The following is a 1,153,433-nucleotide window of genomic DNA, read 5'->3' as shown; positions in this document are numbered from 1 at the left end:
TTGGCTTCGACTTTCCCATAGTACATAGCTATGGTTGTCAAAATCATGTGTTGTGGTTTTAAAAATTCACAAGGAGATGGATAATGTTAAATGCTATGTTTTGTCACATTTACATGCTGGTTTTCCAAGCATTATATTAAAGAAACAAAAGACTTGTTGCTGATTTCTAAACCATAGATTTTATCATATACCTTTTATTCCATGCACTTTTATTCTATTTCATCTGACTTCTGTCAATAATCTGGGTCAATTAAATTTAAATCATATACTTTCTTTTAGTGCTATCTTTGGTGGATTTTGCTGTTTCCAAACAAGTAAGAATATTGTTCTCCTAAACCTTCTCATTTAGATAACATTGTACTTCATTCTATCAGAAGTATAAATGTCTTTTTTATATTTTTCCAAAATCTTCTGAGAAGACAGGGTTATATAGACAGGAAGATGTTTTAGAATGATACCCTAAAGACAAGACTACTTCCCACATGCAGTGTCAGGACAGTGGAGGGTTGAGGCTATGCTAGGCAGTGGTAATTCTGAAAGACTTATAGGACCTAAAGCATATCATCCATGGGGGAGTACCTGAAGCCTTCCATTTACAGTTGCTTCACTGGGTCAGGTTATATTCAGAAAGTAATTTTCAGATTTTCCCTTACAGTCAGAAAGAAGGTCCTAACTTGTTAGGACAACACAGAGTTTTTCATCACTGGCCTTCAGCCGTTATTTTTAGCTTCACTTCCAGATGTTCTTGTCCATTCTTGTGATCAATTCTTTTTTCTGTCCAATGTCTCCATAAGAGTTTTTGCACATTTCTATTATTGTACTTAATGACACTGTGTTTTGTTTTTGTGTGTGTGAATAGTGTTTAGGTATGTACCCTTCCTCCTAGCTAGAATGCAAGCTTCTTAAATGAAGAAAACACATTTTATTCCTTTTGTAGCATGGAGCTGTGTCACAGTAACTACTTAATGTGCAAGTTAAGTGAGAAAAATAAAAGATGCTATTTTCCAAGAAAGGTAGTATTAATGCGTTTGTCCAATTAATTGGATTACTGTTATTGTCAGAGAAACAAGAAGATATCAGGGTTCTAAGAGATACAAATGAAATATAATGTATACTATTTGATTGCACATGTGAGAAGAGATAACCTTTCTTATCCATATAACTCAGAAGGTTATTCCTATTACCTCTCCTTCAGGAAGTACAGTCCAGATGGGATCCCCCAGTGGCCACCTTCAGCTATTGGCAATAACTTGAGGGCAGAGTGGGTTGGCAGGGTGTCAGTGACCTGGATGGAAGGAGGAAATGCAGGAAATGCAGAATTTCCCACTGAAATGCAAAGTGGGAAAAGGCAACCAAGGAAGCCTTTATCAGCTTCACAGTTTTATCTTCTCTTGGTTTTGTTTTTGCCAAATTTTGTTTTAGGGTATAGTAGGTCAGAAAGGCATAGAAGATGACAACAGCTGGTGTCTGTGCTTGTATGTACTCAAATAAAGTGACTAAGGTGGCAGGCAAGATGGTAGGACAGATGGCCGGCCCTTGGATGGCTTTGAGGAGGTGGGCTGGGCTGCCCTCCTCCACCTCCTATTTCTCCTGGTGTGAAAAAGGTATGAAAAAAGTCATGGAGGGTACTTTAATATACATTGAAAGCAGAGATAAAATGATACCTCATAAAACTGTCACCTCTGAAGTCCACTTACTTCAAGTATAAGAAAATGCTAAACTTGGGTCATACACCAACATGGATATTCTTACCATATATTTTTTGTGAATTTGAAGTCCTGGGGTCAAATCCATGTGTTTGCTATGTGACTATGTGGTTGGCAAAGGTAGGGTGGAAAGGCTGCATGATAGAGCACATTGAAAATTGCCAGCTGTCTTTAAACGGGGCAGAGAACAAGCTTCTGGTGTCTCTGCTCCCTCTCCATTGATCTTCTGATCTGTGAAATTCTACCTTGAGGCTTAGGGAGATGGTTGCAGAAAACTGGGGTGAGGGGAAGTAGGTGACTCTGGAGATAGAGACCAAAATCCCTAAATTCTAATCCACAGGGCACATTAGTTTAACAGATAAATGATGCCAGGTAGCAGTGAAATTCGCTGAACCACCATCCTGTTGGCGGGCCTGGAAGCTGCTCCCTCACCTTAGACATTTGTGAAATTGAGTCAGGCTTTTCAGCCTCCTAATCATAATTATGAGCAACCTATAAAGCATATATTTCCATGGAGAGTTGTTTAAGCCCAATATATTAGTTCTTTTTTTTTTTTTTAAGATTTTATTTATTTACTTGACAGACAGAGATCACAAGTAGGCAAAGAGGTAGGCAGAGAGAGAGAGAGAGAGGAGGAAGTAGGCCTCCCACCAAGCAGAGAGCCCGATGCGGGGCTCCATCCCAGGACCCTGGGATCATGACCTGAGCAGGAGGCAGAGGCTTTAACCCACTGAGCCACCCAGGCATCCCTCAATCTAATAGTTCTTGACACAAAAGCCAGAAAGCAGCCCTGTGCTTCTAGGTTTTAGTGATCTGGAGAGGAAAACAAGCAGAGTCATATGTTTTGCTCCTAGACTGAAATGGAAAATGATTCCCGGGGTGAAGAAGCAGTGTGTACTTCGTTGAGGGCAGAGTGTGTATTATATCATTCCTTGCAACTTGCCATGGGACTTAACTGGAGATTGCTTTCTAGACAGAATGCCATTAGAAGGGAAGCAAATCCCTATGGATAAATTCTTTCTGTGAACCTAATTGCAAACACTGTATGGCATTCACTTAATAAAAGCAGGCTTCAGTACTCCGTTGTATCAGTCTGATGTTAGCTTCTGTGGTAAATGTGTCAACTCTCACTAAGCCTATCACTAAAATATTAAATGTTGCTCTTCCTATCCCTGAGCAAACAAAGTACCTTAAAGCGTGACCACGACATCTATGATGATGGCATACACAAATGTGATAATGGGTTGTGTTAGAAAAATGCCACAACAGTGGGTCAAAAGCCAAGGATTATTTCCCTCTCTGACTTTTAGTTACTAGGTTCTTAAAAATAAAGCACACCTTGGGGTCCTTCTTTGTTAGGAGATCACACCTCGAGTTTCACTGGCACTAACCAGGTAAAGAAGGGAGAGATCAACACCATAATATGAAAATGCATTTAATGCACTCTTGGAATGAGGTATAATGAAATAGATGCTGAATTAATTATTGTAGGAACTACAATATGGGAATGAGGGGTGACCTGCTGGAACAAGCTTTAGGAAGGAAACAGAACAGGTTAATGCCAAGTAAGTACTCTATCTCTTTATCAGACACTCAAAACACTCAAAAAGAAGGCATATTTAAAGTCTCAATCTTCAGGTTTTTAGTTCACTCCCTCTGTCTGGGTAAAACAGAAACACACATACACACACACAACAGTGGCAGAATAAATGTCACTGTCTAATTTAATATCTTAAATTATTCAGGTGAGGATAGCCTCTCATAAGCAGAGAAAAGAGAAAAATGAGTAGGGAGACTTTCTTTTTTCTTTTCTTTTTTTTTTTTTTTTCTTCTTTTGAGTAGGGAGACTTTCAAAGGATGCTCTTGAGATGACATCCTTGTGAAGGTACCTGTTTTGACTGAGCCAGAGATGTAGCAAAGAAACAGAATGGAATAGATCGGTAGTTCTCAAATTTTAAGGGCAACAGAATCACATGGAGGGCTTGTGAAAACCATATTCCAGGACCCATCCCAGAATTTATTATCTTGAACTTTTAATTCAGACTTTTTTCTAGAAAAGTTTGACTGCTCTGAACTGCCTGGCTTTGCAGATGTTGCTTTCTCTCCCCAGAGCTAGGACATTCCTCTGCCTTCACCACAGGGGGCTGTGGGAGGATGAGTCTGGGGCCTAGGGACCAGATAAAAGAAAAGAGCTAAAAGAGGGAGAGAGATCCAGGGAGAAGGGACTGGATGCCTACTCAGGATGCAATTTCTGCAGTTGAAGAGGAAACCAATGTTAATTATATGGCATTTATTTGATTTGTTTGATCATTTTCTGAATTTTGAGGTGGTTGTTACAAGATCATGTGGGGTTTTTTTTCTGTATTTTTTTTTTCTATATGATTTTCCAGATACTGGCAAGATTCGATACATATTTCTAAAACAAATTATTTTCTCTTCTGCTAGATAAGGAAATGCTATAGAGTTTCTGCTGCTGGTTGCTGGAACAGGCTGCAGATTGTTGATGCCATTTTGACTGGACCCATCCGTCCCAGCATTAGGTGCACGTACTGTGGAAGAGCCTCTCCTACCTAAAGCAAGGGGAGTCACCATAGGGCTGCCATATTGCACAACTCTGAGGCATCATCCACATTGCTGCTGTACTCTACATGGAACGTTCTTCACTATTTCCTGAAAATCTAGTTATTGTTATGGCCTTGCCTATTCACTCTCACCTATTGTCTTTCAGTGTGAGTAAAAGATCTTCAAATCCACTCTGGTAGCAAACTAAAAATTAAATGACAATGAAAATTTATAGCAAAAATGGAAGAAAATAGCTCAAAGTGATGAAGAATCATCTCTCACTTGTCTAGTTTTACAGATGAGAAACCAAGTGCCTAGAAACATGCATTAAATACATTTAAGATTTGTCTGTAACATAATTTTAATAGGTGCATAGTGTTGATTGCATTTATAGATATAAGAGTTTATTTAATGAATTCTATCTTGTAGGAACTTAATATTTTTTTTTCAAAATTTGGGCAAAAATTTGGGCAAAATTCAAAAATATGGGCAATTTTCCATATTACTATTCATTAGAGAAATGATACAGTGCAATTTTTATTTGTGATGGACTGGAATGTCAGTATTATATTAGCAATGGTATTTTAGTATGCCACATTTAAGGCATCAATGTCAGCAACATATAAAATGCATAATATTTACTTATACATATTTTATATAAGAACCATCCTTCATCAGGTGTCCAGTCTAAGGCAGGTTCTGTGCTAAGTGATCAGGATGGTATCTCATGTAGTCCTTGTACCTGTCTTAGCACATAGATTTGATTATTATTCCCAAGTGGCCAGATAAGGAAACCAAAGTTGGCCAACTTTGGCTGGCACAACTGCCCCAGATGCACAGGTGCTAACTCAAATCACCTAATATTTTGGCCACTATCACGCTTTCTTTCCTTGCTTTGATGATAACAAAGCAGAGTCTTTAGCAGGGAAGAAATGGAAAGTACCTGACAATGAGAACAGGATCAGGTGGAGAAAGATTATGAGGTAATTTTTTCCATTTTCATATTATTTTCAAAAAAATATGGACATTGTATTAAGAAATTGACAGTCTAGGTGTTTTGAATCCATTTAAATGAACATGAATCTTATTTGTTAAAATGCTAATAATGCATTAAGTTATAAACATAAAAAGATTTAAATATCAGCTATGTAAATTTCAGTATTAAACTTCAAATTAAAGGCAAATAATTCCTAGCTGTGGAATTGCTGGGTCAAAGAATGAACAGAGCAATGAACAATTGTTACTCTACTAAAGCTTGCTGCCTCAAAATCATTTTCAGATTAAAAAAGAAGAAGAAGGAGGAGGAGGAGGAGGAGGAGGAGGGGGAAGAAGAGGGGGAAGAGGAGGGGGAGGGGGAGGAGGAATTTAGTTTAACAGGCTACAGGCTGGACCTCTTTTGGTGAAGGTTAGAGACAGACTCTGCACAGCTTTTTTCTGAAAGGTGATCTTGCCTGAGAGAAATGCTAATGACTGAAATAAAAGGTCTCTTTCGCATCTCTTGTGTGCCCTCAGCACATTTTAATCCTAATTACAGAAGAAGTCCAAGAGAGCCTTTCACAGAAAGAGCCGATTATAACCACAGCCCCATATGGAACACATTGAGGGCTATAGTCGCAGCTGTTGAGCATTATAGCATGAGACACACACTGGAAATGTCTCTTATGAAACATATGTTGAAAAGTGGTTTATTAAACTCAGCTGTATGGGAGTCCTTTGGTGTTTTTAATACCAGGGGACAGGTTTTTGTTTTTTGGGTTTTTTTTTTTTTTTTAATACCAGGAGGCCCCTCATATTTCTTTAAGCTTTGGTTATGCAATTTTTATGCATATATTGCATGAAACCATTTGGATTGTTTAGAATGCCCTGGATCTATCCCTAACAGAAGGCATAGGACTCAGCTTCAGATTGTTATCTTCGGGCACTGGCTTTGGCTTATTTTTGACTGTAGGGAAATTAGAAAATAGTAATTCAGTGGCTTCTAGGTTACATATTTCTGGGGGCTGGTGAAGTGCATGATAAGGGCAAGAGGTGAAAGGGTCTTGGGGATGAGCCTATGCATCATTGAAGCTTTACCCCAGAACAAGATGGTGTGCTAACTGGCATTCACAGCAGAGAGATCATGACCAGGGAAGACAAGAGATCTGTTTGTTATTTCAAAACTGAAATAAGGTTTTGGTGTTGTCTTGGTGGCAATATTATGAGTATCTTAGTGGTTAAGTTTTTTTCTCTTCTTACCAGTTGTACACAATTTTGCACCAGTAGTAATCAAACAGAGTAAAAACCAAAACCATAGCAAACAGAAGAGAAAAAGCACATATCACTGGAATTTAAAGATAATCTCACATTCCATTTTAGCTAATATTTCCTATTCTCACCTTCATTCAACTCAACTCTTGTAAGCTGTACAGTAATAAGTGTTAGTCACAACTCCAAGGTAAAGACAGGTGTGCAGGTAAAGTGAAATAGCCAATATGCTGAACATGCTGCATTTCCCCTGGCTACTCAGTGTAATAGTAGATTCAAAAGGGAGAAAGGACACCCATACATTAATGGTCAGGACCAGGAGAACGTCCTAGCACAGAGGATATGCGTAGGGAAACATTTTATTTTTCTTTGAGGCTTTGGACCTTAAAGCCATTGTAGTCTCTAGGTGAATTTGGCAGCTGGGAATGTCATGACGGATTTGCTCAGACGAGGCAAGTCCTAGTGATACGAATGATGCCACTTTCCTACGCTACCTATTCCCCACATGTCACTCTTTGATAGGAAGGGTCATATGAAAGCTTCCCAAGTACAAGGTGATGTCCTAATTATAGGTTAGGACATCTCCAAGGAGTCTTGCAGTGTATTGTTATCTTTAGTTTACAGAGTCAAAGCTGGGAAACATCTGAGAATGGCATGGGGTGGGCATCCAAGACCCCATAACAGTTGTGCCTATGGCCCAGAATATTTTGATGCCACCGATTTTCAAAACATGAAAAGCTGAGCTTATATGGCAATTCAGAGACCTTACTTTAATTGATGAGAAAATTATAGTGTTTTATTTTGGTGATAGTTATATATGGTAAGGCAGGGAGATAATTTTTTTTTTTAAAGATTTATTTATTTATTTATTTGACAGAGAGATCACAAGTAGACAGAGAGGCAGGCAGAGAGAGAGAGAGAAGCAGGCTCCCTGCTGAGCAGAGAGCCCGATGCGGGACTCGATCCCAGGACCCCGAGATCGTGACCTGAGCCGAAGGCAGCGGCTTAACCCACTGAGCCACCCAGGCGCCCGATAATTTTTAAACAGGTATCAAACAGTTAAATTAATGATAGAGATTCTAGTCCAAAAAGTCTTCTGGCTTTGAGGAGGAGGTCATAATGGGCTTGGATTGTCAGAATGGCTAAAATTAACAACTCACTAAACAACAGACGTTGGTGAGGATGCAGAGAAAAGGGAAACCTCCTTACACTGTTGGTGGGAATGCAAGCCAATGCAGGCACTCCAGTAAACAGGATGGAGGCTCCTCAGATCCACACTACAATAGCACTTGCACTACTAGGTATTTAGTCAAAGGATACAAACATAGTGATTTGAAGGAGCACATGCCTCACGAGGTTTATAGGGGATAGCAATGTCCACAATTGCTAAAATACAGAAAAGAGACCAGATGTCTATCCACAGATGGATGGATAAGGAGGTTGTGGTACACGCACACACATGAGCACACACATTGGAATATTACTCAGCCCTCCAAAAGAATGGAATCTTGCCATTTTCAATGATGTGGATAGAACTAGAGAGTATACTAAGTGAAATAAGTCAGTCAGAGAAAGACAAATACCATATGTTCTCACACATATGTGGAATTTAAGAAACAAAACAGACGAACATAGAGGAAAGAAAGGAAAAATAAAATAAGAAAAAAAGAAGGAAGTAAGCCATAAGAGCCTTTTAACTACAGGGAACAAACTGAGAGCTGCTGGAAGGGAGATAGGTGTGAAGGTGCAGTAACTGAGTGATGGGCATTAAGAAGGGCACTTGAAGTAATGAGCCCTGGCTGTTATATACAACTGATGAATCACTGAATTCAATCTCTGAAACTAATAATACAGCATATGTTAATTAAATTGGACTTAAATTTAAAAAAGACAAACATTTGTGCTTTTATGAAGTTAAATTTGTGAGACTAATACATGTAAAAGTAAGTGAATTCTGAAATGTGATAGAGGGCAACGAATGCTACAGAAACAAATAAAGCAAAACAATGGAGTTTGGAATGTAAGCGGGAGCAGATCAGGGTGCTAGGGTTGTTGGGTTCTGGTGAGAGTCCTCTTCCTGACTTGCAAACAGCTTTGCCTTTGTATATCTTCACATGGTAGAGAAGAGTAAATTAGCCATATCCATTCTTGTAAGCCATATCCCTTCCCCACCCTCATGACTTCATCCAAAACTAACTACCCCTCAAAAGCTTACCTCCAAATGCCATCACGTTGGGAGTTAAGGTTTCAACATGGCATTTTGGGAAGACACAAACGCTTAGCCCATTGTAAGGCGATATGCCTAATTTTGGATGAAGACATGATTCCTCATTTAAATTGAGAAATAGAATGGGAGTGATTCTAGAAGTAAAGAAGGAAGCCTCTTCAGCAAGTACAGTGATACACCATTTAGATGACTCATCCCACTGGTAGGCAGTCCTTCATTGCGCACTATTTGCATGCGAGTGGCTTGAACCACCTACTGGCATAATGAACCCCACACTGATATTCTTCTCATTGTACCATCTGAGTGTATATTGGGGAACTGTGATTCTAGATCTTTTTCTTTGTGTCTCAGCATTACTTGTTTGAGATTAACAAAATAGTGGATACTTTCTTAAATCTACTAAGCCAGAACATATGAGATAAAACCATTTATAAATACTTTATATGATTCCGATGCATATCCAGGTTTAGGAAACATGAGCTTTTACTTGGTGTAGCCTTGGAGTAAATATCACTGAAATAGTTATCTTGAACCATTTCAGAGACTTCTGGAAGCAATGTCGAAGAAATGTTTTCAGGACACTCAAGGAGACCGATTAAATCCATAGCAAGGATTAGAGAAGTGACTGAGAAAGATAAACTTTTAGTATGTCATTGATCTCTAGTATCACTTGTTAATACATAGGAATATTCAGACAACACTAAATTAAATGTTATCTTTATTCTGTAATTTATTTAATCTGTTAAAATTTGTTCTTAATTCATCTGTGTTTGGAAACTTAAAAATTGAAGTACTGAGTAAAACTATGAGTCTTTTATAAAAAATGAATATTATGTTGGAATAAAAAATAAGAATTACAAAGTACTTAAAGAAAAATATATTCTCTATAATTTGGTAATTTAAAACTTTATAAAATGACTGTTTTAAGGGTATCTTTGATATGATCATTGACATTATTTTTCCCCCGTAACATAAAAAACTAGTTAAGCATTACATTCAGTTTTAAAAATATATTATTTAGTGAAATGTATTTCTAAAACATCTGATGATATTTTGTTTTCAATTCATTTGAACAAATGTAAGAAAGAAAAATCATTCTGTTAGGGTTCTTTGGAGAAGCCTAACAAGCCTAACAAGTCTTTGGAGAAGATAAATGTGTGCATTTATTTGTTTGTTGGTTTATTGATTATGACATACTGGTTTACACAGCTATGCAAGCTGAGAAGTCCCACAAGGTGGCTATCTGCAGTCTGGAGAACCAGGAAAGCTTGTGGTATAATTCAGCCAAAGCCCTAAGCCCAAAGGCCTGAGGGACTCGGGAGGCAGTGATGTAACTCCCAGTCCCAGGGCAGGAGAGGACAAGATGAGATGTCTTGGCTCAAGCTGTGAGTCAGGAAAAAGGGATGAATTGTTCCTTCCTCTGACTGTTGTTCTATCTCAGTTGCCAATAGGTTGGGTGATGCACACCTACCTTGGGAAGGGTGATCTGCTTTCCTGAGATTGTGCTAATCTTGTCTGGAAATATCCTCACAGATAGACCCAGAAATGTTTAATCTGAATACCCCAAGGCCAGTCAGGTTGACATATAAAATTAACCATCACAGCCATACTTGTGAAAAACCTCTTTAAAACATTTTATTCTTTGGGCACCTGGGTGGCTCAGTTGGTTAAGCACTGCCTTCGGGTCAGGTCACAATCCCAGAGTCTCAGAATTGAGTCCCACATCAGGCTCCCAGCTCCATGAGGAGTCTGCTTCTCCCTCTGACCTTCTCCCCTCTCATGCTCTCTCTCACTCTCTCTCTCAAATAAATAAATAAAATCTTTATTTTATTTATATATAATCTTATATGTAAGATTATATATATATATAAATATATTATCTAAGATATAAAATCTTTAAAAATTTTGATTCTTTGAATTATATGCTCAATATATTTCAAATGAGAAGACATAGGAAGAAAACAGAACCCTTCACATCAGAGATACTAAAATATTCATTTGTGCATATCTAAGTTATAAATAACTAAATAACTAGAGAATGGTGAATTTTCATAAGGATAAATCACTTCCATTTTAATAAAAACTTCAGTTGTAATTGACCAATATCATGATACAATATCAACATAATAGTAATGTTCATTGAAAGTCATGAGTTTATTTATTTATTTTTTTATTTATTTATTTCTAAATATTTAGTTATTTGTTTGAGAGAAAGCAAGTTGTGGGGAGGTACATAGGGAGAGAAACTTCAAGCAGACTCCCCATTCACCAGGAAGCCTGAGACAGGACTTGATCTCACGACCCATGAGATCATGACCTGAGCTGAAACCAAGAGTCAGATGCTCAACCAACTGAGCCACCCAGGCTCACTGAAAGTCATGACTTTATAACACAATCCAATAGTATAAACATTATTGCTATTATAGTTGACCAGTTGCTGTCTAAAAGGGGGGGCTACAGTTTAGTTAACTATATTTTCTATATTGAAACAACAACAAGAAAACCAAAATCTACTGGCTGAGCAAAATGAATGTTTTTGCTCCTGTAAAAGTGAGGGTTGGTGTTCATAGTCAGGAAGCAGCTTTTTCCAGGGGATGATTCAGGCACTGGAGCTCTTCCAATTTTGAGGTCCCAACATTCCACACGGTCTTCAGTCTTCCTCTGGCTGATGGAGAAGGAACAGGCAGTATAGGACCACCCCGGTTGGTACTGGTGTACATTCATGGATAATATCTTACCACAAAGTCACACCTACTCTGTGTATATCTACAGAGTCTTCTGCAAACCTGTCTCTCCACTTCAACTCTTTACTTTAAAAAAGAGAGCCTAAATGCCTATGGAATCTGGTCTCTCTGTTGCTGCTTGACCTATCTGGTTCATCAATGTTAAATCAGAACATTTGTCATAAAGCATACCTTTCATGCTGTAGTTAGCATAATGCACTTTGTCAATATGAGTAATTGCCCTCCTGAGAAAGATTTACAAATATATTGCTTAGGAAGACATAAGCTTAATTAAAAACAATAAAAACAAAATGAAAATCCTTCAATAGAAATTCTAATCTAAAATGTGACTAGGGATTATGTTTCATTTTACTTTCGGGGAGGTAAGGTTGTTTTGTTTCATTCTTTTTTTCTTGGTTCTACACCAAATGTTTATATATACACACACACACACATATGTATATAATATTACATATATATTGATCCATTATATACCCATATATTATATATATTATAATATATATTATTTTATATATCCATTATAAATATTGCATTTATATTAAGGAATTCTTTAGGAATAATAATGATGTATTTTATGTAAAGAATTAGCAAATTTCACCATAAATAATAATTAAAATTATGCATGAGTAATTAGTTTACTACAGTTTTACTGTGTGTTGGGCATATGACTGAGAAAATGATTCGTATTGTTTCATGGCCATTTATAGGCATATTAGTAATAGTCTAGCAAGTATTTTTCAAAACAGAAACTTTCAACATCTTCTGGCAATGTGATATTTACATTTACAAGAAGTTTGGTAATGGGTTCCTACATGCCACAGGTTAGGTATCCCTCTTTTGAAATCAGCTCCCACAATAAGAATGCCAAGAGACTGACATGAAAGTAGGGAAATTATATTTTGCTTCCATTTTCCTCTTTTAGTTGCAAAATAGTTAAGGGAAAAGGCAATGAATTATGGGAATACCTATGGTTGTTCTATAATTGTGGCAAAGTGATCCCTAGGTCTTGAGAGCTCTTAGAAATTTTAAATACATCAGTGGGATTTCCATCACCTGTATGGAGCAGGAAAGTTCATTTGCTATTTTGTCTAACCTAAATGGGTTTGTTTTTTCACCTAAATAAACCCAGCATAAAGATGGTCATTCTTATTCTTTCATTCAGGTAAGCTTTTCCTTTATCTGGGCACCAAAGGGATATGTGAAAGAATGTTAAGAATAATTTTGTTAGAAGATAAACTCAAAATGGACAAAAGACCTCATTTCAAGCTTTACTACAAAGCTGTGATCACCAAGACAGCATGGTACTGGCATAAAAACAGACAGTGGAACAGACAGTGGAACAGAGTAAAGAGCCCAGATATGGACTCTCAAATCTATGGTCAAATAATCTTTGACAAAACAGGAAAAAATATACAGTGGAAAAAAGACAGTTTCTTCAATAAATGGTGTTGGGAAAACTGGGCAGCTATATGTAGAAAAATGAAACTCGAGCATTCTCTTATACTGTACACAAAGATAAACTCAAAATGGATAAAAGATCTCAAGATGACAGGAATCCATCAGAATCCTAGAGGAGAACATAGGCAGTAATCTTTTCGATATCAGCCACAGCAACTTCTTTCAAATATGTCTCCAAAGGCAAAGGAAACAAAAATGAAGATAAACTTTTGGGACTTCATCAAGATCAAAAGCTTCTGCACAGCAAAGGAAAGAGTCAAGGAAACAAAGAGGCAACCCACGGAATGGGAGAAGATATTTGCAAATGACAGTACACACAAAAGGTTGATATCCAGGATCTATAATGAACTCCTCAAACTCAACACACACAAAACGGACAATCATATCAAAAATGGGCAGAAGATATAAACAGACACTTCTCCAATGAAGACATACAAATGGCTATCAGACACATGAAAAAATGTTCATCATCATAGGCCATCAAGGATACTCAAATTAAAACCACATAGAGATATCACCTTACACCAGTTAGAATGGCCAAAATTAGCAAGACAGGAAATAACATGTGTTGAAGGGGATGTGGAGAAAGGGGAACCCTCTTCCACTGTTGGTGGGAATGCAAGTTGGTGCAGCCACTTTGGAGAACAGTGTGGAGATTCCTCAATAAATTAAAAATAGAACTTCCCTATGACCCTGCAATTGCACTACTGGGCATTTACCCGAAAGATACAGATGTAGTGAAAAGAAGGGCCATCTGTACCCCAATGTTTATAGCAGCAGTGGCCACGGTCGCCAAGCTGTGGAAAGAACCAAGATGCCCTTCAACGGGCGAATGGATAAGGAAGATGTGGTCCATATACACTATGGAGTATTATGCCTCCATAAGAAAGTATGAATACCCAACTTTTGTAGCAACATGGATGGGAGTGGAAGAGATTATGCTGAGTGAAATAAGTCAAGCAGAGAGAGTCAATTATCATATGGTTTCACTTATTTGTGGAGCATAACAAATAGCATGGAGGACATGGGGAGATAGGAGAAGGGAGTTGGGGGAAATTGGAAGGGGAGGTGAACCATAAGAGACTATGGACTCTGAAAAACAATCTGAGGGTTTTGAAGGGGCGGGGGGTGGGAGGTTGGGGCACCAGGTGGTGGGTATTATAGAGGGCATGGATTGCATGGAGCACTGGGTGTGGTGCAAAAATAATGAATAGTGTTATGCTGAAAATAAATAAAAAAAAAATTTTAAAAAACCACATTGAGATACCACCTTACACCACTTAGAATAGCCAAAATTAGCAAGACAGGAAATAACATGTGTTGGAGAGGATGTGGAGAAAGGAGAACCCTCTTCTACTGTTGGTGGGAATGCAAGTTGGTGCAGCCACTTTGGAGAACAGTGTGGAGATTCCTCAAGATATTAAAAATAGAGCTTCCTCATGACCCTGCAATTGCACTACAAGGTATTTACCCCCAAAGATACAGATGTAGTGAAAAGAAGGGCCATCTGTACCCCAATGTTTATAGCAGCAATGGCCACGGTCGCCAAACTGTGGAAAGAACCAAGATGCCCTTCAACGGATGAATGGATAAGGAAGATGTGGTCCATATACACTATGGAGTATTATGCCTCCATCAGAAAGGATGAATACCCAACTTTTTTAGCAACATGGATGGGACTGGAAGAGATTATGCTGAGTGAAATAAGTCAAGCATAGAGAGTCAATTATGGTTTCACTTATTTGTGGAGCATAAAAAATAGCATGGAGGACAAGGGGAGATGGAGAGGAGAAGGGAGTTGAGGGAAATTAGAAGGGGAGGGAACCATAAGAGACTATGAACTCTGAAAAACAATCTGAGGGTTTTGAAGGGGTGGGGGGTTGGAGGTTGGCGGCACCAGGTGGTGGGTATTAGAGAGGGTAAGGATTGGATGGAGCACTGTTTGGGGGCACTAGGTGGTGGGTATTAGAGAGGGCACGGATTGCATGGAGCACTAGGTGTGTTGCAAAAACAATGAGTACTGTTATGCTGAAAAGGAACAAAAAATTTAAAAATTAAAAAAAATTTTAAAAATTTCAAAGAATTTTAAAAAATTAAAAAAAAAAAAAAAAGCTGGGGAAGAGTCAAGATGGCGGAGAAGTCGCAGGCTGAGACTACTTCAGCTAGCCAGAGATCAGCTAGATAGCTTATCTAAAGATTGCAAACACATGCAAATCCATCGGCAGATTGAAGAGAAGAAGAACAGCAATTCTGGAAACAGAAAAACAACCACTTTCTGAAAGGTAGGACCGGCGGAGACGTGAATCCAAAGTGATAGGAAGATAGACCCTGGGGGAGGGGCCGGCTCCCGGCAAGCAGTGGAGCAACGGAGCACAAAATCAGGACTTTTAAAAGTCTGTTCCACTGAGGGACATCGCTCCAGAGGCTAAACCAGGGCGAAGCCCACACGGGGTCAGCGTGGCCTCAAGTCCCGCAGGGTCACAGAAGGATTAGGGGTGTCTGAGTGTCGCAGAGCCTGCGGGCATTGGAACAGGAAAGCCGGCTACAGAGACAGAGTGGACAGTAAGCTCACAGCTCTGTGTTACCTTGAACCGGTCGCAGGCTCGGTGAGCTCGGAGCGCGGCCAGAGGTCAGGCAGACGGGAGTAACTGGGCGCTGTTCTCTGAGAGCACACTGAGGAGTGGGGCTGCAGGCTCTCAGCTCCTACAGGCCGGAGACCAGGAGGCCGCCATTTGTACTCCTGGGAAGCTCTCAGGGAACAAAAGCTCCTGAAAGCAAACCTGAGGGGATTACCCAGCAAGGCCCCTGGTAAGGGCGGTGCAATTCCGCCTGGAGCAAAGACACTTGAGAATCACTACACCAGGCTCCTCCCTCAGAAGATCAACAAGAAATCCCACTGAGACAAAGTGGTCCTGCCAAGGAGTGCAGTTTCAATACCAAGGAGAGCAGCAGAATTCCAGAGGAGGAGAAAGCAAAGCACGGAACTCATGGCTTTCTCCCTGTGATTTTTTTTAGTCTTGCAGTTCATTTAATTTTTTTCTTTTTCATTTTTTGTTTTTTTTCTCGCCTTCCGGTGAAAATTTTTTTTTCCTTTTACCCTTTTCTTTTTTAACGTTTTTTAACTACTTTATCTTATACAATATTTTTTCTTTTTGATATTTTTCTTTTTCATTTTCTTTTTTCTTAAATCTTTTCTTTTCTTTCTTTTTTTTTCTTTCTTTTCTTTCTTGCTTTTTGAACCTCTTTTTTATCCCCTTTCTCCCACCTCACGATATGGGATCTCTTCTGATTTGGTTAAAGCATATTTTCCTGGGGTTGTTGGCACCCTTTTAGTATTTTACTTGCTCCTTCATATACTCCTATCTGGACAAAATGACAAGACGGAAAAATTCACCACAAAAAAAAGAACAAGAGGCAGTACCGAAGGCTAGGGACCTAATCAATACAGACATTGGTAATATGTCAGATCTAGAGTTCAGAATGACAATTCTCAAGGTTCTAGCCGGGCTCGAAAAAGGCATGGAAGATATTAGAGAAAACCTCTCGGGAGATATAAAAGCCCTTTCTGGAGATATAAAAGAACTAAAATCTAACCAAGTTGAAATCAAAAAAGCTATTAATGAGGTGCAATAAAAAATGGAGGCTCTCACTCTAGGATAAATGAGGCAGAAGAAAGAAATAGTGATATAGAAGACCAAATGACAGAGAATAAAGAAGCTGAGCAAAAGAGGGACAAACAGCTACTGGACCACGAGGGGAGAATTCGAGAGATAAGTGACACCATAAGATGAAACAACATTAGAATAATTGGGATTCCAGAAGAAGAAGAAAGAGAGAGGGGAGCAGAAGGTATACTGGAGAGAATTATTGGGGAGAATTTCCCCAATATGGCAAAGGGAACGAGCATCAAAATTCAGGAGGTTCAGAGGACGCCCCTCAAAATCAATAAGAATAGGCCCACACCCCGTCACCTAATAGTAAGATTTACAATTCTCAGTGACAAAGAGAAAATCCTGAAAGCAGCCTGGGAAAAGAAGTCTGTAACATACAATGGTAAAAATATTAGATTGGAAGCTGACTTATCCACAGAGACCTGGCAAGCCAGAAAGAGCTGGCATGATATTTTCAGAGCACTAAACGAGAAAAACATGCAGCCAAGAATACTATATCCAGCTAGGCTATCATTGAAAATAGAAGGAGAGATTAAAAGCTTCCAGGACAAACAAAAACTGAAAGAATTTGCAAACACCAAACCAGCTCTACAGGAAACACTGAAAGGGGTCCTCTAAGGAAAGAGAGAGCCTACAAGTGGTAGATCAGAAAGGAACAGAGACCATATATAGTAACAGTCACCTTACAGGCAATACAATGGCACTAAATTCATATCTCTCAATAGTTACCCTGAATGTGAATGGGCTAAATGCCCCTGTCAAAAGACACAGGGTATCAGAATGGATAAAAAAACAAAACCCATCTATATGTTGCCTCCAAGAAACTCATTTTAAGCCCGAAGACACCTCCAGATTTAAAGTGAGGGGGTGGAAAAGAATTTACCATGCTAATGGACATCAGAAGAAAGCAGGAGTGGCAATCCTTATATCAGATCAATTAGATTTTAAGCCAAAGACTATAATAAGAGATGACGAAGGATACTATATCATACTCAAAGGGTCTGTCCAACAAGAAGATTTAACAATTTTAAATATCTATGCCCCCAACGTGGAAGCAGCCAACTATATAAACCAATTAATAACAAAATCAAAGAAACACATCAACAATAATACAATAATAGTAGGAGACTTTAACACTCCCCTCACTGAAATGGACAGATCATCCAAGCCAAAGATCAGCAAGGAAATAAAGGCCTTAAACGACACACTGGACCAGATGGACATCACAGATGTATTCAGAACATTTCATCCCAAAGCAACAGAATACACATTCTTCTCTAGTGCACATGGAACATTCTCCAGAATAGATCACATCCTCGGTCCTAAATCAGGACTCAACTGGTATCAAAAGATTGGGATCAGTCCCTGCATATTTTCAGACCACAATGCTCTAAAGCTAGAACTCAACCAAAAGAGGAAGTTTGAAAAGAACCCAAATACATGGAGACTAAACAGCATCCTTCTAAAGAATGAATGGGTCAACCGGGAAATTAAAGAAGAATTGAAAAAAATCATGGAAACAAATGATAATGAAAATACAACGGTTCAAAATCTGTGGGACACAACAAAGGCAGTCCTGAGAGGAAAATATATACCGGTACGAGCCTTTCTCAAGAAACAAGAAAGGTCTCAGGTACAAAACCTAACCCTACACCTAAAGGAGCTGGAGAAAGAACAAGAAAGAAACCCTTAGCCCAGCAGGAGAAGAGAAATCATAAGGATCAGAGCAGAAATCAATGAAATAGAAACAGAAAAAACAATAGAACAAATCAATGAAACTAGGAGCTGGTTCTTTGAAAGAATTAATAAAGTTGATAACCCCTGGCCCAACTTATCAAAAAGAAAAGAGAAAGGACCCAAATAAATAAAATCATAAATGAAAGAGGAGAGATCACAACTAACACCAAAGAAATACAAACTATTATAAGAACATACTATGAGCGACTCTATGCCAACAAATTTGAAAATCTGGAAGAAATGGATGCATTCCTAGAAACATATAAACTACCACAACTGAACCAGGAAGAAACAGAAAGCCAGAACAGACCCATAACCAGTAAAGAGATTGAAACAGTCATTAAAAATCTCCCAACAAACAAAAGCCCAGGGCCAGACAGCTTCCCGGGGGAATTCTACCAAATATTTAAAGAAGAACTAATTCCTATTCTCCTGAAACTGTTCCAAAAAATAGAAATGGAAGGAAAACTTCCAAACTCATTTTATGAGGCCAGCATCACCTTGATCCCAAAACCAGACAAGGATCCCATCAAAAAAGAGAGCTATAGACCAATATCCTTGATGAACACAGATGCGAAAATTCTCAACAAAATACTAGCCAATAGGATTCAACAGTACATTAAAAGGATTATTCACCACGACCAAGTGGGATTTATTCCAGGGCTGCAAGGTTGGTTCAACATCCACAAATCAGTCAATGTGATACAACACATCAATAAAAGAAAGAAAAAGAACCATATGATACTCTCAATAGATGCTGAAAAAGCATTTGACAAAGTACAGCATCCCTTACTGATCAAAACTCTTCAACGTGTAGGGATAGAGGGCACATACCTCAATATCATCAAAGCTATCTATGAAAAAAGCACCGCAAATATCATTTTCAATGGAGAACAACTGAAAGCTTTTCCGCTAAGGTCAGGAACACGGCAGGGATGTCCATTATCACCACTGCTATTCACCATAGTACTAGAGGTCCTAGCCTCAGCAATCAGACAACAAAAGGAAATTAAAGGCATCCAAATCGGCAAAGAAGTCAAATTATCACTCTTCGCAGATGATATGATACTATATGTGGAAAACCCAAAAGACTTCACTCCAAAACTGCTAGAACTTGTACACGAATTCAGTAAAGTGTCAGGATATAAAATCAATGCACAGAAATCAGTTGCATTTCTTTACACCAACCACAAGACAGAAGAAAGAGAAATTAAGGAGTCAATCCCATTTACAATTGCACCCAAAACCATAAGATACCTAGGAATAAACCTAACCAAAGAGGCACAGAATCTATACTCAGAAAACTATAAAGTACTCATGAAAGAAATTGAGGAAGACACAAAGAAATGGAAAAAATGTTCCATGCTCCTGGATTGGAAGAATAAACATTGTGAAAATGTCTATGCTACCTAAAGCAATCTACACATTTAGTGCAATTCCTATCAAAGTACCATCCATCTTTTTCAAAGAAATGGAACAAATAATTCTAAAATTTATATGGAACGAGAAAAGGCCTCGAATAGCCAAAGAGATATTGAAAAAGAAAGCCAATGTTGGTGGCATCACAATTCTGGACTTCAAGCTCTATCACAAAGCTGTCATCATCAAGACAGCATGGTACTGGCACAAAAACAGACACATAGATCAATGGAACAGAATAGAGAGCCCAGAAATAGACCCTCAACTCTATGGTCAACTAATCTTCGACAAAGCAGGAAAGAATGTCCAATGGAAAAAAGACAGCCTCTTCAACAAATGGTGTTGGGAAAATTGGACAGCCATATGCAGAAAAATGAAATTAGACCATTTTCTTACACCACACACAAAAATAGACTCAAAATGGATGAAGGACCTCAATGTGCGAAAGGAATCCATCAAAATCCTTGAGGAGAACACAGGCAGCAACCTCTTCGACCTCAGCCACAGCAACATCTTCCTAGGAACAACGCCAAAGGGAAGGGAAGCAAGGGCAAAAATGAACTATTGGGATTTCATCAAGATCAAAAGCTTTTGCACAGCAAAGGAAACAGTTAACAAAATCAAAAGACAACTGACAGAATGGGAGAAGATATTTGCAAACGACATATCAGATAAAGGACTAGTGTCCAGAATCTATAAAGAACTTAGCGAACTCAACACCCAAAGAACAAATAATCCAATCAAGAAATGGGCAGAGGACATGAACAGACATTTCTGCCAAGAAGACATCCAGATGGCCAACAGACACATGAAAAAGTGCTCCATATCACTCGGCATCAGGGAAATACAAATCAAAACCACAATGAGGTATCACCTCACACCAGTCAGAATGGCTAAAATCAACAAGTCAGGAAATGACAGATGCTGGCGAGGATGTGGAGAAAGGGGAACCCTCCTACACTGTTGGTGGGAATGCAAGCTGGTGCAGCCACTCTGGAAAACAGCATGGAGGTTCCTCAAAATGTTGAAAATAGAACTGCCCTATGACCCAGCAATTGCACTATTGGGTATTTACCCTAAAGATACAAACATAGTGATCCAAAGGAGAACGTGCTCCCGAATGTTTATAGCAGCAATGTCCACAATAGCCAAACTATGGAAAGAACCTAGATGTCCATCAACAGATGAATGGATCAAGAAGATGTGGTATATATACACAATGGAATACTATGCAGCCATCAAAAGAAATGAAATCTTGCCATTTGCGACAACATGGATGGAACTAGAGCGTATCATGCTTAGCGAAATAAGTCAAGCAGAGAAAGACAACTATCATATGATCTCCCTGATATGAGGCAGTGGTGATGCAACATGGGGGCTTAAGTGGGTAGAAGAAGAATCAATGAAACAAGATGGAATTGGGAGGGAGACAAACCATAAGTGACTCTTAATCTCACAAAACAAACTGAGGGTTGCTGGGGGGAGGGGGTTTGGGAGAAGGGGGTGGGATTATGGACATTGGGGAGGGTATGTGCTTTGGTGAGTGCTGTGAAGTGTGTAAACCTGGCGATTCACATACCTGTACCCCTGGGGATAAAAATATATGTTTATAAAAAATTAAAAATTTAAAAAATAAAAAGCTGAAATCACAAGTATGAGGCTTATTGGACTGAGTCACCCGGGTGCCCCTAGGCTGTGTATATTAATAATGTGTATGGCCCATACTTTTATTTATATTGTGATCTGTAGGATATATTTTATTGATGTTGCTCAAAATCTTCAACTACTGGTTGTATGGGAGTGTTTGGCATTTTTAGGCTACAGTTTGACATTAAATTCAGACAAGTTTCTGTCACCTTAAATAAAGAAATATCCTTGTTAAAAAAAAAAAAAAGAAGAATTTTATTAGGGTGCCTTGGTGGCTCAGTTGGTTAAACATCAGACTTCTTATTTCAGCTCAGGTCATGATCTCAGGGTCTGGTGGTGAAACCTTATGTCAGGCTTCCCTCTTTCTTACCCTCTGTGGGGGTCTGCTTCCCCTCTTTCTTTCCCTCTGCTCCTACCCCACCTGAGGGCAATCTCCCTCTTCCCCTCTTTCTTAAATTAAAAAAAATTTTTTTTTAAAGACTATTTTTGTTAATGCCTTCAACTAGGGATCATTTAGTTTAATTTCTTATAAGAAAGCTTGAATGAAACAAATATTATCATATTTTGTCAAGAAAAATTACTCTGATCATGATTTTTTTTAGTCACAAAACTATACACACATATATAGTACCTGAATTAACAACAGATACGATATCTGGATGATATTCAAGTCACGTATTAGTTCAGAAAATTAAGAATACAAATGGAGCAAGATCTCTAGAATTATTTAGGAATAATAGTGATGCATTGTGTATAAAGAATCAACAAACTACACCATAAATAATGCTAATAATTAAAATTATGCATGACAGAATTGTGCTTCGTTTGTGTTGTAAATTTCCTATACTAATACGTGACGGGGGTGTCACTCAGATATCGTACCTGTTGCTATTTCAGGTACCATATGTGTGTATACGGTTTTATGAGTTTGGTCAGTTTGTCTCTTCAGGAGAAGCAACTTCTAGAGATGAAGAATGAATGAATCTTTCAATGAATGACCTCACATATAAAAAGAGGATGTATAAATAAATGATGTGGATAACAGAAAGGGAATAGAATCAGATCATGGAGAACTGAGAAACTGAGAAAAGCTTTATACCAGTGCTTGGGTCTCCAGGTTTTGAAGAATGGGAAGAATCTTCATATCTGAAAGGGCCAAGCAGAGGTAATGGCCCAAACCTGAAGATCAGAGGACCAACAGAAGAAAAGGTACAGAACTAATAATGTGCATGATAAATTGCCTATAGCATGGAAAATACTTTTTAAAAAACATGATAGTATGTGCTCAACCATATATGGGCTTAGAAGTGACTCGGGTGCCAGTTTGCAATCTCTGAGTCAGAAGTGGAATGCAGGCTGCAGTTTTGTTTGCTCTTTACATGTATATGTTAATATTTATAAGGCTGAATTTGCACATGCATGGGGGAAACCAATAGTCATAATTACTGTATAGAAAATTATGAAGAGGCATTAGAGATTCTTTAAAATTAAATATTTACCTTTCTTTGAAGAAGCAAGCATCCTAAAGAGAGTTAATTATTTAGCATAAAAACTGAAGAATATATGAACATAAAGCACTATGGGTCACTGTAATATAATGCTGATTCATTAAGCCATAACAATGTCCTCTTCAAACATGATGTAATGAAATATAATTTCTTTAAAATGTCTGAAGTCCCTTAATACACTAAGTTTCTGAAGAGAAGGGCCTGTCTGATTCATTTTTGTTTCCTCCAGAACATCAGCACATAGAAGCTATTCAATAAGTATATGTCTGGTGGTGACGAGATTAATAAGAACCTTAAAACTTGATAAATCAGAAAAATATTTGAATTGAGGGGCACCTGGGTGACTCAGTGGGTTAAAGCCTCTGTCTTTGGCTCAGGTCATGATCCCAAGGTCCCGAGATCCAGCCTCACATCGGGCTCTCTATTCTGCGGGGAGCCTTCTTCCTCCCCTCTCTCTGCCTGCCCCTCTGCCTACTTGTGATTGTTGTCTGTCAAATAAATAAATAAAATCTTAAAAAAAAAAAGATTTGAATTGCATTGGGAAGGAAGTGTCTCGATTATAAATGATAATGATGGTGAATATTAGACATTGTTGGGAGACAGTATACATGACAACTTTGAGCACCAGTTAATTTTACTCAAGAAGGTAAGGGATAGATGAAATGACAGACTGGGATGAATTTTAGACAAAGTTAGAAGGAAAAAAGTCAGCTGGGGTTAAGCAGTAGAAATCAGAGGGTGGGTCTGGAATGACAGGAAAAAAGGTTACTGTTATTGGAAGAAGTATGATTCCTTGATTAGGTAGAATATGAGTGATAAAATCAGATTAAACTGATTTTTATTATAATTATGTTTAAAATTTAGAACTCATCAGTTTAGTTTATATGCACATACACATACATACACACTTATATAATTTACATTATAGATATACAATTCACATGATATAAATGATACAACTTTTGTTGATACTTAATCCCAAAAAGAATCTATTTGCTTTGGAGAAATCAGAACTCTGTCCCTTTCCCCCTTACATAAAGACTAGAAAGTACTTACTGCTTTTTCTTCCTCAGGTTCATTCTGGTCTTATGGAATATACATTTTCAGTTTTATTTCAACAGAACATCTATGGATAGCTTACATTTCTATTTCTTTATCTTTGTCAACTTTTTTATTTCCCCATTGGACATTTCTGCAGAATCCATTTTTACTTCTATGTGATCCCAGGAACTCTCTTGGTCAAATTCAATAACGTCCTTGGTGTAATTTCAGGAGGAAATTCCAGAGAGCACCTCAGGTTTACCACTTTCTTGGAAGGGAAATATTAACACCCTCACCTCTTGCTCCCCATATATGATTCTGGGTAGGAGTGAGTTACTCATTTTCTGAAGAAGGATTAACTCTTTTAGACCTCTCCAGTCACTTAGTAAATTACCTCTTTTCTTGTCCAGAACAGAGATTTCAAGGACTCATAGATTTCAAGGACTAAATGCTTCAAAAGTAGAAAAATGCTAAGAAATCCATTATATAAGTGGTTTCCTTCAAATTTTATTTTAAAAAAGTGTTTCTTATATAAGGACATGTACATATAGATTTATGTATGAGTGTATGTATGCATTTGTATTTATACAAAAGGATATTGGGGCTTTTAGTTGTATATTTGTATTATTAGCTAAGCCACAGGTTTTCTGGCTATAATAGAAATCCAACAAAATAGTGGCTTACTCTAGATCAGGATTTCTCAACTTTGGCACTGTTGACATTTTAGACTATATAATTCTTGGAAATGAGAGCTTTCTTGTGTATTGTAGGATGTTTAGCCACATCACTGAGTTCTACCCACAGATGCCAGAAGTAACCACACTGTCCCAGTTAATGATAACCAAAAATGTCTCCTAAATGTCCTCTGGGGGTCAGGGGGGCCATGTTGGCCCCTACTGAGAATCACTGAGCTGGATATAAATGTGTGACTCACCTGGAGAGCCTAAGTGGGCACAATGGCTTTGTTCCACATTAGGACCCCTTGTTTTCTCATCTCTGGGACCTGCCCTCATGATACAGGCCCACAGATCTTACTCAAGTATCCTGATTCTAGGAAAGCAAGGAAAACAGTGCTGGTAAACTTATTCTGTGTATATATAAAAAAAAAAAAAAAAGTTCCCAGCTGGGGGATATTGGCTCTGATTGGATTAATGGATTTCCATGTGGTAAACACTTTTCTCATGGCTGATATTAAACTACCAACAGTTTAATAACTGGCTTGCTAGAGTCTTGAATGTTTAACAGTCAACTTTTGTAAGGTGGTTTTGGTAGGAAGAAGCATACCACAGACAGAAAAAAGGGGAAGAGGAAGGAGAAGGTACAGCCTTCTGTTTAATGGTAAAGTGAGGTTTCATTTCTGTTCATGACCATGTTCATCCTAACTGCAAGGAGGCTGAAATGCCGTGTTTCTTCTGGTCAGCATACAGCTGCCAAAGAATCAGACAATCGATCTCTAAGAGACATAGAGAATATTTATTGGGGGGGGGGGACTGTCCATTCTATACTATTATAGCAAAAAATCAACCAGGAATCTCAGTGAATTTTATTTAAGAGGATATTAGAAATCTCAGCAGATGAGATACATCACAGACCTGCCTGCTCCAACAGTCAAAGTTTCCTCACACAGCTAATATCAGAGGTTGCTGGGTAAATGTTCTTGCAATTTCTTAAACTGAAGGTACACGTGTCTCTAAAATTCTAAACTTTTAGCTCAGTTTGTTTGAGTTTGAAGTTGGTTACCTATGTTCTCCAGGAATAAATATTGGAGGATTTTGGAATTAGAAGAAGCTTAATAATGATAATGATAGCAGTTTTAATAGATAACGTATATAATACCATGTGTCAGTCACTATCTAAATATTTTACATATTTTTATGTTAATTTAATCTTCACAACAACTCAACTAAGGCTGAAATGGGGTAAGTAGGACAATTCCAAGGCCATAAAAAGCCAGATCTAGCATAAAACTGTGTTAGCAGTTTTAGTGATAGAGTAGAAAGCTGGATTTGGGTCTTAAATATTTTTAAAAATTTATTTATTTTGAGAGAGGTGGAGAGAGAGAGGTGGAGAGAGAGTGCACACATAGGGGAGGAATAGAGGGAGAGAATCTCAAACAGACTCCCACCTGAGCACAGAGCCAAATGTGGGGCTCAATCCAAGGACACTGAGATCATGACCTGAGCCAAAACTAAGAATTGGATGCTTAACTGCCTGAGCCACCCAGGCACCACTGGGTTTGAGTTTTAGACTTAGGTTTGCTACTTGCTGGTTCTGGAAACTTGGTAGGTTTTTGTTTTGTTTTGTTTTTACAATTTCCTCATTTGTAAGATGGAGATAATAACCTTTCCTTTTTAGGATTGTTGTGAAGATGGAATGATTTATCAGGGAGTTGCTTTGGTGCTAATGACAGATCCAAAATAATAGTTGATTAAACAAGATGGACATTTGTTTCTCTATAATGCAAAAGTCCCAATACACAGTTCAGGCTTGGGTTGCAGCTCTCTGATCTTCAGAATCCAGACTCCTACCCTGTTGCTTAACATTTATCAATATTTAGTACTCAGTAGTGCTCTAAGATGCCTATTTCCACATCCTAGCAGTGAGAGCTGGGCGAAAGGGAAGTAATCAGTGTGTCCTTCCTTTAAGGACAAGACCTGGAAGCTGTGCACATCATTCCACTCATGCCCCCTTGTCTGGCAATTAGACTTATTTTCATACTTTTTTTTTGGTGGGTGCAAGGCAAGATTTATTAAAGGCACTCTCTGGTGATGTTTCAGGGCTCAGGAGAAGGGGAGCCAGGAAAGTTGCGCAGGGAGGAGGTGGACACCCTCAGGCGAGGTTCCTCGACTCCGGAAAGGGGAGTGGAGGAAGCTGCACTCTATTTTCACACTTTTGGTGCAAGTGTCATCTTTAAATTGCAGCCATCAGCTAGGCAGTTATGGTCTAAACATTTTTAACTCAAAGCTTGGGAAGACGGCAGAGTAGGAGGACCCTGAGCTCACCCTGTGCCATGTTTATAACTAGGTATCATCAGCATCCAAATCAATAAACTGGAGCGTGATCCAAAGACTGGCAGAACAAACTCCACAATGAAACAGACAGAAGTTGGATCTGAAAGATTAGGAAGGTCAGAAAGGGAGAGAGAGGCTGCCGGCAGGAACGAAGAAGCTGTGTAGGCAGAGAGGACTGAGAAATGAGCCCTGGCACTGGGGAGCTCACACAGGGAAAACTAATCACCATAGCATTTGGCTTTAAAACCTAGAGGGGTTGATTACATGTGTGTGTAAAATCAGTGGGACTTAGAGCCTGAAGCTTTAAAAGTCAGCTGACTCAGCGCTTCGTGAGCTGGGAAGGCAAGGGATAGCTGGGGCAGCACCCTCAAATAGACAACAGCCTGCATGAACAGGCAATAAAAACAGCAGTTACACACGGCCCAGGGCAAATGGGAGATAGATCTGTTCATACTGATTTCAGAGCACATTGGGGAACTTCTCTAAAAATGAGGGATCTGGCAGGGGCCATTTTCCTCCTTCATCCCAAAACATAAACACAGAGCTAGCTACAGGAGGCAAGGCTGCACAGACACTTGCTACCTAACCTGCAAGCAGTGGACCATACTCACAAGGTGTCCTGAGGCCTTGCCTACTCAAAGCCTCCTAGCCTCCACCCAGAGCTCAGGCTAAACTCTGTTAAAGTTGTGTGTACACCTCACATGGCTATTGGGTGCACCTGCTGCCACAACCCATGCCTAGCCTTGTGCCCCCAACCACTGTCATTTGCTTCCCCCAGCCTCATGCCTCTGACTGCCCTAACATGCAGCCTCCAGCCATCAAGGGCTTTGGGGGATCTGGCATAGGACTAGTGGCCCAACACAAATTTGATAACACAGGTGCTCCACTCCCAAGTTTCCCAGAAGACACAACGGCTCAGAACTGGCCTGTGTCCCACTAACACCACAGAGAACAAGCACAGCCCACAGCAGGCAGAGTGAGGAAAGACAACCCACTGAAAGGACAACTGACCCAGACACAACAGTAGAGTGTAAGCATCACACACAGGGTCCCCTCCTGAAGTGCCAGGCTCTGGGGAACAGGGCACTGCAGGGCACTCCAGGACCTACTCTTCATAAAGCCACTACTTGCAAGAGCAGAAGCCATAGCTGACTTTCTTCACACATAGAAACAGACACAGAGAGGCAGATAAAATGAGAAGACAGAGAAAATTTATTCCAAATGAAAGAACAGGACAAGGCCATGGCTAGAGGTTGAAGCAAAACAGACATAAGTACATACCTGATAGAGAATTTAAAGCAAGGATCATGAGGATATTCACTGGACTTGAGAAAGAGTAGAACACAAAAGTGAGACCCTTAACACAGACATGAAGCATAATGCAGCAGAAATAAAGTTCTCAATAAAATGAGAAACACTTGATGGGATGAATAGCAGGTTGGAAGAAGAGGAATGAGTTAGTGACCTAGATGATAGGGTAATGGAAAGTAGTCAAAGTGAACAAAAGAGAGAAAGAAGAATTACAAAGAGTGAAAATAGACTTACAGAACTCAGTGGCTTCAAACATAATAGCATTTGTATTATAGGATTTCCAGAAGAAGAGAGAAAAATGGGCAGGAAATTTATCTGAAGAAAATATAGCTGAAAACTTCCCCAATCTGGGGAAGGAAATGGATATCCAGACCCAGGAGGTACAGAGAACTCCTATCAAAATCAACAAAAACAGGTCCATACCAGAACATAGCATAATTGAGTTGGCAAAATAGAGTGATAAAGAAAACATTTTAAAAGCATCAAGACAAAAGAAGTCAGTAACTAACAAGGGATAACCCATAAGGTTAGCAGAAGATTTTTCATAGAAACCTTACAAGCCAAAATAGAGTGGTGTGATATATCCAAAATGCTAATTGGGAAGAATGTGCAGCTGAAAATACTCTATCCAGCAGGACTACCATTCAAAAAAAGGAGAGATAAAGAGATTTCCAGACAAACAAAAACTAAGGAGTTTATGACCAGTAAACCAGGCCTGTAAGAGATACTAAAGGGGACTCGTTGAATGGAAAGGAGAGACCCAAAGTGACGGTATAGAACTCAAGAACACAAACACAGAAAAAATAAATACTTCTCTTAAAAATATTAGTCAAGAAACTCACTAAAAGAGGGCATAAAATATAATAAAAGATGCCTAAAGTACAAGGAGGAGAAAAGAAATGGGCTCAAACTTCACTGATCTTTTATTAACTGCTATATTCAAAGAGATTATATACAAACCTAATGATAACCATGTATCCCAAACCACTAAAGAATATGCAAAAAATAAAGAGAAAGAAAGCCAAATACATCACTAAAGGAAACCAAATCAGCAAAACATGGAAGACAAGAAAGGATCAGAGAAAATATTCAGAAACAACAACAAAACAAGTAATAAAATGGCACTACTGAATATACATCTATCAATCATTACTTTGAATGTCACTAGGGGATGGAGACTAAGGAGGGCACTTGTTATGATGGACACGAGGTGATGTATGGAAGTGTTGGATCACCAGATTGTACACCTGAAATTAATAAGACTGTAAGTTAACTAACTGGAATGAAAATAAAAACTTGAAAAATGTTTATCTTTATTACTAATAGTATGTAAGAAAGCTATTGTGGCTGTATGGGATGACTAGAGTCTCTGCTCCAAGATGGGATAACATAGGCTAAGCACTTGGTACATGTGCAGTAATAATACACAATAATATTAACATCCTCTTTTTTATTGACTTAGGGTCTTTTATCTCCCAGAGATAATGTTACTTCAGATTTCCGTTGTAAAGGTAATAGTTTGGAATTGTGTTATCTGAACACTTTAGGAAGTACTATTTGTCTCTGAATCAAGCTTGTGAAGTAGATCTTGAACCACATTCTAAGAGGAAGTGTTATTGTCCTTATAAAATGATTTTTTTGCTCATATATTCCCTTGCAGAGAAATAATAATAATTAATGACATTTTGGAAACTTATTGGGGTGTTATACACACTTCAAGCTTTATGGCAGTTCCAGGTGACATATTTGCTTTTGCAGAATACTGAAATCCTCAGTGCGGCTGGTGGCTGTAAGATTGTTTTAATTATTCCTTTCAAACAGTGAGTTCTGGAGTTAGCAAAAGACCTGATCAGTAGAACATTGTGAGTTTGGTTGAGGGGCCTGGGAACTTATCCAAGAAGACCTTTTATATCCCACAATTCTAACTTTAATTAGTGAGAAGAGAAGAGGGCAATCATGGGCACTGAAATGGAGTGGGCCTTGGAAAAATAGTGTCACAAGCAAGCTTGCCTTCAACATTTGCCCACATTCCTTTTTAAGTTTCCTTCTTCCCTCCCATGGCAGTGCCCAGCCCATTAGGCTCCTGCCAGGTGTATCTGATTTTACTATCTTGTTAAAAGAACTGAATACTGACTATTACTCTCACTTTGCAGGTGAAGCAAACTTTTATCTCAAAGACACGAAGCCCAAAAGCCTGAGAAAAGGGTTCCAGAGGTATTTGGAAAGATTTTCTTTGTACCCATAAACTCACACCATGTTGGTGGCGACTCCCCACATTACAGAAGTCGCACCGGGTTAGATTTGCTGGAAGTTAAGCATTTCTAATTTGGGGGCAAAATTAGCATGTTATTATACAGATAAGTAACTATGCAAGGGTCATTTAGCCTGCTTACTGAGACTATCAAAATATTACATAAAGTTTGGAGTGGATCCTGGATTATAATTTTTTTTAAAGATTTTATTTATTTGACAGACAGAAATCACAAGTAGAGGGAGAGGCAGGCAGAGAGAGAGGAGGGAGCAGGCTCCCTGCTGAGCAGAGAACCCGATGTGGGCCTCCAACCCAGGACCCTGAGATCATGACCTGAGCCGAAGGCAGAGGCTTTAACCCACTAAGCCACCCAGGCGCCCCTGGATTGTAATTGTTAATACTGTTATTCTTGGTAAGAGCAGAAAGAGGAGTAGCTATTCCTCTTTGAGAGTTTTCTATTTCTGCCTCTGATCATACCACATGGAGATGTTCAAAGTGGCCTGCCTAGAGAAATGACAGAAGTCACAAAAGATATTAAGTACCCTCCTCTGCTTCCTATAGGACTTCTGCTCTCTGTAAGTGAGGTCAGGGGTGATCTCTCTGTCCTCAACACTTGAAGCAATGGCTGGAGAACTAACAGCTGATTGCAGATTCCATTTTTGGGGTAGTTTTGGAATCCCTCAGCTGCATCTTAGGCCACACAACTCATGTTTAATTTTGTGCTTTAAATTCCACGTTTTTAATTTAAAAATCTGCTTTAGAAACTAAAAGTGCTGCTGAATATTAAAAAACCATAAAATCCTCCATGTTTATCTTGTATGTAACTCTCTCTCTCTACATGTCTTTTTTTCTAAAAGGTCTTATTCATTTATTTTAGAGAAACGGTGAGAGAAAGAGCAGTGGGAGGAGCAGAGGGAGAAGAAGATAATCTTCAGCAGACTCCATGGCACTGAGAGCAGAGCCCCATGTGGGCCTCAGTACCAGGACCCTGAGATCATGACCTGAGCCAAAGCCAAGAGTTGCATACTTAAACCAACTGAGCCATCCAGGTGCCCCTCTCTACATGTCTTTTTATCCCACTGTTTAGCTTTGGAAGCCCAACTATTGATCCAGGGCAAGTAATAATAGAGAAGATGTGTCAATAAAAGATACACTCAAGATGTTTTGAAGTTGACAAGTATGACTATAAGAAGAAAAAGAAATCCTCTAACAGTGAATTCTAGACCTTTGTTACATTAAATGGGCCAGCAGATGTGGCTCTGTAACTTATAAGATTTAAAAAGAAGACAGGGTGCCTGGGTGGCTCAGTCATTAGGCATCTGCCTTTGGCTCAGGCACTGATCCCAGGGTCCTGGGATCAAGGCCCGCATTGGGCTCCCTGCTTGGTAGGAAGGCTGTTTCTCCCTCTCCCAGCCCCCTCCTTGTGTTCTCTCTCTCATCGTCTCTCTCTGTCAAATAAATAAATAAAATCTTTTAAAAAGAAGCTAAAATTAGCAGTCAAAATTTAAAAAGAAACAGAAAAGGGTGAAATTCATTATTTGTAGCAAGAGGTCCTAATTAGAATTCAGTTCCTAAAATCAACCAATGAACTAAATGAACATAACATTCTGTTGATGGTAGAAGTTACAGCAAATTCTGACTTCAAATGTGCCTGCAAATGATTTCTATCTACCAAGAAAGAAAAACTTGAATTCAGACTGTGCTTGTGTTTTTATGAACAACAGATTATTTACTCAAATATTAATAATTCACTCCATGATTCTTAAGGAAAATTGTAAAGTGATTAAAATGCAGACGTGTAAGATTAAAAACCTGCATGTTTACTTGATAATGTGAACTCCTTCCATTTTTAGCTAGGGTGCCATTCTTGTAGATTTTAATTCTTTGGGAAATATTGCTTTTCTCAAAGATTTAGCCTGGGTGTATGGGACCCACAATGTGGAGATGTGTGTGTAAGCAGTCACCTTAGGGAAACAAGGCCGTACACAGGCAGGAAATTCACCTCACCCTGGAGGAAATTCGCTCATAATCTCCTGGGTAAACAGTTTGGGATTATGTTTGAGAGAGTTCCCTGCAACAAAAAATTATCCGGCCTAAAAATGTCTATAGTGCCATGACACCCTGTTATAGATGAAGAAATTCTGCCTAGACAGGCTAAGAAATGTGTCCAAGGACCCACAGCCAGCAGGTGACTGCATAGCACTTGGCACCTAGAGGGCTCTGAACCAAGAGCCTTCTGCATTTAGTCTGGAGTGAAGGCTCCAGGGTACCTGACTCATGATAACACACATAAATTTGCTTTTTTTCCCCTTTAAACTAAGCACTCTTAATTTTTCCCTACTAAAATTGAGTTCAGCTGTCATAAAGAGTATAAAGAGCTTTGCTTATTTTTCCCCCAGTATAATTTCATTTAAGCATTGAAATTGGGCTCATTTTTATTCTATTTTTTGGCCCAGGATTGAGGTGCCTTAGGTGATTCTTAGATTAGCTCCGTCTAATTAAGGGTCGGTGCATTGTGTTCTAGACTGTCTTCCATCATTGTGGCATGCCAGTGTTGTATCCTAGGTGTCTAGCAGTGTCCCTTGTCATCTTTCTCCTATTAACTCCTCCCCCCACCCGATTTTATTTCAGTGATTTGTAATGGTCCACAAATAATGCTTTTTAAATGACCAAAATAGCCTAGAAAGGTACAGGATGTATTTGAGAAGGCAAAATTCAGGTCTGATTACATATTGGACAAATAAGTAACAAAAAGGTATACAGCATGATACCCAGTGAGAAAGAATAAATAAGCAAATATGAATAACACCTTTTGTATTAATAATATGTAGCCATATTCCAATTAGCAATTTTACTTCTATACATTTTTCACCTGAGAAAGGATTTGATATGATTTATAAAACACTTACTTTACAGAATTTGTAAATCTGGAAAATAAATGTTAAGTTTCTTAAGATGTATTTCATTAGATTTATGATCTTTTTGGCTTTGCATTTCTCAGCATCTCATGTTTGGAATACCCCCAATCCTCTTAACATGTTTACCTGCTGCTAATGAAACGTCCCTCACATTTTTCCCCCATCAGGGTACACCTTCTAAAATTTAAATTTGATCATATCATTATTCTGCTTAAAATTCTTCAACCGTTTCCATAAACTTTCTAAGCACCTGTTGAAATATGTGAAGACCTCCACCCACCCAACAAAATCCCTTCCTTCCAGGCTGCCCTAATGCAGGCCAAATGTAGTTTCTTGTACAAGCCAGGCTATTCAGTGCCTGGCTCCATTTGCATTTCGAGTAGGCTCACTGCAGACTGTGTGCCCAACAAACTCACTTATTTTTTTTAAAATGCAAATAATCCCCTTCTGTAAAAATGTCCCATAATAAGCCATACATTCCTCTATTACAATATTGAACTATATTGTATTTTAATTAATCTGTTTACCCATCTGACTTTGTCCACTAAATGTTGAACTCCCTCCTCGGCAAGTCCTTCCTGATCATGTTTGAACACTCTGCATTTTACATTCTGGTATATAGTAGATCCTCAATGAATATTTTTAGAGGAAGAGAGTGAGTAAGTAAATGATGAATATATCAAATTACACTAGAGTCAAATTTAATCAGTCAATTTCAAGAGCTCTTCTTTATCTCTTAATCTTTTTTGTTAAAGCATTCTGTAAAGAGTTTTATCTCAAAGTTTGGTTATAGCATATTTAAAATGTAATTGAGGATATTATTATAGGCTAACCAGACAATTGCCCATACTCATTATTGCGAAGATTGAAGGACTATTTTGATAAGCAAATAGAATATAGAACTGCATTCAAAATAAACTCAAATAGCATGACTTGAAGTGCTGTGTTATCGCAAAATTTCATTAGACTGCAAACATATTTCCAGTATTCATAAATCCAGTGATGAATTACTGCTAGAGCAATATTTTCAAATCCCATTTCTAAAGAAGTATTTTATCAGCTAGAAGGAGGCTAGTTTCTGCTGAATGATTTCATATTTTATGTGTATATTTAGAGGACTAAATTGAGCTGAGCTTTAGTCATGCTTACTTTAAAGAGGAAAATAAAACAATAATTTTCTTCCAGAAAGGTCCTTCTGGTCATTATTTTTTCCATGTAATTAGTAACCTGTGAGAGTCCTGTTATTTAGTTAGTATTCATCATAATTTCCTGCCCTGAAAAAAAAAACTCATACATTAAGTTCCCAATTTTGCACAATGTTTGCTGTATAATGTTCACCAAAAAAATGAGGAAGAAAATTACCTTATGAGGAACAGCTGTACTGTGAGGGTTTTTTGTTTTGACAACAGAAAATGTTACAGAAGTGGAGGCAGTAAGAAATTGGGTAGCCACGAAAAGACAGATAATATTTCATCAAACTAATTTTTTTTTTCTAATTTGAGAAAGAGAGAGAGTGAGGGAGAGAGCCTAAGCAGGGTCAGGGGTGGGGAGAGGGGCAAAGGGAGAAGCAGACTCCCTGCTGATCAGTGAGCCCATCACAAAGCTCCATCCTAGGACCCTGGGATCACGACCCAAGCAGAAGGCAGACACTTCAAACCAAATTCTGATGGAACAAGTCAAATTACAGTATGCTGGATATTGTGTGACTTTCCAGTTATCAGAACTTCACACATTCAGGGGGCACCAGAAATGGGAGCATCTCAGTATTACTCTCCACTTAGCAGTGATTTGTGACTTTGTTTGTAAAATGAGAAGAAATGGTTGCTTGCCCTGTAGTGTCAAGGCAGCTTAAAGGAACTATGTAAGCTTCTTCTGACAAGTATAAAGCCAACCCTCTTTTACCCAGAGTGAATTCAGAAGTAGTAGTAGGCTGAGGAACCGCTAAAAACATGGGCCAAAACAGAAATAAACCAATACTATGGCAAACTCCTAAGGGGGAGCCAAGCTCTGTGGGAAATAAATAAGTACTTTACCTTGACATCAGATGATTTTAAAACAAGCTGATTTCAAAACATAGTTTTGAGGATTATCATCTAGTATTGTCAAATGCATTTTTAAACTTTATGTTAAAGATCTAATATCCCATTGAAAAGAAAGCTTATGCATAGGTTATTTGAAATAATGTTCTGAGGAACGCTATTCTTACATGAATCCACTAGAGGGCAGTATATAGCAAGCGTTCTTCCTGATTGCCTGGAATATTGATTTGTTTCAGAGAATAAATATAACCTGAATATCATATTACAGCTTAATTTTTTAAAATGACATACAGTTCTACTGTCTGTTTTAAAGTTTAAAAATATTTCCCACATTAGGTGCCGGGATAAGTCTGCGTATTTCCATTTGTTGTGAAGAATGATGGGGCTGATTAGATGTTGAAAGCATTTCTGTCCTCCTGACAAATCAAAGTGTGAAGAATTCGTTTCTGTACTTAGTTGAGCAGTGATGCATTTCAATCTGGCTAGACTTTAATTTATACTCTCTACCTTAGGAAAGAAACCAGGTTTCCAGAGACAGCTGTCATTAATTGCAGTTAGGTCACACTGCCTCACACGCCTTGACCCCAGAACATGGAGTACAGTGGTCTTGATCCTATCAGCTGCCTGTGCAGCACACGCTTCCTTGAAGAAATGTATTTAATTTGATTTCTGAGAGTAAATGACACATCTGTGAGATAGAGTTTAGAATTCAAATTGCTCATTTAACTGTAAGGAAATACTACAGTTGATGAAAACTAGGCATCTTTTGCTTATAATAATACCTGCCTCCTCACCTATAGTTTCTTCCTTCCTCCCAAAATCCACCCATTCACCATCTTCCATTAACTTACTCAATATTTATTATTCTTTTACAATGTATGTGCCATGTAAGCCCTGAGGTTAAAGGTGAGCATGAAATTTCAGTTCATTAGAATGGATAAACTTTTCTCAGAATATTAGGACATGATGAGCCTTAGATGTTCCTCAAATAAGAATAGCAGATGTATGTATAGCCATCTGAACCAGGCAATTGTTCTGAGCTCCTTTCATAATATCTTTGGGAGGTAGGTTCCATCATTATCATCACCATGACCATCTTCCTCCTCCTTCTCCTCCTCATCACTATCATTATCATCATCATCAACATTCCAGTTACTATCACCACCATGATCATCCCCCTTCTCATCCCCATTTATGGATAGGTACATTGAGGCACAGGAAGATCAAGTCCCTTGCCCGTGGTCATACAGTATGAATGGCAGAGCCTAAATTTGAGACTTGCTCCAGACTCCATGCTCTAAACAGCTGATCAAGCTATACTTCTCCTTCAGAGCAAGAGTTTCAGGTGAAGCAAGCAAAAATCAGCTTGGAAAACAGGTAATTTAAGGATGGTGTTTTGCTTTTGTGAAAGAATGTACTAGACAATTAAAGAAATGTTTTATCTAGGCTATTGCAGTAGGGAGAATGTTCATTAATGAATGTCTCAAAGAAGAGGGAGAGAACTTAGTGGGCCAGACAGCCATAAGGAACTCTGACGCATGTCTGCTGTGACCCATGACCCAGGTCTGCTGTGGTGTTGAGTGCTTTGAGGTTTATATGAAGTCCTCGGGCTGCAGCTCACAGGGCTTCTTCATAATTTGAGGGAAAGGGCCAGCTGCCAGACAACCTAGAATACTAGTAGGGATTTGGGAAGTAATCTAGACAGATTACATAACATCAGAATAATCTTTTACAACCACTTCTTTGAGCGGGCCAATAATCCAAGAAAAATTTTCCATATTAACAAAAAAGACCAAATTCTGTCTTTGTACCAATACAACATTTATCAGAATTTTTTTTTAAGATTTATTCACTTATCATTTGAGAGAAAGAGTGAGAGTGCAAGGAGGGAGAGAGGGAAAGGGAGAAAGAGAATCTCAAGCAGAATCCCCACTGAGCATGGAGCCCAGCACGGGGTTCCATCTCATCATCCTGAGATGATGACCTGAGCCAAAATCATAAGTTAGATGCTTAACTGACTGAACCACTCAGGTTCAAAAAGTTTCATAACAGGTGTCCCTGTTATGAAACTTTTTGAAAAGTTTATAATTAATTCATTGTGGTAGGTGGGGAAATGGCCCCTCAAAGATGCCCACTTCCTAATTCCTAAAAACTGAATATGTTATGTTACAGGACAAGAGGGAATTAATTCCATTGCAGAAGACATTAAGATTACCAATCATCTGACCTTAAAGTAACAGGATTATCCTGAATTATCTGGTAGGCCCCACATAATCACAATGGCTGTTTAATTAATGTAGAAGAGGGAGACAGAGGAGTCAGTGTTAGAATGATATAATGTGAGAAAGACCAACTGGTTATTGCTGGCTTTGAAGATGGAAGTGGGCTGTGAATCAAGGATTCTAGGAAACCTCCACAAGGGTGAAAAGGAAAGAAAATAGATTCCCTCCTAGACCTTCCAGGAGGAATGAAGCCTGCTGTCTTGACTTTAGCCCAGTGAGACCCATTTTGGACTTTTCTGAACTGTTTTAAGCTACTTCATTGTGGTAATTTGTTATAGAAGCAAAAGGTAACTAACATACCCCTCAAACTTAGTCAGCTTTGACCATTACAAAAAGAAAAAAAAATAATAATTCCAGCACACTTTCCACAGCTATCTGTATTCATTTGGGTTTTATCCTATATTTTCCTCTTATTCTGGAAAGTCATTTTACCTTAAGGCAAAACTACTCTCCTCTCCTTAATATGAACACATCCCTTATAGTATAGCTTCTCAAAGTAGCAAAAATGAACATGTTAACGGACCCAAATACATACTCTCTCTATACCGTAGAAATAAGAGGCAAAATTATAAGCAAAATTATGCTTAGTAATTAATGTTTCAGTATTCTGTCTTACTTAGAAATGATCTAGGCATTTAGTAAATATTGATTGATTAACTCAATTTAATATCAATACAAGGGTTTAAGTTACCTAAAAATCTTAGAAATTGTCTTCAAGTTCACATATTACAAAACACTGACACTGTTTTTTTATTAGGAGTCTGCCTAAGTTGATGTTTGACTGCTCTAGGCAAGTTGATAGGAAAGACCAAGTGCTTCCTCCTTTGCTACTGGTGGGAAGTTCAAACCATGCCAAGTCCCTGCCAGCACGTAGGAAACTTCACTCCAGCCCCTTCCCCACACCGCCATAAAAGACCCATGCCAGTCTTCTTATTCTCTGTCAGGACCCTTTGGACCTGTTTGGCAGGCCTGCCCTGCTCTCTCCAGAAAGCCCCCTTATGTGAGTAATATTCCTACCTTCTTGGTGTTCCTGTAGCAACATCAGTCTCCAGTCTGAACCACATTTTGGGTGGATGTCCATCTTTTCTTTGCAAGAGTGTCTAAAACACTGTTGAAATAAAATTTGTCAAAATTATTATTCAATTTTGGTTAAGCATATTCATATTTTTCATAATCTTAAAGATTTAGTAGAAGTCATATCTTTTTTTTAATTGTTAATATGTATATGTTTAGGAAATCCTTACCAAAATAGAAAAAAGACTCTATGCATATTATACTTAACTTTGATCTAATAGAAAATAGGTAGCTGCTTTTAATTAAATCAAAACATCTTATTTGCCAAGGATTTACCTAAATTATGTGCACTTGAATTCTTAAAACATTTCTGGGTTCATTTCTATAAGGATACCTCTGTTTTTTACTTAGAAAATATTTGAGGTTTAATTTCCTTAGTATCTGGAAATTTTAGAAATACTCAGCTTACTTAAATGATTTTTATCACTAAGTCAACCAGAGTACAGCTCCTATAAGAGATTTTATGATCTAATTTATTAATACCATGAAGGGTAGGAAAATATTATACACTTGCACAATGAGATGTAAAGACCTTTCTGAGTTACAAATATATAAACATACAGACACAAATGGAGAGCTTATAACTTTATTGTAAAATATTCAGCCATGAGTGAAGCATAAACACAGAAACAAAATATCACTGGTCTGAATAGGGTTTTATTAGTAGTGGGTACAATTCTTAGCTGTTTTTAGCTCAAGACAGGGAAAAAGATAAACAGAAAAGACTAACACCAGATTGGTGATTGTCTTTCAGCCAAAAAAACAAGATCTCTATAAACCACTGATACATTTACAGAAATCACAAAAATGATCAGACCATGAAACCAGAAGAATCTGGCACTATATATAAAGCAAGTACTCAAAAGGTATCAAATCAAATCTTTATCATGCTATGAATGGACAGGAGTCCAGAACACAGGATTAGGAACTGAGCTCACTTTTGGGTCCCTGGATCATCACACAGGAATGAAGCACAAAAGCTCTGAAGGGGTCTCATTACCTGGTAGGAGTAAACAGGATCCTGAGGCAGGGACAAATACTACCTGGGTCGTAGCACCAAATCCTGAAAGACAAAATGTTCCAGATAGTTATGGAAATAATTTTATTCAAGCCATTGCAACAGAGAGAACATTCATTATGATAAATATCTTAAAGAAGATGGACAAAATTGGAGATTTTTTAAAACATGAGAGTCCTTCAGGAAGAGTCTTAATTCAGAGTATGAAGGGGCATGGTGGTCTTTTGAAGTTAGCTGGTTAGCTGCTTGGCCATTTTGTCACTTCTCAAACAAAGAAGTACAAAGGGATAGGGAGGTTTCTCACCTGTCGCTGCTCTCAGAAGCACAGGGCTCAGAAGAAGTTCAACCTTGTTACTTTATCGTAAGTCCTTTGCTTCATCACCTCTTTGACCATGGAACTCTGATACACAAAGACAGATGGCATGATGCTTAGGAGGGTTTTGGCTTATAAAACATCAGATACTATATAGATATTTTGTATCATTCAAAACTATTTTTTTATGTACTACATGATTAGGTATTTGAAAATTTTTTAAAAAGAAAAACACATTTGTTGCTTATAAAAATTTTAGAGTCAGCATGAAGAGCAAATTACTAAACAGAAAATCATCTTTTAATTTGGTTTTCATTGAATTTGCAGGGTGAGGAATTGAAGTGCTTTAAGAGCAAGTAAACATGTTCTAGATGCATCTACTATGACTGAGGGATAACGCTGCTTTAACTTCCTGGGAATCTACTTAAAATGGGCAATCTTAGCTTTCTTTCAAGAGGAGCTTTATGAACGGAAGGGCAGAGGAAACTTTGTTCAGTATCTGTGAGAACATCAGGGACTGAGGGAGATTAGATATCATGCATGACAGTTTAAAAAATATTGAACAAGTTTGATTGCACCACAGTGGCCCCTGGCATTTCAGTCCACAGAGTAGCAGAAACAACTCAGCAAACTGATAGAAACTATAGAATCCTGCAGAGCAGTGTTCCTGTGGAAACCTCATAATTCAGGATGTAGAAGTTTCCAGAAATGTTCCATATGTGAGGAAAATGGGTATTCTCCAATTTTTGTTTAGGGTTCTATGTATGTCCATTAGATCAAGCTGGTTAATCCTGACATTCATGATTATTTTTACCTATTTTAAAAATCTACTTGTTCACTATCATATGATCTCCCTGATATGAGGAAGTTGAGAAGCAACATGGGGGGCTTGGGGGAAGGAAAAGAATAAATGAAACAAGATGGGATCAGGAGGGAGACAAACCATAAGAGACTCTTAATCTCACAATACAAACTGAGGTTTGCCGGGGCTGGGGGGATAGGGAGAGGGTCGTTGGGTTATGGACATTGGGGAGGTTATGTGCAACAGTGAATCCTGTAAAGTGTGTAAACCTGGCAATTCACAGACCTGTACCCCTGGAGCTAATAATACATTATATATGTTAAAAAAAAATCTACTTGTTCTATCCATCATGGGAGATGTGTCAAAAATCTTTTTCTGTAATGGTGAATTTGCCCATTTTATTTTTCCTCCTAGTTTGTCTTATTCATTGGAGTCTATTTCTTCCAGAATCCTGACCTTAAGTCAGTGACCTTTGATCCAGCTCCCTCCTCTACAAAGGCACAAGACTTTGTCCCGAGCTACACTTGTGCCCTGAAGCTCCAGGCTTCAAGGCGGAGGTTGCTCCTAAGCATCTCACAGAGTTGGTGCTCATTCTCTTCCCTCATCTCATGCTCCCTTGTCTATATGGTTTTTTCCCTCCACATTTCTTTAGAGGCTCATTTAATATTCCAAAAGAATTTTTTTTAATTTTTTAAATTTTATTTTTTTTAAGGTTTTATTTATTTATTTGACAGAGAGATCAGAAGTAGGCAGAGAAGCAGGCAGAGAGAGAGGAGGAAGGAGGCTCCCTGACAAGCAGAGAGCCCAATGTGGGGTTCGATCCCAGGACCCTGAGATCATGACTTGAGCCAAAGGCAGAGGCTTAACCCACTGAGCCACCCAGGTGCCCCTTTATAGGGTGTCAGAATAGATTTTTTTTTTTAGATTTTATTTATTTATTTGACAGACAGAGATCACAAGTAGGCAGAGAGGCAGGCAAAGAGAGAGGCTCTCTGCTGAACAGAGAGCCTGATGCCAGGCTTGATTCTGGGACCCTGGGACCATGACCAGAGCCAAAGACAGAGGCTTTAACCCACTAAGCTGCCCGAGAATTTGAAAAATATATTTTATTAAGTATTTTTAGAAGTTATATTTAGAAGGTAAAAATTCAAGTTATAAAATACATTGAAATAACAAATAAGGGAAGCAATTACACAAACTTTTAAAAAATAGTATAGAAATACTATTCAAGGGGCGCCTGAGTGGCTCAGTGGTTAAGCCGCTGCCTTCGGCTCAGGTCATGATCTCGGAGTCCTGGGATCGAGTCCCACATCGGGCTCTCTGCTCAGCGGGGAGCCTGCTTCCTCCTCTCTCTCTGCCTGCCTCTCTGCCTACTTTCGATCTCTCTCTGTCAAATAAATAAATAAATAAATCTTTAAAAAAAAAAAAAAAAAAAAAAGAAATACTATTCAAAATCTATTTCATTGTATTTATTAACATTTTACTGCACTTACTATGCACTTACTATGCATTACACTCTGCTAAGCACTTTGCATACATTATCTAATTCAATCCTTGTAACAACTCCATGAAATAGGTATTATTATTACTACTATTATCACCCCATTTAACACCTTGGAAAAATGAAGCTCATAAATATTAAGTAACATATTACAAATCATAACATATAAGTGTTAGAGATGCATTTGAACCCTGGATTCTCTGACTATAAAATCCATGTTTTTAACCATATTTCTGTAAAATTTCGTACATAATAGAATGAGTGGGCTGTGCTACATCCAGGTAGTCATCATAAAACATTACAGAAGGTTATTTGAGTCAGAAGGTTATTTATTACATTTTTAAATTTCAAAATTCTGGGCGCCTGGGTGGCTCAGTGGGTTAAGCCGCTGCCTTCGGCTCAGGTCATGATCTCAGGGTCCTGGGATCGAGTCCCGCATCGGGCTCTCTGCTCAGCGGGGAGCCTGCTTCCCTTCCTTCTCTCTCTGCCTGCTGTGATCTCTCTCTGTCAAATAAATAAATAAAATCTTTAAAAAAAAAAAAAAGATTTAAATTTCAAAATTCTAAAGTCCACTTTTCTCTGAACATATCAAAGACTTCACTGGAGTCCGGCAAGCTCCCATCAACTTCGTATCTGCCTTATCTGTTCTTTTGGTCTTTTTTAAACCCTTACCCTTAAAACATGCTAAGTGTCAGGTAAATAGGTAAGAAAAATAAAAAGAAAGAGATGACAAATCAAACAGAATTTTAGATAACAATTAGCAACTCGTGCTTGAGATCCCTCTCCTTAGCATAATTTTTTGAAAGTATGATTATGATTGTGACAAATCTTTTTTCTATGAATGTGAATTCAACTTAATATATGTCACATTGCAAATCAAAAACAAACAAAAGAAACACAAAGAAACTTCACAAAAGACATTGAATAAGGATAATGGGAATCAGATTCTTTTAAAAAATTATTCCTAATTTGAGTTTTAGTTTCCTTGCAGCAAACTTTTTATGTGTGATCAGTTTTTTTTTCTCATCAACTTAAAATTTTATTTTATTTTATTTTTTTGGTGTTCCAAAATTTATATTGCATGGAGCACAACACCCAGTGCTCCATGCAATATGTGCCCTCCATAATACCCACCATCACTGTGATCATTAATGAAAAATCTGCAAAGTAGTAGAAAGCCAGGCTCAAGAACAAATGAAAAAATAAAGAAATGAATATTTAGAAACTTCATTACAGGGTTTTTAAAAAAAGAAATATGAAATGGAGATTGGACAATATTGTTGATTAATCGCTGCAGCAGGCATAAAGAAACATGCAGAGATAAAAATGCTCAGGAGAACCTGAGCAGAGCTTAAGTCTATCCAGTTCTTGCTGTACAATGAATGCAGAATCATTCAGCAATTAAATGAGTTTTGGTCATTACCAAATGTTAAAATTCCCTCTCCCTATGCCTATGAAGAAAAATAGCTTTCATTTTCTAGGATCTTTCAGTTTTCACAGCTAATGTTAAAGGTTGAAGTGATTCTCATAAAATCCTTAAAGTTTAGTTCAAGAAGTAGAATGCCATTACCATGAATGGTCTTTGAGAAATATTAAACGTTCTACTTAATCTAACAAAGATATTTAAAAATGGAGTATTACTGTACTGTTAGAAAATGACAGTGTGCAGAAGTAATATATAAATAAGAAAAGCAGTTTGGCTTTTCTTGGTAGTTGAATCCTGAGGTTGATTCAGTCCAAGAAACTCTCTTTTGTATCTAATATTATCTAGTATGGAAGATGGGTATTGTTGGCATAGCAAGATGAACAGTTTTCAGGTTACCTGATATAACCTGTGTTAGAAAGAGGGACAACAAGGAATGAAATTCTGGTATCTACTTATGATTGTATCACCATATAAAACCCCTTTATTAAGTTTTAGGATGATGGAATTGCATGTTGTGATATACAAAGGGATGAGTTTACTGAAAAAGCAAAACATTCCACTAGGAATCTCTGCACCGACCAGGACAACAAACCAAACACATCTTTTACTCCATTAGCTCTTCTACCTTCAGTGACTTGTGCCTACAGTCTGCAGCAGAATTTACAAGGTTCCTATGAGCCACATTTCCTGCTCAAGGTACAAACCCTCATGTACACTAACACTTGTGTAAGTAGGAAGATCTCACTCTACATCACCCATGCAGAGTTCATGGTGCTATTTATGCTCAAGAAAGAAAATTACACAATCTTATTCAACCAAATATTTACATTGACCTCTGTCCCCTCTATATATTATACTGAAATGAGTATAAGGAAAAAAAATTTTTTAAGATTTTATTTATTTATTTGACAGAGATCACAGGTAGGCAGAGAGACAGGCAGAGAGAGAGGAGGAAGCAGGCTCCCTGCTGAGCAGAGAGCCCAATGCTAGGCTTGATTCAGGACCCTGAGATCATGACCTGAGCCGAAGGCAGAGGCTTTAACCCACTGAGCCACCCAGGCACCCCGAGTATAAGGAAATTTAAGTTAGAATTAATTCATGATGGTCCTGAGAGGAGAGGAAAGAACAACCAAGATCAGAGATCAGCTACACTTAACACGGTGAGCATGGTGCAATGTGTACAAGTATTGATTCACTATGTTGTGCACTGGAACCTAACCTAATATTGTAGATCAACTATACTTCAATTTTTAATAAAAAGCACCAAAAAAGTTTCTTAAAGATGTAAAACCAAAGCAGTGATATTGAAAAATTAACTAGAGCAGAAACTAAATTTCAAAAGAATATTAAATAAATGTCTATGATAGAAGTAACAGCTAGTGCCATAGCCATGGAAAAATGATAGAGAAAGAAAGAAAAAGAAAGAAACAAAGAAAGAAAGAAAGAAAGAAGGAATTAAGGAAGGAAGGAAGGAAGAAACTAACTACAGACCAAGAGCTGGTAAGAAGGAAGACAAGAATGGGTAAGTGATTTATTAAAGAGTTATCGAAAGAAGTATTTTGATCTTGGGCTATCACCCCCATCACTTGCCATCATCTCCTCAATATATTCTGATAGTTTCTAAGATAAAATGGTAACAGTGATTTCTAAAAATGTCAGCTGATCTGTGTGAGGAAGAGCTAGGTACCCGAGCTTAGATAGAGGCACTCCAAAATAAAGTCCTTTTTGTTGCTGTTTGGTGGGGATGGGAGTTTGGTGGGGTATTCTCTCTTGCCAGTTGAAAGGAAGTATTCATGTACATGGAGACTAGAGTTAACCTTCCCATTCAGGTGAGGGAGTTAGTAGGAAAATTAGAATGTACATATTCAGAACATCCATGCTGTATAGCACATTAACAACTCAGCCCTTTATCCATGAATGAGAATAGACAATTAACAATCATTCATTTTCAAGGACATTAAAGATACAAAAGAAAAAGAGAACTGACCTTAGATAAAACAGACAATTGAGATATCAGAAGAGAAATCAAAAGAAATGTTGTTAATATGCTCTGAGATATTGGAAAGATAATGATCTATAAAACAAGAGTTAGTCTACATATATTTCAGTAATTTATGAACACAGTGTCTATGTCCCCTCATGGTGGTGGAGATGGTGTGAAAAATGACAAGGAAACACAAAATTACTTTTATTAGGATTATTTTTTATAGTAGGTGGGTGAAGCAATTCTGTAACTATTTTAGCTAAATTATAGGATCAAGCAAATAACTAAATTTATTGATGTTTCTGGAAGCCAGGAAGAAAGATCACATGTGTTTGGAAAGAGAGAAGGCAAGGAAGATCCATAAGGAGATAAACTTGAATGGGGATGTTGATGCAAGTTCATGAATTTTAAAATATGTTTATGTATGTGTATGTGTGCATGTACATATATGTGCATGCACGTGTGTGTGTGTGTTCAGTTTTATCTGCTGAAAGATGCTAGAAATAGAGACATTCTAATAGTAACAGTTACCTCTAGTACTCAGATTTTGCTCTGTAATACCATTACCCACTAAAAGTACTGGGGCTCCTCAGAGAAGCAGTTGATTCCACAGCCACGGAAAGGAGAGTACAAAATGAATAGAATGTCTTGTTAAGCCAGAGGCAAGAAAATATATTTTTTTTAAATGCTGGAGACATGGTAAGAGGACACAAGATTCAACACACATAAAGGTGCTCCAACTGATTAAATGTGGAAAATTTGGTCATTAAACTAATGAAGACTGTAATGAATTCTAGATTTAAAAAATGAGATTCTATGTATCCTTTCTATGTAGATAAATAAAAACATGCAGAAGGAAAAATAACTCTTATTTATAGTAGAAAGACTTCCAACCAGTAAATGTAGAGAAAGTACTGGAACAGGAAAATTATTGTTTGGGACCAAAATGGTAAAGATTGATTCAGACAATAATCATGAAAAGATGCTAAATCTGAGAAGGTAATATTTTTGAGAGGAAGGATATTTATGTGGTCTTAATAATCCTACGGATTATTAGTTGCTAGAGAGAATCAGTGACTATACAGTAAAGAAATGACAACATCTTTACTGGGTCATCAAAACTAACATCCCAGGTGAGGGGCAAATGGACATTGAGTGCTCTATTAGTTGGCTAGACAAAATAACAGAAGCTAGGAGGTTTAAACAACAGAAATTTACTGTCTCATAGTTCTGGAGGCTAAAAGTCCAAATAAAGGTGTTGGCAAGGTTCCTTTCTTTCTTTCTTTCTTTCTTTCTTTCTTTCTTTTTTAAGATTTTATTTATTTATTTGACACAGAAAGAGATCACAAGTAGGCAGAGAGGCAGGCAGAATCAGGCTCCCTGCTAAGCAGAGAGCCTGATGGAGGGCTCAATCTCAGGACCCTGAGATCATGACCTGAGCTGAAGGCAGAGGCTTAACCCACTGAGCCACCCAGGCGCCCTGGCAAGGTTGGTTTCTTTAGAGTGCTATAGGAGAAGAATCTGTCCCAGGCCTTTCTCCTTGGTTTATACATACATACATACATACATACATACATACATACATACACAGAGATACTATGTGTACATACATGGAAATGACTAAGCCAATGGGGCAAAAAGTTAGCAACTGGTTAATTTGGGTAAAGGACATGTAAGTGTTTATTATACTGTTTTTGCAAATTTTTCTATAAGTTTGAAGTTACTTCTAAAGAGAAAGTTAAGAAAGATACAAATTGCTGCAATTTTTAAAAATCAGCAGGAAATTTGTAAGAAAAGATCTAGGGAATCTCAGAATTTAGTGCAAAATGACTAAGAAGTATGAGCCAATACACAAAAGATGAGAAAAGAGGTTAAGTCTAATCCATACAGAGTTGTGTATGTATGAAAGAATGAGTAGAGAAGATTCAAAGAAATTATAGTAAGATGTGTTCCCAGAAACAAAAAAAAGCCCCATATTATTTTTTAAAGATTTTTTATTTATTGGAGTGCTGGGTGGTTCAGTGGGTTAAGCTTCTGTCTTCAGCTCAGGTCATGATTTCAGGGTCCTGGGATTGAGCCCCAGTCAGGCTTTCTGCTCAGCAGGGAGCCTGCTTCCCCTCCTCTCTCTCTGCCTTCCTCTCTACCTACTAGTGATCTCTATCCATCAAATAAGGAGAGAGGGAGAGAGACTGAGAGAGAAAGCATGAAGTAGACTCCACATGGAGCTGGGAGCCTGATGTGGAACTGGATCCTGGGACTCCAGGATCATAACATGAGCTGAAGGCAATCGCTTAACCAACTGAGCCACCCAAGCACCCCAGAAAGACCCATATTATTGTTGAAAGGACTCACTGAGCATCAGGAAGAATGAATAATAATTTTAAAAGGATCCACACTCAGTCCCACTCTTGGGAAATCCCAGTACCTTAAGAATAACGCTAACATCTAAAAGGATGAGGGAGTAAAAGGCAGGTTATTTACACTATAATCTGATGCCAATCAACATCAAATTTGTCATCAGTATCACTAGATTCTAACGAAAATGGAGCAGTACCTTCAAAGTGAGATCTGCTGGTGAGAACCAACAATACTAGGACAGTAATGATGTCATACAAGTTCCAAGGAAAAATTACTTTAATACTATATTTTGACCCTAATCACATGGCCAATTAAGAATGAAGGCAGAGTTCAGCCACAGCAACTTCTTCCTAAGAACATTGCCAAAGGCAAGAGAAGCAAGGGCATAAATGAACTATTGAGACTTCACCAAGATCAAAAGCTTTTGCACAGCAAAGGAAACAGTTAACAAAATCAAAGGACAACTGACAGAATGGGAGAAGATATTTGCAAATGACATATCAGATAAAGGGCTAGTATCCAAAATCTATAAAGATCTTAGCAAACTCAACACCCAAAGAACAAATAATCCAATCAAGAAATGGACAGAGGACATGAACAGACATTTCTCTAGAGAAGACCTGCAGATGGCCAACAGACACATGAAAAAGGGCTCCAAATCACTCAGCATCAGGGAAATATAAGTTAAAACCACAATGAGATACCACCTCACACCAGTCAGAATGACTAAAATTAACAAGTCAGGAAATGGCAGATGCTGGTGAGGATGCAGAAAAAAGGGAACCCTCCTACACTGTTGGTGGGAATGCAAGCTGGTGCAACCACTCTGGAAAACAGCATGGAGGTTCCTCAAAAAGTTGAAAATAGAGCTACCCTACAACCCAGCAATTGCACTACTGGGTATTTGCCCTAAAGATACAAGTGTAGTGATATGAAGGGGCACATGCACCTGAATGTTTATAGCAGCAATGTCCACAATAGCCAAACTATGGAAAGAGCCTACATATCCATCAACAGATGAATGGATCAAGAAGATGTGCAATAGAATACTATGCAGCCATCAAAAAAATGAAATCTTGCCATTTGCGATGATGTGGATGGAACTAGAGGGTATTATGCTTAGTGAAATAAGTCAGTCAGAGAAAGACAACTATCATATGATCTCCTTGATATGAGGAAGTGGAGATGCAACATGGGTGGTTTGGGGGTAGGAAAAGAATAAATGAAACAAGATGGGATCAGGAGGGAGACAAACCATAAGAAACTCTTAATCTCCCAAAACAAACTGAGGGTTGCTGGGGGAAGTGTGGTAAGGGGAAAGTGGTGGGGTTATGGACATTGGGGAGGGTATGTGCTATGGTGAGTGCTGTGAAGTGTGTAAACCTGGCGATTCACAGACCTGTACTCCTGGGGGTAATAATACATTATATGTTTATTAAAAAATTATTTAAAAAAAAATGAGGGCAGAGTGAAAACAGTTTTAGATTTGGAATATTTCATAAATTTGTTAACTGACACAACTACTTTAAGAAAAGTACCACAAAAATGAAAACAAGTATACATGAAAAAGAAAGACAAGGGACCCAAAATAGTGGGGATAATCCAGAAGTATAACAAAAGGGAATCTAGAATGATGAATGGATACAATGCAGAAGTCTTCAAATTGTTGATTCAAATTCAAATGGAAAAGTTTTCAAGATGTCTTCAAGAAGAGAATTAATTATACTTGACAAAAATTGTATGATTAAAACACTGGGTGGTCTTTATGATAAAGATAAGTCATGTGATACCAAGAATACAATAGTAACAGCAATAGCATCATGAATGCAATTCCTTGAGCCTCTGTCTTGAAAGAAGGCCTCTTCCCTTATACTTTTCCCTTCCTGTCCGTGCTTCCTCTCTCTCTCTCTCCTGCATTCCCTCCCTCCTTCCCTCCTTCCTTCCTATTATAATGTTATGGGGTGAAGAGAAAGGAAATGTTTCTTTTAAATTATTAAGTTATATTCAAATACAACTGAGAAAGTTGTATTTTCATCTTAAATTAGACTTTAGACAGTTGTTGCATCTAATTCTTTTCATCATGCCTTTAGAAGCCCTGTTCCATTTTGAACAAAATACCCCTTGATCTCAATTATTCCTTGAAATACTTCAGAAAGCACTCTAGTATCCCTTTGCCTTTATATTCCTTCTCTATCCATGGAAAGGACCACTTGACCATTGGCTCCAGATTCTGTGGCTGATTTGTCCTTTTTTCCTCAATATTCAAATGTTTTAGCATTGACTCAACCCCACTTTGACTTTGTGTCTAAATTTTCATAGTTGGGCATTAACCAACTTTCCACTTTTTTTCCTTCTAGTTCCAGTAACTTGGGCCCTATTCCTCTTGCTGAAACTCCTGTGTCAAATACTTGCCAAGTGTGATGGTCACCTAGAATAGGTCCTGCCCCATCAGGCTTCACATCTGCCTCATGGACTGCTACTTGGATCTCCACAAGTGACTGGCTCCCACATTCACCTTTTGGGTTTAATCCTGACAACAATTTTTACTTTCTTAAACCATGCTGATGTCACCTCCCCAACTTAGATTTCCATGCATTGGCTGTCTTCACATTCTCTGGAATCCAACTTGCATTCCTAAAGTTCTGAACCTTTTAGAGAGTGCGTCTGGCCACCAAATGGGTATTTCTAGCTCCAGACCTGAAATTTTCTGTTTTGTCCAACCTTCTGAAAGAATGCATTCATGCTCTCTACCTTCTTCCCCTTTCCTATAACTGAAACTTGGCTTTCCCATGGTGATGCCATTGCTTTGTCCCACTTCAGCTGTAACTTTTGCCCGACTCAGTGAACAAGGAGTACAGAGTAAAACCTTTTTCTGTACTGATGCATTCAGATCAGACTGTTCTTCACCATTATTATTTACACCTACACTTGGAAATGCTGTCCTTGTTCTGGTGCTTGTCACCTCAAGGCTGACCTACTGAAATATACCCCAACTGTTTTCTTTTATTTTTTTCCCTGCACACTAATCCATTCTGCCACTCTGTCCAAGTTATCTTTCTTTTCTTTTTTTATCCCCAGAAGGTCTTTATTAAAAAATTAAATAATAAAATAACTACAATACCACCATTGTACCAAAAAATATTGATATTACTTCCTTAGTAAAACCAAATCCAGACTGTTTACATTTCCCTTCTTGTCTGATATAACCTCATACTCCTTATAATCCATATATTGCATTTAAACGATCTGCCTCTTAAATCTCCTTTCATCTAAGATTCCCCTGTCTTTTCACTCCTTGCATTTCTCTTGAAGAAACTGGATCATTTGTCTTGTCCCTGGTCTCCTTTTATAATGGGGAGGGGGGTGGCACCTGGGTGGCTCAGTTGGTTGAGCACCTGACTCTTAATTTCAGGGTCATGGGATTGAGCTCCAAGTCAGGCTCACCACTCAGTAGGGAGTCTGCTAGAGATTCCATCTCTTCCTGGCTCTCTGCCCCACCTTCTGCTCGTGCATGTGCACACGCACACACACTCTCTCTCACAAATAACTAAATAAAAATCTTTAAGAAATGAAATAGAGAAAGGGCCAAAATTATAGTCAAGAGGTTTTAAAGTAAAGAACAAGTGTGGAGTTGTCTGTTGTGATCATATTTATGGGAGGTGACCTCTTCTCCTTCCCACCATCTCAGAGCAGCTTGTTGCACTGTCTGTTTTCCTGTAAAATAGCAAGACATCCTTATTGTCAGTCTATCTGTGTATATGGAGTTTGGTTGGACTTGAACACAGGTTCTTTGTTTTGTGTGAATTCCTTGTACCGACTCCTCAGTGTAATAAACTGTTGCTGACTACTGGGGTATTTTGTGTGTAAGAAACTTACAGATACTGACACAGCAGCATCTCTGACTTGGCAGCTCTGGTCACCTAAGGGACAGCTCAGCCTCACGGTGTTGAGAAGTTGCTTCCAGTTAGCAGGAGGCTCCAGCCTCTGCCACTGCCTGAGAGCAGGTTGCTTCCTGCCTGTGGCTTTCTGCTCAGTCTGGTGACACTTGTCTCATCTGCAGAGGACATGGTGCTTTCCTTTACTATGTAAAGTTTGGAAAGCTATCAGTTGGAGCCACCTGAGTTGAAAGCAAAGACACTGAGCTGTGTGTCAGCGGTAAGGCATGAAGGCAGATAATGATGCTAAGTGCCACAGGAAAGCACAGACACAGATGGAATCATCAACCAGCCATGCATGTCACGGTGCTTTAAACCTGATGTACAGCTTGAGGTGGTACAAAGATTTTCAAGTTGCCAGACACCCACCTTCAGATTCCTGTTGCTCCATTTACTTGGAACACTGGGCACATTCTTTGATCCATTTACTCTTTGGTGAGATGGAGCCAGAGGTTGTTTACTTACATTTCTGACCTTGCAGGATTTCTGGGAGAATGGAACCAAATCCTGTATGTAGAGCAGCTCCTATAGCTTCTGTAGTTCACATAGCCACTATGATGGATGGGGGAGGGTGTGCAGAATTGTTTGAGAACTTGACATTTGAACTGGACTTTCAACAGAGGGTTAGATTTTATTTTGAGGAGGTTAGTAGAACAGGCATTTTGGGTAGAGCCCAACACAGAATTCTTCACTATCTCTACTTCAGATCTCACATATTTTTTCCCTAGTAAACAGGAGTGCAAGTACGATCTGGAGCGGCTACGTCATCCATCTATGGGACCCAGGCCCATGCCGAAGCTTCACTCCCATGTCCCTCTGCGAAGACGCGGGCGGGTGCCCAAAGTTATCTTTCTTAAAGAGAAAAACATTTCTACTGAAAACACTGTCTCTTTCCAAGTCCACGATGATTTTTCTATCTTTTGGAAGGAATCATGAATAATCATTAATAATTCCTTGTTCTGGAGTCAAGGCCCTCCATTGTTTTGAGATAGCCATTGATGCTTAGACCCTCCATCTCTAAAGTGTATATTAAAATGACCCTCTATGTAGCCAAGCCATTGAGAGACATGGCATGTAAAAGTTGTTTGGAGGCTTTGATCATTTTAAATGTCACATAAATATTTTGTACCACCAACAATAAACATAGCTCTGTTCCCAAGGAAACACAGTTGAGAAATGACCTTTATTGCAATACATGGAAGAAACAGATCTTGTTGTTCATTGATCACAGAGCACACTTCTCATATTTATGTCCAGTACATCTCACTGTAGTATCTTGTGAGTATTATATGCCCTGAGGTATAGGATCACAAAATTCAGTTAAAAGAGGGGATTGTAGTAGACTACTGAGACCTTCTAAGTAATAAATGCAGTTTAGTTATTATGAAATGAAAAAAGAAATCAAATATGAACAGTTAGTGGCATTGGTAGAAACTTTCTCTTATGCCACATATTTTGTTCTTAATAAATCTGAACCAGATGTATACTTATTTGTTACATTGTCATGTAAATGTGAAACTGACTTTTCTAACCAACTCTGTTGGTGCTATACTTGGTATCAGTTACTGTGGTCCCTGACCAGTATGGTATTATTATATTAAAGTTGTTTTGGCTGAGAAAAATTTCAATGTATGGTCATAAATAACACGATAATCAAGACATAAAACATATCCATCATCTTCCCACCTCCAGAGCCAGGCACCCGCTAACCTTGTTTAGATTTTTTTTTTTTAATTTCATATAAATGGAAAAATACACAATTTTAATTTTGCTCTCTGGTTTCTAGAAATCATTTTTAAGAAGATTTTGTTTATTCATTTGAGAGAGAGCACAGAGAGAGTGAGAGAGGAAGGAGCAGACTCCTTGCGAAGCAGGGAACCAGCCTGATGTGGGACTCGATTCTAGGACCCTGAGAGCATGATCTGAGCAGAAAGCAGATGCTTAACCAGCTGAGCCACTCAGGCACCCCTAGAAATCAATTTTTAAATGCTTTAATTTCTTATATGCATGTGCATGAGTGTGCACACATGTAACAAGTTTTTTTTTTTTTATTTATTTTTTTTTCAGCATAACACTATTCATTATTTTTGCACCACACCCAGTGATCCATACAATCCGTGGCCTCTATAATACCGACCACCTGGTACCCCGACCTCCTACCCCCCACCCCTTCAAAACCCTCAGATTGTTTTTCAGAGTCCATAGTCTCTTATGGCTCACCTCCCCTTCCAATTTCCCCCAACTCTCTTCTCCTCTCTATCTCCCCATGTCCTCCATGCTATTTGTTATGCTCCACAAATAAGTGAAATCATATGACAATTGACTCTCTCTCCTTAATTTATTTCACTCAGCATAATCTCTTCCAGTCCTGTCCATGTTGCTACAAAAGTTGGGTATATGTCCTTTCTGATGGAGGCATAATACTCCATAGTGTATATGGACCACATCTTCCTTAGCCATTCATCCATTGAAGGGCATCTTGGTTCTTTCCACAGTTTGGCGACTGTGGCCATTGCTGCTATAAACATTGGGGTACAGATGGCCCTTCTTTTCACTACATCTGTATCTTTGGGGTAAATACCCAGGAGTGCAATGGCAGGGTCATAGGGAAGCTCTATTTTTAATTTCTTGAGGAATCTCCACACTGTTCTCCAAAGTGGCTGCATCAACTTGCATTCCCACCAACAGTGAAAGAGGGTTCCCCTTTCTCCACATCCCCTCCAACACATGTTGTTTCCTGTCTTGCTAATTTTGGCCATTCTAACTGGTGTAAGGTGATATCTCAATGTGGTTTTAATTTGAATCTCCCTGATGGCTGAGAAAAAATGATGACATTTTTTCATGTGTCTGATAGTCATTTGTATGTCTTCATTGGAGAAGTGTCTGTTCATATCTTCTGCCCATTTTTTGATATGATTGTCTGTTTTGTGTGTGTTGAGTTTGAGGAGTTCATTATAGATCCTGGATATCAACCTTTTGTGTGTACTGTCATTTGCAAATATCTTCTCCCATTCTGTGGGTTGACTCTTTGTTTTCTTGACTGTTTCCCTTGCTGTGCAGAAGGTTTTGATCTTGATGAAGTCCCAAAAGTTCATTTTTGCTTTTGTTTCCTTTGTCTTTGGAGACATATCTTGAAAGAAGTTCCTGTGGCTGATATCGAAGAGATTACTGCCTATGTTCTCCTCTAGGATTCTGATGGATTCCTGTCTCACGTTGAGGTCTTTTATCCATTTTGAGTTTATCTTTGTGTACGGTGTAAGAGAATGGTCGAGTTTCATTCTTCTACATATAGCTGCCCAGTTTTCCCAGCATCATTTATTGAAGAGACTGTCTTTTTTCCACATTTTTACAAAACATTTAACAAATTTTAATGATTATTATCTTTAAGTGATGATAGCATAATAGCAGACATTTCCCATTCCCATTCTTTCACATTCAATCATGATCCCCAGTTCTCATTACAGTGTCAAGCTCTCCACTACTGCAGGCCTTGTGCTCTGGGAGAGGACTTCACCTATGGTTCCCTGAGTTAGTCACTGCTGAACCTGTGAGGGATTCAAAGCCGGGCCCATTTGGAGCCAACTCAAATCTGAAGCTTTGGTTTCAGCCTTTAGAATTGCATTTTTTTCTTTTCTCATAGATTTGGAACTTTAGAATAGTTGCAGTGTAACCATGCAACAGCCTTCAAGAGGTAGCCCATCTGAGAATGAAGTCAGCCTCATGCACGGCAAAGCCAGAGATGGTGAGACAGAAATCTAGTCTTCATAACATCATTTGACCTCAAGTCAAGTGGTAACTGAAGCTAGTTCAATCCCTGCTGTTTTCAGTACTAGGAACCAATAGATCCCCTTTTTGTTTAAGCAAATTTAACTGGGTGTTCATGTTATAGAGAGTACAAAGATTCCTAACAGTTATAAATTATGTATTTTTTATCTTAGTATCTTTCTGTATTTTCCATTTTTCTATGATATACATAATAGTTATAAATAGAATCCCCCCACCATGACCCACAAGGGTTACAAAATTATTTTTAATTCTCCAAAATAGTATTACCAAATTCTTTCTCTTATTTTTAGTGTTGAAATTTTAGTCTTTTAATCTTATATCTGAATCTTATTTTGCATATAAGGAATATATTTCCTTAAAGAAATATTTATTCCTAAATCTTGTTCAAGCTATTTTGGTAACTGACAATACCCAAAATGGTTTCAGAATAATCTTCTTACTTTCTCTGAAGCTAACATATTTAAGAAAACCTTGTTTTTCTTAGCAATGTCAATGTATTGTGGGCTACATTTATCATTCCATGCAGATTTCCATCCCAGACTAAGAGAACTATGACACACATTTTTCTTTTGAAATAACTCTTCATAAGTAGTTGTATGCATATTTATAATATGAGGCACTATATTTAACACAAACACTCACAGAATAGTTTTGATTATTGAATATTTGCTGATAAACAGTTTGAAATCCTTGTTCTTCTCTACTTAAAACTTGCTGGAATTAGAGAAGTTGAAACACGGGGGTAGGATGGAGGAGAGAGCTAGGTGTCATCTTTAAATAAGACGAGTCAGAACTCTGCATGGAAATCTGGAAACAATAAATTATGTATTGTCTTAGTACTTTCAGGCTGCTATAATAAACTGCCATAGAGTGGGTGGATTATAAAAAAAAAACAGAATTTACTTCTCATCCTTCCGGAAGCTGGGAAATCCAAGATCAAAGTGCTAGCAGATCTGGTGAGGATCTGCTTTTTAGTTTGTAGACAGCTGTCATTTCTCTGTGTTCTCACATGATGGAAGGGGCCAGAGAGCTCTCTGGAGTCTCTTCTATAGGAGTACTAATTCCATTCATGTGGACTCCACCCTCATGATCTAGGCACCTCGCAACACCCTGCCTCCAAATGCCAGCACATTGGGGATTAGATTTCAACATATGAATTTGTGGGAGAACACACAAATTCAGTATATAGTAGGTTATGTTTCAGGAATTTGTTTTAGGCACAAAATATATCTAGATAAAAAATGTCTTTCCATACTCAAGGACCTTAGCTATTTAGTAAGTGTCTACAATTTGCTTGATTCTACTTAGCTCACTCATGTGGGAGAACCCGTTAAGGCTTTTGGTGAAAAGCAAGAAAAACTGGCTCTGAATGGAAAATGATAACTTTTGGAAGGACCTGATATGGCTCACCAAATAAAAGAGCTGCTGAAGAACTAGGCTGGAAAGGATAGGAAGATGGTATGCTCTGGGCATCCCATAGCAGGGACTAATCTATAACTTCGATAAATCAGCTCCATAATTTTTCCCTCTCTTTGTTTCTCTCCTAAAAATGTAAAGTCCTAGGAAATAAGTAGTCAGGCTAAGAAGGGCAAATCATTTTGTCTTGATAAATTCATCAATTCTTCTTTTACCAGAATAACGGTGATAATAGATGCTAGGCATCAAAAACCATAATATTTACCACCTTCAGTTAGGTTTTGGCAGTGGATATAAAACTTGGCTACTCAAAGCTCCCATTCATGAGATGGATAGTTCATGTTTTAGAGTAACTCCTTATGGATATCTCCTATTTTGTGAAATAATTCTGTAAAGTACTCAGCACGATACTGGTCATATATTAAGCCATCAATAAATGACGGCAGTTACTAAAGCTTTTATCATTCCAAAATTATGGCTTTTATATTTCCTTAAAATATTTCAGTATGTTTTCCTGGAAAACATTCATATTAGGCCACTCCTTTAGAATACAGTGACATGACATGAGGATAGTGGCATGACAATCACTCTACTAGTACATTTTGGAATCAGTCTGGACAAGGAGGAAAATTGACTTTTGACCTGGAATGAAAACTGAACAAGAAGTAGAGCAAATGCTGAAGAACTAACCTGGCTGGTCGTTAGGGTTTAGGCTTAGATGTGTATCCTGGTGGTCCAGGAATAGGATTCAGGGTTTAAGGAAGCATACCTGTCCTCATCTACCATTTATGGCAAATGACCTTTTGGTTCTGATGTGTAACTCTGTTGTGATAGAGTTAGACATCTCTGCAGTTGCCATGGCCTCATGGCATGTTCAATGTTAAAGAGATGAGGCTTTAAATATGCTTGTACTTTAAGGCTTCTTATTTCTGCCATTCTCATGAGAATAGAATGAAACACATGGCCCCAGAAGAGACACATGGAACAGAGCCACCCATGCTGAATCTCAGATATATTACTGAGAAACAGATACTTATTGTAAAGTGCCACAGAATTATAGGGTAGCTGGTGAGCAGAATTATTGTGTCAACAGCTGACAGATAGGTTATTTTAAAAATTCTTTATATATAGTTGGGAGATGAATGATTAGAGGATGTGCAATGACCTCTAGCACAGATCACTAGGAACCCCAAAACCAGCAATGAATCAAAATTTGATGGATGTATATTCAGACATTATTGTTATAAAACCTCTGCACTTCACTGAAATAGTGTTGATCATTTTGTAGTGGAGAGTTCTCAAAAATATTAAAGAGGTTCTCTTTTCAAAATAATGCAGCTCCATTAATTAATGAAAAAATATGAAAATGTTAAGTTGAACTTAATTAACATTCTTTTAAGTGCCCATGAAAATTAGAAAAGGATAATGACATTTGAAAGCCATTTTCAATTTTAAGAAGTTAAATGTTTCATGTCTGAACAGAGGAAGGGACAAAGCAAAAGATCTGCTCAACAGAGTATGTGGAAGGCAAGTTCTATTTTGAATGCTTACTAAACAGAAGAAACGGTCAATTAAATGAATAACATTAAGCAATAAAAAAAACAAAATTTTTACCATTATAAGATTGTTATAATATGCCTTCATTTTATCCTAATGGTGTATTTCTTTTATTCTTTTGCAAAGATGTCATGCAAACTTTGGTTTTTGTTTTGTATTGTTTTAAAGATTTTTTTTTTATTTATTTGACAGAGATCACAAGTAGGCACAGAGATGGGCAGAGAGAGAGAGAGAGGAGGAAGCAGGCTCCCTGCTGAACTGAGAGCCTGACATGGGATTTGATCCCAGGACCCTGGGATCATGACCTGAACAGAAGGCAAAGCTTTAATCCACTGAGCCACCCAGGCACCCCGTAAACTTTGGAAATAAAAAGTTATTTTCAAGAAGTGTTTTTTTCTCTAGACTTTTGTATAGGTGACTTGTAAAAGATCACAGTGTTAGTCAGAGTGTTCCCAGAAGCAGAGTTTTTAAAAGATCAAAATATGTTCAACTAATCCATAAGACAAAGGTAAAGCCTTTGGGTCAAAAGCTATTTCTGCCATAGATGAAGTGAAAAAAATCTAAATTAGTTAAGTAACCCAAGGAAATAGTAAAGTCCCATCTATTGGGAAAAATATAAAAGTAAAGTTGAGTATGAGTGATGGTAGTGGTTACTACCCGTTTCAGTTGCCTATTTCTGTAAGCAAACTACCCCAAAATTAGCGTCCTGCAAAAAGAATCATTTATTGTTATGATCTCTCATAGATTTGAGGATAGACTGGACTCAGTTAAGCATTTTTCACTGAGGATATCTCCTGTAGTATAGGCAGATAATGGCTGGACTAGAGACATCCTAATGGCTTCATAACTCAAATGTCTGATGCATGGGCTGAGCAGTCAAAAAGCACACCCATAGGCATGGGATTCAACCTCTATTTCCTCCCTCCCTGTCCTGCCAAGTAACATTATAACCAATATTGGCAAGTGCTTGTTTTGCCAACCTCCAGAGTGGTCATCCTATTTTAAGTCAGTAAGTATATACATATATAGGAGACTGGGAAGGTGGTGGAGTAGGAGGAACCTAAGCTTGCCTTGTCCTACAGACACAACCAGATAATACTCACATCAGGTTAATAACCCAGAAAACTACCAAAGACTGGCAAGGAGAGTCCATCTTGAATAAGGTAGGAAAGGTGGAGAGGTGATTTGAAGCCTAAACAGGCCATGGCTACTTGTGGAAAGGAAGGAGCCAGGGGTGTTGAGAAGGGTGAGAAACAGACTGTCACAACACAGAGGAAACTGCAAGGATAATACAAACCCTGTAACATTTGGCTTTGAAGGTGAGAGGGGACACATTTTACTAGTTCTTAACAACAAGCAGCCTTAAAGCTTGGCCTGGTTAGTACCTGGATAGAATTCTAAATGTCAGTAAGCTCAGCTCTAGGAGAGCCCTGAATGTTAGGAAGTTAAGTCCCCAGCCTGAAAGAGATAGCATGCCAAGCAACCTTAGAAGATAGAACATAGAACCAGAAATTTGAAAAACCACCAGGGAAAGACTGGAGGGAGAGTGATTTGCTCATCACAGGGCATGTCCTAGAGATACAAGGATCTCAGAGAGACTCCTCCAGGAACAAAGGAACTGATAGGCACCATTCTCCTCTCCCTCCTTTCCTCCCTGCCCTCAGCTCCTAGCATAAACACACTGCCATCTGCAGAAAACAGATCAGTGTCCCCACTCCCTACTTAACTTGTTTGGACCAAGCCCTGTCCCCATCACTTCAGTAGATACACTTTTCCCACTCACACTTGTCTCAGTCCTGGTGCTGCCAGTTCATGCCCCTAGAAGACCAGTGCAAATCTTCACAGCAACACAAACCCTGCCTTTTGTGGGATCCTCTTTCCTGGAAGTGACAGCCCATGCACTCTTGGCACTTCTGCTAGGTCAGCCCCTGAAGCAAGGGCTCCAGGTCTCACTTAACAAGTAAATGGGCATGTACCTTGTTAAAACCCACTCTGCATCAGCTATGCTCACTACAGGCAAGAAACACTGCTCACTACAGGAAAGAAAGCCACTGCAGCCAAAAGGACTGAAGGAAAAAGTGTCCATAACAAAACATGACACACACAACAAACACAGGAGTCAGTCCTTGAAGTGCCAGCTCCTAGGGAATAGGAGACATGGCACTGAAAGGTATTACAAGACCGCTTAGTCATAAGGCCACTAATTGCAAGAGCAAAGGATGTAGCTGATGTTCCTAGTATAAAAAAAAAAAAAAACAGACACAGGTAGTTAGAAAAATGAGACAGAAAAATATGTCCCAAATGAAAGAACAGGACAAAATGACAGTAAGAAAGCTAAATAAAATAAAGATACATAATATGCCTCAGAGAGAACTTTAAGTGATGGCCAAATAGATACTTGACTTAAGAGTGGAGGACCTCAGTGAGACCTTTAATAGATAGAAAAACATAAAAAGAACCAATCAAAGATGAAGAAGTCAGTAATGGATGTTAAAAATAAACTAGGGGAAATAAATAGTAAGCAAGAGAAAGCAGAACAGATCAGTGATCTGGAGAACAGAGTAATGGAAAACAATGAAGTGGGGGGACAGAGAGAAAAAAAATAACAACAACAACAAAAAAAGATATATAGACTAAGGGAATTTAGTGATACATTCATAATAATATTCACACTATAGGGATCCCAAAAGATGAGAGAGGAAAAGTGGGCAGAAAAAAAATTATTAGAAGAAATAATAGCTGAAAACTTCCCTGAATCTGGGGTGGGAACAAATATCCAGATCCAGGAAGCACAGAGAAACCCAAGGAAATCAACCCAAGGAGGTCTACACCAAGACATATATTAATTAAAATGGCAAAAGGAGAATTTTAAAAGCAGCAAGAGAAAAGAAAACAGTTACATACAAGGAAATCCCATAAGGTTAACAGCTGATTTTTCAAGAGAAACTTTGCAGGCCAAATGGGAGTGTCATGATATATTAAATGCGCAAAAAACAAACGAACGAACAAACAAACAAACAAAAACTTCTGCAAAAAAGAATACTCTATACATCAGGACTATCCTTCAGAATAAAAGGGGAGATAAAAAGTTTCACAGACAAAAAAGAAATTAGAGAAATTCATCAATTCATCACGACCAAAGAAATCCTAAAAAAAAAAAAAAAAAATGGTACCAGGGACTCTGAATGGAAAGGAAAGACCATAAGAAGGAATAAGAAAAGTAGAAAGCAGAAAGTGGTAAAATTAAGTATAATTACAAAAATCAGTCAAGGAATTCACAAAATTAAAAGATGTAAAGTAAAACACCATATGCATAAATCTTGGAAATGAGAGGAGAAAAAATAGGTTCAAACATAAGCAATTATCGACTTAGTATGGACTGTTATATGCAGATGCTATATACAAATCTAACAATAGCCACAAATAAAAAAAAAAAAAAAACTGGTGATAGATATGCAAAAAATAGAGTAAGGAATTTCAATTGGGGTGGAGTTTTTTGGACTTTTCCACATAAAGTATCATGTCATCAGTGAAGATTGAGAGTTTCACCTCTTCCTTGCCAATTTGAATTATTTTTATTTCCTTTTGTTGTCTGACTGCTGAGACTAGGACTTCTAGTACTATGTTGAACAATAGTGGTTGAGAGTGGACATCCATGGTTGTGTCCCTGACCTTAAGAGAAAAGCTCTCAGTTTTCCCCATTGAGAATAATATTTGCTGTGGGCTTTTTGTAGATAGCTTTTATGATATTGAAGTATGTTACCTCTATCTCTACAGTGTGGAGAGTTTTAATTAAGAAAGAATGGTGTATTTAGTCAAATGCTTTTTCTGCATCAATTGAGAGGATCATGTTTCTTGTCTTTAGTTTTATTAAATTGATATGTCATATTTGATTTGCAAATGTTGAAACACCCTTGCAGCCCAGGAATAAACTCCACTTGGTCATGGTGAATAATCCTTTTTTTTTTTTTTTTTTTTTTTTTTTTAATTTTTTATTTTTTATAAACATATATTTTATCCCCAGGGGTACCAAAATTCTCACCAAGATAATAGTAAAGTCCAACAGATACATTAAAAGGATTAGGGTTGCTGAATAATCCTTTTAATGTATCTGTTGGACTTTACTATTATCTTGGTGAGAATTTTGGTACCCATGCTCATCAGGGATGTTGGTCTGTAATTCTTTTTGGTGAGTTCTTTGGATTTGGGATCAAGGTAATGTTGGCCTCATAGAAAGAGTTTGGAAGTTTTCTTTTTGTTTCTATTTTTTGGAACATGTTCTGAAGAGTAGGTATTAGTTCTTTAAATGTTTGGCAAAATATCCCTGGAAGGCCATCCAGACCTGGACTCAGGCGTTGGGAGATTTGGTTTTTTATCACTGCTTCAATCTCCTTGCTGGCGAGGGTTTGTTCAGATTTTCTGTTTCTTTCTCTTAGAGTTCTGGTAGTTTATAAGTCTCTAGGAATGTATCCATTTCTCCCAGGTTGCTTAATTTGTTGGCATATAGTAACTCAAAATATGTTTTTATAATTGTTTGTATTTCCTTGATGTTTATCATGATCTCTCCTCTTTTGTTTTTCAATTTACTAATTTTCAATTTATTTGGGTCCATTATATTTTCTTTTAAATAAATCTGGTTAGGGGTTTAACGATCCTATTAATTCTCTCAAGGAATCAGCTTCTAGTTTTATTGATATGTTCTACTTCTTTTGGTTTCTGTTTCATTGATTTCTGCTCTAATCTTTATTATTTCTCTTCTGCTTAGTTTAAGCTTTATTTGTTGCTTTTTTTCTCCAGTTTCTTTAGGTATAAGTTTAGATTGTATATTTGAGACCTATCTAATTTTTTGAGAAAGGCTTGGATGGTTATATATTTTCCACATAGGAACACCTTTCCTGTGTCCTGAAGGTTTTGAACAGTTGTGTTTTTTCATTTTCATTTGTTTCCATTAATTTTTTAAAATTTTCTTTAATTTCCTGGTTGATCCATTCATTCTTTCGTAAGACGTTCTTTAACCTCCAAGTGTTTACATTTCTTCCAAATTTCCTCTTGTGATTGAGTTCAAGTTCTAAAGGATTACTGGGAATAAAGGTTCTAAAGGATTACTGGGAATAATTTCAATCTTTTGGTACACATTAAGACCTTATTTGTGACCCAGTATGTGGTCTGTTCTGAAAAATATTCCATGTGGACTCAAGAAGAATGCGTTTTCTGTTTAGGATTGAATGTTCTGTATATATCCGTGAAGTCCACCTGGTCCACTGTGTCATTATCATTCAAAGCCCTTGTTTCCTTGTTGATCTTCTGCTTAGATGATTGTCCATTGCTGTGAGTCGGGTGTTGAAGTTCCCTATTATTATTGTATAATTATCAACCTGTTGCTTTAATTTGGTTAATGTAATTGGCTGTTTCCAAATTAGGAGTATAAATATTTAAAATTGTTAGATCTTCTTGTTGGATAGACCCTTTAAGTATGATATACTGTCCTGCTTCATCTTCTATTATCATCTTTGGTTTAAAACCTAATCTATCTGTATCAGCCACAGAAACTTCTTTCAAGATATGTCTCCAAAGACAAAGGAAACAAAAACTAAGATGAACTTTTGGGACTTCATCAAGATCAAAACCTTCTGCACAGCAAAGGAAACAGTCAAGAAAACAAAGAGTCAACCCACAGAATGGGAGAAGATATTTGCAAATGACAGTACACACAAAAGGTTGATATCCAGGATCTATAATGAACTCCTCAAACTCAACACACACAAAACAGATAATCATATCAAAAAATAGGCAAAAGATATAAACAGACACTTCTCCAATGAAGACATACAAATGGCTATCAGACACATGAAAAAATGTTCATCATTTTTTCTCAGCCATCAGGGAGATTCAAATTAAAACCACATTGAGATATCACCTTACACCAGTTAGAATGGCCAAAATTAGCAAGACAGGAAACAACATGTGTTGGAGGGGATGTGGAGAAAGGGGAACCCTCTTCTACTGTTGGTGGGAATGCAAGTTGGTGCAGCCACTTTGGAGAACAGTGTGGAGATTCCTCAATAAATTAAAAATAGAGCTTCTCTATGACCCTGCCATTGCACTCCTGGGTATTTACCCCAAAGATACAGATGTAGTGAAAAGAAGGGCCATCTGTACCCCAATGTTTATAGCAGCAATGGCCACAGTCGCCAAACTGTGGAAAGAACCAAGATGCCCTTCAATGGATGAATGGCTAAGGAAGATGTGGTCCATATACACTATGGAGTATTATGCCTCCATCAGAAAGGATGAATACCCAACTTTTGTAGCAACATGGACAGGACTGGAAGAGATTATGCTGAGTGAAATAAGTCAAGCAGAGAGAGTCAATTATGGTTTCACTTATTTGTGGAGCATAACAAATAACATGGAGGACATGGGGAGATGGAGAGGAGAAGGGAGTTGAGGTAAATTGGAAGGGGAGGTGAATCATGAGACACTATGGACTCTGAAAAACAACCTGAGGGTCTTGAAGAGGCAGGTGGTGGGAGGTTGGGGGAACCAGATGGTGGGTATTAGAGAGGACATGGATTGCATGGAGCATTGGGTGTGGTCCAAAAACAATGAATACTTCAGCTGAAAAGAAATAAAAAGCAACACGCGCACGCACACACACACACACACACACACACAGACTCTAATCTGTCTGATATAAGTATTCCTACTTCAGCTTTCTTTTAACATTCATTAGCATGATAAATGGTTCTCTACCCCCTCACTTTCAATCTTGTGGTGTTTTAGGTCTAAAATGAGTCTCTTGTACACAGCATATGGATGGTTCCTGCTTTTTTAATCAATCTGATATCCTCTGTATTTTGATCGGAACATTTAGCCTACTTATATCCAGAGTAACTACTGACAGAAATGAATTTAGTGCCATTGTATTACCTGTAAAGTCCCTGTAGATTATCTCTGTTTCTTTCTGGTCTATGCTACTTTTGGGCTCTCTCTTCACTTACAGGATCCTTTTTAATCTTTCTTGCAGGGCCGGTTTAGTGATCACAATTGTTTTAGTTTCTCTTTGTCCTGGAAACTCTTTATCTCTCCTTCCAGTCAGAATGACAGTCTTGATAGATGAAGTATTCTTGGCTGCATGTTTTTCTCATTTAGTACTCTGAATATATCATGCTAGCCCTTTCTGGTCGACCAGGTCTCTGTAGATAGGTCTGTTGCCAGTCTAATGTTTCTACTATTGTAGTTTAAGGAGCTCCTGCCTTGAGCTTCTTCCAGGATTTTCTCTTTATCTCTGAAATTTGAAAGCTTCACTATTATATGGCAGGGTGTTAATCTATTTTTATTGATTTTAGGGGAAATTCCATTTACTTCTTGAATTTGAATGCCCTTTTTCTTCCCATATTAGGGAAGTTCTCAGCTATGATTTGCTCAAATATACCTTCTGTCTCTCTCTCTCTCTTTCTTCTTCCTCTGGGACCCCAATAGTTCTAATATTGTTGCACTTTATGGTATCACTGATTTCTCAAAACCTCCCCTTATGGTCCATTAATTGTTTTTTTCTCTCTTTCTCAGCTGCCTTCCTTTCAACTGTCTTATCTCCTATGTCATTGACTCTCTCTTCTGCCTTATTTACCCTAGCTATTAGAGCAGTGATTTTAGACTGCATCACAGTTAGAGCATTTTTAAATTTCTGCCTGATTAGATTTTATTTCTGCACTAAGAGATTCTCTAAAGTCTTTTTTTTTTTCAAGAGAGCTAGTAACTTTATAAGCAATATTTTAATGCCAGCTCTGACATTTCACTTATGTCCATATTGATAAGATCTGTGGCAGAAAGTATTACCTCTGGTTCTTTTTTCATTGTGGTTTCTTTCTTCTAGTGATTTTTCCCAGAGAAGAAAGGATGAGTGGGAAAACAGAATAAAAAATATCAAGTGAAATACACACTAGACAAATCAGAAGAGGGAAGAAAACAAAAAAGAAGAGAAAAAGAAAAAAAGTAGAAAGAAAGGATATAATCTCACAGGTGAGGTGGACACAGGTAAACAAAACAGGGTAATACAATTGCCCTGTGTGTATTGTGCCCTGTTTGTTAGAAGATGCTAAATCTCAGAATTGTAAAGAAAGCAAAATTTATATATAATAAAAATAAAATTGTATACAGAGAAAGGAAGCCAAAAATGAAGTATAGATCCATAAAGTGAAAATGGGAAAATGGAATTTAAAAAAGACTTAAAAACAAAGATAAAGTAAAAAAAAAACTAGTTGAAAAGGAAAAAGAAAAATCTTAAACTGAAAGATTAAAGACTCATCCCCAAACCCCAATTCTATATACTATTTTCCCCTAGCACAAGAGTTTTTCAGTTTTGAGTGATCTATTAATTTGGTATTCCCCTGAGGATCCTCCTGGCCTTCTGGGGAAGAGGGCTGTTGCACTGATTCTTGGGTGTCTTTGCCTGGGTAGAATTGCACCATTCCTTGCCAGGGGCCAGTCTCAGTGTAAACTCATTTGGATTGCTCTATTTGTCTTTTCCTGCTGCTTTATAGGGTGAACAAAGAAACTAAAAAACAAGGTGCCACCCCAATCTCCAGCCCCAGAGCTAAAGGATCATGTCCCCCACTCTCCAGTGCACCTTCAGGGAAAGACAATCAGACCCTTTCATATGCTTCAAACTCCCCAGACTCCTGTTGTGTGTACTCACACCAATCCTCCCAGGGGAAGGAGAGATGCCTCAACAAAGCCTGTTTGGGGAGGCTTTGCCTTATCTTTTTTTAATCCATGCCACTCCTCCTGGGAAAAGGAGCCAGCTCTCATAGCAGTTGTTCTTTTTTGGGTCCCTGCTTGGAGAGTGGTCTCCTGATTGTGTTGGGGTTCAGGGTTTATTGCAACACATAGCTGAGAAGCCACTCTGGAGCTCGCTAACTATAGCTGGCTTCTCTGCTCCAACACTTGGCTACTCTGCTGCACTCAGGCATCCCCCTTCTTTCTGTGACCCTGTGGATCCTGAGACCACACTGCTTAAGAATCTCGCCTGCTTCACCGCCTGAGCATATTTCAGCTAGCGATGTCCCTGATGGAAGCAGACTTCTAAAACTTCCGATTTTGTGTACTGCTGCTATATAACTTTCCAGTGGCCTGCTTACAGAGGCTCCCTCCCCACTGTGGTTTATATATTCCCTCAAATTCATGTCTCTGCACCTTCTTCCTTTGCAAAAAGTGGTCTCTTTTCTATTTGTAGAATTGTAGCAATTCTTTCCTTAGATCTCAGGTTGAATTTACAGACATTCTGAATGATCTTTTAGATATCTAGGTAAATTCAAGAGACCAGATGAAACACAGTTCCCCAACTTTTCCATCATCTACAGAATTCTTCCAGACAAAATTGACTTTGAAAACAAAGACTATAACAAGTTACAAAGAAGAATACTATATAACCATAAAGGAAACAATTCAACAAGAAGATATAACAATTATAAATATTTATGCACCTTCCAATGGAGCCTTCAAATACATAAAGCAACTAATAACAAACAAAAAGGAAGTAAAAAAATAATAAAAAAATAATATGGGACTTTAATATCCTACTTACATCAATGGGTAAATTATTCAAACAGAAAATCAATGAGAAAACAATGGCATTGAATCACACATTTGACCAGATGTATCTAATTGGTATATTCAGAATATGCCATCCTAAAATAGCAGAATATACCTTCTTTTCAAGTACACATTGAATATGCTCCAGATAGATAATGTATTAGACCATAAAACAAGTCTCCACAAATTAAAAAGGACTGATATCATACCATGCATCTTTTCTGACCACAAAGCTATGAACCTAGAAATCAACTATAAGAAAAACTCTGGAAAGCACATACATACAACTAGGTTAAATAACATGCAACTAAACAAGGAAAGGCCAACCAAGAAATCAATGAGAAAGTTTAAAAATGCATGAACATGAATGAAAATGAAACACAATAGCCTGGAATCTTTTGGAGCAGCAAAAGCTATTCTAAAAGGGAATTTTAAAGCAAGTTTAGGGACCTACCTCAAAAAGTGAGAAAAATTTCAAATAATTAACCTAATCTAAAACCAAAAGGAGCTGGGGTAGGGGGCCCAAAACCAACAGAAGGAAGGATATAAAAAAAGATTGAAAGCAGAGAATGAAAAAAAGATTGAAGCAGAGATAAATGAAATTGAATTTAAAAATGAACAAACAAAACATTGGAAGAGATAAATGAAATTAGTAGCTCGTTCTTGGAGAACATAAAAAAAAAACTGATAAACTACTAGTCAAACCCATTGGAATGAGAGAAAGAGAGAGAGAGAGAGAGAAATAGGACTCAAAATCAGAAATGAAAGAGGAGAAATAACAATCAACACCACAGAAAAACAAAGGCATGACAATATTATGAAAAATTATATGCCAACAAATTGGACAAACTAGAAGAAATGGATAAATTCTTAGGAAAATATTACCTCCCATAACTGAATCAAGAAGAAATTAAAAAATTTAGCAGACTGATTATGAACAATGAAATTGAATCAGTAATTAGGAAAATAAAAATTTAAAAAAAGACCTCCCCCAAACAAAAGTCTAGGACCAGATGACATCATAGGTGAATTTTACCATACACTTAAAGAAAAGTTAACACCTATTATTTTTAAACTATTACAAAAAAAAAAAAAAAAAAAAGGATGGAAAGTCTCCAAATTCATTCTATGAGGTCAGTATTACAAAAACCAGGTGAAGACACTACAAAAGAAAAGAATTACAGGCCAATATCTCTGATGAACATAGATGCAAAAATCCTCAACAAAACACTAGCAAACCAAATGCAACAACTCATTAAAAAAAATCATTCACTATGATCATGTCAGACTTATTCCTGGGATGCAAGAGTTGCCCAATATAAGGGGTGCCTGGGTGGCTCATTTGTTAAGTGTTTGCCCTCGGCTCAGGTCATGATCCCAGGGCCCTGGGAACAATCAAATTGTTTCATTGGCTTGAGCCCCACACCAGGCTCCCTGGGGGAAGCTTGATTCTTCCTCTCCCAGTCCCCCTGCTTGAGTTCCTGCTCTCACTGTCTCTCTCTCTGTCAAATAAATAAATAAAATCTTGGAAAAAAAAAAAAGGTTGTCCAATATTTGCAAATCAATCAACATGATACATCACATCAATAAGAGAAGGGTAAGTGCCATATAGTCATTTTGACAAATGATAAACGTGCTTTTGACCCAGTACTACACTAATTCATGATAAAAACCCTCAACAAAGTAGGTTTAGAGGGAACATCCCTCAACATAATAAAAGCTTTATATGAAAAACCCACAACTAATGTCATACTCAGTGGTGAGAAAAAAAATGAAAACTTTTCCCTTAAGGTCAAGAATAAGACAAAGATATTCACTCTGAGCACTTTTATTCAACATGGTACTGGAAATCCTAGCCATAGCAAACACACAACAAAAAGAAATAAAAGTCATCCAAATTGGTAAGAGAGAAGTAAAGCTTTCATCATTTGCAGATGACATAATAATATACTGAAAACCCTAGAGGCCACCGAAAAGCTACTACAACCAATAAATGGATTCATTAAGGTTGTAGGATACAAAATAAATGTAAAGAAATCTGTTGCCTTTCTATTCACTTATAATGAAGTAGCAGAAAAAGAAATTAAGAAAACAATTCCATTTACAGTTATACCAAGAATAATAAAATACTAACAAATAAACTTCCCCAAGAGATGAAAGTCCTGTACTCTGAAAACTATGAAATATCACTGAAAGAAATTAAAGATGACACAATCAATGGAAAGATATTCCATGCTCATGGATTGCAAGACAAATTTTGTTAAAATGTCCATACTATCTAAAGCAATCTACACATTTAATGCAATCATTATCAAAATACCAACAGTATTTTTCACAGAACTAGAACAAATCATCTTAAAATTTGTATGGAATCACAAAAGACCCTGAAAAGCCAGAGATGTCTTGAAAGAGAAGTACAAAACTGAAGGTATCATAATTCTAGATATCAAGATACAATACAAAGATGTGGTTATCAAAACAATATAGTACTGGCACAAAAATAGACACACAGATCTATAGAACAGAACAGATGCCCCAGAAATAAACCCATGATTATGTGGTCAATTAAACTTTGGTAAAGGAGACAAGAATACACAATGGAGAAAAGATTGCCTCTTCTATAAATGGTGTTTAAAAAATGGGACAGCTAGTTGCAAAAGAATGGAACTGGATTATTCTCCCACATCATTAAAAAAAAAAAAAAACCCTAAAAATAAATAAATAAATAATCTCAAAATGGAGTGAAGACTTAAATCTGAGAACTGAAACCATAAAAATCCTTGAAGAGAGCACAGTCACTAATTTCCCTGACATTGTCCATAGCAACATTTTCCTAGGTAAGTCTCCTGAGGCAATAGAAACAAAGCAAAAATATACTATTGGCACTATAACAAAATAAAAAGTTTCTGCATAGCAAAATAAGAATTAACAAAACAGAGACAATCTACTGAATGGGAAAAGATAATCGCAAGTGATAAAATATTAGTACCCAAAATACATAAAAAAATCTTATACAACTCAATCCCAAAACCCCCCGAAACAAAAAACAAAACCTAATAATCAAATTAAATGGATTAAAAATGGGCAGAAGCCATGAGCAGACATTTCTCCAAAGAAGACATACAGATGGATTACTCATAGGAAGAAGATGGAAGGCACATCAGGTCATCTGGAATTTGATTTTCTTAAAAATATTTTTACAATATGTACAGTAGATTTATTCACATAGAAGGTCACAAATATGTAATTTATATATGTTTATGCATGTTGAAACAATTTGAAAGATGTAGTGAATTATTTAAAAAGCAAGGCATGGGGCACCTGGTTGGCTCTTGATTTTGGCTCACATCATGATCTCATGGTCCTGGGATCCATCCCCACATCAGCCTCCATACTCAGCAAGTGCCTTTTTCTGCCCTTCCCCTCTACCTGTCTAGAGCACACTCTCTCTTTCCAAAATAAATAAATAAATCTTAAAAAAAAAAAAACAAAACAACTAAGCAAAAAGCAAGATCCCTATTCCTTTGGTGTAGGAATTCTTTTATGTTTATTTAAATTAACAATCTTCGGGATGTGCCCAGGGCATATGATATGTTCTGGGCTTATTAAATGAATATATAAATAAATGAATAATATTTGGTTACTAAATATGCCAGAAAACCTGGGTCACCATAACAACACAGTCTTTCCCTGTAAGTAGATATTTATAGGCAAGTCATATTCTAATTAGAAGCTTGCAAGGGGAGCACATAATTATGACAGGTAAAGGCCATTGTTGGTGTTAATATCCCTAGGGTACAATAGCCAAATCTAGTAATTTTCAGAGGGACATACTTGCCACAGGAGAGATAAAAATTAGGTCTAAGGGCTGGTGGACCCAGTCAACCATTGGCTTGACTTCTAGTCCTTTGGCTATTCCATCCCTTCACTATGTGAATTGGACAAATTATAAACTACTGGATTAAGATTTTTTTTAAAAAGATGTTTTCTTTATTTATCTGACAGAGATCACAAGTAGGCAGAGAGGCAGGCAGAGAGAGAGGAGGAAGCAGGCTACCTGCAGAGCAGAAAGCCTGATGTGGGACTCGATCCCAGGACCCTGGGATCATGACCTGAGCCGAAGGCAGAGGCTTAACCCACTGAGCCACCCAGGTGCCCCTGGATTAAGATTTTTGCTTCACAACTTTTATATTCCAGCCAGCCCTGCCTTATTCAGATTTTTTTCAGGCTTTCCATTTCTTCTGTTTTTACTTTTTTTTTCCTTGACCCCATGGTTTTTTTTTTTTTTTTTTCATAATTTCAACTTTCTACTTAGACATTTCTCAATGCAAGAATATTGATTTTCTTACAATGTCTTTATAATTTCATTTTGTTTTTAAATCTTTCAGTTATTGATAATCAATTTTGTATGGTATGAGGAAGGATGTACACTTTTTCCTAAATTGTCTTAAATGAATAATTATTGATTTCTGTTACATATTCTTAATCTTTTGTACATTCAACCATCTCCAGAAAGAATGGAGGGGAAAAAAATGCTGAGAGATAACTTATTTTTATGAGCTGAGGATAACATTGTACGGAAGTGATTGCATCTATTATTGTGTTATTGAGATGTTGAGAAAGTTCGTTGATACCACCTCTGGCTCTAATTTGTCTATATAAAGTAGCATAATTAACTCTGTATTGCTGACTTTTTTTTTTACTAATTAATTATTTCTATAACTAACTCATGCTCAATGCAAATATTCAAGGAAGTCTAAATGCTTTAATGCCCAGTCAGGTTGCACTAGTAAGAGTTAACTTTCTGTTACCCAGTTTTCTGTCTTAGGTCATACTGTGAAATCCCAAGAATAAAGACCTTATTATAAGGTTTCCTAACTTGAGTTCGGTTGATTAGAAATGACACTGGAAATTGATCTGTGTGGGAGTATAGAAAAATCTATCACAGAATAAAAATAGTAATGGTGAAGGAACAAAAAAATCAAACCACAGACCATCATCAGGTTTTCAACATCATTAGTTATATAGTCTGGGTTTAGAATGAGATTTTGGTTCAATTTCAGGATATTTTGATACTGAATTCACTTTGAATTGGCTTCTTTTTCTGATATCTTAAGAGGGGATTATCATTCAATATTTCAATAATAGTTTTGTGTGCTAATGAGAGTTTTATACTATATTAGAAAGAAAAAGATTCAATTCTGAATCTAGCAGGAATAAGCAAGTTGGGATTGACTTTTCCTTTTTCAGTGTATTTGTGAAGACTGAACATCAGCAAATAGGGCAAATAAAGACTTTACAGAGTTGAAAGGTATTCAGATATATGCTCTTCAAATATTTTGCAGCTGATGATGGGAAGGGAAGTAAATATCTTTTTTATATATCTTAATCTGTGATCCTATTTCATATAATATGTGGAATCGATTGATTATAATTTATGGGAAATTTAATACTGTGTAAATGTTTACTATTTTTAAAATTTGGAATTTTTGAAAAAGAAAGTCAAAATATGAGATGTTAATTTTTTTAAACAAGGTAACAGAATATTCTAGAATATAATTTTGGGATTCATAACTTTACTTTTCTTTCTTCATGTAGCGAACAGCGTTAGATAGTATTAACAATAGACCATGTGTGCATGTAAATCCTCATCAACAATGTTCTCATGGACAATTGTGTGTGTATTTTTTATTTTGTATATGTGTGTGTATACAAAATAAAAAATACACAAATATATACACACACACATATATATACAAAATAAAAAATATACATATATATATTGCAACCATCACCACCATTATCTCAAGAATTTTCCATCTTCTCAAAGTGCAACTCTCTAATCATTAAACAGTAACTCCTCATTCATCCCCAGCCCTGGTAACCACTATTCTACTTTCTGTCTCCAATAATTTGACTATTCTAGGCATTGCACATAAGTAGGATCATATAATATTTGTCCTTTTGTGTCTGGTTTATTTTACATAGCATGATGGCCTCAAGGCTCATCCACATTGTAGCATGTTTCCCAATTGAATGGATTTGGTATCCTGACTGAAGATCATTTGACCATATATGCATGGGTTTCTCTCTGGGATTTAAATTCCATTGAACTACCATTTGTTTTTAGGGCATTATGATTCCCATCTGATCACTGCAGATTTGTAGTAAGTTTGAAATCATGAAGCATGAGACTTCCAACTTGTTCATTTTTTAAGATTGTTTAAGCTAGTGATATAGAATCCTTTGAGATTCTGTATGAATTTAGGCTAGATTTTTCTAATTTGGGGGGGGGGGTTGATAGGGATTACATTAAACCTGTGGATCACTTTGGGTGGTATTGATGTCTTTAAAATTTTCAGCCTTCCAATCCATGAACAAGGCATGTCTTTCCAGTTGTTTATGTCCTTGACTTCTTTCAGCAACATTTTATAGACTTCAAAATATAAGCCTTTCATCTTCTTAGTTATATTTATATTCTGAGTATTTTATTCTTTATGATGCTATTATAAATAAGACTTCTTTCTTTTTAAGATCTACTTACTTATTTGAGAGAATGGGGAAGGGGCAGAGGGAGATAATCTTTCAAGCAGACTTCCCACTGAATGTGGAGCTGAACATGGGGCTCAATCTCAGGACCCTGAGAGCATGACTTGAGCCAAAAACAAGAGTAAGATGTTCAACTGACTGAGCCATCTAGGCACCGTTCATAAATAAGTTTTCTTAACATCTTTTTTAGATTATTTATTGTTAATATATAGAAACTCTACTGATATTTGTGTGCTGATTTTGTATCTTACAACTTTGTTGAATTCACTTATTCTAACAGTTTCTTTGTGGAATTTCCAAGGTTTTCTATGTGTATAAGGTCATGTGATCTGCAGACAGAACAAAAATTTACCTCTTCCTTTACAATTTTGATACCCTCATTATTATTATTATTTTCTTATTTAGTGCTCTGGCTAGGACTCCAAGCACCTATGTTGAACAGAATACCATTTCTTTTCTTTTTTTCTTCTTCTTCTTCTTCTTTTTTTTTTTTTATAAAGGCCTGAGTCAGTGTGGCCAAAGGAACTGGAGGCTACAGTAGAATTTTAAAAGTACCTGACAAGTGTTATACAAGAAAAGTATTACGTATAAGGACAGATTTTCAACACTGATGAGACCAGCTTGTTTCACAAGGACCTTGGCAAACAAACCTATGTAACACATATTGTGTTTCAGTTGATGAAAATGTTTTGACCAGAGACTCACAGAAACTTAACCCTATATTCTGTGACCCACACCACAAAGTAATAGCTCAGTGTTCCCTAATTCAGTGCTCACAAGTTTAAAGTATATAACTACCATGAATAGTGAGAATTGATTATGCTCTCCAATATTATTGCCTTAGGGTCTCCATTTCCACTGCACTATTTGCGGTTGCCTGTAAATGCTTTTCCTGGTGTTCTTGCCCTCTCCTCTTCATCTAAACACCTAGATTCAACCATTAAACCTAGGCAACATATGAAATAATAGAAAATATATATATTGGCCTCTGGCCCTGGTTACTGGCAGAGAGTTCCTGAAACCGTTATAATTTCCCAAGAGATAGGAGCTTTATCTAGGAGCATTTGTTCTAATATCTGGTCTTTGACACTGGTTCCTTACACAGAGCTCCTAAATCCTTTGGAATTTTCTAGCTCCTGGATGACAACTGGTTGCCAGGAATATGCTTGGAACTTTTAGCCCAAGCCTCAACCCCAAGGAACAGAAGAGGGGCTAGAAATTGAGTTAACAATTAATCATACCTATGTGATGAAGTCTCAATAAAAATCCCAAAGGTATGGGATTCAGGGAGCTTCCAGGTTGGTGTACACAACCACATGTTGGGAGAGTACTCAACTCCACAGGGATAGAAGCTCCTGTGCTTAGGACCATGCCAGACCTTGTCTTATGGAGCTCTTCATCTGGTTCCTCATCTACATCCTTAATCATATACTGTATTTATAATAAACACAATAAATGCAAGTAAGAGTTTTCTTGAGTTTAGTGAGTTTTTCTAGGAAATAATTGAATTCAGGGGGGGAGGGGAAATCATGGGAACCTCTGATTTGTAGCTAAGTTATGGGTAACCTGGGGACCTATTACTTGCAATTGACAAGTTGAAGTTGGGTGCAGTCTTGTGGAACTGAGCTCTTAACTTGTGGGGTCTGCATTAATTCCAACTAGTATTAAAATTGAACTAAGCTTTAGGATACCCAACAGGCATTGCAGAGAATTGCTTGGTTTGGGAAACACACACACACACACACACACACACACTCACACACATCTGGTATCAGAAGTGCTGTTAGTACATTAGTAGAGTAATGAGAGAGAAGCAGCACACAGAAGGAGTGTTGTTTTATTCTCCACACTCTGTAATGGCCAGGGAGTCTCTCTCTCTGGACAACCAACCCTAGTGTACCTGAGGTATTCTTCTTCTTGTTAACACACCGTGTGTACACCTCTCTCTCAGCATTTATCACAGCAATCTATTTGTTGATTTGTCTGTTTTCCCCACCCATTTTTAAGCTGTTAGATGCAAGTTCCATATATATGTCTCTCTATATATCAGATAAAATAGTTTTATCTGATATATTTATTTATTTATAAAATAGTTTCTGATATATATATAAGGTAAAATAGTTTTAACATATTAAATTAAGTATTTCTCCTTAAATATTTTAATAATTCCTCTACCCCTCTTTCTTTTAAATTTGAGCTATCTATAATAAAATTTTGCTGAACATAAATAAACTGCAGCTTAATCCAAATGGAATAATTAGAAATTTGGAACAAGCTATCTGAAATAATGTGTTTCTACTGTGCTCAGAATAATTCTAGAATATTAGAGCCAGAAGGAATCCTAACTTATTTACACACTTGCTAATTAGCTCTTCCAGGTTATCTAAGAAGATAGGAAGGATAAAGATCTGAAACAGCTATCTGGGGCCGGAAAGGAAGGTCATGTGAGGAGAGTGCCATGTCCAGCCTCTGACAGCAGCTCTGTGATTAAACAACTCCTAGCTGTCTTCTCATGAACAGGCATACACTGCTGCCAGAGCTGGAACTACTGTTATAGAGCCACTGCTCTAGGGGCTACCTATTCCCAGCTTGTCGTAAGTCATTATTTCTATCACTACTCTCTCTGCCTACTTTATGCTCCTGTCTAGAAGTGCAAGTGTTGATGTTCTCTACAAGCCTAAAACTCAAACCAAACAAAATTTCACAGGATCAGGTTTCTTTAGATAGCTACTCTCCTTCCTGCTGCATGGGGATCTTGTGCATGCCGACCTACTAAGATGCTGGTCACCCTATAAATTAGTTGCCTTTTGGACAAGCACTTCCTTGATGAGTTATAATGATGAGAAGGTATGATCCAGCTTCTTAGAAATCCTAAGAGTGTGAAATGACCACAAGTTACACCACTGGGAGCTCCTCCTCCTTCATTGAACAGAGGCAGAAAGTGAAACCTAAAAAGTTAGTGGATCAGTGCAAGAAGGGTTCCATTCAAAGCCTTCCCTGAAGTACATCATCTCCTCATAATAAGAAACTGTCTCTTTGGCTCAGTCATTTTGACCTATTCCAAATGTTTGGGTTAAGCCCACAAGGGCTGAATTAACAGACACATCAGGTTTATGGAATGTGTAAACGTATTGTCAATGTATGTTTTATTAGAATTATTTAGGCTTAAAAATTAAGGGTGTTTATGGTTTCTGGATTGGTATGTAAGGACATTAGAGGGTCACCACTTTATCTTAACAACAGATACAAAACTGAACAAACTGAAAAATCAACAGTTTTTTGGTTTTTGGTTTTTCTGTTTTGTTTTGTTCTTTTTTTTTTTTTTTTTTTCCTTTAAGAGGATTAAGGTCTTAGGGCAAACTGTTTCCAACAAAATTGGACAGATAGAGAATTACAATATATTGGAGTAGAAACCTCCCCAGGAACCAGTTATAGGGTCAGAAAATCTGAGTGTATTGGTAAATTGCTGGAGGCTAGGCCTGTACAAATCTGAGAATTAAAGGCTTTAGGGGAAACGAGTCATAGGGGACTGCCACACTTTTGTGACCTTACTGTCAGGAGCTTGACTGGTGCTCACAGGAAATATCACAGTGAATTCCCTTCATGTTTCTGGCAGGGAGAGGGAAAAGGAGTCATTTGGAAATATGCCAGAACACTCTACTCTTCTTAACATGGTCTATCTTTGGGAAAAACTAGTTCATCAGAGCCTAACCTGCTGGGATTTTCTCTGAGCCTATCTGGCCTAAGGAGGAAAATACCCAATTTCAGCCTTTGTGGAGTTAAAAAATAAAATAAAAAATAAAAAACAGAATCAGTTGTGAAGCTCACAGTCCAGAGGCACAAGCACACTAAAAGACTGAGACCTAACCACTGCACTAGAGAATGCTTCCCTCTCACTAGAACTACAACTACATTACCAAAGGCCTACTTACTATTGTTCATTTCCCCTAACACATCATATCCAGTAATCAAGAGAAAATTATAAGGCATATTAAAGGCAATAAACACAGTTTGAAGAGAAAGAGCAAGCACCAAAACTAGACACGACAGGGATGTTAGAATTTTCAGACAGGGAACTTAAAACAATGAGGATTGGACATCAGGAAAGAGAGCAGAGTAGGAAGTTCTTAACCTAACCCTTCATCCCCTGGACACAACTAGAAAACACCAACATCAGTGTAAATAATCCATAAAAAGACCTGAAGACTAGCAAAAGCTAGTCCCCACAGCTAAATGTAGAGATGAGCCCACATTCAAGACAATAGGAAGGCCAGAGACATAGTTGGAAGCCAAATGGAACTGTGAGACTGTCTGCAGGAGGGAGGGATGTTGTGGGCTCAGTGGGGGAGAGGAACAGACCCCACACCAGGCATCCCAGGCATGGGAGATCCAGACTGGGCAAACAAATCAGCAGAATATTTGGCTTTGAAAACCAGAGTGGGCAAACAATCAGTTCGACCTGGAACTTTAAAAATCAGCAGCTTGGTTCTAGGAGAGCCATAGATAGCACAACAAACACTGCTCCTGAGACACAGCACAGAAGTAGCAGTTTGAAAAATGCCTAGAGTACACAGGAAGATTGATTGATTGGCTGATTTCTTAATCTCAGAGTATGTGCGGGAGGGCAAGGATTTTTGGGAGACTTCACCAAGAAAAAACAGCTGGCAGGTACCATTTTGCTCCCCTGCACCCCAGCCTAAATACAGGGACACCTGAGGGAACTAGCACAGCATTAATACTCTAAACCTAGCTTACAAACAGTATGACTTGTCCACACACAATTCTGTGAAACCGTACCTTCCATCCCAACCTGACTCCCCAGTTTTCCCAGGAAGCTGCAGGTCCTGTCCCGCAGCAAGCCAGCTCTAACCTTGCTGGCACCATGTGTCCTGCCCCCACATTCTGCAGACATGCTTCTACCAATACACCCTTGGCTGGAGACCATCAAAATCAGTGTTACAAGCCGAGCTGTGTGCAAGGAGCCCAACAAGCAGCCAGCACCTCTCTAAAGTGATTCCTCCCCTGGGAAGAGGAGAAGATAACCACACACACCAGTTACACTCTGGACCCAGCAATGAGGTAGGGGTAGACATCTGGTATGACTGCAGGCCCCATCCACCAATGAAAACTTCTCAGGGAAAAACACAGGCAAAGCACCCTGCAGTTTGGTGTTACTGCATCTTTAGCAAATGCCTGGTCTGAAAACATGATTTTAAGGTGATTCCACACTAGCCCACTAACAGAGGGACCACTCACTGCACACAACAGGCAAAGAGAACCATTACAAAAAACTGGACTGAAGGCAAACATGGCTCAGCCACATCAAAAGGGTACATACAACACACATAGGAGAAAATCCTAAAGTGCTAGTTTTTGGTGAATAAGGAACAGAGCACTACAGGACATGACAGGACCTCTTCTTCATAAGGCCACTACTTTCAAGAGCAAGAGATGTAGCTGACTTTTGTAATACCTGGAAACAGACACAGAGAGTTAGACAAAATGAAGAAACAGGAAAAAAAAATGTTCCAAATGAAAGAACATGACAAAATCACAGAAAGAGAGCTAAACAAAGTGGAGATTAGTAATACACCTGATACAGAATTTAAAGTAATGGTCATAAAAAGAGAAAAGAATGGAGGACCTCAAGGAGGTCCTTGAAAAAGAGATAGAATGCATAAAAAAGAAGAAGTAAGAGATGAGCATCTTAAGTAAAGTTAAAAATATGCTAGGGAATAAATAGTACACTAGAGGAAGTAGAAGAATGGATCAGTGATCTGGAGGGCAGAATAATAGAAAGGAATGAAGCTGAAAAGGAGAGAGAAAAAAGAATTATAATAAATGAAAATAGACGAAGGGAAATAAGTGACACCATCAAGTGTAATAGCATTAGCATTACAGAAGTTCTGGAAGGAGAAGAGAGAGAAAAGAGAGCAGAAAGTTTATCTGAAGAAATAATAGCTCAAAGCTTCCTGAATATGGGGAAGGAAATAGATATCCAGATCATGGAGGCACAGAGGGCCACCAACACAATCAACCCAAGGAGGTCTACACCAAGACACATAGTAATGGAAATAATAAAAAGTAGTAACAAAGAGAGAATTTTTAAAGTAGTGAGAGAAAAGAGTTATGGACAAGAAAATCCCATAAGACTATCAGCTGATTGTTCAGCAGAAATTTTATAGACCAGAAGAAAGTGGCATCATATATTCAAAGTGCTGATGGGGAAAAAACCTGCAATCAAAAATACTTTATCCAGAAGATGGCGGAGAAGTAGCAGGCTGAGACTACTTCAACTAGCCGGAGATCAGCTAGATAGCTTATCTAAAGATTGCAAACACCTGAAAATCCATCGGCAGATCAAAGAGAAGAAGAACAGCAATTCTGGAAACAGAAAAACAACCACTTTCTGAAAGGTAGGACCGGCGGAGAAGTGAATCCAAAGCGATGGGAAGATAGACCCCGTGGGGAGGGGCCGGCTCCCAGCAAGCAGCGGAGCAAAAGAGCACAAAATCAGGACTTTTAAAAGTCTGTTCCGCTGAGGGAAATCGCTCCAGAGGCTATCCGGGGCGAAGCCCACACGGGGTCAGCGTGACCTCAGATCCCACAGGGTCACAGAAGGATCGGGGGTGTCTGAGTGTCGCAGAGCTTGCGGGTATTGGAACGGGAAAGACGGCTACAGAGACAGAGCCAACAGTAAGCTCACAGCTCGGATTTACCTTGAACCGGTCCCAGGCTCGGTGAGCTCGGAGTGCGGCCGGAGGTCAGGCAGACGGGAGTAACTGGGCGCTGTTCTCTGAGGGCGCACTGAGGAGTGGGGCCCTGGGCTCTCGGCTCCTCCAGGCCAGAGACCAGGAGGCCGATATTTGTATTCCCGTCCTCCGGAACTCTACGGAAAGCGCTCAGGGAACAAAAGCTCCTGAAAGAAAACCCGAGCAGATTACTCACCCAGGCCCCTGGTAAGGGCGGTGCAATTCCGCTTGGGGCAAAGACACTTGAGAATCACTACACCAGGCCCCTACCCCAGAAAATCAACAAGAAATCCAGCCGAGACCAAGTTCACCTACCAAGGAGTGTGGTTTCAATACCAAGGAGAGCAAAAGAATTCCAGAGGAGGAGAAAGCAAAGCACGGAACTCATGGCTTTTCCCTGTGATTTTTTTCAGTCTTGCAGTTAATTTAATTTTTTTCTTTTTCATTTTTAGTTTTTTTTCTCGCCTTCCGGTGAATTTTTTTTTAACTTTTACCTTTTTCTTTTTTAACGTTTTTTAACTAGTTTATCCAATATATATTTTTTTTCTTTTTTATATTTTTCTTATTTCTTTTCTTTTTCTTAATTCTTTTCTTTTCTTTTTTTTCTTTCTTTCTTCCTTTTTGAACCTCTTTTTATCCCCTTTCTCCCACCTCACGATTTGGGATCTCTTCTAATTTGGTTAAAGCATATTTTCCTGGGGTTGCTGCCACCTTTTAGTTTTTTTACTTGCTCCTTCATATACTCTTATCTGGACAAAATGACAAGACAGAAAAATTCAACACACAAAAAAAGAACAAGAGGCAGTACCGAAGGCTAGGGACCTAATCAATACAGACATTGGTAATATGTCAGATCTAGGGTTCAGAATGACAATTCTCAAGGTTCTAGCCGGGCTCAAAAAAGGCATGGAAGATATTAGAGAAACCCTCTCGGGAGATATAAAAGCCCTTTCTGGAGATATAAAAGAACTAAAATCTAACCAAGTTGAAATAAAAAAAGCTATTAATGAAGTGTAATCAAAAATGGAGGCTCTCACTGCTAGGGTAAATGAGGCAGAAGAAAGAATTAGTGATATAGAAGACCAAATGACAGAGAATAAAGAAGCTGAGCAAAAGAGCTAGTGGACCATGAGGGGAGAATTTGAGAGATAAGTGACACCATAAGATGAAACATTAGAATAATTGGGATTCCAGAAGAAGAAGAAAGAGAGAGGGGAGCAGAAGGTATACTGGAGAGAATTATTGGGGAGAATTTCCCCAATATGGCAAAGGGAACGAGCATCAAAATTCAGGAGGTTCAGAGGACGCCCCTCAAAATCAATAAGAATAGGCCCACACCCCGTCACCTAATAGTAAGATTTACAATTCTCAGTGACAAAGAGAAAATCCTGAAAGCAGCCCGGGAAAAGAAGTCTGTAACATACAATGGTAAAAATATTAGATTGCAGCTGACTTATCCACGGAGACCTGGCAGGACAGAAAGAGCTGGCATGATATTTTCAGAGCACTAAATGAAAAAAACATGCAGCCAAGAATACTATATCCAGCTAGGATATCATTGAAAATAGAAGGAGAGATTAAAAGCTTCCAGGACAAAAAAAAAAAAAACTGAAAAAAATTTGCAAACACCAAACCAGCTTTACAGGAAATATTGAAAGGGATCCTCTAAGCAAAGAGAGAGCCTACAAGTGGTAGATCAGAAAGGAACAGAGACCATATACAGTAACAGTCACCTTACAGCCAATACACTAAATTCATATTTCTCAATAGTTACCCTGAATGTTAATGGGTTAAATGCGCCTGTCAAAAGACACAAGATATCAGAATGGATAAAAAAACAAAACCCATCTATATGTTGCCTCCAAGAAACTCATTTTAAGCCCGAAGACACCTCCAGATTTAAAGTGAGGGGGTGGAAAAGAATTTACCATGCTAATGGACATCAGAAGAAAGCAGGAGTGGCAATCCTTATATCAGATCAATTAGATTTTAAGCCAAAGACTATAATAAGAGATGACGAAGGACACTACATCATACTCAAAGGGTCTGTCCAACAAGAAGATTTAACAATTTTAAATATCTATGCCCAAAACGTGGGAGCAGCCAACTATATAAACCAATTAATAACAAAATCAAAGAAACACATCAACAATAATACAATAATAGTAGGGGACTTTAACACTCCCCTCACTGAAATGGACAGATCATCCAAGCAAAAGATCAGCAAGGAAATAAAGGCCTTAAACGACACACTGGACCAGATGGACATCACAGATATATTCAGAACATTTCATCCCAAAGCAACAGAATACACATTCTTCTCTAGTGCACATGGAACATTCTCCAGAATAGATCACATCCTCGGTCCTAAATCAGGACTCAACCGGTATCCAAAAGATTGGGATCATTCCCTGCATATTTTCAGACCACAATGCTCTAAAGCTAGAACTCAACCACAAAAGGAAGTTTGGAAAGAACCCAAATACATGGAGACTAAACAGCATCCTTCTAAAGAATGAATGGGTCAACCGGGAAATTAAAGAAGAATTGAAAAAAATCATGGAAACAAATGATAATGAAAATACAACGGTTCAAAATCTGTGGGACACAACAAAGGCAGTCCTGAGAGGAAAATATATACCGGTACGAGCCTTTCTCAAGAAACAAGAAAGGTCTCAGGTACACAACCTAACCCTACACCTAAAGGAGCTGGAGAAAGAACAAGAAAGAAACCCTTAGCCCAGCAGGAGAAGAGAAATCATAAGGATCAGAGCAGAAATCAATGAAATAGAAACAGAAAATAAAATAAAATAAAATAAAATAAAAACAATAGAAGAAATCAACGAAACTAGGAGCTGGTTCTTTGAAAGAATTAATAAAATTGATGAACCCCTGGCCAGACTTACCAAAAAGAAAAGAGAAAGGACCCCAAAAAATAACATCATTAATGAAAGAGGGGAGATCACAAGTAACACCGAAGAAATACAAACTATTAAAAGAACATACTATGAGCAACTCTATGCCAACAAATTTGACAATCTGGAAGAAATGGATGCATTCCTAGAAACATATAAACTACCACAACTGAACCAGGAAGAACTAGAAAGCCTGAACAGACCCATAACCAGTAAGGAGATTGAAACAGTCATTAAAAATCTCCAAACAAACAAAAGCCTAGGGCCAGACAGCTTCCCGGGGGAATTCTACCAAACATTTAAAGAAGAACTAATTCCTATTCTCCTGAAACTGTTCCAAAAAATAGAAATGGAAGGAAAACTTCCAAACTCATTTTATGAGGCCAGCATCACCTTGATCCCAAAACCAGACAAGGATCCTATCAAAAAAGAGAGCTATAGACCAATATCCTTGATGAACACAGACGCGAAAATACTCAACAAAATACTAGCCAATAGGATTCAACAGTACATTAAAAGGATTATTCACCACGACCAAGTGGGATTTATTCCAGGGCTGCAAGGTTGGTTCAACATCCGCAAATCAGTCAATGTGATACAACACATCAATAAAAGAAAGAACAACAACCTTATGATACTCTCCATAGATGCTGAAAAAGCATTTGACAAAGTACAGCATCTCTTCCTGATCAAAACTCTTCAAAGTGTAGGGATAGAGGGCACATACCTCAATATCATCAAAGCCATCTATGAAAAACCCACCGCAAATATCATTCTCAATGGAGAAAAACTGAAAGCTTTTCCGCTAAGGTCAGGAACACGGCAGGGATGTCCATTATCACCACTGCTATTCAACATAGTACTAGAAGTCCTAGCCTCAGCAATCAGACAACAAAAGGAAATTAAAATTAAAGGCATCCAAATCGGCAAAGAAGAAGTCAAATTATCACTCTTCGCAGATGATATGATACTATATGTGGAAAACCCAAAAGACTCCACTCCAAAACTGCTAGAACTTATACAGGAATTCAGTAAAGTGTCAGGATATAAAATCAATGCACAGAAATCAGTTGCATTTCTCTACACCAACAGCAAGACAGAAGAAAGAGAAATTAAGGAGTGCATCCCGTTTACAATTGCACCCAAAACCATAAGATACCTAGGAATAAACCTAACCAAAGAGGCACAGAATCTATACTCAGAAAACTATAAAGTACTCATGAAAGAAATTGAGGAAGACACAAAGAAATGGAAAAATGTTCCATGCTCCTGGATTGGAAGAATAAATATTGTGAAAATGATGTCTATGCTACCTAAAGCAATCTACACATTTAATGCAATTCCTATCAAAGTACCATCCATCTTTTTCAAAGAAATGGAACAAATAATTCTAAAATTTATATGGTACCAGAAAAGACCTCGAATAGCCAAAGGGATATTGAAAAAGAAGGCCAACGTTGGTGGCATCACAATTCCGGACTTCAAGCTCTATTACAAAGCTGTCATCATCAAGACAGCATGGTACTGGCACAAAAACAGACACATAGAACAATGGAACAGAATAGAGAGCTCAGAAATAGACCCTCAACTCTATGGTCAACTAATCTTCGACAAAGCAGGAAAGAATGTCCAATGGAAAAAAGACAGCCTCTTCAACAAATGGTGTTGGGAAAATTGGACAGCCACATGCAGAAAACTGAAATTGGACCATTTCCTTACACCACACATGAAAATAGACTCAAAATGGATGAAGGACCTCAATGTGCGAAAGGGATCCATCAAAATCCTTGAGGAGAACACAGGCAGCAACCTCTTTGACCTCAGCTGCAGCAACATCTTCCTAGGTCATCGCCAAAGGCAAGGGAAGCAAGGGCAAAAATGAACTATTGGGATTTCATCAAGATCAAAAGCTTTTGCACAGCAAAGGAAACAGTTAACAAAATCAAAAGACAACTGACAGAATGGGAGAAGATTTTTGCAAACGACATATCAGATAAAGGACTAGTGTCCAGAATCTATAAAGAACTTAGCAAACTCAACACCCAAAGAACAAATAATCCAATCAAGAAATGGGCAGAGGACATGAACAGACATTTCTGCAACGAAGACATCCAGATGGCCAACAGATACATGAAAAAGTGCTCCGTATCACTCGGCATCAGGGAAATACAAATCAAAACCACAATGAGATGTCACCTCACAGCAGTCAGAATGACTAAAATCAACAAGTCAGGAAATGACAGATGCTGGCGAGGATGTGGAGAAAGGGGAACCCTCCTACACTGTTGGTGGGAATGCAAGCTGGTGCAGCCACTCTGGAAAACAGCATGGAGGTTCCTCAACATGTTGAAAATAGAACTGCCCTATGACCCAGCAATTACACTATTGGGTATTTAGATACAAATGTAGTGATCCAATGGGGCACGTGCACCCGAATGTTTATTCAACAATGTCCACAATAGCCAAACTATGGAAAGAACCTAGATGTCCATCAACAGATAAATGGATCAAGAAGAAGTGGTATATATACACAATGGAATACTATGCAGCCATCAAAAGAAATGAAATCTTGCCACTTGCGACAATGTGGATGGAACTAGAGCGTATCATGCTTAGCGAAATAAGTCAAGCAGAGAAAGACAACTATCATATGATCTCCCTGATATGAGGAAGTGGTGATGCAACATGGGGGCTTAAGTGGGTAGGAGAAGAATAAATGAAACAAGATGGGATTGGGAGGGAGACAAACCATAAGTGACTTTTAATCTCACAAAACAAACTGAGGGTTGCTGGGGGGAGGGGGATTGGGAGAAAGGTGTGGGATTATGGACATTGGGGAGGGTATGTGCTTTGGTGAGTGCTGTGAAGTGTGTAAACCTGGTGATTCACAGACCTGTACCCCTGGGGATAAAAATATATGTTCATAAGAAAGAAAGAAAGAAAGAAAGAAAGTTAGCTATGTCTCTTTCTCTTGAAAGTAGTGTCCTTATGAAAAAGCGGCCCTATCAATCTCTGCAGTGTCCCTTCCCTTGTTCACCAGAACCTGGCACTTCAGTCTTGTTTCCTATGTGTGTTGCATGTACCTTGATGTTATGGCTGGTCCATTTTTCCTTTAGTCCAGTTATCTGTAATAGCTCTCTTTGCTTGTTGTGGGCAGGTTTCAGTCTCTGTGGTGTTAGTATGCTAGTCTGGGACCACCTTGGGCTGAAGTTGAGTCAGCCCAGTTGTTTGTCAGAGAAGTAATAGCATGAAATTGCAGAGTGTTTTCCCCTGAGAAGCTTTCACTGGTGGGTGGGGCTACATTCAGACCAGCTGTTTGCTATCAGCCCACTTCTGGGTTGGGTGGTCTTACTGTTGTGTGTAGTTATCTTTCACTCTCCCTTGGGCAGGACTCAGTATGGAGTGGTGCTGGCTCTTGTCAAGGCTGCTTGCACATTGCCAGTTTTGTGATACTGCTTTGGTTGGTCTGTGGTCAAGAGCGTTTTGGAGGAGATGGATCTGCAGTGTGCACAGAAGCAGGATGCATGTTGATTTGCAAGGCCTTCACACTTGTCTTCTAGGGGAGGGTATCTGCAGTGCTGGCACAGAGGGCCACCTGGATGGAGGGAGTGGGACACATTGTTAATCAAGTTAGGTAGTGAGGTGACTGTGTGTTTATGCTGGGAGACATGGGGACTGAAATGGTGCCTGCCATTTCCTTTGTTCCTGCAGGATTTTGCCAGTGACCTAATCCCTCTAGGACATGCTCCAAGATGACTAAACAACTCTCTCACCCATATGCCTCACACGTTTTTCACGCTGCTATTTCTATGCTGTATCTTGTGGGACTATTTGTTGTGTTGTCTCTTTAAGGGTAGGGATTCTTTCCTATGGACCTCCCACCTCTCCCAGAGCCAAGCCCACTGATTTTTTAAAATCCCATGTTAAAGTCCCACTGATTATAAGTACTTATAAAATTTGGCCCCTCTGGTTTTCAAAGCCAAATATTATGGTGATTTGTCTTGCCCTTTCAGGTTCCCCAGTGTGAGGGCATGTTTCTCTCTCCTTTCTTTACCCGTGACATCCCTTTTACCTGTGGATAATCCCAAGGGACTGTTTAGGAACTATGTCTCTGCCCTTCCTATGCTCTACCATGTGGCCTCTTTTCTACACTTAGTTTAGTGGGGTTTGTTTTGCCAGTCTTGGAGTCATTTTCTGGGCTATTTACATTGTTATTTAGTATTTTCTATGGGTTTAGGTGTGCTTAGGGTCCTCCTACACTTGTCATCTTCCCAGCTATCCCAGGGTATGCTAATTTTTAGATCTAGTATACACCACCAAACTCAGTGCACTTCCTCCTGTCACAAATGAGTTGTTGCTCTGCATCCATGTAAATACTGAGGGGTTGTCAATCTCTTTAATTTTTTTTTAATTTTTATTTTTTTATTTTTTATAAACATATATTTTTATCCCCAGGGGTACAGGTCTGTGAATCACCAGGTTTACACACTTCACAGCACTCACCAAAGCACATACCCTCCCCAATGTCCATAATCCCACCCTCTTCTCCCAAACCCCCTCCCCCCAGCAATCCTTAGTTTGTTTTGTGAGATTAAGAGTCACTTATGGTTTGTCTCCCTGTCAATCTCTTCAATTTTAGCTAGTGCCATATTTGTGGTGGTGCCTCATTATGGTAATTTTCATTTGCTCTGATATATTTATTAATGAAAGTAAATTCCACTTACATACTTTCTTTTGTAAGTTACCCTCTCAGTTCTATTCATTTTTCTCTTAGATCATTTGTCTTTTTCTTATTAGGTTTTAGGAGGTTTTTACATATTCTGAATGTGAGACCTTTGTCAGTATATGTGTTGCATATATTTACTCACACTGTTACTTGCCTCATCACTCTCACCATGGTCTTTTTGATTAAAATATCCTTGATTTGAATGTAGTTTAGTCTATCAATCTCCTCTTTTATAGTTATTGCTTTTTATAATCTGTTCACGAAGTCATTTGTAGGGTGCTTGGATGGTTAAATTATTTAAGTATCCAACTCGTGAATTCAGTTTATGTCATGGTCTCAGGGTTGTAAGATCAAGCCCTGCATTGGACTCTGCACTCAGCACTCAGACTTTAGATCTGCTTGAAATTCTCTCTCTCCTTCTGCCCCTCCTCACCTCATGCCTCTCTTTCTCTCTCTCTCTCTCAAAATAAATAAAATCTTTTTTAAAAAAGCATCCAACGCTGGGTTTTGGCTCAGGTCATGATCTCGGGGTCATGGGATTGAGCCCTGTGTGGGTTCCACATGCTTAATAGGAAGTCTACTCACCCTCTGCCCCTCCCTTTTTTCAAATAAGTAGATAAATCTTAAAAAAGAAAAAAAAAAAAGGAGAAATCATTTCCTACCTCTCCTACCTCAAGGTCATAAAAATAATTTATCTTATGAAACATTTACTTTTTACAATTCCAAGCTAATTCTTTCAGGAATAGATTTTTGTAGGTGGTATAAGACAGATCTCAAGATTTACCTTTTACATATGGTTGTGCAATTGACCTAGTACCATCACTAATTTTTATCACTAATCTTTAGTACTTCCTTTGTCATAGATGATGTGTCCTCTTAAGCATGGGTCTGTTTTTGGACACATCTTTTCTATTGGTTTATTTTCTATTCTTGTTTCACTCTTACTGTCTTCTTAAAGCTTTACATTAAGTTTTGGTATCTGTATAATACTTCTTTCTTTTATTTAATTCTTCTTTAAGAATGTCATTTCTTGGCCTTTTGCATATCATACAAATTTTATAGTCAGATTATCAACTTCCCTTTTGAAAACCTTGCTGGGATTTTGATTTATTTAGTGTTAATTTATGACTGGATTTTATTATATTTTAATTATAATTATAATGTAACATAGATTAACATAGATGGTGGGAGTAGGATTGCTAAATATCAGAAAGAGGGGGCTGTATTTTATGTAATCTTTTAAATATTAGCATATTCTGCCAGAAGAAAGACATTTCTGTAAAGTTTATAGCTGGTAATTGCAAGATTTGTAAGCATATGCATCCAATCAAGATTGTGGATCATTCTAATATCTTATGGGAATCTCTCAATCCTGGCAAGGACAGATGGAGCTCTTGATTTTTTGTGCAGAAATAAACTATGGAAAGATTCTCAAAATTTGCAAGGATCTATACTTATATTTTCAATGAGTCCAGAAGTCTCAAAAAGGTTTTTAAATGTTTTGTTTAGATAATCATCTCAAAAAATTGAGATCAGCATATTCTGGACCTTCTAGATGGCCTTTGTTTTGATAACCAAATTGTTTTATCTATATGCACAAAATTACCATAAGGAAACCCAGAGAATGAAACAAATTTCTTGATGAATTAATTTCAAGAGTCACAGAAACCTGTAAGCTTCAGCTCACCTGGTTGACTATTGTCTGAGGGCTTTAAGTTGTCTGAGGGCTTACTTTTCTGCACCAATAAGCTATGGAAGCACATCATATTTTAATAATAATTGACATTATTTTTAAATATGAGGATAGATTATTATAATAAAAGTGAATATGACCTTAGAAAAATCTATCCTAGTTTTATAAATTCACTAATATGACAAGATTTCCATTTCATTTCATAATAAATGTGTTATCCTGAAACTGAATCCAACAATCATTCTACCGAAACAGGCATAACCTGCCCAGACACTTAACTATTCCTGTGAGTCGGTCAGTGTGCAAGATTGAAATGTCTAGCAGGCAGTTGAGCTAGGTGAATCTAACTGCTGCTTCATTTTCCAGGAGTACAGGGGATCAGAAATGTCCTTCTCCCAGTGAAACTACTCTGTGGCCCAATATCTCAGGGTGCTCACATTTGCTCTTTGGGATTGCAATACCATCTAAATTGGGAGCATTTAAGGTGGAAGTGGAGGGCAAGGGTATATCTACTAATTACATAGAGTAATAGTTGGGGGGCCAAGCATGGGGAGAGTCTTTGGTTGAGGAAGCAGAGTATTCAAACTATATAAGAATACGAAATGGAGTTGGGAGACAGCTCAAAGATGTATATTTGTGCTCCAATTTAAGTGAAGTGATATTAAATATGAGCACAGTATGAGATTTGATTTTAGGGCCTAATATTCTTTTGTTTGGGGAATGATGTCGTCCATATCTGTTGACCCTGACCTGAGTTTCACAGTTCTGAGTAACAGTGTCTTCCCCCAGGAATCCAGACATTTTCAATTCCAGGGAAGGAGTAAACATGGAGGAATATTGGACTTATTCTCCAGAAATCTTCTGCTTGATATTCCACTGCTGGCAACATGGCTTTTCTGGTACTGAGATTAACAGCAGGAAGGAGCACTCCATGCATGAGCCTATACTTCTGGGGTTTTAATGGGTTTCAGGAAACTTCTTTGTGAGCAGTAATGAATCTCCTGGAAATGAGAGCTGGAATTAAGACAGATTCTTTACCATTGGCCTGGTGCTGAATGACTTGGATGGACACTCGCTGAGGCAATAATGAGTCTGTAGTGATGCAAACTGGTAACTGCTCAAGGCTACCAGGTCTGAGATTTATAATTCTACATCACTAGGTTTTGAAAGCTTAAAATCAAGCCAATAATTAAGATGTTGACTACTAATATTTGTTGAGAGATTTTTGGTTTTGTTTTACTTTCTTTTTAATCAGGGGAAATGATAGTAGAGTGAGAAGGAAAAGGAAGAAACCCTAATGAGCATCAGAGTCATTAATTTTGAAAACAAACTATGGGATTATTCTGACTCACAATTTTGGTTAAAATTGGAGACAAATTGTCACTTTTAATGTTCAGATTTCTATTTTTGTTGCTTAAGGTTATTCATTTATACTTTCATTAGAAAATTGTGTTAGAGTACTCTGTATGACTTAGTTTTAAACCCTCATTCCATCATTTGCCCTATTCCTCATTCTAAAAAAAGGGAAAATGGGTCTATTGAATATATATTATTTATGATACATGAGAGCAGGGACTGTATCTTCCTTATTCACTGCTGATTTCAAAGCTTAGTACAGTGTCCAACACATACTTAGTTCTCAATAAATATCAATTAAATGAATTTCTACCTTCCATATTACCTTGCTTCCAACTTCTAAATGAAATACTAAGAGCTTTACATAACGGCAGTTCTGGTAAGTTTCACACCAATTTTCCTTGTGGTGTGACATTTATTTTTAGGCACCAATTCATTTATTTAGATTAAAGTTAATGAAAACAAATGAAATGACAAATGAAAATAATGTGTTATAGACCCATTTAGTCAGTGTTTCAATTATATCAGCCATTCTTATTTTCTTTAAGACCATTTTTAGAGCAGTTTTAGGTTTAAAGCAAATATGAGAGAAAGGTACAGAGATTTCCCTTCTACCCCTTGACCTCCCCACATTATCAACATACCCCCACCCAGATTAGTACATTCGTTACAACTGAGGACTGAGGACCCCAGATCATTACCACTCAAAGTCCACAGTTTACATCAGGGTTCACTCTTGGTATATATTCTGGGGGTTTGGACAAATGTATAATGACATGTATTTACCACTGTAGTATCATACACCATTGTTTCACTAACCTAAAATCCTGGTAATTCACCTATTCATCTGTCCCCCAACTCCTGGCAACCACTGATCTTTTTTACTGTCTCCATAATTTTGCTTTATCCAGAATATCTTTACAATCATACAGTGTATAGTTTTTTCATATTGGCTTTTTTCACTTAGTAATATGCGTTTAAATTTCCTCTGTGACTTTCATAGCTTGATAGCTCATTTCTTTTTAGTGCTGAACAATATTCCATGGTTAGGATGTGTCATAGTTTATCCATTCACCCACTGAAGAACATTTCGATTGCTTCTAAGTTTTGGTAATTATGAATAATGTTGCTATAAACATTTAAGTACAGGGTTGTGGGAGTATAAGTTTCCAAATGCTTTGAGTAAATATCAAGTAATGTAATGACTAGGTTGTGTGGTAAGAGTATGTTCAGTTGAAAAAAAAAACAAAAAACAAACACCAATAGTCATTCAAAGTGAATCCACTGTTTTGTATTCCCACCAGAATAAAGAATTCCTGTTGCTCCACAGCCTTGCCAGCCTTTGCTGTTGTCAATGGTCCAGATTTTGACCTTTCTAATAGGTGTATAGTGGTATCTTATTGTTATAATACACATTTTCTGATGACATATGATGTGCAACATTTTTTTCATGTTTATTTGCCATTTATATCTTTTATTTGGTGAGGTGTCTGGGGTCATTGGTCTATTTTCAGTCTCTCTCTCTCTCTTTTTTTTTTTTTTAAAGATTTTATTTATTCATTTTACAGAGAGAGATCACAAGTAGGCCAAGAGGCAAGCAGAGAGAGAGAGGAGGAAGCAGGCTCCCTGCTACGCAGAGGGCCTGATGTGGGACTTGATTACAAGACCCTGAGATCATGACCTGAGCCTAAGGCAGAGGCTTAACCCACTGAGCCACCCGGTGCCTTTTTTTTTTTTTTTTTTTTTTTTACTTATTATTCTCCTGATTTTTAAGACTTTTTAAAAAAGAGTTCTTTATATATTTTGTATAATAGCTCTTTATCAGGTTTATCTTTTATAAATATTTTCTCTTAATGTATAGTTTCTTTTTTCATTCTCTCAAAAATCTCTTCCATAGATAGACCAGAAATTAATTTTATTTCATCTTTGATTCCTTTCATCAGAATTTTTTTGTTTCTTCATGTAGATTTTGTACTTTTTATATACTTATATCTAAATATTTCATTTTTGAGGTTTGTAATGTAAATGATGTTGTATTTTCAGTTTCAAATTTCACCTGTTGATTGCTGCTGATATATAGGAAAGCTATTGACCTGTGTACATCAATATTATATCTTAAAACCTTACAATAATCATTTATTAATTCCAGAATATTTTTACAGATTCATTTGGATTTTTTACATAATAATGCCAAACAAGACATTTTTATTTCTTCCTTCCCTGTCTATATACTTTTAATTTCCTTTCATTATTATACTGAATTAGCTAATACTTCTAGTGCAGTATAGAAAAAGAATGGTGAGAGGGGATATCCCTGCCTTATTCCTTATCCTAGTGGGAAAGCATCTAGTTTCTCATCATTAAGTATAATGTTAGCTATAGAGTTTTTTTTAGAAGATATTCTTTATCAGGTTGAGGAAATTCCCCTCTATTTCTAGTTTAAAGGGAGTTAGTTTATCATGAATGGGTATTCATGAATGGGTATTGGATTTTGTCAAATACTTTTTTTTTGCATCTATTGATATGATTTGATATGATCATGTGATTTTATTTAGCCTGTTGCTGTGAACTATTACATTAATTGATTTTCAGATGGTAAACCAACCTTGCATACCTGTGATAAATCCCATTTGGTCATAGTTTGTATTTGGTCCAGCATGTGGTCTGTATGGATTAATGTTCCATATGAACTTGAGAAGAATGTTTATCTGCTGTTAGATGAAATAGTCCATGGATGTCCATTACAGCCAAGTGATCAATAGCTATGTTGATTTCATTTGGGTCATTACTGATTTTCTGCCTGCTAGATCTATCCATTTCTGATAAAGGGGTGCTGAAGTCTCCAAATATAATAATGTATTCATCTATATCTCTTAGCACTTCTACCAGTTTTTGCCTCATAAATGTTGGCCTTATATACTATTTTTCCATTTTCAACATTTTGAGGAACCTCCATGCTGTTTTCAAGAGAGGTCGCACCAGCTTGCATTCCCACCAACAGCGTAGGAGGGTTCCCCTTTCTCCACATCCTCGCCAGCATCTGTCATTTCCTGACTTGTTGATTTTAGCCATTCTGACTGGTGTGAGGTGACATCTCATTGTGGTTTTGATTTGTATTTCCCTGATGCCGAGTGATACGGAGCACTTTTTCATGTATCTGTTGGCCATCTGGATGTCTTCGTTGCAGAAATGTCTGTTCATGTCCTCTGCCCATTTCTTGATTGGATTATTTGTTCTTTGGGTGTTGAGTTTGCTAAGTTCTTTATAGATTTTGGACACTAGTCCTTTATCTGATATGTCGTTTGCAAAAATCTTCTCCCATTCTGTCAGTTGTCTTTTGATTTTGTTAACTGTTTCCTTTGCTGTGCAAAAGCTTTTGATCTTGATGAAATCCCAATAGTTCATTTTTGCCCTTGCTTCCCTTGCCTTTGGCGATGACCTAGGAAGATGTTGCTGCAGCTGAGGTCAAAGAGGTTGCTGCCTGTGTTCTCCTCAAGGATTTTGATGGATCCCTTTCGCACATTGAGGTCCTTCATCCATTTTGAGTCTATTTTCATGTGTGGTGTAAGGAAATGGTCCAATTTCAGTTTTCTGCATGTGGCTGTCCAATTTTCCCAACACCATTTGTTGAAGAGGCTGTCTTTTTTCCATTGGACATTCTTTCCTGCTTTGTCGAAGATTAGTTGACCATAGAGTTGAGGGTCTATTTCTGAGCTCTCTATTCTGTTCCATTGTTCTATGTGTCTGTTTTTGTGCCAGTACCATGCTGTCTTGATGATGACAGCTTTGTAATAGAGCTTGAAGTCCGGAATTGTGATGCCACCAACGTTGGCCTTCTTTTTCAATATCCCTTTGGCTATTCGAGGTCTTTTCTGGTACCATATAAATTTTAGAATTATTTGTTCCATTTCTTTGAAAAAGATGGATGGTACTTTGATAGGAATTGCATTAAATGTGTAGATTGCTTTAGGTAGCATAGACATTTTCACAATATTTATTCTTCCAATCCAGGAGCATGGAACATTTTTCCATTTCTTTGTGTCTTCCTCAATTTCTTTCATGAGTACTTTATAGTTTTCTGAGTATAGATTCTGTGCCTCTTTGGTTAGGTTTATTCCTAGGTATCTTATGGTTTTGGGTGCAATTGTAAACGGGATGCACTCCTTAATTTCTCTTTCTTCTGTCTTGCTGTTGGTGTAGAGAAATGCAACTGATTTCTGTGCATTGATTTTATATCCTGACACTTTACTGAATTCCTGTATAAGTTCTAGCAGTTTTTGGAGTGGAGTCTTTTGGGTTTTCCCACATATAGTATCATATCATCTGCGAAGAGTGATAATTTGACTTCTTCTTTGCCGATTTGGATGCCTTTAATTTTAATTTCCTTTTGTTGTCTGATTGCTGAGGCTAGGACTTCTAGTACTATGTTGAATAGCAGTGGTGATAATGGACATCCCTGCCGTGTTCCTGACCTTAGCGGAAAAAAGCTTTCAGTTTTTCTCCATTGAGAATGATATTTGCGGTGGGTTTTTTCATAGATGGCTTTGATGATATTGAGGTATGTGCCCTCTATCCCTACACTTTGAAGAGTTTTGATCAGGAAGAGATGCTGTACTTTGTCAAATGCTTTTTCAGCATCTATGGAGAGTATCATAAGGTTGTTGTTCTTTCTTTTATTGATGTGTTGTATCACATTGACTGATTTGCGGATGTTGAACCAACCTTGCAGCCCTGGAATAAATCCCACTTGGTCGTGGTGAATAATCCTTTTAATGTACTGTTGAATCCTATTGGCTAGTATTTTGTTGAGTATTTTCGCGTCTGTGTTCATCAAGGATATTGGTCTATAGCTCTCTTTTTTGATAGGATCCTTGTCTGGTTTTGGGATCAAGGTGATGCTGGCCTCATAAAATGAGTTTGGAAGTTTTCCTTCCATTTCTATTTTTTGGAACAGTTTCAGGAGAATAGGAATTAGTTCTTCTTTAAATGTTTGGTAGAATTCCCCCGGGAAGCTGTCTGGCCCTGGGCTTTTGTTTGTTTGGAGATTTTTAATGACTGTTTCAATCTCCTTACTGGTTATGGGTCTGTTCAGGCTTTCTAGTTCTTCCTGGTTCAGTTGTGGTAGTTTATATGTTTCTAGGAATGCATCCATTTCTTCCAGATTGTCAAATTTGTTGGCGTAGAGTTGCTCATAGTATGTTCTTTTAATAGTTTGTATTTCTTCGGTGTTACTTGTGATCTCCCCTCTTTCATTAATGATGTTATTTTTTGGGGTCCTTTCTCTTTTCTTTTTGGTAAGTCTGGCCAGGGGTTCATCAATTTTATTAATTCTTTCAAAGAACCAGCTCCTAGTTTCGTTGATTTCTTCTATTGTTTTTATTTTATTTTATTTTATTTTATTTTATTTTCTGTTTCTATTTCATTGATTTCTGCTCTGATCCTTATGATTTCTCTTCTCCTGCTGGGCTAAGGGTTTCTTTCTTGTTCTTTCTCCAGCTCCTTTAGGTGTAGGGTTAGGTTGTGTACCTGAGACCTTTCTTGTTTCTTGAGAAAGGCTCGTACCGGTATATATTTTCCTCTCAGGACTGCCTTTGTTGTGTCCCACAGATTTTGAACCGTTGTATTTTCATTATCATTTGTTTCCATGATTTTTTTCAATTCTTCTTTAATTTCCCGGTTGACCCATTCATTCTTTAGAAGGATGCTGTTTAGTCTCCATGTATTTGGGTTCTTTCCAAACTTCCTTTTGTGGTTGAGTTCTAGCTTTAGAGCATTGTGGTCTGAAAATATGCAGGGAATGATCCCAATCTTTTGGATACCGGTTGAGTCCTGATTTAGGACCGAGGATGTGATCTATTCTGGAGAATGTTCCATGTGCACTAGAGAAGAATGTGTATTCTGTTGCTTTGGGATGAAATGTTCTGAATATATCTGTGATGTCCATCTGGTCCAGTGTGTCGTTTAAGGCCTTTATTTCCTTGCTGATCTTTTGCTTGGATGATCTGTCCATTTCAGTGAGGGGAGTGTTAAAGTCCCCTACTATTATTGTATTATTGTTGATGTGTTTCTTTGATTTTGTTATTAATTGGTTTATATAGTTGGCTGCTCCCACGTTTTGGGCATAGATATTTAAAATTGTTAAATCTTCTTGTTGGACAGACCCTTTGAGTATGATATAGTGTCCTTCGTCATCTCTTATTATAGTCTTTGGCTTAAAATCTAATTGATCTGATATAAGGATTGCCACTCCTGCTTTCTTCTGATGTCCATTAGCATGGTAAATTCTTTTCCACCCCCTCACTTTAAATCTGGAGGTGTCTTCGGGCTTAAAATGAGTTTCTTGGAGGCAACATATAGATGGGTTTTGTTTTTTTATCCATTCTGATACCCTGTGTCTTTTGACAGGGGCATTTAGCCCATTAACTTTCAGGGTAACTATTGAGAAATATGAATTTAGTGTATTGGCTGTAAGGTGACTGTTACTGTATATGGTCTCTGTTCCTTTCTGATCTACCACTTGTAGGCTCTCTCTTTGCTTAGAGGATCCCTTTCAATATTTCCTGTAAAGCTGGTTTGGTGTTTGCAAATTTTTTCAGATTTTTTTGTCCTGGAAGCTTTTAATCTCTCCTTCTATTTTCAATGATAGCCTAGCTGGATATAGTATTCTTGGCTGCATGTTTTTCTTGTTTAGTGCTCTGAAAATATCATGCCAGCTCTTTCTGGCCTGCCAGGTCTCTGTGGATAAGTCAGCTGCCAATCTAATATTTTTACCATTGTATGTTACAGACTTCTTTTCCCGGGCTGCTTTCAGGATTTTCTCTTTGTCACTGAGACTTGTAAATTTTACAATTAGGTGACGGGGTGTGGGCCTTTTCTTATTGATTTTGAGGGGCGTCCTCTGAACCTCCTGAATTTTGATGCTCGTTCCCTTTGCCATATTGGGGAAATTCTCCCCAATAATTCTCTCCAGTATACCTTCTGCTCCCCTCTCTCTTTCTTCTTCTTCTGGAATCCCAATTATTCTAATGTTGTTTCGTCTTATGGTGTCATTTATCTCTCAAATTCTCCCCTCGTGGTTCAGTAGCTGTTTGTCCCTCTTTTGCTCAGCTTCTTTATTCTCTGTCATTTGGTCTTCTATATCACTAATTCTTTCTTCTGCCTCATTTATCCTAGCAGTGAGAGCCTCCATTTTTGATTGCACCTCATTAATAGCTTTTTTGATTTCAACTTGGTTAGATTTTAGTTCTTTTATTTCTCCAGAAAGGGTTTTTATATCTCCCGAGAGTGTCTCTCTAATATCTTCTATGCCTTTTTCGAGCCCGGCTAGAACCTTGAGAATTGTCATTCTGAACTCTAGATCTGACATATTACCAATGTCTGTATTGATTAGGTCCCTAGCCTTCGGTACTGCCTCTTGTTCTTTTTTTGTGTGTGGTGAATTTTTCCGTCTTGTCATTTTGTTCAGATAGGAGTATATGAAGGAGCAAGTAAAATACTAAAAGGGTGGCAACAACCCCAGGAAAATATGCTTTAACTAAATCAAAAGAGATCCCAAATCATGAGGTCGAAGAAAGGGGATAAAAAGAGGTTCAAAAAGAAAGAAAGAAAAAAAAGTAAAAAAAAAAAAGAAAAGAAAAGAATTTAAAAAAGAAAAACAAATAAAGAAAAATATAAAAAAGAAAAATATATATGTTAGATAAACTAGTTAAAAAACGTTAAAAAAGAAAAGGGTAAAAGTTAAAAAAAATTTTAGACGAAGAAGAGAAAAAAATGAAAAAAAAATTTAAATTAACTGCAAGACGAAAAAAATTACAGGGAGAAAGCCATGAGTTCCGTGCTTTGCTTTTTTCTCCTCTGGAATTCTTTTGCTCTCCTTGGTATTGAAACCGCACTCCTTTGTATTTGAACTTAGTCGTGGCTTGATTTCTTGTTGATCTTCTGGGGGAGGGGCCTGGTGTAGTGATTCTCAAGTGTCTTTGCCCCAGGCGGAATTGCACTGCCCTTACCAGGGGCTGAGTAATCCGCTCTGGTTTGCTTTCAGGGGCTTTTGTTCCCTGAGTGCTTTCCGTAGAGTTCTGGAGGACGGGAATACAAATATCGGCCTCCTGGTCTCAGGCCCAGAGTAGCCTAGAACCCGGTGCCCCAGTCCTCAGTGTGTCCTTAGAGAACAGTGCCCAGTTACTCCCATCTGTCTGACCTCCAGCCGCGCTCTGAGCTCACTGAGCCTGCAACCGGTTCAAGGTAACCCCGAGCTGTGATCTTACTGTTGGCTCTGTCTCTGTAGCCAGTTTTCCCGTTCCAATACCCGCAAGCTCTGCGACACTCAGACACCCCCGATCCTTCTGTGACCCTGCGGGACCTGAGGCCACGCTGTCCCCGGGTGGGCTTCGCCCTGGTTTAGCCTCTGGAGCGATGTCCCTCAGCGGAACAGACTTTTAAAAGTCCTGATTTTGTGCTCTGTTGCTCCGCTGCTTGCCGGGAGCCGGCCCCTCCCCACGGGGTCTATCTTCCCATGGCTTTGGATTCACTTCTCTGCCAGCCCTACCTTTCAGAAAGTGGTTGTTTTTTTGTTTCCAGAATTGCTGTTCTTCTTCTCTTTGATCTGCCGATGGATTTTCAGGTGTTTGCAATCTTTTGATAAGCTATCTAGCTGATCTCCGGCTAGTTGAAGTAGTCTCAGCCTGCTACTTCTCCGCCATCTTGACTCCTCCCATAGCTAACTTTCTTAATACCTAGAAACATACAAAGAGATTTAGACAAAATGAGGAGACAGAAAAAATACCAAGAAGAGGACAAAATCACAGCAAGAAAGCTAAAAATACCAAGAAGAGGACAAAATCACAGCAAGAGAGCTAAATGAAATAGGGATGAGTAATATGCCTGATAGAGAATTTAAAGTATTGATCGTGAAGATACTTGGTTTGAGAAAAGAGTGGAGGACATCAGTGAGACCCTCACCAAACAGATAAAGAAGAACTAATCAGAGATGAAGAGTACAATAAATGGAGTCCAAAGTACACTAGACAGGATAAATACCAGACTAGAGGAAGCAGAAGAATGAATTAATGGCCTCAGGACAGAGTGAGGAAAATAAGCAAACTGAGCAGGTGAAGAAAAAAAAAAAAAAAGAAATTAGGCAAAGTGAGAATAGAATTAGGGAATCCAGTGACACCTTGAAGCATAATGACGTTGACATTATAGAGATCCCAAAAGGAGAAGAAAGAGAAAAAGGAGCAGAAGATTTATTTGAGGAAATAATAGCTGAAAACTTCCTGAATATGGGGAAGGAAATAGAAATCCAGACTGAGAAGGCACAGAGATGGCTCAATAAAATCAACCAAAAGAGGTCCACACCAAGACACACAGTAATTAAAACTGCTAAAAGGTGGTAGTAAAGAGAATTTTTTAAAGCAATGAGAGGAAACAGTCCCATACAATGGAAACCCTGTTATGTTGTCAGCCTGATTATTTTTAAAGAATTTATTTATTTATTTGAGAGAGATACATATAGTGAGAGGGAGTAGGAGTGGGGAGGGGAGAGAGAGAGAGAGAGAGAGATGTGGGCTCCCTGCTGAGCACGGAAACCAATGCAGGATTCCATCCCAGGACCCTGGGATCATGAACTTAGCTGAAGGCAGATGCTTAATGAATGACCCACCCAGGTGCCCCTGTAAGCCTGATTTTTCAGCAGAAAATTTGCAAGCCAGAAATGAGTGGCATGATATATTCAAAATGCTGGAAAAAAAAAAAAAGCCACCTTGCAACTTAAAATAGTGTATCCAGCAAAGCTTTCATTCAGAATAAAAGGAGAAATAATTTCCCAGTTAAAAATTGAATGAATTTATGACACTGAAACAATCCAACAAGAAATGTTGAAGGCGACTCTTCTAGTGGGAAGGAAAGGTCATAAGTTAAGAAAAGCAGGAAGCACAAAAGCAGTAAAAGTAAGCATATTTGTAAAAATTAATCAAAGGACTCACACACACACACAAAAAGGATGTAAAGTATGGCATTAAATACTTAAAACATGACAGGAAGATGAGGCAAAAATGAGTTCAAACTTATGCAAACATCAACTTAATATAGACTGCTATATGAAGATGTTATATACAAACTTCTTGGTAATGCAAAATCAAAGAACAGTAATAGATATACAAAAAGTAAGAAGAGAAAAATCCAAGTAAATCACTAAAGAGAGGCAAATTATTGTGATAGAAGAGAACAAGGAAGAAAGGAACAAAGATCTATAAAACCAACCATAAAACAAGCAACAAAATGGCAGTAATTACATACCTGCAAATAATTATTTTGAATGTAAATAAACTAAATGCATCAATCAAAAGACATAGAATGATGGAATGGATAACAAAGAAAAAAACACCTACATGCTGCCTACAAGAGACTCATTTCATATACCTAAAGATACACACCTATTGAAAGTAAAGGATGGACAAATATTCATCATGCAAATAAGTGTGAAAAGAAAGCAACAGTAGAGAATCTTACATTGAATGAAACAGACTTTAAAACAAAGATGATGGGGCGCCTGGGTGGCTCAGTGGGTTAAAGCCTCTGCCTTCGGCTCAGGTCATGATCCCAGAGTCCTGGGATCAAGCCCCGCATGGAGCTCTCTGCTCGGCAGGGAGCCTGCTTCCTCCTCTCTTTCTGCCTGCCTCTCTACCTACTTGTGATCTCTGTCTGTCAAATAAATAAATAAAATCTTTTTAAAAAATTAAAAAATAAAACAAAGATGATAATAAAAGACAAAATAGGGCACTACTTGATAATATAGATGAAAACCCAATAAGAAGGTATAGCAGGGCGCCTGGGTGGCTCAGTGGGTTCAGCCGCTGCCTTCGGCTCAGGTCATGATCTCAGGGTCCTAGGATCGAGTCCCGCATCGGGCTCTCTGCTCGACAGGGAGCCTGCTTCCTTCCCTTCCTCTCTCTCTGCCTGCCTCTCTGCCTACTTGTGATCTCTCACTGTCAAATAAATAAAATCTTTAAAAAAAAAAGAAGGTATAGCAAATGAAAATATTTATGCACTCAACACAAGAATAAACAAATGCATAATATGATTAATAACAAACATAAAGGTAGTAATCAATAATAAAACGATTATAGTAGAGGGATTTAACACCCCACTTACATCACTGGAGAGGCCATCCAAACAGAAATTCAACATGGAAACAGGGAACTGAATCCCACATTGGACTGGTGGATTTAACAGATACACTCAGAGCATTTCATGCTAAAACAGCAGAATACACATTCTTTTCAAGGGCACATAGAATATTCTCCAGAATATAACACATATTAGCCCACAAAATAAGTCTCAACAAATTAAAAAATATCCGTCATACCATGCATATTTCCTGACCATAATGCTATGAAACTAGAAATCAACCATTAGAAAAAAATCTAGAAAAAGCACAGACATATCAAGGTTAAATAACATGCTATGAAACAATGAATGAATCAACCAAGAAATCAAAGAGGAAGTAAAAAATTACATGGAGACAAAGAAAATAAAAACACAGTGGTCCAAAATCTTTAGGATGCAGCAAAAGATGTTCTGAGAAGGAAGTTTATAGCAATACAAGCATACTTCAAGAAGCAAGAAAAATCTCAAATAAACAACCTAATTTTACAATCTAGAAAAAGAAGAACAAAATTGAAAACAAGTAGAAGAAAGGAAACTGTCAAGATTAGAACAGAAATCAACAAAATAGAACCTGAAAACAAACAAACAAAACAATAGCAGAGATAAATGAAACCAGGAGCTGGTTCTTTGAAAAGTTCAACAAAATTGATAAAACTTTAGCCAGATTCATCACAAAAAAAAAAAAAAAGAAAAGAAAAGAAAAAAGAAAGAAAGAAAGAGGGAGAGACAGAGACACAGAGAGATGAGAAAGAGAGAGAGTGAAAATCAGAATGAAAGAGAAGAAACAACAACCAACACAACAGAAATACAAAGGATTATAAGAGAATATTATGAAAAATTACATGCCTGGACATTGGACAACCTAGAAGAAGTGGGTAAATTTCTAGAAACATACAACCTCCTTAAACTGAATCAGGAAGAGATAGAAAATTGGAATAGATCAATTTCCAGCAATGAAAGAATAAGTAATTTAAAAACTTCCAACAAACAAAAGTTCAGAAGGGATTCATAAGTGAATTCATAAGTGAATTCAAATTTTTCAATACTTGCAAATCAAACAACATGATACATCACATCAATAAGAGAAAGAACACAAATCATATGATCAATTTAATAGATGCAGAAAAAATTTGAAAAAATACATCCAATTATGATAGAAAGCTTGTAGGTTTAGAGGAAACATAATTAGAATGGTATAAAAGTCTTTAGGCAATAGTAAATTGTAATTTGTTGATGTTAATACTATTGCTATAAAAGCAGCTCAAGAAAGTGATGGCCAGTGTTCTGTAAGACAAATGCAAATGAGAACTAATTCAAAACTTAAAAGCAACTCAGAAAATAAGATAGCAAATGCTTCCCTATTAAATACTTTTATTGCATTTATTTCTATAGAACCATCTCCCCTCTCCCATAAACATGGAAGAGAAAGGAAGAAGAATAGGTGAAGGGAGAAGTACCTTGGGAAAAATAGTCCATTGTCTGAAGTTTCACCCAGCCTGTGGTAAATGACTGACTTGCAGCTAGGAATGGCTGGTGTTTTGTATCCCAATAGGCTCCTGTCAATTCTTTAAACTTAAGTTTAGCAGTTCTTTTAGATACAATGCTTTTGAATTCCATGAGTTGCTGGATACCTTAATTTGAGCTCCATGGAGAGAAGGCAACAATTTGCACACCTCCATCCTCTACTGCTCAAATTATGGGAGAGGGGAGATGGTTCTACAGAAATAAGTGTTTGAAGACTTCTATACCATTCCAATTAATTTTAGCCACAAATGACCATTTTTCAGACTGGGAAATAAATGCTTAGGGAAACTGAGGACCTTTTTGCAAATCACACAGCTGGTGAGTGACTGAGCTTATTCTGTGTAATTGTTCTCTTAACCTCAGTGCTATATGGTTTTCCTCGACTCAGTTCTGGAGGCCTCTAGAGTTCTGTTTTAAGGTTAATTATTATTGTGTCTCTCAAATGGACATTTCAAAGTCACATGAGAGATGAAACAATCAAATTGCCTTGTGTAGCAATTTTTAGTGTTCTTTGTGAATTAATTTGCCTGCAGTCCCCTAGGTTGTCCTCTGCACAGGCCAGACACAGTACAAATTCTACTTTGAAAATGTGGAAGAAAAATGCAGCTGTCCAGAGTGCTGGAAATGCTTACAGCATATAGAACTCCACACTGTTTAGCTTTAGAGTCCCTTTGGCACACAGGCTGGCCTTCTTGGTATTACAGCTTTAGCAGAAGCCTAATCCAGATCTAAAGCAGAGGACAGTGGCTAGAAAAATGGTCTCCTTCCTCCTCTCCTACTTCATAACAAAAATTTCTGTTGAACTAATTATCAAAAGTGGAATAATGTCAGGAGGATGAACATTTCATATTTTCTCAAATTCACTTATTATACTGGAAGATTCACCTTTCCCTATCCCAATTCTTTTCTATTAATATATAAATTAATTTATCCAGAAAGTTAATATTTTGACTCTTGTGCAGATTTGAGGAGCTGGATATGTATAGAATATACACAAAAAGTATTTTTGTAAGTAATATATTTATTGGATAGCTACTATCTTCTTGCATGGTGTTAGAATAAGAAATATGAGTAAAATATTACTTGTCCTTCAAGAGCAAATATATTAGTTGGAGATTTATTCCCAAGCATTTGTTGAATTACCTTCAACTTCTAAGCACCAAGCAAGTAATAAAAGAAGTATCTATTTACCTTTATTTGCTGAATGGTGGAGATAAGTGTGGATGAGGGACACTTGATCCATCCTGGGGGAGGAGAGAGTTTAGGGCTGGTGGGAAGTAGAGAAGGTGAGACATCCTACAGGACCCAAAAGAAGTGATGACTGAATGGTCTTCAAAGATGAGTGGAAGTTAGCTGGCTAAGGAAAGAGGGTAAGGCAGACCTTCAGAGTGCTGGCACTGAGAAAGACAACAGAGTATACATTTCAGGGGTATATTTCAGCAGTGAACACTGTGTATATGGTAAAAACAGCACTCCTTTCATTCAGAAAGGTAGAGCAGAAGAAATAAATTCTAAGCCATTGGAGCTTATAAATTCAGAAAGTCTACCTCACCACTTTGTGGGGTTACCTAAAACATAGACATTAATAAGAAGATTTCAAATGCATAAACTAAACTCTTTCCAGAAGATGTTCTGTAGAATATAAGATGTTTGGTATAGTAATAAAAACCACTTAATAAATAGGTCCCAAGGTCAAACCAGTTGGGAAAATGTAAATATTCATTGTGAATCTTAAGAAGGGACAAAGTGTACAGTTTTCCAGAAAGTTTGGATAATTTTTCACCTGAGCATCTTGAGAAATTTGTTCTCACAATACACACTGCAAAATGACATGCCAGCACATGGATGCTACATGTGCTAGACCTAACTAGTCTAATAGATCCCGTTTGTCCTGAAGACAAGCTGACTCTCTGAGATCATTCAAGCTAGAAACAGGGTGGAGGGAGGCAGCTATAGATACAGTAATTATGGGAAGACCCCAAAATACAGAGTGAAAGTTGTCTAGATAACTGGCTTTTTTATTTTTTAAGTGTATATTTATTTATTTATTTTAATTTATTTTCAGTATTCAGTGTTTTTTGCACCACACCAAGTGCTCTATGCAATCCGTGTCCTCTCCAATACCCACCACCTGGTTCCCCCAACCTCCCACCTCCCCCATCCCTTCAAAACCCTCAGATTGTTTTTCAAAGTCTATAGTCTCTCATGGTTCACCTCCCCTTCCAATTTCCCTCAAATCCCTTCTCCTCTCCATCTCCCCATGTCCTCCATGCTATTTGTTATGCTCTACAAATAAGTGAAACCATAGATAACTGGCTTTTGACTTAACTCACTGCTCCTCTGCTGTGTGCTATATATTAGGTCCTTCAGCTCTCCAAAGTGCCAGCTTTCTGGTATGGCCAAGAAACATTTCCTCTTGTCTTCTCTCACTTCTTTGTATTTTTCTGACCTCTTTAGGTGGTACAGTGACTCACATGGATATTAGAGTTAACACTTGTTTTTATAGCTAACCTATTAGTTGAGAGAAAGTAGGAATTCTGGGTAAGGATAGGAAAGGTTGATTGGGAAATAATTTGATCTATTTTGGTCCCTAGACACTTGAGAAAATTGTGCCCCCCCCCAAAGTCCAGTTTTCAGAGTCAAAAGAAGGTAGCTAAAATTCTAAATGAAAGCTATGTAAGAGTTAGCACTCATCTATATTGGAGACATCAGGGTAATTGGCAAGGGCTGGTCACTTAGAGAGGATCTGACCTACTTTTGGACATCAAAGGGGAAAAAATAATAAATTTGTTCTGATTCCACAGAGCCTTTAGTTTTATATCACTTGCATAAAATAATTGCTCCATTTACTCTCCTGATGTCAGTATCTCCCAAGATACTCCCAAGTGTTAATTTCAATAGGCTATTCATATTTTTATTATGTTTATATATGTGTAAAATCCTATCTTTAAAAAGATCTTTACAGGTCACAGAGGATAGTGCACTCAGTTTGTATTCTTCTATTTCTTGTAGAGGCAGACTTTATTGTGCATCTATTAGGATGCAGAGGATCTACATATAAGAGGAGGAAATGGTAGAGATGGAGGCACTTGGGATATATTGAGGGGAGTAGTTCTTGTGTTTGCCTTTCTCTCATGATTGAACATGAACTCTGTGCCTTGTGGGACATGAGGTTAGGACAGTGCAGCAGTGATAGAGTGAGAACATTCACACAGGAAAATGTATAGAGAGCAAAATTTTATATTAATTATGTTATGTCTACTTCACAACATTTGTGCTAGATGTCAGCTATGTCTAGCTTATACCGTTAGCATCATTTTTCATCCATATAGAAATTTATCATATAAATGCTTAACTTTTGAAAGTTCCATTGTGGGAGAGGAGACAAAGATCACAGAGTAGGGGACCCTAATTCAACCTGTCCCCTGAATTGAGCTGGATATCTGCCAGCCCACTCTGAAAACCCATAGAATCAGCCTGAGATGTAAGAAGATATATCCAGATCTCTATAAACAGAATACCTCTGGTGGTTGGTTTTGAGGTATAAAGCAGGGAGCCATGATTATGAGCGCAAATACTGGAAGATAAATGGAAGGGATAAGGAACCTCCAGGATCCAGCACCTCTGGAGCACGAAAGCCTCCCCTCCGGGGACCAGGCACAAAGACCCATTAGCTAGTGGTGGGGAAAGGACTTTAGGGCAGCCCCCAGACTGAAACCTGGAGCTGTGGGGGCACACGTGCAAACAGGGGGTGGCTGGCAGTTTTAGAAGCACAAAGGGCAGAGACTTGTCTGGACTTGGAAGTGAGCACTGGGAGTTGTGATATGGGGTGCACAACCCAGGACGTTGCCCCTTCTAGCAGCACAGACAAAAACAGAAACAGTGTGGCCTGGAGAGCTCACTGGAGAATAGAATGCAATTTCTCTGTTTTGAGACAGAAGTTTGGATATGGTCACTTCTGCTCTGACTCTTGGAAACATGCAGAAATTTGCCAGGGAAAACTGGCAGAGAAAAAAAGCCCTCCCAAGCCAGTATTCACTGAGCCTGTTCAACTCTGCCCAAACAGGGTTGCCTGAGTAATGGATTTCCTAGTTCCAGTCCCAGAAGAAGAGGCCTACAACCATAAAGTCCTTATAAAACAGGTGCATGTTGTTCAGGTTGTGGTCAATAATTTCAACTCTGTACATTAAACCTAACCCATGCATGAGAAGGGAAATAATTAAGATTAGAGCAGAAATCAGTGAATTAGAAACCAGAAACACAGCAGAACACATCAATGAAACTAGAAACTGGTTCTTTGAAAGAATTAATAAGTTCAATAAACTACTGGTCAGACTTATATCCAAAAGAAAAGAGAAAGGACCCAAATTAATAAAATTATGAATGAAAGGGGAGAGATCATGACTAACACCAAAGAAATAGAAACTATTATCAAGAGGAAGAGTCAAGATGGCAGAGAAGTAGCAGGCTAAGACTACATCAGATAGCAGGAGATCAGCTAGATAGTTTATCAATCCATTGCGAACACGTACAAATCCAACAGGAGACTGAAGAAAAGAAGAGCAACAATTCTAGAAACAGAAATTTGACAACTTTCTGAAAGGTAGGACAGCGGAGAAGTGAATCCAAAGTGACAGTAAGGTAGACCACGGGGAGTAGGGGCCAGCTCCCAGAAAGAGGCAGAGCAACGGAGCACAAAATCAGGACTTTTAAAAGACTGTTCCATGGAGGGACATTGCTCCAGAGGCTAAACTGGGGTGAAGCCTTCATGGGGTCAACATGGCCCCAGGTGCCATGGGGTCACAGAAGGATCGGGGGTGTCTGAATGCTGCAGAGCTTGCAGGTATTAGAGCGGAGAAGCCAGCTACAGAGTCAGAGCTGAGGAGTGAGCTCTCAGCTTGGGGTTACCTTGAACTGTTAGGCTGGGTGAGCTCAGAGTGCAGCCGGAGGCCAGGGAGATGGGAGTGATTGAGCACCTTTCTCTGAGGGTGCACTGAGGAGTGGGGCCCCGAACTCTTGGCTCCTCTGCGCTGGAGATTGGGAGGCCACCATTTTCATTCCCATCCTCTGTAACTCTATGGAAAGCATTCAGGGAACAAAAGCTCTCAAAGGTGAACCCTAGCAGATTACTTAGCCCGGCCCCTGGTAAGGGTGGTGCAATTCCACCTCGGGCAAAGACACTTGAGAATCACTACAACAGGCCCCTCCCCCAGAAGATCAGCAAGAAATTCAGCCAAGAAAGACCAAGTTCACTTGCCAAGGAGAACAGTGGAAATCCAGAGGAGGGGAAAGCAAAGCATGGAATTCATGGCTTTCTCCCCATGATTGTTTAGTCTTGCAGTTAATTCATTTTTTAAATTTTTTTCCTTCTAAATTTTTTTTAACTTTTACCCTTTCTTCTTTTAACACTTTTAAACTAGTTTATCTTAAAAATACCTTTTCATTACAAAAAATAATCTTTTTTGAACCTTTGTTATTATAGTCATATTTTATCCTTCATTCTATCTAACTTTATTTTTTGTGAAAATTTTATTTTTTGTATACACATGGGTTTTTTCCTTCTAAAAAGTTTGGGGTACAAGTTCTTCTAATAGATCAAAATATACCCTAAATCTAGCTCCAGGCTTGTTCTAGTCTCCAGCCCGAGCAAAATCTCTCCACTTCCTTTTTCCTTATTCTTCCAACTAATGTACTTTATCAACTCCTTTTGTAGAAATTAAAAAAAAATTTTTTTCATCTTTATAGCCATTTTCCATCCCTTCATTGTGTTTACCCTTATATATGTTTTTCATTCTTTAAAATTTTGGGAGGTAGTTTCTTCTAAGAGACCAAAATACTCCCAAAATTAAGAGGGTTACCCTCTTCTAGTCACCTGTCTAATATATATATATATTTTCTTTTTATATTTTTAAAATTTGCTTTCTTTTTTTTTTTTAATGTTTTTCCTGAACTTCTTTTTATCCCGTTCCTCTACACCCCATGATTTGGGGTCTCTTCTGATTTGGTTAAAGCACATTTTCCTAGGGTCTTTGCCACACTTTTAGTATTTTATTTACTCCTTCATATATTCTTATCTGGACAAAATGACAAGGCAGAAAAATTCACCCCAATAAAAAAGAACAAGAGGCAATAACAAAAGCTAGGGACCTAATCAATACAGACATTGGTAATATATCAGATCTAGAGTTCAGAATGACAATTCTCAAGGTTCTAGCCGGGCTCGAAAAAGGAGTGGAAGATATTAGAGAAACCCTCTCTGGAAAGATAAAAGCCCTTTCTGGAGAAATAAAAGAACTAAAATCTAACCAAGTTGAAATTTAAAAAGCTATTAATGAGGTGCAGTAAAAAGTGGAGGCTCTTACTATTAGGATAAATGAGGCAGAAGAAAGAATTAGTGATATAGAAGACCAAATGATAGAGAATAAAGAAGCTGGGCAACAGAGAGACAAACAAATACTGGATTACGAGGGGGAGAATTCAAGAGATAAGTGACACCATAGGATGAAACATAAGAATAATTGGGATTCCAGAAGAAGAAGAAAGAGAGGGGGAGTAAAAGGTATATTGGAGAGAATTACTGTAGAGAATTTCCCTAATATGGCAAAGGGAACAAGCATCAAAATCCATGGAGTGCAGAGAACCCCCCTCAAAATCAATAAGAATAGGTCCACACCCCATCACCTATGAGTAAAATTTACAAGTCATAGCGACAAAGAGAAAATCCTGAAAGCAGTCCGGGAAAAGAAGTGTGTAACATACAATGGCAAAAATACTAGTTTGGCAGCAGACTTATCCACAGAGACCTGGCAGGCCAGAAAGAACTGGCCTGATATATTCAGACCACTAAATGAGAAAAACATGCAGCCAAGAATACTATATCCAGCTAGGCAATCATTGAAAATAGAAGGAGAGATAAAAAGCTTCCAGGATAAGCAAAAACTGAAAAAGAATTTGCAAACACCAAACCAGCTCTACAGGAAATATTGAAATGGGACCTCTATGCAAAGAGGGACCCTAAAAGGAGTAGATCAGAAAGGAACAGAGACAATATACAGTAACACTCACCTTACAGGCCATACAATGGCACTAAATTCATATCTCTCAATAGTTACCCTGAATGTTAATGGGCTAAATGCCCCAATCAAAAGACACAGGGAATCAGAATGGATTAAAAAACAAAACCCATCTATATGTTGCCTCCAAGAAACTCATTTTAAGCCCGAAGACACCTCCAGATTTAAAGTGAGGGGGTGGAAAAGAATTTACCATGCTAATGGACATCAGAAGAAAGCAGGAGTGGCAATCCTTATATCAGATCAATTAGATTTTAAGCCAAAGACTATAATAAGAGATGAGAAAGGACACTATATCATACTCAAAGGGTCTGTCCAACAGAAAGATCTAACAATTTTAAATATCTATGCCCCCAACGTGGAAGTAGCCAACTATATAAATCAATTAATAACAAAATCAAAGAAACACATTGACAATAATACAATAATTGTAGGGGAATTTAATACTCCCCTCACTGAAATGGACAGATCATCCAAGCAAAAGATCAACAAGGAAATAAAGGCCTTAAATGAGACACTGGAGCAGATGGACATCACAGATATATTCAGAACATTTCAACTCAAAGCAACAGAATACACATTCTTCTCTAGTGCACATCGAACATTCTCCAGAATAGATCACATCCTCGGTCATAAATGAGGTCTCAACTGATATCAAAAGATTGGGATCATTCCCTACATATTTTCAGACCACAATGCTCTGAAGCTGGAACTCAATTGCAAGAAGAAATTTGGAAAGAACCCAAATACATGGAGACTGAACAGCATCCTCCTAAAGAATGAATGGGTCAAAAAGAAATTAAAGAAGAATTGAAAAACTTCATGGAAACAAATGATAAACAAACACAACAGTTCAAAATCTGTGGGACATAGCAAAGGCAGTCCTCAGAGGAAAATATATAGCTATACAAACCTTTCTCAAGAAACAAGAAAGGTCTCAAATACACAACCTAACCCTACACCTAAAGGAGCTAGAAAAAGAACAAAGAAAACCTAAACCCAGCAGGAGAAGAGAAATCGTAAAGATCAGAGCAGAAATCAATGAAATAGAAACAAACAAAACAACAACAACAACAAAACCAAAAACAAACAACAATTAAAAAAATAGAACAATCAGTGAAACTAGGAGGTGGTTCTTTGAAAGAATTAATAAGATTGATAAACCCTGGCCAGACTTATCAAAAAGAAAAAGAAAGGACCCAAATAAATAAAATCATGAATGAAAGAGGAGAGATCACAACCAATACCAAAGAAATACCAAACAATTATAAGAACATATTATGAACAACTGTATGCCAACAAATTTGACAATCTGGAAGAAATGGATGCATTCCTAGAGACATATAAACTACCACAACTAAAACAGGAAGAAATAGAAAACCTGAACAGACCTATAACAAGTATGGAGATTGAAACAGTTATCAAAATTCTCCAAACAAACAAAAGACCAGGGTCAAATGGCCCCCCAGGGGAATTCTACCAAACATTTAAAGAAGAATTAATGCCTATTCTCCTGACACTATTCCAAAAAGTAGAAATGGAAGGAAAACTTCAAAACTCGTTTTATGAAGTCAGCATCACCTTGATCCCAAAACCAGACAAGGCTCCCGTCGAAAAAGAGAATTAGAGACCAATATCCTTGAAGAACACAGATGCGAAAATTCTCACCAAAATACTAGCCAATAGGATCTAACATTACATTAAAAGGATTATTCACCACGACCACGTGGGATTTATTCCAGGGCTGCAAGATTGGTTCAACATCCACAAATCAATCAATGTGATACAACACATTAATAAAAAAAAGAAAAAGAACCATATGATACTCTCAACAGATGCTGAAAAAGCATTTGACAAAGTATAGCATCCCTTCCTGATCAAAACGATTCAAAGTGTAGAGATAGAGGGAACATACCTCAATACCATCAAAGCCATCTATGAAAAACCCACCGCAAATATCATTCTCAATAGAGAAAAACTGAGAGCTTTTCTGCTAAGGTCAGGAACATGGCAGGCATGTCCATTATCACCACTGCTATTCAACATAGTACTAGAAGTCCTAGCCTCAGCAATCAGACAACTAAAGGAAATTAAAGGCATCCAAATCAGCAAAGAAGTCAAATGATGACTCTTTGCAGATGATATGATGCTATATGTGGAAAACCCAAAAGGATCCACCCCAAAACTGCTAGACTTTTACAGGAATTCAGTAGTGTCAGAATATAAAATCAATGCACAGAAATCAGTTGCATTTCTCTACACTAACAAAAAAACAGAAGAAAGAGAAATTAGGGAGTCAATCCCATTTACAGTTGCACCCAAAATGATGAGATACCTAGGAATAAACCTAACCAAAGAGGCACAGAATCTATACTCAGAAAACTATAAAGAACTCATGAAAGAAATTGAGGAAGACACAAAGAAGTGGAAAAATGTTCCATGCTCCTGGATTGGAAGAATAAATATTGTAAAAATGTCTATGCTACCTAAAGCAATATACACATTTAGTGCAATTCCTATCAAAATACCAACCATTTTTTTCAAAGAAATGGAACAAATAATCCTAAAATTTATATGGAACCAGAAAAGACCTCGAATAGCCAAAGGGATATTGAAAAAGAAAGCCAAAGTTGGTGGCATCACAATTCTGGACTTTAAGCTCTATTACAAACCTGTCATCATCAAGACAGTATGGTACTGGCACAAAAACGGACACATAAATCAATGGAACAGAAGAGAGAGCCCAGAAATAGACCCTCAATTCTATGGTCAACTAATCTTCGACAAAGCGGGAGAGAATGTCCAATGGAAAAAAGACAGCCTCTTCAACAATTGGTGTTGGGAAAATTGGACAGCCACATGTAGAAAAATGAAATTGGACCATTTCCTTACACCACACATGAAAATAGACTCAAAATGGATGAAGGACCTCAATGTGAGAAAGGAATCCATCAAAATCCTTGAAGAGAACATAGGCAGCAACCTCTTTGACCTCAGCTGCAGCAACTTTTTCCTGGGAACATCGCCAAAGGCAAGGGAAGCAAGGGCAAAAATGAACTATTTGGATTTCATCAAGATCAAAAGCTTTTGCACAGCAAAGGAAACAGTTAACAAAATCAAAAGACAACTGACAGAATGGGAGAAGATATTTGCAAACGACATATCAGATAAAGGACTAGTGTCCAGAATCTATAAAGAACTTAGCAAACTCAACACCCAAAGAACAAATAATCCAATCAAGAAATGGGCAGAGGACATGAACAGACACTTCTGCCAAGAAGACATCCAGATGGCCAACAGACACATGAAAAAATGTTCCATATCACTCGGCATCAGGGAAATACAAATCAAAACCACAATGTGATATCACCTCACACCAGTCAGAATGGCTAAAATCAACAAGTCAGGAAATGACAGATGCTGGCGAGGATGCGGAGAAAGGGGAACCCTCCTACACTGTTGGTGGGAATGCAAGCTGGTGCAACCTCTCTGGAAAACAGCATGGAGGTTCCTCAACATGTTGAAAATAGAACTGCCCTATGACCCAGCAATTGCACTATTGGGTATTTACCCTAAAGATACAGACGTAGTGATCCAAAGGGGCACGTGTACTCGAATGTTTATAGCAGCAATGTCCACAATAGCCAAACTATGGAAAGAACCTAGATGTCCATCAACAGATGAATGGATCAAGAAGATGTGGTATATATACACAATGGAATACTATGCAGCCATCAAAAGAAATGAAATCTTGCCATTTGTGACAACATGGATGGAACTAGAGCGTATCATGCTTAGCGAAATAAGTCAAGCAGAGAAAGACAACTATCATATGATCTCCCTGATATGAGGAAGTGGTGATGCAACATGGGGGCTTAAGTGGGTACGAGAAGAATAAATGAAAGAAGATGGGATTGGGAGGGAGACAAACCATGAGTGACGCTTAATCTCACAAAACAAACTAAGGGTTGCTGGGGGGAGGGGGTTTGAGAGAAGGGGGTGGTATTATGGACATTGGGGAGGGTATGTGTTTTGGTGAGTGCTGTGAAGTGTGTAAATCTGGTGATTCACAGACCTGTACCCCTGGGGATAAAAATATTTGTTTATAAAAAATAAAAAATTATATTAAAAAAAAAAAGGACGAGAAGAGAACAACAACAACAAAAAAAAAACCCTACAGGAGAACATAAGCAGTAATCTCTTTGACATAGGCCACAGCATCTTTATTCGACACATCTCCAAAGGCAAGGGAAACAAAAGTGAAAATGAACTTTTGGGTCTTCATCAAGTTAAAAAAGCTTCTGCACAGCAAAGGAAACAGTTAACAAAACAAAATGCAACCTGTGGAATGAGAGAATATATTTACAAATGACACTACAAAGGACTGATATCCAAGTTCTATAAAGAACTTCTCAGACTCAACACCCAAAAAACAAATAATCAAGTTAGGAAATGAGCAGAAGACATGAACAGACACTTCTCCAAAGAAGACATATGGATAGCTAACAGACACATGAAAAAATGTTATTGGCAGAGATTTGGGAAATTCAAATCAAAACCGCATTAAGATACCACCTTACAGCAGTTAGAATGGCAAAAATTAACAAAAGAAGAAACAATAAATGTTGGCAAGGATGTGGAGAATGGGGAACCCCTTACACTGTTGGTGGGAATGTAAGTTGTTAAAGCCACCTTGGAAAACAGTGTGGAAGTTCCTGAAAATATTACCCTATGGCCCAGTAATTGCACCAATGGTTATTTATCCCAAAGATATAGATGTAGTGAAAAGAAGGGCCATGTGCACCTCAATGTTCATAGCAGCAATGTCCACAATAACCAGACTGTAGAAAGAGCTGAGATGCCCTTCAACAGAAGAATGGATAAAGAAGATGTGGTCCATATATACAATGGAATTTTACTCAGCCATCAGAAAGGATGAAGACCCAACTTTTGCATCAACATGTATGGGACTGGAGGAGACTATGCTAAGTGAAATAAGTCAAGCAGAGAAAGTAAATTATCATATGGTTTCACTTATTTGTGGAACCTAAGGCATAGCATGGAGGACATTAGGAGAAGGAAAGGAAAAATGAAGGGAAATCAGAGGGGGAGAAAAACCATGAGAAACTATGGACTCCAGGAAACAAACTGCGGGTTTTGGAGGGGAAGAGGTGGGGGGATGGGTTAGCCTGGTGATGGGTATTAAGGCGGGCACATATTGCATGGACACTGGGTGTTATATGCAAATGATGAATTGTTGAACACTACATCAAAAACAAATGATGGGGGTGCCTGGGTGGCTCAGTGGGTTAAACCTCTGCCTTTGGCTCAGGTCATGATCCCAGGGTCCTGGGTTGGAGCCCCACATCAGGCTCTCTGCTCAGCAGGGAGCCTGCTTCCTCCTCTCTCTCTGCCTGCCTCTCTGCCTACTTGTGATCTCTGTCTCTCAAATAAATAAAATCTTTTAAAACAAACAAACAAAAAAGGAAAGATGTACTGTATGGTAATCAACATAACAAAATAATTAAAAAATGAAATTTACATTGTCTTGAAAACGAAATCTGGATGAATGTTGAAACCTTCAACTACCAACCCTTCCTCCCTTATCCCCTAAAATCTCTCATATATATTGAACTATCCTTGCGAATTGAAGTAATATTGTCCTGGAGTTGGTAGTAAAGATTAATTAGATACTTCCTTGGTTGCGGAGATATGTGTATTAAGACACAAAAAAATAGAGTTACTCATCATTTATTGTGTAAAGAAATGTCTTGCATTACTTTTAAGTAACTTAGTGTTGAAGCATTGCAGTTTTTGGTGTCTCCCAGATGTGAAATAAAAGATCTGAAATATTCATTAGTTTTAATTGTGTCATTTACAGGGGAAGAACGTAGAGACTCTGCACTTAAGAGCGTGATAATTTACACATGTATTTCTGGCTTGTAATTTGAGGGGATGGAAATAATGTTTTTATTTAGGGCATGTATTTCTAAGAATAAGTACAATATGTTAACAAGGCAAGACAGAATCAGAATACTACGTTTTCCCTTTTCTCCAGAATAGGCTAATGACATCATTTAGGGCTATCTCCTTTGCATTATCCCCTCTTTGATAATCAGAGCCCCTCTTTGGTAGAGTAATATAGATGTCACTTGAGTGCATCCACTCCTGAGATGCTGGCTCACATTCCCCATACAGGGTTCAGACACTGCAGTCGACCCCCTGAGCTCTGGTGTGTGCCAGGCTTCTGTCCTCTCAGATAATCCCAGGTGGAGGGCACAGAGATCTCATTTAGCTTGAGACTTTTGAGCTTTTTCAAAAGTAGGACTGTTGATGAGGTCACTGAATAGTCTTGGAAGGGTCCTTGGCTGAAAATTTTGTGGTATGCTTTCTTTCTGCATGTGCTCTAGAACAAGGTGCAACCCTTTTGACATGGACTTTCCTCTCAAATATTTCTAATAGAGTGCCTGACATGTAATAAAGCTCAAGAAATAGTATTTTTTCCTCTTTTTCCTGCACAAAACTTATTAAAAAAAAAAAAAAGAACTACAGAGAATTTTTAGGAAAGGGAGAGTCCATGTCTACCTGAGGTGGGGATGAGAAATGTTTTGTGGATGAGGCTGATTTGAGCCAAGAACTGAAGAACAGGTTCACTTATTCATTTGACAGACATGAGAGCCTACTTATTACATTTCAAATGAGAATATGATGGTAACCAAAAACAAACACAAGAGATCAAAGTCTGAGGAGGGAAATAAACATTCATCAAATCAGCACATAGATAAACATGAGTTTATATGGCAAGTGACCTAAATGCCCAAACTAATGCTGCAATCTAAATGTCAACCTAAATGGTCAAATAAATTATGTTCGACTTCATCTATGAAACCATGGAAATTGTTTCAAATAATGTAAAATGATTACAATACACTGGATATTTAAAAATGGGACATAACTGGTACCAGGGTGACTCAGTCAGTTAAGCATCTGTCTTTGGCTCAGGTCATGATCCTGGTGTCCTGGGATCAAGCCCCGAGTTGGGCTCCCCGATCATCAGGAAGTCTGCTTCTCTCTCCCTGCTCTTGTGCTCTTGCTATCTCTCTCGCCCACTCGCTCTCTCAAATCAAATCTTTAAAAATTTAAAGTGGGACATAAAAGTATAGAATACAATCCCTATTTTATAAAACAAATGCATGTTTGCCCATGCATAGGAAAGTTGATTATATACCACATGGAGATTTTGAAGCACAGAAGATGTTCTCATTGAAGAGTAATGTTTTGGAGCGCCTGGGTGGCTCAGACAGTTAAGCAGCTACCTTTGGCTCAGGTCATGATCTCGGGGTCCTGGGATTAAGCCCCACATTAGACTCCCTGCTGAGTGGAAGCCTGCTTTTCCCTCTGTTTGCTGCTGCCCCTGCTTGTACTTTCTTTCTCTCTGTGTCAAATGAATAAATTAAATATTTAAAAAACAAATAAAGAAAGAATAATGTTTTTTGTCAGGAGACAAGTAGACTTGTTTTTCCATTGTTTGAATTTGCATTTAGAGCCTTTGCATGCTTCAGTGAGGAACTAAAGTTTTAACATATATTCTTTCTCTTTTGGTTGCTTCTTTTTGGTTTTGATGGGGTAGGGAGTAAGGTGAAGGTCCTTGAGAGAACAAACATTAAAGTTGTAAGTACAAATTCAAAGGGGTACATGCACCCCAATGTTTATAGCGGCGTTATCAACAATATCCAGAAAGACGGGCAGATGCTCCCTAAGGAAGCCCAGTCCCTCAGTTGGTCATTTCCAAGCCTAAAACACAAGACATTGAGTGGGTCTGGAGATTGGGATTGTAGGTTTAAAAAAAAAAAAAAAAAAAAAAAAAAAAAGGCTTCCAGGTTCTCAAATTTTGATAAAGAAGCAGCTAGTTTGTTGGTGTAAAGTAGCTGACATTTGCCTTTTCCAGAGGGCTTGGGGGCCTTTTTCTCTGGTTGCCTCATTCAGTTGGCTCATCGACTGGCACGTGGAAATGTAAGAAGATCAAGGAGAGGGCAGGAAAAACCATGGATTAACAGAGCCATAGCCCAGAGTTCTTAAAAATGTTCCCTTTAGCTCTGACTTTCCAAACGCCCTCACAACACCCGGGGTCACTAAGTCCGCGTCCCTCCCACCCTGCTTGCTGCCTGGGGCCCCCAGATTCGCTGGCTGCTCCTGAATGTGTTACTTCAAGAGGTTTCTACTTTTATCTTTGCCAAACTTCTGAGCCCCCGAGGGACTAGGAACTTCAACAGCTTTGCCCTGAAACAAACAAAACCAGGAAAAAACTCACGTCTGAGCCACATGACAGGCGTGTTCTAAGGAGTCTGGGCATGATTTTGGATCCATCTTCACTCTGGCGGGGTCAGTCTCCACGTGAGCACCTGAGCTCCTTGAAGACACCACCCCCTTGGCCGTGGTCCCTAGAACAACAGCACAACCCTGAGTCATGGTCAGAAGGGGCAGGACAGTGCCAGGACTCGGGATCTCTGTGCTGTGTGACACAAGGCGATAAGTGACAATCTTCCAGTCCTGACCTCCACAACCTTAGAAAGTGTAGTGGTAATTTGTGTGCAAAGATTTGACATTTTAAAATTACCAAGTTCCTGAAATTCAATAAAATATGTTTACTAATTTAAAAAAATAGCCAATTTGTGGAAAGAAACCAAATGTTCATCTACTGATGGACAAGTCAATAAAAGGAGATGCAGCATATATATATATGTATACATATATATATGATGGAATATTACTCAGCCATCAAAAAGAATGAAATCTTGCCATTTGTAATGATGTGGATGGAGCTAGAGTGTATTACACTAAGTGGAATATGTCAGTCAGAAGAAGACAAATACCACATGATCTCACTCACTTGTGGAATTTAAGAAAGAAAACAGATGAATACATGGGAAGGGGGAAAAGAAAAAATAGACAGGGACACCTGGGTGGATCAGTCAGTTAAGCATTTGCCTTTGGCTCAGATCATGATCCCAGGATCCTGGGATTGAGCTCTGCATTAGGCTCCCTGATTGGCAGGAGTCTGCTTCTCCCTTTTCTCCCCTCTCATGCTCTCTCTCACTATCTCTGTTTGTCTCTCTCTCTCTCAAATAAATAAATAAAATCTTTTTTTAAAAAAAAGAAAGAAATAAAAAATGGAGAGAGGAAAACAAGCCATAAATGACTCATAAGGACAGAAAACAAACTGAGGGTTGCTGGAGGGATGTGGGCAGGAGATGGGATAAATGGGTGATGGGTACTAAAGAGGGCACTTATTGTGAGGAGCACTTGGTGTTCTATATAAGTGATGAATCACTGAATTCTCCTCCAGAAACCAATATTGCATAGCATGTTAACTAACAAAATTTATATTAAAATAAATAAATAAAAAGAATTAATTAACAAATTTAATAAACTTGCAGGATACGAAATCAAGATTCAGACAAAAAAATCCTAAAAAATTTAAAAAATGAATTGTAAATAAAACATGCTTTCAGTGGTCTTATTTGTGTACTAATGAATTAATACATTATTACCTGGAATTTTGTCTGAGAAAACCAAGGAATGTCAGATTTTATCTTTGGAAGAAATCCAGCTTCAAGGAAATTCTGTTGTGGTGAATTTTTCCTTGAACCTTGAATGGATATGACAGATACTACAAAGTTCTGGTTCCATTCTTCTTCTGGAGCACACTCAGGGGAACTGTTCTTTCCTGACTGCTTATAGTTAGGTGTGTCCCTGGGCCTAGTTCTGCCCAATGCTGAGGATCCTTTCTGATTAAGATTGTACAAAATGCCAGTAGGAGGCCCACCCGCTCTGCTCATCCTTGTGAGGCAAATGTAGAAATATGTGCTGACATAAGGTTCCTTCGAGTGACTACTGAGCAGAGACTCTTCAACCCCTTCTACTGCCCCCACCTAACACCACCCCAGGACCATGTTGGACATTTTAACATAAGTGAAAAATACACCTTTGTTGTTTAAGCCACTGAGATTTGGAGCGTTTAGGGTTACCACAGTTAGCCTATCCTGAATGACAGGGACAGCAACTTGAACTCCTTACTGACGCTGGCTTACCCAAAGATCAAAAGAGCCTTCTAAATATCCAAGTTTTCTATTATGACAGATTTCCACGATGTGGCCATTTTCAGTGGCTAGTGGAACTTTCTTTTAGAACAGTACACAACATTGTAGTAGAGAAGATTACATGAAAATGCCTGGAGAATGATTTCCTTCTGTGATTTCTAAAGAGCGTGTGTATTTAGTGCCAAATGAAAAATTGCCAGACAACAAATGAAAAACTCAATCAAACATCTATGTGTTCTCAAATAGTATCTGGATCCTTCATATCAGACAAAACATCTGGTTGACTGCTGAACTGGAACATTTTGCAGTGGATATTTAGCATTGTCCATAAATAGGACTAAAGTCAATAATGCAGTCCGAGTTTGGGCATAGAAATCCTCTGTTTGGTGAAGTGAACAAGAAATAGACATAAGCACAAGCATTAGATGTTTTGTTAAATGCTTTGTAGCTCTAGAAGTTGGGAGATTTGTTCTCCTGATAAAAGATATCTTTTAAAAAGTCCACTGTCAATAATAGACTAGTTTCTTTTTTTTTAAATAGATATTTTCTCTCTCTTAAAATGCAAATATGACAGAGGTGGTAACAACAATTTGTCAAATATACATGCAAAGGGGCGCCTGGGAGGCTCAGTGGGTTAAAGCCCCTGCGCTCAGCTCAGGTCATGATCCCAGGGTCCTGGGATCAAACCCCACACTGGGCTCTCAGCTCAGCAGGGAACCTGCTTCTCCCTCTCCCTCTAGCTGCTGCTTCCCCTGCTTGTGCTCTCTCTCCTCCATTCTCTGTGTCAAATAAATAAATAAAATTTTTAAAATACATACATGCAAATCATGGAAGGAAAATTGTCTGGATGTTTAGGCTAGAGTAAGCTGTAAACTAGGAAATGGGTAATTAGAGAAAAATATGAATAGGGAAAAGCAATTTCAGGAAGTAAGCAAGAGCTCTTCAAATTAAGTGACACAGAAATTTCTCAAAGTTCTGTTTTTCCTACACAGACAAACACTTAATCTTTTTTCTCCTAAAATGAGATTTTCATATAAAATGTGCAAATGGATTCTGGAATTCCTGAGAGAGGCAGACACACACATAGATGCACGAAGACAGAGACAGAGACAAAGAGAGGAGAATTTTTTTCATAATTAAAGACACAGCATCTATGCTATGAACAAGAAAGTTGATAAACAGTACTTTTGAGGGGGAAAAAAAGCATTGATTTTCATATGTTTATTTGGGCCACTTTTCTACAATTAACTGTGTCTTAGTGCTAGCCAATGATTTCTACCTTTTAATGTACTGTTTTCCATAAATTGATACAGTTTAGAGAGGCAAGGAGTCCTGCTTCATGACTGTGAGCCTTGTGTCTGCCTGATGTCAGTTACATTTGTTCTGGGAAATTTGCTGCTTCATTGCTGTTGGCCTCACAACAGGATCACAAAATACTTCAAGGTCATGTACAGTGTCCTCTGGAATGAAGTGGAGGAAACCCTATTTCCTGCTAGAATCAGTTGAGCTTCTGGTACAAAAGGTCACTATTGGCTACAACCTCTTGTGTGGCTCTGGAACTCTCTGAGGGAACTGGTCCAACCAGACATGGGTGTGGAGCAGGAATTGGCCTGTCGTTAATTTACTTGGCCTCGTGCTGATGAATAATAATGACTTATATGTCATAGATTTTTATCTGATGGGAGCATAAAAGGTTTTAAATCCCCATACTCCCATCAACTCTTTTGCAACTAACTGAAACTTAAAACACTGGCATTTTTCCTCCCTATTGTTGCTTAAGATAGCTATTTAATAGAAAATACGTAGAAATGTCTGGATGGAGATAACACTTCAACTGACTTGATAATAATCAGATTCCTGCATCCCTTCCTTCAAATCACTGAGGACAATTGTTCAGATTGATAGTTTTACATTGTATGTCTCCGTGTAGTTAACCCAATCTCATCATTGTTATTAAGTATAAAAACTCCCCAAGACCCATTTCTCCACCTCCTCCTCTTCTCGCTTTGTTTTTCCTTGTGAGAAACCCACTGCTGCCTATAGACTTAATCGGGTAATAAATGTGTTGTTATAGCCAATAATCTTTTTTTTTTTTTTTTTTTTAATATCCAGTGTCAGTATCAATTCCCCACCTTAGGTCATGAGTGTCCTATTACTTCTGACCTCCAAACTTCAGTGTGTTATCACCTATATTGATCATTTGGATTTTTGCCTATGGGAGATAGTCTTATTTGAGTTTCTACATGTCTTAATGGTGAGCCAAGACTGCAAGTCTCTATTACCCAGGCCATCTCTGATGTTTGTTTATGCAGCTGGGAAGCTGCGAGATGAGGTAATATTTGGGCATAGAGCATAGTAGCTTGCTTCTTGCTAAAAAAGAAATGGATTCCTCAAGCTCCACTGATGCTTGCTGTGTTGCAAATAACAAAGTCATTTGTTTCTGACCCAAGATCTTGTGTCTTCTGCTAAGCACCTGGAAAACTACTATAGGCTAAATTTATAGCCTATACATGGAATAAAACCAAATCCATATCCGCAGTCTATACCACCTTGATTGCTTTTATGTATGTGCTTTTGCCCCCAAATAGTAAGCCCTTCAAGATCAAGAGTCTGAGTCCTCTTTGTACTGCCTTTCATAAACTTCAATAAACATTCAGGAAGTGTTCAGTGGCTATGGTGATATCAACTTATATCATGAGGGGATGGAATTTTGATATCAACACAACAAGGATATCATTGTGGCAACTTGTAATGCCATAAGAGGATGCCACTCCTTGCTTTCCCCTTACTCACCCTAACTCATGGAGTAGATGATACCATGTTGTGGAGAGATTTTTCTGTAGGAAACAGATGTGAGGAACTAGACTGTAATGGAAAGATGCTGGGAATATCACAGACAGGGTTACTCCACCCTTCTGTCCCCACCCTAGTAACAGAAAGCTTCAGCAGAACAGTCATTTGCCATGAAGAAGAAAAGCTCACTTCAGGAAAAAAACAAGGCACAAAAAGAAAACAAAAAGAAGAAGGAGGAGGAGGACAGGGAATGGAGCTGCTTCTTCTCTATATTAGTACAATAGCAAATCTTTGTCTCTCTCTGTACCGTTTACTGAGGAGGAACTGACAGCTTTCCTTGAACTGAAAACCATCATATGGCTTCCAAAGGAGTCCAGTAGGTGCAAAGATTCTCTGAGTAACAAGTTCCTTTATCTTTTTGAGGTGCAAAGTACTCATTTCCCTGTCAAGTAAATATATAAACTAATTTCCTTCTCATTTAACCAGACATACTTGTTTATCTTTTTATTTTTTAAAGATTTTATTTACTTCTTTGATAAAGAGAAATAAGGAGAGAGGGAATATAAGCAGGGGGAGTGGGAGAGGGAGAATCAGGCTTCCCATTGAGCAGGGAGCCCCATGCAAGGCTTCATCCCAGAACCCTGGAATCACAACCTGAGCCAAAGGCAGACACGTAATGACTGAGTCACTCAGGTCCCCTGAACAGACATATTTGTAATGCTAAATGATGCACCGGTAAATGTGCTGTACTGATTCTATGCCTTGGAAGGTGTTCCCAGGAGAGTGGACTCTTTGGTGTGACCACCATAAGAATCCGTGTCTCATAACTCCCATGGCAGGAAGCATCACTGACCTAAAGCCCAGCCACCTTGCTTTGAAATCCATTTCTCCGTTTGTACAAAGCTCATGCTTCTCAGGCCTTGTTCTTGGACACTGAGTGTGGCAGGAATATTATAGCAGGCCCATTCCTTGGATGTGTGCTACTATTCTGATGGGTGACTTCTGTTCAAGATGTCCCAGCAACCTTGTGGAACTCCCCTTACAAGTGAACTTCTACATGACAGTCTTTCCTTGTTTCTGTTCTTCTCTTGAGGTCAGACTTGCACCACAGTCTAATACCTCTCCTACCTTCCCCCAGCTCCCTCCATATTTTCTCCTTAGGGGCATTAGCCCTAATAAATTTCTAGCATGTTCAATCCTGTCTTGGTATTGGCCTCTCAAAAGATGGACTAACTAATGTGCCTTAGAAATTAACAATGCTATTTGTTGAAAGCATGGAGATTCTTACAGCGGTTTGAGATGAACATAATGTAATCTGAAATTATGAATATTGGGCTCATTTATAACAATAAAACTCTGAGAGTTCCAGGAATTTTGGAGGAAATTATAATAAAAAATACTATTTATGCTGTGTACTTAGTATTTCAGCAGTTATAAATTTTTTATTCTAACGTGGGTTATATTTATCAGGATAATGGTCTCTCAAATGCATCCTTGGTTTCTCAGACCATTCCTTTGGTTACAGAGGTTGTGTGCCCCAAATCCACTTGCTTTCTCTCCCTACAGTCTTCAACCCTTATTGTCTTATTTATCCTTTAAAATTGGTTCCGACTGTCTGTGAAGCCTTTGCAGCCTCTTCCCAAGCAGAGTGTTTCTCTGTGTTTTCCTTGCTTACAAAGGACTTTTATTTAGTATGTTATTGATTATAGTCACTACCTGTCATATTTGTTACATTACCATGAGATCCTTATGTTATCTCTCATGGTGGAAGTGTCTTTTGAGTGGGTTGCATTTTATGAATATGTGGGTCCCTCTCCTTTCAAGGGGAAAGATCAGGACACATTCTGTGCACACTTACAGATCTGAGTGTAACTACTATCTCAGTCATGGCTATTTAATAGGGAAGCACTTGAAAGTTTTGCAATTTAGATCCCACCACTGGGGACTGCTTTCATCTTTTTTGCCTGACTCTTGACTGCTGAAAAATAATGTTAATTATAAAGTTACATAATGTTCTGTACTGATAATTTTTAAAAAGACAATAATGATTTAAGACCAGTCCATCGAATCTTTTAATTTGAAATTATAACTACTTTCTACGAGCCGGCCAGATCTCACTTTTGACTTTTCTCTCTAATTGCTTCCAAAGTGAATGCTCAACTCCATATTCTGTTATCCTCTTCAATATGTTGCAGCATTTTGGGGGGCACTTGGGTGGCTTAGTAAAGTGTCTAACTTAGGTCATGATCTCAGGGTCCTGAAATCAAGCTCTGAGTCCGACTCCCCAGCTCAGTGGGGAGTTTGTTTCAGTACTCTTTTTCTCTCTTCCTCTGTCTCTTTCTCTATCTCAAATAAATACATCTTTTTGAAAAATGGTACAGCAGGGGCGCCTGGGTGGCTCAGTGGGTTAAAGCCTCTGCCTTCAGCTCAGGTCATGATCCCAGGGTCCTGGGATCAAGCCCGGCATTGGGCTCTCTGCTCAGCAGGGATCCTGCTTCCTCCTCTCTCTTCCAGCTTCTCTGCCTACTTGTGATCTCTGTCTGTCAAATAAATAAATAAAATCTTTTTTAAAAAATGGTATAGCACTTTCTATATTATCTCAATATATTGCCCCTCATACTGGAGTTGTTAGGAGCCATCAGAATGATTTGTGTTTCTGTGGAGAAAATCACCTTCCTCCCCTGGGTTTCTCATCAGTTTTCATGAGCCTTCTGCTAAAGGCCTGAGACTGTTAAAGATTTAACATCTGGATCCCTTTGAAGTCAGAACAGAGATCAGGTCCCATCCTTTCATCTGGACATCTATAAAGCTGGGATGTGAAGAGAGAGACTTCTGACTGTTGCCAAATTTTTGTTATTCTCCAGTCTCTTCCCTCTTTCCTACATCTGCCTGTAAAATTGCACTGGAGATACAGAAGATTAGAGAATTTATTTGCATATAACAGTCTCAAATGACCATTTTGTTTTATGGCTTTGTAAAAACATCACATGAAAATATTGGTGTTCTTTTAAAATATAATGATTTAACCCCCAGAGAGTGCATTCAATGGTATTTGGTTGGCAGCTATTGTAAAATAATTCAAATTGGGCTAATCTTCCAAATTAGAGAATGGTGAAATTTGGGAAGAAACTTTCAGCCATAAAGTGAAGCAAAGCAAAAAGAAACTTCACCTGTGTCTTCTCTATTCCCCAAAAATGCAATAGCTCTCTGTTGAATGTATAGAATTTTATTAGACATAATTGAATATGTTTTGAGCTTGATTTTTAAAATTCATTCATTGTAATAGAAACTCTATATTTTTAGGGTGATTTACAATGTTTCATGTAAGTAATTCAGCAGTAACCCAGGCACTGTGTAAGGGAGGCTCAGCAAATATTTCTGAAGTTCTCTGGCCCATATGTCTGTATATATATATATGATAACCTATATAGTCATCTACTCTACTATTTTTCAGCATGAGAATGCATGAAACTTTCAGTGGATTCTGTAGTTATCATGAGTAGAAAGGGAGCAAGCATAATACTCATCCCTCTTATTTCAGACCCCCAAAATATAGAATTCTATCTCAATCTTGTTAGAAATTAGCCTGGAGGTGAGCATAGATTTCCTTTTTCTGAGACCCTTCATGATCTAAAATCTCATTAATCTCCCTACTCTATTGAGCTAGAAGCATTTTATCAAGTACAGGGAAATGGTGTATTATAGATGACAGGGAATGTAAGCTTTACCCAACTAAAACTTGCAATGTTTTTTTCTTCTTTTTCATCTGAAACTAGTCTTCTGCACTACATAGTCAGAATTATTGCTTTCTTCCCTGTTTCCTTTATTACTCTTCCCAATTTAGAGCAATTATTAGTAGTCACTGAGCAGAGATGACTATGTGTCTTGGGGGAGTTCCTATAATAATCCACATGTCACCTTGCCTATGTTAAGATATAATCTTCAAAAATAAACAGGTAACTCATACCATGTGCAATTAATTCAAAACAAATCAACAACATAAATATAAGGGCTAAAACCATGAAAGTCTTAGAAGAAAATACAGTGTTAAATCTTCATGACCTTAGATTTTGGCAATGGATTCTTAGATCTGATACCAAAAGCAATAAGAGAACAGTAAAAGGAAAAAAATATGTAAATTGGATTTCATTGAAATTTTAAAAATTGTGCATGAAAATATATTATCAAAAAAGTGAAAAGATAACCTACAGAATGGGAGAAAATATTTACAAATAATTTATCTGGTAAGAGTTTAATATCCAGTGTATATAAAGAATTCCCAAAACTCAAGAGAAAAGAAAATGATTAAAAATTGGCAAAGACTTGAATAGACATTTCTCCAAAGAATATTTACAAATGGGTAATAAACACATGAACAGATACTCAACATCACTAATCATTAGGGAAATACAAATCTTAATGAGATACCACACCACCTTACTAGGATATACTACCATAACTTCAAGAAAATGGAAAAAGAACAAGTGTTGGGGAAATTGTTGTTGATGATAATGTAAAATAGTGCAGCTTTCTGTGAAAAAGTCTAATACCTCCTCCAAAAGCTAGATACAGAATTATAAGACCCAGGAGTTATGCTCCTATGTATATACCTCACAATATTAAAATAGGGGCTCAAACAGATATTTGTATGCCAATGTCCATTGGAACATTATTCATGATAACTGAGTGGTGGAAACTATTCAAGTGTCCTATTAACAGATGAAAGGATAAACAAAATACAGTACATACCTATGATGAAATACTATTAAGCCATAAAAATGAATGAAGTTCTGATATATGCTACAGCATGGATGAACCTTAAAAATATTGTGCTTAGTGACAAAAAGCAGATGGAGAAGGACAACTATTATATGACTCCACTTAACATGAAATATTGAGAATAAGCAAATTCATATACAGAAATTGGTCTAGGGTTTACCAGGATGTAGAAGGACAGGACACAGGGGAGTTATAACCTGATTATATAATCTCTATTTGGGGTGATGAAAAGGTTTTGGAAATAGACGATGGTGATAGTTGTGTAATATTGTGAATGTAACTAACACTGCTACATCATACACTTAAAAATGACTAAAATGGCAGCAAATAAATAAATACATGGCTTTGTTACCCTATACCAAGTAGACAAGCCAAATTTGGAAGATGAGTTTAAATATTAGTTTAAGGCTTCTGAAAATTGATATTTATTCCCAGAAAGATAATTTAGAGTAGAAACAGCAGTGTTTCATAAGAACCATGAGAAAAAATAAGTATTTCACCCTTTGTTCAGAAGGTTTTCTGTTTGTGGAAGAGAATTCTCTGAAAGAGGGACAGAAGTTTCCTTAAACCTTGTTGTCATTGACATTTGATTAAGACAACCCACATTAGAGGCTATTTGGTTGGTGGAGTTTTCCATTAACTTCGTGTGAGTTTTAAATAATATTTTAAATAATAATTTTAAATAATATTTTTCCTTTAAAATTCTTATATATGCTTGTCTTAGTTACTAAATCTTGTAGTCTGTTACTATCAACAAAACATAAGAGCTCTCACTAAGGCAAGTCTTTAGTCAACTTGTCTTTCTTCTTATTTTTTTCCTGTATGAAATTAGTAATAGGATTTACTAATACTTTTAAATAATTACTTTATTTCTGCTTGGATGACCACCTGGATTAGGACTAAAACTTTCTAACTGCATAACACCTTTCTTCAGGGAAATCTTAAATCCTTGGACTTATTTCCATTCTAATTTGTTTTGTAACCTTAACCTTTTTGGAGGGTAAGAAAGATGGCAAGAAGTGAAGAGAAATAGTAAGAAGCAGCCAATACCTAACTTTTTATCCTCTTACGTGGCAACTAACAACACATTAAAAAAAATTCCAAAATTGTGCTTCTTGATGCCAACATACCCTTAGTTTGGATTTGCAAAAAAATTTTTGCTGGAAGTCAAAAATTATTTGTAAGCTCAAGTTTGGGTAATCACATAAAAATATAATATAAATATAATATAAAGTGGTATCTAGAGATAAAAACACACATACAGAAACAAATATAGACACATCACAATCCCAGATTTTCTGGGACATGATAAGTCCCTGAGGGAAAGAGAGGGAGGGGGATATATTTTTAAACATAAAGGATACTTAACTAACTTAAGGATAAACGATTTATGATGTCAGAAACTGGGTAGAATAAGTAGAATTCAGTGACATAAAGGGATATGATAAGGGCCTGAGGGGAAGAAAGGGAGGAGGAGATATATGTTAAACATGAAGGATACTTAAGTAACTTAAGGATAAAGTATTTATGATGTCAGAAATTGGGTAGGATAAACAGGGTTCAGTGACTTTGATTAATCCTAGAAAGAAAACAGCTATAGTGAGCAGAAAAGAAGGACGGATAAAGAAAGATGAGTCCAAAAAAAATGGGATTCTTGAAAGAAGTACATAAAATAAGTGGGAGTGGGGACACTGGTGACTTTCTCATTCACTTTCAAGGATGTTGTAGTGTTAGATTACCTGGGTCTTTTGCTTTTCAAGACTGTTTCTTCACTTTGTTACCCCCACATATTCGGGGGGTATAGGTGTTCATGTTTGTGTCCCTCTAGTTTCTGCTGTAAAATTGTTGAAAACCAGAATGAGGACTATATTCTAAGTGAAAAACTCCTCAGATACCTGGGGATACATAGCGTCTGTAGCAACTTAAACATTTCAGAAGAGATTTTAACTGTTACAATCAAAACAACTTCTCCATCAGAAGCAAATGACCAATTTGACCATTGCTTTATATGATCTTCTAATAAGACTGTTATGGGAATAGTGTTTTGTCATTGACTCATTCCTTGATTGATGCTACCATGCTGCTATACCTCACCTTATGAGTGCTTAACTAGTGCCTTGTTTTTTTTCAAGTAGGCTCCACATTGAGTATGGAGTTCAATATGGGGCCCAAAGTCACAACCCTAAGATCAAAACCCAAGCTGAGATCAAGAGTCAGATGCTTGACTGACTGAGCCACCCAAGCACACCTAGTTAGTGACTTTTTGACATATCTTGGAAAGTTATACTACTTTTCAAACAAGGACCTTTTCCCCCCAGAATAGCACAATTTTCACCATGAAGCACACTGGATAAACATGCTCTTAAGAAGTGGTATTTGGGGGCACCTGGGTGACTCAGTGGGTTAAAACCTCTGCCTTCGGCTCAGGTCATGATCCCAAGTCCTGGGATCAAGTTCCGCATTGGGTACTTTGCTTGACAGGGAGCCTGCTTCCCCCTCTCTCTGCCTGCCTCTCTGCCTACTCTGCCTACTTGAGATCTCTGTCTGTCAAATAAATAAAATCTTTAAAAAAAAAGTGGTATTTTAACGTTGTGATTTCAGACAAAGACATGCTTATCAATTCATTCAAAACAAGTTTTTAGACAGAGTACAACATGTGGAACAAATTTAAATTGCACACTGTGAAGGATGCACCCAAAATATTTTCCTCTGTGTACACAAGACAAGTGAAAGAGATGAGAACACAGCATCTTCTTCAGCTAGTTACTCACATGGGTTATTTTGAAGTGTTCTGAAGTATTCTCATGGTTATTTAGTTTTTATTTTGCCCTAAAGGTATATTTCTGGGCTATAACTTTGAGTGTAGATTTGTGTGCTAGACAATGATGTACCTAAGAATGATTAAAAAATTGGCAAAGTGAATGATGAAGAACAGACCCTCCAAAGAATATGTTTCCTATACCCCTCCTCTAAAACCCACCACCCACTATGGTCTTTTATTACATTTTAAGTATAAACGATATTTACTTTAAACTAGTTATTAATTACAATAAATTATTTTCTTATAATTCAATTCATATATTTTGCTAAGAAGATTGTTTGGGTATTTTTCCTTTGGTATTGATAAAGAACATCATAAATTTCCTTGTTAAATTTAATGTATTTTTATTGAATGGTCAAGTTGCTTCACTTCTCTGAGCCTTCCTTTCTTCATCAAAAAGAGGGTTAATACAGCTGCAGCAACATCTTCCTAGGAACATCGCCAAAGGCAAGGGAAACAAGGAAAAAAATGAACTATTGGGATTTCATCAAGATCAAAAGCTTTTGCACAGCAAAGGAAACAGTTAACAAAATCAAAAGACAACTGACAGAATGGGAGAAGATTTTTGCAAACGACATATCAGATAAAGGACTAGTGTCCAGAATCTATAAAGAACTTAGCAAACTCAACACCCAAAGAACAAATAATCCAATCAAGAAATGGGCAGAGGACATGAACAGACACTTCTGCCAAGAAGACATCCAGATGGCCAACAGACACATGAAAAAATGTTCCATATCACTCGGCATCAGGGAAATACAAATCAAAACCACAATGAGATATCACCTCACACCAGTCAGAATGGCTAAAATCAACAAGTCAGGAAATGACAGATGCTGGCGAGGATGTGGAGAAAGGGGAACCCTCCTACACTGTTGGTGGGAATGCAAGCTGGTGCAACCACTCTTGAAAACAGCATGGAGGTTCCTCAAAATGTTGAAAATAGAACTGCCCTATGACCCAGCAATTGCACTACTGGGTATTTACCCTAAAGATACAGACGTAGTGATCTGAAGGGGCACGTGCACCCGAATGTTTATAGCAAAAATGTCCACAATAGCCAAACTATGGAAAGAACCTAGATGTCCATCAACAGATGAATGGATCAAGAAGAAGTGGTATATATACACAATGGAATACTATGCAGCCATCAAAAGAAATGAAATCTTGCCATTTGCGACAATGTGGATGGAACTAGAGCGTATCATGCTTAATGAAATAAGTCAAGTGGAGAGAGACAACTATCATATGATCTCCCTGATATGAGGAAGTGGTGATGCAACATGGGGGTTTAAGTGGGTAGGAGAAGAATAAATGAAACAAGATGGGATTGGGAGGGAGACAAACCATAAGTGACTCTTAAACTCACAAAACAAACTGAGGGTTGCTTGGGGGAGGGGGGTTGGGAGAAGGGGGTGGGGTTATGGACATTGGGGAGGGTATGTGCTTTGGTGAGTGCTGTGAAGTGTGTAAACCTGGTGATTCACAGACCTGTACCCCTGGGGATAAAAATATATTATATGTTTATAAAAAATAAAAAATAAAAAAAAAAGACGGTTAATAAAACTGGTGCTGAGAGTGCTGTTGGGTTTTAAAATAAATAATTAATTAATTGGTTTTTTGAAATGTCATGAATAAATAGTTTCAAGCACTTTTGCAGCATTTATTTATTTACTGGTAAATGTTGTGCTACTAATAAATCACTCCTGGGGCATCTGGGTGGCTCAGTCAGTTAGGCATCTGACTCTTAGTTTCAGCTCAGGTCATGATCTCATGGGTCATGGGATCGAGCTCCACATGGGGCTCTGTGACCATTGGGGAGTCTGCTTGAGGATACTCTCCCTCTGTCCCTCCCCCTTAAAATAAATACATAAATCTTAAATAATAACAATAATAATAAATCACACTTATTTACACATTAAAATGTTATTAAGTACATGAGATATTCAAACTACATTCTTTGAAAATTAAAAAGGAAAAATTTAATGGATTTCTTTTTCATTTAATGGTTCTTCACATGGTGGCAGCATTTCACAAATGAAGTAAAATCATTAAGCAAGGGAATACACTGATGGAATAAAAGAGCTGAGTAAGTTATAGCCTCAGCCTTGAAGGAACTTGCACGTTTTTAGAGAAGATGAATAGATCTGTACTTAAGAATGTGCAAAATATAAAAGTTTATGTAAGTTATAAAGAAATAGGACCACATTTTTAAAAACAAATAAGCATATCTGAGTTTATACACCAAAACTACAGTTATCTCCTTTAAAAAGTTCCCCTGGAAAGTATACACTGTCATTTTTCTAAAACTTATTTGATTGAAAGATAAGTTATGATGATAAAGTAATGGGAATGGCATCACAGAGAAGCATTAGGATATAAAATGCCCAGAACATAGATAAGTGATTTTTCTAAAGGGGTGACTATTCTTGAGGATCTTTCCATGATCTATTCTCCTTTCAACATTTTCTTTATCTATCTATCTATCTATCTATCTATCTATCTATATTCTTAATATATATTATTTATATATATATATTTCTTAATTTTTATTTTAAGTAGACTCCATGCCCAACATGGGGCTTGAACTCATGACCCTGAGATCAAGAGTCACATGCTCTGCTGACTAAGCCAGCCAGGTGCCCCTCAACATTTTCTACATAAGACCATAACAAGGTTCAGAAGTGCTGATCGAAAGGAACATTCAATTGTTAAATTCCCATTCAAGAAAGTAGGTCAAGCTCGGATCCAACAGTGTGGACATTTTTGCAATGGGAAACAACCAACCACAAAAGGAACTGACTTTGAATACCAAGTGAATAGACTCATTCTAGAAGATACTCTTTTCCCTACTTAAAACTGTTGTCAGGAGGCAATGGTGGGAGTAAGTCGTAGTCTCATACCTTCCTATACAGCAGAAACAAGCATTTTCAGAGGATATTCGTGGACATACAAAAATATTCTAAAGGAGTTTATATGGCAAGAGAAATAAGGCTAGGGGCCCCTGGCAGGCTCAGTCAGTTAAGTCGCTGTCTTAGCTCAGGTCATGATCTCAGGATCCTGAGATCAAGCCCTAGGTCAGACTCCCTGCTCAGTGGGAAGTCTGCTTCTCACTCTCCCTCTGCTGCTCCCCCTGCTTATGTTCTCTCACTCTCATTCTCTCTCTCTCTGTCAAACAAATAAATAAAATATTAAGGAAAAAAAAAGAGAGAAGTAAGGTTAATGAACTTTGTGTGTCTGAGAGGGGTCTGCAATATCAAACATAAGCATTGGTACATGTCAATGGGCACCCCATATGAAACAGGTCAAGATTCTAATTAAGTGAGATCAAGAATATCACTGAATCAGGACACAAAGGAGTTCCTGAAAGTCATTCTAAAAGCTTCTGACCAGGCTCTTCAGTGTGCCCTATGATAATGCTTTGGTAATAGCGTCATTGCCATCAAACCCATTTGTATATTTTGGTATGTTTATTCCATAATGTGGGTTCATTTGTGTTCAACCAATTCTTTTTTATCCCAAGTTTTAAAAAAAAAAAAAGGTTTTATTAAGGGGGATTCTGAAACTGAAAGGACATTGTGTTTCTGATCCAAATGGACACTGTATATTCTTTACACCCTGATTTGCTCACAAGTAGATAGAGTATCAGTCCCATTATATAGTAAGCAGGGCCATTTGGTAAACATCCTTACATTAACCAAGGATTGTATGTGGTTAGTGTTTAAATTTGTTTCCCTCAAAATAGACATACAGAGGTTTCTTTAGTACTATACTGACATATACCTCTATGTCAACATTATCATCATTCCTAAATGGGTCACAGTGGAAGAACTCAGACTTTGTAAGGTCCCCACTGAGGCTGGTTATTCTGTGTATTAGCCTCTTGTGACGAAGTTTTTTGCTCTTCCCCATCCTGCTCCATGCCCCAAGAAGCTAACCTGGAAGTCTGCACTGTCCAGACTCATCTGCCCTCTGTCATTTAGTTAAGTTTGACAAATGCAATGCAGGAGATTAGAGAGGAAGAGGAGGAAGAGGTCAGGGATTTATTCCTGCTGCTCTCTGCCTGGTTCAGGAGCACCTGTGTTCCTTTACAGATGGCCTCAGTGCTCGTTGGGTGGCTTTCCTCCAAGGATTACAGCCCTTACCATGCTCCAGTAGTGCTCTCTTTTGGGACTTCCTGCTGTCTCCTCAACATCCTCTGTTCGTTCCTTGACAATCAGTCCCTACATCAAACCCTCTTTGATTTCCCCATTGGAATGGCTTCCTGCCTGAAACATATATCTTCCATGTATTATTTTCTTGTATATTATTTTTTCTCATTAACACAAATATTTATTAACACTATTTATACACCAAAAATAGGTTGAGTGTGAAGTTTGGATAACTTGAAGTCACCATTTGCTTCTGCACAAAGGTATTTTCTTATTTATTGATGAACATTTTTCTTTGCCATCCTTAGTTTTTGTCCAGATATTGGCCTCTGTCAAATATTTTAAAATTAGCTTAGTTTCTATTAAATAAAACTAAAAGTGATTCTGTGACAGTGACTATATGGTAACCAAATACAGCTGATGTCAAATATCATTTAAAATGTTTCTTGGGATGCCTGGATGGCTCAGTCTGTTAAGCATCTGCCTTTGACCCATGCCATGATCTCAGGGTCTTGGGATCCAGTTCTGCATCAGGCTCCCTGGAGCCTGCTTCTCCCTCTGCCTGCCACTCCCCCTGCTTGTGCTTTCTTTTTCTGACAGATAAATAAATAAAATCTAAAAAAAACACACACTCAAAAAGAAAACAAACAAAACAAAAAAAAAACCAACTTAAAAAAACCCCCCACCAAAATTTAATAAACAAAAGACAAACCAACAGAAATGGAAAAAAAAAAAAAACCCTGTTTCTTGATCATCTCTGTCAGTTTGTGCTACTTATGACAGAGAGGGATGAAATTTTATAAATTCCAAGCCTTATCTGAACAGTGTGCATATAAAAGTTGTCTTTTAGTTTAGTGAAGGGGTATCCATGAAGCTGTGGACCTCTGCATTCTTGCCCCTGCTCGTCAATAACAGCCATCCTTCCAATTGTCCTCTTTCAGGCGACCACAGGTTGTAGGATCTGGCAAGGGTCCATGAATAGGTTGTGCAAGTTTATTGTGAGGCACTGGTAAACCCCCAGGAGAAGGGGAAGTGGGTATCTTCAAGCCACTTCTCACTGTGGTTGTTCCTGCAGATCTGGTTGAAGTAGGGCTATTGATATTGTTGGGAAGATTTGCTGGGACTGTGTACTCTGAGCCATGGGAGGGCCCGGCTGGGTAGGTGATTGGTATGAGGTGTTGTTTCTTGGTACCTGGAGAACGAGAGCCATGGTTTCTTTTGGTACCTGGAGAACTAGAGCCATGGTTGCTAAGTGCTTTTACTGGTTGCTGGAAAGCCAAAGGGGAAGATACTGCAGGGAAGCAGAATTTGCCTGGAGAGGTATGACTGAAGCCTGAGGTTGCATATGAGGTATTTCTCTATTTGACACGTGAGAATTTAAGTCACTTCTGCTGCTTTTCACTGAGTCAACTTGCATGTTCGATGTTTAGGACTCTCATTCATTACTTAATATAATTCCCACAATGCCCCTGTTAGAAGTATCACTCTGAAGACCACCAAAACAGAATCACACTTACCACAAAGTTGTAACTTAGAAGTAAATCTACATTTGGCCAACTCTGAGCCTTTCTCCCTCCACTTCATACAGTTTCCTTCTAGAAGGTTTGTTAATACTTACTTAGCAAATCATCCGTAAATATGCTATTATTATTCCCATTTTGCAAATGGAAACTAAGAATCAAAACCATCTACTCATTCCACCTCACAAACATACTTGACTATTCACATTATCGTGATTTTACTTTGCCACTCTCTTTATCACAATGTCTTAACTATTGCAGGAAATTTTTGTCCAGAGAGATAAAAGTTAAAAATAACTTCAATGTTCCTTTCAGGAACTTCCTGAAAAAATCCATTTTTAATGAACATAAGACTGTTTGGCTTCTCAATAGATAGCATCAAATAATTCTTTGCTTTCTGATTTTTCCATACCTTTAGCTCAAAGCCCTCATTTTGCTGTACCCACAAATCCTAAAGCATTCTGCTGTGATCTTTACCCCGCCCTCATTAAAAGCCATCCCTTGCCTTGAAAGACTTGCCTTAAACCAAATACTGAAACTTCATATTACAACTTTGCTCTCTTCCTTCCAAGATGCTACTAATTCATGGTCAAAGCAGTGTTCTCCCTTACTGAGGTAAGCAATAAATTCAGATGTATCTTTTCAACAGGTTATTTTGATGGAATTTTTGAGGATCCAGCATTTGGCAACACTAACACTTTAGGGACTTAAATAATCACCCAAGTTCAGCTAGATAGGAAGACATGGAGCTGAGACTCAAACTGAGGCCTTATGACCCTGGAACCCTCCCATAAATAGCACACATTTTTGCCTCTAATAAGTTATATTATTAAAAGAAAATGTGACAAATCACTTAGCATAAATGTTACTAATTGGTCACTAGAATGTTTAACACAGTCCCTGATGGCTTTGTATAAGAGCACTATCTTTTCAGGTATTCAGAAAAAAATTATTAAAAATTGGTCTTTTTTTTTATCATCTCCCAAAGCTTAACTTTTTAAGAATTTTGTTACTTAGATTCACAAATATATCAAGGTAATTAGCAAAAGTAATAGTATTTCTTTATATATCAACTTGTCATATGAAAATGTTGAGCTGTGTTTTATCACTACTTATAAGTAAAAATGGGACTTGCCTTTACATGGCATTATGCATCAAAGTACTGATTTCTGAATTGTCTTCACTGTACAGCACTGATTATTTTATCATCTGAATGAAATAGAGCAGAATTTTACTTGTTCTAAAAAAGTAGTTATTATAATAAAAGTAGGCATTTCAATAAAACAGCATATAATTTTATTCTTGAGATACCAAAGGCAATAACTCAGAGAGACTTGAGTAAGAATTATCACTTTTAGATTACATATTTGAAAGCAATTATGAAAATAGGAACCAATGAATAAACCAAAGGAGTCAAGAAAATTCCTAGAAAATTCTGGAAATAGATTATCTCCCTCTTGTTTATTTTATTTTTCTGGTGACCTATGTCCTTTAGGAACTCTCAAATAAATCTGATGCAAACAGAAGTTAATGTTTAATGTCATTTTAGTCTGATGATATGGGGAGCGACTCACTAAGGCTTCCACTGAGGGGACTCTCAGGATTAACAGTCTCTCTGTGAATTATACTGGATGATTCCCACAGCAAACTGACCCTCAGCACTGCCATACTAGCCCCCATTCTATCCTTGTACCTGTGCTCCCATCAGCTGAGTTGTATGCTTCCCTAGACTCAATTGTGTTTGATTTGGAAACCTTGTCATTGTAATACTACAACAACTACATGTTAATACTTGACAACTACATACTACCCAAGATGACAGGTTGTAAAAGAAAAATGTTGCTGCTGTGAAAACTAAATTAAATACTTCAGAAAGCAAATTGCTTTTTAAAATGAGATTAAATCAAATAATTATAAAGAATTAGGGGAAAAAAAACTTTTAAGGCCTAGAAAAATTTTGCTTTTAGCTTTAAGATCTTTTTCTCACTTGAAACACACTAGGAAATGTAGATGAATTATGTAGATGTATATGAAAATGTAGATGAATTATGAGTATAGTTTTGTGAAAAAGACTATCTGGAACACCAGTTACCAGATTCATTAATTAAAAAAAAAAAAAAAAGCTTTGGGTCTACTATAAAAGGAAGGTAGGTAAGTAAATATGTATTTATATGTTTGATGTAAAATTCAAAGTTCCAGTTTAATATGTATCTATTTTATGACTGTCTAATATGACTGACATTTCTTGATTAACCAATTGTGATGGTTAATTTTACATGTCAATTTGACTAGGCAATGATGTGCTTAGATATCTGGTCAAACACTATTCTGACTTTGTGAGGGTGTTTTTCGATGAGATTAATATCTGATTAGGTAAACTGCGTAAAGAGACTGCCCTTCCTAATGTGGGTGGACCTTATCAAGTTAGTTGAAGGCCTAAAGAGAACAAAATTCTGACTCTCCCATTAGTAAGAGGAAATTCCTCCTGCCTACTTGAGCTGGAATATCAGTTTTTTCCAAGCTTCGCACTCAAACTAAAACATCAAACTTCATTGTGTCTCAAGACTACCAGCTTTCAGACTAGAACTTACACCATCAGCTTTCCTGGACTCACATTGGAACTGTACCATAGACTCTTCTGGGTCTCCATCTTGTTTACTACAGATCTAGTGACTTGTACTTGAACATTTAAAGGTGATGGCAAAAAGAGGAAGAGCAAACGAGGAAGACTGAGGACCAGGTAAGGAAGTAAAAGAAAACCAGGAGAATGTGGGATCATTCAGCCCCTAAAAGAATTTCAAGGAGTAACCAGTTGTATTAAAGGCCAAAATATCAAGGAATATGAGGTCAAGGCAATCCCCAATGTATATAGCAATATAGCACAGTTTGTTGTGACCTTTATGGAAGAAATTTCACTGAAATGATAGGAATGAAGTCAGATTATAAGGACTGCAGAGAAAATTATAACTTTAGTTAATGAGGTCTATCAGACACAAGTGGTTACTTCTGTCCATTTTAGAACACCATTGAAAAGATAGCAAAAGAAGTTTTTTCTAAAGAGTGATAAACCCAGAAAAATAATGATGAAATTCCAACAAGCTTTTGAAAGATGAGAAATGGACAGACTGTGGTTATGATGTAGTAGAACTTGGTAACTTTAAGTCTTAGGGATCTCTGAAAAATCAGTTGGCAATTTGTTTATGAAACAGCTTTTCACATCTTCACCAGTCTTTAGCCAATTGGTACCCTGTCCTCATACTACAGAAGACTGGAACTTCCCTATCTATGAATGTTGAAATCTTTCCCCAAACAATATGAAAATTCTCCCAGCTTCACTTGTACATAACCAGGTGGGAGAATAGAGAATCACTGTCAGGGAAAAATCTGCCAGTGGTGAAGAAAAAAACAAAACAAAACAGAGAAATGCTGATATTTGTGTGCCCTTCAATGAAAAATTCAGCTTATTGTTAAGTGATGTTCACCAGTGACTGATTCTGTTCATGCAAATAGAACTCTGAACATGAAATATAACAAGAAAAAAAATGCAAACAAACTATTTTTTAAAAAAATAGAAAATGTAGGGGCACTTGGGTGGATCAGTTGCATCTGTCTTCAGCTCAGGTCATGATCCCAGGGTCCTGGGATCAAGAGCCCTCTGCTGCTTCCCCTGCTTGTGCTCTCTGTCAAATAAATAAATAAAATCTTTAAAATAAAATAAATAAAATAGAAAACACAAGGAGGATCAAGAAACTTCAAAAGATATTTTAATAGGATCTTCACAGAAGTACAAGATGATATTGCATCCACAAACAAAAATAGAATGTTATTAAAAGGAATTACTAAGCCTAAGAATGGGCTTTGGACACCAAAAATATATGAGAACTAGAAGAATCAATAGGAGGTGTGAAAGGTTAAGTCAGGAAAATGTTTCTGAAAATGGATAAAAAGGAAATGGACAATAGATGAAAATTAAAACAAATTTAAAGATCTGTGCAGGAGGTCCAATATTTGAATGATATGAGTTCCAGAAAGAAATACAGAGGAAAGTATGAAAATGCCTTAAATCAGAAAAATTTCTAGAACTGAGGGACACAGTTTTCCAGATTAAAATGACTCACTAGGGGTGCCTAGGTGACTCAGTCAGTTACACATCTGACTCTTGATTTCAGCTCAAGTCATAATCTCAGGGTTGTGAGACTGAGCCCACATTAGGCTCTGCACTGGCCATCAAGTCTGCTTGAAATTCTCTCTCTTCCTGTCCCTCTGGCCCTCCCTTCCTCTCTCCACCACCCCCTCCCCCAAAAAAGAAAAGGAACGGTTAAAAGACCCGTTGAATTTGCAGCCATATGAATAAAGAAAGGCAAATAAGAACAAAAAAGAATCTTAAAAATATGAGAAAGAAAAAAAATCAAGTCCTATACAAAAGATAGATTCTGAATGTCATTCATAGGAATTCTGAGCAGCATCGAGAAGCCTTGTGATTTAAGGAAGAGCACATCCAATATAGAATTTCTAGATGACAGGGAAATCCCTTCATGGAGGCCATATAATAAGGAAAGAAAGGATGTGGAATGTGTCAGGAGTGTGTGTGTGTGTGTGTGTGTGTGTGTGTGTGTGTGTGAGGAGTCTTGATTGCTGTGAAACCTGAGGTAAGCAGGATTAAAAGGCATGAAGAACTCATGACCGGCAATAGAATGGGCAATCAGCCTGGTCCTGATATAGCCCTTTGTATGGCGGGGCCTTGGCCAGCTGTTGTTTGTTCCTGTATCTCTACTGAGGCAGACAGAGGGGGACTCTGTGCTAATGAAAGTGCAAGCTCCAGCTATCCAGTGGAAATTATCCCCACCGGGAAATACAATCCTCTCTCGAGTCTTATTTTTGAAAGCTTTCTAATATGTGATTGCCAATGCCACCAAGAATTTCTTAAGGTGGAAAAATTCCCTCATAGGAACTATCTATTCCACAACTGCCTTTAGTCTCCATAATTACAGGTTACATGGATATTATACCTTATATGACATGGGATTTTCAAGCAATTGGTTATTTTTCCTTTGTGACAAAGGCACACTTTTGAAGTCCTAGTGGAATTTATGTATTGGGCTTATTTTCTTAACAATTGGCACCAGTATGCCATTTGGGGAGGAAACTACCTTTGAGGAAATGACTTGATTAGCCACTGGGTATAAGGCGGGACCCTGTGGTGTGTGGTGTTCAGCAAAATGAAAGCCACAAAAGAGTCTGGTCAAATTGCTCTTAGGAGAATTATAGAGGAATTTCTTTTGTTTCTGAGAGGGAGAGGTGGGGAAGATAGGGAAGCAAAGAAGGGAGGGAGGAGAGCAGAGAGTAGAAAGAGGAAATTGTGATATGTGCTGCAGAATAGGAAGTAAAACAGCCAGTGGAAAAATTAAAGTGCCTGAAGGATTTTCTATGAAGACGTATATTGAAGACTCAACATAAACTATCTGCATTTCTACACTAAAGACATTCCTTGGCTTGCCCATGCCACACTGTCTTAAGGCAAACACTCATAAATGGACTGACCAATTGGCTTGACGATAGAGATGATTTTTTTTCTTTTTTTAATAATTTTTTATTTTTTATAAACATATATTTTTATCCCCAGGGGTACAGGTCTGTGAATCACCAGGTTTACACACGTCACAGCACTCACCAAAGCACATACCCTCCCCAATGTCCATAATCCCACCACCTTCTCCCAAACCCCCTCCCCCCAGCAACCCTCAGTTTGTTTTGTGAGATTAAGAGTCACTTATGGTTTGTCTCCCTCCCAGTCCCATCTTGTGATAGAGATGATTTTTATGCCTCAGTCAACCTGATGTTAGAGACAGCAGATCCAGAAACAGATTTGACCTCCAGGAATGGGAAAACTTTGGATTTCCACACTGTGCAAAATGAGAGTTCAAGTCTAGACCTCTTTAGCTCCTAAGAGTAGAAGACTCCCGCTGATACGTAGATTATGTTCCTAGTAATGCCTCACTAACATGACAAAGTCTTAAATGTGACTTTCTTCTCTATAATGGCTGATTTCCTCTCATGTTATTTTGACCTAATGCATATTCAGTGCAAGCCACAGCTCGGTTTTCATTTAGTTACTTTCAGAAAACCCTGCGTGAAGTTAATTACATCTCATGAACGGTATGGGTGTGTGTGTGTGTGTGTGTGTCCTATGCTTTAAAAAAGGAGGCCAGTTTCTTATTAAATAAGGTTTTTGTGAAAAATCATTTCATTATTCACAGTTGTCCATTGTTTCCCTTATTTTGTGATGCTTACTATTACTTTAAAAACCCTGTTACTATATTGCACTGATTTGTTCCACTGTCTGTCCCTTTCCCCCCTCTCTGCATAGATGGATAGATAGAATTTTTCCCCCTTTACCTGTGCATTATCCAGTTTCTCATCTTTGTAGCTAGGAATTTTGCCTCTTGGCATCTTGCCCTCATTAACAGAAGCGAAAGAAGAGCTTAACAGATCTTCCATTTCCTTTTCCTACTTGCTGTTCACTGTCATTTTTTTCTAACCAGATTAATTTTCTTTTTGCTGACCCTCACAAATTAATTTAAAAGGCTCCTCTGTGTTAGTTCAAAGATTTTTCATAGTTAACATTGCTCCCCTGTGCTTCTTATTAAATTGGTCTCCGTAATGAAACTCATCTCTGTTATAATTAGCTGATTTTTAAAGCTACCAGAGGTATTGTTTTATTTTTCTTTATCTCCAATATCAGGATACGTTCTTTTAACAAGTTGATACTTACTGCACTTACCAGAACATGCCTCTGATAAAAGACCTCATCTCTTCTAACCCACAATTTATTTGGAAGATACTTTTTTGAAAGCTAAACACACTGAATCCATTCCTAGAGTGTGATGTCAAGCATAATTTATAACCTGCTATTTCAAGGGTTAGTTCATTTGTAAATCAGGACACAAAAATCCTATCAGACCATCACCAGATTGTGTTGTTAAATAGTTAATTATTAGAATATGTGCATCATGGGGGTAATCGATGAGAAAGGATCAGGAAAAAGAATACTGCTACTTTTCTAGTTCTTGCATTGTCAACAATACCCATACTCTCTGTTTTCCTTAAAAAAATTGGAGCCACCAAAAGAAATACCCTCATTTTCCGACATGACCAGTAGAATTGCAGGCCTCTTCACTTGTCCTCTTCTCCTTGTTCCCAGATGCATTTCTTTCTTCAAGGTGTTTCCAGGTGTACCTGATATTCCATCCTGTCTCACTTTCTAAAAAAAATCTACTCTACTACTAGTTAGTTCCTCATCCTACGTTTTCTGGTTTGACCTATCTCATCAGCATTTAAATATGTCCTAACCTTTCCTATCTTAAAAAAAAAAATACAATTCTGCACTCTATTCCCACAACCATTTTAGCAGGTTTTTTCTCCTTTTTACAGCCAAACTTATCAAAAACGTTCTCTATGTTCACTGCCTCTGCTTTATCGCATCCCCTTTGTCCCTCCACACTTTCCATCTGGCTTCCATTCCCCATGAGTCCAACCAAAATGACTCTAAAATCTCCAGAGACATTTTCTATTAAGATAAACTCATGGTCTGCTGCTTTCCTTCCACCTGGCTTCTCCTTATTTGACACAGATTACCATGTTTTCTTCTGTATAACATGACGCCTGGGGATTCCATCACTACCCACTCCTCTGATTTTCTACTTCTCTGGCCATTACTTCTCAACCTCCTTCTCTGGGTTGTTTGTTTTTTTTTCTTCTTCTTCTTCTTCTTCTTCTTCTTCTTCTTCTTCTTCTTTCTTCTTCTTCTTCTTCTTTTTAATTTAAACTAGTCATGGCAGCTGCCCAGGGCTTGGTCCAATTACTTCCTCTCTTTTTAAAAATTTTTAAAAAGATCTTTATTTATTTATTTGAGAGAGAAAGAGAATACACACAAGTGGGAGGAGGGGCAGGGAGGGACAGAGGAGCAGGCTCTCTACTAAGCAGGGAGCCCAATGTGGGGCTCAATCCCAGGACCCTGAGATCATGACCTGAGCTGAAGTCTAACACTCAACCCATTAAGCCACCCAGGCGCCCCACTTCTTCCTCTCCTAATCCTACACTCTTCCTCATGCATTCATATATTGGCAAAGGTTTTGCTTCCCATCTTTTCTCAAAAGATTAATTTAAATGCCAGTGAATAAAAGTAAGATTCTGGTGATTGCTATTTCTGGAAAGCCTTTCTCTTTCAAGTCAGGGAAACATTCACAGGAATGGGTATGTGCAGTAGCTGACATTTTGCAATCCCCACATTGACAAATAATCAACATAGGGACTTCTTCAACAGATCATGGGCTCTTTGGAGAATTTTGATAGATCCATCATTTTGTTTTTCCTCAGGTCTCAGTGTGATCACTCAGAGGATCACACTCAGAGGATCTTCGTTTTTAAAGTTCTTATTTTAGCTTCAAAAGACTATTTCTTACATTGGATCATTGCTAATTTCCACCCAAGGAGAGCACATTTTCCTAGGCTTTTGATAAAATGACCTATTTTTATTATCAGGATACTTGATAATCATCTTAGTTTTCTCAGACATAATCAAGGTTAGCTCTCTGTTGGAAGAACTATTTAAAACATTTACTGTAGAAAAATACCTTAAAACTTTTTTAGTGCAATGTAATATTTTGTAGCTGAATGGACTAAGTGGCATGGTTACTTCAATTAATTCAGAAAACCTTACCTAACTGGAAACTTTGTTTAAAATCCTGTGTATTTGAGTATTGAGAAATGCCAGCACAGTGAAAGAGTCCTTCTCTGTGGGAAATATTTGTTGCTGAATCTATCAGACTGAAAGTCCTAGTTTTATGATATGCTAACTATATATCTCATTTGATCCTTGGTGGGCAATTTCTTCAAGGAATATTGACTTCTTCAATTAACCAGTTTAAAATCTTTCATTATAACCAGCAATTATGTAGAATAGCAGAAAGGTGTGTACATTGGCACTAAGGCAGCCTAGGTTCAAATGCTGACTCAGCCACACATTACCTATAATATTTACTAGGAGATGATTTAACTTTCCTGATTCTCATTTTATTATCTATAAATTAGTTTAAGAACAGTTTTCAGAACTGTTTTACATTTACAACAAAACAAGGGAAGGTATGGAGATTTCCCATAAACAGTTTTTTCAGAACAGTTTTACATTTTTTTCAGAACAGTTTTACATTTACAACAAAACAAAGGAAGGTATGGAGATTTCCCATAAACAGTTTTTTCAGAACAGTTTTACATTTTTTTCAGAACAGTTTTACATTTACAACAAAACAAGGGAAGGTATGGAGATTTCCCATAAACCTCCTCCCCCTACACAAGCCTAGTGTCCCCCATTATTAACACCATTCATCAGAATGGTACATTTTGCCAAGGATGAACCTACATTGACACACCATAATAACCCAAAGCTCATAGTTTACTTTAAGGTTTCTTCCTGGTGTTATACATTCTGTGAATTTGGTCAAGTATATTACATATATAATATGATTACATATATCCATCATTACAATATCATATAGAGTATTTTTTTGCCCTAACAACCCTCTGTGCTTTGCCTATTCATTCTCTGTCTCTCTTCTGCCTCTATTCCTGGCAACCATTGATCCTTTTATTATCTCTATTGTTTTGTTTTTTCTAGAACATCATGTAGTTGAAATCAAAGAGTATGCATGAAACCTGTTCAGACTGGCTTCTTTCACTTAGTAATATGCATTTAAAGTTCTTCCATGTTTTTTCATGGCTTGATACCTATTTCTTTTTAGTGCTGAATAATATTTCACTGTTAATATTTCACAGATATATTACTATTTATCCATTCACCTACTGAAGATCAGCTGGGTTGTTTCCCAGTTTTGCCAACTATGAACAAAGCTGCTAGAATCAGCCATTGTACATTTGTATGTGTGTTTTCAATTCCTTTGGATAAATACCAAGGAATGTGATCACTGATCACACAGTAAGAATATGTTTAGTGTTGTGAGATGTTGCCAAACTCTCTAAAAAGTGCCATTCTGCACTCCCAGCAGCAATGTAAGAGAGCTCCTGTTACACCACCCCTTTGTCAGCCTTTGGTGTTGTCAGTGTTCTGGATTTTGGCCACTTTAATAAGTATAGAGTGATATCTCATTGTTGTTTTAATTTGCATTTCCCTGATGACATATGATGTGGAGCATCTTTTCATAAACTTATTTGCCATCTGTATATCATCTTTGGTGAAGTGTCTTTTAAGGACTTTGGCCCATTTTTAAATTAGGTAGTTTGTTCTTTTCCTCTTGAATTTTAAGGGTTCTTTCCCTACTTTATATAACAATCCTTTATCATATGTGTCTTTTGCAAAAATTTCCTTGCAGTAGGTAACTGTCTTCTAATTCTCTGAAAATTGTCTTTCATAGAGCAGAAGCTTTTGATTTTAATAAAGTCCAGCTTATCAATTATTTCTTTCATGGATTATGTCTTTGCTGCTATATCTAAAAACACATTAAAGTCATCTAGGTTTTCTCCTATGTTGTCTTCTAGAAACTTCATAATTTTTAATTTTATGGTTAGGTCTATGATTTATTTTGAGATAATGTTTGTGAAGGGTATAAAGGTTTGTGTCTAAGTAAATTTCTTTGTATGTGGATGTTCAGTTGTTCCAGCTTCATTTGTTAAAGAAACTTTCTCCATTGTATTGCCTTTGCTCCTTTGTCAAAGACAAGCTGATTTTATATTGGTGTATTTCTGGGATCTCTATTCTCTTCCATTGATGTATTTGCTTATTGTTTCTCTAATACCAGATTGTCTTGATTATCAAAGCTTTAGAGTACCTATTGAAGTTGGGTAGCATCAGTCCTCCAAATATATTTTTATTTCCTTCAGTATTTGTGTTGGCTATTCTTGATCTTTTGCCTCTCCTTATAAACTTTAGATCATCAGTTTGTTGATGTCCATAAAGTAACTTGATAGGATTTTGAATGAGATTGCATTGAATCTGCAGATCAAGTTGGGTAGAACAAGCATTTTGTCAATGTTGAGTGTCTCCATTTATGAACATGAAATATCTCTGCATTTATTTAGCTTTTCTTTGATTGCTTTAATCAGAGTTTTATCATTTCCCTATACAGACATTGTACCTATTTAGTTAGTTTGGTACTAAAGTATTTCATTTTCTCAATAGTCAATATACATGGTGTTTTTAATTTCAAATTCTACTTGTTCATTTTTGGTATATAAGAATTCAGTTGAGCTTTGTATATTAACCTGGTATCCTACATCATGGCTTTAATAGTTTATTAGTTCCAGGAAAGTTTCATCAATTCTTTCAGATTTTCAACATATGACAATCATGTCATTTGTGGGCAACAATAGTTTTATGTCTTCCTTCCCAATCTATGTATGTTTTATTTCCTTTTCCTGCCTTATTATTTTAGTAAGAATTTTCAGTCCGAAGTTGAAAAGCAGTGATAAGAAGGGACATCCTTGCTTTGTAGCTGATATTAATTGGAAATCTAACTTCTCACCATTAAGTATAATGTTAGGTTTTGTGTAGATAGTCTTTGACAAGTTGAGAAAGTTCCTCTTTATTCCTAATTTACTGCGAGATTTTCAGGGTTTTTGTTGTTGTTTTTCTTTTTTATTTTTTTTTTTCAGTCACTTAAGCATCTGACTCTTTTTTCTTTAAATTTTATCTTATTTTATTTTATTTTCAGTGTTCCAAAATTCATTGTTCATGCACCACACGCAGTGCTCCATGCAATATGTGCCTTCCATAATACCCATCACCAGGCTCACCCAACTCCTCAAACCCCTCCCCTCCAAAACCCTCAGTTTGTTTTTCAGAGTCCACAGTCTCTCATGGTTTATCTCACCCCCTGATTTCCCCCAAATCACATCTCCCCCACATTCTCCATGTTATTCCTTATGGTCCACAAGGAAGTAAAACCATACGATACTTGACTCTCTCTGCTTGACTTATTTCACTCAGGATAATCTCTTCTAGTCCCACCCATGTTGATATAAAAGTTGGGTCTTCATCATTTCTGATGGAGGCATAATATTCCATTGTATATATGGACCATATCTTCTTTATCCACTCGCTGGTTGAAGGGCTTCTTGGTTCTTTCCAGTTTGGCCACTATGGCCATTGCTGCTATGAACACAGGGGGTAGAGATGCCTCTTCTTTTCACTACATCTGTATCTTTGGGGTAAATACACAGTAGTGCAATTGCAGGGTCATAGGGTAGCTCTATGTTTAATTTCCTAAGGAATCTCCACACTGTTTTCCAAAGTGGCTATACCAACTTGCATTCTCACCAACAGTGTAAGAGCACGCCCCTTTCTCCACAACCTCTCCAACACCTGTTGTTTACTGTCTTGTTAGTTTTGGCCACTCTAACTGGTGTAAGGTGGTGTATCTTAATGTGGTTTTGATTTGAATCTCCCTGATGGCTAATGATAATGAACATTTTTTCATGTGTCTGTTAGCCATTTGTATGTCTTATTTGGAGAAGTGTCTGTTCATGTCTTCTGCCCAATTTTTTATATGATTATCTGTTTTGTGTGTGTTGAGTTTGAGGAGTTCTTTATAGATCTTGGATATCAGCCCTTTGTCTGTAGTGTCATTTGCGAATATCTTCTCACATTCTGTGGGTTGCTTCTTTGTTTTGCTGACTGTTTCCTTTGCTCTGCAGGAGTTTTTGATCTTGATGAAGTCCCAAAAGTTCATTTTCACTTTTGTTTCCTTTGCCTTTGGAGACATGTCTTGAAAGAAGTTGCTGTGGCCAATGTCGAATATACATAGGCCAATACTGCCTATGTTCTCCTCTAGGATTCTGAGAGATTCCTGCCTCACATTGAGGTCCTTTATCCATTTTAAGTTTATCTTTATGTGTGGTATAAGAGAATGGTCGAGTTTCATTCTTCTACACACAGCTGTCCAATTTTCCCAACAACATTTATTGAAGAGACTGTCTTTTTTTCACTGTATATTTTTTCCTGCTTTGTTGAAGATTATTTGACCATATAGTTGAGAGTCCATATCTGGGCTCTCTACTCTATTCCACTGGTCTATGTGTCTGCTTTTGTGCCAATACCATGCTGTCTTGGTGATCACAGATTTGTAGTCAAGCTTGAAATCAGGCAACATAATACTCCCAGTTTTTTTTTTTTTTTTCCTTTTTCAACATTTCCTTAGCAATTTGGGTCTCTTCTGGTTCCATACAAATTTTAGGACTGTTTGTTCCAGCTCTTTGAAAAATGCCAGTGGAATTTTGATCAGGATTGGCATTGAAAGTATAGATGGCTCTCGGCAGTATAGACATTTGAACAGTATTTATTCTTCTGATCCATGAGCATGGAATGTTCTTCCATCTTTTTTTGTCTTCTTCAGTTCCTTTCAAGAGTGTTCTGTAGTTCTTCCTGGTGAATATGGATGCCAAGATTCTCAAAAAGATCCTAGCTAATAGGATCCATCACTATTAAAAAGATTATCCACCATGACCAGATGGGATTTATCCATGAGATTCAAGGTTGGTTCAACACTTGCAAATCAATCAATGTGATAGAACAAATCAATAAGAACAGAGAGAAGAACAACATGTTCCTCTCAATTGATGCAGAAAAAGCATTCGACAAGGCACAGCATCTGTTCCTGATTAAAATGATTAAAAGTATAGGGACAGAGGGAACATAACTCAATTTCATAAAATCTATCTATGAAAAACCCACAGTGAATATCATCCTCAATGGGGAAAAGCTGATAGCCTTCCCTTTGAGATCAGGGACATGACAAGGATGTCCACTCTCGCCACTGTTATTCAACATAGTACTAGAAGTCCTAGCAACAGCAAACAACAAAAAGAAATAAAAGGTATTCAGATTGGCAGAGAAGAAGTCAAACTCTCTCTCTTCACAGATGACATGATACTTTATATGGAGAACACAAAAGACTCCACCCCCAAACTACCAGAACTCATACAGTAATTCAGTAATGTGGCAGGATACAAAATCAGTGTACAGAAATCAGTTGCTTTTTTATACACTAAGAATGAAAATACAAATAGGGAAATGACAGAATTGATTCCATTTACTATAGCACCAAGAACCACAAGATACCTGGGAATAAACCTACCCCAAGAGGTAAAGGATCTGTACTCAAAGAACAACAGAAAACTCATTTTAATTGTTTTAAAAAATCATGAATGGGTACTGGGTTTTGTTAAATGCTTTTTCTGCATCTATTGATATGATCATGTGATTTTTCTTATTTAGTCCACTGATGTGGATTGCATTAATTGATTTTCAAATATTCAACCAGCCTTCCATATCTAGGATAAATTCCACTTTGTCATGGTATATAATTGTTTTCACATTTTTTTAGATTTCATTTGTTAATTTTTTTTAGGGATTTGTATATATGTTTACAAGAGCTTAGATCTGTAGTTTTCTATTGTACAATTTTGGTATTAAGGTAAGAGGCTGGGGGCGCCTAGGTGGCTCAGTGGGTTAAAGCCTCTGCCTTTGGTTCAGGTCATGATCCCAGGGTCCTGGGATTGACCCCTGCATCGGGCTCCTGCTTGGCGGGGAGCACGCTTACCCTCGCAACACCCACATGCCTCTATGCCTGCTTGTGATCTCTGTCAAATAAATAAATAAAATCTTAAAAAAAAAAAGGTAAGAGGCTGGCTTCATAGCACGAGTCAGGAAAAATTCCCTCTGCCTCTACCTTCTGAAAGAGATTGTAGAGAATTGGTAAAATTTTTTCTTAACTGTTTAGTATATAATCCATTAGTGAAACTGTCTGGTCCTGATGGTTTCTGTTTTGGATAAATTGGCTTCAATTATGTTTATGCCATAGGGTTATTGTAACCATTAGATGAAATGATGTATGGAAAATAACTGGCAGTAATAATAATTATACTCCTAATAATTAAGTCCCCAGTCAGGATCGAAAGTTTCCTCTAGATATCTATGTGTTCCTGAAATGGACATATTTCCAGTTAGACATAATAATAATTAAAAAATGGACAAGATTTTGTGACTTTGTACATATATTATATAGTTTTATTCCTTAAAATAACCACCTGTTTGATGGACTTATCCCTATTTTGGATGAGGAGGTAGATTGTGGGAATTGCTAGATACTTTCTTCATAATTCTCTTCTTAGGTTAGTGCCAGAGGCAGGTGGTAAAATCATAGTCTCTCATTACCTTACAGTGTATTGACAGGGCTAGACTTCTGTAGACTGAAGTTAATTAATCTTAGAGAAAGTGTAATAATATTCAGCATGATGTGTTACACATAGTAAATGATTGTCAAATGAGTCCACCTAGAAATACTACAATGTGAGGCAGAAACCTAATACTTCTTTTTTTTTTTTTATTTTATGATAGTCAAAATAATTAAATATTAAGCCTATTTGCAATACAAACTGAAGGAAAGCTGGAAGATAGAGTGTTAAATTATTTTTTTTAGAGTTGGTAATAAGTTATTTTAAGATAACCAAGAGTTTTATATTATGTCCCATGTGATGACTGTTTCAACCTAACTTTGCCTTTCTGACAACTCAGATGGAGGGTTTTAGAATTTTAATCATTGCAATATGCCAATTTCACATCCTACTCCTATGTTCTTACGTTAGTGTTTTTATTATTTTTTTTTTTACTATTTTATTTATTTACTTGAGAGGAAGAGAGAGAGAGAGAGAGAGAGGAGGAATGGGGGAGAGACAGAGAGATTGGAAGAAGCAGACTCTCCCACTGAGCAGGAAGCCCCATGAAGGGCTCGATGCCAGGACCTGGGATCATGACTTGAGCCAAAGGAAGACACTTAACCACCTGAGCCAGCCAGGCACCCCCCTATTTTAGTGTTTTTAATACCAAGTGTGTAATCAATTTCTTAATTTTTACCCCCAGCAGGTGCACACATACACACACACACACACACACACACACACACACAGACTTTAATTTCTCATTAACTACTTAGTGGAGCTTTAAACTTTTTGTTTAGTGCATAGTAAATGAGAACATAACTGAAATTAAAAGCTTTTTTTCACAAATTAATTACACTATTTTTAACTACTATTATAGTGTGATGAAAATAACACAAGTAGGAAAATTATTGGGTTCAGTTACTGTAATTTGGAATCACAGTTGTATAGTTGTGTTACAGAATATTTTTTTAAAGTGAAATCATGCTTTTCATAGAAATATAAAATGATTATAGGCCAAAGATTTTCTTATTAATTAAATGAGGAAAAAAAAAGATGTTACAACTAGTTTAAACATCAAAAAGCAGAGACAGTTAGGGATCAGGAATACTGAGTAACTGCAAATGGATGCAACACAGCCTTCCTCCCACTGCCCCCCACCCCACCCCACCCCCGCCCCTCTCTCATCTGGGAGTGGGGGTATGGGGGTGGGCCTTCCCTCCACTGGACAGAATTTCTTCCTATATTAATCACCACACTCTTATTAGTGTTTTATAATACAAAGTTGTAAAGTACCCTAAAGACAATGAAGGCCAAAGAGTGTCTATGGCCTCAGTCAGTTAACCCTGAAGATTGTGCTCTGAAGCCTTAAACTGTGCATAGTTTTCTGTTGAAGCATATGTTTTCCCTATTCTTAGAAAATGGTGATAGGACTTCCCACCTTATGAAACACTGCAGTCAGGTTTGAATAGTCTCTGTTTTAGTGTAGCTTACCTTGGGACAGAAATACTTGTTTACTTCTTAGAGCAAACCTGAGCATCAAAAGAATTCATGAGATTTCATATCAGCATGAGAGAATGGGCACAGGGTAACTTCTATGCTTCTGTTTTGACAAAGCCTCTGAAGAGTTAAATAAGCCATTTAGACCTTTGGACAACTTTTATGGTCTCTTCCAAATCTGTAATTCTAAGAATTTGTAGCAAAGAAATAATTTATTTTTTGCCCCTCAACCCAGCCCAAATATACTGAATCAGTTTTTGCAAGATTAGTGAGAAGTTTCTAGAATTGGGCATTTTTCCAGCCCTCAAAGAGGAAGTGAGGTCCTAAAAAGTGTGTTCTAATTTGCACATTGCTCCCCGTTGTTCATAAATTTGATACAGAATCTCATCTTGAAACTCAGCAAGAGAACATGGCTTTGATTTTTAACAAGCTTAAGTGATTGGACCTGGTAATGCAGTGACCAGAGGTGTTCCAACATCAGGAACTGCTCACTGTTGGTGTAAAAATCCTCCTTAGCAGCCTTGTTTGCAACTGTGAGCCAGGGGGAAGGAAAACAAACATAAAAGGGAGAAGAAAAGGAAAATGGAGATTTGCTACTTTTTGGAATGTCTGTTATTTGAGGAATGTTGGTTCTTCATTTTTGAGAGCTTTCAAAATTGTTGAGTTTCTCACTGTGATCAATGTGCTTGAATAACGTAGTTTACACCATTTGATGGAGTTTGTATTTTTCTTTTAATGAGAATGAAGTTCTCCTTAGCATTAATGACAATTTCACATTGTTCTTGTGCCAATTTGCCAACTACCTTATTTCTTTTGGAAAATGGATATTTTCTTTCCATTTCTCCTAAAACTTCTCTAGCCTTAAATATTCAGGCAGGTCTATTTATTTATTTATTTATTTATTTATTTATAACGGTTTTATTTATTTATTTATTTATTTGAGAGCGAGAGCATGAGATGGGGGAGGCGTGGGGGCAGGGTCAGAGGGAGAAACAGACTCCCTGCTAAGCAGGGAACCAGATGGGGGACTCAGTCCTGGGACTCCAGGATCATGGCGAGCCAAAGACAGTAGTAGCTTAACCCAATGAGCCACCCAGGCACCCTAATATTTAGGTGGATTTAAAATGTGTTTCAAAGCCCATTCTTCTATAACTTCCAAATATTTGCAAGTTACATCTTCATGCAACTTAGTGAGCATATCATGGTAAATAAGTGATGGAAAGAAGTATTAAAATAAAAGTTTAATTTCTTTAGTGGGATGTTTAACACATTCTTCATTAAGAAAGAAATACACAGGGGTGCCTGAGTGGCTCAGTGGGTTGAACCTCTCCCTTCAGCTTGGGTCATGATCTCAGGGTCCTGGGATCAAGCCCTACATCGGGCTCTCTGCTCAGCAGGGAGTCTGCTTCCCCTCTCTCTGTCTCTGCCTGCCTCTCTGCCTACTTGTGATCTTTGTCTGTCAAATAAATAAATAAAATCTTTAAAAAAAAAAAAAAGAAAGAAATACACATTTGCAACAAACTCCGTTTGTGTGTGTCTCTGTGTGTGCGCGCACATTTGTTTTCCTGCATCTGTTGTAGACTCCCAAGATTATTTTAGTATAAACTGTAATTGTCCGTTTTTGGAAATCAATACAGTGTAATGAGGCATATTTCCTCTAGATAATAGTAATTCTTTAAATGGAAAGTACCTTTGGCCATTGTTTCATTTTTTAGAGGCTCAGATTATTTTAGTATGATTAATGAGAGCAGCGGTTCCCTGACATTCTTCATAACTGTATCCTGTTAGTTTAAGACCTCACTTTGCCCAATTTATGATTAAATGCTCCAATTATACTTGTAACACAAAACAGTTCTTGTGTTTGACTATGGCAGAATTTGGAAACTATAGCTTTGATCAAACCAGTATCCTCATGGATATTAGAGAATATAAATAATTACTGTGGTCACCTTATTATCTTGCTGGTGCTTCAGCTTTATTGACTAATATGGAGTAATTTTCCAGTTTAGTTGAAACTCAAAGCCTACCATATAAATCAGTAATTGATGGAATCTCAAAATGTCCTAATAATACTGATTTCCTTAAAGACAATACCTCCCGAGGTCTTACTCCTGTCATCCTTGGTATTCTGAACATGGCAAACCCTTCTGAGGAGGAATAAAAAAGAACCTGTTTGGTTCATAGCCAGGACCTTTGTGCTCTCTGTCCTTACTTGTCTCTGTGATTCTTATATTTGTGGAACCTTAGTTTGGTGATGCATTTAGAGTCACCTCTCTGGCCTTCTGGACTCAGCTTTGATTGTAGTTCTTCCCAAATTTCAAATAAGAAATTCTCTGTATTCCTGCAATGACATACATCTTGCCCCTGAATTATTGTGAAGACCAAAAGTAATCTTCAGTCTTGCAGTTCTCCATTATTTTCAATGAATCCAGAATAATCTTTCTTAAAACTCAAATTGCAGCCTATCATTCTCTGCCTTAGAGTCTTTAGTGATACCTCTTTCCCGTCAGCTCCTTTGGGAAGGAAAAGAAGCCAAATTTATGGCTCCAGTCATTGCTCATGCCTTGACTCACCACACACATTATGTTCTAGTCAAGGTATTTTAGAATGGGATGCTCTGGCCAGTAGCACAGCACTACCTGGGAACTTGTCGGATAAGCAGATTCCTCAGGTTTCTACCCCACACCCACAGAATCAGAAACACTGGGATGGAGCCCAGTGATTAGTGTGTTAATTAAGCCCTCTAGGGGATTCTGAAGCAGGCTCAAGTTTGAGAACTACTGTTTTCATCCCAAACACTTGCAATTTTAAAGCACGATTTCTCTTTCACCTTTCCAGAATTAATTATCTGCCTCCCAACCCCCAAACTCAGTTCCCACTGCTCTACCCACCTCATCATTCATTCACTCTTCTATTTGTTCTTCAGTACAAGACAAAACCTGATCTGAGTGCTCTGTATCTTCCATACTAGCTCCCACATCCCTTCTTTGTGTCCCCATGCAAACTCTGCGCTATCTTTATGCAAGTCCTTGTCAGCTAATAGCCTGATATTTTGCCATCATGCTCCCTTCTCCTCTCAAGATCATAATTACTACAAAAGTAGGGCAGTAAGCTGATGGTTCATGAAATTTCTTTTTTCTCAGGTGAGTATAATGCCTGAAGCAAAATAGATCAGTAAGTATGAAACAAATGTTTACTGGATGAATATGTTAAAGCTCTTTGCTTTATATTAGCTTCTAATTGTCATTTAAAACGACTGATACCATGTCATAGATATATATGAAATGTGTATGTTTCCTTAGTTTGATTTTAAGATTGAAAAAAATCCGCAAGTGTACAGGTCACTCTTTTGGTATGTCCTCCTTTTCTTTCATCAATACTAAAGCAATACCATCTGTACATGGAATTTTATTTCAAAGCATTACCTAAAATGGCATACCAGTAAATGCTTAAAATCACTGACTATTGTCAGGAGGAGGATGAATGTGTAGCCAGGAAGATGTCTGTACCAGGACTAATTTTGAATGAGTCCTCATTATTCTTTTTTGTTCATGCATGTTCATGTATGTTGATTCACAGTATGGCAAAGTCTTCCGGAGTTTTCTTGGAATACTAGACTTATATATCTGGATTTTGAAAGTATGTTCTCCTATTGCCAAGCCTATAGTTTTTCATATAAATAATAACATTTATTCCAGAAAAAAGGCTGACAGATAATCAAGAGATAGTGAATTCCCTAAAATCACTGAATGACTTCTACCGAGAAGTTCTATCTCAACTAGTACTTCCATGGGTAAGTAAAAGAGTAAACAGAGATATCGCTAAGGTATATCCTAATAATTTCCAGGTTCATCCTTAATAAAATCAGTGGATGAGTTGAGTCAGGGTCCCATCTTATGGAATAGCTTCTGAAATTCTACTCTACAAATGGTTAGTGAAGATAATTTAAAAAGTAATTCAAATATGGAATTGCTTGTAATGCCAACGCTGTCAAATATCACTAATCACTTAACTTGTATCTTAAAACAAATGAGAACTGAATATTGAATCATATTTCCTTATGTGATCCAGTGTCAGTCCCTGGAATACGGTGTTCAATGTATGAGAATAAACTTCTAAGAATATGGGTATTTTATTTTATTTTATTTTATTTTTTTAAAGATTTTATTTATTTATTTGACAGAGAGAGATCACAAGCAGGCAGAGAGGCAGGCAGAGAGAGAGGAGGAAGCAGGCTCCCTGCTGAGCAGAGAGCCCGATGTGGGACTCGATCCCAGCACCCTGAGATCATGACCTGAGCCGAAGGCAGCGGCTTAACCCACTGAGCCACCCAGGCGCCCAAGAATATGGGTATTTTAAAAGGATTAAAGGGTTTTACTCTCTTCTTTCTGGAAAGAATTATCTCCTTGCTAACATTTATAAACTACTTTTGAAGTTCATATGGTGTAAGATAAAGCTAACTTATTAAGATACTTCCTGGGAAGACACGTGCCCTGACTATTTCTAATTGGAAATATAGACTTTGTTGTATGGGTCAGATAATTAGCTATTCATTTTTAAGAATGGATTGTTTCTAAGTTTTTGTTCTTTTTTTTTTTAAGATTATATTTATTTATTTGTAAAAGATATGGTGGGAGAGAGAGAGAGAGAGGAGAGGGAGGAGGATCAGAGGGAGAAGCAGTCTCTGGTCAGCAGGTCTCTATCCTAGGACTCTGAGATTATGATCTGAGTGAAAGGCAGAGGCTTAACTGACTGAGACACCCAGGAGCCCCTAAATTTTGTATAGATTCAGAAAGTCCCAAAGATGAGATGACTAAACCTCAGGATCATGAAATTGAACCATGGTCCTTCATACTTAAAATGAGAGTGTAGGACATCATGATCTCTAAGGATCCTTGATAGTTTTCTAAACAGGAGGATTGTCTAGTTAGAAAAGAGAGGCTTTGTGGTCAGGCAACCCTAAAGCTACCATCTGCTGGCTGTGATCCTAAAAAGTTTTTCGGTCTCTATGAGTCCCACTTTGTAGACCTGCAAACTGAGAACAATATGCCTATATCACAGAATTAAAGCACAATTTCATTCCTGGTTAGTGAACCCAAAGTACACAGGACTGCACCTGGCATGGTGAAGATGCTCCTTCAGGAGACGTTATTAAGCAGGTATGCTTCCACCACAGTTAGCAATTATGTGTGTAACTTTAGGAAAGCCACTTAAACCCAAATTGCCACCATCAGCCAAACCTGGACTCTGAGGTCTAATAGGAACTGCAGTTGTGAGTCTCTCACATCTACAAAGAATCCTTGGGTGAGAATATCAACCATTTTCAGGCTGACCTATTCTCATGGGAAAAATATCCCATGGTTATTATTATTTTTGGGTGATTTACTGTTTAAAAATAGATTGCCTTGGGGTGGTGGGAGAAGTGGTGAAAGGATGCATTTTCACAAAATTTGAAAAACAGTTTCATGGCTCTACACACACCCCCTAAAGCAGTTTCTAAAAATGGTGCTTGGTGTTGTATTCCTTGGCACAGAACCTCTCATTCACTATGGGCACACTGAAAATAATACAGGAAATACTTTATTCGAGAGAAGTTAATTTATCCTTTCTTCAGACAGCCTCATCTGTGCCAGATCTAAACCACTCTTAAAGGTCTACATATGAAGCTGTACTGGTTGTGTTTTAAGTGAAAAGGAATATATTCCTTTGTTGCTGGGTTCTAAGATGCAAATGTATGCAGTTGAGTCAACAGTGCAACTGAAGTCCAAGCATGCCATCCCACTACTCAAAACCACCCAACAGCCTCCCAAACACGCAAATCCTCACTCTAGTGGACATAACCCAGCACAACTGGCCCTCTTTTCCCTGGGACCTCACCTACTGCCATTCTCTGCAATCACCAGCTCCAGCCACATCAGCCTTCCCCGATTTTCCTGCCTCAGGGCCTTGACACTTACTCCATCTCTGCTCAGAAGGCTTTTTGCCCAGATACTTACCTACCTTCCTTCTTTTCCCTCACACTTTCTTAAGGCTTTTACTGATGCTGTCATCCTCTCACTGTGGACTTCTCTGGCTACCCTGTTATTGCAACCCTATCATTTATGTATTTCTCCTTAGTAACTCTAAGTAATATTCTATACACTGTATTTATTTATCTTGCTAATTGCTTTCTCCACTACCTTATGGGTTATAGTAAATTATAATGAGTTATGAGTTATAATAAGAGAACAGTTTTTTCCCCTCTATTCACTACTTATAAAGTATTTAAAATAGGACCTGGCCCAGGTTCCTAATTCATTCTTATTGAATGAATGAGTAAATGAATGTTGGTAGCCTCACTGAGGAGAGATCATTCATCAGGACAAACCATCAGAGATCTTATGGCATAAACTCTCAAAGGAAAAAACTAAGTTTTGCTAATTGTCTGCTTCCTGAGAGCTTTGCGAAGCTCAGGCGTATGGTGAGAATACAATAAGTATTTATTTATGAATTAATTAATTTATTAATTAATGATGTAAGCCTAATTATCATCACAGAGTATTCTGAAATAAAACATCATGCTATGAGTAACTGGTTTCATATCATAATTTGGCTATCAATTTTGTTTTAGAAACAAGTAGATTCCTAATATTTTTGAGACTCAAAGTTCATATTTTTGGGAACAGTATCAATTTTTAGTGGAAGTATCTAAGAATTAGAATAGCTAGACTCTATACAATGTCTTATAGATAGTTATAAACACTATATATTATTTTTCTTTTAAAAAAATCACTGTAGCTCAAAGGTGATTCCTATGATACAATTTACATTTACATTGCTCTCTTTGAGAAAGAATTTAATATCTCAGCAACAACACAATCAACTGTAATAATAAAACAAATTGTAGATTCATATTCTCTTAAGTTCCTCCCTAAATTTCAAGTTACACCTGTACAGGAAGTATTATAGCACATAAACAAAGTCTTATTCATTGATTACCATAAAAAAAGCGGGGGGGGGGGGGATCTACATCCACAGGAAATTCCAAGCACAAATTCTCACAGCTGCCTCTGTTCACTTGTTGTTACTGCTTTGACCATTGTTTTAACTAAGGCTCAAAAAGAGTGGTACTTTTACTGCTTAAAATAAAATACTATTATTACTCTCCAGCCTTGATGGTTGTAATACCTGCACTTATCAGCCAGCTGAATTAAGCTAGGCAAACTAGGAAGTGAAAGATTAAATTCTGGAAGTTAAATTTAGAGTGTAAAAATTTTTTATTCCATGTGCCATAAAGTGTGTATATAGTTCCTTCAATTGTAGCCCCAGAAATCAGTCTCTGTTGGAAGGCACACTTTATTAGCTTTCAGCTTCATAGGACTGGGGCTGACAAGAACATCATCTTATAAAATTAATAGTATTATGGTTATAATTTTCTTCTTATCATCAGGAGTAGAAAATTTATAAGAATAATTGTTTTAAGGGAAACTTGATAAGGGAACTAATATTATACTGCAGAGAGATTTCTAAATTTATCCCAATTGTGAACTTGCCCTATTTATCTAAATTCCTGGAATTTATTTTTGTTTTGTGCTGACCAGTCTTTGACTCATTCATCTCATTAGTCCTTCTTTGTTAAACTTTAAGCTCAAAGAGAGGCTATGGTTAGAAAACAGCACTGATTGCATGTGGTATAATTTATTGTCTGAGTTGGAAAAATTATCGGTTTTGACAATTTTGGGTCATTTTCTGACTTTTCAGAGTGGTTAAAACTTTAAACAAATATTTTTAAAAGTAAATCAGGCAAGTTAACAATTGGAATAAGTGTGGAAATTTTTTAGATATTATACATTTTGGGGGTAATTTGCTTGGAATATTAATAATATCTTAATATGATCTATAAAGATTGGCTTTGAAAGATTCTTAAATTCAAAGAGAAAGGCTCTCAGTTCCACCCAAATTAATTTTGAACTTAATGTTGGCTACTTTATATTGATTGCATGCTTTGGTCAAGACAATACATGGATTCTCCATCTCTATACAGATTATTATTTTTTTTTAAGATTTTATTTTTTTATTTGACAGACAGAGATCACAAGTAGGCAGAGAGAGAGAGGAGGAAGCAGGCTTCCCCACTGAGCAGAGAGCCCTATGCGGGGCTCGATCCCAGGACTCTGGGATCATGACCTGAGCCAAAGGCAGAGGCTTTAACCCACTAAGCCACCCAGGTGCCCCTCTATACAGATTCTTGATCCTCTTTTAGATGCAGTAGCGAAAACAACAGTTTTCACTCACTAGATTCTCTGGGTTGATTTTTTTTCCCCTCTGAATAGTCCTCTGGCTAACCAATGCTTTTAGAAGGAGGAAGATGTGATATTTAGAGGCTTATGGTTGAGGTAACATGTCTAATATTTTCATTTATTTATACTACAAATATTTACTGAACACGGCTTTATTACCTATTGCTAAATAACAAACCACTTCAAAATAACAATAGCTCAAAAGAACAATCTCATTATTTTGTAATGATTATGTGTATTGGCTAGTGCTCAGCTAAGTAGTTATTTTGCTGATCTTGCTTGGGGTCTCACACATAAGATTGCAGGGGTTGTATTACCAAGATGGATTCTTCACTCACTGGTTGGGAACCTTGGTGTTCTAACATGTGGCCTTTCTCTCCAGTGGGGCTGGCTAGATTTCTTACACAATGGCTCATGATTTTAAGAGGTAGTTAGTGGAAGCTGTCACACTCCTATAACCTGATCTCAAAGTCCAAGGATGTCACTTCCACTATGTTCTATTGGTCAATGCCAATCACAAGATAAAGCCATTTTCAAATGACTTTTAAAGGAGGGAAATGAGTCCTTCAGCTCAGATTAGAAAGCTGATAAAACATCTCTCCAAATTCCATGATAGGAAGAAAGGACAAACTACATACTACTGACATTTTGTGAGCCCTTCTAAGAATTAAGGTCACTGGACGAAAACTACTTAAAATCTAGAGAGAGAGGCATGTGCAGGGTGAAATAAAATTTGGGCATTTGCTTACCTTGGACAGACCCCACCAAACACCATGTAAGCTGGTCTGAATATTCAGCTAGCAATGAATTGCTAAAGACCAAGTATGAACTTGAAGGAGAAAATGAAGCCCCTGGAGGCTACAGACATGCAGCAGGTGTTGGGATGGGTGAGTGTTTCATCCTCTTGCAGCTTTTCCTTGCAAGAGCTCTTTCAGGTACTGACAGGGAAGACCAAAGATAATCCTCAGAAAACTTCCCTAAAGTACTGGTTTGGGCAGAGAGTAGCAGCCACAGCCACAGCTTTGTCCAGATTTATCTCCCTTATCTCCTTTATGGAACAAAAGTCTTAATCCATTAGGAAAAGGGCAACAAAAACTATAGCTCGAGGGTAGTGGTAGTAGCCCACTGTAGCTGGGAGAGGCAAATAAGAAAACAAAACAAAACAAAACAAAACACTTTTACCCCTGGTGGAGGGAAAGAATATGTGCTAGGTCCAACTTTACATATAAAGAAGATGCAGGAACATTGTGAAGGGCATATTCTCCTGCACTTGCATTCCATTGAGGCTTATTCAGAACACCAGAAAACAAGCCCTTTTCCCCACCATCACATTAACAACTGTTGAATACAATTAAAAGTGGAAGGTACAATGGGAAACCAATACAAAGGAAAGACCTTAGGCCAACCAGGGAGAAGGTGTTGAGAAACCCACTGGCAAATTAACCCTTACCCTAAACATAAGATATCATTAGAAGAATTTGGATCATTAGTGCACTGAGGGTAATCACAGCAACAACAAACTTAAAATCCTGCCTATCTCTGGCGATATTAACATAAAACTCCAGTTTATAAGCCTTACAGAAAAAAGAGGCATGCTTAACATTAAACTTAAAAAAACTTACTTACTTCATTATCTAGTATTTTGTACAACATGACCAGATTCCAACCATAAAAAGTATGAGGTTTGCAAAAAGGCAAAGAAAACAAAGTCTGAAAAAATAAAGCAGTTCTCAGAACCAGACTCAGAATATGACAAAGATAATGGAATTATCAGATGGAGAAATTAGAATAACTACGATTAATTTGTTAAAGGCTCTAATAGAAAAGAAATATGCAAAATAAGACAGGCAATTGCAGCAGAGTGGGAAATTATAAGATAGAATCAAATGGAAATGCCAGAGGTAAAAAACATAGTAGCAGAGATAAAGAGTGACTCTGATAAAGTGATTTTGACTTCATTGGTGGCCTTGACATAGCCTAGAAAAGAATCAGTGAACTGGAAGATAGGTCAATAGAAATTACTCAAGTTGAAAAACAAAAAGGAAAAACTAAAAAAAAAAAAAATCAAAGATTACCCAATAGCTTGTGGAATAATATCAAATGGTATAACACATGCATAATTGGAATCTCAGAAGGAGAAGGAAAAGAGAATGGTACAAAAGAGGAATATTTTCAAAATATTGGAATATTTTCAAAATTAGTGTCAGACATCAAACCATAGATCTCAGAACCTCAGAAAACACAAAGAAGGGGCACCTGGGTGGCTCAGTGAGTTAAGCCTCTGTCTTTGGCTCAGGTCATGATCTTAGGGTCCTGGGATTGAGCCCCACATTGGGCTTTCTACTCAGCGGGGAGCCTGCCTCTCTCCCTACTTGTGATCTCTCTCTGTCAAGTAATTAAATAAAATCTTAAAAAAAAAAAAAAAAAACAAGAAATAAAAACAAGCCTAGGTGCACATCCTATTCAAACTACTGGAAACTGAAAACCAAAAGAAAATTATAAGATCAGTCTTAAGAATACTCAGTGGGTTAAACCTTTGCCTTCAACCCAGGTCATGATCCTGGGGACCTTTGATTGATCCCCACATTGGGCAAATTGTTGGTGGAGAGCCTGCTTCCCTCTCTCTCTCTGCCTGCCTCTCTGTCTACTTGTGATCTCTCTCCCTCTGTCAAATATATAAATAAAATAAGTTAAAAAAAAAAGAATACTTACTTACAAAGGAACAGTAATAAGAGTTAACAAATTTCTTGTCAGAAACAATGTAAGAAAGATGAAAGTTGAGGACATCATTCAAATGTTAAAGGAAAATTCTATATCCAGTGAAAGCAGTCTTCAAAAGTGAAAGAAAAATAATGTCTTCCTCAAACAAAGGGAGAGGAGATAATTTCCACTCTTGATATAAAAAGCATCCTGTGCATATTAGGGAGAGAAGAAAAATTGGAGGATACCTTTGGAGATTAGCTATAGGCATCTACTGCATGCAAGTTAAGTTTATGCTTTTGGGCAAAGTCCATGTTAACTCATTAGAATTAGTTTTTCCTATCTATAAATTGCTGGTATTGATCTCTATGATTTCCATGATTTTTAAAAATTTTACTATTTATTTTTTCATGGTAGTTGTACATTGTTTTTCATTCTTTTATCGGTCTGGACATAGGCATTTTTGTGTGTAATATATAAAAATAGTCTATTTCAAAATTAATTAACATATCTAAAAAATTGTAGAATGATTGGCTACATATAGTAGCTATGACTGATTATAATCAATGTTTAGAAACAACTCTCTATACATAAGCTGAAGTCTACATGCTAATGATAATAACTGTATCAATCAGGAGTCAAATTGATTAACAATGGTCAGCAAAGATAATTTCAATTTTAGAATTATTTTTTATTAACATTATCTTTGACGTTTCTCTTTTATCTTACGTTAACAAAGAAAGGCCCTGGATATTATAATTCAGTTTTGACAAATACAGATAGAGTCAATCTCTTCACTTTTTAAAAAAGATTTATCTACTTGTTTTAGAGAGAGAGTGTGTCAACATGAGCAGAAAGGACATAGGAAGAGGGAGAAAAATCTCAAAGAGACCCGGCATTGAGAGCAGAGCCTAATTCGGAGCTCAATCCCAGGACCCTGAAATCATGACCCGAGTCAAGACCAAGAATTGGATGCCCAAGTGACTGCACCACTCAGGTGCCCCAATCTCTTCACATTTAAAATACTAATAAAATTATTGGAATCAGTTATAGATTTGATACTCTTAAAATTATTATACTGCCACTTAAAAGGATATTTGTGACATGATGTAAACTATGACTTAACACTACAACTTCCAGATAGTCTAAAGCTTAATACATTTGTGTATATTTGTTAATAAAAATATAATTAATGAGGCTTTTTAAGATAGTGAGGTAGACTTTATTCAGGACATTGTGATAGGTGTAGAGACCACTATAATGGGATTGCACAAGGTGGGAGAAAGAAGAGGCTCAATTCCAAATACAGCATGGGCATATGAGAATTTATAGCCAAAGAGCAGGGGGGTGGATCAGTGGATGGAAAATCACTAAGAGGAAACACCAGAAGTAAGGGGGTGGGGGTTGGGTAAATGAACCTAACAGGACTCTTGTTAAAGAGAGGCCAGAGTGATCAAACATCAACTGAGGGATGAAGAAAGAGGAGGAATCTGATCCTATATTGAAGATGATGGAGATATCAAAGATATAGAGTGTGGGTTAAGCCATTTGGCAGGGTTCTTACTAAAACTGGATTTTATATGGAAGTGCACAGATGAACCTAGGAGAAGTTTCAAGAACCTCACTAAAGTTTAGCCAAGCAAAGAATATTTGTCATAATATAACAATCATTATATGATAATATATATTAAAAGGTAGCACTGAATAAAGCAGTGATTCTCAAGTTTGAACAGGCATCAGAAGTACCAGGAAGGCTGGCTTAAAAAACAAAAACAAAAACAAAAAACAAAAAACAGATCGCTGAGCCCTATCTTTATAGCTGAATCAGTAGACCCTGAATAGGGCCTGGGAATCTGCATTTATAACAAGATTCTGGATAATGCTATTGTCTTTGATCAGAGAAGCACCCTTTGAAAACTCCTTGCATAGATGAACAAATTTATTTTCAGATCAGACACACTGGAGTAAAACCAAGATTTGCTACCAATTCACTCTGAGAACTTGGGCACAACCTTAATGTTTTAATCTATAAAATGTACTACTGGGTCAGTTGGTTAAGTGTCCAGCTCTGGATTTCAGCTCAGGTGATGATCTCAGGGTTGTGAGATCAAGCCCCATGCTGGGCTCCATGCTCAGCATGTGTCTGACCCTCTCCCTCTGCTCTTCTTCCCACTTGCTCTATCTCTGAAACAAACAAACAAACAAGCAAGTAGATAAAATGGAGTATTAATAGCTACTGTGTGTTTATTTCTAGAATCCCATGAAGTGTTTGCCACAGTGTCTAAATCACAGGATAAATCTAATACATTGAAGCTGTGAAACTATTTTGAGTGTTTGATAATGAAGGCATCATTGAAAGAGTATTATTGGCAATGAAGAAGTCAAACTCTCTCTCTTTGCAGATGACATAATACTTTATATGGAAAATCCAAAGACTCCACCCCCAAACTACTAGAACTCATATAGCAATTCAGTAATGTGGCAGGATACAAAATCAATGTACAGAAACCAGTTGCTTTCTTATACAATAACAATAAAAATATATAAAGGGAAATTAGTGAATCGATTCCATTTACTATAGCAGCAAGAACCATAAGATACCCTGGAATAAACCTAACCAAAGAGGTAAAGGATCTGTTCTCGAGGAACTCTAGAACCCTCATGAAAGAAATTGAAGAAGACATAAAAGGACGGAAGAGCATTCCATGCTCATGGATCAGAAGAATAAACATTGTTAAAATGTCTATACTGCCAAGAGCTATCTATACTTTCAGTGTTAATCCTGATCAAAATTCCACTGGCATTTTTCAAAGAGCTGGAACAAACAATTTTAAAATTTGTATGGAACCAGAAGAGACCCGAAATTGCTAAGGAAATATTGAAAAAGAAAAACAAAACTGGGGGGAATCCCGTTGCCTGGTTTCAAGCTTGACTACAAAGCTGTGATCACTAAGACAGCATAGTACTGGCATAAAAACATATATATAGACCGATGGAACAGAGTAAAGAGTCCAGATATGCAACCTCAAGTCCATGGTCAAAAAGTCTTCAACAAAGCAGGAAAAAACATACAGTACAAAAAAGACAGACTCTTCAATAAATAGTGCTGGGCAAATTGGTCAGCTATGTGTAGAAGAATGAAACTTGACCATTCTCTTACACCATACACAAAGATAAACTCGAAATGGATCAAAGACTTCAACATGAGGCAGGAATCCATCAGAATCATAGAGGAGAACATAGGCAGTAATCTTCGACATTGACCACAGCAATGTCTTTTAAGACATGTCTCCAAAGGCAAAGGAAACAAAAGTGAAAATGAACTTTTGGGACTTCATCAAGATCAAAAGCTTCTGCACAAGCAAAGGAAACAGTGAACAAAACAAAGAGACAACCCACAGAATGGGAGAAGATATTTGCAAATGACACCACAGACAAAGGATTGATATCCACGATCTGTAAAGAACTCCTTAAACTTAACACACAAACAATGGATAATCACATCAGAAAATGGGCAGAAGACATGAACAGACAATTCTCCAAAGAAGACACAGAAATGGCTAACAGACACATGAAAAAATGTTCATCAAAATTAGCCATCAGGGAGATTCAACTCAAAACCACATTGAGATACCACCTTACACCAGTTAGAATGGCCAAATTTAACAAGACAGTAAACAACAAACATGTGTTGGAGAGGGTGTGGAGAAAGGGGAGCGCTCTTACACTGTTGGTGGGAATGCAAGTTGGTACGGCCACTTTGGGAAACAGTGTGGAAATTCCTCAAAAAATAAAAAATAGAGCTACCTATGACCTGCAATAGCACTACTGCATATTTACCCCAAAGATATAGATGTAGTGGAAAGAAGAGCCATCTCTACCCCAACGTTCATAGCAGCAATGACCATTGTGGCCAAACCTTGGAAAGAACAAAGATGTCCTTCAACCAGTAAATGGATAAAGAAGATATGGTCCATATATACAATGGAGTATGATGCCACCATAGGAGGCATAAAAGATAGGATGAAGACCTATATTTTATATCAACATGGATGGGACTAGAAGAGATTATGCTGAGTGAAATAAGTCAAGCAGAGAGAGTCAAGTATCATATGGTTTCACTTATATGTGGAGCATAAGAAATTACACAGAGGACACTGGGAAATGGAGAGGAAAAGTGAAATGCAGGAAATTGGAGGGGGAGACAAACCATGAGAGACTGTGGACACTGAGAAACAAACTGAGGGTCTTGGAGGGGAGGGGTTAGGGGGTTGGGTGAGCCTATAGGTGGGTATTATGAAAGGCACATATTGCATGGAGCACTGGGTGTGATGCATAAACAATTCATTTTGAAACACTGAAAAGAAATAAAATAAAATAAAATGGAAAAAAAAAGAGTGTTATGCTTTTCTCAATACATATATTTAATTCATATAGCAGAAACATTGAGCAAATTAAGTAAATAGATTGAATATTTTGATCCCGATAACATTAATAGGAAAACTACCTTTTGAATTAGAGGTGACTATTTCAATGCCATTTCTCAAGAGAGATTCCTGTTTTGCAAAAAAAAATTGATCAGTCAACCAATAATTACTGAGGACCTTTGTTCTCAGACAAAATACACTCTTTCACAGACATACTCATATATGCATATAAATTTTAAAGTGAATACAAATTGACTATTTTATTTTTCTTCTCTTCTCTTATGATATTGTCTATGGAATTGGTGCCTCTGTTTGTTGGTGGCATTCCTTTGCTTTGTGCCACCTCCCCCAAGCTTCAACAGACACATCTTGCATCAATTGAGTACCTACAGCAAAAGTGGCAAACAGATGTGTGGGCTCTGTTGTATTTGAGTATTGTAATTTCCTATTACTGGAAAAAAAAAAATGAGAAGTGTCACCAAGGAATCCAGGGGCATTTCCTGACTAGCAATGCCTTTGAAGTTGAAGAATATTTTACAAGAGAGGGTTTAATTGTAAAGAATCTTAATCATGTAGAAAAAATATGCCTTTGAAATATTTTCCTTTGAACAGCACATTTACCAGTTCAGGAAGCTCATTTCTATGAAATGATATTTTAATTTTAATACACTTACTTTCCTTACATTGCATGTATCCATAAAACCACAATTTTATTCTTAGTCTTATTTACTACATTACAATGAAAATTAGGCTACTTGCCTTTAGCTATTCTGTATAAAAATTTTTATTCCCCAAACCCATTATTTTGGAGATGTAATTTTACCTTTAATTGAAGAAAACAGTATAAAGTGGCACAACTGAGATTTTCTGGGTTTATATCCCTGCCATTTCTGCAGGGGACTATTCTCCACTTGAAAAGTCTAAGCATTCCTACTAATGTTAATTCTGGTTATAAACTCATCAATGTGAAAGAAAAGAGATTTTATTTCTGATCCAACTTCCCTAACAAAGGTAATTTGCTTGAAATTTGACTAGACTAGACTTACCTTGACATAGAGATTTGATCATGCAAAAGCTGACACAAGGGGAATGAAAAGCTTATCATTTGTTTAAGATAGGAGATTGACTCTGTTCAGTTTATGTCAAAAACACATATTACCATAAATATTTCATTATTTCTTCCAATTAGAAGGTAAGATTATTTGCTTGTATTCCTATGTAGCATATATATCATGTAGTATATATATAATGATCAGGAACATATTTCATGTCTTGTCATAATAACACACACACACACACACACACACACACCCAGGACCATTGAAATCCAAATGAGATGTCATTCATTAGGAAACCACACTGTTCTGAATTAACTGCGCTTCTGAAATGAAATAAATATTTTCAGTTCCTTTACTTAAAACACAGTCACTAATTACAAATGGATGTATTTATATCATCAACCTAGTCTGAATAAAATATCTACCATATTTGTAAATATACTAATAATTAGTATGTATGTATGTATATTAATATATCTTTTGCCCCAGTATCTCTCAAGATTTGGGTTGCAAATTTGATTTCTAGGTTGCTTGTTTTGTCTAGTTTTTGTCTTTAGTGGCGTCAGTATTGCCATTAATAAACTTGATTTTGACTTGAGGGAAGACCTACTATTATCTTCTTTTATCTTTTCCACAAATACTTATCAAGTTAAAACCTGTGGCTAACCAATAATATTTTCTCATAACAGAGGAAATGTAAGGCAAGGAAGACTATGCCAGGTAATGCAAGTCAGGTGAGGTCTCTTCAGAAGACCCTAGCAGCAGCCTTAAATTTGTGTAAAGGAAAGCTTATAGAAGATGAATCGAATAGGGAGTGAAAAGCTTGGGGAACCACCTAGAAGCTGAAATTAGACTGCACGTTTCACAAAGCTGAGGAAAAGTCAATGGAAAGTCACAAAGAATGGGGGTGGGGAACAGAACGTGTGGGGTAAGGTGGGGCTGGTGATAGGATGATGGAGATTATAGTTACAGTAAAGGTAATATAGAAAGAGGGTAAGAGGTATAAAAAGATTGGCAAATTTAAGTGTCAAGAACATTATTTTCTTCTTAACTAGGAGACTTCTGTGCTGAGCTAGTCAGTTTTTGAAAAATAAGAATTGTCTGGACTTCCCAAATATGCTTTCATCTCTGCTTTAGTGAGAAACCCAGAAAAAGACCTAAAGCAGTTTCATAAGACATCATTTTTGGCTAAAAACAAACAAGTACATTTTTAAAATCCCACATTCATCCATCTAAAAGTTTTCTTAGAGTCTAATAAAAATAGTGTTTCTTCTAAAATGAGCATTTAAAAAACCTTTCCTTCCCACAACATGAGCAATAACTCCTGGGAATACTGGTATACTGGAAATTTCTGATCAAAATCAAGGGCAAATTTTCCAGGGCATTTAATTTGACTACATTTTCCCTAAATTTTTTCTTAAAAAAGAAAAGCTTGCATTAGCTATTCTTCAAACATCTCAAAAGAAATTATCAGATATATTCTCCAATGCCTTTAAATTTTCAAAGACCATGTCAATCATAACAAAAATAGTGCTTTCTGTTTTAGCAGGTTATTTTGAATTCTAGAAAAGAAATATAAAGTGAAAAATACTTTGCTCTGTTCATAAAGATTAGGGATTAAGGTCAACATTAATAAGTAAATATCTTTCCTGTGGCAACAGTTAAGGCATAGTTTGAATTTAAAACACTATAAAAACATTTTACTTATAAATAGGCCAAATTTTGATCTTAAGATCTGAGGGAGGCCTGTGAGCATGAGCCCCACTGCTGCAGACCTTCTCAGCAGACAAAAGGGCTTCCAAGAACTGTTATGAACTAGAAGGTGTTATGCAGGATGTTATAGCTGACCGCAGATAGACCACCCGGACATGGGGTACATGCTACAAGCAACATTAACAGCAGCAGACGAGCAGCTTCACACGTACAGCAGACTGCAGATTAACCGCAAGCGCCCTTGACGCAGTGACTGAACTGGCATATAAGCAACACTGGCCCTCTGCTTGTCAGAGTGTGCTCTTGGGACACTCTCGCTCAGATCATCCTCCCGGTCGATGCATCCAAAAGGTGTGCTCCAGGGAGGGCATCGGTCACCTTCTCCGTCGATGCACCCAAACGGTGTGCTCCAGAGAAGGGGATCGGGCGGGAGTACCCTGGGTCCTCTCCCTAGCCCATGCGGCTAGAGTTGTCTGTCTTGTATTAGCTATTGTGTGGTATGCGCTAATAAACAGCTTTCGCTTTCAGTTATTGTGTGTGACCCGTTTGCTCCCACCATCGAACCGGCTCACTCCCCTGGGAGCTCCGTGAGCGGCAGAGAGCTCCCAAGATCTATGGTTGCAGACATAAGGTCTATGATTCTGACACCAATTCCAGTGTACATGTCTTTTCCCTCATCACCAAGTAAGTCTTGGATACCAGCTCAATGTCCTACAATTCAACTCATTCTGATACTATCTAATTGAAGACAGTGTCTGGTCCCAGAGGTTAATTGCTCAGTCTTACAAGAACCCCCCCACCCCCACCTCAAGTCTAATCACAAGTCTAGGTTGTCTCCTGTGATTCTGACCTACAATAAATCGGAGCTTCCAAGGCCCTTCCTTCTCCTTGGGTTTTCATTACTTTGCTAGAGCAGCTCACAGAACTCAGAGAAAGTTTTAGTGACTATATTATTCGTTTATTATAAAAGGATATAACTCAGAACAGCCAGATGGAAGTAATATACAGTGTAAGGTCCAGAGAAGGGGCACAACTTCTATGCTATCTCCAAGCATGCCACTCTCCCAGCGCTTCCAAGTGTTCAGCAACCCAGAAGCTGTCTGAACCCCACCTTTTGGGTTTTTATGGAGGCTTCATTATATAAGCACATTTGATTTAATCATTAGCCATTGGCAAGACATTCAACTTCTAGACACTTTACCCTTCCAGGAAGGTCAGGAGGGTGGGATTGAAAGTTCTAGCCCTCCAATCACATGGCTGGTTCCCCTGGCAACCAGTCCTTTTTCTCAGGAGCTTTTCAAAAGTCACCTCATAAATATAAACTCAGGTGTGGTTGAAAAGGGTTCATTATGAATATCAAGACACCTTCATTGCACTTATCAATTAGGGAAACCATAAGATAGATTTAATGGAGCTCTCAAGTTTGCTTATCATTCTTTTTTTTTTTTTTTAAGATTTTATTTATTTATTGACAGAGAGAGACAGTGAGAGAGGGAACACAAGTAGGGGGAATGGGAGAGGGAGAAGCACGTTTCCCACAGAGCAGGGAGCCTGATGTGTGGCTCGATCCCAGGACCCTGGGATCATGACCTGAGCCAAAGGTAGACACTTAACAACTGAGCCACCCAGGCACCCTTTTGCTTATCATTCTTAATAAAAATCAAATCCCTGGAAATACCATAGAATTTTCAGATTCTCAACAAATGTTAAGTGTAGGGTAGCCATTTTTATTCATAACTGTTTCAGAGTCCAAACCATCTAGATTTATCCAATTTCAAGTACTCTATTTGTTGTGCCCTTATTTGTCTCAGAATTTCTGATTTTCTAATACAAAAAACAAAATTTCTTTATCTACTGACCTGAATGCTTTCTGATTCTGCTTCTCAGAAAATTTAAAATAAGAGTAGAAATAAACCTCAGCTTATAAGGTCAATTAATCTACAGCAAAAAAGGCAAGAATATACAATCAGGAAAAGACAGTCTGTTCAATAAATGGTGCTTGGAAAACTGGACAGCTACATGCAAAAGAATGAAACTGGACCACCATACACAAAAATAAACTCAAAATAGACTATAGACCTAAATGAGACATGAAACCATAAAACTCCTAAAAGGAAATAGAGGCAGTAATCTCTTGGATATCAGCCTTAGCAATATTTTTCTGTAACTGTCTCCTCAGGCAAGGGAAATAAAAGCAAAAATAGAGCTTTTGCACAACAAAGGAAGTGGGTCCTCACCAGAATCTAACCATCCTGAACTTCCAGGCTCCAGAACAGTGTGAAAGAAGTTAAATCCAGTCCCTATTATTCCATAATGGCCAGAAGCAGACCCTAATTTTCCTATTACATTCTTTTTCAATTCACAAGTTTTTATTTAAATTCCAGTTAGTTAACATCCTTATTATATTTGAATACTGCCTATGTCAGATATTGAATTTCTACATATATTATATCTATTGACTATTCTCTGTTAAAGTAGCCTATTCATGTGCTAATATCATTCTTTTGATTATGGTGGCTTTATGTTAAGTTGTAATATTTGCAAGGCAAATCTCTCCCCTACTTTTCATACATCTTTTATTTACTGCTCCCAGATATTTTTTAATGATAGAAAGACTTTCCCTTTTTAGACTTTGTTATATGACCTCAAATAACTTCTAATTATATTCAACTAATTGGCACTTTATCCTTACTGTTAGAAATAAATCGAAGGTTTTTAACCACATTATAAATGGAACATATTTCATATTTCTGTTTATTGCTTATTATTCCCAATACAGAATATAGCTACTAATTGTTGCATGTTTATCTTTTAAAAAGGAATCAAATCTTCCTGTTAATAATACCATAAATCATTTAGCAAAAAGATAATCTCTTCTTTCAATATTTACCAATACAGACTTTACCATATTTAAGCCATTTATTTCAATGCTTTCTTAGAGTTTTTATTACAATTTTGGCTGCCTTTTATCAAGTGCTATTTCAGAATGTATTGAAATGATGAAAACAGTTTCTTCTTTAATGTGTTAATTAGGGAATTATGTTAATTGGGATATTCTGATGTTGAATTCCCTTCCATTCCTAAAATAAATCCTACTTGATAATTTTGATACAGTTATTATTATTAAAATTCTAAATATTATTAAATTCTATTATTAAATAGAATTCTATTATTAAAAGTCAGACACTATTAGATTGGATTGAAGAAAAGCCTAGAAATAGGTTGATTTCAAGAATTATTCTTAAAGCCAATAATAAAAAATACTGCATAGTGCAAAAGGGTGCAAGAACATAAAAATATAATTAATTATAGTGGGAATTTTGATATAGCTCTTTCAGAATCTGATAAAATGAGAAAACAAAAATTAATTAAAGATATCATGCAATTAAATAATCCATAAAATCTTAATTTTATGTATATATAATATAACACTCTATATTGAGAATAAGCTTTTTTTCCCACATGATCAGTGCACGACTTTTATAAAAAGTTTTATCATAAATAAGTTTGCCACAAATAAATACTGAGTGTAGGGACACCTTGGTGGCTCAGTTGGTTAAGCTGCTGCCTTTGGCTCAGGTCATGATCCCAGGGTCCTGGGATCAAGTATCCCATTGGGCTCCTTGCTCTGCAGGGAGCCTGCTTCTCTCCCTACCTCTGCCTGCTGTGTGTACTATTTCTCTCTCTGGCAAATAAATAAAATCAAGAAAAAAAATACTGAAGGTATTTTTTAAAGATTTATTTTTATTTATTTATTTTTTATCTGACAGAGATCACAAGTCGGCAGAGAGGCAGGCAGAAAGAGAGAGGAGGAAACAGGCTCCCTGCTGAGCAGAGAACCCCAATGTAGGGCATGATCCCAGGACCCTGGGATCTGAGCCTAAGGCAGAGGCTTTAACCCACTGAGCCACCCAGGCACCCTGAATGTATTTTTCAAAAGCAGAGATCACTAATTATCATTTTTTAAGAGTTAAAAATAAAGGGGCACCTGGGTGGCTCAGTGGGTTAAAGCCTTTGCCTTAGACTCAGGTCATGATCCCAGGGTCCTGGGATGGAGCCCCACATCTGACTCTCTGCTCAGCAGGGAGTCTGCTTCCTCCTCTCTCTCTGCCTGCCTCTCTGCCTACTTGTGATCTCTGTCTGTCAAATAAATAAATAAAATCTTAAAAAAAATATGAAATATATGACCCAAACTAGTGACTTGAAAATTAAAAAACACACTCCTAAATCACTTGGATCAAAGAAGAACTCAAAATAGAAATTACAAACTGCTAAGGAAGCAAGGTAAAGAAGAGAGTTAAAATTACTGAGATGTAAAAATCAAAACAAAACAAAACAAACAAACAAAAAAACTGTGCATAGGAAGATGTATAGCCTTAAATAGCTTCACCATTAAAGAAAAATTATCGATTGTATAGGATCTTAGTAATTATCTTAGGAAATGAGAAAAACAGCAGCAAGAGAAATGTGATGAAAATAAGAAAATAAAATTAATAAAGAGGTAAAAATAATTAAAGAGGAAAAAAATGTATAAAGAGTAGAAATTCCAAAAGCTAGATCAATTTACAGACCAGTAAAACAGAAAACCTCCTCACAAACCTGGTTAAGAAGAAAAGGACACAAAACAAATATATAAACTATTAGAAATAGGGGCACCTGGGTGGCTCAGTGGGTTAAAGCCTCTGCCTTAGGCTCAGGTCATGATCTCAAGGGTCCTGGGATGGAGCCCCACATGGGGCTCTCTGCTTAGTGGGGAGCCTGCTCCCCACCCCCTCTCTCTCTGCCTGCCTCTCTGCCTACTTGTGACCTCTGTCTGTCAAATAAATAAAATCTTTTAAAAATAAATAAATAAAATAAAATATAAGGAATAAAAAAGACACAACATTGATATAGAAGAGATTAAAATATGGCATTTTTGTATTCAATTATATGGCAATGAAATGAAAAGCTGGGGAGTAATAAAGATTATTGTGCAATGGGGCACCTGGGTGGCTCAGTGGGTTAAAGCCTCTGCCTTCAACTCAGGTCATGGTCCTGGGGTCTTGGGATAGAGCCCCGCATCTCGGGCTTTCTGCTCAGCAGGGAACCTGTTTCCTCCTTTCTCTCTGCCTGCCTCTTGCCTATTTGTGATCTCTGTCTGTCAAATAAATAAATAAAATCTTAAAAAAAAAAAGATTATTGTGCAAAATGTAAACTACCAAATTTTTTCACAAGAGACTATAAATAAATGTTGCAAGTTAGGTTAATCACTACTATTTAAATAGGGACTATAATTAGATGGGTTGACTTCCAGGCTCACATGTTTAATCCAGATAATTTCGATGTTATTTAAACTATTCCAGACCACAGATTTTTCTAGATGATTTCTCATTTATGGTAAGAATTCAGGTTAACTTTAATAATAAAACTTGTTAAGGAGAGCACAAAAAAAGAAAACTAGGCATCCAATGCTTTTATGAATATGGATGCACATATTGATGATCAAGTAGAACCCATTAAGTTGGCACCACATTTTAAAAAATAAAATATGATTCAAATGCATACAAATGTGAGAGGACAGAATGTAAGAGTTGAGAGAAATCTGCCTGGGATATGCATATTCCTTTCCAGCTTTTTCTTTTTCACTCTCCCCTCATTCCACAGACTACACATGTCAACCTGACCTCGGGTGCAGCTGCAGAGCACTTTCAAAGCAGCAGCCAAACATAAGAAGTGGGAATACACAGAACCTCCTAGGGCTTCACAGTTGTTAAAGTGAGAAAATCCTCTCTGGCAGCTGTTGAGGGAATGTATGAATGAGATCCTGGAGCAATGAGACACTCTTCAGGGATCCAGATGTTTGACTTCCAAGAGAGGCCCACAGATCATTCTGGGTGGCAGCTGTGGCGAGTGTCCTAGAACTCAGAGTACTTCCTAAAATTCTGGCTCCTCCACTGGACATTGACTTTTCTCTCTTTTATAGATGATTTTGCAGTTGAAGCTGTTCTTGTCACCTCAAAGCTACTGTGCTTCTAATGGCAGGGATACATAGCCTTTTCCAGACCATCTGTGAATTCTGTGCCTTTGCAATCAAGGTGGGGCCAGATACTCTCCTCTTCTTCCCCATTTGTCCTTTATTTCTGCCTCATGTCTTCTGTCTTTCCAACTTTACCTTCTTGGTTAGACCTTCTCTATACCCTGCTCTCAGCTCAGTTTAGGTTGGAATGCAGTCCAGCACTTTGACAGTAGCTGCAGCTCACGCTGAAAGTCATGATTACTGAAGCTATGAAGTAGTTTCATAATGTTGGCAGCAATGGCTTGAAGTAATGGCAGCAGTGATTAGGTAGACTCAAAGGTGACGATTCTAATAGTTGCAAGTTGGGCAAAGGTGCCAGCAGTTTCCATAGTGATAATGTTGGTTTCAAGAGAAGCAACAATGAATAATGGTCATGAACAGAAACTTTTCCAAGGTGAGTTACTAGCCTCCTCCCACCTGTCCTAAACATTGTAATTGCCTCTGTAGCATCCCCTTTACTCCTACTCCACTGGTTTTCATGAGATTGAACTCACCCTCAGTGCTAGGGATGACCTGGTTTGACCTAAGCCACTCATGACAACTTCTTGCTACACTAACTAGTTCAAGGAAAAGCAAAAATTCAGACCTAAGCCAATCAGTATACAGAATTCCTTCAGTCACATTAATTGCTGAAGAAATGAATCTGTACCATTAAAATGGCCCAATAAGAGGGTCACTTTGGTGGCTCAGTTGGTGAAACATTGAACTCTTGATTTTGGCTCAGGTCATGATCTCAGGGTTGTAAGACAGAGCCCCATGTCATGTTGGGTGTGAGCCTGCTTAAGATTCTTTCTCTCCCTTTCCCTCTGCCCCTCCCCCACCCCTAAAAAATGTTCAATTAGACACAAAGTTCAGAACTTCTGTTAGAGGTTGTTTTTAAAAATCCATTGCTCAAGAAAAAAAAATACATTCCAAAACTTAGTGACTTAAAACATCAATATTTATTATTTTTCTTAATTTTGTGAGTAGACCCACGTGAGTGTTTCTTCTTTTTGGTCTTGCCTGAGCTCATTCATATGGTTGCAGTCATGTGACAGCTCACTTGCAACTAGAGTCCCATCTGGTATCACTCTCATGTCTTACAACTGATGATGACTGTTGGTTAAGGTACTTTGGCTCTTCTCCACGTGGCTTCCAATCCTATAGTAGGTTAATCTGGGCTTTTGTCTAGATGATGCTCTCAGGTTTTCAAGATGGCAAAAATGGAAGTTACAAGTTCTTCCAAAGGCTTAATCTCTGGAACTTATAGATCATCACTTCTATCACATTCTTTTGGAAAAGGCAATTCACGAAGTCAGTTAAGACTTAAGGTAGTGGGAAAAAAAGACTCTATCCCTTATGGGAGCAACCAAATTGTGAAATTACTAAATGATGTGGATATAGGGAATTCATTAAGGGGCATTAGGTACCTACAATGGTTGAATGAGGTCAGTTATGCTGTAAAATACCACATGTTGTGTAACCCACTATCTAGTATTATCTTTAAAAACTTATGTAGGGGTGCCTGGGTGTCTCAGTGAGTTAAAGCCACTGCCCTTGGCTCAGGTCATGATCTCAGGGTCCTGGGTTTGAGCCCTGCATCAGGCTTTCTGCTACTTCCCCCTCTCTCTCTGCTTGCCTCTCTGCCTACTTGTGATCTCTCACTCTGTCAAACAAATAAACGAGATCTTAAAACAAAGAGCCACTTACTATTTTTTAAAAATTATATAAACTCTTCCATCTAGTGTATTTCAGTTCCATAACTTTCCTTTTAGAACTGGTTATTTGTTCTACCACATCTTGTGTGTGTACACTTATTTAAGTGTATGTATACATGTCGTTAATCAAGATATGAAGTCACCACTAGTTTTCTCTTTTTGGTAATACAGACTTTTTTATTTAAATGTTCCACTGGCAGCAGTGTTACATAGAATTTGAAATTTGTATTTATAGATGGTACAAGATAATGGACAGAGGGTGTGTGTTTTTCCTTAATCCCTTCAACCCCCCCTACCAACGTTCAGTAAGAGTAAAAGAAAACACCCATTGCCGCAAAGGGAATAAAATAGAAACATGAGCAGGAGAGAGATTTTCAACACATTTATGAAAGGTAAAAAAGAGGATGGAAGATTTTCAACAAAAAAAAAGAGAGTGAGGCAGGTGTAGAGCAGAAAATAGGAGAAGGTTGACCTAGAGGAAAGTTGGAGTGGGTAAAGGCGACAAGAGTGAGAAGGGTGGCATATCTGAGAAGGCTATTTGCACAGCAGCTTCATGTTTTCTCCCTGACATGCTCATTTCTTTGCTTCCCTTCTCTGTGTAAAAAATCAAGCATCAGTCTCAGACTAAAAACACCTAAGGATTCTTCTCTAATAAGATGCAAGCATCGATATAGGCAGAATTGGAACTTTTGGTGCCAGCACCCCAGAATAAAGTTCTCCCATTTTGGCAGTTGGGACCTCCACAGCTAAAGACCTGTTACCTGCCTGTACCCATTAAATAATTCATCTCATTTAGACAAGTCCTAGACACCTACATAAAGGTCTCAGTAAATGTCTATTAATGAGAGAAACCAAGTAGAAAAACAAACCCACATAAATAGAGGAAACACATCCCTGCTACAGAGAGAAACAACCCCATTCCCTTTTCTTAATTGGAATGAATATACTGTCAACATCACAAAAGGACTGGATAAAAGAAAGACAAGACAAAAAAAGAAAAAGAAAAAGAAAAAGAAAAAACCCCAAAAAGCAACAACAGAAAAATTGTTGCTAGAAGAAACAAAGAAATTTCAGAGAAAGATTTGAGAAGGTAGTACCCCCAAGTACAAGAGCAGAATGCTACAAGAAAGAACAGTCAAGGAACAAATTGGAACATTCATTATATATTTAATTATATGCCAAATGAAATATTTAAAGAAGGGTTAGAATATAATGTGAGTAGTTCTCGCACAACATAAAGAGAAAAACAAAGAGATTGAATGAGACAGAGGCAACAACAACAAAACAAGGAGATTGAACACTTGAAATAGATAAGATATTCAGAGTATAATTCTAAGAGATCCAACTCAACTAACAGGATTTCCAGAAAAATGGGCATACATTAACAAAGGTAAAGAAATTTTAATTTAAATTTTAAATTTTAATTTTAAAAATTTCTATGCCTAGCATGGAGCTCAATGGGTTTGAACACACAACCCTGAGATCAAGATCTGAGTTGAGATTAAGAGTCAGACATTTAACCAACTGAGCCACCCAGGTGCCCTACTAAGAGAAAGAAATTTTAAAGAAATACTACAAAAAAACTTTCCCAGAGGTCAGAAAACACTATTCTGTTTGAACCTATCAAGTTTCTTGTAAATTAAGAGAAAATCCACATGTAAACGTATGCCTGAAATCTTTCTGTCAGAACACAAAAGAAAGAGAATTCCAAAAAACTTTCACATAGATAAAATAGGTCATCTACAAAGAATAGAGAGTCAAAGTCACACTGGACTAATCACCAACACAACTGGTAAGAGAAAAATGAGCAATGGTATTTACAGTTCTAATGGATAATAATTCTGAAGCAAATGCATCATGGCAAAATAACTACATTTTAGATATCCTAGGACTCAGAAAATTTATATCTCATGTACTCTTCTAAAGGAAGTCATTTGAGATATAATCCAGTAAAATGGATATAGATATCAAGTGTTGTCAGTTGAATTGTATGCCCCCATAAGATTTTGTCATTCTAGTCCCCAGTACCTATGAATGTGACCTTCTTTGGAACAAAGTTTTTCAGATCAATTTAAGATGAGGTCATTAGGAGAGACCACAATCCAATATGACTGTGTCCTTCTAAAAAGGGAATAAAGACATGCACAGAAGAAAAACAGTGTGAGGACATGGAGAGAACACACCTACAAGCTAAGGAGTATCTAAGAATACCCAACAATAGGAGAGAGGGATGACCAGATTCTCCCTCACGGACCTTAGAAGAAATCAACCTTTTTAACCTCTTGATCTTATACTTTCAGCTTCCAGTACTGTGAGATGTTAAAACTTAGTTATGGTAGCCATAGAAAATGAATATACCAAGAGAAAAGACTCTGAAAAGAGAGATTGTGGAATTCACCTGAAGGCCTTGGAAGACCAATCCCAGGATGACTGTTTTTGATCAGGTACTTAATCAATCAGTCCAGTGTGGGAATGAAATCAAGGACTCCAAGAAGAATGAACAGAATAAAAACAAAACAGAGCAACAGATAGTACCTAAGGGGCTGGAGAATATTAATGATATAAAGGATATACTTCTTCTTTTCACAGAAAATTAGAATCTCTACCAAAAATAGAAAATAAAACCCAAACCTAACAGACTGTGTAATAAAGTCATGGTTCAGATATGAAAGAAACCGAATGTCATGTAGGTCTTTCAGCAATTGATAGTGTGTTATGAAACAGAATCCATTTAACCTAGAAGAGGTCCCTGAGTGTCCTGAGTGTTATGAATTTGGACCTAAAGAGAAGGAAGTACAATTTTATTGTACTACTTATTTATGCAATGAGCATTATTTAAGTAGTCATATAATATATACACTGTTAATTGATTTTAAACTTTTAAAAAGAAACGTGGGTGTCTTAAATGTAGTTACAGAATACAAGATAAATATTATCAATCCTGACAGTACAAAACTAAAGATACTGATTAAAAGGTAAAGGTGGTAGGTGGTGAGTCAAAGAAAGAAAGGCAGAATTGTTAATAGTCTCATGTAATACAGTGGGTAGTCAGGAGACATTGCATAACTTTTCTGTAATAGGAAGGAGTATTTTAAGTGTGCTGCTTATTTACAGATGTTGCCAATATAAGAATTAAAACAACTATCAAAAATGGGCATACCCTCTCTCAACTTGATAAAGAACATCCTTGAAAACCTACAACTAATATCATACTTAATGGTGAGCAACTAGATGCTTTCCCACTAAGATCAAGAATACGGCAAGGATACGTGCTCTCACCCTTCTATTTTATATTGTATTAAATCATAGCTAATGCAATAAAATAAGAAAAGAAAATTAAAAGTATACAGATTAGGAAGGAAGAAATAAAACTGTCCTTGCTGTAGGATGACATGACTGTCTATGTGGAAATCCAAAACAATAACAATACAAACCTCCTGTTACTAGTAAGTGATTAAAACAAGCTAGAAGGATACTAGGCTAAAATAAAAATCTAATTGCTTTCTTCTATACTAACAATGAATAATTAAAATTTGAAATAAAAAACACAAGACCATTTACTGGTAAACCTCATGTCCACACAAAAACCTGCACACTAAAGTTTATAACAGCTTTGTTCTTATTTTTAGTACCAAAAATTATACTTAGGTATAATGTTAACAAAGTATATGTAATATCTATATACGAAACATAATGAAACTCTGATGAAAGAAATCAATGAAGATCCAAATAAATGAAGAGATGTTCTATGTTCATGGGTAGAAATATTCCATATTGTAAGTATGTCAGTTCTTTCTAACTTGATATATAGATTCAACATAATTCCAAACAAAATCTCAGCAAGCTAACTTGTGAATATTGAAAAAACTATTCTAAAGTTGATATGGAGAGGCAAAAGACCCAGAATAGTCAATTCGATATGACAAAGAACAAAGTCAGAGGAGTAACTTTAAGCCATAGTATAAATCTAGAGTAATCAATACAGTGTGGTACTGGGGAAAGAATAGACAAATAGATCAAGGAAAGAGAATAAAGAGTCCAGAAAAAGACCCACACAAACATTATCAATTGATCTTTGATAAAGGAGCAAAGGCAATTTAATAGAGAAAGGATAATCTTTTTATCAAATCATGCAGGAACAACTGGACAACCAATGCAAAAAAACAAACCAAAAAACCCCCACAAATCTAGACAAAGACCTTACACCCCTCAAAAATATTAACTCATGGATCATGGGTCTGAATGTAAAATGCAAAGCTAAACATCTGAGAAGACAACCTAAGAGAAAATCTGAGCGACTTTGGGTGTGACAATGATAAATCCAAATATATTTCGGATAGAGTGCCAAAAATGTGATCTATGAAAGAAAAACTTGATAAGTTGGACTTCATTAAAATCAAGATCTTCTCTGCCAAAAGACAACGTCAAAAGAATAAAAAGACGAGCCACAAACTGGGAGACATTATTTGCAAAAGACACATCTGATAAAAGGACTATTGTACAAGATATACAAATAGCTCTTATAGTTCAATAAAAAGAAAACAACCTAATTAAAAATGGACCAAAGACCTTAACAGACAGATTATGAAAGAGAATATACAGAAGACAAGTAAGCATATGAAAAGATATTCAGTCTTGTATGGCACTAGGGAATAAAACAACAATAGGATGCAACTACATACCAATTAGAATGGCCAAAATCCAAAATCCTGATACCGCCAAAGGCTGGTGAGGATGTGGAACAACAGGAATATTCGTTCACAGCTGATGGGAATAAAAAATGATACAGTCTCTTCAGAACAGTTTGGCAGAAATACACTCTCATCTTGTGATCCAGCAGTCATACTCCTTGGTATTTACTTGAAGGAGTTGAAATGTTCTATCTGTATAAAACCTGCCCAATAATGTTCATAGTAGCTTTCTTCCTAATTGCCAAAACTTGGAAACATTCAAGATGTCCTTCTACAGGTAAGTTGATAAGCTAGTACATCCTGATAACGGAATTTTATTCAGTGATAAAAAGAAATGAGCTATCAAGCCATGAAGAGAGATGGAGGAAACTTAAATGCAGATTACTAAGTGGAAGAAGCTTGTCTGAAAATGTACATAATGTATGATTCCAACTATATGTCACTCTGTAAGAGACAAAACTACAGAGACAGTAAAAAGATCAGTAATTGCCAGGATGGGGGAACAGAGAGAGAAGCAAATACGTAGAGAGCAGGGCACTTTTAGAAATTATTTTCTGACCTGTAATGGTGGATATATGTCATCCATTTTTTTTAAAAAGATTTGCTTATTTATTGAAGAGAAAGAGAGCAAAAGAGCATGGTGGAAGAGGCAGAGAGAGAGAGAGGCAAAGAAGCAGACTCCCCTCTTAGCACAGAGCCTGATGCAGGGCTCAATCTCTGGATCCTGAGATCATGACCTGAGCCAAAATCAAGTTAGACGCTTAACAGACTAAGCCACCCAGGCGCCCCTATATCATACATCTGTTAAAACACACAGAATGTGCAACACAAGGAGTGTATTCTAATGTAAACTATAGATTTTCATTAATAATAATTTATACATATTGTCTGATTAATTGTAGCAAGCGTGCCACACTAATGCAAGATGTTCACAATAAGAAAATCTGTGTTGGGAAGGTGGAATATAAGGGGGTTTACAGGAATTCTCTAGCCTAATACATTATATATCTGTTTTCAGTAAACTTGCTTTTCTGCTTTGGTAATGTGATTTCTTTCCTGAATTTATTATCATGTATTTCTTTCAGTTTTCCATGTTTGGTTTAGGAATAGTGTTTATTGATTTTAATTATGTGATTGCCACATTTCAGGGGAAATGAATGATACTTCTTTGAGAATATAAGAAATTTAATATTTGTAGTTTCTTCTTGTTCCTTCAACAGGCTCATAATTCACAGTGACAGTTATTTACATATACACCATTTTTCTCTGAGAAAATAAAAGGGCATCTATCTTGCCTTCTCCTGAAGAATGTTAGAGGAGAAGCAAAAAGCCAAGTCTAAACAAAGACCATTTATGTTTAGAGAGAATGATTAAAGAGTTCCAGTGCAATTCATTCATTCATTCATTTGACCAACAAATATATATTTAACAAGACTGTATGCCAGATTCTGGAGAAGCTGTGGTGACACTGTCTTTTCCTTGAAGATATTGTGGTCCGCTAAAGAATTCCATCAAGTGATCTGGCAATTATAATGAACGTAATGGATGCTATGATAAGGAAAAAGGACTGTGCTATGGATCTTGGCATTTAAGAATTCTGAAAGTACTCCTGCATGGCTGGGGTTCCTTTGCCAAGGTGAGAGTGGCATGAAATAAACCCTGAAAGGCTGGGTCATAAATGACATTTGCCTTTATCTTGAGGTATTTGAAGCAGATTCAAACCCTTCTTGTATTCCAGGAAAAACTCTCTTGACCTCTTCTCTTATTCTTGATGACCATGGATGCAGTTCCTCAAATGCTCTCACCAACTTCATACAGGAAGAATCTAAGAGTGCCTCACTCTTCTTGCTTCCTGACTCCAGTCTTATCTGTGCAAACCTCTAAGCATTCACGCAAGGGCACCATGCAAATATAAAGTCCTATGAATGCCTTATGAGCAATCCTTGACCACCTGGGAATAGGAAATAATGAATAAATTCTTCCCTCTTTCTTCCCCCAGGATAGTTCTGAGATTATTTCACAAGACTACTCAGAAGGTCCTGTAGAAGAGAGCATCTAGTTTCCCACTGGAATGGTCAACTCTATTTTGTATTCTTGTATTGGTTTTCCCTTTTTCTCTGTTTCACTCTTTCTTCCCTAGAATCACATTACCATATATATTATCTTCATGTTAGCTATTGTCTCCTCTCTGCTTTCTAAGAAAACCAGGATAAGACACACAGGCAATGACATGAAAGACATATATTTTTTATAAATTACATATATATATTGATAATAATAAAATATATTACATATATTATATACTTTATGTACATTTATATATATTAGAATGAAAACCTTGGAGGACACAGGAGAGGGTGTTAATAGAGGCAACAAGACAACCGGGTAGAAGTTTTTATGGGGAGGAGGGAAATAACATATAGCTTGCAGTTTATGAGGTTGGAGAGGATTTTTAAAGGGAGCTAAGCAGGCAGATGGTACAATGTAAGAACGGTATTCTTCTGAGATTAACCATAGACAAAAACTGGCTGTTTATTTTGCAGGCATGGTTGTATAAGGACCTATTTAGCCAGAGTGGCTCCACCTTGGTAGAACAGCCATTTTGTTTTTTATGCAGTAAGCTTAAACAGACCCAACCCCCACCCCCCTCAAGGGGAACTTACTTAAAAGGAAGTCCTGGGAACCAGTAAAATATGGTCAACCAGTTCCTGATAACAGAGCCCAAATACAAGGGCGGGTCAGGTCAGGTGGAGATAACAGAGCTTGAATGCAGGCATGAGTCGGGTCAAGTGGAGACATCCAATCAGTGGAGTACGTATGTTGTCTCCTAGCTACCAAGGAGTGTGGGCCCCACCTTTTGGGTGCCTTTTGGGTGCCGATTCTGACCAAGGAGATAGACTAGTTCAAATAGCTACTATGGGGTGAATTGTAATACAATTGGCCACCTGTGTGTGACCTAGCATGACTGTGCAGCTTTCTCTGTGTGTTGCAATCTCATTGGCCACCTGTGTGTGGCCACACTCAACCACATAGCCTTTGCTCTATAAAAGTTAGTCTGTGAGGCTGGGGGAGGCCGCCCTCTCTTTAAGAGGTGGCCCTGAACGATCGGTTTGATTCTCGATGCTTGGCGCGAAAAAAAGCTTTGTATGACTTTCTCTTTGTATCAGTCATGCTCCTTTGATTATGAACCTAACAGTTGTTTAAGTTTCCATAATGAGGAAAGTGATTATCCATTACATGTTAGATTATGGCTGTGAGGATGATTTGAGGTTGATCAAGCTAGTGTAGAAAGGACCACACTTTTAAGAACTTGAGAGTCTTGGGGGTCCTGGGTGGCTCAGTGGGTTGAGGCCTCTGCCTTCGGCTCGGGTCATGATCCCAGGGGTCCTGGGATCGAGCCCCGCATAGGGCTCTCTGCTCAGCGGGGAGCCTGCTTCTTCCTCCCTCTTTCTTCTGCCTCTCTGCCTACTTGTGGTCTCTCTGTCAAATAAATGGATAAAATCTTAAAAAAAAAAAAAAAGAACTTGAGAATCTTCCTAAAGAAATTATATTCAAACATTTATTTAGTTTGCTATGCCATGAACATTGTATCTAAAATTAAAATATGGCTGTGAAACTATATTTGTTCTTTTAGGTAATACACATTCTAAAATCCTAAAGTAATAAAAGTATTTTTAGAATTATTTCTTGTCTAAGACTCTTCATTATGCTTTATACAGCTCCAACATACCTTTATTTTTGTACGAGTATAGTCTAGAATCATCTATCATAGGCTGGAGTAGTAAGGGAAATGCCAGAATCAATTTTACTTGTAAATAAAAAAGTCTAACTCCTAGAATTCTCTGTTTAGCAAGATGGCCGTGCAAAGAAGTGATCTTTCTTTCTTTTTTTTAGCCAGTGCTATTGTCTTTTAATGACTTCCACATCAATCTGATTTATTACTTCACCTGGGCAAACACTAGTACCAGAATGGCAGGCAAGCTAAAATGATCTCTATCATAAATAGAAGTTGGGAACTTTTTTTTTTTTTTTTTTTTTTTTTTTAAAGAGACCATCTTGTATTCTTCTGTCCAGGAGTTGTTCTTCTCTAAGTCTGACCAAAGAAAACCTACTGTGCATTGTACTTTGGCTCTTTGAACCTCATAATAATAGATTCTAAACCAAACAGTACATGCATATGAAATAAACCTAATGGCTGGGCTAGTTTACCACTTAGCCTTTTCTCACTATCTTCTTTTTCCCCATCCCTTTTTTATTGGATGCTTCAACCTCATTAGTATTTCAGGAAAAAAACTGGATCCTGTCCATCATTTTTGTTGTTGCTTTCCTTTTCCTGGCAGACAGAGCTTAAAGTTTCAATAAAGGAAGTGGGGAGGGATACACAACACATTCAGAGTTTATGAAAGACTTTATTTACCATCAAAGTGAAGGTTTCCAGATACTCTGACCCTGTTTTCTTATGCTCTTAAGTCTTTGATAAGGAATTAAGAACTCCTGCCAGGGCTACAGAAGACACTGAGAGGTGCCTGGCAGAAGGCACTAACTACATGGTGTTCTGAAGCTATTCATTAATTATAAATGGTGTTGAGGAATAATACACCAAGGAACAGAAGAATGGGGAGAAACTGTTAATATCATAATAATTTCTACATGGGCACTTCTGAGAGACAATTGGATGTCTTCGATATTTTTCTGTTAACGTCCTTGCACTTTTTTTTTTTTCAAAGCATGCCTTGCAGCTTCTTTTTAACAGAATTACTTATATTTATAACACTTTCCTACTCAATTACAATTCCTTAGGATGGTGGCTCTTAAATAGTAGTGGGGCTAAGAAAAATATGAAAACCCGTCAAAAGAGTTTAGGGTTTGCATCTCTGAGATTCTCATTCAATACATTTAGGATGAGGCCCAGAAATGTTTAACAAGACCTCCGTGTAATGGTCTGTGAAATACCTTCAGAAATATTTGCCTAGACATCAAGTCGCTGTGGTCCTCAGGCCATAGGTCTATGCAATGCACATAGAAGTACTCAATACATGTTTGTAGATTCAAGGCAAATGGTTTGGATAGGTAAAACCCCACTGGAGATTTAAGCTCAATATATTACTCTCAGAGATGAGGCTGAAGCTCTAGTGGGTTGTATATAAACTATTTTTGATAGAAGGATAATGGCATAAACAGCTCTCAAACTTGGGGGGAGTAATTGGTTAGAAATATATATATATATATTTATCTGTAAGAGTGCCTGAATGGAAAACGTGATTTGTTTAATTAATTTTTACATTGGAGAAGGGTAGATGTAAGAAGGAGGAAAAGCATTCATTCCTTGCTGCTTGTGGTACATTGTGAAAAAGCTAAACCATGTTTGATTTTCCCATTCATTGTTGGATGTGTATTTCCTTTGTCCTCCCCTTGTTTCTTTTGTTTATTGTTTACTAGGGGTTATGAGATCTGCTCTTTAAGGCTCCTCCTTTTTTGTGCTTCTGTCACAAGGTGTGAAGCCATTTGCTTATTTGTCCTTTGCTCAGAGCTACCTGTAGATAGGCATGCACAAAACAAAGGAAAATCATATCTTGTCCATCAGCTCCTCACACATTCAAAAGCTGTGCCCTTAATAAAAGAAGAATATTTCACTCCCTCTTTGCTCTTTGAGGGACGTAGGGATTCATCATGCTCTGAAAAGATATCTCTGATAATTATTTTAATGTAAGTAATATGGAAAATATCTTTTATTTTTAGAGTTTTGCTAATGCTTTCCACTATTGGAAAAAATTAACATGCTACTTTCTTTCATCAAAACCATTCACTCTTCAATTTATTTAAATGTCATTAGTGTGGAGTGCTTCAAGTTCTAAGTAGGAAAAAAATGACACTGAAAAATCAATGTGGATAATATAAAGACAAAAGTATATATGGATTATTCTGCTTGGAATTGTAAATGTTCAGTGCTCATTAGCTTCTGATTCTGTATCCAAGTGAGAAAAGGCAATAAATATACACATTCCAATCAGGACATGCTCTGTGTTTCTCTCCTTTTTCAAATCCTAAGAATATATCTGTATCTATATACCTTTATGTGTATCTACATATCTTTTGATAACCACTCAATAAGAGCTTTAGACAAAGCTGCTCATTTAGTGACACTGTTAAATCATAGCAACTCTTAGAAACGAAATTGGCACAAGTATTTTTGCCTGTGATTGAATTTCATATTATCTTGCTATTGGAAAAAAGTCATAGGCATGCAAAGCATCCCTCCAAAACAGCACAGTGCAATGGGGATGCTCATTCTATCTGGAGTCTGTTGTTTGGGCCAGGGCTGTCACTTTCCCATAGTGTCTTCATTTATTATGCTAATTGACTTTCCAAGCGCAGGCGGGAGGGTATCTGCCTGGTGAATTATTCTCGGTTGGGGGTCTTTTAAAAGCAAACCTATTTTGTGCCCAAACAAAACCAAAAATCAATGTGTTTCTTTTCAAAGATGGGAGGGTCAATACCATGGTTGTTTTGTTCCCATCCAGTTATGTAATCGTGGGGACTTGTGTCTTTGCTTTCAGGATTTGTACAAAACACATTAAAGTTAAACAATAGGCGGGAGTCATAGAAGCAACCCTCGAGCTGTGTCTTGGAGTACGTCCTCCTAGGTTTGGGAATCTCCAATTAGTTCCAACTCAAGTGCTGACTCCGTGTGTGTGTGTGTGTGTGTGTGTGTGTGTGTTTAGTTAGCTGGCATGCAACACACTTCCCCAGGGTTGTTTCCTTTTTCCTGAGATTTGGCGAAGGGTAAAGGGTCGGAGTCACATGGATACAAAGCATTTGATTAATGTCCAAGTCACCGCTGTGGCTGTCGGAGCTGCCTCCCCGCCAGCCCCGGCCGCGTGAGGCCGCAGCCGCGGGGCTCGGCGTGCAGATCCCGGACCGGGGCCGCCTCTCCCGGGAGTTGTCTGCCCAGAGCCTCGCGCCTCCCGCGCCGGAGTTCCAGCGAGCGCCCCTCTCTCTCCCACCACCAACCCAGCCTCTCCCCAGCATGTAAAGTCGCCCGTACCTCCTCGGGCTTCTCGGAGGCAACAACTTTCCCCTCTGGCCAGCGCGGGGCCGGACACCGGTTGGCGCGCGGGATAGCGCGCAGCACAGCAGCCCTGCGTCCCGCCGCCCACCATGACCGACGAGAGCCGCGGGGACGGCCGAGCCGAGAGCGCCAAGGACCTGGAGAAAACAAAACAAGCTTCAGCTTCGCCTGCGCGTGTGCGTGCTCAGCGAGCTCCAGAAGACCGAGCGGGACTATGTGGGCACGCTGGAGTTCCTGGTCGTCGGTGAGTGTGTCCCCGCGCGGCGACGCAGGGTGTGGCGGGCGGCGCGGGGCGCGGATCCCCGAGCGGCCGCGGGCGCGTGGCATTGTCTGCGGGGGGACGGGGCACCGCTCGGGGCACCGCTCGGGGCACCGCTCCCGGCATCGCGGGACCATGAACCCGCGCACGGACGCTCTGCTCGCCCGCGCGTGGACCCCGGGCGGGACTGTTTCACGCCTGGACACGGAATAAGTTTGCCAGGGCCTTGGACACATGCGGGCTTGAAAAGTTAGGTCCAATGGGAGAAGACTCTTGTCCCGGGAATCCCTGCGTACCGTACCCACCTTTCCTCACTCTTTACCCCGTCCCCGGCTGCCTTGTGTAATTTTTTTTACCCTGTTCTCCTCTTCCCCTGGGATTTTAAGACTTTGGCTTGGTGATTAAACTCAGTCTACTACATTCAGGTACATTTAGTTAAAAGAAAAAAAAAATCCTTGATTGTTTTGGAGCTTGAGTTCATTATTCAGATTAGATGGCAGCGAAGTCCCTTTAGTTATAATAATCTTTAAAACACAGGATTCTGGCGGCGGGTAGAGAACGAGCAGTGGGGTTATGATCTCTAGCAGCTGTTGGATATTAAAGCCACCTGTGGTGCTCACCCTGTTCTAGCCCTGCAGTCTCCTACCCCCCATCCTCCATCCCTGGTTTAAATTTGCCCCCCGCTCAGCTTCTGGATTCTCTGTTCACACTGAGCCCAGGAGAGCAGTATAATAAAACTAGTGTCAAAAAAACTTCAAGATTTCATAGAAAGAACTGGCAGGAACTTTGTTTCAAAGTTTCAGCTTGACGTATTGGAAGCCTGCTCTGGAAACGTTTCATTCATTTTAGAGCCAGAAGGGGCAAAGCTGAGTGAAAGAAACTTCTGAGACATCACTCAGAAATTGAATTTTTTTTCTATTCATTGTTGCAAAGACAAAAGAGTTTGAGCATTGGCTGCTTTCCACCCAGATGCCTGGGAGAGCATAGGACTGAGGAGCTCTTAGCCTTTGCAATCTAACTCACATCTTCAAACCTTCTGCTCCTTCCACCTCCGTGTTGCATGCCCTCCTGGTCCAAAGGGAAATGTTTCAAAGGCCAAAACTTCCAGCTCAGTGTTCTGTAAGATGTAAACTTTCTGCTTATAATTATGGTAGAGGAATTCACTTCCTCGCTGTGTCAAGAAGGAGAGAACAATGTTTCAACACAGACTGACTTCTGGTTGACTTCTCAAATTAAAATCAGTATACTCAGGTATACTGAGTGTACCTGGGGCCACATTCTTTGGAAATATTTAGATATTTGAGAATATATGGGTAATTGATGATAAATTGGATTGTTGTACACTTCCATGCAGCAATGTCAAAAAAGCATGGTTTTAAGATTTGACTTTTTTTTTTACAAAGTTATTACAATGTTATAGACTATATTCCCTATGTTGTATGTTTCTATGACTTATTTTATAATCAGAAGTGTGTACCTCTTAATCCTCTTCATCTGTTTCACTTATCCCCCCACCACCCTCCCTGCTGGCAACTACTTGTTTGTTCTCTGTATTTATGAATCTGTTTCTCTTTTTGTTATATGTTTGCTTGTTTTGTTTTTAGATTCCACTGTAAATGAAATTATATGGTGTCTTTCTGTCTGACTTACTTCACTTGGCATAATACTGTCAATCTGTGTTGTCACAAATGGTCAGATTTAATGCTTTTTAATGGCTGAGTAATATTCCATTGTGAATTTCATATTCTATTCCATACTACATCTTCTAGATCAATTGATCTATAGATGGATGCTTAAATTGCTTACATACTGTAAATAATGCTGCAACAAACATAGGTGTACATATATCTTTTTGAATTGGTGTTTTCATTTTCCTCAGACAAACGCCCAGAACTGGAGTTACGGATCATATGACACTTCTATTTTTAGTTATTTGAGGAACTTCTGTACTATTTTCCATAAGGGCCCCACAAATTTACATTACCACCAACAGTGCATGAGGGTTTCCTTTCCTCCATGTCTTTATCAACACTTGTTATTTTTTGTTTTTGTTTTTGTTTTTTTTTTGATACTAGCCATTCTGACTGATGTGAGGTGGAGATTTGACTTTTAATAGCTTCAGATTTGCCTTTCATGAAACTTCATTGGTAACAAAGTCCTTTGACTTTTGAAAAATCTGAGCCACTACTTAAACTGTATTAGTTACTTCTTTCTAGAGGTATTTGAAAAAAGTACTGTGCAGAGTCCTGAATTGTAGAAATAGCTAACCTAATCTACATCAAAAACCAATTTGTTGATCTTTATTTAATATATGAGTTGATTATTAAAATTTATTTAATATATGACTTGATTATTAAAGTTGAAAACTTATTGATAGAGTTGGGTAAAAAATTGTGGGAGGGGACACATGGGTGGCTCAGTTGGTTAAGCATCTGTCTTTGGTTCTGGTCATGATCCCAGGGTCCTGGGATTGTGCCCCACATTGGAGTCTTTGCTGAGCAGGGAGCCTGCTTCTCTCTCTGCCTGCTGCTTCTCCTGCTTGTGATCTTTCTCTCTGACAAATAAACAAATAAAATCTTAAAAAAAAAAAGAAAAAAAAAGAAATTGTGGGAGGTTAAAATAAATTATATGTACCTATTTACAAGTAGTTCATTTAATGATTTCATTCTTCTTATTTCATTCAGAAATTATGGACTCTTCCACTTTTATTTTTCTTTGCCCATTATTTTGTGCACATACGTCCCATACTTATGCACAAACTGTTCACACACACACAAACACACTAATTGGCCTGTCATCCTAAACAAAAGTTTACCCTGACTTCTTTTTAATCATAATCATTGAAAGCCTCAGATCTACTTGTAATACACATTTAGATTTTCTTTTCTGAGTATTTATTTTTTCATTATTATTTATAGTAACACTGAATACGCATGTATTATTACTTGGTCACCTTCTGTTGATGTAGTCAATCTAGTCCTAACTCTAGCATAAGCTAATAATATACCAAGCTTTAAAAATATTCAAACTCTTTGGCCTGGCAGTTCTTTTTCTAGGAGTCCCATCTTGAAGGACTGATAAGAAATGTAGACAAACCATAAAAGTGATTTTTAAAAAAAGTTAACACAAGTATTAAATAAGGGGCACATTTGTTGTAAAAAATCTGATAGTGCATTTCTAAGTCAAATATAAATATTTGTTAGATTAGTCATTGTTTTAGATTTCTGTCATTGTTTCAGCCATTAACACGCATGAAGGGTAACTCTTATCTTTATTATGAAGAGATATAAAATGTATTTTTAGTTTTATCAAGAACATATTTTTTACTTCAAGCCCATAAATAATCAAACAAAATGGTATTTTTTCTCTTGATTAAATGATCATATGACCTGAAGGGAAAAACTTTTCATACTAAGATCTTTTATACTTCTTTTTCTTTTAAAGATTTTTAAAAATTTTATTTGAGAGAGAAAGAAAAAGATCACATGATCATGAACCAGGGGAGAGACAGAGGGAGGAGGAAAAGGAGAAGCAGACTCCCTGCTAGGGGGAGCCTGACTGGGGTTCGATTCTAGGACTCTGAGACTAAGACCTGAGCATTTAAGTCAGATGCTTAACTGACAGAGTCACCCAGGTACCCCTAAGATCTTTTCTACTTCTAATTCCTTTTTGTTCTCATTTCCAACCCTTTCATTTTTTAAAGCGAGAACAACTTTCCCCACTCCCACCCCACGGAGAGCTGGTATATAGAGTGATTCTCTCTTCCCATGGGATCTCTGGCTTCTTTTGTTTCTTGCTAGCCCTTCTATCCTTTTGTATTCTCACTGGGCTTTCAGGGCTCCATTCCTTCAGGAAACTTCATAATCCTGTCCTCTCTGCTGCCCCCCCACCCCATCACAGTCTACAGTGCTCACTGCTTTGTAGTTTCTTCTTCCCTGCACCGAAGGAGTCTTATACATGTATGTGTTTACTTTGGTCTCATTCTATTAGAATGTAAGCTTCTTCAAGACAGGCCCATATTTTACTTGTCTGTTTTTCCCCAGAATTTTGTGCAGTGCTTGTGAAATCATAGGCCATTCCAAGATCAGGATGTCTTCCCAGACCCATCTGAGTGAACAGAAGAAAAGCAGAGCAGGGCCAGCTTCATGGGTGTGCATGCTCTGCACTTTGCTCTGGGCTTCATGCTCAGAAGGACCTGGGACTTGGTTTAGAGCTCTGCTAGCACTGTCTTGAAATTTGTGCTCGTTTTATCTTTGAACTTGTGTTTTTACAAGTGAAGTCCATTGGGACAGTAGAGTGTGAGTAGAGCTAATATATGAAAGAAAGAGAAAAGCTTTATATTTCAGTACCTCTTTTATTTTTTTAAAGATTTTATTTATTTGACAGAGAGAGACAACGAGAGAGGGAACACAAGCATGAGGAGAGGGAGAGGGAGAAGCGGGCTTCCTGCTGAGCAGGGAGCCCGATGCGGGGCTCAATTCCCTGACCCTGGGATCATGACAGTGAGCTGAAGGCAGAGGCTTAACCAACTGAGTCACCCAGGTGCCCCTATTTCGGTACCTTTAATAACACATTTCCCCCTGGTTTTTGAGCAAAAGGCCTCACACTTTTATTTTGCACTAGGCCTGGAAAATCTTGTAGACACATTTCACTATGGCATTGTGGCTGGATGGCTCTGAACATTTTTGTCTAAAATGGGACACTTCTGAGAGTGAAAGGGAGTGCTGTTAATAATTACACTGGAAAACAGATGTAATCCTGGGGTGTTCCTGGCAAATCAGAATGTGCTGTTCTTCCATGTTGCGGGCACATGAAGACAAAGACTTTGAGTTACATGTCTTGTCATAAACAAAAGATGTTGAAATTTGTTACCTGTCTAGGCATTGACCTCAGATAGCCCAGAATCTGAGTGCTGTTTCTAATATACTAGTTAACTTTGGACACATTCCTAAACTTTTCCAGCCCCATTTTCTTCATCTGTAAAATGGGGAAACAATAGCATTTTTCAAGGTTGCTATAAGGATGAGATGATGGATGCTTTGGGCTCTGCCCAGTCCCTGACTTACAGGAGTGCCCTATATATGGTTACTATTATTTCTTCTGATACTACCGTTGCTACACAGAGGTACCCATACTGGTCAGCCTTAGTGTCTAATTTTTGCACGTGTGATATTCCTCTTTACACTTTCTATCTCTGAGTCTCTTCTTTACTTCTTCCCCCGGTGTTTCTCCTTCTTTTCATGCAGTCCTTCTTCCCATGATATTCTTATTTTTTAAAAGATTTTATTTATTTACTTGTCAGAGAGAGAGAGAGAGCGCGCAAATACACACACGAGCAGGGGGAATGGTAGGCAGAGGGAGAAGCAGACTCCCCGTGGAGCAGGGAACCCAGTGTGGGACTTGAACCCTGGAATCATGACCTGAGCCAAAGGCAGACGCTTAACCAATTGAGCCACCCAGGTGTGCCCTGTGATATTCTTCTACATGCTCAGTTGACTTAAGACTGCGAGAACACTTTGCAGTCTACAAAACAACAACAATAGTTAGTATGCTATTTTACAGTTTACAGTAAACAATTGCATATTTATTATCTGATTTGGGTTAATATATGTGCCCCTTACTCTTTCAAATGGTGCTCTCTAGGGTTCCAGGGTTCTGTGGTTTGGCTTCAGGGTTCTGTGGTTTGTCCCTCATAGAGGGTGAGCAGGAACTGAATTGGATGGCTTCAGGCTTTCCACTGAACCTCTCCTAGCATAGCCCCACCTTCTTCTGATTTGTGCCTTTGCTAAAGCAGTTAGAAAAGCCTCTTACCTAGATAATAAACTCCAAGAGAACAGGAGTGGTGCATTTTTCTCTTAGGTACAATTTTCTTGGCCTAAATATAGTGGTGTGTAAATAGGTGCACAGGGAAACAAACAAATCAAACAAAAGCAAACACACAGTTTGAATGATTCCAAAAACAACTTCCTTCAGTCACGATCTAACTTTTTCCAGGCAAGGATAAACTAATTCAACACATTATGTTTAGGTTTGTGCGATTCTGGCTGAACTGTGTGACCGTCAAATTCATATACTGCCATCCTAACCCTCAATGCCATGTGGGCGAGGCAATGATAGAGTAATAAACAAAGTTGCATGGAGACATTAAGCGTCCCCTTCAGTGCGGGGTCAAGGGAAGCTTTGGGAAAAGCTTCCCTTTGGGAGGACTGGGAAGACAGCTAACTATCCACCCGGAAAGAGCAGTGTGTTCCGTGTGACCTTTATATGACATTTTGGGGCTGCTGGCATCACGTTGTGTAGGCGATGTTGACAATTCTCTGTTGATGGGAATTGATAGGTTCTATATCCTCTTTGGATACTTTTGGGTATTGGTAAGAGATGAAGTAAGTTCAGTCTAGTTTGAGAAGGATTGTATGTTTAAGAATTCTTTCTCCCTTTCTTTCTTTCTCTCTATTTTTATTATTCATTTGAGAGAGAGAATGAGAGGAGGAGAGAGAGAATGAGGAGGGGAGAAGCAGACTCCCTGCTGAGCAGAAGCCCGATGCTGGACTCAATCCTGGGACTCCATAATCATGACCTGAGCTGAAGACAGTTACTTAACAAGCTGAGCCACCCAGATGCCCCAAGAATTCTTTTTTTTTTAATTTTTTTTTATTTTTAAAGATTTTTTTAATCTATGTAAAAGAGAGAGTGGGGGAGAGAACATGAGCAGGGGGAGGGACAGAGGGAGAAACAGACTCTCCACTGAGCATGACCTGAGCCAAAGGCAGACACTTAACTGAGTCACCCAGGCATCCCTATTTGAAGAATCCTGACTTGTGAGGGGACACCTACTGTCCTGTTAGTAATAAACAAATTTGAGACCGCCAAAGTTGGCACTAGAAAGGGATGTCTGTGGGATAAAGTTACTAGGCCAACATTTCCTGAATCACTGTCTCTGAATTTCACCTGATTCCTTCTCTTCATTCCCTATGTCTACGACCTCTCTGGTCATCAGCAATCCATATAAGCATACAGAGAAGACCTTTCCTTGCTTCTCTTAATCTGGGACATGTTATAATCTTCAAAACATTATTCTTGAGTAGGGAAGAACAGAGGCCGGTAATCCTAGAAACAGCATGAAACACAAACATAATCCAACTTGTATAATACAGATTCCTGCTCCGAACAAAGTGATCTTTTAGGTCCGGGAGACTCAGACCTATTTTTATCCTAAGCCCCAAGGTAGTTACTCCTGGGCTGACTTGGGGGAGTGCTTTGTTTTCTAAACATTAACTTGAACATGTATGTATGAGGATGGCCTCAGGACTCTGCCCTTAGGATGTCTTGAGTCTTGTAGTGAATACACCTTAGTTCATTCATAATTCAGATATTTGGAATATTAATCATTATGGCCAGAGCCTACTCCCTATACAGAGGAATGTATCTTTTGTCTTATGGTCTCATCTGCATAGCTGTACCTTATTATAATGCCATTAATATAAGAATAGTATCTACTGAGATAAGCTTTGTTTCTCAGCAAGAGAGTTCTGTCAGTAGGATTGAGGAATGAAGACTGGAGTCTGGTTACCCATTGGGAGCTTCTGCCATTGCATTGATCCAGGTAAGAAATGTGGAATGTCTGATTTAAGACAGAAGCAATGAAGAAGATAAACAAATCAAAACAGAATAAAAACCAAACCAAACCACAAACAGGCAAACAAACACCCACCAACTAGGAGACATCCTTGGGTGGAACTTTTGGTATGTGTGTTCCTTCAGAAGTGGAAGTTTCTGTAGAAGGGAGAACATTGTGTGGAACTTGAGCCTGTAGTTTGAAAACAAGACGGATACAAGGGGCAGAAGAGCATTGGGAGGAGGAAAAAGGTGAATTTGGTTTTGGACCTGCTGGGCTGCAAATTCTGCTGCTTTTTGAAGATATGTATATGAAAGTTAAGAAAGAATTTGGGGCAAAAATTAGAGTTATAGAAATTAACTTATATTTTTTGAAGTCATTAGGTGGATGAGATGCCCTAAGGGGAAGAACTTGAGGAAAAAAGCCATATAGACAGGTTGTTGGAAAGCCAGCATTTGAAGGATGGAGAAAGAAATAGACTGCGCTGGTGACTCAGACTGAGCCATCAAGGGTTGAAACAAAGAACCAGGAGAGAGTGATCTCTTGAAATCCAAGGAAGGACCTACTACCCAGAAGAGAGTCTTCCTTAGAACTTTTGAGAAGTAGGTGTTGGGAAGACTGGAAAGGCCCCTGGATTTGTCAATTAAATGCCTGTCATTGGGCTTTAGTTCAGGAGTATGTGTGAGCAGAAGACTGACAGAGAATGAGCTGAGACCCCGTGGAAGCTGAGGGATGAAGACCAGTGGAAAAACTCTCCTGAGTCTTTGTCAGTAAATGCAAGGGGAGAAGTAGGTTAGTAACAGAAGCAGGTGATTTTTGTCCAGGGATGTTTGAGGAACTGCCATGTCACCAGGAGATAAAGAAGATCCTTGGCAAGATTCAATGCCACGAAACACCCACAACAACACATCGTTGCAGACTGTAACGCCAAGAGTGAGCCGGCTGTCTTGGATACTTTTAAATTTCTGCTGCTTCTTTAGTGTAGCATGTGAGGAACTGCTGGGATGGCCCTTGTGCCTCCTTTTGCACACTCACCAGCGGCCCTGCTGGGACAGTAGGGTGCGGTGCATGGTACAGAGCATGGGTTTAGGGAATCTGAGGACCTGGGTTAAAGTTCTGGCACTGATACTTACAAACTGTGTGTAACTTGGGGCAAATTACATAGCCTCTTTATTCTTGGTTTCATATTTGGAAAACACATTTAATAATATCTCACAGGCTGGCGTCAAGTTCAAATCAGCTTCTGTAGGTAGGTACAGTCCTGATAGTAGTAAGGCTTTCCTCTTTTTCCTTTCTCTTCCTGCCTCACAGATAGAGTCTGGTGGTTGTTGAGGCCACCTAGCCTGCTTCTGTGCCCTTTCTCTTCCAGCCTGGAAGCATACTGGAGGTTTTAATAGATAAGTTTTAATAGAAAGGTCCTGAGGAGGCTGGAGGGGCCTTCAGGAATGCAGGGGAGGTGTGGTCTTAGAGGAGGAGAGGGAGTGGTAAGGGTGTGGGAGATGTGGTTGGGGGTGTGTGTGCTGTGGAAGGTGCAGAGTAGTTTGCCTCTGGAAGGAACAAAGGATGCAATGCCCAGAGTTATTTTAGAGGAGAGGGGGGTTGGAGGTTTCTGCCCGATGACCTTTACTTTTCTATGAAATTGAACTATTGTTTTCTTTGTGTTCTGTTTTGTTTGTTTTTGCTGAGAGTAAGGCCTATGAAGACAATGATAAAGATTTGAAACATACACTTTCAAGAACAGTAAGGGGAACTGAACTCAGGTATCTGATGTTGGATGTCTGTCTTTGTGTAATCATTCTTTTATTTATTTTTATTATTATTTTAAAAGATTTTATTTATTTATTTATTTGAAAGCGTGGGGGAGAGAGAGCATGAGCAGAGTGGGGAGAGATAGATGGAGAGGGAGAAGTAGATTCTTCTACTAAGCAGGGAACTCAACGAGGTACAGGGGGGAATGACTCAATCCTAGGACCCTAGGATCATGGGATCATGACCTGAGCCAGAGCCGAAGGCAGAAGCTTTTAACTGAATGAACCACCCAAGCGCCCCATACGTATTCTTTTTTTTTTTCCATTGGGTATTTTTTTTTCCTTTCAATTAGATGTTTCTTTTTTTTTTTCTTTAATTTTTTATTTTTTATAAACATATATTTTTATCCCCAGTGACTTTACTTCAAGCATTCACAACATATCAATTAGTATTCTTTTAAATGTGACTTTCTTAATGCAACATATCAATTTAGAAATCAAAATAGAGAAATGCCTTCACCTATTTCTTATATTATGACTAGGTTCAAATCTTGGAAATAATGACATAATCATTTTTTTAAACCATGACACAAATTGTGTAGAACATCTATACTATTACATTTAAGGCACACAGCAATTACTGTGCATACTCTTTGAAAAGAAACATTGATTTATCTGACAACATTTTGATAACATTACATTTTTTCTCAGTACTGTCTTTTAGCATTGTTCTGTTGAGTGTTCTCTTATTATATTCCTGGTTTATCCTTTAATTCCAAATAAAATTGTTATGTTTGAGTTTTGAGTAAAATTAGTTTGACCTAAAAATAGTTGTTTCTGTTTACATGAATTCTTTAAAATTCTTATCTATAATACTTACTTTTCATAATAGATGAATTTTTATTCTCAGTGTATTATAATTGCATTAGCTATATTAAAACCAAGATTTCTTTGACTTATTATATTATTGCCTCAAACAATAACAAATTCAAAATCACCCCTTAATAAGTGTTTCTTTGCTTAAAACTATGGTTGGGTCACTTTTCAAATGGTGTTGAGATATTCATTCAAATCCTGAGACATCTTATAAAAACTTTTTTTCAATTTTTCCCATTCTCATGAACAATCATTGAGTTTTATTCACAACCATTGAATTCAATGATTGTAATTTTAAGAAAATTGATATGTTAAGTTGAGGTTATGGTTTTTAAACATCTCTAGTTAGTATAGATGACTTCAGACTTTGATTCCATGCATAAATTTGTAGTAGTTTAGCCTTACCATATAGCTAAGCATACTGTATGGAAAAGGACCTGTGTTTTTAGAGAATAGCTAAGCCAAGGACATTATGTTCTGTCAACAATGTGAAATGAGTATTTTCCATTAAAAGACAACCCCTTCATTTGGAAAGGTTAAATGGTGTAATACTTAGAAATGACGGCATCTGGTTAAATTTAGAATACTGACATAAAAATATTCTCTGTGTTAATAGCAAAAATGCAGTAATATAGAATATGAATGAGTAAACATTTTTATTTATTAAAAAAATTTTTTTTTAATTTATTTGACAGAGATCACAAGTAGGCAGAGAGGCAGGAAAGCAGGCTCCCTGCTGAGCAGAGAGCCCGATGTGGGGCTCGTTCCCAGGACCCTGGGATCATGACCTGAGCCGAAAGCAGAGGCTTTAACCCACTGAGCCACCCAGGTGCCCCCATTTTTATTTATTTTAAAACTTTGTTTCTCTGAGAGAGTCGCCTAAGAGTTGATATCTGTGTTTGACTTTGCTTTGCTACTTTTGTTCTTTTAATTATCTATTTAAGTTGTCTTCTTGACAGTAGAAGAGGTTTTATAGAAGGTGACACATTTTCAGTGATTGTGCAAGAAATGCGGATGTTTTCCTTTGATGCCTTGTAATGGTTCACCTTGCCTCGTTCTCATGTTCCTTTGGTTTCTAGTTTTTTTCTTGTTTGAGACTATTGCCCCAAAGAAAGAAATCTTAGGATTCCAGAAATAACATCTCCCATTCCAAAGTTTTTTTTTCTGTTAGTAACACTTGGAGGAGAGCTATGGAAAGACATTTTATCACCTAGATGTTAGTCCCATACTTGCAGATTCCAAGATTGCTTTAATAATTCATTATTTCCCCAGAACTAAAATTATGGAAGCAAAGGGAATCTTCATTTTCTACACTGTGTATCTGTGTGTTGGATTTTGTGTGACTTTAATATATTTTTGTATGTTATTTAGGAATATTTTTGTATTCATATATTTATTCTCCTAAAAATTTTTGCATATTCTAAACACTCTATGCCAGGTTTTCTAGTATCTCTTGAATAATGAGATGTCTGGCAGAGATTTCTAATTGCTCCCAATGTCCAATATTCTTTTCTTCCATAGTGATAAAAGTTTTAGCTCAGGACACGATTATCTAACTTAAGATTGCATGTCTCAGCCTCCCTTGCAGTTAAGTGTGGGCCTATGAATATGGTCTGGGCAGTGGGTTGTGAGCAGAAGTGGCATGGGTAACTTCCAAGGTGTACCTTGATAATGGAGGAGTATGCACTCTCTCCCTTCTCCCTGGGTGGTGTGAGGGTGTGATGGTAGGAAATGAAGCAGCCATTTTGGACAATGATTTCATTGACATGGAGTCACGTGTTGAGGATAATAGAACAACAAAACAGAAAGAGTCCATTTCTTTATTAAAACAGTCTAACTGGTATCCTGTCAAAAATGGGCCTGTAAAAATAAGTCAGTATTTACTTAGCTCTGTCTTAACATCATCTTTTTTGACATTTTTACATTGTGCTTCCAATTTTTCACTGATTTATGCAAATTATTAATGAATTGGCAAACTTTAATATATTTTTCTGCCTTTGTCTTAACTGAGTAATCCTAACGTGTTAAATTTATTTCTAGCTTTTCTTTAATGAAAAGCTCACCAGCGATTTCCCTGGATTACACTAAAACTACACTCTCTTTTGCTCTTGGTAAACTTTCTTTTTTTGTTGTTAGAAAAAGAACAGTATTATTTTTAACCTATGCTTCTATATTTTTTTTCCTGAAGACCAGAATTTGTGTGTTCGTTATGTATATTTATAAGAACATTTGTTCAGCTGCTTTCACTGAGGTTAAACAACAGTAGTTTAAACAACACGGATTGTTTGTGACTCTGAAAGCCGTATGTAATCAACATGGCTTTTTTTGTGTGTGTTCTGTCTTGGAGCTCTGGTTATTTAATTTTTCAGTTCGATTGCCTAACAGTATTTCAGAGGAGTAAGCCGCTCGGCTCTATCAGGTCATTGAGTATCCTGTTCCTTCTATCTTATTGCTCCACCATCCCCTAGGACCCATTAAATCAAAATCTATAGGAGAGAGAGCCAGGCATCAGTATTTTCTATAGTTTCTCCATGTGGTTCCAATGTGCAGAAGGTTGGAGAACCAATACACGAGGGTCTTCTTGTCCAGATGGTCGAAGCTGGCTTACAGACCCCTTTCTCATTTCAGCTCTAAGGGGACAGAGGCAAATTCCACACATCACTTTCACTCTCATCCCCTTGGCCAGAACGTCATTACATGGCTGAACCAGCTGTAAGGGAGACTGGAAATGTGCTATCTAGTTGGGTAGCCATGTGTTCGGCTGAAATTTGGGGAGTTCTGCACTAATATAAAGAAGTAGAAAATAAATATTGAGGAGCAAGGTGTAATTTCTGCCACACTTTAGGCTCCAGTGAAACCTTAGGATTGGTTCTTTTTTTTTTTTTTGAAGACTTTATTTATTTATTTGACAGAGACTCAGCAAGAGAGGGAGCACAAGCAGGAGGGACAGGACAGGGAGAAGCAGGCTTCCAGCTGAGCAGGGAACCTGATGTGGGGCTCAATCTTAGGACCCTGGGATCATGACCCGAGCTGAAGGCAGATGCTTAATGACTGAGCTACCCAGGTGCCCCTAGACTTGGATCTCAGAAAATCATTTATATTAATTCTTGGGTTCCTTAACTATAAGAATCAGTTCTACTTAACATATAATTTGGATTATTTCCCCCTAAACTAATATATTCTTGTCCATATAGAAATCTATCTAATATTTATCTATCTTTTCACACATGTTTGTAAGAGCAACGTAAAGGGATTTTGTGTTTTTGTTTTTGTTTTTTGTTTGTTTTTGTTTGGTTTTTGTGTTTTTTATGCCCCCATTGGTTTTCACTACAGGAAGAATGAAGAGAGGGTTTGGAAATTTTGTGTAATTAAACTTTTTTTTTTTTTTTCTGAAGTCTCAAACAAATGATAAAACTGTCCCAGGAAAATACGGACATCATTTAATATGTCTTTGTTCTATGTCAGGCACTGGATATTCATGTATAACTCACAACTCCTTTCAAGGCTTGTATCATTGTAACAAATACCTAAGTATACTCTGGTTAGTTCCTCAATGAGAGAGGGGGGATTCTGAGCTGATCCATTGTGCAGCTATTCCAAGAGGTTCTGCTGGTGATTTACTGGCCCAGGCATTTCTAGATTGTGGGAGCACTGTTATTAATCAGGACTCGGAAAACCAAGGCAGATGTTGGGATCAGGGCGCAGAACTTGTTGACTCCGGAAGTACACAGACGCTAGAAGTCAGGAAGGAACAGTAGTTCATTTCAGGCAAAGGAACAAGAGCAAAGGAGCAACAAGAATCTCATGGTCAATCCAAGACAGGGGTCAGAGCCAGGCAAGCACTCAGGAGCCAACAATTACCCAGAAGTCAAGAGTTTCCAGGACAGAAATGAGGAAATGCAATGAATCATTTAAAAATAGACAACCTTAGTTCTACTGTTAGATATCTGTTAGTGTAGATCATTGCTAAGGGTGATTTCAATGTGGATACTTTTGGATCTCTATGTGCTTAATTACTTTCTACTTACTCTTGGTTTTATGTGTTGAAAGTGGCTCATGTGTGTCCTCTATATGATTAAATCATATGCTATTTGAAGCAGGGATTAAATACACACATGCACATGCACACACACACACATCCTCACTCTTCAAAATGTATGTATTGTTCTGCATTCAGTGGATATTGTATAATTGGCATTGGTAGAAAGCATTAATGTAATTAAAACACAGAGGAAGTGAACTATAATTCAAATGATTGTTATTCCTGGAAGTACTCTATTTGCCAGGACTACTTCTTTTGATAGGATAGACAAGGGAGAGGAACAGGCATTGTAGTAATCCCAGAATGACTTTTGATAAATAAGCCATGTTATATAGGTGGGGCCATTTTTCTTATTTTCTTATTCTAGCAAGGACAGTTAGCATAGCTGTGTAATCTTAGAGTCCAGAAGGGAATCATGCTATTGATAGATGAATATAGCTTTCAAGTAAAATATGAGAAGTTGATGTTTCTCATGTATATTTTGAAATAATAATTCTCACATATAAATTGTACCTTCTCTGTATGGTGAAATTTTCTGAGGATAGCAAATATTCTTTGGGCTTTAGGGCTGTTTTTAAAAAAAAAATATTTTACATTTAAAATTGACTTAATTATAAGGAATTTAATGAGTTAGGTTATCAGAAAATTTGAAAGTTTAGTTGACAACTTAATTTTAAACATTCACATTTCTATAGTTGAGTATTTGGTTCAGATTCAACTTTAATGGCATCAGAAAAATATACACAAACCTAAATGAGAGGTCCAGGAAGTCAGCCAGGATATTTGAATAAAATCTTAAAAATGAAAAAGTTTGCTAACTAGATTTATTTATTTTTTTATTTTATTTTTTTTAAAGATTTTATTTATTTATTTGACAGAGAGAGTTCACAGTAGACAGATAGGCAGGCAGAGAGAGAGAGAGGGAAGCAGGCTCCCTGCTGAGCAGAGATCCCGATGCGGGACTCGATCCCAGGATCCTGAGATCATGACCTGAGCCAAAGGCAGCGGCTTAACCCACTGAGCCACCCAGGTGCCCCTGCTAACTAGATTTAAAGAGAAAATTATAGCTTTACTATATTGTATTATATATTCTTTCTACAAACCATTTCTTTTCCAGCTTGTCAGTATTAAAGTTCCAATTATTCTGTGATATTCTAGAATTTTCTTTTCTAGAATTTAATTTTTGCCAAGTGAAATCTGTAGTAATTTTGTAATAAGTAAAGACAGAACTAAGCAATCAGTTAAAACAAACAAACAAACAAACAAACAAAAATTACTACGGAATGGAATTGGAGTGATTTTTAAATTTATTTCAAAACCAACTTACATTTGAAAAACCTTTTAACAGTGCAATTTATGTCTCAGGTCAATTAAAAAAATACCTCTTTTTTATACTAAGCCTTATGATTTAGTCTCTTCAATAATTGTTTTGAAAGCACAAGATTCAGGTATTTTGATTCTTTTTTTTTTTTTAAAGATTTTATTTATTTATTTGACAGAGAGAAACACAGCAAAAGAAGGAAGAGAAGCAGGGGGAGTGGGAGAGGAAGAAGCAGGCTTCCCGCTGAGCAGGGAACCCCATGCGTCTCAGGGCAGGTGCTTAAGGACTGAGCCACCTAGGCACTCCTGATTCCTTTTTTAAAGACTTATTTATTTATTTGAGAGAGAGAAAGAGAGAATCTTAAGCAGACTCCCCATTGAGCACGGAGCCTGATTCCAGGATCAGTGGAGACCACCCCTGCCGAAATGAAGAGTCAGATGCCTAAGCGACAGAGCCACCCAGGCACCCCCAGATATATTTTTTTAAGATTTTATTTATCCATCTGAGAGCGAGAAAAAGTGAGAGGGAGAGAGCATGAGCGGGGTGAGGAGCAAAGAGAGAAGCAGATTCCCAGCTGAGCAGGGAGCCCCCTGTGGGGCTTGATCCTGGGGCTCCAGAATCATGACCTGAGCTAAAGGCAGACACTTAGCCAACTGAGCCACACAGTTGCACCAGTTTTGATTCTTAATAATATTCATTAAGCACATATTGCATGCCAATCACTGTGCTAGGCTGGGAGGAGGAGTTAAAAATCCCCTGTTTCATGGAGCTCCCTTTCTAAAACAGTAGCTACCAGGTAAACGAGTGAAATGTTTGGTATATTAGCTAGTTTAAATGGCAATGAGAATGAGTGAAGCAGATGGAGAATAAAAATCTGTATATGTTTTTACATTTTATATAGGTTGGAAAGGCAGAAAGTCTCTCCTTTCTGCAAGGCTCTAAGAATATTTAAAAATAACTTTTTTATTTTTATTTTTTTACACTCTAACTCAGGCAGTACCTAAGAGGAAAGTGCTACTCAGGTTTCTTGTTCAGCTCTTTAGTATAATTATAATTTAATGATGAAATTAAACCCAGATATACATTGCTAATGAATTTAATGGAACAGATTAGCAATAGCTTAGTGAGTGTAAGACTTAAGGCTTTAACTAGCTAATTCTTTAGCTGTCATTTCTCAGTACCCTGACTTTAATAGAGTAGGCATATGTTTTTTTGGAGGTTCAGCAAACTAACAATATACCTACCTCACCCTGTCACTGTTACATGTTTATGCCTTTGAGAAGCTTATTTTGTAGAGTGTTTGTCAATACGGTTTCACATCCTGGCAGCTTTGTGTCTAGTGGGAATTGCAGCCAGGGTTAGAATCCATCACTGGTGGGAACCAGCCAGCTGAGCAGTGCACCACCTCGGGGAGGCTTCTGCTGGAAATGAAGTGTCCTTCAGCTGCGAGTGAACTAAAGCATTAAGCAACGAGGGTGGGGGTGACAGGTTGAGGATCCTGAAGGTGCAGCAGGATCTCAAGCCAGTTTTATAACTGTTACCTTAGATAATCCCAGATGAGTTAAAAGGTAAGGTATGGAATGCTTTCTTCCATTTTATCCATTAAGGTCTTCCCCTGAGAGGAAAAAGGAAGGGTAACGAGTGTACCTTGCAACCCCTCCCCATTCCTTGTTCTGATAGTATTAGCTCCCTTATGGCCCTGTAGAAGTGACTCCCTGGAGAAGTGTGGACAGCTGGAGGGTCCCTCTGTGGCCTATAAAGTGTCATTGGGAGCCACAGCCAGAGACTGTGGTGGAGGGAAAGGGTCACTTCAGGACTGTGGAAAACACTCCCTTTTCTCTCAGCATCCTGAGGCCTTGTTTCTTGCGTTATTGTTAATAGAGTCTGGGAGCTTAGATTCTGGTGCTGAAATTTTTTTCCGGGTTAGTTCTATAAATGATATTTTTAAAGCAACCTTTTGTGGAGTTTCATTCTTTAGTTCACTGAATTTGTAGCACAAAGGAATGGAAAGAGATTTATTGCTATCGTCATTACCAACTTCAGAATAGAAATTGGTGAGTAATTATACTTATATTAGACTTTTAAAAAGTATAACTGAGGGAAAGGGACTCAGCTGGCTGTATTTTTTGATAAGGTTCTGTGCTTTCCTCTTCCGTTTCTCTTTAGAGACCATTCTATGGCTAATACATCATAAACATGAAAAGGAAGTGCAAAAACAATTACTACAGAAAGTCGAAATCTCTTCCATTCACTTCTTTATGCTGTTTGTGACTTGTCTGCCTGATTGTTTCAAAGTAAGAAAAAGCTTGGGATTCTTATCTATCATTATCAGTGGTACTGGTTTTGAGTGTGTGGTATGGTTCTGACAAAACTGGGACAAAACCAACCTTCATGCTAGCAGCCATTGTACCAAACTAATCACAAGAATGTGTACAGAATACACACAGTGAGCTTTAAAGGCAAGTACATTTGTCTAATGAGATAATGCAAGATACAATGCAAGGAGGGAGATCAGATACAGAATGAACATTCCGTTAACTCTGTAGCAGAATGTTCAGTGCCATCGGTAGCTCTTCCATGGGGGCTTTGAGATTTTCTGCTCCACTCTGCTCAGTTTCTTAGTCCTCATCCAATCCTGAAGCCCCCAGAGGAGGAGCTGAGGGCTGATGGGGCTCCTTAATCAAGAATAGAGTGAATGTGGGTGAGGTGATCCCTGGGAAACAAGGCTGGGTTTAGAATTTGGTCTAAGATAACATCTGGACATTTCAGAGGTCCCAAAAGGATCTGGGGTCAAGGGTTAACACAGCTGAGGTCTGCAGTCTGTGACACAGAGGCAAGGAGCAGCTTCGGGGGATTTCCACCATCTTTTACACTTGAGAAATGTAGCTTCTACTCCTTAGCCCTTCCTGTGCCCTCTGGTCTAGTCATTCCCTCTCCCCATTCACTTTCAGGTTCCTCTAGCAGTTTTCCTAGACTGACCAGGTAGCTTTGAGTATGGGCTTTAGGCTTATGGTAACTTCTGAGGGATAGATAATCCCATAATGATAAAGATTAGGATCAATATTTGTAATCCAAGATGAGGTCGGTTTTGACTGCTTCATTAAACTTATTTCATTAGATGATTAGAATAATCATTTAAACCATTTGGTTCATAGTTACTCCCTTAATGCATTTTTTTTTCACCTAGAAAGCTTTACTAATGTTTTATGATTCTTGTATAATTTTGAAGAATATTTATCAGACTTGAAGAACTTCCCTGATAGCTCGAGTCTGGTCTTAGCAACAAACTGTGTCATTTGGAAAAGCTTGAAAACTTTCCTGACCACTTGTTTGAGGTTTGCTGTTTATTTTGATCAGCAGGTTCACTTGGCTACCCCTGTGGAAATGTTAGAAGGGTCTTCTTTCAGTTCATTTTTGGTCTCAGGTAGACACAGATGAAGTGAGTTGCTCCAAACAAAAGCAACAGAGTTAGAGAATCTTCCGCCTATCATCTGAGCCAGCCTTGTCTTAACATCTTACAATTCAAGTTTCTATGGCTTGATTTGTTCTAATTCCCAGGACCTGGAATATTTCTTCTCCTTTTTATTTATACCATTGCTATAATTTGTTTAGAAATTCAGGAAGTATGGAAGAAAAATTAAGAGAGAAATCAGTTATCTCCATTTTGGGAAACCAAAGAGCAAAGTGGTTTTGTTTATTAACTTGATGTTGTATGTTTGAGTAACAGTTGTTGAGAGGTTAAGATCTTTTTCACAGAGTCATAATCTCTGAATTTCACATAATACAGTATAAGGTCCAGATACAACTTAGTTTTCAAACTGCCACCCCAAACTGAAAACAAAAATGAGTAAAAAAAACAAAACAAAAAAACCCCAAACCCCAAAACCTCAAATGAGAGCTATTCCTGTTCACATGAAGAAATACTGTAATGATCATCAGCCTTTCAACAACATGGGATTAATTATCCCAGTAAAAAGAACAATACCCCTAATCTGTTTTCACGCTTCTATGTCTCTGATGGAACCAATTTACAAATAAAGGCTGACATTTTACTTTGTAGTTCTCAGCCTTGCCAATCCCTCATGGCCATTGCGCTGGCCTGCCAGTTTGGGAAAATACACTAAAAATAACTCGGAGTTAAGAGTTCTCACACTAGTAGCTATAAACTCATGTTTTCTCGATCAGGAGGTAATCCTCTTTTGATTTCAGAGTAAGAAATGCGAAATGCATCAAGAGAAGACCATTCTCCTCTTCTAAGATTGTGATGCAATTGATGCAAGGATCCTCAGAACCTGCTAGACTAGAGCCTGGAGGGTCAGGACAGAGACCAATGGTTCAGGGCTCCCTTCCTCCACCTGTTGACTTAGTAGAGTTTCCACTGTCTGAAGGATTTATCAGTTATGTTCTTATACTAATTTACCTAATGCAAACAGATTCTCCTTCCTCTGTCATGCTAGTGCCAAAGAGGAAAGGCCTATGGTTTTTGATTAGATTATACTTTTGATGGAAGTTCCTGGAAAGACTGTCTTATTTTATGGTTTTGTTTTTGTAGAACAGTTATTAAAGTGGTCTGACCAAAGGATTGGTGTAAGGGAGTCGTGGGTGGTCAAGGTAGCCTAGGGTCAGATGGTTGAGTGGCCTTGAATGCCAGATTCATTTAGAGCTATTGGTAGACAGTGGAGAGGTAGGGAGTTTTTTGAGCAGAAGTCACAGAATTGGGCCTTGATTCAAGAAGGGTCATCTGGCAGAAAGTCTTTTAGCAATAGGTTGTAGGAATGGCTTCATTGGGCATAGGTAAGACTGGAAGAGACCAACCGATGAAGCCCAACAAACGTCAAAAGATTAAATGAGTGGAGAATATGCTGAGGCCCCCACTCCAGACCACCTTAATTAGAATCTTGGGATGGGGAGAGAGAGTGGAGAGTCAAGAATTAGTATTTTTAAAAGGCTTCATAGCTGATTTGAATGTGTAGGTAAGGTAGAAAAATAAAAGGAAATGAATAAAATAACATTAACAATATATAACAATCAGGGATTGAGATGAATAATTTATTTTCCAATATGCTGCTAAAAAGTTGATAAGTGTGGTTTAAGTTGTGGGAATGCTTTCTTGAAAAGAGAGAGAGCTCTGAGATGACAGAGGAAAGATGTTGAGTTGAGGACTGGTATGCATTATGGAGTAGTTTAAAAACCATCACCAGAAAGACATTATTGCGTTAGCCAAAATGATCAGAAATGGGGCAGAATGATCATAATCATGACCCAGAACAAGCTTTTTCTGCAGTTGAATTTGTTTAAGAATTTTGTTTCTCCCTTTTCATGCTTTGATCTATTTCTCCAGATACATGAATCTCGGGGTGGGGGGGGAGTTTTTTGTTTGTTTGTTTTAAGTTTAAAGTACTGTGCAGTGGGATAGTTAAGTGAAATCTGACTTCTGGCCCTTCTGCTACTTATTAGGAAAAGGGAGAAAGTAATTGATGTGTGCCAAATAATTCCCATACAGTGGGAATTTATATACATTATCATTAACCTGCCCAATAGTCCTGTGATGTAGGGATTAACCTCCTAGTTTTACAGGAAATAAAAGGAGGCTCTAGCTTTCAAGAGAGCACACACCTGCTCTTGCTCCCAAGCCTGTGCTATTTCTTATTACCTGTACTGTCTCAGCAGACATGAGAAACAGTGGAGATAAACCATGAGTGCAAAGGTTAGTATTATTATTGTCATTTTCAGGTATTATAGAGATAACCCAGATGGATGGCTCATTCAAGGCTATGTGAAAGTAAATGACAAAGGAGAAGGTGTACGGAGGAAAGCAGAGTTCATGAGCATACCCAAAGAACAGAAGGAAGGTTTAGGCTGAAGAGACAAGTAAATTCACTTCACTCTCCTCACATTTTCTTTTGAACCCAACCCTATGGGCTTTTATTTCATCACTCCACCAAATATATATTTATCCAAGTCACCAGTGCTATCCACGTTGCTAAATCCAGTGGCCATTGGCCAGTTTCTCAATCCTCTTTTTGCTTGACCTAACGGAATGTTGATCTTCTAATTGAAACACTTCCTTCCAGGACAGACTTTGTTTCTGACTCTGTGCTCCACAATCTCAGTGTCCTTTGCTGGTTGCTCATCTTCTCCATGATATGTAGCTGTTGGAGCCACATGGTATCTATCCTAGAGACACAGGATTCATTGTTCTGACCATTTTTCTTCTCCATGTACATTTATTCCTTTGGTGGTCACCCTGAACTTCAGTCTTGAATGTCTGTGTCTTCCATGAATGTCTAATATGTGTCTTAAACTTAACATGGCCAAAATCAAACTGCTTAACACCTCCCCTCACCTCATTCTACCTTCTCCCAGCCAAACCTCATCTTTCTGAGATCTTACTCTTGTCAGTAAACAACTTAATCTTTTCTCATTGATCACATTTAATAGTGGCAAATCCTTTTAGCTCTATTAAAAAAAAAAAAAAAAAGAAAATCCAGACTTTACATATGTTCATGATAAAAACCCTCAACAAAGTAGGCTTAGAGGGAACATACTTCAACATATGTGAAAAACCCACAGCTACCATCATTCTTAATGGGGAAAAACTGAGAGCTTTTCCACTAAGGTCAGGAACAAGACAAGGATGTTCACTTTCACCACTTTTATTCAACATGGTATTGGAAGTCCTAGCCACAGCAATCAGACAACAAAAAGAAATAAAAGACATCCAAATTGGTAAGGAAGAAGTATAACTTTCACTATTTGCAGATGGCACGATATTATATATAGAAAGCCCTAAAGACTCCAACAAAAAACTGCTAGAATGAATAAGTGAATTCCATAAAGTTGCAGGATATAAATCAAAGTACAGAAATCTGTTGCATTTCTATAGTGAAGCAACTGAAAGAGAAAGCAAGACAACAGTTCCATTTACAACTGCACCAAAAATTATAAGGTATCTAGTAATAAACCTATACTCTAAATACTGTAAAACACTGATGAAAGAAATTGAAGATGACCCAAAGATAGGGAAAGACAGTGCATCCTCATGGATTAGAACAAATACATTAAAATGTCTATGCTACCCAAAGCAATCTACACATTTAATGTAATCCCTATCAAAATACTAACAACATTTTTCAATGTAGAACAAACAATTCTAAAATTTTTATGGAACCACAAGACTTTGAATAGCCCTAGCAATCATGAAAATTTGAAACAATGCTGGAGGTATCATAATTCCAGATTTCAACCTATTTAAAAAGCTTATGTCATCAAAACAGTATGCTACTGGCACAAAAAATGGACACATAGATCAATGAAACAGGATGGAAAGCCCAAAAATTGTTCTATGAAAAAGGAGGCAACAATATGCAATAGGAAAAAGTCTCTACAACAAATGGTATTAGGAAAACTAGACAGCTACATGCAAAGAATAAAATTGGACCACTTTTTTTTTTTTTAAGATTTTATTTATTTAACAGAGAGAAACAGAGATCACAGGTAGGCAGAGAGGCAGGCAGAGAGGGAGGGGGAAGCATGTTTCCTGCTGAGCAGAGATCCAGACATGGGGCTTGATCCCAGGACCCTGAGATCATTACCTGAGCTGAAGGGAGAGGCTTAACCCGCTGAGCCACCCAGGTGCCTCTGGACCACTTTTTTATTTTTATTTATTTATTTATTTTTTTTTTTTTAAAGATTTTATTTATTTATTTGACAGAGAGAAATTACAAGTACACTGAGAGGCAGGCAGAGAGAGAGAGAAGGAAGCAGGCTCCCTGCCGAGCAGAGAGCCCGATGTGGGACTCGATCCCAGGACCCTGGAATCATGACCTGAGCCGAAGGCAGCGGCTTAACCCACTGAGCCACCCAGGCGCCCAGGACCACTTTTTTATACCATACCCAAAAATCAACTAAAAGTTGAGGAAAGACCTTATTTGTGAGATACAAAACCATAAAAATCCTAGAAGAGAAGACAGGCAATAATTTCTCTGACATTGGCCATAGCAGCTTTTTTCTAGGTATGTCTCCTGAGGTAAGGGAAACAGAAGGAAAAATAAATTAGTGGGACTTACTCAAAATAAAATGCATCTAATTAAAGAGGGCACGTATTGCATGGAACACTGGGTGTGGTACATAAACAATGAATCTTGAAACACTGAAAAAAAATAAAAAAGTAAAATCCAAGTACAGAAAAATAAAGGTCTATCACTGCTGTGGGTAATTTTTCAAAATGCAATGGAGAATATAAATGTAACTCCAAAGTAAAAATGATCGAACAATGTGTTAAACTACTATAAAAATCACAAAAATAAGTGTGAAAAGAATAATATTCTTTAAAAGCTTTTAAAAAATAAAATGTATCTGCATAACAAAGAAACCATAAAACTAAAAGACAACATGCTGGATGGAAAGAGATATTTGCAAATGACATATCTGATAAAGTCTTAGTATCCAAAATGTATTAAGAACTATACAACTCAATCCTAAAAACCAAATAATCCGATCAGAAATGGGCAGAAGACAGGAACAGACATTTCTCCAAAGAAGTTATCCACATGACCAACAGACATGAAAAAACATTCAACATCACTCATCATCAGGGAAGTGCAAATTAAAATCAGAATGGGATATCACCTCAGACCTTTCAGAATGGCTAAGATCAAAAACAGAAGAAACAGCAGGTGTTGGTGAGGATGTGGACAAAAAGAAAACTTCTTGCACTGTTGCTAGGGATGTAAGTGCTGCAGAGACTGTGGAAAACTGTACAGTGGTTCCTTAGAAAGTTAAAAATAAAACTACCCTATGATTCAGCAATCACACTACTGAGTATTTACCCAAAGAATAGAAAAACACTAATTCAAAAGGGATACACGTACCCCTATGTTTATAGCAGCATTGTTTACCAATGCCAGGATATGGAAGCAGCCCAAGTGTCTATTGGTTGATGAATGGATAAAGAAAAAGTGGTATATGCACACACACACACACACACACACACAACACTGGAATATAAAAAAAAAATTAAGTCTTGCCATTTGCAAGGACATGTATGGAGCAGAGAGTATTAATGCTAAACAAAATAAGTCAGGGAAAGGCAAATATTGTATGATTTCACTCACATGTGAAATTTAAGAAACAAATGAGCAAAAGGGCCTAAAAAAGAGAGAGAAAGAGAGACAAACCAAGAAATAGACATAACTATGGAGAACAAACTGTTGGTTACCAGAGGGGAAGTGGGGTGGCATCAGTGAAACAGGTGATGGGGATTAAGGAGTACAATTGCTATGATGAGCACTGGGCAGTGTAAGGAAGAGTTTATTTTTTAAAGATTTTATTTATTTATATGACAGAGAGAGCATAAGCAGGGGCAGTGACAGAGGGAGAGAGGGAGAAGTAGCCCCCCACCCCTACCCCACAGAGCAGAGAGCCCAATGCAGGGCTCAATCCCAAGACCCTGGGGTCATGGCCTGAATTGAAAGCAGATGCTTAACCAACTGAGTCACCCAGGCACCCTGACATATGGAAGTGTTGAATCACTATAGTGGACACCTGAAACTAATATGACACTGTATGTTAACTAACTGGCATTAAAATAAGGACTTTAAAAAATTCACACTTTAACCATTTTTCACTACCTCTGTCCACTGCTGTTATCCTGACACAGCAGCTTCCTGCTTGGTTTCCCTGGATCCCTACAACCAGGGTAGCTGGGTAATTCTTTATGAGCATGTCAAATCATTTCACTCTTTTGGTTTAGGCCCTCCAAATACTTTTCATCTCCTTCAGAGTAAAAGCCATGTCCCTCTAATGGCCTGTGAGACCTTGTGATCTGCAGTCTTCTCTGTTACATCTCAATCTCATTTCCTGCTATTTTTCCAACTTGCCTTCCTCTGATCACAGTCACCCCTTTGCTGATCCTCAACCATGCTGGGCATGCTCCTGCGTCAGGAACTTTGCAGTATTGTTCTCTTGGCTTGGAATGCTCTTCCCCCAGGTACTCTCATGCCCGCCCTGACCACTGTGTACCAAGTTGTGTCTCTTCCCTTTTCAACCCAACATTCCTCACCCACCTTTACTGCTTTCATTTCTCTAAAGCACCTGCTGACCTACTAAATACCTCGGTTATCTTGTTTGTTCTTTTCCCACTAGGAAGCGAGTTCATTAGGAAAGGAAGGAGATCCATGAGTGCTTGTTTATGGCTATTCGCACAACCTCTAAAACAATGCTTAGCACATAGTAGGTGTTCATAAATGTTTTTTGAATCGATTGGTGTGACTCATACTCAATATCATATAAGACATATATATGTGTATATGTGTATGTGTGTGTATTTAAACCCTTTGTTAAGAAAACTTAAAACATACACAATGCATTGGAAAGGTATTAGAAATCTAGTAAAGGGTTACAAATTTGAGTCTGATCTATAAATTCTAAGAGTTTAACAAAGTAGATATTGATAATAAAATGGATGATGAGAAAGGATATGCTGACAAAATTAACTCATAAAACTAAGAGGCAAGTAAACATTGAAGAAGATGCTAAAGAGAAATGAAATTAGCTAAGGGGCTGCATTTATAAGGAGATGTCATTCAGTGATTACCCAATAATACTTTTTAAAATTACTGAGAAATACTGTAGTGGAGGAGATATTGTTAAACTTTCGATTTGTCTTAGAAAGCAGTCAACTGGGCGCCTGGGTGGCTCAGTGGGTTAAGCCGCTGCCTTCGGCTCAGGTCATGATCTCAGGGTCCTGGGATCGAGTCCCACATCGGGCTCTCTGCTCAGCAGGGAGCCTGCTTCCCTCTCTCTCTCTGCCTACCTCTCTGTGTACTTGTGATCTCTCTCTGTCAAATAAATAAATAAAATCTTTAAAAAAAAAAAAAAAGAAAGCAGTCAACTAATTATTTTCCATGTCTCTGATCAGTGTAATAAGACAACAGTGATTAGTGGAAAGTACTTTTGGTGTGGGAAAGGAAGTATACTACTTAGGGAAATAAGGATGTTGTAGAAATTAATATTTTAAAGTCTTAAGAGGATTCCCATAGGAGGCTGATGTATTTTCCAAAGTCCTTTGTTGTGATGAAAAATGGAAGGTTATTTTCTAAGTGCCAATTTGTGAACATAAGCATATGTATGCCAAGGGAGATTTGAAATTCAAGAAACTGATTTATATGAAACCACTTGTTTGATGTGATGTCCTTAATGATTTGGTTTTATTTTCATCCAATCCCTATGTCTAAACACACAATTAAAGTTCACCATTGTGAGAGGCTCAGATGTCCTTTCTTTTGGCTGTAATAGTAGAAGTTTGATTTCCAGTTCTAGTAATTCTTATAAATGAAGTCTACTGGTGATCTCCACAGAATGTAGGCTATTACTATATATGAAGAGGCAGAAAAAGTGTCATTTTAGTTTATATCTTTCTATGGAAATACCTTACACTATCAGATTAGGTAGGTCTTTTGTGTTGAAAAATATGAGTGAAACCTCCTGTGGATTCCATTGCTTCTTGCAGCTGCTGTGGAAATTCTCTCGCAATGCTTTCGGACTCCTTTCAGACCGCACTGTTGTACGTATTTACTGTTGCACTGACTGCTTTCTTGCCCTGTTTGAGGCCTTTCCCAACCTGGCTTTTTTTTTTTTTTTTTTTTTAATTTCACAGACAGAGATCACAAGTAGGCAGAGAGAGAGGAAGGAAAGCAGGCTCCCTGCTTAGCAGAGAGCCCGATGCGGGGCTTGATCCCAGGACCCTGTGACCATGACCCAAGCCAAAAGCAGAGGCTTTAACCCATTGAGCCACCCAGACGCCCCCCAACCTGGCTTCTTGACCCTTCTTTGCAGAAGAAAGACTCCTAACCTTTTCCCCATGACCATCTTTTAACCATATATTTTAACTCTGCCCTAGTAGGATCTCCTTTTGCTTCCCTGTGGCAATTGACATTGCTCATCAGTGTTGCTTTTTTGAAATTTCCTCCTTGGGTAGCATCCCTTGGGTTCACTGATGAAAGTCTATAATATCCCCCTTTGCTTTCAACTCTCGTTCTTGGCTTTTCCTTCCCTTTTTTATATAAATTTTATGTCTTTTTAATAAACTTATCAACTCATCATGGCCTCTACAATTACCTTTACATAAATAAAACTAAAGTCAAATATATCATTCCAGTTAAGATGTTGAGTCCTAAAGTCATGTCTTCTATATATGGGACATTGCACCATATGTTTCACTTTTGCCTCCAATTCTGTCATTATTTTTCCTCTCTTGGGCCCTACTACTTTCTTATAATTGGCATTTTCCAATTTCCTTAGACTGGAAGGCTCAGTGTCTTTTGGTCTTCTTTTTTTTTATCCCCTATTAAACCAGTCCCAATGCCCTATTGATTCCCTCTTCTGATTGTGTTTAGACATTTCTAAATGTGTCCAGGATGCTGCTACTTACATAATGAATTGATCTCCCTTTGTTCAGGGGAGATGTAACAATGACAGAGCGGGCAGAGTGATAACCATCCAACAAATATGCCCAGATTAGTTTTCCTAAAACACTATTTTCATCCATTTATTTATTTATTTATTTAGCCAAAGACAGACCTCACCTCCTTGAGGCTCACACGTCCTAATTTCTCCAGTTGACATTCTAGAACCTTCACAAAAATCTCCTTACCGTATCTGTTCACACTTACCATGGCTACCCCTAACAAATCTCTCCTGTAGGGTTAGTTTGTTTCTTAAGTAATCTAATCAGTTATCTTGCTGACTTACCTGATTGTCTCTGCTCATGCTCTTCTTTCTGTTGGGATAAACTCTTCTCTCTTCTTGGATGTTCATATTCCACTTGCCTTGTAAGACTTGATTCAAATATCACATTTCTATAAAGATATCCCATACCAATCTTGCCTTTCAGCACCTCCCAATGTTTTGTTGTTCATATCACAAATTTCATCATTTCAATGCTGCTTTTCTTGCATCATCATTTGATGACATCATTTGATGATGTCTTGCATCATCATCATCATGTGGCTTCTGTAGTAATTATTTGTTTGGACATCACAGTTTACAAGTCATTATTGTATTTGTGCCTGATAATAAGGCAAATCAGTCATTTTACATTTGGGATCAATAATACTAGTAAGAATTTTAGAGCACACAGATAGTGAGAGTAAAATGTGAAATAGAAGTGCGATGTAAGGATTAATGCTAAATGCAGCACTTTTTCCATCGCTTTCAAAGTTTGTTCTTCCTTCCTTTCCTTTCTTCTCCTTTCTTTCTTCTCTTCTTTCTTTCTTTAAGATTTTATTTACTTATTTGACAGAAAGATACACAGAAAAGGAGGGAAAAAACACAAGCAGGGGAAGTGGGAGAGGAAGAAGCAGGCCTCCCACTGAGCAGGGAGAATGATGTGGGGCTCAATCCCAGGACCCTGGAATGATCTAAGTTCAAAGCAGATGCTTAACTACTGAGCCACTCAGGCGCCCCTCAAAGTGCTTGCACTTATTGTAAAACTTAACCCATTTTTTTCTTTATGCTTTCCACAGAACCTAGCTTATGCTGTTACCTAGTAGATGTTAAGTATCTTACTGGCTGATTGTAATATATGCAATAAGTAATCAAGAAAATGTTTTCTGAGTTCTAAAATTGCACTTAAAAATTTACCTTTCTGCATTTAGGGAGAAGGAACAATTGGAGAAAAGGTCAAATATTACTAAAATTTGCTTTGCTGTGTTCTGATAAAGAGCTTTCTTAAAATAATTCAAATTCTAAGAACCTCATGTTTGAAAGCTCCTCTCTGAGAGTTGCTTTTGTAATACTACTCTGGACTTACATTGTTGAAATAGAATTTTCCTCATGTCTTGGTTAAGAAGAAAAAGCACGATTATTAGGTTGAAAAAGTAAAAGGTATACATTTTGAAGGTATAAATTTATGAGCATTTTTATGTCATGTTCTAAAAATATATTTAATATATCTCTCTATATAAATATATACACTTTATATTTTAATAAATGTATCTTAGAACATGGCATGAGACCAGTTAGCTTAAATATTACCCAGAAATATTCTATTTTATTAAGGTTTGGAGTTAATTTTCCCAAATAAGGAATAACAAAAGGATGAATGAAAGGGCGTTGATTTTTTAAATAATGTTTTTGTAGTAGGTTAAAATAGTGTGATTGGTCAACTGTGAGGTTGGCAAAATGTTCCCATTATTAATCATGCAAATTCTGAGAATTTGTTTGGGACTGGTTGTACAAAACTAATACAAAGAAGTGACTTAGCTTTACTACAGTGAGTAGTTATGCCTGTTCTAATCAGAGACAATATAATGATGCCGTTTTAAAGATAATTGTTTCAAATCCATTTACTGCTTAGGTCTCTTTCAGTTTTACTCCCTGTTCATGTGAGGGTATAAACAATTGGATATTAATTTAGTTGTAGAAACAGGTACAAAAATGGACAGTTTTTGTGTTCAAGCCAGTCTCTATTGTATCCTAATTGCTATGTCTCAGAACCAGCACCTGATTTCTTTGTTCCTGGCTGTTTCTGCCACTCCCTGGTTTCCACGTTTGTTCCTCTTTCTGGAGCTCTCTGAACTGGTTTTTGCTTTTATTATCTCTCAATTTTTCCTTGCTAAGAAATTAAATTTCCTAATGAATGTACGGCTTTTACTTTATTCTTTTCTCTCTAAAAAATGTAAAAGAGCTCAGTGACTTACTGAGAACCAGTCCAAACTCATGGCCTCTTGTGGTTAGAGCCTCCTAGTCTTTTGAACTCTTATGAACAAATGAACTGGAGCACCTAGGTGGCTCAGTCGTTAAGCATCTGCTTTCAGCTTAGGTCATGATCCCAGGGTCCTGGGATTGAGCCCCACATCAGGCTCCCTGCTCAGCAGGAAGCCTGCTTCTCCCTCTTCCACTCTCCCTGCTTGTGTTCCCTCTCTCGCTATGTTTCCCTCTATCAAATAAATAAATAAAATCTTTAAAAAATAGCAACAACAAATGAACTGATAGATCTGGTCAACGTTATGAGTGCATAGCCTGTGCTTTTCTGTCTCTATGTCCTTTTCATTGTGTTTTCTCTATGTATCTTTAAGCAGAAACTGTGCCTTTCTCCTATTTTTATTTTCTATAATTAGTTCATAATGCACTGCCAATCCTATAGTGAACCTAGAGAATGAATGAATGACCAAATGCATTTAAAGTGAAACAAATAAATGTTAGTATACATCTTTTTAAAAAAATCTCTTACATTTCCAAGTACATGATAGTCTGAATAAACTAAATATAGGAAAAGATGAGGGCAATGGTGTTGAACAAAGTGTTCGATGGAGATTATCATCAATAAGTAGGGCAAGGAAGTAGTGCCTAAGTAAGTATTATATTTTAGCATGTAATTATCTTTTCAACCATATCTTATTCATTTAATGTTCCCAGTATTTATCAGGAATTCAGTAACTGGTTTTTGTGAAATGAATACATGAATTATGTCTCATATATTTTTAAGTATTTGCTTAAATAATAATGCATGGCCGCAGCTGATTTCCAAAGTTGTCTCCCCAAGGAACTTTACCTCCCAGTGGTCACACCTTCGTGGCATCCTTTCTTTGACTCTGAGTTGACCCTGTAAGTTGCTGTTGACCAAAGACTCCTAGATCTAGGTCTTAAGAAGCTGTGCAGCTTGAAGGAAGATTTGCTTTTGTGATGCTTCACCTCAAAGCCAGCCACCATGTAGAAGTATACCTATTCTGAGACTACTGTGCCATGAGAAGCTTGAGCCATGTTAAAATCACACAAAAGAGAAAACACAGTCAGTGTACTATACTGTAAAAATGTACCTGTAAGGAGAACCATGCAGTTAAACTCATGTTAAAGGTAAACTGTTTTGTGTCTCCTATTTTTCACATACTACTGTTAGTGTAATTTACCCGTAGTTTTTTAATTGCTACATTGTATCCCATTCTGTGAGTGTATCATAATTTATCCATTCTATTCTTGATGGACATTGGAGTAGTTTCCTCTTGTTGACTAATATGGATAGTTTTGCTGTTAGCATTCTTATAAATGTCTTTTATAAAAGTAGGTACCCCTTTCTGTTGGGTGGTTTTGAATTGTTTTATGGCTACTTTGCATTGCATTAGTTTTGTGTCTGCAAGTAGCCTATATGCCATTTTAGAGTGTAATGACTAGGGTGTATGTGTTTCTCTTTCTCATCATAATGCCTACCAAGCAGAGTTTATAGTTTAATTATTCAAGAAATATACATTGATTGTTCATTTAGAAATTTTAAAGCACATATGCTTGGCTTTTCAAATAACGTTCTAAATTAATCATAGAGTTTGTACTCCAGTCTTTAAGGACAAAAAATAGGGAATATCTTTTTAATTAGACATTCCTGTTGAATAAATAACAGTTTGTTGGAAAATATTTCATCTGCCCAGAGCTATTGTTTATTGTTTTACAAATAGCATGAGAAAGAAAATCACTTTTCTCATAATGATAAACAAAAGGATAGTAATAAACAACTGAAGTTTCTGTATACTATTATCATACCTTAGGGTTCTAAGCTTCAGTGAATCACTTGTTAGGATAGAGCTTATCAATTATCCATGTGTGTAACTTGAGAACAGTGTTAGAGTACATATTTTCTATTTGATGAACTATGTTTTAGAGCTGCCTTAAATCATTTACTGTAATATAAATTAATGGGTACTAAAATTACAATATTTTTTCCTTCACAGCTAATCAACTTGAGGAATTTCCTTGTTCTTTGCCTCTTTGCTGTAACATTTGGATTATTTATTTTAAAAACTACAATGATAAAGCTATTCCAAATAGGCCAGGTCTGATTACTTTCCATCCCCAGCAAATTTACTTTAAGTGCCAATACCATATGGAAAAGTTTGACTTTGATATACCAGACTTTTTTTTTTTTCTTTTTTGGTAAAGTGTAGCTCTTGAACAACAAAAAAGTGAGTGACATGGAGATTTAAATTAATTTCAGATGGTTCATAGTTTGTGCTTTGTGGTTGTTAACTCTAAAGAATCAGGATATATAAAAAGATTAAAGAATCTTTTCAACTACCAAGCTTAAAATATCCGTGTTTATGAACAAATGCCATGCATTTTCTATCTTGGTTTATCCTTGTTCCTTTCATTCCTCGTATTTTTTTTTTTTTTGAATACCATGATGTCTTTTGCATCTTCCTATTCATGTATTTATTCAGCAAACATTTACTGAGTGTTTTTCGTGAGGTAAACATTATTGTGGGCCTTCCATTTTCAGAGACTTGGCTCTTCCCTGGAGGAGATCAAGTGTACTGGGAATACCAGCTATAGACAGATACAATATAATATCAGTAAACCTGGGCAAAGTAGTATCAGAGCAACTCGTTCTGCCTAAGGGAGTCCAGGAAGTTGTTCACAGCAGATAACATTGGAAGGGAGACATGAAGAATGTATAGTAATTTGGGCAAAAAAGTGGAAGGAAAGATCTTCTGTGCAGAGAATAGTGTAATACAGAGGCACAGATATGAGAGAGGTTTGGCATGTTCAAGAAACAATAAGTGCCATTTTCTTAGAGCTTAAAGCACACTGGGATAAAGAAGAGGGGGAAGACTTGAGATGAAGAAGGTTACCATTTCCACTGCCAGACATGAAAAGCACAGCCTTCCCCCCAAATGACCCCCTCCTTTTTCTCTTGGAACAGAACAGTAATATGGGAACTGGTAACCCTTTGTACAATTGGCAGGAATTGAATAAAAGTAGGCTTTTGATCAGCAAAGAAAATAGGATTGAGTTTTCTAAAAAAAAGTGTAAAAAGGACAAATGAGAGTAAAACCCCAGCATAGTCTCAGAGCAATAAGTAATCAGTGGTCATTCCCAAAGTAGAGATGCTACAGATAAGAGGGAAGGAAGCCTCCGTTAGAGTGTCATAGAGCACTGTCATAGAGCACTTTATTTCTTCGTCTTCCTTCATCAACCTGGGTGAACCACAGAGGGCAACTGGATGGAATTAGGTAGACAGTAATGTGGTTGATAACAGAAATAGGCAACAGAATGATTATGATAGGGAGATGTGCTGGCCTGAGAGTGAGAAAGTAAAGTTTAAAGGCATAAATCCAAATTTCTGCAATTCTATAATTAGTGGGAAAGAGATGTTCTGTGTTTTAAACAAGCCCCTAAAAGAAGGGAACAGTATTAGAAAACTGTTAGGAAAGTAGATGTGGTCTTACCAGGAAGGTGTTGGTAAAGACAGGTGACACTGGATGGAGGTGTCACCTCCATCAGTGCATTTCCCTTTGTTCTGGAGGCCATATTTTTAGAGATAATTACAGAGAAGAGAATGGCCAGGGGAGGTAAACAGGGTAGCAAATGGTCTGGGAAGAATATTGCAGGCAAAAGAGACAACGGAACTGAAGCTGACCAACCCTCCCATTGAATAAAGGAGACAAGATAGTCAAAAGCAAGAATTGTCTAGAGGGAAGGCAACAACCACTAACTGGAAGTCCGAGGAGTAGATTTAGTTCTATGAAGAAATTTAGTTCTATGATCTTTCTTACGACTTTCATTGACAATAGGGAAATAAACAACTTTGGAATAAATACCTTCAAGATAATGAGTTCTCTGTGTATTGGGGGTGTTCAAGCTGTGATGGGTGCCAACTTGTCAGTAATGTTGTGATTTGTAGGCATTTTGACTAATGACCTTCAGTGTCATTAGAAGATGTCTGAGAATGTAAAATATGACACTCTTGATAGCCTTAAGATGTATGTGAACCAGATGGCCTCAGCTGGATGCATTTAGGAGCCCTGATGCCAGCGAGCCCTGGGCATGCGGTAGGGCTACATGTGAGCTTTCATTGGAGATATGAATGGTGGGAAATGACCTAGTTGCTAAATTGAGATGAAATAACAATTATAGCCATTAGGAAATGAATGCCTGCTAATGCCCAATTCTCAGCTGGGTACTTTATACACACTATCTGACTTAGTCATCACAACAAACTTGGGTGGTGGAGTTTATTATCTATACCTTCTTTTATCAATGAACAAAGAAAGGATTGACTAGAGTGAGTCCAGCTGCAACATTTGTCAGCTGTGTCACTTTGGAGATTTACGTGTCTCCATGCCTCCGTCCCCCCATTGAAAAGTGTGGATAGTAAGAGTGGCTGCCACATAGATGAGGGTTAAATGTGTTCAGTACATAGTAGATGCTTAGTACAACTTTGCTATCATACTTTAATTTTTACTATGGCTCTAAAGCTCATGCTGTTTTCCCAGAGATGCAGTTGGTTGGGGGAATGTCACAGCTAAAGAAATTTGAAAAAATATTAGAATCTTCATTCTTTACAGGGGGGAAATATATATATATCATTCTACTTGGGAGTTTGGGAGAGAGCCAGGTAGCAGTTGATGATTATTACATGAGTAGTCTCGTATATTTATGTATAAGAACGGTGTACAGTATGGGGCTATATATCCTTCTTCAGGTAAACAACCTCTCAACACCAATCCAAAATGCTACTTACTTTATAAAATTTTCCGATCCTCTAACTGGGATGGGATTATGTTTTCCTTTAACCGCCCACCCCTGCACACACACACACCCCCACCCGGAATGTTCTTACTTGCTTATTATTCCCTGATTTATATCACGTACTCTCCAAAGAACCTGAAGCTCAGCTTTGGCCTGGCCTTTAGCATCTCCTCTGTGGTATTTCTTGGAATACCTCAGTTCTGGTATGCAGGTACTCCAGTCTTTATTTGAATTGAACCACATTATTAAGTTTTCATTTTTATCTTTTTTTTTTTTTTTTTTACTGACCCCTTTAGACAATACTGAAAGGCATCCACAGAACATTTACTTTCTCTAGACCATAGAGTTTGTTTTTTTAAAGCAGATAGGCTAATTCCTAAAATTTTAAGTTTGTGTACTTTAAAAACAAACATTACTTTAATGAAAACAGATCCTGAATCTGGTATTTGCATACCAATGATTAGGAATCAGTGGGGGAGGAAAGAAACTGTTTCACTCTGGCCCCAAAGGGCTTTCATGCAAAAAGACTAAATGCTCCCTTTAACTGACTCAGTTGCACAGATGTGTGGATGCCTATGTCCCCCTTCAACACCCAGCCATGCTGGTGCAGTGCTGCTCAAATGTGCACACGCTTTGCAATACTTTCCACCTCTCCATCTTCACTGTCACTTCATTTAAATTCTTATACCTGAGTTATTGTACTAGCCTCCTCATTGAGGTGCCTGCCACCATTCTGGACTCAGGTAAGTCCCCACCCTCCATGATCGTGAACATTCTATGCACAGAGCTGACCATGTTCATGGACCTAGAATGCCACAGGAGTTTGAAGCAGTGAAGCTGGCCTCAGGGTCCTTCCGAGATCCCCCTCTCCCCACAACAGATTTCTAGCAGCAGTCTTTCCCTGTCCGTTTCCTTCTGCCAGACCCCTTGGATTTTATGCTTCAGAAATATAGGTAGTTTTTTGTTGTGTTATTCACTCTTTGATAACCCCTTAAATGTTATTGTAGTTATTAGGGATGTGGGCTCTACATTCAAATTTTATTTCCTTCAACTTTCATAACTGTAAGATAGGGATTATGTTAGTGCCTATTGTTATGAGGATTGAGTTAATATGTGTAAAGTAGTACATTAGTGTACCTCTGTGCTCTGCCCTGTTTGGGAATGTGTGTCATCACGTCTTTATTCCTGTTCCTGCTGTTCTCTCTATTTTTTTTTTTTTTTAAGATTTTATTTACTTATTTGACAGAAAGAGCATACACATGAATGGGGGGGAGGAGGGGCAGAGAGAAGGGGAGAATCAGGCTTTCAACTGAGCAGGGAGCCCAATGCAGGACTTGATCCCAGGACCCTGAGATCATGGCCTGAGCGGAAGGCAGATGCTTAACCAATTTAGCCACTCAAGCACCCCTGCTGTTCCCACTATCTTAAGAGTTCTTCTCTATCTGAAGAATTTCTATCCATTTCTTTAGAACCCTCCTTTAAGACATCAGTCTCTTAGCCTTTTCATGTTACCCTTTATATGCTCAGAAAGATCTGATACTCCATCTACTTCTGAACCTTGAAAATAAATTTGCATGGAACATACTGTAATGCAAATATTTTTATATGTATCAGTTTCCTCTACTGGACCATCAACTCAACTCATGAAATCATTGTTGACTTATCATTGGTTCCTCAGAAGCTAGCTCAGTGTCAAACACATTATTTTTAATAAATAATCTTTGGACTTTTTTTTTTTTTTGACTGAACAGAGAAGCATTTTACGACAGAACGTAGTATTGAATTTCAAGATTTCGTTTGGACTTTGGTCCAGAGCATGGTGTTCTTGTGTGATTCTGATAGGTATAGATACATATCTGCATATGTGTACTTTTATTAGTGTATGCCTGATTAAATACAATCATTCCTTCCAGTTTGCATTTATTTAACTACTTCTGGTAGCTTATAAGAAATTAATCTTCTGACTTCCCATGTAAAAATGCAAGCCGGGAGTTGTGGTGATTCCGTGCCAAAGATCTGTTGCTGTTCACCTGGAAGACTGATGCGTCCTCTGGTTCAAGCTGTGCTTTAATAAACAGGAGCTCAAACACTTTGTGATGGGAAGTACAGCTGAGGACTCTTTCAAGTGCACAAGCGGATCATGCTGAATGCTTTTCTAGGTCATGTTCATTTCATAAAAACAGTCAATTCCCAGCCATCCCAGAAGAGGAAATGCTGAAGGTCCCTTGCTGCACTGCGGGGTGAGGAGGAAACCAAGTGCTGCGAGCGGGAGGGGCCCCACCGCCATACCCTTCCTTGGCTAGTAACTGGTGGGCATGGAGCCCGGTTGCACAGGTCCCCACACAGCAGCTTTCAGGCTAAATTTGTGCCACTGTTTCAATGCAGAAGTTTTTTTGTTTGGTTTTGTCCCCCCCCCCTTTCCTTTTGCAGCCACCACATAGTTCCAGGGACCAGAGCAACATGACACAGAAGCAGAGAAAACACACTAAGTTCTTGCCAGTTGCTAAGCAGAGAAAATGCTTTTGGATGTTTGAAGTATGCTTCCCATGTTGATTTCCTAATCATGACTTGTTTTCAAAGCCAAACACAATAGCATCCTGAATACTCATCAGCATTTGGCCAGCTTTGCCCACAAGCTAATTAACAGATTTTTATTTAGAGGGATGAGAATAAAGGCGATGCTTTTGTTAAAGAAGTACCATCGTGGGAAATTTGATTTTTCTCTTCTGTTCAAGGATTGTTATTTCTAATTTTTGGATATTATGGTTGTAAATATTAATTCCACTAGCCATGTTTGCTTTAATTTGAATATACACAGTTTTCAGATTATACTGACCATTGATACTGACACATTTGTGTTGGATATTACCAAGTTATCTTTTTTTTAAAGATATTATTTATTCATTTGAGAGAGAAACAGTGAGCAAGAGCATGAGAGAGGAGAAGGTTAGAGGGAGAAGTAGACTCCCTGTGGAGCTGAGAGCCAGATGCTGGACTTGATCCTGGGACTCCAGGATCATGACCTGAGCCAAAGGCAGTTGCTTAACCACTGAGCCATCCAGGCACCACCAAGTTATCTTTTTAAAAACTTGATGAGTTATTGAGAAGGTACCACTTTGGATCTAAATGCCAAGATCAGAGCAGCTGACAAGTAAGTCTACTTGTGTGCTGACAAAACTTATTTTTCCTTATTTTCAGGGATTAGAAAACAACGTTTTAGTCTGGAACAGCAGGCTTCTCACTGCTAAGCCGTGAAGCCCGAGAATCCCAAAACCAGAGGCAGAGAATCCTGTGGAGGGTGCTAAGTGTAGGGGGCTGAAGGGGAATCGGGAAGGAATCTCTCTTCTGTGGCATGACCACACATTTGGAAGGGAGAGGAGCAGCTAGGTCATTGGAGGCAATTTGAGTGCAATGTCCGGACAGGGCATTTGGGCTTGGCTAAGGTCCACAATTTATCTGGGGTGTGGAGCTACTCCAACCTCATACAACCAGTGCTTCCCACCAAAAATATCCAGAATGATGTCTCTTTAATTCTGTTATCAGGACCATGAGGTTTCTTGTAGGGAACAGCTCTGCTGGAGGCTTTCAGGAAGCTTGATGAATAAGAAGACTCATGTAGTGGTGGAAAGATCTCAGGCAGCTGTCACTTGGGAGATGGAAGTTCAAGGTTAATTTCACTTGGTTGGCAAACGTGTATTGAGAAAAAAGTTCATTTTCATAATGCTTCTTTTGGCTGGAGACAGGAGAAATGCAGGAAAGATTAACATTTTTTTGGCTCTCTTTTTGGCTAATCAGGTTATACTAATGACAATATTTTAGTGTGCAATACACAGTGTTTAGTGCAACATGTGTGTAAATTCTTTTAATTCTCACAGTAATCCCATGAGGTAGGTGCTCTTATTCTGCCTTTTTTACAGTTGGGACATTGAGGCACAGAGAGATTAAGTGATTGGCCCGGAATCACCCAGCTGATCAGTGGCACAGCTGGGATTTGAACCATGTCTTAGAGTTGAGCTTCTGCTCTTTGTCAGGACACTGTACTGCCTGAGCATGCAGGGAGCATATAGATACAATAGTTGGATTGGTCTCCGAGCTCTCTGTAACACTTCATGGAGCATTGATTTATCTCACTGGGTTTAAGCCATTGATTTCCATTTATATTACTTCTCTCCTTCTGTAACCTTCCAAAGGCAGGGGTTTGACTTTGCAACCCTGGCACCAGCTTGTGTTCCTGGCACCTTAGGAAGTTTTGGAACATGATGCCAGCAACCTGGGGTCCAAGAAGAACAGCAAGGCTGGGAAATTCAAGTGACCCTGTTAGAGATAATGTGTCAGAGTTTAGAAGTCACTGAAACCAAAGTTAAAGATGAATAGAATCACTGATTTGTGATGGGTTTATGTTTGCTCTCCTTTTATTATCAGTATCTTCATCTTTCCAGAACTATGTAAAGCTGGTCAGTGTTCCCTGGAAGGTAAGCTAGTGAGACCGTTAGCTAGCAATGCTAAATAGATCAATTCAGAGCCACTATTGACATTATAAAGCCCGATTCTTTTTCTCTGTCCTGGCTGGGCAACTTTAAGATATTTATTATTTCTTTCCAACCTGCTGTACTTCTGCAGGGATTCTGAGGTTATCTCTGGGGCAAGCTGTGTGCATTGGGAACAAAGATTCAGTTACTGAATGTGTCCAGAATTAAGTCGCAGACTGACAGTTCCTCTCCAGGTTTATTTCAAGTTCATCCGCCGCCTTGTTCCCCCAAGTCTCCATCTCGTGCACTGGACTGACTATTCCCACATAGATCTGGTAGCTGCTGCCCTTGGGTCTGGCCTCAGATTGTTGCCTTTTCGAGATACCCGATACCCCCATTTCTTCCTCTTTTTGGAAACCCTTCTTGGTCTATGATGTTCAAACTCCACTTTTTCTAAGCATCTGTCCAGAATCTCCCCACCTGCATTTGACTTCTTCCTTCCCTATTCTGATCATCCTTCTTTCTAGACTGTTCTTACTAAGACAAGCCTCATATTAGGTATTTGAATGTGTCTGTCTTTTTCATTAGGAATTTTGGAGGTCCAGAAATTGTGTGTGTGTGTGTGTGTGTGTGTGTGTGTACATGTGGTTACTCCCACGCACATAAATATACCCAATGTATTTGCTGTCCCATAAGGCAGAATAGCAGGTACTCAAAGATACTCTTTCCATTTGAATGACCACCCTCTGTCTTCCTGTTTACCTTTTGCCTTCACACATCCTGGATGCCTCATTCTGATACCACAGAAAATATTTGAACACTTCTGTTTTCTAGTCATACAGTTTTTGGATTGTTTCTCTTCCCATTCTTTTAATTTCTAAAATGCTACAGAGTCCACAGCCACCTAGCATCTGCCTGGCCTCAGTTCTAGCCAGCGCTCCTCCACTTCCCCCTGCAGTGGGACGAGGACTGGAATCAGAGCAGTAGGACTGATGATGATAGAGGTTTGGTGAAAGTCAATGCACTCCATAGCAAACATTCTCCTGGCAACCCTTCTGTCATTACTCCAGGAATGTTGCTTCCAAGGAGGAAACTGAAGCTCACGGAGATGATGGAGTGCAGCTGGGATTCAAAGCCAGATTTCGCTACCAAATCCCATGTTCTTTTGCCTACCATTCCCTAAGTGTCCTAAGCCCTGAATGTGCACGACACGGTGCACTCATCACCCTAGTGACTCTTTACTCAGAGAGAAATTGGTAGCCACATTATCCAAAGAGAGCGAGCTCCACCCAAGGCCCCACCAATGATAGTGGGAGAGCCCATGATTCAAGCACAGATGTTCCCCACTCTTCTCTTTCCATTGAACCACACCATCTCCTGACACCCCAAAATATATATAGGAAACTTTGTGTGTCTTCTTTATTTCCGAGGCTTGTTGCCTGTCACTTGTTTTTTTGTCTTCCAGGCCCCTACCTTAGTTGTGGAGTCTTGTTCCTGAGTTAGGAGTCTCTTACTTGATTAGTTTATCCTTTTGTTGGAAACTCAGAAGCTTCCAGAGGTAAAGCAGTCAACGCACACATAACAAGCAGGTGGTGATAACTGGGTAGGTGGAGGGAGCCTGTGCCCCATCCAAAGGGGCAGCGATACTCACGTCCAGTCAACTGTTGCTAAAAACTGTGACCCCAATGTTCCAGGAGCCCCTTCTTTTCCAGAATAAGATAGAATTCTGGATTTTTATCTGAGTTTTCCAAATTTTTAAAATGCAGAAGAAGCAAACCAATCATGTGTATGGACCAGATTTCCAGGTTGCTGTTTTGTGGCCTCTGCCTGGGGACCTGACTGCCTGCCACTACTTTGCTGTTTTGTGTGATTTCCCTACCCTGTAGAGATCTGGGTTTGTGATCTTGTTTGGGGGAAAGGAGAAGGAAATTAGTACATGAGATACAGATATGGAAAAAAAATTCAAAAAGTGTTAATATTTGATTTAAAAGATTCATGCTTAAATAAGAAGGGCACATTTAAATTTACATTTAAATACACATGGCATCCTAATTTAGTGACTACAAAGAATATTACATTTCCTCAAAATAGAGTTTTCCCCAAATTAGTTATCCCTCTACTTAAATTTTGCCTAAGAATGATCTTTAAATGTATCTTAAAAACATCTAAATCTTAGATATTTTAATAATTAAAATTTCCAGATCTAATTAAAGACTGCTAAAGAATAATACTAATATTTTATTTTCTATACATGTAGTTTGATAAGCATTTAAACTGTTTAGCCAAATTAGCATAGAACTTACATATATATTAGCAACATTTTAATAATGTTGCTCTATATTTCCTGCAAAACTATTGATGATTTTGTTATTTTTAAGTAGAAAGCTATGACTTCTTTATAAAAATTTAAAGTTGTCTCACTATTAATTACAACTAGCTTTATATGTCAACCTTTAATTACTTAATGTGGTATTGCTAAATTCAGTCATTTTCTGAAGACTCAAAATTATTGTCCCTCAATCTGTGGAATGCACTTAAAACAGGCATTTAAAATCACTTGTGTGGGGATACTTGAAGAAATACCACATTTGTAAACAATGATCTTCCTATTTTTAAAAAATGTAACTCACTTAATCCAAAATGCAGACATGTTTACAAAATGAATATTTTCTGTCAGATGAATCAGTAATTTCTAGATTTTAATGCTTCCTAAGCTGCTCATTTTTTAAAATGTGAACCCCTGTCTTGTATCTTTCGAGAGTCCTAGACATGGCTGGAGAGGGCTGGTGCTCTCTCTGCCATGGAACAGTGATTCTCAAGCCTGTCTGTACATTAGAATCACCTAGATCTGACTTGCTTGTTTTGGTGTAGGACTTGGGCATTGTTTTCTTTAGTTTTGAGACTCTCCGCAGGTGACTGTAAAGTATAGCTAGGTATAAGAATGGTCCCGGGACTTCGAGGAGAATGCCAGCCATAACTGATACAATGCACTGAGTTTCAACCTGGGTCCACCTCACTCAAGATCCCCAGCAGCCTACCCAGATTGTGCTACCGGGGCTGTGGCTGGTGTTCCCTTGGCCTAAGGCTGACAGCCTCCGAGGTTATAGCTCTATACACCTAATGCAGTGGGGCAAAGGGGGTTTAATCTAGCCCCACTCGTGTGTGTCTGTGTGTTTTCCTTAATAATAAGTATATTTATGGATTCACTGGGCTCTGTACTTGATGTCCAATTGTTATTTTTAATTTCCCCAACAACTTTATAAAGTAGTGAAAATTATTATAACTTTTCAAGGAGAAAACAAAAGATCAGGGAGAGGGAAAAAAGTAATACGCCCAGGGTCATACAACTAGAAAGTGTTGGGATTTAAATCCAGGTAGTCTAACTGCAGAGTTCACACACTTAAACCAAAGGGTTCGAATAAAATGCTCATGAGGTAAGGCAGGGAACAAAAATGGCCAAAGCTGATCAGGGGCAAACACTAGGGAGTGGTGAGGACTGGGGAGCGCAAGGAGGGCAGCACCCCTCTGCTCCAGCCAATTGCTGCCAGGCAGATGTGTGGCCCCAAGTATAGTTAGCACATCTGATGTTTTAAGAGGTACTCTAAAAAATCTAAAATTTTAATTTTTAAATTTTATTTATTTATTTAAAGATTTTATTTATTTATCAGAGAGAGATCACAAGTAGGCAGAGAAGCAGGCAGAGAGAGAGGAAGGGAAGCAGGCTCCCTGCTGAGCAGAGATCCTGATGCAGGGCTCAATCCCAGGACCCTGAAATCATGACGTGAGCCGAGGGCAGAGGCTTTAACCCACTGAGCCACCCAGGCGTCCCCCAAATCTGGAATTTTTAATATGAATCTTCCTCAACTTTTAAACTAGCAAACCTCTGTTATAAATTATGCTGTCTTCACTGTTCTTCATTCTCATTAAGGGACGCCCTAGTCACAGACAGAAATACTGAAAAGACAATATGAGCAATGCATTAAGCTCTGTGAAAAGAAGGCATGTACATTCTTTTGGGGGAGGGGGACTGGTCTTTCCACATACAGGACCTGCATTGATCTACATCCTCTTTGTGTTACTCTTCTGAAACTGGTATATACTGTTCTTTGTGACATTAAACTAAGCTGCAGGTACGGGAATGTCTTATTGATCTGAAGGTCATATCAAGGACATCTCTCCAGTTTCTTTGTCATCTCTGTGCTCTGTGGTTGAGCACAAGTGAGGGTATCATGATATCATAAACACAGGTGTTAAGATATAACCTGCCCCCATCAACTTAATATCCTAATTTTGCTTAATTTTCATGTATAAATTTCTCATTTTTGTGTATGTGCATTAATTAGACTCAGCTGAGAAGTATGATGAACATTTTCTTAGTATTTATTCATTCAACAAACATATAGGCTGAGAAGTATTTATGAACTTGGAAAAATAAAATGTTTTATAATTTAAGGAACATTGCTTTAAATCTGATTTGGTCAGATATTGAGCCTTTCTAAATAATACCTAAGATTAAGGAACATTAATTATAAGCAACTTTTGAGACATAGATTTCTCCTTAGTGTTCTAATACAGCACAGTAGTTCAGACATTCTTAAAACAGTGCAGAGTTTTGCAAGAAATGTCTTTGCTAATGGCAGTATAACCATGGGACCAGAATGATAGCACTTTGATTTAGAAACAGTCAAAAGCTTATTTTTCATAGCCTCTATAGCAACGGTTTGGATTCCATTAGTTTGAGTTATTCATCTGAACATAATAGGAACTGTCTTCTTGTTAGAGGAACCAAACTGAGTTCTTTTAGAAGATGTAGGGGGTCATAACTGGTACCTTAGAAAAACAGGGGCAATGCAATTCGTTATTCTTAAGGAAAAACTTCAGATGAATTCATTTCTCTTGGAAAACCTAAGGTTATGAAAAAAATAGCACTGTTTATTTTAAAAAATAAGTTTTGAAGATTATGGATTGTTTATTTCAGAACTTGAACTGCTTAAAATTATCCTTGGCTTAAGTTTGTAAACAGATTTCAAAATATTCTGTTTATTGGGGCGCCTGGGTGGCTCAGTGGGTTAAGCCACTGCCTTCGGCTCAGGTCATGATCTCAGGGTCCTGGGATCGAGTCCCACATCGGGCTCTCTGCTCGGCGGGGAGCCTGCTTCCCTCTGTCTCTCTGCCTGCCTCTCCGACTACTTGTGGTTTCTCTCTGTCAAATAAATAAATAAAATCTTTAAAAAAATATATTCTGTTTATTTTTCTTTAATGAATGATGAGGAAATAATTATTAAAATTTGTTCTAGATTTATAAGTATTTAGAGATATGTGTTCTATTGTTTAAGAATTATGTTTCTTTTAAATACAGGTAGATCCTCAAATTAATGCCATGCTTCAACTTGACTTTCTAACCATACAGCACATTTTATTGGACTGTGTTCTTTTTCCAGTAACATCCAGTAACATCCATTTGTAATCATATGATTGAAGATGAAATGTTCAATTTGTACATAAAATTCTAGTTTCTTAGAAAGAATACTATGTCTAACTTTTTGAAAATTTAGAATTACTACTTCAGTTTGGTAGCTACTTATTAAGTATTTTATCTAGTAATTCCATGGGTTATCTAATTAAGAAAAATAATATATGGGCCAAAGGATTGGAGGTAATCTTCTGGAAGGAAGTGGGCTTTGATCTAGGCCCTGGAGGATGGATTGAAACCTTCTTTCACCACTGCAATAGTGGCTGCAGTTCCTATCAATGACACTGGTGATTGAAGGGAAATGATTGGAATTAGAGTATGACTTTGAGACGAGGAAAGGCTGAGCAATAATATTTAAAAAGCTAAATGAAGTTCTGTACGAACGATTTATATACTTTTAAAAACTGATTATTGCTCATCTACTATCATCTGGTCCTGGGTGATTCCACTGGTAAAAGCATATATCTAGTGCAAGCCAGATCATGCTTGCAGCTTTTTCTTCTTCTTCTTCTTCTTCTTTTTTTTTTTTAAAGACTTCAGTTATTTGACAGACAGAGATCAGAAGGAGGCAGAGAGGCAGGCAGAGGGGGGATGGGGGGGCAGGCTCCCCGCTGAGCAGAGAGCCCAACGTGGGGCTCCATCCCAGCACCCTGGGATCAAGACCTGAACTGAAGGGAGATGCTTTAACCCACTGAGCCACCCAAGTGCCCCTCGTGCTTGCTTCTGTTCCAAGGCTATAGACTACACTTATTATCTCAGAAACCTGCAGCTTGGGTCTTTAAGAAGGTGGCTATTGACAGGCAACAGGAAAAAAAAACCTGCATTAGCCAGCCCAGGAATCTTCTCTTTTGCCTTTGACAATTATTTGACATGGCATAGATACCAGAACAAAAATTCAGTTGGAGTTGCCTTAATATTGTCACTGAATGCATTATTCTAAGTTTTCTGGTAGAGAAGAGAGCAGATTCTTTCACTGTTTACAGCCCTTTGATGCTAATTGTTTCTCTTAAATCTTGAATGAAATATCTTCCTGTGCTTGAAGAAGATAATACAGATAATTATGAGTTATTTACATATAATCATATATTAAGCAGCTGTTGGAAAATTGGAATTCAAAGAAGAACACTAGAGAAATGAAATCGCTATACCCGATGAATTTAACATGTTTTCGTTACTCATCTGTTATGAGTGAGATTCTGGGCTAGATTCTGCGAGAGAATCAGGGAAACAGATTTAATCCTGTCTTTAAGAATTTTATCAGTTACTACCATTGCTGACTCAGTATTCAGGAGCTGCTTCACCATGAAGTCCAGATAATGTGTTAACACATGTGTATGGAGCTTGTGCTACGTGTCAGTCAGTATAAAATCCAGGACACATTAAAAGTAAGAGCTATGCCTGGAGAGGACACAGGGCTTAGACCTTAGAAGACAGTTTATGCAAAGGAGATCTATACAATTTGAATATAATTTGATAGGTGTATAATTCTATCCTAAAACTAAATTTTTAAACATTTTGAGGGGAAGAATTATTTCATCTTTTCTCTTTTCTTTCCTTCTTCCTGTTCCATAGTTTTCTCCCTTCTTTTAGACAGTTTACTTAGTACACTCTTTATGTTGATTGCCCTCCATACATAATGATATATAATAAAGCTTTACAGATAGTGGAAGTATAAGTTTTAGAGTTATTGTAAATCTACCAAATAGAATACCATTCTCATGCTTAGATTCCTTATAATTAGTATAATGCATAACATTTTCTTATTTAGCCTTTTATTATGGTTTTTAATTTTATTTTCACTGCTTATATATTACAGACAGGCTATGATATAAATTGCTCTCCTGAAGATGATTGAGAATTGGCACTTTAACTTATTTTTAGAGTGTCATTTGTAGTCCTAGATAAAACCACATTCTCCCCAACACTTGGTATTGTTAGTCTTTATAATTTTAGTTTCCTGGTATTAGTGTATCTTATTTTCATTTTAACTTGATTGTTCCTGATATTGGATTGGATGATCCAAGCTGCTCTTTTAAGTGTTTATCAGCATTTTTGTATCTTCTTTCTGTTCAAATGTTTACCTGTTAAAAGATTGTAAAGTATTTCTTTTTTTATTATTGATTTTAAGTTTTTGTATATTCTACATAAGGAGCCTTTGTCAGGCATACATATTACAGATATTTTCCCCCAGTCTGTGGTTTGCCTATTAATTTCCCTAATTAATGGTGTTTCAATAGGGGCAAAACTTTGATTTAACATCATAAAAGGAACAGTTAGCTTTCTGGAGAATGAGTGCTTAGGATAATTATCATCATTATTAACTCCATTGGTCATCTTCAAAGGAGATTTTATGCTGTTTTGAATTCATTAGTACATTGTTTTGGATGTCTGAAGACTGATTCAGGGTTTCAGGGTTTGGGATGTATCCTATGTCCTAAACCCTTATAAGCTCCTGTATTTCTCTGTGTAGTAGTAATACAATAATTTTGGATGAAAACAATAAGTCTAAGTATCTAAATTCCTCAAATGGTGAAAGGCCATTTCCATTTGTAGGTGAAACTAGTGGGTAGTATGCTAACCAGGCAGACTTTGGTCTGCCCCTGGTAATTGCTGGAATTCGTTAGCTGAAAATAGGTACTCAATTGTATTGTGCTCTTTAATGTGGTCTTAACTTACATGCTATAATTAGGTTAAGAGGACAGGATTTTCAGAGAATTTTCTTCTGTAAGCAATATTCTGTTACAGATATAAGAGCTTACTCAAATTCTGTGCTTTTTATTCATTTCAGGAAAACGTCCCTACAATCAGATCAAGTAGCCTTAAACAGAAGCTTTCTGTGCTCAAAGATATGAGGGAGTGCCATCCTTTTCCAAAGCAGGGAGAGGAATTTTGGAAATCAAATTTAGAAACTGAACACAATTTGGTTTCTGTCTCAGCCTCTGCATGAGGTCTCCTGACTTAACTATTTTAATTTCCCTGTGGGGGAGTGTGGGTCTCATAATCCAGTGAGCTATGGGAGAGTTGGTGCTGAGTCAAGCATGAATATAATCCAGGCTCCCTCATATCCTGACTGCTTGACCTTGGAGAAGTTACTTCACTTCTTTGGGACTCAGTTTCTCCATTGTTAAAATTCAGCTAAGATTATATCCAAATTTACAGGATTATGGAAACATTAGTTGAGTTAATTTATATAACTGGTGAAAAAAAATGGACACTTTATTTATTAAATCATTAATAAATTAAATATTATTGCTCTATATGTGATAGAAATAGTAAGTTTGACCAGTAACCTTAATTATTCTGTACCTGCCTTTCTTTTTCTGTTCATGCGGCCATGGTTAATTATTTTATGTCCCTTTATTCATGTGTGTTTTTATTAATTAATTCTTTAGTGAATAGGCATCAAAGCAGTTATGTCTGTCTTTACTTAGCCAACTGAGAATTCAGAGTTGTTTATATTTCTTGCCACTGAGAAAAGGGCCATGTCAATTTATATGAAATACTCTTATTTTAGATTTTTTAGTTTAGTATTTAGGCAATTTACTTGTTGATTAAAATAATGTTTAATATTTTTCTTAAACAGTCACAATCCATATATGAAAATGTATATAACATTTCTCATTTCTGAACAAATATTTCAGCAAGTGTGGACTTTTGACCCGGGGAGTTCATCATCATCCATTTTATCACACTTTGGAATGAGAAAAGAACCCAGTATGGCCACATCCCATTTATTCTTAACTTAATGAAGTGATACATAAGAAAGCAATTGTTGACACTATAAGTAATATTTTTTGATGGCTTCCTTATTTCAGTCTACAGAACAGAAGGGAATATTTAAATGAAAAAGAGAAACAGAGAACAGAAGAAATAGTCATACATCTATTCCTTAACTGGCATTTTAAATGATTTTGAGAAATAAAAAATGGGATTACTTGGCTCAGTGTTTATTAATGGAAATTGTGTATGTGTGTGTGTGCACGTGTGCATGTGTGTGAAAAACATTTGTAATTATGGAGGTACGAACAAAATTCATTTTAGTGAATGAGAGATGCAATAGCTTCATCACTCATCTTCCTGCTTCTGAGCTTGCATCTCATTTTTTATTATCAGAAAGCTACCAGACTCCATCTAAAACATAGGCCAAGTCCTGTCACTACTCAGTTCGAAACCTTCCCCATTGCACTTTGAGTAAAAGTCGAAGTTCTCATAATGGTCAACAAGGTCCTATACTCTCCCCTCTCCTTACCTCTCTGCTCTCATGCTCTACCTCTTTTCTTTCTCTATAAGGTGATACTATTTTTGGCCCCTGCTTACACGTGAAGAAACGGAGACCCAGAGATTTCTTAATCTAGCTTGCATTCAGTCCATTGTTCATTTCTGAAACATTGAATTTCTACTATGTGCAAAACAATGGCCTGCTATTTTGGGTATAAAGGCGGTTAAAATATTGTGTTTATCCCCATAAGCTTCAAGCTAGAGGGGGAGAGGGGTACATAAATTTAATGCAATCAAATAGTGCACAAGGTACAATCATGAGAAAGTGCACAGGGCATTCTCGAAGCCAGAAGAGCAGAACCAACTCCAACCTAGAGAATTAACGCAAGGCTACCTACAGAAGAGGACCCTGAACCACTGTTAGGGAGGAGTAGAAGCTGACTAAATTTGGAGTGGAGGAGGGCATTCCAGGGAGAGGGCATGGTGAGGACACAGGCACAGAGTACGAAACAAGGTGATAAATGGACACTGGGAGATGGCGGGTGTTTCAGGACCATAAACTTAACACAAAGCAACAAGCGATAAACAGACTGCATCGCCTCTTCCACCCTGGGAAGCAGGATCTGGAATTAGTTTTACTGTCTCAGGTCCAGGGAACTGGACCTAATCCCTCAGTTTCAAGCTGATAACCCACCTCTACAGTGTGACTCGGCACTATAAAGTCACATGCTACTTCATTTCTGAATTTTATTCCAGTTCTTTATCAGCTTTAGGGTCCAAATCTAAATCCTATTGCATTTGGAAGAGGCCATGACAATAAAAATTATTCCCCGGTAGGTGCCATTTTCCCTTCCTCCCACCTCCTCTTCTCCCCACTCCACGTCAAGGAGCATCTGTATATTCGTATAACTTTCAGACCAATGACAGCGGGACACATGCTCCCATCTCCCTGAATATTATCACTGCTGCCTGAAGTCTTCTTGCTGGGGGCACTTAGGACTTCCAGACAAACCCCCAAATATTGGGTGTAGTTCTGATTAGATTTTAGTTTACTGTTTAGTTTGTTCTTTATATTGTTTGCATTTCCAAGCTCTAAGCTCTGCAAATAATTGCCCTAACCCGTGTTAGTAATGTGCACTCAGCCTAGGGACAATTTCATCTACATCCTATTAAGGCTGCTTCTTGAGGATCTAGGATGATTTAAGTGTTCTGAAATAAAGAAAGTACTGGTATTAGAGGGTATTGGCTATTTTGGAGCTGTAAGTAAATCTGTTGCATCTTTGTGGTTATATAACAAAATTCATAAACTTTTGAACGGACATTAGCTTTTTCTTTGTTATTTTACATAAGCCAGGTCAGGAAAAAATACATAAATTTTTGTTGTTGTTATAATTGCTGTTTTTCCTGTAAGGGCAGTTTTCTCATTTACCTGCATCCAACTTGCTTCATGAATATTCAGCTGTTGATGGAGCTGCAAGCTAATATCTATGGAAATGAACACATTAATAGTATTTTCCTGGCTCCTACTTGGTTCATGAAGTATACAGACTATTTATGATACTTTCTATTTCATTTTCCTCTTGGCTTTTGAAACATAGTGGGATTGTTGATAATAATTGTTATCCCAGATTTTAAGTTACTTTTTCTCATATTTCTTGAGTGCATAAGCAAAATCTTTCAGATATTTGCCTTTTTAAAGGTTGTTAATGTATTTTTACAAAGCAAATTATGAATAAAGATTATAAATGGCTTAAAGACAAAATAAAGATATTTTAGATATTTATACATATATGATGCTAATCCTGTTGTTAATGCATTGATTATCACATGTTGTATAAAAGACTGATTCTTCTTGAAGGTCTTCAGAGATTAAATGTACTGTCATTTAATGAGAATAACATCTGGCAAGTATATTTGGTGATATAAAATAAAATAGGAAAAAATAGTAGTTATAGCTAACAGTGATATAGTGGTTTTTGATGTAATTTTTGCTTCACAAATATTAATTTATTTAACCTTTGCCTGAAGGCTATAAGAAGAAATATCATATTATTCTCATTTTACAGATGTTGGGACTGCATCAGGGAGGTAAATTTACTGGTGAGATGTCTTCTATCTAGCATTTGGTAGACCTGGGGTTTGAATCCAGGCAGACTGGCTCCAGAATTCAAACTTTAAACCACTTCATGTTCTTTTCTTTTATGTTGACAAAGTCTGCAAACTGGACTGTTGTTTCAACACCTGTGCATCCCTTCCCCACTGATTTAAAGTACTACGTGCTTCACGGGGCATCTGGGTGGGTCAGTTAGTTAAGCCTCAGACTCTTGATTTCGGCTCAGGTCATGATCTCAAGATTGTAAGATTGGGCTCCACGTGGGGCTGTGGGCCAGCATGGAGTCAACTTGAGGATTCTCTCTCTCCTCCTCCCTCTGCCCCTCTCTCCTCTCCCCTATGCATGCTTGCAAGTGCTCTCTTTCTCTATAATAAATAAATTAATTAAAAAAATAAAGTGCCACTGGTTTCAAATACGAAATTTCCTTCTACTCAGTGTTTTCTGGACTCTCTTCTGTTCCACTGATCTGTACTAGCCCCAAACTAACTGTTAACATTACTATACATTAGTTCCTTTTAGAAATAGAGTTCAGATAGAATGAAAATGGAAAGGAAACAGAACTATAGACTGAGAAGTGGATGGTATGGTGAATATCTAGACATGAAGAAAGGAGAGAAGGGGGTATGGTAAGTCAGAAGGGCAAAAGGATGTTGGTAGAAAAGTCATATGTATCTTAAGGATAGGAATGGACAATTTTAGGAGTTCTGAAGAAAAGGTAAAATAGATACAGAAATTTCTAAATAAAAAAAAAGTTCTTTAAATTAGTTCAAGCATACATGTATCATGAAGCAAATTTAAAAAACTTTTCTTCTCTACCTTGTGGGATTCTGTGAGCTAGAACAGAGTATGGAAAAAAAAAATTAAAAAAAAAAGAGATCTGCATGCCAGGCAGAGACAAATCCTCGTGTTGGGATCCTCAGTCATTTCTCTGGGTTGTTTTCCAGCATTAAATACTTTTCCTTCCCTCGCTGCTACATTTCCTTTTCATGGGAACTGAATTCTCAAATAACGACTTAAACAGGAATAGTGTTCTGCACTTTAAATTGGGGAAATGACCAGTTTCCTGTGCCAGAGAAAAATTTGTGCTTGAGAATATTATCTATATAGTGTGCTTTGTACTTCCTGCTTAGCCTTTTCTTTCATTGTGCTGTTTTTTAAGTTATCTGATATCACTGTGAATTCCTGAGCAGCACAATATGAAGTATTATATTAGAGCCACAATAGTCTCCTGGCATCTCTGAATAAATATTTGTGCAATATTAAAAATAAGTTAATTGAGCCGGCATTTTATTGAGAAAAAATTTTCACAAGTATGTTCGTATAAACTTATGAACGGCCCTTGGAAATTCATTTTATCCCATATCGATCACCAACACCAGAAACATACTTTTATCTTATTAAATGCCACCCAAAATTCTGAGATATTTGAAATGCCCCTTTTTGTTATTAATTCAGAATGTAATGAAATGTTCATTATTTCATCTGACTTTGAGCTCTTTTACAAATATTATGACTTGTAATACTAAAGGAATATATTTTAATTTTTATTTTATAATCTCACCTAATGCACCATGTTTGTTTAATGGTTCTCTTGGTGCTATAAAGAGTTGATAGTATTCAGAAGAGCTAAGGCAACTCCAAGAATATTAGTCTTCTTTTCTGTACCTGACTTTTCTCTAGAACTTTTTTCAGATTGGCCTGTCATTTTACTTTATTTTAAACTATTAAATATTTTCTTAATAAAGTGACTTTTTGGCAATAAATTTTTCTTGGCTTATATATTCCAAGTATCATTTGATTCATGATGATCTTGTGTTCCTTGTATTGTTTTGGGTGATTGATGTCTTTTTCCAGAATGGTCAGTGAGACACCAAACTTCAGGAAAAAACCAACTAAATAAATAAGATTAAGAAGTGCCCAATGTGTATAGTCTGCTTTTGTAACCCCTCAGAGCTAATCCTCCTCAACACACCTATAAACACCTACCACACACCTACACAGATACAGGATGTCTCATAGGCCGGGAATGCAGCCAAGGCTCTGAGCCTTGGTTTCCTCACACATTAAATTAGGTTAAAAATATTAGTACTTTTTGATGTTTGGGTGGCTTAGTTGGCTGAGTCTCCGGCTTTTTCTTTTGACTCGAGTCACTATCTCAGGATCCTGGGGTAAGCCCCACATCCAGCTCTGCACTCAGCAAGGAATCTGTTTGATATTCTCTCTCTCTCTCTCTGCCCCTACCCCTGCTTATGGGTGCATGCTCTTTGGCTTTCTCTCTTTCTCTGTCTCGTTCTTGCTCTCTCTCAAATAAATAAATCTTTTTAAAAGAGTAATAGTACCTACCTCACAGAGAGGTGAAAAGAATTCACAGAGTAATTTTTGTCGACACTTTGCACAGTGTCAGTGCATAATCAGGGCCAAATAAATGCTAACTGGTATTTCTGCCACTACTGCTGCAAGCACAACATCTACTGTGGTAGATCTATTACATCTACTGTGGTTTTATTTATTCCTAACACTAGAGAAAAAAAAAAACCAAAGGGTAAACCCCCACCTCCCATTTTTGCTCCTCTCTTAATAGTAAATCAAGCCAACTAATGCTAACTTCAAGACAATTCCTTGGTTTCGAAACAAATAGCTCAAGGTATTTGTGGGGGGGGGGGTTGCTATTGTTTGTTAAAATATATGTATATTCCATATTGTCATATAATATTGGATCTTTTCTGCTCAGAATTCCAGGTTTGCCCTCAAATGTGGTTCATGTCAATCAATCTCTTCAGTTGTATTTTCTAAACATTTCAGAAATTTAAAAACTAACAAATGCAAAGAATGTAGAAAAAATTAATTCAAGATCAAACTCTAAGATGTTTATAGAGACTGCAGCCCATCTATAATCCTTGAGAGGACTTAGAGCACAAAGTACTAATAAAAGTTGAACAGTGTATGTGGAGGAAGGCCACACTATGGCTTTGATTTCAGTGATCTGCTACATGATCTTGGTATGAACAGAACTCACACAGGATGATAAAGTAAAATGACATGCCCATCTGAAAAAAAAATGTAAACTTTATGTTAGAATTAACATCTAATGTAATTGTTAATGCCTTGAATAAACAGATGTTGAGTAAATAGGCTTTAATTTTCTTCATGCTTTTTCTTCAAGCTTTTTCTCTTCTCATCTGGGGACTTTTTCACTCTAATACTTTAAGACCAAGTGCCATTTTAAAACTTAGAACTCTGGGAGCTCAGTCAGGGAACCATGCAACTTGATCTCAGGGTGTTGAGTTCAAGCCCCACGTTAGGTGTAGAGATTACTAAAAGTAAGCAAACTTTGAAAATAAAATCACATAGAAGTTAGAAGTGTGATATGATTACTATTAAAGAAAGCTTTATAAAAGCCAACAAGGCCTTGGCAAAACCTCAAGATTATGTGCTGAAAATTTAAAGAGCCACAGAGATTTCTAAGTCACAAAATCAGTAAAATGAATTTTATGTAAATTACATACCCATATTTTTTTTTAAAGATTTTATTTATTTATTTGACAGAGAGAAATTACAAGTACACTGAGAGGCAGGCAGAGAGAGAGAGAGAGAGAGAGAGAGAAGGAAGCAGGCTCCATGCTGAGCAGAGAGCCCGATGCGGGACTCGATCCCAGGACCCTGAGACCATGACCCGAGCCGAAGGCAGCGGCTTAACCCACTAGTGTTGAAAATAAAAAAAACAATTGCCATTTAGTTTTGGTCTGGGGGTAACAGGGAATAGTGATGACTGCAGGGAGGGAAGGGAACTTGTGGTTGCTTTTGCTCCAGGCTATTGCTACCATTCAGGAATGTGGAACCTGGGTTGATTTTTTTCTCCTAGTGTTTGAAGAGGGACTGTAATGATTGATTTTATATAAATGTTCTTATTTCCTTAAATGGTAGCAGTTGAAACAATATTTTAAACAATTGTGTTTTGTTCAAAAATACCTCTACTGCTTTCAATCCACTTTAGACTTAACTCATTGCCTTAAGTCAATGGAAGTTAAATATCCAAGAAAGATGGCTATTAACAGATTATTAACAGATTAATATCTGTTTTTATGGGCTGAGTGGTGAGGATGAGATGGTAGGAACTGAAATCGCAAAAACACACAAGAGAAAAACAAAAACAACAAAATAACAAAAATTGACAAAAAACATACTTCAGAAAAGTTTGTTTTTATTTTGGTATGTTATTGAAATCACTTAATAAATTTTCTGATTTTTACTCTTTTCAATTTTATGCATCTCCGAGATTCCATTGATCATGGTTTTGGTTTTTCCTTCATCTTCTGTCCATTTTCACTAGTGGCTTTCTAGCCACCTCTTAACCACCCTTAAAATCTTGTGCCTTGTATGTAGTTAGAGTACCGATGACATGCTGATCCTTCATGAATTCTTTCCCCTGAGAAGTCCTGAAGAGCACAGTTCTGTCATGCTGCCTTTTAACACATTGAGGTCAAACAGAAGACACTAAATAATGTTTTAATTATCCTCAAGTCCTGGGGAAGTTTCAGCCAAGGAAGTTTAAAAAGTATAGTTGTATGGTGAAAAGTTATCTTTGCCTAGATGTTGGTGATGTTAATTTTGAAATAATAGCTGTTTTGAGAAATAATAAAACATCTTTTGCTGGGAAATTGAGTACATATTAACAGGCTCTCAACAAATATGACATAATAAATCCTTTGGGTTCTGAATCATGAAAAAAACACCAACATTCCAAGGTTTTTTTCTCTGGATATTGACATACTGTTTGGTATCACTGTGATCTTTTTAGGCATCTATTTGAGTAACCCAGGGTGGCATATATTTTCCTTTAATGGTTTGTAGAGAGATAGATGTCCAAGAGGGTTAGTCTTCAGTGCTACTGAACGAGTGACAAGTGATTCATTATTCTCTCAGTTTTTGCAGTTTTGTATGGATGGAATGTTTTCATGGCAGTCTAGGGACAAACTAATATCTGTTCCAAAAGATGAAAACATGCTGTCTATACATTTTCTATAGCATCATATAGTCTGATGGAGAATAGACATGAAAACTCAAAGTATTTTATAATTGTTGTTCATTGTGTCTGAGTTGAAACTACACAACAAAGGGAGCTTTAAAAAAATCTGCTTTGTTTGAAAGGAACTTTAAATATAAACTCTGCCTGATAATTTTATAAAAATGTGGTGGACTTTTTATTTACAATCTAACAAAATCATTGAAATAAGAAGATATATGGAGAAATATAGGACATTACTAAAGCCCAGGAAGACAGAAAAAATTACTTATTTTTATAATGTAGCCCAGAGATGTTGATAAAGATTATTTATTTATTTATTTGACAGAGAGATTACATGTAGGCAGAGAGGCAGGCAGAGAGAGAGAGGAGGAAGCAGGCTCCCTGCTGAGCAGAGAACCCGATGTGGGACTCGATCCCAGGACTCTGGGATCATGACCTGAGCCGAAGGCAGCGGCTTAAACCACTGAGCCACCCAGGCACCCTGAGATGTTGATAAAGCAGAAGCTTTTAGTCTCAAATTTGTGAATTTCTTTAACAGTGCTATAGGTATTTTGGGATTGTATATACCAGGGATGCTCAACTGCACCACTGTGGTGGTGCTGAGTCATGGCAACGTGGAGAGACATTTTTGGTTGTTGCAACTGGGATGGTAGTTGCTGTTAGCATCTAGTCAGTGCAGGCCATGAAACTCTTAAACATCCTACATGTACAGGACAAACCCCACAACCAACATTTTTCTGGCACAAGAGTCCAGAGTGTTAATATTGAGATACCCTCATAGATGATGATGAAAAAGAAAAGGGATTGTATGATATTCTTATATTCTAAGTTGCTGATGATTAGCCGTATTCTAATATCTGGGAAGATAATACAATAGGGGAATTAATACTACACAGTAAGGTGGTCTTTAGAAACAAAGACCCTCTAGTGAAGAAAATATTTTTTACTTATACCACTAAACTTATTGAGTGCTTACCAAGTGCCAGGCATTGTTGGGAGACACTGGGGAAACCCGAGTGAACAAAACAGATAGACTGCCTTCACAGAGATCTGGTATGAATGTGGGAGACTAGTAAACTAATACATAAAATGGGACATGGAGGAGCAGGTAGTGCCATAGGGTAGATAAAGTAGAGTAATGGGGTAGGTAGGTAATGATGGGGGGTGGGAAAGGGAACACTTAGACTGGATGTCCATGAGAGACCTGAAGCTTAGGAGTGAGTGACAGCAGGAGGCAGCCAGATGAAGAGGGTTTTAGGCAGAGGAAGCAGGTTGTGAAAAGGTGCCAAGGTGGAAGTAGGCGTGGCTTGTTGGGAAGGTGCAGAGAGGTGGCTGTGGTTGGGCAGTGGTCCAGAATGGGGAAGCTGGGATGAGACAGAATACAAGAGGAGGGAGGGGCCAGATCATGCTCATTTCTTTTTTAGGTTGAGAATATTCCATTGTCTGGATGTATTTATCCATTCACTTACTGAAGGACATCTTGATTGCTTTCAACTTTTGTCAATTATGAATACAGCTGCTATGAACTTCTAGGTGCAGGTTTTGTTATGGATAAATTTTCAGCTCCTTTAGGTAACTTCTAAGGAACACGATTGCTGAATTGGCATGGTAAGAACATTTATGGTAAGAATATAACAAATTGTTTCCCAAAGTGGCTGTATCAGTTTGCATTCCCACCAGCAATGATTGAGAGTTTCTGATTAGTACCCATCCTGCCAGCCTTTGGCACTCTGAGTATTTTGGATTTTGTCCTTTCTGATAGGTGTGTAGTATCTCATTGTTGTTTTAATTTGCAGCTGCCTAATGACAGAAGATTTGAACACCTTTTCATATGCTTATTTGCCATGAGTATATCTCTTCTTTGGTGAGGGGTCTGTTCAGTTCTGCCCATTCTTTAATTTCATTGTTGACTTTCTTATTGTTGAGTTTTACTTTGTACCTTTTGGACAGTGGTTCTTTATCACATGTGTCATATAATTCTTAGGGAAATACTTTCTGGTTTGTGGCTTGTCTTCTCCTTCTCTTATCATTCAGAGGGAAAGTTTTTAATTTTAATGATGTCTGGATTGTGAATTATTTTTTCATGGATAATGCCTTTGGTGTTATATCTAAAAAAGTCATCACCATATGTGGGGTCACCTAGAAATTTCCCCCTATGTTAATTCTAGGCACTTTATGGTTTTGTATTTTTATTTGGGTCTGATCTCTTTTGAGCTTGTTCTTCTGAAGGATGTAATGTCTGTGTCTAGATTATTATTATTATTATTTGTCTTTTTTCATGTGGATGTCCAGTTGTTCCCAGCACTGTTTGTTATAAAGACTGTCTTTTCTCCATTGTATAGCATAGCCTTTGCTCCTTTGTCAAAGCTTAGTTGACTATATTTGTGTGTTTGTTTCTGGGCTCTCTGTTGTATTTCATTTATCTATTTGTTCTTTAACCAAATCCATACTGTTTTGATCATGCTTTATAATAAGCCTTGAAATCAGGTAGTGTCAGTCTTCTTTTTTCTTATTTTTTAGTACTGTTTTGGCTATTCTGAGTCTTTCATTCTCCATATAAACTTATAAGTCATTTTGTTGATATCCACAAAAGAACTTGCTAGAATTTTGATTAAAGTTGTGTTAAATCAGGTTGGGAAGAGCTAGCATCTTGACATTACCGAGTCTTCCTATCCCTTAATGTGGACTATTTTTCTCCATTTATTTAGTCTTTTTTGGTATATTTTTATCAGAGTTTTGTGGCTTTCCTTCTGTTGTACATATTTTGTTAGATTTATACCTAAGTATTTCATTTTTGGAGGTGCTAATGTAAATGGTATTGTGTTTTTAATTTCAATTCCATTTGTTCACTGCTGGCACAGAGGAAAGTGAGTGAATTTTATATATTAACCACGTATCCTGCAACTTTGCTATAATTGCTTCTAAGTTCCAGGAGGTTTTTTTGTCGATTCTTTTGCATTTCCCACATAGACAATCATATCATTTGGGAACAAAAACAGTTTTATTTTTCCTTTCCAACCTATATGCCTTTTACTTCCCTTTTTGTCTTGTTGTATTAGCTAGGAAATAGAGGACAATGCTGAAAAGGATTGGTGACAGGAGACATTCTTGCCTTGGTCCTGATTGTAATGGGAAATTTTCTGGTTTCTCACCATTATATATAATGTTAGCTGTAGGGATTTTTAAAAGATTTTTTTTAATAATGTTGAGGACATTCCCTTGTATTCTTAGTTTACTGAGTATTTGTCATGAGTGGGTGTTGGAATTGTCAAATGCTTTTTTCTTCATCTTTTGATCAGATCATATGATTTTTCTTTTTAGACTGGTAATGTGATGGATTTCATTAGCTGATTATAGAATGTTGAACCAGCTTTGCATACCTATGGTAAATTCCCCTTGGTTGTGGAGTACAATTGTTTTTAGACATTTATGGCTTTTATTTGTGAATATTTTGCTTAGAACTTTTATACTTATATGAGATATTGGTCTGTTATTTTTTTGTGAAGTTTTTGGTTTTGGTATTAGGGTCATGCTGGCCTCATAAAACAAGTTAGGAAATGTTTCTTCTACTCCTGTCTTCTGAAAGAGATTGTAGAGACTTGGTATAATTTAAATGTTTGGTAACATTTAATAATTATTATTTTTTTCAATGTGTGTAGATATGTTTTTTTTATTACAGTAAGTTCATTGCTCAGTTTTAGCACCTAGCTTCTATGTTTATTATGTTTATTGCATATTGTCTGCCTCCTCCCGCTAGAATAAGAGCAGAAATTCTTGACTATTTTGTTTATTGACATGTTTTATATGCCTAACACAGTGGTTCTCAATGTGTGCTTTGCAGTTTTTTGGGATTTTGCAAAATCCTTTTGGAGAATATATAAGGTCAAAGCTATTCTCGTGGTAATACTAAGACTTTATTTGCTTTCTTCCCCCCCCCCCCCGTGCTGTTGCTTACACTGGTGGGGGAAAATCAGTCATGTGTAAAACTGCTGATGTTTTAGTGTGACTTGAGCAGTGGCACCAAACTCTACTAGTAGCCACTACATACTTCCTGGTCCTCACTCATGAGGGAGTGACAAGGGGATACCAATTTCACTTAAAGCTGTAAAAATTATGAGTTTTATTAAGTCCTGATTCTTGAGCATGTGCCTTTTTAATATTCTGTGTGATGAAATGGGAAGTGTACCTAGTACTTCTGCTGCATACTCAAAAATATGGTTGTCTCCAGGGACTAGAATTTGTGATTGAGTTGCTGTGGAACATTATATTTACTTGAAATAACAACTGTAAGATAAACTATGTTTCAGTTTCAGGGCATTCCGGCATTTGGCAGATAGTTTTTTTTTTTTTTTCAAAAAAAGAATGAAGTAAGCTTGTCACCTCAAGGAAAACAACTGATAGTATTTGTTGATGATGATAAATTCAAGTTTGCAAGTGAATTTCGAGTTTTAGAAAATTTACATCTATGAGCTGGATACTTTCCTTAGTTACAGATTTTCCTAATGAGTTGGATACTGATATTAACTCTTGTGATGGTGGGTTTTCTTTGATATTAAATAACAAAATTTGTTAATATCTTGAAGATATGTTTAACTCCCAGTGAATCATTGCTAAAAAAAACTTACAGCATCAAGCATATATAATAGATGCCTTCAAACTGCAGATAGATCAGTTGGTTTTAATGCTACAGAGTGTGGAGAGTTCACTGATATGGTTGGTTTCAGATTAAAAATCATGACTACCCTTTAATAAATGACCACTTACCGAGGTTTGGTGCTGTATTAAAGAAGAATATGCACAACTATCTGAAAATGTTATAGCAATGAACATGTCTGTTTGACTTTTAAGAGTGATCTACTGTGCGTGCCTGAGGGAAAGAGTGGGGAAGAAAAAAAATGAGTTGAAGGAGATAAATTAGTACATCAGAATTATAAAGTAAACTGGTACATTCTGAGAATGAAATTCATCGTGGAGTTTGTCTTACCCTTTCAGCAAACAGTGGCCCAGATGGGCAGACATGGAGGAAGGGAATTGCTGTCTTCTCTCTCTTATGTCCTTAAGAGTTTTCTTCCTTCTTTTACTTTCTTGGTAGCACATTTGTGACATTTTTAGCTTTCTTAAGCTTTAATTAATAAATGGCATTTACCCCATTTTACCAAATATATAGTAGTAAAAAAACAATATGGAAGAAAATGAAGAGGAGATGAAGAATTCTGTTCTTGGTGTAGGGAAAGAGAAGCCCCTGACTGCAGTGCATCTAGGAATGTGTTGTTTAATCATTGTTAGGGGAATGCTGGCAAACTGAGTTCATGCTGACACACCTGCAAGCTGGAAGGTACAAGAAGGGGCAACTGTGAACCTCACCCCTTCCAAATGCAACGTAGTCTGTCTTAGCTCACTGGTCTCTGCATCTCCCTAGGATTCAGACATTATTATGCCCCGTTTATGCAGCCCATATTTGAGGTTCATGGTTCAAAGGGTATCTTGTGGTGTGATGATCAGGAACATCAAGTGGCAGAGCCAGAGGTTATTGTGCATAGAGGGAGCTGACATAGGGTTTGAAAATGAAGAAGTAACTGAACCCATTTTTGCTATTGAGACTCACTTATGTCTTCACAGTCAGTTTCTTTAGTCTTTGGAAGAATAAACTCACAGGAGTGTTCATCACTCCATGATGATGACTCCATGATAGAGACTCCATGTGGTCTCTAGACCAACTATATCAGAATCAGAATCATCTGGGGGAACTTACCCAAAGTGCAAATTTCTGGGTCCTCAACTAGTCTGCTGAGTCAGACCTTCTGGGGTTAGGGCAAACTGCAATTAGAAGAAACTCTCCAAATTTCATGCACAATGAAATGCTTGAGAACCATTGGCATTACAAGCTTTTTCTAGTACTTATTTTCAACATATTCATATCAAAGTGAAGATGACCTAATTCTGATGAAACTCTGGACCAAAGGGAATTAATGAATGCAGAGATAAAACAGCATATGAAATCCCTCATGTATTTTTGTATTTAGAGTATTAATGCTTCTGTGACTGATTGGAGAAAAATTAAATGCTCCAATTACAAAGTCTGAAAGGACTTTGTAGATGCTGGTTGTTACAAGAGGATTCTCAAAGCACAATATTTTTCTTTATCTTAAGGAAGGAAGACTTAAATGTTTTGTCAAGAATGTCGGTTTTTGTGATTTTGTGCTCTAGGCAAACTATTTGAAATCTGACTAAACGGTGTGTATAAAATGAAGCTCTTAGGAAGATAAATGCCTCATGAGAAATGTTAACAATTTCCAGGTTTTCTTTCATATACAGTTAAACAAAAAGTTCCATGTTGTCAGAGTCTAAGAAGATAAAAAGTCAGGTGAAGATACAGTTTACTTTCTTAGTTTGTTTGTGCCTTTCTAACTCAATTTTGATTCATTCATACTGTCTCCTTCTTTAATTTATGGGCTTCAGAATGTGACTGAGTTCAGCTCCTAAGAAAAGGTTTATAAATGTAGAGGTGAACTTTCGGTTTTGCTTGCATGAGAGGTTACCTGTTTACTGTGTGGTCAACATGAAATGTAAACTAGGCGACTACACCACCACATTATTTTAAGACTAAGTGGAAAGAACTGATGGAGCCTTTTTGATATGAGCATACAAAACCAAATCTAAAAGTAAAAATGAGACTGATAGTGATTAAAATGGGCAAAGTCAGAAAATTTGGAATTTCTTTTCATGGGCAATTTTACTTAACTGTAGATAATAGTTCAAAAATCATATTACATGTTTCCAAATAAAAAAAACAAGGTGACATCCATTACTTTCTTATTAAGTTTATTTAATTCAGCCAAATTATTTCATTCTGTTGAGGCTGTTAGTATTGATGTGGCTTTGTAGTTATAGACTGAAACATGAACTAATTGAATCAGGAATAAAGATGAGTTTGAAGCTAATGCTAGGAATGAGGTCCTATGGCTCATTTGTTTTGTTTCTTTTAGTTTTGCTTTTCTTTTTACAGTATGCTCACAGCCAAATATTCTGTGCATAAGGAGGTATACAAAGGTCACTTTAACCACTGTTGCATTTTGATATGTGCTACATATTTTTTCTTAGTATGAATGCACACTGCCATTACACAAGTATATTTATGCCTATAAGCTTGTATGTAATATGTATATGTGTGTACTTATAAGTGTGTACCTATCAGGAAAGCTGTTTGATAAATTTGTTCATGAAACAATATTTTATAGACATCTATCTACACATATTTCTATGAAATTTTTGTCATATTCCATTTATGATTATAGTTCTGCATAGTATTTTGTAATTTGCATGTACCATAATATAAATGATTTCCTTATTAATGGGCATTTAAGTTGTTTCCAATGTTTTCACTTTTGTAATTAATATTTCATCCTGTCTGAAAGTTTTCTTGGGATAAATTCATGGAGGTAAGAATTTCTGGGTTAAAGGGTATGCCCATTTAAAAATTTGAGATATATGGTCAAGTTGTTCCCAGAAATGTTGTGCCATTTTATATCCCCCCTTTATTTAGAGAGGGAGGGGCAGAGGCAGAGGCAGAGGGAGAAAGAGAATCTTAAGTAGGCTTCCCACTCAGCCCAGAGCCTGATGGGGGGCTCTGTCTCACAACTCAGAGATCAGGACCTGAGCTGAAATCAAGAGTTGGATGCTTAACCAACTGAGCCACCGAGGCGCCCCTGTGCCATTTCATATTCTTACTCCAGTGTGCTTGAGGGTGATAACTTTGGAACATTATGAGTAATACTGGGTTTTCTTAATCTCTTAAGTCTTTGTAAATATAGCATGTCAAAAATGGGATTCCTACTTTAATCTTCATTTGTTTGATATAGTATCCAGAGGTTCCCTGGAGACTCTGTGTGCCCTGGGGATTGATGGGCTGTAGTCATACCCCAACTTGGCTGGTAGTGCTTGAATTTCTTAAGACAGACAAGGGAAACAATGATTTCACCTGGTTACTAGGTGGCTAATAAGCAATGTCTTGAAGACACAAGCCAGATTTGCTGGATGGAAAGTCACTTCTCCATTTCCTTCCAAACTTTCTCTTTTAAGACCCAATATAAATAGCTCTTTCTACTCTTTTCTTCCTTTGCAAAAATAATAGCTTACTTGGTCATGGGTCCAAGCTTAATTAATGACTTATTAAGGGGAGTCCAGATCTTTGAAATACTAAGAAACTTTTTTGCCTACCATAGGGCTTTGGAGAGCCCTGACCTGATCCCAGAAATTCAAAATCTGGCTTTCTAAAACTTGGGAGCGGGTAGTTAGGAAGGGAAGGGAAATCGTTTCCTTCCTTCTTGAAGAGTCACTTTCTTTCTCTCTTTCTTTCTCATTCTCTCTTTGACTCCCTACTTCCTTCCCTCAGTCTGTCTCAGTTCCAAAGGATCACCTTGGAATTTCTGACCCCTCCCCTTTTTAAAAATCAGAAATCCCATTTTTCATTAGATTTCGGTGTGCTGTACTTCACAAGACTTTGAAGTTTAGGAAACATTTGACTCCTAAATGTTTACCACAGAACATTGAGATTGTGGTGGATAAATTTAATTCATATATACATGATCACTTTTGGTCTTGCCCCCAAATTCTGAAGGATATAATTCCCAGGGAGAAACCACCGTGAACCAGGGTTTCACCTTTTACAACAAAACTATTATTCTTAGTAGTTATTGGGTTTTTAAACTCTGGTTTCCTATAAAAAATTTAGTTCTAATCAACACCCCATTATTTTATTAACCTAATGTTGCCTTCACAATATCTTTTTTTGTTTGTTTGTTTCATGCAGGCATTCTTACACCGAATGAACCAGTGTGCTGCATCAAAAATTGATAAAAATGTAACAGAAGAAACAGTGAAGGTGAGGAGGCACAGTTGGCCCTCAACCCTAGAACACATTCCCTTTTAGTTAAAATTTCTTCTGTGGGATGTTACTCTAGGCTTTTCAGCTTCTCCTCAGCTCCACTATAAGTTCTGCACCAGTCACTTGTGTGGGCAACCCTGAGATAAAGGGATAGAGGGTTTGGGAAAAGAAACAGAGAGTGATGAGGATGGTGTAGAAGACATGGAACAATTTTTTGCTGAGGCCTTTAGAGAGTTTGAAAACAAACCCACGACCAAGAACCTCAGTGTCTGTGAGCAGTGGGGAGCAGAGCCCTAAGTGGGAGCATTGCCAGAGTTGACTTAGGAAGGCAAGATGTGGACAAATGTGACTTCCAATCTTTGATCACCAAAGAGTAAATGATTTGAGTGGTTCCGTGGTGCAGAAAATGTCTGCATAATGTCCCCAACTCAGAAACACCTGTATAAGCCTTTCCTTTTAGGCATTAGGAAAGGAAAATGATGAAGAGTTTTATAAAGGGGGAGGTAAATGAAAATTAATTGCACTACTGTTATTATTCATTTAAGCTGCCTAAATTATTATTGATGTTTATTTTTGGTGCTGATTTGCTGTTTTATTTTACCAAAAAAAAAAAAAAAGTTCCCAAGGATTTTTATAGGTTCTTCTGACTATTTTTTCATAAACTAAAAACGAACTTTCAAATTCTCTTACCATGGGAGCATTTTAGGTTGTGTGCTTTAGGTCGCAAGCAAAAGACACTTATTATTCCAATGACTTGAAGATACTTCAGCTCTCGTTTGGGGATTCCAGACAGAAGAGAAGGTTTAGGACCTGTGACTCAGGGAGGTCGATAAGATTGCCAGGTTCTGTCTAGCTCTTCACTTTGCCATCCAGGTTATCCACTTTGCCCCAGGCCTGGCTCCTCTCATCCCTGCAAAATGACCTTGTAGCTGTCCAAACTATCACTTCCAGACACAGCACCTTCCCAGAGGGGAAGCTGTCCATTCCAGGATGCCGTTCCAGAGATCAAAGAAGCATTTGCTCCCAAAAGCCTGCCAGCAAATCTGCCTGCACTATGTTACCTGCTGCCCATTCTCACTAATGGGTTGGGGACTGGCTTGGATTTAGTCACTTGGGCTTTTCCCGAGAGCCAGGAATGGGTTCCTGGTTCCCAGAGCTGTGTAGGAGTAGAAAGGGTGTCCAGACAAAATTGGTCCTCTGTCCTCTGGGTGGGTGGAAAGGATAAGCATGCCCTGAAGTTTTCAGCTTGGAAAGAGAATACATCCTCTCATGGACTTTCTTTTGACCTGCTTCACTGTTATATTTATTTGTAGATGCTGTTCTCAAACATTGAAGATATCCTTGCTGTACATAAGGAATTTTTAAAAGTCGTGGAAGAATGCCTGCATCCAGAACCTAACGCTCAACAAGAAGTGGGAACCTGTTTTCTTCACTTTGTAAGATCAATTTCTGTTTATTTTAGAAGCTCTGCCCCACCCCCACCCCCCAGATTTTAAGGGTTAGCTTTTGGCACAGTAGCATGTGAGAACTCTGTGTAGAAGTAAAATGTGACACGGAAAGTTTGGGGTCTTTTAAGGCCAATGAAATCTTCCACTGAGAGCCAGAAAAGGGGTGAGGGCCTCACATCATCCATTTTATTCAGTGAAGAATAAACAGCCTTTTCTTTTTCTCAACAAGTTAGTTCTTCGCATCCTCTGTAGCTTTGAATCCTAATGAATATTCAGGCTGTTCATAATGAATGGATTTTTATGTTTCTCCCAAACATAGAGCATTTCCCTTTTGAGACAGAAAATCCTTACTCTTATAATGGCGTGATGAGCCTTTTGTGAGTCAGAATGTTCCCTTGTTAATCGGCTGGTGACAAGCCTGCAGGTGAACGAGCTGTGTCACTCTAGGTACACAGACGCCGGAGTCTCGGTGTTTCTCAAGGGTAGTTTCTCAGAAGGCTGTACTGAGTGGTGGAGAAGTATAACCAGTCAGTCCTCAGTTGTTTCAAATTACACATCATACTCGTGTAATTATTTCTGTCTCTTCGGACAGGATAGTTGAAATTATTTGTGCAATTGATTTATAAAGTAAAAAGTCACCTATAAAATGAAAATTATTTTCAGAACTGAAGGGCATTCATGGCAAAAAAAAAAAAAATAGTGCTACTATTTATAGCATTCCACTGATGCTAATTTTCAGAACATCCATCTGAATTCCTTTCTGTACCAAAATGCTATATAATTGATGTTTCATTTAAAAATGCATAAGAGTCACAGAAGTCAATTTTTGTTTATTTTTATTTCTATTTAGCCTTTAGAAAGGTAATGGTATATAGTCTCTAGATCTGTAATTCTGTATGGAGTGGGCAGAGCTGCTTATGTTCTTTTTATAATCAGGAAATACTTCATAAAGGTAATTAATATTAAACGGAGAGAGGCTCCTCAGCGTAGGAAGATCAAGCCGTTCTTTCCTTGGGTATGACTAGAAACCATGCATGTTTGTGTCCACTTAATCCAGATTGTTCTTTTTCATGAAGGAATTCACATCTTCTGCCAGCTGGAGCATTTGCTGCCTTAGTCCAGGGCCTCACATGGGAATCTTGCTCTCTGACATCCATTTCCTCAGTAACACACTATGAATCTGTCATCCATGAATTTAGCTAAACTATTTCTGAAGCATATTTCATTCTGGGTCATACCATCTCTTGAAATAAGTAACTCAATATATTTTTTGCTGGCTATATAAAATAGCACTCAGTGTTGCTTTCCAAATGTATGTCATGGAAATTCCAGAGGGTGTACTTTGGTTCTAATATTTGATTAATTCATTTTCTGTGTCTTCCTCTTATTGGAGCTGCTTTGGTAGATACTAATCCTAGCCACTGAGAGAAAAATCTAATGACGGAAGGATCTTAGAGGTCATGATGGTGAAATTACTCCCTTTTTAAAAGCACACCTTCTGTGGCAAATACGAAGGCTATTTATTTTGTTCCTACTTGATCACTTTGAGTGAGAGCTATAAACACTAGAAGATCTTTATGTTAATCCTGAATCTGCCTACCACTTCCCATTATGGATTGCCCTTGTAATTTCCACCCAGTGGTCTTAGTTTTGTGTTTTGGAGCTACACAGTGTTGTAAGTCCCATTACACTGTGACAGCTGTCTGAAAGTAGCTACCATTTCCTTACTTTATTATACTAACAAATCATTCTACTTGAAATGACCTCTCATACGTTGTCACAGAGAGTCTCATATTAGAGTAGAGTCTCCAAAGTCCATCATTACCTTAGTCACTTGTTGCTGACTATTCTCTTGTTTGTCCGTGTCCCTCCTAAACACAGCTGTCCAGATTGGTGCATGTGAACTGCAGGGTACTAGGTCTCTCTATTCCTGCATGATCAGGCACATGCTTTTCCCTGTTTCTAAAATGCTTTCTTCCCTCCCCCTGCCTGGGAATGATGGATTCATCTCTCTGAACCTTCTCAGATACTACTTTTTTTTTTTTTAAGCTGTATCTGAACCCTCTCAGGAAAACTAAGTACTCTCTTCTCTGTAATTTGCTACTATTTGGCTCATTTACTTAGTATTACATATATCATATTGGATTCTAGTCAATATAAACTTTTTTCCTAGATTATTCTTCTTGAATCAGAGAAAATTGATAAAGTGTGCTTAGATACATACATAGAGTAGAGCTCCCAACATATAGTAAACACATTGGACACATAAAGTATGTTCACAAACATCACACAGGTTAATCTTTCCAAATAGCTACTACCATGACTCTCTCTAACTTATCCTTATTCAAATTCACAGAAAGACAAGTTTCGTATCTATGATGAATATTGTAGTAACCATGAGAAGGCACAGAAATTGCTTCTCGAACTTAACAAAATAAGAACAATCCGCACATTTCTTTTGGTAAGTATATATATGAGTGTTACCATATGCTGTGATTTGTTGCTAGGCTCTCTAAGGAACCAAGGACTAGCATCAGTGTGGTGTAAAAATTACTCATGGGACAATGCTTTAAATGTGTCCAGGCTAGGAGACTAGAGTCCCAAAAGACTCTAATCTTAAGAAGGGAGAGTTGGCAGAAGCTCATGGATGGGAAAACACTGATAATGCCCTCTCCTGGCTGACTGTGAATTGTTTGTGAGAACCACAGATTCTTAGTAAGAGAAGACATTTATGCCAGAGTTCATCATCGCTTTTATATCCCTCAGCTCCCTAGGGTTTCATTTACTTTTGCTAAGAGAGCTGTAAGTGGGGCAGTCACAGGAAGGAAGCAGATCCTGGGTATGGTAGAAAAGAAATTTAAAGATTGACCTTTCTCCTGCATAAATTCTTTACTAACTTTCCATAGAAAGAATAAGAATCTATGTTTCATTTCTTCAGGATAGCAGGATAGCAGAAATGCATATTTTGGTAGTAATTTGGACAACTTAATTGCCAGTGAGGACCACATTGTAAGTGTACAATTCAATAATATTTAGCCAATTGTGGAGTGGAGGAACCATCCCCACTACCCAGTTATAGAGATTTCTAGCACCCTGAAAAGTCCCTCATGCCTGCTTTTGGCGCATCTCTACAACCCCTGTAAACTTTAGGCAATCATTGATTTATTTTCAATCTCTGTAGTTTGCCTTTTCTGGATAGTTCTTACAAATGGAATCCTTCAATGTAATATTTTACACCTGGTTTCTTTTACTGAGTAAAATGTTTTGAGGTTCATCCCCATTGTGACATGTATCCATATGCCATTCATTTTTATTGCTGGATAGTATTCATTGTACGGCTATACCATATTTTATTTATCTATTTGCCGATGTATGGACTTTGGTCAGCAAGCAGGTATGATTAACGATGGGCCTTGAAGATCTTTTCAGAGAGAGGTATTAGTATAGAGAAAGTCAGGAAATGTCCAGTTTGAACTGTTTTATAAACGATGCTGCAATGAACATTCATGTACAAGTCTTTGTGTGGATACTTACATTCTCTTGGATGGATGCTAAGAGTGGAATTGCTAGGTCATAGTAAGTGTATATTTAAGAAACTGCCAAAATGACTATGCCATACACACCAGCAATGTACGTTTCCAGTTTCTTTATATCTTTGCAAACACATGGTATTACCAGTTGCAATTATAGCTGGGTTAGTGGATGTGTAGTTTTATCTCAAGATGATTTTTATTTGCATTTCTCTCATGACCATTGATATCAGGCTTGCTTTCAATGATCTTATCAGACATTCATATATCCTGTTGGTGAAATGCTTATTCAAATCTTTTGTTCCATTTTTAAATTGAGATGTTTATCTTATATTGAGCGATAAGTGTTCTTTATTTTTGACACAGCTTCTGTATCTGACATATAATTTGTGAATATTTCCACTTGGTGTGGTTTGTTTAAAAATGTTATCTTTTGGAAATCAAAATTCTTACATTTTGTTGAAGTAGGATTTATTAAATTTTTTCTCTATGAACATATTTTCATTTTATTTAAGAAGTCTGTATTCAGGTTTTATACTGACTTTGTTAATTTTTTTCCCAAATATTTTACTCGTTTTGATGCTGTTGTAATCGGAATGATCTTAATATTATTTTTTGGACTGTTCATTGTTACATATAAACATTTGACTTTTATTTATTTTTGTTTATTGTATATTTTTGTATTGTGTGCTTTAAATTCATGTACTAGTTCTAGCAGTTTTTTGGTAGATTCTTTAGGACACTTTACATATAGAATGAAGTCATCTGCGAGTAAAGACAGTTATATTACTTCCTTTTCAATATAGATGTCTTTTTTTTCCTCCTGGGTTTTGCACTGGTTAGAACCAGTTTACTATTGAATAGAAGTGATAAGAACAGACATGTCTGCCTTGTTCCTGATCTTGGGGGAAATCAATCAGTTTTTCATCATGAAGTGTGATGTTAACTGTAGTCACATATGTCCTCTTCCAGTTGAAGAAGTTCCACTATATTCATAGTTTGTCAAGAGTTTTAATTGGAGTTTAATTTTTTGCTTTTTCTGACGTGGGTGTTTAAAGCTATGAATTTTGTCCTACACACTGCATTAGTTTTATTCCATAAAATTTTACATGTGTTTTCAGTTTCATTCAGTTATTGAAAAGGTCTAATTTCCTTCATAATATCTATAGTCTATTCTTTAGGGTTTGTCTTGGAAAGCAGTTCTGCGTGGGACTGTGTCCCTGCACATTTTCTGAGCGGAGGAACTGACTGCTTTTGTTCTGGCTGATCTTTAAAGGATGTTTATATCATGATATAAAGGATGTTTATATCAGAAGGTAGAGATATTCTCTTCCTCCTAAGCAGTGGGCAGTCACGCCTGCTGCCCTCATGAAAGATGCATGTTTCTTAGCCTCAGGTCTCCTCTCCTGGTGTCCATGTGCATGGGCCACCTGGTCTTCCTTGTGTTGCGATTTGGGAACTGAGTCTTGGCAAACTGGCCCCCAAATAATGATACTCTGGCTACTGCTATTGCTCTCAGGGAAAAAAAGTCCTGTAGCTCTGGCCTAGGAGTTTCACGTGTTCTTCCAGCATCCAGAAATCTCTGGCCAGTTGACTTTTGAGCTTGTCGGTAGGGTAAAATCTTAGAATCATCAGTTTTAACATTCCGTTATTTTATTCCCCAATGTTGGAATTTTCCAGATTTCATCCTGAAGTTGACTCTTTAAATTTAATTCCATTTTGGTCAAAGAACATAATTAAATCATTTAAATCTTTTTAAATTCATTAGGACATTTTTATGGTTTAGCATATGGTCTGTTCTGGAGGTTTTTTTTTGTTTTTGTTTTTTGTTTTTTTGTTTTTTCCCCCTCTCTGTATGCTTCATGTGTGCTTTAAAACTATGCATATTCTGTAGCTGTTGGGTGGAATGTTCTATAAATGTTAGGTTAGTTTTGTTCATAGTGTTGTTCTTCTCTTGTCTTTTCCTCTAGGTGTTCTGTCAGTTATTGAGGATAGGATATTGAAATCTATAGGTATAATTGTTAAATTGTCTGTCTTGCCTTTCAATTATGTCAGTTTTGTTTTATATGTATTGGGGCTCTGTTGTTAAATATATACCTATTGAAAGTGCTTGTATTTGTATTTCTATTGATCATAAAATGTTTTTCTTTGTCCCTAGGGATATTTCTTTTCTTAAAGTCTGTTTTGGCTGATATTATAGCTATGACACTTCTTGTACTGTTTGTTTATCTTTTTCCAGTAATTTACTTACAAACTATTTAGGTCTTTGAATCTAAAACATGTCCCTGGGAGACAGTATATAGTTGGATCTTGCCTTTTTAAAAATATTTTTATTTAAATTCAATTAGCCAACTATAATACATCATTATGGATCTTGCTTTTTTATCCAGCCTGATCATCTCTGACTTTTGATTTTGAATTACTGATATTGTTGTATTGACAGATACCATTTTACTGTTTTTTATATATGTGTTTTTGTTGTTGTCCCTCTGTTCCTCCTTTACCTTCCTTAGTGTACTGTTTTATTTCCTCTGTTGATGTCTTTGAACTATTTTTTTTGGGGGGGTGATTGCTCTAAGAACAATATTCATCTTAATTTATCAAGTCTATTTCCTGAAGGTGATTGTTGGATTTTGTTTGTGGGTTTTTTGTTTTGTTTTGTTTTGTTTTGTTTTTGTAACTTTCCTGGACTTGATTTAAGAACCTGTGGCTCTTGTATGTATAGCTGCTATCTCTACTCAATTTTTTGTTTTATAATTTAGCCCCTCTTTTTAGGGGGTCACTCCAGTAACTGCTTAACTAGTTCTGTTGGCGATTTGTCAGAGGTGACCAAACATTGTTAATCATCTTGTCTATGAATCTATGTGTTACTTTGGGGGGAGTTGGGGAGACATTCAAAGGGTAGGCAGTTTTCAAGTCAGATCTAGGTTTTTCTTTCCATGGGGACACCCTTTCCCCCTTGGGTCTTTTCTGCAGATGCACAGCCTGATATCTGCTTCAAAAAGGGCTGTAATCTCAGGCTAACAGAATTGTGGGCATTCTCCATTTTTCTTTTTCTTTTCTTTTCTTTTTTTTTTTTTTAAAGATTATTTATTTATTTATTTGACAGACAGAGATTAGAAGTAGACAGAGAGGCAGGCAGAGAGAGAGGAGTAAGCAGGCCCCCTGCTGAGCAGAGAGCTGTATGCGGGGCTCTATTCCAGGAGCCTGGGATCATGACCTGAGCCGAAGGCAGAGGCTTTAACCCACTGAGCCACCCAGGCGCCCCTCTCTGTTTTTCTTATAGAGTGTGCTAACTTTATGGACAAGGCCCTCAGGAATGAGACATTTACCCTCTGCAGTCCCACATGAAAGCAGGTTTTCAGGGTCTATCACTATGTCAGGGCCCCTATGTTGGGGCTATTGCAGCACAGCCACTGTAGAAGAACCATTTTGATAGGGCCACTGTGCAGGGTGAGCTGAGGAGGGTGGGGGCACGAGGAGGCAGGAGGAAGGTGGGAGAAGCTCTTGTAAGAATGCTATAGACTCCCACCTTTCTTACCTGAAATTTCAGCAGTTTTTCATGAATAAACACTTCTCGTTTTTTGTTTGTTTGTTTGTTTAACTTTAGTTGATTTCCAGAGCCCTGAAGTTGATATTTTTGACAATTTTGCTGAGGTTACAGTTGTTTTTTTTTTTTTAGGAAAAGGATTTACTGATCCCTTTTCTCTGCCACAGCCAGAAGAGGCTTCTATGCCACTAAAATTTTAGGGCTTTTTAGGAGGTGTTAGAGCTTCATTGTCTCAGTGAATCCGGTCTGTTCTCAGCACAGTTGACTCTTTGATCCCCTTGATCTAGTTTATTGACTGAATTGTGTCAAGCCATGCCAGTAAAGTCCGAAGAGTGCTGGTTTTTAGATGATCCTGCAGCATAGTCCAGTAGGAAACCTGGCTTTTATAATTCCTGCTCTGGTACTAAGTGACCTCTAATTACCTGAATGACTTTAAGAAATTCATTATATCGCTGGTGTCATTTTCCATTTCCATAATATGATGGATAATAACAGTCACCCTTGGGAAGACAGGTAAGAGTTTACAAATTTGGTGATGGTATTATTTGGGTACTTGGATATGCTGCCACCAATTTCATCATCAGGGAGCTCTCTGGGAGCTCATTTAGAAGATATTCTTTCTGGACGCATGGAGAGAGAGTTGGCTTTCATAAGCCAGTCTAAAGTGACAACCCACCTCTGCTATTATGAAGACAGTTCATGATCTGTACAGTCCTATTAGACAAGGAAATTACAGTGTTTTAAGCAGTCATGAATTTCTTAGGGTACTTCAACCCAGGGCTAGGGAAAGCGGTGACTGTGTTTATAAGGAGTGCTAATGTATGTAGGGATGCTGAAACATCACTGGAAATACAGTGAGATGTACATAGTTGTGTTTCATACAGTTCCTCTGGGGACAATACCGTGCAGGGTTGGAAAAAATATTTTGAAAAACTGATTGCAATGGGGGATGAAGCCCTCAAAGAGCATGCTTGAGTCAGAACACTTCTTTGCTCCCCTGTCTTCTAAAATGTCTGGGTGAAGTTAAAGGCATGAGGTTAGTTTTGCTGACTCGAATACACTAAGTATATTCGAATAGTGAATACACTTAGTGACTCGAATACACTTGGCTAAAGCCAAGTTGCTCACGACAGTCGGGGGTGGGGGGCATATACTGTTACCCCCAGTCTTTTCTTTTTCATCCTTTCCTGCTCAGCTCTTGGTCTCGCTTCTCAATGTATGTAGGACAGTAGTCTCAACCCTTGTAAAATGCTGGTATAAAAGTTGCTAAATTATCAGTATGATATTTGAGGAGCCCTTTTCTCTGTTTATTACATATTTATCGACTACTTTCTTTTTGCCAGCCACTCTGATAGGCATTGTAGGAAAAGGATTTGGCACAAGTTTCTAATCTTTTTCTTTTTTTTTTTTTTTTAATATAATTTTTTATGGGATTGGGAGGGAGACAAACCATAAGTGACTCTTAATCTTTTTCTTTTTTAAATTGATGCTTAAACTATAAAATAAAGACCAGATGCTTCAGAGGCTATAGGCTTTTTTTTTTTTTTTTTTTTTTTTTTTTTTTTTTAAATCAGAGTTGGTTTTCTCTTCTATTTCATCTTATTCTGATCGCTGCTCTTGAGATTTCTCCATTCATCTTGCTTCTCTGGTGAACATACCTGACCTCCTTCTCAGAGACTGGCTGGCCATTGTCACTGGTGGGGTATTACAGCTAAAAGTGACTTAGCAATCACTTGATTAAAACATGACAGTTTCACAGGCAGGAAAACTAGCATTCTGAAATCAACCCAAAGTTACATCACTAGTCAGTGGTGAGGATGTATAGAACCCAGTTGTCTCCAGACCCTGCTCTTTACAACACAGCACAGCACCACAAATCAGCTACAATACAACTCCCTTTATAAGCAGGATTGATCTGTGTATCTTTGTGTCTATTATTTATTTATCCATCAGTCCATTCATCCACCCATCTGTCCATCCATCCATCCATCCATCCACCTACCCATCATTTATTCCTCCATCTCTATCCTATTTCTTTTTCCTCAGACTTCTGAGGATAGTACATAAAAATTAATTTTAAAGGTATGTGTTTAAAACATATTTTGGTTTCTATAACTAACATGATATGAAAATACTTCTCTTTGTCATCTGTAAATATTCTTTGTGATTTCACAGGCTCATCTGAGAGAAAGAAGGTATAAAGACAGGCTTTCACAAGTTTTTAGCAGAAAATGTTATTATAGAAGAAAATTTCATGGCTTCAGCTTTAAAATATTGTGATTAATTATTTTTATTTCCACTGCAGAACTGCATGCTACTTGGAGGACGGAAGAATACAGATGTTCCCCTGGAAGGATATTTAGTAACACCAATACAAAGAATTTGCAAATACCCTCTCCTTTTGAAGGTATTTTATGTGTTTATTTCACTGCAGTATCTTCCTTGTATCTGCATATTTTGCTTTAAAAATTTTTTCTTTTAAATAATCTGATTTTCTGAAGAAAGAGCAGATCATAGTTACTAGGGAAAATAGCTATTTCATCACATCTATATGGATTAGGAAACAAATCTTTTAGGAAAAGAGGCTTTTAGTGCTCTTTGTAGAAAACTTATCAATTTGAGTTTTATTTTGAGTAAATGCATTAGTTTTAAGATAGATCCCATTAAATACCTTATGACAAGTTTATATTGCATATTATTTACAGGGTTCATTATCTTAAGTAAATCTACTATTGTTATATTTTTTGACTTCCCCTTACACTGGTGTCTTCTTGATGCTAATGAACTTAAAGTGAAAGTTACATAATTTCACAGTTTGGTATTTGAATCAGTATTACAAGGAATGTTGTGGGTCACATGGGACAATAAATGGTAGGATGTAGAACGACCATGCTAAGCAAGTACTGCCTCTGGACACATTAATGGTCTTAGGCCATTGCCTCATTACAATGACTAAAAGTGTTATTGTGAAAAACGTATTTTAATGTGCTAATTATGCTTGTACTGTAAGAATATGTGAATAGATTAGAATAGCAATTCTGGAAATGGTGCTTCTTGGAACTACAACAGCAGTTTGGGTTGGTGGTTGAGCACGGGAGCTCTGAGTTCAGATCCTAAGTATTCTGCTTACTAGCTATGTGACTGAACACATAATCTAACTTCTTAAAGCCTTGGGTTTTTATTAATGAAGCAGAAATAATGATGATGAAATTGTAGCGTATGTCTGCAAGGATGTGTATAATGGATGTGTATGTCTGTGTATGTGTGTATATACATACATATATATACACATAAGGAAAATGTATTACATAAAAATAGTAATTAAACTGTTATGCAAATCATTTAGCACAGTATGTACTCCGTATATGTTAGCTATTATTATTCATATATATTTGATTCTGATTTATCTTAATAGTTTAACTACTTCTTTAAATTTTTAAAAATTTAAAATATTTCAATATGTTATGCACATATTAACTAATGTTCTTATTGATTTACTTTTTGAGAAACAAATGTAAGGAATTTGAACTTAAAATACAAATTTTTTAACTACAACTTCCATGAGTTGCATAACTGGGTTTTATGTAAAATTTCTTTGAAAACAATTTCTCCTTATTAAAAAACAAGTTAAAATTGCTTGCTTAAGCCACAGAGGGAAGCTAACATGGGGATCTTCAGTTCTGCAGACCTTTATTTAATAGGGTCTTCAGTACAGGAAGGTTGGGGCAAACATGACTCCTGTCTTTCTGAGAGTCCTTTCAGACTCTTGACTTGGTGACTCAGATCACATCAGCTATTCCTGGACCTGATTTAGCAATCCCAGGCATTTGTTTGTTTTAAGAGTCAGAAGGGATAGTGATATTAAGAGAAGGATATCACGCTAAGTAGTTGTTCTAAATCACTTCTGGATGGGGATGACCACCAGATAGGGTTGGCTGATCTGACCTCTCAAAAGATAGAATAATGGACACCTCCTTGCTTAGGAAGAAAACGATCAACTCAGAGCTCCTTCGAGAAGGGGAAAGATGCCATCTTTCCCCTTCTTTGGATGATTATCTTCACAAAGAAAGATGAAGAAACTATTTACTTGTGTAGTAGATATGTTGGTGTTGATAATTTTTTTGTTGTTGTACCATTGTGCTGATAGTCTCTGATTTTGGTCGATTTTATTTATTCAGAGAAAAACATTAGGGGTTAGGCTGTGTGTTAAACAATCTATTGCTCATATTTGTGGGACTTGAAATTATTGGTGTGGCCACCCAGTACAGCGTTCATAGAAAGTAACTGACAAAAGATTATTACTAGTTATTTTTCTTGCTATTTCACATTGTCTACATTCATGTCTCAACTTCATGGATACCCACTGGGCACAATTCCATAGGACCTCAAATCACAGTCTGCAGACTGACTTGACCACTTCACATAATTTACAAATACTTCTGCACTTTAGAATTTTTAGAGAAGCCAGCATATCTCTTTTATGGATTTGTGATCCAACATGAGTTTTTAAATCTTGTCTTGGGAGTGATGTAATGTGTATTCTTCTGGTGCTAGCTCTGCCGAATGGAGTGTGAACATACTGAATGCAGGGTCAAAGTTTATGGCAGAAGTTTCAACAGTAACAGACCTCAAGAGAGTATAACAACTGCATAGTTTCCCACTGGATGTTAAGAATTAAGAAAATTATTTTAAAGACTTGCCACAGGATTTCTGTAATTGTGTTAGTTACGTGATGATGGCAACTGTAGTAAAGAAACAAATGACTAATTAAAAAGCAATGCGGTCACAACTGTCTAGACAGTGGGTGAAGATGTTTAATTTTGTGCTTTTAAACAACAAACAAAACCTTTTAATATATTTAAAAGATTAAAGATCATGCTTGCTCTGATATCCTGAATGGAAAAAACATAAAATGCCAAAAAAAACCCCCCAAATCAAAACAACAACAACAAAAAAAACTATTGAGGGGCATATGGCAATTCATTCATTGAAGAAAGTGAAGCTGAGCTATTGGTGAAAATAGCATAAATTGTTCTGTTAGTGACAGAGTATCATGGAACTTGTAAATTATTTATTTTTCTAGAGTATAAAACGTTATTTAAAATTTTTGCTTTATTTATGGCATGTTTTTGTAGTTTCTCAAAAGTGTGTTAGGAAATAAGGCATTGAAATTATTTTTGAAATTATGGGACATATTTATTTAAAGACTTACTGTTCTACTAAGAGTTAAGAAGACATACAGAGTTCTATTTCTGTTGGAGCAGAGGTCAATCTTAGAAACAAATTACATGCTGCAGGTGAGATATTTGACAATTCAAAAAGAGAAATCTAATTTAGTTTTTAAAACAAAATAATTTAAGGCAAAAAAAAATTAAAGGAGCTGCAAAATGTGTGTCAGGGTAACGTATATTCATTGATTCAATCTTTCGTTTTTTGATCTGAATTTTAGTGGAGTTTGTGATGTCCCTTCTGAAAGTGGCTCTCACAATCTCTGCAGTTCTCATTTCCTGGACATTCTGAACCTGCTGTACCAGAAAGCTGAAGATCAAAGGGCGATTTGTTTTTTTGTGTATAAACAGGAGTTGCTGAAGCGGACTCCAAGGAAACACAGTGACTACGCAGCAGTAATGGAAGCCCTCCAAGCCATGAAAGCTGTCTGTTCCAACATAAACGAGGCCAAGAGGCAGATGGAGAAGTTAGAAGTTTTAGAGGAATGGCAGTCTCACATTGAAGGCTGGGAGGTACATTCATTCTACTCAACAATGGAGCTTAAAATAGTTTTGTTATGTCTTATGCTACGTGTAGAATTGTTGACATTGGATGGAGCCATAAATGGTCATTTTCCCAGATAATGCCAGAGGGCTGTAACCATTTCTGCAAAGTGCTCTCATTATTATTTTAAAATATCTTTAGAGTGACAGTTAATTGACTTAATATCAACCTGAAAGCTTTGTCATAGAGCCATCTAATATTGTGTGGGTTATGAGCTTTGGTATTTTAGTATTTGTGCATCTTGATTATCCTTTTCCCTGACCTCCTTTGGTCAATAAGTACATAACCTAAAACCTGGAGAGAGTAAGGAAGGGGAGTAACGCTCTGTATGTGTTCTATGTTACTGTTATTTTCAGATTTTAAATTAGGTGTTTGATGATGAATTTCACTTTAAGGTCACTTAATCTCTTAAATTGTATTTCATTGCAATTATTTCCTCATTTCTAAATGAAGAAACGTCTGTGATGTGGTTTTTAAGGTCCATTCAAGATGAAAAGTCTTATGGATTTATGACTCATTAGAGAAAGAATTTTTTTAATGATTAAAAAAAGCAAACAAAGAGTGATATCAGACTCTATGTTTTCATCCATGGTAACTTTGAATCCCTACTAGTTCATGGGGTTGGAGCCCTATGTTATTTTAGTGCTATATAAAGCATAAACTAAAATTTTGTCTTCAAACTGACTTAACTGAGATGAGATGAGCTTTCAACTGGGATCATTTATTTTTATAAAGTAAAGCAATTAAGACATTTTTTAAAGGTATTGAGAAGATTTAAAATGTTTCCAACCAAATAATGTATCACACAAATTCAAGTGGATTGCTTTTTATCTTTAGGACCTTATAATTAACTGATTTGTTTCGTATCTTCAATATGTTGGTTTCCATTTAGATCTAAAATTATATCCACTCAGATTTGCAAAGAAACCTCAAATGTTGACCTCTGGGAATTCCCCAGTTTATCCACTCTTCACCATGAAACTTTTCAAATCCAACTGGGATCGAAGTTTTCTCTTCGTCTATATTCTTTCATTTCAAGTGTCCAGGGTGACCTTGCATTTCAGCATGAATGCTACTTATTTTAGTCAGTTAAAATGGTTGTGTGTTTTACAGTTGATTCATGATGATAGTTCCTTTCCTGGGGAGCGGTTGTCCTGCTGGGTTGAAAAAAATGGACTGAAGTTTGTTTTTGTCGTTCTGTTGTCACTCGAGCATTGGAAGAAAAACTGGACGTGCTTTAAATTGCAGGGTTTCTCATTGATATCTGCCAGGCCTTTTCCCAAAACAAACCTCACAGATTCTACTCAGTACTCTAGGGGAATGGAATCTGTCATAATTTTGTTCCTCCTCATGTATATTCTAAAAAAATTGTATCTACTGCAGAATTAAGAGATTCTTTAAAAAGTTGATATTTCTTGCTTGGGGCATGCCAATTACTCAAAGGAAGAATGTGTGTGGATCATGTTCCATTACTTACAGCCCCTAACAGGGGGTGCCTCAATCTCACCAGCTCTCTGTGTTTACAACAAACAGTTGAAGTGCAAGAGGAAAATGCAGCCTCAGGACAGAGGAAACTGTCTGCAGGAAATCAGATATGACTACAGTTCCAACAGGCACAGAGGAGATCACTAGTGTCGGGTCCCAAAAAGGGGCAGCAATGTAGATTCTATCTGAGTAGGATTTGAATATAATTGCGTAAGACACAGCCAGGCTGCTTTGGGGGGTTTTGGGACGTTGAGGGAACGCAGCTTGGAGGAAGGCCCAGCTAACTGCTTGGCAACTTTTGATAAGAACAGGATTCCTCATCTCAGTCCACCAGCTTGGAGAGAGGGGGAAAGCTCTTATAATACTCACACCTGATCTGTTCCTGGAAGCTTTGGAGAAACTGCTGATAGGACTCCGATTTGTCCAGGAGAAAGGGTAGACTTATAGGATGAATGCAGGCCCTGGGAGGGAAGGGGGATAGTTACAGAGCTTTCTTCGAATTGCAAACAAAGATTACTGCTCAGCTTGCAGACAGCTTTGTTCTGTGTTTAGAGTAGCTCTAGTGGGTTTAGGACATGGCCAAGGGCAGATGTCGGGTGGCATGCGGGCCAAGATCGGAGAGTTCCCTAAAAAGCCTTTAAGGTGAGAAGTCTTGAGCTAAGAAGGCTGGGAAACAACTCCATGTCTAGTTCCTTCCCCAAGCTCCTGCAGACCCTTGAGGACCACCTGAGGGATGACACACCTGTTCCAGTAATTAAAATTTCTTGAATGGGATCTGAATCTGATATACCATGAATTAGCATTATTTTCACCTTAGGTGGATTATTTATTTCAAGTAAGTCACTTAATTATCCAGTCTTATTTTCCCATAAATGAAATAAAGGCTTTTTATAGTGAAATTTGTCCGGTATCTTGCCTGTCTAATATTCTGTGCTATAAATTATCATTACATTCCTTTATGTTGAATTTAGGTAAACAAGTGATTGAAATCTATGGTCCCAAATTAGATGACAGAGAGCTGAAGCCTGATTTTCAAGCCGACTTCATCTCTAGTCTGGACTCTAACCCTTACTATGGGGATGATGCATCAGACCTCTCCCACATACTATGTGGGTTATTACAGGAGTGAAACGAAATAAGTGGAAGTGCTTTGAATACTGTAAAATCCTATGCAAATGAGTAGTATTTTAAAGTTCTGGTTCAATGGTAGGATTTTGCCCTTGAGAAATTCCTATTTGTCTAATACATTCTCCTGACTACTGAAGGTGTTATATCACTTCAGTTAAGGTTAGATAGTTCCAAGTCACAGAAACTAAAAGAAAAATTAATTTAAAAAGATATGGGGTAGCTCACAGAATCAGTAGAAAAGCTACTAGGGTGTCTAGGCAGCCAGCACTGGTCAAGTAGGTTCATCAGTGCCCTGACTAAAATGAAAAGACTCTAATAATTTTTTTTTTACCATTCTATTACATCACTCAAGATTCAAGATCAAAATCTAAGATTCCTGTAGTCTTGCCTAGGGGAGGACAGAGGTCCTTGTTGGCCAGTTAGCCACTTTCCTTTTGAGGAAAGACTGATCTTCCATTGTATGCAATCTTGGTGAACCCTTAACAGTTTGCTGAGGTATTATAATCCCCATTACACAGATTTAAAAAATGAAGGCCACATGATTTACCCCAAGTGCTTACAGCTAATGGATGGCAGAGTCTAAACCTATATTCCTTGTCACCATGTAATATTGTATCTTCTCAGAAAAAAATTAAGCTAATTCTTTAGATTAAGTTGATTGCTTGCCATTTAGAAGTAAATTGACTTTGGAAATTAGGTTTTTGTCATCATTTACATAGTGACTGCCATTACAGAAGATCTGTAGTTTAATTGCTTATATTTGAAGTTCTGCCTTTTATTAGTATAATTTATATTTCAGTTTTATGTCTTATCCAACATTCAGAGCATTGCACAGGATATTGTGCCAAAGGTAATTGGAGGGCAATGATCAGTGTGCTTGGAAAGGTAGTTCATTAGTTGTTTAATCAGAATCACTGATTCATTTCATAGAACAGGACCAGTCGCCACCTTGGTCTGCTTTTTGGCTGATTGATAGCGTTGTAATGGTAACTCTAATCTTTGGAATCATAATGAACTCTATCAACAAGGGAGTATCAAAAAGCATTATATCACTTGGTAATTCAGCTTTATACCCATGATAGCATTGTTTGGAATAGATCTCTCAAATCTGAAAAAAATCATATTAAAAGATAAGAGGGAGAATTATTAATATATGAAGGTGCTGGAAAAAATAAGATCAAAATAGTTACTGCATTTTACGAAATAGAAAGAAACAGAATAGAAATTTGACACCTCTTGGCTTTCTACATGGAGAAATATAATGGCACAAAACAATTTTAACATCCATTTCCTGCTTTACATATGATTAAGTTTGTGTCTGACAATATATTGACTTCAAGTCATGTTCTCTTACTTTATGGGTGTGAGTCTAACAGAGGTTGTGATGAGAATTTTTTTTTTTTCTTTTCTACAAGGTGATTTGGTGGATACAAATTTGTCTACTGCCTTGAGACAGAATTGATTTATAGATGGCCCTTGTTACTTCAGGATAGGTGGTTTGGGAAGAAGGCCATTGAAAGTCAATCTGTGTAGAAAGGGAGCAGAATTTCCTAAGTGAGAGGAGGCGAAGCTTGATTGGGACTTCATTTCAGTAAAACGAACATTAATGTTGTTAGTTTTTATCTAATATATGACAGAATCTAGGTTAAACATCAGTTAATAAATTGAATCTCAAAAAGAGTGAACCAAATGCTGAATCTTGCTGGGCAGCATACATTTTATGACATTACATGATAAAATGATGTGATATTCTTCATTTCATGTTTAACTTTTCTAGTAGTTTTAAAAGATTTTTTGAAAAATATTCAAATGCTTCATTCATTTTCTCGAGACACTCCTTTGATATTGAAACCATTCTTTTATGAGACGCCCACCTAGTTGTCATTCTTGTCAATTTTCTTTTCTTCCACAGTGAGTGGGTCTAACTCTTGTTAGATCGTCATCTGTCTGTGCTTTGTATATGATTGGGGGAAGTTTCAGAGCCTCCTGTCATCCTTCTTCTTTGCCAAGATTATGCCTTCTCTCTGCAGTCTGCGTTTTTCTGGTATTGACATTCAACATTTAGTTGACAAGATGAATGGGGTAGACTCTGGTGTTAAGCAAGGAGTGCTGACAATGGGGTCAGATAATTAGTGACTAGTTTCCTATTATAGTGATTTTTTGCCTCCTCATAGCTACAAAGAATCATAAAGAACCCTTACATAACATAGTAAGAGAACTTAACATAAAAAGATTTAATCTTTCAAATAATCCAGATGTGGTTTAGCAATATTATTTTCTTTGGGTCTTTTTCAGAGGTGGGGCTTTGTTCTATTGTTGCAGTGTTTCATAAATCATTTTAATGATTGAAGACACACTGGAAATTAGAAAAGGAGCCATAAAATAAATACACATGCTCCTGACTGTCTTTTCTGGGTGTTGTCATTTTCTGAAAGCATACTTTGGCATCTAACTAGTATCCATCTATAGAAATTCATTATATTCCACATTAAATTAAATTAAATTACATTAAATTCTGTAATGATGCTTTGAATTTACTAGTCTTTCATGTATGCTTACTGTGTAATTTATACCTGATTATACCTCAAATTATAGAATCAAAATTATTCAGCTTCTTAACAAATTAGATTCTGAATTGTCACCATTTTCTGACTGGATCTTGACCATGAGACACCCACAGTGGGAAGGGGAGACGTTGGCGAGGAGTGTTGCCAACATGGACTGCCTCTGGGTCCTGGCTTTAGTGACTGAAGTCATGGTTTGCTCCATCCATTTCAGACTGATCTTTTCACCCTATAGGAAGGTGATACTGAAATGGTGTACTTTGTACGTCTGACAAAGAAAATCCCTAAAGAATGATTGAAACCTGAAATCACGGCATGGAATAAACTATATAGTTAATGATAAACAAATAATCATACACCCGCAGCTATCCCTAATAGTGTTAATTCATGCCAGCTCTCATTTTGTTGATACTCTGCTACTACAGTGATCATGCTGCATTTAATTCTATGCTTTCATATGTATTTCTTCCACTAGTATCGGGAACAGGGGTCATGTCCTAAGCCTTTGCACCTGCTGGGACCAAGGTGAAGGAGGAGGGATGACATAGGTTTCCACAGACTGGACTAGAAAGAGAAGCTTTTGGAAGGAGAGGAACTGGATGAATAGATTCCCACCTATGGTGCAGTTATTAGTGGATGGTTACTTCTCCTCTTGAACTGCCACTCAGCCTACCTTTCCTGATTTAATAAAAGTGGTCAGGATTAGAACCATCCATGGAACTTCCTTGCTGGGGCTTTGCTGTATTTAGTTCTATATATATAATTCATCACAGGTGTGATTTTACATGAAGAATGTTGCTTCTTAAAGGGAAATGCATGTTAAAAAGGATAAATCATCTAGATAAAAAAAGTACATTATTTTGGTTATTTATTTTTTAAGAGACTGTTGAGACAACAAAACTCTGAATCATATGGGTAAACACATTATTTAAAAATATCTGTTTTGGGGCACCTGGGTGGCTCAGTGGATTAAAGCCTCTGCCTTCGGCTCAGGTCATGGTCTCAGGGTCCTGGGATTGAGGAGCCCCACATCAGGCTCTGCTCAGCAGGGAGCCTGCTTCCCCTCTCTCTCTCTGCTTGCCTCTCTGCCTGCTTGTGATCTCTCTCTCTCTCTCTCTCTCTCTGTGTGTGTCAAATAAATAAATAAAATCTTAAAAAGAAAATCTGTATTGAATATGTACATATACATATTATATTATGGGTAATAGCTTTAGGATAGTTCAAAATTAATGATTTATACAAGCCCTTTTACTTTTTAAAAGTAATTGTTTTATACCTTGCCTCTTAAATGTTGGTTTATGACTCTGATCTATCACTGTACTGTTAAAATAGCTTATTTTCATGGACAATTTTTTTTTCATAAACACATGAAATTCCATCTTTGTAAAAGTATTTCTATAGGTTTGATTTTTTCCCATAGTGAAATAATCTGCCGCTTTCAACATCTACTTGGTGACCCATGAAAGACTGTACAAAACTGATCTAACCAAACATCTTTCCCTTTCTTTTATCTTCCTTCCTCCTGTCCTCTCTCCATCTTTCTTTCTTTCCTTCCTTTCTTCCTTCCTCCCCCCTCCCTTCTTTTCTCCCTCCCTCCCATCTCCCTCTGTCCCTCTGTCCCTCTTGCTTCCTAAAACTTTACAAACAGAGAAGCCAACTTGTTAGAGATTTATAACAGGAAAAAATGTTTAACACATTGTCTGGCATGTTATAAAATGTTAAAACCCTGACTTCAGTATTCATATAGAGAAAAGTGTTTATCATACATGATTGTTCAGTGGCTAAGTATGGAATTGCCAAAGAACAGATTTCTAGATTTAAAAATTAGCATCAGTTTTCAAAATGAAGATAAAACACTAACTAGGTTATGTAATATTATTTAGGTGTAAGTGAATATTCACCAGTGATGAAATGTACCAGAGGTGACCATGTGGTATATTTGCGACCATGGTAACACGATCAACGCGTATCTGCCCTGGGGCTAGGAAGCAGTCAAGACTACCTCAGGCAGAGACCTGTGCTCACCTCTCTCTCCCTGTCAGCAGGGTTGCCATACAATGCACTTGAGCACCTGGATTCAGGTACCCAAAGCCTCCAAAGCAATTTTACTTAGAGTGTTCCACATGCATCAGCATTTACTGGAATGACCTGGGGAATCTTCCCTTAAGGTCCTACCTTACCTCCTACAGAGGTAAGACCTTAAGGGAACCTGGGAATTTCAAGAAGCGTATCAGGTGTGTCTCCCAAACTCTAAACTTTGAGAACCATTGCCCTACAGGCTTTGCTCTCTTCTGATGATCTGCCTGGATTGTTTTACTGCTTCCACATTTTTAATATTCTAGTTCACTTGCCTGACGTTGTCATTTTGATAGACTTTAGTGCTCCTGACTCTTACCTAGAAATCTGATGTTCATAGCCATACTTTATTTCAATTTCTTCTGTAAATTGTGTACCTTGACTTCTTTATTCCTAATGCCAGGGGATTTCTAGGTAAATGAAAAAAAAATGCATGTAATTTCAAAATATCATAAATTTCATCTACTTTAAAGATAAAGTTGTGAGGTTTTTGCTTTGTTTTCTTTTGTTTTAGCTACAGAGAAAGGTAGATTTATCATGTAAGCAAGGGGGAAATAACCACAACATTATTTAAAAAGCGACACTTATTAAGTGTCTACTTGTACATGGGATGGATTTGAAGTGAGAGGCATATCATGACTATACAGAAGACTGTATATACACTTGGTCAAATTTTTAATATTTGTAACATTATACATCTCTGTGGTTAAAAGATTCTTAATGATTTCTACTTGCCATTGTCTTAGTAATAATGCTCAGATTTAGTCATGGTAAATCAAGAGCACAATGGTTCTTCTTTACCACTTACAGCTTATACACATGGTATAAAGAGAAATGCTATAGGCCATTCATATAGAAGGAGTTTTTTAGACAAATGTGTATGTTCAACACAGATTCCTTTAAGTGTATAAGCAATTCTCTGGGAATTATTTAATGGAGATTTCATATGATAATAGTAGATTACTATTATCTATTACTATATTACTATTCTACTATGGTAGAAGATGGTAAAGGTACCTACTGTTCTGATTCTTTTTTTTTTTTTTTAAAGATTTTATTTATTTATCAGAGAGAGAGAGGGGAGAGAGTGAGCACAGGCAGACAGAATGGCAGGCAGAGGCAGAGGGAGAAGCAGGCTCCCCGCCGAGCAAGGAGCCCGATGTGGGACTCTATCCCAGGACGCTGGGATCATGACCTGAGCCAAAGGCAGCTGCTTAACCAACTGAGCCACCCAGGCGTCCCTACTGTTCTGATTCTTAAAGCTTGCTGTTAAATATTAAAGACATATCACTTCAGTGATAGAAATGTCTCAGTAGGATTTAGTAAAATATAATATGAGTGATGTTATGTTTATAGTGTGAGATATACTTTAAAACATAACAAGATTGTTGGGCTTGATGTCATTACCCCACAAAGTTTCATTAATAGATTATTAAATAGATGCTTTGGGCTGTTTTTGAAAAGAAGTGTTTTACCTCACAGAGTTCAATTAATATTATTCTGATTTTTGATCAGGAGCTAGGAGCTAATGGGAACTTATGGTAATGACTTAAACATAATGTAGCTTTAAAGATTTAAAAAAAAAATTTATTTATTTGACAGAGAGAGAGAGCACAAGTGGGGGCAGGGAGAGGGAGAGGCAGGCTACCTGCTGAGCAGGGAGACTGACACAGGGCTCCATTCGAGGACCTTGGGATCATGACCTGAGCTGAAAACAGACAGTTAACCAACAAAGCCACCCAGGTGCCCCCAAACATAATGTATTTGTATATTAGTACGGGGTTTGAGAGTTTGCTATGATACCAATCTAGATTAAATCAAAAGTTGAACTATCTAGGGGCGCCTGGGTGGCTCAGTGGGTTAAAGCCTCTGCCTTCTGCTTGGGTCGTGATCCTAGGGTCCTGGGATCGAGCCCTGCTTCGGGCTCTCTGCTCAGCAGGGAACCTGCTTCCCCCACTCTCTCTCTGCCTACTGTGATCTCTGTCAAATGAATAAATAAAGTCTTGAAAAAAAAAAGTCAAACTATTTAAGCATACAATAGAGGAAAATCATCTAGAGGCATTGTTGACTAATGGAGCATTTTGAATTAGTTGTCAGATGGGATTGCCATAGATGTGTTAATACAATCTTATAGAATCAAGATATATATTGTAGGGGACTGAAGAAATACTGATATCACTACATGATTTATTCTCCAGCTTGCATCTGAGTGATAGTGTTCACTTCTAGAGATGTTCCATATTAAGGGAGACCCTCACAAACTGGAGAAGGTTCAGAAGAGATCTTCAGGGATCTTGCAGACCTTTTCATAGTCCATACTGTGGACATTACTGCTATAAATATTTGGGTGCATGTACCCCTTCAGGTCACTACATTTGTATTGTTAGGGTAAATACCCAGTAGTGAGAGTGCTGGGTCATAGGGTAGCTCTATTTTAAACTTTTTGAGGAACCTCTATACTGTTTTCCAGAGTGGCTGCACTAGCTTGCATTCCTACCAGCAGTGTAGGAGGGTTTCCCTTTCTCCGCATCCTCTCCAACATCTGTTGTTTCTTGACTTGTTAATTTTAGCCATTCTCATTGGTATGGGGTGGTATCTTACTGTGGTTTTGATTTGTATGTCCCTGATACCAAGAGATGTTGAACACTTTTTCATGTGTCTGATGGCCATTTGGATGTCTTATTTGCAGAAATGTCTGTTCATGTCTCCTGCCCATTTCTTGATTGGATTATTTGTTCTTTGGGTGTTGAGTTTGATAAGTTCTTTATAGATTATGGGTACTAGTCCTTTATCAGATATGTCATTTGCAGATATCTTCTCCCATTCTGTCAGTTGTCTTCTGGTTTTGTTGACTGTTTCCTTTGCTGTGCAAAAGGTTTTGATCTTGATGAAATCCCAAGAGTTCTTTTTTGCCCTCGCTTGCCTTGCCTTTGGTGATGTTTCTAGGAAGAAGTTGCTGCAGCTGAGGTTGAAGAGGTTTTGCTGCCTGTGTTCTTCTCAAGGATTTTGATGGATTTCTGTCTCACATTGAGGTATTCCATCCATTTTGAGTCTATTTTTTTGGTGTGGTATAAGGAAATGGTCCAGTTTCATTCTTCTGCATGTGGCTGTCCAATTTTCCCAACACCATTTGTTGAAGAGACTGACTTTTTTCCACTGGACATTCTTTCCTGCTTTGTCAAAGATTAGTTGACCATAGAGTTGAGAATCAATTTCTGGGCTCTCTATTCTGTTCCATTGGCCTATGTGTCTGTTTTTGTGCCAGTCCCATACTGTCTTGATGATTATAGCTTTGTAATAGAGCTTCAAGTCCGGAATTGTGATTCTGTGAACTGTGGTTTTCTTTTCAACATTCCTCTGCCTATTTGGGGGATTTTCTGGTTCCATATAAATTTTAGGATTATTTCTTCCATTTTTTGGAAAAAAAGGATAGTATTTTGATAGAGATTGCATTAAATGTGTAGATTGCTTTAGGTAGCATAGACATATTCACAAAGTTTGTTTTTCCAATTCATGAGCATGGAACACTTTTCCATTTCTTTGTGTCTTCTTCAATTTCTTTCATGAACACATTATAGTTTTCTGAGTACAGATTCCTTGCCTCTTTGGTTAGGTTTATTCCTAGGTGTCTTATGGTTTTAGGTGCAATAGTAAATGGGATTGACTCTTTAATTTCTCTTTCTTCTGTTCTGTTGTTGGTGTATAGAAATGTAACTGATTTCTGTGCACTGATTTTATATCCTGACATTTCACTGAATTCCTGTATGAGTTCTAGCAGTTTTGGAGTAGAGCTTTTTGGGTTTTCCACATAAAGTATCATATCTGCAAAGAGTGATAGTTTGACTTCTTCTTTGCTGATTTGGATGCCTTTAATTTCTTTTTCTTCTCTGATTATTGAGGTTAGTACTTCTGGTATTATGTTTAATAGCAATGATAATAGTGGACATCCCTGCTGTGTTCTTGATCTTAGAGAAAAAGTTCTCAGTTTTTTCCTGAGAACAGATATTGAAAATGGATATTTGATGGGAGTTTTTCATAGATGGCTTTGATGATATTGAGGTATGTGCCCTCTATCCCTACACTGTGAAGAGTTTTGATCAAGAAAGGATGCTGTAATTTGTCAAATGCTTTTTCAGCATCTATTAAGAGTATCATATGGTTCATGTTCTTTCTTTTATTAATGTATCACATTAATTGATTTGCAGATGTTGAACCAACCTTGCAGCCGAAGAATAAATCCCACTTGGTTATGGTGAATAATCCTTTTAATGTACTATTGGATCCTATTGGCTAGTATTTTGGTTAGATTTTTTGCATCCATGTTCATCAAGGATATCGGTCTGTAATTCTTTTAGATGGGGTCTCTGTCTGGTTTTGGGATCAAGGTAATGCTGGCCTCATAAAATGAGTTTGGAAGTTTTTCCTTCCATTTCTATTTTTTGGAACAGTTTCAGGAGAATAGGTGTTAATTCTTCTTTAAATGCTTGGTAGACATCCTTAGAAGCCATCTGGCCCTGGGCTCTTGTTTGTTGAGAGATTTTTTTTTTTTGTAATGACTGCTTCAATCTCCTTACCAATTATGGGTCTGTTCAGGTTTTCTGTTTCTTTCTGGTTTAGTTGTGGTAGTTTATATGTCTTTAGGAATATATCCATTTTTCCAGATTGTCAAATTTTCTGGTGTATAGTTTCTCAAAATACAGAATAACTGTTTGTATTTCTTTGGTGTAGGTTGCGATCTCTCCTCTTTCATTCATGTTTGTATTTATTCGGGTCCTTTCTCTTTTCTTTTGATAAGTCTGGCCAGGAGTTTATCAATATTATTAGTTCTTTCAAAGAAACAGCTCCTATTTCATTGATTTGTTCTACCTTTTTTTTTTTTTTTTTTTTTTTGGGTTTCCATTTCATTGATTTCTGCTTTGATCTTTATGATTTCTCTTTTCCTGCTGGGTTTAGGCTTTCTTTACTGTTCTTTCTCCAACTCCTTTTAGGTTGTGTCCTTGAGACCTTTCTTGTTTCTTGAGACGGGTTGTATTGCTATATACTCTCCTATCAGACTCCCTTTGCTGTTCCCCAAAGATTTTGAACAGTTGTGTTTTCATTTTCATTTGTTTCCATGAATTTTTTTTTAATTCTTTAATTTCCTGGTTGACCCATTCATTCTTTAGTAGTATGCTCTTTAGCCTCTATGTATTTGAGTTTTTTCCAACTTTCCTCTTGTAGTTGAATTCTCGTTTCAAAGCATTGTGGCCTGAAAATATGTCGGGAATGATCCCAAACTTTTGTACCAGTTGAGACCTGATTTGTGACCCAGGATGTGATGTATTCTGGAGAACGTTCCATGTGCACTAGAGAAGTATGTGTAATCTGTTATTCTGGGATGGGATGTTCTAAATATATCTGTGATGTCCATCTGGTCCAATGTGTCATTTAAAGCTTCATTTCCTTGTTGATCTTTTCCTTAGATGATTTGTCCATTTCAGTGAGGGGGTTGTTAAAGTCCCCTACTATTATTGTATTATTATCAATACGTTTCTATGATTTTGTTATTAATTGGTTTATATAATTGGCTGCTCCCATGCTAGGGGCATAGATATTTAAAATTGTTAGATCTTCTTGTTGGACAGACCTTGTAAGTATGATATAGTGTCCTTCCTCATCTCTTACTATAGCCTTTGGCTTACAATCTAATATTTTTGATATAGGGATTGCTATGCCAGCTTTCTTTTGACGTCCATTAGCATGGTAACTTGTTTTACACCCCCTGACTTTAAATCTCGAGGTATCTTTAGGTCTTAAATGAGTTTCTTGCAGTCAGCATATCAATGGGTCTTTTCTTTCTTCTTCTTTTTTTTAAAAATCCATTTTGATACCCTGTGGCTTTTGATTGGGGCATTTAGCCTACTTACATTCAGAGTAACTATTGAAAGCTATGCATTTAGTGCCCTTGTATTGCCTGTAAGGTGACTGTTACTGTATATTGTCTTTGTTCCTTTCTGGTCTGTTACTTTTAGGTTCTGTCTTTGATTAGAGGACCCCTTTCAATATTTCCTGTAAGAAATTTGGTGTTTGCAAATTCTTTTTAGTCTTTGTCCTGGAAGCTTTTTATCTTTTCTCCTATTTTTAATGACAGCCTAGCTGGATATAGTATTCTTGGTTGCATATTTTTCTCATTTAATGCTCTGATTATATCATGCCAGTCCTTTTGGCCTGGCAGATCTCTGTAGATAGGTCTGCTGCCAGTCTAATATTTTTACTGTTATAGTTTACAGACCTCTTGTCCTGGGATGCTTTCAGGATTTTCTGTTTGTCACTGGGACTTGTAAGTTTTACTATTCGATGACAGGATGTGAACCTATTTTTCTTGATTTTGAGTGGGGTTCTCTGTGCTTCCTGGATTTTGATGCTTGTTCCCTTTGCCCAATTAGGGAAATTCTCTGCTATAATTTGTTCCAATATACCTTCTGCTTCTCTCTTTCTTTGTTCTTCTGGGATCCCAACTATCCTAATATTATTTCATCTTATGGTATCGTTTATCTCTCAAATTCTGCCCTCGTGGTTCAGTAGTTGTTTGTCTTTTTCTCAGCTTCTTTATTCTCCATCATTTGGTCTTCTATATCAACAACTCTCTCTTCTGCCTCATTTATCCTAGAAGTAAGCGCCTCCATTTTTTTTATTTCACCTCATTAATAGCTTTTTTGATTTCAGCTTCGTTCTTTTATTCCTCCAGAAAGGGATTCTCTTGGGTCCTCCATGCTTTTTACAAGCCAAGCTAGCACCTTGATAATCATCATTCTGAACTGTAGTTCTGAGGTATTACTAATGTCTGCATTGATTAGGTCCCTAGGCACGGGTACTGCCTCTTGTTTTTTGTTTTGTTTTGTTTGTTTTATTTTATTTTTGTTGTTGTTGTTGTTGTTTTTTGTGGTGAGTTTTTCCACCTTGTCATTTTATCCAGATAAAAAAGATGAATGAGAGAACAAAATACTACAAGGGTGGCAATGACCCCAGAAAATTATATACTAACAAAGTCTGGAGAGACCTGAAACTGGGAGGAAAACAAAGGAGGAAAAAAGAAAAATATATACATATTAGACTGGTGAATAGAACAGACAAAATAAGAGTAAACATCATGAAGGGATGGAATATGACTGTGAAGATGAAAATTAAAAAAGATTCTAAAAAAGGAATTGATAAGATAAGAAGTTCTTTGAAAAAGGAGAGAAAAAAAGAGGAAAGAATGTGATCAGGCTGGAAACTAGAACAAAGACATGTGCTAGATTTAGGGTATATTTTGATCTATTAAAAGAATCTGTGTCCCAAAATTTTAAAGAAAATCTGTGTGTATGCAAAAAATAAAGTTAAATACAATGAAGGGATAGAATATGACTATAACAATGAAAATTCAAGAAGATTTTTTAAAAGGTATTGATAAGATAAAAATAGTTAAAATGATAAAATAAGAGAGAGGGCAAATTTTTAAAAAATAGAATAAGAAAAAATAAAATTAAAAAAAAAAAACCTAACTTTCCAAGACTAAAGAATCAGTCTTTTTAGTCATGAATTCTATGTGTTGCTTTCCCCTAGCTCTGGAGTTCTGCAGTTCTCATTGAATAGTAAACTTGTTTTTGGCTAGATGTTCTTGCTAATCTCCTGGGGGAGGGGCCTATTGCAGTGATTCTCAAATGTCTTTGACTGAGATGGAATTGCACCACCCTTGCCAGGGCCCAGGCTAAGTCATCTGCTCATGTTTGCTTTCGGGAGCTTTTGTTCCCTGAACACTTTCTGTATAGCTTTGGAGGACCAGAATGAAGATGGTGGCCTCTCAATCTCTGGCCCAGGAGGAACTGAGAGCTTGGGGGCTCTACTGCTCAGTGCACCATCAGAGAAAAGCAGTTAATCCCTCTGTCTCCCTGGTCTCTGGTTGCACTCCAAGCTCACCCATCTAGTCACTCCCATTTGGAGTCTCCAAACCCAGCTGATTCCAGCTCTGTGCTCCTACACAGCTCCTCTTGGAAGAGGAAGTGGGGGTTCTCCCCTGATCTGCTCCTTGTGGGGTTCCTGCTGGGAGAGTAGTGGCCCACCCATGCCTCGGATCATGGTGCAAGGTAAACCTGAGCTTAGTTCTCCCTCCTTGGCTCTGTCTCTGCAGCTGGCTTCCCTGCTCTGTACCTGGGAGCTTTGCCACAGTCAGACACCCGTGGTCTTTTTTTGACCCTGTGGGTCCTGAAACCATACTATCCCCATGAGTGATTACCCCCCCCCCAGCCCCGCTTGCCTCTACAGTGACATCCCTCAGTGGAGTAGATGCTTAAAGTTCCTTTTTTTGTGCTCTGCTGCTCTCTCTCTTTCTGGGAGCTGGCCCTTGCCCCACAGTCTGTCTTCCCATATGTCGCCTTGGATTCACTTCTCTGCACGTTCTACCTTCTGGAAAGTGGTCTATTTTCTCTTCTTAGAATTACTGGTCTTTTTCTCTTTGATCTCCTGTTGAGTTTGTAGGCGTTCAGAATGGTTTAATAACTATCTAGCTGAACTCCTGGGACCCGATGATATTTAAGTCTTTTACTCCTCCCCCATCTTGCTCCGCCCTTGCAGCTACCGTTTAATTAGATAACAACTTAGCTTCTTTGCTTTACCTTTTTGGGCTACCATGAGAAATAATCTAAGGTGAAGTATTTTGTACCTTTTGTAAAATTGTTATCAATAAAACCACTTTCATAACTTTGTATATGTCCTTGTGCAAGAATCAATGTGATGTTTCCTTATTTCCATTTTTAATAGTATTCTATCATAGTTTTTTTCTGAGGTAAGGATAGTTCTTAAGTAAGAAATCATTGCCACTGAAATTGGGATTTATATTCATATTTGATGACAGTTTTCACTTAATTATTACATGAGGAAGGATATGAAATTATATAAATTTTTGATAGATCTCTAGTTACATGTCCACCTTTATGATGAAAGACAAAGAAAAGGGAAATGTCTTAAATCTAAAATATTTTGTAACAGAGGGGAGTTGAGTCGGGGGAAGGGTGAAAGAGGTGAGGGGGATTAAGAATACACTTCTTGTGATGAGCACTAAATAAAGTATGGACTTGCTGAGTCACTATATTATACACCTGAAACTAGTATAACACTGTATGTTAACTCTCCTGGAAATAAAATAAAAAAAATTAAGTTAAACATAAAAACAAAAAATAAAATATGTGTGGAGGGATGCCTGGGTGCCTCAGTCAGTTAAGCACCTGTCCTTGGCTCAGATCATGATTCTGGGGTCTTGGGACTGAGCCTCCTTCTTTCTCTGCCTGTTTGTGCTCTCTCTGTTTCTCTCTCTCTGACAAATAAATAAATAAAATCTTTAAAACAATAAAGATAGTAAAAAATAAATAAATAAAATGTGTTTGTAATGCAGATGCTCAATACAACCACGTTCTCCTAACTTCCCAATTGGGGCGTTTCTTACTGACATGTATGAGTTATCACTGCAATTTAAATTTTTATAATCAGAGAAACTGTACCAATTATTTCTGTGGAAATATTAAATTTACAATTCATGATCTGATTTTTAAATATCAAAAACAAAAATAAAAGCATTGAGTTGAAAAAGAATCAGAAATTTATCCCTAGATTTAAAGAGACCAGACATATTGAGAACAGAGCATGCTTATCAGCTATCTACTGAAAACTTTTTTTTGTTGTTTTTTTGTTTTGTCTCACTCAGTGCATTAGTTTTGATAGTTTAGGATGTAGAAACAAATGCACTGCCACATTTATAATGGCTCAAAGGACAGACTTTTGATCAGCTCACACAACAATCTAATGCTTGTGCTCTGCTTCATTGGGCAGCTTTCCTCTGTTCATGATTCAGGCTCTTTTCATCTGTGGCTCCTCTCAGTGGTTAGTTCTTATGTTAAGACTTAGTTTTGTCACTAGTCATCTGCCCTTAGCATGCACTCAGTGAACGCTTATTTAAGGAATGAGTGTGCCTATGCTAACTTTTGACTTCTGTTAAAGCTCTATGATAGGTTGCCCTCTTTAAATAGTTTTTTTTTCTTTAATTTCTTCTTTTTTCTTCCCTCCATCCAAGGAGTGGATAAATGAGTTGAAACCCATTGAAAAGTTAGAGAATTTCATGTACTTTGTGATATATCCATGGAACTCTTTTCCCATACCAAGGGAAGAAATGAGGGGGAGAGAAGTGCTAGACACATGAATTTTATGCATCATTTTGAAATCATCTCCTTGTAAAAGAGCATAGGTAACGTGGTGTATCATCCATGCTTATATATGCCTACGTGTGTAAGAAAGCTAAAAGAAGACCCAGAGTCTCCTAACCATAGTTGTAACTGCTGAGACTGATGAGGAGGAGTCTGGGAGGAAAAGAGACCTCCATCCAGTGTATAAATATTTATGGTGTTTCAATTTTTATCCTGTCCATATATTGTATCTTGATATAAAAACACACTTTTAATGAGAAAAAGAATTACACACAAAAGTTTCTGTTAAGTAATCAGACATTGTCTCTCTCTCTCTCTTTTTCTTTTTTTTAACCTAGGGATCCAATATCACCGACACCTGCACTGAGATGCTAATGTGTGGCGTCTTGCTGAAAATTTCTTCTGGAAATATTCAAGAACGGGTGTTTTTTCTTTTTGATAATCTTCTGGTGTATTGCAAAAGGAAACACAGGTAAGGTGATAAAAAGGTACTACTTCAAAAATAACTTATTAACCTTGGAAAATATTTTTTAAGAAAAAAGAAATTATTTATCAGTCTCACAGTTTCAGCCTTTTCCTCTGTCCTCCTGGGAACTCAGGATCTCCTCAGTAAAATTCACATACTCTTAGCCTATTTTCTGATTCTTCTCATTACCTTCTTGTAAAACCTGACTGAAATGTGACTATTATTCAATAACACTACCTTCCCAGGAAGCTTTTGGAGGAAAAATAAATATTTCTGTTGCTAATCCACATGCCTCAGGCTCTGTAGGAAAGGTGAATATGTCTTCCGTGTTTCCCAGTGCTGTTTCCCAGTCATTTCCTCCCCGTCCTTGGAAATATTGTCCTTAACTGCCCCATCTAGTATAGCCTCCCGGCAATTTTATATAAATAGCTAGAAAATTCTTGCCAATATTTTCTTCATTCTTTATTTATTTGTTGCCGCCTTTGCTGGATTAGACTGTAAAGTCCATGAGAATATTGGTCTTGCTGCTTATTCTGTGCTATTCCCCAGAGACTGGATCTGCCGTGTAATAGACACTCAAGAGGTATTTGTTGAATAAGTGAATAAATGAATGAATAAGTGAATGAATGAAACCCAAGCAAGTTCCTGGTATAGCTTAGTTTTCATTAGTTTAAGTAATTTAATTGTAGCAGTGTTATTGATGTATGGAATTTTTTAAAAGTAGGGATATAATTTTTTCTTTAGGAGGTACTTAGAGGATGTTTCCTTGAACTCCTGGTGAAACGTTGTACAGATTGTTTAAGCAAAATAATAAAGCTGAATTTAATTGGGAAATTTCCTTTGCCTTTATATACTTCTTCCTAACCATATCTAGGATACATTATTTTCAGTGAAAAGGTACTAAAAGGTTTCATGAAATTTAAAGGTAAAACAGATGGGTTGAGGATGCAGGGTTTGTACGAGTGTTTATTCTAGAAATGAGGTTCAGAAATGAGGACAATGTAACCAAAGATTTTTAGTAGCATGAGAATGAGAAACTCAAAAACTGACTGATTTCTGAGGCAAGATTAAGGGAACATCATTCTTCACCCCTTGAAATGGGATTTCCTAAGTCAATAAACAAGATGTCAAGAGCAAGTTCTCTGATTTGGCAGCTATGTTGATGACATGGGAGTTCTGCCTCTTAGATTATAGTATCAGAATGCCCTAGCAGGAGACATTAGTGCAAAAATACAGTGATGCTGAGAAAGCGTAGAACTACCCATGTGTCTTGCTGAAAGGGAACAGGTTAGGGTTAAAGTCAAAAGATAGTTATGGGGTGCCTGGGTGGTGCAGTTGGTTAAGTGTCTAACTCTTGGTTTTGACTCAGGTTATGATCTCAGGTTTGTGAGATTGAGCCCCATATCAGCCTCTGCACTCAAATTGAGTTTCTCTCTCTCTCACTTTGCCCTTTCCCAATCTCACACATGCTCTCTCTCTTTAAATAAAGAAAGAAATAATAAATATTTCAGAAAAAGATAGTTGTTAATCCCTGCCTTAATGAGATTTATTTTTTTAAAAAAAGATGTTTTACCACATATGAAAATGAATTCTTTTTTTTTTTTTTTTTTTTTTTTTTACTATGCTCTTCTAAACTCTCTGTGTCTTGCAGCAAGATTGGGATTCATAGAAATAGGTTTTAATGCTTTGGTGAGTGCTGTGAAGTGTGTAAACCTGGTGATTCACAGACCTGTACCCCTGGGGATAAAAATATATGTTTATAAAAAATAAAAAATCAAAAAGATAAATAAAAAATAAATAAATAATTTTAAGCTGAAAAAAAAAAAAGAAATAGGTTTTAAGAAGATGTAGAAAAGGCTGTTAATTTTACTTGAATATAACTCATTAAAAAATTATAATGTGCTTCAAGTTGTTTAGGTACAATTTTTTTCCAGCTTTATTGAGGACTAGTTGACAAATAACATAGTAATATATTTTAATTGTACAACATGATGATTTGATATACATCATGAAAGGATTTTGCCCATGAAGTCAATTAACACATCCACCTAGGTGCAGTTATTAAAGGCATCCATTTGAGAATGAGATCTTTTTTTTAAAATTACAACTGATCTCATACTTATTTATATATATATGCCTGCCTTCAAGTGCAAAGCTTTTGCAAAATTAGCCATGTACAATGATGATATGATTTATGGTCTTACGATTTTCCTTGTTAAATTGGTAAACAACAGAAAAGATTTTGTAAAATTAAAATCCTGAAGGGTTTTTTTTTTTTTTTTAAGACTTATTTATTGGGCGCCTGGGTGGCTCAGTGGGTTAAGCCGCTACCTTCGGCTCAGGTCATGATCTCAGGGTCCTGGGATCGAGGCCCTCATCGGGCTCTCTGCTCAGCAGGGAGCCTGCTTCCCTCTCTCTCTCTCTGCCTGCCTCTCCATCTACTTGTGATTTCTCTCTGTCAAATAAATAAATAAAATCTTAAAAAAAAAAAAGACTTATTTATTTATTTTGAGAGAGAGGGAGAGTGAGCAGCAGGAGAGGGAAAGGGAGAAGGAGAGAAACAGACTCCCTGTTGAAGTGCAGAGCCTGACATGGGGCTTAGTCCCAGGACCCTGAGATCATGACCTGAGCCAACATCAAGAGTTGGACGCCAACTGACTGAACCATCCAGGTGCCCCTACAATCCTAGTTTTTGAACAAATATCCTTAATGGGTATATAATGTGGACAAAATACATAGTGACTAGAAATATAAATACTGCATAAATGTTATTATCTATTCCCTTCCTGAATTGAAATAGGAAGAATATACCATCAAGTCCCTTCATTTTAGTTTACTTCATCCTCTTAACCAAGTCCCTTCATTTTAGTTTACTTCATCCCCTTAACCAAGTACTATTGAAGCTCTAAAGATTGTTTAGTGAGTGTGAGTAAACTGAACCTTTTCCAGATTTCCAAAGTATTTTAATTGCAAAATCTGGGGACTTGATGAATTGAATCCTAGAGTTACATTCACAAAAGCCAAGAGTGCTGATTAGGAATCTCAGCTCTGGAATTTACTAATGCTATTAATCTCAGGAGAAACTAGTATTTAAAAAAATAATATGTTGTATAGTAGTTAATACATAAAGCATAATATGGCTTAGTTTGGTTTGTTAATGAGCTCTTTAAGTATTATAATGTATTTTGTTTTCTGCACTTAATATTTTGTATATAATATAGTTTGTAGATTATTTATCCATATGTATAGGAATAGTTTATTCATTTAACTCTTGCTTAATAGTCCATTGGTTGAATATTATCACAATTAAATTGATAACAACTAAATTATTCACTCTCCTATCAGTGGACTTTAGGTTTTTGTTTATTTGTTTGTTTTAATTTTTCTGCCGTTATGAAGATTCCTGCAACGTGTATCGGATGACCACTAAAATAATTAATTAGGAGGGAAATCAGGAAATTGGGATAAAAAATATTCTACATTAAAACATAGAGCAAAATTATTTTCAAAGCAGAAGCTTTTCAGTTGATATACTTTAATAGAACCACCTTTTTTTATATATATAATTTTTTATTTTTTATAAACATATATTTTTATCCCCAGGGGTACAGGTCTGTGAATCGCCAGGTTTACACACTTCACAGCACTCACCCAAGCACATACCCTCCCCAATGTCCATAATCCCATCCCCTTCTCCCAAACCCCCTCCCCCCAGCAACCCTCAGTTTGTTTTGTGAGATTAAGAGTCACTTATGGTTTGTCTCCCTCCCAATCCCATCTTGTTTCATTGATTCTTCTCCTACCCACTTAAGCCCCCATGTTGCATCACCACTTCCTCATATCAGGGAGATCATATGATAGTTGTCTTTCTCTGCTTGACTTATTTCGCTAAGCATGATACGCTCTAGTTCCATCCATGTTGTCGCAAATGGCAAGATTTCATTTCTTTTGATGACTGCACAGTATTCCATTGTGTATATATACCACATCCTCTTTATCCATTCATCTGTTGATGGACATCTCGGTTCTTTCCATATTTTGGCTATTGTGGACATTGCTGCTATAAACATTCGGGTGCACATGCCCCTTTGGATCACTACGTTTGTATCTTTAGGGTAAATACCCAGTAGTGCAATTGCTGGGTCATAGGGCAGTTCTATTTTCAACATTTTGAGGAACCTCCATGCTGTTTTCCAGAGTGGCTGCACCAGCTTGCATTCCCACCAACAGTGTAGGAGGGTTCCCCTTTCTCCACATCCTCGCCAGCATCTGTCATTTCCTGACTTGTTGATTTTAGGCATTCTGACTGGTGTGAGGTGATATCGCATTGTGGTTTTGATTTGTATTTCCCTGATGCCGAGTGATATGGAGCACTTTTTCATGTGTCTGTTGGCCATCTGGATGTCTTCGTTGCAGAAATGTCTGTTCATGTCCTCTGCCCATTTCTTAATTGGATTATTTGTTCTTTGGGTGTTGAGTTTGCTAAGTTCTTTATAGATTCTGGACACTAGTCCTTTATCTGATATGTCGTTTGCAAATATCTTCTCCCATTCTGTCAGTTGTCTTTTGATTTTGTTAACTGTTTCCTTTGCTGTGCAAAAGCTTTTGATCTTGATGAAGTCCCAATAGTTCATTTTTTCCCTTGCTTCCCTTGCCTTTTGCGTTGTTCCAAGGAAGATGTTGCTGTGGCAGAGGTCGAAGAGGTTGCTGCCTGTGTTCTCCTCAAGGATTTTGATGGATTCCTTTCTCACATTGAGGTCCTTCATCCATTTTGAGTCTATTTTTGTGTGTGGTGTAAGGAAATGGTCCAATTTCATTTTTCTGCATGTGGCTGTCCAATTTTCCCAGCACCATTTATTGAAGAGGCTGTCTTTTTTCCATTGGACATTCTTTCCTGCTTTGTCGAAGATTAGTTGACTGTAGAGTTGAGGGTCTATTTCTGGGCTCTCTATTCTGTTCCATTGATCTATGTGTCTGTTTTTGTGCCAGTACCATGCTGTCTTGATGATGACAGCTTTGTAATAGAGCTTGAAGTCCGGAATTGTGATGCCACCAACGTTGGCTTTCTTTTTCAATATCCCTTTGGCTATTCGAGGTCTTTTCTGGTTCCATATAAATTTTAGAATTATTTGTTCCATTTCTTTGAAAAAGATGGATGGTACTTTGATAGGAATTGCGTTAAATGTGTAGATTGCTTTAGGTAGCATAGACATTTTCACAATATTTATTCTTCCAATCCAGGAGTATGGAACATTTTTCCATTTCGTTGTGTCTTCCTCAATTTCTTTCATGAGTACTTTATAGTTTTTTGAGTATAGATTCTGTGCCTCTTTGGTTAGGTTTATTCCTAGGTATCTTATGGTTTGGGGTGCAATTGTAAATGGGATTGACTCCTTAATTTCTCTTTCTTCTGTCTTGCTGTTGGTGTAGAGAAATGCAACTGATTTCTGTGCATTGATTTTATATCCTGACACTTTACTGAATTCCTGTATAAGTTCTAGCAGTTTTGGAGTGGAGTCTTTTGGGTTTTCCACATATAGTATCATATCATCTGCGAAGAGTGATAATTTGACTTCTTCTTTGCCGATTTGGATGCCTTTAATTTCCTTTTGTTGTCTGATTGCTGAGGCTAGGACCTCTAGTACATGTTGAATAGCAGAATAGAACCACCTTCTGAAGGGACTGAAGATCTCTCTTTTTAAGCCAAGTGTTAACAATATTGATCAGACACTTAGTGGAATTTAATACTGATTGTTACCATCTACAGGTCAAGAGAAATTTAAAAGCCTATACAGAACTCACAAGATCACAAAGTAAATTAATGCTTTGGAAGACAGGACCCAGTGATAGATTCCACACCATGATCTTTGCCTGTGAATAAAACTGTTACCATGATTCTTTGCCTGTGAATAAAACTGTTATCTTTGCCTGTGAATAAAACTTTAAAAAAATGATTGAAGTATGATGTATCAACTTACAAGAAACTCTGTTTTGCAAGAGACCACAATAATATGTCCTACCTGGGAGAATATGCAGTTACCTACATACTAAACTTCTTGGCATTCTTCTCTATCCTGGCTTTCTATGATGCCAACTTGCTTACTGTATGGCCTGAATCCCTAATTGGTAGCATTTATTTAGGGTTATTAGCAAAGGAGATTTAGAGGTGACTTTCATAATGAACATAGGAGTGCAAGATGGTGAAGGCCTGGGGCTGACAAACCCTAATCAGGTTAACTAATCTATTTAATTAGTTTCTTTTAGTAGGGATGAAGGACTCCTAATTTCTGATGAGGCTTTAGACAGATAAGCTAGGAATATATGTTCTCCTTCAAGGACGGAACTCAGAGTGGGACGGCACCTTGTGACCCCTCCCTGCACCTACTCTTCCTGCTTCAGGGCTGATATCTAACTGCAGGGATGGGGAAGAGAGGGACACTGAAGTTGGTGAATATTTATGCCTTCACTTTTGCCAGATGTGTCTGTACAACAAATGTAACAAATGAATAATTATTTCAGTATATTAAATTATTTGGTAGACTTTTGTCAATGAGTCAAACGGAATAGTTCAAGTTAATTGAAATCTTTTGAGTGACTAGGTATTCTTGAATCCTTCTGAATCATTTCTTAGAATCTTTCCTCTTTAATTAAAAAAAACCCTGTTTTTAAAATAATCTCTTTTGAATATTCAGTGATTCAACTACAAACACATTTAGCCACATAATTCATTATTATAAATGTTCATCTATAAACCTGGATATTTTAAGTTTGTGTTACAAACATTTTAAGATTAAAGACCAGTATTAGACACACTATACCAAAGTTCTGGATTGTTTTAGACTATTTTAAAAATAAATAAGACCCTTATAAAGCATTATACATGTATTAAGAGACTTATTCAACAAGTATAGAGGTCTCACATCATAGAAATAATATAGGAGAATTATTTTCAGCCGTGTAACACTGAACTTAAGAATTTCCAGCACAGTTTCTTTGCAGAGGGATCATAAGTACTAACTGAATTTTACCCAAATTTGAATAAGTGGAAATTACCAGTTAGTAACTGAAAAATGAGAAATGAAAGTGAAAGAAATAAAAGGAAATTTAAAAATAACCAACTTTTAATGTGTAACAGACTTTGATTTGGTACATTTAATATTTTAAACTGAGCAAAAGCTCCTATTTACCCACCCGACTGTATGTTGTTCTTAGTCTGAAGCTTCCATTTGTTTACAAAAGCTAGGACATAAGCCTAGCTTTGTGTGGCCACAAGTAAAAAACACCAAGAGCCTCACAGTTGATATCATTGATGGCATTGGTGTCCTTCTCGGTTTTTTTCTATGGCTAGTTTACATCATATTACTTCAACGCTGTTTTTTATTAAGTTTAGTAACAATGTTTTTGTGATTTCATTGCAAGACGGTTGAAGAATAGCAAGGCATCTACAGATGGACATCGGTACATTTTTCGTGGCCGGATCAATACGGAGGTGATGGAAGTGGAGAATGTGGATGATGGCACAGGTAGGTAATTTGTTTTTTAGAAGGAAAGACCAACAGTAAACTCCTTCATAAGGCAAACTTTTCACCTGAATAATTCATCTGTGGTGCACTAGAGCTTAGAAGTATTTTGTTGGGTAGAACAGTTGGGGGAGAAAGGTAAGATAAAGGAGAAGAAGACTATTGGCAAAGTAGAAAATTATATTTGGCTGAAACACAGTAGCATTCAACACAGAGATACAAAGAAATAGCTGAGTAGGAGTGATGTACACACTCACAGTTTCTGGCATTGCCAGCATGAGTGCAGAAAATAAGGGATTCATTTATTTTCTTCAAGTTATACTATGTTTTATATGTATATATGTGATATTTTTCATATTATATGTTCACTGTAGAATATAGAAAACTCTAAATTTGTTGTAGCTATAAAGCCACTATGCATATAAACATGTCGATTTGCTTGTAGAAGAATGGTATTTTGTGTATTTTAAGTGTACATTTTAAGTGCTTTATTACTTAAAGATAGTGCATTTTCACACTGCAGATTTGAAGGTACAGACTTTGAAAAGTAAACTTACCAAATCATGGTTAGTCACAAACATTAAATAAAATGAGATTAAATAACTTATTTTCTATTTGCAAAAATAGATGGGTCATATTGAGTAATATGATAATATACTAGTCTATAATATGAATGGTTAGTGAATTGGATCACATTTTCTCCCCAATGATTTTAATTAGAATTTCAAAGAAATTCTAGAAGAAAAGACAAGATGAAATAAAATATATTAGTTGTTGCTAAGTGACTTTAATTTCCATATGGAGAAATGCCTTAATAATACCCCATTTAAACATGGGATGAGGCACAGGTCAGCTCCCCACTACCACATACCTTTGTTGCCATCTCTCAGTCCCAGAGGGGAGAAAAATGTTTATCATCTGTAGGCGCACAAATTTTCAGATTATCACCTGTGTGCTGTCTCTCTATCCCATTGTTAGCACCCTAAAACATGGTCTAGAACATAAATAGTGAAACATGATTGCTGCAGTTAAGGGGAAAAGAGGTGCAATGAGCAGAACTTCGGTGTACTCTCTTGGGAAGCAAGTCATCTTGTGGCGAGGTTCTTCATGGGCTAAGGGAGGGTTGGAGGTGTGGAAATATCTGACCACCTGCACAGCTGAAAATCCCTTTCTGTGCTACAGGCATCAATACAGTTGCAAATACTCACAGGCTAGCATGTGGGACCTAGTAGGCTACCTTTCCATGTTGGGATGCGCATGGTATTTTTTTAGAAGGTGACATTTTAATTCATTTTAATGCTCTGAGAGGACACTAGTGACATTTAGCAGTGTTGTCTGTCTACATGTGGACAGCTGTCTTGCTTCAGTAACCTGACTCCTCAAGAGAATATCCAAAAGCCCCTGTTGTTTTTGAGGTGGGGGGAAGTAAGGCAGAGGAAGGCATACTCAGACCTCCACTCTGTTCCTTCTTGGCCCTATCTCCCCCTGGTGGAACCACCTGTACCCTGTTGCTTTAGCCTTCTCTTTGCTTTCTCCCCTTTTTATACCTTTCCGTGAACACACAGCTCCTGGGTCTTACTTCCTTCCCTAGCCCCATATGGTGTGATCATGCCCATTTGTACCATTTGCACTGGTCATCTAAGTGAATTTTGGTAAATTTTGATGAATTTGACAATGATTCCTATGTTTTGGGAAACGGGGGCACTAAATTAATCTAAGAGGCTAGGGCCTTTGGAGGCATTTGTATAGAATACGGTTTTCAGCATATCTGTGTCTGATGTAGGGGAGTGAGAGCCTATGTGGGGTGATGGAGTCTTAACGCAAATGGACTTTGGATTCAATCCCATGAAAATGTTCTTTTAGTGCTGCTAGGATTGTGTACCTTCAGGACTTTGGTTCCTGGGGGATAGGGATGTTAGGGAAACAAGCCTTCAGACCCTGGTAGATAGGAATTAGTGGGAAAGACAGGACATTTTGGAATATTTAGTTATAAATTATCTGATGACACCTCTTGGCACAAACTTCCAAGGCTCATGTTTCGTTGAAATATGATGAAGAATTTAATTACACTTTGTAGCACACAGTTAAGGCCTTAATTTGCCCTTAAACGTATATACACAGCATGAATCTGACTACAGATAGTTGTTACAAGTTAAAGAAATTTTAGGCTGCAGCTGGATACCTCCCATTTGCTTCCTGCAAAGAAAATTTTGTTTTCTTGTAAGTGTGACCACTAGGTCCTTAGGATAAGTATATATCCTCAGCCAGGACTTGAATTTCAAAAATAGAATTTCTGAAGATGAATAGGATCTTGAATATCAGATGATGGAAATGAAGCCACATTGAAGTCATGTCCAAATTTACCCAGCTCTTTATTATGAAGCTGGGACTGGAGTGAGGTTTCCTTGGTGACCATAGCATGCCTTGAGAAATATGGAGCAGAGGTTCCATATAGATTTTAAATCTATGGGGACCAACTGGAGAGCGGTGAAGAAATAAGGCATCAGTATATAGAGATGAACTTTTGTTGTTTGTTTCTTCTAAGAAATGATCTGTGTGCTATGCCAGCTTTTTCCTTTTTTGTTTTCTTGGTCACTTCCATCACAAAATCTCCATTTCTTTTGATGAGCTCAGGTTTTAAGTGTTCTTACTTTAAACTCTATGAATGGGAGCTCTGATGAGCTAACCAATGTCCATATGCCAAGTCCCTTCCACCCTTGGACCCTGGATAAGTTACATGAGGGATGGCAAACACTCTCAGGCTCATCTGCTCATTGCCAAAACCCAAAACAAACAATGAGTATACCATGTTCTGCTGTAAATAATACAAATTGATTAATCAAGGTATATTTTTAAGCATGCTCAAAACTTTTGATGAAAAGTTTAAATGTTCCCCCATCTATTTGAATATATTATAAAAATACTAGGTATTTTTGCATACTCTAGGTATAAGGAAAATACTTTTCTAAGTAAAGGACTCTAACAGACACTGATTGCATTGATTTAGCTCAAAACTTGCAGAAGAAATAATTGCATTTGGAATGAGACTAAGCTTTTAGCCAGTGTATAACTATTTAAATCTTTTGAAATATAAACTTGATTATATTTTCACTTATAATGTTTTATGAATTGAATTACATCAGTTATATCTCAGAATACAACGGATTAATGCAATAATGATATGACATGTAGAAATGTGAAAATTTGTTTGTTTTCATATATCCATGTTATCCATTACTGCTTATGTTGAAGGAAGATGGTAGCCATAAACTTGAGTTTGTCTCCAAATTTCTGTTCCATCATTCTCTAGACCAAATTCTCATTTTGGTTAATTCTAATGTAATTATTCTTTGAAGATTCTTTCTGAGATATTAGTTTGAACATGATGCATAAAAAGTATCCAACTTAAGACCTAAGTAGGAAAGCTGTTGAACTTTCTGCAATTAACTTCCTTGGTAATTTTCGTAGTATATGCTTAGAAATTCATTCAGGAAAGTAACAACAGGTCATGTATATTCTCTTTAAGAACTAGTTTATTTGTGTAGTTGGATAGAGGGCAAAATGGTGACCTTTAGAAAATGTGATCTGTAGTAGCAAACCACAAATTTCAATACAATGGTCAAATTTGAATTGATTTGATGGAATTGAATTGAATAAGATGGAAATTTTTTATTCTTTAAGGTCTTCTTTAGTGTGAATTGATATTTTTAGGGAAATATTTCAGATGTCATTTTCAATATAAATATTTTAGACCATTTAAAGATATTAAACACATTGAGTTTTTTAAATTAAATTTTGCTTATTAGAGAAAATTTGGAAATAACAGAGAAATAAATTGAAAATATTAGATAATTTCATCACCTAAAAAGAAGTAAATGAGAATTTTAAAATATTTCCATTTTCTTTTCATGCTTAGATTTTTAAAATGCTTAAAAACATGAACTCTGTAGTTTTGTATCCTCTTTTCAGTTAAGTAGAATCATTTTTTGAATTGTAGTCATCTTTATCTTCATGTCTTATCATCCATATAACATAAATTTATTGTTACTTAATCAACAAAATAGACAAACCATAATTACCTTAACAACCATACTACTGTAGTATAAGCGCTATTGAATACTTTCCTAATAAAAAAGTAACATAACTTTACAGTGTTGAAAAGACTACCAAGATATATTAGTTCCTTCCTAATACACTTAAATTTTCAATGTTATTAATTTAAAGGAGTGTTCTTGGGAATTGTAAAAAAGGTCAGTGGAGTTACTTCTAGTTTTAAAAGGAAAAATCTGTTACAACCTTTAAAAAAATTTTTTTTTGCCATAAATAATGTCAAATGATTTTGGATGCCAGAAAATCTTCTTATGTTATTTGATAGAATTGAAGATTTATTCCAAAAGTAATTTTTTTCAGCATTAATTATTCATAATGTGAGTAAATTGTGATTTTTAAAATTTCTCTTAGAAATTTATGCATTTACACCATTGATCATTAGGATAAGAGTTAAATACAATGTTTAGATATCAGTTTCTTGATGTTTTGAATAATATTTTTTGGCAGTTTCTTATGTTTCCTAGCTTGAGTATACAGTACTTGGCTAGCTTCCATCTCATTAAAACTCACAATATTGAAAAGATACCAGTATTTCCACTGAGAGTTATAGTAGTATCAGTTTTAGAAAAACCTCATCTCATTATGTAAAACTATGCTGAATTAAAAGTGAGGAATTTGCAAACTGTATAGCTTCAAAGTAATTAGTGAGTTGTTCAGGAATGCCCCTTGGATTTTTCTCTTTTTGGAAAAAACATTGGTGCCTGGAGACTGTTCGGTTTGGATATTCTACACTTAATGAATGACAATTTTAATTCCATTCCTTTTCAACACCTCCTGTAGAATTATATTTTAGATCCATTGAAGTTTGCAAATTCCTGCATTTCGCATTAATAAATTATTCTTTCATTAAAAAATATTTTTAAATTTCTACTAAGGAAAAGCATTGTTGGGCTTTTCCATGTTTTGTTTGTTTGTTTGTTTTAGGATTTCATTTATTAAAGAAAGGGAGAGGGAGAGAGAGAGCATGGAGGAGAGGGTCAGAGGGAGACACAGACTCCCTACTGAGCAGGGAACCTGACATGGGCTAATGGGGCTGGATCCCAGGACTCGGATCATGACCTGAGCTGAAGGCAGATGCTTAACCGATTGAGCCACACACACACCCCTTCCATGCTCTGTATGTTACTGTTCTTAATAAATAAGTTGAATTCAAATTTATTTTTTAGAATGAAGTTATTAAAGAATGTGCTGTGATTCAAATTATGAAGCCATTTTTATATCACTAATTCTTATTTTGAAATAAGTGGTAATTTGGAAATGGATATCATTGTGATATTTATACATTTTGAGGCCTGTTGTATGTATATATACATTCATGTTTACACATATGTTTAAAATTATTTATGATTTTTAAAATTAGTGAAAGTGGCTAGCACATAAACTTTAAAAAGGAACATTATCCTTTCAATTTATTTATTTATTTATTTATAAAGATTTTATCTATTTGAGAGAGCAAGCGAGAGAGAGAGAGGGAGAGGGAGAGAGAAAATGAGCAGGGTGAGTGGCAGAAGGAGAAGCAGGCTCCCCGCTGGGCAGGGAGCCTGATGTGGGCTGGATACCAGAACCCCGGGATCATGACCTGAGCTGAAGGCAGACACCTAACCAACTGAGCCCCCCAGGCATCTCCTGTCTTTCCAATTTAAATTATTAGGTGATATAATCTATTCTTTCAAAATATTACATTGGTGCAACAATTAACCTATTACTTGCCTTGGCAGATTGTTAACAGACAGTTAACAGTCTCACTTTCTGTTCATGAAGCAATAGCCACATGCAATCTCATGCTGAGTTGTCTAATTCTTTTTTTTTTTTTTAAGATTTTATTTATTTATTTGACACAGAGAGATCACAAGTAGGCAGAGAGGCAGGCAAAGAGAGAGAGAGGGAAGCGGGCTCCCTGCAGAGCAGAGAGCCTGATGCGGGGCTTGAACCCAGGAACCTGAGATCACGACCTGAGCTGAAGGCAGCGGTTTAACCCACTGCCACCCAGGCAACCTGACTTGTCTAGTTCTGAGTTTAATCATTTATTTTCCAAGGGAAGTCTGAATGCATGGGTTGTAATGGTTAGGCAAGGCTTCATGAAGGATCTGGGTACACTATAAAGGAAAGAAAGAGTTGCTTGAGGCAGAGAGCAGTTGCTGGGTAGCTTGATGGGCGTGTCAGCCTGCAGAACAGGTAAGTATTCACAGGACAAGGAAGAAAGCCACAAAGGGTGGCAGGGCCACAGAATAACGCAGTGAAAAATGGCATTGTTCGATAGGGTGGGGTTAGTTTAAGGAGAAGCACAAAAGCAAGCTTCCATGTTTTCACTTGGTTCATTGGTGAGCTACCAAAGGCTTTTGAAGTAAGGAATGGCCTGATGAAATATTGAAGGAAGAGTCAGCAGGGTGTGGAGAGAGCAAGGCCAGGATCAATTGTCCAGGGAGGAAGGGAAAGATGGAAGACCCAGCTTACAGGGGTGACTGGCCCAGGACATTCGATATGCAGGGTCAAGAGCATCAGCCTGGCACATGAACTTGTGTTTCCTCAGTTATTCTATGGGAAGAATACATTATGTTCATTTTAAAGTAAGTCCAATATTTTATCACTGCACGTTGTGTGTGGTTCTTGTGATTTTCTTTACCTGGAGTAAGATTAAAAGTGGAGTAGCACTAGGGCACCTGGGTGGCTCAGTGGGTTAAGCCACTACCTTCAGCTCAGGTCATGATCTCAGTCAGGGTCCTGGGATCGAGCCCCACATCGGGCTCTCTGCTCAGCAGGGAACCTGCTTCCCTTTCTCTCTCTGCCTGCCTCTCTGTCTACTTGTGATCTCTCTCTGCCAAATAAATAAATAAAATCTTAAAAAAAAAAAGTGGAGTAGCACTAGTGGGACTGTGGGATCTTTTCAGAAGCAGTGCTGGCTTCACTCAACTAATCTCGGTCTGATTGTGGAAGGGGGATCCCGCGTCTGAAAAACTGATGCTTGTTTGTGATACTAGTCCTGTAAGGTGACACATTTGTGGAGGAGGGTGTGTAGACATGTATAATTTGATCTTTTTTCCCCACCAATTTATCATGATTTCTCACTTAGTGATTTTTTTGTAGGAGGTAACAAGGCATTAAAGCCATTGATACCTATCTGACATGTATTACTAGGTGCTGCTACTTTGTATAGGATACGAATATGAATTAAATATGTAAGGGTAAGAAGGAAAAGGTAAAAATTCCTTTTAAAAACAGACTGTTAAGACTATACTTTCAGGGATCATTTCTATAGTTTGTTAAAAACAGACTGTTATTTCCTGATGGGGGAAATTTTCTGATAGTTTGATTCCCTATTTTATCAGAAATTGTTATTATTAATGGGATTATGGTGTATATGTATACATATGTGTGTGCGTGTGTGTGTGTGTATAATAGACTAACATCTAATATCAGTCTATTTTGACTCAGATAATTTGGAATTTTTGAAGACCCCGAACTATACAGAATCATTTGAAAATGTGTTTTTGGAATAGTTAATCTGATCAACGATACTGTATGGTGATTTGGGAGCTAAAAAGATAATGGGGACAAGATTTTAGGAGAATGAGTGCCAACCATGCCTGCCTCTACTTAGAACTCACCAAATAAAATGGGCCATTTGAGAAAACCTAAAGAAACAAAAAATAGCACAGTGCGACCACGTTATTTCTCTAAACCACCCTTACCATTTTGTGGCTCACCTCCTGTCTACCCACCATTACTGTTTAGTGACTCTCCAGGAGATGAATGAAAATTGTCACTTTAAATTGGTACAGGTGCTGACTCGGGTCTTTGTCATATGTTTTTTCATTCTGGATCTTTGCTTTGCAGGCTGTCATGCCAGTAAAGGCTGGATACAAGTAACATCACTATTCTCTACCTGTTGTTATTAGACAGAAAACTGCCATAGAGGGGTTCCTGTTGACATTTTCAAATCTAGCATGATAGTATAGCCAAAATTATGGTGAGAACTAGAAAAATACAATGTGAATTCATACTCAAATTTTTTTTTTTGTTTCTATTCGTGCCAGTTATATGGAATGATGTGGTTTTACACAGTGTGTATTTTTCAACCATGAGCAATGATAATGGATTGGCATTTGTATCTTTCCCATTTATTGAAGATTAGGTAAATGTACTCTTGGTATGTTCCCTTCATTTGTTCTGATTCTTACTGCAGGGTTCATTAAACAGCTGAGAATTGTTCTGTGGCAGTATTGTTTGCTTTTGAAACCTAGAATAATATTTCAATAATATTTCAAATATTAAAAGACAAAATGAACATGACACTTTGGATATTTGATTATTGAGATGAAAATTCTTTTAAAAGTTCTTCTTTTATTACTTTAGGGACTTTAACAACATTTTTGGACATAGAGGAAAGGAATGTTAATTAGTTCAGATGTTCGATTTCATGTAATATAATAATGTTATGAGTTAGAATGTTCCATTCCTGAGTACTGATTGCATTTAACATATAAACACATAATTTTTTTGGTTTTTATGTTCTTCATTTACACATATAAAGCAAAGATACTTTTAAGAATTCAGTGATCCTGGAACTGTTATGAATTGAATGGTTATATTGATATAATATTATATTTGTTGTTCAACTTTACCCATTAATTTCCAGCTGACTTCCATAGCAGTGGACACATTGTTGTCAATGGATGGAAGATACATAACACAGCAAAAAATAAATGGTTTGTGTGTATGGCAAAAACACCCGAGGAGAAACATGAATGGTTTGAAGCTATTTTGAAAGAAAGAGAACGGCGAAAAGGTGGGTGTATGAATTGGGCACTATTATACTTTATGAAGATTCTAACTTAGCAAGAAAGAAGATAATGGGCAGAAGTTACGAGAAAGGAAAAAAGCATATGATGTTCATTTAGATTTCCCATGTAATGTAAGGCTCATGATAAAATACTTTTTTAAAAAATTTTTATTTATTTAACACAGCAAAAAAGAGAGAAAGCACAAGCAGCAGGAACAGCAGGCAGAGGGAGAGGGAGAAGCAGGCTTTCCACTGAGCAGGGAGCCTGATGCAGGACTCGATCCCAGGACGCTAAGATCATGACCTGAGCTGAAGGCAGAGGCTTTAACCCACTGAGCCACCCAAGCGCCCCCATTTTGAATACTTCTAATATTATTACTAAAAGAAAATAAAAATGTTGAATAGTTAGTAAAATAATATATTGTGGCCAGCAGTGTCTTTTAAATAGTATCTTAGTCTGTCGAGGCCACTATAACAAATACCCCAGACCAGGTGACTTACAAACAATAGAAATTTGTAGCTCACTCTTCTGGAGGCCAGGAGTCCCAGATTCAGTGTCTCGTGACAGCAATTTCCCAGTTCATAGATGGCCATTTTCTCACTGTGTCCTCATATGGTAGAGGGGCAAGAGATCTCTCTGTGTCTTATTTATAGGGCCTTTAATCCCAATCCCATTCATGAGGACTCTAGCCTCATGACCTAATCACGTCCCACACGCCTTACCTCCTAATACCATCACGTTGAGTGTTAGGTTTCAACATATGAATCTGGGAGGCATGCAAACGTTCAGTCTACACAAATAATTTCATTTGCTTGAAAATTTGTTCAGTTTTCTTTGCACTTTATTCTTGCTATTTCAAAAACATCATTATGTAGTTTTCCTGTAAGAGACAGACTTCAGTAGTACAATGCAGTGCTGTAGGGCCTTCAACAGTTATATCTTTAACAGTACATTGAACATTTCTAGACCAAATACGTTAGTATCCTAATTCTAGAATAAAGCACTCTGGATATACATTAACATTTTAAAATTGTTATAATGTCATTGAATATAATGCAGCCCAATAAGGAGTGTGTTCATATGAGGAGGACTGGCTCAAAATTGCTTCACGTTTTTAGCAAGATTTGCAAAAGGTACTTGATCTGTCAATATTCAGTTATGTGAAGTTTATCTGCAATTAAGCACATTTCTGCAATTCAGCTAGGAAACAGAAATGCTTTTGTTACTACTAATTTCTTTACCAAATAACTGATAAGACAAAAAGCAGTGTTTATCCCTTTTTCCTAGAGATTTAGGAGCAAAATATCTCATTGCTGATGAAATTTCAGGACACAAAGAACCCTTTCTTCCACCTTCAGAAATTTTCCCTTGAAGAACATGCAAAGCTTCTACTTCTATTAAAATATTCATAGTACACATTTGTTTGAGAATTTCCAAAGCATTTCAAATACTTAACTCCTTTGATTGATCTGGGATGGAGAACCTGTTAGAAAAGTTTAAAACAAAGATTATGAATACATAGCTGATTCTTTAAGTTTTGTTGAATTGAGCAATCAGTTCAAATAACATAGCAAATCATTTCAAAGGTAAAATAAATGTTTCATCAAGTTGAACCTTTATTTTTTTTCAGAATAGCTATGCATATAGATAAATCTGAAGTGAAAAAGGAAGGAGGGAAAGAAGGAAGTGAAAAAGGAGGAAAGCAAAGCAAGCAAACAAGCATGTTCTATTAATTTGTTTATGTTAACAGGCTCTATTCTTAATAAATATTATTCTGTTACTGACAAATGGTAATTCCTCCTCCATTGTAAAAAATAAAAATTCTAGTAAAAAATTTGTAGTTAGAAGACTGAAAATAAAAATCACAGAAATCTTGTGATTTATGTAGGTCTCATGATAAAGGCACCCATTAACTTCCCTTTGACCCCTTCTCCTTCTTTCCCCTATGCTCCAAATTCAGGTTTGTTTGTTTTTTTTAAGGTTTCATTTATTTATTTATGTGAGAAAGAGAGAGAGAGAGAACACTAATGCACATGGGGAGGGGCAGAGGGAGAGAGAGAAGCAGACTCCCTGCTAAGCAGGGGGCTTGATTCAGGACTCCATCCCAGGACCCTGAGACCATGACCTGAGCCGAAGGCAGGCACTTAACCGACTGAGCAACCCAGGTGCCCTGTAGTAGAGAGCTCTGTATCTGCAACCCCCTGCCCATGCTTGATGTGCAATAAATTTTGGTTTCATGCAGGCAAGAGTGAGTGAGGAGACTTTTTCAGTTACCTGTCCTTGGTTTCCTTTTTGATAGGCTTAAAATTAGGAATGGAGCAAGACACCTGGGTAATGATCTCCGAACAGGGCGAGAAACTCTACAAGATGATGTGCAAACAAGGGAATCTGATCAAAGACAGAAAAAGAAAACTGACCACATTCCCTAAATGCTTCCTTGGAAGGTAAGGTCCATAGTCTGGTTGCATGGATTTCTTTCATATTTTCACTATGTCATGTATCAACTACCCTTCCTTCAATGATTTGTTTTTCTTAAAAAAAAAAAAATTCCTCTGGGCATTTTTGAATATCTTTTTACTGTCAACATTTCCTGGATGATAGTGAGGTGAAGGAATGGACCTAGAGTCCGATATCATGGAAAACTTTAGACATCTATCTGTCCGTCCCTGACGTCAACAATTTCAGATGTATGGTGTTCTGAGAATGAAGCAGACACCGGGTTCAGGCAGGGATGGCAGGCGGCAGGTTCACTGAAGGGGGATGACGTCTAGCAAGGATGTGGTTAAAGGGCCTACAAGTCAGAGAACCAAAGAATGTAACACACAGAGTCTAAATCTGAGACAAATCAGCACTTTGACACCGGGGCTCAGGTTGAAGGACCATCGATGAAGAATCTGAAAAAGAGTGTCCTGCAAGGTCACTGGCGCAGAGCAACAGGCGGAGAGGTTGCCTGGGTTTTGAGCCTAGACCCGCTGTCAGTCCTCTGGGGTCTGCTGGCAGCTGCACGTGGAAATCCCTGCCGGGTGAAGTGTGCAGGACCAAAGGGAAGGGCAGCTGCCTTAAGGCATGCCCTGTGCTGGCTGTTTCCATATATTTCTAATCCTCAGATGCATACTTTGCATTTATAATCTTTATATTTTTTAAGGATTCAGAAACCAGCAGTCAGGGAGTTTACCATGCCCACCTTCCTACAGCCAGTGTCAACTCTGTAGGAGACTGGAGTGGTAGTTCAAAGCCCACACTTCACAGTCAGACTGTCTCCATGCAAATCTGATCCTGCCTCTGGCTAGTTGAGCGATGTGGGATGTTTAAATGTCTTTTTCCTCTCTAAACATGAAGATGATTATAGTGCTTACCTGTAATGCCTACCAGAATGTCTTCTTGATAAGTTATGCAAATACCATAAAACAGCCATAGGCCACACCAGCTCCTAACCCAGTTAGAAGAATATAAGTCAGGAAACCCTGGCCTGCAGGGCAGCATGGGGTCCCTTCTTCAGGGTCTGGGGTCCTCACACAGCAGAGCACTTGGCTGCTAGCAAGCTGCTGTTGCTGTCCTTGGTAGGCCCCCAGCTGACGGCTCTTGTGGGAGAGAAAGAGTGGAGGGGAGCCCACCTTGGCTTAGAAACCCCATGTTGCAAAGAAGATCCAATTTTTTGAACCACCTCTGGGGCATAACTTCCAGGGTTCTGAGAGGGACATGGCTGTTTATAGGAGTCACTTCAAGCTATAGCTTCTCACCAAGAATGTATTCATATTCCATTTAGCCATCAGGAGTCATTTTGGCCATGAGCAATGCTGCCTGGTAACCCAGCAGACGCCCTGCCTCCATCAGGTTCCAGGGACACAGAGCTCCAAGGCTGACCCAGGGTCAAGTTTTCCTAATTAAAGGAACAGGAGTCTTGTTAACTAAAGAGTTAACACAGTGGTTGGAGTGTGGAGAGGGTGGCTGGGTGATGGGCACTGGGGAGGGCTTGTGCTGTGATGAGTGATGTGAAATGTGTAAGCCTGATGATTCACATACCTGTACTCCTGGGGCAAATAATACATTATATGTTAATAAAAATAATAAATAAAAAAAGAGTTAACACGATCTTACACGGCCAAGTTAGTTAGTTAGTTAGTTACAATGATATGTGAGCGTTCTCCACAGTGCCTGATACACAGGAGAGACTTGGTAAATTTTAGTTGTGTACATTGTGGCTTTTTCCATAACAGCACACTAGCTTAGTTACTAGTTACTAATTATAGACCAAGTTTGAGATTGTTTTTGACTGGATCAGGATCCTGTCACAGAGTGTTAATGGGATCTTGTGATTTCTGTAGGTCCCAGGATAAAGCCACCCAATAACTTCCTTTCTTAATCCTCTCTTTCCTTCCCCTATGCTCCTATTTAATAGCAATACTTACAGTGTGTTCTTTTCCTCATTTTAATTTGGCATATTCAGGAATCTGCTGACATCAGAGCAGAGAATGATGCTTTCGCTATGTACCAACCAGCTCAACCCATTTGTCAACCACTGACGTTTCATAAGTGCTCAAAATGTGCCAGACACTGTGCTGAGCTCCTGACATTCATCAGCTCATTTAATCCTGTGACAGCACTGTGGAGTTGATACACTTTTTTTCCCCCAAGATTTTACTTATTTATTTGAGAGAGAGAGAGAGTGGGGAGCAGAGGGAAAGGGACAAGCAGACTTTTTGCTGAATGCAGAGCCCAATTTGGTGCTTGATCTCAGGACCCTGAGATCATGACCTGAGCCAAAGGCAGATGCTTAACCGACTGAACTATCCAGGCATCCCTGGAGTTGGTGTTATTATTTTTGTGCTATTGAAGAAAAAACTGAAGTTTTACTTCTTTTTTAATTTTCTTTCTTTTGAATAGCTTTAACAACTTCTTCTGCCTTAAAATGTACTTTTTAGACTAGATATCCATTTTTAGAATTTCATGCCCCTCGGTTATTTGATTTTAGCCATAGGTGTTGCTTTTGGTTTTGAAATAAATGGAAAGGTAATTTCCTGACACCTTCTATAGCTTGGCTTCTCTGAGCTCTGCACAATGTTGAAATCGTTCTAAAATGTATCCATTACTTTATGTAAAATTTCAAATGTTATATTTTTATAATATGAGCACAATAAAATATTTTATTGTAAAATGTTTCTCTATTTAGTGTTCTTTTAATGATACCACGTGGCCAGAAAAGCAGTACCAAGCTTGTGCTCTCCTATAAAATATCATCCTACTTATCTGTGCTGTGGGGGTCCTCTCTCCACCCCAAAGTGGTAAAAGATGTGGTTTGTGCATCCTCCCTGGCCTTTCACAGCCTCAGCAGAAGGATGTGGTAGACAGTTCTGAAGGGTGGTTTTGTGCTGGAATATTCCTTTTGGATGACAGTTTATTCTTTCCTAAAGATTTTATTTACTTATTTGAGAGAGAGGGAGAATCAGAGAGAGAGAGCACAACAGGCGGGAGGGACAAAGGTAGAAACAGATGTCCCAATGAGCAGGGAACCCAATGTGAGGCTCGATTCCCAGACTCCAGGAACATGACCTGAGCCAAAGGCAGATGCTTAAGCAACTAAGCCACCCAGGTCCTCCCACCCCCACCCCCCAGATGACATTTAAATACAAGAATGGATTTATTAAAAACCTTATTTATTTATTTATAAAGGTTTTATGTATTATCTGAGAGGAGAGAGAGAGAGAGAGAGCACAAGCATCGGGAGGGGCAGAGGGAGAGGGAGAAGCAGACTCCCTGCCGAGCAGAGAGCTGGAGGTGTGACTGATCCCAGGACCCCGAGATCATGACCTGAGCCAAAACAACCAACTGAGCCAGCCATGTGCCCCACTAAATAACTTCAAAATTTGAAAACACTATAGTAAAACTATTGGTGTGTACTAATTTTATATTGCTGCAGAATAACTAACAACACACCTAGTGCCTTGAAACAACACCTATTCATTAGCTCATAATTCTATACGTCAGAAAGAAGTTGAGGTGAGCAATGCTCGGCTGTCTGCTTAGGGTCTCACAAGGTCAAATTCAAGGCCTAAATCAAGGGCTGAGCTGTGGCTGGCCTTATCTTAAGGGTCTGAGGAAAAATTCACTTGCAAGCACATTCAGGTAGTTGACAGAATTCAGTCCCCCGTGATTGTAAGAATAAGTCCTACTTCTGTGCTGGCTGTTGGCCGGGACCACTCAGAATCTGCCTGTGTTCCTTGGTACGTGGCCCCTCTATCTTCAAAGGCAGCAGTGGCTCACTGAATCTTTCTTGTGCTTTTAATTTTTCTCTTACTTTTATGCCACCAGCCTGAGAAAACTCTTTGCTTCAAAGTGTTCAACTGACTGGGTCAAGCTCACTTGAATAATTTACATATTTTGAGGTCAACTGACTTGAATTTTAGTTTCATATACAAAATCCATTCATACCACTACCTAGATTAGGATTTGGTTACAAAACCAAGGGATGGGATTCTTGATAGTGGGGTAAGAGAACACGTTTAGAATTCCATCTACCATATGGGGTGTGCAGATTTTTTGGGTTTGCCTTCTTAGAGTTCAAACACACTGTTTTCTTTGCCTGGAAAGCCATATTCCAGACAGTCTATCTCTTATATTAAGTCATTATTATTCTGTCTATTTTGTCTGTTTGCTATCTTTAGGATCTTGCTATATTCTCTTTACAGTTAAAACTACTCTAAAATTTTCCCTTTGTGTTTATTAGAGGTCTCAGTAAGTTGAATAGGTATTATATATGGTTTAGGTAAAAATGAATGGGTATGGGTTTTCTAGAATAGGGTAAAGTTTAAATAATTTGGGGCTTTGCATATGTGAAAAAATGCAATCTGAAACTCACTGCAAGTAATTCTTTATATCTGAGACTCCTTCCAAGGCTGCTTGATGAAAGCAAGGTAGAAATAGTCTTCTTGGGGAGGCAGGGGTGGGAAAACCCTTTAACTGTTTCACTGGATTTCTATTGCAGTGAATTTGTGTCATGGCTCTTGGACATTGGAGAGATTCACAGGCCTGAGGAAGGTGTACACTTGGGACAAGCATTATTAGAAAATGGAATCATCCACCATGGTAATTATTTTATTAATTACTAAGTTATTCTCTTTGGCCACCAGTTGGAAGCATCTTGATTCCGTTTACCAATCTGGCTTATAGTAAATGTCTACATTATAGGATGCTTATGTATTTTTAACATTTCAAATACCTAATATATATAGAACTGCAGTTCTGGGAATTTTGTAGAGTATGGGTTTATGGTGATATATTTGCTAATTTTAATGTGAATGGCTATGAAACAGGCAAAAATTAGAAATACAGGTAAGTATTTACCTGGAATAGTGGAGGAAGACATGGCAAGTTCTAACTGGAGTATTTGGGGCTGCATTATGAGGGAAAGGGCCTCATGTAAGGCATTTAAAATGAGTAGAACTCTGACAGAGCAGAAGGGAAGAAGGATGTCCTTCCCTGAGGCATGGGAGTGGGGTAGCTCATGGCGGCCTCTTAGGAACCAGCACAAACTCTCACGAGGCAAGACAGTCTACTTCATAGATGAATATCCTGGAGAGGAAGGGTTTGGTGGGAGAGGTAGGCACATCTGATCCCATAAGATCTTAATTCCCTGGCTGTAATATGTTGGGTTTATTCTGAAGGAGATGAGGAGATGACGGACACTTTTAAGCAAAAAAGTGGCCAGAACATGGCTTTCAGAATGTTTAGGTGCAGCAATGTGGAATGTGGAGTGGAGATGTTGGAGACACTGTGGGTGAGCCCCATCCATCATGCAGCCCCCGTCTTTCCCTGCAGTAGGAGGATGATGGCTATGTACTAGGGCGTGATGACAGTGGCCCATCTGGGAGACTTTGGTGAAGCTGAAGCAGCCTGTTTGAAAACTGTTGGATGTGGGAGATGAGGAGTGAAGAGCAAGATCAGGTTACTGTGAGATTTCTGTCTGGTTGACAGGGATGACTATTCAGGAGAAGGAGCAGGGTGGGAGAGGATAAAGGGGTTTTGTCAGGTTCGTTATAAGACATCCACAGGGGAACACCCAGCAAGAGGTTGAAAATGTATGTGTAAAGCTCAGTGTATACAATCATGGGAATCATTTCAAGAGAGCACCAGTTTCCTGAGGAGATCTGTAAAAAAGAAGGAAGAAAGCAGTGATAATGGGACTGAGAAGTAAAGTGTGAAGAATTTCTAATGCAGAATGTGGGAGAGGAGAAAAAGAGGGAATTATGAATAAACATAGGTATTTGGCTAAGCTACTTCAATGTTCTTTTCTTTTTTTTTTTTCAATTAGAGTGGGATGAAACTGAACTAGATTCTCCCAGTTTTTCCTCACCGTCCTGGGTTCCCTGTGAATTCTTCCATCAAAATAGATCGCTAATCAGACCACTTCTGTCACTTCCAGATCCCACCTTCTTCCCAGTTACAACTTCTCCTTCCTTGCTCCTGCTTTTGTCCACCATCCCTATGACACAGCCTCCAGGAAACAGCTGGAGACATTTTAAAACAAATGTAAGATCAAAGCATTCCCCTGCTTATAATCATCTACTGGCATCCCATTACACTCAAAGAAAAGTGTGGAACCTCTTACTTACTATGGTCCAGATCTCTTACCATGGCCCACAAGACCCCACATAATAGGGCTCCTGACTTCCTCTGTGAGTTGGCAAATAATGTTGTACCCAGCTCATTATTTTGTGGCCCCTGTGGTTTTCTGTCTCTTCCTTAACTCTGGGATAACTCTGCATTTAGGATCTTTGCTCTTGCAATTCTCATTCAACTATTATTTATTAATTCCTAGTATATACCAGGGACCTTTCTACGTGCTGGAGGGATGGCAGTGAATGAAATGACAAGAGTCGCAGTGTTCATGACTCATGTCTTCAGTGACACTCTTTTAGAATCTCATCCTATTACCATAAACTGTGTTTTTAATTTTTGAAATTTTCTTCATGAACTTAGCACTCTCTAAAATTATCATGCTATTTTATTTGTTTATTTATTATTTCTCTCTTTACCTCCCATATTGATTCTGGCGCCCCATCAAAATAGAAGTACTATAGGAACAGGATACTGGAGTGCCCATCACATGTAGGTGCTCAATAAATATTTGCTCAGTGAATGAATAAAGGAGTAATTATATTGTTAGTAAATAAATGATAGTAGTGATAAATTGTAGGTGATTTTGTTCTTGATTCTTTAGCATTGCGAAAACACACCACATAGCATCTAGTGTGTTAAAACACATCATCCAAAAACTCATAAGTAAAAATGAAAAGATGTTGAGTTAGATGACTTTCCACTTGGCTGCTTCTCGTTCCTTTCTTCTAACCCCAAGCCCAGATGAATATTTGGGTCAAGAAGGGAATATGTTGTGTTTTGTCCTGCAGTCTACTGAAGCTCAAGTAGGTGGACTATTAAGAGGTTTTACATACAATCATAGACCTTCAGAAATCAGGTGATTCCTTTCTCATTTAGGCTACATACTTCCAGGAACTGTCTTACCAGTAGAGCAAAGAAGGGAAAATCTATTTATGAACTATTTGTTTATTCCTTTCCTTACTGACTCTCTCCTCCATTCTGTGTGTAAGATATTATGCTACCTAGTGTAAAATTATCATGTTATGGCCTTTATTTCTTATGGCCTAATAGTTTAAACCTATCTTTTTACCTTATTCATCAAACAATCCTGGTGTGGACATACTTCCTTTCAGAAAGGTAGAAATCCACCAGGATGGGATAATTACCTTTTTGTTGGGAACACTGAGAAGGAAAACTGTATTGGTTAATAATAGCTGCTCTAACAGATTTAAACCTCAGTACCGTGGCTTCCATTCTAGAAGCTATTTTTTCACTCAGGTAAAATTCAGTCACTGGTGGAGGACGTTGGAGGCACCAGGCTTTTAGTCCTGGGAGAGGCTCACCTACCTTCAATGCAGGGCTCTTAATGGTCATTTTGAAAGAGTGGTGGTGTTTTTGGTTTGTTTGTTTTAAATGGGCCTGTACACTCCATGTTTTGCCTTACTTTTGTGTGCATGTCGTTAGATGCAACTCAGTTCCGTGGCCACTCCTTATTGCAAGAAAAACTTAGAAATGTAGTGTAGGTTCATGCCCAGGGAAAATAAAAGCTAAACCAATTTGGTAAACAACAATCCAATGTCTGCTACTGAGGTATAGCTCTCAGGTCAATATAAAATCTAGGGAATTATATTAAAGCCAGAGTAATCATTATATAAACTTGTCGATGTTTTATAGTGATATCAGCATATAATAGTCATAAAACTGACTTTTTAAAAAATTTTTTCAATTTTTTTATTTTCAGAAAAACAGTATTCATTATTTTTTCACCACACCCAGTGCTCCATGCAATCCATGTCCTCTATAATACCCACCACCTGGTACCCTAATCTCCCACACCCCCGCCACTTCAAACATAAAACTGACTTTTAACATTTCAGTAGAGGTTTTCCTAACTTCTATTGTTAATTTGAGTGATTTCAAACTATTATGAGTTAGAAATAAAAGAGATTTTAAAGCTGTCAACAATTGATTCTGTTATTTAAATTATTTAAAAGAGTATTTTAAAAAATGTGACTTTTGGTACTTGTATGGGATTGCTTACTGTATTTAGAAAGACCTACACGCTAAGTTTGTTATGATATTTTCCTTTTTGATATGAGGTACCTTGTAATAGATAAAAGTTAATTACAAAAATTGTATTTCCAGAGCTGAGAAGAGTCAGGGCGTGGGGAAGAGGATGTCCTTTGAAAGGGATATTAGGTTATTTTCAAGCCCCACTTCTACTCTTGCTTTTATATTTCATAACAGGTGACCTAAAAATTATATGAGAACTAGTCACTTATTTGCATAGTGCATTGGGATCTGAAAACCAAAAACATAACTATTATGGGTGACATTACACTGACTTACAATGTCAAAACTGTTATGACTTTCCCTGAAATCATGAGTAGCTAGCCAAACATTTACAAGTCAATTGTAAGTTAGTACAAAGCAGAGTTTAAATAATATTTGTTAAGTATCTTCATGAATAGTCTTTTGGTCTGACCTGTTCTTCAGTTTATAACTGCTAAAAGCTTTTGAAGGAATCAGAGAGTTACATGGAGAGAGAACCACCCTTATTTATTGTTAAGATGTTTCTCACTGTATTTTTTAATTGCCTTCCTTTATTTATTATTTTTTAAAAGATCGTATTTATTTATTTAACAAAGAGAGAGACAGTGAGAGGGAACACAAACAGGGGCAGTGGGAGAGGGAGAAACAGGCTTCCTGCCAAGCAGGAAGCCCAATGAGGGGCTTGATCCCAGGACGCTGGGATCATGACCTGAGCCAAAGACAGATGCTTAACGACTGAGCCACACAGTCACCCCGGTTGCCTTCCTTTAAAAAGAAAAAAAAAAAAAAAACAAAAAAAAAAACATAAGATTTTTTCGGTAAGGGATATCAGAATGGGAGAGTTTCAGTCCTAATCAACTTATCCTCCAACTTCAGATATCCCTTTTCTCCAATACAATTTTGAAAAGGAAGTAAAGAGATAAATTCTGGATCAAAATTTATTTTGAGGGATGCCTGGGTGGCTCAGTGGGTTAAAGCCTCTGCCTTCGGCTCAGGTCATGATCCCAGGATCCTGGGATCGAGTCCCTCATCGGGCTCTCTGCTCAGCAGGGAGCCTGCTTCCCTCTCTCTCTCTGCCTGCCTCTCTGCCTACTTGTGATCTCTGTCTGTCAAATAAATAAATAAAAATCTTTAAAAAAAATTATTTTGAAATTTCAAATGCAAAAACTTTTTTGATTACTTAACTTATAAGAACTTAAATCTCTTTGAACAATGATATTTATAACCCAATTAACTCCTTTTCTGATAAAGCACTAACTACTCTCTATTAGTATCGTTCTATTTGTCAGTTTGATTTTAGTGTCCTGTAGTTTTATTGTTTCAGGATTTGATCAGTTGTAATGTCAGATTTGGGATACAGAATTTTTGTTGCTAAAAGTAATCACTTCTTTAAGTGCCCAAAATTAACTAGTACAGATTCCCCTGAACTAGGAGTAGGAGAACATATTATGCAATTTCACATTAATAATTTTATTTGAATGTAGAAATATGAGCCAAACATGCTAGTGTTATTGGTATGTGGCTTCAGTTGCATTTAGTGAAAATAGAGTTCCTAAAATAAAGTTGGATGAACCATCTGTTTTAATAAAAGAGAGAAAACTTGAAGAGTTGACTGTTACTGCTGCCACTATTCACATTGCAAATATTGCTGAGAACTTCATAAAAGCAAAGCCTTGCTATACCAGGAATTACTGGGTTGAAACAGCATATGTTTTCGGTATGATATGCTGATACATTTTCTTGTCTGGGTCTACTATTTACATTATAAAGGCTTATGCAATTCAGAGACCTCATTTATTATATCCAGTAGTGTGCTGAAGTTGGCTTATACAAACTTGAGAGAGCTGGTAATTAAATTTCTTATAAATTTGCAAGCTAGTTGTAAGACACAGCTATTATTAAAAAATTATATGAAGAGATAGTACATAAATTATACTATAAGCAAAGTTCATATATTATTAAAACTCATTACTTTCTAATTATTTTACTATATTTTATTGTTCTCCAGGTCCTTAGTGTTAATGTATCACTGCTTGTCTAACTCGGTGTTCAGTGATTTTATTTTGGTAGCTTGAAATTGGCTGGTGTGGGAATATTTAATACCATAGAAATTGGTGAATACTATAGGTCAGCAATCCTACCCCACCATGTAGAAAGCCAGCTGTATCCCTAGTAATATCTCAATATTGCATAGTTGTTTAGAAGACAGCGTTAAGCAACCTTTCTTACATGACCTGTACTCTCAAGAGTTAATAAACCTATTTTTCACATTCAGGAAGTTGCGGCAGTGCATTTGAGTGCAGAGCTATTCACCATTTTTTTCAAGGCAATAGCTAAGAGCTCCAGATTAACCCAAGATGAATTATCAAAGTCTTGTAAGAGTTTGCCCTATAACTAAGCACTCCAATTTAAATGTTGGAGGCCACGGCACGGCTGGAGTCGAGGACCAAACCAGGCCCTGACTTGTGTCTCCTTCAAAGTCTGGACACCTTGACAAGGTTAAGGACGGGAAAGTTGAGTGCACTGAGAAAGGGTCTGTGCTATGTGTCGTGCACTCGCCTATGTGACTTCCCACACACTCTCCCTGCAGTAGGGAACAATGTGGCCAGAGTCCTGAGTTCTTAGTTAATCCTTGTTGTTCTGTACCTCCCATAACCCACTCCCTGGTTGATTGTCTTGCTAATGGATTTAGCCGAAACTACCTGGGCTCATGAGGTTTGCTTGTACTTAATGTAAACTTGTTATAGGAACTTGCAGTCATCTGACTAGGTACTGATGTAATGCCTTATAAATTCTATTCTGGTTTGCCTTATAAATGCTTGTAAGACGTGGAATAAATTTGGCACTGAGGGACATCATCTTCAGTGTCCCTCCTGCCCCCATCTCTTTGTCTCTTAACTTGTTTTCATCATCCTCTTATCCCCCACGGTTACCCTGGTCGATTCATGCTGGCCGCGACATTTGAATAGGGATTTTAAACCACCAATCATTTTATTGTGGCAAGAGACATTTGGGGCCAATGTTTCCTTGAATTTTGAAATATCAAGACAATCATTTATTTCAATGACTCCTAGGGGATAAAAATTAGAATAGGTAGATTGTAGAGAAGAAATAAGTAACTGGTCTCGAAACATGCCATAGGATTGCAAAATATTTCTTGCCATGTTATTTTTCCTTCACACGTGTTTTTTTTCTTTTTGGCTTGATCTGGAAAAAAGGAGATGGCAAAAGGCTGTGTTTTCTATCTTTCTTTGGCAGCCATCCTGTGTCGATCTGATGGCTGCAAGCCATGCACGTGGTTTGAGTAGGTTGGGGTAAAATAGCTGAAACTTCAAATCTGTGTGTGTATGTGTGATAAGTCTTTTGGCTTTCTTCTGGATTCAACAAATGTAGGTTTTTTTTTTTTTTTTTTTTAAGATTTTGTCTATTTATGAGAGAGAAAGAGCACACGAGTGAGAGAGTGAGAGAGCACGAGCAGGGGGAAGGGCGTCAGGAGAAGCAGCCTCCCCACTGAGCAGGGAGCCCCATTTGGGGCTCCTTCCCAGGATCATGTATCCATGACTTGAGCCGAAGGTAGACGCTCAATGTACTGAGCCTCCTGGACACCCCTCATCAAATGGAGATCATGAAAATTAATTCTGACAACTTTTTCTCCCCCTTCAACATTTTAAATAAAAAGTAAAGGTCAAAGTCTTCTAGTTAATCATGAAAACAGAGCCCATTGCAACAAATTATCTCTTCTGCGAATGTTGCATTTCCTCTAAAGAAAATATTTAAATATAAACTCTTAACGGTTTAATTTGTGAGTTTTTTTCCCCTCCACAAACATCATTTTTTGGTTAAAAGTGTCTGTAACATACTTTTCCTGGAAATCAAGAGAAAATGAGAGGAATTTAAATAGGAGTCTTTATGAATATGAAACTCTTGTCTCAAGGACGAAAGCAAAGGATGACCATTCTCATTTCTACTAAGGGCAAAAAATATTAAGTGACATGTGAGAAAGGCATTTCTCAGTTTCAGAAAACTGTTGAAATTTTGGAATAAGTTGCATATTGATATTATATAGTCTACTCCAGAGATGTAAACACAGAATAAATGGTCAAGATTGGTGTATGGGTGGTCTTGGCCTGATTTCAGTGGGATAAAACAGATAAATACTAAAATTCACTTCTAGGACTGAGAATTAAATTATAACTCATTAGTTAGATTATCTGCTCTTTGAAGGACACGTTTTGCTCAACTTTGTGGCACTGTGAAGAAATAGAAAACACAACTTTATGTATTTATATAAATAAAATAATACACTGTACATACCCTTGTACTATGCTAACCCAATATTACAATCTCAACTTATTTCTTTAATCATTATATGGAAATCATAAAAGTATTATATAACAAAATCCTAACATGAATCCTATCAGAATACTGAATTAGTATTACTGTGTTAGGGAAGCAAAAGTTTTTTATGTTTATGTATGTATATATATGTATGTGTATATATATATATAACATGTAGTTTTAGCATTTGGGAATATGTATTTTATAAATTTATTTGCTTTTGTTTGCCAACTTTTAGATTGTTGATATTTTAGCATATTGTTTCTGTGTTCTTAGTTACTGATAAACATCAATTCAAGCCAGAGCAGATGTTATATAGATTCCGCTATGATGATGGAACATTTTATCCAAGAAATGAAATGCAGGACGTGATTTCGAAGGTAACAGCCTCTCCCAGAACCTTTTATCAATAGCAGAATTCATGTTGTCGTACTGCACCAAGACGAAATGCTGCTGTTGAGAGACTTAAAAAAAAATTCTAGTATAGAAAATGGCATTCATAAGCAAGCCTCTCAGTCTTTTCTTGCTATTTAAAGAATTCTAGGGTTAGATCATTTTTTTCATTCTCTTGTGTAGCTCTCAATGGAACTAATGAAATTGCATCCTCAGATTATATGCACTGAAAAGTATGTCACATGTGGCAACAAGTGGCCATTATACGTGAATACATTTTAAAAAAAGATATATAAAATGTATGTAACATCAGTTTTCTTTGCACACTTGATGAGATTTATACTGACATAAAATGAACACATAGTATGAAGTGTTGCTGCATAGATTTATTTTCTGCTAATAGTTTGGAATTCTACATTTTAAGAAAAATAATTTTAACTCTTTATATATGTATATGTCATATGTATATGACAAATTCATAGTACAATTTAATCCTGTTTTTAATTATTTAAGTTATTTATTTATTTATTTAGTTATTTAAGTTATTATTTAAGTTTTTCTAATGTAATGCAGTAGTTGAATAACTTTTAAATTGGTAGAGATTATATAATGATTCCAGAATGTTGACAGTGGATTTGTCTCAAAATTTCATTGGTCTGAACTTTGAATGATCCTCCTTGTTTTTGACATATCTTTATTTTATAATAGGGAGTGAGATTATATTGCCGTCTTCATAGTCTGTTTACTCCAGTGATAAGGTGAGTCTGGTTTCTAAGTTCTGGGCAACTTACATGGCAATATTTGTATTGCATATTAGGTACTTATTATTCAGCTGGAACCTCTTGGTTTATTTTATTATTTTATTTTATTATTTCACTTATTCTATAAGTGGAAATTTTACTTTTAAAGATTATTTTAAGTAATAATTAACCTGAAAATATTTCTAAATTTTCTGAGACTCTAATTATGCATTTTCCCACTTTTTTATTTTGATTTCTAAAATTATTAGTCATTAATTCAACTAAATTATAGAGTTGATAATGAAATAATCCACATTTAGTTAATATTTAGTAAATAATAGTTCACTGGGAGAGAATTTGAAAATATTATTTACTATAAATACTACTCTGATTACTGTATGATTTCCTTTCTCAGTAAATTGTGTAATCAATTCTTGGATATGTATTTTTATAATATGTGTAATACTCTTTTATCCAAAGGAAAGATTTTATACTTGAAAATTCAGAATTACTTTGGAGTTAATAAGTAAAACAGTATAATTGTATTCTCTACCAATTTTTCCTTTTGAAAAGATATGCCCTTTTTTTTGAAGTGGAATCATAATTAATTTTCAGTTTACCTCTCTGGAAAGACAGCAGAAAACTGAGTTTTGTGTTATGATAACTAATTGAAGTAATGTATTTTTATAAAATTTATACTGATATACACTGATAGAATGTAGTATGATGTTACACTAATTTCAGATGGCCAGCTATCATTCAGAGTTTATTGACTGAAACTTAATATTCAGGACAAAAAAAAAAAATGGATGTACTGTTTCCAAAAGGAATAAAAACCTTTTTTTCATTCATGGCTATAGAATCCAAATGTTTGATGTGCTGTGTTTCTACTTTTCATTCCGGTTTCCAATTTCAAGGAAACTCAGAACTTAGGGGGGAAAAAAAATCCCAAAGTGGCTGTTTAAGTGTATTGGAATGCTCACTAATGTTTTATAGAGAACACAGTGCAGATCCTGGAGGAAGAAAGAAAATTTACCCATCATTCCTGAAATTGCCCTGTCCGCTTTCACAAACAGACTTCCTAAAGTAAAAAGAAGTGCAAATGAAGCTATATTTATAGATTCCCTACTAGATTTCTAGCATAGCCTCCCTGAAAATATTTTGGATAATCTAACACTAAAAGATGGTTACTTCACTCAGTAGTAAGTTGGTATTTAAATCTGTTTTTTCTGCTAAACTCATAAAAACAATCATGGTTACAGTTTTCATGTTACCTGTGTATATGTAGATTTCGTATGTGAGAAAATGTGCTCTGAAAATATATTTTAGCCATATGGGATTTCTTATCAAGAACATTACATTCCATAAGAGCTGATAAGAAGGGATTATTCTTGGCTAGAAATGACAATTGTTTATGAGTTGTTAAGGAAAAATTTATGGGAAAAAAACATAAAACAGATGGAATGTATGATAGTCATGCTTTTAATATGTGTGAACTCAGCTTACAAAATGAAAAATTACTTGGGTGAAGAATTCACTAACCCTCGTGTGTTTTATAATATACTGACTATCCTTTTCCTTCTTATTGGTGCTTATGGAAACCAAGATAATTAATTAATAGTTAATTAATTAATTTTTAAAAATCAATAAAAAAAGAATCTGCTATTGATTACTGGCTAACCTGGTGTATTTATTACTAAAATCTCTTTTAGTAATACCAACTATTTTTCAGGGACTTTTTTTTATGAAGGTGGATAAAAATGTCAGTATTAATTGTCAGTTGCTGACAGGGGCTAAAGAACTGTGAGCAGAGCTAGTAATTATTTATCACTTCAAGTTGCTTGCAGTTCCGGTCTTTTGACATTTTGAAAAGACTGTTATTTTCTCTTTGATGTAGGCCTGCAAAATGAATGAATTATAGATTTCTGCCCTGGGGGCCCCATTCTGATCAGGAACACTTGTTGGTATCTAACTTAACTTTGAATGATTTCCCAGATCTGGGAAGTCTACTGAAAGGAGAGGCTAATGTAGAGTCAGCTGGTTCCTTTGGTTCCCTGGGGATGAGGTGTCACTTGTCCATGCTCTGATCAGACAAGATGAATGACAGCGTTCTCAGCATGTTTATCTTAGGATGGACCTGCTGTATGCCACTGCAGCTGAGCCAAACAAATAATCCTCCAGTGCTAATCCAGCCTTCCTGGAGAATTCAGGAATAAAAGGGGTTGCTTTATTCTCCACATTTTGAGGAGTTGTTTTTGTTGTTGGTTTTTGTTTTTGTTTTTTAGGCTCTTTCTTGATTTTAAGGGAAGAAATTCTATTTTTATTATTCTTTTATAATGAGATACTGTATTTCTAGCTAAATCATTGTCAGATAATATAGAAGCAATAATTTATTTGTGTATACGAACATGTCAAAGGTGAACTATCCTGTTTTGGTATCATTGTGGCTCTCTTCCAATATAAGCTGATGAAGGAATTTTCTTGTGTTATATATATCTTGTAAACCTCTCTTATTTGCACATAATGTGGATAATAGATTCAGATTCTATTTAGTAGACTTTTCTGTTGCACACCGATATTAGATGAAACATTTTCCTGCTCTTACTTATCCTCTCACCGGTTTTGGTTTCTTTTTCCTTATAGAGATAAAGATTACCATCTACGAACCTACAAGTCTGTAGTCATGGCCAACAAGCTGATAGACTGGTTAATTGCACAGGTAAATAGAAAAAGAACTTGCTGAGTTACATTTGCTGCTGCTTTAAGCTTTGAGGTGATTTAGGTACCTTCTTTGGTCACCATGTGCAGAGGAGACACAGGGAAATAGCTTGACTAAGTTCATAAGGTAATACAGAGTTAGGATTTGAATCTGACTTTATGGTATTCAAACTTAATTTTTATGCTATATGGTCTTTTAAGAGCAAGATGTTCCTATTTTTAAAATATCAGCTGAGGGGCACCTGGGTGGCTCAGTGGGTTGGGGCATCTGCCTTTGGCTCAGGTCATGATCTCAGGGTCCTGGGATCGAGCCCATGTCGGGCTCTATGCTCAGCGGGGAGCCTGCTTCCTCCTCTCTCTCTGCCTGCCTCTCTGACTACTTGTACTCTCTAACAAGTAAATAATTAAAATCTTTAAAAAAAAATATCAACTGAGATCCAGTGAAAAACTAAGTGTAGGGGCACCTGGGTGGCTCAGTCAGTTAAGCGTCTGACTCTTGATCTCTCCTCACATCTCAATCTCAGGGTCATGAGTTCAAGACCCACATGGGCTTCTGTGCTGGGCATGGTGCCAACTTAAAAAAGAAAAGAAAAGAAAAGAAAACGAAAAAAACCACAAACAAACCCTAAGTGTAATTTGAATATATCACTGAAGAATACATACTCACAGACACTGAAATTTCTGGCATGTTTTGTTCATAATTTGTTTAAAGATATCTGTTTATTAGTCCTAGCAAGTTATTCTAATCTCCCTATGTCTTTCTGTTAGATAGTAATTGTGCTTTGACAATATAAGCTTTACTATTTATCTACATACATTTTAAATAGGAAAGTATGAAATTTATTGTTATTGTTGCTCTGTTTCTCAGAACGTGGGAGCTGACAGCAGGTACTGAGAAAACGTTATTTGCAAATTAGGGCATTTACCCCCAATATACTAGAATTCAAATATAAATTTAAATGTTTTATCATTCTAGGTCACCTAATATATAAACAGTGTTTAACACTGGTTACAAAACACTTTGACAGAACTTACTGTTTTGTTAGGGGATATTGCTTGGTTGAAATGTTGTTATGCTTAGGTATTTGAGTCAATTTCATAAACAGTTTTTACTTTTTTGTAATTAAATAAAGTGGCCTACATTTGATAATCCTAGAATGTTCTTTGCTTCAAATATTGATATTTGAAGCAATTCAATATATGTTTAATTCATATTCAACTCATCTGTGCACATAAATTTTGAGATTTTTATTATTTAATTTTAATTTCTAGACTATCCAAGACTGCCTGCTTTTGTATTTATAGCACTTAAATGTATTCTATTTAGAAGTTAGGATTTTAGATTAAACCAAGCAATTATTTTTAGATAAAAACTAATTCAGGGACGCCTGGGTGGCTCAGTGGGTTAAAGCCTCTGCCTTCGGCTCAGGTCATGATCCCCAAGCCCCACATTGGGCTCTCTGCTCAGCAGGGAGCCTGCTTCCCCTCCTCTCTCTGCCTGCCTCTCTGCCTGCTTGTGATCTCTGTCTGTCAGATAAATAAATAAATAAATCTTAAAAACAAAACCAAAAACTAATTCATACATGCAATGGGTTTACTTGAGTCAGACTTTTATAACATTATGGTCAAATATGTGTCATTGGAATTGGTTCTGCACTTAATATCAGAGTTGGCATTTCACATAGCAATTAAAATCTTACTGAATTCACACTCTCTTATACTATATATTGACCATGTGGGAAAACTGAAGAAAGGTTTTTTGAAGTGAAAGTTGGTGCCTAATAAATATTTAAAGTCCTGACTCAGGAAAGCAGTGAGCACCTTTTTTTTTTTTTTTTCCCTTTTTTGGCATTGTTTTACTTTTCAAATATGAGCATCAGAAAAACAGAATAAAAACTGAACCATGTTGCAGTTATTTTTTTCTTCAGATTTTCTTAGTGGTCTGTTACAACAAGGTCTTAGAAATTATATCTTGTAGAAATTAGGGTGATGGAACGGGACTCAGGTAACCTACCATCTCATGATGGTTCTTCTGATAAATAGTTATGCAAAATTGGACAAGTCCCTTCATCTTGACAGATTTTTTTTTTCACAACTGTCTACTTCTTACTAGAATTATGATCAAACAGAGAAAACAGCACAGGGACATTAGAATAACTTGCTAGGACTAACAACAGATACTTTAAAACAAGTGGGTGGATAAAACATGTAAAACATGCATTGTAGGTATGAATAATCGATTTTGAGTGAAAGCAAGGACAAAAATAAGCACAGAGTCCAGAGTTCAGGGGAACAACCTGACTAGGAAGAATTAAAATGAGAAAGTACTTCTAAACCATTAAATCTACAACTCTAAGTTTAAACACACCTATGTACATATGCTTGTTCCTTTATATGAGTCCTTAGATGAATAAAATAGAAGTTTCCTGGATAAAAACCTAACAGAAGGTTGCATTGGGCTTTCATATTTGCTTCAGTTATATGATATGATTATTTTTTCTGCAAGAGTGAAAGAGAAGCTTGTATTTACAGGCTCAGCTGAACAATTTACTTTTAGAGTCTTATAAATCACCCTGTATTGAGTCTCTTTAGGGGTCCTTAAAGAGCAAGACCATTGGTAGAAGGAATGTGATAGTAGAGATTATGCATAATGATTTTTCATTAACTTTAGTGTGTTTTCAATACATAGGATATTTTCTTGCTGCACAATTGGGATACAAGATTGAAAAAATAAGAGAAAGGGATCACTTGTGGTAGCAATAAATTTTAGTTATTTATAAATTTTCATGTTTAATACAGTATGGTTTTACTCAAGAAATAGATCTTTGTTTTTTCCCTTAATGTCAAAAAAAGATGTTTTAATTGAATGTTTTATAGCAATTAGGTACATCATGAGCTTATGAAAGCAGTGTGTGCCCTAATAAAAGAATGTTTCTGTCAGTGTGGTGCTGGGAATGTCAAATGCAGTGAAGACACAACAAAGCCTTCAGTTGCCTATAAAGTTGTGCCATGTTTTTGTGGTTAACAGGGGGATTGTCGCACCAGAGAAGAGGCAATGATATTTGGTGTCGGACTCTGTGACAATGGATTCATGCACCATGGTAGGTATTTTTAATCCTGAAGCTTACAGATGTATTTTTCTGTTTTGTTTTTGTTAGGGCACTGGGACTATCTCATTGTTTTAGTGAATTCATTTAGAGATGAATCAATAAAACTGTATGGGTCTTGCCATGTGCCCAGACCAGATCATATCTGCATTTTATTTCACCACTGGTGCCATTCCTATGTCATTGCTGTTATCTACCACTTGCCATAACTTCTATTTTCTTTTTCTAGACTGACTCCAGAGGAGCAAAAACTTGAACTAGACTTTTTTTTTTTTTTTAAGTAGCTTTGAAAAAAAACCCTTTGAAATTACTTTCGATCACACTTATGGTTTTTTGAATGCCAGTATATGTTAAAATGATTAAGTGAGAGCATATTATGGTTGGATAATCATTGTTCTTTTTAGAAAATAGAAAAATGATTTTAAAATTTCACCAGAGATAAAATTATAAATCTCTGGAAAAAATGTTTCATTTTGGCTACTAATTAAAGATTTTCTTTCTTGTTTGATGAACTTCATTTCACCTAAATTTTAAAAATAATGAGACTTAGTCTTCCCTCTCTATTCATAGCATCTTATAGATTCCACAAACTCATATTTTTCACTGTTTACATATATATGCTTATAAACACATATTGATAACACTTCTACCTATTTGTCAATTACTTTTAGAAGGTTATTACTTAAAAAAAAATATTTGTATATTTTATAAAGAGAGAGAATGGGGGAGAGTCAAAGAGAGAGGGAGAGAGAGAATCTAGAGCAAACTCCCTTATGAGGGTTGACCCAGCCTGGGCTCAATCCCAAAACCCTGAGAATGACCTAAGCTGAAACCAAGAGTCAATTGCTCAAACGGCTGAGCCACTCAGGTGCCCCAATGTTATCTATCACCGTTCTCTGAAGAAGGCAAAACATTCAAAAACAAAAACAAAATCAAAACCTTCAGTTGTGTTGAGAGCATCTTTAGTTAGCATACATTCATTTGAGATTCCATTACATCCCACTATCTCTAGAGCACTGTGTGAGATGTGATAGAGAAATATCAGTCCCTGATGAATAAACTATTGAATGGGAGAAACAATATTATTATAAGCAATTAAAACTACAATATCAGGCTGAAAACCTTCAAATATTTTGTTGGTGTTTTTTTTTCTTTTTAAAGTATCAACAAGTAGTCATTTTATCTAAATATTTATGTTAAAATACTGATTTGGGGTGCCTGGAAGGCTTAGTCATTTAAGCAGCCAACTCTTGATTTTGTTTCAAGTCATGATCTCAGGATCATGAAATCAAACCTACATTAGGCTCTTGCTCAATGTGGAGCCTGCTTGAGAGTCTTTCTCTCTGTCTGCCCCTCTTATGCTTGTAGTCATATGCACATGCTCTCTCTCTCTCTCAAAAATATGAATAAATAAATAAATAAATAAAATAACAAAAAATTAAGTATTGAGTTAAAAATATTGAGTTAACAACAAAAGTTTTCACTACAAAAGTGTAAGTCAGAAAAAGTCTAAGCACATCCAATTTGGCCCCTCCCTGGCCATATTGATGTCCTTTCTCACTCTGGTCAAGCAGACTATTTTTTGGAGGAAAATAGCAATAGCAAAACACCATACAAGTTTGGGGGAAGTGCTTGGGTCTTGTAGGTAAGACCTAACTTGATCTCAAATATATTCTCATTTCTATTGTCAGCTGTAACACTTTACTTTTTAATTTGTGCTTGATAGTTTCATTTGTTAACCCAAGTTGCTGGCAGGTCTTCCTTGCAAAGATCATCAATACATGTATCATCCGGTCAACAGTTATTATTTGGAACTCTGTAAAAATAATGAAATAAAATAGTTTTGTATTAGTTTCTATATGCCAAATTAATCACATTTATTACCTCACTTTTAGTTCTGTATGTTATGAAGAAGATTTTATTGCCCCCATTTTCTGATGAGGAAACTACAGTTCAAAGAGTTTAAGTAACTTTCCCAAAGTCACACCCAGAATCAACCCCACACCTGGAGGTCTGTCTCGTCATAAAGCCAGACCTCGTACAGTGCCATGGGACAAGCATCTTCCCTTTGGCTACCCTGCTCAGTGAATTACCCTGTTCCAACAAGTATGCTTCAACCTACCAAGCATACATAAATAGGAATAAGAGAATATTTCTCTTTTAAAATATTTTGACTGTTGTCAGGATCTCACTGAATATAAATTCTATCAGTATTTAGCTTTATTTTTAAAAAGGTTAATCTTTGGGACTTTGGGCAAAAATATTAATATTCAGATAAAAGGGGAAAATGACCTTTATTGAAATAAGATTATTTGAGAATAATGTTTTTTTAAAAAAAAACCAACCCAAAGAATTAGTGGAAACTAAAATCACATTTCACCCAGATGATATATTTCTGGTTTGAAGTGTTAGAACACAAGTAGCCACCATGGGAATTGCTCACACACATAAGAGCAACACTTACCCATTTGAATTTTCCCATCATTGTTCAGGATATTAAAAACACACTTCAAATGTTTACTACAAATTCAAAACAATGTAGGCTTCTATGTTTTGGATTACATACATTTTTTGACTCAGTATAATCTTTTATTAAATTTGGGTGAGTACAAAAAAGTCAACATTGAAAAAATACGGCAATTAATTTGACAATCTGGAAGAAATGGATGCATTTCTAGAAACATATAAACTACCACAACTGAACCAGGAAGAAATAGAAAGCCTGAACAGACCCATAACCAGTAAGGAGTTTGAAACAGTCATTAAAAATCTCCAAACAAACAAAGCCCAGGGCCAGACGGCTTCCCGGGGGAATTCTACCAAACATTTAAAGAAGAACTAATTCCTATTCTCCTGAAACTGTTCCAAAAAATAGAAATGGAAGGAAAACTTCCAAACTCATTTTATGAGGCCAGCATCACCTTGATCCCAAAACCAGACAAGGATCCCACCAAAAAAGAGAGCTATAGACCAATATCCTTGATGAACACAGATGCAAAAATACTCAACAAAATACTAGCCAATAGGATTCAACAGTACATTAAAAGGATTATTCACCACGACCAAGTGGGATTTATTCCAGGGCTGCAAGGTTGGTTCAACATCCGCAAATCAGTCAATGTGATACAACACATCAATAAAAGAAAGAACAAGAACCATATGATACTCTCCATAGATGCTGAAAAAGCATTTGACAAAGTACAGCATCCCTTCCTGATCAAAACTCTTCAAAGTGTAGGGATAGAGGGCACATACCTCAGTATTATCAAAGCCATCTATGAAAAACCCACGGCAAATATCATTCTCAATGGAGAAAAACTCAAAGCTTTTCCGCTAAGGTCAGGAATACGGCAGGGATGTCCATTATCACAACTGCTATTCAACATAGTACTAGAGGTCCTAGCCTCAGCAATCAGACAACAAAAGGAAATTAAAGGCATCCAAATCGGCAAAGAAGAAGTCAAATTATCACTCTTCGCAGATGATATGATACTATATGTGGAAAACCCAAAAGACTCCACTCCAAAACTGCTAGAACTTATACAGGAATTCAGTAAAGTGTCAGGATATAAAATCAATGCACAGAAATCAGTTGCATTTCTTTACACCAACAACAAGACAGAAGAAAGAGAAATTAAGGAGTCAATCCCATTTACAATTGCACCCAAAACCATAAGATACCTAGGAATAAACCTAACCAAAGAGACACAGAATCTATACTCAGCAAACTATAAAGTACTCATGAAAGAAACTGAGGAAGACACAAAGAAATGGAAAAATGTTCCATGCTCCTGGATTGGAAGAATAAATATTGTGAAAATGTCTATGCTACCTAAAGCAATCTACACATTTAGTGCAATTCCTATCAAAGTACCATCCATCTTTTTCAAAGAAATGGAACAAATAATTCTAAAATTTATATGGAACCAGAAAAGACCTCGAATAGCCAAAGGGATATTGAAAAAGAAAGCCAACATTGGTGGCATCACAATTCTGGACTTCAAGCTCTATTACAAAGCTGTCATCATCAAGACAGCATGGTACTGGCACAAAAACAGACACATAGATCAATGGAATAGAATAGAGAGCCAAGAAATAGACCCTCAACTCTACAGTCAACTAATCTTCGACAAAGCAGGAAAGAATGTCCAATGGAAAAAAGACAGCCTCTTCAATAAATGGTGCTGGGAAAATTGGACAGCCACATGCAGAAAAATGAAATTGGACCATTTCCTTACACCACACACAAAAATAGACTCAAAATGGATGAAGGACCTCAATGTGAGAAAGGAATCCATCAAAATCCTTGAGGAGAACACAGGCAGCAACCTCTTCGACCTCTGCCGCAGCAACATCTTCCTTGGAACAACGCGAAAGGCAAGGGAAGCAAGGGCAAAAATGAACTATTTGGATTTCATCAAGATCAAAAGCTTTTGCACAGCAAAGGAAACAGTTAACAAAATCAAAAGACAACTGACAGAATGGGAGAAGATATTTGCAAACGACATATCAGATAAAGGACTAGTGTCCAGAATCTATAAAGAACTTAGTAAACTCAACACCCAGAGAACAAATAATCCAATTAAGAAATGGGCAGAGGATATGAGCAGACATTTCTAAAGCAAAGAAGACATCCAGATGGCCAACAGACACATGAAAAAGTGCTCCATATCACTCGGCATCAGGGAAATACAAATCAAAACCACAATGAGATATCACCTCACACCAGTCAGAATGGCTAAAATCAACAAGTCAGGAAATGACAGATGCTGGCGAGGATGCGGAGAAAGGGGAACCCTCCTACACTGTTGGTGGGAATGCAAGCTGGTGCAGCCACTCTGGAAAACAGCATGGAGGTTCCTCAAAATGTTGAAAATAGAACTGCCCTATGACCCAGCAATTGCACTACTGGGTATTTACCCTAAAGATACAATCGTAGTGATCCAAAGGGGCACGTGCACCCGAATGTTTATAGCAGCAATGTCCACAATAGCCAAACTATGGAAAGAACTTAGATGTCCATCAACAGATGAATGGATCAAGAAGATGTGGTATATATACACAATGGAATACTGTGTAGCCATTAAAAGAAATGAAATCTTGCCATTTGCGACAACATGGATGGAACTAGAGCCTATCATGCTTAGCGAAATAAGTCAAGCAGAGAAAGACAACTATCATATGATCTCCCTGATATGAGGAAGTGGTGATGCAACATGGGGGCTTAAGTGGGTAGGAGAAGAATCAATGAAACAAGATGGGATTGGGAGGGAGACAAACCATAAGTGACTCTTAATCTCACAAAACAAACTGAGGGTTGCTTGGGGGAGGGGGTTTGGGAGAAGGGGGTGGGATTATGGACATTGGGGAGGGTATGTGCTTGGGTGAGTGCTGTGAAGTGTGTAAACCTGGTGATTCACAGACCTGTACCCCTGGGGATAAAAATATATGTTTATAAAAAATAAAAAAATAATAAAAAAAATTCAAAATTCTTTACTTAATAGTAATTTAGAGGAAATATCAGCTTGAAGCTGTTGAAAGAAATAGAATAATATCATAGGGATATTTGTGAATGAAACTTCTTCTAAGAGTATGACATTGAGGTTATAGGACAGGTATTAGTTTATTTAATGTCTATTATTATGGAAAATGGTTTCAGTTTTTGGATTAATTGGAACAATTTGGATCTCTGTTTTTGTAGTCCTTGAAAAAAGTGAATTCAAAGATGAACCCCTGCTTTTCCGCTTTTTTGCGGATGAGGAAATGGAAGGATCAAATATGAAGTATCGACTTATGAAACATGATTTAAAAGTTGTGGAAAATGTTATAGCCAAATCACTATTGGTAAGATCATCAATATGTTATATAAGTTTTCTTCATTTATTCTGTTTGATTTGTACCTTTTTTCATAGTTTCTTTATTAGTAACATTAATATTTTGCATTTCAGATTAAATCCAATGAAGGCAGCTATGGTTTTGGGTTAGAAGACAAAAATAAAGTTCCAATAATAAAGTTGGTAGAAAAGGGGTCTAATGCTGAGGTAATGTAAATCACCATTTTATTTAAATTTGTTGTCCATAACATACAAATATAAGAGTTCTAAACAAATTGAAATCAGCTTTTAAGTATCTCTGTTGAAAATAGTGTTTCTGAATAATCTTATTCTGAGTTGCTACACCACTATTGGAATTTGTGACAGAGTTCATGTACTCAAAGATACATGAACTTGGAGGGAGGTAGTACAAAGATCTATAGTTGTGAACTTCTTGACCTCCTGGGAGGTCACATGGCTCATTCCATGTCCCTGAGACTTCCCTGTTCATTATCGTTCTAGTCTAGAACCCTGTGGAGACTGTGTACAGTGGGACTACATTTTCTATGTCAGATAACTGTTCGTTAAATCAAAGTCTATGTCTTTTATTTTCCTATCACTTCTGACTGTCTTATAAAGATATAATTTTTTTCTATTTCATTTATTTATATTTTATATAATCAGTAAGGTGCATGCTTTGACTTATTTTTTCATTAGGTTAATGTCGTTTGATGTTCTCTCACCTCAGCAGTTTTTTAAACAAAGGAATATCCTGGTTAGTCATTCAGAATTATTTATTTAGTACCTATTATATGCCAGGCAGTTTCTAGATTCTGGGAATACAGCAATAAACAAAAGAGACAAAGTCTCCTGCTCTCATGGAGCCTACTGGGAGTGTTATATCCCAAATATGTAAGATTTAAAGTATTCTCACCTTGGTACCTGGCTTGTAAACATGCCTTAATCCTCAAGCAAGCTTCTAAATATGGAAATCTTAAATGAAGACTGTGAGAATAAGTAAAGTATGACTTTTTGCTTTTAACCTATTTAAAGTTAGTAGCAAACTTCTATCCACCCTCCTATCTGCTAATACCCAAGATCTCCATCTTTTACCAAAACACAAACTCATGCAAGACAGTGTTTTCGGTACAGCACATTAATTTCAAATGAAATAACTCTGGTTAGCTCATACTTTGTTAGTGGGCTGGGTCAACTAATGACTAGTTTTAGTAATTTTCTGCAAGAAGGAAATGTTTCTCCTAGACATTTTCTGTGGGTGTTCTTAGAGCATAGCTTCATCTGATTATGTCACTGATTAAGTGCCCTCTCCCAGGTTTTCATCATTTCTCTGGTAACCAAAACAGCATGTAGTTCAGAGGCAGTGGGATTGGTTAAGAATGGTGGCCTGGTTGTAATGCAGAGATATTGTCTTCTTTGCAATCTTTTCAGCTCCTGACAATCTGTGATTTTTTGGAGCTCTTTTCCAGGCCATTCCTCTCTCCTGCCCTGGAGATGTTTATGCTGTGTCATGTTAGCAATGCATATTCAGTTGTCATTGTTGGCTATAGAGAGGTTGAATCTCTCTGAATTAATTGGATATAAATGGAAAAGAGTAAAAAAAAATTAATTAATTAATTAATTAATTAAAGGATGAAATAAGAAAAAGAACTATAAGATTCAACCGAAAAGAGGGCTACAGGAGGAGTACAAAATTAAGTCATAAAAGAAGGGGCAGGGAAATTCAGTGCAAATGGGTGATCAAATTTAAAACTAGGTCAAAGAGAATAAATGTGTTATCTCCCCCACAGTTCTGTTGTGTGAAATTATATAAAAAACATTGCAGATGTTTTGAAATGTCAAAAATCTGTAAGTTCTACGTCTTTTCATTCTTCTAATTCTGTGAAAAAAAAAAGATTCCTTATTAAAATATAATTTGATTTTTTTTCCCTATTTCTCTCTTAGATGGCTGGCATGGAAGTTGGGAAAAAGATTTTTGCTATTAATGGTGACCTAGTTTTTATGAGACCTTTCAATGAAGTGGATTGCTTCCTGAAATCATGCTTAAACAGCAGAAAGCCTCTAAGAGTTCTTGTGAGCACAAAGCCAAGGGAGTAAGTTGTATTTTATGTGGGATTTTAAAAATTAAACATAGGTGAATAAAATAGAAAAGTTAACTAAGTGCATGTCTAGAATTAAATATCACATTGCTTGGGACATTTAGACCTTACCAAAATCACTAATACTGGTCTTTAATGATGGGAAAAAACTACATTGCTCATGCTGCTAATGCTTGCTCCTTAAATCAGATAGTTTCAGCAGAAATAATACTTCCTCCTTGCTGCCCCAATTTTCCTGGTCTGGGTTAGGTTGAGTCTGATTAAAAGTGAAGAAAACTGGTAGAACACTTGATAATAAGGAACGTATTCCCCATGTTCAGCTCTAAGAATTTCAGGTCTATGATTTGGTCAGATATTAGGTTTATAATTAAATGCTTTTAAGAAATGGGAGCACAATTATGTGAAATACACTTGCATGCTTGCTGGTACTTAGTGATATGTCAATACTTTTTAAAAAAATGCCTAGTTATCTACCTACCTATGATTAAGGAAAAAACCTCATGTTTATTATAGCCAATTCAGAGAGTATAGGTTTTCTAAATGAAGATGTGTTTCTTATAATCATATCATCCATAAATAGCCATTACTTTTCTGAAATTCAGTGATAGTTCATTTTTTGAAGTGCTGTACAGATTTACAGAACCATGTATTTATAAAATCATGCATTATAATCTGTTTTTTTAATTATAAGAGATTTTGGATATACTTGGTAGACATTGGCTTTTCTTCTGCAAATCATTGATGGTCTAGTGTTTCTGTGTCACATTTCCATGATTTGTTTAACCAATAAGTTAATTCGTGTAATTTATGTGAAGTACTTCATGTAATGTTTTAATGTACTATGATTATATCAAAATTGCTGTTTAAAATTTAATTTTATCGTTTCTTACTTGTAATAAGCAACTTTATTCACTTTAAGGTAAATGAAGATTACCACTTAAAAACAAAAGGTTTATTTTAACTACTTAGGAAAATATTCTCAGTATATATAGCATAGTATTCTTCCCTGCCTTAATATATATATTCAGCAATAACTAGGTGTACTCTTTAACTTAGTAGTTGAAATGCAGTGTAATAAGCTAGAATATATGTGCTGCCGAAGCAAGCATGCAATGTAATGAGCTAGATTCTATGGCATTAAGTCATCAAGGTCGATGTTAAAATGTACCAGGAAAAGAGTGAGTGTGACTCATTAAAATTACTCATTTAGGAAGACTTTGGTCTAGAGGGCAGAGAGTAGCCATAACAGTGTCTTCTCTCTAAACCTATTGTTCATCTATTACTCCCTATTAACCCAACTCTAAGTAGGGTAAGGCTCACCTAGATGCCTACCTCTGGTCACTTTGAGGACACTTAAAAGGAAAAGGACAGACTGGAAAGGAATAAGGGGGTCATAGCCCAAATCAATCATTAGTCAACAAAAACGTCCTCCCCTTGCCCCCAGTGCCCCTGATTTAACCCTGTAACTACTGATTCACTGATCATAGACATTTCAACAGTTGGATCATTCTGAAGTCCTCAACTTTAAGACTAAATAGATAGGGGCAAATCTTCAGTCCAGGAATTAACTACTAGATGAGCAGCATTAGAACCTGTGTCTCCTGACTCTTCCTGCAGTGTTTGTCACACAGTATCTGGAACCCCCTATTTCCTGTTCAGGTTCAAGCTTCTGTTCCACTGCTTGCTTGCTAATTGTGTTGCTTCAACATCTTCATCCATAAAAAAATGGCGATGATGAGTGTCTGTGTTGTGGAGCTGCTAAGAACATTAAATAAATTTAGGTTTTTAAAGAACTTAGTGACTTGTTCAGCACATAGTGTGTGCTCTAGTGATGTTTTCTGTGATGCTTGTCTATTCTCTTATTTCAAGTTTTCATTGCTCCTTTACTATATCAGAAACATTTTATATTGTATTTCAAAACAGTTTTGAGGATAGAGTACTCATTTTTCATCTTTTACTTTTATTTATTTTTTTAATATATTTTTAAAAGATTTTATTTATTTGATAGAGATCAGAAGTAGGCAAAGAGGCAGGCAGGGAGAGAGGAGGAAGCAGGGTCCCCACTGAGCAGAGAGCCCGATGTGGGGCTCGAACCCAGGACCCTGAGACCATGACCTGAGCCTAAGGCAGAGGTTATAACCCACTGAGCCACCCAGGTGACCCCTCATCTTTTACTTTTAATTTGCTTGAAATCTATAGCCTTTCCTTTATGTCCTTATTCTAATGTATGATTCCTATAAATCATTCTTTCATATTTTCTTACAATACCCACTTATACTTGATGTATTGTCTTGTCTGGGGTTAAGGAGGAAAGCAGAGATATGAGAAGTTAATCCAATAGAAGTTTTCTTTTGAATCTAGCTGTATTTTACACTTGATAGCATCAAAGAAGTTTTCAAAAGGCTTTGTAACAGATTATTTAGTGCACTTACATTCTATGAGAATGTTCCTTTTGTATAATTTTAATTCTTCGTTTAATTGATAATATAGTGGTCCCAGCAGGGAAACATGTTTTCCAAAGATCATTTGATGAAGAGGGCCCCAGTATTATTACCAAAATGCACCTCATAGTGTTTGTACAAAATTTATAAATCTATAATAATTTTCTTGAAGATTAGAGTAAGGTCAGCCTTCACTAGCAATATTAGAAGGACAGAAGACCTTGCTCAGAAAGAACCAAGAAGGCTGCTATGAATTCCTCACAATCCACAAAAGCAACAATGGCTCACCATGGCCTGAAAGCTTGAAGTTATTTCAACAAAAGTGAACTCTCATTTGTAATACATAGAAGCATGAGCTACTTCTACTTTTTTGGTTCATGCTCAGAAAATGCATTTATTATTCCCTTTTTCTTTCCCTTAGTTATCTTCCATTTTCAGGTATCTTTTTTTTTTTTTTTTTGACAGATAGTAATAACAAGGTGCTATTCAAAGGAAACAAATACAGCCTTATACACCAAAAAGTATGTAATTAAGGATAAAAGATAAATTTGTCCTGTAACCTCTACTCCACCAATATGTAGATCACTTCATAGTGTATAGTCTATAGTGTGTAACCTAATTCATAATATGGCTTTCAAGTTTCCCTAAAACAGATAATTTGTATTTCAATCAAGAAATGCTGGACTCTGATATAAGGATTGCCACTCCTGCTTTCTTCTGATGTCCATTAGCATGGTAAATTCTTTTCCACCCCCCACTTTAAATCTGGAGGTGTCTTCGGGCTTAAAATGAGTTTCTTGGAGGCAACATATAGATGGGTTTTGTTTTTTTATCCATTCTGATAGCCTGTGTCTTTTGATAGGGGCATTGATGGGATTGGGAGGGAGACAAACCATAAGTGACTCTTAATCTCATAAAACAAACTGAGGGTTGCTGGGGGGAGGGGGTTTGGGAGAAGGGGGTGGGATTATGGACATGGGGGAGGGTATGTGCTTTGGTGAGTGCTGTGAAGTGTGTAAAAACCTGGTGATTCACAGACCTGTACCCCTGGGGATAAAAATATATGTTTATAAAAAATAAAAAATTTAAAAAAAAAGATAATTTAGAAAGATGCTTCCAGAGTTAAAAAAAAAAAAAAAAGAAATGCTGGACTGCCTGCCTCATGTGTATTCCAGATCACAGGACCAGCCGTCTGCCGCCAGACACTAACGCTGTATAGGGCTTTCTCAGGGGTTCTAGGCACAGCGTTGCTCAAATTGCTCTAGCAGCTTTTTTAATATACTGTAAGTAAGTGCTGCTGCACCTAACTTCAAACTCTGTCTAATGTGCCCTTGAAGTGTCGCTGACATATACTTCATGATTAATTCATCATCTTTTGGAGAACACATTTGTTTCTTGGGCATCTAGGGCTATCCATCAAAATTTACTGCATTGTATTCGTTTGTCTTTGTTCTGTACTGCAATTTATGATACTCATTTTTATAGTTGTGATGTTCCGCCTTATCTCATCTTCTCTGCTTTTCATTGTTGCTCTCTGATCTCCGGCTTCCTTCTGTGGAGTGGCTCACTCATTAGTGCCAAACTGGACATCCCTCATGGGTCTGTCATAGCAGCAGCTTACACAGGCTCTCCTTTCCTTCAGCTTCTTTTCCACATGGCTTCATTGAAAATATTTCTTTTCTTATTTAGGTTTTCCCTTTTGATGTAGTATTATTTTAAAAAAAATTTTTTTTAATTAATTAATTTATTTATTTGACAGAGAGAGATACAGCAAGAGAGGGAACACAAGCAGGGGGACTGAAAGGGAGAAGCAGGATTCCTGCTGAGCGGGGAGCCCGACAAAGGACTCCATTCCAGGACCTTAGGATCATGACCTGAGCCGAAGGCAGATGTTTAACGACTGAGCCACCCAGGCGCCCCTTGATGTATTATTCTTTCCAAGTTTCACTGAATAAATACTGAAGTTAATCACATTCTTAAATTATTTTGGTGTAGTGTTTGGCCGATCTGTTCTTTATTACTAGCTTTTTGTTGTTGTTTTTTGATGAAGTTCCCAACAGCTAGGATGTATTAACTCTATGTTTCTTTTATTAGTTTTCACAAAGAAATTCCACAGTGCACTGTCTTCTTTGCAACAGTAAATTAAGGAGTTGGGTGCCTGAGTGTCTCAGTCTTTTAAGTGGTCAGCTCTTGATTTTGGCTTAGGTCATAAACTCAGGTTGTGAGATGGAGCGCTGAGTCTGAGTCTGGTTCCAAGCTCAACAGGGAATCTGCTTGAGGGTTCTCTCCTTCTCCCTCCCTGCTCATGCACTCACACTTTTTCTCTCTCTCTTTAACATAAATAAATTAATTTTAAAAAATCAACTAAGGAGAGAAGCTTCCATTTTATTGAAGTGCTTACATAATTCATAGCATGATGTAGGGCAGTTGACCAAAGATTCCTTTTTTAATCTCCACTGACACCCTGCAAAGTAAGTTTTAACTTTCTGTGGAAAGTCAAGCTCAGAGAAGTTAAGGAGTTCATGGAAGTTATTCAACTATCAAGTGAGTAAATGAGGACTCAAAGCTAGTTTTTCCTGATCCTGGAGCCTGTTCCTTATTCAGCATATACCGTGCACTAGCCGTGCTCCATTGAGGAAGTCTGTCATGCAGGTCTACTGGGTACCTGTGTGAGGGCATGCACCCTATTTGTTTCCTGTTTCTAATTCAGTCAGTGTCTTTTATACAGTAGACTCTCAACACATTTATTTAAAGAATGAATAAAAGTAGACATATTGTATTAACCAACTGTGGCATTTTAACATCATCTTACCCTATTTTCTGACTGATTTTAGGACAGTGAAAATCCCAGATTCAGCTGAGGGACTTGGATTCCAGATACGAGGATATGGCCCATCAGTTGTCCACGCAGTAGGAAGAGGTGAGGAATTCATCCTGCATGGCAGACAGCTTTTCAGCATATTTGGATATTGCCTGCTGAATAAGAATATGTTCAAAACGTGCATGGTCATGTTGTCATGTATTTTCTCAAAAGTATTTTTACTTTATTGGCTCAATGGCAGTACATTCCTAAAAATAATCATGGGACGCCAGGTGGCTCAGTTGATTAAGCAGCTACCTTTGGCTCAGATCATGATCCTGGAGTCCCAGAATCGAGTCCTGCATTGGGCTCCCTGCTTAAGCAGGGGAGTCTGCTTCTCCCTCTGACCTCTCCACCCCCCCCCAACTCATTCTCTCAAATAAATAAATAAATAAAATATTTAAAAAAATAAAAACTTTTAAAAATTGTAAGGCATATTTATCACTGTTAGAAACTGATGACATGAATGGAACCAGAGCGTATTATGCTAAGCAAAATAAGTCAGTCAAGGAATGATAAATACCATATAATTTCACTCATATGTGGAATTTAAGAAACAAAACAGATGAACATAGGAGAAGGGAAGGAAAAATAGAATAGGATGAAAACAGGAAGACAAACCATAAGAGACTCTTAACTCTAAAGAAAAAAAATCAAGGGTTGCTGGTGAGTGGAGAAATGGGGTAAGTGGGTAATGGGCATTAAGGAGGGCACATGATGTAATGAGAAATGGACATTATATGCAACTGATGAGTTACTAACTTCTACCTCTGAAACAAATAATATACTATATGTTAATTAAGTTGAATTTAAATAAGAAATTTTAAAAAACTGATGAGAGTATAAGAATGCAACTGATTTCTGTACATTGATTTTGTATCCTGCCACATTACTGAATTGCTGTATGAGTTCTAGTAGTTTGGGGGTGGAGTCTTTTGGGTTCTCCATAGAAAGTATCGTGTCATCTGCGAAGAGAGAGAGTTTGACTTCTTCTTTGCCAATTTGAATACCTTTTATTTCTTTTGTTGTCTGCTGTTGCTAGGACTTCTAGTACTATGTTGAACAGCAGTGGCGAGAGTGGACATCCTTATCGTGTTCCTGATCTCAAAGGGAAGGCTGTCAGCTTTTCCCCATTGAGGATGATATTCACTGTGGGTTTTTCATAGATAGATTTTATGAAGTTGAGGAATGTTCCCTCTGTCCCTATACTTTGTATAATTTTAATCAGGAACAGATGCTGTATCTTGTCACAGGCTTTTTCTGCATCAATTATGAGGACCATGTAATTCTTCTCTCTTCTCTTATTGATTATTCTATCACATTGATTGATTTACAAAAGTTGAACCACTCTTGCATCCCATGAAAATATAGAAAGGGAAATTAGAGAATTGATTCCATTTACTATAGCACCAAGACCCATAAGATACCTGGGAATAAACCTAACCAAAGAGGTAAAGGATCTGTACTCGAGGAACTACAGAACATTCATGAAAGAAATTGAAGAAGACACAAAAAGAGGGAAGAGCATTCCGTGCTGATGGATTGGAAGAATAAACATTGTTAAAATGTCTATACTGCCTAGAGCCATCTATACTTTCATTGCCAATCCTGATCAAAATTCCACTTTTCAAAGAGCTGCAACAAACAGTCCTAAAATTTGTATGGAACCAGAAGAGACCTGAATTGCTAAGGAAATGTTGAAAAAGAAAAACAAAACTGGCATCATGTTGCCTGATTTCAAGCTTGACTACAAAGCTGTGATCACCAAGACAGTATGGTACTGGCACAAAAACAGACACATAGACCAGTGGAACAGGATAGAGAGCCCAGATATGGACCCTCAAGTCTTGGTCAAATAATCTTCAACAAAGCAGGAAAAAAATATACAGTGGAAAAAAAAGGCAGTCTCTTCAATAAATTGTGCTGGGAAAATTGGACAGCTGTGTGCAAAAGAATGAAATTCGACCATTCTTTTATACTATACACAAAGATAAGCTCAAAATGGGTGAAAGACCTCAACATGAGGCTGGAATCTCTCAAAATCCTGGAGGATAACATAGGCAGTAACCTCTTTGACCTTGGCCACAGCAACTTCTTTCAAGATATGTCTCCAAAGGCAAAGGAAACAAAAGTGAAAATGAACTTTTGGGACTTCATTAAGGTCAAAAGCTTCTGCACAGCAGAGGAAACAGTCAACAAAACAAAGAAGCAACCCACAGAATGGGAGAAGATACTTGCAAATGATACTACAGACAAAGGGCTGATATCCAAGATTTATAAAGAACTCCTCACACTCAAGACATGCAAAACAGATAATCATGTCAAAAAATGGGCAGAAGACATGAACAGACACTTCTCCAAAGAAGACATACAAATGGCTAACAGACATTTGAAAAAATGTTCATCATCATTGGCCATTAGGGAGATTCAAATCAAAACCACATTTGATAGTAATAGTTAGTATACTATATAAAGTATAGTAACTAGTAATGATTTAAGGGAATGACTTTTAGAGCCCACATAGTGTATAACTTGCTGCTATAGAAAGAAATGTCATTATAAGCAAAGAAGCTATGTGTTCATCTTAACCAGAGACATACATGCTTTTCATTACCAAGAAACATAAAATGTAAAGTATCTTCATGTGATCACCCAAATATTAGTCTGGAAAATTTGGAGAGGGGCATTGCTATCAGAATCAAATTGATCAAGAACATATGAGCTAGACCTTTATTACATTATAAAATTGCCTTTGTTAGTGTATATATGACATAAATGAATCTTATTTCAAAAACTTGTCTTTTCACTCAGGTGTTTAAAACATATAGACTAATAGATATTTAAAACATTTCCAACTTATTCTTATTATATAACTGAAATGGGATATATTTAATACTCAAAGGGGATAGTCGATATTTCCAAGATCTTCATTTTCACTGAAGACAAAAGAGTAAGTCACATTATCAGTTCTATAAAATAACTGAAAACCTGATTGAATGATGGTGTGCTTCTGTCCTTACTACGGTGTCATTTAAAGAGCCGGATTCTTTCTTTGGAAAGTAGTTGTAGGGTAGGCCCAAATCTGGTTCCTATGCTCTTTGCTTCTGAAGAGTAAAAGAAATGCTTATGTGCTTTTCCTTTCAGATGCATATTAAAGGGAAAGATACTATTCAGTGGTTTCTTTTTGCACAGTAATTTTGCTATAAGAAGGAAAAACTTATTTCCCTTTTTCTTCTTTGGTGCCTTCCCATCTCCACATACTAGAGTATATCTATAACTGAGATTTTACCTTTGGAATCTAAAATTCCAATATGCCAATTTCTTATTGCAATCTCATCACTTTGGTATTCTCAGCTTGTTTTTTATTTTATTTTGTTTTGTTTTGTTTTGAATTCATTTGGGACTTCCAGGCTCTGGATCCTTCTTTTTCCCCTGAAGCCTCCCTTCTTTGGCAGCCTTATCCCATGGCAGGTCACCTCACTTATTCTTGCTAGCATCACCAGGGTCCTCTTGTCCTTATTCTTCAGGTGCACTAAATCACCTCTTTAGCCTTGGATGAACTTAATCATCCTATTTGCTTTTCCTCCTGAGTGGGGAAAAAACTATCATGGGTGTGGAATTAGCATTATCCCAGTTTGCCGTCTTTTGCTGGGCCTGTCTTACTATTCAGCAACCTCTTCATGTCTCTCATCACTTCCCTCTTTCTCTCCTGTCTCCCAAAATGAACTTCCTTTTTCACCCCACAGACAAATTCAGGGTCCTAAGTATAAAGCCCTCAGAGCCCCACACCTTTTTCTGTACACCCACATCTTTTGCTGGTTCTACCACCATCACCAGCTTCCTCCCACCCTAGAGGAAGAGGTGTTTTTGTTTTTTTTTTTTCTTTTTAGAGTTCAAGGTGAATTTCTCAATAAGTGTTCTAGATCTTATGCCTTCTCTGGAGCGCCATGCTGTCCGGTATTCCCTTCCAAAATTTCAGCCTTTTTTTCTTGGATTATTCTAGTACAGGCTGTGAGCATGCTCAATTCTTTCCCACTAAACTAAACAAACAAAATGATCTTAAACTAGAACAGCAAACACAGAACTTGTCCCTTTTCCTTCTTTTCCCATTTAGATCCACAAGGAATTGGCGTTGCCTGGGACCAGTTAGAAATGCAGAATCTTAGGATCCACCCAGGACATACTGAGCAGAATCTACATTTTAATGAGATCCTCAGATGATCTGTATGCACATCCAAGATTGTTAAGCTCAGCTCTAGAATAGTGCTCTAATAACTTTTTTTTGTCATGACCAAACTTCCTGAAATGCTGTTTGTATTTTCAGCTGCCCTTTTTCTCTTCCTATTTGAGTTTTAGGACAGTGCTATAGACATCCGTCCCCATCTCTCCCCACCCATGTCTCCAGAGCCTGTCTTACAAGAGTTATCATAGTCTTGACTGAAAAATACTACGGACATTGATAACATCTGTATTAATTTGAGCTTTCTGTGGCATTTGATTAAACCGACTACTCCTGTTTGCAGAAAACGTTCATCTCTTGATTTTGAGATGATGCTTTTCAGATATTTCTCCTATCTGTCCTCCGGCCGGTCCCTTCATCTATTGTTGGCTCCCTTTTTTCTTCTCTGCCTTCTTGTTTTCTGTAAGAAATCTTATTGATGCTCTTGCTGGAGATGTTTAAATCTCTGTCTCCACCTCAGACCTCAGCATATCTCTAAGTGAACTTCCCATCCATTCTCTGAACTTGCTTTGCCTTTTGTATTCTCTTTATTTGAATGACTATCTACTCATCCACCGAGTCCAAAGGTAGAGGTGTCATCCTGGGGACCATAGCCTCTTCACAAACTCTGTCATCAAATATCAAATACTCGATCTTGATTGCTGTAGATGTCTGTTATGATTTTGATTTTTTACTTAAACTCAGATGATTCATTCCCTGTTTGGGGTGGGGGGAGGGTCATCTCACTGTGCTTAAAATTCTTCAATGCTTTTCCTCATGCATATATAGTAAGGTTAAGGTCTTAGGACTTCACATGGAGTAGGCAAGGACTTCACAATCTGGCTCTGCTTGGCTTTCCAGGGTCTTCACCCACCATTCCCATTTTAAGCTCTCACCAACTGCTCACGTGCTCCCAAATGTCCAGGTTATTTCTTGACTCAGTGCTTTTTTTCAGACTATTCTTTCTATGAGGAATGTCCCATTTCCCTCCAAGACCTACTTCAATCCAGAAAAACCACTTGGAATTTCTGGGCGTGAATTTTAGTGAGAAAAAACATATATATATATATATATACATATATATATACACATATATATATATGTATATATATATATATATATAGTCTTCTTGAATGTAAATTATGTTCTCTAAGATATTTCATAATTCTTTCATGAGAGAAATTGCTTACAAAATAAGGCTCTTCTAATATAAGTTTTATAATCACTTATATTAATTATATTCATTGTATCTATTAATGGTGCTATATAAATGTTGACTTGCTCAGAATATCAAATAATAATGACTTGAAAGTTTCTGAAGATCTTAACTCACTGGATATTTCACTTGCTTATTTAAGTCTATATCTGTGCAAATGAATGATAGACAGTTGCTGTCATCTGATTCATTTTATTCTCCACCAATTCTGTGGTTTCTGACCCTTTGAGGATATCCTGAATGCTTATTTTACTTAGCAAATCCAATCTATTTGTGGTTGCTAATTGATTTGATTTTTTTTTTCTTAAGAATTTCTTCTGTTTGCATTTTAAAAAATGAAAGTGATTATAGAATTGATGAATCATTATATTGTATACATGAAACTAATATAATGCTGTACATTAATTATACTTTAATTTAAAAAATAAGAAGACTGAAATTTACAAGCTATTGTAAATTTCAAAAATGTTGCAATAACAGTTACTAAGAAAAACCAATGAAAGTGAATACTAGTTTAATATTTAGATATTTCATAGACTAAAGAAAGATAAGTAAGGCATACATTTCTGGCTTTCCATTTTGCCATTATGTATGCATATGTAGAAAATTAAGACTGACTAGATATACAGACATACAGAGAGTCAGGATGAAGCAGTGATCTATTGGCTGAAAATCTGATGACATGTGACGATGTGAAAGTATAATCTTGATTTGAGATGGAGTTTCTAAGTAACATGCTACCAGCAAGTTCAACACTGCTATTTTAATGTTTTTGTTCAGTTGATAACTTTAATTTCAAGTTTTATAGTGATAACTGTAAATGATTTGGCTGCTGAATTCTGTTATAATTTTTATTATTTTGTACATTGTATCGTACACATCATTACAAATTAATATGAAAGGGAATGTTACATATCAAAATTTGTGACTTTGAATTCTAATATGTTTAGTCTTCTTGCAGAAATGTTTATTTTTATATTATCTGTGATTTTAATATAGTTTAACTAGATTTCCTTGTGATTAAGTTTCATTGAATGGGGAGTATGGAAACAGTGTTACTTGACATTTTGAGCCTTCTCAGGTTTATCTAAATCAATGGTAGCTTAACAAATTCCAGACTTATTGTACGTAATTGTGTTTTTAATAAAAGGAATGTATATTTCCTTTAAGTTTGCATCAGCAGAGTGTACAATATCGTGTGCTTGTGTGTGTGTCTAAGCCTGCAGTCAACTTACTATCTGCTATTTATAATACAGCTTTGATATGATCATCAGAATTGTACATACAATAGATAATTAAAACCAAAAATGTCTCAATAAAACTATGAAATGTGAAAAAAAAAGTTGAGAGGGAAAATAACTGATTAGTATTATAAAGGTCACTTTACAATATCCCTTCACATTCATTCTCAGAGAGATGGGAGAATATTCTGTTAATCACAGCTTGAATGGCCAGATGAAAAGTAGAAAAATGTTGAGAGGGCATTGCTATCAGAACCAAATTTATCAAGAACTTACTAGCTAGATCTCTATTATATTTTAAAATTGCTTTCCTTGTTGCCTATGTGATAAAAAGGAATCTCATTCCTCAAATTTTTGGCAATTTTCTCATTTGTATTTGAAGGAACTGTCGCTGCAGCAGCTGGTCTTCACCCTGGACAGTGTATTATCAAAGTAAATGGAATCAATGTCAGCAAAGAGACCCATGCCAGTGTTATTGCACATGTTACAGCCTGCAGGAAATACAGAAGACCAATGAAGGTAAATTGCCCTGCAGTATACCCGGATCTCATTGCAAACTTGGGTAGAAAGCCGAGAGGTTAACACAAGATAGTGCCAGAGATGTCTGTGTTTTCTACCTTTAGGTTCACATTTAAGCCCAGCGTTGTAAATCTCTTGATGATTGCTTTATCTGCATAATTATTTATAATCAATTATGCTTAAATGATTGTGTCTTATTGTTAACAGTATTAATCATTGTTTAAAAAGTGCTCTGGGGTATTTTCATTTGCATTGTGATAGGAGTTTCCAAAGACCTAACTGTTGATCAAATTGAAATCCAAAGGTTTGAATTGTTTTCTTGACCCTTGTGAATGCTTTAGGATATATAATGGTCACTGTACATCTTTGTGGGTTTTATAGGGTCTATGATTGAGTTTTGGATATATTTATTTAACTGGATTTAGCTCTTAAAAGAAAATACCAAAATGTACTTATCATTACTTAAAATTCTAAGCATTGTCCTCTGATTAAATTTCAAGAGCTGTAGAAAAATAAAATTAGAATGCTAATTTATAAGCAAAGCTTATCCCATGAGGTACAATTGCATATTGGGCTATAAGAGAAAATTCTCTCAAATTAATCAACTAAATGTAAAAGGAACTTTAGAGGAGAGGCTTTGTATTTTTTCCTTCATGCATAGCCAGGTACTCTTTTGGACTTGAGAATATGATTTTATGTCCAAACCAGAGAGAGGAGTGGAGTGGTTATTTTCTCATAGGCCAGGACTGACATCCTATAAAATACTGAACCTACAAGAAAATAGCTCATCAATTTTGCTTATTAATAAGGTCAAAAGAGCAAAGCAAATTGGAATTCATGCATAGACTCATAGTTATTCTGGTTGATAATGGTAAAAGGCGAAAGATTTATACAATCTGAAGAGAAAACAGAGTATGATTGGTAATGGTTTAATAAATATTTATTGGACTGTATTATTGAATGCATTTTTTTAAAAAGGCACTTTTGAAATTATCAAAACTTTCCCCTTCAATTGGAATTTTGATAAGTGACCAAAGTGATTTGAGTTTGGTTCCTTTTCACTTTCTTTGACTGCCTTCTTAGAGAGGGGGTGGTTAGTGAAATGATTAAGAAAAGCAGTAAATTGGGCGCCTGGGTGGCTCAGTGGGTTAAGCCGCTGCCTTCGGCTCAGGTCATGATCTCAGGGTCCTGGGATCGAGTCCCGCATCGGGCTCTCTGCTCAGCAGGGAGCCTGCTTCCTCCTCTCTCTCTGCCTGCCTCTCTGCCTACTTGTGTTCTGTCAAATAAAAAAAAAAAAAAAATTAAAAAAAAAAGTTTTTTAAAAAAAAAGAAAAGAAAAGCAGTAAATAGGGGTTCCTGGTGGCTCGGTCGGTCACAATTGGCTTTGGCTCAGGTCATAATTGCAGAGTCCTGAGATTGAGTCCTGATCAGCGGGAAGTCTGCTTCTCCTTCTGCCTCCCCCACCCCCAGTCCTGCCACCGTCTGTTCTCTCTCTCTCTCTGCCTCTCTCTCAAATGAATAAATAAAATCTTAAGAACACTTATGAAGATTTTTATTTGGGTGTTATAGGCAACTGATAAATTACTCCCCAAATTTAAAAAAAAAAAAAACAACCTTTTTTTTTTTTTAAGAAAAGCAATAATTAGAAAAATTCACTAGGCAAGTCACCTGCTCCATCATGTATCCATTGCCACAAAACAGACTGTCCCAAAACTTACTGGCCTTAAAACAAAAATGATTGATTATTTCCCTTGATTCTGCATCTGCAGATAGATTGAGTGTTGATTCCTATGAAGGTGCTGATGGGCAGAGTTTTGCTGGGAATGTCTGGGCTCTGCATCTCCCCCCTTGAGTTCTCTCACTCCAGAGCTCCTCCCTATGGCCTCCCTTTCCAGTCTAGGGAGTTGTCCTATCTGCATGGTGTCTGCCTTTGAAGAGGGCATAAAGCGATCAACTCTATTTAAACCATGCTTGCTAATATCCCTTTGGAAAAATCAGATCCCATGACTAAGCCTTGGCTCAGTGTGAGAAGGAGCTACACAGAGGTGTGGATACCAGAGCATGTGGTTCCTTAAGGGTCACAACAAGTTACCAAGGGGTATTTGAATGATCGATATTAACTAGCCTTTTAATGATGGTTGGCAATATAGTAATGAAACACAACTGTGAAGTTAATATAAGAGAAAAATGGATGATGTAAATGATATCACAGTTATGTAGTGCAATTCAGTTTCATCATCTGACCTAAGAAAGGTATAAACTTTAAAGTAAATAATGCAGACCTGAAAGAATTTGCTTGGTGGCCATTTCCTCTTTCTCATTTATTTAGATGAGCATGCAATTGCTATTTTAATTAAAATATAGGATGATTAATGATATGGAAGGATTAAAAAAGTTACATCACTTGGGAACCCAATGAAATGAAAGATGTTCTTCCAATTTTCTTATTGGTTTGCTTCAAAAAAGCATTAACTGTATTAAATGTATGTGTCATGAGAGCATTTAAGTGGTTTGTATAGTGATACATGATTGATTCTTCAGAAAACTGTCCATCTGGCATTTATTTATTTAAAAATGTAATTTATAATTTAAGATATACTTGAGGCATTTAAGTAAGACACTTGGGAAATGCAGCCTATTTAGAAACATCTTTGGAAGATAAAATTTCAAGCCTAAAAAAAAAAATCAATTTGCTAAATAATATACTTGCTGTTGACATTTTATTAGTTTCTGATGTTGATTTTCTTTCTCTTTCAAATTTTATTATCTTTAAATAAACTAGAAGAATAAATAAGATTATCAACTCTCCTAAAGTGGGTTTGTGAAATGGATATACATTTTTAGAAGCACTAATACTCTGAGGTTTCTTTCCCCCTCCTCATTCCAGCAAGATTCCATACAATGGGTGTATAATAGCATTGAGAGCGCTCAAGAAGACCTTCAAAAGTCTAACTCCAAACCTCCTGGAGATGAAGTAGGGGATGCTTTTGACTGCAAAGTAGAAGGTGGGTTCCTTCTTTTTCTCCTAATTTGTCATAGTAGTATTCTTTTTCAGTGTGCCTGTGTCTCATCCCAAGTATTGAATATCTTCTATGTTCAAGCAACTTTCTTTTTTTTTTTTTTTTTCTTAAAGATTTTATTTATTTATTTGACAGAGAGAGATCACAAGCAGGCAGAGAGGCAGGCAGAGAGAGAGGAGGAAGCAGGCTCCCTGCTGAGCAGAGAGCCCGACGTGGGACTCGATCCCAGCACCCTGAGATCATGACCCGAGCCGAAGGCAGCGGCCTAACCCACTGAGCCACCCAGGCGCCCTCAAGCAACTTTCTTAAATCATTATCACCAAATAGATGTTACGTCAAATACATATGTAATAATAGCTAGTCACTAACATGCCATTGTTGTAAAAACTCATCAAAAAAGAAAATCTCTCCATAGTGTTATTGTCATCATCCTTATTTTATGGAAGAAGAAATTAAAGCTTATTAGCTTAAGGGATTTGCCTAAGTCAGTAAATGGTAGAATGAGGATTCAAACCCCAGTTATAACGTGCTTCCTTGTTTTGAGTTTAAATGCTGTGTGGACTTTCCTAATCCAATGTGGTTCACAGACCAGCAGCTGCAGTTTCCCCTGGAGAGATGCAGAATCTCAGCCCCTGCCCAGACCTATTGAAACAGAATTTCCATTTTAAGAAGAGCTGATCTGTATGTGCACTAAAATTTGAAGCCTGAGTTTAGAAAGAAAGTCTATAGTCCCTTTGAAAATACTTTCTTGATTCAAGTAACTTTTACTGTATTCTAACATTAATTGTAATGCAAGAGACAATGTAAAAGTGAGAGGAGAGAGATCTTTTGATAAGGACTCATACCATTTCTGTTTCCTCTGTGAAGCAACCAGCAGATTACTGTATTAGTGGCCTCTTCCTCAAGAGTAAAGGGAGAGAGGCAATTAAAGTTATATTTTTGCATTGGACAAATACCTTGAATTATTGTTTCAACATTTTTCCACAGAAGTCCTTGAACCTTCGCTTACCTTTTCCTGGTATCTTTCCATTCACATTACTAGTAGATAACTCTGGACATCTTTATTGTACTACTAGGTTCTTCCAGACCAGCAGTTACACAATCTCCTACACACACTGATCATAAGGGCGGCGTACTCTGCCAAAAGCTGTGTTCCCTCTACTCCTACAAGGCCACTGGGTAGGAGCCACTAAGATCATGGGTGATATTAGAAATATTTCAACCATACTGGAGCTCCAAGGTTGTTATGACATACCAACTTTCTTAATTATTTAAACTAGAACAAATCTCAGGACCTTGTCTTGAGGCCTTTATTCCTCATTTAGAGTTAGCTGTTTTTGCTTATCATCATTAGTGCCACAGTGAAAAGGTTGATGAGTTGCTTTGATAATTTATTTCTAGCTATTCTGGGACTCAATTATTCTAAGATAAACCATTATTCTGCTTTTTCCTATGTTATTTTTGCTGTGCCTGCCATTCTGGGACTTAATTGTTTTTAGTTAACTAATATTCTATTTTTGCTAATTTAATATTTGCTGTTAGGTTTCTCAGGGGTTTTTCTTGCTTCAGCTTTTAGGTGTTTTTATGCCACTAGACTGACCATTGGCCAAAAACCGATAGGAAGATAGTCCAGATGAAAACGTTATTATAGCAAACAATGACATTTTCTCAGTGAGCTATCTACAGAAGATATGCTGTCTGGGGGAAATTCATGCATCCTGTCTGCTGAAAAAAAATTATTATTGGATCTCCTTTCCACTTCTTCAGAATGGCTTTATAATTTTTTCTGCATTGAACAAATATTCATTCAATGTTTGAGGCAATTTTAGGAGCCCTACTTTAAGTCATGCATGGTTCTAATAAAAAAAATAAAATTGTTTGTGTAACGTTTATAATGGTATAAATAGGCATACATATGGTCCATAGATCAAAATAAATGTGCAAAGACTAGTCATGTTAGAGTGGTGAAATTCGGATCACTCAAACATATGTTTTTTTTTTTTTTAAAGTGTTCTTGTTTTTAAAAAATGGTAACGAGACATCAGATATAGCCATCCTTTAAAGAAATCTTTAAAAATTATTCGGAGAGACTTCAAATTTTTTGAAGAGACTAGAAAACCCTTCCTGAATTTGTTGAATTCATAGTGTCTTTGTTCCAGAGGTAATTGACAAGTTTAACACCATGGCCATCATCGATGGGAAGAAGGAGCACGTGAGTCTGACAGTGGATAATGTGCACCTGGAATATGGGGTCGTGTATGAGTACGACAGCACAGCTGGGATAAAGTGCAACGTGGTAGAGAAGATGATTGAGCCCAAAGGTTTCTTCAGCCTCACCGCCAAGGTATGAGTGATCCCGGGAAAACAAGGGATTTTGTTCTAAATAAAGCCCCTGACACCACCCCCACCTCCACTTTAAAATGTGTAAATAGCTGTATGTGCTTCAGCTGTCAGCTCATTCAACTTTCTCTTCTTTATTTCCCCCATTACTCCATATGCGTACAACCTTCCTTTTTATTGATCTCTTTTGGAGTACAGTGTGATGTTAGATGGGACTCTTGCCCAGGCAAATGTTAGTTGATTTGGCAAAGGCTTCTCTGCATTTAGTTGAGTTTGCTACATCTGTTGATTCAGTATCATGATTACCTTTCAGATGGTTTTTGTGACAGGTGGTGCTTTTTTAAATGTAGATAATCCTCTGAAAAGTATTTGAAGTCTTGAAATGTATTATAAGAAACTTCAAATTCTGCAAGTCTCATGTTTATTCCATAAAATTTCACAAGGCGTAGAGATCCATTTATGAATAGACCCTCAGACATTTATGTAATTCTTAGCTGGGAAGGATATCATCCTTAGTCTTCAGACTAAACCAAGATAGAGCGGGAGGAAGGGAGTTTTCATCAAATGGATGAAATATTTTAAGTGAGAGGTGACCCTGTGCTTGCTTTTCATGACCCCTCCACTAAGTAAATAAGTAAAGCTCCTAGTAGAACTTCCCCAGGCCTAAGCTCTAGTATTTCATCTGCTTTTCTATCACTTGGTAAGGATTCAGGTATTATATATAGCTTCCCTACTTTTATTTTTTCATGTTAACTCTTGTTTCATATATGAGTAGTTGAGATAGACTATGCACTATTTCAAAAATTCTTTTATGTTTTTGTTTTATATTCTAAAAGTCAACCTCAAAAATATTCCATTATTCTGATGCTGTCCTACCACTATATATCTTTTGATATAGAATCTGTGTTTTCAAAATGCAACCACTTACTATTACATTACTAAGGCAATCCATGTAAAAGTTTGGCACCAGGTTATTAGCATTATTTTATCTCCTTTTTCTAGCTATTTCAGATTTTCAAAGTTACATGGGTTATTTTATGTATGAGAACTGTATAAGTCTTGCAGATATTTCTATTTTACACATGAAGAAAAGAAAATAAAAGAAATTAGAAATTTAACCAAGATCACATGGCTAATGATAAAGCGAACTCTATTATTTAGAGAAGCGATTAAACAAAAAGCTTACACTTTATATTCTGTAAGTCAGAGAAGTAGAGGTGGTGAGGGAGCTCAAGTAAACATAGCATCTATATATTGTATCCCTCATCCAATATTATAAAAACGTCAGGTAAGGGTGTAACTGATCCTTGCAATCTTTGAACAGTCATCAGTATGACACGTAATTAACTCAACTCGTTGGAAATTCTCAGCGATCAGTAGTATGCACACACAAATACACACAAGTGCTGTCTTACAATTGATTCAAATAGCCAAAGGGACTTATTAATTGAATATATCATAGGGATGCTTTTATCAGATGGAGCTCAGACCCTGCAACTATCATTGATTTTACTTTAGCCGAACAATTTCTTATTCATTTCATCAGCAAACATTCGTTATATGCATTCTCTGTACTGGCCTCTCAGTAGAAAGTAAGGATGCCATTCTGTTGGTTTTCCTTCATGTTTGTTGTTCTGCTACCAAACTGAGAAAAAAAAAAAAAAAGTTCTGAGTAACTCCAACTAAAATACAGGCAGTGTGCTACCACATCAGAGCATACTGACTTATCCAGCAGGGAGTCTTTGAAGTCCACTCACTTTCCTCAGGCAACCTTTAACAGCTGGCAGAAGGCAAAGCATGAGGGGCCAAACACACAAGCCCATCACTTCACTGGGATGGTTTTACTGAACACAGAAATCCCAAGCAGCTCAGGGAAGTGTGCCGGGTAGGAAGGGTCACCCTGCATTCTAGACTTGTGAAAATTTTATTTGGCTAATTTTGAAGGTTTTCTTTTTTTGTTCCATGTGCGTGTGTGTTACTCCAGATTCTTGAAGCCCTGGCTAAAAGTGATGATCATTTTGTACAAAACTGTACCAGCCTTAACTCTCTAAATGAAGTGATTCCTACTGACCTTCAGAGTAAATTCAGTGCGATTTGTAGTGAAAAAATAGAGCACATATGTCAGAGAATATCCAGTTATAAAAAGGTAAGAGGTTTATGTATATACTTTGCATGGAATTATTGTTTAAATTATTTAAATGTCCAATTTAGTTCAATTCTTGATATTTTCATTACTTATGTACCAGTTTATTGAAATAGTAACATTTATATAACATTTTAGAGTTTTTAATAGGCCTTTACATCCATTAGTCTTACTTGATCTTTATAAATCTGAAAGCTATCATTATTCCACATTTTTCAACTATAATAACTGAAGTCTAAAGAATTAAATTACTAGCAAAAGATAGAATTGGGATGTAAAGCCAGGCCACTTAATTATGAGTCAGTACTTCTTTTCCTTTTCTCTTAACAGAGGGACTCAAACTCTCAATCAGAAAGTACATGGAACACCGTCTCCTTGAAATTTATTTGACATATTTATTGAGCACATTTTGTATACCAACCACTATTCTTGGTGCTTAGAATATAGCAGCAAAGGAGAGAAGATCTTCCCTCTCAGGGTACTTACATTTGAGTGGGAAAAGCAGCAAAGAATTAAATAAATCTTTACAAGGGCCCCAAAGCAAAAACAACAACAACAGCAACAAAAACGGGGTGGTGGGGGAGGGGACCTGAGGGGGGTACAGGTAGTCAGAAGGATGGAGGCTTAGGCAGGGACCAGTGTGAAGAGCTTGGAAACTTTTTACCTTTAGGAACTTTGGAGGGAGTTTGGATTTTCTTCTCACATCAAAGAGAAGCGATCAGAAGCTTATATTTTATTTTATTTTATTTATTTATTTTTTATTTTTCATTTTTTATAAACATATATTTTTATCCCCAGGGGTACAGGTCTGTGAATCACCAGGTTTACACAATTCACAGCACTCACCAAAGCACATACCCTCCCCAGTGTCCATAATCCCACCCTCTTCTCCCAAACCGCCTCCCCCCCAGCAACCCTCAGTTTGTTTTGTGAGATTAAGAGTCACTTATGGTTTGTCTCCCTCCCAATCCCATCTTGTTTCATTGATTCTTCTCCTACCCACTTAAGCCCCCATGTTGCATCACCACTTCCTCATATCAGGGAGATCATATGATAGTTGTCTTTCTCTGCTTGACTTATTTCGCTAAGCATGATACGCTCTAGTTCCATCCATGTTGTCGCAAATGGCAAGATTTCATTTCTTTTAATGGCTGCACAGTATTCCATTGTGTATATATACCACATCTTCTTGATCCATTCATCTGTTGATGGACATCTAGGTTCTTTCCATAGTTTGGCTATTGTGGACATTGCTGCTATAAACATTCGGGTGCACGTGCCCCTTTGGATCACTACGTTTGTATCTTTAGGGTAAATACCCAATAGTGCAATTGCTGGGTCATAGGGCAGTTCTATTTTCAACATTTTGAGGAACCTCCATGCTGTTTTCCAAGTGGCTGCACCAGCTTGCATTCCCACCAACAGTGTAGGAGAGCTCCCCTTTCTCCGCATCCTCGCCAGCATCTATCATTTCCTGACTTGTTGATTTTAGCCATTCTGACTGGTGTGAGGTGATATCGCATTGTGGTTTTGATTTGTATTTCCCTGATGCCAAGTGATACGGAGCACTTTTTCATGTGTCTGTTGGCCATCTGGATGTCTTCTTTGCAGAAATGTCTGTTCATGTCCTCTGCCCATTTCTTGATTGGATTATTTGTTCTTTGGGTGTTGAGTTTGCTAAGTTCTTTATAGATTTTGGACACTAGTCCTTTATCTGATATGTCGTTTGCAAATATCTTCTCCCATTCTGTCAGTTGTCTTTTGATTTTGTTAACTGTTTCCTTTGCTGTGCAAAAGCTTTTGATCTTGATGAAATCCAAATAGTTCATTTTTGCCCTTGCTTCCCTTGCCTTTGGCATTGTTCCTAGGAAGATGTTGCTGCGGCTGTGGTCGAAGAGGTTGCTGCCTGTATTCTCCTCAAGGATTTTGATGGATTCCTTTCTCACATTGAGGTCCTTCATCCATTTTGAGTCTATTTTTGTGTGTGGTGTAAGAAATGGTCCAATTTCATTTTTCTGCATGTGGCTGTCCAATTTTCCCAGCACCATTTATTGAAGAGGCTGTCTTTTTTCCATTGGACATTCTTTCCTGCTTTGTCGAAGATTAGTTGACTGTAGAGTTGAGGGTCTATTTCTGGGCTCTCTATTCTGTTCCATTGATCTATGTGTCTGTTTTTGTGCCAGTACCATGCTGTCTTGATGATGACAGCTTTGTAATAGAGCTTGAAGTCCGGAATTGTGATGCCACCAACGTTGGCTTTCTTTTTCAATATCCCTTTGGCTATTCGAGGTCTTTTCTGGTTCCATATAAATTTTAGAATTATTTGTTCCATTTCTTTGAAAAAGATGGATGGTACTTTGATAGGAATTGCATTAAATGTGTAGATTGCTTTAGGTAGCATAGACATTTTCACAATATTTATTCTTCCAATCCAGGAGCATGGAACATTTTTCCATTTCGTTGTTGTCTTCCTCAATTTCTTTCATGAGTACTTTATAGTTTGCTGAGTATAGATTCTGTGTCTCTTTGGTTAGGTTTATTCCTAGGTATCTTATGGTTTTGGGTGCAATTGTAAATGGGATTGACTCCTTAATTTCTTTTTCTTCTGTCTTGCTGTTGGTGTAGAGAAATGCAACTGATTTCTGTGCATTGATTTTATATCCTGACACTTTACTGAATTCCTGTATAAGTTCTAGCAGTTTTGGAGTGGAGTCTTTTGGGTTTTCCACATATAGTATCATATCGTCTGCGAAGAGTGATAGTTTGACTTCTTCTCTGCTGATTTGGATGCCTTTAATTTCCTTTTGTTGTCTGATTGCTGAGGCTAGGACCTCTAGTACTATGTTGAATAGCAGTGGTGATAATGGACATCCCTGCCGTGTTCCTGACCTTAGCGGAAAAGCTTTCAGTTTTTCTCCATTGAGAATGATATTTGCCGTGGGTTTTTCATAGATGGCTTTGATGATATTGAGGTATGTGCCCTCTATCCCTACACTTTGAAGAGTTTTGATCAGGAAGGGATGCTGTACTTTGTCAAATGCTTTTTCAGCATCTATGGAGAGTATCATATGGTTCTTGTTCTTTCTTTTATTGATGTGTTGTATCACATTGACTGATTTGCGGATGTTGAACCAACCTTGCAGCCCTGGAATAAATCCCACTTGGTCGTGGTGAATAATCTTTTTAATGTACTGTTGAATCCTATTGGCTAGTATTTTGTTGAGTATTTTTGCATCTGTGTTCATCAAGGATATTGGTCTATAGCTCTCTTTTTTGGTGGGATCCTTGTCTGGTTTTGGGATCAAGGTGATGCTGGCCTCATAAAATGAGTTTGGAAGTTTTCCTTCCATTTCTATTTTTTGGAACAGTTTCAGGAGAATAGGAATTAGTTCTTCTTTAAATGTTTGGTAGAATTTCCCCGGGAAGCCATCTGGCCCTGGGCTTTTGTTTGTTTGGAGATTTTTAATGACTGTTTCAAACTCCTTACTGGTTATGGGTCTGTTCAGGCTTTCTATTTCTTCCTGGTTCAGTTGTGGTAGTTTATATGTTTCTAGGAATGCATCCATTTCTTCCAGATTGTCAAATTTGTTGGTGTAGAGTTGCTCATAGTATGTTCTTATAATAGTTTGTATTTCTTTGGTGTTAGTTGTGATCTCTCCTCTTTCATTCATGATTTTATTTATTTCGGTCCTTTCTCTTTTCTTTTTGATAAGTCGGGCCAGGGGTTTATCAATTTTATTAATTCTTTCAAAGAACCAGCTCCTACTTTCGTTGATTTGTTCTATTGTTTTTTTGGTTTCTATTTCATTGATTTCTGCTCTGATCTTTATGATTTCTCTTCTCCTGCTGGGCTTAGGGTTTCTTTCTTGTTCTTTCTCCAGCTCCTTTAGGTGTGGGGTTAGGTTGTGTACCTGAGACCTTTCTTGTTTCTTGAGAAAGGCTTGTACCGCTATATATTTTCCTCTCAGGACTGCCTTTGTTGTGTCCCACAGATTTTGAACCGTTGTATTTTCATTATCATTTGTTTCCATGATTTTTTTCAATTCTTCTTTAATTTCCCGGTTGACCCATTCATTCTTTAGAAGGATGCTGTTTAGTCTCCATGTATTTGTGTTCTTTTCAAACTTCCTTTTGTGGTTGAGTTCTAGCTTTAGAGCATTGTGGTCTGAAAATATGCAGGGAATGATCCCAATCTTTTGATACCGGTTGAGTCCTGATCAGAAGCTTTTAAACAGGGGAGTGACTTCATCTGATTAAGGTTTTAAGAAGGTGGTGCTGTGTCTTCTGTAGGAATGGATTGCAAGAGGCAAGGATAGAGACATAGAGATGAGGAGAAATTGTTGCAATAGTCCCAGTGAGTGGTGATGATAGCTTGGCCTATGGTGAAGGTGGGGGAGATAAAAAAATGTAGAAGACATAATTTAGAGGTAGAATTAGTATAAATTGATCTCCAAAATATATCCTCTAGTAAGTTTTGTTTTTTTTTTCTATTTGTGTCAATAGGAGATTGGCTAATTAAATTATTTCCCCCAAAATGAGTTTTGTTTTTTTTAAATTTGGTACGGCCATAATAGGAAATATTATTTACCATAGTTTTTATGAATGTGAGTTAAGTGTGTGTTTTATGCTCCTGGTAAATTGAGAGATAAGCCCATATGTGTCCAAATATGGCTGTGGGAGAATAGGGAAGTGCAAGAATTAATATTTCAGCATTGGTTGCCTCAGGTGAGATGTGGACAAGGGTAAGAAGAATCACCATGTTTTTCCTTAAGACTTCCTAAAATCTTTAGCTTGGGAGGTTGAATATGTATTGTTGTTTTAATTTTTATAAGTCCATTTGCATGAAGAAAAATGATTCTCAAGATAACTGCTTAACTGTCACATCTGTTAATCCTATTTCTCTGATCGCTGAGGTCAGGTCACCTATTTGAGTTTGGGAAAGATGCCATGAATACGCCTTGTTGAAGCTGAAGGACAGAAAATTCTCTTTAGTTCTCCCTTCGGTGTAAGATAGGACAGTGCTTGTACATAAAATTTAAAAGGTCTAAACAAATGCAAATTAATATTTCCCTTTAAGCACATTTTGAAAAGAGAATCATTCTATTTCAGAAATGGATTTGTGTGAAGTATGACAGGGGTTGGGGCCAATTTTGGTTGTCAAACTTGTCAGTGTGTGTCTCATTTCTTTTTCTTTTTCCATTCATACAAACAACAAAAGCAGTAGAAATAGCTTAAAGAAATACACATGAACAAAAGTAAACTATGTAAGTAAAAACAAAACAGTAGGATGAGGGTATATTATGTAGGGTATTGATTCAGCTGCTGTGAGAGGGACCAAGATAACACAGGCTTAAAACTGAAAGCTTATTTTTCACTCATATGGAAGTTCAACTGGAGTCCAGTGGGGTGCGGATTGATGATATTCTAGGGATCCTTCTCTATTTTTGTTCTCTCCCCCAAGACATCGCCCTTTCCACAAAGTCAAAGTCGGCTCATCAGCACCATGTCTAAGCTATAGTCCCTCAGAAGAGAAAAGATGAAGTAGAAAATAAAGAGCTCCTGTTGAGGGCATGACCAGGAAGCCACTCTCCTATTCACATCTGATTAGTCATTTAGTAGAAGCAAGCTGAGAAATGTCCCCAACAAGGCATTCACGTGCCCAACTAAAACTCACAGAATTGGGTGCCTGGGTGGCTCAGTGGGTTAAGCCTCTGTTTTCAGTTCAGGTCATGATCTCAGGGTCCTGGGATTGAGTCCCGCATTGGGCTCTCTGCTCTACAGGGAGCCTGCTTCCTCCTAGCTCTCTTTCTGCCTGCCTGTCTGCCTACTTGTGATCTCTGTCTGTCAAATAAATAAAAAAAATCTTTTAAAATATAAATAAAAAAAATTAAAAAAAAAACTCACAGAATTTTATTAATAAAAGGAAAAAAGAGAGAATGGATATTAGGGAAAAATTAGCAGGTACATTTATAGGTAAAGTTATAGTACACTGATGATGTATAGACCCATCAGGGGAAAAGGGTGATGAGATCAGCAAGTCCTAAGACTCTAGTTAGTTGCTAATGTGGGATATGATATCTGAACTTCAGTTTCCTGATAACCAAAATAAAAGAAGAAACACAGTCTACTACATATTTATCAGCAATCTTGTGATTTATACATGTTTCTCAAGAGAAGCAAATTTTTTCTTAGACTGAGTTCCTAAAGAAATCTCTCACACTGAATTTCAAAGAGATGGCACCAGGAAATGTCAGGGCAGTGCCCGTAAACATGTCCCTGAAAAAGAAATAGCAATTTGTTTTATGTGACAGACATTTTTAATATACTCTTTAATGAAAGCCAGTGGCACAAGTCAAAAACTCAACTTCTCAGAAGCAAATTTGCTGCAGGATGGGGCAGGAAGAAGAGGAAAATATTTACTGAATGTGTATCTATTAGGTTGTCCATAATTACTTGAGGGTAGCTGCCCTACCCCCATGTTTACCATTTGCATCATAAGAAAGGTCAAAATACATGAAGTAAGTAATAATAATACTGACTACTTAACCTACTAGGAGGTCCCACCATAACAAGTGGAATGTGCTCCTTGGAGTTCTGTTGCACACAACAGTTTATAGCAGTCCCCTACAGGGTCTGGCACTGCACTGAGATTTTACATAATTTTATCAGCACAATCACATGAAACATCATCTATTTTATTGACGAAGTGACCGAAGCTCAGAGAGGTCCAGTAACTTCCCCAAAGGCACACAGCTGTGGATTTTGAACCTTGTTCCCCTTTATCATAAGTTTGGTTTTTCTTTGCTTATCTGCATTTGACACTACGCTACATAGCATATGTATTGTTCCAATTCCACAGCTAAATCCCACTACACAGCTAAACACTATGGGTCCAACTACGAGGACAATAGCATTTCAATAAAGGAGAAATTATTGTGGATGGAGTAGTCAGCAGTTGCTAGCTGCTGCAAGTTGAAAGATTTGTCAGCGAGAAGAGAAATAGAGAAAGGACTCCAGGAAAGAGAGATCTCGTAAGTGAAGACAGAGGGATCTCGTAAGTGAAGGCAAAGATGTAGAAACGAGGGGCACCTGGGTGGCTCAGTGGGTTAAAGCCTCTGCCTTCGGCTCAGGTCATGATCCCAGGGTCCTGGGATTGAGCCCCGCATCGGGCTCTCTGCTAGGCGGAGAGCCTGCTTCTTCCCCTCTCTCTCTGCCTGCCTCTCTGCCTACTTGTAATCTCTGCCTGTCAAATAAATTAAAAAAAAATCTTTAAAAAAAAAAAAAGAAAAGAAAAAGATGTAGAAACGAGACTGATTTTACTGATAAAGAACTGGCATATTGCCTAGACTCGAAAGGAGGGTTCGAGTTGGATACCATTAAGAAGAAAACTGACAAAATCTGTTTTTTCGGGTGATATTTTAGAATGGCATAATAATCAGATTTGTTTGTAAAAGAGTACAAGTCTATGGTGACTTGGTCTCATGTAGAAGCATTAGGGATGGAGAGAAAACAATCAATTCAAGTGGAGCATAGGAGGTAGGATGCATCTGGTTCTATGATGGATGGGTCATGGTGGATGGAAAATGGTGTTATAGCTTGGTTTCCAACCAAAATCTGGTTTGTGATAAACTGGAGAGTATGTTGGGGGTAGGATTAGAAGCAGAAGGGGCAAGGTTTTTGCCCAAATGTTGGGAATTCTCAAAAACATCATCCTGGGGAGTAAAAAGTATCTTCCATTTTCTCGGAAGTTACTAATAGCCTAGAAAGCTTTTAAATCAGAGATGGACAGGTTAATGCGCAGTGATTTTAGATGATAAAAATAATATCACTGAATGTGGAAGGCTCGTGGATGTACATTATTGTTTGAGCCTCGAAACAGCCATATGTACTGAATACTCATACCATCTGCTCCTTTCGCAGGGAGATTAAGAATTTGCTTAAGGTCACTTAGCTGGCAAATAGCATAGCAGACTAGGTATCCATCCTATGGAATGCTGTCTCACATGTTTTTATTTTTAATTTTAGAAATAAGGAGAATCTTGCAGTCAGCTAGGACGTAAACACTTTGTAAGGTGTTCTTTCGTCATCCCTTATTGACTATGCATATTTAGAATAATTGACTGTCTTTCTCACTAGATAGAGAAACAAGATTAAAAGGAAAATATTTCAGGGATATTTTTTATTCAAACAAAATTCAAACAGCGAAGACAATAATAGCCATACTAGGTTATGTAAGGTTAGCTCCGTTTGTGTAGCAAAGGCATGTCCACAGAAACTATAGCATTTGTGAATATATATTTTTAATTTCCACAAACTTACTTTTAAACTATTATTAGTAACATGTATTTTTTTTCTTCCAGATGAAGGCTTCAAATACCTCTCTTTTTGTAAAACTAAATGTATCCATAGAAACTAAAATCTCACGAAGGCTGGTTTTCCTTTATTTTGACTCTAAAAGTTTTAGGTTTTAAAAATAGGAACAAGTTGATTTCTGCCATTTCTATAGCCAGGATGCTGCAATCATAATTGATTTTCTGGCCAGCTGTACAGGGCCACAGATGTTTTTTAACACGTGTATGAGAGAAGTTCAGACCTTATACTGGAAACTTGAATGAATCCTAAGCAAGCTTTTCATCTTCTCTGGGCAGGATGTGTGGGTGATCCAGACATAAAACTATGCACTGTTTGGAGAAACATTCTTACCCTGTGTTGTCCTTAGATCCCTTTTAAATTCTAGATTCATTCCCTGTTGGAGAATAATTCCATAATTGGGTTTATTTTGTGTATTAGGGATACTTCTTCCATATAAATATTTAATGAGCTTTCAAGAGGTACTTCCTCTTTACCCAAAACTATTACAGGTAGGAATCCACAGTCTTACTTGAAATATTCCAAGTACCTTTAATTACCAATGCCATATAATACTCAAGTTAACCTGTGGATTAGGAAAATTGGAGCCAAAATTTTTCTCCATGTCCCTGTCCCTCAATACAGAATTTTTGTAACTCCATGCCAATGGGGTTTAACACTTAATTGGAATGGGAGACTATCTGTAAAATAGTAGCTTACCTCTGTCTTAGTTTTTATTTTTAGTCAAGTGACTGCAACTGGATATTAATGTGTTGTCATGGTTAATGATTTATGAATTAACTACCAATGCAGTAGAAACCCATAGCTCCATTTCTGAGAATTATTTATTTGTATCAACATACAAATAGGCTTTAATATTACCTAGAGTACAAAATCAGTTATTTCTCTTGAGTCTCATACTTTTCTCTACCTCTTGTTTCATTTCTTGAACTCTGTTCTGAAAAGAGCTCCCTATACTTGCTGTCTAGACCTGCTGTCTCACTCACTTTTCATTCTTAACACACTCAAGATGGGCTCAGGTCCCCTCCATGTAACTGGGGTGGCTCTTTTTAAGATCACTGAAGACCTGCATTTTGCCGAAATTCATTCACCGTCCTCATCCTATTCCTTGTTTTAGTGGCATCTGTGCAGTCAGCCTTGTACTTCTCTTGAGCCTTTTCCCTACCTCTGCCTGGTTTTGTCTTTTCTGGGTGGCTCAGTCACAGTGAGTGTTCTATGCTTTTTCCTTCTTTTTTCTCTGACCTCTTCCTGCTGCAGAGCTCAGCATTTGCTCCCTCCCCTTTTCTCGCTCCATTCTCCATCCCCTGGTGATCACATTCAATCCCTGGGCCATCTGACCTCTCCGTTGGAGTCTAATAGTTATCTCAGACTTCATGTGTCCAAAATAAAGTCCTGTCCCCGCCCCTGCACCGTTTGTCATAGCTGCTGTTTTCTCTACCTGAGAATGACACCCACCCCCCACATAGCTCAGTCTAGAAACCTTGCATGCACTCTTTACTCCTGGCTCTCACATACCATTCTCTGGGTCCCACCTTCACCTTGTGCAGCCTTTTCTCACTGCTTCGATTACTGACTGCCTAGGGTGAGCCGATGTTGTCTCTCCCACAAGTAGTCTTGCTTCCTCCCTTGCTCACAGGCAGTCTGTTCTGAGGGGCTGTGAGTCTCAATCATAGTAAGAGCTAAATCCTTCCAAAGGCCTCTGAGCTCCTAGATGATCTGTGCCTTCCCTCCACCCAATATCTCCCCACTCCTATCTCCTCTTCCTACCCCCTCTCTGTCTGCTCTAGTCACACTGGTCTTCTTGATGTTCATAGAAGCATACCATCCTTGGAACTTTCGCACTGGATGCTCACTCTGCTGGGAAGGCTTCTGTTCCTGTGCCCACATTCCCAGCTCTCCCTTCCTTCAAGATTTTACTTAAATGCCAGCTTCTCAGTGAGGATTGCAATTGGCAATGCGTTCTTCACCTTACCTCTGAAACTCCCAGCCCTCTTTTCCTGTTGATTTTGTTTTCAGCTGCACTTATCATCTTCTAGCATGATGAAACTGACTTATGTATATTGCTGGCTTCTCCCCTCACTAGAATGTAACCTCCCAGAAGCAGAAATCGGTTTCATTCACTGATGTTTCCCAAGATGCCTAGAACAGGGCATGGTTTAGAGAGCCCTGGATGTGTGATTGTTGGGTAGAGCAATAAAGGTGGAGTAAGTCTGGACTGTGCTATCCAAAATAGCTTTAAAGTGTAGTGTTTCAGCTCACCTTCCCCTATACCCTGTACGTTTCTTTATCACAAAATTGTGATTTTCCTTTACAGGAAAGAGTTGTTTTTTTTGTTTGGTTGGTTGTTTTTTTTTTTGGTTTTGTTTTGTTTTTTGTTTTGGCTTTTTTTTTTTTTTTGGTCTTTCCTTGCAAGCTTCTCCAAAGCAGATCAATGAACTCTGTGTTTCATTTGATGTTTCTAAGAAAGACGCCATGTACTACTGGATGGCCTGACCAGAGTGTGTTCTCATGCACGTACTACAACTGATACAAGAACTGTACCTACTTCATTTTAGGTTTGCATTACAGAAAGGTGGCATAATTACATATTAGGGCATGCTGTCTAGGAGTAAATTTTTAAAGATTTTATTTATTTATTTATACAAGCAGGGGAGGGGCAGAGGGAGAAGCCCACTGTTGCAGAGCAGGGAGCCCAACTTGGTGCTCAATCTCAGAACCCAGGGATTATGACCTGAGTAGAAGGCAGATACTTAACCACCTGAGCCACCCAAGTGCCCCTAAGAGTACACTTTTGATCCTCAAAATGTATTCAGTAAATTTCCAGGACCCATGACTTTAAGATCCTTCCTTTGTCTCCCCCTTTCCTAGGGACAGCCTAGGATGGAAGGGAGCACTGTTTTCATAAGCCTCTTTCTTCTGCAAGAGAGACTCTTAGCAGAGAAGTTTCCTCTCTGACACTCTTTGAAAGAGTTCAAGCACATTTAAGCCTGGTTACACACCCCGTGTGGGTGTATGGGGAGAGGGAACATACATTTGTATTGAGATACATGTTGGAAAGCTATAGGAAAGTGATCACACTCGGAAGGGAATCTTCTCCCTTACCTGATCACTCTGGTAACACCCCATCCCTCTGTTCATTTCCTTCTTAGCACTTACCAAATTACTAATTATCTGGCTGTTATATTTATTATATAATTGTTATATATGCACATAGCTGGTCATATATTTATATACAGACATTACATATACTTGTAATAATATAATTGTTAGATTTAAGAATATTATATTGTTTTTACCTGTGTCCTACTAGACCATGAATTCTGTGAGGGCAAGGGCTGTATCTCGAGCATTTAGTGCAGAGTCTAGAATAGATGCTTCTTTTTATGTTTGAATAAACAGGTAAAAATTTATAATGGCAGAAGGCAGAGTGCCTGGGTGGCTCAGTTGGTTAAGCATCTGCCTTCACATTAGGTTGTGACCTCAGGGTCCTGGGATCAAGCCCCAAGTTGGGCTCCCTGCTCAGCAGAGAGTCTGCTTCTCTCCCTCCCTGTGCCCCTGCCCCTGCTCATGCTCTCTCTTACATTTTCTCTCAAATAAATACATAAAGATCTTGAAAGAAAGAAAGAAAGAAAGAAAGAAAGAAAGAAAAGAAAGTTTGAAAGAAAGCAAAAGAGGCAAGCTACCTATTATGGCCAATGCTGTGCCACAACAAAATTAATTTCTGTGCCTTTGCGTGTGCCACGAAGTTTTATCTGAGATTTTTGTCCTGCAACCACAATGAAAAGATCATCTGACTGCAGGTTGAATCTGGCTTTAAATTCTGGGTCTTTCCCAGATAAGTCTTCAAGTCAGTTTCTTTATTAGGTGAAAGCATAGACTAGGAATTCTCTAAATTACTCCCACTCTTTTAGTGTTTTGGATATTTTCCTTATATATTATTATCAAATTTATTAGTAATTTTGTTGACAATTTCCTGCATTTCAACCCAATCTCATTTTATTTCCTCCTATGTGCTTGACTTTACTGAGATATGTAGCTTCAGACATGTGATTTGAAGGCACAATTTCTTATACAGATAAAATATTTCATATTCTAATGGTGAGCTTACATTTATAACATGTGAGTTTTTTGATATCACATCGTTATTTTTTAATTTAACCTAGAAAACTTACATAGTAACCAATGTTAGTCTGAATTTTTAATCTCTTAGTGCCCAAATTACTTCCCTGCTAGTAAAAACTGTAAGGGTCTGCTTATAGTTTTCAAATAAAAAGAGAACACAGAGATCATTCCATCCATATTCCTTGTTTTACTAAGAATGGTAGAAAGACATGACCTATCCAGAATCACATCAGTTATAACTAAATTAAACACAACTAAAACAAATGTACCTGGTTGTTCTCAGTCTTTTGCTTCTGAAACTATAATCCAGTTCAATTCTATGAGATGGCTGTTTATGGTGCACAAGATAGACATGGGTATTACTGTCATGGAATTTACCATCCACTGAGATAGAGATAAGAAAATCATTCATAATTATAATGAGGGTTACAATGTGCTGCATAGCCAAGGAAATTGGATCTAGATGAAGGCTCACGATACGAATGGTGATGATTTCATAGAAGTTGAAAATGCAAAGGAGTAAATGTGACGATGAGGGAAGAAGAACATTCTAGGCACACCAATAAGCCATGCAAAGACTTAGAATGAGTAGATCGTATGTGACAGGACCTGAGAGAAGGAGAGAAGAAACCCAAGGGGCAAGGAGAGGGGAGCTTAAGATAATAACCTAGGTGCAGATCAGACTTTGGGCAGCCATCTAGACCATGACAAGGATTAGATGGATTTTGATCATAAGGTTCAAAGTAGTAGAGTGGTCATTCTTGAAAGTTGTGCAGATGCCTTGAGTATCAGTTTATTTCCAGTGACATAAAAGCAGAGTCCACACCAGTCTACAGGCTGATCCTGATCCAGATGCTGAGCAGTGATTCATAGGAGGCATGGAAGGTACAGTTGGTTCTGCTTGTTGTCCTGCCCTTCTGGGTCAGCACCACCATGCCATTGCTGTCCAAACTGTTCATAGACTCAGGTTTGGGCTGGCTTTCTGACAGTGTTTGGAATAGTCCCCTCTTTATCTGGCAGCTACCCACTTCTGCCACTTGGCCTCACTTGAAATGTTGTGTTCCTATCTCAGTATCTGAGGATGCTAATTGGACTTCTCTGTCAGACTCTCAACTCCTAGCAGCCTGTGGATTTGGGTCTTAGTAATGGTACTGGTCACTTAAATTTATGTCTTTCAGCATCTAACTTGTAATCAGAGTTTCAAAAGAATCCTATGCATTTGCTGCCTTTATTGCTTTTCTTTACTTAGAAAGTGTGGGTTTTAAAATAATGACTTAATTTCCAACAACTTATCATTTATTTCACTTGTGCCAACTGACATAATTAAATTTTTTAATATTTCGTTATGGGTGATGAGAGTGATGAACGCTGTGTGTACAACTGCTCTTTGTTTCTCCTTTAATTTATAGTTTTCACGTGTACTGAAGAATAGAGCCTGGCCCACCTTCAAACAGGCCAAATCTAAAATCTCCCCATTACACAGCAGCGATTTCTGCCCCACCAACTGCCATGTCAACATAATGGAAGTTTCCTATCCCAAAACATCAACCTCCCTTGGGAGTGCATTTGGTGTTCAGCTGGATAGCAGGAAACATAATTCTCATGATAAGGAAAATAAATCTGAGCAAGGTATGTTAGCTTTTGAAACTTCCTCAAATCACGAAACGTAATTTAGGCAATTGTTAACTATTCTAGCATCCCTGAAGTAAGATAGATTTCTGATGTCTGAACAAGTCTGAATTTTATAAAGACAGGATTCCTCTCTATAATCATTTGGATAATTCTACATAAAAGTTTATAGAATAAAAATAGAGTTATGCATTTTTATTATCTTTCCTCTAAGAAGAACAATTGTTCTTGCCTTCCTTACATGTATGACAGGCACAGCTTATCCTGTTGTGAGGGCCGTTAGTCTGAAATGGCCCTGTAACAATGAGAAAAATATAGGAGGAGCAGCTTCAGGGATGGACAGTGCCATTCCATACCATCACAGTAAAGCATGAGATGGAAGGATATTTTAATCACAATTCCCATAAGCTTTAATTCCTGAATTATATTCAGCACTGGATTGGCATTTTATTTAATATAAGCTAATGAATTGCACTGGACCATTACTGTGTGTTAAAGGTCATAAATATCATTCTGGAATGATCTTACCTCCTCAGGGAAACTGAGCCCTATGGTGTACATTCAGCACACAATCACGACCATGGCGGCCCCTTCAGGTTTGTCTCTGGGACAGCAGGATGGGCGTGGGCTCCGGTACTTGTTAAAAGAAGAAGACCTGGAAACTCAAGATATTTATCAGAAACTGCTGGGCAAACTTCAGACTGCACTGAAGGAGGTGGAGATGTGTGTTTGTCAAATCGATGAGTAAGTATTTTATTTATTGTAGTTTTCAATGTGCCTAACAAAATAGCTATAGAAAATGTGACTTTTGAACATCCATCATTCTCTCTTTCATTTTTAGAAATGTAAGATTTCACGAGTATGAACCATACAGATCCTCTTCCTTCTAACACCTTAAAAGGGATATAACATGGCAAATATATACATTTATATTTTAAGGAAGCATTTAATGCCAGGGAAGAGAGTGGCAAAATTCTTTCTTATAGAAAACACTAAGAAAGTCTCAATGTGAAACTATTAAACTCAAAAATATGATGGATAGAGTACCAACTAGGTATGCAGATTTCCTGGTATCCTTTATAGAGCAGAACACATCTACACTCAGTAGATATGTATAAAAAATATAAAACAGCAGATCTTTAACATACTTGTTAAATGAGTAAATGCAAAATTATGTATCACTAAGACCAAAGACAACTGAATGAACTTTTTTTTCCCCCCGATGGAATTTATGGTTTACTAAGCAATAACCCAAATAGCTGTGTCAGTCACTTGGAAATTTTTATCAAGAATGGAGAAGAGGAGGAAGTTAATTAAAATTTTTCCAAAGAGGTGGACTCTGATTCTTATTTAAAAAATTGATGGTTGGCCAATTGCCTCTACTCTGTGGCATGCTTTGCCACATCATGGTTGTGATTGTGTGTCACAGACAGTCAAGGCAACTCTGTATAGTCACAAAAACATGGGCTTTGGGGGAGCTTGGTCTCTCACCTATTAAACAGGATGAAGAATAATAACAAATTACAAGTTTGTGGTGAAAATTATAAAAATCAGTACAAAAAATAGTGCAGTGTCTAACATTATACTTACTTCTCATTCAAGGGATTGAAATTGGTAGATAGAACTGAAGTTGGTAGAATCTGAAAATAGTATAGACACCATTTTCCCTTTTTGTCATGCTCTCTTTATGAAGTTACACATTTAGATTGCAGTTGGTTCTATATTGTTTAATTCCTGCCCCACACACATCATCCCATACTTCCCTGGAAAATTCAGTTTTGACATAAAATATTTAGGACCTATTTTGGGACTCCTGGGTGGCTCAGTTGGTTAAGCGGCTGCCTTCAGCTCAGGGTATGATCCCAGCGTCCTGGGACCAAGTCCCACATTGGGCTCCTTGCTTGGCAGGGAGCCTTCTTCTCCCTCTGCCTCTGCCTACCGCTCGGTCTGCCTGAGCTCGCTCACTCTCTCACTCTCTCTAACAAATAAATAAAATCTTAAAAAAAAAAAAAAAGAACTTATTCTGAGCCTTTTTGGTAATTAGACATTATACAAATAAAATCTTAACTGCCAGGATTTCGCTTTTTAAAACTGTGTTTCTTTCTTTCTTTCCTTTTTTTTTTTTAAAAAAAAAAACTTATTTATTTATTTATTTATTTGAGAGAGAGACCACGAGGACAAGTGGCACAGAGGGGCAGAGGGGCAGAGGGAGAAGCAAGCTCCCTGCTCAGTAGGGACCCCCAATGTGGGACTTGCTTTCAGATCATGACCTGAGCTGAAGGCAGACCCTTAACTGACTGAGCCACCTAGGCACCCCGACGTGATCTCTTATTTTACATGTCTTTGAAATTTAGTGCTCAAAATCACCATATTAGATGTGCCATATTTCTAAGGTTATCTTTAGATAGTTACTATTTACTATGCTAATTTGTTCTGACATTTTTATCAGTTAATTTGAACTTGAAATTCTGTTTTTATGGGTTCTAATACATTAGTTTTAAAAAAAATGTTTATATTATATCGGTTTACTATATTCTGACTGCCCCATTTACAGATGAATTAAATAGTTTGGGGTTGCTAAAAGAACAGCTGGCTATTTTTAGGCAATTGTATGATACTTTGGATTCTTTGAGAATGACCCTGTGACACATAAGGTAATATCTTAAGGCATAATATTTTGTTTCATTTAATAAATGGAATTTTATTATATGATATGTTCTATTTTAGAAACTAGCTTTTTTTTCTCCCTAAAGTATTTAGGAAGTGCACAGAGTAAGAATCTTTATTAATAAGGCAATAAATAGTGGCACTGAATCATGTATCCTAGCTCTCGGAGGGATTTTAGGAGAACATCTGGACCAATCCCACACTGCCAGTTGGGCCAAGAGTTATTATTCCTGCTTTTCAGATAAGTCCTTTACCAATGGCAGGATTATTGATGTGCCTGAGTGCATAGTACCTCGGAGACCAGGACTCTAATGCATTGACTACTCAGCACTTCCTGGCAGTTGTCCAGATTTGGCTGTCTTTGTTAATTTATTGATTTTTTTTTTTTTAAAGTTCAGCTGATGTAGATATATTTTCGAGAAAATGGTAGAGCCAAAGGGCTCCCTTTATTTGGCTTCAAATGCTTTGTATTTGAAGCCTTCATTGAAGAAAGGTGTTAAGCTATTTTTATTAACCAAAACTACTTAAAATAATTACCTATTTTTACTTAAGAGTTTCCCACTCTGTTATTCTAAAAGTCTTTCCCCTACTGTGCATGTTTATTAGGAAAATGACATGAAATGAGCAAGTGATTTGAGAAACTAACTTGGTCTTCCCTGTGTGCACCATATAATTTAATTCTAAATATAAATATGTTCCACATAATTCAATGTGCAATATATTCCCTTCAAAACAGTGCAGCCGTCCAAGTGCCTGGATTCTCTTTTGCCCCATTCAGAGATACTGCAGTGCAGTCGAGCTTGACGAATTATTTGAAAAGCTAGTTACCAAACAGTTTTCTCACTATGTAGTAATTACTCTTGGTCAGACATAGATATCTCTGCAGAGCAGAGAAGCAGATCTCAGATACTCTGCCAAGTTTTAAGAGAAATTGCTTCACAACGTCTCATGGCTGGCCTTTCTAGAAGTCCTTCATTCCTGGGAAAGGGCCTGGTCCTGAACTTGTCCGCTTACCCTGCCCCTTGGGAACACTTCTCCTAGAAATAGCATTTCCTTCAACACATAGACATTCCACTAAATGCTTCTACTTCCTTCAGATCCAAAGATGGGACTAGAGACACATTTGTTGTCTATTACCATGAAATAAGGGGATGTTGGGAATTTATTCAACATTCTATGATTCTTATCTCATTGAAGCTAAACACTTTTGTCCTCTGACGGGCTATTTTCTGGATAATGACAGTTAGGTACTAGACATAATTAAAGGACAAAATAATTTGTGGATAATCCAAAACCACTGACAGGACTTTAAAATACAGCATTTGTGTATTCTCTCAGGGAGGAAATGAATAAAGGGTCCTGGGGGCTGGTGAAGATAGGAAAGCTGAGAACAGACCTGTCTCTTATAGGGCCCAGATGCCCCGGACTGAATCATGAGCAAACCTCACTGTGGGACAGACACTTAGTGACTTGGGCTTACGGGTAGAAATGGTAGGGCTGTTGATGGAATTATCTTTGAGCATTTTGCTGGTAAATGTATGAAAAGAGGGCCCAACTTCATAAGCACTAATGTGTATCAGAGGGGTTTATGTGCCAGGCAGATTTTATTAATATAAGCACTGCTTGATTTCATTCCTACAGCCCCTCTGTGATGTGGGTTATGAAACACAGGGACATAACACATTAAATATCAAACTTAAAATTTGTTTCCAAAACTGAATTCTAGATTTCCTTATGCAGAAAGCTACTGTGACTCCTCCCCCATGAACATGTTCCCTCTTCTCAGTCAAGTATTCCCCATCTTTTCAGTTCTGCAAGGCAAACTGTGGGTGTTACCTTTGGCTCTTGTTCCTGTCCCTTCACCTCCAGGACCTTATCAAGTTTAGTCAAGTATACATCAGAATGCATCCTTCCTATCACCTTAGGCTGGGTCACCAGTGTCCCCTCACCAGCTATGCCCCTCCAATGCATTCTACATTCAACTAATGCCAGAAGGATCTGTAAAAGTAAATCATGCTTGTTCCCTGCTTAAAACCATTCCATGGCATTGCAATGCCATTAAAATAATATCAACTACATTACTTTGGCCTGTTTAGCCCTATACACTCTGCCCCTATCATCCTTCCACTCTCATGTCTCTGAGCTCCAGCTGCGCTGGTCTTTTTCTGAACCTGGAACGTGACAAACCTCGTCTGTCAGTGCTGCTCCTGAGGTCTACGTCTAGCCTTCTAGGCACTCGGTATCAGGCTAATACTGATACTGTGCCTACTTCCCCAGAATAAGGTAGCGACTCCTCTAGCCCAGTCACATACATCATCCTTCTAGGTACCCTACTCTCTATACAGCTGGTTTTTGTTTTATGTTAACAAAACCCTAAAGCCTTACAGACTTGAAACAATAGGCTTTCTCTCTTGCTTGCTCTCCATGCCCACCTGTGTCATAGAGTTTCTGCTCCATGCTGACCTCACTCAGAGTTCAGGCTGACAGACCCCCTGTCAGCTGGAATGTCTCTTGTTGTCCCCTCAGCAAGAGGGAATGATGTAGGCTGCACATTTGCTCAAAGGCTTGCACCTAGAAGGGACTCAGGTAACCTCCACTTATGTCAAACATAAGTGAAAACAAGTTAGAAAACAAGTTAGATGGTCATTCTTAGCCACATGGGGGAAGGGAGGCCACCCAGCAATGTGCCCAGGAGAACTGGGATATGGTGGGTAGCACTAATGACTTCCTTCCTCTCTCCCGAGTATAGAAATGATATGCAGGGAGGGGCTGTTCTGCATCATTTGCAAAGTATATGTATATAAGAGAGTGTCTCACTCGCCCCATCTCCAAAATGAGGATCACCACCATAATAACAGTCATAGCTACTTCCTAAGGAGGCTTTAGAATCAGATGAATTGATTACTTAGCATAGTGACTGGCATAAGAGGTCAACAAATGTTAGGTATGATGAAAATGGTAAAGATGATGACATTTAAGTCTCACTTTAGTAGAAGAACACAGGTTAGATGTAGAATGCTGTGTACAAAAATCTGTATTCATCAAGGGTGTGAGAAGGGGATTGGGCCGCTCAGGGTTTTAACTGAGAATTAGCAGACCTAGAGTAGGTAGCTTAATATTGTACATGAGCAAAAGTGAAGGAAAACTATTTCTGTATGCATAAATATTATAAAGCTAAATTTATGCACTATTACTACTTTTAAGAATCTAGAAATTTTATCCAAAAAACACGATATCAAAAACACTGCTTTTCTATCATTTATTTGTAAGCCTAACACTTATTCCCACAGGGTCAGTGCAAGCCTGATTACAGCTGTTTAAAATGAAAAGCAAGTATGTGACTATAATTCATAGGACTTTAAAAAAAAAAAAAAGAAAAAAACAATGAGTATGTTCGTCCCCATGACTTCTAATTTAAAAGATACGTAAAGCACAGAGTACTCCTTGCAAATGAGAACTCCTGCATCTCCTTCCTCTTTGGCATTCAGAGTTCATCTGTCTGTGGAGTATAGAGCTCGGGTAATTGGAGTTAATCTAATGTTTTAAGCTTTTGGGTGGAGGGAGTGAATAAATACATATCTGTCTTCCAAAACATAAAAGTGTCCTTGCAAACAGAAAAACTGCTTAAAATAATTCATAGCTTCATAGGGCCTTGAGCAGCATAACAGCCCCCTGATTTTCACTGGTATCTAAAAGGTATAAAATGCCAAAATATTATTCAAATGTTATCTCACAGTGAGACCTTCCTTGACTATACTGTTCGGAGTCACAGCTCCATCCCCCTTCCCTTCTTTATTTTCCTTCTTAATATTTGTCTCCATGTGATATACTATACAGTTTACTTGTTTGTGGTTTGTTTCCTCTCAGTAGAACGTAAGCTCCAAGAGCACAGGGGCTTACGTTTGTTTTATAAACTTCTGTATGCACAGCAAAGCAGTGCATGGTACAAAAGATGTCTCTAATGAACTAATTAGTGAAATCCCTTAAATATTTACTCAGTGCACAGTATGACATGGTGGGTCTGACATGGTGGGTTACACGCAAGAGGTATAAGACAGTCTCAGAGTCTTGAAATCAAACAAACATGACATTGCACTAGAAAAATGAGTGGGAATATATGCACTTATGTGCTGTGGACTAGGACAGAGTGTCTCCCGTACTTGGTAAATGAGAAGATGATTTTTGGCTGCAGAGGCCATGCAAGGGCCCTTTCTTAAGTTATGGTTTAATTCATTTTGCAAGTTTTACAGCATTTTGTTTGATAGCAAAGACCAATTCCATGTTGGCATAATTTTGAGAGAGTACTAACAGAAACTCTTGACAGCCCAACAGTCAAATCTGGAGTGATAGAATCCATGCTACCCAGAGTCCACACCAAGTGTGACACCAGTTTAGAACTAAAGGTTGTGTTTCAGCCTCAAGTCCAAGTGGAAGAGCTTTCCATTTGGGCAGAATTGCGACATGCCATCGTGACTAGATTGTGGTTGATATAGGCGTGGCCCCTGTTGTCTCCTGTCCTCACATTGTATGTGACTCTCTTTAATGTCTTACTATTGTGATGGTCAGAACACCTGCTTATATGAGCAGTGAGAAAGGACTGCCACATGATATTCTTCCTGTCCAATAAAGACCTCTTGGGAGAAACTCAAGGTGGGGGTAGATGGGTAGATGGGTTTTTTTTTTTTTTTAAAGATTTTATTTATTTATTTGACATACAGAGATCACAAGTAGGCAGAGAGGCAGGCAGAGAGAGAGAGAGAGAGAGAGAGAGAGGGGGAAGCAGGCTTCCTGCGGAGCAGGGAGCCCGATGCGGGGCTCAATCCCAGGACCCTGAGATCATGACCCGAGCCGAAGGCAGCAGCCCAAACCACTGAGCCACCCAGGCGCCCCGGGTAAATGGGTTTTTAATATCTGAGAGTAAGCCAGTGGGGATAGTTAAGCACAGTTAGTGTTTATTTTAATATTTAAGTGGCCCTTTAAAGTTCTCCAAGTATTTTCAGATGGTAGTGATAATGACTAGGGGAGGGAGGTGACAATCTTTATATACTGGAGTATATTCTCATTTCATTGTCACAGAGTCATATGTGCTAGTTATTATTATCCCCATATCCTAGATGCCAAAGAGAATCATCATAGTGTTGCTGTGATGACAAAACCAGTAAGTGGCGGGACAGATTACCAACACAGTTTCCTTGTCTAAATGGGGTACGGTTTCTGTTACTTGTTCTGAGAGGAAAAAGTGAACTTCATACAGCTGTTTTAATGCAATAAAAAATTAATTTTACGTGAAACAAACACCCTAGAAATATTTCTAAGCCTATCATATTCAACGAGTAAGGTAGTTCTCTGTAGCAGCCAGTTTGAAAATGTGCACTTATTTTTTTTTAATATCACATTGCAGCCTTCTGTCTTCCATAACATATTCTCCTAAATTAGAACGTAAGACACCAGAATGCGTAGTACCACCAGAGAGTGACAACGAGAAGGGAGAGAGAAATAGCAAACGGGTCTGTTTTAATATGGCGGGAGACGAGCAGGAAGACTCGGGTCATGACACCATCAGCAACAGAGATTCTTACAGGTAATTCATCAATTCCTTAAGCTCAGTCATCAACACAGTCAAATATGATTCCTTATTTTCCACAGAGGTCTTGAAAAAAAGTTTTGATTATCATTTTTGTTTATCACCCTCAGAACATAACCGCCAGCTATTACCAACCGCAGATAAAACATCGTGATCCTGTAGAATCTTTCAAATTATTCTTTTTTCATAATCTGAGTAATTGGGAAAAAGCATTTTTTTTTCCCTCCAGGTCTATGGAGCTAATCTGGGGGACTTGTTCCTGTTACAAATTCTGTAACATGTATAGCAAATAAGCAAACTGAGCCTATATTAACATTTTTTTCCAGATATATGTTTCTGATTATTGGACTGTGGGGTGAACAGGAGTTCTTTGTGTGTGTGTGTGTGTGTGTGTGTGTGTGTGTGTTTCTCCTCCTTTTTTTCTTATATTCTGTGTTCCAAACAAATTGGACTAATTTTTCCTGCTTACCTCCATGACCAGCCTTCTTTCTTTCCCTCTCTTCCACAATTTCTAAAGATTTATTATTATTATTCATTTGAGAGAGAGTGAGCAGGAGCAGCAGGGAAGGTCAGAGGGAGAGGGAGAAGCAGATTCCCCACTGAACAGGGCTCGATTCTGGGACCCTGGGATCACAACTAAGCCAAAGGCAGATGCTTAACCAGTACAGACACCAGGTGCCCCTCTCTTGCACACTTTGTACAATCTTGATTTGATTGCTGTAACAAAGTACCAAGGACTGGGTGGCTTAAACAGCAGATGTTTCTTTATTCATTATCCAACAGTTCTGGGGCCAGAAGTCCATGATCACAGTGTCAGCAGTGCTGTTTTTTCCTGAGGTCTGTGGAGGAAGGATCAGGTCTGGGCCTCTTGCCTTGGTTGTAGATGGCCATCTTATCCCTGTGTCTTCTTGTCCTTTCCCTCTTAAGTGTTTCCCTGTGACCCCATTTCCCCTTCTCAGGAAGTCACCAGCCATACTGAATTTGGGCCCACCATAATGACTTCATTTTAACTTAATTATGTCTGTAAAAGTCCTCATTCCAAACAAGATTGTATTTCTGGGTCATGAGTGTCAGACTTCCACCTGTGGATTTTAGGGGGAGATGCAATCAACCTGTAACAGCTTCCCTCCAAGGTCTGTTATCATCTGCCTACCATCATCCTTCCAACAATGGAAATCTCATGACCCTAAGATCATGACCTGAGCCAAAACCAAGAGTCTAACGCCCAGTGGACTGCACCCCTTGCGTGCCTCCTGTCTTATTTACTTTAATAAAGGGCAAAAACTCTCTTACTCGCTGTTATTTATTATACAGTATTTTACAGTGAGAAAATATTAAATAATTACTATTAAAGTTATTCTCTTCAGAGATGTTTAGCACAAATAGCTAATGTTAAAAACATCTTTACTAGACACACGGGGAAACAGGATGATCTCACATAATTCCCAACACAGTCCTACATGGCACATGCTGATATTAACCCCATTTTACACGTGAAGAAATTGAGGCCACAGGAGTTACATAATAGACATGTAACATGTAATAGACATCTCTGATACTCTTTCTGAAATTTTGTAATGTGTTCATATTCACACACAAAGCTTTTACTCATTCTTTCCTTCCACTTTGACCAGGTGGGCCGGCCCACGGTTTCTCTCTTAACCACTGTACTATCCTAATTTCTACATGAAAAGGATTTTAACGAATATATAAGAGTTAATTATTCCTAGAAATTTAATAGTATATAACACAGATTAACCATCTTGACCATTTCCTTTACTTTTAGCTTCAAAGGATACCAGTAGACTATTTAATAGGAACCTGTGGTTTTTCTCCAGTGAGAAATTATAGATCTAAAAATATTTTTCTTACCTCAATTTCTAGTTCTCAGATAATTAAAATTACCTTCCGAGTCTCCCTCTAGGCTAAACTAGAAATTTTAAATATAAATTTAAAGTTAAATAAGTGCTTCTTACTGATTCTGAGGGGGAAAAAATATTCCATCTCTGATACTCTTTCTGAAATTTTGTAATGTGTTCATATTCACACACAAAGCTTTTACTCATTCTTTCCTTCCACTTTGACCATTATCGAGCCCTTACCAGATGTGGCGGTCAGTGCTGAGCTCTGTGGTGGAGACAGGGTGCTGTCCTCTCCCAGGAAGCTCAGAGAGCAGCTGATGAGTCATAATTTAAAGCTACCAGAAAGACTCGAAAGGCAGAGATCACGAAACAGGACCTTGTCTTTATGAGCACGTTAACTCAGACACACCACCTCAAATAGATAATGACAAATTTTAAGTGCACTTGACTCCTAGTTTTCTTTCTTTCTTTCTTTCTTTGACAGACAGAGATCACAAGCAGTCAGAGAGGCAGAGGAGGGGAGCAGGGGAAGCAGGCTCCCTGCTGAGCAGAGAGCCTAATGCGGGACTCAATCCCAGGACCCTGGGATCATGATGACGCTTTAACCCACTGAGCCACCCAGGCACCCCGACTCCTAGTTTTCTAACTTCAGATTTAAAAAAAAAAAAAAAGAAAGAAAGAAAGAAATTCAGGATCCATCTACAAGGCTTAAGAGATTTTGAAATACAATTGAATTTAAAATTTTTTAGACCATAAGATAAAATGGGAGTCAAACAAAAGTGGTTCTTCTCCTAATTTTCTCCAAGACATGTCAATAAGCCTAACTGTGGTGTGAACAGGGAGAGTGGCAGCAAATTCACTCTGAAGGTGACGTGTTGTGTTCCTCCTCCCCAGCGACTGCAACAGCAACAGGAATTCCATCGCCTCCTTCACCAGCATCTGCAGCAGCCAGTGCAGCTCCTACTTCCACAGCGATGAAATGGACTCAGGTGCGTTTGGTGGAGGCATGTGACCTTTTCTGTTGCCTTTCCTCAGGGAGATACCTTTCGGGGATGTCAATCAGTGTGTGATCGACATGCGTTTTCACCTTGGATCAGTTGTCCTTGGCCGCCACACGTGCTGGGTGACGTCAGTGTCCCAATCCCGTGGTGAACAGAGTGAATTAAAAAGAGATGAAAGAAACAAATGAAGTCTGATCTTAATATATATTTTAGGATTTTCTGTGGTACTATGAAGGAAGCTAGGTACACAGGAAACAGGTCATCCTAAAACATGGGGTGTTGTTGACTGTGTGAGAAGGTTGGGATGGGCTTTGAACCTGAGGACTTCTGAGATAGTAGATGCACAGGGAGGGGAATGATGAAAACACTGACTGAGAGAAATATCTTACAAATGTCTTATCTGGGGTATGTTAAGAACAGAGACTTTGCACCCAGTTAGGACACTTCTTCATTTTAAAATATGTAGTTTGTTTCAACTATTTAACTGTTAGGAATTGCACTATTTGAAAAATCATTGACATAGGGTATAGAATGTTTTCTCCTGTGAGGCACTCTGCTCCCACCTCTATTTCAAAAGCAATCATCTGACATCCTAACTGCTATTAAATATTTTGGAATTCTTTATCTGATCATAAGAACATGATGGAATAAGACTGCGTGTTTATTATTTTTTGGTGTATTTATATTAAAATATTTTAGTATGTTAAACAAAGATGGGTGATTTATTTTTTATTTCTAGGTGATGAACTTCCCCTCAGTGTTCGCATTTCTCATGATAAGCAGGACAAGATACATAGCTGTCTTGAGCATCTTTTCAGCCAGGTATGATTGGGACAACTAGAAGTTTCTTTTCCCACACATCAGACTGTTGGGAATCCCTTTTTCAGATATAGTAAAAAAAAAATGTTTCTTTTTTTTACTTTGCTTCTCTGTAGGTTTTCAGAATTCTTCATGACATTTCTTGCTTGACTTTATTCCTAATTTCAGGAAGCACAAGATTCTCTTGGTGCTTGTGTTGGTATTTTGCATTTTTAAGAAAATTTATATCAATAACCAAATTCATAGAGTAGAAGATTTTACTGCTTTGAAAAAGATTATGATGTCTTTTAGGGTTTTTAAAAATAACCCTAGAAATCTTCTTTTGTGAAATGAATATGTTGAGCATATTTATATCTTATATTAATATATGGTGGATAATAAGAAATATTGCAAGTGTTGTCAGTGAGTTTATTCCAATATTTTACTTAAAGATGGATTTTGCAAGCATCATGCGGTTTCAAAAATAATTATGGCTTTAAGAAAAAAATATTTTACAAGATTTACTCTTAGAAATACATTTATTATGTATTATGAGAAGTATGTAACTTTCAGAAATCTCTGCTGTTATGGTAGGTGGATTCAATTACCAATCTCCTAAAAGGGCAAGCTGTTATAAGGGCCTTTGAGCAAACCAAGTACCTCACGCCAGGTCAAGGATTACAAGGTAAGGTTTAAAAAGTCACTATTAGAGGGGCACCTGGGTCGCTTAGTGGGTTAAATCCTCTGCCTTAAGCTCGGGTCATGATCCCAGGGTCCTCTCTGTTTGGCAGGGAGCCCGCTTCGCCCCCCCCCCACCTACCTCTCTGCCTACTTGTGATTACTTTTTGTCAAATAACTAAATAAAATCTAAAAAAAAAAAAAGTCTAAAAAATAAATAATTAATTAATAAAATTTTTTTTTAAAATAAAAAGTCACTATGAGAAACCATTGGGAAACGAAGGTGGGAAATAATACAGTCATGAACTAAAGGCATAGTGTAAGAAGAAAATGGCTACTCATGTTTCATAATCCCCTTCATATTAATTCTATTTTAATAACTTTGGAATATAGATAAAAAGTTAGTATAGGATGTTTTAAATTTATTTGCAAATTTAAAATGTGCAATGCCTATAAGGACTAGAATAAATAGGAATGAGTTAATTGAAGAGATGTAAGTGTCACATAAGTGTGAAGTGTTGCAGCTTTTGCTGAAATCAGCATGCCTACTTGGTGGTAGCCCATTCATTGGTGGGGGAAGGGGTTTCAGGAATGAACTTTGACAAAAAGAACAGCCCAACAGAATAAGATCCTAGAGCTGCCACTTTCTGACATCTAGTTTCAGACATTGAAGAGAGTTTTTATCTAACTTTGCCCTTTGTTTAAATGTTTGTAAGAAAATAATAAGGTTAGCCTTTCTTTTTTCGATTTAACCAATTTTCTCCTGAAATATAATTACAGAAAGTACCACCATGCTAATAAACCAGGACAACAGGAATGAAAGATGATTCTGCAGCCCACAGATTTGTTAACTGTTTGGTAAATGGTTGAAACTTAAAAGAGATTTTCTGTATTTATTTAGAATTTCAGCAGGAAATGGAACCAAAGTTGAGTTGTCCAAAAAGGTTAAGACTTCACATCAAGCAAGACCCTTGGAATCTTCCCAGCAGTGTCCGGAATCTTGCTCAGAACATCAGAAAATTTGTTGAAGGTCAGGACGAAAAGCAAAGAATATTGCATAGCATTAGTAATAATGATTTAAAACCAAAAGTTCAGTAATACCTGATTACTTTTTCACAGTATTTCATATTATGAGGAAAATCAAAGAACTGGAAAGGGTAAGGGAGGGAGGAAGCAAAAGGAGAAATAGGATTATAGAGCCTTATGTTCCAAGGATCTAAACGATGTACACTGTATCACGGAGAATTTTCTCGGTGAATAAAATAAGGGCTCATACTTGGGAGAACATGGAATTTGAAGAGTTTCATATTTTAAAATATGAAACAATATCAGCAAAATTTCTAAAGATTCACCAAAGTCACAAAGCTAAGTTTTATAGGAAGTCTAAAAAGTTAATTGTGAACTTGCAAGAATCGAAATAATAAGATAGGTCATGTCATTGGTTTATAAGTTTCTTTTTCATATTTTCTAAGTTTATTGTTATTAACTCTCATGACATTGTTTACTCAACATCCAGTGACTGATATCTGCAGTTGGAGATAGGACATTTCGGACAGCTCTAGTGCATCTGATTACATGTTGTTTAGGGTCAGGGTGTAGAAAATTCTGAGCGTTTCCAAAACAAGTATGGTAGAAAAGATGAAATGAGAAATTTGTTTAACTTTTTTAAAATGCTTAATTTGGTGATTTTCTTCCCAACATCAGACCAGTGGTTGGCGACTTCTGGAGATATTTTCGGTTGTCACCGTTGTGGGGGTGCTCTTGGCATCCAGTGTGTAGAAGCCAGAGATGCTGACAAATGTTCTGCATTATACAGGACAGTCCCTCACGACAAAGAATTATTTGGCCCAAAATGGCAATAGTGCTAAGGTTGAGAAACCTCCACAATAAATACGTATATGCCTATGTTTACATATTTGTTCCTCAGTCTTCGTATGTCAGTTGCATGTGATAAATAACACTCAGCAGAATTACAGCGTATCCCCTGGTTACTGCTAGAGAGAGTTAGAAAGGGTTGTGTAGAGAAAGTTAGAGAAAGTTACTGACAAAATTCAGCTCTTAAATCTGACGAGTCTGGGCCTGTGGCATAACTCCTTTGGGCCTCAGTTTCTTCATTTACCAAATGAAAAAGATGTGTATATGTTCTGTGATTACTAAGTCTACTGCCTAGAAATATACTCAAATATAACAGCTTAGATACTCATTTAGAGTTCAGTGGAGCAAAGGTTTGTACAGATATGGAAAGCTCCAAATAAATCACAGCAGTTCTATTATGCGATAAAATCTTTTGTTTTTGACAGCTGTATTTCTTGGCTACATTTTTATTTTATAGCTACATATAATGGTTATTTGTGACAGATTATAACATCATATTTGATGAAAAGTCGGAATTTAAAACCTCCCAAAGTAATGAGTAGCAGAAATGATAAATACATCTTTTAAAGACTGCTTGGTTTAAGGAATTCAAATGTATTTTACTGAGTAGGTTTTTGGTTTTTTTTTCTTTTTTCAGAATAAATGCCAGTATCATAATACTCCTAGAAATTATAATTCATGAATCTAAATGCACTGTTCTCTCTACCCCTGAAACTAATAATATACTATGTGTTAAAAACTTGAATTTAAATAAAATCTTTAAAAATATTTAATGCATTTGTTCTCATCATCTTTGAGAGTTTTTTTGTTTTTTTTACATTATAGTTGTTTACAGAGTAAATGCAATATCAGTTAAGAACAGAGAAATCTTTAAAACTTTTCTTGTTTTGTTTTTGAGCTTTATCTTTAAGATATTAACTTTATCTAATGCAAGATCAAAAGCTTAATTTTAATGGTATTCATTTTAAATATCTTAACATTTTCATCATAAGTCCTGCTTTTATAACCTCAATACCTCACTCATATCACAAGAAGCAGCTATAGGAATGAGAACTATTTACATATATTGATTGATGTGTGTCGTGAATATGGGTGCCAGTCTTGGTCGGGGAGCTCAACAACTGGTTGAGTATGGTTGGGTGTGCTGACTGTCTTCTAGTGAATGGTGTGGGGAGGGCTCTTTGCAGAATTTAAGTGATATCCCTGATTGCAAGTTTTAGTGAGATGCACTTCTTTGGTTACGTTTTGTGATTGTCACCATGTTAAGTGTCTCTTTAAAGAATGATTAATCACTACTTCAGTCCAATGGGCTGTCAAGAAGGAGGTCAAGCTGTCCTTTCCTGCTCATCTGTTTGTTGTCTGGTCCTGTTATGCAGAATGGAAGCAGCAGTATTGAGATTCTTGTAATCAACTGCTTGTTACGTGGAGGTTCTCTGATGTAACCTCACTGATTCATTATGAATTTATTCTACTCAACTTAAAGTACTTCTTATTCTATTTCCCAGTTGTCTTTATATAGGGGATCATTTAATGAAGGGTTAGGTCTTGGCTAGAAATTCAACATAATGTCACCTTACCAGAATTTCATGGTTTATTATACATGGCTTAATATAGTAATTTTACTATATTATAGTAATTTTACTATATTACTATTACTATTACTAATTACTATATTAAGTAATTAAAATTACTTAATAAAGTAATTTTTTCCCCCTTCTACCCTCCTAGGTTCTTTGGCTAGGCCCTATAGATCAGTCAGACAAGACAAATTAACTAGGGAAACACATATAAATGTATTTAATATGTTTTATATGATACAGGAGACTTTGTAAGGAAATGAATTCCAGAAGAAATGGTTAAACCTGAGTGCTTTTACACTAGGTTTGATAAAGAGTAGAAAGCTTTGAAAAAATGTGATAGGATGAAAGGGTATGCACTAAGGGTAACAAACTGGAGAAACTTAGCAAGGCCTGTTCTTCTGAAATAAGGATGCTCCTTTCCTCTGGGATTGGGAGGGCACTTCTCACAAGAGGGTTTTATGACTAGCTTCAGGGGAGTAGGGAGAGATCAGAGAGTCCTCCATACACCTGCTGTTTATCAAGTTCCTTCAGCTTAAAATTTTCAGTATGCCAAATTGCCATCTTTTGGGGTAGCATGTTCTGAACCTCCTCATTTGTTCATCTCTGATTTCAAAATATCCTATCAAGTATATATCAGAATATAATAACCTATGATCTTTATCTAGGGAACACTGTTACAGTACCATTCCTAAGCTGCATCACACTGTACCATTCATGTGTTCAAATCATAGTTTGCCAAACTGAGGGCAGAAGAGAGCAGAAAACACAGTGGACTAAGTGGGGGATAGATTAATTTTGTCGTGTCACTAAGCACTAAGGTGATGTCTGCCTCCTGCTTCATCTCTACACTAAATTATGGTCACAGATTATCAGCCAGCTGAACATGTTTTTACATGATTAGCACACAGTGATACTGGGATTTATATAAGAAACATATATTTGGTCTTTGTCCCCTTTCCTTGCTCAGATTTCCCAAAACTCTTGGAATTTCTTATGATGAGAGCTCTAAAGGTGTCTTTTGTTATGCCCGTGAGGTGACTTTTGGAAAATTTCTAAGGATGGGAGCTGATTTGCCAAGGAAGCCAACCATGTGATTAGATAGTTGGAACTTTCAATACCACTCCCAACTTCTGGGAACAGAGAGGGGTTGGAGATTGACCAATGATTTAATCAGTCATGCCTATGTAATGAAGCCTCCACAAGTTCAGAGAGCTTCAGGGTTAGTTCTAGAAGAGTGGTGCTTTCAGAGAGCATGGAAGTGCTGCACCATTTCCCCATACCTTACCCAGTACCTCTCTTCCATCCAGCTCCTGAGCTATATCCTTTTATAATAAACAGGTGATTTAGTAGGTAAATGTTTCTCAAAGTTCTGTGAGCCACTCTAGCCAATTAATCAAACCCAAAAGAGAGTCACTGAAACCACCAATCTGCAGCCAGTTAGTCAGAAGCATAGGTGGCAGCCAGGATTTGCAGTTGGCACATGAAGTGTGTGTGTGTTGGGGCGGGGGGCAGTCTTGTGGAACTGAGCCCTTACTCTGTGAGATCTGATGCTATCTCCAGGTAGATAATGCCAGAACTGAGTTGAATTGTAGGATACCCAGATAGTATTAGACAAGTGCTTGGTGGTATGGGGGGAAAACACACACTGGAATTTGTGACCCACCATCCCCTTAAAGTCAAATGTTTATTAGTAAACACATTTTCAATTCTTACCCCCTATAAAAGTTGTACTCTTTTTTTCAAAATCTCCCATTGTTTCAGCAACTTATATTATTTTTTTCCCTCTGCTTTTGTCCCAAATATCCTAAAGAACTTCTATTTTTTTTAAATCAAAAGTCTCCAATTTCCCCCTTTTTCTTCTTACTGCAGTAATTGGAACAGTTTTCTGGATAATCCCTCATCTCTATCTTTTCTGATTTATATATTACTATATACCATATTCAACTTCCTAAAATATTACGTTCATTTTAGAACCCTGCCCAGAACCTTACATGATTTTTGTTAGCTAAGTCTAAACTCATCATTCTGGTGTTGGATCCAATTTTTAAATGTGGCTTTCTAATTGTATCCCAAGCTCAGTCTCTAAATGATATAATAAAATCTTTTCTATGCTAAATTGTTGGATATTTGGTATTCATTTTTTACTATACTCTCCTGCTAACACACTTTCCCACTTTTAGGATATGAACCTATTCCCTTGACACTGTAACTTTAAAAAATGTTTAAAAACATTTTCAACACACAGAATTCTATACCAAATTTTTAGGTGGATTCAGATTAGAATAATAGCAGTGCTTCACAGATACACAGCATATTAAAGAATTTCCCAAGGCTTTTAATATATATCCCTGTTTATTTTTCCTACACAGACCTATAAAATAGATAAGATAGGTGTTATCATCACTTATAAATGAGCTGAAACTCAAAGTAGGGTTGACCATTGAATAGCATGAAGGTTAGGGGCACTGACTTCCTGCACAGTCAATCTGCATATAGCTTCTGACTCCCGCAAAACCTCACTTCTAATAGCTTACTGCTGACCAGAGCCTAACTGATAACATAAATAATTAGGTATTACATATTTTGTACATTGCATGTATCATATATTATATTCTTTCAATAAAGAAAGCTAAAGAAAAGAAAATGTTTAAAAATCATGGAAAGAAAAATGCATTTACAGTACTATACTGTATTGACTGAAAAAATTCCATATATGAGTGGACCCATGCAGTTCAAACCTGTGTTGTTCACAAACAAGGGTCAACTATGGTTGAGCCATTTTCTGAAGACCACAAAGCTGGTACAGCTATCCCACACTATCCTCTGTTTTACTTTCCTTGGTTTCAGTTACTAGTCAGCCACAATCCAGAAGCAGATGATTCTCTTTTTGACTTAGTCAGCAGGCCAGTCACAGCCTAACTCTACATCTCACATCATCACAAGAAGGAAAAGTATGGTACAATAAGATATTTTGAGAGAGAGAGAGACCAGATTCACATAACTTTAATACAGTGTATTATTATACTTGTTCTATTTTATTATTAGTTCTTGTTGTTAATCTCTTACTGGGCCTAATTTATAAATTAAATTTTGTCATAGGTATGTGGATGTACAGGAAAAACCATAGTATATACTGGGCTTGGTACTACCCATTGTTTTAGGCACCCACTGAGGTGGGGGAGTCTTGGAATGTCCCTCATAAATAAAGGGGGATGACTGTAGCAGGTGTGTCTTGTGGACTCTTTGTCCAGGATACTTTTCTGCCTCTGAAATTCTCTTGTTCTCATGTTATCACTTTTAAAATGTAATATCCTCTCAAATATCTCCTGTACTTCTTATCAGGTAATTTTGTCACTCTGACTCTATTGTGAACCTTTTTGGAATAGGATGCAACTTAAACCTTTTTTTACTTCCCATAATCTGTGGACATGAAGAAGCTCTGTATGTTTTTATATTTACTTATTGAGAGTAAACTATTTGTCAATTAGAAGTAAAGTAATGAGTATGAAGCTAATACACAATAAACAGTTGTGATTGCCCTTGTTTGGAGATGGGCTGGGGAGAACAGTATTTGAAACTATTTAGTATTGTTCTGCCCTTTAGAGCGGTTCTTGACATAGAGATAGGAAAGGAAGTCTAGAGAGAGAGAGATTTTATATATATATATATATATATATATATAATATATGCACTGTATATATTACACATATATACACATGTACACACTCCATAATCTGTAAGTATAATTTGTATAATTACATATAATTTATAATTATTATATGTAATGAATAATATGATATGTATTATTACATATAAAGATTATTAAATGCATATATAATCTTCAAAAGTGTAAGTAACTAAGAAAAAATGCTGTTTGAGAACTTATTGATCAAGACCATAATCCCTATAGGAGTTTAGAGAACACCATGCACACTACAGCAATTAAGAGTGACTTAACAAAAGTAGCACAATTTGAATGGTGTTGCACAAGCTAATTTAAATCAGAACTGTAAGAAACTGTAACATCTAGAGCAATGGATAGAATTTATATAGGTAGATAGGAAGAACAGCATGTCAAGTAAATGGGATTTTTATTATCTAATATAGTAAGATTGTGCTAGTTTTTACTGCACAGTTAAAATGTGGTGCTAGTGGGAGGAAAAGACTAAACAACTAACTGTTAATTTTTTTTTTTTTTTTCTGCAGAGGTCAAGTGTAGGATACTCCTGGCTCTTCTTGAATATTCAGGTACTATTTTCATTATTTTAATGATTTGAAATTATTGTGGTCCATGACATTGGAAGTCTCATGATATCAAGGCAGTGCTTTCAACAAATTAGATGGAAATACAATCCCTACTTCCTCTAAAGTCTGGCAAAGATTTAAGAAAATGCTTAATTTTAATAAAAGCATAAAAACATGCTCATCTTCAATTATAGGTACAAAGTGGAAACTTATGTAAGTATATGTTTATACAGAATATAATTAAAAAGGAGAAAGAAAGCAGGTTTGGTAAAGCGAATTGTACATGGGATTTATTGTTAAACTATGTCTAACTTTTGTTTATGATCAAGGATGTAGGTGGGCTCAGATTCAAGGGATAGAAAAGCAGACCTGTACTTTGAAAGGAGGAGTCTTTTATAATCTACCAAACCTGGAAATTTTAAATTAAAAGTGAATGAATAAGTCAAGTTAACCGGGGTTTTTTTGTTTGTTTGTTGTCTGGTTTTTGTTTTAATTAAGGAAGTAGTTGTCTTGTTTTTTGACTGAGTAATAATAATAAACAAAAGTGTCTTACTTTTTTAAGTTTCACTAATAACAAACCAGTTGATAGACTTCATTCATATTTATGTATTTCCTTGGGTCCTCACAATCACTCTATGAGAATATTATTATTTTTCCACAGATTTAAAAATGAAGAAATTAACATTTAGGCCAATTAATAATAATAAGTAGAAATGGTATTCATTCAACACATATTTTTCAGTATCTGGAAGATTAATTAGATGCTTGATTGAGTAAAGGCATAAATAGTGGGTGGCAGATGAAATTCAAACTTAGTTATGCCAATTCCAGAAGCGGTCCTGGAATGCATTGCTTTATTCATTAATTTCAAAGGGCTATTCTTATAGATCTTTATTTTGATTTCAATTTTATTTTTCTATCCTGTCATAAACCTCCTTTTTCTTACTTTGTTTACTCACTTTTTTCCCCCCTCTGTAATATAGGATGGCAAAAGAATGTAGCCAAATTACTCCATATTGTTGGCTGCAGAATTATGCTCGCCACTTGAAAAGGGTGGATTGTGTCTGCTAAATGTATTTTTTAAAGATTTTATTTATTTATCTGACAGAAAGAGAGATCACAAATAGGCAGAGAGAGAAGCAGAGAGAGAGGAGGAAGCAGGCTCCCTGCAGAGCAGAGAGCCCAATGCGGGGCTTGATTCCAGGAACCTGAGATCATGACCTGAGCCGAAGGCAGAGGCTTAACCCACTGAGCCACCCAGGTGCCCCTGCTAAGTATTTTTAACTCACCTTTATTCCTATCCTTCTCTCTCTCTAATCTCTATTTTATTACTTTGTTGTTATTTTTCTATTATTGTTTTCTTTTCCCTACGTCTCAGGATAATGACTGTGATTACTTGTGCGCCTGGAAACCATCTCATTCTTTTTAGACCAGCTATGGAATTTGAGCTTTTTAAACCAGGGAGAGAAAATGAAGTATTACTATTTTAAAACATGCTTGTAGAAGGTGAGTTTAAGTAGGTGCTTAAATACTGGGATGAGACAGAAGCCTTTGATAAGTTGAACATCCATTTCTTTTGAGTGTATTCCTGCTACAAGAGAATTCTAACTCTGCAAAAACAATGAACAATAAACAAACTGTAACCAAAAAACAGCTCTTCCTGCCTTTATTCTTTTGCTAGAAGCTAAAAGCACCTGTTATTGATCCTGTTGTTGTTTTTATTGATAAAAATGAGGAATGAGAATAGTTTTGAGGAAGGACAGACACTCATGAGTTTCGAACAGCTGTGTAATTAAGACTTGTCAGTTTTTCTTGAGAGTTTGCTTATTTTGGTTTATTTATTCATCCTATGGTTCCTTCCCTGGTCAGCAATAGAACTGAGCCCCACTCAGTGCCAGGTACGCTGCTAGACGCTGGAGAAAAGAAGAATAACAATGCTGTGCAATTTCACTTGCTAAGTGCTTAATCTTTGTATCCCATTTATGTTTATTGCAGGACGAGTAGAAATAACCCATACTCTATAAAAGAATCTGATACCTAGGATTATATGGTTTTAAATGAGCAGAATGAATAGATGAAACAGATTATATGTCTCTAGGTCCATGAGTGCCATTCACATTATATGCCCCTTCCTCTGTCCTTGATGTGCTTATGGTCTCTTGGGGAACCTAAAGATGTAAACAAACTCTCACAATGCTGAGTAATTAGCCATCTAGTAGAGGGAGGTCCCCAGGCCCCTGATGGCAGAGCAGGAAGTCCATGATACCTACGGAAGGAGAGAGGAAATTTTGCAAGGGAAGATAATATTTCAGTAGTTCAGTGGGTTCCCAGTAGTTCTAGGAGTCAACTCTTAAGAACGACTTATTTTATTTTATTATGTTCATTAGTTTTAATGTAGTGTTCAATAATTCATTAGTTGCATATAACACCCTCTGCTCATCACAACATGTGCCCTCCATCACCCTGTTATCGCATCCCTCACCCCTCCTCCCCTCTGAAAACCTCAGTTTGTTTCCTGGGGTCCCCGGTCTCTCATGGTTCATCTTCCTCTCTGATTTCTCTTCCTTCAGTTTTCCCTTCCTTCCTCTATGGTTCCCTATGCTATTGGTTATGTTCCACACAGGAGTGAAACCATATGATAATTATCTTTCTCTGCTTGACTTACTTCACTTAGCATATTCCCATTACAGATAAAGGGCTGATATCCAAGATCTATAAAGAGCTTCTCAAAATCAGCATTCAAAAAACAAATAACGCAGTGAAAAAATAGGCAGAAGACATGAACTTCTCCAAAGAAGACATACAAATGACTAACAGACACATGAAAAAATGCTCAACATCACTAGCCATCAAGGAAATACAAATCAAAACCACAATGACATACCACATTACTCCAGTTAGAATGGCAAAAATTAACAAAACAGGCAACAACAAATGTTGTTAAGGATATGGAGAAGGGGGAACCCTCTTATACTGTTGGTAGGAATGCAGGCTGTTGCAGCCACTCTGGAAAACAGCATGGAGGTTCCACAAGATTTTAAAAATAGAGCTACCCTATGGCCCAGCAATTGCACTACCAGGTATTTACCCCAAAGATACAGATGCAGTGAAAAGAAAGTGCACATGCACCCCAATGTTCATAGCAGCAAGTCCATGATAGCCGAAATGTGGAAGGATGATTTAAAGTTTGTTGGTGGAGAGGATGGGAAAGAGCCCACACATAGCCAGAGGGCCTCCATAGAGACAAAAGTGTGAGCTATAATAGCATTTATAAGGGCATCTAGCATTTGAGGAACCTGAGCAGTGGTGTGCGGCTCCAAGAGGAGAGGTCTATACAGCCAGGATTCTGGCAACTTTCAGATACATTGTTTTATTATATTCTCATAACAAGCCTGGGAAGATCATTGTTGGTGTGGGGGATGAATGAAGGAAGTAATGTATTTATTAGCTGTCAGCATAATTTGAGGAAAGATTGTATAGACCCCTTTCTGCCACTCTGAGTTTTTTACTTTTTTACTCCCTGGGAGGTGATAATGCATACAGAGTTACTTGAAAAACTCAGTATGATGGGTCTATTGAAGTCTATGCAAACAAGTCATTTACTCTGTGGGAAATAGGAAAGTGTAACTGAAAATCACCTCATAAAGTAGTAAGGATTTATAAAGTATTTTTTTATTCGAAAATATGTTGGTTTGAAATTTAAATGGCAGTGTGGTCCAGAGCATCTTGTGTATCAAATTCTGTGAGCATACACATGTCCCAAGCCTCAACTTGGATACCTTCAAATCCCCAGTAATTGATGCCATGTGTAATTCCTGTGGTGTATTCAGCGTGAAGGGTTTGAAGAAATAGAGAAATAAAACTTTTGCGTGATCAATTCTGACTTGATAATGAGGTTGAATGAAAATTCTATTGGGCTTATAGATATCTTAAGATGCATATAGAATATAGTAGTGGAATGTAGAATAAACATTTATGTATTCTTTCTAAGGCTAAAAAAAGGGAAGAAATTTGGGCATTTCTTCTCAAAAGCTATTTGAAAATAATTTATTTCTACTAGTGGCAAAGTTACTAAGCCTTGTGATCTAAAGTGTTTCAGTGGAACTGGATCCTTCCTCCTATAGACATTGGCTTTCCATTTTTGATAGAAGGCATTTCTTTTTTTTTTTTTTAAAGATTTTATTTATTTATTTGACAGAGAGAAATTACAAGTACACTGAGAGGCAGGCAGAGAGGGAGAGAGAAGGAAGCAGGCTCCCTGCTGAGCAGAGAGCCCGATGCGGGACTCGATCCCAGGACCCTGAGATCATGACCTGAGCTGAAGGCAGCGGCTTAACCCACTGAGCCACCCAGGCGCCCGATAGAAGGCATTTCTTTCCAATTAAGTTTTGGTTATGAAATTATTCGCAGGTTATAAGTGGGAGTATTTCTGTCAAAACTATTGAAGTATTTTTTAAATTTCCCTAGATTTTCTGCTTTGCTATAGAACAACGGAACCCAAAGCAAGACTGTGTAAGAAAGATACAGGACAGTTTTATTTAGTTTCTGTTTGAATCAGCTGAACAGTTGGGTTAACAAGCTATGTGAACTACCCTTTTAGGTCGAACTAAATCCAGACATTTCAAGAAGTCAGAGAATGAGTTCATACATTTTTGTTTCACTTACTTAGTTTGTTAGTTGCTGTACTGGTTCATTATTTTCATTAATTAATTCAAAAAACTGTTATGGAATGTCTACACTTTGTTAGAAATTGTATACAACAAAAAAATCAAAAAAATAGGTGTTTTGCTTTGTTCTTAATTAAGAATTGGGCAAAGATTTTTCCTACTTTAGCTGTTTTACAGTTACCTGTAAAATGCTATTTTCCATCTATTTGAATGAGGCACATGGTATATAATTACTTAAGGGAAATGACTAACACATGTTATTGACTAAATTAATAAGTTGAACCATATGGAGTTGCCATATTTGACCATTTTGACCAAGGAAAGCAACAAGTTCGTATAGATCAATGTAATAAATGAATATTCATTATAAAATTAAATATTTTAAAATTTAATCCTTTTTCTAATAAGATTTTCAGAGTAGCTTTTACTAACAGTGAAACTAGGCAATGCAGCAATTACAGTATGTGTTCACATGCTTTTGATGGTTATTAAAGACATATGTTCATTGTTCTTAGTAAACAACTTAAAAATTATGCCTTTTTATCAATAAAGTAAAAACTTATGACAACATTTATGTCTATGTTATGCAGTAATATTGACAGTGCTTCATTTCAGAAAATTCTGAGCCTTTGAAATATTCAGTACACTTTTGAGAGTATGAACATTTTTGCTTTTGCTGTTTATCTAGTACAAGTGATTTTTCAGTGTACAGAATGTATGGCTTGGCATTTATATAGTTTATAGAGTTTGTATACATCCAAAAACTCAAAGAGGTGAATCTCTCTGATCAGGTTTTCAAAGGCAAGCTTCTTTCCACTTGAAAAATCTGTGGCCAAGGAGTGGCCATTCATAGGGTAAATACATCTTCTGTGTGGGTCAATCAAAAATCCAGCCAATTGCAGAATAAGAACCCACGTGAAAATCGGTGTATGTTAGAACTGTAAATACATTCCTTATTTCAAAGAAATATAAGAATTTATAACCTAGGCATGTTTATAACTCATGAAGTTTAATAGGTAAATCCAAGAAATCCAGATTTGTTTATTGTTATGATCGGACATCAATACTCTTTCCCCATGTGCATGTCACTTAATATTCAAATAAGTTTGTTAGGTCATTTTTAAAAAGTTAGTATTAATAATGTAGCTCATCGCCAACAAACTGAAAAATTAGACTTCGAATTTCCTTTGGGAAGTATCATTCAACAAACACAAATTGTATTCCATCAAAAAATACTAATTAAAGCCTTATTTTTTCCCTTGGGTTTTATAAAATAATTTAATGATTGCAAAAAATAAAATCACAATACTAGTTAAGAAAAAGTTAATTTTTTTTACATTTTTTGGTTTTTAGTGTTTTCTATAAAGCATATTTGCTGAAGTGTTTGTGCTCATTAGTGGGGTTCAAATTGACATTTTTCACATGGTTTGAGTTTGGTGAGAGGATGAAATAACAAAAACTATAAATGCTTAATGATCTGGTTTTATTTACCTGTGACATTTTTCAAAGCTGTCTTTATGTCCTCCTGGCTTACAGACAGTGAGACACAGCTCCGAAGAGACATGGTTTTCTGCCAGAGTCTTGTGGCCACCGTGTGTGCCTTCTCTGAGCAACTTATGGCAGCATTAAACCAGATGTTTGACAACAGCAAAGACAATGAGATGGACACGGGGGAAGCCAGCAGAAGGTGGCTGGACCAGATAGCAAATGCGGGTGTTCTATTTCACTTTCAGTCACTCCTGTCGCCAAACCTGGTAAGGAATCCCAGTGCCTCCCACAGGAACATACATTGTAACACATTCCCAAATAAGAAGTGGTTATTCATTATGTGTTAGAAGTCGGTCAGCTACTTGAAAAGAATGTATTTTGCTATGAGCAGATACGGTTGGGTAAGTAGAAGGTATTCCTTCTTTCCTGACTTTTATTTATTCTCCAGCTTCTGAAAGCTGAGAAAGCCTCCATCTGTTACTAATTCCTGTATCCCTAAGCACAAACTCAGAAAGATCATCAGAGGGAAGAGGGTCTTTCTGCTGTGGTTCCTTATTTCCAGGCCAGAAGAAACAGCCCGCCGTGAAACCCAACTCCCACTGAGGTTGATGTCAGGAACGTGCTTGATAGACAAGATCGGACAACCTGTCTGCTGTACTGTCTGACAGTCTGTTTAAAATTTGCTATGTTCAACGATTTTATTTCTTTTCTTGGTAGGCATGTTTGTCCTGTTAAATCTAAGAATATCCCGTATTTACATATCCATTTCCCACAGTGCCTATGAAGAAAGTATCTCAAAGTATCTGATAAATAAAAGTTGTCTTTTAAGATATTTTTTCGGGCGCCTGGGTGGCTCAGTGGGTTAAGCCTCTGCCTTCAGCTCAGGTCATGATCTCAGGGTTCTGGGATCGAGTCCCACATCGGGCTCTCTGCTCAGCGGGGAACCTGCTTCCTCCTCTCTCTCTCTCTCTCCGCCTGCCTCTCTACCTATTTGTGATCTCTGTCTGTCAAATAAATAAAATTTAAAAAAAAAAAGTTTAAAAAAAAAAAAGATATTTTTTCTGTGGTTCTGATAGTTGTCACGATGTTTAAAGGCAAATATGTTCACTCGTGTATAAACTTAAGGTACTCCTTAAATAGAATCATGATTTTAAACATGAGATGCTGTGTCACCCATTAAATTACACATAGAACATGTGGCTACCAAGTAATGGTTGAGTTTTTAAGCAGATGTATGTGACTTTATATATCAAAATGCTTTTCTGCAAAGGTAAGGAAGTTCACCTCCATGTACTTCAGAGAAATTGCTTTTTAAGGTTTTACTTACTTATTTGACAGAGAAAGAGACAGCGAGAGAGGGAACATAAGCAGGAAGAATGGGAGACAGAGAAGCAGGCCTCCCACTGAGCAGGGAGTCCCATGCGGGGGCTCAATGCAGGGTTTGATCCCAGGACTTTGGGATCATGAACTGAGCTGAAGGTAGACACTTAATGACTGAGCACCCAGGCATCCTGAAACAGATTCTTTTGAAAAGACTCTTATGTATCCCATGTGGGTGATCAGTTTCTTATTTGGCTAATAAAACTACGAAAGGTTTAACTAATAAAACTTTTGAAATAAGGCACTTTGGAAAAAGTTTAAAAATTTTAAAAATATATTAATTAATCATTCCTTACCAAATAGAAATTACATGAGATAGGAAGACCACATAACACATGGTAGCATGAAGTGCCTGTTGAATGAGTGAATGAATGTGGCTTCATTCCTATTCGACTCCTGCCTTAAAACCTTCATTGTTTAATCAACCGCTGGTAGATTTAAACTTAATTTTGTTTGAAATCCCAAGGAATGGGAGAAAATATTTGTAAGTTATATATCTGATAAGTGACTTATATCCATACTCTCAAAAGAATTCTTAAAACTTCAAACAGTAGAAAGACAATTCAATTAAAAAGACTCCTGGGGCACCTGGATGGCTCAGTGGGTTAGAGCCTCTGCCTTCTGCTCAGGTCATGATCCCAGGATCCTGGGATCGAGCCCCACATTAGGTTCTCTACTCAGCAGGGAGCCTGCTTCCCCCTCTCTATCTGCCTGCCTTTCTTCCTACTTGTGGTCTCTGTCAAATAAATAAATAAAATCTTAAAAAATAAAAGACTCCTACAGAAATAATCAATGGAGTAATTAAAGGGTATACAGATGGGAGACATGAGAACCACTCAATTCAGTCAAGTGCTGAAAACAACATTGTGAAAACAAAAACAAAACAGAAGCACTTATGAAAAATGGGCAAATAGAATGGAATATTATTTGGCAATAAAAAGGAACGAAGGAATGCTTTAACAGATGGATTAATCTTGAAAACATTCTAAGTGAAAGAAGTCAAATCTGAATGATTCCATTTATATGCAATGTCCACAACAAGGTAATTCAGAGAGACAGGAAGTGGAGTAGCAATTGACTAAGGCTGAGGGGGTTTGGAGGGAAAGGGGAATGGGAATGACTTCCAGTGGATGTAGGGTTTCATTTTTTGGGTGATGAAAATGTTTTAAAATGGAATGTGCGGTGTCTGGGTGACTCAGTTGGTTAAGCAACTGCCTTCGGCTCAGATCACAATCCTGGAGTCCCAGGATTGAGTCCCACATCAGGCTCCCTGCTCAGTGGGGATTCTGCTTCTATCTCTGACCCTCTCTGCTCTCATGCTCTCTCTCTCAAATAATAAATAATAAATAAATAAATCTTTATTTATTTATTTATTTAAAGATTTTATTTATTTATTTGACAGAGAGAGATCACAAGTTGGCAGAGAAGCAAGCAGAGAGAGAGAGAGGAGGAAGCAGGCTCCTTGCCAAGCAGAGAGCCTGATGCGGGACTTGATCCCAGGACCCTGAGATCATGACCTGAGCCGAAGACAGAGGCTTAACCCACTGAGCCACCCAAGTGCCCCTAAAATCTTTTCAAAAAGTTAAAAAATAAAATAGAATGTTATGATGATTGCACAACCTTGTGAATATACACCCCTAGCAATGGGATTGTATACTTTGGGTAAATTGCTTGATACGTAAATGACATCTCAATAAAGCTGTTAAGAAATTTAAAAAAGAATGGGCAAACATATTCAGATATCCTTGGAATACTGGAAATGTAGCTGTATGCCCTATGATTGTTCAACTCTGTATTTTAGGATCTAAAAGCTTATAGATAATAAAGTTTATAGACTTATCAATAAACATACAAAATATGGAAAAAAAAGCACACAAAGGATTTGAATAGTATTTCTCCAAAGAAAATATAAAATGGCCACAAAGCACATGTAAAGGTGATCAACATCGTTAGTCCTTGGGGAAATGCAACTTAAAACTTCAATGAGATATATGACACTTGTGAGGGGGATAGCTGTCATCCAAAAGACAATCACAAGTGTTGGTAAGGAGAAATTGTAACCCTTTCATACATTGCAGGTGGGAATGTAAAATAGGGCAGCCATTTCTTAAAATTTCATATATATATTTTTTAATTTGAATATGGTTGACATACAATGTGACGTTAGTTTCAGATATACAACATAGTGATTCAACTTTTCTATATGTTATGCTATGCTCACAAGTGTAGCTACCATCTGTCACCACACAACACCATTACAGTATCATTAATTACGTTCCCTGTGCTGTGCTTTCTATTTATTTATTTTTCCTTATGCTGTGCCTTTTATTCCCATGACTTACTCATTCCACAGCTGGAAGCCTGCATCTCCCACTCCCTTTTATCCATTTTGCCCATCCTTCCCTTTGGCAACTGTCAGTTCATTGTGGTATTTATAAATCTGATTCTGTCTTTTGTTTGTTTAATCATTTGTTTTGTTCTTTAGATTCCACATCAGAGTGAATTCATATGGTATTTGTCTTCCTCATTCTGACTTATTTCACCTAGCATTATACCCTCTAGATCCATCCATGTTGTCACAAATGGCGAGATCTCATCTTTTTTATGGCTGAGTAATATTCGTGTGTGTATGAGTGAAGTAAGCCAGTTGCAAAATACCACATATTATCTGGGTCCATTATTATGTTATGTGTGAAACAGGCAAACTTCAGAGATTAAAAGTAGACTAATGCTGGGGCTAAGGACTGGGGCTTGCCTAAATCCTTGCCTGGGGCTAAGGACTAGGGAAAAGGATGTGGGGAGTAAATGCTAATGGTATGGAGTTCCTTTGTAGGGTGGTACAAATGTTATAAAATTAGATTATGGTGATAGTTGCACAACTCTGTGAATTTACTAAAAACTGCTATGCTATGCACTGTAAATAGCGAATCTTATAATATGTGAATTAGATCTCTAGAAACTGTTTTTTTCTTAGTCTTTTGAAACCCATAACTTCATTTAAAGAGTTGATAAAAAATCCAAAGTTTGCTTTAAAAAAAAAAAGACAAAGAAACCTGTATTTTTCTTCTGCCTTTGTAACAAGTGCATAAAAGCCTCATACTATTGTGAAGGGTTCTCTGGGAGCTGCAGGCACCAGCAGTGTGTATGTCCCTGAACTCTGACCACAGTGTGTTATCACTTTAGCCACATATGCTGAAGCATCATGGCTTGCACTATAGGAATCAGCGGCCGACCTGTTTGGGTCATTTCTTCCTTGTGTGTATTCCTCTTAACTGGGAAAATGCTGATTCTTCAGTCCTGTCGTTCTGATTCTAAATTCATGGCATACTCTTTCTACTTCAAAGGACTTTAAAAAATAAGTTCGCTACACATTTATCCAGCACTTACTGTATACCATACATCACAATAGTACCAAACCAAGGGACAAAGGTGATCATTCTCTAAACTTTTTGGTTTCCATGCTATAGATCTTTGGGATCTGGAGTTGCCTTGCTGATCCATACAATGGATGTTCTTTACTATCTCCTTCACGCTCTGTTCATGCTGCCTGAAAAATATGGCTATAAGCTTACAGCAACTTTTAAAAATGCATATAGAGTGGTGCACCTAGGCACCTCTGTTGGTTAAGCATCCAAGTCTTGATCTCAGTTCAGGTCTTATCTCAGAGTCATGAGTCCAAGCCCTGTATTGGACTCCACACTGGGGTTGGAGTTTTGTTTTTTTTTTTAAAGTGTATAAATCATGTTAAAAATCATTATTTAAAAGGATCATTGATATTCTTAAGAAAACAAATGTTTAAAAGATAAGCTGTACATGATAAAGCTAATAATTCTTTCATCATGCACATAACTGCTAATAGGAAAACCAGAATATATACTACAAAAATGATATTGTTGAGACATACACTGAACTTGTTACCATATCTGGCCCTTACTTGCCTCAGCTGTAAATAGTATGCTATTAGAATGAAAGCAGTGATTAAAACAAACCAAACTGCATAGTCACAAGATTTTAGATTAAGGCCCTATAAAGGCAAGGAAGATAAAAACGATTCTTGTCCCCAAGACTCTTGGAAGAAAAATCATTGCATACATGCAAATTACTTTTATTATTGTAAAACAGGTTGGCAACTATGTACTGTAACTTTTCAATAAAATGATATTCTTGCTTTTTAGCTCTTACATTTTTTTAAGATTATAGAAGTTTAGAGGCAGATAGATGTTAATTGTGTACACACTTACTAGTAAATGTTAAAAATCAGTATGGTTTGAATATAGCTACAAAATAGACTGAAAAGTTGTATAAACCATTTAGATAATCTAGAAAAGGAAGAATCTAAAACTATAAAAGAGACTTATAACTTGAGGGATTTGTGGATTTCATTTTAGGCAGTAAATTCTTAGGTAAGTGCTGGTAATTTGGGTTGCATGTAAACAAAACACAAGTGAAGCTCCTTAAGTTCTGGTGATGTGATGTGATGTGATGTTATGTTCTATCCTATACAATTCTACCATATCATGTATTATTTCCTTTTCCTTCAGACAGATGAACAAGCCATGCTAGAAGATACACTGGTTGCGCTATTTGATTTGGAAAAAGTTTCTTTTTACTTTAAACCATCAGAAGAGGAACCACTGGTTGCAAGTAAGTAGTTAAATGGTTCACAGGTGTTTCATAGAATATTTTTGGCATTAAACAACAACATATGGTGTAACTTTGATATTAATATATTTGATATATTGTTAAAATTATTTTAAACAAAATATTATATTTTGGGTAAAATAACTAATCACCAATTGGGGGACTGATAGAAAATATATATAATTTAAATCCATAGGTAATAGTAAACTCTATTTTTATCTATTATTTTGGCCTCCAAAAGTTTTCTTGAGTGTGTGCATCAAAATTTTGTGCTAGTCAAGATTTTTTTTCCTAAAATAAAATATATAAATGACAAAGTTTACCATTTAACCAATTTTCAGTGTACAATTTAGTGGCATTAATTACCTTCACAATGTTGTACAACCTTTTCCACCACCAATCTCCAAAACTTTTTCATCCTTGAAGAGAAACCCCATACTCATTACAGAATAACTTCCCATTCTTCCTCCACCAGTCCATGGTAACCTCTGTTCTGCCTTCTGTCTCTATGCAGGTGCCTAGAGTACTTTACATAAGAGAGATCATAGAATATTTGTCCTTTGTGCTGCTTTTTTCATGTCAATTTTTTAAAATAAAAGGACTTCCCTAATATTTCTGGCTCTATTATTGGATAAACTCAATGGCTTCCAAGACTTTTATGCAAATATTTAACAATTATATAGCAAAACTGACTGAATTGAGTTTCCTTCCTTATTCCAGTTGATCCTATAGAGAATGTATTAGCAGGAAATGAATACAAGTAGTTAGAGCCAAGGAGAAAGAGAAGAAATATAAGTTATGTTCACATTGTATAAATTTAGATCTAAACCAGCCAAGAAAGACATAATTATTTGATTTGGTCATAATGGATAAAATTAATAATTCAGAAGGTACAAACATATATTCTACATTTTTCCTAGTTTAGCAATGAAAATTATCCATCATTACATCTGAGTGTCAAATTTTAACATGTATAAATACAATTATATTAACTGTCTTGATTCATTTATTCATCGTGTATGGTTTCCAGGATGGCAAAACCATTCCTGTCTTGCTGTCCTATCTCCAGCACCCAGGAGAGTGCCTGGAATGAAAAAGACAATTTTTTTTTCCCAAGGAAATTAATGAACAAATATTAATTAAGTATATACAATCAGTAGGCAAATGGTTTTACAGTTATAAAAATGGAAGGAAAAACAGATGTAAGGGATAAAGGAGAGAATTTCAACAGAACAGAGTTGTAACTAATGTTGCAAAGAAGTTACTTGATGAGTGGAATTGAAGAATTGAAAAGTATCCCTTCAATTTTGCTGTTTGCCATCATTAAGTGTCACAAATGAAATATATTAGAAGCATATATTCAGAGAAATAACAATACTTAGGCTTTAATCTCTATATCTTCGCTGCAAGTTATCATCATATATCTACCATTTCAACATTATCATGAATAGGTTTAAAATGTATCTATCAATGCAAAAAATCTTGAACAGTTTGTTGTTTTTCTGTTTCTTGTTTTTTCATCGGGGTGAGGGTATATATTACATAAGGTAGAAGATGTGAGTTTCTTCAGGGCTGGGAAAGGTTCTTCTTTATTTTCATATTTCTAATATGAAGAATGATAAATAGGGACCCAATAAACATTTGTTTAAATCATTAAACATTTAATCTGATTTAAGAGCAATAAGCATTGATTCATTCATCAAAAATTTCTTAAATGCCTACTTATGCTCAACCGCTAATCTAGGTGTTAGATAAGTAGAGCACTAAGCAAACATATCCCTTTTGGAGCTGGTATTCAAGTTGGGGGAGATAAATAATAAGCAACATAAGTAAGTTAATCTGATCATAAGCTAGAAGACAATAATATGAATGTATAAGAGGAAATAGAAGAGAACAAAGGATAACAATGCAGGGGCAAGTGGGAGGTTGCAAATATTTAACAAGCTAGGAAAGCCTTACCAAAAAGAACACCCAACTTTTATATCAACGTGGATGGAACTGGAAGAGATTATGCTGAGTGAAATAAGTCAAGCAGAGAGAGGCAATTATCATATGGTTTCACTTACTTGTGGAGCATAACAAATAACACGGAGGACATGGGGAGATGGAGAGGAGAAGTGAGTTGGGGGAAATCAGAGGGGGAGATGAACCATGAGAGACTATGGACTCTGAAAAGCAATCTGAGGGTTTTGAAATGGCGGGGGTAGGAGGTTGGGGGAGCCTGGTGGTGGGTATTATGGAAAGCATGTATTGCATGGAGCATTGGGTGTGGTGCATAAACAATGAATTCTGTTACACTGAAAAGAAATTAAATTTAAAAAAAAATTGGGGTGAGGAGGAGGAGAAGACCTAAAGGGGTGGAAGAGTGTTTGGAAGAGGGGTGTTCCACACTGTGAGGTGGAAACAGGTGTGGTATGCTCTCAGGATAGCAAGGTGTCCTGTGTGACTGGGGAGTTATGGGTGAGGAGAAAGAGTAAGGGATGAGAACAGAGAGGAGGCCAGATCATTGAAAGAACTTGACCTTTATAACTAAGCCACAGAGCAGAGGGATGACCTGATCTGGTGTACATACTGAAGACTGCCTCTGACTGCCGTGTTGACTAGAGCATTGTTGGGGTCAAGGACAGAAGCAGAGCAACCAATTAGGAAGCTACTTCAGTGACCCAGGTTGAAAGATGACAGTGACTTGACCTTGGGGGTAGCTGTGGGGATGGTAAAAGTTCATTCTGTATGTATTAAATTTTGAAGGTAGAGAGAATAGAATTTTATTAGAGTTTCATCTTCACGGATAAATTAGAGAGAATGAGAACATGAATTACAATGTTAAGGATTCAGGTTATATTCAAGGGAGAACTTGGCAAGGGGGACTAATTGATAAGGATAATATTATTTAAACAGGTTGTATGGATCTTCTGTGCACATGTATAAAAGAGAACATATTTATATTTACTTTAATAATGTAGGCATAGGGATGCCTGGGTGGCTCAGTTGGTTGGACGACTGCCTTCGGCTCAGGTCATGATCCCGGAATCCCAGGATCGAATCCCACATCGGGCTCCCAGCTCCATGGGGAGTCTGCTTCTCCCTCTGACCTTCTCCTCGCTCATGCTCTCTCTCACTGTCTCTCTCTCTCAAATAAATAAATAAAATCTTTAAAAAAAAATAATGTAGGCATAATTTTGCCAAAGGCAGAGAAACTCTATTTTCACAATATAACTTGTCTTTTCTTTTTAATTTTGTTTGAGGAGTCACGAACTCACAGGAGTACTGTTTTCCATTGTCCAAATATGACACTACTGGTGAATGGTCTGTTGAACAAGCAGGCAAGGGATCCACGTTATAAGCTCAAGAAAATAATTTACGTATTGCATAGCTACCATGAGACCTTTAACTTCAGTACATTGAAAAATATAATAAACATTAAAGATAAAATAATTAAGGCCATGTAATTAATATCAATATGTAAATGCGCATGTATCTGTGACTAACATAAAAATTCTTACATATTTTTAAGTATTTCCACAAAGGATAACCTGAAAACAGGATAATCTGAAAACAGATTCCCTAGTGAAAGGTCACTTCCAATGCTACATTATTAGATATTCCAAGCAAGTTACTAATAGTGATGACAGCAGTATAGTTATCCTTTTAAGTTGATTCAGGAAAGAAGAGAATTTTTCAATACCCAAGTGTCATCACATCTTATTTAAGTGGTGGAAGGAAACTAGAGCTTTATTATTAATTGCATGTGATTTGATCTTTCTGTAAGCTTAGAAGCAAAGAAGTCAGATCTGACAAATTTATTAATTCATATCACTGTAGTGAAGATTCCTTTGGCTGTGTGTCTTAGAGGGAAGGACCACAGGTGGAGGCATGAAAATATAAAAAGAACACTGATTTTGAAGATAAGGAACTTGAGTTCCAACTCTGTGCTCTTCTCATCTACAAACATGAGAGTACACGCTTTCCCACACTCATGGGACTTAAATAAGATAATGTATTCAAAAGTCTCCGGCATTATGTGAGGTTTGTGGTAGTATTCAGTAAATACTTGAATCAATCCTCCTTACTTTATTACTCTGTGTTATTTTTCAAAAGCTGTATTTAGCATTTCTCATAGTCATATTTTTGCATTAAAAAATAATGAGATTCTGAAGAAATGCGGCATGCCAAGCAGGTAGAACTTAATTGTCTGGATTTAAGACATTTTATTTTCTGTGAAGAAATAATTACTAAGTACATACACCATACCAAACTAAATTCTGAAGTTATAGTAGTGACTAAGTAAACACCCTGCTTTTGCAACTTAGAAACTAGTGGAGACACAAAGTGGTCAATGTAACCCTTTACTGTCTAGGGAAAGTAAGATCTTTCCTATGCCATATTATGTGCTTAGGGAAGGCAGAGTGAGCTAAATGATTAGGTTGTATAAAACTAAATATATTTTATGGACAGTCTTCATGTTTTTGGAGAATAATATGATAGCAGACCCCCCCCCTTTATGGTGATACTGGCAATTTTACTGTAATAACTAAGGGAATTAATATTTTTTGAGCTTCCACTCTTTTCTTATGGAAAACCCATTGTGCCTGAAACTGCGGATGTCATGGTGAATAGGACAGGCATGTCCCTATCTTCAGGAAGCTCACAACCTACTTGGGAGAAAACAAATGAGGAATCAACGACAAAGGTGATTAGGATTATGCTGACTAAATCCTATGCAGGAAATAAGCAATGCATAATGAATAAGGGTAAGGTGGTGACCTTTTAAGGGGTCCACAAGGAAGGGTTCTCAGCAGAAGTAGCTTTTATGCTGAAATCCAAAGGGTCAGCAAGACCCAACCCTGCGGAGAGTCAAGGAAGAACAATTTAGGTAAAGGGAACCGACTACTTCTTAGAGACTTACCTTCAAACTCATGGGCCCACTCAGTGATGGAGGGCCATGCTTACAGGGATGGGATGTTGAAACTCCTCTGCAGAATGAATCTCTCTGTAAGGTGGAACCAGAGAACTTTTCCTCATGCGATAATGTTTTTGAAGGCTTTAATCTTTACGCAGTCCTAATAATGGAGTTTGTTTTTCATAGCATATGAATTTCCACAAATAAAAGGCAACAATTGTCAGCTCCACGTTATTGTGCGTTTTTATAAGTATGCCAATTACTTTGAGAGAAAGTCTTCATTCTTTCACTCTTAGATTTAACTTCATTTTAAATTTAATATGCTTGATAATGTTGGGTCATTTTCAGTTCCTTAGGTCCTAGTAGACCATCTTTATATGTTCTTTGTTAGTCCTACAATGTGGAACTCCAACTGCTACATTATTATTTTCCTTTCAAAAACATTATCCATTTGATAACAGAGATTGGCCACTTTGGTATCAAAAAGTAAAGAAATGGAATTTTAAAAATTGAAATATAAATGAAAGATATTGCATGAAAAAGGGAACTAAAAGATACAAATAGTTATGTACACATCAGGATTTTCTTCAGTGTCCATATCCTTTATCTTTATTATAGAGCCAGGGAAAAATGGGATTTTCCCAATCATTAAAATCCAGTTAATTTCCAACTCTTCAACTGAGAATGTGTTTCTCTTTCCTAAATCCAAATCCTTCATACCTCCCTGACTTGTAGATGTTAATACAATACCTTTGCTATTGACAGACCTAATTAGCTACATTTAATAAGAAACCTGGAATCTCTGCTCATTAATGAGTTTAAATAATCTATCAATCAATAAATAATCAATTATTTAAACTTGAACTCTGCTTTTACAAATAATTTTATTTAAGAAGCAGGTTAGAATTAATAAAAATAGAGTTAAGAACATGTATTAAATGTCTACTATATTTTTGCCTTAATTTTTAACTGGTTAATATAAATATACTAGCTTTTTAAGAAGATTCTGCATTCTTTTTTTAGTGAACTGGATATTATTTGTCATGGATAAATGACATAAAGTGAAAAGAATTTGTGATAGCACTGTGAAATACTCCTACAGCATTGTAGCTTCTCGGGTTGGTTGCTTCTTGGGGTTTGGGTTTTTTTATTTTTTATTTTTTTGGGTGATTAAATTTAGGATCTTTGTGAAAACAAGGAATTTCGACAGATAATTTCTAATGACTGCAGAGCATCAACGGAGGTAATACACTTTTGATCTGGTGCTCAGAGAATGGAACTTGGAAAACCCATGTTAATTTTGGTAATGGTTGCTATGTACCCAATTTCTTGTACACTACTTAGAAATCGTACCCCAAGGACTCATTTTGACTAAAATATGAATGAGGCAGATGCCCTGGGAGATTCTGATTCCAAACCATGTGTAACTAAACTTCTCATTTAGTTAAGTGAGACATCTGGAGTGTCAAAGTATAACAAAGTTTCCTATTGTAGAATTTTATATACAGCAAAGTAATAAATCTGTTGCTTTAGCTGATAGGAATCTGATTTAACACTTTTCCACTGAACAGAAAGTTTGCCTAACCTGAAGGTGACAAACATGGGTACTTTTAATGTATAAGTTTCTAGTGATTTTCAAGATTTTTTAAAAAGTTAGCAAATGTACTTTATAAAATATCCTGATTTTTGGAAGTAATGTAACATTAAATGTCATTTTAGATATTCCTCTTACGTATCAAGTAGAGGGAAGCCGGCAGGCTCTGAAGGTTTACTTCTACATTGATAGTTACCATTTTGAACAACTGCCTCAACGTTTGAAAAATGGAGGAGGGTTTAAAATTCACCCCGTTCTTTTTGCACAAGGTAACCTGTTTTCTTTTTTTATACATGTACTTAAATTATTTTATCTCTTGATTTTTTAAAAATATATGTAATTGTTATCATCATGGGGATTTTTTTTCCATTAATTCAAAAATTCCTTCATAGTATCTAGGTAATATGTTTACTTCTGGGAATGTTTATTAAGAAAACATTAAGATAAGGTTTAAAGGTTTATTAAGTAGGACTGTAACTGTATTTATAATGGGGAAGCATGACCTGAGTGGTTGAAATAGTAAAGATAAATTAATTTGGCCTGGGGCACCTGGGTGGCTCAGTGGGTTAAAGCCTCTGCCTTCGGCTCAGGTCATGATCCTGGGGTCCTGGGATCGAGCCTCACATCGGGCTCTTTGTTCGGCAGGGAGCCTGCTTCCCTTCCTCTCTCTGCCTGCCTCTTTGCCTACTTGTGATCTATCTGCCAAATAAATAAATAAAATCTTTAAAAAAAAAGATAAATTGGGTCGCCTGGGTGGCTCAGTGGGTTGAGGCCTCTGCTGTCGGCTCGGGTCGTGATCCCGGGGTCCTGGGATCGAGCCCCACATCGGGCTCTCTGCTCAGCAGGGAGCCTGCTTCCTCCTCTCTCTCTGCCTGCCTCTCTGCCTACTTGTGATCTCTGTCAAATAAATAAATAAAATCTTTTAAAAAAAAAGATAAATTAATTTGGCTTAAATAAATTATGGGAAAGTCATTAAAATTATGTGGTTAAAGATATTTTACTAGATAGAAAAAATTTGACAATATACACATGCAGGTTACAAGAAAGAATTTCTGTTATAGATAATGCAATCCATTATCTTAAATATACTTAACGTACACAAAGTGTTTTCGGGATCATTGGGTGATTAAATTGATGATTTTTTTATTGTTTGAGTTTTCCTGTATTGTGCCATTTTTGGTTAGTAAAAATAGATTCCTTTTGTAAATAAAAAAATTTTGTTTTGGCAAATGAACAATGAATTTTAATGCAATAGAAGAAATTGAGTTTAACATGGATAGGAAGATTCTTGTGGTGAACTGGTTTCCAAGGGAAGGTCCTGGATCTTTTTTATTTCTGGAGTCACAAAAGCAGCCTCAAGCTGATCAAAAGTCCGGATTATTCTAGTGTAGTTTCTTCTGGTCTATGATTTCTTTCTTTCTTTTTATTTTTTTAACTCATGCTGTGGTCACAAGATTATATCAATTTCTCTGAGCAATTCCACGGAGCATTTCATATTTTTTTCTGTGGAGTTTTCAAGAACTGCATTGGTTTTGCTGTGGAATTTTTATATTCTAATAAAAAAATGAGAAGAGTAGAGGAATAAAATCAATCTCTGTAACTGAAGAACAGACAGGCATATGAAATCCAAATCCACTGCCAAGTGAAAATGCTTATACCATATGCATATTATTATAATTCTAAAAGATAAATTTCCCTTCCTTCGATTGACATGTCTTAAAAACAATGACTACCTCAGATATTTGTAAGAATACATTTTGGGAGAAGAAAATGTCAGGTGCAGAGATCTTAGGAATTATTAGAAATTATTTTCATTTTTCTTTGCAGGACTCTTGTAGGCTCCATATAGGTAATACAAGATTCTATAAAGGAATGGAAAAAAAAAAAAAGAAAAAGAAAAGAAAACAGCAAAAATAGACCTTTGGAGCTATGTTAGGAGAAGAGTTTAGCCTAAAATATGTTAAAAGCCATTACACAGAGAGATAGTTTTAGAAGACCAAAAAGGATGCTGGTCTGGAATATTAACTTTTATAGGGTTTAGCCAGAGTTTACGGTTATTAAAGATTCTTCACTTCCTTTCCTTTATTCCCCTTTTTAAAAATTCTGTCTTTGCAATCATGACTGAGATGACAGATGGCATTCTGCATCTTTTCCAAAAAAATTATTACATTTGTGACACATCAGCCATAAATAGCTAAATATTCATACCCAGCAGCAAATGTTCATAGGAAAAGGAAGAGTATTTTCCAAATAACCTCTATGTTATAATTGTGGCTAAAGCTAATTTTAAAAAAATCCCTAACTGTATATTATTTTAATGAATACAGTATCAGTTTATCAATGTAAAGAAAAACTGTTAGATAACATTAGGTTTTAATAGTCACACAGCAATAAAATATGAAAAGGTGACAACAGAAAGATTTTCGCAGTTGAGGTCACAAAGAGGGAAAGATGACTGGGAAACAGCTTGTCTCATTAGCACCATGGCAGTGATAAGGCTGCTTCCATAGAGGGGTTGCGGAAGTTCCTCTGCACTTACCAGACTCCCAGGAGGATTCATTATTACTCACTCTTACTATTCTTCAGATTGAGAGAAGCCCAGAAAAGTGAGCCTTAGCTGGAGTAGAGATTACCATCTGGTAACTGAACATGGTGGTAAATGAAGAGACTCCAAATGGTGTCTATTCTGGAGATGAACATTTACTCAAAGGGTTTCATGACTCTGATGGCTCCCTCCCTGGGGAGATCATCTAGAAGAAGCACGGTAAGGGGGCAAGTCATAGTCTGTGCTGCCACACATCTCCCTTCTTATGTACTTGTTGTAAATCAGCCTTGCTCTCAGCCTGAAACTTCCGGTCTCAGTGGCATGACTAAAACCTACATTCCCAAGGAGCATGATCCTCCTGTTTATTCTGTCCTTCTCAAGACAGGGTTGCTGCTTTGTCCATTTGCCATCAAATTTGGAAAGGGAAGTACCAAGAGGAACCTGAGTGGATTCACTGTGTGTCAAACCTGTTCCTTCCTGCCCTCATAATGTAACAATAGTCCTACTTCCTTATGATGACCAGGGTCCACTATCCTTGCCAAGAAGGTGATGACCCTCCCTAAGTGCCTTGGCACAGGGACCTCCAGTGCCCCCATGGCAACAATATCTTACGTTCAGAGGGACCCCTGCCTCGTCTCCTAGGGAATGTGTGCCTCTTCGGTGATCAGTACCTTTTAAACCTGTAGAGCCAGAATTTCAGGGATGGAAAACACACATCCCCAAGTGAGGCACTGGGACTGATATTGTTTTAGGTTCTTAGAGCTGCCATAACAAACTACCACAAACTGGGTGGCTTAAAACAACAGAAATGTATCCTATCATCATTCTGGAGGCTAAAAATCTGAAATCAAGATGCCTAAAGGCTATGTGCTCCCTTGGAAGGCTCCAAGGATGAATCCTTCCTTACCTTCTAGCTTCTGGTGCTTTTCTGCAGTCCTTGGCATTCCTTGGCTTGTGACAATGTAATTATAGTCTCTGCTTCTGTCTTCACATGACCTTCCTCCCGCTGTGTGTCCATCTCTGTATCTCTGTCCAGATTTCCCTCTTTTTAGGATAACAGAAGTCCTTGGATTTGGGCCCACCCTACTCCAGTTTGACCTCATTTTAAGTTGATGTCTCTGCAAAGACCCTGTATAAAACCTAAGTCACATTTGTACCCACCCGAGGTTAGGACATTTGTTAGATCTTTTTGGAGGACACAATTCAGTCCTCAACACAGGTTAAGCAGGGGTCTTTCTGGCTTCCACCCTTGGTTCCTGGACCCATGTATTCTACCCATTAGGGATGTGGCATCATTAAAGGTATTTGATTTTAGTTGTACTGTTTCCTCAAATATGGCATCTCTTCTTTGTCAAGTATTAAGCACCTGTTCCCTGGGTCTCTTATGGTGGTTTTCCTTACACTAACTAGGACGTGCAATGTGGTCCTTTGTCCACAAACACACTTTTGTGTATATTTGTTTTTCAGCACTTATGAAAAAAGCTGGCCCCACAAATGATAAATTCTAACTCTTGTTTTTTTATGAGCTGTCTTTTCATTTTCAGAGAATAATTAAAATTGACCAGGAACTTGAGCATTTTCTCTTCTATTATCTTTTTAATTTTTTTTAAAATCCCAGTATAGGGCATTTTCTCTTTTAAACAGAAGGGAACAGTTTGTGATAAACATTGCCATTTTCTAAGGTTCCTTCATTTGAGAAATTATTTTTCATTTTGAGTTTTTGCAAAATTCTATGTTCTTTAAAAGATGAAGCCCTTGGTTTTCCCATGGGGTTTTATACAGTATTTGAAATTAAATAGCTTTTTAAAAAAGAAGGAGCAGTTCCCAGAATTGAGATTTCCTAAATGTTAGCGTCAGTCTACGAACACATGAACCCACCCCTCTTCAAAAGACAGAACCTTTCCCACATACGGGTCATGTTGGGATTGATAAAGCTTGTTTTCATCACAGAAATTATGACCACTTCTGAATTCTGACCAGTCGTGACCAGTGCAGACGTCTTGTTTTATTTAACCATTTAAGTGTCTCCATGCTATCAGTAAAGAGTATTAGTTGATTGAAACTCCTCTTAAAATTATTCTTCAGATATTCTATATTTTTTCTGATCAATCCCTTTCTTGGAAAAACCTTGAAATGGTATTTTGATTAAGAGGAAATGCAACTCATTTTCAGTCCTAGAATAATTTAACCTTTACTTTCCTCTAGTAGTCATTGTTTTGTTTTGTTTTGTTTTGTTTTTTTCACTGACTACCTACATTTGTTGGGGTGATTTATTCCCTCAAATTCAAAATTGGTAGAAAGAAAACAAGCAAAGAAATTCATCGTATTTTCAATATTGCTTTTAATTAAATACTATTAAATATTTATGCAACCAATAATGTCAATACTACTTTTTTTTTTAAAGATTTTATTTATTTATTTGACAGAGAGAGATCACAAGTAGGTAGAGAGGCAGGCAGAGAGAGAGAGGGAAGCAGGCTCCCTGCTGAGCAGAGAGCCCGATGCGGGACTCGATCCCAGGACCCTGAGATCATGACCCTAGCCGAAGGCAGCGGCTTAACCCACTGAGCCACCCAGGTGCCCCTGTCAATACTACTTTTATCTGAATAAAGATATTATCTGGATGATAATATCTATCCTTTGGATGATATTATCTGGATGAGAAATAAGGAAACTAGACAAGAAAATGCCGAGAGCCAAACTTGGAAATTTGGACATTATATATTTTAACTTACTTTAACTCAGTGTAGAAATTGAATTTGGTGGAATATTTTCCCACTTTCTAAGATCAGGAATGTTGTTCTCTTTCCTCTTCTTTGCCACACAGTTTACTTTTAAATATAGAACTCATCTTTCATGTTTTTGTTCATTTCCTCACAGCCCAACACATGTACCATAACATTTTGCTGATTGTTAGATGTTTCCCCATTTAAAAAAATTTCTATGTAATTTGTATTTTAATTGTTGTTAATTTGGAAATATTGTCAAGGAATGTCATAAAAATGTCAGTTTGTTTTTGTATGGCAACAAGCTTTTAGAGCAGGACTGAATATTCTGGCCAAAACTGAGTCAACAAGACTTTTATAAAAATTAGACCCTAGGTGTTTTCCTGTCTGTCCCCACCCAACCCCCACCCCACCCCTCACCCCGGATTTCCCTGTAGCTCCTTCCTAGTATTTATCTGGTCTTTATGATTTTAAATTACAAACTGAAGTATCTTTGTATGGACCCTCCTCTTTAGTTCCCAGAACTTCCTGTTTGGCTAAGCAGACGTACGCATATTCTTTATCTCCTAGAAATTGAATTAGATAATGCCTGTAGGGCATTGGGCATGTATGAAACACACTCAATAAATGGAAAGAATATCATGGGTCTCTTAATGCTGTTATTTGATTTAATTATTTCCCAAGAATCATAATTAGTAGGTACTCTTATTTTTCATTTCACAAATGAGGAACCTGAAGACCCTGGATTTTAATTAACATGCTTAAGGAGTGGAAGTGGTGGTTTTACTCCAGTGCAAGGACTTTCATTATTAGCTTTACAACTATTAAGAGGAATTCACATTGAAGGATGACTATTGATACACTGTATCCTCTGAATATTTGCCTCTCACAAATAACAGCTCATTAATGGAAGTGAATGTAGCATTTATTTGAGGATTGTTTTATCAGGAAGAATTCCTTTTGTTTCTTGTATGTATTCAGGACCAAAAGCTTGCTAAACCAGTTGCAAATATTCTAATTAATGCAGAAGTCATAAGGAATAAACAAACAATCCTTGAAACAAACCCACAAATTTGATATCATGTACTGAAGTAAATGTAGTAAGCATCTTTCTAATTTTCCATAATGTTTTTCTCAATTATAAGCCAATGCCATTTTTTTATTTCAAATTTGGCAATACTCTAAAAGGTTGTTTGTTTCTTCAGTGCTATAGAAATCTGACTAGTTAAGAAAGCAGCACAACAAATATTAGTAATGAGCTTGCGATAAGCACTGGGTGCTTTTATGTAAGTGATGAATCACCAAATTCTACTCCTGAAACCACTATACGTTAACTAACTGGAATTTAAATAAAAGCTGGAACTAATAAAAAAAAATTAGCAATGACTTTTCTATTTTTGCCCCTAAAATGGTAAAGTTTCTGTCAATTTGAAGAAAGTTATTTGTTTAGAAGCTATTGCATTTAGTAGTTTTGAAACAAGATTAATTTTTTTATCAATTTTGAAATAGTCTGCTGAAAATTGATACTTACTAGTGGCAATAATTTCAAGGGGAAATAATTTACATTTCCAAATAGGCTTCATTGCCATTCCTGTTGCTGGCATCCTCTCCATAAGAGATCTTGTATTTCTAAGAACTTCATATAATTCATTTCCTCTCCAAAAGGTTAAAAGTACCATCACCTAAAGTTTGAAGGAAAAAGAAATACTTAACCAAAAATGTTAGTTAAGAAGGAAATCCATTTCAATCAAAAGACATTTAAAATTAATGGGAAGTTATATATATATATATATATATATATGTTTACACTTGTTTATTTTCACCTAGATTAAGAATTATAATAAGGGTAATATTCTAAGATTATACTTTAAATTTATTACACTCATATTTCATAATTTAACTGTGGCTACAAGGGAATGTATGTATACATGGAAAGCAGCAATTTCAACTTTTTTATTCTTTTTTATTCTTATGTATGTTGATACACAGTTCTTCCTCCCATACATATGTATGTATATATGTAATATATGTATGTATATGTGTGTATATATACATTAAAAATAGAAGACATTTTATTTTTTATTTTTTTAAAAGATGTTATTTATTTATTTGACAGACAGAGATCACAAGTAGGCAGAGAGGCAGGCAAAGAGAGAGAGAGGAAAGCAGGCTCCCCGCCGAGCAGAGAGCCCTATGCAGGGCTCGATCCCAGGACCCTGGGATCATAACCTGAGCTGAAGGCAGAGGCTTTAACCCACTGAGCCACCCAGGTGCCCCCAAAATAGAAGACAGTTTAAATTAGAAATTACCTTTGCCTACACAGATATAATCACCAAATGTTTTATATTTATTTTGAGAACAGAGGAATGATTTTCATTTATTTCTGGACTGGTGAAAGATTGTTTCTTGCATGTGTGGTCATATTTAGTGTTTTAAATACATTTATTAATAATCAATAAGATTACAGTAAATGTGGAGAAATTGAGTTACAAGACCATGTGAAAGAGAACATTTAATTCTTTACACAGCACTGGAAAGCATGGAAGGATATTATTATAGAGACAATGTTTCAGTGGAAGAATTTCAAGCCCAGATAAATGCAGCCTCATTGGAAAAAGTCAAACAATACAACCAAAAGCTCAGGTATGTAATTGTTCAAATTTTTTAAAAAATAAGCTTTTATATTTTGTCAGGGACAAGATTAATTATGTTTTTGACATATTATTAAATGATGGATGATTTTTTTTGATAGAAAGTCTTTTTATTTAGGGTTTAATATTCAAAATATTCTAATGAGTATACTTTTTAAAAATAAAATAGAAAAAATGTTTGGAAATTTTTGTGCTATTGTCTTAATTGCTGAAGAAGATCAAAAATTAAATATTTATTACACCATCTCCAGGGGTACAGAAATCATGGATATTTTTTAGGTATCCCCAAGAGGTTACGGTGGATTAAGGATAAATAAAATAGGTTCCTTTATGTGCCATTAAACACCTGGCACCTTGACATAGAGAGAAGAATATGGTTAACACAGAAGATATGACACAGCATGTACTTGGTTTTAGAAAAATATCTAATTTCAAATACATACATTAATGCTTGGATTTTGCTGTTTTTTCTCTCTAAAGATAGTGTATTGGCAGAATGATCATGGCAGGGAAAACTAAATACAGTAAGTGAAAGAGAAATGTGTTATAATTCAAAGTTTTAATTTTCAACAAATTATTAACATATACATCTCCCTCTTACCTTATGAATTATTCTGTAAGCAGATCATCTTTTTAAATTACTTACAGTTTATAGTTTCTATTTTTAAAAGAAAAATGTTCTCGTTCTAACTTAAGCCTTAATAATTCAAAATTAACTATTGTGACATTTGTCAGTTTTGCCCACAATATGACTAAACTCTGAGTATAAATTAATTCCTAAAATTCCTGTATATGGGGAGGTGCTGGTTCTCATAGTTATGACCAATAGGCTTTCTTTCACTACAGATGCTTTGTCTTTCTCCTCCGGCCTCACACAAACCTGTCCCTTTTCCTTCATGCTTTATTCTGTTCCACCATTTCATCACTTGTGAAGCTCTCAGGCTGAAAGCCCCCAATATCTTTTTGATTTCCCATTTTATCTTCCTCCTAAAATGTCAGTTAGAGATCCTGATGAATCTGACTAAAATGTCTCTTGGACTATGCCCATTTTATTACCTAGTCCAGATCAGTATTTCCCAAAGGTGTATAATGTACTGACTTCTTTCACAGGGAAAAACAAAAAAGTTAATCTTGAATTTTTAGTGTGTCCACTGACTAAGAAACACTGATTAAAAAAGCTTAAGCCCAGTCTTGTGAAAATCTTCAGTTGAAGACCATCATCACAAAAGACAACCTTGGCTTTTATTAACTGATCAAATACAGTCTTAGACTATCTTTGAAATAAAGACAGAAAATTAAAACATTTGTATAGAACACGTGGGCCCTGAGAACACATTCCCAGAGCCCAGTTTGACCATTGGTCTAAATGGTCAAAAAGCCTAGACCATTGCTGTCACATCCTAACAGTCTCCTGTCGGTACCACCCAGGGTTGTTTTTGGATTTTGCTTCCAGATAATAATTTTATCTCATATCTTACTATGTCACTCTCTGGCTCACAGGATATGGTGATTTCTTATTGCCCCAAAAGGGTGCTTCTTAGCATGGCAGTCAGAATTTTTCAGGACTTGGGGCCACCTGGCTGGCTCAGTCTGTTAAGCCTCTGATTTTTTATTTTAGTTCAGGTCATGATTTCAGGGTCCTGGGTTGGGAACCCCCCCTCCCGTCCCTCCCTTATCACTCAGTGGGGAGTCTGCTTTCTCCCACTCTCTCTACCCCACCTCTCTCCGCTCACGCTCTCATGTGCATGCCTGCACTCTCTCTGAAACAAATAAATAAACGACTCTTTAAAAAAAAAAAAAAAGATTTTTTCATGACTTGATCTGAGATTTCTTTTCTCCACCTATGCTCCAGCCATGCTGTACTCTCATTTCCAGTCATGCACCATAGTTTCCTTCTCCCATGACTTTTCACTGTCCACCAAGCATCTGTGTCCCTTCTCTCCAGCGGTTTATAAAAGTACTATTCATATTATTCAGTGTCCAGCTCTAGCATAGTCTTCTTCATAAAGTATTTTTCTTTTGCTATTGGGCTGGGATGAGATATAAGAAGCAAAATCTCCCCATATCAAGAATTTTAGGAATTAATTTATCTTCGGAGTTTACCCATACGGTGGACAAACTGAAAAATGTCACAATAGTACTTTTGAATTATTAAAGCTTAGGGTAGAACAAGAACATTTTTCTTTTAAAAATAAAAGCTCTAATCTGTTAGTAATTTAAAAAGAATCCATTAGGTTCTCTAGAAGTCCCCTAGAAGATTCTGATGTGTGGCAAGTATTGCAAATCAATTCCCTAGATCCTGGAGCTCTCAAAGGATGATCCCTAGACTAGCAGGTCAATGCCATCTGCAAACTTCTTTAAAAAGAAAAGAACAGAATTCTGGGGTGAGCCCAGCAGTCTGTATTGTAACAAGCCTTCCAGATGGTTCTCATGCACGCTCAAATTTCAGAGCCACTGCACTAGGCTAAGTGAATGTCCAATCACTCTGACAGTCTCTCATTTTACTTCATTTATGGCTACGACAGAATTTAGCTTTTCTCTCTGCTGATACAGTTATGTGTACCGATTTCTCATCTTCTTTATTCTATGATAAGCTCCTTAAGATAAGGGATATTAAAAAAAAAAAAAAGATGAGGAATACTTTTACCTTGGTGTTTCCTGTGGTGTCTATCAAAGTATTTTGCATAAGATGTTCTCTGAAATGTATGATCAGTTGCATCAAATTATTTAGGTGTAACAGAAATGGGGATGTAACCTAGCATTCACACCCCTGGATATTTTTTTAAAACAGAAATATAATAGATACTCATATATAACAGATACCTGATAAGATGTTTAAGATTCATTATTAAGAAAAAACAGCATTATACTAATGCATGCTATCTTCTTCACATAAGAAAACATTTTAATGTATCTTTTCCAGAGAAATATTTCAAAAAGCACATAAACTCCTCAGTAAAAATTAGTATCCTTGTCAGTAATTAGCTGCTCTATATCCTACTTGTTGCATATTTAATTTCCTTTATACAGGAAGACAATTATTTTCCTCTTTACTTCTTCCAGTAATACCTTCTCTTCCTGCTTACTTCTTGAATAAGGGTGTTAATTTCTTCCGTAATTTATCCTGTTACTGTGTAACCACAAATATTCTGCAACTGCTTTTAGGCCATCTGTTCTTGGTTTGAGGGGCTACAGGCCAACAATGACCATTTCTTTAAAGGGCTTTTTACTATCCATTGTAGAAAAATAGCTCTCAGGTGTCTCTAGCTCCTCATAGCCCAGAGTTTTTTGTTTTTTTTGTTTTTTTTTAAACACTTTCACAGAAAACCACGTCATTCTGGATGTTAATTTATTTGCTAATTAGACCTCAGAAAAGGCCTTTTCAGCCTTAAAATGGACTAAAAACATAAATAAATGAACTAGTGTTTTCATAGAAAACATTCTTTAGATTACAAATTTCAGAAACCAAACTCAAAACATATATAACATGTATATCCAGGGGTGTGTCTGCATTAGGCAAAGTTGGATCCGAGGGTATGGATGTCAAGAATCCCTTTCTTTCCCTGTCACTTGATACTTCTTTCCTCTCGTGGGATTCATTTTTAGGCAAGGTTGTTTCACATTTGAGTAGAGATGGTCAGGGAAGACCAGTGTTGGATTCAAAGAAGAGAAAGTGTCTAACCCATTACCCCTCCATGGAGAGTTCCAGCAAAAGACCCGAGGAGGCACTCATTAGCCTGATCCAAGTCATGTGCCCATTCTTGGGTAGGCTTAGCACCACAGATCAGTGGGCTATCACAAAAAGTGCAAAGTAAGCATGCTGGACAAGAGGGAACAATGGATTCCATTCTAGTTTTAGAGATTTCTCCAGAACAGCAAATAGTTGGAAATAATTTGCTACTTAAAAGATGATGACGGGCGCCTGGGTGGCTCAGTGGATTGGGCCGCTGCCTTCTGCTCAGGTCATGATCTCAGGGTCCTGGGATCGAGTCCCATGTCAGGCGCTCTGCTCAGCGGGGAGCCTGCTTCCCTCTCTCTCTGCCTGCCTCTCTGCCTACTTGTGATCTCTTTCAAATAAATAAATAAAATATTTTTTAAAAATGATGACAGTTATAATATCTATCAGTTTTTAAGAACATATCGAGCCAGTACTAATGCTAGGTGAGTAATCTGGATTAACAAACCAGTGAGTTTCATATTATCATCTCCACTTGAAGGAAAACTTACACAAATTTACCCAGATAATAAGTAGTAAAACCAGGATTTAAATTACAGACTTTTTTCTCTTTAGAGTCTATACTTTTTGTACTATGTTAGGCCATCTTAGTTACTGGAGTGAACATAATATACTGAAAATACATTATCTATTACTAAAGTGTCAGATACTGCCAAGTGCTCCCAATTGCCCTGATTTTAGACTATCAGTTATTCATTGATTCAGTGTGCTCATGAATTCTCCATTTCTATTAAATTAAGCAAAACAGGGAAAAATAAATAAATAAATCTATAAACAAATTATTGTAGATGGTGAAAAGTGCAATGAAGAAAAACTAAAACAAGTTATCATACCAGTAGACTGGTTATTTAGAGGAGGTGGTTAGCAATGACTTAATTATTAAGTGGTATTTGGAGAAAAGACTGAATCAAAAGGAGACAGCCTTGCCAAAATTGGGGGGAAGTTCTTTCCCAAAACAGTGAACTGATATACATAAATCTCAAGAATAAGCTTATCCTTTTTAAGGAAGATAAAGAAGGCCAATAGGATTCTAGACATTAAGGATAATGCATGTTGAGAGATATTTGTAGACACTTGGTTATATAGGGCTGTAGGCCATTATAGGTAGTATAGATTTTATTGTAAGTACAATGCAGAAGCTATTGTAAAGTTTTTCTTAAATTATTGTTGTCCATTTGTATCTTATACATTGTCCATTTGTATCTTCTACTGCAAATAACATCCAAAATGGCTGAAGTTTTCATTAAGTGAGCTGAGACCAGCTGGCTGGTCTGACAACTCCTCTTCCAGTCTCTATGGAGATACAGACCATGCAGTACACGTGGGGAGTCTTTGCCATATGCATCATAGCTCTGACTCTGGTTGCCTGAAGACACTCTGGTTTAGCTGTTACCCCCAATGAACGAGTTTCAGCCAGCAGAAATGTTTAACAGCTCTGTCTAAAATATACCATCCTATGCCAAATAAGACAAAGTTCTTGATTATTAAGAAATAATACCATGTAAGGGTCTCCCTGATGTCTTCTATGCTTCCTCAAACCCAGCGAGGCAACTGATGAAATGGGAGAAGGTATTTGCAAATGACATATCTGATAAAGTGTTAGTATTAGAACTTAGAAACTCAACACTCCCCCCGTCCCCCCCACAAAAAAAAATCCAAATAATCCAATCAAGAAATGGGCAGAAGACATGAATAGACATTTCTCCAAAGAAGATATACAGATGGTTAATAGCCACATGAGAAGATGCTCAGCATCAACTTATCATCAGGGAAATACAAATCAAAGCTATAATGAGATATCACCTCTCTCCACTCAGAATGGCTAAAATTAACAACACAGAAAACAAGATATTGGCAAGAATGTGGAGAAAGGGGAACCTCTTACATTATTGGTAGGAATGCAAAACTGGTGCAGCCGCTCTGGAAAAAGGTATGACAGTTCCTCAAAGAGTTAAAAATAGAACTACGTTATGATCCAGCAATTGCATTACTAAGTATTTACCCAAAGGAAACAAAAATATTTATTCAAAGGGATACATGCACTCTAGTGTCTATTGCACCATTATCAACAATAGCCAAATTATGGAAAAAGCCCAAATGCCCATTGACCAATGAATGGAAAAAGATATGGTATATATATTCAATGGAATATTACTCTTGCCATTTGCAATGATGTGGTTGGAGCTAGAGAGTATTATGCTAAGCAAAATAAGTCAGTCAAAAAAGACAACTGCCATATGATTTCACTTACATGTGGAATTTAAGAAACAAAACAAATGAACATAGCAGGGGAAAAAAGAGGCAAACCAAGAAACTGAACTCTGGAGAACAAACTGATGGTTACTGCAAGGAAGGTGGGCAGGGGAATGGATTAAGGTTATGGGCTTTAAGGAGAGCATTTGTGATGAGCACTGGGTATTGCATGTAAATGATGAATCACTAAATTCTATACTTGAAATTAATATTATGCTGTATGTTAAATTAACTGGAACTTAAATAAAAATTTGGAGGAGAAAAAAAAGTAATAGCTTGTCAAGTGTTTAACTCAGAAATTCTAATCCAGAAATTTAGGAGAAGGGGCATTCTTATTCCCTACACCATTTCCCTTCACCATTCTCATGCAATTTTATTCTCTATCTTCTACCTCAGGCTTTCCTTTTTATTCCCTCTGGCCATGAGCCATCTTTCCCATTAGCATCATTTTTTCCTGCCCTACATGGCTGTAATTTATCATTACCACACCCTTTGATTTTAATGTATCCTGCTTATTGGCAAAAAATAACACTGCATGGTGATCAGTGAGACAAAATGTAATGAAAATGGGAACAGTATCCTGTGTATTAAAATATTCCTTTCAGTTTGAGGTTCTAGATGGTTATTTTTTAAATATTATTTTCAGTATAAAGTCAACAGTAAAGTATAACAGAAAAATTAAAGGAAGCAAGTTGTATATTAGTTATTGAGATCATTTATTATTTTTGTGAAGTGATAACTTCATACTGAATATTTTAGGGTTTATAATTTTGGATATCTAAATATAAATCCATCTAAATATAAATCCATTTTACAGAAATATACCAATAAAATATTAAAAGCATATATTCTCTTAAGGTATACCCTTGTGGATACAGAATTTTCTTTAAAGAAAGTTTTTTAAAAGCCAAAATGTAGTTTATATAACAAGCAGAAGGAAGATGGAAATCTTATCTTTGTTAACAAGAAATGCTATACAGATACCAATCTCAGAGGCATATATTTTGAACGATGTTTTCAACTGAGAAATGTCTGGCCAGAAGTATGCCTGTGTTTGGGTATTCCCATGATAGCACTTCCATGAAATGTGTCAAGTCTTTCTACTTCTGAGGAAGAGAAATGTCAGCGACTATGTTCTCCTGGCATAAGATAGATATCAAGTGTGGCATGGACTCACTGCCATTTTTTGTCTTTAAGTACAGCTATCAAACAGCATGAGAAAATAAAGAACACCAGGACCTGAGCCTTTGCATCTGTCTCCTCTTGTGAGATCATACCCCATTCCCGTTTCTGTCTTCCCTCAGAGTCTTCAGTCTATAAATGTACTCTTTTCTAGTCCTCACTTGGATGGCAAACAGTATGTCCAAGCTTGAAATGGCATATTTTGGTTGTTCTATTGATGAGGAATTGTGAAAGCTACCTTAAATCAATAAGAGTATGGATTTAATGAAATCTGAGAGAGACAATAAGAGAGGGAGAAGGAGATAGAACGAGACAGAGAGAACATTAAATAGAATATAAATAATGTCTTTGTCTTCCAATTGTTTTCTTTATAAAGCTGCAGCTTTTTGAGTTATTAAGTGATACAATTTTTTAAAATTAACTGGAAACATTCCAGATGCATATTTATCTCCTCTATAGCAGTTTTATGTTTGTTTCTCATTCTGTCCTTCAGCTGAGTTTCATTTTTTAAATATTTTAAAATGCATCCATATTTCTGTTTCTGTAAGACAAGTTGTAAACTCAATGTGTATATTCAATCTCTTTCTGTTTTCAAACCAGGAACACAGTTTCCAGGTTGTAAATTTTGTTTAATATTAGAAGTGATTCTTCAATAGCAAGAGAAAAACATCTAAGTCTACAAAAAACTTGAATTCATTTATAAGGCTTAAAAGTTTCTAGAATCCTTTTCTATATATGAATTATATGAAGGATTTAACATTTACAGAATATAAATTATACTTAAGTGCCAAATTCTCACACAGTGTAAATCTAAAGGAACTGCTGGATACTGATATTTATTCACTCTGGGAAACAAACTGAGGGTTTTGGAGGGGAATGAGGGGTAGGTAATACCTACCTGGTGTTAGGTATTATGGAGGGCATGTATTGCATGGAGCACTGGGTGTGATGCATAAACAATGAATCTTGGAACACTGGAAAAATAAAATAAAGTTTAAATAAAAAAGAAAAAGAAGAAAGAAACCCTGCACGCTCACTAGACACCCGGGATCGCGCTTCACATTGGGGCCATTGCAGTACACAAGATGATGCTGTCACACAGGAAAATTTTGCCTGTGGGTTATGATAAATATTAAACAAAATCTTTACTAATAATTTACAGCAATATGTGAAAAATGTATGTAGAGAATGTGTAAGGTACTATATAGGTATATAAGAAGGGAATCAGTCTTCATTGGGGTTGGGATGGGAAGACTGTTGAAGGTTTTGGGAATGAATGCTTTGAGGGAGTGACATTTATGTAGCGATCTGAAGGAGATGGGGTTGCATGGGCTTGCAGTGCTTAAGGGACAGGGAATGGGAGATGAAGGTGTGCAGAAGGGGTATTTCCTAGCAGAGGGAAGAGCATGTGTAAAAATCCTAAAGGGGGAAGGAGAAATTATAAAGTGTGTGTTGACTAGAATTCAAGAGGAAGAGGGGCGTGAGACAGATGTGTGAACAGAATCACTCCCATACTTCCTTCACTAACAGTTCTTCCTCAATTTCTTTAAGCCAGCTGTCACCCAGGGCATGCTTCAGCTCTTTCCATGTGCTAAAAGAGTATAATTATTTAAGATCCATCTCAAATTTATCTTCCTGCAGGAAGCCTTCAGTTATAGCCTCAGCTAAAACTAATCACTTTCTTTTTTAAGACTTAATAATTTCTTTGATTTCATTTGTTTTACTTGGACTTGAGTGTTATTTACCTGTCTGGCTCAGTACATCTGAGGGCAACCAGACTCTAGTTCTCCACTGTGCTTGTTATGTAGTAAGCACCATAAAAATAGTTGAATTGAATTGGAAATCAGGTTAATTGCAATGTAATGGTTCTTCTATTTTTGTGCTATTAGCATTTTATTGAATTTATTCCAGTATCCAGGCTACTTCTTTTTATATCCAGAAGATTAAGTGCTATTTGAAGGGTACAGATGCTGACTCTGTTGGATACCTCTCTCTCAAGAAAATTATCAGTGTAGCCAAGGTTCATAAATTTCACATGGGACAAGATCTGATAAAGTTGAAATTATAATGACACTTGCAGAACAACATATCTCTTCTTTATTTGAGAAATACTGTAATTCTATTAAATGTTGCCACCATTGCTTTCAGAGACTGAGATGTGGCTGCATATACATTTAAGCATGTAGTCATTAATTTATCTGGACTGTACTTAATCTTGTCTGCATTCAGATGAATTCATTCATTCTTGAGAAGCTGTAATTATGTCTAATATTTATTTTTATGTTACTTTAAGGGAATTTTTAATGCAGGTTTTAAATAAGTACAGCAAATGAGATTCAAGTTAATTATGTGTTTTCACATTTTTGTGATAAATCTTTCATTGTGATAATATTTATCAAGGATGAATAGATATTCTGGCTGACAAGGAGAAGCAGATCATCTTTAAAACAATCTTTTATCTCCCTGATATGAAGAATTTGAGAGGCAGGGTGGGAGGTATTCAGGGTAGGGAAGGAAAAAATGAAACAAGATGGGATCAGGAGGGACACAAACCATAAGAGACTTTTTTTTTTTTTAAGATTTATTTATGTATTTATTTATTTATTTGACAAACAGAGATCACAAGTAGGCAGAGAGGAAGGCAGAGAGAGAGGAGGGAAGCAGGCTTCCCACTGAGCAGAGAGCCAGATGTGGGGCCTGATCCCAGGAGCCTGAGATCATGGCCTGAGCAGAAGGCAGTGGTCCCACCCACTGATACACCCGGAAGCCTCTTAATCTCACAAAAGAAACTGAGGGTTTCTGTGGGAGGAATCAGTATGGAGAATGTAGTTGGGTTATGGACATTGGGGAGGATATGTGATATGGTGAGTGCTGTGAAATGTGTAAGTCTGATAATTCACAGACCTGTACCCTTGGGGCAAATAATACATCATATGTTAATAAAAATATTAATAAAAAGAGATGCAGTTTAGTAATGAAAGCAGAAAGATAAAACAAAATCATCTTTTAAAGAAAAGAAAAAAACCTTTGAAGAAAATTGCCTCTATCTCAAAGTAAAAAAAAAAAAAAAAAGCTATTGTTTTCATCAAAGCAAAGGGAAGATCAAAGTTCTTTTTGCTTAGAATTTCCTTTGGAATAAATGAGAGCTAGAAGTGTCACAAAGTATACACTGAAGAATCAGGGAAATATATTCTGTGAGGAAAAATTGTCAGTGCTTATGGAAGCAAGATCGATTTTTATTTTTAACTCTGCTGACGTTTCTAGCTCATCACAAGGACAGTCTTAAAAAATTATATTCAAATCATCTTAGTCAAGCTCTTCTGTGAATTGTTTCCTATTTCTTTAGTTCATTGCCTTTTTGCTGACATTTTAAACTTCTTTTGTTTGGTAGATGTACCATGGAAACTTTGCCCCGATACCGGTCAGGAAATTTAGCTTGGGTCTAAATGTCTTTTGAATCAAAAGACATAACCATGACTTAAAAGAATTTTAGGTAAATTCACTAAAGATCATTATTTGTGTGAAACACAGAACATTATATTTATAAAATTAGCTGTCTAACAACATGGACCACCCAACTTCAACTGAGGGCAAAGTTCTGTCTTCTGTAGATTCAAGTTTGTGTCATTCTGTCAGTCATACAGGAAGAAAATCAAATATATTTTTGCTTGGTTTTTGGTAATTTCAGCCAGAATGACTCTAATTAGCTAAACTGTTTTGGCCATTCTTCTCCATTTTTCCTGGCATACCCCCAAATTTATGCCCCAAGAGGTCTCACCAGCTCCCATAAATTAGTCTTTTTCTTTATATTTCCTTGTACAGCTCTATAACATTTATGACATGATGCATTTTATTCTTTGTAAGTGTTTCTGTTTCTCTTTTTCCCTTGTCTTTTTCTTTTATCATTGCTGTTAAGTTATCTGTTAATAGATGACTAATAAATGTTTGTATGTGTCAAAAGCTGAGGCAACCCAGCTAGGAAACAGAATATAAACAGCAATGGGTTCCTGACCGACACCATGATGACTTCAACATAATATTTGGAGAATGGTATGGACTTGTAATGTCAATGATGAAAGAATCTTCCTAGCCATTCCCATTCTGTTTTGAGTATGTTCTTCATGGTTCAACAATATTTATTGCACCCTTATATGCAAATGCAGGAATGTGATATAGCATGGAAAATACAGAGATGAATCAGGCAGTACGTCCTTGAGAATCTGAAAGGAGAGGAAGAGTGAATGTGGTAAACAGGCTATTTCAAAATACCCTACTAACACCATGGTGGAGGTAACAGGATGCCCAGAAACACAGAAGAAGAACACCTAGGGAAGACTGAGGAGCTCAGGATGGGATGCTCTGACACATTATGGCCAGTGGGCCAGAAGAAGAAGGGGAGAGAAGCTATCTCAGGAGGTGGGAACATTATGAGCAAAGACCTGTAGAAACATATAGGGCAATACAGGAGGCAGGGCAAAAAGGAAGCAGGGGGTGGGGCAGGAGGAGGACCACTGTGCTGGGGTAGGAGGAGGGGAGTTTGCATTTTAATTTATCATTTTTTTAAATATTTTATTTATTTGTTTGATAGTGAGAAAGAGAGAGAGAGAGCACACACACAAGTAGGGGGAGCAGCAGGCAGAAGGAGAAGCAGGCCTTCCGCCGAGCAGGGAGCCCGATACGGGGCTTGATCCCAGGACCCTGGAATCATGACCTGAGCCGAAGGCAGACACTTAAAGACTGAGCCACCCAGGCGCCCCAGGAGTTTGCATTCTAAACTGAGCACTTTGGTGATACCAGTGGGGACAAATTAGGAGTGAGAACAAGACTAGAGTCAGAGAGACTGGTTAGGAAGCTACTAAGATCATTTTGGCAAGGGGTAATAACCCTGAGAAGACAAAAATGAAGATGGAGAGGAAGACATAGATTTTAGAAATATCTGAGAAAGTCTCCCTCATTGAATTACATATGGAGGGAAAAGGAGACCCACTGGATTGGACACCTGGATCATTGTCTGATATAGTGAGGGAACAAGAGAAGAAGGGCCTTCAAGATGAGGAGTGGCAACATATGGAATTGAACTGGATTTAAGAGGGAGCATTTACATTCAAGAGGCTCTATCCAGTAGGCTGGAGACACTCATATTTACCTCATATAGAGGTAAATAGATGAAACCAAAATCATACATGAGATTTCCCAGGTAATAGTGCCATATATACAGAGAGGTGAAGTGAATTGCTCCAAGTCAGGCAACTGGCAATGAGGGGCAAAGGCTCAAACTTGTTATTTCCAGCTCTAAAATGTATGCTTTTGTTACAGTGTTCCAGTACTTCTCCAAAGTAACAAATGATCCCAGTAATCCTGGGTGTGACTTGGGAAAATGATTTAATGGAATTTTAATTACTTAACTATGGAAGAATAGTTACATACAACACAAACACATGAAATCTTCTTTGAAAAAAAGGAGAATTTTGAAGTGTTTTAAGGGAAACAGAAGAATTCTGGTTTGTTTTCTCTGAAAAGGGAGGTTTCCACAGCTGTAGAACTAGAGAAGAAGATCCGACAAAGACCAGAGCAGAAGAAATAGGCAAAAGGGACTAAAATTGTTGAATCTCACTGTTGCTTGAAAACAAAAGAAAGTATCTCTCTAGAGTTTGGCTGTGAATCAAACTCACTAATGTGTTTTTGTCCTTGCAATGAATGCACCGCATCGGATATTACACACTGTCAGAGAAGGAGAAATCATCTGCATACATTTTAAAAGGCATCAAAATGGATTATCAGCCATGTTCTTTGCATCAAATTCCAAAATTAAGTATTGAAATATGTACCATGTAACATTACATATAATACTATATAATTAAAATTATGTAATGATACATTATAATTAAATATTAAATAGGATAATACTCAACTTAGGATAGAATAATACCTAACTTAGAATATTTTCCTTTGCCTATTCAAATATTAATATTTTAGTCATGTAAGATTAAAAGCCCACAGTTCTATTCCATTCATAGCATATTTTATATAATTATGTATACATTCATAAGTTAAAAGCCTCTTAGATGTGCTTCAGTTTGTGAAATCTTTGAACTTCAACCTACTTGAGATATTAGTGAACTCAGATGTAAAATTAGACACATTCAGAAAACACAATGGAAGATAATAGATGAACAAATCCCTTGCTAGTCCTATGGAGAAGCATTTTTAGTAGATCTAATGACATACGCAGCATTTCTTTTGGGCCAAGTGAGTAAAAGCAGAAACATTCTTAATAGACCAGGTGGATTTCGGTCATGGGGAAAAAAAATTCAGTTAGTTTGTAAATACGGAATTTCTACAGTAAAATGAATAAGAAGAAACAAAGTGCTATTGATCTGGAATTGCCCGCTTCATTATTACACCAGAGGATGGAGAGTCAGTCAAACCTGGATTCCATTCCCCACTCTTACCTTGACTAGTTGTACAATTTAGGTCAAATTCTTAATAACTCTGAGCCTTGATTTCCTTATTTGTCCTCTGGAGCTAGTGATGCTTCATAAGCTGCTGTATTAGCTGAGAGGAGATGCATACAATCTTCAATATTTGCTTAATGTGAAGAGTAACAAACCATGAAGACTTTTATCTGAAGATGGATTTTCATGGAAGAAAGCATATTGGTTTCTCCAAGGTCTTTGTGTATTGGGACAGCTGACCTCATTGCCCAGTGGCAATGGGGAACTATCTTCCAGTGAGACAGAGAGGGAACTTGCCTAAAAAGCTATGCAAAATGGAGCTAGAAGATCCTTATTTGTCCACAGAAATAATCCTGAGAATAAGCCAGATACTGCGCTTGATTTCATACCAGAAAGCTAAGAGGTTAAGAGATGATGGTGGAAAATTACCCAGAGGATGTATAAACCTCACCGTGCTTCCAGTCCTGGATTTAGCCCAAAGGCAGAAAAGATGGCTGCCCAGCTCCACTATGGATAAGGTGGCAGAACACTTCGAAGCACCTTAAATGAGAGTACTAGGAGCAGGAACTTTTTTATACACTGTGGAAATAAAAGCCAAATGGAACATAATGGCATTCAGCTCTGCTTCACTGCATCATGAATACTACCAGATTCTTTAGGCCATTAATGAAAGATTGTCATTAAAGCCATTCATGTTATTCTGCACTCAAAGATAAAATTTATGAGGGATGACTGGGTGACTCAGGCAGTTAAGCTTCCAACTTTAATTTCAGCTCATGTCCTGATCTCAGGGTTGTGAGATTGAGCCGTGCATCAGGCTCTCTGCTCAGTGGGGAGTCTGCTTGAGATTCTCTCTCTCCTTCTCCTCTTCCCCCCTACTCTCTCTCTAAATAAAATAAGTAAATGTTTTTTAAATAAGTAAATAAATACAAATTATGAGTGAAATTGTGATTCCCCATATTTAATTCTTTATTTATACTTTGAACACTGTGTATACCAATATTCAAAGCTTTTAATAGGAGAAATGAGCTAGTTTCTTGCTTAGTATCTTATCTAGGTTAGGATTTCAGTATAGTTTGCAGGGGGAGATGTACACTTAAACTCTCTCCATGCCTGTTTTAATAACTCATATAATAGAAGAAAACAAATCTTACAGAGATATGTTGATGGGAAGGGAAGGAAAAAATAAAGAGCAATTTCTTAAAAAAAATCCAATGAAATTATATTGTCACCTGTAAATTATGGATAAATATTGTGTATTATGTTTCTAGTTTAGATGATGTTAAACCATCAATTTAAAAAATTCTGATTAATAACTAAAATGACTGTAGAGGTGATGGGTTTTAAATAAAAACAAATTCTTATGTTTGTATTCGATTTTTAAACACTTTTGTTTCATAACTGACCAACTAACCTTCAAATATCACTTAGTGCAGTGGGGCCCTCCTGTGCATGATTGTTTTGTGACTCACAGCACATGTGACTTACTGTACTGTACTGGTCTGTACCTTGTTCAATAAAACAAGTGCTTTTAAATGCTTTGGATGTTGATACCATGTAAATTGTTACACAGTTTCTAACTTTTTGCTGACAAATTATTTACTTAAGTCTTCAGACCACATTTTGAGCAGCACTAAGCTAGAAGACATAGGCTGGGATTTCAAATAAATAGTTACTAGTGCGAGATGTAGCTTTGGCCTTTCATATGTTTGTGTGTGCTTCCTAAACAAGGATGAGAACGGAAAAGGGAGCTGAGGGCAGATTCTGAAGGAAGGAGAGTAAACTTGCCTTGTGTCTGGGTGAAGAAGTGTTGCTGAAGTCAACACTGGGGCCAGGGTTGGACTATATGAGAGAAGCAGATGTAGGAAGAGCCAACGTTGAGAGCTTCTGTTTTCCCATAAAGAAGGCCTGCTGTAGTCAGGTTCTTCAGACCCTACCAGGGAAGGAAAGACAAGTTCACACCTCATGTGTACCAGAATGCAAGTTTCTAAAGGAACCTGTTCATGGATCTATCATTAAAACACGGAACACTGCTTTATACCCAAAAAGATGTTCAAAAAATATTTTCAAAGTAACTGAGTGAAAGTACTGACCACACATTCTTATGTATAGAAAACCATAGTATAGGATGAGTTGTTTTGATTTGTTGTTGTTTTACTCTCAAGTCCCTAAATGCCATAAAGTTTTCAGAAGATTTAGGGGAGATTTACAGTAAGTTTATCAACAATAAGGACAAGAGGGAGGTCTTTTAAATTCCACATCATTTACTTCTTCTCTTCTATTTAATACAACATAGCAGATCCGTGACAAATAAGGGACAGAGCTGTCTCTCTACTCCTCCCTCTCTCTCCTTCCCTTCTCCCTCACACCTACCCTCTCTCCCTTGTCTGTCTTATCTCCTCCTCCTTTCTTTACCCTCTTTTCCTCTTCTTTCTTTTCTATCCTTCCTTTTATTTTCTTTCATTTAGTCATTTAACTACTGCTTATATCTGCTGAGTAATCTCAATGGCAGTTGGGAGTTTAGGAAGAAAGACCATTTCTCATGTCTTCCCTTCTCTCCAGAAGATAAGTAGCTTTCTACAGATTTAAAGTCCATGGCCTGAATGGACTATTCTTTTTTTTTACACTCTTAAGGTTCTCCTTATGCTGTAAAGACCCTTCATTCCCTTTGCCTAAGGGCAACTTGTCATAATGTTCACTTTAGCACTCTACTAAACCTTTTTATTTTAGATCACTTATCATGCTGACTGTAATTACCTGTTTATTGTCCTCTCTCAAATGTAGCTTCTTTGCAAGTAAATAATTGTCTTATTTTCATTCTTTTATCCACAAAACGTACCACTATACCCAACTTATTGTTTATTATTAATGTTTATTGAACAAATGAACAAATTATGATTATTGCTTATTGATCAAATGAAGAAACACACAATCTGGAGTTTAGAGATGTGCATATTTGGGTCTCTTGGAGGAAAAAAAAAAGACTCAAGAGAGTGTTCAGAGTGAGAATAGTGAGGTAGGACAGAAAACAGGTAAGGAAGACGAGCACATGGAGGGAGGCAGAAAAGGCAAGCTTAAGTGAATGTGTGAAAACCAACAAAGCACAAGGCTAATGTTAAAAGACTTAGTGAATAGAGAATTGAGGGTGACTCCTATATAAGAAGAGATTGAGAAAACTGTCTGGGATTGGACAGTATAAAGTCATTGTCATTGACATCGTTAGGCAGAATGATTTGTAAAGGGTAAGGGTAGAGGTGAGGTCTGGCTACAATCAACTGAGGGGAGGGGTTGCAGGTTTGGAAGTAGGATTAGCAAATTAGACTTCTTTAGGAGAAATTTAAATGGAAGGGGAAGGAGGTTATCAGACAGTATCTAAAAGATTCAGAGTCAGTGCAAATTTATTCTCATTAGTTCATCTAGTTAAGAATGAAGTTGATTGAACTTACTGTTTTTTTGTGGGAAGGACTCAGTAGTGCATGAGAGTCCTCCTTGTTAAGCAAAACTGATTCTCATTTGCCCTTAAATTATTTACTTATGCTTCATTCAAAAATATTTACTGAACAACTGCTTTGGGTCAGGCAGTGTTTCAGGTACAAGTCATAAGTAAAATGATGTAGTCCCTGCCCTCATGGAGATTATATTCAATTCCAAATAGTTCTTTAAAACTTACCTTTGATCATTTTGCTCATCTGAGGAATGAAATTAACCAAAAGACAGTCCCAAAGGGAGCTTTAATTAATTAATGCATTTTTCACTTACCATATTCTGCTAATGACGTCTTTCTAATTTCTGTGTATCCGTATTTCTAGTTTTATTACCTTTTCCTTGCCATTCTCTCTGAAGCAGATGTCTACACTCATTTGTAAGAGACTCACCTCTGAATAGTTGTCTGCCTTAATATCTTAAAAGTCAGTATCAGGGGCGCCTGGATGGCTCAGTGGGTTAAGCCGCTGCCTTCGGCTCAGGTCATGATCTCAGGGTCCTGGGATCGAGTCCCACATCGGGCTCTCTGCTCAGCGGGGGGCCTGCTTCCCTTCCTCTCTCTCTGCCTGCCTCTCTGCCTACTTGTGATCTCTCTCTGTCAAATAAATAAATAAAATCTTTAAAAAAAAAAAAAAAGAAGTCAGTAACAGTTCCACACTGCCTCAAATGGTTTTAATTATGTACTTTGGAAGTTGAAGATAGGGCGGTCTTTTTCGTACAGTTGTCTTTTTCCTATTATAAGGTTCTTAAACAAAATAGTAAGTATATATATTTTTTTGTAATGGAGGAAACTTATGCTTGGCAACTTTTTCTTGACCAGTAGTTACTGGTCATGATAGATGATTTCCAATTCTTTCTGACACAGACTTCCTTTTTCTGAAAGAAGACCCATTTTCTTTGGAAATGATTTAGAGCTGTCACTTATCAATAAATTTAGGAAATTTAATTTAGGTACCTTAGGAAATTTATTTACTGTACTAAAATATATCGAACACTCATAGTTGTGGGTGGTGCTATGCAAGGTAATTGAGTAATAAAGATAAACTGTACATTGGCTCTGTCTTCAAGGTGCTAGTAGTTGGGGGGAAAGAAACATGTAAACAAATCCTCACAGTACACAACAATAGATATCAACATTAGGGAAGGTACTAGGTGCTGAAGAAATGGAAGAGCCTTTGACTCTGAAGATACTGAGGAAGTTTGAGAGAGGAGGTGATGTTCAACATGGGTCTTAAATAATGAATAATAATGGAAAATGATGCTAGCAAGATGATGGTACAGTAGTTTCCAGTTCCCTCCACTTACAGAAACATTAATTTGAACAAATATCCGTGAACAAAATTACCTTAACAGGAGCAAAACATACTAGGTGAAGGATTATAGCACCTGAGTGGATCACGGAAATAAGAAAATATGCATTATATTACCCCCATCAGCCCTCCCTTAAACCTGGCTAACCCAGGATAAAGAGATACACATTTCCCATGGAGAAAAAAGAGTGATGTGAGCACCCAACTTCACCATAATCCCAAGAATCAGGCCTACATCAGTGCCAGACCAACCCCCATGACCTCAGGCTCCAAGTGGGCTCCTGTGGAACACTGTGAACCTAAGCACTAGCCCTGCCTGCCTGCCGACCAAGGCATCAGACTTATTCATCCATAGACCCTACCAGATGTCCCCTCTTATCCTAGAATCTCTGGATGGTCTAGCTGGCAAAAAGTTTTCCCTGCTGAAGGCAGTTTGTAAAGACTGGAAGAGTTGTCTACTTCTTTAAATGCACAGACACCAAGACCATAAGGGACACCAAACAAGACCATAAGGATCTTGAATAATCAAAGTATGGCACCACAAAAGTAAATTAATAAAGCTCCAATAACTGACCCTAAGTAATGGAGATCTATAAACTGTTGGACAGAAAATTCAGAATTCTCTTAAAGAAATTCAGTGAATCACAGTGCAAGCAAATACAGACAACTAAATAAGAAGGCAATACATAAACAAAATAAGATGTTCAAAAAAGAAATAGAAACCATTAAAAAAAAAAAAACCAGAAACCCTAGAGTTAAAGAATGCAATGACTTAACTGGAATTTAATAGAGAGCTTCCACAGCAGATTCAACTAAGCAGGGAAAACAAAAGCAAAAACAGAACAGTGCACTCAAAAACAGGACATTTGAAATTATCCAGTTAGGGGAACAAAAAGAAAACAAAACCAAAAAAAAAAAAAAAAGATGCAAAAGAGTGAAGAGAGGAAGAGAGCCAACATGAATTATAGGATACCACTAAGAGAAACTACCTGCACATTACTGGGGTCCCAGAAGGAAAAGAGATGGAGAAAAGTTCAGAAAGCTTATCCAAAGATGTGGTTGCTGAGAACTTCAAGTCCAGGGAGAGATTTGGACATCCATATGAAGCACATAGGCCTTCCAGAAGTTTCAACACAAAAAAGATCTTCTCTAAGACACATTAAAATAAAAATATCTAAAGTCAAAGACAAAGAGGAATTTTAAAACAGTAGAAGAAATAATATTTCTCATGTACAAGATTCCCATGAGTACAGTGGATATCTTATCAGAGACCTTGCATGCCAGAAGAGAGTGGGGTGAACCAGAGAACATTATGCAAAGAAAAATAGGTCGAAAAGAATTACGGAAATCTGGAATATATGGAATCTAGAAGGAGAAGAAAAGGAAGAAGAAATAATGTGTGGACATGTGTCTGTACTAAATAATACTATGTTGAACAAAGGAAATATGCTTAGTAGAGAGTAAATAGTAAGTTTTAGGCTCATTCATCACTTATTAAAAAAATGGTAACTGAGGAGATGATATGTTAATTACCTTGGTTGTAGTAATTATTTTCCTATATATGTCTATATCAGATCATCATAGTGTATACCTTATATATATATATATATATACATAACATATATATATATAATTTTAAAATTCTGAAGAATGAAAAACAGCTCTATTATGATGTAAGCTAATATTGAGTGACTGGGTCTGTGTTAAGTACTATAGTAAGGGCCTTGAAAAATAAAGGGAAGCACAGCCTTTTTATAGATTCTAGTATAAAAGTATAAAAGCTAAGAATTAGACATTTAAAACTCAATGTAAGTGTGCTTCATCCATATTTATTTTCATCTTTTCTTATTTATAAATGAGCAAGTATTTTGCTGGATCCTTTTTGCTAGTCATTTAGAGGTGAAACAACACTACTGTGTATGAGTCTTGCAAGGGACCCAGTGTATATTTTTCTCTTGAGCATAGCTGTCTCTCACTGAGGATGGATCATTGAAACACCCTTCCTCTCTAATTATAGGTTCCAATGACTGTTAAATGCTTTCCTTTAAGTGTTGCTTTTCAGTGTTCATTGAGATGTAGCCTAATATTTCTAAACTTAGAAGAATATTTTCTGCAAATAATCCTTCTTAAAATGTGCATAATATCATTTTATCTATAAACTAAGACATTTAATATATTTCTTGGAGCACCTGGGTGGCTCCGTTGGTTAAGTGTCCAGTTTGTGATTTGGGCTCAGGTCATGATCTCATGAATCATGTGAACGAGCCCCATGTCAGACTCCAAATGAAATAGAGTTCAATTTACTTCAATACAATACCAAGTATAGATGCACTGTCTTTGGTTACAGAATGACAAATTTTGTGTGTATGGCAGGCACTATCTTTGGTTATGGGATTACAAGGTTTTTTTTTTTTTTTTTAAGATTTTATTTATTTATTTATTTATTTTGGAGAGTGAGAACAGGAGCAGGGGTAAGGGCAGAGGGAGAGGGACAAACAGATTCCCTGGACACGGGACTTGATCCTGGACCCCAAGATTATGACTGGGGTCTAAGATGCTTAACAGACTGAGCCACCCAGTCACCCCAGGGTGACAAATTTTTAAAAAATGGTTCTCTGCTCTCTGAGAGTATGTAATTTAGCAAAGATGATAGAATGAGTGTAACCCAGTGCCGTGTAGTGAGATAAATTTTTTTCACTTGGGAAATTTTCAAGAAGATGTCATATTTGAGCAGGGTTTTGAAGATCAACAGAATCTTGCCAAGCAGCAGAGGTGAGAAGAGATTCTAGGCAGATAGTATAATATGAGAAAAGGTGTGGCAGTTTTCCTGTGGGTGGATGGTGTGTTGGGGGAATCAAGTATGAACATGACAGGGCAAAGAGAGAGATGAGAGATAGGAAGGGAAGTCTGTTGGTAGATTGCTAGGGGAGGTCTTGAAGGCCCGAATTGTAGGTTTTGGGTACTGGGTAAATCTGAATGACTTTATGCAAGTTAATAAAATATTCATCTCTGTGCTTTAGAAAGGTAATTTTGAAGACCAGGTAGAGTCAAATAAGGAATACAGAGAAAGATGTGGAGGAGGAGAAGCTGATCTGTCAACTTCATGTCAGTTGGGACTTTTATGACTTTAAACCTAAAAAGACTTATGATTTTAATTCTAAAAATTATCCTTTAATATTGAGGTGCCAAACTTTCTTGAGATGTAACTGTTGTCAAATTAAGTAGACTTAGTTTAAAAATAGAAATGTTATTTGACTCTACTGTTTTTCCTGGTGTAATGAGATGTTTTATTTTTAATATGGTTAAACTTTATTTTTGGAAAGGTTTTCCTTTTTGGAGATTGACTTTTTCTGTCCATTTCCACAGAGATTGTATCCTGTAGTAGCAGAGTATGGTGTTACCGTTAGAAAATATGTACACACACAGCATTATAAGTCCCTGGTGATATATGTATGTTGCAGGTGTAAGAAAAAAAATCACCCTTTCAGACTCATGAAAAACAGGGCAAAAATCAGAATGCAGTAGAAGAATGTTTGGAAAATAGACAATTGGATTTTAATTTTTAAAAAATTGGAAGTTTTTCCAGTTTTAAAAATTGGAAGTCAGTGATTGAAGGTGTCAGAGGAAAAGAGGGAAGGAGGGTGTCGACAGCAGTAAAAAGGAATGCGGCGTAGTCCCACTACCTCTGACACCATAATTCTCTGCCCAGGGCACCAATGAAGTCCTTTTTTTTTTTTTTTTAATGTGAGAAAGTCGCCCTGTGTGGTCATGAGGATTATTTCGTTAGCCTTCCAGGAATCCTTTTCCCAACCAGTAAAGTAGAAATGAAGTTGTTTATTGATATGGGAAGTTATATAAGGACTATAACCTTGGGTGCTCCATTTTTGACAAGCCAGAAGACAGATTTCTCCAAGCATAAACAAGTTTATCTCATTATCTGGGACTTCTCTTCGTATTACTTTTAGTAAAACACATTCCAGGGCTAAAGCTTGTGGTCATGGAAGGCAAGTAGGGGTAGGATAGAGATACAAATTAACATTTTCCCACCTACTTATTCATCATGTATTTTTTTTACCCATCCATGGGCACAGATTGAACCTCTCTGGTGATTTTCCTCTTTACAAGAAATAAGCTCTTTCAATAATATTTTCCGTAGATTTTTTTCTGAGTTAAGTGCTATGGTAGGCCAATGCAGCTTAACGATAATTCTCATTAGACACCCAGTCACAGCTATAGTCAACTGTCATGCCATTGTAATAATGATATGTCTAACCATACCAATGACTAATACCTGTAACCGAACAAATACTGTTATAGTTCTTTTTTTGAAATGCAGAGTAATTGCTAAAATCCAAAAGCTAACTTGTACAGTTTAGATTTTGGGGATAGGACATGATATTATAAGGAGTATAGATGAGTCTGCCCAAGTAAGAAATTTTCATAAATTATTATAAATAGTGATCTCATAGGCAATGATCTGGAGAAAAAACAGGAAAATAACAGAGAGCTGAGCTGAATACTGTAGTTGTTCCTCCTTATTTATAAAGCACCAGTGGCTCTTATGCCTTAATCAATCTCTCTTGGATTGGATATCCTCCAACTTGCCCAGAAAAAGCAGGGGGGAAAGGTGCCAGATGAGAAGAATGTGACATTCTTGGTCACTGATTTAAATCCTTAATGACAAAAATAGTAGTTTTAAATATTTTACATTAAGCTGTTGCATTGTCTCTCTTTGTGTGAAAACCTGACCCTTTGAAGTACCTGCCAGACTCTATAGAGCTATGATCTTAATTCTTTACCCAGTTGAGAAAACATTTTCCTAATTTTTAAATTAGTATTTAACCTGCATAACTCTACATAAATAATCTCAGTGTTCCCCCAAATTCATTGTTTTGCTCTTGTGGCAAACATCAGTTCCCTGTTTTCATTACCATGATCTTATTTTGAATGCCAAATAATTCTTTCTCTTCTAGGATTTCTTGCAGCTCTGAATTCCCTAAATTTTCAAATCTTATGTGTCACGTATTACTTTCCATTTATTTTTACCTTTTTAATGATAGCTAAGTGTATACTGTGTTGTGCTTCTCTCCACTGTTTAACAGATAAATTATAATTTTTCAGCTCAGTATTTAATTTCCTCACAGTATGGAACCAGCCTACTTGCACAACATTCTCTCTCTACCTTCTATGAACCTGCTCTTCAGCCAGATTGGCTCTACCCACTTCTCTATCTGTTCTGCTGTTCATGGTATTGCCTCCATTTGAAATGCTGCTTTCCTATTTTGACCTGTCCAGAATCCCCTCCATCTGTCAAAGTCCAACGCTTATGGCATATTCTTATTTATATGGGCTGGCTTCTTCCTCATGCGAGTATATCCCAAACATTTGTCACTTTAAACTTACCTGTCAGTTAGTTCTACCTTGCATTATAGATACCTGTGTACCTGTCTCCACTATTAGATTCTATGAGATAAATGCCCAAGATTAGTTTCACTGTAGTTATTTGATTTGGGTATATTTATATCACTACATATTATAACTTATGACATTATCACCCCTTTCATTGGTATTTTATTCTATAGGGACTAAATGAAAAAATATTATCATAATGTATCAATTTTATATGGCAGAGTTAATTTCCAAAGGTGACAACCAAGTTTGATGTATGCTAGCCTGAAAGGAAACTGACTGTCCAGCCTCTATGAAGTAGTGGCAGCACTTGCAAAATGGTCTTAATAAGATTTGCTGTATGAGACAAAGGACCATGACTTCATTCTTACTAACCTCAGAAGCATAATAAACTATGGTCAGTTTGGGCATTTTTCCAATTCTGCCATTAACTTGCTTATAAATTTTGATTAGGGGGCATTGTAAGACTTTTATAATTAAGGGGAGTGCATTCGAAATTTATTTTCTGCGAACAGTTTGTCATATTCTGAAAAATACTGAAGTTCTGTGAATACCTGTAAACTTTAGGGATGGTAAAGTAGGTGGCTGAACAGACTTATTTCTGATAGCGAGTACCTAAAATTAGTTGCAACCTCAAGTCTAAATTTTAATTCTAACAAATAATTGGTTGACTTAAAATATATGTTGGCTAGGCAAACTTCTTAAGATTAACAAAGTGGCTGCATTCCATGGTTATCTCCTCTAGACTTCATCAGTACATAGATCTATTTTGTAATGATTTTTTGCTTTCTTTAATCATGGATTAACAAATATTAACTATTTGTACAAGTCTGAATCAGTAAATACATGTAATTCTATATTTGTAGGAGGCATTTATCTTCTAAGAGTGTTTTGAAGGGTGCAGTTATATCATTAGATGCTTTTTCTATTTTAGTTTTGCTATATAGCAACTTGGAAAAGACTAGATTGTTTCAGAATAAGGTTTCACTTGATATGGGCATGTATACATTTTAAATTTATAAAGGTTATTTTTCAACAGGCTCTCTTCATAAAATCTCTTTTATTTTTCCTTCAAGGATTTTGCCCCATTGGAAATTTTAAGATTTCTGCAAAGTCAGGTTTTTTTTTTTTTTAAAGATTTTATTTATTTATTTGAGAGAGAGAGAGCATGAGCAGGGTGAGGGGCAGAGGGAGAAGCAAACACCCCACTGAGTAAGGAGCCCTATGCGAGGCTCAATCCCAGGACTACTGGGATCATGACCTGAGCTGAAGGCAGGTAGATGCTTAACCAACGGAGCCACCCATGGGCCCTGACAGTCTTCTTTAACCTAAAGAAAGATTCATTTCTTTTTAGAACTGAACCACTGTTTGTGCCCTAATCATGGAATTATGTAGTTTCCAAGTACCTACTTAAATTTTCATTTTTTATGTGTATCAGAAAATATCACAGGTGGCCTTAAGGGAAAGAAGAAACTTTGGGTCTAATTTTTATTCCTTGCTATGCCTTAAAAATGCTCCAGAGGATGCCTCCCACTGTGTGCACTTGAATAGCAGTTATTATTAACTATTGAATGCATCCTATTTGCTTACCACAGTACTGAGTACTTCTCATTTTGATTAATATTTGACATTATGCCATATATATATATATCAGGCAATTTTAATATACATTGTAAAAACAAGGTACTTGAGACCCTGGGAGACTAAATAATTTGTCCCTGAACTTGTGCACTTCTTTTACTTGTTTTACTTTTTCTGCCGAGCACACTTGAGGGAAAGGCCTAAAGACATCTCATCAAGGTACCTCTGCGAGTTCTGGCTTTGAAGCACCACCTTCTTTCCAAGCATATAGCACTGCTAGGTAAAATGCAAAGTCAAAAAAGTCAAAGTCACAGCTGAGCTCATCATGATTTATCATCTCAGTGGCCCACAAATCAAAAGAAAATGCAAGTGATGAGTAGTGAGCTTTGCTGAGGCCTCTCAAGGTGGCCAGAAGGGCCGGAATGACTACTTCCAGAGATTGAAGTCCTTCTACACTGAGTGGAGATCCAGAGCTGGCCTTATAGGTTGAAGCCAGGACATAGAGGAGGACTCATCTGCTTCTGAGCAAGAATGAGAAACCTGCTGCCCACTACTTTGGGCTATATCTTTTGATGCCAAGAATGACCCATAAGGCAGCACCGCCAATAAACTGGGGCTTGAATCCTATCACTCATTGGTTCAGTAATGTTAATTGTAATAGTCCAGATGCCAGCACAATGTAATACTTGAATTACCAATATGAAACTGATTATGTCTAGGTGGTTCTGGGCACCAAATGAGCACAAAATCATTTGTAAGAGAAGGATAATGAGAGAAGGGGGTTGGAGGTATATCAAAAAGCTAAATAAAATTAAATTTTAAAAAATCTCCTGACTTCAAATGAACCTGCAAACAAGAAAAAAATCCAAAGCACATGGGAAAGCTGTACACTAAGAAAGAGCCAATAAAGTCGACCATTGAGAATAGATTTTACTGGAAGAAATTAAAATATTGAAACAGCCTGAGAGAGCATATTTTGGATACTCAAAATATAAACAAAGGATTGGCATCTGTAAAAAGGTAGAAAATCCTGAAATAAAAACAGTCATGATCTAATGCTTTACTTATTTAAAAATAATTTTTAAGGTTATACTGTGGTCCACACACTCTTATGGGTGCCAGAGTGCCAGAGATGGGTGCCAGAGATGTAGGAATGAACCCAAGTAAACAAAAACCATACCTACATATCCTCATGGGGAATTTACCTATTGGTGGTGGAAATGAAATAAGAATAGGCAGAAATCTCGGAAGTGAAAGAGAGCCATTGAAATAAAATTCCCAGTAGAAAGTATAAACTCTACATAAGGAATAACATGGAGGACATTGGGAGATGGAAAGGAGAAGTGAGTTGGGGGAAATCAGAAGGGGAGACAAACCATGAGAGACTGTGGGCTCTGAGAAATAAACTGTGGATTTTGGAGGGAAGGGGGTGGGGGATTTGATGAGCCTGGTGGTGGGTATTATGGAGGGCATGTACTGCATGGAACACTGGGTGTGCTGCATAAACAGTGAATTTGGGGACACTGAAAATAAAATTAAATTTAAAAAAGAGAAAGTATAAACTCCAGACTTGACAATGACACATTTTTTTTTTAATCATTTGGAAGTTATGACTTAGGAAATCACCTAAAAGGCAGTCACGGGAAAATAAGACTTTAAAAGTGTACGTGCGAGGAAAGAAAGAGAGAGAATGAGAGAGAGAACTTCAGATTATGGGAAGAAATAATAGCTGAGTTTATTTTAGAATTGAAGACAAGACTCCTCGCATTGAAAGGACACTCTGAGAACCTATCTGGATAAACAACAATAAATCAGTGCCTGAACACTTGAGGTAAAACTTCAGAACATTGAGGATAAAAGAAAATCTTTGCCCATCAAAGAAAAAATACAGACTAGCCCCAAAGCAAAGGCAACTAGATTGAGAGCAGACACCAAGAGCATTATTGAAGGGGAAAATGTCCTGTAATTTGGATTCTAGAATTTAATGCCACCATATACCACTGACACACTGATCAAACATAGTAATAGAATATCCAACTTTTAAAAACCGAATATTTTGAGGAAGCAAGCCTAGGAAAAAAATGTGTGGCTTAAAAAAAAAATAGTAAAGAGGAACAGCAACTTCTAAATGTCACCAAATTTAACTCTTGCTATAAAAAGTCATAACTAATTTCTATGTAAAGGAAGTTAAGACTACACAAAAGAAAAATGCAAAATGCAAGAGAAGAAGAAGAAATATGGCCCACAAATAAATACAAATTAAAAATAAAAAGACCAAAGGTTGAATTTCTCATGACATCAATGGGAACAAGGATGTGGAAGAATGGTCATAGCCGTATTTTGGTCTGGCAGTCCACATGGGCCAACTGTGTGGGTGACCTTGTAAAGCATGGAAGTGGTAAATGCCAGCTTCTGGGTGGTATTTACCTTAGGAAGGGAGAGTTCAGAGCAAAAGTGGGAGTGGAGAAGGGTGAGCAAGAAGGGGCTCACCTGTATCTGTAATGTTTCATTTCTTTAAAGGGTGAAGCAAAAGTGCCAAGTGCCAGGATCTGTTAAAACATGGTGGTGCATACCTGAATTTTCTTACTTCATAGTATTAGCCTAAATGTGTATGTGTGTAACTGAAATGAGAAGACACTCAGAACTTTCAGGAGTTCCCAATCTTTAGGAGTTCAAATGAATATTTATGCACAGCAATAAGGTTTAAAAAACTCAAAGCCTTTGTCAGGATCTGTTAAGTCCCTGCCTACAGACTCTGCCCCTCTGACCTCTCTCAGTCGCTCATTCATTCTAACCTAACTCCAGCCCCATTACATGTTTTTGTACCTCACGCAAGTCTGGCTCATTTCCTCTTCTCATACCAGCAATCCTGTTGGAGTATTGCTATCTCTTTCTGATACTGGAGAAGATGTCAAAAATTTTAAAAAGTCTCAGATGCCTTTGATTTTGCTCTTGGTCCAGTGCTCTTAGTAGATACTGACTCTGCCAGCTGAATGAAATGATGTTTTCTTGGTGTTTGACTGATGTTCCACCTGAGAATAGTTTATGCCACCATAACGTAGTCCTTGCGAGCAGAACACTGCCTGGGGTGACTGGAGTCCTCATACTCCTGGCAGCCTTATGTGCTCAGGAGCAACAGGTAGCTGTGGGATTTAGACTGAGGGAATAACTTTCCATGGACTCATGTGCTCCTTTCTACCCTATTGATTTTTCTACCAAGCACACTTGAGGAAAGGCATGGGAACATCTGGTCAAGGTATCTCTGTGAGTTTCAGATTTGAGGCACCACCTTTGTTCCAAGATGGTATGTGGAAATCTTTAGGAGTTCAAATGAATATAAGGAATAATAACCTAACTTTGGATGCAGAACTGCTTTTAAATTTTTGTTCTTGTTTGAGTTTGCATTTGAGAGATAAGCTAATTCTCAGTAAGACTGAGCCTGATTTTCATTTTGGAAGTGACTCCTAAAGTTTTCCTAATTTAAAGTGTAAAAATTGATTAAGCCATGCTACTTTATCTTAAAAAGACAAAAACATTAGGTATAATGCTAATGGGAATAGCCATGTATGTGTGTGCACATGCGCATGCGTGCATAGAAGGGGACTCTGGACATAAAGGTCTCTCTCACTGATTTTGCCCACTACTACTCATGCATTTGATAATAACTGGATGGTATTTTGAGGGTCTAAATGGTGCTCCAAAACATCAGTCTAATCAGTTTTATTCTGGTAACTTGTCTGACAATCATTCTAATACTGTGGAACTTATTTTGGTACATTGATACTAAGTGTTCACATCTTGAAAATAATTTCACTTCATCAAAAATAAATAGTAGATGAAATTTAACTTAAGTGTATCCTGTCTTCAGGGGTCATTTCCTTACAATTTCAGCTTAGTATTGGGCCAAGAGCTAAGCAAAACTCAGCAAAATTCTTTGGAAATTGCGTTTAATTATTGCAGGTCACTAAGATTCAATTTCCGGTATTTAAAATACTTGGTGCCGCATTACATCCTGGTGACAAAGAGAAAGAGTATGCTTGAAGAGGGTCTAACTTCCAGTCTGAGCCTAGCTTAGTAAATGAAAGAATTCAACTCAGTACTTGGTTTAAAATTAGTTTTTTGAGTATTACTTTTATAATCTGGCCCAATGAATGAAAACTAGATAATGTTCACCAGTAGTCACAAGAAAATATTATCTCTTCAACTTTTGTGATAATATTAATTATGGAAAATATTAGTGAGCACTTACTCTGTGCTATGTACTATTCTCAAGGTTTTATTTGCATTAACTCATTTAATCTTCTTAGCAGGCTTGTGAAGTAGAAGATAATGTTATCCCCAAATTACAAAAGAGGAAATTGAGGCATACACAAATTAAGTAATGTCTCTGAGACCACACAGCATGTAATGGAGCTGGTGGTAGCTTTAGTTCTTTTCTTTTCTTTTTTTAATTTTTTAAGATTTATTTGAGAGAGAGCATGTGGGAGGCAAGTGGGTGGGTAGGGGCAGAGGGAGAGGGAGAGAAAGAATCTCAAGCAGACTCCCTGCTGAATTCAGAGCTGGAAGCAGGGGCTCCATCTCACAACCCTGAGACCATGACCTCAGCCAAAATTGAGTCAGACACTCAACTGACTGAGCCACGCAGGTGCTTCATTAGGCATTTTCTACTAACAGAAGACTATTGACTGTTTTTGCACTCCCACCCATACTAGCGTGCAACTTGTTTATTCATCTGTCTTCAAAAGGAAATCAGTGAAACTTGCACATCTTTATGCATTTTAGTGTTTCTAGCAATAAATGACCATCTATTCCTTGGATTCTTACAGGGCCTTCTACTTGGACAAGTCAAACTCACCACCCAACTCCACATCCAAGGCTGCCTATGTAGATAAGGTAAAAAGAGATGACTTCATTTGTTTATGCTTTGCTGTTCTTAGATAATCTGTAGTTCTTAGACAAATATCTGTAGCCTCCAAAGCTGTTACCTCCACGAGCAAGATATTTTAGACTCTTCATTAAACCTTTTAACAATGGTGGACTGTAGCCCATCGACAAGCATTTCTTCCTACGGATGTGTGGAGCTTTATGTTCGTCGCTTTTTTTCTGCAGCTAATGAGGCCTCTCAATGCCCTGGATGAACTTTATCGGCTGGTAGCCTCGTTTATCAGATCCAAGCATACGGCGGCCTGTGCAAACACAGCCTGCAGCGCGTCGGGGGTGGGGCTGCTGTCTGTGTCCTCGGAGCTGTGCTCCCGGTTGGGGGCCTGCCACATCATCATGTGTAACAGCGGCGTGCACAGGTATGTCACCTGCCCTGCCATGTCGGCCTCTCTCGGGCCCAATTTCGTTTGGAGGTTCTTGCTTAAATTTTAGTTACAGAAAATGGTTACTGGAAACATTCAGAGGACTTGGGTGTATTTGGAATGAGATTTGGGAAATCAGATCATGGAGACACCGTGTTTTCTGGCTTCACTTTTATGTTTGGTGGCTGGTGATTCATACAAATGAATGCAATCTCACATTTATATCACTGTAGCTTATCTGCCCAGAATCTTATCACCCTGGCATTTATATTACAAGATATTTATACTTTAGGTACAAACTTGTACATCCATTATCTTCATTGTAGGAACTTGCCAGGCTGGAAAGTAGCTAAACAAAACTTTTTTCACTGTACTTCATGGACCTTCCATCTTCGCTGGTTTGTGTTCTGTATTCAGTGATTGTGAGGTGGGTGCTGCCTTGAGGATACCACAGCCTTTCTACTTTTGGCAAAATTAGGTCCAGAAGCCCACACAATATGCATTCCTGGAAATGGAAGAGGAAATCTTAGATGGGTCCAGTGCAGTTGGTTTTTCTTAGGCAGCTGTGCTCAGTCTGGGGTGGCCAAGGTATTCTTAGGAACTCATACGGCTGCATCAGCTACAAAATGGGGGTGTAGGAGCCCGTGTCAGGTCCTTCCCCATGACCACATGCTCCTCCTCTGTCACCTCACCATTTTCACAAGGAAGTGAAACCAAAAGCAGAATGTGGTCCTCATTGCAATCTGAGTAGGCAAATAGTGTCCTGTCACCCACCATAGTCTCTTCCTGGAACTGAGCCAGTTAGATTTTTAGATTGGTGTTATTGTTTAGTCAGATTTACTTGGTACTGGACCTCTGTAAAGGACGGCAGTTGGACTATTAGCTGTGTGACATCACAAAGCAATGATGCTCATGTTAGAGGCATAAATATGGCATGACAGTATGAACAACAAATAACAAAAAAATAAGAAGAAGATATAATAAGATAACAGAATAAGAATAAATAGACCTCCACTGCAAGAAAATGTAAATGACCTCAGAAAGTTACAGCCAAAAACCAAGGTACAGATGGAAAACAGATCTCTGTGATGGGGAAACCTTTCCCTAAAGAAGGTGATGTTTGAACTGGGTTTTGATGAGTCAGGGTGAAGAGGTAAAAAGTGGGAGAAAAATGATCTGAGGCAGCAGGTTCTCATCTGTAAAATTCCATTTCAATTTGGTATGCCTGGATCCCAGTCTTACGCAGCGTGTTCTTGCTTACAAAGTATGGCAAGACCTTATTTCTCTGAAAGGAGTATTATATTCTGTGGTTGAAAAAATATACAGAATTTTCTCCTTTATTTTAATGGCTGTGTATTACTCTGTGCTCTAATGCAAGCTGTAATAAGCTTAATTGAAAATATCGTCTGCAACCAAATGAATAAAATATTATTTCATAATTTGTTTACTAGCTGAGAAGTGATCTCTCCCTTCTGATCAACTCGTGTTCACTCCTTCTGTTCCCACTTATTCATTCACTCATTTATGCATTCATTATTCATTCACTCAATAAATATGCATTGAGCACCAATTACGTGCCAGCCCTGGTCTAGTTGCTGGAGGTACAGGATTGAAAAATTAAAGTCTCTGTTCTCAAACAGAGTTCATCCTGTTGGGGGTAACAGATGATAATGTAAATAAATACATATGTAATGTGGTAAATGGAATAAATAGAAAAAAGAACAGAAGTCAGAGGGGTAGAAGGGGGGGTAGTACCATCCAACAAGGGATTTCATCAGAGACTTGTGTGAAATGAAGGAGTGATATTTATGCAAATATCTCAAAGAAAGAACATTCTATCTTGGGGAGCAGCAGTGCAAATGTGGGAGCTCAAGGAACGGCATCGAGGCCATTGTGGCCTCAGCCAAGTGTCATTTCCTTGAATATTATTGTTCTTATCTCACCCTGGTACAAGAGCATAGCTGTCTGAGGACTGGATGCACCATGACCACGAAGGGGGCACTTCAGACTTTGAAACTACAAGCATACCCTCTTACCTCAACATTAATTTGCTGAAAGTTAATGCAATTAAATCTGCATTTAATCCTAGAACCATGACAAGGTTGTCCCAGTTATTCTCTCTGCTACCCCATGAGCAGTTTTAGAACCTGACAAATGTTACCTGGGAGAAATAGATTGATGGCCTACAGCTGTTTTATAATTACCATAATCACTAGTTGGTGTGTTGAGACCACAAGGAATGTTGAAATTTCAAAGTAGTTTGATTTTTTCCATTTCTACTGTTCAAAATAAATGTAGCTTTAGTTAGTTCATTTCAGACATTTACTGAGGTATAGATAGCCACAAATACTCCATGACAAATGCTGAATTTAAAGTTAACACTAGTTGAAAATGGTACAGATTTATTTTTCTATTATGCAGAATAAAATGGGAGTTTAATATTATCTTTTAATCTCTCAGTAAAGGCTATGCTTACATTTTTCATGACAATAAAATGTGCTAACTTATATTGGATTTAGAAATCTCACCTAAAGACTGTTCTTAAAATAATTCTTCCATAATTATAATTCAGTCAGCTAGAGAGAAACCCAAGTAGATTCACACCTGAACATAGCATTGAGCATGGAGGCTTGCCTTCAGGTTCTGAAAAAGGGGAGAAGTTGACAGTGTGAATCAGAATAAATATTACACATACCACTTTCATAATTTACGTTTAAAATCAATACAAGAAATGGTCAACAATATCGACGTTAGACAATTTCCTGCCTTTTCTGATTTTATTTGCAAAATAGAGAATCTAAAATGTTTTTAGAGTATTGAATGATTCTGCGTCTGTTTGATATTAAAGAGAAGAATGTGGTTTTTCAGAATGAAAAGGCAGATTTAATTAGCATTAATGTCTAGATGTTTTAATGCCAACCTGAATTGGATGGCAGAGCTGCATACAGCAGTGAATGCAAGATTAGTAGGAATAGAATTCAGGATGAATTATTAAAATCTTCTCATAGCATTTAGCCTGGCTTTGTTTTTATTAAATTCTTTTCCCTCGGGAAATCCTTTGTGTGTATTACAATTCTACTGATGAACTTCCCAGCCCACACTCTCTTAACTATTCACTTGTATCCCTTATCTTCATTGCTATTGGACCGTGCGAGAATAGGACTGTCTCTTCTTAAAGACAGGTTTTTGCCTTTTGAACAATGTAAACTTGATATTAAAGGTAGCTTAGCAAATGGAACATTTTTATATAATGTCTTCCCCTGACATGACTTCTTTCATGTTCATTTTGTGTCTTCTCTTGCCATGTCCATCAAACAGCGCACATTGGAACCTGGTTTTATTAGTAAATAGAGATCAACAACCTGCTTTATGCTCAAAACAACTGTCTGTATTTCCAAAATGTACACATAAACTTTCTCATTATCATTTTCATTGGTTACATGGTTAATCCAAGCAGTCGCTGTGCTATGGTTTACGAAACGATCACTTTAGTGGTTTATCTTCCTTGTCCATTGCCTGAGAGGCTTGCAAGAGAGGCTGTTTCATTATGTAGCTGTTCAGATTTCCATTTTATTTTCTATTAAGTTAAAAGAAAAACAAAAATATCCTCCAGTTAGAATTACTAGGTCAAGGAGTTTAAACCTTTATGGTCAATAATATATCCTGTTCAGGTTCTTGAAAGGATTGTCCTCATGGACAACACAACCAGCAGGTTAGATGGCTGTGTAGCATTTTCACCCTTTCCTGGTCTGCAGAGGGTTCTTATCCATTTATCTATGGTGCTTCTCTCCTAGATGTACAATGATACGTCACTAGCGCTTTAGTTTATAGTTCTGCGATTAACAAATACAAACATTGGAATTGAATAGTTTTTTTGAATTTCATTTTCAAAGATTTATGCCATACACTGTCTGGATATATGCTTTATAGACAGAATTGGTTTCTGCCAAACTGAACCTTTTTAAAATATTGAATCGGCCTGTGACTTTTCCAGTTCTCTCTTGTACTCCTGCCAGCTGCTGGTTGCAGGCAATCCAAAAGCATGCAAACAGGGATTCTCAATTTCCCTTTTATTTCACCCCGCAGCATCCTTCCATCCAATGTGGTATTGCATTCCGCTGTAGTTCTTTATTCCCACCCCAGCTTAACAGCCAACTCTTTGTCTTTAACCAGTATACATCAGTATACTGCAAATGTTGCGAAACCTGAGTCTTTCTGTGTCCAAAAACAAAGATGTCGGTTTCTTCCCACCACATTATCTTCTGCTTCCTTCGCCACCAGGAACAAGTGGGTGGAATTTTCCAGGGGCTACCTGAAAGGGTATGTCAAAGAAACTTCTAGTGAGGGCAGGCAATCTGGGATCACAGGTTTTCCCTCTAAGGACTTGGTCCAAGGAGTTTTTGTCCTCGTACTCTCAGTATCTTTTAGTAGTTGGTTTTCAGTGATGTCAGAACTTGGTACAACCTCACTGGAAGTTGTGTGAGGTGAGCATAGGCCTCGCGTGTAACTCGCCCTGTGATGTCTTTGAGCCCAAACCTTGGAGATCTGTACATATAAATTACACTTTGTCTTCATGCTTTGTTGTGAGGACAGATGTCTTCCAGGAAACAATGGGCTGCGTTTTTAATGTACCTTGTACCTCACGTTCACTCCTCTAGTGGAATTTGAGACCAGCAGCACCAGGAAGGTCATACTGCGTCAGGGATTCTCCATACCCAGCCTTAGTCAGTGTCTTGTCTTCTGATTAGAAACCTGCATGGGGTTGGGGGAGGTGGGCCGCGGGGGAAGAACCCTGCATGGGGGTGAGAAAGAATCAGTCTGTGGCAAGGCCTACCTGTTCTCATTCTTTAAAAACATATTGATAAACATCAAGCTAGCTACTATCTGTGTATCACAGTGTTATACGTCTCTCTCTTTTTTTTTAAATAACTTGTAGAAATTAGTTTTAACATATATAAAGTTTTAGAACGCAAGGGCCACAAAAATGTGAAACTTCTAACTTAAGCGGGGTCTGTTCCCAAGATGCTTTCCTTTGTTGGTTGTGGGGACCTTGAGACGTATTTTTGCACTTGACTGTATTACCAGTGGTGCTTGAATCTTCCCCTTCCCCGACAAGCACTTACATAATCCATCCTGTGATCACAGTCTAGGTCCCAAAGTATGACTATAAGCATTTCTTAGGAAAATGAAATCTTGGAGTTAAAATATAAAAACTGAAGAGAAATGTATAAAACTTGGTTCATCCAAGTTTTTATTTCAAATGAAGATGAACATGTAAGCAATTTTTTTTAGAGTTTTTAAATTTATTTGACAGAGACAGAGATCACAAGTAGGCAGAGAGGCAGGCAGAGAGAGAGAGGAAGCAGGCTCCCTGCCGAGCAGAGAGCCTGATGAGGGGCTCAATCCCAGGACCCTGAGATCATGACCTGAGTGAAGGCAGAGGCTTAACCCACTGAGCCACCCAGATACCCCAACCACTTTAAAACAAACAAACAAACTTTTTTTTCAGGTGACTATCAATTAGCAATTTTAGAAACCACTTTTATTTGAACTTTGAAGGACTTTCTTAGCAATGTTTTATTCTGTCATAAACGTGACATCAAAGGACAAATTGACAAATAAGCCCAGCTTCAGGAATGCAGAATCTTACAGAAGTGGGGCACTCAAGGTGACCTGACTTAGGTAATCAGAGTCCTAATAGGGCAGATGATAAAGCTGCATCTTTTTCCATTGGGTGGTGAAAACATCAAGTAAAATGAGTAGATGTATTCCGGGGATTTCATCTGTACCTTATAGTCTAGGTATCAAACAGAAAAAAATTACTGTAATAAACAAATGTTGGTTTCAACCATACCCATTTCTCTTTTGCTCAAAAATTACTTGAGAGATTCAATAACAAGATGAGTAGAAATACTTGAATTTTAAATCTCCAGGAAAAACATTTTTGCTGGCTCATGGTCTCAGGATCATGATCCCAACAAGAAGTTCTAAAATTATGCTCTGTAGGAATCTGAAGCACATTAGTCTAAAACACTACTTTCGTATATAAAGGTAGTAGTAGTAATGACAGAAATGACATTTAAAATTGCCATTAAATATAGCTGCAGTTATTATTTTTAACATTTACAATTTGATTTTATCAATGCAATTGTTCTCATTTGTTTGAAATCTAATAAAATCATTAATGTATCAAAACAAACAAAAACTATAAAATTGTTTAGAAGAGAAAAAATCAGAATCTATTAGGATGGAGCTATGGGAGAAAGATAAAATATATTATACTCATGATAGGATTTAAGTATAAATCTTTATTACTCTGCCAAACTCATAGGAGCAGAGGATAGAATGGTGGTTAGCGTGGGCAGGTAGGAGGAGAAAATGGGGAGATGTTGGTCAAGGGATCCGGAGTTTCAATTATGCAAGAAGAATAAGTTCTGAAGATCTAATATACAACAGTGCGACTATAAGTAAAAACACTGTTTTGTATATTTGGACATTTGTGAGGAGGGTAGATCTTAAGTGTTTTTACTACCAAAAAAAAAAAAGAGGAAGAAGAAAAAATTTTGTGTGTGGTAATTGTGTGGGGTGATGGATATGTTGATCAACTTGTTTGGATGAATATTTCATAATGTATATGCATATGTAAATATATATCTATAAAATCATCAAATTACATATCTTGAACATAAACAATTTTTTATTGTCTATTAAACCTCGGTAAAACTGGGGGGGAAACAAGAAAAAAACAAACCCAAAATTTCAAATTATGCTGATGTATAAAATAGGCAAATATACCTCCACAGTTTATACAAAATTATCCTAATTTTAAAAACCAGATAAATAATACAGATATTTTAAGATTTTAAGAAATTCAAGTATTTCAAAAAAAAAAAAAAAGAAATTCAAGTATTTCAAAGATGATAGAAGTTTCATTCTTTATCTCTCTTTATCTTTTATAAAAATTCTTTACCTTAGAGGTGGGTCAGGTTTGCATATATTTTTGTTTTGTTACTCTGACTTTTCTTTGTACTTGATATGAACCTTAATAAATTAGTATATTAAATTATTCTGTAATTTTAAAATGCCCATTGTTCTCTTCAAATTAGATTACTGTGAAAGAAGAATAAGACAGTAATTATGAGAGTGACTTACTGCAGTGGTTTCTAGTTTTGACTTCAATTACCACATGATATTGGCCTGACCAGCCTTAATTTCTGTACATAAAAACGAGAGCTTATACATGATTATCTTCCATCATTAAAACTGGGGAAGACTCGGTAATCTTAATACATTAAACATATCTTGATGAAAATAATCTAGAAGAGTGGATTTTTAAAAAATAAATTTTAATATAAGCTCTACACCCAATGTGGGGCTTGAACTCACAACCCCAAGATCAAGCGTTGTGTGCTCTACCACACACACTACTACCTGAGCCAGCCAAGCACCCTGATAAAAATAATCTAAATATATAATTATTAGTTAAATTTCATCAGTATGTGCCAAACCCAATTTTACTATTCGAGCATATTAGTAAAATTTAAGTATTTGTGTTACTAAATTTTATTTGTATTTAGCTATTTAAAAGTGTTAAATATAAAAATCTACTATACAAATTGTTAAAGAGAGCATGATTCTTCAAAATTTATTTCAAAGAAGCTGAAGTTATTATTTTTCCTAAACCTCCAAAATTATATTTAAAGCAAAATAAAATGCCAGTCACTCTCTGGAATGTGTTCCTGAGGGCTTCAAGGTTAGTGATTTTATAACCACTCTATTGTCATAAGTCAAAATTTCTGTCCTCCCGAGGAAGAAATACAGGTATCTCTGTATGAACCGGGAGCAGGTGGCGTGGAGAAAGTTGACAGAAGGAAGTGGCAATCTCTGCCTTTACGATGTGAAACTTAAATCGGTGGTAGGTCACCTAACATCGTCTGGAGGAATACAGAGGCGTGAGATTGAAATCCTGCTAGGCGAGAAGGATGTAAGGTTACACCTGCTGTAGGTTTTAAAGCATGACTCGTGCTTAGCAGGTGAAGGCAATGAAGGAGGATGGCTCAGTGGAAAGGAAAGGGATAAAAATACAGTGCTGAGATGGGTAACGGCGTACCACATGGGGGTGGTCACAGTAAGGAGTTTACTACTTCTGGGCAATGAAGTGAGAAAGGGCATGGTGGGGAGATGAAACCAGAAGAATGGAAGGGCCAGATAGCTAGGTTAAGGATTTGGGACTCCCTCCCTGGGGCCCCAGGAAGCCAATGAAGGGTTTTCAGCAAAATAATATTTGATTAGATTTTTAAAAGATTTTTATTTATTCAGGAATGCCTCGGTGGCTCAAAGGGCTAAGTGTCTGCCTTCAGCTCAGGTCATGATCCTGGGGTCCTGGGATCCAGTCCCACATCTGGCTTCTGGCTCAGCCAGGAGTCTAATTCTTCCTCAGCCTAGCACTCCCCGTGCTTGTGGTCTCTCATTCTTTCTCTAGCAGATAAGTAAATAATCTTTTTTAAAAAGATTTTATCCCCTATTCATTTATAAGTGGGGGTGGGGAGCAGAGGGAGAAGCAGACTCCACACTGAGCTGGGAGTCAGATGCAGGACTCAATCCCAGGATTCTGGGCTCATGATCTGAACCCAAGACAGATGCTTAATACGCTAAGCCACCCAAGCGCCCTAGAGTTTTTTTTTTTGTTTTTTTTTTTTTTAAAGATGGCTGTCATGGTCTGTGATGGGACAAGGATGGAGACAGCGAGACAGCTGCAACTTCACAATAGTACAAGCAGAAATGAGGAGGTCGCAAACTGAGGCACTGGCAGAAGGTGGAAGAGAAAGGGGAGATGTGAATAGCATGAAACGCCAAGTAACAGAACTTAGATAATAGGTGAAAAATAGAGGAAAGGGGGAGAGGGAGAGATTTTGATGATTCCCCACATCCAGCTTGGTAAGATGGTGGGGATGGGGGTTGCCACAGGGACAATATGCATTGTTTAGGGGCATGGTGGAGAGGGATGTGGAATTTATCTGTTACATATTGAGTTTAGATGTCCTTGGCGTCTCCTATGGGGATGTCCTTTGACAGATAGTCAGCAAGAACTGAAGGCATATATATGCATAAATGGACATAATATAAGTGGGTACACACAAGCACACAGAAAAGAGGCTATGGAAATACAGAGGTGTGTCACCTTCCAGAGGTGGTGGGGATCCTGGTGATTGGAACCAAAATGATGAGGGGACTACTAACTGAGATCAGTAGGTAACTTTATTTCTCACAGTCACTTCTTCTATACTTTACAAGATCTTGTTACAAACAGGATACAGTGATGTATACAAAGATGTACTTGTTTACAGGGTGTGAACTGCATGTGAGACGTGAACAACAACGATTATCTCTTAGCTTCAAACGAGGAGAGCAAGTTAATGATTCTTCACACTTATCAGATCCATCTATTCTAAAGGAGGACAGGAAAGCACTCCGGGGATCCTCTCATATCTATTCCCGGCACCTGCCCAGGGAGACTTTTGCCCTCCATCTCCTGGAGTTTTCTCACAGAATCTGACAGAACACTAGCCACATGGGTGAGGATCTGGGTTGTGTTCCAACAGTTCCCCATTTTTTGTTTTTTAATTGCAACATCTTAAGAGCCAATTCCAAGCTAGATGCCTGTTGTTTGTTCACTCGTCGTTTGAGGAGACAGTACCCTATAAGTATTTTATATCCTAGAGAAATGTTGAAAGGGGTACCTTCATCATGAGGATGTTTTGGTCCCTCCTGCGTCCAAGGAGAGGGCATATGCATAGAATCATTTGTGTATATTATAGGCGACTTTCCACTTTACTGAACCAAGCATAAGAGTGGTATGAGGTATCCATGCCCAATATATATAATTTCCGCTTACCGTTGATGTACAGGTCAGGAGAGCAACCATAGCCAAAAACAAATTCTCAGGAGTCTGTGCTTCTGATAGATTGTAAAACTGCTTCTCCTTTAGCTGACAGGGCCTTAATCTGACCTCATGTGGGTGGATCAGTCTTACACTGATTTGGTCACCTGTGGTCTCTTCTTCAGAAGGGACAGCACATGCATCTTTTGAGTGACCTCCTTGTCTCTTGTGTCTCCAGATATTTCTTGGAGATCGAGGGTGCAGTAGTTATCAGCAGGGTCAAGGGTCTTTCGGGGCCTGATGAGCCAAAGAGGAAGCCATGGTGTTTCGGAGGGTCCATCACTGGAATCTGAGGATGTAAGAGCAGACGCTCGGCCTTTTCTTAATAGGAGGCCAGGGAGCCATTCATTAAAAGATTTGAACCAAATACAAATAGATGCTTCAAGGGATTGCTGTGATTGTGAGAAGTGTTTTTCTGCTGCTGTCTGAACGTGGTCACCTTGGGATAAATTCAAAAAATTAAGAGTAGATAAAAAGAGTGCTAAAACAGCCTTGGAGGTTCCCCCTTTTTGCTTTTTAATAATTGCAGTTTTAGTGTACGATGAGCTCGTTCAACTATACCTTGTCCTTGTGGGTTATAAGGTATACCTGTAGTATGATGAATCTGCCGATCAGAAAAAAAGGCAATAAATTCATGGCTTGTGTAAGCCAGTGCATGACCAGTTTTTGTGGTAGTAGGGACCCCATAACACTAAAACATTGCAATAGAGTAGAGTGGACAGCAGTTAAGGACTTGGAGGATTGAGGAACTACCCGAAGAAATTTTAGAAAATGTATCAATAACAACATGTAAATAAGGTTGACGAGGGAAGAGATCGAAATGAGTTACATCCATCTGCCATAGTTCGTTGGCTTGTGAGCCATGAGGATTGGCTCCTGAAGGATGTGGGCAACAGGACAGGATTGAACAATGTTCGTTGCCCTTTGAAGTGGAATGCGGTAATGGTTATGCAGCCAATTAGCATTAGTATATAAAACCAAGTGTTTATCTGCAGTGTTTCATCTGATGTGAAAATAGGACATGTCAGGATATCTGGTTGGCGGTTATCTTCTACCATGGGTCCTGGGAGAGAAGAATGGGCCCTAATATGGGTGACATAGAGAGGATGGGAATGTGATTGTACAAGGGACTGTAGTTTTGTGAGAAGATGTAACTATTTTTGTGTTGTAGGTATCTAAGCTGTTTCAATGGCGGGAAAGAGACCAACTACATAAGCAGAATCAGAGACAATAATAGGTGCGAAGATATACGAGTTAATAGAGCAGTAAGAATGAATATTTCTGCTTATTGTGCTGATGAATACTCGCTTTGAATTGAGAAGTTACGCCAGGTCCATGTATGCCCCCTTTTTCAGTAGAGGAGCTATCAATATAATACGTGGGAACACCTGGAGTTGGACTAGTTTTACAGACATTAGAAATTATAAATGATGTCTTTTTTAGGAAATCCCATAATATACTAGCAGTGTAATGGTTTCCAGTGGTTCTGGAGTATCCTGCTAAACCATTAAGGAGATGATCATTCATAGGGAATAGGGAAGGAAAATGTTTTATAGAAATAGGAAGAATGATAATGTGAGGGCCATATCCTTATATTTGAAGACATCTGGTTTGGGCAAGAATAATGAGATCTGCAAGGAGGTCAACATATGCAGTTAAAACCTTAGGAGCTCGGTGTTTCAAGTAGATCCATTCTAAAGAAGAGTCTTGTTGAGCTGTCACCCCCTAGGTGAATGGGGAGTAGGGAACAGAAGTACCAGTACAGGGAATATAGGATCAAATGGACACAGGAACATTTGATGAAGGCGTTCTTCAAGGAATTGAAGTTCCTGTGGCGTAAAGCTTCGAGGACTATCAAGGTTAATGTCTCCCTCAAGAGTGGCAAATAGATTTGTAAGTTGATGTGTAGGAATACCCAACATTGGGCATAACCAATTAATATCTAATGATTTTTGAAAATCATTTAGAGTACTTAAAGTATCTCTATCAATGGAGAACTTTTGAGGACCAATGGTGGTACATTCTATAATACGATCTAATTAGAAGAAGGGTGGAGTAAATTGTACCTTTTCAGGAGCTATTATAAGACCAGCCTATTGTGGGTACTGTTGTATGTTTGAAAACAATTGATGTAAGACCTCTGGAGTTGGGGCTGCTAGTACGATATCATCCATGTAATAGATAATATAACATGTGGGATATAACTGTCAAGAGGGCTCAAGAATTTTTCCTACAACATATTGGCACATTGTAGGAGAGTTAGTCATGCCTTGAGGGAGAACTTTACATTGAAATCTTTGTAAAGGTCCCTTTTGGTTTACTGTTGGAATTGAAAACGCAAAATGCTCTTTGTCTGAGGGGTGGAAAGGAATAGTGTAAAAGCAGTCTTGTAAATCCAAAACTGCTGAAGGCCATTTATAGACATACAAGAGGGAGCAGGAAGTCCTAGTTGTAATGCACCTATAATTACCATTGCAGCATTAATATTATGGAGATATATTAATAATCTTCATTTGCCTGACCTTTTGTTTATAACAAAAATTGGAGAATTCCAAGGAGAAAAAGAAGGTTCAATATGTACTTTTTCTAATTGTTCTTGAACTAAGCCTTTTAGAGCCTTCATTTTTCTAATGTGAGGGGCCATTGAGGGGTCCAAATAGGCTTGTTACTTTTCCAGGTGATTGGAATTGGTTAAAGGGCTTTATCAACCCCAATGCCCCCTATATAAAACCCAGCCCAGCATAAGTATTATTAAGGTTAAGATCTATAGGTTCAGGCACCTTTGTAAATTTTTACCTAAGCCTTTCCCAGGAATATGCCCCATGTTTTTCATCATGTTTTTTTACAATTGAGGATGTAGGTATGAGAATTTCAGCATCCCATTGTTGTAAAAGATCTCGTCCCTAGAGATTAATGGGTACGAGGGCAATGTATGGTTGAATATGACCTTGTAATCCCTCTGGGCCCCTAAGGGGCAGAGGTCGGCTGCTTTGTCTCAATTGTTGAGTAATTACATAGCCAAGACCTTCAAGGGCATAATCAGCAGGCACTGTAGGCCATTGGCATGGCCAACATTGACAAGAAATGATAGAGATATCTGCTCCAGAATCTAAAAGCCCTTCAAATATTCATCCCTTAATAGAAAGCTTCATTTGAGGTCAACTTCCTTCAAATAGTTTCTTAGAAAAATGAATCTTTTTATTAGTACTGCAGAATCCTCCTTCCCTGAAGTTTGAAGATTCAGTAGGCATAATATAGGGAAGTAACAAAAGTTGGACAATGTGTTCACCCACTGAAAAGGTCCAAGGAACAGTGACAGAAACCATAATTTGAATCTCACCATAGTAATTGGAGTTGATAACTCCAGTATGTAGTGTAACTCCTTTCATAGTTACACTGCTTCATCCAAGCAGGAAACCAACCATATTTAGGAGTATAGGTCCATATAGGTTTGTTGACAATTTATAAGGACATTGAGATGGATTTATTAAACCAGCCTTAGGGAAATATATCAAGAGCAGTGCTCCCCTGTGTAGTAGAGACTAAATCTGTTATTGAGAGTCACTACTGGGTACAGACTGAATAGGACAGTTCCGTGGCCCCACATTTATTGGGGCCTGGGGTTGGCCCCTTAGGGAGTTTCCCTGATGAGGGCTCCCCAAAGGATTTCCATCTTTATAGGTTTTTTACTTACATTCTTTAGCCCAATGTTTGCCTCTTCGACAGCAGGGACCAACAGTAGGGGGTTGAATCTTGGATTTATTCAGGCGATTGGCAGGAGAGGGAGCAACCAAACAGGGAGGGAGGTGGTACTGTTTTTTTATATATCCTGTTTGTCCACAATTAAAACATTTTCTTTGTAATTGTTTTTGAACAGCCATGGTTTTTAATGCTGTTATTTGGGCCTGATATTTAAAGAATCCTACATTGCGACAAGCCTTTAAATAATCCAAGACATTGCCAGATTCTCTAAGAGGTCCCATCAGGGCCTGGCGATCTTCATTAGCATGATCATACGCTAGTTGTCTTAAGAGTATTTCCTGAATTTGTTCTCTTACCTGCTTTTCCAATGATTCTTTTAACCTGCCTATAAAATCAACGTATGGCTCTTTAGGCCCTTTTTGTATTTTTGTAACTGGTAATATAATCGGTACCCAAATTAATTTTTTGCCGGGCTGTAGGGCCACTTCAAGTACGTGGGGAAGGGCTGCAGGAGGAATGTTATGAGTTTGATGATTAGAAGTCATCCAAGCTCCTGTTCCCGTGAGCGTATCATAAGTGACAGCTGCGACATTCCCTCTCTGACCTAAGTTCCTAACCTTTTCATGTGCCTTCTCAGAAAGCCACATTTTCCATTGTAGAAATTCAGAAGGTTAGTACCATTTTGGCTCTGAGATAAAAATCATAAGGAATCCAGTGGGTGCTATTGCTCCAACTGGATAAATATTCATAACGAAAGGAGAAGTAGGCTGGTACATAGAACATGCCTTTTTAAATTCCCTTACAGTCTCCATCGGCTTCAAGTATTTGGCCCATTACAGGGAAAACTAAGTGAAGCTCATGGGGACCAGACAGTGTAGAAATAGAATTGTGTTTTCTAGGTTTTGTTGGTCTTAACTGTAATGTGCATAAATTCTCATCCAACCCAGTGTCATCTCCCTCATCCCCAAAGAGGTCTGCTGCTATTTCCTCATCCTCATCCTGGGAGGGAATCAGAGGTGCGGTGGCCAAAGGAGAAACATGGCATTTGTCATTTTCACTGAAAAATATTTTTTACTTTCAGGTTGAATTCGTCGGGTTGTTTCATCATCTAACGCATACATATGCAGAGAGGCGGCTGTTTCAGCCTTAACATCCTCTTCCTTAACATTCCCCTCCAAGATTAAAATTACTGTTTTTTACCAACACCCATGTAACCCAAAACTCCACCGGAGTTTTTTCACCTTGTCTATAAGCCTTTTCCATATTATGGTGTGTGTGCTCCCAAATTGCCTTTTCCAAGGTTCCTTCACCAGGAAACCAAGGATTACATTCACAGATAGCATCCAAACAAGTTCTTAACTGACATCTGGATACTCGACTGCCTCCCCGAGATAAAAAGTGTTTTATTAATGCTAGAAAAGGCTGGGCACGACTTTGATTCTGCCCCATCGTTCTCATTTACTCCTTCTGTGAGGGCTTCCGGATCACTGGGCGACAGTTCATCAATTTCAGGTCCCTGTTCAGGTGCCACTCATCACCTTCGTGAGGTGGGGATCCTGGTGACTGGAGTTGAAATGATGAGGGGACTACTGACTGATGATCAGTAGACGACTTTATTTCACTTCGTTTATACTTTACAAGATCCGGTTATAGTGACTTATAGAAAGAAATATGTACTTACTTACAGGATGTGAACTGTGTTTGGGATGTGAGCTACGCGCAGGGTGTGGGCTACAGGCAAGCAACAGGTGAACAACAACGATTATCTCTTAGCTTCAAACGCTGACAACAAGTTAATGATTCTTCACACTTATCAGATGGCGGACAGGAAAGCACTCTGGGGATCCTCCCATGTGTCTGCCGGGCGCCAGCCCGGGGAGACTTTTGCCCTGCAGCAACTGGAGTTTTCTTACAGGATCCAACACGTGCCCAGTCACATTGGCAAGGATCCAGGTTGTGTTCCAAAAGAGGTGGGGTGACTCTTGAGAATAGGGAGTATGTATGAGTACAGGGAGATTGGAGAGGGGGACTATGTCAGAGAAGGCTTCACAGAGAGCAGGTTTAAAACATTACTAAGAATTTTCTGGGAATATACTTCAGGTGTTAGAAACAAGGAAGAGATATTCCAGGAAAAGGGGCAGAGGTGTGAGAAAAAGAATAATTAGCTACCAACCATGGACATTGAGAAATGATCACCAGGGAATGTGTGTGGCGTGTTAATCTTCTCTGGTTCTCCACTGCCCCATCCTCTGTGAGCCCTGATTAAGAGGAATAACCAAGAAGGAGCCTCAAAATAAAACACTGAAGGAAGGATCCTTTAGAAAGTTATGAAACTTACTGAAACAAAGCTTTATTCAGTGACTCAGGTAACAGATCAAAGAGAAAATAGTTATATAGAGCATCAGAGAATTGGGGAGACAGATGAAAATCACATGCCGGACCCCCTCAAGTGTTGGTGTAATCAAAGGATCTACATAGTAAGGACAAAAGGCAGACAGCAAAGTAGAGGAGATGAGACTTGAGAGGGAGTGTTGGAGAACTTTGGGCAGCTGGGAAAGGTACCCAATCTATGCAGTTAAATCCTTCAAAACGAAACAGAAATGAAATACATTGGTGAAACAGTCCAGGCTGAAACATTTAAAATGCAGAAAAGCAGATTCAAACCTGGTGGCTATGGTAATTAAGGTCCTAACTCACACACAGATGTTTCACATTCACACACATTTTTAGCATAGCAAATATATCCTCATGTGTCTAAGTGCTCATTAGCCATCCGCGTGATCGCCTCTACACTAACCTCAGCAATGGAAAAACCATGTCCGAGAAAAACACACCTTAATGGGCTTGACTGCAAAGGAATGAAGAATGTGGAATATTTTTGCCTGGTAGTTGATTTTTAAGCCTAGGCTTAAAGATATATGCCGAGAACTTTCAGAGAATGTATTGAAAGTTGCAGTAGAAAGTCCCATTATCTTTTTTTTTTTTTTTTTTTTGCTCGTGGCAGCAGTCCTTTTCTTTTTTTTTTTTTTTTTTTTTTTTTTTTTTTTTTTTTTAATTTTTTTTATTTTTATAAACATATATTTTTATCCCCAGGGGTACAGGTCTGTGAATCACCAGGTTTACACACTTCACAGCACTCACCAAATCACATACCCTCCCCAATGTCCATTATCTTTAATGGGACTTTCATGGCTAATTCCCTGTGCAGTGCTGAAAATGTGCCCCTTAAGCTCGATTGCTTTTTTTGCCTTAAGATATATGGAGTTAGTGGAGTATTCAATTTGGCCGTGCTTCTGCTGCCAGGATCCCGCTCCAGCTGTTGCCCATCTCTTCTGCATTCTGTTCGATGGTTTTGCACAGTGCCCCTCTCTGCCTGCTGTCCTTTTGCCTTCTTTTCAAATGCTCATGAACACTTTGTCTTTCAACTCTCTCAGGCTGGGATACCTAGGAACCCCGAATGGTTGTGGGAAGATTTCATCAGTACTGCGCATTTGACCAGAGTCAAACAATAAGCTTGAAAGCATCAATAGACATCCAGAGGTTATTTCTAGAAAATCTCCTGGACACTTGGCTGAGCGATTATGGGCTTTTGGATTGCAACACTTGTTAGACTGTCACTCACATTTTCTTATACAGAGAATGTAAATATTTATTATCTTATTAGGTGTGTGTGTGTGTGTGTGTGTGTGTGTATCAGATGAGTGAATTTGCTGAAAACAAATATCTGTTGGCCCTTTTTTTCATGTGAACGTATGTACGTGTTTCATTTGAAAAGCGCCTTCTCTGTTACAGGGGAACAAAGACATAGGCGTTAGGTTTTGGAAACCCCTGTAGACTTGTGGCAATTTTCTCAAGCTTTCCATTTGTCACAAACACTTGGCTAAAGGTGATCAAGGTAGGAAAGATCAATAGGACAGCAGCGGGCCTTTCCATATTAATTTTGCAGAGACTTTATGTGTGTGGCGAACCATAGCATCCACCTGGGGAATTGAGCAGTATGTAACGTATTGCATCAGCCCTCAGCTATACAATTCTTCCTCGGTATAAGGTAATAAAAGGGAGCCGGGAAAAGAAACAACATTAAACAAATAGTTTCTTCATTCAGGTGCTTCATTCCAGTCGTCAATAGACTTTCCACATTGGCGCTCTGTGCTCAGTACTTAAAAGTAATTAGAAGCCAGAATAAATGAGATCACGGCAGGAATGAACATGCTTTACAGAGAACAGTGCGTTTTATACAGAGAAATGCAAATCTGTAGTAGAGAAGGCATGTAGTCTCCCTTTAATTTATTTTTCCTACTTGATGGCTGTACAAGTGATATACTTGCTTAGCAAGCTTCAAATCTAAATCCTTTTTAATCATGAATGTATTTTCATATTATGGAGTGTACATTCATAGTGAAGCAGTTTGGGCTGGCTGAATTAATCTCTACCAAAACAATGCATTTAAAGTATAAATGCTGAGACCAAGACTATGATTGTTGAATTATGGATGTGGGGAGCTGGAATTTTCTAAATGCAGTAATCCACATGATGTGTTTTTGGTATGATGGAAAGAGCCCTGAATTTTGAAACAGAAAACTGGTTTTGTTTTATTTATTTATTTATTTATTTGACAGAGAAAGAGATCACAAGTAGACAGAGAGGCAGGCAGAGAGAAGGGAGAAGCAGGCCCCTCGCTGAGCAGAGAGCCCAATGTGGGGCTCGGTCCCAGGACCCTGAGATCATGACCTGAGCTGAAGGCAGAGGCTTAACCCACTGAGCCACGCAGGCGCCCCCAGAAAACTGGTTTTGAATCCTGTTACTTACTTGCTGTGTGACTGTGATTACATCACTTGGTCTCTCAGAGACTTTATAATGATTTCTTTCTGAAAAAGATGGCATAAGGAATAAATGAGCAACGTGTGTGAAAGCGTATACTGTAAAACACTGAGTTTTTCTTTCTTACTCTGTGTTTCTGATAGTGAATTCATCTTCTCATTATAGAGTTAGATATATGAAATGCATCTGTTTAAAGTAATTAGCTCATTCCTACTAATGTAAGGGAGATCTTGTAAGAACTATTTCACGAAGCACAGTAGTTGCAAAGTAGGTCTTAAATGTTCTCACCACAAAAAAGAAGTGGTTAATTTTGTGATGTGATACAGGTATTATCAAACCTTACTGCGGTAATGATTTTGAACATATAACTCTAACAAATGAACCTGTTATGTACCTTAAACTTGCAAAAGCTTATATGTCCATTATATCTCAAGAGAGCTAGATAAAAGTAACAGTAATGAGTCACAATCACATGAAAGAGGAGTATGAGAAATATGAGTTAACTCCTCTGATCTGTAAGAAATAGAATACACAAAACACTGGGCCCTAGTAAAGCTATTTTTAGAATCCTCCTTGGGTATCTTATAGAAAATCATTCAAGAGCAGTTGAACAGGATCCCCTTAAATTCAAGGACAGGAAGTTTTCTTTCCTGGTGTCAAAAACCAAGAGTATGTGTTAGAATAGAGACAAATATTTAGGAGTTGAAAAGAATCAGGTGCTAGCACTTGTTTCTTCGTTCATTCACTGGGGGAAACCATGGAGCATCACTGTGTGACGTACACTGTGCTGTGCCAAACCAGAGCGATGAGAGAGTCCTTGGGTCACTGCACTTACAGTACAATGTCCAACTGACAGCTCAGTTGGTTAAGTGTCTGCCTTTGGCTCAGGTAATGATCTCAGGATCTTGGGATCGAGTCCCATATTGGGCTGCCTGCTCAGTGAGGTGTCTGTTTCTCTCTCTCTCTCTCTCTCTCAAATAAATAAATAAAATCTTTTTTTAAAAGTGGGGGGTGTCTTGACAAAGAACCACCTTGGAAACCAGACAGCCATACAATGGAGCATTGCTTCTCTTTAGTGATGACAATAGGAGAAAAATGGTCAGAGGATTGACTTTATATGAAATGACTCAAGTAATAGATTTATAAGTTTCTAAGCACAGTAGAGAGGAAGAATATATAACATTGAGCATGTGAAAGAACTCATTCTGTTAGGGTTTCAAATGTTTTCTTCTGAACCCAGAAAATATTGATAAATGATAACTGGACAGTTTTGATGAAAGTAATTAATAATGAATGAATTTGGGATTCCTGAGTGGCTCAGTCAGTAAAGAGTCTGCTTTTGGCTGGGTTATGATCTCAGGTCCTGGGACTGAGTCCCACATCCAACTCCCTGCTCAGCGGGGAGTCTGCTCCTCCCTCTGCCTGCCGCTCTCCCTGCTTGTGCTCTCTCTCTCTCTGACAAATAAATAAATTTTTTTAAAATTTTTTAAAAAATAATTAATGAATTAATTTAAGAATAATTAATTGGAAATACTGTGACATATATTTTCCAAGTACTACCAAAACTCATCCAGAGTTGTTAATCAAAAGACATGGTATGAGCTGCGGTTACACCCAGAGAAAGGGAAGGCAAGCCATTTTTCATAGAAAAGCCATATGCTATTTAGAAGCCATAAGGGAATCTGTGATTATGTTTTTACTAATATTTATTGTCCCTATATTACATTTATTACTTCAACAAGTTTATTTGAGCAGTGAACACTTCTTGAACAAACACATACAATACATTGAGCAAATACAAAACATAAAGAAATGAATCTTACCTTTGAGGAGTATACTTATAATACCATTGGCACACATTAAGAATTCATATAATTTTTTTTTTTCAGTAAGTATGTATGGAACACTTACAGAGTCCTGGGAAGTACGTAGAGTCTAGGAAAGCAACTGTGGGTTTAGATACCAGTTCAGCTCCTGATGGTGGCAGTGGTAGCAGTAGTAATATTAATAAAAATTGGTAACATTTGTTTAAGAATATACTACATGCTATGCCCTGTGTTAAGTACTAGATATGGATTATTTCATATAATCCTGGAAACAACACTCTGAGGTGTGTATATCATGAAACTCAACTGAGGAAACAGTTTCAGGAGCTTAAGTAACTCATCCAAGTTCCCACAGTGTTAGCAAATCCAAGCTCCAAATGGGAAGTTTACCTGCAATGCCTATGTTCTTTAGCCCTACACCTTTCCCACAACTATGGTACGGCATGGTGAGAGGAGTGATGGGTGACACAGACCAAGGATTCTGAGATCATGTCCATGAGGGAGCAGTGCGTGAGAACTACGTGAGAACTATGGGTGATTTCAGAGAACTGTACATAGTAGAGTGGAAGAATGAAGAAGGAAAACTAGGCACCGTATTGTGATATTGTGAACATTTTGTATTGCATGTTAAGAAGTGGGAAGCCTTTGAATATTTGCATTCTCATTTGCATTTTTTAAAAGATTTTATTTATTTGATGACTGTGAGAGAGCAGGTGAGCAGGGGTGGGAGGAAGGGCAGGGAGAGAGAGAAAAAAAAATTTCAAGCAGACTCTGAGCTAAGTGCAAAGCCTAAAGCAAGGCTCAATTTCAGGACCCTGAGATCACTACCTGAGCCGAAATCAACAGTGGGATGCTGAGCCACCCAAGAGCCCCTTTCATCTGCATTTTTGTTTGGGGTGGAGGGTTAGCAAAAAGTAGTTTATTAAAGCAAGGGGACAGGACCTGTGGGCAGAAAGAGATTCACCGGGGTCAAGAGAAGTGGCCCATTATATACCTACAAGTTGGGAGGGGGGGGAAGGAAAAAGGGAGGTTTCAAAAGAATTTTCATATGCAAAAGAGGACCTACAAGATACCAGGGGCCTTGCCATTGTCAAGTTAAGGTTGTTTTTTCCTCTAGCTTAAGTGATCACCTTTGTGATGGGGTAAAAACACTAGGAAGAGGCAAGACTAGGAGAGTCAGGAGAGATTGTACCAAAATAGGCAAGAGATATTAGTGGTGCTCCTAGAGAGGAGAGATTTATGACACAGAAAGAAATAGGAAATTAAACTAGCATGAAAGGTACTAGACTGGAACTAGTACAACTAGTACAACTAGTTCCACTAGGTGGAACTGTACAAAATATTCATCTCTTATAATGGATGAGTTTAGTGTGACCGCCTGGGGGCTTATAACATTTCTCAGTCTGGAGGTGAAACAGTGGGTAAATCATAAATAACTAGACAGATTTTAGGAAAGCGGTGATTTTAATCTTGACCACACTCAACTCTGGGAAGGTTTTGTAAAAATGGGAACATTGAAGATACTAAAAATATCATTTCACAAGAAAACTTTAAGGAATTAGATAATCTCTACATCTTATTTCTTCTAACTACTTTCTTACGAGGGCCACTGTCAATGGAGAAACTTGGGTGTTTTCCCACAACTGCTTGTTTTATCATAGTTGAATAAGGCCAGGAGCATGAGAAAAGCACAAAGAAGTAAAGTCACTTGGAAACTGAGCAGAATCATTTATATTTTTCCAACAAGAAGAAATGTAGCTTTAGTTCAAAGATTGTTGGAACTAATCTGCTTTAGGCTACCCAGGACAGAAGTTCAGCTGATGCTCTCGAGTGCATAAAATCAGGCGATCAGCGGAGCCTTCCATCTATCATAAAAAGCTTCTGTGCAAAGAGCAGCAGTAGCTGCTGTATTTCAGTTTACTTCACCTATTCCATTCTCTTGAGATTGAAATAGTCATTATTTCTCTGTGAAATTCGAATGCCGCCCAGGTAATCAGCTTAGCAGAGTCTCTGGGAGAACCATAGGTGATTAGAGTCCTAATCACTTGTTTGTGACAGTCACTTGCACAAGTATAATGGGTCTGGCTTTTAATTAAAGGAGAAAAAAAGACTTCTGTAGAAAAGGGGGAAATTATTTCGTGTTTTAAAAATGTCAATCTGTAAGACTAGATGTGCACACCTATAACCATAAAAAGACTTACAGCTCAAGTGAAGAATATAATCAAAATAATAGTTTCCTCGGGATGTTCTTCTATAGAGACTTGAGGGATGCATTTGCCCTAGGGGAATGTTCTCCGTCTTGTTCCCATGACTAACTGGCATCATCAGAGTTACAAAGGATGGTGAAAATGAGGTGGTACACTGGGAAGTCCAGAGGTTAAAAAAAAACACCAAAATCAGAATGTAGAATTCTGCAGCAGAACAAAACTCACTGATTTCAGAATTGTGTGATATTTGCTTCACTTTATATTTTTCTAGTACAAAATCAACTCAAGCTTCATACTGATGCAAAGGTTTCAGATGAGTTTCAGTAGTTAGGCAGTTTCTACAGATGGTTAAGGGTCATGTCTAATGTCGCCATTTGCAAAACTGGTCAAAACTGTAGTTTGACATATGGTCAAACTCACCCTTAAACTCACCCCCATGCATGCCTTTAGATGTGGGTATGTGTTTCCCATATATCCTATTTTTTCAAATAAGAAATTATTATGCTAATTATACTGCAGGAGCACACACAAAAAAGAGAATATACTTCTCCAAGTACCCCAATTCTATTATTTTTGCACTAAACAGTTATAATCGCTACTCAAGAAGCTTTTGAAGTCTCAACACATATCCCTAAATCCAGTGAATCCAGTGGGTCTTCTTTGGAGGATAGTTTTCCGTTGTAATTAAATATGTAACATTATTGAGGGGTACAGTAGAAATTTTCAAAATAATGTTTAGCCTCAATTTTACAAATATGGGGAAATAAATAGCAAACCATCCCTTGCTAAATGTTGCATTTTCTACTTTAATATTTCTCATTTAATCTTCGATATTGTGTTAATTTATGGCAAATTATTGTGGCTGCAAATTCAGAGCTCTTCATCACACTAGTGTTGTGTCAAATCTGAATGACCCTTCTGCACTAGTAAAAGAAAAGTTTGTGATCACTCCCAAGAAAGAACAATGTAATGATTAGCTACTAAGGAAAACAGCAGAGTCCTGACTGTGAACTAAGAGTCTCAGCAAATAAATCCACTTTCAGAAAACAGAGCTCGAAGCCATAAACCTCACATGGTTCTGGTTTCCCACATCAGTTTCCCTGTGAGTTACTGTGTCACCCTTGTGGTCCAAAAGGGGTGATGTGATACATGTCCCCAAAGGCTCAATTTAATGCATTTCAACCCTTGGGAACTTGGCTTCCTTGTTCAATACAATTTGAATCAACATTAAATGAAGCATTAGAGCTCTGAAGGTTTTAAAAGGTAATTGGGGATTTTAAAACCCCCCAATTTTTTTAAACAAGGTAACAGAATACAATTGATGTTTTTGTATGGAATCATGGTAAATGGCCAAATATGTAGACGATTCTTGGGTTTTGAGAATCTTTAATGTAATTTATTATAGAAATGTCATGACTCATCTTAAAGAGAAGGACTAGCATTTTTCTTTGAAAAAAACAACTAAAGTAACTTGCTTCCAGATTTGAAGTCTTACAAGGTGAACTAAATATAGTGTAATAGACATGAGTTAATAAATGGTCAAAATACAATATGTTGCATTTAAAGTAATTTAGGAAAATAAGGTTTGTCTCTCCAATGAGACTTAGTTGACAGAGACGTTTGGATGCTGATCTTTTGTACCCTGCCATCTGGAAATTGGACTGGCCAACAGGAGGCTCTTTCATATACTATCCCTGACCCTTTACTCTACAGTTTGACATGTAAAATAAAATTGATACCTGAGGTCTAGAATCAGTTGGGACAACAATATGAAATAAAAATCACAAAGACGCATATTAGACGCATATTGGACGCATATTAGTACCAAATTATAGTCAGGTGAACCTACTTCCACTAAACCCCAGTGTATAAAGGAAATAGTCAGAGAAGTGTGTCATTAACTTCATGAACTTATCATAACCATATAACATCATCATTTTGTAAAACTAATAGAATCATAAAATTTTATAAAAATTAATCAAGGTCATTTTAATGAACATCTTTTTCTTTTTAAATAAAAATCAGAAAGAGCTTCTGTAAATAGTTAAAATACAGCAGGTTTTGGGAAATGGGATTTATGAAAGCCCACATTCCTCTGATTTTCCAAGTAATATGTTGCCCATAATGAGCGCATGTAGGCGGACTTCCAGTGTGAGCTCAGGAGCAAAAAGGGATGGGAACCGCATTACTGCAGGCATGGCTAAGTGATCACACATGCCACTTCTGGTAATTCTTATAGAACTTTATGCAGCCAATATGCCAGTTTTTGTCATTTCATAGATGAGAAAATGAGTCAGAGAGTAGAGGTAACCTGGCCCAAATCCTACAAGGCATCCTCAAATCCCAGTACCTCTGGTTGGGATATCCATGTTGTCAACTACTATTCTACATTCAGAAAGGTTGTGGTATTTTGAAAGACACTCGAAAAGTGGACAGGCATTCCTTAATTGCAGAAAGATTCATGCAGTGGTACCAAGATGTTGACCACAAGCAGAACGGAGTTCTGGGGAGGGTTGGAATATAGCTGGGGTGCTGGGAAGATGGAATGGAGCATGGGAGACTAGTTGATAGAAATCCTTAAGCATCAGGATGAAAAGTTTGCTTTTGTAAATGCTGCCTGGAAAGCAACTGAAGATGCTTTGAATACAGTATTGATAGCATATTAAGGATTCATGGTTAGTAAATTAGTTTGATAACTTGCTTAACAAATTGTTGATTTACATCACATAATGTAAATGTTGAAATTTTTTTCACATCAGCCAAGGAAATAAATGAAGGACTCACTTGGTCCTAAATTCTGACCCCCAAGGCCATACATGTTGGGGCCTAGACTGCTTCTCTAACTTCATCTTCTTCTCCACTCCATGTGCTCCTGCACACTGAGTTCCACACTTGCTCTTTGGCAGACAGAACATGCATTAACCTCAGGGCATTTGCACTTCCTCTCCCTGAAATGGTCTTTCTGATAACAGCATCTCCCTCTGCCATTGCACCCACTTCACTTTCTATTCCCTTAAAATTTTCACAGTTCTGGATAACTTATTGCCACTTGGTATATGTATTTGCTTCTTATTTTCTTTCTTCTTCCCCCTGAAATTTGATCTCTAGATCAAATTTTTTTTCTGTTTGTTGTTGTATCCCCAGTGTATCACACTGGAGTGGATAAAGATTTGGGGATCTGAAGTTAAGTGCCCTTTTCAAGAAAAAGAATAGAAAATTTATGAAACAAAATAGAAGTGAAACTTAATATTTATTTGGAATGCAAAAAAAGTTACAAAGTTTAAAGTGCTAACAAGTACCACAAGCATTATAAAATCTGAAAGGCAAAACACTGTTTTTATTACTTGATTGCTTGACCCACCTCTGCACTTCTTTCCTCCACAGTTTTTGTAACAGATTCTCCAGACTGCCTCTTCAATGTATAATCATTTTGTGATATAATCTTCTATAGAGAGAATGGGAAAACAATTTAGTATTTTTTCTCTAGCATGGCTGATCAAATTTTTTTAAGAAAAATTATTGATTAGTGGGCGCCTGGGTGGCTCAGTGGGTTAAGCCGCTGTCTTCGGCTCAGGTCATGATCTCAGGGTCCAGGAATTGAGTCCCACATCGGGCTCTCTGCTCAGCAGGGAGCCTGCTTCCTCCTCTCTCTCTGCCTGCCTGCCTCTCTGCCTACTTGTGATCTCTCTCTCTGTCAAATAAATAAATAAAATCTTTTTAAAAAAAAAAAAAGAAAAATTATTGATTAGAAAAGCCTTTTAGGGGCACCCGGGTGTCTCAATGGATTAAAGCCTCTGCCTTCAGCTTAGGTCATGATCCCAGGGTCCTGGGATCGAGCCCCACATCAGGCTCTCTGCTCAGCAGGGAGCCTGCCCCCCCCCACCGCCTGCCTCTGCCTACTTGTGATCTCTGTCTGTCAAATAAATAAATAAAATATTTTAAAAAGAAAAGAAAAGGCTTTTAATTTCAACACTGTTGCTAAATTCCTTATAAACTTTTAAATTGTTGTCAAAAATGAGAACCCCTATAAAGTTCTATAGCATGTGAACCATGACATTTGGAAGAATAGCAGACTAGCTTCTGGCTCTATACATTTCTAGCCTGGTTTTCCCTCGACCACATATAGCCCTGAGTGTCCCAGGATATGAACACTGCATTACAACCTTGGGTCCTGCTCTTCCTTTTGAACATTAGGGGAGTGAGTTTGCACAATGGGTGGTACGAATACTCTGGACTCCATTTCTGCACCATGAGACTATAATAACCTGACTAGAAATGGAAGTAACTGTGAATCACATACATAGGTTCTAGTCAGCCTAGCCTAAGTGCTCCATAATACTACATTCTTTAGCTCAGTTCCAGATAATCCTGGCCATTTGAACACTGCAGAACACGACAGAGGGAAATTGCGGTAGACACGGTAAAGACAGCAGTCAGAACCATTTGCAGTTAAAACATTCTGTTTCTGCAAATTTATAAAAGCATGTGACTCTGTGAACAATGTGCTAGGGATCCATACGAGTGAGGAACACTGATTTCCAATCGTTTTTAGCTTGATAGCCAATCTCCTTCTTCCAGCATCTCATGGCACTTGTAGGTACAAAGAAGACACTCAAAAAATATTGTTCAGTGGATGAATGAACAAAAGTTACTTCTTTGTGACTCTTCCATCCCACAGTTAAATCAAAGTGCCTTTCAAATTAAATCGGACCCCTTGACCACAGGTTACATTTATCATATTAAAAATGTACTGAATCTCTGATGCAATGTGGGATCTATTCTTAATACACAATATGTCAAGAAGATTTATTCATTATAAGCACAGATATATTGACCCTTTCTTTTTTCTTTCTGTGGGGAAATTCACAGTTTCTGCATAATTTTATAGCCCTGTCAAATACATTTTCTCAGGAGTATACCCTAAGCAGCACTGTCACTCTTACTGCTCAAATTATGGAGCAACTTTCTTCAGTGCATATGTTATATTTGTCTTTTAGAAGGACAAAGTCTACTCTGTGACCTTTATTTTTTCATTTTTGTGACTCCCAGGAAAAAGGTTGTCTAAATTTTAAAAATGACACTATAGCTAGAAGAAGCTGAAGACCGAAGGCCTGTATTTTCCAGGATGGGGCCAAAATATAGATTTCTTTAAATTTTAATTCAACTGCCTAATGTGAAAACAGAGCTAGAAAGGAAATCTGTGAGTCAGATAAGAACTCTTGTACTCAACAGATGTGCCTAGGATTCCCAGCCGTCCTAATGCTCCTTTATTCTCTTGCCCAGAGTCAGCAGAGCTGTCTCAGTGGTAATCACCAAAGTACCTATAAAATGAAATGATCTCTTGTAAAACCTGACTCTGAGTATCCATTTATGCACCATTGAAAAACCATGTGCCACTCTGTGGATCTGGAATCTTTCTGAGAATGCTAGAATCAAAATGCTTCTTGCAAATGCGGAATTTTTCCAGTTGACATTCAGATTGATAAAGCTGAGAGAAGAGAGAAAGCTACGAGGCTTATAGTGATATATTAACAGCAAAGTTGCGGGCTTACTGCTAGGTTTTGTCCCACATGCCTAATCCAGACAAATGGAATCCTGTGATGCCATGAAGGAAAAAGTAGGCCTCAATTGGACAAATTGTGAATCAAACTCGGGCAGTATTTCCCACATTGACCTTGTTGTATCTTTTTAAATACACTTTTTTTTTAAAATACACTTTTTTAAAGCTTTTTTTTTTTTTTTTTAAATATGTTTGAGAGAGAGAAGTGGAGCGAGTGAGTGAGAAAGAGAGTACGTGTGGGTTGGGGGGCAGAGGGAGAAGAAGCAGACTCTCCTCTGAGCAGGGAGCCCGATGCGGGTCTCCATCTCAAGATCCTGGGATCATGACCGGAACTGAAGGCAGGTGCTCAACCAACTGAGCCGCCCGAGTGCCCCTAAATGTTTCATGTTTTGTAAAATTTTTGAATTAATCTTAGGACCTAATTAAAACATACACAGTGGTTAGTATGGACGGGCAGATATAGCTAGACAAAGCTGTCTGTTTTGGACATGGTAGTGAAAGAAAGCATACATCCATTATAAGGAAGATTTTTCCATTAGGTGATATGTGCGTGATTGGTTTTAAAAAATGACACTTTCAGGTACCTTCTCAGAGAGCATGGTGTTGACCACACTGATTGATCAGGAGATTACAGTAAACTCTTCTAAAGTCTCTGGCAGATAATTTGCTACTCTACTGTTGTTTATTACAGCCCGAAGGAGGGAGAAATAAATCCGTTTAAAAAGATTTTAAAAATGGATAAAAATTATGGGCTACTTGTTAAATATTCTTTGTAAGTCAGTGTTACAAGCAGATGAGGGCAAGTCATGTTTTATCTAGAATAACAGACATATTTCAGTTTGATTAAAAAAAGATAAAGATTAAAAAAAAAGATAAAGATGTTTTTCCTAGTGTCATTCAGTCAGTGTAATGAGGGTTATTGATTAAAATGTTAGAATCAATAAAGACCTAAAATTGGAGTAGAGGAGACAGTAAGGAGGAAAAAAAGGTTATGGTCTCTCAAGTAAGCTGACAATTAAATGCTTTGTGAAAAATTGATTTTTTCAGCGTGAACTGTCAACTGTACTCCTTGGCTCTCTCAGGCATGTGAGAGCATGTAAAACGACAAGTATCTATTGTTATCAGACTTAAACGCTAAATATTTGTAAATATCACCTACTACCAAAAGCTAATTGTAACATTCAGCACATCTGACTATGTTTTACTAATGCTTTTTAAGGAGTTTTGTGTCATGTTAATGCTTGTCAGGTCTATGAATAATAGCCAGTGAAACTTAACAGGTTTCTCCTTAGATTCCAATGATGCATAATAATACAATTACACATTGTCAGGGTCTTTCCAAAATTTAAGCAGGAATGTTTAAAGCCCCTTACCCTCTTTTTCTTAACTCATCAGTATCAAAATGTGGCAAGCGTGTTGGACTTCTGTAGTCCAACTACCTAACCCAGGATAGGTGAGTTAGCTATTCCTCATGTAGAAGGTCTCCAGACCTTTCGTTTGCAAGAAAAAACTGGACAGAACTGGATAAATTCATGTGTAAAAAAAACACCAAACTACAGGTAGGTAAATGCAGAAACAGGAAAAAAGACAATCAAAATACCCATAAATGGGGGGCTTAAGTGGGTACGAGAAGAATAAATGAAAGAAGATGGGATTGGGAGGGAGACAAACCATAAGTGACTCTTAATCTCACAAGGCAGACTGAGGGTTGCTGGGGGGAGGGGGTTTGGGAGAAGGGGGTGGTATTGTGGACATTGGGGAGGGTGTGTGTTTTGGTGAGTGCTGTGAAGTGTGTAAACCTGGTGATTCACAGACCTGTACCCCTGGGGATAAAAATATATGTTTATAAAAAATAAAAAAAATTATATTAAAAAAATACCCATAAATGGAAAAGTAAAATATAACAAAATCTGCTCATATGAATTTTACACAAAACATCAAAAAGTAATGAAAATTTTAGTGAAATGTATGTAAAGGGTCCCTAAAAAGCAATTCAAAGACGAGCACCTGGTAATGTTAGCAAATAAATAGGATCTAAGAACTGCCAAAGAGAAAAAAAAAAAAAAATGTGGAAGGACATAAAGGAAATGCCTTGAAAGGGAAGGCAAAGGATGAAGGCTCACCAATGTGAATTCAGGGGTTGAATTCTGAATTTTCTCAAGGTTGCTCTGGGCATCACATTCCTGTTTTATTAATTAAAAGTTCCTTTTAAAATTTTTACAGTCTTTTAGATTAGGCCCAGGAAGCATTCTTTTTAAAATACCAATTCTTTTTTTTTTTTTTTAAGATTTTATTTTTTCATTTATTCCTTTGTCAGAGAGAGAGAGAGAGAAAGAGAGAGAGTGAACACAAGCTGGTGGGGGGGGGAGCAGGCAGAAGCAGAGGGAGGAGTAGATTCCCTGCTTATCAAGGAGGCTGATAAGGAACTCCATCCCAGGACCCTGGGATCATGACTTGAGCTGAAGGCAGATGCTTAACCTACTGAGCCACCCCGTATCCCTTAAAATATCAATTTTGATCATAGTGAATATTAATTTCACTGTTTATTTTTCTAAGTTATTAGGCATAAATGGGTATAGATCTATTAACTATCATTCAGACATGTATGAAAAATATTAAGAAGTCTCTTCTTTTAAATTACATGAAACACCAGTAAAGAATAATATCTGATAATAGATTTTATTATAATTCTGTTTAACTGTATGTATATAAACGTTTTCATAAACATAGTTCATTATAAATTTGTTAGATTTAAATAGTTAATTTAGGACCTCCATCATCCAGCTCTATAAACTCTTTTTAAACAGATGTTCTAGGGACCCCTGAGTGGCTCAGTCAGTTGAACAACCGACTCTTGTACTCAGATCAGGGTCTTGATCTCAGGATCATGAGTTCAAGCCCTACATTGGGCTCCACGCTGAGCGTGGAGCCTGCTTAAAACCAAAACAAAAACAGGTGTTCTGTGTAAAAAAATCTATGGTTCATTGTCTAGCCGCTTCCATTTTGGCTGGCGCTTTTTGATTATGCAGTTAGGGTAGGGGAGGGAAATTAAGTTTCTCTCTATCCTTCTGAGTTCTTAGCTGAAACCCTAATAGTAAAAAAACAGATTAATAAGAGAAAAGCAGAGATTTATTAACATGTAAACTTATGACTACCTGGGGGGGTACCCAAAGAAAAATGAGTAACTCTCTGAGGAAACAGAGTAGGAGGAGTATATTCTATCCCTCTTCATTTAGTAACCCAAACTGTCTTGAAGTGCTTAATGGGAGCCCGAGGCATTTGACTCGCTTTTGCTTTTGCACACAGGTGCACTCTGAGCGTGACCCTGGAGCAGGCCATCATTCTGGCCCGAAGCCACGGGCTGCCTCCCCGCTACATCATGCAGGCCACTGACGTGATGCGGAAGCAGGTAAGTCTCATGCACTGTATAGGGACTGTTTTACAGGACCTGGATTTGAAACTACCTTTTAATCAGGATTTATCAATTTTTGTCAGAATAATCAGCATTTATCAGATGTCTCAAGGGTGCCTGGATTTGAGGGACATTTTTCCAGGCTCAGAGGGTAAGTATGGACAAGAAACACTCCCAGAGATGAAGGCAGTACAGACATCTATATGAAGGTTCTCCAAGAAATGTAGCCAAGCTGCAAAAAGAGATGTCTGAAGAGGTAACCTGAAGGAGGAAAGGGGTTGATCAGGCGTATCGGGCAGGAGTGGATTTGGGGTTTATGTAAAGGATGAAGTCAAGGGATGCATGGCACTTTCGGGGCTTTGCGGGTGATTTACTAAGGCTCTGGAAATACATTGAGGAAGAGGGTGGAGACAAGGAAGAGGAAAGAATTGAGGACCCTGCTTGCTCCTGGAGCTCCCAGAGGGAATGCCAAGCCATGCTAAGAAACTTGTGCACTATTCTGAAGATAAAACACATACCTTAGATTTTGCTTCAGAGGATGAATAGCAATTTTAGGAATGTCTTTAGGTCACTGAAGTATTTATAGGTGAGAATATACTCTCTTATCAAGAGAATGAACCTTTGGCCTAATACCCAGTGGTATTTGAGATATGACAGTTTGGTTTTTAACTCATAAAATTCTTTTAAAAGATAAGAAAAATACACTAACCTCCAATGTGTTGATTATTAGGAAAATGTATTTAATCTAATAGAAAAACACAACTTGGTAGAAAAGCAAAAGAAGTCGGAAAAGATCAATTTTATATTTTCTTCTGTCACATTTTTCTCAGGTTACCACAGAAATTAATTTAACAAATCTCTACTTACTCACTTGGTTTGAATTGCCCAGTGATAGTGAGTGACTTTGTTTGTTTGTTTGTTTTTAAAGATTTATTTATTTTCGAGAAGGAGAGAGAGCATGGGCACACATGGGGGGAGGAGCAGAGGGAAAGGAGAGAGAGAGAGAGTCTCAGGCAGACTCCCGGCTGAGCTCAAGCCCAGTTCAACTCAAAGCCCATCCCACAACCCTGAGATCAGGACCTGAGATGAAACCAAGAGATGCTTAACAAACTGTGCCACCCAGGCACCCTAAGTAACTTAGTTTTTAAGATATGCTTTTGTAGTTAAAACTGCTTTATTTACTCAGTACTTAGTGTATAACTCTTACACAAACAGATAACTTCCTGTGGGTTTGCTCCCAAGATTATAATACAGAATGGAAAGAAAGAAAGAAAAAGAAATCCATGGAAACAGTCATGAGGCCAGTACCAGTTTAGGGTCTGCAATTCAGAAATAAGGTGCAACAAGTGGAGATACATTGTAGCTTCAGGCTTCAGGTTCCCAGCTGGGAACCCTGAAGCTAGAGACTGAAAACCAAGATCTCACAAGGTCCAAGAGGAATTTGCTAAGTAAATGTTAGATCCACAAGAAGCACAGGACACACGGTGGTTCAGCTGGGAAAGGGCAAATGCAGATACAAAGGCCAGCAGATTTTGGAAGGATTTTTTTGGGTGGATATACAAATTTGGTTTTAAAAAAAGTAGATCAAGGTAAACTTGCAATTATCCCTATCAGGTTGGGTTTGGAATGCCAAAAATACATAAAGAGACTAAGCATTGTTTCATTCTATTTCCATTAGAGTAAGTTTACAATATGACTTGAAGGAACCATCTCAAAAATCATAGTTTATGGCAAGACTAAGAGACTGGTATTAGCCTGTTTTAGAATAATCTAGTACAGGAGTAATGACGGATTGGCTAGATATACATTCATGCTATATAGACTCCAATAATCAAAACCTTTAAGTTCTCACAACTGAAAACAGAGATAGATAAAATAGAGAGGGAAAGTAAAAATCATTTGTAAGCCTTAATGACTTGTTTAACTGGTGCAAACCCTTCTGAGGATACAATGTACATAAGATATTTACATATATTATTCGTATATATTATTATATGTTTATAAAATATAACTTAAGGCAACTGAAAAGTTAGGAAGTTTCTTATCAAGTCCTGGTTGATTTCTAAACTTCCCTGATTTTCAGTGTTTATCACTTCTTCCCCTGTCCATATTTTTATAATAAATACATTCAGAATAGATAGCTTCTCTCCTTTGTGACATGTTTCTCTGCTCCAAGTGGCTTGGAGACAAAGAACTGATTTCTGACTTCTTCATGAAGGATCAGAGAGCCTGGGGCCCCTCTCGATGGAGAAACCAGGCTAACCTGGTGCACAGAGAGATTTTTGCAGTGTTCCCTCTGTTGCTCATCTTCTCCCAAGGGTTTAGCTGGTACAGGCAACAGGAATAGCAGTTGGGATCCACTCAGCAAGCCAACTTTTCCCTGCATGTGATCTGAGTAGTTAGAACACTTGTGGGAATCAAAGATCTAACTTTTCTGTTCCCTTTGCCTTTCAGCCATTTAGATATAAATCTCTGGACACTGAATGGTTGGGATATTTTCTAGGTTAATGAATAAGATTCTCTAAGATCTTTAGTTTCCTTTTTAGGAAGAAGAAGCTCTTTAGCACGATTTCTTCTTCTGACTGCAATATTATTTTCATGTACAGATTTTGTATGTGTCCTTTTCATAGATTTGTTGAATGCCCTGGTTGAGTTATTGGAAGGAAAGCTAAAAGATAGCAGGCGGGGTCCCATGCCCCTTTTTGATAACGATTGTCATAATCCTAGGCAGCACTTTTACATAACCAACGGATCTCATTAATAAAAGGCTTGAGGGAAAAGTTCTCATTGATATTAGAGACAAAGCTTTCTATCCTACAAATTATACATTCCAAGTATTATTTGGTGGAAGCCAATCTCAAAAATGTTTTGACCTTTTTAATAAAACTGGAATTTCAAAGAATTCTGTCTCTTTACCTACAATATCAGGGCATTATATTGGGCACCAGTAACAGACTAAGGAAGATGTGATTCTTGCCTTATCTCATGGTGGCCACATGGGGGCAAATCATCATGACACAGGCACCAACAGACAAGTGGAATTCGACTTCAGTGTTTTAGGCCAGAAAACAGGAATAAATGAGTGGCTAGACTGTGAGCCCCTCAATGGCTGGGACACTGAGTATATTTGTTCTGGCGTCACAGGTTTCCTAGAATAGTTCCTAGCAGAGGGTAAATGCAAAATGACATGTGAGCAATGAATTAGTTTTAACTAAGATAATCAGGAAAAAGCCTTCATGCCACAAGTTATAATATGATAGTGGCTTAATAGCATGGAGTCTTGAGTTTAAACAACTTCAGTTTTAGTCCAAGCTCCAGTGTTTACTGTCTATATCGTATGGGACAAGATTCCAAGCCTCGCTCTTACTTAGTTTCCTCATTATTAAAACAAAGATAATAATAGCACTTACATCATAGTGGTGTGAGGATTAAATAAAGCAATACACTCCATGTACTTAGAACAGTACCTGACACAATGAAGAACCAATTAATTACTGCCCAAGATGGTATTTGATTTGAGCCTGCGGGGATGAATGTGATGTGGACAGGTAGGAAACAGGAGAGAGAGGGTATTTAGGAAGAGGGAGCAACATGAGCATGAGCATGGGTGTAAAAGTGAAAGTATCAGGACACCTGGGTGGTGCAGTCACTTAAGCATCCAACTCTTCGTTTCAGCTTAGGTCATGATCTCAGGGTCATGAGATTGAGCCCCGCATCAGGCTTTGTGCTCAGCCTGGTGTCTGCTTAAGTTTCTCTCTCCCTCTCCCTCTATCCCTCTGTGCATGCACCCACTCTCACCACCCCTCTCTTTTTCTGTCAAATAAATAAATAAATCTTTTTTTTTTTAAGTGCAAGTATCTGGCATGTTGAGTATATGATGAATTATAGAGTTGAATTCATTTTGGAATATGCCAGTAATTGTTCAGCATGATAAGCATCAATTTATTTGCAACCTTTTAAGAAAGTAAAAGTCTTTCATTAGATTATTTAATGGAATATTATGGAACCAAAGACAAAAGCAATCATATATAAATACTATAGTAAACCTATTTCTCACAAGGATATGATTCAAAAATTCTAAAACTAATTTATAAGTATATTAGGCTCAGATAGATAAGTAAATGCATTGTAAATAATGAGAATAAAATTTCTTACTGTCAGAAAAGAAAGTTACAAAAGGGAAAGGGAGAAGGCTGTAATCCAGAATGAACCCTGTTGCATGGGATTGAATCAGAGGTAGCAGTTTGAACTGATGGACACACACACACACAGATATACATAGATGTAGAAATAACTATAGACATCTGAGTATGCTTGCCCTAGTCACCTAGCCCTGTCTACTGCAAAGACCTAGAAGCACTTACATGCCAGTAGTAGCAATGAACATACCCAGGGTCCAGATCTTGGGTTCCAAATATAATTCTCCATTAAAAAGAACCTAGGATGCTTAGAGAAGTGGTTAACTTCCAGCTGAGACAGAGAAGATGAGCCTGGAACATCCCGAGGTACCAAAAAATAAGCAAGCATTCAAAAATGATTTTGATTCCTTCAGTAGGACATGAGAAGCCACCTAAAGGAGTTCCTAGTGGTCTATCTGCAACAATTTGAATTTTAAAAAGTATTAATAATAGAAATATTAGATACTAACTCAGAATAAAATAAATATTTATAAATTCATGTTGATTTAAATAAATACTTGAATAAATAGATAATGGTTTTGGGAAGAACAGATGACTCTTATCCATAGAAACATTCCTTCCTAAATGCTACATTATCATTGTTGCAGCAAGATACATCAATGGAGATTAAAGCCAGTGAGCAAAGTTTGAAGAGAAGCTATATATGTGCATAGTCTCATAGTATCTTCTCCAAATTATTAACTACAAAAAGAGAAGTAGAAGATGTACAGTGGAAAAATCTGACATATACCACTTGAACCAAGTGCCAAATTAATGGCACCAATGATAAGAGGTAAAGCCATCCTATAATAGTCAATGTCAGTGATTTCATGCACTGAGAAGGCACCAAATCACTTCTTGCCCAAAGTGCATGTCCTCTAATCATGAGGAAAGATCTGACAAACCCAAATTGAGAAACATCCTACAAAATAATGACCAGTACTCATCAAAAATATTAAGGTCTTGGAAGGCAAAGAGAACCCGAGGAAGTGCTGTAGATCAGAGGACCAAGGAGACAAAAAAACAAAATGCAGTAGGGGATCCTCGATTGAATCCTGGAATAGGAAGGGGACACACGTGTGGGAAATGGTAAAATTTGAATAAGACGCTGCATTGTTCTAACGTTGATTCCCTGGTTTTGGTCTTCATGTTATAGAGTGAAAACTCTTTGTTCTGCTTTTATAACTTTTCTCTAAGTTGAAAAATGCTACAAAATAGTTCATTTTTTTAACATTTGAATTGTGATTCCTAATTTCCTTTCCATTTGTCTTTCTTCCACCCCCACCCCTTTTCCCTTTCTGCTTTTCTTTACCGGGTCCATCTTAAGAAAATAGGTTTTGTTTTGCTTTCTTCCTTTTCTCCTTTTCTTTCTCTCCTTCCCACAGCTCAGAAATTTGGTAGCAGGAGAGAGAGAGTTTCAGAGTTCTTTTTAAACCACTCTCTTTCATCCTTTCTCAGCCCCAAACCCTGGTGTTTGGTTCTATGTAGTAACTGATTCTTGTTAGGAACTGAGTAATGATGATAGCTTCATTCATGAACTTGACAGATTGTGAATCCCATTGTCTTTGAACTTTAAACTTTGAGGCAGAATTCTTACATTTCAGAGACCCATATGCCCATGGCTTGTCCTGAAATTGCTTTAGCACTATGTAAGAAATGTTTTCTTGATAAATACCGTGAAGTTTAAGATAGCTAATTATTCAACTAAGGACAAAACAGGTGCATGAGTGCGATAGAACTGTGATTTCTGTTCCACGAAAGTGGGAACACAGCAGATATTTGTGTCCTGCTCATTTCTTGTCTTCAACCTCTGAAATACTGCTTACTTCTAGGAATAAAGACCTAGCTGAGATAATGAACAGGAAGCTGTGATTAAATATATTTTGAATGATTCGGATGGCTACCGAAATAAGTATCAATCCTTTGGAACAACGTATCAGCATATTTTGATTCCTAAAAGTGTTAGTTATGAAAATATTCAGATGATGATTTCTCTCTTCTGCTTCATCTAATTTCTCTTGGTGTTAAATATGCTGTGGAAATAAATACTCTAAGGACGCCTGGGTGGCTCAGTTGGTTAAGCAGCTGCCTTCGGCTCAGGTCATGATCCCAGCGTCCTGGGATCGAGTCCCACATCGGGCTCCTTGCTCAGCAGGGAGCCTGCTTCTCCCTCTGCCTCTGCCTGCCATTCTGTCTGCCTGTGCTCGCTTTCTCCCCCTTCTCTCTCTGATAAATAAATAAAATCTTTAAAAAAAAAAAAAAGAAAAGAAATACTCTAGGCTCAAATGTTAACGGTATGTTAAATAATTACTAATACCATGTAGAGCTAAAAAATTACTTTCCCTGCTTCTTTCAGGGAGCAAGAGTTCAGAACACAGCAAAGAATTTGGGAATCAGAGACCGAACCCCACAATCTGCTCCAAGGTAAGTGACTCCCCAGGTCTGCTCTTTGGCAAAGGGCTGGCCACCATTTCCCAAGCAGCATCACTTACAGCTAACGCACCTGTCCCAGCACATTGTCTAGTGCAGTCCCAATTGTAAGCATGCAAACTGGCCTTGTAAACACTCTGTGGCTAAATGTGACTAGGCCTCGATGATCTCTGAATTCAGAACTTTAAGGGAAGCAAACTTAGAGGTAATAGGTAGAAGTCTTGACATTATTCTGTTTTGCAAATTCCATCATGAATTCAAAGACAGAAGTCCACACAGGTGCTATTGAAATTTGTATTCCAACTGTAGTGAACCAACACAATGCCATTTTTCATTTCTGTTTCTATGCCTGCCCATGCCATTACCTTGGGCATGATTGCTTCTCCCATCTATGTCTGTATGAAAAACTTCTTAAGCACAAAACCCAGCTTAGATGTTCTTTCCTCTTCAACATCTTGGATGAATTTTCTCCCTCTTTGTGCTCTCTTATCATCTGGTATTGGTCTGTTTTAGCCCTTATCATATTGTGTTACAAAATATTGTTCCACGACTCCTTACCCAATGTAAATATGAATTCTTTGGAGGCAGGAAATATGTTTTTTGGGTTTTATTCCCTGTTCATCATAGTGCTATATAGTAGACACTGAATATTTGATTTCAAGAATGTATGAATGAAAAAATGAATGAATGAGCTTTTTCTTTGGGATCATACAAATATTCACAGTTCACATGTCATCAAAAGAAAGGACTCGAATCCACCTTTAGAATAAATGAACATGGGAACAGCCATCATAAAAATGTTAATTTCATTTCCCTGGTGACATTAGGGTAGGCAGCCATCTATCTTGAAGTGGGATAGTATTAAATGATTTCTTTTACATTTGATTGTTTTTATACATTGGCATTTTAACAAAAAGTAGGCTCTTCCAAGCACTGTCTCAGATAAGACATTCTTTGTTTCCATTTACAAAGCAGTTACCAGAGTGAGAATGATGACTGTAGCATTTATGAAGTTACATTTCATTCTAAAAAGTATGTGGGTGGTGGAAGTACTTTGGAAAGGGAAAACATATTTTCCCCCTGAAAATGGATGGAGCACTCATGTTCTAATTGTGTTTATTTTTAGTGCTGACTCCTGACTCTAATCCTCCAGCCTTGTTAATGTTATCTTTCATAGTTGATTAGGTTAGAAAGACTTTATTGCTAAAGAATCATTTCACATAGTCATTCTCTCTCTAACACCTTGAGCATTCATATATATTTGGATAACAGACCCAGTGAAGTGTTGAAATCCCAATAACAAAACAAGAGAACGGTTTAGCAAGGTCTCCTTAGCTAGAGCTTATAAACACTAATAAACAGGGGGGTTAAGATAAGACTTCAGCATCCTGATCAATAAGCCAGTACACAAACTGAATACAAGAAAGGAACCTGATGAACTCACTTTTTTCTTTATTGGGATGTGTTTTAAAATACTTGAACTGAAACACAACAAAATAAGCCAACTGTAAAATTGACATTTTTTACAAGAGAGTAATAATTCCAAGGCAGAAATCTAGAGTAATTTTTAAATTTCATTCTATTTATTCTTTCTTTCATTCTACAAATATTTATTGAGGACTTGAGAGATGCATAGCACCCTGCTATGCCCTGTGGAGAACATAAACACAAGATAGAAACAGTTCCAACCCTCAAAGATATTTCAGGTAAAGAGATGAGAGGGCAAAACATAACTTCTCAGAATGTGAGAAGCACATGATGAGGGGGTGTGGAGAGACTCCTGAGGGCCCAGAGGGCCAGAGATTCCACCCAGCTGGGAACTGGGATTCCTGCCCAAAGATACCAAATTGAAGAACAAATCTGGCTTTCAAGGACAGGCCACCCATAGACAAGTCTGGGGTCATATTTCTGGAAATATCTTCATGGAGGAGATAGAGTTTGCTATCTCTGCCTGAGATAATATTTGGTTCAAATCCCTTACTGATCTCTCCCATAGTTTTCCTTTCCCCATTCACTCCTTAAAATTCACCCAGTCAACAAGATGTTGGATTTTTTTTTTCCATATGTTTGTAGATGTCAGACACTGTGTTAAAAGCTAGAAATAGAGACTTAGTCCCTTCCACAAGTCAGTGGGGTGCAGTAGAGAGACAACTGAATAAAATGAGGACAGTATCCAAAGTACTGTGGCAGACATAGGCACAGCTTGCCATGAGAAACAGAGAGAAGGGGCATAAAACTCAGCCTAAAGACAGAGGGGAGGTTGCAGAGGGTTCCTGGCCCAGTCAGCATGGAATAGATGTCCTCCACAGATGATGCAATCACACCAACGCCTGAAGAGCACATCTTGCTCTGGGAACTACACCCAAATCTCTGTGACTGCTGGTTGAATGTTATTTAAGAATGATGCAAGGTGAGTCTAGAGGCACAGGCAAGGACTGCATCAGGAAGAGACATGTGTGAGATACTGAAGAGCTCTGATTTCACTTGAAAACAATAGGGAGGCATTAAAATGTAACTTTCCTGTCTGGAAGATTTAAAATTTCAAATGTATCTCTGTCACCATTAAGAAGATCCATCTGAGGGAGCTAGAGCTTATCATGCTTGGCAAAATAAGTCAAGCGGAGAAAGACAACTATCATATGATCTCCCTGATATGAGGAAGTGGTGATGCAACATGGGGGCTTAAGTGGGTAGGAGAAGAATCAATGAAACAAGATGGGATTGGGAGGGAGACAAACCATAAGTGACTCTTAATCTCACAAAACAAACTGAGGGTTGCTGCGGGGAGGGGGGTTGGGAAAAGGGGGGTGGGGTTATGGACATTGGGGAGGGTATGTGCTTTGGTGAGTGCTGTGAAGTGTGTAAACCTGGCGATTCACAGACCTGTACCCCTGGGGATAAAAATATATTATATGTTTATAAAAAAAATTAAAAAAAAAAGATCCATCTGAGGACAGCTAAGACAAAGCAGGTGCTTGAGAGGAGATGATCATAGTATTAAGGATGAAAAGGAGAGGATGGCTCAAGAGATATAATAGTCTTTGACACTAATTGGATGAAGGAGGTTAGGAAAAAGGAAGATTCTAGAATGAAAACCAAATCTTTGATTTGGGTGACAAGGGACAAATGGTTCTATTCACTGAGAAAAAGAAGCAAAGTGTAAGGCAAAGAGGCTGAGCTCATCTCACTAATACTGGGACTGAGGATCAATGGGACACCTACGGGGAGATGCCTCTGTGGGCAGTACTAACCATGTTCTTCCCCCTCACTGTCATGTGTTGCATCTTCAGATGAATAAACTTAATCTTCATCAAAGATCAAATATTACATTTTAGATGTAATGGCACACTGGTCTTATTTTCTATTATGTCACAAAACCTCGAAACTACTGTGCTATGATAGCTTGATTGTCTTTATTTGTTTAATTGTGAAGCAGCATCCTATAGAGGTTACAAGTGAAAAACATAGTTCTGAGTCCCAGCTCCTGTTTGTGACCTTAGTTAGCCCGGTTATTTATTTTCTCTGAGACAGTTTTCTCATCGGTAAGATAGGGAGAATTGCCTTGGGACAGATGATTATTGACACTCTAGCCTTCAAAAGAGGCATTTGCTTTGCAGTCTCCCTTAACACAGCTTTTATTTATGCCGTGTAGAAAGGTAAAGGGCATGATCTATAGATTGAAGTTTGAAAGTTCTACTTCCGGCAGTTGGGGACTGGGCTGGAAATCCAACTCTAAGATGGCACCAGAGCCCAAACAGGAAAAGAAGAAAGTGGAGCCAGGAACAAACCTTTTCATGCAGGGGCCCTGGTGTGCGTGAGTGGAATGAGAATAGGACAAGTGTCCTAAAATGTTGGGCAAAACCAGGCCTCCCATTACCTAATGGTATAGCTGCCAGAAAAACAAACGCCTCAGTGCAGGGTTAAAGTCCAGCTCTTAACTATTACATTTTGCTTTCCAACTTCATCTGCCTGTTCTAAATTCCCCAAGCCCCACAATTTCCATTACAAATGTGTCTGAACTCAAATAACCCTGAGTCACTTCCAAGAAACCTCACAGAAGCTGAATCTGCCCAGCTCTACAGTAGCCAGAGCTATTATTTCATTAGGTGATCACAGGGAGTAGCCTTTTTGCCAATTTGCAAGGCAGACATTTCAAAGACTTGTCTACCCAGTGGCATTAGCTCCATTATGTGGAAACGTGCAGTGCAAGGTAATGGAATGTCATGGTGCAGCCCAGAGCTCATGGGGGTAGGACATTCGCTACCCAGCTTACGGTTTCTGTTCTACCTGAGTAAGGCCACTGCCTTTCCACTCATTAGGCAGCGCAGTCAGGGAAATGAAAGGATAGAAATTAAAGAGAAAAAGAACTTTCCGATCATTCTATTATTCCAGTGCTGGGAATGCATTTTGAAGCAACACCATATTTTTCAACTGCAAAGGCAACTTTGAACTATATCAGCCCAATTTAATGTATTCTTTTCTCCGGGAAGGATGAAAAAAGCTCTTCTGATGTGAGATGTCCTTATTTCAGTATTCATTTTCTTCTGTGGAGGTGACGTATAGAGTATTAAGCACCTTTCAGACTTGAAATACATTTTGCAAATCTCCAAAGGCAGTTACTTTTTCTGAGTTGTTTCCAAACATGGACAGTTTATTTTGTTAGCTAGGTTTCTAACTCAATATTTGTCCTTTTTCGGTCCTTTCCCCCCTTTGATTTAGAATTAGCATGGGAGTAAGTGGGGAAGGAAGAGGAAACATAATTTGCTGAGTTTTTTAACAACTCATGTAAATTTTGTCCAATTTAATCTATAAAAGAAGTTTATCACCATAGCTACCCCTGAGTTTGGAGTACTTTTTAAAAGGAGCAAAGTTGACACCTGTACCTGGGACATTTAGATCACAGATGAAGCTCTGAAGCAGGGCCAGCATGCCCACGGAACTGTAGGACTGGACGTGTCTGTAGTCGGACACCCAGCCAGCATAGTCCCCGGATCTTCGCTCAGCCTACACCTTCAATAATGAGTTTACCCCGCCTGGTTACTGGCTGTCCTGTAGCATTTATGTTCCCCTTAATTTCCTTCTGGAGCTATTATACAACCATTCGGAAGAATGGGGAACTCTGGAACTTCTACAGTCCTAGTTCAGTTCCCCCCCTCTTCTTGCCTTCATGCTCAGTGACCTCCGACACTGAGATATGAGATGCTAAGAAGAAGCACTTCCAGGCATCTCCACCAGCTCAACTAGATGCCTCGACCCTCTTGAATCTCCACCTGATTCTGCTGACAGATGAAAGGAAGGATGGGCAGAGCTGGGCAAGTATTCCCCAGGAAACACCAGATAATGGTGCCTGGGAGAGTCACTCCTCAGGACTCTGCTACATCAGCCCAACTCACAACTGACTGCACCAAAGACATGGTACAAAATGAAGCAGCTTTTGAAAATGGGTCAGGAAATCAGCAGACCCTTCTGAGCAGGTGCTGCTTTGCTACAAATTAATCATAATAGACACGATGGTAATTATCATAATAATATCGTCTCCTAGAATTGAGAGAATCGATTTTGCTGACAGCAAGGTGAGCAGTCGGGGTTGGCAGCCCTGGACCAGAAGCAGCTGGTGTGGAGAAGGGAGTACTGCTCCATCGCTAGTCATCTCGAGCAGCAAAGACACATTGGGGTTTTCTGAATAATAGAACCAAAGTTTGGGAGTTTGCTAATTCATATGTGATCTTTAGTAAAGTAGACAATATGATCATGATTTCTGGGCCAAGAAATCATTTCAGTATCCTTTTCCTCCTGGTAAAAACATATCAGATAATGGTGATAAGCCAGGCCCATGTCACACTCTTCCATGCCTTTTCTAGGCTCTACAAGTTATGCGAGCCACCTCCCCCCATGGGTGAAGAATGAAGAGAATCTCCAAGGAACCAGACAAGCAGAAGCTTCTGCAAACCAGGCAGAGGACATGCTGGCTACATATTCTCCATTAAAGATAAAGAAATCGCTTTTTTTTTTTTTTCCCTCTAAATCCTTCACCATGGAGTAACTAACCAGTGTTCGACTTGTACTTGGATATTTGTGCTGGCCACAGATCGGAGGTCATTTGGACAATTTGAAGCTTCACCAACTCATCTCTGTATGTTTTGACACTCACTGTTTATTTTTAGGGTAAAATTCATCCCTCGAATTGATTAAAAAAAAAAATCAGAGTTGAACAATGAACCATTGTGCCTCCTTTCCCATTTATTAAAATTATTTGATTGTGTTTATTTCCATCTTCTCTAAATGGGATCGTGTAATCATGGACATTTCCACTTGAAGAAGCCTTTCACTGAAGAAACATGGACATGCTTTCCAAATCCTTATACAGAAATGTTACAGAAAGTGGAGGCTGGGTGCTGTCATAGGGATTCAGTCCCTCACCTGCATCACAGAAAGTAGTTCATGTGTGTGAGGTGAAGAGCATGTTCTACTCTTTCTCCTAAGGGTTTATTTCTCAGTAAAAGAGAGAAGAGCAGATGGAAGCTTTACCAAGACTTTCTTCCAGCCCCTTCTAGGTTTGCTTTGTGCTTGTGGATTTTTCCAGTAGTCTGGTGCTCTCCCTGGTCTCTGTAATGGCATGACTTCCTTGTGCACTGGGGCTGTGCCCCCGATGGCCACGGGTGGGGAGCAGTGGGGACCAGACAAGTTTAGAAGGGTATAGGAGGGGTAAGTAGGGTAAAGGAGGAAACTTAAGCCCATTTAAAAATTCAACCTTTATTTTAGAAAGATACCTAAAATTTCTCACTTTTAGGAAGGCTTTAATATGAGATCTGAGACTCGTAATAGAATATACTATGTTGAGAATTCCTCTATCAAGGTATGTGTATAACAGATGAAAATAAAGCTTTATTTGTTGAACTTATCAAGGACTATTAGAGACCTTGATAACATGTGGAAGCACAAGGTGTGTTCTATTTTCATTCTAAAGTATGTGTAATGATTATCATCTCTATGTTGATAAAATAACATTGTTTTTTAGCATAAGGAATATGGTCATATTGGTTTTGAATCTATAATTTTCAAAGCAATTAAAATGCCCTTACTGTGATTGTGATAATTATATGGATTTAAACTAATTTAGTATGTGAAATGCTTTTAATAACTAAAGTATATACAGACTATTATTGAATTTTAATTTATGAAATTTGATAATGGTTTCAAATGATCATTAAAAACTTCACTGCTAGAAGTTGTGTATTGAATAACAAAACTCTTGTGTTACATGTTTATGAGGTATTCATATACTGGTCAAGCTGATAAAAATTGTCCTTTGTCACAGAAGCACTTAAGATTTTTGCCTTAAGTCCATATATATAATGAGAAGTAAAGAAACAAACTCCAAAGTTTCCAAAGAAAAAGTTGAACACTTTGCATTTAATGGAAATAGGACCTTAACACAAATATCTAGATTAAGTATATCTTCTAGGGATTTAACATTCTGGATATTATTAACAACTGATCCCAAAGGCCCGTGATATTAGTATCTTGTGATTTTCCCATATTGAAAAATTGATGACATTCAATGCAGGCTAAGGAGGGAGCAAAACCGATCAACTATCAACTGTTGTTCATAATGTCATTACTGTTTTCTAATCACCATCGTGGAAGCCTTATTTCTCAGTAGAACGATGAAGAGGTCACTTAAACACTTTGGCCATACTTTGCTGTTTCATGGGATAAATTATCTGCTATTATGTTATATATAAATTAGCATATCTTTAAGGATCTAATCTTTGTATAATAAGATGTGGTTAATATTTTAAGGGTGCAATGTACCATCTATCAGAGTGCTTGGTACTTACTAAATGCTTGAAAGTTAGTAGTCATTTATATTATCATCAGTCACTGTTATTTTTTTCTTATTATAATAAAAACTATAGCTAACAGTCAAGCAATTATTATGTGCCAGACAATACCTCCAAGTGCTTTACCCCATCTTGTTCTTGCTTCACTAATTGTCACAACGACATCACCCCATTTCACAGTTGAGGAACTAAAGCAAAGAAGAGCCCAGTGACTCTCCCAAGTCAGTCACATGATTGACAAGTGGTAGAAGCAGGACTTAAACCCAGCAAGACTGCCTCCTTCATACATTAAGCTCCTCCTTACTAATAGAAGAATAGTACTAATTAGTTCTTAATAAAGCTGGAGTTAGGTGACACATGTTGCCATTAAGTTACGCACTTTATATTGAGGGAAAAATGGATGGAAACATGAAAGCGGTTTTTAGTATGTGAAAATCATAGGATTTCTTAGACATTTACCATTTTGGATACATGTTTTGAGGATGCTGTTGCAGTCTGAAAAAATAGATTCCTCGTCACTGAAGATAACAGTTTTAGATATGTTTTGAAATTTGGAAAAAATGTATCCTATAAAATTTGCTGTGATTCCAAAACAGTCATAACAATTTAAAAATGTCCAATGAACGAATGAATAAAGACAATTTTTGAATATCATAATGTACCTCCATGCAACATTGGACATTTAACCAGCCTTGAGTTTTTAGAATGGGTTTACCTACATGTTCACATATTCCTCCCCTTAACCACTCACCTACTCCTCTGTAACTCCTTTAAACATTGCTAAAGCCTACTAACAGTTCTTCTGAGTTCTGCGTTTGGATATTTGCCTCTCTTCTCCTAAAAGGGAAGGTCATGCATAGTTATCTAATATTAAATATTACCAAACTTTATAAAATGTTAACAGAATGAGTAATTTGAAGAGACTAGAGTTTTATATATATTTCCATTACTGTTTAACAAAAAAGAAAGAAAAAGAATATCTGTATGACTTCTAATTATATTGGATATAAAAAGTTGAATTTAGAAGGTAAGCTTTATTTTATGAACAAATATCCTAATCTTAGATGTCTCACAATATTTTCTGTCTCTCTAAATCACATTCATTGAGTGGCTTAAATTTCCTAAGCATTCAGTGGTCACTCTTCTTGCCCCAACAATGTTTAATTTTAAAATGGGCTAATTTCTTGTGATAGTATAATATATATGATATTGTAATGATACTGGTTCTGACTCTATCGATTTAAATTTTGTGATAGTTAACTAAGTTCAGTATGAAATGATATTATCCTTGGCACTAGCTGTAAAAGCCAAGACAATGAATAGTTAAAAAAAATCCTGAGTGGATATTAACTAATTTAAGAAAATAAACTCTTTTGGGGTCACCTGGCTAGCTCAGCTTGTAGAGTATTTGACTCTAGACTTCTGGGCTGTGAGTTCAAACCCCACTTTGGGTGTAGAGATTACTTAAAAATAAAACATTTTTAAAAAGAAAGAAAAACTATTTTCAACCCTCTGTGCACATACAACTTTTAGGAAAAAAATAATATTTAGGGATATGAAAGCATTTAGTTAATGTATTTGAAAATGATGTGTTTGTATTTAGTACTAAAGTATTCCCTGACTAGTTCATATGGATCTTTTCTTGCATAGCATGATTTAGGGCAGATTACAAGGGCATATTTTTATTCATTTGTATTTTAAAAAACCACAATATTGAAGTTTAAAATAAATAACCCTACTCTAAGTCATTTTACTTCACAGGTTATTTTTAAATTTTCTTCACTAGTGGCATTTACTAATATGGAAACTAATGTTTTGTATGTGATTAAATTGCTTCTGAATTTTTAGAAACTATGTTTAATTCTTAAAGACTTATTTTTAAGTGAATTAATATACTAAATTATAGTTTAATTATAATTATAGTTTAATTACTTTCTTACAGCCAATAGTAGTTTTTTCATTAATGTATATATATATATATATATATAAACACATGTACACATAAAAATACATAATTGCCAGTTTGCTGAATGAGTTGTTAGTTGTTCTACTGAAGTATAAAGGCAAAAGCTTTTGAAATGCTTTAGAATTACCTAAAGTTCGATTAAGAAAAATATTCTGTATGCACTCAGATTTTTGAAGTTTTAGTGATAAGCCTCAGAAAATTTTCACCCTACATGAGGCAGAAGAGGTAGGGGAAGTTATGAGAGGAGTCTAAGCCAATAATGGGCTCAGACTAATTCCTTTTACTTATAGTGGCCACAGTCTTCTTAGGTGCTGTAATTTCTGTAATTGTTATCACAGTTAGTCTTTGGTTTAAAATTTTTTTTTACTGCTTCAAACCTTTGCTTTTAACATTGATCTCAGCATTCATGTCGCCACATTGAAGATATGGAAGATTGTAGAAGTATGGCCTATGCATTCTCTCATTGTTCCATAGACACATGGCCTACTTAACTCAGGATAGCTTGCTTTTCTCATTAAGAAGAGATATCTGAAGTCTACCAAGATAGATAGATATAGAGATACTGTATCTCTGTATATGTTTCTATATACATATATTTGCTAGTTTTTGTTTTTGTGACATACATTATAGAAATTACTTAGATTCTCATGTCTTGTTTTGGTGAAGAGATGAAATATGGGGTTGTTCAATATATGAAATATTTCTTCTATAGACATTAGATTTGTCTAAATTCACAGTCAGCACACCTGGTAGGCCATCTTCTGATCACTGACAGTACTGTCCTACTCAGTCTGGAGCCAATTTACCTACCTTTGCCATCCAAGAAGTAGCTGATGAAGAATAAAGTTACTGAATTTTCAATTGATATTTCTACTAGAAATAGAAAACTTTGGATACTTGCATGCAGATAACAGAAGAAATGTCCTCCATTCATGTATTCACTCCACAAATATGTTCAAGAATTTACTTTGTAAGAGGCACAGCCAGTGGGCCTCGTTGATGCATTGGCTCTGTTTGATTAGAAAGTCGTTGTGGTATCTCTTTTATAGTTAGTGGTTGCTTGTGTCTTTTACTTGAAATGACATGATGTGTAAGGCAAACCTATTCTAATACCTTGTAGTATATATATTGTATGAAATCAAGAATACTAAGTTGGTAAAATGCTTTAGAAGACACATTTAAATTTGAATATCTAATGCCTCAAGCAAATTTATTAGAGTTTCAGAAGAATATATATTTTTGTAACTGCCAAGTAAATGAGTAGATCATAGCTTTTGCTTAAAAAATATTTTTAGAAGTATTCAGTTGAGAGTTAGTTCCTTTATGTATTTGAATATAATTTACATTTTACTATTTTAAATAGTAAAGTATTTTACTATAATTTTACTATTTTAAATAGTAAAGTATTTTACTATAATTTTACTATTTTAAATAGTAAAATATGAAGCTTGTTCTATAAATAATAATTCTCTTGAATATATTCATATTTAACATTGTATAACATCCAAAATGTAATGATAAATTTCACCTGAGTGTGTTATTATAGGAGTCAATTTTTCCTTTGTAAAAGATACATGTAACATAGTTTCAATCATTCAGTATTTTGTGAATGGTTAAAATGGTTGAAGTGTATTATGTATTTTATATCATTTAATTTTGTCTGCATAAAAGACTAGAATAGTAGCATTGTATCATTAATGTCAATAATAATAAAGTGAAATGTAGTAAGACTATACCAGCTACTTTGCTTTTAAATTTATTTAACCAATTTCTATTATGTTCTCACCTGTTTGGGAGACAAAAATCCATGAAACACAGACTTTCCCCCCTTTAAGAGATCACAAGCCTCCATAGGAGAAACTTCATATACATATGAAACAAATCTACAAACATGGGCCAAGGTAAGTTATAAAGACAGTAACTGCTAGGAACGGGACAGGAAAAGAAGTTTAATAAAAGCCACAGCATAGGAAAGCTTCCTGGGGTATATAAGACTTGGGCAGTTTCTAGAATTAACCAGCCAATTGTTCAAGATTTATTCAGTACATATTATGTATAAGCCCAAGTCCTAGTTGTCGAGGGTGTTCTAAACACACATAATTCCCAAACTTTGCAGTTAAAGAACTTGATATCTCTATTTTACAACAATGATAGAGCATCATAGGGGCACCTGGCTGGCTCAGTCAGTGGAGCACGCAACCATTGACCTCAGGGTCCTGAGTTAGGGGAGTTGAAGCCTCATATTGAGGGTGGAGTTTACTTAAAAAAGGAGGAGGAGAAGGTGGAGGGGGAGGAGAGAGATGGGGAGGGGTGGAGGGGAAGGGGGAGGAGGAGGAAAAGGAGGAGAATTAGGAAATTCCAATGAGGAGTTTGAAAAATGTAGATATTGTTGATTGTGGGGGCAACTTCAGAAAAGTAAAAAAAAAATAATCATTGAAGGAAACAAAAATCAATAGCTAGATTTTACTTTTTGGAGATTGCTGCTATTCCCTGAGATTGTAGAACTTCATATAGTAATAAGAAAAATATGGAATCAGCAAGCACAGGCAATTTGTTTTAGGACAACATTCCAGACACTGGTATTCTAGAGATGCTATTGAGACATACACAAAGTATTTTGTAGCCAAAATATGCTTAAGACACATGGAATTAAACAGGTGTTTTTATCATGGGATTTCTCTCACCTTTTAATACACTTAAGAAAATCATGGCTTTGGTCGAGAGGGATGCTATGCTATGTTTTCCAAACTTATTAGAGAGTAGGACATATTTTATTAAAGACTTGTTGTGGAGCCTGGGTGGCTCAGTCAGTTGAGATTCTCACTCTTGACTCTTTTCTCTTCCTGGAAAGTATTTTGAAATATACTAAGTTTAGGGTTTCCCAGACTGACATTGATTGGTCATTTGAATATGATCTGAATGTAGTAATACAAATATCTCACTGATTGTTTAAGGTAGGTCTTGATAACATGAGTGTCCAAGTCACCTCAAGATTCCTTGAGATCAGGAATTTTCCAGAGGTAAGTGTGGGCCCCTTCACTATTAATTAAAGAGGATACATGGGAGGAAGTTTAAGCATAAGACTGTCTAGAATGTAGCAAGTCACAGAGTTCTTAGACTCCCTGCCCTTGACTCACTATGTTGTGTTTATTTAGGAGAGATCTGTGAACTCTTTGTCAGAAAAGTGATAAAATATATTATTCCAGGGCTGTGCACTCCAAGAAAAAATGCAGTGGTCACCACATGATATAATAGTGTGTTCTGTTTAGGGCACATTAGTTCAGAAGGTGAAGACAAGTGAGGGTATAAAAGATGGTCAAAGAATGAGTAAGGACGTTTGGGATTGATGGCCAGGAAATATTAGGTCCACAAAAACTGCTGCTGCTCTAATTGTCCACATGTGGATTCACTGTTGAAACTGCCTCAGAGGTTAGACATGAGGATGTTACCTCACTTTAGCGATGGGGGATCTGGAAACTATAACCAAACATAGAGAAAATAAGTTCGATGATGATATGAGAAGAGACTTTTATATGCCCTTTGAAAAACTTATTTGAATTGCATAAAATGTTAGTTGGAAGTTTAGTGAGGATAAGCTTTTTTTTCCCCACTTTTTAAGATTGAAGTGAAATTCACATAGCATCCAATCAACCATCGTGAAGCACACAATTCACAGACATTTAGCATATTCACAGTGTCGTGAAGCAGTCAGTCTAGCTAATTCCAAAACATTCTCATCACCTACAAACAATTTTATTTTATTAAACTTTTATTTCAAGGTAATCATAGATTGACATTTTTTCACAAAATTGCAAAAGCAGTTCAATGGAAGAAGGGTAGACTTTTCATCCAGTGGTGCTAGGACAACTGGACAGCATTGGCATAAAAATGATTCTTGAACCCAACATTACACCTCATACGAAAATTAACTCAAAAAAGATCATGGGCTCAAATGTAAAACATAGAATTACAAATATCTTAGAAAAAAATATAAAAGAAAATTCTCAGGATCTGGGGCTAGATAGAGTTCTGGGTCTTGACACAAAAAGCATGATCCGTAAAAGAAAAAGTTGATAAATGAGACCTTATTGAAATTTAAAACTTTTTTTTCTGTTTTAAGCCCTAGTGAAGACAAAAAAGACAAGTTACAGATTGGGAGAAAATAGTTGCAAACTACATATCAAACAAATTAGTGTCTTAGAACATGTAAAGAATTCTGCAAGCAGCCAGTTGCAAAAGGTTTCATACTGTATGATTCCATTTACATAGCATTCTTGAAATGGCATAATTATAGATATGGAGAACAGATTAGAGAGCAGGAAGGAAGGAAGTGGGTATGTCTATTCATAGTCAACAAGAGTGATCTTTGTGATGATGGAGGCTTCCCCCACTTGACAATATTAATGTTGATATCCTGGTTGTAAAACTCTATTTTTTTCAAGATACTACTTTTCAAGGAAACAGGATAAATGTGAGATTTCTCTGAATTATTTCTCAGAACTGCATGTGAATCTACAACAATCTCAAAAATTTCTATTAAAAATATAGAATGAGTTTTAGATGACTTTCAAATAGTAGTTGATAGGTAGCCTTATTGGGTGCCCAGGTGGCTCATTTGGTTGAGTGTCCAACTCTTGATTTCAGCTTAGGTCATGATCTCAGGGTCATGAGATCGAGCCCTGCATCATGTTCCACACTGGGCATGGAGCCTGTTTAAGATTCTCTCTCTCCCTCTCCCTCTGCTCACTGGTCCCCACTTGTGTGCGCACACATGCACTCTCTCTCTCTCTCTCTCTCTAAATGCTACATTTTCAGCATCGTCTCCATTAATAGTTACTGTCACAATGTGTGTGGTACAGTTTGTCAGACTGTGAGTATGGATCCATACACACAGCTGGAGAACATTCTGCAACATCACCTTTATAGCCAGTTTCTTCCTCAAGCTCCCGAACTAGTATCAGTAAGGAAAATGAAATCACATTTTAAGAAAGTGGCTAATAAACATAGTGATTCCCTTCTTTATTATTCTTCCCTTCCAGCATTCATTCATTCAGAGAGTCAACTGCTCAGATTGAGCACCCACTCTGTTGCCCTTGAGCAGTGCATATTTTAGATGTGTGGCAAACCCATGGCCAGGTATACAATCTAGTGCTCTGATTTAGAGGCCTACTCCAGCCGTTACTAGCTCTGTAACCATGGACAAGTTACTTCTTTGACCCTCAGACTCCCAGAGCTGTAAAACTGTAGTAACAATACCACTTACTTCACAGGGCAATAGCATGAATTAAATGAAGTAACAGAGGTTAAGAATTTAACCCTGAGCTTGACACTTGGAAGCACTCTAATGTTCACTAGGTAATAGAACATTATTTGTATGAGGTTGAGCTAAGATAAAAGTAGGACGAGGGTCTCCTGGGTGGTTCAGTCGTTAAGCATCTGCCTTCAGCTCAGGTCATGATCATAGGGTCCTGGGATTAAGCCCCACATCAGGCTCCCTGCTCAGCGGGAACCCTGTTTCTCCCTCTCCCACTCCCCTGCTTGTGTTCCTCTCTCTGTGTCAAATAAATAAATAAAATCTTTTAAAAAGAAAAAAGACAAAAGTAGGAGGAATGACTACAGAGATGTTTTCTTCAGACAGATGGCTTATTTGGCGAAGAGAGAGATGAGAATAGAGGGGTTAGCTGCAGTTGGAAAGCATGGTGTTCCCTGTTAAGGAGTTTGTAGTTTATCTTGTGGGCTGTGGTGAGTATTTGGAAATTTTCAAGCAGGTAAACAAATAGATGATCAAAAGAGTTAACATATACAGCAGTGCAGTTAGGAGGCTGTTACAATGATAAAAATAGTTTTTCTCAGAGTGGGATTCTCAGGCCATATTCATCAGAATCCCTGGAAGGATTATGCTCAGGGATTTCTTTCTTTTTCTTAATTAATTAATTAACTAGTTAATTAATTAATTTTATTTGAGCGAGAGAGAGAGCACAAGTGAGAGAGCCGAGCAGTGGGAACAGCAGAGGGAGAGCAAGAAGCAGGGTCCCCACTTAGCATGGAGCTCAATGTGGGGCTCCATATGAGGACCCTTAGATCATGACCTGAGCTGAGGCAGACGCTTAACCAGCTGAGCTACCCAGGCACCCCAGTGACTTCATTTTTAATAGACTTTATAGGTGATTCTTTTTGCACACTTGGGTTTGAGAATTCTGGTCTAAAGGAGAAAGGATGGAATTCTTAACAAAAGAGCATCAGCGATAACAGAGAAGAGGGGAATTTTGAGAAATATTTGAGGAATAAATTAGCAAGATTTGTTCATCCATACGATGTAGGGAAGTAAATTAAAGAAAAGAATTAAGGATGTTGCCAAAGTTTCTAGCTTGGACAGTTGACTAATGGAGATCTGAGGATAAAATTCTGGAACACTAAAATTTAAGCAAAAGAAAAGATGCTGTGAATTAAATCCAAAAGAAATATTTGAAGTGGTTGGGAGGAGATTCAAGAAATTGGGTGGTCATGGAAGTCATGAAAATAAGAGCTCAAAAAGCGAATTGTCAAATGATTCCAGGATCATGAATATGATAAGAAATGAAAAGGGCATTTTGCCCTTGAATTATTTTTATTTACTTATTTTTTTTTTGCATTTCCTTTATCTTTAGTTGCAAACATCTTACAAGCTTTTTTGTAAGATCAAGAAGTATATGTATTTTTTTTTAATTATAGTAATTAACAATGACACCAAGAGCACCTAGTGCCTGGCATCATTACCAACATTAGATGATATTTGTGTTAGTCCAGTTCTTTCCATATAAGTAATAGAAACCAAAGTCTGACTGGTTTTAATGCCAAAACAAAACATAAAAAAGGTGAAGCAAAGCTGATAAATGCTGTAGGTGGATCTGTGGGGCAGGACCAATTTCCAGGGTTAAAATAATGTCATCAGAAATTTCTCATTACCTCTCGACTTTGCTTTCCTCTGTTTTAGCTCCTTTCTCAGACCAGCTCTACTTTAATGACCGCAAACTGGTGACCAACATCACTAAGCTTTTATTTCATAGTTTACCAATACCAGCAGAAGAGAACTTACCAAAATTGCCTCAAAACTCCTGCTTGCTTCTGATTGGTCTAGTCAGAGTCATGTGACTTCCCCTAAACTAATCCCTAGAGCCAAGTAGATGCTTCTGTTGTGGGCAAGGATTACATCCTCTGTCTCCTGATTAAGAGTAGGAGTTGTCAGAGGATTCCCAAAAGGAAATCAGAGTGATATTACCGGAAACAGGAATGAATCCTGGGCAGACATAAACAACAGATGGCCACAGAAGTAGTACTAGAATATTCATGTGCCAATTTTAATTACATGCTTTATCTTGTGTTGACATGTTTATCAGGATATTTCCACTTATGTGAATTTCCTGGTCTTTTAAACCTAAAATAGGAACGTGGTAGTAGTAGTAGTAGTTATCTTTTTTAAAAAGACTTTATTTATTTATTTATGTGACGCAGCGAGAGAGAGAGAGATCACAGGTAGGCAGAGAGGCAGGCAGAGAGAGAGGGGGAAACATGCTCCCTGCTGAGCAGAGAGCCTGATGTGGAGCTCAATCCCAGGACTCTGGGATCATGACCTGAGCTAAAGGCAGAGGTTTTAACCCACTGAGCCAGCCAGGTGCCCCAGTAGTAGTTACCTTTAAAAGAGATACTTGGTTTAGAAGCCAGTTTATAGTAGGTTATGTATGGAGCAGATGTGGAAAACAGTGCAACTATAAATGTTTGTTTTTGTTTTTGTTTTTGTTTTTTTTTAGTAAAATTCATAGAAAAGAAGGGTACCTGGGTGGTACAGTCAGTTGAGCGTGAGACTCTTGGTTTTGGCTGAGGTCATGATCTCAGGGTGGGGAGATCCAGTTGCTCATAGGGCCCAGGGGTTTCTGAGTCGGCTTGAAACTCTCTCTCCCTCTTCCCCCAAAATAAATAAAATCTTAAAAAAAAATAAAGATAAAAATAAAATTGGTAGAAAAAGAAAGGGAGAGAGCCGGAGCTATAGTTTCAATAAGGGGCTGTGTAGGGGCACCTGGGAGGCTCAGTTAGTTGAGCCTCTGACTTGGTATCTGCTCAAGTCATGCATGATTTCAGGGCTGTGGATCCAGCCTTAGGTTGGGCTCAGGCTCAGTGTGGAGTCTGCTTGTCCCTCTCTCTCTGTTCCTCCCCCTGCTTGTGCTCAAACTCTAAATAAATAAATACGGAAATGAAATCTTGGGAAAAAAAGAGATTATGCAAAGTGAGTTTTTTGTTTTTCAGCTTGTAGGCAAGGGATCATTGGACAATTCTCTATTGAGAAAGAAAATGCTTACGTTTTGTTTTGTTGGTTTTTCTCCCCCCGCCATGGAGTTATTAGGTAAAATGTTTTTCACAATTAGGGTATGTAAATACACATGTCTTGGACTTCTTTTATTTGGCTTTGACCCTTAGAGATACATTACTCAATTCTAAGTTTCTAGTGTGATGTTAACCTTGGTAGAGATCATGTTTTGTGGGAAAATGGGTACAGGAGTACGAGTAAACATTTGGCAGATTGATGATCTGGACATGACCTCCATGTTTGTATCAGACATCCTCTAAATGTTGAAAATGACAATATGGCGATCTAAATGATGCAGATTAATACATTTAAATGACACACATTTTTGTCTCCAGAATGAAAGCATTCTTTTTTTTTTTTAAAGGTTTTATTTATTTATTTGACAGAGAGAAATCACAAGTAGATGGAGAGGCAGGCAGAGAGAAAGAGAGGGAAGCAGGCTCCCCGCTGAGCAGAGAGCCTGATGCGGGACTCCATCCCAGGACCCTGAGATCATGACCTGAGCCGAAGGCAGCGGCTCAACCCACTGAGCCACCCAGGCGCCCCGAATGAAAGCATTCTTAAAAAGTAAACAGTAAAGAAGGCTTTGGCACACTATTTTGAATTCAAATCTAAACCGTGGATGGAGTGTGTAATTCTGAACTTATCCTTGACCATTGCTTTTGGAATAGGATAAAAAACCAGTACCTGATGATTATTACCAGGGTAGCAATTCACTGCATAAGTTAAAAAGTAAGAGTGGCCTTGAATTTTAACACCAAAATCCAGAAAGAAATGTATCTTGTGCACTCTGAGTGAAAGAAGATGAAAAGCCATTACACAGTGTTTTCACATCTGACGTTATAAATCACAAAAACATGAAAGAGGCATTGCCTGCAGCTTTTCTCAAGCCTCTCGGATACAGTTCAAGCATCTTATGGAGAAACTTTAACCCACTGTCACTTTATTCTTCCACCAAAGGAGAAAAGGGAAAAGACTGTCATCAAGTTTCATTTTTCCCGGGACCATTTCATCAAAGTCTATGAGATCACACAACAGAGTTATCAGCCGCCTGAGCCTAGGGCAGCAGACAACAAATGATGCCTGATTCTTCAAGGCTCAGGCTCAGGCTCAGTGTGGAGTGAGGCTCAGTGTGGAGTCTGCTTGATTCACTTGTAGGGAAGAGGCAGAGTGAAAAGTTATCTGGAATATCTTATATGAGCATTTATATGGACATTAATTAAGGGAATGGTTGAAAAAAATCAGCTGTTTGAAAAAACTGAAAACATGGAAACTTGACGGCAGGCAAACTCTGCCAGTGTTCATAGGAACCATTTGAGATGTTAAAGTTGAACCATGCCTCCATTTCCAAAATCATCATTATTATTATGTTTAAACATAAAGACAATGGAAAATCTCAGAAAGGAGATGTATAAGGAGATTTTCTACATTTAAGGTGGTGCTAATTCTATGATTGACAGAAGGAATGTTGCTGATCCTGGCTGAGTGTGGGGGGCCCAGCAGGCGGTAGTAACCCTGTCTCTTATATCCTGCCTTCTGATGTTTTGACATCTGGGGCCTTAATGGCCCTGGAAGAACTGTAACACACAGCATCTTCACTTCGTGCTGCTGAGTGGGGTTGGGGGTGAAGAGCCAGCAAGGGCTGACTGCTCTGTACTGGGCAAAGCAAACCAGATGGTAGAGAATTTCAAAACACTAAAAATGCATCACAAGTAAGAAACTATCGGGAGTAGTGGCAATACCCCCACAAAAGCCTTTCTTGTCCAAATGATAAAAAAAAAATTTCATTTCTGAGTCTTTATCAAATACACCCAAGACTCTGCCAAAGGAAGATAAAGACTTTCCTTTCCTTCCCTCTTTCTAGAGACCTTGAAGAGCCCAGAGGAAAAGCTGATTGGGATGAATTTAAATGAAGTCCTTTCTCAAGGCTAGAAGATGGTTACTAACCTACTGCATGATCCTTAGAGTCTTATACTTATAAAATGTGCTCAGCGCCCACTTGTCCTAAACCAATATTTTATATAAAAACTTTAGGCCTTTCAGAGTAAAAATCAAATAAAATAAGGTTGTGTATCTTGTGCATGTTATTTCATGTAATAACTCTTAATTCCCAGATTTTATATTTGCTGTTAGAACCAAATTTCAATTTCCTTTTATGCTTATAAAATAATATAATTTTATGCTTAATAATAGTGTTGGGGTTATAAATCAATAACAAAAACTCACTGTAATTTTTATTTTTGAATTGTGAAATTCTCTCAACTCTCTCTTATCAGGTCAGCTGATGGGCTTGTGTTTGAGTAGTCTGTTATGTAACTGAATGTGTCTCTCCAAAATTCTTATGTTGAAACCTAATCCCCAGTGGGATGGTATGTGGAGGTGGGGGGCTTAGGGAGGTGACTAGGTCATGAGGGTGGAGCCCTCAGGGATGGGATTAGTGCCCTTATCAAAGAGACTCAGAGAGCTTTCTTGCTCCTTCCGCCATGTGAGGACAGAGTGAGAAGATAGCCATCTATTAACCAGGAGGCCAACACTTACCAGGAATTGAATTTGTTGCCTCCTTGATCTTGGATGTCTCAGTCTCCAGACCTGTGAGAAGTACATTTCTGCTGGTTCTAAGCCACCCATTCTGTGGTATTTTGTTAAAGCACTCTAAAAAGACTAAGACACAGATCTACTTGGTCAGGGCCAGACACACAGGAAAAGCCTTGCACATTACTACAACAGTTCTCATATTGCCCATATTTGTTGGTCCTTTAGGAAAATAGTCTATTTTGCATCTTCACACAGAAACTGTGGAATAGTGGAAAGAACAAACATACATACATACATTTGATGCGAATTGTTGGCCAGCAGTCTGTACCACCGGCTAATCAGATACTTTGGCCAAATCTCCCTCTTTCACAGTATGATTGTATAAATTGACTAAAATACTTAAAGTCATTCCTGGCACATAGCAGCATTAAATACATCCTCCTTTGCTATCATACAACCCTTCTCTCTCTCTCTCTCTCTCTCTTCCCTCCCCCCACCCCCCAGTGGTACTTTCATTTTTTTGTCAGTTTCTGAAAGAGTAACTTTTTATCCTTATTTATTCCTGGGTGAGGGGTGTTTTCAGGAAATACAAACTTTAAGGCTTCTTATTCTAAACTTTCATCCAGTGGCAACTAGTTTCTAACTGCCTGTTTATCAAAAATGTCCAGACTATCAACCCTGCTCATTTTAGAGCTCTAGTTATGCAGTATTAGCAGTATTTTTTTCTATTTTTCCCCATAGTTAAGTTCCAGTACAAGAGGTAACAACAAAAGTAGGTTCTGCCTATCTGAAAATATTTATGCTTATTCATGCTGTTCCCAGTGCAAGGGTTCATTCATCTTCTAGGATGTGGCAGATGGAGCAATTGCTGCTGACTGATTTACGGAGGAATTCTGAGTCAGTCATGAACTTGGCTGGGCCTTGAAAGGTGACTATGGTTTTGCTAGTTGTGGTTAACAAGGAACAACAGACAGGGTTTATGCTAAGATGTTCAGAAAATATAAGAAAGTATAGCTCTGGTAGAACAATGTTGCATTGACTATGGTCATTATGTTCTCTTCTGTAAGGGCCCCTGAATCAATCTTTGCTAATAATGACATATGAACAACAAGACATGTTAATAAGTAAAACCAAAAATAGAGCAGGCAACAAGGTAGTAATGGGGACTAGGAAGGCACTGTAGGGGTCATAGAGAAAATATACTTCTACAAAAACTCTCTTCAACCTTTGTTAAATGCTTTCACTGTAAAAGCTGTAGTTTTGCTTGGAAGAAATCGTCTCTTTAGAGATTAATATCACCATGATGGAATCTGCTTTAAACACTCTTTTAAAAAAATCTAGAATCAGCATCCAAATTGCATGACATTGCGCAATGTTCTTCAAATATTATAATCATTAATACAGATGCATTTTGCTGTAAACATTTCTGATATACAAATACCCTAATTTATAAATACACATATATATTTATATTTATATGAGTAAATTTATAGAGAGATAGCTAGAAAGAGAGAGAGAGGGAAACAGAGAGGGAGAAAGCAGAATTAATTTTTTAAAAAAGTTTGGCCACTTTTTAAAAATTCTGAGTATCCCCATTATGATCATTTATATTTACTAGCATATCCATACATCCATCAGGTGAGTTAGAATTCACAGCTGGTAACAGTGAAGTTGACCATGACCTCTGGAAGGCAACATTGTCCAGGGGAAAGAACACAAGAGACTTGACTTGTAGGCTGAGGTCCTCTACTGAGTAGAGTCACCCTGGGAAAGACCCTACATGTTTTAGGGCCCTGTTTTCTCATATGTTGAATCAGAGAGTTGGATCAAATTAAATTTAAGATAGCTTCTGTATAGTTCTAAAACTATATAAAAGAAAGTGATCAAAGTTCAGGAATCCCAAATGGGAAAAGAAGATGAAGAAATGCTTCCTAGAGAAGGTGAGAATAAACAATGAAGGATACACAATGGAAATCAGTCATGTTGAGTTTGCAGTCCTGGGGGAGCCATCCAATCTACAATAAGTCTATAGGTATCAAAGTTGGGAAATGTGGAGACTTTAGAGGATTAAGTGGTCTAGTTTGGTTAGGATAGGAAGAACAGGTAGAGAACAGGTTTGAACATGCAGATTGGAACCATCAGTTTATTTATTCAGCAAGCATATATTAAGCACTTACTAAGTGCCAGACACTATCCTACCATAAGATACAAGGGTGAGTAGGGTAGGCAAGGTTCTTTAGGGAAACTTATAGTCTTTTGGGGGAAGAGAGACTATTTAACAGCTATGCTAAGAAAGCATATGATAAGAACAGCTAATGCAGTCTGGAGTATGAGAGTCTTTGAAGATGTCATATTCAATCTGAAACCTAAAGGTTGAATCAACGTCAGCCAGATACTGCTTGGAAGACTGTTCTAGGCTGCGAATATCTGCCTTCCCTAACCCTTGATGTGTAACTCCTATCATCAAATTGTGGGCCGTATGTCCAGAAACCAGTACAAATGGGTTACTGGCACTCCAAGCAATTGAAATTATCATGCAGAACAAGTTTGTTTACCATCCCTGGTCTAGGAGATATACCAAATAGAGCCTGGCATCTCTTCATTTTCAAATACAAAAGTATACTTACAATTTGAAAGACCTCACGAACAGTATTCGTGAAAATCCACAAATAGAACATCAATTTATTCATTTGAGATTAGCCAAATTTTAATAAAATAAGATAATTTTTAAAAATACATGCAATGTGTGATTAGACAGCTTCTGATTCTATGTTCAGTGTTTGATGAGAACCCAGAGGGAGGAGGCTATAAATTTTAAGCTGTGAGTTTCTTTATCAAGATTAACCTGTTGATGTATATAATGAGAAAGTCTAATGGTTGGATTCATCAAAGGCTACAATTTGACAGGGAAAATAGAATTATTGACAATTGTAACTAAGGGTATAGGCAACATAGAAAAAGACAGAAAGCCAGAAGGTTGCTGACCAGTGGGCGAAAAGGAACTGACAATTTCAGTAAGTTTAAAGAATTCATTGGGAGTGAGGGGAGACAGTGAAGGTTCCTAGGGAGTGGGATACTGAAATGTGAATGTCAGAAAGGGGGATGGAAGCTTTAGGGTGTAGTCATGGGAGTGGGAGCTGAAGGAAACAGGAAAAGCAAGTGACTGTGAGGCCATAATTTTGATTGAATGCTCCCATCAATATTTAAGTCATCTAGGATTATAATGGGAATAAGAGTCAAATCAAAACTTTAAGCCTTAATGCCAACCTTTTTAAAAAACATGGGTAATTTTTACCCACTTGGGAAACAAAAGGGAAGTAAAACCCAATAACAACTGCAATAATCCATCTGAAAGCCTTGGGATGGAGGAGGAATAAGAAAATATTTAGAAGTGATAGTGGCAAGCATAAGGAATAAAACCACCTTCTCCAGGATGACGATGTGTGGAGGAGGAGAGGCAAGGTGAGGCAGTCAGATTGAAGAAGAGTCGGATTATACCATAAGTATGGTGTGAGTCTAAGACAAGGAGATTTGAGGGTGTAAGGTGGGCACAATGGAAGGAAATGGAAAGACATAGTCAGGGGGTCAAAAGAACAAAGATGGGCTTGGAAACCCAAGGTCTAGGATGACAATTCAGAATTGTGAAGGGGATGGAAAGGCTTGGACCTATCATAGTGGTGAAAGGTGTCAGGGATAAAGGCCTTGGTGTTATCAACTGATCTCAAAACTCTTACTAGAACCTGGTTGAAGAGATGTTTCCCTGTTGATGCAGGCAGGAGTGCTCATTTATACCTGAGTCCAGACAACAGTCTCTGTCCTGGAGCTGAATTCTGACTTAAAAGCTCAGCAGCTTTCGGTGGAGAGGTAGCATCACCTGGGCTGAGCCACCACAGTCTCCCTCAGGGTTTTTCTATGACACACAATAGGCTTACTGGAAAAGGAGTGGCACCTTATTTGAAGATTACCAGGCCCAGGGTCAGGGTTGGCATTAGCTAAATCAGCTAGAGTTCTCAGGTTTATCCCAGTTAGAATTCAGGTCTGGTCTCCATGCTCAGCATGGAGCTGGAGTGGAAGCCAAATTGACCCTGCATGATAGAATGGGAAGTCTGGAGTGTAGAAAGAGAAGCTAAACTGTCCTTCAGCATGTCCTTCAGGACTTCCTGTAGCCATGGAAAGCCATACATACAGGAACCAGAGCACTGCCATATCTGGCAAGAATTCCTTAAACAATTCCAAGGGTATTTCCTTGTGATAACATGACTGGGTGTGATGAAGCAGGACAAGACCCATCCAATCATGCCTGTGAACACGTTGAGAATGAAGCCACTTGAGTGCAAGCCCTTTGAAGATAATTTGTTAGACAGTATATGAATGTCAGCAGGTATATGGTACCCACCAAAAAGGAGTAAGTCCATCCCTCCTCTGGGAAATGAAGCCTGAGGTGGACACATTTGACCTGTCCTCCTATCTGCTTTCAAGAGCAATCTGAAGAGGTTGTGCTCTTCCATTTTGTAAGCTGGCTGACAGACATCTCCCTACCCCTACCCTTCACCACCTTTAAGATGAGCTTTCCCAAGGACAAACTAGAACATCTTAGTGAGATGAAATAAGGGTCTGGGTCAGGAAAGGTCCTCGACCACCAAATAGGATGGATTTCTGCCTTCCAAAGTTCAATTGTATCCAAAAAAACTTCTGGTAGCCAGAATTCTGACCCATTTTAAAATATTTCCATTAAATGTGTTAAATACACTTTATATATATAAAGTTAAATACCCTTTATCTCATACAGAAATTTTTCCTGAATTTAATTTATATGCCTCCTTCCACCTATTCTTAATCATTTTGACCTAATTCTTCTAGATGCAGTTAAAGCCTATTTCCTCTACTTTGATAATTAGAAAAATTTCCTCTAGGTAGGTAATTTGAAAAAAGAAAACACTGCCAACATTTCCTTCCTAGACTGCACATCTTTAGTTACCACATCTTTTAATAGTGTGAATGAAAATTCAAATGGAAAACTCAGTAAACATGTAATATTCTTGAGTTAACCTCAGTTTACCTCTGATGCTTTACTCAGTCTCTGTTTTTATAATGTCAGTTAACTTGACAACTTAACAAAAATCAGTTCTAATTTCTATCAACTCTCAGCAAAGTTGATACGTTAAAGCCCATTGGAGTTAGCATTTTGATGACACAAATTCAAATGTCATTTGATACTTGACATGAAAATTTATATAATGGGTTTCCCTTTTCCTACTCCCTCTTACAAAGCTATTTATTTTGAAGTCTTTGGGGGTTCTCAGGCATGCGTTTTTTTCCAGACTCCAAAGCTAAGAAATGCACTAGGATTGATGTGCTTTTTGGAGACAATTCTTTTCTAAAGTCTGGTTTTATCCAAGAATTATTTGCTCCATGAAGCTGTAATCATGAAATACTTTTTCCAATAAAAGTCCTGCAGTAATATATCAGGAGCTTTACAACAGTTTATTACTACAGAAAGAAGTCATTTAAATCCAATAAAGCACCATCCTCATTTAACCTCTTTTATGAAGAGATGAGCTTAGCTATTATGAAATATATTTCCAAGTTTGGCCTTAAAAACAATTATGCAAACAAATAAAGATTCAGCATTGGGTAAGAGCATAGGATTTGTATTTAGAAGGTTCTCTGCTCATTTATTTACTAGGCTGCCTAAACTTGGGGAAATTAACTGTTAACTTCTCCCATCTGAGAAACAGAGGCATATGGGGCACCCAATGGTGCTTGTAAGGAATAAATGGCAAATGTGTATAAAACACCCAGTCCTGCAACACTGCAAGCATCTACAGATGGTAACTCTTTGTATCGATTGAGTTATACTAATTTACAGTTGCAACCTTTTCTCTTTTTCCATTTCACTCATAAAAATGCCCCATATAATAAAAATATAGCAATGAAAATTGGAAAGGTTACTCACTGAATTTATTTTAAAAATTAAAATATAGAATATTTATTGAATGAATTATTTTATTACATCTACATTATTATATTATATATTTTACACATACATATTTATATATAATATATTAATGAAATTGTGAATTTTATTATATATTTATATATGTAAAATTATATGCTTCATTTTGCTTACAGCAATGTATTAATATTTAATTAAATTTCAAGTGGTTTCTCATAAGTCAAATGACATCATAGTACTTCCAATTCATAATACATATTTTACATGTAAAATTTTCTGGACACAGAGTATCAAAATATAGTAATAATCATACGTGCCCAAGTGTGTACAAATTGCCAATAGGTAAATGTCCAATCATTAATGAAGTTTTATAGAATTGAAATTATTTGCATTTACCTCAAGACTTATTATCCTGATAATAACCTGTGTTTCCCATAACCACATACATGGATTTAAGAGATCAGGGAGCAAACCATAGCAGCTAAAAAGACAAAACACCTGTGTTGGTCACTCTGAAGTTCTCCCACAAGCCCACACCAGTCTTTCTTGCTGAGATAATCTGGGAGCTCTACTAGGGAATGCTGGGAATAAAGCCTGGAAAAACAGAATGTGCAATCAAATCCAAAGAGTGAAGCACAAGCCAAAAGGAGAGACAAAGTCTAGTGAGGGTTAGAACATGGTGATGAGCAAGGTCCCTTTGAATCTAGCAAGTCCAATCTAGCAAGTTCATTTATGACAAATAGACCAAAAATCATCTTGCTTTTTTATTTTTCATTCTTTTCTGTATAAAAAATTTTTACTTGAAAATGTATATAAAACACCCAGTCCTGCAACACTGCAAGCATCTACAGATGGTAACTCTTTGTATCGATTGAGTTATACTAATTTACAGTTGCAAATTTTTACTTGAAAAATTTTTTTGAAGTATAATTGATATACAATGTTAAATTTGTTTCAGGTCTACAACATAGTCGACCTGAACTTCTCCCTACATTATGCTGTGCTCCCTACAAGTGTAGCTACCATCTATCACCATACAACCCTATTATAATACCATTGACTGTACCTTTCAACCCCCATGTCTTACTTATTTATTCAATTATTTTATAACTGGAAGCCTGTTTCACCTTCTCCCCTTACCTATTTTGCCCAACCCCTGCCCCTCCCCTCTGGCAACCATTACTTTATTCTCTGTATTTATGGGTCTATTTCAGCTTATTTTTTTTAATTGGATACATTGCATGGTGTATCATGAAACCAGTTTGCTTTTAAGATACACATTTTCAGAAATACTCATGTAGCAGCAAGGCCAAGGTTGCTCAGTTAAAAAGCAGTAATTGTGGAGAGAAATAGTCAAAGCTGACTTGGGGAAATAAGTACAGAAATGGAAAAGAAGGTAAAATAAAGAAACTTACCTTGGTAGTAGAACTGGCATACATTGACAACAGGTTATTTATGAGAGATTTCTGATTAATCTATTTTTTCATAATTTTTTTAATTTTTTATTTTTTATAAACATATATTTTTATCCCCAGGGGTACAGGTCTGTGAATCACCAGGTTTACACACTTCACAGCACTCACCAAAGCACATACCCTCCCCCATGTCCATAATCCCACCCCCTTCTCCCAACCCCCCTCCTCCCAGTAACCCTCAGTTTGTTTTGTGAGATTAAGAGGCACTTACGGTTTGTCTCCCTCCCAATCCCATCTTGTTTCATTTATTCTTCTTCTACCCACTTAAGCCCCCATGTTGCATCACCACTTCCTCATATCAGGGAGATCATATGATAGTTGTCTTTCTTTTTTTTTCATAATTCTTAAGAACACATTCAATAATTATGACTATATGATAGGAAATCTTTTGCCTTTTATATGTTTTACCAAATGATCCCCTTCTTGTTTGGAACCAAGAGCCAAGATTCTAAATTTTGTGATCTTGCACTATGACCTGGTGGTAAGTATGCCCCTTTACACAAGTCTCGAATGCCATCGGCATAGAACTCTAGAAAATGTAATCAGCATAATACACAATTTAATACTAACTCAGCAAAGTATATATAGTATTCCCTCAACTTCCCTCTCTCTTTGCTGTTTCATTTATGCATTTGTGATTTGTTTTCACATTATTTGGGGTGTCTGAAGTTTCTATTCCATTTTTATAGCATTTCTATTTACTGTCCATATCATAATGGGCTCCAATCCACACAACTCAGACCCATAGTTACGTAGTTTCTAACTGATTTGAATAGTGTCTCTCCAATAGTTTAAGACACCATGTGAATCCCTTGCCAGTTTCTGATGTTTCAATTAAAGTGGCATCCTAGTTTTATTTTCTCATCATTGCTGTCATTACCCCAACTTTCTGCAAAGCTTTTGGCTTTGAGGGATGGAGTATATTCCATTCCCTTTTTGTAGATTTTGCCCCCATTTAAACCCTGAAAGATTTCTGTGCCCAAAAGCTCCATCCCCGTTTCTTTCTTTCTTTTTTTTTTTTTTAGATTTATTTATTTATTTATTAGAGAGAGAGAGAAAGAGAGCAGGGTGGGAGGAGTGGGGGTTGGGTCAGAAGGAGAGGGAGAGAGAATCACAAGCAGACAACCCCTGACTGTGAGCCCAACACAGGGCTCCATCTCATGATCCTGAGATCATGACCTTAGCTGAAATCAAGAGTTTCACGCTTAATTGACTGAACCCCCCAGGCAGCCCCTCCTCTCCTACTCTTTTCTAGCATATATAATTTCTTACCACACTTAAATGTAATAGTATCAAGCAATAGTATCAAGCATCATTTAGTTTGGAATTGAAATCAATGGAAAATATTTCCTGCATCATGTGGAAATGGAAACTAAGTTCCAGGTTACTTAAGGGATGTTGTCCAGGGAGCTGGCTATCCCCCAGGAAGACAATGATGCAGGAGGCCAGAGGCAGCTGCCTGTGGTCGGATTGGCACTCCTGTGGATGGTTATGTTTTTCACAGATGGTGCCTTGATAGATGCTTGTTCACTGTGGTGCTGAAAATGTTGTGGGCACTGAACCACAGGCAAGTTTTCATTCCCATTATTTCTGAAGCAACGAGAAAATACTTCCTCTGCCTCAGAACAATGCTGCAGTTCCTCTGAGACAAGTTCGAGAGTGCAACTCAAGCCATTTCAGATTTCCACTCTTAGGAAGTGTAACTACAGGGTTCAAGAGGCCATGTTCTCTCTCCAACCCCCACCCCATTTATTTTGGGAAACCACCATCTAGTTCTATTTTTATTAGAACTTTTGACCTGTGGGATATTTTATGTTTCCCAGGTGAATAGAAAAATGAAAACAAATGCATATATACTTCCATACATAAAGACATCATTAGTAGTAATTGGCTTGGATTGAGCTGTAATTTCTTTGGCCAGGAGCAAATAACCACCTGTCTCAACCAAGTGACACCAAATTCTGCTCTAGCAGAAGCCAGCCAGGGAAGCCTAAATAGGTAGAGTTTTAAAATAGAGCTTGTTTTCTTTGTCCCTTCCCAAGGAGAATGTTTTTAAGGAAGAAAGGGTTGGGCAACAGAGCCCATGTCTTTTTCATTTGAAATACTTTGTGGATGCTATTTTACATAAAATTTCTGTTTCTGGGATTCTTAAAAAAAAAAAAAAATTGGCAGCATCGTAGTGAGGTATTGTTTATTTTTGCCTTCAGGAGCCTTGGAGCAGAGTTAAGAAAGGATCAGCAACTACAGAGGCTGCCCCTTTGTCAGTAGCTTTATTGTTTATTTTAGAGAGCGTGGACCAAGCTACCCATAGATTTCCCACTTCTTTCTTCCCTCTCATCAGCATACAGAATGTTCTGTTTCTGCATCCATATTATTTTATTTGTTTATACACATTTGTTTATACACATAAAATCTATCACATCTTGTCCCAGTTATCTGTTTATACAGAAGAGCCTAACTGCTTCCTGCAGCATGGAATTTATAAATCAGAGACTTCTCCATCTTTAATTACAGTGTGCAAACTAATGACAGCAAAAAAAAAAAACACCATTTTTTATTCAAGGTTCAAGTCTAATAATTGGCAACCATCCATTCAAATTTGGCTGTAAAAAGATGTTGGACAATTCACTATTAACATCTATATATGACTTTAAGGTCGTTGTTGTCCCTTTTGTGAAATGAAACATACTACTTGGAATTGCCCCATAATATAGACTTGAGATTTATTAAAGAATCTCTATCACAAACAACTGTAATTTTACCTGAAGAATTCTGAAGTGAGTGGAAAAACCTAAATCCCAATCTCATTTTTCTATTTTGTAGCTCTGTAAATGTGGGTGAGTTTTTGAGGCTTTGTTGTCTCAGCTTTAGAAGGAATCACCCATAGGATTAACATAGGGATTACCTGAAAGTTTACAGAAAGTGCTTTTAAACATAAAGCATTATGTAAATATTTGTTTTTAGAGTAGTGGAACAGGCATGGGTCTTTGGCATCATGCTTTGCAAAAAGTATCTAGTTTTTAATCTTCTATGATAAAAAAAAGTTAATATTTCAGGAGACTATATCTCAAAAAAATAATTTCTTTACTCAGAAAAAATAGACATAGTACTCAAAAACAGTTAAGGGAATGTCAGCTTTATGAAAACTATTAAGTAATTATAATTCAATGATTTAAGTATTTTACTTGTAATTCTCTACTCAATTTCACATACGGCTAGATAATTTAGAAAAATTGAAGATGTTTCTGTTTTGTTTTGTTGGTTGGTTTGTTCTTGAGATTTTTAAAAAGTGATTTACTTTCTAAAAATATTACAAATCTGGTTAATTGATTCACAAAAGTTTTTTTTAAAAAAAAACTATAGTAATTATATTATGTATATAATCTGAATACCAATTTTTTTTGTTTTTATTTTTGAAATGTTTTAAAATACATTTGCCAAAGTTAAAATCAAATGGTACCATAACTAAATCTTTCCATAGGCATTCTTGGCTGGAAAAATGGATTTTATTATTGCATATATGCACATGTTAATTTGAGTATGAGTATCATTGTTACTCACACAGTATCTTTGACCCCTGAGTTATAAACAAAAGAAATGCTATTCGGTTTTCACATAAAGATATAATCCAAGAAGAACTTAATTATTTTGAAATTCTGTTTAGTTTAGTTTTGTGTTATTCACAGCATTGGTGTGGAGGGTGTTCTTTTTGTTGGCTCAGCCTGATAGTACTGTCCTTCAGCCTAGTCGATTTGTGGTAACGTGTTGTCTTTCTGTCCTCAGCAAGACAGTGAAAAGCAACCACAAATTGCTCTTATCCAGTTTATAAAATGCTTGGTGTTGCTCTGAGCTGGGAATCAAATTACAAAGAACACCAAGACCTTCAGAAAAGGCTGGGGCACAGAGTTCCACACTGATACAAAATGAAGCCCCACCCCAGATGTGAAGAGAGGTGCTCCTTGATCCCACACCACCTTGGCGATCAGCTGCACCCTCGTCCAAGATGACCACTCCCAGCCTTGATCCCACCACCCACAGCCTCTCTCAGTTTCCATTGTTCCTGATGTCTGGGACAGGACACTGTGGAACCACCTCTTTTTTGAAATGATTTTGTCAGTAATCTTGCTATGTATACAGCTTCCACTTTTGCCCATGAGAAAACTTCCAGATCAGGCTGTTTGGTCCTAGAAAAAGAGATAGTCTTAAACTAGAGAGTCAAAAATGCGTATAGTTAGTTCAGCAGTGAGACATGGACATAGTACAAATAGTAATTGCTCTATAAACAGCTCCAAATCAAAAGGATAGTCACTAAGTACAAATGCACAAATCAGAAGATGAATTCTATGTACAAACAGGGCTTAGAGCTGTTCTTTTGACTTTGCTGTCAATAGCTGGTTTCAAACACAAAAAAGAAGCAATATGCTTAAATGCTTCAGAGTGAAGGAGTGTTTTATGTCTTTCTGTACGAGGTCAAAAGCCTAGGGTAAGGTCAGATTTTGGTATTAAGGCCAACCTTAACTGATGGTGGATCTGGGTGTCCAGTTGGTAACACACAGTGAATATCCCAGATGCAGATTTGCAATATGCTCTTTTTGTAATCTGTTCCATGTGAAACGTATCTGAGTTCACAGAAGAGAAATGATCTAGTTCTCTAATTTCTTACTTGAACTGAAAAAGGAAACCTTTTTAGAAAACAGACTATTCCTTCCAACCAACATAAAAATCCCTGTAATTGTGATAATTTAATTAATATATGCTCTGTGGATAAATTCTAGCAACTTATTTGTACAAGCTATGAAATTTTTAATGCCCTTGACGGAAAGGTTTTAAAATGCTGTTGGGACTGAAATATTTTCTGAAATATAATTCAGTTAGCTTTGATTGTTTATATAAGGAAGGATGGGGAACTAATTATCAACCCAGATAATGCTATTATCTCTAAGAAAACATAAATTCCTTATTATTAAGCAACTGCAAAATCCTTTTACATGTTTAATGATATGGCTGTTACAAAACTAGATTGAGTAAACTGTTTGCTGTATGTTTTCTTGTGAGGCAGTTTCATTAAGAATAGTTACAATTAGATGTGTGACAATGTGATCAGAAATGGCTCTCATTTAAGTTAGTTCTAAAATGTTTGAATAACATAGTCAGGGAGCATATTAACTATATTAGTTAGAAGTCCCAGTTTCCAGTCTTGGACTTTTAGCAAAAATATTTTCAGTATGTCTTAATTTAACTTTGCATCCTTAACTTTTTCTTTATAACAGTATTTTTTAATTGACTTTTTATTGGAGACATGAGTTCTGAAAATCTGTGAGCTTCAAGTTCAAATTGGCCTTCAAGGTTAGATGGAAAGCTCCTATTTTTTTTTTTTTTCTACCAAACTCCTTTTCTCATTCCTCAGAGCTGTCTTTTTAGAACATCACCATTTCCTCAAGTTCCCTTTCTTGCCCATTCTTGTGCCAACGGTTTGGTGTTTTCTTTTAACCCATTGGTGTCTTTATATTTAGGGTGTATATATATGTGCAAGTTGACTCCTGTTTTTGTGTTTTTTTCCAGTATAGTAATTTTTGTCTTTTGAGGGTTTACTCTACTTACAAGTTGAGTGTTGATATAGTTGGTTTAACTCTATTTTCTTGCTGTTTGTTCTCTACTAATCCCATCTGTCCTTTCTTTAATGTCATTTGTTTCTCTTTTCCTAACTTCTTTCAGATTAATCAAATATTTTTTATTATTTCCCTTTTTTCTCCATTGTTAATTTTTAGTACTACTTTTTTGGGCTTTCAGTGGTTGAATATACATTTCCAAATGGATCCTTGTCTTATTGTACTGTACCTCATGTAAATACCTGTACCAATTTCCAAATCTTATAAGAATCTTACAAGAGTTTATTTCATTTGCTTTCTTCCCCCCAAATCAGATCAGCTTTGAAAGTCAAAAGGGTCACCCTTAGTAATTATGTTGCCTGAATTACATAAACTGGTTGGACCACTTCCATACATAGTAAGATTCTATTTATGTAATCCCTCTCTTCCTGGATCATGTTTCTTTATAAACTGCTGCTGTTTTGAACAAAAGCAACTCTAGGTAATGATTAAGGAGAAGGCTCTGGGGGGTCACAGATCCCGGCCCAATCCTTGATTTGCCACTTTCCAACTGCATAATTTTTGTCTAATTAAACTGTGCTGTCTTAGTCTTTTCACCTGTAAAACAGAGGAAAAATATGATCAACTGAGATCAAACTCACATGGATATTATGAGGATTTAAAAACAAAATCCCAGAGGGCACAAGATGTTGCCCTTCATACAGTAGTTACTCAACAAAAAGTAGCAATTATTTTTTCCCACAATCTTTTTTAAAAACACTTGCTTGCCTTTGGCCAAGTTTATACTTTGCATTTTTTGAGAACCCTTGCTGTTGGTTGCAGTAGAATGAGAGCATTATCTCACCAAGCTTTGCTGGAATGGCCTCAGTCTGTCTAATCTTTCCAAATGTATACGGAGCATATCTTTCTTCTGCTTGCAAGTCTTGATGGTTGGCTATCCCCCAAGAATAAAGTCCAAACATATTAGCATAGCAAAGATTTTCCCAAGTCCTTCCTTGCTGCTCCCTCAATACAGTCCACATTCTAAAAAATTCAGCTCCTTGTTGTTTCCTGTTCAATACTCAGGCCTTAGGGCCTTTGTTCAGGCTGCCTGGAGAAGGCGCACTTATTCTTCATGAATCATCTCATCTTCATTGTTCAGGTTTCTCTGGTCTTTCACAGTCGAGTTAATTTTTCCCCTTTTTTGTGCTTTGATGTAACTTGGTACACGTTGACAGCTCTGAGAGCAGTGTAAATGAGTTAAACTAATATGTGACATCAGCACAAAATTACTCTAGAGATAAAACTTCTCCAACCAGAATTATGAAGAAAAGTAACAGTGGTTCTCATTCCCAGAGGACCATTGAAAAAGTTTGTGGGATGTTTTTTGATATAGCAATGATTGAATGTGCAGTCACTTCTGCTATAATACTTGTTTTGAACCTGTGAATTTTTTCCAAGGCAATTAATATATTAAGAAACAAGTTGAGCATAAGGCAAATTTGAGTTTGCTTTTTGCAAAATTTCATCCATAGGAAACACTAAGGTAAATGCAGAGAACTATACCCAGATGAACCCAACTGTGTGAGAAAACAGAAAAAACACACATGCTGGGGAGAGCTGAACACAACACCCCAGAATGTGCCACTTCACACATGGCTTATTTTGAGCTGAAGACTATCAGGGCCCATCAGACTAAGGAAGAGCATTTTACCTCCCCATTAACTGCCTAAAAGAATTGAGACAGGTGGCCTGTTACAGGAAGAGAGCTATTAGCAGAAAGAATGTTTTGTATCCAGAAAGTCTTATCTGCATGGCAAGGCAAACATTTTTAAAACACTTGCTCTTTTCCTTTTCCTGTGAATTATCTTCAACCCTGTTGAAGCCCCAGAACCCTAGCTCCTTCTCCTTATCTCAGGATGGTATATAAATCTCCATTACCTGACTGCTGGGGAGTCTCATGTTTTATTAGGACTCATATACATGTGAAATTTGTTTTTCCTTTGCTCATTTGGCTTATGTCAATTTATTTATCAGACCAGCCGATGAACCTAGAAGGGAAGAAGGGAAAAGTTTCCCACCTCACAGCGCTCACGTTCACACACACACACACACACACACACACACACTTTCTCTTTCTCCAAACATCTACCAGCTATCTCAGTTCATCAGATGTTATTCTATGAAATTATGTTTTCATATTCTTTTGTATTGTGAAATGTCATATATAAAACAAAACAAAAATACTTGTGCAACATCTTAAATCTGTTTAAGAATTCTAGTTCAAAACACCAAGTGGTCCTTGCAAAAGAGAAAGCATGAGAGGATCCCAGTGGAAATCATCAATACTTCTTATGGTCCTTTTGGTGCTAATAGTGTTGGGTTTAGGGGTTTCCCACATCACAGTTTCTGCAGTCTTCAGCTGCCAGGTAAAGCTCTCAATGCAGATGGGAATCCTGGAAAAAAATTTCCAGCAAGGAAGTAGACATTAATTGACTACTAAGACTAAGATTATACATTGAATCAAAATTTCAATTTTGATGAGCTTGGTGTCTATTATAAGCACATGTTCCAAAAGGTCTACATCTCAAAGGCAAAAAGACTTGCCCCAGGAATGAAGACAGAGAGATCACCGACAGGAGGATGATGAGTTATACCTGTCTACATTTGATATTACAATTTCCCTCCACCCCTCACACTTTCAGAAAACCTTCCTTTCATTACTTCACAATAACTTGAAAGCTGAAGCCCTTCCAACCCCCACTTCCCCAAGAAAACACTAGGACTTCTTGGCAAGGTAAAGTGCCATATTCTCCCTAGAAGTTATAAATTTACTAATGTTGAACAAACATAAAATTTTTGTTAACATTTTTATTAGGTTTTAGTGATTTGCTCTTTTTTTTTTAAATTAACATATAATGTATTATTTGCTTCAGGAGTACAGGTCTATATATCATCAGGCATACACAATTTACAGCACTTATCATAGCACATACCCTCCCCAATGTCCATCACCCATCCTTATCCTTCTCCCTATCTCTCTCCTCCCCACCAGCAACTGTCAGTTTGTTTCCTGAGATTAAGAGTCTCTTATGGTTGTCTCCCTCCCTGGTCCCATCTTGTTTCATTTTTTCCCTCTAGACCCTCCATGACTCCTCACCCTGCATCTCAAACTCCTCATATCAGATATATCATATGATAATTGTCTTTCTCTGGTTGACTTATTTTACTTAGCATAATACCCTCTAGTTCCAACCATGTCATTGCAAATGGCAGGATTTTGAATTTATTGATGGCTGCATAGTATTCCATTATATATATATATATATATATATATATATATATATATATCTCATATCTTCTTTATCTATTCATCTGTTGATGGGCATCTAGGTTCTTTCCATAGTTTGACTATTATGGACATTGCTGCTATAAACATTGGGGTGCACGTGCCCCTTCGGATCACCACATTTGTATCTTTAGGGTAAATCCCCAGTAGTGCAATAGCTGGGTCATAGGGTATCTCTATTTTCAAACTTCTGAGGAGTCTCCATACTGTTTTCCAGATTGGCTGCACCAGCTTGCATTCCCACCAACAGTGTAGGAGGGTTCTCCTTTCTCTGCATCCTCACCAACATCTGTCATTTCCTGACTTGTTAATTTTAGCCATTCTGACTGGTGTGAGGTGGTATCTCACTGTGGTTTTGATTTGTATTTCCCTGATGCTGAATGATATGGAGCCACTTTTTCATGTGTCTGTTGGCCATCTGGATGTCCTCTTTGCAAAAATGTCTGTTCATGTCTCCTGCCCATTTCTTGATACGATTCTTTGTTCTTTGGGTGCAGAGTTTGATAATTTCTTTATGGATTTGGGATACTAGCTCTTTATCTGATATGTCATTTGCAAATATCTTTTCCCATACTTTCAGTTGTCCTTTGGTTTTGTTGACTGTGTCCTTTGCTGTGCAAAAGCTTTTGATCTTGATGAAGTCCTGATAGTTCATTTTTGCCCTTGCTGACCTTGCCTTTGGTGAAGTTTCTAGGAAGAAGTTGCCACAGCTGAGTTTGAAGAGGTTGCTGTCTGTGTTCTGCTCAAGGATTTTGATGGATTCCTATCTCACATTGAAGTCTTTCATCCATATTGAGTATATTTCTATGTGTGGTGTAAGGAAATGGTCCAGTTTCATTCTTCTGCATGTGGCTGTCCAATTTCCCCAACACCATTTTTTGAAGAGATTGTCTTTTTTTCCACTGTACATTCTTTCCTGCTTTGTCAAAGATTAGTTGACCATAGAGTTGAGAGTCCATTTCTGGGCTCTCTATTCTGTTCCATTGACCTATGCATCGGTTTTTGTGCCAGTCCCATATTGTCTTGATGATTATAGCTTTGTAATAGAGCTTGAAGTCTGTGCCAACTTTGCTTTTCTTTTTCAACCTCCCTCTGGCTATTCAGGATCTTTTCTGGTTCCATATAAACTTTAAGATTATTTGCTCCATTTCTTTGAAAATAATTGATGGTATTTTGGTAAAGATTGCATTGAAAGTATAGATTGCTTTAGGAAGCATAGACATTTTCACAATATTTATTCTTCCAATCCATGAGCATGGAACACTATTCCATTTCTTTGTGTCTTCCTTAACTTCTTTTATGAATACTTTATAGTTTTCTGAGTACAGATTCTTTGCCTCTTTGGTTAGGTTTATTCCTAGTTATCTTATGGCTTTGTGTGCAATTGTAAATGGGATCAACTCTTTAATTTCTCCCTCTTCTGTCTTGCTGTTGGATATAGAAATGCAACTGATTTAAAAAAAAAAAAGAAATTCAACAGATTTCTGTACTTGATTTTATATTCTGACACTTTACTAAACTCCTGTATGAGTTCCAGCAGTTTTGGAGTGGAGTCTTTTGGGTTTTCCACATAAAATATCATATAATCTGCAAAGAGTAAGAGTTTGACTTCTTCTTTGCCGATTCTGATGCCTTTTATTTCATTTTGTTGTCTGATTGCTGAGGCTAGGAATAGCCTGAATAGGTGAATAGCAGTGATAATAGTGGACAGCCTTGTCACGTTCCTGAACTTAGGGGAAAAGTTCTCAGTTCTCCCCATTGAGAATGATATTCACTGTGGGTTTTTCATAGATGGCTTTTATGCTATTGAGTGAATCATATGGTTCTTGTTCTTTCTTTTATTAATGTATAGTAGCACATTGATTGATTTGCAAATTTTGATTTCCTGCAGCCCAGAAATAAATCCCACTTGGTTGTGGTGAATAATCCTTTTAATGTACTGGTGGATCCTATTGGCTAGTATTTTGGTGAGAATTGTTACATCCGTGTTCATCAAGGATATTGGTCTGTAATTCTCCTTTTTGATGGGGTCTTTGTCTAGCTTTGGGATCAAGGTAATGCTGGTTTCATAAAATGAGTCTGAAAGTTTTCCTTCCATTTCTATTTTTTGGAACAGTTTCAGGAGAATAGATACTAACTCTTCTTTAAATGTTTGGGAGAATTCCCCTAGGAAACCATCGGGCCCTGGACTCTTGTTTGTTGGGAGATTTTTAATGACTGCTTCAATCTCCTTACTGGTTATCAGTCTGTTTATGTTTTTTATTTCTTCCTGGTTCAGTTTTGGTAGTTTATATGTCTCCAGGAATGCATCCATTTCTTCTAGATTGTCAAATTTGGGTGTATAGTTGCTCATAATATGTTCTTATACTTGTTTGTATTTCTTTGGTGTTGGTTGTGATCTCTCCCCTTTCATTCATGATTTTATTAATTTGTGTTTTTTCTCTTTTCTTTTTGATAAGTCTGGCCAAGTGTTCATCAATCTTATTAATTCTTTTAAGGAATCAGCTCCTAGTTTCTTCGATTTGTTTTACTCTTCTTTTGCTTTCTATTTCCTTGATTTCTGCCCTCATCTTTATTATTTCTCTTCTCTTGCTGGGTTTAGGCTTTCTTTGTTGTTCTTTCTCCAGCTTCTTTAGGTGTAGAGTTAAGTAGTGTGCTCAAAACCTTTCTTGTTTCTTGAGAAAGGCTTATATTGCTATATACTTTCCTCTCAGGACCGCCTTTGCTGTGTACCAAAGATTTTGAACAGTTGTGTTTTCATTTTCATTTATTCCCATGAATTTTTAAAATTCTTCTTTAATTTCCTGGTTGACCCATTCATTCTTTAGTAGGATGCTCTTTAGCCTCCATATATTTGAGTTCTTTCCAACTTTCCTTTTGTGATTGAGTTCTAGCTTCAGAGCATTGTGGTCTGAAAATATGCAGGGAATGACCCCAGTCTTTTGGTACCAGTTGAGACCTAACTTGTGACCCAAGAGGTGATCTGTTCTGAAGAATGTTCCATGTGCACTAGAGAAGAATGTGTATGCTGTTGTACTGGTATGGGATGTTCTAAATATATCTGTGATGTCCATCTGGTCCAGTGTATCATTTAAAGCCTTTATTTCCTTTTTGATCGTTTGCTTAGATGATCTGTTCAATTCAGTGAGGGGGATGTTAATGTCTCCTACTATTATTGTATTACTGTCAATGTGTTTCTTTGATTTTGTTATTAATTGGTTTATATAATTGGCTGCTCTCATGTTAGGGGCTTAGATATTTAAAATTGTATGATCTTTTTGTTGGACACACCCTCTAAGTATGTTATAGTGTCCTTCCTCATCTCAGATTATAGTCTTTGGCTTAAAATCCAATTTATTGATATAAGGATATCCACCCCAGCTTTCTTTTTATGCCCATTAGCATGGTAACTTGTTTTCCACCCACTCTAAATCTGGAGGTGTCTTTGGGTCTAAAATGAATTTCTTACAGACAGCATATCAATTGGTCTTGTTATTATTATTTTTTTTAATCCATTATGATACCCTGTGTCTTTGGATTAGCAAATTGAGCCCATTTACATTCAGGGTAACTACTGAAAGATAGTTACAATGGCCTGTATGGTGACTGTTACTTTCTGGTCTACTACTTTTAGGCTCTGCTTTTGCTTAGAGGACCCCTTTCAGTATTTCCTGCAGTGCTGGCTTGGTGTGTACAAATTCTTTTCGTTTTTATTTGTCCTGGAAGCTCTTTATCTCTCCTTCTATTTTCAATGACAGCCTAGCTGGCTATAATATTCTCGGCTGCATATTTTTCCATTTAGTGTTCTGAGTATATCATGCCAGTGATTTCTGGCCTGCCAGGTCTCTGTGGATAGGTCTGCTGCCATATAATATTTCTACCATTGTATGTTCTGTGGATAGGTCTGCTGCCATATAATATTTCTACCATTGTATGTTATACAACTCTTATCCCTAGCTGCTCTCAGGATTTTCTTTGTCCTGAGACTTGTAAGTTTTACTATTAGATGATGGGGTATGGACCTATTCTTACTGATTTTGAGAGGGGTTCTCTGTGCCTCTTGGATTTTGATGCTTGTTCCCTTCACCAAATTAGGGAAATTCTCTGCTATAATTTGCTGCAATATACCTTCTGCCCCTCTCTCTCTTTCTTCTTCTTCTGGGATCCCAATTATTCTAATATTGTTTCATCTTATGGTATCACTTATCTCTCGAATTCTCCCCTCATTGTCCAGTAGTTGTTTATCTCTCTTTTTCTCAGCATCTTTATTCTCCATCATTTGGTCTTCTATATCACTAATTCTCTCTTCTGCATCACTTATCCTAGCAGTAGGAACCTCCATTTTTTATTGCACTTCTTTAATACCTTTTTTATTTCAAGTTGGTTAGGTTTTAGTTCTTTTATTTCTCCAGAAAGGGATTTTATTTCTCCAGAAAGGGATTCTCTAGTGTCTTCCATGCTTTTTTTGAGCCCAGCTAACACCCTGATAATTGTCATTCTGAACTCTGGTTCTGACATGTTACTAAAGTCCATATTGATTAGGTCAGTATCCATCAGTACTTCCTCTTGTTTTTTTTTTGAGATGAGTTTTTCCACCTTCATTTTACCCAGATAAGAATAGAAGAATAAGAGGACAAAATACTAAAAGGTCACAACAACTCAAGAAAAATATACACTAACCCAATTGGAAGAGACCTGAAACTGGGGAGAGAAGAAAGGGGAAAAAAAAAAAGATTAGGCTAGTGAATATAACAGAGTCACCCACTTGATTTTAGGTGTATTTTTGGCTGTTAGAAGAGACTCCCTCCTAAAATTTTAAAGAAAGAAAAACTTATATATATACACGAAAATTAGGATAAACATGATGAAGGGATTGAGTTGACTGTAAAGATGAAAATTTAAAAAAAGATTCTAAAGAAGGAATTGATAAAATAAGAAGCTGGTTGAAAAAAGAAAGAAAAAAAGAAAAAAGAAGAAAAAGAGGAAAGAATGTGATCAGGCTGGAGACTAGAATAAAGCTATGCACTGATTTAGGGTATATTTTGATCTGTTAGAAAAAACTGTATCCCAAAATTTTATTATTTTTTTTTTTTTCCAAAATTTTAAAGAAAGAAAAACCTATATGTATACAAAAATAAGGTTGAATACAATGAAAGGATAGAATATGACTATGACAATGTAAATTAAAAAAGAGTTTTTAAAATGTTATGATGAGATAGAATAGTTAAAAATGGTTAAAACAGGAAAGAGGAAAAATTTTTAAAAATTGAATAAGAAAAAAAAATTTAAAAATTTTTAACTTTGAAAGACTAATGAATCATGTGGAAAAAGCCATGAATTCTATGTGTTGCTTTCCCCTAGCTCTGGAGTTCCAGCATTCTCACTGATGGGTGAACTTTGTCTTGGCTGGATGTTCTTGCTGATCTTCTGGGGGAGGGGCCTATTGCATTGATTCACAAATGAGTTTGCCTGAGGCGGAATCGCGCTGCCCTTGCTAGGGATCAGGCTATGTAATCTGCTTGTGTTTGCTCTTGGGAGCTTGTGTTCCCTGAACGTTTTCCATAAAGCTTTGGAGGACAGGAATGAAGATGGCAGCCTCCCAATCTGCAGTCTCATAGGAGCCGAGAGCTCGGGACCCCACTCCTCAGTGCACTCTCAGAGAAAAGCAGTCAATCCCTCCTGTCTCCCTGGTCTCTGATTGCACTCTGAGCTCACCCAGCCTGTGGCCAAGCATTTCTATCTCTAGTGCATGGCCCCGTTTGGAGTCTCCAATCCCAGAAAATTCCTGCAGTGCACTCCCACACCACTCCTACTGGAGGAAAAAGGAGAGGGCCTCCCCAGATCTGCCATCTGCAGGGTCCCTGCTTGAAGAGCAGTGGCCTAACTGTGCCTCATATAACGGCTTAAGGTAACCCAGAGCTGAGAACCCATTCCTCGGCTCCATCTCTGCAGCTAGCTTCCCTGCTCTGACACCTGGGAGCTCTGTTGTACTCAGATACCCCTGGTCTTTTTGTACCCCAGAGTGATACTGAGCTCACACTGTCCCCTCGAGGGCTTCCCCCCAACTCCCCCCAGTTTAGCCTCTGGAGCTACATCCCTCAGTGAATCAGATTTCTAAAAGTTCTGATTTTGTGCTCCACTGCTCTCTCACTTGCCAGGAGCCTGCCCCTCCCCTCACAGTCTATCTTCCCATATATTGCCTTGCATTCAATTCTCTGCACGTCCTACCTTCCAGAAAATGGTTGATTTTCTGTTCCTAGAATTGCCGCTCTTCTTCTCTTCGATCTCCTGTTGAGTTTGTAGGTGTTCAGAATGGTTTAACAGCGATCTACCTGAACTCCTGGGACCTAATGATATTTAGGTCTCCTACTCCTCTGCCATCTTGCTCCTCCCCTGTTCTGTTTTGTTTTCAACATGTTGCTGACAAAATGTTTGAGTGTTGTGCCTCTAACTCCATTTTCCCCTACCATAAGTCCTGTGGTTTTTTAATTATACAGTTTTGTATGACAAGTGTTTTTAGGAGTCTGTCACATTCTAGCAGAATGGACTGTACCACTATATCTAATGGGCTTGTACTCAGAATGCTAGTCAATGCCATGTGTGGGAAAAAAAACAATTTTCTTATGTTGGACATCATTTCCTATGTCCCTATTGGCATAAACATATAAGAAGAGCTCTAATTATCTAAGCACAGAGCCTAACTTTATTTTACAAATAGACAAAAAGTGGTTTTGAACAGTTGATTCTTAAATATATACTGAAATTTCAAGAAACATCTCTACTGTACAAGTTGAAGGAGGATTATATTTTTTTCTAAGAGTTGTTCACAGTTTGGGGAACACAATCCTCTGGTTACAATACTAAACAGGATTATTTAATCTCAAAAAGAAAAATAAACCTACACAAAGAAGTAATCAGTGAAAACAACCATCAGCATTAGTCTGCTCTCGTGTCATTCCTGTACTGATTCTATGTATTCATGCAAATATTGGATCCTTCATTATATCTTCCAGTATAGTCATGCCTGAGCATCTGTATACTGAGATACATATTACAGATCAAGTTCCCCTAATAGATTTAGGGTATAATGTGCTATTAATCACATCTTTTCATTTTCCATTTTCTAACATTGTGACATCTGGGGTCTTGTTATACCTATTGGAATTGACCCTTGCAGGATTAACCAATCTCTAGAGGTAGTTTGTCCAAAGTCATGTTTTTCAAATACAAACCAGCCAATCCAGGGGATACACCCCAATCATCTCCTTTATAGGTTCTCACACTTCAGGCCACTATCTACCTGCTCTAATTACTCCAGGGCCAGGTGCCACACAACTAGGGGTAGCCCCTATGTTCTGGAGTCTGTTGAAATTATTCAAACTAGCCATTCCTAAATCTGCTTACTTTGGGTCACCTTCTGTGGAATCTACAGTAAAGACTCTGACCCACAGTTCCCCACCTCCCACTTTTCTCTGCCTCTTGACCAACACCGGTGCTTCCCTGTATGGCTCTCTATGACATTGTATGTCCCCTCCTCTTGGGAACTGTATAACTGAATAACAAACTTCAATCACAATTGTCTCTTGCTCTGTTGGCCTTACCATACCTCAAATTTTCTATAATATACTATATGTTAAAACATGTATTTATTTTAAAATATGGATAAAGTTTGGCTTATTTTCTATGCATTTTATAATCATAAATGGGGTATGACAACTAACTGTTATACAATGGTACCATCACTTCTGATGGGATTGTAGACTACTGAACCAGTTGCTGACTACCTTATGAAGAGTATTAGCATAGTTTTAGAATAACTATTTCAGTTAGAGGTTTGTTAGTCAACTTTAAGGTAAAACAAATGGCACTTTTCGTCTGTGTATCTCAGCATGATAAAGTATTTTGACAATGTCATGGAAGTCTGGCTTTCCTCTATGGAATATAGGATGCATGAGATGGAGTATGATCCCACCAAAGACTCAAATCAGAGCAATGACTCTCTGTCCAGGCTTCATGATTAAACTTACAACATTCCATCAATTGGGCCTCAAATATAATGTTTTAACAGAGAGAAAATATGATAATCAGAAATTGAAATTCTTATTTTTTGGCAATTAAAATTTCTATATAAATTAAAGACTATAATTGTGACTTATACTTCCAGTCCTTGAGAGTTGAGTTAGCATAAATCAGCACCCTAAATTTGACAATCCCGAGACAGTGTCAAGATCAAGCAACCAATCCTGTAATGATCTGACAATCTTTTAGGAGAGACTTGGATCTTGATAAATTTACCAGAAAACCGAAATAAATCACAACTGATACTAGAATTGTAATTCAAGTTCATATGTCTCCTCTTACTCTAAATCACTATTTCCTTTTGTTGGCATGTTTCTAATTCCCATTATATTTGCATAACTACTATCTGTTTTTTTCAACAGCAGATTCTTGAAATTGAGTTGTACCTTCTCTAGATTTAGAAAACATAATGTCTACTGAGTGACTGGCACATAGGGAGTGTTGAATGAATAATATAGATAAAGCTATAAAGTTATCAATCATTATAGCCTCACTACAGTGATGACAAAATAATGTACTCCAAGGCTAGAGGTCTCTGAGGTCAAGACCCAACTTTGCCACCTAAAGCTATATGTCCTTGAGTATACTCTTTAAATTTTAGTTTCAACATCTCTGAGAATTTACATATCACTTACGTTATAAGGTTCATAATTATTTAAACATGTGAAGTGTTTAATGAAAGACAAGTTCCCATAAGCTATTGGTTAAATCTAATTTTCATTACCACTGTTATTTCTGTTTTTATCTTTTTTTTTTTCTTCGATAGAGAGGGTTGGGAGGAGCAGAGGAAGAAGGAGAGAGAGAATCTTAAGCAGACCCCATACCCAGTACAGAGCCTTAGGTGGGACTTGATCTCCTGACCTTGAGATCATTACCTGAGCTGAAATCAAGAGTAAGATGCTTAAGTGACTGAGCCACCTAGGACCCTCTGGTTTGATCATTTTTAGCCCTTATCCTCCATCTCATCAGAACTGATAAACTGAATTGTTTTCACCATCAGAAAAGCTGAACTGCTTTCATCCTTAACTTTGGAATATGTGTAATGCAAAAAGTGAGACTGCATTAATGCAGAATGTGTAATATGTAATGTAGAAAGTGATCATTTGGTTCTTGAATCTAGGATCTGAAATATTTAAGTACTCCAAATTGCCTCACCTCTGCTCTATCTTCTCAAATCTGATCTTTGGAGAAAATGGCTTTTGCCTGGCATGAGACTGTTTTAACTAAAAGAATTTTGTTCACATCGTCTTGATAGTTTTGACTAAAAGGGTTAGTTGTATGGGTAATGAAGGGTAATAATACATTACAATTGATATTAACCTAATTAAATGGGAAAATATCAGGTACGACTTTCAGAGGAAACTTAATGAATAGAAGACTCAAAAGTAAATCACTTAACTCATTTATGCATAAGTGTTTCTACTAGAATTGAGACATTTTTTTTCTTCATTTCTTCCCCTTGGTTCTAAGCATAAAAGCAATCCATGGGAACAAAAACCTCTACAAATTCCCAATTCTAGGATTACTTAGGTAGAACAGAAGCATACAGTTATTTTTGTGTTTGTGTTATTACAGAAAAATATTAAAGACAGGGATAAGTACTTTAAAATTAACAGAAATTCACATATCAGGAACAAAATTTCAACTTTTAGCTTCATATATTCACTGAAAGAGCATCTGTAAACTCACAAATTTTGATTCCTGCTATTGTCTTAAATCACAGGGCCAATTTCCCTCTATTATATTCATTAAAGTTTAATGTAGGTTCAACAAAAAATGTGGAGTTCTCTGCCAGGATTTCCTAGTGGTGCTACAAATCAATTCCAAAAAATAATTGTGTTGGAAACACAATAGTCAACCCAAGCACAATCCAATATTTGCTGGCCATGTTGGCAAGTTTCCACAAAGAAGTACCCTGAGAGAGTGGGGAGAAGTTCATTGCCAAGCAGTCATTGGTCATTTCAGTCATTACCTTTTGAGTACTGTGACATATTGCAGAGATGTCCCCAAGTAAAGTCAGGGTGAATAAGACCTCAAAATATGGAAACAAGTGAAATACCCTTTCTCTATAACCTCCAACAAAATCATGTAAATTTCTGATATACAGTGAGAAGAATCATGGCTGCGTGAGTTCAAAAACAAATGTCAGAATATTTCTAAGCCTTTTGGTTAATATTCCCACAGCTGGTACATTTGTGATTTAAACCCTTTCCCTGGTGCCTTAAATTATCCAGACTCTCAGTTTTTGTTTTTGTTTTCTAATGGTGTCCATGGGATTCCTCTTCAGGTCAGGGAGGAATGAACCTACATGAGTTGTTCCTTCAGTTGTTAGATCAGGTGTCAGGAAAAACCCAGACCTGGGTGACTTTCTTTTGTTAACTGTGGGAATCGACAGCTGTGTTATTCCTCCAGCCCTTGATGTTCCAAACCAGTTCTCCTTCCTCTTGTCGCCTTTCAGAGTTGTCTTTTGGTTGCCTATTGTGTTCTTTCTGGGGTTTATAATCTTAGTAAGTCAGGAAGAGCAGAGAGAAATGAAGTCTATGCCATTTTATCTGGGCTAGAAAATCTACATTGACTAAAGTCATGAATTTTAAAATGTGTGAGTGTTATATTTCAAAATCAGATGGCTTTCTATGTGTGTGTCTGATTTTTGCACCCTATTTTATTTCACAACTATGTTTGGATTAATCAAGTTTGCCTCTGTTTTTCATCAGCACAATTATGCCTCTTCTCACTGCCCTGTTTAAAAAAAAAGTTACAGTTTATGTATATTTTTGCTGCTATTGCTCTTGCTTGTCTATATTCAGCTGATATGTTCTTGAACAAATCAAATTGTCACATTGTCTCCAGGCTCATTTTCCCATTTGTAAAAATAGAGAGATTCATTGAAAATATGTCTCTGAAAATCTGTTACCAAATAAATACTGAGGACATGAAAAATGTAAGCCAGCAAATGAGGGAGATGGTTTGGCAGAGACTCTCATGAAAGTCTGAACCAGAGATTTCTTCAAGTTTATCAAATCAACCAGTATTTGCTTGGAATGTTTCACCATGTGACTTTAGGCTTGGTACTTTCTCTCCCTGATAATTTTCCATTCTGTAATTCAACTTAAAAAAACAAACAAACATTTTATTTATTCATTTGACACAGAGAAAGAGTGAGAGAGGGAACACAAGCAGGAGTGGAAGGAGGGAGAAGTAGGCTCTCCACTAAGCAGGGAGCCTGATGGAGGAGGGCTCAATCCCAGGACCATAGGATCATGACCCAAGCAGAAGGCAGACAATTAATGACTGAGCCCCCCAGGCACCCCTAACTTTCTATTCTGTAATTCAGCTTTTTAATTTTTTTAATTCTTTTTAATCTCCGAAGATTCTACCAGTTTTCTTTGACTCTGTTTTTCTAAGCTCTATTCTGGACAATATATTCAACACAATGATTGAGACAATCTTAGAAGTGTTTGAAACATAGTTACAGTCATAAGACTTATACCTGTATAACTATAATCACCAAGATATATTAGAATCAGAATGCCATCCAATGTGTGAATGAAAGCTTGCTAGAATAAAAGCTCCATGAGGAGAAACACTGAGCTGATTTTATGCACTGTTTACCCCAGTGTTTAGAGCAGAGGCTCAATGAATATTCATTGAATTAATACCAGGCAGCAGAAGTAAGATGTTAAACGTTAAAAATCGACACGGTATAATTTACAGTGAATAAAAAGCTATAGCTAACCAAATAGAATGGATGCTGGCTGGTGTGTGGCACCAATGTGTACGCACTACTGAGAAGGAGATCTGGGTACAGATCCAGGAGAGAAAGAGAGAGACTCTCTGGTGGCTAAAGGAGATGCCCCTGGAACAGGGATTCAAAGATTTGTATATTTCAAATGGGTTGGGAGGGTGAAGAATGGTGGGGAGGTAACCCGGGAAATGATTTGAATAAAAGTACCCAGGTCAGAGTTCTAGAGAGTGCATTACAACAATGTTAAATGTTCTCAGACAATCAAATGAAACTTATTACTGATATTAAAAAAACTGAAAGAAAAAAGGTGTCTTTTGACCATATTGTTCTTGCTGTCTGTGTGTTTAGATCTTCTCTATAGGGAGAAATAGAAACAACTAGGAAATTTTTCACGTGGCATGAGTAATCAGGAGAGTGGGAGGGTCACCTTATGCATGCATAAATAAATCACATTAAGATTCCTGCATGTGTCTGACAGCCTGCCGTGACCCTGTCCTGATCTGGGAAGCAATAAAGAGAACAGTGAGTCAGAGCCATTATTTAGTTATACAGAAGAAAAGACTAACAAATGTTAAATCCACTATTGGCCTCTCTTCTGTCCTTATATTTGCCCAACACTATTAACCAGGATGCAGACTATCCCCTATCAGAATCTGGAAAAGCGAAAAAGATTTAGTTACTGACTAAAGAGCATATATCTAAAGGAAATATTATTATTACAGAGAAGCAGACAAAAATGCCCATTTTAAAATTTGATTTGAGGGGCCCTTGGGTGGCTCAGTGGGTTAAGCATCTGCCTTCAGTTCAGGTCAGGATCTCCGGGTCCTGGGATCAAGCCCCGCTTCGGGATTTCTGCTCAGCGGGGAGCCTGCTTCCCCCACCCTCTCTCTCTCCTTGCCTGTCTGCCTGCTGGTGATCTCTCTGTCAAATAAATAAAATCTTCTAAACATTTTTTGATTTGAACTTTAAATCTCATCGTATACACTGTATATACTGGGGAAGAATGCCTGTAATAATAAGTAAAGTATCAGAATGCCATTCTGGCTTAATCACGGGACAGAAGAGATTCTAAGACCTGAGGGCACTATTGTGTTTACTCCACCCAAAAGCATAAAGGCTACATTCTAGGGAAACAAAAAGATAAAAGGGTGCCTCCAAACAATGAAAATGCCTATGTGAAGTTAAGTCTGTAACAACCTAAATTCCCTTCTCATAAATTGGCAAAACACAATTATGTTATGTGTGACACAACACAAAGCATTGACCTTGAGAGTTGGTTTTACACCTGTAAAATGTTAATTCATCACCTTCTAACTAATTCAGCTTCTCTGAAGGAACATTGCAATTTATTGAAGGAACACACAGAGACATTTAGAAGCCTCCCCTTCATTAACTTTAAAAGTTGCTAATCTCAATGATCTCCATAGGCCAATTTATTAAAAGAAAAATTAGTTTAGTGCTTGATGAGTGGAACCTCAGAGCCTAAATTAATCAGTTCAGCACCAACGTCATTGTGGTGGGCAATCATCTTCCCTTTTAAACCCTTCTCTTTTATCTCCTGTATCTTCCAAAAGCCCTTTAGGACTCCGATTTTTCACTTTTGTTTCATTCTTTCATGCATCCTCACATTCACTACATGATATCTTACATGGCTCTTCATGTCATTATTATTTTTTAATTTTAATAAGATTTTTATTTAACCAAATAAATCCAAAATCTTGTCATTTTAAAATGCAAGCCACATAAAAATGAGTAATACATTTTATATTCTTGATTTAAAATGAGTGCTCCAATCCAATTATAATTTTACATTTACAACACATCTTGATTTGAAAGTTAAATTTTATCAAATGTATTTCATCTGTACTTAGATGTTATAAGATTCACAGTTGAGAAAGAATATTCATATGCCCAAGTTGTTCCAAACATACCTTAAAATTTTTCAATAACTGAATCAAATATCAGTGTTCTAAGTTCAATTTAACACTAATTAAAATTAAGCCAAATTTTAAAAATCCTTTTCTTTTTAATTGCTATGTAGTATCCTGTTGTATGGATGGCCCACAGTTTGTTTATTGATTCACCCAGTGAAGGATATTCAAGTTGTCTCCAGATTTTGGCAATTGTAATAGAGCTGCTATAAATATTTGCATACAGGTTTGTGTGTTAGCATAATGTTACATTCTTCTAGGGTAAATATCCAAAAGAGGGAATGCTGGCATATGGTTAAGTCTATGTTTAACCTCGTGGAAAACAGTTATTTTCCAGAGTGCTTGTATTATTTTTTCATTCTCACCAACACTATAGGAGTGTTCCAGTTGCTTTGTATCTTACCAGCCTTTGGTTTGGTAAGTAACTTTATTTATTTATTTATAAAATTTATTTATTTGTTTGAGAGAGAGCACAGATGGGGAGGAGGAGAGAGGTAGAGGAAAAGGGAGAAGCAGATTCCCCACTGAGTAGGAACCCCCCAACCCATGGAGCTTGGTCCCAGGACCCCAGGATCATGAACTGATCTGAAGGCAGAGGCTTAACCCACTGAGCCACCTAGACACCCCTATTTATTTATTTTTAAAGACATTTATTTTAGAGAAAGCACAAGCAGGAGAGTCTGAGGGAGAGAGAGATAGAATCTGAATCAGACTCTGCGCTGAGTGTGGAGCCCCATTTGGGGCTCAATCTCACGACCTTGAGATCATCACCCGAGCTAAAACCAGGAGCTGGATGTTTAACTCACTGCACCACCCAGGCCACCCCTGCTGAGTAACGTTAATTTGAGCCATTCCATCATGTCTGCCGTGATGTATTTCCCTTATAGCTAGGGACATTAAACATCACTTTATGTGTTGAATTGCCTCTTACATGTCCTCTTTGGAGAAGTGTCTATTCGAGTACCTACTCAGGTTTCAGAATTGATTATCTGCATCCCTTGGGAAACAACTTTATTAACTAGAGTACAGTGCTTTTGTCAAGGTCCCTTTGCCTTTGGTCCTACAGACTATTAATTTCCAAAGTTATTCAAGTCAGCACCTTTCCCCCAATTCACTTGTTTTATACCTTTCATTCCCCCAGTAAGGTTGTGTCATACATTTTCAGAATGGTTAAACTGAGGCTTATGAATCATTTTTAGAGTTTATTTGAGCAAAATCAGTTGCAATTGGGTAGTACCAAGCCAGAAGTTGTTGGAAGTACTCCACCAACTGGATCCAGGGGAAAGCATTGTATAGAGGTGAGGCTGAAGCAAAAGAAGGAAATGATTTGACCGGCTATAGCTTAAGCTGTTGCCTTATTGAGAAAACCTAGTTGGCTGTTTGATTTGGTTGTCCTTAGATTTTGATTCCTTAACCTTAAGGCATTTCAGGCTTAGATTCTGGTTTGCTTACATAGGCTGCTAAGGTATTAAAGCCACCTCAGTCTAAGGCCTCCTTGTTAGAGTAATTTAATAATCCAGTCAAGATCCTTCGGTCAGTATCTGCATTTCACTCTGAGATCTCTGAAGTGCCTAAATTATTTTCTAAAATCTGCATATGTTAAGGTTTGTTCTTTGGGCTGTGAAGTTCTAATAGGTTTTGACAAACACATAGCATCATATGCCCGCCATAATATATCACAAAGAATAGCTTCACTGCCTTAAATAAATCTTCTGTGGTTCACTAATTCAACCCTCCCCATCCCCAATCCAAACCCAACCATTAATGTGTTTACTGTCTCTATAGTTGAGACTTTTCCAGAATATCACGTTACATAAACTTTGTACATAAACTATGTAACTTTTTTAAACTGGCTTTTTCATTCAGCAATATGTTATTTAAGATTCATCCAAGTCTTTTTGTTCTTGATAGCACACTGCTTTTTATCATTAAAATAGTATTCAATTGAATGGATTGAAGAATATTTTAATTCCAGTTTTTGGCAATTATGAGTAAAGATGCTATAAATATTTGGACAAAGGTTTTTTTGTGTGTGTGGGACATAAATTTTCAAATCCATTGGGTACATACCTAGGGGTGCAATTATTGGATCATATGGTAAGATTATGGGTAGCTTTGAAAGAAGCTGACAAATGGTCTTCAAAGTGGCTGCATCATTTTTATTCTTAGCAGAAATCAGTTAAGAGTTCCTACTGCTCTGCATCCTTGTCAGCAATTGGTATTGTCTGTTTTTTGGATTTTAGGTTGGAGCCCTACTCTAATGTGACTGCCATATTTCTAAGAAGAGGAAGAGACACTTTGATACATGCACATAGAGAGAAGACCACAGGAAGTCACAGGGACTCCAGAAAGGATTCAGAGCTGGAGAAATCTGAATGCCAACCTAAGCCAATCCTAGCAAACCCTCACTTTCAGCAGACCCCTGGCCTCAAACCCTAATCCATGCCCTAAACTCAGCTTCCCCAGGAAGGAAGCTATATAGCTGGCTGTGAGGGCAGCCATCTGCTACCCAAAGAGAGGCTTCAGGAGAATCCAAACCTATCAATACCTCTTCCTGGACATGCGACTTCCAGAATTGTGAGAAAATAAATTTCTGTCATTTAACCACCCAGTCTGTGGTATTTTATTATGGCTGCCCTAGCAAAATAATCCAGTAGGTTCTATAGGTTTTCTCCTATGTTTTCTTCTAGAAGTTTTTTTTTTTTTTTTAATATTTTATTTATTTATTTGACAGAGAGAGATCACAGGTAGGTAGAGAGGCTGGCAGAGAGAGAGAGAGAGAGAGAGGGAAGCAGGCTCCCTGCGGAGCAGAGAGTCTGATGTGGGACTTGATCCCAGGACCCTGAGATCACAACCTGAGCCGAAGGCAGCAGCTTAACCCACTGAGCCACCCAGGCGCCCCATCTTCTAGAAGTTTTATATTTTTAAAATTGATATTAGGTCTACAATCCATTTTGAGTAAATTATTGTGACAGGTACAAGCTCTGTGTCTAGGTTATTTTTATTTTTATTTATTTATTTATTTTTTGCATATGGATGTGGAATCATACTTGTACTTGTCATAAAAAGACTATTCTTTTTCCATTGAATTGCTCTTGCCCCTTTGTCAGAAAGCAATTGACTATTTTTTATGTGAGGTTATTATTATTTTGATATTTAAATAAGTGAATTTGAACTAAAAATTAAAACCAGATACTGAAAATAAGGTAATGATCTAATTAGCTCAATATTAACTACAATGCTATAAACAGATCTGTTTAACTTATTGAATCATCTATCCCACCTTGAATTTTTTTTTTCCACAGATGAGGTCAGATTGAGGTATTCCTTAGAAGAGAAGATTTTAATTGAATACCAATTATTTAGATTGGCATTTGCGGGAATCCAGGTTCAAGCCAAAATTTTATATGAGATCTTTCAGGTCCCATCATAGGCTACTGCAGAGTCCTTACCTGAGACACTTGATAGAGGAGAGCTGCCCACCTCACACCCAACTCAGCTGTGGACAACCAGTGCATTCCAGTCTCAAGGGGGTTGTAGTCAAGGTCACGGCCGTGGTTAACTTTTCACTCCCAATCCTGCCTCCCAGTAGCCACACTCTTCCCATATCTGCCTTGTGTTCACCAGTACAAAGCATTAGCATGCTATAGTTATATTGATCATGTTTTATCATTTTTCCCTGCTTTTTTTGTTTGTTTGTTTGGTTGGTTGGTTGTTTGGTTTGGTTTCTTTTTTGATTCTTCAGAGTCCATCTGGCTAGGTGAACATTCTCATGGTTTTAAATATTAATTTTCTTCACATCTGGACTGAGGAAATTCATAAAAATTCTCTGTAGATTAGTGATCCACTTATTATCAGAGAAGTATTTCATTTGGCTGTTGTGAACCTGAGGTTCAATATGTTTAAAGCAAAGATAGATTTGTTTGTAATTTCTCTTGCATTTAATTCAAGGATGGCTGAAGTTGTTACTTAATGCAGTCTTACCACATCTGTAAAAGCATTGGCTTCTTTATCGTGTCACATTTCTTACATCTATGAGGTACTGCATCAATTCACAATCCTCAAAAAATTCTGTAGAATTTGAAGCTAAATTTACTTGGAAAATATTTTTTCCTAATGCTTTGTCAGATTCACACAACAGCTGCTGGGGTCTCCTGCAAACAGTTTAGTAACATAAAGATCTGGAAAGAGTACTGTTCAGGGCTCACTCTATACGCTAGGCCTAGGGTTTGTCACTTACAATTGAAACATAAACTTCCACAGATTATTTTATAAGTACTGATTCTATCTCTATTATTGTGTAAAATCTATAACACTTAAAAAGCTGTTTTATATATTTATACAGCTGACACCTGCACACATGAATACACAGTATCTCTAAATGGAATCATATTGCAAATTCACTACAGAAACAACCATCTCTTTTGTGTTAAATTTTGCAGCAGAAATCATAGTATATAAAAGGAGAACAGACTCTGGGCTACGTGTAAGGCATACATTTGAGTTTACAGAATGAGGCTTTCTAAGTAATCATAACTTAGAATTTTAAATAATTGAATATAGAATAACTTTAGTTAATACTCTCCTAAAATACCAATAATGACACAAATAGTTATACAAACATGGATACACACACACGTGTGTGTGTGTGTGTGTGTGTGTGTATTTTTAACGAAGCTATTCCATAATAAAAGTATAAGTTCTCATCTGGGGCAATCTGATTCTTACCACAAGAGAGTACTGATTGTGATTGGTGTGGACCTCTTTAGTCAATAGTGGAGATGCTCTTAGTTGGTAAGAGGTTTCATAAAATCATGTGAGTCCTGACTACATAGAATTCACAAACCAGTAAGGGAGACATAGAAACAAAGTATTAAAACAGAAATCAGTATTTCAATAGAGGTGATGCATTGCTTCAGGTAAGTATAAAAGGGATGAAGAAGTCAGACGGTGTATGGAAAAGTCAGAGGTGCTCACAGTAGATCATCATGCTGGAAATTGAGGGAAAGAAGAAGTTCTACAGCCAAACAGAAAGAAAAAGAGCATTTTAGGAAGAAAGTGTATTCAGTGTAAAGGTATGAAAGTGTGAAAGAATAATATCTGTTTGACAGAAAATAAATAGTTTTGGATGGCTGTAACATAGAATATATGTGACAAAGGGCCTCTCTTCCTGGGGATGAAATAAAGTCTCAATGAAAATAAGGGGTGATTGGAATATAATGCCATCATCCAGCGCTTAAACCAAACTTTTAAAATTTGAGAGAGTTCTGCTTGTTTTTTTTTTTTATATTTAAACTGAAATATTTAATCCAGTCAATATGCAAGAATTCACTGAGAAAAGCACAAGAGAGTGCATTATATTTGAAGAAGGGATTGTATTCAAGGTCTATATTATATATATATATGACTGACAACCACCCAATTAATAGATTTTTGGTATGAAAATGATTTTTAAGGTATTTGACCGTATAACTGACCAGCCCCAAAGAAAAGACATATGCATATGCACATTTGAGGGTCCACAATCAAAATCATGAAAATATCTTGGCAAAGTTAGCTTTAGGGAAAGTCTACCACTCACTAACCATCAGTGTGGATCATCTCATCTGCTTTTGGTGTGTCACTGTTAAAAAAGAAAGAGCAACCAAAGGATTACTTAAGGATAGTTTTAATGTGAAAGAAAGGGACCCAAATGAATAATCTGAGATCTTTAGGAGAAAAGAGAGAACGGAGAAAACTTTAAAAATAAATTACTGGGGGTACCACTTCTTTTCCACAGACAAAATATGAGAAACAACTACCTTGTTAACTAAAACAAGGTAGTGAATAAAAGCAGGCAGATTTTGGAAAGAAGATGGCATTTGGAAGATGGTACTCTCGCTTTTAAAATGGCTTTTAGTCTAAGAGCAGACTAAAGTGGCACCACTTTGGGTGGCTAAGATCATGAAAGAAAACATACTTTTTCAGTCCTGGAGAAATGAGAACAGAGTTTAAGCTACCAGACACACTGGAGAGTCTTGGAGGAAATGCTGAGAAGGTGAGAGAAAGGGAAGGGAATCTTTTAATTCTATGTTTAAGCTTTGCAAAGCTTTGTTCGATCCCTGGTGGCTACTTTTCCACACATTTGTATGACAGAGTCCAAACAGCAGAGTTCAGTAGGAAATCAACCAAGTTAATCAAAACAAAATTCAGTCATTTTGAAGGAATAAAGTGGAATGCAGAGCTTCTAAATTATAGAATTCATGATGTGAGGCTACAGTATGGAATTACTCAGAAAAGAAGAATAGGAAAGTACTACCCACTCTCAAAAAAGAGAGGACAAAGAAACACTGAGCCCCGAAATGACCTAAATGTTGGAAACAGCAGAGAGGATTTAAAAATGGATTTTACAACTATGCTGAATAAAGTAAAGGAAAATATATACTATTTGATTCAATACTCTTTGAAGTTTAAAACTCAGTGAATAGATGTGTAAAATGGAGGTGGCAAAAGAAAACACAAGTAACCTTGAACATAAATCAGTAGAATTTGTCTAATCTGAAGAAGTAGGAAAAAAGGATGAGCACCAAAGGAACTTGTGAGACAATATGAAAATGTCTAATATACAAATATAATTGAGTCCCCGAAGGAAAATGAGCACAGGAGAGAAAAAAAAATGTGAAAAATAATGGTTGTGCAGGGCACCTGGGTGGCTTAGTCAGATAAGTGTCCAACTCTTGATTTCGGCTCAGGTTATAATCTCAGGGTGGTGAGATCAACTGTTGGGCTCTGCGCTTAGCGGGGAGTCTACTTCTCTCCCTCTGCCCCTCCTCCCACTTGTGATATCTCTCTTTCTCTTTAAAATAAATAAATAGATCTTTTTTAAAAAAAAACGTATTTAGGAAAAAATGGTTCTGACTTCCACTTCTGGCCAATACAGAGTAACATGGACCACATTTACCTGCTATATAATGCAACAACAAAAAAATTAAACAAGATACATGAAAACAGCAGATTTCAAGATTTTGGCCATCAGACAATAAAGGACAGTGATGCCTAGATATGGGAAATAAGGTTAGTACTATGATTGCTCCTGCTTACTGCCTTAAGAGAGTTTCTAGGTTACACTAAGCGGAAAATGAACCCAGTTGGGCCAAGTCTCTCTGAATTTATGAGACAGAGCTGAGAGTCTCAGAAGAATAAAAGAGTTACAGTTTGTAGTACAGGATATTAAAGAGGGGAGAGTTACAGAGAGACACTCCTGGAGATTTCAGAGAGTCCTCTTTAGAGTGAGCAGAGAACTGATAGGTGTATGCACGTGGTGAAGAGACTACATGAGGCCATAGAAGGAATGATCAGAAAAAATTTAGAGGGAATGGTGCCTGATACTCACACAGAGATAGGAATAATGCCTTACCTTTACCATTCTGAGTTATACTCTGAAAAGGAAAAAGATATTACTATGAGAAATTAAGGAAGACTAAACACATGGAAAGATATACTGGGCTCATGGTCATAAGACTCCATTACTGTCAAGATGTCAGTTCTTCCTGAATTCATTACAGACTCAATGCAATCCCAGTCAAAACCCCAGCAGATTATTTTGCCTAAGTTGACAAATTGACTCTAAAATCCATATGGAATGTAGGTACCTAAAACAGCAAAAATAACTGAAAAAAAAAAACAAACAAAGTGAGAGGACAAATGCCTCCTGATTTAATACTTATTATAAAGCTATAGTAATCAAGACAGTATGATACTGATAGTGACAAAGAGATCAAAAGAATAGATTGAAGAGTCTAGAAATATACCCATACATAAATGGATAACTTACTTCAACAAAAATGAAAAAGCAATTCAATGGACAAAAGATAAACTTTTAACATGGTAATGGAGCAGGTGGGTATCAACACATAAAAATGAACTTTTACCCATAACTTTCCACCATATTGAAAAATTAACTCAAAATATGTCATAGACCTAAATGTAAAATTGAACACTACAAAACCTCAAGGAAAAATCTGTGAGAAAATCTTTGTAATCTTCAGTTAGGTAAATATTTTTAGATATGACCCCAAAAACATGATTCATGAAAAAAATCAGCAAGTATTATGGTGGTGCCCAGGGGTTAGGGAGGAGGAAATGGGGAGTTGTCAATAAGTATAGATTGCAGTTTTGCAAGATGAAAAAGTTATAGAGATTGATTATACAACAATGAGAATATTTAATAATACTAAATTATACAGTTAAAAGTAGTTAAAAATTTTACATTTCCTGTTATATGTATTTTACCTTACCAGGTTTTTAAAAAAGTAAAAACCTAGAAAGAACCTAAGCATCCCACACTAGATAGCAGACATTAAATTAAGTATGGCATTGCATTTGATGAAAATCTTTATAATCACTAAAATTGATACATTGTAGAAAGATCATCAGAAACTGATGATTCAGTATCAAGAAAAAAAAGTGGATTAGAAAACAGTGTGTGAATCTCATACACTTTTTTTTAAAAAAAATCCATTTTTTAAAAACAAGTATATGAGAGGTGCCTGGGTGGCTCACTCAGTTAAGCATCCAACTCTTGATTTTGGCTAGCTCATGACCTCAGGGTTGTAAGATTAAGCCCCCTATTAGGTTCTGTGCTGGGTGTGGAGCCTGTTTAAGATTCTGTTTCTTTCTCCCTCGGCACCTTCTCCCTCTTACTCTCACTCTCTCTCTCCCTCTCTAAAATAAAATAAAATAAAATAACATAAAATAAAATAATAAAATAAAACAAGTATATGTAAGTATTGAAATAAAGTCTAAACTGTTAACAAGCGTTATGACTAACACAATAACAGATGTTTTTATGTTATTTTTTGCATAGCTCCACATTTTAGAAATTTTTTACAAAACACATTAGCTTTGTAATCAGATTTTTAAGTTATTTAAATCAATTTTAATACACACAATTACACTGGTGATAAAATTTTATAGACCTATTAAGTTCTATATTATTAGATTCTTTTTTTTTTAATTACTAAAATGAGGAAAGATCAACCAAATCAAATGTTGGTAAGGATATGGAGCAAATGGACCTCTCAATCACTCTGGCGAGAATGTGAGATACAAAACCTGTTTGGAAAATACCAATAGTTTAGTAGTTTCTTAAAAAGTTAAACATGCACCTGCCATGTGACCCAGCCATTCTAGTCATAGGTATTTACTGAAGAGAGATGAAAAGATTGTATGTGAATATTCATGGCAGTGTTATTTGTAATGGCACCCAAATGGAAACAATCTAAATGTCCATTAAGAGGTGAATGGATAAACATAATGTGCTGTATCATTATGGTAGATTAGTGCTCAGTAATGAAAATTACTGAACTTTTGATAACACACAATAGCATTTGAATCTCAACATAAGTATGCTGACTAAAAGACTTAGAAAATACAGGGGCACATAGGTGGCTCAGTCAGTTAAGAAGTGTCTGACTCTGATTTTTAGTTCAGGTCATGATCTCAGGGTCATGAGATGGAGCCCCATGTTGGGCTCTGCATTATGCAGAGAGCCTATTTAGGATTATTTTTCTCTCTCTCCCTCTGTCCTGTCCTCATGCCCCCATCCATGTTCTCTCTCTTTCTCTCAAACAAACAAACAAAAAGTATACAGAATTCTAGGAAATACAAAGTAATGTGTAGTATCAGGAAGGAGACTAGTGAGCCTGTGAATGGGATGAAAGGTGGGAGAAATTACAGAGGCAGAAGGAGACCTTCTGGGGGTAACAGACGTGTTCATTATTTTTATTGTGTGATGGTTTCTGTAGTATGTATGTCTGTCAAAATACACCCAAATGTATATTTGTATATGCACTGATTTATTTTAGGTCAATTATACCTCAATAGGCTGCTTTTGAAAAGTAAGGGAATGCCATATGTGAAAAATAAAAACAAAACCAAACTTCAGTTCATCATAATAAAATTACTGAATATTGAATATAAAGAGAAAATCTTGAAAGCATCCAGAGAAAACAATACATTGTATATAGGTGAACAAGATAACAGAACACATATTTAAGAGTTCTGAAAGAACAGAAAAAAATATGACAACTCAAAATTCTATATCCAGCAAAAATGAAGAAGGCTACCGAATAACAATGGTAGCTAAGAAAAAGAATTCATCACCAGTGACATGCCCTTGGAGAGATGCTAATGGGAATTCTTCAGGCTGAAGGCAAATGACACCACATTGAAATTCTGTCTTTGTGAAGGAATTAAGAGCACTGGCAATAAAGAGAGACTTTTCACAATGTCAAGAGAGTCCGGAAGAATCATCAGGAAGCCGTAGTATTCATATATGTTTTTTCCTCTCATAACAGCTTCAAAATTCAGGAGACAATGACAGAATCAAGGGGAGAAATAAACAATTCTATAATCATAGTTGAAGATTTTTTAATATTATTTTTCAGCAATTGATCAAACTAATGAAAATAAATAAAAATATAGATGGATCTGGGGTGGCTGGATGGCTCAGTTGATTAAGGAGCCAGGTCAGGATATGATGTCAAGGTCCTGGGATTGAGCCCCAAGTCTGATTCCACGCTCAGCTTGGAGTCTGCTTGAAAACTCTCTCTCTTCCTCTCCCCCTGCTCCTCCTTCTGTTCTCTTGTTCTCTCTCTAAAATAAATAAATAAATATTTTTAAAAAGAGAGAGAGATATGGATCTGAACAAATTATCAACATCTTGACCTAAATGATTTCTATAGAACATTACACTGAATAACTAGTTGCATAATACATCTTCTTTTCTAGTGTACCTGATATGTTCACTGAGATAGATCATATGCTGGACTTTCCAACAAGGCTGAAATACATTTAAAAGGATTGAAAGCATATGTTTTCTGAACACAAAAGACTTAAATTGGAAATCAATAACAACATGACATCTTAGAAAAATCACTGAAATTACAGAAAACCGTTCTCATTTCCTTAGTGATGAAATCATCAAAAAAATTATAAAATATTTTAAACTGAGTAATAATGAAGCATAAAACCATAAAACTTTCTACAAGGAAACATAAGATAGTATCTTTGTGATTTGTGAAAAGCAGAGTTCTGAACTGTAAAGCAATCACCATAATAGAAAAATTGATTAGTTCAACTTATCAGAATTAAAAACCACTTTTAAAAAGGCACTATTAAGAAACTGTTAATAAGCCACTGTGTGGCTCAGTCAGTTAAATGTCCCACTCTTGTTTTCAGCAAGTAGGTCATGATCTCAAGGGTCATGATCCCAGAGTCCCAGGCTCTGTGCTCAGTGTCAAATCTTCTTGAGATTCTTTCTCCCTTCCTCTCCCTCCCTTTCTGCTCCTCTCCCTCTGTTCCTCCTCCTGCTTGTGCTCTCTCTCTAAAATAAATGAATGAATGAATAAATAAAATCTTTAAGAATAAATAAATAAATAAATAAATAAAAATACACTGAAGAGACATGCCACAGATTTGAAGAAAATTTGTATTACAAAACACAAGCATGACAGCGGACTGGAATGCAAAGTATATAAAGAACTCCCACAATCCACTAATAAAGAAAAAATAGCTTGAATTGAATAGATGCATCAACAGGCTTATGAAGATTTGGTCAATATTATTAGTCAGTTGGGTAATGCAAATTAAGACTACGTATATACACCACTCCACACATGTCAGAATGAATAAAATTAGGAAGATTATCAATACCAAATTTTGGTAAGGATGTACAGCAACTGAAAATCTCATATATTGTTGTTAGGAATGTCAAATGTGACAAGTATTATAGCAAAAGATCTAACATTTCCTTGTAAAATGAAATACACATTAACCAATGCCCCAGTAATTCCATCTCTCGGTGTTTACTTAGGAGAAATAAAAGCACATATACACATAAAAAGACTTGTACAGAAATATTCAAATCACCTTTATTCATGAGAGTTCAAAGTCAAAAATATCTCAGAGATCCTAAAATAGGAGAATGGATAAAGAAGACAGGGCATATTCAATAAATGGAATACTACTCAGCAATAAAAAGAATCAACTACTAATCTCGAAAACATGCTGAGCAAACAAAGTCAAACAAAAATTGTGCATACATATTATTTAATTTTTATGAAGTTTTAAAACAGTCAAAATCAGTCAATGATAGAAGGAAATTTGAACAGTGATTTTCTTGGGGTGGGACTAGTATCAGTAACTGGAAAGGGCATGCAGGAATTTTCTGGGGTGATAGTGATGTTCTATAATGACATATTTTGGGCACTTTTTAAAACTCAGAAAAATTTGTGCATTACATAGTATATAAATTTTACATCAAAAGAAAAAAAACAAATATTGAACTCTGGTTAATGACAAGAAGGCTGAAGTACCTAGGGGGATATACATTCTCTGCAAGTTATTTTAAAATGCATAAAAACATGCAATGTATCGATGTAGGAATAAATATGTGGGAAAAAGCAAGTACAGTAAAATGTTGATGATAGAATCTAGGTGATGGGTATATTGGTGTTCACTCTAAAATTCTTTCAGTTTCACTCTGTTTCAATATTTTGCTAATGAATATTTTGGAAAAGTTCTATATCCAACATCTTGAGAGAGAAGAGAAAGCATAGCATTGGGGTGCGCTGGGCCTGTGGGGCTGGAGCTGGAAGGGTCTGTGTTAGCAGTAAAGTTAGGGATCTTGGAAGAACTGACAACATGTCTGATGTTCAAGAAACCACTGACCAACTCTTGGATGTGAACCTTCAGGACAGAAAATAGCCTCAGAAATGAGTCTGAGCATCTCCAGGTCATGAGTGGAGCCACTGCACCTATAGGTTTTGTGCAGATGAAGTGAAAGAGAAATTGCATTCATCATGCAAAATACAGAAATGAAGTGAGATGTGTTTTAACGTTTTGGTGAAAAAGCCTGGCTCAGGTCTCTTGTCTGGAACCAGTTGATAGCTTATTTGTGGTTGTTCAGGAGTTTGGAGATTAGCAGTTCAAGGAAACGGAAGTTCTAAAGGATTTTGAAGAATTTCTGGAAACTCCCATGATCAGACCCTTGAAGAATATGGAAAATTAACACCAGTTTCAAAGACAAAACTGCAAAAAGATAAATGAGAATTCAAGTAAAGGTAAAATTGATAATGGATGAGGAGACAAAAAGAAGACAAAGATGTTAAAAGAGTTTGCTAACACTGGCTTAGATTCACATGTCTTCGACTGATGAAAATCCAGCTATCAAAGAAATACCATGTTAGAAGGTTCTGGCTTGGCATCTTGCAAAGATGAGACTGACGAAAGCTCAAAAGGAGAAATTGATCCTCGAGTGTTAAAGTTTATATTCATAAGCAAAAATGCAGGAGAGAAACACAGCAGCACCTCAACTCAGGCTGTCAGAAATTTTAGAGGCGGTGTTCAGGATTAATTTAGGTGGAAAGTTGACATGACCAACTTTGATATGGAGGCTCATTTGAAAATCCCTGATCATCAAATCACTGAGCGCATTGCATTGACAGAAGAGCGTCTCCACCAAAGAAACATCTCACATTTGGACCTATACCGATAATGATAGTTGATGGCATGTATGGAATGGAGGCAGTACCAAAAGAGAGGGCTACAGAAGTTGGTGATAATAATACACTGGCTGTGAATATGGCAGCAAGTAATATCTCTTCTGGATTGGCCAAGGGCCAAATTAAAGAGGCAAACTGTCCTGGGGTTTGTCCATAGATGATGTTCAATGGAATATCTATCTGCAAGTCACTACTGAGACCTGGCTCTGTAGATATTATTGGAACTGATATGCCATTTGGAAAAAGGATGGCCTCCGAGAAGAAAAACTACAACCTTAATCCAGCTTGCTTACAGAATGAGCTGTATCTGTGAACTGAGACAGGCCAGGCTCTACTACTTACAAGGATCAGAAATGCTCTCCCAGGGCATCACCTCTAATGAGACACATCTGGCACAATGCACCTACTCTCTGGGTGAATACAGAGGGCCTTTCTGTAGCAGTTTGTGTTCTGAAACATCCATTTCAGGGTGTTGATTATCCTTCAGAAGCAGGTGGAGAAAGAGGAACTCTCTGGTAATGCAAAGAATGCAGTATTAGTACTTCCCAATGCTGGAAATGTCAGCACAAAAAAACCGAGAAAACTAACATTAGCAAAAGCGCAGTTTGCACTATTTAAACTGGCCAAAGGCTTTTCACCCTACTTAGCAAAAGATGTGAACCTCATGTGATGGGATTGAAAAAGATCGTATGAGGAAGTAGAGCTTTTCTTTAGATCTGTTCCAAAGAGGTAGCTGACTTGGCATCATGGGCCACTACATGACTGAACATTTAGTACTTTCTTCAAAATGCTTCAAAAATGTCCAGAGAAAAGCCTACTGAAACACTCTGGGATTTGGGTTTAAAACAGTTTGTTTTCAGGTTTGAGAGCAGTTTCTGTTTTCCACTGTGGCAGGTACAAAATTCCCCCAGCCTAAAGGGAAGGCAGAGGACATGAGAGCATCTGAGGCCATGTCCCATTGCCTGTGGAATTTCACTGTTTAGCTACACAACATTTCATTACCTCAACCTTAAAAAACAAAGTCCTGGACAAGGTGAAATCTCATGAGATCTATAGGAAAGTTTGCCATCTGCCTTGAAAATGAAAATAGGCAGCCACTATTCAGATTAATACACAGGACTAAAATAGAGGATTGAATTCATTGATGGAAGTACAAAGATCCTTTACAATTAGTATAGGACATGTCTACCTATCAACAGTAGCAAATACACTGATAGACGAAGCATGGGAGCAATAAGCCAGATTAAAAGCAAATTCATTTTTCTTTCAGTAAAGAAAGAAAGAAAACAGCGTTAAATTAAAAAAAAAAAAAAGATGTTCTAAACAAAGAGTATTCAGATAGCAACAATCTCTTACATAGTAGATCCTCTCTCCTAAATACATACAAAATCAACAGGAGGATAGGTAGTATAGGTTGAGGTAACCTCCCCAAGAGACAAAACGATAGAGAAACAGAAGAACAAAGATGAGAAAATTAAGAGAATTAGGCAACATTAACTAAGTGGTATTCTAGGCAGTGAGAATTGAAAACATGTGACAAAGAAAATTATCAAAGAAAAAGGAGGAGAAGGAGGGGTGAGAAGGAAGGGGAGAAAATAATAGAAAAATATTTCCAACAACACTTTGAAAAGAACATGCTTTCCTCAACTGAATGGCTAAGTGCTTAGCGCAGTGACTAGGGGGGAAAATGACCAATACCAAGAAATTTCAGAATACTAGGGATAAAGATATGAATTGGAAAACTTCCAAGCATAGTGCAGGGGAGGGACTGGCATGTGGGGTGAGCTGAGGAGGACAGCAGAAGAGGTTGTCAACAAAGCTGGGGACCACGGTGGCATTTGACTCTTATTTGCAACACTGTTGTCAGAAGATGATGGAATTGTGCTTTCTTAATTCTGAGAGAATTCTTTCCAATCTAGTATTTTATAGTAAAATAGTCAAGGGGTGAGATTAGACTAAAACATTTTAAAAGATTCAAAACATTGATCTTCATGCATACTTTCTCAGGAACCTACTGGGTGATGCTCCAGTAAAATGAATTTTTAGAAAAGATAAGGAATTTGGGAAAAAGAAAACCCAACTGGAGAGCCAGGTGAAGTTAATTTCTGACATGATGGTAAAGAGAAATCCTAGAATCATGGCAGGGAAGTGGGTCCAGGAAGCAAACTCCCCAGTAAGAGCAGGAACATCAAGGGATTCTGGAAGGATTGTTCTAAGAAACAAAACAGTCACATTCACCTATTGTTTATGAACATGTTCTGGGGAGCTTTAGTCACACTAATGGGAAGGAGTTTAGGCATGAATCTGTGGAAGGTACATAAGAAATGGATTAAACATATAAGAGGCATTGATTTAAGCTAGGGAAATAAAGTTATGTAGGGAAATGCTTCCTTCGTTAATGAGTACATGATTCAGCTGTGATTTTTATATGACAATATTAATGTCAAATTGAATATTAACCTAACATGGTATATAATTACATTAGGTGAATAGAGAAAGAGTATATTAGGAAACTAAATCCTCATCTTTAATAGTATGAAATCAGCAGATATTAGTATTGAGTCAAAAAAACAATATGTGCTATAATTTAGGAATATGATGGTAAATAACAGAAAATGAGTCGAATATCTTTTCTCTGGAAAACATAGATCGGGGGTGAGGAGACCAGAAGATAAATTTTTTCCATTATAAAGTGATTTGACTTTTTAGTAAATAAATAAGAAAATAAAATTTAATATGCAGTGGTGTTAAATTGTATCATTCAGATAATACTATTTTTTGAAAAAATTTATTCCTGTAGCTCAAAAAATATACATACAGGAATATTGTATTTCCAGGTTCTTTTCCTCCCAGCTTTATTGAGGTATAAGTGGCAGATACAATTAGAAGGTATTTAAAATGTAAATTGTGATGCTTTGATATATGTATACAATTGAAAGGATTCCTGCCATCTAGTTCATTAACTAGAACATTATTTTATCTTAAAAATTAAAAATTCTTTTATTTTAGAAATCAACCGTTGGTTAACCTTACATCTCTTTCTGACTTGTGAATGTTATGTGGTAGGCAAGCTATAGAATTAGTTATTGATGTGTCTGCCATATAGATTAATCCTATTTTGGTAAGAGATTTTTTTTTCTTTTCATGTTTTAAATAAAATAATAACTCCCTACTCCCCTGCAAAAGCATTAAGTGAGGTGGAAAAGTTTAGTCAAAGGCCACTTGGGTGGCTCAGTTGTTTAAGCAGCTGCCTTTGACTCAGGTCATGATCCCAGGGTCCTGGGATTGAGTCCAGCATTGGGCTTCCTGCTCATTTTACCTACTTGTGCTCTCTCTCTCTCTTTATCAAATAAATAAATAAAACCTTTAAAAAAAAAAAAGTCAAGGAAAATGTGGGATTGCAAACAAACTTGTCCAGTCAGTCTACCAGTTAAGGTGTGAAAAAAGAACACAATGAATTTTATTAGCTGCTTAAGAAATCATCTCTGTATTTCTAACAGAATTCGTACCTTTCCAGGCAGAAGAAAGTCCACAGTAGTTATGCGAAAATCATCTCCCATCACTCCCCTCCAGAAGAGAACTGACTTTGGTCTGCGTTGTGGAGAACGGACACCATATAGAGGAGGGGAGCTCACTGGTTGTCAAGTTTTATGCAAATCCATGTCACTGTGGGACGTTATTACCGAGTCTGTTGTAGGGGCTATATGGTGAGCCTCAATCCAACTTAAAGTGTATTTTGTATCTACTAAGAACACAAGATATTGTGGTGTGTGTATGGCGTAAAAGGACGGTAATAACAACACACTACGTAATAGAGGCATAGGTAGTGCCTCAGGATTTTTTTCCTAAGGTTCCGTTCCAGCACAGGGACAGATCCTTGAGATGCCATTTCTCACAGCCCGAACAACCTCAGGCATGCAGACTGTCTAGACTAAGAGAAAGCTTTTTACCCTGTTTTGCTCAGATCTCCCTCCTCTTTGAACCTAAGCAAGCTGAAGGGCCCACTCGGGAAGCAGGCAAGAAGTTGTGTGTCTGAAGCAGGAAGAGAGTGGGAGGCCAGCAGGGAGGGAAGAGGGTCCCTAAGGGAGCATCCTGCCGGCACTCTGACCTGGTCCCAGGTTGGGAGGAAGAACGCATCTGTATTACTTTTCTCCTTCTTCTCTTGTTTATTTTCTTCTCCATCATACATCTCTTATCATCCTTACTCCTAACCCATATAACCCCTTGGTTGGGCAGGCAACGTTTTCCCTGTGTCTGGGGCATAACGGACCACAACAATTTTGTTTGTATTCTGGGGCACAGAGATTCTCTTAGGTAAAAGTCATTTAATACTAGAATCATTAAACTTGAAGAGCTATGATGTTGCCAACGTTAGATGGTCCTGCTGGGGATTGAAGGAAAAATCATTACTTGAATATTCATAGGTAATACAAATATGAACTTCTTATATTTATTATTTATTATATTTATTATTCCGTTCTTATTTATCACATGATGACATGATACATGCTGTGTGTCAGATATAGTTCTAAACCTTTTCATAAATATTAACTTATTGGATCCTTACACGAACTCTTCTGGGTAGGTTCTATGATTTACCTTACAGATGAAGAAACCAGGGCCCAGAAAGATGAAATAAATTGCCCCAGGTCACACAGTTAGGGAGCAACAGAGTTGGGAATCAAACTCAGACCATCTATAAAGTCCCTAGTGTTTATTGTCATTCTGCCCTGCGGTGTGGTGACTAGTGAATACAGGCAAAGAGAGAGTTTGATGGCTCATCGTAGCTGCTAACTTGATTTCACTTATTTTCTTTATGATGTCCAACATCTGGGCAGCTTAAAGTTTAAAGATTGCTCAGGTGCTGAAAAATGTTGTCAGGCATATAAAAGTCTGTTGGTGCAGATAACTTGAAAACCCTCCAGCTACAAACACCAAGAATTGCTCAATAAATTATAACTAACTTCCTTATAAATGCAGCGCTGAACTGCCCAGAAAAGCAGGGAAATTGCCTTGGGTCAGAAATGAAGAAGAGACTGGAAATCAGAACAGTGAACTGCGGAGCTGACACAGTGTCTGCCGGGGCAGGGGTGGGGGGCGGGGGCCGTGAGGTGTTTATCACATTTGATAACACAGGGGCTTGATGTTAATAGCAGTACGTGGAGAGAGAGAATTGGGACTGAGAGCCCCATCTTTATAGTACTAGCCCTGCAGGATGAGTGAGGATTCAGGCAAAGGGAAGTCTCAAAAGTCGTGGGAAGAATTATAAATTTATACAACCAATGTGACAATATAGAGCGATGTGACAATATCCCGTGAATTTGAATGTGTGCGTCCTTATGACAGAGCAATTCCTTTGCTAGGTTTATATGTTGGGGAAGCTCTAGGCCATGGGAAAAATCAGATATGGATGAGAATTTTTTTGCAATGTTGTTTGCATTAGTCAAAACTTGGAACAGGAGAGTGGATAAATGAATTGTGCCGTATTTGTTTAATGGAATGCACAGAGCAGTGAAAATCAATGTACTATAGACATATATCATCAGGAGTAATTCTCAAAAGCTTCACATTTGTGAAAAAGAAAGACAAGCTGCAGAGTATTTGCGGCATTAAAGCTAAGAGCTGAAATGTAGAGACTCAGAAAGAAATTAAAAACAAAAAAAAACAAAAAAAAACATGTAATTCTTAACCTCAAGACAGAGACCAAAAGGGCTTCTCTCAAAAATGAAAGCCACACCAGCATTGCAGATGTAACTGGCTTCTATCTGGCCCAGTATCTACCTTGCAGACCAGACCTTTAAAACAGGTCCAGGATATGGCAAGAGAGATAGAATGGTGGCTTTATTAAGTAGGAAATATTCTCATATTCTCACTTATTTCACCAAAATTCAAATCAACTCACTCCCTCTGTAACTCTGCTTTCTTTCTATGCTACATCTTCTCCTCTGTCTGGCCTCACCAAGTGTCTCCCATTTCCTGAATCCACACATATGCCATGGTTTTAAACTCATGCAAGGTCACTTAACTTCCTTTTGCTTTTAAACTTGTGTCTTTAGCCCGTCATGCTGTCCATCAAATAAAGGCTCCTTTTAACCATCTGTTTATAACGGTGTGTCTGTGTTATAGCAACATTTTTTTCTGTTACAATTAAAAAAACAAAAACGCAGCAGGAGTCTGAGGACTGGGAAGCCAACAAAATTTAATAATTATTGCTATTTCTTAAATAACATCTTTCCTGAATTATAATCCACACACCAAACAATTCACCTATTTAAAGCATACAGTTAAATGGTCACAAAGTTGTACAACCATCAGCACAATAAATTTTGGGACATTTTCATCACTCCTAAGAGAAACCCCAAGTAGAAGCATAAACTATATGGTGTTTTATGATTGATTTCTTAGAACAATGTTTTCAAGGTTCATCTATGTTGTAGCTTGTATCAGTACTACATTTTTAAATAGATTTTATTTATTTATTTAAGAGCAAGAAAAAGAGCATGAGAGAAGGGAGGGTCAGAGGGAGAAGCAGACTCCCTCCTGAGCAGGGAGCCCAATGCGCTACTCAATCGCAGGACTCCAGGCAGTCGCTTAACCAACTGAGCCACTCAGGTGCCCAGTACTACATTTATTTTTATCACCACATCATATTATATGGTATGGTCACATCACATTCAATTTAGTCTTTTATTGAATAGTGGATATTTGAGTATTTGGATTATTTTGGCTTTTTGGCTATTTTGAATGTTGCTTTACGGACCTTCATGTATAAGTTTTTGTGTAGTCATATGTTTTCATTTCTCTTGAGTATACACCTAAGCATATAATTACTGGGTAGTATAATTCAGCATTTAAACCTTTAAGACTGTTTTGTAAATTGGCCTTATCATTTAAGTACACAACAGCAACATGTGAGGATTCCAGTTTTTACACATGTTGGCCAACACTTGTTATTATCTATGTTTGTAGTTTTAATTTAGCCATGCTTTTGGGTGTAGTGGTATCTCACTATGGTTTTGATCTATTTTTCTCAAATAATCACGTTAGTTACCTCTTCATTTGCTTATTTCCTTTGTATATCTGCTTTGGAGAAATGTCTGTTTAGCTCCTCTTACCATTTTTTAATTGTTATTTGTTATTTCTCATTTTGGTCATTGAGTTTGTCATTTTTGTCAAACTCAATGTCATTTATATTATTGCCTATTTGTCATTTTTACTATTGAGTTTTAAGAGTTCTTTATATAGTCTAGATACATGTCCCTTATCAGCTATATGACTTGAAAATATTTTTCTCCCGTTCTGTGGGTTGTCTTTTAAATTTCTGGGTGGTCTTTGCTTCAAAAAAGTGTTTTTGATGACATATAATTAACCTATTTTTCTTTGTGCTTTTGGTGTCATATCTGAAAAATCATTACTTAATCCAATGTCATGAAGATGAACACCTTTTTTTTTCTTATAATTTTTAAAAAATATTTTATTTATTTGAGAAAGAGAAAGTGTGTTCACAAGAGAGTATAAGTGAGAGGAAGGGCAGAGGGGAAGGAGAAACAGACTCCCCTTTGAGCAGGGTGCTGGACCTGGGGCTCAATCCCAGGACCCCGAGATCATGACCTGAGGCTAAGGCAGATACTTAACCAACTGAGTCACCCAAGTGCCACTTCTTATAAGTTTTTAAAAATCAATTTCTTCTTCTTCTTCTACTTCTTCTTCTTCTTCTTCTTTTATTAGAGAGAGAAAGCACAAGTAGAGGGGGAGAGTCTTAAGCAGGCTCCATGCTTAGTATAGAACCCAACATGGGTGTCAACCTCAGATCCTGAGATCAGGACCTGAGCTGAAATCAAGACTTGGATGCTTAACAGACTGAGACACACAGAAGCCCCTTTCACACTGTTTTGACTATTGCAGAGCTTCCTAGTAAGTTTTGAATTCATAAAGTGTACCTTCCCAGGTTGCTCTTCTTTTTTTTTTCAAGATTGTTTTTGTTATTCTAGGTTTCTTGCATTTCCATATGAATTTTAGGATCAGCATGCCAATTTTTAAAAAGAAGTCAGTTGGAATACTGATGGGAATTGTCCTAAATCTGTAGATCAGTTGGGGAGGATTACTATTTTAACAGTATTAAGTCTTCTGATTTATGAAGACAAGATATCTTTCATTTTATTTAGGCATCTTTAATTTCTTTGAAAATTTTTTATAATTTTCAGAATATAAGTTTCACACTATTTTTAAATTAAATATATTTATGTTTTACTCTTTTTGATGCTGTTATAGTTGTTGTATTCATTCCCTTTTTGAGTTGTTTATTGAAAATATATGGAAATACAATTGGTTTCTGTTTGTTGAGCCTCAATCTTGCAACCTAGCTGATAATTTATTTATTTCATAGATTTTTTTTAAAGTGGATTCCTTAGGATTCTACATGTATAAGATCTGTCATCTACAAATATAGTTTTTGTTCCTTGTTTTCTGATTAGGATAACTTTTCTCTCATTTTCTTTTCTAATTATGCTGCTAGAACTTCTAATACAATGCTGAAAAGAAGTGGTAAGATGTTATTATTTTTTTTAGGCTGTGTTTCTCTCCGATTTTTTTTTTTTACACTTTCTTACAACTAGTAGTAAAATAAAAGAGCTTGTTTCTTTTCTTCTTAGAAGCAGTAAGGAAAGAGTGAGTTGGAGGAAATCAAACACTATCCTATAGCTACTAACTGGGAACAACTAAAAGGGAGAAAAGTTAGTTGTGACTATTAGCAATACGAAGGAAAGAGAGCAGATGGGTCTCATGCCTCTTCCAGGAACCAAAAAGAGTATAGAAGACTGGTCTGGTCCTGAAATATGGTCTTGGGAATTAATAGCATGAAAGCTTGTGGAGGTTTCTTATTAAAATATAAAGCTTATTCTTTTTAGAATATATATCAATTTATATGTAGGATTATCACACAGTCAAGAGTTCATTAACATAGTTGGATCTCAAAGCTTTGGCTGGAGGAAAATCTTTATTTAAAAAAAAAACAAACTAAAAAAGAACCCACACTAACTTTCTGTCAGTTGTTTTTATATAATTCACATATAACAAAAATCAAATTCATCAGTGTTGGGTATTAAATGATCTATATACGTTTTATGACACAAGGGAATAGTATATATTGTTTTAAACCAGGGCTAGGCAGCTTATGTTATGTTAATTTTTCTTTGAGTTTGGTAATGAATATGTGTCATCTAGAAAAAATTTAAATATATTAAACTGTCAACAACAGCATCCAAGTTGGGGTTTGTTTTTTTTAATCTGTATTCCTTCCTTTTTGTTTTTAATATTGACATTTAAAATCTGTTAAAATTTTAAATTCTGACCAATACACATACATCACTTTGAGTCTCTTAATTCTTCATAAGGAGCAGAATGGTGAAATGGGAGATATTAGAGACTAAGACGTAAGATTAATGAGAAAAAAATCAATTTAGTTTTTTTGATTAGTCATTGCTTACCTTCAAAATGTAAAAAGAAAGAGAGGGAAAATATGAATTATCTCTGAACTATTTCCCAGCATAATCAAGAACAATACAGTTAATATTTACTGAGTACTTACACCTTGGCAAGGCACTGTGCTAAGTGCTTGACATTCTCAGAGAACCTCACAATAACTCTACAATAAAGGTCTATTAGTATTGTTGATTGTATTGATGAGGGAACAGGAGGCTGGCTGAGGATGGAGCAGGGGCTGGCGCCTTGCACCCCCTCTCCACCCACTCCCCTTGGTAATATGTGTGACATTCCACAGGCACCCCTGACTGCCCTAAAAGAAGAACAAATAGTTAACTTGCAGAGATCATAGTTCTGCAAGGCAGGAGTCTCTCTTGGTTTGTAAATGTCCTTGAGATTTACAACAAAGAAGTTACCTTATCAATAGCCCAATTTCCAAAGATACATAACTCAGTTTCTCAAGCCCTAACGTCACCCTCCCCTCCATAAAAAACCGAAGGAGACGGAGGTAGAAGGAAAAGTAAATAAAGTTAAATTTCTTTTAAGACCTAAATCTTACTAACAAGGACGTTTGATAGCAGGAATGTAACATTCCACCAGGAGACTCCCAATTGTCTTTATGTTAGTGCCTCATTAGAGGGAAAGTGGCCTTGGCTTGATAGTAACCAGGCCTTCCATATCTTGACAGTCTTCTTTATCCCAATAGCCCTTCTGAACAACCCTTTGTCCTCACCTACCCAACTCCTGTGTATATAACCAGCCACTCCTCACAACCCGGGGCAGCAGCTCTTCCTGCCCATGGGTCCTGTCCCCGTGCTTTAATAAACCACCATTTTGCACCAAAGATGTCTTAAGAATTCTTTCTTTAGTCGTCAGCTCCGAACCTCACCCCACCGAACCTGACTTAGGTTCTGGAACTTCATCATTTTGTCTGAGGCAGATGAGGCTTAAAATCTACTAGAAACAGGATTAAAATCCATGGAAGTCTGTTCTGTGTTCTTTTATGAGATGGTGGGTCGGATGTGGCCACAGGTGCAGACACAGGGGAGGCTCAGGAAAACAAAGATGATTATACACACAAGTCCTCAAGACTGGAGGCAGGCAGACCACACAGGGCACATGGGGATGGAGGCCTTAGGGTGGAAAGGAGGCAGAAAGGAAGAGCAAAGAAAAAACTAAGGCTAGAATATTTATGGAGGTTTCCAAGGAGAAGTCAAGGCAGGGCCGTGTGAACAGTTTAGGATCGGCCAGTTTCAATAATTTCCTTGGGCTCTGAGTTATACTGAGGGTCCTTAGATGACTGGTAGCTGGCCTTTGGATTATTAAGGCAGAGGCATACTGCCTCCTGGGGGTACGTGCCAGACTGAGAAGGTCTGGCTCCCCACTGGTTAGTTTGCATATCAAAAGCAAGCTTCTGCTGAGAGGCTGAGCTCTTTGTTATCTGGAAATGAATGGGCTAGCCCAGAGTTGGGCCGCCCAGCCTGAAAGGTTTTTAAGATGACAAAAATACCATAATATGAAGAAAATTTCAAAAATATAAACAATGCAAAGTCTAACTCTAAGCCCATATTTTTTAAACATTCTCCAATATGGCCTCTTTTATTCTAAACAGGTAGTGAGAAATTACCAAAAAATTATATTACAATGTTCAAACTCATATTTCTTCCTATTGTTGAGAAATATGAGTTGATCAGTTGCATTACAAATACATTAAAAGATATTTTCCTAAAGATTTTATTTATTTATTTGAGACAGAGAGTGAGAGGGAGTGAGCACAAGTGGGGAGAAGATCAGAGGGAGAGGTAGAATCAGACCCCCTGCTGAGCAGAGAGACTTTATTCAGGGCTCTATCCCAGGACCCTGAGCTGAAAGCAGACACTTATCCAACTGAGCCACCCAAGTGCACTTAATGAATATTCTTCCAGATAGAAATAGTTTTGAAAATAAAAATGTTACAAAAACCAGAGATAATTGAGCTGTTAAAGAGTATTCAAAGCATTCAACTATAATTGAAACTGATCCTGAGAAATAAAATGAAAGAGCACATGCTTTGGAATAAGATAGACTTAGATTTGAATTTTGACTTTTCCATCAACTAGTATATGTTATCAAACAGCTTTTGGCTTTGGTTTCCTCATATGTAAAATGCGTGGTGATAATGATAGGTGATCAAGGTCACACAGTTGTCAGTACATAGCTGACCCATAGTTTAACCTCAGGTTTGACACCAAAGCCACTTTAACTACCTTTGAGAAATGGGCACTCTGAAGGAAACAAAAAATGTCAAAAGATACTTAAACTTATACATAGCAAAAACAAGCAAAAAACCCAAACAAAACCACAACAACAAAACCAACCCCCCCCCAAAAAAAAACTTGTAGGTAGTAACTAAAATACTGAACAAATACAAAGACAGACCATTTACTCTGGGGAGAGATACGAGTCATATTAGAAAATTTAGTCTCGCATATTTTCATTTTATAAGCTGCCTGTCTGTTACTACCTAATTGTAACTTTTTACTGGAGGGAGACTATTTTGAAATGAAGTATCAGTGAAATGTAGAGTGTTTGACTTATATCTTTGTTGTCTGTTTGAATTCTGAAATATTCTTACTGTCATTGCTTCATTAAGACTCCAAGTTTTTACTATAATGCCATTTCATTAAAGATAATGAAATGAAAAGGAGAAAAATGTTCTTCTTCTGACAATATTTTTTTAAGCAAAACAGATTACATGAATCAGTATATGCTGAGAGTAAGGAATAATTTTCCAAAGGTATAGGAAATCTTGGGTTCTCTGGCAGTGGTTTGATAATAAAATATGTCTAGGAATATGACTGTCAGTGGCATGCATTTACAGACAAAGGGATCTGAAAAAATTTAGAAACAGATGTAGCAGAAAACATTTGTCATCAGTTGTAGTCAAGTGGTTTTCCTTCGACCACTGACAGTTGTTTCAGGCCTACACTGGAAGATGAACAACATGCTTTAAGAAGAAAAAAAAGTAAAAGACAAAAGTGAGAAACAAAGACAGTGGCAAATTGAAGAGGAGAGGCTAAAAAATACATAAAGGCATATCAGTGCTGCTATCTGACTGAAACACAATATTTAAGTACTTACAAATAGAATCTTGAACAAAATCAATCAGATGTTATTATGCATGTAAAAAGGGGATTTAAACATAAAGAGATTGAGGACCTGGTTATTAGATATGCTTCATGGTTACCTAATGAATTACCAGCATTTTATTCTTTTATTTATTTATTAAAGATTTTATTTATTTATTTATTTATTTATTTTATTTGTAGTGAGGGAAGAGGGAAAGATGGAGATAGAGAATCCACAAGTAGACTTGTAGTGAACACAGAGCCTGACTTGGACCCCAGGACCCTGAGATCATAGCCTGAGCTGGTATCAAGAGTCTGGTGTTTAACTGACTGAGCTATCCAGGTGTCCCTATTCTTCCTTTTTAAAATTCATTTATTCCTTTATTCATTCATTCATTCATTTAGTTTTTAGTTTCCTAATCCTCCCAGGCAAAATTAGTAGGTTTAGCTACTGTTCCTCATGACCTCATCATAAATATTTTGTGTTAGATATCTAGTCAGTCAGTGTGATTCTGTTTGTGGAAGCTTAGCGGTATCCCTAGATATCACAAAATTCTCTCTCAGGACCAAAACCATCTGGAGGACTGGAGGCGGGGTATTATCTATAGGAAATGGGTCAACATTTGCTTTGGAAGGAGGGTGTTTTTGGAAAAAACATTGTCATCTTTTTTTTTTTTTTCCAATTTAAATCCACTCTAGGCAATGGTGGGTCTGTAACCCAAGCAATGTAAATTCACTCCCTGGTGAGTCACGGATAAACCAGGTAGAATTATCACATGAAGTAAACTTTACTCACAAGTAAGGAGATCACAGGGAATGACTTCCATAGCTATGACTCCCTGAGCAAGAGTTAATAGGTTCCTTTTGTTTAGGATAAGGATGAATACTTAGGCAGGGGAGCATTAGGATCAAACATAGAGGTGGGCATAAGGACATACATGCATGCACCTTAAGGAAACATGCCAGGGCACCTGGGTGGCTCAGTCATTAAGTGTCTGCCTTCAGTTCTGATCATGATCCCAAGGTCCTGGGATAGAGTGGGCTCCTGCTCTATGGGAAGTCTGCTTCTCCCTCTTCCACTTGCCCTGCTGTATTCCCTCTCTTACTCTCTCTCTCTCTCTCTGTCAAATAAATAAATAAAATCTTAAAAAAAAAAAAAAAGGAAACATGCCTATGCATACATTCTGTTATGTAAATGAGGCTTGTGCTCCTTCTTTGGCAGATTTTAGTATTAGAATGAGGTAAAGCAGCTGTCATTCTAGAGGTCACTCCATAGTTCCTCTGAGCAGGTACGAGTCAGGGTTTAGGCTCAAACTCATCTGGGTGGTCTGGGACCCTGGAAGTCTTGTTAAGGGCGTCGCTATCACTTGAGGGGTGGTTTTGGTTTTCATTTGCCTGAGTTAGATAGACTAGAAAGAAGAACTTTAGGAAAAATGAGGGACAAATGTTGGTAAATATAAGCAAGTGGGCTGTAAAGGTCAGGTCTTGGGGTCTAGCTGGTGACAGTTTCACTAATTCTGGTAAAATGTACCTTTAACCTTTAGTGCTGGGGTTGTTGAGATAAGCTGCATGACTGAGAGTTAGTTGGCATTTCCAGAGATGCATGTTTGAGATCTAGGTCCCATGTTACTTACTCCTTGAGAGCTAGATGGGTGTGATCCTGTCCTAGGGAGAGTGCCTTGTTCCCTAGGGTGCACAAGTAGAATTATTTCTCCCTCCCAAGTCATCTTTTGTTTGCTTAGTTGCTCTTATTTTCTCCTTCTTTTCCATAAATTTAGTATCATGTTATAGTATTCTGTAACATTTTTCATTGTTGAAGTTTTTGTTTTTGTTTTTGTTTTATTCCTAACAAAGACTCTTACTAATTAGGATGAAAAATCAAGACAGCATCGTTTTGGAAATTACAAGCAGAAAGTGTGTCAGAGTTAACAGTTTATTGATGATTAATATGAAAGTTGTCTATACTGTTTGATATCTGTAGATTTCCTTTTAGTGATTCATAATGTAATTCAAATAAACAAGTGATAAAAAGATATTGACATAAAGTGTTTCAGATGATAATTGCTCATAAATATGCTGCATACTAAAAATTAAATATTAAAACCTAATATTTAGAAGTGGAGATTAAAGACAGAGAAATGTCATTTGAGAAAGCTCGATGGCCAGGCTTCATAAACTGGCAGCATCACTTGAGTTCTGTAGGTCTGGTTAAGTCATAGTAATTAGTGCGGTTAGAATCAGTCCCAATGTGATTATCATTATTTAAAAGCATGAGAGACACATACAAGCCAGTTGGTATGTGTATGCAGCCAGAAAATTACCATTGCTATCTTTCCTTATACTACCTCTTTTTCCATATAAACACACTAGGGAAATAAAATTAGTCATCAAAACACCTCTCGGGCAAGGAGCCCCTGGGTGGCTCAATCAGTTAAGTGTCTGACTCTTGAGTTCAGCTCAAGGGCTAGATTGAGGGCCGTGAGACTGAAACCCATGTGGGGCTCCGTGTTCAGTGGGGAGTTGACCTGAGGACTCTCTCTCTCTCCCTCTCCTGCCTCCTCCCTGGCTCGTGAGTACACACGTGCGCACGCACACACATACACACACACACGCACACCCTCAATCTCTCTCTCTCTCTAAAATTTAAAAAAAAAAAAAAACTTAAAAAAATGCCTCTTGGCCAAAATGAAGAGGGAAGTGTTATGCCTGGAACTTTGGTACTCGAGGCTTTGGGAGGCAGAATAGTTGTATTTAAATATGGACTCTGCTACTTACTAGCTGTGACCTTCTACAAGTTACTTACCCTCTGTGTGCCTTAGTCTCCTCACCTGAAAAAAATGGGAGTAATAGTAGTGTCTACTTTGTGACATTGTTTTGAGAATTAAATGAGTCAGGGCAGTGGATAAAGAGCTTGAAACAGTACCTGGTACACAGTAGGTGCTATATATGTACTCATCATTTGCATTAGTTGTGAGAGGTATTTCAGGCGGAAATGAAGGAAACTCTCTGACCACCATCATTCCCTTAATGGACAGATTACTCATATGTGCTGGGTCTCATAGCTTTCTGTCTTGTAGACAGGCCTGAATAGCCACCCACAACTCCTATTGCCTCCCATTTTGTAGGCTTCGAATTTATCTTCCCTTATTATAATTGTTTTATGTAAACAATTGAATAGATCATTTTATATTATAATCTACACTTATCCTACAGCTCTCTTTTTGCATTGAGAATACCTTCTTTTAATTAAGGGGACTATAATACCGTGTTCCACTGCTTTGATTAGCAAGATATCCCTTCTACCTGCGATATCTTCAGGTAATTGTTTCAATATAGTTGATGTGAATTTTGCAAGTCTAAGTCTTAGGGAATTGATAATAATGATGGAGATAATGTTGATGATATGGTGACAATAGTAACAATATTAGCACTACCCTTTATTGAATCTTTACTATGTGTCTGGATTTACATTAAGTGCTTCCTGTGTTATCTCATGTAATCTTCGTGATGAACTAAGTACTATTTATCTCCAGTTCAGAAATGAGGATACTGAGGCCAGAGAGGCTAAGAAGCTTGTGAAAATTACATGGCCAGTAAATAGCAAAGCCTAAATTCTATCCCATGTTAGAACTCCAAGGTCAGTATTCTCAATGATCATGCTTGATAGGCTCCCGAAAAAGTCCTGCCCTTTCAGCTGAATTTGAACTACTGGCCGAGTAAACAAGAAAACACATTCTAAATTTTCCTGAGGAGCTACTGAAGAGATAATCAAAGTCACGGGACACTTAAATGACCCTTCACAAATACACAGATATGAGGTCTCACGCTAATCACAGATCTAACACTTTGTTGAAATTAGTATCTTCATAACAACATAACTATGCTGAAATTAGTACTTCATAACATTGTATCTTTATATTATATACTATAATATATAATGATAATAAATATTCTTTCATTAGCATTAAAATGTACCCAGGCATCATCTGAATCGCTTCCTGAGATATATAATATATCTTAATATATATAATATATCTTCCTGAGATATATAATATATATATATAATATACATATATATATATTCAACTGTTACATAGTGGGATACTCTGTATATGTAAACCTTCTCTCTCTCTCTCTCTCTCTAAATATATATATATATATATATATATATATATATGTTTCTTACATAGTGGGATACTCTGTATATGTATATATAGAGAAAAGGTTTACATATACAGAGTATCCCACTATGTAACAGTTGAATGTGGTTTAAACCGTAATTATAATTCATTTTTGGCAATTCAGACTTGGAAATCTAAATACATTTGGAAAGTCTGTCACTTAGGACAATTCCATGTCCCCACTTTTCTACTTCATCTCTTCTAGAACCTCCTTTATTTCAGTCTTAGAGACAACCTTTCCACCCAATGGCTCAAAAATAAAAGTCCTGGATTCTCTGTGAAGATATTTGTACCTGTTTGTTATAAAGTAGAAAAGTGAAAGAGATACAGGCAAAGGGCACATATGCAACTTGTATAAATTTCTCTGCCTGTTGATTTTGATATTTAATAAACTTCAAGGGATTACATTGCTAATACTTCCTAATTAGGTCAATGGGCTTTCACCATTGTTCTCTCATCTCATCAAAAATCATTTGTTTAAGGAGTTGTGCAAGGTATCTTACAAACAGAGTTAGACAAGAGCTTTAGTACATTCCATAAACTGGATTCAGTATATTTGTAAATTATGCTGACAGGCACTCCTATAACACAATGAGGTCAAAACAATCTCACTGAAAATGGCCTTTTCATGCTGTACTCAAGCCAAAAAAAGGAAAGGGATCATAAAAGCACCATACTATGTGTACAGAAGAAAGTTGTTAAATTTAATCTAAGACAATGGATGCTTTTCGGCTAATCTTAAAGGGACTAACTGAAATAAATTCTTTAAATGTATAGCAACAGGACGCTAATTAAAGATTTATTTATAAAGAACCTACTGTATGAAAAAATACTATGTTACAAGCTATAAAGTATAAGAGAATTATTAAGATACAGGGGCACCTGGGTGGCTCAGTGGGTAAAAGCCTCTGCCTTTGGCTCAGGTCATGATCCCAGGGTCCTGGGATTGAGCCCCACTTCGGGCTCTATGCTCAGCGGGGAGCCTGCTTCCTCCTCTCTCTGCCTGCCTCTCTGCCTACTTGTGATCCCTATCTGTCAAATAAATAAGTAAAATCTTTTAAAAAAAGAGAGAAAGAGAGAATTATTAAGAAACAGTTAATGATTTTAGTGGGTTTGCAACTCAAAAAAGGGATCAGGATATGCATACAATTAAATGGAACAAAACCAAACGTAAATGACATGTGTTTGAAATAAAGTTTAGCCTGAAAGAATATAACTAGATTGACTAAATCTACCAAAACTTAGTTCACTCATTCAGCTGTTATTTATTGAGTGCCTACTAGGTTCTCTTTTCACCCAAGGGACACTGATATCTGCAAACTAAATTCTTAACTACTTTTCAGGGTACAGGACAGAGAATGGAAATAGTGTCTGCTTTGAAGTTAGAAAAACCTGATTCTAAACCCTATCAACTACTCATTGGGTGAGTTGGGCAAATAATTTATAATCTCTTAGCTTCGATGCAGAAATTAGAGGATTATCTTTGATTCTCTCTTCCAACTTCATCCTATGTATAGTTAGTTCATCAACAAATTAGTCTTTAAGTATTTCTTGGATACATTACATTGTCTCGATCCCCACATCCCTAATCCGAAGGTTGGGTCTCCTGATTGCTTACGGATTCTGCAAACCAAATTGGCTTTCTACCTCAATATCATTCTTTTTAATCTATCATGCAAGTTGTAACCAGAGCAATCTTCCCAAGACTTAATAGCTCACCACAACACTCCTTGGCTCAAAATTCTTTAGTTACTTCTCATTGTGCAGAAGATGCAAGTCTAAATATCTTAAGGCATTTAAGACTCTAATGAGTTGAACTCTGCTTACATTTTAACCTCACACAACAGTCTTCCTCCATGTAAACCCTACATGTCTTTAGCCACCACTAGCCTGTTTTGTGCTCTGTGTCTTTGCAAATGCTGCTTTATAATGACAAAGGCTGAAACATTGCCCCCACCCACACTCCACCAATCCCATCTGGAAAACTTAAAAACTTCAGTCTTCCTTTAAGACTTTGCTCAAAGACCACCTCCTCTGTGGAGAATTCCTCGAGAATTTTGGTACAGGTAATTTTTCCATCATCAGTATGTACACAGTATATAGGTTTTATATACCTATATTATTAGCACAACGCATTCAAATGTCATATCTGTATATATGCCAATTGCGTCAATAAGACTGAACACCGAAGAGCAAAGACAAGGCTTTTCACCTTCGAATCCTCAGCCCTAATGTAACATCTGCCATGAGAGACTGTAGAATAAATATTTATTGTAATAATCAAGTCAAGTTTGGGAATCAGTGGAAGGAACTAAGAAATGCTTTTTGAAGGAGGTGGTATATAAAATTGGCCTTGAAAAACTTCTGAAATAGTTTCTTAATTTTAAAAATGTAATTTTGGTGGGACGCCTGGGTGGCTCAGTTGGTTAAGCAGCTGCCTTCGGCTCAGGTCATGATCCCAGCGTCCTGGGATCGAGTCCCACATCGGGCTCCTTGCTCAGCAGGGAGCCTGCTTCTCCCTCTGCCTCTGCCTGCCATTCTGTCTGCCTGTGCTCGCTCTCTCCCCCCCCCTCTGATAAATAAATAAAATCTTAAAAAAAAATGTAATTTTGGGATGTTCTGTGTTTTAACATGCATAATGTATATATCTTCATGATTCTTTCTTTAATATGTGTGTTTTGTCAGTAAATCTTTGTTTCTTCTATTCAAGGCCCAAGGTGCAATGGCTCTGATGAAGACTGTGTATGTTAATTATCTGATTTAAAGAAGCACCTTCCTCATGTCTTTTGGAAGAAGATAGCACTATGATTCTCCTGCACAATGTGGTATCAAAATTACTTGAATTTTTAGTTGGGTCATAGATACACCATACCTTATAGCAAATAAAAATGTTGATATTCAGTATGTATATTTAATTTCTCCTGAACATCTTTAAAAATATACAACTATGCTTTTGATCCATAATGGAAGATACATGACAACCCTATGCACCTCACTGCTATTCAATTAATTCCCTCTGGGAAGATGACCCACCTCTGATTGTAAAAGTAATAACTGAGAGATCATTTCATCCCAAATCATGTGTAATTCAAGTTGTCAGTGATGGGTAAGCTCTTAGGCGCTCTGGCAGATTTCTTATGTTTCCACATAAGTAGATCTGTTTAAGTAGTCCTACGGAAGGAAAAACCAAACCAAAACAAAACATCAATACCAATAAAGAAGTTATGAATTACAGAAATCCAGAACACAGAAAGAAAAATAAACCTATAATGCGGCAGTCTGCTTTAGGTACAACTATTCATTTCATTCTAAACCTTCATATTTACCAATACATATCTTAATTTTGGTAGCACTTCATGGTTAGAAGCCATAGAAATCGTCTTTGGAGACCTCAAGAGCGTTTCTCAAGAGAGCTCTGTGAAGAGACCTCTGCGGTTTGTCGATCTTCAACTCGGGAAATCCCCGCATGGTAAGAAAGGTATTGGCTAAGCTTGAGGATCTCCTGAAGTGTCTAAAGGGAACATTTTTAAGTGGAATAGAGTGGTAGCATCTGGTGTATATCTACAGATATATAAGCACAAAGACATGTGGATTGTAATCTACATAGTTATATGTGAATCACGAATTCCAATTTGGAACCGAGGGCTGGCTCACTATTTCACCCCTTCTTCCTGACAAAAGTTGAAGTACAACCTTTGGGTGTGTACACTTTGGGAGTCTTCAGCTGGGTTCTCAGCTTCTAGTTGCGCGTTGACTTGCTCCAGGCCAACCCAGACATTCTAAAGGAAAGCAACCTCATTTAAGCGGCCAGCCCTCAGACCCACGCGCCTTCTCATAACTCTGCCCTTCTCGGATTCTGAGCTCGTGGGCGCAGAGCACGAGGTGCCCGAGGACAAGTTCACAGGGGGCGCCGGGGACGACCCTTTTTCCAACTGCATTTGTAGCTGCCAAGAATAGCCAACAAGCACCAGATTTATGAGCACTTTGAAAGAAGCACCTTCACCATTGGCTTTTTGAGCGGCGCTGTCGCTAGGGAGCGGCGGGCTGGGCGAGCACAGCCCCGGGAGAAGCCCAGGCTGTTTGTTCCCGTAACCCGGGAGAGGGGACGCACACAGTCCGGCGCGCGGACACACACGCAAGCGCACGCACGCTCGCGGCGAGTTCGAGCCCCGCGGCCCCCTGACCGCCCGAGGGCGTCCCCGGCGCCGCGCCTGGCGGAGCAGCACCCGCCTCCTGGTTCCTGCTGCTGCCGCCCAGAGGAGAGAGGAACCTGCAACCTCTGCCTCGAATTTCCCCCGGCGCGGCGGGCTGCGGAGAGCGGCGGAGGTGGGCGTGGGGAGGGGAACGCGATGAATGAGTTCTCCCCTCGTCTCGGAGTTGACTGAGTTGGCGGCGCCGCGCCCGGGCTTCCGGCTCTCGGCGCCCCGAGCTCTCGCGGCTCCCGGGGCTGTAGCCCACGCCCGCGGCCCGGGCTCTGCCCGCCGCGCCTGGGGAGCCGAGGCTCCCGAGCTCCTGTTCCGGCTCCAGTCCGGGGGAAAAAGGAGGGCTGTCCCCTGGCTGAGGCGCACGGCCGCGCGATTTTCCCTCACTCTCCCCGGCCCCATCTGTGTCTCCATGGCGTCTCATCAGCAATCCCGGATCCAGGCTTACCTGGAGAAGAACAAGATAGGTCCCCTGTTTGAGGTAAGGCGCTGTGGATGAGGGCGGTCCCGTTTGTGTTTGGGGGAAGGGGTTCAGAACACCCAGAGGAAGGAGGGGTAGTGAAAAAATGCGCGGGAGGAGGCGGCCGTGTGGCATTCGCTTTGGCCAGTCCAGGTGTCCTGGAACGCGGCCGAGCGGGTACCTCGCTGGTTACCTGGGCGCAGACAGGTGAGCTGGAGAGGGCCAAGCCTTAGTCTGGCAGGGGAAGTTTGAGCGGTTTGAATGTCCTGCATCTCGCAGCCTCATGCACAGGACCCGGGACAAGCTGAGACGGATAGATGCACACACTTAGGTCTTACACATGCACACTTTCTTCCTGGAATTTACACTGTATTGCGTGTTGGATTTTTTTTTTTTTTTTTTTTTTTTTTTTTTTTTTTTTTTTTTGAATGTGGTTAGTAGTAGAACCCAGAAAGCTGGAGTTGCTTAGCAATGGGAAGGAATATGGTTAACTGGGAGAAAACTGAACTGGTAAAGAGTAGGCTTCGGTAGGTGCTGGCGCGTTGAATGAAATTGTCAAACTGAGACGCTGACATCGATTGTCTGGATGAAAGGAGTCTTTGCATTGCAGACCCTACATGTGTTAGGGAGAGAAAGGGGCGGAGAAAGATTCAGGAAAAGCATACACGAATTTATGAGAGAAGACGTGTAGCTCTGAGCTGCTTCCTCTCGCCATCAAAGAATTGATGACAGAAATACAGTAGGAGAAAGGGAGAGCGGGACGACGTGAGAAAAAGGACAGGAGACTGAACCCGGAGCTGGCAAAGCGTCCCGCGGATAGCCAGGGCGCTGGGCAGATGCCGGTGCCCGCGGGGAGGGACGCCCACTCTCCTTTCCGATTCCAGTTCAGCAGTCCAGCTGGGCACTGATAGGAGACGATAGGACGTGGGAGGGTCAAGATCCCCCCTACCCCGCAAAAAAAGCAGTTGTGCTTGTTATTGGGGGGTTATGTGTCCGCGGCGTCGGAATAAGGCTGGAACGCTCAAGGGGCAGAGACAGAGAACCGAGCTGTTTTCCTAGTACTGAAAAGAGGAATAACTGCAGAGAAAAAAAAATAAGGCGAAATAATGCCGTAGTAGAAAAGGGAGAGGCAAAGAGGGATGTGATCAAAAATGGGAAGGATGGGTTTCAGATAACTAAGATTTGCAAGATATTTGAGTTTTTCTGCCCAACTTTAAGTTAATGTTGTACTATCTAGAGAGATACGGCCATTGTTTCAACTGAAGCTCATTGTTGTATAGAGTCATAAAGTCCAATAATGCATGCCTTGATTCTTCTTTCAGCCCAAAGTGTTACCAGAGGAAGTCTATATATAAAAGCAATGTAGAATTGCTGGCGCGACTAGATTGTTTTCTTTAGTCTAATGATTAGAGACTATACATAATTCTATCTATTAAAAGCTGAAGCATAATAACATTTTGTGACACAGTGTATTCGTTGTGTCAAAAGAAACATTAAAAGAAATACTTTGAGATTGTGTCTACTCCCCTAGAATATAAAGTACAATTTACCAGGGAGAACAAGGCAATTCTTTTAATAGATTTATTAACTTATTTTAAAATTCCTGAGACTCCCTTCAAGTGATAATAATAGAGTTGGGCATATATGTAAACTTTCTACATAACTAGGAAATAAATCCAACTTGATTTTTATCAAGTGCTCATTTAAAAAAAAAACTAGCTCACTTGATAATTCTGCATTGATGAATTTTAAATTATGGCAGAATTGTCTTATAAAATCATATGACCTCCTCACCAAAAATCAAACAATGACAAAATTATATGCTGTGTATTTTATTGATTTTTGTAGGGGAAACATATTACTTACATCCCCATGAGCTTGGGTTGCAGTGATGAGTAGTTAATTTTTGAGGATTGAGATGCACTTTAAATAATTGAAGGGAGAAAATAGGTACCTTCTGCTAAAAGCAGGTTCATATACAACAATTTTGATCATAAGAGAGCTAGGTTTTGAATAGAATTCTACATACTTCACAAAATTAGAAAGTATCATTAACTTGTAGCCCCTCTTTCCTCATGCTAGAAAACCAGTGAACCTAATGTAAAATGGATATTGTTGTTCTGGCATTCTCCTCAAAGCTCCCAGGACTTTGGTCAATGGTTCTCATAAGAACTACTTTAGGAGATCGATCAAGGAGCATCCCAGAAACATGAATTTAGTAAGAAGTGGCAAAAATGATCATTACATATTTAAATCCTGGACTACATTTTAAGAAACAATATATAAATTAAAATCTCTTACCTATCACAGATTGAAATAGGTAACTCCCAAGTTTTATTATCTGTTCTGTATTGTTATTTTGTGTGTGTGTGAGTGTGCGGGGGCATTGGAGTTGGTGACAGCAGCTTACTTTAGTTTTGAAAATATACAAGACCTGGTAACATGTTCCCTTTACAGATTTTGTAAGGTAGGAAGGTTTTGTGAAAACTTTCTGGAGTAAGGCGCTTTAAAGAGATCACATGAATATTGTTTAAAACAAAAAGTAAAGGTATTCCAGGTAGAGAATACCTGGATCCTGCTGCTTTTACCTATACAGCTTAATTACTTAATTTAGTTACTTGGTTTATTTCTTAGCTTATTTCCTTTTTTATAACATTTTATCATGTGAGAAGCTTATAAAACTGTACACAGTGCTGTATTTCAAAAACTACTCTAGATGAAAATTTATCTTGTTTCCAGGTGATTTAAGAGTATAAATTTATATTGCTTTTAAGTGATTTAACATGCTTTGAGACATTAAAAACCATGCCTAGAAATCATTGCATTAGAGTCTTGGGTAATGATATTTTAATTATATAATATAAAGATGTAACGTGGATAAGGTAATAACGACTTATACTCTACAACCTCTTTGAAATTTTTGTAAAATGGAATACTTTTAGTATTCTCATTGGCTTATTCAGGATGGGTGAGTAGTGAAGAGCCGAGGCATCAATCTATAAGGAATGCTTGGCATCACTTTAATAAATTAGAACTGTAATCCTATTTAATATAGATTTCCACATGTAATGACTTACTTAATTAGCAAGATGTGAAATGGTTTGGCTTCCACCAAAGTACTGTATTTTGTAGCACATATAGGCAAGATTCATGGTGCAAACACAAGACTTATCTCAGCCAACCACTTAATAGTTGAAGGACCTGACAGGCAAAAATTCTTAAACTGAATAATTAACTGCATATATCCATTTATGGGGATCAAGTGATCTATTTTATCTATATTGTAAGCAGTTTAACTTCATTCCCAAGGAATTATATGATGTAGAACACTACAATAAGTTCCTTATTTTCAACATAGAGAAGTATATACTTTTCAGTTTCTCCCATTTCCATGAAAGAAACAGAATAATTATTTGAATAATATTTGTTAGAAGGGTGTTAAGGCAGTCATATATCCTGGTTTAGAAATGATTACATCTATAAGAGAGTGAAATCTTAAACTATTAAAAGGCAGGATAATGGAGTCCCCATTAAATCTCAGAGAGTATTAGATCTCTGTGTATTAGAGATGTGGCAAACCAAATGCACTACATTTCTCCAAATGTAGTCTGACCCACTCCAAGTAGAATGCAACCACTTTATCACCTGTTTACTTCACAGTACCTCTACTCACATGGGCTAAATTCATGTTAACCAGTTTGACATATATGTTACGAGGTGAAATCATGTCAGACAGGTGGTCAACCATCAGCCTGCTTCATTCACACACCGACTACTGCGCAGCTTGTTTTTCTCTGGTACCCTGCCCCACACTTTCTAGCCACATCTGCAACCTTGAATTCCAGTTGGCCTGAAGATTACCAGGGAGTGGCCTGGCAGGATCAGAACATTTGTTACATATGAAATAGGGGGCTATTGAGAGAATAAGTAAATATATTGAAAATAATGCAAGCCAGCTCTCTTGCTATTAAAAATGGGAGTCATAAATATAAAAAGGAAAACATGTAGAATGAACTCTGTGGTGTTCGATTGAAATTGGAGGTTATTGGTGTATCTCATGACTTTATGAGTAGAAATAGATATAAATGTAATAGAAATAAGTATAGATTTATAGGTATTAACATATACATAAGTAGATATATGGTTGCCTGGGAATAGCAACACTTCAATAGCAATGAGCACACCTAGTGACCACATTTTACATATCACTCAACATTAGGTAGAGCCAGATATCCTTGGAGAAATGGTTGATTCTAGACTTGGGTCTGGGAAAGTACAAGATGAACCTGTACCATATTATGTCAAGAACTAAGGAGGTTGTCTAAGAATTATAGGACTATGTCAAAAGCTTGAAGTGGGTCCATTAACTAAATCTGGGACAATTTGAGACTCAAAGTATGAGAGTAACATTTTTGTCTTACTTATAAAATAGGACTATTTTATTACACTACAATATAATGGGATACATGAATATATTCAACTTATGGGGAGAAGAGAAAGCTTTGTCTTATAGTAGAATACCAATTAATAAGAGTAGAATGGGAGATGGAATTAGAAAATCACTGTTTGGCAAGTATTTAGCAATAAGTCCAGCAAGAAACATTAATTGTTGCCAAAAATAATAGGTACAAGTTGGAGGAAGAATGAGATGTTTATCTAATCTCTAGTATCTTTCCACATAGTAGTTGTTTATAATTACAAAGGGAAAAGAAAGCTGGTTGACAATACTTAACTCAAATGAAGGGAAAAACCAATAATGTGTGCCTCCAATGGATACAATTAAAACAACATGATTTTGCTTCTTCAATATTTCTGCCAATCATGCATGACTTGAACTGAATAATGAGAAAATATTTGATAAACCTGATAGGGAAATTCTGCTTTTCTCATATTGTCGAAGATGTTAAGGTCTTGGAGGTTAAGGGAAGTTTCAGACTGATGGGACAAGTGCAAAATATAGTCCTAGAACTGATACTTTCACTCAGAAGGACATTCTTGAGAAAGTTTTGCAAAAGATGAATGCGGCCTTTAGGTGAATGAGGGTATGTGGAGTTATTTGTGCTGTTCATACACCTTTTCTGTAAGTTTAACATTATTTCAAAGTAAAAAAAATATTAAAAATAAAAATAAAGAAGAACATCTAGGAAATAAATACATATAGTTCACCCATTGGGTTTTCCTTAGACATCAAACAATGAATTTTGTTAAGAATTATATCAGTGGTTTATACATGAAAATCAATAAAGTAACAACCTATAATTTTGAGGAAAGAAAATTTATAATTCTGGTCAACTAAGCCTATGGATTTTCCTCTTTTTCCTCCAAAATTTCATTGAAATATCCACAAAAATCTTAAAATAAAATAAATGTACAAGAATACTGGAACATAAGGAAGGGTACTGAGGCAGAGAGACAGTTTCTCCTTTTTTATAACAGAATCTCTTTGTTATGAATAGTGATATCTCCTTTGCACCTATATATGGTGAAGTGGCATGGAGTCAATGATAAGTAGTGGAAATGTCTGGAATTCCTTAGACTTATTTAGGACGTGCTCTTCATATGCCCTTCCTCCTTCTTGTTGTCTAGAATGCCCCTTGTAATTCCTCCTTTGTACCTTTCCTTACTCCCTCCAACTCCCCAGGGAACAACTGGTCTCCTTTCTGTCACTATAGAATAGTTTTCTTTTTCTAGAGTTTTTTATAAATGAAACCATACACTATGTACTTTTTTGGGGGACACACCTTCTTTCACTCAACATAATCATTTTACATCCATGTTTATCAGTAGTTTATTTCTTTTAATTGCTGAGTAGTATTCTGTATGGATGTATTTGTTTGTTTTTCTTGGATAAATGCCTGGATTGGCTGGACCACATGGTAAGTGTAGGTTTAATTTTTAGGACATTAGCCACCAATTTTGAAAAGTGTATGAACAACTTTACATTCCTATAAACATTGTATGAGAGTTCCAGTTGTTCCCTGTTCTCACCAAAACTTGGTAGCATCTGTCTTTGTAATAGTAGTCATTCTAATAGATTTGTGTGATCTCTCATTGTGGTTTTATTTTACATTTACACTGTGGCCCCACCATTAACCCTACCATGAGAGACCAGTGTCAGTGGGGACCATCTGGGAAGCCTGGCTTCTCTTACCCCTGGCAATAATGAGATATACCTCTCCTTCCCCACTGGGGCCATGTCAGAGGAGGCCTAGAAAAGGCGCCATTGCTGAATGGTAATGAGGCCACTCCTCCAATGAAATCCATGCTAAGATACATTATAATTAAACTTCTGGAAAAAAAAAAAAGACAAGATTTATCTTGAAAGCAGCAAGAGAAATGAAATACCATACCTCTACAGGAAAAACAATTTGACAGCAGATTCTCATCAAACCTGTAGATATCAGGAGGCAGTAGTACAACATTTTTTTAGATGCTAAAATAGGAACCTAGAGTTCTGTACTCAGAGAAAATATCCTTTAGAAAGGGAATATCATAATTTGACTATTGTGGACATTGGTGTACCATAAGAGACAGTGAACTCTAAGAAACAAACGGAAGGTTTTGGAGTTCTGGGAAGTGGGGAGGGGGGTGGGAATGAGGTAATTGGGTGATGGGCATTAAGGAGGGCACTTGATGTAATGAACACTGGGTGTTATATGCAACTGATGAATCACTAAATTCTACCTCTGAGGGAAAAAAAAAAGAAGGAAGATCAAGAGAATTTGTCACCAGCAGGTCTACCCTAAAAGTATGGCTAAAGGAGATCTCTTAAACAGAGAGAAAATTATAAAAGAAAAAGTTTAGAACGTTAGGAAGGAAGAAAGAACATGGAAAGAGCAAATATGACTAAATATAACATATTTTTCTTCTCAAATTTCCTAAATTATGTTTGGTGGTTGAAGCAAAAATTATTAACAGTGTCAGATGTGGTTCTGTAGAGGAGTATTTAAGACAGTTGTATTATAAGCAAGAAAGAGGAAAGAGGAACAAAGGAGGTAAGATTTCTATAGTTCACTTATATTGGTAAAACAGTACCTGTGGATAAGTAGTATATATATAATGTCATACCTAGAGCAATCACTAGAAAAGCTATACAAAAAGATGCTCTCAAAACCTCTAGTAATTTGGGGTGCCTGGGTGGCTCAGAGGGTTAAGCCTCTGCCTTTGTCTCAGGTCATGATCTCAGGCTCTCTGCTCAGCAGGGAGTCTGTTTTCTCCTCTCTCTCTGCCTGCTTCTGTGCCTACTTGTGAGCTCTCTCTCCGTGTGTCAAATAAATAAATAAATAAAATCTTAAAAAAAAAAAACCTATAGTAATTGGTAGATTAAAAAAAAAAAGATTTTATTTATTTGAGACAGAGAGAGCATGAGCAGGTGGGAGGAGCAGCGGGAGAGGGCAAAGCAGACTCCCTGCTGAGCAGGTAGCCCTACATGGGACTCCATCCCAGGATTCTGGTATCATGACCTGAGCCAAAGACAGATGCTTAACCAGCTGAGCCACAGGTGCCCTCGAAACTGTAGTAATTTAAAATGGAGTTCTGAAATGTGTCCAAATAACTCACAGGAATAGGAAAAAGAAAAACAAAACAAAGAACAGAAAACAAAAAATAACATGGCAGACGTTAGCCCTAATATGTCAAAATGAAATTAAATGCAAAAGGACTAAGTATACCAATTAAAAGACAGAGATTGCCAGAGTGGATAAAAAACATGATTCAACCATATGATGTGTTTAAGAAACTTACTTAAAATACAAAGATATAAACAGGCTAAAAGGAAAAGTGTAGAAAAAATATGCAAACATCAAAAGAAAGGAGGAGTGGTTATTTTAATACCAGATAAGTAGACTTCAGAGGATAGAAAAATACCAGAGATCAGAACTATCATTATATAGTAATATAAGAGTCAACCCACCAAGAAAAATAGCAGTCCCTAGTGTTAATAAACATTTGTAGACCATTCTATGTAGACTTAGTCAACTAAGTCCTAGTCAACATTTGTAGACCATTCTATGCAAAAACTACAGAATACACGTTTTTTTTCTAAGTGGCATGGAATGTGTACAAAGACAGACCATTCCTTGAACCACAAAGCAAATCTCAGTTGAAATCATACAACGTATCTTTCCATCACAATGGACTAGAACTATAAGTAACAGAAACAGGAAAATTTCTAATACACTGTGAAAATATACATCATACTTCTAAATAATAATGTCAAAGAAGAAATCTCGGCGGCATCTATGGCTCAGTTGGTTAAGCATCTGCCTTCAGCTCAGGTTGTAATCCCAGGGTCCTGAAATTTAGTCCCCCTTCGGGCTCCTTGCTCAGCAGAGAGCCTGCTTCTCCCTCTCCCTATGCTACTCCCCCTGCTTGTACTCTCTCTCGCTTTCTCTCTCTCTGACAAATAAATAAATAAATAAATAAATAAATAAATAAATCTTAAAAGAAGAAATATCAGGAAAATATAAATCCAACAAACAACTAAAAGGAAGATACAATGTATCAAAATTTGTGGAACACAGCTCAAGCAGTGCTGAGAAAGAATTTTATAGGCTAGCATGCCTACATTTAAAAAGTAGACTGATGTGATTGGTTGGAACCAGGAGCTTGCTTTTTCTGTCACTCCTCTGGGTTCTTCCTCTTATAGAGGACAATTTATCCAGCTAGACAGACAGCTCTTCTACAGTGAAGGAGGTGTGAATATCAATAATCTGCTGACAAGAGGTGTTTGTTGTATATCATGTTTGGTATTGAAAGTAGATCTTTAGGGGTGCCTGCGTGGCTCAGTGGGTTAAAGCCTCTGCCTTCAGCTCAGGTCATGATCCCAGAGTCCTAGGATCGAGCCCAGCATCGGGCTCTCTGCTCATCAGGGAGCCTGCTTCCTCCTCTCTCTGCCTACCTCTTTGCCTACTTGTGATCTCTGTCAAATAAATAAATAAAATATTAAAAAAAAAAAGGAAGTAGATCTTTAGTTCTTGAAGGTAGGAAATGAGTGTCTTGCCTCATTCTTTATTGTGCATCTACTGTAGTATCTAGTGGAACACAGACTATAACGCAAGGCTTAATTGATATCTGTTGAAATAAACAAAACATTGACTTGTTTATTCTTTTTCCTTCTATGGAGAAAAGTACATTGAAGACATAACCAGCTAGCAAAGAGCATCTTCATATTTATTCCTTTAAGACCTAGAGAAAATATTCCTCATCACATTAATTACCCTTTATATACGGTGAATAACTTAATTATGTACTTAACTACCTAATTCATTTTCAGTCATATTTTTCCCTTTTTAATATCTGCTTTCAAGGGAGGATCTGATAAATTAATTCACACCATCGTGCAAGGCTTAATGCATACCTCTCAAGTGCTTAATGCATACCTCTCAAGTGCATTTGCATGAGGAAGCCACATGACACAGTTAAATGGGATGAAGAAGGTGATCTTTGGAAATATCTCACACTTAGCATTTACTCTCTGCTTGACCCTGAGCCCTTTACTTGCTGATCTCTGTGAACATCAGTATCCTCATCTGCAAAATAATACCCAAGAAGGACTTTATGAGGAATACATAAGATAAAACCGGGTCTAAAGAACCCAGGCCAGTAGCTGGCACTTGATGTACACCTGGTAAATTTTGGCTGCTGTCGTGTTAGATGCTGCTACTTCTCTTTTCTATTAATATTGATAACTCAATGACAGGCCATGTGGAGAGATGCTTTGCTTTTGAAGGATGACTTTCTAGTACCCTGAAATTAGAACTAATTCAAAGTATGCATCTGCGTTTTTATATTGTAGCTCTGGCATCTCTGAAAAAGTATTGTGGCACAGGTAGGAAGGAGAGTAGCACTTGGCCAAACAAAGTGTGTGTGTTTATGTGTGTGTGTTCTTTGCTCAGCAGTGGGGGAAAGTCTTGCTTATTGGCTGTATCACAAAAATATACTTTCACTAAATTTGGAGACATTATATGTAGTTAGAAAACAACCCTGAATATGTATTCTTGTCTCGGACAGGAAAGCTAGGTCACCCTCAATTAAAATAGCACACACAGACCCCGCCTCCCCATCACTCTCTGTAGCATGATTTATTTTCTTTCTTTCTTTCTTCCTTTCTTTCTTTCTTTCTTCTTTCTTTCTTTCAATATCCCTTATTGTCATTTGATATTGTTTTATTGGATTATTCCTTTTATTTCAGTTTATATTCTGTGGATCCCACTAGAATATAAGTTTCTTATGGGAAGATATTTTGTCAATCTTTTTAGTTGCTTATATCTTCATGCCTAGAAAATGTCTGGTACATAATAGGTGTTCTACCAAATCATTGTCAAATACATTTATGAGTAAAAAAAAAAAAAAATCAGGACCAACCTATTAAATTTGAAAAGTGTGGTTTGGGTGTGAATAATCATTTGCCACTAGCAGTCTTGGACGATCTCAGCAGTTTATGGGAGATTTCACTTTCTTGAAAATTCATTATGACTTTGTTATCTTTTCAACAGCTATTAAATTCTTTGGTGCATGATGTTTGGAACTTCATTTACATTCATTTGGTCCATTTATTAGGTGCTGTATTATGTACTGAGAAACATAAATTCAAATAAAACATATCTTCAAAAACCTGTCTTCAAAAACCTGTGTATTTAGAAAAGACTGGTAATACTTAGGGGCACTCTCAACTATTATATTCTGGTAATTTTACAAAAGACCCCCTTGGTATTCTGTTTATGTGCTTGGTCCATTTTCATATTCATCAACACATTCCATCATTATACTCATAGAAATAAGAAATTCATATTTGAAATTAATATTTTGAGATTGTTTTTCAAGAAATTTGCCAGAGAATCAAGTATGTAAATTAAATAATGTAAAAGGTAGAAATGTTAAATAGAGTAGTTTCTGTTGTCTTTGTTCTTAGAAGTTCTTAACAACACTGAGACATCTAAACATGAATTATTAAAAATATCTAAAGGATCTGATGGTTGGGTAATGTTCTACATGAAACACACTGAGTTTAAGGTTGTAAGTTGTTCCTTTAACATGAGAAAGAGAACTTTTATTTTTTTTTGAAGTATAGCTTGGAGCATAAAGGAGTGTTTAACTCTGGTTGTTTCTTCACTTTCTGAACATGATCTAAATTCAAAGCGACTAGCTATATTGAACTGAGAATACATTTGATTTGTCTGTATGTCAAAATAATATATCTATTTGTATGAAGTGAATTTTATTGCGTAAGATTAATTGTAGCTGTGTGCTTTTGAGATATTTTTATTTTTATGCTATTGTACTCCTATGAACTCTCTCCAGAGGATCTGGTATGTTTTGGATATTTCATTTTTTCCTGTTGTATTTTTTGTTTACAATGTATAATAATCCTCCTAGTATTATATAAAATGGTAATTAAGACTAGCTATAGTTTATTAAGTGCAGAATATTATTCTATTCTGACTGAAAATAATTTTGAAACATTTCTCATTATCTTTCCTCTTAGTGGTATAGCAACGATATGAAAAACAACACTCTTAAAATATAGAGATGACAGTCTACTACTCACAAAATTGTTTTAAATCTAACCCTTTCCTAACTTTCAGTTAGGATATTGAGGTCTGTGCACAATGGGCACCATTCATTGCTACAGTCTATGGATTGATAGGGAATCTAAGACAGAGATCAGTAGTCACCAGGTTTATCAATAGTTCAATTCTGAGAAATAATATCTAGTGAATAATTCATGAAGGTCATACACATTAAGCTCTCAAGTTTTTAGCAATCATATTTTTGGATAAAGTTGGTTGAACAGTGACTTGGTCACCCATTCAGCATTAGGATGACCCTCTAAAGAACACTTTTCCCTGAGTTATGCAGTGGAGAGATTTAAGAAGCCTTCATTGAGAGTCCTAAGAACCAAGGCATGAAAATACAATTTTGTTATCTTCTAAAAGATGTTGTGGAGGGGCATGTTCATTGCATTAGGCAGCATCCTCTTATGAGACCTATTGTTCAGTTTCATAATGTCAAAAAGATAGTGTTCGTACCTCACACCTGTCAGAATGGCTAAAATAAAAAAGACAAGAAACAACAAGTATTGGCCAGGATGCTGAGAAAAAGGAACCCTCATGCATTGTTGGTGGGAATGCAAGCTGGTGCAGCCACTGTGGAAAACAGTATGGAGGCTCCTTGAAAAATTAAAAATAAACTGATGGTTACCGGAGGGGAGGTGGGTAGGGAATGGGTGAAATAGGTGAAGAGGATCAAGGGTACACTTACCATGATGAGCACTAACGTACAGAATTGTTGAATCACTATGTCATATACCTGAAACTAATATGACACTGTATGTTAATTATACTGGGATTAAAGTAAAAGATAAATAAATTTAAAAAAAAACAAAATCATATACAAATATTTTGAAGTGTTTAATTTTTAGTATTCTTTTCCTTTTTTTTTTTTTTTTGCATAGACTTCTGGAAAACTCATACCTAGTGGTAGTCAGAATTTAGTCCATTATCAGGAATGCTTTCCTTCTTTAAAAAAAAAAAATTATTTATTTATTTGACACAGAGAGAGAGACAGTGAGAGAGGGGATACAAGGGAAGCAGGAGAAGGAGAAGCAGGCTCCTCCCACCGAGGGAGCCTGATGTGGGGTTTGATCCCAGAACCCTGGGATCATGACCTGAGCTGAAGGCAGATGCTTAATGACTGAGTCACCCAGGCACCCCTCATTTTTCCTTCTTTTTATTGAAGTATGATTAACATACAATGTTATATTAGTTTCGTGTGTACATTATAGTGGTTCAACAATTCTATGCACTTTTCAGTGCTCATGAAGATAAGTGTATTGATAATCTCTTTTATCTATTTCACCCCTCCCCAATTTACATTCCCACCCCTAGTATGTGAGGATTCCTTTTTCATGAGCATTTATACCTTCATTCTTTCCCCACATTTTCTACATGTTTTACTTTATCTTTTTCCCTCCACTTTTCATGTATGCTATTTGATCATAATTTATACTTCTTTGGAAAATACTTTTTCTTTCTGAAATAAGGATGAATATAAATATGTCTTATAAATCATTAAATGACCTACTCTTGGTCCAAATAATTTAGGCATATCCTAGGATATATTTGAATCTTCTGTTTCCTGTTGTTACACACGACAGCTGGCTTTCCTTCTAAAAATATTTGTTTGGCTCATTCTGGATTGTTTAGTGAGAATATATTTGCAGAATGATGTCTCTCAGGGTTAGCCTTATGAGTAGCAGAGACAAAACTGCCTAAAAGGCAAGCTTTGAGACTCAGGGCTTTTGCATGGTCTGTTTTCCCTCTCGCCTCACTCACATGGTCAACTCCTCCTGCCATTCAGGGTTAAACATGTTGTCAGAGAGGCCATCACAGACAACCCAGTCTCAATAGCTTCCCATCAGGCTCTACCCATGCCACAGTGTTTCATTCCCCTATAGTACTCATCAGGTGTGGCAGTTTCTTATTTGTTGAGTGTTTGCATTCCTCTCTTAAAAGAAACCTCCACAAGGAAAGGGATTTGGCCAGCCTTGTTCCCTGACTTATTTTCTCAATGCATGGTAGCCCATTTCCTACATTTAGCTATTTGTTCTTACTCTTCTTACTAAACATTATTTTGAAAGATTAAACAAACTTTTCTAGATGGGATATTATGGAACCATTTAAAATGTAGAAAAGATGAATTCAAGATTATATGTATGATATTATTATAACTGTGTGGCATATGCAAAAAGAGAAGAATGGATAAGAATGGGATCCAGCTTTTATAGGGGTACAAAGTTAAAGGGCTGTTTTTGCTCCTACAGCCATTCTGAGTTTTCAAGCTCTCTGTGATACTGTGCTACTGTTTTTAGCATTAAGTCATTTGTTTTAGATGATTTCGTCTTCTTGAGGCCCCCTACTAACTCCCACCTGCACGCTGTATTTGCATATTAGTACTGAATTTCTTATAATGAAACCATTAATGGGACCTATTGGCAGAGGCTGAGAGGAAATTCCCTCACTGAGCAGACAAATCAGAAGTGATGGTTAGGAGAGGCTAGGAACAGGTAGCCTGGAAATGATTATCAGATGGGTAGAAACGGTGTTGGGCAGGTGGAAGGAATGAGTCAGCATTTTTAAACACAACCCGACTATCATTTTTACCAACGCTTCTTTTTTAAAGTCCTCTTTCAAGAGCTGAAAACATTGAGAATTGCATGCACGCGCGCGCGCGCACACACACACACACTCACACACACTATTTCTCCACTCATTGTGTCCATGCTCCTTAAACAAGAATATGCATTCATGATGACAAATGCTGATAACTGTGGGCAAAATGCAAGAGTCACATAAATTAAAAGATAATCAAACCTCAGAGAATTTTCATGCTTCCAACTTTGTCACTTTTAGCTCTGTGTCAAGACATCTAGGAGAGGGGCGCCTAGGTGGCTCAGTGGGTTAAAGCCTCTGCTTTCGGCTTAGGTCATGGTCTTCAGGGTCCTGGGATCGAGCCCCGCATCGGGCTCTCTGCTCAGCAGAGAGCCTGCTTCCTCCTCTCTCTCTCTTTGCCTGCCTCTCTGCCTACTTGTGATCTCTGTCTGTCAAATAAATAAATAAAATCTTTAAAAAAAAAAAAAAGACATCTAGGAGAAAGAAGTCCTGGGCCACCGAAGATGCAAGAGTTTTGGAACACTGGATTATGGAATGAGTTCCAAATGAGGGTGGCATTCAGAGTCCTCCAAAATCTATTTAACCATACTTTTCACGCCCCACCCCACACTGCCTTCAGTGTGAGCCAATTGGACAAACTATTGTCCAGTTACTCCAGTACGTGTAATGTCAAGTCTTTGCTTGGCATTCTCTCTACGTTGAATATTTTCTTTGTTTTCCAAAATGTCTTAGACTAGGTTCCTTGGGAGACAGACTCTGGGGTGGAGATTTTCATGCAGAGGGTTGATCGTGGAGTGCTCATAGGAGAATCTTGAAGGGAGTGAAGGCTGTGGGTTTGAGTGGAGGAACAAAGTGAACTATGAGGCAGTTATAAGAAAGCCCTTGACTGATCACATAGGAAGGAACCTTCACTAATAGAGCCTTGTAAGTGGGGAGGCCTTTAAAGGCTGTTCAGTAAAAGCACGGTGCCAGGCTTTTGTACTTCAGTGATTAGAAACACTCTTCCTTCAGAGAGAGGGAGTGTGACCTTGGATGAGGCAGTTGCCTTCTTGGAAGGACAATTCTGGACAAGGCCTTAGGTGAGAGCCTCCAATAGCTAATACTCCTGGCAGCTGGCACAATGAGTTTTTGTTTCTGAACAAAGGATCTGGGCATATTCCCCAGAACCTCCATTTTCCCGTCTGAGTATCAACCACTCATTAAGGGATACTTCATGTTTTGTCTCTTTAATGAAATGTTTTGGACATCTCTGGCTACCCTAGATTTTCTGTTTCTGTGAACTATTGACTTAGGGGCTGTGCCACTCACTTTAAGGGTTAATGACAATGTTACTTAACTACTTTCTGTGTTTGTCTTTATAACTAGACTGTTGGCTTTTCCCCCATAATATTCCTCCTAAGTACCTAATTTATAATTATCATAAGAATTTAAATACTTGTTGAATGAATAAATGCATAGAAACTGCATGGCTTGCAGAAATGCGAGATAATCTTTGCTTTTTCATAAACCTGGCTAAACCTTTCCACTACTTCTAATTTTCACAAATGAAAAATATGCAAAGACCTCAAAGAAAGCTAAAAGATGATCCACAAAGTAAAAGGCATTAAAATCTCTATAGTACAGGAGTCAGTGGCTCCCCCTTTTTTGTATATGTGTAAGGTGGACTGATTTGGATTTTCTGTTGTTTGTTAAGAGTCTTAAGTTATCCATGTGTGGTTAAAATATTGTGATTTTCTTTTTTTTTTTTTTTTTTTTTTTTTTTTTTTTTTTTTTTTTAGTTTTTTATTTTTTTTTATTTTTATTTTTTTTAATTTTTTATTTTTTATAAACATATATTTTTATCCCCAGGGGTACAGGTCTGTGAATCACCAGGTTTACACACTTCACAGCACTCACCAAATCACATACCCTCCCCAATGTCCATAATCCCACCCCCTTCTCCCAAACCCCCTCCCCCCGGCAACCCTCAGTTTGTTTTGTGAGATTAAGAGTCACTTATGGTTTGTCTCCCTCCCAATCCCATCTTGTTTCATTTATTCTTCTACCCATATTGTGATTTTCATAAAGAAAAAATATAACTATTTTTGTGACTCCATTCAATCTAAGCCAAGCCTAAGAAAGATGCAGCTAAAATAAATGGCATCCCCTTTTGTTTGTTTAATTGATTGCCTTCTCACTCACATGGGGTATACATCTGGGATTCTTAAGTGGAGGGTTTTTTTCTTGCTGGCTCATTTTGACCAAATAATGGTTATTCATTAAAAAAAATATATATAGTTTGTAGAAATTAATTCTGTATTTGATGTTTTCTTTTCACTGATACTGAGATTTTTATTTAATATCCAGCAGAGTTTTCATTTGTAAAAAGTAAATGCCTTGCTGAGGTAAAAATAGGCAAATTGGTCATTTTACTCTTCTCTGGGTTAGTGAAGGTGTTACGGAATCTCTATTAGTTTACTTTCTTTTGTATTTTAATAAAATTAAAAGTGTGATTTTGGAGGATCATCCAGCTTAATGAAGTCCTGCTTCAAAAGGGCTTTAATGCCAGCCTGTGCTGAAAGTGAGGAGGTTTTACCATGGATTATTCTCTGATATTGGACCAGAAAGTGGATTTAATTATAATGAAAGAAGTTTATCACTTTGATTTTAAGTGTACATGGTGAAACATGCAAAATTACCTTATTTATCCTTACTTAGAAGCTATTTGGAATTTTCCTATGTAAAGAGCCATATTGTTTGTGAAAATGACATGTTGTTTCTTTCTTTCCAGTTATCATAACTTTTATTTCCTTTTTTCTCCATATGATGATATGACTGCTGTCATTAGTGAAAAGTAGTAAAAAATGAAGTCTTGATAGCTTTTATGTCTTTTTAAAAATCAGAGCTAAGAATTTGAATACAATGTTGAGAAGAAGTGGTAATACTTCATAATTTTTGAATGGGTCCTGATTTTAAGAGGAATGATCATAACATTAGTAGGTTTTTAATAGATACTTTATAAAGTTAGGAAGTTTCCTTCTCTTAGTAGCTTGCTAGGATTTTTGAATTAAAAACTGAGTTCACTTGGGGTACCTGGCTGGCTCAGTTGGTAGAACATGTGACTCTAGATCTTGAGGTTGTGAGTTCGAGCTCCACATTGGGCATGGAGATTACTTTAAAAAAATTGATGGGGCCGCCTGCGTGGCTCAGTCAATTGAGTGTGTGACTCTTGATTTCTGCTCAGGTCATGATCTCTGTGCCCTGGGATTGAGCTCCATGTTGAGCTTTGCGCTCTGTGTGGAGTCTGCTTGTCCCTCTGCTCCCATCACCCCCACCCACTTGTGTTTTCCTTCTCTCTCTAAAATAAACAAACAAATCTTTAAAAAATTAAGTTCACTTAATATTTAATAGTCTTTCTTTGTCTATCGAGATGATCATATGACTTTTCTCTTTTATTCTATTAATTCGAAGAATTGCTTTATTGGATTTTTAAAATGTTAAGCCAGTTTTGCATTTCTGAAGAAATTGATTCTGATTGAAATGTATAATCCATTTTTTACATTGCTGGGTTTGGATTGCCTATATTATTTAAGACTTTTCCCCTCTACTTTTGGAAGTTTTAAACTTAATTTTGTGTGTGTGTGTGGTTTTCTCAGAAGTAGTAGGGTGTATGTTGAGTCATATATTTACTTTCCAAGTGAGTAGTGCAGAGACTTTCGAGGCCTGTGCCTCTTGCCACCACTTTCCCCACCTTATATATTGTTGTTCACTATTCCATTTATTTTTTTTTTTATTCCAACCAACAAAACAAACAAGTAACAAATACCTTAATCATTTATTCACATTTTAAGTTGTCCTCTCACATACTTAGACATCCTTGAAACCAATCTTCCAATCTTCCAATTCTGTTCTTTTCAGATCTTTGAGCCACACCATTAGCCACTGTCCATAAATCAGTGAATCCTTACTTCTGGCAATAGATCAGTTATGTGGGCAAGTAAGTGTTCTTAAAGCTTTGGAGCCTTTCTCTCTATCTTACTAGAAGACATCTTAGTGGACATAACATGCTTTAACAGTCTACCTTTTTTTTCCCCCCAGCATAACAGAATTCATTGTTTTTTGCACCAGTGCTCCATGCAATACGTGTCCTCCTTAATATCCACCAATTGGCTCCCCCAACCTCCCACCCCCCACCCCTTCAAAACCCTCAGATTGTTTTTCAGAGTCCATAGTCTCTCATGGTTCACCTCCCCTTCCAATTTCCCTCAACTCCCTTCTCCTCTCCATCTCCCTATGTCCTCCATGATATTTGTTATGCTCCACAAATAAGTGAAACCATATGATAATTGACTCTCTCTGCTTGACTTATTTCACTCAGTGTAATCTCTTCCAGTCCTGTCCATGTTGCTACAAAAGTTGGGTATTCATCCTTTCTGATGGAGGCATAATACTCCATAGTGTATATGGACCACATCTTCCGTATCCATTCGTCCATTGAAGGGCATCTTGGTTCTTTCCGCAGTTTGGCGACCGTGGCCATTGCTGCTATAAACACTGGGGTACAGATGGCCCTTCTTTTCACTACATCTATACCTTTGGGGTAAATACCCAGTAGTGCAATTGCAGGGTCATAGGGAAGCTCTATTTTTTAATTTCTTGAGGAATCTCCACACTGTTCTCCAAAGTGGCTGCACCAACTTGCATTCCACCAACAGTGTAAGAGGGTTCCCCTTTCTCCACATCCTCTCCAACACATGTTGTTTCCTGTCTTGCTAATTTTGGCCATTCTAAGTGGTGTAAGGTGGTATCTCAATATGGTTTTAATTTGAATCTCCCTGATGGCTAGTGATGATGAACATTTTTTCGTGTGTCTGATAGCCATTTGTATGTCTTCATTGGAGAAGTGTCTGTTCATATCTTCTGCCCATATTTTGATATGATTATCTGTTTTGTGTGTGTTGAGTTTGAGAAGTTCTTTATAGATCCTGGATATCAACCTTTTGTCTGTACAGTCATTTGCAAATATCTTTTCCCATTCCGTGGGTTGCCTCTTTTTAACAGTCTACCTTGATCTTTATGCCAGTGTATTATGCAGGTCTGAATCAGTTTCAAATTTTGTTTTGTTTTGGTTTTGTTTGTTTTCCTCTTTTTCCTAGTCATGGGTCATAATGAACTCCCCATAAAGATGTATATACAGATTGAGGGAAAGGAGGCAAAGTATCAGAAGTATGTATTTAAGGAGTCTGAGCCATCTGCCAATATAACTTACCATACTCTGGGTTTCTGCTGTACATATCCAATCTTATGGCTTGGTAGTCCAAAAATACCCAGTTCATAATGGACATTTCAGGTCTCATGGCCAATTCATGTCAAATAGGCAGGTGTTCTTCTGAAACATATCTAGAGGTATATTTCAGAAGGAAACTGGTTGTCTGGAGAAGCACACAGGACTTTACTAAAAATATCTTGGGGCCCGAGTGTATTCTCCTGTGCGGGCTTGCTAGGCACTCAGTGCAGTATCCCACTTGGTCCAGGCACTTGAGTATTCTTGGATCTCCTTCAACATAAGGATTTAGTGCTAGAACGGCATGTACTGTGGCTGGATCTGCTGCAGAGTCTGGCCTTGCTCTGGACCCCAATAAGAAACAGCAGCCCAATGGGCTAATCAGCATATTCAAGTATTCAGGATATCAAAGGCATGCCCCTTTGTTGTGGGTGGTGGTGTGGGCGCAGCAACTTTGGAGGGGTAATCTTGCAGGATTAATGGCCTTCAGAGATTTCACCAATTTGGTACATCCCTAGATTTTTGTGAGGCCAGAATCTCCATTCTGGTAACTCAAGTCAGGTTTAGCCTACCAGATCTAGTTTTTTTTTTTTTTTCTATTTATATAGATTGAGTAATATTCTGTAGGCTGCCCATCTGTTCTACTTCTAGGGACACCATGATTAATTATTAGGCAATATGAAAGACTACTGCTGGTCAGAACATTTTGTGTAACATTTGGTTCTTGTTGCTCATTGTGATAAATATATCCATCCTGTCTATGGAAGTTAAGCAGTGGTGTCTGACCTTTGTTACTCTGGAAGCCATCATTTCAGTTGAAGGGAGAGCCTGTCTCAGTGGCATTGTTTTCCCTCTCATCCCTGGCCTTCAGAAGACAGTGACCACAGGGCTTTTCAAGGATACACTCTTGCCTTTCTCCCTAATGTGTTTCTTAATGTTTTAATGAAGTGAATTTTGTCATCCCTGTGTAGATTCAAAGGTGAGTGAATGTGCAGTTTTCACATAATAAATTTGCTCCACTGTTCTTATCTTTCTAAACATTTGGATTCTTTCCTTTGTGGCCTGATATACTATGGAATCTCAATGTTATTGAGTGCAGGAATCTGTTGAGGCTCAGTGTCAGTCAACCGACTCAGCAAATTGTTAGAACATGAGAGCTAACACTTCACATAAGGAAACCATAGATTCTTCCATATCAATCAGCCCGGCACAATCCAGTATTTTATTGCATTTGCTCTGATCTAACATCCTTAGAATTCGTTTCTACATATATTTTTGCCAAAATAAATTAGGGACATCTTATGGAGTATAGACTATCTCCTAAATGGTCAGCCTTTTTACCTGTCTTCCAAGAAGAAGCTGATACCTGATTGTGGTTATAAAAAACGGGTGGTTGAGAGAGTCTTAATGAGAAATGTTATCGCATTGCAAGGTAGCTACCCAGGTGAGGTTATTCAGGACCTGAACAAAGTAAGACAAACCTAAACAAAGTAAATTCCTCAATGAAGAATAGCATGACTCCCATGAAATCATATGTATAGCTAAAAGAGATACAAGATTGTTTTACTGCAGCTCGTGGTTCTCTGTGATTTGAGCTAGAGTTTAAAGGTCTGAGCTTGCCATTATTTCTGTAAGCAGTCAGTTGAGTCAGAATCCCCCTTATGATCATTACTTGCAGTCCTTATGTTCACCATTATTATAATCATGGTCAAATGTAGCAGCCATTCAGTTCCCCGAGGCACAGCCTTCTCCAAGCGATTTCTCACAGTCAAGGATAGGTGATAATATTTTAAAGTGTTATGTGTCTACATGTCACATATTGTTAGTATCATAACTCTCATTGGCAAGGAGTTTAACGTTGGGGTTCAAGCATATGACCAAGCTCATCATAATGTTCCATCTCCAAGGGTCTCAATCCTAAGTACTGATGAGGAGCAAGTTGGAAAACAGAAACCACATTTACTATTTCAACAGAGATAATTTATTATGGGGAACTGCAAGAATAGGGGTTGGAGGACTGAAAAAGCAAACAGGGAAAAGCTGGGGTAACGCCAATTCAGTAACTTCAGGAAGCAGCTTCACCGACAGCCTTGGGAACAAAGGGAAGAAACTGTAGTTATCAGAATTTAGAAACTCAGTGGAGGGGGGCCCCTTCTGCTCAGAAAGCAGCTTAACCTAGATGGTACTGGTACCTCTGTGGAGGTACTTCACAATGAGAGTGTCTCCCCAAGTACCAACAGAAGCTAGAGACAGGAACCTAGTGGACAAGGGGTTGTGTTGACAGGAACAGCAAGCAGTCAGGATGGGGTAAGGAAGTGCTTTCTTCTCCCCTCTTCCAATTTTCCTCATGCTCCCTCTGTTGGTATCAAGTTAATAGGGAGCCAGCTGCCAAAAGAAATGAAGTTTTCAGAGCCCTAGCTCCTGAATTATAAAGCAGACTATAGAAGTATGGGTGTGTTGAGAAATAAGGTTTCATAATTGGCACAAATATTACAAATTTTCTCTTGGCTTGGCTTGGGGGAGTGCATCATGGAAGGAGAAGGAAACAATCCAGTTTTCTATGCATATAGGAATTCCCTTCAAAGAATTTTCCTCTCTAGCTTTATGTTACATTAGCTACTGTAGTTAAAGGTGTTTATACCAGTTTGGTCCCACTTAACAAGCCCTGGGTGGATGTGTGCAGCATTTCATATTTGTATTAGGGTTCTCCAGAGAAACAGTACACACACACACACACACACACACACACACACACACGTAGATTTGTCATAGGAATTGAGTCAGATGGTTGAGACCAAGAAGTCCCATGATCTGTTGTCTTAAAGCTAGAGAACAAGGAAAGTTGGTGGTGTAATTCAATACTAGTTCAAAGGCCCAAGAACCAGGAGAGAACCAGTGTCCAAGGTTGAAAGAAGGTGGATATTCCAATTTTAACAGAGAGAGTAAGTTTCTCCCTTCCTCTGCCTTTTTGCTGTATTCAGGCTCTCAGTGGATTGAATGAGGCCCATCCACTTTGGTCAGGACAGTGTTCTTTACTCATCTACTGAGTCTCAAATGCTAATCTTCCCTGGAGATACTCTCATGGACACACTGAGAAATAATGTTTTTCCAGTTATGTGGGCATCCCTTAGCCCAGCCAATTTCACACATCAAATTAGTCATTATAGTTTTCAATATGGTTTACTTCTAATCCACTGTTCTCTGCTTTAAAGCTTTAGCCAAAATTTCTGAGACAGTTGGAACTACCTCATTCCACATCCTAGCACACTGGTTAATTTACTAATGAGATATATTGCCTTTTTAAAAAAGTCACAGTGTATTTTATTTATAGCAGCATATGGCCAAAAAATTAAAATGTTTTTATATATTCATTTTTATATGAAATACATATTTTGGAGTTTATTTTCTAATTAGTAGTCCTGGTATATGACAGAATTAAAATAAGTACAATCAGAAGAGATTAATAACGACACAAAGTGATGTAATCCTTGTTAAAGGACAGTTATACTTCAAAATTTTTGATTTGAAGATTCTATTAGAAATATATTTGCATGTCTTCTGATGTGTTTTAGATAAATCTACAGCAAATATAGGATGCAAGCTCCTAATTCTTGATACTTAGCTTCTCTTTTTATGAAATCCAACTTAAAATGAAAGTTTTCCCCCATTTCTGACTATAGCACAACAGATGTGAACCTGTTTTATTGTTCATATTAGTTAGGATTTGTTGTAATTCTAAACTGACCAGCCATGGATATAATTTGAGGTCCCAGCTATCCACCAAACACAGATGAAGATATTTGAAATTTCTTGTAATTATTCAGCCTGAGCTTTGAAATTCAGAATGAAGCTTTGAGGATACCACATAGCTCCTAAACATTAGCTATATGAAGAATCTCTATGTGAAACATACCAATCAACTTAAGGTAGTTATCTTTATTGTTCTCTTTTAAAAAATAAATGATCAAGGCTTAAAGAGTTTAAATAATTTGCCCAAGATCGTGTTTAAGTGCCAAAATTAAGATCTGCCTTAGGGGAAAAATGCTTCGCCCTTGCAATTAAAAATTGTTCAAATACCAGTTTCTCCTTTTACTAGAAGTGTGACATTAGGAAATTACTTAACTTAACTTTCATTTAATCAACCATAAAGTAAAGAAAATATTTCCTACCTTTAGCGGCTTATTGTGAAGATTAAGGATATATGCTTGGATTTAGTGACTAGTATAAAACATGAGTCAATAAATAGTTTTCTCTTCTCCATATAGGAAAAGGTTTTATAGAATCAACATCATTAAGATTCTTTGAGATGTTTTCTAACTCTATCAGAGATAGTTCTGTGATGACTTATCCACTTAGAATTAATTGGACTTAATTTTACACCTTATAGGAAAGACATTTTATTTTTGAGCAATAAGGTCACATAGGAAATTGAATTTTTGACATGGCTTTCCCTATATCATGTTCCAACTGAAATGTTTTATTTGTGCAACCCTATTCATAAAAATCATTTATGTACTGATATTTATATGCATGTGTTAGTTATAGGCATATATAATAGCATTAATGAATTTTATACATAATAAGCATGGGAACAAAGACCTTTACACAAGACGAGATAAAAATAAATCTAAGTAGAAGTTCTAATATTTTCTTCCCATTCCCTAACATATGGTCATGTACACTCCATTAAGAAACCACTGCTCCAACCATTTAGTGGACATAACAAGGATTGTTACAATAGAAACTCATTATATAGGATATTCCTACGTTCTTTTCTGCTTTTCTTGCTGTTGTCTTTCAAGCCCAGAAAACAGATGGGATGACCTGAGACAACATGCTCTTTCAGTCATGAAAGATTGATTCATGAAGTATTGTTACAGAGCGGGCCCCTAAGAATATTATTTTGCTTAGTAAAACAAAGTACAAACTACTTAAAATACTCACATGTCTTGACCTATTGTCGTCTAGAAATTAGCACCTAGTTAGTGAGTTCTTATTATATACTAACACTGTGCTAGCTGTTAATTTGTTCCAAAAGTATGATTAGACTTGGTGACACTATGTATTACAAATAATATATAGGGATGCCTGGGTGGCTCAGTTGGTTAAGCCGCTGCCTTCAGCTCAGGTCATGATCCCAGCGTCCTGGGATCGAGTCCCACATCGGGCTCCTTGCTCCGCAGGGAGCCTGCTTCTCCCTCTGACTCTGCCTTCCACTCTGTCTGCCTGTGCTCGCTCTCTCGCTCGCTCTCTCTCTGACAAATAAATAAATAAAATATTAAACAAAACAAAACAAAACAAAAAAACCAAATAATATATAGATGCGTTCAGCAAGATAGCCAAGTGGTTAAGAGGTTGGACTTTAGAATCAGGCACATCTAGTTTTGAATCAAGTCCTGAAACTTGCTTATACCCCTAATCTCCCTCCATCAATCCAACCATCATCTACCCTTCAAAGTTTATGGCATGCCTGCAACATATCATTGACTGTGCTAGGTGCTGAGCTGCTGAGAACACACAATGTTGCATGAGGCAAGGTCAAGGTCCCTATCCTTTTTCTGTTCATATTTGTATGCCCAAGACCTAGAACAATGCATATTTTTATTGTGGAAAAGAAGGAAGGAAGGAAGGAAGGAAGGAAGGAAGGAAGGAAGGAAGGAAGGAGTAGGGGAGAGAAGGGAGGAAGTAGGGGAAGGAAGGAGGGAAGGAACGAAGGAAAGAAGGGAGGGAAGACCTTTTGGTATATCGAAAGGCAGACATCAAATTAGAAGACTTAGATAAATAATTATATAATTTTAATTGAATTGAGAAGAGAAAGGGAAAGTACAGCTGTTGTGAGACCTTATAAATGAGAGTACCTCATGAAGCACAGGTAGGCTATGTGAGTATTTCTTCACTTAGTGAAAAGACACATAGATTTAATAGGGTTGATGGATGTAAGTTGAAAGAAAGAGTAGGAGCAAGATTTGGGCAGAGGAATAACATAATAGGATGGGAGAATGCCCTGAGGTAGTGAGGTGCTTGGTTTGATTGACACTGTAATAGGCTGGTGTGCCTTGGAAATAGAGAATGAAGGGAGGAATTGTGCAGAAAATGCTGGAACAGTGATCAGGATTCAGATCCTCCAAAAACCTATAGGGTCATTCCGCTACCTACTTTTTGGTTCCTCTGCCTTTCCTTTTATGTGCTGTGTGTCTTTCTCTTTTCCCCTCAACCATTTCGCTTCACTCTACTCATGCCTGTTTATTTGACTGTATTTTTTTTTTCTAAAGCTCTTATTTATTTATTTTATAGAGATCACAAGTAGGCAGAGAGGCAGGCAGAGAGAGGAGGAAGCAGGCTACTCGCTAAGCAGAGAGCCCGATGTGGGGCTCCATCCAGGACCCTGAGTCCATGACCTGAGCTGAAGGCAGAGACTTAACCTACTGAGCCACCCAGGCACCCCGATTTGACTGTCTTTTAACTAAACAAATAAAAACAAAACTAATGGCAAAAAATCTTTCCTACCATGTTGTACATCCTTTAAAGGAAAGCCATCCTGAGTTCTTGTATGCACCATGAAAATTGAGTCCATAGTACTCAGTGAATTGTTAAGTGCTACTAACTTAGAATCTGATTTAGCTAGCCTATGACATTTCTTTTTTATACAGGAGATTTCTATTTCAGAATTTCTGGTGAAGAGATGTCGATAGGGGGACCATGCTCTTGGTCACAAAGGCTGTAGTAAAAAGTTGTCTGTAACCTAAGGATTTGGATCTCAGAGCTCCAAAGTTCCAAAGGAACTTCTATGGTCTAAATGTTTGTGCCCCCCTGGTATGTTGACATTTTGATGTCCAGTATCATGGTATTAGGAAGTGGGGCCTTTGCAAAGTGCTTAGGTCACGAGGCTGAATCATGAAGTGTTCTTTTAAAAGAGGTTCCACAGAGATCCTTCACCCCTTCCACCATGTGAGGACACAATGAAAAGATAGTCATCCATGAACTGGGAAGTGGGCCCTCACCAGACACCCCATCTTCTAGCACCATGTTCCTGGACTTTCCAAACTCTGAACTTTGAGAAATAAATGGTTTTATTTATAAGCTACCTACTCTGTGATATGCTTTTTGTTTTGTTTTGTTTTATAATACTCCAGATATTCTAAGACAGGAATGTGCTGTTTTGTTTTGCCTTTTTTTTTTTCCTTGTTTGAAATGTCAGCAACAAAAGCTGAGAACAGGAACCCTGATACAGGTCCAGTTGTGAGAAAGGCAGAAGCAAGAAGCAAAAAGCAAGAGTGATGAGTTGGTAAACCTGTCATTAGAATTAAAAGCAGATGATAGAAGTACAGGTTTCAGTTACAATCTCAGTAAGAATCTTCTAAGATTCTGCTACTCACAATTGTATCTAACGTCATAGTGTGTCATTGGACATTGTGTTATATTAAGTGTGAGTCCTTAGGAAATATTTACATGACTCCCCCTCTCTGGTTCATTTTGTAAAGTTATTTAGTGGGTTTTTTTGTTTTTTTGTTTGTTTGTTTGTTTTTAAGCCATACGTGTGAATGTGCTAAGGAAGAGACCTGATAATGTTGATTTGGAGTCATACTATGTAATTTATTTCCTGGATAATTAATTTACTTGCTTTTTCAACAAATACTTACTGAAAACTCTATTTTTTCAGATTCTATGCTTGAATGGTAATAGTCTTTAAAGTAAATTCCTTGTCCCCTAAACTTCTTCATGCCTTGATTTTTTGGGGGTAAGATTAAGTTTCTCCTACAGCAGTGAAGAGCCTTCTTTAGGATGAAGTCCGCAGTATGGATATCAAAGCAGAGAAGCAGAAATGACCAGGTCCTTGCTGGGTCCTTAGTGATGCTAGTGAGCCCTTCAACCAACCAACCTGAAGTCTGTCAAGCTGAGGACTTCTAGCTAAGTAAGCCAATAAATCTTGTTTATTATTTAATGTAGTTAGAATTGGGTTTTCTATTACTTGCAACCCCAAACATCTTAAGCCATACACAGATAAGATGTATAAATTGAGGGATTAAACAATAAAGAGGTTAGGGTGCCTGTGTTGAAAGGAACATTTATTTTTAAAGTTTGAAGCTTGGATCAATATATAAAGACTGATATTAAGAATATCTAACTAAAAATAGAAACCTGATACTACTAATTTCAAAAAAACAAAGGATTATCTTTGAAATGAAAAGGGACAATGACGCATCCAACATTTGTATGAATTCCCTATATATTATTAAATACATTTTAAAGTTGTTATTCAGGGTTCTCAAAAAAGAAGACTTGCTATGCAAACAAAGTAAGCATACTTTAAATGACCTAATTTATTAGTAAAACACATATGTTTGTATAAACAAATAAATTAAATTGAATACTATACTAATTTATAAACAATAGCTTGTACTTAGTGTTTGGAGAGAGAATGAGATGATGGAATGCTTTAGCTGTTGGTGGATATTTGAAAATCAGACTTTGCATCTCTAGGACATTCCATTTTTACTTCAGTTGTCAGTCTCTAGTGCAGCCTGTTCTGGTGACAAGAATCAGACTTTTATGAACATTACTCTAGAAAGCATCTGTTCCCTTTCCCACAAAGGGACAATGTCTACTACAGTTTTCACATTCCTACAGTAGACTAAGCATGAAGTTTATCTCCCTCCGTCTCTCTTTGCCTCACTCCATAGCAGCATTGACTTAGATAAAACTTATTTTATTTTATTTTAAAGACCCATTTACTCACTTATTTGAGAGAGAGAGGGAGGAAGAGTGTAAGTAGAGGGAGAGGCAGAGGGAGAGAATGCCCAAGCAGACTCCACACTGAGCAGGGAGCCTCACCCAGAGCTTGATCGGGAGCTTGATCTCATGACCCATGACATCATGACCTGAGCCAAAACCAAGAGTCAGATGCTTAACTGACTGAACTATCAGGCTCACCCAATATGGAATATTATTTTAACCATTGTTGGTACTTTTGCTTTTCTTTCTGAGTTTGGTCCCAGTCCTGCTGTTACAACTTTATTTGTTCTCTTTTCTTCCATTGCTTGGACCTTCCTTTCATTTCTCTTTGTAGTGTTATCTGATTCCTCCCATAGGTTGTCGATGTTCAAAGAAATAAATAAAATAAATATAATAAATAAAATAAAATAAAACCTGAGCAATGTAGGCTACTTTTTAGAAATTTTTTTGAAAAATCCATACTGTTATTTTGGACACAAATGTGCCAGGATATCCTTCTGTTCCTCCTGGGCACATATGTATCTACCCTTCACCTTTGTCTTGTTATGTTAATCCGAGGCTCCTCTAATTGTTAAAGAAAATATCTTCAGGGTTATTAAGATTTGTACTATGGCTCAATATGCCTTTAGATTTGCTTGATAGATTAAAAAAAATAGTAGCTACATTTTCTCTGACAGGAACAAGATGTACTTGAAAGAGAAATTGAGTTCAGCCCAGAAAAATAAGTTGTAGAGAATGAAACTTGAAGAGAAATCCAGCATTTAATTATGTTTAATTGTCACTGTGGAAATTTCTGTTTACAGTATTGTCATTTTTAAAAAGATATTTTTAGAAGTGACATTTTGATTAGGATAATTTCCTGCTTCCAACAAGTGCGTTTTTATCAGTATTTGGCTCCGTGGCTGTCAAACCAGCAAAACTGTTGATAGGTTTTTTAGATTGGATGAATGCAAGCTCTGGATTTCTTGGCTCTAATTGGGGCTTACTGAATGCATTGATATTTTATTGACATAAAAAATCCATTTTATGTAACACTAATTTAATTCAGTTGTATCACTTGCTAAATAGATATACATAAGACACTGATGAGGTCAGCAAATGTTTTATTTGCGCAGACAATTTGGAAAGAAACTCAGGTTGAACCCAACCTTGGAAGAATATATATATTATTTAATACGAAGCAATCAAGATTTACAACACAGACACTTGCTTCAGAAGATTCTTTTGGGAAAACAATAACATTTGTATATGTTGAATTGTGCCTTGAAGCTAAATTTCAATGGAGAGTCCATATTAATAAATTAGATAATAAAATGTAGGCAGAAAGGTGAAAGCTGCTGAGATAAGTTGTCTTAGGAAAAGAAGACTTTTAGGTGGAGGAATTAAAATTAAGAATTTTAGAATAATTATCATGAACTAAAGTAGGAAGGATTTTAGTTATTTAGTAGAAGAGCAGGTTAATGAAAGAATACTTAAATATTTTTTCCTGAATATTTTAAGGATTACAAGAAGAATATACGGGATTGGCTAGTTTGTCACATTACCTGAAAGAGGAAGATTAGCTTATGATTCTCTAAGAAGAAGGGAAAACAGTAAATTTCATGAGTTTGTATTCAGAAGCCCTGCTCTCCATTTAAATCTTCTAAAGGGAAGACTTCTAGGTTAGCTAATCAGACTTTAATTTGTCTACTTAATCCCTGCATTTCATATACAGCCAGTACCATATTTTCCAATTTGTAAATGTTGCTTTTTGAATATCCCATCATCATTGGGAAGACCTCCACCATTTATATCCTATGTTTAAAACACCAAAACATTTATAAGATTTATTAGGTAATTAAAAGAGGCAACTAAATGCGTTGCAAATTATGTGTCTTAAACATGGTATGTGTTCTGTTCCATTTACAAAATATTTAAATAATCATTGCTTAAAAATAGAGATTAAAAATCATCAAAATAAGTTTTATAACATCATGATCAGAAGTAACTGTGATTAAATTTTTAATATATATTTTCCATTCTTTTTTATGCATACATTTTGTTTATTTAACAAAAGTGATTCATACTACAGAAACTGGCAACTTGAAAGTTTCATTTAGAAATATATCCTGTGGGGCGCCTGGGTGGCTCAGTGAGTTAAGCCGCTGCCTTCGGCTCAAGTCATGATCCCAGGGTCCTGGGATCGAGCCCTGCATCGGGCTCTCTGCTCAGCGGGGAGCCTGCTTCCTCCCCTCTCTCTGCCTGCCTCTCTGCCTGCTTGTCATCTCTCTCTGTCAAATAAATAAATAAATAATCTTTTAAAAAAATTAAAAAAAAAGAAATATATCCTGCACAAAACATTATACTGATAATTTAAATTTAATACTACTTCATTGTATAAAGCATCGTAACTTATTTAACCAGTTTCCTATTTTACTGGGCATTTGTTTTTCTATTTTTCCATCTTTGAAACTGTAAACATTATTGTGATGGTACATATATATCTCTGCTTCCTAGAGAAATTCTCATTAATATATTTGTTATAAAAAGATGTGCTCAGTTTAGGGAATTTTTACATATATTGCCAAACTGCTTTCCAGAGCGATTTTTACAGGTTACAATCTCGGCAGTGTTGTAGGTTTTTTTTTTTCCCCTTCATATTTAGCCTTTATTTCCTCATCTATAAAATAAGATAATAATATAATAATAATACAGTTATTTCCCACTTTCTAGGCTTGTTGGGAAAACACATTGTAATGACATGTGAAAATGGTTTCTATAGAGAATTAGAAGATTGATGTTTCCAGGTCCCAATGGAGTTTTCTCCAATACCTGCCATTCTCTGTCTTACTGTGGCTTCCATGAGCCTCTGTGCTTGCTGATTCTCTCTCTCCTGTCATTGAGTTCTTATGTTTTAGATACTGAGCCAATCACTTTACATTCAGTACAAATAAAATAGTCTGAAAAGTTGATATTGTGACCCACTCAATAAATCAGTTATGTAATTGTATCTGTTTATCTGCTTAATCCTTAAACTCCACATGCCTTTATTAGTTGGAAATAGCATGTTTCTGTCCCAACCTACTCTTTGTAAGTCCCAGGAAAACCCAAGGGGTTATATAATCTAAAGAAAAGGGAAGCATCGGTCCATCTCCTTACATACTCTAAATACAAAGGACTTGATATATAGATTTACAAACCCTGCTTTTTCTTCTGTAAGAGCCATTCTCTTTGCTGCTGTGTGATTTACCCTCTGTGAAAGACCCCACACATAGTTCCAAAGAATATTTCCCAGTATCTGTCCATCTAAGGAAGATTATCTTCCATAATTCCATGTGGTCCTCTAGTTTCACATAATTTCTAAAATAGCTTAAAACTTTTCTTACTAAGAAAATACATAATGTAATCTCTGTCAGGGAACCTCTGCCATTAGATGGCAACCATCAGAGAATGTCATTTTAGGAGAGGCCATTGCAATCTGAGCCTTGGTTTGCAAAGTCCATAGACTAGCTCTTGATATCCAGCATTGGTGAGCAAGCCCTGGAAGAAGCAAAACAACACAACACAAAACAAACAAGCAAAACAAAAACAAAAACAAAAACAAAAACAAACAAACAAAAAAACCCAAAAAACCCCACCTCACTCTTACTAAAATACATACCAGCCAGGGGAGAGCAGCAGAATGCCAAGTTTCTCTTAAAAAGAGAGATTGAGGGGCACCTGGGTGGCTCAATGGGTTAAAGCCTCTGCCTTCAGCTCAGGTCATGATCCCAGGGTCCTGGGATTGAGCCCTGCATCGGGCTCTCTGTTCAGCACGGAGCCTGCTTCCCCCTCTCTCTCTGCCTATCTTCTGCCTACTTGTGATCTCTGTCTGTCAAATAAATAAGTGAAATCTTAAAAAAAAAAAAAAAAGGAAAGAGAGAGATTGATAAATGTATCCTGGACTAGCAATACTGGTGGGCATGACCAGGAGTTTTTCTTGTAGCCAAGCTTTATGAGAAGAAAATTATTTTTCTAATACATTTCATCAATTGTTTTCTGTAAGAAATCTTCGTTATTGGGGTTGAGAATAGGCAGACTATATATATATTTTCCAGGATTTTCTCTCCATGTGAATAGAGGTATGTGAGACTCAGAAGATTCTTTAGGGACATTGATTGGAACAGCTGGAGCTCGATGTGTTGGTATCAGGCTAAGATGTTCCATACATTAGTTGTGTGATTGAAGGTTGAGTTTCTGCAAATAGGTAAATACTTAAAGACTATTTATTAAGATCTTACCACTGGATGGGTCTTGGATGAGCACTGCCATTTTTTGCCTCTTCATTCTACTTTTTATGCTTCTATAGTTGACCACCATCCCTTCCAGTTGACAGATTTCTTTTTTTAGGTTTGTTAAATATAGCCATGTAGGAAGGAAGTCTCTTTTTAGATAATTTTTTTAAAGATTTTATTTATTTATTTGAGAGAGAGAGAGCGTGAAAGGGGAGAGGTCAGAGAGAGAAGCAGACTCCCTGCCTAGCAGGGAGCCCAGTGTGGAGCTTGATCCGGGGATTTAGGATCATGATCTGAGCCGAAGGCAGATTGGTTAACCAACCAAACCAACCTGAGCCATCCAGGTGCCCAGAAAATTTTTTATATCTATGTTTTCACCTCTTGTGTGTTGTTATTTATAGATTTTTGCTTAGTGTTCCAGTTATCTCATTTGTAAGTTTTTTAGAAGTGCCAAATCTATAACCCTCAACACTTAAAACACATGAGTTATTTAATACTTTTATTATTATTTTTATTGTGTCCATTTTGCATATGAAGGATCTTAGTTTTATAGAGATGACGTAACTTTTCCAAAATATACAGAGCGCAATTAGAGGAATATGATATGAAGCTGGGATATGTCTGAATCCAAAGTCTATACTTAAACTTTTTTTTAATTTTTAGATTTTTTAGCTTTATGGAGCTATGACTATTTATAACATTATATAGACTTTATATACATTATAAGTTTAAGATGTACAAAGTGTTAATTTTGTGTACTTATACATTGTAATACGATTACCACCATAGTATTAGTTAACACCTCTATCAGGTCACAAAAATACCTTTTTTCTTTTGTGGTAAGAACATTTGAGATCTGCTCTCTTGGCAATGTTCAGGTAGATCATAGAGATTATTAGCTATAACCACCAAGCTGTACATCAGAATTTATTCCTCTTTTAATTGGAAGTTTATACTCTGTGACCAGCATCTCCTCATTTCTCCCACTCTCCTAACCCAGTAGGAGAGTATGTGTTGGACTTTTTAAGATTCTGGGTGTAAGTGAGATAATACAGTATTTATCTGACTCATGTCACTTAGCATAATGCCCTCAAGTTTTATCCATGTTGTGGTAAATGTTCCTTTTCTCATGGCTCAATAACAGTCCATTGTGTATATACATATTCTTCATTCATTCATCTATTGATGGATACTTAGGTTGTTTCCATATCTTGGCTTTTGTGAGTAATGCTGCATGGATGCTATATGTAATGAACATGGGGGTGCAGATACTTCTTTGAGATCCTGTTTTCATTTATTTTGGATATGTACCTGGGAGTGGAATTGCTGGATCATTTGATAGTTTCTTTTTCTTATCTTCTCTCTCTCTTTTTTTTAAAGATTTATTTGAGAGAGGGAGAGCAGAGAGAGAGAGAGAGACAAGGGAGAGGCAGAGGAAGATGAAGAAACAGGCTCTCCATGGAGCAGGGAGCCTGATGCAGGACTCCATTCCAGGACCCTGAGACCTGGGCTAAGGCAGACATTTAACCAACCAAGCCACCAGGCACCCCATTAGATATTTTCATTTCTAGCATTAAATTTTAATTTTTAAAGGGACCTCCATATTGTTTTCCAGAATGGCTGTATCAATTTACATCTTCACCAACAGTGCACAAAGTTCCTTTTTCTCCACATTCTCACTAACACTTATTTTCTCTAGTCTTTTTGATGACCAAAGGTCATACTTTTAACTCTTAAGCCAGTTTGCCCTGTATCTCCTTAAATTCTCTACTCTGCCCGTGATAGCAGCCACTTGTAGCTATTTAAATTAAATTAAGTTAAATTAAATTAAATTAGAAATCCAGTCCTTTGTCTCATTAGCCATGATCTGAATATTTTGTAACCATGTACCCAGAAGATTATCTTGGCAGTTACTAGGTTACTAGGTACTTTCAAGAGTTCAGCAGTAATATGTGGCTATTGAACACTACAAAAATAGGTTTTGCCGTCATTGCAGAATATTTTATTGGGTGGTGTTGCCTTAGATTCAGAGCTATTTCTATTTTCTATCATTTCTGGCTTTCCAACTATTTTGCACAGTGAAATGCCATCTTCCTTGGGCCCCAATGATGCCAGTGTTTCTCTTGCTTCTTTAGGCCATTTCTGCTCAGTCTTTTACCTCCACCAACTCTTTAAATGTTGTATATTCTCAGGGCTCAGTCCTAGACCTCATCCGTCTCTTTGGATTCAAATGCTTTCTGTTTGTTGACAAATTTTGAGTTTTATATTTTCACTTCAAATCACGTCTTCTGATACGTCTACTTTATATCCTTATTTCTTACATTAGTTGACAGCTCCATCTTCTTGGGACGGAGGGGGCTCCTTAGACAAGAACTAGAAAATGAGAAGATGATTCTAGTGAGCAGAAAAAGAGTGGACCAAATACTAGATACCTATGAGCTATTCAGTGTAGCAGAGGTGAGTGATGGCATCAGGCCAAGAATTCAGAAATTCACAAGACAGACAAGATATAACCATCATCTTAGGTCCAGCACACTTGAAAGTAAAGTTATCCAACATCATTATCATGACTGTGTTCATATAACTGTTTTCTTACTTCTTAGTCTTAGTAAAATTTTATTGAAAATTCTGAACTTATTTCAACTATATAATATGGAACCCATTAAGGAGAGAATATTTTGCCTGAATTTGGGGAGGTTGTTACACATGAAATTGTGTCCTGCATCCCTCCATCTCTTCATCTTCTACTTCAGACCCATACGATGGTGCCTGTGATCATTCATGAGCTGCTACAGAGATCTGTCTTGCTTGTATGGTTTAGAGATTACCCCATCATAAGATTTTTCCTTCCAGTGTTAACGGTGATGTTTATAGCATATATGCTACTAAAAACACACATTCTTTTCAAACTGTTTACTGAGAGGAAATATATTTGTGTCCAGAATGTTCATTTAATGTTTCAAGTCCAATATGTACATCTACATTTGCAGTGTGAAAATGATCAATATCAATATCAGTTATCACATCTGGATTTATGTTTCAAGTTGTAGGGTATACAACAGTGAACCTTTCAGAAAAAAATACAGGAAAAACTTCCTCACTCAACACTGCAGCCCATCGTAATTCTTTAAAGTGTGGTGAGAATTGCTTATATCCTCTCTATGGTTATTGGTATTTTCATAAATATTTTGTAACCATGTACCCAGAAGATTATCTTGGCAGTTACTAGGTACTGAGATTTGTTGGATTAAAAAAACCCTCCAGGTTTGTGTCATTAAGCAGTCTAAATGAACTTGTACATCTCTCTAGTCAGGGGTGGAAAGAGTATTTTGGTTCCACTAAAAGCAATACACAAGACACTGGCATAGCTATGGGTGTATTTTAAGTAGTCTGCCATTCAAATGTGTGTCCTATTTATAAGTTTATAAGTGTTTAACAACACCACCCTTTCTCAGCAGATATATTAAGAAGGAAAGGGTCACCTTTTAAAAATTACTTGAACTAAAGCTATGCTTCAGAGATAGAAATTTGACTTGTTCCAATTATATTTTCTGAAACTACTTTTAAAAAATTTTGTTTGCATCTCAAGTCACTGTCAGTTTAGAGTTCTTAACACTCTTCTTTGAAGTTTTAATAGGTTCTTAATTATAGAGGGAAAAGATCTCAACAGCAAAAACAATGGATCAAAAGAACATGGATTCAAGGACTTTTGCCAGTTTAGTGTTCAAAATACAGATATGTTGCTGTTCGCATCCAAAAAAGATGCTCAGTAGAAGGCAGTATGAATTTACTTTATAAAGGCACAGTTTAGCCTTTGCGGTTGCTGGTTACTATCAGATTAATAGGCTAAAGTTGGTTGTTTAAATACAACCTTTTGACAAGGGAATTGATTTAGTCATTATTTGTAGACATACCTGTTATTACCACTCAGCTAAAGGCATTGTTCTCTCTCTGCATATATTTTGAAAGACTGGAAATGTAGGTTTTAATAATATGATGGAACAAAGCTCATGGTGGGAGCAGATGGTGAAATTTTAACAGATGACATGGAGAAAGTGGAGTAATTAAGCTTTTATTTTGCTAATATATTTTCTATCAAAGAGGATATCTTTAAACACCATAAAACAGGATGTTCTTGATTAAGAGGAAGCTGAAGACCAAGAAATGAGAAAAAAATAATGCAATATTCTTTTTAATGAGCTGAAAGTCTTTTGGCTCAGAGTTATATCCTTGTGACTTCAACAACAATTGAGGTCATAGAACCACAGTGTACCTTTCTTTTTATTAATAAGCTGACATCTCACTACAATTATGATGTGCTAGTCACTGTTCTCAGCATAAGGATATTATCTTATTTGATTCTCACAATAGCCCTATGTGATAATTTTATTAGCTTCTTTTTAGTGATAAAGATATTGAGCCATAGAAAAGTTAACTTTACTAGGGTCATGTATCAATCAAGTAGAGGGACTAGGTTTCTAACCCAGGTACTTCAGTACCAGTGTTCATGGATTAAACTCCATGCCATACTTGCCAAGCTGAAACACAGAAGTGCCAAAACACTTAAGGCCAGAAAGGGGGTTTTTAATTTTGAAGATAGAAGACTAGGTATATTCAAGAATCACTACAAAGCAAGATTAATTGATCTAGAGTCAAATTATAGATTGTTCTTGCAGAATAATGTTTTCTTTTTAAATTATTAAAATACAGTTGACACCATGTTACATTAGTTTCAGGTGTATAACATTATGATTTGACAAGTCAATACATTGTGCTCACCACAAGTGTATTTGCCATCTGTCATCATAAAATGCTATTACAATACCATTAATTATATTCCCTATGCTGTACTTTTTATTTCTGTGAATCACTCATTCTGTAACTGGAAGCCTGTACCTCCCTCTTCTCTTCAATACTTTTCATCCATCTCTACCACCTTCTCCCCTAGGCAACCATCAGTTTGTTATCTGTATTTATGGATCTGTTTCTGCTTTTTGTTTGTTTCTTTGTTTCTTTTTTCTTTCTTTTAGATTCCACATGTGGTTTATTTTTTAATTTCGCAGAAGAGTGAAACCATATGGTATTTGTGTTTTTCTGACTTATTTCACTTAGCATAATTAATACTCTCTAGGTCTATCCATGTTGTTGTAAAAGAATGCAAGATCTCATTCTTTTTTTTTTTCTTTTTTTTGGGGGGGGGTTCAGCAGTACTCCATTGTGTATACATCACACACACACACACACACACACACACATACACACACACACACCACATCATTTTTATTCATTTATCTGCTGATGGAGGCTTGGATTATTGCAAATAATTGCTGCAACAAACATTAGGGTGCATTTCTGTTTTTGAATTGGTGTTTTTGTTTTCTTTGGGTGAATACCCAGTAGTGGAATTACTAGATCATATGGTAGTTTTATTTTTTATTTTTTGAGGAACCTCTATACTGTTTTCCACAGTGGCTATACCATTTTACATTCTCACCCCCAGTGTACAAAGTTTCCATTTTCTCCATATCCTTGTCAACACTTGTTACTTTTTTCTTTTTTTTTATTCTAGCCATTCTAACAAGTGTTAAGATAATATTTCATTGTGTTTTTGATTTGCATTTCCTTGATGAGTAGTGCTGTTGAGCATTCCTTCATATATCTGTTGGCCATCTGTATGCCTTCTTTGGAAAAAAGTCCATTCATGCCCTCTGTTCTTTTTCTAGCTCTGTTAGGTGTAAGGTTAGGTTGTTTATTTGACATTTTTCTTTCTTTTTGAGGTGTGCCAGTGTTGCTATAAACTTTCTTCTTAGAATAGCTTTTGTTCTAAGCTTTGTATCCCAAAGGTTTTGGACCATTGTGTTTTTATTTTCATTTGTCTCCATGTGTTCTTTTTATTTCCTCTTTGATTTCTTGGTTGACCCATTCATTGTTTAGTAGCACATTATTTAACCTCCATGTTTTTGAGTTCTTTCCAGATTTTTTTCTTGTGCTTGATTTCTAGTTTCATAGCATAGTGGTTGGAAGAGCTATATGGTATGACTTCACTCTTCTTGAATTTGTGGAGACTTGTTTTGTGGCCTAATATCTCATCTGTTCTGGAGAACCTTCCATTTGCACTTGAGCACAATATTTATTCTGCTGTTTTAGAATGAAATGTTCTGAATATATCTGTTAGATCCCTCTGGTTAAATGTGTAATTCAAAGCCACTGTTTCCTTTTTGATTATCTGTTTGGATATCTCTTGATTGATGGAAGTGGGATGTTAAGGTCCTCCACTGTTATTGTATTACTTACTGATTATTTCCTTTATGTTTGTTAATAGCTACTTTACATATTTGGGTGTTCCCATGTTGAGTGAATAAATATTTACCATTGTTATCTTCTTATTGGATTGTTCTCTTTATGAATATAAAGTGTCCTTTTTCTGATTCTTGTTATACTTTGTTTTAAAGTCTTTCCATTCCACAGGTTTTCTATTACTTCACTTTCAGTATGCATGTCTTTAGGTCTGAAATGAGCCCCTTGTAGGCACCATATATATTGGTCTTGTGTTTTTCCTCATTCTGTCACCCTGTATCTTTTGATTAGAGTGTTGAGTCCATTTACATTCAAAGTAATTATTGATTGGTATGCATTATTGCCATTTTGTTATTTGTTTTACGTAACATTTTTGTAGTTCTCTTTTCTAGTCTTCTCTTGCTTTCTCATGGTTTGCTGACTTTCATTAGTAATATACTTAGATTCTTTTCTCTCTCTCTTTCTCTTTCTCTTTTTGCTTATCTGTTGCTGTTTTTTGATTTGTGGTTACCATTAGGTTTATGTATAACATCTTGTGCATATAGTGGTCTCTATTAAGTTCATGGTTACTTAAGTTTGAACCCATTCTAAATGCACTAAATTTTTACTCACCTCCCTTTAAGTATACTGTGTCATAATTTACATGCCTTTATTTTGTGAATCCCTTCACTGATTTTTACAGATATACTTTTACTGCTTTTGAGCTTCCTACTTTTCTTACTCCTGGTTATGGTCTTTCCTTTCCACTCGAAGAGTTTCCTCTAAAATTATTTTGTAAGTTTGGTTTAGTTGTGATGAATTCCTTTAACTTTTGTTTGTCTAGGAAACTGCTTATCTCTTCTTCTATTCTGAATGATAGCCTTGCTGGGTAGAGTGCTTGGTTGCAAGATTTTTGTGTTTTGTTTTTGTTTGTTTGTTTGCTTTGGTTTGGTTTGGTTTTTCCTTTCAGCACTTGGAATATATCTTGCCACTCTCTTCTGATGTGCAAAGTTTCTGCTGAAAAATCAGCTGAAAGTCTTATGGGATTTCCCTTGTATATAACTGTTTTCTTTTCTCTGCTTCTTTTAAAATTCTTTCTTAAATCTCTACATTTTTAATTACTTTGTGTCTTTTGATTACTATGTGCCTTTTAATTACTTTGTGCCTTTTTAATTACTATGTGTCTTGGTGTGGACTTCCTTAAGTTGATTTTGTTAGAAACTACCAGTGTTTTCTGGATTTGGATTCCTGTTTTCTTCCTCAGATTTGGGAAGTTTCCAGCTATTATATCTTCAACTAAATTTTCTGCTTCCTTTTCTCTCTCTTTTTTGGAATCTCTATATTGTAAATATTACCATGCTTGATCTTATTGCTGAGTTCCCTAAGTCTATTTTCTTCTCTTCTCTTTTCTTTTTTTTTTCTTTCTTCCTCTCTCCTGGTTTAGTTTGATTGTTTTCCATTACTTTTTCACATTACTCAATTCTACTATTTATTCCACTTAGTTTATCTTTAATTTATATATTGAGTTCTTCATTTCTGATTGGTTCTTTTTCAAGTTTTCTTTTTTTTTTCTCTTTGTGAAGTTCTCACTGAGATCCTCCACTCTTCTCTAATCCAGTGAATATCTTCATTACCACTATTTAAGTTCTGTACTAGCCATGTGATTTATTTTTATTTCATTTAGGAAGCTTGCTGTGATTTTGTCCCATTTCTTCATTTGGGATGTATTCCCCTGTCTTTTCATTTTGCTTAACTCTGTGTCTGTTTCTATATGTTAGTAAATTCAGCTACATCTGCTGTTGAAAGTAGTGACCTTATTAAGAAGTGGTCTTGTACCCTACTATGGAATATCTCCTGTTCACCAGAACCTCACACTTCAGGGGTGTCTCCGATGTGTGTTGCCTGCACCCCACTATTGTGGCTGAGCTGTGTTTGCTTTCAGTGTGGTTGCCTGTAATGACTGTCTTTGTCTATTATTGGCAGTGTTTGTTTCCTGTGTTTTTAGTGGGCCAAACTGTGGCTGTGTTGGGCTTAAGTTGAGTAAGACTAGGCATTTACCAGAGATGCAGTAGCCTTACATTGCAGAAGAATGCAGGGTGAGAGCACAGGGTACCAGCAAGGACCACACCAGTAGGGGACCTACAGCTGCTGGGACTGAGGTATGGGAGGTTGTAGGAGTGTGGAGTGTGGATCCATGGAGGTGTACAGTGATGGGAGGTGTGGTATTAGCACAGGTTGTTCAGGTAGTTGTTGGAAGAGATCTGGAGCTGAGAACTAACTTGAACAAGAGTGTTTACAGGAGAACGCAGGTTGGGATGCACTGTTAGTGAGTTAGATAATGAATGTTGGGGCAGTGCTCATTCCCCCAGGTGTCTCTGTGTTTATGCTGGGGCCTGGCAGAGGAAAATAGCACCTACCAGTAAGGAGCTACTTTTTTATTAACACCAATTGTATATTTCTCAGTAGTGTTTCACAGGGAATACTTGGTTGCCTCCTATTGTTGATGGTTATTTTCCACTGATCATTTCTAATAATGAATTCCATGAAGATTTCTTCTGATTTTTGTCCTCAAAACCAATGTTGTTTTTTTCAGTAAAGAGACATTCAGTTTAATGTTGTTGTTGTTGTTGTTGTTTTTTCTCTCTCTTACTCATTATTGCATGGAGAAAAATCTTTACAAAGCTTGCATAAAGAATTTGGGGATTAAATGCGATTGCTTATATTTTTTATTTAGCCACTTTATTCTTAAAGTTTGCTATCCTCATTGTTTTTCATTCCAGAGAGCCACTGGAGTCTAACATAGTTTTCTTCCTCTGCAGAGTACACAAAAAGGCTTATCTGATCACCTTAACTACTCAGCTAGCTGGAACCCACCCCTCCTCTGAGGTATGAATTACCTCTAACCACTTATTACCCGAGTCATTATGATAGGCATTTTTTAAAAAAATTAATTTCTTTTCAGTGTAACAGAATTCATTGTTTATGCACCACACCCAGTGCTCCATGCAATACATGCCCTCTGTAATACCCGCCACCAGGCTCCCCCAACATATTTTTCCTTTTCTCTCAAATTTAAGCTTCTTGGGACTAGGGGCTTATATTCCTTTCCCTCCCATCTCCCTTGACTACAGGCACTTTAGCAGACTGAAGTGCTGTGGTGTTATCATACTGAATCTACTGAGCCAGAAACAAATGGGTACTTACTTTTTTTTTTTTTTTTTTTAGCTTATTCTTTCTTGACGCAGGTCAGAAGCTTGATGCCAGAACACAATGCAGACAAAGCAATGTTATGGAAGGCCAAAATAACATGCCTTTTGGTATAGAGAAGTAGAAAGACCTCATAGCCTTCAAACTATCTTCCATGGATGCTGTTTCACTGGTCTAGTCTAGTTTTGTCTTTCTCAGAATATTAGCATATATTAAAGTAATCTGGAGGGTTTGTTACAGCACATATTGGTAGGTCCCATTGTCAGAACTTTTGGTTCAGTAGATATGGAGTGAGACCCAAGAATTTGGCTTTCTAATTTCCAAGCATTCAGATGTGGCTGGTCCAGGAATCCTACTTTGAGAACCAGTGCTTTGTACTGGCTTTAGATGAATGTTATACATTCCATGATAGCCTTTTCTGATTAGGATCTGTACTGTAACCCCTTTTGTGTATTATCAATTGATAAAGAATACATGTGAAATACCTATTACAAGATGTGCCACTCAGCAGATATTCAGTGAATTGAAGCTTTATCATTGCTGGTAAGATCTGGCATCCAGATTTTAGTATGCATTTATTGCACAGAGATTTATTAATTCCCACCCCTCTCCTGTAGGTAGATTAATTAATGAATTATTGCCCTCATGGAATCTGTAGTGTATTGAGGAAAAAGAAGAACAAGTAGGCAATTATAAAATTTAAGACATGGTTTTCTTCTCAGTGATCAAGCATGATGTATAATCTTAGGCATACTCCTCAGTTTTTATATCTGTGATGTAGTGATGATGATAAAACTCACATAACTTCCGTGAATTAAGTGAGGTATTATAAGTTTCTTGTATACTATCAAGTGCTACTTAGATGTGAGGTACAAACAAAAAAAAGAATGTATATATATGAGAGACCATGATAAATAGAAAGAAAAAGATTCTCGTAAGGCATTGTAGTGACTTAGAGGCACATTTCGAGCACACCCAGGACCTAAGTTTACTTGTTACTCAAGTTGTTGTACACAGCACATGATCCTCCCCCTTTAAAGGCAAGAATTTGTTTTGTAAATATTGTATTATAAAGGGCATGGGTGACAGTCTTTTTTTTTTTAACTGTAGCTTAGGAACTCAGAATTATCAGGCACTTGGAGACTTATTCATTCAAGGGGCTATATATTGAAAATCTGAAGGTGAGACTGAATAAAAGAAATAAAGTGATTTTTTGATAAATGGAAGAGATGATTGGACATTTTTTTTCTATTTATTTTCTAAAAGGCTTGGTGAATGTGTGTGGAGAGAAATGTATTTACTTTTCACATAAGAAGCAAAATCTGGTTCAAGGACAGTTTCTTTAGAGGGAAATTGTTTTTAAGCTTATATAATCCTAATGATGACCACTTTTCTTTTAACCTCTTTCTAAGGTGCTTATGTGTTGAGGCATGTGAGTAAGCATTTTGGTGAGCTACAGTTACTGTTGAAGCTATCTCCATCACCATTACTATTAATGAATAAGTTGCACTGTCATTGCCCTGGGTTTATGTATTCTATTTCAAATTTGAGTTTCTTTTGTCTTTTTCCTCACTATTGTTATATATTTTTTTCCCCTTTTGGTATGGCATCTTTTGCCATGGAAGGGACTAAAAAGAAGCAGGATGCAATGAGCATACACTTGATTGAGGATAAAGGATGGGAGTTCTGCCTCTGAGTCTGCCAGTCTGTTTCCTGGACCAGTCTTTGAAAATTTTAGCACATTGGGCTCCATGTCCATGAATATGGGACCATGAACTAAATTTATTCTCCCTGGAAAAGCAAAGTAGAGGGATAGATGAATGTAACTAATTATATTTATGAATTTTTTTTGAACTAGAAGGCAACAGCTACTTGCTTTCTACATATTCCATAAATGAGTCAAGAAGAAGTAGTTAGTAGTAAGATAATATATACAAAGGCAAATGCTCTGGTGGTGGAAGTTAATACAAATCAGAGAGGATTTTAAGTGGAGGATGTATCTCATAGATTCTTTAAAACTAAAACAGGCTTTCTTTTTATCCCTATTACATTTGTCCTTTTTCCTTTGGCTATGGGATGTTTATCAAGTTTAAAACTTTAGCCTGAGCATCTCCCCCAGACCATAGGCTTTGGAACCAGGGGATCTGAGTTTGCATTATTGTACTACTTAATAGCTCAGTTTTTTTATCTATAAAATGGAGATGAAGGTTTTTAATGTGTGAGCTTATTTGGAGTATGTATCATTCAGGGTACTCCAGAGAAACAGATCCAATGAAGACTTATTTTAAGGAACTGACTCATGCATTTGTAGAGGCTGGCAAGTCTAAAACCTGTAGGGCAGGACAGCAGGCTGGAAACTCAGGCAGAAGTTGGTGTTGCAAGCTGGAGACAGAATTTGTTTCTTAGGAAACCTCAGTTTTTGCTCTCAGGACTTTCAACTGATTGGATGAGGCCCACCCATATTAATCAAGGGCAATATTTTTTACTTAAAGTCAACTGATTGTAGATATTAACCAAATCTGCCACATATTTTTGTAGCAACTCTTAAATTTAGTTAGACTAAATGACTGACTATTGTGGCCTAGTCACATTGACTCATAAAACTAATCATCACACAGTTGTCATATTAATAATAGCTAATATATACTTATTCTGAGCTAAATGTTCACATGGATTACTTTATTTGGTTCTGATAAACAGTATAGGAAGAAATTTTACTTTTATCCTTTAGAAAGGATAAAACTTACTACTGTCCCACTGTAGGTTGCACAAGCATGGGAGTCATGTCTGGGTCAACTAGAGTCCTGTCACAAATGTTTTCCAATTCAGATTGGAAAAGGGAATATTTTTCTCACCATCACAATGCTTAGGCTGTACTGACATGTTGGTGACCATGTCCCCCATGCCATGTAACAGGCTGGTTGAGGGGCATGTGACCAACATGCTCAGAGAAGCAATGATGACAATCAAAGAAAGGTAACAACAAATGGTACAAGAGGCACAAATACATCTTCTCTCCTACAATTTGACCTTATTAACAAAATGTTGCTTTTCTTTCCTTAAGCAACTTTCAGTTAGATGTTTGGCAAATGCTATCAGATTCCTGCGTAGTACTGCCACATTATTATCAAAGTGGCGCATAACAACCAACCATCAGATCATAGTAATTTAAGCCACAAGTTTTATTTCTTGCTCACATTCTGTGCTCGTTTGGGTCCATGGGAAGTTCTGGTCTCTGTCATCTTCACTCAGAAACTTCTGCTTTCTGAAATATGGCTGGCCACCACAGCAGAGGGACAGGAAGATGGCAGATTGTATACTGGTTCTTAAAAGCCCAGAGTGATATAAATCCCCTTCTCATATTTCATTGTCCAAAGCAAATCACACAGCCACCCCCAAATGCAAGGAATTGGGAAGATGTAATCCTCTCACATCCAGAAAGGCAAAATAAGGAAAACTGATGAATATTCTTAATAAATACCGAATGGAAAAGCAAAAAATACCGAATGCTTTGTACAACTTCAAACTCATGTAAAACACGGTAGATAGTTTTGTTAGTAAAATATCTGAAGGGAATATAAATTCTGATTTCAGAATTATTGATTTTCTTCCTTTTTTTTTCTGCCATGAGTTATATTTCTTATCTACAAAATATTTTTCTTCCATGAGGTCATGAAGATCTTCTTTTATATTTTCTTCTAATAGCTTTTTACTTTTTTCATTTAGACATTTAATAGATCTGGAGTTTGTTTTTGTATGGGGTTTGAATTAGGAATCTAGTTTTATTTTATTTATGTATACAAAGTACATTGGTCCATACCCTTAATAAAATAGTCCATTTTTCTTCTTGGATATACAAGGATACCTTTAAAATATATGAATTTCTCATATTTACTTGGGTGCATAGGGGATTTTGATTATTCTCCACAATGTTTTTTTCCCCACAATGTTCTATTTTTATAGTAAAAAAATTACAAACCGGGAAACAAAAATAATGTATGTTAATTTTGAGTTTGATTAAAAGAATGTTTGGTGGGTTAGTCTTTGTAACTTTTTGTATATTTTGTATATAAAAAGGTAATGTTTTGCCAAAACTATATTTTCTTTGTAAAGTTTCTAAGGATATTACAGACAAAATTTCATTATAACATAGCTTTATCAAATGCTTTTTATCCCTGGTTATGCTTTGCTTAAAAAATACTAATGGAGGAATATTCCAGTTAAGTATATAAAAACTGATAGCTTCTCAGAATCCATTTTTTAGGAGCTTGACCCTAGTTCATCCTCAATCTGTTCTTGGGTTGAAGAATATGCCTATGTTAGGCACTGCAGTCCTATTTTCTTTTATAGGTTATTATGATTTTGAAAAGTGATAACATCATGTTCTTGGCTTCAGAGAATAAAGACTAAGCTTTGGAAAAAGCCCAAGGATTGAATGTTGACCTTGGAAATGTTTTATAAGGAAATATGTTAGAGAAACATACTACTTTCTTAATTTTGTTTAATCCATTAGCCAGAATTTCATTTCATTTGTAAAACAATGCTGTAATTCTCACTCATGATTTAAACTAATTATTTGGGGCTGGTGAAAGGAGGAAATGCTGAAGACTGAAGTGGATGTAAGTCTATCTATGCAGTAGATTTTCTACAACTAAGTAGTCTCCTGTGAGTAACATGAGTTGAATTCAAGTATAAGTGGTGGTTGGTCAAGCCCAATCTGTCTAAAAGTGAGGGATAATCTCGGTTTCATTCCATATATTACAAAGAATACTGTCTATGTTATATAATGTGATGAAATAAAGAACTGTGGAGATTTGACACTTTGAGCAGAACTGTTCATTGTTGCAGGAAATAAATGGAAGATATCTTGAAACAAAATGTAATTCATAAGTATCTCACATTTTTTGGTAGCACAAGTCATGGGGATGTTAGCAGATCAGTGAAAAGTGGGGAATTTTGTACTGAACCTTCTTTTCCACTGTAATGGAACAGTACCAGGCTGCAGTGACAAATTAGAAACTATATCGCAGCCTAAAAAATCAGGTGAGTTTTTCTTTCACCTGACTTCCTAAGATTGGCATAGGGAAAGAAAACTTAGAACATGGAACAAGTAGAGAAAGGGGAACCTTTAGAAGATACACGGGAAACAAAATATTTCAGTGTAGTGTTGGAGAAGAGAGAAGTGAAAGAGATGAAATTAGAGAATTCTGCAGAAATGAGTTCATGTGGGTCCATATAACCATCTCTGGGAATGAGGGCTTGTTTCTGGAGGGATAACAAGCCATTGAAGGGCTCTGAAACAGGTTAGTTAAATAATTAGATAAAAGCTAAAAGTATACTCAGGCTTCAGGATCCTAGTAATAAGTCAATGTGTCATCAGTGAGACTTAGTATTTGATTACCTGTGGGGCTGAGAGTGAAGGAGTATTTGAGATTAATGGTATAGGTAGTGAAATCAAGTGGGTAGACAGGCTGTTTCTGAGAGAAGAAACACACATCCCTGGCAATTATTGCCTCATTTTTAAGTGCCCAAGTATTATGCAAAGTAATTTTGTTTCAAAATTTGTGATATTTACTACAGCTTTAATGATGAATTCCATCTTGCTTTGGACTCAGGCTTTACAGTAAGCATATTATTTTTCATCTTAAGTGAAGGCAGTTATCTCAATGCATAATTTAGTACTAATAATGATGATGTTTCTGCTGTTGCCATCTAGTGGCTATTATTAGTTATAATACCTTTCATTTAATTTTGTGCTCAAGATTTCATTTCTTGACTTACATTCCTCTGAGAGAAAAAGCAATAGTATAGTAAATATTAGCTATTCGAGAATCAGCTTCTTTGGAAATTCAGTAGGAATCCCTATAGTTGAATGAATCATATTATATAGAGGGTTAGTGATATGAAGATTCTGTTAAGTTTTATAGCATAAATTCTAGAGTAGGACTTGAAACAACTTATTTTAGCACCTTTAGGGAAAATTTAACAAAACAGTCAGCAGTAGTTCAAATTCCTTCATACTATGTCAAATAATAGAATGCCCTTCAATGGCAAATATGTGGAAAAGATTGGTTTTTGTTGCTGTTATTTGATTTTTTTTTTTTTTAGAAAGGGGTTTTTATAACTATCAGGGTATAGATGCCTTCTGAACAATTTTTGTGTGCCCAGAGATTAATGTTGTTGTACTCTGAAGGACACAAAGAACAAAACATAAGGTTTTCCCTGGAAATAGAACTTCAGTGGGGGAAGATAACAAAATATACTGTTTGCTTCCAGCCCTCTCTGAATCCAACCACACACACACATGTACAGCCACACACATATATACATATACACATGCCCCACCCAATAATTCAAGATTATGGATATCTGGAATGGGACCTTCTGTTCCTATTGAATATCACCGGTCAAGTACTAATGGTGAAATCCTTGATGTTAAGAACATGTTGTTTTATATTTCTTATGTTTGCCTTACCATGTCAAACACACAAAAATTAAAATAAAAGTTAATAGTCTGACCTAATCAGTATAAATCATTGATATGAACTTTGAGAAATTTAGAAATAGATATGAGCACAGACTTTTTTTTTTTTTAAGATTGGCTCCATGCCCAGTGTGGAGTCAGATATAGAGCCCAACATGGAGCCCAGTGAAGAGCCCATGCAGGGCTTGAACTCCATGATCAAGATCTGAGTTGAGGTCAAAAGTCAGACACTTAACTGAGCCACCAAAGCACCCTGGCACTCAGGCACCCATATAAGAGCCAGACTTTGGTGGTTTAGAAGTATATAGTCTATTAGGGGAGAGATATGTGGACACTTGTTTTATTAGAACTATGTTGTTAAAACAACTGTATAATGACAGGCAAGAGATGTGGGAGAGGGCTATTAGGAGGGCCAAGTGGGAAACCCATCAGCTTCATTCAGTATCTGTGCTGGAGCTTGGTGTTGTGGGTAGAAGACTAACATTTCTATTTTGTCTGAAGTGTTCAGGCATATAAAACCTACAGATCCTGAAGGCAGGGAAATAGGAAATGTGCATGTTACTTTTTTTTTTTCATTTGATTACCTTTATTTAATTATTTTTTTATTAATTTTTTATTTTTTATAAACATATATTTTTATCCCCAGGGGTACTTTTAATGGAAATTTACCTGTAATAAAACTGTACACTTTCCATTTATACTTCTTCCTAAGGTGCAGTACCTATAGAAGTTCAGCAACTTTTATACCAAATGGCAACTTTGGGGTCCTAATTTTGTCTCCACTCCTACTCCCCTCACCCTGCCACTAAACAATAAGAGACATGTCTTATTCATTGTAATATTTCTAAGGCTTTAGCACAGAGTATGGCATGTAATTTAAAAAAAAATAAAAGCTCAGTGTCTGTTTACTGAATATATCAGCATGTTTCTATTTTTGTAATATTTATACAAATTTTAATGATGAAATAATAATCATGGTGAGAAATAGATGACTAAGTCCATCACATACAGTATACAGCACAGCACTTAGTGGCTTCATCAGCTTAGGCAAGGCAGCTTACCCTGTGTTCTTCAGGTCCCTCATCTGTGAGAAGGCTCTGCCAGGTTATTTTAAAAGACTCCTCAGGCTCCAGCCATGTTAGATGGTCATTCCTGCTCCTCTCACCTTCACACCTTCTTCAGTCCTTTACATCGAGACAGTCTCCTTTCTCCCAGCCCCCCAAATATTTCCCCATCCTCCTTTCTTTTTTTTTTTTTTCAGAATTCAATTTTTAAAAAAATTTTTAAATTTATTTTCAGCATAACAGTATTCATTGTTATTGCACCACACCCGGTGCTGCATGCAATCCATGCTCTCTCCAATACCCACCACCTGGTTCCCCCAACCTCCCACCCCCTGCCCCTTCAAACCCCTCAGATTGTTTTTCAGAGTCCATAGTCTCTCATGGTTCACCTCCCCTTCCAATTTCCCTCAACTCCCTTCTCCTCTCTAACTCCCCTTATCCTCCGTGCTATTTGTTATGCTCCACAAATAAGTGAAACCATATTTTAACTGACTCTCTCTGATTGACTTATTTCACTCAGTGTAATCTCTTCCAGTCCTGTCCATGTTGCTACAAAAGTTGGGTATTCATCTTTTCTGATGGAGGCATAATACTCCATAGTGTATATGGACCACATCTTCCTTATCCATTCATCCGTTGAAGGGCATCTTGGTTCTTTGCACAGTTTGGTGACCGTGGCCATTGCTGCTATAAACATTGGGGTACAGATGGCCCTTCTTTTCACTACATCTATATCTTTGGAGTAAATATCCAGTAGTGCAATTGCAGAGTCACTGGGAAGCTCTATTTTTAATTCCTTGAGGAATCTCCACACTGTTCTCCAAAGTGGATGCACCACCTTGTATTCCCACCAACAGTGTAAGAGGGTTCCCCTTTCTCCACATTCTTTCCAACACATGTTGTTTCCTGTCTTGCTAATTTTGGCCATTCTAAGTGGTGTAAGGTGATATCTCAATGTGGTTTTAATTTGAATCTCCCTGATGGCTAGTGATGATGAACATCACTAGACACATTTCATGTGTCTGATAGCCATTTGTATGTCTTCATTGGAGAAGTGTCTGTTCATATCTTCTGCCCATTTTTTTATCTGATTGTCTGTTTTGTGTGTGTTGAGTTTGAGGAGTTCCCTATCCTCCTTTCGAACCCCTTGTTTTCCTAAATGTTACATTAGTTAGGTTCCCAACTTCCATTTTACTGGATCATTATCTTAATAATCATAAGCTAACTCCTTGTTTGTTTGTTTTTTCATTTAGCAGTTTAACTTGGAGGAAGATGGTATGTGTATAAACTACTTTCTTCTGCTTAATAATTGTAAACTGATCTAAAGTGTGGTGTATAGTAATTTCTTTAGCCAAAATCTTAAGAGACTTTTAGTTGCTTACCATCTTTGTTATTTTAAATAGTGCTTTAAACAAATGTCCTTGTTTATTTGTCCTTTTTGAACTGGGTAGATTAAGAGGCACATTTTTACTTTTGAAATGCCTTGCTATATTTTGCTGCACTGTTGAAGAGCCATTCCTTTTGTCCTGTGAACTGTCTGTGTCTGTTTTTTTACTGGTTCCTTTTAGTCTATTTTTTTTCTTTTGTTTATGACATATGTACCACAAATAATGCAATTTTTAAACCTTTTGAAACACAGATTTTTAGAAACACAAAGATATGAAAATATAGCCTATGATTTTTCTGTAGCCACTTTAATTACTGAAGTCTCTAGGGCCCCTTCATTAATTTAAAAGTCTAAAAGGTATGCTTAAACAAAGCTAATTAAAATTCCCTTGCAGTAATTAATATTTGTGATGACTATCCCATTTATATTAAATGTGTAGTCATAGTTTGATGAGCGTAAGCCTGAAAGACATATGTAATCAAACAATCATTAAGACCAAAACACAGTAAACTAAAATAGTATTTTGAAATTCTAGTAGTATCATCACAAAATAGAGTCATTATTTTGGCACAGAAGAATTCACTTACATAATCCAACATCCCTGAGAAAGAAATGATTTCAAAGCAGTTTGAGAAAGTTTCAAGTACTCTTGAGATATTCATTCTATATTTGAATTGTTTTGCTAAATATGCAGTTTTAGCATTGGGGAAATTTACTGAAAAAGCAGTTTATAGCACAGCAGTATCTGACTCAGCAACTCTTAACTTTCCTTTAAACAGGGCTGGCTTTGAGGGTGCAACCTGTGCCATCACACAGGCTCCGGACTCAGATGTCTCCGCTCTTGGCTTAATGCTCTGCTGTTATTGTCTTGAAATTCTTAATTATTTTTTAATGAGGGGTCCCACATTTTCTTTTTCTACCCTTCGCAGTCATGGAGAACCCCTTGATGAGTTTCCCTACTATTACAGGAGTTTCAAATCCTTGCAGTTCAGTGCTTCCAAGGGCCAATTTACTTCTTGAAGACCCTGATTCTGCAGAGATTCAGCTCTTCCACTTTGTACATTTGTGCCTGTAGGGGAAGCCACTGGCAGGTAGGAGTGCTTGAAGATCAGACATGACTCCTGTAGCTGTCGGGTCACACTCCACCTCCTGGACACTTGCTCATTCTCACTACTGGCCATCTTCCACTTAACCTTCAGGGCTCTTCCCCTATCTTTTGGAAGCCTCAGAGTCACCACACATCAATGAGTCAGTTTGTCTTGGACTCTGTACATTTTTGAGGTGATTGGATGATCCTCTGTCCGTCCGATCCTGACATCAATGTTAGCTTAGATGTCACTTACTTACTTTGACATAAGGATCTTATATTGGATCTCACAGGAAGTCTCTAGAGCCCTTAGGGTTACTTAAGACCTAAGGATTTGGTTTACTCTGGGATCCCTGGGTTTACCCAGATCCTGAAATACAATATTCTAAGTCTGTTATCTAACCAGGATCTTCCCTAAAACAGTGTAAATTCAAAGGTGTGGGCCAGTCTGAGCTGAGTCATTGCTTGTTAGGATGGTCCTCACAGATCCCCACAATAGCTCGGTGGTGGATTGAACTAGACTGGCAGAGAATATATAGTAGATGGGTGATAGGTTGTGTGATAGGTTACGCTTTGCATGTCATCTGAAGTCCATCCAGGGAGGGTCCATTACTTCTGAGAGTATTGTAATCATGTCAGACATAGGAAAGAGCTGGCAAAAGAAACACCCAGACAAAATCTGGTTACTTTACTACTGCTAAAAACTAACTCAAAAGAAAATGAACATTTGATTTTTGTTTCCAATCTCACTTCTTCCCATAATTACATGAGAAGTTAAAATAAAGACAAATTAAATTTTTTTTTAAATACCAAAGCAAATAAAACAAACTCTTCTAACTTCCTGCTGTAATGAAACTGTTAGGGAGTTTTGTTGTTGTATCCCAACTTTTAGATTTCCTGATTTTCCTGGCTTCTTTTGCCATGAAAAATATCAAAAAGAGCACAAAAAAGTTGGTTACTGGTGGGGAGGAATGAAAGGTATAGGAACATAAAAGCCATGTTACCAAAGGCAAAGCACAGAAGGTTATTTACAGAAATTACTTTAACTTACAGGGTAGAGAATTGAGTATCAGAGGGCAGAGGGAGTGTGGCCCTGAAATGTGAAGTAGTTTGGTCCAGGGGATCTAATCGCAGTGCTAGGAGCCTCGGGGTAACAGAGGAAACAAAGGGGGAAGAGGTGTGGATAGCATGATAAGTCAGTCTTCTGGTTCTCTAGTGACTTTGGTCTTCGTATAATTTAAATGTGGCTTCAGTCCTCCTTGGGGCATATTATCACAGAACAATGGAAGGATCCACAATCATAGGAGCTGAAGATAGATTAGATTTGTGACTATACAGAAGACTATAGGTGTGGCATGCTGGGTGGCAAGCTGAGAGGTGGGTGTTTCTGCTGATGACTCCATTGGGAGAATGTGAGGCATGGCAGGTCCTGCTGAAGAGCCTCATGGGTGAAGGAAGGTCATCTGCTCACACGGGATCAGAGTTTCCTGGGCAGCAGTGTTCTCCCCATAGATTCCATGGTGATGGTGTTGTCAGAGGACTGCTTTGTTGGGTGGCCTAGAGCACAGGGAACAAGAGGACATCTTCCTTCTGGTCAACTCATGGTGTGGGCAGCTCAGGGAGAAGAAGGCCAGCCTGGAGCCAGAGGCTGAGGCTGCCCCAGAAGTAGGGTGAGGCAGGAGATGTGGAGGCACTGCATCTGCCTGTGGCTGCAGAGCCTTGTGGGTGGACTGTGCCCACAAAAATCAAAAAGTAACCATGTCTTATTAAAATATTCTCACCCAAAGACTTGACTAAAGATCAAATTCTATATTTAATTTTTTTTTCTTTCTAGCATTTTACCACATTTCTGTATACCTGGCTGTCTCTGATTTTTATATTCATACTATATTTTTTCTTTTCCTTTTTATCTTTATAGAGTATCTCTTCTTATACATTTTTTCCTACATAAGGTGTGAGGGAGATAAGCTCTGAATTTCATGTCTGAAAATGTTCTTATTTCCTTCCCATGCTGTTGATTATAACACTACATGTTCATTTCCCCTCCATAATCTTTATTTTTTAGGTTACTAACATTGCCTTTAATTTATTGAGTTCTTCCATTTATATTTTGATTTAGCCGTAATATTTTAATCTCCATGGACTCTGTGTTTTTCTGATTTTTAACTTTAACTTTTCATGGCAGTATGTTTCTCTTTTATAAACGCCACATTCTTTCCAGCTGAATTTCTTGAAATAACTCTATTTCTTCTTGGCTCAGTTGTGCTCTTTGTTTATACACTTGTACAGTTTTTCCTAAAATTTCTGGTGATTTCTAGTTGTTGATTCATATATATGAAAGAAAATGAGGTTGCTTATTATAGATAGCTTTCTCTGTATTTGACTAGATTTCCCCATCTGACCTCTTCCTTCACTGGGAAGGCTGGGTGAATTGTTTAACAGTTTTGCAATGGCATCTTCATACAATGCGTAGGTGGGACACCCAACTGCCCAAATGAGGAGGGCCTTGCTCTGGGAAGAAGAATGCTTCCATGTAGCTCACTCACAAACATCTGTCCTCACTTTTCATGAGATGTAGAATGCAGTGTTATCTCAGGTTCTACTCTGCTACTTCTTGGAGTCTAACACCATTCCTGAAGACTTTCTCAGACAGGTGCCATGGGAAAGAGTTCTCTGACCTCAATGTGTGGGTAAAAGCCCCAACTGTCAGCAGCATCCCTTAGAAAAGGGATCCCAACTAACTCAATTGCTCAGAATGCCATTCATAAAAGTATGCGCAACAGGTTTTTCCCTTGGCTTCCAGTTATGTGCTTTAGCTTGAATGTTCTCCCTAGCTTTCTTGGAAAGAAAAGAACTTACTTCCATGTCTTGGGCTGTAGTGTCTCTCCTGCTCTGATGGAACCACTAGTCTTACCCCACCTGCTTCATTCTTCATGCTTCCAGAGTTTCTGAAACTTTCTAGTCCATTGATGGCACCCTCTTTTGCTTTCTTTTGTGAATATGTCTTTGTTCTTTAAGTAATATCTTTTCTGTTATTTTAATAGGACTTTGGGATATGAGGGAAGGACTAGTCAGCATGAAAATGTGTAAGATCATTCCATTATATTACACGAGAAAGTGATATGTTTTTAACTTATTGCACAAATGTCATAAAACCACATGGCTTACAAATAGTATTTGTGGCCTGGATTTCCTGTTGAAGGGAACATTTTCGGTCAAATAAAAGTATGTAAGTGTACACAGCATATTTTGTATGTAAAGCAGTCCTGAAAACAGCTGGCAAATTTATTCATTGCCTTAGCAGAAAATGGATTTTACTGAATGATTGTGAATCTTTCTAAATCACCTTGTGGTTTACCAGCTGCAGTGAGCTTAGTTGGACTCTGAATGTTTGTTGAAACTGATTGCTGTTTATTGTTTATGAAGGAATTTTAGTCTAAAGCACATGATATCTGTTTTTATCAAAACATATGTAATTCAACAAAACCTTATATAAAGCAATATAAACAGAGCTCAACACATACCTTGTGAATGGGGGTATTAGGTTTTTGTAAATTAGAAATGTGCTACCAGCCATTACTGATGACTTGAATATGCCCTTTTACTTTTCATATACCATAGGGAGTGTATGATTACCAGCATGCTGCTAAATTAATTTATGTAAGAATATCTGTCTATGCCTAATGCCATGACTTTCACTTTAGTGTAGATATAGTATTTAGTACTAAGTGCCTTATTAATTTCTTCTATATTGACTTTTCTACATTGCAGATTAGATATAATATTTATTCTAAAATGAATACATAAATTCAAATATTAATGTGATGTTTTATAACTTTGGATTTAATAGTAGTAGTATAGCTGAGAAAATATTTCTAATAAAATAAGAAAGATTAGTACTTAATTGTTTTAGACTTACTAGATTTAAGAGATATTTTAAATATAGTCCTGTCTTTCAACTACATGTTATCAGATTATATTGCCCATTACCCCTCATTCTTACTTTTATCTACAGACCCTTGGGTGGTTCCCCATATTCCTCCATATTCTTAACTGTCAATCATTACCACTCTTTCTAATACTACACATGTGTTCATTCTTCACAATTTTCATATATGTGTAGATGACCTTTTCTCATTCTAGTATTTTTAATAACCTTCTAACCAATGATTTTTATCTGATTTCCCTCTTCTACCATCCCTATTCTCATTACCAGTAACTGCAGATTCTCTATAGTCTCACTTTCAAGCGTCCTTCTCTCCAACCATCTCCTCCTATCCTTTTAGCTCACTGCCTCTAGTATTCCAACCCCAACATTTCTTTGACCCTACCTAAACATCCAGTCTATGGACCCTACCATGTTTTCATTTTCTGTTACCTCCTTGATATCCTGACTCTGCTTCCCATCTAGCTTAGATTCTGGTGTCATTGGCCAGTCATAATTGCTTCCTGCCTGGACCCTCAAGCACCTTGCCCCTCTCTTTGTTCATCCCATTCAATTAGCAAAACCATAATGTTACCTAAATAGAAACAATTACCTCTTAAAGGTCTATACCTGTGTAGCTGAACATGGCTAGGAGGGAAACATGTGGTGACACTAACTTGGCTTGCTTTCAATTTGTGACTGCAAATATAAAGTAGCCAGGCAGTGATCACATTCATAGTTCCGTCACTCTCATACATCCCTGGGTCACTATTTACGTGTTTCCCTCTCCCCAAAACTCCCAGTCCTCATCTCCCATGCTCTGTTTCTGCTTTTGACCTTTTTTCCTATTTCCTGGGACAATTGGAGCATTCTGATCTAAATAGAAAATCTCCAGACTAACACCACCAGCTACAGAGCACGGGTATCCTTCTCTTCGGTTCACTGACAATGTACAACACACAGTGCCTGTCTTACAGTGAGTGCTTATTAAATATCTGCTGAACAAATAAATAGTATCATTGATATTCTAAAGGACGTGTTAAAATATTAACTTGAAAATTGCTGTAAGCACTATCTAAATCATTTGTCTGGCTACTTCACAGCTCCTTTTTTTATCAAGTTGGAGCTCTTGGTCTTCCGCCCCATCCCTTGTTTGTTGATGAGTTGTCACTCATCATAATGAGTGACACTGGTCTCAGCTCAGTCATTTGAGCTCAACAACTAGAAGATTCATTCCTCTGCTTTTACCAGAGGAAAAGTTGGCTGCTTTTACCAACTCCCTCCCCAGATCAGCTCTACTTATGAAATGTGTATAGAGTGAGGCCATGGGCTTTGCACCTTCTGTTATGCCACCACTGTAGTAGGCTAGTGGTCTCTGAATACTTCTTCTGGATTGCCTTTTTGACCTTTCTCTAGTGGCCAGAGATCACCTTTTAGAAGGGCAAATATGTGTCACTTTCTTCGTTGGCTTTGTACTCTGTACTTTAGATGAGAAGACTCAGCAAGGTCTGGCATCTGCCTACCTTTTCAACTCACATACTGTTCAGTCTCTATGGGCATTCTGACAGCTCTTCAGAATGTGTCATGCTATTCAATGTCCAGGAGACCTTGCATTTACTGTTTTCTCTGCCTAGAATGTCTGGTTTAAGTTTTACACTCAAGTCTCAGATCAAATATCACCTTCTTAGAGAGGTTTTTTTTTTTTGTTTGTTTGTTTGTTTTACCACCCTCAGTAATATATCCCACCCCCCATTTTTCTCTAATATATTATTCTGCCTTTTTTTTCCATAGAGCTTTTGAGAATTTGTATTTATTTATTGATATGAGTGTTTATTATCTTACTCTTCCAAAGAATGTAAGCTCTCTAAGCCATCTAATTTATTTTGAGACCAGAGACTACTATAAATATGTGATATGAAAGTGAAAGATGTATTGAGGGAACGTTTGCTATCTGTAGAGTCTAGAGCATATTATTGTAAGAGATGAAACGGCAGGTGGGAACAGTTTTACATATTTACGAATGCCATGATAGGAGGTATGTATAGTTGTTTTTGCAGGTAATATGCAGCTACAGAAGATTTTTGGTAAAGCTATTGCCATAATTTATTGATTTACTCATCTTTTTTTGTAGCAAATGTGCCAAGAACTGTTCTTTGATCTTGGGAAACCAAGATGTCTAAGACATGTTTCCTGAACTCTGTAGAGAGCTGCACTGGTAAACACGTGATTTAATACAGTGGGATGAGTGTTGTCTAGAATTGCGTTCATAATGTTATTCACATACTTCTATTGCCTAACCAGCTGTGCTTGGGGCTGATCAGACCTGTTTTGTTTTGTTTTTTAAATTCCAGGTGGTTCTTATTATGACAGTCACTTCTTTGAAGCTGATATCTGTAATATCACTTTCCCACCATTTCCACTTCTAATAAAATGCCATTTTCACCATTGATACAGCTATTAAAAAGGCTATGATATTCTTCATGAGAAACTTTCCAAATGTCCATTCTATCTCTTCTTTAGGAATTTTTATATTTGAAACCCAGAGTGTCAAAGTTCATTTATGTCTTGTTGAGCTGACATGTAGAATCTAAGTTAGGTTGGCTGTGTATGACCATGAAACACCGCTACAGCCACAGAGAACAGTTGGTTCAGAAGTTGCAGGAATGGATTCCCAAAATGTGGAGAAAGCCAGCTACAAAGAAAGGGAAAATAAATGGAGTGAGACATATAATGAGCTTCAAGAGCCTGCCTCCAGTTCCTGAAAGCCAGCATTTTTCATTTCACTTCCTGTAGATTGGTTTGTTCAACTCATTCTGGAATCTGTAAGCCAATAAATATGCATTTTTGCCAAAGCTAGAGTTTTGATGGAACCATACATTTTTGGAGGCAATATTATTTTTTTCAGTTTTATTGAGATATAAATGACATGCAGCACTGTATAAGTTTAAGATGCACAGTATAATACCTGACTTACATATGTTGTGAAATGATGAACACAATTAAGTCTGCTAACATCCATTATCTCACATAATTTCAAAAATTTCTTTTTCTTGGTAATGATAACTTTTAGGATCTATTCTTTTAAAAAATTTCAAATGTACTATACACATGTGTTAACTATAATCATCATATTGTACATTATATCCCCAGGACATGGTTGTCTTATAACTGGAGATTTGTACCTTTTGAACACTTTGATCCAATTCCTCCACCCCCTGGGCTTTTGGTAGTCATCCTACATGAAATAAGCCAGACAGAGAAAGATAATACTTTCTTTATTGAATGATCAATACTTTTATAAATACTGTATGATCTCACATGTGGAATTTATTTATTTATTTTTTAAGATTTTATTTATTTATTTGACAGAGAGAAACCCAGCAATAGAGGGAACATAAGCAGGGGTAGTGGGAGAGGGAGAAGCAGGCCTCCTGCTGAGCAGGGAGCCCAATGCGGGGCTTGGTTCCAGGACCCTGAGATCATGACCTGAGATGAAGGCAAATGTCTAACACCCGAGTCTCCCAGGCGCCCCTCACATGTGGAATTTAAAACAAAAACAAAAACCTTACAGACAAAGATATCATATTTGTGGTTACCAGAACCATACTTTTAAAAATATTAACCACAGAAAATTCTCCATCTTATCTACTTTTTACTTTATACAGAGGAAGCATCAAATATATGGCTTCATCTATGCTCTTAGCAGTGATGTTAAGGGGAGTTGTTCTTTAGCATATGCTATAGCAAATGGTACCCACAGCTGCCAACTCTGCTCGAAAGGGCTTCTCTATTTGTGCTGTGATATACATATGGAGCCTGGATTATGTTCAAAAGTCTTTTATTTTTTTTTATTTATATGGGATGGACTTAGCAATTAATTGATATCTTGGGAAAGTCACTTAAAATTTCTGTATCTCAGTTTCCTAATTCTAACATGAGCAAAAGAATATCTGCTTCATGGTTATTGTTGTGAGCATGAAAAGAAAGCATGTCTTCAACACCTAGGACTGTGCCTTGCAGATGAATTTTTTCTTTCTTCATTCTTAGCCGGGCTGTATGACTGGAGGTGGTATTTTAACCTTTGGGTTCTTAGTAGTAAAATAATGTTAAGGTTGCAAATAATCTTTAAACAACATTTTTAAATGTTAAAATGACATTTTTCTGGGTAAAATTTTGAAACCATTCCCAACATGGCAAACTGACCCCTTTCCCTGACTTATTTTTTATCATAATACTCATCACCCATCAATATGTTATATAGTTTGTGTATTTATTTTATTCATTGTCTTCTCCCTACCACCATAATGTAAATTCCCTGACAACAGAGATTTTTTTGTCTGTTTTGTTCACTTTTATATTCCAAATATCTAAAAAAGGGACTGGCACATATCAGGTGACTAGTAAATATTTATTGAATGAATGCATATTTTAGAATAATGTTATGACTGTTACTTGTGTTTATGACAATCAATTTCAAAAGCAGTTATTTATAAACTTTCTTTTGTGTTCCTTAAGTATTATATTATTGCTTTTCTCAGCTGACATCTTAAGACATGGGAGAAAGGAAGGATAGAGGAAAGATTTAGGTACCAGATGGGAACAGTTCCACACTTGATAAAAATGGCTCATAGTTTTTAGCAACAGCTATTAAAGCTACTGTTCATATAAAGACTTAGTATACATAGCAATTCCTGAGATCCTTTCAGAGATTCCAACTGCCATTCTTTTAACTAAAATATTTCTAATTAGAGTTTTAAAAATTAATAGACTATTAATATGATTTTTATTTTTTGAAAGATTTTATTTATTTATTTGGATGAGAGAGAGAGAGCACAAGCTTGTGTGTGGAAGGGATACTCAGGGAGAAGCTGACTCCCAGCGAAGCAGGAAGCTTGGGGCAGCCTGATGCCAGGACTCCGAGATCATGACCTGAGCTGAAGGCAGATGCTCAACTGACAGAGCCATGCAGGTGCCCTGATCGACTACTGTTTTAAAGTAATAGATTTTATTTTATTAATAGACTAGAAAAGTTCCAGAATTCTCAGAGTGTTTACAGGTTTTTAAAAAATTTTAATGACAAGTTACAGAGAGTTCCCATATACTCTTTTTTCAAATTTGAAGTTTACTTTAAGTCTCTTTGGATCTTATTCCATAGCTATATTAGCACACATACAGAATGGACCACATATTGTTGCAGTTTGTCTTAGCAGAACACTGAAATTAACCCTGTGTCTCTCAATAAGACACTGATTAAATAAACTTTGTATACCCAGTGGAATATTATACAGATGATTTTTTCTGTGTGCTGACATGAAAATACCTAAAGGATATGCTATTAAATGAAAGAGTGAGGTATGTAAAATATGTTACTTTTATGTGAGAGGAAGGAATAAGAACATATGTTGTTCTAGAACACATTTTTATAAATAATACTGAAAAAGCTCAGTAATGGTGTACTAGATAATTTGGACCAAGCATTCAAATAAGGAAACCTGGAATAATTGGTCAAAATATAGAAAACATATTTTGAGAGCCTCAAAAAGCTAACAAATTAATGAAAGATGACTGGGCCAAGATCAAGAAGACAACGAAAATTCAGGGTGGTAAGCATGTGGTTTGGGGTTACTTTTGCCCTGAGAGCCTGGGTCCTTTCTAAGAGGTCACTAAGAGTTGACCAGGAAACCCCAACAGAAACCACTGTACAACTGAGGCACCTGTGTGCATTTCAGTCTGCCAGCAGTGACATTACTAAAGCTCTAGGCCATTCTAGTCCCTTGTACACAGTTAGAGAACTAGTGGATCATCTGATGTTCCCACAGCGGAAGCGGCAAAGCCGTAGGCTGACCTAGTCCTCTACGAGTTGGCACATCAGCAGGCAGTTCCATTTACCTGCAGTTCTATTCACCTGTTTTCTACCAAATGACATAAGAACAACAAGGGCTGGAGGCTTCTTGCCTACCCCCGACCATGATCACCTGTTGATACCAATCACTTCTTAGGAAAGAATTTTAGCTTCTACTGATTGCAACACCAGGATAGACCAGGAGTTCCAGCAGTGCTAGGAGAACAAAGCAGATTAAAATAAACATTGCAAGGGCTCCAAAAATTAAGCTGTATTTTAAACAAAAGCCACAAAAGTAGGGCAGAACCCACTTGATAAACCCAGAGAGTGTGACTGTGTGTTAAATGATAGGTTTTCAGTAAATAGGATCAAGAGTTTCCTAACATATCAAACAGAAAAGACATATCTATATCTATCTATCTATCCATCTATCTACCAATCCTGGATATTATATAATAATATAAATGTTGACATACCTCACTGTGTAAGTTTAAGGTAGGCAGCTTGATGGTTCACATAGGCTGTGAAATGGTTACTGCAATAGATTCAGCTAACATCCATTTTCTCATATAGATATAATAATATGAATGAAAAAAAATTTTCCTTCTGATGTGAACACATAGGACTTATTTTCCTAACTTATTTTCCTCACTTTTGTATATGTCATGAAGCAGTATTAACTACAACTATCATGTTGTTATGTAGTATCCCTAGGACTTATTTATCTTAGAACTGGAAGTTTGTACCTTTTGACAACCTTCTTACTATTTCCCTTTCCCTTACCCTCTGCCTCTAGTAATCAATCAGATCTCCCTTTCCATAGGTTTTTTTTTCTTTTGTAAGATCCCACATATAACTGAGATCATACAGTATTTGTCTTTCTATGTCTGACTTGCTTCATTTAGTTTAATGTCTTCAAGGCCCATCCATGTTCTTTCAAATGGTAGGACTTTTATGTTCTATTCTGTATATATACATACCACAACTTGTTTATCCATTCAACAACTGAAGGACACTTAAGTTGTTTCTGTTGTCTTGGCCCTTATAAATAATGCTGCTAGGAGCATGGGGGTGCATATCTTTTCGAGTTAGTGTTTTCAAATCCTTTGGTTGTATACCCAGAAGTGGAATTGTTGGATCATATGGTAATTCCCATTTTTAAGTTTTTGAGGATCCTCCATACTGTTTCCCATAGTAGCTGTACCAATTTACATCCCACCAACAGTGCACAAGGGTTTACTTTTCTCCACATCCATACCAGCATTTGTTATCTCTGTCTTTTTGTTGATGGCCATTCTTTTATTTGAATGGCCATCATTTATTTATTGAAAGGATTTTTCTTTTCTTTTTCAATAAACCAAAGATTTATTGAAAGACTTTTTTATTTTCCACTGAGTATGGCATGAGACCATATCTCATTGTAGTTTTAATTTACATTTCCCTAATGACTGGTGATGATGAGCATCTTTTCCTGTATCTATTATTGCCTTTTGTGTATCTTCTTTGGAGAAATATCTATTCAAGTCCTTTGCCAATTTTTGAATTGAATTATTTGTTTTTTTGCTATTGAGTTGTATAAGCTCTTTATAAATTTTAGATATTAACCCCTTATCAGGTATAGGTTTGCAAATATTTTTTCCCCATTCCTTATGTTTTCTTTTTACTTTATTAGTGATTTCCGATTTCCTTTGCTGTATAGAAGCTTTTTGTTTGTTCCCATTTGTTTATTTTTGATTTGATTACTTGTGCCTTAGGTGTCGTATCCAAACATTGTTTCCAAGACCCATGTCAAGGAGGCTTACTCCTATGTTTTCTTCTATGAGTTTTATGGTCTCAGGTATTACATATAACTCTTTGGTCTATTTTGAGTTAATTTTTGTGAATGGTAAATGTTATAGGTCCAGTTTCATTCTTTCATGTGAATATCCTTATGCCCAGGCAGCAGACTCACCAATCCTGATCCCAACTATAGCCCTACAAATAGCTAGGTACCCTCTGAGTATTCACAACAACCCCATGTGGCCTTAATCCTGTCAACAGTACCATACAACAAGGAACCCAGGAAGAGTTATGCCTACCTATTCATGGGGTACTAGGCATATAGACCTCAGTCTTGGCTGAAATGCTGATGTGGCCCATAAACAAGCTGCAGCTTCTTTCTGATGTGGTCTGGGAGCTCCTGGAGATAAGGCTATTAAATTGGGTCAGCCTATAGATTTTAAAAGGGCTCTGTAACTGGGCTCCAGTCCATTTCACCTGCATGCTGTGAACAGTCTCTTGGCACAGGGACCCAGCAGGAACTACTTCTGTTTGTGCCCTCCAAGATCCTAGAAAGTCCCTATATTTGGCTCCATCCTCTTCAATATCCTAGCAGTCCAGTTGGCATAAGGATCAGGCAGGACTCACTAATATTTATGCTTCAGGAGATCCTGAAATGGTGCTATACTTAACTCCAGTCCCTGAAGCTGTGGTCAGGGAGCAATCAAGCAGGTCCTGGGACCTGACAGGAGGCATATCTATCTGTTCCTTCAGAACTGGATATGCAGACCTTAGTCTTAACTGTGGAACCTGAAGCAGTCCTGGTGCTTGGTTCTTGTCCCTCACAACCATGATCCAGGGCCATCCTTCTACCTGTGGACCCATCCAGTGACCAAGCGGGAGCTCTGCTGTGAATCTGGTGGGACACAGCAATCTGCATACCTGGTAATAGATCCACTATCTGAAAACCCAACTGAGGAAACTGATCCAGACCTTTTCTACAGCACCATCCTGCTGAGAAAAGTACAGAACGCAGTCTCATTTCACCCAGAGACCAGAGAAGATCCTTGTCCAACTAAGTTCTTGAGAACAAGCCCACCAACATGGACCCCACTACAGTCCCAGAGACAGCTTTAAACCAGGTGTAACCCTTAAATTCTGGAAGCATACCCATAGAGAACTGACAGGAGAAGGTCTTTACCTGCCCACACTAGTCTTTAAAGACGGAAGAGATGTTTGTGTTTTCAGATACAGAGATACCAATACAAGGCTATGTGGATCATGAAGAATTGGGCAGGTATGACCAAACCAAAGAAAACCAACAAAGGTCCAATAACCTATTCCAGTGAAATGGAGATATATGATTTGCCTAAAAATTTCAAAATAATCATCTTAAACTCAAGGAAATATAAGAGAACACACACAAACAACTAAAAAAAAAATCAGGAAAATAATGCATGAACAACACAAGCAGTTTAATAAAAAGGAACCATAAAAAAGAACCAGACAAACATCCTGAAGATGAAAAATATAATGACAGAATTGAAAACAAAAAGAAGAAAGAATGAAAAGGAGTTAAGAAAGCCTACATGTGTTATAGGACACCAAAAATTGAATAAATATTCACATGGAGAAAAGGGAAGAACGCTTATTATTAAGCAATAATAGTGAAAACTTCTCAAATCAAGGGAAAGGTAAGGACACTCAGGCACAGGAAGCTCAAAGGACCCTAAGCAAAATCATTCCAGCAAGATTACTCCAAGACATAATCAAAATGTTAAAAGTCAAACACAAAAGAACTTTGAAGGCTCAGGAGATAAATGACACATCACATATAAGTGAACACCCTTTAGGCTATCAGCAAATTTCTCTACCGAAATTTTGTAGGCCAAGAGAGAAGTAATGATGTATTTGAAGTATCTGAAATGCTGAAAGGGAAAAGGGGAAAAAACAAAACAAAGCAACCACTATTAAAGAATACTATGCCTGACAAAACTATCCTTTAGAATCCTTTAGAATATAGACATTTAAATCCTTTAGATAAAGACATTTCCAGACAACAGCTAAGAGAGTTCATCACTACTAGACCAATGTTAGAAGAAATGTTAAAAATGTTAACAGGAGTTCCTCAAGCTGAAATGAAAGGATGCTAAGTAACAACATGAAAACAAATAAGAGTATAAAACTCATTGGTAAAAATAAATATATAGTCAAATCCGGAATACCCTAAAACTTTAATGGTGGTATGAAAATCAGTTTTATCTCTAGCATCATTATTACAAACAATATTAAAAATAACTATAGCTATAATAATTTGTAAGTGGGCACAGTATAAAAAGGTGTAAAGTGTGACATCAGTAACATAAAATGTGGCAGAAGTGAAGTAAAAGTGTAAACTTTATCTTAAACATTGAGTTTTTTAATGCAATTGAAGGTTGTTGTCAGCTTAACATAGACTGTTATATTTATCTATAGAGAAAGGAATTAAAGTGTATTGCTAGTAAAATAAATCCCAAAGGAAAATGAGAGAAGGAATGAATAAAGGAGCAACAAAAAGAAAACAATTAACAAAATGATAATAATTCATTACCTATCTATAATTATTTCATATTTAAATAAACTAAATACTCCAATCAAAAGACAAAGAGTGCCTGAATGGATTAAAAACAAGACCCAACAATATGCTGCCTACCAAAGTATCACTTAAGTCTGAGGAACACATATAGCCTGAAAGTGAAGGAATGATAAATGACTACATTAAGAAAGTACAGAAATCTCAAACAACTAACTTAAAATACTACAAGAGTTAAGGGGGGGAAAAAAGAACAAACTAAACTCAAAGTTAGCAGAGAAAATAAAAAATATTAGAGCAGAAATAAAATAAATAGAGACTAGAAAGACAACAGGAAAAAATCAATGAAATTAAGAGTTTTATTTATTTATTTTTTAAGATAAACACAATTGTCAGATCTTTAGCTAGATTAACCAAGGGGGGAAAAAGAGAGAGGACTCAATAAAAGAATTATAAATGAAAGAGATGCTGGTGATTTTTAGCAAACATTTAAAGAATGAATGCCAGTCCTTCTCAAACTCTTCCAAAAAACTGAAGAGGAGGGAATGCTCCCAAACTCATTTTATGAGGCTAGAATTACCCTGGTACCAAAGCCAGATAAGGACACTATAAGAAAATAAAATATAAGAAAAGAAAATTACAGGCCAATATCCTTGGTCAATATAGGTGCAAAAATTATCAACAAGTTACTAGCAAGCTCAATTCAACAATACATTGAATAGATTGTAAGCCATGATCAAGTTGTATTTTTCCCTGAGTCGTTAAGAATGGTTTAACATACGCAGATCAATAAAAATCATTCTGTGAATGAAGGAAAAAATCCCGTGATCCTCCCTAAAGAGGCAGGAAAAGCATTTGGCAAAATTCAACACTCTTTCATGATAAAAACTTTCAACAAATTGTGTATAGAAGGTACATATATAATAAAGGCCATATATGACAAGTCCACAGGTAACATTATACTCAATGGTGAAAAGCTAAATGCTTTTTCTCTAAAATCACAAGCAAGACAAGTGTGCCTACTCTCATCACTTTTGTTCAACACAATACTGAAAGTCCTAGCTAGAAGAGTTAGTCAAGAAAAAGAAAGAAAATTCATCCAAATAAGAAAGAAGAAGGAAAATTTTCTCTATTTGCAGTTGACATGGTGTTATATATAGAAAATGAAAATCTTCTATAATTAATAAGTGAATCTTTTATAATTAATCTTTTATAATTAATAAGTGAATTCAGTAAAGTGCCAGGGTACAAATTAATATACAAAAATCAGTTGCATTCCTATACACTAACAATGAACTATCTGAAAAATAAATAAAGAAAACAAAATAATCTCCTTTACAATATATCAAAAGTGAAATGTATATGAATAATTTAATCAAGTGGGTGAAGGATCTGTACACTGAAAACTATAAGATTTCAATGAAAATAGAAGAAGACAAATAAACAGAAATATATCCCAGGTTCATGGGTAGAATAATCAATATATTTTTTAAAGATTTTATTTATTTATTTGAGAGAGAGAGACAGTGAGAGAGAGCATGAGCGAGGAGAAGGTCAGAGGGAGAAGCAGACTCTCCATGGAGCTGGGAGCCCGATGTGGGACTCGATCCTAGGACTCCGGGATCATGACCTGAGCCAAAGGCAGTCGTCCAACCAACTGAGCCACCCAGGCGTCCCAGAATAATTAATATTCTTAAAATGACTACACTGCTCAAAGCCTCAATAGATTCAGTACAGTTCCTATCAAAATTCTAATGTCATTTTTCACAGATATAGAAAAAAAAGTCCTACAATTTGTAAAAAACCATAAGAAACCCCAAATAGATAAATCAATCTTGAGTAAGAAGAATGAAGCTTGTAGGTATCACAATTCCTGATTTCATATTTTATACTACAGAGCTATAGAAATCAAAACAGTATTGTAACGGCATGAAAACAGACACATAAATCAATGGAATAGAATTAGAGATCACAGAAATAAACTCATGCATATATGGTTAACAATATTTGATAAAGGGAATCAAGAATACTCTGGAGTAATGATAGTCTTTTCAATAAAGTTTTGGGAAAACTGTTTATTCACATGGAGAAGAATAAAATTGCATCTTTGTCTTCCACCACTCATAAAATTTAGCTTGAAATGGATTAAAAATTTAATTGTAAGGTTTGAAGTTGTAAAAGTCCTAGAAGAAAACGTAAGGGGAAAGCTCCTGAACATTGGTCTTGGCAGCAATTTTTATACATAAAGCCAAAAGCACAAGCAATAAAAGCAAAAGTAAAAAAGTCAAGTATACTTTACACTAAAAAGCTCTGCACAGCAAAAGAAATAATCAACAAAATGAAAAGACAACCAATGGAATGAGAAAAATGTTTGCAAACCATATAGCTGAGAAAGAGTTAATATCCAAAATGTAAGGAGCTCATACAACTCAATAGAAAAAAAAAAAATTAAAATGGAGGGATGACCTGAACAGACATCTTTACAAAAAAAGGATGTACAAATGGAAAAAGGGTACTTGAAAAGATGTTCAGTGTTACTAATCATCAGGGAAATGCAAACGAAAACCACAATGAAATATTACCTCACACCTGCTAGAATGGCTGTTGTCAAAACACAAGAGCGATAATAAGTCTTGATGAGAATGTGAAGAAAAGGGAGCCCTTTTACACTGTCGGTGGGAAGTCAACTGGTACAGCCACTATGCAATTAAAACAACAGTAACGTATCATTATAAAACTACAAGAATGATTAAAATTACTCATTGCTGGTGTGAAAGTAAAATTGAATACTCTAAAAATGGCTTAGCAGTTCCTTTTAAAACTAAGAATGGCCTTAGCATTACAACCCAGCAAATGCATTCTTAGGCATTTATCCCAGAGAGATGAAAACGTATGTTCACACAAAAGAGCACGCATCCATGTTTGTTGTAATATTATTTGTAATACTTAAAATCTGAAACAAACCAAATATCCTTCAATGATTACTGATCGTTATTAATGAGTGGTTAAACATTATAGTACATCCATATCATGGAATAACACTCGGAAATAAAAATTAATAAACTTGTTTATTGTGCATATCAATTCAACTTTAATGGATCTTGAGGAAATTATGCTGAATGTGAAAGTCAATTTCAAAAGAAGATATATTGTATAATCCCTGTTATATGATAACATTGTGAAATAACATAATAGTAGAAATGGAGAGTAGAATAGTGGTTGCCAGTGCTGAGGTATGGAGCAAGGAAGTGGATGGGTCTGACTCTCTAAGGTGATAGCAAGAGGGAGTCTTGTGATAATGGTGCAGTTAAGTATCTACACATGTGTAAGATTATGTAGAGCTACACACACACTGCTTGTGAATTGGTGAATGTAAATAAATTCTACAAACCGTACTAATGTCAATTTCCTAGTTTTGATATTACGCTAACAGTTTTGCATGAGGCAAGCTGGGTAAAGGGTACATGAGTCTTTTTGTATATATCTTTGCAACTTCCTGTGAATTTATAGTTGTTTCAAAATTAAAAAAGTTTCTTTAAAAATGGTAAATAAATAAGAAGTAATAAGGAGAAGATACTTAAAACATCCTTAGAAAAATTCAGATTTAAAAAAAATGTGGCTGTAAAAAAATGTGACTAAATTCTCAAAAATAATAATAGAAACAAAAGAAAATGGGAAGAAAGTAATCCCAATACATGGTAAGATAGAGTGAAAATATCTTCAGGTCTAAAAAACACACACACACACACACAAAAAAAAAACAACAAAAAAACCCCAAAAACCTGATTGCTGTACAAAACAAAACACAGATTTTGTCACTGCTAAAATAAAAGGTATTCCGTATGCTGCTGAGTATGATCCCAGATGGATGGTAGGAGATGAAGGAAGAAATAGAGCAGTAAGAATAGTAAATATGTAGCATACGTAGAAATGTACGCTAATGCCAGGTGTGATAAGTGGAATTAAAGTATTCTAAGTTCCTTGCAAAATCTGAGACGAGGGAAAAGGACCAATGAATACGTAATGTACATAAGTCAGTATTAATTTTTAATCTCTGAATAACCACTAAAAGAATATTAGAAGTGTGTATGACTTCCAGACTAAGAGGGAAAAGTAGAATAAATTTCAGTTAATGCAAAGAAGCAGGAAAAATAAGTAGAAAAGTTGTTGATACAAGATAGGAAGAATTTTTCCACAAGTTATCAGAATTTACTGTATGGCTATAGTCATTAAGATACTGTAACGATGGTGTAAGATTGGCAAATAGGTTAATGAAAGAGAACACAGATTCTAGAAATAGGCCCATGTGTCTATGGCCATTTGATTTTATGACTTCATGGTGCATGCAATCAATAAATACTTACTATGTAGCAGTGTTCACCTATGATAGTCCAATATATCCATCACCAATTTGAAGCTATACTTTCCATAGAGACAGAAATGTGTACATCCTTTCCTTAGTTCATTATTAGTTCTAAGAGAAATGCTGAGCATGCACTATGAAATTTCATTATTCTGTCATGCTGAACACCTTTAGTGTTTTAGTTATTTAGTGTTTAGTTAGTATTTAGTTAACTAGTATTTAGTTGGTGTTTATTTAGTGTTTTATTTATTCTTTACAAATGATAAAAGTCTAAAATTAATTCATATCAAATGAGAGACATCCTTCTTATGGTGATTTCTAGATATATCTGCTACTTTCATCATGGGTTGATTTAATTAATTTCTTTGAGTTTTGAAGTGCTTTACTATTTCTTCTAAGTTTCACCTATATTTTACTCCTACAGTGGTATTTTCAAGTAAGATTCTGGAAATTCCTACTTAATGCCAGATGAGTTGTTTTGATAGACTTTTATGTTGAACAATATCATACCCTAACTGAAAGTACTTTCATAGGGTATGTTAATATTTTCCACTGGGGACCTTGACATTTGCCTGCAAATGTAATTATAAGCTTGTACTTTTATAGGAAGATTTTCTCAAAGTGGCTACTAAATATTCAATAATTTACTCTGAAAAGACATTTCTATATTGGAGGAAAGATTAGTAGGCATTAGATAAATATTATATCGCTTGTCATCATTCAGTAGTTCTGCTGGTTCGATTTACCTATTATTTGCCTATATTACTAAAAGCAGGGAAGATTCAGTGTGACTGTGACTTAGCTTTAGATTTATACTTAGCTTGAGATTTAGAAACTTTAATTTCAATTATGGTAATTTCATTATTCCTAATTTTCATTATAAAACAACTTAGTTTTTGCTTCCCCTAGATTGTCTAGATTATCCATAATATGCAACAGGGCTAATTAGATGCCTTTTCTCATTATAAATGAGGATTATAATCCTAATTTTATATTAGATTATATTTGAAAAGGGCCAAGAGCCTTTCAGAATAGGAGTGCAAATTTTCTTTTCCCTAGGCCTGTATTGTTGCGAGTGGGTGTGTGACTGTGATGGTTTTCATTGATGGGTTGTTGGTGAGGGGCAGGTAATCAGAAGTAAGCAAGGATTTGACAAGCACATACTAGTTGGGTTGTGCATCTTGTATGCAAGCCTACAGTGAATGATTAAATCTAGATCAAATACTTGACAGTGGTGCATATTGGGTTCAATAAATAACATATTTTAATTATTGCTATTCATTTTGCTCTGTTTTCTTTTGAGATCAGTGTTCCAATGAAATCCTCTGTTTTGACTGGGAGTGAGGGAAGTGAGTTTAGGGCAGACGTGGGCATGGTTCTGAGGTGGAGGAAGGTTGAACAACCAGCAGATAATTTGAGTTCTTTGAATAAAGGACAGAGAAACATCCAAACAGATGTCTGTCCCCTTCTCACATGTGCATGGAAACCTGGAGAAAAAAGAAAGCATGGGTTCTGGTGTGGGTAGAAACCAAGTGGAATTCAATCAACTGGGAATGGTGACATCAATTCAAAATAATGCTTTTTCAGGGGTTCCTGGGTGACTCAGTTGGTTAAGCATCTGATTCCTAGTTTTAGCTCAGGTCATGATCTCATGGTCCTTAGATCGAGCACCATGTGGGACTCTCTGCTCAGCATGGAGTCTGCTTGTGATTCTTCTTTCCCTCTCCCTCTCCCTCTCCTGCTCTCCTTCTCAAATAAATAAATAAATAAATCATGTTTCAAAAAGAGGTGTTTCTGGGACAACTGAATTTTAAGTAGATTTCTCTCATATGTTTGTTGGTAACCTAATGTCCATTACCTGCCTATTTAGCATACATAGTTGGGTGGTGAGGGTAGAGTGGGCATTCAGAAGGTTGAAATTTCAAATGAGAATTTTTAAGAGACCTAATTAAAAACAGAAAATTGAAACGTGCAGATTTATAATTAATTCAGTGATTCAATTTTAATACAGTTTTGAACTAAAATAACATTCTACAGATGATAATGTGCCATATGCAATTAGTTTTTAAGGTAATTATAGGTGTTGAGTAAAAAATATACCTGATTGACACCACCTGCACTATTGAATGTAATTCTCCTACATGTTTATTGACTTAAAAAAGACTACAAAGTCCTGAGATTTTAGAACTGGCTTTAATTTTGTTTCTTGATAACTTTCTCCTGAGGTTAAAAGGAACAAAAGATATTACTTACCTCTTAGGGTAATGAAGTACAAAGTAGCTTACTCCCAATGAAGTAATTAGGTAATTAATTTGGGGGCAGAATGCCATGCTGTCTGTATGCTGTGGAGCCCAGAACAAGGGTTCTCTACCTGGAAAGTTGGAGAGTCAGGGTCACCCTATTGATGAGTAAATACCAGGAATATTATGTAAAATTTGGTGTTTGTGTGTATACTTGTGATTTTTCTGTTTGTTTTTTTAATTAAGGAGTCCTTTAGCTTTCATTAAATGAAATGACCATTTATTAAAATAATTTCTACTCTTGACTGATTACTCATTCTAGTTTTGATAATGACTCTATGATGAGCTACGTCCTCATGATTTTGCTTTTATGTAGTGGACATTAAAATGTATTTTGAAACACTCATCATTGTTATTTAATTAGTATCCATTCTCCAGCTCATTAATTGTTGCAATGTTACATATAGTACTTGGCTGTCTACTATTAGATAGAATAGTCCCAAATTCCATTAGTCTTTACATGTTGTATAATACAAATCTGGATTCAGTAATTACTTAATAGCCCTTTAAATTGTTTTTCAAAAAAATTTTTTAAAGATTTTTATTTATTTATTTATTTGAGAGGGAGACACTGAGAGAGAGCATGAGCGAGGAGAAGGTCAGAGGGAGAAGCAGACTCCCCGTGGAGCTGGGGGCCCGATACGGGACTCGATCCCAGGACTTCGGGATCACGACCGAAGCCAAAGGCAGTCGTCCAACCAACTGAGCCACCCAGGTGTCCCTGTTTTTCAGAATTTTATTAAAGGATGTTATGTTCATATGTGTATTTTTAAAATTAATATATTTGAATTGATACCAGTAACAAAATTGTAATTAACAAGGAAACAGATATTAATGCAGGGGACTATTTCAATATATAGTATGTTCATGAAGATAAAGACTGTAGTTGATAATAAGCTATATTAAGAGGACATCTAATAGTTTTATAACCAGAAAAATAAAGCCAATAAAAAGATGCAGTATGCATATATAGCATCAAAAAATACATGCTATAAAATGTGATAAAAATGGTAATGATAGTAGTAGTAATAATAAATATATACACATTATAAATATAAAATATTATGTAAATAGGTAAAAGTACTAGTAAGTGTGAAAATATAAGCTAAAACTTCTTTTGGGTAGATCATTATGGATTCAGTCAGAAAAAAAACTACTCTATGTATCTGGGTCATATAGAGTTTAAAACAAACCAGTTTATATGATGGTAAGTTAGAAGGTGGGGCACAGAAGCCAGGGAAATGCTGCTGAAGGTTGTGGGGCTGTCACCAAAGGCAGGAGGAGCTGACCCTTAAGGTCTGTGCCTGGAGCACAGAATGAGTGGCTCTCAGATGATTGTCTGGAAGCTGATGCCCTTCTCCAGTACCTTTGTAGAGCTCCTCCCACAGCTTTGCCAATCTGCACTGCTTTTCACAGATCTGCTGGGAAATTGCAGTGAATTTCTCATCGGCCCTCACATCTGCTTGCAGTTAACTCTGTGGAGAGCTTCTTCTGCCTCTCTCTGCTCTTTCCAAGTCTCTCTGAATTCCTCACACTGGGAAACTCTAACCCAGATCACACAAAGGAAGTTTTGGGAAACATTTCCCAGCCTTAGGAGGAAATGTAGACAACTTATTACAGTAGGCCACATATATCCCAAGGACTTTATGAATGCTTTGCAATCATTTTATTTAATTCTCCTGGCAACTCTATGAAGGTAGTATCATTCACATTTAGTAGATGGAGGTATTGAATATTAAAGAGATTGTTTTGCCCAAAGTCTTAGAGCTAGTAAGTGGAAGATGATTTTAGAAAGTGTCACTCTGATTTTAAAGCTTTGGTGTCTAATCACTACCTTATCCTGATGTCTTCTATTGCATTTCGTTTACATTAGTAATACTATTATTATTAGTTAAGTATGAATTAAATTTTCCATTGGTGCCAGTTGTTAATATATTTTGTTTGTGGGGCACCTGGGTGGCTCGTGGGTTAAAACCTCTGCCTTTGGATCGGGTCATGATCCCAGGGTCCTGGGATCGAGCCCCACATCAGGCTCTCTGCTCCGAGGGGAGCCTACTTTCTCCTCTCTCTCTGCCTGCCTCTCTTCCTGCTTGTGATCTCTGTCAAATAAATAAATAAAATCTTTATATATATATGTATATATATACATATATATATTTTTTGTTTGCAACTTTAATGCCCCAAATCTAACTAAGCTTGTAAGTGTAAATCGATCACACTAAAATCAATACCTGCATTTTAAAATTTAAAAAAAATTTTTTTATAAACATATAATGTATTTTTATCCCCGGGGGTACAGATCTGTGAATCACCAGGTTTACATACTTCATAGCACTCACCATAGCCCATACCCTCCCCAATGTCCATAACCCCACCTCCCTCCCCCAACCCCTCTCCCCACAGCAACCCCCAGTTTGTTTTGTGAGATTAAGAGTTTCTTATGGCCTGTCTCCCTCCCGATCCCGTCTTGTTTCATTTATTCTTTTCCTTCTCCCAAACCTCCCACGTTGCATCTCCACTTCCTCATTTCAGGGAGATCCTATGATAGTTGTCTTTCTCTGATTGACTTAATTCACATAATAATAATTGAATTAATAAGCATAATACCCTCTAGTTCCATCCATGTCGTCGCAAATGGCAAGATTTCATTTCTTTTGATGGCTGCATAGTATTCCATTGTATATATATACCACATCTTATTTACCCATTCATCTGTTGATGGATGTTGATGGTTCTTTCCATAGTTTGGCTATTGTGGACATTGCTGCTATAAACATTCGGGTGTACGTGCCCCTTCGGATCACTACGTTTGTATCTTTAGGGTAAATACCCAGTAGTGCAATCTCTGGGTCGTAGGGTAGTTCTATTTTCAACATTTTGAGGAACCTCCATGCTGTTTTCCAGACTGGTTGCACCAGCTTGCATTCCCACCAACAGTGTAGGGGGGTTCCCCTTTCTCTGCATCCTCGCCAGCATCTGTCATTTCCTGACTTTTTAATTTTAGCCATTCTGATTGGTGTGAGGTGGTATCTCATTATGGTTTTGATTTGTATTTCCCTGATGCCGAGTGATATGGAGCATTTTTTCATGTGTCTGTTGGCCATCTGGATGTCTTCTTTGCAGAAGTGTCTGTTCATGTCCTCTGCCCATTTCTTGATTGGATTATTTGTTCTTTGGGTGTTGAGTTTCCTAAGCTCTTTATAGATTTTGGATACTAGCCCTTTATCTGATATGTTGTTTGCAAATATCTTCTCCCATTCTGTCAGTACTGCCTGCATTTTATCAGTCCCTAAGTCCTTAGCCTAAAGTTTCCACCAGTGTTTTTTGTTCCAGGGCAGGAGTGCTATTATCACTCCCATCATTTCAGTTTGTATGTGCCCACAGCCAACATCTCCCAGAGATCCTTGGTTAAAGGAAGACTTAAATGTCACTGAAGCAGCAGATGAGGAGGGTGCCCCCACACTATAGGCCTGATTCCTGGCTGAGAAGGGGGCAGTTAAGGCCATTAGTAGAAGAGGCCAAGGTACGTCCTCTCCAAATCTTGCCCTAGCTCAGGGCAGCCACTGAACTGCTGGCCTGAGTTTTGGGGAGGGCTTTTGTCATTGAGCTGGAAGGCGGGGTCTGGTGCCTGGTCCTCAGAGCTGGGGAACAACTCCACGCGATGGTTCCAGCATCCCCTTTGGGTCTGAGGCTGGAGTCTTGCATGGTAAGTTGGGAGAAGCAGGAATGGGTGTATGGCAAAGCAGAGGACTCCAGAGGCACAGATACACTCCAGAAACCCTGATACACTTCATCTAGCTCCAGGGCCACAGGATTAGGGGGTGTCTTCAGGGTGTGTGCTGGCTCCGGGACTCAGGGGATGTCTACATCCAGGGACAGGTTTCCGCGGAGTCCAATGGGCAGCTTTGGCTGCTCTCCCTCAGGACAATTGCGGAGATCACTGCAACCCGGGTCAGTAAAGGTGTCGTTGCCCAAGGACTCTACTCTATAGGCGCCTGGGCACTATTAGGGCTCCCAGGCAGGTGGGTGGGTACCCCCAAGATGCCAGTCGGTCTGGGATCTCCCGCTAGCGCGTGCGCCTCGGTTTCCGCCTGCGCGGGCCGGCTATCGCGGCAGAGCGGGAAGGCGCGAGTGTGCACTGGATCCCACCGCTGTCGGCTGTCGCCGCGGTCTCTGCCCAGCACAGCCCCCAGGTGGCCCGTGTAGTGTGGACGGCCAAGCGCACTGTCTCCATCTTGGTCAAGTTCTAGCACCCAGGGAATTTCACTCACAGCTCTTGCTCTGATGGCAAGGACTATAGGTAAGCCCCCTCTCGCTCGCCGGAAGTTCAGCCACCTTACCTGACCCTGGTTGCCTTTCTGGAGTACTTTTTGCCTTTTGTGAAGGATCTTTGTGAAACTTTTCTGCATGGGGTTTCTGTCGCCAACTGACATTCTAGCAACATGATTCTTTCTCATTTCCCCAATCTATCTGTCCTTCAGTGTGTCTCTGTGTATATAAATCTGTGGGGTGGGATCATGGTGGTGGAAATCATCCTTTTTATTGCCAGGAGCATTCTGTTTAGTTCAAGTCCTCAAAATTATTCACTTGCTAATGCTATTGGATATACGGATTGGGAGTCAGGGTAACTCCTCTTATAAAGACAATAATCTGAAGGTAGATTGTTGTCCAGTCAAGGTACCCAACATACCCTATAGCAAACGTTAACTATTTTCATTTTATTTATAATTGAGTTTGTCTTCTGTCGTGAATATATATTCATTAATGGAATGTAAGGATATTCAAAATTAGTAACTAGACTAATGATATTTTTAAAATTTACCAGTGTTTACTTGGTTTATCAAGACTGTATGACCCATCATCTAAAGATAATATAGGGACACTTCAGTTTATTTTAAAAGAAAGAAAATACCCACAGAAACTTTCCATTTAATTTGACAGGTAAAAAGAAGTAAACGAGATCTTTGGAGGTTTCAGAATAGAAATTGCTATGGCTTTAAGCCCTTGTTATCTGAACTGATTTTGCTTTATCTGAGTACCCAGGCCTTTTGTGACAAGAGTAATCTAGTTGGTTCTTCTATTTCTTTTTCTTTTCTTCTTTTCTTTTTGATAGTGTACAATGAATTTAAATAGAATATAATACATCTTTTCTACAGAAGCAAATCCAAAATGTTTCAATTGCATTCCACTGATGTATAATTGGGATTTAATTAAACCCTTTATCGCTTTAACCACAGAATGACATTTTTTAGTTATAACTGATAGTTGAAATCTTAAAAAACAGAAATCAAAAAGACCTGTGCCAACCGGTTGTTTGCTTACCTCTTTTTCAGAATATTTAAAACAAGCACATTCGTCCAATAAGTACTTTGCCACACAGTGTTTTTGGGGTAAAATCCTTTGCTCTTTTCAGTTCCCACTCGGTGTTCAGTCTGCACATTTGAGATACCTTGAATTATTTCATCCATGTCTCTAAGATCACCTTGGAATCTTGTCATCTATAAAGTCCATTTAGCCTCTACTCAGATAAATCCATGTGTTTCTAGACTGTTAGAAATGTCAGCAAGTATACCTGAGGTACGACAGCAGTTTTTTTTTTTTTTTTTAAGATTTTATTTATCTATTTGACAGACAGAGATCACAAGTAGGCAGAGAGACAGACAGGGAGAGAGGGGTAAGCAGACTCCCCGCTGAGCAGAGAGCCCTCTATGGGCCTCCATCCCAGAACCCTGGGATCATGACTTGAGCCGAAGGCAGAGGCTTTAACCTACTAAGCCACCCAGGTGCCCCAACAGCAGTTTCTTATATAGGAATTATGAAGAGTGTTTTTTGCTGGGCTAAGGAATCTATGAATGCTTTAATTGTTGATTAGGGGATTTTAATTACTAATATTTACCTGGGATCTGTAAACCAAGAATGAATGAATGAATTTCATTACTATCTATGAGATATAAAATTTCCAGGCCCTTGGGTGAGAGTTGAGATCAAACCAGGTCAGCCTATGTTCTTAGTGCTGTAGTAGAGGACGAGCAGAGGCACATACAAAAAGATGAGCAGATATTTAGTATATGTGCTGCCGAAGCGAGCACAAGATGAGCAGATATTTAATGAGATGATTCTGAGAATATGGTACTCTGAAGAAATGTTATGATGTTATGAAGAAAATAAGAAAATGAAGTGATAAAGACTTACGAAGATTCATTAGGGTAAACCTCTCTTAAGAAGGTATCATCAGAGACAAATGATGACAAGCCAGCAATCTGAACATCTGAGAGAGGAGCATTCAAGGCAGAAGAAATATGCCACCAACAACAAAAGACAATGGGATGGGGGAATTTCCAATATTCCTTCTGTTAGCACTCCTAGGAATCTGATTTTTCTGGCCCACTCAAGACCATTTCCTCTCACAGAATCTAAACTTAAAATGATAATTGACAGACTAAAATTCTGGGCTAAAGCTAGCAAGGTGAAATGTGATTGATATGGATGTACAATGGTACATAAAATTTCACAAAGTTAGTTACACAGCACAGAATGATAACCACCTGTCTTGGCAGCTGTTCATATGGGAACAATCTGGGGATTCTAATGGACCACAAATTGGAGCTTGCTCTTTGCTGTTCCTGACTGGAAAAAAAACAGCATATAGATATTACCCTCAGGCAGCTTTCCGCCCAATTTAAGGCATCATTATAGCTGTCCAAAAATGGAACAGGCTGCTATAGCAGGTTGGGAAATCTTCATTGTTTAACTCATTAAAAAAAAAGAAGGAGGAGGAGGAGGAGGAGGAGGGGAGGAAAGAGAGGAAGGAGAGGAAGATGAGGAATAATAATAATAATAATAATAATAATAAAATAATGAATGAATACCCATCAGGACGTTTGGAAAAAATAAATTCTGTATTGTTTGGAGACTAGTTTAAGTTGAGTTTAATTTTTTGGTTTCTGTGAGTCTGGGGCTTGTTAGTAGTTTCTTTTATGACAATAAACTTTTCTTCATTTTGGGATAGAAGTATATGGTTAAGAAGAAAAAATGACATTGATATGTAAGGTGTATGGTAAAGTTTACCAAAAGTAAACTTTATTAGTTTGTAATGGCATTTCTCAAAAATAGTAATCTGGAGTTTAAAATTCTTGGACTATAGTTTTTAAAACTATAGAATTTAGAATTAGTTCTAGTATTTCTTTCACCAAGTAGAATAATAAAAGTAGATATGAGTAATATAGCTTGGTTTTTCCTGTGTTAGCTGTATAACATAGTTTATGTTTCTGCACTTCACTTTCCTCACAAGGAGGACAGTAACTTGTACCTGCCTTAAAAGATTGTTATTAAGATTTAATTATTTGCTGTATGTAAAGCAATTAGAGCAGTGTCTGGCATTAGTAAATGCTATGTAATTGTTCACTATTGTTATTAAAAATAAATGTATGCTCTATTCTGCCTTCAGGAATTAATGACCAAATTAATAACTGAAACGCCTGACCAGCCAATCCCATTTCTCATTGACCATCTTCAGTCTAAACAAGGAAACCATGGACAACTTCAAAGAACTTTATCTGGATCTGCAGCTCTCTGGGCAGAAAGTGAAACATCAGGTAAGTGAAAAACATTTTATAGTTGATTTTTACATATTTAATGTAAAAATGTACAAAAGTCTTTCTGATTATAATAAAATAAATGTGGATGGTTATCAAGGGTTTCATGTATTCATTTGCAGCTTCATTCATATGCTAAGATTTCATTCATGTGTGAAATTTAAGAGAAAAAGCTAATGAACAAATAAAGAAAAGAAAAAATGACAAAGAAGACTTAAATACAGAGAACACACTGATGGTTACCAGAAGGGAGGGAAAAGCGTGAGGGAATTGGGGTAAAATAGACAAAAGAGATCAAAAGCATACTTAGTTTGGTGAGCACTGAGTAATATATAGAATTGTTGAATCATTATATTGTACACCTGAAATTAATAACAACACTATATGTGAATTACACTTCAAAAAAGAAAAAATTCCAATTTGTCATAAAATACTCTTGATTATGAATATATTGTTGTATAATATGCTATGTATTGTGCTTTAAAATATGGGAATCTGTGTTTGTTCAATTTTAAGATTGAGATTACATGAAAGGTTTCATTTGGTATGAATTCAAATTAATTATTCTAGGGTTATTTCTTTTCTTTTCATGAAGAATTTGAATTAAAAGCTCAAAGCTTATCTATAGAAAGAAAGGTAAACAAAAATTTTTAAAAAGTTGCCTTTCACTTTTCCCAAACTGATGATGATTCTCTATTTCCTGTGGTGCCTATTTTTATCTTATGTAGTAAGATTAACTTTAGAAAGATGCGTTTACTCCGGGCATTGGGGAACCAACCTTACTAAGTCTGCAATAGCCTCGTCTCCCCCAGTAAGCACCAGTTAAGATAATTGGGTAGACCTGATGTCAGTCTTTACTTATGAATTTTGTGTCTGACAGATTTTTTATTCTATATACAGATTTATTGGTTTGGCACTTACTTCTAAAACCGATTTCCTGTGCCTGTTATGTCAACAGCCATCTCCTTGCCTAATTCCCCTGGGAATCTGACTGACAGGAGTTCAGATGTGTTCCCAATATCTGCATTTTTCTTATCTTCCTCATGCTTTATGAGATCCCCTGAAAGGATTTTGGTTTTCTTTGGCTATATTCTCATATTAGTACCTTCTTGAGACCATGTCTTAAAGCCACGGTAACGTGGGTAGGGAATAGGGTATCCTCTGAAAGAATGTAGAGCTCTCTGCTGGCAGTTATCCATACAGAAGATACCTGCATTATACAGGAATCTAGCACACAAACTTTTAGCATAGAAAAGAGAGAACACTTACAGTTTCCTGGCTTCACTTTCTTGGGCTTTGATTCTAAGTAGCATGGGTATATAAACATGAACTCTGGTTTGTAGGTGCAAAGATGGCACCCATCATGTAAAGGCAGACCATATGGAGTCTGTGAGCCCAGTGAAGTTCATATGAGCCCATATTTATAAACTATAGTATCTGGAGAGATAGTAGTATGTTCAGCTCTGCAGTTCCTATGTTTAATATCTCATACTTTCCTTGGGTCAGAAGTCTGTAACTAACACAAAAGATCCTCTGTCAGATCTCACAAGGGTGAAAATCAAGGTATTAGCTGGATTGCATTATCATCCGGAGGCTGAACTAAGAAAAAACCTGCTTCTAAACTCATTCAGGTTGTTGGCAACATTAATTTTCTTGCAGTGGTATGACTAAGGTTCCTGTTTTTGTGCTGAGTTTTAGGCTGGGGTTGCTGTCAACTCCAAGAAGCAATCTGCAGTTCCTTGCCACATGACTCTTTCACATCATGGCAGCTTGGTTCTTTAAAATCAGCAAGGGGATTTCTGTCATTCAGTCTACTTAATATATATAACATAACATAATCATAACATTGACATCCCATCATCTTTACTATATACTGTTGGTTTGAAGCAAGTCAAGGTCCAATCTACTACACTTAAGGTGAGGGAATTATATAAGACATAATGTCACAGGCAGAGATCATGGGGATCATCTTAGAATTCTGAGTAGTACAAGTACTGATGACTTACTGCTTGGAGAGGGAGAAAGAGGGGAGGAGATTATTATGACTCCCAATTCACTGACTTGGTCAATGGCATAAATGCTTATTTAACAAAGCAATGTGGGAACAGAGGAGTAAATTTGTGAAGAACAATAATAAATCCACTTCCTATTGATGACTTTGAGTTTTTGTGAGGCATCATAGTAGATAATTCCAGCAGGAAGTTAGATATGAGTCTAAAACTCTGGGATGGGTCAAGGCAGGAATCACAGTGTGGCATTCAGTATCATACCTCATAATCATTAAAGTTACAAGAGTGAGAGAATGGAAGAAGTTGTGGTCAAATTTTCCAGGAGAGTGGGAGATGAACCAGGGGAAGACAAGGGTGAAATTTTATCTGATGCCTGAAATTTTGTCTTTTTTATTAAGAAGTGAGGTTGTTTGCTGAGGACAAGAGGGTTGGGATTTAAATTGTGAAAAGTCACCAAGGAAAAGGAGAAAATAGCTGGCAAAAGGAAAACAACAACAAAAAAAAAATGATGGAGGCAGTTCTGGGACCTCTCAGAAGTTGAAGACACAAATGACTCTTAGAAACCATCAGCACAGTTGTGATTTTCTCCAGCTGAGCCCAGAAGCAGTGGGAAGGGAGCAGAGCCAACAGTTTGAGGGACTGAGTGAGAATTGTGGTTGTGGCATGGCTAGGGTAGAGGTCAGAAGAACAGTTTTGCAGAGCAGTGAGGACATTTCTGAGCCATTTATTCAAGTGATCAAAGCACATGGTCTGGCATGAAAGGGTAGTGAGCAAGGATAGGAAAAGAATTAGGCAAAAAAGCAGATCAGAGAGCTGAAGAAAAAGAACTGTAGAAGGCTGGTGGTGCAGGAGTAGGTGCAATGAAAATCTGAGAGCAATTAGAAGGACAGTAGAAGGTGGTATTTGAGATAAAGATTTCTGAGGTGGGGTGAGTCCAGGTGATGAGGTGGTCCTGTTTGTAGCCTTAGTTGTGGGGTATCTTAATAATCAGGGAAGCGAAGCTTTTCAGAGTTAGGGAGGACAATGAAATATGAAACTTAATGCATGATTAGTCTGAGGATTAAGAAGATGAAATCAGGGGCACTTGGGTGGCTGCTTTCAGCTCAGTTCATGGTCCCAGTCCTGGTCCTAGGATCCAGGCCCTCCTGGAGCTCCGTGCTCAGCAGGATGCCTGCTTCTCCCACTTCCCCTGCTTGTGTTCCCTTTCTTGCTGTGTCTCTGTCAAGTAAATAAAATCTTAAAAAAAAAAAAAAAAAAAAGAAGAAGAAAGAAGATGAAACCAGGGTTGCATTCAAGTTGTTGAAAAGTCAAGGGAGACCATGCCAATGTTTTGAGTTCAGCTGTGGAGTAATCAGGAGTAGAGCAGTGACCACACTGAGGAGCAGTGAGTAGTGTAGACAGGCAGCAGTTACCTCCAGAGAGGAGGGACTTCCAGCTTAACCCTGCTGGGCCAGAAAACCCAGCCCGTGGCTGGGACCACAGGGGGGAATGAACCCTCCATTCCAGTAAGCTGCAGAGGAGGGAATGTTCTTATGGAAAGAGTGAAGTCTCTTAAAACATGAAAGGAGGGGGTTCTTGAGAATAGAAGAGTGTTTGCTTGCTGTGGAATGTATGTCCCAGGAGGAGAAGGGGCAAAATTTTAGAAAGAAAGAGTGTGACAGGAGAGAAAAGGAAAGTACAGGGTAATTCTTGGATATGAATATAAGTGATGAAGTTATAATTTGGGTGACAGTATTAATGCCAGTTTACAGCTTGACTGCAGTTTCAAATTGTTTCCTCTAGTGCATGTTCTGATTAGCTAGAAATTATCTCAATAGTCAAAGTATTTTGGTATAGTATCTCTTGAAAATATCTAAAGTTGTCCTCTTATTGTCGTCAAATGTATCTAGCAACTCAGGACACATCATCATCTAAAAGTCTGCCATTTAATATTACTGTGCAGAAACGTGAAGTCTTCCTTATTTTTATTTTTTAGATATCTAGTTATTTTTCTTAAATACTTATGGAATTTGTTTTTTCTTTCTGATATTGACAAGTTTACTGGGAATATATCTCGACAATTATCTTTTTTCTTTAGATTTTTTTCTTATATTCAGTGAATCTTTTCAATTAGCAAATCCAGGTCTTCAGCCTAAAACTGTTTTCCTCTTGTGTACTTAGTTGTTGTTTTCATTATATTTGCTTTCTATTTCTTCTTCAGGAAGATCAGCTATGTGTAAATTGAGTTTGCTTTGCTGTTCTTCATTCCTCCCATTTCATTTCACATTATATTTGCCTTTCTTTGTTGACTAACTTCTGGGAAGATTTGTCAAGTGTGCTCTCTGTGTTACTGATATGATTTTCTGCAGTATCAGTTTTTTCTCTCTGGCTTTGAAAACAAATTTAAATGTTGGTATTGCATTTTGGTTTACTGTCAGCATTTCCTTATCTTCTTTATTTATTTCTGTTTGTAGTTATATTTTATTGTAGACTAGTTGATTAACCTACCTCCTCTCACATTTCTTTTTGTTCCATAGAATCCATTTTCTTTATTTCTTTATTAAGAAGTCAATTAGCCATATTCTAAAATGTAAAGGTTTTTCAGGGTAAATTTTTCTAAACTATGAATTTTCTTTATATCTTGAGTGTGGTGTTCTTGCTTTTCATATTGAAATTTTTTTTAAAATTATTTTTTCCATTTATTCAAATTTAAATGAGGAGTATTCTATCTAGTTTTAGGTTTATCAATTAATAATATAGTTGGACTCTTCTTTGTCCCCTCAAGGTATAGCTCAGGACAATTTGGATCCCTTTCAAACATTTTAGAGAGAAAAAATCATGACTGCTCCTAAAATTCCATTATCAGTTAAATGCTATGGGTCTCTCCAATAATCATGAATAACTTTGTCTCACCTTGTTTTTTACCAACTAAATACGAACAGTATCATTGCTAGATTATTTAAGTTAATGTGGATTTTTCTTCTAGCCTATAGTGGAAAAATTAAAAAGCTACAAAATCCAGTATGCTATTCCTCCCTTGTTCTTTTTAGCTGTTTTGTTTGTATCATGAAATGCTTTGTTTTATGATCAGGATTCCTTGTTCCTTTAGCTGTGTTGCATTAGAAGATATTATAGACCTAGGATGGATATAGAAAGACAGACTCTCCTAGAACAGCAGAAACAGATGACTTTGATACAGGGGCATGTGTCAGGGATGCCTAGAATTCTTCCAGTCCTTTTCTTATTTGCCTGTCTTTTGTCTTATTCCTGTCTGTGGAAATATGTCCTGCATTTTGGCAGACCACAGACCGATATTTCTGTTCCTAGAGTTTTAGAATATTTGTACCTCTTTTGGTATTGAATGGCATGTTAGGAGTTCATAAAATTAGGTAACAGCTAGTTTAGTACAATCTTAAAATAACAATTTGGGGAATCCATATAATGTTTCATGATTTCTATTTGGTATTTACAAGTGGGTGGCTAGAGAAAGAGTGGGGAGTCATTCATAAAGCTAGGATGATTTGACAACTTATAAATTTAAACAAGAAGGCAGAAGGAAACTCTAAAGTTTAAGGAATGTCACACAGATGAAAGAGGAAGACGAGGAAGCAGTGAATGAGACAGAGAAGGAAGAGTCAAATGGTTGATATAGAGATGAGGAGGATGTAGGGCCCTGAGTATAAAAGAAGAAAATATTCCACAAAGATAGGCCTGTCTAAAAATATGAAATGCTTGGCAAAGTTGTTGAGAGGGATGAATTCTTGGAAAGATCATTTAATTTGGGAATTGGTATGACTTTGACCACCTTTGAAGGGGAGCTATAATTGAACGAAGTTGGTTGAATTACCCTTTCTTTAATAGAGAAGTGGAAAAAAATGGGTGATTCTAGGGAAGGAATGTAGGTGACTATCAGTGGTTTAATATGTCTTAGTGAAAAATAGATAAGGTAAAATCAGATGAGTAAAATTTACATAAATGTTTAGTTGTTTTTATTTATTGTATTTATTTATTTATATATATTTTTAAAGATTTCTCTATTTACCTTTGAGAGAGAGAGAGAGTGAGTGTCAGGGGAGGGACAGAGAAAGAGAATCTCTTCAAGCAGGCTTCCCACTGAGCACAGAGCCCTGCACTTGCCCCATCCCACTGCCCTGAGCTGAAACCTAGGGCGGGTTCTCTGAGGGACTCAGCCACCCAGGAGCCTCAGATGTATTCATTTACATTAGAATACAGTGCTTCATTCCATAATACGCATTTAAAGAATGCTATTTTAAGTAATGGTAATCCATGCCTTAAAGAGCCATACTAAAAAGCCTTTCACAGTTTAACATGGTCTTCATCATATTAATATACAAATTGAATCACATCAAATTCAAAACTAAAATGTACAGGAGAAATTAAGCAAGAAATGCTCTTGAATACTTGCATTATTTTTGATGTGAGGTGAACTATAGTTTTTGCCAGGCATATCTAATGACCTCACAGATTTAGTTTTTGATCAATCTTGAAATCATTTATCGTTGAGTTTATATCAATCTTGAAATCATTTATCGTTGAGTTTATATATATATATGTATATATATATATATATATATACATATATATATAGTTTGTTTGTTTGTTTTAACAGAACATAAAGGAACAAGAAGGGATTTCAGAAGTTATGATAAGCCTTGGCAATTAAGTGCAAAGAAGCCTAAAAAGTCAAAAAGTGACCTTGCTGTGTCTAACATTTCCCCACCATCACCAGAATCCAAATCATGTAAGGAATTTTGTCATTCAAATATTACTTAATGTATGTAAGTATGTATTATTAACGAAATGAAGAAAAGGTAAGAATTGAAGTCAAACTTTTTATGATATTTCTGGCTATTAATCCTAATGAATGTCATGTTCATTTCAGCATTATACACACACTCATATGCTCAAGCATGTTTAATTGATTTAGATCTTCTTGAATATAATAGTCTTTTAAGAATATAAGCTGCCTGGAGCAGGTTCCTTGCCTGTCATGTTCAGTTGCAGCCTTGTATCACATTCAAGGCAATACTAGACCTACATTTAATAAAGTACATTTAATAAAGCAAATTAAATCTTTTAGAGGGGAAGGAAAGGATATTTATATTAAAAAATTTAACAAAATTTAAATTTTTAATCCTTTTCTCTTCTTAGCCCCCTCAAATTCTACTTCCTCAGAAATAGTTTGTATATTTTCACATCTTTTGAAATAGTTTGCATCTTTTCACATCCTTTTCTTTGTACAACTAGCATATAAAGTAAGTGTGAGTTGATTTGCCTTATAAAACTGGCTTTAGACTATACACATTCTTCAGCAATTTGTTTTTATTATTTTAGAATGTGTTGTGGGTATATCTTCATGCTAAACTTAGATATAAATTATACTTTTTAAGAAGTGTATACTGTAGTATGCTGTGAATGTGCCATAATCTATTTATTCCCCTGTGGGAGAATGGTTAGATTGATTATAGAGTTTTGCCTCCACAAACTACTACCTGAAATAAATGAATATCTTGCAATTTCTGATAAAATAAACAACATACCACATAAATATAGGTGTTCTCACTTCTTTATGATAATTCACCAGCTGTAAGATTACTGGGTCAGAGGGTCTGTGTATTTTTACTATTTCCTATTTCTTTTTTATAAGTAAATATTTCCAATTACTTTTTTAAAAGGGGCAGAAAAAATATTTTGGTAGTCTGAGATTGCCTTTGGCATAGCATTACCATATAGATATTTATTTTAATCAAAACAAAAAAATACGGTTTGAAAAGTGAAGTAGTATTATAGGCTTCTAATATAGAGCCACTTTTTAACTCTTTTAGATTTTCCTTTTGGTACACAAATGTACATATCCAAACATACAAGTTGCTTACATAGTTCCCTTTTTTACTTTTTAAATTTGAGGCATCATCTCTTGACCTCCTTCTAAGACATTGTGGTTTCATACCTCAGGCCCATTTTGTCCTCACAGTATAATCATGCAAGTATTTCAAATACTGAATATATACTACACAACGATGTTGTATTAATTAGCCATAATTTCAAAGTAGGACCATAGATATGCAACTATTAATTTGTTTCTAGAACTTATAATTGTCTTGTTTTTCTATTTGCTTTGTTTTCTGTGTACCCCTCGCTAGTGTTTCACCAAACCTTGCCTTAACATATTCAGCACTCAATATGATCAAATAAATCAAGTAATTCTAACTTTGATCTTACTTTATTTTATATTTTATTTCATTAAAAAAATTAGAGACCTTTCTTCTGCAGCCCTTTGTCTTCTTGCTCTATCATGGCTTCTTGGTTTTTAGCATTTTTCTTAGCTGTGTTCTGAGACCATGCTTCACTGCCATCCTGAGGATTCTCTTTTCCTCCTTCTTGTGGAGGACCATCTGTCTCCTGTCTCCACATCTCCTTTCCACTTTTAGGTTTATTTATTCATTTTGATGGCACACCTTCACTACAGGTTTTCTGAACAAGAATGATTGCAAGACAAATATTTGAATCCTTATAAATAACTTGATTAGTTCCTCAGTTGGGTATAAAATTCTAAGTTAGAACTGATTTTCAGTTGGAATTTTGAAGGAATTTCGTCTGTGTCTTCTGGGGCAAGTATGGCTATTAAGAAGTCTGAGGAGAACTTGATTGCTGTTTCTGTCCCTGAAAGCTTTTAGGATCTTTTTCTTTTTTGCCACTGTTGTAAAATTTGGGGATAATATGGTTTGCATTGTTTAGGACATTTAATGGATCCTTCCAATCTGAGAAATGGGGTTTTATGTCCTTATTGCTTTGGCGTTTGTCCTCCTTGATTGGAGCTTGAGTGTTGAAATGTTATGAAATAGCCACCTTTTTGGGCATCTCTCTCCTCAGGGACTAGATTTCGGTATTCTCTACTTTGCTAGATACAGTTACCATTCCTGAATTTATACTGCTTCTTCAAAAAAAAAATGCTATTTCTTGCCTAATAATGTCTTCTCTTCTTGTTTGTGTAATAATTTGACCCAAACAAAATTTAATATACTTTTATTAGGAATGTGGGGGAGGTGAAGGGAGATGTGTTCTGTCTTCTCTTTTATCAGAAGATAGCAAAATGTCTAAAAAATATATACTAATTGCTTATGAAGAAATTAGAAATTTTTAAGCTACTAGATGATGATATAAAATATACTTTGCTTGTATGTTTCCCCTAAGTTACAGAAGTCACTAACAGTAAACAGTGCTTGAATTTTCTTTTTTCTATAAATAGTCACACTTCCCTTTTACGAGTTCAGTTAAAACATTTCTTAAAATCCAGCTTCATAACTTCCCTCTGTTTGCCCATAAGGAAACTATTTCCAAAACAAACATTTTTATTCTGTACATTGATCTTGATACAGTCTTTCACATAATGATGAATAGTAAATTTTTATCATTATGTAGCATGCTTATGAAGTAATCATTTTTTTTAAAACATAGTGCCAAGGTCAGTAGATCATCCTAAGTGGAACTGGCGAATTAAACCACAAAGCCGTGATTTTGATGAATTGAACCACATCCTTCAAGAGAGCAAGAAGCTGGGAAAAGCCCTTGAGAATCTCTCTCGAAGTAAGTTCATTTACTTGATTATAATTGAAATTCCTAACCATATTAAAGTAGAAACATTTATTACTATTGCCAGGAACCCATTTCCAGCATCCTCATAATTACATGAGAGGTTGTAAGAGAGTGCATGAGATTGGAAATGAGGATTGATCTTGCATTTTCCACATGCTCCTGGGAAGACAGGTATAGAGAGTAGGAGGAGCCATTTGACTCCAGTCTCTCTACCAGTTCTCTGTTATGCAGGTTACTTGCACACATACAATGGTATCTTACTCACTCTTCTCTTTTGGACCTGATTGTTCTGTGTCATCCTAAAAAGTAAACACACCTATTGCCTCCATGAGTATTTGATGTCTCTAAACTTTTTAAAAAAATTCTTTATTTAAATTTAGTTACATATCATATATTATTAGTTTAAGTGGTAGAGTTAAGTGATTCATCAGTTGCATATAACATCAAGTACTTGATACATCAAGTTCCCTCCTTAATGCCCATCACCCAGTTAACCCATGCCCCACCCACCTCCCCTCTGGCAAACCTCAGTTTTTGTTTTTATTTTAAAGATTTATTCACTTATTTATTTATTTATTTATTTGACGGGGGGAGAGAGAGAGAGAGGGACAGAGGCAGAGGGAGAAGCAGTCTCCCTGTTGAGCAGGGAACCCGATTTGGGACTTTATCCCAGGACCCTGGGATCATGACTTGAGCCAAAGGCAGACACTTAACTGACTGAGCCATCCAGGCACCCCCTCAGTTTGTTTATTACTGAGTTATTACTGTTATTAAGAGTCTCTTACGGTTTTACCCCATTTTTATCTTATTTTATTTTTCTTTCCCTTCCCCTATGTTTATCTGTTTTATTTCTTAAATTCCACACACGAGTCAAGTCGTATGGTATTTTTCTTTCTCTGACTGATTTATTTCACTCAGCATAATACCCTCTAGTTCCATCCATGTCACTGTAAATGGCAAGATTTCATTCTTTTTTATGATTGAATAATATTCCCGTGTGTATGTGTGTATATGTATACCACATCTTGTTTATCCATTCATCTGTAATGGGCATATGGGCTCTTTCCATAGTTTGGCTATTGTGGACATTGCTGCTATAAATATTGGGGTGCATGTGTCCCTTGGAATCATTATTTTTGTATCCTTTGGATAAATATGTAAGAGTATAATTGCTGGGTCATAGGGTAGTTCTGTTTTTAGCCTCTTGAGGCACCTCCATGCTGTTTTCCTGAGTGGCTACACCAGTTTACATTCCCACCAACAGTGTAGGAGGGTTCCGTTTTCTCTGCATCCTCGCCAGCATCTGTCATTTCCTGACTTGTTAATTTTAGCCATTCTGACTGGTGTGAGGTGATATCTCATTGTGGTTTTGATTTGTATTTCCCTGATATCATTGATATCTCTAAACTTCAAATGGTAGCAACTGGGGCACATTCTTCTTAAAAATCCTTTCAGAACCCAGCAGCATACTTTTCTGTAAAAATAATGATTCTGTAATACAAGGCCTAGGTTATAGGTTTTGCTCTGCCACTTATTAATAACCTTGGGTAAATCATTAAACTTCTAATGAGCCTTGGTCCTCTCATCTCCAGAGAAGGAAAACATAATTCTGTTTCCTTTTTCTGGTTGGTGTGAAAGTTTAAAAGAATATACTTCAAGTAAAAGCTTTTAAATATTACTATCATGAGAGTAGGCTATCGAATACTTGATTTGATAAACGCATTCTATATATGTAGACATACATATATATATCTGTGGTTTTAGTAATGAGTTCAGAGTATTCCTACCTTTCTCTGGTTCTTAAATATATCTCAATTTTAAGATTAGATGCCTTTAGAAGCACATTAATGCCATGGTCTCACTAAAATTTTCTTTTGCTGTCATGAAATATTAAGAATTCTTAAATAGAAAATAGCACACTAGCTTGTTCTAGTGGATTATATTTTAAGAGCTATATGTTTCTTTAGGTAGCACAGTTTTACTAGTTTTATGATGTATCAAAGTTAAAAATGCCTGGGGGGATGAAAAAATTGGGTGAAGGTGAGTGGGAAATATAGGCTTCCAGTTACAGAATGAATAAATCATGGGAATAAAAGGCACAGCGTAGGGAAACAAAAAAATAAAAAATTTCCCCTTGGTATATTTTGACAGAAATACTGTATATATCATATGTGTATATAATATATGTATATTTGTATTTTGTAGTAGGTTATAATTATACATATTTGCACATTATATTTTACTATATTATAATTTTATATATAGAAAAAGGTTGAGTTTTTTCATACATCTTAGTGCAAAACTCACTAGAGCCTTTTTGAACTTTTGTGTGGTGAACCCATGTCACAAGTTAATTTGCCCTATGGTAAGATCTTATAATTTTTCAACTAAGTTTTTAATTTTAATTCCAGTATAGTTAACATATGGTATTATATTAGTTTCAGGTGTACAATATAGTGATACAACAGTTCTATATGTTACTCAGTGCTCATCATATGTGTACTTTTTAATCCCCATCACCTATTCACCCATCTTCCTCCCACCGCCCTCTGGTAACCATCAGCTTGTTCTCTATAATTAAGAGTCTGTTTCTTGGTTTATCTCTCTTTTTTTCTCCTTGTTCATTTGTTTTGTTTCTTAAATTCTGCATGTGAGTGAAATCATATGGTATTTGTCTTTCTCTGACTGACTTATTTCACTTAACATTATATGCTCTAGTTCCATCCATGTTGTTGTAAATGGCAAGATTTCATTCTTTTCTATGGCTGAATAATATTCTCTTGTATATATACACCACATCTTCTTTATCCATTCATCTATCAGTGGATACTTAGGCTACTTCTATAGTTTGGCTGTGGCAAATAATGCTGCAGTAAACAGGGATTATGTATCTTTTTGAATTAGTGTTTTCATATTGTTTGGGTAAACTCAGTTGTAGGATTACTAGATCATATGATAATTCTATTTTTAATTTTTTTGAGGGCCTCCCTACTGTTTTCCACAGTGGCCGAGCCAGTTTGCATTCCCAACAGTGTACAAGGGTTTCTTTTTCCTGCACATCCTCACCAACACTTGCTGTTTCTTGTGTTTTTGATTTTAGCCATTCTGACAGGCATGAAGTAATATCTCATTATGGTTTTGACTTGTATTTCCTTGATGATGAGTGATGGTGAGAACATTTCCACATGTCTGTTTGACCATCTGGATGTCTTCTTTGGGGAAATATCTGTTCCTGTCTTCTGCCCATTTTTTAACTGGATTATTTATTTTTAGGAGGCTGAGTTTTATAAGTTCTTTATAGATTTTGGATACTAACCTTTTGCAAATACTTTTTCCCATTATATGAATTACCTTTTAGCATTGTTATTTCTTTAGCTGTGCAGAAGCTTTTTATTTTAATGTAGTCCCAATAGTTTATTTTTGCTTTTGTTTCCTTTGTCTCAAGAGACCTTTCTAGAAAAAAGTTGCTACGGCTAATGTCACAGAAGTTACAGCCTGTGCTATCTTCTAGGATTTTTATATTTTCAGTTTTCATATTTAGGTCTTAATCCATTTTGAGTTTATTTTTGTGTATGGGGTAAGAAAGTGGTCCACTTTCATTCTTTTGCATGAAGCTATCCAGTCTTACCAGCGCCATTTTTGAAGAGATTGTCTTTTTCCCAGTGCATAGGATCTTATAATTTTGCCATTAATAGACATCTTCTGGTTGAGATTCAAGAAGGCCCAGCTTTTGGCTAGATTTATTTTTGGAAGAAATAATCATAAATTGAGTATAGCTTATTACTATATTATGTTCATGAAATAAGTCTTACCCTATTAAATGTCAAAGGTTTTTATTAATGTGTATAAATCTTACCCCTTTGGGCAGAGCCTGTGGCTCTTCATAGCCTCTCAATTTATATAAAAACATGAGTTTTAAAATGATTGAGGAATATGCCTAATTATTACACAGACCTACAAATAGCATATTAGTCAATTTTTGTTCTTTGAAATATAACTGCCTTACAGAGACTTGTTATATCATTGTTAATTGGCAAGAAAATATTTGGCCTGTTCCTAAGACTTCTAATGAAGGAGTTGGATTGCCTTTCACTTATCTATTTACCAAGATGTGGAGAAGAAATACCAAGGTTCAAGCAATGGTCTGTCCCAAGAAAACCTAGGGTGTGACCTTGTAGGTGGTACCTAGCAACTTATTCAGACTTAAATTCTCTGTTCCCTCTTTCTTGACAGGATTCAAATAGTAACAGGAAAGACTAGATATTCTCTCCAGTTCACAAACAGGATTTTTGTTTTAGTAGCAATTGTATCATGCTTCTTTTTCCTAGCTTTTTGCAAACCTTTCAATGTAATGCTTTATCTTAAAGTCAGTCAGGAGCTATGTAATTCTTCATGCTATGATTTTCTTAAAAGGTAGATCTGCTAGAAAAACTTGCAGTGGCTTGTAATGCGGCTTGGTCATGATGTGTTGTGCCTGGATCCCTCCCTTTGCAGCATTTTTGAACATTGTTTAAACATGACTTTCTCATTCTAGGAGCCTGGACTCCTGCCCTTTCCTTCAAATGTTTGTTTCCATCTGACTTTCAAGTAGTGAGGAAAACTGCTTCTAAATAGGGAAATTGGGAAGATACAAGACCCTCATATCCCTAAATACTGTAACTCTTCTAGTGGCTGTGATTGAAAGGCCTTAGGGTAGTATCTTTCTCAGTGCATTCTATTAGGGCCCATCATCTTATTACTGGTGTGTTAATCTCAATCAGTTAGTTAAGGTGATGTCTGTCAGGTTTCACCACCATTAATACTTTTCCTTTTCGTAGTTAATAAATATCTTAGGAGAGATACTTGAAAACAAAATATCATGTTTCTTTTTCACACTTTTACCTAGTAACCTCAGCATCCATTGGTAAATCTTGCCTGAAACAATTATTATAGGGGTTTTCTAAAACATAGTGCTTCTTTCATTCCTTTATTCATTGTAATTCTTCTTTAATGGAGAGAAGGAAAATGGACTTATAATCACCCCCAGAATAACAGTGTCTATTCATCTTTGGTCATGACTGGTCATATTTCTGTAATATTCAGATATGCATTGGATATGAATATGGATACAGGTGGATATATGTATATGTAGATATGGGTATAAATGTGAATATAGATATAAGCATTTCTCTTTGGATATTGATGTAAAAGAATAAAATACATATTCCAAAATTAATCCACACTGATTTTTCTTGGTTTTGAATATGCTAAATTTGCCAGGTTAAATTTACTTAATAGCTTTTTCAAGAAACCACGGTCTAAAAGGGACAGATTTGTTAAGAGGTCTTGATATTTCTCTTCTACCTACATTTTCTATGCCTACTCTCTACATGGGTGAAAGACATCTTCTAAAACATAGCAAAGTATCTCCAGGGATTTGTGCTTCAGTAGAAGTATGAGATAGCATTAGTAGTAATTATTGCTTTGCAATGGTCTAGTGTCCATCAAAATAAATAATTTTTTTCTCTAGAATGCCTTGTGGGAATAAGGACAAGTGTATATATAATTAATAATTTTAGGAATCTTTTCCAGAGATGAAAGAAAGAGTAGTGCACTTGTATTATGTCTTGTATTAGATAAATGTCTTGGATTATATATGTATTATGTTATTCTGAATCCTTCTCTGTTGAATAACATCTCATTTAACTATACTTCAGTCACACACATACACACACTTATGTACACATGTGTCTGAGTTTGTAATTAAACTGTAAATTCAGTCATTGTTAGGTACACATTTTTCAAAGTGTTTTTTAAGATATTATAATATTATATACTCTATGCTGTTTGAGTTCTATCCTTTTTTGAGACCACAGTGTATATCACATAGAATAGATGCAGGTGTTGCTGTGGGAAATGTCATGGGTCCTGCACTGCCCTTTACTTGCTTGCAGTTGTGAGTATACCATTTGTCCTCCTTCCTCAAGTTTCCTCTTCATTAAAATGAAGTAATGTATCCCTGATTACCATCAAGAATCTCTCCAGTTTTCACAAGTCTTTATTTTAATGATCAGTAATTTATATTCCAAAGTTAAATTGTGTCCATGACTTATAGCTTGTGGTTCAACCTCCTTGCATTCTTTTTTTTTAATTTTTTTTTTTAGATTTTGTTTATTTATTTGAGGAGAGAGAACACATGAGCAGTGGGGAGGGCCAGCAGGAGAGGGAGAAGCAGACTTCCTGTTGAGCGGGGAGCCCAATGTGGGACTCAATCCCAGGACCCTGGGATCATGACCTGAACCAAAGGCAGATGCTTAATGACTGAGCCACCCAGGCACCCAACCCACTTGCAAACTTTCTAGCTCTTTGTTATCCTTACTCTGATCTTCCTGCATTGTGACTTTCAGTATACAGGAATATCTCTGTTGTATTCTCCCCTCATTCTTTTTGATCTTTTTCCCTCACCTCTGCTCTCCCTCTTCCCCTGCCCAGACTGAACTCTGGGCCAGTTTTAATCAGTATCCTCTTTCCAGATTGTTTCCATCCTTCTGTTGTGTCTCCTTGTCAAATTCCCATCTTTGAATAAGTGCTGCCATCTTCAGCTCCACTTCACCAGTAAGGCTGGGAGCTCTAGGGAGGAATGGCAGGGCCCATGAACACTATCCTACAAATTCTTGGTTTTCAACACTGTTACTTATCTTGGTCAGTCTTTCCCTTTTTATCCTCTTCTTGCAACTATGAAAAACCCACACAATAATCTGCACACCTCTATTTATTCCCTGTCTCACTGTTTTAGCAATTAGCTTTCCTCTAACTTTAGAGAAAAGCTTAATTGTGGAATGCGTAGAATGTGTTCTCCTCTACCATCTGCATACGTAGAATGTGTTCTCCTCTACCATCTGCATACGTAATTACGTCCACGTCTATTCTGCCCTTCTTTCATTATCAACAGAGAAGGTGTTTCTCTTGTTTAAGGCTTTCCAAGCTTTCCACCCATGATGCTGATCCCAGTTCCTGCCCAGTATTCTGAGATCTTATTCCACTAGTTGCTTTGTCTTTTCTTTATGTGGAAATCTTTCCAATTCTAGTCCCCCTAATAGTAGTTTTGTGGCCATAGGAAAATTGCTTAACCTCTCTTTGACTCAGTTACCTTTTCTGCAAAATTGCAGTAATAATGGCTCCTATTTCTTAAGGTTTTTGTGAAGATAAAATGAGATGTTGTGTCTCTAAAGAGCTTCACATGGTGCCTGGTATATCATAATTGCTAATTAAAGGTTAGATATTATATTTCTATTACTGTGTAACAAATTACCACAAACTTGTGGCTTTAAAAAATAAAAAGTTACTATCTTATAGTTTCTGTGTCTCAGCAGTACAGGTGTGGGTTAGCTGAATCCTCTGCTCTGGGTCTAGGTAAGCTGAAATTAAGGTGCTGGTTCATGCTGTGATCTCATCTGAGGCTTCATGGTCTCTTTCCCTGCTCATTCAGGTCATTGGCCAAATGTAGTCCTTGCTAGATCCCTGTTTTCTCATTGGCTATTGGCCGGAGATTGCTCTTAAAAACTAGAGGCCATTCTCAGGTTCTTGCCTTGTGATCTTCTCATAATGGTAGTTCAGTACTACTTTTTTGAGTGTACTGGGGAGCATCTCTCTGAAAGCATCTTTGAGTGTACTGGGGAACATTCTCCCTGAAAGGCTCACCTGACTAAGTCAAGGCCATCCAGGATAATTTCTCTCTGATTTACTCAGTTAACCAGGGAGTAACCAAGTTAGGAGAGTGATATCCTTTCATATTTGATGGTCCCATCATGCAGACTCAAAGAATTACACAGGTGTGTACGTTGGGGGCCATCTTAGAATTCTGGTTACCACATATATTATTAGTATTACTACTGTTTATCCCTAATAGCCTATAACATGCTCCAGCTAAGCATGGCCCAACAGAAATGTAATGTGAGCCACATGTGATTTTATATTTTCAAACAGGCACATTACAAAAAAGCAAAAAGAAGTCTATGAAATTAATTTTAATAAAATATTTTATTTAACCTACTATATCCAAGTTATATATGGTAAAATATTTTATTTAACCTACTATATCCAAGTTATATATGGAATACAAGCTTAACTTGTATTCCATATAATTATTATTGGCTTTTTTTTTTATACTGAGCCTTCAAAATCAGTTGTGAATTTTAATGTACATCACATCTCAATTTGCGCTAGCCAAATGTTCAGTAGACACGGGATGAGTGGCTACCATATTGGATACCACAGCTCTCATTAATGTTAAAAACAAACTCATAAAAACTCTTCTCTCGAATTTGAGTTACCTCATGACATTATCAGAATTCTTCTTCTTCTTTCATACAGATTTTCAAAAAATAAATAATGAACACTCATTATTTCCACTTGTTCATCTTCCTTTCCTCCCTCAGTGTGGCTGTGTGATTGCACCTATCATTCTGTTGAAACCTTTCTCACTATGGTCACAAACTGAAGCCACATTGTCAAACTGAATACTTTTCCAGTCTTCATCTTACAAAATTGCTCTGGTAGTTTTAACACCATTGATTATTCTGTTCTTTCTTCAGATGCTCATCTTCTACTTTCTGGGACCTGGCTCTTATTTTCTTGATCCTCTTGGATGCCCTTCACACCATTTCTTGTAGGCTTCATTCCAGTGCTCTTCTTTCTTCCTGGCCACTTTAAATGCCGTTCCCACCTGTCGTCTTCTGTTCTTTCAAATGCTGTCTGTTTCCATTGTTATCCTCCCTCATAGTTTTAACTATGACCTCTACACAGCTAAGTCAGATGAATATATTGCCCATCCAGATTGTTTATACTTTATATAAAATGTTCGAAGTGTATCTCCTCTTGGATATCCCACTGCCATCTAAACTCAGTGTATCCAAATAGATCATTCATCTCTCTTCAAACATGACCTCTTTTCTGCATACCATTCTTCAAGTGATGGCACCATTGCGTACCAGTTCACCCAAACTGGAACCCTTAGAGGCTCCTTTCTCTTCCTTGCTGTTCATAAATAATCAGTTGCCAAATTTTGTTCATTTTTCCCTCTATCTTGGGTTTGATTCTATTCATCCCTATTAGTACTCCCAAGTTCACACTCAGCATCACCAACCAGATCACTGGTTTATCCATTCAGCATGTTCTATTTTGTTCCATTTCATTCCTGTCCTGGGACAGAGAACAGATGCAATCCCTGCCCTTACTGAGCTTACTGAGCCCTTATTACCTTGCAATAACCTTATGTAGGGTAGTCTCATGGCCAAAATCTCTGTGGCTTAATACAATACAAGTATTTTCTTACTCAGGAAGTAGCCCGACGATGTGTGCTGGGGATGCAGACTGCTTCCATCCTGCTATTCTGCCATCTTGAGTATGTGACCTCCAAGGGTCCTGCTGAAGGGGGAGATTTCTAATGCCTAGGGGTAGAAGTGTAGTGCATTACATCTGACCACAATGCACAACTAGCTGTAAATAAGGCTGGGAAATGTAATCTAGCTTGTGTGTACAGGTCCTCCATGGAAATGGTTTGAGGAATGAATAACCAGTCTTGCCCACACTCTTGTTTCTCAGTTCCTCCAGTACCTCACTGTGATCATTATGATGGATCTAAAGTGAAAACCTGACACCCACTTCTTGCAGATATTCAGTGTCTCCTTAAAACCTCAGAGAAGATGCCAAGTGATCTGACCCTTAATCCTGTCTCCGGTGTCACTCTCATGACTAGCCATTTATGTACAAGCAACATGGGAGTTTTTCACACTTACTGAAGTTCTTCCCATTTCATATACTTCCTTACCCTGTCCCTGTACCCTCACATGCCACTGTCACTTCTCTCCAGGGCTTCCATTTCCACCAAGTCACTCCTATTCCTCCCTCAGCTCAAATACCACTTCTTTCGAAATTATTTCCTTTTGCTGCCCTTCTATGGACTGGATTTGGTGGCCCCTTTTTGTGCTTCCATATTTTTCTCTGAACACTCTTCTTTGTTGTTATCTGCTTTTCACTCATCTCCACTCTACATCTGCCCTTCCCCAGCACGTAGCACATAACTCAGCTATGATGTGCTGAGTGAGTGCCACCTGTGATTCCATTTCTTCCTGATCCCTCTTCTCTGAGACACCTCCCTTACCCTTTCTTCACTGCAGAGTTACTTCCTACTTTTCTATGTGTGGTCCTTTGATATCAGTTGATGGGTTTGGTATTTGTAGATTTGATTTGTTTGCTGAGCTCTTTGGCTTTGACTGTGGCTTATCTATTTAAGGAGTTATGCTTAAAAAATAGATAGATAAGTGAGTAGGTAAATAACAAACTAAAAGTAACAGAGCAGTAGTTCTGTATTATATGACATTGGTCAACAGAATCTTTTTCTTAGAAGAGTTCTGTTTCTAGGGTAGCAGGGCTTCCAGCATTTTCCAAGCCCAAGGCTTTTGCTTCTTTTGGCAGTTTTCTCTTAAGTGAGGCAGCAATAGGATGAATATCTTTAGTCCATCCAGACATCAGTCTACAGATTGCAGTTCATGAGAAACACTGACTGGAACTTTTCCAAGGAAAAGAGCCCAGCTGTTGAAAGGACAGAAGACAGATATTTATGCTTTGTGACTGATAATAGCAATCTGGACTCCGCCAAGAAAAAAATCACAAATGACTTTTTTAGTTTGTCAATCATGAACATACCAAGAGGTCTTGTCTGACAAACAGCCTGAGGAGTCATTAGAGGATGACAATCTGTGAATGAGAATGGAAGCAGATAAATAGAGAACTGTTTGTCCATTCATTGCCATATAGATTTATCCAGTCTTCATACATTATAAGATGGTTAACATGGGCACTCAGACCTCAAGTTCACCTTTTAGTAGGAGGGATAAGTGTGAAAAGCAGAATTTCACAGCCTTCTAAAGGTCCTTAGGAGGGCCTATGGGAGTGTAAAAGAACCTCCAACAAAGGGGTTTAGGTCCCGTTTGATCGAAACTATGTCTGAATGGAGTCTAGAAGGATAGAAAGGTAAAGCTAAGGTAAAAGAAGAATGAAGATGTGTAAAGCTAAGGTAAAAGAAGAATGAAGAGAGAGAAGCATGTATGTAAGAAGAAAATTTTGTACCTTTGTTGCATAAAGGATGAAGTGAGTAAGAAAGGCTATGAAGAAGGAACAAGTGTTTTTATAGTAAGGAGATGGGTAGGGGCCTAATGAAAACCCTGAAAGTTTGGAATTATCCTTGAAAGAGTCAATTAATCAAGGATAAAGGCTGGAATGTGTTTCTAGAACAAGACTCCACAAATTCTGAGCAGGGAGCCAAATCTAGCCTGTGGTCTTTGTAGCCCATGAGCTAATAAATATATTTCTTACATTTTTAAAGGTTGTTTTAAAAAAAAGAAGAAATATATGGATATGACACAGACCATATGTAACTTTAAAATCCTGAAGTATTTACTATTTAACTCCTTACAGAAAATTTTTCCCAACTTTTTTCTTTGGTAATGATACTGAAGATAGAATCCCTCACTTTGTACTAGGAACTCCCTTTGCTCTAAGAGCAGTTAGTAACCTATCTAAAGAGTGTTTTAATTGGCAAATGGTCAGGTATAGGTCTGAGGTATCAACAGTGTTCAATTTATTGGTATGTGTAATACTTACATAGGTATTTGCTCTAACACTGTGCAACCCTTGGTAGTATCCTGGGACACTAACTCAAAAAGTAATCCCTAATTTGTAACATTTGTCAATTTCCATGCTGTAAATATGCCTAATGTGGTTTATTTCAGGCTACCAATTAGTACTCAATGAGAAGTTGGGAAGAAATGTGCAGAATTGGTTCTCACAAGCTAGTTTTGGACCAGTTTGGATATCTTCCATAGGGAAACATTTTGGAGAAATAGCTCATTCCATTTCATACAATATGAATTTTCTGACCTACCCTCATGGATTAATTACACTGACTAAGCTGTAAAGACTCTTGAAAATTTTCTCCTTCCATTTCTGTTAGCTACAACTGAATTTTATCTGTAGGGCTAAGTTGATACCTGGGAAGATGCACATTATGGTAAAGCAGATAGCTGTGGTTTCCTTGATAGAGCACAACTCACATTCGGAAATGTGAGAACTGTGTTTTGGCATTAATTTCTGATACCACTGAGACTTGTTTGGGGATTAGAATAAATGGAAATGCCCATAGGCTGAAGGACACAAATGAAATTCATCCAGATGGGCTTGCACTACAGCAGAACCAGGAAGCCACCTCTGCTATGCCTGCTGGAGCCCTTGCTTCTTTATCTAGAAGAGAAGCTTAGTTTCTGAGGGAACTCATTTTCCCCAGTTTCTTATGGGCAGCCCACTTTTATAAGGTGGACACCCATTGCCACCCTAAGCCAAGCCTCTTTGGCTACTCTGATAGTAGAGTGTTTCCTATAAGGTATTGGTGTGACTTTTAGGAAGACCACATTATGCCAGTGTGCATTGAGAGTCCCACAATTAGGTTGCTGGAGGGGGTCTGGGTGGGAGGGATAGGGTGGCTGGCTGATGGATGTTGGGGAGGATATGTGCTATGGTGAGTGCTGTGAATTGTGTAAGACTGATGAATCCTAGACCTGAACCCCTGAAACAAATCATACATTATATGTTAATTAAATATATAAAAGCTGTATTTGTTGAAAAAATAAATAATAAAAATAGAAGGAAATAAAAAATCCCACAATTAAACTCTAGGCTTTCTTTCCTTACAACATATTATAGCAACCCACTATATTTTTTCTTGCATATTTTCCAGGGTATTTTCTCTGTTCCCCACTTCTCAGCTTCTATAAACTGAAAAAATATGACTTAAGATACAGTGGCTCTTAAGAGTTAATGAAATGGCCAAAAATTGTTATTCTTCTCTCAGGGAATATCTGTGAATGCTCTTCTAGGCACTAGGAGAAAAATCCTGGCTCTTCAATGTGAATTGTTCTCATCACGGCTTCATGCTTCTGTAAAGGAGCATTTCTTTAACATTCTTTCAACTGCTTTTAATCAGTTCAAGCTTTGATTAAAAATGAAATAACAAAAAGTGAAAAATTTCCAGGCAATTTGATATAAATAATAAGAAGTGGAAAGAATTATATATATAATAGAGTGGAAATTCATTTGGGTAATTTCTTGGGCAAATTCATCAAAATATGTAAATGTTAGGAAAATATAATAGTAGGTATTTGAACAAAATATGTAAGGCCAAACACCTGGAACAATTAGAGGTATAATTCCTTTCCCAAATGAAGTTTCCTGTTTACCTAGTTTGAGTTTTATTCTGGGACCTGTCACTTCATCATTCTTTAATATCTCTTCATAGCAACCTTCTCTTTATAGCCAGTTTTCACTGGCAAATATTTCTTTGTCTTGCAAAAAAGCTCCTGATGCATGCTAAAATCAAGAGTAATGGACCATGAACAGAGGCTGCAAAGAGTTAGCTCATAAGTGTCGGGTATTCTCACTATTCAAAGGCCTTTTGACTTACTTGCTTGTTCTTGGCTACATTCTAGATAGGTGAAGTATTACTATTATCTTTATGAATAATGGGTTAAATAAATATGAGGGGTAAAAAACTTAAGGATCAACTGAATGCTTTCTAACAATCGAATGAGAAAATTCATTGCAGGGCCAAGGGCATTAATGCAGAAAGTTGAAAAAATCAAGAGAGTTTAAAAAATTCGAGTCACTTGAATCATGCATTATTTAATTCTAAATATCTAAGCTTTATGACTTTGGATGAGAAAAGAGTTTTTTTTTTAATATATCTTTGTTCTCTCTTTTTAAAAATAGACTAAGTCTCTTAAATATTTGTTTTTATACCATATGTTCAATTTTAATCTTGAACTCATTGGAAAGGAATGCTTCTTTAGTACTATAATAAATGTAAATACAAGCATTTAAAATATGTATTTGGCTTCTATAAACCAGAATAATGTATTTTAAATCATCCATAGACTATGACATAAACTACTTGATACTCTGAAATTCCTATATTAGCTTGAAATTGGAGTCATCTCTTTTCGCATAGTGACACATAAAAATTCTTAGTTACCAATAACTTTTACCAAAAAATTATTTCATAGAGTACTGTGATGAAGAATGTGTCTCAGATACATTTGTGTTTTAGTTTTATCTACAAGGGGAAGTGTCAGGCAGCTTACCGAAATGAAGTAGGGCATCTTTTTCTACTTTGTGTATAATTGATTTAGTGATTTCAGTGGAGAGCGAAATAATATATAGCAACCAACAAAGTACTGGCATTCTGTACAGACATTCTGTACCTGATAAGGTGAGGGGATTTTTACTCAGACTTATTTTCTTGCTACTGTTTGCAGGTTCTTTTCTCCAACCCAATTCATTCGTTCTTAGGTTTTATTTATAGCCTGCTGAACGTTGGCTACAATCTGTTTTTATTTTCTCTGTGTTTCCTTTGACTTCAAACCTTAAGACTTTCCTTGTCTCTTGGCCCATCCTACACTGGAATTTGACACCAGCTTCCCTTTACCCCATGCCTCAAACCTGAGGGCTGACTGGGCCTGCTCCTGGGCCTGCTCCTATGGCTGCTGTCCAGCTGCAGGCAAACTATTGTTCAAAAAAGAAGTGAGGGGATGTGAGGATGAGGGCTTTCGTCTGACACGTCGCGGTTGAAATGCCCACAGGAATTCAGCGACCAGGTCAGGAAGGTCTATGCTGGGGATAAAGATTCGCTGGTCATCACCATATAGAGAAATAAAAATGTCATTGGTATGAGTTAGATTACCACGGGAAGTATATTAGTGAAAAAGAAAGACAGCTCAGCAAAGAACCCCAGGCATTTCAGGGAAGGACTCCCTACCCCCAAAGAAGAGGACTCCTGTGAAGAAGACAAAGAGAATGAAGAGAGAGGGCAGCATTTCAAGGAGGAGAATGAGGTTAAAAGAGCCTGATATCACAAAGAAACAAGTTAAGGATGAAAACTTTTTATGTTGCTGACTTAGACCAATTTTGGAGGAATAGTAAAGACAGAAATTAGACTGATACACAGTGAGAAATGTGTGGATGATTTGAAGGCAAACTTGTGAGGAGGAGTCAGTCATTCATCCACTGGCTCAAGAAGCTGTCAGCCTAAAGGAATGTGGGGCAAATTCCTTAAGCTCTGTTGTCTGTGTTTTCAGCTATAGAATAAGGGAATTAAAATAAATGATCTCCAACCACTATTCCTCTATAATATTTTATCACTCTAGCAGTCTAAATCAATTCTTCAGAAGGAACAAAATTGTAACATGCTAAGCTGTATTGATTGTCATTATAACATAAAGACAACATCTCTACACTTGTCTTTGCATGTTTGCTCTGCATTTCACAATCTGCAAGCAGTATAGTACTTGTTTTGTTTTTGTTGCACATTTGCACTGTTCAACACTTTGTGCTGTTATAGTTGACTTAAATTCCTAATTTGTTAGTAGAAAGGATATACCACATTATCTTGAAGCGCTACTAAAAGCCAAAAATTGACTGGCAAATGTACTAATTTTACAAATGGAACTTTTACTTTTGTTTCTAACATTGGGTTGTTCAAGACTGCTTCTAAAATTTTTTTTATACATCTCTTTTGAATCCCAGGTATTGCAATTTCAGATGAACTCGATAAGGTAAGTTGAAAAGAAAATATAGAATTTCCATTTTAATTCACTGTCTAAATGAAAGACTTTCTGAAACGTAAAAAGTGTTCAAGTATAATTTATTAGTGCTAACTTTTCAAAACTTTCAGTTACATGCTTTGATTCTTTTATGAAAGTTATTGCATGAAGGCTCTATATCACTACTCTTTAGAGTCAGGAGTTTTAGAGTTTGGTTAGAGAAAACTGAATCACTGAATCACTATACTGAAAAAAGGAAAACTAATAATATATTATATAAAGTATATTTTTCTTGTATCTGATGATGAAGGTGAGGATATGGAAGACACTTGTACTTTTTTATAGCTATTCTTTGGAAACCTTACTCAGTTGTTTTGCTTTTAAATTCCAAGATGCGAAGAGAATATGATGGTGCCTTCGCCGGGGTGATAGTTGTGAAGGTGGTGAGAAGTGACATAATTAGGAATATATTTTAACACTTGTGTCAGTAGAACTGGTTAAGTGTATCCGATGTGGGGAGTTGTAGAAGAAATCAGTCAGTGATGATTCATTCCTGGGTTTGGGAGAGGAACAACTAGATAAATTGTAGTGGCGTTTACCCAAATTGGAAAAACTGGGGAAAAGCAGACTAGGCTGATTGCAGTAACATTAAGAATTCTCTTTTGGTTTGTTTATTTTGAGTTGTCTGTTAAGCATATTTATATGCGCTATTACTCATGAGAGATTTGACTTAGTTATACATTTAGGAGTCATTGGGATAGAAGTACTCATTTTTGTTCTGTTTGGTTTCGTCTCGGGACCCCTCTATGCTCTTATGACAGGGACCTCAAGAGCCTTTAGTTAGTGTACATCTATCAGTATTTACCATGTAAGAAATTAAGGCTACTAAAAAATTTACATGTTGTTTATTTTAAAAATAACAGTGATAAAACCATTATATTAACAAAGATAACATTTTTTATGGAAAATACTTTATTTGCCAAAACAATGTATTTGTAAGAATATTACATTATTTACATTTTTTGAAAGTCTCTTTAATGCCTGGCTTAATTGGAAAATTCTGAATTTTCATAACTACTTCTATACTCATTGTGTTATGATATGTTGTTTCAGCTGAAAAAAAACTGATTTCAGATATGTAATTGGAAAAGGGCAAAGCATCTAGAAATAGCCATGAATATTTGGTGAATATTGACCCAAATATCTCTTGAAACAGAAGATATATTATAGCTGGCTTGATGGCTAGACACATAGAAAGAGAATGATAGAAAGTACTGCACAAAAAATGGAATTCTATAAATCATTACATTTTAAAATAATAATCTATAATGTAATAATTGTATTATTTTTACAAATACAATAAAGTCACTACTCTTCTATTCTAAATAGGATTATACCTTTTGAATTTTGTCCCCTAAAAATACATTGCTATTTGACTAAATAAGTTAAATTTATCAATATACTTTTAAGTATTGGGTTAATAAACCATCATATTTAAAAATTAATTTATATATGTACAACTCTGGGCAAAACTAGACTTTGACGAAAATAATAGTAAGTAGAAAAAGTGGCAGATGTGGTCTCTTGGCTTTGTCCTGCTTTTCTAGTCTTCTTCCTCTGCGTGTCCATCATTGACTTTGCCCCAGCTGGTCTCTTTCTTACACCATGACCTTCCTTACAGAAATTTCATACACCCTGCTCCTTCATTTTTATTCTGGTTCACTTAAAGTACAAAGACCTCATCATCTCTATTTCTAGGTTCAGTTGCTCTTTCCAGTATATTCTGCAAAGCCCCGGCTGCCTGATCAATAAATGAGCTTGTATGATTTTGCTTGGCCCTTGTCCTTGCTTTCTTCTGGGTTCTAACTAGCAGTGGAGTTCATGTCTACACCTTTTTGGTGAGCTAAAGAATATAGAAATTGTTCTTTCAACTGAAAATGGATTTCACCCTCACCCTCAGGGGTTGCCATGTTACTTGATCCTCAGGACACATCCATACCGAAACCCTCTCTCTTCCAAGTACTAGCTGAGAGGAGTTTCTATTTAACTACATTGCATACACTGCTGATTTTCATTTACTTACCTGATATTCCTATTTTTGAAGACTTCATGGAAATTGCTGAAATTTATTACAGATTTAGTATTTTTTATTTTTATTAGGAAGATGTCAATAATTGTAATAAGTAAACTTTTATTTAAAAATACTTATTTTGGTGTAAAGAAATTGTTTCCATTCTCATACCTAACTTTTTAAGAGTTCCAGATAATGAAAGGCAAACACAGGCTGCCAGAGCCATAGCCGCTCACTCTTATTTGCCGGCCTGGAAAGCAGCTTTGGTTGAGAAGAGAGGTGGCCCCATGGCGCTCTCTGCTGACCATGGAGCTCAGAGTCCTACATTTTTCTCTGTAAGAAAATGTGAATCTCAGACACTAAAAAAAAAACAAACACCAAACAGAATGATTTACAACTTGCGTTGACCTGATACCTACCTACCTAATGTAATAATAACTCAGTTAATTTCTTCCTTTTAATCTTCTATTAAAAGATTGGGGGGTTTTCTAAAGATCTATTTTTCTTAACTTTTATAAAGTACCAATCTTTATATCCAATTCCAATTATATTCAATGGTCATTTTTTTGAAATTATTTTTTCTTGTGTTTTAAAGTTTGTGAATTCTGATGAACGTAGTAAGAATGATTAATTTTACTTAAAATGGAAACAGTAAGATAAAACAGAGGCTAATGTTAGCTTTAAGGCTTTTATTTTTAATTGTGGGAATTCTATCAATTTCTTATTCATTAGTCTTGTCCTTCCTCTCTATTGGTTTCCTATTGCTGCTGTAAAAAAAAAAAAGAATGTTTCTATAGTTCAGAAGTTCAACATGAGTCTCCCTGGGCTTAAATCAATGTATCATAGGGTTGCATTCCTTCCTGAAATTCCAGGGGAAATCTTGCCTTTTCCAGCTCTTGGAGGCTGCTCTATATCTTGGTGCATTGTTATTTTCCTACATCTTCAAAACCAGAAACCTCTCATCTCTTGCTAACTGTAGCAAGGAAAAGCTTCTGCTTTTGTGGGATCATGTGATTATACTGGGGCCACCCGGCTAATTTGTATAATCAAATCTTAACATTTTTAACCTTAATCATGCTAAGTCCCTTTGCCACATTTAATGTAACATATTCCTAGGTTGGGGGTATGGATGTGGATATTCTGGGAAGGCTGTCATTTTGCTTCACATCCACTATTCAGGTTGATAGTATGACCTTTCATATCTGTTTCTAATTCTTCAGGCTGCTACCATTCCAGTTCATCCTTTAAAATGCCATGGCTGGTGCCTGCTTAGTTTCCATTCACGGAGGCAGTGTGACCGACCAGTCCTTCAGTTGTTGTGAGGGTTGGGTGCTTTTGGACTCCTTCTTTTCCTGAGGATTGCTTCAATCTATTGGGAGCCATCCTGCCCAGACATGCCTGGGTTGGCCCTCAGCTAGAGACTGACTGAAATAAGACCCTGACTTGTCATTTACCTTCCAGATCCTTCTGAGATCAGGCTGTGAGTAGACTTTGTCCAAACCCATGTATTTGTCTAGTTTCTTCCCCTGTCTTTTCCTTACTTTACTCTCTTACAGGTTCACTTGAGAGACTCTATGAATATATCACTTTTTTAGCCTCTGGTTCTAGGGAAACTTACTTAGAGAATCCTGCTAAAAATTTTCCTTGACTCTCTGCTACTTCAAATTAAGTCCAAATTTATAACACCAGAATAAACAGGCTCCTTTTTGTCACTCAAATCTATATTTAATGCTTTGCTTCTCTCTTTTTCTCTATTCAGAGTCTGTCTTGCACTCAATAAGGAATAGTGTTGGGCAGCTGGACTACAGTCCTTCTAAGTCGTATTTTTTGTTTATTTCTACAATTTTGCTCATTGTCATTCCCACCCCTCTCCCTAACTTTTCCATTTTTCAAGCTCAAGCCTTCCCTGATCACTCTTGCAGAAAGTGATCTCACTCCTCTGACTTCTTAGAGGATATAGCAATCACATCACAAGTGACACTTCTTGTCTCATATTATGGAAATTTTTGTTCACTGTTTGAAGAAATTGCCAGATATTTTGGAAAAATCCATAGGGTAAACCTTGGATTGAACCTTGGCTCCTGTTTTTTACTAATTATGTGGACTTCAGAAAGTTATTTATAGACACTGGGCTTATTTTCCTTCTCTGTAAAATGTTATGGTTTTAGTAACTATTGAAAATAACATCAGTTTCTCTCCCACTCAAAAATAATTTTAGGCAGATTGCTAAACTATCTAAAATATAAAACATTTAAAAGGAATATTTGGGAAAATCATTTCAAAGGGAACAGAGCATAGATATGAGTCCCCTGCACAAAATGCAGTCTTGAAGCTCAATATCATCACTCTAATTGAGCCACAATTGAGCTTTTTTGTCACTTGGTATCATCACCACTCACAGGATCATAGCAAACCAGTTGTTCATGTGAAAACTAACTATTCCTACTACTGAATCTTAAGAAAAATATCTCCCATTTATCCTCATGAAGTGGATATATTGAGTAATATTAATATTAATGTATCAAAAATATCCTTAAAAATTTTGTATGCTCCTGTGCACCAAATGATATAATAAACTGAGTGCAAAAATTACTTCCAGATTATGAGGAATATAATCTGGAAGTAATTTTTGCATATATATCTATATAATATATATATTATATATATATATATATACAAAATAAGAGGTTAATACCCAGAATATATAAAGAACTCCTGAAATTCAACAACAAAATAAATAACCTGATTTTTAAATGGGCAAAGAATTTGAATAAACATTTCTCTAAAGATGATATATAAATGACCAACAAATATATGAAAAGACCCCCATATCACTAATCATTAGAGAGATGTAAATCAAAACTACAATGAGTTATCATCTCAAACACTTAGGTTGGCTACTATCAGAAAAATCCCAGAAAATAAGTGTTGATAAGGATGTAGAGAAATTGGAATCTTTGCACATTGTTGATGGGAATGTAAAAGGATGTAATCACTATGGAAGACAGTATGGCAGTTCTTAAAAACTTTAGAGATAAAATTATAAGATGATCCAGCAGTCTTACTTCTAGGTACATATCCAAAAGAATTAAAAACAAGATCTCAAAGATATTTGCACATCCCATGTTCATTGTAGCCTTATTCACAAAAACCGAAAGGTGGAAGCAACCAAGTGTCCACTAATGGATGAATAAATAAACAAAATGTGATATACACATACAATGGAATATCATTCAGCCTTAGACAGGAAGGAAATCTTGTCATATGCTACCACATGGATGAACCTCGAGGACATTATGCAGTGAAAAAAAAAGTCACAGAAGACATATGCTATATGGTTCCAGTTCTACAAGGTATCTAAAATAGTCAAAGCCGTAGAAACAGAAAGTACAATGATAGTTGCTAGAGACGGGGGGAGTGGGACATGGGAGTTATTCAATGGTTATAGGGCTTCAGTTTCACAAGGTGAAAGGTCTGGTCAACGTTTGTTTGGACAGCATCATGAATGTACTTAACATTACTGAACTGTATACTTAAAAATGGTTTAGGAGGTTCATTTGTTCTACATTAGTTTAAAATAATGTATTCTTACAGTAAATAAGACCATTAGTTCCATAAGCATTCTTTGAATGATGTCTGCTGCCCTAGACAGGTATCATAATGCAAAAGCAAAGTTTAGTTGGAACAATTCCACAGGAAGTCTAAATAACCGGGTATAGGAGCAGGGCTCCCTGGTGTTCTGGCTTAAGTAAAAGACACATTTTAGAGTATTTAGGGTTATAGACAGTTTGGATTGCTTTTAGACAACACATCATTTAGACAACTTATTTAACTAACTTTTGTTAACTATTGAATGACAGCTTGAGTTTCTAGTTCTTGAATCTTTAAATAGGTGTAATGATAATAAAAATGGATATAATAATAAACTATTTAGTACACACTATATTCTAGACCTTGAGATAACCATTTCTTATAGATTATGCCATTTTATCCTAATGAAAAAATATTTTACATTTGTTGAGAATTCACTGCATGCCAGGCAATATTCTAAATTATTTACCTGCAGTATCTTATTTAATATTTACCAATATCCTGTGAAACTAGATACTATTATTCCCATCTGACAAATGACAAAATTGGGGTGCAGAGAGGTTAATAAACTTATCAGAAGTTATACTAATTGAAAATAGAAGTGGGATACAGACTCAGGAGCATTAACCTCAGAGCATATGCTCTTAGCAATTATATCATGTATATGACATAGTTATTGTTATCAGTCTAATAGATGAAAAATAGGAGCTCTTAGAGTCTCATAATTCTCCTTGGTCCCACAGTAAAAAAAAAAAAAAAAATAGAACTGGAACTCAAACCTGGACAGTTTATACTCCAGAGTATATGCTCGTAGTCTCTCCAGTGGATTATGCTAGTACAGTTCTTATTACAGGTGCTGGTGCAGAATAACCACTCAATTAATAATTACTTTCTTTATTAGAAACTCTTTCTTCACAGTGCCTACTAAGTCTACACTAAGTCTTTGGAAAATAATTGTATAATAGCCAGAACTAAATATGTTTCATTTCTCTAATCCAGTTTCACTTTTTGTGGCCTCTTACCATTTTTTTCTACTATAAAGACATTTTCTGGGGCACCTGGGTGGCTCAGTGGGTTAAAGCCTCTACCTTTAGCTCAGGTCATGATCTCAGGGTCCTGAGATGGAGCCCCTCATTGGGCTCTCTGCTCAGTGGGGAGCCTGCCTCTCTCTCACTCTCTCTCTGCCTGCCTCTCTGCCTACTTGTGATCTCTGTCTGTCAAATAAATAAAAATCTTAAAAAATAAAAGACATTTTCTTTGAGTTACTATATTTAGAGCTCTAGCTCTAATATGATAGAAATCTAGAAAGGGAGGTAGTCAGTGTGGTGTTCATGCTCACAAATAATGTTTCAGCAAGGAATAAGTATATATGAGACCATGCAAAAGACTAACTAGTTGCATAATAATGGATTATATTTATTAAGCTTATAGTATGGCTGGTACTGTGCCAGGGGTTGTAAGTACACTTTCTTACTAACATTTGCAAAAGCCCTATGACAAACCTGTTATGTCCATTCTATACAAAGGATAGTTGAAGCCCATAGAGATTTGTAACTTGTGTGAATTTACAGATATAGATAATATACTGTAGAACTTAGATTTGAGTGTGAATTAACTCCGAAATCCATTTTCTTAAGTACTATGTTATATTGCCTCACTATGGAGTAAGAAGCTCAAAGAGAGACTATTTTTTATTATTTCAGACTGGCTATATTGTATGAGTAACATGATCTTTACAGACATAATCTGCCATGGGCTTTCTAGCTACCTGATGATTGCCCCCACTAAGCATACCAATGGAAGGACTGAAAACTTAACTCCTTCAAAGATAAGATATTTTTCCACCAGATAGATTTGTTTTGCTGTTGACTTTCCATTTCTATTCATTTCTCCTGAGACGAACAAATCTGGATTACATTCCGTGTGTGTGTATGTGTGTGCCAGTCTATGTGATTATTTGGAGAATGGTTTTGGGATTTAGGGCATACTTACACTACTGTGATCCTTTGTCTTGTTTCTGTGTTTCAGAATCTCTTGCCCACCCACACATGACCATCTACATGTGTACTCTATATTTTTGGCAGGAGAAGAAAATCCGTAAAACTGCTTAATATCTTGTGTTGGCCATATGTTTGATTTATAACAAGCAATGGTCCTAAGATTAAGTGAGACCACCAGTATAATTATTGTTTATGTTTTATCTTGAAAACCTATATCTCAAAAAATAAAATGTGAGAAGTGACAATCAAGGAAAAATATTTGCAGTTTATATCACAGGCAAAGCTTAATAACCCCAATTATAGGAAATGTCTAAAAATAGAGAATAAATTCCACTAAAAGTGAGCCATATGAATAGATTGTTCACAGAAAAAAAGATGATAATGTTTCTTAATCATATGAAAATATGCTAAGCACCTCATTCAGAATAAGAGAAATGCAAATTAAACACTACTTCTTACCAGTCAGATTTTTAAAAATCCCCAAGTTAGTTAAAATACTCTTCAAAGCAAAACCACATTGAGATACCACCTTACATCAGTTAGAATGGCAAAAATTGACAAGGCAAGAAACAGCAAATGTTGGAGAGGATGTGTAGAAAGGGGAACCCTCTTACACTGCTGGTGGGAATGCAAGATGTTGCAGCTGCTTTGGAAAATAGTGTGGAGGTTCCTCAAAAAGTTAAAAATAGAGCTACCCTGTAGTTGTAGTAATTGTACTACTGGATATTTACCCTAAAGATACAGATATAGTGAAAAGAAGAGCCATATGCACCCCAACATTCATAGTAGCAATGTCCACAATAACCAAACTGGAAAGAGCCGAGAAGCTCTTCAGAAGATGAATGGATAAAGAATATGTGGTCCATATGTATGATGGAATATTACTCAGCCATCAGAAGGGATGAATACCCAATATTTGCATCAATACAGTTGGAACTGGAGGAGATTTTGTTAGGTGAAATAAGTCAAACAGAGAAAGACAATTACCGTATGGTTTCACTTATTTGTGGAACATAAGGAATAGCATGGAGGACATTAGGAGAAGGAAGGGAAAATAAAAGGGGGAATCAGAAGGGGAAATGAGGGACGCCTGGGTGGCTCAGTTGGTTAAGCAGCTGCCTTCGGCTCAGGTCATGATCCCAGCGTCCGGGGATCGAGTCCCACATCAGGCTCCTTTCTCGGCAGGAGCCTGCTTCTCCCTCTGCCTCTGCCTGCCATTCTGTCTGCCTGTGCTTGCTCTCTCTCCCTCTCTCTCTCTGATAAATAAATAAAATCTTAAAAAAAAAAAAAAAGAAGGGGAAATGAACTATGGATTCTCGGAATAGAATTGAGGGTTTGGGGCAGGTGGGTGAGCTGGTGTGGGTATTAAGGAGGTGACGTATTGCGTGGAGCACTGTGTGTTATATGCAGACAATGAATCATGGAACACTACATCAAAAACTAATGAGTAGCAGCAATAGCCACAGTTGCCAAACTGTGGAAAGAACCAAGATGCCCTTCAACAGATGAATGGATAAAGAAGATATGGTCCATATATACAATGGAGTATTATGCCTCCATCAGAAAGAACGAAGACCCAACTTTTGTATCAACATGGACAGGACTGGAAGAGATTATGCTGAGTGAAGTAAGTCAAGCAGAGAGGGTCAAGTATCATATGGTTTCACTTGTGGAGCTTGAGGAATAACACGGAGGACATTGTGAGGTGGAGAGGAGAAGCGAGATGGGGGAAATCGGAGGGGGAAACAAACCATAAGAGACTGTGGACTCTGAGAAACAAACTGAGGGTTTTGGAGGGGAGGAGAGTGGGGAGTTGGGTGAGCCTGGTGGTGTGTATTATGGAGGACATGTATTGCATGGAGCACTGGGTGTGGTGCATAAATAATGAATTTTGGAACACTGAAAAAAAAGAAATAAAATGGAAAACGAAACTAATGATGTGCTGTATGGTGACTAACATAACATAATAAAAATATGTATAATAAAAAATACTCTTCTGGTGAGACTGTGAGGAAATAGGCACTTTCAGACATTAATGGTGAGAATGCAAAATGGTACAAACACTACACAGGGAAAACTTCCAGAATTTTAAAAACCTTATGTGCAATACTTTTTGATCAAATGAGCCTAGTTACTTGAATCTATTCTAAAGACACACTGGAAAAAATATAAAAGAGACTTATGCATAATGTTATACCTTGTCATGCTATTTTAATAGCAAAAATTTAAAACCACTAAGTGTCTATTAGGAGAAAAATACTGGATACATTTTAATACCTGTACACAATAGAATACTATATAGTTGTAAAAATGAAAGATTATCTCTATAGAGACTTCAGAGTAATTCCCAGTATATACTGTTATATGAAAGAAGCAAGAAGAGGAAATGTGTTTATAAGTGTGTTAGCATTTATCTGAATAAGTGTAATGAAAATATAGATAGATATTTGATTATATTAAAACCAAAATAACAAGAGCAAAATCTGTCATACTGTAAAATACACACACACGCACACACGCACACACACACACAATTTTTTTTAAAGTTACCTATAGAAATGTGTAGAGAGAGGTTAGGGATAGAGGCTTGGTTTCTTATACCTTTGAATATCTATGCTTTGGGGACCACTTAAATATATAATTTTAAGACAAAATCTTTTTAAAACAATAATTTTTAATAATCAAAACAAAAATGAAACAAATGAGCACAACTGTGGTTCAGGTTGATGGTGTAAAAACACTGAGATGAATTATTCTACATCATTATAAAGACAGTGATTTGATTGTGCTCTGTTCCCTAAGGACAGAGGGAACAGCAGTACACTCTTAATCTGTTTTTGGCAATCATATCATTGATGGAGAGTGTTGGCATTATTATAAAGAGATTATTGTCTATGCTTTGTGTGATATGGCAAAGAAGTAATTATGTTGATATCCTTAAGAACCAGAATTTTTGGCATAGGCAAAAAGAAACACTAAGCAAAAAATCCTATAGTCCTGTTTTGAAGAGGAAGTATCATTAAGAACTCACAATTTTTTGATGAATCACTATATTCTACACTCAAAGCATTTTACATTATATGTTAATTAACTGGAATTTAATAAAAACTTGAAAAAATACTTTTTAAGAACTTATTTTTAATTTATTTTTATTGAAAACCAGTTAGCCATAGTACATCATTAGTTTTTGATATAATGTTTAATGATTCATTAGTTCAGTATAATACTCTCTTCATGGGCACTGAGCACAACTAGAGAGCAGATGCTGTTTTCTAAATATCATTCTCTATTAAAAGGAACAAGGGCTCTTTGGAGAAATGGCTGAATCTAGAGCTTCAGCCACGAAAGTATGCATTGTGTCTGGATTATCTTTTAGTGTCAGGAAGTAAGATGAAATCAAAGAATGATGGAATATTTCAGAAAGACTCAGGAGCCTACTTGTAGGAGCTCCTTCTAGGAACTTTTTAGAACCTAAAAATAATGATACTAATATGTTATAATCCCTTGAATGAGATAATCCATATACCCATTCTGATATACCTACATATATTCATACATACATACACATATGGAAGTGAGGGGGAAGCTCTTTCTCACAGGAGAGTACCAATAAATAAAATTTGGAAGGAATGGTGAAATTAGAAAATTGCACATTGGTAGCCATCATGGTAATTGATGTAGGGAAGGGTCAGAAAAGGATGTTAAAATTAGTGAAATTTTGATGAATTATAGGTTATCTACATAGTTTCAGAGTTACTCCCCAGAAGATAATAAGAGAGAAGTAACAACTTTACAATGGAGAAACATGAAAGACATCACCTTAACCAAGTGGCCAAGGTTAGTATCACCTGTGATGAGACAAATCAGTATCATATGCATTTTGATATGAAAGGACTATATCACTCTGTGTCATTCTTGCCCAAAATGCATGACTGACTATAATCATATGAAACATTGGAAAAAGACAAATTGAGGGACCTCCTAAAAAATATAAGTGGCCCATATTTTCAAAAAACATAAAGGTCAGAGATGTCAAATACTGAAAACTATTCTACATTAAAGGAGATTAGGCAACAACAAGAAGAATTTGAAAATTCAATGTCATATATGATGTTGGATTCTTTATTGCCATGAGCAACTTTATTCAAATGAGGAAATTTAAACAAGGTTCATGTATTAGTATTGTATTTGTGTTAACTACTGGTTTTGATAATTATACTGTAGTTACATAAGGAAACATCCTTCTTTTTAGGAAATAACACCCTGAAGTGTTTAGGGATAAAGAGTATCATATCTGTAACTTACCTCCAAAGGGCTCTGGGAAAATTTTATATTAAATCTGAAAAAGAGAGAAGGAAATGATAAAGCCAAATATTAACCAACAATATTAACATTATTCCATTAACATTTGAGCAATCTGGATGAAAAGGTATACAGAATTCTTTTTTTTTCTTTTCTCAACTTTTTTGTAGTCCTGAATTATGTCAAAATAAAATATTTAAAACATACGTATTTCTTATATCTGTATGCTATTACTGGCCCCAAAATAACAAGTTTGTCCAAGTGTCCAGAATCTAGTCTTAAAATATATTTCTCACTAAAATGAATCTGAGTCTCTTTGAATAATGGCTGATTCTAGGTTAGAAACAAAATGAGCCTAAAATATTCTGTCATGCCAGAAAGGAAGAATGTGTGAAAGACCACTTGGCTGTGTCAAAAGAGCTCAGGAGTCAACTTTAAATAGTCTCCCACTGGAAAGATTTGAGAAAATTTGAACATGAATAAGAATAATAACTGCAATGCAATGAATTACATCTAACATTTAAAAATTTTTATGTTCACCCCAAAATTAATAATCTTAAAAGTATGTTAGGAGGCCAAAGTTACTACTTTCAAAAACTAGTGAAAGTAAAGGGAAAGAATCAAACATTTAATCTACTTTTCCTATACATATTGTACTTCAGGGTAACCAAATATTTGAGGAACTTTCTCTTGACAGAAGTTTTCCAGCAAATAAATGAATATGATCTTCAAAATTAGTCACCATTTGATAATATTTAGTGAATGAATGGATCTAAACAATAATTATCAATGCTGCCAATATCAGTCAAGAAGAGTCAACAAGATTTTATGTGCCTCCCGATGGAACAATTGTCAACCTCGCTTATCTGTGGGGGATACATTCCAAACGCCAGTGCAGAGGAGGCCTAAAATCATGGATAGTACTTAAACCCTATATATATATATATATGATATTTTCCCTACATATACATATGTATTACAGAGTTTAATTGATAAATTATGCAGAGAGATTAACAATAAGTAATAAACAGAACAACTATAACAATATATTATAATAAAGGTTATGTGACTGTGGTCTCCTTCAAAATATTATACTGTACTCACCCTTCTTGTGATTATGTGAGATGTTAAAATACATATGTTCTGTGAGAAGTGAGGTGAATGATGGGGGCATTGTAATGTTCTGTGAGGCTGCTATTGACCTTCTAATGATATGTCAGAAGGATCAACTACTTCTGGCCTGTAGTTGACTGCGGGTAACTGAAATTACAGAAAGTAAAACCGCAGATAAGGGGGTAGGAGGACTGATGTATAACCATTCTCTCTGAAGCCATACTTGGAACAACAACAATAACAAACACTTTATCCAAAACTAACTACTAATTTACAGAAATTACAAAGGGTAGAGGGACATTTCAAGCCACATCACAGGGATGTAAAGGGAAAAATCCAGACCATGGAAAACTCACAGGACAAACAATTTGGATTTTTTTAAACAACAACAGCAACAAAAAATTACAGGACAAGCAATTACATAGGAGAACCTGTAGATTAAAAGAAACCTAAAAGTAAGTTATAGCACATAAAGTCTTGCATAGAGTCTGACTTGTACAAACAATTTCCCTGAGATAACCAAGAAAATTTGAAAACCCAAGAAATATTTGTTGATATTAAAGATATTGTTCCTTTATTGTTGAAAATGATAATGGTATTTGTTTATAAAAGCACTCTTCTTAGAGTAATTAATTGACCATTTACAAATGGCATGATGTAATGAATGGGATTTGCTTTGAAACGATCTGGGCAGGGAAGGGGGCTGTGGAAGGGACATAGATGGAGATAGGATGAAGTGAGTTTACCTGTGAGTTGATTATTGATGAAAATATGTGTGACTACAAAGGGGTTTATTTTGCTCTTCTACTTTTTATTAGTAAGAAAATTTCCATAATGAAGAATAAAATGTTTTAAATCCCAGAAGAGAGTGGGGGAAAAGAGGAGGGAGTATGGGGTCCTAGTTAGGGATAGCATGTAGGCTAAGGGCTTTTTGAGGTGTTCATATTGAATTTAATTTTTGGACCAGTCCAATGAAGTGATTGTGTTTTTCCTGTTTTACAGAGAAGGAAACTGAGGCCAGAGTGATTAAGTGATTTGCTGAAGGTCTCAGAATTAGTACTTACATCTGGAGTAAATACTTCCCTCTGGCTTCTGATTGTTCATCTGACTTCAAATCCATGCTTTTCCCTTATACTACATACTGTACTCCACCATGAAAGGGGAAAAGCTAAAATGTCTTTAATGAATTATTTTAATAACTCTATTAAGATAATAATTCATATAATAAAATCTAAACTGGTTTTTATTACATTCAAAGTATATTAGCAGAACCTAAGTTCAGACATTGTCATCACCCCAAAAGAAACTTTGTACTCATTCTTATCCCCCCAGTCCTTCAGCCCTAGACAACTACTAATTTGCCTTTTGTCTCTATAGCTTTGCCTATTCTAGAAATTTCATATAAATGCAGTCAAACAAATGTAGTGTTTTGTGACTGTCTTCTTTCACTTAGCGTAATGTTTTCAAGGGTCAGCGATGCTGTAGCTCCTATCAGTACCTCATTCCTTTTTGTTGGTGAATAATTTTGTTTATTCATTCATCAATTTATGGACATTTGAGTTGTCTCCACTTTTCAACTATTATGAATAGTGTTTCTCTGTATATTCATGTAGAAGTTTTTGTGTGGATGTGTGTTTTCATTTCTCTTGGGCATATCTGTAGGAGATGGGAATGCTGGCTTGTATCTTACTCTGTTAAACTCTTTGAGAGACTGCCAGACTATTTTTCACAGTGACAGCACCATTTTATGTTCCAATCAACAAATGTGAGGGTTCCGATTTCTCCATATCTTTGCTAGTACCTGTCTGAAAAGAGAGGTAACTTATAGTCATCCTCATGGATGTGAAGTAGTATTTCATTGTGGTCTTAATTTACATTTACATATGCCAATAATTGGTAATGTTGACAAAACATTATGAACAATTGAGTCATATGTTACCTAAGTTTTGTCATTTTTTAATTCACTCTACAATTAGAATACCTTCTATATGTCAGAAAAGAAGAAATGACAATTCATCTTTTGTCACTGTAGACAAGAATGCTAATAGCTAGTGAGTTTGTTGATGAAAAGATAAACAAATTCTCTTCTGATTGCTTTCATTTTCCCATTGAAATAAGAAGCAACATAATCAGCTTAGAATTAGGAGAGAGACAGGAAATGTTGAAATTAACTGAAGAATAAAAATGTCTCTGGACTGAAAGAGAAAAACACAACCAAATGAACTTTGATTAATCTACTCATGTGGCATGTGTATTTTTAACATTACTAGGTAATGCAGAATTTCTAAAGGTTGTATCATTTACACTTCCACCAACAGTTTATAATAATACTTTTTTGCTCTTGATCCTTGCTCACACTAGCTGTCATCAAACATTTTAATGAAAAATGGTTTCCTGTAGACTCAATTAATGATTTTATAATTTTCAATAAGATTGAATGCCTGCTTGTCTCTTTTGCCCATTTTTATTGCCCATTTTTTTCCTTTAGATTTGTGAGTTTATTCTATATTCTGGATGTCAACTCTTATTGGCTATATGTTTCTCAAATATGTTCTCTAAGTTTGAGGCTTGTCATCACTTTTAAAATAGTGCTTTCTATTAACAGACATCCTAAACATTAATTTATAATATTATTTTAAGAAATCCTTTCCTACTTGATGTCATGAAAATAATTGTTTTTTTTTATTTTCTCCTAAAAGGTCTGTTTTTCACATTTAGGTCTTTCATTCACTTGAAATTATTTTTTAATATGGTAAGAAGTTGGAACATATTTTACCCATATGGATAATATATTTCCTATAACTGTTTATTGAAAAATTCATCATTTGTCCATCAGTATGCATGCTTCTTAACGTTACTTGTATTATTTCTGGGCCCTTTTTCTTCTATTGACCTATTTGCTATTTCTGTTATTCCATTTGGTTTGAAGTTATATTGTATTTTAGATTGATATGAGAGAATTGACATTGTTACATTTCTGAGTCATTCTATTGTAAACATGGCATATTTCCATTTGATTAAATATTATAATATTACATGACAAAGTCATATAGTTATATTTAATAAAACCATGCAGGTTTTATTTAATTGATTCCTAGATAACTTGTACTTTTGGCTATTATTGTAAATGGAATCTGTTTTATAAATTACCATTTTAAAACTTGCTGGAATGTAGGAATGAAAATTATTTTTCTAATTTTATCTTAAATTCCATAAACTTACCAAACTCATATATTATAAATTGACCTCTGAATTGTCTTGATTTTTCTATATAGGGAAACATAGGTGACTGATAGTTTTTTTTCTTCCTTTCCAATAAGTGGTAAGACTGACCTGAGGTAACCACATTAAGTATTCCTAGTAGAAAAGGGAACTAATGAAAAAAAAAAAGAAAAAAAAAAGAAGAAAGAAAGAAAAGGGAAATAATGAGAGGTTTATAGAAATTATTGTTTCTTATGGGAACATATCATTAGGTACTCTTATCTAAGAGTTGGAAGTATGACTGATAAGTTTTATTTCTTCCTTTCCATTAAGTGATGAGACTGACATGAGGTAACCACATTAAATATTCCTATTAGAAGAGGGAAATATGAGAGTTTTATAGAAATTATTGGACCTTATGGGCACATATCATTAGGTATTCCTATTCATAGTTTTGGAAGTGTTCCTGAATTGGGCCCAAGGTCTGGTCTGTGAGAATAGGAACTAGGTTCCCTGGGAGTCTCCATCTATCATTTTCTATGGCTTCTGGCTTCTTCCTGTAGGATTTTCTTTTTGTTACTTTTGGCTACTTCTGAAGAGGGCTTTAAAAAAGATACCTTTGAGCAAATTTTCAGGTTCTCTCTCCTAGAAAAATGTCAGTCCCAAGGGGTATTTACATCTCTGTCCTTTTTACTTCAGTTGCTTTTTGCCAATTCAATTGTCTTAAAGAATCTTTGGGTTTCCTTTGTATTTGATTCCTCTCTTCTTCTTGTGCCAAAACCACACCCATAGTTCTTTTCAGGACATGCCTGTCTTTCTAGATTTTATTAATGGCATTTGGGATGTTGTTTACATCCTTAATTTCTTCTCTACCCTGAGGCTTTGTCTTTTTGGCAGGGCCATAGATTTAATATTTATACAAGGATTATCTTTATTTTTTAATTAATTTTTTATTTTTTTATCCCCAGGGGTACAGGTCTGTGAATCGCCAGGTTTACACACTTCACAGCACTCACCAAAGCACATACCCTCCCCAATGTTCATAACCCCACCCCCCTTCTCCCATCTCCCCTCCCCCCAGCAACTCTCAGTTTGTTTTGTGAGATTAAGAGTCACTTATGGTTTGTCTCCCTCCCAATCCCATCTTATACAAGTATTATCTTAATTTAAAACTCTTGAGCTGTTGAGAAAGGCTGGATGTAAGAAATTCAACCAGACTCTTAAATATTCTCTAAATTTTACTTGCAAATTGGCAATTTATATTTTGCACTCATCTGTTTCTTGAAGAAGTTTATCATATGTAAATAAAAGGAAGTAGGTAATGTTTACAGATTTTTTTCTTAGAGATCTTCTTGAGCAGTTTTGAAACTTGATTAGATCACTTTCTATCTTAACCAAAGATGATAGTTTTACCAAGCAATTAACACTACAATACACTGGCCTCCATTTTTCCAGTCTCTTATAATAATTTCCTCACTATTTTTACAGCCAACTCCTGCTTCTGCATTCCACAGCCAAAGACATATATTTTAGGTTTTTATTAAGCAGCCAAAGACATATATTTTAGGTTTTTATTAAGCAGCACTCTACTTCTAGGATCAGTTTGTTTCAGTTAGCTAAAGCTATGTAATGTTTTAACCCAAAATTCAGAGGCTTGAAACAGTAAAATGTATTTTTCCTCCTTTTCTGGAATTCAGCTGATCTAAGCTGGATCTTGGTTAGATGGGGTCAGCAGATGTCTACTGGAGTTTCTCATGTGACTGGAGGTTGGTTGGCTACTGTCAGCTGACATAAGGTGGGCTTGTTGGGTGTCATTCAGGTCTGTTACAAGTGTTTCTTATCTTCATTTTGGGGCAAGTAGACTTGCATAGGCATATCTTTCTCATGGGGAAGTCAGAAATACAAGAGAGTAAGTAGAAACATGTAAGGTGCCTTAAGGCCTGGGCTTATATCAGGCATACAATAATGTGCCTATTCCATTAGCTAAAACAGGTCACACGTAGAGGGTAAATTTGCCCCACTTTTAAGAGAAACTATAAAGTCACATGCTAAAGGGATTGGATAAAATGAGGTTGAACAATTAGGACCAATAATGCCATCATATGTTACACTAAAGTCGTGATCACTAAACCAAGAGCTCTAGGCTACTAGGGATCTGTCAGAATGTTCAGAATGTATTTCAGTGTTTTCACAGAATGTGATATATAGTTTTTGAGAAAAACTTGTGCTAAGTAAATATATTAAAGACTATAACAAAATAGTTTGAATACTTCCAGTTGCCGAGGTCCTGGCTTTTAGCAGTTTATATTGATTACTTAGGAAGAACAAGGACTACCAAGGTAGCAGAAGAGAGGAAATAATAAAGACAGAGCAGACATAAGTGAAATAAAAAATAGGACAGTAGCAGAAAGATTATTGAAATTGAGAGTTTGTTCTTTGAAAATATAAATAAAACTGATAGATCTTTAGTTTGGCTAACCAAGAGAAAAAGAGAGAGGATTCAAATAAAATTATTAATGAAAGAGGTGATATTACAACTAATGCTATAGAAGTACAAAGGATCATGAGACTTCCATGAACTAGTGCCAACAAACTGGATAATGTAGGGGAAAAGCTGGATAAATTCCTAGAGACATACAACCCACCAAGACGGAATCCAAAGAAATAGGAAATTTGAACAGACCAGTAATAAGTAAGGAGATTAAACAGAAATCAAAGGCTTTCTAACAAAGAAAAGCCCAGGACCAGATGGTTTCACTGATGAATTCTACTGAACATTTAAGGAACTAACACCAATCTTTCTCAAACTCTTCCAAAGATTGGAAGAGGCAGGAAGACTCTGAAACTCTTTTTATGAGGCCAGCATTACCTTGATACCAAAGCCAGGTAAGGGCACTGCAAGAAAAGAAATCTATAGACAAGTATCTCTGATGAATATAGATCAAAAATTCTCAAAACAGAGTCCTAACAAACTGAATTTAACAGCACATTAAAAGGATCAGATAGCAGGATTGCAGTCACATGAGATTTATCTCTGGGATGCATGGATGGTTCAACATATGTAAATCAATAAATATGATGCATCACATTAACAGACTGAAAATTTAAAAATCACATGATCATCTCAATAAATGCAAAAACCCACATTCAACAAAATTTAACATTCTTTCATGATAAGAACTTTTGACAAATTGGGTATAGAGGGGACTAAAACTCAACATAAAAGACATATGTGAAAATCCTCAGCTAACATTGTACTCAACAGTGAAAGTTTGAAAGGGTTTTCTCTAAAATCAAGAACAAGACTAGAGTGCCCATCTCACTACTCCTATTCAACAAAGTACCAGAAGTTCTAGCCAGAGCAGCTGGGAAAGAATAAGAAATGAATGCATCCAGATTGGACAAGAAGTAAGACTCTGTTTGTAGATGACATGTTCTTATGCAGAGAAAACCCTTAAGACTCAAGCAGTAAACTGTTAGAACTAATACATGAATTTAGTAAAGTTGCAGTATGTAAAACCAACATAGAAAAATCTGTTGCATTTCTATATATTAACAGTGAACTATCCTAAGAAGAAATAAAACAACCCCATTTATAATAGCATAAAAAACAATAAATAGGAATATATTTAATCCAGCAGGTAAAAGATCTATATCCTTTTTTTGATGAAAGACATTGATGAAGACAGATATAGGTGGAAAGATAGCCCATGTTCATGAACTGGAAGAATGAATGTAGTTAAAATGTTTCTGCTACTCAAAGCCATCTGTAGTTCAATGCAGTCCTTATCAAAATTCCAAATGGCATTTCCCACAGAAATAGAAAAAACAATCTTAAAATTTGTATTGAACCACAGATAGACAAAGCAATCTTAAGAACAACAAGGAGGCGTCTATTTCCTGATTTCAAACTATGTTACAAAGCTAGTGTAATTAAAATAGTAGGGTACTGGTATAAAAATAGAAACAGACCAATAGAGCAAAATCAAGAACCCAGAAATAAATCATACATACTTGGACAATTAATGTTTAACAAGGGATCCAAGAATACTTTGTGGGGAAAGGATAGTCTTTTTAATAAAATTTGTTGGTAAAAGCAGATAATCCATTGCAAAAGAATGAAATTGTATTTCTGTGGTGTCTGTTATATTGTTTTCTCTTCCTTTTCTCATTTTGCTTTTTTGAGTCTTCTCTCTTTTTTCTTAGTTTATGTAGTTAAAGCATTTGCAATTGAAAATTTTTTTTTTAAATTGGTCATTACTTTCAGTATTAAATTATGGTTTACTCTGGTCCCTATTTTATTTCTGGTCTTTCTTATTTCCTTCTTCTACTAAACTTCAGGTACATTTCTTTTTCTATTTTCTTGTGGTGTGATGTTTTTTCTTTAAAGATTTATTTATTTTGGAGAGAGAGCAAGCACAAGCTGGGGGAGGGGCAAAGGGAGAAGCAGATTCACCACTAAGCACGGAACCCAATGCAGAGCTTGATGTGGGGCTCAATCCCAGGACCTGGATATGACCCGAGCCTAAGGCAGATGCTTAACTGACTGAGCCACAGAGACACCCTATTAACTTTGTTTCTTATTATAAGCATTTATAGCATAACAAAATTAAAATTAAAAATAGGATTACAAAAAACGGAAAAGAACTTTGACTCTTATTTCGCACTAGTACAAAAATCAAGTCAGAATGCTTTAAAGACTTAAATGTAAGACTCAAACTATGAAACTCCTAGAAGAAAAATCTCATATACATTGGTATTGACAGTGGTTTAAAAAAAAATTTCTTTAGAGTTCTTGGGTGGGTCAGTTGTTAAGCATCTGCCTTCGGCTCAGGTCATGATCCCATAGTCCTGGGATTGAGCCCTGCATTGGGCAACTTGGTCCGTAGGAAGCCTGCTTCTCCTCCCACTCCCCTTGCTTGTATTTCCTCTCTCATTGTGTCTCTCTGTCAAATAAAAAAAAATCTTTAATAAAAAAGTTTTTTTGACACCAAAAGCACAAAGAACAAGTGGGACTACATCAAACTAAAAAGCTTCTGCACAGAAAAGAAAAAAAAAAAAAATCAAACTGAAAAGGTAACCTGTAGAATGGGGGAAAAATATTTGTAAATCATATATCTGATAAGGGTTTAGTATCCAAAATACATAAGAAATTCAGATAGCTCAATACTAGAAAAAAAAAAATATGGCTTTTCAAAATTAGGCACAAGACCTGAACAGACATTTTTCCTAAGAAGATAGATAAAGGGTCAAGCACATGAAAAGGTGCTCAACATCATTAATTGTCAGGGAAATGCAAATCAAAACCATAAGGAAGTATCACCCCACACCTGATACAATGTCTCTTATCAAAAAGACAGGAGATAGCAAGTGTTGGCAAGAATGTGGAGAAAAAGAGACCCTTGTATACTCTTGGTGGTAATGTAAATACATTTAGCTACTTTGGAAAGCAGCATGTGGGTGCTTAAAAAACATAAAACTGATTCAACCATCCCACTTCTGAGTATATATCTAAAGGAAATGAAATCACTTTCTCAAAGGAATATCTGAACTTCCATGTTTACTGCAGTATTATTTACAATAGCCAAAACATGAAAATAATCTAAGTGCCTGTTGATAGATGAATAAAGAGAAAGTGATTATTTACATACATATAATCATATATATAATATAGTAAAATATTATTCAGTCATAAAAGGAAGGAAATCCTGTCATTGTTATTGTGACAATGTAGAAGAAACGTGAGGGCATTATTTTAGTGAAATAAGCCAGAGAAAGACAAATATTGTCTGATCTCACTAACTTGTGAAATCTAAACAAACCTAACCTATAGTAAGAAAGAGTAGAGTGGTGTTTGCCAGAGGTGAGAATGTGGAGGAAATGGGTGCAAGTGATCAAATGTGGTCTTCCAATTATGAGATGAACAATCTAATGCATAGTGTGGTGAATAAGGTTTACAACACTATATTGTATACTTGAAGGTTGCTAAGAAAGTGGGTCTTAAAAGTTCTCACCACACACACACACACACACACACACACACAAAATGGTGATCATGTGAAGTGATGAGTATGTTAACTAACCTTATTAATCATTTTGCATTTTATATACATATATATATGTCAAATCATTATGGTATAGTATAAACTTACATCATGTATGTTAATTATATCTCAAAGCTAGAAAAAAATAGAAGTAGAAGGGGGGCAGTAGGAAAAAACCTTTTAACTATCTGCTTACATTAATTTCTTTAAACTCTAATGCAACTTCAATGTGTGGATTACTTTAACAATGATTATTAAATTAAACATTTAATGAAATTTTGTATTAGATATTTAATTTCCATAATTTTCTGTTTTTTAACTGGTAGGATTAAAATAATTTACTCTAAAGCTTAAGAGTTTATAAGAAATATTTAATGATTTTAAATAGATCACATCTTGTAGACTTTCTTCTGATATGCCTTAAAAATGTATTAATCAGTGTTGTCCATGAATCTTTAATATGATTTTTAGTTAGACATAAAGATACTTCATAACTTACCATATTTGCATTGGTTTTCATTATAGGAATTATTCTTAATTCATTTACACAAGTTTTATGCTTATTTGTGAAATCGTAATTATGCTAGCTATTATGGAGGAAACAGGCATTTAAGATGTGATCTCAGGTTTCCATAAACATCTTGACTTATTACGAAGAGAAAGACTTCTGGGGAAGATGTCAGAGTAGGAGGATCCTAGGCATAGCTCATCCCACAGATACACATAGATAACACCCACATCACTGTAAATAATGCAGAAACAACCCAAGAACTGAAAAACAGACTCTTCACAGTTGGACTTAGAGAAGAGACCACATTCAAAGTGGTGGGAAGGATGGAGACAGGGGTGGAAATGAGTTAACCCCTAAGACTGTCTATGGTGGGGAGAGACAACATAGGCATGGGGAGGAGGAAGGAGCAGAGCCCATACTAGGCACCATGGGCATGGGGGACCTGCACTGGGAAGATAATGCTCATAACATTTGGCTTTGGAAACCAGAAGGGCTTGACTTAGGAGTTCTTAGAGTCAGTGGAACTCAACATGTGGAACTTAAAAAATTCAGTGGGCTTGGTTCTGGGAGAGACAGAGTGTGATAAAAAACTGAGTCCCACTCTAAGAGACAAACAGCCCTACTGAGATACAGTATAGAAGCAGTAACAGTTTGGAAAATACCTGAGATTGACTTGCTAATCTCAGACCTTGTGGTGGAGGGGCAGAGACATTTAGGAGACTTCTCCAGAGCAGGGGAGGTGAAGTCATTCCAGACATAGGAATAAGCTTAACCAAGGAGGTGAAAGAACTGTACTCTTTAAACTATAAAACACTGATGAAAGTAACTGAAGATGACACAAACAAATGGAAAGATAATCTATGCTCATGGATTGCAAGAACAAGTACTGTTAAAATGTTCATACTACCTAAAGTAATCTATAGATTTAATGCAGTCCCTATCAAAATATAAAAGTCATTTTTCATAGAACTATAACATAATCCTAAAATTTTCATGGTTCCACAAAAGAATCCAAATAGCCAAAGCAGTCTTGAAAAAGATGAACAAAACTGGAGGTATTACAGTCTCCAATTTCAAGATATACTACAATGCTCTAATAATCACAACAGTATGGTAAGGGCACATAGATCAATAGAACAGCATAGAGAGCCCAGAAATAAGCCTACTACTACTACTATATGGTCAATGGATCTTTGATGAAGGAGACAAGAATGTTAAATGAGAAAAAATCCTTTTAAAAAATGGTGTTGGGGGACACCTGGGTGGCTCAGTCAGTTAAGCGTCCGTGTTCGGCTTGGGTCATGATCCCAGGGTCCAGGGAGCCCCAAGTCAGGCTCCCTGCTCAGCGAAGAACCTGTTTCTTCCTCACCCTCTGCCACTCCCCCTGCTTGTCCTCTCTATCTGTCAAATAAATAAATTCTTTTAAAAAAAAATGGTCTTGGGAAAACTGGACAGCAGCAACTTGCAAAAGAATGAAACTGGAGCACTTTGTTATACTACACACAAAAATAAACTCAAATGGATTAAGGACCTAAAAGTGAGACCTGAAATCACAGAAATCTTAGAACACAGCATAGGCGGTAATGTCTCTGACATTGTCTGTAGGAACATTTTTCTAGATATGTCTCCTGAGGAAAGGGAAACAAAAGCAAAAATAAACTACCTGACTACATCAAAATAAAAAAGCTTCTGCATGCAAAGAAACAGTCATCAAAACTAGAAGAGAGGGACGCCTGGGTGGCTCAGTTGGTTAAGCAGCTGCCTTCGGCTCAGGTCATGATCCCAGCGTCCTGGGATCGAGTCCCACATCGGGCTCCTTGCTCGGCAGGGAGCCTGCTTCTCCCTCTGCCTCTGCCTGCCTCTTTGTCTGCCTGTGCTCGCTCGTTCTCTCTCCCTCTGTCTCTGGCCAATAAATAAAATCTTTTAAAAAAAAAAAAAAACTAGAAGAGAGCCTACTGAATGGAAGATATTTGTAAATGATGTAATTGGGTGAGGGATTAGTATCTAAAATATATAAATACTTATGCAACCCAACACCAAAAAAAACAGATAATCCAGTTAAAAATGAGCCAAAGATGGGAGCAAACATTTCTATAAAAACAACTCAGATCATGGGCGCCTGGGTGGCTCAGTTGGTTAGGCAACTGCCTTCAGCTCAGGTCATGATTCCAGAGTCCCAGGATCAGTCCTTCATTGGGCGCCCAGCTCCACAGGGAGTCTGTTTCTCCCTCTGACCTTCTCCCCTCTCATGCTCTCTCTCACTGTCTCTCTCATGCTCTCTCTCACTGTCTCTCTCTTAAATAAATAAAATCTTAAAAAAAAAATAAGAAGAAGACGACATCATATGGCCAAAATAAACATGAAAAATTGCTCAACATCACTCATCATCAAGGAAATGTAAGTGAAAACCACAATGATATCACTTCATGCCTGTCTGAATGGCTGAAATTAAAAATGCAAGAGACAACAAGAGGTGCAGATGTGGAAAAAAAGGAACACTCGTGTACTGTTGGTGAGAATGCAAACTGGTACCACCACTGTGGATAACAGTATGAAGGTTCTTCAAAAGATTCAAAATAGAATTACCATATGACCTAGTAATTCCACTACTGGGTGCTTATCCAAAGAATATGAAAACACTAATTTGAAAAGATATATGCATCCCTATGTTTACTGTAACATTATTTATAATAGCAAAAATATGAAAGCAATGCAAGGGTCCATCAATAGAGGAATGGATAGATAAGATATAGTATATATATACATATATGCGATGTAATACTAGGCATAAAAAATAACAAAATCTTGCCATTTGCAAAAACATGGGTGGATCTAGGGGATATGATGCCAAGTGAAATAAGTCAGTCAGAGAAAGACAAGTACCATTTGTTCTCACTCATGTAGAATTTAAGAAACAAACCAAATAAAGAAAAAAATAGATTTAAATATAGAAAACAAATTGGTGGCCACCAGAGGAGTGGGAGGGATGGGCAAAATAGTTGAAGGGGGTTAAAGTGTACTTATGATAAGCACTGAGTAATATGTAGAATTGTTGAATCACTATATTATACACCTGGAACTAATATAACACTGTATGTTACTTATAGTGGAGTTTAAAAAAAAAAAAAGGCAGAATATAATCAAATGTGATAAGGTGGTCAGAGCAGTTGAATTCACTGTGAATTAGCCAGTAGGAGAATAGGAGCAGGCTGCTTGGAGAGAGTAGGCCTGTTTACTGTAACTGCTTTTAATAGGATAGCATTCTGCTGATCAAAAATACTAAGCTAATCTGGGATCTTTGGTTGAATTTTTGAGCAGAAATGCTATTCTTATTAAATGTAAGCATATTTGCTTAAGAATCTCAACCTCTAGAGACTCTAGTCTTAAGAGGGCAAAGGAATATGTGTTTATATTTTTTTTTTTTAAATTAGGATTTACATGTTTAGCATTGACACTTTAAATTATTTGTTTACCATGTACTTAGAATATTTTCAAGAAATATTTTCCTTGCTTTTGATGGGCATTTTAAAATTTCTTTTACTATGTACTGACATTTGTGATGCATTGTATATAGTGTTAAGAACTGCTTTCTTCATTGAAATCCTTTCATAAAAATTTATGTTTACTTGGCTTAATCAAATATAAGCAATATATCCAAGGAAATATTTGCTATTTTAATCTATTTCAAGTAATTAAATTATATTCAGTAATTTCTATAGCTATAACATTTTCAAAAAGGCATAAATAGCTTTAATCATTCTGAAAAATAGAAAAAGTAGGGTCCCGTTTTTTGACCTGTAAAATACTCATTTCCTAACTCCTTTAACCCTGTTTGCAGCTCTTGGTATTATTTTGTTCATCAGCTATTTCTCACTGAAATTTCTGCTGCCAGCTAGTGTTAAGCAGGCTGCATATCAAACGATTTATCCTCTCCGTGCTCCACTTTCCAACAGCAGTGGCATCTATCATTTTATTTAATTTCCCAGTAAACAACAAGGGAGTTATTTCTGATTCTCTTCAGCTCTCGACTTTTGATCATACTCAACTCTAAATTCTATTTCGCGTTTTTCATTTACAGTGTCCATACCCGCTCCTTCCTGTTGTTACAGTGCTCAGTCTCTTTGTCCTCATTCTTATCTGTTGAGTCTATAATAGGACAAATCTCCAAGCCAAATTCTGCTTTTTTACATAACTGAGATTAATAAATTGAACTAATAATCCAACTTTTAAAATATTCTATAAAATATTTAAAATATTTTCAATATTTAAATATTTAAAAATATTTAAATATTTAAAATATTCTATAAAATGTCTATAAAATAAAACTTCAGAGGTTGAAAATTTGTCCCATCAAGTCTCTGTTCTGTTACTTTGCCCATATCGACAACCAAGGATTTATTTTTACCCAACTTGCACTTCTTTTTTTTTTTTTGAGAAAGGTTTATTTTTTTTAACACACAAGTATGTAATTTATTTATATTTTAACATTTTATTATATATCTATGTGAAAGTATAAAATAGATAACATATTTATCTTTAAATTGACATTTACAAATAAGATTTTCCTTTGTATTTCCATTATTTAAATGCTTGAATTTGTCAACTGTTAATTCTAATACTTTAATAAAATAGTTTTTTTAATTTTTATTTTTTATAAACATATATTTTTATCCCCAGGGATACAGGTCTGAGAATTGCCAGGTTTACACACTTCACAGCACTCACCAAAGCACATACCCTCCCCAATGTCCATAACCCCATCCCCCCTTCTCCTAACCCCCCTCCCCCCAGCAACCCTCAGTTTGTTTTGTGAGATTAAGAGTCACTTATGGTTTGCCCATTCTTGCACTTCTGTTTACCATTTTCCCCCCAGATATATCACACATGTAGAAGTGGCTTTGATTTGGTCCACATCCTTAAATAATTGTATCTAGCAAATGTACAGAATTCTGTGGTTTAACTGTGCTGCCTATGAACTCATTTGATACAGTAGGTTTATAATTCCCATCATCACTGTTTTACATTGGGAGAAAGTGAAATTCACAAAATAAGTAACACTTCAGATGCAGGCCAAAATTAATCCTGAGGCTATAAATATGTTTATAATTTTTTTTAATTTGAAAACATGCCTTTATTTCAGTTTGCTTTTAAAAACAAATACAGGTTTAAAATCTAACACTATTGCTGTTAATTTTAATTGTTATACTTCAAATGATATTAAATTGTGATAGGTGAATGTGTCTTTCTAGTAATTTCAAGACAATAATTTGATTGCATGATTTCACAGCAGAAAATCATTATAGTGCTTTGATTTCCTGACTATGGGGACATAAATACAGAAAGAATTCAGATTATTTGCTGCTATACAAGCACTGATTACCAAAATGTATCTGGTACATTTTCATGTGGGCTAGGAAGTCAGTATTAAGATATCCAACTATTTTCTGTCCCTTGTTATCACTTGGATACATTCATCAAATATATCCTAATCATATTTCACATGTTGCCTTTGGTATTATATTTGTAAACTAATCAATATTATATTGTACTTACTGTTATGCCATATATGCATTGTGTTGTATTTATATAACATTTTGGAGAATTGTAAAGACTCAGAAGACCAGGTCTGAATTTTTAAGAAATTACTCAGAACTCTCGTAATACTAAAAACTATAAGGAAGCATAATTTAAGTCAAGCCTATGTTTCTCACATCAGGTTATTTTTAAAATGCATTTTTTCTTAGTATAAGACAAGTATATACTTATCATAAGTTTACAGAGACATAGAAACACAAAAAGAAGAAACTAAAACTACCTGTAGTCTCTGTTCAGATAAAACTACCAAATTATGGTTTTACTGTTGTTTTTCCCAAAAATAAAGCAGTATCTGCCACACAGTGGGTCTTAATAAATATGAGAAAATTAATAAATGAGAAATTACTGTATGAATGGTGGACTGTAGTTAAACTCTAACAATTGGTTTTTCTTTTTCCTTTTTGTAATCCAAGTGCCCCACTTAAGCCTTGATTGTCAAAGTGTCTACTTCAAAGATGGCTATTTCCAATAAACATACTGTTAGCCACAGTAAACTAGATAAAGGTCCCAGCCACCTCCCCTGGCTGAAGCTTTTTTGTTTTAGAGATCTTGTTTGATTTCAATTACTGACGATTTGGGCCACTTGTTTTTTCTCTCCCCAAGCTTTTAATTCCCAATCTTATTTTTTAAACTGACCATTTTAAAAATTGATTTATTTTTAAAATTTTAAAGAGTGAGTCCACTAAACCCTAGGCTTCCACCCTCAACTCCAATAAAAGCAGAACCCCAGCATTGTGATTGCTAGTGCTCTCTCTTTCACTCTCTACCTATGATTTCACTGTGTGACCCCCAGGTGTGCTGTATACTTTACAGGTCTTATAAACAATAAACTTTTTTTAGAGGATTTTATTTATTTATTTGAGAGAGAGAGAGTGATAGAGAGCATGAGAGTGGAGAAAATCAGAGGGAGAAACGACTCCCTGTGGAGCTGGGAGCCCAATGCAGGACTCGATCCCAGGACTCTGGGATCATGACCTGAGCCCAAGGCAGTTGCTTAACGAACTGAGCCACTCTGGTGCCCCTAAACAATAAACTTTTAATTTTCCAAAGTCTCCTGATGGCTATTGCTGAAGGGCATCTTGCAATCATGAGAACCACAACATTGGTTATTGAGAGGCTGACACCAGCACAAAATATTGATATACACCCATATGAATTTTTATTTTTTTAATTAAAAAATATTTTATTTATTTATTTGAGAGAGATCACAAGTAGGCAGAGAGGCAGGCAGAAAGAGAGGAGGGGAGGGGAAGAAGGTTCCCCGCTGAGCAGAGAGCCTGAGGTGGGGCTTGATTCCAGGACCCTGGGATCATGACCTGAGCCGAAGGCAGAGGCTCTAACCCACTGAGCCACCCAGCCACCTCCCCTATGAATTTTTAAAACAAAACTAAGAGTAAACATTGCTTTTAACCTTTTTTCCCACTTACTGAGATATCTCTAGCAATTACACAATTCAGTAGTCTAGTAACTTTCAAATTATTAAATGATTTAAGTAGTTTAAGTATCATTTTAAGAACCACATCATATGAAAATCTATGAAAAGAGGTCACTTTAACATTTTTTGAATTAGCACACCATGCCTGTCATTGATACTGCCCTACTTCCAATCTCTACTGGATCCCTACAGGTTCAGACTGCTCCACAATTAGAGGCAATCGAGCATCCTTCCACCATCGTTTCTTGACTTTTTTCTCTGACCTCACACCAGTTTCCTCCTAAGAAACTATTTACCATTTCCCAGCAACTCTGAGCTCTTTCAGTGTTAGAGCCTTACCACACACTTTTCCTTCTGTCACAAATGCTAGTCTCAGCTCCTCCTTCCTGAGAATACACACTCAGCCTTCCAAATCCAAATCTAAGATTTCACTCCTGGATCCTTTGTCACAGTGACCTTCAGGAGTCAGCACAAATTACATAGAGTAAGTCACCTAACAGAAATGGAGAGACCTCACATTTTGAGTCAATTCAGAAAGAAAAAAAGGAAAATTTTGATTTGCAGAGGCAGTCAAAACTCTGGACAAAATAATTGCCCTGTTGTCCCATTAATAAGTATAAGTCATCTGAGTCAAGTACATTCTTTTCTCCTTCTTAGGAAACAGTGGCATTTAATTCTTCTCTTCTGAGACCCCGTGTGATTGGAGAATGGATTGGTCGAGAAGAGAATGATGCTGACCCACTGGCTGCTGAAATGCTCCAGCCCCCAGTTCCAAGAAGTAAAAATGAACAATGGGAAAATGAAGATAATAGCTCTAGCCCCGCAGGAAGGTGAGATGAAATGCCTTCTTAGATTCTGAGTATTGTTGGTTGTTAAAAGCGAATGGGGAAATAAATCCAAGGATGTGATTTTGATGAAATAACTTAACAATTTTATATAGGAAATTATGTTGGGTTCCACATAAGTTGGAAATTAATTTCTCTGTTTTAAAATTAAAATTTTGCAGATTTGCTTTTGGATTTTGGTCTTAATATTTTCTTTTTATCTAAGAAAATCACCATCTCTTTGCTACTAAAACCAAATAGAGAAATAATTTCAAAGACATAGGCTGTCATTCAAGACCCACTATAATGCTGGGCAGGGAGTGGCTGACTAGTAAGAATTGGAGATGAAGGGCTTCTCATTTACCAGAGAGATGCAGCTGATCAACAAGAAGAAAACTATTAAATGTATTATAGACCAAATGAAGCAGAATTAATGGAGAATATGAGAGAAAACCTTGGTTTAGAACCATTTACATTTAGAGTTGGTAAATATGATTGAACATTATTCTTTTCATATTCTATATTTAATTGTGATTTGTGAATTTGAAAGCCCATATTTCACTTACTCAGTCTTATGATGCTCAAAGAAGTGGTAGGAGATGTTGATAGAAGTGAAGCATATTTGAAATGTCCAGATCATATTTATTAGAAAAAAGTATATTCGGTACAACCTTTTTCTTGTTTTGTAATACCAATTGCAGTAAGTAAAATCCCAAAATGAAAACTTCCACAAGAAGTTGGAGTAAAAAAGCATATGGAAGCATGGCTTACACAAGCCTGAGAAAATAGATTTAAATGCTCGTGAATTGAATGTGAGAGCACCACAACTTCCGTTGGGTGCTATTAGCTGACCACCACAGAAAAGTTTTTCCTATGCATAGCATAGCCAGAGTAACTTTGTATTTCCTACATTAAATTTAGCAGCAACCAGTAACTATTCTTTCTCAAGGAGAAAATTGTATTTTCTACAATGTAATAGCTTTCAGGGTTTTTTTCTTTTTACTTTGACTTATCACTTGGCTAGAAGGAAGGAAATTCAGAATACTCATTAATGTGCTTCAGGCATATAGAAAATTGATTCTATTTCCATTGAGAAATAACTTTTAAATTATTTAAATAGTTGAAGTGTCCTGTGTAAGGAGAAGAAAACCATTTTAAAAAATCCATTTACCTTCTTTTGTGAAATGCCAGATCAATTTCACCTGTCAATGAGGGTAATTTTATTTTTAATACCAGACTTATGAAACCCACTAGACCTTTATCTTAAGTCATTGCCAGATCTTTAATGTAAAGTAGGTAAATGTCAACTTTCATTTTGCTTTCATTTAGTCATAATAATAATCGGAGCTATTTATTGCAAATGTTAGTGCCTCTATTTTCTTCCTGGCTTCAGTGATCTCTGATTCCCTCCTGAATACCCAATAAAGGGGAATATTTCCTTCAGTGTAAGTCAAATCCCTTTCCCAGAAAACTCAACCTATGAAGATCTCTCTCAAGTATTTGTTATGAAATTTTTTTCTTAATGTTACTGTTCTCTATCTTTAAATGATGAATTGAGGTATTCTCTATGAAATGAAGACAGATGAAATCCCACCCCGATGCCCCATCAAAACAGAAAAAATGCGTGCATACTTGAACTTAGTTTAAAGAATAGCAATAAACTATGGGTTAGAAACTGTATCTCTCCCATCTTCTAATACCAAACAGGATTCTGAATTTATATCAGGAACTCACATAGCAATAGATTTGATTTGGATGAATAAAAATGGATTGGGAGAAATTCTTTAATGACTTTAGACGTTATAACTCGAGCATTAGCTTTTGCCTTTAAATAGTAATGAACTTGTAGTATAGCAATCTTAAACATTAACAGGCTAAGTGGTATTCCAGGCTTCAGAAGGAGAATTAATTTTCAAGGTGACTTCTTCCATTTTTCTCTCCCCTACTGGGCCCGGAACATTGTCATTACCAACAGACATCTGTTATATGAGTGAAGGAGGCACATAGAAGGCTGTGAGTAGACATCTGCTAAATAAAGCTTATTTATAAGAAGGGTTGTTTATAGTCTATCCTAACTTTTTGCCCTTTCCTATCACAATGTTGTTAAATGTTCGAGTCTCATTTGAATGGCTGTTATTAACAACACTCCATCTTTAGTACAGAGCCAACTTTTCTCCTTAGGTCCTGCATATGGAACATTGTATAAAGAGGGTCAGCAACTTTAGAAAACAAAGCTGTCACCTGAAGGGTTAAGTGCTAGTTAAAAAGAAAGTGGTTATGAGAGCAATATGGAGAAACTAATAGGATATGAGAAGAGTGACTGACATGGGGTCCTTGACCACTCTGTAGTCTCTGGATGGACCCAAGAGGTCTGTGGATCTCTTGAAATTAACTTATGTGAACAAGGTTCTGTGCACATGGGCATTTTCCCAACACATTCTTCTTAGATTTTCCATAAGGTTCTATTAAGTAAAATTAAAGGATCTAAGCAAGAAAAAGAATGGGGATTTATAAAAGAAAAAGGTGAATACATTGGGGAATGATTGAAGGCTTTTTAATAATACCAATTGGCATGAATTGCAATGGCTTATCTAGCCATTTAATGGGAATGGGAAATCTATGTGTTTATTGCACATTTAGAGATATTAAAATAATCATACATTGATAATGTAAATGTAAATTAAAAATGAGTGTAATAGATCTATATAATTCTGTTTGAAGCCATATTTTTCTATTTTAAGCCATCTTAATTAAAGTTTCCAAAGCTGGGTAATGGATTTCCTAAAATTACTAGCTAAATTCTAATGTGAGTTTGTAAATAGGCTTATCAAGCCTTGAAAGCCTAATGAAGCTCCTCTGAGCTTAACTACTTTATTAAAGCAAGAATAATATCAATAAATATTATAGATCTGGTAAATTGGCTTTATTTGTTCAGTGAGCATTGTTATTAGATGGTAAATATGCCATAAAATGAATAGAAAATCTTATAATTTAGAAATATGTATTAAATATTAAAATAAAAGCTAAATTCACTTTCCACTAAGCAGTGTTTCTTTTTATTAAAGCTCCTAATTGCTTCTCATGTATCTGTTAACAGAGCCCTAGAAATGTTCCCCTTTTTTTAGAGCTTCCTCAATTGGCAGGAAGAGACAAATAATAAACAAGTAAATATGCAAACATATACCATAAATTCAAGTAGTGACTAGTGGCAAGATGGAAAATAAACCAGAATAAAAAGGAAGAAAATTAATAAGGGGCACTATTTTACGTAAGAAGTCCACAAACAACCTTAATATTGTCAGATTTTGGCTATTGTGGACATGATATAAAATATGTAATACATTTCAGAGACTGAAATAAGCTATTTTAGGGATATTCTAACTTGTAAATTTTAAGGAGAGAGAATATTGATTAATCAAAAATTAATCTGTCAAAGGAATAAAAAAAAGAGGCCTTAAAAATATCTAAAACATGCAAAGAATGTACCTTATGACTACACATTTCTTTTTTAGAGCCAAAAAAGTATGTAACTAAATCATGCATTTATTTCAGAAGGTTGATGAGATCATTTTGATATGTTCAAAATTTGTTCTTTCTCATTTATTCATTTATTTCTTTAGGAGATACATATCCTAATTCAAGTTATTTTATGAAAATATTGCTAATTACCTATGGACTTACAGACTCATAGGTGGTTTCTTATGAGACCAGCAACATTTTGAACTTACTGTCTAGGACTCATGGCCTACCACTATCTTCATGACCAAACCATGTATTTTAATGAGATTCAGGAAAATACTTACTGCAAGCTTTATGAAATTATCATGCTCATTGTTGGCTTTTGAATAGGAGTTATGCATCTATAATATACCATTTCTTCCTTATCATCAGTATTCCAATCTACATAGTTTCCCTTTTTTCTTTTTCACTACCAATATATTTTCTCTCAATTTTCATATCTGTCAAGTAAGACTCATATACATATTCTTAAATTAATTCTTACTTTATTTAGTGTGTTTAAAAAATGGAGTTCAGAAAGAAAAAGTGAATTTGTGCTAGATACTGGGTGAGACCAATATGAAAAAGAACATCCTAGATTCAAAGAAACTCTTTATAACCTCCCTTCAACGACCTGGGCCTTATTGCAAGGAGAGTCCTTTAATTTCCAAGTAGAGTCGAGAGGAAGGGCACAGATTCTACCTGCTAGGCTGCAGTGGTGAACTAAACAAGCGTAGGAGAAGGATTAAGAGAGAAGAAATTCAGTTTTCCACCAAAAAATGCACCTGGGATCAGATAAAACTAATACTTACCAACCTATATTCAGAAACAAGAATACAGCAGGGCCAGATATCCAGGGAAGAGTGGGGTCCAAAGGAGAGAAGCAGTGGTCAGGATGTATGCCATCAGGAGGGGGAGGAAGGTGCTACCTGGAGAGATAAGCTGAGGGAGAGGAGTGGCCACATTAAAGCATCCTTTTCCATCTGATCTGGTTTAGAATTTATCTTTTTGAACCAAAGTAAAATGACGTCCTAGATTGTATAATTACTACGTTGAAGTATTAATTGCTCTTCTTTCTCATAAGGCACCTAACCTCTCCCCATCCCACTCACCACTCGTCTGCAGTAAAAGTCTTGCTTCCCTGAGGCAGGGTGCTATTTTCTCTCTAATGTTGTGTTTTCACTTCTACAATCTATAGGTAATGGAGTTGGAATAGAGGAAGGTGTCATCCTTGCTTGTAGACCTTGCTGTCTCCTTTCTCCCTAATAAAGTATCTTATCGTGAATTTCATGTTTTATCCATGAAAGTCTTCCACCACTTCTTGTAGCAATAATTTGTCAGTTCCCAGGTCATTCCCTTTGTCCTAAATATACAAGCATCTGGCTCAACTGTCACTTTCCCCTGCACCCTTCCTATCTTGATGAAGTTAATAACAATATTAATGATTCCTCCCCACCTAGCGTCTTCTTCCTTTGCCTACTCTTCACTACTGATCTTGAATTCCACCCTACTTCACCTATTCCCTCTGTTATATCTAGGACTCATTATTATTAACTGCAAACTCTAGTGTCAGTTTCTATGTATTTCACTTTTTGACTACACCTTCTGTCTTTCTAGTTCATTCCCTCTGGTACCCAGCTTTAACTAGGACCCAAATATACCGGTTCTTCTGAGTTTTTCTTGCCACTCATATAGTTTTTATTTTTATTTATTTATTTATTTGCTGTCACAAATAGTTTGTTCTTTTTTTAATTTATTTTTTCTTTTTAAATTTTTCATTTCTTTTCAGCGTAACAGTATTCATTGTTTTTGCACCCCTCCCAGTGCTCCATGCAATCTGTGCCCTCCCTACTACCCATCACCTGGTTCCCTCAACCTCTGACCCACCCTCCCCTTCAAAACCCTCAGGTTCTTTTTCAGAGTCCATAGTCTTTCATGGTTCACCTCTCCTTCCAATTTCCCTCAGGAGAAGGGAGTTGAGGGAAATTGGAAGGGGAGTAGTTTTTATTTTTGATTCATTATTTTGATCTACTTATTGAATATATCCTGGTTCTCTTACCTCTTTTGTCCTTTGTTTTCCTTGTGTGGTAAAACTACCTTATTTAAATCTAACTCTTTGTCTGTTCTGTGGCTGAACTGGCATGCACTTCTTCCAGTGGAGAACACTTGGCTACACTGACTGGTATCATTGTGAATTCATGACCACCAAGAAAGAGAGGGCACAGAAAGAGAGGGAACATAAGCAGAGGCAGTGGGAGAGGGAGTCAGGCTTCCCACTGAGCAGGGAGCCTGATGTGGGGCTCAATCCCATGACCCTGGGATCATGACCTGAGCCCAAGGCATATGCTTAATGACGGAGTTACCAAGGTGCTCCTATATTATTCTTGAAATGATAAAATTAAAAGAATGGAGAACGGACTAGTGGTTTCCAAGGATTACAGACAGGGAAGAAGGCATATGGAGGAAAGCAGGAGTGGTTAGAAAAGAGTCTTGTGGTGTTTGAAATGGTCTGTATCTTGATTCTGATGGTCGGTATATGATACACAAACCTACGCAAGTACTAAAGTTATCTAGAACTAAATACACACAGGCATACACATACAAATGAGTACAGTTAAAATGGGAAATCTGAATGAGATCGGAAAATCATATCATTGTCAGGATCCTGGTTATAATATTGTACTCTAGTTTTATAAGATAATGTTATTGATGGAAACAGTGTAAAGAAAGAGTACATAGGATCTCTCTTTATCATTTCTTAGAACTACATGTAAATCTGTAATTATTTCAAAGCCAAAAAAATCAATTAAAAACATTAGTGAACTGTTGAAAACACCTTGAGATTTTGACAGTCAACTTTCCCCAACAATCTTTCAACAACGAACGTTAGTATCAATTGGTGATTCTAGCCTGAAGAGTTAAACTATGTTGGTGGTTGCAAAATGGTGGTTTTCTGAATCTGTCATTTCTTCTACGTTTATTAACCAGCATTAGTGTGGAAAAATAAAAGCTTTTTCTTCATCCCTATTTCCCCTGACCTTCTCTAACATATTCACCCTAATTTGGATGTGAATAGGGAGGTGGGGCTGATTGATCTTTGCTCACTGGTGACATGCAATGTCATTTTGCTCTTTCCATTCCCTACTTTGACAGTGCTGAACCTGGTACTTCTATTAAGACAGCTTGAAATGTTCTGATCTGTGCCCTGAAATTTATCTGGTTGGTTCTTTATTTTTGTTTTTTGTCAAGCTTCCTCAGCATTTTGGCCTGGAGGCAGTGGGGACAATGCATTTAACCTATTTGCCTTATGGTTCTTTACCTTTAGAAAGTGTTATCTTTCCATCCTGCTTGGGGAAGACTTCCTCTACATATCATGTGTTTTTTTATTTTATGGGGTGACATTTGGCATTTCCTTTCTTTGGACAATAACAGGAAAAGAAATTGAATTACAGAGAAGAGAAGAACTTAGGGACAGTTTTTGAAACTCTATGTGTTTGCTGTTTGTACTTGTAAGTTGTCCGGTCCGACACTGTCTTGAGAATTTGGAGGAGAGGGAACCATGAAAGGCAACATTTACCCAAAGGATCCCAGCTTTATCACCAAGAAACTCTTCCAAATTTACAGACTCTCTAGACTGGAAGAACCTGAGAAACATTTAATTGCCAGTTCTGTATCCATCCTTTCTTTTACCTCATCCTACCCCAAGATCTAGGCAGCATGATAGGACAATGAGGAAATTTACTTTAATCATAGAAATTAAAATTTTTTGTTGTGTGGGTGGCTCAGTTGTTAAATGGCAGGCTCTTGATTTCAGCTCAGGTCATGATCTTCTGGACGGAGCCCCGAGTCATGCTCCGTGTTCAGCAGGGAATGTGCTTAAGGATTCTCTCTCTGCCTCTCCCCCTACTCGTGCTCTCTCTCTCAAACAAATAAATAAATCTTAAAAAAAAAAAAAAGAAATTAAAATTGTCATTTAAAATAATCTTGTCTGTGGTGCCTGGGTGGCTCAGTTGGTTAAGTGTCTACCTTTGACTCAAATCATGATCTTGGTGTCCCGGGATAAACCCCAACATTTGGCTCCCTGCTAAGCAGGAAGTCTGCTTCTCCTTCTTCCTCTGCCCCTCCACGCTGCTGGTGTTCTCTCTCTCTGTCTCTCAAATAAATAAACTTTTAAAAAAATAATCTTGTCATAGTATGTTAAAATAGCTATCCCATTACATTTGTTTGTAAAGGAATTTCATATAAAAATCTGGATTTTCTGCCTCCTCTTTAAAAAAAATCAGAAAAATTCTTTAACAGTGGGCTCTCATTATGACTTGGTGACAATTGGTAGGAGCTGAGTAGCACCTCCTCCCTTAAGTGGGGCAGAGTTTCAGTTTGCCATATTTCTTACCTATACTTACTTGTGAGATGGTCAATGAGGTACCAAAGGATGTCTAGGAAGGAAGACCGTCTGTATTTCCCTTATCCTTAGGGAAGATATTGCTAATATGACTATAATTTCACATAGTGAAATTAATCAAATGAAAATTTGGTTTTAGATTATTTCTTTTATCAGAGCTAATTAATAGAGTTGTCATCATTGAAAACTAACATTTAAATATTTCTTCAGCTTAAAGGTGGAGCCCAAGACTAAAGGATTAAAACAGCAGCAACAGCAACATAAGAAACTTCTGGCAGCAATGCTCTCTCAAGATTCTTTTGAGTCTCTCCACAGCCCTACCCCATCTGTAACAGAAGAAGATATTGATAATGAAGATGATGCAATGGAATTGCTGGGTAATTTTAAAAATTAATAATTTCTCTTTTTCTTCTTCTCTGGCATTGTAAAAATGTGTAGTGATTAAGAGATTTTAAAGTTTTTGAATAGTTTTGTCTTAGGGGAAAGAAATCATTTAACATATACTCTATACATTAGCCTTTCACAAAGTTGCATGTAAGAACTAACTTGAAATCACCTAAGCATGTGAAGTATTTATTAGACTGTATTTTGTGCTTTGTATATGCAGCACTTTACCTTCTGACTCCTTACTCAACCTTTATTCCATGTGCAATTGTGATAAAAATTCAAGTCTGTCTGCTTTATTCTCTGATTATGGTTGCCTTGATCACATCTTTTGTCTATAAAATATATCCAAAATACGTATTTCAGCCCTCACCCCAAGATGTTCCCCTATTGTTTCAAGGATGTTTTAGAAAAATACAGTAAAATTTAGATGGCAGTTAGTAAATTAGTGTTTTATGTCTTCCATAAGTTAGAGGAGAGTTTGCAAGATTTCAGGGTTTTCATAAGCTTATTACTTTCATGAAAAACCTGTTGTATATGTAGGGAACCCTTTATATCTTAAGTAAAGTAAATGTGTGTTTTTATTTAACCATAAATCTTTGGGTAGTACTTTTTTTAAAATTGAACTTTCCTTTATTCTAAGTCACTAAAACAATTTCTAAATACTTTTTAATCATGTACTAAAGGGTATAAGTAATGTAATCATATGAAAGCTGCAAGTAAGTTTAACATAGAATAAGGAGTCCCAGAAAATAAATAATGTAATCATTTGAGAGCTGCAAATAAGTTTAACAAAGAATAAGGAGTCCCAGAAATATATAGACATTTAAACTTTTTTTTCCTAAACCAGCTTCCTGGGTTATAAGTGTTTATGGAAGTAAAATGTTATCATGATAAAAAATGGTATAGGTCTCCTTGCATAGACCTACAAAGATGTTATTTACTCAGTGATGGCAAGGTCACTGATGTTTCCTGATGTTTTAATACTGGTTTTTTTTTTTTGTTTTTTTTTAAGAACAACGAAGTCTGGGTGTTTTTTGTTTTGTTTTGTTTTGTTTTAAACGAATCTCATCTCCCCACCTCCAAATCATTGATGTGGGAGATGTGCCTGATGTTGTGGTATCCTCATTCAGCTTCAACTCAGACAGTGTTTACCAAGCACTTACCATGTGCTAAGCACTGAGCTCAGTCCTAGGGACATAAAAAATAAAATAATCATAGATCCTGTTTACAGGAACTTTACATTTCTAGTGTTTGAAATAAAACTGTAAATACATAGTAGTTTTTGCTACAGGTGCTAATTTGATTAAGCACACAGTTTAATGTAGGGATAACACCTAATGTGGAGGTAGGGGATGGTGGCCAGGGAATGTTTCATAGAGAAACCAATTGCAGTGGTGGAGGACAAGTAGATGGAGTTACAGCAGGCAGAGTATGGTCATTACCCTTGTAGGTTTGCACTTTGTAAGAATAGCCTCTTTTGCTATTGTGCTCTGTAACAGTGCCTGTAAATTGTTCCTTTGCTTTGGTCAGTAACAGTGAAGGGGGCAAGACTTAAATTGTGACTGTCAATGGAAGGGCCAAGAGGTTGTCCATATAACATCAAGGTTAGCTTTTTGGTACATAGACACTGGGTTGTGCCGATAGTATTCTCTCTCTCCTTTCCTTTACATGACAGCTCTTGGTCAATTGATATCCCCAGGAAGGCAGTTATACTTAACTTGCAAAGATAATCTTTGAAGAAATCCAGGCATGTTCCAAATCACTTTGGATTTCCTGATAGCCTCAGGAGTATCTCGACAGGGTGCGGGAAATCATAAACTTCAGTGATACTGAGGAGTCCTTTACAGAAACCCAAATGTCAGTCAGTGCTGGTACCCTCCAGATCTCAGCTCCTCTGAAGTTTCTAGTCTCCCAAGTTGAAGACCAGACAGGTTTGGGAGACTATTTAATTTGGACAGTTAATAGCTGGTCCTCAGGTTTTTTTGTTTGTTTGTTTTGGGGATTTTTTTTTTTCATTTAGACATTTTAGTCTGTGGTCTGAGCAAATTTAAGAATGAGAGATATTAGAAAGTTTGGACTTTCTCCATGTAACTCTACATTATCTCAGCATAGGCTGCAGTAGTATACTAATGCTGGTCCCTAGATCATGAGATTGCTCTGCCATGACATGGAATGTTCCAAGTCCACTGGGCTATCCTCTAAAATAATGCCATATACAGCCCTGTTGCCTAGTTTTCTCAGTGAACAAAGGTCATATAGAAGAAAATTGTGTCCAAAAGACTGTTTTGCCTAGAAGTTCACTAATTATGTAAAATGGTACTTGAATGTGAAATATATGTCTTTAAGATCCAAGTATTCCTATCCATTCAATTATTTAGAAAATAAATATTTAAAATATAAGCTCAGTTTTTTTCAAAAGTAGTATATATAAATTCATGATTTAAAATTTTACTTATGCTTTTATCTAAGATGATGATTAATCTCTTACATGAAATCAAACAGATTTATGTGAAAAATTTCAGTTAATATAAAAGTCAAAACTTTTTCAGTCAAGATATAGTAATGGATGAATGATTATTATGGATGAGTATGGATATAAAATAAAATGATTATTAAGTTATTCAGTTTTAAGATCTGACATCTTCAGTAGCCATCTATGTCTCTATTAATATTTCAGTAGATTTCAATCCCTAACTAATCAATTGATGTTATATTGCCAAATCAATTTAGAAACTGATGTCTACTTTTCCAGCTCTTTCAATATTAGATTTCAATCATATTGTTTATTATTAAAGAATTTTAAGTCCAAGTTTTTTGAAGCCTGGTCCCACAGAAACATACATGATTGTACATATTTGAGGAAAATACGAATGCTAAGTTCCTGAAAATTTATTTGAAATCAAATTTTAGTATGTAGAACCATTGTAAAAGATGAGAGACATCTGGTATTTAAAATATCTTTTGCAAATCTGCAACATTGTGTAGAATAAGTTTGCTATAACATATATGTGTTTTCAGTGTATAACTTGTCTGTATGAGGTATAACTGATTGAAAAATTTATTATGTCCAAGGGTAGTCTGTACTCTTTGTGAAGTGATAAATAAATGAGAAGTATAATTATTAATATTAATGTAACAAGGGATTGTTCTTCAGTAAATTGGTTGAAGGAGGAAAATAAGTCTTTTAGTTGAATAAGTAGAAGTAAGTAAAACTTCCTTACCTTAATTTTTTATTAAAGGATCTAGCATTAATAATACGTATTGGTTAAGATTTAATTCTTCAGAGTTGTTTAATTGTATGTTTTTGGATTTCTATTCAAGTGTATTGGGCATGTGAAAATATAGAACATACAGCATCTATAATTTTTAAAGTAGATTAAATATTTACTATAAGATTGTTTTAAATATAACTTTTAAATTCTGAGCACAAAAAATGTGGAATTAATATATAACAGAGAACAAAATATCCAAATTTCTGGAATTTTAAGATATAACAATTTTAAGCACCACTGAAATTGGTGCTCTAATTACAGAAGACATGAATATAGTATCTGCCAGCTTACCTCAAAGTAATTAGTTCTCATCTTCAAATATAAGATACTCTCTAATATTTTAGTAACTATGCTAGAAATACAATGATCACAGTGATTAAATTTGTGTATTTTTAAAAGTTATTAAAATCAATAATTTTTCAAAAGTAGAAAGACAAATTACAGTGGTACAGCAAGGGATTTATAAAAAACCTATCCAAATCTTTTACTTCCTTAACTTTCATAGAAAATTTGAGGAACTTCACTAATTTAATAGATATTTGAGCTTGTAAATGTAAGCTCATTTTCATTACATGCATTTTTATTTTATTTTTTAGTGAAATACTAATTGCAATTATGTGTTTTATTATTTTCTATATAACTTATACTCCCTTGAAAATATCAGAATTTTTTGAAAAGCACAAGTATTTGTCTTACACATTTTAGCGTAAGATATTACTTAAAAAATGTTTTTTGGCTTTCTTGGAGTCGATGATGAGGCAAATATCTAAAAATCACATTCCAGAGATGCTAACAAAAGAAAAAAACATTTATATTTTCTGGTCTTGGAAAGTATAATCATATAAATAAAATTAAATAATCATGTAAAAATGAAAACTAACATTTTATTACCAAAAGCAAACAAGGTAATAGCACATATATTTTATTTGTTTTAAATATAGTAATTATGAACAGTTATACTGCTATTCTTTGCAGAATACAGTGATTTCTAAATTTCTAAAACCCCAATATCTTACCAGATTATATATAACATAAACTTAAGTTTCAAGAGAAACTCATTGCATTAAGGCAGTCTTACGGCAAATTCTTTTGCATTGTGACCAGTCTTTATAAATTTAAAGTTCACTTTCTGTTCTTTTCTTTTTTTCTCCCAGCTGAAGGCTTCTTAAAACAGAAAGAACCCATATTTACAGAATAAAAACATGTATTTCAATTAGTGAAAAATAGATACTATCATTCAATGATGTTAGAAAAAGAGGGGAGAGGACGCTAAATGTTAAAAAAAAAATCTACCTACTTACCTACCTATCTGTATACTTATATTCTAGTGATATTAAGTATGTGAACCAGTCTAAAAACATGTAAACTTTGTTTTCTTTGAGTATTGATCATTGGAAATACCAGGACAATAGAAGAGTTATCACTTTAAAATAAAGATTCTTTGTAGAAAAGCTTCTTTTAAAAAGTCAAGGACTTCACAAAGTTAAATTATGGATCCTTTAATATTATCTGTAATGTTGCTTTAAATACTGCTTAGAATTTCATTCAGCATAGTACCAAAATAACTTAATATGATACATATTAAGTACATATTAATGAATACATATGAGTAATTTGTACAATGAGTACATATTAGAGGTTAAAATATTCCAAATTTGTGGGGTGTTAAAGCATAGCGATTTTAAGGACCATGGAAGTCAGTGAAATCTAGAACATACCGAATAAAATAACACCCAGATCACCTCAATCTAAGTAGCTCTTTTTTTAAAATACAAGATACTTTCAGAAATCCCAGTAATTAAACTGGCAGTTGATGACCACAGTTACCCAAACATTATAAAAAATCTGCACATATATTTTTAAATGTTCACTAAATGAATTAATATACTTGAAAAACTAGGACTTCACACAGATGTGAGTAATAAGTAATAACAATAACAATAAGTAATAACAATAGTTAATACTAAGTAATAAGTATTAACTATTGTTGAGCTGTGTGATATTTGTAATAGAAATTCTGTGAAATGGTCCTGCTATTGGATATGGTCCTGTATTTTTGAATTCTAACTTTAGCTTGCTTTAGAGCCATCAATGTCTGCACAAAGACCAAGTAAGTTCAGGCTAAAGTGTCTTCTAAGTGGAGTTGAATAGCACTGTGTTTGTCTCTCTGGACTACAGTGACAACATTTGAGAAAATCCACCCAGACACATTTTTTCATTTAACACATAACATGTACCTGCTATGTGAGCTGTACTAATTCATATTATTATACAGCACTAGAATATTAATCTTTTATTTTTCTAATTACTTGATCTCTTTGGGCTTTGAGAGAATGTTGCATCTAGTGAACATTGGCATCTGTATAGAACCAGCAATTTATAGATTTTAGCTTCAATTACCAGCTAGCCCATTTATTAATTCATTCATAGGTTTATCAATTTCTCTACTTACAAAGTGACTCTGCACCTTCCTGGGAGTTCAAATTTATACAAATATGAGCATGTTTCATGAAATATTAACTATTCAGGGATGATTCTCAAAATTTTGTTTGCTTAAGAAGCTTATTTTAAATAAAAATTCCAGTCCCCTCTATCCCTAATTTTTGGTTCATTAGATTTGAATACATCCCATGAATCACCATTTCCAACAGGAATGCCCTTCCTCCTGTTCTTTAAGAAATTCTGTTGCAGGTGATCTGTACAGCATACAATGAGAAACATTTTTTTGTTGTTTGATCTAATATATCACAAAGCAAGGGGAATAAAATTATAGAAAGTGTGATTTTTATAATAAAAAGAACATGGAATAGAGGTTTCTGAGTTAACCAAGCTCTTTTGAAATATTTCCTGTAAGACATGGACAAGTCTTGCTTAGAAGCTTTGGTTACTATAGTTTGTATTACTAATTATTTCTGTCTTCCCTCCCAATATTATATTTTATAGGGCCTCTTGAAAGATGAACTGCTAGAGTACAAAAATTACATAAGTTATAAAATGATTCTAGCATAGACCTGTGGACATGGTTTCATTGAGATTCTATTTTATCAGATTATTATTCTAAACTTTATGTGGGATTCTGACTTTGCTTTTGTTAGATAAGACTGATAGACCCCTTCACAGTCTTCTACAAGTACTCACTTTGTGTTTGGGATTGCATTTGTTATTCATTCTCTTCATTCCTCATTTGTGTTTCTTTTCAACAAAATATTGGAACATTCCCAAATGATAACTGACATTTACATGTAGAGATTGGCTTTTAAATAATACAAACTTGCATGTCACCAAAAACATACGTCATCCTACCTGATAAACTTTTATGGCATTTAATAAGAAATTTTTTTTTTCCTAGTGGTAAAAGTAGATCAACATAGCAGAATAAAGTCAAGAGTTTGAAAATAAGATCTAAACCCATAGATATATTATTGACAATTGTCCTTCTTCTCCACTGTAGACCTCTATGAAAATTCCTTTATTTCAGAAATAGCTCTTTTAGTATATTTGTAATTTGTTTAATATATATTTCTCACTTTGAAATAAGTTACAGATTGTTTAACATATAACAGTAATATAAGTTAATATGCTTTTCCATATTTAGGTCATACTTTTCATTGAGTATCTTGCAAAGGTGTGAACCACATTGTGATGTGATTATTGGTCTATGTCCAGAGCACTGAACTAAAAAACTCTAAGACCAGCTCCAGCCCTCATGCTACCTTCTGTTAGTTTTGTCATCTGAGCTACGAGTACCTAATTATAAAATGTTGGTAACAATTTCAATCTTCCTATCATATAGGGATGTTGTAGGAATAAAAATGGGGTGTTCTCTGTCCTATTTATATTATATATAATAATTATTTTCTTTTTGTCATAATAGGAATATTTGGGATAAAAACCTAGAATTTATAGATGGAACTTTGCTCCAAGTAAATTTATATCCTCCAACCCCATATACATTTTGTCTGGCTATAATCAGAGAAAAAATAGCTTCCTGTAGCTTTGGAAATAGCAGCTAACAGTAAAAATTGATGTTTCCCACAAGATAATACAATCAAAGTCTTGAATAGAAGGAGGTAAAGCTACAAATGTATTTGCAAACCAAAATAACATATCAATATAATGCATTACTTTTTTAAATTTTTAACATGGATATTTAAGAAAGGGCAAACACTGATGTGGTTTGGTTAAAGATACAGAGCAAATTACTCCACAGTCTTTAATGTTTTTCCATATAAGTATGTAATTTCTAGGAGGAAAAGAAAAATGTTTTGTGCATGCACAAGAGTATCCACTAGCATAAGTGAGCTGGGAACTGAACAGAGGGAGAGACAAAGATGAGATATGTAAAAACTAGAATTTTGTACCAGATATTTACATTCTTTTGTGTAAATAAAACCATAAAAGTGTTGAAAAATCTACAAGCTTTAAAAACTCTTCAGTTATATTGATAAGAATGAAAATATTGATACAGCATACTTTTCTGGGTTTACGTTAATTCATTGTATAATCAAATCACAAACAATTTGAAAATCAGTGTTAACTATTATTAGGGTTTTGTTGCTTTTGCAATAAACTTTCACATTTCAAATTCATAATAAAATGGTGATGTTATACTTCAAGATGATTTGTTTAGCTGTGGTATTGATTTTCACAGTTTGAATTTAAATTAATTTTGTACTCTATGTAAGAGCCATTTGAAAGTAGTACCAAAATCACTATTTTATTGTATTTTTTGCTTGCTTGAAAATATGCAACAGAATGTTATTAACTTAGCATTGACATTAAAAAGATAGGCATTAAAGAGGTATTAAAACTGTTCTGAATTGTTTAAAACTTCTTGTGTAACAGCAGTAATCTGTTTAGATTTCTACATGTTACAGTATTACTGATATTTAATTATCTCTAAATAGAAAACTAAAATTATTGAGGTTATAATATTGAATATGCAGTAATAGAGGTGTTATAGAACTTGTTAATTATTTTCAATATCTGAAAGCAACAGTTTCTGTAAAGTTTCATTAAAGATTTTTAAAGGTATTTTAAAATACCTTTTTAAAAAGCACAAGTATTTGTCTTACACATTTTAGTGTAAAATATTACTTAAAAATGGTTTTTTGGCTTTCTCAGATTTGATGATGAGGGAAATATCTAAAAATCACTTTTTAAATGTATTTTAAAGATACATTTTTCAAAATCTGAAATATTTAAATGGTTCTATATAGGAATTTCTTTTAGAATGAAAGTATTATGATTTTCTTTTTTTAATAGTCTTATAGTGTGTAATTTCAGAAAATACTCTTAATAATCATGAAAATATTTTTTTAAGTTGCTCTAAAACTTTTAAATAGAAGGGTACTAAGGAACACAATGGGAAAAAAATATGACACTGTTCTAATGGAGGTAAATAAAATTTAGTGATTTTATTTTACTTTTCAACATTTTAGTTTCTTTCTACAAAAGAGATTCAATATCTAATATTAATATAAAATGAATTTACGGAGTATAAATGTAAAATTTAATGTAAAATTTTAGTTTCTTTAAAATTTACTTTTTCAGGAATTGTCAAAAAGGAGCCTATTAGGTCAGCTGCTTTTCATCTTTTAAGCACTATCATATTTACTTTTTAAATTACCAACATTTGTTTGAGTAAAATCTATTTCAGGAGTTTAATGTAGAGTATTATAAATTTGGTAAAACAAACAATCTAATTGTGAAAGATAGTATAGCATGATATTAGAAATAACAACAGCATACATGAGCTTTGTATGAGCTTTGTATTCAGGCAACCTTTGTTCCAAGTTTCACTGTAGCCTCTTACTAATTCTGTGATTTGAGAACACTAACTTTTTTCTTTCTAATATCAGATACATCATCAGAAAAATAGAAACTTTGGCAATACTTATAGGGTTTTGTGAAGATTAATAAATAATTCATATGAGGTAGTCAGTGCATCTGATAAAGGATTAGAGCTAGGAAAAGGATTTGTTACTGTACTTCATATTATTTATATACCAATTCCTTTCCTATCTCCATCTAGTAGATATGGTTTAGTACATGTGAGAAAGAAATTAAGATCCTAGGACTTTGGCCTTGGGGGTTTAAGTTTAGTCTTTATCATAAATGTCTCATATAGATACGTTCCACATATTTAGAAATTATTTCAACAGGTACTCTCCACTTGATATTTAAGTCCTACTTCTAATTTTTTCCCTTACCTTAAAAAAAAAAATCACAGGCTACTTTCTCATAAGAGAATGCCACAGTGTGTCAGAAAGAATCTTGGCTTTTGCTTCCATTGAAAGATAATATCCCCATTAGAAGAGAATATTATAATATTCCATTTTTTTCCTAATAATTTGACTGAAGAAATTATTTTCAGCAATTTTAAATACTAAAACTTTTTAAAAATAGTATCAAAACCTAGGAATTTATATTTGATTTTCTCTTATATGTTTTTGTTTTTGTTACCAGATTTCTGCCTCCCTGATTTACAGTCATTGACATTCATAGGCCTTAACTAGTCTAAGAAAGGTGATATCTGGTTTGTAGAAACATGGAGACTTTTTGGCCCATGCACCCCAACTTACCTTGGGAATAAGAATTGTTACATTCCAAAACTGGCTCAAAGAAGTAATCATTTTCCAAAGCTTGTGCAGGCTATATACATTTTCATATTAAAACGCATTCTTCTCTTTTTTTTTTTTTTCCAATAATGCTATCTTTTACCTTCTCATGATACAGAAAATCCACATCCAATAATATAAGCAAAAATATCAGGAGAGGAAGAGGGTTTTTTTTTTTTTCCGGGCTACAATCTGGTGTTCCTATCTTTTTTTTTTTTTTTTTTTTTGTGAACTTCAGTTGTTCATAATCTAAAACTTTCTCAAATAACATTGTTATGATTTTGATACTATCTGATTCCTAACATCTGGGTGGCTGAGTTAAGGACATCTTTTACTGAAAGTAGTAGTTTAAGATAAGAAATGTGTCTCTGCTCATATATAATCTAAACACAAAAGGACCAAGGGCCAAACAAACTCCTAGCCACTCTACTTTGATAAAGAAAATTAACAATGTGAGAGAAGTGGGGTTCTTGGGTGGCTTGGTTGGTTAAGCATCTGACTCTTGATTTTGGCTTAAGCATTATCTCAGGGTTTTGAGATCCAAGCCCCATCTCTGCTGATGCTCGCATGGAGCTTCCTTCAGATTCTCTCTCTACCTCACACTTTGCTGCTCCCCCACACCACTCACACTCTTTTCTCTCTTGAAAAAAAGAATGTAAGAGAAGTTATTCTCCAATATAAAAGTTTTTAACTGGAATAAAGACATTTCTAAAACATACATTTAAGAAGATCAAAAAAACCAACATTTTTTTGTGATAAAGTTCAGATTATGTCCTCGCTATTCCACTAATAAACAAACATGGTTGTTCCTTTAGAAATGTTATCTTTGTTTAAAATACAATTTCCAGCCATAAAGAGAAATGCATTTCACATTTGTAAGTTTATTTTCTCAATGCTATAATTTCTAAATTGTATCATTGCTTTCTCTAGGAATCAAGTATTTAAGTAGTTCTTGGTTCAAGGGGGGAAAAAGCACGAACAGTCATGTGTTCATTACTGGTCTTATAATGACTTCAGGATTTTGGCATTCTTGGTTCGCTTTTCCACTGAATGTTCAAATGTGCATACTATCAACTTATTTTATTGTTTATTACCTTCCTAATAGACAAAAAAAAAAGGAAACTTGAACAAAGAATAATTTTCTTTAGAAAAATACTGGCAATTTTTGACAATATAAGCTAATTTAGGAACTTCTAATAGCAAATATTCTAGAAGTCAACTGTCCTTTAAAATAATATTTATTTCTTATTATTAAAAGATATATATTCAGTGTAAAGAGTGAAATTATAGAAGTCAAAGTAGATAAATGTTAAATGTTACACAGAAATAATTACTGTTAAAATGTTTTGGTGATATTTTAGATATTTTTTTATATGATGTATGAAGAATATTATTATCATGTACATTTGTAATATGCAATAAACTGTGCTAAGTGCTTTCTTTTTTTTTTTCTTTAAAGATTTTGTTTATTTATTTGACCGACAGAGATCACAAGTAGGCAAACAGGCAGGCAGAGAGAGAGGGGGGAAGCAGGCTTTCTGCCAAGCAGAGAGCCTGATGCAGGGCTTGATCCCAGGACCCTGAGATCATGACCTGAGCCAAAGGCAGAGGCTTTAACCCACTGAGCCACCCAGGCACCCCGGCTAGGTGCTTTCTATACATTACTTAGTAATTACAATAACCATGGGGTAGGCTGTATTATTATCCTCACACTATAGAAAAGGACACAAATCCTTGCAAAGCAAAATTTACCTAGATTATATAGTTGATGAACTCAAGAATCAGATTCCTAAACTTTTGAATTAAACACTAACTATGCAACCCACACATTAAAATGCATGTTTAAATTAACTTATGTATATTTACTTGCCATATATATGCAGTTTTCACATAAAAAACAAAATTTAAAATTTAACATCAAGGGCTTCTGCTTCAAGTTATGATGGAATAACTGACATGTAGGACACAATGAGAAGGTGGCCATCTGCAACCCAAGGAGAGAGCGCTCACCAGTTATTGCCATGTTGATCTTGGACTTCCCAGACTCCATGACCATGAGAAAATAAATATCTGTTGTTTAAGACACTCAGTCTAAGATATTTTGTATGGCAGCCTAAGCCAACTAAGACACTCATAAACATTATGCTGACCTAAAGAATCCAGACACAAATGATTATATATTACTAATTTAACCATAAGAAATTCAAGAACAGGCAAAACTAATCTATGGTGATAGAAATCAGAACATGGTGGGCCGGGTGAGGGATTAGAATGAAGAAACTTCCTGAGGTGATAGAAATATTTTATATATGACTGGGTTGTTCATTACATGGGGGTACATATACATTTCTCAAAACTCATTACATTGTACACTTAATACCTATGCATTTTACTAAAAATTTGGATTGAAAGATAAAATAGCAATTTTCACAAATAAAGATTGTGGCTGTAAACTTTTACATCATGATAATATTCCAGGAGTTAAAATTAAAGTTGACATTTGTTATTGTTTCTGAAATGAAATAATGGTTGAATTTCATGTAAAAGCACATGAGGTATGAAAAGTAATTTGAGACAATCATATGGGTCCTTGCTACGGAAAAGTCTTATAACCGTGACCTCTGATAAGTTTTGTAAAAATATGTGCCTTTTGTAAGCATGATGTTTGAATAATCCTGAGCAGAAACAGAAATTGTCATTTTAATTTCATAGTAGCACTTCAAAAGTCAGAATTTGATCTTTGATGATAAATTTCCCAGTTTTAAATATAAATACTCTTCCAATGTGGTCACTATGATTTATTTGAAATATTGAAATTTCCTTTCTTACCAGTGTGCCTGTGACTTAAAGAATGAAAGATGTGGTAATTTGACCCTGAAAATGCCCTTACTGTATAGTACTATACTGTGAATGTGATTATATTCCTTTTCTAAGCATCTTTATTGAGATTACAACATTACATAAAATTCATTCATTTAACATGTACGTTTCAATGGCTTTTGCATAATTCACAGAATTTTGCAAGCATTTCACAATCCAAGAATACTTTCCTTACCCCAAAACAAACACAATTTTAGCAGTCACTACTTGTTTCTCATACCACCCACTCCCTCACCTCTAGGTAATCTTTAATCTATCTACCATACCTACTCTCAGCATTACATATAAATGGAATCGTATACCATGTAGTCTTTTGTAAAGGATTTCTTTTGCTTTGAATGACGTTTACAAGATTTATCAATGTTGTAACATTTAAAAAAATAAAGCAGACTTTAGGTATTAGAGCATTTTTAGGTTCACAGAGAATTGAATTGAAGATACAGAGTTCCCACATACCACCCACTCTCATATACGCATAGCCTCCCCTTCTATTAACACCCCACACCAGATGGATATGTTTGTTATAATAAACTTATATTGACTCTTTACTATCATCCAAAATCTATACTTTACACTTGGGTTCATTTTGATATTGTATATTCTATTAGTTATGAAAATGTATAATACACGTATCCTCCATTTTAACATCAGAGTAGTTTTATTACCCCCCCAAATTCTCTATGCCATATTTGTGCCTCCTTCCCCATAACCCCTGGAAACCACTATTTCCTTTACTTTCCCCTTAGTTTTGTCTCTTCCAGAACATCACACAGTTGGACTTACGCAGTTTATAGGATCCTGAGATTGACTTCCACGCAGTTCTGCACAGTTTATTTATCCCTTCATCTACTTGAAAGACATCTTGGTTACTTCCAAGTTTTTGTGGTTGTAAATAATGGTGTTGAAAATATCTGTGGGCAAGTTTTTGTGTGTACATGAGTTTTTCAGTTAATTTGAGTAAATACCAAAGAACATGATTACTGGATTGTATAGTAAAATTGTGTTTAGTTTGTAAAAAACTGCCAATTGTCTCCTGAGGTGGCTGAGCCATTTTGTATTCCCATATACTTCTGCGGCACATCTTCACTAGCATATTGTACTTTAATTTTTTTTGATTCTAGCCATTCTATTAGGTATGAAGAGTTATCTCTTGTTTTAACTTACAATTCCCTAATAATATACGATGTTGAGCACTTTTAATATGCTTATTTGCCATCTACATATGTCTGTTCAGATCTTTGACCTATTTTTTAAATTTATGTTTGTTTTCTTATTGTTAAGTTTTAAGATCTCTTCGTATATTTTGGATAACAGGCCTTTATCAGATATATCTTTTACAATTATTTTCTCTGTCATTCTTTGGCATTGTCTTTCCCAGAACAGAAGGTTTTAGTTTAATCAAGTTCAGCTTACTAATTCTTTATGTTAATTCATTCTCCATGGATCATGCCTTTGGTGTTGTATCTAAAAAGGTATTAACTTACCCAAGATCACTAAGGTTTTCTGTATGTTATCTTTTAGGAGTTTTATAGCTTTGCCTTTTACATTTAGGTCTGTGATTCATGAGTTAATTTTTGTGAAGGATGAAAGGTCTGTGTCCAAATTAAGTTTTTTCTATATGTGAATATCCAGTTATTCCCGTACCGTTAATTGAAAAGACGATATTTTCTCCATTTCATTACCTTTACTCCTTTGTCAAAGATCAGTTAACTATAGTCATGTGGATCTATTTCTAAGCTCTCTATTCTCTTCCACTCATCTGGGTGTCTGTTCTTTAACCAATGCCACACTGCCTTGATTATTTTAGGTATATGATAAAGGTATTTTAGGTATATGAAGTTGGGTCTCTCAGTCCTCCAGTTTTGTTCTTCTGCTTCATCACTGTGTTGGCCTCTTTTGTTTTTTCATATAAACTTGTGAGTAACTTTCCCACAAAATAACTTTCTGGGATTTTAATTGGGACTGTAATTGAATGTATAGATCAAGTTGGGAAGAATTGACATCTGGATAATATTGAGTCTTCCTGTTCCTGAATATGGAATACCTCTCCATTTATTTATTTATTTGATTTCATTCATCAGAGTTCTGCAATTTTCCTTTGTTAGACTTAGATAACAGTATTTCACTTTTTAGGGTGCAAATGTAAATGATATTGCACTTTCAATTTCAAATTTCACGTATCTATTGCTGGGTTTTTTTATGCAGTTGATATTTGTATAGTAACCAGTGTCCTGAAATCTTGCTATGATTCCTTGTTTGTCCTAGACGATTTTTTGTCAGCTGTTTCACATATTTTACATAGACAATCATGTCTTCCTTCCCAATTTGTTTACCTTCTATTTTCTTTTCTTATTACATTGGCTAGAACTTGAAATACAGTTTCAAGGATTGATGATAAAGAACATTCCTTCCTTTCACTTAATCTTAGTGGGAAGGCTTTGAGTTTCTCATCAGTTAGTAGTAGGATTTTAGCTGTAAGTTTGTGTAGATTTTCTTTCTCAAGTTGACAAAACTCCCCTTTATTCCTAGTTTATTGAAAGTTTTTGTGAGGAATGGATGTTGGATTTTGTCAGATGCTTTTCTGCATCCCTTGATTTGATCAAGTGATTTTTTTTTTTAGTCCTTTGATGTGATGAATTATGTTGATTGATCATTTTTTGAAAGTTGAGCCAGCCTTGCATACCTAACATGGTCATGGTTAATATTTTTTGATACATTATTTTATTCAACTTCTAAATATTTTGTTGAGGAATTTTGCAACTTGTATCTATGAGAGGTATTGCACTGTAGTTTTCTTGTAATATCTTCATCTATTTTTGGTATTGAGGTAATGCCCTCCTCAAACAATGAGTTAGGAAGTATTCTCTCTGCTTGTATCTTCTGGAAGAAATTTTAGAGAGCTGGTATAATTTCTATCTTACATGTTTGGTAGAATTCACAAATTAAGTATCTGAGTCTGTTATTGATTCAATTTCTTTAATAAATATAGGCCTGTGCAGATTGTCTATTTCTTATTTGTTTTTATTTGACTTTTGGTAGTATTTGTCCTTCAAGTAATAGGTGCATTTGATTTAGGTACATACCTAAATTTACATTCATAAAGCTGTTCATACTATTGCTTTATCATTGTTTTCATGTTTGTAGTATCTGTAATGTGTTCCCTGTTTCATTTCTGATCTCGGTAATTTGTGTCTTCTCTGTGGTTTTCTTCGTTAGCTTGGTTAGAAACTTACCAATTTAATTCTGCTTTTCAACAACCAGATTTTGGTTTTGTTTATTTTTTTCTATTGATTTCCTGTATGAATTTCTTTGGTTTCTGCTCTCAATTTTGTTAGTATTTTTTCTTCTCCTCACTTTAGACTTACTTTGCTCTTCTTTTTCTAGTTTCTTAAGGTAGAAGCTTAGATTATTGATTTTAGAGTTTTCTTCTTTTCTAATATGTGTATTCAATGCTATAAATTGACTTCTAAGCACTGCTTTGGCTACATCCACAAATTTTGATGCTTGTTTTCATTTTCATTTAGTTCAACATATTTTTTAATTTGAATTCATCTTTAACTATCTGTTATTAAGAAATATATTGTTTAATCTCCAATTATTTTCTGACCTTCCATTGTCTTTCTGTTATTCATTTTAATTTAATCCCAGTGTGGTCTGAAAGTAGACATTTCATTATTTTTATTTTTTACATTTGTTATTTTTTATGGCCGAGAATGTGGCCTGTGTTGGAGACTGTTTCATGTGAGTTTGAGAAGAGCATGTATTCTCCGGTTGTTGATGACATAGTCAATAGACATCAATTATATACAATTGACTGATAGCACTGTTGAGTTCAACTATGTCCTTACTGAATTTTTGCCTGCGGAATCTGTCCATTTCTGATAGTTTCCAGCTATAGCAATGAGTCCATTTATTTCTCCTTGCCATTTTTTCCATCTATTTTGGTGCTTCTTTGTTAGGCAAGTACATATTAGGGATTAGTATGTTTTCTAGGAGAATTGGTCTTTGACGGTGTAATGCTCATCTTCATCCCTGATAACTTTTCTTGTTCTGAAGTTTGTTCTGGGTTGTTGAGTTTTTTCTCTCAACACTTTATTTCACTTCATTTTATTCTTGCTTGTATGGTATTTGAGAGGTTGGAAGTAATTCATATCTTTTCTCTAGAGATAGTGTGTTCCCCACCCTATCCCTGGCTTCTTTCAAGACTTTTTTTCCTTATCTTTGATTTTCTGCAGTTTGAATACAATATGTCTAAGTGTAGGGTTTTTGTATTCATTTTTGTTTTGCTTTTTAGATATTTATCCTGCTTGATATTCTCTGAGCTTTCTGGATCTGTGGTTTGGTGGCTGACACTAGTTTGGAGGATATTTTCAGCCATTATTGTTTCAAATATTTCTTTTGGCCTTTTCTCTCTTTCTTCTGGTATTCTTATTATCCATATGTTATACTTTTTGTGGTTATTCTGTAGTTTTTGGATATTTTGGAGATTTTTTTTTCAAGTCTTAGAGAGTCTTTCCTCAGCCATGTCTAGTGTACTAATGAGCCCATTAAAGACACTCTTCATTTCTGTTAGTTTTCATTCTCTAGCATTTCATTTTCATCCTTTCTTAAAATTTCGTCTCTGCTTAAATTGTCCCTCTGTTCTTACATGCTGTCTATATCCATTAAAGCCCTTAGCATCTTAGTCATTGTAGTTTTAAATTTTTGGATTGATATTTCCAACATCCTTTCCATATCTCAGACTTAGAGTAAGTCTTCAGTTTCAGCCTTTCAGCTTTGTTCTTCTCCTTTTATATTATGTTGAGTCTGAATCTGATGCTTGTCCTATCACTTGGATTATTTTTTGATTTTTAGTATGTCTTGCATTTTTCCTCTTGATAGCCAACCTTGACATATTAGGTAAAAGAAACTGTGGTAAATAAGCCTTTAGTAATGTAGTTGTAACTTTTGGGAGCAGGAGAAGTGTTCTATAGTCCTATGATTATGTCTCAGTTTTTTAGTGAATCAATGTCTCTGGACTGTGAAATTTGTAAGTATTTTGCATTCTCCTTGCTCCGTCTAACCCCTTAGATGGAGATAGGATAACTACAGGATGCTGGCATTAAGTATTTCCTTTGTGTTAGGTATCTTACTTCTCCAGGTCAATTAGACTAAAAAATTTAATAGTTTGGGTTCTGGTAAAATAGTTTCTTTCAAAGGCATGCCTTGTTAAGAACAGAATACTCTGGCATATTTCAAGATGTTTAGTTTTCCCCTTTCCCTGCCAGAAGCACAAGGGGGGATTTTTCCATGGTATTCACTGTGAGAATGTGGTAAATCTCCTGTAAACTCAGAAATGTATTGGTGCTCCTCCATGACTGAGCCCCCTGAAGTTTTTAACTTTCAGATTTGTCTAACCTATGCCCAAGCAATTCATCAATTACAGATTAGGTATACTTACCAAGGCACTGCATCCCATGAAGGCCTCTATTTATAGGTTTCTTCTCTAGAAATTGTGATTATCTGTCTCTGCCTATCTATCCAATTCTGGGGGCAGTGGTTTGCCATACATGTACACAGATATTTTTTATCATTTTTGTCTAGTGTATGTGTGTATACACACACACTCACACACGTATGTATATATATTGGTTTTGTCTCTTGTTTTTAAAATTCAAGCTCAGAGACTTGTTGCCTACTTGGTAGGTATATTCTATTTACATTTATTTGATCTGAAAGTATTTAAATTTATTTTGCTACCTTGTTTTGTGTTTTATATTTGCTATACTGTTTTTTCTTCTTCTACCTCTTTTTTTCCTAGTTTCTGTTTGTTTTACTACTTTACTTCCTATCCACAGATTTCTATTGGCTTGTCAGTTTTTGTTAAACAATTCAAAAGAGGTATCATGGTCAAGTGAATGGCCTTTGGAGTTAGCATGCCAAGATTTAAGACTCCCAAGTTCACCACTTAGTAATTGTACAACCTTAAGCCAGTTATTTCAACCATTCTCTTCTGCAGTTTTTTTCATTTGCAGAATGAAGATGACACTCTGAGAATTGTCTTGAGGGCTGAAAGAGTAAATATATGTAAAATAGTACTCAATGCATAGTAATTGTAAGCGCCACATGAGTGTTTGCTATTCTCCACTTCTCCTTTTTTCTTGGCTCCTTTATTCTGGTGATATTCTTGCATTCTCTTTACATTCTTTAAAATTTTTAACATACATTTTTGACATAAGAAAGTCTAAGTGTAATCAACATCTCTAGCCTCCTTCTTAGCAAAAATAAAATTTTAGAACATTTGCTATTAATTTTCCACCTCCATGTTCTACTTTATTGTGTTCTATGATTTCAGCTCTATCCTGTGTTTTAATTCCCCAAGAGTTTGTCAGTATTTGCTTTTATAGTCAGTGCTTCTTTAGATTTGCCAGTGTATTTTTCATCATCTTTGCTCAGTTTTGTTTTTTCCTTCTGGATTCAATTTCTCTCTTTCTAAATAAGACTTTTTAATAGTTCTTTTCCTTAGGGTTCTTACAAATGCACACTCATTCTTAAATGATAGTTTAGCTGATATAGACTTCTAGGATGGTGGTCCTTTCTGATCAGGATTTTGAAGATAGTACTTTGAAGAAGTCAGTTTGTCTTTTCTGTATACATATTATGTCCTTCCATTTCAGTGACTCTTGAGATCTTTCTCTTGGTCACAGTCTATCCTTCATGTATCTTAATCTCTGTCAAATATTTTTAAAAATAAAATATAATCATAAAATATTTCAAGAATAGAGGAAATTATGGAAAGTAATCACACATATCTATTGTATTCATCATTATATTTAACAAATTTCATCATTTTGTCATACTTACTCGAAATACTTTTTAAGGATCAAAAATCACATAGATACAGCCAAGTTCCCTATCCCATTCCCATTGTTTCATTTCTTCCTTCTTCTCCAGGGCTAACTACAATGCAAAAGTTGGTTTGTATTCTTTCATTCCATGGTTTTATATGGTAAAAGATGTGCCCATAATAATATACAATTTTAAACATTTACACCTGTGGCATCATATTGTACATACAATTTGGGTAGTTTCTCTTTTTGAGTAATTTTATGTTTTGGAAAAGTATCCATGTTGATACATGTAGATAAAGTTCAATCAGTATAGCTCCTGTATTCTATTGTATAAATATAACAAAAACTTTTTATCCATTTTTCTACTTATCAGTTTCCAGATTGATACTATTACCTTCAGTGCTGGTATGAATATTCTTATCCTGTCTCCATGGGCACCTGTTCTGGAGTTTCTTTGGGGTTCATACCTGACACTGGTACTTCTGGGTTGTGGGTGTTTGTATATATGCAACAGTTTTGGGATTTTACTTAATTTCTCTCATTTATCTCTTGGTATACCTGGGTTAGTTTCTCTGCAGACTGGGTAATGATTCTCACCTAGGGAGAGTGCTGCACCACTTAGGTGCATTTCTGAATGTGTGAAGGCATTTTTACTTGTCATAACATCTGAGGGGCTCCTCTGGCATTTATTGTGCAGGAACAGGAATGTTAAATGTTAAATATCCTGTATTGTGCAAGATTGTCGTGGGTACTGAATAATTCTCCTACTTAAATTGTCAGTGGTACTCCTGTTAAGATACATTTCATTGCTTGAGGGTATATGGCTAGGAATGATATTGCTGTTGTTGCCATATGGTGGAAACATCTTTAAATGTGGCTCAGATTGCCATATTGAACTCCAAAGTTATTGCACCTATTTATTGTCTTAATAGGAATGAATAAGTGTTTTTGGTTTTCTACAATTTTTGACTATACATGATATTGTCAATTAAAAAAAATTTTTTTGACTGTATGGGGTGATGGGTGTATTAATTAATTTGATTGTGATAATCATTTCACATTGTATACATATATTAAGTCATGCCCTAAAAAATCATGTTACAGGGGCGCCTGGGTGGCTCAGTGGGTTAAGCCTCTGCCTTCGGCTCAGGTCATGATCCCAGGGTCCTGGGATCGAGCCCCGCATCGGGCTCTCTGCTCAGCGGGAAGCCTGCTTCCTCCTCTCTCTCTGCCTGCCTCTCTGCCTACTGCCTACTTGTGATCTCTCTCTCTGTCAAATAAATAAATAAAATCTTTAAAAAAAAAATCATGTTACATACATATAACTTAAAAAACATTGTCACTTTAATTATGAAATAACTCATTACTTCAAAAATTTTCATTTCTCTGATAACTAATGAATTTGAATTACAATATTTTCTATTTTCTTAATTATCTCTTTAGGGTTATAGATGATTTCCTTAGATATGTTGTCCCATTCTCTCTGTTTGACTGTAGTTATCTTGTCCTTTAACATATTTACTTCCAATTATTATATTTTTCACACCCAGAATTTTACTTTTTAAAATTAAAATCTGTTTGTTTTTGTTGTCTTCCCCATGTTTACCAGTCTTTCATTATAGTTCCTGAATGTTCATTTTTGTCTTTAACATTTTAAATAAACTTATATTTAGTCTTTGAAGTGAATCTATCATCTTCAGTTCTTGGGGTATCAGTTCTCCCTTTGTTTTCATTTGTTTGTGTTCCCTCTTGATGGTATTCTTTTTTAATGTTATTTATGGCTTTTAATTGTGACCAAGTTTGGTGGAGAGTGCCACCCATTTAGCATGGGCTGTGGAAGCACTCATATAAAGTGTTATTGAATTTCTCTTATACGATAGTAGGAGGATTTCTTAGTTCAGTTTTCATGTTAATTTCTCATCTTGGGCTTTTCTCATCACTTGGACATTGTAAATTGGGATTTTACACTGCCATGTAGTATATGTTTGTGTTTCCATTTCTTTTTTTGTTTGTTTGTTTAAATTTTTTATTTTTTATAAACATATATTTTTATCCCCAGGGGTACAGGTCTGTGTTTCCATTTCTAATGGCTTCTCTTCCTACAAGAATCAGTGAATGACAAGCTTCCTTACCACTTCCATGGCTGAGTAGGAGAAATTTTTTTTTCTTTTTCTTTTTTTTTTTTTTTTTGGTCTCAGTTTCTGGGCACAATTTAATGAAACATACAGCATTTGGAGGTTCTTCACTTTATGCAGAAGACTCCATTCTAGCTCCACAATTTATGTGAGCTAAAGGCCCCATCTCTTTACTTCTTAAATTCCTGCCACTAGCCTCATGGCCTACTTATCCAGTCCTAGATGTCTATAGGCTATAGGCTTTACACTAGATGTCTTTGTTCCAGATTTTTTCTTCTTTGTTTCTGCTACATGAAGACTTCCTTTCTTTTAGAACTTATTTGAAGTAACTTTATTTTGTTATACGTTATTTAGCATTTCTTTGTTTGTGATGACAGAAAGCCTTTTGTGACATTCAATTAACCACATTGGTAGAAATTTACATTGTTTAATTTTAATGAAATCAGAATACTAGTTTTTAAATGCAACACATAGGGGTGCCTGGGTGACTCAGTCTGTTAAGCTTCTGTTTTAGGCTATGTTCATAATCTCAGGGTCCTGGGATTGAGCCCCACATCTGGCTCCCTGCTCAGTGGGAAGCCTGCCTGCTTCTCTCTCTCTCTCTCTCTCTGCTACTCCCCCTACCTGTGCTCTCTCTCAAACAAAGCTTTTTAAAAATATTAAAAATTAAAAAATAAATGCAAGAAATATATACGGAAGTATATAAAATTTGTTTTTATAAATAAGCAGCAAACATGTAATTTAATTTTTGAAAAGAAAATTGGTCAAAAATTGTATAAATTTATATGAACTATAAATATATAAATTAGCATACATGTATCTATCTCTATCTCCATGCATTAAACCAGACTACTATCCATGGTTAACTTAGGGGGACAGAACTAAGAAGAGAGGGAATCTTTCATGTTTCTACTTTATATATTTCCTTGTTGTGTGATTCTGTACATAGGCATTTAAACAAGAAAAAGATGTTAAAACTATTAATAACTTTAAGACAAGGCAAAAACCTTGTACACCTAAAAGACAGATTGTGAATTTGTTTCGCTGACTGCTGTGTAATGGGTAAGTCTGGAAATGCAGCCAGCCTCAGAGCAAACTCCAGGATCTGGGTGCAGGAGCAGGTGGTGAAGTGACCGAGAGCAGAACGTGTCTCAGATGCCTGCTGGAGACAAGGACCACGTGAATCAGACTGACTGCAGCCACCCATGGAGGAAATCAGTATCGTTCTGTGTGTTCTCTGTTTTGTCAACCTTATGGCATTTTGAGCTTTTTATAGAGGGCCACAAAGTTCTTGTGGATTTTAAAACATTTATAGTAATGCAGGTTGCAGGTATGATAGATACCAGCCACAAATGGCATTTAAAGGTCAATTGAATTTCCCTTTCAGAGCACACTGCCTTCAATTTTGGTAGCCACATACTCCCTTTTTAAATTTTTCATTCTTATTCAACCTTCCACAAATCATATTTGATTTATTATAAAATAAGAAATAACAATGATTCCAATAAATTTTCCTAAACCTAAGTTTCTTAACTCATTTTGACTCTACCTTTAGATCATTTCTGCCACACATACAACCTACATTTATCCACATCAACAGACAAAATTTGTGTTTTATTGGATTTCAATGCATTGATAGAACCAGGGGGAAAAATTCTTGCTTCCTCTACATATTAATTGAATAGTTCTTCAGACTACATTATTTCCCTGCAGGGTAAAATAAAGTTTGTTAGCTTCTGTGTTTTGTAATTAACTCGTTAACCATTTATATTTGGCATCTTACTCAGCACTTAGTTCTAGGCAAATAACTTTATGCTGAAAACTCCATTAACCTTCTCTGTGGGGAATCATTTTCTTGCAAATTAAATTGCCTAATTAGCTGATCCTTTGGAAACTGATTCTGAACTCGATCCCCAAAAGGTTAACCAAAATATTTCTTTTAAAATAAGCTACTTACAGATTACTTTGTGAAGATACCATATTCAAACTACTATTACACTAACAATGAGGCTATTTATCCTACGAATTCAGTGACCCATCAAAATAAAGTTAATATATTTAATCAGTTTGTATTTGCTACGTGTCCACATAGGTTTTGCACATAAATAGAAATCCCCACCTTTCATGTGGATTCTCAGAGGTACTTTGATTTCCTTATAAATGGCCTTACCATAGAACAGCCCATAACAAAAAGTGTGACTATCATATCAGCTTTCTACACCAATAAGGAATAAATACACTTCCTACAGTGTGACGGAGAGACATGGTTACTCAGGGAATATTGTGACTCTCATTATGGCTTATGGCTTCTACTTACTGTTCAATCTGTAATAACAAGGATATATTTTATGTGTAATTTTATTCAGATGGATACGAGTGATGGTGCCTTTCCAGACCAGGTGCTCATAGCATAAACATCAGAATATGGATAGCAGGGTTGTTGGCAGTCAGAGATGAGAAGCTAAGAATTAACAACAGATGTGAGTTAGTAATGAAATGTTTTAGAGTGTTCTCTGCCTCGATTTCTGGCCACTTGAATAAAATGCCCTTATAACTGGAAAAAGAAGTGGAAATTTTCCACTTAAAATATGAATAGATGCGAAAATGCCTGTGGTTCAGAAGGTGCTTCTTCATGAATCTGGTTCTCATCTATTGGTCCTCATTTCTGAGTTGTGAATTTTTCATAAATGAAAATTGTAGAAGAATAGATAAGAATTATACATTAGCCCTCAGTATTTTTATTCTGAGTCAACACACAACAAAATGAAGTCCATTCAGCAACCTAAGTTTGTGCAGACACCTAATTTAAGAGTGGAGTTAGAAACTAATTCTTCTTCACTTTATTTGGGCTTTGAGTCTGATTGTGATGACTAACCTGAAATGTAAAAATCAAAATACTTGCCACTTTTTACATTTTGGAAAACCTGTGTATGTTACGTTGTTGGGTTTTTTTTTTAATTAATAAAATGTACCTGTTTTACAATAAATTGTTTTCACCAAGCTGAAAAGAAAATCCCTAACCATGTAGTTTCTCTTTTTCCCTCCTCATAGAATGTAACAATCTGTAGAATTTAATTATTTGAATTTTTTTTTCATAATTGTTAGGAATATAGTGGTAGGGGAAGAATGAGAGAGAAGAGGGGGAGAGGAGGGAGAGAGATCACACAAGTAGAGGAAGGAATTTCAAAAAGGATTTTTCAAAAAGAAATTCTTAAATATAAAAGTAAGCTAATTCTCTTTGTGATTATAGTCGGGCAACACAAGGTTTATGATTGCATTCCCATTTAGCTATTTAGGTCATTGACTATGCCGTGCCCTGTGTTAGGTGCTGAAAATACAGAGCCAGATGAAATACAGTTCCTACTCAAATGTAATATTAGGTAAATAAATAACATAAATAGATAACATTAGATAAATGGCATTAAGATCAATAAACACTGAAACCAATATGTAAATTAGATAAATTAGATAAATATTAGATAAATAGATAACATTAGATGAACATTTAAATAGGTAAGCCATGTGATAGATACATAATATCAGAAATATATACAAGATAAGATGTGATTCAGGAGAAGGGATGGTTTCTGTTAGTGGGAGAATCAGGGAAGGCTTTATAGAAGAGGTGATTAACAGAGTTTCGACTGGTAAAGTTGGGTTTTATTGTGAAGACTGAGTGGCGGAGTTTATATCACTAAGAGTGAACAGTAAGTGCTGATTTAAAAGTATATGAAACAAGGTAAGATTAGGTTGGCACTTTTGAAGTTATTTTGATGGTTATGGGAATGATTTGATTAAAATTAATTATCACTGCATTTGGAGACCAGAGGTAGGTAACTTTGCAAGAATCCAGATGAGAGGTGGTGATTATACTTGAGAGGTGAAGAAGATGGAAAAATTTGAAATGATTTCCATATATCTGGCATATGTGAATGTTGGTGTTACCAACCTAGAAAAGGAATATAGGGAAAAAATAATTAACTTTAAGTTTGGGAATGATTTCATGTTAAAACAAGTTTTGAAATTTTTTTGACATTGTCTATAAATTAAAAGGCATGTTGGTAAGTCTATAAATTGGCAGCGAAGTTGATGAAGAAAGAAGGATATGAAATTTAGTTTTGCAGATTAAACTGCTTAGAGAGAGCTCTCAAGTAAAAACAGAAGGGTTACTAATGCAAACTTGAGAAATGACAACATTAGTCATATGGTAAATGCTCATTTTTCCTTAGTTGTTACAGGTGACCTGACTTAATATGGACAAATCATGTATATGAGAAAATCATCTGGATTTGTGTTTGTTCTTACATGTGTCTACAACCATCTCAGCTTTAAAAATTAAGCCTCAGTGTGATTTAGGTATGAAATTAAACACATAGCCAAGAATTTCAAGGAGTTAAGAAGATAATAGGTTAGGTGAACAGTGATCCGTGCTATCATGTAGCAAGAATATGACGCTGTGGGGAACATACAGGTGAGCACCCCGTGAACGGAAGAGGGTAGGGTGTGAAGAGAAGGATTCATGGAGCTGATGATGGCACAGAGTCTCTGAAAATCAAATAGTTACAGAGCAGAAAATTAGGTTTTAAATGAGGACAACAGAGAGCATGGAAGTATGTGTACTGGGCTGCTCACGAGGCGGGAGACAGAACACCGAAAGTGATGAAGCAGACAAATTGGCTGAGATCAGATAACGGAGGGCTTTGTGTTTCACCAATTAAACGGTCTGGATTTTCTTCTGCGCTCATTTTCCAATGACGCTTATTGGAAAATGACAGAATGGTATAAGTAAGGGAATCACATGATCCTATGTGTTTTCATGAAATTGTAATAATGTATCGGAAAAACCTTCTGACCAGAGGTGGGGAAAAATACACTCGGACATATGCATACAGAGAAATACTTCACACATATGCAGTAGGGGAAAGGAACAGGAACTTTCATTCCTGACCTTGTGTTCATTTAGTTTCATGTCAGAAAAAAATGCACGAAATTTTATTGTTGTGCTTTCTGACCATTTTAATTCTAAGTATTTTCCTTTCACTGTCCTGTACTATTTCCCAGTTTGCCCTGAAACTGGGACCGAAATAAGTGACAACAGATTTACCTTCATTTAACTATTTGGTAGGGTGAGGGCATGATTCTAAAATGAAGTTGATATTTGGGAAACACATTCTCTTTTGTGACTTTTATCATGTTTTAGCTGCTCTTCTAAGTCAATATAGGGGTTTGTTCTCACTCAGTGTTCTGTAAATCATTTCTGAAGTCTCACCCTATGGCAGATACTGTGTTAGGCAAAATTTGTCTATCTCTGAGCCTCTGATTATTGGGAAATTGGAAGGAAAATGTGTAAAGTTCCAATACATGCAGTTACTTGAAACAGTGGTGGGGAAAACAGGAGAGATGAAGGAAAAAATAGCCTGATTAATCTTAAAAATACTAGGGTGAAGTTGTGTGTTATTTCTTGTGAAAGGCTTTATTGCATGGAGGTGGAGTAGTCAGGGTCTTTTTTTCTTTTTTAATATTTTATTTATTTATTTGAGAGAGAGAGTGAGCAAGTGAGAGAGAGAGAGCACCAGTAGAGAGAGAGAGAGAAGCAGACACCCGCCAAGCAGAGAGCCTGATGTGGGACTCCATCACAGGACCATGAGATCATGACCTGAGCCAAAGGCAGATGCTTCATGAACAGAGCCACCCAGGCACCCCTGTTTGACCCATTCCGACACCATTAGCCCTTATTAACGCTACCACCGCCACATCCTCCATACTGCCATAATAAATAAGGCTTTAGACAAAGGATCTAACCTGGTTTGATAGTCAGGGAAATGCTTTAATAAATAAGAAACTTAATTAAAATGCTGGTTTCTTACCAAAAGAAGTATGTAAAAATAAAATGTGTCTAAGGCCATAGCTCCCTTTATTTTGAAAAGCTGGTCTTTCAGACTTGATAGTTGTGGCGTCTCTAAATATTCGCAGCTCTATTTAGAGGAGGGATTGAAATTGAGTCAGGGAAATCAAAGCATTAAAGAAAAGCTATGTTTACTGGAAACATAATAAGAAATGGTCACGTGAGTGACCTTAAAAAAGGCCTGTGGAAGTTTAAAATAAAAACACAACTTTTAAAGCATTTAAAAAAAAATGTTTTCTTTTTCCTCAGTGGGGTGACCTGGGGATCCCAGTGCCACAAGGGAAGAAGGAGAGCTCAGTTGAAAGCCAACTAGGAGATTTTGGAAGGCTCATGTTTCAGGTTTGAGATTATCCACTTGAGAGAACTAAATTAAAAAAAAATAATAAAACAGACATATTAGCACCCTCAACACTCAGTATGTGCCTGATGTTCTATTATGCTGCATTGATACTTAAATAATAAAAGTTTCTGTCCTTAAAACTTTTGTGGATTAGTGAGGAAATGGGTATGTAATTGAATAATTATATTACGTGGTGAGTGATATAACAGAAGCATGTGCAAATATCTATGAGGAACTGGAGAAGGAGTGAATAACATTGTCTAAGAAAAAATCAGATATATAGAAGAAAGGAAAATTATTAAACACAATTTAGTTTCAGAAAATCTGCTGGAACTTTGCCACACAACATTTAGTATTGACTGGATAAGACAGAAGGATATCTGAAAAAGAAGTACGTATAATTTGTTTATTTGAATTTCAAAGTAAAATTGCTATGTTACATAACTGTGGAAATTGCATATCCTTAACTAGGTAATTTTTTTGTTACTAGTTTCTTAGTAAGGGGGCGCCTGGGTGGCTCAGTGGGTTAAAGCCTCTGCCTTTGGCTCAGGTCATGATCTCAGGGTCCCGGGATCGGATACCGCATCGGGTTCTCTGCTCAGCGGAGAACCTACTTCCCCCTCTCTCTCTGCCTGCCTCTCTGTCTACTTGTGATCTCTGTCTGTCAAATAAATAAATAAAATCTTGAAAAAAAAAACAAAAAATAGTTTCTTAGGAAACATCTTTATGCCCTATATTTTGTTACTGTGGTAAAAATGCCATCTATGTATTTTTTTTATTTCTGAATTTTTTATTTCTAAAATATTTCTTATTTTACAAATGAACAAAAACTCCAGTTTTCATAAACTTTGCATACGGCATTTGCAGACACTATCCTTCTCTTTAAAAAAGCAACTGTGTTATTTTAAAAGAATAAAAATTAAATAAAATATAGTTGATTTAGTTATAACCTCAGTCATTTGAAAAAATAATATTTGATTACAAAGATTGTCATCTTTTCTCTCTGAACTGCTACCTTTGAAGTTAGAAAAGATCCCAAAAGGCAGGCAAATGTAGAACCTGCTAGAACCTGTTCACTCAAAAGGCATTCTGGGAAGTGTGACATGTTTACATGGTAGGAAACCTATTCTATGGGTTTTGTGTGTGTGTTTGAAATGTGGGAGTGGACCTAGATTAGAAATAGAAGAGGAAAGTCCGATGGGCTGACTGAGTGCCCCGCCTTTGACTTGGGTCCCCTTGGCTTCCCTTGGCTTTAGGCAACTCATCTCATTCTGTGGGCTCTGGTTTCTTTCTCTGTAGAGTTAGTGAATAGACCAGGGATCCCTAAGCTTCTTTCCTTATAGAGGAGGATATTGTTATCAGAGAAAAAGTGGTACCAAGAAAAGATCACTTAAATTGAAATCACCTAAAATGCTGTGTACAATTTCATAGTTAAAATTGGAGAAACGTTTGACTAGACTATTTCCTTAAAAATTAAATGAATGGTTACCTTTAAAATTATGTTATATTTTGCTTATAAAATTTAGGTTGCTGTTCCACTAGGTGCTCATTTTTAGATTAATGAATAAGCTATGTGAACTTTCTGGGCCTGGTACTATAGGATAACAGTGGTCACTGTATCCTCCATTCACATTTAATTGTTAAGCACTTTCATTTTGCAAAATTATCTGGATAACTTTGATATTTGTAAAATATCATTTTGCTTTTGCACAATTATCTGGAGGCTCTGATAATTTTTCCAAGGTTCTCTTTCAATCTTTTTATTTCTCAAATACTCCTCAAATACTCTCAAATACTCCTCTTCCAAAGCCCAAAGAGAGAGAGAAGACAAGAGAATAAGGCTGACAGGAATTTTCAAATGTGTATGTAGCCACTTAATTGGCAAGTATTTCTGAGTTACTTATCTTTCTTCAGTGCTGAAATGTGTGGACTGAGATAAATGAAGAGTTAGATGGTGTATCCTTCTCCTATAGCCTTCTTTTACCCTGGTTCTTGTGTGGCTAAATATAGGAGTCCTATCCAGAATCAGACTGCAACTTTTTGGAATACTTCTTTCTTTCTTCTTTTCTCTCTCTTTCTCCCTTCCTTCCTTCCTTCCTTCCTTCCTTCCTCTTTCTTTCTTTCTTTCTTTCTTCTTTCTTTCTTTCTTTCTTTCTTTCTTTCTTTCTTTCTTTCTTTCTTTCTTTTCCTCCTAAATCAAAACAAGGAACAGATCCAGGTGGCACCTCCCTTGCTTTTCCTCCTGAAGCCTGTTTTTCTCATTGGTCCACCCTCTGGTCTCTGATCTGCAGCCACCAGGACAAAAAGGCAGAGAAGGTGAGAGAGTCAGTTATGGAAGGAGTTAGGGAAGCAGAAGAGCACACAGGTTTGTTGGTGGAAATAAATTCTATAGAAGTTATGAAATATAAGCTGAGTGTTTGGATTTAATGGACTCTACAGGGATGGGTTGTTCTGAAGAAGAGAGAGCAAGTGAGAAAGAAGGAGGAGGTGAGGAGGGAAAGAGGGATACTTAGAGAAAGAGAGACAAAGAAGGAGGCACACTGAGACTTTTAGATTTTAGTTAAGTACACTGAATAACAAATGTGCAAAGGAACTGAAGAGTGTTTGGTTTGCCTACCCACCACTAGAGAAGGAAACTGATTGCCCTGGCCATGCTCTCAGAGCTGAGGCAAGGGCAGAGTGCCTGGCATTTCTTTCTTTATTTATTTTTTTTAATATATTTTTTTATTTTTTATTAACATGTAATGTATTATTAGCCCCAGGATACAGGTCTGTGAGTCACCAGGTTTACACATTTCACAGCACTCACCGTAGCACATACCCTCCCCAATGTCCATAATGCAAACACCCTCTCCCTACCCCCTGCAACCCTCAGTTTGTTTTGTGAGATTAAGAGTCTCATGTTTTTTCTCCCTCCTGATCCCATCTGGTTTCATTTTTTCCTTCCCTACCCCCCCAGGCCACCCATGTTGCCTCTCAAATTCCTCATATCAGGGAGATCATTGATAATTGTCTCTCTTTGATTGACTTATTTCTCTCAACATAATACCCTCTAGTTCCACTCATATCATTGCAAACAGCAAGATTTCATTTATCTTGATGGCTGCATGGTATTTCATTGTATATATATATATATATATATATATACCAAATCTTCTTTATCCATTCATCTGTTGATGGATATCTAGGTTTTTCCATAGTTTAGCTATTGTGGACATTGCTTCTATAAACATTCAGGTGCACGTGCCCCTTCAGATCACTACATTTGTATCTTTAGAGTAATACCCAGTAGTGCGATTGCTGGGTTGTAGGCTAGCACTATTTTCAACTTTTTGAGGAAACTCCATGCTGTTTTCCAGAGTGGCTGCACCAGCTTGCATTCCCACCAACAGTGTAGGAGGGTTCCCCTTTCTCCACATCCTCACCAGCATCTGTCGTTTCCTGACTTGTTAATTTTAGCCATTCTGACTGGTGTGAGGTGGTATCTCATTGTGGTTTTGATTTGTGTTTCCCTGATGCCAAGTGATGTGGAGCACTTTGTGTCTGTTGGCCATCTGGATGTCTTCTTTGCAGAAATGTCTGTTCATGTCTCCTGCTCATTTCTTGATACAATTCTTTGTTCTTTGGGTGTTGAGTTTGACAATTTCTTTATGGATTTTGGATACTAGCTCTTTATCTGATACGTCGTTTGCAAATATCTTCCCCCATTCTGTCAGTTGTCTTTTGGGTTTGTTGACTGTTTCCTTTGCTGTGCAAAAGTTTTTGATCTTGATGAAGTCCCAATAGTTCCTTTTTGCTCTGGCTTCCCTTGCCTTTGGTGATGTTTCTAGGAAGAAGTTGCTGTGGCTGAGATCAAAGAGATTGCTGCCTGTGTTCTCCTCAAGGATTTTGATGGATTCCTTTCTCACACTGAGGTCTTTTATCCATTTGGAGTCTATTTTTGTGTGTGGTATAAGGAAATGGTCCAGTTTCATTTTTTTGCATATGCCTGTCCAATTTTCCCAACATCATTTATTGAAGAGACTGTCTTTTTTCCACTGGACATTCTTTCCTGCTTTTTCAAAGATTAGTTGACCATAGAGTTGAGGCTCTATTTCTGGGCTCCCTCTTCTGTTCCATTGATTTATGTGTCTGTTTTTGTGCCAGTACCATACTGTCTTGATGATGACAGCTTTGTAATAGAGCTTGAAGTCTGGAGTTATGATGCCACCAACTTTTCTCAACATTCCTCTGGCTATTTGAGGCCTTTTTTGGTTCCATATAAGTTTTAGGATTATTTGTTCTATTTCTTTGAAAAAAATTGATGGTATTTTGATAAGGATTGCACTAAATGTGTAGATTGTTTTAGGTAGCATAAACATTTTCACAATATTTATTCTTCCAATCCATGAGCATGGAACATTCTTCCATTTCTTTGTGTCTTCCTCAATTTCTTTCATGGGTACTTTATAGTTTTTTGAGTACAGATTCTTTGCCTCTTTGGTTAGGTTTTTTGCTAGGTATCTTATGGTTTTGGGTGCAATTGTAAATGGGATTGACTCCTTAATTTCTGTTTCTTCTTTCTTCTTGTTGGTGTATAGAAATGCAACTGATTTCTGTGCATTGATTTTATATCCTGAAACATTACTGAGTTCCTGTGCAAGTTCTAGCAGATTTGGAATGGAGTCTTTTGGGTTTCCCACATAAAGTATCATATCATCTGCAAAGAGTGATAGTCTGACTTCTTCTTTGCCAATTTGGATGCCTTTAATTTCTTTTTGTTGTCTGATTGCTGAGGCTAGGACTTCTGGTACTATGCTGAATAACAGTGGTGATAATGGACATCCCTGCTGTGTTCCTGACCTTAGCGGAAAAGCTCTCAGTTTTTCTCCATTGAGAATGATATTCGCGGTGGGTTTTTCATAGATGGCTTTGATGAGGTTGAAGTATGTACTCTCTATCCCTACACTTTGAAGAGTTTTTGATCAAGAAAGAGTTATTGATCGAATTTTTGATCAATACAAAAATTTGCTGTATTTTGTCAAATGCTTTTTCAGCATCTATTGAGAGTATCATATGGTTCTTGTTCTTTCTTTTATTAATGTATCATATAACATTGATTGATTTGTGGATGTTGAACCAAGCTTGCAGCCCTGGAATAAATCCCACTTGGTCATCATGGATAATCCTTTTAATACTGTTGGATCCTATTGGCTAGTATTTTGGTGAGAATTTTTGCATCTGTGTTCATCAAGGATATTGGTCTGTAATTCTCCTTTTTGATGGGGGTCTTTGTGTGGTTTTGGGATCAAGGTAATGCTAGCCTCATAAAATGAGTTTGGAGGTTTTCCTTCCATTTCTATTTTTTGGAACAGTTTCAGGAGAATAAGAATTAATTCTTCTTTAAATGCTTGGTAGAATTCCCCTGGGAAGCCATCTGGCCCTGGGCTCTTGTTTGTTGGGAAATTTTTGATGACTGCTTCAATCTCCTTACTGGTTATGGGTCTGTTCGGGTTTTCTATTTCTTCCTAGTTCAGTTGTGGTAGTTCATTTGTCTCTAGGAATGCATCCATTCCTCCAGATTGTCAAATTTGCTGGTATATAATTGCTCATAATATGTTCTTATAATTATTTGTATTTCTTTGGTGTTGGTTGTGATCTCTCCTCTTTCATTCATGTTTTTATTTATTTGGGTCCTTTCTCTTTTCTTTTTGATAAGTCTGGCCAGGGGTTTATCAATCTAATTCTTTCAAAGAAACAGCTCCAAGTTTCATTGATTTGTTCTCTTGTTTTTTGTTTGCTTGTTTGTTTCTATTTCATTGATTGCTGTTCTGATCTTTATTATTTCTCTTCTCCTGCTGAGTTTAGGCTTTTTTTTTTTTTGGCTGTTCTTTCTCCAGCTCGTTTAGGTGTAGGGTTAGGTTGTGTATTTGAGATTATTGTTTCTTGAGAAAGGCTTGTATTGCCATATACTTTCCTCTTAGGACTGCCTTTGCTGCATCCCAAAGATTTTGAACAGTTGTATTTTCATTATCATTTGTTTCCATGATTTTTTAAAATTCTTCTTTAATTTCCTGGTTGACCCATTCATTCTTAAGTAGGATGCTCTTTATAGCCTCCATGTATTGGGGTTTTTTCCAAATTTCCTCTTGTAATTGAATTCTAGCTTCAGAGCATTGTGGTCTGAAAATATGCAGGGAATGATCCCAATCTTTTGATACCAGTTGAGACCTGATTTATGCCCCAGGATGTGGTCTATTCTGGAGAATGTTCCATGTGCACTAGAGAAGAATGTATATTCTGTTGCTTTGGGAGGGAACGTTCTGAATATATCTCTGATGTCCATCTGGTCCAGTGTGTCGTTTAAGGCCTTTATTTCCTGTTGATCTTTTGCTTGGATGATCTGTCCATTTCAGTGAGGGGGGTGTTAATACTATTATTGTATTATTGTTGATGTGTTTCTTTGATTTTGTTATTAATTGGTTTATCTAGTTGGCTGCTCCCATGTTAAGGGCATAGATATTTAAAATTGTTAGATCTTCTTATTAAACAACCCTATGAGTATAATATAGTGTCCTTCTCATCTCTTATTATAGTCTTTGGCTTAAAATCTAATTTATCTGATATAAGGATTGCCACCGCAGCTTTCTTTTGATGTCCATTAGCATGGTAAATTGTTTTCCACCCCCTCACTTTAAATCTGGAGTGTCTTTGGGTCTAAAATGAGTTTCTTGTAGACTGCATATTGATGGGTTTTGGTTTTTTATCCATTCTGATACCCTATGTCTTTTGATTGGGACATTTAGCCCATATACATTCAGAGTAACAATTGAGAGATATGAATTTAGTGTCATTGTATCGCCTGTAAGGTGACTGTTACTGTATATTGTCTCTGTTCCTTTCTGGTCTAACTTTTAGTATCTCTCTTTGCTTAGAAGACCCCTTTCAATATTTCCTGTAGAGCTGGTTTGGTGTTTACAAATTCTTTTAGTTTTTGTTTATCCTGGAAGCTTTTTACCTCTCCTTCTATTTTCAGTGATAGTCTAGCTGGATATAGTATTCTTGGCTGCATGTTTTTCTCATTTAGTGCTCTGAATATATCATGCCAGTTCTTTCTGGCCTGCCAGGTCTCTGGGGACAAGTCTCCTTCCAATCTAATATTTTTACCATTGTATATTACAGACTTCACGTCCTGGGCTGCTTTCAGGATTTTCTCTTTGTCACTAAGCCTTGTCAGTTTTATTAGATGACGGGATGTGGACCTATTTTTATTGATTTTGAGGGGGGTTCTCTGTGCCTCCTGGATTTTGATGAGGGAAATTCTCTATAATAATTTGCTCCAATATACCTTCTGCCCCCCTCTCTCTTTCTTCTTCTTCTGGAATCCCAATTATTCTAATATTGTTTCATCTCATGGTATAACTTATCTCTATCTATCCCCTCGTGGTCCAGTAGTTGTTTGTCTCCTTTTTGCTCAGCTTTATTCTCTGTCACCCAGTCTTCTATATCACTGACTCTCTCTTCTGCCTCATTTATCCTAGCAATAAGAGCCTCCATTTTTTATTGCACCTCATTAATAGCTTTTTTGATTTCAGCTTGGTTAGATTTTTAATTCTTTTATTTCTCCAGAAAGGGCTTTTATTTCTCCAGACATGGTTTTTCTAATATCTTCCATGCCTTTTTTGAGCCCAGCTAGCACATTGAGAATCATCATTCTGAACTCTAGATCTGACGTATTACCAATGTCTGTATTGATTAGGTCCCTAGCCTTTGGTACTGCCTCTTGTTCTTTTTTTTTTGTGGTGAGTTTTTCTGCCGTGTCATTTTATCCAGATAAGAATATATGAAGGACAAAATAAATACTGAAAGGGTGGCAAAGACCCCAGAAAAATGTGCATTAACCAAATCAGAAGAGATCCCAAATGGTGGGGGGAAGAGAGGGAGTAAAAAGAATTTCAAAAAAAAAAAAAAAAAAGAAGAAGAAGAAAGAAAAGAAAAAAAAAAGAAAACATACATATTATACTGGTGAATAGAACAGAACCACCTACTTAATTTTGAGAGTATTTTGGTCTCTTAGAAGAAACTAGCTCCCAAAATTTTAAAGAAAGAAAAACTTCTATATACATATACAAAAATAAGGGTAAACATGATGAAGGGATGGAATATGACTATTTAAAGAAGAACATTTTTTAAAAATTCTAAAAAGCAGTTAAGTTGGTTAGGCAATGGAAGAAAAGGAAAGTGGAGAGAATTTGCTCAGGCTGGAGACTATAACAAAGCCCCATGCTAGATTTAGCATTTCTATTAGATTTCTATTCTAATTTTCTATTTCTATTTCTATTCTAAATTTCTATTCTAATCATTTCTAATAGATTTCTATTAGAAGAAGTTGTATCCCAAAATTTTTTAGAATAAAAAATCTAAATGTATACAAAAAATAAAGTTAGATACATGGAAGGATAAAATACGACTATAATAATGAAGTTTTGAAAGTTTATTTTTTTAAGAAAGGTATTGTTAAGATAAAGTAGTTAAAAAAATTAAAAGAGGAAAAATTAAAAGTTAAAAATTAGAATAAGAAAAAAATAAAATTTAAAAAATTTAATTAATTTTAATTTAAAAAATTTAATTAATTTTTCAAGACTAAAGAATCATGAGGAGAAAGCCATGAATTCTTTGCTTTCCCCTCCTCTGGAATTCCACTGTTCTCCTTGATCAGTGAGCTTGGTCTTAGCTGGATGTTCTTGTTGATCTTCTGGGGGAGGGGCCTGTTGTAGTGATTTTCAAGTGTCTTTGCCCGAGGTGTAATTGCACCACCCTTGCCAGGAGCTGGGCTAAATAATCTGCTTGGGTTCACTCTCAGGAGCTTTTGTTCCCTGAATGCTTTCTATAGAGCTCTGAAGGATGGGAATGAAAATGGCGGCCTCCCAATCTTCACTCTTTTTTTTTTCCTTTTTTTTTTGTGGTCAGGAAAGTTTATTTTATCAATGCCTAGTAATAAAGCTGACAATGAATTAGAAAATAAAGGTTTTGTTTTGTTTTTTACTACTAATTTATTTCACATTTATTCTTAAAACTCCTATGTAAAATACTTCCACATCAAATGAACGTATTATGCATACACAATCTAGATAAGCTCATAACCATGATATTGATGCACAGCATGGTAATGTACCTTTGCATCTTCTCTCTGCAACTTGAATTTAATAATATCTGTTATGGTTTTAATATCAGCAGGAAGATTCCTTTTTCGTAGCTTTCTGCAAAGGGGTCTGAGATAGGACTCGGTTTGTTTTTGAGTAGCACTGTTTAGTTTGCCCTGCACACTGTGCTTCATGTAATCTTCTCAGGCATTCAATTCTTTAGCCCAAACACCAAGAAGAAACTTAAGGAACTTGGTAATGATGACCATGTCCTTATGATCATCCCCTTTTCCTAAAGACTCTCCCAATGCCTCTAACTCTTCAGTTGTGGTGTTTTCTTCATGAACTTTCAAATCATTCTGTGTCTTCCTCTCCAGACTCCTGACCACCCACAGGCTCATTGAGGTACTGCTGGCGATCTTATCCAAAGCTGCTTTCAGATCATTCCTCAATCTCTTGTTAACTTCTGGTGTGAGAATCTCTATTTTTCTTAAACGTTGAAAAGCATAATAATCAGTTTCTCTGAATAGTATGATTGGTTCTCCTCAGGGCCCCATTCCTCAATGTGCCTTCAGAGAAAAGTGCTCAATCACCCCCATCTCCCTGGTCTCTGGCCCCGCTCTGAGCTCACCCTGCCTGTGACTGAGCATTTCTGTTGGTGCACAGCCCCCTTTGGAGTCTCCAAACCCAACAGATTCCTGCCACTCTGCTCTTCCAGGGGTTTCTCCCCAGATCTGCCACTTGTGGGGTCCCTGTTCAAACATCAGTGACCTGACTGTGCCATGGATCACAACTTAAGGTAACCCTGAGCTGAGAGCTCACTCCTTGGCTCCATCTCTGTAGTTGGCTTCCCCGCTCTAACACCTGCGAGCTCTGGTACACCCAGACAACCCCGATCTTTCTGTGACTCCACAGGACCTGAGACCATGTTGTCCCCAAGAGGGCTTCACCCCCACTTGGCAAGTCTCTGCAGCAATATCCCTCAATGGAGCCGACTTTTAAAAGTTCTGATTTTGTGCTTTGCTGCTCCACTGCTTGCCTGGAGCCGTCCCCTACCCCCACGATCTATCTATCTTTCTGTCGTTTCAGATTAACTTCTCTCCATCTACCTTTCAGAAAGTGATCGATTTTCTGTTTCTAGAATTGCTGCTCTTCTTCTCTTTGATCTCCTGTTGGATTTGTAGGTGTACAGAATGGTTTGATAACTATCTAACTGAACTCCTGCGACCTGATGTCATCTCAGCCTGCTACTCTGCCATCTTGACTCCTCTTCTCTGTGCCTGGCTTTTCTAATCACAGAACCACTCTTTTCACAAAAACATCATCTTAAGTATCATTTTCTTCCATGTGGCCCAATGGCGACAGGGAGGAATCACAGTTGATTCTTCCTTCATTTTCCTTTTCTTAATTTTTCTTCTTTGCACTTTCAGATATCTTTTTCTCTGTTTTGTTTTGCATCTAATCCCTTTCTATTTTGTCCTTGTCTGTCCATGTGGGCCTCAGTGTTTCTGTGCTTTTGGGTAATTTCTAGCACCATAGTCTCAATGTTTTTTCAGAACTGGATCTCTGCTCTTTTAAAGAATGGGCTTTTGTACAAGGTAGGTCTCCTTCAGATTCAACTCCATTAACTGACACGCTCTACCTTTTAGGAAGCAAATCAATTTCCGAAAGATAAAGTTGCTAGCTCAGTGATTAGAAGTCACTGTGAGCCAGAATGAATCAGTGCCATCATTCCCTATCTAGCCTTGAAACGTACCTTGCAAAACAGGAGTTTCTTCAGCTCGCCTTCCAGAGGATAGAGTAAAGGAAAAAGCAGTGCACAGAGAGGGAAAGGAAGAGAAACAGGGAATAAGCATTTAAAGGGAAAAAATAGAAACACAGGGTATATTTCAAAAGCTAAGTAATGCTGATAACAGAATGGGACCATCAATTGTACCCCAAAGCCAAGAGTTTTCTAATCACAATGAAGATCAGTGATGAACAGCACAAAATGTATCATAAAATTGTTTAAACTATTATGTTATCTGGCAGCATGGAATAAGATATACTCATATTTTATCTTAACCTTTAAACAGAATGTTTGAAATAGGCCTTGGTTTGTTACATGACAATATTTTTAAAAAAATGAAATATACCTATATGGTTACCAAGGATTTTTTGTGTGTGAAATCTTGGTGTATTCAAAATGGACAGTCATAGTAAGAAACAGGAATAAGTTGGAAGAACATTCAAATTATACATAAACAGGTAAGGAGAAGTGAACTAATAAATAAGAGTCTTACTCAAGATGCTGTTATTAGGGCGCCTGGGTGGCTCAGTGGGTTAAGCCGTTGCCTTCGGCTCAGGTCATGATCTCAGGGTCCTGGGATCGAGTCCCGCATCGGGCTCTCTGCTCAGCAGGAAGCCTGCTTCCCTCTCTCTCTCTCTCTCTCTGCCTGCCTCTCCATCTACTTGTGATTTCTCTCTGTCAAATAAATAAATAAAATCTTATAAAAAAATAAAAAATAAATTAAAAAAAAAAGATCCATGCTTGTTTAAAAAAAAAAGATGCTGTTATTAAACATTATAGCATTTTTATAGGTATTTTAATTATATTTTTGTTTTATCTGTTAAGCATTTCAAAGACATAGCATCATATTATGGTTAATTATGTATAATATTATGTTTTTAATTTTACTTGTAATTCTATCAACTCCTTCTTATTTTTGCTGTTTTAAAGTATTAGTGAGCTTTAGGCAGTACCAAGACTCCACTAAATAACAAAAATAATGCCAGAGGAGATTTTACGATTAAAAATTAGAATAGAATTTGGGTTTTAATATTGACTCTGTCACTATAGTTGTGTGACCCTAAGAAATCTCATAGGTTCTTTATACTTCTGATTATTAGTCTGTAAAGTGTATTACTGTGTGGAGCAAAGATAATGATGTTTTTATATTTAAGAGTATCTAGCACAAAGTAAATGACTAATGTATGGCAATTTACATTATAACTACATCTTTATAAAGACCCCAATTAGACATAATTAGATATAATAAAGACATTATAACTACATCTTTATAAAGACCCCAAATTATGAAAATTTGGGGTCTTTATAAAATATACTGATGTATATTTTATATACCCTATTTGGGGTCTTTATAAAATATACATCAGTATATTTTATAAAGACCCCAAATTTTCATAATCATTTGTTGAAAGACCTTATATAAGAAAGGATTCCATCTTTAAGGTCAAGAACAGGGGTCAGAAAACTTTTTTCTGAAAACGGTCAGATAATAAATAGTCTAGGTTTTGTATACCACACCATCTCTCGTTACACAACTCTGTTGTTACATCACAAAATCAGTCATAAGTAATAAATAAACAAAAGGGCATGGCTGTGTCTCAATAAAAGTTTACAAAATCAGGCAGTGGGTCCGGTTTGGGCTACGGGCTTTCATTTGTCAACCTGTGTTTGAGACTGTCTTCTCTCCCTTCCTTTCATCACTTATCTAAAAAACAACACCTGATTTATTGGCTCTCAGAAATAAGGTGCATGTTTCTATGCCAGGACTTTCAGTCTGTACACACTGACCCCTACTAAGAAAAGACAATTGGGATTTAACACTGCATGACTTAGAGTCTGCTAGGAGAAACAAAAGAAGTTCTAAGACTGATGAAAAAAAAAAAAAAAGAATTTATTGTAGGATTTGACCACATACATGGAGGGACCTGGTTAAATAGGCTGTGTGAGGCCGTTACTTCTATGTCTGGTGTTGGGCTGATGTTAGCTGCACAGCAAGTGAAGGGGGAAATATAGATATGAAGTAGGAGACAGCAAAGACAAACCAAAGTCATGAGGGCCAACTGAATCCCATATCAGCTCCTTCCCACCTTGACCTCCAACTTCAGTTATATAGGTGGCTCCCAGAGCTAGTGCTCTTTTCCACAGAGCTTATTAGATGCTCCTGGTCTAGGGGGTCACAGACCCTCAAGGCAGACATTAACTAGGAGCCTAAGTGGCTGTAGGCCCTATGGTTGCACCCAACACATCATTTGAGCTTGTCCCTACCTTCCTGGTTCAACATGGCTGCTGCTTCACCCCCTCTTTGCAAATCTCCTAGACAGTTCTTAACTGTTACCGAGCTATGCTACAAACCTTCTCCCTGAATTCAAGTATCTTTTGCCAAGGAATTCAGAGGACAATGTCAGTCAGTGTCATTAAAGTTTAAACAGACTTCCCGTACGTTGGCTTTTAAAATAGCCTTGAAGATATATATGTTGCTGGCTTTAGTAGTTTAGTTGCCTCTGTGGGGCACCTACATTCCCTCGGTACTTATAACTTATCTCTATGAATAATTGAATAACTTCAAGAAAAGATGAGATGAGGTCATCAACTAAGTTATCAGCACCAAAGCTTCTGTTCAGGATGCACTTTGAATTTCAGCTTTCCCGAGACCCAGTCTTATCTCATTGCTAATTCCCTCTTGTCACCTTCTCTCGTATTTTCTGTTATCATCAAAATAATTGGCTGGCAACCCACATATTTCTATATCAAAGGCAATTTTCTCTCCTCAGTCTATCAGAACCATTACCAGAGGGAAAACCTGAACATTACTTAAACATAGATTCACTGGGCAGGAAATACAGTCGTGAAGTTGAATCTAGCTTAAGGACATTTAAACAAATTTAGGGAAGATCTTCCTTGTTGTATTTTCTGGATTCATTGTCTCCAACTCATCCTTAGAAAGCCTCCCACCAAATACATTTTCTAACTGTGTCATCATGAAACTATTTAATGTCCAAATGCCCTCAACCATGCAACAGTAACAGGAGACTCAGGTCCTACCTGAATAAAACTAGGCAGTGATGTTGATATTCAGCAACATAGCCTTAAAGCTCTCCTCTGGTGAGGAGGGCAATCCTCATGCTAATAAAAATCAATCAATCAAACAAACAAAAAACCAACCTCATTGTGGATGTTTGCAAAGTATCCATTATTAGCTGCAGCTCCCCTACCCAACTTATAAACATTTTGAAATATACATTTGACTGCTGTCAATAGCAGACTTTTCCTCTATTAAGTATAAGCCCTGTGAAATAAGTCATTAACCCCTTGTTGCTCAAAGGGTGGGTACCTATGAAAGAGCAGCATAGGCATCACCTGTGAGCTTGCAATGTGGACTCTTAGCCTCAAACCCAGAGCTGCTGAATCACCATGTGTTTTAGCAAAATTCCCTTGTCATATATTTTCACATTGAGATATGAGAAGTGCCAGCTTAATTCTTGGAGTGTTCTCATTAAATTAGAAATCATAATATATAAATGGTCAAAAGGATTAAATTAGATTATGTGCTGAGTGTCTGGCACCAAAGCCTGGGGCAAAAGGACTTTCCTCTACTTAAGGGAGGAGAATGGGTGCTTTTGTTCCTCTCTGCTTGATCATGAAGGCTGATGGAAGAAGTTTTTATCCAAGGGAATATTTGGGAAATGGTCCTCTCCCACAGACAAGAGCAGGGTTCTGCAGAAACTTGCCCATTTTTGGGAATTAAGCATTGAGAACAGGTACAAGGTTGACCTCAGCAATCTCAAGAAAGCCATTTCCGTGAGATCCCTCCTCTCTATAGAGGGGAGTGCCATGTATGTTTGGCTAGACCTAGATTCATTTAGCAACGGGGCCATATTTTTTTGTTGGTATGTCTGCTTCCCACATAATGAGGTTTTTAAATCTCTTTTTTAATTGTGCTTAATATGTTCATAAGTAAATCCCCAGAAGGAAATTACCCCTTGGGAACTTTGTAATCAGTCTTCTATCCCCAAAGTTAAAGACAGTTATAGCAGTACATACAATGTCAAGCCCACCAGAAACTATCCATCATTCTTTTCATTTAAAAATGGGTGTGGAGGGCGCCTGGGTGGCTCAGTGGGTTAAGCCGCTGCCTGCGGCTCAGGTCATGATCTCAGGGTCCTGGGATCGAGTCCCGCATCGGGCTCTCTGCTCAGCGGGGAGCCTGCTTCCTCCTCTCTCTCTCTGCCTGCCTCTCTGCCTACTTGTAATCTCTCTCTGTCAAATAAATAAATAAATCTTTAAAATAAATAAATAAATAAATAAAATAAAAATGGGTGTGGAGCACCCACAATCTGTAAAATGATTTAAAAGTTAACTCGATATTGTGCTTATCGTGCTAGGGGTTGAGATTAATGTAGGCAGATGGCCCATATGCCTGTGAATAATGTGAAAAGAGGTAAGGAAAATACTTTTTGTGTGCAAGCTTATTTATTTACTATGACTGATAAATAAATAGCAACTATATCAAAGTAGGAAGAAGCCTAGGAAAATTGTAAACTAGTCTTCTTTTTATATTTTAATGCCAAAGAAAGCTAGGTGTGCACTTGGATTTCTAACAATTGATTTCAGTGTGTGAACATACTGACTGAGCCCTAAAATTGCCATGGAAAGCAAATGTGTGGATTTTTAATACTAACAATAATGATAAATATATATTATGTATATCTGTAGTGTTTCAAACAAATTGTTAAATAGTACTTTAATGAATTTGATCACTGGTTTTTCCCAATGAGATTATTTGTCTGCTTTTAATGTTTTCTAACTGAAGATATCATTAAAACTGTATATAAGCTATGTATTTTGCACTATCCATTTGACGTTTTCACACTATAAATACATAAAATATTTTGGAACAGTGTTGTGGTGTTATTGCAATCATTATTTCCAGATATGTGTGTATGTTTCCAGAATATATATATATATATTTGATATGATGTCAAGTGTGTATTTAAGTATACATATATAAGTTCATATATATACATATATGTGTATGTATTTGACACTTATTATTCAGAAAAAAAATTCCACTTCATTTATCTACATCTTTGATCAATGTGTATGTTTTCATTTCTTACCAGGTTGCAGAAATATTGCACCACTTTAAAGTATTCTTAGAGATTGTGTTTTGCTGATAGGCATTTTACTCTATTTGTTCAGATTTGATTACTACACTTTAGTGCACCATAAACATGTATTTGGGTTTTATGACTGCTGTCTTGTTTCTGAAAGTGCTAAGCTTAGCAGGATTATACTGCGATGACTGTTGCTTTGAATCTGACAGATTTTATGTGTTTCAGAGAAACATGGGTAATGATAATGCATGACCTGTTTGTTTATAAAGGACTGAAGTTTGCCTTTCTGTTATTTCAATCTCCTGGAGCAACTCTGAATAATTCAGGGCTCTCCTTCATACTCAGCCTTCAGTTGAGTAGAATTACCACGGTTGTGCCAAGTCTTCTTTCCTTCCGCTGAACATCCTCATTTTCTTCGATAGCTCCGTAATATCCTCATTTGTAGAGCTGTTTCTATCTCTGGCATCTTTTCATGATCCACTCTAGTTAAATATGAGCACATAAATGAGCACATATCTTGGATGTTGTTTAATATTGAATTTGGCTTTTTCTGTGTTCACATTACAACATATTCTTGGCTCATATAGAACTATGGTATATCTCCCTGTCTTTTACTCATTTCGTTGACCTTTCAACTATAATCTAAATATGTAATTTTGTATTGATCCCTATTAAATTTCAGTTATTTGGCCATTTATATTAGGTTAGGTCATCAAAAGTGCATATCCTGATTTCTATTCTGTGCTACTGATTGGTGTGTTTTGTTTTTACGCTGATATCCTACTGATTTAATTATTGTAGCTTCATAATGTAGTTTGAAATCAGGGAGTGTGATGTCTCCAGCTTTGTTCTTTTTTCTCCTCAGGTTTGGCTATTTATTTTTTTTATTAGGGATTGCATTGAATCTGTATATTGCTTTGGGTAGTATGGACATTTTTAATGATTAGTCCTTTTTGTATCTTGACTATATCAAAATCAAATGCTTTTTTTTTTTTTAATTTAAGTCCTAACCCCATACAATTTTTTTTTAAAGATTTTATTTATTTATTTGACAAACAGAGATCACAAGTAGGCAGAGAGGCAGGCAGAGAGAGAGAAGCAGGCTGCCTGCTGAGCAGAGAGCCCGATGCGGGGCTCAATCTCAGGACCCTGGGATCATGACCTGAGCAGAAGGCAGAGGCTTTCACACACTGAGCCACCCAGGTGCCCCTCAAAATCAAATTCTGATTGTGATATTGTCTTACATTCTTGGAAGATGTTGGGGGAATCTAAATAAAGGGTACAGGGTTGGGAAGGGTTAGTGCCTCTTATGACATGCTAATCCTATGGAATTTTCCTTAAGAAAAAAAATGTTTGTGGTCAAATAAATTTGTAAAATTATTTATACTGTGTTTCATATCTTACAGATTTTCAGTCACCATTATTAAATAATCAAAACTTCTGAGAAGTTCTCCAGTTAAGAAACCAATTTAAACTTCATTTACCTAATATTTCCCAAGTTTATTTGACTACTGAATTATTTTCAAGTAATGCTAGTGACATATCATAAAGCTGGTGTTCTGCTTGATACAGTTTGTGAATTGTTAATTTATTCTATTGGCTCTATTTAATTTTGATTTGATTTTCCAATAATATCAGCTGGTATTTCAACATCTGTGTAATAATGTATTTGATAGAGGTGATCTTTATCTTCATCTAAGCTAATGAGAAAAATGGTGAGAAGTGAGTATTGGGACAATCTACTAGAGATCTTACCTCAGCTTTTATCTGTCCCATGATTATGTGATATTCTCCGATTATCACTGTTCGGTCAGAAAGTGTTTCTCTATCTGACACAGCATCCATCTTATGCTCGTTCATCTTGTTCACACAGTTAGTGTCTTAATACCAGAATATTTCTCTAATTTAAAAAAAAAAAGCAACAACTAGGGTAGAGCAAAGGTCCTCTCTGTTGTGTTGTGCTTTAAAATTTTGTAACTGCAGAATAGACAATACTTATTAGAGATCACGTAGAGCTAATTAAGTAGTATGTGACCCATAGAGGAAATCAGAGTAAGAGAACCCCAGTTATCATTTTTCTTACAAGTGATAATGTATTGCATGCATTTGTTTTCCATTGCATATAGACTCAAAACACACATATAAGGAGCTACTATTCTACTTGATGGAAGATATTACTTGAAATTCTATTAGATTTTATAATTTTATTTGTCAAAAATCTGACAGGAGTGGTGGTTTCTTCAGATGTAGAAAATAGACCAACTCAGTCCATCTTGGGAGATTTTATGTGCTTGTTAGAGCTTCCTCAATGAAATATTTCTCCTCCTCCTTTTCCTCCTCCTTCTTCTTCAAAAAAGAAGGAAATAAGGAGATCTGAATTCCTAATGTTGACATATATAGAAATTTGAATGAATATTAACTCCACAGCTGGAAGCTGTTCTAAGTAAAATAATAAGTTTATGCAAAATCTAAACTCTAAATGACACCTCCATATTAATTATACTATGTCTGCAAAGAAAGAAATATGAATATAAACCATTAAAAGTTGGAACTGTCATTAGGAGACCGGCACAGGGGTTTTATAAGTTCCTAATTCTTTGCTTATAAATATGACTTGTATTTAGCTAATGTGATACATTCCGATTTTTGTGAATTATACTAAACTGCTAATAAAATGGTATACACCTAAGTCAGTATAAACTAAGTATCTATAGCTAAAAATAATTTATCACACTTACTTCTTAATCACTCTTTTCGTCAAACTGTTATTCTTCAGTTTATATTGCTACTTTTGGCACAGTATACTTTCTAATCCCTCATATTGTCACTTACTGAAGTGCATGTATAACTGCCTACTCATATTTTCTATCCCATATGTGTTACAGTGATACATTGGAGGGAGTCTGCAATTGGCATTAGAGATGGATACTGTTTGTTCATTTTATGAAATAATTGAAGTAGGATAAAAATATTTTGTTCTTACAGAGGTGTGCAATCTTTAGAATTGTCCACAATGATGACATGCTAAATCTGTCTCAAGGCCACAAAATGCTCAGATCCTAGCATGAACACTGACCACCCAATATTGGATGATCTTTTAATGGGGTTCTATGTTAAGAGTGAACAGAGTAATATGATGAGTCTTCCGTATGCTGTATGTCCTAAAGTTTCTACCTATATTAAAGAGCTATAGTTCCTGATCTTCAGGAGCATAGTGTTTTTATTGGGACTTAAGTGTTATCATTGGCTCCAAGTGACAATGTAAGTCATTTATCTCCTTTTAACTTTGATTACCTAATTTGGATAAGTTGGATGATAATACATGCTTACTATTTTTATGATTGATACATAGGCTATGAAAATTTTCTCCATTTTCTATTTATTTTTAATACAATTGTGTTATTTAAACATCAAAAATAACTGTCATTCCCAGTGTTTCCTCGAGGACTTGGGGTTGCTTTTAATCCTATCCCAAGATTCAGACTGTTCAGGCATTTACTTATTTCTAGTTTAGTGTTCTTTACACACATACACACACACACACACACAGCCATCATTCTATATGTTATCTCTCAGCTTTTCTGGAAATACAAATTATTAGAATAATATTGTATGTATATGGAAATATTTTAGAAGAAATAGTAACCTTCCCCTGAGGATTTAAACCTTTCAGTACTTGGTGATAAAGTATAAAACACAAACAGTAAAATGAATTTGGCTAATGTTCAAGTAGTATTTTTTTCCTTCTTCTAAGTATGGTGCTAAATTAGGGATGGAAAGTTATTGAAACCAAGAGTCTTTAAAATAGCTGTTTAATGTCATGGGTAACAGGCTAAAGATCCCTTAGCAGAAGGAATCATCACTACCTAGCTACTTTTGCTTAGTTAGAATCCTTTCAGTGTAATTGTCTACAAAATCTACAATAAAGGTATTATACCTGGAGACTTTGAATATTGTATTTGATGGAATGCTATAATAGTAGTTAAAATTTACAAAGTATGTCAAATACAGTGTTAAATGCATTGTTCCATGACATTTGGTGCTGATAAAAGTTCTGGGTCAAAATTAATTCTTCTAATTGATTTTTAACTCAAGCAGATTTCTTGGAAATCTGACAGAAACATTTAAAAGTAAAATATATATCAAAATAGACTTTTGTTTCCACATACGCAAATCAGAAAGGCATAAAAGAAACCCACAAATACAATTTGGGAATTTTCCAGGCCATCTGGGTAGCTCAGTCAGTTAAGTGTCTGCCTTCAGCTCTAGTCATGATCCTGGAATCCCAGGACTGAGCCTTGCATGAGCTTTGCATCAGCAGGGCGTCTGCTTCTCCCTCTCCCTCTGCTCCTCTCCCTTGCTCATGCTCTCTCTCTCACTCTCTCTCTCAGATAAATAAAATCTTGGGACTTTTCTGTAAACTTATTGATGTAAGCTAGTATATTAAAATGTACATAAATACAGTTGGTTTATAGAAGTATTGCTCTTTTAAAAATGCAATCAGATTCTAAAGGATTATATCTTTATATTGTTTACTTAATTCGTTGTATAAAATATTCCTAAAGATTTGTAAATTCTTTATACAAAAAACTTAAATATTTTACGACCTAATTACTTCTCAAGGTGTGCTGTTTGGACCAACAACATTAGTATCTGCAGGGAGATTAGAAAATGTCAGGCTCCATCTAAACCTATTAAATCAGAATTTGCAGTTTAACCAAAGCCCTGCTGGTTCATACACACATTTAGTAAGTTCTATCTACTTTTAAAAGATACATATAAGTCCCTTTAAAAATGCTATTATTATCATAGGGTCATAGAGAAAAAAGTCACATAAAGTGTTAATATAAATACATAACAAAGTATTAAACTTTTCTTTAAATCAATAATATTTCTTTTTAACACTTTTAAAAATGATTTATGCTGTGCATTTGCACTTTGAAATGATTATATTATATTTAGAATTACATGTTATGAGATTTTTAAGTTATTTTATGCATTATTAAAAACGGAGTGAAAGAAAAATTGAGGCAAATTTAAGGAAAGCCTTTTCTGAGCTTAAAATTTGTTATACCACAAGGGGGTGCTAATGCTTTTGATTTGCAATTTGAAGATTTACATCTAGATAAAATAAGTCTTCAAAAAGAGTGACTATGCGTTATATATGTAAGTAAATTCCACACAGAACAAAGTGGTGTAGGTTATTAAAATAGAAACCTGGGTTAAAAATTAAACTTATTTTTACAAGTTTCTTTTATGTACAAAGATTAATTTAGAAAGCTTCATATTTCCATTCTTTTTTGAACATTATGCAAAATTTAGAGAAAATTTTAGCATAAAAACATTGAAGAGAATATGCCAAAATATGAACAGTGGCTACTTCATGAGACTAACATTTACAGGAAACTATTATCTTTTTTATGTGTTTTTGTGTATTTTCCATTTCATCTTCTCACCATGGTCATTGGAGATTACATTTAAAACGGGGGGGGGGGGAGGTTAAGAAGGAAAGGAAGGCAGGAAGGAAGGAAGAAAAGATTTAGTAGTCAATTGTCAAGGTATGTTGGGGCTAATACTTGAATTTTGCTTGAAACTTACAAATGATTTAAATGTAAGAAAGACACAAGAAACAAAGAATTTGAAGTCTTGTGAATAGAATTAGATAATACTTGCAATGCTAAGATGCCCCCTGAATTTTCCTTTCTTCATGTCGTATTTACCGAGGCTACAAGGAAGGTAACATAACTTGATTTTGGATTCCTGCTTAAATTAGTGCAACATTAGATATTCTTTCAATAGAAACTTCTTACTGAGTGAGACTACACCTAAACTACTACAAATGTGTTCCTCTAGCAGGATATACAAATTCTTTTTAAATCAGGAGGGTAAATTTGATGTGATTGCCTTCCTAAATCTAGAACAAACTTGGTGGCCAATAGAAGTAGCTGTTGTGTGTGACTTATCCACACAGCAGAGCAGAGCCGTGACACAGATGGACCCAGGAGCGTAGGAGTGAGGGGAGCCTTGGGCTTGATCTCATGGCACGAAATGTCCAGAACTGGCAAACCCGTGCAGCCAGGAGGTGGAGGAGCAGAGGGTGGGTGTGGGAATCGGGGGGACGAGGGGAGTGACGCCAGTGGGTACGGTGTCTCCTTGGGGGCGATGGAATGGGACGTGGCGTAGTACGCTAGATGTTGCTGGGTCGTGCACGTGAAGTGTGGGCTTCATGTCTTGACAGTCGCATCTCATCTCCAAGACGTTCCGAGCGGAGACGGGAGTGGGGAAGCCACCCCGATGTTCCTGGGTGACTTCTGTCCTGCTGGGGCTGGCAGGAGCAGAACGCATTCGCCCATGCTGGTGGCAGAGTGGAGTTTGGGGAGTACTAGGCCGGGGTGGGAAGGCGATAGAGGTATGCATAGTGCTGGGGCAGGAGACCCCAAACCAGGATGTACCCCACGGTGGGAGACAGAGGAAGCAGAGTTTGGGTGGGGCGGAGCCGGCTTGGAGGGAGTGCACTGGTGTGGGGTCTTCGGAAGGGTTGTCCACGGACTTGTGTTTCCGGGGCGAGGCAAGGGCATAGCAGGGGTCGGGTGCGTGAGAAGGTCCCGTGTCTTCCCAGACAGCAGGGTCCCTATCAGGGTTCCGGAGCCGCCCGCAGGCCTCAGGACAGGACAGGACAGGACCAGGGCCGGCCCCAGCGGCGACCTGGTCTCTAGGGATGGCTCCCCGGGCCCCTGTGGGCCCCTCGCCCCTCCCCGGGGCCCTGAGCACCACCGAGGTTCTTACTGCTGTTCAAACGAGCGTTTCCAAGAAAACTGCATTACTGACGAGCTAACACGGGTGACGTGACTTGCCTCCGCTGTTCTGAGCATTTGAGAATCAGCCCAAGTAGTTCAGACGTGACCGTGAACGTGAAACGGCGGTGTGACTGCTTTTGGGCCAAGGACTCTGACACGGGACCTATTTTTGGACTGAGAAACGGACTTTTATCCTACTCTGGTATTTTTAGCGTATTTTGAAACCTACACTGCTTCTTGGCATCGCGAGTTCTTGTGGCGTCTGATACAATCACAGCAGCACGGGTGGGGGCGGGGGGGATGGACTTGCTGGTGCTGAAGCTGCCCGCGCCTTCAGTCACTGGGACCCTCTGTTTCTTCTTCCGTGAGACAGAGCGGGGGCTGGAAGCATTCTGACGGGAGCAGACGTTCCGAGCCCTGGTCCGTGGACCCATGTGTGGAGTTTCTGCAGCGGAGCAAGGAAAAGGGAAGTGGGGGTTTCACAAAGTTGAGTTAATTTCTTATAAAAAACTGTTTTTGTTCAGAGTTCTGTCTTCCAACATTTGTGATGCCAAAATGTGTTATTAGGAAACACTGAAATGATTCACCAGTGGTTAAATTCGGTATCTGGAAAAACAGGAAAGAAAGAGGTCAGGCCTGTGTGACCCCAGAGCGGTTGCTGGCCATTCCGTGGTTGGTGATTTCCTAAAGCCTGAAACCCTGCTGTTGGGGGCTCATGTCCTTCCGTTGTCCAACTCCGAGACCCAGTGCCGACCCCCTCGAATGGGCCCCAGAGGGCCCGGTGGGGAGGGAGAGGGTGGGGGCCCAGCTGTCAGTGTGGCTGGATCGCAGGGGCATTGGGCAGGAGAGGCCCCCAAGGCTGGGCCACTCAAGGATCCATCAAGCTCAGTCCCACTCCGAGCTGGTAGTCAAGGAGGGTCCCTGGGGTGCTGCGGTGGATGCTGTGTGGGAGAAAGGCACCAGACCCTGTGGGAGGCGAGGGGACAGGAGGTGGGGTGCTGGCCTGAGAGGGGGGCTGTCTTCAAGGGTGATTGTGGGTCTGCCACTGATTTGGGAGTCTGTGGTTGGAGCCAGCAGCCGCGCTGTGGTCCCCAGTGGCATGGTTCACTGTAGATAATATATGTTCTATAAATATGTATCTATTCTCCAATGTTTATTATCTACAGTCTGAAGAAGTTACCAGGGTTGGCTTGGTTTGCCATCATTTTGCCATTAGTATATAAAATACACTTGGATATCACTAATATATTTGTATTTCATGCAGTTGCATATCTAATCCAAATCTGATCTATTACTTTTCTACTCTTGGCAGATATCACTTAGAGAAAAAAAAAATACCATACCATTTAAAAGTTAAAAGCAAACAACTGATCACAATTCCTGAACATGCTTTTACTTTCTTACTTGGAGTACCAACCCTCAGTAAACCAACATAGAAAATAATTAAATCTGTTTCTTTGTTAAGAGATAGAGTTCTTTAGATGTTTATTTATTTATTTATTTAAGATTTTACTATTTACTTGACAGAAAGAGATCACAAGTAGGCAGAGAGGCAGGCAGAAAGAGAGGGAGAAGCAGGCTCCCTGCTGAGCGGAAAGCCTGATATGGGGCTCCATGTGGGGCTTGATCTCAGGACCCTGAGACCATTACCTGCACCGACCGAAGGCAGAGGCTTAACCCACTGAACAACCCAGGCACCCCTCTTTAGATGTTTATAAAGCACAAGCCTACCTCACTAAAAGAGCACAGCGCAGGTCTTCCAAAATAGCACAGAAAATATATATATATTTTAATGTCCAAATGAGAATTAATGAGGAACACCTATTTAGGTGGCTGGTGTTCCAGAATCTGCCCTTCTGAATTCTTGTCCCCCTAAGTTTCTGAGGTTTTATTTTTTGGGATGATAGTTGTGTACACTGCCTTGCTGCTCCCAGGTACAGAAACTTCTTTGCCTTGATTCTTGACATAAGTGGCGAGGATTCCTAAATAATTTTTATCAAATTTTATGTGAACACAAAATGGAAATAGTTGATGAGAGCAGAATTTAAATTTTTCTTCACTTTTCCAAATCATCTCCATTCCTACAAATGCAATTAGAGGGGTGCCTATGTGGCTCAGTGGGTTAAGCGTCTGATCCCAGTATCCTGGGATCAAGTCTCACATTGGACTCCTTGCTCAGTAGGGACCCTGCTTCTCCCTCTGTCTGCCACGTGCCATCGTGCACTTGCTTGCTTTCTCTCTGTCAAATAAATAAAATAAAAAATCTTTTTAAAAAATGCAAGTAGAAAGACTGAACCAGGTATACTTATACCTTAGTATACAAATATAAAGACACGTAATATAAAGACACATTCATTCCAAATGACCGATTAGTTCTTTAAATTCATTCTTCTTGGTTTTGTTCCTTCTCAGAAAATACCAGTCTCTTAGCCAGATCAACTTTGATTACTGTCTTATCCTCTATTGCCTGCAAGAGCTAGTCTGATGGTTTATCTTACCTCTTCAAAAAAAAAAAAAAAAAAAAGTAGCAATCTTTTTGTTTTTCATGCTTTCTCTTCCTTGCCTTGCCAAGTGTTTCCTATAGATCAGCAGCAGCAGCAGCAACAGCACCTGGGAGCTTGTTAGAAAGGCACACATGCATCCCATTACCATTTGTGGTCTGAAGGCTATGCCTAGCTGAGTGCTTATTCTAAGGGCAAGGATGACTGAATAGTGAATTTTAGATGAAGAATGGCAAATATAGGGCCCATGTGCTACTATTTTCCTCTATTCAGACCTGCAATAATAACATTCATCATTAAAGGAACATGTCACTCTTTTCCCTTGATCCCAGACTTTGCCTGAGACAGATTCTCAAACCAGCATTCTAAAGCCCTTAACATAGACTTACATTAAATCTATTCATTAAAACTTATCTAAACCTTCTGGACAAAGATTATCAACTTTCCCCCCCCCTAGAGAAAATAAATGGTTGCATATAAGAGTATTGCAATATAAATTCAGAGTAAGTACAGAAACTAGAACAAATACATAATGAATGAGTAACAAGAGTTGACATGTAGATAGTGAGAGAGGATTATTCATTCCCAGAACTGTAAAGAATATCTTGGACCAAGTCCATGTAGACCAACAACTAATTTTTTCTTAAATAGAGAAACAGTATCAGAGTACTAAAGGATATGAGAAATAACCCTGCCTTTTAAATTTATAAAAGAAAAGAAGAAAGAGAACAGGAGGAGAAAGAGGAAGAAAGGAAGGAAGGGGACCTAAAAGTATGTATTTGACTTGTTAGTAGTTATATTCATTTATACTATATTATATTATATTAATGTATAATCATTAGAATTGGGATTTTTATTTCTTTAGTTGGAAGTAAAAGAGAAATATAATCCTGGTAATGTTATAATAAATGTTATCAGTGATAATATTATACTTATAACCCTGATCGGCTTAATTCAAATAATATGTGTTCTGGCTTTAACAGGTTGCAGAAGAGAACTGAAGTCATGAGGAAGTTACATGGTAAAAAACTTGAGTTATGGGATGCCTGGGTGGCTCAGTCAGCTAAGTGTCTGCCTTCTGCTCAGGTCGCGATCCTGGGCACCTGGGATGGAGCCCCACATCAGGCTCCCTGATCAGTGGGGAATCTGGTTCACTCTCTGCCTGCCACTCCCTCTGCTTGTGTGCTCTCTCTCTCTCTGTCTCCCATAAATAAATAATATATTTTTTAAAAAGATTTTTAAAAATTTCTTTATAACAGAGAGAGATAACGAGAGAGGAAACACAAGCACAGGGGAGCTAGAGAGGGAGAAGCAGTCTCCCTGCCAATCATGGAGCCCAATATGGGGCTCGATCCCAGGACATTGGGATCATGACCTAAGCCAAAGGCAGATGCTTAATGACTGAGCCACCCGGGTGCCCCAAAATCTTAAAAAAACAAAACAAGCAAAAAACTTGAGTTACTATGTCTATCAGCATAATCAGTACCTAATACTAATAAATTATGAGAAGATAGGCCTAATTACTTCTGAGAAAATGAGAAATCAAAGAATTTATATCAAAATTAATAAATAATTTATAACATAACATTTTCCAGAGAAAGCTTTTAATGTGAATAATGAAAAGATATTGATTTTTCTGATGATGGAGTTGCCTACTCCCTAGGCTCACATTGTCGAAAACAGAAATAAAATCTTTTTCTATTCTAACCTTTCCCAGCATTTAGAATGTGTTTAGAACCTAGTCAAGGTTCAGGGCAGAAAAACGTTTAGCTATTTCAAGTGAAGAGTGCTTTAATACAGGGATTAGGTACTAACAAAATTATTTGCAGGGTGAAGGAGCAAAAGTCGGGTTTTCAGTCTTTTACTTCTATTGTTGATCCAAAGTTTCCTGGAGCAAATGCTTCTACCCAGAGATCAGGAAGCTTCATGAAACTGCTGTTAAGTCAGACATGTCCTGCAGTGCCAAAGCTGGTAACTAGCTGTGGAGACCAGTCATGGAAGCCCACCATTGAAAAACAAACAAACAAACAAACGAACAAAAAACCATTTCTATAGTCTCTTTGTCTGCATCAGCACTGACAGAGAGAAAATGCCCTCTATAACCCTCATCTTCCAGTTTGTCAGTGCATCTCGTGACAGAACCAGATTGCATCCAAAGTTCTAGCTGCAAGAGAATCTCAGGATAGAAATCCTCAGTCTTCTAACTCTAATGGAACTTGGAAAGGCATGTAAAAGGATAGGAAGGGGTGCTGAGCAGAAATAGTGCTGAAAAACATATGGAGAGAGAGTAATTTGCAGGAAGGAACACAGCACATATATTAGATGGTGTGTATGTATGAGAAACTTTAAAGAGCCTTTAAGTTATTTGATGTTCCAAACAACTTTTAAATTATTACTCTATTTATACTGAAGCTTAGAGAATTTAAGTAACTTGGACAAATTCATGTAACTAGTAAATGATAGAGCAAATGTTTAATATTTGAACTCAGTTTTCTTGAGTAAAAAATTATTTTCCTATTCATCATATAGTGCTAATCTCAATGGATTCTTCAGATAAATAATGACCCAGATATATTTAAATTATTACTCATTTGCAAATCCCCACAGTGGTATTTTTCAATGTATTGATCCAACTTCATTTTTTTTTAAGTCAATAGGACATATATATAAATGGTTCTCAACAGAAGTATAAAGCTATACTCTTGGGCCATCAATAGCTGTGAAGAATTTTATAATTTTTGTCAAATGATATTGAAAGAACCTAAGATTATACTTGATCTTAGCCAAAAGGTTGAGAAGCAATGAGAATCTAAGATTATAAATGAATCCCTTTTTCAAATTCAAACAAATTCTGAGTTCTTCTAAAATAAGGTCCACTTCCATTCCAGTTTGCATTCTTGAGAGGTAGAGATAAAATGTACATCCAAGAAATGCTATCTAACATTATCTAACCAGTCCCACACTCATTGTGAGTGGCTTTTACTGGTAGTTATGAATCCTAAAGTCTATTACTTATGATTAAGAAAAAAAAGTTAAGTACAGGAACTTTTAAAAAAATTATGAATATATCCATAGGAATATATCATCTGTGTGAATATGTTCTGTCATATGAAGGCAACCATGGAAAAAATTCACATTGCTAAAGCCTGTTTGTCAGGCATTACCAATAGGGGATTAACAATGGTTGAAAACTGCTGATGTGGAATATTGAGGACAACTTTTCATTAACTGTGGATTCATAGGCAAACACTTAGTGCATTAATTCTTTTTATATTTCAACAAATATTATATGCCTACTGTTTATAATGTATTACATAGATAGAATTTGAAAATCTGCCCTGATTCTTAAATGGTACCTACAGACTGATCTGCTTCAATTTGCCCCCCAAATCCCTTGATATTGTTGCCAAAAACTATCCATCCTCAAAGAATTCTCTAGGAGAAAAAAGTCTGTGGAACCTGATCAAAGAGTGAATGCAAACAAGGAGGGATGAGCAAAACAGAGTACTCATAAGGGTATGTATTTTCCTCAGTGGGGGAGCTATTTTTGTCCCACCAACTGAGATGTATATATTTTTCTGTGTAAATCCTACTTATGTGCATATAAATACACATGTCCGTATCTCCAATGTGTAATCTCTTAGGCACCAAATGCACACAAAAAGCAAATGCAACACAAAGAGAACAGCTGGGAATCATTAGTCATAAGCATGGCCAGGATCAAGGTAAAAACCCTGCAGGTGGAGTGTTCTCTCTGACAAAGTAGTCCAGAAATCTGGAAAGAGAAACATTGTTTAAAACATAGATCTTAAAATAAATCATGACTGTAACTTCCTTTGGTCTTGGTTTTCTTTTGTATTTTTTTTAAACCTAGTTCTTACTGCTTAAAAATGGAATATTTGGCATGATAAAAATAATAACCATGAATTGGGTTATGATGGGCTCAAAGGATCCCATAAAGGACACAGAGTTAGATATAACCCTTTCTTCCTCTGCCTCTGCAGTTTATTAACTGTCATACCAACATCATTTTTTGTTTTAACGTGGTGATGTAGATATAGGACTAGACGGAGAAGTAGAGTTCCTACAATCTAATGCAGACCTGTCATGTAGGTTACTTACTCTCTGTAGACTTCAAATATAAAGACTTCTGAACTAAGATTCTTTTTAATTGACTACATTAACTAAAATTCTGTCTTTGAGCTTGATGCTCAGTGTTGGCTTCTAGGTAGAAAACTTAAAATCCAGAGATTTGAATTTAGATTGCTCTTAGGATGCTTATAATTAAATTTATTGAGCAAAATGTAGAGAAAATAGCAGTATGTTGAGTGCATCTGTAGAAGAGAGAGAGAAAGAAAACTTTAATGCTTAATGTAGCTTCTGGGAAGTGCTGGAACCATGATGAAAGCTTCAAAGGGTAGGGAGGAATTTTGTGGGGATAATTTGTGAATGTAGTTTGAAAAGGATGAGGTAAGACATTTTCAGTGTATGGTTAAACAAACAAACAAAAAAACCTAGATTCTCATATTGGATGAAAAGCGTATATTGGGTAAAATACTGAGCAGACAGTTATGCAGTAATTTGTATTTTGTTTTACCATGAGTTACAATACTATATTAGTTATCTATCATAACCTAACAAATTGTCCTAAAACCTAGTGGCTTAAAACAATAAACATTTATTATCTCACAGTCTTAAGGGGTCAGGAATTCAGACTCTAAACTGCAGGGTGGTTTTGACTCAGGGTCTCAGGAGGTTACAGTCAGGATGTCTGCCAGGTTTGACATGGACGGGGGCAGTGTAGGTTCACAATCCTCTCAGCAGCTTTCCTGGTATCATCTGAAACTGTCCCCTGTGTGAAGAGGGCAGGAAAAGACTGAAGAGAGAGGCTGGCAACTCCGTATATAGGTGACAATTTTAATAATAGCAAAGTGAACTTATACACGAGACTTGCTTTGGACAGCAGTAAGAAAAATGGATCCCTACACCCACCCGCTAAATCCTAAAAGTTTATAATGAGGGGGCGCCTGGGTGGCTCAGTTGGTTAAGTGTCCAAATCTTGATTTTGGCTCAGGTCATGATTTTAGGGTCCTGAGATCAAGCCCAACATCAGCCTTCACGCTGGGTGTGGAGATTGCTTAAGATTCTCTCTCTCTCTCCTACACCTTTCTGTCACCTCCCCTCTCCACCACTCATGCATGCTATCAATCTTTTTCTCTCAAAAAAAAAAAGAAAAGAAAAGAAAAGAAAAGAAAAGAAAAAGTTTATAAAGAGGCCTTAACAAGGCTCAGTCTCATACCATGCAGATGTTTTCAAGATCATATTACCATCTCAAGACTATGTCCTTGGAGCAGCCTCTGGGAGTAGGAAAAGCAAGTGGAACCCACATTTCCATGACAGGGGAGCACGTGAGAAATCTGTGAGGACCTGGATCCAACTCATTGTTAACTAGTTGAGCATATCTTTTTTTTGTTTTGTTTTAATTTATTTATTTGAGAGAGAGATTGGGGGTTAGTGATAGGAGGGACAGAGGGAGAGGAAGAGAGAGTCTCAAGCAGAATCTGCAAGGAGCACTGAGCCCCACTCTGGGCTGGATCTCATGATCCCAAAATCATGACCTGAGCCCAGAACAAAAGTCAGATGCTTAACCAACCATGCCACACAGTCCTGTCTCTTTTGATCACATTCCCCAGTGGGGGTTGAGGTGCTGGAGAATCTGCTTCCAAAGAGGCTCACTCATGTGGCTGTTGGCAGGAGACCTTGGTTCCTTCTTATATAAACTGCTCCATAAAGCTGCCCAAGTGTCCCCATGACATGGCTCCTAACAAGCATTAGAGTGAGCAATCTAGGAAGGGAGAGAAAGAGTGAGAGAGGCAGATAGACAGAAACGGAAACCATATGTCTTTAATACGCTAGCCTCAGAGGTAAGCCACCATCACTCCTGGCATATCCTAGGAATCACCCAGTTCTCCCCTGACACAGTGTGGGAGAGAACTGAGCATAAATACCAGGAGACAAGATCACTAGGAATCAGTTTGGAGGCTGGCTACCACAAATACTAAAACAATATACAACACTAAGAACTGAAAATGGATGAGATTCTGATTCTAAGTCAGGTATATTCTAGGTATAAAAAGGAGAAGAAAGACTTTACAGAGCTGGATATTTAATATGTCCTTTATTGTGCATTTTACTATTTGCTGAGAAGAATGCAAAATATTACCAAATCAAGTTAATTTATAGTTAAAGAAAAAATCTTAAATGAAATATCACTGAAATGGGTTACATTTCCAGATAAGCTATGTATTTGACAAGTTTAGGCATCGATCTGAAAACTAAGTGCTTTAAATGCTGAGAGATATAAAATACTTCTGAAACACTACAGAAGTCTTTCTAAACCAAGAAGCCTTAAAGTTTCTTTCTTTCCACTTTAGTACATTAATATTTGTTATAGCACATCTATTCTTTTTTTTTTAAAGGAGATTGAAGTTCATTGACTATACTGCAAGGGAGGGGTGGGCAGGATGGCAGAGGAGAGGCTGTCTGCCTGGTCTGGCGCATCTATTGTCCTAATGATCTTTCTTTTTATTTCCAAAATTTTAATGATGATTTATAGGGCTTAAATACAGTATCGTTTAAGTTCCCATATGAACAACAAATATAAGATGCCCCTATTCACCTTGAGTCAGTGGGCCCCCATGATTTTGCATAGTCGACTTGATATTCCCAGGAATAATTTCTTACTGTATGAGTAATCCTGTATTAGTTGCCTCCTTGTCTTTAACTGAAGAGTTAGAGTGTAGGAATGATCAGACTAAGGTTGTATTGTTGCATTAACTTCAGCATTCAGTATGTATTTGGAAGTGCATACTCTTTTCCAGGCACAGTGTGAGGCACTGCGTGGATCACTATGGTCCTTGCCCTAAAGGGCCAAGCACAGTGGTCTCTAGCTATGTTTGATTATGCCCCTCTCTAAAGAAAAAGGGGGTGGTGGTAAGAACATCAATGCATTATATGTGATTATTTTCAAATTGTTTATGTGTTCTCTATCATCAGTAATATTTCAATAATAAATATGTACTTATATAAAAAATTTGTACTTATCAGATGTGACTAGACTTTATTTATTTATTTATTTATGTATTTATTTATTTATACTTCTGGCTGACACAGATACTATTTGAAAGAAAAAGGCCAGTTTTACCATTTTCTTGTTAATTCCTTACTTTTCATTGTTAGTGTTATCTTTAATCTATAACTTCAATCTACAGACCTGTTAAGCCAATCTCTCTATTTTGTGAGGGGTACTTAAGTAAAATTGGATAATAAAATCTATTAATTTACTTCATCTGGCTAGATAAACTGTAATACCTTTTAACTCACTGAGAGGGAATGAAGAAAGAAAATGTTGACTGCTGAGGTAAAGAGAATCCTATGCTCCTCCAGATACTTCATGTTCTTTCCCTAAAATGTGACCATGAGACATAGAAACAAAGGGCACCAGCATTAACTTATAAGTAAAATAAAGATTAATTTCTTTTATTTTTGAAAAAACAAAACACTAGGTAGCATGTTTAATATTTTCTTCTATACTTTATTTAACCTATTTCATAGCTAAAGAGTTTCTCAAATCTGATTTGGCTTTAGGGAATCGGTTAAGAAACAAGACACATGCCATCTAGATCAGAGGTCAGCAAACTGGCCCAAGAGTTAAATCTGACACTTTGCCTGTGGTTGTAAATAAAGTTTTATTGTAACTCAGCCATAGACATTTGGTTACATTTTTCCTGTGGCTACATTAATGCTACAATGGCAGAGCTTGAGCAGTTGTGAAAGAGACTGTATGGCCTACAAAGATGAAAATATTAATTATATAACTCTTTACAAGAAAAGTTTACCAGCCCTTGTTGTAAGGGCTTTAAGTGAGTGTCCAGAGTAAATGAGTGTCAGGTAAATTTGAAGACAGTGTGGTCCAGTGTGGTCTAGTGATTAAAGATTCCTAAACCAGCTCTTGCCCTTTTTTGGTCTTATGAGCTTGGACAAGTTACTTAATTTCTTGGAGTCACATTTCTCCTTTAATTTATTATATAATTTTTTTTTTGAAGATGAATGTTTTTGAGGATGACTTAGAGATCATTACTTTTCTTCAAAATCCAGGATAGTGTAACTGTAGGTACCCATCTCTGTTCCATATCTATCTATAAATGCATTCCTCTCTTTCATATTCATTATATGTTGCTTCTGTCCTATTTGACCAGACATATCTTTTTATATGAGGGAGATTAAGACTGATATAGCAGGAATACAGAAAAAGAAGGAAAAGAAAAGAAAGCAGGAAGGAAGAAAAAGAAAAAAAAGGATGGTGGAGAAGGAAGGGGGTAAGGCAGGAGGGAGGAAGAAGGGGAGAAGGAGAGAAAGAAAGGAAGAAAAGAAAAAGAGAAAGAAAGGAAGGAAGGAAGGAAGAAGAAAGAGAGAAGAGGGAAAGAAAAAGAAAAAAAGAAGGAAGGAAGAAGGAAGGAGGAAAGGAGATTAAAAAGAAGGGAAGCGAAGGGAGGAAGAAAAGGAAAGAGGTAGGAGGTTGGGAAGAAGGAAAAACCTTTAAAATACAGAACATGACTTCAATTTCTCAGCAATAATTTTATTAAGAAAGAACATTTTCTTATTCCCTTTCATTTTCATTAACCTAAAGAGCCTAGCTTTTGAAGTGGATCATGGAGTTGTACTATAAAGTCAAGGTGTCAAGAACTCAGGCTATTAATTAAAGGAAGTTCCTGTTCACAAAAATAGGAGGAAAATCCATGTGGCGGAGGAGGAAAGAACAGAGAACAAGTAGATGAAAGAGTCCTGATTCTCATTCCCCCTTGAAGCCAACTTCAAGGGATTGAAATTGCTAAATTAATAACATTGGAATCAATGACATCATTAAAACATCCAACTATACCCCTCCACCCCAGGTATTGAGCCTGTGGATCTATAAACAGGATTAAGTTCCAGAACCCCAGGCCTTAGCTCAGAGTTTTACCCAGTATGATGTGGGAGCAAAGGGCTTCACTGGCAGAAGGGAGTGAGTAGTGATGGATGTGAGGCAGTTGCCTTCCCACAGCCAGCAATATTTCCAGGCACCCAGGATGGACCTTACTCCCGCTGAGACAGCCAAGTGGCAGAAACCTTAAGTTAGAATAGAAATGCTGTAATGAGCGGAGCCTCTCACTAGAGTCGGGACACTAGCACAACCTTCTAAAAAACCTAGCTGAGACCTATCCTACTACTAAAGATACCAGAGACGCAAGGCCAGTATCAGACAGTATCAGTAGAAACCCATGACAAAGTACTACAGAGATTTGAGGCCCCTTCTCTATTTCTGCCTCAGAGTCATGTGGTCATGTGAGTCCCTCTGAATACCATGTTACCATCTTGAAACTATCAACAGGAGGGGAGCAAAATCTGATACCTTGAGATATGCGAGATTCATTCAAGAGAAAACTATTGAGCTGAAAATTCTCCAATCACTTTATTTGACAAAATAATGTTATTGATGGTTTCTTTGCTTTTTCCGTTACCCAATAGGATAGAGACCTTAAGAGGACTAGCTAGAAGAGAAAGAAGCTACATTTTCTTTGGACATTTGGGCAACATCAGGTAAAAAATTTAACTGTCCCACAAGATTAGGATTCTGAAAAAAATATGACACTTCCGCTTTTAGGATAACTGAGATTCACCTCACTGATGGTATGAACGATATTAATTTCGCCACTGTGGTAAGGCAGTGTGGAATACTTAAATATACCTAATATTTCATAATTAGTGGATCCTCCAAAGTTTGGTGTGGAATAGGCTAATTTAACATATTTTCTCCTACACATCATAATTTATTCCCACAGATCATCCAGAGCTTATCCCCCTGGAGAAAACAGATAGTACCTATTACACGTGAGAAAAGGTGCCAGGCACAACCTTAAATGCTTTTACATGTACATATGCTCATGTACTTCCTACAGACTTAAAAAGTACATGTTGTTATTTGCATGTACTTTTATTCGGATGAATAAACTAGGAGTTAGAAAACTGAATTTAAATGAATTGCCTGTGATCAGACTGTTACTTGAGTCTGACCCCAGGAGATCATCTCATGATCTGAGAGTGCTTCAATGAATAAGATTGTTCTTATATTGAAATTCATAAAAATATGCACAGAGTAAGATTACTGTTAAAAAGAATCCCTAAAAAGGGACACCTGGGTGGCTCAGGTAATACTTTGCCTTTTATTCAGGTCATGTTCCCAGGGTCCTGGGTTTGAGTCCCATATGGAGGTCTCTGCTCAGTGGGGAATCTGTTCCTCCCTCTCTCTCTGCCTGTTGCTCCCCCTACTCATACATTCTCTCTCTCACTCTCTCAACTAACTAACTAAATAAATCTTTAAAAAAAAAAGAGAGAGAAGATCCATACATGGGGATGATAATTAAGATGTTTTGACCTACTGCTCCCTTTATTTATATATGATTCCACTTTTCCTGTTGAGATGTCTTCCTACATTAAGTTCTCTTATCTTTTAGATTAAACTATTAATATTTTTAATATTAAACTGGGTACTGTAGAATTCATTGTTTATATATTCATGGTTCATTATTTTCATATCTTTATGTTCTGCCTTCCTGTACTTTTTTCTTTTATATTTATAGATTCTAGCCAATATATTTCTAGATCTTTTAAAAAATTCAACCTGAGTGTCTTGGACCTTTGAGCAGTAGACCTAACCCGTGTAACTTCATTGTAATTCCTCTTTGGAAAGGGAATAATTTTGCTATCTTGTCTTAAATTTTCTGTCCTCTTTTCTTTTTTCTTTTTTCACACCTTCAAGAGGATAGATGAATTTTACTTTTGCTGGTTTAAAATTTATATATTCTGGGGTGGCTGGGTGGCTCATGGGTTAAAGCCTCTGCCTTCGGCTTGGGTCATGGTCCCAGGGTTCTGGGATCGTGCCCCACAGTGGGCTCTCTGCTCAGCGGGGAGCCTGCTTCCCCCTCCCCCTCTGCCTGCCTCTCTGCCTACTTGTGATCTCTATCTGTCAAATAAATAAATAAAATCTTTAAAAAAAAAAACTTAAAATTTATACATTCTATTTTTACTTTCTGACATTTTCCCTGACTTTAAAATTAATGCACATTTGTATCTTTCCTTAATGATTTTTGAGCTAACACAATTCTGTTTGCTTACTCTCACTTCCTTCTGAGCTTCCAGATCTTCACATTGGCTACTTTCATCTATAGTCCTTTCAGTTCTTGATTTTTACTGTTTCACTTTTTGTTTGTTTACAGTAATAAACTCTTCTAAGTGATTAACTGATACTCACCTCCCAGACACTTTTAGCATCCTCTTTGGTCCCCTTCTCTTTTATAGGATATTTTCTGTAATATCTCTTTCAAAGAATATCTTTGGTTGATAAATTACAAGGACTTGTATATCTGAAAATATTACTTAAATTTTGTTTTGTTCTTCCATTAAATCAGGAATAATATAAAATTCTAGTTTGAAATTTTGTTCTTCAAAAATATGTGAATATTGTTCCTGTTGAAAAGTCTGAGGCTATTGTAATTGTTTCTTGTAAACAATCTATTTCTGTTCTCAAAGCTTTTAGAGTTTTCTTTTTCCTTGAGGTTTTTACATTTCTGTGTAATGTTAATGTGGGGGATGGATTTATTTCCCTTTACCTATTCTTTAGATACGCCCCTTATAAATCATTTGATTTGGAGGATTTTCATGTTCAAGGAAAATTTCAGGCAATATATCTTCAAATATTGACTTTCTCTATTGTTTTCTCTTTAACTAAGACTTCCATTCTATAGAAATTGACACTTTTGTTTATATTCTCCGCATCTTTTAATTTTTCTTTTTCTTTTCATTTCTTTATCCTTTCCTGAAATTCTGGCAGAGATCCTAAAAAGTATTTCCAGAACACTGATTCTTTGTATCTTTACCTATATTGAACAAATTCAACTGTTTATTGTGAATACTGCATCCTTTGATTTATATCCAATATCTTCAAATGGTCTTTTTTCTTATAACTACTTGTTTTTGCTATGTGTTTTGAGATCTTCCTTCACCTCTCTGTGAAACTTCATTATGCTCCTTATGAATATTGTTCTTTTTGGTCTCCTAATTCTACTAACTTTGGTATAGATTATCTAGTTTGTGTGTTTCTTTTTATTGCACTCATATGGCCTACAGATTGGCTGCCACAAGAGTTCTTTCTCTATGACTATATGTTCCCACTCACTAACTTGATTGAGATCTAAGAGAGAGTAGCAGAAGCCCAGTCCCCATCTCCAAGTAAGTTTTAGGGATTTGGGGATAGAAGTAGGATAAAGAATCTTGTGTTGTGCTATGAACTCAATTACCACCCTTGGATAATTGTATTCCTTGGATACTTCATTCCTAAAGCCTCTTTCATCTTTTAAATATCATGGCCTTCTTCTGAACACATTTACTTTTACCCATTCATATATGTATTGTTAAATGTATATGTCAAAAACTATGAAGGGCAGGGCACCTCAGTGGCTCAGTTAGTTGAGCATCTGACTCTTGGTTTCAACTCAGGTCATGATCTCATGGGTGGTGGGATTGAGCCCCAGGTCGAACTCTGTGCTCAGTAAGGAGTCTGCTTGAGATTTCTCTCCCTCAGCCCCCCCCCCCCCACTGGCCACTGTGTGAGCTCTCTCTCTCTAAAATAAATAAATAAATCTTAAAAACAAAGAAACAAATAACTGAAGTATTAAGGGCCAGTTATTTTTGCCCAACTTTCTAGCCAATAAGATAATCTACGGTTTCATGAATGCTGGCAGAAGACACAGAACTCCTGCATTAGAGACAATGGTCAGTTCAACACACTCAGCACTAGCAGTAGCCAGGGTATTAGCATTTCCTTATGGTGATTTCTCATACCCCAGTTCCCCCAGGTGGCATCATGAGGCCAGGTGACACCTGCACATGTGTGGATTGTATACAGGAAATTAACCCTAAGCCAGAGCAACTTTTTTTTTTTTTTCATTTCATTTTATTTTATTTCTTTTCACTGTTCCAAAATTCATTGTTTATGCACCATACCCAGTGCTCCGTGCAATACATGCCCTCCATAATACCTACCACCAGGCTCACCCAACCCCTCACCCCCCTCCCCTCCAGAACCTTCAGTTTGTTTCTGAGTCCACAGTCTCTCATGGTTTGTTTCCCCCTCTGATTTCCTCCAACTCACTTCTCCTCTCCATCTCCCAATCTCCATGTTATTCCTTATGCTCCACAAGTAAGTGAAACCATATGATAATTGAGTCTCTCTGCTTGATTTATTTCACTCAGCATAATCTCTTCCAGTCCCCTCCATGTTGATACAAAAATTGGGTATTCATCCTTTCTGATGGAGGCATAATACTCCATTGTATATATGGACCTTATCTTCTTTATCCATTTGTCTTTTGAAGAGCATCTTGGTTCTTTCCACAGTTTGGTGACCGTGGCCATTGCTGCTATAAACATTGGGGTAGAGATGGCCCTTCTTTTCACTACATCTGTATCTTTGGGGGGAAAACCCAGTAGTGCAATTGCAGGTTCATAAGGTAGCTCTATTTTTAATTTCTGAGGGAATCTCCACACTGTTTTCCAAAGTGGCTGCACCCACTTGCATTCCCACCAACATGTAAGAGGGTTCCCCTTTCTCCACATCCTCTCCAACACCTGTTGTTTACTGTTTTGTTAATTTTGGCCATTCTAACTGGTGCAAGGTGGTATCTAAATGTGGTTTTGATTTGAATGATGGCTAATGATGAACATTTTTTCATGTGTCGTTTGCCATTTTTATGTCTTCTTTGGAGAAGTGTCTGTTCATGTCTTCTGCCCACTTTTTGACATGATTATCTGTTTTGTATGTGTTGAGTTTGAGGAGTTGTTTATAGATCTTGGATATCAACCCTTTGTCTGTACTGTCATTTGCAAATATCTTCTCTCATTCTGTGGGTTGCCTCCTTGTTTTGCTGACCATTTCCCTTGCTGTGCAGAAGATTTTGATCTTAATGAAGTCCCAAAAGTTCACTTTTGCTTTTGTTTCCTTTGCCTTTGGAGACATATCTTGGGAAAGAAGTTGCTATGGCTGATGTCGAAGATGTTGCTATGGCCGATGTTCTCCTCTAGGATTTTTTGATGCCTCACATCGTCTTTTATCCATTTTGAGTTTATCTTTGTGTATGGTGTAAGAGAATGGTCAAGCTTAATTCTTCTACACATAGCTGTCCAATTTTCCCAGCACCATTTATTGAAGACTTTTTTCTACTGTATATTTTTTCCTGCTTTGTTGAAGATTATTTGACCATAGAGTTATACGTCCATATCTGGGCTCTCTACTCTGTTCCTCTGGTCTGTGTCTGTTTTTGTGCCAGTACCATGCTGTCTTGGTGATCACAGCTTTGTAGGTCTTGTTTTTTTATGATGGGATGCAAAACAAACCTACCCAACTTTTTTCCTGGAGGGAAGTATTAGTGCTGTGCTCTCTATGTCCCAAGCCTGTTTACAATACAAATAGCATTGAAAAGACAGTTCAGAACAAAAGGCTGTCAAGGGATGCAGAAACAGTTATTTCTGAACATGGGTGAGTAAACTATCTTCATAATCAATTCAGATAATTTTCCAAAGTATGTATAATTATGGATCCTCCATGTACATATAGTTTCAATGAGTCATTTCAGCTTTTAAAATATTTTCTATGTTGTAACTGAGGATTGAAATTTGATTTCTTTATTTTTAATTAAAATAATAATGTTGTGCAATCATCTTGCTCCATGGAAATATGCACACTTTCAAAGCCACAATTCACACGGAGGTGGAAAGTTTATGATTTTGCTAGGAATTCTTAACTAGGCCATCATATTCCTCAAAAACATACCATATGTCTATAGCATAAAACTCTGAAAAACTTAGCCATTGCTTAAAAGGTCAAAGATGAAGGAAATCTGAATCATGTCAAAGAGGATTTTGCTTTTCAAAAAGTGCAAAAATACAAAGGAAACTCAGAGGGACACTCTCAAATTAGAATCCTGGTGTCAAAACGTCAAAGATGTCAGAAGATATCCCCTGAGAGGATTTTAGGTGAACCTACTCTCATGAGTATGCTCTTGAGGTCAGACCACTCCCTATGGTACAAGGAGTGAGGGTCACACAAAGAGAAGCATTGTCGGTCTCAGTCCAATGGCAGGCATCTTGTGTCTCAAATGTGTGAGTCATATGGCCTACAGATTGGCTGACTATATTCTAATGTCTGACAGGTTTTTTTTATATGTATGAAATAATAAGATGTTTATTTTAAAATGATTTATTCGGAATATCTTTATTCTTTAAACAAAGGACCTCATCCATGTGCTTTGGAAGAGTGGTTGAATTATAAGGGCATGAACTTTACATTGAAAACTCATCTGTCTATTTTTCTAAGTACAAATCCTGGGAAATTAGAGGAACTTAAATAAATTCATCCTGCAGTTCAGATAATACATAAGCCAAATCAGTATGTGTATGTGTGTGCATGTGCACTGATAAGGGAAATTTAAATGGATTCTTTCCCTCATTATTTTGGTATCCAAGGAAGAACCCCAAAGGGGGTCTCTTTCCTAGAAAATTGATACTGTAAGAGCAATTTTTCTCATGTTTCAGATAATACCTTTAAAACCACTTTAAACCTTAAAGTAATATAACTTCTAGGAAAGAGTAACTTTGTTCCTGTTTCTTGTCATGGTCTGACAGCCAGTAGCACATATGTCTTAGTTTTAACTTTGTTTATACTTATAAAAAAAAAAATGAAGGTGGTGAATATTTTAAAACCAAGACTTTTTTCTTCCCACAACTAGTTAGATTTAAGCACTTTTGAATTATGATTGTCCTTTTTATTTCTTTACTATATTCAAGAAAATTAACATTTTGGCACAACTGTGATAAGGTAGTTTACAAATTCAAACTAATGTTAATTGTTGCTTTTAAAAATTAAAAACTAGTATTAGGCTAAGAGACTATTTTAACATATTTAAGCAACTTTCTCTTTCATCAAACTTTCCCATAGCAATCAAAATAAACTGTGCATTACAACTGAACAGCCAAGGAAGATGGCCACCAATTCCATAATCCTTGAAGCTAGAAGCTTGAAGCTAGAAATAACGCAGCAGAGATCAAGCTTCATAGATCGGCTTCAACTCTGCTCCTTAGGCAGTATTGCACTGGCCCATTAATATGCCCAAAATGTTTAAAAGGGAGTACAAGATGTACAATATTCTTCTTTTTTAAAAATTTTTTATTTTTTATAAACATATAATATATTTTTGTCCCCAGGAGTACAGGTTTGTGAATCGCCAGGTTTACACACTTCACAGCACTCACCATAGTACATACCCTCCCCAATGTCCATAACCCACCCCCCTTCTCCCAACATTTTTTTTTTAAAGATTTTATTTATGTATTTGACAGACAGAAATCACAAGTAGGCAGAGAGGCAGGCAGAGAGAGAGAGTGGAGGTGGGGAGCAGTCTCCCTGCTGGGCAAAGAGCCTGATGCAGGACTCGATCCCAGGACCCTGGGATCATGACCTGAACCAAAGGCAGAGGCTTTAACCCACTGAGCCACCCAGGTGCCCCAGATGTACAATATTCTAGCAGCATGCCATTTGGGATTACTTTTGCTACTGGAGAGTAAAAATATTGGGTACCAACGGTTCTTGGGGACTCAAGGTTCATAGGATATAAGAGTTAACCTTGGTGTGGCATGAGATTAATTACAGCTAAAAGCACCAATGGGAAGAGTCCATGTCAGAGGTAACTTTGCTGACATGGATAAAGAAATCTGGATCATGGCTTTAGGATATCAACAAACAAAAAGGAGCTAGACTAGTAGAGGAAAAAACTATATAGAAATATAGTGAAGTATTCACTTAGCAAAGTCCAATCACTATGTCTAATCACTATGTTGTCCAATCACTATGTTGTATATCAGAAACTGGTGTTGTATATCAGTTATATCTCAATTTTAAAAAAAGAATTTTTTTTTTTTTTAAAGAAGAAGCTAGAAACCAAATGAAGAGATTCCTGTCCTAGATTACCTGTGACTCCAGCTTTCTCCCAAATTCTAAGATTCTTGGTTCATTGAGTATATTATAGAAGCTTTCTTCTGGAAGAACTTCCTTTTCAGATATGAAAAGTTTCTTATATTAATTAAGTGAAGAATGAAGGAATCTAATGAGAACTTACCAGTTCTCTTTTGGAGAAAATGTCAGATCTGAATAGAAATCTACATAACATTAACTTAAAGAAAAGTGAAAATATTCCAGATCATAAAGAAGAGAGCCTAAAATACAGATGAGCAGGATTTTTCTGTTAATGAACAGAGAAGATTTTCTATAATCTTAAAGATAGGTTAAGTTCAGACATTTGCTTTGTACTCTCAACATTCAGAAAATAAGGTATTTATGAAACAGATTAAAAAGAATATAAAAGGATAACATAGCAAAACTTAAATGCTTAAAAAGAGAAAGAAAATGCTTAAAAAGAGAAAATTAAAATGGAAGTTAAACATGATTAGGTCATTATACAAAGAACAATCTTAGTTCTATATATTAGCAACAAAAAATAGAAACAAACAAACAAACACCAAAATACCCACTTAAGATAGCATTGAAGACATAAAGTACTTAAAAATAAATTTAGTAAAAGTTAAAGAGTCTGCATGAAATGCTAAACATACATTTCTGAGAGATAATAATGAGAACTCAAATAAATGGAAAGATGCATTATGATTGTGGACTGGGTAAATCAATCTTATTAAGATGTCAATATAGTTTTAGTGCAATCCCAGTGAAAATCCCAACAGGCTTGCTTATAGAAATTTGACAAACTATTTCTGAAATTTGTATGGAAACACAGTTGTTCCCAGATAGCCAAAAAACAATATTGTAAAAGAAGAACAAATAGGAGGACTCATACTATCTAATATTTGCAAGCTATCAGAAAAAATACAATGTGGTACTATAGGTACCTATATAGGTAAGAAAAGGAAAATAAGGCAATAGAAACAATAGAAAATAGTGAATATAGTGAATTTGTGAATTTGGTTGTGAATTTAGTTGGAAATTTGTGAATATAGTTGGAAAGCAAGTTTTTAAATTAATTATGCTTGATAAAAATAAATTTGGACTCTTCCTTTCTATAATATAAAAATGAATTTAAAAGTAAGTACAAAAGCTAAAACTATAAAACTTCTGTATGAAAACATAGGATAGTATATTCTTGACCTGAGGAAAGCAAGGATTTCTTGGAGGACATGGAAAGGTCAATCATTAAAGTAACAAATAAAGCATCATCAAAATTAAAAAGTTCTTATCAAAAGTCATCTTTAAGAAAATTAAAAAGCAAAAGTAGCATCTATATACACACAAAGATATATATCAAAAGGATATCTAGAGAATTTCAATAGCTTAATAGTAAAAACATAACCCCCAAATGGAGAAAAATTTAGAGATTTTTCTTTTTTTAAAAAAAAAGATTTATTTGTTTATTTCAGTGAGGGGAAGGGGCAGAGGAAAAGAGAGAGTATCCTCAAGCAGATTCCCCACTGAACACGGAACACAGGGCTCGATTCCAGGACCCTGAGATCACTACCTGAGCCAAAATCAAGACTCAGATGCTCAACCAACTCAGCCACCCAGGCACCCCACACATTTTTCAAAAGATACACTGATGGCCAATAAGGGCATGAAAATATGGTAAATATAATTAAAATATAATTAGGTGATGTTATAATTCTGGTTCAACCACCAAACATGATTTTTAAAACTTGTGATAATGATAGCCTATTATTTTGCCTATTCCAGTGGTCATCTTTCCTTTTTAAAGTTTTAATTCTTCTGTTACTATTTTCTTTCTGTTTAGAGAACTTCCTATAACCATTTTTTAAGGGCAGGTTTGCTACCAACACATTCTCTTAGTTTCCTTCAAATGAGAATGTCTATTTCTCCTTCATCCCTAAAGTATATTTCAATTGGCATAAGTTGCAGTTGACAATTCTTTAATAACATCATTTGAGGGCGCCTGGGTGGCTCAGTGGGTTAAGCCTCTGCCTTCAGCTCAGGTCATGATCTCGGGGTCCTGGGATCGAGTCCCGCATCGGGCTCTCTGCTCATCGGAAAGTCTGCTTCCCTCTCTCTCTCTGCCTGCCTCTCTGACTACTTGTGATTTCTCTGTGTGTCAAATAAATAAATAAAATCTTTAAAAAAAAAATAACATCATTTGAAAAATGTTGTCACTTTCTTCTGACACCCATGGTGTCAGGTAGGAAATCCATCATGGAAGTTGATGTTCTCCTCTAAGTGATGTGGCATTTCTCTCCAGATGCTGTTCTCAAGATTTTTGTCTTCGTCTTTAGTTTTCAGAAGTTTAATTATGATCTATCTTAGAATGAGTTTATACCTTCTTGGGATTTGCTCATATTCTGATTTCTGTAGGTTTATTATTATTATTATTATTTTGCCAGATTTGGAATGTTTTCAACCATTATTTCTTCAAATACTATTTCATTCTCTCTCTCTCGTTCTTCCTTCTAAGACTGCAATTAAACACATACTACCTCTTTGTTATTTTGCATGGGCTCATCATGTTCACTCTTTTTCCCCCAGTCTATTTTTTCTCTCTGTTGTTCAGATTAGATAAATTCTATTGATCTGTCCTCACGTTTATTGATTCTATTCTCTGTCATGTCATTCTATTACTGAACCTATCCAGCAAGCTTTTTATTTCAGTTACATTTTTTTTTTTACTTTTATCATTTTTCTTGATCTTTTTTAACTACTATTTCTTGGCTGAGGTTTTCTATTTTTTTTTTCATTTGATTCAAAGGAATTTATAATTGCTGTTGAACCATCTTTATGATGGCTGCTTTAAAATCCTTGTCAGATAATTCCAGCATCTAATTTATCTTCATGTTAAAATCTGTTTATTGTATATCTAGGGTTTTTTAGTTGTAAAAGGAAGGAACTGGGAGGAATGCAGCTACTTCATCTTGGCTGGAACCAGATATTGCATCATTACTTTTGAAAGCATAAAATGGTAAAACCACTTTGGAAAAAAGCTTAATAGTTTCTCCTTAAATTAAACAATTTACCCTATGACCTTAACACTTAAACATACACCTACCACAACAGTTCTTTTTCCAGGTATAGGCCCCAAAGCAAATAAATTATAAGTTCTTTATCATTCATACTCTTTATTATTACCATATTTATAAATTAATTTAATTATTTTGTGTATGTAATAGTCCCAAATGGGAAACAATCCAGATGTCCATTAAAAGAAGAATGAAACACCAAACTGTGGTGTACTCATACAATGGAATGCTACTTAGCAATTAAAAGAAAAAAGATCCAATTACTGGAACATTCAATAGTATAGATGAATCTCAAAATTATGTTAAGTGAAGTAAACCAGATAAAAAGAAACCATATTATATGATTCTTTTTATGTAAATTTCAACAAAAGGCAAAATTAATTTATAGGGATAGAAAATCAGAATGGGATTGGGGTTAATGGTTGTTGGCTGGAGGAACAAAAAGAAACTTTGCTGGGTGACAAAAAATCTTTGTGCTATGACTGAATCTTTGTGCTGCAGACTAAATTGCCAAAAGGTTGGTTCATTTCACTGCATGTAAATTTTTACTCTGATTTAAAAAAAAATAAGGTGATGATATACATGCTCTAAAATGTATGGGAAAAAAGATTTCTGCATCCTCCTGACTAATAAATTTTAAGGCAGAAAATGAAATAAGGATAGGAAAGAATTTAAGAAAACTAAAGAGTAGACCTACAGAAGTAAAATTTGCTTTAGAAGTAAAGGCAGAAAAATACCACTGAAATTCTAATTATTGCATGGAAGGCACTGTTTAGAAGCTTTTCACAAAATGCAGAGGAAAGAAAAAAAAAAACTGAGGATGATGAAAGACATCATATATGATGTAGAACTAAAGAAAATGTACCATGAAGAAGATGCCAGAAACAAATGGAAGCAGAGTAGGAATAAAAGACCCAAGAGTAGTATAATAATTTGCAGACCTAGTGGGCTCCCTGTGTACCATGCAACACTGAATGTTTAAAAAGCCAGCATATGGGGGATGCCTGGGTGGCTCAGTTGGTTAAGCAGCTGCCTTCGGCTCAGGCCATGATCCCAGCATCCTGGGATCAAGTCCCACATTGGGCTCCTTGCTCAGCGGGGAGCCTGCTTCTCCCTCTGCCTCTGCCTGCCATTCTGTCTGCCTGTGCTTGCTCTCTCCCCTCTCTCTCTGATAAATAAATAAAATCTTTAAAAAATAAATAAATAAATAAATAAATAAATAAATAAATAAAAAGCCAGCATATGGACAAATTTAATAACATTTTTTAAATTTCAGGAATAAATTATTTTAGTTGACAAAGATAAAGAATCCATAATTATTAACAAATGATAACAAATCATTCTGTTAGAAAATACAAGTAAAAATTAAGTATAGACAAGTTCCAGATTAATGAACTGTAATGTACAGTATTACATAATGTAAACTTATGTCAATAAAAGTAAATCTTTTTAATGACAACAATTTTGTGGTTTTCAAAATTTGGAATTCCTCATAAAGTCAGGAATAAGATACAAGTATTATATTTTTCTGTAACTGCCAACCAATGGTATATGAAGCATAAGTGATAGAGAAAAACAAAATCCTGATTATTAGGACTTAAATATATTATCCATTGAGAAAAACCTGGCAAACAGATTATTGTAATTAATAAGTAGTTGACAAAGTGACCTGTATTTGGTATAGTATTTGGTAAATTGTTCTATATTAGCATTAGGAAGAAACATAGCTTTAGTAACTGAGTGCAGGAGTAATGTTTTACTCTATTTCATATCCCAGTTCCTGGAATAACATATTCAACAAATATCTGTTTTGTGGAGAAAAGAATCTGTAACATAGTCTGACCAGAGATTGACAAAATCATAAATAAACAAGATATTTGTGGATAAAAGATGGGTCTTTTAGGGAGAAGTAACAAAACAAAGGATTTTACTGTCCACTAGCTCATACTTTAATAATCAGATGTTGGTTGAATTTTAAGAACTTTGATATCATTTATTATCTCAGACTGAAAGCTTTTGAAAGAAGCTAAATTGTATTTATTGGTATTTAATTAGAATCTAGTGAGATTAATGTGATATTGTAAATCTGCAACTAAGCACAGGCAACCTGATATCCTCCCTCCTAATCTTTACAATTATGGGGGAAAATGTGAAAAAGCAATGATCATGGATTTTTTGTAGGAAGAAGAGGGGCAGTATGGAATTGGTTAAAGGATGGCGTAGTTGAGGATCATGCATCACATTTATTAAACTAAAAATGTTCTGATACCACAGTGTTCAATTAATTCCTGGTACTAGGATAGATTTTTCTGGTTGGATTTTACTTGTTTCTTGTATATTTTGAAATGAAGGTAAACTAGTGGAACTAAATGAAGATCTCCATGTGTTTGCCTCCAAAACACTGCTGGCCAAAGGAGTAAAATTTTGCATAGTAGCATCTCTCAGGAAATATTCACACACAAAGTATGCATCTCTAGATGTTTACCATTTTAAGTATTTGAAAAAATGAAAACTACCATGTGTGGTTTCTTACTTTTAATCAGAGTATATCACCAACACCTGAAGGTATTCCTAAGGCTTTCTCAATCAAAAACAGCAAAGTAGAAAGGCTAATTTTTTTCTTGCCTGCTTCACTGATAGCAAGACACATGTTTCCCTGTGATAAATATTCTTTCTTATAATAAAATATTCAAGATTAATATGTGGTCTACTTTATTAGTTTACTAATTTTGTTAGTTAGTTACATAGTTACTTTTGTTTTGTTACTAATTAGTTTACTAATTTTGCCATAACAAAAATATAGATCAGTGGCTTATAATTATAGAGGCTGAAAGTTCAACATCCAGGTCCAAGGTACAGAGTTCGTTTCTTCTGAGTCTTCTCACCTTGGTTTATAGTTGACTGTCTTCTCTTGTGTTTTCAAGTCCTCTATTTTTTCTGCCCATATCTTTGTAAAATGTCGTGTTCTTATAAAGACAACAGTCATATTGGATTAAGGCCTTCCCATAGAGTTCAGTTTCACTTAATTACCTCAGAAAGACACTATTTTCAAAAATAGTCATGTTCTAAGCTACTGGCAAGATAAGAATTTGGGCAGATAGGTGCAGATAGGCCTATAAGACCTACTTATTTACACTGAGGCCTGAAAATGCAGTTTTATTGGAAAGTAGGAATCATTCCTGGTGCAGTATAAATGAATCACCAAGTCTGTTGAATACCAAAATCTGCAGAATCTCTTTTCTATTACTTCTCCCTTAAAGTTTTTGGCATCAAAGAGAGTCAGTGAATAGTGCTAAAGGGTAGCACATACACGGAGTCTTGATCATGATTTGGTAAAGTTTATGGTTAAGATATGTTCAAAAGGATATGGTTGAGATGTTTGGTGAGACTCTAATGAATATGAACTGTAAAGCAACTTTGGAAGTCTGGGTGTGGTCAGAATGGTCAATGAAGTTCCTAATGGGGCAGTAAACAGAATTTCTAGTCAAGAAAATAGACAGATGGTAGCAAGCGATACAATACTTTTAATTAATTTAGTCATTCTCTCATTTATTCAACAAACCTCTTCTATTTTGTACTAGGCAGTGAAGTAGATGTTGAGCACAAAAAGAACAATAAAACATGGCCTCCTTACCCAAGTTTTTCACTATGAAGAAGACATACCAAGTAAAAATTATAATACCATGTGGTAAAGAGAGGAGTATAATAGCATAGAAAAGAGTAAGCCAGACTGCACTAGAGCGGGGTTGAATGGGTTGAAAGAGCCTTTAAATTATGGGTAGAATTTCTTCAGTGAAGAGGAAAAAAGGATGAGCAGTTGGAGAAAGCACTGGAAAGCTCAAGGAGCTATATGAAGAAAGGCACACTGCTAAGAAACAGCATTGTCTATGAAAGGAAGCTAGAAGCAGTTGTTTAGTGAAGCTAGATGATAGTCAGAAGCAGGAAAATAAATTGAGAAAAGGACAGGGTCTCTCCTGACACATACAGGGCCTCCTGTGACATTGAGAGAAGTTGAGATATGTTCCGTAGTCAGGGAAGGTCTAGTATGACGTGAGCTGATGTGTGTATTCTCTAGATCATGTGGCAGCTGTTTTGGAAGATAGTTTGAGGGGACAGGGCAAGAAGTAAGGAGAAGAGTTGAAGGCTTTTGCAGTAGTCTAAGTGCTTTAACCCAAGGAATCAGTAGTAAGGATAGAGTGGAACAAGTGAATACAAGACGTATTTGGGAAGTAAAACTGGCAGACCTTGATGGTAGGTTGGAAGATGGGGATTGGGGAGTTGAGGGTGGGAAAGGAGTCAAGATGGATTCCTAATTTCTGTGTTACAAATTCAGGTGCCCTTTGACTATATGGGGCTCAGCAAACTGGAGATGTTCTTGGGAGTTATTAGCATGTCTGTGATATTGAAACCAATGGGACTTAAAGTCCTTTTCTAGAAGAGAAGAGAGAGTAAGAAATGAAAACTAAGCATGTACCTGAGGAATCTCAAAATGAAGGCTGCAAAAGGAAGAATTAACAGAGAACTACAAGAGAAACCAGAAATTGGCATGGTCACAGAAGCCAAGGTGTGAAGAGTTTTAAGAAAACTTGGTGATCACTGGTGTCTAACTAAGATGGAGAATGAGTAGGCTCATTGGGTTGGACATCTGGGAAATCACTGGCTCATTTGAGAACAGTGGTGTGGTGATGCCAGCATCCTGATTGCAATAAATTTAAAAAAATAATTGTGGGTAAGAAAATGGAGAATACTCTCCTGTATAGTTTGAATGACTCAAGGATCATGTTAAGTTCTTCTTGCACCATTAATATCCTTCTTCAGGTTTGGAGGTCTATGGACCTCAAGGGAGAAGCAGGCCAGATAAATACCAGTTATAGTCCAATCACTAGTTTCCTAGAAGGTGGAAAGTGATGAGATCAAACAACAAAACTGGAGGGGTGGAGCCAGTTTGGGATAAGAATGAAAAGATGTGGGGCACCTGGGTGGCTCAGTTGTTAAGCGTCTGCTTTGGCTCAGGTCATGATCCGGGGTCCTGGGATCGAGTCCCAGTTGGGCTCCCACTCCCTCTGCTTATGTTCCCTCTCTCGCTGTGTCTCTCTCTGTCAAATAAATAAATAAAATCTTTAAAAAAAAAAAAAAGAATGAAAAGATATAAAGACGGTGAACTAATAAACTAATCAACAGTATCTCCTATTTTACTGGGAATATATGTGATTTCCCAGATTCTTCCAAATGCAACTAGGAATAAAGAAAGACTGGAAGCCTGAGCATGGAAGCAAGTCAGCTATGATTATTACACCTTAACACAGGAAAAAGTATGAGAATATAGAATTGAAGACCAATTTCAAGCATGAAATTCTGTATTCAGTATACTTAATGTTTCATATATATGCAATATAAGAGTTTCTAATAAACAGAAATATGTCTCAACATAAATTTTTGTAGGAATTATTAATATGAAGTTTAGATACTTTAAGAGTTCTGTAAGAGTGGAGACATGAGAGAGGGAGGGGGACAGGGAGAGAGTAATTCATGAAACCAATTACTTGGGGGAATGCTTTGAAGAATGTTACTATTTGTGGCACTGCATGAACCGAGAGTTTGGTGCTGACCCTTGTATGTAAATGGTGGTCATATTATTTATGTAGTGATTCTCCCTAATGAGGTACTGCCTCGACGTTTTCTGAGTTATTCCTAGGGGATAATCAAATGTGTGTTAGTGTGTTATAAATCTGCGTTAAGACCTCAGAAATATATGTGATATTAAGGTCTACTGTAATCATATTTGGACTTAGAGGTCATTAAATAACAAGGCAAATTTTTATATATTCTTGCCTCGATTCACACACTCAGCAAGTCCTCTTAGGTATTTATTAAGCTTTGGGAGATGACTGGCTATTAAGCCAGAGCTATAGGAGGAGGTAGAATATTGTTAGTGTCCTTTTTTCAATTAACTTAGTTGGGTTAGTTTAACTTAGTTTGACTTATTAACTTAATTTTAGGACACCTGAAAACTAAGAAAAAACCTAGGTATTAAAAGTACCCAGTGAGGACATATTAGTGTGATGTACATTTTATTATGTATGCCAATGATGAATAAGAATTTTTTTGGAAAATTTTGGATCAAAGTTTTGCAGTAATAGTAAATCTTTAGTCATGTCTTCAAGGGTGTGATTTATACAGAGAGACATCAGGGAAATAGCATGAACTAAGGAGTGGAGATGGAAACAAATAGCAATGTTTAGGAAGAAATGAGGAAACTGATGAGCTTTTCACAAGAAAGATAGAAACAACTACTTCTGTATTTGTTCTTGTTCTTAGTTGTCAATTCAGTTCAGCTGCATTTATTTTGGTAAAAAGAAATTGAAGAACTCCTAGGTCTAAGGAAAAGTACCTTGGTATCTCAGGAGGTCTCTCATAAGACTGTTAGCTGAGACTGAAAGTAGTGGATGCATTTTACACATAAATATCTTTAAGCCTTTCGAGTCAATTACAGTTTTAAACATAAAGTACTCACAGAAGTCAATATATAGCACTATTTTATGTCAGATTGGAAGAAAAGTTCCTAATTAAATTTCTTAGTCTTTAAAATTAAATCAAAATCTTTTTCTTGTATTTTACCAATATTCATTTTGTAGTATCAACTAATTTATTGATTACTGTAGATTGTTTTATTGCTTAGAACCCACTGTTATATAGATTTTTGAGTCTGCTAACAATTTTGATTACAGAGGGAACACAAAAATGCATGTTAGTTTTGTCTCTGACTTCAATTGTCCATGTACTCACAAACAACAAATGGTAAGCAGAGGCACCGAGAGTAAAATCACCAACAATGATATTTTGTACTTCAGTGGGTAAGAAGAGAAAAGCTTTGTTGTCAAATGACATTTATTAAGTTTAATATTTGTTATATTTTCCTGGAAAAGTTCAGAAAAATCAAACTTGTGAAGGATAGCTTTGTAAATAAAATATGCTAGTCAGTTGTACCTGTGAACTGAATAAGAGGAATGATGGAATGTTCTTTCCCCATAGCTTTAGGGAAATAGAATAATCATCTGGTCCCATTCCCAGCTGTGTCTCCAGTTCAAATCCATTTTTATCTTGAACTAATAATGATGCAAGTACCATTTATTGACAGCTATCTATGCGCCAGACACTGTTTTGCACTTCTCATGTGTTGGCTCATTTAACCAACATAAGAATTCTGAGTTAGCCACTGTTTTCTTCATTTTACTTATGGGGCAGCTGAGGCTCTGAGATGTTAAACAGTTTGCGCCAAATCACACAGCTGGTAGCTAGTAGGAAGTGTAATCAGAATTTGAATTTAGTAGTCTGACTCCAGAGATAACACTGACCCACTAAATTATTTTACCTCTCCATGTTCTAAAATACTACAGAAATCATATCGTACCCTAGCTCAATAAACCTTTTACTTGTCTGATCATTTCAACCTATATTGCTATTCAAGACCTTAATTAATTATCACTTTATTCATCCAATTGTATTTCCCATAAAAATATTTTACTTATGTATACATTCAACAAACATTTATTAAATATATTCCAAGAACTGTGCATGATACTAGGGTAACAAAGATGAATATGCTATGGTTTCTGATTTTCAGGAACTAAAAATTAATGAGGAGCACTGACAAATAAATTAGTTAGTATACTTTTTCTTTCCCTACTTCATTGCTTCTGCTAAGTTCTTTCTCTGTGTGTCTGGACCTTTTGCTACCACAGTTCCTCTTGTGAGCCATATAGATCTGTTTGAATTAATAAGTCAACATCCACAATAAAATGCCCATGCTTAGAAATCTCAAAATCCTGACTACCTCACAAGATGTTGACTATCCCACAATGGACTAACTTTATTTCTAGCACTATTTAATGCTTCATTGACTTGAGTAGGTATTAGTGGTTTTGCAAATGCAAAGTATGGTTATTTTTTCAAATGGGGAAAATTAAAAATATTTATTATATCTTCCAGAAAGTTGTAACTGTGAGCATCTAGCCTAGCTATTATAAATGGGATAAAAATTATTGATTGGTTAGATAATTGACTTTGAACCCAGGGATTTCAGAGAGACTGGAGGCAAGTAAGAATGGTGGTGGTTATTGGAATTAACCTCAAAAGGACAATGAGGAGAAAGCTGTAGGAATTCTTGTCCCATGGTCTGAACTTCTTTTGTGAAGAAAATATTTTTTTATGAGTGTTTCCATTTTTATGCCTTTTTAAGTGCTGTTTTCTCATTTGGATCACCTACCCCTTTCTATCTCTCAATTTGATAAAAATCAATCTTCAAAGCTTACTGTAATCTTGTAATCTGAATGTCTCAAACAGGTATTGATTTTCTTAAAATAACTGTGAGGGATGTTTAAAGTCATGTTCTCTTTGCCTTTTTAATAGAATAGCAGGAGTGATGATCAAAATTACACTCCTGAAGTAAATATCTAAGGCCCTTAGTTTCACTATAAAGTTGCAATTCATATACTTGTTAGATTTTTAAAAATCTCTCTTTCATTTTTTTATTTAGATACAATTCTTTACCTCTGCCAAAAGTTGAACATCTGTTACTTCGTTTAAAAGGTTAAAATTATTTGGATGAAATTAAGAAATGTAAAATCAGTTTGCAGCTTGGAGGCTTCCTATGTGAGTGGACATGGTGCGGAAGAGGAAAAAGAGGATCCACATATGTGTCAGTTCTCAAGTACAGATGTATAAGTCAATGAATGAGCAGACAAATATTAAAAATTAGATAAAGATGCAAAGCAAATATATTAAGTTTCAAACACCAGGGGTAATACCTTACTGAAGTTCAATAGAAATAAATCATGACTGTGAACTAGGGTGATGAGAAAGACTGTGTGGAGGAAGTAACATTTGAGCCAAACTGGAAAGAGACTTTTTTATTGCAAGAGAAACCCTGAGAGGCTTTGCATTTGAGATAAAAATTTAAGTGAGAACGTGTAGCCTACGATAAACAAGACATGTGGGAAACACGGTTTTCATGAAAAATAGCAATAATATTTTGTCATTGAAAGAAATTAATTTTTTTTTTTTAGAGAAAGAGAGAATGTGAGTGGGGGGAGGGGTAGAGGGAAAGAGGACCTTAAGCAGGTTCCACACTTAGTGCAGAGCCCAACATGGGGATCAATCTCATGACCCTGAGACAATGACCTGAGCCGAAATCAAGAGTCAGATAACTGACTGACCTACCCACGTGCCCCCCAATTTTAAAAATTTTTAAATTATTTTTAAATTTTAAGTTATGCTTCCCTGTTGCCTTTGACCACAGTGTAGCTATCACCTCATGGAAAAAGAGGTACGGCCTGAAAGAAAGGTTAGTTCTGATTAGCTTTACCTTTTAAAGCTAACTTCCTTGAGGGTAAAGGGATGTAGTCATCTTAAAGCAAGACCTATGGAGATAGAAATGTATTTTCCAAAGTCCAAAAGGATCCCTTTGCATCTCTAAAGCAAAGCCCCTCAGGTTTAATCATGGATCATATTCATAGTGGAAAATGAAATGTAAAGAAAGTACCCAGCTGACAGAGAGAAAGAGGAAATCCTGTACAATCCTGGATAGTAAGAAAAGACAGACCATCTTTGGAGATCAGAGATAGATGTCCTGGTTCATCTCTCAGGATACAAATCCCAGTCATGTAGGGTGTAGAAACATCCAGATGGATTAAGAATGGGGAGGAAGGTGACAAAACCTTTACTCAGAAACCTTAGACTGGTTGATGTAAACTCTGAAAGCTCTTGGGTTGTTGATTTCCCGTCTTTGTTCATGTGGCTAGCAGTGAAGAACAGAAAGGAGAAGAGAGAAGAGGACTAGCAAGATGGCTTCAGAGGACACTTTCAGAGTTCTCCCTGAGCTCCAGGTCAAGAGGAGGAGACCCAGGAGCTCCTGCATACCCTGCGAGGGACATGGAGGAAAGCTGAGAATGTAGAGTTAGGGAGTTGCCACAGTGAGGGCAAAGGGACCCCATAGCAGAGATGTGATGTCCCAACCTATGCTGAGTCCTGGAGGAGGAAGGAGGTGGGACTCAGAGGATCCCAGAATGGAGGGGGGCTGGATCAGTGGTGGAGGGATGATGGCTAGTCTCCTAACCATGCTGAAAATAACCCATGTCCTGACCCCAGGCTGCAGAAGCACAGTATTCTCAGTGTCCAGCCAGGAACCCAGAGGAGGGTATCGGGGGTCCACACACAGTAACTGCCTGCTAGCCATCGTGCTGAGCACACATCCTCTTCGCTCAATAACCAGGTGCCACCTTAATTGGCAAGAGAGAAAAGTGAAACTTGAAAGAAGAAAAAAAGTCCTTTTGGGGAATTTGAACCTAAATTTGACTATATCTAAGCTAAAAAGAGACTACACTTGTGAAAAAGAAAGTTTAAGCCAGAGGAAATGAAAACGCCTTTAAAAAGCAAATTTAAGAGTTTATTATCATTGTTTTATAGTTTTCTTTTATTTGTCCCCTATGCAAAAGGATGGACCAGTTATAGATTACTTATAAAAAATAAAGAATGCTACATTTTTTACCCATCTGACTTATAACTAGTTCTGGAACAGTCTGCATATGTTTTGGACACTGTGAATAAACCAAGCCTCCTGGAGTCGAGTGTTCAATGTTAGGAAATAGTGATCCATAGACTTAGAAATATATAAATATTTGTCTGAATGTGGGAACACCAATACATTGAAGCTGGATCTGGAAATATATTCAATGTGTTTCATATGAAAAAGTGCTTTAATTTCAAAAGTTCCAGAAGATGAAACACAGAAATGTTGGATGAGTTTTCCTCTGGCTCTGGCTTTATCTAAGCTATGGCAATAGTCCATCCTGGAGATTCTGAGTTAGGATAGTGTGACATGATAGGTCATATGATGCTTTAGTCCTCCAGCAGAGTGTGTGTGTGTGTGTGTGTGTGTGTGTACATAAGTTTATATGTGTGCATTTGTATGTTCATGTGTATATGAGTATGGGTGTGTGTGTCTGTATGCATGTATATGTGTGTCTGTCTGTCTGCATATATGTGTACCATCTATAAAAAGCTGCCACTGGCTGACTCTATTTTTTTGTGAAAATGTAGTTATGAAAACCACATACTGAATCTGAGACTCACAAAGTAGATCATATTTTTCCTACCCAAATGATGTTATAATTTTGGTTTAAATTTAAGATACAGCATCAAATCCTAGTTGTAATAAGAACTGCAACTACAAAGGGAAAATTCAGTTGCTACAAAATTTTATAATAATTTAAAATAACAAAAGTACATCATGATAGTATTAACTATGGATGAAAGTATTATATAAAATAATTATAGGCAGAACTCCAATATACTATGAACTGTATGTAAAATACTCTACATACAACTTAGCTGTATGTATCATAAATTTGAACAAATATTAAATTATGATAGCTATTCAGCTTTAATTCATAATTTTACTAGCCATTTTGAAACTGGGAAAACACTTTAAGGAAATATTTGAATGACCAGGTGTCTTAAAATAAGGTTGGTTGAAATTTTAATTGTCTTACATATATTTTGTTCAACTAATCTTCAACTAATTAGTTCAACTAATCTTCAAGTCAGGTTATTTAATGTAAAATTACCCACTAAAGTAATTCTTTGAGGCTTCAGTAAGAATTTCATTCTAAATAATTTGGAGAAAAGAAAAATCACTTGAATGTTATATTTGTTATCAATAGCTTTATAACCAATTACCATACACGTACAGTCTTAAGACAATACACATTTATTATCTCACAGTTTCTTCAGGTCACATATTGGCCCAGCCCAGTTATTTTGGGGTTTCTTACAAGGTTGTAATCAAGGTGTCAGTCAGGGTTCCTGATGCTCAACTGGGAAAGGATCTCCCTCCAGGCTCAAAGCGTTGTCGGCAGAACTCGGTTTCTCAAGGGTTTCCAACTGAGGACCTCAGTTCCTACTTGGGTGTTGGGGTGAAACCACCTTGCATTTCTTGTCACATGAGCCTCCACAACAGGGTGACTTATTTCATCAAAGTGTGCAAGTCAAAGGAACACAAACAGACAAATAGTAGAGAAAATGTGCTAGCAAGATGAATGTCATGTTTTTTAAAAAAACCTAATCACACAAGTGATATCCAATCAACTTGGTTTCATCCTACTATTTAGAAGATAAGTCATTATATTCAGCCATACTTGGAGGGGAGAGGATTGTACAAAAGGATAAGGAACTAAAAGCAGGGATTATGGAACATCTTAGAGTCATCCTGACACAGATGTGTTCAGCATTATTAACCTTATGTAACTTTTCTTGTTTTCTTTCTCATGTATGGTGCTCCTGAAGGGCGAAGAAATCAATGTTGTGAGTGGAGAAAGGACCAGAACATATGTGCTTTTTGCATTGTTCATCCAGCAGAGTGGTAGGATAATGAATGATACAACCATAAGATTTGTGCTTTTGTCATACTAAAAGACATTGTAATAAATGGTCATGGCAGAAACAATTTCATAAAGATGATAAATCTCAAGGGGAAATGTTTGCTTTATTAATCATGGTGTTGAGTGGGGACAGAAACTGAGAATAAGTTCAGTTGTACTCTAGAAGGACTGTGGATGAAGCTGTAGTTAGGAAAGGTGGGAGAATTAGAAAAGACGGGATGCAAAATCTGGAGGAGCCTTAGGGAGCAAAAACTGATGCAACACCCAAAACCTTTAAAGGTGGTTGGGGCAAATTTTGCCGTTCAAAATTCAATTTAGTCAGGATAGATAGTCAAGGGTGCCTGGGTGGCTTAGTAGGGTGAGTATCTGCCTTTGGCTCAGGTCATGATCCCATGGGCCTGGGATCAAGCTCTGTGTTGGGCTCTCTGCTCAGAATGGAACCCACTTCTCTCCCTCTTTCTGCCCCCCCCACCTTGTGCTTGCTCTCTCTCTCTCTCTCAAATAAATAAAATTTTATTCCTTTAAAGCAAAAGATAGTCAAGAGACTCTCTCTTCCATAGTCTTATGAAATTTTCAGGAAAAATATCCATTGGATATCATTTGGAATGAGGGTGTATGATGAGAAATGTTAGTGAGATTGGTGTTACGGTAAAAGCAGAGTAGCTCCTGCAAACTAAGCAATCTTTGTGTAACATAGAATTAATCAGCAATGTAATATGAATAGAGTATCATGCTATGGTTGAGAAAACATCACCTTAATGTTCAAATCCAGGCTGCACAACATATCAGCTGTGTGACCTGATCAAACTAAAGTCTGGCTCAATTGTCAGAATCCATAGGCTTAACTTGGCCTACACTATTGTTTTAACTCCCAAAGCTGCTTAACCTCTTGGCAATATTCAGTTTTCTTATCCCTTCCATTTTATTCATCTAAGGTACCTGTCTGTAATGCAGCTAAGGGAAGAAAAGAGGGCTTAGAGCAGGGGTTCTCAGCTTCAGCACTACTGATATTTTGGACATTATTGACACTCTTGGTGGTGAGAGGCTGGCCTCTACCCACTAGATCCCAGTAGTATCCACCGCTCTCTCCCCCTCAGTTATGACAACAAAAAAAAATGACTTCAGACATATTCTGATGTCTCCTTGTAGAGGGAGGTGGGGGGGGATGAATTGCTTGTCGTTGAGAATGATTGCCTTACAGGGTCCTTGTGTAGGGCAAAATAAGGTGTAACATCTGAAAAGCACATAAAAGAGTGATTAAAACATAACTGACACTGAACAAATGATAGTTTTCCTCTCAACTTTTTATATTGGAGAATAGTATTATACATGGAATTAACTTGATATAAATTTATTGAAACACAGAAGGTAAGTAATGCTAGGCTAATAATAATTTATATGAGCACTGATTTGGGAAATCATTTGTTGTAGGCATTAATATGTATATATATAAAAGCTGACCCTCATCCATGAAGTCAAACCAGTCAAGCTTCAGTTACTGTCTCTTCCAGTTAATATCCTGTGTCCTGGGGAATTGCTTCACATTTTCCAAGGGACCTTATCTATAATATACCTTATTTATCAATGAAATGGAATAACAATGGCATGGATATGGTTTGGGGATGATTCATTCACCCATTCATTCATCATATACCTATTGAGCATCTATTACATTCCAGGGACTGTACAGGAAATATAAGACAGTTTCTACCCTCCTGGAAATTTATTAGTGGAGAATCAAATGATGAACAAATAAATATAAAATGTACTTACAGAATGTAACAAATGTTCTAGAGATAAGGAAGGATAAAAAGAATAAGCCATGATCAATGATGCTCCGTTAGATAGAATAGTCAAGGGAGTCCCCTACTAAATGTCAGAATTTGAGCACAGCAGTACGGTCATGTCTAGGGAAAGGGCACCCAGTTAGGAAGCACAGTAATTCTAGAGACCCAAAGACATTAACATTCTTGGGTTGTTCAAGGCACAGAAAGAAGCTAGGGTTGTTATAGAAGGAGTACATTGTATAACCAATTTGTATATCTTTTTGGTTTTTATATTTTTTCTTATCTTGAAATATCCATTTTTAGTAAACCCAAACATTTATATAATAGAGGATATGAGATGAGTTCTTGGGTGATACCATGACACATGACATGTTATAAAGAATAGTTCCATAGAGGCAACTATCCAAGAAAATGGAAGAAAGTTGAAAATGGCTTTGTAAAATTTCATTTGGGGTAGCAGTGTTTTGTGGCTTGAAGTGTAAAGGATGAGAACAGAATGTGAATTCCAAGAAAGCAGCATAGAATGGAAAGAGAATGTATAGTGTGTCAGACAGGATGGCAACATCTTGTGGCATGTGGCTCTCATCTCAGTGATGGGAAAGGTATTTCTTGTGTTTGCTTCTTGCCTGTGGCACACCACAAGGGAGAATGAGTTGGCAACCACAGCCAAAATACATCAGTAGCAATTTTAGTATATGGGCAGCCATGATCTTTTTTATTTTCCTAAAATTTGATTCTTTTAAGATTCATTCTGAAGGACTGAGTATAAAACAGAATTAAAGAGAGTGTAGAGGGGACAGGAAGAGGGGTAGCTGTGCTACTTAATGCTATTATTGGATTAACCATATTGAATTTAGAAGTCCAACAAATATGACAAGCATGATGATATACTTCTTTATCTAACTTTGAGAAAGTTCTTAAATGTGCATTTAGTTAGCTAAAATTTGCCCAATTGAGAATAGCCCATGATGAGATGAAAAATCTCAATATCACTAGCATGAAGTTGAAAGAGGGAGTAAAGCAAAGCACAAAGGATTTACAATGGAGCAAAAGAACTCTACAGTGTCAAGGATCTCGTGAAGGAAGAATACGATCAAAGCTGAAGACTTAAAAATGAAGTCTTCTTAAAAATGAAGATAGAATATAAGAAAAGAAAGAGGAAAAGAGGATTGTGGTGGAAGATGTCAATGACCTCAGATAGGTTACAACTGAAATCCAAGAAAAAAGTAAACTAACAATGAAACCTGAGTTTAATCACAGATATCACAGTAATTTACTTCTGTGTATTTGTACCATGTACAGTAAGTAAACTGATTTCAGGTAGAGTTAACTCTACTAAAAATAAGTTTAGAACATGGACACTGAAAATTTAACTGCTAGTCTTAAAACTATAGCAATTGGTGTATAAATTTATCATCCTCTCTCCAAAGGACTTATTCTGAGTTGGCAAATTATATTATCAATGCAGAAACACTCATCAAAATGAGCCTGATTAATAATCATGGTCTGGATCAAAAATCAAAACATTAGGTTGATGGTCAAAGTTCATTAGTAGTCAACAAAGTATTAAAGTGCACATAGGGACTTTTCAACATAGTACCTTATTTATTTAACATAGAACCTGTAAGAACATAAAAATTATTTTTAACAGGGTTAACAATTAGTTTAAAAACAGAAAGAGTAGATGTTTATATGTTGTATCACCCCTAGTGGCTGAAATCATATTTTCTATAACATAAGGGTGGCTAATACAGCCGACAGTCATTCTATAACCATTGGGATGAGAAATGCCTTCTCACTCTTGAGAGATAATAATTACATGAGTGCTTTAGCCAGAGACACATCTCAGGGAAATTAAAATGGAATAAATACACTTTTAAACAGTAGTAAAAATTATAATCTTTTGTAAGATTTTTGTGGTGATTTATATATTTGAAAAAATTACACTGTTTTACTCATCACCTTATAATAATTGATTTAATCCCAGTCTTTCAGATTAATCAACCTTTCCCTCTGACCTACCTAGATACCATCTCTGCCTTGCCCATGTCTACACCTTTCTCCTGGCTTGCTTCACATTCTGTTTTCCAGTTGTATTCCTGAACACCTCTATTCCTAAGCTTTTTGCTGATCTCCTGTTTGAGCCTCCCCCTCTATCCCCCAAATCCTGTCCCTAATGCTACTCCTCTGATTCAGTCTCTAGTTCTCTGTTGTCCACAGTGTGTCCTCACTTCAATTAGGGCTGTAACTGAGCTTTCACTTCTATCAGGCCATTGTGCTTATATAACTTAACCTGACATGAGTCCACATGCCCGGAATTTCAGTAAGTTTCATGGAAGAGAATTGTTCACAATCTCTATCTGTAAAACCTTCCAAGAGTGAGAAAAATTTCGGGGAAAGCCATTATTTTTTGTTGTTGTTTACACAATATAATCTCTTGATTTGTGGTGGGTGAAAATTAAGAAAAATAAAGATACACTGATACAGAAACCAGACTTTGGGTAGTGTCTGGATTTGAATTTGCTAGAAGCAGTAGTATTTTCTTGCAAACTGGAAAGAGAAAACCACTCCCAGATGTCTTAATTTTTCCAACTAACAGAAAAGCCTTCACAATTTACAGCATGATGGGTTCAATTAGCACAAGTCTTGTGATTCATTTGCAATCTAAGTGAACAAATTCTAGCCTAAATTTTTACAAATGTTTGTGGTCATGATATGTTTGGCTCTTGAAGGTCAAAGAAATTAAACAGGAACTGGTAGCTAGCAAAGATATCTCAGGAAGTTTCTTACTCTTTTCAGTTAATAGTAGAAGATACAGAAGACATGTAAACTTAAATTTCTATAAACATTTTCCCTAACTTACTGGTCTAATCACTTTCTTTGTTTATTGATCTCATGTGGTCAAGGAGTGTAAATATTCTGCAACCTGCTCTCTCTCATGTTATTAAAGAGGGAAGCCAGGACAGCATTTAAATTCCACAAGAAATTTTTTTTCCAAATGCAATTCTAAGTTAATTTTTTAAAATTAAGGTCATTCTAAAATTTTACAGCCTGTAATTTTTGATATCTTTATTTTTACTATTTATAAATCTGATTAACTTGTACTATTCTGATGTACCAAGAAAGAATGCTGAACTCATATTTCAGGCATGATCTTAGAAAGAGCACCCAAGGAAGCATGGCCTTAACATTTTTCCTATACCTTTCAACCAGAATTTGTCCCAGCAAATGCTCTCCATTTTTTTCTTTCCTTGTTATAAGGAACTATAGCTGTTTCACATAACCAAAAAAAAAATTCATAAATATTTTTATTTAGACTTGTCTAATTTCTTATATACTTTCTCAACATTTGTTTTATTTTTAATAATTCACTCAGAATATATAACATCTGCTTAAAATATTTCACCAGATCAACACTATCAACGTAAATCAACAAACCAATTGCAATGCAGGAAAAAACTGCCATATAATTCTTATGTAACCCTTCACTGAATCACTGTGAAGGGACTTATGTTTGGAAAGCTTTTAATTTTCGTTGTAAAGTTCCCAGAAACAGATGTGAATATTCACTCATATCCCACATTGTCTAGCTTAAGCAGCTGTAAATTATTTCATGGATTACACTTGAATGAAATGAAAGTCTTGAGATTACTGCATCTAGGCAGCTGTTAGTTCCTTAAATTAAATCAAAACAGTTCTTTGCTTGATTAATTCTTGGTTTAGATTGCATAAAGATAAAGTGCTCACAGTCTTTAGTCATAAATTAGTTCATTTTTCTCAATAGTGTCCCTGTGAGTCAAAGGTTGCCACACAATTTTATAGGCTACCTTTAAAAATAAATAGCTTTGTTCTCTATGATGAAAAAAAAACAAACAAACAAAAACCAAGTTTGACACTCTCTTTTACAATACAATATTAATATAATGTATCATTTCATCTGTAGAGAAACTTAAAATAAGAACTGACCCTGCTTGATTTTAACTGCTAGGCTGAGAACTGTATCTGCTTTTCTCCCCAATGTGGTCTCTTGCTTCACTCCACACTCCCTTCCTAGCCCTAGGCTTACACTTCTGTTGTTTGCCAAACATCCGGTTGGATATCTGGAAGACATCTCATCTCAGTACGGGCCAAACCAAAGGTATTCTCTCTTCCTATATGCTCCAAAAAGCTAGTGTGGAAGATACCTGCTAGGATTTCACTTTCAATCACGAACCCAATATATTGAGTCTTGCTCTAACTTGACCTTCTAATACATTTCTCTCCTTTTCCTTGGACTTTCTTGCTCTAGGCCTCAGAAGCTCCTACATTTTCTCCTGATAAGGCTCTCCTTCCTGCCTCATCTCCCTGTTTTCGGTTTTTCTTTTCCAAAGGACTGTTGGCAAGTGCAGCCAATGTATTCAGAAACCGTTTTCGAAAAGCCAATTCCACGTAAAAGATCAATTTGTCAAATAATTAACTGAATTTATCAGATTATGCTGAAGTCTCCCTTGGAGACTGGTGCCTTTAGTAAAGTCTCACAGGAACTCAGGGATATCCTCTAAAAAAAAAAAAAACAAAAAGTCCTATAGTCAGCAAATATCAATGAATACCCTGTGCTAGACACACTACTGAAACACTGAGATTATGATAGGAAATGAGAGAGACTTCATTCCTATCTTGAGGTATCAGAAAAGAAACAATTTTTTAAAAATAAAATTGCAGGGGTGTATGTATGTTGTCTTTTGTGTATATGTGTGTGTGTATCTTCAGGTTATATATATATAGACACTTATAAATATATTTTCATGTAGTGATAAGGGCTGTAAGAAAAAAATAAAGCCAAATAGCAGGATAGCAAGTACTGGAAGTAAATAATCTTTTGAATAGAGTCAATGAATAGGATTCTGTTATTCACAGAAATATTATTCTTGCATATATTCAGTAACCATTATTTGCATCAATTTAAGGCCTGTTAATTTAGTCTGAAGCTCTAAGGCATAGCATAGTTTAATTTATTTGAAAATATAGCTTTTATTAATATATTCATGAACTATATGTTCTAGAATAGCATTGTCCAATAGAAATACAATGTGAGCCACAAACTGAAGCAACATACATAATTTTCAACTTTCCAGTAGTTACATTAAAAAAATGAAAAAATAGGTAAAATTCATTTTCATAATAAAGTTTATTTAATCCACTAGACCCAAACTATTATTATTTCAACAAATAGTCAACATAAAAGTTATAAATTAGGTATTTTGTATTATTTTCTTTGTACTAAGTCTTCTAAATCCTGTGTTTACTTTACTCTTAACAGCATATTGTAATTCAAACCAGTCATTTAAGTGCTCCATAATGACATGTGGCTAATGACCACTGACTTGGATGGTACAGTCCTATAATATATTGATTATATAAACTATATCAAATACATTCTTTTTTTTTTAAGATTTTTATTTATTTATTTGACAGACAGATCACAAGTAGGCAGAGAGGCTTTAACCCACTGAGCCACCCAGGCACCCATATCAAATACATTCTTGATATTTATTTGCATGTACAATTGTATATTCTTTTTTTTTTTTAAGATTTTATTTATTTATTTGACAGAGAGAGAGATCACAAGCAGGGAGGGAAGCAGGCAGAGAGAGGAGGAAGCAGGCTCTCCACAGAGCAGAGAGCCCAATGTTGGGCTCCATCCCAGGACGCTGGGATCATGACCTGAGCCAAAGGCAGAGGCTTTAACCCACTGAGCCACCCAGGTGACCCCAACTGTATATTCTTATGTAAGAATATCTTAATGAGAAATGCATTTATAGCTATGAGTAATATATTTATGAATTTATTCACTAAATATGATAGTTCAATGTATTGATTTCAATGAAGAGTATTTTATCAAGATTATATATTGTATTACATATAATATATATCTCTTTATTATAGAGATTGTAGCAAAAAGAATTTTTATTCAAATTATAGAGATTGTTCAAAAAGAATATTTCTAAAAATTTTTATAACTTTAGAAAATTGTTTATTTTAATAAATATACCTACAGTTATTTTTTTAAGACATAGATTTGATCACTTTATCACCCTTCATTATCTGAGGCTAAGCTCTTTTTCAGTGTTGCATCCTAACATCCCTGCGCATTTCAGGTTATAGTCAAAGAGCTATATAACATTCCCCAAAATACTATGTACTTTTAAATCTGTGTACATTTTCCTGTTCTTCCATCCTTCCAAAAAGTCCTTTACCACTTGTTCTGGCCTATATTTTTTACTCACTTCTTACTTAATTTATTTAGCTTTCTAATAATTCCTTTATCAAAGAGATTTAAGTTAGAAAACTGAAAATATTCTGTATAATTAAAATAGGGGACACCTGGGTGGCTCAGTGGGTTAAAGCCTCTGCCTTCGTCTCAGGTCATGATCCCAGGGTTCTGGAATGAAGCCCCGAATCCCGCATCGAGCTCTCTGCTGGGCTCTCTGCTCTCTGTTCCCCTTTTTTCTCCACCTGACTCTCTGCCTACTTGTGATTTCTATCTCTCAGTCAAATAAATAAATTTTAAAAATCTAAAAAAAAAAAAGAAGAAGAATCATGAAGTTCTCTGATGAAAAAATGTATTCCTGATTGCTTTAAAGAAATTTCTCATTGCCTAGAGTCTCTCCTTAATAGACTGAATTTGTATCTACTTTCCACAAAGATGGTATATGGTCTATTGACTTCATCTACAACACCGGGCTGCCTATGGTGGGGGGAATATCTTGGAGAATATTTTATTTAGGAAAAAGCCCCTTGGGGCACCTGGGTGGCTCAGTGGGTTAAAGCCTCTGCCTTCCGTTCAGGTCATGATCCCAGAGTCCTGAGATGGAGCTCTGTATCCTGCATAGGGCTCTCCGCTAGCAGAGAGCCTGCTTCCCTTCCTCTCTCTGCTTGCCTCTCTGTCTGCTTATGATCTCTGTCTGTCGAACAAATAAACAAAATCTTTAAAAAAAAAAAAAAAAAGGCCCAAAGGGAAGAAAGGAAGGACAAAAGAGAAAGAGGGAGGGAGAAAGGAAAAGAGTGAGGGAGGCAGAGAAGGAGGGAAGGAAGAAATGAAGAAGGAAACACTGAAAGCATTGATGTTCTTAGATTCTAAGTTTTCTATATTTAGAAAATGTGCTCAGCATTTCTTCCCTTGACTTATCCGGTATTGAAAATTCTTTGGACAGGATCTTTCTTAAATTCTTTAATTTGTTTTTCTCTCTCTCTTTCAATTTGTGTAAACTTTCCAAATTTTTTTTAAGTTTAGGCATTTCTGTTTCCTTCTTTTGATTTATTTAATCCTAGACACCTGCTCCCTATAATAAAGCTGTTAAGGAAATGGAGCTATGGGGATCTAGATTTGTATTTTTTTTTCCTTTGCAAACTAAACATAGATTATTAGTATTCTTTCATGACTAAACAGGATGCCGGATTCTTTCTAGTTCTTCTACCCTTTAAAGCTTGGGGAGTACTCAATAGTTTTTAGGAGCTTACTGATGTTCTGTGGCAGAACTGATATTGGTAAGGAATGAAAGGTTGAGTATTTCTCAGGATAAGGCTTCTCTCAAGATTTCAAAAGCCAATTGCACTGCCGTCATCACAGCTGCATTGGACAGTTCACAGCTGCATTGGACAATTCACAGCCACCACAGCTGCTGAAGTATTTAGCTTACAGCACCCTAAAGTCTCCAATGAACCAGCAAGTAAATTCTAGCAGTCTTCTCACTCTAGGGTTCCCTTTTTATCCCATACTGTGATAGTTATTCTGAGCTAGGAAAAAAAAAAAAAGATGATAACCAGATGTAAATAGGGTAGTTCGGCTATCTTCAAAAGGCCTTATGAAATACCCCTCTTGAATTTGCAAGTAGAAAGAGAATTCTGGCAAGGAGATTCTACCATTTGTCGGGGGAGGAGATGGGGTGGATGGATGGCCTGAGTATGTTTTGATTATAAGTTGTTGGCATGGGGACATGGAGGTAAGCTAACTAGAAGCATTTGGTTTGGAGAGCATATTTGACTTTCTCTGATTGGTTCTGAGTTGGAAATGGAGTTAAAGGAGGAAAGCGGGCCTTTATGAACCAAGTCCTGAATGTTTGGGGGCTAACTGCTGCTGAGGCTTCCGTGGTCGATTCCAACAGAGGTTGTGGATAGTGTTCTAATATCCTATATGATCTTTCCACTATCTCGTATGTTCAGTGTCTAAGTCCTCTCTTTTAGTCATTCTCTCCTTGCGGGAAGTTGGGCAAAAGATCTGTATCTTCAGTGTTTGATGATTGTTCACTTGTCTCCATAATCAATTGTATCAAAGGGTTTCTTAATCTTTTTAATGTATCATCGCGGTGATCATCTGATAAAGAAGTGGCTGATAGAAGCATTTAAAACTTACACTAAGTATTACGTATTAAGCTGGTAAAGTTAAATGAACTGGTATCATGACCACTGTGACATAAACAAGAACTATTAAAAGTCCACTTAAGATGCTTCAGAACCAGAAACCTGAATGTCCAACCAAGGCCAAGACAATAATTCCACAGGTCATAAAGATCCATCTTACAGAGCCATATAGCTTTTCCCCTTAAGATGATATATAGCTTTCTCTAACTTAGGTGTTTCATTGGGCCAAGTATAGCAAGAAGTCTAAGCAATGGCAGAGATACCATCATGACTAAGTGCACAAGAAATTTAAATTGTCTATTACTACTCTTGCCAAGGAATGGAGATTAATCTATATTCCATCTAGATTATAAGGGTATAATTTTATAACTTCTGCCAGAGTTAAAATGACACCTGTCTTATAGTCTTTTGTTTGTATGAATCTTACAATTGGAAACACTGTTTTGATTGTTTGTATAAATTCTGAATTTATAACCTCTTAGGTCATGTGCTTGAATAATGAAGCATAGCCTCATTTTTGGAGCTTGTGACTCAATTATAATTTCCAGATTTGATGATTTATAGAATTAGAGTGTCTGTGTACAGATAAATTCTGTAAAACTATTCTTAATGTGCATGAGATAATTAGTGAGACAAGGAAGACTAGTTATTCCAGCTGCAAAGGAAGTAGTATCTGGTAAGAACACATGGATATCCAGAAAAAAAGGAATTATTCATAACATGAGGTTAGAACAAAGGCCTCACATTGGCTGGCTTATGTATTTGTATTTCTTTTAGTCTAGATGACAAATAATTGACCCCTTGATTTAAGAAGGTCCCTCTCTTTTTCTGTAAGAAAGACACACTAGCAGAATCACAAATTAATCTGTTTAAGGTCATTTGTCCCTGTAGGTACAAGTGAAAACACCATTGGTTGTAATTCCCTTTGATCTCATTTCCATAGATTGGAATTTCCCTTAGATTTTCATCATTAGGGTCTAGTGAGGAATAACATAGTCCAGCAATCAGTAAGCTTGAAGGTTATTGCTAGGATAATCTGAAATTGGTGTTACTATGATTATGTTCTAATCTAATTTTAGTAAGAGGGAAATAAAAGAAAAAGGGCCTTTCGGCATGGCAATAATGAGGGGTCTCTAGAAAATGACAAATGATTATAAGTCAGCAGATAAAAAACAAAATAAGAATTAGGCAGGGGTTTTGATCCAGCAGGAGCTGCCCACTATTTCTAGTGGATTATTCTAAAGTTGAGTCTTGGTCATTGTCTACTGGGAAGATCTGCTGCTTCTAAAGAATCTCTGAGAATCTTTAGATGAGATTCCCTATTAGGCCAGCCTTCCAATCTGGTTGATTCCAGATTGCTTCTTTAGTCGTGAAATGTGAACCTAAGGACTTATCAGGGAGTTTTACTTTTATATCTGTTGTTAACACTTTCTGATAGAGTCCTTTCCACTGAGGCTCAAGAGCAGTTTTTCCCCAATATATCTTCCAACAGATGAAATCTCATAGCTGAATATCATGAAAGAGGCTTTAAGAAGACTATTTGAATCTACCCTTAACCTTTAATATTTTGTGATGTCTGTGTACATGAGTATAATATCACAGGTAAAATCCTTAATCATGGGGGCCTTGCAGTTAGTTACCAGTTCACAACAAAGCAAACAATGTATCCCTGGAGGAGCAGACCATACTGCTTTAAGGGTAGGTGGGAGTCCCTTTGACTAAAAGAGCTCAAGGGTTCTGAAATCTTTGTTAGTTTTATTTCAAGGACATCATTGATTCTTTCCAGCTTTTCAGAACTTTGTAGGAGGTAAGAGCAATATGGTTTCTGAATAAGGGGTAATACCTTGCAAAGTTCTTTAATACTATTTCTTGTGAAAGGTGTGCCTTGGTCACTTGATTAAAAAAAGTTTATATTCCCAAGGTCAGAAAAACACAGAATTGAGCAGATTTTTAGCAACTGTAAAGACCATAGCTTTTCAACAAAGAAATGTTTCAACTCATCCTGAAATTCTATAGACATACAATAACTAAAACATAGAAATCTCATGGAAAGTGGAAGGCATGTAAAATCCATCAGAAGGTGTTCAAAGGACCCTTGAAGCTTTGGTTTCTGGCGAGGTCCCATATTTACAGTTTTCCTAGAATTATGCTGGTGACAAGTCCATATAACTTAAAAAATACCTCACCTGGCTTTTTAAAGTGTACCAGCCTTGCAAATATAAGATAATAACCGATTTATCTGTACTATGATGGATAGTGTGATGGAGAAATTTAGCTAATATACCTTTGAAATCATCTAGTGCCACCAAGCAGTTGTCTTGAGAGTACCAGAGATTAGGTAAATGAAGCTAGAGCCACATTTTTTCCCATTTTATGTTTTTCAAAATGAGGGACTAAATGGTGATATTTTATAATGGTCTCTTTGAATTCCTTTACGGATTTATCTTTTGAGTTTAGATTGGATCAAAACCTTGGTTAAGGCCATTTGTTTGGCAAAATGATCTGCCAGAGATTATTTCCTTTAGCTCCCATATATACTCTGTGGTCTTTTGTCTAGTTGACAGGCTCACGTAAGTGTAATCATTCTGTCACCTAGACTAATTTTACTTCACGTGGAGGACTGTATTCCAGAGGCAAGTTTAAATTGGCGATAGCATCTTCTGCTACATTTTGAATTTTTGAGGTATGATCTATCAACAAATTTAGGCCAGACTTCTCCATGGGAATCCTCAAAAAAAACTGAGTGGGGGTATAGTAAGTTCCCTAACCGAGCTGAGAAAATTGTGAGGTTCTCTTCTTCTGGTTGGGGCAGGAGAGGGGCATATCAATGTGTTGCAGTGGTAAATAGTAATGTGAGGATGAGACACTAACAGAATCTCACAGAAGCCAATTAGCTAGCTGGAAAGTGCCGTGTTCTCAGATAGTGGTAAAGTCTATGTTGTATGAGGGACACAGATCCATAAGATCAAGAGAGAAGGCTATATAACCAGTTTAGCAAAAGCGCCAAGTTTTGAAGGGATGGTTATTGCCTTTAAAACAAGGGGAAGAAGCTTTTGCAACCAGGTCAAGGTGGTGAGTTTTTATGACTCCCATGAAACTGAGTTAAAACTCAGTAGGCTTGCCCCAGCTTGCTCATATGCAAGTAGATGAAAAGATTTTAGCTGGTATTGTCTATGGAAGGAGTCTATTGACAAGTCTTCTTCAGATGATAGAAAGCCTATTTAGGACTCACACTAAAAGTTGTCACAATCTCAGGAAAATTTGATACTTGTTTGTTACAATATCCAGTTAAACCAGAAATACTCTTGATTGTTTTGTGAAGGGTCTAAGATGTTTAGATAGTCTATAGCCATGTCAGGAAAGAATGATTTACCTCCTTAACTAGGTTATAACCTCAAATAATGTATTATGTTTTGGCAAGATTATAATTTATTTTTTTGAAACGTCATGTCCCTCTTTTGGTAAGGATAAGAACAAATAAATGGAATCCTTTTTACCAGAGTCCTTGCCTTCAAAATAAAACAGGAGATCACGTACCTATTCTATCAGGACTGCATTGCAAGGGAAACTTAGCCCCACATGAAAACAAAAAGGAAGGGTTAAGAGTGAAAACAGAGAAGGCTTAATAGAGGTTGTTGCATGGGGAAGTGTCAAGGCAAGCTAATTAGAAACAACTGATCTTATATAATTAATTTGGAAGACTATGTGTTCTTTGGTTGGCTCTGAGTTGGAAGCAAAGGCAAAAAATAGAGAAGCTGTCAGTCATTGACCAAGTCCTGGCCATTTGGGGCTAATTACAGCAGAGATTTTGGTGTGGTTTCTCTGAATGCTCACAGAAAGGTGGCCGGTTCGCGTTCCATAGTCATAGATGATGGTCTGCCCATTGTCTAAACGGATTCAGCCTCTCATCATTTTTCGTCTGTAAATCTTTCCTTACATATCCCTCCAGCTACATCTAAAAATGATTTGAAAAATAACTGATACATGATGTAATATTTTTGCAAGGCAGAAGTATAATGGTTTACTTAACTGCTAGCAGATACCTGAAAACATGCACTTTTCTTATTAATTCTATTAGGGCTAATTTTTTTCTGCAATTGTTGTTACAGAGGATCTTGATGATTTAAGAATGGAGGGAGTAACTACCCTTGTACCTTCTGGGAGCAAATTTAACCAAGCTCGTGCTACTCACCCTGCTGAACCTCAGGCCAAGGTCACACTGAACATCTGTTCAAGGTGTGCCAGGTAAAACAAATAATAGGTATAGTATACATAAACGTAATCTTAATTTTTAAAATCTACGATTTTGATGCAAAGGGTGTTAACTCCTCTGTGTTAAAAAAAAAAAATCATTTCTTTCAAAAGGTCTTTTGTGCTAACATTGGAGAGGGAGTTAGCCGTGCAGTTTTTCCTCGCGTCCAATGCTACTCAGACCAACAATGAAATCAAAGAGTTTAGCTTGTCCTCACTACACAGTTTGAGGAGTTTTAAGTCTTTCTGTCTGTGAATTTCATTTGCTATCCGCCCTACTGGTTCCCTTTGAAAGGCAGAGTCTAAGGCCTCTGCAGGTTCAAAGCCCCTCTTAAAGCACCTGCATAAAGGCGAGTTTGCCCAGGTATAGTTTAAGATCTGATGTTATTGGCCTCTTAACCTGCTCCGCATCTTGTCCACCTCCTGGAAAGAATTTAATCAGCTTGACACTTTTCAGTTTTGGCAGCTGGAAGCAATCTTTGCATAGACTGTATGTGGCCAAAGAAGTAGCTTAAGTTACTGCCAAGTCAGCTCCCAGTGCTGGTCTAGCAGAAACTCACCAAATAGCTAGAATTCATTCTTTTGTAGGAACTAAATCTCATTTGCAAAGAGGCTTTTAAGCCTGTTTAAATGATAAAACAAGCCTTCTAACCCTTATGTAAATGGTGCAGATTAGCAAGAACAATACACTGGCTGGCCAGTTTTATCTTCTTTTCTTTATGTCTAGCTGTTCTATTGTATTGTTTGAGAGGGGATTAGCTGCTTGGAAATTGGGAGGGAGGGAGTGTAGGAAAATCAAATCAGATTTTTGTAGCTTTTCCTCTTTCCTTTTAGCCTTTGGAAATTTTTATTTTAATTGTCACAGGCTTAGAAAAATAGAACGGATACCTCTTAGAAAAGCAGGGATGTTATTTGAGACTATTAGAATGCCACAGCACAGTGGAAACAGCACATCAATGGAAATACTGCTTCAGACAAGTAATATTTGGGTGATTTGACTTTGATTAGAGCTGCAAATAAAACTTCTACTGTTTCTGTGATGGTATTCAGGCATCTTGAGTGAACAGAGTTATCTATGTGAAGGTTGTGTGGCAGTTTTGAAAAACCTTTGTAGTATGGTTAAATAACAAAAATTCAACTGAGTAAACTTTGAAGATCTAATTGTTTTTATCAAATAATTCCTGAATCAGGCAGCATCCCATGTAGCAAACACAAAAGAGTTCCACTGAGCAACAGGAGAGGAAAGGTTTTCAAAGATACGGAGGAGCACGTACTTCTTAGAGCACTGGGTGTGGTGCATCAACAATGAATTCTGGATCACTGAAAAGAAATAAAATAAAATGGGGGGGGAGAGAAAAAAAGAGGGATGTGGGGGGAATTGTTAGCCAAGAATCCATTGTTTTAGGCTAGGCTGCCCTCCTAGGTGGAACAGAAGTGGTCTGTCAGTAAATTTGGGGCTCCTTGCTCAGTGGGGAGCCTGCTTCTCCCTCTTTCCCTCACCCTGTTCCTGCTTGATCTCTTGTACACACACACTCTCTCTCTCTCTCTCAAATAAATAAATAAAATCTTAAAAAAAAAAAAACAACCGCTGGATTAGTTACCAATTTTACATAAAATATTGAGATTTCTGTCTTCTCTTGAATACCCATTCGGGTCGTGTAACACCGGGCCCACATTCTCAGATGATCACACAGTAGCAGCTTCCCTCCCAGACCCTTAGACCCCACAGCTGTGTGCCAGTTCACGTCGTTAGCTTGTCTGTCCAGCTTCACTCATTTGTACTACCCATCTAAAGTCTAGAGGCCTTCGTAACCTCTGATCTGCAGAAACATAGGAACTTTGATGATAAGCAACAAATCAGGACTGGAGGAATGCAGGCTGAGGTACCTAGCCAGGCCACTGGGAGAAGATTCTGGTGCCCAGAAAAGGCAGATGATACTGTCTCAGGATATCAGGCTCTGCCCAGGAGATTATGGTAGGCAGGTGGCAGTTTTAGACCAGGTGATCCCTCAGAACTCTGTGAGTCAGAATTCCAGTGCAGCAGACTAGACCAACATGGAGAAAATGGTTGCTTCCTTTAGATAAATGTACCCATTCTTATTGTTCTTCTCGAGTGGGCACTGGTACCCAGCCTGGAAGATAATAAGAGACAATGTGGTCTTTAGAGAGGAAGACTGGACATTAGAATTTTTTTGGACCTTTTGGGATCAGGGTTTAATTTCAAGTCTCACTGGATTGGAGGCAGTATAGTGCTAATGGATGAGAAAGTTTTGGATAATTAATGTTCAGTTGCAGAATATAATTACCGACACTTTTCAAGACTTTATGGCAAAGGTAAAATAGAAAGACAACCTCCTTCAAAGTTTGGCAAAGAGATCTTTATATACCCTAAATTACCTGGTGTATTATTGTGGGAAAAATTATGCAAATATTCAGAAAATCTGGTCCCTCATCTGTGAAATGGAGTTCTTGCAATCCTGGAGATAACCTCTAAAGACTATTGAGAGGTCTGGACAGAATAATGTATGAAAAGGCAGCTATCAAATTGTTCACAGTGCAAGGCTGTCAAGAAAAAGGGGTTTCCTCTTTTTCTCTCACTAGGATAATCACCATGTAAATACTTAAGCAGTTTAAAATGCTTCAGTATTTTCCCCATCTTTTTGAAAGGCTTGCACTGAAGTGCTCAGGTATTGTAGAAAAAAGAGCCTCATTCTTCTGACATTCTGGAATTTTCTCTTTGGCTTCTAACTAGAGAAAAAAAGGATGTCCATTTTCCAGGATTTCTATGTTTAATAAAGCATGTGTAAGGTAGCAATATTTTTGTCATTTGTTTGCTGTTTTGTCAAGTCTTAAGGTCAAGAAATCACTTTTTCCAAAGTACTGGAGAGGTAAAATGCATAAGTGATCTTAATGGTTTTGTTGTGAAATAATACCATAGTTGCAAGATACTGATAACAAGCTCTGTGGGGCATCAGTGAAACTTAAGTAATGTTGAGAGTTTCTGCAATGAACCCAATCAATGAGCAAGTTAGTATTAAGAGGCAGAGTCTTCTCTATAGATTGCCTTTTTTTCTCAATCTTTTTTTTCAGATACTACACTATGAGCTACTTACGGGATCACATTATCTAGAAGTGAGCTTGCATATGATATGTCCACAATGTTGTTGCTCTTATCAAGTTGAGGGCATTTAGCCAAAGTCCACAGAGCCTTTCTCATTCAGAACCTGATGGGAAGACATAATGTGTAATAGGAATGATATGTTTCTACTGGAATGATTGAGGGATATTAGATACACGTGACCACTGGAGACACTTCTACTTTCTAAGACATCAGGAAAAGAGGAATTCAGCCCACATTAAATTGTTCTGTAAAGCTTTATGTGGGACAAGGTGACTAAAATATCAAGAATGTCAAAAAGTTTATTGATTAGCCTAGTTACAAGAAATAAGATTACAGAATTTTTCCCCCCCCCATAAATACTTCACACATGGTTGGGAAGGTTGAGATGAAAGAAAGCTTGTGTTTTCAAGCTGGAAAATTATTCCAGGATAGTGTTACTCCTATAGCTCCTGATGGCTTCGGTCTGATGTGGGCATTGCTGCAATTTGTGTGATTTAAACAAAGAGATGACATCATCTGGCAAGTGGGAAAATGTTGGCTAGTAGAGATCTGACCAACCAAGATATTTTAAGATTCCAACCAGAATATCTCATTTTTCCTCTCAGATCATGAAGTAAAGAAGCCGTTATAAAATAGCAATTTTAAGTAAATAAGAATTTTCTGTGTAGGGTGTAGCGGTATCCTTATAATGGGTGATTTTATTCATTACAAACTAGATTTTTAATATATTCATTGAGTACCTTGCTTTGACTTTTAGAAGAGTCCACCAATATAGCTACAAATCTCAGAATGTATGGGCAAAACAAGTTTCATTTGTTGCCTAGGAATCACACTAAGTAGTATCAATTAAAAAGTAAAGTGTCAGTAGGTCAGTAATGCAATTTATCAGTAATTACCAGCAACACTTCTGTGGTTTTAAAAAACTGTGGTTTGTAAAATTCTGAGTTTCAAATAAAATTTTTTATTAAATGTTCTGAGTTTTTGTTGTAAGATTACAATTAAGATACCAAGAGCAAATGCGGATACGAAGGCACCAAATTACTATTTCAGTGACGTTTATAAGCCACTTTTCTGGAAAGACCACCCATTAATTCTGTCTACCTACTGCCATTCTGATGCGTTAAATCTTGTTTTCTTGGACTCCTGCCAGGGCATTCCGGGTGGTAAAATGCTATTTGTTTTTGATGGTGCAAGTGTTTGCCTTCATTCATGCTTAACATCAATAGTGCACACACAAAAAGAACTGAAAGCCATTTTAAAAGAAATTAGATTATAGAGAATGTACAGTGCCACTGGCTCGGAAACTCCAACATGAGAATGCTAGGACAAGTTTGTTTCCAAATAGCCGGCTGAGTTTTAACTGATTTGCTTCATGTCATTGTACTAACACTTGTTCATCATTTCTCCTAAACATCATGACATTAAAATACTGAGTTTGTGCATTGATGTGATAAAGCAGGAGGAGAACGTCCTTGGTGATGTCAAGCCGCGGTCAAGGGGAATGAGAAATCTTGTTAAGCGTGAACTAGTTTCAAACTGTCTATATTAGGATTTCCTAGCTGACCTGAGGAAATCTGCATAATTAATCATACATTATATTCTGTTTCACATTCCTAGGCATTTTTTTTCTTTTTTCCCCAACTATTTTTAAAAGGCTTAAATTCAGCAACTTCCCATTGGAAGGAAAGGTGAGCAGAAGGGACATAAAAATGGGTAAAAACAAAATGGGACTGCTATCACTTGTTTAAAGTGAAAAATTTTTGAAAAAAATTGAAATCTCATATTTTATATCATATCTACATATAGCCTTAGCTTTACATTAAATTTAATGCAGAAGTCTAAACCCACATGGTATCAAATGATATTTCCCAAATTCACAGCATGAGGTTCAGCTATGACTGTATCAGTAACTCAAAGTAAAACTCATAATTGCTCTCTTAAAATGAAAGTAAACCCATAAATCACTCAATTTCATTACAAAATAATTTTTTCCTATTATAAATTACAATTGTAAATTGTAATTACATTTTAATTTTAATAATTACTGTGAATTAATTAATTGTAAATTAATACAAATTCCTTGATTTTGACTGGATGGAGGGTAGGGAAAAAAAATGAAAACAAAAACTCCACAACAACAGCAATAAGATGTAAAACCCAATGTTTCTCTGATACGGCAGAGAAAGGTATTCATTCTACTCCCATCTTCTAGAATTTGGGCTTTGGGAGGGTAAACCCCCTAAGCTTTAGACACAGGCCATTTTTTCATTCTTTGCCCGTGAACTTTTTTTTGTTAACCTTAAGTTAAATTGTTCTTTTGGAGCTTAAAACTGCTAAGGGGAAAAATTTAACTCAAAGAGGACCATGTTAAAAGGTCCTGTGCCCAGTGTCTCCTACCTTCCTCAGACCCCTCAAACACAACCACTCAGAGCTGTGAGCTGTGGCCCAGAACTCCACCCATGTTAGCTACTGAATCCACACCCATATACTGCGAGTAGTGGTTTCCACACACCTGCAAAGGCTGTGACTAACAGTGGAGGGGAGTGGGCCAACTGTGGGAGCAACTAGAGAAACTCATGTTGGGCACACTCTATAAATAAGCTCTTTCTCTTGGGGAACCTGGGTGGCTCAGTCATTAAGCATCTGCCTTCCACTCAGGTCATGATCCCAGGGTCCTGGGTCCAAGTCCCGCATTGGGGAGCCTGCTTCTCCCTCTGCTTGCCATTCCCCCCTGCTCGTGTTCCCTCTCTCGCTCGTGTCTCTCTCTCTGTCAAATAAATAAATAAAATCTTTTTTTTTTTTTTAAAAGAAGAAGTTCCCTCTCTGGAGATAGTACCCAACATAAGTGCACAAAAGCAAAACATACTTGTGGACCTACCTCTTTCCACTCTCGACATCCTGATGCCTGACCTGTGTACAATTTACAAGAGTATCAGGAGCTGATGAGAGGAGAAGATGGAAAGGATTCTAGTGACTTAAAATCTCTTAGCATTGTTTCAGAAGAAGTGCATCCAGAAAAAATAAATATAAAACTATTAGCCTTACAGCAAGAATAATTCCTCAAAATGCTGAGGACACTGGGAGCAACACCAGTGGTCAATTGTATAAGAATTCAAATGATTTCATCTGTTTTCCCCAGCAGTTGATGAGCTTACAGACGCCACTCTTGGTGTTCAGTTCTTTCTTCAGGGAGTCAGTGCTGGGTTTGAAGTGGTGGAAGAATTAGACTCTACCAATAGTCTGCTTGGAACAGCTGGAGATACTTTGTGGAAAATACCTGAATCTCTCGTGTGTTTGAACCAGTAGCGTCTCTGATGAACTTTCACTTGCTGTTGTGGGCTGAACCATCATCAATTCCATGAATTTTTGTCAAAAAAACTGGATATTCTGACTTCCCTTACTGCACATTGGTTTGATGCCCTGTTAGTGATGATGTTTTCTTGCAATTTTTTGAGCTAAAGGGCTGAGATGAAAAATTTTCTGTATGAGAAGAATCACCCTCAACTGCTGTTATTGGATACTGAAAGCTTTGGAAATTAGCTTTTGCTTCGGACTTGATAATGTTCCCTAATGAATTCAACCCAAAATTCCAAAGTAAAATAGTGCTTTTATGAAAACCTCATATTGTATAAAGTCATTTCGATGACAACTAACTTAGTTGGAATTACATCATGTCAAGCTCTTTTACATGCTTGTGTTTTATTGCTTGTGAATGTAGTATTTGGTAGTACCTAGGTATATGAAAGGACACTTTCAAAGGTGAAATACATTAGATCTCATAACAGAATCAGTATTAGCAGATGAAAATTTGCTATCAATTTTGATGAAAGGGGATCCTTATTTTAAAAAATTATCCTGCTTCCCCCCAAATTTTTCACTAATAGACCTGTATTACAAAAGATTGTAATTGGTTATTATATTTTAAATTTAATCACTAAAAACTTATGGAAAAATCAATTAACATCATTTTTATTTGCAGATATTACAGGTATTCACGCTGTGGCCCCCAAAATACTGTATTCAAACACACTGTTTAAATTCACTTACCAGATTTCATGGTTGTTAACTTTTATATTTTAATTGTTTGTTGTGAGGGCACCTTTCCAAACAGATAATGCTGTAGACACTCACATCTCTGTAATTGCTTTAATAGGATGGCATTCTAATTAATTTGTAACATAGAGATCCGTCTCTGTAAAGAAGGAGCAGTCTTTTACCCTTAGGGTTATTTTAGAATTTCCTGAAAAGTATTCTTCTCCAAGATTTGTGTTTCTTTCCCCTTGACATCCTTTTTTTTTTTTTCTTTTTAAGATTTTATTTATTTATTTGAGAGGGAGAGGGAGGCAGAGTGAGCACGAGCAGAGAGGAAAGGGAAAACAGGATCCTGCTGAGCAAGGAGCAGGATGTAGGACTCCATCCTAGGACCCAGGGATCATGAATGAGCCAAAGACAGACGCTTAACCAACTGAGCCACTCAGGCGTCCCCACCTCCCCACCTTGAAGTCTTTAATGAGTTTCTGCAATCTTTACTAGATATTTTTTAGAGAGACCATTAAAGAGCTTTGTTGTTGTTGTTTTTTGTTTGTTTGTTTGTTTGTTTTTTACAGCCTTATAGATACCATGATTCCTTCTGTCTGAGATAGGAATTGGATACTTCAGGGCATCTTGGTCTGGGATTAAACCAAGGAAATCAAATAAAGGAAAGAAAAGGCCTGTGATACTCTCCTGACCAGAGAATTGAGGAATACATCTAAAAACCTGAGTAGCCAAGGGACAAGAATAGAAAATTCCCGTTTTTGTTTGCCTGTTTTTCCCTGGTGAGAAGAATAACAGAGCTACACAAGAGGCAGAGATTCAGTTTATGATTTCCATCTGAATCAAAAAGTCATTCTTTTTTTTATTTTTTAAATTTAAATTAATTTATATAATGTATTATTAGTTTCAGAGGTAGAGTTCTTGATTCATTAGTCTTATATAATACCCAGCACTCATTATATCATGTGCCTGCATTAATGTCCATCACCCAGTTACACCATCCCCCTGCCCCCTCCCCTCCAGCAACCCTCTGTTTCCTATGATTAAGAGTTTCTTATGGTTTGTCTCCCTCTCTGATTTTGTCTCTTGTTTTATTTTTTCCTCTCTTCCCCTATGATCCTCTGTTTTCTTTCTTAAATTTCACATATGAGTGAGATCATATGATAATCATCTTTCTCTGATTGACTTATTTAGTTTACTAAAATACCCTCTAGTTCCATCCAAACAAAGTCTTTTTGGTCTGAAAACTGTCCCAGTATGAATCATAGCCAATCCTTCCTAGAAGTGGAAGAAAGTAGGGAAGACAAGATGAAAATAAGAACCTTGTCCATGTCCTGTAAACTGCCTGTTGCATTCCTAGGGTGTGCGTTACCCAAATCCTACCCAGAGTATGATACATTTCTTTAAAAAAAAAAAAAAAAAAAAGGAGCATGGACTCAGTGTATCTTAAAATATGGCTTATATCATTTCATTAAAATCTGCAGGCAGGAATAAATGAAATGATATACTCACCCAGCTTCTAGGATAAAGATCTTGAGAAAACAACAAGGCATGTGTCTAAATTTCCTAGTCTTAGGGTGATAGCTGTAAAGATGGTGAGAAATTATCAGACTTAGAAATCTTTTGAGGATAGAGCTGACAGGATTTGCCATTAGTTTAAGTGATACATATGAGATAAAGGGAAGAATCACAGATCATTCATTCCAAATATATTTGCCAGAGTAACCGAAATATGGCATTCCATTGATGAGAGAGAAAACAGAAGGAGTTTGTTGAGGATGATGATGAGTTTTTGCACATATTAAATTTGAGATTCTTATTGGACATACATGGTCAAAATCTGTCCACAACAGAACTGGCAGTTAATAGAGTGCAAGATTATATTCTTTTTTAGGAGTATGAAAGAAATTAAACAGTTCACTGTGTCTTTACAGAACAGGTTTTGTGACTGAATGTCCTTGGCATTAGGATTAATCAACTATACCGATCAAAAATCACCTCTTGTCTCACAACTCTTCACCTCTCCCAGCATGGTTGGTTCAAGATCACCATAATCTGCTTAACTTACATTTCCTTTTTAAAGCATTTATCATTCTTTCACTCTCATTAGAATAGTAACTTTATGAGAGCAGGGACCAAATCTGTCTTGGATCACAGATACATCCTCAGTACCTTAAATAATTCTTGACCTACATGAGATAATCAATAAGTACTTGGATAGACAGAAGATTAGAGGAATGTCAACTGGAATCTCTTTAGTTCTATTCCTCTCTCCCTCTGTGTCTCTTTCTATTTGTATCTCCATCTCTCTCTCTAGATTCATCTTTCTTTCTATCAATATCTCTATTTTTACCCCCAGGTTTTACTTTCTGTTGGGCTGCTCCATGTAGATGGTTCTGGTGCCTGGAGGCCCCATATTTAAAATATCCTTATAGCTTATGTCCTTATTCTCCAGGGTTCATATAATGATCTTTAAAAAGGCCCTGCTAAGCTCTCTCCAAGTAACGTGCCTGCCAGAGATTAGGCACTGCACGGAGGTGAGGAGATCTAATTAATTTCCAGTCCTGGGCTTACCTGTATGTTAGGGAAGAAACATCCGTATTTGACAGTTTCAACAGAATCATGAGAAGTTGGGAAGAAGCATCTATCAAAAGAAAGAGATTCAGTACAGAAAAAATAAGAATGGCCATAACAATACAATAAAATCAATAATCTGTTCTATTTCTAGAGAGCTTTAAATTATAAAAATTTTTTGAGACATTAATTCATTTAAAACCAATCCTCACAATTTTTATATCAACTGTACAAATGACAAAACTTGATCCAGAGAATTTAAATAACTTCTACACACAGCTAGCAAGTGTCTTTGGTGGGCATGAACCCAGGGCTTTATTGTCTTTATTGTGCTTAAATATTCGATGTTCTTGCAGCTATAGTACACTGCTTCTATAAATCTCTCTGAAACTCGGTCTCATTCCTGATTTTCCATTTTCTACCTTAGGGTTAATAATAGCCTTTGGAATTTTCTTTCCACTAACATTGTTATTACATGAGACCCTCCCTAAGTTTCCTTTTGCAGCCAACACACACTTGAGTCGCTCTCCATAGCTACCTTGGTGATGCTTTCCTTACTCCTCTCTCAAGTGCCCAGTGTCTTTAACTCAACCCACTCCTGTAGATCCCTCTCCCTTCCTGGATCCAGGGTCTACTCCAAATAGCTTTTTCCCCTTAAAACATGAGAATTCTTATATTGTGACTCTAGATTCTCAGAGTACCAAGTCAGCAGGACAAAAGGTTAATAGTTAAGTCCTGAAAAATGGAATCTTCTTTTGGATTTTAGTAAGGAGAGTAAAAGGTAGGTATTAAGAACAGCTTTAAAAAAATAATTTTTGTCTCTATCTTTTTATTTTTTTTATCTTATGCTCTAAGTCCCAGCTAAACTGGGTTTCTTTCTTTCTCCATAAGTGTTTTTTGTGCGTACCCCATAGACATTCTTCTAAAATAAACTCACCTCACTATGCAAGGAAGAATTTTGCCTTACAACCCACAAGCATATCCAAATACTCATTCTTCTTCCAGCACAGCTCCAATTTGCTTCCTTCCCTTTAAAGTTCTCTCAGTACTTTTAAATTAAAAGCAATTTTGTTGTTCTTATTCTCCTGCTGAACTTTTTGTCTTTACTTCTGCCCATGTTCACTTTCTTACTAGTTGTTATATACTCCTATATTCTTATAGAAGAAAAATGGCAACATATGTGTTGATTCATCTTGTATCCATCCAGTTCAGAGCTCCAGCAGCTTATGGGGGATGTGTTTGGAATGGTTGTCATCCCTGCCACACTGCCTATATGGACAATAAAGGGGAGAGGGTTGGAACTGCAGTTAAGAGTAGAACTAAATAAGAAATTTGTGATGAAACCTGAAAGTTGGACAGTTTTCCATACTGAGTGGCCTAGTGAGTATAAATTTCTAATTTGATAGTGTGAAATTGTCTTTATCGTGCTCTCATATTTTTATTAATCTGTTGATTTTATTCACCTGCTTCCAGTTGTTTTCTTCTTTAAGAGTAAGCGTGTATTATGTCCCTGTTCTCCAGCCCATATACATTCTCCCCCATAACAACAATATCAAAAATACTTTTCTTTGAATCTCAGTAAGTTTGGGGATTTTCCCATTTTAAAAAACGTCACTTCCTAAAACACATTTTTCCGACAATTTACCTTTCTTCTTGCTGTAAGAAACCATTTAACAGTTTCTTCAGAGACTCTGTGGGTAGTAAGTTTTAGTTTTTGTATCTGAAAATGTCTTGAATGCTTCCTTTTCTTTCAATAATGGTTTATCTAGTGATTAGTGTTTTATTCCACTTACGGTTGTTTCTCCATTGTTTCTCCATATAATGGTTATAGTTGTTATTTCTTCATAGGTAATCCTTCTTTATCTCTGGAAACTCTTAAATTTCTTTTTTTGCTTGATATTTAACTACCATTTAATGTAAGACATCAAAATTAATGTTTTTCGCCTGAAACTCATGGCTCTTCTTGTTTAGTGAGGCGCTCAGTCACTCTGCTTTGACTCTTTCCTCTCCGCTATTCATTCTTTCCTGTCCTTCAGGCACCTATCTAGACCTTTCCAGACTATTCACCACACCTTCTTATGTCTCTTTGATCTCATTTTTCTTGTGTCTTTTAATTTCATTTTTTCTTAGCTCAATTCTCTTTTAATTTCTTGATCTTGCTTTCAAGTAACCAAATTGTCTCTTTATGTCAAGTTTAGGTTAAATATCTCTATATTCTTAGAATTTACTCCTTTTCCCCCCTGCAATATATATTTTTAAAATCTTTTTTTTCTTTCTTTGAGATTCTTAAATATACTTATTTAAAGTTTTGGGGGGTTTTGTTTTGTTTTTAGGATGGATGTATCCTTACCATTTTATTTTCAGTTGCTTGATGATCTTTCATCATCTTTTATTCCTTTACTTCAAAGTTTTTAAACTTTTAGACTTGCTTCCTCTTCTTTACTCCTGTCTGTTTCCTGGTGTTTCTTCCACCCTTTCCATCATCTACCCCTCTCTGGGGTGCCCAGTATAATACTACTCTAGTAGAATTCAAGATCTTATATTGGAGGCTCAGGGCTCCCAGCCAGCAGAAGTCTTGGTTGGGTTTCTTGCTGATGGCTGTTTCTGCTTCCTTGAGTCATTTCCTAGTCTACAGCCCTGCAGTGGTTTTGCTCATTATCAGCCTTGGTTCACTGATAGGGCATCTCATTCAACTTCTTCTCACTCAGTAAGCCTGGTTTCAAGAATAGGATATTTTGCATTCCTTTCCAACCTCTTCTGCCTCTTTCTGATGCTGGGAGCTAGATAGTTCTTAGCTGTTTTGATTTTAGCCTCCTATTACTGTTTTCCATTTAAGTCCATGATTGTGTTTTAACTGGTATTGAGCATGGTTCTATCTTTTAAAATAGTTTTAAAATGTATTTTATCTCTTACTAGTTTGTGTGTGTGTGTGTGTGTGTGTGTGTGTGTGTATGTGCACATGCACACAAGCAACAGGTTTTTTATATAAATTTACTCAATCATCTTGACTTAAAGTTATCTCATTGATTAAATACTTCACTATCCATACACGCAAGTATTCATAGAAGCAGATGAACGGGGTCATTAGGTAAATATACTGAGAATTAAAACAAAGATTCTCTTGAAGAAAACCTTTATAGGGATAGTAGGGAAGCAACTCAGAGTATCTTTAAAATAACCACATGTATAATTACTTTCCTATTGTATTTTTAAGGAAAATATTTTTTTTTGGTCATGTTAGTCACAAACCTTCATGTTATAAGAATCAGAAATGTTAGTGGGATTTACTTTAGCTAATGGGAGTTTAAGATAAGGATGTTTGAGAAGAAATAACAGAATAGTTCAGTCTCATTGACATCTGGAATATTACTCATGCCTAATTTGCATACATCAGTTTCTCTAGTAGCCCAACAATAGTGATGGGACCAAACAAGATGCCATTCTCCTCTTCTAACTCCTCCAAATCTGGTTCTATGTCAAGGTACTCTTTCAACTTTTTGATTACTCCTGGATTTTAATGCGTCTTGGCTTCTGTTTATGGTCTTCTTATGCCTCTCTATTTCTACTGTTTTGGAATAAATATTTGTCACTCCCACAAAATGCATATGTTGAAATCTTAAACCTCCAGGGATGTTTGGGAAGTTATTAGGTTTAGATGAGGTCACGAGGTAGTACCCTCATGATGGGGTTAATGCCCTTTTAAGAAGAAGAAACAGGAGAGCTCTTTCTAAATGCACACAAAGAAGTCATGTGAGTACACAGTGTGATGGGGGTCGTCTTCAAGCCAGGAAGAGAGCCCTTACCAAGAACCAAATTTGAGGCCACCTTGACCTGGCACCTGGCCTATGGTATTTTGTTATAGCCTGAGATAAGACAACTTTATGATCATATCTTTCATTAAATCTTATCTACAGGTTCCTAGAGAGGAAATCTGATGGAACCCATCAGTTAACATTTGGTATTGTGTCTAAACTTGAAGAACAGAGTTCTTATTCTTCACCATTTTGACATCAGTGCCTCAACTTTGAGTGATCCCTGGTATTATCTCCCAGAACCAGGGGATCTGGAGCCATTTTGTACAAAATGGGGGTATTTATGCTTCAGGGGCCTTACGAGCACCTTGCCCAGGGTTTTAAATTTAGTAACCTAGACTTCTTAGACTTTTTTTTTAACCCAATAAAAGGTATTACATTGTCAATTTTTAAAAAATAATTTGCCATGCATTTGTTAGATTAGTCAGATGTCCTTTCCCTCCTCCTGAAGCTTGCATGCATTAGTGTGCTGTAGTCCATCCTCAGAGAAAGAGCCATGGAATTCATTGTATGCCATGTCTCACTACATGCATGAGAGGATGTGCTGGTGGGCAGAGTAGCTGCTGCCCCAAGAGATTCACATTTCAATACGATTCACAATGCCCATTACCCATAAAGGTATTATAGAATGGGGGTACAATTTGTATTTTAGACCATGGTTAGTTAGAGACTTTCTGATGTAGCTCTTAGCGTATCTGATGTGTTTATAATGAAGAGAATGTCTAGAACTTAGACTTATTAAAGAAAAAAAAAAAAAAAAAAAAAACAAGGGGCGCCCAGGTGGCTCAGTTGGTTAAGCAGCTGCCTAGCTCAGGTCATGATTCCAGGGTCCTGGGATCAAGCCCCACATCTGGCTCCCTGCTCAGCAGAGAGCCTGCTTCTCTCTCTCCCCCTCTCCCTGTTGCTCTGCTTACTTGTGCTCTCTCTCTCTCTGTCAAATAAAAAAAAACAAAAAACAAAAAAACGAAAAACAAACCCATAATCTAATGTGATACTGAAGGAGTAGGCTATGTTGTAAAAGGTAATTCTCTACCATAGATTCAGCCAGGAGAGTGTGGGTTCAATTCAGTAATGCTATAGGTCAGAAGAAAAATCATTGCCAAGATGAAATTCATATTTGTGTAATGAATAGTCCACTCCTTCAAGTGAGCTAATATAGAGGTACTTATGACCTGTCTTAGTAAATCCATTTTTATTTAAAATACACATAGAGATAAGAAAGGCAACTTTCAATTGTGTATACAGGCATTGTGCAGCAGTGAGTATGTTCAATTATCTGAATATTTCAGGAGAGTACCTATTATGGAGTGAGGAAGCATTGCCCTTTGGATCCAATCACTCCATTTTATTATCTTCCCTGAGCGGAATTCATGAGATAATTACTCTACCCCCTGCTCAGAATTCTTTAGCTTTCAGAGAAGCAGGTAGGCTAGAGTGCATGCCACATTCCTTTCTCCACAGCTGTCTCACCTCCAGCTGCAGCTTTCCTTTACCATTGAATAAAGGCAGCTGGCTAAAAGGTGTTGCAGTGAAGCCTTCCTTCCTACATTTGCCAGAAGCACTCAATCCTGATTACCTGTAAATAGAGTTAGTGCTAGCCCTTTCCACCTTCCTCTCTTAGATCATTTTTACCATTTTCCCCTTGCTCCTGATGGGCAGTCACACTGGCATTTCCTCCAACAGGTGAAGTGCATTTCAGTCTTGCTCTAGGTACTTGCTAGGTCCCCTGACAGATAGGACACCTTGCGTGGTCTACTCTTTCATATTAAATGTCACTTCATCAGAGAGGCCTTTCCTGATCCCAACTCCATCACTCTCTCTCACCCCTTACCTGACTTTTTCCCTCCAAGTTTCACTTATTATTTCTTTCACTGCATGCTTCCTCTGTCTCCCGCTGCTAGAATACCAGCTGCATGAGGCCGAGAATTTTGCCTGTTTTGTTTGCTGTTCTAATTCCAGCCCCAAGAACAGTGGGTGGAACACATATAATCATTGAATGGTTGAATAGGACAGTGGCAAGTGCCTGATGTGCTTTATGCACTTGACACTATCTTATTAGTGTAACTTATGTACTTGCACATTACTTATTAAAATTGGGAATAACTGTTGATTTTTATAAAGTGTGTTCCTGATCAGGTGTTTTTCTAAGTGCTTTACATACTTTAATTCATTTAATTCTGACAGTATCAAAGAGGTTGGGTCATTTGCCCAGTGATACCTAATGTGTACATTTCAGAGCAGGAAATTTAATCAAGAAGTCTTGCTTCAGATTAGGTACTCTTTCTTCCTTTACTGCCAATGATGGGGAGAGGTAGGTGTGGGAGGAGGCTGGGAAGGGAGGGAATGATGTGGCCATGTGGCATGTGCCACCATGGTGAGCTGAATTTTCTATAATAAGTTATCCTGTCATTTTCTCATTAGTATGATAAATAATCAGTAGAAGTGAATTGGCCAGTGTTAGGTGCCTGTTCTGGTCCTACCCCCCTTACAGTGTATGATCTAAACAGATATTACTGTTCAAGCTAGAATAAAGGGATAGTCAGAGTTATCAAAAAGTTTGAAATGTTTCCAACCAAGGATCTTCACTGTAATTCTTTAGAGAGGGATGTGTATGTGAAAAAGAAAATTTAGACTTTAGAGTCACTATGCTGGGCTTTGTGTTGTTAGCAGGGTTTACAAGGCACTGAGTCCACTTCTCATGGGATGACCAGAAAGTCATCACAAACAGACCCAAACTGCATTTGACTCATGTAGATTTGAAATAAAATTTGCTTGTATATGTTCTTAAGTAGGTTTATTTCAAATTGTGTTTTGGCTTGCATACATATAGAAACAAATTTAGAAAAAATAAACAGATTAATGTTTTTCTTGGCTTTAATATAATTTTTGTCTTTTTAAAATGGCTTAAGTTTGGAACAGGAAGAGAAAATTTTTAAATTAAGAGGAAAAGAACATTTTTATCTTTACTATTACTTTATTATCTTGCCACGATAAAAATAAAATAATCCTCTAGACAGGCTAACTAAGAAAATGGAGAGAGGACACAACTTATTCCTAAATCAGAAATAAAAGAAGGGACGTCATTACAGATCAATGGACAATAATGATTGAAAAGGAATACTATGACAGCTCTATGTCCGCAAATTTGATAACCTAGATAAAATGGACCAATTCTTTAAAAGATGCAATTTACCAAAACACACACAAGAATAAATAGATAATATGAATAGGCCTATATTTATTAAAGAAAGGAATAAAAAATTAAGCCTCCAAAACAGAAAGCATCAGATTCAGATAGGATTGCTGGTGAATTTTACTAGTAAAATATTTAAGGAAGAAACAACTCTCTATAATTTCTTTCAGAGGGCAGAAGCAGAGGGAATACTTCTTAACTCATTCTATGAGACCCAAATTACCCTAATACAAAACCCAGACAAAATGTTGTAAGAGAACTACAGACCAATATTTCTCATGAACGTATATGCAAAAATCCTCAACAATATATTAGTAAGTTGAATCCAACAATGTTTCAAAAGAATTATAAATTATGACCAGATGAGGTCTATCCCATATATGCAAGGTTGGTTTAACATTCAGAAATCAATCAACATAATTCATCACATCAACAGACTAAAAAAAGAAAAATCACATGATCAAATCAGGGGATGCAGAAAAGCATTTGACAAAATCCAACACTCATTCCTCAAAAAACTCTTAGTAAAGTAGGAATGAGAGGAACTTCTACAACTTGAGAAAGAATATCTATGAAAACTTACAGCTAAAATCATGGTATTTAATGATGAGAAACTCAAAGTCTTCCCACTACAAGACACATACAAGGCAAAGATGTTCTCTATCAACAGTCCTTTTCAACTTCAAGTTTTAGCTAATATAATAAGAAAAGGAAATAAAATGTATACAGATTGGGAAGAAAGAAATAAAACTGTCTTTGTTCACAGATGACATGATTGTTTATGTGAAGCAAGTGACAAAACCCAGAGCTAATATGCAATTATAGTAAGGTTACAGGATATTGGTTAGTATACAAATGTCAGTTGCTTTCCTAAAGAACAGTAATAAACTAGTGAAATTTGAAATTCAGGATACAATACCACTTAAATATTCACCCCCCAAAATGAAATACCTAGGTATAAATTTAACAAAATTTGTATAAGATTTGTACGAGGAAATATGCAAAGCTTTGATGAATGAAATCAAAGAACTAAATAAATGGAGGGGTATTCCATGTTCTTGAATGGAAAGACTCAATATTATCAAGATGTCAGTTCTTCCCAATTTAATCTTTAGATTCAATTGTAGTCCCAGTCAGAATCCCATCCATAAGAGTTTATTTTGTGGATATCTGCAAACTGATTCTAAAGTCTATATGGAGAGGCAAAAGACACAGAGTGGCCAAAACAATATTGAAAAAGAAAAATAAAGTTGGAAGGCTGATAGTAATCTACTCTAAGGCCTACTGTAAATCTAAACCAATCACAATAATGTGGCACTGGTAAGAGAACAAACAGATCAGTGGAGCAGAAAGAAAAACCTAGAAATAAGGAATAGACCTATGTGATTGTAGTTAACTGATCTCTGGCAAAGGATTAAAGGTAGTAAAATGAAGTAAACCCAGTCTTCTCCACCATTGGTACTGGAACAACTGGACATCCACACGCAGAAAAACAAATCTAGACACAAAAGACACAAACCTTTGCCCTTCACAGAAATGAACTCAAAGTGCATCACAGACCCAAATGTAACCCCTAGAAGATAACAAAGGAGAAAACATAGATGGCCTTGGGTAAAATGATGCCTTTTTAGGTACAACACCAAAATATAATCCATGAAAGAAATAACTGATAAGCAGGGCTTTATTAAAATTAAAAACTTCTACTCTGTGGAAGACAATGTCAAGAAACAAAGAAGACAACCCACTGATTGGGAGTAGATATCTACCAAGACATATCTGATAAAGAACTATGACCCAAAGTACACAAAGAATGATTAGATCTTAACAATAAAAACACAAACAACTGAGTTAAAAAATGAATCAAAGACCTTAAAAGACCTCTCACCAAAGAAGATATACAGATGGCAAATAAGCATATGAAAAATGTGCCAGAGCAGATGTTACTGGGGAAAGGCAAATTCAAGCAACAATAAATTAAAGCACCCAAAACTGGAACACTGAACACCAAATACTGACAAGGATATGGAGCAACAGGAGCTCTCATTCATTGCTGTTGAGAATGAAAAATCATACAGAGAGTTGAAAGAAAGTTTGGTGATTTCTTACAAAACTAAACAGTTTTATTGTTTGATCCAGCAGTTGTGCTCCTTGGTATTTACTCAAATGAGTTGAAAATTTATGTTCACACATACACTTGCACGTGGATGTTTATAGGAGCTTTTTTCCTAATTGCCCAAATTTGGAAGCCACCAAGATGTTCTTTAGTAAGTGACTAGATCAATAAACTGTGGTACATCCAGACAATGGAATGTGATTTAGTGTTAAAAAGAAATGAGCTATCAAGCTATCAAAAGGCATGAACAAAACCTAAATACACACTACAAAGTAAAACGAGTCAATCTGAAAGTCTAAACACTATATGGTTCCAACTATGTAACTTTCTGGAGAAGACTAAACTATGGAGACAATAAAATCATCAGTGGTTGCCAGGGGTGGTGTGGACTAAAACAGATGAATAGGCAAACCACAAAGGATGTTAACTCAGTGCAAAGCTTTTGTTTGCTACCATAATGATGGATACATCATTCATAGACAATGCCAAGAGTGAACCCGGTGTAAACTATAGACTTTGAATGAATATGACGTGTCCATGCTGGTTCATCAGTCTTAACAAATGTACCACTTTTGTGGGGAATGCTGATCATGGGGGAGGCTGCAGACTTGTGGGATTTATGAGAAATATCCGTACATTCCCCTCAATTTAGCACTGAACTTTAAACTGTTAAAAAAAAAACCTAAGTTTTAATAAAATTTTAATGAAGAAAATAAAATACATCTATTATTTATAGTATGCGTTATTATATCCCTATAATTTATGTTGATTTATTGTTCATTTGTTTGAAGATTTATTTTTGCATGTAGAAAGAATAATTCTACCTGTGAAAAGGAGATTTTACAAAACTCATAGAGATTAGCTATCACAAGATATTCAAAAAAACCTTTAAGAGCCAAAATGTAATTAATTTTCCTTAAAATAAATCAAACAAAAGGATACCTCCTTATTTGTTTACTGCCTTACTAAACAGAATATATATAATAAAATAACAAATTTAAAAGTTTATAATTCTTTTTGTCCATCAAAATAGGTATATCCCTTAATGTTTACCAAATGATTTTATGCCTTAAAAGGTAAATAAAAAAAAAATTCACAGAGATTTTTTTTTTAACTTTCTCTTTTTAGATGGAATCAAATCAGACAAGAACCAAAGCTGCCCAAATTAGATATCCTCGTCCCTGATTTCCAAATCCTTAATTTCAGTTTTAGGAAATATTTGTTAAACAGAAGATTAATGTCAACACTTCAGTTATTATCTCAGTGGTCATAGACTTTTTTCTCTTCTGTACCAGATTTTCCTGCTGAGCTAAGTCTGGGAGCAGCTGTTGTTGTTACAGCAACTTGGTTAGATTTAATCAATATTTTTTGAATGCCTACCTTGTGTGAGGAACTGTGGTACTAAGAAAAAAAGGAGACTTCATCTAGATGTAGTCTCATGAGCTGAATGTAATAAACACTTCAATGACAAGGACTCAAAAACTGGCCCAATAGTGTTCATCGTTCTGGATCCAATTTCACTCATTTTTATTATTAATGATAAACACTTTACACCAAGATTTTAGTCAATTCTCCTAATATGTGAATAGGTGCTTACCAATGAGCCAATTTCCTAGTCACTAAGGGACTTGAAAAGAACAGTATCCAGGGTAAATGTTTCTGCTTTGCATGAAGGAACCCGAATTCTCCCTCTCAACTGATCAGTGAACACACTTTGAAAGAGACTTCATAAAAGATATGGAATCAAATCACTTTCAAACAGCTTTAACTCAGTGAAGTAAAAAGAGAAGAGACCATGAAATGCCCTTATAAAATATTTAAGAACAAAAAGCAGAAATTTTAGGTAAGAGCTACCTAGTAATTTAGAAATAATCGAAGGTTCAGAAATTCTAGAAAATAGGGGCACCTGGGTGGCTTAGTGGGTTAAGCCTCTGCTTTCAGCTCAGGTCATGATCCCAGGGTCTTGGAATCGAGCCCCACATTGAATTCTCTGCTCAGCAGGGAGCCTGCTTCTCTCTCTCTTTGCCTACTTGTGATCTCTGTCTGTCAAATAAATAAATAAAAAATCTTAAAAAAAAAAAGAAATTTTAGAAAATAGTCTAGATATTTAATAATCAAGGACGTTCCTTTCATACCTTTATTTTAAAGTATAAATTTATATAAAAGACATTCATTTTTTTTCTACATGTCAGTACAAATCTACTATAGTTAGTCTCAATAATGCCTGATTTTTGGGGTGCCTGGGTGGCTCACTCAGTTAAGCATCTGCCTCCGGCTCAGGTCATGATCCGACAGTCCTGGGATTGAGAGTCCTGCATCAGCTTCCCTCCTCTGCAGGGAGCTGCTGGAGCCTGCTTCTCCCTCTGCCTCTGCCTGCCACTCCCCTTGCTTGTGCTCTCTCTCTATCTCTCTGACAACTAACTAACAAACTAAATAAATAATCTTAAAAAACACTTGATTTTTTTTTTTAATTTTGAACCACGATTAAAAATCACCGTTGGATCTAAATACCAAGTTGTCCAATGCAGGAGAATATAAAATTTTCCTCAGCTCAATGGTTCAAGAAAATAGGTGGATTTAGGGAGTTTATATTGGAAAAGAATAAATAGAGCTATGCATATTTGAAAGGCAGTCCCATGGAAGAAAAAACATACTTATTTTTGTCGCTCTGAAAAAGCACTACTGGCACTAACCTAAAGGACACACAGGCTTTACTTCAACTTAAGGACAGTTGGGACAACTGGAGTAGTAGAAAAAGGGAAGGTCTGACTTCCCGCAAATGTGACTGCTTGATTGCTGGAAGTGCAAGCAGAAGTTAAATAACTCTTCGGTGCAGCATCCGTGTGGAGTAAGTAAGAGACTGGGCAAGATGACCTGGTAGGCAGAACCTCCAAAACCGTGAGAAGTAAATGTCCAGTCTTCATAAGCTATCAGGTAGTGGTATTTTGTTATAGCAGCCTGAATGGACCAAGGCAATATTCTATCCGTCTTCTTTAGCTATGGATAGGGCTCCAAACCTGAGCTTGAAGTCACACATCTATCACTTGCTGAGCCAGTTCTTCCAGTCCAACCAGATAGGCACCTTAGTGTATCAGTAGGGGGTTCTAGAGTTCCAAGAAGAGATGCAAACCACTAATTGGAGTGATGGAGCTCTACTTCAAGGTGAATTATCATCTGAGGGAGGCACTGTAACTTCAGGTCCCCTTTACCCACCTTGGGATAGGTTTCTGCTTCCCAAAGGAATTGAGAAAGATGCTTTTCGTTGCTGGGGACAAGTACGATGAGCTTGATAACCCTCCTACCTCTGCTCACTGAGCAGTCCTGCCTCCAGGATAGAGGGTTTGAGCTGACTGCCTTGACACCGTTCATGACTGTGGAACTTCTGGATCGAGGGCGTGCTATTGTCCTCCCTTGTCAGCACGTCTCTCTTCCATCTTGGCGTCGTAATTTCCTGACCAGGTGAAGTCACCCAATTAGATGAGGTGACGTAGCACTAGGACTTCTTACAAGACTTTAAAAGATTATGACAAATCAATAGTTACTGATAATAACAGCCACTTAGTTATTGGGCTTTTCTCTTCTTTTTAGAAAGTGAGCTTCATATAATATTTAGACTGTGTCTGTCATGCTCTCTCATTTATTTTCCAAATAGAGAGCAACATAACCCACATACCATGTGCTTAATAATGTATTGAGGAGCTAAATGGATAACTGGCACCAGTACCTTCCAAAAGTGGAATTGCTGTGTCTAGAGTCATAGCTGGGGCCACGTCTAAAATCATGAGTGATGGTTGAGGGGGGATATCTGACAGCCACTGAAGTTTCCTAGACGAACCTAGGGTTTTTCAAATTACGTTTTATTTTTGGATCCTCACATTTTCTTTAAGAACTAAAGATTAACTCTGTGTTTTCGTTTTAAAGATGAATCAGAAACTATGAGCATTTTCTGGATCATATGGACATATGGATGGCCATCTGATCTCTGAGAACCATCACACGATGTGAGTTCCCACAGGTGAAATTAAAATACACCAGTGCTGTCTAGTTCCAAGTTATTTAGGAGAAGAACAGCTGCAGCTATATTTCCAGGACATATTAGAGCTAAGTAAAGGCCAAAATATGTCTCAGTTTACTCAAGAACTAAATTTCTCAATAGTTCAAGTGGAGAAAGTAGAGGGACATCTGAGGACATGCATAATAGCAGAGGCACGCTACAATTGTCAGCATCACATATACACATATTTAGTTCTTTAAGGACTAAAAATTTTATAAATGTTTTTATAATTTATAAATTTTATAAATTTTTATAATAAAAGAACATGGGTAGAGATCAAAAGGACAAATTTGATCAGTCTGGAAAGAGGTCTTAGTTTCAGAAAGAAAATATATCTCCCGACAATTTTTAAATATTTATTATAGTACAAAATCGGAATCTATACATAATCTTTCCAACAATTAGAAGAAAAAATAGCAGGTAGTTTGACAACAATAAAAAAGAGGTTATACAACTTAGTGTCAGCCAAACCTACATCTCTAATTGAGTTAAATTATTGCTAAAAATGTAAATGATTCTTACTTTATAATTTTGATTTTATTTAACTTGCAATTTAAAAATTTTAAAATTGAGAATTGTCTAAGGAGTTTAGACTTAATAGTATGGATTATTTCTTATTGCATTAACATTTGAAGTTAATTTAAATCGATGCTAGGCTTCCAGAGAATTCTTTCCCTTTAAACAGTTAACTGGGGTTTGAAATTCACCTGGTTAGACTAGTACATTCAGTACGTGGAATCACTGTACTAGAGGCAGTTTAAATGATAAATAAGCAGTGTTGAATTATAACAATTTGCATTGGACGCCTGGGTGGCTCAGTTGGTTAAGCATCTGCCTTAGGTTCAGGTTGTGATCCTGGAATTCCAGGACTGAGCCCTGCATCATTCTCCCTACTCAGTGGGGACTCTGCTTTTCCCTCTGACCCTACCCCGCCTTATCGTGTTCTCTCTCTTTCCAGTAAATACATAAAATCTTTAAAATAAATGAATAAATAAATAAATTTGCACTAAAGTATCAACTGGAAATCTAAAAAGCAAGATGCCGAGCAAAGACATATTCACAGTATTTTCTGGCTAAAGGAATTTTATAGTCGATTCATGAAATTCTTTTTTCAAATCTTGTTTACTTTTTACAAATCAAGAAGCAAACCATTATATTTCCATTGAGTTTTCAGGAGAAAAAAAATATTGTGTGCCACTCTATGTGGAAAGATACTCCTAGAGATTCCACAGTTTATAGACTCATTATAACTGAGTGCCCGCAAGGCAGACTGAATGTTAAGAGTGGCTATGGAGATTTAGCACTGATTTTGGACCCCAAGTTTTTGGAGCACAGTCACATTGAACGGAAAGAAATCTGGTGTTTACAATTGAATTTGACAATAGTGAGAACATGGAAAACTCTGGACTCTCAGACCCATGTCTGAGACATATGTCATTTGGAACATTGTTTGAACAGATGGGTTTTTGCTTAAGAGGATATTTGTAAGATTTAGACAAAATTATGGCTTAGCACTGATCTGTGAATATCGATCTTCCTCACCGTTGAAATTTTAGAAAGGGAACCAGTAGTCAGGCTCCGTTAGATGGTATGGAGCTTAAAATTGATTCCTATGAAGAGGAACAAAGACCCCCATTGTAGCAGGAAGTATTGATCTGTTTCTTTACAAACTACCTGTTCCTCAAAGTGCCTGGGAAAGAGTGTTACAAAGGGGCCATTACACTGTTTTTGCTTTGCCCCTCTTGATACTGAACAGAAAGAGAAACAATAAAACAAAAAACTGTGACATATACAAGTCTAAAATATGGGTAGAGATCAAAAGGACAAATTTGATCAGTCTGGAAAGAGGTCTTAGTTTCAGAAAGAAAATATATCTCCCAACAATTTTTAAATATTTATTATTGTACAAAATCGGAATCTATACATAATCTTTCCAACAATTAGAAGAAAAAAATAGCAGGTAGTTTGATAACAATAAAAAAGAGGTTACAAATGTTATTTTTTCATACCGGGCTTTGAGGAAACTTCACATTCAAATTATGAAAATAATCACAAATATTAGGTGTGGGCAGAGCCACTTGTACAAGCCAGTGAGTGCTGACAGTACCCACAGGCAATGTAACTTGCAGATAGCAGGGGCAGACATGGAGTGGTGCTCTGCTTACCTTCAGGACTATTTTAAAGGTTGGCTAAAGTCTTTATTTTATTATTTTTAAAATGTGTTTAATTTAATTTAATTATTTGAAAGATTGTGTTTATTTGGCAGAGAGTGGGAGAGAGAGAGAGCTAGAGAAAGCACAAGCAGGGGGACAGCAGAGGGAGAGGGAAAAGCAGGCTCCCCACTGAGCAGGGAGCCTGATGAGATGTGGGGAAGTGAGGCTGTATCCCAGGACCCCAGGATCATGACCTGAACTGAAGGCAGACGCTCAAACAGCTGAACCACATAAGTGACCCTGGCTAATGTCTTGAAATTGACTTTTAAAGCAAGCTAAAAAATATCCCCATAAGAACAGTAAGCACTGTGTGTAACATCTTAAGGAGAGAGAGTAAGTTTCCTTATTTCTCTATTTCTTTCATCTGCTTTCTTTCATTGTTTCTACTTCCCTCTTTTTTTCATCATCTGAATGAAGTCCCCTGGGACCAGCCAAACTTTTGTTTATTTTAACATGTTCAATGAGCACATAAATATAGAGTGTGATGGGGTTTTCTTCTGAGACTCAGTGTGTGTGAGTGTTGGCCCAGGATATGTCTGCTTCATGGCAAAAATAAAACATAAGATTACCGCTTAAGAAGAAAAAGAAATTTGGAGAGGACTTTGATACCTTCTTTATAAAATGGTTCCATATCACAGAAAGACAGTTGTTTTTTTTTTTAAAGATTTTGTTTATTTATTTGACAGACAGAGATCACAAGTAGGCAGAGAGGCAGAGAGAGAGAAAGGGAAGCAGGCTCCCCACTGAGCAGAGAGCCCGATGTGGGGCTCCATCCCCGGACCCTGAGATCATGACCTGAGCCGAAGGCAGAGGCTTTAACCCACTGAGCCACCCACATACTTCCAGAAAGACAGTTTTTAATAGGCATAAAGTATACTGATCTAGGGGCCAGTTTGGGTAGATATTGGGATTGCAAAAGAATTCAAGTTGTAAGAAATATTCTTAAATTTTATAGAGGAGTGTATTGCTCTGAGTAAGAAACAGTCATTCGGATAGCAAGCTGTTGTCCCTTCTCCAAAGTCATGAATTGTCATTATATCTTTCTTTATCTTTTAGGCTTGAATAAGTGATATGAATTTAGAATAACTACTGTTTTGTTATATATTGTTTACTTTATTATATGAACTATATATTCTATTAGTATGCAGTAGTTAAAAAGAATGATTATGTAAGTAAATACATAAATTTCAAATATCCTATTTTAATAAATCTCAAAAATTCAGAGATTTCTACCAGTTGTTTTATTAATTTAACCCTTGGAAACTAAGGTACTACATAAGCAACATAGTAAACACTGTTCTGGAAGAAAATGATCTATGATAATGGAAGTGGTTGAAGAGTCCATGAATGAATGCTTTGTATATTTAATGTGTAAACCTATTGTTATCCCAAACTTTCCACTGTATCCTTTGTTTGTTTTTCACAACCAGAGCTCTTCTTCACTATCACTTTCATTATCCTTAACACAAAGACTTCAGAGGCATAAAGAGTTCAGATTAAATTCAAGAAGCCTGTTAAATTCTCAAAGTGCAATGATCAGGAAATAAGTGGGGAGGAAAGGTAAAGATGTAACAATTCAGAGTCAGAACTGACACTTACAAAACAACTCAGACTCAAACATCCTATGTCTGTAAAGTGCTAAAATAGATGATCAGTCCATTCAAAATCCCAGTGAATGAATTCAGCCAAATTGACCAATGCAATGGCCTTATACATAATATTGAGATTAAACAGTTTGTTGATGCATGGATTTGGAAATTGCTTCAAAAGCAAGGTAAAAGTATCCCTTGCTCCACAGCATTTTGAAGTCATGGTTGATACAAAGTACCTGCTGGTTACCAACCCCCCTGAAGGCATTTGGAAACATCTCTGATGCCCACAGACTTGTCTTCCCAAAGGGTGATTTTTAGCCTTATTCTGCAGATGAGAAATAAAGTTCAAAGGGACTAGGTAAATTGCTTGAGGTCAGAAGGCTAGTAAGGGGCACAGGTGGAATTTGAACTTTGCTCAAATGGACTTGAAATCCCCCAATTCTTGTTACTATGTGGTGCTGCCTCCTTGCTTTAAAGCACATTTAAAGTTGGTCCTAATTTGGAATTAGGCACATTTTTCAAATGATTAATTGTACTGCCTAATCTATTGTTAGAATAAAAAGCTAATGGGATGGAGTAAGGCATGTTATTTATAAGAAATATTAAAAACTTAATTTGTCAGGCTACAAAGTACAAATAGAGCAAACATTAATTTTTGTCCATGCTATTGGAGATGAAATAACTATCCTATTTTTATAGGTTATGAGCTTTGTGATGTAGACACTGTGTTAGAAATTTAGAATCAAAGTAGTAAGAACTTCAAACTGAGACATCAGTTATTTAAACATCCTTATTCAAGCTACGTTTTAAGATAAACTTATTTAGTTACTACTGAGGAATGAAAACACAATGAACTATGAATTTTATAGATATCTTGATTCTAGTTATTACTGTGCTTATCAGGGATTAGAAGAAGCATTTTTTTCTAGTTCTTAGTGGGTTTATTTGAAGTTCAAATTCTATTTATGCTTCTTTTCATAAATACTAGCTTTTCAAAAGAATATGTAGGTGTTCTAATTAAATGTTTGCATCTCCTCAAAATTCATATGTTGAATCCTAGCCCTCCAGGTGATATAGCAGTGGGATGTGATAATGAGATCATGAAGGTGAAGCCCTTATTTTCAGATTGAATTTATTTATTTTCAGATTGAATTGTTATGATTTGATAATTGATCCATCTCACTGGGTGAGCCAGCAAAACAAGTAGTTAAGGCCTTGAACCTCAGACTCTAACAGTGTCCCAGGTTTGCTACTTCATGGCTGAGCATCCTTGAGCATACACTGCAGTTCCCACACCATTGTTAATGACTCTCAACAGTCATCTAGGAAGGAGGTGAGAATCAGGAAGGGCCACCACAAGAGTAGAAGAATGTTGCAATGTACAAGATGTTATTACGTTCAAATAATCTCCCTCAACACAAGCAATATCCCCAAATAACTCTTGATTTCTTATGGAGATGCCCCTGAAATTCCAATTTTTATAAGGCTTTTTTAAGTGCCTCTAACTAAGGTTTTATTTGTTTGTTTGGTTTTAGGGTTTTTTTTTTCTTGTTGTTGTTGTTGTTTTGTTTTTACTGATGTTTCCTAAGGGCTATCCTCTTGGACATAGGAGGGCAATTGTTTCATCAGCAAATTATCTACCTAGATAAAGCATCTACCTTAAAAAAAAATCTCAGGAAAATAGTAATAGGCCTGAAGTGTGTTTGGCATTTTTTTTTTCCCTTTTGGAACATTAAAAGAAGATGTTTGATAGAATGACACATGATAAAAACATGTTATTCAAGTGATTTGATAAATGATGACAGTTTGGTTAAAAAAGGATTTTTATTTGAATGCTACCTCTGTAGATAAAATAATCATAGAAATTGCTTTGACAGAAAATCATAGGTTCCTCAGTTTTGTGCATATATATACAACCAAGAATACCAAACATGATGTGACAAGAGTAATTTTTGAAAGTCTGCTAATATATTGTCTTGCTTAAATACCCTTTCTAATACTGTAATAACAATAGCATTTGGACTTATTATTTTGTTGTCATAATATGGGAAGATTGATTGAAATGAATCTTCCTATTTTTCCCCCCATTTTTATTTCCCTACTGGCACAAGATGAGTTATTCTATGTAAGAAACAGGAACAAAAGTGAAAAATTGTATTTCATATCATTATCGGTCTGAAAACTTATTTATTCACTTGCTTGACATTCGGGACCTCCCTGGTACACTTTGTGGTAAAATTGAAATTGCACTTACTTTCAATTATTTGTTATGCTAATTACCTTTATAATTGGATCACAATTCCTGAATGGCCTATATAAGTCATATCACACATATAATTATATTAATTTTATCTCTGTTAGTGTCTTCTATTAACTGGTTCCAGAATTGCCAAACTGTTAATTAGCTTCATTAATATAAAAGAAATATTTTAGAATCAAACCAGACTGTAAATATTATTACTATTAAAACAAAGAATACTGTGTCATTAAATTCTGGATTTTCTGATAACATTTCAGAATAAAACCCAAAATTCTTAGAGTATATAATATTTTCATTTATAAACCCTAGTGCTCAAAACAGAGTATGAAATTCCCCAAAAGAAAAGCCAACAGTTTTGATATCACTTCCCATGATGTATTATGTTTTAATAAATCTGTGTTTATAGGAAAGTTGTTTAAAGTTTCTAATGAATTTTATTCAGAGTCTTAAATATAATAATCTATTTTCTTACTTGAAATCAGAAATTCTAGAGCATCTAAACCATGCTATATAAAAGTCAGAAAAATAAATAAAACCTGTGGAATACTAACATGATTTCAAATATGATAGTTATACAACAATAAATTAAGAAATACTTAAAACCCCTTGGAAGAAATCTCATGTACAAGCTGGGTCTTGGTACCAAAACAAACCATTTTTTATTTCTTAAAGCTGAAGGCACAGAGAAAAAAAATTCCACTATAAAATTCTGTGAACATTTTGAGAGATCAAACAATATGCACATCAGAAAAAATAAATTCTAAACTAAGGTAACTAAAATTTAGCAAAGCAGAATTTATATTCTCTAGTAGGTCACTGAATGTATTTCTTCTTTTAGTATGTTATCCCAAAAGATGAATCATCCTAATATCTTTATGTCTTATTGGCTTTTCTAATTATGCAGACGTTTGTATTCAGGGTTGTCCTTCTTAAGAATTTTAAAGGCATTGTTAAAAGAATAAAAGAATGCCTTTATTTTTTCTATTATAATCTGTTTAGGGGTCCCACATATGTAACATTTTCTAAACCAATCTTGTTTGCCAGATCATCAACTTGCTTATCAGAAATTTTCATTATATTATCCAAATATTAATAAATATGGCAATTTAATAGTGAAGAATTAAAAAAAATTATTATCCAAGGTGCATTTATTACCCAGGTTCATTGCTGAAAACAAATTTAAACAAGCCCAGCTTCCTGTCCCACAAAAAGCTTACAACATAGAAGAGATCTCAAACTTAGAGATAATGCTAAAGACTGATTCACTAAATTAGCAACTGTTTATTGTCTGTTATGGGTACATCAGGACTACATTAAAGCATGGAGGAAAGGGAACTGTGTTTGTATGCTTAAATGTTGTGTATTGTACTGTCCTTTATTGGAACATGGAGAGTTACCCTTATGGTAACTCTGACTTTATAGGAAAGTCAGGTCATAAAATCCCCACCAGAGGAGCCTTTCTGTTTGATGTAGAAGCAAGCTAGCTCACCTTTTTTAGGCTGTAACCTCAGTGCATAGTGGTTTCAGATTTCTAAGGGAATCTTCTCCGATTTTCCCTGTCCTCTATCCACTGTCCCTCCTAAGTAGGTGAAACTTGGTAGGATTTGGTGGGATTTCCTTTATTTACTTCTCCCCAAAATGGACAACTTTATCAAGAAGGGTTGCCATGGGGCTGCCCTTGGTTCATTCCTTCATGTTGGTTCCATACCTAGTAACAATTGCTCAGTGTGTGATACTGCCTATCACTGGCAACATTTTCTCAATCACCATGTGTGAGCAGATAGAACCCTGCTAAAACATAACTTACCTCAGGTATAAAGTAATAGCATCATAATCTGGGAATTTCAGCATACCATAATTCTACTAGTTACCACAACTGAATTCTAATTATTCCAAATTTTGTGAAATAGAGAAAGGAAAAAAAAAAAAAAAAAAAAAAGGAACACAAACTGTCTAAGGCAGCAAGATACATTGTCTCTACCAGCACTATAGCATAAAAAAGCCTGACAGGGTTGAGTTTGTTTTTAAGTACTAGAGAGTGGGAGAGACACTGGCTCCTTACAGAAGAACTCAGCAATCTAACAGATGCTTCCAGGGGATACAGGAAAGAGGTATGGTCTTCTGTGAGGTACATATGTGAGGCAGCTTTCTGTTTTGGTACTGTGAGTAAAGTACTCTGATTTGGTACTCTGATTAAAGGAAGGAATGCCTAAAGAAGGAACAAAAGTTTTGGTGGTTTTCCAAAAGGGTGTTTTGGCTCCCCATACAATCTCATTTTTCAACCTGTTAGAAATCGGTTCTTTAAAAAGACCTCTCACAGCTGCTGCTGAGTTAGATGCCTGCTGACCAGGCAATTCTCTGATTTAGGCTAAGTATATAGCATCCTGAGCTCAAGAGGAATCCAACTTGGATTTTTAACTTCTATTATGGAAGAGATGAATATAAGATGGAATCATATATACCTGGGAATAAAATTTAGTGTTCAGCTAAAAAAGTCAATACCCAGCAAGTTAGAGAAAGGAAAATACTAACATCACCTGGTAGATCCTTCTCTATTTTTGGAGTTCCAGTATGGTGCAACGCTAGGACAACCTGAGAATGTTTGTGGGGGCGGGGGAGAGGGGGCATGTCCTTGCATAGCTGTGAAGAATGGAGGCACCGCAGAGAGGTCAGTCCCCTGGCCTTCAGTATCAGCTTCACCTGGGAACTTCACAGAAACAAATGCTTGGGCTGTAGTCCAGACCTTCTGAATCAGAAACTCTATAGGTGGAGCCTAGCAATCTGGGTTTTAATGTTCTCTAGGGAAGTCTACCAGAAACTGAGAACCACAGGTCTACAAAGTCAAATAAGCACCTTAACTGCCTATTTCTGTTTCGATAGATTTTAAAAATGGTTCTCCAATGCCCAGAGCTGCCTCTAGTTCAGACCTTCTGCATTTGGCTGCTTTCTCTAGACATTTCATTAGCTCCAGAGCCATCTGGCAATTTGATTTTAATCCTTTCTCATGGCTGCCTCAGATTTGGGACAAGTTGGAGGGCCTCTGATGCCATCCTTCTTGTGTTTAACAATCTGGCCAAGGTGTGGGAGTCAGTGGCCCACATTCTGGTCACATCTGCCTGGGAACTGTCTAGTAGTCCCAGAGTGTCTGAGAATCCATCCTGCTTGGTGCCTGATCTCCTCCAGCTTACTTTGTGTTGACATTTTTACCTTTGAGTTGAGATAAAGCAGAGAAGACTGAAAACAAAGCATCTATTTTCCACGCGTGCTTTCCTCAGATTTAGCTTTGAATTCTTAAGCCTCTGCCAGGAGGGTAATTAGAGCCCAGATAAGAGGCCAGCTATGGCAACTACTTGTCTGCAATACACCCATTCCCCCCTCCTCTAACCCCCCCCCCCAAGAGAGAGCTCTACATTTGATTAGAGAATTTCTACAGAGAGTTTGCAGACCCATAGCTCATTTTCGGGAGATAGAAAGTTAAAAGGAAAATTTAGCAGGAAAGAGCACGGTTTTTATCTCTGTGTTACCATCAATCATTCTATTTTAGAGGTTCACATTCAGAGGTTCTTGCGAACAAGCGAGAGAATTTACAAAGCCATATTTAAGGGAAGCCCTCTGGTGAAGGAGGATGTTATTCCACTGCCTTCTGCTTTCAGGAAAAAGGTGCTTCATCCTGCTGCATTGTTACTTATCCTCATGTGACCTGAACAGCCAGAGGCAAAAACGAACAAGAGTACCTTAGATGGATGAGGGAAGATTTTTAAATGACTATGCTAAAATAAGAAGGGAAATCAAGAGACTGCTGGAAGGAGTATTTGATGGAAGCTCTGGGAGGTCGATCTGTGTTGGGGGTCCAGAGAAGGGTGCTGAGGAGTCATGTCCAAGATGGTGTCTAAGGGCCCAAGTCATAGGAAGCAGACCATTCACCAGAGGGTCAGATTGGAATGGACAGGGCTAAGGGAGAATGCTGGGTTGTGTCCATGGTTTGGAAGGGAATATGGGAGGAAGAATGTCCAGGTAATTCCGTGAAAAACTTAGGGAGGAGGGCAGCAAAGTTCCACAGGGCAGCAGCCAGGGGACAGAAAAGGAATTACGGTTAAGTGTTTAGTGAATTCAGAGACATACCATTCAAATTACGTTGTTATTTGAGGGGGCACAAAGGTAAGGGAATATATTAGGCCCTGATAATGTCAGGAATCTCAGGCCCGATTTCTGACTTCACAAAAGCTTGCAAAGAAATTAGAAAGACCATGCAAATCCATGTAGACCTCCTGCCAGATTGTGGGCTCAGGGCTCAGTGAAGAGCTTGGCCTTTGAAGATCCCCAATAAATTTTTGATGTTGATGACAATTTGGGCTTTTTTAAGAAGTCAAAAGTGAGTGAGTGACAATAAGTCATTAGAATTTTTCTCAAAAAATAATTCTGGAGACACATACTGGAATCTTAAAATGGACTATTAATGTTTAGAAGGAGACTTGGAAATGACTGGTGACTGATTTAACAAAAGAGGTTTTGTGAATTAAAAGCATACTTTGAAGGGGGAAGATGAGTTAATTTTTACCATTTGAAGAAAATGGTTCAAAATTTCTGAAAACTAGAACTGTTTGTTGTGGTTTACTTGCTCTAATTGACATTTATTATGATATATTATCTCAGGATATCATATTCTTCAAAACAGCTGACCTAAATGTAGTGTATTATATTCTGAAGTCCTCTGTAGAGGTTTTAGAATCCAGAAAGGGCAAGCTTCCCTCCACAGCTCCATGCAATCTTTTCAGCATCTCTACATGGACTTCTAGCTGCTGCTCTATACCATTACCTACATGTCCAAAATGTATTTACACTTCCATGTCCCCAGCTTAATCCCCAATAGATCTGCTTTCCCCTCAGTGTTCCTTATCTCAGCAAATGGCAACATGATGATTTCTGTTGCTCGTGACAGAAAAATGACAACATTTTTTTTTTAATTCCTTTCTCTCTCCCCACCCCAAATCTCCTTGATTGGGTATACCATTGGTCTCCACCTACAGAATTTATTCATAATCCATCCACTTGTTACCCTCACCTCCACTGACACCCCTAGGCACGCCATGCTCAGCTCTCAACAAATCAGTGGAATTACCTCCTAAAGAATTTCCCTGCTTCCATGCGTGCCCCCCTGTAGTCTATGCTCAACGCAGCACATGCTTCTCAAAGTGGAAGTCTGATCATGTCCCTCTGCTTCAGCCCTCCACTGGCTTCCGTTTTCATCAGGAAGGAAGACTAGGTACTTCAACATCAAATTTCTAGATGACATTATAGAAAGTCCTGCTTCATCTATCCCCAGCTATACCCTATACCTCTCTCTCTCTCTTTTTTTATTTTTTTGCCTAATCATATTTCAGCTTTATCAAAGCTCAGTTCAAATACCCCTTACTCCCTTAATGCTTCTCCAGTTAATCCAGATTTTGTTTATCATGTCCTCTGAACTATATAGGCTAGAAATGTTAGCTTGGCATTTAATTTCGTGCATATCATAGTATATTCAATTTGGTTCAAGAAAACATTGGAAAAATTCCCATTCTAGTTATAGTTAGATACTACTTTCTTCCAGAAAGATTTCAAGGAAGATTAAAACACATCATGGATAGCATGATAAAATAACAGAAAGATGGCTGCTCACAAGTTTGAATGTCTTCTAGGCCAAAGTGAAAAAGTAAGAATTCACTTATTTGAATCTTCTCTCATCACATCACATAATTCAACTGGATTGACAATACTGGAGATTTAAAGGAAAGGGAACTATTTCTCCCTTTCAAGTTGTTTGGATTTTTTTGAAGTAAATAAGAGAAGAGGCCCTAATCATCTTTATTATCTTTTCTATTCTCCCGCTGCATACAGTATTCAAAACTTCCTGCTCTGAATGGATACCGACCATTTTGGGCTAGGACTGAGCTGTTATTTCACCCTGTTTTTGGTTTCCTTGCTTCTTCATACAGAATGAGACTTTGAGATCAACTGAATCTCAAAATATCTGCAAATAAGCAAAATTTGAACTACTGCTGTAGCTACCAGTCTTCTAAATGAGCGTCAGTCTTCTTTCTCTTGACTGGTCCATCTACCTTAACTCAATTTTATAAGACCCAGAGACTTTTTGATAACATTTACATTACATTGCATTTGATTACATTACACTGATCAGTATTCCTATTGATCACATACAGGTGCCTGGTACTACGATAGGCTCTGTGATAGATATTACAACAGTCTCTTAGGGTGCCATCTTTCATTGTTTTTGTCACTACTAAGACTGAGTTAAGCACCTAGGCAGCTCCGTAGGTGTCTGCCTTCGGCTTAGGTCATGGTCTCAGGGTCCTGGGATCTAACCCTGCATCAGATTCCCTGTTCAGCAGGGAGCCTGCTTTCTCCCTCTCCCTCTGCCTACTGCTCCCTCTGCTTGTACTCTCTCTTACTCTCTCTCCCTCTCCCTCTCTCTGTGTCATATAAATAAATAAAATCTTAAAAAAAAAAAAAAAAACAAAAAACCCGAGTCAAGGGACAATGATTGTTGACTCAGAAACTTGGAGCTAGAATTTACTAATAGGTATAATAATAGCATTTCCTCTAATCAGGTCTCATTGGTCAATATAAAATTAAATCTGACTGATTAGTTTTAAAGCCAAACACATTTACTGTTGTTATTAGCCCCACTTGTATGTCATCTCAAATACTTATTAGCAACCGTATCTTCACATATTCCTAACTGTAGCAACCAGCTTTGTGCCATTGTAATCTTTAGCATCCCACTTTTGCTAGTATCTTTTGCATCTCATTTCCTGCCCTGGGATGACCAATAAGAATCACTCAATACTACTGTATATACAATTTATAGGGTCAGGTTTATCAGTACTCAAGGACCACACTTGACCAGAAGCCTATGGAAAATTCTTTACACTTTCATTCTTCAAGTGGACACATTTTGTAAGGATCCTCATAATTCTTGTGGGATTGTGTGGCAGCCATCTGTACAAGGGCTGGTTCACTAACACATATTTTATTGGCTTTCTCTCCATTAGTGTTTTACTCCCATGTCCTTCCCTCCTGCCCCCCCGATCATACAAGCACTAGCACATAAGCCTCTGACTCATGTTCTGCATTGAGTCCAACCAGGTTAAGAAGTGCTTAACCTTAAATATCCACCAGATAGTGTTACCTCTTTTCAAGGAAATGAAACTCTATTATTAGAGGATGCTGTAGAAAATTCCTCATATATAGGACATGCCCTGTTTTTTTGTCCTTATCTCCAGGGTGAGCTAATCATTAAAAAATGCCTTAGGAAATCTCTTTCAGAACTTAAAATGTAGCAAGCTCAACCTAAGCTAGGTTTTAGGAACATAAAAACATGAAAAATAAAATTCCTGCCTTCAAGACACTTGGAGTATATGGACAAACAGACATCTAAACAGACAATTAGAATATAGTGAAGCAAGAGAAATGGTAAAGTTTTGCATAGGTGCTAAGACTTCTGGAAGAGAAAATTCTGAAGAGATTCTAGAATGAAAAACTAGGATTAATCCAAATAGTAAAAAGGGGGAAAGTAAGCTATGCCAGAGATAATTATATAATAGTCCAGAGACTTAATAACAAAATATCTGCAAAAAAGTAAAAGAAGTGGAGTTTATGGAGTATGAAGTCAAAGACGATGAATTTGCAGAGACAGGTAGGGGTTGTGCAATAGAGAGACTCAAATGACTTGGTAAGGAAACCATAACTCATCTTGCAGGTGATGAGAAGCCCGCAAAAATGGTAGTTCTTAAACTTTTTTGAGTCAAGGATTATTTTGAAAATCTGGTTGAAGTTACTGTCTCCCTGTCCAAAAAGAGCACATCTGCCAAAATTTTTTCATTCCATTTATTGTGAATTATTGTGATTCCCCTAAAACCTGCCCACAGACTCTCTAAAAATACTCATGTTAAGATCTCTTGCACTAAAATATTTAAATCATAAGAGTAATATGTTTGGATTTGTTCTGAACATTCTGGTAGCCATATGGAAAATGGATTTTTGAGGGGCAAGTTTCTAAGTAAGACCATCAGTGGGGGTACTATGTAATAATCTAGGTGAATAAAAATGAGCAGCAAACTTATAGAGTGTGCAGAGAGGAAGTGATGGATTCAGAAAATTTCCTTAGGAGGTATACTTAACAACACCGGGGTTGATTAGCAAGACAGGGTGTTGATGAAAATGAGTTTGTTTTTGGACATGCTGCCTTTGTGATGCTTTTGGTGTATCCAAGTAAAATGTCCTACAAAACTTTGGCTATACCAATCTTGAGCTGAGGACTCAAGAGAAAGATCTGACAAATGTCAATCTATATGTGATTAAAACCACGAGTAGATGAGTTGATTCAGAGAGACCGTGTAAGAGAGTGGGTAAAGAATATTCATACAAAGTACAGTTAAAAGTGACATAAATATGAGGTATGAAAATTTTCTGTTTTATATGGCAAATAGGTCAGACAGTCATTTCAGAATGGCAGAGACACAGACCAAATTAAAATAGGCTGAAGAATGAGTGAAAACTATGGAAGCAAAGGCAATGAATGAAGACTATTTAGAGAGTTTGGCTCAGAGAAAAATGAGCAAGAAAAAGCAACAGTTAGATGTTTGAGATAATTATGAGAGGGATTTTGTTTTGTGTGTCTATGTGTGTGTGTGTGTGTGTGTTTTAAGGCTGAAAGAGAAATGAACTTGCTTCTGCACTGTGGAAAATGAGCAATGGCAATGAACAGAATGAATGGTAATGGATAAAATAAATTGAGGTCCAAAAGAGATGAGAGGAGGGGATCCAAATCACCAGCCTAAATGGATTGTCTGAACCTTACACTGGAGAGAGGGTCTCACCCCTTGTGAATTGGAAAGGTGGCTGGGTTGAAGATAATTCTGTAGGTGCTATGCGAGGAAGAGTAGCAGATCTTTCTTCCTTAATATATCATTTTTCTAGAGGACCTAAAAAAGAGATAATAGTTTTGTAAAGACTTTGAAAGGAATGGAAGAAAGACAACCAGGAAGCCAAGAAGCCAGAGTTCAATGTTGGAGACCATTGACTTGTACTCACAAATCCTAGAGTGTCCGACTTTCTCCTGCATTGCTCCAGGGGCAAACGTGTAGAAAAATGATGGATTAATATGGAATTGGGGTCTGGTTGGTCAGTAATGACAGGAGGATATAGGTGCATGGGAACTGAGGAGACCACAAGACCCAGCTGAGTAGGGCAGAACTGGAATGAAGGGAGGCGAGGGAGAAAATAGAAATAGGGATCCATATTTGACTAAAGAGAAAATGTTAAGAACAGTGAGTTTGTGAAAGAGCCTAAAGGAGGCGAGTTCTTTGTCAGAGAACAGAACATTGGACTTAAAGATTGCTGACATGGAGGAATTCTGGGTTAACTGCCCTTGGGCAAGGGAAGGTGAGGTAGAAGGGAAGATCTCCAGATCTGGGATCAAGAGACTTTGAAATTAGTGGGTAGATACACAAGGACATGGAAATCATTCAAGGTGATAATGATGCTTGAGGTAAAGAACAAAACTTTGATTCTGAGCAAAGTCTTCACAGGCAGAAAGAAAGAAGGTGAATATTTCTAATCCTGTGTTATCTGAGGTCAAGGGATTAGGCAGCTTCCTTTGGAGAGGAGGAACTCTCATGTTCTCAGAGGAAAAAAAAGGTTGTAATATTCTTAGAAAAGGGTTTCAATGGTGACAAGGCAGAGCAGGAAGCATTTTATTTAGGCATTGAGAATATGAGAGACTGTTTAAAATGGAAAAGGAGCTTTAGAAAGCAAAGAGAAAAGGTTTGGGAGTATAAGTACAACTCTTGTAGTGTAAGGGGGAAAAAAAAAATTAACTTTTAGTAAGACTGTATTTCCCGGACTTGCCCACATAACCCTTGTTTGCATAGTGCCTATTAACCTCTTACAGAAGTAGTGCTGTGTGGATTCCAGTTTGGGAAACCTTGGCAGAGCACTCAAGGATGGCAGGGCTGTGAGGCATTCCTTGATGGAGTTGCTGCCAAGTCACGGTAAATCCAACTCTTATGGTATCTGGAGGGCAGCATTTGGATGAAGATGAGCCAGCTTCAAGGCCACCCAATTTGTTGAGTTGCTTTCGTGGCTGTTTGTCTTTTTGACTCAGCTAAATTGGGAAGTCTGTGAAATCAGGATCATTTGTAATTTATTTACATCTCTTCAACATTAGGCTTATTACTGAGCATACTAATAAATAAAAAATAAATCTTTCTTATTGAAGCTTGCCATGAGCAAAAACAAATTTACAACTTAGTTTTTATTTTTTGCTTCTTTCCTTCTGCCTTTGTTGGGGATTTAGCTTCCATTTAGGTTTTTAATCTAATTTGAAATATCCAAATGTGTTGGAGTTCTTTGTCAATTTTTTATGATAATTTTTGCTTATGCCTTTCAGTATCTCATATTTCTACATACTTTCTTTCTTTGAAAATTTGATGAAATGGTCATAGACAAAGGAAATGTGAAAAGACTATTTGATATTGCAGACTAGTGAAGTATTTATTCTAATTATTAGAAATAAACAAAATAAATGATTAGACAGATTTGAGAAGTATGTATCTAAATCATTTAAAGGCGATATTGTTCTTTCAAAGTAAACTTTTAAAAAATTAATCCAGAGTATAAAATCAATTAAAAAAGTATAAATTATACATATTTGACCAAAAAGTGTTATGACTATCAGGAAATTACTCTTGAGAATTCTTTAGTTTGCTTATATAATACAGTAAATATAGTTTTATATATAGAAGGGAATAGGTAACTATTAATATATATGTAAAAAATGTGCAGAATTTAATATTAATATTAATTTAGTATTAGAAGAATAAAGATGAAAACATAATTTATAGTATTTATAGTTACACAAAAGATAAAGAGGCATACATATGTGCTTGAATATATAAAAGCAAAATGCAAATTAGTATGTGATTCTACTGTGGCATATAAAAGCAAAGATGTAAAACAGTTGAAGAGTTTAACTTCTGAGCCTGGTACAGTTATGAATTGTACTTGAGTTTGTATTTTTAAAAATATTAATACTATTTGTTATGCATTTATTAATATTCTCCCATGAGAGCACTTGCCATCAGCTAAATGCAAGAAAAAAATAAGGGTACTTATAGAAACTTCCAATCTCTGGATTATTTGATATATTGTCCTCCAATATTAGCAGAGCTTATTGTTAGGACAGAGTTCCAGCAGTTATTAATAAGCTCTATCTCCCCTGCTAGGGTGATTTCACAATACAAAATAAATCCAGACTGTTTGAATTAGATATCGCTAGTCTCACTATTTCAAGGTGGACACGAACGTTCAGAAATATATTGTCCAGAAAGTACCCATGTCTTCCCTTCTTGAAGACCCGGTGTCTATGAGAACCCTGGGGAATCACATAGATTAGGAATCTTAACTTCCATTGTTGAGACTTACCTTGACCTGTAGGCATTTAAGCTCAAGTTTGGTTGGAGAACTGTGTTTAATAAACCTCTATGTAACCATGGAAGCCCTCTCATGCCATGGGATCCAGAAGTAAGGAGAGCCCGCTGTGTTAGACTTCTGCTTTTCTTCCACTCACTTCCCCATTACAGTTTTAATGAAAACCTTTGCTTATAAACCTTCCTCTAGTGAGGCTAAGAAGAAAAACAGATTCTGCCTGACTTAATATTCCCAGGTGTATAAAAAGAAGATGAGGAAAGACTCGTTTCCTTAAAGGCTAGAAAAACAAAAACACTCTATGACAAAGGCTTTCGTAAACCTTTATTTCTCCTTTGAAGAAGGATGTCTGATTTTAAGTAAAAGTTCATAGTCACATCCCCAGTAGTATATAGTTCATGTTTCACAATTCCACATTATTCAAGGTTTCAATGACCATTTTTAATTATGTAGGCTTCAAGGAGACAACCTGGCAGAAAGGACAGAGGAGACATCTCAAGCACTGCATTCTCCAGATGAAATAGTCCCAGATTCTTTGGGTAAGTTTTAAATCCAACAATATTTACTATATTTGAATGGCATCTGAAGATTAAAAAAGAAAGAGGGGCGCCTGGGTGACTCAGTGGGTTAAAGCCTCTGCCTTTGGCTCAGGTCATGATCCCAGGGTCCTGGGATCAAGCCCCGCATCAGGCTCTCTGCTCAGCAGGGAGCCTGCTTCCCTTCCTCTCTCTCTCTGCCTGCTTCTCTGCCTACTTGTGATCTCTGTCTGTCAAATAAATAAATTAAAAGAAAGAAAGAAAAAAAGAAAGAAAAACAAAATGAAACCAAACATCTTGCCCTGCTCCAGGTCATGGTAACAGTTAGTCATATATCCACCTCTCCCTTGGGCTGTGTGTCAGAAGGTTAAGGACAAAGGAGAAAAGGAAGCAAGACGTATGGATTCTCAGGTGCAGCCTCGTAATGTCTGTGCCCGATTTAGGTAGAAACAGGTCAACTATATTTTGGCTCCTCCCCAAATTTTGTCACTACTTGCAACTTGTTTTGGTAACTTACATTGCCTACTCCCATTTTCACATTATAGATCCCCTCGACTTTCAGCAGAAATGTCAACACCATATTTGATTTTCCTTCCTCTTTCTCAGCCCTACATTAAATTGGTATCAAATCGTGGCAGTGAATTTCCTCTCCTCTTCATTTTCCCTGACACCACCTCTGTGCTTTTGTCCTTTTTCTCTGCCTACTGGAACAAGCCTGTAAATAGGTATTCCGTGTACTATCTAATCTTTTTAGTTTATTATCTTTCTAAAAATAAAGCTGCTTCTTTTATCCTGTTTTCTGTAGGACACAATTCAAAACCCTTAACACAGCATATTTAAGGAGCACCTGGGTGGCTCAGTGGGTTAAGCATCTGCCTTTGGATCAGCTCATGATCCTGCAGTCCCAAGATCAAGCCCCATGTAGGGCTTCCTGCTCAGTGGGGAGTCTGCTTCTCCCTCTTGCTCGCCTTTCCCTGCTCATACTCTCTCTCTCTCTTTCTCTCTCTCTCTCATAAATAAATAAAATCTTAAAAAAAACCCATACATTACATTAATGTCAGGGCACTTCGGAATGTTTCCTATGTAAATAAAAAAGTACATATAATGCCATGACAATGACATCTAAGATTTATCACTGTTTCATCATTGAGCGTTCTGGCCAGATGCAATCAGTACATCCAGTTGGGATAATTAGAAAAGAAGCTATGGAAAAATATTTTCCTTCATTTGGATAGAGAAGGACTTATTAAAAAAGTAAAAAAAAAAATCCTAAAACATAACCAAAAAATTAAGTCAACTATAGAATGTTAAAAACTCCTGTTCATCAAAAGATAAAAAGAATAGGTGAATCAATCAGCCACAAAATAGCAAAATACATTTGCAATATATTTGTTACTGATTAAGGATTAATATTTAGAATACATAATCAATATATAATTTAATAAAGATCAACAAACAATAGAAAAATAAATAACAGATATGAACAGATATTTCACAGAAAAGGAAACACAAATGACAAATGAACATATGAAAAATGCTTGACTACTTTAGTAATCAAAGAAAAGCAAAGGAAGACCATAGGGAGATGCTGTTTTACTACCCTTGTTTCTGTATTAATTAGGAAATCTGGCAAAAGTAAGTCCTGGTGAAGACAGGGAAGAGAGGAAATTCATACACTCTAGGTGGGGCATAAACAATTTTGTAAACAGTTTTCCATTATTTTAAAGTCTTGGATATTCACATAATCTAAAGCTCAGAAACTCTACTTCTGGGGGAACATCTTAGAGAAACAAGTCTCAGGTACCATGAAATGTGAATAACCTTTGTTGACAAGCAGGCGGACAGGAAAATGGATACATTGTAGAATTGTCCCATTGTAGAAAACTGCATTCCAAATACACACAGAGGATGAATGAAATCAGAGGTGTGCTGGCAAATGTTAACAACTCTTTCTTTGAACACAAAAGACCTGATTTGTAAAGATTAATGCTTCCCATGATGTAAATACTACCACTGTGGCTAATTTAAAGCAACTGATCTGAAAATGTCAGTGAGTCTCCCAATCTGATATGAGCGAGTTACAGCTCCCAACTGGATGAATCTTAAAAGCATAATATTGATTAAACAAAAGTAAGTCATAGAACACCGTTTTTATAAAACTCAAAACTAGCAAATGTAACTAATATATTCTTTAGGAAAATATACGTAAGTGATAAAACTATATTTAAAGAAAGGAATGAAAGACTCAAAATGGTGGTTTTCCTAAGGGGTGGGGGAAGCAAGGACATGGGATAAGAAAGGTGCTCGCAGGTATATGCAGGTTATTGGAAATGACTTAATTCTTAAGTTAGAGTTTAAGGATGTTCATCATTATGCTTTGTATAGATGTATATAATATATTGTATATATATATGCATATATATATATATATATATATATATACACACACACACACACAATAGACCCTTGACCAACATAGGGGTTGGTCCTGTGTTGAAAGTCCTTGTATAGGATATATATAGGGTTTATGAAAAATGCCTGCATAGTTTCAAATCCGAGTATAACTTTTGACTCACCAAAAACTGAACTGCTAAAAGCCTACTGTTGACCAGAAGTCTTACCAATAATATAAATAGTTGATTTATATATATATATATAAAATATATAACATATTTTATATATGTTATATACTCTATTCTTACAGTAAAGTAAGCTTGAGAAAAGAAAATGTTTCTAAGAAAACCATAAGGAAAATACATTTATAATACTGCACTGTGTTTATAGAAAGAAATCCATGTGTAAGAGGACCCGTGCAGTTGAAACTTGTGTTGTTCGAGGGTCAACTATTTATACTTTTCTTAAATGTCAAATATTAACATTAAACATTAAAAAACAAAGTGTTGGGGCACCTGGGTGGCTCAGTCAGTTAAGTGTCTGCCTTCTGCTCAGGTCATGATTTCTGGGTCCTAGGATCAAACCCTGTGTCAGGATTCCCACTCATTAGGGAGTCTACTTGTTCCTCTCCTCCCAGCATGTGCTCTGTCTTGCTATTTCTGTCACTATCTCTGTCTCTCTCTCTCTCTCAAATAAATAAATAAAATCTTAAAACAAAAGGAAATGTGGGAACATGAACCAATGATAGTGTAGCACAAGACAAGAAATGATAACAGTTTCTTTATACTCAAGTCTCTTGTAGTAGGAATGAGATGGTACACACCCATGGCAGACCTTTAACATTGACAATGAAAGTTGAACCATGTGGCACTAGTGACATGGAGGACCCGGGTTGGCCATTCCTTGACACTCTAGGTTTGGAATCAGACTGGCTTCTTTTCACGGATAGTCTTGCATGTGTACCTTTACTTAAGCCATTCTTCTCTGATTCATAGTGAATTCTTTCTCCTCCCCTCTGTCTATTCAGATCCTGTGCTCTAAGATCACATCAATTGTACCTGATGTCCAGCCCACATCAGTGTTTTCCTCTTCTTTTTCCCTTAATAGTTTTTGAATTACTTCTTGTGTGTTGTTCTTGCTCAATTGGATTATATGCTTCTTGAGGTTTTCTTGTTTTCTGCACCATGCCTGGTATAAAACTAGACAAAAAGCAGATATTATTTCATTATTGGCCCATTAGTGTTTTTTAATTTTATCAAAACCACAGGAATCCACTAATCCACCAAGAAGATATATATCCTTCAGCAATCACATTTGCATAATAACTGAATATTGTAAGGATTTAAATATTTTGGAAAATTTAACAGTGCATCATCACAAATTATACTTAATACACTGATTATACTTAATTGCATCCATTGCGGGGGGATATTCATTAGGCTCCTTTCTTGAACTGTTTATATCCTGAATTCCTCGCATTCACATTTTAGTAAACCTAATCAGCAAATTACAAAATTTAAGTTTCTGATTCAGTACACTCTTTTCTACTTAGTTTAGATCATTAGATTCAGTAATTAAATATTTTTGGTATTATCCAAATTTGCTGATGTTAATTTTAAGTCAACTGTGCATCCACATTGAGCTTGGCTCCATAAACATACATATTTCTACAAATAGGTATAACTTTCTGCATAAAAAAAATCTGTTGTGACATAAACAGCAAAGGTAAAACTAATGAGAGAAACAAGTTGGATAGAGCTAAACATTATGATAAACCCTACACATTTCTAAGTTCTTACCTGAGGATGCCCAATCAATTGCGTTAGCTAAGTTTCTCAGCCCAGTGCTGCCAGATAGTTAGATTTTGACAAAATTACTTTGTTTTTCTGTGTTTTGGTTTCTTGTTCTCTAAAGTGAAAAGAAAAGATAAATTCTAATATTTGAGAAATTTAGATGCTTATTTCCCCCTCTATGTGATTGAAAAAAGCTGGGCATCTGGGTGACTCAGTGGGTTAAGGCCTCTGCCTTCGGCTCAGGTCATGATCCCAGGGTCCTGGGATGGAGCCCTGCATTGGGCTCTCTGCTCTGCAGAGAACATGCTTCCTCTTCTCTCTCTGCCTGCTTCTCTGCCTACTTGTGATCTCTGTCTGTCAAATAAATAAATAAAATCTTTAAAAAAAAAAAAAAGCTCAAAGAGTTATAATTTAAAATACAAGATTTGCTTGTATTTTGAAAATTATTTATACTTTATATAAGTATGGTAAGTATACTTTTATAAAGAAATTGTTCTGAAATAGAGCAAAATAGTTCACACATATGCCTCCAACAATTATGGTTAATAAGCAATGCATTCAGAATTCTTAAAAAATGCAATGTACTCTTCCAAGCATTAAACACTAAGATTTTATTTTCATGATATCTATTGTCCCTACAGGTATATTAGATTGATATTCTGGCCTAGATTTGGACTATTTAGAAGGGTTCTTTCAATTTAACAGCTTTTAGTATGAATATGTAACTTTGCAAATATTCTGGTAGTACTTCACCATTATCTTTCTACATTAAATTGAATGGACCTCACTGGATGGCATCAATAGCCAAGAAGAATTCAACCAAAACAAGAATAGAATAGAATAGAATAGAATAGAATGTAAAACCATAAAATGTCACCACTACCTTCCTTTTATAAAAATGTTCATTTTTCTTAAAAAATTAATACTGTAAAGGTGTTCAAGTATATTCCAAAAGAGAAAGAGTCATAGAAAATTATCTTGCTCAAATTGTTTTGAAAACACCAAGTTAAATGCCTGGCATATGGTATTTATTTATTATTAAATGAATATACAAATACAAAATAAGTGGGTGATGAATTAATTAGTACATACATGCATTAAAAATCAAGCATGACAGGGGTGCCTAGGTGGCTCAGTCATTTAAGCATCTGACTTCAGCACCAGTCATGGTCTCTGGGTCCTGGGATCAAGTACTGGGATTTGAGTCTGCTAGGTGCTAGAGTCTGCTAGGTGCTCAGCGAGGAGTCTGCATCTCCCTCTCCTTCTGCCCCATCCCCCCCCCCAAGTGCTCTTTCTCCCTTAGTCTTTCTCAAACAAATAAATAAAATCTATTGAAAAAGAAAAACCAAGCAGAATGACAGTATTCTTTAAAAATCATCAACTGGGGATGCCTGGGTGGCTCAGTCCTTTAAGCAAGCATATGACCAGCTCAGGTCCTGGGATAGAGCCCTGCTTAGAGCTTCCTGATCATCCGGGAACCTGCCTCAAACTCTCCCTCTGCCTCTTCCTCTCTCCCTACTTGTTTCTCTCAAAGAAGTCAATAAAATCTTTAAAAATAAATAAAATCATTAACTTATTGAGAAAAACATGAGAATAGTAAGTATTTCTAACTTAAAAAATCAACAAATCCACAAGAGAGTTGATTTTGTTTTTCTGTATATGTCATTTGCTTTGTAATGTAGAGTAGAACATTTTAATATTATTTATTAAGTAAATATTCTACTTAATAGTTTTAATACATAAGTGAAACAAAAGATTGTGAGTGAATACTAAAATTAAACTAATATTTCCTCACAGTTATAGAGAATATAATTCAGCCTTACTGGACTTAAATTATGCTAATTTATACACTCTAATTTAAAGAATCGCCGTATTGTCATCCTTACAACTGGGTGTTGGTAGGTAGGGGTTCAAGTACTCTTCATAAATGACTTAATATTTTTGATCCTGGTACAATTCTCATCATCTATCCTGATTTTATCAACAAAAATTTGCTGCTTTTGGATGTCATCATTCTGTTTGGAAGGGTGGTAGGTAACATTGTAAAATTTATCTACATCTCAAGAAAGTATCCATGTCCCAAAGAACATACTTTCTTGAGATGTAGATTTAAAAAAAAAACACTTTTTTTTAGTGTTTTAGGTTTTTTTAAAGTTTTTTTTTAAACTAAAAAAGTTAGCTTTATGTTGGAAAGAATTCTGTGTTCTAAAAAAAAAAAAAATCTACATTTACATCTAGATAAACTATGTGCCCTTGGATTTAGTAATTTTTTTTCTTGAATGTAAAACTCTGAATTATTAGAGACAGAGCTCCATGGTTCAAAAGCTATGATTATAGATTTGCACTAAGCGTTCCACTGTCTCTCCGGTCTTAGGTGACCATTAAGCTTTTGAAGGATTTAATGCTTTGATTTTCTTTCCAGAGTGCACATTTTTATGCAGTGGAAAAAATCTGTCTCCATATGTATGTGAATCTGAAGGAAAGTCTTCTTGAAGGATTCATATGGCTCTTTCAAATATTAATAAATATAAAGAAATAAATTTTAAAAGTTTCCAGTAGTTTAAAATACTTTCCTCTTAACTGATTTTTGAAACCCAATTTTGAAATTTGAATAGAAAGTTATTAAAACACAGACTTTTTCTAATGTTCCATATATCCATCCTTATTGCAGAATTATTATAACCCTTAGAAATCCTTGTTGTTATAATTAACATAATTCAGTAGACATATGGAAAGGGCTGCCATCATTTTATTCACGTATTAGAAAGTCAATACTCACCCACTCCTCAAATCTAGTCATGCTAACTAATCATGACTTCTCACTTGATACTTAAAATGGAAAAGCCCACTATCATTTCATGGGATGTATCTCCCCAAACTTTTCAGAATTTGCCACCCCATTTAATAGAGAGAACACAAACTGGTGCTTAAATTGTGTAGCCAGAAAAAAAAAGAAGGGAAGAAAGGAAGGAAGGAATTAAGAAAGAAAGAAAGAGAGAGAGAGAGACAGTTGAGAGATAAAATAAACATAAAATTATAAGCCAGAAAATGGACATCAATAAAAGTTCCAACAGTAAGCTAAATCATACACTGAAAGCAGGCTTGCTCTGACTAACATAACAGCAGCTGTCATACATTTTTTGTTTCATCGTGTCCTTCTCAATTAGAAGTAATTAACATTTTCATATGTTGTCTTTAAATTAAATAAACAGCATTCTACTGTTTGTTTTAACTCAAAAACACTAAGATTTTCAAGTGCCAATTTGGCCACTTTCATATCCTTCTCATAATATCACAGAGTCAGTAAGCAATATGTGACAACAATTATTCATTCTTTTTGTAAAAATAGATTCTTTACCCGGGACTGAAGAAGCACTAATGGAAGAGGGTGAAGAATTTGAGAAAGCATCTAAATTAGCAAGACATGTAAGTACATTCATTTGCTTACTTTTTTCTCAATTCCTTAAACTAAGGTATATTACCAATAGGAAAATCTAAAAGGAATAGGAAATATATTCTTTAAATTAAAAAATATTTTCAAATGTGAGTCCATGCTGAGTGCTTATATTAGTAGGTGACTAGCTTGTTAACAGCTATAGTGCAAGGCGGGACTAAGCTTTATCAGCAATTGGGGCAGAAGAATTTTTTTTTAAAGATTTTACTTATTTCAGACCAAGAGAGAGTGAGAGAGAGCAGGAACAGGGAGAGGGGCAGAGGGAGACGCTGACTCCCCTAAGCAAGGAGCCAGATGCAGGACTCCATCCTAGGACCCTGGGATCATGAAGTGAGTTGAAGGCAGACACTTAACCGACTGAGCCATCCAGAGGCTCCAGGGGCAGATGATTTGAATGAGTTAGAAAAAGATACGCTCTGCTATGATTAACTTGATTAATGGCTGGCTTGTGTACATGAATATTCAGAAAGATTATGAGCTGTCATCCTAAACTTCATTAACTATACACATCTTGATAAAAATTAAATATTTTGCATATCCTGAAAGTTTACACATGACTTAAGCTTGCTGTTATTGGTTGTGAAGCCCTTGTGATATTTTTGTTAAACTAGATCTCTTCAGTGGAGTATATTGAGAAAAAAACCATTGGGTTAAGATTTTCAATGAAATTTAAAGTTAAAAGAATAAACACAAAAAATAAAATCAACATGGGAATACAGAGTGTAAAGTTTATAAAAGGTTTTGAGTTGCTATGAAAATGACTAGGCAATCCTGCATCACCTGTGTTAGCTTGCTAGACCTGCTGTAACAAAGCATTGTAGATTGGGTGGTTTATATAATAGAAATTTATTTCACACAGTTCTGGAGGCAAAAGTCTGAGATCCAAGTATCAGGATTTCTTTCTTCTGAGGCCTCTCTCCTTCCTTGTAAGTGATCTTCAGATATTAAAAGCTGTTAGCATCTCTCATCTGAGACTTTTGTTCAGCCCAAACAGAATCTGTTCTTTCATCAAATTCTGACATTGTGTCATTTTTCGAAGACTTCAGTATGTTTGATACTTTCTCTGAGCATATTTTTGTTTGCCAAGTTCCCTTGCAAAGTGTGGGTTCTGCCTCAACCAAGCCCAAGGTTCCGGATAACATTCCCACATCAGAGAGTGTCATGGGGTATGCACTTGATCAAATATTATTTTTGGATTATAATTTGGGATTTTCTTAACTTTTTTAAAGAAACTTTCTGACATTTGTAAAATTCAGTATGTTTTGATAATCTCATGATGATAAAAGCATGTCATCATTCAGGTTGTGACAATGTTTCATTCATTACTTTTTCCAACCTTTTTTTTTTATTCCTCTGTGAATTTCACCAAAGTTTGTGTATCTCCCTCATATGTAAAAGAATCCTACCAGATTCTTTTCCTAATCACTTTCTAAAATCAAGATAGATCCTGCCCATAGTATTTGACTTGCTTAATAACACATAACAAGCCAAAGAGGGAAAGAAAACTTCTTAGTGATTTCAAGCTGATTGTAAGAGACTTTTACTTACTTTTTTCAGTGCTCACATAGTGCTTCTAAAGCAAAAATTTGTTCTAAGCCAATTTTACTTGTTTTCACTTATCATTCAGTAGATTTGGGGTTCTTAAAAATTCTACAATTCTACTTAATGTCAAAATAACTATTTAATTCTTTTTGGAAGCATGCAGAATATAAATGATACATGGAGAAATAAATTATTATCAGGACCCTGAACATAATTTCTACACAACAGCTGCTTTTGTCATAAAGAAAACATGGATTAAAAAAAGAGTCAGGTGATATTTTAGATGTTAATTCCCTAAATAATATTTTTTAGGATTGTATTTTTGGTAAATCAAAGAGAAAATTGTGGCCTTATCTAAATATTAATGGAGAAATGGAAGAAAACAGAACTTTTTTCTTTATTACCATAAGAAATGCAAAATACTTCAAAGCAAATTTTGAGTCACATCCTGTAAAAATATAAACATGCCACAAATGTTGAAATCCATCTAGAGCAGTTTCAACACATGCTGTCTTATTTGCTAACTTTCCTAGTTGGGTATTGGATATTAATAAGTAGGTAACAGACTCTTGAAAACTGTTTTCCCCAGTGGCTTAATTCGTGTTTAAAATGTTTTGTGAATATTTTGTGACTATTTGAATGAGGTAAAGGGAACATTAAGATTTACATTTTTATCTTCCCCCAAATAAACAAGCCATTTTTTGAAATATAGAAAAATAGAAATAAAGTAATAGTAATATAGAAAAATTAAAAATTAGGCCATTATTAGTAGCCAATGTCAAAGATAAAATTATTCATTAGATTAAGTAGATAATGAAAAAGGAGAAGTTTAAGGTACTGGATTGTGACAGGTAATTTTTAAAAATTATTTTATTTAAATTTTAATTAACATATAGTGTATTATTAGGTTCAGAGGGAGTTCAGTGATTCATGAGTTGTGTGTAACACCCAGTGCTTATTTCATCACACACTCTTCTTAATGACCATCACCCAGTTACCCCATTCCCACCACTCCCTCCCCTCCAGCAGCCCTCAGTTTGCTTCCTAGAGTAGAGTCTCTTATGGTTTGTCTTCCTTTCTGATTTAGTCTTATTTTTATTTTTTCCTCCCTTCCCCTATGATCTTCTGCTTTATTTCTTAAATTCCTTTGGTTCTTAAATTAATGATTGAGATCATATGATAATGGTCTTTCTGATGGACTTATTTCACTTAGTATAATGCTCTCTAGTTCCATCCATGTCATTACAAATGGTAAGATTTCATTTTTTTGATGACTGAGTAATATTCTTGTGTGTTTGTGTGTGTGTGTGTGTGTGTGTGTGTACCACATCTTCCTTATCCATTCATCTACAATAGCTAATTTTTTATGAGAGGAAAGGATCAATAAGTTTGGAACATAAAAGACTAGTCTTGCTTGGATCCTTAATTTTGAAGGAGTCTGAGAAACCAATGCAGCATGAGAAGAAGGGGGATCTTAAAATTAGGAGGAAGGAAAGGGAAAAGGATAATAAATAACACAGCTTGGAAAAATTCCTCTGACGAACAATTCAAAGTGAAACTCAGGGGATCCTGGAATTTTCAGGATTAGAGGTAAACTTTGATTACTTTTAAGCATGCATAATATTGTGCTTTGTTGATTATTATATAAAAAGTTTTGTTTGGTGATATAGGGACAAGTGGATGGCCTCTCTTTCTCTCTCTCTCCTTCACTAATTCTTTCTACTTTCACTCACAAGTAATAAGGTAGAGACTTGATTGTCTGATGTTGAAATTTCCCACACACGCCACATTTTCCCGATATTCTATGAATATGAAGTTAAAAATGAGTAGATATGGGTTAGATATAAATACTATTCTCTTTTGATAACAACTGTAATTGGAAGAGACATAAGATAAAGAAACATTTACTTGCATACTTCCAATAACACAGGCAACTAATGTACAAATTTGGAAAAGAGTTTTGATAGGAAGGACATTGTTCCTAAATGAATTTCTTTTTGATGGAAAAAATTAGGTGAAATAGTTTTTGTTAACTTAAAAAAAATTATTCTGCTAATGAAGTATGTACATCAGGAAAGAGTTCCACCTGTATTTCTATTCCTGGTCTGATCGTTAATTAGTAGTGTGGAATCTTCTTTTAACCAATCCTAAGTGCCCTTAGGAATGATGTTAAAAAAAGAATTCCACTACACACAGGGAGCACTGATTGCTGAGATTTAAGGGAAATTTTGTAATCTGCTGAAATCCCATGATTTTCACAATATATGGGTTGCACAAATGCCTTTTTTTATCTCCACTCTATGAATCTACACACTATTTTCAAGCCAAATAGCATGTGTCTCCTTGAAGAGTCATTTCTTTTATCCAATTTCTTCCTTCCAAGATCTTTATTTCTTCTCTTATAAGCCATGCCAAGAAAAAAAAAAGACATTTATACATTTAAAAGATATAAAAGTACAAAATTATCAAGTTGACTTAACAACAAGCATAAAAAGAGTTGTAACCATCGACTTCCAGGTAAAAACTACAGGTAACAACATTTCGTGGACCTTTAGACCATTTCTTTATGAATTTTGATACTTCTACTTTCTAGTTTACTTTTTTTTTTAAGACTTTATTTATTCATTTGACAGACAGAGATCACAAGTAGGCAGAGAAGCAGGCAGAGAGAGGGGGAAGTAGGCTCCCTGCTGAGCAGAGAGCCTGATGTGAGGCTGCATCCCAGGACCCTGGGATCATGACCTGAGCAGAAGGCAGAGGCTTTAACCCACTGAGCCACCCAGGCACGCAAAGATTTTTTTTTATTTATTTAACAGAATGAGAGAAAGAGAGAGAGAGAGAGAGAGAGCATGCAAGTGCGTGAGAGGGAACGCAAGCAGGAGGAGTGGGAGAGGGAGAAGTAGGTTTCCCGCTGAACGGGGAGCCCAATGGATGGCTTGATTCCAGGACCCTGAAATCATGACCTGAGCTGAAGGCAGACACTTAACAAGTCTGAGCCACTCAGGTGCCTATCTTGTTTCTTACTAGTCTTATTCCACCTTACACACAAGCTTCCTCTTGGAAATTTTGTCTTTTGATCCTTCTCTCAATTTGATGTCTTACATCTTTCCAGTAAAACAGCTTCTAAATTCTTTTTCATACCCAAGTATTGTTTCATGATAAATAAATATTGTTACACAGAGTTTGGAAGGTTTATATTTCTCTGGAAACTGATTTAAAGATCTGGTCAATGGAAGCAATGTTGAATGAATTTGCTAATGAACATGTTACAGTTTTTTTTTTTTGCATTATGTGCCCAGGGTGGAAAAAATAGACACCAACTGGCATTTATGGAATTAAGATGAAACGCATCTCAACTTGTACTTTGCAAAGTAAAAAAGAAAAGAGACTGATGTTCCTTATCACCTCACCAAATAGAAGTAATGAATTGGAGTGGATTTCATCTCTTGAAAGATGATGTTGACAAATGGCCGGCCGCTAATTGTAGCAATGAATGGTCTGCTACAGAACAGCAATTAGTGCACATTTTGCTCAACCCTAAAGGTTTTTTACCATTTCTTATTCCTTCTAGCCTGTGGAATTTTGCTTGGCTTTTATAACTCACAGATCTAGGACACCAATAAAACTGTTTCCATTTAAGTACTATAGTAGGAAATTTATCTGACCAAGTTTTGAAATTTGTAAGACTTTTCCTTTTGACATTTCAGGTCTGTTGATTTCTAACACATTGAGGATGGAAATATTTGCCCAAACCTATGCAAATATTATTTTTTTAAAACTTCTATGAATTTTTAAAATGTAACTTCTAAATGTCACATTTGCATCGGAGAAAAATGGCTTAAAAGGATAAAATTATGACATGAGACATGTGAAAACATTGTAACTTTTGTCATTAATCAGTCTCTTTACATAATTTCACTGTTTCCCTGTTAGTAAAATTAGGAAATTATTAGGATCAGTTAAATTCTGCATTTTCATTTTTAAGGTAGTTGGAAGGAAGAGTGCCCTAGTGTGCATCTACGTAGAACAAGTTGATTTCTAAACATATAATACCCCAAAAGACATAGGAAAGCATGCTATTAATGTCCTGAGATTCCCAATTCATGATCAGGCCTCTCATTCATATAAACATAGTGGGCAAAAGAGAAGATACATTTCTGACATTTTTAGTATTTTGAAGTTATTGCCAATTCTTTATTAAAATGGTTGCCAGCTACTAGAAATTTCATTTGATTGGTATATAGATAGACTGAAGAGGAAAAAAACAATATAGGTTATGTTTGTATAGTGAGGTAAAACCCCTGTGTATACTCTGATTAGGAACTATGCTGGGTATGTGCTAGAATGGCCTGTTTTGTGTGAAGTACATGAAATTAATATTCAGTCACTAAGTGGTGATGAAAAAACATTAAGATCCTCACGAAAGGTTTTCTTTCATGTGTTCATCTTCTCCTTCAGCTAAGGGACCAATGCAGATTTCCATAAAAATGATTAGAAGCTAAGCTTTCCTAAAGAAACTTAAGCTTGTGAGCTTCCTTTCCCTCTGAACCACAGTGATCTGACCAAGGTCATTTTTTGCCTATTATATAAGAAGCAGTCACACATAAAGTCTGCGTCTCAGGAATGTGCTGACTCAAACTGAAAAAAATATGGTATATTCCTGCTATTAAGTTGACCTAACATGATATGTATTAAAAGACAATTAAGGAAAAAATTGTTTTAGAAATTATGTTTGAAAGGATCTTGACTTTTGGGTCAGATTGGATGACCATCCCTTTTTAAGACAATAAACTCTTTTTGCTTCTTTTCCAAGCATCACAGATTTTTAAAGAGATTTCCAAATGTTAATAAAATACCAAAATTAATATCACATTCAATGTGCAATTTTATTTTTTTTTTTAAGATTTTATTTGACAGAGAGAGACTCAGGGAGAAGGCAAACACAAGCAGGGGGAGTAGGAGAGGGAGAAGCAGGCTTCCTGCTGAGCAGGGAGCCTGATGTGGTCTTGATCACCGGAACCCTAAGACCATAACCTGAGCTGAGGGCAGACGCTTAAGAACTGAGCCACCCAGGAGCCCCAGTGTGCAAAATATTTTTAAGTTATAATTTGGTTTAACTTTCCAGCATCTCTGTTATACATTTCTTTATTTCAAATTTGTTTATTATAAATATAATACTGTTTATTGTACAAATTTCGGAAAGCCTGGCAAAGAATATAATTTAAAATCCAAAACCCATAACATAGAAAGAATTGTCATTTTATTTTTCCAGTATTTTTTAGCATGTGTATCAGTAAATATGTCATATCATATTTTAAATTTTGGACTGTGGCCGACAAGCAACTTTACGTTCCGCATTTCTTTCCATAACATAATGACAATAGTCTCACATAAAATTCTTCATAAAGCTAATTATCACAGCCTTACCTGTTTTAGTATCAGACCAAATATCCTATCTTTTTAAAATTTAAGATTTTAGGAATGTCTGGGTAGCTCAGTCGGTTAAGCATCTGCCTTTGGCTTAGGTCATGACCCTAGGGTCCTGGGACTGAGTCCCACACTGGGCTCTTTCGCTTGGCAGGGAGCCTGCTTTTCTCTCTGCCTGCTACCGCCCTTGTCTGCCAACTCCCCCTGCTTGTGCTTGCTCTCTCTCTCTCTCTGACAAAAAAATAAAATATTAAACAAATAAAGTTTAGGACTTTAATTTTCACATCAAAACATAACACAGAGTTGTTATGTTTGATTTAATGTTAGAGTTTTAGGCTGGTTATGACCAACTAATTTGTCCCAGGCTGATGATGCTCATGAATTGGTGACAGATATGTTAGGCTCCAGACATCCCAGTCCTCCTGGTAACTGTTTGGAGTCCCATTCAGCTGCAAGCAGTCTATTCCAGGCCCCACTGTATGTTGTACAAATATGATTTTCCATGTTTGTTTTGAGGTGAAAAGGGCTGGAAATCACCGCTTTGGATTGCTTCTGAGATTCTGGACTGGGGCATATTGCTTTAGAGACCAACCATGCACAAAATCATCAATGTCTCAGTGTTTTCCTTGGGCTAGATTCTAAAAAAGGTCAAAGAGTATAAACTATTTCAAGTTCTTGATACATAACTAGAAAAAATCATTTGCTGTTTTAACAAGAAATCTCCCAAAGTCTTACCAGAGTTAAGTATTCTCTTAGAATGAATGAAATGAAATGAAATGAATGAATACAAAATTTCACAAAATTAATTTATCATACTGATAATGTAAAATGGAACATTTTTGGCCCTTAAAGTTAGACTTCTTCATTTACTAATAAATTTCTTTGATTACTAATGAATAATTTTTACATTTATATGTTGGACTCATGTAATTTCTATTTTTTATGAATTATTTTTCTTTGCCATTGGCCATATTTCTTTTGGGGCATTTGTTTTTCCTATTGAATTGTCAGTGTTTATTAGGCATTAAAAATAATGACTTTATGTTTCTGGCAAATATTTTTAGTAAAACGTTTTGCCTTTTAATGTTGTTTATGATAGTTTTTTTTTTTAAATTATACTGAAGCTGTACTTTTTCTGATTTCTTTCATTCTTTTTAGACATAGCTTTCCCTTTCCAATATTTGATAAATATTTACCTATAAGTTCTTCACATTTTCTCCTGAAATTCTTTTATTAATTTTGAGTTCATTTTAGTGATTATTGTGAAGCTCAGATCTAAATATATTCTTAGAGAAAATTTGCTGTTGTCCTTTGCTTTTGAGAACTTTCCTTTTCTTATTAGCATATATTTTTTTCTTTTCACTTAATTTACTAGGTATAGTAATATCACAATTAATATTTATTTGATTTTAATTTTTGCCAAGTATTTTATAAACATTATCCCTTACTCTTTGCCAATAGGTCTTAATTATTATCCAGCTTATAGATAGGGAGACTAAACTTTAAGATGTGATAACTTGCCTTGGGTTTCTCAGTTTGTCAGCCAGGGAGCCAGTATTGTATTTACCCCAAGTGGTCTGAATCAGACTGTGCTCACTTAACCATTCTACCATCTGGGAAGTGGAGACTCAGCCTCAGTTGGCTTGTATACTATTTTTGTTTTAGTTCTTGTAATTTAATATGGCTTTTTTTTTTAATTTTTTTTTTAAGATTTTATTTATTTATTTAGGTAGAAAGGCAGGCGGAGAGAGAGGAGGAAGCAGGCTACCCACTGAGCAGAGAGCCTGATGTGAGGCTGGATCCCAGGACCCTGGGATCATGACCTGAGCCGAAGGCAGAGGCTTAACCCACTGAGCCACCCAGGCGCCCCATGACTTAATATGTTTTAATATAGAAAGATAAAGCCCTCACTTTCATTCTTTTTTTTCCAAAATCAAAGAATTTAGCCATGATACAATAACCAGATGTTTTTTAACTATAGCTCTGAAGCATGCCTTCTTACATATATATTTTTAAATACAGGTTTAAGGTTTTGATCTTTTAAGAGAAGCTTGGTATATCATTTGCCAGAATATAGGAACCTACCTGTCGGTTTCTGCAGAATATTTAATTTGCTTATATAAAAAGCATTTCACCTAGTGATTTTTATTGTTTCTGAAACAAAGCTTCGATAATATTCACAAGAATCTTATAAATTAGAGACAGAACTGATATCTTAACTTCCAGTTATTTTGTTCCATGTATTGGGACATTTTGATTCTGAAATAACACAAGCTTTTTGAGAAAAAGGGAAGTTGAGTAATTTTTAAGTAAATATTTCTCTGTGATGTCACAACTATAAAAAAGTATTTGTATTTCTTAAGAATCATGAGTCAGATGCCTGCATTTGTTTTATTTAAATCTGAATTTCTGGAAATTGGCATTTCCTTTTTATGGGTTTTTTTTTTTTCCTTTTCAATACTTACTGAAAAAGTATTTGCATTTCAATAGTAAAAAAACCAAGCATGTCATAAAAGAATTTCTAGAAAGATTGCTTAATCAAAGAAGAGATATAAAGGTATTATTGTCTAAGAAGACAAACTTTAAATGAAGTAAAAAAAACATAATCAAGAATTAACAGACATTTTTACTTGGAGACTACAAAAGTTGAGAAATAGCCATGTAGAGTCTACTCTTCAAGAAGGGACAAAAGTATCCTAGCCTGGAGTACCAGCAGCCCTAGGACAATAAAATGAGTCAATAGTACCCAGGTCTTAGATATTCAAGCCATTTATCTCTGCCAGGGATGCCATTCCCTTATAGTTGTCTCCTTCCTGTGGTTCCACCACTTGAGATCATCTTGGGGGAAATTAATAATACTTTGATGGACTTGCCTCACTAGATTGTATTTCTGGTTGATCATAGGATACATGAACACTTCAGGACTCCAATTTGCTTGCGGTCTTTTCCATCCTCAACATAGCTTCCATTTCCAAATCTCTTCTCCTTTCATTTCTGTATTCTGGCCAGCCACCCTCTTAGCAGAAGTGGCTTTCTACAGAATGATACCACTGTGTCTCCCAGTCATCTAACCTAGGAGGCTGGCAACCAACCTAGATCCCTCTGTCTGCTTCAGTCCTGGGTCAGGGAAGTTATACACCATCTTAACGTCTCTGCACTAAGCTGTTCGAATTTGTCCTCATGAAAGTCCAACCCAGAAATTCTCTTCCAGCAGGTAGTAGACTACAAACCTTCTAGGAGGCCAGATCTCTCTGCTTAAGATTCACTGCTAAGGATATTGACAGATATGCAGAAGGGTTCTTATTTGAGAAAGGCTAGCAACTGTCTTAGAGTATATTTCCCTTGAGAACAGGGACACTTGTAACCATGTGAAGTGCTTTAACTTTATTTACATTAGCTTATTTGAAATTGTATAACCACTCTCTGAGGTAAGTTTATCTAAGTTTATCTCCATTTTTAGATGGAGACACTAAGTCTCAGAGAAGGTAAATAACTATTACTAAAGGTGAAACCACGATTGGAATCTGCTATAGATTAAATGTTAGTGTCCCCTCAAAATTTGTATGTTGAAATCTATTCCTCTAATCCCCTATGTGGTGGTATTTGGAGGTGTGGCCTTAGAAGGTGAGCAGGTCATAGGGGTGGAGGTTTCATGAATGGGATTAGTGACCTTATGAAAGAAACCCCAGAGAGTTCCCTTGCCCGTCTGCCCTGTGAGGATACAACCATCTGTGAGCCAGGAAACGGGCTCTCACCAGACAACATACAGAATCTGTGTATACTTTGATCTTGGATTTACGAGTCTCCAGAACTATGAGAAGTAAATTTCTGTTGTTTATAAACTGCCCAATTTGTGATATTAAGGCAGTCTGAACAGATTGAGGCAGAACCCAAGTCTGTCATACAGTAGGGTGGGTGACCGTGGCACTGGTGGAATTCAAGTCATTTCTTTTCACCTGTTTGGAGACCAGGCAGCATGTACCTGTGATTTGGGTAGCACCATTCTGTCCTCATTTTCTATCCAGTGAGAGCAGTTCCAGTTTTGTCTATTTTATGCATACGAGGTTTGGGTGTAACATTTCTTTTGAAAATACGAATTGTCCTCCTATAAACAAACTTTGTAAATTATCATTTAGATTATCGAGAAACATGAGTATTTATTTTCTTTTAGAGCATTAACTTAACATAAAGCTGTTTTTTGTTTGTTTGTTTTACATCATGTGAATATTATGTCTTTTTGTTAAACTTTTAAGGACTCAAGGATTGAGAGACTTATAAAAGCTATTTCTTTCCAAGGAAATTTATATTAGAGATTTTGAATGCTTTAAGGTCCTGGAAAATCATGTGAGCTTTTTCAAGTAACAAACACATTCACTTATATGAAACAAAAGAATATTAAACTTTATCAGAATTAATAATTAGTCAGTTACAATTAGGCAGCTATAATTTCTTATTCTTTAAATTATTTAGAAGTATGTCTGATGAATTCAGCGCTTATAGATTTAATAAAATATGTGACTGCATCTTTGAATTACTCTTCAACTTGAGAGAAAGAAAAATAAAACACATAAATGCAGTAAGTCATGAATATATGAAAATTGTCAGAAATTCATGAGGGAATGTTTTATACTCAGAGATTGACCATAGCCAATCTTATCATTTTTGCTTTTAATGGACATTAAATTTTAACTATTTTACTCCTGACCCAAATTTTTAAAACACCAAATTTCCACTTTCCTCTCTTTTTATGATACTGCTTAATTACTCAAATTCTGTCCTGGGGGGATTTTTCTACAGAATGGAGTTAGTTCATGACCTTCAATTCAACAACAGCTCTGTAGCATTTAGGAAAGCCTCCTTATTCTACTGTTGCCTAGTTTCCAGCTAGACAACAAAATACTGATGTTCTCCACTTCTTAGATGAGTAAATTTTTCATATAGTTGCTGACATAAAAGGAAAGCAAAGACACTTACTAAATCATCTTTCCTATATTGGAGATTCAAGCATAACATATTCATTTTATCTGTGGTTTTTCAGTCTTTGCTCAGCCATGATGTGCAGATGTCAATAAATAGTTGGCTTTTGATGTATATTCACACAGTTGGTAAGAGAGACTGTAACAAGGCAAACTTTGTCTTTATGATTTGTGAAAAGAATCTTAGAGAGAATAGTTGCCTCAAATCACATAGAACTGGAATTTCTTTAGGCTTATTCTGAATGTCTTTTGGAATTTTAGCAAATAGATGGCAGTGTAGCTTGCAAAATCACCCACCAAATTATTTTATCAGTGTTTGACATGAGTCCAGAGATTTCCATCATATGGATTCTGAGATTATCACCGTTATGATATTTTTACCAATAATATAATAAAGTAAAAGGTAAATTTTCTATTACAACAAATCATATTTATCTAAAGATATTCACTGCTTAGCACAGTGCCAGGAGTAGGAGATGTTCAATGAATGCTTATTGGATTGAATTAAAGGAAGAAAAACTACTCTGTGAATATTTGGGTGTTCTTTTATTCATCAGCCACCTTTTCCAAAGGTCTGATATCCTACGTGGAATATAATGGTGCCCTTAAACATAACATTACAACTCTTGTAACTGCATGTGAAGCCACAGTTCTCTTCTCTTGGGTACCTCCCAGTTTGCAGAATAATTTCCATTTTCTGGCCTTCAATCTCTTTTCCAATTTCTCCTTTTATCTAAGGTAACAGTACCTCCTAATCAGATGTTTGAATATAATGGGATATTGTTATTGCCATTGTGGTTATTATGTAAGCATAATTCTAAGTAATGGAATTGTGCTCAGGTTGACATTAGAAACCAGGAGGTCCCAGTACCTCTAAGACATGTCTTTTCTTCCAAAACAGGCTTGGAAAACACTCCCCTGCAGAATGTTCTTAAAACTATCTTATTTTTGAACTCTTATGGAAAATCAAATTTCCGGTATCTTCAACCTCTTTACCTCTTGGTGCTTCCATTTGTTGTTCTTAGTGATAACCTAAACTGATGATCCCTAACTTAGAATGATTCAAGCTACAGGTTTTTTGTTTTTGATTTTCTTTTTTAATTTTATGATGGTGCAAAAGCGATATGCGTTCAGTAGAAACTGTACTGTAAATATTCAATTTTGATCTTCTCCTGGGCTAGCAGTATATGGTATGATATGGTATGATACAGCGCCTGCAGCTGATGGTCAGCCATGTGATCGCAAAGGTAATCAACTGATATACTTAAAACCATTCTGTACGTATATAACCAATCTGTTTTTTCACTTTCAGTGTAGTGTTCAATAAATTACATGAGATATTCAGGACTTTAAAATACGCTTTGTGTTAGATGAATTTACCCAACTTTAGGCTAAGTGTTGTAAGTGTTGTGGACATGTTTAAGGTAAACTAAGCTAAGCTGAGCTATGGTGTTTGGTAGATTAGGTGTATTAGATGCATTTTTGACTTAGGATATTTTCAACTTATGATAGGCTTACTAGGGCATAATACCACTGTAAGTCAAAGAAGATCTGTACTTTCCCAGACATTTCTTCACTACGCATGCTTTTATACAAATTCTCATTATTTAGTTATACCAGTTATAAGAGACAATATTGTGTTTATCCTAGTTCTTCATTGCAACTTATTGGCCATTTGCTTTCAACTCTAAATAACAATTTTTCTTCCTCTGAGGTTTGTATTATCTGATACGGTGTTAATATACTGGTCACATTCTTCATTGAGGACTTTGATATTTGTCATTACCAATCTATTTAACATGTTATATTCAAGAATATTTTGCATACTATTCCTCAATAACTTCCATCCAATATCTGGATGGATCAGTCTACATTTCATTTAGCCCAGTCCTCTTTGCTAGGTTTAGTCTTCTGTCTGCCTCCCAAATTTTGGTGTTTCCCAATACTACTTGTCTCTGTTGTTTTCTCTTTTCATCTTCCATACTGTCTCCAAGTAATGTCATTCGCACCCATGACTTCTGTTGGCTTTTGGTCTAGATCTCTTCTGGATCTCTCCCTAAGGTTCAGAATTATATATATCAAACCAAACCAATCCAAACCAAACCAAAACACCACCACTACTACAAAGAGAAAAACAACACAGAATCTATTCACTAAAGGACCTATTGGCATTTCAGTCTTAAAACATCAAAGCTGAAATCCTTACACTTAACCTGTTTTTTACTTAATCCAGAGAACTCACAATCTCTCACCCAAGTTATTTTCAAAAATTATCATAATGGCTTCAGTCTTTTACTCAATCAGTCTGCCTACTCAAAACTAAGGATATTTTTCTAAAATAAAAATCTGATCATGTTATTGTTTCTGGTTGGTAGGGTAACATTCAGACTAGTTGTTGGTTTGTCATGCATGATTCTCAATAATCTGGCCCAGCTATCTCTCCATTTTATATCCTACCCTTGGAACCACAGGTGTTGGTTTCAAATATTCATATGTAAATATTCTATTTTCCTGCTCTCTGGAAAACTCTCTTCACCTCTTTTTCACTTCTTGAATCACCTGGAAAATCCCTATCTTCTATTAGTGTTAAGCCTTCCAAAGGGGAGACTTTGGTGACTCCCCTTCCATATTTCCTGTGTTCCAGTTGCTGTTGTGTTCCTGTGCCTCTCTCATTCTCACATGCTACAATTCTTTAAGGAATTTTGTTATTAACCTATTTATCTCAGCCTATTAGATTCTAACCTTCTCAAGTCAGAAGCTGGTATTACTTATCTTTATCCCAGGGTATAATTATGTGGAGGGATGAATGAATGAATGGTTCAACTATGGACCTCTGGAAATAAAAATTTGTTATTTTTCTGTTTGCTAATGATCTGATACAGTGTGTAGCTTCATGTTACAGTTGTTCTCTGGCTGTTGCATCCAAGTACAAACAAACTCAAGAGGATAGTCATTCAGGTAGAACCGGGAAAAAACCAACAATTCCATAATACTCAGCATAAACACAGAAACTCTGTTTTTCCTTAAGGTTTTCTTAAAAAAATAACTAATCAACCAATTAATAATTCCATCAATAAAAAATTGCTTAGTGCTATAGAGAACACACAGACATTAGATATAAATCACATTATCAAATGTATCATCTAGTCATCTGAATTAAGGCATTCATTAGAAATAAGATTACAATTTTATGTAGAAAATAATAAAAATTGTAATAAGAACTGACACTTACTGATTCTTTCAATGTTCCAATAGCTGTGGTAAGTGTTCTCACACATGACATACAATTTTTGCAACAGATTAGTGATAAATTATCTGTTTATAAATGAGTAAATTAATTAAAGGTTATTAGACTTGCTCAAGGACAGATGTGGTCTGGGGGTAACTCAAACCAGGTATTTTGTTTCCTGAGCTTTCTATAGCTCAATAGCATCTGTGTTTAAGGGTACAAATCAAGAAGTAACACAACTGTTACTACAAAGCACTAAAGTAGGCTTAAAACACAATAAAGAACTCTTGAGTGATATAAAACTTGAGGGAAATCTTAAATGTTGGGAAGGTTTCCTATGCACTATGAGAAGGGGTAAAACACATGGGGTGAGAAAGAGATATGAGAAGTCTGTGATATTGTAGCAGATTACTTTTGGTAGCTTTTTTTTTTTTTTTTAAGATTTTATATATTCATTTGGCAGAGAGAGAGGGGGAAGCAGTTCCCCTCTGAGCAAGGAGCCCAATATGGGGCCTGATCCCAGGACCCTGGGATCATGACCTGAGTTGAAGGAGGACTCTTAGTTGATTAAGCCACCCAGGGATGCCAGATTATTTGTTTTTGAATAGGAGAAATAATGGTGGATTGTGAGTCCTGAATGCTAGGTTGAGGGCAGTAGGTAGAGATCTTTGGATACCTCTGAGCTTGTTCTTTCTGTTTTGGAATAGTAGAAGGAATTATCTGAGGGTTACTTGCTATGGTTAAATCTGAATGGAGAACATTACAGAGATGACAAGGACACCACATGGAGTCTTTGTAATCTTTGAGTATGATGATAAATTTCTTAACCCAGAATAGCAATGGATAACAAGGAAAAATAGTATGATTTTTGCCATGCATTTTCCTCTGTGGAAGTGTTTTTACTTTAAGAGATATAATTTATGTATTATAAAAATTCAGCCATTTCAAGGATACAGTTCAATGATTTTTATTAAATATTATGAGTTTGCAACCATCCTCATCATTTGGTTTTAAGCGGCACCTGGGTGGCTCTGTTAGTTAAGCATCTGCCTTCAGCTCAGGTTATGATCTCAGGATCCTGGGATCCAGCCCTACATCGAGCTCCCTGCTCAGTGGGGAATTGGCTTTTCCCTCTACCTCTGCCTGTTGCTCTGCCTGCTTATACTCTTTCTTTCTCTCTCTTTGTGTCAAACAAATAAATAAAATCTCTAAAAAAAATAATTTGGTTTTAGGATATCATCACCCCAATAAGATAACTCATTCTCCATTTATAATTAATCTTCATTTACACTCCTAGTCCTAGGCAACCACTAATCAGTCTACTTTCTGTCTCCATAGATTTGCTTATTGTGGACATTTCATATAAATGGAAACATATAGCATGTGGTCTTTTGTGTCTGTCTTCTTTCATTAGACATGTTTTTGAGGCTTATCCATGTTACAATATGATCAGTAGGTTCATTCTTTTTTATTAATGAATAGTAGTATTCCATTGCTGGATATACTGTATTTTGATTATCAGTTCATGAGTTGATAGACATTTGAGGTGGTTCCAATACTGGACTATTATTAATATGCTATGAAAATTCACATGAAGATCTTTCTGTGAATATTTTGCATTTCCTGTGGGAGATTCACATGAGTGGAATTGCTGGGCTTATGCTAAGTTTATATATAACTTCTAAAATTTTGCCTTTGCAATTTTTAAAGGCACAAAATGAAAGCTGTGAAACAAAGAATTACCATATGGCCTAGCAGTTCCACTCCTAGGTATATACCCCCCCCAAATTAGAAACAGATGCTCTGAGAAAAGCTTTTGTGACTATTTAAGCAGCACTACTCACAATAGCCAAAAAGTGGAAACATCCCAATCTCTGTCAACTAATGAATAGATAAACAAAATGTAGAATAGGATAATATTCATCCTTAAAGTAGTGAAATTTTGATACATGCTACAACATGGAAGAACATTGAAAATGTGCTAAATGAAAGAAAATGGGCACAAAATGTTACATATGGTATGAAATATCCAGAATAGGCAAATTCATAGAAACAGGCAGCAGATTAGGGGGTGTCAAGGGCTGGAAGGAGAGGAGAAAGGGAATTCATTGCTTGATGGGTTTGGTGCTTACCTTTGGGGAGATGAAAAACTTCTATAATTACATAGTGGTGATGGTTGCACAACACTGGGAATGTACTTAGCATACATATACTTTAAAATGGTTAAAATAGTAAATGTTATGCATATTTTGCCACAATAAAAAAGATTAAAGCTTTGTATGATCCAAGGACTGAAAATTTTTAAATCCACATGAATAGAGTAAATTGATTTGCTTTGGTACACTGCTGTTGGAGCGTCAGGATGCCAAGGGAAACTCTTCTTTTTGAGAATCAATTAATCATCATCATTATCATCATAGCACACGTATTCATTGTCTACTGTGTCCATGCATTCGTCTCAGGGCTCTATACACATTATCTCTAATTTTCATAGCTTTCCAAACAGGCAGGCATTATCCCTAATTTTCAAGATTAGGAAATAGAAGCTCTAAGAGATTAATATATCCACAGTCACAGAGTTAGCAAATGCTGGAAGTGTGAATCAAGAGACATCCTCTTTGATTCTAAAGGCTTTGGATTTCATATTATATTTTGTTCTTTTAAAACCGTTTGACCATGTACTAGCTGAGAGGCATAATGCACAAAAGAATAGGAAAACAAAGCATTATTATTGAAGAAGGCAGAAGAACCTGGAAAGGGACTTTATTATTGGAAACCTCAGTGTTTTAGGAAATTCACATTGTGTTTAATGCTAGTGGACCCCTGGGTAAACTGGAACAATGACCATAATTTACCCCACATTGTAGCATGACAGTTCATAGCTCTATAGATGCTTACTATAAGCTGATTTCAAATATTCTGGCTTACTTCCAAGAAGAACACAGAGCTTATAATTTCAATTACATGGCATTTCAAGCAGAACCATGTCCCAATATTGGACTGAGGGATTAGAGTTGACTGCCAGGACAGCAACACAGTTCAGGGAAGAATTATTATTTTCAGATCACTTTGAGGACCAACTGAACCAGCTTACCCTTGTACAAGAAAACGTCACAAGTGCTAAGGGGCTTAATACTTGGTGGACCTTAATAGAAAAAAGTAGGTTATATGAAGTTGTTGTATACAGGATCTCAGTGGAAGGCTAAATGTCTCACAGTCCCTATTTTATGAAGGAGTTAGAGGCTTGACTTACATTCAGCCTCCTAAACTGTGGGTTAGGATTTATTTGACATCAAGATTTAACTGTTAGTTATTAGAAAAATATGAAATTATTTTGAGAAATATTTGGTTATGCTAAACTTGAATAGATAAAATATAGGGATTAGAAGAGATACATGAATTATTTTATTATGACATTGTTTTCTGAAGTTAATAAAACATTACATTGAAGTCTTAAAAATATAAAATATTAATATCTGTGAATTTAAAATATTATTACATTTGTCAAAATGTCTTGTATAAATTTAGAGATATATTCACAATCCATGATCTTCCTTCAAATCACAAGGTGAAAAGTTTAAGATTCCTTATGTTTTAGTTTAATTGTAATCCCATCTTCATTGGCTCAACATGTATGGAGAATCCTAAGAGCAATTCCACTTTCAAACATTAATGTTGAGGCTTTCCAATCTTACCTCAACTTTCCAGGTTAAAGGAAACTAAGACCTCAGGATGAAAAACATATCTCCGTTAAACTTGTTGGAGAGCTCTTTATTATTTAGTGATCAAAATTTTATCCTTTTGACCTCTCACAGATGGTTTGTATTGATATCCCATTAAATTCAATTTCCATCCCTTTGAATTCTATGAAAGAACAACTCCTTGAAAGCTTTCTAACTATTTCTTTGGCAAGGCTTATACCTGTAAGTTCGTTCCTTATCACATAGGACATACTTTTCCTTTGACCAGACTGCTAGCATTCTGAGCAGTGGCTGGAGCTGGCTCACAGTGGTTTCCCAGCTCTGTGCTCAATGACATCTCATTGGTAGCTTGACATCAGTGTTCTGGGAATATTTACATTGCAGAAATCAGCAAGTGCTGCATAATGAGCCTTAGTTTGTTTCCCCTGTAGAACCAGTTGTTAAACTTTGCCATATCTCTGATGTGAAGAATCTAGGTGAAAAGACAGAATAAGTGAAACAAGTCAGTCAGAAAAAGACAAATATCCCGTGATGTCACTCGCATGTGGAATTTAAGAAATAAGACATATGAGCAAAGACGAAAAGAGACAAATAAAAGACAGACTCTTAAATATAGAGAACAAACTGGGGGGTAGCCCGAGGAGAAGCAAGTAGGAGTTTAAGTGAAATAAAGGGGTTTAAGAGTATACTTATTTTGATAAGCCCGAGGTAATGCATAGAATTTTTGAGTTACCACATTATACATCTCTAGGGTCATGGCTCTAGGGTCTCACTGGCAAACTTGATTGTGGATGCATAGCTGGTGCTCCAGAGCTTATAGGGACTTATCCTTACAGGGACTACCACAGGGTTGTGTTTATAATTATGATTAGGATTTCCAGATTTAAAAGTGGGGAGATTTTCTCCCATTGTTACATAAAATAGCAGTGTGATGCTGTACTCTACAGATCAAAGACAGAACAGTTGAGTTAGAAAACGTTTCTTAATTTCAACATTATGTGGTGTATTTAGACCAGCATTTCTCTTTAGTTAAGTTTTAAATTGTGTGTTTTTTTTTAATGCTGTGTTTTTTGAATATCAGGAAAGTCCCCATAAATTTGTAGGTAGGTCTTTTTGAGAATAGCATGGATCCAATTTCCTACCAATGCATCAGAGAATGTTGATGTTTTAAAATGATAGTATCTCGTGAAGTTCTCTAGTGCTGCACATTATTTCATTCTTGAAGTAATACTTAAAGGAAAATGACAAATAGCATATTTTACGGCTATAGCACTGAAATATTGGAAACATATTCTCTTAGAGCAAATTATTACTATTTTATGAACAAAAAGCACCTTTGGATCATACCAATATGTTTGTGAATACTAAGTATAAAATTTAATATACTGTTAGGGCATGCATCCTGTTTTATTAACCAACTGAGATTTATTTATTAATATATTAATATGGCCTTTTCTACTGCACTCATTGCAAAAAGCCTCATAGAAGAAAAGTAGAAAGTAAAATAGTTTTAGCTCTAAAGATATTTTCGTTCTTTTAGGAAGATTATCTAAATGCATCTAAATTAAGTAAATTGTAGGATCCGGACTGTCAGTTTAGACATTGTCAGTTTAGAGATAAGAGAACTTTCTACAGGTTGGAAGAGTTAGGTAAGATTTTAACAGAGATTTAAATTTGATCTTTATACCACAGAAGTCATTTTAAATTACCTGTCTTACTATTTGACATAATATCTCTCTGTATCTCTGCAAGTAAAGACAGAAAGAAGATAGAAAACTAGAAACCTCAGGGACATTTTATGTGACCCTCCTTTAGAAATTTGAGGATGTAGTTTACATATGGCTCAATAGACCTCGTCTTACAAATTATACCTCCAAAAAATTTTTTTTAGGAATATGGTTTGTAATACAATCAAGAGGGTTCTGATGTATAAATAAAATGCTCCAGATTATTGAACTAGTAACTGACCTGTCATACAAGGCCTCTACATGATATTGCTTGGTATGTATTCTGTTCCTGGCAAGGGACAGTCATGGTCAGTGGTACCAAGCCCTTTCTGTGGCTGCTGGAGGGGTCAAGTCATGGTCTAGTCTGGAGCCAGAGGTTCTGGAAGGAGCCTCCCACATTCTGTGCAAGTTCCCATTTCTGTGGTTTTCTAGCATTTGGCTACCATGTTCTTTCAAACAATTCTGTGCATGTATTAAGTTTAAAAAAAAAAACAAAAACAACAAACACTTAAAAAAAAATGCCAGGAGTGATTTCATTATCCAAACGGCTTAAAAAATATATAGTGCTACATATTAGAGGGAAAAAAACAAACTAATTAATCATACTATAAACTAAGAACGCATACTGTTGACCTTAGAAATGGAAAAGTATATCCTGAATGAAAAATATATCCTGGAAGTGTTACTTTTACATTTTTTCCTAAAGCTCTGTTAAATTGCTACCTTAGTTCAAAGTGGGGAAAAGAAGCCAAGACCTGCTACCGGGAGTTAAGTTGACAAGCAGTTCTTTCAAGATTACTTTGTGTTAGGGCATAAAATTCCTTCTCGATGTAAACAGGGCTTTTAAGAATCTGGAAAGAAATGTTAAACGGCAGGTGAAGGGTGGAACCTTGAGGCCAAAGAAGACATTAAGTAAATTTAACCTATCCAATTCACCCTGGAACGTGAATAAACCTAGAGCCTGGAAAAGAATACCTAAGGCTTTTCTGGTCACAGTAAATTAATGTCTGAGTTAACTGAAGCTATACTATTTGCACAGAGAACTTCTGGGATTTTTATGGGATTTTTAAGAAAACAGAAATACAAAGACAACTCCAATACCTTTGAAACATGTAAGGGGATATGAACGTCATAGACTATCAATCATAGTAAAAAACACACTTAGAAATGTTTACATAAAATGTCTACATTTACCTAAAAACCAAGGTAAGGCAGATTTCTCAGAGCAAGCACTGCATGTTTCTATGTAATTCAGCTAGCCATAGACTAGACACGTCAAAACTATTTTTTAATGGTTACTTAACTTTTAGCCAATAAATGGTACATTAATATATTTTTCTGCATTCAGAAACTTCTTGGAAATATTTAACCTCGTAGGAAATTCCCGACCTTACAAAAACTAAAAATTCTGTAGCACAAGTGAAGTACATTTTGGCATTGTTTATTCTGGTAAAATAATGTGTGCTATGGCATTATAAGTACTCACATCATTTTGAATGTCCTCCTTCCAACTTGCAGTAAATATTTCTTACCAGGCATGTATAAGAGATATTTCTAGAAGATAAGAGGATCACTGAAGGTCACTGGCTTCAAAAGAGAGCCCAAGTTCAGCTCTGGAAGAACTGTCATGATTTCATTATTGAGGAACGGTTTTATCCCACATTAATGAGGTCTCCTGTTGAAAGTCTTCCTGACACGAAAACAATTAAATCTTCTGTAACTCCCCTCTAGACTCTGACAGAAGGAGCAGGTGTAATGGCCATGTCAGTAATAACAGTAGTAGAATAATAATAGTTCAGCTTCAGGTTAAGAGCTGCCTTTGTATTGAAAATGTATTATTTGCTAGAAACTGTGCAGTCTTCCCAAAAACTATCTTATAAAATCTTCATATGCGACCGGCGTTGTTATATCAGCTTCACAGCTGAAGAAAATGCTGTCAAGAGGGTCACAAACACTCAAGATTTCAAAGCTAGGGAAGAGCAGAACTGGCTTTGACACAGGTCTGTGTGGTTCTGGAGCCGGGCCCCTTACTTATGGTGGTTAAACTGCTGCCTCTCTCTAGATGTCCGGCACCTACAATTGCCCAAGCCACCTGGGTACCCATGGGGAAATACAGCCCCAGCTCTGTAAAAAGTAACCACATGTATATTTGCATCTGTGACTTAAAATTTAGAGTGTCCCCAGTGTAGACAGTGCATATGACAGCAAATGGTAGCTGTGCATTTGCCATTAGACCCTCCGATGTCTCCTGCATTGAGTACAGTATCTGTCAGGACACAGAGTGATGCCTGCTTGAAGGCATGAGGTAGGCAGCCCGGGGTGGGGAGTGGGGAGGACTCTATTTCCCCTACATTCATGGCCTGCAAGAGATAGAAGTACTCAGATGATGTAGACCACTTATATAGAATTAATTCAATTAGGAACTAATTTATTCTATTTTGAAAAGCATAATTTTAGCACATTTCTGGACTACTATTCATGATAAGTGTAGAAAATGCAGTCTTTTTAAAAAAAAATTATAATGAGGGGTGCCTGGGTGGCTCAGTCAGTTGAGTGTCTGCCTTTGGCTCCGGTCATGATCCCAGGGTCCTGGCATCAAGCCCCATATTGGGCTCCCTGCTTGATGCAGAGCCTGCTTCTGCCTCTCCTTTGGACTTGTGCTCTCTGTCATTATATCTGTCTGTCTGTCTCTCTCAAATAAATAAAATCTTTAAAAAATTATAATGAACACTAATTCCTTCATTATCATATCAAATTGATATAGTCATATCAAAATCCCTAAATATTTGCTAAGCACGTATGCTGGGTGTTACTCCCAGTAGAAAGGTACAGGGTACAGTGTTGAGGTGTGGAGTGTGAGGGGGTATGTGAGAGATGTGAGGAGGTGGTAGGGCAATTTTGCTTCTGAATTGAGTCCTTAAGGATGAAGAAAAGTCATCTCTGCTTAAGGTAAAAGAGTTTTTAAAAAGTAAGAAAATGTAAATAACATTTTAGTCAAGGATCCTATACTTTTTTGTTTTTGTTTATTTTTACTGTTCATCAGTGTGTTAATTGGAAGGATAGTAAGGAATGTTAGTCTAAACAGGACAAGTGGGGAAGCAAATATGCACACCACAACACTCCAAAAATTCTATATAAATAAATATCCTGATCAAAATCCTGAATAACTTAAATGGTGTTGATTGATATGATTTTGAACAGGACTAGCTTATTTCACTGAAAATCTGGAGTCTTCACATATGGATATTTCTTCCTATAGATGAAAGAGAATTCTTACTTAGTTAAACACAGTTGACAGAGGGCTTAATAAATGATTTACACACAGGGTGATCAGATGCGTACAAGCATACTAGTCACGAATTGAAACAATTCCTCCTCCATAACATAAAAAAAAGGCATCTTACCCTTACATTTGCAGTTCATCATTAAAATGTGATTGTCAGAGTGGAAATAAACTTGATTCCATTTTAAAGTCTTGCTGTGCAATTGATAAAAGATAAATTTTATTATTATTATTTTGCATTTTTCTTACAACCAAGATCCTTGAAGCTGATTTTAAAAATGGAAGTTAAACCTTGTACCCTCTGTAGGAAAGTTTTGTAATGTCTCTGTCCCTGTACATTTTCTACCATCAGTCTCTGGAGGTGCTGGGACAAGGAGGATGATTAACTAGCTCGCTAGCTGATTAGCTCACTTTAAGAAGTTTGCAAACTTAAAAATGTTGCTTGCCTTGAACATAATGCTAAATCTGTGTAGTTTTTCCAAAATTTAAACCTAAACCAGACCAAATCTTGTATGTGTTCAGAGAAATAAAGACAAGGCACAATGGATAGAATGTGGACTCTGGAGTTCTAAAAACCCAAGGTCAAATATAGCATTAGTTGTTTTTAGCTCTAAGATACTGTGCAAGAAATGTGGTTTCTCCGAACTCGGTATTTTCACTCATAAAAGCAACTCTGTACGATTGCATGAAGAATGAACTGAGATCATTTATAGGTAAGGTGCAAAAAATCGTAGCTATTGAACTTGGTCACAGTTGTTCTACATTGCCATTGGTTCTTGGATTGAAATAGCCCAACAGGGTATGATTCAGTCAGTCAGCAGACATGGACAGAGTGCCCGCTGGGTGCCAAGCATTCTGAGGGCCCTGAGAACACAATGGTGATGAGGCCCTGCCTTTGTCCTCCAGGAGCTTCCAGTCTCTTCCAGAGATCAGGACAGGCTGTGCACTTCTGCCAACCCAGGGTGGGCGCCACCATGGCAGGAGGGAGAGTCACAGGGATAAGGCTGCTTGTTTTTATTTTTGTTTCTGCTTTTAAATTCTCTTTTTTATATGAACAATAAAACAGACTTGCTTTTCTCCCTCATGCATTTGTTTTTGTGTTGGCTCAGAGGTTTTGGGTCTGCCTACCTTTTGTATTGTAACAGCAGATTCTCAAGCTCACCTAGAGTCAGGACAGGAACACAGGATGACTTCCTCATGAAGCTGAATTCAAGCCATACTTTTTGGCTGGGATTTTCAGGCTGGAACATCCTCTCCTAAAACGAGTGATGAACATACTTGCATTAGTTCTGAGAAATCAGGGAGTATAGTATCACTATTAAGAACTATCTATCTTTTCTGCGCTTTGCAGAGTCTGTTAACTTTATTCCAAATTCAGGCAGGAAGAATTATAAGGGATTGTGGCGGCTCGCTGTCTGCGTGGGAACGTGGGGCCTTTCAGAATTACACTTCCTTTCCAAAGCAGAGATGGTGTAGAGCATGCAAATGATTCTTAGACTTATTTTCTTATACTGTTGTTAGGCTCACTCATTTAAATAGTGTATTGTATTTAATAGGTAGGCTTCCTTACTATATGGTCATAATGTTCCTCAAAGGTTGGAATTTGTTCTGAACTCAGTGGTAAAGACTATTGAACATAGAGTTACTTTTCCTGTAACTATTTTTAGCAACATTGCTACAACTATGACAATAATGATAAAGATAAAAAATAATTATTTTAGCTTTAACTATTTTGCATTTCCAAGAAAAGTGCCAGAGCTTTTGAAAGAAGCAATATTTAAAAATTTCTTTTTTAAAAAATTGTTATATTAGACACCATAAAGTACATCATTAGTTTTTGATGTAGTGTTTCATGATTCATTGTCTGCATATAACACTCAGTGCTCCATCCTCCAAACCCCTCCCTTCTAAAACCCCCAGTTTGTTTCCCAGAATTCATAGTCTGTCATGGTTTGTCTCCCACTCCAATATCCCCCCTTCATTTTTCCCTTCCTTCTCTTAATGCCCTCCATGCTACTCCTTATGTTCCACTAATAAGTGAAACCATATGATAATTGACTTTCTCTGCTACACATACACACACACGCACACACGGAGTCTATATTTCTTTAAACCATTCTAATATTTGCACATGCTTAACCAAATTCACTTTTTTTAACCCATTATTTACATATTGATCTTATTTAGGGAGGAAAAAACATTAAATTATCAGTCTAAAGTTAACATCTACTACATTTGCAAGAGAATACTTCACTTCCATTCAGATGAAAAAAAAAAAACAATGGAGAATCTGGCCTTCCTCTGTGTGGGAGGAGTGAAAATTAGAAAACCGTAAGTTACAGTTTTTTTGTTTTTCCACACAAGTCCCCTTGTTTCAGAATCATCCCCCTCCAACATCTGGAACCTCAATAACCAGTCTGCCAGAAGTGAGAGTTCTCCCAAGATGAAATTCTTAAAAGACTCCTTGTCTGTGAAATTATGAAAGCATGGATAAGCCCCTTGTTCATATATATTGGGCCTATTGAATTTACACATACATGTAGTAGTAAATAAGTGGTGTCTTTGACTATCAGTAGAAAATACAGATAAACTTAACCTTTGACTTTTCTGGATTCTTTTCAGGTTATCTTGTTGTTATGGTCTGAGGGTTTGCGTCCCTCCAAAATTCCTGGTTAAAATCCTCATACCCAAAGTGATACCATTAGGAGCTGAGGCCTTTGAGAGGTGGTACCTTTGGGAGATGACTGGCTTTCAACCCATGAGTGAGTTTAATGCTCTTATAAAAGACATCCAAGAGAGCTCCCTTGCTCCTTCCACTATGCAAATATATAATTAGAAGTCTGCAACCCAACAGAAGGTCCTCACTGGCCACGCTGGCACCCTTGGATTTCCAGCCTCCAGAACTATGAGAAATAAATATTTGTAAGAGAAATAAATATTTGTAAGATACAAATAGATATTTGTATCTTATAAATAAAATACCCAGTTTACAGTATTTTGTTATAGCAGCCCAAATGAACTAAAATGCTTGGAAGGGCACATTTGTTTTAAGTCAGCTGAATTCTTACTTAAGATTTTGAGAATATTGACAGATAAAACTATTCTTAGAGAATGATTTAGAGTAACAGTGAAATAATATGCTATCCTGACCTCTGGGCTTAGTGCATCTGTTCTTTCACCAGACGTTCTTTGACCATCTTCTACTGTAAAGTATTCTTTGAGGGACTGGGCATCCAAAAATGAAAGATATACTTCATAGCATTAAAGAGGTGATGGTATGATGGGAAAGGCAGCTGAATGAACAAACTTTGTGAGAGCACAGAAATGCTCTGATATGTAAACACACAGCATGGACATGGGAGGGGGAGCCATTTAATGGAGCCCACAGGGTGAAGACTGATCAAAGACAGCTTCCAGGAGAAGGTGGCCTCTGGGTTGATGGCTAAGTGAGTTTTTCTGGATGTTCACTACCAGAGGGAAAGAAAAGTCTGCCCGGGAGCCCACATGCAGTTAAGCACAGCTGGAGAATGAGAGGACAAAAGGGCAATGGGTAGAGCGAAGGCCATGGTCTTGGATTGCTGGCTCTTAATCAAAGTGGGAATGATTTATTGAGGGCCTAGCACCATGCATTATGGATATTTCCCCTAATCTTTCAATTGAAAGCATTCTTATTCTTTTTCTTCTCTCTTCACAACTGAAAAAAGAAAGAGAGACTTGCAGAGTCTAAGGGACTTGACCCAAAGGTCACATGCTGAATGAATGATACACACACACACACACACACACACACACGCAAAGAGTCAGACCTAATCTTGTCTCCAAAGCCAATACTTTTTCTACTGATTTGGGTGCTTGGCTTCCCAGGAGTATTGAATGACATGTTTATATCCTGAAAGTCTTGAAGAGACACTTAATGATTCTTACATTCGCCCTCATGCGCTACCCCTGGCAGAAATGAAATAATTTATCTGGGCATGAAGTTTTTGCAATATTACTTCATAAATTCTCATAAGAACGTAATGCAAGCTTTGATGATTTACAGTAAGGTTGTTTTTGTTTTTTATTTTTGTTGTTGTTGTTTTTTCCTTAAGTTACTTTACATGTACTTGAATGGGTTCATTGTCCAGAATAAGAATTTACATTCAGGTTTAGTGTAAGTAATTTGTTTGGTTGACCCTAGATTAGCAAAACTAAGGAGTAGAAAATTGTAGATAGAGGAATTGACGGAACTGGATTAAGGGTCCAGGTAGGGACTTAATTCAACCTCAGTCATAGTCTATACATTCAATTTGACTAATGTAATTGATTTCATTCTCTATCTTCTAGAAAGATCATAGGGATCAAGACCATAAAACTCAAAACCTGGCTCTACTTTGGAATTTCCTTAGTCTATTTCTTTGTCTGTAAAATAGAAATTATTAATTGACATGAATATTATGAGGATTGAGCACAGAGCCACATGTGTGGTCTGTAGTAGCTACAAGATAAAGACCATTCTCCCTTCCTTTTTCAGATAATACAGTCAAAAGCAAGGCTAGCTATTGAAGGTTTTTACTTCATTGTCCTGAATTAAATACAATAGGGTTGGGGTGCCTGGGTGGCTCAGTGGGTTAAAGCCTCTGCCTTCGGCTCAGGTCATGATCCCAGAGTCCTGGGATAGAGCCCCGCAGCCCATCGGGCTCTCTGCTCAGCAGGGAGCCTGCTTTCCTCTCTCTCTCTGCCTGCCTCTCTGCCTACTTGTGATCTCTGCCCATCAAATAAATAAATCAAATCTTTAAAAAAATGCAATAGGGTTATAACTGTGGGAAACAAAAGCCAGTCTGATTCTATCCCTTTGCTGCCAATATTCCTCAGTGTAGATGCCCAGGATGGGAACTCTAGGAAGAGATCAGGTTTCCTAAGAGAAGGAAGTATGAAAGCTCAATGTGAGACTATAAGGCAACATCTTCCTCAATGAAGAACTCCTGCTGTAGCTTACTATCTCATTTTGCTCCCAAGATTTCAGGCAACAGCCTTTCCTGAAACTTCTTGCTCCCACCCATATTTTATTACTCTACAACAATGCCTCCTCTTTTGGAGAGAAAAATCTGCCTCCATGAAACATTTATCTATATCCCCTACTTTTGCTCTCTGAAGCAAGAAAGAACTCTGTTTTCCTCTCCATCTTTTAAATCTTCTCTTAGTTAAATATCTCACTCTTTCTTTACGTCTTCTGTCCTTATGATGAAAAGTAAATGACTTCTTTAAATATTCTTTATGTCACATTCTTACTAGATTTTTCTCCACCTTAATCATCTCTCCTTACAACATACCCAGCCAAAGCACAACACTCTAACCAAGTCAGCTGTGTACAATCTATTAACCCGAAGAGCTGATTGTGAGGCACTGAAATAGCTTTACAGTAGTTTTCATTGCACTGCTATATACTCTAACGTTGTTAGTGAGTTAGTAGTTTAGTTACTTAAAGATTCCCTCCTTTTTCATGTGAACTGCCATCTAGCTACCTTTTTATAATGCTATATGTGATCTTTTAAATAATATAGCAGCATATTTAACGATTAGTTTAACTAGGTTAGTTTCATCTTCTTGAAAAACTTGAAAATGTGTTGCTGTGTATTGCTTTATCTCACCTGCCACTGAAGCTTTTCTCCTCCACAAAAGTAGCCAACATTTGTCTCCGTCACCTCCTTGGTTGGAGTATATGTTGCGTGATTGTATGTCGTGGTCAGCCCTGAGGCCAGCGCTCAGCCGAGTGAAATGAAAGCTTCTCAGTAATCTAAGGCAAAACTCTATGTGACAAGTACCTTGATTAGCTATATTTGTGTTGTCTCCAAAGGGCATTTGGGAGGAGTAAAGAGAACTGTTTCCCAGGAGATTTGTGATCTTTAAAAATACCAAGCCTGCCTTCTCATGACTCAGCTTTATTAAACTGGTATGTTTAACTAACTGGCAGTAACCATAAGATGAGCTACATTGAACTTCTAACTTGCAGTATTGCTCTGGATATGAGACAGGGCTAAGTAGTTTGGCTTTGAAGTGCATTGTCAGAAAGTACCCAGGATTCCAGGTGTTTATTTCAATTAACGTTGAGAGTATGTAAAATTAGGGTACACATGTTATAAGAATTATTTTTTTCTCTTGAAATTTCTGGCTTTTAGATTCCCAGACCTGGCAGCAAATCTTTTTGGCTTCTCTGCTTCTGATCCTAGCTGTTGTCACAAAATGCAAACACATGCAAAAACATTGTAATAAACCTCAATGTTCAGTCATGTTCAGTAAGACTTCAAAAGATGTTTGCTTTGAACATGGTTCTAAAGATGGGCATACCTTCATGAGAATGGAAGATATCTTCTTACTCTCTGTGATGTGGTTTGGCCCTTTTCAAGGCCCCAAAGTAAGCTTTGTTCTGTAAGGCACATTAAATTTACTTTTTGGACTAAGAATTAACATAGAAATTTCTTCTTATAGAACATCTTGGGGCTCTACTTCCCAAAGGGGCAAGGGTTTTAGACCACAAAGAGAAAACAGTACCGCATCAAAGAGACTTGGAGCATCATTATGAGCTCCAAGTTCTATGCCCTGCCTTAGATTTAATCAAGCATTCAAATTGTGGTTCCCAAGTTTGTGCGTGTTGCTGATCCGCATAAACTCTGGTAGCACTTCATAGTTCACAGAAATGTGAGACAAGGCTGAAGAAGTGTGGTATATCCTACAGTTAGCAGAATCTGATTGCAAGGGTATCTTTGGTAAACAGGCCCTTCCACATCCTTTTCCACTTTGTTTCCTTTTAAAGCTTTATCCAGCTTGCTTGGTGATCACACTGCAAAGCATTCTGCCTATCCTAGGGAGAACTGTGCCTCTGATTTTTCCTCAGATAAGCCATTTTAGATGGTGAGGCTGAAGGTCTGTTTTTTGATAGGACAATTTCATTGAATCTCTCACTCATTTATTGTTATTCTTATAGTCTATCCTTAGTTTATTTTTGTTTATCTATGTTTTAGAATAATTGTCCACATCAAACACACACACACACACACACACACACACCCCAGAACCCATTTTTAAAGTATCTTTCTTTAGTTCATATTTGAAACATATTTTCTGTGGACCCTAAAAAGATCTAAAATACGACCTTTCTCCCCATCTCTTGCTATTAGAATCTCCACAATTCTCTCATTTCTAAAATATTCAAGACTTTTACAGTCTTTGTCTTCCTATGTTTCTAACCACATTTTCTAACTATCTTTTGATAACTTGGCACCTTAAATTAAAAATATATGCCTTTTGTAATAATCCTCATTCATTCAAAAAAATACTTTGGAGTGACTCTCAGAAGCCAAGTCCTGCATTAAGTGCTACAGATACTAAAGAGATGGAAGTGTCTACTGTCAGAGAGCTTCCATGGTGTCCTTAGTCTAGCTCCAGGCTGTGCCCCCTGCATGAGATGAGGAGTCCCTCAGTCAAGGGACTATATTTACTTGGAGCCTGACCATATGCTTTGTACAGGATCTTGGAGTCTTCTGCCCAAAAAGAGTGAAACCTACTTCCTGAGACTCCATGGCTTCTTTCTTTTGTCCATCTCTCCCCAAGAGCTCAGTTGCCAAGCCTGAGGTGTGGACAAGCAGCAGCTATCTGGGAGGGTATAAATGAGCTTGGAGATGCAGGCAGGGACATCTAAACATACATTCACAAAGCCCCTGGTGGTACAGCATGGGATGGGGGAAAAGAGAGGCAAGAATATGGCCCTAGGGTCAGCACTGCCTTCCTGCTGTCCCTTTTCTGCCCAGTTATGGTGCAGAACTTAAAGGAATATAAGAATTTTGAATTTGAAGCTAGCCTGCCAAATCTGTTTGAAAGTCAGAATATATTTTATTTCATAGCTTGTTGGCATTGTGGACCTCTGCTTGACCTCTTGCCTCAGGCCCGCAAACGTTAAAGGTGTGTCTGTGGAGTTGACAATGTAGTGGACTGACCGAGGCAGTCAGTGTGGTAATTTCTCTAATTTTGGGGAATCATGGGAACACATGGAAAGAGCAACACAAATGTGTGGGTCATTCCTCTTGGAATGAGAAGTACTGCACTTAGCCTTGTCAAGAGTATAATCTTGCTAGGCGACATCAGGGAGTAGGCATGAAATGCACAAAGGAATGGCTTGAGTAGGGAGGAGGGACAGGAGGAAGGACAGAGAGACAAAGAGACAGAGTTGCTGACTGTATAGGGATCTGGAGTTTACTCAGTATGACTGGCTTATTTGGGGACACTCTTTTTTTTTTTTTTTTAAGGTTTTGTCTTATTTATTTATTTGAGAGAGAGGGAGTGAGAGAGCCTGCAAGAGCGGGGTGAGGAACAGAGTGAGAAGCAGACTCCCTGCTGAGCAGGGAGCCCGATGTGGTACTTGATCCCAGGACTCCGGGATCATGACCTGAGCTGAAGGCAGCTGCTTAACTGACTGAGCCACCCAGGTGTCCCTATTTGGGGACACTCTTGAGTTGAAGAAGAGATGGTCAAGAATAAAGTCCTATTAAGGATGCTGTCTTATTCCCTTTTCTCAACAATTCTCTTCATTTGTGGCATTTGCTTCTTTCTAGTTCTAATGTCCAGTCTTGTAAAAGTCCTCTTTCTCTCACCATCAGCCAACCTTAAGTTACTGCTGAAGATTTATTTGTACATGAAGTCCTTTGGCAATTACCTGTCATTGAAAGTGTAAGATCCTTGTAATTAAAGTGACACCAAAATAAGACTAGAGAAATGAAAAATTAACATGTGATTTCCCCACAGCCGGGTCCCCTTTCCAACTATCTCCTTGAAGAATTAAGCGTATCTCTAATTTTCTTACCTTGCATAGTAGCAGGTTGGATTTCTCAGTCTTTCATTCACTGAAAACCTCCTAATACTAGTACTAACATTTATTATCCTGATTAAAAATGATAACAGCTAGGCTTTCAATCTTGTTTTCTGTGCTTTATCAACATTATTTCACATAGTCCTCATGGTAACCCATGAGATGCACATGGTGTTGTCACCATTTACTGAAAAAGAAATTGAGACCCAGGGAAGTTATATAATTTGTCCCATGCACATAGTATATGTGGCAGAACTGGGGTGTGAGCCCATAGTTGCTTGACTCCAAAGCCTGTTCTCGTGCCTCCTGAGGACATCATTTTTTTTTTTTTAAAGATTTTATTTATTTATTTATTTGACAGAGAGAGACATAGCAAGAGAGGGAACAGAAGCAGGAGGGAGAGAGGGGGAGGCAGGCTCCCTACTGAGCAAGGAGCCGGATGTGGGGCTCGATCCCAGGACCTTAGGATCATGACCTGAGCCGGAGGCAGCCGCTTAACGACTGAGCCACCCAGGCGCCCCCGAGGACATCATTTTTTTTACCACCTTCTGATAGTATGTCAAATCAAGGCCAAGTCTTAGTCCAGTGACCAACACATATTAAACAAGAAATGCTATACATAAACACAGGAGGCAAGTTCAGACATAATAGTGGGAATTGTCTTTTCAATTATCCTAGAGACTATAGGCAAAACTTCAGAGTCAGTAATTGGGATACTTTGAATAAATACCACCTCTATCTTCTCCTCTAAGTCACTTTTCTTATTTATTTGGAGGTCACCTCTTGGAAAATTGATTATGTTCCAACATATTTCCTCCAAGCAAGTCACAACTCTCCTAGTGACACTGTTTATGACATCAGCTGCCAAGTTTGTGACTGGCTAGATAATGTTACTTCATACATTTTATTTATTTGGTTTGAAACTTAATTCTGTAGATTACATTCCCCTTGACTACTTAAGGAATCAATTAAAACATAAGGAAATCAACCTCCTTTAAATAAATGTTTTAAGGAATAAAAATACTTTTAACGCAGTACTTCTGCACTATACTGCCTACATTTGTTTACATTTACAAGTCAGTGAAAAAGAATTTTTCTTATTCCATAGTCCTATGATGTTTTTTAAATAATGTAAGAATGTCTGAAATATGAAACTGGTCTTTCTGTTGCTGAATTAAAAAATCAGAGATAATGTTGGAGGAAACACAAAATTATTTGTGTCCATGATCTGTAAGAGAAATAGGTTTCTTTCAATGTAGAGAAATGCCTAGTATTGTTACTTATCTAAAAAAAAATCAATCACTGTTGTTTTTTTTTTTTTTAAATTAAGGAAACATGGGCTGAGAACAGGAGAGAAATAAAAGTCTTGGTATTTCATGAGCACTGGGTATCAGTTTTCCTGCCTGCTCCCATTTGAGTCACAGTTCAGGAAGTTGGCCATCTTAGCCATTTAGCCATTTTGCAAAGACACAAGTTAATTTAATTTTAAAAGAATACATTGTATGTTTGGTTTAAATTATGACACTGACATTCATATTTCATTGACCTTAGAGAATTTATACAGGTACTTTACAGATTCCAAAGTGACATGTATTGATTTTTTTAAAAGCTTAATGGAAGAGAATTTAAAGGCATAATTATTTCGAATGGTAAAAATCAAAATTGCCAACTGATTTTTATGAGGTCAGTGTTATAATTAGATTAGCTTAAGATTGAATCAGAACAATAAGAATTTTCTTTAAGTACTTGTCTAGATATATAACCAATAATTACTTCGTTACATACACCTAAAGATTTGGATTAATGAGAAATTAGATATGTGACCATGGAGATGTAGCCAATAGTAAATAGAGCATTATAACATTTCACTCTAATTTTTAAAGAGTTTCCCTTTACATCTGTAACTTTATAGCTTAATATTAGAATTGGCTGCTTTTTAATTTTATATAGCTTTTGTTACAAAATAGAACACAAATATACAGAATCACCTAAATGAAACTTATGGCTTCATGACTTATTATAATGACACTACTACCCACATTAAGAAATAGAATTTTGCTAGACAACTGAGAAATCCCTCTACTGTGCCCTGTCCCAGTCACAACCTCTGCCTCTTCCCGTCACAACCTCTGCCTCTCCCCATAAATAACAACTATCCTAAATTTTATTAGCATAGGTTCCTTCCATTTTAAAAGTAGCTTTATCACTCAAAAATGCACCTATTGACATTACTGTCAACTTTGCCAACTTTTTAAAATCAGGTATGTCTTTAAATCTCTTTTAATCTATGAAATAAGATAAGCATAAGTTAAACATAAGATGTCCCAAGCCTATGTTTTACATATCCTGCACCAAACATGGAATAAACCAATGTTTTTTGAAAAACCCCTCGTTTCCTCTAGTGAGAAACAGTGTTTCTAGATCACAGTCTAGACACTAGGGATGCTCATTGCTACTGGGTTGGTCATTATTTTTAGCCCTTTTGAGTGAGCAGTTAGTTCATATTGACACTTTGAATTCAGATTAGAGAATACCAAGACTTTAATTTAATCTTTTATTATTATATCTTTATCTCTTTCTTTTTCATACCCACAATTTTGATATTCAATGATAAAAGTGATATTAGAATTAATATAGTCCATAATAACTTATTTGTTTTAAAGCATTACACCCAACAGTCTCAGTCCATCTACCAATATGAATACTGAAAACAAAAAAATGCATATGCTTTTTCTATTCTCTCTCATTTTTTTAATAATTGTACAAAATCCACATTGTCAGAGTAGATAGCTAATTCATAATATATTCTCCCCTTTCAAACTGCGATGTGGCCTCAGGACAGGTTAACTCTGTAGTTAATGCTCACCATCCATTCATATGTGTAGGCATTTTGGTTTTTTGAAGCTCATTCTCTACCAGATTCCTGGGCTCACATTTTCTTTCCTTCAGTATCTTCACCTTTCTACTGGCATACATCGCTATTGTTAAAATTTAATGATAATCTAAATTCCCCCATATATCATGTGATCTCTTTTTCTAAATGTCCGAAGGACTTTTTCTTTTTCTTTAGCGCCCAAAGCGAGAATCATCCCAGTAGACCAACGAGCCGCCCCTTCTTTTTCTTTAAAATACAATAAATTTGCTAGAATTTATCTTTTGGTAGTCAGACTGTCTGGCTAACTATTGTCAGATATGCTGTTCAGTATGTAATTTGTTATTATTATTTCAGGGAAATTTTCTGGAATTACAATTTTTTGCATCTATTCTGTTCCCTTGCTTTTGTTTTCTTCTTTAGGGTCTTCTATTATCTGTAGTTGACCCTTGGGCAACATGGGTTCAAACCATGTGTAGAGCGACTTAAATAGGGATTTTTTTCCCCCATAAATATAGTACAGTGCTGTAAGTATATTTTCTCTTCTTTACCGTTTTTTTTTTTTAAATTATTTATTTGGCAGACAGAGATCACAAGTAGGCAGAGAGGCAGGCAGAGAGAGAGAGGGTGAAGCAGGGTCCCTGCCGAGCAGAGAGCCTGATGCAGGGCTCAATCCCAGGATCCTAAGATCATGACCTGAGCCAAAGGCAGAGGCTTAAACCACTGAGCCCCCCAGGCGCCCCTCTTCCTTACCATCTTCTTAATAACATTTTCTTTTCTCTAGCTTACTTCATTGTAAGAATACAGTACATAATACATATCACATATAAAATATGTGTTAATTGGCTGTTTATATTATGGGCAAGGCTTCTGGTCAACAATGGACTATTAGAACTTAAGTTATGGATGAGACAAAAGTTATACATCTATTTTTGACTGGAACAGAGGGAAGGGGTTAGCACCCTTAACCCCTGCGTCATTCAAGAGTCAACTCTATATCATCTTTTACCTATCTTCAGTATTTATCACTTCCCCTAAAATGCTGTTTTAAAAATCCCTTTTTAAATTTCTTTTTGATTAAAAATTTTCCCTATCTTTTTTACATTCTGATTCTCCTCAGGCATTATCTGTTGTGTTTGTTTTATCTTGTGTTTCTTCCATTTTAGTCTTTATTTCTCAAAGTTTTTTTTTAATGTGGTTTTTCCTTAATTCTGTATCTCATTATATTTTTAAAAGGTCAATTTTGAATATTTCCATTTTTCATGTTATGAAAATAGTCACCCATAACACTCAGTTTCAAAAAATAATAAAAATATACTTAATGATACCTATTTTTCATATTTCAAGGTAAAAATTCTATTAATAACTACTTATAAATCCTAATTAATCAGAAGCTTCTTCAGTGGGTTTTGTTTTGTTTTTTAACTTTTTAAAAAAGATTTTATTTATTTATTTGTCAGAGAGAGAGAGAGCACAAACAGGGGGATTGGCAGGTAGAGGCAGAGAGAGAAGTACGCTGTCTGCTGAGCAGGGAGCCTGAAGTGGGCCTCAATCCCAGGACCCTGGGATCATTACCTGAGCTGAAGGCTCAGGTGACTGACTTGAGTCACCCAGGTGTCCCTTCAGTGGATTTGTTAAACAAGCATTCAGTAATAATTTCCTCATTTAATCATTTTAAAAAGCAATTTACTTCTTTTATCCCATTATTTATAAATTTTGAATCGTATAGTCTCTGCAGAGATCCAGAGCACATAAGATTTACAGATTATTTATTTACTCATTCATTCTCCATTTTGTCAGGCCCAGCACCAGGACTTAGGAAGCAAAAATTAATAAAAATAATTTTTGCTCTCCAAGAACTTAAACAGGAAAGACTGAGCAAATAACCAGTGATTATAATAGAATGTGATACATGTTTTGATAAAGATGTCATGGTATCAAAAGAACACATAGAAATTTGAGTAAAGGGACCAGGGCAAGAACCAGGAAAACCAATAGGTGGGGGATCAATGGAGATACAGACATTTGCGAAATAATAACACTGCACTTGACAGTGGAAATTTCTCATATTCTTACACATTCACTATGTCATATGAAACACTACCCTCTGGTTCTCTGTCTAAGTTTTATCTATGAAGAAACTCTGCTTCAGAAGAAAAGTTGACTCTCCAAGATCTTACAGCTGATAGTTTGCTCGTTTGGCACATTAAACCATTTTATTTTTATTTTAATATTTTTTAAAGATTTTATTTATTTGAGAAAGAGAGAGAGGGAGAGAGAATGGGAGAGGGGCAGAGGAAGAAAGAAAAACAAGCAGACTCCCCACTGAGCATGGAGTTATGTCAGGGACCTGAGGCTTGATTAGCAGCTTAACTGACTGAGCCACTCAGACGTCCCTAAATCATTTTAGAAAGAATGAATGAATACTACTTTCTGCATATGGTAATAGTGAAACAGTATTAATCATTGATATGATAAGTTCATCAACATATCAGAGAAGATATGTATGCCTAGTATAATAATCATTGAAGGTCAAAAGGATTTTCCCAAAATCAATTGACCAATAATGTAATATATATCTCTGTCTGTTCTACAAGTCAGTGCAATTAAATGTCGTTAACACTAGCCATCCATTTTTTTTTTTTTAAAAAACATTTTATTTATTTGACAGAGAAAGAAAGAGAGAGGTCACAAGTAGGCAGAGAGGCAGGCAGAGAGAGGAGGAAGCAGGCTCCCCACTGAGCAGAGACCCCGATGTGGGGCTTGATACCAGGACCCTGAGATCATGACCTGAGCCAAGACAGTAGCCTAACCCACTGAGCCATCCAGGCGCCCCCTAGTCATCCATTCTTATAGCTGCACCCTCTCATCCTGTCCCTTCTCTTGCCCAAAATCTGCTGATAAAAGTTACCACTCTCTCAAACAGGGAGCCTTTCATTACTGGCTTTTCATTTCCCCCTCTTTTGTTTCACATGAGATTAAAGGAAAGAAAAGAATAAAATTTTTTTCCCTCATTTTTGCAACTGAATTATTACTTTTCAGAAGATAAGAAGGAACACTAAAACACCTTAAATTATTTAAAATTTAACATTATTAGGGTGCCTGGATGGCTCAGTGGGTTAAAGCCTATGCCTTTGGCTCACGTCATGAGCCCAGGGCACGTCACGTCCTGCTTCCCCTTCTCTCTCTCTGCCTGACTCTCTGCCTACTTGTGATCTCTCTCTCTCTGTGTCAAATAAATAAATAAAATCTTTTAAAAAAATGTAACATTATTAGTGATAATCATTAATTCCATAATTGCTCCTGCCTTTTTCCTTTTTTTTTTTTTTTTCTTAATAGTAAGTCTCTAAGGCAAAGGCATTACCATAAGGGAATTATTTAGTTATAACATTAAAAAAAAAAATTGGAAGAAAAATGTAAATTTCTTCATTTTAGTTTAACAGTTAGATATATGCTTAGGGATTGAGTATTATTTGTCCCTTCCGAGGGGACAAATTTGACTTCTGATCATGCCTTAGATTGCTGATTTCTAGTGCAGATATAACCTGCAGCATCCGTGGAACTTAAAGACAGAGTGAATCATAACATCTTATCTTAAAATGTCAGTCTTTTAACTCTTAGCAATGCTAAGCAGTCAGGTATCTCCTCTATTGGATAAAGGTGTTATTTTCAGAGAAAGAAATATCTGCATTAGTGCAACATTTACTCACAAGATCATGGGCAAAATTTCAGAAAAAAAGAAATTTAACTTAATATGAAAAATATCAGGGCCAATTAGAAACAGTACTTGTTAATATATGAGTCTGAAGGCAAGTATAACTATTAAGTTATTGACTCCATCAGTGATTTGAAAGAATTTTGAGCTTTCCAAAAATTTCTGAATTACAAACTACTGTACCTAGCTTTTTACTGATTGGAAATAGATCACTGCCTATTTTCTTAGACATCAATAGTAACTCCTGCCTGTAGAATGTGCTGGAGTTTGGAAAGCTGAACTTCAATTTCTTTAACATCTGCCAGAAATTCAATAATCCTGTGTAATAAAAATTAGAAAACACAACATATGACCATCATATTAACAGCTATATTACAGGAAATTGTAGTATAAAATTAGGAAATGATGTATGATATTAATACCTCTCTTTCTAAAAATAGAATATATTTCTGTGCATAGTCTAATTAGTGGTCTTCATTGTTATGCTTGTGGTTTCATGTATTTGCTGAATTGTGTCTGGGCCCCCACATAAAATCTTCCTTCCTTGTAAGAGTGCTCCTCTTTATGCAGCTCCTTTATCTGGCTCATTGACTAAGTCTTTAAGACTAATATTAAAAATAATTTCCGGGGTGCCTTGGTGGCTCAGTGAGTTAAACTCTGCCTTCGGCTCAGGTCATGATCTCAGGGTCCTAGGATTGAGCCCCACATCAGGCTCTCTGCTCAGCAGGGAGCCTGCTTCCCCCCTCCCTCTGCCTGCCTCTCTGCCTACTTGTGATCTCTCTCTGTCAAATAAATAAATTAAATTAAATTAAATAAATAATAATTTCCACTTGGAAATTCCTAAATTCCTCTACTTTGTCTTTTTGACCACATGTATGCAATGGCTACAAAAACTTTTAGCACATGAGAATTCTCAATACTTATTAAATAAATGAATTAAATAAGTTCTCAAGCCTTATTAAATAAATGAAAGGCTAGGTGCCCTTTCCTCATTTTTTTTCCTCATAGCACCTTGAGTTCACCTATGTCAAGTAACACTTGCTCTATATTCGAATAACTTGTATATCTGTCTTCTTAAAGTATACTTTTTATGGTAGGGATGAGTTCTTGTTCACCTCTTTGTCTCCACACCTAGTGCAGTATGTGGCGTTGGTAGGTGCTTAATAAATACTTTGGAATAAATAATGGGTGACATTTACGAGTCCCTGGAGTTTATATATGCCTTGGCCATTCCTATCAAGCAACCTTTTCTCCTACATGTTCTTCTTAAGAGCATGCTTTCTGTGTTAGGATTATTGTTTAATTTCATTCATAAAAGCTGGAAGAAAGAGCATTCTGGTGAAATTAGGGTTTTCATGAAAATTTCTTTGGAAGAAATTCATACCAAAGGCCTAACACATAAAACATTTGTGAATAAATATATTCTATGTAAAAGTGGAAGTTTATATGTATTTTATCTAAGGATTTGTAAGAGGTGAGTAGAAAATACTGATTTAAGTAAGAGAAGCATGGGATACTGAAAAATGGTATTGGATTCAGGAGAATGTGAGCCTAGTCTAGCTTAGTATATTCTAGCCTAGTATGTTCTGTGAGCCTAGTCTAGCTAGTATATATTAGCCTAGCCTAGTATATTCTGTTTCACTGAGAATATTTTCTTAAATGGAAAATAAAAAGGAGAGCCTCAAGAGCCTCACCTCTAACAGCCACAATCCCATGCCAAATGGTAAACCGTAATCACACCAGTTTTTCTTTATTTTCTCTCTCTGAGTTTTTCATTTGGGTAATTTTGATTTACTTCTGGATGATTATCAAAATATTATGTTGTTGAATGACTTGATACTTAAAATGCCAGTTTTTTAAAATTTAGAATAGGATGACCTTAGTTGACAACCTTGTGCTTTGAAAGGGATTTTATTTCATTAGCGCCCCCAGCAGGGGAAGGAGGGAAGGTCAGCATCAGCATTTCAACAGTCCCATGTTGGAAATGGGAAACCCCAGACAGTCATACTGAATGGAGCCTCTTGATGGGAGCCACCCTATTCCCACCCTAAGAATTAGAGAGCCTGACATCTTGTTCTTTGTTTCGTTCACTTGGCCCTTTGCCAGATTTGTAATCCTCTCTGCGAAGTGTTTGCTTCCTTAGTATTTTCCTCTCAGAGTCTTTTTACTTTGTGGTCCTCATTCATCAGTGCCACCCAGGTCAGTGATTTCTGAATGGAAGTTACAGCCTAACTCCAGTCTGTGTGGCCTTTGAAACAAATGGTGTTGTGTGGGTTTCTCCTTTTCTGTGATGCAGACACTGAAAAGTACCTGGCACTGTGGGAAGAAACAAGCCTGTCAAGAAGCCCTATAGTGTACACAGTGCCTTGGTTTTATCTGACCAGCAGGGGGTGCAGCAGAGGGAGAAACAGGCTTCCTGCTGAGCAGGGAGCCCAATGTGGGGCTGGACCCCAGGACCCAGGGATCATGACCTGAGCTGAAAGTAGATGCTTAACGACTGAGCCACCCAGGCACCCCTAGCATACGAATTTTTCACCAGTGGAAACCATGATTTGGAAAAAATAATATATATATCTGTGATTTCTAAGCATTTAGGGAAATCAGCACTTTATTTTTAGCTTAATTTTTGGTTTGAAATGAGCAGTCTTTTTATTTTTATTTTTGAACCGTCTCAAAATGCTTTGGAATATACATCACAGTTTTTAGAAAATAAAGTACACTTAATTTTTTTTTTTTAATGTTTTAAACTTTTCATTTCAGTGAGATAGAGAAGTGTCAGAGTTGAGTCAGGTCCCAGCAGAGCTTTGCCTATACCAAGCCCCTTGAAGTTACACATTTTCCTAAGCCCCTATGGCTTTAGGGTCTTTATATATCAGATTGGCTTGAGGATGTCTTGCCCTTAAGCTGTAGTGAAAAACCAGTCAAGTGAGGTAATATATGGAGAGTCTTTGAAATATAAAAAAAGAATGTCCTTGAAAAATTAGAAACAAATGTAAGCTCCATTCACACTTACTTAGTTATCTTATAAACATATATGTTCTCCTAGAATTTATCTTTTTCTCATATCTCAGAATTTATGGCCAAATATCTCTGGCCGCATAGTATAAAAATATAACTTATTCAAACTAATGAGTTGTTTGACCATTTTGACTACCAATGTTTAGATGAATTGGGGATATATATTTAATTTGATGTTGAATTTCTATGATTTAAATCTCAGTGATTACTAGTGCCCAGTGAAGGTCTAGTAAAAAGCACAAATAATGGAGAATTTAGTAATAATGTACAAGCGAGGTGAGAAAGGCTGCATATAAACATTGGGGAAAGGACAGGTTAATAATGATCTATACTCTCCCCATAAAAATATTTTTAAGTCCATGTGTTAGATCTTCATACAGATTTATAGAATACGGAATGAGTGACCTTTTTCTTAATCTAACTTAAAGAACATATTTATAAACTAGTAACAGAAAATTTTATCCATTTCTTTTAGTATTCTATCCTAAGATTATTTAGCTCTTCCTAGTGGTTATTCGTTTATGTGACTTAAAATCCACTTAAGAGAAATATTGTTGCCTTGAAAAAATTATTTCCTTCAGAGAAGAAAGTTGCCAAACTGACTACCCCATAAATATCAACTGAGATGGTGGGAAAACAGTAAGGATTTGGTGTTGTTCCCAGGTTTCACTACTCTCCATGATTCATCTCCCATCGTTCTCTTTCTCGTTCCTCTGACTTTTTCAACTTCTCTTCCTCTTTGCCTCTAGGGAGAAGTCTCCAGTGGAGGACAGTCACTGAAAAACTACACGGAAGAAGTGAGTTTTAAGGCAGCTTTGTAACATAGTCTGAAGTCAGTCTGTCGTATAGGACGAATATTCACTTGGTATCTCTCCATCTGCTGAAGGATTTCCAGTCTATAGCAATTCACTGGTCATGCCCACAAAACCAAGATAATGAATAACATGTTATCAAAATGTTTTTTTCCCTCATTGATAGAGGGAAGCCTTATAACAAGTCAGTCATCCTGAAAATGAAGGCAAAACTGCACAAACCTAGGGCTATCATATATTTCCACTCACAAACATTTGTTGATATCCTAATAAATGAGAAACATGTGTACATAATAATAAGATATTATCATTGCTCTTATGGAAAGAACAATCTGTACCAAAATGGCTTTCATTCATGTGATAAATGCTCATCAAGGACATAACTTGTGCAGGCCATTAAGCAAAGTGCTCTCTTGACAAATAAAATATATGGTAGATTTTTGTTAGGAAACCATTTAGATGTCTGGATTTATTTTGGAGATATCCAAGGGTGCTCTGTGTCACAGGATGTGTCTTTGGAGTGTCTGCAAATGGTATTTGGGAACTTACAGATTCTATCTGTGGATAGAATCCATAAAACTCGATCTGAAGCCAAACCACAGCGGTCACTAAATTAGGCATCTGAATCTGTTGTAGGTGAAGGGAACTGGGAAATAGTTTGGTGATGATGTTGTGGAAGTACCAAATATTTGGTTTGAATATTGCTCCTCAGAAATAAAGAATCCAGTTCTCTAAATATTTTAGTCTTGTGTGCATGCATCCATTCCAAACCCAGTTTGAGTGGCTTACTGAATGTGCCACTGAAAATTTATTCAGAACAGTGTACACACACTTAAACTCACACTTGCTTCCAAATACCACTCAGAAAGGAAAATCAGAGTGCCTAGCACCCCTTTAAGTCTCTAACATCTTCCATTTGCATGTTTGGAGGTGGTTCAAGTTTTGACAAAGGCACATGGAGAAGAGAAAATGAAAGGAAATAACCAGGTTGATTTTCTGGGTTCAGGTTAGGAAAATCGAAATATATGGTGTGAAAAAATTGGAGGGTTAGAGCACCAACTTTCAATTTAGTTTAATCAGTTTGATGTGGAGATTGAGTAGAATATATTAAAGCAATTAATGTTGCCAAAGGGAGGCAGACACTGTTTTTAATGTACACCAGCAGAATTTCTCTTTAGGATTCTGTGGTCGCTGAAGCTCCTAGCTCAGCATTTCTCTGCAGGGAGCCTGATGCGGGGCTTGATCTCAGGACCCTGGGATCATGACCTGAGCAGAAAGCAGATCTTTAACTGACTGAATCTCCCAGGTGCCCTGGAACTTTATAAATAAATCTTATTTTAATTTTATAGTTCTTATCCAGGAAGAAGATCCTTATTTTCTCTGTTTTTATGAATGTGCAATCTAAAATACATATTTTACAGAGTTGTGAATGCTTAATGTGAGAACAGGGTTAAGAATTTGTGCTTTTTCATTGGAGGTTCTGGCAGGGCATTGCTGCTCAATGTGGTTCTCTGATAAGGAACATGGACAATATCTGGGGGATTGAAAGAAACGCAAAATCACACCAGATCCAGATAATCTAAATTTGAATTCTAACAAGATCCCTGTGTGATTCAAAGTACCCTGAAGTTCAAGAAGCTCTGCCTTAATGTGTTCTTTCAATGTTAGTTCTAGACAGTGACTACATACATCATGGAAAACCCCCAATTTTTATAATATAGGTAAAGAGGAAAATTCTATTAATACATTTCTTGAGTTTTATTTGTTCATTTACTCTAAAAAGCAAAATTTTTGATTGCTTAGGGGTATAAAATCTCTAACTTAAGAGAATCATCACCTACTTTGAGTTTAAGATTACAAGTATGTGCGAACTGCCCATAAGCATTTTGGGGGGGTTTGGTATCACAGAGGGTTTTTACCTATTATTGGTCGATGTTTAGATTTTTAACCTTTTTTTTTTAAACCAGCAAATGATCATTCTTTACAATAAAGCTATAAATATGACCTTAATTAGTGAACTATTAGCTCATTACTAGTTGGCTTCTTTCTGTAGATATTAATGCATTTGGTCTTTAGGAAATATATGCTCAAATTCTTCTCCATTGAGGACATGTTGAGAATGTGAGCCATAAAATGATAGTTGCTTTTTTCCCCCCACTTGTGCTCTTATTTCAATTTTGCTCTCTTTCTGCATGTTAGTCGAACCAGCAAACAATAAGGAAAAATATTTATAAATGTTAGAAGCATTGAAGTTAAAACAGTGCTAGCAAACATTTGCTTTTATTTAGTATACACTAAAACTCAAATAAACGATAGTGTTTACATTTTTAATATATTTAACATTTCTTCTTAAAGTTTAGGCAACTCTTTGCAGATCAAAGTCTAGGTTTTTTTTTTTTTAATTTAGTCTTATAATTAGACAGAATTATAACCACATGACATTAGACAATATTGTTTAGACCTAAATCGAGACTAGAGACAATAGAATTTCCTCTATGAAAACTAAGATGGAATTTCCATTCTATATTTTCTGGGGTTTAATGTATTATTTTTCTAGAATAGAATTTGTATTATTTTAAAGATTTTATTTATTTATATGAAAGAGAGAGTGAGAGAGAGCATGAGCAGGGTAAGGGGCAGAGGGAGAAGCAGACTCCCTGCTGAGCAGGGAGCCTGACATGGGGGACAGTCCCAGGACCCCAGGATCATGACCTGAGCAGAAGGCAGATTCTTACCAACTGAGTCACCCAGGTGCTTCTAGAATTGGATTTGTATTTTTACCAAATAAAAAATGAGATATTTTCTAATAGTCTACTTTTCCTAATCTTCAAAATCATTCTTACAGTTTAATTTTTTGAAGCAACTATGTTTTTCACTTGAAGGACCTTTGATAACTCAGGTAGGCATAATAATTTCATATTGCATAAATTTCAGTAATGAAATAAAACTAACATTTATTTTTTAAAAAACACATATATTTTAAAGGAACTTATCAAAATCAAGTACCTCCAGACCTTGATTGATTGTCACACCTTTTATAGAGAAGCTAATCCATTTAAAATACCACATTTTCAGGTAAATAATTGGAAAGTAGTATACCATACTGGCTAAAAATCCCCTCATCATGGGAAATTTATTAATTTAAATATGTATTTATCAGAAAAATATCATTGGCTTCAATGGTTGAGAAGCTATAAAGAACTGAAGACTCAAGTTAATGATTTTTTGAAACTTTCTAAAGAGTAATTTAGAAGCAGTTCCCCACAACTCAGGAAGTTAGCTGGTGAAGGCCAGAGGCAGCATACATGGGAGTGTGAACTAACTCAAGGTGTCAAGAGGCAGCTTCGCAGTCTCTAAGTGTGTCAGACAGGAAGAAAAGCATGTTAAGCAAGCAGGTCTTTTCCAAATCTGTTGAAGCCGGATTTGCCAGCTGTATCATCTGAACTGGAAAAGGGATGGATTCTAGGCAACAAAATATCTTCAAATCACTTCTCATGCCAGGCTTGGCCCATCTTGTTTCTCCTGTGTTGTACTATTTGCATGCTCACTACTGTCATGAAATTCCTCCCAACCCCACTTTCTATAAAAAATAAGACATAATTAAATTTTTATCATAAACAGAGATTTACTTTTCAAAAATTGATGTTACTATTTAATGATATGGTTTTATTCCCTTAAGAAACAAGGAAACAAGAAATTTTGTCAAGAAAATCCTGTTTTGTCTTTGACATTCCTCAAGAACTAATATAGGCTGTTAAAGGATAAAAATATTTTAAAAAGGTATAATCATGGCTCTTATAGAGATATAAAATGAACATGTATCAAATATTTATTGAACCCACTAATAAGTAAAGGAACCAGTGAAGTATTACAACGAGTTCAAGGGAGAATTTAAACTCTCTCTTAAATAAGGAATGCTGAAATGAAGTTATGAAGAGAGGCAAAAACCAGCAAAACTGACCCATATGCGTAGAGTAATAATCAATTACATTCAAATGGATACAATGTAGGACTAGAATCATTTGCACTATCAGTGTCTATGAATTATGTAGCTATTGAACAGTTCAAAGTCAATGCAAGATCCAGAGCCTCCACAGAATCAGGTAGCAGGGAGGATGTCCTGGAAAAAGATACCGTTTTTCATTGTGTATACCCATAATCTTTCATCCATTTCAAAGTTTTACGATTTTATCCCACAATTTCCTTGAGAGAAGTCACCAAATGAAATGAATTAGGACATAAAATGGAGCATGATCCCCGTGCATAAAATTTGTCAGATAAATTTATTTTAGCACCTTGCATTTATTTTGTACTATTTTTCACAATCTACCATTTATTTCTAACTTCATTATTGCCTTTTAAAAATTTTTTTTAATTTTTTTTAAATGATTTTTATTTATTTATTTGAAAGATCAGAAGTAGTCAGAGAGGCAGGCAGAGAGAGAGAGAGGAGGAAGCAGGCTCCCTGCTGAGCAGAGAGCCCTATGCGGGGTTCGATCCCAGGACCCTGAGACCATGACCTGAGCCGAAGGCAAAGGCTTTAACCCACTGAGCCACCCAGGCGCCCCTCATTATTGCCTTTTCTCTTGTAAAATTTCCTAAAAAATTATGGATTTCAGTCTGATAATATAAGGAATTTCATTAGCAAATGCAAAAAGAAAGGTATTTTCAAACTTTACAGCCATACCTCGGAGATATTGTGACTTTAGTTCCAGAACACTACAATAAAGCAAATATTGCAATAAAGTGGGCCAATGAATATTTTGGTTTCACAGTGCATATAAAAATTATGTGTATACTATATTGTAGTCTATTTAAAATGTGCAATAGCATTGTGCCTAAAAATGTATATGTTTTAATTTAAAAACACCTTATTGCTAAAAAATACTAACCATCATCTGAGCTTTCAGCAACTCATAGTCACTGATCATGGTTCTCCATAACAAATACAATATCATGAAAAAAGTTTGAAATACTGAGAGAATTAGCAAAATGTGACACAGAGACATGAAGTGAGCAAGGGCTATTGCTAAAGGCAGGGCTGCCACAAAACTTCAATTTGTAAAACAAAACAACACAAAACAAAACAAAACAAATACAGTGTCTGAAACGTGATAAAATTAAGTATGCCTGTATTGAGTAAGTAAGTTATTATATATGGAGAAATTCATTTTAATGGAAGTATAGGCTTAATTCTTTGTCAGTAGAAGCAGACTATTAAATGTATCTGAAGAAGAGGGTAATTTTGTTTTGCTTTACATTGAACATGCTTCAGGGATTTTTATTTTATAGGGATCCTATGGTTATAGAAGTGAAATGAAAGTGATTAATCTTCTTTGAAAGATTGAAGATTTTGTGCATGATTTTCGTATTGAACCAAAGGGAGAGAAGTATCTGTTGATCAAAATTGAAGTAGCCAATGGTGAAAGTTTAAGCAGGGGAATTTTTTTTTTCTTTAAACACACTGAACTTCCATGACCACAGATGACATAAATTGATTGCATTTAGAGAATCCAAAAATAGGCTGTCCATGTGGAATAACAATACTGCTGAAGTTTATAAAGCACTTATTCAGTTGGCAGATAAAATGATATGTTGATACAGGGCTAGCAACTGTGTTCCATGTGATGCATGTCACTATTTCTCACCACTCCTCGTCCTTGGATGTTTACATACTTACGCTGAAAGTGTTTTAGAAAAAGGATGAATGGCATTTCTTCTAAAAGCAACCCAAGAGCTTACTCTTGGGGCTTTGAAACAGTTTGTACTAGGCTCCGATTTAGTTAATATTCCTGTAGAAAAATTTTTGAATAAGTTGGCAAAGATGAACATGTCAGCTTTTGTTTTTAAAAAATGTTCAAGATTTCAGCTTCTTGACTTAATCAAAAGGTTTTATAAAAAGCTCAAGTTTGAACATACATTTTATTGCCTGTAGGCATTGATGAAGCAAACAGGTGCATTATATTACTAATTGTATTTAAGGGAAAAATGAAGTAAAGCATTTAAATGATCTATTAAGAGTGATAGTTGTACTATCTCTACAATTCCAACAACTCAGCGTTTTAAAGTTGTTTCCAAACTACATGTTTTACTGAGCTCATATTCCATTTTGTACTTTACATAATTTGCAATAAACAAAAGAATAACTGGATGCTTATTATCTGTTCAGGAGTAAAGCCATTAAAACTGGAAACCAGTCAGTAGGATTGCTTAGTATTCTGAACCATTGTGGGGAAAAAGTAACACAAATGACTTATTAGCTTTATCTTTTCTTATGTAAATAGGTTTTAGTATTTGGGCCCCAAAAGGTAAATAACCAAAATACTTTTTAATTAAAAACATTTTTCATGGTTACTTTAAAATTTTATGTTTTAAATGAATAAAATTTAGTTATTTTGATTTTAACTTACAAAACCAAAAAGGCTATTATTTTTCATAGTTCTTTTTAAAATACCAGAGATCATGTCTTCTATTTTTGAGAAATTGCAGGAAGGTGATTTTCTTCTCTGTTAAACAAAAATTTTTGAAATTATATTTTTGCTGTCTTCTATACTGCTATGGAGTTTTACATCTAAGACTTTTTTTTTCTTTTTTTATTGCTTTTATGCTGTTTCTTTAGTCATGGCCCTGCAAGACCAAATCCAATAATTGATCAATTTGAGAAAAAAATGTTAAATTCTAAAAATAAACACTGATTTATATGTAAAGTGTATCTTCCAGGATTAACTATCTTTATGTTTTCTTTGCTAACTTTCCTTACAATAGCCCTTCTAGTGTCTCACACATTCTATTGACTGTCTAAAGAATCTAGACCTAGAAATTTTCCACTTTTGAAATACTAGAGATCATCCTACCCGGTACCTTTACACACTCCATTCCATCACAAGAGAAGTGACATGCCCTAAATTAACCACAGTAAACAACCAAGCAAACAAAAAACAACAGGAAACTGTGACTCTCAACCCCTGATGCAAGGACTTTTCACTGCAAAGCCTATCTGTCATATGACAGAAATATAAGTTTTTGGTGTTGTTTTTTTCTTTTCTAGGGTTATTGAGAAGTAATACATTACTGTGTAAATTTAAGATGGTTTGATTTACATATATTATGAAATGATTATCACAAGAGGTTTTGTTAACATCCATCATCTCATATTGATACGATTAAAAAAAAATGTTCTCCTTGTGATGAAAACTCTTAGTATCTATTCTTTGGAATTTAAGTTTTAATCTGATTAACAGACAATTTTCGAGTTGCTGGTGCTAAAAAAAATGTGCTTTTATTTTAAAATTGCAAGTCACTTAAAATTACTATTTTGATTATTTTAAAACTTTTTAAATAAACCTTTTTATTTTAGAACAATTTTAGGTTTATAGAATTGTTGACAAGGTAGTACAGAGAATTCCTATAGACATCTCATCCAGTTTTAGTTGTCATTAATACCTTAGTATGATATATTTGTCACAATTACTAAACCAATATTGATACATTATTAGTAACTAAATCCATTTTGCATTCAAGCCTCCTCAGATTTTTTTCTAATGTACCTTTTCTCTCCCAAGACCCCATCCAAGTCATCATATTACATTTCATAGTTATATCTTTAGGCTTTTCTTGGTTGTGACAATTTCTCTGACTTCCTTTGTGTTTGATAATGGTAAGAGTTTTGAAGAGTATTGGGTGTCTATTTTGTTGATTGTTCTTCAGGTGAGATTATATGGTATTTTTCTTATAGTTAGACTGGGATGATGTATCTTGAGGAGGAAAACCACAGAGGTCAGATTCCATTTTCATCATATCCTACCAAGGGCATATATGACCAACATGAATCATTGCTATTGATGTTGACCTTAATCACTTGACTTTTGGTGGGGTTTGTCAGGTTTCTCCGTGGTAAAGTTACTCTTTATTTGCCCTCCCTTTCCATACTGCACTCTGGTAGAAAGTCATTCTACACAGTGTGTACTTAAGGATTGGGAAATTATTCTCCACCTCCTTTGGGGCAGAGTATCTATACAAATTATTTTAAATCCTTTTGTATGGCATATTTATCTGTTCTTACCCATTAATTTATTTAGTCAGTCATTTATTTTTATCAGAATGGACTCACAGGTATTTATTTTATATTGCATAGTAACCCAGTGCTATCTCATTTATTTTATTGTATAAATTGTGCTAACCTTGGCCATTGGTAGATTTTTCAGTTGGTTCCTTTAATCTTTTTATATATCCCTCATTATGTTTATGTGAGAGAGAGTTTTCATGTGTGTATATATGTGTGTGCATGCATATGTGAACGCTTTCTTGCTTTCTGGCACTACAAGATGCTTCAGGTTTATCTTGTATCTTTCCTGCCTCAGTCCTAGAATGAGTCATTTCTTCAAGAGCTCTTGTTCTTTCATTGGAGAATGGTGTTAGTAACCAAGATCTGGGTGATAGTTTTGTTCATTGTTATTAGGATGTCTTTGCTTTAAGCCCTCTCAGCTCCCAGAGCAGATAGATGTATGTGTATATAGTAACCTATGTATAATAAATATCCATAAATATTTCTGTATGTAGCCTTCTGTATATTTAGTAAGCTAAATATGGGTTCATACTAATGTCTCCAAATCTAATACATTACACATGAATCACTCTAGCTTTGCTCTCTATTAACTCCCACTTAAACAGTGAAATATTTGGCTCCCAGCATCTGTCATCCATTTATTTCATTGTTCGATTCCAGTATGTAAATATAGTAGTTTCAGAATTATTAACATGTATGTACATAGGGAAAAATATATCAATTAGTATACAGTATTTGTGCACAATTCTTTTTGGTTTTGCTTTCACAGATGCCACTCATTTTCAAAGTTACTTAGGTTAGAACCTTATTCCCCCACCACCTTCAATTACATTTCATACATCTGCAATGTATCTAGATCACTTTTTAGTATTTTGCCTTCCATCTTGTGATCCCCCAACCTTCTAATTGACTTTTTTCATTTGCATACACTAAGTTTTACACTGTTGTGTGAAGTTCTATAGATTTTGACAAATGCTAGTGTTTTGTATTTACCATTATATAAAATTTTTTCACTGCCTTTAAATATCCCCTCTGGTTCACCTATTCAATCTCCTATTCCCCTCCCAAATAACTGAAAAGTTGTAACTTTTTGAAACTCTGTATTGGAACTAAACATCTCCAGAGGTAACTGTCACAATCAAGGAATAGCAAATAGGATGTTTTTCTCATACAAGAATCGTTTCAAGCAAAGTGGACATTCAATACTTGGTAATATCATCTTTCTTAGAAAATCAGGAGTTGTGGGCACTTATTTTTATCTTGTTAGTATTTGTCTGAACAAAATGAACAAAATACCTCAAGTTGGAGAAAAAGATTATTGAAAGAGGGGGAAGACAATAGATTTGAGACGTCAAAGGAATACATTGACAGGTCATACTGGATTTATTTGAAAATTTTCAAATTATATTTGAAAAGATTTCCTTATATCATAGCTCAATAAATTTGAAATTTAGAGGTGACAAAAGTTACGCATGCCCTTAGGGATGATCCACATTATTTTTGAAGCGAGAGAATATGAAAGGGCAATTACTATGCAGTAACTATTACGTTGGCATAATAGCCACATAAAGGAATAGAGCAGTAATTCTGTCTTCTGCAAGGAAGGCTTTCAGTAGCGATGACATCTAAACCTTGGGAGAAGTGTGTTCATGTTTGAGACAGATAAATAGATGTAGGCAGGAATTATAGCATGTGAAAACATCTTGGCATGTCAGACAGAATGACCAACTTGTAGCTGGAGTGGAGGTGTTAGCTGAGGAGGATGGAGATGGAAGTGGTGGTGTATCGGGGTAGAGAAGTATGGATCATAAGGAACCTTGAGTTTAGATTTTATCCTGAGAATTATGAAGCCCCTGGAAGATCATGAAATGGTAATAAGTACATTATATGGCATCTAAAAAGCCCACTCTGGCAGGAAACTGGTGGGGAGAATTAGGAAGGAACCTGACGCTAGAGAACATCATAGATGGCTATCACTGCAGTCAGGGTGGGAGAGAATGAGGGTCCGCTTTAGGGCAATGACAGAAAGCATAGAGCAAGAAGGAAGTATGAGAAATATCTTAACAAAAATAAGGAAGTGAGAAGAGGAAGAAGGCAGTAAAATTAGTACTGAGAGGTAAAGTTGAGAATGTTCTGTAAATCCTACTAATCTTTTTTTCTCATTAAAAGGAGTTTGAAACTTTGATAGCAAACAGGCACGTTTTGTGCAATTTTATGTTGAATATTTCATTGTTATATTTCTAAGCATGCTTGCCAATTTCCATAAAAATATTAATTCAGGAAGGAATAGAGTCTAGATATTTCCTCTTATTAAGACATTAAATCTTATTAAAAGGGGAATATAAAAAATGAGTTCAGAGTTTATGGCATGACTTTGACATGAAAATGGATTTAAACTTATAACTCTTCCCTGTTGTGAGGAAATTATTCTTCTTCATTTTTTTTTTTTTGGACATGTAATTCATAGAGACTAAAGTGTTCCCCCATGTTGGTATTCATGCTATCCATCTAGAGTTTAATCCAGAATGAACTCTTTCTTTGGTAGGATGAATCCTTAAAGCAATTGCAAGTAGTTCATCAGCCGTGGATCTTGCCAAGTGACACAGAAAGTGAAGGAGTCGAAGCAGAACAAGATAAACGTGAGTAGACATAGCTATTTATTGACAAATTGCTCTTAGCCAAAGGAAATTCACAACAAAGGTATTTCCCTTTCACAACATTAAACGCCTGCAAAAAATTCAGGCTTGTTTAGACAGACCATGTAAAGATAGGCTCTACTTCAGGTGAAATCTTGATTTAGTCATGTTTTCATTGTGGTGCAAACTGACTTTGGAAAGAAGGTAGGTAGCACCTCAAAAGAAGGAATTATTCTTCCTGAAGACCAGCACAGAATGTCCATTTGGAATATGAATCTGCTATAAATATTGTGGAATAAGATCAGTGATAAGTTTTAAAGCATGTGAGGATCATCTCATAATTTATTATATGTGAAATTATTCCTATTGGTTAAATGAATAAGTGCATGAATATAGAAACTCTCGCAAGCTCACAAAACAAATTTATATTATAGTATTTGAGAGAAATAGAATATATGGCTCTTGATTTAAGTCTTTAGATTATAATCATAACAAAGGATGGATTACTCTGCTTTGGCATGACACAGTGCATGCTTCCCAGGGGTTTACTGACATTGTCAGATATGTGGGCTCAGCAAACCAGATGACAGGTTGGAGTCTGGACTGTATAGAAATAACAAAGTAACATACCAAAATTTACTTTTTTAAATCAGCAGTAGCCTGCAGAGAGAAATAAAAATTGTAAATGGTAAAGTAGCTCTCATGATAATTGGTGTGAAGTGATTAATTGAAGATTCCCCTAAGCCATAGCTACTAGGAATACCTACTATGTTACACAGCTAACATTATGATTCCTCACCCAGGGGGATCCAGGAAATTGCTGTCCTGGGTTAAAAGGCATTTAAAAATATTCTTATCCCATTTCCATAGCTGTAGGCTTATGTGGTCAAAGCTAACAACCAGGAGAGGGACAAAAGGCAGAGCACTCAGGTAAGAGGAGGCATAGAGCTGATGTGTCACTTGGCTGGCACATTCAGAAAAGGAGAATAACTTGGTGACATTTTACAGATTTTCTTGGAGGGAAACAACTCCTTCTTCAGACAACAGCTGATAAAAGACTCACAACGTGAGCTGTACTTTAAGCAAGTACAAAAATAAAGAGAATATTTTAAAGATGTTCAATGCAAGGGATCCTGAGTAAAATGGTCTAGGAAAAGCATGGGATACAAAGAAGGGACTCCCCCAAGTAAGAAAGAATTAATAATGACCCAAAACTTTTATGAAAACAAATGCAAACTCTCTTATACTCTCTCCTTACTCTCCACACATTTAAATATACATGAACATTCATTCTACACTTTGGATTCAGTCATTTTTACCAAATTCTTTTGAAGCCTTCATAAATTTTGTGTTTAAAAAAAGCCTTCAAAGTAATGTATATGTGTATTCAATAAATACAATTTATATAATTTTGCTCTATCAGAATCAACCCATAGGTACCCAGAGTGAGCAAGTCGAGGTAAACAGCATCCTTATAGGATGCACAGTGTGTTAATTCTGTGAGTGTGCTATAACTTATAATGAACTAAACCTTAAAAGCAAGAAGAGAATAGATCAAAATAGTGTATTTAATCCATGTGCAAATTTAGACTTATTTGATCCCTTAAATCCAATGCCTCTAATAAATATTAAAGTCCAAAAAATAGCTTAATAATGCAAAGGAGATTTAAAAAAATTCCTAACTTTCTTTAACCCTAGTCCTCTAATCATATTACCTTTCTGCATATACTTTCACAAGATTTTGATAAGTTGCAATAATTTCCTCTTCCACTAGGACGCAGTTTTTGAGAGAAGGTATTTGTTTATATATTGACATATACAATAAGACCTCAATAAACATCAGAATAATGAATGAATATATTTTTCTGATTCTTTCTAATTCATTTATCAAGACAGTTGGAAATTTAAACAAATAAAATAAATAATAATTGTGATTAATTGTCATAAAAATTATGTATAGTTTTAAAAATTTTAATATTGTATTTATAGTTTAGCCATGGGTTTTGCCATATGGTCTATCAATCACTCTAAAAGAGGCCATTATTGAACTCTCCTAGCCATAGACCTAGAACCAAAAATATTTGATTTCAGCAATGTTGTACTTGGAGGTGACCCTTAACAATGGTAAACTGTTTGAAATAAAATCAGGTTTTAAAAATAATTAGGTAGTAATAAGAGCCATCTGGAAATGGAATGCTAGCTAGTATTGTAGCCAAGCTCATAACACAGAGATGCAAATATTTTTCAAGAACAGCATCCAACATTCAGGTGCTGGGACAATTGTAAAATGGAGCAAGCCCCTGAGTCACTAGCATCTCTACATATACTTGTACTCAATGCATGTAGTGTGTAAAACAGCTGGCAAGATATGTATAGATCATCTACCTCTTGATTTTCTCAGTGAAAGAAATTTAATGACATAAATAAATGTGAACCCAACATCTGATTTAGAGTCTAGAGGCTCGTATATTAGAAATTTATGAGTGAGGAAAAGGACAAGATTCATCATTCCAACAGTAACACCTGTTTCTTGAGTCAGCTTTCTATAAATTATACCTAGGTAATTTTGAAGAATTTTCTCATTTCTCCTGAGACAAAATTATCATAGCAGAAAGTTTCCAAATAATGTGAGAATCTTTGTAGTAGTGCATATTTCTTATTGCATCACTTTAAAATAAGACAGCTCAAATAAGTTTTATAAAAGACACCTTTTAGGAAAAGATATCTTGAGTCATTAAATGCGAAACTTTAAAAACTTTTATTGTAAATAAGATAAGCAGAGCCCTTAATTAAGTAGATTTTTTTCTTTATTCTGCTTTTGTTTAAAAGTATAAATCACAATTTTTAAAAAGGTCATGTTAGGAGTATGTTTGTTTGTAATCTCTCAGGTTATATTGTGAAGTCATTAAATACTCATATTACAGATATTTCAGTCTCCTGGGATACTGTTTGATGCTTGTATTCCTGGTTTCATTCAGACCTATTGAATCAGAATCTGCACGAGACTCTGAATTCTGCATTTTCAATAAACCCCTCAGGTGAACCTTGATTATTCTAAAGATTGAGAACTACTGGAATGAGAAGGCCAATGAATCAGAGGATTGTGTTTTCAGAATTGTCTCCATAGTGTTATTAGATTTGGGACCCAATTTCTCTAGGCTGCTTTTCCTATCTGTAAGTTAAATTTGGATGCAAAATGTGAGAATGGAGAAAGAAGGCTGAAATTTTAAGGAATAAATGTGGAATGAAATTGAATGTACACTCTCCAGTTAGTAGGTTCAACATATACCTGGACACAAATAGCTGATAAAGCTCTGGGTTTTTCCTGAGCAGATGCATGGGTGGACTTCTAGATCCTCAGGGATTCATCATATCTTTTGAAAACTTCTTTTGGGCATCTCATCCATGAGGTTTTCTTTTATTTTTATTTATTTATTTTTTTGTAAACCTTGTTTGCCCCAATTGGTATCACTGCCTCAGGCACCTGCTATGTAAAACTGTTGCCTCTAATTATTTTTGCTAATGTTCTCATTGATTTTTAGAGGAACAGATTTTTGGACATCCCTACACCCACATTCCAGAAGTGCTTCTCCTCTCCTATTTTTCCTGATTTCATCAGCCTAGTTTTCTCTTTGTTTGAAGAGGAGTATGATATCTTCATAATGGGCTGTAGAACAAGATAATATCTATTTCTTAAGTCCTAATTTCATGATAAGTTATTAAAACAATTTTGTAGTAAAATAAGTTTTGGGACTTTATACATATCATTGTATTTGAGAATCTCTTGTAAGATATACTAATGATACAACAACTTTTCAAGAGGAGCAAAAAGAGTTCTACACATTTAAATGAATACATCAAGTGTAATTATCATCTTGGCTTAAAAGGAGAGAAATTATTGTCCATTGTTTACTTGAAAACATGCTATACAGTCTTTTCTAGAAGTCACTGGGTGGTTCTGCAGCAAGATCTGCTGGACTTTATATAGTCCAGCATTTTTTGCCTCTTGAGTTCTTTGTGCAGAATGCTTATTTTCTGTTTTCAGAATGCCTATTAACTGCTAGAGGAACAAATGTTCTAGGAGTTAAGGAAGTGCTAATCTAATCCAATCCTCTCAAACTCAATTCTCTTAATTTAATGAAGCTGATTCTCTAAGAGATTATAGGCTTGTTCATGTCACCTAGTTAGTAGCAGATGCCAGGAGTAGAATCAAGAGTTCTTGTCTGGGCCCAGTGATGTTTACTCTTAGTGCTTCATTCTTTATTTATGACTTCTCTTTGTTCCCATTACCACAGGGTGACACGGTTTATGTTGTCACTCTTCAGAGCCAAAGTGCTTGGGGCAGTAAATGGGGCTACAGGACTCCCCTGTGCACTCAGGATGTGATGTGCCTTTTGTTTTCCTTAATCTAACCTCACCTTACTTTTTTCCAGGTAGCCTCCCAAATTTGTATTTGAACAATGCTTGAGGCAATGGTGTTACTGTACCACAGCTGATTATTTTACCAAGCCCAAGACAAGGTACTAACACCCTATCAAAGGAGAGAGAAGAAGAGGATGTGTTACAGGCAGTAGCATATAATAACACAAAGACTGAAATGAGTTAATAGCCAATTGCAGATAGGTGTCAGGGCTTCATGAGACTTGGAACTCAGAGTTTAATATTAGGGTTGTGGCATCAGAAATAGGGATTAGAAATATATACCTCAGGAACTAAGTGAGACGGGACTTCAGTGTTTTGTTCTTATTTAAAGGTCAACTGGATTATCCTACACAGTATGTATGTTTGTAGAGAAAAGACATACACACTTTGGAAACAACCAAGAATAATTAGTAGTAATAATAATAGTAATATAATAAAAATAGAACAAGAGTAACTACAGAGATGAGCTCTAAATGTAAAAAAGACAAAAACTTCTGGCAACCTGTTTCAGGTTATTTTTGAAGACCAAAAGAAATCTTGATGATTTTTAATCTCACTTTTCATATTAAATCTTCTATGAGTGTTCAGAAAATTCTAAAGATTCTCCTAAAAAATTCAGGGCATCTGAACTCACACCAGGCAATATATCCTATAAATTAAGCATTTGCATGTTTGGTATCTGTTTTCTTCATAAATATTTAAGGATTTATCTTCAATCAATAAATATAAATATAAGTTAATAATTACTGTTAATTATCTGTTGCAAGCAAAACAGACTAATGTCAAAATGTAATTTTCCATTATAATAGTGATTATAGAGAATTATTTTGGCTTTCAACAAGTTTTTGCAATTTCTAAAGGCCAAATGCCTCTGAATTATTCATGTGGCATTCTTATTTTGAAATGTTTCCCATGTCTGTGATAAAACCTGATATTATGAATGGTTCAATTGATTTCTAACCTCCTAGAAAAAAATTAAAGGGTAATATTTAATAACATATAGAACTTAATCTCACCAAATAAACTATTCCTAAGTGTAAATGGTAAAATGTGTCAAATTGCTCTGCAATATATAAAGTTACATGCTTCAGAATAGATAGAAAGCTTACCTGCTTTATTTATTGACATTTCCTCATTATATGCAATAATAGTAGTCAGAATATTTCATAACAAGTACCAGAGAGGGCTGTATTTAAACAACAGAACAGTTCTTTTGTGATGCAGAATTCTGTGGATTAGAATCTTGTATGGAGTTGAATTCTTTAAAACCGAAAATGGAGATACATGGTCCAATTTTTGGTTATTTAAAAAAAATCAAAGTTATAAATGAGTAGCACATGTTTTTAATCCTTTTGCCACTTTTTGTTTGTCTTGGAATATTCTTATATTTGCTCTAGGTATATCCTGAAATGACAAGATATGATCATGAAAACAAGATGAAGAGAAGTCTAGTTCATTCTCTAACCTTGGTAGATTTAGTTTATAGGCAGTCTTATATTAGATGGGATGTATCTTTCACAAATGAGAAGAATGTATTGACTGGCTCCAGATAAAACCTATTTGTTCTCCATGAATTTTGTTCTGTATATTTTCAGTAACTGTAAGGACTTCAGCATGTTCACACCGGACAAACTGGTTCCATAATTTTATGTGACTTGTTTTGTGACATTGACCTGATTCACCTTCTCAAATTAAACAGACCTGGACATTTGTGTCCCAAACTAGGACTTTTTTAGTTAAGATTCTCCCATATGTCATATCTCCATAGACCAGTTTACCTCCTTAGAATCTCCTTAGAATCATGTTTATGAATCTTAAAATTCAATACACATTAATGAGAAGCTGCTCTGTGTTGGGCTTTATGGCATGGGGTATACATAAAACAGCAACAACAAAAAGGTTATGATCTCTTTTCCCTAGTAAGTTAAAGACAAGTGCATAAGCATTTGTAGCATAAGGTATACTATTTCTTAAGAGGTAAATAGAATGTTAAGGAAGCCAAAGGAAGGAAATATCACATGAAGTTGGCAGTAGGAACATGTAATTGGAGAGATCTTATGAAGAAATGGTGTTTGAACTAAGAGATGGGTAAGCTTTTGAAGTACAAGGATGGACAAGAATGTCATCTGATTAAGAATAACACATGGGCAAGAATACAAACATAGGAAGAGCATTGGTTATGCCCAGGGAACTAACAATTCATACTTTTAGGGAAAAGCACTAGACACAGGGAGTCAGAGAGAAGTAAGTCTGGAAAGATAAGTCATGATGGAACACAGGGGGTGCAAATTATAAGGATAAAAAATGTGAATTGATAAACAGTAGAGAAATCTTTACATAGGGAGGAACTCTGATGACAACATTCATATTCATAGCTTTGGGGTAACATTAACACAAATGATGAGGAAGACCTAGTGTTTGGCCCTTTACATATTTCTTACCTTGATGAGAGGAAAACTAATTTTAAAACTACCTGTGCTTTAGTGCTATTTCAAACAGAAATCATCATCTCCCTAAGACATGCTATTTTTAAAAGACTTATAAAATAAAGTGATGGTATATGTATGCAATGGAATATAACTCAACCATAAAAAAGAATGAAATCTCACCATTTGCAATGATGTGGATGAAGCTGGAGTATATTATGCTAAGTGAAATAAGTCAGAGAATGGCAAATACTGTCTGATTTTACTCGTATGTGGAATTTAAGAAATGAAACAGATGAACATAGGGAGAAAAACAAGAGAGGAAGCAAGCTAGAAGATAGACTCTGAACTATAGAGAACAAACAGGGTTGCTGGAAGGGAAGTGGGGGAGGGGATGGGTTAAAAGGATGATTGGTATTAAGAAGGACATTTGTAATGAACAATGTATGTTGTAGGTAAGTGATGAATCCTAAATTCTACTCTGAAACTAATATTACACTGTGTATTAACTAACTGGAATTTAAATAAAAACTTGAAGTAAAAAAATAAAAATAAATTAAAATGAGTCTCTTGTAGGTAGTAATTAATAAATAAATAAACAGATAAATAAATAGCTCTTTAGAAGTTATGTTCTTTACTAGGCAAAGAAGTCAAACATGGACCATAATACAGCTGAACTTATAGGAGAAGAAATAAATCATTATTGAAGTGCTTTTTAAAACTTTTGTTATTGGGTATCAATAAATATATGTAGTTCAAGCTTATAATTTTAATTCATTAAAACATAATGAATTTTAGAGGTCTCAAAATATGCATGATTTATGTATTTTTATATTACAACCCTTATCAGAAATATAGTTTGCAAATGTTGTCTCCCAGACTTGAGGTTACTTTTTATATTTTGTTTTTTTTTTCCCTCTTGCTGTGCAGAAGCTTTTTAGTTTGATACAGTCCTACTTACTTATTCTTGCTTCTGTTTCCTGAGCTTTTGCCATGTCTAAAACATTGCCAAGACCAATGTCAAACAATTTTCCCTATTATCTTTTCCTTTTTTTTTTTTTTAAGATTTTATTTATTTGGCACAGAGAGAGATCACAAGTAGGCAGAGAGGCAGGCTGAGGGGGAGGGTGGGAAGCAGGCTCCCTGCTGAGCAGAGAGCCCAAAGTGGGGCTCGATCCCAGGACCCTGAGACCATGACCCGAACTGAAGGCAGAGGCTGCTGAGCCACCCAGGTGCCCCTCCCCCTGTTTTCTTCTAAGAGTTTTATAGTTTCTAGTCTCACATTTAAGTTTTTAAAACATTTGAGTTGATTTTTGTGTAAATTGTGAGATAAGGATCTAATTTTGGTTTTTTTTGCACGTGGATACACAGTTTTCCCAGAAATGTTTATTGAAGGGAGTGTCCTTTCCTCACCATGTATTCTTAGCACTCTTATTAAAAACTTCTTGACCTAGGTATCTTATGGTTTTTGGTGCAATTGTAAATGGGATCTATTGCTTAATTTCTCTTTTTTCTGTCTTCTTGTTGGTGTATAGAAATGCAACTGATTTCTGTGCATTGATTTTATATCCTGATACTTTACTGAATTCCTGTATGAATTCTAGCAGTTTCAGGGTGGAGTCTTTGAGTTTTCCATAGAAATAATCATATCATCTGCAAAGAGTGAGAGTTTGACTTGTCAATTAGGATGCCTTTTATTTCTTTTTGTTGTCTGATTGCTGAGGCTGGACTTCTAGTACCATGTTGAATAACAGTGGTGATAATGGACATCCCTGCCATGTTCCTGACCTTAGGGTAAAAGCTTTCAGTTTTTTCCCCACTGAGAATGATACTGGTTGTGGGCTTTTCATAGATGGCTTTTATGATATTGAATTATGTACCCTCTATCCCTACACTATGAAGAGTTTTGATTAAAAAAGGATGCTGTACTTCATAGAATGCTTTTTGAGCATCTATTGAGAGTATCATATTGTTCTTGTTCTTTATTTTATTTTATTTTTTTAAAGATTTTATTTATTTATTTGACAGATAGAGATCACAAGTAGGCAGAGAGGCAGGCGGGGGGCGGGGAGAAGCAGGCTCCCTGCTAAGCAGAGAGCCCAATGCAGGACTCGATCCCAGGACCCTGGGATCATGACCTGAGCTGAAGGCAGTGGCTTAACCCACTGAGCCACCCAGGGACCCCGTGTTCTTTCTTTTATTAATGTGTTGTATCACACTAATTGATTTGCGAATGTTGAACCAACCTTGCAGCCCAGGAGTAAATCCCACTTGGTCATGTTGGATAATACTTTTAATGTACTGTTGGATCCTATTGGCTAGTATTTTGGTGAGAATTTTTGTATCCATGTTTATCAAGGATATTGGTCTGTAATTCTTCTTTTTGATGAGGTTTTTGACTGGTTTTGTGATCAAGGTAATGGTGGTTTCTGTGGTATATATATATATATATATATATATATAATATATTATAAATTACATGTTACATAATAATGGAATATTATGCAGCCATTAAAACTCCCCAAATCTTGCCATTCGCAATGATGTGGATGGAACTAGAGGATATTATGCTAAGCTAAATAAGTCAATAAGAGAAAGACAAATTTCATATGATCTCACTGATATGAGGGGTTTGAGAAACAAGACAGAGGATCATAGGGGAAGGGAGGGAAAAATGAAATAAGATGAAACCAGACAGGGAGACAATGTGTAAGAGACTCTTAATCTCAGGAAACAAATTGAGGGTTGCTGGAGTGGAGGGGAGTGGGGAGGATGGGGTGGCTGGGTGATGGACATTGGGGAGGTGCTACAGGGAGTGCTGTGAATTGTGTAAGATGGATGAATCATAGACCTATATCCATAAAACAAATAATACATTATATGTTAAAACAAAACCAAAAACAACTAGCTGACGCTATATGCTTGGGTTTATTTTTGGACTCCCTATACTATTCTGTTGGTCCCTTTTTGTGTCAGTACTATACTGTTGATTATTATCACTTTGTAATATAATTTGAAATTAAGACCTGTGATGCCTCCAGCTCTATTCTTTCACAGGATTACTTTGGCTATTAGGAGTCTTTTGTGGTTCCACAAGAATTTTAGAATTGTTTTTTATTTCTGTGAAAAATGCCTTTGGAATTTCTATAGAGTTTGCATTGACTCTGTATATCATTTTGTATGACCATTTTAGCAATATTAATTCTTCCAATCCATCAGCATAGGGTATCTGTCCATTTATTTCTGCCTTCTTCAATTTCTTTTATTACTGTTTTATAGTTTTAGTGTACAGATATTTCATCTTCTTAAATTTATTCTTAAGTATTTTATTCCTTTGAGGTATTATAAATGGAATTGTTCTTTTTTTTAAAATTTCCTTTTCAGATAGATCAATTTTAGTATACGGAAGTACCGTTGATTTTTGTATGTTGCTTTTGTATTCTGTAACTTTACTAGATTTATTTATTAGTTCTAACAGGTGTGTGTGTGTGTGTTTGCATGGAGTCTTTAAGGTTTTCTATATATAAGATTATGCTATCTACAAACAATGATGATTGACTCTTTTCTGATTCAGATGCCTTTTATTTCTTTTTCTTATCTGATTCTTTTTGCTAGCACTTCCTGTACTCTTTTGAATAGAAGTGGCAAGAATGGACATACTTGCTTTATACTGTATCTTAAAGGAAAAACCTTCACTTTTCTCCATTGATTATGATACTATCTGTGGGAGTTTCATAAATGACCACAATTTGGTTGAGGAAATTTCCTTTTATTCTTATGGAGAATTTTTGTTAAACCTTATATCTGATACGGGATTTGATAGCCAAAATATATAACAAACACATATAATTCAATAACAAAAACAATAAGAAAACCCAAATAATCCAATTAAAATATGGACAAATAAACTTAATAGACATTTTCCACAGAAGAAATACAAATGGCCAATAGGTACACAAAGATGTGCTCAGCTTCACTAATTATCAGGGAAATACAAACAAAACCATAGTGAGATATAACCTCACACTTTTTAGAATGGCTTTAATCAGAAAGATAAGAGTTTGTGAAGATGTGGAAAAAAAAGAACCCTGTATACTATTGGTAGGAATGTAAATTGGTTTACCCATTATGGAAAACAGTATGACTCAAAAAAGTAAAAATAAGACTTCCATATGCTCCAGCAAGCCCTTTTCTGGATATACGTTCTAAGGAAATGAAAGCATTAGGTCTCATTCCCGACCTAAGAAGGAAAGCTTTCAATTTTGCATCATGATGTATGATATTTGCTATAGGTGTGTGTGTGTGTGTGTGTGTGTACACTTTTTTTAGGTTAAGAAAAATTTCTTCTATTCTGAATCCATTGAGTTTTTTTTTTTTTTTAAATCATGAATGAATGTCAAAATTTAGCAAACATTTCAATCAATTTTTAAACATTTTCTCACTTATGTTAGTATGGTTAATTTCATGAGTTAGGTTTTGAAAATTAAGCTGGTATTATCTTTTGCAATAAATCTAACTTGATAAGGATGTTGGTAAAAGTTTGATTAGGATTTTTATATCTATATTAATAATTCAGTTGGCTTATTTGGGCTTATTTGGGCAAAAGATTTCCCTTTTTATGCATTCTAATCAACATTAGCTAGCATCATAAAATGTGTTGGGGAGTATTTCCTGATGGATTCTCTGGAAGTGTTTGTGTAACACTGAATTACTTTTTTAATGATTAGAGGAATTCAGTAGTGGAGCTATATGACTTCAAAATTTCTTCGTTTGAAGAAATTTTAACTATGAATTTAATTTCTTTAGTAACTCTGTGACTACTCAGATTTTCTATTTTCTCTTATGACAATTTTGGTAAGCTTAATTTTTCCAGAGATTTGCACATTTCATTAGAATTTTTGAATTCATTTTTACAAAGTATTGGAAATATACTCTTATAACGTTTAGAAAAATGTGTTCCAGTTCCTTAGTGATGTCTCTTTTTTTAATTAACTGATTTATTTTGTTGATTATGTTGTCACAGGCTGTAGATTCAAGGTCAAAAGACATGTTCTAGCAAATGATGGGAAAAATGTAAAAGACTTTGGGGATTATGTTTTAAAATTACCATGGCCAGCAATTAACCCATATTGAACATTACAACTGTATGAAAAATATGCCCCACTTCCATTTTCCATTTGTTTGTTTCTGTGTATCATCGTGGATGTTTTATTCTGATCTATGCTCAAGTTAATTATTTCTCTCTTCAGTGCTATCAGATCTGCTGCTTAACACATATGCTTATTTTCAAATTTCAGATACTGTATTTATTTTAACATTTTTATTGATTTATTTATAATTTCTAGTTCTTTCCAAAAACTCTAAATATTGTTTTTCATTTCTTATTATCCATACTTATTTTGAAATCTGGGTTTAAGTCCATTATTTGATTCCTTGTGAGTCTTTCTCCTCTCTGTCATTTTTTTCTTGATTTTTGATCACGTGATGTTGTCACCATGTTTATTTATTTTGGATTAGGTATAATTGTATATGAAAAATTGCAAAGATAATTTGTGGCCCAGAATTATGTTATCTTCTTCCAGATAGGATTTTACTTTGTTTCTGGGGTACTGGCAATCTTAGATTATTTGAATTCAACACAAAGTTGAGAAGATTTTAAGTAGGCTTTATTCATTGAAAGGGTGCTTTATTCTGTTTTGCTCTTATTCTTATAGTGTGGCCCTTCAGAGTAGCAACCCCAAACCTAGGAAATTAATCTGCATCATCTTCCTCAGTAATCCTGGATCCCCAGTTTTTGTCCTCCCTCCCTAGGAATCTTTTGCAAGTTGTCAGCCTTTAAGGATTTTCTTCCATAATGGATGGATACCTTTAGAGGAACATATCCCCAAATTCCATGCTCATTTCTGTTTATTTTCTTATTCTCCCCAATATTGACCATTTAATACCTTATTATTTTGATGGATCCCTGATGCTTTAGCTGAATAACTTACCCAACCAAACTTGGATATTAAATTTCTTACTTCAATGTATTTCAGTAAATGTGGGCAAAATCGGAACATTTTCAGATAATTGCATTTAGTTTCCAAAAACTAAGAAAACATTTCTTCTTCATTGCTTTAATTTGTGCCATAGTGCCAGACACATAGTATATGCTTGCTAAATATTAGTAAATTCTAAGTTTTGGCTAAGCATATGTCATATAAAATGGTTTCTCTTTGAGCAGAAAGAAAGAAAGAGGACATTTTATTTTCTAAACCACGGAACTTGTCTCTTGCTTCTTATTAGGTTTTCTACTTACCTTTACTGATTCTTTTTAAAATGACATTATTTGTTCCCAAACACTTGCACGTTCTTACTGTGACTGACTAATGGACTCACTTTTTATTGTGAGCATACACATGTGTGATTTAATTATCTCAGTGGAAGGCTACTTTTCTCTTTCTAGATGTTATGATGGAGTGGGAAAAAATAAGGAGTTGGAAGACCATAAGGTCTTTCTCCATCCCTGTGCTCCCCAGGCTAGTAAATTGCAGTGAATGGGTTGATACACAGGTTCATCTACAATTGCTTGGTTCTCAGAAATTGACTATCAGAGGTACATTAACTTCTTGGGAATAAAAGAGAATGCTTTCCTTTAAGATTCTGTGCCAGATAATTTTTGCTATTTACTTGCTAAACAGAAATAATCTGTCTTGACTTGTGAAGCTACAGTTCCTTTTTCTGATTTTCTTAATTTTCTATGGCTTTTGCATTCAGCTTGATGCTTCTAAAATGACTTGGCACTAGCAGAGAAGAGAAGGATTTTATAGTCCTACCTTGGGGCCAAAGGAGTAACCTCTCCCATGGCTGGTTCATGGATGGTATGAATATCTTATGCATTGTTCTTATGTATTCTCCCAGGCTGGAAGATTTCATCTCATTTCTACTCACTGGGGTTCTTGCAGCCATACCATCGTTGATCCCAACCTACCTTATTATTTTCACTCTCTTCTTTCCTCTTATTTCAAACTTAAGTTCTTATCTACCTCACACTAAAGGAAAAAAAAAAATCAAAGAAGAAACTCTTTCCTCCAGATGATGTTATATTTCCGCTGTCTGAGCTAGACTGAAAGTTGACCGGCATAGTCTTCTAAAAGGTGGAATAAAAGCCGAAATATATTTGTTACTAGGATCTGACAGGAAATCCTGGCCTGAAGATAGGCATTGTAGCTGAAGAAACTAGTTGTGTAGGCATAATAAAGAAGGCATATAAAGATAGAAGAGGAGTTCTAAGCACAGAACCTCAAAAATGTGGCATAATAAATCTTTTCACTAAGACAGTTGGTATATTCTCTAATGGATATATGATTTGATAATGAATTAGAAAAAATTGTCACATAGGCTAACATAAAATAGAATTATAAAGTCTATTTGAGTAATTAGAATTTTATCATTCTGTTTCTCCTTAAAGCCTACTATGAGTCATTTACATTTTAAGGCTTATATAGAAACACATGTATCTTCAAAAGAAGAGAAAATGGGAGAGAACTTATTAAATTTTTGATGGTATATGCTATGTAGTATTTCGTTTAATCCTAACAACTTAATATATAGATGATATTACTCTGGTTTTATAAACTCAGATCTGTTAAATATCCTTTCCCAAGGATACACAATTAATAAGTGCAGTCTACATTCTAGCTCAGTCCAAGGCCATATGTTCTACTCTAAGAATGTCATTCCATCTCTATAAGCTAAAAATAGGAGGGGGAGGGAGAATGTGTATATAGATAGTATCAAGAGAGGAATTATTTCACTGAGTGCACGTTTGTATCATAAAGAAAACACTATAGAGCATGAAAATAAGAAAAAGTGACATATAAAGAAACATGCAGTAATACATTTGGTAGAAAAATCTGCTTTTAATATAAACTTCAACTTGATTTAGTTAAATTTACACTATGTTCCAAATTGTTATCTACATACAAAGTCATCCAGAAAATTAAGGGAGGCATACATGATAAACATTAAAAATTAAAGCTTTGACAGAATAAAATAAATAACATTTAGTAATTACACTAAGCATGTTTTAAATCCCATAGTTAGATATTAAAAATACAACAACTGTTCAAAGCAGGCTGCCAAATTTCTTCAAAATGAGTTGTTATGAAATGTTGACTAAATATACCAAAACTATATATCAACTTCAGTATAATTAAACATTCTTCAGACCAACAACATGGCTTTCCTTATATTCTTAAACATATGTTATATGTGACTTTCTCCTTCATATTAGGACAAAAGGATTATCCATTTGTTAACATTTAAAATAATTTTCAGAAAGTTTCTACTAGTCATTCAAGACTTCACAATTCATAAGTTGCTTCCACATATTTAATCTCCAAAATTAACCTATTAGGGAATATTTATTCTTAATGCTCCTGTTTGACATTGTAAGTATTCAACACATTTATTTAATAAATATTTATATATTCACCATTGATTATTTAATAAATATTTACTGAATGAATTGAATGAATGAAGTTCATTTAGTTCATATTGTTTAAGTGACCTTTGAAGGTGACTTGAGAAATGGCCAAGGCTGAGTCTCTACCTTCTGATTATTCAGGGAGGCTACAATGTCTAGAAACATACACATAAATATGTAATAAGTAGTTTATCAGTCTACACAACAAAACATGATATGTTCAATGACATTTCATATGTTCTGGGTGTTCTTCCTCTGTTGTAATGATAATTTAATCAGAGTTGCAATGAACATAGAGCATTAATGCAGCATTTAAATCTATCCCTACATATGCATTTGTGATCACTGCCTCAGGTGATTTGTGTTGCTGTTTTTCACTGAATATATCTGTACCTATAGCATTCAAGAAGAAAGTAAGCAGGTTCTAATCTGCAAACAAAAATATTACCTTTATTTCTAGACTTTATGACTACTCTCTCGTTTGCTTTTTCTTCCCGCAACCAAAGGCACTTCATTTCTTAATCCCCTTAAGTAATAATGGGCCATCCCTAGTGTAAGCAGTCCTGCTTCACAGAGGGAAACAGTGTAAGGCTGGACACGTATATCAGCTGCCACACAAGAGCGAGTATTATGCCAAAGTTCAATTCAGAAACTTGAGATCAGTTAATTTTGTCTTTTATTTCTATTATCTTTGGCCACTTTGCCTTGCCCCACTGACCCTATCAAAATAAAGTCTCTTCATATGTTTGTTTTCTTAAGCACTGTGGCTATATTTCCCAGATCTTTCCACTGTGCCCTATGGAACTGGAATTTTATTTGCAAACTGATTGTCCACCAGTGCTATTCAAAGAACACTCTTCATGCACCCTCCCTTTCTTTTACCTTATTTGAAATGGTTCCTAGAAAATACTGCTACCCTTATAACCTTTAGCAGGAGAAGCTGCTCCTTCTTCCGTTTCCTTTTTTTTTTTTTTTAAGATTTTATTTATTTATTTGTCAGAGAGAGAGAGAGAGAGAGAGCACACAAACTGGGGGCATGACAGGCAGAGGGAGAAGCAGCTTCCCCCATGAGCAAGGAGCCCAATGAGGGGCTGGATCCCAGGACCCTGGAATCATGACCTGAGCCAAAGGCAGATGCCCAACTGACTGAACCACCCAGGCATCCCTGCTCCCTCTTTCAGTTGCCAGATGTCAAGTATCATGAAGTAGCATTAACATTCTACTTGAAATTCTCCTCCTCTTTTGGTTCACCCATTTGTCTGGCTGTCCTGTTTCTTTCCTTGTCATGATAATCTTACTGATCACTCCTAATCTTTTGTGTGGGGTTTTTACATTTGATTCATTGCTTTTGTCTCTGCCCCAATCTTACCATTAGGAAAACTTAATTGCTACTTGGGAGACTTATCCAGTTGCTCTACTATTACAATTTTTTGGCCCTCTCAAATGTAGTGATCATCTAAGGTAATTTTTTTTTTTTTTTGGTCAAATGTGGAATAGCATCCAATTCTAAAATCTTAGATTACTGTAATACATTCTCTGTAACAAACCTCCTGCCCTTGAGATGACCTATTTCCTACTAAACTTACACTTCCATCTGGTTTTGTACCTAGAAACCTCACTACTTTTTCTTCAAGTATATCCAACCACAGCTGGCCTCATCCTTCACCAAAAGTCCATGTTACACAGAGCAGTGATACACAAAGTGTGGTCTACAAACCAGCCTCACAAGCATTAGCATCAGGATCTCTTTGGAAATGGAAAGAAACACAATTTCCTTGGATCCCTCTCCATAACCGCTAAGTCAGAAACTCTAATAGTGAAGTCTGGGCAACCTGTGTTTTACAAAACCCTCTAGATGATTCTAATACACTTAAAATTTGAGAGCCACTAATGTGGAGCATTAACTCAATTGCTCTCTTGCAAGCATCTTTAATATCTTTGGATAGTAAAAAAACATTTAAATATGAATGCATCATTATTTCATTCAAAACCCTTCCATGTGTAAGATTTCTAAAGGTTTATCAAGTTCTCCATCCATACAATCATCATTCAGTCCAAATTTTTTTGTAGTTCCTATTTATCGAAATTTGAATACTGTAAAATTATCAAATATACTTAATGATTCTTGCAAAGGTGTTTCCCATTTAACCACCCTTTGAGGGGCATACTGAGCAAACTTGTACAGAGTCATGTATATAAGAATGGGTGAAATCAGAATTTGAACTCAGGTCTGAGTACAAAACCCACACTTTTTCAAATTTTGTTGCTGAATTATGTGAAACAGCATTTGCACTGATATGTGTCTTAGACTCTAGTTGAAAAAGAATTTACCAATGGATCACTACAGATTTTTTAAAAATGAGCTATATGAAAATCTAATATCAAATAACTTTGATAAATATCCAGTTACAGTTTTATTTAGTACATTTATTTAACTTTGATAAATACCAAGTTACATAAGACTTCTAAGAGCCTTTATTTAATATGCTTGTGTGTATGTTGATTCTGCAAAAAGCAGATATAGTGTGTTGCTGTCCAAAATTATTTTTTAAGATTTTATTTATTTATTTATTTGATGGAGAGAGAGAGTGAGAGGGAAAACAAGCAGGGAGAGGAGCAAGGAGCCGGATGCCACACTTGATCCCAGCACCCTTGGATCATGACCTGAGCTGAAGGCAGACACTTAACCAACTGAACCACTCAAGCATCCCTGTCCAAAATTCTTTGACCAAGGAGCCTTTTTTTGTGAATCAATCATATTAACACCATGCAGGACTAGAATGCCTAGATCTGCTTTGGAGGACTTGGACTTAAACCTATTTTCCTTCTCTTCAAGATATGTGGAATTGCTTATCTCCCTTGATCTCTTTAGTTCTGCTTTTATCCTCCACTCTACTTTGCCATTCTTTTAACCTAGAATATTGCTGTCTCTTTGTCTCACTGTTCTTCTGCCTCAGGGATGCATTCAGAGGAATTACATTTAGCATGTAATGTTACATGCCAGGCATTATGAATAAAATATCTATGTATTTATATGTACTACTTTTATAGATACCATAATAATTTAGTGATGATGACATGAAATTGCAAATAGGATAGCATCACAATTCTGTGATGTATATATATCCAATCCTGATTAGCTTGTGTTAGGGTAGCCACCTGAACTGTGTTACTTTCTTTCCTAACCCATGCTGGACATAAGAATTATGAATATGATTCATGTGAGGTCTTCTTAAAGTCCACATATATATTCATAACACCAGTTGGAGGGCATTTTGCCTATATTTTATCTAAAATTCAGCAGAGATTTGAATTGAAAATGATTGCAGTATGGATAAGGATATACACACTATTAAGCAGTTAACTTATATGTAATTCCAGCTCACTATATACTCTAAGTGTAGTTTTTTTTATATTAATTTCAATTAATCTGCTAAGGTATTATGTTTAATAGATTTCTTTTTTCCTGGTCCAGCATATTATCTCTTTTTCTTTCACTGCGCAGGTTCTGCTGATCTTCTCCTTTGTGTTCCATGCTCTTCTTGTCCTACCCTGGTCTACTCTGGTATGTTTGCTCAGGGCATTTAATATCAATGTCAGGTAATTATGGGTACTATCCACAACTGCTCCAAGTTCAGATTTTTTTAAAGCATAGTTCACATGATCTCTAGCAAGAAACAGAGTTCCCTCCTATTCTGCATAATGTTTCCTTTCTCTTTTTGTTATGTTCTATGGATCTCAGGCTTCTCATTGAGTCTGTATTCTCCCATGCTGAGGAAGTGGGGTGGGAATTTAAATCCCTTCCCCTTGTCAGGAAAATCACTTTTAGGTAGAACTGAGATGAAGACATATTCCCCCAATGTGTGAAGATCATGGACTTTATGACACCATTAAATGTATCTTAGAGATACAGAATCTCAGAACAATTTTACATCCATGGACATGAGACTAATATAAACTGGATATATAATATAAATAATTCATAGTTTCTTCTCCCAAGTGTGTTACAGAGAGAAGCAAAAGGTTGAGTCTGTCCTTAGCACTCAGAGAATCACAGAATTATCAAAATTAGAAAGAATTTTAGAACCTCTACTTCTCTTCTGGTCTAATGTTGATTTCTTCTCTACTGTGCCTCTACAAAATAGACATTCAATCTTACATCAATATCTTGAGTAGTGGAAAATATACTACCTCCTATGGTTGTTCATTAACCTAATAATTCTATATTAACAAATCACCTAAAGAAATAATTTCTGCAATGCCTCTACTGTGTTGTTTCCAGAATATTATGTTCATTGCACATGTTTTATAATAAAACAAAAAAGTTTTATATTAAAACATGGAAAACATGTGAAAAGCTGTAAGCAAGCCAATGACCAATAAAAGAGAATTGATTTAAAAAGTGTAGCATCTATATAATGGAATACTGTACATCTTATGAAGGATGAGATTTATATTCACTGGATAAATACATGTATTTATACTGATAGTAACTGGATCCATCTATCTGTATATCTATAGTCTGATGTGGAAATATTCTAATAATAATGTTACAATAAAAAGTAAGTTATAAAACAGTATATTAAATAAGTTCATTTTTATCATATACAATGCATAAACACACACATGATCATATATTTACATCTTTAGAATACTGTCTGGATGGTTACAAACAAATATGTCTTGAAAAGATATCTGCATCCCCATGTTCTGTGCCCTATTTACAATAGCCAAGATATGGAAAAAACATCAGTGCGCATCAACAGATAAATGGATAAAGAACCATAAAGAATGAACTTTTGCCATTTGCAACTACACGGATGAAACTTGAGGATAGTTTGCTGAATGAAATTAGTCAGAGAAAAACAAATAACATCTTCTCTCACTTATATGTGGAATCTAAACAAAAACAAAAACCAAGCTCATAGGTATGGAAAACAGATTGGTGTTAGCCAGAGGCAGGGATTGGGCAAGTAGGTGAAGGTGATCAAAAAGCACAAACTTCCCATCATGAAATAAATAAGTCATGGGGATGTAACATACAGTATGGTGACAAAAGCAGACAAGTAAGCAAACAGTATTGCCCAAGTTGTATAAAATTTTTAAAACCTACTTCAGGTGAGGTTATTCTCTTTTTTTGCCCCCAAATTTGAATCCTTGTAGCTGCCTTCTTTCTGGTTCTTTCTGTATCACGGACAGAAATTTTCTCTCTCTTCCTCTACTATCGTAGAACACACAGATCATGCTGTTCTTTTCTTTAGTCCTTCACGTGTTCTTTGTATAAGATGCACGTATATGGCCCTTCTGTCTAAGAGATCTAAATAAGTAAATCATTCATTTGATGCATATTTAATAAAGACCTATGACTATGCCAGAGAATAACATGTCACTATCATATGTGACATAAGCTTACTAAATGATGAAGTCATACATTTAACATGATTTACATAAAACACTGCAGATTATCCTTATGTAACCAGGGTGAGATAGGTGCATGCAGCAGAGAATTCTACCTTGAATTAGGGTCAAAGAACCTAGAGAAAGCGATATTGATGACTAAGTCCTAAAGGAGTAGGAGTTAGTTAGATAAAGGAGTTAGCTGGGATTGGTTGGGGTAAATAAAGTATTCCAGATAAGGGAAAATACGTGCGACAATAACTGGATTCCCTTCTTTCCTCTTTTTCTCCCTTTCTCCTCTCTCTCTTTCCTACCATACAAAAACTTATTGAGCAAACACCATGTGCAAAATATTTTTTCAGGTCCTATACATAAGTTGGAGATTGATATTTTCCTTTCAAAATATTCATGGTCTAGTAGATGAATCTGAAATATTAAATATAACAAATTATATTAATATATTAATCAAATATTTAATACAAATATTAAATATAACAAAACAGGAAAAAAACAGATAAAATATTCTAGAAGCATGTATCTTTCCATTTGCCATCATAATCATATTACTCTAGGAAAAAAATAAAGGAATTCTTTTCAATCAAGCAGTATGAGCACATAGTTCCAGTGCTGAAGTAAGGCTATAGCCTGATCTATCTTATGCCACACTAGTTTCCTAAATTCGGTTTTCATAATTCCTTCCAAGATAGTAATTGTATACATGCCTTGCAAATATTTCTCATTGGCTATATTTCTCCCTTGGCTCCCTCCTACAGGAAGGGGGGGAAGCAAGTCTTTTTCAACAGTCCAAGGTATCTGTAGAATATCTACTTCTAATTAAATATACAAAAAGCGTTTATACAGATACCAGAAATTGACATCCTGACAGCCAAGTACAGTTGATAGTGGTGGTACCCTAGGGTCAGTGCCATTGTAACAGTTCATACAGAGTACAGGAAAGCATTAAGGTCCCAAACTTTCTTCTTAATATGTTTCATTGTAGATGTATTATTAAGCACATTTTCTTTTGTTTTGTTTCTCCCCTACAGGTCTGTGAAGCAGGCAGAAGTTGCAGGTGGTCCTTAAAGAAATTGCAATTATTCAAATCCTTATGTATAGTTCTAATTTTATTTACTATGTGTAATAATTTAGAGAATGGTTATTTTTATAATATCAATAATAAACAAGTACTCTTATAACCAGGGGGTGCCTAAATGTGTAATCAGAGAACACTAACCTTGGCAAGGATTCTGGGGTGGTCAGGATGTTTGCTGCCTTTTGACATGGTTAGTGTCTTGGGTTTAGATTCCTTTGTACCTAGTTATTAAGATTACTATTTGATACATTAAATATTGCCTGATTCAAATAACTTTGCTTAAAATTTTTCTGTATTTTAACTTGTGTAGGGTTTTCTACTTCTTATATTTTTATAATAATTTCTCATTTTTTAGATGAATAAACATTATACTTACCCACATGTGCCATGCCATTCAGGTCCCTCTGGGAGTTAGCTGTTTGGTATCATCACCTGCTATGTGTGTTCTGTGCAGCAGCAAGAGACATACTCTCTACCACTGCTCCCTTCTATGATTATCTTCCCTGTTCCTATCAAAACAAATAATTGAAATGTTAATTCAATAAAGCAGATCAATAAGGAATGAAATGCATGCCCAAAGCATATGCAAATGAAAATTGTTTGACCATTTATCCAATTACTGAACCCAATTAAGGTTATCCATTTTGCATTTGATATATACTCGCTTTTGGAATATATTATGCGTTGATGCTAAGTGAATGGATCTAAGTAAATCTATTGAATATCTTATTGTCTGTTTTATCTTATTTGTCTTAATCTAAGTTTGTTTACTGGACCTTTAAGGCATATGGTTAAATTATAAAATTGCCTGTATTACTGTCAAAGAAACAATATTAAAGACCAGAACATGGCTAAAGAATAAACAAAGAAATTCTGATTGTATGAATGACATTATACTCCTAAATCAAGTAATACAATAAATTTTCTTACAGTAACACATTCATGTGTATAGAAATTTGAGACTAATTTTCATAAAATTTATTATTTTTTATGGGTAGAAATAAAGGCTTAGAAAATAGTGTATTTTGGGGTGCCTGGGTGGCTCAGTGGGTTAAGCCTCTACCTTTGGCACAGGTCATGATCTCAGGGTCTGGGATCGAGTCCCAGGTCAATTGAGTCCCACATCAGACTCTGCTCGGCAGGGAGCCTGCTTCCTCCTCTCTCTCTGCCTGTCTGCCTCTCTGTCTACTTGTGATTTCTGTCAAATAAATAAATAAAATAAAAAATAAATAAAAAAAGAGTAAGCTTGTGTGACCAGAACCTTCCTCTATTTAAAAGTTCTTATGATAAAAAAAATCTTCAAAAATATTCAATTGTGGATCCAAATGTTTCCTCTATTAGGAATAGTCTTTCTTTAAAACATGCCATCCCTAATGCTTTCATCTGTACTGTATTTCCTCCAACCTTCACTTGGTCAGTATTTGTCTCTTGCCCACAGACATTTTCCTGGAGATAGTCACTCTTCTAAGTGCCACACCAACCTCAGGAATCAGATCGACCAGGATATCAGAGTGTATGTTGCTGACAATGCTACCAAAGACATACAAATCTAGACACTAATTAAAGTAGTAAGGATAGATTTTAATCAGTAATAAACTATTGCAATAGAGTTTCCAGCATGAACTGAACTCAACTTCAATTTGTGCAGAGGTCACTGCATGTTTCAAAGGAAGAGAGAAGCAGTAAGAATGAGATTTGCCAGAGCTTGAGGAGAGTCAGGGAAATGGAAATTTACAAAAAATAGGAAGGGTGTTCATGTGAAACTCATTTGAGTTTGCTTATTGAAGTCAGACTTCTGTTCTTCCACAGAGACTGGGAGGCAGGGGCTCTATCTTCAGATGTTGGCGGGAACAAACAGTAAATTCTTTTGGCAGCCTTGCACTTTCCTAGGAAGGAACTTAAGGGGGGCTACAACCATCATCCTGGAGATTCTGCTTTGACTATTAGAAAATATGTTTGTGTTTGTTCATATCTTCTAATGTGGGAGTGAGTTGGGGTGGATGCCATAGTTTGGGCTCAGAGTCTGCAGTTTTTGTAGGCCAAGGTTGAGGCCTGGTCAAGAAGAGGGCACAGGGGAGCCAGGCTAGAGTTTGGTCAAGAAGGGAATCTTGATCAATGACAGCCACACACACACACACACACACACACACACACACACACACACATGCACACACTACAGTCTCTGCCCTGTCTTCTTTGTCAACTGCTATAATCACTTTTGGAGTCCAAGGACAGAGGCCAAGGCCAATAAGCAGCTAGATCCCAAATCAGGAGATTTTTCCAAGTTGCTTTTCTATCTCCTCTTCTAAATGTCATACATGAACTCTGAATCTCTTGGTACTCACTTTGACTCCCATTACTCATTTTGTCCTGCCCTTCCTTCCTTCTTTCCTTCCTTCCTTCCATCCCTCCTTCCTCTTCTTTCTTTCTTTCTTCTTCTCACAACCCTCCCCCTCTCCTTCTTCTTCCCTCCCTCCTCCCCCCCCTCCTTCTTCTTCTTTTTGTTCTTCTTCTTCCTCTTCTTCATTTGTTTCTTAACACAGCTCCAGAATTATTGCCACGGTATGGCTTGAAATCCCCACACAAAAAGTGCTTCTAGAAAGGATCCTCACATTCCCTACTTTAAGACCATTACTATAGACAGATGGCTTTTGACTCCAACGCATGCCATGACTTCAGAGTGTCCCTTCCTGATAACACCTGCGTCTGGACATGGAAACTAGACCCTTATGCTCAAAGATATCATAGATTAGTGGGAGAAATATACATACATACAGATAATTTAAAGAAAATATGGTAATGCACAATGATGAAAATATCTATAAGCTAGACTACTATGGGAACACAAAAGAGCAGTTGGGAACCCATCTGAGATCTGGACTTGGATGAGAATGAGTTGTCAGGGGAGCAGAAAGTCAAAGAAGATTCTGGGGAGGAGGTAATACCTCAGCTGGATCCTGAAAGATGAGATAAAGTCAACTGAGCAACAAAAGCAAATAAGAGCATTTTGGTGTGAGCAATAGAATGAATCCAGTATAGAAGTCTGAGTGGGCAGAGTGTGCATGGAAATAGCAACAAATGCATACACATACAGTATGATAGATGTGCTAGAGCACGTACAGTAGGATATGATGTGACAGTTGGTGGGGCAGAGAAGTTGGCATGGATGCAGCTAGGAAAAACCACATGTGCCATCCAGGGGTCTTCATGTCTTGTTCTTCATCAGAATCACAGATACTTAATCCTACTCTCTGGGATTAAGATTCACTTGGTTTGAGGTAGACCCCAGTATTTATTGAAAAGCTTTTTATTTGATGCTAATGAATAGCCAAGGGTGAGAGCCATTGCCGAAGAGAGTTACTAAGGATTTTCAGCAGTAGAGAGTAGAGCGACACTGACAGATAGATGTTAGGATAGCTTGCTCTAGCAGCTGTAGAGAACAGCAGAAGTAGGAGACATGAGGAATGGGCAAACCTAGAAATGGTGAAACCAGTTAGAAAGTTGTTGCAGGAATTAAAAAAAAATAAAGTCTTACTTATATTTATTAAGACAAAAGGAAATTCAGGGTCTTACTGTAGCTGGTATACTCTGGAATCAAGGGAGCAGACAGAATCAAAACCTATTTGAGGACTAGAATTGTCAGCTTTTATGGAATTATTACACATACATAGAAAAGGACAATAAAGTATTGTCAAGAATGCCTCCCAGGTGTATGGCTTAGGTGTGGGGGTGGCTATAAGACAATAAAGGGAGAAATAGGGAGATCAGCTGTTGGAAATGATAGCTACAGTTTAGATAAGTTGAAGAGCAACTGCCTATTTGATCTGAAATGTCCAGAACATATTGAGGCCAAGTGCAAGGCTGAAGAAGCAGATTTGTCATGCATGTGCATATATGAGTTTATAAAAACTATAAAAAATGGGTCACATTGCCTGAGAGGAGCCAATGGATGCCTCTCTAAAAAACACCCAAGTTTAGGGGACAAGCAAAGAGACTGCAGGAAGGAGACAAGAAAGAACTATTGAGAAACATAAGATATTTAAAAAAAAAAAAAAAAAAGCAAGGCGTGCCCGTTACCAAGAGAATGGATAATTGTGATTTTCATACTATTTTCATGGTAAGTTTCCCCCATTTAGATTTAAATCTTTCATCTGACATTAGATGCACTATATTCCCTCCAAGATATACTTTATTAACCAATGACTTGTTCTTCCTTTAACTTTTGGAAGGCCAGAAAAATGTTCATCTTGGGTAGAGACTCCAGGGATGAGATAGGCAGGGACTTTGACTATCTTCATGTGATGTCATTACAGAGTATTAAAAGAGACAGAGAAGGGAAATATCATGTGAGTGATTATTTTTCTACCTCCTTTAGAAAAAGGGGCCATCTCTGCAGGCTTTTGAGGTGTTTGAGAATACCTCCCATGCAGCTCCATCTAACACTTACTGAACAATCCTTAATTGTCAAACACCCACTGTGTAATACCAGATTAGACTCTTCAGACTCTGCAGTAGTGGGACAGACTTGTCCTTGCCTTCATGTATCTAGATGGCTACTGTGGGTACAGCACTGACAGATAGTCATTTACAATAGAGCGTAAGAGCACAGTACAGGGTATTAAGACACCAAACCTGAGGAACGTCTAATCTACACCACAGATAAGCAATCTTGGGCTCTGGTTAATCTGGAATCTAAAGGAATAGAGGGCTTATTCAGGTGAAGTTGGGCAAGTGGAAGGGAGTTGGAGATAGTAATGGAGGAAGGGGTTGAAGGCTCTTTTGAGAGAACTGCGTGGGTAAAGATCCAGAGATAAGGAAGAACATGGTGGATCAAGTGAAAACAATTGAGTATGGCTGGAATATAGGGGACACACAATATTGTCAAGTAATGCAGATGATAAATTGCTGCCATACTGTATAGAGCCAAACTATAAAGGGTATTATGAGATACATTACATTCAGTGGGCAGTGAGACACATGGAAGAGTTTTGAGCAGGTAAATGGTAAGCTTTGCATTTTAGAAAGGTGGTATTTGACTTCTTATGGGAAAATGGATCCTAAAGGGAAAATACTGAAGGCCAGGAGAATGGTTAGGATGCTGTTGCAGTAGTCAACATGAGAGACAGGAAGTGCATGGATAGAAGAAGAATCTAAATGGGTAATGATTAAAGTCGAGTGGGAAGTGTTACAGGTAATGGTCAGATTTCCAGCCCAAACATCTGGTAGTGAAATATGTTTGGATTGAGGGTAAGATGTTGAGTTCAGTTGGGAACATGTAGAACTTAAAGAGACTGGGACACACCTGAGACTTTGAGCACCATCAACACAAAAATTATTAAAGAGCCCACCGTAGAAATCAGGGCAGTAGATGGCAACAGCCAATGAGAGTGGGTGCAATGAAAATAGAGGAGAGACTCATGAACACACCAGTGCTTAAAGGACTGGAAAAGTGATTTCAAGAGCAAAGATTTTATGTACACTGGACAGAGTGGGTGGCCTACACAATGTTTCTAGGAAGTAGAAGGTCAAAATCAATGCACTTCAAGGTCCCCAGTTCCTGTAAGCACAGCTGGATTTCAGGGGGGAGACAAGCATGGGCTCATTTGTTGAACAACCTTTAGTAGTCTAGTTTAATGAGGCTGTAGAAACTTCCTGTGGGTGGATAGATGGAAAAACAGCTCTGTGTGTGTGTGTGTGTGTGTGTGTGTAAGGAACATAGAGTTTCCCTTATTTAGAAAGAAAAACTAAGGCATTACCAATTTTCTGTCTCTCTAGTCACTGTGTGGAGACATCAACTTTGAAAATTCCTTTTCCTTTGGTTAATAGTGATTAAGAGACAACTAAAATCTTTAGGAAAAGCTTAAGAATTAGTCCAGCTGCAACATTTTTACCTTCTCCCCCCCGCCAAACTAATCACACATAAGCTTTTGGTTGATTTTAAGGAGGTTAACCACTGCCAGCTGCTGAACTCAGAGTCTTTAAAAGGCACTCCTTTGAGGGAGAGGAGGGAACATCTTTCCTCAGTCCTAGGGACAGAGCTCTTCCCTTGCTGCAAATTGTGGCTTGCTCACACTATAAATATTTGTTGGTTTCTCAACTTGCATTTGGCTCCCTTACCAGTGTTCTATTTTTTTTTTTTTTTTTTTTAAGGTCTAGGATGGCTTCTTGTCTCTTTCAAGTCTTTGATGTTTATAGAACCCATCTCTGAAAGCCAACATAAGTGGCATTGGCTATGAGTGGAAGCCATGATTTGGCCACTCCCCTCAGTATTAGAATAATTTAAAATGTGCCTGAGAAAATCCCTGAGTGTTCCATGTACAACAACAGTAACCCACTATTTAAAAAATACAGTAGTCACACATCAATTTTCTCCCAGAAAGTGCCTCGCTAATGGCAAGGGGAGTGACTGGATTTGTGGATGTGCAGTGTACATGGCTTCTCTGGGAAAATGACCAATCTATAGTTTAAAAATGGAGTCTTTGAAAGAACTTACAACTCATCAGTTAGACTAGCATTTCCCAGTATAGTACAGTATTGTTGTGTCTGAAAGGCCCTTTATAAATCACAGGCATTTTCCTGAGTGACCAGCCCAAGGGTTACCACCTGGATTCTGAGTCAAAGGGGGAAGTGTTGCGCCAGTGGAAGTTTTATTACTGAATTTTGCAAAACTTTTTAGGTAAAGATAATGAGAATAAACAAGGAATATTCCTTGGAGCATCATCAACATCATACTGTCAGTGACTTAAATTAACCAGTGGAAATTTGTGCTTCATTGTGGAAAACAAATAGGTATATATCTTAAGTAAGTTATGAACCAAGATTTTAGCATCTTTTATATACTCATTGTTTGAATTCCTTGCAAAATACCTTTTTTGGGGTCTGTGATAGGGGTCAGTATTATTCAACCTAATGTAGTTCTCCTCTTCCTCCTGGGTACTTGGGAAGATTTCCCAGCCCCCTGCAGCTAGGCAGGGTTATAGGACCAATTCTGACCAATGGGCCATCAGTGCAAGTGATGGAACATTAGCAGAGGTTTGAGTTCTCCACACTTCCTTTGGTGTGGTGATCCTATGTGTTATAAACAAAGATGGATTGAGTTGGCCATGTCTAACAATAACCCCCTGAGGTTAGGAGTTTGTTAAGCATAGTCTGGCTTATTTTGAATAACGTTAGATCAAATTCTCTACTTGCAGAAGATGATGGCTCCAAAATTTGCAGTAGATACTGCTGACATTCCTGAGTTTAGAGCAGGTATAACTGATCATGATCCTTGTAAAGAAACTACAAGTTGTACTTTGAGAAAAGGAGATTGCAGCCAGGTGCATTCATAAGACAAATTAAAATGCCCATCTAAAATAAGTCTTACCTTAACTTCTTTTTGTTTGTTTGTAGTATCACAGATTTAACTCTTGTATACTTTAAGATATATGCAAGATAGCCATGTCATTTCATTTAAGATTATAGCTCCATCAGTCTTCCTGGGATTTTGGATTTAGATGACTCAAGAATCTCACGGTAGAATCAAGTTTCAGATGACAAATAAAGGAGTTAGCTTCCCAAGGCTATGAAGTGTATCAAGTACATTATCAAGTACAGAAGGAATATTACTTTTCCATAGGCAGATCCTAGCCACAGACACCAGGGTTTATGAAACAGATTGTACAATTTCATGTGCATTACAGTTACTTCTTTTAGCACTACTTTTTATCTTTGGAGTTTTTTCTACTCAAACTGGAATTGTATGCCTTGGAAAACCCCTGTCACTGATAGTAATAAAAGTCATTGAAAAATTAAGTTTATAGAGGGAGTCTTTGCCAGTGATAGGCAGATTTGAACATAGCCTTCATATTAGAAGAAATATTATTGTGCCAAGTAGACATCTGTTGAAGGAGGAAGGCAAGGACAGTGTATTGTAGTGATAAGATCATGTGGTTTGCTGTTAGGTATGTGTTTGAACACCTCCTGCATTCTTCAGAAGCTGTGCAAATTTAGGGGATATAACTGAACTCTCCCAGGGTCAATACGGTAATAACATTGCTGCTGCTGTGGCTACAGTGCTTCTCAGGGTCTTCTTCTGTGCCTTGTGTGCATTATGTCATTTAACCTTCACCATAGTTCAAAGAAGCTTAGAGTAGTTAAAGACCACACCTCCCCTCTTGTCATTGGTGTGGAGCTTCAGCTCTGTCCTAGTGTCCCTTAGTCCAGTGCTATAATCACTTTGTCAAGGGGCTTATTTATCTACAAAATAGTAGTAGCCACACTTAAATGAGGCAAGGAATTCAAGGTTAACATGCCAATGTGGTCTGGTTTTAGTGAGAGCTCTTTTCCCTGCATGCAGATGACCACCTTTCACCAAGTTTTGTGGAAGAGAGAAAGAGTTCTGGTGTCTTATCTTCTTATAAGGACACTAAGCCCATCATGGCCTTATCAAAACTTAATCACCTTTCAAATGCCCCACCTCCAAATATTATCACATCAAAAGATCAGGCTTCAGCGTATGAATTTGGGGAGTGGGGAACACAAACATTCAGTCCATAACAGATAAAGTGCTAAATAATGGCAGTAATTACTATTTTTTTGATAGACACAATATTACTGCTACTCATCTTTAAGAAATAGCTGTAGAAATGTAGATGTCAGCTATGGAAATCTGGTCTTCGCAGTCTCTGAGGGCCTTGCAATTAGACATGATCAGTGTAAAACATCTGATATCAGAAAACTAGAATTCAGTTTTAGTGCCATGTTTTGCAAAATAACCTACTTGACTGTAACTCCCTTTGTCATCTGTAGCAGCTGAACTACAGAATCAACATAAGATTGGAGCATGCAGGTCCAACTTCACTCAGTAAGGAACAACTTGTACTTGGCATTCTTCTAACCCAAGTCATTCTCAAAACTAACAGTGCCTACTGATTGCTCAGAGAGAGATTTTTAAAAAATCAGGCCTGGGATCCAATCCCAGAGCAATTAATTGGAATACCTACAGGGCGAAGCCAAGGCATGAGAGTTTGTGACTCTTCTCACATGATCCTTATATGCAACTAAGGCTGAGAAATACCACAACCTGAAAGTCTATGAACAATGATGTAGCTTATTAAAGAGATTTGAAGCCTCCATTGCTCTTTAAGCAGAAGTTAAGCATACCTATAATTCCTTCATGAGACAGATTTGTAGTTACACATAAAAAAGTTGTTTTTTTACGAATTTTTATTTATAAAAAATACTTCTATAAAAATACTATTTGTTTGTTAGTAATATATGTTGAGGCCTTGTTGCATATCAGCTGCTTCCCTGAGAGTTCCATATATTGTCTCATCTAATCTTCACAGCAACCCTAAAGGTAGCACTATGATTATCCTCATTTTATAGATGAGACAATGGAGATGAAGGGAGATTTGAGTTAACTCATCTGGGATGATGCAGCAGGTTTCAGGGCAGGTCTGTGAACCTCAAGACTCCAAAGGTCAGGCCTTTGCACTGTGCACCACCAGGATGAGGGTGTACGCTTTCCAGACCTATTATAACTTCATGAAGTTTAGTCACAGAAAGACTGTTGACTTGATGATTCTGGAAAACAACCTCTGAGAGTGTGTCATGCTGCTATTTACCTAGGGCATATTTCTAGCATGTTGTGCCTCACCTGAAGTGACATACAGAGATGAGCAGATGGTCTCAGCCACTTGGTTTTAAGAAATTTCTGTAATGATGGTGTCTAACTCCTTTCTTAAGTTTGGCTCTTTTTTAAGGAAGCAGTCAAGAGTTTCATCTTCCTGGAAGAGAGGTTACCATATCTTATCACCTTAAAAATCTAACAGCTAGGCTCCAGGCAATGTGCTGATTTTTTATGTCGGAGGAGTTGATGACAAGAACAAATAAAAAAAGATATTAATCGTGATATTAATAGTCTTGGTATTAATTAAAAAGAAATACAATTAAATCAAAGATCCAGAGCTGCAAGGGATACCACTGTTTGTTCATGGGGTAAGCCAACTTTTCTTGGGAGCAGCAAGAAATGAAACAGGTTGTGATGTTAAGAAAATTGTTCCAATGTCCATAAGCAGTTGAGTCTAGCCTGGTATCCTGAAAGATGGACCTCCACTAATTGTAAACACTGTAGCCTAGAGGAATTATGTCTCCAAAATATGTTGGGAGAGGCCTCTTTGGATATATTTAGTAAAAAAGAATAGCTACCCTCTTTTAGTACTTACTATGAGACAAACATGGTACTAAGTGTTTTACATGCACAGCATATTAGTCCATTATTTTCCTCCTCATGTGATGGATGAGGAGAGTGATATTTCATACTCAGAGACTTGGCCTATGCCAAGAAGTGGTGGAGCCAGGATTTGAACCCCAGTTGCTGACATGTGAAGCCAAGGATATAACTGTCATACTCAGCCTCGTCTTCATTGCTGTGTGTAAGTACATTGCCATGGCTACACAGAGTAAGTGATCAGATGTACAATAAACCAAGATGTGACCTCAGTTTTCCTGCCCCCCTCCTGGAAGAGACTACTACAACACTTTTTCCTTTGATGAGGCTGAATAGCATGGGATTAAAAGTCAAGATTTATGATTGTTCTCTGGTCTTTAGAGAATTCCTGGTCCTCTCCATTTCTTTAATTCAGGGTTTTCAATGACTTCAGATACATGTACATTTCAAGGCAGGCCAAAGTTGTGTAAAGTTGTATTCAAAGGCAAGCTATGGCTGAAAGGTACGGGACGTACCTCCCTGGAGACCAGGAGGCCAAATTCTTTGCCTGCAATCAAAAGCAAAGGATTTCCCATGTGGAGCCACAGCCAGGCAGCTTTGAACTTGGATGGTTCTAAAGAAAGAGATTATGATTAATCCTGGCACATCTCCCAACTTGGTACCTCATTCCCTGACATTTCTGGCTGCCTCTATCTAGGCATTTTTTTTTCCTTGAAAACTGTGGTGAAATACTTAGGAGTTTTTGTTTCTAGGTTAATGCTACATTAGAAAGAACTTGTAAATGGGAAGGAGAGGGAATGACTTTCTGAGTTACTCGTATTATTCTGTTCTGTTTTATGTAACCTGCTCTGAGATGAACATCTTTGGCAAAAGCAGAATGAGCTCATAGAGTTTCCCTTTGATTATTTTTTAAAGTCGCATTTCAACAGAACAGATAATCTTTAGGGAGAAAAGAAATGTCTAGTATGTTCTGATCACAGATGTATGGGAAACACACCAAACTTGCTTTCACTGCAAGTTGAAGGTCTTCATCTGCCAAGTTGATTGGTTCCAAAAGCAGGTTCCCTATTGCCTGCCAGCTTTCCTCTTCTGAGCCGACGGAAGCCAAAGCAACAGATTCATGGCATCAACACTGTATCTCTGCCTTGAAATCTTGCCGAGTGGAATGCGAGGGGATGAAAAGGAACAGAGGGAGCTTGAGTTGGTCTAAACTACATGGAAACCCTTGCCATGAAAATCAAACCAGATCCTTGTTGAGGGCTGAAGTCATTCATCAAATTCTCTTCCTGTTTTCCTTTTCATACTCTTTGTTTTGTTTGCCTGACCCTTTGACTTCATGGTTCTTATGGAATCGGAAGTAAAGCAATACCACAGAAGAAAGTGAGCTGAGCTTTGTGGTGTCCCTCACTGAGCCAAACCCAAGAAACACTGGAAATATCCATTGCCAATTTGAGCGTGTGAGATTTCCAGCCTGATAGCCAGACCAAAGAGGTTTGGAGTGATGTGTGGGCCTCCTCAATATAAACCATTGCAAGGTTTCTGTTTATTATTTCACTCATCTGTCAGCAACATTGACTTATTGGGTTAACCTTTCTTTCTTTTTTTTTTTTTTCAGAGCCATTAAGTAAATATACTTCCAATAATCCAAAAGATATAGCTTTAAAAGTTGTGATATATTATACTAATTCTTCCCCTTCCAAGCAGATATCAGAGTTCAATCATAACCAGTCTGCATGTGTGATACTTCATTTGTTAAAGACCCTAAGGCTGGGGATGCCTGGGTGGCTCAGTTGGTTAAGCCACTGCCTTCAACTCTGGTCATGATCCCAGAGTCCTGGGATTGAGTCCCACATCAAGCTCCTTGCTCGGTGTGGAGCCTGCTTCTCTCGCTGCCTTTGCCTGCCTCTCTGCCTGCTTGTGTGTACTCTCTCTCTCTCTGGCAAATAAATAAAATCTTAAAAGAAAAAAAAAAAAGACCCTAATGCTGATATAAGGGCAGGGGCTAAAGATGTGTTACGGTTGTACTTGGATGGTGTGTTAGGAAATATTTCACAACCTGATCTCCCCTAATAAAAGGCCCTAATTTGTAGTGTATGCCTTCCATATAGTGTACTCTAACTACACCTGATCCCAAGCTTCAATGTGTTCTCACTGACCATGCAGTAAGAAAGAGATGTTTATAATAGGCCCTTGCCAAGTTCAGTGAACTGACTTCCAGAATACAACTTACACATTGCACCTGGCTTTTTCTTCTACAGCAGATGCATGGGGATGTTAGGCTCTTTGGCCTTCTTGTGGGCAAATTGGGAAGAGAACTGGGGGATGGGGGGAAGGCATGATGACTCCATGTAACCTCCATATTCATTGCCTGTAATATCATATACACACCCTGTGTTTTATGGGTTAACACGTGTAGTTTATGGAAGCTTGAAGGAAAATCAAGACGTATGTTTTTAGTTCTCTTTTTGCATGTCTATTGAAAAGCTAAGGAATGGTTTCTAGTGGGGAAATGAAAGTTGACCATTTGAAGTTAAACTGGGTCTAATTCTAATATCACTGATGAATATGGATGCTAAGATTCTCAACAAGATCCTAGCAAACAGGATCCAACAGCACATTAAAAAGATTATCCACCATGACCAGGTGGGATTCATTCCTGGGCTACAAGGACAGTTCAACATTCGCAAATCAATCAATGTGATAGAACAAATTAATAAGAGAAGAGAGAACAACCACATGGTCCTCTCAATTGATGCAGAAAAAGCACTTGATAAAATCCAGCATTCGTTCCTGATTAAAATGCTTCAAAGTATAGGGATAGAGGGAACATTCCTGAACTTCATAAAATCTGTCTATGAAAGACCCACAGCAAATATCATCCTCAATGGGAAAAAGCTTACAGCCTTCCCGTTGAGATCAGGAACACAAAGATGCCCACTCTTACCCCTCTTTTTCAACATAGTATTAGAAGTCCTAGCAACAGCAATCAGACAACAAAGAGAAATAAAAGGTATCCAAATTGGCAATGAAGAAGTCAAACTCTCTCTCTTCGCAGATGACATGATTCTTTATCATGGAAAACCCAAAAGACTCTACTCCCAAACTACTAGAACTCATACAGCAGTTCAGCAACGTGGCAGGATACAAAGTCAATGTACAGAAATCAGTGGCTTTCTTATACACTAACAATGAAAATACAGAAAGGGAAATTAGAGAATCAATTCCATTTACTATAGCACCAAGAACCATAATATACCTGGGAATAAACCTAACCAAAGAGGAACTACAGAACACTCATGAAAGAAATTAAAGAAGACACAAAAAGATGGAAGACCATTCCATGCTCTTGGATCAGAAGAATAAAGATTGTTAAAATGTCTATACTGCCTAGAGCAATCTATACTTTTAATGCCATTCTGATCAAAATTCCACCGGTATTTTTCAAAGAGCTGGAGCAAATAATCCCAAAATTTGTATGGAATCAGAAGAGACCCCGAATCGCTAAGGAAATGTTGAAAAACAAAAATAAAACTGGGAGCATCACGTTACCTGATTTCAAGCTTTACTACAAAGCTGTGATCACCAAGACAGCATGGTATTGGCATAAAAACAGACATATAGACCAGTGGTCCAGATATGAACCCTCAACTCTATGTTCAAATAATCTTCAACAAAACAGGAAAAAATATACAGTAGAAAAAAGACAGTCTCTTCAATAAATGGTGCTGGGAAAACTGGACAGCTATATGTAGAAGAATGAAACTCGACCATTCTCTTACACCGTACACAAAGATAAACTCAAAATGGATAAAAGACCTCAACGTGAGGCAGGAATCCATCAGAATCCTAGAGGAGAACATAGGCAGTAACCTCTTGGATATCAGCCACAGCAACTTCTTTCAAGATATGTCTCCAAAGGCAAAGGAAACAAAGTGAAAATGAACTTTTGGGACTTCATCAAGATCAAAAGCTTCTTCACAGCAAAGGAAACAGTCAAGAAAACAAAGAGGCAACCCACGGAATGGGAGAAGATATTTGTAAATGACAGTACAGACAAAAGGTTGATATCCAGGATCTATAATGAACTCCTGAAACTCAACACACAAAAAACAGACAATCATATAAAAAAATGGGCAGAGGATATGAACAGACACTTCTCCAATGAAGACATACAAATGGCTAACACACACATGAAAAAATGTTCATCATCACTAGCCATCAGGGAGATTCAAATTAAAACCACATTAAGATATCACCTTACACCAGTTAGAATGGCCAAAATTAGCAAGACAGGAAATAACATGTGTTGGAGGGGATGTGGAGAAAGGGGAACCCTCTTACACTGTTGGTGGGAATGCAAGTTGGTGCAGCCGCTTTGGAGAACAGTGTGGAGATTCCTCAAGAAATTAAAAATAGAGCTTCCCTATGACCCTGCAATTGCACTACTAGGTATTTACCCCAAAGATACAGATGTAGTGAAAAGAAGGGCCATCTGTACCCCAATGTTTATAGCAGCAATGGCCACGGTCACCAAACTGTGGAAAGAACCAAGATGCCCTTCAATGGATGAATGGATAAGGAAGATGTGGCCCATTTAAACTATGGAGTATTATGCCTCCATCAGAAAGGATGAATACCCAACTTTTGTAGCAACATAGATGGGACTGGAAGAGATTATACTGAGTGAAATAAGTCAAGCAGAGAGAGTCAATTATCATATGGTTTACTTATTTGTGGAGCATAACAAATAGCATGGAGGACATGGGGAGATAGAGAGGAGAAGGGAGTTGGGGGAAATTGGAAGGGGAGGTGAACCATGAAAGACTATGGACTCTGAAAAACAATCTGAGGGGTTTGAAGGGGCGGGAGGTGGGAGGTTGGGGGAACCAGGTGGTGGGTATTAGAGAGGGCACGGATTGCATGGAGCACTGGGTATGGTGCAAAAACTATGAATACTGTTAAGCTGAAAAGAAATAATAAAAAAAATAAAATAAAATAAACTGGGTCTGATTTCTGATGTGCTCCCTAGTCCTGAGGGCAGGGGGAGGGGAGCTGACTTAAAATTTCAATTTCATTCACCATGAGTCTGCAATCTTTCTCACCCCCATCTGAGACTACTCAAAGCAGCAGAAAGAATCTCACGGCCCATTTCTGAGTGACAGCACTAGGAGGCAATATTCTAGTTACTGAATGTACATTATCTCTAATCCTCTTTCAAACCCGTAAGGCAAAGATTATCTGCATCTTAGAAGTGAAACTGAACCCAGAGAAATTAAGTTGCCGAAGTTTGCAGTGATAGACATTACAATTTAGTTACAAAGAAATGGTATAAACACTTAAAAGGTTAAAGAGATAAATAATATCAAGGCACTAGAAATCTCATGCAGTAGTCATGATTAGTTTCCAAATAAATGGCTCTGACAGCTGTCATAGGAGCTCAAAGGAAAACAAAAAAAATCAATGAGTGATACATACAGTGTTTCGGGGGAATATATTGAGGAATAATTTGGCAGACTCTAGAAAGAGAAAGACATTGATAAATCAAGGACAACCCAGAATGAATACAAAGGTGCTGTTCTCCCATGATTCATATGTAGAAGCCCTAGGGTGGGACCCTAATCCAATAGAACTCTTCTGCTTATAGAAAAGATACCAGGTTCTCTCTCTCTCATTCTCTCTCTCTGACGCAATGTGAAAGTAGCAAGTCAGAGTTCTCACCAGAAACTGAACCCCTGTCAGAACCTTAACCTTGGACTTTCTAGCTTCCAGAACTGAGAAAATAGACATCTGTTGTTTAAGGAACACAGTCCAAGGTGTTTTGTTATGGCACCCTGAGCTAAGACAATAGGAATCATGTAAATAAAAAAGAGGAGGAAAGGATGTAGAATTGGGGAGGGTATGTGCTATGGCGAGTGCTGTGAAGTGTGTAAGCCCGATGATTCACAGATATGTACCCCTGGGGCTAATAATACATTATATGTTAATTTTAAAAAAGTTTTGTTTTTTTTTAATTGACATTTTGACTAGTAAGTAGATAACATTGGAGTTTAATGTTTAGAAAACTATAGAGTGAAAAAGATGGAGAATAAACCAGGGTCAGGTTAAAAATGACATTGAATGCCTCTAAGAAATTAAAACTTTATCTTGTAGCAAATATGAATACATCTTAAGTTTCTGAACAGGACACAATATTTGGTAATAAAGCAGCACCTTAACAAGAATGATCCTCTAGGAATGATAAAGATGAATTTTACAGAGCAGAGAGACAGGTATAAGGTTGTTGTAATAATTCTTTCAGAGTTTGGAGCTAGACAAAAAAACAATTTTCAGTCTTTCTCAAAAGTAAGCTTTCTAACTCATCACATTCCTGGATCTGCCAGGAAACTCAGCAAATGCAACAATTCTGTTTTATTTATTTGTTTTTCTCTCTCTCTCTTTTTTAAAGATTTATTCATTTATTTGGGAGAGTGGTGCACATGAGCACCTGGGGTGGGGGGAGGGCAGATGGAAAGGGAGAGAGAAACCCAAGCCTACTCCACTCCAAGCCTGGAGCCCCGAGATCACAACCTGAGGGGAAACCTAGAGTCAGAGTCAGAGGCTTAACTGATTCCACCACCCAGGTGCCCCTCATTTATGCTTTTCTGACTCCAGTACATCATTTATCTGTTTTTTTTTAATAGTTCTACTTATTATTCACAACAAATATGTCACACAAACATGTCTTAAAACGTACTATATGTCAAGCACTCTTCTAGAGGAACAAAACAGCAATACAGAACAAAGATTCCTTGTCCCATGAGCTTGTGTTCTAACAAAGAGAGACAGACAGCAATTATGATACAAAAGGAGGCTATGACATATTTCAGAGGTTATACCATATAGAGTACACATAGTATATGATTCTATTATATGCCTCTGATATATATTAGAGTGCTTTTTCATAAGTTCTCGGGGGGGGCAGAAATCAGAGCAAAATAAGGGAGATTGGGTAGTATCAGGAAAGTAGATGGCAGTTCAGTGGTCAAGGCAGGCCTTACTGAAAAGGTGACATCTAAGCAAAGACTTGAACCTGCATCTTATATTGTAAATTGATACCTCCTTTTCAAAGGAGAGTTCAAAATAATCCATGAAAGAATAATTTCGGTGGTCAAGCATGCAATGATAAAAGCCTATACCAGTGTTGTGGTGGTAAAAAGAGATCCATGTAAGATATCTCTTACTAACCCCTTTTGCTTTTGCTCTCCATATTTAGAAAGGTGGCTGAGGTTCTAGACTTTGAGGAATGAGAAACTTACAGCTTCATTAACAAAGGTAAGGCTTTCAGTGAATGATGGTAGTGTACTTGTGAAATCTATGAAACCAACCCAAAAGAACAGAAAGAGAGAGAGACAGACAGACAGAGAGAGAGAAGAAGGAAAAGAAAAAAAGAAAAAGAAAAAAGAAATAAAAGAAAATTCTATTAGCAGTGAAGATGAAAAAACTCTACTTCCCTAAACCATATTCTATGAAGAATATATGCCAAACATTCTGAAATTCAGATGAATTGAGGGCTGCTGAAAGCCAAAATAAATGAATATCTTCACATCTTGAATGAAGCATAAAATTCTCTAAAAATAAGTGAGAACCCTAAGGGAGCGTGGGTGGACTGAAGTAATAAACATCCCATAGGATGTAGGTTTCTTTGAAATCTGGGCTCCTATATGAGAGCAGTCTGGATTTGAATTGAAGTCAGGAAGAAATGGAAAATACTAGCTCCTGATCAAAGTCAATAGGGCATAAGTAAAATAAATTCAATAAGCTAGCAAAAGATAAATAAGATGTTTTATTTTGAGCCATATCAACCTGCTTGGATAATCTGTTCACTTTGTACATGAACAGATTACGAACAGTACAGACAAATGTACGTCCAAGACATAGCATAAAAAAAAATAATGATAATGAAACACATCTCATTTAAAATTGCTGACAGCTACAGATTACTTCTGCTACTCTGTAAATTATTCCTGAACAAATAGTAAAAATAGAACTATACTCATTCAAAACTGATTAATAGGACTTCTAGCCAATGTGGGATAACAGGGACCAGATTTACCCTCCCAAATGAAAAAAATAAAATAAAATAAAACAGTGAGCAAAATATATGACATACTGGAATTCTATATGTTAGACATCAGGAAATGAAAGATAATGCTCAGAGTTAGGAAACAAATAAGGAAAAGCCTACCATTGTTCCAATTTACTACCTGGAGAATGTTTCCAGTTTCCAGACAATGGCACAGGAAGGGAAAACCCAAGCAAGATTTTCTCATTTCTCTGAATTGAGGTGACAGATCTGTGGAGTGTGGAAGGTTGAGGAAGCTTGAGTTCACAAGGAAGAAGACAGAGACAGAAAATTGGACAGAAAAAATACCAGAGAATTCTAGAGCATTTCCTCCAAATCATCAACTGAGTATGATCACCACATGCATGTGAAGAAACTATACAAAATTAATAAAAGAACTGCTCTAGAGGGTTAGGGGGGACAATACTTGGAGCTCCCACTTGGCTTAGAACATTTTCTGTTACTACCAGAGTACCAAGCCTTATAATTCACTGTATTAGGTAGACAAAAGGACTTTACCTGTATAGTGGGGCAAAATTAACACAAAACTGACTGCACTATTGTCCTGTTCGTTAACGCTTAAAAGCAAGACTTGAAAAGATAAACTTATTTCCCAGTAACTTAATTATGTCCCAGGACAGTTTTGGAATATATATAGTGGTACAAATCATATCCAAGTCACATTAAATGCAAATGTCAAAAGAACTGATTTAAAAGTACTAGATTGCAGATTGGACAAAAATTGTACTCCAACTATATGCTCCTTATAAGGGAGCATTTAAAATGTAAAAAGGTTAAAGGTAAAAGTTGGGAAAAGGTCCATCATGTGGACATTAATTTGAAAAATCCTGGTGAGGTTGTATTAATATCAGACAAATTCGCTTCTAGAGGGAATAAAATCACCTGTGATAAAGAAGAACACTTCTTAATGGCAAAGTGGTTAATTTATCTAGGGGACATAATGGTCAGTGTCAACGGACTTAATTAATAACAGCTCCATAATGCATCAAGTAAAAAAAAAAAAAAAGTGGGGAGTTTTCAGTCAATATTTTTTGACCACTTTTTCCACCCTGCCCACTTTCTCTTCTTCTGGGACTCAGATGATCTGATTGTTAGATTTTTTTTTTTTTTTTTGAATCTTTTGTTATAGTGCTGTTGGTCCTGGAGGCACTGTTCAATAATTTTTCTTTCTATTTTTCTCTGCTTGTTCAGATAGGCTAATTTCTAGTTCATTTTCCAGTTTACAGCTTCTTTCCTTTGTTGTCTCCATCCAGCTTTTGAGCCCACTCACTGATTTTTTTTTTTTTTTAACTTTGGCTATGGTATTTTTCAGTTCAAAGCTTTCCATTGGATTGATCCTACAATTATAGAGAGAAGATTACATGTATTTTTGCTACACAGTCACACACATTATTGCAAATAGTTCTGACGTAGTAACTCTCCTGATGTGATCCCAGATTAATGGAGACGGTCTCAGGGGCCTTGCTGGAGAGTCACACTGAAGCCGCACCCCAGACCTATGCGGTCAGGAGTTCGGATGTTGGAACCCAGCTGTCTTGTTTTTAACAAGCCCTCTAGTGATTACCATCTAAGCTAAAGCTTGAGTCCATTCTTCCCAGAACTTGATTTCTAATATTTCCTTCCATACTCCTCCCCACCCATGTGCACATGCGTGCACACGCGCGCGTCCCCACACACAAGCACACATGCACACCATGGCTTCTGCTGGACCTTGAGGGACGTCCACCTTACTGCCAGCCAGAACAACAGGCCTAGGTTGAAGTAGGAAGCTCTTTAATAAACAGTAAAACGGTTTGGCTGACACATAACAAGTAACGACAAATATGAGAGCTTTTATTCCTCACTCACCTACACTACTATTAGTAGTGCTCATAGTTCATGCTACGAACGATACGCTCAGGCTATGAACAATACAGAGATTTTTGAAGGGGCTGAATGAAAATCACCCTTCCTCCTCTGGCTGCTTCCTGCTCCCAAGTTCTGTGTGATTTGAGAAATCTGACAAGAGCATGAGCAGACAAAGTGCCAGAGTCAACTGACAAGAAACCTTGCCCATTGAGAGCAAAAATGCATGTGTTCACACCTACCCTCCTGTATAGACCTTGGAAATGCGCACCCAAGTATAAGTTCCAATACACAGAGTGTGCCGGCTCCTCAGAGCTTTTCCTCCCACCGGACCTGATATGGAAGAAAGAGGAAAGAATCCCGGTGTTCTTGCTGGGGATTTTTGCTGGTTCAGTCCCTCCCATGTGAGAAACCTAAGCTATTGCTCACTTCCTTAGCTTTTCACACCACAGATAGGAGTAAAGAGCTGGGTAGGGGGTGAGAACCGGGGGTGGGGGAATCCCAGAATGTTTAGGAAACCAAAATAGCCTGGTAAGAGATACTCCTTGTGGACATTTACTATAGCTTAGTATGAATAAACTACTCCTCTTTGTGGCTTATACACATAACCTTTGGTATACTTCTCTTTTTTTAACTATCCATTACCTAAATGTATTGCTAAACCCATTTTGCAGATGGGGAGACTGACACTAGGAAGTTAGAAATCGGTCCAGCATAGAGATGGAAGTAGAGCTATTAAAGAGAATCCAATAGCTGCTGCTTTTATAGCCAGTTTAGTGTTATAACTCAGCTCACATTAACCAGGGAAAGCAAACGATCAAAATAAGAGTTTCTTATTAAGGGCAGGTGGCAGTTTGAAAAATCTGATGACACTTGATAGGGGCACCTGGGTGGTTCAGATGGTTAGGCATCTGCCTTTGGCTCAGGTCATGATCTCCAGGTCCTGGGATCCAGCCCCATGTCAGGCTCCTGGCTGGCTCAGTGGAGGGCCTGCTTCACCCTCTCCCTCTGCCTCTCCCTTGCTTGTGTGCTCTGTCTCTTCTTTCTCTCAAACGAATAAATAAAATCTTAAAAACAACAACAAAAAAAACTCAGTAGAAAAAACATTAGCAGCTGGAAACAGAGTCGCATAAGCTTTTATTTTATTTAGAATATCTTATTTCTTTTGGGCATTCTTTCACCCTTCTTCTCCTTACCAAGTTACCTCGGTAGTTACCTATTCTCTAGTTTTGTTTCTGTGGTCAGTCCGCAGGTAACCTGTAAGAAGACTCAGAGCTCTGTGAGAGAGACCTTTTGAATTTCCCTGCTTTTGTATTTCTAGTGTCCAGAATATACTAACTAATGATGTCTTGAGGTGTTAATGTTTTATATGAAAATTAGAGCTTCTTACAGAGTTTCTCTTCATAGGTAACCCCAGAAATAATTGTTTTCTCTGATGAGCCTAACCCAGTCACTGTATACTTAAGATTTCAGCTAGAATCAATATTAAGGCCCTTCTTGTTATAATTAATTGAACACAATGTCTGAGGCCTCAAACTTGCCTAACCTTCAATTCCCTTTATTGCCCTCGCTTTATTGCTTCTAGAACAACTATCTCTACGTGCTCCCCCAGTGGGAGTGCTCTCACATAATTTAGCTCTCCCTTCCCAGAACTCCAAGTGCTGAAAACTGGAAATGATCTTGTCTGGGGCATGTGAATATATGTGCTCATGAGAAATCAACCGAGCTGAGAATATCCACTAAGGCCATAACTTCAAATCCACTGTGTGCTAAGAAAAACAGACTCCATGGTAGGGTGAAGCCTGCATATGCTAACAAAGCCATTGTTTTTCCAAATTTCTGATTCTTATCCAAGCAAACCCACTCTTTTCTAATATATTATGTTGTCATAAGAAATGTGCAGCATTACAATCTGGTTCATCTCTAAGTGTCTGTAGGGTCTTTGTTTCTCTGTCAATTCCTTGGCTTTTTCCTAGAAGTCAGACGGATATAAATACCCAAGGCAGAACTCCTTGGGAAATGCCTCCATGACCAGACTTGTGGGAAAGTTCAGGACCAGATGGTATTAAAGGAATTATGGTAATTGCCCTCAAATGCCCTTTAAACCCGACCAGCTTCCTGGAATACGAGAGGGATGGGATTTGTGTCCTAGCGCTCTTAAAGCCAGGTCTATACCTCGCGTTTCAGAAACACTGTGTGTGTGTGTGTGTGTGTGTGTGTGTGTTTGTTTCTGGTACTCAGAAAGCACAATTACTTCAGCACAAAATCTCTCCTCTCCTCTTGGCTTCTACCTGCTGTCATCCAATGAAACTTTATATATATATATATATACATATATATATCTTTGTAATTACGTAACTTATCTCTGAAAGGTCCTATGTTGCATTTTTGAAAGCTCTGTTACATAGGGGACTTAAAAGAAACTTTTTTATGGGATGTCTCTGCTACAATGCCAGACTGAAGACTTCTTTTTTAGGCAAGTAAGTTTTAAGTATTGCTTGGCTTTGTACACTTCCATTAACCCCTTCAACGACCATGGCAATATTACAATGAAGTTTCTTTTATCCCAATAGGAACAAGGAAGTGGTGTTTTCTTACCAGAACTTAATCATGGAAGACTTATTCAAAGATGCAAATGGAGCAGATGATGCCTTTTGATCATGCAAAGAAGTTCATCTCAGGTCCCTTAGTGTCTTAGAAAGACAACAAACTTGCTACCCTGTTCAAGTGCAAAGTTTATGTGAATCTCAGGTAAAAAGAAAGGAAATTCGAAAGCGGTTTATGCTTTTACAGATCTACCTAAACAGGTCAGAAGAAAAGATCTACGAATAATCCAAGAAACCTAGGATGTGTTTCTCAGATGAGTGTGTCTTCACCAACTCTTCTGTTCTTCAACAGCTACCCATCTATATACTGTCCCTACTTTCTCCTCTAGTATAGCCAATTGGTTAGAAAATTCTAATTAATTCTTTAATATAGCTTTTCCCTTTGCACTTGACCTACCAACTTAGTCCCTGCCTTCCAATCTATCTTCTGAGGTATTTCCACAGCCTGCTTCCTGTTAGTGCTGATCCAAGTTCTCTTTTCATGGAATTGCTAGTAACTTCTATCAAGCAAAACAATAACAACAACGACAACAACAACAACAGAACAAAACCAAAAAAAGCAAACAAACTAACCATGTTACTTCTGTAAGAAAACTCTTAGAAGCCTGTTGCCAATGTCTGTGGTGCATCTCAAATAAAAAAGCCTGTGTATCCCCAGAAACAAAAGCATGTGCCCAGAAAGTCTGTGACTCAAAGCCTGGGATGTCTTCCTGGAATGTCCGTTCAGCCAAAATTCAGCCCCCATGCATTGCCTACCCCTTGTGCCTCAGACACAATAAATGTTACTCAATAAATTATAATCTCAAGTTTTTAAATTAAAAACCATAACATAAAGTTTAGAGATAAAACAAATGATTCTAGATAAGTTTGACTTTTTCATTGAGAAACAGAGGGGTACATGCTCAGACTCCCTCAAGCAATGAAGTGCACCTACTTTACTATCAGAAATACTTTGGAAAATCATAAAAACTCCAATTCCTTCACTGGGACCTCAAAGTTGTTCCAAACAAGACGTTACATTACATTTTCACTGCCATCTAGCAGCTTTACACAGCTATGCAGACGTCATACACATCCAAGACAACGTTTGTGCCATAGATATTAAATCTACTTTACATGAACTTCATCTTCCCTTTTACTATCTAACTCAATTTCATTCCTCAATTTTCATGTATCCCTTGCATGGAAACTTATTTTAATTCCTTCAATCAAATCTTCCTTACATTTTTTTCTCACAGGAAAAAAAAAAAAACACAACTTTATCATGATTTTTCTGGAAATTTATGGCAGGAGAAAACAAGACATATCTAGAATGGGGAGGAGGGAAGATCACTGGTATCCTTTACAGTGTTCCTTTCTAGGTTATCTGTGCTTTTCACTGTCTCTGAACTATTTAAGACCAGTTGTAATGTGGGGTGCCTGGGTGGCACAGTTGGTTAAGCATCTGACTCTTGATTTAGGCTCAGGTCATGATCTCAGGAATGTAATCTCAGGGTCATGAGTTCGAACCCCAAGCCAGACTCTATACTCAGCATGGAGTCTGCTGGAGATTCTTTCTTCTTCTCCTTCTGCCCCTCCTGCTCTGCTCTCTCTTTCTCTCTCAAAAAAATTAATTTTTTTAAAAAAGACAAAACATAATGTAAATGATTCTTTTTGAGAAATGCAAATAAATTGGGTCCTAGTAGAATGCAATCGACTATTGTCCTGTGGATAAACCAGTTTGCACTGATTTATAGATTTGTTTTAGCATTTTTTATTGCTTACAGTTGTGTAGTATTTTTTTTTGAAAATTCTGCTCTGAACTGGTTGTAACATCTTACTGACTCCCTCATTAATGAATTTAATAAAATCTTTTACAGGTGTTCATCGTACATTTTTTGAGAGCCATTTTTAGTACGCATATTACCTTAGTATTATAGTTTCCATCTGTTCCACTAAATTACAGTTTCCTGAGGAGTGGGTTGACAAGATAAGAACTCAATAAATGTTAAATAAATACAAAGAATAAATGCCCTATTTTTGTGCTTTTAGATGGGACCTGAAATAAGAAAAGTAGTAGCTCAGCTGTTGGTCACATTTTTAAAAGTATAGGTAGAGTTCTCTTGAGAATCTGTTCAAAGTGTGGAACTTCTTACCAGAAAAATATGCATATGTATAGACAAACATAAAACAATGCATGTCATTTTAGTGGTTTAATGGTATTTCCACCCCCATTCTTCTTCCAAAAACTGGTTTAAATGCTGTGTCTTGCCAGCTTTGCAAAGTGAGCCATATTTTGAAACCCTCATCCTCAGTTGTATCTCTTCATCTAAGAAAAACAGTTCAACAAAAACAAAACAGAAGCTTCTGTCTCACTTTAAAACCAGTATTACAATAGTCATGAAGACAAACACTATTCATGAGTTTACAGCAGAGAAATTTTCAAAAATTCCTATCCTCACCCAGTTCCTCCACAATTGCTTAAGACCAAATGACTAAATATGATTCAAGTGCATGGATAAACATGATACATGCCGAATATAGAGGTCATAAAAATATATGAGTAGCTACAGCTTTTGGAGAGGAATCAAATGACCCAGTGAGAAGAGACATTTGCCCTCTAAAGATGTCTCATTTTTTAAGAAACATGTACACCGTTGTGGGAGATTATATTATCTGTTAAAGAAGAAAACAAGAGCCCAGCTAACTTAGAATACAGGCTCTGTTCACTGTTGTTGCCTCAGTATGATATTGTTGTTTATAAAGATGAACATGTCATATTCTAGGGATAGTGTCAACCAATACAATGGAATAGTTACCAGGAAGTTTAGTTCCTCACTCTTCTGATTGTCAAGGAGAATGTTAGGGGCACCTGGGTGTGCCTCTCTGCCTACTTGTGATCTCTCTCTCTGTCAAATAAATAAAATCTTAAAAAAAAAAAAAAAGGAGAATGTTAGGTCTTGGGTATAGTGACATAGATGAGATTCATTTGTTTTGTTGGAAAAGAATTCTATACTGTTAGCTAGGATACAGTGTTACCTTTTATTTCCTTTGATTAAAATAAAATGAACATATAGATTGAACTTCATCCTGAGTGTGCATGGTAATATCATTTTCCTCGTTCATTTTTCTGGATCATTTTCATTATTAACCTGGACTGTATCTGGGAGCTGAATAGAAGCAGTTCAAGGGTATGCTAAATGCTGTGGCTTTGCTTGGGGAAAACGCCCAGGAAACAAACACCATTTTAAAGCATTAGAAGACTATATTCCACTAAGAGTGGTTTCATATACTTGCTGCTATGACCCAATAGCAAAATCGATAGCTTTATTTTTTTTAAATATTTTATGTATTTATTTGACAGAGAGAGCGAGATCACAAGCAGGTAGAGAGGGAAGCAGGCTCCCTGCTGAGCAGAAAGTCCAATTCGGGGCTCCATCTCAGGACACTGGGATTATGACCTGAGCCAAAGGCAAAGGCTTTAACCCACTGAGCCACCCAGGCACCCCCAAAATCAATAGCTTTAGAGCTTATTAAATCACGAGTTTTTCTCAACTGAGTTTGAATCTGTCCAATCTCTTATTGAGTTCTGATTTAAATTGCTGTGCTCATGTCAATGACTATATTCAATGACAGAGTACAGAATTAGAAACCATTCACTTTTCAGTGCCTTTTAATACCTAGGGAGCCAATGAAAGGCTTTCCTTTCCAGATTATTTGCTGAAATTTTATAACCAAAATATAAATGAAGTAGTAGTACTTCTATTTATACACATAAATGACCTATCAGAAATTTTATTTCTATTTCTCCTTTTCTAACAAAATGCTGATGAGGTCAAGCAAAATCAATGAGAGATTTTCTTTTTTAACCTATGGAGGAAGGTAGAAGGCTGTTGTATGTATGTATATATGTATTTTTCGATGCCTGGAACACCAGAGATAGTCACTTTGACAGTTGACTCTAAGTTTGGATCAGAGGTCAGTTTTTAATAAAAGATCTCATGAAACACATATTCTTATAGTCATTCATTCTTTGTTCTTTTGTACCTCTTATTCCTCATATCCATCCTTTATCCACTTTTGGGGAGGCTGCCTTCCAAGTTAGCCTCTTTCCTCAACACTTTGGGAATTGTTGCAGTGGCCACAGTAATATATTCTTACTAGTTGAGTAACCAACCAACCATTTGCATCACTGACTTGTGTATTTAAGAGTTGAGCGTTTTATCATCATTCTTGCCCCTTTGATCTTGAAGTATTCTTAGATTTCTAATTTCTGGCTTCATATTATTTGTTACATGGGATTCCGAAGTATTTTATTAGCCTTTACCTATGTTCCCTTTTATATTTATTTTCTCAGCAACTTCTTCCAATCTTCTGTTTTCAACAAAATACCTTATATTTAGGGATTTCAACAATACCTTAGATTTAGGTGCTTCTCAAAACTACAGTATTGGGGTGCCTGGGTGCCTCAGTTGGTTAAGCAGCTGCCTTTGGCTCAGGTTGTAAGAAACAAAAACAAACAAACAAAAAAACCCTACAGTGTTAAAGACTGAATTGTGTCTCACACCCTCAACCCCAACCTGAAGCCCCAACTCCCAGAACCTGGGAATATAATCATATTTAGAGATAAGGTAGAAGTGATCAAATTGAAATGACCAGAGTATGCCGATACCTTGATCTTGGATTTCTAGCCCCCAGAGCTGTGAGAGGTAAGTTTCTGTCTATAAGTCACCTAGTCTATGGCTTTTAGTTGTAGCTGCCTAAACAGACAAAGGCACTGCTAACACTGTGACCTTAACACTCCTTGTCTCCAGGACTGTGAGAAAATAAATTCTTTTTTGTTTAAGCCACCCAGTCAGTGGTATTTTGTTGAAGCAACTCTTAGGAAACCAATACTAATAATAAGCTGTGGCTTTCCCTTTCTAGAAACCTTCTAATTATCTTAAATATTTTGGAGTACAATTCCAGATTATCTATTTTTGCTATTATTTTTATCATTGTCTTCTCAGTGAAGCTTAAGATTTCTGAGCAACCACTGTGTCACTACTTGTTATACTATGTGTAATTCTGACATTAACCACCTGTTTTAACCTGTGTCAGATTCCACAGGTGAAACCACATGGTCTCCAACATGAGTACCCTCACTTCAAACACCAGCTACATTTCAGGGATCCCCAGGTTTCATGCACTTTTTTCCAACCGCTTACAAATTCAGGGGGTCATAAACCTCCTCAGGTTCTATAATTTGCTAGACAGATTCAGAGAATTCAGGAAAGTGCTATACTTGTGATTACACTTTTATTGTAAATTATATAAATCAGGACCAGCCAAATGAAAAGACTCAAAGGGCAAGGTCCAAGAGGGTTGTAAATGCAGAGCCTCTGAGCTGTCTCACGGAATCAGTTTATGTTACTTTCCTGCAACGTGTTCACCAGCCGGGAAGCTCCACTGGGCTTCAGCATCCAGAGTTTTTATTGGGATTTCATTATGTAGGCATGATTGAATCATTGGCTGTGAGTGAACTCAATCTCCAGTCGCAGTTCTCTGTTTACCTGGTTGATCTTTCTGGTGAGTCGTCCAAATGCTGAATCATCTCATCTCTTAGCATAAATTCAAGTGTGATCCCAGAGGCTTACAATCACAGAGATACTCCTATTGGGAAATTCCAAGGATTTAGAGTTTTCCCTTCCAGAAAATAGGGATAAATGCCAATCAAATTCTTTATTATACAACAGCAACCTCTACTTTATCTTTTTTTTCCTTTGTGAAACAATAGCCAATTAGTTACTTAATCCAGTAGTTTTTTAAATAACCCAGTAATTCTTAGATAATATTTCTTATTTCCAAGCTAGTTACTGTAATATCTCTTACTTAGATACTGCAATAGTTTCCAAAATAAACAAGAGTCACATTAACTTTAGAGGCAAATTTTCAATTGTTTCACTATACTCCCAAGAATTCTCTTCATTTAAAAAATAAATCTGATTTTTTCAACCAAAACTTTCTTCTATTCGACCCTACTACTCAGTTCCAGCCTTAAATTGGAAGTGAACTACCACTTAATCTCTACAGATAAACCAAACTTACCTACAGGCAACCTGGTATATTGTTACTAAAGTGACTTAAGAATCAGACAGATTGTAATTCAACAAGAAAGATTAAATTTATTTACTAGTTGTTTCACCTTAAGTAACTTACCCTCTCTATGTACTGGTTCTCTATTTTATAAATGGATATAATAACTTCACAGGAACACTTTAGGGATTAAATGTTTAAAATATTTATTAGAACGTCTGGCACCTAGGAAAATGTCAACAACTGGCAGCTACATTTATATTTTATTTTACTCTCCCAGTATATTGTTTCTTTATCCCCACATGGAGGTTTCCTACCCATCTTGCTAGTTGCAGTTCAAAGAGCTCCTCCTTTCTGAAGCTCTTCCTAATTTTCCCCCCAACCAGATGCAGATTCTTTCATTAAAATTGCAAAGTGTTCCCAGTTTCTCTCAGGTAGTTTTCCTGATGTTGTTCTTTATAATGTCTTTATTCTTTGTGCTGTCCTCTCACAACATTGGAACATATGGCCATTGAGGGCAAGACCATTCCGCTGCATCTTGAATTTCTCATGGCACTCAGCACAGACCTCACACTGGAAGATGACTGTTACACTGAGTCATCTGTCATTCAAAATTTGTGAAAGATGCTTCCTATGACATATATTAACTTAAATATTAGAATGAAAAATTCCAGGAGTACCTTATCCTCTTATGGTAGTAACTATTTTTCCTTTTCTTTTTTTTTCCTTTAATAGTATAGACAAGTGACAATTTTGTGTGTGGGAGTCTTTTGCTTTAAATGCATATGTACTCATAAAGAAAAGACCTAGTTATTTTTTAAAAACCTAGATAGATGACTTTATCTCTAATTTTCAAAATAGTTATTTAATTTGGAGGCTAGTATGTACACTTACAGATGCAAAAATAAGATTTTGAAAAGTGAACTTTCTTAGGTTGCTCAGTAATTGAGTGGTAGAGCCAGATCTGAAATGCAGCAGGTCCATCTGACCCTAAAACTCGTCCCGTTTTCAACATTCATTATATTGCCTCTTGGTGAAATTCCGACATGCTTTTGTATAACATGTGTTAAGGAAGCAGCCCTTAGGCTAAAGGCTCAGTTAAACCTCTAAAAACAAACCAGTCAGGGGAGTGAGTGACAAAATAAAAACAGAAATGCGGTAATGCTTCCCAGGGCTCACAGTAGTATTGTGAGGACATGAGTGATTAAATACCTGCATCCTATAAGAAAGGTTGAATTCACTGAGGCAACACAGGACTAATGTCTTGGGCATAGCCTTGGCAGAGGGCCAAGATGCAGGAACTCTAACACAATGGATATATTGATTGAAAGCCATTTCTGCATTGGAAGCACTGAGTTCAGTGAGCATGTAGGAGGGAGCTGGCTTTCTTAGGATGGTGATTTGGTAAATATTAGTATTGATAACATTTCAAACAAGGTAGCTGAAGCTTGTGACCACCTGGGCAGGTTATCACAACTGTGTCTATCTCTCTGGTTATGAGCATGTTGACTCTATGCAATGAAACATCTAGAATTCTTTTGGGTCAGTGTTGGAGAGCCAGTGGGATGTGGCATGTCTACTTCATAATATGGAAACTTTATTTATGGTCATACATGCATGAATGAATACTAGACAGTGAAGTAAAGATACGCTTGTGATGTGCCTTTTCAGAGAGGTGGACGATAACCTTGCCTATGAGCCTTAGGTCCTCCAGGGGGCACCAATAAGCAGCCAGAATTGGTTAAATGTATATCAAAGTCCATCCTGGGACTGCCCATATGTGACTTCTTAAGCAACTGACTCTGAATTCCTTCTGTGATAGCCACAGTCACCCAACAGACATTGAGTTTTCCCTGACACAGCAAATAAAACTCACATCCAATTCTGGTGGTCCTAATTCCAATCCCAGTAACCCCAATGGTACTTTCTCCTGGGGTTATATGAGACATAAAGAAGTTCTCATGCAAAAGACAAACCCATTAGAAACTGCCTCTTCTACTTAACTCAAGTTGAAAAGTTTGTATAGTTAGACAAGTAGTACAGACTGTACCTCTTGACTGTATGTCAAACTGTCCAGAGAATGTGTATTCAACTAATTCTTTCTAGTGAGCAAACAGAAATGTGTTTATATTAGGCACTACGCAGGTGAAGCTGAAACAAAACATTCTTATTCCACTTCACAAATATTATTTTTGCCTTGCAATATTTTCATGCAACATTATTATATACATAATAACTACTTTAATGACACAATTTAAATTTCTGCACAATTGATATTCTGTAAGAATTGAGTTATTTTATACCACTCTTATAGCATTTAATTTATTCTTTTCTGTGCTGTACAGGACTTACTCTGTCTAAATTCCTTCTTAAAATCCTTGGTTAACTCTTTGGTGACTATAGGAAAATATTCATACCTTTTAAAATGTATTTGCTTTTAGAGACATGAAATTATTTTTGGATTTCCACTTTTGAGGATGTGATATATAGACAGTTTTGCCATTTGAATATCTCTTAAAGATTAATCCTAAAACCAAAAGAATGGAAATACACATATGTGCAACAAGAACATAATTTAAAGAAGTTAGGGGAAGGCTAGGAAGGTGTATAATTCATTTTATAGCCAGGACTCAATCCATTAATTTAAGAGCTAACAAATCAGGTAACTAAGGTGCGTCTTTTTCATGTCATAAAGCTAAATACTATTCAAGAACCAAGAAAATAACATCAACTATTGTATTGGTAACAATGAGAAGAAAGAAAAGAAGATCTAAAAGGAATTAGGTAGGATATGTTAATTTCTTATGGCCTCACAGTGGAGAGTCAATTGATACTATCAAAATAAATAACATATTAGATATGTTATATTCAGCTATACTTACAGAAGTAACTACTAAATGTTCTAAAAACAGAAAGGCAAACTTCCCAAATTAAAAGGTCATCATCAAGTTCACAAAGCATAAATCGAGGACACACCTAAAACAAAGTGACTAAGAAAAGCAGATGATAAAAAATAGGAAAAAGTATCTTAGGAAATGAAAACAAAATAAAAAACAACAATAACAAAAAACCAGTGGCCACCATTACTATATCAGGCAAGTACAATTCAGAGTAAAAATACTGGACAAGACAAATAAAAACACTTATGATAGCAACGGACACAATCTATAAAGATTTTCTGACTTTCATCAATATCTAAGCACCAGTCTTAACTGGATGGTTCAGTCGGTTAAGTGTCTGTCTTCAGCTCAGGTCATGATCTCAAGGTCCTGGAATTGAGGCCTACACCGGGCTCCCTGCTCAGTGGAGGGCCTGCTTCTCCCTCTCCCTCTGCTGGCTGATCACCCTGCTTGTTCTCTCTGTCTGTCAAATAAATAAATAAGATCCTAAATAAATGCAAAATTAATTAATATATATCAATTAATATTATTATTTTTAACATAATTAATATATAAATATACTCATAAACACACAGATACACATAGAGTGAACACATTAAGATATTAAGAAAAGATTTGCTTGTTTTACAAGCCAAATGAAGATGATAGAGATCTAAGTAACATAATAAATTTATGTGTATACTTGTAATTCTATCATCTAAAAACAAAGAATGTACCTTCTTTTCACATTTTCAAGGACCATTAATACACATTGACCAAATACTAGGTCACAGAGGAGATCTCAGTTAATTGGAACGGCTTGGGATACAGACAACATTCTCTGCTTATACTTTGAATTGACTGAGGTCCCACATTAATTAAAATGTAGAAAAAAATATCATACCAATTAAACAGCTCATATCAAAGATATAAACAAAACTGAAATTGCACATATATAGAAAGAAAACATAATGAAAACAAATCAGAACTATGTCTTCTCTATAAAGAAAATTCTTAAATAATCACATTAATAAGGAAGATAAAAAGTCAATGATCAAGAATTGATTAAAGTGGTTTGAAACATGATGAAAAATAAAAACCAAAGAGTATAAAGAAGACATTAAAGAAATAAAGAACACATTAATGAATAAGAAAACAGAAAAATGGCAGGACTAATTCAAATAAGAGTCAATTCTTTGAAAAATAATTAGCCATATAAAGGGAACGTTATTAGCTAATTTAATCAAGGAAAAGTATAAAAATAAATGTAAGAAAAGAAAATAATCATAGATGCAGAAGAATCAAAGGAATTATGAATGACAGCTTTGCTTAACTTGAAGAAAATAAATTTGAAAACCATGATAAAATAGATCATTTTCTAAGAAAATGTTATAGATTAAAACTGACAAAATGACCAGTTTTCCAAAGAGGAAATTGATGTGGGAAACAAAGGCAATAGAGAAAAAAATAAACTTCCTTACTGCTTACAGCCCATTGACAAAGTCTGTGAAACAGGCAGAGTGACATTCCTCTAGGAAATCAGCTGCCTTGATGCTTATGTTTTGCTAAGGGTAAAAGGCAATCAGCTTAACATTATCCTGACTCCCCAAGATCCTGTAAGTCTACTTTAACATAAAAAAATTTCTTTGGAAACTTCCTTTATCTTTGCCCCCTAAGACATATGTCAGCAACCATTTTGTAAGCATATGGCTCACTGATATACGTCTGAAGGGTCTCAAGATTCGAGTTTTATAAGACAGTAATAAATGACATTTTCCTAACAATAGCAAGGCCCCTCGAAGTCCCAGAAACCTTGCTTTCAAAATTCCTTAGGCTTGTGCTATCCCTAACCCTCTCCAAACTTGAAAGTATATAACCAGCCACCTGTCACAACCCTAGTGCAGGTCTTTCTATCCACGGGTCCTATCTCAGTGCTATAATAAAACCCCTTTTTTGCACCAGAGATGTCTCAGGAATTCTTCCTTGTTCATTGGCTCTGGACCCCAACATTTCTACATCAGAAATAATGTCTGCAAAAAGGTCTTACCCATCTCCCCTAGAGCATCAGAACCATGGTTTGCCAAAAGGACTATATCAAACCTATAAATGACAGAAGAGAAACAGCTATTTAAACTATGACAGCAGATGGACAATGACACCTTTCAATCTTTTTTGTGAAACCAATGTAATGTTGACCATAACATTCAAAAAGGTAGCACATAGAAAAGATTTGTGGATATTAATCTAATAATCTGAAATATTTGCAAGGAGAATAATAGTACCTGTCCAAGAGAGGTTCATATACACATTTTACAATGGCTTAATAGGAAGAACTCTATTAATTGGATCATCTCCGTAAATGCCAAAAGGGAATTTTTCTACTTTTGTATTTATACTTGACTTTAAAAAAAGTCTCAAAGTAAAACAGCAATGGAGACAAACTAATATCATGGAATGTATACATTATCTCAACCCAAAGATGTCTTTCCATGATGATTAGGAATAGGACAAGAATTTCACTATCATCACTATGATGTAACATTATTTTGAAAGTAGTATCTGATATAACTCACAAGAAAAAAAAGAGAGGAAAAACTGGAAAGGAGATAAGAACTCTCATTGTTTGCAAATAATGTAGCATGATACCTTCAAAACCGCATATCTAAAACATTATTCAAATTAAAGAATTCAATAGTTTGAGTACAAAATTAACATTTAAATCACTAATTTTCTTATGTATGAGTAATGGACAGTAGAAAAGATAACACAAGAAAAATCTTATATTTTTTTAAATCTTATTCTTAATAGTAGCTCAATATGTGAAATGCCTGGAAAAAGCTTAAGAACAAATAAGGAATATCTGAGTAAATTTAAACCTCTCAAACTCTTCAAGTGTATCCTATTTATACAAAGAAGATTAAATATATAAAGAGATATACTGTTTTCAAACAGGAAGAACCAAAATGACAAAGAAGCCATTTTTTTTCTAAATTAATCTATAAAAGAAATACAGTATCAATGAAAAAATAAAAGGCATTGTGTGTCTATGTGTTTTAAATCCTCCAAAATGATGTTACAGTTCTGTGTGTCTGTTTATCTTTTGTATGAATATATATGTGTGTGTGTATATATAATATATTATATATACACATTTACATGTATTTTTTATAATTTATATATGTTACATATATAAAAATATACATATTTTATACAGAGTGGGAAGACCTCTTCCCTTATGACTTCAAAAACAGAAGGCATAGGGATGCTGGGTGGCTCAGTCAGTGAAGCAGCTGACTTTGGCTCAGGTCATCATCTCTCATCATCTCCAGGGCCTGGGATTGAGCCTGGCATCCAGCTCCCTGCTCAGTGTCTGCTTGTCCTTCTGCTCCTTCCCCATTTATTCCTTCTCTCTCTGTCTCTGTCTCTCTCTCAAATAAATAAAATCTTTAAAAAAAAAAGAAAGAAAGAAAGAAAGAAAAAACAACAGAAGGCATAATCAATAAATTTTGCCCTAAAGTGAAAAATCAAGATACAAATGGCTAAGTCAGAAGAAATATCTGCTACACACAAAGCAGTAAAGTGACCACTTTTCATTTATAAACATGCTCTCTGAATCAGTGCTTTAAAAACTAACAAGTGAATGGAAGAAAATGCTGAAGAACAGGAGAAGGTAATGGGGAGACGAGTACACAAACTTCACTACGATAATAAGTATAAGGCATATAGTAAGTATATAGCGTATACTAAATGACAGGATATTGTAAATATTATATAATTTATGTTACAACCAATACAAGGAAAAAAGCCAGGCAGGGGGTGTTGATTGAAAAATGTTAAGTGTCCCAGGGAAAACTGCAGTATTACAGGTTATTTAAGGAGACTTTCTTTGAAGAGGTAAAATCAGAGAAAAGATTTGCAGAGGGTGAGAATTAGCCAAGCAGATAGCTGGGAGAAGCAGACCAGCCAGAACCAAGTTTATAAAGCATGAGCTCTCCTGGCCAGCATTGAAGATGAGAATAGGCCAGTGTGGTGCAAAGGAGGGAACAGCCGGACCTGAGGCTGACACCAGCGAAAGTACAAGGGCCATGCAGCATAATGGAGGAGGGGCCCAGGAGTAAACCCAGGGAGGTAGCTTTCCCATGAGGAAACCGGGTACTCAAAAGGGAGGTTTGCGGAAGCAGAGTGACCTGGTGGACTCAGGTTTTCATTGGTTTGCTCTGCAGTGAAGATTTCAAATTGACTGTAGGGAGGGAAATGTAGAAGCAGAAAATAAAAATGACTCTAAAACTCAAATTAAGAGAAATATAAATTAAACAATAGTCCTAAACTGTTGGCATTCATTAGATAAGCAGATATAATACATTTTTTTGAATGGTAAATGGCTATGGCCAAGCTGTAGAGAAACACATTCTTTTTCTGGTGCAAGTTACATTGGTTTGAAAGCATCTGTCAAGAAAAAATAAAAAACTACAATTCCCCATCTATGAATTCATACTATAGGTTTAGCAGAAAATGTCTGAAATTATATATAGTTATATATTTATGTATATTTATATACACATACACATATACATACACAAGGATATTATATGTGTTTAAAAACATTCAAAAAGTCCATGAGTATAAGACTAGTTAAATAAATTTCAAAAATATATCGAATGGGGTATCTTACAGTTTTAAGAAAATATGATTACTGATATATTTGCACTTCTACAAGTTTTGTTTGTTTGCATGCACATTTTACACACTTTTCCTTTGCTGCTGCTGCTTTTTACTTTTTATTTTTTTACCCCATTTTCCTTTTCTCTATTAGATTAATCTGGTTATCTGATTTTCTTTATTACTTACCCTAGCTCATAAGTTTGGAAGTTATCTATACTTTTATTCTTTCAGTGGTTTCCTTTAAAATCTCATTCAGTCTAATGATCTATAGCCTATCCCTACCCACAAGTATTTGAGAACACACAAAAGTAATCATTATGGCTTCCCCTTTCTTTGGTCGTTAGAATTTCAAAGATATTTATGGACTAAATCAGATTGGCCATTTCTCAGGGCACTAATTTTCCTTTGTTGTATATGTGGACTTGACTTCGTGTTTTCTTGTGTGGTTGTGAATCTCGGTTGTGAGCAAATCTTTTGTCGGTGTTGCTTTGTTCACCTCTGACTATATTCTCAGAGGCAGTGTTTCTTTGGATTCTGCAAGTGCCTCTGTGTTTTACTTGTCTCAGACAGATTTTATGTTCATGTTTGGTCTTAAGGTTCTAGCACCATACAGGTTCACTGCGTTTAAACCACTGTGTTACATATGGAACTGGCTCCGATTCAATTTCATGTTGGTGTCTTTTTCCTTCCTCACTCATGGTCCCAGTTAAATGGCAAGATTCCTTTGCTGCTGTCTTAGGCTGGTGTATGATTTTTTCTGTTCCTGAAATAAAACTAAGGAAATCTTTTGAGGCCCCATCTATATGGAGACTTCCCTGCACGATACCCTATTCTAAGACTGGTGGGTGAGAGGAGACAAAACTCCAACCACAGCCCATACAATGTATCTCTTCCAATACAGCTCTAGACTGTCAGAATCTCACATGCCCATGCTCACAGACACTTGGATAGTAGTCCTTTGTCTCTGATGTTTAAAAACCTTAATGGTCTGATACTTTGTCAAAAGTCCTTTTTTTTTTTCTTTAACAGCTATAATATACCAGTTGTTCCATTATTTTTCCCAACTTTGGGGTTCCCATTTTCCTGTTGTTGCATATGTTGTCTTTTCCTGATGATGGGACAATTCCTTCTGTCACTAATATTTTTTTTTCTTTTTTAAGTAGGCTCCATACCCAACACAGAGCTTGAACTCATGACCCTGAGATCAAGAGTCAGATGCTCCACCCGCTGAGCCACACACACACCCCTAATAACTTTTTTTTTTTAAGTGAACTTATCTTTGGTGTAGTTAATTTATTGTGGGATTGACATGTACGAGTCGCTAAAGCGTTCCTACATACTTTCTGCATTCTTCCTGGGTTCTAAGACCAAACCAGGTACTATTTATTTGGTTCATTTTAGTCTCCTAAGCCCTAGCATAGTATAAATCCACACCTTACTCTTGCATATGTTACTGCCTAATTTCTTTAATTTCCCTCTGTACCTCTGAGCAGTTCCTAAAAATATCAAATTCCGGGGATTCCTTAGGCAGTAGGCAGAATTTTCTAGTCCCACTTTCATGGAAGGTACATTCCTTAAGCTGCCAATTTTCCTCAGGGCACCCTGTGATCTATCCTATCCCCTTTTTTACAGTCGAGACCTATTCTCCTATTCCAGCTTAGGTCCTAAGCCCTACTCCTCAAAGGCTTTTATCCAGGTCTACTTCCTCTGTGGCTATAGCCTTTGGCTTGTAGTAACTCTTCATTTTTGTCATAAAGAGATTTTTCTTTCCTTCTTTTGACCTTGATTATATATTTAAAATTATTTTCTTTTTCTATTTTATCCAACATTTTTGTGTGTTTGGAAGGGGTGCCATATAGATGAAGTCTATCTTCCACAGTATCTAGAAATCAATCACTGAGATTGATCTGGAAGTGTTAACACTTAGTCTTTCTTAAAACAGAAAAGTGAGTATGTTTTCCTGAAATCTGATTTTCATTTTTATTTTTATTAAGATTTTATTTATTTAATTGCAAAAGAGAGAGAGAGAATGAGAGAGAAAGAGCATGAGAGGGGAAGGTTTAGAGGGAGAAGCAGACTCCCCACAGAGCAGGGACCCCCCCCCCATGTGGGATTCGATCTTGGGACTCCAGGATCATGACCTGAGCTGAAGGGAGTTGCTTAACCAACTGAACCACCCAGGTGCCCCAGAAATCTGATTTTTAATCACAAAACAAAAAGTGGGAAGAACATTTAAAAGGAAGCAACAAAGGAATAAATATAAACTGAAACAGCCAATGTTCTTGCCTAGATTATAGTGCAAGATAGAATATGAAGTCATTTGTGAATAGTAAAAATGCACTTAGCAAAATGGAAAAATTTATTTAGCACCTACCATATGCCAGTTCCTGTATTAATCCCACTAAGCTCAGAATATTTAAATAACTTTAAAAATGTCATAGATCCAATAGATATTTGTGCTGAAATTCAACACCAGGCATAACTAGTTGTTTATTCTCAAGCGTGGGAGTCCAGAGACGTATTCTGAGAATTCAACAACATATGAATTATAAATACTGACTGTAATAAGAATTCACATCCGAAAGCCATTTCTGTGGAATCCACCTTTTCTTAAGTCAGTGTTTCTGGGGTCTGAGGAGTCTTGATAGTAGAAAAAAATGACCCAGAAATGCTCTGGGACAGGGCCAAAATATCTTTCCCTTAAACTGAGTCTCTATTTCATTCAAGTTTTCCAAGATCAAGTCAGTGTGACAAGCTTTTATGGGCTTTTTGTTTTATGTTCCCTCAGATTTTTTTTTTCTTTTTTTAATACTAATCTTGTTGGTGTTGTAGTAGGTTGAAATGGATTTTTTTTTGGATAGGAAGGGAGACCAGAGTCCCCAGCAACTGGCTGGCTTATTTTACAGAAACTCTCAGGAAAGTTCCCTGCTTGGTCCAACTCTGGGCCTGTGGGAACTGGGAAGGACAGCCCAAAGGCTGTCCCACCTCAGCTGCCTCTTCATGGAGGACCTTCTTGCTCTGCAAAACATGTCATCCTTGTGTTGTCCTCCCTCTCCCACTAAGATCCAGCACACAGATTTTTTAAGGGTCAGAGACAAGGCCAAATTTGTCAAATACTTAAGTATTTAATCTAATCTTTTATCTAAACTAAATTTTTCCTTTGTAATCTTTCTTTCTGTCTGGTTTCCCTTTCAGGTCATTGCCATTAGTACCATAACTTGCCTCTCCACCCACTTTTTTTCAACCTTGAAGATATTGATAAGACTAGGGGGAGGTATTTAAAAGGAAATAACCAAGATAACTGAGGGTGTGGACTTATTTGTGCAAGAAAACTGATCCCAGAAGGAGTCCCGTCATTTAATACTCTTACAGCCCCTCTGCTCTGAGCTAGAGAAGGGGGGTGCTTAAGTAATTCGAATAAGCAATTTTATTTTCGTAGTTCCTGTTTTTCAGGATTTGTAGATGTTTAGACAGAGATCAAATATCTGTGATTTTTCAAAATGCTGTAACTTACATTTGCAATCCTTTTGTTTCTTTCTGTTAGTTCTTTTTCAAAAATGTGAGCTTTTTTGAAACATGGAAGAAATGGGCCTTCTTGTGAGCCCTGGGACACTTATGCCTGCCAGTAAGTTTATGATAATGAGCATCTGTGTAGGCTGTGGCCAGGAATGGCAGACGCACACAGGTTTGAAGACCTCCTAGCCCACAGTTTTAGTCTGCGGGCCAACTGGACTTTAGCCTCTCCAGCTCTTTTGGAGTGTATAGGGAAAACATGGCACCAGACCCAGATCCCACTGGCTTATCCAAAAGATAATCCAAATGACTCGGCCACATAAGACTCAGAGCTTACAAAATGTCCAAATACAGCTTCGCCTAATTACCACAATTAGGTCATGTAGACTCTCCTATATCACATTGACTCTCATCTAAAGATAGGAAACTGAAACTTCAGGAGGTGAGTGTCTTAGGTCACCATAGAAGTATATAGCAAAACTGAAACCAAACACAGGTCTTCTAAATCCCAAATTCAACTTTCAACTGCAAAGGAAAAGGAAAATGCTGGATTTCCTCTTATCAGAAATTCAGGCTGCTGAAGCTGGTGGTGGAGTATACGCACTGAGCAAAGATTCTTGGTTGAGGAAATAAGTCTTTCTGAAAGTGTAGTCCATGCTCTCCTGTCTGCACCCTGTGCCTTATACTGGCAAAGAGGACTACATCTATCAAAGAAAAGGGTGCCTGTTTCTTCTCAGCATGTGCCCACTGCTCTCCCAGCCATGACCCCAGAGACATCTTTTTCCCAATGGGGTTGTATTATTATTATTTTTTTTTTCTTATCAGAGGAACTGCATAGACTAAAATATACCCTGGTTAAAAAATCCCACCTGAGTGGAAACTTCCAAGGTAGGTAGAGCTGCTGATACATAGCTCATGCCAACTTGTCAGTGATGCGACCATTCTACAGATTGAACTTAATGGCACAAATTCAGTGTGTTTGTTTTTTGTTTCAAGTGAAGGAATATTTCTTAAGGCTGAAGCTGTGTCTAGACAAGGGTTCCCAGATAATGACTCTCCCATCACCCCCCATTTTGCCCTTCTCTTTTCTTTAGTCCATGAGGCTGCTTGGCTCTTTGAATTTTTCCACTGGTCAGAAATTGGGACTTAAATGGGACTTTTTACTCCCTTCTTGATAATCCAAGATCCATATTTTATTTCATTTATTTATTTTTTAAGATTTTATTTTTATTTATTTGGCAGAGAGAGACAGAGATCACAAGCAGGCAGAGAGGCAGGCAGAGAGGGAAGGGGGAAGCAGGCTCCTGGCTGAGCAGAGAGCCTGATGTGGGGCTCAAGCCCAGGACCCTGAGATCATGACCTGAGCCAAAGGCAGAGGCTTAACCCACTGAGCCACCCAGGCGCTCCAATCCAAGATCCATATTGTCCCATGTACCAGGATCTACTTTCCCAATTTACTAATTATATAGCAAATCCATATAAAGGATCTGTCGTAAGAACCAAGTAAGATGTTATCAGTCCCCTAGTGCCAATTGGATAGTGCCATTTTTGATGTGCCAATTCTTTAAAGTTAAGACTTAAGAAAATGAATCTCTGATGTGGGAAATATTGTTATATATGGGTATCATAGGTAGCTTTCTAAAATAGTTCCCAATAATCCCTGTCTCTGGTATTCTCACCATAGTGTGATCTCCCCTTGAGTGTGGATTGGACCTACTGAGTTAGCTTATAAATGACTGTGGCTTTTCTCTCTTTGGCTCAGCTTGGGTGCTTGTCCTGATGGAAAGGACCACTTGCCAAGGAACAGAGGGCTGCCTCTGGCCAATAATCAGTGAAGCACTGAAACCCTCAGTCCAACATCCGACACAGAACTGAATCCAACCAAGAGCTCATGAGTGAACTTGGAAGCTGATCCCTTCCCCATCAAGCCTTGAGATCAAATACAGATTTGTCCAAGGCCTTGACTATGGCTTTTTGAGGAACCCTAAAGTAGAGGACTTAGCTGGATTTTGATCTAACAAGTTGTGAGATAATAAATACATGTTGCTGCTAAATTTCAGAGTAATTTGTTATATAACAATAAATAACTAATCCAGTGGGTGCATAGAGAACATTCTGATAAGTAGGGTTTTTCTGACATCCCGTCATTTAGAAAGAAACTATCTGAGGGGTGGTCAACCAAGTTCTTCATTCAAATTGGGAAATTTCAGATAGCTTTCTTGAGATATATTTGAAATTGGAACTTAAACTATGGTAGATTCTCAATGATTTTATTAATATTAGTGGGAATAAGACTGTTACTTTAGAATTCCATGTGAGAGTTCAGATTATGCCACAGAGAAGGAAGATAAAATGTATAGAGTGAACAAAGAAGTAACCACATGTTAATGGAAAAATTGCTTACTTTTTAAAAGCTTCAGTTCTCTTATGTCACAAAAGGGAGCAACTGGACTAGACTATCTCTAAGGCTCCTTCTAGGTTTAGATTCTATGGACAAATCTTGACTGCTTCTAGAGTCACTGCCCCACCCTCTGCAAAAGAAAGAAAGAAGAAAAAGAAAAAAAAAAGAAAGAAAGAAAGAAAAAATTAAATTAAACTTATACCAAAGACCTGGTTTTCTGTACAGTATTTCCCTATGGATCTTTCATTACCCATGGGAATTCTGAATCTTCCTTGGAATAACTGAATAAAAATATAGAAATCCAGAAATTGGATAAATGATATATTAGATTACCAAAACCAGATCATTCTAAAGAGGAGGTTACTTCTATTTATTTATTTATTTATTTTCAGCATGACAGTATTTATTGTTTTTGCACCACCCAGTGCTCCATGCAATCTGTGCCCTCTCTAATACCCACCACCTGGTTCCCTCAACCTCTCACCCCCACCCCGCTTCAAACCCCTCAGGTTGTTTTTCAGAGTAAGAGGAGGTTACTTCTAACAAGACCCGGAAAAAATTACACATAGGAGAAAATCCTCGTGTTCTTAGAGCCAAAAATGCTTACACAGCATGCATGCTTAGAAGGAGTACTTAAGAAGCTTGGATCAGGGGTGCCTGGGTCGCTCAGTGGGTTAAGCCGCTGCCTTCGGCTTGGGTCATGATCTCAGGGTCCTGGGATTGAGTCCCACATCGGGCTCTGTGCTCAGCAGGGAGCCTGCTTTCTCCTCTCTCTCTCTCTACCTGCCTCTCTGCCTACTTGTGATCTCTGTCAAATAAATAAATAAAATCTTCTAAAAAAAATTCTAAAAAAGAAGCTTGGATCATAAAACATACATAGGGGCACCTGGGTTGCTCAGTGGGTTAAAGCCTCTGCCTTCATCTCAGGTCATGGTCTCAGAGTCCCGGAATAGAGCCCCGCATTGGGCTCTCTGCTCAGCGGGGAGCCTGCTTCCTCCTCTCTCTCTCTGTCTGCCTCTCTGCCTACTTGTGATTTCGGTCTGTAAAATAAATAAATAAAATCTTTTTTAAAAATACATAAAATTGATAAATTAGACTACTAAAATTTAAAAAACTGGTCTTTGACAGATACTACTCGTAAGAATAAAAGAAAGGTACAGAATGTGAGGGAGATAATATTCACAATATATATTTCTGATAAAGGACTGATCGTCAGCGTATAGAAAGCATTCTTACAACTCAGCTATTAGGAGACTAATAACCCAATAAAAAAAGGTTGGTAAAAGATTTGAACACTTCTCAAAAGAAGATATATTAATGGCATATAAGCACATGAAAAGATACTTAACAAGTGTAATCATTGGGGAAATACATATGATATCCACATGAAATGTCATTTCACACTCATTAGAATGTCAAAAATAAAAAGACAAAGGGGTGCTTGGGTGGCTCAGTTGGTTAAACGTCTAGCTCTTGGTTTTAGCTCAGGTCATGATCTCAGGGTTATGAGATCAAGCCTGGCCTCAGGGTCTCTGCTAGGCATGGAGGCTGCTCAAGATTCGCTCTCTCCCTCCTCCCCCCACCCCCTGCTGGGCTCTCTCTCCTTCTCTAAAGTAAATCAATAACTATTTTAAAAAATAGTAAAATTAAATTAATTAAAAAGATTAAGAATACACCAAGTGATGATTAGGATATGGAGCAGATGAAACTCACACATTGATAGTGGAAATGTAATATTATATGGGAACTTTGGTAATCTTTTACAGATTTTCAAAAAAGAAAACGTGTATTTATCCCATGAACCAGCAATCTCACTTTCGGGTAGTTAACCAAGAAATATAAAAATGCAATCTCACTTTTAGGTAATCAATAAAAATAAAAATATATCTACACAAACCTTTGTTTCGAATTGTCAAAAGCTAGACATAACTCATAAGTGATCATCCACAAGTGAATGGATGAACAAAAGTAGTATATCCACAGGATACAATACTATCCAGTCATAAAAAAATAGCAAAGTATGGACAAACACAAAATTAGGTGAATCTAAAAACTTTTAAGTTGAAAGAAGTCAGAAACAAAAATGTAGGGGTGTCTGGGTGGCTTAGTAGTTCAGGTCATGATCTCAGGGTCCTGGGATCGAGCCCCGAATCAGGTTCTCTGCTCAGCAGGGAGCCTGCTTATCCCTCTCTCTCTCTGCCTGCCTCTCTGTCTACTTGTGATCTCTGTCTGTCAAATAAATAAATAAAATCTTTAAAAAAAAGAAACAAAAATGTACATATTGTATAGTTCCATTAATATAAAATACTGAAAATGCAGGCAAAAGTGGACAAAAAAAAAAAAAAAAAAAAAAAAGCCCAAGTGCAGGGGCATGAAAAGGATGGATGGCAAAGGAACATGAGAAAACTTTTTGAGTAATGGATACAGGGATTTTGTATTTTGATTGTGGTGTATGTATCCGTCAAAGCTCTTTAAATGGATGTCATTTATTAGATGTAGATTATTCTTCAATGAAGTTTATTTAAAAATGGCCTAGTGGTAGGACAAGAGGAGAAAACAATCATGAGGTGAAAGGTGAATGACTGAGTGGGTTTTTGAATGAAAGTCCTCATCCAACAGGCAGTAAGATTGAAATGGATTTGGTTTTGAGCTTTGGAAAATGCTACTCAGCTTCCAGATTTAAGACAGAGGTTTTTCTTTACCTCTCAAATGTCTTTATGTGTCATTATATTCCACAGGTCTGGGTTATTCTACTACTTTTTTATTGAGAAACTTTCTACATAAGAGCCTACACGAGAGGGGCTCCAGACCGTTCCAGATCTGTAAATGGCTATGGTTTGGGGTTTACTCTTTCTCACATTAACAGTGGGAGACATAATAAAACCATCAGGAAAGAGGGGTAGTTTCCCAAGTACTTACAATCTTTATGTTTGAGACAGGAACACAAATAACCAACCTATCATGAAGGGGAAAGTAAGAGAAACAAGAAATTAATATCGTCTCAGAGAAGTCTTTTGAAACTATCTAGAGGATTGGATCAGTAAGTAGTAAGTGTACAACACTCACCATTGGTCAGGCAGAGTGTTGGGTTCTGAATCTGGAGATGATCCTGACATAGATCATGAGCTAACAGAAGTCTTGTTTGCATCTTTATTATGTGAGGAAACATCAGTTTGCCTTTCAATAATTCAATTCATCTGAACCACAAAAATTGAATATTTTGAACAGAATCAACCCTTAAAGTTTGTTTGGGGCAGGGGTTAAGAGCCTTTGTGCATATTTTAGCATCAGTTTCTGTTTCATTTCACTGCCCTTCTTCCATCTAACATGTCTGGCTTCTTAGAAAATCTACCCCATTTAAAACCTGGTTCGATGTGAATGGTATTTAGACAGAAATAGTCCATTTCAAAATAAGAGCTTTTGTACAAACAGAGCAAGGGGCAGGTAATATTTTATCACTGCTTCTAGTTCACACTCAGTTCATAAAACTACTTGCTGAGAGAGCCAGCTTCTTAAGTCACTGGGATTCAATAGTGCTACTCAGGGCGATCTTGAAAGAGTAGGATTGAATTAACTAGGCAATGGAAAACCTTGCTGGGAATAATGGGGTTCCTATGTGCATTTGAATAGCTTTGATAGGCAGTTCTTACTAGAGAACAGGAGATCCAATGTAAGCCAAGAGGTGCTGTGAGTCCTAGCCATACAAAGCAAGCATGATCAATGCTTTTCTAACCTGGAACTTTGTAAGTTTTAATTGGTCAGTGGTTTAATGAGTTCTGGGTATGTTTTTAGCACTGAGATGCTGACACAGGTGACAAAAGAATTATAAGATATGGTTCTTGCTAGTAATGGTTTTATGTAATTGTAATAGTGTGTAGGAAATATAAGCATCTTAAACCATAAACATACATAAAATTGTCTTCTTAGTTGCCCAGTGAGTGTTAATTAAGCCTGTTAGTGTTCTGAAAGCTGAAAGTTGAGATCATTTAGCTCTTCTTTCTAGGCTAGGAATACAATGATCAAACACTAGTAGAAGTTTGGGGGCCACTAAGAGGTATTCTTTTCACCCTCTTTCCTTTAGACAAAACAGGCCTCCCCTGACCTATATAACATATTTACCTCCAAGTCCCAAGTTCCCTGGTTAGTTATAAAACGTGCTGTCAAGGGGGTTGGAAGAGATGGAGTGGCCGAGTGATGGACATGGGGGAGGGTATGTGCTATGGTGAGAAAATAAATAAAAAAAAGAGCCAGAAAAAGTGAAAAAAAAAAAAAAAAGTGCTGTCAAAACTTATCGTTCCTCCGACTAAAGAGAGTAAAATGTAGAATACTTTGCATAAATAGACATGGTGTGAAGCTGATCTCTGTGAAAGAAAATACTTAATGGGTAGTAGGTGGATTTGTCAGAAGTGTTCATGACATTTGTAAATAATTTTGACTCCTAACACACATGACATTTGAAAGTTTCAGGATTTTTATGTTGATATTCTCTTCAATATTCTTGTCACAATGTTATTCCTTATGATATCTCAGAAAAAAAATCCAGATTTTGAAAATGTGAAAAGTGTTTTTTCTTCAGGAACTCTAGTTATTACTTGTAGCCTCTTATGTGAGGCTTCTCTGGGAGGTGGAGCTCATACTGTTTTTCTCTTTTTCTCCTTTCCTGAGCCCAGGTGGCCATTCTTATTAAAGAAAGGATTCCCTCAACTGGCCTTTCCAGGGCCTTTAAAAAGCACCCACTGTGCTTCTCCTGCCTCTTTGAACCTTCTGTAAGTCTAGGGAAATTTCGTCTCAGAATATTTCCTTGAAAATATAATTTTCACATATTGTCTTTTAAAAGCCATCTTTTTGAAGCTCATGCCATTGGACTCTACTCCCTCTCCCCGTTTCCCCTGTCCGAGGGTTTTTGCCCATGTCTTTGTCTCCACACACTTTGGTCATCCGATGTGACTCAACCTCCACACAGATGACCCACCCCAACACTCAGTCTTTGTCCCTTCACTGCACCACGTTTGCCAAACATTCCCAGTCACACCTCAACATGTAACTGCTTCACAGCAAAACCTTATGTAGAGCTCTTTTGTTTACCTGTCCTGTAACTAATCTTCTATGAGGATATTTAGATCTTTAGCTAAAAAGTCCTCCTTTCTTCCAAATCCTTTAGCCTTCCCACTTCTTCACTTCTTTCTTTCTTCAGGAAAGAACCCATTGTCCATTGACAACTTTTTGACACCGTAGTCCCCCCTTATCTGCGGTTTCAGTTACTTGGAGTCAACCACTGTCTGGAAGGAGATGATTCTCTTTCTAACGCTTTGTCAGGTCAGTAGTAGCCTCACACCAGGTCTCAATGCCAAGGTCATTCTCTTCTCTTCATGCCATCGGGCAGGCATTTCATCATCTCACATCATCACAAAAAAGGAGAGTAGAGTACAATAAGATATTTTGAAAGAGAGAGACCACATTTGTTTAATTTTTATTATGGCATATTTTCATAATTGTTCTATTTTTGTTATTATTGTACTGTTGTTACTCTCTTGCCATGCTTTATGTATAAGTTAAACTTGATCATAGGTATGTATGTATAGAAAAAAACATAGTATATATAGATATGGTTTAGTAATGCCTGTTTTGGATATCCACTAGGGGTCTTCAGATGTACCCCCACAGATAAAGGGGGCGTACTCTCCCCTAATTTCTTTGGTCTTCAGGCTTTTGGTCACTGATGTTTAGTTTAAGGTTGGATTGTTGTGAGTATAATTTTGTGATTTCAGTGTGCTGTGCATGAAGAAAATGTTTGGTTGGTAGGACCCTGATATACATTTGTTGACACTATTCTTCTTTTCTTTTTTTTTTAAATTTTTTTAAAGAGTTTATTTATTCATTTGACAGACAGAGATCACAAGTAGGCAGAGAGGCAGGCAGAGAGAGAGAGGAAGAAACAGGCTTCCCACTGAGCAGAGAGCCCAATGTGGGGCTTGATCCCAGGACCCTGGGATCATGATCTGAGCCGAAGGCAGAGGCTTTAACCCACTGAGCCACCCAGGCACCCCGACACTATTCTTCTTAACAGCAATGAGAAATCCTCAGGAATCAAACTCCCATATTTTTCAGTTAAATGATCCTCTAACTGAGGTGGCTTTTCACTTTTATGCTGTGGATCTCTTTGGCTGGCCGGTGAAACCTACAAGTGTTTTCTCAGAATAAGTTGCTAAATTCCCAAAATAAAATACCTAGGACTACAAAATGAAACAAGTTTCACTGAAATGCAATTATCAAAACATCACCAAGCACCTTTGAGATTTGGTAATCTATGGGCTTTTTATTAACATATTAAATCACAAGAGGTCGTGTGAGGTCAAATAATTCCCAAGTATTTCAAAAAATCTGTAACATTATATTAATAACAACAATGGAAATGATAAAAATAATAATAGCAGCAACAACAACAAACCATTGCTAATAGTCAGAGGTTTGTTGCCTATATTCAAATTCATGAAACCTCCTAATCTTCTCCATGGACTTCCAGTCTCTGTACCCCCACCCCCACCCTGTGCTCCCAACTACAAATGCCAAGGACCCAGGTTAAGGGCCATTACCATAACTAGGGTTCAGTTTGACCCTTCAGATCGTTATCATATCAAAATGATTAAAGTGTAGAAATTAAGAAAGGTCTGCTAACTCAGCCAACTAACAGTCACAGGTTGGCTGTGTCCAATGGATCAATGTTGAGACTTAATCAACGTTTCTCCCCCACCCCAAAGAAAACATATGGTAAGTAGAATGGTGAAAGGGGAAAGCTGCTGCTGACATGTTCTATAAGGAATTCAGAAGACAGAACTGGAAATCTTAGTAATGTTAGTAGCTCAGATATATGTTATGCTCAGAAAACATTCATCTGAATTAATATATGCTGTGTTTGGGACGATGACCACACTACCTGGAGCTTAGTTACAGCTCAACAGATGTTTATTAAAGGTCAGAAATCTAATAATGAAACTTCTTAATAAAGCGAATGAAAAAGGAAAGTAATGAACAAATAGGCTTATAAGGAAATAAAATCTGACTTCATCTGATTCCCTCCAGCCTTGAAAAGAAGCTTGAAAGAATTGAAAAGAAGAAGAGTAGAAAGCAGTGTCAATGTCTGCTAGACTACAAAGTGCCCTACCGTTATAATCACAGGAATTTTTAAAGATATCTAATGACAGTTATATTTTCAATACCCCCAAAAAACAAGCTGGAAAAGTAGGTGCTTGCATTTAGAACTTGTCATAAAAGGACTCTTTCAAAGTTGCATTAAAAACTGGTTATGATATTTCAAATAACTGGAGAATATCCAGAGAACCTTTTAGCTAATCTTTTAGCTCATGAAAAGATTTTTGAAGTAAACCCATGGTAAGAAACTTCCAGCTGATTGGCAACAGGTAAAGTACTTTTATATTTACTTCTATCTCAAGGAAAAAAAAATTTCAAAGTCAGATATTTATTTCTATTGAAATCTGAAGGTGACATACAGTTGCTTGATTCCAAAATGATCTGCTACATAAAAGTGCTTCTGATATTTTATCTTCTGAAAGGAGACACCTGTGTAATGCTGCCATCATTTGTAAGTGCCACAAAGACAGAGAATGTAAACACATTTCATTTCTACATTAAAGATACTGCTCTTAATCTCACAAAACAAACTGAGGGTTGCCGGGTGGAGGGGGTTTGGGAGAAGGGGGTGGGATTATGGACATTGGGGAGGGTATGTGATTTGGTGTGTGCTGTGAAGTGTGTAAACCTGGTGATTCACAGACCTGTACCCCTGGGGATAAAAATATATGTTTATAAAAAATAAAAAATTAAAAATGGAAAAAAAAAAAAAAAAAAAAAAAAAGATACTGCTTTAATGGGAATAAAATGAGATGACTTATCAACAACCACTTCCCTTTTGGTAACAAGATACTAAAGACCATTCCCCAGACTTCTAATCCAAACTCTTTCCCATAAAATACTTGCATTTGGTCAAAAATTTTTTAAAAATTAAAAATCGATCAGTCAATAAAAGAGAGTGTCTGTTTCTTATGGTTTCATTCCTGTATCTATTCACTTACTAAAGAACTTTTTTTTACAACTCTAATAGAAAAATACCCAGAGTTACAGCCATTTCTCTTACCTATTTCCTTTACAAATCAAGACAGAGACACTTTACTTCTAGCATAAAACTTATCAAGAAAAAGAAAGCATCAGAGTAATATTTTGTTTATAAAACTTGTTCCAAATTAGTCACCAGTAAAATGACAGCTTCAACAATAGTAAAAAAATAATTTTTTTTGACATATCTGTAAATGTAGGAAAAGTTATCATTTTTTCTCAAAGTAACAGTTTTATAATTTTATAAAAATTCTATGCTTTAATAATATCCTCTGTGATAATTTAATAAGAACTCTAAGCTTTAATAGTATCCTCAGTGAAGGAAAGCATCATGTAGGCTTGCTAGACTGGTGGGAATTAACAACTTAGAAAATCAAACTGCTTACTTTAGTAGTTAACTGTCACTAAGGTTAATGTGTTTCCATTAGAAAGCCTCCCAGTTAGAGAGCAATGCAACCTCTACACAAGGCAGAAACGTCTTCCTTGCTTTCTTTGCTGCAGTTTCAGAGCCATTTGCTTGGGTCGGCTTTAGCTCAAGCGGTTACTTCGCGTGCAGTCTTCAGAGCCATTTGCTTGGCTCGTTCTGGAGGATTTCAGAGCAGCATCACACATAGCCCCTCTGTTTTAGTCTCTAGACTAGACTAGACTGTCGTGCAATACGATTTTGAGCATTAGAATGGATTTGGCAATATTGAATGGTTTGCCTTTCTTTCTGAAAGTGTGTGAAACGTTACAAAGAAAAAAAAACGAACTTTTTCTCGTGGACTAGGAGTACAAATCGAAATCTCTGTGTAGTTTCCCAGTATCGTAATGCGTGCTAAAAGATGTTTTCTAGAATACGAAGAACGGTACCATCGAAAGATTTCAATTTGTAATCTGTCTACAAATACTATAAATCTTAACAGTTAGTGGCAGAAATGTCTGTCCATTTTACTTACACTATTTGTTTTTCTTTGAAAGCATGGTGTGTGCAAAGGTATCTGGCTTGGGTTTTGCGGAGTGGAAAAACATAAATGAAACTAGAAAAAGAGCTTGTGGTGGTGAATGTTGTAGAGTGTAAATTAAATCCCTAATGACATAACTTGGTGAGTTTTTCATTTTTTGACAAGTAAGCTTGCATGAGGTAAGCTTGATTCCTGTGGAGACAGCGCATTCAGCAGTTGGCTCGTTTGATCTTACCTCTCAATATCCGAGTGGAGATGAGCTCTTGGATGGGGGTTTCTCTTATGTCAATGTCTACATAAAGTTAGCTCATGCCAGCTGCTAATGAAACCTGGCTTCAGAGGAGCAGGTGTTGTTCTTTTAATAGAAACATACCCTCCATCTGGAGTTCTTGATAGCAATTTCTCCTAATATTATTGTGTGTATAACTATGCCTCTTAGTTTTTTGTTGTGGTTGTTGTTGTCATTTTGTTTTTTATTTTTTGTGTTTTTTCCACAAAGATATTCAACTCTTCTCCTTTTCTCTTTTTGGATCATGTTCTGAGTAATAGTTCTCTGGGCATCAAGAATAACTGGAATAATTCGTGCTGCAGTTTTGCTTGGAGGACCACGGCAGTCTCCATTATGCATTTAATAGACAATCGTGTTTTCAGGTCTAAAATAAATACAAATTATCAAAGGATAAGATGACCTACTGAGTGATTTTACTCATAAATCTTCTTTGATGTGATTCTTAAGGACTTGGAAGTACCAAATTTCAACTGTTCTGTAACTTAAAAAGAAAAAAAATGTCAAAACTTTTCTAGTTCAAAATCCAGGTTGAGACATTTTATAAGAACTTTGTAAATGTCTATGAAACTATGTTATCCAGGCCATTTTTGTTTTATTTGGAGAAAATGAAGTATCCAAAGCTTGTTTTCTCTAGCACAAAATACAGATACTCTCCTTCTTATCGTCAAACACTCACAGAGCCCCATTCCATTGGTTTGTTTGGATCAGTCAATAACAGATTCTAGTTCAAAGTTTGATCACTCATTGACCTTATGATTCCTACTTTTTGTTGTGTGGTCTGAAATTGTCCCATAACTGGAGGAGGAGTCAAGATGGTGGAGAAGTAGCAGGCTGAGACTACTTCAGCTAGCCAGAGATCAGCTAGATAGCTTATCTAAAGATTGCAAACACCTGAAAATCCATCAGCAGATTAAAGAGAAGAAGAACAGCAATTCTGGAAACAGAAAAACAACCACTTTCTGAAAGGTAGGACCAGCGGAGAAGTGAATCCAAAGCGAGGGGGAGAGAGACCCCGGGGGGAGGAGCCGGCTCCCGAGAAGCGGCAGAGCAACAGCGCACAAAATCATGACTTTTAAAAGTCTGTTCCGCTGAGGGACATCGCTCCAGAGGCTACCCGGGGTGAAGCCCACGCGGGGTCAGTGTGGCCTCAGGTCTCGCAGGGTCACAGAAGGATCGGGGGTGTCTGAGTGTCGCAGAGCTTGCGGGTATTGGAACGGGAAAGCCGGCTGCAGAGACAGAGCCGACAGTGAGCTCACAGCTCGGTGTTACCTTGAATGGGTCGCAGGCTCGGTGAGCTCGGAGCGCTGCCGGAGGTCAGGCAGACGGGAGTAACTGGCGCTGTTCTCTGAGGGCGCACTGAGGAGTGGGGCCCTGGGCTCTCGGCTCCTCTGGGCCGGAGACCAGGAGGCCGCCATTTGTATTCCCGTCCTCCGGAACTCTACGGAAAGCGCTCAGGGAACAAAAGCTCCTGAAAGCAAACCCGAGCAGATTACTCACCCTGGCCCCTGGTAAGGGCGGTGCAATTCCACCTGGGGCAAAGACACTTGAGAATCACTACAACAGGCCCCTCCCCCAGAAGATCAACAAGAAATCCAGCCAAGACCAAGTTCACCTAACAAGGAGTGCAGTTTCAACACCAAGGAGAGCAGCAGAATTCCAGAGGAGGAGAAAGCCAAGCACGGAACTCATGGCTTTTTCCCTGTGATTTCTTTTAGTCTTGCAGTTAATTTAATTTTTTTCTTTTTCATTTTTTGTTTTTTTTCTGGCCTTCTGGTTAAATTTTTTTTTAATTTTTACTTTTTTCTTTTTTAACGTTTTTTAACTAGTTTATCTAATATATATATTTTTCTTTTTTATATTTTTCTCATTTGTTTTCTTTTTTTTTAAATTCTTTTCTTTTCTTTTTTTTTTCTTTTTTCTTTTTTTTTCTTTCTTCCTTTTTGAACCTCTTTTTTTCCCCTTTCTCCCACCTCACGATTTGGGATCTCTTCTAATTTGGTTAAAGCATATTTTCCTGGTGTTGTTGCCACCCTTTTAGTATTTTCCTTGCTCCTTCATATACTCTTATCTGGACAAAATGACAAGACGGAAAAATTCAACACAAAAAAAACAAGAGGCAGTACTGAAGGCTAGGGACCTAATCAATACAGACATTGGTAATATGTCAGATCTAGAGTTCAGAATGACAATTCACAAGGTTCTAGCCAGGCTCAAAAAAGGCATGGAAGATATTAGAGAAACCCTCTCGAGAGATATAAAAGCCCTTTCTGGAGAAATAAAAGAACTAAAATCTAACCAAGTTGAAATCAAAAAAGCTATTAATGAGGTGCAATCAAATTGTCCCATAACTTAGGCAAGTTACATGACAAATGTGTCAAAAAAGAGGGCTTAACATTTAGATCACCACTGCCCAAAGAAATAAATGCAGTACGTATCCACTGATAGGTCAGTGAGTAACTTTCGCTTCACTTACATAGCCTGATAGAACACACACATATTTATTGATATACACACCTTGCTATTCAAAAAATTACTTGAAGATAAGCAGCTTATAGTAAACTTAGAGCTATAATAAGGTCTAATATGTATAAAATCAAAGCTTAATTAATTTTGCCTTCTTTCCACTAATAGAAAAATATATGTTAAGAAAATGATTGCAACTATATATAAAATTTAATTATAAACTTTTTGCAAGCTGAGACCAAACATAAAACTCACAGTGTTGCATGAATTTCATTGTATAGCAAAAGTACAAATGATTTTAATCAATGTTTCTTTAAACAGCACTATGAGCTCATTAACTGTTTAAACAAATTAGTGGCAGAAAAGCTTAAAATATATATGAAAATATGTCCATACGTGAGATAACCTTCCTACCCTTTTTTTTTTTCCAAAATAACTTTAAAAACTCATTCCATATAGCCATTCCTAAGGATATCATTCTGAGAAGATGGATGGAGTATTGGCTTTTAGATATTTATGTTACATTTATTCTACATGTATCTACTTTTAGAATGATCTTTCAATCTACCACTGAAAATTTTGTACAAAAGTTCTAGTGACTTCAGAGATAATTTAGTCGACTGGTTGTATTACATACATACAGCATGCTTTTAAATTTTTTTCTCAAAAATAAAAATAAAATAAAAGGTTTTTTCTTTCTTTTTTATGATGCCACTTACTATTTCACTTGCTTCTGAGGTCATTTCCCAAAAATAACATAGATTTCTAGAATAGATTATTATTCATGCAGCATTTATAAAATGTATACAGACATGTGTATATGGCAACTTCATAAATAGATTCTCTCTGGACACTCCACCATCCTGACCAGGCTAAAATCACACATCCCCTCAAAGCTGAGCCAGCTTTCTTCTCAGAAAGCCTTCTCTTGTAACTACTTTTAGGCTAGAGGGAATGTAAGCATCCAATGATGTCTTGCCTAATTCCTATTCTTTGATATCTACTCTCTATTCAAGTAATATATTCTGTTGTATTTATTTTTTAATCTCTAGATATCTTAATCTTATGCGAGCTCCCTAAATCAGCCCACATCAACTATGGGGAACTTACATGGGCAGGACAGCTTTAGTACTTAAGTTAGTCTGCATCTGTTGTTTTCTTTGGAGTCCCAATGGGTGACATTGAACTCTTAGTTGTTCATGTACTCCAGACTCCACACTCATGAGTGGTCAAAATGGTACCCTGAGTCAACTCAGCAATGAAAAAAACCTCATGGTCTCTATAGGGTTGAAATAAAATGCCACATATTAATTTATATTCTATTTTATTATAGTGATTTACTCTAACTACAGCAATACTTGAACTAATGTATTAGAAAGAAAAGGTTTGGGATCTAACACAGAACTTTGTTCATAATTACTAATACTTCCTTCTATTGGGCTGTTGCACATGATAATAAAATAATTGATTATGCAGTCATCCTTTTAGTCTTGGCATTTCTGAATATTTTCCATTATCACTAGAAATCATGTCCAAGTCTAGTTTTATCAGCTATGGATTCTAGGCAAGATCCCAATTATCTCTTAATGGCCTTCCTTATAAAAAATGTATGTCTAAAAAGCTAACTTGACAGCTAGCTTGGAGAGGATTATCTGCAGTCCCAAGTAGATTTGGAATATAAAAATCCTGTTAAATGTTTCTGTTTCTCGTTAGTCTACGTTATATATCAATGTAGTTTAATAGAACAGTCACTTTTTCTTTGTGGAATACAGACTTTGTTCTTTGTGAGTATTAGGACTGAAGTGTTGGAAACATAAACCAGCATTCTCACTGGGCTGCTTTTGCTCAATTGTGACATTACTCTAAGATTTGCCAAAGAAAAAAGTACAGTAATCATAAGAAAATTGAGAATTTTTGTCTGGTTCCCAGCTATCTAGGGTAAATCTCAGGATGTCTGTGAGACTGCATCTGTATCAAAACAATTTTTTTGCCTGGACAGTCCTTAACTTCCCACCAGACTGTGCTCCTAATAGGAAGGAGAGACCCAATTATCCTGTATGCCCAAACAGCTATATTTAGGATTTGTCGCTGCCTCAAAGGCATCCATCTAACCTGTAAGATTGTTTTTGAGGAATTCTAAGTTCATTTTGAAAACTGAGATATAATTTGAATGGTCGCATAAGTCACACCTCTACCCATATTGGTAGCCTTATAATGGAAGGACCACCATCCTCATCTTGTTACATCACCAACATATCATAAAATTTTCCATTTTTATCCACTCAATAAACTGCATTTTATTGCTGCACAAATGAGGAAGGTTATTTTGAGTGGAGAAAGAATCTAGTCAGTCTGCTCACTCTTTCACTCAAAAATATTTATTACATGTTTTCTATAGAACAGACTCTATGCCAGACACAATTAGAGTGTTGGATGAAACAAATATGATAATGTCCTTCATGTTGCTTTTCCAGAGGACCCTAAAGAGTTGTACTTAAAATCCAGAGTCTCCCTTTGATCTCCAATGCCAGCCAGAAACACTTATCCTTACTTTCAGTTTGGTTCTGGGCTCTCCTCTGCCCATTGCTCAGACTAGAATATAATCCAGATGTTTGGTGTTGTAAATTTTGAAGGGGAAAATAAAACTTAGCAGAGAATCTGGGAACATTTGTGCTGTACTGTAGAATGCTCTGGAAGCTATTGTGGCAAAATAAGACCTCTGTAAGATGCTGTTTAAAAGTTGCATCATCCTAGCTCCAGTACCAAGGGCAGGGCATGACCAGTTTAGCATGCTTTCAAGTAAGAGTTCAGAGAGCCAACTTCTCAGACACCCCAGCTCTGGCCAATGTCTCCTTTGCACTTATTATTTGGCTCTGAACTATTGACTTCAGAATATCCTGAAATCAAGCTTCATGTATCTTCCTTCTCTGAAAATTATTTATGACCCCCCAATTCAATCGTTGCATCTGGTTTGTGGGCTAAAAATTTAAAAAGGCCATCAGGAACTCGTTAACTTCTCTTTCTCTCTCTCTCTCTCTCTTTTTTTTTTTTTTTTTTTTGCAACTGGAAACACTGTAAATGCTGTGGGTATTTTATCTGTTAGAAAAGTATCAAGATTTGGTTGAGTTCATTCGTGTTCTCCAGCCTTCCTGGGCTTTCTGTAACTGCTGCTTAACTATCAGCATGCACAATTTGACCAGACACTGCCGATTTCCTCACACCACTTTAATGGAAGTGAAGCTGTGGTGTTTCAGTGCTCAGCTTAGACTACCTAAACAGTACAAAATCGCAGGAGTCAGTAAGTTCCAAAGGCACATTTTCAAACCTTTCAAAATGACATTGTAAATACAAAGATACAAATAATAACAAGATAGACTAAAGTAAGTATTTTTATGTAGAAATTTTAAATCGTCAGAATGAAAAACTTAAACTAGATCTTAAAATTAAGGGCTAATAATAAAGACTGATAGTTACTAAATCCTTAGGGAAAAAATCGTTTTTAAAATGTGAACAAGAAAGAAAATAGGTATAAGAGGAAGGGGCATTTATTAACTCCAACTAAACTGAGTTTGTAAGCTGAGTATGATCACAATCCATCATTGTGAGGAGCCTGGGAAGAAAGGAAAAGAACCAGAATGAAGACATTGATTTTCTTCCTGAAGAGATCACCTGCTGATTACACCATTCTGGAAAAAAATGAGTTAAAAAAATCAATTTTGAGTGAATGTGTTAAGGGTAGGGGAGGAGAACCGTCACTGAGACTGAGAGTGTGAGCAGTACTTTGGGAAGAAAATTTCCTCAAATTACCTCAACTTTTATTATTATCCAAGCCCAAATCAAGACTTTTTTTTTTTTTTTAAATACAAGAGGAAGTACATTAAAAAAAAAAAAAAGATTTTATTTAATTATTTATTTGGTAGACAGAGATCACAAGCAGGCAGAGAGGCAAACAGAGGAGGTGGGGGAAGAAACCTCCCCGCTGAGCAGAGAGCCCAATATGGGGCTCCATCCCAGGACCCTGAGATCATGACCTGAGCTGAAGGTAGAGGCTTAAACCACTGAGCCACCCAGGCGTCCTGAGGAAGTACATTTCAAATACATTATTTATCCCTCTGCTTCAATTTAATTTATAATTAGCAATTATAAGGATTGTTTTAATCAGGTAACAAAGAATATTTATAAAACACATTAATGCATACATTAAAACAGTAAAATGACTTATTTTAAAGGCAACGTTGACATTTTAGCAAGAAAAAACTAATGCTATTTATTCCAGGGCTCAGTTTAGAGAAAAAATCTTCCTGGGATACTATGAGAGATTATGTTTTGTGATTACTACAGGTGAAACACCATGAAGACAGCACTTCTTTGAAACAATACTGTAAGAAAGCAATGAAGAACAGGGTGATAAAAGCAATGCACTGGGAACTAAAATCTTCGCATTCCTGTTGAGAGAAAAGCCACAGGTTTCTTGTTGACATTATTTGTCATTTAAAAATATGCAAATAGATCACGTGAAAATGATCCATGCAATGAGAAATTGCTACTGTGGGTAAGGGCTCTGAGGCAATGGTCCTAACATAGGATGCCAGACTACCTGGGACTCTTGATGTCTATGGGTTCTTGACTTTTCTGGCTCATACCTTTACCTTCTTCCAAAACTGATGTTCCAGCTCACTACTTCTTCACATATGGTCATGTTTTCCAGTGATAGAGAATTGGGATTAAGCAAGGTATGCAGACAAGAAAGAAAAAAAAATAATAAATGGCATCCTAAGAGAAAAAAAAATTGGTATGAACAGTGGTAAAGGGTAATTTAAGAACTATGTGTAAGTTGGCACCTGTGGACAATTCACTATGTTTCTATGTCTCTTCTATCTATTCCAAACTCTTTGAAAAAATTCTAATTTAAAGAATGTGGAAATAAAGAAGTCAGAAAAAAGCCTTTAGAGTTATTGATTTTTGCCAAGGGTTCAGAGACAAATCAGTAGCAAAAGAATTGTTTTTTGAAGAAATGGTGCTGAGACAATTGAATAACCTTAGGCAAGAAAAAAAAAAAAAAGAAAAGAAAAGAAAAAAAGAAAAAGAATAAAGAAAAGCAATTCATTTAGATTTTTACCTCATACCATATATAAATATTAATTCCAAATATATCATAAACCTAAATGTAAGAGCTAAAACTATAAAACTAAAAAAAAAAAAAAAAAAAGAGAGAGAGCGAGCGAGAGAGAGAAAACATGATAACCTTAGATTTGGCAAAGATATATCAGTTATGATACCCAAAGCAAATTTCATAAAAGAAAAAAAATGGATATATTAACTTCCATCTGAATGAAAGATCTCAGTTTTCACAAGATATAATTAGGAAAATGAGAAAAGAAGAAATATACTTGGATAAGATATTTATAAATCATATATCTGGTAAGGGACTTATACCCAGAATGCAGAAGAACTCTTACAATTCAATAAGAAGAAAATAATTTTAAAATGGTCAAAATATGTTACTAGATATTCACCAAAGAAAATATAGGAAAAACTAATAATAACCACCTGAGAAAATGCTTAATATCTTTAGTCACTAGCAAAATGTAAATTAAAACTACAGTAAGATGTCACTTTATATTCACTGGAGAGGCTCTACTCCATAACACTGAAAATATCAACAGTTGGTGAGAATATACAGAATCTAGGAACCTTATACATCCTTTCTGGTAGGAAAGCAAAATGATAAAACCTGTTTGGAAAACACTTGGGCAATTTCTTAAAAGTTATACATGTACGCACCATATAACCCAGCAATTCCTGTTCTAGTTACCTACCTGAGAAAACTGAGAACATAGGACTACACAAAGGCATGTATGTGAATGTTCCTAGCAACATAATTTTTAATAGCCCCAATCTGAAACCAGTCTTGATGTTTATCAACCAGTGAATGAATATACAAAGTGTGATATATTCATACAATGGAATTTTATTTTCTAATGAAGAGGAGTGGACTACTTTTACACACAATAACACAGATGAACTTCAAAAACATTACGCTAAGTGAAGGAAGCCAGACACAAAGGAAAAGACAATGTATAATTCATTTATATGAAATTTCTAGAAAAGTTAAATTCACAAAGAAAAGAGATCAACAGTTGGCTTGTGTTGGTTGTAGGAGTAGGATTGACAGCAAATGGGCATGAAAGAACCCTTTCAGATGGTGGAAATGTTCTATAATTGTATTGTGATGGCAATTGCACATTTATATAAATTTAATAAAAATCTCCAACACTTATAATTGGTGAATTTTGTTATTATGCAAATTATACAAATTATTATTCAAATTATACCTTAATAAAGATATTAAAATTTTTAAATCTATGTGAAAGGCAAGTCTCCATGAGCATAACTATTTTTTTCATGTTCTTAAGAATAAGCAAATATGTAGCTTACTAGGAATATAGTGTTTATAGAAAAGAACGAGTGATTTACTTGTGACTGTAAACATTATTTCAAAGTTTAAGGTTGTGATTATGTCCTCAGGGGACTATTTTCACATAAACTATGTCCAAGGAACCTTGTACTTACCTGGTTTTTCTGTAAATACACACAGTAAATCCAGCAACTTAAAAGATGAAGGAGGCTTTTTCCCTTCTTGCCTGGTACAAAGGACTACTTGCATCTGTCAATGTTATTGAAGTGTTACGTGCAAATTATCTGCACATCAGGAGGAGTCAAGATGGTGGAGAAGTAGCAGGCTGAGACTACTTCAGGTAGCAGGAGATCAGCTAGATAGCTTATCTAAAGATTGCAAACACCTACAAATCCAACAGGAGATTGAAGAGAAGAAGAACAGCAATTCTAGAAACAGAAAATCAACCACTTTCTGAAAGGTAGGACTGGTGGAGAAGTGAATCCAAAGCAACGGGAAGATAGACCCTGGGGGGAGGGGCCAGCTCCCGGCAAGCGGCAGAGCAACGGAGCACAAAATCAGGACTTTGAGCACAAAATCAGGACTTTTAAAAGTCTGTTCTGCTGAGGGTCATCACTCCAGAGGCTAAACCAGGGCGAAGCCCACGCGGGGTCAGCGTAGCCTCAGGTCCTGCAGGGTCACAGAAGGATCAGAGGTGTCTGAGTGTTGCAGAGCTTGCAGGTATTAGAATGGGGAAGCCGGCTACAGAGACAAAGCTGGGGAGTGAGCTCACAACTCAGAGTTACCTTGAACTGGTCCCAGGCTTGGTGAGCTCAGAGCGCAGCCGGAGTCCAGGGAGACAGGAGTAAATGGGCGCTGTTCTCTGAGGGCGCACTGAGGAGTGGGGCCCTGAGCTCTTGGCTCCTCTGGGCTGGAGACCGGGAGGCCGCCATTTTCATTCCAGTCCTCCAGAACTCTAAGGAAAGCTCTCAGGGAACAAAAGCTTGTGAAAGCAAACCTGAGCGGATTACTCAGCCCTGCCCCTGGTAAGGGTAGTGCAATTCTGCCTGGGGCAAAGACACTTGAGAATCACTACAACAGGCCCCTCCCCCAGAAGATCAACAAGAAATCCAGCCAAGACCAAGTTCACCTAACAAGGAGTGCAGTTTCAACACCAAGGAGAGCAGCAGAATTCCAGAGGAGGAGAAAGCCAAGCACGGAACTCATGGCTTTCTCCCCAGGATTCTTAGTCTTGCAGTTAATTTATTTTATTTTATTTTTCAATTTTTTTTTCTCTTCTTCTGCTAATTTTTTTAACTTTTACCCTTTTCTTTTTTTAACGTTTTTTAACTAGTTTATCTAATATATATATTTTTTTCTTTTCATATTTTTTCTTTATTCATTTTCATTTTTTAATTGTTTCTTTTTTTTTCTTTCTGAACCTCTCTTTATCCCCTTTCTGCCCCCTCATGATATGGGAACTCTTCTGATTTGGTTAAAGCATATTTTCATGGGGTCGTTGCCACCCTTTTAGTATTTTACTTCTCCTTCATATACTCTTATCTGGACAAAATGACAAGACAGAAAAATTCAACACAAAAAAAAGAACAAGAGGCAGTACCGAAGTTTAGGGACTTAATCAATACAGACATTGGTAATATGTCAGATCTAGAGTTCAGAATGACGATTTTCAAGGTTCTAGATGGGCTTGAAAAAGGCATGGAATATATTAAAGCCCTTTCTGGAGAAATAAAAGAACTAAAATCTAACCAAGTTGAAATAAAAAAAGCTATTAATCAGGTGCAATAAAAAATGGAGGCTCTCACTGCTAGGATAAATGAGACAGAAGAAAGAATTAGCGATATAGAAGACCAAATGACAGAGAATAAAGAAGCTGAGCAAAAGAGGGACAAATAGCTACTGGACCATGAGGGGAGAATTTGAGAGATAAGTGACACCATAAGATGAAACAACATTAGAATAATTGGGATTCCAGAAGAAGAAGAAAGAGAGAGGGGAGCAGAAGGTATATTGGAGAGAATTATTGGAAAGAATCTTCCCAATATGGCAAAGGGAGCAAGCATCAAAATCCAAGAGGTGCAGAGAACCCCCCCCTCAAAATCAATAAGAATAGGTCCACACCCCGTCACCTAATAGTAAAATTTACAAGTCTTAGTGACAAAGAAAATCCTGAAAGCAGCCCGGGAAAAGAAGTCTGTAACATACAATGGTAAAAATATTAGATTGGCAGCAGACTTATCCACAGAGACCTGGTAGGCCAGAAAGAGCTGGCATGATCTATTCAGAGCACTAAACAAGAAAAACATGCAGCCAAGAATACTATATCCAACTAGGCTATAATTGAAAATAAAAGGAGAGATTAAAAGCTTCCAGGACAGAGTGCAATAGAGGGAGGAGTCAAGATGGCAGAGAAGTAGCAGGCTGAGACTACTTCAGCTAGCCAGAGATCAGCTAGATAGCTTATCTAAACACTGCAAACACCTGCAAATCCATCAGCAGATCGAAGAGAAGAAGAACAGAAAACAGAAAAACAACCACTTTCTGAAAGGCAGGACCGGCGGAGAAGTGAATCCAAAGCGACAGGGAGATAGACCCCGGGGGGAGGGGCCGGCTCCCGGCAAGCAGTGGAGCAACGGAGCACAAAACCAGGACTTTTAAAAGTCTGTTCCGCTGAGGGACATCGCTCCAGAGGCTACCCGGGGTGAAGCCCACGCGGGGTCAGTGTGGCCTCAGGTCTCGCAGGGTCACAGAAGGATGGGGGTGTCTGAGTGTCGCAGAGCTTGCAGGTATTGGAATGGGAAAGCCGGCTACAGAGACAGAGCCGACAGTGAGCTCACAGCTCGGTGTTACCTTGAATGGGTCGCAGGCTCGGTGAGCTCGGAGCGCTGCCGGAGGTCAGGCAGACGGGAGTAACTGGGTGCTGTTCTCTGAGGGCGCACTGAGGAGTGGGGCCCTGGGCTCTCGGCTCCTCTGGGCCGGAGACCAGGAGGCCGCCATTTGTATTCCCGTCCTCCGGAACTCTACGGAAAGCGCTCAGGGAACAAAAGCTCCTGAAAGCAAACCCGAGCAGATTACTCACCCTGGCCCCTGGTAAGGGCGGTGCAATTCCGCCTGCGGCAAAGACACTTGAGAATCACTACAACAGGCCCCTCCCCCAGAAGATCAACAAGAAATCCAGCCAAGACCAAGTTCACCTAACAAGGAGGGCAGTTTCAACACCAAGGAGAGCAGCAGAATTCCAGAGGAGGAGAAAGCCAAGCACGGAACTCATGGCTTTTTCCCTGTGATTTCTTTTAGTCTTGCAGTTAATTTAATTTTTTTCTTTTTCATTTTTTGTTTTTTTTCTGGCCTTCTGGTTAAATTTTTTTTTAATTTTTACTTTTTTTCTTTTTTAACGTTTTTTAACTAGTTTATCTAATATATATATTTTTCTTTTTTATATTTTTCTCATTTGTTTTCTTTTTTTTTTTAAATTCTTTTCTTTTCTTTTTTTTTTCTTTTTTCTTTTTTTTTCTTTCTTCCTTTTTGAACCTCTTTTTTTCCCCTTTCTCCCACCTCACGATTTGGGATCTCTTCTAATTTAGTTAAAGCATATTTTCCTGGTGTTGTTGCCACCCTTTTAGTATTTTCCTTGCTCCTTCATATACTCTTATCTGGACAAAATGACAAGACGGAAAAATTCAACACAAAAAAAAGAACCAGAGGCAGTACCGAAGGCTAGGGACCTAATCAATACAGACATTGGTAATATGTCAGATCTAGAGTTCAGAATGACAATTCTCAAGGTTCTAGCCGGGCTCGAAAAAGGCATGGAAGATATTAGAGAAACCCTCTCGAGAGATATAAAAGCCCTTTCTGGAGAAATAAAAGAACTAAAATCTAACCAAGTTGAAATCAAAAAAGCTATTAAGAGGTGCAATCAAAATGGAGGCTCTCACTGCTAGGATAAATGAGGCAGAAGAAAGAATTAGTGATATAGAAGACCAAATGACAGAGAATAAAGAAGCTGAGCAAAGGAGGGACAAACAGCTACTGGACCACGAGGGGAGAATTCGAGAGATAAGTGACACTATAAGATGAAACAACATTAGAATAATTGGGATTCTAGAAGAAGAAGAAAGAGAGAGGGGAGCAGAAGGTATACTGGAGAGAATTATTGGGGATAATTTCCCCAATATGGCAAAATTCAGGAGGTTCAGAGAATGCCCCTCAAAATCAATAAGAATAGGCCCACACCCCATCACCTAATAGTAAAATTTACAAGTCTCAGTGACAAAGAGAAAATCCTGAAAGCAGCCCGGGTCCTAGCCTCAGCAATCAGACAACAAAAGGAAATTAAAGGCATCCAAATCGGCAAAGAAGAAGTCAAATTATCACTCTTCGCAGATGATATGATACTATATGTGGAAAACCCAAAAGACTCCACTCCAAAACTGCTAGAACTTTTACAGGAATTCAGTAAAGTGTCAGGATATAAAATCAATGCACAGAAATCAGTTACATTTCTCTAAACCAACAGTAAGACAGAAGAAAGAGAAATTAAGGAGTCAATCCCATTTACAATTGCACCCAAAACCATAAGATACCTAGGAATAAACCTAACCAAAGAGGCACAGAATCTATACTCAGAAAACTATAAAGTACTCCTGAAAGAAATGGAGGAAGACACAAAGAAATGGAAAAATGTTCCATGCTCCTGGATTGGAAGAATAAATATTGTGAAAATGTCTATGCTACCTAAAGCAATCTACACATTTAATGCAATTCCTATCAAAATACCATCCATCTTTTTCAAAGAAATGGAACAAATAATTCTAAAATTTATATGGAACCAGAAAAGACCTCGAATAGCCAAAGGGATATTGAAAAAGAAAGCCAACGTTGGTGGCATCACAACTCCAGACTTCAAGCTCTATTACAAAGCTGTCATCATCAAGACAGCATGGTACTGGCACAAAAACAGACACATAGATCAATGGAACAGAATAGAGAGCCCAGAAATAGACCCTCAACTCTACAGTCAACTAATCTTTGACATAGCAGGAAAGAATGTCCAATGGAAAAAAGACAGCCTCTTCAATAAATGGTGCTGGGAAAAGTGGACAGCCACATGCAGAAAAATGAAATTGGACCATTTCCTTACAGCACACACAAAAATAGACTCAAAATGGATGAAGGACCTCAATGTGAGAAAGGAATCCATCAAAATCCTTGAGGAGAACACAGTCAGCAACCCCTTCGACTTCAGCCACAGCAACATCTTCCTAGCAACATCGCCAAAGGCAAGGGAAGCAAGGGCAAAAATGAACTATTGAGATTTTATCAAGATCAAAAGCTTTTGCACAGCAAAGGAAACAGTTAACAAAATCAAAAGACAACTGACAGAATGGGAGAAGATATTTGCAAATGACATATCAGATAAAGGACTAGTGTCCAGAATCTATAAAGAACTTAGCGAACTCAACACCCAAAGAACAAATAATCCAATCAAGAAATGGGCAGAGGACATGAACAGACATTTCTGCAAAGAAGACATCCAGATGGCCAACAGACACATGAAAAAGTGCTCCATATCACTCGGCATCAGGGAAATACAAATCAAAACCACAATGAGGTATCACCTCACACCAGTCAGAATGGCTAAAATCAACAAGTCAGGAAATGACAGATGCTGGCGAGGATGTGGAGAAAGGGGAACCCTCCTACACTGTTGGTGGGAATGCAAGCTGGTGCAACCACTCTGGAAAACAGCATGGAGGTTCCTCAAAATGTGAAAAATAGAACTACCCTATGACCCAGCAATTGCACTACTGGGTATTTACCCTAAAGATACAAACGCAGTGATCTGAAGGGGCATGTGCACCTGAATGTTTATAGCAGCAGTGTCTACAATAGTCAAACTATGGAAAGAACCTAGATGTCCATCAACAGATGAATGGATAAAGAAGAGGTGGTATATATACACAATGGAATACTATGCAGCCATCAAAAGAAATGAAATCTTGCATTTGTGATGACGTGGATGGAACTAGAGGGTATCATGCTTAGCAAAATAAGTCAATTGGAGAAAGACAACTATCATATGATCTCCCTGATATGAGGAAGGGGAGATGCAACATGGGGGCTTAAGTGGGTAGGAGAGAATAAATGAAACAAGATGGGATTGGGAGGGAGACAAACCATAAGTGACTCTTAATCTCACAAAACAAACTGAGGGTTGCTGGGGGGAGGAAGTTTGGGAGAAGGGGGGTGGGGTTATGGACATTGGGGAGGGTATGTGCTATGGTGAGTGCTGTGAAGTGTGTAAACCTGGTGATTCACAGACCTGTACCCCTGGGGATAAAAATATATGTTTATAAAAATAATTAAAAAATTAAAAAATAATAATATTTTTTAAAAAATTATCTGCAGATCATCTGTTAAATTATCTTGAATAAAGACTAGAAAAGATTAAAGGTCAAATATCTCTGTTTTAGAAATAAAATAATAAAATAAAATAACATCTTAATAATGTTAATTAATGTTTAAGCACTGAGAGAATTTTTTTCGCTCAGATTTATGTTCTTTCTGATTCATTACAATAGAGGAGCTGTAAGAGATGTGAAGTGAGGAGAGGAGAGATGGGGCAACACTTGGGATAATGTTCAACAATAAGGGATGAAACTTATTTTAATATCCATTATGGATTTCTTGACATGTGGCTTTACTTAGGGGTAAAACAAACTATATCTATTTTCAAATATCAGGTGATTGCTTTGTCACACCCATCATCAAATGATGTTTTCATTATCTTTTATTTAGTTTTAACTAGCCAAGATCCATTGAAATTCAGTTCAACTCTGTGTCAGCAGATATTTTAAGACAGTGTTTAGAGGGAGAAGATAGGCCATTTTATTCTGTGTTTAATGTACATCTTGCGCCGGTTTAAAAAAAAAAATGTACTAGCATCAGGAAAGCTTTTGCCAGCATGGATTCCAGTCAAAATGAAACAAAACCAACCAAACAAACAAAAAACAAGGCATAGTTTCCCTGTGAAAATGTTTCAGTTTTGAGATACAACCTGATAGAAGTTGTAGGGTTAAGAGAAATAAAGCAAGGGATCATCATTTCTAGAGTCTCTGTCCAAAGGTTCAGATTAGGTTATGCTCGCATATGAAAGCTGTGTCTTAAATTAGCAGTAGTATTCAAATGCTATGGAAAATACCGACTTTGCCACAGAGTCAGTCCCCAGACTGGAGGAAACTAGGTATTGTTTTCTTGGGAATGTATATAAGCTAAGGTTGAAAGCTAAAAAGTACAATCCTGTGAGGTTTTAAAGTATTTTATTTATTTATTTTTGAGACAGAGAGAATTCACCAGCGAGGGGAGGGGCAGAAGGAGAGGGAGAGAAACAGTTGCTGTGCTGAATATGTAGCTGGACTTGATTTCACAACTCTGAGATCATAACCTGAGCCAAAACCAAGAGTGGGCACCTACCCACCTGAGCCACCCAGGCACCCCAATCCTACAGGGTTTTTAATATTACCAGTTTTTGTTTTTTCACGATGGTGTTTAAAATTGACAGAAGATTTTGTTTGTAAAATTATTCTTTATTTCTCTAGAGACTATTGGAGAAATGATGATCACCTTCATCATTTTCCTTTTGATTATCATTTTCAATGAAAACTTATGTTAGAATATGGACTTATTGAAGTTGTCATCACAATTACATTATTATCACATGGTTAGAAGGGTATGTCTGTGATAAACTGTTTTAAGTAATTAAATCTATTAACTGTTAATAATGACTTTGTCATTTAAATTCCATATTTCTTCTTAGATTCCTAAAATGAGTTGCCTACATCCTAATTTCTCATGTAGCTAAAGAGCATATCATGTGAATCTAAGAGTTTCCAAGTTTTCATAGACATCTCTATGCCTCTTCTCTTCATTTTTTTACTAAATCCTCTTCATTTTTTTACTAAATCAATTTAATTGATTTTTACTCTTAGCATAGGAAGAATTATATTAAGCATAAAACTTGAGAGAAGCTTTGCCTGGTATTCATAATATGAATAAACTCATTTGTTTTAGATTTTTCCTATTGCATTCTTCTACTTGGTTCTTATAAATCAGCCTGCAAAAGAACATATTACTTACTTACTCTCACATTAACAAATTTAAAGTTACAAATTACAGGTAGGTTAGTCCACGTTGTACAGAAACAATTTTAATTATAATTAAGAAAACATTGTCATTCCTGCAAAAATTTCTCCCAAACATTCCTTGTCAGATTGAAACATTCATGAGGGCTTATGACATCCAAGGAAGAGAAGGGAAGACTCAAAAGAAGCATGAACACAATTTGGGGGAAATTTATTTTGAGAAAATATTGTTCCTTTTATTTTCAAAAGCATCTACTGTGCATTATAGAGGCTTTTGTGACTCATTAGGTTAAGATGCGGTAATTAGGATCAAAGTATATATTTTTATTGAAATTAATTACATTTAAAAAACTGACTTGTGAACAATAATAATATTCTCACATGAAACACAGAAAGGGGTCTGAAAGGTCTGAAACTGAATTTCACTCCACAGCAGTTGGGAAGTCCTTTGGTAAAAGGCAAATGACTAAGGGGTACAGGATATCATAGAGGTTTTCTGGTTCCATGTAAACTTTCTTTTTGGTCTCTAAAATATTAATCAACACAAAGTTACTGTGGCTGAGCTGGGTGTTCTCTTTCAATGTCACCTTCTCTAAGCTGAGCAAAATACTTGGGCAGTTATTCAACATTAGACTCCATTGGTCTTAAGTCCAAGGGAAGTTGGTAATTGCTTTGCAAATATTAAAGATAGAAATGGCATTTTAAAAATTTAGATTTTATTCTTTTTGGTTATGGATTTTGCCCAGAGGTAGATTTTTTAAGAATTATGGAAGCTCTATTTTGTGATTTTGCCAGGTATGTATTTGTGAACGTAAATTGAAAGAGATGGGACAATAAGACTGTGTTTACATTTTAGGAGAGAATAAATGAAAATATGTGGTGTCTGTTTTCTTCAGGGTGCAATGTGTCATCTAGTGGACAATTTTCAAATATGTTTTGCGATCTATCATCCATTCTCCTAGAAAATAAAATTGTAGTTGGCTATACCCCAGTGATGTTTTTTTTTTTTTTAAGATTTTATTTATTTATTTGACAGACAGAGATTACAAGTGGGCAGAGAGGCAGGCAGAGAGAGAGGAGGAAGCAGGCTCCCTGGGATCATGACCCGGGCCAAAGGCAGAGGCTTTAACCCACTGAGCCACCCAGGTGCCCCCCCAGTGATGTTTTAAGCTCACAAATTCACAAAGGATTCTGTCTTCTTGGACTTGACATAGGCAGATGTTGTTCATGAAAAGAAATTAGAAATAGAAGAAAAGGATGGGAGAAATGGATGTTAGAATTGAAAGGAAGGTGTTTTATTTGTATCAGGATGGAGTAGATTACATTTTGGTAATAAAAAACCACCCCCAAATTCTAGCACAACAGACGTTTCTTTCTCATGCACATTATCCACCTAATGTGGGCCAAAGAGAGTTCTACTCATTTTGGTTACTCAGGGACCTAGAATGGCAAAAACTTCAGCCTGACAAAACTTCTCTTGACAGTGGAAAAAGGAATGTTGGCAAACCTCAGTCTGGCTCTTAAAAATGTCTACTTAGATTTCATTGGCCAAAGCAAGTTACTTGGCCAACTCTAACTTCAAAGAAGATAGAGAAGCCCAGTTTTGCTCCATGCCCTGAAAGAGAAGAGCCAGAAATATGCAATGAAGAGCCATACGGAATCAAACAGCATGATAGTTGATATTCAAGGAATGATTTGTTGGAGACCTGATTGATCATATCTTAGACAATTAGTTTTACTCCTAACAACTTACTTTGGTTTCTTCAACTAGCCTATTTATTGGGCAAATAAGCACTATTTTGAATTGGAGAGTCCCCTGTGGTACATACCATTTCCATTTAGTTTTGTCATCAGGAATTATTTTGATTCTAATTGAAGAGAAGAAAGTGATTGTCAAAAAGCTTGGTCTTGCCCTGAATAATATTTTCATAAAATTCTCTGAAATAGGTCCTATTTCAGTAGGCACCTATTTCAGTAGGCATGAGGAAGCACTTGAATATTTTGCCTTGCACAGATAACTCTTACAGAATATAAATTGTTCTCACTATGTTAGGAGTGGTGACTTGTGGCCAGATCTTGATCCTTGAAACTAAACTAAATTACAATTAATAAAACAATTACACTCTTATCTGTTTATCTGTTTATTAAATATCACATCAAATTCCTATTACGGATCACTGAACACAGGCCATGTTGTATTTTGATGCTAACTAAAGTTACCATATTTTTCACCGCTATTGTTAGAATACTTCTTTTTTTTTTTTTTTTTTGCGCCACTTCTATGCATAGGAGGTAGTGTACAAAATACAACTTGGGTGTTAAGGACACAGGGGGTACTCAATAGAGACTTGAAAATAAAGGCAAGAAAGTTTAATTTTCTGAAACATTTTCTTTACTGGAGCAAGCTGTACTTGAAAGTATATATGATTATCTCCAAAAGTCCATGACCAATACATATTGCAACATCCATTTTTCAGCATTGCTAGCAAAGTAAATGTAAAATTATTATAGGTTAGTTAAAAATATATTAATAGGTTAAAATGTAAAAAAAATTATTAATAGGTTAGTATTGGAAAGAAATCTGAAGTCAATTCTTCCATACCTTTTCACAGTAGTACTCTAGCATCAAGTTAGGATGCCCTAAATAACCTCTGTTGCTTTAATTTAGGAAGTCCTTAAAAATAATGTTTAAAAACCCACAGAAATTGAAGAGAAAAACCATTTCAAATAATTTTTTTTTTAAATCAGAGATCCAGTCAGGAATTAATAAAACATCATTTAATGATATAGGATGGCAGGGTAATTCACCATTTTTATAGTAGCTTTTATAAAATCACAGAGCCCCCTATATTGAACTAGAAGCTGAAAAGGAAACAGAAATTTCTTTTGATTTGGATTGTCAAAGGAGTCCCAAGACTGAGATTTTAAACTCCCCAATAGATTTTTGGTTTTACAGTGGTTGGCAAAGTTATTTCCGTATACTCCCTGAATTAGTAGTAGATGTTTCACTTGAAAAATAGAGAAAAATAAACATTAAATAGAGAGTACAAATCACTCATAAACTATTAAAATTTATGTAGGCTCTGAGGTAAAAGTCCCTTTGTCCTCTTCAATCCTAGTATTTTGTTCTCTGTGCTTATGCATACACACCCACATGGATATGTAACTTTTAAAAAGGGAAAAGAGCATATAACACACATTGACTTCTAAGGTTTGCTTGAATGCAATATATCATGTATGCCTTAAGTTTGTACATCTAAGATTACCTTATTGAGATGACTATTTAGTATATCGCTATCCTGTTGTCCTTACTTACCCAGTCATTCTCCTACTGATGGACATTTTTGTGGTTTCTAATTTTATAGTAGTCCAAATAAAGCTAGAATAAGTATTTATATATTGGGAATACTTTTAAAATGTCTTAATTATAAGAATCAAAATGTCTTAACTAAAAGAAAATTTATTGATTACAAGAATCATGGGACCAATAGGAAGAGAACAAAAAGATAAGAGATGGATAACAAAGAAATCTTTGTTGATTAGCAACCAATTGGAGAACTCAGTACAGATTGCTTCTCTGGGAAATCATTTTTAGAATATTCTATATGTGCTATTATTGATGCTTTGTGACATTACGGAGGTAATATCTGTTTAATAATATCTAATACCGAGGTAGCATCATGCCACTGACCCTCTGGATTCCTAAATATGTGTCTTAATTCGAGTTTAAGTGAGCACTTTCAAGTACCACATGATTTGGGAATGACTGTAACAGTGGGAGATGTGGATTAGGTGAGTTTCCCTAATAATAGATAATCAAGGCTACTTTCCCTAATAATAGATAATCAAGGCTACTTGCTACTTCCCACCATAAGATTTCTGTTTGGTTTTAAACCCAATGAAGAAAATAACTCCTGTCCAGAAGCTACTTGAGAAAACATACACTTTATATTTTAGTGTCTAACACATAAACCCAGATGATATGCACTTCACTGTTAATCAACCAAGGTTTATATTGGAGAGACTCGGTTAATTTACATGGTATAATTATTTCTATATTTTCCATGAAGTTTTCTTTTCCAATTATTTGCCCCCCCCCAAAAAAAAGACCAAAACTCAAACTGATATTTTGCTGCAGAGTGGAGAAAACTCTTTATACATTTAGAGGGATTTCATGATCAAATCTGGAAGAGATTGGGTTATTTTGAAAAATTAACTATGGAGTTAGACTTTGCCAAAATCCACATTTTATTTTAAATGGATTCTGAAACATTTTAAATTATCTCAAGTTCGCCTAGTTTTACTCATGGTGACTGTGATGTGTAGGATAGCTCTAATTTTACCATTTATGGCTTACTTTTACATGTTTCTTCTACCACTAATTTTATTGTTTAGATCAGATTTCAGATTGCTGCGATTTTTTCCAAAATACTCAGCCACTTTACATTTGGAAATAGAGAAATTAGTTTATTTTTAGTTAGTTTTCAAGATCATAGTTGAATTCCTTGCACATGATTATCAGGTAGAAACCATAGGTTATGGAAAGGACTTATTAGCTTCTTAGGCATCAGCTTCATAAATAAGGAATTCTACAAAATCCTCTTTTGAGAATATTTGATTTTAGATCATGGAAATATATGTATTATATTAACTTTTAATTTTCATTATTTTTATGGCTAAGAGAATACCATTAAGCAAACCCATAGTTTATTGATAGGCTCTTAGAAGTTCATTATTCTCATTCTATTTTTGTCTTCCAGAGGGGCCTGGCTGATGTAGGTCCTCCTAAATTAGGTGAATAAATGAACCAATGCAAATAGTCATAATAAATAATATTGGCCCATATTCACAACCTTTCAACTTATTAGGGTACTAGTGAAGACATGTTAACAAAAATTCAAAGACTTAAGCTATCACAGTCATGTGACTTAATTATTATGTATTACAGACTTACATTTGAAATTCAATCCATGATTCAAAGCATCAATTCACTTGGAGAAAATTACATACTAATCTTATCCAAAATAATTGCAATTGACTGTCTTTAGATTAATCTTATGCTCTCCTGTTTGCAACTGTCACTAACAGTCTCCATTTTTATTTTTAACATAGTCTCTTTCATTTATGTCTGACCCTTGTAAATCCTTTGACTCTGCTATTCATACCTTAAATAATCCTATTATGTTTCATGTGGTATCATACAAGGAAAAATGTCTATGAATTGACTCAATGCTATAGTATTTCCAGTCAGTTTAAAGTGGACATTATAGTTAAAGTTATGATTTTAGGCCACCCAATGTCTGAAGCCCCTTCTCATTTTTGGAGAATGCCCCATCTTGAAAATGCCAGATACTAATTGTCCTCGAATCCTTTGCAGTGAGATACAAGCACATGAACTAAGTTTCCTCTAGCAGACGCACCTGCCTCAGAGACTCTCGGGCAGCAGCAATAATCACAGATGGCCCGAGTACTGGGATATAAGCAGTGATGTTAGGGTTGGACTCCATTGGTCAGTGCTAATGGTATTAGCAGTGCCAGCTGCAATATTTATTTATTTTTTCAGTATTCCAAGATTCATTGTTTATGCACCACAACCAGTGCTCCATGCAATATGTGCCCTCCTTAATACCCACCACCAGGCTCAGCTCTCCCCCCACCCCCTCCTTTCAAAAACCCTCAGCTTATTTCTCAGAGTCCACAGTTTGTCTCTCCCCGCCGATTTCCCCCAACTGACTTTTCCTTTCCTTCTCCTAATGTCCTCCATGTTATTCCTTGTGCTCCACAAGTAAGTGAAACCATATGATAACTGATGATCTCTGCTTGACTTATTTCACTCAGCATAATCTCCTCCAGATCTGTCCATGTTGATGCAAAAGTTGGGTATTCATCCTTTCTGATGGAGGCATAACATTCCATTGTATATATATGAACCATATCTTCTTTATCTATTTGTCTGTTGAAGGACATCTTGGCTTTTTCAACAATTTGGCAATTGTGGCCATTGCTGCTATGAACATTGGGGGTATGTATGGCCCTTCCTTTCACTGCATCTGTATCTTTGGGGTACATATCCAGTAGTGCAATTGCAGGGTTTTAGGTAACAAGCTGCATTATTTAATGCTAGTGGTGGTAACAGACTTGGTATCCTAACTGGGTCAATTCCAACAAAACTTTTAACATTATTCCTGTGGTGGGCTCTCCAACCCTCCTGCTGAGTGTCTAAGCTACTCAGTAGTCATTAACAATTTCTTTTCTGTTTAAATCAGCAAGAAACTTGAGTAACTTGTCCTGACCTGTAGAAAACATTTGGAGTCGCCGTTCTCTTTGTGACAAAGGTTGACAATTGTTTTCTGTAAAGGGTCATATAGTAAATATTCTTGGTTTTATAGGCTATATGATCTCTATTACAACTACCCAACTCTGCCATTGCAGTGAGAACAATAATAAATGAATAAAAATAATATATAGTAAATAATAATAATAATAAATGAACAATAATAAATGGATAAGTGTGATGATGTTCCAGTAAAACTTTATTTACAAAAATAGACAATGGACTGGATTTGATCTGCAGGTTGTAATTTGTCCACATCTGCTTTACTATTTTAATGACAGATCTTGTAATGGATTGGACTCATTGAATCTGTTGATTGAAACTATGTCATCCGATATATCCATCTCTGACTTCTTCAACAATATTGAGTAACACTTAACAATTTTGTAACTTCTAATATCTTTGCAACTTAGTCCCAATTTGACATTACTAATTATGCATATTCTACTTCTACCTCCCAAAATAAATGTTTAGTTTATGAGTTTAGAGGAAGCAATTTCCATGTCCTATGACAGAGACACATTTTCTAAAATGCCTCTTAAAAATGTAATTCATCTTTGTATAGTAAAACATAAATGTCAATATATTCTTATTCAAAAAGTTGCTTTGAATTTACTCAGTAATGTAGTGAAAACATAGGTGGCAGTTTTAATTTAATGGGGGATAATATATCTATAAGTATATTGGAAGCATGATGTATAAATGAACACTGAAAACCAGGAGAATATGGTATATAAATTTGAGACACAGATTGTTATGTAATTTTAACAGAATCTATTACAAATCTATTGTGCTTAATCAAATTATATGATTGTTGTAGTCTAAGACTTAAAATATTTATTAACATGTTTGCCATACATACTTTTGAAATGTCCTGATTATTGGCCAATGCATTTACAGTGATTTATTGTCTCTGACACCTTGTTAGTGTTCTCTTGTGTTTGGTAACTTAAATTACTTAGCAAATGGAAAGAGGTACTTCTGAAAATACTCCTAAATTATTTTGCATTGCTTTGCATGAGATTTTTTTTTTAAGTCAGACTTTGTTCAAATTTGAAAAGAAGACAAATTAGGATAGCATTGTAGGAAGTTTTCTTCTGATGCTCTTTTATACTCATTAGTATCCTTGTCAACCTGCCTTAAATAACAACATTTAAGTGAATAACAGATATATCAACAAGAGAAGTTATTTACTATTGTTAGGAGACAGTTGTCCATGAGCCTTTCGCATTTCTACACTTCTTACAACCACACTGGAGAACAGTACATGACTGTCTTTGCTCTCAGCAATATTTTCAAGGACATTTGTATAGCAAACAGACTTTGAAGGTTGAGGAAAGGACAGATTTGTTTACTGTTCAATATAATAAAGAAAAATCTTCTCTAAAGGTAAAGATCAGGAAAGCTTGCTGTCCATCATAAAAGATTCAGTGTCCCTAAGCTCAGGGTTCTTGTCCTATAATATGACCCTCTATATGCACAGGCATCACCAGGCCCTCTTAGCATCATCCTGGAAATTGGGACTCAAGGAAACAGAAAATTGTTGATACTCTGGATATTGAAATTGATGTGAATTATAAACTGTCTTTTGAATTTGTCTCAGGAGTCTCATCTCTTTTTTCCAACATCCAAGAAACTGGCAGTCTGTTTTTCAGCTTACAAGAATAGTAAAAAATCTTTGAAACATCAAAACTAAGATTTATTATTTTTTAACATATGATTCATGCTTTATTAAAAAAAAACCCTTTAGTTCTTCAATGAACGCATATTATGTTCAACGCTACATGCTAGGTACTATAAATAGAAAGAAAGCTGTTTCTACCCTCAGATAAATGGATATCAGTGGAGAGAAAGACATTGTAATACAAATTTTTAAGTATAAAAAAGAGCTTTGAACCACTGAATGCCTAATTCTGCTTGGGTGAGAAAGTTTCACACAGAAAGTTTCTTAATGAAGAAAAGACAAAGATAAAACAGGGACTCTAGAAATAGATTTTTTTAGAAAGTGACAAGCAGGAAAAATTTCCAGGCATTGAAAACAAAATAACGACAGAATTTATTTGTATGGCTGAAGCTATCTACAAAGAGAAGTCAGCGAGGTCTGCTTACATTGTATGCCAAGGAAAAGAGTTTTGATTTTATCAGGAAGGCAATGGAGAGTCATTGAAGGATTCTGATAAGCAGAATGACATGCTTAAGTATTGTCTTTGTCAGAACTTGACAAATTATATACTCATTTTATTGTCTACTACCTTAAAATATACATTTCATTAGAGCAAGATCTTCTTGTTATCACCATTTACAGAGATCTGCAATGTCTAAAATAATGTCCAACAGTTTGTATTCTTTTAGTATTTCTTTAATGAATTAATAGGAGCCACATGGAATATGGATTATAGATGAAGAAGCATGAGATAAGAGGCATGGTACTCATAGTGTTTATTATAATACCCAGATGTGAGATTATAATGGTTTGAACAAAACATTCTTTGTAGTAGGTAGATAGACGCAGGTTTGGAGGAGATAATAAATTTATTTTAGTGCGCATCAAGTTTGAGATACCAGTAAGACATCTATATGGAGCTATCCAGTAAACAGTTAGATATATGGTGCTTGCACTCTGGTAAGAAATCTTGGCTCAGTGTAAACATTAGAGTCATAAGTAAATAGGTGCTAAGTAAAGCCACGTCCAAGATTAAGATTGGCTACAGAGATGCCAGCTGAGAAGAAAACCAGTTAAGAATGTCTTCCTTTAAAACAAGAACATCTAAAGAGTGGGATGAAAAATAATCTGAGAGTAAGGAACTGGAGAGGTAGAGAAGTACGAGAAAATAATCAGGATTAATAAATAATTGTTTCTTTTTCAGGAATGTATACTTTATACAAGGCAGAGAATATCTAAATAGGTAATCATTCAATTCTGAGGGAAAACCTTCTGGAAAAATTTTTGTGACATATTTTAGCCTTTGAAAGTGAAAAAGAAGAAATCATTCTGTTTTGGATCTTAGGAGAACCTGTGATCTGATCATGTTAGATTAGCTATAGAGGAAGTGTATTTAGAAGACTCAGCTAGAATCCAGACAACCAAATGTCACTTGAAAAAACTTGAGTTCCTATGAGTCAAACTGACAGTGAAGCAATCACTTCGTGAGCCTATTTAAAATCTGAAATAATCTCTTTCAATGTGTTAGTAAAATTCTATCTTAGCATTTACTGTGAACTTCTTAAATACTGAAGCTAACAACCATTCTCTTAGCTTTATATTCAGAATAGATTAATCTTGAGAGGATCAGTTCACTCAAGATAGAAGGACTAAGCAAATGAAAATAGAAAGAAGAAGGAGCAGAAATGTTTTGGGTCAGTTGGTCAAATTCAGTTACCAGATCAAAGGATCTAAAGAGTTTCATAGAGATGCCTCGTCAAGGTCAGCCTATATCAGGAGCTCTGAGCAAGCCTCTTCTTGAAGACCCAGAAAAAGTCATTCCTGTTGAGACTGATAACTGGATACTGTCTTTTTAGAAATTCCTTGAAAACTTTCTGGTGAATGCATGAAATGTCTTACTCACAAAATCCTTTCGTATCAAAGTTGGTCTATCAATATTCCTGCTGGCTTTACTTTTATATTTGATTAATATACCATCTACTAATTTGGGACCTAAAATTTTGTTAAAATCCAATTACTTTTGTTCTGTTTTTCTTAGTCTCTCCAGTTCCCCTGTATTTTGTCTATAGTGTCTGTTCATTGGCAGTCATCTAAGATTAGACCTCTGTCGAGGTCATTTTGACAAGTGCTTTTCAAAGATAGCTCTACATAAAAAGTGGTAGACATGCAAAATTATTGTTGGCTCTTTGCCATGAGAAAAATATACAGAGTTGTCCACAAATACCAACTCAGACCTCATAATATTTCTGTCAAATGAGGTGTGAAGCAGTCACAGATATACATCAACTAACAGAGAGTGACTTTGAGTATTTTGTTTTACCAGAAACATAAGAATACTTATGGTTTAAATCATGAAACACTGAATGTTTGAGTCCTTGTATTAATGATGTCCTTTTTACAAATTGCAAAAGAAGTTTCAAGGTTAATAGTGGATCTGTGTTACTAATAAAATAGTCACAGCACAGTAACATTTTTACAACTGGAGTATAATGCTTATAATTTTAGTGTTTTAGAATACAGGAATTGAAAATTGTCCCATTCGTCCTATTCAAGCAAAATAGGCCATTAAAAAAAAATATACAGCCTAAGTCACCTTTTCTAAAAGCTACAGATGGCAATGTTTTTCTTTTCTTTTCTTTTTTCTTCCCAGCTTTATTGAAGTAAAATTGACCAATGAGATTGCATATATTTAAAGCATACAGCATGATGATTTGATACATGCATACCACAATCAGGTTAATTAACACATCTATCACCTCACATGGTTGCCTTTTCTCTTTCTTTCTTTTTTTTCTCCCCCCCCCGAGGTAAGAATGTTCAAGATCTTCTGTCAGCAAATTCCAATTATATAATACAGTATTATTAACTCAAGTCACCATGCGGTATGCTAGATCTCAGAACTTATCCATCTTTATGTAAAGGTTTGTCCCTTTCGACCAGCATCTCCTCATTTCCCCCACCTCTCAGGCCCTGGTAACCATCATTCTATTCTGTTATTATGAGTTTGACTTTTAAAAACATTTTTTTTAAGATTCCATATACAAGTGAGATCCTCTTTCTCACTTATTTTGCCTAGTTTAATTCCCTCCAGATTCATCCGTGGTGCCTCAGTGGCAAGATTTCCTTCTTTCTTGTGGCTGAAAAATATTCCATCTGTTCACTCATATCTTCTTTGTCCAGTCATCTGTCTCTGTCGGTGGAAAGTTAGGTGGTTTCCATATATTAGCTATTGTAAAATAGGTTATTTTGAATTGGAAAATATTTAGTAATTTCTGAAGTATGTCATTGGAATTTTTTTTATTGCTGTAGTACTCTGATTTTTCTCCCTAATTTTCATGCACTTGTCTATAAAAGATTATTAATGATGATGATGATGATGATGATGATTAATGGGTATTTGTGTTTAAACATCTTTTTTTAGATCAGAGATTCTAAATATCTGTGCCATAGATATAATTCATTTGTAATGACTATATCAATATCTGGCATTTACAAAATATGGGCTTGACATGTAATACTTTAAAATTGCTTATTTATATGCTCTGATGATACTAATTTTTAATTATACTCTGGGATGTCCACTCTGGATGCCCTGGATTTTTCTCTCATGTTAGTTGAAGAAGGAACTGAGCATGAAGATTCTTAGAAGATTCTCAGAGACTGAGCCAGCTCTGGAAATCAATCATTCTGGGCTGTGGAAGAATCTTTAACAGCTTCTACATAAAGTTCAGGTAGGTAGGATAAAGCTCATGTTCTCTAAGTAGCCAGTATAAGCTTAGTTCCTGCAGAGGCCCCCATAACCAAGCCAGTAGAGTGGAGACTTTCAGGGCCCTGTAGGGTGCCCTGAGGGGTCTAGGCAACTGTTGGATCACAAAAACTCTGACTCAGTAGTTGTCTCTAGACTTCACATAGGACCATGCTTCCTTATTTTGAATCTCTCAACTGTCTCCCTCTTCCTTACAGATTTCTACTTTTAGACCATGTTTAAAGTCCATTTCAAATGTCATTTTCCTAAGAAACATGAAGAAAATAATTTATCAATACTGTCAAGATTTTGACTTCTACTTCACGTTCACCAGTTTCAGAATATCATTTATGCAGTTTTCCAAAAACACCACATAGATTAAAGAGATGTATTTGAATATTTAGAAAGGTGCAATGAAATATAAATTCTATTCTACTTGATGTATTTCCCAACATCTGCTGTGTGTTGGCCCTGGTTACATTTGTTGAATGAATGTAATGTTGACAATTTAGCTAAATAGGGCAATGAATCCATTATTGAAATGTGATAGGAGGCAAAACTTTGAACTTTAATTTTAATTTTTTTTGAACATTAATTTTTAAGTGCAACAAAGTTTGTACTATATAAAGGCAGGTGAAGTTTAAAGAATATACTTAAAGCCTCATCATTTCGTACAGATCACTGAATCAGTTGTGAGAATGACTATGTCTGCCTCAAAACTAATGAAAGTTACAGAAATTTTTAAAATATTCTATTTTTATCTAAGTATTTTTTTCTAAAGTCAATAAAGCTTGAGAAATTGAGGAAAGACCACATTAATATACCATGCTGTCTTTTTAAATTCAAAGTTCTTAGTAACAATAAATTGCATTATTTACCATTTATGATTTAATAAATGATATCAAAGTTTATCATCAATAAAATGAATTTGAATGCCAAGGAGTGATACCAGGCTACTGTGAACAGTATGGTCAACTCCTTAAATGTTGACTGAATGATGAATATCTTTGGATTGTTATAAGTGCCAGAAATTAACAGCTACTTTAAGGCCCAAATCCAACGAAAGTGTTATTCCTGTACTTTTGCTATGTTCTGAAAAAAGAGAAATGAATGGAATATAGGCACCCAAATTCTACAGAGCATTTAATACTGAGCCCAGGGACAGTTAAGAGTTCAGGCTACTGGCATTTAGGTAAAGATATATCAAAATTTAACAAAGAGACTTAGATTCTTTGTGGATCTGAAACAAATGACCCTAAAAATTCACACATGGACTAATTTAAGCAAAGGTTTGCTTGTTTTGTGTAGAGAGACAGGAATCTGAGAAGAGAGGAAGTTTCAGGTCAAATGGGAAAAGCACTTGGGAGTTTCAAAGCTCCAGGATATTGACAAATATATAATACTTCTCTGAGGGGTCTTGTTGGGGCTCAGGAAGTAAATGTGATGGTTGACATGGTGGTGATAATAAATGCACAAATATACGAGGCAATCTGCTTGATTTTCTGAAGTAGAGACGGTTGGTTATGAAGAAATGCAACCTGAAGTTGAATCTAAACTTTCGCCTATTAGATATGATTGTAGAATTACATCTAAAAGTGTTTGAAGAACAATCATATTTCCTAGAATGAATTAATTTTTTGCAATGAACTTCAGTTTTGAGAGAGACTGATACTATTATCCAGTATACATTTAGGACACAAAATATATTAAGCTAATTGCAAAGAAGATAAGCACAACTGGCAGCTTTGTGTATGTGTGTACTTGATGGAATGAAAATACACTTCAACAGAAGCATGGTGAGACAAAGGGGCACTTGGTCTGCAATTCTAAACCTTTGAGAATTCCTGTAAGTGACAGCTGAGATTTTCATCTCCCTATCTTCACGAGATTAACCCTTTATGAGTGAGACAAGGTGAACTGGATGTCCTGTCTACATGTGACCCATTGCAGTAGATTCTCAGGAAATCCAATGCAGACTCTCCTGCTGGAACTTGGAATAGAAGTAAAAGGTCCCCTTTTCTACCTGCAAATGATATCCTTGGCTTTCTTCTTGTTCTCCAACCAACTTATTTAAAGAAAAATGTTCTTAAATACATATTATGTGATGGAGGATAAGGGATGGTATCCCTTCAAAATCTGATGGAAAAGAAATAAATGCTGTGTAGGAAAGAAACCACTGATGATCACTAAACTTGGAGAAAAGAGTCTAATTCTAGCTTCGAGAGCTGACATGGTACTTTAGAGCCTAACAAATAGGAAATAGAAGATGTTTTAAAATAATTGGTAAGTGACAAATTTTGCGTGTCTATTATTTTTGGTTCTGGTACATAACATATTTACTAATAAGGGTTTTTGTGTGTGTGTTTTTTTTAAAGAGATTTATTTATTTTTAGAGAGAGGGAGAGGGAACACAAGTGGGAGGGACAGAGGGAGAGAGAATCTCAAGCAGCCTCTGCGATCAGCATGGAGACCGACATGGGGCTGGGTCTCGTGACCCTGAGGTCACGACCCGAGCCAAAACCAAATGCTTAACTGAGCACAACACACTGAGCACACCACCCAGGCATCCCTATAAGGGGATTTTGATATGCAAAAAGCTGCACATAATTAATGGACAACATTTTGAGCATTTGGAGATAAACTGAAATCATCACCACAATCTATGCCATCAAAACCTATCCTCCAAAAATTTCTTCCCTCCTTCTTATTTTATTACTATTTATTAATGCTATTTTATTCTGTGGTAAGAATACTTAACATAAGATCTATCCTCTTAGCAAATGTTCAGTACTCATAAGCTCTTATAATTAAAAATTTTGTCATCGCTGTGATTAAGAACTGGCTTGCAAAATTCCTGAGGGTTGGGCAATCAGCTCTCTGAGGCCACTGAGCGGCAGCTCCAGGATGTCCCCCCACTTCCCTCTCCTCCTGGGGATGTTAGAAAAGTTCGAACTCTGACAGTATGCGGAAAGAACCCAGATTCTGTCTGGAGGAAAAGAATATCTCCAAAGTGGGAACTCGTCAGATCACTCACGTGAGCCTCAATTTTAAGGGAGACTGAAATGATTGCTATGACTTCTCCTAGGACCATAGGCAAATGGTGGGTCATAGAAACCACGCTGAAGGAGAAACACTTTGCAAAGTTATGTGAATTGTGGGAACAATACATATGGCTCTCTAAGTTGGTTTAAATTCACTCAAACAAATTATGGAAATGAATAAAAAGTGCTTTTATTTGTGGTAGAAATTATGTTTAAAAATGACAAATCCCTGACTGGTGCCAGATCTAGCTCCTGCATCTGAAAATGAACTCCTATAAATAGCTGAAATCCGAGAACAGAATCAATTTCAGAGTGTTTGTGTATCTGTTATATTTATCTCTGTGTTTCCCTATAATTGTTCAACGTCTAGACACATTTACTTCAGTAAATTAGAATAGAAGTTGACTTCTATTTGTGCAACATATGAAATGATATGAATGAGATGAAAAACGTGTTATCAATTAAAATTTCATTCCTGAAATCCTATACATCTTCATGACATAAATAACTGCTTGTTTTAATTGTCTCAGGCTAACTTAAGTTAAAATGAATCCCAGGAAAACTGAAGCTGTAAAATATTTTATCACGTATTTTATGCCGATACTGGATGCGTTAAAACGAACAGAATTCTAACTCTAAATATTTCTCAGGCAGCATCTGTTACACAGACATTTATATGGATTCTGCATCAATACTGTGCACGGTATAACTTAAGAGGAAGTTCTTTGATGCTGTCACTGTTGATCTGTGTAATCCCATCTATCCTCCTCTGCCTTTGTTTATTTCTAGTTCACAGAGTTCTCTTTCCTCTTTTTCCTCCAGTTTATTTGCTGAATTCTCCAGAACATCCGTGATACAAAGATTTTTTAAATATCACCAAATCAAAGTCAGTTTGTTCCAATATCATATCAGATGTTTTTACACTTGACTTCAGTAAAAGTACACTTACTTCTGGAAAAATTTTTAATTAATAATGGCTGAGTCTTTGGCACAAATTCATAAAGTGCTAGCTTTGTGAGGCAGGTTGTTTGCATTTGAGCTAATATCCCACTTAAAGCTGTGGCTTCTCTAAGGGCATTCTCATCAGAAGGTGAGCACTCTTTCTGAAGGTGAACAGATCTTGTGAAGGGCCAAAAAGAGTCAGCTATGGTGGTGAAGTGGCAGGCAATATTGGGGTGATAGGCTTCTATTTTGCTAAAGGGGCCATAGCGAGAACCACTCAAGTGAAACCACATTATAGTCACCTGCTCCTCCTACAAATGAGATCACCCTTGACCAAAACCCAATTCTGTGACCACTAAGCTGAACTGGCTAGAATCCAGTGAAGAGTGATGTTGGGGAGGGATGCAACGAGCCCATCAGCCGAGGCTGGCCTCTGTGTCCTTTTGCATCATCTCTTGACATTGCTCCTTCCAAGTCATGAAGTATTTTTAAATTATTGCTTATTAGTCATCAATATACTTTGAAAATGGTCTATGCTGCAATGACCGTGATTAGAGTTGATTGTGATGTTCTTATGCCTGGTGTTAAAATACAGCTCTGGGAGAATGACAGGACGTGGAGCATTGCTGAGGTCTGACTGAATTCACTCTTTCAGACAATAATCACGATGTATATGCACAAGTACGCATGTCGTGGTCACTGCTCCAGTAATAAAGTTGTGGAGTTTTTTTGGTATGAGTTGCTGTATTTTATATAGGACATGTTTATTTATTCTAGGAGATTTCTGAGATGTCAAGTTCAAAGGATCCTGCAGATATCCTCCAAAGTAACATCTCCCCATGAAGACCAAGTGGTGTGGAAGACAGAGCATATTAATGTAGGACAGTTAACTATTTCACTTGCTGCCATGTCAGTGGGGAAGATTTTTCCACCCATTAATGAGCCCCTTGCAATGATGAGAAGCAGTTCATGGCCCCCAGAGTGAAGCCTGCATTGTTGCTCTTCTGAAACAGGTGACATTGGGTTTGTTTGATTCAATTCCAAAGCAGTGAAGCAGCAGTTCTAAGTGCCATCCCCTAACCAGTGGCATCATTATCACCTAACAGCATGTTCAGAATACAAATTTCCTTGGCCCCTCCCCGGACCAATTAAATCAAAGCCTCTGAGGGTGAGATCCTGCCATCTGCGATCTAATAAAGCCTCCGGGTGATTCTCTCATAGATCAGTTTGAGAACAACTGCCCTACAGCACCCCATTCCATCAGGAAGAGGCTAGGAGGCAGTTGATTGGCAGCTGAAGATTGTGGGAGATATGGAGGCTCATTGAGACCACACTGATGCTGGTTTAGACTGTAGATTGAAAGCCATATTAGCTTTAATGGCTCAGACCCGGTGTTTTTCCTCATCCTCTCCATGGCTGTTTCATAAATTGAGAATTTATCATAGCCTCACCCTGCCCTTGAAGACTCCATGCATTGATTTGACCTCTGGTTCCTGCCGTTTTGTCTAGTTCTGTTCCTCGTTTGCAGACATTCTCACCTTGCACGAGCTCTGCTAAAATCCCAGTAAACAAAACTTCAAACTCAATCCCTCTGTAGGTTCCCCCTGCTCTGCTACCACGCGTGCACCATTATTGCTGCATATACGATGTGCAAGGGTAGCTAGTCAACACTTGACTGGAGAATCTAGGAAGACAGGAGCCTTATCAAACCTTTAGTTACCTCTCCATCTGGTGATATGCTAGCAAATGTTTAACAATGGACTCTGAAAAAACAACCCCATGGTGTTGCTGACTGTGGTGATGTCAATACTCCCACTCTAGTTAATTTCAAGTTACCCATATGACCATACTAAACACAGGGTTGGGAAGAGATGAATGTAATTGGATCTCACATGTCATCTGTAGGAGCTGGGTCCTGGACACTGCGGCCTCCATTCCCAGTTCCTACCTGGGTCCCTGGTGCACAGTAGGGGGTCAATAAATAAATATTTAATGAATGAATGAAAATGAGTAGATCATTGCAGCCCTTTCTTCACCACCCCTGGAAAAACAAGTCAACATGCATGGGCCAAGGGTGACGAAACACGACATCTATACACGTGGGTAGCACATTTCTGGTTATACATTCCTATCCTGCCTCGGAGAACAAACGGGTGATATCAAACTGTATAAACATGTGTCACATAATCAAAAACAGTTATGTTGTTGTAAATAGGTATAACTCGGCTCTTCTAACTCATCCCTAAATAATCCGGACATGTAAATTAATCGGAGTTTATAATTTCAAACCAGAAATTGTCTCTATTTTTAACATGCTTAAGTGTTTGAATTCGTCAATGAAGTGTATTCATTAAATTGGTGAAACTGACATTTGTAGACATGACTTTTCTGTTCCCTTTTAGCTCTTATTAAGGGTATGCAATGTGATACGAAATTCACTATTAAAGCTCTAGTTGCCTTGATTCAACATTACCAAGTACCCTGGAAAAAGAAGTCATATTTCAAATTTCAGTCATATCATTTGATAAGGATTTCCCCCCTGAGCTGTTTATGAAGACAAGAGTATTTGTCAAATGTTTTCAAAATAAATGTCTCTTATTTACTACAAATGTATAACTTTATTGGAAAGAAAAGTTATGCATTTCTTTCTGCAGGAGTAAAGCTGATTTTTGTGACTGCAAAATGTGCATTTTGACTACAAAGCTTTTGTTAGCGTCTCTGCAATTAGATAATAGAAATCACTGTGGTTCTTCAGTTCCCCGCTCTGTTCTGCCCTTTTTAAAGGCTCCCTGTGGGTGTTCATGTTCACTGGTATTTTCTTTCAACAATTCCTGTAAGTTATCCTTTCTTTGTGGATAAGTAAGAGTTTGCAAAACTTTACACCCTTATTCTTCAATTAAATACTGACACGGAGCAGCAGTGTGAAGCATGCTAATCAGCAGGACCTCCCTGTGGGAATCTGTGCTAGAAGACTGGGTCACATTGAAGGCAGACAGCGCTGTTGACACTGGCTGTCAAAAAGGCCTCACGTCTTTGAAAGGAAATCTTAATCTTCTTTATTCATGTGTGAACAGGTCCAGGCCCCCATCCCGGGACTCAGAGGCATTGGCTGTTTAAACTCCAGGTTGCTAGGTTTTGGGGTAGAGTCTGTTTGCTGTGTCTAGTTCCCCCGAATGGATGAGGACTGAAAATTAAAATCTGTCTGACACAGACCATGGTTTCCCGTCTCTGTTTGAAGAGACATGGCAACCTAGGGCGAAATGAAAAGGAATTTTATTGAGCGCAAAACCACTCAATGTTTAAATGTTGGATGGGGAGCCAAATGGTGATTTGGGGCAACCGGTAGATTGTTTATAGACAGTGGGATGGCTGTCAATCAAAGCACAATGGTAAAATTTGTGTCAGGAAAAAAAAAAAGTGCTTTTCTAGCGGCTGAACTCCCATTTCCTGTTGAAATGCTCGGCTCCAAATAAAAAGCTTTTTTTTCCTTAAGTTTCCAAGCACAAAAAATCCAAATAACAGAGATGCTGTTACTGTTAAACATCGTTTGATCTGGGTGGCACAGCACTTATTAAGAGTTTGAAGCTAAGTTATATCCCAAAGATCTCCCATACAGATTCTCCACCGCATCTGAAGTCTTTTCCTCTTGGTTTTATCTCTTTTTGCCACATTTTTCACAAATGGGAAACAGAAGAAACAAAGATGTAACCCCCAATTGGAAATCATCAAAGATACTTGGGAACAACACAGACTGTAACATTTTGAAAACCTAATACTAAAGAGACCTTAAGCATAATTTGATTTTATTTTGGGAACCATTTCTTTCTAGAAATCTGAAATTGTCCTGAGTGTTCTTTGAGATCATTTGATACCTTTTTATTGCAGATGGCATTTGGAAAAGCATATATAATAAAGAAAAAAAAACCTACCAATTAGCAATGCAAACTAGATTTTCAAAATAAGTTTTGACTCTATGTTTCCACAGAAATCTTAGGGTTTGCGAGTAATACACGTTGCATTTACCTAGTGTGTTAGTCAAATGAGTTTTTTAATTTAATTTTTTTTTAAAAGGCGGGATTTGAGATCTTATTAGATAATAATAGAGCCTCTAATTCTCTGAGTATTTCTTAGATTTCTGTGTATCTATAGAAGGCTAATCCTACATATAATGGGGATAGTAGTGCTGAATCATTGATAAGGAGACACACATCCCTTGGTGCTGTCCTAGGAGGGAGGATAGTTAATTTGCTGTGTTGGGTTGATGACCAGCTCCCCTTTGGATTCATGTCACATATTTATAAAATGACTACTCAGGGACATTGGTCCAGCCTTGACGAAAGAAAGGAGTAGACCTACAGGAAAGAAGGCCAGCATAAACATTCTTTTGTCATTTTTGGTTTGGGGAGTGCTAATTCATCATATTTCCTACTCCCTAACAGCTCTGAACAGCTTTAGAAATAATCACAGGACTATTTATTCCTGCAATTAAAAATTTGGCAAAGCCAAAATAAAGAACATGCTTTATTCCCAAGTCTGAATCAAGCTTGTCACTACTTCCTTTGAGAGCACTTCCCTGAGTAGACTAAAATGTTGGTAAAAGTTTATGCCTTATAGCCCTGAGTTGGTGTCCCAGGCAAGTAAATCAGAGTTCCCCAATTACAAGAAATTTTATGAGATGAAGCCAGGCGGGGTGGCGGAGGAGGGGTGGTGGCGATAGTACATCCTAGGAATGTTTTGGTTGTCCTGACAACCATCAGAATTGGAAAATTGAATGGCTATTTATCCAATATGGCCATTTTTGCTGATCATAAAAATAACAGTGGGAGAAAGGGAGCCATGTGTCACAGTCCCAACTCCAAAAGAACCAAACACCCAGATTCTTTGGGTGCCCCTCCCCACCCCCTCAAGCATTTCTATCAGTTATCTGGTGGGAAGAGGTTAGAACACTACCCTGTCTCACCACAAAGCATAGAATTATTGGCCTCCCAACTCAGGCACCGAGACTCTGAAAGTAAAAGTAGATTTTTAAACATAATCTCAGTGTTGATAAGAGTGGCAAGATGTGGCCTATATATACTGTTAGCTCCAAAACAATAAAGGATCGAAAAATCTTTGCAGTTTTCTGTAGTCCCCCCAGACTTCCAGAGTAAAGATATAGTAAAGATATATGTGTATACATATTGCCTCAGGAATTAGGAACAGCAGAGTTATCATATCTTTATGTTGGCCTTCGGGATTATTAGCGCTGGCCAATTTGAAGTTCTTAAATCACCTGAGGCTTCAAGGAGGACAAAAAAAAAAAAAAAAAAAAAAACCCCAAACCATGAATGTAAATAATGTTAATACAGTAATAATAATGTGGACGCCCTGGGGATTAGGAGGAAATATTTGAAATGCCACAGCACAAAAAGGTTTTTGAAACATACATTTCTCTTTAGGGCGGGGAGGAGTGGGGGTGTTGTTTAACCAAACTGTCTTCTGCCATTTAATCTCCTTGTTCCAAGGCCATCACTATATCCTTCAGGTGTTTTAGCTGCTAGCACTCATTGCTTCCCTGAAATTAAAATTCACTGTCATTACAAAGGACTGAGAGAGGCATACAGTCTTGGACAAGAAAAACACTCTTATCTATTTTCTGGAACTATTTTATCTGTCATTACTGGGCTTGTGTCATCTTCCCCTGCCCTTATGGCACGGAAAATTTTTGAGTGATGCAATAGCTATAATTTCCTGGGCTTTTTCAGATTTCAGCCCTTGATTATAAATCAACCTTAACAAAATTAACCCAACATTTGAAATTGTCTATGACATTACTATTGATTCCACCCCATTTTACAAAGGTTACTTTTCCCCCACTGTAGATACTCCAAAGAGCTTCTGAGTAGCCATATCAGAGACTGAAACGAAAATAAAAATAAACTACCTTAAATTGCAAATGCTAGAAGGGAAAAATTATATTAGGTTTTCCATGTTTCAAATAAAATGCAATAAATTTGTCTTAAAAACAAAAAATGGAAACGAACTTCTCTCTATTTCAAAACTGTAGGATATGGTAGTAAAATAATGTTAAACGAAATGATGACTTGGAAGTACATACATACATGTATGAGGAAATAATCTTGACCTTCCTTCCCACCCCTGTTCCCAGCACACACACCCCTATCCAGACTTCCCTGAATAGGAAAGGGAGGAACAGAGCATTTTTTTTTTTTTTTAAGTAATCTCTACATCCAACATGGGGCTATAACTCACAACTCTGAGATCAAGAGTCCCATACTCATCCGGCTGAGCCAGCCAGGCATTCCAGCACTTTGTCTTTGACCAACCACCACATTTATTTATTTAGCTAGTTACCTATTTTTTTTCTTGACCCTTGGTTTCTGGTTTTTTTGTTTTGTTTTGTTTTGTTTTTATCATGACTTCCATCAACATTTTCCCCAGTATCTTGAGGCTTCTCTTGGCTTCTAGTGTCTCTATTTTCTCACTAGGGAATTTCCTTAAAGTTTTATCCAATAATACACTGATTTTGATGCAGCCAAATACCAGGTCTTCATACGGTCAGGTTTGGCTGGCTTTGGTGAGACAATGGCATCATTTCTCAGATTCTACAGATGTCTAGTTAGTTCTTAAGGAACTCCTGTTTAATACTGAACCTCTTTCCTCTGTGTTCACAAGAAAAAGAAATGAATAAGTAACTCTAGTGTAAAGTCTAACGTCCTAGAGATCACCCTCCCCCATAGACCTTCAGAAAGGTCTTCGGCTTTTCTTGCTCCTTTCAGTCTCAGGTTAGTGATTAAGGTCTCATCTTAATGTTGCATTTCAAGTTTTACCTGATGGAAAGTTCCATTCTTCCCCAGTTTGTGGTCACTTTTAGCTTGAAGGCTTGAGGTAAGTGAGGGGGTGGTCAGTAGTCAGCATCCTCTTTCTTCCTGGTTCTGTGCTCTCTACTCCCTGTAGCTGCTCTTGATTTGGAGTTGGTGGAGTTGAAGGAGTGAGGGAGGGGTTAATACCTGAAATTTAGGGTGCTGAAATTCACGGGCCATTCTCATGGAAGCACTGGCAATTCATGCAAGGAAATTCTGACTACAGTTCCCTTGTCCCAGCTGTGCTTCCTCAGGCTCTCTTTTCCCTGGTCCTTTAGCATCTAGACTTCTAGATCCTCACGCTCACTCCGACCCAAGGATTCACAACCTCCTAGTTGGGGCCCAGGCATGGAGGGGTTTTCTAAACTCACAGGTGATTCTAACCTGCCATCACACTTGTGATCTATGGATTTATACCGAGCAGACTTTCCTTATCTCTCCCCTTGACCCTCTAATACCACACTCCACAAAGCAAAATCTCACCTCAGTGAAATGGTTCCATCTCAACTACATACAATAATTTTCATTACCAAAGAGGACACTAAACATCCTTCTAAAACATTGGCATTCACTTTAATGGTGATCCTCTGCCCCCCACAATAAAGATGTTTTAATTTTTTTTTTTCTGAATATTTGACATGAAGGTTTGGGTAACTTTCTCAAAATAAATAAACAGCTATTTTTAGGGAAAGTAAATTGCTTGCAAATATTAACCCCTCTCCCAACTTGCATTCCTCCAGTCCCTGTTGATAAAGTTTTAAAAAATTACGGGATCTGACTTCAGTGAGGGTATTCCAAAACTACTTATGGCTGGTGCTACAATCACCAAAGGAGAACCAAAGTTCTTCTGTCAAGGACACAGAGATGACCCCGCCTCCATTTTGGCTTCTGCCAAGCTACAAAACAAAAGGAAAATCATCAGTTTGATGACTGAAAGTCCCAGAACCTACATATTTGATCATGAAGCAACATCTACATCATTTGCCCTCTAAAAATGAGCATTGTATGAACTATAACTCATTTAAACCATGAAAGTAATTGAGATTAGTTGATTATGAGTGCTAAGGAACCTCAGAAGCTATAATAACCTTTCTGGAAATACCAAATGAGTGAAAACCTTGATTTGTTTAATAGTGTCTTTTAAAAGATACTTTTATTTTCTTTTTAAAGATTTCATTTATCTTTTTTTAAATTTTTTAAATTTTTTTTTTAGTGTACCAGAATTCATTGTTTATGTACCACACCCAGTGTTCCATACAATATGTGCCCTCCATAATACCCACCACCAGGCTCACCCGACCTCCCACCCCGCCCCTTCAAAATCCTCAGATTGTTTTTCAGAGTCCATAGTCTCTCATGGTTCATCTCCCCCTTCAATTTCCCCCAACTCCCTTCTCCTCTCCGTCTCCCCATGTCCACTGTGCTATTTCTTTATTTATCTATTTGAGAGAGAGAGAGAGAAAGCATGAAGAGGGTGAGGGGAAGAGGGAGAAGCAAATCCCACTGAGCAGAGAGCCCCTTGAGGGGTTCAATCCTAGGACGCTGGGATCAATCCCAGGACCTGGGGATCATGACTTGAGCGGAAGTCAGACACTTAACAAACCGAGCCACCCAGATGCCCCAAAGGATGCTTCTTAATGTGAGAGTAAGTGCCATGTCAAAGACAGCATCAGTACTGTTTATTTTCCCAAATGTGAGTTTGCAGTAAGCATTGAAAGTACCTTAAACAGAGGCAAAAGATAGAATATCCCCAGATACACACATAGCTCTTTCCATATGGTCCTAGGCTAAACATGATTTTAAAAGCATATAAATTGCTGGCAGGCTTTAAAGTGGATTGATCATAAGTTTGTAGACAGCTGAACCGAACTGTTCAAATGCTCTCCCTTTGGTCAAAACTTCAAATGAGAATTCATGATTTGTCAAATTGGGATAATCCTGGAAAAGAAAATACAAGAAGAGATTCACCAAATTCAAACACGAAATGGAAACTGTGGCTGCTGGCAGGGACAGCTCGAGCCGGATGCATTTTATAGAGCAAATCAAGATCTGGCTTCTGGGTAAGATGACATCAACATAAAAAGAATGAATGTAGGTCATGGGATGTCTGGGCAGGAGATATCAAAGGAATGTAGGCCATGGAACCCCGGCCATTTGTTGCATTCGCAGCAGCCAAGTCATATGCCATCTCTTTCCCAAACGTTCCTTCCTCTTCTGTCTTCTCCTAACACTCCCTTCTTTGCCCGCAGACATCTGCTGTTATGTGAAATGAAACGGGGTTTTTTTCAGAGTGGTTGGGTTTAAGTCAAAAGTCATGTGGAGCCTGATCCAAGACGCACTTCTCAGCGTGAAGAGATACTTGCCCTGGGCAGGCCAGACTACTCCTTAAATATACAAAGGAGCCAAGGCTCAAAGATTTCAAAACATTTTTTAAAATGCTATACATTCCCAGGTGCTTTTACAGAAACAAGGACCTAGGTAATGAACTAATCTCTGTGAAACCATGAACCTTCAGAGCCAACTTAATCCGTGATGGCAAACCTGTGCCTCTCGGACCAAGGCTAATTTCTCTTCTTTTGGGATAATTATGCATCTTGCTATTTGATATGGTGAGGCTGTCTGATGGCTATCTGTATTATTTGTCTAACTGTAAATACCAGAAATGCCTAGTTCTGAAAGGAAGAGTTGAGTTGTCTCAGATGCCCCACCTCAATTTCAAGAATGGGGGAAAATTTGGTGAATTCCCCACTCCCACCCAGCGCCCCTAGGGTCCGTGGCTAAGGTTTACCTACATAATGCTGGTAAAACCAATCTCATGAGACCACTGTGAGAATTGAATGATATGATGTATGCAGAGCAGTGTCTGATTGTAGGAAGTTCTCCAACAATGACAGTCATTTAATTGGTATTAACATTATTAGTCAACATAAGCTGCATGACAGACTGTTTTAGTTTCCCTAGTTTCTTTTGTTTTCCCAGCTATCCTTTCCTACTGTATTAGTTTCTTAGAGCTGCCATAACAAAGCACCACAAGCTGGGGGACTTAAAATAACAGAAATTTATTGTCTCATAATTATGGAGTCTAGAAGTCCAAAATCATGGTATTGACAGGGGCATTTTCTCTCTGAAACATGTAGGAGAATCTTATCTCTCCTAGCTTTCTGGTACTTTTCAAAAAGATTTTATTTATTTATTGGAGAGAGAGAGAGTGAGCAGGAGGAAGGAGGAGAGAGAGAATCCAGAGCAGACTCCATGCTGAGCACAGAGCCTCACACAGAGCTCGGTCTCAGAACCCTAGGTCATGACCTGTGCCGAAACCAAGAGTCAGACACTTAACTGACTTAGCCATCCAGGATTTCTGTGATTTTGTTGGCAATTTTTGACATCCCTTTGTTTTCAGCTATGTAACTCCCAACTCTGCTACCATTGGCTCATGTTATTTTCCATGTGTGTCTCCATCTTCACATGGCTGTCTTCTAATAAAGGCACCAGTCATCTTGGATTAAGGGTCCACCCTACTCCACTGCAATCTCTATTTTAACTAATTGCATCTGCAACAATCTGATTTCCAAATAAGGTCATATTCTGAAGGCCTAGGGGTAGGACTTTAACATTTTTTTTTGAGAGGACACAATTTAACCCATAACTTCTTTCTTGCATCATTCGAAGTTGTCTTGCCATCTGCCTCACAGCATTACTCAGGTTGTCTCTGCTTGTAGTCAGTCTGTTTCTATTTGCTCTGAGTGTTTATCTGTAACCTGATAAAGTTGTAAGGTGTGTGTTAAAGCAAACATTGCTTTAGGTCACTACTGCAGTGGTTTACATTGAAGAAAAAAATACATTCATAAAGCAGTAAATAGTAGATACTGTTCTGAAGGCACACATTATAGAGAGGCATGAAAGATGGATTGGCCTTCAAGGAGCCACGTAGGGGAAATGGATGTACAAAAAAAACCCATCTGCCCAATATGCTATGGTAGCCACATTCATGCTCATGGGGCTTGAGCCACATAGACAGAGGGCTTATGGATCCCTGGGCAGGGGGGGTAAAGGAAGGCCAGAAAAGCTTCTCTGGGATGGGGAGGAGCAAAGGTAAGTATTCACGTTCCTTAGCTTCCAACAGATAAACAGATATTTTAAAAGCCATTTTTTAGTGCCTGTTTACATCCACCTTTGGAAGTCATGCTGCCCAAGTAGTAAACACAGGTGGTCATTACCTTTTAACCCAGTGAAAATCAGAGATGATCAAGCTTCTTAATGCATGCTGGCAGTGTGAGTCATGGGTTCATTGAGTTGTCTTCTAAGGAGATTTTTAGGGCTTTCCATGTATTTATCAGATGCATAACCTACAATTAATGGCTCCTTGGTACCACCTCAAGATTGCTAATAATTTTCTGAGTGCATTGAGTTAAATAGCCAAGAATGTCAGAAAAGTTAACAACCAGCTTATTGGAAGCCTATATCCACATCTATGAATGGAAAAAAATAAATTGGATGGCACACATGTAATAGACAATCATGAAAAAGTCAGTAATAATATAATAAAAGAGAAGAGGCCTTAGAGTTGGAGAGAGCAGTTGAATTCTGGCTCTGTGTTTTATGAACTGTGTGACCTTTTAATGATGTTATATCATATGGTTGTTGTAAAAAATCAAATGAAATGACATAGAAAGACAGATTGGGCACTAGAATCTGGTAAAGCTCGGATTTCATTTGCTAAGTTCAGTTTCTATATCAACAAAATGAAGATAAAGTAATAGACATTTTAGAGAATAATGTATGTACTGATATAATCCATTCTCACATGACAACCTAGACTTGATCATGAGATCTCTGTCACAATTCCTCAATTCTGCTGCTGTAGCAAGAAAACAGCATAAACAATATGTTAATAAAACATGTTGATGTGCACATGTCGATGTTCCCCAAAAAACTTTTGAGCATTAAAATTTAAATTTCATATAATTTCTATGTGTAATGAAACATTCTTTTTTTTTTAACCATTTAAAAATGTAAAAAATCTTTCTTACCTATAATTTCCCAAGCTGTGTTCTACACCATTATGGAACAACCCTTGGATCTATGGATATGACTTTTGGTTGGTGTTGGTGAAGGCTGCATGCTGTCGAATTTTTAAGTTACTTTTTAAGTAATTTTCCTGGAGTATTTTCCATGTTTCAGATTCTGTGATAATACCTACATTATCTTATTTAAGGTGTTTTTAAGAACACCAGGAGGTAGGCAGTATTTCTTCTTAGTTGATGAATAAATTAAGGTTGTAATGGTTAAGTAAATATTTATTCACTTCTCTATTCCAGGAAATTCTTGGTAGGGTGGAAAATTTGGCCATATAAACAAGGTTACTGACCTCAAAGAACTTAAAATCTGGGGAGAGGAGAAATATAGTGAAAAAATACAAAAGCAAATTGTAGGATCCTTGCACATTATAAAAAATTTTAGGTAGGGAATAAGAAGGTAGTATGATAGTGAAAAGTAAAACATCCAGATAAATATTTTAGATAGAATATTCTAGAAAGATCTCTGCAGTGGTGACATTGTTGCAGAGTTCCAGAGACTAAGAATTAACCAGCCATGGGAAGAGTAAAGGCAAGCCCCCTGAGGATGGAATGGCTTGAAAATAACAGGTCATTGCATCAAGAATAGGATGCAGAAAAGGAGTAGGGAGAAGTGAGCTTGGAGAGGTAGGCAGGGTCATTTATGTAGGGTCAGTGAGCCATGCAATTCACTTTGCTTTTTCTTACAAACACAATGGGAAGTTATTAATGTGGTTTACAAAGCAAGTGTCTGCTCTGCAATGAATGGTTTCACAGGGTCAAATTTAAGAATTAGGACAGTGAGAAAGCTGTTGTATCCCCAAAGGGAATAGTGGTGATTTCAACAAGGAGGTGAGAACAGAAGCAGAGGAGTAAGTAGATGTAAGGTAGAGTTTGACATAGAACTGATAGGATTTGCTGACAAGAATGACTTTTAGGAAATGAGAAAAGCAGTAAATCAAGGATGAGCCATAGGCTTCTGGTTTACACACTTGGTTGGATTGTGCTATGATTTATTGATATATCAGTAGATCAGATTAGGAAAATCAAGACTTTTATTTCAAAAGTGGCATTAAAGATGTCAATTATATATTTGTGTGGCTATACCAAAACAACACTAGACTGTATGATTTTGGAATTAAAAAAGAGAGGTCAGAACTGGAGATACAAATCTGGGAGTCATCAGCTGATAGGTGATGGTCAAAACCCTTGGATCACATGGTATCAGCCAGAGAAAAGATAAATGGGAAAATCTCAGGACATTTCAAATTAAACTCTTGAGAATGACGATTGGCCAATGTGGTAGCAGCACGTGGTGTCACAGAATCTACAGGCAAAAAGTGTTTCAAAGTGGAAGAATTAGTTATTTATTTAGTTCTGGTGAGAATCATACCCAATGTAGGTATTTGCAAGAGGCCAGGCTAGGGTTTGCAATCACCACTCCCTCTTACTCTACATCCTATGGCTTTCTACCGTTTTGTGTTTCTAGATTAACAAATTCCCCAGTTCACTGGTGTATGCAAGTTCTGTAATTCAAATTCTAGTATTCCTCTTAAGGCCCATGTTTGCCTCTCAGTAAGTTTACTGATTTTTTTTTTATTATTATTATTTAAAGAAGATTTTATTTCTTTATTTGAGAGAGAAAGAGAGGGAAAAGCAGACTCATCCTGAGTGTGGAGTCTGTGGGATTCAATCCCAGGATCCGGAGATCATGACCTGAGCTGAAATCAGACACTTAACCGCTTGAGCCTCCAGGTGCCCTAATAATGTTTTATTTTAACTAGAGATTCTAAGTTATGCAGGATACTATTGACTTTAAGTCACCTTTCTGCCTTTGCATTTGGAGCTGATTTATTTAAACTCATATTAATGCATTATCTGATATCATTAACTCAACTATTTCTCCAGTTTTTAAATTTCATGATATAACAAAATATTTTATATGTTTTGCTCCAACTGTGTAGTTTTATTCCACTTAGATATTTAAAACAAGAAACATAGAATTGCTTCTTACTCCTTTGTTACAAGGGAGTAAAATCAAAAGTAATTATAATGATTCTAGGAATACAAGAAAAAAAGAACTTTGATGTTGCCCTTTAAGACTAAGGTATATATTTTACAGTACTCATCTATAATTAAGAATTACGTCTTGGTTTTGTAATTAAACTGACACTGTGATTTATGATTTGTGATGATATGAGTTATGTGAGTTAATACTGCAATTCAATATAAAGGTTATATACTTATAAAATAGATTCATAATTGGAAAGTAAGGCTAATTGTATATATGACAGGAGAGAAAGAAGAAAATTATGAGATGCTATAAGACTGATTTCATGGGCTATTGTAAATCTAGTAGGACAATGATGTAACACAATGCTTCAGACTTAAAATACCATTATAGGATTCTAGTGATCCAATGCATGAGCAAATAGATTTCAACTACTAGTAAATTACTATTTAGTTTAAAATGGTCTAAAATATATACAAAAATATTAACAATTAAGAATTTAGAAAATTCACAATAAACACGTAAAATAACTAGGTTAAAAGTTTAATACAATTTAAAAAAGGGAATACAAAAAAAAAATTCACACACACACACTACCCACCCAAAGCCCTCTAATTCAAGTTTATTTGTTTAAATTACTAGCACTAATCAACTATGAAAAACACTTAAGATCTCACACTCACCCTCTACCACTTAGGTATCCTTATGTGCGTATATGTGCAAGTTGTATATCTTTGCATGTAGCTTAAGAAACATTTTATTCCACTAAAAATTTAGATCATCCTCTGCAAAAAATAGTTTTCTAGTTAACTGTTTACATTTCCATATTTTACACCTCTATTTTCTATTTTTCTATTTGAGGTTTACCTAATATGTTTTACCCTTTAAATACTTAGCCAGCTTTTTAAAAAAAAAAAAAAAACACAAATCTTGATAGCATCTTTATTTGTACAGCTTTTCTTTTTTAAAGCCTTATGTTTAAAAAAAAATTTCAGACATATAATTTTTCTTTCAGCTTTACAAAATAATCTCAGGCACCAATAGGGCTTTACAGGGCTAAATTCCAGTAGCAAATAGAATTTGCAGCATTTAATTTCTGCACCTTAAACATATTTGCAAGAGAGGTAAACTTAAGCCGGCCAAAATTTATTTAAGGTCAATCAACATTTATTGACTCTTAACTGTGTATGTAGATATCTATCTCATCCTTGGCATCAAGTTTACACAATCCCGGCATACCGTGGAGACCCATGAAATAGCCTAAGGAACATTTACTGAACAATAAATTAAAAATATTACCTAATAATGTAGCTGGGAATTTGAGCCCACATATGCTGAGGAGCATCGAGCAGAAGAATAAGAGAACACTGATGAAGGTATCCAGGCCTCTGAAACTGTTCGGCCCATATTTCTATGTACATTAAATTACTAATAAATAACAGTAGGGATTTTCTTTTCTTTGCATGTTTAACATTAGAATAGTATGTCTTTGCTGTTAAAGCACATTTGCTATGACATTTGCTGTATCTTAATTTATGTAGACTACTTATTAATTAAATAATGTGTTTAGATTTTTCCCCAAAGATTCCTTATAAATTGAATCTTTTGTCCAAAATTTTCTTAAAAGTGTATTTTTGTTACTTTAGAAAAATTAAGGGAAATCAAGATCAGTAAGTAGTATTTATGGATATAGTGTCACTATACATAAAGTAGTATCTAAGGAATATAATGCAGTTAGTGGTTATGTTCTAGAGAAAGGTACTAAGCAAATGTTGATGTCTTGGGATACTACAGAACTACAGTGTTCAAGGAGAAATTTAGAGATTATAAAACGTGATTCTTGTTTTATAGGTGAAAAAACTGAGGCACTCAGAAGTAAGTTGTATGTCAGAATTGGGATTAAAACTGAGAGCCCTGGCCTCCTGTTCTGAGTTTTCACCATATCATGTGATCAGTAATAAATCTCTGGTGAAAAACTGTTAATCAAAACAATGAATGCTTATTTAGTTTGCCAATGAGACTTTTCTAAAATTCTGTATTAAGTTCACAAAGTGTACTTCTATTCCAAAGTGCATATTAATTTTTCTTTAAACTCTACAAATAATGACAGAATTTTGTGAATTTTCATATTTGTTATGTATTAAAAAGCTGTGAATGGGTACAGATCTGTATATACAATAGAGATGGGGCAACAGGGCACCTGGGTGGCTCAGTCGGTTAAGCATCTGCCTTTGGCTCAGGTCATGTTCTTGGGGTCCTGGGATTGAGCCCCACATCAGGGGGGGTCCCTGCTTAGTGGGGAGCCTGCTTCTCCCTCTTCCTCTGCCCCTTCCCAGACTACCTCCCCCACATGCTCTCTCACTCCGTTTTTTAAATAAATAAAATCTTAAAAATTAATTTTAAAAGATGGGGCATGGTCCCTCAGTTCAAGCAATGGTTCGTGGTAAATTTTATTACTTTATATAAAATAAACAGTTCTCCCAGCAATCACACTACTGGGTATTTACTCTAAAGATACAAATGTAGTGATCTGAAGGGGCATGTGCACCTAAATGTTTATAGCAGCAATTCCACAATAACCAAACTATGGAAAGAACCCAAATGTCCATTGACAGATGAATGGGTAAAAAAGATGTGAGATATTCATATATATATATATATATGTGTGTGTGTATATACATATATATGATATATATATTATACATATAATGAGATACTATGCAGCCATCAAAAATGAAATCTTGCCATTTGCAATGATGTGGATGGAATTAGAGGGCATTATGTTAAATGAAATAAGTCACCTCAGAGAAAGACAATTATGATATGATCTCTCTGATATGAGGAATTTGAGAGACAGAGTGGGAGTGGGAGGACATGGGGGCTAGGGAGGCAAAAAGGAAACAAGATGGGACCAGGAAGAGAGACAAACCATAAGAGACTCTTAATCTCAGGAAATAAACTGAGGGTTGCTGGGGGCTTGCGGGGAGGGATAGGGTGGCTTGTTATGGACATTGGGGAGGGTATGTGCTATGGTGAGTGCTGTGAATTGTGTAAGACTGATGATTCACAGAACTGTACCCCTGAAGCAAATAATACATTATATGTTAATAAAATGTAAAAATAAAAAAAATACCAGCTCTTCCTGTAAATCTTGTCAGTATTGGGCAGTTTAATTATCCATTAGGACCACAATATAAGATTAGTTAGTGATGAGCACTCCACATGCGGATTTCTATGAGGCTCTAGGAAAACCCATATGCAGGAAGAGCTGCAAGTTCTTTTTTATAAAAAACCTCACCAAAAAAAGGCAAAAACAACACAGACACACACAGACAAATCTCACCAGGTAGGATAAAGAGGAGCACTATGACAAAGTTTGGGGTCTTTTTCTCAAAATGTTTCACCATCTTTGTAAGAAAACATCTTTTTCAGAGTTCTGCTATAGTTTGATATCATATTTTTATATCTTTGGTCTTCCTATGCTTGCCAGAGAGATTTAGGGAGGCATATGTCCAAATGTAATTTTGTAACACCAACACATTAACATATTTTACTGAAAATCTACTCAACCTTTACTTTTGAGTGTCTATGGAGATGACATTTTTGTAGCTGAAGGTTCACTCTCCTTTAAAAATAATAAAATATCCAGGAGTAAATTTATTCATGTATGCCTATAATGAAATTGATAATGACTTATCATCCTATTTAAGAGTCACAGGAATTTGAAGATGGTACACTTTTTCCATGTTTAAAAGAAAAGAACAAAAACACATTAAAGGGACTCTAAATAGAAATATGATTTACATCTGATATGTTTGGATGGTCTCCAAACCACAATAGAATCTCTCTTCCTCTGATCAACTTCTGGTGCTGATCTTGCCATCATTTAGTTATTCAATGACTTAAATTCTCTTGTCAAAAGCACATTGATCTATCTCAGAGCTGCTCTGTGTAACTCATGGCCATAATTTTAAGTATTTCTTAGACAGCATGTTGCAAGATCCTTTGTGTGGGAAGTAGATGATGAGCATCTCTACTTCTCAGTTGAAAAAAAAAATAGTTATTTTAAAAGACCAAGATATAGCCATGGGAATAAGACCGCATTTCTAAGTACTGCATGACTTAAAGAAGAATTTGCTAATTTAAATGCTGTGTATAGTATGCAAGGGGTGTTCCAGTTTTTAGGGTCAGTAGGGCAGAACTTGACATTTGCTTAATTAGACAATAAGGAAATAGTAAGTTCCAATGCTTGGAGCTTAGACTTTGGGCCAGAAAGTCAATAACTATATTATCTCGAGTATGGATCTTAAACTCTATAAGTCTCAATTTACTTAGTTGTAAAATGGGGGAAATATTACCCAATTCTTAGGGTTATTATGAAGCTTAATGAGAACCTATTTATCAATTGATTAGCAGAATGTCTAAGACAGAGTAAGTATTCAATAAAAGTCAGTTGTTTTATTATTATTATTAATTTGTAGATATCAGCTAGATACTTCTAGATGTAAGAGTGCCAGTTGTTAATTAAACAGGAGAAAAGTTCACTGAAAGGAAATTTTTTTTAATCTGAAAAAAGATGATTAGAAATGTTCTGTCATGTAGCTCCAGCAATCTAGTTTATTGATATAAATTCTAGAATTGTGTAGTGTTCAGAAAACTCAGAACAAGATGTTAGTTTTTGAAATACTGCTATAGGCAAGAGCCCTCAGAAAAGATTTTGACTATAAGAGGGTTTTGAGTCTATGCCTCTGATAATAATTTCTCCACAGGAGGCCATAATTAGCATTCCAGATTATAAGGAAAATAGTTGGTGCCACTTTATCCAGTGTTAACTGGACAGACACTCCTATATATATTAACTGACTAAGCGTTCCTCCTGGAAGAAAACACCTCTGCTAAAATCATATTTCTTGGATGGGGTCTAGCTTCACAAAAGAGGGAAAGAGCATTTTCTCTGTGCAACACATTAAAAGCCTAATATTTATAGACCAGTTTGTGTGGGAGTTTAGACATGTCTCTCCCACCATTACCCAAACTTTCTGGGTCTCCAACTCAGGATAAGAGAATGCATTTCTAGTTAAAAAGGGTGAAAGGAGATAGATGCAGCCCAGACGATCAATGTCAGCCCCAGAGAAAGATTTGCTGTCCTTCATTCTGAGGACAGAACCAGAGGGTCAGTGATTCTTCATGCCATCCTCCTAGGAGTTGAAGCCACAAACCCCCATCCTCCCACTCCTAACTTCTACTCCCCTACCAGTTCCCTCAGGCAAAAGCTACTTGGAATTGGTTAAGGGACAGCCTAAGGATGAGTCTGAAAAAAAGAAGAAATGAGCAGGACTTGTGAGGAAGGTAAAATGGTAGAAAGACAGGACTTTAGAAGAGAAGGGGAAAAAAAAATGATGGTAGACTAGTGGGGAAGCCCTTTCTGCCACGAACCTGAGATAGATAGGATAGGGCTTGAAAGGTAGGTTTATATCATTGGGATTCCTTGCAGGTACTTCACTTTCTTTGTAAGCATGTCTCTCCAGTTATTAAGAACATAACCAATGACATTCACTTGTATTGTTATGTTATTCAGCTCAGCTACTATAATATTTACTTCTCACAGAGAATTACAAGATCAAGATGCTGGGATATCTGGTTCTCGGTGAGGGCCCTCTTCCTGGCTTGTAAACAGCCAGTGTTCACATTATGTCCACACACACAGTACTGAGAAAGGGGGGGTGGCGCTCTGATCCCTCCCTCCCTTTATGAGGGCACCAGTCCCAACCGGGGAGCTCCACTCCCATGACTACAAACTCAAAGGCTCCACTTCCAAACATCATCATGTTGGGGATTAGTGCTTGGACATGTGAATTTTGTTGGCAGTGGGTGGGGGACAAAGTCAATCCATAGCAGTGTGACTGGCTCAGGAAAAGTGAAAGCTAAAGGGTAGAGGCAGGACTGGGGACAGGGTGCTGTGTGCTAATGTCAGAGGATTGACCTTTCCACTTTCCATCCTTGGTTTCCAGTTTTCCCATTGTTTTTCTATAGTGATGTCATGTACTATATACAAATAATAAATTTAATTATAAAATATGAAACATTATTTCTTCAATAGAGAAATATCAGACAGGAATATTTTATTAAGTCTCATCTTTCTTTCCTGGTTTCCTTCTAGAATGTAATACTTTCTTTTTTTTTCACATTTTCAAAGATTATTAGTGTACTTTCTCTTCTCTCTCCATTTCAGAAATTTAGTGATCCCAGAAGCATTGTGTAAGCTGGATAGAGTGTTCAAAACATTGTTCAAAAGTGTTCAAAAACATTGGACAGACCCAGCTTCAAATCCCAGCTTTCTATCTTACTTGTTGGTTTGACCTCATTCAAATTGAGAAAATTGAGTAAGAGAATTTAACACCAAATATGTATGCATTAAATGGCATACAATAAACCCTTACTGGCAGTTTCGGTAGCATTTTCTGCTTTCCCGTATCTGGAAAGATCTAGTATTAAAAATTATAAAAGGATGCCTGGGTGGCTCAGTGGGTTGAGCCTCTGCCTTTGGCTCAGGTCATGATTTCAGGTCATGATCCCATGGTCCTGGGATCCTCTGCTCAGCAGGGAGCCTGCTTCCCTTCCTCTCTCTCTGCCCATCTCTCTCCCTACTTGTGATCTCTCTCTCTCTGTCAAATAAACAAATAAAATCTTTTAAAAATTATAATAAAATCATAGATTTGTTCTACTGAGATTAAAGCAGTTTAAGTTGAGAAAACTTATAGTCCCCCTGAAAAAGCACCCAAATTCACATAAACACACAAGAGCCCAGAAACCATAATCCACATGTAAAGGTTACCTCTGTGCAATCAAGATGCTTTATTCTTACTCTTAGAATCTACTTCTTAATGATTTCCTGTCTTACTGGATGATACCGTGTTTTCTAAAAATCGTCATTTCTTTCTCTCTTTCCCTCACCCTCTGACAATCAGTCATTGGGTCCTTTTAATTCTATCCTCTGATTATTTTGGAAACCCATTGGCTCTTCTCTATACTCACTGCCCTTGTGCATTTCTTGTCTGGGTCACAGTGACCTCTCAATCGGTTTGTTTGTTTTTTCCACTTGCCTCTCTAATCCATCCTTTGCACCTTGGCATTTTAAAAAAACAAATCTGATCATATTTCTCCACCTAAAACCTACCCGGTGGTTCTCTATGCCTTAAGCAATTCATTAAAAGATTCCCAAGTTGGGCTGCCACAGACCACTGTTGTCTTCTAATTATCCATTTCCCTCTTTTTTTAGGTAATAGAACCCCTCCCTCATTTTTAGGAGGCACACAGCTGTCCTCACTGAAGGTTAAATTCCCCAGCTTCCCTTGTAGTTCATTGTGACCATTTGCCTCAGTTCTGGTCAATGGAATGGAAAAAAGTGTCACATACCATTTCTGCTAAACGTCCTGAAAGTGAGGCAGAGTGTCCTACTTCATCTCTCTCTCTTTCCTGATAAATACATTGTGGTATGACAGTTGGAGCCAGATTCGCTCTTTGAACTTGTGAGGTGGGATGCTAGAGACAGTGGGGCCAGCAAGAGAGAAACTATACTTATTTATTTGAAAGATTTTATTTATTTATTTGACAGACAAAGATCACAAGTAGGCAGAGAGGCAGGCAGAGAGAGAGAGAGAGAGAGGAAGGGAAGCAGGCTCCCTGCTGAGCAGAGAGCCCTATGCCAGACTCAATCCCAGGACCCTGGGATCATGACCTGAGCTGAAGGCAGTGGCTTTAACCCACTGAGCCACCCCGGTGCCCGGAGAAACTATATTTAAAGAATCAGACCTTCCAAACTTACCCTAGACTGGCTTCCTCAGGTAATAACTTATGTATGAGAGAAAGCAACTTCTGTATGTCAATATTATTTTGAATTATAGACACATTTAGGCAAAGTAAATCCTAAAATATATAATATCCACTATCTTTCAGATTTTTTTTTTTACTTTTCATGTTTCATTTTCCATCCCTTTACTGCCAGACATCTTTCTACAATACTGATCTCAGAATGGTTTCAGTCCAACTGTTTTTTTTTTCATGTTATACCCTGGAACTTGCAGTTCTAGTTCTCCTTATTTGGATTTTAGAATTCTTACTTGATTTTAAATACCCTCTCCGAACATCATCTCCTGTAAGCAATCACTGACAATCTCTGTTATGCCCTCAAAAAATTTTGCTTTCTCTCTGTGTCTTATATCTTCTTCAGTTGTACAAAATTACATTATTTCACCATTCATATACATTGACAGTTCCTTGTTTTTATGTGTTCTTCCCCGCCCCCCCCTGGGGGGCAGTGATTCTATTGTATACATTTGCTGGGTCTAGCAGTAACTGGCAATTAGTAAGTAATCAATAAAAATTTGTTGAAGTATGGTTTTGGCTGTATAGGGCATAATTACATTTCTGGAGTTTTTAAATAAAAATAATGTTGCATAGTCACTTTCTCAATTCAAAGGGAAAAATGCACATTTAATGTTCCATTAAAGCTGTTAAAAATTTTCAATTTTTCTGTTTTATGTTATTAAAAAGACGCATGACTTTATTTCAGATACTATATTCTGTTTTGAAATGCTTCATAATAAAGATTGTGGTCTCAAATCGATGTCAGAACATTAAAGTAACATTTACTTCCAGTGTAATAAAATTGACTAGAATTGTAAAAGCAGAATTTTAGATACATCTATTATCTTTTTAAAACATAACTTTCTAGCAACATTTCTTTCTTGTATAAAATTTTGTACCCAACTTTTGTCCTCCTAAATGTTCAGAACAGTTTCCCATGTTTTTAAGCTGTCCTTAAAACCATTCAAAAATACCTGCATAAGACTCACTTTATGGCTTCTGTACTTTATTTAACTATGCTACTTTCTGTCCTCATGGATTTGCTGGACATTTCATAAAACTGACATCAGGCAATAATTGGTCTTTTGCAACTTTTTTTTTTTCACTTTGCATCAGGCTTTCAAGGCTCATTGGTGTTGTATCAGCATATTGTCTGTACTTCATTCCTTTTATTGCTTAAATATACCTGTCTATACCACATTGGGTTTATCCATTCAACAGCTTACAGATACTTGGAGTGTTTCCATTTTTTGGCTGTTATGAATAATACTGTTGGGAACATTCATGGACAAGTTTTTATGTAGACAGATGTTTTCATTTCTCTTGGGTATATACCTACAAATGGGATTGCAGAACCCTATAGTGACTCCATCTCTAGCATCTTGAAGAACCATTAGACTATTTTCCGAAATGGCCGCACCATTTGACATGGCCACCAGCAATGCTTTATGGTTTCAATTGCCCCACATTCTCACCGATGCTTGTTGTTGTCTGGTATTTTGAGGACAGCCATTCAGGTGCATGTGAAGTGGTATCTCATGGTAGTTTTAATTTCTTCTCCCCAGTGACTATGGATGTTGGCCATCATGTGCTGCTTGGTCATTTTTATATTTTCAAAAACTCTTTATTTATTCCTACAAGAAATCTCACCGGTCTGTTTTTGTTCATAGAATTTAGTGTGTAACGCTCCAGTGCTAGTGCATTCTGGAGAGAGTCAATGTCACATAGCAAAATGGAGTAGGAAGGGACCTTAAGAGTTTTCAAGTGAAATACTCTTAATTCACAGTTAAATGAGTTAATAGCTAGAGAGGTTAAGTGATTGCCAATTGAGGTGAAACAGCCTAGAAATCAAAAGCAATGATTACTTTCAAACCACTGTCGTCTCCTTGCAAATCAGGGAGAAGCGGGGTACTTTGTCAATGATATAAACTCATTTTACACTTGAATGCTTTGGTAGCAAGAGAATTGAATATAATAGATAGTTGAAGAGTATTCTGCTCTACTTTTAGCTACTGAAAGAAACTGGTAATAGTTTGGATCTGTATAATTTATCTCAGTTGATGACCTAGACCTAACAATTCTGTCCATAGTAAAGCACAATATTAATAGGTGGCAAACATATCACTCAAGGAAAGATATTGAGCTTATCTGTTGCTGGATTAGGACCAGGATATTAAATTTTTGGATTTCTGACTCGCTGGGTTGGTAATCTTTTAACTAAACACTACACTGCACCTTCTTTATTGGATCTTTCCAGGAAGCAGGGTTGTCTGCCATCCGTGGTGCAATTACTCTGGGAGTTGTTCATTCTAATAAAATCACACAGGAAATATTAAAATACTTACAACAACAAAAAAAAGGTTGGCTCTATAATTTGCTGTTTGTGCAGATGACGTTCTATAGACTACACAGAATATTGCAATGCAACCCATGACAGTGTATTACTGACTTGTTCTTTCCCAAATGTTAGTGTTCAGAATGTTTAAACCTAAGACATATCTGACACACATAGCAGCAATGTCATTGATATGCGGTGTTATGGTTATCAAAGCCGTTTCACATCCAAGAGGTAGTCATTTGATGAAGAAATGCAAAGTATAAATAATTTTTCAAATTATACTAGTTAATCCAAGGTCACATTCATCTAAGGGTACTAATTTAACTTTTTTGAAGTTTTTATTTAAATTTCAATTAATTAACATACAGTATTGTATTAGTTTTGTATAAGATAGTGATTCAACACTTCCATACAACACCCAGTGCTCATCACAGCCAAGTGCTCTCCTTAATCCCCATCACTCATTTTATGCCCTCAACCTCCCTTCTGGAAATCATCAATTTGTTCTCTATACTTATAAGTCTGCTTCTTGGTTTGCCTCTCTCTTCTTTCCCCTCTGCTCATTTGTTTTGTTTCTTAAATTCCACATATGAGTGAGAGCATATGTTATTTTTCTTTCTCTGACTGATTTATTTTGCTTAGAATAATACTCTCCAGATCCATCCATGTTGTTACAAATGGCAAGATTTCATTCATTTTTATGGCTGAGTAATATTCCATTGTATATACACCACATCTTCTTTATCCACTCCTCATCAGTCAGTGGACACTTGGACTGCTTCCATAATTTGGCTCTTGTAGATAATGCTGCTATAGACATCAGGATGGATGTATCTCTTTGCATTAGTATTTTTGTATTCTTTGGGGATATACCTAGTAGTACAATTGCTGGGGTCTTAGGGTAGCTCTGTTTTTAACTTTTCCAGGAAATTCCATACCATTTTCCATAGTGGCTGCACAAGTTTGCATTCCCACCAACAATGCAAGAGCATTCCTTTTTTCTTACACCCTTGCTAGCACCCATTCTTGTACTGTTGATTTTAGCCATTCTGACAGGTATGAAGTGAGATCTCTGAAGTTTTGATTTGTATTTCTCTTATGATCAGTGATACTGAGAGATCTTTTGATGTATCTGCTAGGCATTTGTATGTCTTCTCTGGAAAAATGTCTACTCATGTCCTCTGCTCATTTTTAATTGGATTATTCATTTTGTAGGGGTTAAGTTTTATAAATTTTTTAAAATTTATTTTGGATACTAACCCTTTATCAGATATGTCATTTGCAAATATCTTCTCCCATTCCATAGGTTGCTTTTAGTTTTGTTGATTCTTTCTTTGCTGTGCAAAAGGTTTTTATTTTGATATAGTCCCAATAGTTTATTTTTGCTTTTGTTTCTCTTGCCTCAGGAGACATACCTAAAAAGAGGCTATGACCGATGTGAAAGAAGTTACTTCCTGTGTTCTCTGGGATTTTGATGCTTTCCTGTCTCACATACAATTTGAATTTAGTTTTGTGTATGGTGTAACAAAGTGGTCCAGTTTCATTCTTTTGCATATTGTTGTCCAGTTTTCCCAACACCATTTGTTGAATAGTCTTTTTCCTTTGGGATAGTCTTTCTTGCTTTGGTAAAGATTAATTTACCTTATAGTTGTGGGTTCATTTCTGGGTTTTCTATTCTGTTCCATTTATCTATGTATCTTGTTTTGTTTCAGTATCATATTGTTTAGATCACTACAGCTTTGTAATATAACTTGACCTCTGGAATGGTGAGGCCTCCAGCTTTGCTTTTCTTTTTCAAGGTTGTTTTGGTGATTTGGGGTTTCTTTGTGGTTCCAGACAAATTTTAGGATTGTTTGTTCTAGCTCTGTGAAAAATGCCATTGGCATTTTGATAGGGATTGCATTAAATGTATAGAGTGCTTTGGGTAGCATAGACATTTTAACATAATTTATTCTTCCAATTCATGAACAAGCTTTAATGTTAATGGTAGATAACATCTTGTGATTGAGTAGTGAAAGCGGTCTGGGTGTCTTGTTATTATCCATGGCAAAGCCACCTGAGAACTACATATTTTAAAAGGACAGGTAACTAGGGATTTTTGCCTTTGAATAGAAATAGCTACTGATGGATAATATGTCTCAATGATTATACTTGATATTGGAAAAATTAGTATATTTCTCACACTATATATATTACATATATATAATATATATACACACATATATATGTATAGTAACCTAGAAATCAACCATAAAATGCTAGACTGAAATGAATATAAATTTTGTTATGGAAGAGATGTTCAGGATTTAATTATATTAGTACATCATTTCTTTTTTCTGTATTTTTGCACTATTTTATCTTTTTCTTTTTCTTAACATAGTATAATTTGAGTATAAAGTGAAGAACCATAATTGTCGAGGACATTTGAGACAACTTAATTATTTTTTGTGTGTTTCTCTGAAATCTCTTAAATATTTATTCTAGATCTTTAATGTTATTGAAATAAAACTAGTCACACAATAAAATCTTCTAAATAAATATGTTGAAAAATTTCTAAGCTTGATTCCTTTTGTAGGCCTGCTTTCTCTTTTGTGACCAGTGAGAACTTAAAACAGAAGATTCAATTTCATCCTCCATGCTTTCTTTTATGAACACTTTTTATATTAAAGTCCATGAAATACAGAAATTATTGTTTTTATAAAAAATTTTTGTATATTCTGAATCTAACACTGAAAGATGAAAAAATTCTAAACTTGCATGTACTATTCATAATTACAAGAGAAATACTGATACTGATCACAGATAAAATCCATCATGATCTAAAGATACTCTTTAAAAGTTAAATGAATTACTACCTCTCAGCCACTATGAGGCCATGCCAAATCTATTTCCCTTCTCAAGGGAAATTTCATTTCTAAAATTCCATCATAAATAACTGAAATCTAAGTAATAATTATTTTAAAATATTTAAGGATTGTGCTCTCAGAAATGGTTCTTATTCTTTTCTCTCTATGCTTAATTTTACTTAAGTATAATGAAAGGTAGGTACCAGTTTGAATTTTTTTGTTTCTTTGCTCAATTTTTGTTCTTTTATTCATTTAACATTTATTGACCATTTACGATAACAATAAACTATACTGGGGCACCTGGATGGGTCAGTTGGTTAAACATATGCCTTCAGCTCAGGTCACGATCTCAGGACTCTGTGATTGAGCTCATCAGGGAGCCTGCTTCTCCCTCTCTCTCTGCTTGTGCTCTCTCTCTCTCTCAAATAAGTGAATACAACCTTAAAAAAAAATCTGTACTGAAATCTATGCAAGACAGAATTAAATGCCAAATTAACCCTGCTCACAATCAACTTGGATAACTACTTCATGCATAAGTTGAAAACAAGGAAAATAAATACTTTTCTTTCTACTGATCTCCTGTGGCCAAGAAATAGGCAAATCATAAATGAGAAAGATATTAATGTTGTTAGCTAAAATGAGAATTTAATTCTAACTTATTCTGGTGCTAAATACTGTGCTATGATTTAGGGGTGTAATAATTTGTAGAATGTATGCCTCTTTTTTTTTTAATCTTATTTATTGTTTACTTGTCAGAGAGAGAACAAGCACAAGCAGGAGAGCAGCAGGCAGAGGGGGAAGCAGGCTCCCCGCTGAGTAAGGAGCCTGATGCAGGACTCAATCCCAGGAACCTGGGATCATGACCTAAGCTGAAGGCAGACACTTAACCAGCTAAGCTACCCTGGTGCCCTGTATTCCTTCTTTTAAGTATTTACAGGTCTGTTGTGAAGTCAGATATATGAACAGGTGCTCACTACACAATTTGACAAGTAACTTAATAGTGGAAAATCCAGAGTAATTAGACAACACATAGGAGAGAGACTGCAGTGGCCCAGATGCGTTTACTGGAGGACAGAACTTTTAAGTGTGGCTCTAAAATTCTGAAGGTAAACATGAATATATATCCAGGTGGGCTGAGAGTGATTGAGGATGGAAAGAACAAGTCAGAAGAATAGACATGGTACTTTTATGTAACTAAATGGATGGAAATGCCCCCTCCAAACCTGGATAAAATATAAAAGCACTGAGGGGTTTTTGTTGTTGTTATCTAGAAATAACATAATGGAAACTCCAGAATAAGCCCATGGAGCAGTTATCACCCTCAATTTTATTTCTTTGTGAATTGCATGAATTTGTAAGTACATATTTTTTTCATGTTAAGGAAATAATTTCTTTTTCCCTCTAATTTATTAGAATTTATTAGTGTTAACCTCTAAGGAAGCACCTTTCATAATAGAGATCCTGACTCAATCATTGCCTATCTGTGAGGGCTGGAGAACTGTAGAAAACTGAGGGGACTGGACAGAGAGAGAAGGAATAAATAATGATAACAAACATCACTGATATATGCCTAACCAAAGAGAACTGTAAGTTAGGAATCCTACAAAAGCAAAAATGTTGTCAGTTGAACGTGTTCAACATCTGCAGTCACTAGGGAAGTTCAGATTCAAACTACAATTTTTCACTATATGCCACCAGAACATCTAAAATCAAAAAGTCTGACAATAGAACATATTTTATGTGATCCAGGTGGAGATACATAATGAAAAGTTTTTAAAGGTTAATACTTTCCCTATCTGTTTGGCGATTACAAACCTACCCCAATTTTCACCCAGCACACTAAGTTCGGCATTTAAAATTACTCACCATACTGCCTTTGATAGATGAACAGAACTATGAAAAATGAAATGCCGATGATATAAGGGATGCATGCCTTCACTCCTCATTTTGGCTTTGTGGTTCCCCCTTTTTATCACTTACCAGGACTATTCAATTACATTACACATGTCAGTAACGATGATGGTAATGAAGCATTGCACAAGTTATTAGATTAGATATGATGAACAAAGCAGTTTTAAAAATATTGATATAAGAATGAATTAATAGAGAAGTAAATTTATATGTATTTCCAGAATAAAAAAAAAACCAAGAAAACCAATATTATACAGAGAAATATTCAGAATTCATTTAGTTTGTAAACCTAGCTTTTGCCTAGTTTGATCTTAAAGCATAGTTATAAAACATGAAGTAATTATGGTAGAGTAGGATAAAAGCCATTATCTCCATTTTGTGGTGGCCAATGATTTCTCCAAGGAGATGCTGAAAAAGTACATTGAGATTTTATCCACATTAGTATTGATTTTGATATTTCACTAAATTTCTGGGCTTTAACAACTAATTTATGAATCAGATATGACAATTCAGATGTTTTAATTCAATGAGTTTCATATTAGGAATGAATTCCGTTGGAAATCCTTTTAAAATTCTTTAAGGCTATAGAAGAGAACATGTGGCAATGGTTACCACTAAGATTAGTTTCCTTTAAAGAGGAACATGAACACTTTCATGAAACATCAGTCTATGGCATTAAATGTCTTTTACAATACCGGAGCTGATAAGACAGCTTTAGGATCGTGAAACCCATTCACAAATGTCTGTATTAAGGAACGATAGTTTATAAAGAAGAATCTGTAATATGGAAAAATAGTCTTCCGAAGTAAAAAACCTTCCTCTAAAACCAAAGGATCAATGTGTTTAGTGGTAAGAAGAAGAAATTCTTTAGGTTTTTGAGTCACCCAAATGTTCTTTTTTTCATAAATTGGGAACGATCGATTTTTAAGTGACTTTAACATCTACTAAGCAATAAATTTCTGCTAACAATCATAATTGGCACTTCGGTGAGGAAGGAATGTGTTTTTGCCTCATCTTATAGGATATCCAAATCACAGACACTCAGTTGAATAGATTAAATTTCCAAAACTTCTAAAAAAAATGGAACAAGATGCACAGAGATAGGCAGTTCACAACCTATTCGTGACTCTGGGATGCCATCAATGACACAGCACCACTCAGCTCTCCATCTGGTACTCTGTGGGGCAACATTTAGATTCATGGCTGTCGCCCCGTATTCTTTGATTGGATTCTCTATATTTAGCATTTTGGGGAGGAAAAAGTAGAATAAAAGTTATGGACAAGCGAATGGATTCTCTTTTAGAAAGCTTTTTTAGAACTCTTAGAAGCGTCCCCTTTCATTTCATTGGCCAGAATGACCACATGGCCACTTGTACCTTCCAAGGAGGCTAAGAGATGTAATTTTGCACCTGGTTACACACTACCTCCATCGAATTCAGGTTATATCACCAGGGGAAGAGAAGAGACATTGAGTCCACAAAGAGAAGCATCTGTCACAGTGGACAGAAGTTCAAGTGAACCATACAAACTTCGCCATCTGTACAACATGATGGGATTTTTTTTTTTCAACTTTTTTGAAGAACCAAAGTCTTTTATCCTTAAATTTTAGTCTAAATTATTTCTTGCCAGGGCGAACACTATGCTTCATAGTTTAGCTTTAATAGTCAAATGAATGTATTTGGAAACAGTTTATATACTAGATTTGAAATAAAATAGAAATGCTATGTTTTGGCAACATATGCACCTGGATTAAACCTATGTGTAATATAGATTGTATTTTACCTAATTCTCTCATAATATTGTGTAATTAGTGAATTCTTTCTCAAAAATCAGTTTGATATTCCAAATGGTTTTTATTCGTTAAAAAAAAAAATCTGTCAAATGGCTCTGGTATACTGCTATGATGAGGTATTTCCAAAAGCTCTTGTAACTAAAATCTAGCGCTTATAATTGATCCCTATAAAATGAATTGTACATGTGTGTGTATTTGCATTAAACATAATTAGCTAACCACAGCTCACAGCTTGTCTGTACAGCGTGTGTAATCTGTTTATAGAACAGACCAGATGACATAATGTAGATTTTGGCAAGTAATCACATTCTCCTTCCACAAACAACATCTGAAATGATTAAAAAAAAAAAAAAAAAAAAAAAAAAACAGATGAATAGCTCCTAATAGGTAAAACCATTATAACCCACATTTGCCAACACAATTTTAATCCTGTTTTGTTGGTCAAATATTTTGAAAGGAAAGTATATGATTTTAGCATATGGCTCAATATTTCACTTTAACATAAGAGTAACTCACAGGCATCAAGGATGTGGGGCCAGGAAACCCTGCAGTTGGAAAGCTGAGCTGGGGGCTGAGTCATGTGCCTTGAGTTAGCCTTGCTGAAAATGCCAGTGTCATGATCCTACTCACAGTCTTACCCTCATTATGTCCATTTCCTTATCCTTTGAAATGGAGCTCCAACTGTATATACTCCCTCTCTGTCCCCTGATAAAAGAGGAAAAGAAAAAAGAATGTCATCTAAGGACGTGGGGTTCTCCCTTTTGCTCTGCTTCCTACCACGTAAGTGTAGAAATCCCACATCACATGTCAGGCGTGGAAGGACAGGGCTCTCCCTAGCCTTATCCAAAGTGATGAAGATGTTGCTATTAATCACTAATTTTTCAGTATATTCTTCCAGCATCCTGACTAGTCTTAACTGGATTCCTAGTTACTTTCTCATGAAGTTTTCAATTTCCTGATAAACACATGTTTTCCTGATTATAAAAGACTTGTTCTTCACTGTGTTTATTTAGAACATTTACAAAAATAATGAGAAAGATATTTTAAGTTATCTAAAATTAAAAGATAAGAATTGTTAACATTCTTAATATTCATCGGCTTTTTAACATATATTTAAATATGTGTGTATATATATGTATATATATTATTATATGATATATATATTATATGTACATATATATATATTAAAAATTCAGTTCCTATCCTCTATACACAACTGAGAATTGAAAAAACATTATAATCTATTTTCCAATGCCATTAAATATTGCTTGGACTATCTGTGGTGTTTTTAGGATCCATGTCATGCTGTAATCACTAATGCTATTTCCACCTTTGGTATTATGATTATCATGGCAATCTTTTTTTTTTAATTTTTTTTATAAACATATAATATATTTTTATCCCCTGGGGTACAGGTATGTAAATCACCAGGTTTACACACTTCACAGCACTCACCATAGCACATACCCTCCCCAATGTCCATAACCCCACCCCCCCTTCTCCCAGTCCCCCTCAACATGGCCATCTTTATACAAAAATCATATCTGTGTTTCTGATTATTCTCTTAAGCTTAATGTATCAGTTGAGATGTTTTCATTGCACAGTAGAACAAGACCAAACTCTGAGTAGATTTTGTTAAAAAAGAATTTTACTATCTCATCTAAAAAAGTCTTACTATTACTGGCTAGCATGTTAAAAAAAAAAGTTTAAATCCTGGCTTCAGGCAAGTTTCTTTTACAGAAGGAATGTGTAGTGAGATGCGTTCTTCAATCTGGCAAATAGACAGAATTCCATTTCTTTTTAACTGTTTGTTAAGAGGACCCCAGAAAACAATTATAAGGCCAGAAGTTCATTTCCCGTAGGTGCTTATAGGATTCTCCAAGCCCCACAAAGACCTTAGACTGTCTGAGAGGCATTTAATTCATTATCTTATATTCAAAAGAGCTTAGGATGCCAGGAAATTTGAAATGATTAGAATAAGAAATACAATGCACAATGAACTGATAGTTTAAGGTGGGATCTCGAAGAAACATTGAGATCCCACCTTAAACTATCAATTCATTGTGCATTGTTTTCCCTGTCCTAATCATTTCAAATTTCCCGGCATCCCACAGTCCTCTGAATCTAGGGTAATGATTTTATATGTCTCTCAGACAGTCTAAGATCTTTGCAGTTAAAACATTTAACCTGATTTGAGCTCTCATTATATATCAGGAGATGACCTAGCTAACAACAATGTAAGGTGTTTAGACATAACCCCCCTTTTTAATAAAAGGCAAAGTAATGCACGCAAAGAGCTCCATGAGCAAATTGCTAACACAATTAGCTTTTCTCCCCCAACCCAAACTTTACTGCTCCTGGTTCCCCTAGGGTCACATTTGTGCTTTGCATGAGGCTTCAGAGAATTTTGGGTGAGGCCCAGAAATAGGCAGTTTTAACCTGTCAGGTGATTCCCACCTGCGGACCATCGGTTGAGAAATACTACTTTCAGTGATCTGGCTACTTTACTTCTGGCTATTTTTATTTCCCCTGTGCTGGTGAAATAAGTAGAAATGGATCAAAAGTATCTTATAGAAAGCATGTTAATGTCTTCAGTTTCCAAAATGGTCTGATCCATGTATCTGATTAATTCCAGAGGCTACAGAAATAATGTTTGTTTGTGTGGCTTTTGTTTTGGGTTTGGGTCACGTCTGTCCCTTATCATACAAAATAGAGTTTATGAGAAGTAAGATTTATCAATTTGGAAGAAAGATGATAAACATGAACTAGTGCATATGCCTAATTGGAAATAAATTTAAAGGCTTTCCTTTGTATTTGGTGAGAGTAACCAATCTAATATTTATCACCAAATTATTGCTTGAGTATATCCAGACTGTACCGCTGGTTTTTAAGACAGACTATTCATATGGGACATTTAAATAAATGTTTCTTTTCTGTAAGTAATACCTTGGAACACGGCAGCATGATTTCCTTAACACACCATATGATGTTTAATTGGCCCTTGCTTGGTTTTCTGGAGGTGTTTTTAAAATACTACAACTTTGGGAACAGTGGTCATTTAATGAACAAATAATAGTTGCATTCCAATTAATATATAAAGAGTATAACAATATCCCCTCTTTTATACTCAAACAAGTAAAAATTTTGAATCAAATCTTCAATTTTGTTTTACATTAATGTATTAAAAAGATAAAATTTAAAAAGGACCTGGTTCTTTAATAAGGACTTTTCAAAGTTTAAACTAAGAACTAATAGGTTATATAGTTTGTACTTCTGGTCAAGTTGTATCTGTTATCCTTAGATCCTGAAAATCATACTGTAAGATTCATCATTACAAAATAAACCGCTACACTAGAAAGCATCTTTTACCTAGCATTGTTTTATTATTATTATAACTAATTCTTGAGCAGTAGTACATATCTCTAAAGAAACATCTATTATGTTCCAGACATGATCCTTTGGATTATGACAAGAAAAATGACAAGATACAACTCTCTTCAAATAGTGAGGCATTTTCTTTTCCTTTTTTTTAATGTTTCTTTTTAATTTTTTTTTATTTATTTTTTATTTATTTTCGGTATAACAGTATTCATTATTTTTTCACCACACCCAGTGCTCCATGCAATCCGAGGCATTTTCTTTATTTTAAAAAGTGTGATTATTTCTAACACATGCTTCCATAGTATTTTTAAATGATACCAGGTATAAACCCTCTCCCTACCACTTCACTCATGTTATCTTGTAAAAACTATAAAGCAAAAATGCTATCCCACTTTGAAATGAGACCTGGGGTCCAATGCAGGGCAAGAAAGAAGACCTTTAAGTCTTAAGCCCACATTTACTATAAGATAACGTAGCTATTATTTCATATTACTCTGCTTTTAAGATGAGGAAAAGGGGATACAATTAGGTAAGAACCTTGCCTAATGTTACAATGTAGGCAATCAGAGCATCTCAGGAACCAAACAAGAGCAACTGAACTATGCTTCACTCAGTAATCTCCTTTGTCAGGATTTTAGAGAAACATAACACATGCGTATCTCAAAATCATGCCAAATAATATCTCTTACCACTGGAATGTGTATTAGTGAGTGAAAGGGCTGTGCTGAGGGGTTCCATATTTGCCTCCTTAACTGAGTTGGTTCTAGCACAGTGGGTAGGGGCTTGGAGGAAAGCAGACTACATTCACATCCAGCTCTACCATTTCCTTGCTGTATGACCTTGACCAAGTTAGTTAACTTTTCTAAACCTCAGTTTACTCCTATGTAAAATGGAACAAGTATTAGAATTGACTTATAAAGTATATGTAAAAATAAAATAACAATTGTACAATGTTCTAGACCCAGAGATCTGGCATGGAGTGAGAGTCATTCTTCATTGTCACCCTAGATAGGATTATTATTATTTTTAGTTCACAGGAGAGGAAACTGAGGAACATCAGTTAAGGCACCAACCAACTATCTGAAACCATGTAACTAAAAAGTGATAAATTTGAGATTGACACCTAGGCTGAATTACTCCAGATAAACAGGATGCTTAATATTTAACCACTGGGCTAAATGGTCATCAGGCAACTGCATTTGGATTCCTCTATCTAAAACACATTTCCCACCCTATCCCCCCTTCAGGAAAATCAACTTCTTCTGGGCATTTAGGATGATATGAAACATAATGCCAAAGAACCTTCTACAACTAAATGGAAGGTTAATGGGAGTGGCTCTTGCCAATTCTCATATGGCACCATCCTTGGGTTATTGCTGCACTGATGCAGATCTCCATTGCTTTCTGTTTACTTCTTTGAGGTTCTGAAAGAGAGATATATATTAGAAATGATAATAGCCACCTTATCCTGTTTCTAGGACTCTTCCTGCATCTATTCCTGCTGACAACACAGTACTGGGGAAGATGATACTCCCCAGAATGCAGCAGTCCTCCATCAGCCTCTTCCATTCTTCTTTCCATCTTGAACATTTCCTAGAATTGCAGGCTCTGAATTAGTATAGAAAGAAAAGCTTAAGGAACTAAACAATTTCACTTTGGCCACCTCCAAAAGTAGCCCTTGGGTACAAATGAGATAACAGCTTGATTTTCTACAGGGCACTGAGCCCTCTGACTTGGGGAAAAGAGATTTTCTGACCCTCTTTCAGGTGGATAAGATACTCTAGTTTCCTAAGACACAAATTATTGCCTTCATACTTGGTCTGTGGCTGTGCATGTGCCTTTGAACAATGCTGGGAAGTATTGAGGGGGTTTCCTGGGCACAAAGAACCCTCTCTTTAAGGGAGAACAGTCACCTCCACCAATAATAAGAGTCTAGAGCAATGAGTGCTATAATAAATGACATGAAGGAACACAGAAGAAAAGTAAATAGCTCCATTGCTTGGACAGGGGAAGGGGGGAAAGCAAAAACAGGTTTCCAGAAGGTGGCTTCTCTGTCCATATTGCAGGCATTGATGCAAGACCCAAGTTGGGATTATAGACATGAATAAAATCCCAAGAAGGAAAACAAGATGATACTCAACCATGAAACATTTTGTAGAGAGTAAAAAAGAATAACTTTAGGCAATTAATATAAAAAGAAGATGGAAAAGTAAATTTTAACCTACAGCACATAGAAATGTGAGGACCCAGTTAAGAGTCTTAGGATGTGTGTTCTCATCCTTGTTCTCTTCCTACTCAGTATATGTGGCAAGTTAAATCCAATCTATGGGCCTCATTCCTCAGCCATAAAGCAAGATGGGTAGACAAGATGGACTCTGAAGACCATTCCAGCTCTGGTGTTTTCTGACTCTGTGTCTTAGTCCTGGAAAGCAATAACAATAGGCGCTCCAGTGAAACTCTCACAGTCAGAGAAGGCAGAGTAGTTTACTGCTACAATTCAGAAGTAAGGTAGCACCCCCGAACAATGTCAGGCCCGAAAAGGAAGCATAGCCAGTGGGCATAGTACAGATGCTGAAGATTTAGAAATAATAGCTATGGAGTATATTTAAGTATATTATATCAGACTCAAGTCATACCAAAAATAAACTAATTGTTCCTGAATTTTTTTAAAAAAAGAAAAATCCCAGAAATGAGAAGAATGAATTTGCAAATAGAATGAGAGTAAATAGAATAAAATGAGCAGGGATGATAGTTTTCAGTAGTCACATGTTTGCAAGTCAGCTGTTTGTAATAAGCTTAAACTTTAACTTGAAGAATTATTTTATTGTTCTGTCTGTTCTTTGGAAAATAGTCACATCAAATAGTTTGGAAATGGATCCAGATGTAGATCTTCTTTGGCATTATTGGGCATATATGTGCAAATGGAAGATCGATGATTTGATTAAAAATAACTAAAACCTCATCTTATGTTAGAAATACCTGAAATAGTTTAAGTGCTAAAAGGATTATATACTGTATGGTGACTAACATAACACAATTTTTAAAAAAAGTCTAATATGTAGGGGTGCCTGCGTGGCTCAGTCAGTTAAGCATCCAGCTCCTGATTTCAGCCCAGGTCATGATCTCAGGTTTGTGAGATCAAATCCTGCATTGGACTCTACACTTGGCATGGATTTGTTTAACATTCTCTCTTTCCTTCTCCCTCTGTCACATCTCCTGACCTCCATTCATGCTTTCTCTATCTCTCTAAAAAAAAAAAAATGTAATATGTAAACTTAAAAAACATTTAGGCTATCTGTAATAGTGAAGGAATATGTTGGTATTATTGCTAATTATTGAAGATTAGTGTATCTATGTAGAAATTCATCTTCAAAGAGTTATTGGTTATATCTTCTTTCTTAAAAGGAATAGAGGGGGAAGAAAAAAATTTAAAGTAAAAGAGAGTGGAAATTTGTAAAATTATTATGAATAGCTAACTCTCATAAGGATGTTACAATAGGTCTTTGTTTATAGAGGCAAAAAGATTACGAGACTTTTCAGTAATTGGAGAGAGCATTTATTTAATTATAGATATTTTCACTATAATTTTAGAGGAAATACCACACAATTACATAAACACTGAATATAATATCTTTTTAATTTGCATAGTGTGTGGTTAAATCTATACTCTAAAATAAAGAGAGCCATAATTATATATACTTTTGAAGTTAATGCCTAATCTTTTTACCAAATACAATTCTCTATTATTTTATTTGTAAATATGTTAGCATATCAACACTTTTAGCCACTAATATATGGTGATTTCTTGACAATAATTATTTATATTCTCTTTCTCTTTTGAAATTATCTGTATCATTTCACCTGGTTAATATTTTCGAAGAATATGGTTGGGAACATTTTTAAAATTCCATGTTTAAAATTGTATTTAAAGTTCTTTGTAGAATATATTGCTTATTGTTTGCAATCTGTAAGGCTTTATGTCAAAATTTTTTTCTTTTCACTTTGAACCATAATTACTATGTTTATGCTATTTAACAATTTTATGTACACTGAAGTGGTTTTTTGGTTCAGTGTACATTGCCAGTATAGTTTTACAATGTTTCCAACAATGCACATTTTTATAACTGCTATATGAAAGAATTGATCTATTTATCTGAACCTTTCACAATATAGAGCAGATCTTTGGAAAAAAGAAATAATTTTTAGCCTAAATAAAAGAGTTTCTGGTGATTACAGTGTATTTCATTTAAAAAACACTTAATTCTCTTAGTAAATCTTCATTGCTCATTTTCTATGATCAGGGCTTAGGAATTCACACAGGAGCTGGCATGAACATTGCCCTTAGAGAGTTTACCAACTCTGAGGGGAGATAGGACACATACACCAACAAATCAAATAGAAATGAGATAGAAAATCAAAGTTTTAGAGGCACCTGGGTGGCTCAGTTGGTAGCATCCAACACTTGATTCCAGCCCAGGTCATGATCTCATGAGACGGAGACCCAGGACAGGCTCCCACTGAGCCTGTGTCCTGCTTAGGATTTTCTCTCTCTCCCTCTGCCCCTCTCTGCTCTCCCTATACTTTACTCACTCTCCTCTCTTTAAAAACAAACAAACAAACAAAATCAAAAACAAAAAAACAAGGTTTTATAACAGACAAAAGAACAAATTTGGAAAAAAAGAAACTGTAAAACTGTTGACAGATAATAGACAAAGGAGTATAGGCCTCTTATTCCTTCCCATTACTCCTCATTCTCCACGAAATGCTACCGGGCTTCCTCTTCACTGAGAAAAATGAAGTAATCAGAAGAGAGCATCCATGCAGGGGTGTGGACAGACACCTCTTCTGTCCACATCCCTGCACTCCTCTCTCCCCAGTCTCTGTGGATGACCTATACCTCTCTCCAGGCCAGTCCCTCCATTTTCTCTCTAGACCTTATTCTTTCCTTACGTGGATGCTTCTCCAGCTGTTCTCCCTTCTGCCTCCTGCATCATTAGGTTTTTTTTCTTTTTGGATTATATTGATTAGCACACCAACATTCTGTGATTTCTTTTATTAAAAAAAAAAAGCAAGGGGCGCCTGGGTGGCTCAGTGGGTTAAAGCCTCTGCCTTCAACTCAGGTCATGATTTCAGGGTCTTGGGATCAAGCCCTGCATCGGGCTCTCTGCTCAGCAGGGAACATACTTCCTCCTCTCTCTCTGCCTGCCTCTCTGCCTACTTCTGATCTCTGTCTGTCAAATAAATAAATAAAAATAGAAATTAAAAAAAAAAAAGCAAGCCTCTTGACTTCATTTTCATCTCCAGGGAATGATGTCATCATATTCCTTTTCTTCACTTTATAAAACTCCTTGAAATAATTGTCCCTATTTGCAGTCTCCAAAAGAAATCTGAGCACATGTTTAATCAGCACTTCCCATGTTCAGTCCAGCAAGAACTGCTTTTGTCATTAAGGATGTCTTCCTTGATTCATCCCTTCTCAGTCCTCACCTTCATCAACCTTCACCCATCAGCAACTAAGGATGCAAGCAATCCTTCCTGCTTGCAACCTTTGCTTTGTTTAGGCCTACTGTCTACACTTCTCTGGTTTCCCACCTAACTTTCTGCCCTCTTCCTGGCATTCTTTACTATTTCTCCTCATCACCTGACCTGACCTCTACCCGGAATGTCAGGACCCCACCCTTGGATCAATTTTACTGCTGTCCAAACTTACTCCTTTGATGATTTCATTCAATCGCATGACTTCAAAGATGGTTTTTACGTTGATCACGGCAGCCTCTGACCTCTTACTCACTATTCAACTGCCCACTTGATAGGATTGCCGGACTCATCAAATAAAAATGGAGGGCATCTGGTAAAAATTAGAATTTTTGACAAGCGAAGTATACTTTTTTTAGTATTAAGTATATACCATGAAATTACCTGTTTTGTATTTATCTAAAAGAAGTTTTGGGATTTATTGGAAATTGTAATTTAACTGGGCATCCTGTGCTTTATCTGACAGTGCTACTACCCAATACGTCCATGGCTCCACTTTGATGTCCAAGAGGCATCTCCATATAAAATATCCAAACCTAAGCTCCTGACATTCCCTCCCACACCAGTCGCCCATATAGTCTTCATCTTAGAGCAAGGCAAGTCCATTCTTCTAATTACTCAAACCCAAAACCTGTGGTTGTCTTGACGCATGTCCTTTCTGACATTCCAGCTGAATTATTCATCATATAAACTAGGTCTAAGCTCAAATTCAATTATCCAGAATTTGACCTTTCACCTGCTCCAGTGAAAGGACAATTGTCTTCTCCCTTCTCCCAACAGGTGTCTCTGCATCTATCTTTATCCCCCTTTCATCTGCCCTCTGAACAGCAACCAGAATTCAAATAAGAATGCACAGCATTGGTGTCTACATAAAGGAGGTGACTGCTTTAAAAAAATACCACCAACCTTGGATTTTTTAAAAAAATGCCTTTAGAATTAAAAAAGTACAGGCTTGAATCTTGTCCAGATTGTTTTTAAATATTTTTTTATAAGTAAAACTTTGTGGCTCACTGAAGATTTTTCTTCCAAGGTTTAGAGGAAAATAAGCTGCCATTATGTAGGGTATTTGCATCCCTGAAGTTATGTCATACTGCAGGGAAAGTGCCAGAAAGTCCTGTCAACGTAGCTGAAGGCTGAACCCTTAAAAAGTTTTGAGAAATTTCAGAGATCAACAATTCAAATAACCATGAGGTGTTGGTTTTCTCCTTCTATTTTCTACAAAATAATAATAGATGACATTTATTGATGAATTACTGTGTGTCAGAACCTGTTTTAAGTATTTTATATGAACCTCTACTACTCTATACTCATGTACATATGAAGAGCAGAAAGGTTAAGGGACTTGGCTGGGGCCAGCATGAGAGATACAGAGTTCAGCATGCTGCATGTGGCTAAGTACATCAGGGGCTCCTTCACCTGAGCTCTTCAGAGTCTTTCTTTTCCCCTTTCTGGAAGCTAGAGTTACAGTGAACATGTCCATGCTTTATTTAGTTGGAGTTCATATTTCCTTTAAAAATTCCCTTTGCAATACTTTCCTTCCAACCTTATATCATCAGAGAAAAAGATGTCAATAACCCTGAAAATATAAACTGGCTATTGAAATTCATACAGTCACACACACATACATTCCCAGAGTTTGAAAAGACTATTATGTTTACATCTACAGTCCCGACCTGCAGAGATATGTTTGAAAGATTAGAACTTAGTAATTATGCTTTTCTGTGACTCCTTGAAATTATGTTGGTTAAACAACGCAACTGTATTCTGAAGCCCAACGATTATTACTGATGAGTTAAATACTATGGCTTAGTATTATTAGGGGGTCTCTCATGTGATGCTTAGGAGGATTATGCAGCTGTCCTGTGTCTCTTTTGGAATCCCACAGACCCTAGAAGAAGGTTGGCAGAAACCTGTAATGGGACCCATCTACCAAAGACCACTGCATTCCTCACAGCCTTTATTGGCCACACAGGAAAAAATTTTCCAACCCAAACAAAGACATTAAGTAAAAGTTCCAATCAGCAATGATGTATCAGCAATTCTGGGGTTTAACCCTGAATGTGCTCATCATCCGGCAATAGGAAGTTAGTCTTCATGTCGAAACCCCGGATTTCTCAAAGAGAGTAACTCACGGAATTATTTATGGAACATGTCACATGGCGACAATAGACAGTGGCAGTGTCACTGTGGGCATTTGGCCCCACGGTTAGTTGGGCTTTGTTTATTATTAATGAAACAAACTAGGTTAAATAGAGCCATTTCCCTTGAATGATATCTCACCCTAGAGAAATAAGAAAGTGTATATTTGATGCCAAAATATCGCACTGATTCACTTAAAAGACACAAATCGTCAAATTGACCTTTTGTGTTTTATAATGGCAAAACAACTGACTGGTAGTCTGATTTTTGTTCACTTTTTAATTGATTGAGCAATATATATTTTGGGGGAGAGGAAACAGAGGATGACTATCATATTGATTGGACTTAATCAACTCTCTTGGATTTTTTAACTGAAATGAACACATACTCTTTTTTTTTTATGCTAAAGTAAAACCAGTAGTTGAGAAATGAAATCATAAAAAAATCAGAGAGTTATTCTCAACATTTTTGTTTTTAGTAAAAGAGGTTTTGGCAGTATTCATGAGGATATTAAAAAATCAAAATGATACTAAACAAATCAGCATATTTAGAAAGATCTTTCTGCTACATCATAACATAGCCTACGGTTAGTTGCAGTAGTCACTTGCTTACCATTCAGCATTGTTGCTGTTTAGAAAGATGACTGTTGCTTTAACCACACTCACAAAAGAACCCATAAGGTAAAGTTCTTGAGTTTTTTTGCAACATTTATTAAATGTTTCCTGTAGCAAAATGAACACTTCTCTAGACTGCAGAAAAATTTTACTAAGTTGTGTTTATGATGATAGACATTGCTGTAAAAACTTATACTCAGTTAAAGCAAAATGCTTTATGTGTAATGTGATGAAAGATGCATTCTAGCATGAGAATTTCTTTTAAGAAGTATAATGCTATTCAAAAAAAAAGTATAATGCTATTCAAATATTTCTACAATTCTTTTTCCTTTCAAGACTTTACTCAAATTCAAGTTAGTTCATGCATAGTGTATTATTAGTTTCAGAGGGAGAAGTCAGTGATTCACCAGTTGCCTATAACACCCAGTGTTCATTACATCAGATGCCCACCTTAGTGCCCATCACTTACCTCATCCTCCCACTCACCACCCCTCCACCAACCCTCACTTTGTTCCCAAATTTAAGAGTTTCTTATTGTTTGCCTCCCTCTCCATCTTTATCTTATTTTTTCTCCTTCCCTTCCCCTATGTTCATCTGTTTTGTTTCTTAAATTCCACATATGAATGAAATCATATGGTTTTTGTCTTTCTCTAACAAATACTTAGCATACTACACTCTAGTTCAATCCATCTCTACAAATTCTTTGATACTTCTTCCTTTGAATCTCCATTCCTTGCAACTGGGCTATATACATAGTGACTTGCTTCTGACAAATAGAATATTGCAACATTGGGGCACTGGGTGGCTTAGTTAGTTAAGTATCTGCCTTCATTTCAGGTCATGATCTAAGAGTCCTGTCTTGAGACACACCAGCTGGAATAGGACAATAAGGTTTGTCATCATATTTTAAAGACTCTTTCTTTTTTTCTTTCTTTCTTCTTTCTTTCTTTTTTCTTTCCCTTCCTTCCTTCCTTCCTTCCTTCCTTCCTTTCTTTCTTTTGAAGAAAACATGGAGTGGATTCACATTCAGCATGGAGTCCAACACAGGGTTTGAACAATGGCCTTGTGGGACCAAGAGTCAGACACAGCCACCCACTCACCCCAGTTTTTCTTAATGTTATACCATAATGCCCAAGGAATAAAACCTAAACTGATAGGTCATTTGATTGGACAAGGTCTGTTATCTTCTTATTTACCTATCTCTCCCTACATTCACTCTCTTTCTAACCCTTATAATCTCTAAATAACTTTCTCTCCAGATGTCCATTCTGCATCTCATTGAGGTAGAGCACTGTGTTATTATTCTAGAAATACCATGGCCTTTGGAGTCAGACAGTTCTGGGTTCAACCCCAAATTCACATTTTACCTGTAAGCTGCTGTTATAGCATCCTACAAAATCTTCTTAACCCCTTTCAGCCTCACTTTTCTTTCATGTGATATGGGATTTATAATACTTACAACCTAAGGGTCTTGTAAAGATTAAGTGAATATAACATACAGAGAAACTTTACTCTGGGCTGAGCCAAAATTGGCAACTCCCATATTGGAGAGAATGGTTGTTCTTGTCATTATGATTATAACTTAAGACTTGCTCTTGGCTGTCTCCCCTTAATAAAATGCAAGCTGTTAAAAGGTAAGTTCTACTTTTCTATATTACACCTAAAAAGAAACAAGAGAATTGTCTGATGAATTATTCTGGAATCTCAGGTTACCCGCCAATGAGCCCTTTGAGATCTGGGTTTTGCCTCCCTTAGGTCAGGGGAGAGGGCTTTTCAAGCTCAGTAAAAGAGGCTGCCTCTGAATGTAACCACTGAGCTTAACTTTCCATGAGAATGGCAGAAAGAGGCTTCCTTTTCCCTTAGCCTGAAGCCTCTTCTTATAAGATCATCAGGCACTAACACTTGGTGCCATCAGAAACTTCCCCTACTAAGGCTTTTTTTGTTGCCAGAGCCCTATTGACTAATAGGCATACACAAGGTTATTCTCACTATAAAAGACATGACAAAGGACCAGACTTCATCCTTTGGAGCACAGCTCTATGCTATCCAGAAGTATCTCAAATGCCTCTCTGTGACACTCAGAGAATGAGGTGTGCTTCCTCTTAATGATCTTGGGCTTTCACAGGTCCAAAGTGAAGTCTGACTTTTTCATCCATAGTCCATGACATTGTTCTGCTATCACGTACCTTGCCTGTGTTGAGCCAAACAGATAAAAATCTTTGCCCTGAGGTGTATATTCCATTGAGAAAAAGAAAGACAGGAACAGAAAATAATGAAAATGAATTCATAAAATACATCACATGGACACGTAAATACATACAGATGTAAAAGATATATATGTATGTGAAGAATATGTAGTAGAGAAGGTAAGTGCTTTGAAGGTAAGTGCTTTGTTAAGCAGACAATATGGAGTGTTGGGGAAACACATATCTTATGATCTGTTCATTTACCAACAGTTGGATGTACCTACTCAATATATGTTCTAGGAGACATACACAGTGATGCTTATTATGGTAATGTTTAAAGTTTTTTTTTTTTTTTTTAAAGGCGGAAAGTTAGATGTCCCTTAAAGAGAGGTCACCTGTTAATGAGCTTCTGAGAGAAAGATCACAGTAGTCAACTATAGCTGATGGAAGGCAGGGAGGTAAGACTGGCAGCATAAAGAAAACTTGGTAAAAGATCATGGAGGTAGATTAGAGGAAAATAATCATAACAAGTAATATTTTTGGTGGCTTTCCCTATGCTGGGTGATATTCCAAAAAGTTAGTAAAGCCCATTTAATCCTCACAACAACTCTATGTAGTAGATATTATTGTCTTTTAGAGAAAGAGAGAGCTTAAGGGATCTTTGCAAGATCACACCTTCGTGGTAAAGACAGGGCTCAAACCAGACAGTCTGAGTTCAGAATTACCATTTCAACTGTGATTAACTGTTCTACATGCCATATGTTCTCAGTAACCATAAGAGCAGAGAAAGCATGAAGAATTTCCACAGGAGAATTTTTCTAGGAAAAATTATATTTCCTTCTACCTAGTTACCAACATTTATGTTCTGTGATTCCTGGACAAAAGTGTTATATGGAGAATAATTTATATAAAAGGAATCTAATAATAATGTTTGAGATTATTGTGTTTTGCAGTCCCACATCTAGTTGACAGAACAAAGTTTTCATCTTCATCAAAATCTGCTTAGAGCAATTTGTCTGCTCTCCTAGTTAGGTTTAAAAATATTTGAAGAAAAAGTATAAGAGTTTTGTATATATCATAAAAATATAATTGTCTCCCATCTGCTCTAGAGAGAAATTTCATTAAGTGCTAACTTACGAGGCCTAAAATTATATCAAAGGTATTTTTCATTTGTATTGTCTCATGTATGTGTTTTTGTGTTATTGTTACTAGCCTTTGATTTAATGCCAGATTTTTTTTAGTTATTCCATTATCATTTGCAGTGTGAATCATAAATCTAACATTTTAATGAGATGGCAATAGCTTAAAATCAGACACCAAATGTTCCAAATTATAGTGGGCCTAGATTTTTTTTTTTATTGCAACCATCCTTTTCCCTCAACTGTGACATCAAGTGTGTGCTATACAATAGGGTTTGTAGCTCTAAGATTTATAAATACTTATAAAACAGCCTCTCTTATACCAAAAATATCAGAAATAATGTTGTACAATGTCTACAGCAAGAACATTGATAATTTTGAACATGGTGAGCTTCTTCTTTAAAAGTTTATTATCTTCTTTTAATGCATTTATCTTTAGGTAGAGTTCATTTTATTGTTTAGCCATAAAAAGAAAATAAAGTAACATTTTAGACAGATTATTGGGTTTATTGGCCTAAGCAAATCCACTTTAGAATAATAAGAACCTCATTGAGTCATTAAAGACTGAAATAAGGTATATTTGTTTCTATAACTTGAGCTCATGTGCTTCATGCTACATTGAGATATTTAGAACTTAGTAACTTTTTTACCTTGAGATAAATATGTTGTTCGACTATCAAATATAGTTTTCCTTCTTCCCAGAAGTCTCAAGGATGTCAATAACTTTAAAATCCTGTGACATTTTTCTTTTTTGTAAGCAGGAAATAACCATAATTCAAATATATTCTCAATCCAGCCTAGTCTTTGGGAAAATTGAGAAACTTACTCTTCTATGAAGAATAAATGCCAAAATCTCCATGGGCTATAGAAAATCACTAAGACTAATTTCTACTGTTTCTGTATAGTCAGATGAAAGGAAGAATAGACATTAGTAACAAAGATTTGGGTTCAAGTTTCACTTCTGCCCCATATTCTGTGATCTTGGAAGAGTCTTGTTTTCCTTTTTTAACTTTAGTTAGGCTCAATTTCCTCGATCACATTTGTAAATATGAGATAAAAGTAGTGCTTACCTTGGATAGCTGTGATGCAGGTTAAATAAAACAAAGGTTCAGTTTGGTGCTTAGAATATACTCAGAGCCCCATAAATGGCAGATCTTGTCATTATTTCTGCTTCCTTATTTCATTAAAGCCTTCATGATATCCTGGAGTACAGTTTGTCAGGCATGCATGATAAAATTGAGAGACTATGGTCTCTCCAAATGGTAACACTACTTGAATGTTCCAGGAAGCCAGATGCTGGGCAAAGAAAGTGTAAGTTTTTTATTTAAGATAGACACCCTAAGATAGCATGACCAACTTATCAATATAACCCATGATTCAATAATGCAGACATTGCACAAAGTGGATTTCAGCATGGGTCACATCATAAATTAACCCTGCTTACAGAAATAAAAAGGATCATAAGATAATACTATGAGCAAAATTTGTACGTCAACCAATTGGGTAATCTAGATAAAATAGGCAAATTTCTGGAAACATGAATTATCAAAAGTGGCATAAGAAGAAATAGGAAATCTGAATAGATACATAACAAGTAATGAGACTGACTTAGTAATCAAGAACCATGAAACACAGGAAAGCCCAGGACTAATTGGTTTCATTGTTGAGTTCTACCAAACATTTAAAGAATTACCACCAACTTCTCTCAAGCAATTCCAAAATTAAAAGAAAAGGGAACAACTCTTAACTCAGTTTTCAAGGTCTGCATTACACTGATACCACAGCCAAGAAAAAACAGCACAAGAAAAGAAAACTGCAGGCCAACAACCCTTATGAATATAGATGTAAAAATCCTTTGGAAAATACTAGTAAATGGAATCCAACAGCAGAGTAAAAGGATTATAGACCAGGTTCAAGTGGGATTTTTTTTTTTTTTTAAGTTTTATCCCAAGAATGCAAGGGTGTTTGAAATACTGAAATCAACCAGTGTAATGTATCACAGAATAATACTTCAGTAGAATAAGGGGAGAAACCACATGATCACCTCAACTGATGCAGAAAAGCATTTGGCAAATGTCATGATTAAAAACACTCAACAAACTAGGAATAGTAGGACACTTCATTAACATGACAAAAGACATTTGTCAAAAACCTGCAGCTAACATCATACTTGCTATGGACTGAATTGTGTTCCCTCAAAATTCATATGTTGAATCCCAAACCCCAATGTTACTATATTTGGAACCAGGGTCTATATTGAAATAATTAGGATTAAATTATGTCATGTGGAAAAAGGAGAATAAAGTTGGAGGGCTCACACCTCTTAAAACTTACTACCATTTGATAGTAATCTAATCATTATGGTACCAATATAAGAATAAAAATATAGACCAATAGAGTAGCATTAAAAGTCCATAAATAAACCCATACTTCTATGATCAAGTGATTATAGACAAGGATGCCAAGACCTATCAATGGGGAAACAATAGTCTTTTCAACAAATGGTGCTGGAACAAGCAGATAGCCACATGCAAAGGAATGAAGTTGGGGGCGTCTGGGTGGCTCAGTGGGTTATGCCTCTGCCTTCGGCTCAGGTCATGAGCTCATGGTCCTGGGATTGAGCCCCACATCAGGCTCTCTGCTCAGCAGGGAGCCTGCTTCCCACCCCCCCACCCCACCCACCTGCCTCTTTGCCTCCTTGTGATCTCTCTCTATGTCAAATAAATAAAGTCTTTTAGAAAAAAGAAAAAGAATGAAGTTGGACCATTACTTCACAACATACACAAAAATTACTCAAATGGAGCAACCACTTAAATGTGAGAGTTAAAACTACGAAGTTCTTAGGAAAAAAATAGGGAAAAATATTCATGACCTTGGATTTGGCGAAAGATCTTAGATATGACACTACCAATACAACTACCAAAAGAAAAACAGATAGATAAATGGGACTTCATAAAGATTTAAAACTTCTTATGCAACAGAGGGCATTATCAACAAAATGAAAAGAGAACCTACAGTATGTGAGAAAACATTTGCAAATCATATATCTTATAAGGGTCCAGCATACAGAATTATAATGAACTCTTACAATGCAACAACAAAAGACACACGACCCAGTAAAAAATGGACAAAGAACTTGAGTGGGCAGTCCCTCAAAAAACATATTCAAATAGCCAACAAGCACAAGAAGACATGGTCAACATCTTTAACCATTAGGGAAATGCAAATCCAAAGTACAATAAGACTTCACTTTACAGCCATTAGGATAGATGTCATTTTTCAAAAAGGAAAGGAAAAGAACAGTGAGTCTTGGCAAGGAGGTGGAGAAATTGGAACCCTCAGACATTGCAACCCAGCAAGTCCATTCCTGGGTATAAACCAGGCATAATGAGAACAAGCGTTCAGACAAAAACTTATATACAGATATTCCTAGCAGCACCATTCACAATAGCCAAAATGTGGAAATCACCCAAATGCCCATCAATGGATGAATGGATAAACAAATTTGTAAATACATACAATGAAATACTATTCAGCAATAAAACAGAATGAACTACTGATAGCAGGCTACAGTATACCTGAATCTTGAAAACATTATGTTAAATGAAAGAAGCTAGGCACAAAAGGTTGCATGTTGTATTCTTCCGTTTATATCAAATATCCAGGAGAGACAAATTTGCAGAGACTGAAAACAGATTGGTGGTTGCTAGGGGCAAGGGGAGAGGCATCGAAAGTGACTTCTTAATGGGCATGAGAGTTTCCTTGGAGGTAATAAAAATGTTTTATTAGATAGAGGCAGAGATTTTAGAACACTGTGAATGTACCCACTGAATTGTGCATTTTAAAGTGATTAATTTTATGTTGTGTGAATCTCCCTTCAGTTTTTAGGAAGGAAGGGAGGGAGGGAGAGAGAGAGAGAGAGAAAGAAAGAAAGAAAGAAAGAAAGAAAGAGAAGATGGAAGAAAGGAATCCCTAGAATACCACAACATCCAATGGCATTTTCTAGAATCAAAAACCCTGTAAGGGTGTGCCTGGGTGGCTCAGTGGGTTAAGCCTCTGCCTTCAGCTCAGGTCATGATCTCAGGGTCCTGGGATCGAGCCCCACATCTGCTTCCCGCACCTCCCCTGCCTATGTGCCTATTTGTGATCTCTCTCTTTCTCTCTTTCTGTCAAATAAATAAATAGAATCTTGAAAAAAAAAAAAAAAACCTGTAAGAATCAGCTCCGCATATCCAAAGGCAAACTCCCATCACTACAACTAAGTGTAGGATTACTTCTTGACTATTTTTCAGGTTTCTGGGCTCTGGGCTTTATCAGGCAGGGTAGCCCTAAACTCCCTTGAGTTAGGTGACTTTCCCTGACTCCTCATTTCTTCTGTTGCATGTGTCCTCCTAATCCCCACCACCATCAATCCCTACCATAAAAGAGTTTAGTCATGTATTTCATTCTGGCTCTCAATGTAAATACTCTCCAGTATTAAAACAGAAGCCCAAATAAAAATACACTATTCTGGATCACCTTTACCCATATCTACCTATCACATATCCCCCCGACTGCCCAGGATTCCCTCCACAGTCTAGCCAGATAAGCTTAAATACCCTTTTATTGCTAAAGCTACACTTACTCAACTAAACTATGTGACTTTACAGCTCTACTCATAAGTATTAATTCTTTTTGAGACGAAATACATTCATTAGTATTATTTAAAGCTTGCTTGGCTTAAGTTAATTTCTGATCCTCTTTTATGAGCTTCTGGCCTTGGGCTTTAATTAATCTATGCTGAGAATGGTGAACTCCATCCTTGTCATCCATCATCCCTTATTTTAATAAGCTTAAAAATGCTAACACACACTCAGCCTCTCCAATCCATAGCATTATGTCCGCATGCAAATATTTGGTTTGGAGGATAAGACAAAGGGCTGCATAAAGGCCGGGAAAGGTCTTGAACTTCAGGAAGGAAAGTTAAAAAAGGTGACTTTCGAAAGATGTAAAAATTTTGGTTCAGAAATGTTGGACCAATAGCTTGCAAAGTAATTTAGCATAAAGGTTTAAGAACCCTTCAGTCGCCAAGTAGTAAACATCTCCACCCTCACAGAGGCCTTTAATTTAGAAAGTCCTGAAGCACTAGAAAAGCAGATGAAGTCAAATCATACAAGAGATCTTGCACATTTCCAGCTTCGCTTTTCAAAGACTTTGTACTTGATCTTAACCCATTTAAACATGCCATTCCTAGGACTCACAAACTTCCAAAAGATCATTACTTCTGTAGTAATAGCTAGCATTTATGTGATTACAAAGCAATTTTAAACACACTGTCTCATTTGACAGAATGGAAAAAAATAACTGTTATCACCCTCATTTTAGAGACGAGCGGCCTAAAAATCAAAGCATTTAAATAACTGATAAGCCACAGAGCTGGAAGCCAAACCCAGATCCTTTGATACTCACACTCTCCAAACTCATTATGCTATTTCTCGAATCACACATTATGCCTGACTGTGATGAATATCTTTTTGTCTCTATTTTTTTTGTCTCTACTTTTTCTGGTAGGATTTTAGGTACATATAAATGGATATCCTGTATGTGATAATTTTTAATTCAAGCAGATATTCTTTTTTATTATTAGCTAATCTGTAGAAAACTTTGCATAAGACAGGTTGGAAGATTACAACCAAAATAAACGAATAAGACATTGAAATGAATCTACTGAGTGATAAGATTTACACAAATGGCTAAAATGCACAACAGTGTTAGCCCAGGTTCCCCTACAATACAATCCCCCTAGGCACACTTAGTAAGCCTATAGCATCCTACAGGCCTCACCTGAAAATTGTGGTTTCATGTTGATGTGTTACCAAGTATTATGGGGATTCTTATGATGAGAAACACCAGATTATAGAAAGTTGGTGGTAATAATAGGAATAACTTAAGTACTAAGGCATCTCAAAGAACATACAGATTACCTCCAGTTGTGGAATTCTACAAAGGCCACATGGATAAAATGATATTTAAATCATTAGAGCTGGTTGGGGTTCTAATAGCAGAAGAAACTCACGAAGTACCATGAGTACGCAGAATACATTTTGGAATGGAAATTATTTCAGCATAACTAATGCTTATGACAGGTATAAGGAAAGATGAGGCCATCTTAAAAGGAGTTTTTGACCATTTATGCTAGAGAATTTAAATTAATTCCGTGTGTTATAAGGAGCAATGATATGCTTAGGGTTTTTAGAAACAGAACCAATGGATTGTCTAAAGTTCTCTATTGTTTTTTACTGACTCCAAAGTGAACTAAAAGTGACCTCTTATTTTCATTACTAAAAGCAAAAGCAGTTTTTTTTTTTTTTTAGAAAAAGAAGAAGAGCAGTTTATGTACTTTGCTATGCAAGTGAATCAATCATTTATATAAATACAAGATTACATGTGCCAATATAATAGATAATTATTATACTTTGTGTATATTCATAGATTATTTATAAATCTTTCCTGGTAGACTTAAACTAAATTTACCACAGTGATCTTTGTACACCAATTTTTTTATATGTATCTATTGATTTCCCTCTTGCATCCTAGTATAATTATTTCTCTAGCATCCAGCTAAAAAGCTTTATTAAAGTACCTTGACTTGGGGAAGTATTTTGGATCCCAAATTTATTTGTCCCTTATGATTGGGAGATTCAGTCATGGGGTGGGTAATAATCCTACCAAGCAATCATTAAGTCATCCAAATATTTATCAATTTAGACTAAGCACCAAGTTTAAGAAGGCACAATCCTGCCAAAGAGGAGCTTACATTCCAATAGAGAGAGACACAGGAACTAATAAATTAAAGCAATGATTCACTACAGTGCTGTGATAGAGGAAAGAGATGGTAAAAGTGTAGAGAAGTGTGTTCAGTTCTGGGGATGAAAATAAATGAGGGAAAAGACTGGACCAGAGGTAGAAAAGCTTCTACTTACCCAAGGGCATTCAAACCAGATTCACCGTATTGCACAAATCATGACCTGCAGATACACAAGAGAATTTTTGCTTGTGTTTTTGAAGCACTCACACTGGGTCCCCAAAGCGAGTTTTTCATTTCTAATCATTTATATACATTTATGTCTTGAAGCCATGCCATTTCGAAAACACTCTCTAAATATAGTGAGATGTAGAGATGCTTTGTTATATATAATGGCAAAAATAGGAATAAACTATTAAAAATTTAATGTGTTAGATGCCAGTTAAACATTACTGGAAGGACTGGAAGGACTGGAAAGTTAGCATTTATGATACATGTGTATCAACAATAATAATAGGTCATAAAATTTCACAAAGCACTCACTGTTTGCAGTAAAAAACAAACACCACCACCAACAAAAAAATGTAGTTTGGCCAGTGCTGTGTGTGGAAGCTTCATCTGGCATGGCATGAGTGGAACAAGAAGAGGGGACCTGGGTGACTATTCAGGGGACTGTTGCCAGAGTCTAGGCAAGGGCTAGAGAACTGGAAATAGTTAAGGTTAAGGCTTCCAAATAATATGATGTGAGGAGACAGGAAAGGAGAATTCAACATTACTCTGAGGTCTGAGGTCTGAGGTCGGAGCAAGTGAAAAATGAGGGGTGTCATTTACATAAGCCAAGAGAAAAGCTGGCCTTGAGGGAGGGGTGGATCAATTCTAGTTTGACTTCAAAATATGACAGCAAGTGATTGTGGGTAACGCTTGGTTCATTGAGCTGTGCGGACTGCTATCACTTGTAACAATAGCCTAACAGGCAGGATCAATAACACATTCTGTTGGAAACAGGGAAATGTTATTATGGTTTTTCATCAGCATATCCAAGTGATGAGTGAATTCTATCCCCAGACAACCACCCTTCCTGTGAGAGGTACGTGGATAGAGATTAATATTAGGGAAAGAAACATCTACTGGGATTTTGGCTCCAAAGTGAAACTTTAAACCTATGCAGAGCAAGGCTAGATTGTAGAAAGACTTAAAGATTGCTTTTGCCTAAGTGGTCTCTTTTCTCCTAGATTTCTCTCTGGTGGTTTCTTGGTTTAGAGTTAAGTGCTGGGGGTGTAGGTGTGAATGTGTACTTGTTGGAGTATTGGTGTGGGTTTGTGTGTGTATCTAGGACATTTACCTCCAAACTGGAGGAATTTCTGAATCTTAATTGCCTCCAGTTTGGTGATAGATAGTAATAGCAGTATTTAGCATTACTTCGATTATTTAAGTGTAACACAGGAATGAATTATTTAATTCTTATAGAAACCATGTATTACTAGCTCCATTTGACAAAGGGGAAAACTAGGGCAAAGAGAAGTTAAGTAAGTTAACTGAAGTTGTAGAGTTAGTAAGTGGCAGAATCAAGATTCTAATCCAAGCAGACTGTCACACTGCTTCTTAGTAGAATCTTTTTTAGTAAATTTCAAATTAAGTAACTAACCAGCTAGACTAGTGTTCTCCATCAACTATGTAAGGTCTAATGATGGCCCACTGCTCTGCATCCCCTCTCTCAGATCCAATGACCATAATGTAGTCCCATTATATATTCTTCCCTCCATTGTCAAAGATTAATTGACCATATAATTGTGGATTTATTTGTGGGTTCTCTATTCTGTTCTATGATTGTGTGTCTATTACTGTGCCAGTAGCATATGTATTGATACTACAGTTTTATATATCATACCTTCCAATCTGGGATTGTGATGCTTCAATTTTTTTTTTTCAAGGTTGCTTTGGCTATTTGGGGTCTTTTTTGGTGTCACATACAAATTTTAGGATTATTTGTTCTAGTTCTGTGAAAATTGTTATTTTAATAGACATTGCATTAAACTGATGTAGATTGTTTTGGATAGGGTGAACATTTTAACCATATTTGTTCTCCCAATTCATGAGCATGATATATCTTTCCATTTTTTGGTGTCATCTTCAATTTCTTTCATCAGTGTTTTATGGTTTTCAGAGTACAGGTCTTTTACCTCTTTGGTTGAGTTTATTCCTAGGTATTTATTACTTTTGGTGCAATTGCAAATGGGATTGTTTTGTTAATTTTTCTTTCTGCTGCTTCATTGTTAGTGGCTAGAAATGCAAAGGATTTCTGTATATTGATTTTGTGTCCTGTGACTTTACTGAACTCATTTATCTAGCAGTTTCTTTTGGTGCAGTTTTTAGAAATTTCTTTTTTGTTTGTTTGTTTGTTTTTTTAATTTTTTATAAACATGTATTTTTATCCCCAGGGGTACAGGTCTGTGAATCAGCACTCACCAAAGCACATACCCTCCCCAATGTCCATAACCCCACCCCCACTTCTCCTAACCCCCCTCCCCCCAGCAACCCTCAGTTTGTTTTGTAAGATTAAGAGTCACTTATGGTTTGTCTCCCTCCCAATCCCATAGAAATTTCTATATTTAGTATTATTTCATCAGCCAATGGTAAAAATTTTACTTTTTTTTTTACCAATTTAGATGGCTTTTCTTTTTCTTGTTTGATTGTTGAGGGTAGGGCTCCCAATACTCTGTTAAATAAAAGTGATAAGAGAGGATATCCTTATCTTGTTCTTGATCTTAGGAGAAAAGCTCTGGTTTTTGCCATTGAGTATGATGTTAGCTCTAGGTTTTTCATATATAATCTTTATTACATATGCTGCACTTAAACCTAATTTAACCTAAACCTACTTTATGCAGGGTTTTATTATGAATGAATGTTGTACTTTGCCAAATGCTTTTTCTGCATCTATTCAAATTACCATATGGTTTTGATCCTTTCTCTTATTGATGTGATATATCACACTGATTTACAAATATTGAATCACCCTTGCATCCCAGGAATAAATACCATTTTATTGTGGTGAATGTTAACATATTATTGGATTTGGTTTGCTAATTTTGCTGAGAATTTTTGCATCTATGTTTATCAGGGGTATTGACCTGCAGTTCTCTTTATTTGTGCTACATCTGCTTTTGGTATCAGGGAAATGTTGGACTCACAGAATGAGTCTGGAAGCATTCCTTCACTTCTATTTTTTTTTGGAATAGTTAAGAACAATAGATATTAACTCTTATTTAAATATTTAATAGAATTCCCCTCTGTAGCCATCTGGCTCTAAGTTTTGTTTTGTGGAGTTTTGGGTTACAGATTCAATTTCATTGCTGGTAATTGGTCTGTTCATATTTTCTATTTCTTTCTGATTAATTTTGGAAAGTTATATGTTTCTAGAAATTTATCTTTTTTTCTAGGTTGTCAAATTTGTTGCATATAATTTTTCATAATATTCCCTTATAATCCTTTGTACAACTGGTGTGCACTTATTTCCTCTCATTCATTTCTGATTTTGCTTATTTGAGTTCTCTCTACTTTTTTTTTTTTTTTAAATCAATGTGGCCAAAGATTTATCAATTCTGTTGATCTTTTCAAAGAACCAGCTCCTGGTTTTATCAATCTGTTCTTTTTGCCATTTTAATTGCTATGTTTTTATGTGGACCACCTTGGGTTGATTTTGTTGGGAATGCTCTGTGCCTCCTGGATCTGGATGTCTATTTCTTTCCCAGGATTTGGGGAATTTTCAGCTATTATTTCTTCAAGTAATTTTTCCTATTCCTTTTTCTCTCTTTTCTTCTGGAATCCCTATAATGTGAAGATTATTAAGCTTGATGGCTTTGCTGAGTTCCCTTAATCTAGTTTCTTTTGTTTATCATTCTATTTTCTTTCTCTTGCTCAGTGTGATTGCTTTGCATTCCTCCCATCTCCAGTTCACTGTTCCATTCTTCTGCTACCTCTGGTCTACTATTTATTTCCTCTAGTGTACTTTTAATTTTAGTTATTGAATTTTTCATATCTGATTGGGTCTTAGTTTTCCATCTCTTTGTTGGTCTCACTGAGGTCCTCCATTCTCTCCTCAAGTCCAGTGAGTAACTCCATGACCATTACTTGAAATTCTCTATCAGGGATATTACTTATTTCCATTTCATTTACTTCTCTTGCTGTGATTTCTCCCTGTCCTTTCATTAGTGACATATTCCTTTGTCCTCTCATTTTTTCTAACTCTCTGTGTCTCTTTCTGTGTTAAGAAAGTCAGTCAAAACCATTTCCTGGTTTTGAAAGTAGTAACCTTATGAAGAAGAGTTCCTATAGTGCCCTGTAGTGCAAAGTCTAGAACCTGGGGCTTCAGGAGTGTCTCCTGTGTGTATTGCATGCACCCTGCTATTGTGGCTGAGCTGCATTTGTCTTCAGTCCAATTGTCTGCAATGGTTTTCTTTGCCTGTTATGGGCAGAATTTTGTCCCTGTGTTGTTAGTGGGCTGGTATAGGGCTGCTTTGGGTTTGAGTTGGTTCAGACCAGGCATTTTACATGCTATTGGGTTTCCCTGTGCTGTCCCCTGAGACCTTCATTGGTGGGTGGGGCCTGCAGTCAGTCCAGATGTCCACCTCTAGCCCACTACTGGGGCTGCAGTTGAACTGTGTGTGTGTGGGGGGGGGGGTTCTTTCCTCCTCGCCAGGGTAGGGGTCACTTTGGAGTGACACTGACCCCTGTTGGGGCTGCTTGCATACTGCCACACTTGTTGCCTTGCTTTAGATGGAGTTCTGATGAAGGTGTGTTGGATAGGGTAGGTCCACAGGAGAAGGTAGTGGTGGGACATGAGCTGTTAACAAACTATGTGGAGAGTGTTCTTACTACACTGGTTCCTGTAGGTGTCCATGTGTCTAGACTGGGGGGCCATGGTGGGAAATGGTGTCTGCCTGTTATTTTATCTTGGAGAAGTCTCCTAAAGATTCCTGCCCCTCCAGGATACTTGCTGAGATTGGTAAATAAGTCTCTTTCTTTATACCCCAGGCATTTTTCAAACTGTTGCGTCTATGCTGTATCTCAGTGGGGCTTTTTGTTATACTGTGTCTTTAAAAGCATAGACTCAGTTTCCTATCACCCTCCAGCAATCTCAGAGCCCAGCCTGCTAATTTTTAAAGTTCCAGGTGTTAAGCCCCACTGATTGTTAAAAACCACAAAGTTAATTCCCTCTGGTGTTCATAGTTAAATATTGTAGGGATTCATCTTCCTGGTGTGGGTACCTAATGCCTGGGGTGTCTGGTGTGGGATCTGTTTTCCTCTCTCCACACCTCCTGTGATCTTCCTTCCCTGTGATAGTTCTGTGTGGTTAAGTATGACTCCCCACTGGGTTTCTATGCTTCCTACCATTTTTTATGTGGCCTCTTCTCTATGATTAGTTGTGGAGAGTCTGTTCTGCCAGTCTTCAGGTTGTTTCCTGGATTATTTACACATATGGATATTCTCTAGGTATACCCATAGAACAAAGTAAACTTATAATCCTTCCACTCTGCCATCTTCTTCAGAAACCAAATAACTACTGATATTATCATTTTTCTCCAGTTTAAGAGATTTTTAAGTCTATTTAACAGATGCTTAAGGATTTATTATTTTTTTATTTGAGTGTAGTTGACACACAATATTATATTAGGTTGGGGGGTTCAACAAAGTGATTCAACATCCCTATACATTTTTCTATGCTCACCACAAAAGTAACTGCCATCTGTCAACATACAATACTGTTACAATGTCATTGATTATATTCCCTGTGCTGTGCCTTTTATTCCCATTACTTATTCATCCCATAACTGATAACTTGTACTTCCCACTCTCCTTCACTCATTTTGCCCATTACCTCACCTCTCCCCCTTTTAGGAGTCATCAGTTTGTTCTTTGTATTTATAGGTCTGATTCTTCTTTTTGCATGTTTATTCATTTGTTTTGTTTTTTGGATCCCACATATAAGTAAAATCATATGGTATTTGTCTTTCTATGTCTGACTTATTTCACTTAGCATAATACCTGTTAGGTCCATCTGTGTTTTGCAAATGGCAAGATCAAAGGCTTAATCTGGGAAAAGATACTAGAAGAGTCCGCAAACTCTGCTACCTTTTGGAGCCAATCTAAATAAGTATTAAAAGCAGGTATTTGTTGCAGAACTCAGAGTTTTACTTTTATCATGATATCATGCTGTTGGGGTATCCATTTTCCCTGTTGGGGAGACGAACCATGAGAGACTGTGGACTTTAAGAAACAAACAGGGTTTTGGAGAGGAAGAGAGTGGGGTGTTGAGAGAACCTGGTGGTGGGTATTAAGGAGGGCTCATATTGAGTGGAGCACTGGGTGTAATGCATAAATAATGAATCCTGGAACACTGAAAAAATAAAATAAATCCTCACATATTCATAAATATGACTTATATTTCATTCACAGGAATCTCAAGAGTTTGCAAATGAAAGGCATTGAAGGTAAAGGTTAAAGTACTTTTTGTCATTGCCTGTGTTGCCTCTATCAACAATGTAAAGAATGTTTAGAATGTTTCTGTGTGTGGCCTAGACACTCTGGCTCTGTTGTGATGTTTCTGTAAAAAAACAAAGAATCACCAAACTACAATAACCCACAAAAAAATAAAGATTGAAAGCTAAGGTTCAGGTTTTACCTTTCCAAAGAATTTATTCTCAGATGGGTATCACATTTGAATTTAGCACAAACAAGTGGATGCAGAAACTTTGGAAGAGATCCCATAGATTTTTTTCTGGTTGTTTTGTAACTGCCATTCAGGAGCATAAAGTTTTCTTCTCTTTTGAGTAGTGATCTTGCATTTTAGGTATCAAATTATAAATCTTTTCAGAGTCACACTCGGCTGATGCTGAGTTGATTTCTGTTGGAAATAGTTTCAGGAAACCATCAGATCATCTCATGAGAATCAGAATTTAATAAAAATATTAAAGTCATTACAACTGAAGATTCTAAAAAAGAAATCCTCACATGTAGGGTAAATAAGATTTAAATGCATGTCTTATTCACATCAACACACATTCATTCTGTAAAAATACTCTAGAGACTCATAATTGAATGCTTATTTAAAATGAAGTGATAACTGGGTATTTACCCCAAAATATGTATATATTGATAAATGTAGTGAAAAGAAAGGCCATCTGTACCCCCAATGTTCATGGCAGCAATGGCCACAGTCACCAAACTGTGGAAAGAGCCAAGATGCCCTTCAACGGACAAATGGATAAAGAAGATGTGGTTCATATATACTAGGGAATATTATGCCTCCATCAGAAAGGAAGAATACCCAACTTTTCTATCAACATGGTTGGGACTGGAGGAGATTATGCTGAGTGGACTAAGTCAAGCAGAGAGAGTCAAGTATCATATAGTTTCACTTACTTGTGGAGCATAAGGAATAACACAGAGGACATTGAGAGAAGGAGAGGAGAAGTGAGTTGGGGGAAATCAGAAGGGGAGACGAACCATGAGAGACTGTGGACTTTAAGAAACAAACAGGGTTTTGGAGAGGAAGAGAGTGGGGTGTTGAGAGAACCTGGTGGTGGGTATTAAGGAGGGCTCATATTGAGTGGAGCACAGGGTGTAATGCATAAATAATGAATCCTGGAACACTGAAAAAATAAAATAAAATTTATAAAAATAAATAAATAAAATGCAGTGATAGCATTTTCAACAAAGTATACTCTGAATTATGGAAAGAAATGAGAAAACATCTTTTTGTAGGGAATAGGAGGAGCTCATAGATATTCTAATCCCATGATTTGTCTCAGAATAACAGCTTCTTGGTCAGCCACACTACCTTTATAAAAATGTGTTGTCTTCTTATTCCAAGTTTCCAAATGGTGGACTGAATCACACTTTGAAATGTTGCTCTTCTTACCAAACATACTGAACAAATCTTAATAGGTTCCAATGAAGGAGTTAAAAGAAGACTTTTGTGGTAAGAGAATAAAGGTAGTTATTTTAAAGAGTTACAAAATAGGGCACATAAAATTCTCAGGGATTTTTGGATGGGAAATACTTTTCCACCCATTTTCACATAAAAATCTCTACACCTCAGTATTATAATACACCAAGGAGGAGAAAATCACGCATATTCTTTTAGAATATATTCACGTGCTCTCGGGATATAATTTTCCACTTTTTTGAAGTAAAATAAGGGAAAAATAGATTATTACTGGATACTTCTTTTCTAAATGATGGCCAAATAATGAATGACAAGCACTGGGATTATCACCATGGTCTTTCCGCATCTTTCCAAGCCAGATCTGGCCCACCAAAATGGAATGTCCCCTTCATGATTTCTTTCTTTTTTATTCTTTCTTTCTTTCTTCCTCCCTCCCCCCTCCCCCCTCCTTCCTCCTTTCTTTCTTTCTTTCTTTCTTTCTTTCTTTCTTTCTTTCTTTCTTTCTGTCTTTCTGTCTTTCTTACTTTCCAAGGGGATTTGTTCCTTCTTTTTGCATTTTCTAATAACATGTAAACAAATGTCTATAAAATTTTGGTTTTAAGGGGTCCATCTTCTATTTTTTTTAAAGATTTTATTTATTCATTTGACAGAGAGAGATACACTCAGAGAGAGAATGAGCAGAGGGCGAAGCAGGCTCCCCAATGAGCCAGGAGCCTGACATGGGGCTCGATCCCAGTACCCTGGGATCATGTCCTGAGCTGAAGGCAGACTTTAATCATCTGAACCACCCAGGTGCCCTTTAAGGGGTCCATCTTCTAAAATGGTATGCCCAGGACTCTTATCTTGCTAAAATTCTTTACTTTATGTACTTTATGTACCTTCTTTGCATTCATCTGGAAGTGAAATATTTAAAAAGAAAATTAAAAGAAACACTGAGGTATAATAGAATAAGAACTTGGTACTTGGTAAACTGAAGACAAAGGAAGAAAGGAAGAAGTCAGCAGAGAGGACAGGATTTTCTTTAAATGAATGCATAAGGGGAACTGAAACTGAATTTTTAAAAACTGGTTGCTGTATGTTGTTTTAGTAAGGGGATATATTTGGAATGTCATTGCCACAAGTACAAAGGAATTTTTCTATTTCATTGAAGAGAGAGAGCACATACTATTTCTCTAAGTTGCAAAGCTCTCTTTTAAAGGATAGAGTTCTAATGGATAATCCTTTATCTTTGTACAACAAAAAGATGGAGGTGAAAGTGAGGTGTCAAACATATACTATTAATATAAAAACAAACACATTTTTAAAAAACATTAAGTCTGTAGGCAGTTTAGAATAATCTGGTAAAAGAAATGTTTTAGAAATTCAGCTTCATGTGTAATAGAATATATGCCCCTAAAAGAAATTTTGGGGGGCCCTGAAGAGCTCAGTCAGTTAAGTGTCTGATTCTTGGTTTCAGTTCAAGTCATGATCTCAGGGTCCTGGGATTGAACTTTGTGCTCAGCAGCCAATCTGCTTGTCCCTCTCCACCTGCTCCTCCCCCTGATCTCTCTCTCTCATGAATAAATAAATAAAATCTTTAAAAAAATAAAAAAGAAATTTTTCTGGAAGGTCAGGGGCTTTTTAAAATCAAATAAATAAGGGAGGGCTAACTGCAAAATTGTGTTTATGTACTACGGACTGTCTACGACCTTGAATACAACTGTGACATTTCTATCTCTGGAGTCCTACTATCCAGTGTCACCTCACAACATCAGCAATTCAGTGGGGCCTCCTCTTTCTGTTGTTGATCATAAGAACTGCAGATCTGATTCCAGAAATCCATGTGGCTCTTACAGAATAAAATTGTGTAAACCAGAAAGAGTCCACAAAATCTACAGCATTTAAAAACTTATCTCATTTTAGCTAACCAACCACCACTTAACAGAAAATAAAGCTTTTATCATTTTTTGTTTGAGACAGGCGAGAAATGAATATGCCTGGCTAATAATCTGTTATGGTTTATCAACCCATTATCCTTCTATGGTCCTAGCTATATACCAGGAGCAATAGGGCAATGGTCTTCCTCCCTCTCTTGTTGTCTCCTTCCCTCCTTCTCTCTTACTTCTCTTTTTCCTTCTTTCCTCCCTTCCTTCCCTCCTCCCTTCCTTCCTTCCTATTTTTCTTCCACCTTCTTCCCTTTGAACCTTTTTATACTGGTGTGCCTGGTGGCATAGTTTGTTGAGCATCAGACTCTTGGTTTCAGCTCAGGTCATGATCTCAGGATTGTGGAATTGAGGCCCATACCAGGCTCTGCATTTGGACTGAATTCTGCTTGACATTCTCTCTCCCTTTCCCCTCGGCCCTTCCCCTCCAAGCTCTCTCTCTTTCTCACTGTCTGAAATGAATAGATAAATCCTCATGACTTAAAAAAATAAGTGTTTTTTTTTTTACCAATAGACTATATTTTTTTAATTGTATTTCAAAAAAAATTATTAAAATCATATTTCACTAAAGGAAACATAGAACGTGAAGCAGTTTAGGCTGGAGTTTAGAGAGCCCAGACCTTCATTTCCCTTACAAATAACCTTATAAGATATACCAAAAAAAAAAAAAAATGGAAGTCCTACACTAAGAAAGCATACAGGGTAGTCAAAGAAGTACAATGAACACACATGCAGCAATTACATGATGTACAACACATAAAATGTGCTAAATTAGTCCATCCAGACTGGGCCATTTGCACAGGAGTGTGTTGGAATCTCTCACCCATGTTGGTATTTTGTCACATCCTTCATGGTAAAGTTGTTTGGGTTACCTACCAACTTAAAGGTGTAAATTTCCAGCAGAACCTTTTGAAATATTTAAGAACTCAGAGGACGGAGCAACAGCATCTTCCTGGTGACTGAAGAGAAAAACCATGAATATCACTGGACACAACAGAATATTCTAGCCAAGTAGACACTGCTGGGACTGGAGTTCCCAGGGATAAAGTGGGATGAAAGATATCTGTTGCTTTGAAAATGTTATTTCATGTGAACTAAGGTCTCTTTTACCTTATTTCTTGGAATGCTCTGTTTCATATGACTTATTCAACAAAGAAGTATGACTTCACATTAATTTGATAGTTGAGTTGCTCTTAGATTTCTGGCAAAAAATGTTTGTCAGTTCCTTATAACTTTTTATCTAACTTTTATCAGCAAAGGACCTGAATATCCACATGATTTTGAGAACCAAAGAATAAAAATGATTATTTCTAAGTGCTTTGTACACTTTCACTTAAGAACTTACCGAATTTTTAACATATGCTTGTTTCCATCACTGTCTTTGACCACATGACTAGGAAAGCAGATAGAGATGTAGAAATTTCATGAACTTAATGAAAATATTTCTTAATGGAAATATTTCTCAATGTTGAGTCTGATTATATTACAGTAATATGACAAATAATCTATTTCCCCAACAATTTGTTCTTGGGCTGAACCCATAAGATTATTTAAAAGTGTCTGTTCATTATAGTCATGGGTACTAGGTACAGATAGTTTCCACCCTCCCTCCATTATTATCTGATATAAGAATCATAGAGGTGTTTCTTCCTCTTCTCTTTCTTGTTATCAGTTGTAAGCTTACAATATTTAATGCAAAGGTGAAACTAACTGTTACCAGTATAAAGTTGGTATTCTAGGATAGTTTTAAACATATCTCAGATTCCTGGGTTGACCAGCCTTGAGAGAATATTTAGTGATGTTAACTGGTTCTTTCAATGCAACTTTGTAAATATTCTGTCTTCAAAGGAGGAAACTCAAATTAAAAAAAAAAAAAAAGTTTCTTTTGTTCTAAATGATCAGTGCACACAAACAACTGAAATATTCTTTTGAATACTATAAAACTGCTTTTCAGATGTCCAAGCCTCATTTTTTTAAATGATTTATCTGAGACTGAGGGGGTTAGTTTGCCCAAACAACGGATAAATAGTGGGGCTGGGATTCAAATTCAGGCCTGCCTCCACTATTAATACATGATTTAAACCCTATCTGTCCAAGGGTCTAAAGCCATTTTCTAAACTGCTTTTCTATCATAAAATTTCTGGAGTCAGAATTAGAAATCAAGTTTTTAGGAATATACTTTAACTAAACTTCCAAAATCATTAGCCTAATATTATTCAAAATATTGACTTACTATCCTTTGAAAGTCTTTAGCATCTTAGGTTACATCTATCTACTTTGCCCCCAATATTTGTTGTTGTGCTTTCTCTTTTTTCCCTGGATTGTCTCACCATGAGATTGGCAAGTTTGCTTGTCTTTGTAAGAAATCCACTTTGGGCTTTGTTCATTCTCTCTTTTATGTCTTTTCTCTCTACTTCATGAATGTCTTTTCTACCCATTATTATTTGTTCCTTCTATATTCTTTGGGAATGTTTCGCTATGCTTTTTGTTTGTTTGTTTACCTGCTTGAATTTTATTTTCACCTATATGCAATTAAGACTGAGTGCATTTCTTTCACATTGTTTCAGCTATATTTTACAAGTTATAAACTATTATTTTATTCAGAGTATTTTATCATGTTACTATGATTTCATATTTGATCAATGAGTTCTTAAGAAGTTTCCTAATTTTTAAATCTGGTTTTTTTTTTTCTGACTGTGTAGTTAATGATTTTTGGCTTAATTGCATTATAAACAGAAGACATGTTTAACTTATTTTCACTTATTTAAAAAATTGTTGTAACTTAATTTATGACCAAGTATATAGTCAATTTTCTAGTAATGTTCTGATTTGCTTGAAAAGAAAGTCAGTTGGCATAATGGCATATGCTCTCATTAGATCTGGTTTGTTCACCACTGTTCAAATCTTTCTTGATAATTTTTAACTTTTTTTTTCTTTTTCAACTACTAGAAGAGGAATGTTAGATTTCACCACATTGTCTATTCCTCTAAATAGTTCTGTTAATTTTTCCTACAGAGGTTTGGAAACCATGTTATTAGAGCCTTAATATATAAATAATAACTCTTCCTGGTATATTTAACTCGTTTTTCTTACGAAGTGATTTCTTTTACTTTAGTAATGCCTTTCACATTAATGTTTTCTTGGTCTAATATGCATACTATTCCACTAGCATACTTCTAATTCATATTTTTGTGGTATATTTTTCCAACACTTTTTAGTCCTCTGAATATGGCTGTGAGACATGTCCCTTATGAACAGCATATAGTCAGATTTTTAAAATATTAGGTTTGTGTTCTTTTACTTTGATTATTTAGCTCATTCACATATATTACATAACAATCTTCCATTAAATATATAATTCTTATACTTAATTTTACCTATTAATATTTTTTCCACTGAAGAACTCATTTATTACAGAGTTTCCCAATGGTTAAATGAATGTACTTATCGGAAGTAGAAAGAAATTTATGTGTTTCTGTTAATATGATAATAAGTAAATATGGTCTATTCCTTGCTCCTAGTGTGATGGGATGGGATGAGCAACATAATGGTAACAAGATGATGCCATAATACCACAGAGCAATGTCACCATTTCTAAGTTGCATGTTGTTAAAGAATAATTATGTGCTTTGGTGAGTGCTGTGAAGTGTGTAAACCTGGTGATTCACGGACCTGTACCCCTGGGGATAAAAATATATGTTTATAAAAAATAAAAAATTAAAAAAAAAAGAATAATTAAAAACAGAGGAAATGGAGCCTGCAAGCCAGGACTACACCTTCAAGAATGGCAGTGGGAAAATGGGAAATAACAAGAGAATGGGGCAAATGCTTGGGAAGGAGGTATGTCTGTGAGAAAGACTTTTATTTTTTTTTAAGATGTATTTATTTATCTATTTGACAGAGATCACAAATAGGCAGAGAGGCAGGCAGAGACAGAGGCAGAGAGAGGAAGGGAAGCAGGCTTCCTGCTGAGCAGAGAGCCCGATGCAGGACTCGATCCCAGGACCCTAGGATCATGACCTGAGCCGAAGGCAAAAGCTGTAATCCACTGAGCCATTCAGGCGCCCCAAGAAAGACTTTTATAGGTTGAGAAGGAATAGAGAAGCTGAGATCAGTACATCATTAATGATGCAGTTAGGTGCTGGTGGATTTGGGGGCTGGTGAATCAAGTACATAAGTGGAGGGATTTACTTGGGAAAGAAGAGTCATTAACACAGTGACCACATTATGGACAAAGAAAGGGATAATAGACAAAATTTGAAATATTACTGGATTTCTTATTAGGGGTACCTGGGTGGCACTTGCTTTCAGTTCATATCATGATCCCAGGGTCATGAATTGAGCCTCATGTTGCTCTGTGCTCAGAGTCTGCTTGTGATTCTCTCTCTCCCTTTCCATCTTCCTTTCCTGCAGTATTCTCTTTCTCTCAAATGAGTAATTTTTTTAAAGATTTTATTTATTTGTTTGACAGTAGGCAGAGAGGCAGGCAGAGAGAGAGGAAGGGAAGCAGGCTCCCTGCTGAGCAGAAAGCCCAATTCAGGGCTCGACCCCAGGACCCTGAGATCATGACCTGAGCCAAAGGCAGAGGCTTAACCCACTGAGCCACCCAAGCACCCTTCAAAAGAATAAATTTTTTAAAAATTAAAATACATTATTGGATGTGATGGGATAGTTGCCAGAAGTTGCATATTCTAGTTTTCTTGAATGACAGATAGAAAATATTTTTTCTTTTCCCTCATTCCCTTATTTGACTGATTTTTCTGGGCCACCACAGGTGCCTCTTTCACACCATTACTGCCAACTGGAGTAGAAGTCTAGGTTCTCTATATAACCTCCTCTGACATCTGAAGTGGGTAGGTGGGTAGGTTCCTCATTCCCATTTGGGTGGTTAGTATACCTGCTCCCAAATTAGTTTCCATTCACACCACAGTTGGGATTACCATTTTACCATTAAGCAATATAAAAGGGCCGACTTCTTCACCAGGCTTCCTCTGATACCACTTCAGCAATGAGAGGAGTCTAGGGAGTCTAGACTCCTCTTGTGGTCTTCACTGACACTGCAGGGTCGGTCAGGGGACATGTGTTACAAGCCAGCAGAGATCAAAGTCCCAGCTCCTTGTGAGTGGTAGTGTGCATCATTACAGTCTTTCAAGGATGGAGTCTAGATTATCCACTTTTTGCTAATGGTGGTGGGGTGGGCTACAATTTTTCTTTCATGTTTCATTGGGGTAACAACATTATTGTCTATAAGTTTTTTGTCTTGTTAGGCTCCTAATGTCCCCCCTTTTCTTCATCCTTTGGATGGAGAGAGCAGAATTTTTTTTTTCTTTTTTGGTCTGCACCTGCTGGTATTTAATGGGGGTCTGCTTCTTCATCATCAAGTCTGGCATATATAAGGCAAACAAACAAACCACAAAAAACACTCAGAGAACTCATCATTTGTCATTTCTTGGGTCCTAAGTTTCCTAGATGATCTACCTTCTCTCCATCTTTCAGAATCTTATAATGCTTGTTTTAAATATAACGTATGTGATTTTTAGTCCTATTAGCAGAATAAGGGAAAGTAATTTGATCCATTTTCCCAGAAACATAAGTCTCTAATATTAAGTATTAATATTTTAATTTTAAAAATTATCTTTCATTCTTATTCATATCTACTCCTTCCCTCTTTCCTTCTTCCTCTTTTGCTTCCACCTTTTTTTTACTTTCTTTCTGACATAATTTCTTGCTCCATAATTTCTAATTTTTCTTTTCCCTCTTAAACATAGAAAAGATCTTTGTTTTATACTCTTTATTTGATAATTCCAATATTTGAAATTTTTGTGGATTTAGTTTTACAATTTCTCAATAATGTTGCATCAGTCCCTTTAGTTGTTAGCTAACATTCACTATCAACCAGTCATTCTTGGGGAAAATTGTTTGTGGAACACATTTAGGCCTGACATAAAAAAAATGTTTTCTTTTAAAGAGAATTCACATTTGTTTCTTCCAAGTACCTTGGGAACACCACCAGTCTAGGTCCACTTTATAGAATATTCACAGTTTGAGGCTTATTGGATCCTTCAGTGATATAACTTTAAGACCCCAATCCAGTTAAGAACTGAGTAGTGATGACCCTGTCTCGAAGATGTACTCTTCCTCTCATTCTCTTTCTTTGTCCAATTTGTTTTGCAGTCCTCCAGGAGAGGCAGTCAGAGTGGACTGCTTCTGATTCACTTCATCCTAATGCTGTTGTGCTTTGGGGGTTGGAATTTTGTGAATAGGATGATCACCTGAGATCGGTCCTCAGACCCCTATGCCCTGTGAGTGAATATAACAGCAGCTCTGGTTCTACCAGGCAACAATGCCCTCAGGGCAAAAGTTACCTTTGATACTCATTATCTTTCTGGGTCCAAACCTTCATTTAACTTTAGGAATGATAGTCCTCACAATTTTGTCAGGGCTTCCATGATTTTCAGAAGAGGTGAAAAAAAATTTTAATAATTTTTAACAACATAGTAGGTCTGAATAGCCTGTATTTTTCTCAGACATGGAAATCTTAAATAAAAGATTAGCAAATTTATTCCAAGACTGAAAAAGTAATACAGCCTATATAATAAGCTATACTTCAGGATGCAAGATTTGATAATAATTAGAACCCTAATGATAACATTTAAGCCATTAATAAACTAATATACAAAGATTGAATTATCTGCATAGATAACAAAATGAAGTTTAATAAAACTCAGTAAAAATTTCTGTTAAAATAAAATATATTAAAACCCTCTAAGTAAACCAGGAATGGAAGAATGATTTCCTCATAAGATAAAAAATTTATTTCTAAAATCTTTAGCTAAAATCATAACTTAATAGTATAACACTAAAGTCATTTCTCAATCTCAAAAGTAAAACAAAAATTCCTCTAGGCCATTATTATGCAATTTTTTCCTAGCAATTCTTTTTTTATTTTTTATAAACATATATTTTTATCCCCCGGAGTACAGGTCTGTGATCTAGCAATTTTAAGCAAATCAATCACATAAGAAGTCTTTACTATTAAAAAAGAAGCAAAACTTTTATTATTTACAAGTTTAAGACATTAGATATAATAAAATAAGAAATGTCTATTTATAATAAATATGTAAGCATCTGTTTTAATACATGCAGCAGAATCCAGTTAGAAAATACATTAGAAAGAAAAAAATGCCAATCAGAATAATAAGAAATATATAAAATATGTAAGAGTAAGTATAAGAAAAATTGTACAGGACTTATATGATTAAAATAATCAAACTCTTATTAAGGAATATAAGAAAGCATGAATAAATTAGAAGATATATCAACTTTCCAAATAGGAAGACTTAAAATGGTAAAATCAATATTACTCTCCAAATGACATATATATTTAAGTCAATCCTAAACAAAATTCTATTCTGGTTAGCTTAAGACTGTGGCAATATTATTAAATTTTCATCTGAAAAAAACTCATAAAAATAGCAAAAACAATTTATATGCAGGTTATCACTGGCGGCTGAAAGAGACTCTTTTCTGCCCCTTGGAGTCATGATGTTCTATATTATTCAAGGGCCACAGAATGTGACTGTGATGCTGACATCAACACAGGTCAATGGACATAGTCACTAAAGTGTTTAAAATAATTTAGTATGTACAAGAAATGAGCACTTCAGGCAGTAACAAGAAAATGAATTATTTCACTAATAGTGTTAGAATAATTAATTCATTTTTAGGAAAGAAATAAAGTATTTTTTGTTATCATACAGCAAAACAAATTATAAATGCATGAAGATTTAAATCTAATTTCAACTTCAGTGGTTAAGATTAAATCACAAAAGTGTTGGGAAAGCCAAAGAATATTGATATTATCTTAAACTTAACAAATCTAAGTATAAATCCAAAAATAAAACCTTGAAGAAATATTGATAGATTTGAGTACTTAAAAAAAAAAATTAAGAAATTATCGTAAAAAATTTAAACACCCTGGAGAAAGCAGGAAATAAAAGGGTTTGTAATACAGTAGTAGATAATTTATTAGTTACTGTATTAGTTATTCTTCAGGCTGCTATAACAAAATAGCACAGACCAAATTGCTTACAAAACAGATACTTATATTCTCACAGTTCTTGAGACTGGAAGTCCAAGATCAAGATGGCGGCAGTTTTGGTTTCTCTCTCTTTTGCTTGTGGATGCCGCCTTCTCACTGTGTCCTCCGAAGGCCTGTTCTCTGTGCAATGCATTCCAGCATTCCTAGTATCTTTCCTTCCTGTAAGGATACCAGTCCTTCTGGATTAAGGCCCTAACCTTCTGACCTCATATAACTTTAATTACTTCTTTAGGTCCTCTCTCCAAAAACAGTCCGCTGGAGGGAGGTCTTCAATATATAATTATGGGAGACAAAATTCATTCCGTAAGAGTTGCCATCTATATAAATGATAAGTTCCTCAAATCAATATATGAAAACAACAATACACAAGTGGACAAAGAGGAAAAAAATGCAGAATCTACTGGAAGAAGTACAAGTGTTCAATTAACTGAGGAAAATGATTCAACTAGCTTGTAATCAAAACATGGCTTACTAAACTGCCAACACAGACCATGTTATTTGCCTGTAAAAATTGGTGAAGATTATAATAAAGTATAAATAGTTATCAATTAGTAAAGCCAGAGGGAAAAGAACTTTTTAGGCTCCATGACTGAACATAAGAATCCGTTAACTCAGAGTCAAAACTGTCTCTATATTTTGGAATAAATGTCCAAATAATTCACAAAAATTTTCATTTTAGAGCTAAATATTAAGTATTGAATCGACAGTACATTATATAGTTTACAACCAAATTTGGAATTCAAAATGTCAAACTTGGCTTATATAAACTTAAAAAACATATTTATATGAATTAAATATGACTAAAAAATCCAAGATAATTTCTCTTTATTATTCTTTTAAAATTTTATTTATTTGAGAGAGACAGAGAGAACACAAGCAAGGAGGGGCAGATGAAGAGGGAGAAGCAGGCTCCCGGCTGAACAGGGGGTTCAATGTGAGGCTCAATCCCAGGACCCTGGGATTATGACCTAAACCAAAGACAGGTGCTTAACTTACTGAACCTCCCAGGCACTCCAATAATTTATTTTTTAAAAAAGTCTGCTTAAAGTACAGGACACTGAAATGTAGGAGTGCCTTCATCCCATTGTATGAAGGAATTTCATTTGGCTTACTTGTAAGTGAAGAAAATACATGAAATGTTATCTAAAACTTGTTCATAATTCTGATTGTGGTAAAAAGGATGAGACATATGGGGCATGTGGGTGGCTCAGGTCATGATCCCAGGGTCCTGGGATCGAGCCCTGCATCAGGCTCTATGCTCCGTGGAGAGCTTGCTTCCTCCTCCTCTAGCTCTGCCTGCCTCCCTGCCTTCTTGTGATCTCTGTCTGTCAAATAAATAAAATACTCAAGGGTGTATAACAGTCCGTGGAAAACTGAATCAACATAGAGGAACAGTGAAAGTGAAGAAATGATAAGTAACAAATGGTTATGGTGATTTAAACCTAAAAAAAATAGGAACTTTTAAGTCCCATAACAAAGAAGCCTGCCATACTTCTAATTTAAGGAATATAATGAACCCATGAATATTGTGCTGAATTAAAAGCTATTGAGTCAAGAGTCAGTGGAACTGCAAAGGATTGTGGCCTACATTCTTCTTGCAAGATGCTGATCTAATCTGACAACCCTGGACTCCCATTAGGAGAGTTAATTGCTTGGGAATGAAACAATAGTTTCCAAGTATAAATATTTGTATAGAAAATATTAGGGAGTATCATTCTAGTTCTTATCATCCTTTGAGATTAGTTTATTGGCACCATACACTGTGAATGATGCATTCATATTTATGTCATGAAAACCAAAGAACCTGCAAATTTGAGATAAATTGTTCCTTTAAAAGTAAGCTTTTGAGATTACATATTTGATTAATGATATAGTCATCTTTTTAAATGTCCTAAGAAATCATAAAGTGGGTGACTCAAGTTGATCTTTTAGAAATACCCATAGAGAAACAAAATACAGTAATTGGCAGAAATTAATTTCTGTTTTTAGGCAATTGAAAGTATTGAGATGAAATTAGACTGTCATCAGACTGGACATGTGGAGGGTCCTTGGAATTCCCAAATAATATCATCTAAATTATAAAGACTTTGCTTGTAACAATAGCTCTTTTTTATATCATTTTATTAGATAATTATCCAGAGATGCACCTATGATATTTATTGTAAGCCTAGCATATATTCAAATACTTAAACTCTAAAAATGGATTAATGTCCATAGAATAATTGCTCCTAACCAAGTCCTTAATTGGGATAATACTTGCTGTTTGTCAGCTCTAAATCATCTTTTAACTCTAAGCAGCAGGCTCCTTAGTTGATGACAGTCATTATGTAAGAAATAATGTTTTGGAATTTCACAAATGTATGCAAGATTCAGATATTTTCATTTTTGCACAGGACTACCTTAGTTAATATCTTTAGAGAAACAGAGTTCGGAAGCAGACAGAATGTTTAATTTAAGTTAATAAGTGATTAATTTTCAGAATAGAACAACAAATAGAGTCCTAATTAATGAATTTGATAATGCAAGGCAATTTGCTATTGAGGACATGACTAACCACATTTATAATATAGTTGTATAACAGAGAGTTAGCAGTCAAGGACAGAAGACAGCCCCTAACATATATTCATCCGGAAGTCATTTATACTCTTTTATAGAGGAAAGTTAGTGTTTGGCTTCAGATAATGTCTTAATTCAAACTACATTATGTAAAACAGTGTGTGAAGCTGGGTCTCTGCCAAGAAATATACCCTGTGAAATGTGCACATCCTTGTAGAAACTCAAGTGCATATGCCTAATTCATGCATGTGTATAACTGAATAAACTAAAGTCTACTAGTTCAAAGGAAAAAAAATGTTTACAACTGACATTAAGACATTATCACATGGATTAATTATTTTTCTAAAATTACTTTGCTTTAAGTGTATATATTCATATTATATTAATTTGTCTTACAGGCCTTCCTAGCACCTGCATAAATGACCCAGATAACGATTTTATCAAACCTTCAACCTAAAAAATGTTACATTCACCCTCACCATTAGGCATTCATTACTTTGAATTGAGTTTGTGATCCTCATTGAAATGCACACATCTCTGAAGGAAGTTACATATATATGATGTTAATCTCAGTAACATTTCATTATTCATCCTTTAGCAGAGTAGTTCAAGTTCACTGAAAAACGGTTTTAGTGTATCTGAAGGAAGAAGGAAAAATCTGGAGTTTGGAACTAAGATCAGTTCTGGTTGGAGAGGCATAGTTAAATGGAAGACATTCAAAACATTGAGTAAGGGACGAGAGAAAGAGGGTCAGCACAGAGAAAAATAGGATAACATTGAATTTCAGTAACAACATGTCTAATTCATACTCTTAACTTTTCTCCTGGTGAGCTCTGTGCACAAAAATCAGATATTCTACCACATCCTGGACAAATTTGGATATATGTGGTTCCAATCTTACGAACACACTATCTAAAACTGATTTATGGGTCAGTTATTTAGAATCTAGAAAACACTTTCCTAGAAAAACTGTGCTTTAACTTATGGATAGGATCCTGGTCCAGCCCTGAAATTCTGTTTGAACAATGTAGACACAGAGTAACTGTTAGCTATCTATTGCTTCAGAAATGACCACCCCAAAATTTATTAAGAAAATATGTTTCTTTATTGTTTCTTGCAATTCTATGAGTCAGCTGGTTTTTCTTTTCATGTGGTGTTATATTGGGCTACAGGTATCTGGGGGTTAAATTGATGGAAATGTCCAAAGTGGACACTCACATAGCTGGCAATTGATGCTGGCTCTTGGCTGGGAGTTCAGCTGGCTAACAACCAAAGCACTTACATGCCTTCTCATTAGATTTGGCCTTCTTATTACATGGTTATTGGTTCAAAGAGGGAACATCCCAGGAGCAAGAGTGCCAAAAGACAAAAAGGAGAAGCTGCCAGGCCATTATGGGTTACACCCAAAGCTGACAAAGCATCACTTCAGCCATATTCTATCAGGCAAAATAGCCACAGAGCCCACTAAGATTCAAGGGGGTAGAGAAATAAACTCTATCTTTTGGGAGAAGGGTAAAGTAACATTTCAACAGAGGTTATGGGATTAAAGTAATTTTTGTGGCCATCTTTGAAAGTACAATCTACTAATACCACAATCTACTAATACCTCAAAGTGAATTTATCACTGTGTAAGGAGATAGCCATGATGCCTTGTACTGATTGAGGACTTCAAGGCTTCACACCCACCTCTACTTCATCTTTGTAAGTTTAGTAGCCTCTTCTAAAACACGAGATGTTATAATAATACAAAAACTGCTTATTGAAGTGGTTTCTACTTATTTCTTTATTTAATATAAATGATTGCTCTCTAAAGAAAGGCCTTTTATTTTTCCTATTTTAGGGTTAGAAAACTGAAATTAAAAGAGATTAAAGAACTCTCTCAAAGTTACGAGATGAATCAGTGACAAAACTATGATTCTTCAGTATTCTCACAAGGATTAAATAAGGTAATATATGTAATTGTAGAAAGAATGTTCATATCTTCAACATTACATATAACTATTCATAATGTTGCTTTAAAATGAAACACATTTTAATTATGAGTTATTTCAAACATGCAGAAGACTTTAGGAAGCAATAGAACAGATATAAAGAGAATTACTATATGTATATCATTTAGTAATTATCTGACACACTAGGGCTCAGTAAACTACAGCTGTCATTGTTACTGTTATAAACAGTCTTCCATTTAAATGAAAATTATGCTGCTTAATATACCACGAAGTTTGAAGTAGTCATTTTTGAATCACAAAAGAAAATTTCCTCCTGGTTTTAGCACCTTTCTCCACCACATTCTCTGAAACTTCACAGTGTGGCAAGAACTTCTATTTTTTACTCTTTGACTGAGAGATGCACTTTCTCCATGATTTAAAATGTCTACCTTGTATGTGTTCGGTACTAGAACTATTTTGAAGGGGCACCTGGGTGGCTTAGTACAGTTGAACATCTGACTCTTGATTTCAGCTCAGGTCATGATGTCAGGATGATGTGATCAAACCCTGTGTCAGGCTCTGTTCTGGGAGTGGTCTACTTAAGATTATCTCTCTTTCTCTGTGCCACTCCCTCCATGCTTGCTCTCTCCCTCTCTCTCAAAACAAACACACACCCTGATTTGGAGAATACGGTGAATAAAATTGTTCTTTAGGCAGTCCCAAGAAACAAGAGAAACCCTATTCTAAGTGGGATACATGGGAGACAAAGGAATTAGTGAAGAAATACATGATAGGCTCTCTCACTCTCTGAAAGTAGAGCATTTCTATTAAAACTTTTGTAAACTAAAATGGTGTAAAATGAAAAAGCAATTTCCATTAATTTATATGGAAAAAGCTTTGAGCCTTCCCAGACCCCAAAATAACTATTCTTAGGCTTTTATGATACCTTAGACCACATCCTGCTAATGGATTCCAGAGCAAACCAGATAGAGCACAGAGGCTCACAGACACAATTCAAAATCCTGGAGGCTGAATTCTGAGACACTGAGTATAGTTACTGGGGAAGGAGCTTGGCGTGTCCACTCTTACTGCACACTGCCTACATAACCTTGTTGAGCACTATTTTCTCTTTTTCCATAAAAGTGAAAATATTCCTCAGATTTATTTCAGTTAACAAAAAGGGATACTAATGTAGGCAGGTCTTTTGTAAAAAGGAAGTGTAAAGGTGTACTTTTGAAGGGTGGGGAATACATGTATCCTCAAAATAAATAGACCAAGAGTTTTTAAAACTGGTGCCTTGCTAAGTTGAAGGAGATAAACTTTTGTACAATAATGGGGCTTTTTGTAGTCTCTCTATATTCAGGAGAAGCTAGAATGTACATCCCAGTTCACCAAGAAGAGTGTCATTCATCTTTGAGTATTATTGTACAACTTTTCACTAAAAAATGCCCCAATTTGGACATGAAATTACATGGTCAGCCCATGAAGATTTAGTCAGTGGAATTACAGTTCTTCCATTATCCAGTCAGAAACCTGAGTTTTGTTTATGTTCTCTTGGCTTTCATTCATTCATTCAGCAAGAAAGCAAACAAGCAAACAAGCATCTACTCACTGCTTAGAATGTGGTATTCATTGTGCTTGGGACTAAGGATACAAAGATAAATAGAGCATAATTTCTCTTCCCAGGGAGCTTACACACTTGCAGGAAAAACAAGCATACAAATACATTATTAAAAGTAATGTATCATCAATGAAACAATAGACATGCACATATCACACTGTAAAAGAAAAATATGAGACTATATCAAGGAAATCTTAGAAGAGGTAATTCTTGAATTAAGTCTTAAAAGATCACTGAGCCATGTGAGCTGAGGAAGGTCTATGGAGATCAGTGGAAGGAGCATCCTTAATAGTGGAAAGAACATCCTGGACATTGTATTAATTTTCTATAGCTTCATAACAAATTACCACAAACTTAGTACCCTTAAACAGAATACATTAATTCTGTAACAGTTTTCTGTAGATCTCAAGTCTGGGCACAGCATGGCTGCATTCTTTGCTCAGAGGCTGAAATTAAGGTGTTAATCACAGTACAGTTCTACCTGAGGCTTAGGCTCTTCTTTCAAGTTCACTGGTTGTTGGTAGAATTCATGTCCTTGCAGCTGTAAGACCAAGGGTCCCTGTTTTTTCCCGGCTATTAGCCAGAGACCACTCTCAGAAAAAACTAATGGCCAACCTCAAGTTCTTGCCCTGTGGCTGTTCATAGTTACAATGTTGTTTTCTTTCAGGAAAGGAAGTGTATGTCTCTGATTTCCTAGTCTGTGATCCACTGGATAAAATTCTCTGCTTGTAAAGGACTCATGTGATTGGGTCAACCTACCAGATCATCTCCCTATTTTAAGGTCAACTGATTTGAAATCTTAATTACACCCACAAAATCCTTCACAGCAGGAGCTACATTAGTTAGTGTTTGATTGATCACATAGAAGATGTGTGTACATCAGGGTAGGAATCAGAGTGGGTTGGGGGAATTAGAACTCTGGCTACCACAGAGGACACAAGGAACAGACTTAGAGAAATCACAAAGAATGGGTTGTGGGACCTTAGCATTTCAGACTTTCTCAGTGTTTGTCAAAGTGTGGTCTATAGCACTCTTGCTTAAGAATCACTTGCTATGCTTGTTAAAAACACAGATTACCATTTTAAATGTAGAATTCTGAAGAAGATGGCAGAATAGGAGGATCCTAAACTCACCTGTGAGTTTAGGTCCTGTAAATATACCTAGATAGCCTCCACTTCGGTGTAAATAATCTGGAAAACAGCCCAAAGGATAGACTCTTTACAGCTGAACATAGAGATGAGGTCACATCAAAAATGGTAGGAAGGGTGGAGATATGCGTGGGAACCAAGCTGACCCCTGAGACTATCTGCAGGAGGGAGGGCCACTGCAAACACAGAAAAGACATGGGAGACCCTTGCTGGGAAGACAAATACCCATAACATTCAGGTTTGAAAACTAGAAGGACTTAACATCATGAGTTTTTATAATCAGTGGGACTTAACAGCTGGAACATTAAAAATCCCAAAGCTTTACTGTGGGAGAGCCAGACGGTGATAGGAGACTGAATCCCTGGCCTTCAAGAGACAGCATAACAAACAGCCTACCAATATATAGCTTAGAAGCAGCAATTTGAAAAATGTCTGGGGTACATGGGAAGCTTTCTTGACTAATCTTAGAAAATGCACTGGAGGGGCAAGGTTCTCTGGAAGACTTCTTTAATAAAAAAGAGCTGGTGGGGACCATTTCCCTGTCCACCCCCAGCCTAGATACACAGACACCTGCAGGAACCAGTGCCACAGAAACAGTCACTATTTTTTGCTAACAGCACAGCCCACCCCTGGACCCACCCATTCCACCCCACTCTCGACAGATACCCAAAGCAGCACTGGGTCTCCTTCCACAGCTGACAGCACAAACCTTACTAATGCTGCCCCTGTGCATTCTCCTATGGACTTGCACCCTCTAACCCAGCTGTGGCAGGAGTCCACCCAAAGCAGCACCACAAGCATAGCAGTGTGTAGGCAGCCTTCACAGAAGTCAACATCACTCCAAAGTAACTCCTGTTCTGGGGAAAGGAGAAGAGAACCATATACACCAGTTTGAATAGAGCTCCAGCAGTGGGCTGATGGCAGACACCTGGTCTGACTGTGGGCCCCAACCACCAGTAAAAACTTCTCTGGAAACGGAACATAGAAAGTGCCCTGCAGCTCAATGCCATCGTAGCTCTGGCAAACTCCTGGTCTGACCCAACTCAAGCCCATTGCAGTCACAGATTAGTCAATTAACAATACAGGAACCACATCCTGCCGACAACAGACAAATAGTCATTGTAGATGACTAAACTGAAGGCAAATATGGCTGAGCCACAGTAGTAGGGCCCATACAACACACATAGGAAACACCCTTCAAGTGCCAGGTTCTGTTGAACAGGACACTGCACTGTAGGGATCCCTTCTTCATAAGGTCACTACTTTCAAGAGCAGAAGATATAGATGACTTTCCTAACACATAGAAACAGACAGAGAGAGATAGATAAAATAAAGAGACAGAAGAGTATGTCACAAATGAAAGAATAGGACAAAATCACAGCAAGAGAACTAAACAAAATAAAGATAAATAATGTGCCTTATAGAGAATTTAAAGTAATGATCATAAAGTATTCACTGGACTTGAGAAAAGAATGGAGGACTCAGTGAGACCCTCAGCAAAGAGAGAGAAAAAATAAAGACCCTGTCAGAAATAAAGAGTTCAATAACTGAAATTTAAAAAACTTAAGAAATAGGTAGCAAACTAGAGGAGGCAAAAAGAATGGATTGGTAACATGAAAGACAGAGCAAGGGAAAGCAGTCAAGCTGAAATGGACAGAGAAGAAAGAATAATGATTTTAAATGACAATAGACTAAGGGAACTCAACAAAACCATCAAGCATAATAACATTTACATGATAGGGATCCCAGAAGGAGAAGAAGGGACAGAAAATGTATTTGAAGAAATAATAGCTGAAAAATTCCCAAATCTGGAGAAAGAAAAAGACATCCAGATTTAGGAAACATAAAAAGTCCCCAACAAAATCAATCCAAGTAGGCCCACACCAAGACTTCATAATTACTGAAGTAATTAAAACAGCAAAAAGTAGTGATAAAGAATTTTAAAAGCAAGAAGAGAAAAGAAAACAGGTACACACAAGGAAAACCTCATAATGTTATCAGCTGGTTTTTCAGCAGAAACTTAGCAAGGCAGAAGAGAGTGGCATGATGTATTCAAAGTACTAAAGAAAAAATCCTGCAACCGGGAATACTCTATCGATCAAGACTACCATCCAGCATAGAAGGTGATATAAATATATAAAATTTAATAATAGAAGGATAAATGAAATTTTCCAGGCAAACAAAAGTTAGAAGAATTCAATAACATGAAACCAGCTTTACAAGAAAAGTTCACTCGAAGTTAACTTTGAGTGGAATGGAAAGACTATACACAGGAATAAGAAAAATAGGAAGCACAAAGCATTAAAATTAAGTATGTCTATAAAAATCAGTCAAGGGATTCACAAAATAAAAGGATGTAAAGTATGATTCCATGTACCCAAAATGTGTGGGGGGAGGGGTAAAGAATGGGTTTGCACTTAAGCAACCATCGACTTCATTTAGACTGTGAGCCAAAGACCTTAGCAGTTACCTCACAAAAGAAAATATTACAGATGGAAAATAAGCATATAAAAAGATGCTTCACATCATATGTCATCAGGAAAATGCAAATTAAAACAAAAAAGAGACACCAGTACATACCCAGAATCCAGAGCCCTGACAACAGAACACGAAATGTTGGTGAGGATGTGGAGCAACAGGAATGTTCTTCCATGTCTATTGAGAATAAAGAATGGAAAACAACTTGGCAGTTTCTTACAAAACTAAACATGTTCTTGCCAGATGATTCAGCAGTAGCAGTTCTTGGTATTTATCCAAAGAAGATGAAATCTATACCCACAAAGATGTCTATAGTAGTTTTATTCATAACTGACAAAAGCTTGGAAGCAACCAAGATATCCTTCCATAGGTGAAAGGTCAAATAAAGTGTAGTACATGCAAACAATGGAATATTATTTAATGCTAGAGAAATGAATTACCAAGCCATGAAAAGATATGGATATAAATATTTAATAAATATTTGATTTTAGGCTTCTACCAGTCTATCAATAGTATTAGTATATTTTAACAGTGAATGCTCAGCATTCATGAATTTACCTAATAAAATATTTTGAGTTCAATATTTTAAATACTTCAACCTCTATGATTATATTCCTAATAATTTTGAATTGGGGTAAATAAACCTTAATTTTTTGTAACTTGTGTCTTATTGCAAAAGAGCTCAATGAAATTTTAGAAAATAAAAATTTACCAAAAAAAAAAAAGAAGTTATAACAATCATAAATATTTCCACACCCAACATGGGAGCATCCAAATACATAAAGCAGATATAAGCAAATATGAAAGAAGAAATCAGTAGTAATATGGTAATGGTAGGTATCTTTAACACCCTACTTCCATCAATGGAGAGATCATCCAAACAGAAAATCAACAGGAAAATAGTAGCTTTGACTGACACGTTGGACCAGATGGATCTAACACATAACATTTAGAACATTCCATCCTAAAACAGTGGATCACATATTCTTTTCAGGTGCACATGGAACATTTCCTGGAATAGATCATAACAGTAGGTCATAATACAAATCTCAACAAATTCAAAAAGACTGAAATCATATCATATATCTTTCCTAATCACAACACTGAAACTAGAAATCAACCACAAGGAAAAAATCTGGAAAGAACACAAAAATGTGGAGGTTAAATAGCACGTTATGAAACAATGAATGGGCTAACCAGGAAATCAAAGAGGAAGTTAAAAAAAAATACACAGAGACAAATGAAAATAAAATTTTAGATGTGTACTTTTTTATATAATAAAGATTCAAGTTCACAGAATTGAGTTGATTATAGTTCTTAACCCCTATACATTTTATCATCATTTATGAGACAATTCTTTGCTTTTATATTATTCCTCTCCATCCCCATTCCCATTCCTACTTTTGATGCCCACATACAGTATGATGATAGTATATTTAGTATTGTTAATAATCCACCTTCTGCATGTCATTAATATATGTACATTCTTGATAAATACACAGTGGGTTTTTTTTGGGGGGGGTGTTTTATCAGACTAGTCATATAAGACATTGTGCTATAGACCTCATTCAAGTTCTCTTGCTTTTTTTGTCCCTTTTACTCACTGTCATATTCAGATTCACAATTTGCTCATCCACTAGTCTAGGACTGGAAACTGGATAGCCTCCAACTTTTTGTAATCACATCCTTTGTTCTTTTATGGAGCAGTGTGAGAGTTTCTCAGGGCTACATATCCAGGAATGGAATTGCTGTGTTATAAAGTATATACACACTTGATTTCATTAAGTGCTATCAGATTTTTCTGCAGAAATCTTGCACTAGTTCAACCTTCCATCAGAAGTCCTTGAAGGGTTTTGTTTCTCTGTACATCTCCCTATAGTAGGTATTTTTTAAATCCTATTTTTGGCATTCTAGAGGGATTAAAAAGGTGTCTTGTTAATTGAAGTACATGTATCTGATTACCAGTGAGGCTGAATATTTCTTCATGTTCTTTGTTTGGTATTCTTTTGGATATTTTGTCTTTCTCTTGTTTTATAGGAAGTTGTTTTATATTCTAGCTTTTAGATAATGGCCAGTTTTAGAAATTGCAAATACTTTATTCTGTCACCTGCTAATTTTGGCTTTGATACCTGTAGTTGGATAGAATCTAGAATTGTGATACTTTCAAATTCCTTATTGTATATATGATGTTTACTAAAAAGCAAAGAGTTATTAGATACTTTATCTTTCTTTGGAGTTATATATATAAGATAGGGATCTAACTTTATCTCTTCTCCATATTGTGAGCTGATTATTCCATATCCTTTGTTGATTTCTGAAACTTATATTTTCTCATCTCTATCAGATTATTATCTATAAAATGACCTGATTCTGAACTTCCTCTATTCAGTGGGCTTATTGAACAGCTGTTGTGCTAACACAATGGTGTTCTAAGTCTGGTAGTTTTATAGCATGTCGATAACTAATAGGGAAATCCACTTTCTTTGGGGATTTTTTGTTTTGTTTTGTTTTGTTTTTTCTAAAATTGCCTTTGATGTTCATTCAGATACATTTTAGAATCGGTGTGCAAGTTGTAGGAACAAACAGAGATGTTGAAATATCCTATTAGACTCTAAACATTTTCGTTTTTCTTGCTGGTTTTCGTTTCTTCCTCTTGTGAATTGTATTTGTTTTCTGTTATAACTTCTGCTAGTTTCTTATGTGGACAAAGGTTAATGGCTTTTCTTTGGTCATCTAGTAACATTCCTATATTCTCACTGTAATGATCCACATGTTCATAAGCACAATTAAGGGCAATTCCCAAAAAATTAATACCTAAGGAGACAAAATGTATTAAACTGGTTATACAATGACCTAGATAAAAGATACCCCTGATAGGAAGGAGAGAAAATGTATTACAGATTGCAAAAACCTCTTGCCAAAACTTAACTGTACAAATATTGTTTTTAATATCATTACTTTAAGTGTAATTATACAAGTAAAATAATACATTTCTGTAACACAAGATTCTATAACACATTGCATATTTACTTTTTATACCATTACAATATTGTGCAATACTGTATATACTTCTGTTTTTTTACTTATACAGTGAAGGTTTTTACTTTATTGATTCTTTAAAATGTGGTCTGTAAGTCTTTAACCATTTTCTTTTAACTATTACATTTTATTGCATATAATGCATTATATATGTGTGGGTGTGTATATATATATACACACATATATATATACACACAGAACAGTGAACAAATCATTATTCTACAGTTTGATAAAGGTTCATGAAGTGAAAACACTGATATAACCAGCAGCCAAACTAAGAAACACACAAAAAAGCATAATTTTGAATGTTTAGGTTGTTTCCAATTTCCCAGCACATAAAACTTTATTTACAATTCTGATTTTACTTCCTTTGGAAAGATTCCTAGAAATTTAGTTAACTAGTTAAATAACAGGAGAATTTTTAAAGTTCTCTCAATATAGTGGCAAATGTCTGTTGGGAAAGATTGAATCATTTCATAGATCCAATAAAGGAGCTCATGGAGGAGCATCTGTGCCTGTAGAGTACTATTGCTCTGTTAATATTTTCCAATTTGATGGGTTAAAAAAAACCAAACTTCATTATTGTTTCAATTTTTACTACTTAAAGAATTGTACTCTTTGCCATCTCTTTCCCTGCAATTCTCTCTCCTTCCTTTAATTTATTTTCATTTATTTTTTCTATCGAAGTTTTACTGATTTTTTAAATTAATTGAAAAACAGTTTGTATAGTAAGGGTATTAATGATACAGATAGTCTTCTACTTCTGACTATTGTTTTTCACTTTCTAGATGGTTTTTTTTTTTAAGATTTTATTTATTTATTTGACAGAGAGAGATCACAAGTAGGCAGAGAGGCAGGCAGAGAGAGAGAGGAGGAAGCAGGCTCCCTGCTGAGCAGAGAGCCCGATGCGGGACTCGATCCCAGGACCCTGAGATCATGACCTGAGCAGAAGGCAGCGGCTTAACCCACTGAGCCACCCAGGCGCCCCACTTTCTAGATGGTTTAAATTTAGTTTTAATTTTTCAAATATATACATGTAATTCATTTAGGGATAAGTAATTCTAGAAAGCTTGACCATTCTATTATCTCTTATATGGCTGTCTATCATCTATTTATCTATCATCTTCTCAGTCTATATTTCAATGTCCCACCACAAAATTTTCCTTCTAAGAGGCACTAACATTTTCTTTAGTGCTTTCTTTTGGCATTCATATTTGTATTTCTAAATAGCACATTTCTATTTCTATTTTTTTCTTTCTTTTTTTTAATGTCAGTCATTACCTTTTGACTTCCTCTCATGAAAAATGATTTCTCTCTCTTTCATTGCCTCACTACCACACACTATCCACAAACATCTTACCCATCCACCCAATACTAATACAATAATACTATTTTTTAGGTGTCTGCATCATCATGGCTATGCAATCATGTAGCATCACAGCTACACCGTGTACAAATGATAACTTACTTTCAGTCTTCAATACAACTTTTTGTTTCCCCTGGAGTTAATATTTCTTGTTTTCTAAATTGTTGTGTCTAGTTCTTCTTTCAAGCACTCTAAATTGTGTTTCTTCCTAATATGTTAAAAATAATGATAGATATTCTATACATTTAATCGTCCAGGAGAGATTTCTTTCTCCTGGAGCCTCTGAGCAGCTGCAGTCTGTACATGCTATTCCCTGGGCCTGCTGTTCAGATGACATCTTAACACATCTTTCTGCTATCTCCCTCGTATACTTGAACACTGGTTTTCTGGATTTTGTGATTCATTCCTTCTTTGTTTAGTCCTTTGTTTTGATTGAAAACTGCCTTAAAATGTTGCCTATCTGAGATTATTTTCATCCTTCTCTCACACTTTACTGATAGTGTTGCTATATGAAGGTTCTTCAACTCAATGATGAGATATCACCACGCACCCTCATTTTCTGGGCTCAGCTTGCAGAATTCTGGCTACCAGGTTGCACCCTCCAGGCAGATCAGACAATTCTTTTCCATGAAATCTTGACCAGTCCAAAAAAAAAAAAAAAAAAAAAAAAAAAGCTAAAGATAATGCCATCCTGGGCTCCCTAATGAAATAAAAGAAAATTCCCAGATCATAGTCCCACAACCAGCAAATTGCAGTTAGAATTTCCCACACAATTTTGAAAGCACTGTTCCTTTTTCATCTGGCTGTGGGGGTTACTGTTGAGGGTATCTTTTCATTCCAAATTTATCCTTTGAATGTAATCTGAATTTTTTTTTTTCTGGAAGTTTTTGGGATTTTCCTCTCAGTCTTTAGTGCTTCTGAAATTTCATGATATTGTACCTTGATATGCTTCCATCTTAGCCATTTGTAATGAGCATTCAATGTACCCTTTCAAAATGGACACTCTTGTCTTTCAGTTAAGGAAATTTTCTTGATGTGTTTTTTATTTATCCTTCTGTGTTCTTTCTTGTTACTTTTTTTCTTTAATACCTACTATTTAGATATCAAGCTTTCTGGACTAATACATTGATGTTCTTACATTTTACTTCTTTTTTTTTTTTTAAAGATTTTTTTGTTTATTTATTTGACAGAGAGAGATCACAAGTAGGCAGAGAGGCAGGCAGAGAGAGAAGGGGAAGCAGGCTCCCTGCTGAGCAGAGAACCCGATGTAAGTCTCCATCCCAGGACCCTGAGATCATGACCAGAGCCGAAGGCAGAGGCTTAACCACTGAGCCACGCAGGTGCACCTCTTACATTTTACTTCTTGAGTTCCATCTTTTTATCTTTCTTTTCTATGTTCTGCAAGATTTTCCCATGTATAACCTTCTTCCTTTAAAAAAAAATGCTATTATATTTATATATATTTTTTTGTTTCTGGATTAGTCCCCCTTTATTATTTTAAATATTAGTTTATTTGTCCAGTACTCAGTCATAAGTATTTTTTTAAGATTTTATTTATTTGTTTGACAGACAGAGAGACAGCGAGAGAAGCAGGGGGAGTGGGAGAGGGAGAAGCCAGCTCCCCGCTGAGTAGGGAGCCCAATGAGGGGCTTCAGCCCAGGACCCTGGGATCATGACCTGAGCCTAAAGCAGATACCCCATGGAGTGGTCCCCTTTTAAAAGTAGAATTTTAAAATATAATCAATTGATGTATCATGTATGCCACATGTCTTTTATTCCTCCGAGAATGTTATAAACTTTCTAAGTTTCTATGTCCTTGTGTTATCTTTGTTGTTTTTGCATAGATTTTTTTTTCTTTTTATATTTCATGTTTGACTTTTCTTGACATGTCTAGTTTTTACTGGTTTCCTGTTAATGTAAGAGGAAGTGCCAAAACACTGACAACAATCCTTTTGTGCCTTGGGCTATCACCTGTAGGCTTCAATACAAGCTACGGTGCTGGGCGGTTTTTGTCGCTATTGATGTTGTTTCAATGGGGATACCATGATGTAGTTTAGGTTTCTTTGGGGCTGTTCAATATGCCACAGAAAAGAATCTTCTACTCTTCTGCCTGGAAGGTATAAATCTGGCTGCCGAAACTGTGGAGTGACCCCAACAATGGGCAAGGGAGTGGTTTCTTAGCATTCAATCTGTATACTTTCCTTTTCCGTAGATTACTTTTACTTGTTAGCAAAACAAGTCTAAAAAACATGTTTTGCTCTCTTCAGAGAGTATGCCTCTGGTTTTCTGCCAGGTAGAAAAGGAGAAATTCCTCCAGCTGCTTTTTGTAGTGACATTAATTAGGGTTGGGGATAACTTCTTTCTAAACAGAACCTTACACTATCCCTTTATTTTTAGCTCCAAACTCACTCTCACTTCTTGAGGTACCTGGTACCGATACCGGCATTTTGGGGGAGTCTGCAGCACAAATCAAGCCGCTTCTCAGCTTTCCTTACTGCTGACAGAATTCTCTCCCCATTTTCTAAATCGGTTGTCAACAATCCTTTTGCTCCATACTTTTGAGTTACATATCTGTGATCTTCTCTTCTCCCTTTTCTTATGAGTTCACTTTTTTTTTTTTTTTCCTTTAGCATCTATGTCATTTTGGTGGATATTGGAAAGAAATAGAGGCAATTTTTCAGTTCACTCTCAACAACCTAATTTGGCTTTGAATATGGAAATATTTCACTTTTATAAAGTGGCATTTACTAATCTTTTCCTTGGCAATATTTTATCTGTTTTTATGTTTAGAATTCTTTCTATATTCTAAAATTAAATGTGTTTGCTCATGTTTTCTTCTATATTTTATGATTTCACTTATATTCAATTTCTAAATTCACTAGGATTTATTCGTATGTATATGTTCTTTAAATAGTCAATTGTCCCTTGCCATTTGTTGAATAATTTCTTATTTTGCTATTGCTTGATTAGGCTGTGTTTATGACCATTCAATTCCTATAGTATCTAGGAATGCTTTTTGTATTTTGTGGATGTGTTGGTTTACTATCATGGCTATTCCATAAAACCACATCATGAGAAATCTGAGGGCTATCTTTAAAAAAAAAAGAAAACTTTGTGATTATTCTTCATGGGAAATAAGTAAGATAATTAGGTGCCAAGTGTGTTTAACTCTGTTTTTAGAATGCAAACGTAACTTTTTACTTTATAATCTAGCTAATAATTTTAAGTGTAATTTTTAAATTTAAATTCAATAATTTATGCAGATACTTTATCCAGTGGAAGAATACAGAGTTCAAAACAATCAAAAGAAAACTTGTTGCTTAATATCTTAGAATTTATTTAACTTGCATTGTTACATTTTCATCTAGTTAATTCTGGTTCACTGGTTTTAATTCCACTGGCACTTTTTGTCTAATTTCTTTCTGTATTAATCTTGAGTCAAATATTTTTCTGTTTCATGGCAGAAGATACCTGTGGTCCTGACATTCACATTAAAAACTGTGGTGGTAGTTTAGGTAAAGAACAAGTCGGATTGTGTTATGGACTAAATAGTGTGTCCCCCCCACCCATTTATATATTGAAGATCTAAACCCCTATGTGACTGCATTTGGAGATACGATCTTTAAAGAGGAAATTGAGGTTAAATGAAGTTGTAAGGCCAGGACCCTAATCCAATAGAATCAGTGGCCTTATAAAAAGATGAGACCCAAAGATGAACGCACACAAGGAAGAAGAAGGCCATGTGGAGACAGAATGAAAAGGCATCTGTCTGCATGCTAAGGAAAGAGACCTCAGGAGAAACCATCCCTGCCAGGGACCTTTCTCTTGGACTCTAGCCTCCAGCACTATGAGAAAATAGATCTGTTATTTAAATTAACCTAATGTGTGGTAATTTATTATGACAGCTTCAACTGACTCATACAGGTAGATAGTTGTAAAAGATCTTTATGTGTGTACCTTCAAGTTCATTGGACATATTTAGGAAAACTGATATAAGTGTATTGGCTTTCCTTAAATAGTTCTTATTGCAGGCTATGAAACTAATTTCATGACCCACTAGTGGCTAATTTGAATTTTAAAATGCAGATTTGTCCTACTGCATCATCAGGTCACAGGACAGACAGGAGGGAGAGCATACCCAGTTGTGTAATCATGAGCTATGCTTCCAGAAGAGCAGAGTGCTTAGCTTAGCTGGGTCACTCACATGGATGGGAGAGGCGGCTTAGATGGATTTCCTGTTGCTTAAGACAAGAATGCTACTTCATCACCATGCCAATATTTTTGTGTTTTGTCATACATTTATTTATTTTTTATTTATTTACTTATTTATTTTCAAGATTATTTTATAAGATTTTATTTATTTGAGAAACAGATATTGAGAGAGAGCATGAACTGGGGAAAGAGGCAGTAGAGAGGGACAAGCAGTCTCCCTGCTGAGAACAGAGCTGGACCCGGGACTCCAGGAGGGGGCTCAAACCCAGGACCCTGAGATCATGACCAGAGCTGAAGTCAGACACTTAACCAACTGAGCGAACAAGGTGCCCCTGATCATACCTTTAAATAAAACTAGTCACTCTGTTGTTCTCTATCCCAGTTTATCGAAAGATAAAAATGGAAATACCTCCCAGCTTAATATCAGACATTATTTGGGCTAAGATAAGTTACACATGAAAAATAGCTGAAAGGTAAATTTTAGAAATAATTGCCAGACCATGATATTTAATGGCTTATAATTTATTTCCCTTTTGTATTTTCCCTTGCCAAAATATGTACAAGGAAGAAATCAGAACAATAAAAAAAAATGATTATAAAATAAAACAAAAGTATGAGTCAGTAAATTTGAGGAATTTTTAACAATAAAGTATTCCATTCTTTGATCTTAACTTTTTTTTATCAAAAGATCAATTGGATGTATCATGTTATTTTAAAAAAATTGAACATCTTTTGGTTATGGTCCATAGGCTGATTATATAAAATTTAATTGCATTTTGTTTTCAGTATGATGGCTTACTATTTTGATTTTTGTCTATTTATAAAATAATACAAACATTATATGAATTGAGAGTAATATATAGTAATTTTTATAGTATAATTTTTATAGTATAGTAATTTTTTTTTAGCTTTCTAAAATTACTAAAATTCCACCTCACAGAGATAAAGATTGCTATCATCAGTTTTTGTTCCAAGATAAAATGGAAAAAATATGAAGGAAAAACAAATGGGAATGGGGCCAGAGAGAGGGCAGGCACCATCAATTCTGAGCCTTGGTTTCCAAGGCACAACCATTTAGATCTTTAGTAAAGCTCCAAACAGATGTCCTACAAGTTATGCATGGATTTGGGGGGACACTAGTGAATGGACTGTGTTTCTCACAGGAACTGGGACAGCAGGATGAGGGGATGAGGACAGCTAGTCATAGTGCAGCTGATGCCTGGCTACAAGACTATGTCCTCCCCACATACTGCAAATATTGTCTTCTACTCTCCTTGGCTAGTCATCTCCATGTATATTTTAAGATAAATCAATTGATTTTTTATCTGCCCTCAACGTAACCACACTTGTCCCTTGAGCCTCTTTCTCTGGAGGCCCCATGGTGCATTCTAGACCAGTCACTTCTTCCCTTGGGGCTTGTGCTTCTTCAACACTGAAATGAAGAGTTTGGAAAAGAGTCTTTAAAATTTCTGTCTCTAGAAACTTCTGCTGTCTCTGTGTAAGATCTCTAAAATATGTTTCATTCCTTGAAAGTAGACTTCTTATTTAATTTCTTCATAGTTTCCATAATGCCTAATATTTCATCTCAGTTCCATACACATTTATTACATCATTAAGTGCCTATCATGATGTTGGCACAGTATGTCAGCTGAATGATAGCCCTAAATAAATAACAAGTCTAATTCTTCTGATAAAGTAATAACTTTAACAAAAGTCTACCTGTTGTAGCTGGTTCTACTAAGTTTCTGTTTGTGTATTTGTTCATTTTTGTTTGCATGACAGAAATGCTACAAATTAAAATGCTCCCAGGGACAGAATAAATAAAACTATAAGTAATGCTTATGAATTATTAGTTTACTAGAACATAGCTGACTTGGTTACTCTAAAACTTGAATAATCTCAGTGAGAAACAAACCTTTGCAAAATCATTTCTATACATATTTAACATGTTTTTCAGCAAAATCAGGATCGTTGCTTAAAATAACATAATGTCATAACATAATGACCAATGAAAGCTTAATACACCTGTGCTTGGGGCCCATAAAAAGAGCAAACTTAACTGAAAGTTAAGCGTGTGTTAAACCTTGACTATATGTTTTTAGAATTAATGGAAATGCAAACTTCATATGGAGCCAAATCTCCAGGTGTGACTCTGCCAAGAAAAATAGATCTTTGAAGGGTAAAAACAGGTGGGAAACAAATGTCTTTCTAAAAATCATTCAATCATAACCTACTTAATGAAAGTACTAGTGAAATTCAATTGCTCAAAACCAGCATATCCTCTTATACCAAGGATATGGCCCATTCTAACACATGAGGTTTTATTTCTGACATCCCCATAATAATCTAACTCACCTTATTCACCTGTATTTTAGTCATCTAACAAGTATTTATGTATAAATGCTTTGTCATAAGTGCTAAACCAGAGTGGCTTCAAAGAAGAGTTGATTTTTTCACTAGAATCTTGCAATCTATACTAGCAGTTCACCAGTGAAGACATTAAGAGGAGCTCATTCTCGCCAGAAATTGGGGTCAGCACTGTTGGACTCTTCACGTGACAAGGCCATTCAAATGAGGCCTTGCTTCTTTGCCTATATTGAGCCATCTCTTCTTGTCCTCTATTTAGTCCAATATCCAATATCCAATCATGCTCAACTCTTAGTTCTTTACTTCCATCAATTACACATACACTTACTCTGATATTTCCTTGAAAAATACATTCAGTTTTTAAAAATAAATTTAACCATTATTTCTTTGTTGAATCTTATTCCTGCCCACATCCCCAATATAAAACCTCTCCTTCTTTTGTGTCCCCAAGTCCTTCATGTCATCTATTTGTTTACGTGCGAGTCTCCCCTTCTAGTCCCTTTAGTGCAGAGCCTTACTTTTTAATAATCATGGAACCCTGAAGCATAAAACAGTGCCTGAGACAGTGGAAAATCAACAGATACATATTTAATAAGTAGAATCATTTATTTATGGAAAAACTATATCATGTTTGAAGGAGCCCATTCTTTCCTACAATTTGGAAGATTTTTAAATGATTAAAATTAAAACATGCTGTTAAAACACTTATGTAAAATTAGACTTCTCCTAAAGGATTTTAGTCATCAGTAATTGGATCCTATGTCCTCCTTAACATATAACTTACATTTTTCTTAAGTAAAATCTTAAAGAATTTAAAAAGGAATGGTGTGCTGAAACTGAGAATGGAAAGCCAGTGTCTATTCCTTATTCTATATTTAATCTAATATTAAAGACAGTCAGTATCTATTAAAGTGAATAAAAATTAAGCAATTTTTACTCCCTTGAAATTTTGAAATGACTAAAAGACTTCAAGCATTGGTTATGTGATGCCAGATATCTATATAATATCCAAATTATGTAAAATGCTAGCTTGGGGATTGAGATATATATATTATAATGTCAAGGAAGGAATAGCCTTTAATATTTTCCCTGTATCTATAGATTTGATAAGTGGTTTTCCTCAGTAGAACTAATAATATGGTGAATCAGACCGAAGGATTTTCCTAATATTGAACCATACTTGCAATCTTGAAGTAAATACAACTCTTTCTTTAATGTGCTATTGGATTCTGTTTGCTACTTTTATCTTAAAAATTTTACATTGTTATTCATAAGATCAATCTATAGTTTATTTTGTGTACTTTTAACCCAATTTTAGTAACAAAAAAAAATCATTAATTTAAATGGAAAACTGTTTGATATGTGAAAATAAATGAGAGAATGGCCAACAATAAAGATATTTAATACTGGCAAAGATAATGGTGAAATTGAGAATATTTTTCTGATATTCCTTCAAAATAAGATATTCATTTATCAAAAATAATAATTAACTTTTTTCAAAAAGATTGGACCCTCAAAAAAATTAGAAATAAATAAAATAAATTTCAAAAAAATTGGACACTTACTGGGAATTCTTTCCATGGATTTTTTTTTTAAATCAGCTTTTTCCATATGACATGTTTTATATTCATAATCTACAAAATTAAGTTGCATCATAGGCTAGTTAATGTAAAAAAAAAAAGGGCTAAACCCACTAAGGATATAAGTACATTCACAGGCCACAGAATTAGTAAAGCAACCAAAACACTTAAGCACTTTATGATTCTCCTTGTTACTCCTGAAACTCAACATAAAAGTTGAGTTCTCATTTTACTTGGCTCTAATATTAACATTATCATTGTATTGAATTCCATTGTGTGTTGCAAATCTGAACCTCAAGATGTAGGATTATATGGCCATAAATTAGAATTATTTGACATGTGTCAATAAAGTAACATTGCCAAGCACTAAAACGTGTTGGCTTTGTGTCAAGTCTGAGGTCAGGATTTGTAAGAATGACATAGTCCTTTTTCTTGCCTGCTTATTGCTATGGCCCTCAGGCTGTAGCAACCAGATGTCTGGCACTTTGCATTTAAAGGTCTCACAGTTTTAGCAGATAAAGCCTCAATTTTTCTTTCTTTAACTCGAAGTTTTACTGTTTTCATTAAATACACTTCTTTTTATTAATCTTATTTTTTCTATAATCTATCATCTACAATGAAAAAAAGAAAATTGTAATTTATCATGCATTTGAATTACCCTTTCAGCTAAGAACCAAAGAATAAATACATTTAATTTTTCCCTTATGTTGCTTAAATTGTGTTGTGTAAATCATAGATACTGTTTGAAATTTAATCTCCCCATGTATGATAAGTAATTTGATGGCAATTTCTTATCTTCTTCTTCATCTCTGAATCTCCAGTCCTCTATATACTTAAACAGTGTTCAATAAATATCTTGAAAGAATAAATAAATGGATGAGTCTGTAACTAAAATCATTTGAAACAGTGACCTTCTAAGACTACTTCCATATTGTGATTCAAAAACAAAACAATACAAAAGAACTAAAAAAAAAAAAGAAGAAGAAGAAGAAGAAGAAACCAACAACAACAAAACTGGGCCGAACTAGTTTTTTAAGATTGTTCGCTAAATCCCTATAGGAGAATTTATAGTTGGATCTACTGTCACAGCTAAAGAGAATTGAATCTCATAGGATCCAAAATGTCCTCTTAGGGATGACAGCAACTTTATCATTAAGTTCCCTTTATTAAATTTTAAAATTAAATTTTATTGTGGTAATTATGACCAACCATCTGGGTTTTATCTGAGTAACTTGAAGACCATAAGGGCTCTGTTGTATCTACAATAATCTTCATTTCAGGGTTAAAAAAAGCCTTTCATAAAATATAGGAAGAGATTGTAAACACTATCTAATGAACAGCTGAATCCCAGACTAGTACTATAAAAATAAGAGTCAAGGAATGCCTGGGTGATACAGTTGGTTGAGCATCCAACTCTTGGTTTTGTCTCAGGTCATCATCTCAGGGTCATGAGTCTGAGCCCTGTATCAGGCTCCACACTGAGCACAGAGCCTACTTTTCTCTCTCTCTCCATCCTTCTCTATGTTTCCCCCCAAACTCTCTCACTCTCTCCAAAATAAGTAAAAAGATCTTTAAAGAAAGGAGAGAGAGAGAGTCAAAAAACAGAGGCCATGAAAGCACCAAGACTGATTTCAGGTCAGCCGCAACAGATACACCAATAAACCTGGGGCATTGAGTCCCATGAGAAATCAAGAAATGTATTATTTAAGGGGATATCAGAAAGACTCAGGAATCAAGTCGAAGAGGCTCCCACTAGCCAAAGATGGAAGAGTTCAAACAACCATAGCAGTGCATTGAAACACATGTTTAAAATCCATAATTTATCACACACGTAGACACATCCACATCCATTATTGCCTTCATAGGTCACCTTTAGAGGATATTGAGCAAAACACCTTAGTATTTTTAGAACTGGTAATAAGGGTAAACAAAGATTTATCCTGCCTTTCCTATATGAACTATATCTCAAAGTAACCCCATAAGTGGATTAAAAGAAGTTTCTAAATATAGAACCATATATGAAAAATGAATGGTAGAATAAGACTATTATTTTGCCATTACTTGTGAACTAATAAATCTAAGAAATAATTACTAAATGCAGTTAACACCACAAATACTGAGGTAACCGGACATTCATGCCTGCTGTTGGAAACATACAGCACCACCTAGGAAGCTGTCCTGCCAAAAACTTAATTCTCAATCTGATCGAGGCATTAGAGGACCTTCCAGTTTACATGAAATAGGGGAGACAAGGGAATATGCTACATGACATTCTGAAGATTCAGAAAACAGCATGCAGATGGTGATATACTCTAAAACAGTGCCTCTCAAAATGTGGTCTCCAAAGTGACAGGTTTGGGAATTGTTACAAGTTCATGAGATAAAGAGCTTGTGCCAGAATGTAAATCAATTACATCACTAAGCACACTCTTCAGTTCAGCCCCAGGAAGCTGTGTGTCATTGTCATTCTGAGTCAATCTTCTTATCTCATTCAGACCAGCACTATTGCAAAAATGACCTGGTGTCTTTTCAAATTTATAAAAAACAGAGGAAATAAAACTCACAGATTAAAAGAGATCTAAAAGAAAAATCAACTAATTACAACGTCAAGTGTATTTTTACACTGATTTTAGCAAATTATAATGAAAATATATAAGAAAATTTGTGGACTGGCCAATAATATAAATGAATTGGGGCATTGTGATTATAGTTAATATTTAGAGACACAATTTAGAATATTATGGATAAAATGATATGATGTTTCTTCAAAATAATATGGATGGATGTGTGGAGTGGGTAAGGTATGTTGAAGTATCAGGATCAGACACGTTAAGTTGGATGGTAAATGTATGTACTTTCTTCATGTTATTTTCTCTACTTTTGTATAAGTTAAAATTTTCCAAAATAAAAGATTAAGATCTAAATAAAGAAGAAAGCCTGAATTCCATCTCTGTAAAAATAAATAAATAAGAAAGATAGAATTTGTAGAAAGTGAGAACTAGAATTAGAATTAGGACCAAAATAACAGAGTAATTTTTATATAGGCAGCAATAGATTATAAACATATAACATGCATGCTGAATGCATACCCACAGTTTTCTTTGTCAAAAAATCTATTTTTCTAACATTGAAATTCAAGCATTGTATAAGGACATATATGGAATGTTCCTATGTCCCACTATTATGAATTGAATTGAGCCCCTCAAAAACATATGTAAAAGCCCTACTCTGGGACTTCTGCATATGACCTTATTTGGAAAGAGTTTTGAAGATGTAATCAAGTGAAGATGAAGTCATTCAGATGGGCCCTAATCCAATATGGCCGGTGTCATTTCAAAGAGAGGGAAATTTGGATACAGGGAATAACAGGTAGAATATTAAATGAAGATGGACACAGAGATTGGAGTGACACATCTATTAACCAGGAACACCAATGACTACTGACAATCACCATGAACCAGGAGAGAGTCATGGAACAGATTCTCCCACAGAGCCCTCAGAAGAAACCAATCCTGTTGACAACTTGCTTTCAGACTCCTGTTCTCTGAAACTGTGAGACAATAATCTTTTATTGTTTTAAGCCACTCAGGTTTGAGTACTTGGTACTTAGCTGGAAAAAGTACTTACAGTACTTAGTAGCCCTAGGGAACTAATAGGGCCAGTGAGCCTGATAAGAGTGGTGGCTACATATCTGTGTCAGTATGTTTGAGGGCAGTGAGGCAGGGAGAGGGTGGTTCCCCATGTTTTTACAAAGGCCTTTTTATTAAAGATGCTGTCATCATTTAACAGTTGAGTGAGTTGTTGACTTTTTTATTTTCAGATTCGCAGCTCTGTGTTCTCTTTTTAATCACAAAGCTTAAGAATGAATAGCTACAGCACTTACTTATGAAGCAGGAAGGAAAAAGCATCCAAAACTTTTACAAAGCAAGTAGGCATTTTTTCCTGCAAAGTAAACCATGTCTATCCAAAACACACCAAAACAACTGGTCGTTATAAATGAAAATCTGATTTCTTGGTGAATTTTTGAAAATGTGGTCTGCTAATTATATGGGTATCATCTGGGCCAATGTTTTCTAGTCCTGTGCTCCAATAGGCACTTCTAAATGGTCAACTTTTGAAAAACATTATAATGAAATTTGATTTGTTTGTGCACACAGCTCCATGGAACAGGAGATGGTTTTAAAACTATATTCCTTACTACAATTGGGAGGACAAAAGAAAAAAAGGAAGAGAAAGTGGAGTATGGTGCAGGAAAGAAAAAAAAAGACCAAAGGAAAAAACTTACAAACACATGACACCTTTTCTCTGCTTGGCTTCATGTACAGTTAATACTGGTTTGCTTTGTGATGAATAGATTTGATGTCTTATGTCTGCAATATATTCTCTGGAATGAATAGCGTGTAACTTCTGTGATATAGCAAGGACCTGAGTAAAACAGATCGTTTACAAAATGGTAGTACAAGCAAAACGAAATCAGTCCTAAGAAAATGAGGACTCAGGTTTTCCTAGAAGAGGATCCGGGGAATGAAACTCAACCCAAAAGAAGTTTATCTGCCTTTCACAGTCATAACTTTTGCTGGCAGTTCTTAACTCCTGGCACCATTCAAAGTTTCGTCAGTGGTGAGACAACTCATTGTTATCCTTTCAACACCTTTTCTGAGTGCAATGTATGGTACTTTCCTGCTGCCTTCTAGCAGCTGCTGTCATGCTCCACAGGAAGTCTTCCAAGTTCTTCAGAGCTGCACCAGGGAAATAAACCTAGAAATGGAAAAACATTGTCACCCCCCTAGGTGCTCCTTAAGCTCTTTAATATCAGAGACTTGATGCTCAATCCAACAGTATTCTGAAGTAGCCTAAGGATAGAGTATCCACCATCACTCATATCTCTCATTGCAAGGCAGATTGGGAATGAGAGGTAAGTATATTTAAGAAAACATATGAAAAAGCATGTTGATTTAGATGATATTATTTCTTAAAAAAATATGAAATATTTCAGCTCAAACAATTTCCAAAATTTCCAGCTCAGGAACAAAATTTGACCCAGCAATATGGTACATGTTTCTGACTCCAGTTTCATGTTTTTCCAAGTCAACATTAAAGAAGAGATCAGATGGTATGAGAAAGAAGGGAATTGAGTGAGCAAGAAAGATAAAGTAGACTGGCAAGAAAGAAATCAAGGGAGGATACACAGAGAGAAGTAGAGAACAAAAGAGAAAAGTATCAGTTGAGTAAGTTCTGAGGTTAAATGTTATTTATTTGGGTTACCTAGAGTTATCCAATCTTTGGAAATGCTAATTAGCTTATTAGTCATTGCTCACAACTTGTACTTCTTCAACTTAAACCTGAGGTTCTCAGTTTTGAGTATAGATTGTAACCACATGGAAGTTCAAAAAAAAAAAAAATCCTTTTTTTCCCCCCTGATTTAGGTACAACCTGTAATTGTACCTTTTTAAAGTTCCTCAGATAAATGCATTGTGTGGCTAAAGTCGAAGTCACTTCCATGAAGCTCCCATGACTGACCAAACCAGAGCACCCTCCTCCTCCAAAATAAGGAGTGAATCAACACTCCCAGAGCTGTGGGATCTACCCATATTTTAGACCAGTGGCTGTCAAAACAAGGGATCCATCAAAAGCTCTATGGAACTTTTTATAAGTATCGATTTCTAAGCTCCATATTAGTGATTCTAAGTCAGTAGGTTTTGAGGTTTTCCCTGAGCATTTGTGTTTTGAAAAACCTACATGGATAGCTTTGAAGCAAAACAAGTACATAAAATTACCAACTTAGTTGTTTAAACTTCAATACATTCAGAGTTTGAGAGTCGGGAAAGGATCCCAAAACAGAGATGACCTTTACCAAACATAGAAGTTGCTCATGCTGCCCTAACAAAGTAACATAACTCAAACAACAGAGATTTTTATTGTCTTATAGTTCTGGAGGCTGGAAGTCCAAGATCAGGGTGTCAGCCTGATTGGTTTCTACAGAGGGTGGTGAGGGATGATCAATCCCATGCTTCTCCCCTAGTTCTGGTGGTTTGTTGCCAATTTTGGTGTTTCTTGCTTGTAGATCTCTGCCTTCATGTTCTTATGGTGTTCCCCCTGTGTTCATGTCTGTGTCCAAATTTCCTCTTTCTGTAAGGATACCAATTATATTAGATTAGGGCCCATCTCAACGATCTCATTCTATTTAATCACCTCTATAAAGATTCTGTCTCCACATAGTCACATTCTGTGATACCGGTGGTTAGGACTTCAACATGAATTTTGGGAGGACACAATTCAGCTGGTAATATCAGATGTCTCCGTTTTTTTCTCCAAAAGTACTTTGGCATTGGTAATGTCTATTTTGTCAATTCTCAAGGAATTAGAACTCAATAAAATATAAGTAGTTAATTGCCCTGAACCTAACCTAACTCTTGTTTGTAATCTTAAAAACTTTAGAAATTGGATTCTGTAGCTCATCTATCGATCATCTAATCAGATAAAACTGTAGGGAAAACATTTTACAATTGTCTGTTTGCAAAACATCAACAAGGACTTTATCATGTGCTAGACTTGAAGAATGCCTTGGCTTTGAGACATTTTTAAATTAAAATGGTGGTGAGAAAAAGTTGTATCTTATGCTAAAATTATGACGCTTTTCCCTACCAAAAATGTTTCTACCGTCCACAAGTTGTTTTCCAGGCTTGAGATAAATTTTGTAGGGAAAGCTGTACTCCTGAAGATGACAGATATTCTTCTGATTCTTCATTTATCAAGCTCATTTTTGCTCATATTTTTTCTAGCCTCTTCCTTTTTTTTCCTGAAAGTTGAGTATCAGGTCTTTGGCTGTATATGGTTATCTGAGATGACCTGATTTAACCTGAAGTCAGCAAACTTTTAATTAAATTGTTCCTATAAGACAAAATGTAGAACACTCTTTCTTCCACTGTACAATTTCTAAATAGAATTTTTATTTTTTGTAAAGAAACAAAAGAAAACCAAACCTGAGAACTTTTTCAAATGGTCTATCAAGCATGAAATCTGAGGGTTTTTTTTTTTTTCAAAACCATTCAATGTACTGATGCTTTATGATTTTTCAAAGGAAAAATTGGAAAATAACATCACCTTAGCACAGGCAAGGATCTAGTTCTCACCATTTTTGAATGCAGACAAATCAATTAAATCTCAGAATTCAACACACGAAGAAACACTGAAAATGTTTCTGTTTTATTTTGCATCTGGGAAAGAAGAGCTAGGAAGAAATAATGGGTGAAATTAAGATAAGAATTAGTTTCATGGCAGTTTCACCAAGAACTGTCATCATCTGCTCATGTGAAAAAGGATGTCAGAGCAAGAGACCTTTAAAAAAGAAGAAATAAACAAACTGGAGCCAAAACACAAAGCTGTGGATTTGGGTTAGTTCTGGGTTTTCACAGTTTCTCTTTGGGGACTTTGCTTGAAGATGGAACCCTGTCTTAAGCATTCTGCCTCCCTGAAGGGATTCCATATTTTATAAGATAGAGAACAAGGAGTGTGTGTACGTGTGTGTGCATGTGTATGTGTGTGTGATTTTTGGATTGTGTGAATGTTGCCCTTTCTCTGATATACAAAAGCAGCATAGTTTATATGCACATACTTTCCACCTAGAGAGAAATGAACCCAGAATGGAGGGAACATTTTGGCTGAGAGCCTCAGCTGGGATGTGGAAAGCAAACAGAATAAGGTGAGTTGAAGGTTAAGCTGCGTTGTATTGATGTAGTAATGTTGTCTTTAGAACAAATTAGCTCACTGGGACTTGGTGACACAGTGGTGTATTAAACCCTTCTTTACTAAAAGAACATGTGCAGATTGCTTCTAGCTTGAAAAAGGCCAGTGAAAAATGACACAACGATCAAGCTTGAAAAATGTTTACTTTGCAGAAAATCATTTAAAAATGGAATCTCAATTTTGTTGGCAGCTCGGTTTTTTAAAAGGGCTATTTATTCTAGACTGCTGCAGCATATGGTTTATTACAGTTTATATGGTATATTGGAACTCATGAGCTCGAGCACCTTAGGGAATGTTTGTTTTTATTTTTTTAAAGGTGGTTGGACTGAAATTCAGTATGAATCATATAAGAGAGATTTAGAAGCACGTGAAGATAAATGTTTCCCATGTGACACCAAACAGCACATTTGGAAGGTGAGCCTATGTAAATAAGTACTAGAAAAGACCATAGTTTTAACAAATATCAATAAGGAATAGGATTGTGTCTTCCCTTAGTTTGAGAAGGAAGTACAGTTTTTTATACTAAAAAGAATACTATCATCTCATGTAAATTTCTGGAAGCTCCATTAGTGTGGAACTAGTCTTAACGTTCATTCTTTCATATTGATTCACTGACTCATTTGTTTGTTACTGAGTATCTGCTTATTATAGTATCTGCTATTCTGCTTGGCTCAACAGGTATAAATCTTAGTAAGACACACTTCTGACATTTAAGAAACTGGAGAGTAGCCGTTTTTCCTTTAAAAATATTACATTAAAAATTATATTAAATATATTTGCTATATAGTCACATAATTAATGTACAATTATATTGTTAGTCATTAAACACTAGTAAATCATTTGTTTCTAGATACCTCCCTAACTCATTATATCAGTGACCAGAACCCATATCTAGCACTTAGTAGTGGGTACTAAATAACGTTTTTTTTTTAATGAATGAATGGTAGGGTGGGTGAATAAATAACTAAAAAACATGTATGTTTTGCAATTGGAAGTTATTCATTATTTATTACTGATACACTTAAAAATTATAAAAATAAAAATTCTTTAAAATGTTTGACAGAATAAATTTATTGATCTAGAACTTAAAGACAAACATAGAAAAAACTGTATCTCCTGCCTTTCTATGGGCTCTTTTCAATAGCCCTACTTCTTTTTAAAATAATATCAGGGGAAGAAAAGAAAAAAACCACAGCCTTTTAACTAGCTCCCAAGAATAACATTAACAAAATTAGCATAGTGTATGTCTTTAAACAAATAAAATGCAAATGAAAGCCTGTTATAGGTTCTTTTCTATTTGTGTTTATGTTTGAGAATACTACAGAGAGTGAAGCCTTTTACTATAATTTATTTTCTCTTTTTTTTTTTTAATTAAAATTATAAGGGCACATGGGTGTCATAGTCGATTAGGTGTCCCATTCGTTTTCTGCTCAGGTCGCGATCTCAGGGTCACAAGATCACCTTGAATGGGACGCCATCCTCAATGGGGTCTCTCTCTCTCCCTCTCCTTCTACCTCTCCCTCTGATCTCTCTCTCTCCCAAATAAATAAATCTTTACAAAAATTAAAATTAATAAAGTTAGACTATTATTCTTGACATTTGATAAATAAGCTTATTAAAGGAGACTGTCTTCTCTAACAAGCAGTATCATTCCTTATTTGATAGTACATCGTTGTTGTAAGAAGCTTTTCACAAGAAAGAATTCAAATTTTACAACTCCATTAGTGAGGAGAAGCTAGGTTGATTCCTAAAGTGTATTTTGCTGATTTCATCACATACTTCCCAATAAATACACTTTCCCCAGAAGCTTGAGTATAATATAATAATTTAACATATAGTATCTCACTTGATACATTTCTAATTTTTTAATTTGTATTTGTTGACATGGTATTTTGTGTTTTTCCCCGTTTGGTCATTAAGGAAATGAGCTACTTTTTCATTATAGTTACATATAAGAAACTGACTTATTGTGACTTTTATGTCTAAAGACTGATTTGAGTTGAATCATTTCAGAGAAGCATTTCTCTAATTAGTTGGGTAATTTATATTGTTCTAATAAACTATAACCATATTTTTGGTTGTCTTCACTGGTCTTGATTTTATTAACTATTGCATGTACTGTTTTTTACAGTACATGTCCCATTTCTTCATTAGTAAAAAGGAGAAGATGAAAATTATCATTTCACAATGTTAGAGAAATAAACACATCCATTTGTGCTTGGGACAGTGTCTAGCACAAAGTAAATAATGCTATTTATTATTATAAATAAAAATTGTCCAATATACTTCAGATTTACAGGTGTCACTAAGATATAGAAAGTAAAGTAAAGGGGATTTTTTGATATTGTATTTACACTGCATGAACACCTGTGCTGGTACATTAAATATATTTATTTACTCTTAACCTCAACCCTTTGAGGTAACTGTATGAGCCTAGATAGGATGGATGTAGCATCCAGCTCACCCAATATCCCAGTGGTTAATTATAATTCATGTTTCTTTCTCATTCATCTCACAGTTGACCATGGATTCCCCCCCAAGAAACACTACTCCACCTACACATACTGAGAACCAGGCTGTTTCTGTAGAGTGGTTTTATCCCTTTCTAAGGCTTCAGAGTCCCCAAACTGGGTCTCTGTTTCCAGGGAGCAGATAGAGAAGAGAACGCCAGATTAAAGAAAAGATCAAACTTAGGGTCAAGGCTAAAACAATAATTGTATGATGTTATAACCTTGCTCTTTCTTAAACTATACTACTTATTCCTTTCTGTGTTCCTACCATTTCAAATTAAGCATTTGTTTATTGAATTATGCATTCAACAAATTACTCCTTAATGGTTCATACAATGTTAGCTGAATAAATATTGAATTTACTAATATAAGAAATCACTGCTTATAGATATTATCCAGAAAAATATCTCTATCAGAATCAAATCAGAATCTTTATTGGCAACTTCCTCCATATTAGTTTTATTCTATGGTTCTATAAATTTAGTGTCATAATATTATTTAATTGTGCTAGGATTTATTTGTTATTTAAAATTAGGATAACTTTATTTCCAATGAAAGTGAAAATACAACAAAATATTGGGTTATTCTCTATTTTGTGCTTTTCTAACAAAGCATTAAAAAAGCTAGTCTTCATTTAGATTTAAACTTTAAAAACAAATTGTTTCTGATCAGATGTCTCTTCTGACACCGAGGAAAGATTTAAATGACAAGATTTCTGATTCTTAATAGGAACTATGGTATCTAGAAAACTTCTTCCTTAAAAAGAATGAAACTCTTGATAGAGTAGGTTATTAGATAAAAAGTACAGAAGAGAAACTGAACTGCAGGTGAAAAATTGAGGATATAGATTTACAAACTATTTATAAAACCAGGAAATCAGTCTCTGCTAGCCCACAAGTAGGTTTAGAATAAGAAGAATCACCAGAGGGGTGCCTGGGTGGCTCCGTCAGTTAAGCATCTGCTTTTAGCTCAGGTCATGATCTCCCGTCCTGGGATCTAGCCCTGCATCAGGCCTTCTGCTCAGCAGGGAGTCTGCTTCTACGTTTCCCTCTCCCTCTCTGTATGCGCGCTCTCTCTCTCTCTCAAATAAATAAATAAAATCTTTAAAAAAAAAAAAAAAGAATAACTGGGACCCCAGAGAACATCAGTGTTTATTGTGCCAGTAAATCTCTCCTGAATTAACCCTACTTTAAATGAATGCCAACATTTTAAGAATATTTGGAGCCCCTGGTTCTCCTATATATTGAGCTTAATACCCTAAAACTTCTATTAAAGAAAAAAAATTACCTGGATTCTTTCTGCTGTATTTTTCAATTATCAAAGCAAAGTTGTGAGATCTCCAAAATTTCTTTCTTGCTAACTCATTGAGAGTGAGCTAATTTTTCACTGCAGGTAGTTTGATTTTTACATTACTAATAGCCTATTTTATTTTATTTTTTAAGATTTTATTTATTTATTTGACAGAGATCACAAGTAGGCAGAGAGGCAGGCAGAGAGAGAGAGGAGGAAACAAGCTCCCTGCAGTGCAGAGAGCCTGACACAGGGCTCGATCCCAAGACCCCAGGAGCATGACCTGAGCTGAAGGCAGAGGCTTTAACCCACTGAGCCACCCAGGCACCCCACTAAGAGCATATTTTAAAACTGTTGGTATTTCATTGGCTTTGAGTTGTTCTAAATGGTCTGTGAAACAAAAGCAACACTTGGACTGCTGCATACCCTCATAGGACAAAACTGGATACAAAGTATGAATGACCTTGCTATAGATACTTTGGACCAATTCTGCTTTGGAGAATGCACTCCCATAGAGAATGTGTGTCACTGAATTCAGTTAACAAGAGGAGAGAATTATACAAAGTAGTAGAAAGTTTAATTATCAAAGTTAACATGAGAATGCTAAAATCACCAAAAACAATAAACAAAATAGCAAGTTTTGTACATTCATTTTTTTAGTTTTTAGTTACAGTTAGTCCTACTGGCTCCAGCAACGCATAGACTAAAATTGGAACCATACAGAGAAGGTTCACGTGGCCCCTGTGTAAGGATGATATGCAAATTCATGAAGCTTTCCATATTTAGTTAGTCATATACTTTTCAAATTATGTATATATGTATACATTACACATATAATGATTTCTTTTATTTAGATATCATTTTGAAAAATGCATAGCACATTCAAAAAGGATTTGGCAGAGTATTTGTCACAGAGGAAGAACAGATAAATCTTAATTGTTCTTTGCTAAGTTCTTGGCATGCATTGTCTCATTTCGTACTCACCAACCTATGAGTACATGCTACTAGCGCTTCTATTTTAAGGGAGGAAATGAAAGATTTAAAAACCTAAATAATGTTTTTATTGAAGCACAATTAAAATAAAATTTTCTATTAGTTACAGGTGTACTTCATACTTATTCGGCATTTTTACACGTTACAAAATTATTCCCATGATAAGTCTAGTTACCATCTGTCACCATATAAAATTATTATAATACTGTTGACTATATTCCCTATGCTGTACATTACAATCCCATGACTCATTTATTTTATAACTTGAAGTTTGCTCTTTGGTCATATACTCTTGCTAGACCTGAGAATTCTTTTAACGTCTTGTGATGCCATGTGTCTCTTCATTAGCTTATCTCAATCTACTATTACCTTTATCTGTCTTTCTTTCCTCCTGTATAGGGATGACCCATTTGGGGATAAAATTTAATCCTGGGAAAGAATATATATAACTTAAAAAACAGGTAATCATGGCTGTTTATGGGCCATATATGTGTCTGTTTCAGACATGATTATGTCTCAATAGGAAATTAGAAATGGGCAAGTAATAGGTAAAATAATCAAAATATAGGGTTTCTATTAGCATCCAATAAGTAGAAGGCTCAAAATGTAAATAGGGTTTGGTTGGATTCTAATCAATTCTTCTTGAGAAATAATATGTCCCAAGTTTTAATGATCATTCAGATTAAAGGTAGACATTCCCATAATCTTATTTCAGCTAATGATATATGAAATCACTTCCTGCTATAGCAGTCATTTCCATAAATGCCAATATTTATGTTCCCAGTATTTAAAAAAATCACAACCTTCTTAGTCTCAGTATACTCAAATTTAGTACCAGATTGCCAACTGAAACCCTGAAATAGTACCTGGCCACCTACCTTTATTCGTAGACCAATAAAATCTGGAGCCTTAAAAATGCCATCACCTTGTTTGACTGCACTGAACTGTGAAACCTGGAAGGATGTAGAAACCAGAACAGGCTGCTAAAATGAAGTCATCTTGCTAAAGGGACAATTTGTAATGGGGCATTGTGCTGACAGGTCTGCAAGCCTATAGTCTAAAGTCAGTGTGTATGTCTGAGTTCAAAATAGACCTTGTGTGTGACAAAAACAGCATTATTCTCAACAGTTGAGGGAACTTGATGGATATTGCTTCTCCAAACTCTGGGAAATTAAAATTGAGGCCCTGTGGGAAGGTCTATTCATGTAGCATGCTCTTGTTTCTTAAAGAATGATGGTGTATTTAGAAAGAATGGTGTACAAATGCTCACTGAACATGAAGAATTATCTGTCTTTATTTTCCCAATTAAAAAATGACTATCTACATATATAGTCTGACATCATTTTTTGTGTCTTAATCATTAAAAGATTTATCTCAGTTTAATCTTGAAACCATATTTCATAATGCATTGCTTATGGTGAAAAAAATTAAAATGATATTAAATAGCATTGTCCCAAAAGTCTGGGTGGAATTGTTTATCTAGAACCTGATACTTTGTTGACAGAAATACCATAGTATCTGGAGTAGTTTCAGGAGACATAAAAGTTTCTTCTTTTTGTAATGCATATTTTATGCTCTTATGTGTAATCTCTATGATCAACGTAAGCAGATTTTTGCTTTTATTTCTAAAATTTTCAAACAGAAATGTGCATGTGCAAAATAATTTCAATTTCAAATATTTGTCTATCATAGATTTCCAGATGCCTCAAAATTTAACATGTTCCGTGTTAATTTATAGATCAGATAATTCTCCCTTAGTAAAAGCAGAATTTATTTTCCTTGGTGGAAAGGATTTGTCTGACAGTCTTCAGCAGCCATTTTGGGTGGAAGAAAATCAGAGAATGAGAACTGTAGTCCTAGCTTTGCCAAGTTTGTTCATCCCTCTAGATCAGTTTCCCCATCTGAAAGATGAAGGGCTTGAAGTCCATAACAATAGTTCCTATTTACTGAGAACTTGTTTCTGATCAGGTACAAGAGCTCTCCAAGACCACTCCTAATATCAACTGCATTATGCGAATGAGGAACATTAAGACACAGAAAGATGAAGCAACTCTCATGAGTAATTACAGAGAAAGCCAGAATTTGAACCAAGACACTGGCTCCACAGCTCGTGCAAATCTGCAACTCATTCTGCCTTCCCGAAGTGTTTTCTAGCTGTGAATAAAATGAACGATTCTACATCTTGCCTTGTTATGGTTTGCAGTTTAAATCTTTGTGCTTGAATTAAGATTATGTTTTCCCACATTTTTTTATAGTAAACAGTCTATTAAAGCATGGACATGTAAGTAGGATCATATTTAGCACTGTGGTGTCCAATTAAAGACAGCCTCTTTTTCTTTTCTTTAGTTCTTTTGAAAATGAAGAACTGACCTACTTCCTATATTCACAACTAAGCAAAGAGAAAGAACCTAATAGTCATAAAAAAGAAAATAATGTCTGGAAAAAAATGAAAAAATAAGATGGCCCATTTCCACAACCCAGTAACACATCTATTAGAAAATAAATCACTTTCTTTCAACATGCCTAGTCCAGCATTGGGAGATACAGAAGCCAAACAAACTTTCTGATCATTTTCAAAGTTGTATCTAATAGAGGCAAATTCCAGCTGAATATGTATATGGATAGATATAATTAATTGTATAGAAACAAGTCATGTGGAATAGATGAATAGTTAGTAATTTAGATCATTCTGTGAGCTCTGAAGTACCCCAAATCACACACTAAATTAAAAACACTTGTTCAGTTGAAATGGAAACACTGGCTGGACCTAGCTACACCCTAATAAAACCAAATAATTATTCTGAACTCTAATTCTGAAAAGTGAAATTATCAGATGTTATTTAGGTTAAAGAAAAGTTTTAAATTTGACCAAATTAGCATACATTTTTTTCCTGACTTTTGCCAGCTCCAAATGGAGAACCCCAGTCCATTTCATAAGATGTTTAATGTGCTCCCAAATACATCCTATCAAAAAAGAAAATTACAGACCAGTATCCCAAATGAACATAGATGCAAAAATCTTCAGCAAAATATTAGCAAACTTAACTCAACAATACATTTAAAGAATCCTACAGGGATGAAGTGGGATTTATCCCTAAGATTCAAGGATGGTTCAACATCTGCTGATCAATCAATGTCACGGATCACATTAACAAAATGAAAGATAAAAGTCAAGATTATTCGCAGAAAAAGCATTTGACAAAATTCAACATCCATTCATAATAACTCTCTGCAAACTGGGAATAGAGGGAATGTACCTCAACATAAGGAAGACCATACATGATAAATGCACAGCTAACATTATACTCAACAATGAAAAGCTTAGAGCTTTTAAGATCTAACAAGACAAAACAAGACAAGAATGCTCACTCTTACCACTTGTATACACTGCTAGGAGTCCTAGCCAGAGCAATTAGACAGAAAAAGTAAATAAAAGGGATCCTAAATTAGGTATGGAACCACAAAAAAACATGGAATAGCCAAAGCAATCTTGAGAAAGAGGAACAAAGCTGAACGCATCACACCTCCTGATTCCAAACTATACTATAAAGCTGTATAAGAACAGTATGTACTGGCATACAAAGAGACACAAAAATCAAAATAACAGGATATAAATCCCAGAAATAAACCCATGCAAACATGGTCAATTAATTCATGACAAGGGAGTCAAGAATGTACAATGGGGAAAGAATTGTCTCCTCAACAAATGGTGCTGGGAAAACTGGACAGGCACATGTCAAAGAATGAAACTGGACAAAAATCAACTCAAAATGGATTAAAGATTTGAATATAAAATCTGAAGCCATAAAGCTCCTAGAAGAAAACATAGGGGTTAAGCTCCTTGACACAAGTCTTAGCAATGGGTTTTTGGATTTGTCACCAAAAGCAAAGACATTAAAACCAAAAATTAATAAGTAAGACTACTTCAAATTAAAATGCTTTTGCACAGCAAAGGAAACCATAAACAAATTCAGAAGACAACCTATAGAATGGGAGAAGATTATTTGCAAATCATGTACCTGGTAAGGCGTTAATATCCAAAATATGTATAGCACTCATATAACTCAATAGTGCAAAAAAAATATTTTTAAATGAACAGAAGAGCTGATAGACACTTTTGCAAAGAAGATATACAAATATATACATATGTATGTGTGTGTATAGATATATATAAGTCAGAGAAAAATAAATACTGTATAATCTCACTTATATTATGGAATCTAAAAAAAAAAAATACTGAACTCAAAAACAGAGAACAGTTTGGTGATTGCTAGAGGCAGGCTATGGGAGCTTCGGGTCAAAACATATAAACCACCACTCAAAATAAATAAGTACTGGGCATGTAATATGCAACATGGTGACTATAGTTAACAATATTGTATTTTATATCTGAAAATTGCTAAAAGAGTAGATCTTAAAAGCTTTCATTGCAAGAACTAATTGAAACTATATGAGGTGGTGGGTGTTAACAAAAGTGGGACAATTTTTTCACAGTATACACATATGTCAAATGATTATATTGTACAGCTTAATAATACCTTGTTATATGTCAGTTTTAGCTCAATAAAACTAGAAAAAATAAAATTCCAAAACTATTAATTTAGAAAAAAAAGAGTATGAGCACACCACAAAAATAGAATAGAATAAATCATCCAGACTCCAGATTACAGAGGAAAAGATTAAAGAGATAAGCAGGTAAGAGACAAGTACAATACATGATAGAGAGGCTAACAGTATGAGCAGTTGCAGTCCCAAAAGAAGAGGAAGAATGCAATACAAAAAATATTCAGTAATGAGAACCAGAATTTCCACACCAATGGGGAAATAAAGTCTGACATTCTAAAGCACATTACAATAAGAATTTTTTTTTTTAATGAGGAAGGAGCACACCAAATCATAATAGAATAAACAAAAAGAAAAACAGAAGACCAAGGGATGCCTGGGTGGCTCAGTCGGTTAAGCATCTGCCTTTGGCTTAGGTCATGATCCTGGGGTGCTGGGATCCAGCCCAGCTTCTGACTCCTTGCTCAGCAGGGAGTCTCCTTGTCCCTCTGTCCCTCCCCCTTCTTGTGCTCGTTCTCTGTCTCATAAATAAATAAAATCTTAAAAAAAAAAAAAGAAATAAAGAAAAGAAACAGAAGACAGAAAAATTCTGAAAGGAGCTTGAGACAAACAGCCCAGTTCTCACAGAAGAGGAATCATTCCTTACCAACTGCTGAAAATCAGTGGTACAGGCATCATTAGAGCTATAAGCCATTATACTGTAGTTTTGTGAATTTCTTCTTACATCTAACAGTTTTGCTTCATAAATTTTATTTATTTATTTATAGAAATAGCATAAATATGCACAGGAGGGAGAGGCAGAGGGGGAAGGAGAGAGAGAATCTTAAGCAGGTTCCACACCGAGCATGGAGCCTACTTGATCTTACAAAAAATTATGGGTATCATCTGGAAAAAAATATACATAGACACATATTTTTAAACCCAGGAGATGACAAAAGGAATAAGAGAAATTGAGTAATCAAAAACTACCAATAGGAAAATAAAATTTATACATAGTAAATATAAAACATGCAGCGAAAGGTCCAGGAAGAGTCAAACATACCAATAAACATAATAAATTGAATGAATTAAATCCTCATATAAAAAGGCACACATTTTAAAAATCCAATTTAAAAAATCAGTTACATTTCTTTCATTACTAGATACACATAACAGACAAATTACCCAAAATGAATGGACAAAAATAAACCTGTTAATACCTGCAGTGGTGAGTAATAACTCATTAAATAGGTTTCTGAGTGAAAAGCATTCAGCTGGATAGAGCTCGATAGCTCAGTGTTAAAAGATGAAATTTATCAAAAAGGTTTAACAGTCATTTGTGTTAATTCCAAATGATATGGAATTAAAATTTATAAGGGCGCCTGGGTGACTCCTTTGGTTAAGCATTAGACTCTTGCTTTCAGCTCAGGTCGTGATCTCGGGGTCGTGAGATCAACATTATGCATTTGTATAACGTCTCGACCAGTTTGGAAATCTTTTCCCACATTGTATTAAATTTCAGATTTACATTGGCAGAGATTGGTCAGATATCCCTACAGGTTTTCTTTCAATTTGATTACCAAGTCGTCTTATATTGCATGTTCCATGCTTCTTTTCTTCACTTTCTTTTCATAAATTCTACTGTGGAATTATTCTGTGCAGAGACAATGAGTATGTACTTTCTGAGTACCAATACATCTGAAATAGAACTTTATGCATATGTACTATTTTCCCTGAGCACTTTGAAGACTTTACCTTTATCTTCCTGCATTGTAAGTTTCATAGAAGGCTGATGAGAGTTTCGGTCTCTCTCCACAGTAGAAGTCTTGCTTTTTCATAATTCCTTTTATTCTCATTTCTCAGAAAAATAATAATAATAATAAAGGCACTGCTCCCATCATAAAAGCTTCACCCTCATGATCTGATTTATACTTACTTACTTTCCCAAAGGCCCTGCCTTTTAATATCATTTCTTTGAGGGATTGTATTTCAATGTATAAGCTTGGGAGGGACGCAAACATTCAGTTTATAATAGTCTTCAATAGACATTTTTTAGCCCTTCTATTAAACTTTTAATTTTGGCCATCATATTTCAATATCTAAGAAATAGTTGCCAGGCATTCTTTTTCAAGCAGTCTCCTTGTATGTACAATCCTCTGGTTTTTCCCTAAAAGTACAAGTTAGTTTTTTTTTTAATTTTTACAATTTTTGTTTTTTGTTTTACCGAGTTCTTGTGCGGTCATTGTTCTAATTTCACTTCTGTTCTTCTTCATATTATTAGCTTTGCAGAGACCCTTCTTCTGGCTCTTTTATTTCTGTGCTCCCTAGTCCTCTTTTCCTTGACCCTTGGCCAATAGCTTCATATTTAATTACTCTGATTGGGACCTCTTTGAAATCGTTGCCTCCAAGCTGAGCATTTTTCTTGGAGTTTTGATAGAAAGCACTAATCTTACCTCATAGCAATTCTCTCTCCCTCTCTCCCCACACTCATAGTTTTTATGTTCATCTGCCTTAATCTCCCAGAGATATCTCAATTTTTTTCAGATGCAGTCATGACAGTTTTATTTTTTCCCATCATGTCATGATTGTAGATAAATTCCTTTACTTAATACATATTTTATTTTCACTTTTTCATAGATTTTTTTCATAGACTTTTTCAGAGGCTTTCATAGACTTCACTTTTTCATACATTTTTTTCATAGTGGTGAGACAGATACAAACACATGAATTTACTTGGCCAAATTGAACCAGAAGACTCGAATTGCTTTTTCTTAGAAAAGCCTTACCTACATCTCACCATTAGAATAATGACCAAAACTAAAATATAGTTGCTTCACTTCCTGGAAAGAAAGTGTCCCTTTCTTGGCAGTTCTACTGGCAGTTCTTGATAGCCTAAGAAATAAAGCTAGACATGTAGGACATACATCCTCAAGTTTATTTCAGTGACAACTTTTTATAAGAAAACATTGGAAGATTAAAAGCTTGCTACCTCTGAGCTTTTAAGAGAGGAAAAAGTTGTTTTTTTTGTTTGTTTGTTTTCCTTCATGTGAGCAGTTCTTAGCAGAGTATAAATTAATGTGCCCCTTTAGAAACCTGTATCTTTATAATCAATAAATTTTATTTTGAAAAAAATAATCTAGAACTTGAATAGAGAATGCTCCCTACTAGAAATAAATAAAAATATGGGGGGATTGTTTTTTTTTTTTTTTTAAGTAAACTTCAGGCACAGCATGAAGCTTAGTGGGGGGTTTGAACTCATGACCCTGAGATCAAGAACTGAGCTAAGATCCAGTCCCACACTTACCCGACTGAGCCACGCAGGCACCCCATAATATGAGGGGTTATTTTTCCTCTTTGTTTGTATTATTCTATTTTCCAATATTTTTGGTGCAATAAACTCCATTAAGAACATTTTTTTTTAAAGGTTCAAACTTTCTGGAAATACCAAATAAAATTCATGGCACTACACACTGCTGGTGGAAAGCCTGAGCACAGGTGCTGTGGAAATCACCGCCATTCACATCACAACCTTTAAGTAGGAAGACCACCTCAGGATTCATCGATACAGACATAATGATTTAGAAGCCTGGTCGAATTATTTATCATTAGGTTTTGCACCAGTTGATCAATGAGCAGCAGGAAGTCTTTAATAGAAAGTATCAGCAAGGAATCACTATCACTGACATCCATCTCGTGACCACCTCATGTCCCTCCCTCGTTAAGTCCCCTAAGAGCCCTTCCTTCCGTGAGAAAGATTACATTATGGGAATGATGCTGCTGCCAGCGCTCACTGATCACTCAGGCAGCACCATTTTGCAATCTGTAGCCTTCTTGAAAGGAAGCTGTGGGACCAGAGTTCCAAGTATGAGGCCCTCAACGAAACCACTGGGGTCTCCGATGGTTCCCCATTCAAGTCTGTGGCCTTTCAGTTTCTTATTGCTTGTCCCTTTTTAGCATTTTCACCTAAAAGAAACAAAAGCATGGTTTTCCTTAAATAAATGTAAGGCTATATCCCTGGTTTAGAATGCTATAAGACTATGAATCATGAGCTAATATTCTTCAGACAAGATGTTTCTATACTAGTTTCTATGTCCCTAGCTATTTCCAACAGAGTATTAGTCATTGGTCCCGGGATTTTCCCCAGTATTTTCCATGAACTTCCATATGTTCTTCCAGTTACTTAGCTTCTTGTTTTTTCCCCTAGTATTCTGTGTAAGGAAAACTTCTCACAATAGATGTATGAACTCTAGTTTGGCAAGATATCCATCGTGAGTACATGGGTAACTGAAACCCTAAATGCATATTTGCAAGTCCTTGTTTTGGTTTTTGTTTTTGTTCTAATGAAGAGATAAAATGATAAGGATTTATATTTGGAAAGTGTATCTGGAAATTTACAATAAACCAGTAACTAGAGAAATTTCACGTCATAGAAAACTCGTCTTTGTTGTTTTTGGTTTTTACTGTATTTCACTACTTGTCTATCTAAAGAGAACAGACAAAAAAAAAAAAAAAAGAATTGCCACATTATTATTTGCTTTTCTTAGAGCCTTATTAAGAAGCAAAATGTTTACCCATACTGACTACTGTTCTTTTTATGCTGACAAAAATATAAACTAGATACAGAAAACAAATTTAGATTGGGTGACACATAGAGCCATAAAAGGCCTTAATGATTTTATCATTCAGTATCAGTGTTGCAAGTGATTAAAAACAGAGAGAGACTGGTTCATGGTCTTCTTTTTTTTTTTTTTTAAACTGAGAAGTCTACAAAACCTCATCCTGTCAACTAAATATTTGGTTGGAACTTTTGAAACTGATTTGAAATTTAAAGTTTCTGTCCTGTGCTTAATGCTTTTCTTCTTTGCGGTACCTGGAAGGCTTCATAGGTCATGGTTTCTTATTTCCTTTAAGGGAGGAAACTTCTTTCTTTACGTATTGCTTGTGCCTTTCATTTCCATCTGCTAAAAAGAACTCTCCAGGAGAGTAACAGCAAAAAATAAGCACCACCAAAAAAACAGCCCTCGGGTAATAAAATGCATCTAATTTCATATTTATCCAAGCCCAGAGAGCACATTTGAGTTTGCTGGATCTCCAGTTAAATGATTGGAAACCTGAATTCATCAGAGGTGCAGATATATTATCTGTTTTCAGCATTTCTGCCCTGGAAGTATGACTTCAAAAATTACTGGCAATGATGCTTCATTCACTACGACAGCAGGAGAGCTTTGCTCTGAATAGGGAAACTTTATAACAATTAGTGCTGTGAAATAATGAGATGGACTGCCTCCATGATTCATAAATTCTACATCTCCAGGGACGTTCAAGAACCTCTTATTGGGAAAATTCTAGAGTAAAACAAGATAATCATTGTCTTCTAACTGATTTCTATTACACACTCACCATGCCTACAGTGGAAGATAGAGAAGATAGATAAGAAATAGAGACTGAGTCATCTCACTTTATGAACCCAAGGAATTTGCTCCCCCACCTGGTAGACAAGACAAATAGAACAAGAGGTTCTGGGGCGCCTGGGTGGCTCAGTGGGTTGAAGCCTCTGCCTTCGGCTCAGGTCATGATCCCAGGATCCTGGGATCGAGCCCCGCATCGGGCTCCCTGCTCAGCAGGGAGCTTGCTTCCTCCTCTCTCTCTGCCTGCCTCTCTGCCTACTTGTGATCTCTGTCTCTCTGTCAAATAAATAAATAAAATCTTAAAAAAAAAAAAAAAAAAAACGAACAAGAGGTTCTGATATCACCGATAGTGACCAGTGTTCTAGGATTTCAGAGGAGACCGGAATGAATAAGAAGTGAAGTAATCTGGTAAGTATTTAAGTAGAAGCTAGAACAATGCCTGGTGCAATCAAAATGGTAGAGATTTGGTGGACAGAATTAAAGAAACCATCTTCCAGGTACAATAAAACAAAAAATAAAGAGGAGGGAACAAGCACTGTGCTCAAGAAAACCTTTTGGAGTAAATTGGGAACAGATCCCATAAATTATTTTGCTCTTCCTCTCATTCTCATGTCAGAGCCAATGGAATTGACTGAAACAATTTCTGGAACATTCAGATTTGGGGACTTTCCTAAAATATTGCAGTAGGGCTGACCACCCTTTATATTCTACCCTTCAGCCTCTCCACACCACCCTCCACCCCACATCCTCAGGCTCATGTTGTAAAGATAGAACTACCACCATTCATACGAGTTCATTGATCTCTACGTAGAATTTGTTAAGAAGATTCCAACACCAAACCGCATTGTGCTTTTTATTGTGTATGAAATTGTTGTCAGCATGATTGAACACAAACCAGAAGAAAACAATAAATAATTGAGAAATAGGTGGATACAAGGTCTGATTTTACCCTGTTTAGAAAAAGAAGTCTTTGTCCCCAAAGCTACAAATTGCCCTAACTCAATATGATCAAAACACAATAGCAATCATTCCCTATGATTCTTTGTTATTTGAAGAATTAATTGGCTATAAAATGGTACACCGATATTTTAAATACAGGGAAAACACTGCACATCCGATTATGGTTTGTGGTGCTCTTTTCAACTTAAAAAAATAGCTTGTTTTTCTTAAAGTAACTGGCCTTTGAAATCATATTTTGCTGGCCACAAATTGGTGTTAGTTTACATATAAGCCAGACTTCCAATGCTGACTTCAGAGGTTAACTATTGAAGGGTGAGTCAACAGAAGCCTGCGTATAAGAACATTATAATAAAAAGCAAGTCACAGAGATCAGATTCTCATTAGGAAAACCTCCGTCTCTTTATAATTTCTGTGAAACATTGTTTTGAGTAACCTTTGAAATCCTGATGGGGAAAAAACAAACCAGGCTTTGGCTGACATTTACAGCAAAATCGGATCCTTCATCGCAACCGGAGGGTGTAGAATGAGTGGGCGTTTGAGCGTAGACAATGGAGGGAGTTCTTCAAGTCTGTTTTACATCAGCTAATGTTGGCAGGTAATGCCCTTATTGCTGCCACTGTTTTGTTAAGCAGGAAGAATGTGGTGTAAATCCCCTTAAAATTAAAAATAAGGCACCAGCTCTCCCACCCCACAACATGAGTTCATTCCACTAAAATGACTTCTTTTAGAATGGTTAAGGAAAGGTTCAGACCCACACCTTGCTCCACCCAGTTACTGGAAGTCTTTTATTTTTTTTCTCCCCCCCTCTGTGGGCTTCATGGTGACAACCTCAGAGTGGAATGTGAATGCCTTTTCTATAACCTAAGTAATGAATCATACCAGATTTGTGAATAATGCTGAGGCTCAATTTGAGACAGAGGCAAACAAGCCAGAAAAACCAGTGTCAAGAGAACTTGAACTGAATCAGACAAGGCTATTTACTGTCAACATTTGGATCAAAGGCAACCAAAAATCCAAGGTGAAAGCATGCCATCCCTAAAGATTACAGTTAGACACTGAATCAAAACCAATTCCTTGTACTTCTAAATCAATGTAGTTGTTATGCTATCTATTTGACTTTTACAAATGTTTGGCCGGCTTCTATCAGGAGAGCATAAGTTTGCACTGAAAATAGAAGAGATAATAATCAATAGCTTTTGGACTGAGGAATGAAATCCTCTATACAGCAAGCTGCTGCCATTCTAAAACCACCTCCAAAGAATTCCAAGGACACAACAAGAAAAGCAATTGCCTTTCAAAACAAATGCAATAGATGCCACCCCACCAATTTTAAAGAACTAAGAAAGTTTAATAATGGAGAAGGAGGAGGAAGAAGAAGAAACGGAGGAAGAAGAAGAAGATCTCTAAGTAATTCAAATTTTACAAACTTTATGCAAGAATATTTTGGTGCTAAAGCAAATGGTTACTTGTTTTTAGAAATTTATGCAACAATTGTCTTCATTTGCAAAATAGCCTTCAAAAGGCAATTCCATTTAGACATTGAGCACATAAAATTTTTTATAATGATCATAAATGAAAAAGCAAATGTATGGAGGTAATCACTTATTGACTTCTGGTTTCTAGTTTTTTTCTTCAGATTTTGATGAATTGATAAATTATTGATTTCTCATCATTGCAGGTACCATAAAGAACATACAAAGTGGTCAAGAAGCCAAAGGAAGGAACATTAACCATGCCTTCTGCTTTGCTCTCTGTCCTTGCAGTCATTTTTATTATCCTAAAGTGGGTATTTGTGAGTTAATTTGTCTCAGAGATCCTTGACTCATGCCACTGAAAAGGATGGAAAAGTCCTCTAGAACAACCGTCTCTAACCTAATAAGGACCCGTTTACTGGGTCCTTCATATCCTTAAAACAAAATTTGCATACATGGTTGCATATACCTCACAAGTGTCCTACGAGGTGGATCTTATTATTATCTGCAGGTGATGAGGAGGAAACAAAATTAAGTAAATTACCCAGAAACAGAAAACAACGTGATGAAATAAGAGACAAAGTTAGGATCCAAACTCAGGCCCGTATACTTGAGGGCCCACAGTTTTAACAATTACACTATTGGCTGTATATTGCTGTAGTATTTTTTTGCTTGGGGTGACCACAAAAATGGTGTATATGAAATGTGTATACTCTAGACACAAGGTATATTTGAGACAGTGAGCATAATCTAATTTGATGAGATTGGAAATAATAGAATATATAGAAGAAAGAGGAAAAAAAGAAAGGTTTTGATATCTAAGGTAAGAATGATTAAAGTAATGCGTAAGACTATAAAGACCTGACCATGAATCAGCTATCCAATTTTTTCCAACCACAAATAACTGAGTATTTATTAACTACTGTGTGTTGTATGTCACCATGGAAGATATAAGGACAGTTCTAACAAGGTCACTGCCTAACCTTCAAGCACCAGGATGTAGGAGATAATTCGCTAATGCTTCAGAGAGGAGTAGTAAGCGCAATGATAGCAAGAAACCACTTCTGAATGTGAAATGTGATGTGTGTGGCCTCCACTAAACAGACGTTAGGTAAGAAAGAAGAGACTACAAGGAAAGAGAATCAATACAAATAAGACTGATGAATCCAAGCATGAATGGAATGGAGGACCCAGAAACAGTTGCTGGAAAGAGAGTCACATAACGTGGAAGCATGTGTCCAGTACTCAAGTAGTGGGTCTTAGGCATGCCAGAAAAAGATAAAGAAGCAATTGTCATTTAGTCATTCCTATACAGGCTTTATAAAGAACAGCAATCAGAACAGCATAATTTCTGCGCTGTTTTGTCTAATTTCCTATTTATGCGAACCAAAGTAAGTAAGGCAATGGATTGGAATTAATTGTTTCAACAAATTCTATTTATTTATTTATTTGTTTGTTTGTTTGATGTACAGCAATCAAAAGTAGGCAGAGAGGCAGAAGCAGGCTCCCTGCTGAGCACAGAGCCAGATGTGGGGCTCGATCCCAGGACTTGGAATCATGACCTGAGCCAGAGGCAGAGGCTTTAGCCCACTGAGCCACCCAGGCGCCCCCAACAAACACTTCTTGACTGAGCATATTTCAAGGCACTGTGGGCCACGCTAAAATGAATGCATCATACAACCTAGTATCAAGACTTGAATAGACACAGTCTGTATCTTCAGGAGGTTTCATTCCTGTAAGAAAGATATGACCAAATAATACAAATCATTCTTCAGGGCATAATGGAGAAAGTGCCACAGACAGGTAGGAAGTATAGAGGATGCTCAGAATTATTGGCCAAGACAACCGGAAGGTAACATAAAAGGGCTGATATTTGAGCTATGCTTGAAAGTAAGGGCAAGATTAAAGAGCTAGAGGTGATAAGAGAGATTCCAGGTAGAAAAAAATCAGTAAAGTTATAGAAACACCAGAAGGAACAGATATTTTGAGTGAAACACAATTCTGAGAACATAAAATACATGTTGGGAAAAAGCAGTCCAAGTTGGAAGAGAATGGTAGAAATTGGTTTGGAAGTGCCTTAAATACTACCCAACTTCCTTTGGCAAATAATTGCCTAAAGTCCTTCCTTACCTGATGTGGAAGAGAGAAGTTTAGCAGAGAGTAACAAAATCCAATTTATGCTTGCAAATAATTAATGGAGACATGCTTTTCAACTACAGACGCAATTCTGAATATTTTGATCTGTGGGAATATGGAAATTTTAAGTGGATCCCAGTTGGTGACAAATAGGTAATGCTAGACAGCAACTAGATTAAGCTTTTAGGAAATTAAAGTGTGAAAAATACAGTTCTGAAAACTGAAGCGTGTTAATTAATACGTGCAATGTAGTGTCATGTCATGTGTAGACTCAGAGAATGATGAAAAAATATTTGGTAAGAGATGGCTCTCCCTCCCTGCCCCCTGAAAAAGGTGAAGAAATTTATTTTCAGTCTAGTTCCAGGAAACTAGAATAGCAGGAATCTCAAAGTAAACACACGTAAAACTGTAGTCCAAATAGGATTTTCAGTATATAGTGAAGAAACAGCAGGCAGCTATGTTTTAGAAGTATATGGGAGTCTATAGAGGTGTTTCTATGTGTATGAATACACCCTCCCACAGCAGTATTTCTCCATATGCTGAAATTGTTTTATTTTGTACTAACCATCTGACTGTGGATGAATAGCATTGAGAAAATGGAAGCCAGATGTTTACATAAAGTCCAGCCAAGGAAAGATGTCCATAACCAATTCTTTTGACTGCTTATATATAAGAAAATATAAATTGTCTTTTGTAAGATAAGACTTTCGGTTAATTGATTTTTAAAAATTATCTGACCATGTAATCCTAGGAACTAAACAGATAGTTCCCTTTGTGATTGCCTTAACAAAATCATCAGTATTGTAATTTTAAATTTTATGCAAAAGCCACTGTGAGCAAACATTTTAAAGCTATATTCTAGACATAAGATAGTCTTTCAATAACCATTCTGTAAGTTAAGCCTGGGGGTCCTATTATTGAAATTAAACCTGAATTTACCAAACTTCAAATTAGAAGTCTAGATCTTACCAATGCTCAATTGAAAATTAGCTCAATTTTATTTTTCAGGTTTATTTTGAAAGCAAAAGATGACAGTGTGGGTTAATTGACATCAGTAATACTTTTTTCTCTAGAGATATTATACTATCTTCACCATTTTTTTTTTTTTTGGTCTCCTCAAAAGATTTCATATTCAGCCAAAAAGAAAAACTATTGCATTAGCGTGGGCATACCAAAGCAACAAACACAGGGTATTGTATCATTGCTTTCATTGCTCTATGATGCTGAATAACATTTGTTGATTCAGAAATTGCAATGAATATGTCTTATGGGCAAAAAAGGAGAAAATTTTAATAGCAATGTGTTGGCCCCTTAGTACAGCATATATCCTGTCAGATCTTATTTTAAAAAATCATGCTTTGTACCATATACCAAGTGATGTGTTGGATCACAGCAATAACAACCAAAATTTTTTTAGTTCTTTGTCTCTCTGAACAGCTGACCTACAATATGGATGAAACCAGAGGGCATTACACTAAGTGAAATAAGACAGTCACAGAGTCAAACACTGAATGATTCTACTTATACAAAGTATCTAACATAGTCAAACTCATAAAAGAAGAGAATAGAATGGTGGTTTCCAGGATCTGGCAGGGAGGGGAAAAAAGGGAATTAAGTCTCAATGGGTATAAAGTTTCAGTTATACAAGATGAATACATTGTAAAGATCTGCTGTACAACAGAGTACTTATAGTTAATAATATGGTATTGTGTACTTTAGAATAATTTAAGAGGATTGATTTCATGTTAAATGTTCTTACCACACGCAAATAAAAGGACACAAGGAAATTTTGGAAGCTGATTGATATGTTTAGTACCTGGATTGTAGTGATGGAATCATGGCTGTTTGCAATATCCAAGCTCATCAAAATATTAAAAATGTGCGATTTTTGTGTATTGATCATACTTCAATAAAACTTCTTAAAAAACAAATTATTTTCTGGATTCTGAGATTTTAGCAAAATTATAGAAAACATAAAATAAAAAATTATTGTTTTCTTGTCAAATACAAACTAAACTTTGCCAATTTATCTGCATATTTGATGGATAGTGTAAATGTAAATTTTGGCCATTTCCATTTAGCCTATAAACTTACTAAAGAGTAAGAAAAAAAGATTTTACTTGCAAATTCCTGCATACCTAGCATGCAACATTGCTGGAAAGAGATGTGAGTTGCTTACTGATGATATTTAAGTTTACATAATGAAAGTTTTGGATCACTTTTCAGTTTCTTCAAAATGTGCAGAAGCAATTTTTTAAAAGATTTTATTTATTTATTTGAGAGAGAGAGAGAGCACGAGAAGGGGAGGGACAGAGGGAAAGCAGACTCCCCACAGAGCACAGATCCCAACATGGGGTTTGAGATCTGAGCTCATGACCTGAGGCAAAGGCAGACATGTAACAAACCAAGCCAACCAGGCACCCTTGTACAAAAGCAACTAATAAAATTTTGACTTTACAGAAATGAAAGAAGATACCTTCCTTAGACATATGCCTTCAAGATGGCTCTCACTGCTAGATATAAAAAGGATGTTTAAATGTGGGCCTGCTGTAATATATTTTCAAAATATGGGACAAAAAGTTGTTCTCTAATTTGGAAACATATTGAAAATGAGAATACAGAAAAAGAAAATATTAAAACATAATTCAATATGCTGAATCTCCAAAATGTTTGTTGATCTTCGAAGTGGGCATAAGGAGCTTAGAAAGGTATGAACTGATTGCACTTGAGTTGTTCAATATTATCTGGAAGTTGTTAAACTCACACGGCAAAAAAGTTACTTGTTTTGAAGAAAAAAGACTGCTTCAAAATTCAAAAAATAATATAAGCAGTGCAGAGCAGTCAAAATAAACAGGAGTTTTTCAACTTCTTTGCTCAAACTCCAACTTCATTTCACAAGTTTAAATTATGTATGTAATATAAATAATAATAAATATTTGCCCTGAGAAAGAAAGTTATAACTTAGGATGACATTCCTGTGCCTCCCAGGATTTAAAAATTATGCACATTTTAGACATTGGGAGCCTACATGATGTATTTGCAAACCCAAAGGCCCCAACTGACAAATGACCGGTCTACCAAAATGAGGTATAGATACAAAGTGGATAGGCATTTTTTGAGATCTAAAAACTAATTTTACACAAGTCTCAAATTACCTGCTGTTGCTATGAAATCAAATGCTAAGTATTCCATGCTCAAATGCTTTTTTTCATTGAGAGATGATTCAACTTGACATCATCATATTGGAAGGACACCAGAAATCAGTGTAATCTGGGATTGATTAGAATAGAAGTGCAAGTCAACAAGCATTTTTTTTTTTACCATGTTCAATTTATCACTACATAAAAGAGAAGAAGAATGTCCTAAAGGTTTCAGGCAATTCAGAGACTATTTTTGGCAGAAGAAATAGAAATAATAGAAATATCCTAATGTATCATGAATATGAAAAAATATTAAAATATTGTTACAGTTTTCACACACATATCACTTTTAATAAGCCCTAATACTAATTACTCCTAATTGCCACTGCTTACCAGTCTTACTATAGCTTTGTTTAAACAATAGCATTTATATAAAGGAAGAGCAAATAAGAAATAATGCTTAGTTTCAAGTAAATGCCAATTGTAATCATACATATATGCTCAATTGTTTATTACACATTATATTATTATGTTCTTTCTTGTTTAATATGACTGTGTTCCAGATAGGCTCTCTAACAAGTTAGTTTCCCTAATGCAATTCTAAAGATTTTATTTGTTTTATTTATTTATTTATTTTTTTGACAGACAGAGATCACAAGTAGGCAGAGAGGCAGGTAGAGAGAGAGAGGGAAGCAGGCTCCTTGCTGAGCAGAGAGCCTGATGTGGGGCTCGATCACAGGACCCTGAGACCATGACCTGAGCCGAAGGCAGAGGCTTAGCCCACTGAGCCACTCAGGCACTCCCTCCCTAATGCAATTCTGAATTCTGGTTTAGCTGTTTCTGAGCAATGTAACCATGGGAAAATCATATAACTTTCCTCATTCAAACATTCTTCATCTTGCAAAATTAATATAAACAGTAATAGCCTTTTAGATGTTGTCAAGATGGTTAGAGATGGTAGTTTGTCCATAGTAAGTGATAAATAAATATTAGCTCTTTTTTTCAGTATAATTGTCCCATCTGAAACTATAAATCCATGGGGAGGTCTGCAATCGAGGTTTTGTGTTTTTCCATTATAAAGTTCATCTTTCTTGACTCTGTGGCCTCATGGTCCTCAGCTGGCTTGTCATTCAAGTCCTTCTCCTCTGAGGTCCTGTAATGCTTTCTGTGCAGATTTAAATTTGGACATTTCTTCCTCTGATTCACTTTTTAATCCACTGGCACAGTTTAATTGTCCAAATTGATGTACTTCCTTTTATATTTCTGAGTACCTTCCATTCACATCAGTTCCTTTCAGTAACAAACAAACAAACAAATAAAAAACTATCATCTACTTCTGATTCTATGACTTTGGATACTCAGTTTGCTCTATCCTGTCAACCAAAGTTGGATACAAAGGAGATCTGTACATTATAGGCAGGAAAGCACCAAGTCTGGGAATTACCAAAAGGCTTCTCTTCAGGAAAAGTAGTGATTTGGAGGAATATTTTTTTGAAGCATGGCTTTTGTTTCTTAAGTGTGCTTGTAAGAAACATTTCTAAGTGGAGAAACAGGAAAACACCAGAGAGAGATTATCAGTTTGTTTCCTAAAGGGATAATTTTCGAAGGGCTTTGTGCCAGCAACTGTTTTTTCCCATAGTCCTTTCCCACCCCTTGAACACAGTCACAGACTGTGTGTAGGGTCAGTGCAAGCTGTGTCATCACTCAGAGAAGCCAAACTGGAGAGAAATGTGAGGTTCAGCTTGTGGTTCATTTGACCATGAGGCCAGCCTGGTTGGTGGAACCAGGGGCTGCAGTGTGGTGTAATCAGAGGAATACAAGCATGTGACCAATGCAACCATTTATGACTCTCAGGCCAACATGGGGCCTTTAGAAGATGAGACAGTCTGAAACCTCTCTTAAGAGAGGATGCAGATAACATTTTTTTAAAAAAGTAAACTTTGGAGAGATCAAGTCGAGTACACTGCACAATAACAGCATCTCATACAAAAAAAATAGAAAGAAAGAAAAGAGACCTGAAACAAACAAATATAATTCAAAAAATAGCTAGTAAGAAAAAAAGTACCATATGAATTACTAACCCATGTCCTCTTGCAATTTTAAGTATGTACAATGAATGGAAAAATACCCAGGACACAGGGAGAAACTTTAGAATGTTAAGTCACTATTCATTAAGAGAAAGTGGCTCTTCCAGAGGTGTTGCTAGCTTAAGAATTTACAGGGGCTTTGAGGGTGTCCTCCTTTGGGGGTGGGGGTGAGGCAGTGGTTACAATTCTCATTGACCAAAGAATGAGTGTATATTAGATACTATGCTTTTGAAGACTTAAACTCCCAGGCCTTGGAATTTGAATTTGCGGGGGTGGGTACGAAATAAGATAGAGAATCCCAGTCCATGAGAGACTACAGACTTACTGCTCCTCGAGCCAGCTGCTTCCTTGGGTATTTGGCAGGTAGAGGTATAGAAAAGGGTGAATAAAGGGACGTGCATATGTAATTAAAGGGGTTCAACATTGACAGTTGGGATTTAAAGAACCCAAGCATGGGATACCTTCATTAGAAATTAGTCTGAAAAGAAAGGGATTATACTTGATTTTGAGGAAAGAGAGAGAGAATAAATGAGATCTTGCCTTGGGGATATCAAACCATGGAAGGCCACCATTGTTGCAACATGCAAGGCCAGTTTCTAAAAATGACACCATGTGATGTGACAGCAAGAGGCAGGTGCAATAATAGATTGAGAGACTGTAACACTAACCTGACTTTGATACAGAAACAAATTACTACCTCTTTTTTTGTTTTGAGTTGTGTAATACCCTTTGATTCATAGAAAATCCAAGGGGAGAAGGAACTAGAATTCTTTCTATCAAAGTAAGTATTGAACTCATTGATTACATTGAAAATTAATAGGGATAGGACTATATTCTCATGCCAAGTAGGAGAACATATATTCAGTCTGCAAAAAGTACAAATTGTTTATTTTTAGAGAAATCTACATTTTTTAAATTTTTTATTTTTTATAAACATATAATATATTTTTATCCCCAGAAGTACAGGTCTGTGAATCACCAGGTTTACACACTTCACAGCACTCACCATAGCACATACCCACCCCAATGTCCATAACCCCACCCCCCTTCTCCCAAAACTGACAGAATGGGAGAAGATATTTGCAAGCGACATATCAGATAAAGGACTAGTGTCCAGAATCTATAAAGAACTTAGCAAACTCAACACCCAAAGAACAAATAATCCAATCAAGAAATGGGCAGAGGACATGAACAGACATTTCTGCAAAGAAGACATCCAGATGGCCAACAGACACATGAAAAAGTGCTCCATATCACTCGGCATCAGGGAAATACAAATCAAAACCACAATGCGATATCACCTCACACCAGTCAGAATGGCTAAAATGAACAAGGCAGGAAATGACAGATGCTGGCGAGGATGCGGAGAAAGGGGAACCCTTCTACACTGTTGGTGGGAATGCAAGCTGGTGCAACCTCTCTGGAAAACAGCATGGAGGTTCCTCAAAATGTTGAAAATAGAACTGCCCTATGACCCAGCAATTGCACTATTGGGTATTTACCCTAAAGATACAAATGTAGTGATCCAAAGGGGCACGTGCACCCGAATGTTTATAGCAGCAATGTCCACAATAGCCAAACTATGGAAAGAACCTAGATGTCCATCAACAGATGAATGGATCAAGAAGATGTGGTATATATACACAATGGAATACTATGCAGCCATCAAAAGAAATGAAATCTTGCCATTTGCGACAACATGGATGGAACTAGAGCGTATCATGCTTAGCGAAATAAGTCAAGCGGAGAAAGACAACTATTATATGATCTCCCTGATATGAGGAAGTGGAGATGCAACATGGGGGCTTAAGTGGGTAGGAGAAGAATCAATGAAACAAGATGGGATTGGGAGGGAGACAAACCATAAGTGACTCTTAATCTCACAAAACAAACTGAGGGTTGCTGGGGGGAGGGGGTTTGGGAGAAGGGGGTGGGATTATGAACATTGGGGAGAGTATGTGCTTTGGTGAGTGCTGTGAAGTGTGTAAACCTGGTGATTCACAGACTTGTACCCCTGGGGATAAAAATATATGTTTATAAAAAATTATAAAAAAAAAAAAGAATAGTCAGCAAAGAACAGGAAAAGATCCAGGTACAAAGTATGCTCAAACCATGAATAGACAGAGCACCTAGTGTTTTAGGAGAGCTGAGAGTAGTTTGATATAGCAAGAGAAAAGTATGTAAGTGAGGGTGTATCAGTCAGAAGGAGAACCACTAGGAGGTAGGCAGATGATAGATGATGATAGATGGATTGATGATGGCTCGATGGTAGATTAAATAGATAGATGATAAACATTAGATAGATAATAGATAGACAAATGTAAAATTTGATAGTTACTTGACCTAATTCAAGTGTTGGAACTGATCA

At 36.6% G+C, this 1,153,433-nt stretch overlaps 2 protein-coding genes, 2 long non-coding RNA genes and 4 pseudogenes across 16 annotated transcripts; 5 read left to right on the top strand and 3 right to left on the bottom strand.

The window, feature by feature from the left end:
* Positions 1-137,840: 137,840 nt before the first annotated feature.
* On the bottom strand, positions 137,841-138,361 carry LOC123387182 (annotated as a pseudogene).
* A 54,673-nt stretch (positions 138,362-193,034) lies between these two features.
* On the top strand, positions 193,035-540,145 carry PREX2 (phosphatidylinositol-3,4,5-trisphosphate dependent Rac exchange factor 2). Of its 5 annotated transcripts, none has more exons than XM_045063230.1 (40): positions 193,035-193,113; positions 258,360-258,431; positions 259,748-259,870; positions 262,239-262,343; positions 269,268-269,369; positions 272,542-272,703; positions 290,540-290,673; positions 298,087-298,190; positions 306,934-307,083; positions 309,378-309,522; positions 314,061-314,161; positions 322,340-322,443; positions 323,165-323,214; positions 325,840-325,915; positions 328,943-329,015; positions 334,723-334,865; positions 334,970-335,062; positions 336,797-336,945; positions 342,227-342,312; positions 349,311-349,447; positions 352,335-352,452; positions 354,627-354,811; positions 356,792-356,953; positions 370,852-371,071; positions 371,608-371,815; positions 379,140-379,319; positions 382,079-382,173; positions 382,925-383,007; positions 383,578-383,668; positions 384,563-384,691; positions 391,323-391,364; positions 397,565-397,782; positions 403,438-403,540; positions 410,157-410,300; positions 417,831-417,945; positions 448,189-448,255; positions 448,472-448,662; positions 480,028-480,130; positions 486,668-486,735; positions 539,794-540,144. In XM_045063230.1, the coding sequence occupies exons 1-40, from the start codon at positions 193,084-193,086 to the stop codon at positions 539,987-539,989; spliced, it is 4,857 nt and encodes a 1,618-aa protein (XP_044919165.1). In that variant the 5' UTR covers positions 193,035-193,083; the 3' UTR covers positions 539,990-540,144. The 5 variants fall into 5 exon arrangements, with proteins under 5 accessions (XP_044919165.1, XP_044919167.1, XP_044919168.1 ...); XM_045063232.1 differs by lacking the exon at positions 539,794-540,144 and adding an exon at positions 506,757-506,893; XM_045063233.1 differs by lacking the exon at positions 539,794-540,144 and adding an exon at positions 492,603-498,289.
* Positions 540,146-550,234: 10,089 nt separating this feature from the next.
* LOC123387181 lies at positions 550,235-551,613 on the top strand (annotated as a pseudogene).
* A 20,296-nt stretch (positions 551,614-571,909) lies between these two features.
* CUNH8orf34 (chromosome unknown C8orf34 homolog) lies at positions 571,910-965,949 on the top strand. 9 transcript variants are annotated; one of them, XM_045063223.1, is made up of 14 exons: positions 571,917-572,545; positions 652,657-652,804; positions 659,423-659,554; positions 662,272-662,400; positions 678,022-678,050; positions 708,559-708,731; positions 716,836-717,002; positions 817,226-817,361; positions 858,275-858,360; positions 865,894-865,970; positions 909,080-909,127; positions 919,753-919,846; positions 938,664-938,723; positions 941,602-942,030. In XM_045063223.1, exons 1-14 carry the CDS (start codon positions 572,216-572,218, stop codon positions 941,607-941,609), a joined length of 1,617 nt encoding a protein of 538 aa, XP_044919158.1. In that variant the 5' UTR covers positions 571,917-572,215; the 3' UTR covers positions 941,610-942,030. The 9 variants fall into 9 exon arrangements, with proteins under 9 accessions (XP_044919164.1, XP_044919163.1, XP_044919157.1 ...); XM_045063225.1 differs by lacking the exons at positions 938,664-938,723; positions 941,602-942,030 and adding exons at positions 959,114-959,172; positions 964,402-965,949 and having other exon boundaries at positions 571,918-572,545; XM_045063222.1 differs by lacking the exon at positions 941,602-942,030 and having other exon boundaries at positions 571,914-572,545; positions 817,226-817,352; positions 938,664-938,746.
* LOC123387172 lies at positions 754,101-762,879 on the bottom strand (annotated as a pseudogene).
* Positions 939,197-973,765, bottom strand: LOC106004461. The gene is made up of 3 exons (XR_001177455.2): positions 969,966-973,765; positions 942,025-942,157; positions 939,197-940,981 (listed from the first exon to the last, which is right to left on the bottom strand). It is a non-coding gene; the product is annotated as an uncharacterized LOC106004461 (long non-coding RNA).
* A 153,077-nt stretch (positions 973,766-1,126,842) lies between these two features.
* On the top strand, positions 1,126,843-1,133,498 carry LOC123387169. The gene is made up of 2 exons (XR_006601496.1): positions 1,126,843-1,126,941; positions 1,133,289-1,133,498. It is a non-coding gene; the product is annotated as an uncharacterized LOC123387169 (long non-coding RNA).
* LOC123387208 lies at positions 1,131,013-1,131,113 on the top strand (annotated as a pseudogene).
* Positions 1,133,499-1,153,433: the final 19,935 nt, after the last annotated feature.

This window comes from Mustela putorius, unplaced genomic scaffold, assembly GCF_011764305.1.
Source record: "Mustela putorius furo isolate JIRA1106 unplaced genomic scaffold, ASM1176430v1.1 tig00003846_pilon_pilon_pilon, whole genome shotgun sequence".
Lineage (NCBI taxonomy): Eukaryota > Metazoa > Chordata > Mammalia > Carnivora > Mustelidae > Mustela > Mustela putorius.
This window is presented reverse-complemented; position numbering and strand designations above follow the sequence as displayed.

Bases quoted from the DNA above. Each gene is read 5' to 3' on its own strand.
- CUNH8orf34 (XM_045063221.1), top strand. From the start codon at position 572,216: ATGAGTTCTCCCCTCGTCTCGGAGTTGACTGAGTTGGCGGCGCCGCGC. The intron at 708,732-716,835 runs GTGAGATGAAAT...ATATTTCTTCAG, and splicing joins AGCTCTAGCCCCGCAGGAAG to CTTAAAGGTGGAGCCCAAGA. The intron at 909,128-919,752 runs GTGAGTTTTAAG...TTTCTTTGGTAG, and splicing joins TGAAAAACTACACGGAAGAA to GATGAATCCTTAAAGCAATT.
- PREX2 (XM_045063230.1), top strand. From the start codon at position 193,084: ATGTGGGCACGCTGGAGTTCCTGGTCGTCG. The intron at 382,174-382,924 runs GTGCGTTTGGTG...TTTTATTTCTAG, and splicing joins CAGCGATGAAATGGACTCAG to GTGATGAACTTCCCCTCAGT. The intron at 403,541-410,156 runs GTAAGTAGTTAA...ATGTCATTTTAG, and splicing joins AGAGGAACCACTGGTTGCAA to ATATTCCTCTTACGTATCAA.